The 1,153,433-nt window shown below is 37.1% G+C and overlaps 1 protein-coding gene and 1 non-coding gene across 6 annotated transcripts; one reads left to right on the top strand and one right to left on the bottom strand.

The window, feature by feature from the left end:
- Window positions 1-30,669: 30,669 nt before the first annotated feature.
- On the bottom strand, window positions 30,670-30,772 carry LOC121064224. The gene has a single exon (XR_005816423.1). It is a non-coding gene; the product is annotated as a U6 spliceosomal RNA (small nuclear RNA).
- Window positions 30,773-366,055: 335,283 nt separating this feature from the next.
- ROBO1 (roundabout guidance receptor 1) lies at window positions 366,056-1,067,493 on the top strand. Of its 5 annotated transcripts, XM_040566431.1 has the most exons (32): window positions 366,057-366,457; window positions 420,126-420,266; window positions 679,294-679,377; window positions 786,266-786,592; window positions 941,418-941,575; window positions 975,067-975,187; window positions 982,993-983,131; window positions 984,410-984,537; window positions 999,663-999,671; window positions 1,002,388-1,002,512; window positions 1,004,259-1,004,430; window positions 1,007,322-1,007,527; window positions 1,009,823-1,009,904; window positions 1,010,072-1,010,240; window positions 1,010,341-1,010,507; window positions 1,013,644-1,013,765; window positions 1,016,185-1,016,416; window positions 1,017,694-1,017,815; window positions 1,021,287-1,021,458; window positions 1,028,709-1,028,906; window positions 1,032,301-1,032,327; window positions 1,035,044-1,035,086; window positions 1,038,749-1,038,903; window positions 1,042,806-1,043,141; window positions 1,045,588-1,045,695; window positions 1,048,263-1,048,407; window positions 1,048,738-1,048,986; window positions 1,052,591-1,053,003; window positions 1,055,115-1,055,267; window positions 1,063,643-1,063,950; window positions 1,065,220-1,065,418; window positions 1,065,802-1,067,493. In XM_040566431.1, the coding sequence occupies exons 2-28, from the start codon at window positions 420,179-420,181 to the stop codon at window positions 1,052,880-1,052,882; spliced, it is 4,176 nt and encodes a 1,391-aa protein (XP_040422365.1). In that variant the 5' UTR covers window positions 366,057-366,457; window positions 420,126-420,178; the 3' UTR covers window positions 1,052,883-1,053,003; window positions 1,055,115-1,055,267; window positions 1,063,643-1,063,950; window positions 1,065,220-1,065,418; window positions 1,065,802-1,067,493. The 5 variants fall into 5 exon arrangements, with proteins under 5 accessions (XP_040422385.1, XP_040422365.1, XP_040422375.1 ...); XM_040566451.1 differs by lacking the exon at window positions 1,048,738-1,048,986 and having other exon boundaries at window positions 366,056-366,457; XM_040566441.1 differs by lacking the exon at window positions 1,032,301-1,032,327.
- The last annotated feature ends 85,940 nt before the right edge of the window (window positions 1,067,494-1,153,433 follow it).

Here is a 1,153,433-nt window from a genome sequence, read left to right as displayed (position 1 = left end):
TCATACTGTAACTGGCACATCACAATAGTTTCAGGAAAGGAAACAGCAATTTCTCTAGCAGAGACACAAGGCCAGCTGATGTCAATAAAGTTGTGCCAATCTATGCCACATGGAAAAGATGAATTTTAATTCTGCTTTAAGCAAAATAGCAGTTCTGAATATTGCAAGACGAAAATGCCAAAAAATCCCCACACAAAGCAGTTATAAATGTTTCATGGATGGCTGGGACCATCTCACATACAAGTTGAAAATAATTAAGATTTTAATTTGTGTAACTTGAGATTATCCCTTAAAAGTGAATGGGACTTTGCTTCTACAGATCATGAAAATTTCTAGAATCATACCAAGTACCTCCCCATTAAGAATGATACCTGTTTTATGGGCTTTTGAGCCATTTTATGCGACTTAATAGGAAATATAGAGAGCTATAACCTCAAGCCTAATAATGTCACTTTGCACTGCTGGAAAAGGATAACTTCGGTTTAGTATTTAATCAGAAAACAAATTCACCTCTAATAGGAAGCCCAATGGGGGAAATGAGCAGATTGACCCCAAGTCCTCACTGAGTTCTGTGAGATTTTACGGCTGTGGTCCTTCTCTTGAACCCAACATTCAAAACTCTACTAAAAAAAAAATGTATGTAACACGGTAAAAATAGGTGGGAAGAAAGTCTGTCTTCTGTGCTGTGAATAAGCTGTGCTAAATACCAAATCCAAGCATCAAGAAACAACGTGGAGAAGGTCTTCCTTGTATTATCCTGTTTTATTATTAATTGAAAAAAAAGGAAATCAAAATTAAAGAGGTCTAAGGCAACACCAAGTTTTCGGTATTAAAAGGAGAAATATCAGAGGCGCACCAATTCGGCTTTAAGTTTCATTTTACTCTTAAAAAACATACACAGATAAATTGTTTGTTTCATAAACAGACAGATGCTACTCGTTAAATCTAGGAATAGCCCAGGAAGCCCCATATAAAATGTTTCATTTGTCTATTAGTGAACCTAAGTATTTGGTCTCCCGTAACTGAGAATACACAAGTGTGAGCACTCACAGCAAAGAACTGTTAATTGGCTTCAATTTCACCATACAAGGTTACTAGGCATTTGGGGGAGACTGCATGATTTGTTTACTTGGTTAGTCTCACTTACCTAATTTAATAGAGCTAAGCCAGAGGGTAACATTTTACGATAGCAATATTGAGAAAGGCCAAGTGTCTTACTTTAGAACTCTTCAAATTCCCATAAAGATATTTTTTAAACAGTGATTATCTAAGAAAGGATTTAAGCATAGATCTCTAGATATTGGGTCATGCTTAAAGTTAATAAAACTTGATGCTCAAAAATAAAAAGAGAGTAAAGTTTTTAAAATGAAAAGGAGGGAAAATCTGCTTTTTTCACAGTAGTTCTCCCAATATTTATTGAGAATGTTAAAACATAGTAACCACTTTTTTCACTCTCCAAAAATGCAAATTTTCCTCCAAAAAAGGAAAGATATAGTCATGCTATAAGTACACAGGAAAAAAATACAAGCATGCAATTTCAAATAAAGATACTTATTTTAAATATTTTTGTTTCTTTTTGTGGTTAGTTCTAGCATTTATTTATTCTTAGGCTGGATGCCCTAGAACATAAATCTTTGCTGTGGAAAAGCTATACAAAAGCTGCAATGCTGTTAGAGCAGAAGTTGTGTTCCTTGTATGTTCTTTTTCTGCTGGTTTACCTTGTTGAATAACTCAGTTATTCTTTGGGGCTTCAGGCTTTCTAACCTGGTCATGGAAAATTATGAATTCACAGCATGTAGCCAACTTCTATAGAGAAGCTCACAGATTTTGGGACTCCAGTGGAATATAAAGGTTAGAAAAGAAAATAAGTCTATCATCCATTCATCTGTTTTCATGAGTGGAGGGAGCTAAGCTCTTTCACCATTCTCCTTGTTCTTCTGTGTACCAAGAAAGCATGTCCATGTGCCAAGTAACTGGCAGGGAACAGAGCTCAGGGTTGCTCAAGAAGCAATACAAAAATATGGTAGATTTTGACAAGTCTACATAAAACCTCCTGATGGTAAATCTCTCCTTAAAAAATATTTATTTTTTTATTAGTAACAAATTGCTGTTACAGCTTTGAAATATGCTATTGAATTTGAAGTTCTATAACGAAGACTATTGTGCTCTCAAATGCACAGATCTAGAGATCAGACATTATCTAACAGTTTTAGAGAAATCTGGGAGAGTGTGAAGTATGAAAAGTATGTGTGAAGTATGAGAGGATGAAGTATGGGAGTATGAAGGTATGCTGTAAAGTGTCAGACTACTTTTGCAGAAAACGGTCACTGAATTTTTACTTTCTGAAAGGAGAATACAACCACACTTTGAGAAAGCATATCATTAACAGTTTTGGATAATCATCCAAAATTTACTTCAAATACTCAAATAAGGAAACTTTTAAAAGATTTCTAAATCAATACCTATTTTTCCCTTACTTTCCCTTTATTTATGAATTGAATAGACTTGTGTTTGATATCAGGTTACCAGCTTAGCTTCTGCATCCCCTTACTGCAGAAGGACTTCAGAATTTCAGATTTAAATTTACCCAGGCTTCCCTTCCTGCCTCACTTGATAGGACCTGGCACTAAATTGTAAAGGGGTTATTAATTTTATTGCATAATATGAAAACATGCAACATTAGAACTTCTCTGCCTGAGACATCAAACAAACACATTACTGCAGGGTAAGAAGTTACTGTGTGCTGGCAGGTCCAAAATAAATATCTATTTGAGTGCTCTTAGCCTGTGGCAAATGCAACTTAATTTAAGTTAGCATGAAAAAAGGCTAAGCAAACTCAATTTATTTTGCATTTGCCATGGGCTAAAAGGATTCACAGTGGACAGTTACTGTAGATCAGCTGCTGAGTTTGTGAAAGTGATTCTTTTGTCTGTTAGGTTGGTGTGAAATCAGAGAACTATCAGGATAAAAATCTGTAATATTGGTATTGCATCATATCAGTATCCCAGTAATCTATTAAGTCATCCATCCTCAGTAAACCTAGGGTGAAATACTAGACCAAATGAATTTGACACGAAGGAAAAGAGATGTGGAGAGGCATTGTTTGGGGTGGACATTGTTCACTTCTTAAACTGCAGTCAATATTTTCCCAAGTAACTCCTATATTGCCAAGCAAACATAAGAAAACAAAAACAAAGACCGTACTTTTGTCTTTTCAAGTAAAATTTGACTTGTAAGTATAATGAATGGGACTGGGTAAAACACCAACTCTTTTTCACTGGATGTCAGTGCAAATGTACCAATGATAACAATGTGAGCAGAAGTATGTTCCTTTTCACTGTCTGTTCCTTGTCTCCTCTCAGTTTTACTCAGCTGTGCACAGCCGTTCAAATCTGCTCTTGAAATTGTAGCATTCTGGAGTGTGATAATAGGGTGGTTTTTGCTTTTCTTGCTCACATGTGAACATAAAGTACATTTCCTAACAGAGAACTTATTTTATAGAATATTCTATGGAAAAATTCTACAATGTGAGGCTTTGCCACTTCATGAGGGGCAAAAGTAAAATAAGGAAAAAAAAAATAGAGATAAAGGAGGATTTCTGGCTTTATCAAAGCTAATGGCTAATTATTAAGGCTTTCAAGAGGGAAAGAATGTCTCCCTCAATTTTCACATATAGATTTTTTTTTCCCCAAAGGAGAAAAAAAGCATTTTCCAGTGCGAACATAGTGCAGAAGTCACTGCAGAAAGTTTGACGACTGGTGCCATTAGAAGATGTCAGACTGTGAATTGATAATGGTGCTTTTCACTCTTACCATCTACTAATCAATACATTTGTTACAGACTTTCTGAGCTGCACATTATATAAGTGAGGGGTAGCATGACTTGGGCTACGTAACGTCATGTTTGAAAAGCAGGTCTATGACATGTTTCTTTGCTGACTGCCACACGATTCTGCAGCCCATTCTGCTTTCCTTTGGCATGGGCTACAAGAACTACATTTCCATTGGCCCTGCCAAGGGTATATCATGACACTGAAAGATCTTCATTTATATGGTGGACACAGTTATACTCTGTTCAGATTTCAAGCCAATCAAACCTGAGCCTTTTCTGGTCTGGAAGACAACAGCATCATTAATCCAAAGTTATGAGACACAGTAGAGTGCACAGGATATTATCTGAAACTCAGTTTTGTACAGGCAGAGCTAACCAGAAAATAGAAAGAAATACATGCACTTCTTGAGTATAGGCAGATGAAGACCACTGGGGCAGCTGCCTTCAAGACTATTATGGGTACACTGTGATGATGTGAGAGGAGTCTGAAATTATGGCCAGCGTAGTCAATGTCTCCTTGTTAGACTGAAATGAGACTTGTTTTGCCTTCTCCTACAGCCTGTTAACTGCAGACATGTGAGCACTGAGTGCTGGAGCCTGGCTAAAGACTCTTCAGGCACCTGAGACTCCTGGGTCAAGGCTGGAAGCCCCTCTAGAAGAGGAGAATATGGAGGTGGATCAGTTTGATATTTTGGTTTAAACACGTCTATCATTCCTAGAGGAATAATGTACTGTGTATGTCAGCTTTCCTCTCGGCTTAACAGAGAAAATACAAATGTGATTTGAATGAAGGAGAAGAATAAGTGGTTACAAATTTAAAAAAAAATGTAGAAAAATTGATGCGATGCAGTCTCCAGGGGGTTCTGATTTCCTTGTCTATTTCTGAGCAGTAACTTGGGTGCAGTCTTGGTTGAATACTTGGAAGAAATGACTCACTTATCAGTACCTTGGACATTGGAGGTTACTAATGAGGCAAGGATGCACCCTCTGGGAACCTGTCTCTTACATTCTACCCAGAAGGTGAAAGCAAGAAAATGTGTGGGAAGGGCTCACAACTTTCCTTTTAACTTACAAGTCCCCGTACTTAATTTTTCATCCTTTTTTTGTTTGTTTGTTTGTTTTTGGTGTGTCTGAAATTGCTAATAGGCCCTTTCCAAACCTGTCAGATCACTCTGCTTTGCTATTGAAGGTTCTTTGGAATGTTGCTTTTCTACTTAGTTTCTTACCATGACTGGATTTCAACTATAACTACCTTCATAGATGTCAAAAGCTACACTATCTAAATCTGGCTTTGCAACCTGTAACAAATCCCATACCCGAAATGGGGTCTATTATGCTACACTTTCAATTATCTTTCAACTTGTTGTATATTCATAGAGTCTTGTTGTATATTCATAGAGAAAGAGATTTCAGGGAACAGGACGTTGGCTAAACTCTCATTGTGCAAATGTATTTGATACTTACACGCAGAGCAAATTTTCAAATTAACTGATAACAGAACAGATACTTGAAAGCTTTAGATGTCAGTCTGCTGCATACATATTGTATGTAGAGCATTAGAAACTGAAGGAGATTTTAAATTCTAAGAAAAAGCTAACAAGAATTATGAGAGAGGTTAAGAAAATGAATGATAACTCTCATCTTCTGAAAAGCTGATAGGCAACTTAACTGCTGGGGTGCTTTAAACTAACGTGTGTAAATTATGTTTGAATCAAAATGGCTCAAATTCTGCCAGCTCAGAGAGTGGGCAAAGCTGCTTCAGCCATCTGGATCTAAGCCTTGGAAATAGAGCAAGCTTTTAATCACTTTGCCTTTCTGTTTCCTCATTTGTAGAAGGGTAGCATTACTTACATTAAAAAAATCGTGAATAGTTACTATGAAAGAGCAAAATATTCATTGCAAAAGATTGTCCTATCCAAGAAAGAGAAGCTAACTGTTAGACTGTTGAGTAATAGTAATTTGTTCTCTTTTTGCAGCTATTAAGTTCATCATTCAGCCTGTGACAGCTTCAGTGGGTTGTAGGCGGTTGCGTTGGAACACCCATAAATGAATGTTTAGGGCACTTTCCTGTAAAAAAAGACTCTCCTGAAGCAATAACGACTAAGATGCTTTACATCTCAAAGTGAGCAAATAAGCTATGTGTCATTTGAAATGAAGAACTGTTTGGGAACATAATACTGTGACTGGGTTGAGGGGTTGGACATGGAGGGAAGTGCCTTGCTGCAATTAAATCAGAAGTTAAGGAAAAAAGGGGAAAAAAAGTTAAGTAACCTTCCCTGTTTGAAATTTTCTGTAAGAAACCAGGAGGCTGGTTTCACTTTTTGTAGGTTGCTTTTTGCAAATTCCTCCTTATATGCCTAAGTAATTTCTGGTAGTATTTAAGAGGCTCTTAATGAAAGTTTAGGCATACAGTTTGAAGTTAACTGTTAAGACAGTCAAACTACTGGTTAGTCATGATGATCAAGTTCTATTGTGTCTACAAAATGGGAGAATGTCTAATAATTCTATGTATTTCACCTATATTTCTTCTGACAGCTCGGTAAAAGTTGCTGACAAAGGCAGGATACCAAAAGAGATGATATTCAAACCCGATCTTGTATGATTATTGTGGTGTGTCTGATTAGGCCAAATAGATAAAATGCAGCTTCTGGCCTCTAATAACAACCCTAGCTGGCTGGAGGAGCAAAAGTGAGTTACTATAGTACTTGGTTAGCCTGATGCTGCCCTAGAAAGGAAAACTGGAAATTTTGGAGTAAATGAGAAAGAACACAATAAACTGTGCTGCAGAGAAACCCGAATTCTACAAAAAAAAAAAAAAAATAATAATAATAAAAAAGGCAAAGGTGATAATAAACTTAAGGATTCAGGAAGACTATATATAAGTATGACTGATAAAAGTTAGTGACCTCTAGTAGTAGGCAATAGAAGTCACTTGCTACCCTTGTATGCTAAATAAGCCACTAACCAGAGCAAATCTTCTCTGCTTTGCATAAATGAGAGAGAAAAGGCAGTTGGACCTGAAACGATCAACTGGAACACAAAAAGAAAAGATGGTTTTCATAACCCTTTCTCATCACAAGTTAGAGGGTTTCTAGTTCATAACGGGATAACATAGATTGTACTTGAGCCACCTTTCTGTGAGTGACACTATAGCAATTACTTAAAACCTTTTTTTTCTTTTTTTTTTTTGGGGGGTGGGGGGAAGGGAGGAAGTGGTAAACAGATACAGTCTCAGCCTTTTCTCCATTCCTTTACATTCTCCATTTTCATCTTGTTAGATTCACACATTATCACTTCCTGGAACAACCGTGGAACTAAAAGCAAAGTTCATTCATGTATGTATGTTTTCATATATGTGTTAAGTTATTTCAGCAGTAAACAGACAATTTTTCCCTCATTTTCTGAAGATGCTCAACTCATGGCAAATTGATGCATCTCTTCTGATTAGCATAATTTTATCCAGTGACCCATATCAAAGTCAAAGTGGAGTTTTAAAATTCTGTGTTAATATAATTTTTATCCAGCTAGTGCCTAGAGAGAAAATGGGGAGGGGAGGGGAGAGGGAAAGGGCAGGCTGTTTCTGAGTGCAGGATCCATGCAGAAGTTTCATGTGTTACTGCCACTACTCAGTCAGAAGAGCTCAGTACTTTTTTACTTCTGAGTCTTGTTCTAAACTTTTCCCTGAAGTGCTTCCTGAACTTTGTCCCTAACAAATAAGACAGGCAACTCTGTTTTATATTTCAATTCAAGGAAGCACCTCATTATGTTGTTACTGTTAATAATAATAACAATTATTATTATTATTATTATTATTTTTCCTCATAGAACACGGACAATATTTGATTGTATTACACAGGTACTGTACAAATACAGATTTCAAATTCTACCAATTGAATAGCTAGGTATGTCAACAGCAAAAATAGGAAATGCAGCCAAAGAAGTTGAAAATAAAATTTATTTATCTATTTATTTTCTAAATGGATAAAATATTCCTTTTTTCTGCATGAGCAGTGTTAGCCTGTTTTCTGATACTGTGTAGGCCATGCCCAACCTGGCTGATCAGTTAGCACCCCATTTTTTACAAAAAGGAAACAGCCAAAGCTCCCCATATATCACCAGTCTGAACAGCAGGGATTTAGGTTTGGGGACAAAGATTGGACTATATTTACTGACCTCAAATGCAGCCTCTGAGAATACAGTTTTAAACTTTGTAGTAAACAAGAATATGAATTTTGACAATCCTTCCTTCAGAATGAGTGAATTAAAGTTGTATTTTACTTGTCTTTCACATGTAAATTTTCACATTTATTCAGCTTATTTTTTATCCATACAATAACCAGAGTTATATGAAAATATATTTGAGTAGCTAATATAATTGCAAATTAATTAATGATCATGCTAATAACTAGGAGATATAGTTGAAATAAACTACTTAGAGTATTAAGTACTTACTAGATAGGTATATACATGAAACTGTGCATTACAATGGTATATTACACACTATTGCTGAGAAAACCTCTTCCTCAGAAAGGCTTTAAGTCATGCTCCCATATCTTTATATTAATATAAGTTACTGGAATCAGAAATTAGACATAACTGTTATCCTGATGCTAACCTAATGTAGTTATAGCATATAAATGTTGTTCACCTCTCTTTAAATATATGGAAAACAAGCTTCTCCAGTCTGAGAAATGCTATGATCAAGGAGTCAGAAGAACAACACCCTTGCTTTCTTTAAAAGAGAAGGCAACATTTGTATTCAATTCACGACATTCTTAGCACAGAAGAAAAATCTGTGCATTACTATGAGTAAATACATGATAGCCAGAAGAACAACCAGGTTACAAAATGAGTAGATGTATACCATAGATTCATAGAATGGTTTGCGTTGGAAGGGACCTTAAAGATTATCTAGTTCCAAACCCCCTGCCGTGGGCAGGGACATACATCTCCCACTAGGTCAGGTGGCATTTCTGCCCAAGTGGAAATATATGTGAAAGTTAAATAGTGATAGTGTTAATTTGAGAGGCATTTTTCAAATGTATATATAGTATGAATTCTATATGCCTGCATTTAGACTTTTCACACATTCAAATACTGCTTCATTAAGAGAGTCTGTACCTGCATGTATGAGCTGTAAAGACAGTTCTGTGAGTGTTACCAAACTTATTTGGTGGTGAACTTTGTGTTCCTTTACCTGATTAATCTACTGGGTAGCATCAGTTGCTTTTGATAATCAAAGATGATTGAAGTCTCTCATTCAATCACCTTCAATCTTCCCAATGACTTAGGATTTTGCCCAGGACCTCAAGGGGCACAGCTGGTAAATGGGAAAGAGATCTGCATGGATGTGGACAGGTTAAGGTGCTGGTATTGATGAGGTAGGGAAGTCTGGAGATACGAGGTCTGGCAGGCAGCAGAGACAGAGTTGTCCTCATCAGTGTTTCCCTGGACAGAGAGAGAACAGCTGCTGCCACATCAGGATCCACAATCATTGTCCAAGAAGCCCATTAAATCATTCCAGATGATGCCAGTGATTACAGATGTATCTTCAGCAACTTGAGAGTCCCACAACATTTAAGCTTGTATTTGCAAAGTTCAGTAGATACAATACCATGTTAACACTAACAGACTTTCTTAGGGTTTCTCCACTTTGAAACTGGTGATTGCTGAGTCTTTAGACTTTCTTGCTTTTCAGAGCAGAATTCTTCCAGAGGCTTTCCCACTTGCCTTTGATGGACAGGTCTTCTGCAGATAGGAAGTGCTGATGCGTTTCTATGGTGGAAGTAAATTAACTTATTATGAAGGGTTTAATGGCACAGATATGGATAGAAACACATTTTGAGTATCATTATGGACTATACACTAGTGGTCAAAGTGTAGAAAGCCATTGTTTTAGAAATAATACAGGAACAGGAATAGAAATATGTATTTCTTTTTTTTCTTTTTTATTTTTTTTTTTGTCAGTGAAATATTAATGGCTTAATGGCTCAGTTGTCTATCCCACTTAAAAATGCTTCATGTCTTAACATATTTGTGAGCCTTTTTTCCATTTACAGCTAAACCAATTTTGAATGAATACCTTAGAAACACCTTTAGTACTACTATATATATATATAGATGCACATTAATCAGTTTCTTACACTGCAGAAGTAGAAGCTAATTTTTAATGGATACATTTTTGTATTGGGACCTGACTGTTTAATTGAAGGTAGCCTTCACTAACAATTTTTAATGTTGTGATTCTTTGTACTTAATGATGATAGAGTCAGATATGGCACCAAAATTTACAGGTGGCCAAGTAATTCAGGAAACTTTAATCCAACGTTGAGATATGACATATATCAATTTGTATAGTGTTACTTTTGGACTCCAGTATCAAGAATAAAGACTCCATCTGCAAATGATTTTTATACTCCTGGGTAGGCATGATTAAGAGATGATGTGTATACTATACACCTTGGCTGCAGTTCTGCAGATATTATACACTTTAAATGTGGTCTGCTAGAGTACTACCTCTGAAGAAGCAAAATTAATATTTAAATACTATAAATTAATAAGTATATGGACACTGTGAAGATAAGCATTCATAGATTTAAAATATTTTCCTGGCCTCATTGATTCAATGTAGTTGAATAGCACATATTCTTTTGATTCTGTTCAAACTGTACGGTGTCACACAGTCAGCAGGAAACAGATTTCATTTCGCTCTTGGTGTATTTTAAAATATATTTTTCTAGAATCACTACTATTTTCTTAGCAATCTACTCAGCAGAAATTATTCTTGCTGATGCTGCACACCATTTTAATGGTTTATGAATTCGTTGAACTTAATCTGAAATGTATTTCCACAATTATTTATATTTATATTCTTTTTTTTTTTCCCAGAACACAAACTGCTAGTCTTACCAACCCGATCTATACTTTCTCTCCTTTTCTTACTGCAATTGTGTAGAAATCACTCACAGATACTTTGACTTTATATGTCACATTACTTGACATAAAAAACCTCATTTAAATCTATTTGAAACTGAAAAGTGAGCATGTGCTAGAGCCAAAAGATATCTATCTCAGTATCATGTGTATAGAAAATACTCATAGAAACTTAGAGTGACTATCAGAGTGTAATCACTCAAGTATTTACATTGTTGTCTAGCTTTACTTCAGTGAATAGCTTTTTTACAGCAAGTAAGATTACCTGTATTAGGGAAACTGTTCCCTAGTATAGTGCTTGCAGAGTTTGGACATACTATTTCTTCTTGTTATGCTAAGCTTCATTTCCCTTCAGCAGTAAATATGTGAACTGAAAATCCTTCTTTCTCAGGAAAACAAACAAACAAACAAATAAATAAATCCCAATGTGTACTGTAGAATCCAATATATTTCTTTAGGTAATAATATACATTTTGTTTCTTCACAATTAGTTGTATATGGAAAAGCTGAGTGCAAGGACATAGTTACACCTTAGAGAAAAGTCCTGCTGATGCAGCTGTTTCTCAGGTCATTACTCCTGTATAGAGAAAAGTATTATGAACTAGTACAAGAAAGGACTCTCAGGACCAAAATGGCACTTAAAATTTGGACTCTGATACCTAACCTGGGATGATTTAGCAAAGGTGGGGAGAGTTCTCTCACCTGTGAATTTAGCCCATACTTAATTACCACTAGGAAAATAAAACCACAGTGTCTGAATCTGTTCTTCAGATTTGAGTCAGAAGGGCAGTAACAGTGTTGGTAACACACAAATGTTTTTGTTATTTCTGAGTGGTGCATGCAGCATGAAGAGTTTCTTTTTTTTACCCGCTCTGACCCTCAACAAGTAGGATGGGGGTGCACAAGAAACTGGGAGAGGAAATAGCTGGGACAGCTGACTTGAACTTACTGGATCGTCTTCAATGGTGTGTACCATTGTGATCAATCATAAAAGCTCAGGGAAAGAAGCAGAAAGGAGGAGTATTCATGGTTGTGACACTTACCTTCTCAAGCAACCATTATGCATGCTGAGGCGCCGCTTGCCAAGAAATGTATAAACATGTGCCTGGAAAATAGTGAATAAATTCCTTATGTTGCTTTGACTGAGCATGCAGCTTTGCTTCACTTACTAAACTGCCTTTATCTTGACGCTTGAGTTATCTTACTTTGTTCCACTGATTCTTTCCCCCATCCTGCTGAGTGAGGAATGTACAAGCAACTGAGTGGGTGCTTAGTTGCTGGCCAGGGTCAACCCATCACAGTGACAATTTCTCAGAGATGTCGCAAAGTTTAAAAAAATGATATAGCTAGTATTTTCTTAATCCAGAGCTCTGACATGATGTTTTTCATATGAAAACCTTTGAAGTTGTTTTTTTTAAGGCTCTACATAAGCTTTTAAATCAGACTAGTTCAAATCTGAGCACACACAGAATACAGACTTGATAGAACATCAGTATTTCAGAGAAGAAAAGAAAGCCTGGGCTTCAGTTTAAGAAATAAAAGGTCAGTGTAAATAAGTGTAGATCCAGTCATGGTAAGCAGAAGGAAAAATCTTAACTTTTAATGTGGAATAAATTTAGATTTTTTATTATTGTTACTGAGAGAGGACAGGCAGGATTTTATGTGATGGCCCATTTCGTAGCTCTTTGAATGGCTTCCAAATATTTTCTGATACTGGTATGAAGCATGGAATGATGTGTAAAAAATGATCTGTGTCAGTATTTACACCAATGAAAGGTCTCAATTTAAGCAGAACTAACTTAGTGATTTAGGGTTTATCAAATCAGTGTTAAAAATACCTTTCCTATTTATGGGGCCACTCATTTTTAGAAGGCTTATTTTAGTAGTCAACCTGCAAACATGGAAATTACACTTTCAAAGTCAAAATTACAGTAATCAAAGACCGTAGTTAGAATGTGCTACTACTGTCAGATTGTCCAAAAAATAAAAACTAGTACAACTTTCAAAATGGAAAAGAATATTTCTGTACTTCTTTGAATGGTATATGCGCTTTGAATGGTATATGGCTTTTTAAAGGGGTGTGTGGGAGCATCCTTCCCATTGACTGTGGTCTTTCACAACAAAGCTGCTCAGCAGTGGGGTCTCCACGTGCACAATGTCCTTCAAGGAGCATCCACGTGCTCAGGCACAGTATACTCCACTGGCTGCATTGTGGATGTCTGCTCCATGGTGATATTCTGCAAGGGCTGCAGAAATAAATAAAATAAAAAGAAAAGAAATGGAGAAGAAATTAAACTGGAGAAGAAAAGGGGGGGGGGGAAAGAAAAGGGGGAAAAAAAGCAAACAAGGAGAGAGGAGAGGAGAGGAGAGGAGAGGAGAGGAGAGGAGAGGAGAGGAGAGGAGAGGAGAGGAGAGGAGAGGAGAGGAGAGGAGAGGAGAGGAGAGGAGAGGAGAGGAGAGGAGAGGAGAGGAGAGGAGAGGAGAGGAGAGGAGAGGAGAGGAGAGGAGAGGGATTGCTGTGATGCGGCTGTGGTGCCTGTGACAGCACAGAGGATGAGTCACGGGGGGGAGCTGTCATCAGGGCCAGCAGCAGGCAGCGCCACCACACTGTGGCCTTGGCCATCGGTGAGTGCAGTTCGCACCTCCTGCAAGCCATGGCTCGCCTGATCTTCCTCGCCCTGGCGGTGCTGGGCATTGCCCAGAAGCCGTGGTTCGTGGATGATCATGTGGATGCGGATGCAAACGAGCGAATGCAGCAGCATGCAGAGCAGCTGATTGAAGGCATGGCTCAGCTGCTGCATGAGATGGAGAAGAGGAGCCAGGAGCAGAGCGGGGTGGCCCTGGGAGCCCTGCTCTTCACTGCCTTGCAGCAGTGGCAGCTCTGGACCTTTGTTGACCTCCTTGTCCTGCTCTTCGGGCTCTGCCAGTGGCTCAGGAAAAGGAGCTGTGGGCCGGGCAGCAGAAGCAAGCAGGGCAGCTACCCAAGGAAGAAGGAGAAGGAGAAGAAGAAGGATGGCGTAGAAGACGACAGCGACACCGATGACACCTGGGATCTGGGCAGGGTTTGGGCCGATCGCACCCAGTGGCCGGCACCGTACATGGCTGACAAGTGCGAGGTGGTGTAGGAGCTGGTGGACAAACTTCTTGGTGCCTGCCAAAGACTCTCTGGGAAATCTCTCTTCAAGCCACGGCTGCAGCTGGCCATCGGCATAGGCTGCCTCTATGAAGGCTGGAGTGCCCGGCAGGACAACGTCCTGTACCACCTGCTTGTGCCCCTGAGGCCTCCCCCCAGGCACACCTTCCACCTGGAGCTGGGCGCTGAGGGGGAGACGCCAGCGAGGAACCCCGGCCTGCGTGTGCAGCTGGGGTGCGCCTGCGCGAGGGAGCGGCTGGTGGGGGACATGCTGTGCTTCCTCCACCACCTCGAGGACGAGCTGAGGAGAAGACAGGAGCCCAGCCTGCTACGCACCCTCTGCACCGGCTCCTACCTGGATGTGGAGGAAACCACCCGCTGGTTCCAGGCCTTGGTGAAAGCAGCCTGGGAGCTTCTGCCGCAGTCACACCATTGGCGCCTGACGGTGCTGCCCTCCCGCCGCTCCTGCAAGATCAGCTGGCCAACGCCTCTGAGAGCACCCTCTCCATTGAGATCACGCTTGGGGTGCGGCTAGATGACTCTGACACCTTCCTGAGCCTGGAGTAGCCGCGGCCAGCTTCACCAGCAGCACGACGCCGCCAAAGAGCTGCGCTGTGGCAGAGATGCAGTCTGTCGGGCACACGGCCAGGCATGCCCGACCCCACAGCTTCCACCTCAAACATCTGCAGACCTGCGCCCGTATGCTGGTGAGCAAAGGCTTTTCCCCCCATGCCCTGAAGACGGCTGTGATTCACCACCTGACAGCCACAGCCCTGGCAAGCCTGGCGAAGGAAAGATTGCCCCCCTGCACCTGGATGACCTCCTGCGGCGCCTCTGCTGCTGCCTGGAGAAGAAATGCCTCAACCGCTTCCTCGAGAGGGAAGGCAACGAGAGGGTACCTGAGGAGATGGATGGTGTTGTCCCCACCCTCCCAAACAGCTGGGCCGCTCAACTTCTTCCAGGCAGTGAGCACCCAAACTCTTGTAGAGAGTACATTCCGTCAAGGAGCTTCATCCTATATATTGATGCCAATAAATAGCTTGTGTGAACAAATGCTCTGACCGTGTCTGCGCAGCACTTTGTGAGGGAACGTGGGCACTGGGTGCTGAGTGCACCGCTGCCACAGAATTAGGAAATGTTCTCCAAAAACACAGGAGCCACTGACTGGCTGAGGTTGGAAGGGACCTCTGGAGGTCACTTGGTCCAACCCCCCTGTTTAAGCAAGGCCACCTAGAGCAGGCTGCTTAGGACTATGCCCAAGGCCGTGGTATTTGCAGGTCTGTCAGTCTCACTTCAGCGCCAGGTGAAACCACAGTAGAAGACTAGTTTGAGAGTTATTGAAAAACACTTGAGAGACAACTGCAGTCACTGGTCGTAGCCAACATGGGCTCCTGAGGGGAAACTCCTGTTTAACTCAATTTCATTTTACGACAAGGTTACCCATCTAGGTGACAAAGGGAAGCCATGTTGATGTAATCTGTTTGGATTTCAGCATAGCTTTTGATACTGCTTCTCACAGTATCCATCCAGACAAAATATCCAGCATACAGCTAGACAAGTACATAGTACGATGGGCAAACAGCTGGTTGAAGCCCTGGCAAGCCTGGCGATGGAAAGATTGTCCTCTGCACTTGGATGACCTTGTGTGACACCTCTGCTGCTGCCTGGAGATGAAATGCCTCAACCACTTTCTCTTAGGCAATGAGGGAGTGCTCGAGGCGGTAGATGGTGTTGTCCCTATCCTCCCGAACAGGTGGTCTATTCAACCTATTCCAGCACCAAGTGCAGGAGCTGGCTGCCCACTCCAAGGAACTGTGAGTTCCAGGAGCTGTGAGATGAGGTCACAAGAAGGCTCTTCCTCCACTGACGTTCAAAGAGGTCTTCTCACACAGTACTGCATTTATGGGGCTCCCAGCTGGTGGCAGGCAATGACCTGTTCTGGATTTAAGAAGCGGACAGGATGTGACAGACAGAAAGGAGAGAGAAAGCCCTGTGCAGCAGCCCGCTGCCAAGAGAGGCAGTGTCCTCGGTGGGACAGTCTCCCCAGCTCAGCAACCCAGGATGACTGTGGTGTTACAGCCAGCATTGTCATTGATTTTCATGGACTGGCACAGCCTGGGTGGCCATTTTGCACAGGCCCAGACATTCCCCCTCACAGCTGTGGCTGCACAGGGAGCAAGTGAGAGGCACTGCTGTTGGGCCTCAGCAATGTCACTGATGTTTTGAAGACAGAACTGCTTGTGAGAACAAATGAAAATGGAGAAGAAACTGATAGTCTATGATTCTATAATGGTGTGAGTGTAAAACTGCCATGTAATCACTTGGCATTTTTCAGATACACAGAAGCATGGACTTGTTGAATTTGGAAGGGACCTCTAGATGTCACCTGGTCCAATCCCTCTGCTTAAGCAAGGCCACTTAGCACAGGTTTACCACGACCATGTTCATAGACAGCTTTCCTCTGTCTCCAGGGTGAGAGACTCCACAACCTCTCTGGACAACTAGTGCCTCTGCTCGGTCACTTTCACATTAAATATGTTCTGAGATGTTCAGTTGTCACCTTCCGTGTTTCATTTTGTGCCTGTTACGTCTCGTCCTGTCACTGGGCGCTACTGAAAAGAGCCTGGCTCTGTCTTCTTTTACATGTTTTTGTATACGTTGACAAGCTCTCCTCTTGCCTTCTCCAGTCTGGACACTTTCAGCTCTCTCAGCCTCTCCTCATTGGAGAGAAGCTTATGTTCCTTAATCTTTTTTTTTTTTTTTTTTTTTTTTTTGTGGCCCTTTACAGGACTCTCCAGAATGTCCATTTCTTTCTTGTACTGGAAGGCCCAGGACTGAACACACCATTCCAGGTGTAGCCTCACCAGAGCTGAGGCGAGGGGAAGGATCACCTCCCATGGCCTGCTGGCAACACTTCTAATGCATCCCAAAAATTCCCATTAGCCTTTTTTGCAGAACTACATATAGAGCCCACACTTTTAACTTTGTTAGTATATTTAAGCCATCGAAGCTATTATAATGAGGAGTAAGTATATACCAACCCGCTAAGTATTTTTAAAGATTGTAAGATATTATTTTTTTATTTTCTTTTACTTCTTTCAATCAAGTACAAGAGGTGTAAGGAGTTTATTTAGTTTTCATGTCTGTTTTTCAGAAAATATTTTGTTTCTCAAGGATGAGAAAAAGCAAGCATAAAATCCTTCTTTTTCTAAAACAAGCAAGGACTTCTAGGAAGGATAAGGGATAACACTTAAGCATGTGTATGTATGTTTATTATGCTAGTTTAAACATACAGAATGAGGAATGTTATTTTAAGGAAAAAGAATTTTATTCCACATTAAACTTCTAGTATCTCATGAACAAAATCAACAGAAAAAAAAGTTGTTGATATCTTTTAGAATTTCAGAGATTTTAGATAAATTCTGTTGACCTTTGAGTGATTCTGCAAAGCTAATAATGGCTTAATTCTAGATTAATTCTGGTGATTATAGGCTTAGGATGAGTTTGTTTTTTACTGGAGAGTATAACTGTAATCATTACTTTTTGCAATTTCAATTGCTCATTATTTTTTTCTCAAACTAAAAGACAGCTCAAAATAAAAGAAAGTTATGTTTTTCTGTGCCAGATGAACATGATACACTATGATAAATGATTCTTCAGGAACTAAATTGTGGAAACTTGTTGAACCAATGTACTCTGCTAGGCATATATGTACTTTAATCAAAATGCAAAATCCGTCTTCCTCAATTTCTTTTGATAAGAAACAAGAGGTTACTTTGTGCATATGGTGGAAACAGGTGGAATGAGTCTCCTATATGGTGGGGAGAAGGAAACATCCCATGTTGCTGACCAGATTTACAGATGAATGAATGAACGTGGGACACACAAATCACCATAACAATGAAGTATTTCACAGTATTCTTGGTAGTCTCACTTAATTTATGCAAGGCACTGACAACTGAGTGACAAGCTTGCCCCTCAAATACTGGCAGGCATTTTGAAGAGCTAAACTGACTTCACAAAACTGAACTGCACAGTATAGTAATTTAGTCTACTCATTGTCTACAAGGTGAAGTGCTAACAAAGTCGATAGCCTAAAGAGATATTGATTACTTAGCTGAACCTTTCCTTTTCTTTTTTTTTTTTTTTGTGTGTGATTTTACCTTTTCATGTTTGATCTCTTATATTTCAGTGAAAAAATATGAATTATATCTCATGCAGAGTGAGACCCTTGCCTGACTAGTGAGTTATCGAGGCTTTTAAATTCTAAATAAAAATGTTCTGAAAATATTTGTCCTCAGTGCAATTAGGCACCTGAATAATCCTAAATTTGGCCAAGCTGAGACAGTATTATTGAAGAATGTAAGGTTTAAAGTTTTGTAGATTTAGCTGTGGATTTAGGCCCGTAGTTAAAAAAAAAGGTCATATGTTTGTTATACCATATCTGACAAATGAATTACTTTGAAAATGTAATTGTCGAAGTAATAAAAATGATTACCATTTCAGGTTCCTAAAGACACCACGCAGCCTTACTGTCCAGGCTCCCCTGGGGTCTCCTCAGCCCTGCCCGTGCACACAGGACCCCATTTTAGCTCATCCCAGAACTGTTGTCCCATAGGAGACAACAAGTAAGTGCCCATAGGGGTGGCAGTTTGCAGCTGTGGCCCCACTTGCTCCTGTCTGGGGTCACCTCAGCTCCTACTTGTCCCCCTTCTAAGGCAGGCTGCTTTTGCTGCTTCCTAAAAATAATTAAGCATCTTGAACAGGTGCTGTTATCTTCACTTACTAAACATTGGTAACAAATTGTTTAAAATGGTGAGAAATTTTTTCATATTAGTATAAAGAAAGGGAGGAAGAAATTTTTGTTTTGCAAAAGCTTAATAATTCTTTTTCATTTTCTTTGATTACTAGGTTGATATTTAGATTAGCAACTAATTCTGGCATATCTCATGGTGTGACCAACCAATAGACCCCTACAATGGAAGAAGGCTCAGAGAAAATGGCCAATGTGCCAAAAAGCTCAGGCAATAATGTACGGTGTGACTGACCAAAGCTGTTGCAAAGAAAGCTGACTTTGTATCGACATAGAGGGAACTGGATGGTGGCCTTTGCTTTAGATAAACAGCTATGTCATTTGAGTGGAGCAGCTAGTGGTGTAAAAGTTCCTTCCTGACTTCATTAAAAGGCTGTGAATATCTCCCTGAGTTAACCAGACGCTATGAAGGTAGTATACTTGGCTCAGCCCAACATAGAGTATAAAAACAGGACAACTAGCAGAAGAATTATGAAGAGAGCAATGGGTTTGAGCTGTTTTCAACCCATGTATTCCTTCCTGGTGACTGGGAACAGCCGGTGTCATGATGGTGAGTATATTGTGGAGACCAATGATGGGGATGACATAGGTATTGTGATTTAATTGCATATCACAATCACTATATTTTGCTAAGTGTTACACTTGTTTTGTCATTTCAGTATATTTTCTATCACTCTGCTAATCAAAAATCCCACGTAACATGAAATTTTTTCAAATAAGTGAATTTGATATTAAGCATTATACCTTCCACATGTGGAATATCTGAAAGAAGCTGGTCAAAGAGTATTGGACTATAGCAAATGGTTTACAAGCAAATTTTCAACAATACAAGGAATCTATTCCTGGTTCATTGAAAGAAGATATGTAAATTGATTTGTTTATTAAATAATAGGATTTACCATGCAAAGACTCATACAAGTCCCATATTTAATCCTCTCATTTTCTGAAATCCATTGAGAATAACTATAACATTATTAGAATGTCATAGAAGATGTGTAAGAGATCATTTGTGCAGGGATCACTTATTATAGATTCCAGCTGAAAATTTTGCCAATGACTTTGAGGCCTGCTAATTCAGTACATTTTTGCAGTTTAAAATTTAAAATTATCTTTGATAGAATGCTGTATTTAGTAATAAGTGAGTCATCTGTACTCTGTATAAACAGAGAGTGTATTCAATGGAGAAAAGGACGAAGTAATTTGATTAAGATGTACCACTTTAATTAGCAAAATGTCCCCGAGAACAGGGAAATAAGATGGTTTTCAAATCCCTTTCTGATTTACAGTCTGAGGGGGATCATTAATATATTCTAAAAAAAAAGTAAAGAATACCTTAAAAAGTGTCTCTAACACTGCTTGCTGTTTGTGTATTTTCAATGTCAGTGAATGTTGGCTATTTTTGTGTCTGAGTCTATTCTCTAACAGAATTAGTGAACAGAGGTTAACAGCTAGATGTACAACATATATCTATTTAAATGTAGGTCATGTTCCTGACAGATCTGAAGTCTTTTCTTTGCCAGTATGCTGTTTTGCAGCGGCCAGCATGGAGTAATGTGTGAATATTTCATCTTTGGACATTAAGATCCAAACACAATTAGTTAATAAGCATAAATGAATACAATTAATATTTTATTCCATAAGCTGTTGGCCATCTGGATGAGTGAGTGCTGAGGATCTGGATTTGCAATGCTGTCACATTTCAGGATTACAATGTTTTCAGTATTAGAGGCAATGCTTTGCCTGCACAATTCCTATTATTGTTCCTAGTTCAGTTGCAAAATCATTTTTAATAATAGAGTGGAGGTGTTAGCTTGATTATCCCTTGTGCAGAATTCTCTATGGACTACTAACTATAGGAAGGGAAATTAACCTTGCTAAACTAAATTAGTCTTTGTGAACACTGCTGTTATTTCCTCCGTCCTTCATCCTATCACAGTCATAGCTTAGATGTAACCCAAATGGAATACTCATGTGAATGCAAAAAATTATTTTTCTTTCCAGAAGTGATGGATGCTTACCAAGGTACTGCTCTCTGTTTTCAGCAGGGTGTAACAGTAACTAGGCCCTAAAGAGGCATAAGCTGAAATGTAATAGTCCCTTTAAGACTTTGATTTCAGTTAAGAGTACCTGAGAGTTCTGGTCAAAGTATATTAGCAACTTGATTAAATTCCTCTCCGTTTCTCTCAGACAATGCCCTTAACTGCTTCTGTTGTTTTACTGTATTAAAGGCTCATCAGAGTTATGGCTCCAGACTTAGAGGGCATTAATCACCACTGGGAGAGCACCACCAGGGTAAAGTGACAACACCGACACACTGCTGCTGCTGTGTTTTATGAAGAAGGTCAGTATTACCTTTATTGCATTGGCATTTGTAAGACAGCAATTCTACACTTAGATTTTTTTGAAGTGTCAAGGACATGACTCTATTGACTGGGTATGTGAAGACTGCCTCAAATTTCCTTGCAGGACTTTTTATTAAGATATGTACATGTCTTTGTTGTACCTACGTGTGATCTAGGAACAATAGTAGTTTCACAGATCTATTAGATTGCTAAAAGTGACATTATGATTAACTCTACACATCTTTTTTGTTTGTTTCATTAATGTTTGAATTGCTAGAGTCATACCCACTGATACACCGGTAAATGAAAAGGTGGGTACATCTAGCAACTTGACATTCACATCAGGGAAAAGGTATTGCCTAGATTAGATGTGTATACTGTTTATTTATATTTAGCCTGACTGAACATCTAGCTGCAGCAATATAAAATTAACATGAAAATAAAGTCCTGGATTATGTTTATGAATGAAATAGGTGTGCAGAGCATAAACACATTTGTCTGTGTACCCTGATTAGATAGTAGATATGGTTCTATTTTTATAAAAGATACATTCCTTTTTGAAACAGATATTTATTATTTTCTATCCCTGTTTTGTGGCACAAAATGTATCTATATGTATTCAAAATATTTTGTAGATATAAACCTTCAGAAAATAGGTATGGTAAACAAGATTATAGTCACTGAATTACTTGGAAAATGGTTTAGTCTTGCATTTTCAGAAACTTAAGTATTCATTTACAGTGAACAACAAAGCTTCAAAGCTTTTTTTCTGTCTTTTCCAAGCTTTCCTTTGCTGTTTATCTACATGCAGTTATATAATTATATTTAATGATTAATCATTTGATATGAGCCAAAGTGATCTTTTTAATTAGCAGTAGCAATACTACACCTTGTTTTTTGCATTAGGATGGTAGGTAATTTTTTATTTATTGTTTGCTTTCATAATAAAGGGTTCAGGAGAGATGTTTATCAGGACAATTAGTGACCCTAGGGTTATTTTAGCTAGGAAAACAAGCCAAAACAAAATTATAACATCCCAGCATGCCTTTGATCAGATGTAGCATGCTCTCTGTGGACTCAGAGAACATGCTTCTTTGCCAAGAACATCTGGCTTTTGAAAAGCTGATAATAAATGTGGGATTCCTTTAAGAAAATCAGAAAAGAATCACAAACCCAGGAGTAACTTATATAGTGTTTTGTTGTTGTTGTTTGTTGTTGTTGTTGTTGTTTTTTTTTGAAGTGGAAGCAGTTTAATTTTCTGTAGGGATGAAGAGCAGAATGAGAAGGACTTGTCAGTAAGTAAAGCTGGCCTAAACAAGTTATTCAGTAGGTACATTCAGTTCTGCAAACACCAGAAATTTTGATTATAACTGCAGTTTGCAAAGTACGTTGGCACATACATCATGAACGTGAAGCAGTGAGAAAGATTTTTGAAAACTTTATCATTCTAAAGAGATCATATTCTGTTCTGTATATTGAATTAGAGAAAGTTCCTTATAAAAATATTTTTGTATCAAATTGAATAAGAAAATGTTCCTATAAAAAGCTTTTTTTAAAAAAATATATTTTTTAATTCTCTAGGGATTGACTCAGTCAGAAGTTTAAGTACATGTCTAATTCAAAAGCTATGATTAGCTTCATGGAGGCTAACTTTATACATATGATTTAAGTTCAGCATGTCACTAAAGTAATTTGCTGAACCAGAGTCCATGTTCTTTCTATGTATGCAAGAATATCTATGCTGGTTCCATCTGTGATGCATTGTTACTTTCACATTATAGCTAAGTCTTTTAATTTAATCCACACTGCACTATGTCACCACCAGAATCTAATACACCTTTTTGTTTTGTTTTATTTTCCAAATAATTTAAATTTTTAGACCATTACCAAGTACATTTTTTCTTCCTTGAAGTTGAACACATTGACTTCTGACAATCCTGCGTAACTTTCCCTGAAGTCCAGACAAGCAGATGATAACTGCCACCAGGACAATGGAGTGAAGCTTTGTGGTAGCTCAAGGACACACAGAATCTCATTTTCCAAACCTGGAAAATAAGCACCAGAATGACTCATCAGCCAGGTATGTTTACTGTGCTGAAGTAACTTATCAGTAAAAGAAACAGACTTAAAAATCATTTGTGCATACAGATGAGTGGTTCTGTAGTTTTGAGTTTCATAATTTTGTACAGATGTGTGAAAAGCAGCACTAAAAGCATTATCAAGGCCTCAGTGGAAGGGAAAATGGATCTTTTCTCAGTGGGTATAGAAGTTTGTCCTCGCTGTATCCTTCTGCCACGTACCACATAGTTATTTAGATAGCAGAACGAAGGCTGTCTGAAAGCAGGTCTTCTGTGCAGCAGGAAAGCTAAAATTTTGCTCTTCTGTCCCAACATGCTGTTATCTAGTAAGCATGTGTGTTTGGGAAAGACAAGAGTGAGAAACATTTGAATAAATGCACTGTCATTTATATGACAGTTCTTGCTTGTTTGGGGGCAAAACCTCAAAAACCTTAGTGAAATCAGTAGTCAAATAGCTGTTGTAAACTAGCAGTAGTTTGCGAATATGGATCAGAATTTTGTTTGTTGCATATGTTCATCCATAGTGTATTATTATTAATATTATCTGTTTGCAGAAATTATGTGCACTTTGCATTTGGGAGAATAAGTCTGCTAATGTTTTCACCAAGTGATAAATGTAACCAGTGTTAAGAAGTTAAGAGGATTTATTTAGTATCTAGAGATAGTTTCATGTTGTTTTTTTTCTTGTTTCTTTGCTTACCTTCTTTTCTCAACTACATGACAGAATTCTGTGTTTTCCCTCTGTTCCCTCCCCCCCCAAATCACAGAATGAAAGAGGCAGTGAGCTAGCTCTCTTTTAGACATCTGTGTATTCTTCATTTACATAAGTGAGTGAACTATGATTTGTGGCATTTCAATAGGAAAAGACCTTATAAAATATTTACATTTTGAGAGATTTGAAGAATTACAATCAACATCTAATTAACTCACACAAGAAATATTATATTCTGTGATGATCCTAACACCAAGTTCCTTAATGTTACATTCCTACTGTAATTGTTGTCATTCTCTGCTTTCATCCCATCACCTTTTTGGTGTCTTTCATTCCAACTTTGATCATTCACCTTGACAAAGTCTCAGTTCAGCATGGCACTGGCATATATGTTTAAGTTTTAAGCATTGGATTACCTCATTAGCCAGTTGCACTTTTACTCTTGCTAACAGCCCTCAGTTCAGAAATATACATAAATATGCAAAGTTTTCCTAATCATGATGGAATGGCTGGCTGGCTCTGTGTCTTTAACGTAACCCTTTCATTAGACCCTGCTAAGGAACCTAACCAGGTTTGATGTTTGAAGTCCTGGCCTGGGCCAGCAAAAGCCCATGGAAAATAGAAATTATGACACACTTTGAGAATAATAATCAGTAAAGCAGATTAAAAAAAGAAAGGGGAAAAAAAAGAGGACAATATCAAACATGGGGTGATTCTGTAAGAGAAATTCCATCAAAACCTTCCGAATTTTTCTTAAGAGAGAACAGATCAGTATGTAGAATGGTCTTTCTTAGGTGGCAATCTGCTGGCTCCAGCAGCAATACTGACTCACCAAATGACAGCCTCAGGTTGTTTTCATCTACCATATAGTGGTTAACATAGTTTACAAAATCACAGGTCAATGTACTGATTTCAATCTCAACATTTTATTCTGATCAGAGTTATTAGCTTGGCCAGTTTTTTTGGTAAAGCTAAAGGTCTGGACATGAATGAGAAGCATGAAGTAAAGGAAAGGAATTCATTATGGTAGCATTACTACAGAAGACAACCTTAATCACAATGAAGGGGGACAATTTTTTTTTGCTTTAATCTTTGCCTGTCTAGCTATGATGCCTCCTCTTTGGTTCTTTCAACAAAACTGTTAAAACCAATGCAGAAGTGGAAGGAAATCCAGTGTCTGTTGACAGTCTTAGGACACAAAATAGCTGTTCACTCACTGCTTGCTTCTTGGATCCTATGGCCTCTCACCCCCAGTTTGTAGTACCACCTGGTGAGACTGTCACTATTACCGGTCATCATCACCAGAATGGAAGAACATAATGATTGCCATACTGGAATAGCCCAACCAGGTATGCCTAAGACTGCCCTGTCTCCAGCAATAGGCAAAGACATGATTAACAAAGAGTCTAAGAGGACGAGGATGGTATGGTACCTTCCATGAACACTCTTTGCAGTCTTCAGTAAATTACAGTTCATAAACCTCTAGGACCAAAAGTATTTTTGTATTTTGTAGTGCTAGGTGTATGATTTTTTTATGATGCTTGTCATTTTTGTACAGATGGGCTACACAGTACCAAGTTTCAAGACCATGCAGAAATGAATTTTGGGTGCAGCAGGTTAGAGCCTGAAAGCTTATTCCACACTGTGGCCTTGAAATAATGTATTTGAAATTATTTGTGTAATGAAACAAAGATCCTTTTAAGGTATACCTGTAACTGTCATTGAAGGATTCTTTTCATATTTCATTTTAGCAGTACTTACCTCTGTCTCTAAATTCATATTGGAATCTAAAGTATATAATAACAATAGATGTAGTATATAATAAACATATAGGATTAATATATAGTAGAAAATAATAAAAATAACTAATGATACATAATGGTAGCATAAAATGGAATAATCAAATGTCAGGCTTTCTCCTGGTCCTTGTACACCACCAATTATACTTCATGTTTTGAATCTCCAGGGAGGAAAAAATTATTCTTCCCAGCCTGTACTGGTGTGAGAGAAGTCAGCTTTTGTGCTTCTGGGAGCAAGTGACTTATAGCATTGTCTGAAGCCAAGTATAATATGAGTGGCTGAAAAACAAGCTGCCACATGCAGTTTACCAGTCTGCAGTAGTGAACTATGATGTTCTATTACAGCCATTTAATGGCAATTGAGAGATTAGAAATTATGTTTGCTGCACATACAGTGACACAGTTGCTTTTTCTAATTAAGGTAATATTAGAGAACTGTTCTCTTGGTTAGTGGCAAATGATGATCTTCAGTGTGGGATATTCCTAGCTCCAAAAATATGTAGTGGAAAAATGGTTCTACCTCTAGGCATACAAACTTTGTCTCAGTGAGCTAGGCTCACTGCAGTTTGACATATTTAAATTAAACTGTCAGAAGCTTTCTGTGGGAACACCAGGGGGGATCCTAGGGTCAGTGTAAGGAGAACAGCCTTTGGTGGCATCCCAGAGTCCAGGAACATGGGAATCTACAACTTGAGACACCACGCTGAGCCCACCCAAGAGGTTCTGAGAGCTCTTCCTTGCACCCCTAGTTTAGCAGATACTCCATAGTGCTCCAGCAGCCCTTGTTTCAGGAAAGGGAGTCTCCATGTTACTCAGATTTACCAATATTTCTTTTAAAAATGTAGCACTTCGTCTGCAGACCCAGTATTGAAAATGACTGATGTCACAATGAAAGAATCAGGTTACAGTACGAATCATTTACAGTAATATGCTGAATTTCACAACACTTCTAATTTCCTTTGTGAATCATTTTCTTCTATGCTTGTTCAATTCTGCATTGTATCCCACAGTTGGACTTAGTGGATTAAGAAGTAGAAGCTTTGTACACAATTCAGAATGTGGCTGTCAAGTTTTGCTGGCTATCAGGTCCTCAGTCACCTGCAAAATATTAAATCTTTAAAGACCTTTCCTATGCCACATTTTTCTACGTTATAAGTTTTGTATAAAAGAGACTACTATTGTAGAATATATTTGAATGGCAATATTATATATTTTTCTTCCTCTCTAACATTTCATTTTCTTATTAAAATCAAGCACTTCAGTTAAAGAAAAAACAGAAAAACACTGCAGAAACTGATCATGCTAATGATTCTTCCAATCATACTGTGTGTCATTTTGTTATATTTTCAGAATGCATCCTAATATTTAAAACATGCTAACTTCTGACTTAATCTCCTTCCTCCAGATCCTACATGACAATCACAAGGTGTCCCCAGCATACTATGCACTCTCACAACTTTGTGTTACGTTGTGTTTTGTTTCAGGGTTTGGTGGGTAGGTTGTTGATTTTTTTTGCCACACAGTATTTTTCATTTGTTTGCCTGATATTACAGTATTGCAAGACTCCAGGTCTGGGAGGTCATTGGCCTCCAGTTCCAGGAAGTTTCCAAGGGAATATTTTCTATTTGTGTTTACATATACTCAATCTGTGCTTTCAAAGTCATTTTTTCAACTGAGTATTTCCTTCTGTTGGCTACCATTTATTTCTTCCATTGTAATAACATACTTCATTGACAAAAGAATCCAAGGGGACATATGCAGCTAAACAGAAATTTTCAGATGGAGAATAGAAAGCAAACAGGTACTTGCTAAAGCAAATTTTGATTTAGATACTGCTTGAACTATTTCTAAAATGAAAGGGGAAAAGGCATGTATTAAGTCTTTCCTTTCCCTGTTAAGTTACTTGAAAGTCTTATCTGTAGGCTCAGCACAGAATTTCACTAGTTGAGCAAGCTATGTTCTATCAAGACTCTTTCTGAAGATATTACTGGTAACTGAAATTTGATTTCTTATGGTGAAAAGGAACATTCAGAAACAGGGTAATACAAAATACACAAAAAAAACACTTTGATATGTTTATGAAGGGTTTAGTAAAACAGTAAGCCGGTGATTTTTTTTTTTTTTTTTTAATCTAGTGAGTGCAGAAAAGCAAGTATGACTTACATGCAGAACTACAGTAGTAAGAAGAAAACAGTGGCATGATTGTACCAATCAATTCCATCTGGTTTTTCAGAGTTATAAACATCTGCTATTCTATAGGTCTATAGGGCTTTGTTATGCATGAGTGAAATATTACTTCCTAACTTTTTTCCTACCACATATACTTATTTTCTGCTGAATTATTTTACAGAGATATAAATTTATAAGTTTCATAAATTTAGATATATAAATATAATTTTATAATTATTTTCTGCTCTATTTTACAAAGATCCACACAGCCTGGAAGTGGTATTTTTTCTAGTGTTTCTTGAGCTGGCACAGAACAGAGAAATCTGTTAAATAAGATAACTGACTGTAAGATTAGAATTGCTACAGCTGTATTAATTGAAAAGTTTTAGTAGCATTGGCTACAATATTCTGAATAGTCCATTGAACTCTAGCTTGAAATTAATCTGAAAAAGAAACACAGTTTCATATAGGGTTTATTTCTCATGGAAAGGGCTTTAAAAAAAAACATCAAAATAGTATTAGTGTATCTACACTGAGAAGTCTATGAAAACTTAGCAGTTTTCCAATAAGAAATGAAAAGCCAAGTTTTTCTGTTTATATAGTAAGTATACACATGGTACTGCATGCACGCTTTGGCCTTTTTTTTTTTTTTTTTTTTCCAGCATTCTCTTAGAGGTCCTGGTGAAGAGTCCCTGAAAAATAATTTCAAAAAAGTTAGAAAGAAGTTATGCAAAGATTGTTTCTGTAGGCTTGGAGACCATAGTTCAAAGAGCAGCTCTACCTTAGGCAATCTAATCTCCTGTTGATCTGCCAGTCTTTTTCTTAGATTTTCTTCATGTTCCAGAGTTGGTTTTGTAGACATCTTTCTATTTTAAGTATCACATCAAGTATCTATACCACAGTCCCTTGCTACCTGTGTGACCCACACCTGGAAAATTCAGCTATCACCATGCCTATCTGCTCCAGAGTAACCACATAAATTATCATTTTTAATCAGCTGAAATCTGTCCAAAACATAAATATTTTCAAGGTAGGGAAACTGAACTGGTAATTCTATATATATTCATTTATTCAAGACACTAACACTAGTAAGACACTTGAAAGCAATTTAGCAGGAAATAAAGAAATACAACAGAGCAAAGCCAGTAATTTCCTTTCTAGGTGTCAATAGGCTCTTTACCCAGTATCACTGGCTCTGGCTTTAACACTGCTCAAGGTAGTTCTCAGATTTCAGCTTTCATTGCAGCATGAACTCTTTAAACTGACTGGGTTCTTTTTGTTACCAGCATTTTCACTGGTTGAAAGTATGGCTATCTACTCAGATGTCTCCTCAAAACTGTTCATTCTTAACTGTTCATAAAAGTTAAATAAAGTCCATGACCCCCACGTCCATATTAATTCTGCTTTATCAGGTTGCTTTTGTTTTTTCTTTCAGTTTTTCTAAGCTCGGTATGTTCCAGTAAGAAATAGTGACAATAAGAAAATGCAATTATCTCCAGATGGATGAAGTCCTCAAAGCTGTATTTTCAGAGATGGAACAAAAAGATGAAAGTGAAAATACCAAGGCACACGTAGCTATCAAATAGTGAAACAAAACACTAGTGCAACATGATTTGACGGGGAGTTATGTGCTGAGACCTTCCATCCTTCTTTCTGGAAAATCCTGCACATAACGACGTACAGAGATAGACCAGAACTATTGCACCTGTACAGGGCAAATAACTGGCATGTGCACGGTGAATCCAGTGCATCTTGATCATAGACTGACTCTGCAAATAATCTTCTGTGAAACAGAGATAGTCAAGGGGCTTAAGTGTATCACACATGGAGCTAGCACAAGGCATGCATGGCAGGACTGGAGCACTCTTGCATGTTTCTGTGCACACACCACACATTTAAACTCTGCCATCTGTTCAGGACATAAGGGCCTTAAGCAGGATTTCTGAATATCTGGAAATTTAGGATTGAAGAGCTGAAATGGATGATGTTAATAGTACAGAACTACAGGACCCTTAGTCTTTGCCTCAATCTACAAAATTCTGTGCCTCCACACAGGTTCAAAATGTTCTATTCATAAGTGATTTCTGAAGCATGAGGTAAGAAAAATACATGGTTTTGGTTGAAAATGAGTAGAATGAGTGTTTTTTTTTGTTTTTGTTTTTTGTTCGTTTGTTTGTTTTCTGACAGTTTACAAGCATTTCAAAAGTCATGTCACTTAAAACACAATGCTTGCTTTATAATTTATGAGGCATTACGTCTCATTATTCCCTAGCAAGATACATGAAGAGACCAAATCCTCTGAATGAATTCTGCAGTGGAAGCTAAAAGGATTCATTTTTTTTTTCATGGATAACCTGATCTATCAATTTCTTAGAGAACAGTGATCTTCATTCATTATCAGATAATTTTCAAGGCTACAGATAGGTCCAGGTGTTTGGTTTCTTTTTTCTCATGTAATACCCATTAAATGTACAGAATGATACTATTTTCTCTTAATACTCTTTTGTGTTTCCATCTGAATACAATTATGAAACATACTCGGTGTTTTCAAATCTTCTCTGGTAAGAAGTATTCTCATAAAAATAGCTTATGATACTAAGAACCATATATGTGTGCTATATAGTACTGTTGGGCCTAAATGTCTCAACTCTGTAACGGGCCCTTTGACAGTACAGTCCTTATGTCAACCCATTAGTTCTCACACACCTACTTTTTTTCGATTCTCTCTGGCATCCCACTGGGAGGGACTGAGCCAATGGCTGCATAGTGGTTAGCTGCCTGCTGGGTACAACAGTCTTTTTGGCACCACTGTGGGGCCCAAACTCCTAACCATGAGAACAAGAGTCTCATGCTCTACTGAAAAATATGGAATGCTTCATGAATTTGCATGTTATTCTCGTACAGAAGCCATGCTAATCTCTTTTGTATGGTTCTAATTTTAGTATATGTGCTACTGAAGCAAGCTCCTCTTGGCACCCTGGCACCACCACCTTGGCACCTCTTGGCATCCACGCTGGGCTGGATGTTCAAAGGGAGAGTACCCTCTACACATCATGCAACTGACGCTACATGGAGTAAGTGGGTCGCACTGATCACACAGCAGGCTGAAGTAGGAAACCCCAGACACCCAGGAATCTTGAAAGTGATTGTGGACTGGTCAGAAGGCAAAGATTTTGGAATATTGCCAGAGGAGGAGGTGACGCATGCTGAAGAGGCCCCACTGTATAATAAACTACAAGAAAATGAGTTGCAATATGCCCTGTTCACTGATGGGTCTTGTTATATTGTGCAAAAGCATCAGAGGTGGAAGGCTGCTGTATAGAGTCCTACATGACAAGTCATAGAAACTGCCGAAGGAGATGTTGAATCAAACCAATTTTCAGAACTGAAGGCCATCCAGCTGGCTTTAGATATTGCTGAATGAGAAAAGTGGTCAGCGCTCTAGCTCTATACTGACTCATGTCAAATGCCCTCTGTGGGTAGTTACAGCAATGGAAGTAGAGCAACTGGCAGCGTAGAGGCAAACCCATCTGGACTGCCGCATTGTGGCAAGATATTCCGCCCCCCCCAGCAGAGAACCTGGTTGTAAAAGTATGTCATGTAGATACTCATGTATCCAAGTCAGGCTACTGAAGAACATCAAAACAACCAGCAGGTGGAGTGGCTCAGGTGGATCTGGACTGGCCAAATAAGGTTGAATTATTTATAGCTCAGTGGGCCCGTGACACCTCAGGCCATCAAGGCAGGGATGCAACATATAGATGGGCTCATAATCAAGGGGTGGACCTGGCCATGGACACTATTGCATGGGTTATCCATGAATGTGAAATATGCACAACAATCAAGCAAGTCAAAAAACTCTCTGGTATGGAGGATGATGTCTGAAATATAACTACAGGGAACCCGCCAAGGCAAGCACCATGTACTTACAATGGTGGAAGTAACCACCAGACGGTTAGAAACATACCCCATCTCCCATGCTACCACCCAGAACACTGTCCTGGGCCTTGAAAACAAGTTTTACGGTGACATAGCACCCCAGAAAGAATTGAGTCAGACAAAAGGACTCATTTTTGAAATAACCACATAGACACCTGGGCCAAAGAGCATGGCATTGAGTGGGTACCCCTATCATGCACCAGCCTCTGGGAAAATTGAACAATATAATGGACTATTAAAGACTACACTGAAAATGATGGGACATTCAAATATTGCAGTACCCATTTAGCAAAGGCCACCTGATTGATCACCACTAGAGGATCTGCCAACCAAGCTGGTCTTGCCCAATCAAAACTTTTATGTACTGTAGAAGGGGATAAAGTCCCTGTATTGCACATAAAAAACATACCGAGGAAGACTCAGTTATTCCTGCCTCAGGCAAAGGCAAACATCCATGGGATTGCTTTTGCTCAGGGACCCAAGTACACTTTGTGGGTAATGCAGAAAGATGGGGAAGTCCAATGTGTTCCTCAAGGGGATTTGATTTGGGGTGAGAATAGCCCGTGGTTTGAATTATAATATTCCAGTTGCTATATCTATATAATGCTGCATGTCATCACTACTGTTAATGTTATTACAGTAAGAGTCACCCAAACTGATGAAGAATGAATTTTGATGGAACCGAGCAAAGCGCAGTGGTGATAGAACACAACAAACTCTGTGGTAATGGAACCAGAGCTGCCTTCACTGTGCAACAGTCCAACACCAGACAGCATCCCTCCTGACCTGAAGGACCATTTTGACCCAAAGAAGCCCAAGGTCATGGACTAAAAGACATGACAACAGACATTTAGAGAGATGGCCCACAAACTAAGGGGATGATGTCTGCGTGTCAAAAAGCGGGAAGGGTGGCGGTCGTTAATTAGGATCTATTGGAAACTGTGGGACCTGAGCAAGGCTTAAATATTATGGAAGGGGTGGATATTGTCCTGATTTGGCTGGGACAGAGTTAGTTTGCTTTATAGCGGCTGATACGGTGTTGTGTTTTGGATATAGGAAGAAAATAATGTTGCTAACACACCAATGTTTTTGATGTTGCAGAGTAGTGATTACACAGAGCCAAGGACTTTTCAGCTTCTCATGGTGACATGTCAGTGAGGAGGCTAGGGGTGCACAAGAAGCTGGGAGGAGACACAGACAGGATAGCTGACGCAAACGGATATTCCATCTTTTATGACGTCATGCTAAACAATGAAAGTGGGGGAGTTGGTTGGGGGGCTGCCAATGCTTGGGGATGGGCTGGGCATCAGCTGGCAAGTGGTGAGCAATTGCATTGTGGATCCCTTGCTTGTTTGTTATTATTGCTTTCTTCCTTTTCTTATTAAACTGTCCTTACCTCAACGATGAGTACTTGCACTTTTACCTTTTTTCAGTTTGCACCCCCATTTCACTGTTGGGAGTGAGCAAATGGCTGTGTGGTGCTTAGCTGCCTGCCAGGTTATACCACAACACCAGTCTACATCTTAGGAACATGAGAAATTTGCACAATAATGAAAGAAGTCGGGGTCAAGAGATAAGAAGGGAAATCTTTATAGCAATCTAGGCTTAACCAGGAGGTGCTTTGGTATATCCATCTTCATTTTTCATACCGTGGATGGCCCATAACTGAAGGAAATAGCTAAAAAAATGTCAAGTAGGATAGTGGTAGCCTGACCTCAGCTGTAATAAGAGCTTCAGCCCATATTTCCTAGCCTGTCTGAACAAAAGTAGTATTTTTGTTTTGTATTTTGTATTTTATACAAAAATAATTTATAATGTGAACTATCTTAGTAAACATGCCAGTCAAAGATAAAACTTCATTTGAAAAGTCTGTGCAAGTTTAGTTATTGAATCTATGCAGCTTTTTCAGTTTTGTTAATTTTTTATACTTGGAATAGAAAGTTTATTTATTTATTTATTTATTTGGTTGGTTGTTTGGTTGGTTGGGGTTTTTTGTTTTTGTTTGTTTATTTTTTTTTCCAAATCACTAAGTAAATTTGTTTTCTTGGATGATTCTATGATCAAGAATATAGAGAACGGGTTTGAAAGCACCTTTTGGAGCAGGATCTCCTGGAACTTAGTAGATCAAGAACAGATCTAATTATTATTATTCTCCTTATCTCCTGAATTGTCAGGAGTTTGGGATTCTTTAAAGGATTTCAAACAGTTAGAATTTAATGAAAATTGCCATTCTTTCTGTTGTCAAATTCAACCTGATAGTAGAAGTCAATCAAGTAATGCTACATTACAGAAATTTCACAGAATCACAGAATCACAGAACCATCTAGGTTCCAAGATCACCTAGTCCAACCTCTGACCTAACACTAACAAGTCCTCCACTAAACCATATCACTAAGCTCTAAATCTAAACGGCTTTTAAAGACTTCCAGGGATAGTGACTCAACCACCTCCCTGGGCAGCCTATTCCGATGCCTAACAACCCTTTCAGTAAAGAAGTTCTTCCTAATATCCAACCTAAATTTCAATAGAGTGCTTACATCTTAAGGAAGTCTTCAATCAGTTTCATCAAATTACATATTGAAGCCTTTTCCCCTAATCGCTCAAAGGCCAATATAAGATGCATTGTTGCAATGTACCTGAGAGAAGAGTCACATGCAGTAATAATTAACCTAAAGGTTATGTTCTTTTCCATAAGATGAATAATCCATACTGTTTGTGGGAATGTGTGGGTAAAATCTATTTAGTGAAGTTCATAAGGAAACAAGATTTTTTTGTTTGTTTGAAACTAACCTCTCATTTACACAAAATTATGTATAAATTGTTCTGACAAAATTGAAACCTTACCTATTGGTCAATATGGAATAAATTCCCTTTGAGGTTTCTTACCGTTTCTCAATCCAAAAAAGGCCCCCCAGAATTCAGTTCAAATCTGGCATAACTCATTGACTTGCTAGGTATGCTGTACAGTCAGTCTCCACTTGCTGGTTTGATATCAAGGAATATCAAAAACTTGCCTGAATTTTTATGTGGAAAAATTGGTCTGCTTTTTTTCTTCTGAAATTTTAATTGTTGCCAAGTGGATGCAGCATTCCTACCTCCAGCCAGCTGGCCCACTTTGCAATTATGTGCTAAGCTGGTTCCAGGGACTTGCTGGAAGCACTTTTTAGAAATTTACGCTGTAAGTGAGAGGAGGACCAGAGTCACGTCTCTCTATCTCACTCTCCCTCTTTTAGCACATAAAGAATTATGTATATTTTTCACTACATGTAATGAATTATCTTAGCTAGAGAGGACTTACCCAAGGTCAGAAATACAATTTGATATGTGTATTGAGAACATCAGAGTTCCAAAACATGCTAATGCTAAAGGGAGATTTTATTTTTTTATAGCAAAGCATACCTGGGAAGTTCAAAGAAAAAAGTACTAATAACAGAAATAGCTGTAAGATCATAACTTACTGTTGATGAACTGAAGAGAAGAAGGATCATTGTCTAACTTTTCTCTGAACTTGATAATGACAATAAATATGTTTAATAATGAAGAAGTGGAATAAGTACTAAATTGCTCTTTGAACAATAGAATTCAATGAAGCAGATTATTCTATGGGGAGAATTAGACAATACACAGATTGTAAATTGCATGATTATCTCCTAGATAATTGGTCTGTTAAAACAGAAGCATTAAAGATTAGAAGCAAACAAACAAAACTAAAATACCCATTTAAAAGAGTGCCATCTATAGATAGATACATTTAAAACTCAGTCAAGAGGGATTAAGAATCACTGAAGTCCTGGAATATATTTAATCAGTTTTCTATCTTTTGATGGTTGTTACAAACAGACAGTACTTTTATTCCTAAAGGTAGTTTGTGTCAAGTTTTTAGGGACTAGACAGTAATCTGTTTATCCGTATATTTCAATATTCTCACACATAGCTGTAGCATTAAAAGCATCTAATCAATTTCCATAAGAAAATTGTAGGAAAGAAGGAAAGAAAAAAGCTATAGTCCTGAAGTGTGCATTTATATGCTAGGAACTACATTTTGTCATTTTATAGTTATTTTTACGGAATAGCATCTTTATTTATTTCTTTATATCCATCTTTGTTTCTGTTCCATTCTTTTTCATTCATAAACTGTTTAGGATTGGAAATCTTTGTAAAGCAAATAGTATGATAGAATCATTCCAGAACTAGCAAAATGGCTTGTCTTCTACTAATTTGTCTTGTTTTGTTTATAGAAATGAAGTTTCTCTAAGACATTCTTTGTTTTTCAATATGGAAAGAAACTATTAAAGTAAGAAACTATTTAAGGTAAAACATAATTTCTGATACTGAAATTACCTACCACAGAATTCTTCAGGCAGTTCAAATGCAAATTAAATTATATTTACTTCAAGCTATGTCTACTGTACAATGCATAGCATTAAATATATTGTAAACAAAAAGCTACTTATATCATATATGTCTATTTTGTATATAAATAGACTAGTTGTCATTTAATATCCTAATCTAACCTTGAAATACTGTACCACCTGAAACAGCATTTTAACATTAAAATGTTATTTCTCTAAAATGACAGGAATCTGACTAGTCAAAAATTATGAACAATATGAGGATATTAATTTTCAGTGAAGAACATAAACTCAGTTCATTAGCATAAAATGGTGCTACATTTAAAAATATGTATTATGATATTTCTCCCATATAACAGAAGACAATCAGAGGAGCTTAAATATGTAATTTTTAGAGTTACTGGTGTTTATTGTTTGCATTTCTTATGCAAAAGAGAAAGGAAAGGGAAAGAGAATGCTACAGCAGCAGTATCTCATATAAACTGGAGGATGTCTTAAGATTAATTTTATCTGTTCCAGCTGGACTGGTAGAGGTGTAGACCTAGCAACTTGTCAAGGCGAATTTATTCTGATAATCATTTAACATTTATATAGATGGGAAAATGACAGTAAACATTTTGGATATAGCAGCATATTTCATACTTGTCAACATTGTCCTTAAAATGCTTTATTTTTCTAGAAAAACACTTTATCAACTTTGAAGGTATCCTAATGTCTTTAATGCTAAAAACATTGTATTGTCTTGTGGACCAAAAAGCAAATTTTTGTTATATTAGAGAAAATGTAATTAAAAAACTAATTCAATGTACAAAGAGGTAAAATGGATCACTTTTAATGTTAATTAAAAACATTAAAAAATATATTTAAAAATACTTTTTTTTTTTTTTTTTTTAAAGTGAGGATGGTCTCTTCACCATAAACATTTTCCTGAAGTTTGTATTCAGCCACTTTTTGGACTTGTCTGTACATAGCTGGATCAGATGAATATGATTTCTATTGAACGATCTGCTGATTCAGAATTTTGAACTGAATTGAAGGACATATCAACATTTTTCATACAGCACACAGGATCTACATTATGGCATGAAATTTGAGACTCTATGCATAAAGATTAGTTTTCAAAGTGCATTTTAATTTATATTATTTATATTATTTATTTATTGTAGCAATTAGTAATGTTTCTATGTGGTTGATAAAACAACTTAATTAAAACTATCTTTTTAGCAAACTTAGCTATATGGAACTAAAATGAAGGAAACAATGAAATTCCTGTCCTTGTCTGTTACACAGACATGTACGTATCTGTGAATGGAAACACACATGCAGATATTGTTTCTAAAACATTTGTAAGTAAAATATATATAGATATTCATTACATTTCAAATAGAATAATGTCTTCAAGTGCTAGTTTTGTAGGTGTAGAAATGATCTACAATATTTCTACTAATACAAGTAACCTTGTTGATTTGGCATTCTAGCACTTGGATGGATCTGATGAGCAGCTGCATGTGACAGTTTTTCTGAACAGATTTTTAAAAGCTTATAACAAGAATGCATTGATTTAGGAAAAAAAAAAAAAAAAGAATAAATATCCAGATTATAAATAAACAAATAACATTTTGAAATCTTAAAGCATGGATATGAAAAAAAAAATCAGGAGAAGACAAGAATCACAATTCACAATTTTATTTTGGAAGTTCATATGTTAGACACTGTCGGTCTTAACCTCGCCAGATATAAATCCAGCTAACTCTACAGGCAATAGTGGAACTGTTCCTATCTGTCACAGCTAAAGAGCTAGTTCTAAATCTTTCCAAGCAAATTTTCCTCTTCTAAACTTGTGCTGTATTAGCACTTTTAAATATGACCATCTGAGCAAAGTCATTTCTCAAACACAATAGGTTATAATTATGGCAGCTTAAATTAATTGCCCAGGTAAATTAAAGACTTTGCTTAATTCCAAATAGTTTCCTGACTCAGAACCATTTCTACTTTGTCTGAAAAACTCCTTTGCCCTATTTGCATAGTACTTTGGTGACATACAATTTTTTGTTTGTCATCATTAGGTTCTCCAGAGCACCAGAGAAACTGTCCTCCCACAAAGAAGCCCTGAGTATTAATCTTGCATTTATCATGTAGAAATGGACTTTGACAAATTAATTCCAGTGCATCTCGCTCTGGCATCTTAGGGTGAATACATGGCAGTCTGCTCCGCCAGAGATTACCACGCAGATGTAGCAGATCAAGGTAAGAGAGACCTTGTGCCCATGGCTCACCTGCTTCTGTGAGCAGTCTATGAACCTCCTGTAACTTATTCTGTAATAATATTCTATAATAATATATATGTAATAAATTGGTGAATACCAATATAAATAAATAAATGATGATGCAAGCAGCACACTTCCAGCCACTTGGCCTAATTACAAAGTATATACAGACTTCTGAGTGAAAAAATGGGATTAGGTTTATGGAGAAACCTTTAAATTCAGTATTTGAAGGGACTTTCAAGAAGAGAGACTATTTTGTATGTGACTTGGAAGCATAAACAGCAGAAGAAAGGAAAATTTATGAAAATACACAAAATTCAGAATGAGAGGTTGTGGAGTTATGAAATAAAAAAGAAATGATAAAAGCTACTCCATTTGGTGCTCTAAAATTAGATTTTGCAAGATAATGGGGAAGAAAATAGAGCCAAACTGATAAAAGAAGCACTGATTCCTCAATCCTGAGGCTAGCTGAGCTCCATTTGTACATCTTAACAACAGTCACCTACGCTGATCTAAATTATGTTGATAGCAACAGCTTCCAGAAGACGAAAGTTATGCTGCCTACATTGCAAAGCTGACAAAAGAAACAAAAGATTTTGAAATGAATGTTAGATTCACCTAATTTAATTCAAATAGATTATCCATTTGAGAAATATTTCACTCTCTCAAGGAGACTGGAAGTACTGATTGAAATTTTGCTTTAATGTCCCTGTCCTGAGTAGAATTTTATCAAATTTAAAATCATATGGCACCAGAGCAAAGAAGCTGTAGCATTCTCAGTTTTTTCTCTGTGGTGAATCAGTGTTGAGTTTGCTCAAGTCTTTGCTAGATTAGAGATTAGTTTTTGTTGTGGTTTAGCCCGGCTGGCAGCCAAACACCACACAGCCGTTCGCTCACCCTCCCCCCTCCCTCTCCGGGATGGGGGAGAGAAACGGGAAAGTGAAGTCTGTGAGTTGAGATAAAGACAGTTTATTAAGACAGGGAAAATAACAACAACAACAACAACAACAATAATAATAATAATAATAATAATAATAATAATAATAATAATGAGTAATAATGTGTACGAAATAAGTGATGCACAATGCAATTGCTCACCACCCGTTGACCGATGCCCAGCCTATCCCCGAGCAGCCGGCCCCTCCCTCCACCCCGGCTAGCCACCCCTATATATTGTTCAGCATGACGTCAGATGGTATGGAATACCCCTTTGGCCAGTTTGGGTCAGCTGTCCTGGGTCTGTCCCCTCCCAGCTCCTGCTGCATCCCTAGCCTGCTCGCTAGCAGGACAGAGCGAGAAGCTGAAAAGTCCTTGGCTTGGTGCAAGCACTGCTCTACAACAATTAAAACATCAGCATGTTATCAGCGCTCTTCTCATTCTAATCCAAAACATAGCACCCTGCCAGCTACTAGAAGGAAAATTAACTCTGTCCTAACTGAAACCAGGACAGATATCCACCCCTTATTCCATGCCATTTATGTCATGCTCAGGTTACACTCTTTCCAATACCTTCTAATTAATCACCATTTTCATCTATGATATATAGCAACCATGGTAGCGATGACATACAGTGTTCTATGATAATTAACATACTATAATTCAACTCATGGGCTATTCTCACCCAGTATTAGGTCCCCTTGAGGTACACACTGGACCTCCCCATTCTCTTGCATTACCCACCAAGTGCATCCAGGTCCCTGAGCAAAAGCAATCCCACGAATGGGCTTGCCTTTTCCTGAGGCGGGAGTAGCCCAGACTGTCTTACCCAGCATGTTTCTTACGTGCACTACAGGAACTTTATCCCCTTCTACAGTGCGTAACAGGTTTGATTGGGCAGGTCCAGCTCGGTTGGCAGATCCTCTAGTATTGACTAACCAGGTGGCCTTTGCCAAATGTGTTTCCCAATTTTTGAATGTCCCAGCACCCATTGCTTTCAGTGTAGTCTTTAACAGTCCATTGTATCGTTCAACTTTCCCGGAGGCTGGTGCACGATAGGGGATGTGATACACCCACTCAATACCATGTTCTTTGGCCCAAGTGTCTATAAGGTTGTTTCGGAAATGAGTCCCATTGTCTGACTCAATTCTTTCTGGGGTGCCATGTCGCCATAGGACTTGCTTTTCAAGGCCCAGGATAGTGTTCCGGGCGGTGGCATGGGGCACAGGATATGTTTCCAGCCATCCGGTGGTTGCTTCCACCATTGTAAGTACGTGGCGCTTGCCGTTGCGGGTTTGGGGGAGTGTGATGTAATCAATCTGCCAGGCCTCTCCATATTTGTATTTCAGCCATCGTCCTCCATACCAGAGAGGCTTTGACCGTTTGGCTTGTTTAATTGCAGCACATGTTTCACAATCACGAATAACCTGTGCTATAGTGTCCATGGTCAGGTCCACCCCTCGGTCACGAGCCCATCTGTATGTTGCATCTCTACCTTGATGGCCTGAGGTGTCATGGGCCCATCGGGCTATAAATAATTCACCTTTATGTTGCCAGTCCAGGTCCACCTGAGCCACTTCAATCTTAGCAGCCTGATCCACCTGCTGGTTGTTTTGATGTTCTTCAGTAGCCCGATTCTTGGAAACATGAGCATCTACATGGCATACCTTTACAACCAGGTTCTCTACCCGGGCAGCAATATCTTGCCACAATGTAGCAGCCCAGATGGGTTTGCCCCGGTGTTCCCAGTTGTTCTGCTTCCATTGCTGTAGCCACCCCCACAGGGCATTTGCTACCATCCATGAATCAGTATAGAGATAGAGAACTGGCCACTTTTCTCGTTCAGCAATATCTAAGGCCAGCTGAACGGCTTTCACTTCTGCAAACTGACTCGATTCACCTTCTCCCTCAGCAGCTTCTGCAACTCGTCGTGTAGGACTCCATACAGCAGCTTTCCATCTCCGATGCTTTCCCACAATACGACAGGACCCATCAGTGAACAGGGCATATTTCTTCTCATTTTCTGGTAGCTTGTTGTACAGTGGGGCTTCTTCAGCACGGACCACCTCCTCCTCTGATGATATCCTAAAGTACTTGCCTTCTGGCCAGTCCATAATCACTTCCAGGATTCCTGGGCGACTGGAGTTTCCTATTCGAGCCCGCTGAGTAATCAGTGCAACCCACTTGCTCCATGCAGCATCAGTTGCATGATGTGTAGAGGGGACCCTTCCTTTGAACATCCAACCCAGTACCGGCAGCCGGGGTGCCAGGAGGAGCTGCGCTTCACTACCGACCACTTCCGAAGCAGATCGAACTCCCTCATATGCTGCCAATATCTCCTTTTCGGTTGGAGTATAGCGGGCCTCAGATCCTCTGTATCCCCGACTCCAAAACCCCAGGGGTCGACCTCGAGTTTCCCCAGGTTCTTTCTGCCAGAGGCTCCAGGTGGGACCATTCTCCCCGGCTGCGGTGTAGAGCACATTCTTTACATCTGGTCCTGTTCGGACTGGCCCAAGGGCTACTGCATGAACTATTTCCTGTTTAATTTGTTCAAAGGCTTGTCGTTGCTCAGGGCCCCATTCAAAAGCATTCTTCTTACGAGTTACTTGGTAGAGCGGGTTTACAATCAGACTGTAATTTGGAATATGCATTCTCCAAAACCCCACGACACCTAGGAAAGTCTGTGTTTCCTTCTTGCTAGTTGGTGGAGACATAGCTGTTGTTTTGTTGATCACATCCATTGGGATTTGACGACGTCCATCTTGCCATTTTATTCCTAAAAACTGGATCTCTCGTGCAGGTCCTTTAACTTTATTTTGTTTTATGGCAAAACCGGCCTTCAGAAGGATTTGGACTATTTTCTTCCCTTTCTCGAAAACTTCCTCTGCAGTGTCACCCCACACAATGATGTCATCGATGTACTGCAGGTGTTCAGGAGCCTCCCCCTGCTCCAGCGCAGACTGGATCAGTCCATGGCAAATGGTAGGGCTATGTTTCCACCCCTGGGGCAACCGATTCCAAGTATATTGGACTCCCCTCCAAGTGAAAGCAAACTGTGGCCTGCACTCTGCTGCTAGAGGGATGGAGAAAAATGCATTAGCAATATCAATTGTGGCATACCACTTGGCTGCCTTTGATTCCAGTTCGTACTGGAGTTTCTAGCATGTCCGGCACTGCAGCACTCAGTGGTGGCGTGACTTCGTTCAGGCCACGATAGTCCACTGTTAGTCTCCACTCACCATTAGACTTTCGCACTGGCCATGTGGGACTATTAAAAGGTGAATGGGTCTTGCTGATCACTCCTTGGCTCTCCAGTTGACGAATTAGCTCGTAGATGGGAATCAGGGAGTCTCGGTTGGTGCGATATTGCCGCCGGTGCACAGTTGTGGTAGCGATTGGCACTTGCTGTTCTTCAACCCTCAGCAACCCCACAACAGAAGGGTCCTCTGAGAGACCGGGCAAGGCAGACAACTGTTTAATGTCCTCTGTCTCTAAGGCAGCTATGCCAAAAGCCCAGCGGAACCCTTTTGGGTCCTTGAAATATCCTCTTCTAAGATAGTCTATGCCAAGGATGCACGGAGCATCCGGGCCAGTCACAGTACGGTGCTTTTGCCACTCATTTCCGGTTAGACTCACTTCAGCTTCCAATACAGTTAACTGCTGGGATCCCCCTGTCACGCCATAAATACAGATGGGCTCTGGCCCTTTACAGCTTGATGGCATTAGAGTACATTGTGCTCCGGTGTCTACTAGAGCCTTATACTTCTGTGCGTCAGACATGCCAGGCCATCGAATCCACACAGTCCAATAAACTCGGTTGTCCCTTTCCTCCCCCTGGCTGGAGGCAGGGCCCCTCTAGTCCTGGTCAGAATCTTCATTTCTGTGTTTAAAAGACTGCCTGCTAGAAGTTGGAGCAGCAAACTTTTCAGAGAACCCCTTTCTCCCAATTGTTTTCTTTTGCAACTCACGTACCCATGCCTCTAGGGTCTCAGTAGATTTTCCATCCCATTTTCTCATGTCCTCTCCATGGTCACGTAGGTAAAACCACAGGGTGGTGCGGGGTGTGTACCCACCATATTGTCTTCTTTGCACGGATGCACGTTTACCCCTAATAGCCGAGACGCTGGTTTGTACAGGTGGGGAAGAAAATACACTCTCTTTAAGTTGGTGGACCTCTTCAAAAAGTTTCTCCAAAGTATTCTCTTTTAGTTGGTGGCCACTGGTTCGTTCAGGTGGGGGGGAACATAAATTCTCTTTAAGTTGGTGGACCTCTTCAGAGAGTTTCTCCACAGCCGAGACGCAGGCCTGTAGGGAAGAGGAGAGATTTCCTTCGTACTGCCGGAGTTGTTTAGCCATGTCACCCACTGTGGGATCTTCACCGTTTTTCCAGGTTATTATTGCCAATGAGCTGGCCCATGTTGATGGTGCATTCCGTACAAACTTCCGCCATATGGGTCGAGTACACTGGACATCATCCGGATCTGTGGATGTTTGTGCGTCGTCTAGGTCCTTATAAATTACTTCCCGTACGGCTAATTCCCTCAGGTACTGAATTCCCTTCTCCATGGTGGTCCACTTGACTGGTAGACATACAAGTTCTTCCTTGTAGGGATACCTTTCCTTCACAGCTAACAGGAGACGCCTCCGGAGGCTGTGAGATCGTGCTCCATCTCCAATTGCTTTGTCAATGCTTGCATCTCTAGCAAGGGATCCCAACCGCCTGGCTTCCCTGCCCTCTAATGTCTCACCATTGGCTCCAGTGTCCCAGCACCGGAGCAGCCAGGTGACAAGCTGCTCACCTATACAGTGACCAAAATCTTTTCGCACATCTCGTAGCTCACGCTAGTATAGGGTTCGGGTAGTTACTGTTGATTTTCTGACATCCTCATCCTCATCTTCATCCTCCTGCACACTTGATTGCCCAGCCTCGTCTTCTCCACACCCAGACTTAGCAGAAGACTTTCTGCGTTCTAAACGACCTGAGTTTCTATACCATTTTTTCACCTTTTCTACAGGGGCAACTTGCACTGCTACAGCTCGCCTCTCCGACCCAGCCACAGGGTCTACCACAGGGGTTGGAATACCCTCTGCAGGGGCAACTTGCACTGCTACAGTTCGTTTCTCTGACCCAGCCACAGGGTCTGCCACAGGGGTTGGAGTACCCTCTGCAGGGGCAACTTGCACTGCTACAGTTCGTTTCTCTGACCCAGCCACAGGAGTGGGAGCGGCTGCAGGAGCTGGAGCGGCTGCAGGGGCTGGAACGGCTGCAGGAGCTGGAGCTGGAACGGCTGCGGGAGCTGGAGCCGGGACGGCTGCGGGAGCTGGAGCTGGAACGGCTGTGGGAGCTGGAACTGGAATGGCTGCAGGAGCTGGAGCTGGAACGGCTGCGGGAGCTGGAGCTGGAACGGCTGCGGGAGCTGGAACGGCTGCGGGAGCTGGAGCCGGAACGGCTGCGGGAGCTGGAGCTGGAATGGCTGCAGCAGCCGGGACTGGAACGGCCACAGGGTCTGTCACTAGGTTGATAGTAGCATCAATTGCAGCTCGATAGGCACAAGCCAGACCCCAGCACGCCACAGTGATTTGTGTCACTTTGGAACTGCCAGAGTCATGACACCTTTTTTTCAAGCATTCTACCAGTTTTTTAGGATTTTGCAGTTGTTCAGGGGTGAATGTCCAAAACACTGGAGGTGCCCACTGCACTAGAAACCTGCCCATATCCTCCCACACTCCCTGCCACTCGCAAATATCCCGCCTCAAGACAGATCTCCGGATGAGATTCCTAAGTAGTTGTTTAACCTTAAACAAAACCTGAAGCGCATTCAGGAGACATAACAACAAGAACATGCTGGTCTGAGTATCCCAAGGATATTCAACATCTTGGAGAGCTACCGTAACTAGCTCGGGGGATAAGAGGGTGGTGAAGGAGGAAGGGAGAGTGAACAGGTAGGAAAAAATATCTTCCCCTGTCCCCTCCACAGATTGACTCCCTGATGAAAAAAGGCAATAGGTGTAATTGCTAATAGTTTCTGAGATATGGTTTCCGAAGTATGGAGTCGACGACAGTGCTGAGTACAAATACCAGGTTAGAGTCATGACCAGATACCTCATCATTTCATAAGCCATCGTTACACCACACAGTACCATAACAATCTTAAACCAGGGCCTGGAAAGGATAAACAGCACGACAGGGAGCACATACAGAAAGTAACTTGCTATAAAACTCAATTTGGGAAACAGGCACAGCAGACTTGAGATTAAGGCAATCAACATTGTGACTGGCAACTATTAAGCAGGTCGAATACTTATACCAATTCTAGTTTAACACACTCTGGTCAAATCTGTCGATATCTCAACCCTTTGAGTCCCACGTTGGGCGCCAAATGGACTGTTGTGGTTTAGCCCGGCTGGCAGTCAAACACCACACAGCCGTTCGCTCACCCTCCCCCCTCCCTCTCCGGGATGGGGGAGAGAAACGGGAAAGTGAAGTCTGTGAGTTGAGATAAAGACAGTTTATTAAGACAGGGAAAAGAATAACAACAACAACAACAACAACAATAATAATAATAATAATAATAATAATAATAATAATAATAATAGTATTAATAGTAATAATGTGTACGAAATAAGTGATGCACAATGCAATTGCTCACCACCCGTTGACCGATGCCCAGCCTATCCCCGAGCAGCCGGCCCCTCCCTCCACCCCGGCTAGCCACCCCTATATATTGTTCAGCATGACGTCAGATGGTATGGAATACCCCTTTGGCCAGTTTGGGTCAGCTGTCCTGGGTCTGTCCCCTCCCAGCTCCTGCTGCATCCCTAGCCTGCTCACTAGCAGGACAGAGTGAGAAGCTGAAAAGTCCTTGGCTTGGTGTAAGCACTGCTCTACAACAATTAAAACATCAGCATGTTATCAGCGCTCTTCTCATTCTAATCCAAAACATAGCACCCTGCCAGCTACTAGAAGGAAAATTAACTCTGTCCTACCTGAAACCAGGACAGTTTTCCTTTTCAATTTAGGTGAAAATATTTTATAATCTATTTTTTCATTATTTCATGCCGTTCTCTCAAGAACGTTCTGTTCTCTCTCTGTTCTCTTCCAGCTGGAAGAAGCTTTATCAGAATCTAAGAAAGTTTGCAGAAATCCAGTCCAAAAATTAAGGGTTATATTTACATGACTGTTATTTTCCAGAGGGCCATCCCTCCTCTCAAAAGGCAGCTTTGCAGTATATACAGTTTAAGGTTATCTTTCCACTCAGTGAATTGAATGTTTAGCATATTTTAAAAAGAAATCAAGATGAGTTATCATGCTTCACTGCTTCCCTAGAATACCTTGCAAAGAGAATATGATTATTGTAGAAAGAATGAGAATACAATTTACCATACTTAAATTTTCAGAAGCCACACTATAAATTACAGTAAAAAATCAGTAAAAGATATCAAACTGCCTTTATTAGGCCAGATTTTTATTTACTTATTTATTTATTTATTTTTTACCAGAGACAGAGAATAGTTTATTTTGAATTGACTGCTTCTGAATTATGAGTGGAATGCATGAGTTAAGTAAAAGTTACCAGTATTTTTCAAAAATGTTATTGTCAAGGTTGCAGTTTTTTCGCATAGAGGAAATGAGAGAATAAGGGAAAGCTGACTAAAAGCTAAAAGATAAAGGGCAAAATGGTTAATAAAATATTTTCTGGTGGAATTACCGAACTGATAAAGGAACAGGTTTAAATCAGTTTTTATGATTTATAATTTTCATATGCTGCTTGAATAAAAAGGACAGAAAATTCTCCAATGAATCTAGCTTGAGACAAAGCAGATGGGGAGTATTTTAATCAGATAAGAGGCCCAGTGATATTCTTCCTTCTGATGGGTTAATAAAATGTGTAAAGAATGTGTTAAATGCAGGTAAAGTGGAGAGTTGAATATTTTTGTCTTTTGGAAATCCAAAAGATTTTATTTATTTTATTTATTTATTTTGACAGCCAAGTGCCCAAGGAATATATCCAAAACCTAGTTTTAAAAGTGATCCTTAATGAATTAAGTGCATAGTTGAATTTTTCAAAAAATAATAATTTTTCGCTTTTCAGAAAATCTAAAATTCAGGACCACATTCTTTCATTTTAAGTGGAAAAATAGACCTTAAATAGTACCATATCCACATTGTTCTTATTTATTGAATTGGTACAATTCACGGATCAAACTTCTCATCAAGGACAAAAGTATTAGTTTTGACTAGTAAATATAAATAACAAAATAAAGTGTCAATCAAACAAATCACACATTTCAAAGGTCAACTCTGAGCAGTTTATCAGCACAGAGAACAGAGGGGAAAAAGATGTGGAAATAGGTAGGAAAAAGGATAGGTATAATGCACTCAGATATTCTGAATGTTTTTAAATGGTACCATTTAATACAGCACAAATTATAAAATTATCTAAAGCAGAAATATGTAAGACCTCTCAGGAATTCTGAAAGAGTGCAAAATTTCAACTATAGCCTGTTTCATCTTAAAGGAAGAAAATAAGACCCTCAGAATTATATTTCCCTTATCTTTAGTTTCTAGGGAAATACTGGAAAAAATGCTCAAGAAAAGTAATCACTTCAGTGGTAATTAGGACAACAATAAATGGCAATACAGATTGTTTGAGAGCAAATGATGTTAAATCTATCCAATGTCTTTCTGTGGTAGCTTATAGGACCGTGGAGAAGATGAGTTCTTTTTGTTTTGAGTTCAGTAAAGCTTTTCATGCTGTACTTATTAGCAAGATAAGAAAATATGACCCAACTGAATGTGCTAAAAAAACAGCTGGAAAGGCATACTCAGGGAGCACTTAAAATTGACCCATAATCAAACTGGAATAAGATATTGATAATTCTTAAAAAGTTTGTTCTGAGCCTCAGTATTTTTGTGTGAGCTGACTGATAGAAGAGAATAGTCTTGCTCATTTTACAGGTACCAACCATTTTGTAAGGTGGCAACCCTCTAGGAAGTTGGTTCAAATTATCAGAATGGAGAAATTAGTTGAAAAAAAACAACAATGTATGGCTTATTTAAAAAAAAAAAAGTCCCTTTGCATAGGCATATAATAAATTCTTACACTGTGAATAGTTACCTCTTCAACATTACTGGTTGTACAAAAAAGACCTGTAAATAGAGAATGTAGTGAAACCTCAGTGTGACAATGTCACATTTTTAGAAAGACTGACATGCTACTAGAATATAAAATGTAAGTTTGTCAGTCAGCTCTGTGACATAACCTTTCCACAACCTTTACACATCACAAGTAGTTTGCCTAGCTCTGGGACTACATTTAAAGAAAACTTTGGACCCATTAGATAATGTCAGGAAAAAAGCAGAAAGATTGATCAGTGATCAAGAAAATATGGCATAATATGAAACAGTGAATGCTTTGGAGTTGTGAGAAAAAGGGGACCTGAGGGAGGAAGTTACCTTTCCTTTACATAAATTTTAGTTAGAAGGAAGTAAAAAAGCATTATCCACATTAATGAATGAATTGGTAATAGTCTCAGTGCTGTTAGTCCTATTTCTGGCATTTGTGAGAAAATGACATTTGTCACTACAAAAATTGTAAAATATATCTATGTAAAGAATATACTAAAATGTACACACTATACATAAGTACTTGCCAGTTCTAGAAAATCTTAAAAAATACAAACCTCAAATATTCCTCCTTTTTTCACCAATAATGATAAATGACATATAAAAAATGTTAGTAAAGTAGATGCTTTCACATACTCAAAATGTGTAAATTGAATTAGATTTATTATTTATATAGTTGTTTATTTATTTAAAAATATTTTCCTTTGTTTTTTGTTTGTTTGTTTGTTTGTTTCTACTGGAATAGCGACATATTAAGTAGTATAAGTGCATGCTTGTTATACTGTTCCATCATAAGAACTTCATGCTTTCAGAATTTGGACAACAATTTAGTAAAGTGCTTTTTTACAAAAATGGTACAAAAACAGAAGATGATATTCCAACAATAAAAAAAATGAAATCCCCCCAAAATAGAAGAAAAGATGAGGAAGAGAAGGTAGAAAGAATACTAGGAGGGAAATATCAAGGCAGAATTGGCCTTTCAGGTTCCTCTGCTAAAGAAAGATATTCCTTCTGTGAATATCATCAGTAAACTCATCAGCGGTTCTGTAACTCTTGAGCACTTCAGAAACTCAGAGAACTGTGAATTTGGACCAACTTCTTCCAAACTGAGGGATTAAACTAGTCATCGAAAACCCACTTCCTTTCTAGCAAGCATTCTTCTTCCTGCTCAAACAAGCAGACAAGCGTTTATTTGCAGAGTTGGAAGAATGTGGCTCAAGAATCCTTTGAACCATAAAATTAATTCTTCAGAGATTATGTGGGACTTGAGACGCCTGCTCCTGTGAAAGAGAAAAGTACACACATACATGCATGCATATAGCTAGCTAGCTAGGTGTCATTTCAAAACAGACCAAACTCTGCAGATGGATTATGACACATGCAGTTCCTGTCCCCAAACTCAGTGGAGAAGTGGCCAAGTGAGACTTTCCAAGATAAGTATGCTGTGCACAATTCCCCCAGAAGTAACTCAAGCACAGAAAACAGAGACAGAGAATTTGATAATATCTTGGTTACGTGTAATGCTTGGGCCTTAAGCCACAGTTCAGAAAAGCTTATTTCCAGGCACCTTTTTGAAGCTCTTAGCTAATCCAATTTAAGGATGTTTACATCCTCTAAAAATAATAAGGTCATATTTAATGTTCTCTTAAACTTAAATACTTTACTGGATACTTATAGCACAACCTTAGAATGGAAAGCTATACAGTAAGAATGAGTAGAAGACAGAAAATTAAGAGAAGAGAAATAAGCCAAAATCTTGTCAAAAATTCTGGAAACTTGTGCTCTGATAACTTTCTTCACAGCAGCATAGATCAGGATATGCTTTACTCAAGTCAGTGGAATTAGACCGAAATGTAAAATCAGGAAAAATATATTTGATTATGCACTAAATTATTAACTATTCTGTAAAAAAAGAGAGTAAATAAGATAGGAACAGTCTTTTGCAACTTCTAATAAAAGATTTTTCTGTTAATTCAAGGCCTTGTATAAAAACATTGAAAGTAATAATAATCTTCACAAGAACCTTAGTGCACCTGTAATTATGTTTTCATGAAAAGGGTGCCTGATAGTTTAAGAATATATAGTCTGAATGCTCTTACTGTGAAGAGACCATGGCTCTTTCAGGTCTCTCCAGACCCTTTAACTTATATTTGCATTAGAATGCATGTATTTCATCAACATGCAATTGTAAATATACCCTTCAGAAAAAATGACCTACTGGCTATAATTTAATTTCATTTCCTATCTGAAATTAATTATAAATCCTGTGAGACATGATAGAAAATTGCATTTTCCACTTTTTTTTATTTATTAGTGACCATAAATTCATGCTGATTCTTTTTGAATTATGTTTAGGTTTTACTGATACAAAACTTTAACTGATAACACTAGTGATGTGGCAATAAGCAATGTGAAATATACAGGAATGCTTTTATTCATGGTTTATGATTAACCATAAAAAACATTAGGTTTTTGAACAGCTTATCTTTTTCTAATATCCTTTATTGTGTCTCCAAGGCTTAGTATTTTATATATTAGGTAAAATATATACTACTCTTACCACGACTAGAAATTAAATCTGCAATTTATTTACCGGACATTTTTATAGCCATGTGTATGTGTACTGATGGTCGTAACCTTGCATGCAGTTGAATGAAAATGATTTGACTCTAAAATGTGTGACACCTGATATCATATACTGTATCGTACTACAGTAATGCATAGAATGTATAAAAACAGTCTTATTCGGTGCCTAATGTATACTGGAAAACATTTTCCATCTATATGACTGTTTTCTTATTGCACTTTTACAACCTTTATGTTAAGAACTTGGACTTCATAATATCAAACATAATAGTTTACCAGTTATTTAAACAGCTTTTGTTGGAGCTTGGTCTAGTCTCAGAGTTTTCTTTTTCATATTGCCCTAGGCAGAACGAAAAAACTAGGATCAGGTTTTTCTCTCAGATTAGCTAGTTTGACATTGCATCCAATACGTGATTTACTTCAACACTAGAGAAGAACTAGGCTGCTAGACCTTGAAGTTCTATAATACCTGAAAGAATGCCCTTAAGGCAAATACCAGAGTCAAAGAGTTTAAATCTGTTCTAGATAGGTGGAGCAATATCCCATAGTTACCAAAGGAAAAACAGTTATTAACAACATATTAGCTTCCTGTTCTGCATTGGAGTATCATCTCATAGTATCTATAGAGAAATTGAACAACAAAAATTCAAATTTAAGCCTTTATTGAAGACATAACTTCTGCTTAGAAGTCAAGTTTCTATATTTTTGGAGTTTAAAAAAACAGTTATCCAGTAGAAAGTTGCTTCTGAATGCCTAAAACCCCTCAGATACTGTGAACAGAGGTATAAACCGAACAGATGTATAAACCAAACAGAGAAGGACAACAATACCTCTTAAATGTTCTGCCCTTTACAAAGCATATCCTTACTCTGCTTGTCTACCTCAACTCAGTAGTCCATGAAGTATATTGTAGTTTCCAATTTCTTGCAGAAATTGCTGAATTTCTACTTCTCCATGACAAAACACTGTTCCCAGAAAACAAATAAATGAATAAATAAATAGCATATTAAATTTATCCACATGGATAATGTTGGAATGGAATCAGTGATCCAAACATAAACTTCATCTGAAATATATCTATTAGGCCCTTCTGTATCTTAGTGTCCTGAATACCTCTGTTTTTGCACTCTATCAAAAAAACTATCAAAATGTGAAACACTTGCAGACAAATTTAGACAAATTTTATTTTTTTCTTCCTCTCCAACTTCTTTGCTGTCTCTAATTTTAGTCTCCTCCCTGTTCTGCCTTTGTCTTGTCAGTTTATCAGGTAGCTTCATCATCTATTTAGTTTGTTTGTCTATGCTCTTTTCTTAAACCTTTTCTCTCTGTCATGTTACTAGAGTCTTTCAAGAACCATATAATCAAATACATTTCATCACGTTATACCACTGACTAAAATTTCTGGAATATGATGAAATGTTGCAAAATAACATTTTTCTTATTATATGAACATCATCTAGTTGTTTTACTAAGGATATTTCCATATATAAAAATATAAATTCCCATCAATCTACCTTCCCCTTTTAAAAAAAAAAAACAAAAAACAAATATGTGTACACTCTTTCAGCTCATATCAATAACAACTGCAACAGTGGACATTTCTTTGGGGTTAATGACCCTTTTCAGGGCTATGGATCATTGGCTCCCAGGAGGTAGTTAATTCTCAGAAAAAGCCCTGTTCTTCTGCTTTTATTGCTTAAATATATTGTGTGTAGATTTGCTCGCTGCCATGTAGCATAAATTTTGGAGAGAAAATATAAGACAAGTTCCCAGCTGAGCAGAAACTGATATGACTCAAATTGACTTTATCTTATGCTAAATGACAGTTGGATATTATCAAGCACATTTACTGCTCATCCTTATTTTAGTAAAAATTCCAGGGTAGAAGACTGCCATTTACTTTTTCTTTTGTAAAGGGCCTGAAGATGAATTGTCTCGAAAACATCAGCTGTATTTTTGAATCATAAAATAAATGAAGCCCAACAACTTACATATAATGATTTATTCTAATTTGTACCCCACCAGAACTGTACTTTGACAATTTGTACAGAAAGTAGATTCACAGTTTCAACTAGACACTGATAAAATTGAGTTATAAACCGTTCAATAACTGTATTTATAATGAAAATACTGACAGACCATTAAGTATAGTGCCCATTAAGAGCAAGATCTAAAATATATTATTGCTTTTGTTTGTTTTTAATGCAGTGATATTTTTCTTTCCTTGTAATTTGTATCATTTCTGTAAATCTTATGTTTTGGAATAGGACAGCCAGAATTAAACCATTGCATTAATTATAGCCTAGATTGGATCTGTTCTTTAAAATGTTAATTGCAACATTTAATAGGTGAAGTACAATAGTAAAATACACTCAAGCAGACAACTACAGTTAAAAAAAAAGCCACCTTAATGAAAGTAAAACTAATAATAGCAACCCCATTAGCTTTTATCTTATATATTTCTTTTAGAGAGACTGTTTCAGTTTAAATATAACTGGCCATTAATTTATTCTTTCTTTTGAGTTGCTTTTACAATGACAAGGAAAAAGTTGAGAAAGTGCATCAATGTCTGTGCTGTGTAGATCACTGAATCATTTACATACTCTTCATGGAAGATAATGCATGATTAAAGGTAAGTAAAAGCTCATCATCATTACGCTCTCAAAGATGCCAAAGCCCAGTCATTTCTATATATATATTTTTTGGCATATCCGATAAACATCTGCAACGAAAATGAAAGGGACATGAAAAGCAATATAAAGCAATATTTATATTAATATTAATATATTAATATAATAATATTAATATAAAATATATTAATATTCATTCGCTTTTTCTTTTTTTTTTTTTTTTTTTTTTTTTTAGGTCTTGCTGTTCGAAGTCTGGCTGTGTTTGGCCAACTTTCAGCCTGTCATGTTTTCATTAGCTTGGGTACAAGCTCTTAGTTAAAGTTTTTTAAAAGTGAAGGAGCTGAAGTTAGATCCCACTGGAAGCCAGAATGCCAAATTAAAGGTTAGAGTGATTTATTTTCTTCTATATTAGTATGTTCTGTACTAAATTTTGATCAGTTTGACTGTCTTTTGGACTGCTGATTCACTTGCTAAAGAATGATAATTCACACAGACAAGTCAGTCATCTATATCTGAGGTATCGTAGTCTTTTGGCAGCTGAGTGACCAGACAGAGTTGCTTTTCAAAGCTAAGTGGATTGCTTAAATACACAGTGAGTATGCATATGAAGCCACCAGAGCTGCATATTCCACATAAATTACTATTCCACAAATTGCTATTAACTACACTGAAGTTACTGTGCAATGATAAGTTAGACCAGATGACCAGATATAGATCTGTTCTCAAAACACCAGACAGAAAAAAATCTTTTCCCTGGTGGTCAAGTGATATTACATCCACACATAATGAGATGTTCATATCCTACTTAAAAAAAAAAAAAAAAATGTTTACATGCTTAAGTAGTGTGTAATTAGATTGATTACCTGCAAAACTTTAAAGGAGTTTATATCTGATCTGGAGCATGGCTAGAGGTCTTAGTGACACAAGCTCTCCAGCTGCCCCATGTTCTGCTTCTGAGTGCAACTTCCTAAACCCCTAGTTCTCCAAGCAGGTAAATATACAAGCCCTGGTAGAAAAAGCAAGCAAGGTACTTTTCTGCTTCTCCTGAAATGATAAATTCAATAGAACTTCTGAGTGTGTCTTACAGTCACTGTCCCATGATTCACAATAATAGTTTTCTTAAATAGAAACATGGCAGACTACCTCCCCCTCCATCTGTTAGTTATTTAAACAATGACTCACTAGTTCAATTTCTCTCTTAGAGTATGTGGGCTGCTAGGTTCATTTTAATTCTCTGCCTGACAATATTCAAAAATCTAGTTTCTGGAAATTCTGTCAGTCTACTAGGTGATGTTTCAGTTTGGAAAAAGTTCCCATTTCCTCCTTTTGAAGCTGGCATGTTTTTCATTAATGTGTAAGATGTTTCAGCTATAGCAACCCTGGCTGCATAACTTCATGTTTAAATCCTCTTTTCAGTAAGAAGGAGAAAGGCCATAGTTATCTGTTCCCAAATTTGTATTTTAAGAGAAAGCAATGAGTGTTTTGGGCAATTTTTGAAGAAATTCTTCAAGACTTAAACTCAGAAGGTGAAGAGGAAAATCACAGACGCATCTTCACATTCCCTTCTCAAATTCTCATTTTCTCTGTGTACAAAGCCTAGTTACACAATTTTCACTACAAGATTAGTGTGTCACTATTCCTTCTAAGGCAAGTTTAAGGCCTTTGTTCTACCCTCACCCCAATATACCTCTAAGAATTCAAAAGATCCAGGTAATAAAGTTTTTTGGTGGTTTCTTATTAAGGAATTTTTGGAGGGGTTTCAAGTGGAGAAATTGTACATTAACAAAGTAAAATGAGATAGAAAAAAGGGAGATCTGACTGAAAGTTTTTTTTTTTTTTTTTTTTTTCTTTTCCTTCTGAAATAAATCAGTAGCAAAAAACAGAGCTCTGGTCTATCTTCAGCAATTCTTACAGTTCAACATAGAAATAAAAATTGTTACTGATCTTTATTTTTAATTTTTAAATATAAATTAAAAAATTGGTTTCAGAAATTACCATATTCTGTGTGATTTTTTTTTCATTAAATCCAACATCTATTTTCCTGAGATATTTGCTAATTCAGCATTTATTGCCATACATTACAATCATATGAAGTCTTATATATAGAAATAGAGACACCTATTAGTGTTACTGAAATGTGCACAAATATTCAGAGAATATCTCACTTTTGAATACATCACATTTTTAACAAGTGACCTTTCTAAGTAAGGCAGGGTTTGGGCCTTTGTTACACTACTGAAAGGCTTTCATCCTTTTGATGAACTGAATCATAGTACTGGACAGAAAATCTTGATTTTCATATATACAAAAAACTTTCCAGACCAGTGCACAATATATTTTCGCAGTCTCTAATAGCAACAAAAAGAAATTTTACTCAGCAATGCCAAATATGTCTGAACCAAAGAAGCCTCTGTCTTCTTCTGTTTCTTCCTCACACGTCACTGCTGTTGCCAGTTTTCCTTCCTCACCAATAGTTTTCATTCTTTGTTGTCACGTTAGACAAGTTGCCTAACTAAAAGTAATCTTGAGAGCAAACATCAAAAGAAGGTTTTCTGTAGTTACTCTATGTTTCTGCAGAGGATAATAATGTAATTATGTATACCCTCTATCTAGATCATATGTTGAATGACAGAAATGTTAATTCTAAACATTTCTATTTCAATGACTTATTTACACCTCATTAGTGCATCGAGCAATATTTCTGTGAAGTTATGGTGACAAGTTTTTAAATAAATGATCCCTGCAAATATCATAATATAGAGGTACAGTCTAGATGTTAGGGAAGAGAACAATGCAAAGAACTACTAGCAGGTAATATTAAAAACACCTTACCTTCTCTGTTGTATTAGTGAATTCCCAATTCCATGTGATGGATGAAAATCTAAATTTTAGGTGTATCATTAGGGTGTGTATCATTGCACTCTGTATCATTAAACATCATTAATGAAAAAAAAAGTCATATTTCACTCTTGTGGTAGAGTTCAAATGCAAGTGACTGACACTGAGATGAAAAACAACACTCAGTATGAAATCATCAGAACTACTCTCTTCTACATTGTGTTAAAATATATCTGGGTTACTCAGCTAGTGTGCACTTGTAAGGAAAATGGAGTGTGATAATTATCTTCTGATTTATAGCATTTTTGCAACTGTGTTAACAAGTTAATATCTACAACTTTAACTGCTTTTTCCAGATTAATGACAACACATACTTATTAAGATAACAAATATGTTTGATTTGTTTTACAGTAGGCTACTGTCTTTAAAATACTGCATAAAAATTTATGCAAGCAAGTTCTTTTTCCAACTCTTACAACTATGATTCTAGTCCATGACTGGTTCTTGAGTACCAAGATATATATTTTAAGATTTTCCTGTGAGTGCATTTTCTCCAGCAGTGTGTAAGATTCTCTTTAACTTACTTTTTTAATTAAATGACTTCTTCATCTCCTCTTCTACAATCAGATCGCCTTTTTGTTTGCTGTCGTCAGTCCTTCAAAACTAGTGCAATGACTTTGATAACTCACCACTGTCCTTCAGCATCATGACAGAGCTTCTTGCTTCAGGGCTTGCTTGAGCCCAGTTGTTTGGATGGCCTCCAACAGGGGTTACCTAGGGAAAAGAAACTCTATATGAAATCAATTAAATATACTATTTATGTGGACCAAAGAGGAACTACAGAATTCAGACGCATCAGAATGTTGTCAAAATAGTAGCTGAGAAGCACATAGGAAATATTGGATGTTTACTGTTTGAATTTATATGTATCAATACAAAAATTACAGGTAAACTTACAGTATAATACAGTGGCTGTATAATGACCTAAATTGTAGAAAAGACCCTAGTCCTTTTCAGTTTGATGAAAGTCAATAGAGCTGAACATTTTGCTTGACTAGTACACATTTGTCACTATATTGTAACCACTTTACCTTTGTGGGTGAATCATATTTACCCCAAAGGATTTATATGCATATATGTGTTTGTACATACATGTATTTTATATATATACATATATTTGTTGTTGGTTTTATTCTGTGATTCTCACAATAAAGATGTGGGCTTTGGTACAACAGGACTTACTTCTAAACTTAAGATGCAAATACAGTCTTAGTAAATAAAGAAAAATTCTGACATGAAAAATATATTCTTTACTGGGGATGCTCATAAAAATATTTCATATGAGAAGCAATACAGGACAAAAGGTAATGCACATGGTTGCATTACTTTGGAAGATACACAAAATAAAAAGCATTAATCAGTCTGCTCACAGAACTATTTAAACCAGAAATCCCATTAAGTGCTTAAATTGATTTATTCTTCTCTATCCGAAAATAATAAAATAAAATTCCTCAAGTGTCTATTAAATCAGACAATAAATAAAGGCAGGTAGGCAAAATCCTTGGGGAAAAGGGGGACCTTAAGGCCATCTGATTCATATTTCATATCTCTTCTATTTCTTTTTTTTATCCTTGTTGAAATTCATACATACACAATGTCATAAGCTACTGTTGCTTTGGATTCAATTTATTTCACAAAATAAATAAATAAATGAATAACTAAATAAATAAACAATTCATGTGAACTGAGGCCAAAATAGTCTACTGAAATATATATATATATATTTTTCATTTATATTCATTGCCATGTCTCTTCACTGAAGTTAATGCATTTTCCCTGAAAGGTAATTCTTTTCAATTTAAATCAATGCAGTATCTTTGAACTAATGCCTTGCAGAAACGCCGTGTTTGAACAAATAGTGGTATATTTGTGTAAGTTGTAAATTTTATTGGTAATTGTACCAAAAAAGTGCTCAGGAAAAAAAATAAAAAACAAAAAACTTTTGCTTATAAACAGTACAGAGAATGAGCATAATTATCCATACTTCGTCTTGTTTTGATTTGGTGTTCAGGAGCTTTGTGGGCTTTGGCATACTGGAGGGAAATAAAAAGCTACTTATATATTTAAATACAACTAGATATAATTCTCGCCTAAATATGAAATAATACTTCCATGAAAAATGATTTTTTGCAGTTTTGGCAGATTTGGGGTTCATTAAGTCATCAGGGTTAGTGGGATAAATTCATAACTCATAATATATGAGTTATGTATGCACATACACCTAGCAGCTATCTAATATTTCCAGAAGCTTTAGTATTCAAGAGGGTTAGAGTTCTGACAAGAAAACAGGATTAAGGGCTTCAGTAATAGTTTTTAAGTAGAATATGAACTACAACAAGGGTTTAAATTAACATTAGTTTTATTTCATCTGTCTAACAGTGATGTTTGAGGTATGGGCTATTTTTTAATTTTTTTTTGAAACCTGACCTAAGAAAGCAAAATGCCCTTCCTCACAGGTGCCTCAGCATTATTTTGTAATTATTTGCAATGCCAAGAGCCTCACTTCAGTGCAGGCAGGGGCAGCCCAGTGAGGCCTGAGGTGGTGAGGGCTGCAGGATGGTGCAGTGCCTCCCTCCTGCAGCCCCAGCAAAGAGACAGCATGGGCTCTGGATGATGACTGAGGTCAACCACAGCCTGGCTAACCCCAGGCACGACCACAAGCCTTGGGCCCAGCTGGGAAGTTTTGGGGATTGTGAGTTTCCAGGTGTGGTTTTAGGGAGGAGACTACTGGAAATGTGGTTCTGTCCTGCCACACTGTTTATTTTCTCTTGCTCCTCTGAAGTACCACCTTCAAGAACCATCTCAAGTATCTTGAGATCAAAACCATAACCTTCTTTCCTTCTTTGCATACAGAAATTATAAGATGGGTTATTTTACTTTTGTTTGTATGTCTAGCCCCAAAGTTAGCCTCTTCTTCACACACCAAAAAAACAAAAGTTTGTTTAATAAGTACAGTTTAGAGTCAAACTCCATCATATCAACATCAAGTCCAGTTTGAATGGGACAGGTCATTAAAAAAAAAAAAAAAAAAAGAGGCATTTTCAGTGTACACCTATAATTCAGTACAATTCAGGACTGAGCAGAAACATCCAAACTAGTAGCTAGTGTATCTAGGCTGTGTATCAATATCAGTAACATGACATGACATTAGCTATGAAAGATAACTTACCATCTGGTTCTATACAATATTTTTTGTACTGCGCGTTCCTAGTTTATAGACTCACGATTACAGGAGAAATATGAGTGGATTATAAAAATATTACTTGCTTTGGTTCTACTCTTGCAAGCGAAAAGGAAGAGCTTCAAATTTCGCACACACGGAAGTATATGTAGAGAGACTATCTGAATGTTGGTTGCTAGTGACAGGTTGATATTTCTCCAGAGTTCAAACATCAAAATGTAAAAAATTTGCTTTAAGACCAGAGGTGTGTTTAGAGGAGCTTACTCACTGACCAGTCTATGCATCTAAGAGGTGCAAGAGTCTATCTATGGACAAGGCAAGAGACCCATACCAGGAGTAATTTCCTTTTATAAGATCAGAAAGGGAAAAGAATATGAAACTAGTTTTAACTATTGCAGTTTAGTAAATATCTCTGCACAGATAAGCTGGGAATATTAACATTTTCTGATACCTGTATAAGGGTACAAGGACCAGAATAAGTATGTTGCCTGAATTACAATTTATTCTACCATCTTTTAGGTGTTGATTGGCATACAAGCTTCCCATGCTACTATTGTTTAAAATGATGGAACGACCCAAATTTACCTCAGACTTTCTGAAAGATCACTGAGCATTACATTACGAAGTTAGCTGTTCAGATATGACAGCCACCCAAAGTCTCAAATATATGCTTCATCCACTTTTTTTTTTTTTCATACTATTATCTCCTTCAACCCATCATCCTTTCCTGAGACATACAAAGACAAGGAAGGAATGGGCAGAATATATATAAATTATATATATTTAAGAATTTTGGGAAGTATCTCTTTTTATGACTCTATCTTTCCATGTCTAGTTCACCATATGGATGGGTATTGATCTTTAAATACAATACCTCCAAAGCTCTTTCTGCTTTAGACAGCTCCTTTTTTTTTTTTTTTTTTTTTTTTTGTTAAAAAAAAAAGCCAGGAACATTTAACACAGTTCTTCCTTGAGATATCATTAAAATATGCTAAGTAAGGTAAATGTGTAAGAGGGAATGCAGATATTTTTAAAGGTTATGATCTATGACAATACTTCTTAGCTTTAGAGTTAGTTTAATTGAATTAATTGTAGCATTAAAGAAGCTGAAGAACAAAGAGAGCTTTGACTCTGAATGTATTAATGGAAAATATTTGACCTTTTCAATATGTTCCATTTTGATTGGCACTCCTTTCTACTGTAGCCCTCTTAACAATTATTTCTTTATTTTTTCCCCATGAAAATAAGGTAGGTGTGTCAAAGATCCAAAGTACAGCTGAGATAATTGGAGAGAGCCAAAACAGGAAACATACAAGTGTATATGTACACACTCTTCCATAATTTGGAGGACATTAGCAATGGGGTTTTCATTCTGTTGGCAAAGCTTTTATCAAAAAGAAAAAGCCAGATTAATTTAAACCTATTTTTTTTTCTAATTAGAAAACTAATTTCAGTTTTATTTTAGCTTACAAAATCTTAGAGAAGCCACTCTTCATTTTTTTTTCTCTGCTAAAGACTGCTCCCTGCTATATATGAGAATAAAAACCTTAAAAACCTTTTTTTAGGAAATACTTTTTTTTTTTTTTTTTCCCCTGTCTTTGGACATTTTTTAACTTGCTAAGATAAAATCAATTTTCTCAGAAAAGCAGTAAGAATTTCAGATATCATATTTATCCAGGATATAAACATTTCTTTTACCTCTACGTTCTTCAGCTTCATGACTGGATACATGCTGTTCATGTTCTCATCTAGCATTTGAATGTGTGCAGCCTGTACAGCTCCATAGTCTGGTGATTATAGGTTACTAATTCCACAGTTCATTGATATTTTCAAGACTTGTGCTTCTCATTGCTATGTGCATTATATATCAAAATTTAGGTAAATGGCACTTCACCAGCCTATAAGTGTTAACCTTTTCTCCCCTAGAGTTTACACAGTCTTGCTACATACTCAAAACTTCAGTAATAGCTCCTACAGTACTCTACAGCTGATCAGGGAAAAATCCATGCAGTAAACTGTCTGCTTAGCCTACACAATGCTTCCAGCAGTTAGATTTTACTGGAATACTTTACTGCTGAAAAATCGTCAATTTTGCTCTTGTTTAAAGTAAATAAAATAAAAACAAGTTGTGTGTGAATTTCTGATGTTTACTGGTTCATTGAAAATACCCAATTTCACTTTACATGCAAATTTCTCTATACCCTCAGAGGTTAAGAAACATGAATTTCTACACAAACAATATCTTTTTCTGTAGTGCTGTATTTTTTTGCAAAACCAAAACAGAAATTGCTGTTCTGATACAGCTTAAAGCATGCTTGAGGCAAAAATCTGGGCTTGTTTTCAACTGATGAAGAATTTGTTTGTAGACTGCCTAAGCACCATGTTTCTAGGTTGCTGTTGCATCTCTTTAATCTACTTGTAAATTGTCTAGGAGCAAAATACTCAGATTTTCAGCATTGAAAGCTGATTGGTATTTTCCCTTTGTGAAGTTGAAAAGTCAGTGAGTTGGTTCAATTTCATTTATTAATCATTTCTAATTGTTGAATTATTTAAAAAAAGTCTCACAATGTGCTTTTGATATTACAGGAAGAATATGTTATAAATAACTTTCTACCCCTCATTTTAAATTCCTATGTTCTTGACTTCAGTTTTCTTTGTAGAAAAGCACTTCAACAGATCACCAGATCACTTCGACTTCTTTGAAAATGCATTTCAAGAGCCTTGACAGATCTCTTGCTCAGCAATTGGCCTTGGGAAAGTATACTCTTTGTGTTACACTTCGTCATATGCAGTAATCTGTCAGAAAGCAAACAGCAAATGCAATGGATGGCTGAAAATGATCATTTAGTATTGTCACATTAATTGTGTATTTGACACTGTGAGAGATATTTTTGTCACGCATATGGTCAATGTTGATTTGAGGCTATAACTAGTGAATTGGCCATATGCCTGGTGTCTGAAGAGTTCTGAAGCATAACTTAACCTGCAACTTAACTCACTCTCTCTTCTAACCTTTGAAGACTAGGACTGAAAATGTCTTCCACATAAGGTGCTCCACTGAAGTGAAGCTGAATGGTTGTGATGTCTTTCCAATTGCCTACAGAGCAATTTTGAAGGAACATAGCTTCACTTTTATTAACTCCAGAGGTCTTTCCATTTGTTTGGCTTTTCTAGTCTGTATCTACCTTTCAATGTCCAGCTAAATTGACAGAGCACACAGTCCTGTTCTATATAGCATGCTTCTTTCTGTGAACCTCTTTAAAAGCTCTAGCACTTAAGAAAAATCAATAGTGCTTATGGTATCTTGCAGGCCTCACCTCTCCTGCCTGCTAAATTCTCATACACCTATTATTAGCCTGCCTTGAGTTACTGTTGGAAAAGAAAAATAAACATTACATCTTGAAAGCACTCATGTGGCATTGCACTTGAATAACATTATCTATCCTTCCTCAATTAATTTAGTGGAGCTGTGTTGATTTAGAAAGAGAAAGAAGAGCTGTGCAAAATGTATTGTAGATATAGAGCCAAGTATATATATTGCATACAAATCCACTATGTTCACTAAACTAAAATGAGCCCAAAGAAAATTGGATATTTTACATAACTCTTTAAAATATAAATCATTTTGAAAATAACAAAATATAATTTCTCAAAACATATTTTAAATTAAAAGGAATAAAAAATCTGCAAGATTAACCTATGGTATATTGCAGGAAAGAAAAAGCAGAGAGAAAAATAGACATTGGAAAAATGAAGAAAAAATTATGTGGCTAAGCTACACTTAGAAAGGAATTTAGCAAACAATAACACAATGCAGAAACACCTAAATTTTAAATATCTAGTCTCCATGTGCTCTCTGATGTTTCTTAGGCTTGTGGGGTTACTTTGTTTTGGAAGGAGTTCTAAAAGTATTGAATCTGGAGCCATCTAAAGCTGAATGGAGGCCACTAAGAATAATGTCTTTGATCTCATTCCTTATGACAAGCATTAAAAGAGAAAAAACCTACTGAGATGTATCTCAGTTTACCTATTATTCACAGTTCAGATTCTCTTCTTGTTTATCATGCACATCCTTTGCAGTTCTCTGAGGATTATGACCATGATTGATTTCTTTTAAAATAAGAAAGAGATGGAGTCTGTTTTGGTTTGTTTATTAATTAATTACTCTATTTATTTATTTTTATGGAGTATTCCAGTGGCTAGAATAGCCATGTAGAATATATGGGTCCCAGTTTAAACCTCCTCATTTGCTTAGTAGTCTCAAATATTCCTTGCCACAGAAAAATGATCAATTTACCAAGGCATTGGAAACTTCAGCAGTGCTTATGCACCTATTAAGGGAGGATGGGGAATCTCCCATTCTGCGTGCTGAAGATTTTTTTCTTAAAATAAAAATATTAATGATTTTTATTTCAAGGATGACTGTGCAAGCATATGTATCATTCTGTAGTCTGATGATGATGATGACATTTCCTGGAAAGGACCCAGTTATGTTCACACAACATTTCTGAATTTTTTGTAATCAGGCATAATGATTTAACAGTCCCTGGAGATGAGCCTGTAAGCTGAGCCCACAGCTTTTTCCAGAGTTTGCCCTGTATGTCATGTTGAAGAGACATGATCACTTCACAATTTTTTATTTTCTTTATGTATTTTTTTTTCTCAGTGAGCTAGGAGTTGTCATTCCCAGAAACAGTTTGGTAGTCAGATCATGTTTTGCCAATATGAATAGGGGGACGTTAGAATTCACTGGAAAGAAATGCAGGGGTCCTGCATGGTAAGTACTCTGTCATGGTTGAGAAGAGTCCAGTCCTTTAAAACAAATTACAAATCTTTACATGGTAAATAAGTGAGAAATTTGATGAAATGGTCCTCTCTATAGTAAAGAAAAAACATATTGCAAATGAAGAAACTGTAAAGTGCAATGACACCTTTAGTTTATTTATAGCCTAAATCTAGCATATTTACTGTCAGACTAAAATATAGGGTGAGTTTTCCCTTAAAATCTGCTTCCTGTGGAGGAACATATTTTTTCTCTGGCTCATTCTACTTTTACCATCAACTAATCTTTCACCCTTTTTTAAACACAGAAATGAGTGGCATTTCACACCTCATCTGCAGAAATAGTGAGTTTTGGCATCTCCTATACCAAAGAGGAAAACATGAAGCATGCCAAATAGAGTTCTGGATTTGTAACTACAATGAGTGTGGTCTTTCTATTTTACGTCATCTTTGCTGCCCTAGAGATAGGAGTATTTTGCATTGACTTCAGTAGCTTTAGGATCAGGTTCTAATTCCTTAATCTGTAATTTCATTCTTTCATACTTAATATATAAACTATACAATCTCAATATTAAATGTTATCTATTTTATAATATCTTTTGATGCACAAGTACTCACACTGTTCTTTTTCTTTGCTGTGATATGCCAGACTGGTGTGCCATGCCAGATTTAAAAGTTGACTCATTTTCTTTATAGATTTATTTGAATTATAAATACTTACTGTAGATAAATATTCCGTGACAGCGTATAAATATACTAACATCTCTGAAGTTGTATACTAAACATTACCACTCAGATAGTGGGATAGAACTGGAGATTAGGGAAGGGTTAATTTTAATCAATGTTATATAATAGCCACAGAGCCATGAAAGAGTTCTTGCTGTGACTTAAAAGAATATATAAAGTTTAATTTAGCATACAAAGCAGCCCTTTTAGGGGAGAATTATATATTAAAAAGTAAGTAAAGTGGATTGCAATATCTTAAGCCAAATTTCAATGCGACCAAGAAGACAGTCAACTCTACCAGACAGAGCTGAACTAGTTATTTTAAATACCAAAATCCCAAAATATGTTTAAAATCCATGCCCTGATGTAATCATTTGGATATTTTCTTTTGGTATCAGGAACCTTAGGTTTTCATCCCAGAACTAAGCCTTGTTTACATCAAACAAAAAGAGAATAGACACCTCTGAAATTTACATCAGAATTTCACTCTTTATAAAAGCATACATTTTTATTACTTGTAACTAAATTTTCATCATAGTCTTCCTAACCTCAAAAACTTTGCATTTTCCAAGAGGTGTTCGGAAAGTCTGATTTGCCTTAGGTCAGAATATGTAACTGGAAAAAAAAGTTTTTCTCTTCTTTATCATCACATAATTTCTCTTCCCAGAGAGATTGTAGAGTCTCTGTCTCTGGAGATATTCAAAACCCACCTGGGTGACATGCTGCATAATGTGCTCTAGGTGATCCTGCTTGGCTGGGGGTTCTTCTAGATGGTCTTCAGAGGTCCCTTCCAACCTTGGCCATTCTGTGACTCTGTGATAATATTTATATCATGTAAACACGTGATCCTTCTTTCATTTTTAGTGTTTTAGTGACTATTATAAACATTTCTTCAAAATTCATCTTCTACATGTACGAGAATCATAAGCACTCTGTCAGTGTGCCATGAAAGATTTTTTTTTTGATGATATATAAATAAATATTTCCACACACAATAAGCTATTAATTCCTCTTGAAACAATTTCTCAAAAATTAAGCTTCAGTCAAAACATGAAATGGGTTTGTTTTGCTCAGATTGGTACCTAGTATCCATATCAGCACGCAATTTAACATAGTGGGTAGTTTTGTTTAGAGGAAACTGAAGTAAAAAGCTGAGGTGTATAAACAAAACTGTTAGACCACAATTCACCTGTGTCCAGTGATATCAACACATCTTTTGTAGTTTTACGAGAATAATACAGGAAAAATAATGTTAGAAAAACAAGAGGAAGCTGCTTTCTCATATGTAACATCAATCTCTGTACTTACTGCATTCAGGGCATAAATTGGTTAAGGTCAAAAACTGTCAGCTTAAATTTTGTGCAAACTGGCAAACTGATTTAAAAAAAGATTACTTTAAAATCTGACAGGCAGACAATAGGCAACCTTTGGACAACATCACAAACTGTGACATGATATTGCACGAAGGAGTAAGCCATATATTGTTTTCCTTGATGTTGTCATATAACAAAAGCAATATACAAAAATACATCTCAGTCATCTCAATAGTTCTGGAATAAGCTGGCCTGATTTTTTTTTTTCCCAATATAGATGATGTGAATTCTCAAAATAACTTTTAAGAATGTTGTTTTATATATACATACATATTACTGCAAGAATGTCAGCTTATCTCTTGGTCACGGATGGTGCATTTCCTTTACAAATGCCTAGGTTAAACAGAAGTTATTAACCTTTATTCATGCACAGATCTTGTAATAAGATGAAAGACTGACCAACACCCCCTCCCCCCATACAAGAACAACAGAAAAAAGAAACAGCAAAGGCTCCAAACAAATACATGACAGCCAGGGAAAATGAAATCCTTTGGGAAAACTTTGTTTGTCATCATCTGCCACTGTTCTGCCCACTCTGATGGGTAATCATTTTGCACAGTTTCTCCAGATATCTTTTGCCCTGTGGGAGAGATGACAGTGCTTTTCATCCAGTTTCCAAACTAGGAAAAATTGTGGTCAAATATTCACAACTGCCAACTTCAAAGCAATTTTTCCATGGCAACCGTACCTCAAAAGCTGGAGTTGCAGAACTTGCCAATTAGCAACTCCAAAGGGGGCCATTAGCTTCTTCAAAAACATAGCGGACACTGTTTTTAATCACTGATTGTTTTCAGCCTTACAGCAAACACTAAGCAAATACTAACCATACAAGTGTAAGACTGACTACTTAGAAAGAAGTTGATGCATGAAAAGAACAACACATATTGCACTCTACTTTTTAATAAAGAATAATTATCCTCAGTAAATCATCAGTACTATTTTATTGTTGTTTAATTAAAATGAGTCATATTTTCTCATTATCTCCAACAGTAAATCATGCATAACAGTCACAAAATATGCTTTCAGTAATTCTCAGTTATATTGCTACTTGGAAATGAACATGTACCATAAAGCAAGGGGGATGAGCATAAATATGAACCTGTAGAAAGGATTGTCTAGCTGTCTAAGGCTTCTGTTCATAAAGATAAAACAGACTGGAGAAAATAAACATATAAGAAACAGAAAATATAGAAATCAAGTACGCTATGTCCTTAACTTGCAAAATCACTCTGTCTCCTTTGAAGTCTGTGGAAGGCTATTGCATTTTTAGGGATGTATTTAGTTAAAATTTTCCTATATTTAAAAAATAAATAAAATAAATAAAAACACAGAATGACAACCAACACCATTTATAATTTGAAAAAAAAAACACACTATTTTTATTAGCTGCTCTAAAGCAATTATTTATTTATTCACATAAATGCTGTGCCATCTCCTTCAGAGGTCACATATATTTCAGCAACAGAGTAAGAAATACATGAACTTTACCTATTAATTTAAATAGGGTGTCATTTATGAAGCCCAATTATTTCAATTACCATTTACACTGTAATGCTGCTAACTAGTTTATCACTTACCATCCTGCCATAAAACCCCAGTTATCTTGCTCATCTTGTGTTTCTGGCTATGTTCATGCCACTTTGACATCTGGTGCATTTGAGAAGAAGATCTGTGCAAATTTTAAACATTTAACCAACTTAGGGACCTCTCCAAACAGTTTATATTAATTTTCTTTTACATAAAATCAGGATCATATCAGCAGAAATGGAGATTACAAAATGTTATATGAACTTTGACTGACTGTCTGAATGCTGATTCATAAGACACCGTGTGTTTAGAAACAGGAAGGTTAGGAGGTGTACTGAGTTCAAGTCACAGTCATTGTCCCAGTTGCGTCAGACCATGAGAATAGAGTACGGGACTGCTGGCTGCTGGATTAATGTTCCTCCCAGAAGGCCCTATTTCGCAAAGCTTCACAGAACATTACAGACTAGATGCTAGGCAGTGTCACAGTGCTGATATAGCACCATAAACAAGTAGAAAGTAACGCAGACTGTCTCTCAAAAGCAAGAGAGATGCAGGCCATTGCAAATAGCCATATAATGAGGGCAAACTGTGTAAGACTCAAAATCAGAGTTTGAGTCTTGACAGATCAGGATAGTAATGGGAGCAAAATAAAATCACATTTTACCAATTTAAAGCCAGATTCTGACACACAAATATTGTCTTCTCCAGTAACTGGCCTAGTGAACTTATAGCTGTATTTGTCAGGACTAGTGCTAACCAGATTAATATTCCTATTATACCTATTTGAATGATTCCAGTCTCTTAAGAATGTAAGTGGTTCTGAAGTATTCTCCAAGGACCCAAACCAAATAAGTCATACCTTTTGCTTTTGTTTCTAAGAAAGCCAGGAAATTTGGGGTTATGAGAGATATAATGACTCTAAGATGTCATTACATTTGCAGGTACATTTTCAGTGTCCATCAAACAAAGCTGATTTTATATTAAAATCAACTACATGGTCTGCAGGCAGGTTTATCTGTGAAATACAAATATTATTTTAACACACTCTGAAAAGAAGTTAGTGAAACTTCATATCCAGTTGAGTTGCATTTATGGTGCAAATTTTCTTCCTTATTCCTTACTAGCATTTCACTATTAGCTGCCTAACTTCATGAAGGAAAATATATTATTGTTAGTCCAGACCACATTCTTTTTTAATTCATTTGCTACAAGCAAAGCCTGAAGATGTGCCCCTTCTTTGCAGCTGACATCTGGTGCTGGAGTCAACAGTTATGAGTAAGGAAAGGATGGTTATCATAGCAGTATGTAGGCTGAAGATAGACACCTCAACTCTAAGAGAAAAACAAAACAAAACAAAACAAAACAAAAAACTTAAGGGGAAACAATTCCCTGCTGCAGATACAGAACATATTTCACTGTTAATTGCATAATTTTTGCAGTATATTACTTACCTCCATTTTGTGACAGTATGCTAACAGGGCCTTTGCTGTGTAAAAGTAAAAGAAGACTAATGTTAGGGAAAGGCAAAAATTGCCTCACAAAAGCTTTCCTTTATTTTTCTAACTCATGTGAGCTACTCACTCTGAGAAAAGTTTAAAGAAATTATCAATAAAAGAGAGGAAATGGATCAATTACATTTTCCTTGTCACTTCTTTTTCCTCTTTTTTTTTTTTTTTAAGTTTGAAAAAGACAGTAATGATTTATTTTTTTTTTTTAAGAAATAAAATGTCATGTCATCTTCTGTTTGACATGTACAAGATGTTTTTAAAGCTAGTAGTCATGAAAAACCCATCTCCATAGAAAGGCAACAAAGCCAGATTAATAAAAGATAGCTTCTTATATTTTTCTTAGCACTGAGAGAAAATCCACAACAAAAATACATACCCAAAGGTATGCTTCTTACATAACCAATGATGATCATGGATGTCTTCATCATCCTGTTCTGTGTTGCCTTTATAGGTCCGTTTTATGCATTAGGATGTTTCTCTTCCACTGTGGGTGTCCTTCATACTACATGGGAGCTCTGGGCAAATGAATCCTGAGCAACAGTGTGTACTGCATAGATGGCTATGAAGGTTGACAAAATGAAATCTCTATGTACTGCACCACCATCCTATGGTAATAACAGTTTCACCTCAGACTCAACCTTATCTTACATATTAGAATAGAAAGAAAGCAAGATGAAGAATATTCTGAAAGTGTTAAGTTTGACAACTGTACCAAGAATTAAAAAAAAAAAAAAGATTCTAAAACTATTAACAATTTCATGTCAATATAGATCAACATGGACAGATGCATAGCGTCTTTAGTCGTTCTCTGGAAACAGTTTCTGCTTTGAACCTCTGTCAATGCTCTTATAAGACTGAACTTTGACTAGCATGTCCTAATAAATTAAACATGCATAAAACTAATAAACATTTGCTGGAAAGGAACTAACTTTTAAGTGTTTTAAGCATCTCATGGGAATGACCTAGGTCTTGTCTCACCCATCTCCTGGTGCTTCCTTTCACAATGTCTGTTCAATTTGTACATAGTGGAACAGTTTCCCTCATTGATGTGGGAGCACACTCTGTTCAGTAGGAGGAACATGCATCTGGAATCCAGTCCCAGTTGAACCAGCTATCTTTAACTCATACAGGCCTTGGTTGAGGTAATTAAAAATCCATTGGAAATGTTTCACATGATCCTTCCATCCACACACTCATTACATTATCTAGAGAATATTCATTTTCTCTCTGTGATATTATGATGGTACATGACACTAGTGCTTGAAATCTGTCATCATTAGTTCTTTGAAAAAGAAACTAAACTGAGATGAAAGTAATATGGTCTTATTCTGTACCTTTACCAAGTAATTCCAAGGCAAAGGCGTTCCAAGACTCATCAGTGGCTCATACTACCACTCTATTTCTAATGTATAAGTAGGAAACATCTCCTGTCTACATTGTGTTCTGTTTTTTCCTGACTAAGGAATGCATTCATTATATTTATATTATATTATATTTAGCAGTGTGCTGTCTTCTTTTCTACTTGTGCTCTTACATCTGATTTCTTTTAATGTCTGCTTCATTTATTGCCATAACATAATATCATGAGCCAAATATTTCTAAATAATTTCCACCATTCATGTGAATACCTTAACCAAGAATTATGACTCAACATCCCAATCAATCCCCAGCCATTTTAAGCTCCCTCACATCCTTTCATTTCTCTTCAGAAATGGTGCCAATAATTCCATTAACCTTCTTGCAAGAGCCGTGTAAATTCATTATTACATTCAGTGCATCTTGCACGTAAAATCTGAATTTGTTCCCTTGTTTGGCAGAAATCATAGAATCATAGAATGGCTCAGGTTGGAAGGGATCTTAAAGATCAACTAGTTTCAACCCCTCTGCCATGGGCAGGGATGCCACCCACTAGAACAGGTTGCTCAGGGCCTCTTCTAACCTGGTCTTGAACAACTCCAGGGATGGGGCATCCACAGCTTCTCTGAGCAACATCTTTCAGTGCCTCACTGAAGGGGCCCCACTAGGGCTGTTGTTACACAACAGGATTAAGAAACAAGTGTATTTCCTGTAGCAGTATCCTTTACCTGTGGTGTCTTGGTGAAGTTTTTATTTTTTATTTTTTCCATCATGTTGTTTCTCCTCTTTTTATTCTGTTAATTTACTGAGTTACACTGCAAAGCCAGTGCAGACGAGACATTCCATTGTGCCCTAAAAAACTAAGAGTCAGATATGCTTTCCAGGTCATGATACCATCAATGAAGTTGAGAATGTATGTTCTTCAGGCTCTTTGAGCAAGGAAAAATGAATTAAGTCTCTTAAAACTGTGTTGGTCTCACAAACTCCAGATTACCATGGAGAGGAGGCAGCACAATATGTAATTAACTTGCACCTTTCTTCTCCAGCATCTTGTTTGCCTTAAGAGGGAAATTTAGGTTGAAGACCGCAACTTTATGCCATCCTTCAAAAATAAGTTTTTCTTTTCTTTTTTCTTTTCTTTTCTTTTCTTTTCTTTTCTTTTCTTTTCTTTTCTTTTCTTTTCTTTTCTTTTCTTTTCTTTTCTTTTCTTTTCTTTTCTTTTTTCCCTTTCCTTTCCTTTCCTTTTCCATTCCTTTCCTTCCTTTCCTTTTCCTTTGCTTTCCTTTACGCTCCGATCCTTTCCTTCTTTCCTTTCCTTCCTTTCCTTTCCTTTCCTTTCCTTTCCTTTCCTTTCCTTTCCTTTCCTTTCCTTTCCTTTCCTTTCCTTTCCTTCCTCTTCTCTTCTCTTCTCTTCTCTTCTCTTCTCTTCTCTTCTCTTCTCTCTCTTCTCTTCTCTTCTCTTCTCTTCTCTTTCTCTTCTCTTCTCTCTCTTCTCTTCTCTTCTCTTCTCTTCTCTTCTCTTCTCTTCTCTTCTCTCTCTTCTCTTCTCTTCTCCTATCTTTTCTTTTTCTTTTTTTTCTTTTTTTTTTTTTTTTCAGTGTTGAAGATAGAGGCGAAGAAGGCATTAAATGTCTCTGCTTTGCCTATGTCATTGTCTGTGAGGAGACCTTCCCCATCTAGTAGCAGACCTAAGTTTTCTTTGGTTCTCCTTTTTCTGTTCACATATCTAAAAAAAACCTATTTTATTGTCTCCCACAGACATGGCCAGCTTCAACTCTAGTTGGGCTTTGGCCATACGAATTTTCTCCCTACAAACACGAACAGCATCCCTACATAATATTGTACTCTTTTCAACTTCTTTTCAAACTGACATCTCTTTCTTGAATAGATTTCTAATACATTTTTATATTTGTTTTGAATTATAGTTGAATGTCTTCTCAATGCAGTACAGTTGCAACTTGTCATTTATTAAGTACTGTGTACACATGCATATTCTTGTAAGCACTAACATAGCTTCCTTTTTTTTTTTTTTTTTTTTTTTTAACTGTTACTTTTGAAAAAGGGTATTTAAATGATTTTCTTTTACTGGTTTATCCATTTTAATGTCACTGTTATTCACTCAGTTACATCTTTATGTAACTGCAAAGGAGCATACCACAGGTTGTGATTTTTAAAGTGAGTAATGTATTATGTCATTTATTTATCTTATCTTTACTATATATATATATAAATCACTCATTCCATGTGATGTAGATGAAAATGTGAAAAATGCATGCAGTGACAGTAATAATATATTCATTTCCTCAGGGTAAAATACATCAGTCATCCTACACACCTAGGTGATACACCAGTAGAACACTCGCTATTTATATCACCGGAGTTAAAAAATAAACCATATTTTCCTCCTTCCCTTAATTCTTTTTAGCACTGTTTCTATTCTTTATAACATTACTATTTTTTTAATATAGAATTTTATAAAAACAAGCAGGTGATTCAAAGCTAAAATTTGTTCTTTTTGATTACTTGAGAGCAACACACTCTCCTATCACTTGTAATTTCACGCATCTTATTCCTACACCTAAAAGCAAGAATTCCATCTTCATTGTGCCATAGCTCATTATAAACTGCTTTCTTCTAGCCTAATACACTGCTATTATTGTTACTGGTTCTTGAAAACATGTCCATTGAACAACATTGGAAAATTCTACATTAAAGCTATTATGTACACTGTGATGTATGTGAGAGTTAAAAGAATAAAAATAAAAAAAAATTCACCAAAGCTGCCTAAATTATAACTGGAAGAAATAGAAGCAGGATTTAGATGACCTTAACTATATTTATATGCCCATATTATGTGGAAATGCCAAAGGTATCCAAGTGCAACAACATTTGGGCATCAGTAAAATAATATTTGATATTTCTACAGGAATATTAATGCATTTTTTTGTTCATTTGTTTGTTTCATGCTGACCTGGTTTTGACTGTGGTGTGCCATGTTTTGGATTTAGGATGAGAATAACGCTGATAACATGCCAATGTTTCAGTTGCTGCAGAGCAGTGCTCACACAGAGCCAAAGATGTTTCAGCTCCTGGTGATGCCCTGCCGGCGAGGAAGCTGGGAGGGGACACAGCCAGGACGTCTGGCCCAGGCTACCCAGAGGGATGTCCCGTGGCATGTGGCATTGTGCTGAACAATAAAAGATGGGAGGGTTGGCCTGGAGCAGGGGGGCTGCTTCCTGAGGTCTGGCTGGGCATTGGTTGGTGGGTGGGGAGCAATTACATTGTGCATCACTTGTTTACATACGTATATATGTATAAGCTCACTTTAAACTATCTTTATCTCAGTTCATGAGTTTTAATTTTTTTTTTCCTTCTGATTTTCTACCCCATCTCACTGGGTGTGAGGGGAGGGGAGTGAGTGAAAGGCTCTGCAGTGCTTAGCTGCCTGCTGGGTTAATCCACAACACGTGCCTATTGGTATAATATCCCAAGCGGCCGATCATTTCTGAAGTGGACTTTTTTTCACATTTTTTTCTTCTCTTGGTGTTCCTGTTGGAAATCTCTTGCACCTGCAGGCAGATGTATTCACAAGTACAAGGCAGTTCTCTTCGCAACATGTGCCGAACCTGAAAGATGTATAATAAAAAGCATTAGTATTCTGCTTTTGACAGAGAGTCCCTAAGAGTAACCTTCAAAGGTGCAAACATGTAACTCACTGGTATTACATAGCTCCCCTGGGATCAGGCTGCTGCAAGTAGTGCGATTGCAGCAGGGCTCACAAAGCTCTTTTAGTTCAAAATGCAGCTTTGCAGGATCTTAACTCAGGAGAACCACAACCTGTGTGCCAGCTAACCTAATGGTCACTGTACAAACTTTATGGGTCGTTCAGCACCTAAGCACTGCTGTGGTACTTGCTGTTTTCTTTCTACACAGAAAAACTCTGCAGCAACAGAAATGCTAACATTTGTTGAGGCTCATGATCTTCATGCTTTGGACTCTGGATTTTTTTCACAGAGCTGACAGACAGAGCTCTTTCAGGGACCAAAGCCTGGCCTTGGCAGTAATTAGTGGGCTCAGTTTGCTGAGGATGCTGAGACTGCATTCTGTGAATTGTGTTGTGCTAATTCCTGCAAGAGTCTCTGGAAAAGCTCACTCCATATTTTATGACCTATAAATTGTTACATTATGATTTCTTACCAGACTGGTCTTAAAAACACCAAGATTTTGCCTTATAAAATGCACTTATCATTTCCTAGATTTTTTCTGGATTGGGTAGGTCAGGAAGATGATTTCGATAATGTAACTTTCTACTTTTGTAAAATCAATATTTTCATTGCAATGGTCATTTCAGTGAGGGAGGTTTGTTCACTTTGAATACCTAGAAGTAACTATTGTTAGGAGAATGTGCATGTTTCAATCCATTTGCTTTTGGAATGCAAGTTTATTGAACAATTCATTTATTAATGAAGTTACAATAGTGCTGAAAGTGGTTTACTGAATTAAAACAGATGGAACCAACAGATTTAAGGCATCTGACAGGATAGGATTTGCTGATATTGTGACTTAACCTAGCAAGCAAGTACTACACAGCCATTCAGTCACTCCCCCCTCTCCCCAATAGGATTGGGGAGAGAACTGGGGAAAAAAAAAGAACAGGTAGAACTCATGGGTTGAGATAAAGACAGTTTACTAGGACAGAAAGGGAAGGGAAATAGTAACAATAATATATACAAAACAAGTGATGCACAATGCAATTTCTCCCCACCCACCAACCAATGCCCAGCCAGACCCCAGGCAGCCGTGTTCCCCCAACACCCCCCCCCCCCCCCAACCCTGGCCAACCCTCCCATCTTTTTTTGTTCAGCACAACGCCACATGGCATGGGACATCCCTTTGTGCAGCCCAGGCCAGCTGTCCTGGCTGTGTTCCCTCCCAGTTGCTGGTGCACCACCAGTCTCCTCGCTGGCAGGGCAGCACCAGGAGTTGAAACATCTTTGCCTGTGTGTGAGCACTGCTCTGCAGGAACTGAAACATTGGCTAGTTATCAGCATTGTTCTCATCCTAAGTCCAAACCCGGCATATACCAGCCTCTATAAAGAAAACGAATTCTATCTCAGTCAATACCAGGACAGCTGATTCAAAGTGAATTAATACCTAAAGGCAAGTCCTTTGTTTAGTTTTTCAAAATTTTAATTCTCATCTTACATAATAAAGGCTTTTTTTTAAATTATTTTTTAAAGAGGTGTGTTTGTACTGGAGGACGTGCAAAAAAAACCAAAACTCATCTGTGTATTGTATTGCCAACAATGGTATTTTTTAGTAGCACATACTAAGCACTATGCATGAAAACAAACCTTTTGGTTAGTGCCTCAGATGTGGCAGTAAGTATTTTGAGTCATATATTCCACCTTATAAGAGAAAATATAATGTTACCAATTATTAGTTAAGTAAATCAGATCCATATAATATGCCTACCTAGAGCAATGGACACATGCAATACAGATTACTGAGACAACACCAGTGTCCTTGTGTACTGAACCTCAGTTGTTCAGCCTTGCTCGGGCTGGCATGACCTTTGGACTTTGGAGACCTGAGCAAACATCTTCACCTAGCTGTGTACTGTTCCATGTGTCTAGTGCTGCTTTACATGTTACCACTTAGATTCAACAGAGTAGATGAGAGAGAGCAAATCAGTTATGACTTTGAAGAAGGTTGAAGTTTACTTCAGGAATGCCCAGCCACACAGAATACATTATAGAAAGATAAAGTCTCTCAGAGAGAGAAAGAGTGCACTACTGTACAGGCAAAGCTTTCATTTAGTTACAGTTAACATACAGTTAAAAGACACAGAGTAAAAAGCAGGAGGAAAAATCTGAGCAGAGGAAAATTGTTCTGGGAAATCCTAGGGTAAAGAATTTGGCTATGGAAGACAGCCAGTGAAGCTGCATTTCTAATTTGTGTAGATGAAGGAAAGGTTTTGGTATGCATCTCACGTGGAAAAAAAATATCGTAGAAGGAAGGTTTCCAAATGCAGAATTAGGAGTTTCAGCACACCCTACATTTTGAAGAAGAACAAAGGAGTCACAAGAAGATTTACACAAAGGCCAGAATGTCCTTAGGGAAATCTCAGTGAAGGAAAATCATGGCACCTGGTGGTGAAGCTTATTCTGTGTATTAAATGATGTTTTAAAAATGGGATTAAAAAGCAATTTTGCCAGTGATTAAAGCCTCTCTGGAAAACTTGAGCAAAAAGCATCAAAACACCATACCAGAGCTGCTGACCAGAAAAAAATTAATGTTAAAAATATATTTTGCTCTTCTCCAGTAGAGGTCAAGTGCTCTACAGGCAAAACTGAAGACTAGGATAATAGCTCACCAGGAACATGTTCTTTGTAGAAGTGATATACAGAAATTTCCAGCTACCCACAAACGTAAAACAGAAGAAACCATTATTCAAAGAACCCACTGTTCACTGGCACATAGTCACTCAGAAATTGTTAAGAGTGAAAAACAAAACAGAAAAGTAATTCAACAACTTATTATCTTCTATTTTCTTGATAGGACAAAATGAATATCTTGTGAATGGCTTTTTTTTTTGGTCAGATAGGCTATGTTAAACAGGTATGGATATGTATAAAGGCTAATTTATATTTATACTTGTGTGTGTGCACACAATATATATAAATGAATATATGCATGCACTATTACAAAGTGCATGGACTGCATGCATATATTTATATATAAAATATATTTGAATGAACGTACGCATACATTTATTGAAAATCTGGTGAAAAAGCTTACTGAACTGATTACATAAAAACAAATAGTTCCTGCCTCAAGCAGACCTGTCGCTTCTGATCTTTGCAGTGTAGAGGTATATAAACAATGTTTCAAGACAATGAAGATGTACTCTATATAAAAAGAAAATTCAAAACATTTAGGAGAACAGTAGGGCAACAGAAGGAATGAAAGCACGACCTTACTGCATAACTGAATTTTTAACAATATGGAAATTACTTTTGTTTTTAAAGAAAGGCAATTTGATAAAATCCTAGACTGTGTAATCAAATTTTTCAAATATATTTAAATTTTTACGAATATTCATCACATCTCAGAAACAGTGAGGTATTTACTTGTTTTATCAATTAAGAAGTTGTCATTTAAAAAGACTGAAGACATCTGTGCACTTGTCAATTTCTGTGACATTGCAAGTGATTTACAGTTGTGATGAAGATAGACATACCTGTGATTCTGAGGTTAACAGAGATTTTTCTCTATGCTAAAGAAGCTCTCTTTATCACCTTTCACATTAGTTAAAAATAAAATCACTAAGTGTTCATTTTGAATCTTTATATAGCTTTAGATGAATCATGAAAAAAATTATGTAACTAATGAAACCAGATCTTAGTGTAAGAACAATAATCAGGGAAAAGAAAATCATTGTAGCAGCATAAAACGTAGAAGCTGCAAGAAGGACATTCTTACAGATTTCATTCTTTCTTTGGAATTGTGCATTATTCCCATTTTACTTGTGAATAACTTGAAATGGAGAATAAGTGATGTCATATCTTGATCCTTTGTGGAAGAAAGCTCTTAGTTTGTTTCTCATTATAATGTTCTCCTTCTCTTTCTCAGTTACCATTGTAACGCTGCAGGGTTCACCAGGAGACTTCCCAGAGCCTGATTTGTCATAGCATTTGATAAATGCCAAGTTCAGAGATCTTTAATGAAAAGAGTCTCGAGTGTACCTGCCACTGTGTAATATAGTATATTTTCCCAAGGGAAATGTGTTCCAGAATATTCCTTGTTTGCTTCTGAGTTTATATAGCAGCCTGGAATTCCTCATAATCCTCTTCAAGAACTTTTCATTTATAAGAAATATTGGTTATAAATATTAAATATAGCAGCCAAACAGAAAGCTACAGTTGTGTCCAGCACTCTTATGCCATATTTCAGAACAGATTTAACAGACTCATTAAGCACTAATCTGGATGAACAGTTCTTTCTCAGGAATTTAGCAGACTTCTCTAGCAATGTTCTGAATGCTCTGTTAAAGCAATGTTTTGTTTTGCTCTTTATAATTAGAAAACTGTAAGACTCTGAGGTAGCCAGGACTAGAAGGAAGAGAACAGGATAAAAAGGGAATGAAGTCGAACGCACGAGTCAGAAAGATAAAATGCTGTGACACCATCTAAACAGCACAGTGAGATTTGGAGCAGATTTGGATTCACTGAATTAACAGTTGTTTCTTTCCAGAGATTTCAGTGTAGCTGAACAGTATAGCTCTATATCTGGATTCACTTCAGGTATCACTCTCATCACTTTTCACTTTCATCTCCTGGTATAGCTATTCCAGATCAAACAGCTGGCACCACACTACATGTGAACTCATTAACAAGTGATGTGTGCACGATATCAGCCGATCAACACCATTCTGGGAGAAGCAGATTTCAGAAGTATTGAATATAACTAGCCTCTGAATGACACATGAAGCTGTTATTGCTCTTACCAGGAGGTAGTTATCTACAGCCGTATCCCTTAGAGACATCAGTGGTGGAAGTGTTCTTTTTTGACTATGTTTCATACTTTCAGATTTAGAGGAGGACACACGCAGTTTTCAAATAATCCTAGCAACATGAACAACATGTACACTTTGCAAGAACTCTTACAGAAGCAATGCTCTTTTTGATCCTTGAAGGAGTTTTATTTATGAACTGCTTAGGCTCATATAGATTTAAAAACTGAAAATGTAAGTGTATATATATATATGGCATTGGATGGCAGTTTTAATTAGGAAAACATTCTGTCCAAAACACCTCAAAACTATCTGTGTTTACTTCTTTTAATATAAATTAATACCACATAATTTTAATATATATATATATTATTAATGTATTGGATTATGTTATGAGGAGAAATCTAAAAAGCCTCACTCTCTGCAAATTCCAGTTCAGTGAGAGTCTAATGAGAGGAACACAGGCTTAGAAATCTAAAAAATGGTGAGTCATTACCAACTCTGAAGGTAATTCCATGTCATCATAACTGTTTTAATTATCATTATTTTGATCATTCTCTCTTTCCCTCAATTTTCTTTTGACAAAGTATTTAACAATCTACTGCCAACAAGTTTTTTTTCAGTTTAGCAGCTAGCAGACGTGACTTAACTTCCCTGGTTCTGAGCATTGTCTCTTGATAGTGAGTGTGTGTCTCCTACAATGCCACACTGCAAGATAAGAAAGAGAGGGAAAAACAGGATAGGATGTCCCAGAGATATCTAATGTAGCCCAGGAAAGTTACTCCATTATGTATTTTCCAAAAAATGAACTACAATTATGTCACAGAAGTTGCAGAAAAAGGAAGAAAATAAAAAAGAGAAAATTAATGTCATAGTTGCATATTCCAATCTGAAGATTAAAACAAGAAAAATTCTCATTATTTGTGAAATATTTTCTCCATGTTGTCACCTGTATTTTCTATAGATAGATAGATAATTAATTAATTAATTAAACTAATAAAGCACGTGATTCATCTTTGCTTTTGTAAGGAAAAGATCAGATGGGAAAGCTGAATGTTATTTTACACATGAAAGACTCAACTGTCACTAATACTACTTGATAGCAAGTGAAAAAATGTAGTTATTAAGATTAATTAAGATGTTTTGCCATCTTGCTGAACATACCACATTTTTGTTTGTTTTTTGTTTTTGTTTTTGTTTTTAGGTAGGATTGTAAGGAAGACAAGATTGTCTTAACTTATTTTGAAGTTCAAGCTTTACATTATGTTATAGGTGTAACTCCTGGAGCTAGCTTTTTTTTTTTTTTTTTTTTTTTTTCTATTTGGCATTTTGTTCTTTCTTCATAGAAGAAGTGTAACTTCTTGAATGGTTTAATAAAATTGCATTTTGTATGAATAATACACCTACATACTTTTTTAGCTCTTAACATCTTAACAAATTGAATAAAAAATATATATTCTTCTGCAGTAAATATCCAACTCACTGATGTTCTTCATAGTGAAGAAATCACATACTCTTTTGGAATATAATAGTTCCGTTACCCTAAAGAATACCAGTTTAGACCTCTGATATTTTGGTTGCAAGTGATTATCCAGTTAGTGTACTGCATAAAAAAGTTTATAATGAAAAAAAGATTGTGTTTTCCACATACAAAAAGAGCATAATTTTCAAAACTTAAAAATTCAAAGCATAATTCTTAAGTTCAAAGACCGACCAAAATCATGAGAGTATCAGTTAAAAGAGCCAGATTAGATAAATCAAGCATTTGTTGCCTTTGGACCAAGATTTTTTTTTTTTTTTTCCCACATGAATGGCTTTAGCATAGACATTTCAAATGTGTATCTCTGAATATCCTAGAGCCTTTTGCTTCATATAACCTTTTAAATCATAAAGTATCAAAATCATAAGCAAATGATTTTTTTTTTCCCCTATAGAAATGTTTTATAAAAAATGGAGCAGAATCAAAATGAAAGACAAAGGATAGGTCTTTGTGATGCCTAATAGCCTGACCATTGAAAGAATTTGATAGTAGCAGTGTATTTGAGACTTGTCAAGCTGGAGAAGAAACTGAAACAAGGTATTCCAGACCCAATATGAGCAAATTAAACAGCCTTTAGAAATTTTGTTTCCTGCATTTTGTTTATGTCCAAGTTGAAAATAAAACCAAAATATTTATTCTCAAAACTAAAATCAATCTTTGCTTTTAATTTATTAAATGAAATCTTTTTAATTTAGTGCCAATCTTACCCGATTTTCTTTCCCTTACTGTTTGGCCATCTCTTTTGCCCACACACAACATCTAGCTCCGCAGGTTTAAGCGTAATCCTACTACAAGTGTGACATTGTGATGCAATGATGTCCTCTTGTAAAACAAAAATTTGGCACAGTAGGAAAAAGATTCTTATATGTGCTGTGTGAATTCTGGATTTATATTTAACTGTAAAGAATGTTGATTGGCATCTTCTTAATTAATTGAATAAAAAATATTATTTTGTAGTAACAGTCTTTTGTAATAACTGTAAAGCCTTAATGTTAAAATATGTATTATTTTATGTATCTAAATGTCCGCATCTGAAGATATACTACTTTACAATCCATATTTAAACAGCCACATTAAATCTGCTCTGAAGATGAATGTTCAATTTCATCACATTAATGTAGTTTTGTCTTGTTTTGTTTTGTTTTGTTTGTAACATTACATGTTAGCATGTATATTATTATGTGCATAAACTTGTAAGTATGCTTTTGTTAGCTCTGTTGATTATTTTTATGTCAGGATAATTCACCTCGACAGTCATTGCTACTGGAAACAGAGCAGTAAGAGATGGTGTGACTGCAGTGCAGTCTAGACTGCAAAAGTTACTTTATAACGTAGCAACTTTAGTTAGTAGTAGTAGTAAAGTTAGTAAATTTATAGTTAACTTCTGTTTAGGTAAGACAAATGTTCTTTATAGCAGTAGTAATGATGGTACCTGGTGTCTTATTAAAAAACTAGGGTGAAAATCAGCTCTTCAAGCCCTTTTAATGGGTGTAGGAATGTGATTAATTTGTCCAGTTACCCTTATTGAAAACATAATTTACCTGTTTAGTTGCAAGTCTTACCTATTGTATTTATTTCTTTTGTTTATAGTTATAAATAATTGCAGAGTCAGCACGATCTGGTTTAAATCAAATCATGGTATCTAAATACTTTGTTATAGTGTAACAGAAATCATCAAGTGTAAGATCATGGAAAAGATTTTTTTGGAAAAGTTTTTTGCCTATCGCCTGACATTCACATTTGTACCAGTGGGATTTGAGGTTATATAATACCATTTCAGAAACAAAATGCAATCTGAATGGCGTACGCTTCGCTGGGTTAGAAACTGGCTGGATAGCCGGGCCCCGAGAGTTGTGGTGAATGGAGTCAAATCTGGTTGGAGGCTGGTCACAAGTGGTGTCCCCCAGGGCTCGGTACTGGGGCCGGTCCTCTTTAATATCTTCATCGATGATCTGGATGAGGGCGTCCAGTGCACCCTCAGTAAGTTTGCAGATGACACCAAGCTAAGTGCGTGTGTTGATCTGCTCGAGGGAAGGAAGGCTCTGCAGGAGGATCTGGATAGGCTGGAGCGATGGGCTGAGGTCAACTGTATGAAGTTCAACAAGGCCAAGTGCCGGGTCCTGCACCTGGGGCGCAACAACCCCAAGCAGAGTTACAGGCTGGGAGATGAGTGGTTGGAAAGCTGCCTGGCCGAGAAGGACCTGGGAGTATTGGTTGATAGTCGGCTGAATATGAGCCAGCAGTGTGCTCAGGTGGCCAAGAAGGCCAACAGCATCCTGGCCTGTATAAGAAGCAGTGTGGCCAGCAGGTCTAGGGAAGTGATTGTCCCCCTGTACTCGGCTCTGGTGAGGCCGCACCTCGAGTACTGTGTTCAGTTTTGGGCCCCTCGCTACAGGAAGGACATGGACGTGCTCGAGCGAGTCCAGAGAAGGGCGACCAAGCTGGTGAGGGGTCTGGAGAACAAGTCTTACGGGGAGCGGCTGAGGGAGCTGGGCTTGTTCAGCCTGGAGAAGAGGAGGCTCAGGGGCGACCTTATCGCTCTCTACAGTTACCTTAAAGGAGGCTGTAGTGAGGTGGGTATTGGTCTGTTCTCCCACGTGCCTGGTGACAGGACGAGGGGGAATGGGCGAAAGTTGCGACAGGGGAGTTTTAGGTTGGATGTTAGGAGTACTTCTTTACCGAAAGGGTTATTAAGCATTGGAACGGGCTGCCCAGGGAGGTGGTGGAGTCACCATCCCTGGAGGTCTTTAAAAGACGTTTAGATGTAGAGCTTAGCGATATGGTTTAGTGGAGTGCTTAGTGTTAGGTCGGAGGTTGGACTCGATGATCTTGAGGTCTCTTCCAACCTAGAAATCTGTGTCTGTGTCTGTGTCTGAAGTTATATTTTGTCATTTCACTCAAGATTTATGAGACTAGCATTAAGACTTATTGTTCTTGTAAATATGCTATCTGCAAGCAGGTCTGCTTTTTTTAACAACCCATCCATTATAGGTAACAGAAGTTATAGGTAACTACCTGTCCATTTTCACAGGGGATAGAAATTATAAGACAGACCTATCCAAAGAGAGAATCAGTGTTCATTTCCCACATGAGAAATGGTCTTTGAGGCAGACTGGAAGGACAATGAATATTGTTGAGGAAGATAATTCAACAGGTTGGTGTAGTACACTACTTACCCTCAATAGCTGTGAGTGACAGTGTCCTCTATGTCAGTAAATGTTTACCATGGAATTAACAGGACCCACGCCCAGTAGGCAAAGCTTATTCTGCTGTTTCTGTAAAATAGTTTTGATTGTTAAATACTCACATGTAAACAAAAACTGAAATGCCCCTGGATCTTACTTAGGTTTAACTCACAACTACCTGCTCTACTTTTAATTCATTCTTCTTTTTTTTTTTTCCATCGTTTTTAGATAAACAATCATATTCGGACCACTGAAGAAAAAAAATCTTTTAAAAAAATTACTTCATTAGGACTATTCAGGTATTCATGAAGTACTGAAATATGGATAATGACTTGAACATGTCAGTAAAATGATCATCTGTCCCCAATTAATATTGATGTATTGCAGTTGTGAAGGCTTTTAATCATCACATTACTAGGAAATTATTACTGCTCATATAATTTGTTCTTATAATCATGTATTTATCATAGATACAAAAGACAAGTTCCCCAAGAGGACTATTAAAGTCCATATTCAGCTGATGCTTAATTGGTAGAGAAGACAGTCTTTACACTTATGTGGGAACAACCATCTTTTGATCAATATGACTGTCTCTTTTTAATTACAATATATATATGTTACACATACTGTATGTTTTATTGACATGGAACATAAGATTTCTGAAAAATATCTGCATGTGGTGGAACAGATAAACAGTCAAACGAAAATCAGACTGAACAACTTCAGAAATTATCTTTAGGGGGAAAGTGATGAGACAAAAATATTAATACTTCTCAGCGTGTTTTGAGGACCGGTTTTATATGAGGCTATTCAATCACATATTACTTCTGTGGCTCATGGCTGCGGGTATTGGATCCCAAAATAAAACCACAGGTATCTGAAAGTTGTGTTCAATAGATTAGATAGATTTCAGACCACTGAATTTTATAGGCTCAGACATAAAATGAGGGCTCCATAGCTAATCACTAAACCTTACTCTACAAAATGAGTTCCCTTGTCCAATTGAATTGCCTGGCTGTCTCCATAAACAAATTACAACAGCATGTTGCATCTTCCTTCTAGTTCTATCTATAAATTAATAATATAGGTGGCTACTAGGTATACATTTTATTATGGTTAAAAATCCTGGAGCCCTGAAATCATAGTTTGATGGCTGCGTAATTTAGAGTGGTATCTGTCAGATGCATTTTCCCTGAAACTGCAAAATGTGTCGAACTTGTGGCCCACTAAATATGAAATTCACTGGTTTGGTTTCTGCATTCCTAGGGCAATCATACCTATGAACCTCAGAGGCTATTTTGCTTATAGGAACTACATTGTCACACACAGCTCTAAAACAATATCTTGAAATTATTAGGGAGTTATTGTGGCTAGCCTTTTCTTTTGATGGACTTGTGCAAGAAAAAATTACTGGTCAAATTTTGCTCAGATTTCTCTAGTTATGTTGATGGTTCCTCTAATCGTTAAAATTTTACATGATGAGAATGTGGTTCCCTATTAAACTTTCTAATTCTAAAATTTCACTTGGATACATACTCACCATGATTCAGTCTGGTCATTTTGTATAGAGGAGACAGCAATCGCTTTCGATGCAAACCTGAGAAATGGATCAAGGTCGCTGTTTGCTGAGAGATACACACATATATAAGAGAGATGGAGAGAAACTTGGCAGGTCTTAGGAATGTCTTGGGATGTTCCTCTTTGGTATGTCATAGTGGGTTAACATCACAGCCACTCCAGCCTGCAGAGCCAGAAGAAGATGCCTGTCTTCACTGCCTTTCCTGGGGTTATTGTCAGGTGCCCATAGTCAGCACTTACCAGAAATAGGCCGCATGTGAACAAGCAGTGACAACTAGTCTCCAATTCTGCTTTATTAGTTATGTATGATGAGCCAAAGGATAGTTGCTGTACCTCTCTCTTATCCCTGACATTATTGACTAGACTCTGCTGTATAATGAGACTATACGTACCTCACTCTGCAATGTCTCCCATGAAATCACCATCTCTCCCTTAACACTCATAAACTCATAAGGATTGTTTGGAAGATTGCCTGTGTTTTTTTCTTTATATATATATATATATATATATATATATATTTGCCTTGGGTTCTGTGCTTTCATTATACAATGCTCAACTTTCCTTTTTTTTTTTTTTTAATATTGTTCTTTATTATAAAAAAATACTTTATTATTATTATGCTTTTCCTTGGGGATGCTTTTTTGTGTTTACCTCTAATTGTGTGTCTAGATTCCCCCAGGGAACTCCAGTGGGCTCTCTTATACAACATGAGTCTATCTTTATAAACTAAGATTACAGATCTGTTTTGCATTGTACTTCTAGCTAGGATAAATTACTTATCATATGCAGATTTTTACACACTCACTGAATAATTGCCAACTACCATAAAATTTTCTCTCCCCAAAATGTTGTCATTTTTAAAAATGAAAATAAAATATCTCTCTCCTGACAGAAACTGCAATATTCCTTTGTATAAGAATCAAAATGGCTGATAGTCATAATAAACCCCAATGAAATCATTTAAAGCTCAGCAGAAACCACACTTAAGTCACTGCAACTATCATTCTAACCAATATGTGCAACCTGTTTGCATGAAGCCTGAAGATGACTAGTATAAAAGTATATAAAAGGATATTTTGTTAAATAAAATCAGTAACTGGACTGATTCGTTTTCTTTTTTTTTTTCTCCTCTCTTTCACTCTCAAAAAAAAAAAAAAAAAAAAAACAAAAAACAACCCAACCTAAAAAAACCAAACCAAACAACAAAAAAAAACACCCCAAAACACCACCACCGCCACCAAACAAACAAACAAACAAATAAAAAATAAAAAGAAAAACCAAAAGCACTATACTGAAAACATACCTCCTTCAAGTGAAAATGAGATTCTTTGTCCCTGGGCAATTAAAATAAATAAATAAATAAAACAAAGAACTTGAGTCACAAAAATAAGGAAAAACAAAGTGGCTAGATACAGTACTATGCAGTACTATATAGCATAGAACAATGTTTCCTTCACTGGGATGATTTGAATTCAGAGGTTTTGAAACCAAGATTATCAGTCTCAGCCTTGCCTAAAATATATTTTTACCCTCTAGTTACAACATATCCAGCATCAGCTGCTCCCAGCTTTTTCTGCTGACAAAATAATTCATTGTAAATAGTTAAATTCCCAAGTGAGGATCTCAGTTACAAGGTTAAGGAGTCATGCTAACCTGTTTGCTCGTGGGATCAATTAACACATAAGTATATTGTGCATTATGACACATCTCCAGCACGAAATGTTGCAGCTTTCCTAATTCTAAGTACTCTGAAGCCTCTTTTGATAGTTTTCTGTGGGCAAGAGATCTTTGTCAAAGACCTAATCTGAATCTTTTCTTTTTCTTTTTGTATTTCTATCTTTTGTCTCTCTTTATATGGGTCTTTCCAGAGACTTGCTTCTGTTACAGATTGAGATGAAGCTTCCCTACGTTTTTCATTTGTTTGTCTGTTTGTTGTTGTTGTCATTGTGTTAGAGTTGGAAATTAATTTTTTAGAGAGCTGGGGAGGAAGTTTGAGGATGACTTTTGTCAATGGCTGGGACACTGTGAAGATGAGACAGCAAGAATCTAATCTTTCCCCCTGTAAAGGCAAAATCAGATGAATGGTAACAACAAAGAAATTAGACCTTTTTCCACCCCACTTTTCATGGGATTTTTTGACACAGATTACGTTGTACAAATGGTATTGAAACTGTGAAATTTTATTTTATATGAAGCCCTATTTTGGGTTGCTAAAGTTTGGCCAAGTGAGTACTACCACAGGTGTTATTTGAAGTTATGTAAGTCCAAGCAAGTCCTCCTGAATTTTGTTTTGATATTGAACATTTAAACTGGAAAAACTTTGAAGTCATTATGTAGACAGTTATCATATTAACTAAAATTATAACACTGTGAAGTATAATTCCTCTGAAGGTTTAATACCTATCACTAAAAGAAAAGGTTTCAAAAGGGCTTTAAGACTTAAAAGTCTGTTTGCTGGAAGCTGAGAGGAAATATTGTATATTTCACATTAGTAATAAACTTTCCCTTCCCTAAGTGCTCGTTACTTGTCAGTAGTTATGACTTTGACTCAGCGAAGTGTGTTGTTTTTAGATGGTAACAGGCCACCCTATCTGGGTGCCTAGATGTTATAATAAAAAGAGTAAATATAGCTTGTGCAGCACAAAAATATAAGAATGTTGTCAGGGCTACCTTCAGATATGAGCTATGTGCACACTGTTACACTGATGTTTGTATAGTTGGAGAGGATCATGGAATGTTGTCACAAGACGATTTTTAGTGTGCCAGGAAACACACTCAAAAGCTAAGTCTCCCTTAACAAAGAGTGTGGCTTACCACTATATTCTTCACAAATTTCCTCCCAGGGTTGAAAGAGCAGTTAGACAAACTATCATCTGTTAACACTTTCTGAATTCATCTTTGCTTTACCACAGGAGTCTTCATTCATCACATTAAAAAGTGGAGGTAAGTTGGGAGTGAGAAGACAGTCCCACCTTGGCATCCATAATACACCTGGAAGAGATGTATGTCCATGTTTACCGGGAAGATATGTGCAGGAGGCTGTGGCAACTTGAAGAGGCCTCAAAAAAGTACCTAAAATGCACTTGTAAGCTCATGTTTGCAGCAGAATCATCAAGAAGCAGCATTCAGGCTTTCAGTGGTACAGGTATTTGGGAATTATGACTATTACTGCAGTTTCCCCATTCTTCCTTCACAGAAGCCTGCGATAAGTGATCTCTTCTCCTTTTCCTTTTCCTTTTCCTTTTCCTTTTCCTTTTCCTTTTCCTTTTCCTTTTCCTTTTCCTTTTCCTTTTCCTTTTCCTTTTCCTTTTCCTTTTCCTTTCCCTTTCCCTTTCCCTTTCCCTTTCCCTTTCCCTTTCCCTTTCCCTTTCCCTTTCCCTTTCCCTTTCCCTTTCCCTTTCCCCTTTCCTCTTCCTCTTCCTCTTCCTCTTCCTCTTCCTCTTCCTCTTCCTCTTCCTCTTCCTCTTCCTCTTCCTCTTCCTCTTCCTTTTCCCTTTCCTCTTCCCCTTCCTCTTCCTCTTCCTCTTCCTCTTCCTCTTCCTCTTCCTCTTCCTCTTCCTCTTCCTCTTCCTCTTCCCCTCCTCTTCCTTTTCCTTTTCCTTTTCTTTTTTCTTTCTTCTTTTTTTTTTCTCTTTCTCTTTCTCTTTCTCTTTCTCTTTCTCTCTTTCTCTTTCTCTTTCTCTTTCTCTTTCTCTTTCTCTTTCTCTTTCTCTTTCTCTTTCTCTCTCTCTCTCTCTCTTTCTCTCTTTCTCTCTCTCTTTCTCTATTTCTCTCTCTTTCTTTCTCTTTCTCTTTCTCTTTCTCTTTCTCTTTCTCTTTCTCTTTCTCTTTCTCTTTCTCTTTCTCTTTCTCTTTCTCTTTCTCTCTCTCTTTCTTTCTCTTTCTCTTTCTCTTTCTCTTTCTCTCTTTCTCTTTCTCTTTCTCTTTCTCTCTTTCTCTTTCTTTCTCTTTCTCTTTCTCTTTCTCTTTCTCTTTCTCTTTCTCTCTTTCTCTTTCTCTTTCTCTTTCTCTTTCTCTTTCTCTTTCTCTTTCTCTTTCTCTTTCTCTTTCTCTTTCTTTCCCTTTCCCTTTCCCTTTCCCTTTCCCTTTCCCTTTCCCATTCCCTCTCCCTCTCCCTCTCCCTCTCCCTCTCCCTCTCCCTCTCCCTCTCCCTCTCCCTCTCCCTCTCCTTTTCCTTTTCCTTTTCCTGTTTTGTTTTCTTTTTTCTCTTACTTTTTCTTCTTTTTCCTTTTCCGTCTCTCTAGGTATTGTGTCAGCATTCTCACAGACTGGAGAAAAGGGTACTCTTAGCACTACAGACAACACTAAGATTCTTGAGTCAGCTAGCTCACTTGCTAGACTTCACATCACAGACAAAAGATGGAGGGAAAAGACACAGTAGTGAGAAATTTATTTTCATTTGTTCATGTGGCTAAAGACTTGAAACTGTTTTACCAAGAGCATAGTTGACTTAAACTGCAAATTTTTGGAAAGAGGAAAAAATCCTATAGCCATCCTGACAAGTTGCATGCCAGTTTCAGCTAAATGTGATTTAAGGCAGCCAAGTTATAAACCCTGAAAAATTGGGTTTATAATGGAAATAACTGACCATGAACTTCAATGTCATGTGACAATGCCTTAATAGCTTGACACTCACTTTCCATCTCTCACTTCAGTCAACAGATGAAAAAACATGCTGCTCATTTATTATCTTATAGGTTAGGTTGCTCATGCATCGATATTCAATTTCTCCTCTTCCTCTGTCTGTTGCATATCCTGCTTCTAAGATTCAGAGATCAGGGAGATTTAAACTTCATCTTACTTCTTGTAAAGTGAAGGTGGCTGCTTTGCAGATTATCAGTTTGCATATAAACTTTTGTGGACTCGGAAGGCTTTTATAGTTTTGGCTAGCATTAAGTAATTTGTTTCCCAGACCTCATTCAATAGTTCTTCAATAAGAAAATGTTGTATAAAGAAATATTATGCCGGTATTACTCAATATCACAGTGGAATTCTGGATAGGGTAAGAGCCAAGAGGCCTCAGTTGGAAACAACAATCTACCAGAAGCACTTGACTAGATGGAATAGCTCAGGGAAAACAAACAAACAAACAAATATGAGTCTATTCCTCCTGCTTTTCCAGCTCTTGGACTATGGGCAGCCACTGAATATGCAAGAATTGCTTTCTTTCTATCACAATAGCAGCCTGACAGCTTTCCCAGAAGGAAACATTAAGAAACATGCAGCTTTACTTTGTCCTTTTCACTACCAAAATACAAGCAGTTTTCCAGCTGATTTGCTCACTCTCCTTTATCTGGTCTGCATGGTCATATGTAGGGAAAGTGAAGGGCAAAAGTACTCTAATTAAATTGTTTTACAGCATACAAAAAAGACAAGATGGGTAGTTCTCAGTTTGAAAGAACAAAACTGATTTTTCCAGTAGGAATAGAGATAAAGCAGATGGAGCTACAAAACTGGTAGTCTCTATGAAAGGGTATGAAATTAGGCAGAAATGATGGATGACAATTTAAAATAGGGACTGCACAGTTAGGACTGATCTAGATTAGGAAACAGAACTGATTTCTGAGGAGTGGACAGACAAGTGAATGCCCAAGCCTCCACAGGCCTTCCTTTCTCTTATATCAAGGTATCTCCCATCAACAGATTGGTAGTAATTTCAGGGAGTTCAGAGCCTGAAAAGGCAAACAAGGTGTACATCATCACCGCACTTCAGTAGAATATGCATGATTTTTCAAAGTAAAGTCAATGGTAAATTCCAGTCAAATTTAAAGTAAATGCAACAGGGTGTAGCTATGGCAGGGGAAGAAATGTCCTTTTGCAAAACAGCCTTTGATTTGAGAATGAGCTACTTGTAAAAGTTGGGATTTTAAGAAGCATGCATTACAGGAAAATAATAATATAGTGATCTAAATTATTGTTCAACTTAACAGAAAAGCCTTTAACTTATCCAAGTGAAACATAGAAATTCACCCAGATAACTGAAAATCAAAAGGTCTCAAGACCACTTTCTGAAAGACATGATTTTCAGCTTTACCTTTATACTTCTATCACCCTGAAAAGATAGCTGTCTCTTTGATAGGTAGGCAAGAAAAATTCAAAAGCTGTCTCAAAGCAAAGAAACTTGGAAGTTTTATTTCTTGGAAAATAAAAACTTTGGGACAGTGTGTCAAAAAGTCGTTCTAAAATATTTTCATTTTCAATGGGACAAATTACAGCTGGGGTAGAAATATCAGCTATGAGTTATTAACTAGGCAAGTTGAGCATGTGGAATACAGTCCTATTAAAGCTGTACAGAACTCGGGCTTTTTAAGAACGCCACAGTTTTCAGACTTCTGAAAGTCACAGCATGTCATACCTACAAGATGGTGTCGACTGGTACAGTGTTACTGACTACAGTTGATTCATGCCATTTTAGGATCAACAGGATCCTATAGGAGCTGTGAACTTGCTGGGCACATATTGCATTTGATGATGCAGTATTTGAAGAACTAAACCACATTCTAATAAAACACAATGAGTTTGTCCTTAGCTTTTTGTAAAAAAATATGTTCTCAGGAGAGGAACCTGCATAAAGCACTAGTATTAGAGATACCAAAGTTATTGAAGGTTTCTAAAAGGAAAAATGCAAGCTTGTACTAAACCTCTGTTTTAGAGCAGAAAACACAAATAAAGGCTCAAGACTGACTTTTAAAATTTGAAAGAGTAAGCTATAGTTATGTGGAATCCACCTACAGAAGATCTGATTTAAATGGGAAAGCAAGGCTAATTTCTGATTAAACCTCAGAGCAATTCTTAGGGCAGTTCTCATTAGGGAGCTGACCTTTTCCCTGCTGCAATTAGAAAAGCTCTGTTGTCTTCATACAAATGTTTAAGATGTGATATCCTCTATAGTTTTAAGAGTATGTTCTCTTCATGTCTGTGTTATCATTTTTCACATGAAGTCAATACCTGTCCCAAAGGACACTATATGGAAAACAAAACAAGCAAACAAACAGACAAAAAACAACACACCAAAACCATACATCTCATCCCTCATCACAAACAGCCTAATTTCCAACATTCCAACATTTATCTTCCATGCACCCTTTAAAAAAGAAACAACCATTAAATATGCCTTTCTGCAAAGCAGAGGAATTAATAGCAGTTACATTTAAGTACTGCCTACATTGTTTAACAGGCAGTCTTTTATAATGTCAAGTTAATGAGAATGCCAATCAAGGAGGAACATTCTGTGTTAAAGTATGCAAATGAGACGTTAGCATAGTGAAGTTGCTGTCATCTTTAAATTGTGAGAGATAATGCCAATCTGTGAGAACTTTTACAGGGAAAGTCCAGATTTCAATGAGAAAGACAAACTTTAAGTGATTACTAAATTTATAGTGTTTATCACTTCCAAGACAGCTGACAGAACAAAGCAAAGCCAGAACATGTCCAGGCATAACTTTATTTTGTGTAATCTGAACAAAAAACACAGTTCATGACATCCTGAATGCAACATGATTGTAACTGAGTAATAATTAAATTTGAAAAACTAAACAGTGATCTCTGAAATTCATGAATTACACAAATAGCTTACAACTACATTTTTACAGGCATATCTTGTTTGCATTTTAGGAACTGTTTATTTATTTATTCCTTTGTACTGAGTGTTGAATGAAGGTGGGAGTAGCACAGCCAGCCTCTGCAGTAGTGATTCAGGAAAATCCCTTCAGCTTAGCAAAACTGGGGCTCTGAGGCTTGGTGGTTGTGCAAACAGCTTTAACTAGAAAATTCTTTCTCCAGGCACAGAGATATATATAGAAATGCCATATAATAATTAGCTGTCAAAGTTAGCTAAGTTCCCCTGGTGAACAACAATTTGGATGTCTCATCTACAACCTGCCACTCTGGACCTATGTATTTAAGGATCTAATACTGTTTTATTTTGGGCAGTGGTGTGGAGCAAGTGAGGTGTGATTTTGAAGACCCTTCTGTGTTTAGCCTCTATGGAAAATAAACCTATTGGTCCACAGGGCTTGAGGCATACTACTTGCAAATCCACCTCCTACCAAAAATGTTAGTCTTGTGAGGTCTGGTTTACATCTTCAGAGCATGTGGTTCCAAAGGTTATGTGTCACATACTACACAGCAATTTTTATAGGGCTGACATGATACCTTTCTTCAAAAATATTTACATTCCAAGAAATTGAAATTTACTTTGTTGTCTTGGGAAGTTTATTTGAGTGTGTTTTTTTGTTTGTTTGTTTGTTTTGTTTTGTTCGTTTGCTTGTTGTTGTTTTTTTATTTTGGATGATCAAAAATTACTGGCTTTCTCACCTGCATTGCCAATAAGAAAATCTGTTCTGTCCCTGATCTATTGACAAATTATTTAAGGGGAATAATTTATTTGAATGTCAACTTCAGCATAATTCATGATCTAATAAACATTGAAAGGTATCCTGATGATTGTCCTATCGCCTTAAAAAGTTTCAATGTTAGAAACTATTTTAACATGAACTCAGCTGTAACATATCCGAGGCACACTTGTGCATTTCTCTGTCATAATGAGCTTTAGTTTAACATCATTATGTTGTAAAATATAATATATTGAAAATGTAATTTGTAGGACAATGATTAATATCTTCCAACATCTAATCTATTTATCTTTTAACATTTGTCAACATGACTTGAGTTAATTTGGGCTCTTCCATCTTCCTTCATTGTACTGGGAAGGCTGTGAAAATATGAAACTTTATAACTTTTTAATATTAGGAGTTTATCACATTTTAGTTGTGTGTGTGTGTTTTACTAATAGTAAGCAAAGCTTAGCCCAAATTGCAGTTCTTCACAGATCAGTAATGAATATGCCAAATGCAATACACTGCAAGTATGAGAGGATGAAAAGAGGAGCCTCCCTGCTATGTTGCAACCCACTGGTTACCCGAAAAAGTAACTGGTAGTTCTTTGCTTTCTTCTTTCCTCTGCCCCTGCCCAAAAACAAACTCTCCCCATGCAAGTGCAGCTTCTTGTCCCTCAGCTCCTCCCTCCTTTCCATAAGTTCATGGCAAGTTCCAGGTCACTGATTTCCTGCTGTGAAAGGCCAAAAAAATTATTCCCATTGGGCTGAATTGGCTGCAGTAAGATTTTTCCTCTGCTTTAAAACATTGGGAGGCCTGAATTAAAGGAAACCAAAGTTTAGCATCTTGACATGAAAATGAAACGTAGGAGTTGGCACGTTTCCAGTGGAGACAAAGAGTAAAAAGGTAGACTCCTAAAGGTCAAAAAACAACAACAAAACACCCTCCCCACAAAACAAAGCAAAACAAAACAAAACAAAACAAAACAAAACAAAAAAACAGCCTTGGGAGACTACTTAGTAGACCTCTTGCTTTTAAGGGGAAGCCTTGGGTCTTGGGTCTACTTGTGCTACTGGGTAGCACAGTTTTCCTGTATTATTGCCTGAATGGTGTCTGGGACAGCAGGGATGATGCCTGTTTTGGGTTAGTGCCTGTAAAAGTCCCTGTTAAATGACCAACAAGCAAGGTGATGGTTTTATATTAACCCCATAGTTGTCAAATTATTACAATAGTATCTTAAAGCCCATTTCTTTCTTTGTCTTCTATCCAGCTCTTCTTCGTGAGCAACCCAAACTCTGTTTCTAATCCTGTAGGCATCTGACTGCTGGTTACTTTCCTCTTGTCACAGAAACTGATCAAATCCATGACTTGAAAAACTGCAGAAGCCATAATGGAGTTCATTTGCAATATCCTTTCTGGTGCAAAATCTCTATTTGGTGCTTGCTATTTTTATTTTTCTTTAACATATTATTAATTTATTCTCTCTCTCTCTCTTTTTTAAACTGTTTATTCTGAGATTCTTTGATGGAAGAATTGCTTATGATGTGTGTATTCATTTTTCATTTTCTCCAAATGTATTGCACCTGAGAAGAAAGTCTTTAATTAGCTTTTCTCCTATTAACACTGAAATATGACAGGGATTCAGAGACTGTAGTTCAATTTTAACAGAGCTAGACTTGAAAAATATCTTCCTTTGAAAACTGAAACCTTTGGCCTCAATTGGCTTGGAAAGCTATTGGAGCAACTTGGATAAAATGCTGCTATGATTTGTATAAGCTTTTGGCAGTCAAAACTATGGGAAATAAATCACATGTACTCTTAACTACATTCTTCCTAGGCATTTACTTAACATTTAATTCACAGGTACATTGCCTTAAATCTCAACAGGTGACTGACATATGTATGCATTGGCATGATCCTTATTTGCGAGGTACTGCCATATTTTCCAGCAAAGTTGGAATGTAAAGAATTGTTATTAAAAGCTTATTATAGAAGTTTAAAAAGGCGATGGGCTTAAAAGAGACTATTATGAGGTTAATATCTCATATGTTTTTGAAACTTTTCCACCTCTCTAACTAACATGACTTACGTCTTCCTTCAGTACTGTCGAAGCAGCTGCTGTTCCCAAGCAGGTAACTGCTTTGGTATAGCAGCAACCGGACCAGCTGAAAATTAACAAGGTAAAAGGTATCATTAGCGTATTGCTGTTGGCTAGGAATATAACATCTCATCAAATTTTGAAAGAATTTTCTGTACACATTGAGGAACAATTGCAGTACCCCATAACAAACTGTCTTCCAAGGAAGAAGCCCTATTTTGATCCTAATATAAGTGTTGTAGGCACAATTTTCTTTTCATAACTTCACTTAAATCTTCTATGAACATATTGGTTTGTTCAATTGGATAGTATAAACCGATTTCATACAAATTGTATTTTAACATTACAAATTGGTAAAATTTAGCCAAGAAAAAGTTTTCTTGCCTGTTTCAAAGTAACAAGGAGCATGAGATGTGCCCAGTGCCCCAGAAAGTGTTGTGATAGCCCTTCCCCAGTACCTGTTGATCTGCTGAGAGTTAGCAGTTGCAAGGCTCTCCACTGTCAAGAATACCAGAAAAAACCTGCATGTGTGGTGGCTGGAAGCTGACTGTCTTTCCTAACTAGTTAAAATGATTTTAAGTTGATGTTATCAAGAGAGGGGATATTGGCTCTTGCCACATGAGAGGGAAATCTCAAAAGTTTAATTGCTTCATCTGTGCAATAGGGACTGGAGGATGGAGTTTTGTCAGTAGTTAAGAGGTCATACGTTTACCATACACTGATCATTTATTTATATTTATATACATATGTATGTATTTATTAGAATTTTCTGAAAATAGTTTAATTTTAGAATGGTATTGAAGAGTCTAGTACTGTGTCTTGTTCAGAAATTGTTATTTAAAAAAGCACACTTTGCCTAATATTTCACATTCTAAACTAGTTTCCAGAAATTCTCAATGATTTTTGGAATAACCTAGCACAGCATAGCTGACAAAGAAAAGTATTTCTGCTGTAGGAAGCTTACAAATGAGGACTTTGAAAGGGGAAAAGATGTTAGTTTGGACTTTTTCTTTTGGTTTCCATCACTAAGTAAAAATAAAGAGACATGAATGTTTTTGAGCCCATAGGCATTTTAATACTAAGTTGGTGGTAGACTGTTTGGAGAAAAAAAACGTATGCCTACAGTCTTGTTTTTAATTCCATAGTCTACAATGGATAAATGAAGTCTGTGAGTCATTAGTAATGTAAATTTATATTCTTGAAATAAGATATGATGATTCAGTAAAAGGAAGAAAATTTCTATAATAAAATCTGAGGAGTTGAACATGATTCAAGCAATCACAACCACAATAGAGGAAAAGAGGAGAGACTTTATTCCACTAACAGTTTTTGGAAGCTTTCTGTCTCTGGAGCACATGGGAAAAGCAGAATGCATTTGCAGCATCCACAGAAGAGATGGACTGTCACTGAATCAAACTCGAAATAGCTAAGTATTAGCTTTCTAGCATTTCTAGGTGGTCCCAATTTATATTCTTCTAATTTGTCTTTGGTGGGGTTCTGACATGTTTTTTGTTGTTGTTTTGTCTGTTTGTTGTGTTTGGTTTGTTTACAGAAGCAATAATCCTTTTACTAAATGTTTTTGTTGGATTATATGATTTGAAATGCAATACTTTTCTCTAGTTCTGCCCACAAGAACCCAATGGAAATGTTTTCAGCTGGCCATAGTCTCTTAAAGTCTCAGATATCTACATCAAGGAGTTTCTCTCAAACTTGCAGCCAGGGTATTTCACTTTCACCTGGTCTAGCTCCACCCTTTACAATTCCCTATCTCCTCTGCCTCTGTTTCCATACCACATCCTAGTTTCTTGCCAGATTTTCTTGCCCTTCTACTTGTTTCCTCCATCCAGTTCCTCCCCTGGAGGATGGGACTCCACCCTTACAACTGAAAAAATTTCCAGTACACATTTCAGTGCCTCACCCAAAAAATGCCGGGTGATCACTGTCCCAGACATCCTTTATCTTCCCTCATCTTCTGTTCACAAACCCTATAGCCTTTTCTGTTCTTGCTTCCAGTGACTTTTTTTTTTTTTTTTTTCCATGCGCTGTCTACTTCTTCTCCCTTTTTAATAATTACTCTTCATCAACCTGCAGGTCATTGACTCAGAGGACAAAACATACAAGTGAGAACCTAAAACTCTTTATTCCACAATTTAAATTCACAACACATTTGACTATCCCAGAAAATGACACTCTAGATACTGAAAACCTTTTATGAGTCTGTGGGAAACATTGCTCTTTTGCAACACGATTCGGAGGTAATTATGTTGCTATCTAAGTTGTAAAGGAAAACTTGAGTGATTTTTCTACAGAGAAAGAAAAATGTGGGTGCTGAAAACCTGCTACAACTATATGTGCCTGCTCCATCCTGGTTTAATTCTATTTCTACTCTTGTTCTCTTTGCCAGTGGGGAAGGCTAAGTATGTCAGTCTTCTCAGTTCATCCTTATCACAAACAATCATTCTGTTGGCCTATGTTAATCATTCTCACAAGTCTCCATCTCTCACTATTAGATTAATAGTTGCAATTATGCATACTCTTCCCTGCACAGCTATTGTTTACACGTTCTGCTAATTGTTATTCATTAGACCAGTGAGTGGGCATAACTATGGTTATAAGTTATCCCTCCATTTTCTCAAGGACAATGAGGAATGTAGTACAGCGAGTATTTGGATCCATGATAACATCTTGGACTAGAAAGAAAGAAACTCAAGCATTAGAGTCCTGTCACATTCAGTGGGAAAAAAAATCTCTGCTTGGCATGCATGTTCAAGGTGTAAATTCCTCGCAATTTCAGAAATTGTATACAGAACATTTAAACAAGAGCTATAAACTATTGCCTTGATCCTCACCACTTTCCATTTTAATGGAAAAAATATGAAAAATAACTTTTGTTTTTAGCATGGAATAGTCAAGACGGATAATGAATAGTGGCAAGGTACTCAATCTTTCAGCATTTTTGATAAAGCTGGAGGCTAAAGGAGACAGAAAAGACACACAAGGGGCATACTGTCTATTAACAGATGAGCAATCAGAAAACAATTATATGTAAGCTAAAAATCTCAGTGATTTAGGAGCACTTATTAAAAAAAAAGGAATATTATATAACATTTCTTTCTGGTTCTGAAAATAAATCACTGTGGTCATCTGCTCTATAGATATATCTGCTATAGATATCTATAGATATCTGCTATAGATATCTATAGCTATCTATAGATATATATCTGCTCTGTCAAAGGGTGTCTAACTTTCTGTTTGTTTTTTCCTTACTTAAGGAAGGATAATTTCCTAGTTTCTGAAAAGTTACAGGTGTAGTTTGTCAAAGATGGTGAAAAAGTAAAGCTCTCCATTTTGTTAAAGATGCCTTCATAAGGAATCTATTCCAATAACCACAAGCCAAAAAATTTGGTTCAGTATCTCATTTATTCAAGAGACAGTAAAAACAAACATTTGGTTCATATTTCTCATTAGCAGATTTTGCAAATAAAAATAGTGAACTATTGAACAATTAGTTAGGAAGTGAAAATCTCTCCATAATTACAACCCAAAAAATTATTTACAAATAAGATGGCTTGCCCAGTCAGGAAAAAAAAAAAAAAAAAAAAAAAAGGAAAAGAAAAAGTGAATACGTGTAATTAATTATTTGTTCATCTAAAGCTCTTATTTAATCACATATTCATAATGTACCAGTAAATAAACAGCATGTTAATCATTGATTTATGAAAATGGGAAGCAGATTAACCAGAGCACTTTTCTACAGTCAGAAAGTCAGAACGTTTTCTTAGCTTCTCATGTTAACTACTAAATAGTAGTTTTAAAAGTCATCCTGTTTCATATTTAAGAAAAATCTCAATTTAGTAATCTGTACAATGATATTTAGAATCTATTCTTTACAGAATTTCAACTATCTTCTTCTCATTCACAGAATCACAGGATCACAGAATTGTTAATGTTGGAAGGGATTCTCTGGAGGTCATCTGGTCCAACACCACTGTTCAAGCAGGGCCCCTAGAACAGTCTGGCCCAAGACCCTGTCCAGATTGCTTTGACTATGTCCAAGAGGCAGACTCACAGACTCTCTGGGCAACCTGTGCCGGTGTTTGGTCACCCATGCAGTAAAGAAGTTTTTCCTGACATTCAGACAGAATATCCTTGTGTTCCAGTTTGTGCATATTGCCTCTTGTCCTGGCACGGAGCACCACTGAAAATTGCATGGCTTTGTTCTCTTTGCACCCTCCCTCAGGTACTTATATACGTTGATATGATCCCCCCTTTTCCTGTTCAAATAAAAACAGTGACCCATAAGCTTCCACATTAGGTGAATTCACCACTGAGCATTGGAGCAATTGGAATCCTGGATGCACTGCAGAAACAGACACTAACTCTGGGGTTTTTAAGTTTTGCAGTAACTTGTGCATGATATATGTAGAAAGATCATGGTGCAGTGGACAAAACGCAAGAAAAAAGTGTTGTCTGTGGACCACTATTCCTGAGACATTAATGATATTTGATAAAAGTTAACTATCTCTACAGAAAGTATCATGTAGAAAATTGCCAGCTTTGTGCATGAGATCCAAAATATGCATATGATCACTTACGTCTAGATTTTCTGGTGTGTTAGTGCTGTATTAGTCACATTCATTAGCTAGTTCAAACCATCTTTTTCTACTACTGTGCCTGTATAGTGTATACAGACTTATAGTTTGTACTTCTGTGGAACTTTGTATTTTAGTGTGATACTTTCCATGATTAGTTTCCGTGACTGCAAAACATTGTACTTGGCAGTTCTCAGTAAATGCAAAACTGCAAATGATTCCTTGAAAAGCTATACCTTTTTTTTTTTTTTTCCTTGAGTGTGGGTGCAGGGATGGAAGGAGGAGAACTGTGTTCGGTTTTGGGCCCCTCATTGCAAGAAGGACATCGAGGCCCTGGAGCATGTCTGGAGAAAGGGCTACAAAGCTGTGACAGCCTGGAACACAAGTCCTATAAGGAGCAGCTGAGGGGACTTGGGTTGTTTAGTCTGGAGAAGAGGAGGCTCAGAGGAGACCTTACTGGCTCTCTACAACTACCTGAAAGGAAGTAGTGGAGAGCTGGGGTTGGCCTCTTCTCAACAGATAACCAGCAACTAGGACAAGAGGAATGGCCTCAAGTTGTGCCAGGGGAGGTTTAGGTTGAAATCAGGAGAAATTTCTTCTCAGAAAGAGTAGTCAGGCATTGGAATGGGTTGCCCAGAGAGATGGTGGAGTCCCCATCCTGGGGGTGTTTAAAGAAAGGTCAGACGTGGTGCTTAGGGACATGTTTAGTGGGTGACAGGGTAGTAAGGGGATGGTTGTACCAGATGATCTTGGAGGTCGTATCCAATCTTAATGATGCTATGATTCCATGAAATAAAATGATTAGGATATCTTTGTGCACCCTATGTTGATTACAATCTTGGTCTGCGCAAAGTGGTTCACTATTTGTTCGTGGAACTATGGTTTAGACTTTCAGATAGAAGACAGAGATCCATGAGGGTGGATCCCCTCAAATCTCAGCCTGAGCAGGACCAGTTCTAATGATGAAAGCAAGGATAGTTGCACAATAGACAAAAATGTCAAAACTCAACACAAAAATGCAATTGATCCAAAGAACCAAGACTAGTGATTATTTATTTATTTAAAATTTAAATGAAGGTAGAACACACAAACAAATTCACAGAATTAGGCATATCCGATGCTGAACATGGTTGGAATGATCAACAAGAGTGCTTCATTCTATGACTTAATAGCTGGTTCTGAACCTGAAGATAAGTGCAGAAAGAAGTGGTGATAATAAATGGTTCAAAAGGCATGGAAATAAAATATTCCCATAAATTAATTTATAATTCAAAAATCGGTATGTACTGACCAATTAGAGATGCCAGTTGGGGTAGAATTGTAATTTAAGAAGTAGCTAGTATTGATTCTGATGAGGTTTTAGAAAAATAATGTTTTAGTTTATATAGTATATGTGATAAGGTTTTGATAAATACTGTATTACTGTTTTCAGTTTTTTTGGGTTAGAAGATTCTCAGATGGCTTACAACTGAATAAAGATGACATTAAGAAGAGGCATGTTGTTTCAACAATAAATCCAGGCCTTCTGTTTTTGAATTGACAAGCAATGTTGTAATTATCTCACAAGTGTCTTCGTGGGTTTTAGGATTTCTCTCTGAAATTACCTTTTCCATTCAAGCACTCCAGTGGAAATCTATATCAAGATATACAGTTACAAGATCCCATTTAAATGTTATTTGGGGCAACAAGATCTACTGGGTTAATTAAGAAAGCATTATACAGTCCACTATTGAGGAATGGACTAATGACTTCAGGCCATAGGGGACAGAACCATTTACACACAAATACAGGACCTGAGAGATGGTTTAATGGGGCAGCAATAAAGTGGAGAGCAGAAATTTTTACTACCCACTGATGGTCAATAGCTTTCTTAACACAACATCTGCGACAGCTTGGATGGCTGAGATCATCAGCAGCCACCCTGAGTTAAAGTCTGGCTGAATAGAGTCCCAGAAATCTTCTTGCCTTCTTGAAAGGCAAATCTCAACATTAAATAAGTCACTCTAACTCCTCTTCAAGAGAAACTGACCCTATTTATAATAATTGCTGAATCAAATCAATCAGCTGAAATTATCAATTACAGTGGCATTGAGTCAATGAAACAATAGTGATTTCATAATCTGAGTATCTGGCCTATTAATTCAACCCCTGACTGTCAAAGGCTTTAAGAACACTCCCAGAGCTTGAACAGCTCATGTTGAACTCTGAGAGCACCATTTCAGAAATAGTTTTTAAAGCTGTATGTAAAAAAAATAAAAATAAAGCATGGGCATTCAAAACCAGAAGACTTAAGTATGAGGGGGAAACAAAAACAAACAAAAAACAAAATGAAAACATTGACCATATGAAAAGAAGCCTGAGAAATACAGAAAAATATATTTTAATTCAAAATATTTACAATCATTAGCTTTTTTTTTTCCTTTTTTTTTTTTTTTTCTACTACATCAAGCTTTATTATTGCAGATACATGAGTTTGAAAGTCAAAAGAGAGATCAAACATTACATGCGTAGTAACAACACTGGTATGGTATGCTTATATCTGTACCAATTTCAAAGGAAGGAATGGATCCGATGAAAAGCAGTGAGCCATTATAAGAAAGCAAAGATAGCAACACCTTGATGAAACAGAGATTAAAGAATCAAATATTCTAGTCAGCATGACATCATCATTCTTTCTGTCCTATCTAGTTCATATGGAAGAATTCAAAATGATGCCAATCATTTTTATCCTGATTTATTTTTCTAGTTCTTTTATTTTTAGTTAAAAGGATACTGTTTCAGACATTATTACTGCAACAGTGCTGTCAACTAAAAAAGTTTGTTAGGCAGCCTCTATTGGATATTCTCAATGATTTCTCATCATCTGAGAGATCAACAAATATGTGCATTTCTTTTGTTATGCTACTTGTATTACTTGTAAGTCTTCTTAATTCAATATTGTAGACAGACGCTGGATTTGAAAGTTGTTTAATTTATACAGTATATCTTAGGAATGAAGAGAAATATTAAATTCAGTAGCATTATAGCTGGAGAGAAAATGATTCTTTCTCATTAAGTTACAAGAATTTGCTGCTTTATTAGAAAGGAAGTAATTCCAATATATGTAAGGACTCTTTTCCTGTTCTTGTGTGTTCTTTCCCCGGCAAGCCTAGAGATGAGCCTTCGTTCACTAATAGTAAAGAGAAAGTCTCTTACCTTTCTAGAGAGTTTCCTAGTACTTATCAAAACTTACTATCTTTCTGACATCAAATTTCTTTTACATTGGTTTGAGAAAGACTGTAAGGACAAAATCTCTATGCACACTCACAGATGCACACAAATCTATATATATACAGTGTTTTGTTTCTCAGGCTTTGTTGCCTTTTCCACACCATAATATCACAGTTAGATGATATAAATACAACACACTGTACAGATCATATACCCTGGTAACACTAAGAAACGTGGGCATTAATCATTTTAAAATCTTGAAGAAATCCCGTGATATAATATTTGGGGCAAGAGAAATATCCAGCTTTTGATAGAGCCACTACCATAGTTTTTAGAGCAGTATCAAAAATCATGGCTAGTACAAACTACAGAATTCAAAAAATAAAGACAGAATTACATTCTCCCAACAAATAAGTGAGAATAAAAAAGAATTCAGCTAATGAAATAGTAGAGAAAAAACATTAAACAGCTATAATAGAACACCCCCTAAAACTCTAAGGGTTCCCCCCAGGGGTCTGCAGTTTATCTTCCACCAGCTTCCACAGCTGCCTGGAGTTAGGGCTTCTCCTTACTTACACTGCTTTACATACTTTGTGTTTTCCCAAACAGTTTATTACTGCATGTGTGCTACCTTTAAAAATAATAAAACCAACTTGTAGGCTGATTTATATATTTCAGCAATACTCCCTAACTTCCAGGGCAGGAATCAGTTGGCTGTGTTATAACCAACTTCAAATGAGTGGGGATTTCCCTCATTTCCCTCAAAATGTCCAAATTTATCAGAGTTTCTGGTAAATTCCTGAGATGTGGTAAAGGCTATAAATCTTTTCACAGCTGAAAAAAATAACAGTAAAGCACTGACTATGTTTTAAAATGACAGATTATAACATTTAACAGGCCCCAAATGGTCTGATAGGTGTCTGAATTTACCATGCACCTTATATACTGCGAAACCCACTTTCTGCCTCTACCACAGTGACATTGGCACTGGAGCATGCAGTGGCAATATCAGGGCAGCGGCATTACAACACCAGCAGGGAGTATTTAATTAAGGGAGAATGGTATCCCAGTATGCGCACTGGCAAATATAGCATATTAAACACAGCACAGCTTCTTCCTAATTTATAAAACTGAGTGTTGAATATTCTGCTATTGTCCTAGGTAAACCCTGGACCAGTATTTCTTCAAAGACTGTAACAAAAATATAATTTCATTTTTACAGTACTTTTAGGAAGAAAGAAAAAGGAAGTGAAAGAAAGAAACCTACAGACGTTTTCTCCTGCAACAGTAGGTAGAGTCAAAGAAGTTTGCCAGTATGTAGTGTCTGATCTTACTCCTATGGAAAGAGATAATGTTGTCATTCATGTTTAGGAAGTGGACAATTGCTTTCAGTTGTGTCTAACGTTACTCAAATGAAGAAGGCATTCTTCATGTCTATTTGTTAATGGATAAAATATAACATTAAGAGAAAGGAGTGAAAAATATCATAAACTAAATCAATTTATTTCAGTTAATTCCAGTTCCATATTGGGATTCCAGGGTTGGAAGGTTATCTTCATGTTAGTAAACTCCCTAAGTTATTACTTGATTTCCTGTAATATATCTAGGAAAGTTGAAAGATTCATATGGTTCCAGTGCAAAAATATTGCATTTTCTGTATGTTTAAATAAGTTAGAAATTAATAAGGCTACTTAAATAATCTGTAGCGTCATTGTTCATTTTGCACATACTTATGAATCACCTTTATTGAACCATGATCAAATCTATACCACTATATTTTTATTTTACTCCATGAATTTTACCAGTAAAACTAAATAGATTTTAAAGTATTAACCCAGACAAAATATCTCAAAGCCCAAGCATAAAGTGAAGCTTATACTTTGAAAGTTCAGTGAAAAACCCTCTTAGAAGATCACAGGGATTGGAATTAAACCCTTTCTGACTTCACTAGGGAATAATGCATTTGCAAATAAGAAATATGTCTCCTTTAAGTAAAGAACAGTCCCCTTAGCCTGTGGCATGGAGTGGGATTGGAGCTAGCCTGGACTGGCTTGAAGCAACACAGCTTCATTAACACAGTACCCTGCCCTAGGTAACTGCATGTATTTACCCTGGCTGCCTAGTTCTGTCTGCTCAGGTAGAGCTTCAAGTAATCCTGTCTTGACAGCTTCCAGCCTTTGCACTGGGTTATTCACAGGTCACTTGAGTAGCCCTGGATTACACGAAAACCTGCCATGTTAATGCTTCTTCCTCAGAAAGGCCACTCAAAAATTCTTTCACTCGCTCATTCACAACAATTTAGCATTGAAATAACAGTAGCAAATAACATATATACATATTTCCTTAAATGTCACTTCCAAACATCTGGAACTGAAAAATAAGAGAACTTGTGGTTGTCATATGTATTTTCTGGCTTTCTATATTCCACTGCAAATGCTAGTAAAAAACTGTATCGGAAATCTTAGAAGGAAACTGTAGTTCCAAGGCACCATGGTGTTAATAGCAATTCATCCCTGACAGTAGGTACATTTCTTGTCACTGTATCATTTTGATGTGTGTACAGATTGAAGTTCGTGTAGCAGACCTGCACATTCCACCTTCCGTGTTTGTGATCTGTGCACAAGCCACAACTGTTTGGCACGACAAAAGTACTCTGCATCCACTGTTTGCACAAAGATGATCCAGGTATTTTGTAGAGAATAGAGACAGAAAAATTTCCATGAAGAAGAAATAACATATACATTTAATAGCTGTCAGTTTGCTATACCCACTCCTTAGGCTGAAGAGGGAATATCTACCACTTTCTATGTTTGTATATCTCCTAGCAAAATTGAATGCTGTACCATTTGGCCTCTAGATGGTACCAGAATATAAAGGTTTAATAATACATTATTTTTTGTCTATAGAGTCAACGCTTTCTTTCTAAAATCTCCTTTCAATTCCTCAAATCTATTCCTCTTCTATTGTTTGCAGTCTTCCTACCCCTCATTAATTCCTAGGTTGTGATCAGTACTTTCTCTTGCTTCAGTTAGGTTTGTTTATTTACTTTTAAGGTGCAAAAATATTTTGGTCATCTAAAAATCAGTTCCTGGTAGACACATTATACATAACAGAACTCAACTAACACAGTTAAAATTAATTGAATATTAACATTTTAAATACTCACGAGGTAACATACTTTCTTAATCCTATAGCCTTTCTTACTGGGAAATAATTCCACAATTTATACAGCGGAAACAAAATAAGGAGCTGAATTAGTTGGTGCATGATTCTGGGGTAAATGTGTTTGTAGTATCTTTATGCTAGTTGCATTCATTTTTTAAAACACATAAAAAGTTTGGATATTGTAATCTCTGTTGTTAGACAGAGGCCATCTTAAGTTTCTCATTAGCTAGTCCAGTTTATACTATTTCTTTTGTTGTTTGTTGTTTTATCTGACTCAGTGTAATCCTTTGCTTCCACCAGTAGATTCCTGCATACCTTTTGGGTCAGGCAAATTACAATTTTCATCTGTTGATAGCACCTGCCTTAAAGCATGTACGTCTCTGCGACCAATTTGCTTTCAGAGTCCACAGCACACCAGCCCACATCATCTTTATGAGCAAGAGTGAGACTAAAGAAAAGTGAAATAGTCAGTCTGATGTGTTAATTTTTTTCAATCAGAAAATCATCAAATAACTTACTGTTATCATCAAATTACTTACTGTTTCAATTTCAATGCAATGATTGAGCTGAGTGTTGTACATGATAGTTTTTTTACCATAACATTATACATGCTAGATGTTTTTATACATTCATTTCCTCATGTAGGCAGTTTAATATTTTTTCTCAGGGACAAAATGAAACCTGATCATCCTTGTAAATCTGACCTGACATACTGAGTTATCCATTTAATCAGGAAGAACAAAGTAGGAAACATGAGGGAACCATAATGAAGTTAAAAGAAAAATATTAAATGTCTTTAGATTTAATGATGTATATTTGAAAAAATAAATGAATTCAAATTTTGGAGGTAAAATTCTCTTCTCTGTTTTTCAGTCTGTGAATTAGGAGGAACTCCAGATTTTAGTGCAGTCACCCTATATATATACTCCTGTAAATAAAAGCAGCAACTAGCTTTTGGTCAAATGCTAATGAAATGTATGGATCTTCATCTTCTACTGTTTCTTTCTGACCTAATTAGGGCAGTCTGAAAGGAGTCTCATGTGGAACAGACACATTATGGCTTTTGCAAATCTCCAATACAGGTCCCATTCAATATAAAAAAACCAATGCCTTGTCTTGCTTTTATTTTTTCCCTTTTTCTTCAGGATAGAAAAATCACACAGAGGGAGTTAAGACTCACATATATATTACAGAAAATAATGTTATAGAAGCAAGGGCTGCCATCTGAAGGGACCTGGACAGGCTTGAGAAGTGGGCCCACGTGAACCTAATGAGGTTCAACAACCTAAGTGCAGGGTGCTGCACCTGGGCTGGGGCAATCCTAGACATGAGTACACACTAGAAGAAGAATTCATTGAGACCAGCCCTGCCGAGAAGGACTAGGAGGTTCTGACAGATGTAAAGCTTGACATGAGTCAGCAGTGCGCGCTTGCATCCCAGAAGGCCAACTGCATCCTGGGCTGCATCAACAGAGCAGTGGCCAGCAGGTCAAGGGAGGTGATTGTCCCCTTCTACTCAGCCCTTGTGAGGCCCCACTTGGAGTACTGTGTCCAGGCCTGGAGCCCCCAGCACAAGAAGGATGTGGGGCTGTTAGAGTGGGTCCAGAGGAGAGCCACCAAGATGATTGAGGGGCTGGAGCACCTCTCCTATGAAGATAGGCTGAGAGAGCTAGGGATGTTCAGCCTGAATAAGAGAAGGCTCCGGAGTGACCTCATCGCAGCTTTTCAATACTTAAAGGGGTCATATTAAAAGGATGGAGAAGGACTCTACTGGGGTAGATAATGATAGGACAAGGGCGAATGATTTTAAACTAAAAGAGGGGAGATTTAAAATAGAGGTTAGAAGGAATTTTTTCACTTGGAAGGTGGTGAGGTACTGAAACAGGTTGCCCAGAGGGGTTGTGGATGCCCCATCCATGGAGGTACTCAAGACTAGGTTTGATGAGGCCCTGAGCAATCTAGTGGGTGGCATCCCTGACTATGGCAGGGGAGTTGGAACTAGATGACCTTTGAGGTCCCTTCCAATCCAGGCGACTTTATGATTCTATGTTTATTACCAAAAAAAAATATTTTTAGTACCACTGTTAGGACATTTTCCAAATTCCCTGTTGTAATGTACCTCTGCACCTCCTTTAGAAAATGTTAATGAAAAACCCAAGAAATTTTCTGTATTTGAAAGGCAGTGCCTTCCCTAGCAAAAAATGAAAAGAGCCCAGAATTCCAACCTTATCCTGGGCTGCTTCAGAAGAAGTGTAGTTAGCAGGTAGAAATAGGTGATTCACCCCCTCTGCTCCACTCTTGTGAGACCCCACATGGAGTACTGTGTTCAGCTCTGAGGTCCCCAGCATAAGAAAGACACAGATCTGTTTGAGTGGGTCCAGAGGAGGGCCATGAGGATGGTCAGAGGGCTTGAGCACCTCTCCTATGAAGACAGGCTGAGAGAGCTGGGACTGTTTATCCTAGACAAGAGAAGGTTCCAGGAGACCTTATAGTAACCTTCCAGTACCTAAAGGGTGCTGCAGGAAAGCTGGGGAGGGACTCTTTGTCAGAGAGTGTAGTGATGGGACACAGGGTTTAAAATAAAAGAGAGTAGATTTAGATTAGACATAAGGAAGAAATTCTTCACTGTGCGGGTGGTGAGGCACAGGAACAGGTTGTGGATGCCTCATCCCTAGAAGTGTTCAAAGCCAGGTTGGATGGGGCTTTGGGAAACCTGACCTACTGGAAGGTGTCCCTGCCCATGGCAGGGGGGGTTGCAACTAAATGTTCTTTGACGTCCCTGATAGCTAGCTGGCTGTGGTGTCTTCAGTCATGCCAAACAGCTGAAGTTGTTTGACTATCTGTGAGAAATGATTTCAAAAAAGAAATCAGAATCTGTGTGCAGAGCTCATTTGTTTATTACATATTTCACCACAGATTCATTGTGCCTCTCTCAGAGATCTTAAGCACAGAAACGAACTTAACGGATGAATTTGGGTCTTTCAAATGCCAATAGGCAGATAGGTGTAGAATTTTTGAACTTATATCATAGAAAAATTTCAGTCATAGCACACTACTGGAATGCATAGTCCAGTTTCAGGTATTATTAGCTGCATTCCTCTGTGGAAACAGATTCACATCATGTATTTTGATGAAATTCACCACCACCACCACCACCAACAACAAAAATCCAAAAACAAACAAACAAACAAGAACCCCCCCCCACCTACTTTGTTAATATTATTTTTTTCTTTCCTTTTTTTTTTCTCTTTTTTTTTTTTTTTTTTCCATATTACTGAACAGCCACACTTTCAGCTTTTCAGATAAAGCCCTAAGTATAACGGACCAGGTTAGCTTAAAATTGCAAAGCCTAAAAATCAGAAAACATTCTAGAAAATATTTCAAAGAAATATTTAATAAAGGAAAATTCAGGTAGTCACAAGGAAACATACCTGATTTGCGGAGGCTGTGTAGCACGTGCTGTGTCAGTGTCACTCTCTAGCACATGCTGGTGGATGCAGAAAAGATCAGAGGTAGAGTAGTTTGGCATGAAAAGCCAGCAACACACAAGCAAATAGACATCACTTTGTTAATATTATTATCTTTCCTTTTCTTTTCTTTTGTAATTTAAAGTGCTGTCTTAGGTTTCACATGTAAGTTATTGATTAGACAAGAATACTGTACAGCTTTTGTCATTTAACAGTCATCCAAACACAGCCACTACAGATTCATTTTAGTGCTGCATTTATGAACTGAACAGCAACATAAACTATACCAAAACAAAAACTTCTGGAAAGCCTAAGGCATTTCCCCCTCCCCCTTCCAATGGATGGCATATTATAGATTTCTGAGAAAGAAACAAACAACCCATGCACGAATATAGTTGGCCAAGGAAATACTCGGAGGGTGTAGAAGAGTGATCACCTGGCAGATATACACGATGGCCCTGATGATTGATACCATGTCCAAGCTCAGGAATAGCAGATGTCAGAAAAGGAAACCTCTGTGTACTCTCACACTGTAAAGAAATATATATATATATATGTGGGATTGATTGTGAATGGTTATGAAAGGTAAGAGTGAGCTATGGCTTGGAAAGTGACAGAGCAGGGAGAGTGATGGGAAGTGTATGTAAGTATAACAGGTTTAGTTAGAGGAAAGACAGTTAAGAAAAATTCATGTAATGGTTTCTATGTGTTCCTCTCTTTTTAAGACTGATCGTATATATGAAGCTCTTGTTCCACATTTAACATTCAGAAGACTAGTCAGTATTCAGCTACAATAGATTTTTTAAAAATCAGGTTGCAGTCATACATATAACTATATTACTTGATCCAGAACATTACTTAAGAGTCTATAAAATGAGAAATAATAATAATAATACAAATCCTGAAATTAACTATGGGATAAAAGAGAGCCGAAAGTACACATTTATATTTAGAGACGTTGCTATTGTTAAAAGCTAGCTGATTGCTTTGACTATTTATTAGGGTACTTAAGAACCAACAATTTATCTGAAGGTTCCCTCGTCTATTCAGACAAAAAGGGTCTGTAAGATAATAGTAGAAAATTGAAGAAACACCTCAATTATTTATTTTTCTTCTATATACGTTCTTTAAATTTTCTGTCTCTAGAAACCATACTGTATTGTTTTCTTTTCTGAACAAACAGCTTCCAAGTGTAATGAATAATATTTCTCAGTCACAAGCAATGCTTCAACATCAGATCAATATGGACACCCAGCAGAAGACAAAAGATTTAGCTTTAAAATTTCTAAAGGATTAGTGGATGAAATACGTATATGAAACACTATAAAAAATGCTGTGATGCTGTCAATATATCTAGCATTATCTTCACAGCCATTTTTGCCTTCAGACTAGTAGAAAAGACTTTCACTTATCAATTTGCATTTAATAAAACAGTTCTGATCACTTGGGTCCTAGTCATAACAAGGCAATTGACACTAACTGTCTTCCAGGGGCCAAGACTACCTCTCGGCTCAGGAATCCACATGAAATATGCCTTGAATACAGCTAGTGCTCAAGAATCACTGTTCCTGGGAAATCTGCATGTTTTATGCAAATGCTAGAAGTAAACCTCTCCTCATATGAACCTCATTCACAACTATGCAAATTTTCATGTTAACATCATACGCTACCTTTTAGGAACCTCTAGTTAAACAGTGAAACAGCAATACCTCACCCATATTGAAAGATTTTCTCTCTCTGCTGGCCAGTAAATCATGGAAAAAGTCCTGCGATATAAATTCATACTAGCGTTTGTTTTTCTTATACAGTGCTGACAGATATGACTTAGTTGAAGTGTCTTGTGGACTCCAACTTCTTTTTTAAATTTACATCCATTGCATTAAAAAATCAAAGGAAATCAAACTACAAAGCTGACACTAAAAAGTCTATCAGAATGTTATAAATATCTGTGCATAATAGTGCTATTTGAAAGGTAACATTTGTTCCAGCTTTTCTACCAGTCTTGGATGGCAAAACACCCAGATGTCTCTTTAATAGGATTAGTTAGCATAGTTTTATTAGTATCTACTTTTGTCCACCTCTCAAATGTTCATGCTTAGCAGCTTTAGTTATGCAATATAGGCTAGATATTAACGATTCTTGAATAAAGATAAATCCCTGTCTGATTAATTGCTCACCAAGCTCCTTTGTGGCTACCTCCATGCTGTGAGTGAGAATTGTTCAGATAAGAAAGATTTGGTGGGCTCAGGCACTCAAATGTAAGATACAGTGCTAAAAAATCTCTTATCCAATCAAACTTGGCTTTGATCACATAGAAGGATTATAATATTTTCACTTTTTCTTTCCCAGATGAAAGTCTACTTTATAGACGTGGTCAAGATGAACATTTCATTTGTCCACAGTAACTTATGTAACAAATGATTCATAACAATGATTGGCAAGTAGGATATGACAACTGAAAAAAATATATATACTTCTATTAAGAAGGAAAAATGACAGTATTCATTTCCAAACCAAATTGATTAAAAAAAAATCACTAATAAATCTTCAAAAATTACTAGCAAACATACACATAACAGTTTTACTATTCTGTTTCTATTAGTCATACACTGTGTGTTTATCTTGAAAAAAGGCAGAAAGTGGAAGAAAGGGTACTGATACACTTCCTGTAGAGCAAATGGCAAACCCCTGATTTCTGGTTTTAGATACAACATTAATAGATGTATCTCTGTCCTCTTCATTTCAGGTGTGACTAATTGTCTTTGGACTCTAATACAGAATGGTAATCCGCGCAATCTGTGCAAATGTACAAATCTCTACAAATATACAGGGAAAATAGCAAAAGAGAAAAAATTCCACAATATATATATATATATATATATATATATATATATATATTTGTTTGTATAAAAGATCACGGAACTGGAGTGTAGCTTTTTTCACATTATCATTGCTGAAAATTGATCTAAGGACATTGTGGATATTAGTACAGCCCTTATTAAATGCCAGTATTCTGACTGCTTTCTAGGCAGTAACAAGCAAATCTCTGTGGGTCTAGGGATTATATTGCTGAGATATGTGTAGTGGGCACAATTTTTTATTGGCCCAGAAGGAATCCAATTTCCAGGTTCATTACCCAAAACAACATAGAAATTTGAAACAAGAAAACATTTTAGTGCTTGAACTATAGATCAAGCTATAATTCACAGGCCACATTCCCTCATGGATTGTGAGGATAAGGAGAAGGGAAAGGAAAAAAGCAATTTTTCTGCCTACTTGATCGATGTTCTATTTGACCTCTGAAATGCCCTCTTGCCATAACCTTTTAAATACCATCTGCTCTTTTTGTGAAGAGTGTGATGGGAAGGAGTCACTTCCAGACAGCAATTGATTATAAAAGCATTAATCAAGGACAAGGATTATCTGCAGCATGACATTGTGTGCTGTAGTTAAGCAATTTCACCTTAAATGTGATTGGAGAGGTTAATACCATTTCTCAAGACTAATTTAGACTTTGTATCAAACAACTTAAGACATCACAAAAACAACATAACAAACAGGAATTGAAAAATTGTCAGCCTCCGTTATAAAGTCTTGTAAACTTTGTTTCCAAGAATGCATATGTAGTAGGTCTGCAGTGATCATCTTCGAAATTGAGCTAATTTTGCCAGCTTCCCCTCTCAAGTCATTGAAATTGTTCTTCTTCTTGCTGCAAGACAACATGAATTTCATTTTCAGTAATTAGGATTCTAACAGGTAACATTGTCAACTGTATTGTCTTCTACCACTGAAGAATGAAAACACCCTTTTCTGTCATCCATTTATCCCCAAGAGGCCTGACAAAAACTTCTCATCGGGCCTGCTACCTCAGTGGGCAGACTGGCAGACGAGGGGGTGTATGGAGCCTGCAGAAGGTGACATTCAGCACCCATGATGCAACTGGACCCCAGTCCTGGCTGCTGGGGCTGCACTTTGACAACCTGACTGCTCTTTCTTAACAACACTCCCCTTCATGTTTTAGGGTAAAGTGAGAAGTTAGCTTATGGAGGTATGGCAACTGCTGATAGAGAACACTGTAATAAATATGTGTCAAGTATATTTGTAGGGTTAAGGTTTTTATTTATTTTTATCTGGGGCTCCAAACAGGCTGATTATGCTATGAAAAATTAGGATATTCTGTATCTGTCTCAATATCTGTTGTCATGATCTTCAGATAGTGCGATTTGCAATTAATAAAGTGATCTGTCAGTGCCATTACAGTTAAAGTAATCACTAGGGAGCTTGGCAATGGTCATTTCAGACAGCTGGAGTGGAGGGGAGTGTATGTGCACATTAAGGAACTCTTCAAAGGCCAACAAAAATGGTTTTAGCTGTACTGTGCAGGTTCAGGGGAACTGGATCAAAGAAGAAACACATAAGGTTAAGCTACCATTAAAGGCTGGATTCATGTTCTCCTCAGTTAATTCCCTTTCCTGTCATGCTTTGGCTTTTCCTCACATCCATTTATTGAAACCTATCTTACTTCCCCCCAAATCATTGGATAAGGCAAGGATTTTCAGCCTTCCCTGACCAGTAGATAACAGTATTGAAAAAGAAATATACCGAGGGAAATAGCTTGTTTTACTCTTCCTATCTGCCTCCTGGTTAATTGCTTAATTTCCTGTTCCTGCAGACAACATCAGGACATCATGTGTTCTATAAATTACGAGCATGCATCACAGATGAAAGTTCTCACATGCATGAGAGAGACACAAATACCACAGATCAGAAGCAATAAAAACCTGAAGAAAAAATGCCAACACAACACCAAGCGTTTCAATAATTTTTCTAAAGGGAAGTCCTGAATCCCCTTTGTATTATCCTATATATAAACAAAAGCAATATAAAACTTTTTGTTGAGCAAAACTAAATGCTATAATGCTGCTCCCAAAGAGAAGCATGGAGTTCAGTGCCATTTACTGTTTCTGTTGATTGATTTTTTTTTTCTAAATTGAAAGCAGTCTTCTACAATAAAAACTTGAAGGTCTATGATCATACACATAAAGTATATCAGTTAGTAGCACTTCAGGATTCTCAGAAGTAAAAGGAAATCACGGTCCCAAAACACTCTTTGCTGGAATTTCTGTTTACTTCTGGTCTCTTTTTCAATTAAAAAAAAAAAAAAAAAAGGAGTTTATGCACCATCGGAAGCATAACTAAAGCACATTTTGAACATATCAGCAGAACACAACCATCAGATGCGTAATCACTCATAGATCTCCTTAAAGATGTTCTGTCATGAGGACAGTCATCACAAAAACTTGCTGGCATAGTACTGTCATATGGACATCTACTGCTTTTCTGAAGCATTTCTTTGCAGACCCGTGCTGTGTTTTGACGCAAGAGGATGTAGAGGAGCCATTCCAAGACATGGCATATGCTTCAACTGGAAGCAGCAAGATCACCCACTTCTGATGACTCTCCTGTGCTCATTTTATCCCTTTCATCTTGAATGCCTCATGCTGAGTTCTATGTATTGAAATAAAAAGAGAGAGGTTCAAAATTTCTGAAACGTTGAAACAGAGTCTGATGTTTCATTCTTGTCATCCAGTTAGAGAAAACGATGCTAATGCTCAACAATTTCCCTGGTTAGAAATATCTTCTGGATTGGAATAGAGATATTTCTGTAAATATTTTCTAGGTATGAATTTCATATGTTGACAGGAAGTTTTAGTTTCAGATCGCCTGAACAGCAAAAAAAAATCACAACTTTTTCAGTCCAATGGCAGATAATTTAATAAAATATGATTTTATAAAAGCTTATGGAGTGATGGTTTAATTTAAATGTGGAACTACATTTAGAATGCTAACTTGTTACTTGAAACTCTGAGAATTTTATTACTGTTCACTAGTCTTTTTGTAATCATAATATCTCTTCAACTTGTAAGTCATAAGGCCTTTTAAAATATGGTGGTGACAACTGTTATAATGCTACTACAGCTAAAGGTTGCTTGTGATTTCAGAAACCTAGAAGCTGATGAACTAGCCTTGTGCTAGCTTTGCTTCCTGACATAGCTTTCCCTGACCCGGCTGTACTTCACTACTGACTCAGTTTGTGTCAGGATAAAGATTTCCTTTCTTTTCGGGATTACTTGCTTTACAATTCCTTGTTATTCCCACTACCTATATCTTGTTAATAGATTTTCATTTATTTCATGTTTTTGTATTATGTAGTTCATCAGCTTTAATGATCTTAAAGATTTCTGCTAGTTTTGCAAAATATTGTGCATAATTTTATAACTTTCATAACATTTTTATATAAAAGCAACGATTTTCCATGTCTCTCCTTCCACGTCATCAGTTTTTTCCTCTTCCTTCTTTTGTCCTTTTTTTCTACTTCAGGTTACATTTCAGGTTTTCTTTGCAAGTCACAATAAATAAATAAATAAATAAATAAATAAACGTCTGTGATACACTTTCATGATATTATCAGGATCAGAAGAAAAAGAAAATTCAAGTGTTGCTTTCCTTCTCAGATTAGATCTCAATTTGGGAAGTAATAGCAGCTAGAAGGATCGATGAACTTTATGAAATAAAATTACTTTAAGGGGCCTGATTCATAACTGCTCTTGATAAAACCAGTTTCATGTTTGTACAGCCATAAATAGATAACCATAAAATAACAAGATGAAGTAGCTTGCCTTCAAGTGGTATAAGTTAACTTTATATTTTAATTCCATTTAAAAGATGCACTTGGGGCCAAAGCCTTTCAAGAATGAAGAGAGTATAAACAATGGTTATTTCACTTGTTTTGTCTTGATAAAATGACTACACAACATTGAGGGCAATAGCAAGAAAACTGGCCTGAAGTTGTATCACTGAATACTTAACTGATGAAGTTCTGTGGTTTAGTTTCCTGCACAAACCTGCCAACCAGCTGAAATACAGCCCAAATTGACCATAACAATCTTTAGGTGTTTAATTGAAGTGCCTAAGACAGGACTATAATCAGTGCAAACCAGTAAAACCTTGTATGTCCAGTCAGATTATCAATTGCATGCTGTCCCACCTCTCTAAAATACTGCATTGGTACCTCTTGCTCTATAGAAGCCATGAGTGATATATGAGAACAGATTATATGGAATAACAGTACACACTCATATACAAATGCCTTGTAAAGTCTGATACACTGTTCCAGCATCCATTCATTCCATTAAAAAGTCCATTTCAATAAACCTTCCAATGTTTTGTAATCGCTGGACTGTGTGGTGTGTAGTAGGGTTTGTCAGCATGCATTTTCTAATCACTTATGAAACAGTCTAATGATGATAATTCATGACCTCAGATTGAGTATTCATTTTTAAGGACATCAAAATAGAGACACATGCTCCAGATTAAGATACTGTCTTCAATGTAATACTTCAATGTCTTTAAATTTAATTAACCACAACTTCAATCTTTATAGAAGTAATATATTTACTATCACAAACATTAAGTTTTCATTTAAAATATTTGAAATATTTATCTCAATGAATATATAAAATATCACCTGAAACTGTCTGCACTGTCTCCTTGCAGGTACTGGCAGAAGGCAGAAGACAGTCTGTAAGTACATCTGTCAGCAAGCGCTAACGCGTATCTGGCAACTGCATGGGAATGTGTACTGCGGGTAGCTTGTCTCAACTTTATTTTTTAGACCATCTTTTAGAATAGAAAATGTTATTCAGGGGATAACAAAAAACACTGTTACTCAATAAATTACTTTCCGCTTTTCAGAACATAATCTTTCCATGGAGTATTTTTTTCAGTTCCTCAAAACAGCCTAACTATACTGACAAGCACTGTAATTAGATCTCAGACAATAGAACAGAGAGACAACAGAACTGCATAAATTCTTGTACGAAGGAGCATAATTAGAACGTTAAACTAAGAAGCAGTGAACAGCTTCATGAAAGAACTAAAAATTCATTAAAACAGGTTCTGCTGTTCATTTAACATCTATTTTTGAAAATTAAATTGTGTAGGTCTCTGTTGTTGAAATTGTAATTCTTCACTATTTAGGTTGTTGATGGGGAGTTAAAAAATTTTTGCCTATTGGCACTGTCTATTCTGTAGAGATTGCAGACAAAGCAACACAGCTAAATATCACAGTATAGCTTAACAAAGAACTCTAAGCAAATCATTACTTAACATTTCTATGTGTGGGTACTTTTCATCCATTTAAGTTTGACTATGAAGCTAATCACTATGGTAAGGTAAAACAAGATAAACTGGGCAAATTATGCCAGATTGCAATGAGACGAGGGGAAAATAGAGCCAAAAAATGTGGCCACCTTTTGAAAACATAATTTTAGACCTTATGCCAAAAATAATGCATTTAAATAAGTGCCTGTCAAGCAAGCAATGTTTATTCAGCCTTTGAAATTAATGACTCTCAAATGCTTGCCATGAAATATAAAGCTGGTAATATAAAAAACTCTATGAAGTAAATCAAAATGATTGAAATATTTTATATTTCCATAATCTGAGAGATAATTTACATACTAAAAGAGAAAATTATTAAACTAACAGCAATAATTCCAAATCTTATTTCGCAGTATCATGTGTTAATTTCAGGGTTTCTGTGACTTTAATGGACAGAAATCTAGGGGGAATCTTGAATCTATGCCAAGTGTACCATGTGGCTGAACTGATGCTCAGTGAATAACAGGGGAGACCCTGCTTTGACCTGAATGAATTTGGGTCAATACTTAGAGCTATTTTATAACTTGTCAGTAAATCTTCTGACATGCTGATGCAGTGATGAACATTGATACTTCACTCCCTTTTCTTACACCTTGAGAATCTCTCTATTCCACACAATTGGTTAAGACATTTTTGCAACACTTCCTGGCTACTTGTGGTGTTCTCTCACTGCAATATTGCCTGGAGAATTTATTAGTAATTTAATCTAACAGGGAACTAGGATATTTTGGCTCATATAAGATGTTACTTTTAACATAAGCACCATTTAGTTGCCAACTGAAAGCCTAACAAACTTTTGGTTTTCCATTTAAAATGCCCAAATTCAAGTTAACTGGGCAGTACATTGAGATGCTAGTTAGCCCCACCTCTGTCATCCAACACTATTACATCCAGAACCTCCCCTTCCCCCCTTCTCGACATGCAAAGAAATGTATATACAGAAAAGAAAAAAATATATACAATTATCAAAAGTGTACCTGTAATTTCTGGGGTTAATTTACATTCCAACGTAGCAATTTCAACTGACATGACCAGGCAGGAGTGGTATGCCACCAAGCTACACTGCTCAGTGAAGCATGTGTCAGTGGGAACATCCGCTGCTTAGGATGTGAATGACAGCACGCTTGGTAAGGGAGGGGGAATTTCACAGATTTCACAGGCAACCACAACAGGCAAACCCTTTCCTCTAGCTTTTCAGTAGGGTACCAGCATATTAGTGTTAATATTTCAGAAAAGAAGGCTTTTGAATTTGCATCTCAACAGATAAGCAATACAGCATATTTTATTCTTGTTTTCGTTTTATTTATTTTTTATTTTTTATTTTTTTATTTTTTAAATCAAAGAAGTTTTAAAATTGATACAGGATGGAATAATGAAAGGGAGAGCATGCCAGATAAAAATGCCAGAGGCCAAATCAAACAAATGTCTGCACTTGTCACATAGATATTACTGCAATAAAAATATTATAGATTTTTTTTTCCTGCTCCAGGGACAGCTTATACATTTGCATTAAGTCTTTGGATAAGATGTATAACAGTACACAGAGGAGGGAAATACAGCTCTTCTTCTTTCAGGAGAATGTCTTGCTTGTTTTCTTCCTGTCTCTAAGAACCTTGCCCTCCCTCTCACTTGGTGGCTCTCACGCAGCTCTAGGATGAGCAGGATGCCACAGTCCTTCTGCCCTGGTGGGTGATGGGAGCTCAGAATGCAGCTCTAGCTTGCTGCTCACTCTCAGATATGAGCTCAATCATTGCAATGATCTGGGCAGTGAGCAAGACCTGCTACCCTTGCTCCCCACCTCCTGTTGCCAACACCTGAGTCCCTGCACAGATGTACCCCATCATCATCATCAAATCCGAGTGAAAAGTATTGTGTTTGCCATGAATTTGGTTGTGTTGTAACGTTAACCATATTTTAGGAGACTTAGATGTGCAATGTGCAGGCTGTGTGTCCCAAAATAGCTTTAGATTACAAGGCATGCAACTTTAATAAGGTCAGACAGTATGACTGTGCAATAAAAGAAATGCAGCTGCCCAAATATATTTTGTAGATACTAAAGTGAGTTAGCATTTAGGTGAGCTCCTGCTACTTGCGTTTTTAAAAGCATACAGACCTATAAAGATTATGCATTCTGAGAGACTGAATCCCTTTAGGACAGAGTAGACCTGAGGGCTTGAAAGTTTTAAGCTTAAAAATTGTGCATTCTTGTCTATAGGCACTTACCAGGCTTAATTGCAATTCTGAGCACGCTTTTCTTTCACTTACAAATCTATTTCACCAAATTGCATTCATAGCACCCTATTAAGATTAGTAAAAAAGAAAAACAAGATATTAAAACCAACTAAAAACCCAAATTAATCTTTAACAAAATTAATTTTAAACTACACCCCCCCTCACAAGTGTTTTGTTTAGAAAAAAGAGGAGAGAGATTGAGGTCATAAGCCAGAATGCAAATCAATTATCAGTGCAGAAAATGATATGCTCCTGAGGCTTAGTGAAATGCAAAGTAATATATCTGAACATCTAAGAAAGAGGAAACTCTGTAGTTTTCCTGAACTATCTAATACTCAGACTTTCCTTGTTAATAATACCTTCTTTTTAAAGGGACTAAAACATTTTTTAAACAATTACATGCTATCAAGTAAAAGATGAATTACAGAGAAAACTGCACCATTAGTAAAATTTAAGTTCTTAACTTCATGCAATAAAAGATGGTAACCTTTTTGTAATGGCATTTCAATTTACCATATATTATGGAAGTCTAATTTAGAAGCTAAAATGATTTTTGGTTTCAGTCTCAGACTGGTTCCAGTCTTACTCTGGGTGTTACATTTCTATACAAGTTTTAATTCATAACACAACTCCAGAAAAACTAATGAGGAATATTTTAAAATAATTTAAGATCTTGGTTCTGGCACTAAACTGTGTTAGAGATGATATCTTTGATTTAAAAGGTAAGGCAGTACATTTATACATAAAGAATACAGAGCACTTGTGATATTTAAAACACATCTCCTCTCATTCTTGTTTTGTACTTACAAGCCTTTCAAAACATCATAATGTTTCAGTGAAACGTTATAGTAACTGCTGACAGTCCCTCATTGTTCCTTCTGTGAAATGCTATTTCTAGTTCCTTAGGTGTTGGGAAGTAACCTACTTTTTCATCCCAAGATAGAGAAAGCAAAATTGAAATATAATTTTATGGAAAATTTAATGTTCAATTATTTTCATTCTTTTATTATTATTACTATTACGAGATTGAAAATCTCTCTCCCCTTTACAGCATCCTTGTTTGTTAATCGGATTTACATAAAAAGGTGGAGGTGGGATGGGAAAGAAGTAACCTTTTTAAACAACCTTTTTCCTGCACAAACTGAAGAAGAACACTCTCATCAGAACCATCAAGAAGCATGTCGTATTTAAAAGCTGGTCACAGCACAGACCTGATTCAGTGAAGTCGCTGGGTAGTTGGGTTAAGCTTTCACTAATTAATTGGTGAAAAATATGATTATGGCCAAACAGCTAGAGTTGAATGAATCATAAAATGGGTGAGTCCTTAATATTTTTTTTAGTGTATGACTTGAGACATTTATCTTTAAAAATAAAAAATAAAAATGTTTCACAACATTTAGAAAGTTACTATTCAAAAATAAGAAAGGAAGAACAAAACAGGGGACAGCAATAGTGGTCTGCAGCTGGAGGCCTTCCCAGACTGCTTATCCCATGGAACCAGAATCCAGGTACACAAGAAGCGAGCCCACCGGCATCTTTAGGCTTCACTGCCTGTCAACCTCCAGATTGCTGGGGGCTGCAGAGGTGGCTCACAGATGTGCCTGCGCTGGTTTTGCTTGCATAGTGACGGATCCAAAGGTCATTTGACTCACTTGGGATAACAGGTGCATGGCACACCACTTCTGCATTTCTATCTGCCCACAGCAGGTAAGTCCATGCTTGCAGCTGGAGCAAGGAGCGTCAGACCTGGCTTGCAGAGTGTTCCCTTGCTAGCCCGTGTCTCCTGTTTCCTTATGTCATTTTCAACAGTCTCAAAGGGCAAAACTACCTGAAAATCTGACTTAAAAGTAACTAATCCTTCAGACTTCTAGCAGTAAGCAGAAATAAGTATTTCAGTTAAAAACTACAGTGTGCCACTGGATTTTAGCAAGTTTGCAGAGATGGAGACATATTTCATTAATTGACTCATACCTGTTTTTATTTTAACCATTGCCATGCTGTCTCAATGGTGAATATCCTGCATGCTTTATTATTGTGATATTAATAACACTACATTAAGGAGAGCTAATACATTCATTTTAAAAATAGCTGATGTTTCTGAAGACAAAGCCTGAAATTCTTTCTCAGTCAGAAGAAGAACAAGGGAAAATGTCTGAAACACCTCAGGTTAGCAGTCATTCCATGAAGCTGTCACCATTAAAAAGCTAACGTGAACATCCAGATGTAACTGAGACACCACAGCATGTTACAGGAGTTCTGGTAACAGAACAGGTAATGACCTTTGGTATTTTGAAGGTATTTGAGAGAGAGGGAGCATATACATACATGCTGTACCATCTTAAAATGCTGACTTTTTAATGCTGACAGCTATTCCTTGGTGAAATCTCACAAAACAAGTCACAGTAGTTTAGAATCTGGCCGAAGAAGGATTTGGAATAAAAGGCAGAAATGTGTTTTTTGTCTGTCACAAAACTCTGTGTTTCTCACATTGTTTTACTTCAGCCTTCATAAGAACTGGAAACATAATACAAAATGTATATTGATTATTTCTTCATAATACTATCAGCTGACTAGAGCTGGACTAACATCTCTCTCCTGCCTTTTATTGAGCAGAGCCTTAGTATTTGCCTTTTCCTCTTTCTGTTTAGGTCATTTGTGACATCTAGCCAATATAAACATACAAGACTGTAAACAGATGATTCATGCTTTTATTTATTTTTGTTTTGTTTTTATTAAGCATGTTGGACCAGCGCCTTGGAAATTATAATGAGATGTTTACACTAGAGAATTCTGTCCACTGGATATACAGATTATTCAGTTAGGCGAACAACTATATAGGATCTCCATTAATAATCTCAGAAATTTAAGAAAAAGGTTATCAGCTTTGCACAATCAAAACTGTTATATCCACAGTCAGAAGTCAGATAATCAAGACTAGCATCAAAGGCTATATTCTACAGAATACTTTTCCTTTTCATGAACAGAGAGGAATTCCTGATGTGGGTGTCCCTATGTATTTTTTGAGTAAGCTACATATTCATCATGTATCACCAGGGTATATCTATTACTTACTCGCGAGGGCAAATGAGTAATGCTGACAGCATAAGTCCTTTCTGGACAAACCTCAGTGGTGCTGTATTTTTGTGCAGATATTGATTTGAAATAATAAAGCTAACTTTGTCATCAGAGTAAGAGAAGATTTGTTATAATTTAAAAGGGCTTACTCCATCAGTGCACTGGGAGGGTTTTTTGTTTATTTGTTTGTTTATATTTACATACTGAGTTTTAAAGTGGTAGGATATTTTGGATAATTCCTGGAGTCCTAAAAATCTCTATTCTTGTGAACAGAAATGGAGAAACATTTTAGGGGGTATCTCATATAAGAAGAATATTTAGGAAAATTATATACTTCTTCATCTGCCTTCTTAACCTTATAATAAAATAAAAATCCTTCGTATACAGATTACAGTAAAAGACTCACACTATTTAAAATTAAAATAAATAAAATTCATTAACAGAAACCTAACTGGAAAAAAAATGCTGTATGAAACCATGTCCTACATTTCATCTTTCAGTATGTAATAAACTGTCACGAATCACTTCCTGTTTACCATTGGAAAGTATGTGCACATGAGGAGTTATGATGGAAGAGCTGACATGTTGTAAGGTTGAATGTTTCACATGGTTTTGTGACCATATATTCTCATGTTTTTTAGAATTCTGTATCTAAAAGTTAATTCATATGTTAAAGAAAAATGCTATGCTCCTTATGTCAAAGAATGCAAGACCAGCATCATTAGCAAAAACCACCTTCCTTTCAGGGTCTGTTCCAAGCACTTTCATTGGCACCCAACAAACAATGTTCAGGCCTTTTCTTATCTATCTGTAAGACTGCTGATTAATTGTTTTTAGCAAGTATTTGACTGCAAAGAGAGAAAAGGTGCCCACATTCAACACCTATTTCAAGTAATTTTATTGATTTAATATGCTTAATATTAATACAGCTGACAGTATTAAGTAAGCATAATTATACGTTTACTTTATCAAGTCAGTTTTAACTGAACAAGGAGGTCAAAAATCATTCAAGTGTTTTGCAACAGATGTGTCTTTTCACAAAAACTGGCAAAACTATATTGCGTAAATATTCTGGCATATGTGAAGATAATCTGATTTCCAATCATTAAAGAAACACAGATTATGTAAAGAAATTATAGATTGATGGAAATATTTTTAGCCATAAAACACAGGTTTATCTGTATTTTGGAATTCTGAAGAGGTTACGGAATGATAGGTCTGGAAGAGATGCCAGATCCTTTACTCACTGCTAATAGCATTCTAGATTAGGAATACAAAGTATAATGCAGACACACTCCAGTGACCAGATGCACTGTTGATACCAGACATCCCAGACCACCTGTTTTCACATCCTTACACACACTTTAGTCTGTCATTCAAAATAGCCTTGTGCAGCAATTTGGCATTGGACATGCCTATTGCTCTGGCAGTGAGCCAGACCAAAGTACAGAGTTCTCTATCTGCCAGTAAAATCCAAGCAGAACCATTCACAGGAAAGCCTATGTTTCTGTTTCTGTAAGCATTTGTTTGTAGAGAGGAGAGAAGAAGCCACATGAAGTGAAATGGTTAAATCTCTTCAGTTACTGCATAATCCCTTCTTGTTAGCATTCAGAATTTTCTGATTCCCAAACACCTCAGCCACTCAGTCTCACACAATTCTCCAGATGATCCACAAAACACATGCTTGTCACAACACTGTGAACATGCTACAAAACTGGGAGATACCAAGGGAGGTACCAGCTACCTCGATCTTTGCTAATACAGTTCCAAGAGAGAAGAAAATGTATTACAACCATCCCCTTCATTTTGATACCAGATGTTAAGGAAAGAATAAATTTTAAGGAAAATCTTCTAGCTTCCTGGAATATAGTGAAAGTTTGGCCTTCTGTTCTTCTAGCTGAGAAATTTCAGAAAGATATATAATGTGTGGTGGTGGTGCCTCTGTGCATACATACACATGTATGTATGCAGCATGTGAGTAGTCAGTCTGATTCATGCAGAAGGATTTCTATCTTGAACTTGTGCACCTCAGCAGAGGAGAACTTCCATGCATTATGCAACTCAGCTGCAAGAGGGCCATGTGGTACCTAGAAATCCTGAAGAAATGGAGTTTTTTTTTTTTTTTTTAATTAAATCATGCATGGAAAAGATTAACATTTACTACGAGAGTACAGGAAAAAAAACCACTATGATCTGCCTCATGCCACATTTTTCAGTTCCGTTCCCCTCCAAAACTTTCTATACGGTGCTATATTTCAAATTATTGACTGGTATTTATTATTATTATTATTATTATTATTGTTATTGTTATTGTTATTGCTATTGTTATTATTATTATTATCATATGCTAACCACATCCTCTTTGCAAAGGATAGTAAATGGAATGATTTTGCCTGTATGTCTTTGCTTAAGGTAGCCTACTCCATACCCCTGCTGAAAGAATGGAGTGTCTTCACTATCCCTTCGAAGACAGCAATGGGTTTAGGTTAAAACATTGGCAAAAACAGACATGGTCTAATTGGTCTGACTTTGAATTCAACTAGGAACATGTAGTATAAATGTCAGAGCTGCGGAGAATAGTAGCACTTGCTGAAAATTCATGAGCTGCTATAGGCAGGTATATCTTCAGGTATATCTTCAGGTAACACATCTAGATCCAGAAGAGGATATATAACCTTTTAAACAAACGTATTCCTTCTGGCATTTTCTTGCATGTTTTTTAATAATGAATCTGTTTTATATTCTGATGTATTTCATCTTCTCCTAACTCCAAGCTTCTCCATGCTTCTTCTAGTATCCCCTCACTGAAGATGCACGGTGCTTGGAACACAGTCCATCTAAAGAGAAATCACTGTTTCTTTGGTGTGCCATGAGGGAGGATGAGCTGGTTTGGATTATCAGAGGGCAACAGAACTTTTACAGTAGCCAGTTTCCTGGGAGAAGAAAGTCAGTGTGTTTGTGCCCATACGAATCCTTGGAGAAGAGAGGGCCTCATAGCAGTAGGTGCTGGGAGCAATGGACAGCAGGTCACCTGTGTGCCTGCAGGTCTCCTTAGTCTTTTTGACATTAAATCTTTGTTTCACGAAGGTCCTTTATATGTTTTCCACTGAGGGATGAACCTCTGAGACTTTGTGGCTTTGAAATTAAGCAAATTCCTTAGCATAGGAATGCTGAAATCACTGTTTGTCCAAAGTGGAAAATCATTTCATTTTTTTCTTTAATTTATCAATATGTATTTTTTTACCCCACAACAATCCTCTTATCCAGTAGATCAGTATGTGACAGAAAACACCAGAAGAAAGATCAGAATACAATGGCATAGGAAAATCTAATTTCTGTGACAATTAGAGGCGTGTATGTTACTAAAGCAAAAGATATTGCAAATATTTCACTTGAGCAGAAATCCTTAAAGTTTACCATTTCTATAGAACGTAGGCATCTTCTGTCACCTGGAATAGAGCAGACACTGTGATTTGAATGGGATATTATCTTTCACAGTTTTGAGTTCTTTTGATGTGGCACTCTATGGATTCAGCTCGAAACTGAGAAATAGTTTCAGACAATTTATTTTTGGTAGGGACAATATAGAAATTTTTTTAAGCATAGTAAAATATGTCAGATTTGTTTCAAGCAATTATATTTATTTCTAAATATATCACACACACAAACACACAAACCCAAACACCCTGATGTGAAAATATTACTTTATGTTTCTTTAATAAGAAATGACAAACTGTTAATGACATGGAATTAATGAAATGAACATGGCACCTTTCCTGCCTCAGAGAGCAACAGTTGTGGGCCTACCAAAGACAGATACAGGCAGCAGAATAATTTTTCAGCTCACTGTCTGATGGTTCGCAAAGCAAACATTAAACCTTAGTATTAAAAATGAACAGTAAATACAGACAAAATTCAAAGCATGCTAAAACCTCATGAGTCTAATGGTGAAGAGACTTTGTAACATTTTACACAAAGAAAAATATTTTATTTCTAATTATTTTTATCATTACTTATGTCCCAAATGATGTTACTATTTAATCAGTTTTTATCTAGAATTTCTGCAATAATAATTTAGATAATATTAATTTAGAAAAATATTATTTCTTTTTACTTGCATTGAGCAGGTTTAACATCAACATTTAGTATGCTATTTGCAGAGTTTGGGATCTCTCTGCTTCTTCTCTACACAGAAATGGTGTTACCATCCTGTAGGGCATAGTAGGAGCTGGCAGAATCCCCGAGTATGGCACCTGCAACACAGTGCTTCAAAGCTTCCTCTGTGAATTCCTATGAATGCTCTTGTCATGTCTCATATGCAGAAATACTGAACACACCCCTAAGAGATATTTACTGCTCATCTTTTTGCCAAAGGAATTAATTACCAGTTTAAGAAATATTTTGCTTTACTGTAGTCAGTATTCCAGCACACCAGTTCATATGGAAAGTTTATGTATTTTTAAATGGAGAAAATGCTATATATAAATGGAAGAGGGCAGTGATTTTTTTCTTTGTTCTTCTGCTCAGGTAAATAATGGATAATAATGTTTTGATATCACTGTTTCTGCCTTGGCTGTGGGAGTAAGAAGCAACCCACCTTCTGTATCCTTCTATTCATCAGTCTATCTTCAGGATCTATTATATCACGATTTGCTCAGAAAGATTCTGTGCAAGATTTGCAGAGATTTCAGTGTATTGAACAGCTGCCCAAATACTAATGTATGTACTCAAATTTTAATCCATCTGTATCTCTAACTGGGATAAGTCAGTTTTAAGTCATTTAAGCATCCAACATTTTTGTTACTTAACATTTGCTTATGTGAGTCATGGCACTGCCATGGCCTCAGCCTCAGCAAGCCTTAAGTGTTTGCCTCCAAAACAAATATCTATCAGGCCTCATAGTAAAACCAAAACAAAGAAAACAAAACAAAACAACAACAACAAAAAAAAAAACAGAAAAGAAGGACATCTTCAGGCCAAGAGCTCAAGGCACTGCTCTCATTTCTCCATGCCCTTTCCTTTTAGGAACAGAGACTTGAGGCTCCCTCAAAGAAGTGCATGCCAACTAGCAGATGGATCTCTGCCAATGTTCCTCTGTGAAATGTTTGCACTTTGTGTACAACAGTTCACTAAGGGAAGAGATACTGTCTGGTCACTCTCAGCAGGTAGAAGTAGGACAGCAAGGGATCCCAGCTGTATTTGTGTAACATGTGTAGTGTTGAAGGGACAGATTCACTGTCTGAATGGAAAATCAAATCTGTACTCTGAATCTAGGCTTTTGCAGACCTCCACATAACGATCAAAATGTTCACGTAATTAAGAATTAGTATTAGAAACAGCCACAGCTATTTCATCTCTGTTTTACCTTATTTCTGCCACATACATTTTTTTTCTCAAAGAAAAAGAAAGAAAACAGAGAGAGAGAGAGAGAGAAAGAGAGAAAGAGAGAAAGTGAGAAAGAGAAAGAGAAAGAAAGAAAGAAAAAGAAAGAAAGAAAGAAAGAAAGAAAGAAAGAAAGAAAGAAAGAAAGAAAAAGAAAGAAGGGAAGGGAAGGGAAGGAGGGAGGGAGGGAGGGAGGGAAGGAAAGAAGGAAGGAAGGGTACTTGTCTTCTTTCATATATTTACCTCATCTTACCAAAAATTGTAGCAAAAAAAAAGCTTATGAACTGTCCCTCAACATTTTTTTTTTTTTTTTGTCATTGCTGTATTACTTTTTCAATTTAATATGGTTTATATAACCTTTGGTCTTGTGTGTTGAAAATGTCTGCTTTAAAAGACAGTTTTTGAAATTTTTACCAACAAGAGCTTGTTTAAGATTTTAGGGTAGTAGATTTAAGCTTTTCAAATGAAAACTGAGTGTGCCTGTGTCACGGCCAATATCATTTACATTAGTCAAAGTCACATCCCATAATGAGGAGTATAGAACAGCTAAAATAGGTACCTTTCTCCCAAGGTAAGGCAAGTGATACATGGAACAGAACAGGCAGCTGAGAGTCAGGCTTCTGCTGAGCACCAGATGCCAATACTTAAACAGTTACAGTTGCAATCACAAGCAAATAACATTATTCAATTTCGTTTTAATGCATGTTTTGCAATATCTCATGTTGTTATTCCCTTGAAGTGGTCACAGATCATCAAACTAACAGGTGGAGAAGAAAATTTTGAGGATTGTCTAATAGGGCTGGCTATCAAACTAAATATGAGTCATTAGACAAGCTCTCCCAAGACTTGTGCACAACATGTTTAACTGTAATCAGGGCTAATAAAGTTCAGAAAAAATTCTATCTAAGAAGAGGGCCTTCAAAGTAGAGATGTGGGAGATTCTATTGAATACTTTAAATTACATATAGATTAGTCACAAATCACTGAGAGAGCTTAACAAGAAATCAAACCCAACACGTTGAGTATGGAAGCTCCCTGTCAATACACAGCTCACTAACATGCTACATGATCAACATTTCAATATATTCCACCCCACTCATCCAATGATACCTTGGCTGAGCTTGTGTGATATGTTCACTTTTTGATATAGCACTCAAGCACCACTAAGTACTCCAGCAAACATTATGGCATGAGAATATCTTTTTCATCACTTGTGTTATTAGGTCATTTTATCTGACTACTACCAGTTAAAACTTTTTCAGTTGGCCTGCTTACATTATTTCCTATCATATAACAGAAAATTACAAATATGATCTAATCTAAAGGTTATTTTAATCAACGTGAGATTTCCAATTGAATTCAAAGGGCTCTGGATGAAACTATTTCTTTAGCTAAAGCATATATTGTCATTGAGGTGGTCTCATCAGTGAGAATAAATTTTCCTCTCAATTCACCTCAACCAACTTTCCTATATTTCATTCACTTGCCAGAAGGATGATAAAATGGTTCAGACCTTCTAAAGATGGAATGAGTGCCTTCATTCCCCTAAGTCTGCACGACAGGTATAACTTGTCAAAGAAACTTATATGACATCTTATATGTCTTTTGCTTGGGGGAAAAAAGAGAGAAACACCACATATAAAATCCAGATTGCCACCTGAAGCTCCAGTGCCAGATTAGATTTTTATGTCCTTAGTAGACCTTGCTTTCACAAGATGCAAGCAACATAGGTTTTGCTTCAGCAGAGCATTTGAATATGTATTTCACATAAAATAACCAAAAAGTTCCATTTAACATGCATGGAATTATTCATCCAGCCAGTAGGTGAACATATTTTCACTGGGTCTGTCTTTTATGGTCCGAGTTCCTTCACCATCTTCTGTATAATGATAGATTTTCCAGTAGGTTTTCCAGAAGCTGGTGCAGCTTTAACTAAATTGAGATTCACAGAAAGAGCAAACTTGTTCAATACCAGAACTGTACTTGTAAAAGGTCACTTCCACATCAACCACATCTGATTATGTAATTCCCACATAGGTTTCCCAGATATACTCTTCTCCCTTTCTTTGAATGTGCATCTAAAATCTTGTGTATTGCACCCTCTTCAGGATAAAATACAGAGCATGCCAGAGGGAGAATGAAAAAGAAAAAGAAAAAAAGAAAAAAAGAAAAAAAGAAAAAGAAAAAGAAAAAGAAAAAGAAAAAGAAAAAGAAAAAGAAAAAGAAAAAGAAAAAGAAAAAGAAAAAGAAAAAGAAAAAGAAAAGAAAAAAAGGAAAAGGAAGAAAAAGGAAATAAAGAAAAAAAAAGAAAAAGAAAAGATAAAAAGAAAGAAAAAAGGAAAGAAAAAAGAAGAAAAGAAAATGAAGAAAAAAAGAAAAAAGGAAAGAAAAGGAAATCTTATCTGGATATTTGAAAGATTACTATCTGCAGTTGAAAACCTAATTGCTGATTTAGGCAGTTAATTATCAATGATGTATTTGTTAAACAATAGATAGGTTCAATCCATTAGAACAAAATGTCAGATTGAAATCTTGTTGATGAGTGGATGTAAGATTCATGCTCTGCAATAAACAAGAGTCAGCCTGGCTCAGTGCTGGAATAAAACTGAGAGTGCTTTCTTGATGTGTAATTAGCATGCTGTGACTATATCACTAATCCAAACTACACAATACTAAATAATTTTTTTCCTTATGCAAGCAATAAGTATATTACAAATGTAACCAGATATCTTTTTCTGTTATTCTGACAGTTTTAAAGTGCTTCATAACTGACAGCTTCCTGTAAGTATAAAATGATGAATAAGAAGGGAATATTATGTAAAGGTAGAATTTCAAAATAAAAAAAATGTTCTTAACTTTTGTTACTTTAAGGAATAAGAAAACACAACTCTGTATCTGAATTTTTAGACTTTCTATTGCAAAATAAGTATATATAATAGATACAAGCATATTCAATTTAGAGATATACAAGATTTTATAAGATTTCAAAATGTGACAGACTTATATTAAGATTTATGAAGTAATTGATTTTTAGCACTTTGTCTTGCAATTCAATACAATCTAAGCCTCTTCTGCATTCTATTTGTCAATGCTATTACTAAGAACACAGTAAATATGAACCAATTACCTTTCTCCTACTCAACAGCAAATATTGCTCTGCAAGTTTAACTCCTAGCTTGTATCAGTAATAAAATACTTGGCTTGTATCAGTAATAAAAATCTTATAACTTGGCCTCCCCAAGATGATCAGCTAAATTCAAGAAATACATCTGATTTATTGGCAAGAAGAAGATATATTATTTTCCTTTTAGTAAGATTTTTTTTTTTTTTGAGAGCTATTCATTCGGCAGATGATTAGAAGTATTTTGAAATGTTCATCATGTCTGTTCAAATGTGACTGGTACGGGAAAAATAACATTTCCTTATGGACAGTGGCATTGTGAGGGACAGTTATTTTTGAACAGTTCAATAATTTGAATACTAGAAGCATAGTGTCTATTCAATCAACGGGAGCAGTTTCCTCAAATAATACTTTTGTAAAGTTTTGCTTATAGTCTCATAGTTTATAGTCTCTACAGGAAGGCTTATACTTTATTTTAAAAGTCAATTAGAATGAAATGTTCAGAGTTATTAGATTTCCCTGTATAAGAACTTGTATAAGAACTTCACTGTTAAAGAAGTAGGGTGTCATATATTCATCTTCATCTTTATCATTCATTTTTGCTACTCAAAGAGTGAAATATGTAAGTAGCAGAGCAACAAAGGGGAAAATAACTTTTATGAAAGGCATCCTAGAGTAATGGATAAATGGAGTGGGACTTTTTTTTTTTTTTTTTTCCTGAGGTAATTCCAATAAAGTCAGATGATTTAGAGCAGGGATGAATTTGCTTCGCTGTCCTCCATGTGCAGATTAATTTTTTCATTGAGAGCTCCTCTTAGTACCTGAAGCCATGGTTTCACAGCAGTGAATTGAATCCATGATAAACCTACTGTAGAATATCATTGAAATGAAGCATTATACCTCTCCATACTAGTCTGTTATTATGAAGGTGCTTATCTGGAATCATCATTATGAGGCAGAGAGGAAAAAAAAGATCTAATTTTTGGAAGCGGAGAAGAAATCAATGAGGTAGTGCTTTTCATTTTTATTTCCATTAAGAGTCATCTGACCTTACTTGCCACATCTCTAAAGAGAGACTCTTAAGAGAGAAATTATTCACTATACAATGTGGAAACATTTTATTGTGTACCGGTATCAGTTTGTAATAATTAAAAGAAAAGTGGAAATGACATTTCATTCTGAGAACATGCTTTCAAGTTATTTATCAATCATTCATTGTAGGAAAACAAAACAAAGCAAAGCAAATGTCTTCTGAAGTGCGCCATTGATAACCAAAATTTACACTGAAATAAAAAGCTATAGCAATTACATATTGTCATCCTCCTCTTACCCCATTCAAATTTGAATTTTTAAGAGTGTTGGGAATTCTTTTTTCCACATGTAATGGGTTGTCAGAATGTCCCAACAGTATCTGACTGTGCTGAACAGTTATGACCAAGAAAAGAGTGGGGCAGCTGGGAAACAAAGTTGTCTCTGTCATTCATGAAATCGGTCAAATATTTAAATGGTGAAGAAATGAAGTAAACCATTCCTAATTATGTCAAAATCATTTGTTTGTGTATCCAAGACAAATACAATATTCTTCTTTGGATTTGGAAAGTTGGTGAAAGTTGGCTTTCAAAATTATTAATCTATTTTCAATCTGTACTAGAAGATGATTCTTAAGGCACATTGTTTTTGTAAAAGGAAGATCAAGCATAAAATACAAAACATAACTATTATTACATGATGTGAACACACAGGGTAAAAAACATCTCTCACTACCTTCAACAGGATTTTTAAAAAATAACCAAGAGCTTTTCATCAATACTAGAAAAAAGAAGACGACAAATCAGCAATCAAAAGGAATTCAATTGACTCCTTACTCTCAAATACCAATCTATCTACTCCTTCCCAAAGGCTTGGATTAAACGAAAGAAATGGGACTAAGGGTCAATTGATTTGAATTATTTTGGACCAGGGAGAAAAACAGATTCCATCAACAGAATTCCCTTGCAGTGAATAGCTGGTAATCTGTTGTCTTCTTTAATGATGAGCTCCAGCTTCAGCTTTAGTGATCAAAGCACTGATGAAGAAGGAAACAAGGCCACCTCTGAAAAAATGTCTCAAATCATTTAGCCCTAAACTGTTAAATAATTAAATGCTACTGGGAAACAAGCACAACCAAAGCAGACCTTGCAGCTCTGTCGTCATAAACTTTGAAAAAACATTGATGTTTGTATGATAGTTATTCCAAATACATATTTTGATTTCTAGGTGTGGTGTTAAAGACTCAGAAGGGGAAGAAGGATTTTCTGGGTTCTGAGTATGCCCTGAAACAGAAGTACCAGAAATCAAAGCTCACATTCTACCAACAAAGTGCTGGAGCTTTGCTGTATTAAAAATAAAAATACTACTAAAAAAAATAGTAAAGTGTCTTCTATCACTGAAAACCAAGCTAGTCAGTGCAGCTACACAATTTGCATCATGTGAAGGCATGTTCCAACAGTTTCAAATATACAGAATATAAGGAAGATTGATAATGCATTGATGAGCAATGTTTCAATGTACAAATTACATCAATTTTAGAGTTCTTCAGCCCCATCTATATCCACATTCCAGCATGGCTGTATTCTAATCGTATATTGTTATTGATTATATTACTTCATTTTGTTCCCTGGACAGTTTTAAAATATACACATCTTGATGGTTGAGATGCTTAGTTTGGAAATTGGTGCAGGAGACTCTTAGCCCCCTTCCAATTATATCTTGTGAAACAGACACTCTGGAGATTTTTCAATAAAATGTTCTTTCATTATCACTCAAATTACATCTTCACTTTTATTGACAATAATCCTGATGAGGGTGAGTTTCTGTTCTAAGTCATCTTTCACCCAGGAGTAAGGATTACAAGAAAAAGTGCATAAAAATATACTGCAGAAATTGTAGAATTTTATTTCTGCAGAATGTTATTGAGAAAATGGCTATCCTACTGAACAGAATGCTGTTATAATATTGGAAAAAATAGGCTTATTTACCATGATACCATGAAATGATACAGCTTGTAGATGTAATGATGGGTTATTAGCTAAACATCGATTTACAAATTCATTTAGAGAACGAATGCTAAAAGCCAGATTGTGAGCTGGATTTCATCAGGTATTTCCACTGTTTGGTATGATGGATGAGCATTTAGGGGTTTGCATTAGCTTGGTGATAATACCCTGTTCAATACAGGCACTCAGGGAAAAAGACACATAGAGCAAATATATTTAAGTGGGTTTCTAGGATGAACTGATTTTCATCACGTACTTCCAAACTCTGCAGAATACTTGTAGAATGCGTTTGGCTTCCATAACCTGTTCAGCTTCACCCAGATTCAGATAGTTTTTAACTCATGCAATTAAAATTGATCATCTTAGTTGAAATATAGCTTTCTTTTTTTTTTTTTTTGAATTCTCACTTTACATTTAAGTAAAAACATTCAACACACAATTAAGTAGTAATTTGGAAAACAGCCTTTGCAAAAAAGAGGAAAGAAAATTAATGCAAAAAAACTCCACAAATTATTTTAGCTACATAGGAATGAAAATCAGTTTATATGTTGAAACTGAATTTGCCTCATTTTATATAAAGAAACTATCTCAAATTCCAAGGATTTCATCTGGTCCAATGTAGAAACAGGAAAATAGAAAAACTTATTATTATTATTATTCAACAACAAATTGCTTTTTTCTTTTTTTTTTCCTTCAAATTTTCTGTTCAGTCATCATATTAGAAATTCTTTATTCACATAACTCACACTGTAGTGCCATTTCTTTAAACAAATTAATTTCACCTTGAAGGAGTAGCTGCAAGAATACAATTCACAGATGAACTGGTCTTAGATTCAACATAAAATTATGAATTCCTCATTATTATATGGAATAGCTCTGTTTTAGATTTTCTGTCTAAGCTGGAGACTCTTTTTATTACAAGAATTATGATGACGATGCTATGCTACAATTGTCTGACCATATCTAGTATTTTCTAGCCCCAGACGTGAAGGCTGTAAGGCTTCACCTTCCCCGTCCCCCTCCCCTGTGCCCATAGGAAACCTCTACATTATCTTTCGGCTTTATTATTGTCCCTGATCTGAAACCCATAGCAATTCCTGGTGGTGAGTGGAATCACCCAGTCTAAATCCAAACCAGTTCCCTGGCTCCTTTATTTCCATTTATTCTACTTTGTTCTGATTAATTACCACTTCAATAAATTGGAATTTAAACAACAACTTACAGAGTTGTGTCATTTTGGAAGATGGCCAGCACTAAGGAAATTTCTTGTATATGGGAGTAACTGATAAGGACCATACACCTCCAGCTATGCCCCCTTAAAAAAGGCGCATATTTCCCAGTTCTGTTATTGCTGTTTCATCTAGCTTTTTACACATGGTAAGGAATAAGGAATATGACAGAATAATCAGGTAACATTAAGCAGCTCCAGGAAATAACTGGGAATGTCCAAGAATGTATTTTTTTAAAAAGATTGTGCAATCCAAAACATGAAAATGGTAGCATATGTGATAATAGTAACAGAGAACAGTTCCACAACTAATGCTTAAAACTCAAGTATTTCAGCAGACACTTTGCATGAACAAAGAATGTAATACTACATGGGAAGCAGGTATGACCTCCAAGACTCTAGAGCCTGACATCTGATGGCCAATTTTATTCTTAATGGTCCTTTGGGGAATTCTGATTTCCACTTGGTTAGTGAAAAACTGTTTAGCTCTAAATTCACCTGGTCATCTTTGTTTTTATTAATGTTAACGTGTTTTCCTCATTAATGTACATAAAGGACAATGAAGAATCTTTTCTGGTTCCACTGGGAATATCCAGTTTTGTGTTGGCTGGTGGTTTTTTTTTTTTTTTTTTTTTTTTTTATACTGTTCATGAAGATTCACGATTTTGTACTTTGTAATTTGTAAAAGTCATGAATTTCATTTTTAAGTTCTTTTCCTTTTATAAAAATGAATTAGATCAATCCTAAAAGCTCTGAATCCCGTAAGAAAAATAAGCAACAAAATCTATTTTAAGAATAATTTGATCTTTCGGAAGAATACGATTAAGCTATACTGCTCAGCTCCTGACTTTCAAATTCTTTACATTGGTAGTATAAGATTAAAAAGCTGAAACCTCCTTTTACCCTCAGGCCCAGCATTAAGCAGATAGTAGCTGAGCACAGTCTGCCTGTCATTTATATCATTTTACAAAGTATAGATGTATCCCAGGCTCTTCATAATTTCCTGAGATTTACCTGCATTATTCAGCTGGCTGGATTATTTTCTTGAAGATGAATAAGGAGAAAACCAGTTCACTCTCTGTTCCTCCTAGCTAGGTTTTCTCTAATCGTATTTTACAGTATTCTCAACCTGATTTAGTGCAAGTTTTTCTCTCTTTTATTCTTGTCACTCAAACATGCACATGTATTCCTAAATTGGAAAAAAAAAAAAATCTTATGTTAACAAGCAGATACATTTTCATTTTTTCATTTACTCTTATGAAGTTATGTCTTCTCTCCATGGTACTATTTGACCAGACAGACTCTGTTCACAGTTCAAATCCTAGACCTACACTTTTCTGGGAAAGAGACTCTAGAGGATGTAGCTCTGAACCAATCCAGACTGGGAGAGAGGGAGTTTAACTTGCCTGAGTCCATGAAATTTATAAGCTAAATGGGGGTAGGGCCCATATTTAATGGGTGATCTCTCCCATCCCAGGAACCTATATACTGAAAAGGTGGAAATGTTTTCAGGTAGTATCCAGCTACATACAAACAGTCCAATGAGGTCTAAGAGTGAATGAATGAATGAGTAGGAAAAAAAAAAAATCCCCAGCAAGATGATGTGGATTATTTGGAGACAAAGAATCTGTGAGAGGAATCAGCTCTCAAGAGTCACAGTATTTGTCTCTGCTCCTTCTCAATGATTTTGCCATGTACAATTTTTGAAAGCTGAGTATTGAATACTGTCAATAATTTTACCTTTACCCTGACAAATAAGTGTGAATCAGGCCATCAGCTTTGCACGAGCAGTTATTCATCTGACTGAGGAAACCCAAGGCTGGAATGCTCTGGGGCCATATACTAGGGCATTTTCCTGTCTTTCATAGGACTTTCTTAAAGGAGAATTCTCAGAGTGTCTCAGCAGAACATCTCTGATAGAGAGACCAAATGATCATGAAGTGGCTATGAAATTGCTTTTTGGGATTTGCCTGAGTATCTGGTTCTTCTAAAACCATCTTTACACAGAACAAAACTCAGCTATGCCTGAAGCTGAAAAGATCAGTCTTTAAGGTATAGCCTTTCGTTATCCACTTCTCATAGAATTACAGAATCATAGAGCTGCTTGGGTTGGAAGGCACCTTAAAGATCACCTAGTTCCAAACACACTGCCATAGGCAGCGATGCCACCCACTACATCAGGTTGCTCAAAACCCCATGCAAACTGACCTTGAACACCTTGAGGATTGGGGCATCCACAACTCTCTGGGCAAGCTGTCCAGTGCCTCACCACCCTGTGAGTGAAGAATTTGCTCTTAACATCTAATCTAAGTCTCCCCTCTGGTCATTACCAGTTCTTCTTTCCCATACATCAAAGGGAGTATGCTCTCCTTGGCATTTCTTTTCTAGCCAATGGACGCATAGAATCCCTTCTTGCCATTCTTTGCATCCCTTGCCAAGCTCGGTTCCATCTGTGCCTTGGCTTTCCTGATCCCATCCCTGCACATCTGGTCAACATCCCTGTACTCTTCCCAGGCCACATGGCCCCGCTTCCACTGCCTGTGCATTTCCTTCTTGTTCCTCAGTTTGACTAACAGGTCTTTGCTCAGCCATGCTGATTTTCTGCTCTCCCTGCTTGTTTTCTTAAACATGGGGATGGAGAGTTCTTGTGCTCTAAGAAAAACATCCTTAAAGAGCAGCCAGATGGAAGTTCACTCTTTGGAAGTTCATGGTTGTGACAGTTCTGATATATTTAAGTCTATAAAATCAGCATACACTGGCTTAAGTCTAAGCCCTATGTAAGTTAAAATTGATATACTTGAAAATCAATTGATTTGTCTTCAAAGCAATTTCATGAGGAAAAGTAAATGAGATGAAGGAGGCTAACAATGGAGCAGAAAGATGATCAGTTTCAGACACATTTTTTGTTGACGTAATGGTATAATGCTGTAAATCAGTTAGTTCAAATGCATGACGCCTGAGTACTGGAAGTGTAATCTGACCTTTCCACTTGAGCTACACAAAAGTTTCTTGACCCTTCCAGTGGCATGTATTTCTATATCACTGGATATACGGAAATAAGAACCAAAAGGAGTTGTACTGTGACACAGTTTCTTAATCAGATGTAATTCCACACAGAAATCAGGCCAGGAAAGACATATAATTGAAAAAATAACTAGATTTTCAGCATATTATCCTAGAGATTTGGAACTGGATGTTAAAAACCACTCTGAGCTGAACATACTATGGTTTGCTGGGTAGCATCCTGATGAAGTAGATATTAAAACTAATATCACTAAATTTGGGGGAAAAACCAAACCAAAACAAAACACAACTGCTTCATGTGCAAGAACCAAATTAAGTTCCTGAGGTAACTGAGAATGCAATCACATAGTCATGAACATTTCTTGCATGTGATTCACAAAATATGTACAAAATACATCAGAAGTAGATAAAGCAGATACTGTTTTAGTGGATTGTGCTGAATGCACAGGTTAAAACATGTCATTTAATAATGCTGTAAAATATTTCAATGTATTTTAAGAGCTTTATTAATAAAACACCTACATGAATTCAATTAGAAACTACTAAAACACTCTTAGTTATAGTATAAGGATTTTAGAAACTGAATTTTTTTAATGCTTTATGTAAATTGAGCTGAGCAGAGAGGTTATTTGGTTACCATTACATTGACTAATCAATGTACTTTTTTCATGTCTACCTTTATGTGTGACTTTAATTTCAAGCCTCTTTTAAGCACATATAAAATGCTTTGTTATAAGCATATATGCAATCATGTTATTGTTCAGCTCATTTTTATATAATTTACTTGTTTTTTTAACCTTGTGTAGGTGATAACATTTATTTAGATTAACTCTGGATAGGTTAAATTGGCTGTGTGAGGCTAGAAATAACACATATTTGCTGAGCCAATCAGTGAGAAACTGATCAATAATGATATATTGATTAATTTTCATTCTGCTGCAGCAACATCAGATCGAATGATTGTACCTACATCAAACATTTAGTATAACAGAAACAAAGTAGTGTAAAAGGGAATCATTAAAGAATCAATTTCTTCCTACTTTGAGGCTAGTTTTCTCACAAAATGCTGTATTTTTCTAAAACAAATTTCAAGATCAACATGCCAGGCCATTTCATACAAAGTGAAAGTTTTAACAGCATTAAAATAGAGCTTTCTAAACATCTCACTTAAAATACATTTTTCATTTGCTTTTGAGAGAAGGAGGAGAACAGAACTTGCAGATAGAGGTTGTGAAGTACTCACATACAAAACTATTCTTCAACTTAGAATGCTGAACACTGCTACTGTGCTACTGTCTTTATCCCTTTCTCATCTGTTTTTTTTTCAGGCTGTTTTAAACTGATGTTTGGCTTTCCTTCTATCTAGAGTACTAAGCAAAGATATGAAGGAAATTTACAATATTTGATCCCCCATGTCAGAAAAGAGTTAGCTACCTTTTCTATTTAACAAAGAGAACAGATACATTTTAAAAGTTTATGTAAGTTAGCATTACTGTAAAATTATTATATCTTTTATATCTTTTTTGATGCCATCAGAATTTTCGGCTTGCCTACATATAACTTCATTATTTAACGTACATAGATAAGGTCAACAGAACTGTAGAGAAGTGAAATTCCATGTGATTTACAGTTCTACTGAATGTGGTGAAAGTATGCTAAAGATGACCACTCCAAGCAAGCATGATTTACTTAAAAACAACTTGCTTAGTGCTATTCCAGCCTTGCCTTGCCAAGCCAAGCCAAGCCGCACCTTGCCAAACCAAGCCTTTCCATGCCTTGCCAAGCTGTGCCATGCCTTGCCTTGTTGTGCCTTGCCTTGCTGTGCCTTGCCTTACTAAGCCAAGCTATTCCAGCCTTGCCAAGCCAAGCCAAGCCAAGCCACGCCAAGCCAAGCCAAACCAAGCCAAGCCAAGCCAAGCCAAGCCAAGCCAAGCCTTGCCTTGCCTTGCCTTGCTTTGCCTTGTCTTGCCAAGCCAATTTGAGCTGTGCCTTGCCTTGCCTTATCTTGCCAAGCCAATCCAAGCTGCGCCTTGCCTTGCCTTGCCAAGCCAAGCCTTGTCTTGCGAAGCCTTGCCTTGCCTTGCCTTGCCTTGCCTTACCAAGCTGCGCCTTACTTTGCCTTGCCTTGTCAAGCGGTACCTTGCCTTGTCTTGCCAAGCCAGTCCAAGCCGCACCTTGTCTTGCCTTGACAAGTCAAGCCTTGTCTTGCCAAGCCTTGTCTTGCCAAGCCTTGCCTTGCCTTGCCTTACCAAGCTGCGCCTTGCCTTTCCAAGCCAAGCCACAACACACCATGCCTTGCCAAGCCACGCTATGCCACGCCTTGCCTTGCCAAGCCAAGCCAAGCCAAGCCAAGCCAAGCCAAGCCAAACTGAGCCTTGCCTTGCCAAGCTGAGCTAAGCCAAGCCAAGCCAAGCTGAGCCTTGCCTTTCCTTGCCTTGCCTTGCCTTTCCTTGCCAAGCCAAGCCAAGCCAACCTAAGCCAAGCCAGGCCGCACCTTGCCAAGCCAAGCCACGCCTTTCCAAGCTGCACCTTGCCTTGCCAAGATGCGCCTTGCCACGCTTTGCCAAGCCAAGCCACACTGCACCTTGCCATCTGCGCTGCGCTGCACCTTGCCAAGCCGTGCCTTGCCTCTCCTTGCCAAGCCAAGCCGCACCTTGCCTTGGCTTGCCTGCATGGACTATCCCATCCCTAAAATCTGTATGTTCTCCTGTGACAAAGTAAATCTTCAGAAGTTATGAAATATTCCAGAAAAAAGAAAATGAATTAAATTTAATCCACTCCCAATTGCAACTTCTTCTCAGGACAATGTGTATTAAACATGGGAATACCATTAACCATATGTTGTTCAATGCTCTTATGCTTTTTAGGATCTATAAGGTGTCACACATAACAAAAGTTCACAGAAATTCAGATATTTAAATATTGTATTTCATAGCTGCATTTGTTAGTGCAAAAATTCATCAAAATTCCCTGCACATCATATGGACGGTGTGTACACAATGTAAAAAGCAATAAGTAAATCTATGAGGATTTAATAAGATCTCAGAAAGGAAAACACTGCTTCTGTATTTGTAGAAAATTTATAAGAATCTCATATACAAATGATTTCTATCTTAGTTTAAAAAAAAAAAACACAACTCACCAAGCTATAAAGACTAGTGCTCATATTTGCTGGCAAGTCAATCTTTCTTTCAGACATCAAGAGATGACCTCTTAAGACCCAACGATTTATCAAGTCAGCAGTTTATTCCCTGAGGCCACCATCTTCAGCCTCTTCCTCTTCCAGTCACGTCTATTGAAGGACTTTGCAAAACCCCATGAGGAAATGGACTAATCTACTTCTTTCTAAAGAACAGGAATGATGCCTATACTGACTGTGCTCTATGGGATGAGAAAGCTAATAAAGAAAAGGAGACTACATCTATTTGTGAAAGATTCAGTGTGATGTTTGTATTATAAGAGACGGAGTTAGAGTGCTATAGCTGTCAATCAGAAAAGGGGTATTGTTGCCCAACATCAGCAACCAATACTGAGACATTTTCAAGGAAATTAATACACCTTTTTATTTTATAAGTCTAAAATATCTCTGGATTGAAAGAAAAGTCAAAGGACTGTTTGCGTTTGCATTAAAAATAAGCTTTAATCTTCCCTCTCTCTCCTCTCCCCCGTGTCAGTTGATGCATTAACAGGTACATGGATGTAACTATTTAAAGTAAAAAATAAAAAATAAAAAAGAACCTCCCCTTAAAAGTACTCTTATTCATTTGTACTATATAATTGACCATGTTTCTTATTGCTATCCACTTAAAAAAAATCACATTGCTATTAGTAAATATTGCCACTGTGAAAAAGAAATGGCAATACAGACATTGCAGTACCTTCATTAACATATATACTGTACAATTTCTAACCAAATAACCTGGTTGGGGTAATTACATGAAAGGAAAAAAGAAATTCTGTCTCTATTAGCCAATTAACAATTTCCAATAAATATATCCAAACAAGCTCTTTACCTTTAAATGAGTGAAAAAATCTACATTCTCGTCAGTAGTCAAGGCCAGCTGCCTCAGAACCAGTGCAGCCACAGCCGCAGCGCCCGACCACGAGTTATGGGGAGACCTTGGGACCTCGCTTCACCAGGGGTGGCCTGGGACAGCAGCATGACCATGCCGCACCTGTCAGCTCTCGCAAGAGAGGCTGACGGGCAGTGGGCGTTGCCAGAGCCAAGGTGACTGCACCCAGGCCCTCTGCCTAGGAACAGCCCCCGGGAGGGCGGCGACTCCTTGCTGCCCACCATGAGCAGGGAGGGGTGACCAGCGGATGAGAATCACCCACAGCGTGCTGCAGTGGTGGGTGTGGGAGCCTGTGTGGCAGGGCACGGAGATTCTGTCCCTCCTCCCTTTCAAGTCTGTCCTATCTTATCTGTGACCACATTTTTTACCATGGTCTCCACCAGGCAGAGAGCTTGCCCCAAAAATACGGTAGCGACCCAAATAGAGGACCTGTCCAGAACCGTAGCTATACAGGTCTCTGGCTGCAGGGAGTGCCACAGCCTGCTGCTGCTGGGGAAGGGTGGCAGGTATATCACCCGTGTGAGGTGCGAGCAGGTGGAAGATCTGGTCAGTTTGGTGGCAGAGCTGAAAGAGGAGGTTGAGAGACTGAGGGCCATCAGACACTGTGAGTGGGAGGCCAACTGGTGGAGTAACTCCCTGCTGTGCCAGAGGGAAAGACGGCAGGGAGATACGCCACAATTGATGTTGGACCCCCTGCCCTTTCCCTGTCAGGCAGAGGAGGGAGACCTGAGGGATGGGGAGGCTTGGGAGAGGGTCCGTGCTCGGCATCGTGGGCGAGCCCCCCCTCTGCTTCCCATGCATCCCCAGGTCTCCCTAAGCAATATGTTTGTAGCATTGAACATTGAACGGCAGGTAAGTGGGGAGATGTGTGAAGGTCCCCTAAGAGGTTACCAAGGACAAGGCAGTTCTTTCCGTACATTCAGACTGCCTCTGCCAGGAAAGAAAGAAGGGTAGTTGTGGTAGGCGACTCCCTTCTCAGAGGAACGGAGAGACTCCTTTGCAGACCAGACCTGAGCTGTAGGGAAGTGTGCTACCTACCTGGGGTCTGGGTCAGGGACATAACTAGAAAACTCCCGGAGCTGGTTCACGCCACTAATTACTACCCATTACTAATAGTTCAGGCAGGCAGTGATAAAATCGCTCAGAGAAGCCTGCAAATTGTGAAGAGAGATTTCAGGGGGTTACAGCAAATAGTTCAAAGAGCGGGACCGCCAGTCGTGTTTTGTTCTATTCCTTCTGGGGAGGTGAAGGACATGGAGCGGGCTAGGAAAACACAGATAATGAATAATTGGCTGAGAAGCTGGTGTCAAGACAGGATCTTTGGGTTCATTGACCATGGGGCAGTTTACTCAACCCCTGTCCTGTTGTCAATGGATATAATTCACCTGTCTCAAAGGGGGAAACGAATCCTAGTGCAGGAGCTAGCAGGACTCGTCAAGAGAGCTTTAAACTAGCTATGACAGGGGAAGGGGGTAAAACAGGGCTCACCAGAGAAGTGCCTAGGGGAACAATGCTGAAGCAGGGGTGCATCATCTGAAGTGCATCTACACCAATGCACACAGCATGGGCAACAAACAGGAGGAGCTAGAAGCGATTGTGTGACAGGCTAACTATGACCTAGTTGCAATAACTGAAACATGGTGGGATCACTCCTTCGACTGGAGTACTGTGATGGATGGCTACAAGCTCTTCAGAAGGGATAGAAAAGGTAGGAAGGGTGGTGGTGTGGCTCTTTATGTTAAAGACTGTTTTGATGTTGAAGAGCTTGCTGTTGGGAATGATGAGGTTGGATAAGGAAGGCCTGTAGGGGTGACATGTTGGTGGGGGTCTGTTATAGTCTGCCTAATCAGGATGAAGAGATGTATGAGGCATTCTATGAGCAGCTTGCAAAAGTTACACGATCACCAGCACTCTTTCTCAAGGTATACTTCAACTTCCCCGATATATGCTGGTAGCATAATACTGCGCAGAGGAAGCAGTCCAGGAGGTTTCTAGAGTGTGTGGAAGACAGCTTCCTGACACGGCTGGTTCAAGAGCCTACCAGGGGAGGTGCCCCACTAGACCTGCTCTTCACTAACAGAGAAGGACTGGTGGGAGATGTGAAATTTGGGGACTATCTTGGGCAGACTGACTATGAAATTGTAGAATTTTCTATCCTTGGTGATGTCAGAAGAGTAACTAGCAAAACTGCTGTCTTGGACTTCTGGAGGGCAGACTTTGACCTATTCAGGACAGTTGTTGCAAGGGTCCCTTGGGAGTCACTCCTGAACAACAAAGGGGTCCAGGAAGCCTGGACGCTCCTCAGGAAGGAAATCTTAAAGGCACAGGAGCAGGCTGTTCCTGAGTCCCCTAAGGCGAGCCGGAGGGGAAGAAGACTGGCATGGATGAACCGGGAACATTTATTGAGACTCCGGGAGAAAAAGAGAGTCTACATCCTCTGGAAGAAGGGACAGAATACTTGTGGCGACTACAAGGAAGTTGCTAAGATATGCAGAGAGGAAGTCAGAAAGGCAAAAGCCCGGCTTGAACTCAGATTGGCCACTGCAGTAAAAGAGAACAAGAAATCCTTTTACAAATATATTAACAGCAAGAGAAGAACCAAGGAGAATTTCCATCCTTTACTTGATACAGCAGGGAATGTGATCACTGAAGATAAGGATAAGGCTGAGGTTCTCAACACCTTCTTTACATCTGTCTTTAATAGTTGGATCAGTTATCCTCAGGGTACTTTATGCCCTGACCTGGACGTCCCCTGTGATTCAGGCAGAGAATCACCTACTGTGATTCTCTAGGAAGAAACAGGTAGAGACCTGCTTCTCAATCTGGAATGTCACAAGTCCATGGGACTAGAAGAGCTCCACCCTAGGGTGCTGAGGGAGCTGGCGGAGGTAATCGCCAAGCCGCTTTCCACCATCTACCAGCGTTCCTGGTTATCTGGAGAGGTCCCAGAGGATTGGAGGCTTGCCGATGTGACTCCCATCTACAAGAAGGGCCGTAAGGAGGATCCGGGGAACTACAGGCCTGTCAGCCTGACCTCGGTTCCAGGGAAAGTTATGGAGCAAATCATCCTGGGTGAGATCACATGGCACTTGCGTGGCATCCAGGGGATCAGGCCCTGCCAGCACAGGTTCACAAAAGGGAGGTCGTGCTTGTCCAACCTCATCTTCTATGATTCTGTGACCAGACTGGTAGATGAGGCAAGGGCTGTTGCTGTAGTCAACTTAGACTTCAGCAAAGCCTTTGACACAGTATTCTCCTGGGGAAACTGTCTGCCCATGGCCTGGACATGTATACTCTTCTCTGGGTAAAGAACTGGCTGGAGGGTCGTGCCCAGCGGGTAGTGGTTAATGGAGTTAAGTCCAGCTGGTGTCCCGTTACAAGTGGTGTCCCCCAGGGGTCGGTACTGGGCCTATCTTGTTTAATATCTTTATTGATGACCTAGATGAGGGGATTGAGTGTAGCCTCAGTAAGTTTGCGGACAACACCAAGCTGGGAGGTAGTGTCGATCTGCCTGAGGGTAGGGTGGCCCTTCAGAGTGATCTGGATAAGCTGGACTGCTGGGCTGAGGTGAATGGGATGAGGTTTAACAAGGCCAAGTGCCAGGTCCTGCACTTTGGCCACAACAACCCCATGCAGTGCTATAGGCTTGGGGTAGAGTGGCTAGAAGACTGTGAAGAGGAAAGGGATCTGGGAGTGTTGATTGATGCTTGGCTGAACATGAGCTGTCAGTGTGTTCAGGTGGCCAAGAAGGCCAACAGCATCCTGGCTTGTATTAGAAATAATGTAGCCAGCAGGAGCAGGGAGGTGATCACCCTCCTGTACTCAGCTTTGGTGAGGCCGCACTTCAAGTACTGTGTTCAGTTTTGGCCCCTCACTACAAGAAAGACATTGAGGCCATTGAGTGTCCAGAGAAGGGCAACAAAACTGGTGAGGGGTCTTGAGCACAAATCTTATGAGGAGTGGCTGAGGGAGCTGGGATAGTTTAGTCTGGAGAAGAGGAGGCTCAGGGGAGACCTCATTGCACTCTACAACTTCCTGAAGGGAGGTTGTGATGAGGAGGGGGTTGGTCTCTTCTCTCAGATAACTAACGATAGGACTTGAGGAAATGGCCACAAGTTGTGCCTGGGGAGATTTAGATTAGATATCAGGAAAAACTTTTTCTCTCAAAGAGTGTTCAGGCACTGGAATGGCCTGCCCAGGGAGGTGGTGGAGTCACCATCCCTCGCAGTGTTCAAGAAGCACCTGGACAAGGTGCTATGAGATATGATTTAGTAGCATAGTGGGTAGAATTGATGATAGGAGGATGGTTGGACTAGATAATCTTGTAGGTCCTTTACAACCTTGTGTTTCTGTGATTCTGTGATTCCTTTTCAGGCAATTGAGTAGGTTGATCTGTTTGGTGATCTCCCTAACGCCATGCATACATCTCTCTCAGCCAACTTTGTGTACATTTCCATCTGACTTTTCTTTAAAATACAAACAAAAATTAACTTCATTCCCTTTTCTTCATATCCCTCTACTGTGAGATTTTTCCTTTTAGTCATGGCAGACAGCAACTAACTTTCAGGTTCAGAAGTGCCCCATTATCTACTGTGCTGACTGCTGCAGCACTGAAAAAGTGTTACCATGGGGAAGGATAGAAATCAACCTGCAGTGCTCTGATAAGCAATCCTTCATGTTTATTTTTGAAAATTCTATGTACCCTGTCAGTTTAGGAATCTGACACATGAAAATACATGAGTCAAGCCAATTCAAAGAAAAAAAGAGTGATTTTTGTCTCAACCAGTTTAGATTAATAAATACTAAATGTTAAATTAAATACATAAATATATTATTATTATTATTATTATTATTATTATTATTATTAACAACAACAACAACAAAATAAAATAATAATAATAATAATAATAATAATAATAATAATAATAATAATAATATAAATCTGCCTTATTCTCTGTTTCTAAATTAAGAAAGAAGATACGACCACGTAAATTATTTTAGGAGTTCTGGTATGCACTGTACTGAATCTGGAGGGAGATTGGATTCCCCACTGCCAAGGGTGCGAAACTTGAGTGCATCAGTTGAAATAAAGAAGCAATAATAGGCAAACACACCACCTAAACCATATGGCAGGAGAATCACATTTTTAATTCTTTAGCAACTATATTAGGTTTCGCAAATCATAATGGGATAAACTAGCAAGAATGCTCTCCAAGTATTCACCTTTTCTTTCAGTTCTGGGATCTCCTACCCTTTATAGTTAGAAAGTGCCAGTACAGATACTTGTAGCTTCATGGCAGGAACCAACCACTCCTGAAGCTTTCCATTGATCCAGGCAGGACATTTTGAAAGTCCCATTGTGTGACATCAGTCGGTAGCCACTTTGTGGACTACATAGTGACCTTTCACACTCCCACAGCAGTGCTGAAAGTACCAAGACTATCTGTCTGAGGGCCTTCACGAGCAGTAAAAACAACAGACTTAACTCATTTGCTTTCTCTAACAACTTTGTTGTGAAATATTCAGGTTTCTGCTTCTCTGAAATTTCAGAGAACCCTGAAGAGTGCATTCATGTCTTTCCACAATTGCTATTTGTCAACTAAAGAAAAACACATTAAATTAGAAAGGTCAAATGAAGACTTAATAGACCACTAAAATGAATGTTGAAGCTTAATACAAAGAAAAGGAAATAAAAATATGCTAGCGATATGAAGATCATTCAATTTTAAAAAAATCAGGCTGTTCCCATTTCCCCACTGAAGTACTAGACATAGGAGAAGATGCTTACAAATGCACAAGATGCATATTAAAATTGTACAAACTATTAGTAAGTCTTCTCTTTTAATTAATTTGCTGTATACATAGAAAGTCTGAAAATTTGTCAAAGTTCTTGGGTCAGTCAAATTAACACTGAGGATCCATTCAGAAGCACATAAAATAGAATTACTTCTTGATAGGAAAACAAAGCGTATTTTTAATGTTGCTGTGTATCCTGAGGAGGTTTTCAAGTAAATTACCATATAAGAAGTTTGTTGTCATAAATCCTGGTTTTATTTGCTATCTCAGACACCAGTAAAAAAATGTATATTTTAGTTTAACCATCTGACCAAAACATCTGCTACCTGTTGTTATATTTTGGACCTTGAAATCTGCCTTCTTTTCAGTAGACCCCCACTACGTGTTTTACAGTCTGCAAGTGGCATAAAAGTACATAACAGATGTTACTTAGTATTGGACTGCATGACTTCCCATTGTCTAAGGCAGCAAATCTTTTTTTAATTCATCACAGAACATAAGGATGCTTCCATAATCCAGTCTTTAACACAACTAAACCATCTACAGAGACACTCACGGCTTACAAATGCCTTTTTTCTGTTTTGTTCCATGAGAGTAGCAGTCAATAAAAACACTGTCTCTGCAATCCTTCCACTAAACAACTTTCTCAAGCCCATTTCTGCATATCCACTGTTGACTATAATGAAATTGGCTGGATTAATGCTTTGAATGCATTTTTGTCTGCAGCTCCTACGTAAGCGCAGTGTTTTTTCTGGTTTGCTGTGATCTATATTCACAGTAGAAGATGGAAGCTGTCATTATAATTGATAAAATTCTGTCACTATATGCCAATTTTGCTAAGAAAACTAAAATGTATACTCAGTTGATGTAATCTCAGGGATTCATCAAGAAATCTAAGGGAAGATTTCAAGTCTTACATTGACCCAATAGGGTTATATAAACTCTCATAATCACTTTTTTAGCATTTTCAAAGGTGTGGTAACTACCAACTGAGAGGTAAGAAATAGCAGCCTCCTAAAACACATTTTAGCTGTAAGTTCTCCCTATGGTCTGGTGTATTTAAGTAGAAATTGAAAAATTTCAGACTCATTTCTACACCATGTCTCCCTATCTTACATACTAAAAAAAAATACTGCTTTTATGGTTACAGGGAAACAGTTGAAAACACCATAAACCACCTGCAGTATCTCATTCGTATGAGAATATAATTTTTTTTTCCAGAAACCAGATCCCAGATAATGTCTGAGAGCAGTGGAAGATCATTTCCCACTGGTCAGTATCCTCTGAGACATTCCTTCATTGCCTCAAAGTCCCACCAAAGTCTTACTACCTCAATCAACTTCATCACACCCACTAATAATAAAAACTTTAAACACAGCTAAGTTGCATGTTGCTCCACAGAGAGTTTTGCCATGGCCTTCAGAGCAAGATTTGGGTTTTCAGCAGGCTGAGGTAAAATAGTACTTGAAACATGGCTACAGCCACAGAATCATAGAACAACTTGCATTGGGAGGGACCTTAAGGATCACCTAGTTCCAAACACACTGCCATAAGCAGGGATGCCACCCACTACATCAAGTTGTTCAAAACCCCATTCAAACTGACCTTGAACACCTCCAGGGATGGGGCATCCACAACTTCTCTGGGCAAGATGTTCCAGTGCCTAACCACCCTGGGAGTGAAGAATTCCCTCTTAACATCTAATCAAAATCTCCCTTCTTTTAATTTAAAACCATTCCCCCTTGTCCTATTATTACCTGCCTATGAAAAAAAAAAAAAAAAAAAAAAAAAAAAAAAGTCATGCTCAATATTTTTTATAAGGCTCTTTAAGTATTGAAAAGCTGCAACAAAGCATCCCAAGCATCCCCACAGCCTTCTCTTCAGGCTGAACAACCCCAGCCGTCTCAGCCCGTCTTCGTAGGAGAGGTGCTCCAGACCTCTGACCAACTTCATTCCAGAGTCCCTCCCCTGGACCCACTCTAACAGATCCATATCCTTCTTGTGCTGGAGGCCCCAAACCTGGATGCAGTTCTGCAAGTAAAGCTTCAAAAGGGCAGGGTAGAGGGGCACAATCACCTCCCTCAACCTGCTGGCCATTCCTCTGTTGATGCAGCCCAGGATGCAGTTGAACTTCTGGGCTGCAAGTGCACACTGCTGGCTCATGCCAAAGTTTTTGTTCACCAGAAACCCCAAGTCCTTCTCTGCAGGGCTGCTCTCAATGGGTTCTTCTCCCAGTCTGTATTTATGTCTGGGATTGCCCCAGGTGCAGCTCTTTACACTTGTAACTTACCACTTCTCGAGCTTGTCCATGTCCCTTTGGATGGCATCCCTTCCTTCTGTTGTATCAACTGCACCACTCAGCTCGGTGTTGTCTACAAATTTGCTGAGGGTGTGCTCAATCCCATTGGCTATGTCACTGATAAAGATATTAAACAGTACTAATCCCAAGACAGACTTCTGAAGGACACCACTTGTCATTGGCCTCCACCTGGGCATAGAGCTGTTGACTGCAATGATCTAGGTGTGCCCATCCAGTCAATTCCTTATCCATTGAATAGTCCACCCCTCAAATCCACATTTCTCTAATTTAGAGATAAGGATGTCATTTGGGACTGTGTCAAAAGCCTTACAGAAGTCCAAGAAGATGACATCTGTTTGTCTTCCCTTGTCAACTGATACAGTCTGTCCATAATAGAAGGCCACAGAATTAGTCAGGCATATTTTGCCTTTGGTGAAGATGCGTTGGCTGTCTCAGATTACAACAATATTGTTTGTTTCATGTGCATTACACTTAAACATTCAACCTAAGAATTAAGTCTTGAAGTGAATTTGCTTAGTACAAAGTTACAAACATGACAAAAAATGAAAAAAAGCCTGACAATCAATCTGAATGCTAGCAATTGCTTTTAACCTATTTTCTCTTTGTAAATTGTTTATATAATTTAGAATGAAAATGAGTTATCACTCTTTTAATGTAAAAATGTAGATGTTCAAAGACTTGTAAGTCACTGATGAATTGTCAGCATCTCAGATCTTAAATCCTTGCTATCAGTTTCTTAACAGGTGTCCTCATTGCTTTTCAGCTAGAACTTTTTAAAAAATATGTCTAACATGTCTATGACTAAGCTAAGCTAAACTGATTTAGCACCAGACTTTTAATTGAACAGACAATGCCCTCAGTTTTGGGGCTGTTACTGTAATTCCTTCATCCTTCTGAACCATCTTCTGACCAGGTGACTATTCCTCTACTGCTCTGTTTCATCATTAAATTGAATAAATAGGTTAGCTTTTCATCTTAGGCAGGAGATGAAAGGCATTGAAAAACTGCAGGATACTGGCAATATAGAAATGTTTCTTTCACCTAAATCGTTAACTCATTTAAAGTGTCTCTGGGCCCAAAAGGAAGAAGAGTTCTCATAACCAGACAGTAGGACTACTTCTATATGGTTAACCCATTAAGTAAAGACTAATAATAATAAAGAAAAGTAAAAGACTAATAATAATAAGGCCAATAAAGATGTCCTATACCAAAAGGAGTACTGCTGAACTGGAACAGAACTGGCATTCTGTCAGAAACAATTTTCCTTGGGGGCCTTTTCATTGCTTTAACACTAATCTGTGACAAAAAGGCCTTGTCAGATTCTTATTGCATTTAAGAAGCTTTCAGTGAGATTTGTATTGATTTGGAATAAGGCAACTGACAACATTGCAATAAATTTTTACTACTTAGTACTGATCAATATGGATTTTTTCAACCTTTCTCAGGAAAATTGCTTTCTATTGTTTCAGATATGTCCAAGCTACCTGTAAACTAATTATATCTCATGCAACAGGTCACGCACTTTATCTAGTTCTAATCTATGACATGAAACAATTTTTAAAAGTCTAGAAAAATAGATGTGACTACAACTAAAAAAAAAATGAAAACCCGCTGCCCTAATTGGACGATATAAGTAGCAGTCAGAGTCATTAACTGTGCAACATAATTGCCAGGTAAAATGCTGTTGTTGTATCAGAAACTGAAAGTTTCTACCGCTACAATACACATACAGACTCTACAAGGTTTTTCCATAACCTTGTCATCAGCTTTGAGACATTTTACTTGTGATTTACTTTACTCAGCTAAAGATACACAATCCAAATTTATGCTGCACTTTAACTCTGGAAGGAATGTACTCAGTTGTGTGTAAGAAAAGAGTACATCTGTGATGTTTGGCAGACAGTGATGTTGAGATCTCTGCCCAAATTGATATCTGAATCAGATGTGCTAATGAAGCATAGGCTGTCTCTCCATGACCAGGTAATGTGGAGCTAGAAGAATGGAAGCCACACACAAAGTGTTGAGGACCTGGTATCCATGTTATATATGCTTCAAGGGTTTATCTTGGACCAAGTCTGGTCTCCTTCTTGACACCTATTTTTCAGGGATGGAACTGGTATATCATGCATCTTTCAGGTTAGTCCATGGTAAAGGAAGGCTATTTGTACTTATCAAGATATTGATGCAAACTGAAACACAGCAATTTGGTAACAGTCTCATTGGCTCATGAGGGAAATTCTGACAGGGAAGCATTTGCAGAAAAACAGAAGAAACCTAGACATATTTAACATTTTAGCAGAGCTCATGATGAATGAATGTATTAACTGAAAACATACTTCTTTATTCGTCCCCCTGCAGCAAAATGTTATTATGGGGACTAAAATGAGCTGCTAGCCTTACCTTGCCATCAGAGAATATCTGATCAAAGAACACATTCAGTGCTTCTGAAGTAATGATGAATCTATGTATAAGCACTACATAACATGTGTTGCGACACGTATGCATTTCTTTATCAATTCATCTTTAGAAAAGAAAATAAAAAGAAATGTTATTCCTTTTAAAAATATGTATTTTCATCACAGATGTTTTTAAAATATCTCCATTGTATGGAAAATAACTGTCAAACATATTAAATTTATTTATTAAAGTTACAGTGAGGTTATTAACTGTGGTTGTGTCACTATGTGGATATCCATCTACTTTCTGACCTGTCCAATTGTGTCTAATATTGTCATTTTAACTCTGAAAGTGTGCCTTCACATCCCACTTCCTCCTCAGACAGATGTGGATGTTTGCTTTGACATGACCATAACCTATCATACTGTGAGATAAAATGTGTTATTTAAATTACTTTTGTTAGGTTAAATAATCTCTTTGGCAATTGGGGTAGGACTATCTCAAGCAGGAACTCAGTAATTCTTCAAGTGTCTGGCACTTGTGATGCCACAAGCACATGCACAGCATGTCAGAGTCATCAGGCTGCCAGGAGGACCTCGTCTCTTCTTAAGCCAGTAAAAACTATGAAACTAATTTGAGAAATCAAATATACTGTTTGAGATACAGTTCATACAGGTACACTATTATAGTTATATTTAATTGAAATCTAACAATTGAATTATTAACAAGAGTTTAATTTAATTGTATTTTATATATAAGACTCCTATTAAAATGGGGTTTTTTGGTCAGTTTGCAGTGGAAGATGTAGCTGCTATCAAAATCAGAAAAGACATACATGTAGGTTTCATTTCTCAAGCAAATAACCTGACTTTCTGAAAACATTACGGTCTTTCTATTCATCTGAACATGCTATAATATATCTTATGAGGGATATGTGCAAAGTCTTGCATGTCATAATTTGCTTTGGTTTGATAAAAAGAGGTTTTAGCCTCTGCCAGTATCTGTTCAAAGCTGAATTCTAGTGCATACTAATGCATACAAAAGACTATGCCAAAGAAAATATGTTTACTGGACAGCAAGCACGAGTCAGTTACTAGTGAGGACAAAACTCATTACTTTGCTAGTATGTAAACTATGGATTAAATATGAAACTTTAAAAGAAAAAGAAAGAGGAACAGAAAAAAAAAAAAAGATGGAAAATAGAAGATGCTAAAGCAGAGTAGATATTTTCTTCTTTTCCAGTTTCTGTACATTACTGAATAAACAGGAAGTTAAGTCAAATTCATCACAGTGAGATGTTAGTCACAAAACAGAGTTCTTTCATTATTAAGGAAAGAAATCACTTCTGTTGCTGTAACCAGAAAAGAGGAGGAAGCTAGAACTGCTTCCACCAACAGAGTTTTTTGTTTGTTTGTTTTGTTTTGTTTTGTTTTTGACATTATTCTGATTGTTCTAAGGAATCACTGGATGAATGGCAGAAAGTTTTAATGGACAAAATAACAACACAACAACAACAGCAAAAAACTGTCATCACAAAGGTAAATTTCGTCAAGCACAACCATTTCTCACTGTTAGAACAATTGTCAGTTGAATGTCTTTTTCTGGTATTTTTCACGTGCAAGGGATGCAAAAGTTACTTTAAAAGTATTTATTAAAACTTAGTGAAAATTAGAATTTGGTGAGTTGAACCTACCTTTTCCTATAATAGTTTCCCTTATAGACTTAAAAAGAGAATACTTTATCTCAAAAAGAATTTTATATCAAGAAAACTATCTTGAGTTATCTTGTGTTGCAGAACACGTGGTTTGTGTTAGAGGTACAGTCATAACATACAGTAACATAAAGAAAACGTTGACTTATTTTTCAATGATGGTCTTCAATGATGTTTTTGCATGATGGACTAAAAAAGCCAGAAGGTCACCTAGGAAAGTTTCTCAGGTTCTTCCCAATTTCTGAAACTTCCCTGAGACTTTTTGTTGTTGTTGTAAGATACTCTCGACTGTGGATATTACATGCAATTGAGACATTAAGCAGGATAAGCAACACTATTTTCAGAAATCTTTTTTTTTTTTTTTTTTAAATCTCTATAGAACCATAAATCTGTATCAAGTAAAATGAGATACCATCCCAAAGACATAAGTGTAAGCCTCTATTTCTTTATATAAGTTGTTAAATAACTCTCTAAGTTACTAATTATAATGGAAGTATAATATATGAACAGTCTGCCATTTTACCCACAGGCAAATCATAATGATAGTCCCTCTAATTAAACCATGACTTCATTAAAGTGTTTCTCATTATCATTTGCAATATTTTATGATAATTATCTGTCTTTTATATAACAAATTAAATTAATGTTTTTAATAACACCTTTAACCTTAGCTTAGGTAATTCTGAATGACAAACAATGTAATGAGTACACTTAAATGCATACTTTAATTGCCCATCACATTAATTATTTTATAATGAAATAATTTAGGTTAACTCATTCTCATTATTTTTTTCTTTTTGCATTGCAATTAAACACGCGATATGCTTCATGAGCAATGTTAATACAGGCTTAAATTAGTTCAGTTGCATTAGGGTGTTTATAAAAATCAATATTGAAGGCTTTTGCAAGTGATGTTTAATTTTTTTTCCTATTACACTGTTCTGATTGAATTTGATTGTGTTATAGAAACAAAACAAAAGCTCGGAGTCCCAATTTTCCATCAGAAAACTATGTTATACCAGCAAAGAATTATCACTACTACAGTCTAAAAATGATGCTGAAGGTCACAAGACTTAGACAAAATAGAATGATCTTTCTGTGACTTAGATATATACCAGCTACTTTGTGGACACCTGATACCATTGCTTTGATTTTCCTATAACTAAATCATTTGAATTATAAACCTTAAATGCTCCTGTGGCAAACTGAGCTTTGCCCAGCCAGACATGATTTTAGGATTAAGGCTCACAGGCCAGAAACCTTCAAAGTCTGACTACAGGACATGTACTCAAGTTCACTGAAGTTTATTCATGACTTCCCCACCATCCCTTTATCCAGGCACAGCAGCTTGTCCTTGTCATAAGCAGTATGGAGTTGAACACTATTAATCAGCAGGTAGTGTAGAGTCCTTTATTTCACCTAATCAGAAATCTATCAGATAGCAAACACACAAATGAGCAAGAATGCATTTTATATAATCACTTCCACATCTTCCATGCACAAAGAATAGTTTTAAGAATAACAGTTTGAGAAAGCAAGTCAAAGAGAGACTAAAAGAATTTTTTTCTTTCTGACAGATCACACAATAGCTCTACCATGCTGGCAGAACTAGAATAAGGCTTACAGGATGTCAGCTACAGGATAATTCAGGGATGGTTGTGGAAAGTAATGGTGTGAGGAATATCTAGGTAATTTCCTTGGAATTTGCATAATTATTATTACTATTAATAATAATGAATCTGTTTACTACTGTTAAATTTCTATTTTTATTTCATAGCTCTGGCTGAGTTGCCTAACACAACAGAACTAATATGAAATATACACATTTTTAGAGTTTTATCTACATATTCTTCACTTAAACTGGCATACTACAAATTCATTTAGATAAATGTCAGGCATTCCACTCTGTTATTCTGGAAGTCAAAAAAAACATTAAGTTTATATAGGCATATGATAAATAATAAATTTAAAATAAGTTTGGCAATTCAGCTAGCATTAATTCTCATCAAAACTAGCTCTTTTACTTTACGCTACATTGAAAGGCTTTCCCTTTTTGGCCAACCATTTTAATCAAACTGCTATTGCACTAATATAGAAGCAGTATAGATTAAGTTTGTCTTGACTTTGCTGTTCAATACAGGTAGATGACAAACAGCTTCTGCTTGACAGCATTCTTAATGTTACTGCTGCTACAGGTGTCACCAAGCCATTTGCTATTTTCTTAGCACTTTTAAATCACAAAATATTTGCTGTAGAATTTGTTTGAAGCTGATTTGTGACATACACAATACACAATTTCACACAACAAGAAATTTCAGAAGAGACATGCTTACAACTCAGAGAATATTATTCATGTGATCAAAGGACTGTACTTGCTAGAAGTACAGTTGCTTCTCCATCACTGTAAAATTCATCATAGAGCCTTCCAATGAGTCTTTCATCTCAGTCAACTATTTAACTGACACTGGTATCTAAATATCTCTAGGCATATGCTGTAATATCTGGATAGACTTGACCATAACATTCAACAATCATATCAGTAATTTCCATTAAATATAGAACCATGAGTTTTAGGGAAAACTTCCCCATATTCATAACAAAGAACACAGATACATGTTCTAATGTGACACTTATCTACAAGAAGGGCAGAAAGGAGGATCTTGGGAACTGCAGATCTGTCAGTCAGAGCTCAGTGCCGGGGAAGTTGTTGCAGAATTAATTTTACACAATGCCAAGGAAGTTGTTGCAGAACTAATTTTACACAACTTTAATGTAGCAGCAATATAGGATTTATTTAGTACTTTTATAGTAAATAAGAAGCTTAGATTGTATTGTTTTTAACCAGACTTAATAAACATTTAATCATCAGCCAATTTAACACAAAGATTTCAACAGAATCTGCTACAACAGAAACAGTGACTTAGTCAAAGATTCAAGAATGTCAGGGTTCATCCGAGACCTGCTGCAGGGTGCCTGGGTGGTTAATAAAGCCAGTCGTGTGCTTCCAAAACTCCCCTTAGGGTGAATTACTCACCCTACTCCCTCATCGGTGTCTGTCCACAGATGAATTTGTTCCTCGAGGAGCCAGATCTGAGATGCACTTCCCCTCAGGGGTACCCTGAGAAGCATCCCAGCTCAGGGGGGAGATCGAAGGTGCACCCTGCTTCAGTCCCTACAGAGTTCAACGGGCTTCTCGTTTAGGACTTTCATAGGACCACAAACCAAGTGGCGGTTAGTACTTTTCCATCCTGGTTATGGTTCAGATAAGGCAATTTTGGTATTTTTCACCAACTCTGCCATTCCATTACCTTCCAGATTGTATAGTTGTGTACAGCCCCAGATCTGGCTACTGTCCAGGCTGCAGGTTTGGAAATGTGATCAAGGAGTGCCTGTTCATACTCCCTCTTTATGCCCATTGCCTATTGACAACGGAGGACTGATGTAACCTTAGTTAATCTTGAATCATAGCCAAGTTGGGGAAAAAAAGCTACTCCACCACAAGGGTTGCAGCCTGCTGCAATCCCTGGAGAGGTCAAATAGCCTTTTTTTCTGGCCACTATATTTATAAGTTAAAGTGACTGGCCTGTAGTCAGACTGACGTTCCTTACCCTGTTCTGAAACTCTGAAATGCAAGGAGCAGTCACATCAAGGCCTACTGTGACTCATAAACCCAAGCAAGACGTATGTCAAGTGCAGGAGTAGAGTGTACCTACCACTCTCCACCCAGTGACTACAGTCAATTCACTTTATCCTTACAGTGTGACAGTGCAGTTAACTCTGTGGGATGAATATATTGGTGAATGATTTATGCTTGTATGTCGGTGGCTTTAAGAATCATTAGTATGAGCTAAAGCACAGTGATTATTCCTTTGTTTTCACATGGCCATTTGTATAAACTGGAAATCTAAAGTGTTGTATAAATGAGGGATGTTCTTTCAGCAGCACAACTTGTCTGATCATCCTCCACTCCTCATCCAAACACGGACATATAAACCAATGGTTAACAGTAAATATAAAACAATCAGAGTAGAATCACAATAGGGCATAGAGTCAGGTTCAATACTCCTGTTGCCATAGGAGACCATCCAAACAGGACTTCCTGTCTTTGATGTTCTCCATCCCTTTTGACTCTCCCCAACACTTGATGTATTTCTTCACAGTCATGATAGACTGTGATAAGTCTTTTATCCTGTTCTCTATGCTTGTTGCAGGAGGCTCACCAGATCGGTATACTGGAGGAGTCATTTGACTAGGGTCAAATTCATTCCAATATGTAGTAGTGGTTGCATTTTGTGATATAGAATATAATCAAAAGATATATTGTGTGTAATTATGGTGAAAAATTAAAATCACAACTGATGATTATAGAAAATTTACATATGCATAAGTTAGAGTGATTGGTTACACTATAAACAACATCATGTATTAACAAGGATCTACATGATGTTCACTTACATGCCCATCCTTTCCTCATACATATGACCACCACCTCAGAAATCTCATTGGGATGTATTTAAAAAGGAGAAACATTTGTTTGGTGTCAAGATAAATGTCTTGGGCTTTGATGGTGTTACTCTTCTAAAATAAATCCTTGTTGTTCCAATGCAACACACACATTAACATCAGCAGTTTGCCATTTGGGCATCTGTGTCCTAATGGATAGAGTATGTTAATCTATATACTAATCTTATATTAATAATAATATATCATAATTAATATAATAATTATTATAATTGATTTATAGATTATAATTAATATATCAACCTTATATTAATATGTGATTTAATCCTAAGTGCAATGATTGGGTATATGCTATATACCAAAGTATTGCATATTGTTAAGGCAAAAGCTGTGGCCTTAATGTTGATGGAATCAAAAGTAAAATTGACCAAATACCATGAGGATTAGAATTTCCTTTCAAATTTGGCTGCATTCATTTGATACTATCACAGCTCCATTGATATTTGTCAGTACGCTTCATTTCCATGCATGACCACAGTTGAGGGGTTCAAGTTTATTATTAGAATTTAATCTCATACAGCCACTCTAAGATTTTCTAAGAGTTGTAGCATCTGGGACAGTAGTATGAATGCAGCATTTCTGTTTGCCAACCTGTGTGGTGCTGTAAGAGAAAATAGAGATTCATTTCATTGGGAAATTCCAAACATGCTACCCTGTTAAAAAGAAAGATAAATTCATTATGCACTAATTTTATGTTTGGCTTTTCCTATTAGGTGGATCTCTAAATTCATATTGTTTTAGCTTAAGTTTTCACTTATCTCTTTCAAAGGGTGTTTTTAAACTATATTTAGTAATAATTGCCAACATTTTTTTCTCCAGATTGGGTGTCTATTTATTTTGTAACTTAATGTTTCCATTGCTGAGCTATTTGTTTCATTCTGTGCTGCTAAAATAACAACAGATTTTTTAAAATTAAATGATCTTTTAGTTTGCATAGGTTGCTCTTGATGTATTTTCTTAACTTATTTGGCTATTCAGATTGAAGATAAAAGTCCTTTCATCCTTTCAAAATGTCATTGTTCTGTTTCTTAAATTCAGTTAAGTTAGGTATGCAACTTCTGCTTCTGCTGCTGTTTCTGTTTCCCCCACACTTTTAAGGGGAGTTCCTTTACTGTTAATTTTTGTTGGCATAATTTCACATTTTTATGGAGTACAATTGTTTTAAAATTCAGTATGTAAAGCATGAATAACTGTGGTTGAAAGAAATGATTTGTTATTTTTCCAAATTCACTATTATTTTAGAAATTGCAACCTATGATAAAGGGTGGAATTCCACCCTTAGATAGTGCAGGGACTGTGCAAAATATACACACCATAGCCTCCTTAACAGTTGCAGAAGGTAATGGAGCAAATGCTGAAATTGGAAATACCTGGACAAGAGCCTGTACATATCAACAGCCAAAGGATGGGATTCATCTCATAAGGCATCTTTGTGGAGACAACAGTATCTGAGCTGAGGAACTGACTTTTTAAAAAGCCAACAGAGAAAAGCAGATACTTTCAAGGCACAGTAATTTTGGTCTATTTAAGTTATTCTGTCTTTCTGTTGCCATGTTTGTAATAGACTCTTGTCAAACATGGTAATTTAAAGAAAGGTTTTGCATAAAATAACTTTCACCTCTTATCTGAAATCCTTGGAAAAAGATGATCTCCTGTAAGACTAACCTTTTGCCTCTATGCTCCATCAAAAATTGTCACCAGGAGAACAGGAGAATTGAAGCATTCTATTTTGAAAACAAGTTCCACTTTGTAGATGACAAAAATTATAGAAAAACTTATATCAAAACTAAAATCGTGTGAAAATATTTATCATTCTTAAAATACATTCTTAAATTACTAACCTCTCTATTGTTATAATGATAACGACACATTTTGTTGGTATTAACACTGAATAAAAACAGAATCCTTTTCTTCCTCCTGGAACTAAACATAAAAATTAAGGGTTTTGCACTAGGTTGCAAGAATATAAACAGAAAGTTGTTCTGAATATGCGAAGTACTGTAAATATGACTTATAGTATATAACTAGATAATTTTACCTTTCCAATCAAACAAGCAAGCATGCAGAAAAGTAGCCAGACACACAGTAGATATAACACTTGTTTCATTTTAGGATTTATATATATGTATATATATATGTATATGGTTTTCTATGCCTTGTACTTCCATTGAAATACTCTGAAAATACAAACTTTTCTACATGAAATTATTGCTCTTAGCAATTGCTACCTGGCAATTTGGTACTTCAACTTTAAAAATTCACAACTAAGCTCAAATTATTTTGCAGATTGTTCTGCCAGTGTTATAACAAACAAAACTGGATTTTGTTGGTTTGTGTCTTGTAGTTTGATATGACCATTGAGAGTGTACATACTCTAGTAAAGTACATACTCTGATCTTTTCCATTTTGGTTAAGCAAATATTAAATAAAGTCCCTGTTGTTTAGGATGACGCTGGGCTTCTTGCAAGAACGTTTACTACTCAGGACTTGTTCTACATTCTTAAAAATATGAAACCTGGGCTCTTTTAAAGGCAAAACTGATGTGGTCAGATATCATGCAAAACAACAACAACAAAAAAATGTAAAACTCATTGACATTAAGTATAAGTTAGAAAATTTTTTCTGTAACAACCTTTCTATTAGTTTATTATTATTATATCATCTAATGTATATGTTCCTTTTAATTCAGAATTTTTATAACACGGTCTTGCATATGCTTGCATGCATGCACAGATATATCTTCCTGTGTGCTTGTTTTTAACACTACATGTACAGTAAACTCTGCTCTCTTTACAGGCAATTGATCATCTTTAATCCATTGTGACGTCTAATAGAAAAGCCTAAGGAAGATATACAACTTGGTAGATATTGTCACGTTCACAATGTGGAACAAAGGGCAAACGTGATACTGAAATGCAGTAGTGGAAGGAGAAAGAAGACTGATGCAGAAACTAATCAAAGAAGGAAATGTTTATTTGTGAAAATACAAACAAAAATTATTGCAAGAAGACACATTACTAATTTGCCATGTAATAAATATCCTTATCTATATAACAAGCTTATTTTATGCTGTTCTGTGAATTTTGCTTTTTGGAATGTCGGTGGTAAAATTCTTATTTCACTAAATTTGAAGCAGGTTTTTAGGAACATCTTACAAGCAAGCCATAGCTTGTAATACTTTTGTTACATGGAAATCTGCTCCATTTCACTTTTTTTTCTTTCTTTCTTTCTTTCTTCCTTTTTTTTTTTTTTCTCAGACTGTGACTTCAAAAAATATGAACCATGTTTCCTTTTTTTTGCATATTCAAGATTTCCCAGGGATGTGGAGAAACTTCATTATAAAGGGCAGCTGTATGAAATACTAAAAAAAAAACTTTTGTAGGGATGCATCTGAGGTTAAAGACCTCAAGGGTCTGTTTGCTTTCCTCCTTTTCTGAGAGTCATAACATCTACAATCATACTTATCAAGCTTAGGAATAGAAATATGTATATAACCTCTCTCAGTTATATATAACTTCCTGTGCTATTTGCATAGTTCATCTAGATATAATGGTCTATTACATCTGTTTTTGAGGAAGATTAATTACACACATGAACCACATCAGGATGAAAAGGTTTAATCTAATTAACAATTTCCTTTAATCCTAAATCTCCTTTCTAGTAGAGATTTTATCAACTGTTATTTTAACTACTTAGAACAGATTCATTAGTTTTACTTCAGTATCAACATTTCCTTTTCAACTCTGTATGTTTGAACTCTAAAGTAAAAAGTGCAGAGGAACTTCTTCCTTCTTTTTAAAGCACTGGAATGACATTTGAGAGGTCTCAGTATACACAGAGCCCCAATTTCCTAGCATAAGTTTTGTTCTAATATATGCAAAGCTAGCATGAGATATAAATGTCTCAAGCTCAAAGCACATTGGCACACAAAAAGACACACACAAACCTTTATCAATGTATGATTACTTTAAAAAAACATAAATTAATCCTCACTTCCCCAAAATCCTGAATTTGCATAGTTTTTGGACTCTTACTGCATGACCTTTTTTTAAACAGCAACATTTTTGAACGCTTTTTACACTGCTTATGCAGCTTTGGAAGGTCTGTTCTCCAGTGTCTCATTCTGGACTGAATTGCTCCTCTGATCTCAACTTTCTTATTCAGACTTGGTTAAATTTAGAAACATTCTCAGTAACTATATTTGAAAACTATCTGCATATAAATATGATCTATTAAACTAAAGTTGTTTAGTCTAAGAATCTAACTATGTTTAAAATTCTGTATGGGAATAACTCAGGAGCTTTCTTTCCTACATTTCTTCCCTAAAAGAAACACATTACCTATAGGGTAAAAAAATATTTTACATCAAATACATAAATACACGAAACACTTAAATGCAAAAGCATCATCATCAGTTTGAAATATTTTGCATTTAGGCACCTGGGGCTATTATTGTAAAAGACAGCCATATTTTGCTGTCACTTTTTGTTCTATTTGCTACACATTTTCTTTGCTTGTCTACTTGAATATGCCCCTGTGCAAAAGTCCATCAAACCCACAAACTGAGGAAACTGCAAGATCAACTAATGACATCTTTTGTTCTCACAGCATAGAAGGCCAAAAGCCTCCTGGACTGCATGAGGAAGATCATGTCCATCAGGTCAAGTGAGGTAATCCTCCCTCTGCTCAGCACTGGTAAGGCCTCATGTCAATTTTCTCAGTACAAGAGAAACAGGGAGTCACTGGAGAGAGTCCAGTGAAGGGCAACAAAAATGATTAAGGGACTGGGCCTGGATGTCGTATAGGCTGGGAGAATTGGAACTGCTCTGCCTGGAACAGAGAAGGCCCAGGCAGATCTGATCCATGTGTACAGATGTGTGATGGAGGAGTAAAGAAGATGGAGACAGACTCCTGTCAGTGGTGCCAGTGGCAATGCAGGAGGTGATGGGCACAAACTGAAATATGGGAAACCCCATTTAAAGATGAGAAAATACTTTTCTAATGTAAGTGTGGTTGAACACTGGAACTGTTTGTCCAGGTAGGTTGTGGGGTCTCCATCTGTGGAGGTATTCAAAACCCAGCTGGACACAACCCTGTGCAACCTTCTCTGGCTGATCTTACTCAAGATGGAGATTGGACTAGATGGTCTCCAGCAGTGCCTTCCAACCTCAGCTATTCTCTGATTCTGTAATTACTGCAAAATGGAGGAGAAAAGTCTTATCTATTTCATTTTACAAAAGAAAGAAAGCATAGTCACAGCTAGAGTGGCATTTAAATGTCTCAGATGTAGTAATATATATGCTTGAAGACATTGCATTTTGTTCTCACAATTACCTACCATTGCAATAGATTTGGCAGAATGTTTTCATTTTGATTTGAAGTGGGATTCTGTAGCAGATGTATATGTTCAAGTCAGTTTCAAGTCAAAACAAATTCCACTTCATTTTTAAAAACAAAGAATGTTCTCTGATGCTTATTGTCCCCCAGTTCACTATACTGAACACTTTCTACTGAGATGCCCTGGTCATTTGAGAAATGAGGGAAAGAACATCAGCACACTGCCACTTGTATGCCTCATTCACAGCTGTTAATTTATTGAAATGGCCATTTAAGACATGAATGATCACATAAGGAAGATTTATTACATGCTATAAATTTCCAAAAATTGTCTCTGCATTTGATATTACCTTATTCTATATTCACAACAGGAAAAAGTTTAAGTCTAGTAGGAAAAGCACAAGCACCATCATATTGTCTAGTTTCATGCTTTCAAAATTCCTCAGGCTTACTATATTTTTCACAAAGCAAATAGTTTTATTAATAACAGTAATCTTCTATTACTAGTTCAAGCGATCCAATTTAACGCACTTGTTATTTCTGACAGTGAGACTTTTGAGCAGGAACCTTAACCACTGAAAATGATTAGACATGCTGTATATAAGAAAGAATTGTCATTACTAGTGTTCTTTTTTTGGGGAAAAAAAAAAAAAAAAAAGGAAAGAAAGAAAAGAAAAGCATATCTTTCATTCCCAACAACTAAGTTAAATACAGCAATTAACGTTATCTGGCAGATCTGCAATCCTCATCATCTTTCTAAATAGGTAAACTCATCACTGTGCATTTTAAGCTTCAAGATTAATGTATTCCAAGAACACACTGAAGAATAAAGCTACTTCATGGCTGTCTGATTTTAGGCATCTTCCCATCAACCTAAAGTGTAATCCCCTGGAGTGATTATGTGTGAATAATTTAGAAAAGTGCACAATGCCTGAGGTTTATAGGCACAATGTAATCCAATATTTGTTCAGTGGCTTGTCCATGACACTCCAGATAGACTGTAATGATATTGCTGAGGGCACAGTAGATAGTTCACATGTGTATGAACTTATTTTTCACTTGAGAGCCTTGTCTTTTCTTTGTAAAAAAATGAGAGAACCATAATGACTAAAACTTCATTCCAGGAATGCATTAAAAAACAATCACGAAAATGTAACCTAATAAAAAAAAAAAGCAACAAAAAACTATAAAATGTGAAATAACAACTGGGAAGAAAACAAAACAAACAAACAAACAAACAAAAAAAAACAACCAAAACCAAAACAAACAAAAATGGCAAACAAGCAAACAACAATAAAAAAGCCAAAAAGATTAAGTTCAATTTTCAACATCTGTGTCATTTAGAAGCTTAAATGCCATTGACTTCTAGCAATGGGGTTCAAGTGCTCAAGTCTCCTTTGAAAGTGATGTGATCATAGAATTATAGAATGGCTTGGGCTGGAAGGGACTTGAAAGATCATCTAACTCCAACACCCTTGTCATAGGCAGGGATGACACTCATTAGAACAGATTAGCCAAGTCCCCATCCTACTTGGCCTTGAACACCTCCAGAGATGGTGCATCCACAACTTCTCTGGGAAACCTGTTCCAGTGACTCGCTACTGGATATTTATAGATATTTATATCAGAGTGAAGAATTTCTCCCTAATGTCTAATCTAAATCTAACTTCTTTCAGTTTAAGACCATTAAACTCCTATGATCTCCTATGTTGCATAGGTAACATATCATGTATTGTTAATTTCTGACAGAACTGTACACAATGATATAGTATTATGACTTGGTTGCCATCACGGAAACGTGGTGGGACCACTCTCATGACTGGAGTGCTGCAATGCCTGGCTATAGGCTCTTCAGAAGGAACAGGCAGCACAGAAGGGGTGGTGGTGTGGCTCTCTATATTAGAGAGTGTTTTGATGTTGAGGAATTTGAGGCTGGGAATGATAAGGTTCAGTCCCTATGGGTTAGGATCAGCGGGAAGGCCAACAAGGCAAGCATCCTGGTGGGGGTCTAATAGACCACCGAACCAATATGAGGAGATAGATGAGGAGTTCTACAGGCAGCTGGCAGAAGCCACGAAATCGTCAGTGCTTGTTCTCGTGGGGGGACTTCAACTTCCCAGACATATCCTGGAAGCACAACACAGCCCAGAGAAAGTAGTCCAGGAGGTTTCTGGAGAACGTGGAAGATAGCTTTCTGACGCAGCTGGTTAGTGAGCCTACCAGGGGAGGTGCCCCGCTAGACCTTCTGTTCACAAACAGAGAAGGACTGGTGGGAGATGTGGTGGTCGAGAGATGTCTTGGGCAGAGCGACCACGAAATGGTTCAGTTCTCTATTCTTGGTGAAGTCAGGAAGGGGACCAGTAAAACCGCTGTCTTGGACTTCCGGAGGGCTGACTTTGAGCTGTTCAGGACACTGGTTGGCAGAGTCCCTTGGGAGGTGGTTCTGAAGGGCAGAGGAGTCCAGGAAGGCTGGGCACTCTTCAAGAAGGAAATCTTAATGGCTCAGGAGCGGTCTGTCCCCACGTGCCCAAAGACGAGCCGGTGCGGAACTAGACCAGCCTGGCTGAACAGAGAGTTGTGGCTCGAGCTTAGGAGAAAAAGGAGGGTTTATAATCTTTGGAAAAGAGGGCGGGCTACTCAGGAGGACTATAAGGATGTTGCGAGGCTGTACAGGGACAAAATTAGAAAGGCCAAAGCTCATCTGGAGCTCAATCTGGCTACTGCCGTTAAAGATAACAAAAGTTTTTACAAATACATCAACACAAAAAGGAGGACTAAGGAGAATCTCCATCCTTTACTGGATGCGGGGGGAAACTTAGTTACAAAAGATGAGGAAAAGGCTGAGGTACTCAATGCCTTCTTTGCCTCAGTCTTTAGCGGCAAGACCAGTTGTTCTCTGGATACCCGGTACCCTCAGCTGGTGGAAGGGGATGGGGAACAGGATGTGGCCCTCACTATCCACGAGGAAATGGTTGGTGACCTGCTACAGCACTTGGATGTATGCAAGTTGATGGGGCCGGATGGGATCCACCCGAGGGTACTGAGCAAACTGGCAGAGGAGCTGGCCAAGCCGCTTTCCATCATTTATTGGCAGTCCTGGCTATCAGGGGAGGTCCCAGTCGACTGGCGGCTAGCAAATGTGACGCCCATCTACAAGAAGGGCCGGAGGGTAGACCCGGGGAACTATAGGCCTGTTAGTTTGACCTCAGTGCCAGGGAAGCTCATGGAGCAGATTATCTTGAGTGTCATCACGCGGCACTTACAGGGCAACCAGGCAATCAGGCCCAGTCAGCATGGGTTTATGAAAGGTAGGTCCTGCTTGACGAACCTGATCTCCTTCTATGACAAAGTGACACGCTTAGTGGATGAGGGAAAGGCTGTGGATGTGGTCTACCTTGAATTCAGTAAGGCTTTTGACACCGTTTCCCACAACATTCTCCTCAAGAAACTGGCTGCTCGTGGCTTGGACTGGCGTACGCTTTGTTGGGTTAAAAACTGGCTGGATGGCCGGGCCCAAAGAGTTGTGGTGAATGGAGCCAAATCCAGTTGGAGGCCAGTCACTAGTGGAGTCCCCCAGGGCTCAGTGCTGGGGCCGGTCCTCTTTAATATCTTTATCGATGATCTGGACGAGGGGATCGAGTGCACCCTCAGTAAATTTGCAGATGACACCAAGTTAGGTGCGTGTGTTGATCTGCTCGAGGGAAGGAAGGCTCTGCAGGAGGATCTGGATAGGCTGGACCGATGGGCTGAGGTCAACTGTATGAAGTTCAACAAGGCCAAGTGCCGGGTCCTGCACCTGGGGCGCAACAACCCCAAGCAGCGCTACAGGCTGGGAGATGAGTGGTTGGAAAGCTGCCTGGCCGAGAAGGACCTGGGAATACCGGTTGATAGGCAGCTGAATATGAGCCAGCAGTGTGCTCAGGTGGCCAAGAAGGCCAACAGCATCCTGGCTTGTATAAGAAGCAGTGTGGCCAGCAGGTCTAGGGAGGTGATTGTCCCCCTGTACTCAGCTCTGGTGAGGCCGCACCTCGGGTACTGTGTTCAGTTTTGGGCCCCTCGCTACAGGAAGGACATAGAGGTGCTCGAGAGAGTCCAGAGAAGGGTGACGAGGCTGGTGTGGGGTCTGGAGAACAAGTCTTACGGGGAGCGGCTGAGGGAGCTGGGCTTGTTCAGCCTGGAGAAGAGGAGGCTCAGGGGAGACCTTATCGCTCTATATAGGTACCTTAAAGGAGGCTGTAGCGAGGTGGGGGTTGGTCTATTCTCCCACGTGCCTGGTGGCAGGACGAGGAGGAATGGGCTGAAGTTGTGCCAGGGGAGGTTTAGGTTGGATATTAGGGAGAACTTCTTTACTGAAAGGGTTGTTAGGCATTGGAATGGACTGCCCAGGGAAGTGGTTGAGTCGCCATCCCTGGAGGTCTTTAAAAGACATTTAGATGTAGTCCTTAGTGATATGGTTTAGTGGAGGTCTTGTTAGTGTTAGGACAGAGGTTGGACTAGATGATCTTGGAGGTCTCTTCCAACCTAGACGATTCTGTGATTCTGTGATTCTGTGATTATCACTGTCACCCTAGAAATAGCTGGTTTCTTTTCCTTCTTTCCTTCTTTCTCCTAGGGGAGACCTAGACCTCTCTGTTTGTAGAAGAACATCTATTCCCATATAAAATATATTTCGTTTGAGAAAAAGTCACTGAGAATTTAATCTCTAAAGATTCCTGAAACAATAAAATAAATCACAGTATTTTGTGAATCTGTGGGAAATTAATATAAAAGGGTCTCAGCACAGTCAAAAAGGAAATCTATGCTTGTGAGGTTACAATCTAGAATATCTGTGATGATTGGTATTCTCCAATTCTATTTAATGTCTAGATCAAATTTTCTTCTGTGTAAAGCACTCAAGTTTTTGTTACACCCTGCCAAGCATTCTGCCAAGAATAAAATCTATATTAAAAATCTTTAGAAAGATTTTTTTTTCCCTATTGCTCCACTATATTGGCTCATTTTGCTGTACTCACTTGTCCCTTAGTTGAACTGGAACAGTTAATTTAACATACAAATCTAAAGAAAAACACTTTGAGTATAATTATGCAATCAAGAGGTGAATTCTGAGGAAGAAGTAAAAGAAAAACTCTCAAATACAAATGTCTATAGTTCTATTTCGTCAGGAACAAAACATGAAAATTATCTCCATCATGATAAAAATGTAATTTTATAATAGGAATGGTGTCCTATTCTATCTCATGGAATAAACTTTAATGAAAACAATTAAAATATATAAGTGTAAGCCACATGTCAAATCCATAGCCTTCATGTGATAAAGTAAATTCAGAACTGAACACTAACTTTTTAAATGAGCATGGGCAATTTTAGTCTACATTAGAGACACTGTTAATATTTCACTGTCAATTTGTATTTGACAATTCTGTATTTTAGGATCATAGATTCATCTTTTCTAAGTCATCTTCCAAATCACAAGTCACAGCAATATTCACAGGAGAAAAATTAATTTAGCTTCTTCTCTTTAAGGCTGACCCTAAAATCTGGATTCAGGTTAGGATTTCCATACCTGCTCCAAATTTTGCACATGTGATGACGTAGCATTTACCTGGAGACTGTTACTTAGCTTTTCATATAATTTAGCATTTCTGTTGAAAGTAGGACCTGGTTTCCTTTATCATTATCTTTAAAATTATGATTGGTGTTATTATTTAATTATCTTTGGTTTGTGCTGTCTACTATAATCTTGGAAGGACATGATGTTGGTGAAAGACAAGGCTGGTTGGTGCTATCTTTGTACTATTATTTCAGAATTTGATTTATTACTAGAGGTCTGTCATGACAACATGCTTAAATTGATTTGTTCATTATTCTTGCATATTTGCTTTGTTGATCTTAATAAAACTTCAGAAAAATTAATAACCTTTACAGATGTTCCCAAGGTGTTAATTACATGTTAACAATGAGATATGGACTGTGTTGTTTTATTCCTATGTATAGAGTACATATTTATCACAGTAAAATACACTATATCAAAACATTTATTTATATAAGAACAGAATCAACTGAAAGACAGATCTGGTCTTCCTTATCCACAAAGTGTGGTGCCTTATGAATTTACTTTTAACTCAGGATTTGGTAAAGAATTGGTGCTTTATTTATACATCTGTTTTTCTGATATTTTAATGTATTATATTTATTCAATCTCTGTAAAAGCTATGAGTGACTACAAGAAAAGACAAATGTGGTCCTTCCGGGGCCAAAAAAATTAAAAGTGTTCTTCATGAACTGTGTCTTTGTGATTTCCAGTTTCACATTCCTAATTTTAAAATATGTTAGTAAAGTTTATTTCAAACATTTTTTTCCACTTTGTTTTACCCATATGAGCAAACAGATGATAATATATTCCCTTTTCTACATCACATCTTTTTTTTTTCTCTTCTTTGGATGGTCTTAAGCCATACTCTATTGAAAAAGATAATTTTTGAACTGTCATCAGCTCATTTGACTCTCTTAAGAAATTTTTATCAGCACAAGCAATTCCCAGTATAATAATAACATCCACCATTATAAAGGGAATTTCATACTGGATTTCCTATTTTTGCTTTAGAGTCTGATGAGGGAGAAATAACTCCCCAGCAACAATGTCTGCTGCTGAGCATTTTATTAATTTTGTGTACTATCACTCTACTCAACAGAACTACCAAGTTTATTCCACCACATAGCTGGACCTTGTACAACACGCACACAGAGGAATACCCTATTCCACTATCTCAGTGCAACTTCCCAAGCCCCAGTCAGTTATTCCCTAATAGATGCCAACAACCAAAAGAAGCAGAGCTACACAGGCAACCATCCCAGCATAGGGCTTTTCATCCACATCACTTCTGTGAAAAAGAGGACAAGGGAGGATGCTAAATCCTGGCCTGGCACCATGAAATGAGAAATGAGCTACAGGTCAGGATGTTTCTCTCTGGCTTTGTCAAGCCAGCTGCAAGACCGCTCTTTATTTATTATTGTCATTATTATTATTATTATTTTTAAGAGCAAAACCCAAGTGGGAGAGGACAGAGCTCTACAGAGTTGCCCTAGTCCATCACTTCTCTGTGAGGATGAATTCAAAGTTCAGATCCAAAGCCAGCATTCATGCTATGGAGAGTACAGCGTTGCACCTTAATGCCAATGTGCAACATTGGTTGGATGCATAGTGGCTCTTTTAGTATCCCACTGTATTTAAAAGAAAGCTATGTCCCCCAAAATCAGGCCCACTATAATTTCATTACTTTATGAAGAAAACAGATACAAAATACCTTAAATGTCTCAAAGAACACTTTTAAACCTGCTTAAAAGGTTCAGCTATATGCAGCTGTAAGTGGACAGGGTGGAATATATAAAGACAGAAGCTGTGTGTACCAGTCTGTACAGTTACAGTTCCTTAGAAGTGACTGACAGCAATTACTTATTTATCAAAGGTATGACTAATGACAGGGTTGAGTATGGATTTATGAAAACATGTGTTGATCCTTATCTTGAGTAATGTTTGCCCAAGACAGCTTATCTAAAGATCATGTGGCAACATTTCAGTCATTCTCCGATACAAAGCAAATTAGAGACCAGAAAGGTAATTTACCCATTGTTTGTGTTATTTTTCTAATCATCTGTTGTGTTTTAAACACAAAAATTTGGATTTATTCCAATTTACACCTTCTGGGCCATGAGTTTTAAAACAGTAAAACTCTAGCTTCATTGAAAGGTCAGCTTATAACCCTTATTTCCATATAATGCAGAGGACCAAAGAACGCTTTCGAAACACGTAATTTAAAACAAACAAACAAAAACACATACAAACAAACAAACAACGGCAAAAACAAGCAAACAAACAACAACAACAACAAAACAAACAAAAAAACACCCCTTTGACCGATATCAGGCACAAACAACTTTCAAATATTTTGCCATTCTAATTTATTTTGAATTTGGACTTTTTTTTTCTCTTGATTGTTTTCTAAGCTCTTTTTTAACATTTATATGCTACAGTATCAGACAGATATCTCTTACAAGTGTCAGGTCATCACTCATAGGAAAAAAATAAAAACCACAAGAAACATTTTCTGAAGTTTTGTTAACTCAGAAATAGAAAATAAAAAATTAACTATAATGTGATTTGAGTAGCACAGAGTAGGATACTATATATTTTCTGGTAAGATCTATGAATGACTGCAACACATTACAATGCCTGTTTATACGTATACATGGACACACTTCCTCACAAATATGCAGAAATTTAATGGGAAAAACTATGCCTGGAAATTGTAACACCTTTTATTTTCTACAAGGTTTTCAGCAATACCTCACATCTTTTTAGATAAAATAATTAATGGCATCTTTAAACATCTAAATAAAATTGAAACAAATCAATTTCAATGGATGTGCAGTAATTACCATTATGTCCACATCAGGAGTGGAAAAATTAATACTTATTATTCTGTGCAGCTACACAACTTTTTTCTTTGTACAATGCATTTTATTAAATCCTTGATTCAACCTTCTGATCTTTAGTGTTATAAATTTTTGAGCAAGATACAGAAGAAACTTGGCCTGAAACTTAATTAGCCAAAATGTTTAATCAAAGAATACAGTAGCCTAGTTCAGAATTTATAACAGCCTCAAACTTAAAACATGGAGTTCAGCAAAGACTGATCCTTTGTCTTTATTGCTTTTGACAGAAAGCAAGATGTGTTTTTGTTGTTTCTTTATTTTATTCGATGTCATAATAGCAATGTTAAAAATAAATTTAAAAAATACCAAAACAAAACAAAACAGGCATCTCAAAGTCAAAAAAAGATGAAAGAACAAAGGAGAATTAAACACAGATCAGCCTGAAGAGGACCCAAGCCAATTTATAATTCACACTAAGAGTAAATGAGCTGTAGTCACACACACTGCTCTCAGGTCTAATGAATGCACTCAGTGATTTCCTGCTGTACTGCCTGTTCAGAAGCTTTCAATGCTTTCATTCTCATGTCATGGGTATCATTCTCAGAGTCCAACAAACTTACTGAGATCTGGGCTCAAATCCTGGCTGACACCCAGGCATCTGACTTGTGTTGGAAATCCTGCCCTGCTGTCCATTCTGTGCAGGAAGGTCTGTCCAATCTTGAGCTCATCACCTGGAGCCCATTGAGGTCCCATGCAGTACAAGTGCCCTGCTTCCTGGGGGACTTCAATGCTAGGGTGCTGTGTGGCTCTTTGCAAGAGAAAAGAAAGTGGGTCACCTGACAAAACAGTCACAGAATGGACTTTATTACCTTTCCAATCTCTTTCACATATTGTAAAATGCATAGCCTTTGCTCCACATGTTTTTGCTGAAATCTGTCTTTCTCCCCCTTTTGTTTTTTGAAAAGGTGGGGGATGTAAGAACCGGTGACCACCATATTTACCATCCCCCCACCACCATGAAGAAATCAGATTTTATGGTATGCTGCCTTATCAAAAGATTTCTTGAGAAAGAGAGAAAAATAAAGAGCCATGAAAATAGAAACACAGCCAGATATAAAAACAGAATCTTTGACACACACATACGAGACCCCATGCAGCTCTGTAATAGCAATCGTCTCTATTTCTGATTGTTCCCCTTTCCCTTGGTACTCAATCTGAAAGTCCAATTTGCCAGAATAATGTATCTGGTGTGAGAGACAATTTCTACGATTGAAGTAACTGTTTCCTAGCAACCAGAGATGCTCTAGGAAAAGGTTTCATTTTCCCCCAATACCCACTGAGATACAGAATAATTGTCAAGATAATTATAACACATTTGTGATGATTTTCATAGTTTTTATAAAATTATTTATAGGACTACTCAATAAAATGGAACTATTAATTGACCACAGCAATGAGGATCCATGCTTGACTTACAGATAGCCACTAGAAATCAGAATGAAATACAGTTACAGTTGACCAGGGTTACAGATTTCTACCCTAGTAAACACATTGCTATTTTTTATTTGTATCACTATAATAGTGAGAGAGAGTCTCAAGTCCTTCCTCTCCCCTCCTCCTCTGAGGTCATGGTGCTGTGGTACCAGACACTGCATGCACACAGACATGCAGAAAGACAGCTTGTGACTTGAAAACCTGGCTATAGAAATGCACAAACTATAGAAAGCATATGCACATACACACAAACACACACACATGGAGAATCTTGTCCTTCTCAGCGTGTAGAGAAGGAACTGAGCAAAGATTGCTGAGGGACTAGGAACCAGGTGCTCTCAGACACAAATTTAAAAGGTGGATTAGAAAGCTTCATAATTCTCAATCTCACTGTTGGAAGACAAGCCACTGTTGGAAGACTGTGGTTCCAGGACACTGTAAGCTGATTTTAACCCAGGCTGCTACCCTTCCTTTGCTCTGAAGGAAAGAATGCTCTCTTGCCCATCTCTTGCAATCATGTGGCTGTGTGGTAAACTGGTTCGAGGAATTGAGCTGGTAGACAACTACAGCAAAAGAGAGCAAATATATTCAGTTAGGTTGGCACAGCAATCTGAATCACTGCACAATTAATGGTGACAAAGAGATGAGGCTGGGATGACTTACATGAAGATAAGGAGAAGGCAGGCAGGTCCACCCTTTTAAATAGCTGCCCAGTTTCATAGCTGAAGTGTGCTGTGAAACTAGTTTTACAGAGGAAGCCTTGTACCTCTCAGATCGGCAGCTTTGAACACTGAGGTGTCTGCGATTACAGATCTGCTGTATCAGCGGTTGAGAGACATCTTAAAGCCATTTCAGATGATGAAGTGGAAAGCGCTTCTACATTCCCTCTTGTTGTCATTCCGTGTTTTCAACACAGAAGCCAGTATAAAAAAATAATGTTACCATTAAAACATATTTCTGCAGTTCTTAAAAAAAAAAAAAAAAAAAAAAAAAGAACAGAAACAGAGACGAGGTGAAAAAATGCAAAATCTCATGAGCAAGTCATAAATTTACAGAACACACCAGTAGCCTTTAGTAGTAGCCATGGTGGAACTGCCATTAGCAGATGAGAAAAAATATGAAAAAATATGATTCCCACTGTTGAAATGATAAAGATGCATATTGCATTACTAGCTCATAGCTGTGAAAAGTTGTTACAATTCAGAAGATTTATCTACATAAAGGAGTTTTATTGTTACAGCCAATAGAGTGAGACCCTTTATTGTGAAAGGAATTGTTCCTAATGCCAATCTTTCCTTATTTTTCAGTCAGTGCAAATCTCCAGGATTAAACTAACAAAGAGTTCTCATCCCCAGTCTTCTGGATATTTACTTTTTCAGATGGTTATGAATATCCATGGAAGACAAAAACTTATAACAGTGTTGCTGCATCAATATCTTTTACTTACAGAAAATTAGTTGACTTCCATATTTCAACCATTTTTACCGTCTTACGCCTTCCAAACACTTCTATTATGATTAGATCTTGAAACAGTGTATTACTGAATTATAGTTTCTCTCTAGTTTGTGTGCCAAAATGGCCCTGGGCTCTGGTCTCCCAGGTAGCTGTAATATCCTTTTGTAAACCTTCCGTGAATGATTATGGTAAATCTTGCTTGCAGCAGTTTCTGTTCCCTCTAGCATTTTTTCCACCCACCTGTCTGTGCTTTTTTTTTTTGCTTTTTTTTTTTTTCCCTGATTTTCAATTCCCTATTTTACCTTATACCCTACAGCCTAACAGACTGTCATAATACACTTTTTTTCCCCTGCTGTCTATTTCTCTATGTACCGTCAGTGAAACAGTATGATTTTCAAACCTCCCAAGTGATTTTGTTCTAAAAACATCAGTACTAAGCATCCACAAAAATCAAAATGACATAAGAAAAATCATTTTAGATACAGCTTACGAGTTGCTTTTCATATGAATGGCACTTTAAAAATGTATTGTTCTTTCTTTCATGAACTGCTGTAACAAATCAAGTGTCTCAAATGCTCAGGGAAAGTCGATGCTCAAGGCAAGATCAATCTTCTAAAACATGACAAGTATTTTATAAGTCTAATAATGTTTATCTTTTAGTTAATAAGATTAAAAGGAAAAAAAATGATTTAACAGTACAAATAGGTACAAACCTAATACAACCATATGGACAAACTCAAGCTAAAAACTGGCATTCAATATCAGCATTAAAAAATTTTGGGGGAAAAGAGAAAGAGACATTGGACTTGCAAATCTTGATTAATTGATAATAAAGTGTAGCAACTCTCTGAGCTGAGTTGGCTTTGTAATAACAGTAGACATTGTATAAATCTGAATCCACACCACAACTTAGTGGGGCTGATCTCACTCTTAAGAGACCTACCACTAGAATTGGTCCAAAATGATGAAATAGCTCAAACTTCTAATGTTCAGATTCAGTAAATAAATAGAAGACACTGGCTGCTTATTTTAGTCACTGGTTGAATATTGTCTTATGTATCCTCAAAGCACTTTACATAATCATATACGATGCATGTTACAGTAATCACTTCACTTCAATTACATGTGAAAGCAATTCTTTCCAAAATGGAACACTGCAACTGTTAACACCAGAAAGCACTGATCCAAAACACTTTCAGTATCAGTGGTGAAAATTATCTTCCACAGTCAAGAGTATCTATAGACTGAGTATTTATGTGGATAAGGACTTGGTCTTAGCAAGGACACCCACAATAATATTAAGGCTTATGAAATCTGATATGTGCAAACAACAATGATTCTCAAACAGAAGTTGAGATTTTAAGTAGCAAATAAATAATGGCTTTAGTTACTATACATATACCTTAAAAATCCAAAATAATATTCACAGTGGGTTTTTGTTTTTTGAATTAATGACTCAATCTGATTTTCCCTCTATTTCAAAAACTATCTCCCTATATGAAATTGTAACTTAAGCAGTTAGAACAGTTGCTTTCTGGGCTTCTATGTAAGACCTATTTTATTTAGTCAGATTGACTGCTGACTTCTCTTAATTTACCCTGTTAATGTAGATTGCATGCATTTATCACAAACAAAAGAACAAGTCTGGAAGTTCTTGTCTAAGAAAAACTCCCCTCTAAATTAGCCATATTATTGCTTTATAAAATGCTCATTCAATCATATGGAATCTGTTCTACCAACTTAACACTGCTCCCAAAGATTGAATTGTTGAAGGTTTTCAGTGGTCTCGTAAAACATGATAGATATAGTAAGCAGTTAACTGAGTTTACTGCATTGGAAATTTCACCTGCATGTAGACTATAGAAATAGGTTTTGTTTTCCTGTGTTGCACAAATATCCATTTGGCTTTGAAGAAAAACTATTTGAATGCCAGATTATCAGTGTAAGACTATATATTCCTTTCTCTTGCACTGACTTTTACTTCTAAGCAAGCAAGAAAAGCCTCATTTTTAACTACTGTACCTTCAGGGAACACAGTTCTTCTTACTCATATGCAATTTGTATAATACATTTACTATCCCATCCATTGGATTAAGACAGTAGTGAAATATCAGCAGGTGACATTTTTTTCATCAAGCTTTTACTCCAGGGGCTTGATCACATAAATGAAAAGTTGTCTTTTTCTTCCAAATATTATTAGGAAGGTGTTGTTTTATTATTTTTTTTTCCCTAAAAGAATGGATTTTGTTTGATTTTTACCCAGATGCCTTTTCCCAAATTTTGTTTTTGTTAGGTTTAAAATCACATTCAGTTATTGTTCTTCTTCTTTCTTGAGAATGATGCACGTGTTTTGATTTTGTACAGAGGGAAGTCATTCTCATGATTTGAAGTCTCTTCCCACCTTCCTATCCCTACACCAACAAAACTGCACTGGGAACAGACTTTGCTTTCAGTGTTTGTTACCAGATCACTGAAAAGTTTTGTTCTATGAATCTAAATATTATTAAACCATTAAACATTAGTAGGTTCAGTTTAGCATGAAAAATGCCTTTCAGTGTCGCTAACACATAGGCCTTAACCCTCTTTTTTTTTTTTTTCCTACTTATATTTCTTATTTTTCTACTTTCTACATCAAGAGCAAGTCTTATAAACATACATATTTAAATTCCTTGGGGGGGGGGGGGGGGGAGGGGAGGGGAGAACACAAAAAAAGCACGCACATAGGCTTAAAAATAAATAGAGTAAATATTCACAGAATTAGGCAGTGGGAGTTGTAAATGTGTCCCAGGGTATCTGGGGTTTTCAGCATCTCCAGAAGAGAGAATGATGGTCTTAGTCTTGCAGCCACTGCCCCTTAGCTTAGTTAAATGAGTAAAAGGAGATCAGTGAAAAAGAAGTGTGAATGCACATATGTACAACCAAGGGCAAACATATAACATTTCCTCACCACATGGGATGAAGCTGTTTTCCTGTGTTTGAATTGCCCTCTTGCACATATAGAGGTACTACTTTAAAGGGGTGTTATAACTCCAGTTTGTTCAACTCATCTAGAAATGTATTCACAGTGACGTCATGTAAAACAACTTGTACCTGCTCATAGACAGGTTCAAGGTCCAGGGTTTAAATTATATAGATAGCTTTATGAAAGTAGTATGTGTTTATGTAATAAAAGTAGAAGCAATTGATCAAGAAGGAATAAGGAGGTGAATATGTCACCTGCAATCAGTAAGACATTTTTTCTGGGGGAAAAAAATGACCTTAGGAAAAATGGGGGCACAGAGGGAAGATGTCAGAGTTTTTGGTTTTGTCTCACCCTCCAACTCTATTTTAATTGACAAAAAAATTAAATGAATTTTCCACAAGTTGAGCCTGTTTTGTCTGTGACAGTAATTTGTAAGTGATCTCCCTGTCTCTATCTCAGCCCATGAGACTTCTCATCCTATTTTCCTCCTTGTTGAGGAGGGGCAGTGAGATAGAGACTGGTTGGGTGTCTGGCAGCTGGCCAGTGTTAACCCAAAGCAACATCATAGCTGTTTGGACAGTAGTATTATGGGCCAACTTGCGTTACATTACTATTTTCTAAAATAGGAGATGGCTATTTCTACAAATGATAATTGTATCTTTCACAAGGTTAAAACACTGCTCTAGTTGTCTGCAAGTTGGAGCTCTATAAGACTGACTTTCTAATTTCCACCATCTGGAACTTCTTAAAAGATCCAGATGATTGATATATAATGAGAAGAGTGGTTTGACAGAATTATTGACTCATAAACTAGATTTAATAAAATGATAATTTTGTTTAGTTGCAGTATTGGATTCAAATTTTTCAGTTACATAGGCAGAAAGAAAGCCACCATTTTATGTGATGAAGACTTAATTTAACACTTCTATAAAGCTGCAGTTTATAAAGATAGCTACATAAATCATTAGTGCTGGAAATTTGCTGAAATATCAAATTAAACCTCATCAGTACCTTAAAAGATCTGCATCATGTACTCTGATCCGTGGTAGTACCAAAATGGATGAGATATAAATTTATCTTCTATGCAGTCAGAATGAAGCTTGACAGCTTCAACCATATATTCTTAAGGTGCAGGATGTTCCCAGCAGTGTGCATTAAGGAAGTAATTAGGGAAATGTCTCAGAGCACTAGTTTGCCAGAGCTAGGGAAGCAAGATATAAAGCCAATAGCTCTTGAAATATGGTTACTGCACTGTCAAATCAGAACAAAACCAAATCCCACAAAATACTCACACCTCTTCATCCTAAGCAATGGAAACCAGAGTGGAAGAAAGAAGGAGGAAAACAGAGATTAGGAAATTATCTGCAAATAGCAGAGTAAACCATTAAGTCATAAAACTCCTGGAGGCTCTGCCTAAAATGGGCTTGAGGCTCTGGCTACATGGGATAGCAGCAATGCTTAGGCAGATAAGTGGAGCTCTCAGGGAGAATATGTTACTACTTTCCTTCCACGTAAACCTACAGACAGTTCTAACTAGAATGTGTTCCTTCAACTTTCTCTTGCTTCTTCTCAGTTGTCATACTCATTCTTTTGTTTTCTCTCTCTAAACGTATATTTAAGAGTGTTTTGCAATGCAGGAAACATGACAAAATACACATAGTGAAGTCAAGAGCAATCCCAAGAATGCATAGTTCTACAGACAAACTCGGTAGGAACCCCTAACTTATCATAAAATCAGTGAAATTTAATTCACTGAAAGAAATCAAGAAAGAATTTTTGCAAGGAAGACTTACATAACTTATTAGAGATAAAAAGTGAGATCTTTCCTTGAGAATACATTCAAAATGACGAGACAGTGGACACACACAATATTCCTAAACAATGCCACTTTGTAGCTATATGATATAATGTCTACATTAACTGGTGTATATTCTCCCCTGCCAAAGGTAAAACACTTCTTTGCACATCTTTGAGTTTCATCTTCAATGAAAAGGATTTTTCATATCAAAATGGATGGCCAATACCTATACGTTTTCTATAAACATTGAAGCATTCATGAGTAAAAGAAAAATTACCAAAGTAGCCAAGGAAATTTTTAGATTTACCAAAATAATTTCCAGTGATGTAAATATTTAGTTGTGTTTTCTCTCATTCAACTCAGTGGTTGTTATGAACTTTATATTTTTCTTTCAAACTCTGAACATGTCTGCACAGCAGTTTGTGGGGGAATGTGGGCACTGGGTGATGAGTCCACTGCTGCCACAGAATTGGTAAGTGTTTTCCAAAAACACAGAACTGGCTGAGGTTGGAAGGGACCTCTGGAGGTCACCTGGTCCGTCCCCCTTGCTCAAGCAAGGCCACTAGAGCAGGCTGACAAAGACCTGGTTATTACAGGTCTCTCAGTCTCACTTCACAGGGCCTGGTAAAATTATGGAGAAGATTATTATGGGAGGTATTGGAAAGCACTTGAAAGACAAATAGTCATTGTTCAAAGCAATGCAGGTTCATGAGGTGGAAGTCCTGTTTGAATAACTTAATTTCCTTTTATGTTACCCACACTTTTTCCTTTTAAGGTTTCCAGAGAAGCCAGTTAATGTAAGATTTTAAAAGATATTGCAAATATTTTCTAAGTAAAATTTTAATCAGCTTTGACATTCAAAAACAAACAAACAAAGAAAAAAAAACCCTCTAAAATGTTTCAAATTATGTTTGGATATTATTGGATTTCTCCAGATTATAAAGATCTGCCTGCTACATGAAACAAGGTGTTCATAAAGTTGCAGATATTTAAATAAATAAATAAAATATAATGTCTTTCCTTTTGAATGAAAATCATTCAGAATAAAACAAAACAATATGATTGTCTTGTTAAAAAGAAAATTAAAAGAAAAGAAAGCATTTGAATGATTAAAAGAATCTGTTTTTAAAATTCAAGCCATTTTTTCACCTGAAGCTTTCTGTGGTGTTCTTTTCCTATTTTCTTTATAAACAGACTTTTTTTTTTTTTTTTCCTCTAATGGCTTTAGCTGGTAGATGTCCCACTAAGAAGAGCTGTGCTTCTTTTTATTCGAGATAGTCTGGTTATTCCGTATTCATAAATATGCATAAGAATGTGCAATTAACAGAGCTGTTAGCATTTAAGATATTTTATGCCTCTGTGAAGATCAGTAGAGAATAACATTGATTTTGTTTCATTATAGGTACAGTTACATATAATTATGTCTATATTTCTCTTAGAATATCAATACATATTGCATATTTTACAACTATATCAATGTATGCCTCTGACTACTCTAACCCTTGAATTTATGTCAGAACTGGAGATATTAATTGACTTACACCACACCCTAGAAGCAATTTGGAAATGATGGTCATCAGATTTCTAGTATACTATAGTTTCAAACTGTCATTAATGGAGGGAAAGACAACTCTTATATGATAAATGCTCACAGAAAATTCTTCATGAAACATTGTTGTGGTTTCGCCCGGCTGGCAGTCAAACACCACACAGCCGTTCGCTCACCCTCCCCCCTCCCTCTCCGGGATGGGGGAGAGAAATGGGAAAGTGAAGCCTGTGAGTTGAGATAAAGACAGTTTATTAAGACAGGGAAAAGAATAACAACAACAATAATAATAATAATAGTATTAATAGTAATAATGTGTACGAAATAAGTGATGCACAATGCAATTGCTCACCACCCGTTGACCGATGCCCAGCCTATCCCCGAGCAGCCGGCCCCTCCCTCCACCCCGGCTAGCCACCCCTATATATTGTTCAGCATGACGTCAGATGGTATGGAATACCCCTTTGGCCAGTTTGGGTCAGCTGTCCTGGGTCTGTCCCCTCCCAGCTTCTGCTGCATCCCTAGCCTGCTCGCTAGCAGGACAGAGAGAGGCTGAAAAGTCCTTGGCTTGGTGTAAGCACTGCTCTACAACAATTAAAACATCAGCATGTTATCAGCGCTCTTCTCATTCTAATCCAAAACATAGCACCCTGCCAGCTACTAGGAGGAAAATTAACTCTGTCCTAACTGAAACCAGGACAGATATCCACCCCTTATTCCATACCATTTATGTCATGCTCAGGTTACACTCTTTCCAATACTTTCTAATTAATCACCATTTTCATCTATGATATATAGCAACCATGGTAGCGGTGACATACAGTGTTATATGATGATTAACATATTATAATTCAACTCATGGGCTATTCTCACCCAGTATTAGGTCCCCTTGAGGTACACACCGGACCTCCCCATTCTCTTGCATTACCCACCAAGTGCATCCAGGTCCCCGAGCAAAAGCAATCCCACGAATGGGCTTGCCTTTTCCTGAGGCGGGAGTAGCCCAGACTGTCTTACCCAGCATGTTTCTTACGTGCACTACAGGAACTTTATCCCCTTCTACAGTGCGTAACAGGTTTGATTGGGCAGGTCCAGCTCGGTTGGCAGATCCTCTAGTATTGACTAACCAGGTGGCCTTTGCAGATGTGTTTCCCAATTTTTGAATGTCCCAGCACCCATTGCTTTCAGTGTAGTCTTTAACAGTCCATTGTATCGTTCAACTTTCCCGGAGGCTGGTGCATGATAAGGGATGTGATACACCCACTCAATACCATGTTCTTTGGCCCAAGTGTCTATAAGGTTGTTTCGGAAATGAGTCCCATTGTCTGACTCAATTCTTTCTGGGGTGCCATGTCGCCATAGGACTTGCTTTTCAAGGCCCAGGATAGTGTTCCGGGCGGTGGCATGGGGCACAGGTATGTTTCCAGCCATCCGGTGGTGCTTCCACCATTGTAAGTACGTGGCGCTTGCCGTTGCGGGTTTGGGGGAGTGTGATGTAATCAATCTGCCAGGCCTCTCCATATTTGTATTTCAGCCATCGTCCTCCATACCAGAGAGGCTTTGACCGTTTGGCTTGTTTAATTGCAGCACATGTTTCACAATCATGAATAACCTGTGCTATAGTGTCCATGGTCAGGTCCACCCCTCGGTCACGAGCCCATCTGTATGTTGCATCTCTACCTTGATGGCCTGAGGTGTCATGGGCCCATCGGGCTATAAATAATTCACCTTTATGTTGCCAGTCCAGGTCCACCTGAGCCACTTCAATCTTAGCAGCCTGATCCACCTGCTGGTTGTTTTGATGTTCTTCAGTAGCCCGATTCTTGGAAACATGAGCATCTACATGGCATACCTTTACAACCAGGTTCTCTACCCGGGCAGCAATATCTTGCCACAATGCAGCAGCCCAGATGGGTTTGCCCCGGCGTTCCCAGTTGTTCTGCTTCCATTGTTGTAGCCACCCCCACAGGGCATTTGCTACCATCCATGAATCAGTATAGAGATAGAGAACTGGCCACTTTTCTCGTTCAGCAATATCTAAGGCCAGCTGAACGGCTTTCACTTCTGCAAACTGACTCGATTCACCTTCTCCCTCAGCAGCTTCTGCAACTCGTCGTGTAGGACTCCATACAGCAGCTTTCCATCTCCGATGCTTTCCCACAATACGACAGGACCCATCAGTGAACAGGGCATATTTCTTCTCATTTTCTGGTAGCTTGTTGTACAGTGGGGCTTCTTCAGCACGGACCACCTCCTCCTCTGACGATATCCCAAAGTACTTGCCTTCTGGCCAGTCCATAATCACTTCCAGGATTCCTGGGCGACTGGGGTTTCCTATTCGAGCCCGCTGAGTAATCAGTGCAACCCACTTGCTCCATGTAGCATCAGTTGCATGATGTGTAGAGGGGACCCTTCCTCTGAACATCCAACCCAGTACCCGCAGCCGGGGTGCCAGGAGGAGCTGCGCTTCAGTACCGACCACTTCCGAAGCAGATCGAACTCCCTCATATGCGGCCAATATCTCCTTTTCGGTTGGAGTATAGCGGGCCTCAGATCCTCTGTATCCCCGACTCCAAAACCCCAGGGGTCGACCTCGAGTTTCCCCAGGTTCTTTCTGCCAGAGGCTCCAGGTGGGCCCATTCTCCCCGGCTGCGGTGTAGAGCACATTCTTTACATCTGGTCCTGTTCGGACTGGCCCACGGGCTACTGCATGAACTATTTCCTGTTTAATTTGTTCAAAGGCTTGTCGTTGCTCAGGGCCCCATTCAAAAGCATTCTTCTTACGAGTTACTTGGTAGAGCGGGTTTACAATCAGACTGTAATTTGGAATATGCATTCTCCAAAACCCCACGACACCTAGGACAGTTTGTGTTTCCTTCTTGCTAGTTGGTGGAGACATAGCTGTTATGTTGTTGATCACATCCATTGGAATTTGACGACGTCCATCTTGCCATTTTATTCCTAAAAAACTGGATCTCTTGTGCAGGTCCTTTAACTTTATTTTGTTTTATGGCAAAACCGGCCTTCAGAAGGATTTGGACTATTTTCTTCCCTTTCTCGAAAACTTCCTCTGCAGTGTCACCCCACACAATGATGTCATCGATGTACTGCAGGTGTTCAGGAGCCTCCCCCTGCTCCAGCGCAGACTGGATCAGACCATGGCAAATGGTAGGGCTATGTTTCCACCCCTGGGGCAGCCGATTCCAAGTATATTGGACTCCCCTCCAAGTGAAAGCAAACTGTGGCCTGCACTCTGCTGCTAGAGGGATGGAGAAAAATGCATTAGCAATATCAATTGTGGCATACCACTTGGCGCCTTTGATTCCAGTTCGTACTGGAGTTCTAGCATGTCCGGCACTGCAGCACTCAGTGGTGCGTGACTTCGTTCAGGCCACGATAGTCCACTGTTAGTCTCCACTCACCATTAGACTTTCGCACTGGCCCATATGGGACTATTAAAAGGTGAATGGGTCTTGCTGATCACTCCTTGGCTCTCCAGTTGACGAATTAGCTCGTGGATGGGAATCAGGGAGTCTCGGTTGGTGCGATATTGCCGCCGGTGCACAGTTGTGGTAGCGATTGGCACTTGCTGTTCTTCAACCCTCAGCAACCCCACAACAGAAGGGTCCTCTGAGAGACCGGGCAAGGTAGACAACTGTTTAATGTCCTCTGTCTCTAAGGCAGCTATGCCAAAAGCCCAGTGGAACCCTTTTGGGTCCTTGAAATATCCTCTTCTAAGATAGTCTATGCCAAGGATGCACGGAGCATCCGGGCCAGTCACAATACGGTGCTTTTGCCACTCATTTCCGGTTAGACTCACTTCAGCTTCCAATACAGTTAACTGCTGGGATCCCCCTGTCACGCCATAAATACAGATGGGCTCTGGCCCTTTACAGCTGGATGGCATTAGAGTACATTGTGCACCGGTGTCTACTAGAGCCTTATACTTCTGTGCGTCAGACGTGCCAGGCCATCGAATCCACACAGTCCAATAAACTCGGTTGTCCCTTTCCTCCCCCTGGCTGGAGGCAGGGCCCCTCTAGTCCTGGTCAGAATCTTCATTTCTGTGTTTAAAAGACTGCCTGCTAGAAGTTGGAGCAGCAAACTTTTCAGAGAACCCCTTTCTCCCGATTGTTTTCTTTTGCAACTCACGTACCCGTGCCTCTAGGGTCTCAGTAGATTTTCCATCCCATTTTCTCATGTCCTCTCCTGGTCACGTAGGTAAAACCACAGGGTGGTGCGGGGTGTGTACCCACCATATTGTCTTCTTTGCATGGATGCACGTTTACCCCTAATAGCCGAGACGCTGGTTTGTACAGGTGGGGAAGAAAATACACTCTCTTTAAGTTGCTGGACCTCTTCAAAAAGTTTCTCCAAAGTATTCTCTTTTAGTTGGTGGCCACTGGTTTGTTCAGGTGGGGGGGGAAGATAAATTCTCTTTAAGTTGGTGGAACTCTTCAGAGAGTTTCTCCACAGCCGAGACGCAGGCCTGTAGGGAAGAGGAGAGATTTCCTTCGTACTCCCGGAGTTGTTTAGCCATGTCACCCACTGTGGGATCTTCACCGTTTTTCCAGGTTATTATTGCCAATGTGCTGGCCCATGTTGATGGTGCATTCCGTACAAACTTCCGCCATATGGGTCGAGTACACTGGACTTCATCTGGATCTGTGGATGTTTGTGCATCGTCTAAGTCCTTATAAATTACTTCCCGTACGGCTAATTCCCTCAGGTACTGAATTCCCTTCTCCATGGTGGTCCACTTGACTGGTACACATACAAGTTCTTCCTTGTAGGGATACCTTCCCTTCACAGCTAACAGGAGACGCCTCCAGAGGCTGTGAGATCGTGCTCCATCTCCAATTGCTTTGTCAATGCTTGCATCTCTAGCAAGGGATCCCAACCGCTTGGCTTCCCTGCCCTCTAATTTCACCATTGGCTCCAGTGTCCCAGCACTGGAGCAGCCAGGTGACAAGCTGTTCACCTATACAGCGACCAAAATCTTTTCGCACATCTCGTAGCTCATGCTGGTATAGGGTTCGGGTAGTTACTGTGACTTACTGACATCCTCATCCTCATCTTCATCCTCCTGCACACTTGATGGCCCAGCCTCGTCTTCTCCACACCCAGACTTAGCAGAAGACTTTCTGCGTTCTAAACGACCTGAGTTTCTATACCACTTTTTCACCTTTTCTACAGGGGCAACTTGCACTGCTACAGTTCGCCTCTCCGACCCAGCCACAGGGTCTGCCACAGGGGTTGGAGTACCCTCTGCAGGGGCAACTTGCACTGCTACAGTTCGTTTCTCCGACCCAGCCACAGGGTCTGCCACAGGGGTTGGAGTACCCTCTGCAGGGGCAACTTGCACTGCTACAGTTCGTTTCTCTGACCCAGCCACAGGAGTGGGAATGGCTGCGGGAGCTGGAGCCGGGACGGCTGCGGGAGCTGGAACGGCTGCGGGAGCTGGAGCCGGGACAGCTGCGGGAGCTGGAACGGCTGCGGGAGCTGGAGCCGGGACGGCTGCGGGAGCTGGAACGGCTGTGGGAGCCGGAACGGCTGTAGGAGCTGGAGCCGGGACCGCTGCAGGAGCTGGAACGGCTGTGGAGGCGGAACGGCTGCAGGAGCTGGAGCCGGGACGGCTGCGGGAGCTGGAACGGCTGCGGGAGCTGGAGCCCGGACGGCTGCGGGAGCTGGAACGGCTGCGGGAGCTGGAGCCGGGACGGCTGCGGGAGCTGGAACGGTTGTGGGAGCCGGAACGGCTGTGGGAGCCGGAACGGCTGCGGGAGCTGGAGCCGGGATGGCTGCGGGAGCTGGAGCTGGAACGGCTGCGGGAGCTGGAACGGCTTCGGGAGCTGGAGCCGGAACGGCTGCGGGAGCTGGAGCCAGAATGGCTGCGGGAGCTGGAGCCGGGACGGCTGTGGGAGCGGAACGGCTGCGGGAGCTGGAGCCGGAACGGCTGCGGGAGCTGGAGCTGGAATGGCTGCAGCAGCCGGGACTGGAACGGCCGCAGGGTCTGTCACTAGGTTGATAGTAGCATCAATTGCAGCTCGATAGGCACAAGCCAGACCCCAGCACGCCACAGTGATTTGTGTCACTTTGGAACTGCCAGAGTCATGACACCTTTTTTTCAAGCATTCTACCAGTTTTTTAGGATTTTGCAGTTGTTCAGGGGTGAATGTCCAAAACACTGGAGGTGCCCACTGCCCTAGAAACCTGCCCATATCCTCCCACACTCCCTGCCACTCGCAAATATCCCGCCTCAAGACAGATCTCTGGATGAGATTCCTAAGTAGTTGTTTAACCTTAAACAAAACCTGAAGCGCATTCAGGAGACATAACAACAAGAACATGCTGGTCTGAGTATCCCAAGGATATTCAACATCTTGGAGAGCTACCGTAACTAGCTCGGGGGATAAGAGGGTGGTGAAGGAGGAAGGGAGAGTGAACAGGTAGGAAAAAATATCTTCCCCTGTCCCCTCCAGAGACTGACTCCCTGATGAAAAAAGGCAATAGGTGTAATTGCTAATAGTTTCTGAGATATGGTTTCCGAAGTATAGAGTCGACGACAGTGCTGAGTACAAATACCAGGTTAGAGTCCTGACCAGATACTTCATCATTTCATAAGCCATCGTTACACCACACCAGTACCATAACAATCTTAAACCAGGGCCCGGAAAGGGTAAACAGCACGACAGGGAGCACATACAGAAAGTAACTTGCTATAAAACTCAATTTGGGAAACAGGCACAGCAGACTTGAGATTAAGGCAATCAACATTGTGACTAGCAACTATTAAGCAGGTCGAATACTTATACCAATTTTAGTTTAACACACTCTGGTCAAATCTGTCGATATCTCAACCCTTCGAGCCCCACGTTGGGCGCCAAATGGGCTGTTGTGGTTTAGCCCGGCTGGCAGTCAAACACCACACAGCCGTTCGCTCACCCTCCCCCCTCCCTCTCCGGGATGGGGGAGAGAAACGGGAAAGTGAAGCCTGTGAGTTGAGATAAAGACAGTTTATTAAGACAGGGAAAAGAATAACAACAATAATAATAATAATAATAGTATTAATAGTAATAATGTGTACGAAATAAGTGATGCACAATGCAATTGCTCACCACCCGTTGACCGATGCCCAGCCTATCCCCGAGCAGCCGGCCACCCCTCCACCCCGGCTAGCCACACCTATATATTGTTCAGCATGACGTCAGATGGTATGGATACCCTTTGGCCAGTTTGGGTCAGCTGTCATGGGTCTGTCCCCTCCCAGCTTCTGCTGCATCCCTAGCCTGCTCGCTAGCAGGACAGAGAGAGGCTGAAAAGTCCTTGGCTTGGTGTAAGCACTGCTCTACAACAATTAAAACATCAGCATGTTATCAGCGCTGTTCTCATCCTAATCCAAAACATAGCACCCTGCCAGCTACTAGGAGGAAAATTAACTCTGTCCTAACTGAAACCAGGACAAACATAAGATATAATTGTATGTGCTCCATTCTACAGCAAGCATCTGCCTATCACATAGGCTCTATTGCACTGATATTTTCAAATTATGCTTCCTGTTTTCTTACAACATGCACATCAGCTTTGTATCAGGCTAGCTGTAGATAGTCAGTGGTGAAGCATCAAACAGAAGAAAACTAAGCTTATTTTCTGATTCCAGCACAAGGTTAGTGTCTTGCAAGAATCAATACAAAGACCTAAATTTAGTACTTTGGTCAATGTCTGTTACAAGTACACTGTGATTCTAAAAATTCTGTTGGAGAATGTGGTAGAATGAGAATAAAATTCCCCTGTCTGTTGCTTTTTCTTCATCTTTCTGATCAACAATTAGGTCTATTCCACATGCATTTGCTAAATCTACTGTACCTGAGGTGAAAGAAAAAAGGCTACAGTTAGAATGGTATGGAGAGGATGAGCAGAAGGTTCAGACATCCTTCAGTTATCCTCATCCTCAAAATAAGCATACGGACTTGTCAACTGCTACATTGACTTAGGCAGCACAACTCATTTCAGAAATGAATTAGAAACTACAAAAATCATAGGCATTAGAAAATCATGAAGTTTTTGGGTTTTTGTTTGGTTGGTTGTTGGTTTTGCTTGGTTTGTTGGCTGTATTTTTTCATTTTTCTTAACTTAAAATCAGAAAAGGAGACAGTTCCTTCCTTTCTCTGTACATGTGTTCTTACATACAGTAACTCAAATGAGCCAGGCTTTCACATCTCTGACTGTTGCCAAAGCCTGGAATAGTCATCTGAATTTATTATCAGCTGTACAACTTTGGTATCAGTACTTTTGAGGAGTGGTATTTTCCTTTCGCCATTGTAAAAAGTAGTGTTGTTTTTCCTTCTTCACTTTTGTGCATCTTAATGCATCTGGTCTCAGATCCCAAGGTCACAAGGTGGCACATTATATGTTACAATTCAATTATTCTAAAGTTGCTATTGTTATCTCACTTGAGTGCATTGCCCTTTTCTTTATATTGCAAATGATGTGCCATGCAGCAGATTTCTGACTAAACCCAAAACAGTAACAAGATATGACAATTTTTGCAAGGATTTTTCTTCTAAGCAATTGCATTTACATTGGAAAAATGGAGCAACAAATAAATAGGATAATGACAGGTCTTTTCTTCTTCATAGCCAAACTTTCAACTCTGTTAATTAAATTAAGCATGTTGTTAAAAATAGAACACTTTGGCTGTATTAAAAGAAATGGCAGCTGCTCAATTAAATTCTATAGTCAACTATTGTCCTGGGTCTGTCCCCTCCCAGCTCCTGCTGCATCCCTAGCCTGCTCGCTAGCAGGACAGAGAGAGGCTGAAAAGTCCTTGGCTTGGTGTAAGCACTGCTCTACAACAATTAAAACATCAGCATGTTATCAGCGCTCTTCTCATTCTAATCCAAAACATAGCACCCTGCCAGCTACTAGGAGGAAAATTAACTCTGTCCTAACTGAAACCAGGACAGATATCCACCCCTTATTCCATGCCATTTATGTCATGCTCAGGTTACACTCTTTCCAATACCTTCTAATTAATCACCATTTTCATCTATGATATATAGCAACCATGGTAGCGATGACATACAGTGTTCTATGATAATTAACATACTATAATTCAACTCATGGGCTATTCTCACCCAGTATTAGGTCCCCTTGAGGTACACACCGGACCTCCCCATTCTCTTGCATTACCCACCAAGTGCATCCAGGTCCCCGAGCAAAAGCAATCCCACGAATGGGCTTGCCTTTTCCTGAGGCGGGAGTAGCCCAGACTGTCTTACCCAGCATGTTTCTTACGTGCACTACAGGAACTTTATCCCCTTCTACAGTGCGTAACAGGTTTGATTGGGCAGGTCCAGCTCGGTTGGCAGATCCTCTAGTATTGACTAACCAGGTGGCCTTTGCCAGATGTGTTTCCCAATTTTTGAATGTCCCAGCACCCATTGCTTTCAGTGTAGTCTTTAACAGTCCATTGTATCGTTCAACTTTCCCGGAGGCTGGTGCATGATAAGGGATGTGATACACCCACTCAATACCATGTTCTTTGGCCCAAGTGTCTATAAGGTTGTTTCGGAAATGAGTCCCATTGTCTGACCTCAATTCTTTCTGGGGTGCCATGTCGCCATAGGACTTGCTTTTCAAGGCCCAGGATAGTGTTCCGGGCGGTGGCATGGGGGCACAGGTTATGTTTCCAGCCATCCGGTGGTTGCTTCCACCATTGTAAGTACGTGGCGCTTGCCGTTGCGGGTTTGGGGGAGTGTGATGTAATCAATCTGCCAGGCCTCTCCATATTTGTATTTCAGCCATCGTCCTCCATACCAGAGAGGCTTTGACCGTTTGGCTTGTTTAATTGCAGCACATGTTCACAATCATGAATAACCTGTGCTATAGCGTCCATGGTCAGGTCCACCCCTCGGTCACGAGCCCATCTGTATGTTGCATCTCTACCTTGATGGCCTGAGGTGTCATGGGCCCATCGGGCTATAAATAATTCACCTTTATGTTGCCAGTCCAGGTCCACCTGAGCCACTTCAATCTTAGCAGCCTGATCCACCTGCTGGTTGTTTTGATGTTTCTTCAGTAGCCCGATTCTTGGGCACATGAGCATCTACATGGCATACCTTTACACCAGGTTCTCTACCCGGGCAGCAATATCTTGCCACAATGCAGCAGCCCAGATGGGTTTGCCCTGGCGTTCCCAGTTGTTCTGCTTCCATTGTTGTAGCCACCCCCACAGGGCATTTGCTACCATCCATGAATCAGTATAGAGATAGAGAACTGGCCACTTTTCTCGTTCAGCAATATCTAAGGCCAGCTGAACGGCTTTCACTTCTGCAAACTGACTCGATTCACCTTCTCCCTCAGCAGCTTCTGCAACTCGTCGTGTAGGACTCCATACAGCAGCTTTCCATCTCCGATGCTTTCCCACAATACGACAGGACCCATCAGTGAACAGGGCATATTTCTTCTCATTTTCTGGTAGCTTGTTGTACAGTGGGGCTTCTTCAGCACGGACCACCTCCTCCTCTGACGATATCCCAAAGTACTTGCCTTCTGGCCAGTCCATAATCACTTCCAGGATTCCTGGGCGACTGGGGTTTCCTATTCGAGCCCGCTGAGTAATCAGTGCAACCCACTTGCTCCATGTAGCATCAGTTGCATGATGTGTAGAGGGGACCCTTCCTCTGAACATCCAACCCAGTACTGGCAGTCGGGGTGCCAGGAGGAGCTGCGCTTCACTACCGACCACTTCCGAAGCAGATCGAACTCCCTCATATGCTGCCAATATCTCCTTTCGGTTGGAGTATAGCGGGCCTCAGATCCTCTGTATCCCCGACTCCAAAACCCCAGGGGTCGACCTCGAGTTTCCCCAGGTTCTTTCTGCCAGAGGCTCCAGGTGGGACCATTCTCCCCGGCTGCGGTGTAGAGCACATTCTTTACATCTGGTCCTGTTCGGACTGGCCCAAGGGCTACTGCATGAACTATTTCCTGTTTAATTTGTTCAAAGGCTTGTCGTTGCTCAGGGCCCCATTCAAAAGCATTCTTCATACGAGTTACTTGGTAGAGCGGGTTTACAATCAGACTGTAATTTGGAATATGCATTCTCCAAAACCCCACGACACCTAGGAAAGTTTGTGTTTCCTTCTTGCTAGTTGGTGGAGACATAGCTGTTATTTTGTTGATCACATCCATTGGGATTTGACGACGTCCATCTTGCCATTTTATTCCTAAAAACTGGATCTCTCGTGCAGGTCCTTTAACTTTATTTTGTTTTATGGCAAAACCGGCCTTCAGAAGGATTTGGACTATTTTCTTCCCTTTCTCGAAAACTTCCTCTGCAGTGTCACCCCACACAATGATGTCATCGATGTACTGCAGGTGTTCAGGAGCCTCCCCCTGCTCCAGCGCAGACTGGATCAGTCCATGGCAAATGGTAGGGCTATGTTTCCACCCCTGGGGCAGCCGATTCCAAGTATATTGGACTCCCCTCCAAGTGAAAGCAAACTGTGGCCTGCACTCTGCTGCTAGAGGGATGGAGAAAAATGCATTAGCAATATCAATTGTGGCATACCACTTGGCTGCCTTTGATTCCAGTTCGTACTGGAGTTCTAGCATGTTCGGCACTGCAGCACTCAGTGGTGACGTGACTTCGTTCAGGCCACGATAGTCCACTGTTAGTCTCCACTCACCATTAGACTTTCGCACTGGCCATATGGGACTATTAAAAGGTGAATGGGTCTTGCTGATCACTCCTTGGCTCTCCAGTTGACGAATTAGCTCGTGGATGGGAATCAGGGAGTCTCGGTTGGTGCGATATTGCCGCCGGTGCACAGTTGTGGTAGCGATTGGCACTTGCTGTTCTTCAACCCTCAGCAGCCCCACAACAGAAGGGTCCTCTGAGAGACCGGGCAAGGTAGACAACTGTTTAATGTCCTCTGTCTCTAAGGCAGCTATGCCAAAAGCCCAGCGGAACCCTTTTGGGTCCTTGAAATATCCTCTTCTAAGATAGTCTATGCCAAGGATGCACGGAGCATCCGGGCCAGTCACAATACGGTGCTTTTGCCACTCATTTCCGGTTAGACTCACTTCAGCTTCCAATACAGTTAACTGCTGGGATCCCCCTGTCACGCCATAAATACAGATGGGCTCTGGCCCTTTACAGCTTGATGGCATTAGAGTACATTGTGCACCGGTGTCTACTAGAGCCTTATACTTCTGTGCGTCAGACGTGCCAGGCCATCGAATCCACACAGTCCAATAAACTCGGTTGTCCCTTTCCTCCCCCTGGCTGGAGGCAGGGCCCCTCTAGTCCTGGTCAGAATCTTCATTTCTGTGTTTAAAAGACTGCCTGCTAGAAGTTGGAGCAGCAAACTTTTCAGAGAACCCCTTTCTCCCAATTGTTTTCTTTTGCAACTCACGTACCCGTGCCTCTAGGGTCTCAGTAGATTTTCCATCCCATTTTCTCATGTCCTCTCTATGGTCACGTAGGTAAAACCACAGGGTGGTGCGGGGTGTGTACCCACCATATTGTCTTCTTTGCATGGATGCACGTTTACCCCTAATAGCCGAGATGCTGGTTTGTACAGGTGGGGAAGAAAATACACTCTCTTTAAGTTGCTGGACCTCTTCAAAAAGTTTCTCCAAAGTATTCTCTTTTAGTTGGTGGCCACTGGTTTGTTCAGGTGGGGGGGAAGATAAATTCTCTTTAAGTTGGTGGACCTCTTCAATAAGTTTCTCCAAAGTATTCTCTTTTAGTTGGTGGCCACTGGTTTGTCCAGGTGGGGGGGAAGATAAATCCTCTTTAAGTTGGTGGAACTCTTCAGAGAGTTTCTCCACAGCTGAGACGCAGGCCTGTAGGGAAGAGGAGAGATTTCCTTCGTACTGCCGGAGTTGTTTAGCCATGTCACCCACTGTGGGATCTTCACCGTTTTTCCAGGTTATTATTGCCAATGTGCTGGCCCATGTTGATGGTGCATTCCGTACAAACTTCCGCCATATGGGTCGAGTACACTGGACTTCATCTGGATCTGTGGATGTTTGTGCATCGTCTAAGTCCTTATAAATTACTTCCAGTACGGCTAATTCTCTCAGGTACTGAATTCCCTTCTCCATGGTGGTCCACTTGACTGTTACACATACAAGTTCTTCCTTGTAGGGATACCTTCCCTTCACAGCTAACAGGAGACGCCTCCACAGGCTGTGAGATCGTGCTCCATCTCCAATTGCTTTGTCAATGCTTGCATCTCTAGCAAGGGATCCCAACCGCTTGGCTTCACTGCCCTCTAATTTCACACCATTGGCTCCAGTGTCCCAGCACCGGAGCAGCCAGGTGACAAGCTGTTCACCTATACAGCGACCAAAATCTTTTCGCACATCTCGTAGCTCACGCTGGTATAGGGTTCGGGTAGTTACTGTTGACTTACTGACATCCTCATCCTCATCTTCATCCTCCTGCACACTTGATGGCCCAGCCTCGTCTTCTCCACACCCAGACTTAGCAGAAGACTTTCTGCGTTCTAAACGACCTGCGTCTCTATACCATTTTTTCACCTTTTCTACAGGGGCAACTTGCACTGCTACAGCTCGCCTCTCCGACCCAGCCACAGGGTCTGCCACAGGGATTGGAATACCCTCTGCAGGGTCAACTTGCACTGCTACAGTTCGTTTCTCCGACCCAGCCACAGGGTCTGCCACAGGGGTTGGAGTACCCTCTGCAGGGGGCAACTTGCACTGCTACAGTTCGTTTCTCTGACCCAGCCACAGGGTCTGCCACAGGGGTTGGAGTACCCTCTGCAGGGGCAACTTGCACTGCTACAGTTCGTTTCTCTGACCCAGCCACAGGAGTGGGAATGGCTGCGGGAGCTGGAGCCGGGACGGCTGCGGGAGCTGGAACGGCTGCGGGAGCTGGAGCCGGGACAGCTGCGGGAGCTGGAACGGCTGCGGGAGCTGGAGCCGGGACGGCTGCGGGAGCTGGTACGGCTGCGGGAGCTGGAGCCGGGACAGCTGCGGGAGCTGGAGCCGGAACGGCTGCGGGAGCTGGAACGGCTGCGGGAGCTGGAGCCGGGACAGCTGCGGGAGCTGGAGCTGGAACGGCTGCGGGAGCTGGTACGGCTGCGGGAGCTGGAGGGTGAGCGAACGGCTGTGTGGTGTTTGACTGCCAGCCGGGCTAAACCACAACAACTATGTAGAATTTAGATTACTCTTGCTCTGGAGCTGGAAAGTCCCAGCACCATTATTTTGAGGTTTAAGACATCAAGCATTTCCAATGTTACTATTTTCTTGTAATTGCTTGTAGGGAACAGGAACATTCTGAAGCTGACCTTTGTCAGAACTGTGAAGGACAACATATCTGCTTAATAAATCCCAAAGGTGGGAACCATCATTTTATGAAGTCCATCTAGGATAAGATAAAGGCCTTAGGTTATAACAAAGGCACCTTTAATAGCTGTAGATGTGAATCACACAGTCCACTTGCTATGGTCATAAAGGCATAATTGAAAGACAAATCGCTACAATCATTCTCCTTCAAATCATAAAAAGTTGCTAATTTATACTTATTTTAAATGAGACTGTTTAGATATTAAAAAGCCTAACAATCATTTATCTGAAGTGCTTTTCAGACTTGCTTTGTGCCACAATATTGATGCTGACTCAGTGCTATTACGTCTGTACAGAAATCTAAGCAATTTGTTGCATTTGAGTTTAATGAAATAGTAACAAATTAAGTAATAAGTTTTTAAATGATGTGGTAGGATATTGCTTCAATAAATAAGAGCCTAAACTTAATGTTTCTGATCACTTTTGTGAGTAAGTCTGAGTTAGCAAATAGCCTGTTGGAAACAGATGAATCTTTATACTATTTATCACTGACATAATAGCACATCTCTAGTTTATGATTTATATAAGTAATCAGGTACGGCATCATACTGACCCAAGGAAGATAAGATGCACTTCTTTCCACAGATGAAGTGACAGCTGAACAGGTGCCACAGGGTGTTTTAAACTCTATCTGTTGACACTGAAGGAATTAGTCACTCATGCATGAGTAACTCTTCTGCTACTAAGGGGATTCTTGTTATATAGTTGACCATAGTAGTGTTATTAGTATCAAATAAAGAAGACATTTAGATGATCTGTGCTGGCATGATTCTTCCCCAAGAACATTCTGCTATGTCTGCTCTTGTTCTTTGAGTTTCCTTATCAGTTTCTGGAAGAACAGTTGCCGTCAACTTTATTTCCTTCCCCTCATCCCTTTAAGCATATGTTTGTTTGTTTGTTTGTTTGGTTGTTTGTTTTTCTTTTTTCTTTTTTTTTTTCTTTTTCATTTTTGGGAGTGTACCAACACTAATGTCTAGTGAAGGTGCTAGAGACTGAAGCAGGAATGATAAATCTCACCTTTTGTGTTGCTATCAGCACATTCACCTTTTTCAATATGTTCACAGAATGAAGAACAAGGGGAACCATTCTGAATAGTTAATTTAATCTTTCTGATGGAAAAAGACTATACCTGAAACATTAATTCTATTAATTCTTTTAAACAAGGATGACAGGCAAGGTAGTGAGAGTCAAAAGGAAAAATAAAATAAAATAAAATAAAATAATTCTGCTTCTGCCTTGTCTTTTAACTAAATACACAGACAGACTCCAAAGTGTGGAATATTTTGGAGATTCATTCATTTGAGGAAAGCTATAACTGTTTATTGAGTAGCAGATCAGATACAGATGCCAATTACAAATCAGACACTACTTAACAGGAAAAAAAAAAAGTACTTATAATTCAAAATCTAATAGAAATTTTCAATTCACCATTTAAGACACTTTCTATGAGATTTTGGTCATTTTCCTCATAGGGGAAAAGAAAGATTTTGAAGTATCTGTTGAACAAGTGCTCTGGTGGCTATTTCACTTTTATTTCTGCTTCTTTTACGTTCATTAGGTGTTGACAATATTCCTTGAACAATAAAATCTGTACATATAGCTTGCTGTATTCAGACCTTTGATATATTTGTTTCATAGTTTTGATTTCTTTCTTCTTTTCTGCAGTGAAAATTTAAGGAGCTTTTGGTGGGAACAAGGGAGTTAAGATTTCCCAGTGTAGACATATATACTTGGAATAATCACTTCAGTTTTCCTCAGCAGATAAAAGTTGCTTGTTTAAGATGTGACTATTTTCATCTTTAACTGGATACTATCTTAGGATAAGGATAAGGATGCCCCAAAATTACTTGTTTCTACATTGAGTATAAGGAAAGTCTGATATGACCAGCTCAGATGTAGGTGCTGCATTATAAATATCTAAATTTCTTTTGAAAGAAAATAGACCATTTCTCCTGGGATCAGCTTCTTTATCCTGAAAACTAGTTCATTTACTTCCAAATATGTCTTATTTTTTATTAGATAGGCTAATTTACTTCTTGCAATTCTCTTGACTTCACTGGGTCTGTAATAATTTATGCAATCCAGTAAATCTTCATTCCTAAGTACTTCTACAAGCTTTGGAAGAATTGTTCTAAAAATACATGACCTTTTAGTGTGAGCAAGAATAGCTAGGCTGGGCCACAGTTAAGAAAATAGTTTGTTTACATTCTTTATTCAGATACCCTTAATTCTACAGTTATGTATTACTTTCATTTGCTATTGTCACTGTGAATATCCACCTTAATCAAAATTTAGAAAAGATGTACACATTAATAAATTTATCATGTATCTGTTTTTGTCCCCTGGAGTTAAGCAACCATTGTACACTGGGAACACCTTCTAAATAAAGATACTTAAGCTTTTTAAATATTTGAGAATATTTTTGACCTGGTATTGTACCACTGTATAACTACTTTCATTAGGAAAAGAATAATTAGACCAGCAAAGAGCACAACAATTAGAAGCCAGAATTTAACCACTAAATAATGAATGCCAACTCGTAATTTATAGTTAATGAACTAAACTCTCCCAATCCACATATCAATATTTCATACACATTTTGAAGAAATTAAAAAAAACACTGAGTGTGCATAAAATGTCCAGCTGGCTAGTAATATCAAAGTAGAGTATTTCATGTAAACATAAATCAGTGTTGTAGTCTGTGTATGAGGTACAGGAAACTTTTTTGGTACTTTGAACATGTAATGTGTTTAGTGGCTGCCTTGGGATTAATTTAATTTTAAAAATGTAAAGACTTTTTCCACAGTGCTGCAGAAGCAATAGAATAATTAATTTTTCCAGCCTCTTAGCTTTAAACAGAAGGTTAGGAAACACTACAATATAGGGAGTATGTTCTATTAAGATACATGAATAGAGTTCAGAAGGGCTTTTTCCAGGTATTCCACCAACATATTGCACATTTACATTTTTTAAAGAGATGAAAAATATATATTTGTTTTCTCTAGCTGGAGATTAAATATGTGCTTGTAATACACAGGGATTTCCAAATAAGTGGAGTCGAGGGGAATGTCAGGAACAGAGATGCATTGCTGGATGGAAATGCAAGAAACAACAGAAATACAGCACAAGACCTGGTTGTGTCCACGTAGCATATACTGAAACAAAAAGGGGGAGGAAGAAGGGGAAAAATGAGACCTAGCTGATCAGTTCACACAGTAGTACTTCCTTCCAAAGAGTCTGTATAAATGAATGATAACACTTCTACAGGGACTCATATAGTCCAGGGAGCATCTGTGCACCTCAAACTTTGTAGTTTTTTTTTTTTTTTTTTTTTTTTTTTTCTTTCCTGTTCCAGTGCTGATTTTCCATTCTCGGTCCTCCCCAATCAGGCAAGTAGTGTTCAACTTGACAATTGCTGGCAAATTACCAAGATATTGTGGAATTAACCTGTTTATGTAACCTCTTGTAATCTCTAGTCACCAAATAGATATTGGATGTTTTTTCTGCTTCTGTTCTAGCGCTGAGGGTGTCTGGGGGGTGTGGAAGGGATAGGAGGAAGAAATGGTGAAGGGAGAGACACTGCAAAAAGAGTCACAACCCATTGCCTATTCTGACAGCTGCCTTGGCTCCTGCGTATGCAGCTATAGTTAAGCATCCACATGGCGTCAGTACCCAAAGCGGAAACTAAATTTTCAAAACTCTTGCACTACCCACACACAACTTTGAATATTGACCTAGAATTTGGAATGAATGAAAGGAATAGTTCCTGCATGCTGATTTTTCTAGCCTTAATAACTGAACCTAAAGCCATAGAGAAAAACAGTTTTATTTATCCATCTCCTTAATAGCTTACACACTTAATAGGTTGGATTTTCACTTTCGTTTCCGCTAATTAACTAAATCTTTCTAAATTGTTTGCTACCCTCCCAGAAAACATGAGCAACCTTTTTCCTGCTAAAATGAACCAATATACTTCGAAGCTGAGCAATCTTATTACCTTGCCAGGTTATATGGAGGGTGTAATCTAGAAGGCTTTCTCAAAATTACTTTTAATATTATGTTACACTTCCACATTCAGCTTTTACTGCATATCACTAACTATTTTGAAATTCAGAAACTGAATTTAGTGACTTATAAAAGCATAAAGGACAAGAATAAGCCAATACCAACTAGGCTGCCAAATCATCTACACAAAGAATGAATGGTTATTAGAAAACAAAATAACTTTAGATTCCACTGGTGCATATGGAAGCAGAAAACCTGAGCCTGGATTTTTAAATGCCTTATAAAGAAAAGTTTGAAAACAAAATAATAAGAAAGCAACAACAGTTACCTTTTTAACTCAGTAGGATCATAGTTGTAAACAGGGATTTAGCAAGTTAGAGGGATGGATTAGTCATTGCCATGTAGAAAATACTATTAGACAGAAACAGAGTGGGGCAGGGTCCTTCCCTGCTTCTGGCTGCAAATCTGTCTTTCCTTTCTTCTGGCATACTTACAAGACAAAAACCTTAGGAAGTGCTCAGAAACAAACACGAATCTAAAGGACTCTGAGATGACTCTTAAACACCACTGTGAAGTTTTACTGGGTAAGTGGTATATATTTCTGTTAAAGTGATCTTTTCTGCAGCTAGACAAAAGCTCATTTTTTCTACCTTTACTCACCACTGGGCTGTATCACAGCATGATCAAGAGTCCTGTCTCTGGCTTTCTCAAAAAAGGCCAGCAGGGGCAAAAGAACCTGAGGAGCAGCTCTCAACACTTCTAGGCATACAGCACTAAGCAGGTCCTTCAATATTTCTCCGTATTATGGAAGCTTTTCTTTGCCAGAATTTAGAACTAGAAGAGTGGCTATCCCAAGCTCTCAACGTAGTATCCAATAAATATTGGGGTTTGGTGCTCTTCAGTAAGATGTTAAGGGGATTTCTACCAGCCAAAAATTGCAATCATGATAGAGCTGATGAGGCTTTCCTTCTGAGAGTTCAACAGCCTACAGGTTTTCTGTGAGGAAGGACCAAAGACAATGAAAAAAACATCTACGAAATCAAGGACAAGGCTCATTTTAATTTCACTACAAACTTTTTCCAGAGTACCTTAACTCCATAAACAGCTTCAATAAATCATTTAAGTAAAATACACAGAAATAAACCCAAAGAACTGTGATCAATCCTGGTCACCAACCAGTAGTTTTTGTTGTAGGTTAATAGGAAAGTACTACCCAACCCACAGATTGGTTAAGGTCAGTTATCTTTCGTCATAATATGTTAAAAACATAAATACATATTATTTAAAAGAATTGTTTAGATTCTGGCAAAACCTCACATAAATGCATATTTCTTTACAATTTTTATGTGGACTAAGGACTTCAACTGTACTAAAAAAATCGTGAAGGTGCAACATACTAGGAGCATTCAGAAATAATTTGTCAAGCACACCTCTTGAGGAGGCAGCAGGGGGGGCATGTATCTGTTCCATGCCCAGGCAGCTCTGCAGTTTGATTTTAAGATGAAGATACATCTGTTCCCACCAACAGCTAGCCATGTGTGTGTTTGCCTGTTGCATCTCCTGTATCAACAGGAATTACAGAACATTTTAGGAACAGATATATTTTAAGAAACTTCCCATGAAAATAAATCATCTTCTCAACAGTCTGTTCATTGAATTTCACAAAAAATATCCCGAAACAGAAATTGTTGCATATCTATTCATAACAGTCTCGGTTTTCCATATTTAAATTAACTCTTTCTAGATGTGTTTCTATTACTGTAAGAAGTCTGCATCAATCTCAAGTATACACAACACCTTGCTTACTGCCATGAACACAATTTGCCTGGAAAAAAAAATTGCTTTGAAGTACATGCTTATGTAACATGCTTTTCTTCTAACTTGCAGCTTCCTTTTCATTCACCTTCTTTTAATTACTTCAATTTAATTTTTTATATTTCACCGTTTTAATAGGCTTTGAAACATTTCACATTTAACTATTTGAGTAATTTGCTCAACAAATTCGCTCCATTGATTACTGAGCAGATAAAAGACCATTCCAATAAAAAGTAGATGGCACAATACAACTTCAAAAATAATTATGCATGTTAATTTGAAATTCTGAACATTATACTTCAAACCAGAGTTGTGGCTACAGTGACTGCGAATTGTGAGATATTTACATTAATGTCATATTAGAAATTTAAATTTTGTTACAAATTTTTGTTTGTGCATTCAAAATGAGAGTTACAGTAAATTGCTTCAGGTTATATACCAATACAAAAAAGTCTCTATTTTGTGTTCCATAAATGGGAGCACTCATACAAAAGAGATGTTTGCTGTGTTACTGCTCCAAGAACAATAAATAAAAAGAATTATGTAACAGATATGAAAGTTATCATAGAATCATAGAAACATAGAAACATTAAATGGCTTGGATTGGAAAGGACCTTAAGGATAACCTAGTTCCAAACACCCTGCCATGGGCAGGGATGCCACCCACTACCTCAGGTTGCCCAGGGCCCCATCCAAACCGACCTTGAACATCTCCAGAGATGGGGCATCCACAATTTCTCTCAGCTACCTCTTCCACTACTTCACCACAATCTGAGTGAAAAATTTCCTCCTAACATCTAACGTAAATCTCCCCTCTTTTAGTTTAAAGCCATTCTCCCTTGTTCTATTATTATCTGCCAAGCCCAAGTTGCTCTCCATCTTTTTTATAAGTCATCTTTAAGTATTGAAAGGCTGCAATGAGGTCTCTCCAGAACCTTCTCTTCTTTGGGCTTAACAGCCCAAGCTCCCTCAGCCTGGCTTCATAGCAGAGGTGCTCCAGACCTCTAACCATCTTTGTTCCAGAGTCCAGAGTGGATCCAGCACCCTGGATCCACTCGAACAAATCCACGTCTTTCTTGTGTGGAGACCCAGACATCTCTGCAAGACTCCCAGTGGGCCCTCACAAGGGCAGAGTAGAGGGGGACAATCACCTCCCTCAACCTGGTGGCCATTCCTCTGTGGATGCAGCCCAGGATGCAGCTGTACTTCTGGGCTACAAGCACATGCTGCTGTCTCATGTAGAGTTTTTTGTCCACCAGAACCCCCAAGTCCTTCTCCACAGGGCTGCTCTAAACGAGTCCCTCTCCCAGTCTGTATTCATGTCTGGGATTTCCCTGACATAGGTGCAGCAGCTTACACTTGTAAGTGTAATTTACCCACTGCTCAAGCTTCTCCATGTCCCTTTGGATGGCATCGTTTCCGTCTGTTGTATCAACTGCACCACTCAGCTTGGTGTCATCTTCAAACTTGCTGAGGGTGCACTCAATCCCACGATGTCATTGATAAAGATATTAAACAGTATCAGTCCCAAGATGGTATATCACCAGCCTCCACTTGGACATAGAGTCACTGACCACAACTCTCTGTGTGCACCCTTCAAGCCCATTCCTTATGCATTGAATGGTTTACTCTTCAAATCCATATCTTTCCAATTTGGAGATCTGTATGTTACGTGGGACTGTGTTGAAGGCTTTACAGAAGTCCAGGTAGACGACATCATTCAGTCTTCCTTAGTCAACTGATCCCTTAAACTACATCTATGATGATGTATATCATAGAAGGCCATGAGATTGTTCAGGCACAGTTTGCCTTTGGTAAAGCCATGCCAGCTGTCTCTGATCAATGCCATGTCCAGCGTGTGCCTTAACATTTCTTCCAGAGCAATCTGTTCCATGATCTTTCCAAGCATACAGGTAAGGCTCACTGGTCTGTAGTTCCCCAGGTCCTCCTTTCTACCCTTTTTAAAAATGGGAGTGGTTTCCCTTTTTCCAGCCACCAGGGACTTCACCTGAGTGCCAGGACTTTTCAAATGTGATGGAGAGAGGCTTGGCAACTCCACCAGCCAGTACCCTCAGGACCCTGGGATGCATGTCATCAGGTCCCATAGACTTGTACTTGTTCAATTTTGTTGTGTGGTCTCAAACCTGCTCTTTGTTTAGAGTGGGAGGGACTTTGCTGCCTCAGCCCTCGCCTAGAAGTTCTGAGACTCGAGACGTGGGAAACCTGACTGCCAGTGAAGACCAAGGCAAAGAAGTTGTAAATGCACTCTAGGAGTCTCCTGAATTGCTTACATTATGTTTGAACTTTTTCATCTTTACTTGTTCCCAAGGTTAAAGTAAGACAATGACTGATGGATGTGTAAAAACAATATTCCCAATACCAATCTTGCCCTTTAGTGATCTCTTTGTAGTTTTCTGCTGTATCAGGTAATCACAGACTCTGGCGAGACTCTAATGAAGATCTTTATGTTGCCTTAAATTTAATACAGTATTTTAATTTAGAAACAATATCAATTCTCATTGCAATGGATACAACCACAATAACTTATAGACAGTGCAGATCTCCAGCCTCAAATAATGCACAGAAATTGTTATATTGAACCAGTGGACTTACCTCTAAAGTCGCATGTGATTTTTTATTTATTTTTTCTTTTGCACTAAGCAGAGGCCATGATGAGTTTGGAAAAACATGAAAGATGGACCTTTCTCTTTTCCAAGACAAAGAGGTCTGGTGTGAATTGTGGTCTTTTAAAGTATTCATGTGACCATTTGAAAAATATTTTTGCAAATTTCTCTTTACCCCTTCTATCCAGAAAAAATGTAATACATTGGGACTTTCCTCATAACCATGAATCTAATTGTATTAGAGATTTTAGATTAGATTAAAATTATATTTAGATTAAATTATATTTAAATTAGATTTGCTCTCATAAGTGATTGAAAGATCAGCCATAATCAGGTGTTGATCACTATAGTGGAATAGCTGTTCCATTAGAAGACATATTGTCAGCATGTACTGCAAAGGAAAACGTCCTTTGCAGGAAATGTAATGTTTTATTTTTTTTTTCCTCATCATCTTTACTGAAATTTCAGAAAAAAAAATAATCTGATATTTCAAACTTTCATAGCAAATTGTTGAAAAAAATAGGCAAACAATGTAGGCATTACCTTTGTCTGAAAAGTATTTATTCTGGCCAAATTTACGTTTAAAAAATGTAACCAAAAGGATTGTTCAAACCTGATATTTGTAGCTTAATCCCTCATCCCACAGATATCTTCCACACTCAGAGATTAAAAGGACCCATGTGTTCATTTGTGGTTTGGTTTCTCAGTCTGATTTAACACAGTGTATCTATACAGTCGTGTAGACAGTATAAAATATCTATTGAAATAGTTCCAGATGACAAATGTAATCTGTTTTCTTGTACTACTTCAGTTTTAATGTCCTGGAAGTATATCTGCTTTTTAACACTCTTTTGTCCTCCTTTTTACATGTGGGAAATTGGGATCTGAGATGTGATATCTTTTGGGATTGATCTTGCACAAGATTTGAACCAATACAGAACCAGACATTATTTCACCTGTGCCTCCATCCCTTCTCAAGCAAAACAGTATTCATTCTTCAGTTTTGTGGTCACATAATATTTCAAGTAATATATGAAAAACAAACAAAACCAAACAAAAACAAAACAGAAACACATATTAGGCTTCCATATATACCACTATGTGACAAAATGTATCACATAATATTTGGTTGATGCAAACATGAACATAGGATCAAAGTGATCTTTATTGGGAGGCAATTCTTTACTGTAAGGGTAGTGAGGAACTGGAACACGTTGCCAAGAGAAGTTGTGGATGCCCTGGAGGTGTTCATGGCCAGGCTGGGTGGGGCCTTAGCCAACCTGATGTAGTGGGTGGCATCCCTGCCTATGGCAGGGTGGGTTGGAGTTAGATGATCCTTCCAACCCGAGCCGTTCTATGATTCTACAATTCTATGATTCTACGATTCTATGATTATATGATCTAGCAGTGTATAAAGTAATGCTGTGCATTACATAAACTTGCAGATGTATGAACTCTGAAATTACCTGTGATCATTATGAAATGCAGACCCCCCCCGCAAAAAAAAAAAAAAAAAAAAAAAAAAAAAAAAAGAAGAAGAGCTGCATGTGGGTGCTACTGATTTAAAAGCTGCTTTTTTTTTTTTTTTTTTAAATAATGTACCGGATGACAAAAGACTTTCATGTCTTGTAAGTTTTCTGTAGGCAGCAGTTAATGGCCTTTCTATATTATAATCCATCCTACATTGTAAGAACTTCAGTGGGACAAGATAACAATCTATACTAAGACTTGAAAAAAAAATTCAATATTTGCAGGTCATCATTCATTTACATTTCTCCAAAGAGCATCAATAATTGGAAAGCCAAATTAGAGCCTGTTTGTAGGAAATATATAAGAATTTAAAAAGAAAAGCATCCAATGTGTGACAAAGACATGAAGAAATAGTAAAAATGAACCTCCTGAAATTACATTCTTGGTTCTTTAAACAGTCTGATTTTGTTTTTGTTTTCAACTTTCTGCAGGCTTTCTCTCATTTATTAGCAACTTATGTTTATAGGAAAAGGACACACTGGAAAAAAATACAAATAGAACTAATAAAAATAGCCTGAAGGGCAAAATACACAAACGGATGGAAAGAGGCCAAACAGATCTGCAATATGGAGTGTTTTATGCATTTCACCTCGGTTGCGTTAATGGTTTCCAAGTAAATTGATCCAAAGTTGTCCTCCATAATAGTATTAGAAGAAAAAGGTAAAACACATAGTAAATAAAACAGTTAGTCTAAAATAACTCAGACAAGTGCAAAGAAAGGATGCTACGTTACATGTATCACATTCTGTTACTTCAAATTCTCTTACTAAATATGGTACCGTATCTACTTATGTGAGGTAGAGGTCACATTTTCAAGGACGGCACTGTGGGAAATATGAAGGGTCTTCTTCCTTTTCTGTTATTCTTCTGCCAGACAATTAGTTGTAGGAGGAGAAATGGAGATTGTATTTCTCCTTGAAACCTACCAAAATTCACACACTGAAGAAGCAATTTTGCAGTCCTGAAATATGAACTGATTGCATGATCTTGAAATCACCTGAGTTAGGAGGCAGCTCCTATTCACAGCTTGACAAAATGTCATATTTGTCTCTGAGCAGCAGCGGAAGGGCAGGCTGTAAATGCTCTACTTCAGCAACCATCCAAGACATCAGACCTGAAGAAATGTCATTCTGCCCAGGATCCCAGAAGCTGGCAAACTGCTGCTCACCCAGACAAGTATTCCCTACTCCAGAAGGAGGGCTTGGGCACACCGCCTTCAGAGTCATACTTTCCCACAGCAAACCGAGCCAAGTACTGACCAGAGTTACTGTCCTAGCATATAAAAATGTAGAGTTCCTGCCAGCCTTAATAAAATCAATAACTTCAGGAGATCTACTCCTGGTGGTAGTTATGTTTGCACAGATTTTCAAGATCTAGCTTTATATTTGCAAATGAGATTTCAATAGAGAGACGTAATCTGATAATATTATGAATTTTATTAAAAATAAAGGGCCTAATTCCTCAGTTCATCACTCCAGGATTACATTAATGAATTTCCATGAAGATATAACCAGTGAAAAAACTCTCCAAATTAGCACAATCATAAACCTAGAATAATGTGCTGTGAAGTTTTTGCCCATTATGTGTGGGGAGTATCTGTATGGCAGAATACTTTCAGTGATGAATGGCAAGGTTTGGGTGGGAGTGGGAAGGCGGGAGTCCACTTTACTTCTCTTCTTTCCTTCTGTCTATACATTATGAACATTTTCTGAAAATAATTTGCTCATCAAGTGTCAGATGCAAACATCATTTTAGTTAGTCTGCGAGTTGTTACCTACCTGAATGAATCATTTTTCATAATGAAATAAAGCAGGAGCAGATGGAGAGTGTTTTAATATCTACATATAATTATTTCAGACAAGACTGATATTCGTTGAAATTTTAGACTCTATGACTCAACTATTTTAACAAGAAAATATCAATGCAAGGCAGTTGACAGGTTTTATTTTGAGGACTGAAAAATGGTTTGCAAATCATTTGTTAACGTTTCAGTTTGTAACAGAATATTGCTTCTTTAGTCACAACAGAGTGGCTTGCTATACCAGAACACTTTGCTTTTCAGCTATTATGTGGAAAGGATATTATGTATCTACCATTTTCAATGGCTTTATTCATAGCACTGAATTCAACACTAGAAGAAAATTTATTAGAGTAGGCCATGATACACAATCCTACCACCAAGTTAGAAGCAGCAGGAGTCAGAAAGAAAGGGATGCTTTACTTCACCAAATCTGTGGCAGTATCTTAATAACCTGTCTGAGTGGTGAAATTAGTGTCAAAATTTAAGTGTGAATAGATTTACATATACTTTTTTTTTTTTTTTCATTGTAGTATACACCATATAAAATTAAATTACTCCTGGAGTTGGCCACACCAAAAAAAAAATAAAAAAATAAAAAAATAAATAAAAGGTGTTTGCATTAGATGCAACAGAAGGAAAGATTAAGATAAAAAAAAAAAAAAAGTTTCATCTGTTCTTGGTAGATGAAGGAGTATAAATGAAAGACCTCATGTATGCAGTTCTAATGTCTGAACTTAAAAGATATTGTTGCATGTTGCCCATAGAAATATGAATAGATTGAGATTAAGGATAAAGGAAACACTCAGAAATGCTAAAAAGTGCACGCAGGGAATTTCTCAAAGGCGTATCATTCTTAGTGTCAGTCTACTACAGAAATATCTCAGTTCTTTTCCATCTCTGTGCAAGATTGTGGGAAACAGAGAGAGTGGCAGTTAATGGCTGTGTGTGTCTAGGCCAGCTAGTTCTCCTAGGAGCTGCCCATAAGATTCTGGATGTTGTTTTGGCTCCTAATTGCTCTGGAGTTAGTAAAATGGTATTCAGTCTCATTTTCTTCCAGATGTACAATAATATGAAGATATAATTACACTTATGGGTGCTAAGTAAGTAGACAAAGTATGTGGGAGAGGAAAGGGGTCTTGATTCTGATTTCTGAGCACTTCTGCAGTAGTAATCTCTCTCTGACTGTAAGGGACCTTATCTTCATTTATCCTGCCGTAAACAGAAGTTGATACAAACCCAAATAACACATTACAGATCTCACCATTTGTGTCACTAATACCAGAAGACTGCAATAATATTTTGCTTATGCACTGTAGGCACAAAAACTTGAAGCACCTAGTTTCCTTGACTCCATATGGATAAAAATGGTGATAGAAATGACAGACAGACAAAGACATATATATATGTCTTTGTCTGTATATATAAAACGTATATATATAAACTTTTAGGAAGTTTTAATAGATTTTATTATCACTTAATTGAAATGATGTAACTTGGCCAAATTACTTCCAGTGATATTTTGGTACTGCTCTATGTTTACTATCAGTTGTGGAATGAAGAAAAATAAGCTGGAGAAAACCTATCTAAATATAAATATAGTACAGAAATGGAAGTCATTTTAATCGGAAAGTTATGATAGAAAAGAATATATATATTGTGGCTTAAGCTGGAAATTAATATAATACAGTATTAAATATTTCTATCAAGTTCCGACTGCTCTGAACTTTTTTGGCTTACACGGCTGGCAGGATGGAAACCCAAACCTCGTAGAAGCAAATCACCAGGGAAAATTTCCAGCCAGAGCATAAATAAAGATTTATTGACTTGACAAAGTAAATTGGAACATGACAAAAACAGTTTGATCAGCACAGATAATGAAAAATTACCAGCAAAAAATAGAGTTCAGAATCAGTTGTGGTCATACATATGTGTAGATGGTGCTAAATGAGGAATTCACTGAAGGTTTTAAAAGCCTGAAAAAAATTGACAAGCATCACATCAAATCTGCAACTTATCAATGAGTAGCATAAATACTTGTTTCATACTAGTACAAAGAGTCACAGGCTAAATTTGAGTTTCAGTGAAAGGGAGGAGCAGGAATCTGTTACCAAAACAAACAAACAAACAAATACAAACAAGAATAAGAATAAGAATAAGAATAAGAAAAAGAAAAAGAAAAAGAAAAAGAAAAAGAAAAAGAAAAAGAAAAAGAAAAAGAAAAAGAAAAAGAAAAAGAAAAAGAAAAAGAAAAAGAAAAAAAGAAAAAGAAAAAGAGACAAAGAAAAAAATCCACATTACTTGCAATTTAAAAAAAAAATGAATTAATCCTTTTGGTTGGAAAGATAATTCATAATGTTTTTTTCATAGAGGCGAAAATGGCCCAGTGAAACTGCTTGCTGAAATACTGGATGTAATAGAATAAAAGTCAGAAAATTGTGGGGAAAAAAAAAATCAGTAGACTTATATTTGGTTTTAAATAGTTGATGTTCTGGCACTACATTTAAAACTAGAAATACATAGAACACATTAGTTTACATTTTCAAATAAGCCCTAAGATCTCTGTGTGTGGCAGGCACTATTTATGACATGTTTTGAAAAAATGATCTCTTTCGGGCTAATGGTGACAAAAACAATTTAATGCAGATACATGAAGAGTTCTAATGACTTTGATGAGCCTTTATCAAAGGTTTTCACACATCATGCAGTATGAGAAATGAGAAGAAAAAGAGCAAAGTGAAGCAGGAGTGTGTATTTGTGAGTCTGTCATCATGTGTTCACATGGATGGAAATGTCAGCAGTGGGTGATTCCTAATGGAGTTACCTCAACTTAAAAAGACAACTTTGACAAGCCTTTAGCAAGTAGGATTATTAAATAAAAATTATATTTAGTGAATAAAAAGTGGTAAAACAATGTAAAAGCATCATAAATAGAGAAAACTATAATAATGAACTAGAATAAATGACCAGTCAGCTAGAAGAGCCATGAAGAATATAAAAATATGAAAAAGAGAAAATTATTGCTGTAGAAGACACTAGCAAAAGGATGAATATCAGAAGCCATTAGAAGCCTGTAAACTGTATTTTGCTAAACCTGAGGGATACAGTCCTACTCTCCATGGCCTGAAGTAGCATTATCACCCTCATATAACTGAAATACTTCAGGTTTTCCCATTAGAGAAGGAATCTGAAAGGCAAATATTTTATGTATTATAGCTTATATGAAAGGAATAACACAAGAATCTTGTACACTTACAGTACAATTTACCAACAAGTGCTGAAAAACATAACTGATGTTGCATCTCTTGAGAGGCAACTGTTATTACTATATTATTAATAGAATTTTATTATTACTAGCTATTACTAAGGAATTATCAAAACGATTACTTGAAAAATAATTTCTCTTTGATGCAAAGTACTCCATGTACCTAGAATCATAGAATCACAGAATATCCCAAGTTGGGAGGGGCCCACAAGGATTATTGGGCCTCAACTCCTGGGTCTACACAGAACAACCCAAAAATCAAACCATACATCTAAGAGCATTATCAGATAGCACAGATTACTGATGCCATAGCCTTTGGAGAAAGCACCATAAAGTCCAGCTCAACTTCAGTAGAATCATATCATAGAATCATATCATAGAACGGCTTGGATTGGAAGGGACCGTAAAGATCATCTACTTCCAAACCACCTGCCATAGGCGGGGATGTCACCCACTACATCAGGTTCACCAAGGCCTTGTCCAGCCTGGCCTTGAACACCTCCAAGAATGGGGCATCCAGAACTTCTCTTAGCAACCTCTTCCACTACCTCACCACAATCTGAGTGAAGAATTTCCTCCTAACATCTAATCTAAATCTCCCTTCTTTTAGTGTAAAGATGTTCCCCCTTGTCCTATCATTATCTGCCCAAGCAAAAAGTTGCTCTCCGTCTTTTTTTATAAGCCCTCTTCAAGTATTGAAAAGCTGTAATAAGGTCACCCCTGAGCTTTCTTTTCTTCAGACAAAACGGCCTCAGCTCTATCAGCTTTTCTTCTCATGAGAGGTCCTCCAGCACTCTGATCAATTTCATAGCTCTCCTCTGGACCTGCTCTAACAGATGGACACCCTTCTTTTGTTGGGGGGCCTCAGACTTGGAATCAGTAATCCAAGTGGCACTTCAGGACAGAGTAGAGGGGCACGATCACCTCCCTGATGATTGACCCTCCTGCTGGTCAGACCTCTGTTGATGCAGCCCAGGATGCAGTTGGCCTTCTGGGCTGCAAGTGCACACGGCTGGCTCATGTTGAGCTTTTCATTCACTAGAACTCCCAAATCTTTCTCTGCAGGGCTGCTCTCAATGTATTCTTCTCCCAGTCTGTACTCCTGTCTGGGATTGCCTCTACCAAGGTGCCACACCTTGCACTTAGACTTGTTGAACTGTACAACTTCAGCACCATCAACCGTTCCACTCATCTTAGTGTCATCTGCAAATTAGGTGAGGGTGCGCTCGATCCCATTGTCTATGACGATGATATTATTAAATACTCCCAGTCCAAGGACAGGTGCCTGAGGGACACCACTTGTCACCAGCCTCCACCTGGACATAGAGCAATTGACCACAACTCACTGGGTGCAACCTTCAAGCCAATTCCTTGTCCATTGAATAGTCCACCCTTCAAATCCATCGCTCTCCAATTTGGAGATTTTAAAGTCATGTGGGACCATGTTAAAGGCCTTACAGAAGTCCAGGTAGATGACATCGGTCAATCTTCCCTAGTCAACTGATACAGCCACACCATTATAGAAAGCAATGAGATTGTTCAGGCACAGTTTGCCTTTGGTAAAGCCATGCCAGCTGTCTCTGATCAATGCCATGTCCAGCGTGTGCCTTAACATTTCTTCCAGAGCAATCTGTTCCATGATCTTTCCAAGCATACAGGTAAGGCTCACTGGTCTGTAGTTCCCCAGGTCCTCCTTTCTACCCTTTTTAAAAATGGGAGTGGTTTCCCTTTTTCCAGCCACCAGGGACTTCACCTGAGTGCCAGGACTTTTCAAATGTGATGGAGAGAGGCTTGGCAACTCCACCAGCCAGTACCCTCAGGACCCTGGGATGCATGTCATCAGGTCCCATAGACTTGTACTTGTTCAATTTTGTTGTGTGGTCTCAAACCTGCTCTTTGTTTAGAGTGGGAGGGACTTTGCTGCCTCAGCCCTCGCCTAGAAGTTCTGAGACTTGAGACATGTGGGAAACCCGACTGCCAGTGAAGACCGAGGCAAAGTTGTTGAGTACCTCAGCCTTCTCCGCGTCTGTCATTAGCAGTTCTTTCTTCTCATCCATCAGAGGGGGTACACTCTCCTTGGCCTTTCTTCTCTGGACAAAGTACATATATATAACCTCGTTACTCTTTGTATCCCTTGCCAAGCTCCGTTCCATCAGTGCCTTAGCTTTCCTGATCCCATCCTGCATATCCGAACGGCATCCCTGTACTCTTCCCAGGCCACGTGTTCCTGCTTCCACTGCATGTGAATTTCCTTCTTGCATCTCAGTTTGACCAGCAGGTCCTTGCTCAGCCATCCCCATAGAAGTGTTGGTACCTGGACAGCCATAGATAGCATGAAGTAAACTTATAACTGATCTAATAGAAAGAAATGCTACAAAATGCTTGTTTTTATGTTGATTTTGTACCCCCATTACATTAAATTAACGACAGCAACAAGTCAAATTCAGACTTTATCTGCTGCAAAAATGGACTGGAATTTTTGGATATTTTTCTAGAGTGAAAAAAAAGAATAATCCAAGGATGAGTTTGCCCATTCACTTGTGTGCCAGAAAAAACAGAATATTTGAATGTTACAAGGCAATAGTGTAAAGGGATGTCTTACCTAATTTTTAAGTTGTTGTTGCTATTCTTGTGAAATGTGACTCCCTCCTCCATCTTCCCCCAAAAAGAAAAAAAAAATGCAAACAATGTTGTTTAAGGTTTTTCTATAATTTCCAGTACATCAAAAATTATCTAGTTTATCTGAATATTATAATGTTATCCTTTAACATGGCTTTAGTCCAGTCCAATAGCCCTTGATATTTCACCATATTTTTAGATGACTGTATTTTAAATTGCTACCTTCTGTGAGTGCCATGTGTTCATAAACTCTGCATGGACAGCATTAAGAAAGATTTGCCTACTGTACAGGTAGTAGGAGAAACAGCATTAACCAGCAACAGAACTGGGGTGTCATTATTTAATGACTGTTGGATGTAAATATAAAATAAATAGTGAGGAATCAAAAATGTGAAAAATAATTTCTCTACTTCAGGCTTCCCATGTAATCGCTCTAATCACTAGGCAACTGAGCATATCAATTTGAGTGTGACCCAATAAACATTACAGTAATTATTGTAAGCAGGACTTAAAGACTTGCCTCAAAGTACCATTTTTTTTTTAAATTTATTTATTTATTTATTTTCTGAGGGCTAAAAAAACATGGATTTAAATCTTTGCTTCCCTTCAGCCTGATGATAACCTCTGCTATGGTCCACGGTAGAAGGAAGGTACACCAGTTGTTCAGGGCACAATTCCAGCTCTGAATCTGTGGACTGTATAAATTAGCAAGTCTGAACTTTCAAGATTTGGGTGACTGAATGTATTTACTATGGGTGTGAATTTGATCACTGCTAACATTATTCCTCACCAAGCAGACTTTCTGAGAATCTCCACTTTGTTCTTGATGGCAAAAGTAAAAAGCACAGAATCACAGAACAGTTGAGATTGGAAGGGACCTCTGGAGATCATCATGTCCAACCCATCTGCTCAGGCAGAGTCGCCTAAAGCACATTGCACAGGATTGTGTTCAGGTGGGCTTTGAATATCTTAAGAGAAGTAGAATCCACAACCTCTCTGAGCAACCTGTGCCAATGCTCTGTCACCCTCCCAGTAAAGAAGTTTTTCCTCATATTCAGATGGAACTTTCTGTGTTTCTGTTTGTGTCCATTGCCTCTCATACTATTGCTGGGAACCACCGAAAAGAGTCTGGCACCATCGTCTTGACACCCTCCTGTAAGATATTTGTATACTTTGGTAAGATCCCCTCCCAGCGTTTTCTTCTCCAGGCTAAACAGGCACAGCTCTCTCAGCATTTCCTCATAAGAGAGATGCTCATAAGAGAGATGCTCCATTTCCCTACTCATCTTTGTAGTCTTCTACTGGACTCTCCAGGAACTCCATGTCTCTCTTTTACTGAGGACACAATCCTTCACATGTGGTCTCACCAGGGCTGAGTAGAGGGGGAGAATCACCTCCCTCGACCTGCTGGCAACACTATTCCTATTGCACCCCAGGATACCATTGGCCTTATTTGACATAAGGGAACAATACTGGCTCATAATTAACTTGTTGTCCACCAGGACTCCCAGGTCCTTCTCTGCAGAGCTGCTTTCCAGCAGGTCAACCAACTAACCTGTACTGGTGCATGCGTTTATTCCTCCTTAGGTGTACTTGCTTTTGTTGAACTTCATGAAGCTCCTCTCTGATCAACTCTACAGCCTGCCTAGGACTCTCTGAATGGCAGCACAGCCCTCTGGGGTATCAGCCACTCCTCCCAGTTCTGTGTCATCAGTAAACTTGCTGAGGGTGCACTCTGTCCTTTCATTCAGGTCATTGATGAATAAATTAGACAGTATATGATGCCAAGGTAAGCATAAAGAAACTGTTTACCTCTTCTGCTAAATCCATAGAAAGGAAGAGGAAATTAAACCAAGAATGCAAAACTGATAGCAATTGTACATTTATGCAATACATAATTAGCCTTCAGTCCTCTATCTACTTCTATCTTTTTCCACAAAAATAGTAAATAAAGTCAAACCACACCTTACAAAGAGACTGAGGCATTACTATGTCTTTTATGAATGAAAAGAAGTCTCCTCTGTTATGGAAAACAAAATATGACAACTGAAAGGAGTTCCCATGGGGAGGAATCATCATTGACCACTATGAGTTTTCCTTCAGTAACCTTGGAAATCAGTCTTGTTTCTCTCTGCCCCTGAACTGGCACAAAAATGTCTCCATCCTAACCAAAACATTATGGAAAAACATTAAAATATTCTGCTTCTTCCCTTCCCAACAAATGGAAATATCTCCATAGGGTTTGCTTGGAGCTAGGTGGCAGTTTACATATGGATTTTTCTTAATGACCATGAGTGTTCACTCCTGAACTACATGCATTTCATAAGCAGTATGTTGTGAAGTTGAAGCAGCAGTGTCACTTAATTGTTTTAAATGCTGAAACTAGGGTTGTCTGGAAGTACAACTGTGAAAAAAGATTAATCTTAAATCAATCTTAGTGAAGCTAAAGGTCAGCTTACCAAACTGACATTAAAAAAAAATAATAATAAATAAAGTAAACAGTCTAGAGACTTGGAGTCTTAAAGTAGTATTTTAATTTAGTAAAAACCTACTTTCACACTACACTATAGTTATGAACTCAGTTAAAGCTTATTGCAGTAAATAGTTGTTTTCACCTTGTTTACACATACTCACACAGTAAGCAAATACAGAATTTGATTTATTGGACATAGCAGAAATTAGAAAAAAAAAAAAAAAGTGAGTAGGATTCTGTGGTTCAAATTCCAAAACTGTTACTGGCACCAGACAAGAATCAGATCAGTTCTGTTTTCAATGAGATAGTGAACTGCTATCCCATAACTCATAATGCAAAATCTCCCCAGATTGTTGTAACAAATTTCATAGGCCTCCCTTCTTTATGTTTTAATCTAACCTATTCCTAGGTCCAAAATACAATCTCCACCATTATTTTTTTTCCAGCTGTGATGTTATATTTTACTATTCTGCACTTCATTTGGGGTTTTCTTTTCTAATTATCACACTAAGTAGATCTGTCTCTCTTTCTCACAGCTTGATCACTTTTTTTATGTGTGATACCATCTGTCTAATAGGCTTTCTTATCTGGCTTAAGGGGGGACTGCTATAGTAGATTCTGCTATATATCCCCAGAGATCTTAATCCATATTTTCTTATCACTAAAAAAAAACCATTTTCATTTTATAACAGATTTCAGCAACAAGTATTTTAGTCTCATGTAACAGAATATGCCTTTCTACAGCATGCTCATACAAAGCTCATAGCAATGTTCCTTACACAAGACTATAGACAGTTACAATCTTTTTTATTCATATGTGTACCTCCAAGAATTAGTCAACATATGCATGCCCCAAAAGAAACATATTTCCTTTATTTTGTCTACTGGCAGGGCAAAATTCTCACCTAGCAGAAATCAGTGTAGATCTGATTGATTTTAGAGATTTTAATAATGTGATTATGAGAGCATGCTGAATAATTTTATGGTGATTGTTTCTGTTAGACAAATTAATAATAGAAATGTGCCAAAGAATTAAATACTCAGCTGCCAGTAGGGAGTGTGGGTGCCTGGGGCTAAACTGAGATGAGCCTGTGTAATTTTGTATCCCTTTTGGAGTAGGGATCCCATGCTTTGTGTTCAACATTTTCTGTGACGTAAGAGCCAGAATATCACCATCTAATTTACTTACTGTATGATTCATTGATTAATCATTTCTTTGCATTCAGTGATACAGAGTACTATACAGAAGGAATCCGAGAAAATATTTGCTAGGCAGACAATAATTGATTTGATTGGCAAATAACTTGTTCTGCAAATTTTACTTTCAGAAAGGATTTCTTTGTGTTTGATCTTGTGAAGGATGTTATAACTGATACTTGGAGGTAAAGCATAATATAATTAAGTAAGTCCACAATAGAAAATGGGAAAATAAAGATGTGGTGCCCTTACTTTCTGAGGCTGACGTCAAAGATAAACACTTAGAAAATATTATTTTACTTTTACGCATACTTTATGAAACCCTGCCCCCTCAGATGTCATGGCAAAGTCCATCTTGATTTCTAGAGGGCAAAAATTCTACCTATATTATGCCATTGATATGTTGAAATCTGTGTTTTCAATGACATTATGCTTATATTAAAACTGTGTTAAGAATATGGCTGCTATCATCTAACTTCAAATTGTTGAGCCCTCATCTTTTTCCCTCTGATGTTCTATTTGTTGTTAAATCATAAAAGCTAAAAAGCTACAAGTCAAAACACCAGGTTAGCAAGTAACTTGAAATTCCAGTGACTTCACTGACTTTATCTCAGCAAGAGGTTAGGCCCAATTTGTTGGGTCATATCAAAACACATAGCCAAGGAAATGGAACAACTTAGAAAAATACCAGTTTATCACATCAGTGGACAAGCAGCAAAAGAAGAATGATGGAAGCCTTCTCTGAAGGTCTGATGGATCACATAAGGCATCTGTAATTGTTGAAATTTCAGTTGTGTGGCAAGCATCTCACAGATGCTTGCTTTGATTAAGTTCATAACATAGGTTAAGATTAACTCCTTACCCTTGACTAGTAGGTATGTGTAGAATAATTTTCTGTTTAGATCAATGCTTTCACATTCAAAGAAATCCACTTAACACACTTACCACAGAGTTTAAACCAAGCTTATTTTGCCATCATTGCTGTTTCAGCCGAAGTCAGCCACTTTGAATAGACTCATACCTAATGACAGACAGGATGATCTGATCCAAACAGCACAGGGCAGTTGTAGGGACTGCACAAGTATTTGATGAAACTACTCATTTATTTTCTTTTGGTTCACCTTAAGTGGAAATACAGCTCTATTGCAGGCAACTGAGTGCACTGCTGCTTGAGCTGAAATATGCTCCACTGCACGACATAATTATTCTGCCATCTGCACAATGCCAGTACAACTAATGCACAGGGAATTTAGATATGGCCACAAATACATTAATTGCAGTAGTAAACCTTTTTCACAAATCAATGCAGTCTCAGTAGCTCCTCTATCCTACCCTGAATGCAATACAATAGAAGCTGGTAAATCTCAGTTATTCATTAATTCTGTCATCAAAAGTCCCATACATATCTCCATTTTCATTACTGTTGCTTTATTTGATATCTCTGTGGATATTGAATGTACTCTCCTGAGTACTCTGGTACACTCTACTGAATTGTTTGACCCATGTTTCTTAAGAGACTCTAGTCTGACACTATTCAATATCTATTGCCTGTAGCTTAGCTTGAGCACCTGTGAAAGATATTCCTTCTTTTGGGTTTGATTTAGGAGCCAGTTAATTTTAAAAGAACTGCACTGTGAGTAGGACATCTGGAAAGATACATCACAGTCATTTCCTTGATTCAAAATACTGACCTTCTATATGTATAATACATGATGGTCAGGTCCACCCCATTCTTTAATTTATACATCATTTTCCAAAATATTTCACTAATTTGAAAAAAAAAAAAAGTTTTTTTTTTTTTTTTTTTCTGTCTCATCAGGAAGATTGGCTTGCCAAAAACTTATAGATTGGAGAGGCTAAAATAGGCAGAGATAAAATAAAATTATAAAGAAAGCATAAGACAGAGGAAACTGAAAAAAAAATATCTTAACAATAAAACAATAGTAATGTTAACAATAATAAAGGAATGTGGAACAATAGAGAAGAGAAAGAGAAAGATAAGAGACAGGTTACCAGCTTCTGTAAAAATAATATGGTTCAAATGCCATTGAATTTCTCATAAAGTTATTATTATATATATATATTTTAAATGGGGGGGTGGGGGGGGGGTTAAGATCATATGGGGAGATTCTGCTCATTCTACTACCCTACATGAAAATACTACTCCCTCTCTCAATATTTAATATCAGTACTACTCTGTAGGGTAGAAGGAAAGTTTTCCTAGGAATGTCTTAATTTTAAAAGCCCTTACAATTTAAAGAATGTTACTAGTAAGTATGGTATTAGCAATAACAACTAAAATGAAAAGAAAAAGATAAAATAGGTTCTTTCTTCTACAGTTTCCTGTCTAGTTTACCTACAAAATATTCTGTTTTATTTCCTCTCCTTCTCTGCTTTGGTATACAAGTAAATATTGGAGACAATGACAGCTACAAAATGGCTGCCTGTTTAACTAATGACTGCTTTTTAAGTACAGGATTTTTTTTTTTCCCCGATAGACGTCTGATTGGTTTATGTACAGAAGCAACTATCACCTACTCCAAACAGGGAGTTAAAAATAGTCAGTTAAAAATACATCTTCTGAACCTGAAGAAAGCTATTTATTGTGAGAAGCTGCAGTCATTTTATCTCCGATGCAGAACAGTTACATCAAGGTCTAAGATCTCGGAAGATTATCAGATGAAAAGCTGATAATTATTAGCCTTTGAACCTACAGTTGAGAAAAGTTTCCTTAGGTCCTTACCTAGCTCAGAGAAAGATGGCTATATGATTCATATGACTCAGTCTTAGAGACCTGAAACACCTGAGATTAAACCTAAACCATCAGTTAAAATATTTCTAAGGATCTTAATGAAGATGAACATGAAAGGAAAAAAAAAAATCAAAGACATATCTTTATGATATCTATTTATAATATATTCAAAACTAAAACAAATGTTTGATTTTTATCATGATTGTTTTTGCTAGAGGAAACTGCAGAACTTTTTTTTTTTTTTTATGTTTACTCATGCTAGTTAATGACCTGTCCAATCTAAGGGAGTCCTAGAATCAGATCTCCAACAGCAATATCAATGAAAAAATGCATGAGGCTGACTGTAGGCATCATGTTAACAACTTAGACCCTGAAGTCAGTGCTTAGCAAGAATAACAACTACCTGGAAATGAATGAGTACTGCCAGACATGTTGAAATTCCCTGCACCAACTCAGCCTGAGCAATCCAGTGTCTACTGCTGACAACCAAGATCCAGAAATGTAGCAGCTCCTCTGAAGCTGACTTTTCTCAGGAAGACACCTCTGAGCGAATCTGAGCACTTCACATACACACACCGAAAATTGTAACCAAGGATGTATGTGTCTTTGTTATCAAAGACCGCAACATATCATAATAACCAAACCTAACAATTCAAACACTAGAAACAGAAGTTAATGTAATGTTCTTTTTAGGGTTTTGTGCGGTTTGTTGGTGGGTTTCCTGGGAAATTGAAAAAGAACTCACTAGTTCCAATAGGCAGCACCCAGATTAGGAGGGTGATCTGGAATGGAAGTGTTTCCTCCTTTCCCATTAAAGCTCCTTTTTAAGCTGTGGAGAGAGAAAGCCTAATTGAGCCAAAGACAGGCATTGTGGTTTGGTGTGACCTAGGGCTGCTCTATGCCATTTATCATCAGAGTGTCTTTTGATACTACATAGGCTATCATTAAAGAGGAGGGGGGTCGGGGGGTGGGGGGGTGAGGGAGAGGCAGAGAGAGAGAGAGAGAGAGGGAGAGAGAGACAGTCAGAACTACTCCCCCCGTAAGCCTCTTCAGCACTGCACATGACAGTCATATACCTACATTCTTCCTAAATCCCTAAATCTTGTATCTAACTTGAGATTCCTCTATGTCATGGGTATTTTGCCGCCAAAATACATGTAAAGAAAAATAAAGCAATTATAAAATGTAAGAACCAAAATTAAATCTGTTAGCCTAATTGATTTTTGTCCAGCAGAAAGAACACACAGAGTTATGTGATAGACACTCAAGTAATTTCCTAGTAAAAATATATTAATCATATATGTACCAAGAAAAAAATGTCAGAAAATCTGCCCTTATTCTATTCTTTTTTTTTTTTTTCAAGGGAGACTAGTTTTCTAAGCATCCTAATTTTTACTATGTACCTTGGGCAAAATTGTAACATCTCTACTTGCTCAAGGCCTTCCCAGCAGAGATTGTCTTTTAGTAATTATATACACAGGTCATCTGTGACTTTTTTTTTTTTTTTTTTTTTTTGGGGGGGGGTACAAACGGGGGGGGAAAGGGGGAGGGGTTTTTGCAGCAAATTGCATTCAGCCTCAAAAATTTGGATTAACTAATTTTTTCATTCCTGCACCTCTGAAAGAGTTTGTTCCCACATGAGACAGCCAACAACTCTTTACTTCTCCTCTGTGTGGTGTTCTAACACATATCTCAGTAATTATGGCTGAATATTTAAAATGTTTTAAAATCTGACAAACTCTGGAACACTGAGTCTAATTATAGTTCTGGCATTATTTATAAGATCACAGTCTCTCTTCCAGGTGGAAGTCTTCCATTACCAGTTAGTCAGGCATTAGAAAAGATCTCACTGGTAAGCGCAGAACAGAAGTGCTGTCATCCAAGAATAGAAGTGCTGAGAACAAATTTATTATTTAAAATAGGGGAAAAAAAAAACATATATAGTTTGTTTATTCTATTCTTTGACTGTATTAAAGTAAACTGTTAATAAGTAGATAGATTAGATAGGTAGACAAACAGATAGGTAGGTAGATAGATAGATGCTGTTCTGATTCCACTTATTTTATGGACTAAATGGAGTAGTCATTGCTATTAAGTTTCTTCAAATCATTCTATATATTATATATACTTTGATCAGATAAAGGGGCCTGCTTCCTGGATTCCCCATCACACACAAATGGTAGATGTGTCGTGTTACCATAGAAATGGAACAGTGACACAGAGAGAGCCATATAATCATATATGTATCTTGAATGAAGACACACATAACCATGCATAAGAAACTGGCATGCTGGGATTGCTTCCTAAAATTATGATGGGATTGCCTCTAAAATAGCTGCTCGTGATATCTGCAGTGTTTACAGTGACTGATTTGAAAGCAGAGTACAAAGGGGAAACAAAAGAAAACCTTTACTAAGAGTAAAGACTTATACAGAGTATAAGCATAGGAGAGAGAGGAAAATGCAGTATACGTAAAAGTAACAAATGATATTTGTTAGCTTCAGCAAAAGAGCTGAAGAAAAAAAAGAGAAATTAGAAAATGAGAAACTGAAGAAATTGTAAGACTGGAGAGAAACAGCAACAGAAAAAGTAAGAAAAAAAACATCAGAATGGGAAACAAAACTGAGAGGTGGTGCATGAAAGTGAATTAAAAAAAAAAAAAAAAAAAAGGAAAAGTAGAGGTGAGAATAACAAGGAGAAAATCCCTAGGAGAAAATGTATGGAAAATAAAGTAGTAAGAAGAAAAGCAGAGGAGGAAATGTCAAGATTTGAAAGGAATTTTAGCACAGGCTTACTAACAAAAAAAATTATATATCTCATAGTTTGAAGGCATAAACCACAGATATATTTATTTTTTCTTAATGTTAATAACAAAACAGTATTGTATCTCAGAGTGAATATTTTTTCAATATTCACTAACATTAAAAGCTAGGATAAGCAGAGATCATGAAATTTAGTAATGTTTTTAATTTCTGGAAAATGATCATCTAAGTTTTACATAAGAATTGTTCATGTCCTTTAATTCCATTAATTTCATTTGCAGGTATTTAAGCACTTAAAAAACAAACAAACAAACAAACAAACAAAAAGCACAAAAGATTTTAAAAAACAAAAACATAAAAAAAAAAAAACAAAAAAATTAAACAACAACAACAACAAAATAATCTAAAGCCTCATTCAGATACTAGGTACCCGGCTGGCTTTTCAGATATTCAAAGGATTCTCATAGGAGTTGACAGGAAGAACAGCACTTCTGAAATCCTGATTGTTTATTTTATTTACATTTACATTTTATTTACATGTGTAAATAAGAGATATGGTGTCCTTTTTCTTTTTTTTCCCTTCAGTTCAGGTCTCACATGGACAGTTCTTAGTGAGGATCAAACAATACAGAAAAATTTTCACATAAGTAAATAAACAGTAAATAAAAAAACTAGTATTTTAATTGTTATTAAACTTTATTCTCATTAGAATTTATACCCTACTCTCAAACCTTGGAAAATGATGTGGTTCTGAAAAGATTTTTTAGTTTTTTTTTTTTATAAATTGTCTGTGTTTGGTGGTAGAAGAGAATGTTACAGTTAATTCACTTTTTAGTTTAGCGAGACTCTCAGGTTTTTAGCCATAAAGGAGAATTATTCAATCTGTTTTAGAAGTTTTTTACCTTTTAAATGTATGTCTTGATGAAATACGGCATCATAAGAAGACATTTTTAAAGAACAAAATCTGAAATTATATGTTGCGTAAATTTACAAACATTTAAAAAAATAGTATCAAGTACTAAATTAGCAACAGCAATTTACACAATTTTATTAAATCCAGCTCACTTAGCAAGCTCAAAAATATATGACATTAAATGACCATAGATGCTTTAATTCTACAAAAGTGATCATTTTCTTATATCATTCTTATAAAAAGGTATTTCTGCTTCCTTATAATGATTTATTCTTGTTTTGACATAGAACAGTATGTAAATTAAGTCTGGAATATCAGACAATGAAAAATTCAGGATTAAAGTATATATACCTGAAGGCCTGACAAATGATAAATTAGAAAGGGAACCAATCTGCTAACTTCTCCCATGTTACACTCAGGGACAAACCTCTGAAGGCACTTCCACTGTTGTCAAAGTTTCATTAAGACATAACATCCTTCCTAGGCTTCTTTAGGTGCCAGTTTGATGGTTGTGCACTAAGCAATGTATGTTGGGCATGGAAGGAGGTTGAAATACCTGCTATACAGCTGTCAGGTGCTTATTAACTTCAGCTCTTGAACAACAAAGGCCATGTAAATACAGAACAAAAATGCAGAGTAAACAAATGCTTAAACTGCGAAAGAGAAACAACACCTGGAGAAACCCTAAGTCTGGAGAATTAAGGCTTCTGTATGAAAAATTAATTTTCTGTTTCCACTATATTCTTAAGACTTTCAAAAACACAGTTTGCAACAATTCAGTTTTCAGAAAACTGAATTCATTTGCAGTCCAAACTTAATACTCAAAAGCCTGAATTGACTATTACTCCATTTTTATCCTGTTATAGGCTTGTTATGAAAACAAAAATATGTGTAATAAAAGGTGCTAATATATTAAGCATAAGTGACCAGTCATTTTCCACAGCGTCAGGTTCAAAAATAAAATGACAGAAGAAAAATCAGGCTAACAATACATAAATCTCTTCGTAATGTTAATTACGTTACTAGTAATATAGTCCCTCTCAATTTCTTCAAAAAATAGAGTGATAATGAAGGTTTGACCTTCTCTTATATAACCAAATATGTAAAACCAGTATTCCTTTCCTCCCACACCTATTATTTAAAGGCTTATAATTGAAAATATATTTGGTTATATAAAGAATATGGTTTCATTATTGAAGATTGAATGAAAAATCTTATAAAAGGCAGTACATCAGTAATATAGTTGTCATCAAAATTCCCTGTGAATAAAATTCATTGCAATGCATAAATTAATTTGTAACAACTGTAATCAACAACATCCCAGTGAAATCACAAATATATTGGTTAGAATTAGCAACTCTGAAAGATATAGGATTATATTAGTATCCATGTTATTCAATTAACATGTAAATAGGGTGAAATGAAGAGAATATTTAGTCTATATAAAATTATTTAAAAGATCTTGACTTGTAACAATCTGTAAGAATAAAATTCACTCCAACTTTACAAGTGAATAACAGGTTATTTTAAAGAATGCATATTATTCTGAAAAAAACTTTGAATTTTTAAAGGTTTAAATAGGTACCCATGGCATATTAAAAAAAAAAAAAAAAAAAAAAAAAAGTTTACAGAACATGCTAGCAATCTCTACAGAGGAAATATGTCTATTAGTACCCCATAAAATGTTTAGTTTATTATCTATTTATATGTTTAGTGGTTAAAGCCTACACAGTTAGATATAAATGCATATACTTCAACTTTTTGGAAGGCAAATACAAACACTTTTGCTGAAGTTGAACTTTAGCTGAGTTAAACACTCATTTCCACTGTATTTAGCTGAAATACTCTGCTGCAAGTTCAGAATCAAGAAAATGGAAAACAGGCTGAAATCGACCTTCTCCTGCTTCAGGAGAACATTAAACAGTTCTTCTGCAGTCCTGCAATACAATTCATATTGAAGACAGTTAAATTCACACCACCTATTTTATCCGTCTCACTGGTCAGAGGGTTTGAAAGGTGCTTTTAATTTCCAGCATAAATTTATATATGCTGAGATTATCTCAATTTGTCCTTTGACAAATATTATCCTTTAGCTGAGTAGAATTTCCCTTTCTCCATGCTTGTCTTTTATACATTTAAACACAGCTTTTATTTTGCTAGGCCTTTCCATTGCCCCTATAAGCAAGGCTCCCAGTTCCTCAATCATTTTTTTACACTTTCACTTAATCTTTCTGAACACGGGCAGCAAGAATTGCACACGGTGCTGGAACTGATATCTCTTCCGTCTTCTGTATGAAAGAGTAAGAATGCTCTATTTATGCTGGGAATGGCTCATTCACTGCATCTCCCATAATGTCAATCTTATCAGGGGAAACAACCTCCCCTTGCTGTCAGTGTCTTCATTTCAGAGATAGGGATCATGAAGGTCTCAAAATGCTGTGCAAAACAATCCCAATGACCTCAGAAGGTTTTGTACTAGCACCTGAATTCTTAGCTCTGTCTGCAAGTCTTTTCTTCCTCCCTGCTTGTCTTCTGTCTTCTTGAAATTGTCCTATGAAACATTCATGTCTTTCTTCTACATACAGGTTTTGAATCCTGTCACCCAGTACTTTCCTGCTGGTGCAGCCTCCCTATTCATGGTGAATGCCTTTATGCTACTTCTATGCTTCTTCATTCCATATGTCTCATATGATGTTAATTACTGTGATTATATGTGACTTCCAACCTCTTCAGTTCTCAAGAGGTTTTAATAAACATTTGAAATATAAATTAAATTGTATATAAATTAAAATAAAATTAATGTTCCAAAAGTCAGCAAAATATTGTGTTTACCTTATTTTTTGTGTGTTAATTCTATACTCTTATACTACTTCAAGGGTTCCTTCTTCAGTAGATAACCAACAAATCTGATGGGACATTTGTGTGTATTTTATTATCCTGTAGTCTTGAGTTATTTTTGGAACATCTGTTCATCTTGCAAGCTTTATGCTTTTACATGTGAGACAACATTAGCCATAAGAAACTCTCTTCTTAAAGAATTACATTTAGAAATGTTTCTTCAAATGCTTCTGCTGCTGCATGGACCCAGTTAATCAAGAATTCTGAGCTCAGCAAATTATGCCACAATATTCACATGAGAAATATAAGACAACCTGAGCAAAAGAATCTGTATTTTTCTCTACTTACATGTATATATATACACGTGTGTGCATGCATGTACAAATCCTTGACTTTTCAACTTTAGTTCAGAAGCTTTTAGCTTTGCTATTTCTTCATAATGATATCAGTTAAAGAAGACTTCTATTTAGGAAGCTGAAATTATTCTGTCATGTTTATTCTTACCTTGAAAGACCAAAAATGTATATGTTTTAAACTGTCTACAGTATTCATATTTGTATCACAGTAGTTACTGAAATTAAAAGTAAAACCTAAATCTTATACTGCTCATTAGAATCCACTATAATCATTCACTAGAAAATATTTATTGGGAGGAATCACACTTTCTCTCAGGAAATCTACTTGCAACACTTGAATTTGTGATTCAACTTCTGTAACACAAAAGGATGTGTCATGGGGTAGGGCTGGGCAAGGGGGAAATCTCATTAGTCAGTGCAAAGCACATGGTTTTTAGTCACTGGCATCCCAAAATCCGTCCCCTCAATTACACTGATCACTGGCTGAAAATCAGGTTTGAGTTGACAGAGCTCTTCCTAGCACCAGAGGGGAAGAGATGGGAAATGCTCCCGTTCCTCCAGCCTCCTGCACCCTGTGCTTACTGGAACAACTTTGAAACTAAAAGCAGATCAGGGAAGATCCAGGATAAATAAAACTTTCCACTTCTTGAGCAAATCCTCTAATCACTACAGAATTAGATAAGGCTTTCTTTACATGTAGAAAATATGTATGCTTATAATCACTCCCATCATATATTTTTACCAGTGGTCTCATTTTAAAGAGAAATGTGTTACATGGTTATAGATGTGGATATCAAATGCAGAGGGTTAGGATCCATTTTGGCTCGGGTGTCTGGGTAAGAGGATAAGTACACTTAGAATATATATATATTCTACATATACATATATGATCTATATTATCTATATCTATATATATCTATAGACAGATATAGATATAATTATAGATTATATAGATATAGATATATAGATTATTATAGATATATTATAGATTATTTTGTATACATATAATCTATATCTATCTATATTATCTATCTATCTATCTATATGGCCTTTCTCAGCTTGTAGGGATGGCAGAGCTAGGCCGTATATGAGCAAATAACAGCTCTGGCCATTAATAGTGTCTCTGACTAAGCATTATCCTCTCATTCTCTCTAGATTTCCATTTCCAGAACTGAACCTGACTGTGGTGCCCAAGACATGCTCATGGACGTGCCTGCCATATATCTGTCTGGGCTACACTATTTCGGCATTTTATCCTCAACTTCAGTACCATTAAGGCCAAATACTGAGAAGATAGATGTTGTAGCACGTATCCAGTAGATGCCTGAATCTTTAATTTTCTTTAGCCCTGGGATGTGTGTGGTAGGGGATATTTTACCCTTAACAAGTCTTCACATACAAAAATGATCTATGCTTCATGAAACAGTCTCTTCCTCATGAAAGCAAAAAAGCTGCAGGGCAAAAAATGTTCTATTTCTTTGAGAACTTACAAAGTGTGATTTTCTGCAGGTGATAATTTTTGGCAGAGCCGTAGCCACTGCATACCCTGAAGAAATAAATCTCCAGCCAAAGCTCATGCTTTATGCTGTGTGAATGAAAATCTATTTTGCCTTCTTTATCCTTTACTCAAACCAAATTCTTAAAGGTGCCTTAACTCAAATTCTTAAATGTGCCTTATCCATACATCTAAAATTCCCCAATATGATGCTCTTCAGAGAGCCTCATTAGCCAGTAGAAAACAGAATTCCATACATCACATTTTAAATGAAATCTACATTTCCTTTACATTTTTCCCTGAGAGAAGGATAGTTAGACGCTGGTATTAAAATTATGTGTATCTATTTTTCATAATGATTAGTCAACACAAAAAATGTTCATAGGCTGAATTGCAACTGGTCTTTGCCTTCTATACTCCCATTTCAACGTAAGTGTAAGGATAATGGTTTTGAGTTGTAAAATATCTGTGGCATTTCTCCATGACTCTCCTACTGTTTATTTTCAAGCCATTGTACATTTACTGTAAAATAATAAAATTAAATGTAGTAAACCCTGCTTTGAAAGACCATTCTCATAGCCTTCTGAATAAATAATCTGAATCAGATGCAGTATTTTACAATTCAGTAAGAGATGAAGAGCAATAAAATTGATAAGAAAACTAGGAAATGTAGGAATATTTTGTCCTGTTACAGCTCATCACAGTGGTACTTTGCATGTTGATGTTACCAAGTTTTAAAGAAGTGACATTTCTATTCAGGCAATAGGGAAGAGTCGATTTATGCCAGCAGGATTTTCTGCCTTCTTAAACAAGGATGAAATTTGAATTCAAACCCTGACTTAAGTATATCAAACACAACACACTGCAGATTGAGTCAGCTGCAGGGAATTAGAAGACCTAAATCATGATAAAAATATGATTAATTTCACCGGTTATGGAGAAGAAAAGCTACTTTCTGAAACAAACAAACAAAACCAAACAAAAAGGACAAGAAATCACCCTGAGAATTACTTTCTTTCTGAAACTGTCACTGGAGCCTTGGATAAGGGTTGGCAGTACAATCCGAAGAGGGGTCCACAACAGTTTTCAGCTTTACTTTAGCTTTACAGACACTTTTGCTTCATGTTCTACAATTCTATATATGGAAATCAAAGGGGAAAAAAAAAAAAGAGAGAGTGAGAGGAGAGAGAGAGATTAAAATAAAGTGATGTTGTGTGTATTCTATAAAAAAATTCTAGAAAAATATGTAAATTGCTTGAAAATGTTACTTTCACTCTTTTTTTTTTTCTATATAGATATATTTAAATCAGGTAGTTAATTTTTTTATTATGTTTTGGAGTATGCTTTAATAAGATACTAGCTAGTAACACTGTACTTGAAAGAGAATGGCAATGTAGCACTCCCTTTGGTTTTCCTGTAGATGTGCCCTTCTCCAAGACTGAGACTGCAGACCACTGTAAATTTGCTTAAAATTTTACAAATGATAATGCAAGGAACTTTTTAAATGGAAGGAATGAGATGTGAATATGATAGGAATATTAGCCTATTTTTAGAATATTTTTATGCAAAACAAGAAAGTTAAGAAATAGTGATGGAAAGCCAAATGTTTTATTCTGATATTAGCTTTGCCTCAATTTTTATTGGAAAACAAACACACCTTTAAATATATATTTAATTAACTACAGATTTAAATACATAAAATATTACATGAAAGATTATTGGAACTATGTGTTTATAATGTAAATGGAAATAGAAAATTAAATGGACTTATTCTGTGTTTGCAATGTTGGAGTTGATGAAAATCTGATTTAGCACATAAATTAAAGGAAGAGAAGATTTTTTTTTTACTTATAAATTCATTTGTAAGTACATAAATAAAAATAGATTTATAACTAAATGTATAAATATAGAGAAATTTCTTATTTTAAGCCTCACATCTATATAATCATCACTATCATAAAGTTTGCTTGGAAAATATTGAATGTTTGAAGGCAAACATAGTAACATTCATAGGGAAAATACATGGAGTTCCAGATTCTTTCAAATATATATTTGCATATATGCATATATATACACACATATGTATATAAATAGAGGTACATGCATGTATGGCATTCAAAGTCCTGCTTAAAAAGTTGGTTTAAGAATTACCTCTAGACTAGCTTTTTAAAGGCCTAAGCCCATGTCTCAGGTGTGCTGCCTGATTTGAGCTGTGACCAAAGAGAACAGAAGCCACCCTCTGCACTGGAAAGCAAGTTCGATGCTCACTTTGCAGTGGCTTGTAGTAGCCCATAAAAACCTGTTTCTTTATCATTAAGTTACAACAAATATAGACATTACCTTCAACTCAAGATTCAGCATTGCTATTTCTAAGTTCCATTACTGTGAGATCATTATCTTCACTCTCAGCTTCTTCATTCCCATCTCCCAGGCTTTCTTACTGCTGAGCCTCATGGATTTCCTATAAGGGTGAAGGAGAAGAGCAGCACCACTTTTCTATGCCAACCTCCTATAGCTCTTCTATTGTTGATCAGCCTTCCCAGGTCAGTGAGGATTAATAACAGAATTCAAATCATTCCACATCCAAGTCCTCAAGCTATGGCATATGTCAGAACAAGCCAGTAAATATTAATACCAAAATGCCTGATAATTCTACATCTGTTCATAAATGAATTATTAATAAATAAAATATATAAAATGAAATGGATAACAATACAAAATTATTAATTATAGTATTCATAACCATTTGAAAATCATCTGGAAAAGATTTTTTTTTTAATTATGTTTGGGGGCTAGAAGACTAAATCTAATGATTGTATAATAGAAAAGAATAATCCAAGAAATTGTAAAAAATAAAATTAAAAATAAAAATAAATAAAAATAAAAACAAAAATAAAAAAAAATATTGTTTACAGAAGAATCCTGATGGCTGTTTGAAATTAACAAATTAAGAACATGGTCTAAAATTAAAGCATAAATGTTCAATAAATAAGTGAAGAAACCATTAAAAGAATGCTAGTATATGAACCACAGGAAGCTACAGTAGGTGTCTGAAGCAGTTGATGATTTTCAAAAGAACAAAGAGAATGTGAGGGACCGTTAATAAGTCTTCCAAGAGAGCTGGACTTGAGCCACATAGAGCTTGGTCTGCAAATACTATGTTTAAAAATCAATCCTTTGCTTCACAGGAAGTCAATGTGCTTTTGTCAAAATTAGAGCTACGTGAACATCTTGTCTTGGAGCCAGTTAACCATCTCACTGCTTGTACTTTTCTGTTTTGTTCTTTACCCCCATAAGAGGGGTAAAATTAAACTTCCACAGAAATCCAAAGGTTAATACATTTCCTGTGGTATGTCTGTACTCCATGAACACACAGTGATAGAAAATTCAGTGCAAGACAGGACTCAGGATACCATGTTTCAAAGCAGTAACTAAAGCCTGAACAAAGTTAGAAGCAATTAAAATATTGAGAATAAATGAGAAAAGAGAAGCATGGGTTATTACTTCGTGTCTTCAAAAGTTACCTTTTAAAATATTTCAATTATGCTTATTAGGAAGCGCTAACTAACAAGATGTTGATGATAGAATATAACTGACATTCCCCAGTTTCAGTTAGATTTTCTTCCAAAGCAGGATTTGAGAAAAAGCGTTTCGTTGTTGCTTTTTTTCTAAACATAAATTTAACATTGTCAGAAGGGTGAAAGGGAAAAGGGGAAGGGGAAAAGGAAACTGGGATTCCTACCAGGAATACTTTTTACTTTTAATATATTTCTGTGCATAGTCATTACTACCCAAAGGATTAAATAACTGCTGCTGCAACCACTCCTCAGCTGAGCACTCTCTTTCAGGAGAAACATGCATGTGGATGCAGGTGCTTTGTACAAGGAAGCAGGATAAGGCTCAGCTTTGCCTTCTGAATCCTGCCCTGGGGACCACCTGGCTGAAAACTTGCATCGTTTGGCTGCCATTCTGACCCTGCTTCCTTCCAAAGGGCAGGATTTTGCCCTAGCTCCTTACAGAGTCCTTTTGATGGCTTGTAAAAAATCTGATTACAGTGTCATTTAGTAGAGAGACATGCAAGTGAAATATTCCTCCAGCAAAACTGTCACACTGGGGACTGGAAGGCTGCTCCCTGAGCCTCACTCTGGTAACAAGTCTTGAAACCCTGCAGCAAGCTGCAGATTAAATACCTCAGCCTCAGAGGAGCAGACACATCATGGATATTGCGTGACCCGCTGGATATCCAAAGGGAAGAGATGAGATGCTACTTCCTCAAAACACATCAAATTCTTATGCAGCACTGCCTGGCACAAACTAAAGTTTGCAATAGGCACTGCCACTTCTGCCAAAGGCATGCTAGTTCCCATTTCCTCAGCCCTGGTAAACCACAGACACTTACACACCTGGGAATGTATCTGTCAGGAACTATTCAGTGCACTGTTATAGGGCAGATTTCATCTTGTGTTATTGGCTACAATAAATAATATTTCAAGCTCTTAAGAGAAAATTACCATATCTTAAGAATAAAGTACTATGTAGGAAAAGGGGAAGGGGAAGGGGAAGGGGAAGGGGAAGGGGAAGGGGAAGGGGAAGGGGAAGGGGAAGGGGAAGGGAAATAAAGCCTTAACACAGAAGAAACAGCTATTGGCTGGCTGTCTCAACTGGCCCTCGAAGCTAAAAGAAGGTAAAATAACTTCATGGACATGTAAACTCAAGATTAATCTAATGATTGTTTTCAACATCGTTTTCTGTTTGCTGCTAGTAAGCAGTTGAAATTTTGGTCTTTTTCAAGACTATGCAAAGAATAATAGAACTGAATGGGGATTTTGGTATTTTGCACCTACCTTTTCTCTTCCTCAAGGGATTGAATACCAAACAGCACACTAAAAGTCACTAAGCTCCATTTCTCCCCATGCATACATGGTGAAGAAACATTTGCATTACACCAATCATCAGTTTATCTCATGTGGAAATAAGTTTATGCTCCTATTCCTGTACACAAACTCTTCTCAGGTAATAAAGAAAGACAATGAGGAAGCTGAAAATAAGGACTCCTTGACTTCTTTAGCACAATTGTGCTGTCTTATGGTAAGGAACAGTATTTCCATTTCTTTCCTTGGTGATAGTTCATTAATCCTTTTAAAGTAATCTTTGTAAGTTAAAATTCAGTTATATCACACTTTGTATGAGAGTCCCAGAACTCTAGAACTTGGTGAAGTAAAAGTCAATAGTAAGTTTTATTAACACTTCACACAAATTCACACCTTTACACTTCACACAAATAAAAGGCACTTTAATAATTAGAGAAAGCAATAAACAGGATTGAAAGAAATGTGATTATGACAACTTGTCATGGAATATTAAGTAATGTTACATTGATATAACTAAGGATCAGAGATAAGGATACATCAAAATAGCTTATGCTAATTATTTCATTTGAGAGTTAAGAAATATTGCATATGTATCTAGATCCATATTTGTATCCTTATTTACATACTTATAGCATTTTAACTATACTAGGACAACGGCTATTTCCATTCTGCTCCTTACAGAGCCTCCCTGCAGTGCTAATCAAATCCTGACATCTGACTCTAACACTAAGAGTTTTAAGATAATTAAGCACTTTAACCTAACGAATTTGCATTTTAATCCACTGTATTTGTTTAGGGAGAACTCAGGAGACTAGTAATGGGATATGGAATTTTACACAGATTTAGACGGAATGTTCAGATTAAGCCCAGGTCAGGACCAAGACAGATCTGCAATTTCATCTTGCAGGCAAAGCAAAACAAAGTGATGGTAGAGTACATTACATGAGATTAGATTTTTCTTGATGAAATAAAATGTATTAGTTGTTTCAATGCTTTTCTTGCTTATGGCTCCCCAAAATATCCCTCCACTGCAATCAACTTTAATTGATGCTCTCAGCAGGCCAAATATTGAATGGAAATGGAGCCTGCGTGAGGATTTTATGACTGTGGCTGTGAAAGGAAAAGGATAAAGCGTGCAGTTGAAACAGCAAAAGGAAGCTTGCAACTGCATTTGCTGTGACTTTGGGTATCAGCCCCAAAGTCTGTTTCATCAGCATTGCATTTCTTTACACAAAATGATATTGCCAAGAGCTAGGGGCAGGCCTCCAGTGTGCTCAAATCCATGGTAGCAGACAGAGTTATCAGGTACAGAGCTCCACAGGGAAATGCATTATCCACCTATTCACAGCAAACCTTACCAACAAGAGGGAATATGAACTGGCCATGTTTTCTCAGCTTAATAAAGGTTTACCTCTCCATGAAGAGAAAGAGATCCAGGAAAGAGATTCATTTGCCATCTCTGCCTAGCTTTTTATTCCACAAGTTTTAAAAATTCATATATTCTTTTGTTCCACTGAAGGAAACCAATTCTATTGAAAAGGAAGATAAGAGATTCTCTCCTTTCCAACGACTGCTCTGTATATGATTCAGAGAGAGGAGTTCAACCTTAATCTACCTCTTGGAGGCATCGCCTAGCCAACAAAACTTATTTATTCCAGCACAAACACTTTGGAAATTTCTTCTTTGGAGCTGTTCTTTTCTTGTAATAAATCACTTTTCATCATCATGACTCTGTAGCCCAGCAACACAGTAATGCATAGGAGACTAAGGCTGAAGTTATTGCGGCAGCAAGGTGGGATGATTCCTGCGGGACAAACCGTGACATCTACATTGCTGAACACCCAACAGCATGACAACTAGAGTACTCCCCTGGGCTAGAGAAGACAGCTTTGAGTTACTGTTCTGCTTCAGCATATGCTTTTTTTGGCAGCTGATGTGCCACTGATAGCATGGAAACAAAGACACCAAATTATAATGCATAGCAATACAGCTTCTAACCATTCAGAAATAATGAGCTATTCCTCTCTCCCTAAATATCCTTGTTATCTCTCATGGTTTTCTTATTTCTTGATTTTTAAGGCTACATTTTCAAAACATTCACCACAACCATGAATAGTGGAATATATGGGAATTTCTGCATTTGTCAGCTAAAGAAGTCAAGCAATATCTTGATTTTCCTGGATAGACTTTTAGAAAGTCTCCGATTGTTTTAGAGTCTCTAAAGAAAATAAAGACAGAAATGCAAACTGGCAACATTGAACACAGAGTTTCTCCTCCAGCAGCATGCCACATACATGTCACATGTGGGAAGAAATACAACACAGAAGCAATCTTACCAAGGGATGACCATGTAGTCAACAACCCTAGAGAAAACCCAGCTCATCTGGGGTATGGTTCTGGTTACGTTCAAATTCAATAAATTGACAATACAATATGATTTTCTCATTCATTTACCATGGTACACTTTCCTTTATTAATTTTTGGAGGAAAACTGCATAATAATAAAAATGTCTTTGAGGGAATAACAGTCAAAAGAATTTTTCCCATTCTGTTCTGATAGATCACAGAAAATTAATAAAATAAAATGAACCTTTAAGCTAGTTCATTGTCTTAGTATTAATTTTCTTTACAGCTCTGAGATTTATTTTACTGTTCATTTTCCAAATTCCTTTGTTTTTCTGAAAGATTAATATACAGTATATATCACTTTCAATTCTTTGTGCTCAGTACTTTACGTGATATCAGTTTGTTTTTTCTTTAAGTCTGTCTTTCACAGCTAAGCCTAGGTACAAGTCTGCCACTAAAGAGTCCCGTAGTTAAAGATCCACAAAGGTAATCATAAAAGTAACCACAACAGTGGTAAATTGTCCATCAAAAATTAATTATTTGTACATGTAACTCAATAAGCCGATGTTAATTGTTTTTCTCACTGTTAATGTGATCACTGAGGTTTTGGTAGAACTGTAGCCTACTGAGATCACTACAAAGAGCTAAGAGCTTCTGATAAGAGCGCTTATGTGGATTGTCCATTTTTAGCTCAACCAGACTGTTTAATAGAAATATAGTCAAAGGACTCTTCTGCCTGAGTTACTTAGAGATTTAGTTAAGCTGATTTTTTTTTTCCCTCTTTAAAATCATATTTTTTTATGATGAAATCATAGAAATCTGGTCTGTCTCCAGATTGTCGTCCACCATCACCACAGTCAACAGCTTGCAAGGTTTACTCAAACATGCACATGATCTCCAATCTAATGTTTATGTGGAAAAAGGATTTTAAGAAGCACACATCAATACATGTTTCCATAAAACATGCATTAATTTTAGAAAAAAAAAATTATAATTCCTCTGTTCATATACTCAAGGTCCCACAACATATTTTTCCTTACGTTTCGTATGAGATTTAGTGCTAAATATGAAAAATTGGATTCAATTTAATGTATATATTAAAATTATAGATGTGAACTTACAAAGTGGTTGTTACATATACACACATATTTATACACTTGATATAGTTTTAGAAGTCATTTGTCTTCTCTAGTCAAAATCCACAGATAAAAGTTGTTTTTCATTAAATTTGTAACTCTTCAATTTTTGCAACAAAATATTGTACTAATGAAACTATGTTATCTTATATGGACTTTTACATTAAACATCAAATTAAGACAAGTCATTGCTATATATGAACAGATTAGTACTCACTATTTTCAGACACACTGTAGAGAAGATAATATATTTATCTTTCCTCTAGAGCAAAGGAAAGTATTTAATTAACTTCATATAGATTAATAATGTGGCAAACAGTTGTTTGTTTCTGTTTGATGGTGATCCCATGAAACTGTTAGAGGTCTAGCTCCAGCTATTAGTCACAATTCAGTGGCAACTGAGCTCCAGAAAATCCAAATGCAACACATCCCTGTGTCATGCTGCACTGAAGAACTGATGAAATATTAATCACTCAGGCACCACATGCAAAATGTAACAAAAAAAGAAAGTCAGAACAAGAAAAAAAGCACAGCAGGGGTGCTGTATATTAGCATCAACAAGACACTTTTAAAGGCTAAAGCAAAATGCAGCAACCCTAGCCCCACATGTTTGTAATTGTAAAACTCTTGTCATAGCTAAGTAATAGCATGGCCACAGCAGGATGCACCAAAATTAAAGGTAAAAGCTCTCCTAAGGGGTGAAGAGAAGAGGTAATAGTGCCAGAATGGTCACTGAAAAAGCCATTTACTTTTTTTTTTTTTTTTTTTAGAGAGAGAGAGGGAGGGAGAGAGGGAGGGAAAGAAGGAGGAAGGGAGAAAGTGATTGAGAGAGAGAGCTCAAGGAAGAAGTACTAGATTCATTAAAAAGATTCATTTAGTACTATTATTTTTTTTTCCCGTGTGGCTTCAGAAAGCCTTTGACTATTGTCTACTGTTGCAGAAATTTGCTCTGGTTTAGGCATTTGGTCATTTATACATGTTCTGATTCTTGCTGACACGGAAATAAGTAGTGTTCTGCATGTGACACTGGCCTCCCCAGCTCAAAGGCTTATTTTGAATGAAATACTTCAGGAATCTATTATGTCTTTCCCAATAATAATAACAAAAAACAAATGCACACACATACAAAAAGGAAGACAGTAGTTGTCAAAATGCTTCCATATGACTAAAATGTCGTGAGTCTTAGTTCCCTAATGCTTCAGAATTTTCTCTTGAACCAAACAAAAATAAGGGGTAAAATAATTTGCACTTTAGTTCACTTCTCCAAATGTGCTCTGACAAAAAATATTACAAGATCACGTTAACACCAATCTCACTATGATTTCACTGATTGTGTAGTCCAGTAATTGCAACATCTTGGATGTTCTAGAGCCTTGAAAGTCAGCAAAAACCTACACAATATGTTCAGAAGATAGTTAGTTTAATTAGCTTTGTTATTTGTTTTGTTAACTACTGCATAACTATTACATATACTAATGGTTTTATATCACATTATAACTTTCTCCCTACACCAGCCCTGCCGACTCCTCACTAGTAAGCATACTGTGTAATCTTCCTCTACACCATTCAGGCCACCGTCTTCCCCCTTGTCATTGTCACAGTTCAGTCCATTGTCCTGTTTCTCATATTAAGTAACATATTCAAATTAGATCTATGTCATTGTTCTCAAATTGTACATAGATTCTATAAAAGTTTATGCACATTTAAGATTTCAACCTTTCCAACAGTATCAGGATTTCCAGTAATCAATAGTATCCATTACTTGTGAATTTTCTCACTAACAAAAAACTATGGTGGATTTTCTAGATGTGATGATCATTGGCAAATTAGATGAGCCAGTGTTTTTGTTTGTTTGTTTGTTTCCAGCTACAAAGTCACATGTGAGAACAATTGGACATTACATCTTTGCTTAAATACTGGGCTCAGTTACATGAAATTTGGTTAGTGAAAGTCTCATAAACACACATTGTCATAGTAAGTTCATCATCAATTATCTTTATATCCTGACATAAAAAAACAATAATAGAAACAAGTTCAGTCTAGAATTATTGCTTCTCTAAAGGCCTTTGCTAACCTGGAAATTCCAGTGGTAGTAGCCACCGTTTTGCACAAAGCACAGATTTTGAATTCCCCTTGTGGTATCTAAAAATATTTCTCAAGTTACAGATCAAACCTACTCACCACTAATGAAATTTAAAGTGTACACAAATTATCTTAAATGTGAGAGATGGAAAAAAATCAAGCAGACATAACACCTGTGTCTTTGCTAAATTATTTGTTGGTTTAACCAAATTCTGGAAGGAAAAAAACAAAAAACAAAAAGCAGCCTGGGTTAAGTTTCAGTTACACGAGGTTTATTGAAACAAATGTATGTTGGCTTCATTAAGAAATAGATGAGACTCTTACTCTTATAACAAAATTCATTATAGGTAGAGGAAAGGAGACAGCTTTTTTTTTTTTTTTTTAATTATCAATCTAAATGTCTGAATTTCACTGATCACTAATTCTTTCCTTCTCATAACTGTTTGTTGGTTTTGTTTGTTTGTTTTATTATTAAATCAGACTAGGATTTTCAAATGTGGAAAAAAAAAAAAAAAGGAAAAAGAAATAAACAAGACAGTTAAATAATAGGGTTTCATATCTTTTTCATTGTGTGGCATCAGTGTGGGATTCTGGTGTGTAATACAGGAAGGGTAAGAGTAGAGGAACACCACAGCTGGACAAGTAATATTTGAGGATCATGCTGAAAATTCAAGTTAAACTGAAGACAACAGTCTTCAATTGAATAATTGATATCCCACTTTTTCTCTGATACCAGGCTCAATCTTCCTGTTTTGTAATCACTGATTATGAGGCCTTGCTGCATCTCATACTGGATTGATTTTTGTGCCAAATATGTGAATGAAATGGAAGTTTTCAAAAGAGGGAAAGGATATCAACCAGAGATCAGCAAAAAATCATTACAATCCCCTTTTTCTCTAAATTGAAACTCGCCTACACAAGGCACACTAAAGGCCCTTGCAATTTGACCTCCACCCTCTCTGTCTATACTAAAACATTTAGATATTAAGCCAAAGCCCAGAGATTTTGCAGGCTCCTCATAGCCCAGTAAATACAACTCTTTTACACTTACTAAGAAAAGGTCCCAGACTTTTTACTGAGCTGGCAGGTTGGGGCCTTAGGACTTGCATGGTCTCACCCTGGGTTACCTGGCTGTGGGGCCACGGCCACCGCAGAATTTGCTTCTAGCAGAGTTCAGAGCAGGGCTTTGGAAGACAAGGCAGTGTGGAAGACAGCAGACCCAGGAGGTTGCCAGTATCCCCATCTGCAAATACGGAGAACAAGCCATTATGAAGAAAGTGCAACCCCATCAGTCAGGTAAAAGCAATTTTAGGAATAACTAAAACCGAAAAGTGATCATAACGTAGAACTGGGTAACAATGGGGAAAATGCAGGTTGTGCCAAGGAAAACTGCAAAATAACCCCAGTGCTGGAGGAGGAGGAAACCCCAGCGCATACACCATACTACACCCGGAAAATGGATCAGGATGCCGATGGCTTGCTGAAACCCCATGTCCCCATCCTGATGAAACTTTTCCCTCAAGGACAAGGAGGACATTGCAAGGGTGACCACAGCACCAGGGTAAAAGAGGCAGATATTAGCAAGGTTTTATACAAAAATTTAAGCTGCATTATCAAAGAGTTTTTTATACATGAGTAGGAAGATTTGGCTGCAGTTGTTGGTATCATTGCAGCCAGACTGAAAGTAACTGTTTGGATTTTTTTTTGATCAAGTTGTTAAGATTTTAATTAAACTTATAATAAATTCTTATCTCCACATATAAACTGTGTTCTCTTTTGTCATAGCAAGACTGTGAATTTTACATCCCTTCCCACTTTTCGTTTTTACATGATAGGGTACTGTACCATCATCTACTGTTTTACTACTCTGCCTTCCCTTTCATTTTGCAAATGTCACTTGTCTGCTCTGCTTTTAGGATTGAGATAGCAAATCTCTTCTAACAGCTCATACAGGAGAATTGTCCTTTTAGTGCTTATAAAAATTAAATGATTATTAGTGGCTGGAGGTAACTTTAAAAAAAAAAAAAAAAAAAAAAGAAGCACTGTTATATGCTTTTACAATGATGTAAATTTCTTCCAATTTCTTTGGTTTTCATTTTACCTTTTTTTTTTTTTTTTCTTCTTAATGAAAACGTGGGCCCATACTGTGAAAACATTATCTCAGGTAAAGACATGAAGATTTGACAGAGACATTTACCGAGAAATTAACTGCAGTGACACCTATTTTATAAACAAAGAAAAAGTTACTAAACCTAAACATGCTAGCCTCCAAACTAGCGCTTGCAGGAAAAAGCTGTTTTTCAAATTGTTTGCTTACCAGCAAAGAAAATCAAAATAACAGAGTTCTAGAATTTATCCAGAATTTGACTCATTTTCTTACATTTTAGTAACAGTAAAATATACCAACCAAAATAATAAGCCTCTTATAAGCCTATCACAGATCTTGTCTAGGTGGTGAATGAGATTCTGTGATGCTTTAATCCTACAGGTAGTTCAGACCTACCCACATTGAGTCTGAGCATTCTGAAACATCACAGATTGAGTGGCATCAAAAATTGACTGTTTTTCTGTGGCAAAGATTTTAGATTTTTTTCTTTTTCCCCAACTACATCATAAAATAACAGCAAATTACAAAGCAAAATGCATCTTTATAACCAAAAATTACCCAAATTCCTCTTTTTCTTAGTATACACTAAGTTAATCTATTGTGCTCCTCATATTAAAATTACATACATATCTATGAATACCTGCAAATGAATCATTTACTTTATAAAGAACTCTATGAACAACTGAAAATGGTACATAAATTCTTACAGGTGTTCCTTTATATACTGATTCACACTATATTCAAGTACAAGCTTAAACATGTGCTGTACATACTATTATTTAATAATAGTTTTGCATCTAGATAGTTGTTTACTATATTAGTAACCTTTACATGTTTTTGTGTTTGGTTTCAAAGTACCATTCTTCTGATGAAGACTGAAAAATACTAATCACAGCAGTAAGAAATCTATTGAATTTTAGGACATGGAACTCTCTCCATCAGGAATATGGGAAATCTCACAAATTATTCTCTTAGATGAATCAAGGCTATGTAGCCTATAGTGCTGGGCAATGGTGCAATTAACCACTAAGACAGATAAGAGATATGTTACTAGGAGATAACAAATGCCTTATAGGCACTGGCAAATTCTGAAACTGGGAATAAACAAAAGAATGTAGAATCATTGCTAGGTTCCATAAATTCAAGGTTATGTTAAGAAAAACAGTAATACAGCACAATTTTTTTATTTTATTTATATATATATATTTTTACTTAAGGCAAACACTTAGTGTTTTCCAATGTAAGAAAAATTAAAATAAACAAGTAATACATTTATAGATCTGTAAATACAGGTTCTCTTAACTTTATACTTTTACTAACATTGGCATGAGAAAACAAATGAAGAGCATGCAAAGTGTTGTCTTCATTTTAACTCATAAAACCTATCATACCTTTGGCTTTGTTCACTAGCTAATTGTTAAAATATAGATTAAAATACTCAACCTGGAGTAAGTCACTGTACTTTAAGAGTAATCAAGACAACATCTTTTAGTAGTGAATTGTCATTCTGAAGAATCATGAGTTATATTTTTGAGGTCAATCAAAGTTTATTTTCATTTTTATTCTCCCCAGCCCCTCAAAAATGTGTCCTCAATTTCAGTTGTCACCTGGAAATGGACATTTCCATAAATTAAGTACATTTTATTTTATCAACAAATGGGCTCATCTTGAAAGATAATAATTATTTTGTAACATTAAAAGAAGCTTTTAGTGCAGAAGATGTATGTGGTAACTGCGTCTTGAAGCATGCACCCTGATGTTGCAGCTCAGGTTGTGCGGTCTTACCTGGGAGTCTCAGGAAGCTTCCAACACAATAAATAGAATATGTCAATCTGAGTAATCATGATCACAACATTACCTGTCCACTCATCCCAACTCCAGACACAGAATGCCATCACTAGTCAGTACTCCCTATTTGGCCAAGGACCAGTAAATAAATCTAAGAAGGAACATCATAGAAAGCAGTATTCTGGATATCTCCAGTAACTAATCACCCAAAAATCCATATAAAGTTTACAGGTATTCCACTGGTACAGCTTGCTTTTTTGAAACTGGGCCCCCATACACATTTTCCACCTCTTCCCATCATCATTGTGGCATTTCAGACACTAATAGGACAGTGCTTGATGCTGCCTTATATTGCTTTTATGTACACATCTATTAAAATGTGTTAACGAAAGTAAACTGCTCATAACTTGTACTTTATGTAAGGAGTACACAGTGATGCCTGCTTTCTAGGTGTTTAGGCAGTGACCTAGGTTGAAAATGTTCCAGAATAGGATGTCTTTAAATGACTTTTTATGCTAAACTATGGTGTATCTTACATTGTATTCAGCTAAAATGGAATTGAAAATAGAACCCCAAGATTTTATCACATGAAGAAAGCTGTTGCTAAAATGAGAACTTATGTTTTGACTCGTGTTCTACTTTTCACATCATATCCCTTCTTTTTTTAAAACAGTATTGCACATAAACAGAGATTGGTCTGGATGAAAACTTCTTTTTCTTTTTAAGATAAGTCATTAGTTCTTTGTCCCAGTGCATTATACATAAGCAAAAACAGCAGAAATGTGTAGCTGCTTTCATACACAGGACACACTAGCTAATAAAAGCAGGCATGGGATTGCAGTCTCAGTCACCCATTGGAATAAACAGATCTCTGCCAGGCTCTGTGATGGAGGGATTGATGGCAAAACATCTTGTGGGTCAAATCGAAAGTGCATGAGCAGACAACAGATTCATTTCTCTCTTTGAAATCCTATGCAATCTTGTTTATTTGTTTGTTCATTTAGTTAATTTGGATTTTTTTCCAAACTTTCTCATCTCATGTTAAAACACAAAAAGACTGATCATCTTGAGACAATATATACATGAAACAGTTTGTAAAGTGTTATTTTAATAATTGATTCTTGGGTGTGCAAAGGGAAGCCATGCTTTACAAGTTCCTTCTCCTGTACAGCTGTCAACAAAAAGTAGGTAATGTTACAAGTCAGGAAGAACAACTGTTGGAATGGTTCTCTTGAGCAATAAACCCAGTCTTTCTTATTGTTTACATAAGAAATTTACCCGGATTGCAGCAAGCCAAGCCCATCTGAACAAACGTACATCTGCAAACGGACCTAAGTGGTTGGTGTGTCCCCAGTGTCAAATCATACACTGAGCTGCCGGTGGGATCTGCGCCACCAGACGCAGAACAAGCACCATCAACAGGCACCTCTTTTTCATTCCAGAGCCAGTAAGCAGGGCAGCTTGTGGGCACCTCAGGACCTCTTGGATCTCCCTAACCCATGGAAAAAGGAGAGACACCAGCCCAAATGCCTGCTGGGGCCACTATTACTGCTGGCTCTGGAGTTTGGAGCAACCCCAGAGAGCATGTGGATATAAGCTTTAACAGGGGATTGCAACCCACAGCATTCCTTATAACTGCTGCAGCTAACGCACTCTAAAACCCACTCCCCATGGGGCAGAAAAAGGGGAGCACAATGGAACAAAAGAGACTTTTGATGCTTGTTTCCTAGGTAGGCAGGCTGTTGTTGGATGTATTTAGGATGTATCTAGCAGGAGGTAAAAGAGAAAAAAAAAAGGAGCAACAAGGAGAAACAGCTGTAGCTTTTATTGCAGTAGTTCACAGCTCTGCTGAATGTGGTAAATACGGAATTTTAAAAGAAAGACTAATAAGCAGAAAGGCCGGTGATATAAAACAGAACACTTTATCGTCACAGCTTCCTCTTATGAGTCTTGGCTCTATCCTGACAATAGCAAGAAACCATTAAAAAAATGCAAAATGCAGTCTATAACACCTGAGATCACAGTCAAAAACATTTACAGAGAAATGTTTAATTTTTAGACATATAGATCCTAGGTTACTAAAAAATATATATATATTTTAATGGCAACATATAAAATTAACAGATAGGGTATAAAAATGACCTTTACAGTGAATGTCTCTAAAAATTGATATGTAGTGGTGACTAAGAAGTAGCTTCTCATTCCAGTACTTTACAGCTCATCAGAGATCTTTATTATTATCAGCTATAAAAAAATCTAATTTTTTATGTAAGGATACATTCACATAAACTTTCTAGTCAAATTTTTATTCCCTATAAAAGTCATGCCTTTCTTACAACTATCTTAGATTACTGGGAACCTTTAAATGGCAATGAGAACTATAAATGTTAGAAACACAGGAAAATGAATCTAAGTGACAGTGTATGAAAAAAAAAACAACCACACCACAAAACAAACAAATAAACAAACAAATAAAAACAACAAAGACATCAAATACAATCAGTATGTGCACTAAGCAAATAAACAGCAGACAAAGAAATATTTGGGACCCAGGATAAAGCACAGTGCAGTCTATAAAAAAATTCCTTTGACTTCAGTGGTCTCTCAGGTGCCCAATAGTGAGAGTAGTGGGAATCTTATTCTGGATATATTATTCAAAACAATTTCACTGAATTGAAAGAGAGCAAAATCACAAGAAAGCATTATCTGACAAGAAATATCTATTCTGTTTAAGATAGACAAAGCTTTTCTTAAACTCTCAAATATTTTAGCCATCAAAAATTATACTGAATGTTATTTAATAATGAATAGACCAATTAAGCTGCCTGACCTTTTATAGAAAACAGACTGTTTCCAAGATCTGCAAGTATGGTCTATTCCATGGGCTTTTGCCAGTAGTGAAACAGCAGAAGAATTCCAATTTGTACCAAATGAAGTCGTATTTGGTATATTTGTTCTTGATTTACTACAAAACTTAATTCCATGTTTATTTGTTTATTTGTTTCCCAATTCAGTAATTGTAAGCTATAAAAATACAGCTTAAAAGTACATACAGATTAAATATGAAGCCTGCTATTTAAAAATAAATAAATAAATAAAAACTGCATTAGTCAGACAATATTAATTTAAATAACTTGTAAGCCACAGAGACTTGGTGAGTTTTCCTGCTGAACAGGGGGAGCAAAAGCAGACATGTACAATCATCAAGGGGCAAAACCTCAGCCCAAGACCAAGGATCCAAGATCTGGGGCTCCTCGAGGAATGATGTTTTGACCTGTTCAGTTCCAGTAGCTGAAATAGAAAAAGTTAACCTATTTAGTTGTAACATTAAAAATCAAAGGGAGATGAAAGTCTACTGCTGGTTTTTAACATTTTGATTTTTTTTTCTACACCTAAATGATTCCTATTTAAATTCACGTATCAAATCTGGATTTAAAGGCTTCCCATCAACCACACCAATCATACCCTCCAATGGGCCAGCAAGCTGAGCAATAAGTGCTTGTTGCATCCAGGTTTCCAAGGATAGGATGTTACAAACCCTCAATTCCAAGTTAGATATAACACTTAAAAGAGAGCACCAAGTGAGATCAGATTTATGGCCTGTACCTAGGAACTCCTGCTTTAGGGAAAAAGCAATTGTCCTTAACACAAATGTCCTTATGTCCTGACAAATTAAATAAATATGCAAATAAATATATCCGCTTTTTGGTAAAGAAAAGTGCTGTGAAATAGCTCCATTTTCCACAGATATTTGGGAACTAACCAGGAATTAAATACAAGAGGAGAGGGCAGAATAATGTCAGCAGAGAATGAAAGTATTTGCTCCTACAAGTACCAACTCACAAGGAAATAATTTGCTCATCAGTGCTTATGGAGAACAAGAACTTCTGGGCAAGCAGCTGCAATGGCAGGAGATTAAGTTCTCTTTCTCTGGGCTGGTTCTAACTTTCTAACATTTAAAAATGTTAGATTAACCCATGGTTGAATAACCCATACAAAATATCATCTTGTCAAATTTGTCATACAATTGATACAGATCCTTTGCCTTCACTGTTCTTCTCATGTACATCTATAAAGTCTGCTCTTGGTCTGCCATACAATGGTGTTTCCAGTAACAAGGCCAGACCCCAAGTGCCTTTGCTATTACAAACTGTACTTTAAGGAGGCATAAGTAAACCATCCTGCGCACATATCGCTCTTTTAGACATGGCGGCCTGTCCAGGTAGCATATCACACCAGTCACTACAGCAATATCGTTGGAGAGGTCACAATAATAATTGTAATGCAGATTAAAATATTCAGATTTCAGCCTTGGCCCTGAAGTTTTGTCACAGGGCTTCTGCATACTCAGCATTCCAACCAGTTTCCCCAGGGGTTGTGGCGGGGCCAGGGCCAGACTCACCCTCTCTCTAGGTTCATCTTTCTACCTTATGTAATGAAACTGCCTTGGCTGCATTAGCTAACTTCTATTTTGCAGAACGTGTCTTACTGATTATACCATCATAATGCCTAGGAAACTATAGCATACTCAGTCTTTTTTTTTTTTTTTTTTTTTTTTTTTTTTTTAATGTAAAGGGCTTTTGCAAAAATACACAGTCCCCAATCTTCAGTAAGTATGTCAAAACTACTTGTGATGGCAATTCTTAATTAAAGATAAGCTTTCCAAGTTATGTATTGTGGCTTTGAGAGATAGCTGATATGCTTTCAAAAAAAAAGAAAAATTCTACAAAATAATGTGTACCTTCTTAACTGTAATGAAGCTTATTTCCCCTTATAACAACAACATGAAGCAGCTACAGAAAAATAAACAAGGAAATCAAATTCAAAAGTTATGTTAGACATAATTAACATTGTGACATAATCTGACAAAAGCCAGGAAATTGAAAGCTAAGGCTGACACTATATTTATAATGCTCTGTTTTTCCATGATATGACTTAAAGCCTGAGTTACTGCCTTAACTTTAAATTTCCTGTCTTTTGTCAGTTTGTGTCACAACCTTCATGTTATTTAAACATAGGTTATGTGCATTTAATTCTCTATTACCCCTTTTACTGCTGACTCACATTCAATAAATCAGAACCTTCTAAAAATAGTTTGGGAAAAAAAAAAACCACAACACTGGATGAGTTTGAAGTTGTGCGAGTCTTGCATTTGACTTTCACTACGTATTTTTTCCAAATGAAAGTCAGCAGAAAATTAACATTGGTTGTCAAACACTGCTATTTCATTTATAAACTATCTATGATCAAAATAAATCCTTAAGAGTAAATAGCATAATCTATATTCAGTGGAAAACAAAACAAAACAAAACAAAAGATTCTTCTTTATCACAATTGTTATTTAATGCATCTGTAGATCCATCTCATATTAATAATTCTATTTTGTGGGGTATGGTAAAAAGATGATAGTAACTGTCTCCATGGAGTTCAACACATGAATGTAAATGTTCTGAATGGCCTCAGACTTCTCGTATAACCAAAATATTGAATTCCAAGGCAAAAATATTACTATTGCCCCATTTTGAAGGTATAAAATTGCTTGTAAACACGTTAGTAGTTTCAAAGCACTACAAAAACTCAAGAATATTTACAATGTATTCTGCTGAATTTATAGGAGAAAAAGCAGGAGCAGATTAATTCCCAATGTACATCTTGCTGCTAGTAACTTACTATTTTATTCCAAAAGCTTGTATTTCCAACTCTTGTGGATTAGGTCAACACAGAGATGATAATTTAGAAGATAAAGAATATATATATATTTTCTGCTACAGTACAGACTGCATTTAAAATAGATAGGAACAGGTGTATATATTCTCAAACAAACAGTCATAAACACTTTAAGTTTACTGAGGCAACCAAATCTTCATTTATTGTCAAAGCATTTCACAGTTATAAAGGTAGTGTAAAGCAAAAAGGTAATAAAGTTGGCTGTGTAACTTTAGGCATTGTATTAGTTCTTACTCATCTAGTGAGTAGACAGGAAATAGCATACTAGAAGTCTTTCTGCAAACCAGTAACATCACATTTGAGGAAACTAGATTATTTTATATCTGAGCATGTGCTTAAAGGGACACATTTATTCAGTGAATTCATTGGAATTACACCAAGAATCTTCCTTTGGGAATAATTTTACCTGGAGGTGCAGATCATCTCCGGTATAAATCCCCTAAGCTACTTTGACTTGATTTATGACAGCTAGGAATAAGGCTGGTTGAGCCTAAAGAACAAAAGTTTTGTTCCTCAAGAACTGCTAAGATGAAAAGTAAAGCATTCTTAATTGTAGCACACAATAAATACATATTTTCCCTATATTTATTTGTACAGTCAGTTCTTTTTAATTAACATTTTCTAAAGGCCAAATGTTTACGTATTTTAAAATATAGACTTTTAGATATAGTGTAATAAATTAATATATATCCTGATCAAAAATCTCCTTGACGTCAAAGCAAATTCATTCACATCAAATCTCTTCATAACCCAAAAGACATGTCCACATGTGGTGTTTAATGAGATTGTCCAAAGTATACGCACCCGGCTCCTACCTAGACCCAAAGATGCAAATGTCTGTATCTCATCCCATTACCAAAGTGAACATACATACCATTTGGCTCAGGGTTGAATTCCAGGGCATTTTGCACTCTTTGAGGAGGATCATGTGTCCAGTAAACAAATAAATAAATTCAGAAAGCAAATTGCACAGGTTATCAGTCTTACTAAAATCCTGAAACTGGCAGCTCCACTCTTGATTTAAAAGCAGCAAAAGGTTCCAAGCTCAGAGACATATGATACAAGATATTACTCAAGAATATTGAAACTATACTTCTTTCATTTGAAAGTAATGTAAAATCTAACGTAGAGTTTTTTTGACTATTTATCTCCTTTTTCTGTTTTATCTTTCAAAGGCGTCATGGATAACATAGGAAGACTCTGACTCCATACCTGTTCCTCCATGGAATTTTACATACTACCACTGTAGAATATGGTACAGGAATGGATTTAGAGAATGGTTCGTTTGAAAGAAAAGCTGCAGTGTATGTGAAGCATACTTTCTGCAGTCTGGAGATTACCTTTGAATTTACATTAAGGACATAACTGATTTATATGTAAAATCTACACTTTTTCTCCCTATAAGCTACTGTTGAATAACTTGTCCCTTTACCATTTTTGCAAGTCTTGCATGTGTACTAAAGATGTTTTGGCAGTAGTTTACAGACTTCCTCCCCCACATCTTCTTATGAACTCCATCTGGCCAGAGTGAAAGAATCTAAGTTGAACAGTACATCAAATCTCCAAGTGATATACTCTTAAATATATTGTTTCTCATAATGTTTTAAAGAATTATGTTTGAGTAAGGAAATTGAGGACTTAGTTTTATATTGATAATTAACACAGCAGGTGTTGCGCAAGTCTTGGCTGCAAAAGCATTTCTTTCTGAAAAGAAGATAAGTAAATTAGGCAACAGGAAAGACATTTCAGGGGGGTTGTTTTAGTTTGATTTTTAAAATAGTTTAGCCTTATAAATGTCTTATTTTATGACTTAAAATATTCTGCAGTCGTTAAAACCTGCTTTTTCTCTGTGTGTGCCTTATTTCATTTAGGCTCAAAATGAATCCATATTTTCGGTGATTTATTGGGTAACATTGTAAGGGAGGCAAGACAGTAACCTCAGGCAAACCATATGTAGTGAACAGGTTCCAGAGACACTTTATTGCTTTCTACCAGTGGTAGGTTAGCACTGGCAGTCTTCCTTCTGAATAGGTTACAACTGCTATCAGATACATCTGTTCAACATTTTACTGCAAAGAGAATGTAATGCCAAAGCAATGCTAAACTTGGATTGCCCATTTGCTGAGATTACTGCTCTCAAAAAGTTCACATAAAGTTTTCTGCTCTGTAATTTTAACATCTGACAAACAAAATCTGAAGCAATATTTTAATTTCATACATTATCCATAAACTTCTGCAGCAAATATAACTATAATTAGTATAATCACTGTCATCTGCCAGCATAGAAAATAGATTCCAGAAATAATTTATGCTGAGTGTTTTATTTTGTTTTGTTGTTGTTGTTTTATTTGAATGAAGAAAATCTGCATTGGTATGCTCTCACCTTTCCTGTTGGACCTTTCTAGGATATTATTTATCCTTTTTTTTTTTTTAATGCAGAGATAGCTTGGATTTTATATCATACAATTTAGTTATTTTCAACACCTTTTTAAAAAGATAGTTTAAAACTGGCAATCTTAATGGAGCCTTTCTACTGTTTGTATAGCATAAGCTCATACAGCCTTGTAACATGCACCTCAGACAGTCCTCAGGCATTGAGAAAAACAAACAAACAAACAAAATGACTCACTACATTTATCTTCTAAAATGTCGATGTCTTTCCATCTATATAGAAGATTAAGACAAGAAAGGACTAATCTAGGGCATGATGACGGTTGAAGTCTGTAACCTAATGTAAAAGAAAAGGTCAGTTCTGGACCATCTCCTTTCATGGGCTTTTTCTTGCTGTCTTTCTGCAGTGTAAGTGGTGTAAAAGAAATGTATTTGTTCCTGTAGTCATAGATCAAATAACATATATATTAATGCCTAGCATCCACATTCACTTTCCCGAAATTGGCTTTGTGAAGCTAAGGTAAATGGTTCTCTAAATTATGTGGGTACTTAGAGTTGTGGTACAGCTCCTCTAATCCACATGGTCAGGTCCGTTTCATAATAAAGGAATGCATTGCCAGGCAAAGCTTTCACCACCAGTGAAGTATCTTCTTTTTCAGCTGCTCTGGACATGTGGGAGATCTCATACCTTCAAGAGTTTTTTCAGGGCAAGCGTGATATTTCCCCACCCATCTGCTCCCGCACACTCTTGTAGCACAAACTGTATGAGTCTTTTAAGGCACCACGAGGCAACATTGCATTACACTATGCAATTGGTTGGAAGAATACCCAGAGAGGCCCCTTCCATGTCTGCATCACTCAGGCACCCATAACAGCAAGCCTGGTACAGCTAGAGCAAGGAGCAGTGATGGTGAGCTGGTAAGATGTTCCCTGCTGGTAAGATGTTCCCTACCTGCACTTTAGCTCACCGCCCTGGAACACTGATGGTTTTAATGAAGGACAGACTCTGGTGTCCCAGCTGCAAGACAGAAAAAAAAATTATAAGCAAGCTCACTTACCTGGATGCAGGGGGAAGACATTCCTGTGCCTATGTAATACTTAATATTGGATGATTTATGGGAATATATGAAACTTATTATGAGATGCTTATGGGAATAATGAAAGACATGGAAAGGGAGGGGGTTAGGGTTGATCAGGGAGGGACAAGGATGGGAAAATAGAGGAAACAGGTGCTAAAAGTAAATGGTTGCTTTTAAACTGGTGGCTGTTTGGTACATTCGTCTGATCACAGCACTTGTTACTGCAGTCAGTCCTACATTCTTGCAAAATCCTGTTTAACTGTGTTCTGTGGGGAATGCAGGCCGTCCTCTGATCCTCTGCATTCAAAAGCTAGCAAAGGTCAAGCCCAGTTAACTGGTGAGTAGCAGAAGAGGTCAGGACCATCTCCTGCAGCAAGGGGCTGTGGACTACAGGAGCTCGTAGGGTGTGTGCACATATCCATGTGTCCACACACAACATGGCTGTACACATGTTGCTCAGCTTTGCTGCTGGCTGGGGCTGGAGCAAGGAGCCAGGGCAGCTTGCATCCACCAGGGCAGGAAGATACCCATGGTGCAGCTACAGGGAAAGCCTTGCACAAGGCAAAATAAAAGATGAAATTTCATCACCTGACTTTTCCAGAATCCATAGTTGACTGAAGTCTTGGTGTTATTTTTGACTTACCTATAGGCTGTGCTACAACTTTGTGTCCAAAATGCAAGATAAAGAACAAAAAATAGCTGAAGAAGGATCAGAGCTATGATTTTATTTTTATTATTTTCCTGTCTTAATCCTATGTCCAAACATAAATGAACTGGCGACTGAAGTAGATAGAAAATTACTTCAAGCAAGGTAAAACTGAGTTATTTTTCAAGACACAATGTTTTAGAAGTGTTTCCAGCATTAAATGTAACATTGGAAAACAAGAACTTCCACTTTTTTTGTTGTTGTTGTTGTTGTTGTTTTTATAAAGATGAGAGAAGATTTTTATATTCCTAGCTTTGTCAGAGATTTGACATGGCGCTTTGATTTTTTCTCTCTTGTTGTTCCTCAGTACCAGGTTTTCCTGGAAGGGTGGGAAATATATGACTTGGCATGAAATACTAAATGTATACATTATTATAGATATTTCTTAATACTACCATATTTATTAGTCAAGAGCATGATGTTTAGTCCATGTTTCAGCTGAGATAGAGTTAATTTTCTTCACAGAGGCTGGTATATGGCTGTGTTTCAGATTTAGGAAAAAAATAATGTGCTTACACAAGTCAAGGACATCTCTGCTTCTCATGCTGCCCTGCCAGTGAGGAGGCTGGAGGTACATGAGGAGCTGGGAAGGGACACAGCCAGGACAGCTGGCCCCAGCTGGCCAAATGGGTGTCCCATGCCACGTGGTATCATGCTGAATAATAAAACTGTTGGATTGGCCAGGGGGGAGAGATGGCTGCTGCTTTGGGAAGGGCTGGATATCAGTCAGCGGGTGATGAGCAATTAAGTTATGCATTACTTGTTTTGCTATTTTATATGTATATATATATATATATATAGTTATTATTATTGTTATTTTCCCTTCCTTTTATGTCCTATTAAACAGTCTTTATCTCAGCCCATGATTTTTACCTTTTTTTTTTTTTTTCTGATTCTCTGCCCCATCCCATTGATGGGGGGAGTGAGCAAACAGCTGTGTGGTGCTTAGTTACCTGCAGGATTAAACCACAATGGGTTTCATGAAGGCAATTTTTGTGGACTATTCAGAGATACAAGAAGAATAATTATAAAGCTATTGCTATTGTAAATGTAGTGGATTTTGTAGTTGTTGTTTTTTTTATTGTTATGATTATTATTTTAATTTTCTGTGAAAACTTCCTAATTCCTCTCTTTCATATGAAATATATATATATATATATATATTTGGTAATTCAAAGATTTCAAAGTTCCATACTAAGCACAAACACTTATAAAAAATATCCTGCCAGCCCAGATGTGTGTGTGATGACATATCTGTTGGAGCAGCTAACAAAATTTCCATAATGCTTAGAGATGAAACTTGCAGTCTACAACCCCTCTCATTCAAGGAAGCCATGAGACAAGCAATTTAACTTACACCTGAAAACAAAAAGGAATGGAAGATGGCCTTCTCTTTTCTGATTACATTGTGCTGATGGGAAGCCCAGTAAGTTTTGTCTAAATTATATTGCCTTCTCAATGTATGACTTGACTACCTTGTACTACAAAAAATCTCTTCAGAGAATATCCAGAATACACGTAAAAAGAAGACTCACTTTTATTAAAAGTTATTGTTTGTTTGTTTGTTTTTCTGAAATAATAATATTTTTGTTCTAGATAAGTTTTATATTTCCATAGCCCCTGTGAAAAGCAGAATAGTAAAATACTACATGATACATTTAACATGAAATTATAATAATAGTGCTCAGTGAACTAAGAAAAGCACAGCAGTCTGGAAAGTTACTAAGGCTACACTGACAAAAGCATCCAATTGTTCTTTTTACTGAAATAAATACGTTTAAAATCAGTGTGTATTATTCTAGCTTGATAAAGAAGTTGAGATTAGCATTTGTTTAAAATTAGTCTCTTATATAGTTCAAAAATGTATTTTTTCTTGGTGAATAGAAATGTTAAACCTGACTTGGTTCACACAGCATTTGTCAGTACCATTGCATCTGTTCCATGTGAAACAAAGTTGTAGAATATATTCCTTAAAGTAGATTTCTAAGGAATTATCATGCATTGACTGATGCCTGAGCAAACTTTGAGAGTTACTTGTATTTGTTTATCACTGTGACTACATTTCACCTCTGAGTCTACCCATCCAATCAAAGCTATAGCTATATTTTTATCACTTATATTCCTTTATAAATACTAGCCCTTGAATTATAGAAGTCAATAGAAATTTTACCACTGTCCATGAAATGCTCAGGTTTAGACTATTACTATTACAGCTGAATAAACATCTAGGAAGGATTTTTTTGCTTTCCTGCTAGTATATCAGAGAATCATAGAATATTTCTACAAACTGTCCAATATTATAATTTCTAAACCAATAGCAAAATCATGCAAGACCATTGACACCCTCAGCTTCATCTCAGTGCAACTCAAAACCTGTATTTGGGGGTGCATATTAAGCATGAATTTAAATCATAAAGAAATCAGAAATATTAAGACATATGCTTTCAAAGTTCATCTGAAAGGCTTGACTTGTCGTGGCCTCAGAATTTGGTTGGGTCAGGACTTGCAAGAATTTCACGGACACTTTTTGCACAGTTGCATGCAAATCAGTGTCACTCAGCTATGTTCTAGTCCACAGTGGCTCACACTCGTAAAGCTGGGATAAAAAGCAGGCCATGCTCCACTCTGAGTTAACATAGTTGATCATAAGTGAAAGAGCAGTGACACTGTCCTGCAGCCACACATGAAACCTTAGCAGTAGGACAGAGAGCGACTATGCTGAATCCTAACCTCTGGAGCCCAAAAAAGTGTTCCAGGCACACCCTCCCTAAGCAGGAAGGTTTTACTCATTACTATTGAATATTAAAGGCAATACAGTAACTGAAATCTGAAAGAAACTTATCTAAACAGCTTCAAGATGCAACACAAGAGGATACTGGTGTGGATGAAATTACATTAGTAACTCCTGTGTTACTGTACATTGATTTGCACTGAGAAATATGTGGGTGATCTTTACCAACTGGACAATTCAAAAAATGTATATTTTTATTTTTTAGTGGGAAATTAAGAACAGGTTAAATCTTTTATAGCATTGACTGCAATGCTTCCTACAGCAGCAAAAAACTATTTGGCAGCTGTTTTGATAGGAAAAAAGCAGACAAATTACAGATTTATATTAAAAAACAACATTGAGAAGCCTAAAACAAAAGCAAACATTAATTTTTAGGTTTAAATGCCAGAATTGTTGAAAGTTTGTCTTGTGTGTTGATACTGGAAGAAGGAAACAATAAATTCTGTCTGTGATCAGGCATGGACCTAGTATACTATAGGTCAGCCTGATTTATTGCAGATATTTATGATTTTCTTTTCCCCATAAACAATGATTAGCTTAATATTAAGCAGAACACTCCAAGAGTGAAATGCATCAAGCAGTGTGAGACAAGTCTAATCTCAGCCACTGAACAAGCTGTTAATAAACACTCAAATCTCAGTACAGTTACATTTACTTTCTCCTGCTAAGTAGAAAGGTGTTTGATATTCTCTGCAGCTGGTGTTACTAGAATGATGCTAATGATACAGTTTATCTCCTCCTCACTGTTGCATAGCTCAAGCCCTATATTTAAATCAGTGGTGTCAAAAAAGAAAATGATACAATATAACCCAATTTTAAAGTTAATCTCCACTTCTGGCATCACCCACGTTAATGTGGTAAAATATTCTTTCCTTTGGCAGGTGAAATTGCTGTCATAAACACATAGATGCTTCCTTAATCGTTGATGTTTACTCTGCAATGAAAATGCTTCTGTTTGTGCAAATAAGTGTGTTTTTGTTTTGTTCCCCCTTCCCCCCATTAAAACTGGCCTGTTGCCTTACAAAGCATATTACTTAAACTAATTTGATTTTCATTAGTAATTCAAACAACTTTGAAACTTCTCTTGAAGTCTGGGACCATTGGAAATTTGTTGAATCATGCCTTTCTGTTGCTTTCAGTTTTCTTACAGTTTTCTTACTGTCAGTCTTCTCTATCCTCTAAAAATTGAACACCCTCCTCATTGCCCTATCACTGACAAGGATCTTCCTGCAACACAATCTCTCTCTGACATCTCAACCAGCTCTACACCATGAAATGACAAATTCGTCAAAATTTTTTTGCTTGCCATCAAAACAGATTTTTCCTGTTCATTTTGGTGATATACAGAATGCTTTCAGTAATGTAGTTAAAGCTGTTTTCCTTCATTCAGCCAGATAAATGCCAAAGTAGAGGTTTGCTAGCATATGGAAAGCTATTATATCTAGCTGGAAAAAAAAAAAAAAAAGTGGATTTTTTCTTGTGGATTTTCTTTTTCTTTTCCTTCTTAATATATAGTTAAAGTCTTTCTTGATTTACGACACTTTATTTTTTGACAAGTTATTCCATATTTTATCCTTAGATATGGAATATCTATATAATTAATCCATATTCCTTTTAGTTTCATCAGAGCTAATACCACCACTGCAGAATAAGGCAAAGAGGATCAATAAAGACCTGATTATTTATATGTCAGATTCTTTACCATGTGAAAAGGAGTGCTGAAATTTTAGAACATATAATTTTTCAGCCTCACCTGCCATATGCCACCACAGGTTCAGGACACCACAGAGTTTAATGCACAGAAGTGCATGCTCAGAAGTGCAGGATGGAGGACTGGGCTTCACAACCAGAAACTTGCTCCACTCCAAATTGTACTAAGCTCAACACTGAAACCAAAATCTACCTTTAAACACTGTTACTTCTACACCCTGCTCAAGTTATTGCATTGATATCCAAACAAATAAATAAATAAATAAGGGTAAGGTTATCAATCCAAATCAAGTTTATGGATTTATAGTACCCTAATAAATCTCCAGATGCATGTTTTTTGCAGGAATTCCAGCAAGGCTTTTGGATAATTTCCTTTATATATATATGTATACATACATAGTATAGAAGGCATGACGCAAGAATACAACAGAAACATAAGAATCCCAGAGACGGGTTAGACAGCCAATTGGTAGAGAAACCTAGTCTGTTCCTAGGATCCAGAGTAATGTGCTGCATTATGTAGGTGTCAACCTTCTCAGAGCCAACTCATTATGGTTATTAAAATATATTTATTATATTTCTCCACACTGTACACTACAGGTATATTGTTAGACCACTCAAATCATCAGCAATCCTCTTGTCTGTGAAATCCATTCAAACATATCTCCTAGTCATAGACCTTGCACTCAAAATCACAGAGATATCTGACATACCATTAGCACTGCACCACTTTTATGAAATAACCTTAAAAAAAACAATTTTGATTTATGAAAAAAAATCCTACAAATTGTTATTAAAGCTCTTCAGTTATTTCTCTAGGATAGATATATATCTATTCTATCTAAATTCCTTGTTAGGCCACTCAAGCAGCTAACATTAGTGTTAGTCACACCTACAACACTTTAAAAAAAATAAATTATATATATATATATTTGTAATCCCTATGCAATCTATTTCAGCTCTATTTCAGTTTCAATGCTCATTACATCCCCAACAGATAAGCAACCTATAGAGGTACAAAATACAATTTATTTACAAAGATAAACGTGCAACACTATGTATTTATTGTATAACAGTTGGGAAACTTTTGTTTATGGAACTTACTGAAGTTAATAATATTTTGTAATGTAGAGAATAAAAATTACTAATTCACTACGCTGATTGATTACAGTGAAAATAAAGCAGGCAAATAGACATTTGCATCTGGGCTGGTAAATTTTCATGACAATTTTGCAAAGCTTTAATACTAAGTAATATTAATTTGCAGTAAATCATTTTCCCACTATTTTCACTGGATTAAAGTTGGTCGAAGATAAATATTTGCATGATTTGCACTTACTGAAATGCTGAAACACAAGGATTTTTTTTCTCTCTCTCTCTCTATATATATATTTATATATGCCACCACATATATTCACTATTTATCCACAATATGTATTTAATTGTTTCCAAAGGAATTTACCTTCACCCTTAAACTATGTTAACAAATAAATAAATAAATACATAAATAAATCAGATGCTGAAAATAAGCCACAAAGAGAAAAGGAAATGAAAATCCATGTGTTGGTTAGAAAGCTCTACTCAAGTAAACTTGGTGGAGACAATTTTTCTAGTGCTAATTTATAATAGTTCTTGCTGTCCATCTCTCAGATATCCACCTCTTTTCTATATTGCAATACAACACCACTTTTAGTGTAAGTTTTTTTGTTTCTTCTAGCAAATGAGAAAGATTACTTTTGCTCCACTTCAAATTTCTGCTTCTGCAAGTTCTGGTATTTCTATATTGAAAGACTTCTTTAAAAAGCTATTTTAAATGTCCATAAGTTTATTCCCCCAATGAAATGGTCAAAGTTCAACCTGAGAAATTCCATGGGAAATACCAACATATGACAAATAAAATAAAAAATATATACAAACTTATATACAGATGTAGAGTATCAAATAATATATCACAAAAAAACGTGTCCTTTGAATGATATTTGGAGTCTGGGATTCCAGCCAAAAATAAAAAGCTTTTAGGTTATATTGTTTCCTGATCAAAAGATTTTATTTTTTATTTTTTTATAATCTATGAATGAAGAGCCAACAGACTTACAGGATGTTGTCTTTCGTCCCTCTAGCCTTCAAAATAACACTATGTAGGAAGACAATGAGAAATGTCTGAAAAAAATGTATAACATAATAAGTACATTAGAGATATCCAGACATTTTATAATATTGATCTTACTGAATGATATTGCAGCCTATCAGATAAATAAATAAGTAGATCAAAAGCATAGTGTTTCTTTGGTAAGTGATATTCAGGTATATATATATTCAGACATCATTAGGAATGCTATTGCAGCTATTTGTAAGGGGGATAATTAATTTCATATGGTACAACTTTGTTCCATCTTAAAAATAGCAAGAAAGATAAAATCAGTAGTTTGTATGGGTAAAAATCAGGTCTATTGTTGTGCCTTTTTAAAGTTTGATTTCTGCATGCTTTGTAATTTAGGTCATGTGATGATACCCGATGAAAACACAATGGAATTTAAGACCCTAATTCTGCCTTATGCTTTTAAGATAACTCAGCTATCTGTGTCAGCATAAGTAAATGAGGACTTTTTGATTTTTCTCAGCCTGTCTGCACACAGCATTTGTTCCTTAGTGGACTGGTTAGTACTCTTTTCAAGGCTTTCATTTCCTCACCTAGCCTTGATATACATACATCTGGGCTAACTTCAACATACTCACTGCCAGGTCACAGTTTCTTGACATTGGAAGAATCATCAGCTAGCAAGCTCCAACAGCTTTCTAGATTTTATAGACGTATCAGCAAGGTCAAGAGAGGTCCTGGCCTTGAAACTTAAAAAATGTTATACTAGTAGTGGACTAGTAACTTTTTTATAATTTCAACATACTTGTCAAAACAATACTAAGAAGACTAGAAAGGGAAAACTGAAACCTCTAAAACAAGTAACCTTTTTAGATATCTGTACACATGTTATTGCAGTGTTAAATCTCATCTTTTGCTGGTTAATTAAATTTTATTCTCAAACAGATAGAGGTGAATTTGTTAGCCAAAAGATATGTTGGTCACTTATATGCTTGTTGACAAGTCTGAAGGGTGAAGCTGAGAATTAGAAATAGGAAAAGGTAGGAGAGCAGGACTTTGAAAAAAAAAAGAGAATCGTCTGTGGCCAGTTTCCATTGCTTCTCATCCTGAATAATCATCTATATTGCATAGAGCAGTTACTATACAGTTACTATATCAGGACCGAAATGTTGGACTGCTGAAGTAAAAATGGTGCAAGGTGATCCTTACTGCCTTGCAGTTTGGGCAAATTTTACAATTGTGGTAGAGCAGCATGAAGCACAGCTTTTCTTGTTCGATAAGACTGTAAGATCTCAGTTTCAGGGAGTAAATGATGGCAAATAGCAGTGGACTAGGACATGCTGACTCTTTCACAGACTTCTCTGTTTCTACATTACACCTCTCTCTCTTTTCTGACTGAGGTCCCCTGGGATCAGGATGATAGTATCTTCTATACTTAGAATGTATATTGAGCACTAATGAGCCATAATAATACATATTTTGCATATTGTCCTTGGACTTATTTCTTATGCATGCCTTTATATTTTAAAATAAAATGCTGACATGAAAAATAAGTTCATGTTGAAGGTAATTAGGAGAGGTTTTAAAACTTTAATCCTACACAGACAGATTCAAAAGAGATTTCTCTCTGTAGTATTGTCTTTACCTAGAGCACAGGCCCTTATTTTTCATGTACTAATGTCATTTATGTTAATGAAATCTCTTCCTGCATTTTTCTGCCCTGAATAGAGATGCAGAAGAAAGCAGTAAAATACCTGCAATCTTAATGGTACAGATTAGCTCCTTTGAGCCAGATGAAGACATCAAGCCAGTCTATCAACAGCTTTGTTTACCACATGTCTGGGATGTCAAAAAACATATGTTGGACTTCAGAGTAAATTTTTTAAAGTTCCTTCAGTTAGGTAATTAAGAATCCAAATTAAGAAGAAGAAAAAGATTTCCAAATTGATGGCATGCTCAGGACTATGATTCCAGAATGCCTGAAGTTATCAAAGCTAAGGTTTGCAAAAATCAGCCCCATGTTAAAAATATGTACTATAGCTATCAGACCTTTGGCAACCAGTCTCTCAAATGTGTTGGAGCAAAAGCAGTCTCTGTGAAAAACAATACAGTGTTGGCTGTACATTTTTAGGTTAGGAATCTGAGAGTGAAAGGAAATGAACTGCAGCCTCAGTGTGTTGGGGGTCAACTGAGAAGTATTAAAATGCTTGGATTCTTCTCAAAGCCCCTCTACATTCTTTGATACACTGTCCACACATAGGAGATCCCATGACATGCTACAATATAGAGAATAAAAGGCTGTTTGTGAAAGATATCTGCCACCATGTTAACAGAAGACATATATCAGCTGATTTATTTAGGCAAGGCAGGGAAACTTGAATGAGAAAACATCATTAAAAATCACTTCCTGCCATTTCATAGTTCTTTCAAATTAAACCTTGTTATCCAACAATTCTATTCTCTACTGGAGAAAAAAAAAAAAAAAAGGAAAGAAAAAGGAAGTAAGTAAGAACTAAAAATGAAAGAAAGAAAGTAAGAGAAAGAAGGAAAGAAAAAGAAAGAAAGAAGGAGAGGAAGGAAGGAAGGAAGGAAGGAAGGAAGGAAGGAAGGAAGGAAGGAAGGAAGGAAGGAAGGAAGGAAGGAAGGAAGGAAGGAAAAGAAAACATAATTATTAAAGCCTTTTCAGATCCTGTTAGGTTCTTTAAAATGTCACTGTAAAGGATAAAAAGCTAGCAATGTTTTTGACTACTGAATGTAGTCTAACAGTTACCATTCCTACCATATCTATATTCAGTATAGACTCATAATATAGGATTGATAATATACTGACTGGAGCTAAAAACATCTACCACCTGAATCAGAAAACCACTCTGCTCTTTGTTGTTGTATACAAGTGAAAGCTTCCAAAGCTAGTAGTAGTAAAATACACTGGTAGCAGTCTTTTTTTGTTTGTTTGTTTTGTTTTGTTTTGTTTTTCTATTCTGCCCATGAATGTGGAACATGCCTCCTCACGCTGAAAAAATAGTTGCAGTCTTAAAGAATAGTTCAGATGCATAGCACTAAAAATAAGTCACTGTTTTTCCACAGGAAATCATTTGTTCTATTTCTGATTTCTTTTTTAATATTGTACTGTGTATTTTTAGTACTGTAGACTAAAATATAAAAAATAAGACCAGTAGGAATTCTTTGAAATTTCTTCTGCCTTTACAAGACATTAACAAACACACACACACAAAGTTTCACTGTTGGTATGGGAATTCCATAGTAGTGACTAACCTAACAGGTCTTCTTACTTTCTGTCCTATGACACTAACCTACTGCTTTTTATTCCTTTATTATTTTTTTTCCTTATTTTTCCCCCCAAAGGTGTAAGACATCCAAAGTATTGGTAGTGTCTCTGTGTGTCTACCTTTCCAGAAGGTACCAGATATGCAAGATGGACATATCCGTGATATGTTAATGTCTAGGTCTAAAGCCCATAAAATAAATTGTATTGGTCAGGTGTTTAAAATTCCAATATAACTATATATATAAAGCAGATGTGCAGTGTTTGATGTTAGCTGCACACCAACTTAAATCAGAGATTTTCTTTTTTAGAGTGAAATTGATACAGACCAAGCAACTGGGAAGGATCCTTTCTCAGTTAGAGCCTGGCTCTGCTTTTCAGCAGAGACAAAGCAAGAAAAACGTCTGCGAAGGAGCTCTGAAACATATGATCTAGACATAGAACAGTAGCTGGAGAGAAGGAGACTGCATGCTATGGATTACAGAAGAAGCACTCGAAGACATCTCTTTAAATCTCAAAATGCAGGACCAATTTAAGAAAGTGAAGGTCTGGACAAACAAACAAAGAAAAACCACAAACAACAACAATAACAACAACAAAACGTGAAGGCTGATTTCATTTGTAAAGATTTGAAACCTCGGTTTTGAAGAGCTGGCAGTTTAAGGTTTGACACCCTCCTTCTGAAAACAACTAATTTTTTCTTTTCAGCCTTCTTGATGGCCAAGATGGATTTCTTTAACTAAAATAAATAAATAAACAAATAAAATAATAATAAAAAGAAGACTGCCATGGTTTATCTTTTGACAGTTCAGCTGGGATTTTCTCTATTAGGTGATGAAAGTAGGTCCATAACATTCTAGCCTAAGTTTTAAATCTATTGGATAACCTGCATAAGAAAAAAACAGGTTAATAGTAAATTTCCCTGGCTTCAGTACTTGGGCAAATGTTTTTCTCTCTATCCATAGAGATTCATTTTTTGTTTGTTTTATTTATTTACTAAGTTCTTGTCCTAAAATAATTATCAAGGCAACAAAGGGTGAAAGGAGAAATCCTTAAAAGAAATTTTTTAATCTGAGTAATGCAGTAGAATTAAATCCTTTGTTTCTGTTGGCACAAGCCCCAGTGGTAAAAATAACACTATGCATTGAAGTGTCCTTTCTCCATTTTACAGAAATGTTGTGAAAGGGGAAGGAATGGAACCACATTTCTTTAGAGGGAATAGCACAGTGTAAAAAAACAAACAAACAAAAAACCCACTACCACCAACAACAAATAAATAAACAAAAACAAACAAACAAAATAGATCTCCAGAGCAGCAACTTCCTCTTGCTATTTGTTAAAAAGCCTGAGCAGCTACATGAGGTCAAAATAGTGTGGTAGAAAGTGATTTACTTTTTCTACACATAGAATTGGATATTTAAGTTCAAGGTCTAGATTTTTTTTCATATATATCTGCAGTACCTCTGGCAAAGAAAACAACCTGTTCTTTTTCACAGTTTATATGACCATGAACATACTGTTACATTTCAATAAACTAGTGTTTACAAGCAGACGGTAAAATATTGAGAAAACCATGTTGATAACTGTCCAGATATCAGATTCAGTATTAAATCTTCAGTTATTATAGCTTGCTGTGGAAACACAGCAGTTTAAGTGCTGAGTATTAAACAGTTTGTGGTGTGTTATAAATTTCAGATGCATTTATGTTATATATAGTACTGTGCAAATCATAATCTTAAAGTCAGTTTCATTTGCACAATGTGTGCTTTAATAGAAAAACAGTTCAAGCATGTGTGCTTTCCATTTTTACAAGGATTTTAAAGGATTATTTAAGTTGAAGGAAAAGCAGCTTCTAATGAAAGTTGAGCTGTAGCATGAAGAAAAGATCACAAGCAATACTTGAATGGGCTAAGCTCTTAGTAAAACTCTAACTTTCTCTGTTTTATGACCAATTTAAATATATTCATTAACATTCCATTGTGGGGCAAGGGGGCAAAGTCAAAAGTACCTTATGAGATACTTTGAGCAGTCTTATCATGCAAATCACTTAACCTGTATCTGTGTTAAGGGATTTGATTCCAGCCAGCTCTCAATGCCTGATTATTTCAATACACAACTACTTTAACAAGCAATGTAGCCTCATTTCCTTGGGCCACAAGGAAGGACTGTCTTCCTTGGTTTTGTCCACAAATGAAAACCAGTGGGTAATCTGGAATGAGAAGAGAAAGAGCAAAGGGAAGAAAACATTTGCTTAATTGCTTGCTCTTTGCTTCTCTAGAAATCCTGCAGTCAATAAAAATGAGAGTGGATCCAGCAAAAAGCTATCGCCCGCGGGAAGCACACAGAGAAAAAAATACTGTGCAGGTGTGGTTGAATGTTAAGGGAGCTCTGAAAAGCACTTTAGGAATTGCTCTGCCTCGTGCAGAGGCAGACTACAAAGTGAGGAAGAAGGAAGGAAGCAAGGAAGGAAGGAAGGAAGGAAGGAAGGAAGGAAGTACTGGGGAAAAAGAACAGGAAACAGAGGAAAGAAGAAAAAAAAAAAAAAACAGGAAAAAAAAACAGCCAAAAAAAAAAAAAAAAAGAAATAGGAAAAAAGGGGGAAAGGGGGAAAAAGGGGGAAAAGGAGGAAAAAGGAAACAAACAAGAAACAACAACATGCAGAAGAATCAGGAAAAAAAAAAAAAAAAAAAAAAAAAACAAGAAAAAAAAAGGAAAGAAAATACTATGTGTGATATTTTTTCTCCTTAGGGCATCAAGACACTACAAACCAGTGGTAGATGAAATAGAAATTGGCAGCTCTGCACAAATTTATTTAATTTTTTTTTTTGTGGCATAACAGTAACTAAGTAAATTGATCAGTTTAAGTCCTTAGGCAATAACCAAACTGTTGACTTAGTTTAAACATATTTAGTAATCTCTTGAATTAATATTTAACAAGCTATAGGGTAAACAGTATAACAGTGCAGAGCAGTGACGGTTCTGGAGTAAACTACCCAGAGATAGCAAACTACTGGTCTGTGCAGAATGAGTGTAAAATGCTCCCAGTCACAGAGATGTGAAGGAACACAAAGGTAGCTTTCAGAATAAGTGGTCAGGCAGTTGAACTTTATGATCTTTCCACATCCCTTTCAACTGGACTATTCTATTCTATTCTATTCTATTCTATTCTATTCTATTCTATTCTATTCTATTCTATTCTATTCTAAATAGAACATTCTAATAATTCTAATTCTTCCTTGCGAGGGGGAGTGGAGAGGCAGGTGACCTATTCTCCGTTATCACCAGTGACAGGACCCGCGGGAATGGTGTTAAGCTGAGGCAGGGGAAGTTTAGGCTGGACATCAGGAAGAGGTTCTTCACCGAAAGGGTGGTTGCACACTGGAACAGGCTCCCCAGTGAAGTAGTCACTGCACCAAGCCTGTCTGAATTTAAGAGATTGGACTGCGCACTTGGTCACATGGTCTAAACTTCTGGGCAGACCTGTGCGGTGCCAGGAGTTGGACTTGATGATCCTTATGGGTCCCTTCCAACTCGGGATATTCTATGATTCTATGATTCTATAATAATCCTATCCTATCCTATCCTATCCTATCCTATCCTATCCTATCCTATCCTATCCTATCCTATCCTATCCTATCCTATCCTATTCAAGGTGGGACCAGCCAGAGATGAATAGTGTTGGAGACTGCACCAACTGAGAACTGATTTCACCCACCCTTCTCTTCTTCTCCTCCAGACCACCCTAGCACACCAGCTGGGACGCGGGGCGTGGCCAACACAAGGTTGTGCAAACCTAAGCAAGCTGGAAAAACTTAGCAGTTTGGGAGCACCTGTCATAGTTTATGTTATTGTGTTGCTAAAGTTTACCAGAGCTATATGCTGGCAAACATATTCACTGTAACTCTATGTGACATGACTGTGCTTGAGCAATTGCAGCTGTATCTTGCAACGCTTATGCCCTTAAAGGATCACTGCCATATGTACATTTACCTAAACACAGTCTCCTTCTTCCCTGGATAATACCATTCTTGTGTGCATTTTTTGCCAAAAGCCATTTGTATCAGAAGTTCTTCAGATAGTAATTTCAAGGCAAAAGAAACTGGTTTATATGTCTTATCTTCACTATTTTGTAAAAGGACCTACTTTCACACAGATCCTGAAGGTTGCCTCAGTTAGACGATCTGGCCAAAAGAATAAGATCTTAAATAAAATATAGACTGGCAAACTTTAGAGGGAAGCTGGTTTATTTATTTTTAAGTAGTTTGCAGGCTCTTAATGAAAAGAATAACACAGCACTCATAGTAGAGACCAGCCTGACTGTTAGATCTGAAACAGAACACAGAACACAGAAATATTTCTTTTATCCTGTACAAGACTTCTGATCTTTTGGGATTAACAGATAAATTCTAGCAAACCATGAAGTAGAAATTAACCCCATGTTCTTTGCCAGAGCTATCATTATCACAAGTGACTCAGAAGAAACTATCAGTGACAGAGAATTCAAACTGAGACGATATGTGTTTCCTCCTGCTAACATTGCTGAGAGACAGTATGCTCTTGGGGCAGAATGCAAATCTGGGTTTAAAAACCTAAACTACTACAGCAGAAGTTGCCAGGGGTTGTAAATAGCAGTAAGTGAACACATTGGTTCAAGTGTCATCTGTAATAGTGCATAAGTATTAAATATATTGTTTGTTAATCCAAATATACTACATTAATTTAATGGAGGGTTAGTTCCCATGAGTAGAAAAGAATGCAATGCCTTCAGATAACTACCCATCTAGCAACACTTGAGAGGCAATACAAGGGCTGACCCCTTGTTGAACTCACCAGACCAGGTTGTCAAAGAGGAAAGTCACAGAGAAAATGAGAAGGCAAAGGATTTCAAGCTGGTTTAAAAAGTAGACTTTTCTTTAGGGAATAAAAGCAGCTACTCTTCAGAAATCGCACTCAGATAAAGACCACTCCTACAGTTTATAAAGAAGTCCAGATTCCTAGGTTCCAAGAAAGGGGGGAAAGACACAAGTAAAATAATCATGAATGTGGATATTTCAGCTGTTACAAACTACCCTTTGTTAGTGTTTTGTATAGTATTTTATATAACAATAACCAAAAGCAGTAAGTATCCACATTACTAGAACCCTAGCAACCTTGTCACTTTTGTTCTGGAATTCTTTTTCATTTTAGTTTATGTCTGTAAATTACACAAACCACATTCCAGTTTTAAAAAGCAGCAAGCCTCAACCATTATGAAAAGACACAGTTAAATACTTTGAGAAGTCACCAGTCTAGTCACCATTCTTGTTGCTGGTCATGAAGCAGCTGCAGGAGTTTGAACTGATCCAGGGATTTCACACACTGAATTGCCTTAAGAATTACAAGTAGAATTGCATTCCACTTAGGGATCAGTGATAGCTCAGAGCTGATCCCTACTGGGGTGTGGTCAAAAAAAAAAACAACAGAAGAAAAAATAACCCTGTAGTCAAAATGACAATGCAGTACATATTGTTTTGATAGTACTTTTCTTCCTGAAGGACCATCCTTGTTAATAATATTGTAGTTCTTATTCTTAAATTAGCCCTGTTTATTTAAGGATTGCTTTTTTACCTTGTATACTTCCAGCTAGAAAATATTACTTGTCAGAATAGCCTGCGCTAGTCATGGCAAAATTATTCATCAACACCACTGACCTTCTTTTGTTACCCTAATAAGACGTTCTTAAGCAAGCCTGCTCTAGCCTGAAGATTAGGGCTGGTGATGGTCTTCATACTGGAGTTATAACTGCTCTGTGTACTTTGGGGGATACACAGAGTATCACATCTTTCCATTATGTACTTAGTACATTACTCTCTGAAAAGCATCTTAAAAGTGTAAAATGATTCCTGTCTTCCCAAGCAAATTTATCACTTCAGCAATGGTAGATAACAAGGGTCTCAGGGAGTCCAATATTAGTTGGATTCAATCTTCTAATTATTTCTGTATTATTTTCTTGACAGGGAACCACTCAAAGTAGTCAATATCCTCACAATCTTTGCAAAGATCTTAGGTTAAAGGTCTTGTGTAGTTGTCACTAGCACAGAAAAAAAAAAAAAAAAAAGAAAAAGTCAAACTAGGGTATTTGATACAATACTATATTTCACCAAATCCCAAGCATATTTGTCACTACTGACCAATAAGAAATTCTACTCTAATCTCATTCAGTCTTAATTTAGCAGTCATCTTTTATTTTAGATTGTTTTTATATGGGTAACAAACATTTGAAAGTAGCCACTATTTTAATTCAGACTAAGTCATAGTATCTTTTGTCTGCAATAAAAGGTTATGTGATACAGTATGCCAAGGGAGGGATATCTACATTGAACATTGGATACAATAGATTTTCATATCATATAGTTAGAAATACACTGTCTCTGTTCTTAGAGAAATTCTCCTTCTGGATGCCTGTGTTTTAGGGTCTTTCTGATAGCTAATACACTGTGACAGGCCAGGAAAATGAGGCCAAAGTTAAAGAAATATCATCCAAATGTTTGGTGTTTAAAATAGCTAGGCCAGACAGCAAAAAGGCTCCTTACCAGACTACAGAAAAACAAAAGCAGACTGTTAGAATTTTTTTTTTTTTTCCTCTCGTCCAATGGCAATCGAATTCCCAGAACTCAGTGTACCCAGCAGAGAATCTCAAAAGCTGTTTTTTAGGGGAAGGCCTGGTCAAAAGCCCATGAAAGTTAGTGAAGATATTCCCACTGACTCTCCTATGCATGGCTTGTTCAATAATTTAATATCAGGTAGGGTTCTTTGTTGTTGTAGTTGTTGTTGTATATTGTTATATCTATAAATATTTACATTCCTAAATATATCTGGAAACATATACACATTCTCATCACTGCCATATTAACAGGAAATGTTATGATATAGCTTACACCTTACATGCAAAGACTTGATTGCTACCAGACGTTAATGAGGGAAGATGTCTGGAAGCTGCGTCTCCTTGCAGGAGGAGGCAGAACTGCTCTGAAAGACCTGGTGGTCTCCTGAGGTTACAGAACCAAGTTCACAGGAGAAGAAAACATGGCATTAAATGAGGAAGAAACCTCTCTTAGCTCTATTTCAACCATAGCTTGTCCAGCAGGAAAAATAGCCTCACCCATGAAAGTTATAAGAACTTTTCCAGTCAACACGTAGAGGCTTGGCTGCAGTCATGACCAGCATTATTTCTGTTTATCCACTGAGAGTTTAATGCAAAAAGCAGCATAACACAACAGGAACAGAGATATCCACCTTTCTATTTGAATTTTCCTCCTCCTAGGAGAGCACATGAAGTCCCGCCCTCGGCCTAGAACTTGAGGGATCTCCTGAAAAGGGAGGAAGGGAGGAAGGGAGAGAACGTGAATGACAGCACTGAATCTGTCTTTCAGTTGCACCAGGGGAGGTTTAGGTTGGAAATGAGGAGAAATTTCTTCTCAGAGAGAGTAGTCAGGCATTGAAATGGGTTGCCCAGGGAGGTGGTGGAGTCACTGTTCCTAGGGATGTTCAAGGAGAGGTTGGACATGGTGCTTAGGGACATGGTTTAGTGGGTGATATTGGTGGTAGGGGGATTGTTGGAACAGATGATCTTAGAGGTCTTTTCCAACCTTAATGATTGTATGAAAATACAGATGACTACAGTAAGATTATTTTATGACTTTGCTTTGCGAAGAACCTGGACATAGAGGCGTACATTTATTATTCTCTGAGCACATCTCTTGGATTGGGTCTGTTGATAGCCTTAGACAGTGATAAACTTGCTTTCTGGATCCCAAGTACCAAGATCTCTGAAAAGTACCAAGTTCTCTGAAAAGAACCAATATTATTGAGGAAACTTTTCAATGAAACTGAGATTTTTGATGACTTGATGAAACATAAAGGGTTGTTCCAGCTGGCTGTAGGATACAAAAAATCCTATTGCACTTATGCTATTAATTGTAACAGTGTTGATCCAGCCTTGAACTTATAATTAAAACTAAGTCAATTTTAATTAACAGCAGTTCTTTAAAAATATTGACTCTCACCACTATATTGGTGGCTATACAGGTATTATCAAATGAACAAGCACTGAAATATTAGCAAGAAATATTATTTCCCACCAGAATCTCTAGTCTAGAGATTCTCTAGGATTAGATTTGGACCTCCGCCATGTTACTAAAGACCTGTTTACAGCAGAACAGATTTTGAATATTTTTCCAGACAACTAAAAAGATAAACAGAGTTTCAGTCATAAATCAAACCTCATCCTTAGTAACAGAACTATAGGATAATTTTAGTGTTCAAGTTCTTAAAACTTAATAAACTCTTAAGCAAACTCCCATCTGTAAAAATACAATCAGTTTTTAACTGATTTTTAAATAATCTCCTGTCTTCAATACCTGGTTCATATTTGTGTTTTCACTTGGGACTGAAAACACTGATGAAACAGTATAGAGCTCTAAATGAAAACAGCCACACGCCTGGGCAACAGGACTGAGTCTGCAGCTCACTGTGGGCAAAACTCAAGTGCTGTAATGCTGAATGTATACATCCCTGACTCATCCCATTTAAAAATAATACTCAGGGTTCTAGCAGATCTTTTATAGCAGCTTCCAGTGGTTACTACAATATAAAGGTGAGCAACTGCCTAACACAGAACCCAATTGCTGACAGCTAATAGGAATAATTGTTCGACCAAATCTTTGAATAGTGAGTCTTAGAATATAACCTGACGTGCCTGATTTCATTGACTGACAGTTTTTAGTATTTGAGTAGGTAAAGAGCTGTGAAAATTCTTCACTTCATAAGCATTTTGAAAGTGATTTCTGACATATAAACTTTTGGCAGCAATTTTCAGGGGGGTCATCTAAAATGACTGATATAGTAGTTAGTGTGATGTGGGCGTAGCACATTTAACAGTCACTGAGCTTTGAATATGACACAGTATGATCCTAATTGCAGCACTGCAAGCAAGGCATAAAAGAGTTGCTCATGCTGCTTGACATATATTTTATGACTATGAAAAAAGAAAGACTTCAACTGGTAAAATCAGGACATGGAGCAATACCTCTGCTGCATTATACAGATAAGAAAATGGCATTTAGTGGCAAAGCCAGGACCATTAAAAAAAAAAAAAAAAAAAGAAAAGAAGATAAATCTCACTTGTGTTACTTTTTTAGATCCTAAGTTATATACATTCTATTCACAAATGTCACAAAATGATTACAGCATATTGCAGTTTAGGTTTTCCTACCTGTTAAGAAAATATGGAAGCTGAAGCAGCAAGATTTGGATTCTGGGACCAACTCCAATGCCAAAATTCAGTGGTGTGAAGAATTGCTTCTGTTACGTGTTGTTTTATTATAGCAATGCACATGATTTATACCAGAAGAGCCCTTGGCTCTGTGGTTTTAATTCAGTTCCACTAATGGTTTTTCACTTGAACTGCTCAATGCACATGAACCCAGTGAGCTATTTTTGTGAATAGTTTTGCAGCTACAGGAAGACTAGTTGGATAGCACTGTAAAATTCTGCCTGGAAATATTCTTTCTGAAGGGAATCTGGTGAATCTTCTTATCATGTTTTGTATAGGTATGTAAAGTCTGAGATCCAGAAAAACTACTTTTGGCATAAAATCAATAGAAAATATTTCAGATCTGACCTTCTCTTCCCTGACAAACATATTCCAATCAGGTTTCCACATCATTTCTATATTTTTGAAAATTGGTAGTGTATTTTCTGATGTGTAATTAAAATTATTATAAGTCAAATATTTGTCCAGAACCGATTTTCATTTAGATTTTTTTTTCTCTCTCCCCTTCCTGTCGAATTTACTATTTAAAACTCTGGCTTCTATTGTCATTTTCTATTCTTCATCTTTTACAGAAATCAGCACTTCACATCCTAGATTCATGAATACTTTTAAGGTCTAAAGTTGTTTTAAAGTCAGGCGTAGACCTGAAGAAATTCATGGTGATCAGCAAAGCACAGGGCTTGTATCTTTCTGTTTTATCTTAATTCTTCATGCTTATGTTTGCATTTGTTCGAGGCTCAGTGAAGCTGTAAGTAATCCTCTCCTTTTCTCTGTCATCTATATTTTTTTAAAATGCTTTTTTGTGCTAAACTTCCTCTCTGTTACTGGGTTGGCCCAATCATTTCATATATAGAGAGGATGTGATTATTTTAAAGCAGAAGTACTGATGTGGAAAACAGCCCCGATCTTCATTCTTTTGTATGAATATTTCTGTTTGCTCTGCCAGTAATCTCGAGGGTGCTGCCTAGTGCTTGCTATTCTGCATGAACCGCATGTAGGCGGAACGTGTATGTCCACGTAGTAATCTCCATGGGCTGGCCTAAGGGTGAGGGAGCAAGACTCTATTCACATTGATAAAGTAGCAACAGATCACAGCAGCATTTAAGTGTTGATATGGCTTCAGTTTGCTAGTAGGGGATTAAAGTCTTGCCCAGTGAGCAACCAAATGCAGCAACAGAGCAAGGTCAAGTATGAACTGCATCATGAACAGGCAACAGAAGAGTTTTCCAGTCTAATGAAAACCAGTAGCTCAACTGAGAAATGTCTGGTACTGGTGTTGATTTCTAAATAATATCTGAAGTCTTTGGAAAGATTCATTCATTCTAAGCCTGAAATGAATATTTACCAGTGTTCCAGTCCTACAATGTTGACACTTTTCCCAAGAATTACAGTGTATTATCTCTGACATGGTGAAGAAAAGACCCATCTTGCCTCTGTCTTACCAGCCCAGTCCTCTTCGGATCAAGTCTCCCTTCCATATAATTTGACCTGCAATAGCTGCTTAATTCACAGGTTTGGAGACCCATATCTGCTGCATCCTGGTGCCCTGCCAGGGCAAGAACCATTTTAGAACAAGTCACTCCATGTACACCTCAATTCCTACAAAATAAAGAGATAAGCCAATAAAATAAACAGAGGCTGAAAAAGAGATTCTAGAGAATCAGGAATCAGGACACTAAAGCATACCCCAACAAGCTGTGGCATGAGACCAGGCTCGGGCTGTGCCCTCTATTGTCAGGAACAAGATTTCCCACCACATCACTTTGGCAGGAGCAGTCTGTCCTGCGGTGGGCAGTGAAAGCAGAGGCTAAGGAACAGTCCCTCTTTCCCACAGATATTAGGAAATTGTACATTGCCTTTGTTCTGGAAAGGTGACATCTACATCCTTGCTAGATGACAAGGGAACTCATCAGCCATGTAAGCAACCTCACTGCCTGTCCTAATGAAGAGCTTCCAAAAAAGTATGTGAGGTGCCAGTATGCGAGGGGCTCTGGACTTTGCTTGGCTCTGAGGTGCCTCCTGCCTGTGGATGGGCTTCAACAACTGAAATCTAGGCTCAGATGAATCAAAAGATGGTTTCACCTGTCAGACAATGTAAATATACTTACATGTGTTTTATCACAGTATGTGCTTCAAATTTTATTTAATTCTTTTATACATTTAGTGACCAAGGTATTAACAGATGAAAACCTGATCAGACTGGGAAACTTCATACTAAGTATTTTTCTATTGATGATTTCAATTTCAAACCAAGACTATTTGTGCAACAAAAGCAACAAGGAGTCCCAACCAACTGTCTGGCCACTGTGCAGACCAGTGTGCAAACAAAACACAAAAAGATGGCCCTTCCCCCAAATTAAATCCCAAATGAAATTGCAGAGAGAGAAGTCAAAACTGAGTTTTAGGGAATAACATGTCAAACACAGTATACATACAGTTTTGACTTATATAGAAATGTATATAATATAGAAGTTGTTAAAGAAAAGTCTTTGTCCATTTTAAAATTTCAAAAGGAAAAATTATATATTTTTTTACACTCTAGGGTGATCCATGAGGTTAAGCTGTATTTTAATGATCTGATTTACCCAGAGTATCTGAAACATCATGAGGACATGCCATGCATTCTATTAAGCCTGGGATCCAACATGAGCATGCAGAAGCACATGGATAAGCAAATCAAATGAAAGCCATGCCAGTTACACAGAAGCTGCATGAATGAGATCTGTGTATCTGAAAAGCTCATGGGAAGGATAAATTATTTCAAGGTTGATTTAATGAAAAGAAACAAGGTGAATGATTTTTCTGATTTCCAGTTCTCTAAAATGAGGAACAATGCTTACCCATGATTTTTCCTGAAGTGATAGACACAGGGAGAAAAGTGAAAAAATTAACTAAGATGAATTAAAAAAAAAAAAAACACTATTATGTCTATAGAGGAATTGTAGATGGATATTTTAATTTTCAGCATTTGCACTTAACTTTTATTACTACTGGCAAGAGTAACAGCTTAGTCATAATTTAAACTTTAATAAAAGTGGTTTAGTTATTTGACTTTATTTTCCTTTTGAAAATTATATAGATATATATATGCATTTTATGGAAGGTAAGTGCAAGAAAATTAAATACATAAATTGAAACTGTTCTGGTGCCAAAAATAGTAAAAAGCGATACCATGGGACATATCCCACAAATATTTCTATCAGTATGTTTATCTCACTGATCTACATGAGATTTGCAGTGTAGAGAGTCTGTAGGATTCATCAGAAGATGGCCTGAGAAGTTATCATTGACATAAGAGAAAGATGACAATTAGGCTGCAGCAAACAGAATTAAATTTTGATTTTATTTGAAAACAAAGCATGAGCCTACACGAATGATAGCGTATCTGTTTCAACCTTCACAAATCTCTCAGAAAAGCCTGAAGTCTCATTTTATAACACAATTCAATAATAAAACTTTTAAATTTTTCAAATGTATTCTGATATACTATTTGGTTCATAACTTACGGATGAAAAAAGTGAGAAAGTCAGCCTTTTGCAGATTCTGGGAGAACAGAACCTGATGGAAAGGAGAACAGAATTTAATGCAGATACAAATAAAAAGAAAAATCTTTCCAGTTCAGATTGACTTAATCAAGGTCAAGCCTGTTTTCAGGTACTCATTACTACACAGATCTGAGTTCTATTTTTTTTTTTTTCTCCTTTCATTTTTTTAATACTTGAGATTAAAAAAAAAAAAAAAAAGAGCAAAGAGCATCAACATCTACTTTGAATACTTCGGAAACAATCCATAAATCTCCATATAAGCACTTAATGCATACTTTTGTATGCTCTTAGAATATGATTGGTGGTTCTCTCTTCATGAGAGTTCGTACTTACTCTTCTGCCCCCTCTCCCCCATTTCTTTTTTAATTTTTTTGAAACATACAACAAAAAATTTCTTTTGTGGAGATACTTCTTTCTTTCTGGATTTCTGATTGTTTCCACTGATAGACACAGAATTTTACTTAACCCAGAAGTATGCATTTATCCTACTGAAGGTAAGTTATCCATAAAAACGTAGTGTTAATTTTCAGATTGTAGTGATGTTACTGTAAATATTTTAAAACAAAAATTTGCATTTTTACACATTTTTTTCTTAATATTTAGTTAAACTAAATATAGTTTGTTGATTTTTTGTACCTACCAAAGAAAGCAATTTCAATTTAAAAACTGTAATATATACCAATTTGAAGAAATACAACTGCTTAAACTCTTTCTCTTTAAAATAAACCCATTGTTTCAGGAGCTGTAAGAATTGCCATTATTGCAAACTCTTTTTGTATACCAACATCAACAAATCCAAGTCATCAAACCAAGCCAAAACCTCAAGACAAACACTCCTCAAGCTGGTGGCAGAATGTAGGGCTTGTGACTTCCATCTTGGAGCAAGCTGAATTCTGCTGGCTGGTTTTCTTTCCAGAACACAGCCTTGTGGGTGCAGAACCCAGGCACCAGTGGCATTGCGCCCCAAGCCACCACACAGGGTCAGTTGCTCCCTATGGGTACCATAGGGTGCCAGCAGCCAGCCACACCACCTGCCTGCTCATCAGCCCTGCTGGGGTTGTGATGTGGGTCTACAAGTCACAGGAATGCCTAGCACACAAAAGCATCAGGCCCGATTCTACCCCACTCACTACAGAAAGGAACTGATGGCAGGTGTGGTCTTTGTAGTGAGGGCTCACATAAAGGCTCTCATCTAGAACTGCAGCCTGACAGCAGTAGGTATTTGTGCACCACTCTGTTCCAAAATTATTTAAATACTAAATGAAAAGTAGCCCTTCTCTCTTTCTCTCTCTCTCTCTTTTTTTTTTTTTTTTTTTTTTTCCTCCGGTGCCTTTAAGGTTAATGGGCTTGATTCTCCTCTCCAAAAGACATACCTGATTAACAGTCATTAAGCTTCATTGACCAGCTAAGTTTCACTCAGAAAAAACATTCAGAAAACAAATGGAAATGACAACTATATACAAAAGGTTCCTGGTTATGGAGCTTCTTTTCAACTACGTATATTAAACAAATCATTTATTTCAAGTATTGAACATAAAAAAAAAAAAAAAAAAAAAAAAAAAAGCTTGTCTTTCAATAGGCAATCTGTCAGTAAAACAAAATCTATTTTCTTGATACCTTCATTATTTTCAATTAAAATATGGCTTTAGGCTCACCTTAATTGATATGTATTGAGAATGAGAGATTTGTCATATAATCATCCTTTCTGGGCCCAGTCAACCAGATATTTATTTGATTCTTTTCCTCATTTAACTGGAAAAAGATCAGTCTGAGGACTTATGGGACTAACTTTCTCCATTACCGACTAACCTGCCAAAAAGGAAACGATGTCATATCACATCAGTACATCAGTAACAATTTCTTTAGAGAAAACCAGATTTCTAATCCCACAAAATTACCTCAGGAGAGTTCACTTACCAGATGACACTTTTTTTCCAAGAGTTTCCACAAATGTCATAGCACAGTCCATTTTTATCTAAAGTATTTCAGCAATTTCAAAATTCCTATTGATTTAATGGATTTCTCCTTTCATAATAATAAAAGTTGTCATTAAAACAGATTTATAACACTTAGGTTGCTAGTTTATATGCTATATTAGTATTTGCATCTTTGCTGACCAAAGCAGTTTGTGTTCTTAGGTGTTTTTTGTTTTTTTTTTCTGTTTTTGCAAAATTCCTTTCATGCACTGTGGAGGCAAGCCAATAGATATAAGCACAGACACGCAATAATTATCCAGCATTTCATCCTACTATTGATCTGTCCTCCAAACTCCCATTGATATGCAGGATCAAGCATATCTTTGCCAGATGGGATTTTTCCAGACTAACCCCTTAAAATTTCACAATGCTATACAATGGCACCATTTATCACCTTAAATGTAAAAGTAACAGTGCAATTTAACTGTACACTCAGATTTGTTGATCAAATCTTCAACAGGATTTCACAGAATCACAGAATCACAGAGTCGTCTAGGTTGGAAGAGACCTCCAAGATCACCGAGTCCAACCTCTGACCTAACACTAACAAGTCCTCCACTAAACCATATCACTAAGCTCAACATCTAAACATCTCTTAAAGAACTCCAGGGATGGTGACTGAACCACTTCCCTGGGCAGCCCATTCCAATGCCTAACAACCCTTTCAGTAAAGAAGTTCTCCCTAACATCCAACCTAAACCTCCCCTGGCACAACTTTAGCCCATTCCCCCTCGTCCTGTCACCAGGCACGTGGGAGAATAGACCAACCCCCACCTTGCTACAGCCTCCTTAAAGGTACCTATATAGAGCGATGAGGTCTCCCCTGAGCCTCCTCTTCTCCAGGCTGAACAATCCTAACTCCCTCAGCTGCTCCTCATAAGACTTGTTCTCCAGACCCCTCACCAGCTTCGTTGCCCTTCTCTGGACTCTCTCGAGCACTTCCATGTCCTTCTTGTAGCGAGGGGCCCAAAACTGAACACAGTACTGGTGCAGCCTCACCAGAACCGAGTACAGGGGGACAATCACCTCCCTAGACCTGCTGGCCACACTGCTTCTTATACAAGCCGGGATGCTGTTGGCCTTCTTGGCCTCCTGAGCACACTGCTGGCTCATATTCAGCTGCCTATCAACCAGTATTCCCAGGTCCTTCTCGGCCAGGCAGCTTTCCAACCACTCATCTCCCAGCCCGTAGCGCTGCTTGGGGTTGTTGCGCCCCAGGTGCAGGACCCGGTACTTGGCCTTGTTGAACTTCATACAGTTGACCTCAGCCCATCGGTCCAGCCTATCCAGATCCTCCTGCAGAGCCTTCCTTCCCTCGAGCAGATCAACACACGCACCTAACTTGGTGTCATCTGCAAATTTACTGAGGGTGCACTCAATCCCCTCGTCCAGATCATCGATAAAGATATTAAAGAGGACTGGTCCCGGTACTGAGCCCTGGGGAACTCCACTAGTGACTGGCCTCCAACTGGATTTGGCTCCATTCACCACAACTCTTTGGGCCCGGCCATCCAGCCAGTTTTTAACCCAACAAAGCGTACGCCAGTCCAAGCCACGAGCAGCCAGTTTCTTGAGGAGAATGTTGTGGGAAACGGTGTCAAAAGCCTTACTGAAGTCAAGGTAGACCACATCCACAGCCTTTCCCTCATCCACTAAGCGTGTCACTTTGTCATAGAAGGAGATCAGGTTCGTCAAGCAGGACCTACCTTTCATAAACCCATGCTGACTGGGCCTGATTGCCTGGTTGCCCTGTAAGTGCCGCGTGATGACACTCAAGATAATCTGCTCCATGAGCTTCCCTGGCACTGAGGTCAAACTAACAGGCCTATAGTTCCTCAGGTCTACCCTCTGGCCCTTCTTGTAGATGGGTGTCACATTTGCTAGCCACCAGTCGACTGGGACCTCCCCTGATAGCCAGGACTGCTGATAAATGATGGAAAGCAGATTGGCCAGCTCCTCCGCCAGTTCTCTCAGTACCCTCGGGTGGATCCCATCTGGCCCCATCGACTTGTGTACATCCAAGTGCTGTAGCAGGTCACCAACCATTTCCTCGTGGATAGTGAGGGCCACATCCTGTTCCCCATCCCCTTCCACCAGCTGAGGGTACCGGGTATCCAGAGAACAACTGGTCTTGCCGCTAAAGACTGAGGCAAAGAAGGCATTGAGTACCTCAGCCTTTTCCTCATCTTTTGTAACTAAGTTTCCCCCCGCATCCAGTAAAGGATGGAGATTCTCCTTAGTCCTCCTTTTTGTGTTGATGTATTTGTAAAAACTTTTGTTATCTTTAACGGCAGTAGCCAGATTGAGCTCCAGATGAGCTTTGGCCTTTCTAATTTTGTTCCTGCACAGCCTCGCAACATCCTTATAGTCCTCCTGAGTAGCCCGCCCTCTTCTCCAAAGATTATAAACCCTCTTTTTTCTCCTAAGCTCGAGCCGCAACTCTCTGTTCAGCCAGGCCAGTCTTCTTCCGCGCTGTCTCATCTTTGAGCAAGTGGGGACAGTCCACTCCTGAGCCATTAAGATTTCCTTCTTGAAGAGTGCCCAGCCTTCCTGGACTCCTCTGCACTTCAGAACCACCTCCCAAGGGACTCTGCCAACCAGTGTCCTGAACAGCTCAAAGTCAGCCCTCCGAAAGTCCAAGACAGCGGTTTTACTGGTCCCCTTCCTGACTTCGCCAAGAATAGAGAACGGAACCATTTCGTGGTCACTCTGCCCAAGACAGCTCTCAACCACCACATCTCCCACCAGTCCATCACTGTTTGTGAACAGAAGGTCTAGCGGGGCACCTCCCCTGGTAGGCTCACTAACCAGCTGTGTCAGGAAGCTATCTTCCACGTTCTCCAGAAACCTCCTGGACTGCTTTCTCTGGGCTGTGTTGTGCTTCCAGGATATGTCTGGGAAGTTGAAGTCCCCCACGAGAACAAGTGTTGACGATTTTGCAACTTCTGCCAGCTGCCTGTAGAACTCCTCATCCGTCTCCTCATCCTGGTTCGGTGGTCTATAACAGACCCCCACCAGGATGCTTGCCTTGTTGGCCTTCCCGCTGATCCTAACCCATAGGGACTGAACCTTATCATTCCCAGCCTCAAGTTCCTCAATATCAAAACACTCTCTAATATAGAGAGCCACACCACCACCCCTTCTGTGCTGCCTGTCCCTTCTGAAGAGCTTATAGCCAGACATTGCAGCACTCCAGTCATGAGAGTGGTCCCACCCACATTTCTGTGATGGCAACCAAGTCATAGCCTGCCTGCTCCACGATGGCTTCCAGCTCCTCTTGTTTGTTACTCATGCTGCATGCATTAGTGTAGATGCACTTCAGTTGGGCCATTGCCTTCTCCCCCAGCCTTGCCATTTTTTCCCCCAGGAAAGAATGATGCAAGATTCTAGTGCATGATTATATACACTTCTTAACTGTTTTTATTTTTTTTTTATTTTTTAACTGCATGTGTAAGCCTAACAATAATATTTTGTGTAAAGTACAACCTTCATAGTTGGTGTAAAGTACTGACTTGTCCCAGGAAACAAAAAACCAATCTGAAAGACATAATATAGGGATAATAAACAAACATTGAGTGTTTTTTTGTTTGTTTGTTTTTCCTGAGCCAAAGACCCTGGAAAAGCCTCTTTTTCATCAATTCTCTAAAGATCAATTTTACCACCTTCCAATATTGCTCTACCTAGTTTCTAGTTTTCTGTTGCACAAAATCAGAATTGTTTTCCTGTTTTTTATCTTTTCCCTTCAAAACTGAGATTCTGTCTTGAAGAAGGCCCTAGGATCTTTCTGAGTCTGAATTGTCTTCAGTATTTAAAAATGTGTTCATTCTAAAGCCAAGATTAAGGACTTAGGCAGGGAAGGATTCAGAGGATTCAGTGGCTGCATATCATTCTGGGTTGGTTTTGTACTACAGACAAAATTTTATTTGCCATGAAGACAGCAGATTTTTGTAGGCAGAACACATAGCCAGAAAAGGCAAGAGAGTAAATTGAACTTCTTAAATGGTTTTGCTAGGATAAAAAGAAAATTGACTTGGTTACGCCCATACGATATTGTGCAAAATGTATTTATAATTTAAATACATCTTTCACTAATATAGTAATAATTAAATCAAGGTTAATTTTTACAAATCTTAATCATCTTCAGGAAGTTTTCTTTCCAGAAATATCCCTGTATATAATCTGTAAGTCAAAATCATACTCATGGATACTAGTGACATATTATTTCACCCTTGTACGAAAGTTATTACCTCTCATCCATAAGAAGACCTTTTTAACCAACACGAATCATGTCTGCTCTCAGCAGTGACATGGAAACAAGAGGCTAAAAGCACTGGAATAAGAAACAGCCTGAGTTAGCAAACAGCAGTGAAACTCATATGAGTGGAGAGTGCTCCCAAATGCAAACTACCACATCAAAATTGAATGCTACACTATTAACAGCCCTGGCCAGTGTTCACTGTGGCTCTGCTCTAAGGTGTAAACCTCAGGTGGCAAGGCAAACAGTGCCCTGAAGACTTCATAACACAAAGAGGTCAACTGGTCAGCACAGCATTAAAGGATAATGTAAGTTAGGATAATAAGGATAAAGGATAATGTAAAGTAAGTTACAAATACAGAGCAGTATTTGCAAAACACAATTGTGTGTTGTTTCCTCAATCCTGTATTTTACCAGAGGCACTTTAAAGTAATGTAAAGGCAATTGAAAGCCAAAATAATCAAGAGATCGCCCTGATAATCTTGAGGTAAGTTCACTGTTTCCAATTACTTTCCTCCAGGTAAATATGGGGGCAAAGCGGGGGGAGGGGGACGGGGGGGTGCACAGGCTTTCTTTACCAAACCTGCTGTTTAATACAGTCCTGGTAGGGGGAGTTACTGCTTGCAAAGCATAATACAGCCACCCAGCTAAGTATTCTTATGCCGGAAGATCAGCACGTACAAAACCAAAGGCTGAAGAAGGGCCAAGTTGCCTTTTCTGATGAGCTGTCCTGTATAATCCTCAGCTGCAAACTGAAATTACAGCTCTGTAGTCTAAATTCCAGTATGTACCAACATTATCTTTGCTTTACACCAACAGTTAATTTTCTCTCTTTTCCCTTGTCCGTGTGTTTTGACTTCACTTTCAGGTTACATTCAGCATATTGCTGACTTTCTGGGTGTCTGAGAGGCACAAGTCTGTGTGATGCCAAGTGCTGGAGAAGTTTAGAGCAGGCATGGGAGAGCTGAACCAGTGATCAGGACCAGACTGCAGTCTCTGTTTACATGATCCCCAAGGCCACTGCTCCGTCATTGCTGAACCTCAGAAGATCCATGTTATTGCCATCCCAACAGGGTTTTTTATTCGTTTTCATAGAAGAGAGTTGACTGTAACTCCATATAAAATTAAGCTGCTTCAGGAAGAAGTACCAAAAGCAAACAAACGGCACAGGGCAGGACTTTGCACTGGAAGCAGAGGCAGGCTGTAGAATGGCTTCTCAGAAAGCAGATATTGAAGGTGATGTGCTATGGTTATCAGTACACTTAAGGATAAGCATAGAAACACAGAAATGGCAGAAATCATTTGAAATCAAAAATTTTCTTTAAAAAAGGAAAAAGGAACAATGAAGCAGTTTTATATCTTGGTATCACCCTATTAAATTCTACTGCAAAAAAAAAAAAAAAAAAAGAAACATTAAGATGCAATTCTACTTGGAATGTATGCATATAGTTGGGTGAAATATAAGCCACACTAAAATTAATAAGAAACACTAAGATCAGTATAACCAGTATTTCAGACTGTGTGTGGTGAACAGATTACATACCCAGAGACCAAATATGTTTGTGAATTCATGATGTATTCTTCCACAGTAACTTTGTTATCTTTTTTTTTTTTTTTTTCAAAAGATCACGTTGTTTCTCGTTACCAGCACTTTCTGTAGTTTTATGGATTTGATTGAAACCTGATTAAAAGAAATAAATAGGATGCAGCAGGTAGCATGTGACGGAAGCTGAAGGGTTATAGAAACCAGGCTACAAGTAAAACTGGGCTTCATTATTTCTCCTTCTTTGTATGCTGATAAGGTGATTGACTGATCCAGTGCTGAAATACTATAATTGGTTGACAAAGAGAGGCAATAATTAAGGAGTATCTACCTTCCATTTACTCAGGAAGGGACAAATATGTTCTTCTGTCATATGCAACATGTCAGTGTTATATCTTTCAAATAATATTGGTTGTATCTTTTTTTTTTGTCAATATTTGTACCTTTCTTATAACATTGACTTCACTAGACACCTATATTCTATTATTATCTTATTGCAGTTTCTAAAGATTTACAAACTCTCATATGCTCAGGTTCTTCAACATTATTGTGTTTCTGTTGCCACATTCCTTCTATCCAGTACATACAGGTTCAGTGTTGTTTACCTACATGTGCCATTGCAGCACCTGCAAAACAAATAAAACAAAAAGAAAGAAGCTTTGAAAAAAATCTGATAAAAATTACAGAGAAACTGCTTTATACCAAATATATTTTTGCTAGTGGCTGATTACAGTGTATGAGATATTAGTAGCTGCATAAGAAAATATTTATCTTACTATTTCATATGTGTATTCACATCTTATTCTAATTTTCAAATGACAAGGCAAAAGACTTCTGTGGCTGACATTAATTATTTACCTGTTAGTAACTGAAACACTGTGATTGCTCATTCATTAGGTTACATAGGTGCAACATCTGTGTCCAGTTAGTCCACATAAATGAATTATATCTTTTAATATTATTTCACATTTTGCTTTCACACCCACAGCTGAATGAAAGCCGGGAAAGGGCCCCAATATCTCCTTACCCTGGAGCATACAAACAGATTGAGAAGAGTATCATCTGCACGTGTTACTGCAGCAGCCTTCCCTTTGTTGTCAAACTCGACTCGGATTCATTCCAAAATATCCAAGTCCAAACCTAATTTCTGGCAGGACCTGCAGGATCAAATATGTCTCTTTGGCATTCACTTCCTGTGAGAAAGCCTCAAAAGGACAATGCGTGACAGCCAAACTGATTATCAGTTTCAGTGAGTGAAGGTCAGCAAGTGTAACATCTGCATTGCTGGTGCTTGCCTACATATTCATGCGCAACTTCCTGCTTATCCAGAAGTCACAAAAACTCACAGAATGAACAAGATCCCACAGGAACCCTCTGCTTCCATAGACATGGAGACCGACTGTTTTCTTATTCATTTGGTAATATATATATTTTTTTTTGTAAATATGGAATATGACTGACTGAAGTAGCTGTGTGGGTCACAACCACTCGTTAGATTTTTTTTTTTTTATTTGATTATACAAAGATCAGGAGGGGGGAGATGACCAACAAGACTTAGACAAGACATAGGAATATTTCTTCTGTCTTTTATAACACATGCTGATTCACTGAGCTAAGAAAAATTATTATCATTTCCATAATGCCTTTCCCTTGAAAAAAAAAAAGGGGGGGGGAGGGGGGAGGAAAAGAAAAGAAGCTGCCTCATCATGTCATATAAATTAATATAGCTCTGTCTGATTAATGTTGAGTACCCGTCCCCTTCTGCTTATAAAAAACACATCTTCAGAATGTCATCCATACAATAGAGTAATTTCCATAACAAATCTGAAATGCTGTTGAAAGAGCACTCTGCCATGATCTAGAGGAATGACCTAAACACACCGTGAACAACTTTAAGAAATGCATTTGGAATGCAATTTTTAAAGTTTTATCACATATTACACTATTTGTATGAGTCCACGGCTAAATTTTACAACCTGAAAAGATAATTTTGAGTTCAGAGAGAACACCCTCTGTTACAGAGGTCAAACTCTTTGCTCTGGAAATTTGGAAACTTGGAAGCCAGTAGGCAAGAAATCATTAAGGAAAAAAAAAAAAAAAAAAACAGATATTTCTGCAGCTGTCACCCATTAGATTTATGTTTTGATCATTTTAGTTTCAAAAACTAATTTTGTTTAGTTTGGGACAATATTTCTGAAGTTTACTAAATAATATTCCCTTTAATAAACCGTATGAAAGTCATTCGGTGCATCTGACTCCAAGTAGCCTCGAGTAAATTAATTTTCAAGATACAACAGACCAGACATGAATTTCCACACAGAAGCAGTGGAGTTGAAGTGGCTGAGAGGTACTGCTCACCAACAGGTACATTTTCCATCACACAGTTGGAAAGCCATTGGGTACTTCCACAGTCCCACCCGAACAGTGACAAGCAGTCCTTTAACACTACGAAAGGCGATCATCGTTAAAAACAGGAAAGACTACAGATATCTCACTATATGTAGTTCTTCTAATAGCCTTCCTCTTTCTTGAGTTATTATCACGTTCTCCTTTTTTTTTTTTTTTTTTTTCTCCATGCTTCTCCAGTATTAATACTGAACAGCAAAACTACAGAAAATTATGCTCATCAACACAGGAGATAAAATGTTTTAAGCTCTGGATGAGGTTTTTAAAAGCGATGAGACAAAGTCATGTTTGTTAGCTAAAACTGAGTGTTTAGGAGCTAGAAAATTTTCATATTTCAATTTGACATTTTAGTGAGAAATGGGAGTATGTATAAGTGCAATTGCAGTATTATAAAAACAAACTGTGAAAGGTATAAACAAAAGAAGGCATTAGTTGCTGTGTAAAGTAACTCTAGTAGGTAGGTTAGGAAAATCAGTTTCATAGAGATGAATGTAACTTAATTCAAGATGTGCCTAAGGCAACAACAAAAAGGTTAAACTCCCATCCTCAATCAAATTTTATATTCTTGCAAGATGATAATATTTCATATTCTTGTATTATGTTAGTTAAACACAATAGAACCAGGAGGCATCAAGATGAGGCACTGGGATAAGGTCACATTTCTACTTGCTGTGCACAGACAGAGCACAAAACACATAGCAAGAGATGTTTGTTCCATGAAGTTAGAGTATGTAAAACAGAAAACAATACTTTTTCTTTCTTACCTAGTGTAATTTCATGTATACACCATACAGCTTGTAAGTATTCTGACTGAATTAAACTACGAATGTCACTCATTAAACACAAGTGTAGCTTTCCACTCATTAGGTTTTTATGCTCTGTGAAGTTTTATGAAAACTTTCATTGCAAGGGAAGATATTTTTGATCTTCATTTACAGGAAATTACATGAGTGGCGTGTTCCTTTAATCTTTATCCTTTGAATAAATTAGTGAGCAGTTTTTTATTAATTAATAAATACTAAGTGTTTGTTATTAATGATCATTCTCTTGTCATTGTCCTGGATTATAAAAAGTGTTTATTAGATTTAAAAAAAAAAAAAGTCATGATTAATAGTTGTGTTTATTAGGGTAAATTCTAATTAGTCTATAGATAGTGTGCTCCACTATTGTAACTGCATATATAAACACAGCAAAAGAGAAAGACACGTAACATAAATAAACTGAGGAATGCAATTGCAGGAGCTGTCATGGCTCCACAATATTTCAGGAAAGCACTATTTAACAAGGATTAGCCAGCTGGAAAAACAGCAAAAGAAAAGAGGATGACTATATCAGAGGAAAAGAGAAGAAGAAGGGGAGCAAAATTTTGTAAAGTACAGCTGAAGTCTGGTAAGACAGGAAGGAGAGACAGCTGCAAGACACAGAAAAATTTTACACAACATAAGAAAATGTCCAAAACTGTTGAGTACTCTGTCTTCCAGTTAACACCCACACGTCTATAGCTGGCCTGCTACACTTCTGTCTGATGACTTCTACTTTTTCCAGTCCCAAATATGGTGGAGTTTGGGAGCTGGAAACAAGTTCTCATAGAAAGACCACATGATATTTATGGGTACAGAGGAAAGATCTCACATGTGGCCCGTTAGTCATTTTTAAGATAGGAAAACTATAACTTTGGCCTAATTCTACTGTACCACTTTCCTGTGTACAAAAGCACGTGCTAGCTTAGGGTGACAGCTAACCTGCTACAGAGCCAAGACAGTCTCAAACTCTAATATCCATGAAAAGATATTGCATGCATAAAATATTTCAGCACAGCTTAATCATAGGCATAGGTAACCCAGCTGGTAAGAAAGCTGGTCAGTCTTTTGCTGAAAAATTGTTTAAACCGAAAATGGCTTCTCCACAAATTCTCACAGAGAAAAAATATGCTTTCAACAAGCCTCTTAAAATATAATCTTTTTTATATCAGTGATAGTTCACTGGGGGGGGGGGGGGGGGGGGAAGACATTTTACCTATTTTAATATAAATCTTCATTTTCAATATTGCTGAAAACATGTAACTTCTGAACAGCATGAGTAAGAGCATGCAAAATGTGCTCTTGAGCAATGGTCCATTGATAAATGAAAAATTAGATGAGATCACTACTCTGTTAAATAAGGAAACACTCTCCCTCACTGCCTGAGAGAAATTGAACAGTCATAGTCATTTGGCAACTTTCAAAAAACAGCCCACTTCCATTATGTGAAATTGGATTATTAAGTGGTTTTTTCCAGAATCATAACTTCAGAGACCAATCTCTTTATACATAGGATTTAAGATTTTATGTAGCACCTACTTTTCCTTTAAAGCAAAAAAAACTAAAAATACGTATTTGGTCACACTTTTCTAGGATGGGAAATTTTATCTTAAAAACCTTAATTTATAAAAATTTTTATAGGTTTTTTTTTTTTTTTTTTAGTCCCACCATTATTTTTGTCACTGAAATGCATGGGGAGCATAGCTGTCTGCCTGGTATAGGTAGGAAGGTCTTGTGTTCTCAGCTTTTTGAACTAGGTATGCTTGCCTGCAATATGTTTGCCAAGCAAAATACCAAGTCTCATCTGAGCACAATTTTTGTTCTGATCCAGCAAGATCCTCATTCACATGCTTACTTTTAAATATTTCAGAAGACCCAGAGAGGTTACTGGAAGTATATGCTTATGTGTTAACTCATGACAAATGTAGGAGATGGCGAGGGAACATTTTCATCTATCACATCAATATATGCTTCTGTGCTCTTCAGAATTGGGTTTAGTTTTCAGATTCATTTCACTGAATAACGTTTTGAGAAATATAGTCTAATTTTGATCTTGAGATAATGTGGAAAGAAACACACTTTTACTTTCAACTAAATAATATATAAGGAAAAATGACTAAGCTAAGCTTCCTATTAAATCTAGAAGTCTTTAGTTGAGTCATTTATATGCAGTTCATGAGGTCAAACAATTTACTTTTTTTTATGGTTAATTACAACTTTTGAAGGAAACTAAAAGGCTTTCATATTGTGTGTCTGCTAATAATTACCAGTAATGTGATTAAATTCATGTTTAATGCTGATCTAAATTAGCTCATTAGCTTGTATGGATGTTTGAAAACCTCCAAAGATTGAAAAATATTCAGCTTTCATTATATTCCTGATACAGATCTCTCAGACTGTGGCTACCACATTCATTACCTTCTGTATACATAGTACTGTATGGAATATCACTTGTTTCAAAACAATTATTATGCAAATCCCAAGATCTGCTTGCTTGACACTCCCCAGTGTCAATGAAATCTTGTTTAGCTTAAATAATCATTTGGGAGCCATTTACGCTGTGAATGAATATTACAGATTTTGTACAGTAGGGAACAATATTTTCTTGCATCAAAGATTAACAGGAAAAAGAAAACATCAACAGAAGAATAATTTCAGTTCCCTGTAAGTAAATTCTGGTGACTAGATTTTTTTTTCTTTTCCTGAAGTTTACATTACTGATGAAAAACAAACAAAATGACAACAACAACAAAAAAACAGTTTTATCTTTTTTATGCTGCCTATTTTTCTTGTACTGGGAAGCTTATCATGAACTGATTTCAATGACGTTCATCAGAGAGGTAAACACTTCTGATAAGTACATAGCTTTGTTGTCATCATTCCAACTCTATAGAGTTGGAAAAAAAAAACAGTAAATCTTTTGAAATGATAGGTGTATATATATATATATATATATATATAAAGATAAAACAACATGTCCTATAGAAAAATACCAAATGCTTAATTACACATCTATATTATAAAACTTTTTACAAAGATGTGCAATTATATACTTACATGACATTAAAGTAATAAAGAGATAGACAAAAAATTATCTCCATGGAGCATGTTCTTTTATTAAGCAAAACTCCAAAGAAAATCTGAATCTTATAGTCAACTTTTTGGGACCAAAGTTTCATCTGCATATGAAATCTAGTCTTAATCTTGATCTCTTCAGTTAAAATTTGGCTTTATGATCATACAGTTTTTGTAACTCAATTTCTTGGAATACTGAGTGCTGTATTTAAAAACAAACAAACAAACAACAACAACCAAAAACAACAACAACAACAACAAAAAAAAACCTTCATGGCATTCATTGAAGCCAAAATTTAAGATACAATTAAGTTGATTCCTTCTAACAAAGCACCACAACAAGTTAATAGAAGAAAGCTTTTTGCTCTTACTTCTCCATAGTGAAAACAGTTATTCTATTAGTAGTGCAAGATTAAAATATATAGCTGTAAAAATTTTCACAATTCAGAACTGCTGGCACTTGAGTTTGTTATTAGATAAGCCCCCAAACTTTTAGCTACATATTGTATTTGCTCTTTGTTTTCACTAGTTATTTCTAAGAAATATTTTATAAACAAATTTAGCAACTAGTAGTCACATTCTTAAAGTGAAAAGAATAGCTAAATTGTTTCCTGTCATCATTAGTTCCCAAATTTCATTATCTTTTTCTTCAGAATAGATATCATGGGTTACATTTTATTTATCATTTCAGTGCCACAAATAACCCACAAAACAATAAAAAACACAAATATAGTTAAGCAAAACATATTCTGTTGTCTAGTAACCATTACCCTTCCAGACATTATAATTCAAACATGATCTATATATTGATGAAAACAAAACAAAACAAAACAAACATCCCCCGCCCCCCCCCCCAAAAAAAAACAAAAAAAACCTGCCAACATATTAATCATCCAGCTGATGTAGGCAATTTATCTTCCATATCTGCAAATTTCAAAGCCAGGATCACTCCCTATTTATGATAAAACTCTTTTCCAAGTGGTCATCAAAAACAAGGGCTTTCTATATTTGCTGTGCAGGTCACCAGCAGTTGACGTAATTGAGAATGCCTCACCTCTGGCAGTCAAGAGCAGTCTCTTCTACTGCTTTGAAATGTTTCAATTTAGATGCAGTAGTTATTTCAAGAATGAGTAGAACTCACACCAATATCTTCTTGTTCCATCCCTTCATTTTACAAAATTCTATATTGGAATGACTGGAATCTTCTGGCACTTCCCTGAAAAGGATAATTTCTGTTATCAGAAAAATGTTCTCAAACATTACACCATTCATAGGACCCAAATCTTTCCCTGAGGATAAAGTCCATCTGTATTTTATTTCCAGGTTCAATTTTCATTGTAAGCAGCTACTCTACAATTTTTACCTGCCCTCTTTTTGCTGTCTGTACAATGTTATCATTTATAAATTAGAAATACTGCCTATACGTTATCCTTCAAATAAATTATTCCAAGCCATTCCATTTGTATGGCTATGTAGCCAAGAAAATACATAAATAAAAATAATGTATTCTATACAGGATGTAAAGTATATTGTTCTGACTCAAGCTTGCATTTATATTTGGATGCAGACAGAAAAAGATCTATGTTTCACTCATGCATTAGTAAAGTTTCATAACAGCAAGAAAAAAGCATTAAAACCCCCACACCCCAAGATGCAGGTGGGAGCCTTCCTTTGCCCTTGCCTCCAACCATTAGGGATTCTTTCCATTGTGGTCCCCCTTGCTTCAGTGGTACTGCAGTTACGTATGTGCTACTATGTTCTCTGGCTCAGCAGGCTGCAGACTAGAGCTTCCTGCTATCTCACTCCTCCCTCCCCATCTTTGGGAGAAGCAGCCTGGCTGACGCCATGTCTCGCCCAGGCCCCACTTCTGCCCACACATCTAAACTCACCACATTGGTGGGGGTCAGTGAGGATTCAGATTACTAGTTTATTATTGCAGAACAGCTGAGGTCTCTGGAAATCAGATACTCATCTCCCTCCTAGCCCTGGAGTTGTGCCTTTCAGCCCAGGCACAAATCACACTTCTCAACCCAAATCTTTCCATCAGCTTCTTTGGCCAGGAAATCAGGTACTGAAGTAAACATATCACACAGCTTTTCTACTAGAAAAAACTAACAAAATTTTCTGTATGTTGGAGAAAAGTTTCAGCTATAAACATTTATCTAGTTTTTCATTAATCTACCATAGCACTTTTTAAAAATTATTTTTTGGCTTCTCCTTGGCTGAAGTACTTGTATCATGGAGACTGGGAGACTTTTCCTTGGTTTATGTGAGGGGAGGAAATTTACCATTATATATATGACGAAATATACTTGGATTGAGCATGGCATAGAGAAAATGACATGCACAAGAGTTGCTTTGTCTATGTTGTGAAATGCCACAGAAATACATGGAGACACAGCTTAAAATTACACTGGAGAAAAATTAAATCTTTTAATTCATTTTGATAAATCGGTAGACAAAAAATAAATTGTGCTTATTTTAAATGCTTTTTTTTTTTTTTTTTTTTTTTTTTTTGAATTATATAAATAACCTCTACAAATCAACCTCCACAAATACCTGAGGGGACAATGTAAAGAGGATGGGGCCCAACTCTTCTCAGTGGTGGCCAGTGATAGGACAAGGGGTAATGGGTATAAATTGAACCCCAGGATTTGTTGCCATATGAAGAAGTTTACAGTTCAGGTGACAGAGCACTGAACAGGCTGCCCAGAGAGGTTGTGTAGTCTCCTTCTCTGGAGATATTCAACACCCACCTGGATGCGATCCTGTGTAGCATGCTCTAGGTGACCCTGCTTGAGCAGGGGGGTTGGACTAGATGATCTCTGGAGATCCGTTCCAACCTCAACCATTCTGTGATTCTGTAATAAGTTATAAGAGATCTTCAGATGTTGTGAGAAAAGTGAATCTTTAATTCTTGTCCTAACTGAAAACAAAATACTTTATGAAAAAATAGCATTTCTAGACCAATTATAATTTCACTATTCAAAAACATCCAACATTTTTAGATCTTAATAATGTTTAATGAAAAATTATTCATTTTCTACGATAGTAATATAAAATTGGCTGGTTTGACTTATTAGGTCCTTTATAAAATACTATACCTCAATAGCCAAAACAGGTTGTAATGAGGCATGGATTTGAGGCTTACTCCTCTAGTTAGTTTTCAATTCTAATAACGTTCACGTAAGGATCATTTGTACTGAACTGCCAGAGAACAAATCAGAGAACATTTTCTGTTGTTACCAGCAAGAATATCTGTCTTACCACAGTACTGGAGCCTAGAGTTCACCTACAGAATGGAAGGTTTTATTTTCACTTTTAAAGCTTAATCACTTACTCTGCACTTTTACTGCAAAGCCAGACCTGAACTCATCTTTAACTAATGAACACACAACAATTTATAGAAATCATTTTTTCTAACCATGTGTTACTAAGCACATATTTGTTAATAGCATAGTAAGGTTTAAATTATTTTTCAATGTAACTAAAAGTAACAAATCTAGGAATTATTATTATTATTATTACTATTATTATTAATGTCAGAAAATCAATATATTAAACATTAAAAGGTTAGTTATTTTATTCCAGGAAATAGATATATATTATGTATTTTTATCTAAAACACAGGTAAGTACTCAGAAAGGAGTTGAATCATGTACAAAAAGATTCATAAGAACAGGTTAACTTTAGGTTAGTAAACAGGTGTAAAATATCATTTAAAAAAAAGGAAAAAAAAAAACAACACTGCTATTTTAACATATTCTACATCTACAGATATGATTCTAGAAGAAAACAAGAGCATTCAGAAATGTCACACTATTTCTATGTAGCTAGTGGCTATTTGGCTCTGATTTTGCATGCATTAGCAGATCCGAAAGATGTGCAGCTATTCATTTGAAATTCAAAATGGCTGTATAACAGTATCTCTCTATGAGAAATACAATCTATTATAATAAACTATCATTCAATAATGACTTTGATAGCTTAGGAGTGTTGATTAATGAAACCTGCTTGAAGAAAAAAAACATCAAATTGTGATAATTAATCATTTACAGAAACTGTAGGAGATTGTATGCAGGCATACACACTGCTGCGAGTACAACTTCTAGTCCTTCTTTACCAGTAACAGGAATCCATGATTTTATTTCCCCATTGTCAGGGGTAGGACTTCTACTAGCAGTTCCAATACCTTAGTATCATTCATTCATATATGCATATCAATGACATCCGGCACAAGTATAATGGTCCTTTCAGTAATAGATGTGGCAAACAAAAGAGAAGCCAGTCTGCAATGATAACTTCAGGATTAATCGTTCAGTCTGCTTTTACTCTTTGGATCTCATTCCTTTGGTATTATGGGAATAGATTTTCTTTTTGATTTTCAGATTAAATAGTGGGATCTTTAACTGAGAAAGAGCACCCACTTCATTGTGTCTGTACACTCCAGAATGTTCAAAACACGTATGTGTATAGAGGGCTACAAGAAAACTCCATTTAGCTGTTTATCTGAAATACACACACATGTATTTTCTTTTCCATTTGTAGGAGAGAATGTGCCACAGTCTTAGAGTGCACTTTATACGTTTTCCTGCCACAAAGAGACAACCTGCTGGGATTAATTGGAAATTCATGGGAAAGCTGCCTCAGCCTACTAGCACTGCTGAGCCTGTCCTTCTAATACTAGCAAATTTGGAGTTGCTACCATCGATCCTCCACAGTTCATGGAAAGAAAAAGAGATACAGTTAGGTTATTCACATACCAAGATATGAAACAGAATTAGTAGAAATGAGCAATATACTTACACAAGTTGCCAAACTTACAAGACAGTTACTTGTGAATGCGTACAGTTACACAACTAGAACATGACAAAAGGAAGAAAAGGACACAACATGATATTTGCTGGGGATTTTCTTGCATTGTCTACATCTCCAAGACATTTTAGAAATTAATATCCTAATGTAAGATAGACTAACAGTCTCATTACCAAAAGTTGAATTTGATAAACATTTAGCAAAATGTTCTGCAGTCTTTGGTTGAAAACAGGGAAAAATGGTTGTTCATACTCTGGAGTAAATAAACATTAAAAAAAGAGGGATTTGGATGGGAACTATCAGAAGAAAAAATAAAACACATATGAGAGCTGCTGTGAAGAAATTGGAGGTAATCTTTAAAAAGAATAATCCGTGGATATGATGAATACAGGAAATGGGGAAAAAGGTAGCACCTACTAAGCATAAGATTAGGAAGGATGGTCAAACAATACTTGAACAAAGAATGATGACAGAATGGTTTTTGTAAGACAAGGAGACTAGGTGTAAAAATTTTGAATAAAAGACTGAGATGATGAACCTTAGAAAGAAGAGTACTAGCTGAAGAGCACAAAAAAGTGCTTTTTGATTTTCTGCTTGTGAACATGGGATCACAGAAAAATTAATAGCAGAAAAAGACTTGATTGTGCTGTGAAGGCAACAGGAAAGTGGTAGAAACAGAAGGTGACTGGAATAGGCAGGGAGGTAATGGCTCTCATTTAATGAGAACAATGGAAATAGGTGATCACAACATCACAGTCCATTTGAGAACTTGGAATGAAATCACTTTTTAACTGTTTCTGATCCGAATCTGAACATTCTTACCTTCCCTTCTTATTGCAAGTCAGGGTCCACCAACAAACAGAAACAAGTGTCTGCACTTCTTTGTGAACTCAAATAGTATAAGCATAATATTTCAAAGGTTAAAAATAAAAATAAAAAATAAAAGAAAAAGTTTAAGGTGTTTGCAACACAAAATACATACATGTACAGCACTCTGAATGACACCAAGTGTTTCAGTTGTGAAGTTAGGTTCCCCAACACAAGACTGGAGTCAAAGCCAGCTCAGTATGTGAGATAAATCACAGATGCCACTAAACATTATTGATGTGAATCAACACATTCAGATTTTGATACTCTCCAGATTTTACAGGTCATAGGAAATTTGGTGCTTTGGCTTACATGGCATAACTGATACACATATTTCAGAGCACTGGGACAGAAGTCTACTATTATACTTTTCCACCTAACTCTGAACATAATGCTCAATCACTCATATCAAAACACTCCTTTAAAGCTATTACATCTTAAAGTATTTTCCATGGGTTTCCGTCCAACCAACTTCATGCATAAATATTTTTTTTTTACTTTAAAAAAACATTTTAAATGAGTTCATTTTCTATTCTGTTTGTTTCTATACCAAGTATCATTAAAAATTTCTAAAAGTTACATGGCTCCAGACACTGTAAATACACTAACGATTTTCAGAAGAATATGAAACATCACATCAAGTGTATGTCTATAAGAAAGTTGCTTGACCAGAATGAAGAAAAACTGATTCTAAAAGACATTTTTAATATATACCTGGAAAAAAAATGCAATCAAAACTAGCCTTATTTCTTATCATTGTACTATTTCTGATGCTGACTTTACTGCTGAATGCAGAATATTCACGGTGGTTTAGAGAGGATTTTTTTCTGAATAATCTTGTTTAAGCTCTTTCTTCTTACACAAGTTCTATCTAGCATGTTAACTACAAGACTGAATTTCATCCTTGATGTTCAGGGGTACCGAAGACAATGACTCAAAGGCTTAAATTTATTTACCATTCACCTGGAAAGAAGGAAATTTGTGCAGGAATAGTATTGGTACAAAAACGGATAGAAGAGAGATGGTGGTGGTGGTCATATCTGGTAAAGAGTACTGTGTTGGACAGAAGAATAAGTATATGAAAAATTCAAAAATTGTGATAACAACTTACACAGAAATGCAGATGTATTCTCACCAGAATATATTATTGGTCATGAAGAGAATATGATAGTTGCTGGGTTTTCTTTGTTTGCTTTTGATCATTTGAATGACAGATACAAGTGTGTTTGAAGGCAGATGCTTTCTTACAAAAGTGTCCTGTAGTAGCCATACTCGTATTAGTGGTCATAAATGTTGATCAGTACACATATAAACAGAAAACCCTGTCACTAGCCAGGAGATATTTGCTTCACATGTGTTTATAACAGTATCTTAGCTTTACCATGAGCAAATTGTACATACACAAAGATATCCAGCAAAACAAGACAGTACAACTCAGACGTTGTCACAAAAGCAATCATGCTCATATTATGACTGAAATACCTTATTAACTTTAAAATAATATTCTTATGAATATGTGTAGAGTCATTTAAAAGCAGTTAGCCAAACATTTCATTTTCAAAATGCCTCTCAGCAGCAAAGGTTTCATTCTCTGACTATTATAATTCTCAGTCTACTTTATTATCCCAAGACAGAGAGACCATATAATTAAATTAACTGTGACTTTGCAACTAATTTTCAGATTTAAAAAAACATATGGTACCTTTCATGGGACATTTATTCTGTTCATTTATTAAAAACCTTGACCCTCCAAGAATTTTCCTCAGTTCAATTAAAATTCTAGTATATTAGTCCATGCATCAGTGTTATGTATTTCTCACATCTCAACAATAACTCTCTCTCTGTATATATATATAAAGAATGAGAGATGGGCAAGACTTAGCTTTAGTTTCAATAGTATATAGTCTTTGTATTGAACACACTATCCTCTTTTTATTTTATTTTTTTATTTTTTTTTGCAAGCAGATTTCATATATTTATTGTTATTTTCTGAGCATGTACCTACCTGCTCCATGTCCTCATGAGGGGGCACTCAGGCTTCAAGCTTCACAAACATGTAAGAAAATAGAGGTCAAGTGTTTGGAGCTAGACAATGTGATAGACTACAGAGGGAACAGGGATGAATGCTCCCATATGTTTTAACATTGCCAGTTAGATTTGGTCCCCATTTTGTCTTAATCCACTGCTTTCATACTACCAAGAAGCAGACTATAACAAGCTTGATACTCTACCCCTTTGTGCCTATCATCCATCTCATCACTCCATGCTCCTGTGCATGAATGTCACATATTCAGTGCCATTTTATAATAAGGTAACTGTAGGTTTGTGAGCAGACCTCTTGTTTTTCAAGATGTATGTCAGTATCAACAACAAGATTACTGAAGGCCTCTGACCTGGGGAACGAAGAGATCCCCATCATTGGCCATGGCTAAAAAAGAATTTCTCTTGGATCAGTTTTCAAGGAGGTCTTATATGTAAATGTTATAGTAGCATGATATAGCATAACCACTTCATTTTGAAAAGATTAAATCAGCCTATCTGGACACTAGAGATGTTAGCCTGATAAGTGGTGTAATTGGGAAGCATAGGTGTATACTATGCCTCACAGTACCAGACCTTTACAGATATGTATCAAGGAAGGATGTCTGCATGAAAAAGGGATGGAAAGGAGATCCAGCTGAAGCATCCAGTCTAGCACATTTACAGCTCTGATGGAGACTGTTCTTTCCAATGTCCTTGCAAGGGATAGAAAAGAGGTCAATGCTTATAGAGCACACACTGCGAGAGAGCAAGAAGTTTTGACCATCCCTGGCTCAGCTGCCAGACAATGCAGTGAGTGCTGATCTTGTCAGTACGTGTTCGTGGGTCACAATATAGGGGTCTTCATCTGAGTGAGTACAGACAAAGCTCAAATTGGTCAAGTTACTGAGCAAGGATTTGCACTACTTCTTTCTTAAGAGGCCTAACCTTGAACCATATAGGTGAGATCTCACTCCTTATTTGCAGCCCACATGCATTCCAAACATAATCCTTGGCAAAAACTGTCAGATGTTTAAAGACAGGTAAAATTAATTCACAAAATATGGAAATATCCACATATTTTTTTTGTTTGATTTCTTATTTGTAACTCAGGTTTCCTTTAATGAAGAAATTCTCCCAGGCTTTTCTTTCTTTCCTGCTTCACTGTCATATTTTAAATTATTTCCTCTCTCTTGTTGTTGTATGTCATTAGCAGTCTTCACTGATCATCTGTGATTAGTTTTGGAATAGCCTTTCTTCCTCCTCTTTCTCCTCAATTGTCATTATTACGGAGAACAAACTTGTAAGATCATTATCAACCTGTTTCTCCTCAAAAGAAATCACATTGTGCTGTTGCAAAAATATATATTTCAGATTCTTTTTTTTTTTTTTTTTGACCCTTATTTTTTTCTTCATGGAAAAACGGGGGCTAACAGCCTTTTAGTTCCTTTGTTTGTGCCTGCAATGTCTCAAAACTTATCCAGAGAACTACTGAAATGTCTTTGTATTTTGACAAGCTCTAAAACTTGGAGCTTTAATATCTTACACTTAATCACATGCAAGCAAAACCACTTTTTTTTTCTTTTAGATTTCTAAGAGGTATTATAAAGCTATTATCCAGACTTACATTTGGATAGTGAAAGTTATTACAAGTAAATCATACCATGCCTGACAGCTTTAATAATTTGGTTAATATTTGAAATATGTAATGAATTAAAACACATGGAAAGGGATTTTAACACTTTATGCACTTAGAAGAAAACTGTTCACTGTTTCAAAAATAACAAACAGTGGTCATCTGTGGTGATTTCCAGACCTATTATTGCAATGATTTAGTGATTATTTCTAAAGAAATTAATAAGGAATTAAAATCATTTTTAGAGTAAAGTTGCTCTGCTGCTAGTTTGCATGAAAGTTTGCATGTAGTTCTTTGCTGCCATGTTCCTTTAGCTTTTCTGTATTAAATTTCAGTGCATTAATCTGATACAAGTCTCTCCTCTGGAACCACTCTAACAGGTTCACATCCTTCTTGTGCTGGGGGCCCCAGACTTGAATGCAGCACTCCAAGTGAAGCCTCACAAGGGCAGAGTAGAGGGGCACAATCGCCTTCCTCCACCTGCTGATCACTACTATGTTGATGCAGCCCAGGATGCAGTTCGCCTTGTGGGCTGCAAGCGTATGCTACTGGCTCACGTTGAACTTCTCATCCAGCAGAACCTCTAAGTCTCTCTCCACTGGGCTGCTCTCAGTGAGTTCTTCTCCCAGTCTGTACTCATGTCTGGGATTGCCCGGACCTAGGTGCAGCACTTTACACTTGGAACTGATGAACTTCGTTAGGTTCACATGGGCCCACTTCTCAAGCTTGTCCATGTCCCTTTGGTTGGCATCCCTTCCTTCTGTTATCTGTTCCTTCTGTATCAACTGCACCACTCAGCTTGGTGTTGTCTGCAAACTTGTTGAGAGTGCACTTGATCTATGTCATTGATAAAGATGTTAAACAGCCCTGGTACTAAGATGGACTCCTGAGGGACACCACTTGTCAGTGGCCTCCACCTGGACATAGAGCTGCTGATAGCAACAATCTGGCTGCAGCCATCCAGCCAATTCCTTATCCACCAAATAGTCCAGACCTCAAATCAATCTCTCTCCAAATTAGAGATAAGAATGTTGTGTGGGACCTTGTGAAAGGCCTTACAGAAGTATAGATAGTATAGATCAGTCAGTCTTCCCTTGTCAACTGATGCAGTCACTACATCACAGAAGGCCGCCAGATTGGTCAGACATGATTTTCCCTTGGTGAAGCCATGCTGTCTGTCTCAGATCACCTCCTTGTCTTGCATGTGCCTTGACACTGCTTCCAGGAGGATCTGTTCCATGATCTTCTCAGGCACAGAGGTGAGACTCACTGATCTGAAGTTCCCTCAGTCTTCCTTTCTATCCTTTTAAAAAAATGGGAATGATGTTTCCTTTTTTTCCAGTCACCTGTGAGTTTGCCTGACTGTCATGACTTGTACCTGTTCATTTTCATCAAGTGGTCTCAGACCTGCTCTTTGCTTAGAGTGGGAGGAACTTTGCTCCCACAGCCACTGATTTTTAGTGTTGATATTATTACAGAGTGCTTCCATTTTTATTTATTTATTTATTTATTTTTAAGTACCATAGTGCAAGAAAACAAAGGGAAAGTTAAATATTAACTTCACCATGTTTTTCTTTGAGAATTCCTTGAAGGTCAGTAGAAATACAGGGATTTCAAAATTGAATTCATCATTATCAGAAAACTAATCAGAAATTCCTGACAATTCAACGTAAGTGAACTATAAAGTGGATACCTACTTGCATTGCCCATGATGCAGTGGAGCCGCATAATTTTTTGAAAAGGTACTATAGAAAAAAAAAGGGATTTTTAATAAAAACAGTTTTGTATTTTTTTGCTTTATGATCTTTGCTTTTTTTTTTTTTTTTTTTTTTTTTTTCAGCCAGAATCTTCAAAGAGCACAAAAGAAAGGTAGAGCCATGCAAAGTAAAAATCTTATAGGGAGATTACCTGTTAGAATCCAGAACTCTAAATAAAGCAAATGGATGGCAACAGTTTTGTGGAAATGCTCTTTTTTTCGCTGTTGTACATTTAAGAAGTGACTACTATGATAGTCTGGCATTGGCCTAAGAAGACAAATTTTAACAAATTAAAGTGATAAAAATTGCATAATGTGAATTGATGTCTGACTTATGCAACAAAGTTATACAAATTTTCTTGTTAGCTCACTGAAAAAGAACCAACACTCAAACCCATAAATTACCAAAATAACTTGCACAACCTACTTTAAAATAAAAAATAAAATAAATAAATAAATAAATAAAATCTGTTTTTAATTGTCCATTGAACTCTTTCATGCTTTTTGTCCCAACTAATGCTAATAGGAATGTGTCCAGTATCCTGAAAGATAAAATAAAATTTTTTAAATTACATATATAATATATCCTAAAGCATTGGTAATAGATAAATAACATATTCCAAATAATTGTAAGATAAACAGGATATTATTTAGGGGAATAGCTAACACATGTTTCAACGGAAGCTTCTTCATGAAAAGTGCACCAGAACAGAATATATAGGAAGTGCAACATGAAGTGTCAAATTTTGATCTCAGCAGTTCCATTCTCATTGTGGAATACTTATTTGACCTCAACAATGTCTTAAAGAAAAGTGAAGTGACCTTACAGCTGCTTTACAAAGGACCAGTCAGTGAAGACAGTCTTTGAAAGAGTAAATCAAATGCAGATGCAGAGGAAATTCTCTGATATGAGATGCCTTACCATGGAATGGATCACTGGTAGATGCTGGGGGAGGAAAGCGCCAAAGGAAAAGACAATTTGAGGCTAAAAGGAAAACTATTCTGAAATATTAGAAATAAAAGAAATATGAAAACAGATAAAGCACAATTGGAAAATGGGGAGAACAAAACCACATTTAGTTCCAGCAAGTATGTGCAGCCAGCTAGGAGACATTGCCAACTGGATATAGGCTGCAGTTGAAATATGTTCTGACAACTGCTCTGGATAGTTTCAGAGTTAAACAGTTTCTTCCCTTCTCTAAAAAGATGCTTATTTTAGGAAGAACCATATGTATGCATCCACAAAACTCTATCCATTTTAGGGTAACTTACATTTTAGAAAGCTTGGAGTAAATGAAGAAAGCATCATGAATACTATGTGTTTACAACAAAGTTATCACGTCTCACTTAGAGTGTTTCCAGAGAGTTTCCAAAGTTTCCTATAACATTTTACCAGAATAATATTCAACATCAATTCTAAATCTAAGCAAAGAGGAATGATTCTATATATGATAAGATCAAGGACAATACTGTTTCCAGCATGGTTTTCAGTCAAGAGTGTGTTCAAGGAAAGTACCACTTTCAAATATGGTACATTCTTGGAAATAACAAGGAAATAAGAATATTTGTAAGTACTGAAGAATACTCAGTAAAAAGAAGGGTATTTATAAATAATCAAAAAATCACTGTTGTTTCTGAATGCAGGTAAGTTTTGTGTTTTTTTGTTTGTTTGTTTGTTTGTTTGTTTTTTTCATGGGCTTTACCTTAAAATTGCATGTAGTACACTGCATATAATCTGCTTTTTTTAAGTGCTTTATATATCTGTAAGTGGTAACATTCAAGTATGCATTCAGGAACAAATTTTCAAAAGCATAGAAATACCTACAAACGTGCCATTTTCTGGAGTCCACTGAGATGTCTTATTTAAATCATTTAGCCATTTTGAATACTTGTCCTTCACTGCAGGATTCAGATATCATCAGAAGTGTCTGACTGGTTGATAAAACCTCTTTGAGAAATCAGTATTCAAATCTATTCACCAGTGCATATTCATTTTTATAATTACAAGCAAAATGGATAACCAGCTAAAATATATATAACCAAAACTGAAGATTTTCAGGGCAATCATATAATTATTTCTACTTCTTAAATATCTTCAGATCTATCTATGAGCAGACAAAGGACTTAAATACCTTCCCAAGTAGACCTAAGATTTCCAGAAACATTTGTATTGTTGTTCACTGCTTTCTTCAAGATATATACCAGAAATGTCCATGCTGAAGACCATGAAGACCACCACGCTCCACTTGTTTGTAAGGTATGAAGTCATTGTGTTGCTAGCACACATAAGCTAAATTCCTTCCTTTAATTCCGAAAGTGTTTGGGCTTATCTTTCAAGAGGGCTCAACTTCTGTTTGGTCTTCAGAAAAAGCAGAAAGTTATAAATGAACCTAGCAGATTTCACACTGGGTATTTACAAAATTCTGGCCAATTTGGAAACACTGAATGCTTGCAAACCTGCATGTGCAGATTAAAATGAAAATCTTATTTCCCAGTGTAAGTGAGCCCACAGTTGCCATTAAGGAAAACAGCTTTTGTGTGATCATGAACTGATAACGTGTTCCCTGGGTCACGCTTTCAAACAGTAGCATCTGAAAAAGTTCTATTCCTGTCTTCCGCTCAAATCTCCCTGCTTGTCATGTAATTTCAGAAGCACCTTTGATATAAACCAAGAGACAACCTTAAGCAATCATTGTTTCTTCTCCACAGCACCTGCTCAAGACCACCCCTGCAGGGAAAGCATAGGAAACAGGCAAATATTGCTGCATTCCTTGCTTCCTTGTCCCGTTATAGGATTCCATGAAGAGCAGAGTAAGAGTTCAGTGAACTTTCCCTGTGCATACAGAACTGCTCAAAGTCTCCTACAGAACTGAGATTCTTCAATCAAATCAAATAAAAATACAGTAAGGGAAAAAAAAAGTGGGGAAAAGTTGCAATCAAATGACTCACTTATAATTTTCTGATCATTTGTCCCAGCCCAATGGTAATGTGTTCTATTTTGCAACCATCCCTAGAAAGCACAAAAGAGGGAAGGAAATAATATCAGCATATTATCCTTCCATATTTCAATAAAATCCTGTTCCAGAAGTTACAGAAAACAAAGGTTTTGGGGTTCAACAGCTGTACATATGTATGGCTCTCCCTATTGCAACAGGCTGCAACATTCTTTGTTCACTTTGTAACACCCAGTTTTCAGAAAAAAGGGTGGAACAGAATTCAGTGAAGACAGATAATAAGCTTTGATCTACTGTAAAATGATACAAAAGGGCTTTTGATACTTGCAAGACAGCATGTTCCTCTCACAGTGACAGACAAGAAGTTTGGAGGTTGAGTTTCCATCATAGCACAGATTTCAAAGCTTTGGAAAGTAATAGGCAGTTCTGTATTTCCTTTTGAATTTATACTTCTAATATGGGTATACATGCTTGCAAAGTCTACAAGACACACTCCATTGCTAAAAATGCGTCTGCGGGACAACTGCTTTCTGCATGACCTGCAGTTCTGACACGCCTCTGCACTGAGACAGTCTTTCTCATTTTTCTTTATTTCCCTCAATGTCTGCTGACTCAGGAAAACATCATTACTGCAATTAAGTGCTGGAGATATTTTCAAGCTTCATCCCCTTCCATCCACAGTGTTAAGAATTAGGATAAAACTATTAAAAATGGAAGTTAAGTTTATGATTTTACTGTAAGTCCAGGATGTTGGCCCTGGATATATTTATGTTATAAGTCTTAGCCTGGATGTACCCTTCCACTTCTCCCAATATAAGTATTAGCTTTTTTATTTTATTTTTTATTTTTACTTTATTTCTATATTTTTTTTAATACCTTGCTTGTGAGCAGGACAGAAAATATCAGTTCTGTTAATGTGATATTATCCAAGCCATTCAAGATTTTTATTTATTTATTTATTTATTTTTATGGTGCATTCATCCAACTTATCTCCACTTCCCAGACAGTCCAGGATGCTATCAACATCCTTCGCAACTCTCCATTCTCAAAAACAAAACAAAAATGTCTTTTTCTTCCAGTTTGTCTGCTTTCTCTACTTCTTTCTTGGACGATTTCCCAGGCTCATGTATTCTCTCTATATTGCTTCAGTTAATTGCTTATATTTGATGGCCACCTCTGTGAACCTTATTACTTATTGCCACTTGTGAACCACTATAATGTAAGGTGTTTGTCACTTACACCAAGGTCATAGCTAACCCTGTTATCATTTGGTTGCATTCCCCATCTAGTATTATTGATGATAGTATAGTATGAAGCATTTGCAGCTCACACTGACCCAATATGAACAAGCAACGCGTACTCACGTTACATCTGCTGAGTAAGCCTTTAGTTCTTAGCAGCACAATGCCGCAAATGTTAACTGTAAGTCATCATGTTGAGCTGGGAAGCAACATAAAAATTCAGTTGCTGTAGTTTTTGTGGCTTGAAGGGTGACATTGGTCATTTTTTACTAAAGCTTTTGCTGCTCACTGCTAATCTTTTTTATCCTCTGGCCCTTGCAAGTGAGAGTAAAAGTAATGCATCTCATTCTATAACGAGAAGTATGACACAAAATCCCCTTCCTTTAATTTAGAAGGACATTGCTGACTTTTACATTCTGATGATTTATCTCTTTGTATTTTTAGGAACCTGATTACCAGTATTTTACTTTATTAATAATGTTAACAGCTATATTAACAGTTTATAGCTAACAGTTCTGGAGATTTTTCTCCTGATAAACTTCCATACTCACACTTGATTTCATCCTATCCTGCTGCTATGCTTTAGAAAGCTCTTATTAACCCTTCACATGTCTTTTTGCTACATCCATCAGAATTGTATACTGTCCCTAATTCCCAAGGTTGGCATTCTCCAGTTACCTGCAAGCCTTATTGCTTTTACCAGAAAGAGCCTCTTTCTTAAGAAGGGTTATAAGTGCACAAGGTTACATATTTCTATTGTTCTTTAGTATCAGCAAGATGCTAAACTGGATAAGATAATTAAGAATTTGCCTGTGTGACTGAACAAAAGAAAAAAAGAACAAACAAAAAAAAAAAGAACAAGAAAAAAGAAAAAAAAAAGAAAAAAAGAAAAAAAAGAAAAAAAAAAGCAGTCAACATTCAAGCTTCAAATTTCATTTGCAGCCAAGCAGATACCTTGCCTGGCTCTCAAGTATAACAGCTCTTTCAGTGCTGCTATACCAGTGGCCGGTGGCAGTATGCCAGTGACTAGATTTCCTTATACCTCAGTTTTCCCATCTGTAAAATGGAAAGATAATGACCCTGAATTCGTGTTTTGTATTCTTTCAGTTACCACCTAGAAAATAAATAAATAAAACCACAACTTCCATATTAATTTTTATCAACTTCCATATTAATTTTTATCACATGACCTGTGTCCTTAGATTTCTCCCTTTATCTTTGAACTGTGAAATCTTGTAACTAGATATCCATTTGCCTTGTTTAGAGAACTGCTAGTTATATCAATGCAGATATTCAAATAATATACACATATAAACACACCGTCTTGGGAAAAAAAAAAAAAAGGATATGCAAGTAGAGAAATTATCCTCTAGCTTTAAGTGCCATTACAGGAAAAATATTGAAAACAAAGATAGATATGAAGTCAGGATTTTCTGAATTGCAATCTTATGCACAGGAAAATATGACTTGTATACATATGGCTTATATGGTTTTTATGTAAAAAATCGTGACTGATGTTACCCATGTTCCAGCAGAGACTGAGGCACAAAAGTTACAAAGTAAACTTAGTCAGGGATGCACAGTTCATTTAAGAACCAAAATTGAAAAGTGGTCTGGTCTAAACCACCGTAGGCACATGAGTAAGAAGAAATGACATGTAAGGTTATTCAGAAAATCCTAGTATGTCTGAAGAATATTTGATGGTCTACAGAAAGTGCTACTAGTAATTAATAATCCACTATTAATAGCCAGTTAAAAATTTATCTAGTACAATGCTTTCCCCAAAATTCAATCATTGTTTAATTTGATTCACCACTTAATTTGATTAAAATCTCAAGAGCGAAGTTATCTGTATTAAAAACAACATTTGCTCATTATCCAATAATATCTGGCTTTAGTGATCAAGATAATTTCCTCTGTAGTTGTAGAATGTGTCCATTTAATTAAGAAAGAAGGACTGGGGAAAAAAAAAAAGTTAGAAAACAGATATATTATTGAGCAAAGTAGGTTGGGAAGGAATACATAACCCTATCACTCAGACTAGGGTGGTACAAGTAGAGAGGATTTGGGCTCCATCTTAGAGGGACAAACTGTGGCTAGTATCTACCCCTGTATCTATTCAGATGAAAAAACTTAGCCACTTCAGCTAAAATATGTCAGCTTCTTGTTTCATCAGCAGACTACAGAGTCCTTCGTGACAGATAGAGAATATAGGTGCATCTGTGCTGCAAGAAAAAACATCTTCCAAGCCATAGCCATTTTATTAGGTCAAGTTTCACACTATGAAATAGGATTTCATAGGATGAAATCCTATGAATAGGATGGCTTAGGAAATGTATAATGTATACTAGTCTCTTTTATTTTATTCTTGCATATATATCCAAGTAGACAAAAAGGCAAATTTTAGAACAATACAGAGCAGAGAATAATTAGAAGAGATCTCTCAATCCAGACACAACTCCAGCTGTGGTTGCATGGTGACTAGAATACAGAAAGAATGGTACTGTACCTAAAACAGAATGTCATGCTGACAAATTTCATAAGAGGGAAAAAGTATAATTTACACCAACAAGGGAGAGTATTAATCCTCAAATAGTTAGATGCAATTCTAAAATTTAATCACTTTGCTTTTTCCAATAAGTTTCTCTAATTATAACTTTTGTTAAAGTAACAATGTACTAAAATATTTTCAGATATTATGCAGAAAGCAGAAATAGAGTGATGGAACTCATTCTAAAAATTAGGCAGAAGGATATATAACTCTATTTTTCTACAAAGTATAGCAAAAAAAAAAAAGTATTAATTATCCTTTTGTCTCATTCTAGATAGCAGTTCAGTAAAGTCCAAGAACATGCTTAATTTTAAGCCTCTAACTAATTCTACTCTTATTCACAATAGCATTTAAACTTAGCATCTTAAATGCTTAATGTTTGTGCCTCTCGAATAAATGTTACTTTCTTATCAGCTGTGGTTAAAGAAGATACATTCTAGTCAATTGTTCCTTTTATCAGTTATTAAACAATTTAACAGTATGGAAATATTTAGAGACACGTGGAACCACATCGAGCAAACACAGAAGTATCTGTACATAATTTGGTGCTAATGTGGTTATTTCACAACCTTTCTGTTAATACACTGAGTTTTATATTGACTTAGTTATCTTAGTGTACTCGTAGTTTCCTCAAATTGTATTTATTTCCAACATAAAAACGAAGACATTCCCACAGAACTCCCAATGGTGAGTTTGAATGAAGTCTAATACATTCTTGAGGTTATACTGAATCTGCCCTTTTTGTAATTTGTTTTTCAGTCTTGTCAATTATGCATGCATTCTAACTTCAGTGACAGCCAAGCTTGCTTAGTTATATAGGATTATTATTTAATGAACATTTTTAAAATGTATTTGATGGTGTATTTAATGAGACATGAGGTTATGAATTTACTCCTTGTTATTTTCCTCTTGAAAGAGGACATAACCAGAACATAATTGACCAAATCCTTTACCAATCTAAATGAGCTCCATTGAATCAAAACCAGTTTTGCACTGTTTGGTTTCATCCTACTCCTGATGAAGAAGGAATGCCCATCAGCTAATGTGATATGTAGACTATTTCCCAAAGCCATGCATGAGTCATTGTCTGGAACATGTTCCTCTAAAGAAAATCATCAACACTTGCAGAGAAAGCCATCTCTATCAGTATTTCCTTCCTGAAATTAAATATAGCCAGTTTGGCAAATGCTGAGACTTGGCTCTCAAAAGGTTTGAGAGACAGAGTTATGAACAGACTGCCAAAACAAAAACGGCTTGGAAGATTACAGCAATTCCACTAACAGGACTGGGACCAGGCCAGTCATATTCTAGAGATACATTATATAAATTAAAATTTCATTTAAAACAGGCAATTAGCAGGTACAACCAAAAACAGTATAAATCCGGAATTTCAGAGAAAAATCTTACATCTTACAGTTTTCAATTTGATCATCAAAGTCTCACCCAAGAAGGTTCTGTAGAAACTACTTTTAATTCCCTGGATTCTGTCACTTGACAAAGGTGGAAGACCAATGAATGATCAGCTTTTAACATTGATTCCACTGCTTATTTTGTTGTTGTTGTGTTTTTTTTTTGTAATTGGTGCACTTGTTCCGAGTGGGAATGATGGGTTTCAAGGCAAATAAAACATCATATGAGAAAAGAGATCATTGTAAATAGCCTAAACTTCCTGAAAAATAAGATCATTCTGTCTCTTGGTGAGCACCAGTGCGTAACTACTGGTTCTGCACTTTAATGGATTTCTGACCACATGAAGGCATGCTGTTGTCAAACTCTTCTATTCCCACTTGCTTAGAAGCTATGGTAAATCTGTTCCCTTTTTTTTATTATTATTATTTAAATTTTTTTTTGATCCTATCATTTTTTCCACTGCCAGTAACAGGGACATGCTATTTCTGTTGTAAATTGCTATCATCAGTAATATGTGTAACTACCTCCAGGAAAGTAAGTTGTTAATTTAGCTTATGAATAAATAAATAAATAAATAAATCTTAGAACACAGAGCTTTGTTGCCCTTATGCTTTTCCTCTCTATCTCCTGGACTACTGCTTTATAGTGACCATGACCAACTGGCAATGTAATGTACCTTACCGTAGAGAAGAGACCCCATAACCCCTTAACTCCATGATTAGGATATTTTTCTTGTTCGGAGAGGAAGACCTTCATTGTAACCTTGAATTTTTGCCATCTTCTTTTGAATGGGGTTGGCCTGAAACCTGTGCCAAAAAAAAAAAAAAAAAAAAAAGGAGAAGATTGATGATGACCAGTCTGTACCTGGAATCTCTTTCAATCACTCCAATATCTAATTTAGGATAATGATCCACATTAAAAATAAATTCCCACCCAAGCAAGGACAGGATTTATGGAAGATGATAACACCCTTCTGCAGGGGGAGATGGAGTGGAGGAGAAAAAAAAAAAAAAAGATACTTTTAGGTACACTAGCCCTTCTGATTTGAAACAGAAAAATTACAAAGCTGCATACAAGCTGCAAACAATAAAGTTTAACTGCATATATTAGACAATCCATGAGAAATAGATTTTCTGACTATGGAACAGAAAGTGTTTTAGAGGAGGAAAAGGTGGTTATTTTTCAGAGAGAAAATCCATACTGTCCATAACCATCAAATAGTAATTAAACTAGCAGACAAAAGGAAGAAGATAGTAATTCTGAAAGAGAAAGGCTACATCAATGAGGATGACAAGGAACTCTGAGATCACCCACTTCAACAAATTTTAAAAAGAAGCTATATATATTTTTCTCTTACATGGCAGTAGTAGTCTACATGCAAACTGTTATTCTAAAGACAGAAAAAAAATCAATTTAGGCTGAGGAGCCCTGAGCCTCCTATAAGACTAAGTTGTCTTCTCTAAATGGCAGACTTTAGTAGAAAAATATTAAGATTTTGCCCAGACTAATTTCTACCTCCAAAAACCCATCAAGCTCTCCAACCACATTAAAAATCAATCAATTAATCAGTGTCTGATGAACTAAGAGTTGTTATTGATATTATGACGGAAGTAGCAGTAGTAGTTGTACTAATTAATCATTATCAAATCATTTTTTGCATAAAGCAAAATAAATAATATGATACATCCCTCTAATACCACCATATTTTCTCTGAGGTGAAGTGTCATAATATCACTGAAATACCAAAAGAAGATTTTTACCTGGATAGAGTAGTCTTCTAGGAAAATACCTCCCATGGACCACCCTCACCCCTTTTAAAATAAAAGAAACCCTTAACACCTTACAACCTGTGTTAGAAGAAATTTTTGTTTAATAATAAATAAATAAATAAATAAATGAAATGCCTGAAACCTCAGCTTTTCAAACAACTGCTATTTATTGTGAAACTCCCCAATACACAATATGCACCGAATGTAACCAGCCCACACCTAGGGAAAAAAGCACAAATCTCTACAACTGACATGTGTACAAGCAAATGCCTCCCACAGCAGAGTAAACACTCCATATCCAATCCATGCACTTTCCAAAACATATTGTACACATCCAGATAGTGTTCCCCAAATTGTCTGGGTGAAATTCAACAGCCTTACAGTGACCTTGCAGAGACAATTGATGAAGGGCACAGGCAACAGGGGAAGTGCATTTGTCACAGAAGACACAAGTCAACCCTTCTCTTCTCTTCTCCCCTTCTCTTCTTCTTCCAGGGAGGCTCCCAAAAGCCTTTGAAAGATGAAGTAATTCTCATGTGACCTGGAATTCATAACACAGGAGGGTATTCACAATTATGTGCTCAGCGGAGGTATCTCTTTTATAGAACATTATGATTTCTCTCAGTTACCCAACAACATCCCACAGACGGTAAATTCACCCTTTCCCTTTCTTGAAAGTTACAAACAAAGATAAAGATATGGTTAACACCTCCACACACACAGATACCAATTATCTATTATACCATGGTCTAAGTAACACAGCAGCTAATTAAGTTAGAATAATTGTTTTTAACTGGTATTTAGTTTTAAAGAATGCTGTTTCTCTTTCAGACAGGAAGAGATTATAGCCCTCCAAGCTGCATGTTTTCTTCCAAACAGTATTAGATACTCTAATGTAAATGTTTTGCTTACACTTGTAGACCATAACAGCTACAACAGTACTGTTACTGTAGCAAGGTACTACATAAATTTAGGAGACCAAATTGACCTGAAGACGTTAAACTTGAAAACACACAAATCAGTAAGTGAAATATCTGTGAAAGCAATTTTAGACTAAAAAGGGAATGAAAGTAAATACAAACTCTGAGACTTATAGCTACTGTACTTGTCTGCTTACAGTGAAAATGAACTATATGGAACAGGATGAGAAGGAAAAAGAGAGAGTAATAGAATTTCTTAAAGTTGAAAATATATATCAGAAAAAAAATATTCAAGCTAAGAGCTCTTATCGTGAGAAGGGAGGAAAAAAGTAAGTGATAGGAAGAAATAGCTGTGGATTAAAAAAATACAATTAAGGGTCACAAACTAAAACAACACACATACAAAAAAATATTTCACCATATATCTACATTATGTTTCATATAGAAAATTTAAATAATCTCCAGAAGTGGGTATAAAGATTTCATTTATAAGATTTGTCTTTAGGTTCACAAATATTTAAAGACCTGTTTTATTAAAGAAGAAAATTCTAGTTGTTTTCTGAAAATATGCAGGCCCCTTCAGAACATCCACCAACATTTATTTTTTCCTCAGATTACTTTTTCTGTTGCTGTCATTTTCTTTTCCAAACTACCATGTACACTGTTAATGTTGTTAGTGTCTTTTCTGTAGTAGTAAAAAAAAAAAAAAAAATTAATAATTCCCCATACAGTAAATTTCTAAGCAGGACAGATTTAGACTAAATGAAGACAGTTACACTCCCCTCACTCAGATCACTACTCCCATTAATATCTCATTAGTCAGCCAATTGCCTCATCCTACTTAAGATACTAAAGAAATGAGTGGGTCATAAAACTCTCATAACCATTCATTTGTATCAATGTATCTTTGCAATAGCATACTTCATGCCCTTTGATGAATAACAGCTCAGACTTCTCTGAGCACATCGTTGAAAACTCCATTAAAACAAGGTCATTTTGGTTTGAATTTGTAACTTTGGTGGCCATCAAATTGGATTATATAATATTTCAGGCTTCTTTTGGATAGCTATCTGTATCCAAGCAAACAGAGGTGTTTAAAAGAAGGACAGGAGCAAAATGTTTCTTTAAACCCCAGCAACCTATTGCAGCCCTTTACTTAGGCATAAAGCAGGCTCATAGCTACTGATCACAAGTAGTCTTAAAGAATTAACCTAAGCCTCCAAAACCTCATAACTCATAAATAAATCTAAACATATCCTTTTCATTTCTCCTTTGCCTCTTTCCTCATTTCTTCTCTCTTTCAGGAAAATCCTAGGTTTTAAAACCAGAAATTTCCACCTTGAGAAAAGGTCATGCTTTATCTTGCATCTCTAGTGTTGTTTTTGTTTGTTTGTTTCTTTCTCTCCTCTCCTCTCCTCTCCTCTCCTCTCCTCTCCTCTCCTCTCCTCTCCTCTCCTCTCCTCTCCTCTCCTCTCCTCTCCTCTCCTCTCCTCTCCTCTCCTCTCCTCTCCTCTCCTCTCCTCTCCTCTCCTCTCCTCTCCCCTTCCCTTCCCTTCCCTTCCCTTCCCTTCCCTTCCCTTCCCTTCCCTTCCCTTCCCTTCCCTTCCCTTCCCTCCTCTCCTCTCCTCTCCTCTCCTCTCCTCTCCTCTCCTCTCCTTTTTTCTTTTCTTTTTTCTTTTCTTTTCTTTTCTTCTTTTCTTTTCTTTTCTTTTCTTTTCTTTTCTTTTCTTTTCTTTTTCTTTTCTTCTTTAAACAAGGGTGTGTATATCTAATAAACTACATTGTTGCACTGCCATACAACAATGACATATTTAAAGGGACAATTTTTATCTATTTCAGATAGAATCACTGATGAACACTAGTTCTTTGCTTGTAATTTAGGCAGAGAACAAATTCACCCACCCCAACAGTCTGACCCTAGCATTAATGTACTCCAGATGCTTCAGAGGAAGGAACAAGGGAGCCATAACACGCATGCACAATGTAAAAGGTGAAGTAGAGGTAGGATGAAAAAATAAACAGTAAGGTGAGCCATGGTGTGAAAAGTTGAAAGGTAAAAAAAATGGAGAAGTAACAAGCTTTAAAGTGAAGGTGAACCCACTCTTTTCGAACAAAAAGTAAAAGATCTTCTGGGAGCTTTTTCATACCTTTATGCAAGTACTTCAGAAAGAAAACACAATCATATGCTGCAATCAAAACAGTATTTTAAGGTTACTTTTTATACACATTAGAAACAAAACAACATTATTGCTGAAATTTTAAAAATATTGAAATACAATCCTACCTAAATAAACCAAGTACATTAAAATAAGAAAAGTGTAGCTGCCACAAGGAAAACATTCTAGACATCAGAAGACAGGGGGTTATTATTGTTTCATAATATAACTGCTTCTCAGTTTTAACCTGGAAAGCAATCACATTTGTTCTTTTAAATTTAAGAATCACTCAAAGATGAGAGCCAAAGTGTATGAGAGAGACTAAGAAATAGAAAAGCCACAAATTTAAACTGTGTATCAACTCAAGCAGAGCAAGACAAATCTGAAAGTCTGATGTTGATGTGTTTAGAAATGATTTATCATTTAAACCCATTAAGAAATTAAGTCTACAGGAAAGATGTTACCCATGGATAGATAATGCTCAGTGTGTTAAGCATTCCCTAAGACAATTGTTTTAACCAGTGGTAGAACTATTAAGAGGAGCAAAGTACTTGTAGGACACACAAGGTAGAGAATACCATAAGATCCTAACAATGTCCTTTACATATTGCACCTGTAAAAGGGAGAGTTCGTAGTAAAGTATGAATTAACATTGTAATGAGAACTGAAACTCTATGACAGAATTTTATCATAATTCATATAGTGCTGTGAGCTACTGAATAGGGTCAGGGTCTCATAAATGTAAGGCTTCTCCCTGGCTCTGTCTTTGATGAACTCAGAAAAATCATTTAATCACCCTTCAATTTGGTTTCCCAGAGGAAGAAAGTGAAAATCTCTCTATATCTTTTTTATTTTTTTAAAGATTGCTTTTAAGATCTAGTTGTTATTAATTACTACAACACACAGAAAGTAAAGTAGCTGTATTAGATTGAGAAATTCATTATTTTTTACTAGCTCTTTCAGACTGTCCCCAGTCCAACATATGGGATTACTTTTATTTCTGAGCTCCTCAAAGTAGGCCACAACTGGAACAGTATATAGGCAGACCTAGGAATTTCAGAAATGCTCAACAACATTGATGACCCCAGAGCAAAGAGAGGACATAAAAGTTTCTTCAAAAACATGGGCTCAGCGTGCCATGTCCTGGGTTCCCAGGTCTGATGGTCCACTTAATGCTGGCACCAGCCTCAATTTCCCCAGAATTTGTAGTGTTAAACTTGCCTTGAATGTGCACAGCATACAAAGAAAAGTCAGTCATCACAGATACCTCATGGCCATGAATTTCTCTAGCCCTCTTCCTTGGAGCACCAAGGAGAAGAGGTCTGGACCTCACTTCTCTCTTCCTCCCACCCTTACCTTCACTTCTCACTTCTTTGCAGTGTCTGATTCAAAAAGACAGAGAAACTGAACACCAGCCACAACACCCTTGTGCGGGCGCATGCTGCCTAACATATACCACAAAAACAATGCTTTGCAGATTGGCTGTACATGTATATTTATGTGTTTGAGTGGAAGATGCAAAGTGACATGCGAAGCTAGAGAACAGTTATCGCAGGGATGGGTGGACTACAGGAATAACGTTTCATGTTGACAATTCATGTTGACAATTAAGTTAACATGACAGGCAGGTGGAGTGCTTTCTTAAAAGCATAATTCCTTCTATTTTACAAACAGGGAAGCAGAGCCACTAGGAGATAATTGTCCTTACCCAAATATCTCAGGGTAAAAAATAAAAATTGTTTAGATCAAATCTGATGTTTTTGAGGTTGTGTTATGGACAGATTATCACACAGTGCTGTATATTGCTCTATTTCAAATGATGGGCTACATTAAAGTAGCCTGAAAAATTTGAATGGCTTTCACAAAGAAAAGGATGCTTTGCAGAGATGTCTAGATAGCAAAAATTATTGTTCTCAATTCAACTAGTTCCAAACATTTATGCAACAACAACAAAAAGTGTTTGATAAGAGCTGATTAAACATTGTTCTCCAGGAAAAAAATAATAATAATAAAAAAAGTCCCGTGACAGTGTTCACATTTAAATATCACCTTTAAAGAAAAGTTTCTATCAAACTACAAAGTGCTGCAGTGATTTACTGATCACTTTTAGATTAAAATTTTATTTTTAAAAGCAGAGGAAGCTAAACACTGCAAACATTTACACACAGGTTGCATTTATGCATAGCTTATGCAAAGGCTCCTGCCTGACCATTTTTTTAAAAAACAATCTAATGTTTCAATGTACTTTTATAACCACTGCCTGATATGCCATCCATATTCACGATCCTTGTTTGAATGATTTCTTGAGGGAGGCTATGAAGGCAACGTGATTCAAACATTATCCAGAACGCAAGCTGGCAGCATGTCCACAATAGATTGCCTAATGCTTTAAAGCCACATAGGCTAACAGCTCCATTATGTGTGCCTAATTTGTCTGCCCCAAAGAAGTTTATCTAACAGAAAAGTGCTTAGCTGAGGTGTATTATATCATGTTTGCATTTTATTCAATTGCAAGTCCATGATGCTTCATTCCTCGGTTTCATTGTCCACTTCTCCTCGGTACTCCATGCTTGGCAGTGACACTGGTAATCCAGATCAAGGAAGGTGTATGGCTGAAAATAACATAGTTCTAAAAGCAGAGAGAGAAATAACCTTTATTCTTAGTTTATGTCTGGTGACAGCTGGAGAGGTAGAGCTAAAAATAAAAAAAAAAAAAAAAAGCTCTACAGAGGAAGAAAGTTAGCTTGATCCCCTGAATTTAAACACAAGGAATTGCAGCTGTATGTAATTTCTCCACTAATGTAAGAGAAAAAACATAAGTAAAATTAATTACAATTAATCAATTGCAAAACATATGCAAAATTAATTACAATTAAAACCCAGTTTTAAAACTATGTTCTTTAGAAACTAAAACTTTCTTTAGAGTTGGTCGGAAGGTTACCAGAAAAAGAAGGCATACTACTTATTTTGGACCTACAAAATCTCTACTTCTGCTTTTGAGATTTTTATTATTGTTATTACTACTATTTAAATAAAAAGTAATAGCCAGGGCAATACTAGCCCAAATCCTGAGCATATTGTTGACCTATTGTATAATCTTAAGTGTTCACTTTTCCGGGCAGTATCATTTTAAATGTAAAATTTAACCTGGTGGGGGTGGAAGGGATCATTGCAATTCAATGGATAGCATGTTCAAACTCTTAACTATTAGAGTCCATTTTAGCAACTGTAGAGTTTCTGCTTTCTTCAGTAACAACACATATTTATGAAGCAATTCACTAGCAAATATTGATATTCCAGAGTAAATGGAAACAAAACACAGATTTTCTTTAAAAGATAGAGAACCTATTAATGACCACCACCACCTTCTGCACACATTCTACTTTTATTTACTTCCTCAGCAGTAATATTCTTGCACTATTTGTTGTCTCATTCTTTTCCCTCTCTCCAGTGAAAGCAATTGATATTCCCAGTGAAAGCACTGAAGTTACAGATATGTAGACACTTGACAGAAAAAAATGAGGAATCCTTGTTAAGCATTAAACATATCCAAAATTTTGGAACATGGGTAGTGATATACTAAAAAGTAAAGTTAGTATGAAAGATGTATGATTTGTTACAGCTCACCAAGCCCAGGATTACTGATTCACTAGAAGGAATGTTTGTATGAGCTCATTGATAGTAAAACATCTGCTGCCACAACACCTGAAATTTGTAATACTTTACAATCAGAGATGGATATAACATCAATAACATGGCAACTTTCAAAACAATGAATTGTGCATTTGACTAAAGTTACTAGTTATTTTTAACCATGTGATTAGCAAATAGTGAAAGTATACCTCTGTAAAAAAAAAAAAAAAAGTTTCTATAATTGTAATGATATACTGTTCTCCAACAAGCTGTTGCAAATTATGTTCCTGCTTTGATTAAATTTGCTGAAAAAGTCACCTGTTATTTTCTGTGAATAGCTTCTTCCAATCTTCACACCCTCCAAGTTTTCATAACCACATTACAGTCAGTGAAAAAATATTTCCTAATGAAAGAATGTATGTACCCTTGTCTTGTTCTTATATTTGTTATTTCATTGTAACAGAGGTTTTCCTTCATAATTCAACTAAGACTGAAATAACCCCCTCACCCCTTCACCCCCCCCCCCCCCCGCCCCACCCAATAAATCTGGTGGGGTTTTGAGGTATTATTTTAATATTTCTTTTCTCAAAGTGGACAGCAAACTATTCCTTCCTTTAAATAAGCTTATGTTGGCAATGAAAAAAAAAATCAAGAAAGAGAAACCTAAATATAATGCCTGAGGGAATATTGAGTTCAGTTGTGAAAAAATAAAATTTCTTTCCTTTGAAAATCTGAGAGTAAAAGCTTGTGGCTTTTGTACAATAGCCATGAGTAATGCATACAAATGACATTTTTTATTGCATGGGATTCTCCTCATGCACATCACTTATTTCTTTGAGACAATTCAGGCAATCAGCAATGCACAGACAACAGATCACATTGTTCTTAGTGCTAAACAGATAATCAATAGTCCAAGGCAATACAATTAAATGTTTTTAGCTTTATTAAACTTTGGAGACTGCTGGAGAGTAACTAGAAAATAAAAGCAACATTAAAAGTCAATTAGCATAACCATTATAGCAAAATATTTGCTTTCCATTCCACTACAAAACTGAATTATGAAACAAAGTAAGTGAGCCTGGAAGCTCATTGTTATAGCCATGTGAGGATTAAATATCCATTCAGCACCAATAGGAATAAAAATTTATAATGCAAATGCAGACTGAGGCAATCTACATGACAATCCAATAGATGTTTGGTCATATCAATGAACAGAAGAAAACAAAGACCAACACTTTATGGTGTTTTGTTTCAGTTCTTCTGATGTTGCAGTGATTCCTTGGGGATTAGAGGTTAGTACGTGCTATGCACTCATGACCCACATAAGTTATTAAGGTATGCAAGTAGTCCATTAACACCTACTAATTGAAACTACTCAGTGTTCTCAAGTAAACTATGCAATTAAGCATTTTAATGGATTTAGCCAAAATGTTTAACATAGTTGGCGGAGCCTCAGAGCCTCCAGATATCAGATAACTCCAGAAACATCAGTTATATTTCAAATAACATCTTTCAATAAACAACTATAAGAAGAAAGTTTAAATCATTGAAGTGATTGAGACGTTACATTTTAGATTGAAATTCAGTTTTAATTGAATCAGCAGGTGTATGTTTTTACAAAGAGCTGCAGTCAAAAGAAGCTTCCAACGTATATACTTAAAGTATACACAACTACATATTAAAGCTTTCACAAGTCACATCCTTGGCAAGTTTATTTCTGGTGTCTGTAAACTCAACAACTGAAGCTTGTGAGTGACAGAGATTAATCTATTTTAAGCAAGATTAAACAAAGTCATTGTAACAAATAGATTTCTGTCTCTTATTTGTGAATCTAGCTTTTCAAAATGTCTGGGTCTTCAAAATATTGTTTTAGCCAGATACTGTGCGATGCTACGTAAGTGACAATACCAATGATCCCCAACAGAAATAGTTGTGGAGCTCTGCGGGGGCCTCTCAAGAAATGGTGTGTATAGAGGATGATATATTTTAGCTATCACTCAACTCTTCACAGCAGTTCTGTTATAGCTTGTGCAGCTTAAAGCCATTGGTTTCTCATTCTAGAGCACATCATTTCTGAAAAGCAGTGAGTAATATTAGCCTCTTCAGTAAAAATTAAAGCTGATTTTTTTTTCCTATATCCATTAAATGTCTCTTTTTACAGACTAAAAGGGAAGATTCCAGATTACAATTATCAAGAAAATTCACCTTACAACAATCAGAAAATTGACTGAAAGACAGACAAATAGGCTATAGTGGAGCTCAACTAGGCATTAGCAGTATCAGCATAGGTAACAGTAGTTTCAGATCATGCATCAAAATGGGCACACATTCTTTTAAAATTCAGTTAAACTCTGAATACTTGACTTTCCATAAGGGTTTGTCCTTTTGTGCCAAAATTTCTATTCAAATAGAGACTTCTAATCCTTTGAGATATTTTCAGCACATATCAAGACTCAAAGTTTTATTTTGGGCTTTGTTTAAAATTTAATTCAGGTATTTCCCAGTTGCTTTGTTCATCAGTCCTTTCATCACCTCCAGCAACATAGAACAGATTAGGTAAGGTCAATCCGAAGCTTGTAAAATAGGCAGATACGGTTTTCATGAAAGCATATTTACCTCACTGCCAAAAGCATTGTTGCAATTCAAATTAGAAATTCTTTGAAAAAAAATTACAATGTTAACATTTGCAGTATTTATACTGCTGTTTTGTACTAATGGTTATGTGAATCATTTAAGGATTTTTTTTTTTTGGTGTTTGTTTTTCAAGTATATTAGTTTAGCTGCCAGTACTTACAGATTTAACTTCAAGTGTAAGTGCTGCTATCTGAACAGCAATATTAGTTATTCATACTTTATTTTAGACTACCTGGCTGTGTGCCAAAAAGGTACGGAAATGAGCTTAAAAGCAGCTTTTCCCAGAGTACTCAATAAGAAAATAATAAGATATTCTTTTGACGTATTCATATGAACAGGAACCTAAAAAAAAAAAAAAAAAAAATCAGTGAGAGTGTAGGAACCATATTTGAATTACTTAAAAAAAAAAAGTCAAATGCTTTGATCAATGCGGTTTGTTGGTTTTCAATTTTTGGGGAGGAGGGTTGGATTTTATTATTGCTGTAGTAGTAGCAGTAGACTGTACTAATTCAAGTCTTCAGTCACAGTCCTTTCATACCATTAAACAGTTCCTGGAAATTACCCACATATCAGGAACTGCAGTGTCATGCTTATTCCCCATTTACAAACTTGAAGTTCTGCCACAAGACACAGAAAATTGTTACTTTCCTCCCCTTCACCCTCTCCCCTGTCCCCGGGGAGAAAAAATAACAAAACAAACAAACCAAAAAAAACCTGTATGTATATATAATTATTCACTGCAGAAGACATCATTAGGATCAATATTTCCATAATTTGTTGTATCTGTGGTTTTAAAAGGAATCTTATTTCTTATTTTAATTTTAGACAATACCATGGGCTTCACGTCATGCTCTAGCTTCTTCTTCGGTCTAGGCATTATAATTTCTTACTGTCTCCATGCCCTTTCAACTTTACAGCATTCCTCATTGTTAGGTTTCCTGCTGAGGCCCAGAGAGATCATGTTTGACTCTCGTTTGCTAGTCATCATTCATCTGTTTCTCAACTTCATTGTGACTTCTGAGATCAGTCAGTCCAATGGACTCCCTGCCACATCTCTCTCACTTTTAAAGGCTGATGTTTGCCTTTCCCACCATGCCTATTACTCACTGTCTGGGACACCTCCATTTCTGTCATAAATAAATAAATAAATAAATAAATAAATATCATGTGCTGCTTTTAGTCACATTCAAAGGCACCCTTAACATCTCCTCAAGTTTCAGTTCTTGACATCCAAAGAGCTTCCTTCATCTTCCCAAGTTGTCAAGTATCTTTCCCAACATAGAGTAGCTGTTGTCAGTATTAGCTGTCAGTGTATGGCAAAGCATACGTCAGTTTTCTGTAGTCTCAAGGCATAGATAAATAATTGTCTTGTTTCTCTTCACTGCAATAAAGAAACTGCATCTATTTATCCAGCTCGTGAACAGATGGACCAGACTGCCTCCTTACTACTGAAAGGTTTACGTGAGTGATACGCACTTTATAGAAACAGAGGACGGAAGATATTTTCACAGCTACAAAACATGCCTGCTTCTCAGTTTTAGACGGGCTTATCTCACAGATTTCCAGAAGCATTTTAGGCTGTTTGCCCTTTTAACTTTGGGTCTCCTTACTACACTAGGTGACTGTTTTTAAATTTCCACAGGACTAGGAGTGGCAGTAGAAAATTAATCTCTGCCTATTCACTTAGATCCAATCATATCTCATTCTCGTGTTGTCTTCTATCCCCACTAGAAGAAAAAAAATAATAATCAGGCTCAAATGGAGCAAAATGAAATCCAAAGCAGAAAATTATATTCATTTTCCAGAGTCTACCACAAGATGAAGGAAGAAGACGTCAGAATAAATTATTGTCTAGTGATATTTTTCGAAAGATTCATCTTCCTCCACCCCCGTCTCTCCCCCCCCCCCCTTTTTTTTTAATATATATATATATATGAACACTTAGGATCGTGTTTTGCCCATCCTCAAAGACACATACACATAAAAAAAACAGTTATGAAGAGTTATTATCAAACATAATTCTTCTACAAAAATAAACATAAAACCACCACACTGGTATTAATAGCTTCAAATTTTACAAAGCTGATAAAATCAAAATAAACTACAGTACTCTAATGAGATAATAATCTTATCATACCTGGAAAATACGGAGGTTTACCAAACTGTACGTAATCAGAGAAAGAAGGAAAAACAGCAGTAGGAGAATTTACAGAATAATGTGGAATAATTAAACACTTATTTCCTGAAAGTCAGTTCTAACAATTTCAAAAATCAGTTACCTCATTAAGAAATACAAAAGGAAAAAGTGTTGGGCTGCTCCCTTCCTGTCACGTTATTCCCCAGAGCTCATGAAAAAATAAACTCTCCTACTTTGGTGAATCCATCCTCACCAAACTGCTACTGATCCATCAGGAGAGCTGAACTACCTTTCATCCCACTCCAGGCTGTTCCTGTTTTCTTACTGCTCCTTGCTTCACTTCCCACTACAACTAGATGCTCTTTTTCCACTTTTTGATTTGGTTAATGACTGCAGCTCTGCCAAGAACCTGTATTCCCTGTCAAGAGCACAAAACTTCCAGCTCCAAATACATCTCCAGCAGTCCTTTTAGTGCTCTTTCTCAGTCTGTGTGTAGCACAAGTCTGCATGACACTGTTTAGATTTTATTTTATTTTTTTACAACTAACTGTACCAGTTAGGTATAGATAGTTGGCATGATTATGCTGACATGAATTGCTTTGTATGAAGACCTTTTCATATTATAGAACATACATGAAAAGGCATGAAATCCATATTAAACTTTTCAGCTCTATCACTTTTATTGCTTTCTTTCCAGTTGTCAAAAGGATGCCTTTTTCCTCTGTGGTTTTCTTCTTGCAAATACCTACAAGAAAATAAATATTGAGTAAACAACAAATACAGATTTATTTGAAGCAATCTTACAGGACAATTATATGCTTTTTTTTTCCTTTTTGGTTTGGTTTTGCTTGTTTTTCTATTGTTATGAGAAGATGCAAAAGAAATCTTTCTTCTCCTCTTAGGCGTCTGCCTAAAATTAGAGGATTTATTGAGAACAGTCTAGAGCCACCATACGGAGAAGCATGTACTTCACTATGTAAACCAAGTGAGGTCTGGGCTGTCTTTCTGGAAGTATTAGTAATTATCCAATATACCCAATACAACACCCATTAATAATATTTCATACTTCAGCTACACTCATATGCACCAAGTATAGTCTCAACATTCATTCATCTGTAATTATCAGCATCAAAAGAGGAAGGAAACGGATGTGGAAAGGAGGGCAACACTTCTAATGCAATCAGATATAAAGTCTGTTTACAGATTTCAGATTCCAATAACCTTAACTGAAATATATATATATATATATGTATATATATATATATGATCTTGAGACTCCTTTAATACAAATCTGATCTGAGGTCTCCTTTCTGATGAGATTTTAAAATCATTTGGCTAATGTACAAAATAAAGTACAAAGCTGAAGTTTGAAGGAACATCATGTGTTTGTGATACTCCTTGGAGGACTTTGTAACCACAGCAGAGCAAAGATGTGTTTGCTTTTTGGCAGCATTCAGCAGAAGAATTTCAGTGGTTCACTGTTACATTTTTTGGATAAAGTTTAAGGCTATGGTTTAGGAATGCCTTGGCTAATGTTCAAACTATGACAATTTGCTTTAAAGGTATTTCAGTTAGACATTTTGAGAGAGCTTTTTTCGCTCATTATAGCATCTTGAGAAGAACTCCATGTCATAACTTTTTTAAAAGTAAAGCAATGTGATTTTTGGCTTTGAAGTTCTCTCTTAAGTTTATTGTAAAGTGGATTTAATGTTTTCTAGAAAACGTAGATTACTCCAAGGTACTTCATGGATATAAGTGCAGGAAGAATTACAAAAACAAACTGGGAGCCCTCCACCAATGTCTTCACAAAATAAATAAATAAATAAATAAACAAATAAATAAATAAATACAAAAGTAACTTAAAATCTCAACAAGCTGAATATGAGATATCAAAATGCTGCCATATAACATGAAACTGAAGTCTCTTTAATTTCAGTACATCTCACTTGAAGCCAACAGAGACCAATGCAATTCTATGCAAGGAAATTGAAAGTCTTTCTCATCTATCTGCAAGTGATTAAAAAATAATAATAATAATTAAAAATAATAATAAGCTAAATTAAGAACCATACTGGAAAAAAAAATCTTCTAGTAACAAAACTTGGTATGTTGATTCTGTGGTCCAACCTTTTCCTTTGGCTGCATCTGAACACCACAGGACAGTTATTTTTCATAAGTAGAATGCGTGCAAGTGAGGCCTCTTTGCCTTAAAATTAGCTCCTCTCAAAAATCTCCTTTCCATGCTTGCCTTCTCTACAGGTCATGATAATTACCAACTACCTACCTGTAAAGCATAGGGGATTATGTAGTGCTTTAAAAAAACTTTCTCCTTTCTAATGTGTGCCAACCCTGAAGGCAATCAAAAATTACTTTCTATTCAAAAAATAATTTTAGTACATAAGAAATATACAAGCCACAATGAAACACAGCTGAGATCAAGACCAAAACCAAGACCAAAATGATGCAAAAGTACTGCAGCTATATAAGGGATATACAAAGGCAGTATTTTTGGATATAAACATTCAGCTAAAAAGGTTTTGTTTTTTTAGACGTCAGCTGTTCAGTAGGATGTTAGAATTTCCCTCAAAAGATCTATCTTTTTTGTTAGTGAAATACCCTATTCGCCCCAAAATACTGCCTTAGCGAAACATTATTGGCCAACAGCTAAATACAGACATTGATGGAAAAAGAATTGACTTTCAACTTTATCAAGGTCTTGATGAAAAACTTCCTGTTATTTTTCTACTTCTGAGCTACAAATATGCCAGGCAAGATAGAACTTTATTTTATACCCAGCAGTAAACTTGCTGACCTAATTACTGTGTATTATAGCCCCTCAGTGAGTCCATACAATACTCGCTTCAACAACATTTTGAAGCATGTTATTGAGTTCCTGAAAAAATCTCATCTACCAAACACACTTAGAGACCTTTCAGAAATGATCAAGTGTAGCTGAAATGAGTCATCCTTCACAAATCGTTGATTAATGTGGTGTATGAGTGCAAACAACACAGCCTGCTTACTCTCTCAGCTAAGTTTGTCTGAAGACTCACCTACTCAACTATATCTTATCAAGTACTAAAAAATAACGGAGAGTAACTAGAGTTGCTGTCCTTTTTATATCCCCTACCTCTCTAATAAGAGCACAGGCTGAGCTGAAGGATCATGCTTGCTTGTGCAAATCTCCAGCAGCAGGAGATTTGTACACTTCTGTAGAGGATCCAGCACTTAGAAGGGGAATATCAGCTGTTCCGCATCTGGTCATGGTCCACACTCCCTGCCCTCATGGGAAACCTTGTCCTGAGGTTCAAAGACCTGCAGCAGTTTAGATCCTATGTACACCTGAAACGCTGTATCATTATATGAATATTGTATATGTTTTCTACACTGTTATTTCCACTTACATTTAAACCTTCATTATCTACATACCGTAAGAAAATAATTCCACCATTCTCGCTTCATGTTTCAACTTGACTTAGTATAATTTAAATTGGAGAATTGTCAGGGTTTTGTGTAATATTGGGAGGACTTAATGACCCAGGAAGCACCTTTCCAAGATCACGTTTCAAATGAAAATGGTGGTGCAACTGTTGTGGTCTAAGGATGGAAGCGAGATGAACAACCTTCAAGAGCTCATATGGTCAACTAGCTCAGCTTCCCACACCCCAGCTGTATCAGTCAGTCTAGTTAAAGATATTATGTCTTTATATGTTGTCTCTTTTCAGACCAAAGGTGATGTAATCTAGAACTGATATCCTCCACAGATTCAATTTTTCAAGCATACTTTTTTACTTGCTGGTAGAAGCTCCAACAAAAAGGTTTTCCCAATGACATTTAAGATTTCTTTAAGAGAAGGAACAAGAATACAGAGAATTAAGGACTTCATTGTCTGAAATTATTTTATTCAATCCACATTTTCCTCTTCATTTGCTAATAGGAAAGTTTCTATGTGTCACTTCACTTTTCTCTGATAAATTCTTCTGAAGTTCTTATTCTCTCCTGAACTCTTTGTATAGCACTAATGCATTTAGCTTTTTCTTGACATTGTCTTTTCTGTGCAGCCTTCTCTATGTGGATATGTAGCCTATTTTTCACAATTTGTTCAAACTTATTTAAACCTTTATTCTTTCTGCCTTTCTGCCTGCACTGCTACAACACATGGAGCAGTCTTGGTTCATATTTATTTATTTATTATTAGTATTATTAATCGGGGGGGGGGGGGCGGGGAGGAGTAGACACTATCTAGGATGACTATGCAATACTCAAGTCTCCAATTCCACAGTACATTTAAAAATACACCACATAGAGAACTACAGCAGAAAACCTTGAAATAGTGAATTTTTCCTTCACATTCAAATATTAGAAACAGAGAGGCCTCACCATCAGTCTTCCAAAATGTAGAAATCCCATTTTCCATTTTCCTGTGCTTCAAATCTGTATGACTTCATATATGACAGAATCAGAATGCAGTCTTTGGCCTTGCTGTGATTTGCTAATCCAGAAGCACAATGAGAAATACCTATCCTGAAATTCTGGACTTTGCTCTAGGGCCATATCAAAGCATAAACTCACAGGCTCCACTGATGGATCTATCAGACCCATGGTGCACGCAGAATGATTTGTAGAATCAGACTGCTGTACATATACCAAGTGACTTCATATTGCCTGTGCAATGAGACTAGGCACACATACTACATGGGGGTGCAAATCCCCTTCAGATGCTAATGTTTTGGTTACAAAAGATTTTTAAAGAGCTGAAGTTTCCTCCACTCATTTCTTTTTGCTCAATGTCCTCACAGCTGAGTTTCAGCCCAAATGTTTTTTGTTGTTGTTTTTTTTTTTTTTTTTTCCTCCTTCATTTGCTTCCCAGACATTCTTAGACATGAACGTGACTGTACAGTATGGATGGACAAAGCAATGTTATCAGCTTACTGAGAGTATCACGTCTCTTAACTCTTTACTAACTGCAAGCTCAATAGCATCATCAGAGATTTATAGGGAAGGGAAGGGAAGGGAAGGGAAGGGAAGGGAAGGGAAGGGAAGGGAAGGGAAGGGAAGGGAAGGGAAGGGAAGGGAAGGGAAGGGAAGGGAAGGGAAGGGAAGGGAAGGGAAGGGAAGGGAAGGGAAGGGAAGGGAAGGGAAGGGAAGGGAAGGGAAGGGAAGGGAAGGGAAGGGAAGGGAAGGGAAGGGAAGGGAAGGGAAGGGAAGGGAAGGGAAGGGAAGGGAAGGGAAGGGAAGGGAAGGGAAGGGAAGGGAAGGGAAGGGAAGGGAAGGGAAGGAAACAGCTGGGAGCCAGTGGAATTGCGAAGTGCAGCCATTCCTATCTGCTTACAACAGCTGTCAATCAGACTGGAAGTGTCTTAGGCTTTGAATAAAATGATTGCTTGGAGGGCTAGGCACACTAGTGCACAAGGAAATGCATGCAGAATTGCTTTCCTCTTCAATTGTATTCCTTCATACTTGGAAACAAAGATCGCTGCCAGCTTGAGTTGTACGAAATCATTATTTAATCGTATCTTTGTCTTATACTTCTCTTGTAAGAAAAGCTGTTATTCTTAACTATTGTCTACACTTACTTACGGAGCATTCTGATCAATATAGTGTAATTTCTGTATATATGTTATTTTGTACTGTTCCTATTCAGTTCTTTTTGAAGTCTCATTTTAATCTTTCTTACTTTTCCTTTCTGCATTCCCAATATTTCCTTTCTACATTTTCTGACAACTCATTACTAGATGTACTGGCAGTTGGGTAACACAGGATACTTGAGAAAAGCCCAGGACATTATTCTATTCTAACTTCAAAATCCAGTTTCACACTCAGATGTTGTTCTTCAGAGATCATTCTACTGTTTTCCTTGCAGAACTGCCTGACATTCAACTTCTATCCTCATCAGTATGTGTTTTTTTTTTTTTTTCTGATATTCAGGAGGCACCTTCTGCTTTTATAAATGGGAAAGGCAGAAAGGGAGGAATCCACATTCTTTAAAACTAGTTTGATCCGGAGGCAATGAAATGGCAGTAGTCCCTCAGACTTTTCTTCAAATAGACTACCAACCTAAGGTTGGTAGGATAAAAGGATAAAAATTATCTCCAAGTAGAAAAGTGAATCTGGGGAATTAACAGGACATGAAAAACTTGGTTATGCTTCAAACTACTTTTGCAAATTCTGTTTCCTCCACAACAGAATGAGAAATCTGTGTTTCATTAGGACACTGCAGCAACACTTACATATTTACAACATACAAATCGCTCATTTTAAATATGTGAAAACTTGTATGTTTTCTAATTACTCTTGCCCTGGGAAAGGCAAAACAAGTTTGTCAATGTGATCTTTCTGCATAAAACAAAGCACTATAATGTTAAAAAGAAATCCTCAACATACTTTTTGTGCAATGGGGTGTAGGTGCTATTTGTCATTTATTTATGTATTTATACTTGAGAAGTTCACTGAAGCTCACCACGAGCCTATGTTTTTTTCTCAAAACTTATTGAATTTTTTAACAGACTCTGTGTTGCTGTTAGGTAACATAAATACACGTATTTTTTTCACACTGAATAGTCATTAAAAGTAGTTGTCCACTCCACATTCAAACTATACTGTGTAAATACTTCTGTAGATAAAAAAAGTGTTATATTTGAGCAGGACTTTGGATCAAGGGGACAAGTCAGCTCACTCCCACTGACTTCAGATCAGGTTATCACAGGGTGCTCGTACTATAGATAAGCAAGTTATTTGCCTTTATACACTATATTTTGTTCCATACAAACACATGCTATCACTTACCTTCCTACATAGGAATGCATGCTTTGCTGAGCACTGGAGATAGAAAAATGTAATGATGATACATGACAGTCACTGTCAACTTTACTACCTCCCTAGAATGTACCCTGTTCACAAGTACCATGGTAAGTGACCATCGTTCTCCAAGGACAAGTTGGTAGCAGACATGTCATCGCATTCATTAACTTTGGAAACTATTCCAAGAAGAAGCTATTCCAAAACAGCTTTGGCTGTTAAACATGTAAAACAAGGAGACTCGTAGACATCTAGAAAACATAGAAATGTATTATATTGGTAATCTGAGCCTGTGTTAGCTATTTAACCACTGCATGCATCATCATGATCATGTGTCATTGATAGTTTTCTTGTACACTACAAATAAATAAATACTCTATATACAGCCTTGCTTATATTATGCAGGATACAGATATTAGGCGCACACATACAAGGAACACATAGGCATAAAGATATCATTGTTATACTTCAAAGAACTTTGGTTAGTGTAATGTTTTATTTATTTGCTCATCCTCCATCAAGCTATTAGCTAGAGTGATAATTGATCAAGCAATTGCATTTTAATTGTGGTAATAGGGCAGCTTTCTGATTTATTCCTCTTTGTTTTGTTTCACTACAAAGTAATCATCCTAGCTCAGATGTTTAACCACCCACCCAATTTATCTATTAAAACAGTTTCACAGCTATATTTCATTAATCTCTGTAGGCACTACAATGGCTATGGCAATTTCTCTCATTCACACAGTAATTTTTTAATTGTGACACTGTTGGTTATCACTTCCTTAATTTGAATTTATACTGATCTAATATTTTTGTTAAATTTGCAGGTGATAGAAATTACCAATAATTTTATTATTATTATTATTTAAATACGATAAGCCTGACCCTGTCCTTCTTAAAATTGATGTTAAGCAGCCATCTCTTTAAGGTTATTATAGAGGGTGTAAGATCCATGGAAGTGTAACAGGATACAAGAGATAAGAAGCTTATGCTGAGCTCTCAGGTAAACAGAATTTGCCATAAGTAGATTGAAAGTAAAAAATAAATAATAAAATAAATAAATAATAAATAATAAAATTGGCCTGGAATTGTAAACAGCTACAATATCATCTGATTTCAAAGTAACACAATTGATATTTTTTAAAAAAAAAAAAAAAAGGAAAAAGAAAAGTATCATTCTATGTGTATCTATAATATTAATTGAAGGTTGCATTGCTAGAAGCTTGTTAGTTGGTATATCTCCTCCGAAAACAGAAATACTACTGCTTTGGGCCATACGTGTCACATAAGGGGTAAAATACCCAAACCAAAGTAGCAACAGAACTTGGAGAACAAAGTGTTAGAACCTTCTTCCAACAAGATACGAGATCTTAATGATGCAAGCTGTAAGGTAGGTCTGAAATTCAGCACTAGAGGCCTGGCTTTGAGCTAATACTGCAATGCCTCTCTCATCAGAGGTTACTGATGCATAAAAATTCCGATTGATTTCTCCCATCTCTGCTGATCTCTTTCTAGACATGCAGAGTACTCCATTCAAAGAACGTTTCAACTACTACTGTTGATTCTCAGAGTGCAAGAGTTGTTTAAACACTGTATTTTCCTCCATGCTTTGTTTTAAATTTGTCTCTCTCTGCCTACATGCCTGACAAAATCATGGGCTCATGGCAAATAACCTTATGCTGCATGTTTGACTTTTCAATAATATTTGTAAAAATGTCTTTGTAATGACATCTGTATTTATGTTGGTAGCTCCCAACTAGACTGTAAGGACGTTGACATATTAACAATACCCAATACATGGAACCCTTTGGGTAATGTCTCCTTGACTTCCATTCTTTTGTGTAGGGCAAGAGGATAATGTTTAGATCTTTAACTGTCTTATGCACTGCAATGTATTGCAGGATTTATTTCCAGATAATCTCTGTACATTATTTAAAAGACCTCATTAAAACTTATAACGTAAAACCTACAAATGTGCATTATTTTGATATATGCTGTTTATATAATGGATATTATCTGCAAGACAGTCATAGAAGTTTAGGTCCATGTGACAATCCTGCATATGCAAGTGCTTACATTGTTTTCAGTTCTCAGTTTTGCTGACCTTTGCCATTATTGTCTCATGCTTACTCTCTGTTTAACAGTCCATACATAAATGCTGTGTCTGTTTGCTGTTCTTTTTACTGCCTGAATTTTCAAATGGGAAATCTTTTATTTGGTCCAGTGATTTTTTTTTTTTTTTAATATCCAAAAAGCAACATAATTTAAATATTGTAAATTAACAGTCTCTATATTTTTAATAGAGAAAGCTTACCATGATAATTATTTTTTTCCACTTTTTCCCTTTTAATAAGGAATAAATTGCTTTAAGATTTTTTTTTTCCACATGGAAACCAATAGATGTTCCTTGGCAAGCCATAACCTGAGAAAGAAAGAAAGAAGCACAGGTAAGTGAAATTCAATGAATAAATGACCATGGAAGTAACTACATAATTATTAGGGAACGTGACGGATCATTTCGACAGTGCAGGAGGGAAAGAAAAAAAAAAAAAGCTGTCGACAAATAACACCCCCCCCCCCCTTCATTTATTTATTTATTTATTTTGAGTCTCTCACAGCAGCCCTCACAATAGCACCGCAAGGGCAGCTGGCTCACGCCAGCCGTTCAGGAGGTGGCTCTCTCTCGGTTAAACACCGGAGGAAACGAACCCACGAAGCGGGGCTAGGGCTCGGTCCCCCTCGCCTCCCCCCATCCCGTGGCCGCTCGCAGCCGCTGGGCTTTGTAGTTTCCCGGCGCCGGAGCAGTAGGACCCAGGGGCCCTCGGCAGCCACCAGTAGAGGCTGCTACCGGGATCTATTTGTATGCGATGCCTCCTGCCCCACGCATTAATAGTAACACAGATAACGGCTCTGAAAGAATGCTCTTCTGGAGAAGGATTTGATTTTCCGGGGCCCTGATACTGGGGAGAAATCCGGTTCCATCCCCCTTTTTGATTTAAAACTCTCCCGAACAGCTTGTCGTCTTCAGCGCTCCCTCTTTCTCTCTCTCCGTATAAATACACCTCCCCGCAGCCCCGCTCTGCGCAAGGAAAGTTGGAAAAGGGCAGCCTGGGCGATGGGGCTGCCGCTGCTCTGAGAGCCTGTGGAGCCCGGCGGTGAGTCCCGCGGTGGTGGGGTGGGGTGGGGTGGGGTGGGGTGGGCAGAGCATGGGATGGGATGGAAGGGAATGGGATGGGGGCTTCTCCCCGGGGGCTGCGGGAGGGGTCGGGGCGGGAGATGGCGATGCGGGAGCCCCCAGAGCGCGGGGGGAGCGCTTCGACAAGTTTCCCCTCAGGTACCGGCGGCGGGTTGCGTGCCCACAAAGTTGCCTCTGCTCCGGTGCGACAAAGAAGTTTGGCCGCGGAGAACTCGGAGGGGGGACCGGGGGGCCTCCCAACTTGTGCGGGGCGAGGAGGAGAGCCGGCTTTGTTGTCGCCGCGCCGCCAGGAGCCTTTCCCCTTCCCGGGTGGCGAACGGGGGTGGGGATGTGGATGTGAGTGTAGTATGTGATGCGCGTATTTACCCACCTATGTGTAGGTGCATCGCGAAAATCGGAAAGCGGGAGGGGGCTGCGACACCGCGCCCGGTGGGGGGGGTGGAGGAGAGGGGGGTTCCACTGGGCGCGCAGCCTGAGGGTGTGCGGTCGCCTCCGCGCACAATGGAGGGCCCCCAGCGGGGGGAAGGAGGAGGAGGAGGGAGGTCTCCGCTGCAGCTGCTACTGCTGCAGTGCCGCAGCCCCCCGCCCCGAGGGGCAGCGCCCCCGGGCAGGGAGCTCGGGGGGGTCGCAGGTGCCGCCCCTGCCCCGGGCAAAATGCCGGGGGAGGACGGGGGGGGGGGGGCGCAGAGCGCGGTCGGAGGGGGGAGTTGTGGTGCCAGAGGGGAGAACTGGGGTGCCAGACGTTTCATCTCGAACGTGATCAGCGCTCCGACTTATTCCATGTGCTTGTAGATAATTTTTTTTATTTATTTTCTCTCTCCGTGTTCACTGGGGTGCGTTAAGGTTAATTAATGAGCGATGACGCAAAAATGAATTTAAATGAGGTGAAGTTGTTCTTAATTTTAATTTCACTTGCTGGTGTTTCGCATCTCAGTTACAAAAAGTAAATCTTTAAAGCTGCTGGTTATTGTGAGTACACTGAAGAACTTTGTGTCGGGCACTGGGGGGGATGTTTTATGACACGCCTGTTTCAGGCGTGTGAGCAGAAGGAACACTTTTCTGATCTTTGACCATTGTCCCATAGGTGCATGTAGAGGCTCAAATGACAGGCATTTGAGCAGGCTTTTAAGAAGGTTTCTTATTAAACTGTTCATACGCTTCGCTAATATACGGCAAAGCCTTTGCTGGATGCAGTTTGTAGGCAAAAGAGGAATGTCCTGTTATATTATGAAGTAATAACGGTAATCTCAAAATATCATGTCTGACTCTTTTTTTTTTCCTGTGTGCTTTTTTTTCTATATTTATTTTATATTTGTCCATCTTCATGTTTTCTACCTACATCTTAAACTGATATAAATTCCAGTGACATCACACTGGTGTAAACTGGCTATAAAAGTTGGAAGACCTCGTATGTGGTGATTAGAGACAAGGAAGGAAGACAGAAAGCTAATAACATTATTGTAGTGTTTCTCAGACTCACTTTCACTGCTTCATTCATCTTCAGAAACAACCCTCCAGCAAATGCTGCTGGACTTCCACAAATTGTTTGGCAGTTGTGTCCAGGCCCCTACAATAGTGGACTCTTACCATGACTGACACTTGACCAGAAACCGCACTGATTTCCATAAGAATTCTCATTTAACAAAACAAAGGATGCTATTGTGACAGTGTGAAACAGAAGAAATCTCAATCCTTACCTCTTGTTTCTATCAGTAACACTGAATCCTCACCAGTTGAATATTGGGCAAATGAGGAAAAATCAACCAGCTCTGTAATGAGGTACCTGCAGGTATCTTCACTATGGCATAAGCAAGCAGTTCGTTAGACATAGTCTCCTTTTAAAAGGAACTAAGTTCTTAACAGAAGAGAAGGCTATTTGAGTTCTGTAGCTTTTTTGTTGGTATTTCTTTTATTTCTGTGCTTTATTTATTTTGGTTTCATGGACTTCTCTTGTGTTGCCACAGGAAAAAAAAAAATCAAATTTGGTACAAATTTTGATTTTGTGCAGATGAACAAATGCTGTATACTTTCCTTATCTAGTAAAGTATTAAATGGAACTGAGAGTAGAGAAGTCTGATATTTACATCTGAGTTCTGTGACTTGATTGTTGTGGCGTATGGCTAGGTATACATTTAGCAGACTTGCGTTGTTCAACAGGTAAGTGTGAAAAAGGAGGGTCAGGGTGAGGAGTGGGTGGGAAAAGTAAGGGATTTAAGTTTTCTTGACCTTATATGTGAGAGGAATTCCAGGGGCTGTGATCCTTCTGGGGTGGATTCAGCTGTCAAGACAAAAGTGAAAATGACAGGGTAATGGATTTTTTGTCCAAATCACAAACTTGCTCTCATAATTGTGTTCTCTGTCCTAAGAGACATCTAATAATCTCATGTTGCTTAGAATCAGATCTATACTTCCAGGTAGCAGGTAACAGAAGTTACATGTAATGCATTAATCCTACAAACCTGTTATTGTAAAGGCAGGAGATGAAGAATTAAATGATGTGGACTTACATTTTATTTTCTCCACCTGTGTGTCTACTCCAGATAGCCTCTTCTGTGTCTTCAAATGTAGAAAGAAATACACGTTATCCCACTTTTTTTTTTAAACATAAATTATGTCCTTGTTAATTTCCTACCTACATGCTTGTTAAGGTACAAGATCAGGATTTTTTTCATATTTATCTCTTGAGGAAAATACTAGAATCACTGTAGATCAAGACTAAAGTTTCTTGTAACAACATTTGTGAACACTTTACATTATTTTTACAAGTATTAGTCAAGACTTAGGAAATTACAGGTTCAGTGCTTGGTTCTAGGTTCAAGGAGGAGTTTGTGGCCTAATGGTTTTTGCACATTTTTCTGTGTTCCCTAATGTCTAATTCAACCAGTTTGAGTGGATTTGCACAGGTTTACTTGCGTCATAGGGAAAATGGCCTCCTCAAGAAAAATTTAGCCAATTTCAAGGGTCATCAAGGTGATAAATTACACAGTAGAAATATGAAGAGAAACATTGTGTTCTCCTCTGCAATTCTAATATGCATTAAAATAAATGAAAGGAATGAAACTGAATAGGCCTTTAAAGAACTGTAAGGCAAGCATAAATACCTTGAGCACATAAGTTAAACATGCAGCAATACAGAGCACTCATATAATTCTAATCCAGCACAGTGAGGGACATAATAAAATAATAATATAAGGGATAATATTTTCTGTAATCTGCAAGAGATTTAACAATTATCTTGTTTCACCTGTAATATTCTACCTGTCTAAACTGCTCAGTCCATAAATCTTTCATTCCCTATCCATCTTCTAATCATCAGCCCCATGAGTTCTCTCTCAGCACCATCAATTTATAGCCTGCCAAACACATCAATCCTTTCCCTCAATTAATACTCTTTTCCAGACTTCTCCAATCATTAATCTGTCCTTGTCCATTTTAAGGTCCACATGTGAGCCTTCCTCCTGTCTATCCTGGTTAGCTCAGCGTAATTTTCCATACAGGAAACGTTGTTTGTTTCCAGTCCTGTATCACCTATCTTAACAATTTCTTGGTCTGTACTCCAGGCCTGCCAATTCATGAGAACTTTACATATTTTCATATTTTATTTCCATGGGTATCCTTTAGCTTTCTCCTCTGTCAGTAGTGAGCCCATTGAGTAGATTTGTGCTTCTTTCCCTATTCAACTCACCTCTTGCTCTTCATGGTCCCTGTAAATTGATCATTGCACCAAAAGTGTGGCAGAGTTGTCAGGAAACATCAATAGGACTTCGTAGCTTCCTGGTTGCCTCCAACCTCAAGGAGGCGTTGCTAATCCTGTTCCAACTTCTCTGTATTACAGCTGGCTTCAGACTAATACTATGTGATTCTAATGTTCAAAATCAGCCTAAGGAGTAGCATCCAGGGCCCAGAAGGTCTTCAGCTGAGTGTTTGAGTTCCTGGGCCGCAGGCTTTCCTTAGATGCTCTTTTGGCTCCAAGTGTTTCCCAGTTCTCCTTGCAGCCTGGCATAGCAGGGACAGAAGATGCCATTTGCCCATTTTCTTTGAAGCTTCCTTGAACCTTTACATAGGATAGCTGAAGTTAGTGCTGATGAGGTCTCTCTACTGGGAAGACAAGAGCCATGAGACCTGAACATCTGGGAAAATTGTATCTGGAATTTAGGTCCCTTACTTATTGCATGAAGCAGTTCCTCAGCAATTCTTTATCCTCAGTGTTTTGAAGTATGCTAGGTGCCATGATTTGTTTTACAGTTCATGCTGCCTGGATCTTCACCTTATTCACCACACAGGATTTCCTTCTTTCCAAGGGGCAGCAATGAGTTTTAAAGCCCTTTCATCTTGTTTCTATATTGCAGTGGTGTAGATCTCAGTTTACTAGTTGAGGAAATTCTGCTCTGTCCCCATCTTTCATGGAGGCTGAACAAAGCAACTCCTCGAATTGGAATTGGAATGTTGATCTTTCTGTCTTGCTTTCTTGAATTTAGGATAAATGAGTCTGGATAATTTTCCTTGTATGGTACAAATTTCCATCACAGAGCCCTGGCTTGGGGGAAAGAACTGCTGGGAGAAGGGAGGACCTGAAGAGTGAACTTGAAGTGTGTATCTTTGTTACTGACCATAAAATAAGTCTGTTCCACTCCTAAAAATAGCACAAAGAATAATTTAACTGATCTGTTATACTAAGATTCAGTTGCCAGCAACAGTGATTCTTCACAGTACTATGTTTGCTACAGTGATAAATACATATTCAAAAAATCATATTTTGGTGTGTCATCTAATATATCACACTTCAGATACTTCTAGTATTTTAATGGAGCTATCTGACCTTGGGCATGATAGTCAATTAAATATTTTTGTTGTTGTTGTTGTTGATGGTGTTGTCCTAGTTCTTTTCTTTAAGAGGGAACTTTGGAAAGGTAATGGAAAAAACATTGTTAATGACCATACCTGCACTGTGCTGCTGTAATCACACCTTATATTTTCCTGCAAGTAATTCCTATAAAATCCAAGACTAAAGTAACTTCATTTAGATTTCCACACTAAAAAGTGTTAGAAAGCTCCAGAAAAACTGAGTATGGAATTTAGGGATCCTCCAAGACAACATACATCCCGGAAAAGATCATCCAACTATACAACATCACTGCTTGTGATGTTCACTGCTGCCCATGAAAACTACGGAAATGTAAACGAATGGCAGTTTGTAACTTGCTATTACTCCAAGAACACTAAGACTTTAAAGCAGGATTTTACTATGAACAGATGGACAATGCAGTTATAGACTCATTTTGATTTCCTTATAAACCTCTCAAAATTTACTAAACAGACTTCTTTTTAACTGCCAGTCTTGCCTACACAACTTAATATCTGAAAGTCAAATGCTTTTATTTCACTCTCATTTATCATCAGTAGTAGCTGTGACTTGGATAAATTCTTCTGCAAGTTTATGCCTCAAATCCACCCTAACTGTCAAGAATTTTATTAGTGATAAATGCACTTAAGGGTATGACTTGACTTTTTGAACCCACAATTGAGTTTTCATAGCTGATGACTAGAAAAAAAAATAATTTCTGCTTTAAAAATATAACAGGAAAACTAAACAAATTGTCTGCAGAGACTTCTACCTGAAATATTTGAATAAAATAAAGCCAAATTCAGTCCCCAGATAAGTCTCTCATGTAGCTAAGTACTTCTGGATAATAGTACTTAATATTTTAAAAATGAATAAAAAAGTTGCTATTGGAAACATTGCACACACAAGGTCTAAAGAAAAGTCACTCTTTCTTATATCATGGTGTTGAAACCAAGCTTGACCACATGCAGCATTGAAACAAAGCCCTGAAAAAAAAAACTGTTTCCAATAATTTCTTTTAGATTGCATGTGCAAGATGCAAGGAAGAAAGCAAGGCACACTTTTGAACATTCTACACTGTGGTGTGAAGAGATAGGAGTGCTTCCTCTGAGTGTAATAGTAGACAAATGAGAGAATGGAAGGTATGGCAGAAGGAATCACAGGGCCCAAATGTGTTTCATCTTACATGGAGACTTGAAACTGCAAGTTAACTTTATCTTTGCTGAAAACGTTTTGGAGTAACTCACAGCTTACTGCCTGCGTACATCAGCAAATGTCATTACAGAAAACGGTCATGGTAAAGGGACAATCAATATATATTTAAATAATGATAATGAATAGATGACAAGAAAAACCAAGAAGTTTTACTTGGGGATGTTCTCTACTAAGGAGAAAAAAAAATGTTTTTTTTTTTTTTTTTTTCCTGAGTTTAAGAGTCTTGGGCTGTCAAGACGGAACAAAGACTGTTACCTCACTCAAGTTGTCTTCAAAATAGTCCAAACCAGGATTTTCATTTCCTCTCTCCTGAGCAATATGTGGAACAAGTGGTATTTCTATATCTTGAAGTATTATCTCAGTTGAAAAAGTTTTTAAAAAACAAAAACACTTTAGTCAAATTCAGAGTTCTGCCTTTAACATTTTAACATAAAAGAAACTTTTTTTTTTTTCATTTTGAAATGTGCATGTAAGATATAGGGAACAAAGTATAGCTGTGGGACATGTTTTCAGACAGTGGTATTTCTTAATCTTAAAATTTCTGGTAATAAATACCAAAACAAAATAAGTGAAACAGTTAAGAGAAGGATGGACATCTTCATACCGTGACATACTTAAGCACCATTTACTTTGTCTTACTTGTTGGGGGAATGGGAAGGGGAGAGTATTCCATCACTAACTTATATAATTAAAATATTTTTGATGGTGTTTGCATGTAAATTGACAATGTGTGATTTCATGTTTATTTTAATTTCTCACATTATGCTCATATTATGAGCATCTATCCTGACTGTGAACTCTCTCCAATGAGTAAAAATCCTCCCAAAATCTTCAGCAGGAGTAGTTTGAAGCAGGTGGTCTGAATGATTTTCTCTGGGGCCTGTAGCTCTTCTATCTACTACTATTCCTTAACGTCATGTGTGAGAGATCCAATGTGCAGCTGCACAATAATCCATTCACATTAACTGTGTAGTTCATTTTGGTATTTCTGTAGAGCTTTTAATTTAAACATTTCTAATTTACTGCAACCTTATTTTCAGGAATGGTTATCCTAAATCTGCTAGAGTAGATTTCTACTGCCATTACAGTAAATCTCTTATTTATTACCTGAAGTCACATATATGTATTTGTATTTTAAAAGTGTCTCCTAGAGTCTCGTTCGACTGTAGAATCTAAGCAGCTCCTAATGTTTTCCCTGGTGAAATATCTTAGCAGTCTTTCCAGCATTACTTTCGGACAGGTCATAATGGTATTTATTGGGTATGTGTTTCACTCAATAAATAAGTTTAAGTATAAAGACGATGATTGTTTTGTACCTATTCCCATGGATGCCATGGCAATGAAATTAATTCACTTTATGAAACTGGTAGCAATAAGCAGCACTTTAAAAGATGAAACCATATGAAGCTGATCTTGACCTTACTATGTCAAGGTATGCTGAATGTTGCAAAACAAAATACATCAATTTTAGTGTATTACTTTTCAGAAGTTTAAATAGTTTGTAATCTGCTCTTGCTCAAGTACCCTGCATGCCCTGCATCACCCAGCTCTGCCTTAATGAGAACGCAAGTTCTGTGCTAATCAACAGAGATCAAAAGAGACAGTGGATTTAACCTTTCATTGATCCAGAAGGAGCCCACCCACAGGTGAGATGATATTACTCAGAATATTTTCTCCAGCAACAAGAACCAAGTTTGAATCCTACAGCATTTATGCTTGTTTGCTTATCACAGATCAAAAGTTTTGAAAGGGGAATTGGTGTACTGTAGCAATAATGAAATAATCCAGATTTCTTTTCACTGACCTCTGTGTGACTGTACAGCACATTTCTAATCACAAGCTACATGCGACTTCTTATCCTGATGTTAGGATTAACCTACGGTAAAGCTGACCACTAAATATTTCGTATAGTTTAGTACAGAAATTACTGCCCTGTTATGTGAAGATGATTGTGGATGACTAAAATCTCTTCTGGTCTTATTCTGACTATAGCGTAATGTAGGAGAGTGGTTCAAACCTTCACACATCTCTGGCAAGGCAGGAAGATTTCATCTGACTTCAGTTATACAGATTTTCATTGATTCTTGGCTGAGGTACAGTAGTGAGATGTGTGAAAGTGTTCAGAAAATGCTGGCCAGTGTAAAAATCATGCAGTACATTTCCTCCTGGGGCTACCATAAGAATATTGACTCTGCTCTTTGCATCCCATTGAGTTCAAGACTTGTGCCTTAACATCCAAGGAGCTTAACTGCCTTTGGCCCAGGTAACCTGAAGTTTTTCAAGCTCTGCTCCATCAGGCAGAGATATTTTACACGTGCTAGAATGAAAGTAAAGTAGAGTCTCTGTAAGAGAGAATTTTCTAAGGGTATATGTCAAAGCATTACGAAATTGATTGTCTAAAGAATTAGGAACCAACATTTAACTCATCTTCCTTTCTGAGCATGGTATTTATCTGTCGTGGTCTTGTGTAGGTTGATTGCACAGAATACAGTATTTGTGTGTTTATTTTAAACACCATATCTCAGTCATCACAGAGAAGATTCACACTTATAGATAGATGTTAGTCCAACCCAGTTAGAAGGTAGCGGTACTGTGCTTAGCAGAGTATAAAAGTCACTTGTGTGGATGGTGGCAGAGCCCCCTGAAGGGGGGAATTGATGTGGAGACCAATGTACAGTCTGTCTGCTGTTTTAGAGGTGCCGAGGAGAGGAATGCATGTGGGTTTCCAGCTCTCTCATAAACATCCTCATTTTCTGGTACAGATATTCTCTGGCAGGTGAGATGGATAGTTTGGACTGAAGCCAAGTTCCCTGCATCCTTGCTTGTCTTCATGAGATACAGCTGTTCCAGAGAGTCTGTTTCCTCTACACTAACTAATCATGGGACTTGTCCCAACCAAAGTTGCAAAAATAGTTTCGTTAATGAAAGATCTCTTCATTACAATGAGTTGCCATACAGTTACATGTAGGTGCATGTATAGAAACTCTGACATAAGAGCTTCGTAGGTCATGAGTTTTCTTGGGAAAAATGGACCCTCTGCAATCTCAAGGTCTGTTCTGTCTCAAATATATTTTGGGAAAAAATACTGGAATTAGAAACATTAATATCCTTGTAATTTATAAGGTATTCATAATCTATAAGCTCTTAAATATATATTTTTTTTTCAGAAGAAGATAGTATCTTGTCATCAAACCTTACCAATAAGAGAGAACAAATGAAAAATGATCTGTGTGAAGCTCTTTATGAGAGAGGAAATAAGCTACAAATTGCTGCTTTGTTCCAGATAGATTTCTCAATCATGCTGTCCTTTGACATTGGGATAAAACTAAATATTACATGAAAGGCACAATTTATAATTAAAAATACAACTCAGTTCTGGTTTAAAAAAAAAAAAAAGTCATAAAATTCCTCTTTCCTAATAATGTATGCAGAAATAAAATGGCCCTTGGGTGAGATCTTTCTCCCTCCCTCCCTCCCTCCCTCCCTCTCTTCCTCCCTCCCTCTCTTCCTCCCTCCCTCTCTTCCTCCCTCCCTCTCTCTCCTTCTCCCTCCCTCTCTCTCTTTCTCTCTCTCTCTTTCTCTCTCTCTCTTTCTCTCTCTCTCTTTCTCTCTCTCTCTTTCTCTCTCTCTCTCTCTTTCTCTCTCTCTCTCTTTCTCTCTCTCTTTCATCTCTGTTACAGGTCAGAAATTTTTGTCGTTTCTGTTATAAAACATTTCTGCATAAATGGACCTTCATGCTCCAGTTTTGCTCTTTGTGTCAAAAGGCCATACTTCACCCAGGAATTAGGCTGTTGTAGGTCGCACTAGAACATTTGCTGGAAATTCAGTTACTGAGCCTGCTCCTCCCTCTAGTGGAATTGATACTGTTCTTGTGAGTAATTCTAGAGAAAAATAATGGAAACAAACTTGGAAATGTATGTTTCCTCTTATCCATAATTCTTAAAATGGCTCAGAAAACTGAATAGATAAGGACTACCTCTACAGGCAGGTAAACCAATTTAAATGCCGCTCCATCTTCATCACCCACTGGGTAGACCCGTTATTGGAGTGCAGGACTAAGGTTTTGCTGTGCTTTGCTTTTGAGAGTCCTCAGTGCTCAGGGAATATTCTGGGGGTGTGACAGCAAATTCTGCATCTGTAGTAGAGATGTGGTATCCAAGCCCAGCTTCAAATAATTTTTTTTAATTGTTTTGTACTAATCACCAAAGGTAAAATGATTGTAGTTCAGAAGTGAACAGCATACAAATACTATTCATTATGCTCTGTTGCAGATTGTATTTGCTTGTCTTTAGTAGTAGTATAATAAAGCAAAAACAAACTAACAAAACTTCATGCTATTGAAATGGAGCTAGTGATGACTCTTAAGGAGAAAATGCTGTGTTATACAAAAATATATAAAAACAACTCAGGATAAGAATCAAAAATGACATTAATTGAAAAATTCTACATGTAATTAAAGTGTAGTATTTGTTTCCTTAGCAATAGGCCATTGATGAAGAATAAAAGAGGTTTACTATGAGAATGGAGATTACACATCTGTCATGGGTTCATGTATAACATGTGATATGTATGTTTAAAAAAAAGAAAGCTAGGTATATACTTTCATTATTATCCATCTGCAATTTTCAATGGTTTCCATGAAAAATGTTTGAAGAATACATAAACAATTTAGAAAGGTAATCTGAAAGCCTATTATTTGCTTGGTTCAGTAATGGCTGGAAAACACTTGTTTGTGACATTGAAGTCTTTTCCTTCCACCTCTGTTACTAGTGACAGTCCATTCTTAACAGCCTTCCTTAAGAAAATTAAGATACCGAAGGTTATCACAGTATTAAAAGCTTTAAAGCATCTATGTATGCCAATACAGTTCACTGATACAGTGTATTTTACTAGTAGTTCATGCTTGTAAAAGCTGTTTTTTATTATTATTTTTCCCAGCTAGTTATGTATCAAGTCAAAATTTTATATTACCTTACATAGCAGTAACGTGGTAAGTAAACACCACTATCATGGCTTAAACCTGTAACTAAAGAACCTATTTATTTATTTATTTTGGCTAAATAGGAATATATTCACCAGAAAGATATCACACAGAATACAAAGGATCTAGATCAACAGAAATAATACAAATAGGATCAAAAGTTGGAATTTTCCAGAACTTTGCTGCTGTCTTTAAAGTCTATTGTGAGCTTTTGAACTGCAAAATGCTAAGTAATTAATGCAGTAAGAAAATAAGGATAATAAATAAGAAAGATACTGTACAGTACTTTGTGAATGTTTTCATAAGTATGTTTTTCTTTAAGTGGTATATGATTTATGGAGTATGCCTCTGTGAATTGTACCTCCCACCAGTAGCTTTTCCACATAGAGAAAGAACAGCTTATTGCAGCTCTCAGCTAATGAAATGACTCCTGCAGTTCAAGTAGTTGCAGCTTTGGGCTGAAAACTGTGGTTCTGACGTTTTTTGGCAGCGTATAGCAGTGTCCTGTGGCTAGAGGGTTGTAGGCTTTTTCGTCATGATATACAACTACTGCAGTAAGCAAGGACCACAAAGACTGGAATATCAGAAATCATTTTATACTTTAATCTGCTGTTAATTTTTTTGCTGAGAAGCAGAAAGTCTGCCAAATTTTGTGCAACACATGGTCTTAGAGGTCAATGTAGTTTCAGCATGTATGATTAGTTTCTTAAAATGTCAGGCTTAAAAAAAACCTGAGAGCTGAGATTGTATTTACAGAGGGTAATCACAAATCCATGTTGGAGCCACTCTACAGCTGTCTGGGCATCGGAAGAAATATCTTCTGTGTCATATTGGTACTTTTATTCGTGAGGCCTTTGGGTCAAGGATTACGGCATCTTGAATGTATGCTGCACGTAGGTTTCTTGAAAATTAGTAAGTCCTACAAATGAATGGATAAAGTAGCTGGAAATAGTCTGATTCATCACTGCAATATTTATGGCCATGCATGTAACTTGAAAAGAGATGATTGCAATGCTAGCATTTATACCTGGTTTCTCTGAGTGTAAATGCACCTATAGACCTTTTATTACAGTCTAACTGGAGGGCTGGTGACTAATCTCAGCATGGTTGAGCAGCAAATGTTGGAGGATAATTGGATCTGCAGTCTAAGATAGTATGAATGTAGAAGGTCTGGTAGAGAAGATTGATAGGTGGTTATTTTACATTGTGCTTGAAATCTGCTTTTTGTTTTTAATTTTATGTAGAAGATAACTTACTTTAAAAGTTAAGAATTGTATGTTTTCATTCAAATGAAAGATTGAGGTTAATATTCCTTAAATAATGTCTTTGTAGTCATAAACTGGTAAGCAGAACATTCGGAAAAGTTTATTCAATAAAGCTTATCAACCTTTAATAAAATGTGAACCAAATATAGAATGGTTTAAAAGTGAATCCTTGAATGTGAACTTCACACATTAGGTTGAGGATATTCACATATTATATGTCCTACAGAAAAAGCATACTTCTTTGTTGTTTTCCTTTTTTCTTCCCAAGTGAGAATTCAATACACTACTGTATATTAAAAGACAAACAAAAAATACCATCAAAAGTACTCTGGATCCATTCTGCCTTTCTTCATATCTTTATAATGCTGCTAGTAGAGTTTTTTAGCAAGGGTGGCTTGAACAAGTGCTGCTGCAGTAAGTCTTTAATAATATTATCTCCTAGTCCTCTGCCTGTCCATTCTGTCTCTTTTTGATAAGAAATCTGTTCTTTCATTGTTTTCTTAGGACACTTAACTGCTCAGAGTAGGATGCAGTTTGCCTGCTTCTTTGCAAAGATATTTTAATGAAAACAAATTCAATAAAACCATAGTAGTTAAGATAAAACGTGTCTGAGAGAAGGGCAACACAATCCCTGTGACTGTCAGTTACATCATTGCATCCTTATGACTGTCAGTCACACAGTTATTCCTGTTAGGTTTCACAGTGGGGTTGCCCAATGTACAAGGGGTCTAATAGCTTGTAATTGGAATGATTTGACATTGTCCTCTTCTCAAAGAGAGGGGAAAAAAAAAGCCTGCCTGATTATAATGATAGTCATTCTCTGTTTATAGCTGATCTTGGAATCTGCTGTCCAACTATACAGTTAAATTTGCTAAGAGTTTGAGGTCTCAAAGATACCTTATATTCCCACGAGTAGCAGATGAGAAGAGAGAGACTCAAATTAATGAGCATGTAAATAAAATAGCTATCTGTTCTTTTTGGCTTGCTGAATGACTGATCAGGATGCACTTGTTGGTTGGCTAATGAGTCCTGAGCTGCTCCAGATGAGTCCTAGCTTCTTGCCTAGTTTGTCCCTCTAAGTGACTTTGGTATGTGCTGGCAGAAGATCTGGAGATGTGGGGTTCACCAAATGATGTGCACAATTTTCCACTGTGACTGGAAGGAAGGAGAATGAATTACGATTGGGATTATTTTGGTAGAACTGGAGAAGGAGTTCAGGTTTTGAATCTGTAGGAAGGGAGGCTTTGCAGAACAAGTGATTCACTGTAGTCATCCCAGGTTTGCCCTCTTACATTTTGCATAAGAAGCTTAACTGCACACTTTTCAAAGGAGGAAGAAAAGAAGGAGCGTAGTAGTAGTTCCTGAAAATGCCAGAACATTCCCTAGATTTACTGTGAAACCAATCCATAAATCAGCCTTTGCTTTGTATTTTGGAAATGCAGCTATTAAATCCCTCTATTCCAGTCAAAGAAGATATATGAAACAATTCTACTTCAGAAGTTGATCAAATATGTGGGACTAAATAAAATGTGAAGTATTTAGCCTTTGTCACTGCAAGGAAGGAGAACTGGAATGTCTTTAGTTGTTATCATTCATTGTTAACGTCTTAAATGAGTAGTGCAAAATGCTTAAAGGTGATTTTTCATTTTAATAGACCTATGTAATAGCTGGCTATGAATCCTGCTATGTAACTGCAAATAAATGGTGGAAACTTTGAGCAGTCTGATGCAGAATATCATGTTTCTTTTGCCAGTCATCAAATCTTTTCTTTTACCAGTGTTCTAAGAAAAATAATAATGGATAATTAAAATTTGGGGTGGAAGTATAGACTTGCACTTCTAAAATTAAGATCCATACATTTCAATTCTATCTTGTGACTGAAAATTTTAATATTGTTCCTTCCTGTCTTCAAACTGAAATGCTCCAACTACTTCATAGTAATGGAATTCTTTAATTCTTGTTCACAACTAACAGTGACAGAGAGAAAACAAGCTTCAGCCTAATTCTTTGGCCTAACCACTGTTGCAGATATCTGGGATTTAGTCCTTTTATTCAGTCTCCCATATTACATAGTATTTGGCACCTCCAACTTTCTCCTTTCCAGGAATTGAAATAACCTTTGGATGGAGAATTTCTATTGAGAAGAAAAACAAACAAACACACACATATAATCCATAGTTCCGTACTGCTGTACAGCATGGCCATGGAAGTGGACCTAAGCAAGTTTGATAGCATTGCTCAGTGTTTCACAAATCCTCTCCGCCACATTAGAAATGAAGAGATAATTCAAAAGGCCTCTATTAAATTTACTAGATTACACAGAAAATTGGCTTTCTGGTCAGATGTAAATTGCTATTTTGCTTTCAAGCTTGTCAAGCAACAGCACCACCATTAGCACATCCCTGCTATATGTACTTCTAGTAGTCACCTGTACTACCAAGCTTTAGTAAAAGTAACATCTGCGTGCTTCAGACTAACTGAAAGATAGCAGATGGTTTTAAGTATCTTTTTCTAAGACTTAAAAAGTAATTAAGACTGCATTAAAAAAAAAAAATCACGTTTAACTGATGTTTTAGAACTAAATAAAGCAAGCATCTGGAGAAAAATACATGTACCTAAAAATTATAAGTGGCTGGTTCAGTTCACTTGCAAGCAGAATATATCAGTGTGGGAAAATCTGCCACATATGGGCAATTTCATAATAAGCATCCCGACCAGTAATTAGTATCTGCAAGTTTGTCTTTCTTTTTTTTTTGTATAGCATCTTTCATGTCCCACTCATGCTGCCAAAAAATGGGGAAAACAGTGTTACGAAGTCGCTGCTAATCACACCTGACAGAAACCTACAGAACTAGGTGGTTTTAATGAACCTATACCAAAGGACAGCATCTGCAGACCCAGCTCTTTTTCTGGAGTTTGAATTTAGCACTCCTATGTGAAGTTTAACAGAGAAGGAAAATTAAAACATACCGGTGTGAGCAATTATGCCTTTGAGCATGATCAGAAGAAAAGTATGCTTCTGCAAATGTAATAGGAAGTGTTTGACAGACGGTAAACTTTTAGATTTCATTCATTTTGGGATGAATTTTGAGAAAACTCAATGTCACCAAAAACATAACGATAGTGTATTGAATCATGTTTACTGTGATTTAAATGACCATTGCTTGTACAAAGCAGACATGAATAAGTGCTCTGATTTCCACTGATATCTCTGGGAATAGAATATGGGTAAGGATTACCAGTTTTCATGAAAGGAAGGTGATGATTCGAATTGTATTTCTCCATGTCTGAAGAAATGGCTTTATTGTTTTTAGGAGCTGTGGTCTTGAGAACTGATTGGTGGAACTCACAGAAATAATTATAGTAAATAAGATAGTAGGTAATGAAGATGCAGAAGCTTTCCGGTAGATGTAAGAAAAAAAAAAAGATAAAAATTAAAGTGGTGCCAGTCAGCACTGATTATATGGAATGAATATAGTGAGTAATTTTAATGCTAAAAATCCAGAAGAACAATATCAACTCTTTATATGCTTCTTAGTGACTGAAATTTTTACCTGTGGGAATATTTTTAATGCTAGCATACTGTAAATGGAAAAAAAAAATTGACTGCAAATCTTTAATTATTAAAATACACCATTGATTTCAGTATGGCAAAATGACTAACATTGTGGCAGGAAAAAAAAAAAAGTATTTTATAATTTATCAGTTGAAAGAAGTCACTCCTGTTATATGCAAGTTAACAGCTGCTAATCAGAATACTGGGGTTTACATAGGAGGTGTTGAAAGACATGATAGTTATTAAAATTAGTTCTGAAAGAACAAAATAAATAATTCTATTGTCTGTATTGACAGAAATGAAAAATCCTAGACTAAATTATTCTTGTTTTCCAAGTTTAAAATGAGTAAGTGTGGCAGTCGATTACTTCTTTTGCATTCCCCCTGTTGTACCACCAGCTTTATTGATTGGTTTCAATTAATGTATGCCAACAAGTAAATTAACGTAGCACCTGAGGCAGAATTCTCTGGTGGTTTGCATACACTGACTTCTTACCATTCTTGGTGTTTTAACTCCTACTGAGCATATTGCTGGAAGCTACAATATTTTTCAGTCTGGACACGGACATTACCCGTGGCTCTAATGACAGGTCAGTTACAGCAAACCCGTGTTTCACTGCAGAGATGTCTCTTTAAGTGACATCTTATCAATGGCAATTCAATTAGTCAACCTTAAGACTTTGAGATATATCTCACACTGTGTCACACAACAGTCTCTGATTTGCATTTTAAATGTTAGCTTTTGTCATTGCTATGCTTCTTTGGTATACATTACAAATGCATTTTCATTCCAATTCTTCATTCAAAACTCCATGGAAAATACTTTCTGCATTAAAATCAACTGCCTTTGTTTCCAACAATGCTCTCAGCTGAAAAGACCTGTGGACTTGTACTATAGACAAGAGTTTTCTTCAGTGCTGGTGCTTACCCTATCACCATATCCCACATGTAATTACCATATCAGCATCAGATGATTCTGAGCTCAAATGCCTAAAATATTCAGCTACTGCAATCTAAATGGGATACGTATATAAATACTATTGTGATGGACACAATCTGCATAAACAGACAGAAAAAACATAGCTTTTATTTTATTTTACATAGTAGAGTTGCAGAGAATTATAAGCCATGATTTTTCTGGGATACTTACACAATGCGGACACCCTAACAAGACGTGGTCTCACTCTGCTTTGGCCAACTGAACTCCTTAGGGATAAACCATGTTGCTTTTCTAAAAAAAAATGGTTACGTACTGTAGACTTAGGGTATAAGGCATTTCATGGAGTGCGTATGACAGCACTGTGCAACTACATCATTCATAAATGCACGGTACTATATGTACTGAACATGCACCATTCACTATGCATCGATATCAAGTAGAGAAGATGGTGACCAAATGTAAGGATATGCTCACCAGTTGTGCTGTGTAAAACCCTGAGCAACAATGCATGCTTATGAATATAATACCTATTAGTAAGTGCTACAGATGCATAAAGGAATCTGTACTTTGGGGAATAAACAGTAAACCTGCGTTTAAAAAATAAAAATGCAAAAAAAAAAAAAGCTTGAATTATCTATTGGAGCAGAGGATCTTCTAAACTCTTGTAGAAAACTTGAATACTGAGAATTTCATCTCCCTGCATCGTGCCACACTTTAGTAAGTGTGAATGGGTAAATAGACTAGCTCTGATTTTTATTTTTTTTTAATCCTTATATCTGAAAAAAATATTACTCAGTCTTTTCAGTCACATTAAAATGTTTTGTGGGTAATTCCTTATTTTAAAAACAGTATTTTCAAATGTTCATCTTTGAGATTGTCCTTGTGGCATCAAAGAATCATGATTTAAAGCAAATTTTGCTGTTGCTGATGAGAAATAGAACACGTTATTTACATGGCAAGAGTATTGCCAAGGCAAATCAGCTGGTGTATTTGGCAAGCTTATAAACTAAATGTACACAGACAGTTTCTCTGATAACCTATGGGTGGTATTACAGAATATGAACTTGCTTAATGTGAAACTTTTTTTTTCTTACTACAATGTGCAACAGCTGATTCAGAATTCCATGCTAATGGACAATTTCAACTAGTTTCAAATTATTGGATTAGTATTCTGAGATCAAATTTTAATGAAGGAAAAAAGTGTATGCTAAAGCTCATTAAAAGATTTAAAAAATTAATTAGACTGAAGTTAAAAAAAAAAAAAAAAAGTGGGCAAATTAATCCTGATAGAGCTATATTGGCTTGTAAACAAAGAAAATGAACTCATGAAGAAAACAGATAAATGACAAAATGGCATTTTGTGCTAGAACCGCTTTTTTATTTGTTAGTAATACACGTGTATTTATGTGCATATGTGAGTAGGCTGAGATGTGTAAGTATTTTCAAGGTGCATCTTTGTTAGCGTGTTAGTTTGAATCAAGAGGACACTTTCGAAGTGCATATTTTCCTTTCTTATTGTGCATTAGTTCACGTCACGTGGAGCTTTTGCAGTGCCTCAACTTGATTCTGTTCAGCTGAAACTAAGATTTAGATTTGGAAGATTTAGCACACTCCAGCAGTGTAACTAATGTACTCCAGCTGCAAATGGGCTGAAGGACCAGAGTAGAGCTAATCTGAAATAAAAAGGCTTGAAAGGTGTATGTTATGGACATGAGTTGTCAGCATCAACTGTTTCCCTCTACAGGGTTGCTTCTATCCATCCATAACCCATCTGCTAACCTAGACAGAGTCTCTGAATTCTTGTATGTTACTAATTTTTATTTAATGAATCTGTAAAGCATAAGACACTATTCCTACATGACTGTAGCAGGCACTTCCTATAGTACAGCACAAGATACGTATATACATGTGTTCAGTGAGATAGCCATATATAACCTCTTCATTACTGTATAATATCAATAGGTTGTAAAACCTTCAGGCATTGCATCCCTAAGCAGGAGCTTGTATCTGTGACTCGAGCCATCTCTTGCACATCACTGACTGTTAAAAGCTTATCCTGAAGCTCATGTAGGTTATTATTCAAGTCACCATACAATTCTACAATTCTTCTCGTGGAAGAATGTTGGATTTTGTATGAGCTAACAGCTCTGAAATTCATCCTGACTGATCTCAGTCCCATTCTCCAAAGAATATGACATGACATGATATGACATGAAGAATATCTCCTATACTTAACTCTGGGCAACCAGAAACAATTAAGATTTAAAGTAGCTTGTGAGTGTGAATTGCAGTTTGCAGTAACTGTTTTACAGGAATAAACTGAATTGTGGCAAGGCTTTTATATTTGTGTATGCACAAGTTTTAAAACCCATATGTATTTCATGCATACCTCTCAAAAGCAATTATTTTGGTTGCTGTGCTGCTCAACAGTGCTTCGCTTTTATGCATTTGATTAAAACTGAATCTCAGGAGAATATTAACCCGCATGACAAAATCATCACATAATTTGGCAGAAGCATAGCACAGTTGACAGAATCTGCTTGGGGAGAGCCCCAGGACAGAGCTCGCATCGGGAATAAATTCACCTTTGACCACAAGCAAAAGCTATGTCTTTTGGACTCGGAATGAAAGCCTTGCTGTAAAACATTCCATCTGCTCTTAGACCAAGCACTCAAATACTTGCCACAAGAGCACTGAAATCTGAGCTTTTCAGAAATGTATAATAAATCATACTATCGGTTATATCCTTAAAATGAAATTATTCAGCTACTCCCATATTCAGAAAAGTTGATTGCACGCTTTACTTGATCTATGTAAAGGGTAACTTGGAAGTCCTCAGCAGTAGGAAAAATGATTTCTCACGACTTCATCTCATGCTCTAATTTAAGCTATAGGAGCTTCTCTAGTGTTGGATGTCCAGTTCAGGATAAGGCAACCATTTAAAATGAAAATATCACTATGTTTTCAAAGAATAATAATTTCCAAAAGACTCTGCTTCCTATGCAGCTCTGTTTTCCTAAGGATGATGAAATGATGAATATATTTAACTTCAGTGATTTCTGTTTGCCATGTTGTTACATGTTGTAACCAGTATTTTGAGGTTTTAATGTAATGATTTTCTATAGTTTTATTGTTCTTTTTTTTTTTTTCTTTTTTAATTATTTTCTGAGTCAGTTTATAGACATGCTTGCTTAGGGTGTTTGGTGCTTTATATGTTTGCTTAGGTGTGTTTGTTGTTCTTTGCTTCTCCTGTTCCAGTGAATAGGGAAAGCGAGGACCAGATAAAGGAAGGCTAAACTGCTCTTAAAAGGAATATGGGATTCCACTTTCCTTCACTGCAGCTCTCTAGTATATATTCTGCTCACAAACTTCATTTTTGACTTTGAATTGTGTTAGCAGAGACATGATAATTTCTCTTAGCCTTTTACAAGACCACTTATAGAAACAAACAAACAAAAACCTTTGGCTGCAAAGCATGCCAGAGTCAAAAAGCTGAATATCTGGGGGGGTTCTACTGAATGAATGAATCTAAAAATAATCCCCAGTTAATCTCTATCTATTCACAACCTAAATGGATACATCCCAGGAGAAAGCTGGTTTATGTAACAGAGCCTGAGAACTGTCCCTAGAGTATGTATATTAAGGACACGTGTGTTGTATTTCATGTTTAATTTAATCAGGATGCTAAATAGTGCAATTTAAGATAAAAATACACAAGGTTTTCTTTTTTTTTTTTTTTTATTCAGAGAAATTTTTGGAATGCCATTACACCTCTCAATAACTCATAAATAAATTAGTTTTTGAATGTTTATTTAAAAAAAAATGTAATAAAATAGCAAATGAAATTTGATCATGATTTCTGAAACTCTTTTACATCCATCAATAAAATTTTGGATGATTAGTTTACTGAAACTATGGGACCATGACAAGATTAAAAACAAGCAAAAAAAAAAAAAAGTGAGGTAGCAAGATTAATTTGGCTAAATGGTTGTTCTGCAAAGTCTACTTGATGACCACATATATTACAGTAATTATTTCCTAGTATATTATTATTCCTAACCCTTTAGCATTTCTATCTTACATCCATAACTGAAGTGTATTTGTTTCTCTTTGTGACTTTTATGGGAATTACAAAAACTGTACTTTTCTGAAATTACTCTAAAGAAATAAGTAGCTGAGTAGCTTTAGGAAGCACTCACTGCAGTAAGAGCAATATGCATTCTCACTGAATTTTTGAAACAAGGCAGGATTTTTTTGGTTATAAGCAAGAACTTTTAGCAGAAAATCAGCTAGATGTTTGTTAACACTCACTTTGGAAAATAAAAATCACAAACTAATGCAAAAAATTAGTTTGAACTAGGATGTAAAAATGCAGACTACTGTTTGTATTCCTGAAGAAGAGAATTTTCATATAAATGGGGAAACTTACTACTAAGTAAGCATCGAAGGTAATGCTGGGAAAAAAAATCCTTCACCACTGACTTTTTTTTTTTTTTTTTAACAAATAAACAAAACCAAAGAGAATAACTGCCTTGCCTCTTAACTGCCAAGAAGTTTTAGCTTATTGTTTTTGTTTGGAAAAAATAAATAAATAGCATATATACTTTTTAATGTAAATGTTTTTATTATTTTTTTCCTTATATTTTTTATGCAGCTAAATTGCTGACTAGTAGAAGATAAAGTTTGGTATTCAGTTTCTTCTGCTAACCTATACTTCATAAGTCATTCTTCCTGGGATATACTTTGATGGACACCAGTGTTTGGACAAAAATAAAAACTTACATAATGAAAAATGTATCCCACATATCCCCTATGGACTCCATAGTCCAATCAATTGAAGAGAACAGAGGCATAAGTCACAGATGTTACAAAATTATCCTTATAAATAGGATTCAGGTTAAGATCTGGGAGAAAAAAAAAAAAAAAAAAAGGCTCAGGAGGACTTGCATTTATAACACTTTATCCCCAGTTCTGGCAAAGAGGATGAATTGTGATCATTTTCTATAGTACCACATTGTAGCCTGGATAACCCACAGCTGTACGACATCAAATAGTGCAGATGCTGTATGTAGCTGGGATAAGACAAAACTAATGTCTAAGTTAATCAATTCTTTCTTAATTTGGGTTCCAATTGACTGAAAAAACATAAACATTGTCAAAGACAATTTCATAGAAACACACTGACAATTTCACAAACCTGTTAATGAGGGAATAAGGGAAATAGAGGAAGTAATAAGGGAATGAAAGAAATGGAGAAAATTCATATTTTTCTAATTAACATTTTTTATGTAGAACTTTTGTATACATAACTTGTATGCATAACTTGTGTATGTGCATAACAATATAATCTTGTTTCTGCAGAAAAAAATCACTGATCTTTAGTGGTTATAATATATAGGAAAATAGCTAACCACTGTTTTTTTTTTTTGTTTTGTTTTTTTTTAAAAAGACAAAAAAACTTGTTTTAAGGTGATCTCTGTGCGTGCAGAGGATTCATCTATGTAAGTAGCAAAATGAAGTCTTAATTTTGAGACTAGACAAACATAAACTGTTGTTGACTAAGACAATAAATGTTAAGAAACCAAAAATATTTATATAATTTGTTCATTAAATTTATTTCTCTACAGTCAGCATGTAATTGATTTATCTAAAGAGCAGTAATAATATCGATCGTCATGGTCATGAATTAACTGTAAACACAGTAAAAGTGATAATTTTATAACTACATTAGGTGTTATATGCTGTTTGAAAACACAACGCAGCATCTGACAGTGATTTCTGATCCTGATCTTAATGTTTGGTAGATAGACCTAATTTCTCTTTAGTTATGAAACTGAAAAATATTTCAGGTTAAATGAGAAGACAAGAGGGTCCTAAAGATATTGATGCTTATTAGAGGTTTGTTAAAATATTATAATTCTACAATTTTTAATCATAAATCTGTACAGTGTCTACATTTTTATGAAAAGATTTAAAAAAACTTTTAAAACTTTTTTTTTAATTTTAATATTTGTATTTTGAAGCTGTTCTGTTCTGCATTAGCAACATGAAGTTTCATCTGCCTTGTTTCATGGAGGTTTTAAGTCCTTGTGGTGTTTGTAAGTCACACTTGTTGATGTCGTCTTTTGCTCTTCATACCAGATCATATTTCTAATTCAACAACTAAAATCATATGATTCTCGTGACAGAGCATAACTTTGACATGTATCATGGGAATCATAGTTTCTCTATAATCTCAAACCACAAGAAAGAGTTCAATGCCAAGAGTTCCCTTGGGATCAGATCCCTTATAATAAGAATAGCATTCCAACAATGTTTCAGGTTTTTGCTAAATGTAGGTGAAGATTTCGTTTATTAACATATTTCAAACATTGTTAGAGGCTATGGTCATAAAAGACACTTGAAATACACAGTTTCATCTTCTGTGTAAAATCTGGGTTGCTCTTATCATGGTTCAGGTGCCGTCATGTCAGATAACAATGGTTTTGAAACCTGCAGTCTCTTAAGGTTGCAAAGGTTTTGCAAAGACTTCAGTACCAATAAAAAAAAGAGCCCAAACAACCCTCCTTTCTCTTCCCAACCGAAATCTGATACTAATATGGACAAGAGTATTCTGTAAATCAGTTGGCCACATCTCTAAATCCCCACTGAATTCAGTCAAAAGGCTTTGTCATCACAGTGGACCCTTTGTAGTTTGGTGACCCCCACTAAGATGAAAGCTAACCATCATTATGTGGCTCTGATTAAGGAATACATCTGCTCTGACTCAGTTCAACTGGTCAAAAATCCACTACAGGATATTTGTGTAAAGATATTTTTGCTTTGTCCCCGCTGTCATTCATAAAAAATATATATATTTAATGTGGAATTAATGTGGAATAAAAGGACCTGGGGGTGCTTGTTGTCAGCCAGCTGAATTTGAGCCAGCAGTGTGCCCAGGTGGCCAAGAAGACAAATGGCATCTTGGGCCGCATCTAAAGTAGTGCGGCCAGCAGCATTAGGGAAGTCATTGCCCCTCTGTACATGGCACTGGTGAGACCACACCTAGAATATTGAGTTCAGTTTTGGGCCCCTCACTACAAGGATACTGAGTTGCTCATGTGTGTGCAAAGAAGAGCAATGGAGCTGGTGAAAGGACAAGAACACAAGACTTAAGGGAAGTGGCTGAGGGAACTGGGGCGGTTCAGTCTGGAGAAGAGGAGGCTGAGGGGCTGAGGGGGAGACCTCATCACTCTCTGTGTAACTATCTGAGAGGAGGTTGCAGTGAGGAGGGTGTCAGTCTCTTTGTGAGACTGTGACAAAGTGAGAGGACGCAAGGAAAGATCCTCAAGTTGTGTCAGGGGAGGTCTAGATTGGATGTTAGGAAGAATTTCTTCATGGAAAGAGTTGTCAAACATTGCAGTTTGCTGCCCAGGTGGAGTCCCCACCTGCAGTGGTGGAGTCCCCATTCCTGCAGGTATTAAGAGATGTGGACGTGGCATGAAGGGGCATGGTTTAGCAATGGAACTTGGTAGGTCAGGCTGATAGTTGGATTTGGTGATCCTGAAGGTCTTTTCCAACCTAGATGATTCTATAGTTAGTAGTAGAGATGTTCTTTTCAAGTATGAAACTGTGGAACAGTTTTCTGGGAAAAGTCCTGACATTTTCTCTCCAGTACAGAATATTTACAATGCTAATAGAAATGTCTGAAGCACAATTAAAGTCAGGAGTAGTTCCTCCTGGGTGTACAAACCCTAAACAACAGATTTTTTTTTTTTTTTTCTTAATATGCTAAGTATTTGAACACTCTATAGTTGTATTTTTTCTTTCTCAGCTATATTGCACTGAGAACTGGAAAATATAAAGACACAGTGAAACCAGTTCTAGTGGTAGTTTACCATCTTTAGTTATCCAAACACAATAATGCTGAAATTTCTTTCCCCTAGAGAGTTTACTTATATTAAGCATAGTGCGTTACTGTAATTTTAAAACAAAATTTTTCAAGGTCATACAACTTATACTTTGCAGATATTGCTGACAGGTTGGTCTCTTGGCTTCCTGTAGTGCTGTGGCTGATGGAATGTCTCCACTTTTAGGCATGCTGGAAGAAAACAGTCTTTCAGTGTGTGGCTTAAATATGAATTGAGGGATGAATGTTAAAAATGTGTGTCTATTTATATTTCTAATTTAGCTTTGCTGCTGGAAGAATTCAACATATATATTCAAAGTCAATGTAGTGACTGAATTCTGGATGGGAAGGGTGGTTGTTTTTCGCAACTGCATAAAAATACCTAGATTTTTTTATTATTATTTTGTTATAGCTATATTTGAAGCATAATACTAGCATAATTGCTCTCAATTGTTTCAAGTTTTTGAAATGGTCTTTTTTTTCTCTGATGGTACTAATGAAATGTTCCTTCTGTAAGGCTGACCTGAACTTTTTGTTTTGTTCTGTCTTTTATTTTGGGAAGGAGTATTCAAAAGTTTGCACTGTAATATATTCTATATGTTTGACAGACCATAAACTTCATTGCTTTCTAGAGATCTGCTTGCTCTTTCAAACTAGTTTAGTTATAGTATATGTTGTGCCTTTCTTTCCATCAAAACATGTGAACTGTGGAACGTAGTAAACTCCTACAGCGCCACAGCTAGAAATTTCAGGTGAAGCATGGGTGTGAGGCTTGGAGAGAAAATGATGAAGGTATGCTGAGAAGGGACTGTCCATAATTCCAGTTCTTAGCTTTATCTGACACTTTGTATGACAAAAGGGTTGTCTCCAAGTTGCTTTGAGACAAAACCCACTGTAGCAATAGATAGGGTGTCAGTTTGTGGATGCTAAGAGCACTTCAGACTTGAGTGTCCTTTCTGCTTTGTTCCTGAATTTCCCTTACCCATTCCACTGATATGAATGTTCCCATTGTAAATAATCTATTTTTTTTCTCCATAATAAATTAAGGTTCTTGGCCCATGATAGTATTAAAAAATAAATAAATAAAATAAAAAATAAAATCACTTGGAATTTGAAATAAATCCCTGACCTTTCTAGGCTCATTGTGGATTTAGGCCTTGACCCAGAAGTAGTTAACAAGTAGAAAATTCAAAGCATGCACTGATTTCAGTGAGGTCATCAAAGCTATGTATATGTTGAGTCCTGGCCTTACCATGAAGATGGAGATCATTATTAACATAGGCTTTCTGCTGCTTACCTTAGGAATTTTCTCACAAGATTTCTCATTAATTTCAGTGAAATCAAATATAAATTTTATGATTATAGGGCTCACAGTCTTGCCAGAGTGATTTAGAAATGCACATCTACTGATCTCTGTACATCAGACATCATGGGTCTGAAGTATATTTCTTTTCCTTGACTTCATACATAATTTAGATTAACAAATTTCAGATGGTTTAGAGATTTCAGTAGCTACAAGTTCAATAAATAATTTCTCTCTTGAAAGAAAGACTCCATGCTTTTTCAGTTCTTCTTGCATTTTACTCAGTTTACTCAGTTTAACTTCTTTTGTTCATTTAATTCCTTAAAATACGCTTTCCCTCACATCAATGAGAACACACCCTGAAGTAGTGAGAATGTACTTAATGAATGTCTGATACAATTTTCAGTCCTTGCAGGAAATTCTGTGCAGTATTTCCTGAAATAGCTTAATATTCTGGTCATCAATTTAAGAATTTGGAGGTTATTTAAAGGATACATGTTAGTCTTTGAAAAACAAAAGTTAATGTTTGAGCCACTGATAATATGACATTTTTATATACTGACCTCTGTAAGGCACACAGCAAATATTCTAGCTTTGCCCCCAAGATCAATCAGGCAGTTATTTTCTTTTTTTTTTTTTTTTTCCTGAAAAATAATCTTCAATAATAAGTTAAATTCTCCTGTTCATTTTTGCAATAATGCGTATGCAGAAAGTGTCAGATTTCCTTGGGCGTTACTTTTCTCTGTTTAGCTATGTTGCATAATCAGGAAGGAAGCAGTAGATGCATTTTTATAACAAGCTATGTCAAGGAGTGATCTGTCATTTCCACAAGCCACAGTGTTCTTAGTCTTGTTAGTGAAAATTTTGGCTTTACCATGGATAAGTATTATGTTTTGATCATATTTCATTGAATGAAGTTTATTTTAAGGTTGCTTCAATGCTAATATTATTATTATTTGATTGTAAAAATAGCATATGCTTAAAGCTCAAATACTTCAACAGATAAGGTGTACTAGGTTATCATGAGTTTGCTGCAAGTGCTGGGAAAAAGCTGAGTTAGGTTAGTGAAGTTAATTGTAACATTGTAACATCTGGGTTTAAAATCCAATTATATAGATCTTTTTGCTACTTCCTTCTAATCAACTAAATAAATGTTTCTATAATATAACTTAAAAACTCATTTATGGAGCTATTAAAATCTTCCTTAAATAAATAACAGAAGCATTTTGGTAGAACATCAGTCAGGAATATAGGTTTAGATGTCTCTAGACTGCCATAGACTGTATTTTCTCCCTGTGGTTTGCTTGCTTAGGTCTCACATTAGGCAGGAGTCTCAGGATGGAGCAACAGTGCTTGCCACAGTGACTGATGAATGATTGCATAGCTCTAATGAGACAAATAGAAAGAAGAAATGAAAGGGTGGAAAGACATCCCATCATGCCTAGTTAGAACAGTACCCTGTATACTAATGTTATACTTTATGGTTATTTATCCCCTGGCACTGTTTAACACCACCAATTTTGAAGATAAATGTAGTAAAAGCATTTTTATCCTGCTGCTATGAAAATGTGCTTTTAATAGATTTAGGTTTTCTCGGGTCATAAGAAAAAAACAAAGATTTTGCAGCTTTCTAAAGGACTGTATTATATACAGAGTTTAAAATGTCATAAAGCAGCTTGAAAGACTATGGGGAGTCTGTGCAGTAATTGGAAAAATGTTTCCTACTAATGTTTGGATTGCATTAGTGTGAGCCGTTGGCATACATTTCATGACAATAAACATGTCTGCTTAATTGTAATTATAGCTTACAAAAAGGCTTAAAGAAAAAGGAAGTGAGAAAGATACTTTGGTGAATATGGGTAATGACATTTTAATGCACTTAAGGCACAAGACAGCACTTCTAAAGACCAACTCTACCTTCCACGCACTGCTAATAGACCAGCTCTAGAGTTTTATTTAATAAAATTTATCAAGGCTGGGGAATTTGTTAGGATCCCTCTGTACAACTCACTGTCAGCACAGATTAACAACTGGCATGGTTGTCATCCTGTGTCTTTTAGATTAAATTCCTGTTAACAATGAAAGCAGATTCTGATCACTATTCAGTGCTGAGCTGTACCAGATTCTTGCTTGTGTTATTGTCTATGTGTGCCCACTCCTGTAGTAAGTTTGAATTCTCATAGCAAGAGACAGAAGAATCAGAATCCCCCATCTTTTGAAATTTCACTTGACAAGAAAAATACAAGTTTAGATCTAGGAACTGTAACTCATACCCCCACTGTAGCTCACTGTGAATGCAAAGCTGAGCTTCTCTGCACAGCTTTGGACATTGTGAAAATACCTGACCTCTTCATGTATTTAGAATTCCAGTTTTAGGCAACTTTAGATCAACTGAAATTACAAAGATTAAATTCTGAATCGTAAGTATTCAGGAAATCTTCTAAATATTTAGGTATTTATAATCCTGTTGTCACATGCTTACTGAAGGATTAACAAACAAATTTAGAACTGGAATTGTTTCTTGTTAGGATCAGAATAGCTTATGGCTGATTATTATTCAATCAAATGCATATATAGTTCCATATATATCAGGAGCTCTTTAATTACAGTAGTATACCAACAAAATACCTAACTTATTTTAAGTCCCATTTATTTTAAATCCTATTGATATAGTTTTGAGATGTAGATGACTCTCTAGGGTCCTAAATGTCCTTTTGCATTGCTTTGGATACTACTGAATCCAAGCTCCAGTCTGGAGTTCGGTTGAATACCTGCTCTTTGACAGATCTCTGGAGGTGGTAATAGAGTGGCATCTTTGCCAATGACTAAAGGACTTTTCAAGGAAGAGCAGCAAAACTGGACAAAGGAATTGTTTACATCTCCATCAACAGTCTTCCAGATGTTTCTTTGGTGTTTATAACACTGTACTTTCCTTTACTGTATTATGTTAAGACTTTTGCTGAAAGAGGAACTTTTTCATGATATGAAGCCCTTCTGGTCACAGCTTTCAGTGATATACTACATACCACGTTCAACCATTTGGAGAGCTATGTTCTTCAGAGTGTATCCTGTGGGGGGACCAGGAAGTTGCAGGGAGTGGTTGAATGCAACATGAATCCTTTTCTGCATCAGAAAGACACTAAGAGAACAGATCAATAAAGATATGGCTACAGATGGGACATATATCTAGCAGAGGACACCTATGGATGCCAGAAGGCAATCGCTGACTCCCCTTCGGCAGCTCTTCAACACCATGCTGTCTATCCCCTCTGAAAGAACCCCTCCAAGAGGCAAGGGACTTTGCCCTTGACCTTGGTAACCAGTGCCGTTCCTCAAAGGTGGAAATAACGCCTTAGAGACCTGATACTCCTGTATACATCTGAAGCTTAGTATTAGTGATTATATGCTGTTCAAGACACTAGGAAATAAAGGTGATAGTGGACACAGTTAAGTGGTGTGTTGTGAAACACATCAGGAACCACTACACTGTCTCTTATATTGAATACTTGCATGTATAAATATACACGTCAATGGCTCAAAGAAGATTTTCACCAAAAGGAATATCAGTGTAGTACTAGCTTCAGAATAAGCATTTAATCCAAGCAGAATTTTACTCCACAAGTATCACCTTTGAATTATCAATGGCATCTTCAAATCAATTTGTGCAGGACAGTTGTTTATGGTTTGACAGAATCATTTATTTCCCATTTAACCTTCACATTTATCTCACTGAACATGTTAGTACTGCTCAAGATGAGTATGTTTTACTTTTTCTGGTTTTAATATTTTTGTAGATAACATTAATGGATAGAGACTGATGTTTCTGGAAATAAGTCAGATAATTCCACTTTGTATTTGTTCTTCCTCCAACTTCTTTCTTGAACCTATTGTCAAAATCTTGGAAGAAAAGCTGAATTCCATTTATTTATCCTCTACAGGCCAAGCTCTACAGCAAATAATCACTGTCTGGCTGACTTTAGTGAGCATCCATGTCAATTCGTCCAATGCTTTTCATGTACTATAAAGTCTTTTTAAGGCATCTGGGACCTAAGTATGGGTGTACTAATACCAGTACCTGAGACAAACTACTAAGAAATCATCTTCCTCATATGAGAAAACAAACCACTTGATATATTCCATATAAAAACCGCTTGAGTCATTGAGACATGAGTTCCCAAAAGGGAGGAGAAAATCAGGAAGTGAGTTCCTACAGCAAATCTAGGAAATAATCCCTCCCCCTCCCCACCCAAGAAAATTCCTTGCAATAGTCATATTTGTTTGGAAGCATTCACCAACATCATAAAACCCAGTAGACCCAACCTCCATATTTCAAGTAAATGGAAATATTTTACATCCTACATGACCACTTCAGGAAGTTTCTAGAAAACATTGTATGCATGAATTATTAATCTACAGGATTCATAGCTTGGTTCTTTTTCCTAATATTCATTAGAAATCAGACACCATGGGGGTAGACAGGTAATACTTGAATGCAAAGAGAGGTTGCTATCCTTCTATAACTCAGGACTTCAGTTTGGTGTCATCTCTTCATGTATCATATTTCAGTTGCAGGGTAAAATGGTTAAAATGTCTTTATTGTTGGCATCAAAGGATGAATGAAACTCTTCCACAGAAACGTGCAGTAAGAACTCTGTATGCTGACATTAGCCTTCAATCAGTGCCTCCAAAACACTATCTCTATGTATGGGTTTCAGTTAAATATTCATCTTACCCCTGTTTATGTGAAGCTGAACAGACTGCACTTGAATATTTAGGCCACACTTTTTCTGAGAACTTCATTCATAATGATTATATGTTCTGCTTGACTGGCAGTTTGTGGTAGGGCAATTCATTAAGGTTAATTGAATTCTGAAGGGAGCAAAAAATAAATAAAATAAATAAATAATTCCTTGGACATGAATGTGAATTACTGAGAACTAATGTAATGTGCAGGCTTGTAATCTTCAGAGTATACAATAATATACTATTTTTTAAAACAAGAAAGGTAATTTTAAGTTTGAAATAACAAAGTTAAAAATCACTGCAGAATCAAAAATAGCACCTTTTTCTTCCTCATTAGCAATCATGATTGTTTAATTGATAGTGGGCATGAGAAGTGACACAAAAACCTGCATCGCTACAGAAGCAGACAGGATATTGACATTTAAACAAATGCTTTAAATACTGTGTTTACTCTTCTAGTTTTAATATTAAAACCATGTGGAAGAGCTTGTCTTTATTAGTCATATTAATCCTGTATTAACAACAAAGAGTGGTTCTTTTTTGTTATTTTCTATATGAAAGATAATCAGTGAAACCTATGAAATCCTCATTTTCTTTCGAAAGATTGATTGAAATCTCTGTAACATTTGGGACTCTGGGAGATGTTTCTATTGATCTCAGTTGCCATGAGCATGGATAATGGCCAAAGTAACCCAAAGAAAGTCACCTGCCATGGTCTCTTCATCCTAATGATTCATGTCTGAAACTTTTCAGTAGCAGTTTTGAATTTTTCAGGAAGGAGTTATGTTGCATGGAAACTTGAAAGTGTAGCCTGTTGAGGTATGCCATTTAGCTTTCAGTTGTGTAGTTTGGGCTCTGTTACTGCAGCAGCTCTGGCAGAGTGAATGTCACAATGGCCTAGCTGAAAGGCAGTATACCTGGCTTCCCTGATGGGTTTCTGCTGGAGCAGAGCACCATAGCACCACCCAGTGGAAACTGCTCCATTTTGATGAGGATGCTTTTGCAGATTATGAGCCACAGGAATGATAGTTAATCAAGTTTCTCTGTAGTTCAGGTACTTAATAATAAGGCAGCTGTGGGACACAGCTGTTAGTCATAGAGGTGATTCACGGTCTTCTCCCTATTCTGGAATGAGTGCTGGGCTACTGTGGTATAGGAGCCTGTCTTGTCTCTGTCCTTCTCTTTCTGCTTTTTCTTTCTGCTATTCCTGGGGAAACGTACATTGGAGTACTTTCAACTGATGAGACCGAGTGTTCTTGTTGCAAACCAGGCTCATGAAAGATGGGATAATTCCTTCAAACAGAGAAAATGGAATATTTGTCAATGGCTATATCTATTCCCAAGGCATTGTTGGAGACAAACCCAAGAGCAACAGTGTCCCTGCATCTGTGAGAACCTTGACAGTAGACAGGGGCTACTCTTGTTTGTATGTGGACCCCCAACCTACAAACTTGCTCTCAAGTGAGCTCCTTGGGGCAAGTACTTTGTGCAACTGGTGTACTGGAACACCTCCTTAGTGATTCCTCAGCTACTGCAGGTGGGTAAGGTGCCAAGTTTCAGTACTGCTGAGCATTCTCAAACACCAATATTTAGGTATATGAAGGAATTTAATGTGAAATATGCAAGTGTTAATGGACAAGAGAGGTCAATAATTAGTTGTGCTGGTGTTTCAAGTATCTGTTTTTTTTTTTTGATGAAGGACCTAAAGTCCCTTCAGAGATTAACTATTATCAGTTTTCTCACAGGCTTTTCTTTGTTTGGCCCTAACTTTCTATTTTCCTTTTCCTTCTAATTTTTGTTTTATTTTGATTAAAATTGTGCAAGACCCTGGATTTGGAAGCAAAGGAGTCATCAGCTGTACTGATATCAACAGGATACAGACCTGAAAACTATTTAATGTGTAGCTAATAATATAATATTTTTGCAGTATAATTAACCTTCAATGGGATTGGGCAACTACCAGTGTTGCATTTTGTGATTCTCTGCGACTTACTGAAATACTAAGGTTGCATAAGCATGTTTGTGGTGACATTAATGTGTTTTTGTCCTTTCTTTTCCGTCTCATAAAAAATATGGATCTTTGACTTATCTTTATGCTACGTTAATATCCTTGAAAGTGTGTATGGCCTTAGAGAAGGACATACTGACAAAAATTATGTTCTGCCTATGCAATCTGAGCTAAAAGTATTTTAATAGGTATGATTTATTATGAGGAGCTTTTTGGCATTGGTGGTTTGGAAGTGCGTGATTCATTGAGCATTTTATCTATTTTATGAAGATGTTGGGGGAGTATTTTTTCTTCTCTAACATCAATTGCACTGCACGTGGCTTTACCCAACTTGAGTCACCTAGATTTGCAAGAGTACTTGTTAATTTATGTGAATAAACAGAATGGAAGTAATTTTAAATCTCTGCTTGTAAAATTGCCATATTCAACAGAACACATATTTTAGCTGAACACTGGAAAAATAATTAAACAGAAGGGAAAGAAAAGAAAATACTTCTAGAATCACTTTGGTCTCTTTTTTTTTCTTTAGCCATTTTCAAGTTTTTCTACATGCGACTTTTATCACTCTAAACTATTGAGCTGCTGTGAGGCCAAGTTTTGCACTAAAGAGCTCCCTGGGAGACAAAGTAAGGGCGGGGTGTGTGTGTGTGTGTGTGGGGGGGTTGACTGGTGTTTCATGCGAACACGTACAGTTACTCTTTTTATGTTCTTGGTGTAAAGCTTGTAGAAAAGTATCAGTCCTTAGGTTATAATTAGTCTATTGGGTATGAATAGGGCCAACAATAACAACCTGAAGGCTAAAAAGGGAGTATCTTCTGTGACAGTGACCTCTCCTTCAGTGTTTAATTATGTACTCCACCTAACATGGTGGTGTGGGCAAAACAGTTTCAGTCCTGTGACATTCTGCTTAATTTACTGCCCCTTAAAGCAAACTTTTAATGACCTATCTGGGTGCCAATAGAAAACAACAAAACAAAACAACAACAAAAAAACATAAGCTCTTCAGCAACAAGGTGAACACCTCTCTTCCCCCTCCTGCCAGGCCCTGCCATGGGCTCTGTGGCCTGCCCAGGCCCCAGCCCTGTCATGTGATGGGGAGCTGACTGTGGAGGTTTCCTTCCGTTGGTCCTGCTGGCTGGTAAGTGCCAGCAGCTTTCCTTTTCTTCCTTTCCATTGCTGAGCTAACTCTGATAGCGTCTTCACAAAACCTGAGTGATCATTTTGTGGTTGGGGAGAAGCATTCCTGGCAGTTGTTATTTTTGTGGGGAATGTGATACAAAACTGAGAAGCGTACCAAACAAAGCAGGAGCAGCTTTGGAGCCCCTTTGAGATACGGTAGTAAGAGGGCTGAAGGCAACAAGGCCACCACATCCACAAAGGTTTTACCAAGGCATGCAGAAGGAAAGTAGTCACAATGCACATTTAGCCATGGAAATCTCAGTGGTTGCCAGCTAATAAATATTTATAGGCAAGTGTTTCTGCCATTATTATTTTTATTTTAAAACAAAGATATCTTTGTGAAATTGAAATTTAATGTTTCACCTGACTTGCTTGCAGTGCAGGGAAAAATGCAATTCTGACCTGTTTAGATGATGAATTGCATCTACTTAAAGGATGATTATAATTAGTTGAATAAACATCTAGAAAGTAATGAGCTGTAAAGATACTACTATCCAACTTTCATGTATAGTGATGAAAGTAATGGAAATCATTGGTGTGCTGATTTACCAACTAAAATAATGGCTGTACAGGGAATCCCTGATTTAAAATGTGATAAAATACTTGTGCTTTAAAGATGCTTGTCTGTAAATTTGTGACAAGTTAGTCCAACCAATTATAAATTACAAATCGATTTTCTTTTTTTTTTAAAGTTCTTTGTAAGCAGTGTCTTTCTTTCACTCTGAGTTTTTGAATATGCATTTCTGACTGCATCAAACATCAACTTAATCAACTTGAATTTTTCTCATCATAGTCTAATTGAGAAGCAGTGCTTACCTTCAAAAGAAATCATTTCAGTCTGTCTGTAAAAGTGCTGCTCTAGGATTTGAGGGTAGCTCTGAGAGATGAAGATTAAGCCTTGTTTTCTGTAGGCCTCTGGGGTTTGGTCTTTTGAGCTGTTGATGTACTTACCGCACCAGCAGTCAGTACTGCACCTCTCTGTGGATGTGTCCTTACACCAAGATGATGATTACACTGTATTAAATGTAAGTGTAAATACTGTTTACTCATTATTATGTGTGAAGAGGTATATTTCTTATAAAACCTCGTTATTAGGTTCATGCTGTTGTATATTCTAATTTTTATCTCATGCAAGACTTTCTCTTACGTCTTTGATAAATGGCTTGTTCAGCACAGAATTATTTAGACATTAGAAATGGAGCTGTTCAGAATTTACTGTACTTATGTCTCAGAAGAGTTTACAGATTCATGCATGTCATATACGTCCATATTTCTTAGGGAGGAATATTTAAAATATATAAAAATAGTATTGTGTAAGAAATGAAGAGACAAAAAGGGAATCATGACTTGACAAACGTGTTTCAAGAGAAGGTTTGGTTCTTGTATGAATCTAGCAATTGTTTTTGTTTCAAGTCAGGAGTTGGGCTTGTATAAAAACATATTCACCAAGTGACATAAAACTGGTCTAAATAAGAATTTTGTTGAATGACTAAAGTGTCAGGTTTTAAACAGTTATAAGTCGTGACTGTCCATGTGCCAATACAAGCTAAATCAATATGACCTTCATCTGCATGAAATGAGAGGTGTCACCTAGTGGCTCATGTTGGTCTAACTATGTGCTAGCTGATGTAACTTTTGTAAACAAGACCCATACTGTTTTGGGTCTAACATGACGAGCAATATGTGGTAAGGAAAAAAGTACAGCCATTAATTTGGAGTTTACTTTTAACCTTCAAAATAAGGTGCTTATACTTGATTATAGTAGTGTAAATATGGTATCAGGAGTGACTACCTATGCTGTGGTGGGATGAGAGAGAAATTTTGGAGGCAATACAAGCTGAGCTCCCATCTACCTGCTGTTTCTGTGTCCTGCCAGCGTAACTCTTTCTTGGGTTGCTGTGTTCCAGACTAAGAAAATATTTAAGACTTTCAAAAGTAGTGTCTTTCTAAAGTGGTTTTGAAAAATGGGAAATCCTTCATTTTCATAGCTGTCTCTAGCTTTAGAGGCAATCAGTCTCAGTGAGTAATCTCAGCTTTGGTCGTTCTTAAAACCTAATGTCTCTTTATGCTCTGCCTGTCTGTGTTTCCTGTGGGCCAAGAGGCCATCCTGCTCTGGGATCAATTAAGTCTTCCCTGAATTACTTGTATTTTTTTCCAAAATAGCACAGGAAGGTCCACCTGCTGTATTCCAAAGGGGTAGTTTTCTAGCCCTTGGTTAGCCTACTTCCCCTTCAACATGAGCAGACCCTGCCATTACAGTGGGGCTTCCTTTTGAATCATCTATTTAAATTTTAACTGCTTTCTAGGGTGTTCCCCTGGGTGTTGTAGAGAAAACTTTAATCTCTTGGCTGTGTTGAGAGGCATGAAGGAGGCCTCATGTGGTAGTTCCTTTTGACAGGGAAATAGATGCTGTCTCACAAAAGAAGTTTGAATTTTACTCCCAGAGTCTCCAATCAGTTCCTTCTTAGCCTGGCTAACAGACATGAGCAACGCGTTAAAAAATGACTTAAAAATAAAAACAAGAACCTTGTAGGAACTAGATTTGAGCTGGTACCATAGATCTTTTCAAAATCTATATTTTAAATCTGCCTGATAACTTTAGACACTAAATTTTTATTTCCATCTTGAAAATGCATTCACAAACTTTTTTAAATGACTTCTCACTGAAAACTTACTGGGATGTCCCGGTTGTCCTTGCTTACAATCTATAACCACTCCTTTAATGACACGGTAGCCTGCTGACAAGAAACACACAGTGGAAATGTGTTTCTCTAAATCAGTCAAAGGGAATAAGCCCAGAGAAAGAATGGAAGCCAAGTTCCCCAGATCAATAACTACTGTTGTTTATCTGTCGCCTCTGCTGGACAGCAGGAAATGTGGTTAAAACAGGTGGAGTTAGGGATACTTTTCCAAGTTTCACACTTTTAGTTACTTGAAAATACTTAATGGAACTTCTTGGAGCACCTGGCTAGTGATCTTGACTTTATTTATGTACTTTGAAAGTTACAGTAGACTTTGGCATTTTAATTTTTTTTCCCTGTTTACATCTGTGGATTAATTTCTTCCAAAGGAACTGAAGTGACTTGCATAAGGGGGGACAGGAAAATTGCTGCCGCTGTAGCTTCTGGAACAGCAAGCAAGTGCCCTGAGCACCAGGTTTCTGTCCTGAAGAAGGATGCGCTCCTGGAGAGCGCTGTACTCCTGAAGCAAGCGAGCACCAGTGCTGTGGTGCTGGCTCTGAATGTACAGCCATGGAAGGCAGCAGGGAGAGGATGAAAGTCTTTCATTACTGTACTTGGTGTGGCTTACCTAACTGGGCTGGACTTTTTAATTTTAAACGTGCCTGTGATTTGTGCCACTCTTGGAGGTCACAGTACTCTAACAGTTGGTGAGTAGTAGGATACTTAAACCAATTAAAAGCAATTTGGGGAAGGGGGGGCAGGGGACAACAAAAAGTAAAATTGAAAGGTATTCACTCTTTCACAGAGTTACGTTGCTTAATGCAAACTGAGAATGTGCCTCTGGTGTTCTGTACCTCTCTTCACTCAACAGGAATAATTGTTTGGGAGAGGAAGCTCACTAGCAAAGGTGGGAGGACAGCAGTAGAGCATATTGGTTACTTAAAAATGACCTGCAAATCAGTTTGACGTTTCTTGACAATACATGCTTAGTGATTCCAGTAATAGCCATGCTTTCAGCACACTATTATCCAGTCCTGCTTGGATCACTGCTTCTGCTCATAGACTGACGTCACGTCAGCTCTGCTGGACCATGAAGCAGGCTAATAGGCAAGTGTCTTTCACTGAATGACAGAGTTTGGCAATGCGTTTACTTTTAACTGAGTGAAATATTTCTAAAAAGCTTTTTGAGCATAAAGGTACTTCATGGAAAACTCAGAGGTTTTATTTTTTGGCCATCTTATGAAGGCTTAAATACCTGCCCTCTCATGTCTGTGGCCTGCCTAACAAGGAGCAGATGAGCAGGAACTTAATTAAAGTCATATAACTTACAGCTAGAAAAGAAGATATCTTTGGAACTTGCCTGCTATTGGGATGCCTTAGAAGGGAAAGGGGAGTGAGCTTTGTGTGAAGAGGATAAGACTTTTCAGTACAATAGGATCAAATTAAACTATTCAGAATGAGTCTGAGAATCTTCTCAGCCAGCTACATATGAAAACGTTTCCAAGAAAGATGAATTATGTAGAAGAAAACAGTAAGATGATCTCCGAAACAAGATTTTGAAGTAGAGTGAGGTAGCTAGACTGTTTAATCCTGAGATGAGATATGCCAGGTGCCAGCTGTCTTTGAATATGCAGACAGACCTAAATAAACTCTTCTCTGTGACACCATGTGAGATTTCTTTAAACATCTGGAGAATCTTTCCAGTGATAGAGGTGACAAAGCAGGAGTCGGTGTAGCCTTTTTATTAATATCTTCTATCTGCTTATAGTTCACTTTCTCTATCAACACCTATTGGAATGTGCTGTGCCATGAGCAAAAACTGCTTCCACTTTCTTTGAAAGTGACTTGTGTGTCTTTTTAAACCTTTGAAATAGGACAAACTGTGCATCTGGATTATTAGCAAATACACTGTCACAAATGAAGTCTGTATTTGCAAAAGTAATATTTTAAATCCTAATGCTGGTAAGAACTATCATTTTAGACTCACACTGGGGGTTTTACATCTGCACACACACATCCACATTCCTAGAAGAAATAATAGTCTCACTTAAAAAAAGTCACTAGTCAAGTAAACAGTGGTGAGATTGGTATAAGCCATAGGACCAGCTCTTTATGGAGAGAAATACATTATTTGGTAGAGAAGAATGTTAATATTAATTTGGATTTTTCAATTTGTCTGTAAAGCTATATTCAAACCCTGTGTATAGGTATTGAGGTTGAGAAATGCCTATTATGTGTCCTGACATAACAATTTGTTACATGTACATAGAATGATGCTTTTGTCCACATACTGAGTTCCATACATAAAATATGAAACTATTACAAAAATATAGTGGCCAGCTTTACAGAGCTGAATTGCCTTATAATTCTGAAATTCAACAAAATGACCTAGGGCATGCTATAAAAAACTTAATTTAGGAAAATGTGTATATGAAAGTGATTTGATAGAAAATGGTAATTATTTTCTTCCATACTGCTATAACCAAATCAGTAGGAAATGGATTTTGTTTTTATTTTCAGTACAAAGTGTTTAAAAAAAAATAAATCTGTTGTCAGCTGCAACCTTGTCTGCAGAGTCCCAGCCTAAAGCAAGATTTTTACAGTCAAGTTTTAAATCCCTTGATGTATCTGTGTTTGTAATGGAAATGCTAACATAACCTTAGCTGTTACAGGGCAAACAATATTGCAATAATAAATAATGAATAAAGTGGTTTAATAATTTGAAGCAAATCATGTCATAGGCTTGGCAAGATTTTATGACTAAATTATATGGACAGGAACCCATCAATGGACATGCTGCATAAATGCCATAAATAGATGTAGTAAGGATGTGTGTTCATGAAGGCGAAACTACGGTTTTCATGATCTAGGGGATAAGATGCTGTATGAGACTGTACAAAACAGAAGCCTTAGGTGAATCAAAAGCCAGAACAAATGATCAATGGGGCAATTTTTAATCAATGGCTATTATCTCTAGTACTAATGATCTATACTATACAGTGGCTCGCTAAATCTGCTGGGCTTCTGAATATGGATGTTTTGGTTAATGATCCGTTGTGTGGCTTATTGGTAACACTTCTTGCCTTTTAATTGCAAAATGTAATATAAATATATATAATATTTTCTTTTTAGTGCCACACACAGCCTAATTGAATGTTTTTCTCTTTATAGCCTAAAGAGCCATGGGGATTTCCCTGGCACAGCATGGGTCTGGTTCAGTTAGGCTCGTCTCTTTTTCTGACAGTGTCTACTGTATGCTTCTAAAAGGATGCGACGAATCACCAAATAGGAAAGGGCCAATTAATTTATTCCATCCTGATCTCAGATACCAAGAGCTGTTCTCTGGAGTTACAGCTTTCATCAAAACTTGAAGGGCATCTGTTTCCCATCAAGTGGTCTATCCTCAGTTACTGTTATTGCTTTTTTTTTTTTTTTTTTTTTTGCTTAGATCAAGAACAGCACAGGATGAGGGTGATGACCACAGGCGTGGGCTTTTTCTTGTGTTTTAAAGCTATGAAGGAGCGTGCTTATGACTGTCTTGAAGTTGAAGAACTGGCAGGATGCAGGAGGTGGCCCTAGCTTGGCTTACTGCAGGTGCAGCTGCTCCTGCACAAAGCAGGGGATAGGAGCAAAAGACCTGTGAACCTGTGGCACCAGCCCCATCTTTGTCAGGAAGGGTGTCTGCTTAGGAGGTTTGCTCAAAGGGTTAGAAAAAAATCTAGGTGACAATTCAGTATTAGGGAGACTTTAGATAAATGAAAGTCCTTTCTTTGTGCAACAGTGGCTGTGTGATGTAGGCAACAGCAGGTAGTGCTGATTTTGGAAATCTTAGGCTATCTTTGGAATCTTAGGCTAAGATTTTGGAAAGATTTTGCTGCTTCTAGGTTCTTCTGAGCAAATGCAATACTTTAGAAGGAGGAGGTTTAAAAGGTCAAAAACTTTTTTTATTTCTGCCCATGGAACTCAGTTTTAAGGGCTTGTGTTGTATTGGGCATTCAGAAATGCCCTGGCAGTGTTCAGCAGCTCTTCTCAAATTCCTAGCATGATTTTCTTGTGATATACATGCACAAGCAATTCATTACGCTAGTGTTAACACATTGATCTTGCAGCTATCTGACACTTCTGCTGACTGTATTGATGGCTGTAGTGTTGTCAGGCTGCTGTGCACTCAGAAATGAAGCCAGCAAGAGAACGGATCAGGCAGATCTCTCTGTAAAGCTAGGGTAAGACTGCCTGAGGTCAATTTGTGAAACAGCCCTCATCTAGGAGTCCTAAGTCCAGACCAAATTAGCTCTTCTTTTAGAGATCCTAGTTTAGTCATCTGAGAGAAAAAGAGGCTGCATTGCCTTAGTATGTAAAAGGAAACAAACTTTTTTGTTACTGTTTTCCTATACCTATCTCAGTGCTTTTGTTGTTCTTTGAGAGATCACGCTTTGCCTGTTTTCAAGGCAGCCAAATTAGGGCACTCTAATGTAGTACCATTTAGTATTCCCCTCTTAACTCATCTACTTGCAGAAAGGCACGGCAGATGTTCTGTAAACTCTAGGGAAGGCTCTGTGAGCCTTTACCAGGAAATTTGTACTCACAGCCTGTCACACGGTAGGGAAGGAGCTCTCCTAAAGACAGCACACACAATACGAAAGGTTCTTGATATAAGAAGGTGGACTTTGCCTCAATTTCATGTCTTGAGTTTACTGGGGGGAGAAAGAGGAGAAAAAAGCATCATCTTGCACCTTGAGAATGCTAAAATTTATGTATGCTTCAAGCTTGTGTTTAGGCAAGGTGAAGGCAGAAACATCCTCTAGTAATATACTGTACTCTGCACTGTAAATTAATTCTGGATTCAACTAAAATTTTGTCATCCTAGTTTAACTAGCTTTAATGATTTAGGATCCTATTAAACCAGCAAACAGTTTGTCTCCTGTCTTAGATCATAGCAGTTTAAATCTATTAAGTCACGTTTGTTGTATATTGCAAGGAATGCAAGGATAGCCCCACTAGTAAGATAGATAACTCTAATAACGGGCCATCAGTCTTACAATTCAGTGCCAAATTTGAAGACATACACTGTTTAAACCACAATGAAGAGCTGCATTGTGTTTTTTACCAGCTCTCAGTTATTAACTGATTGTTGTTATTGGTCAAATACTGGATTACAAACCAGTGATGGGTACAATTTAGTGTTTCTCTTTTGTGAAACCCTTGCGTTGTCTAGAGCAAGATCAATTTTCTTCTGTGTTTATAATTACTTGCAATATTAGTTTTGTTTCTGTATATTTGTAGAGAGATCATTGTGTGCATGTCAATGATTAATTCAGCTGCAGTCACTTTACGAAGGTCTTTTGCAGGAATTGGCAGTCAGATTGCAAATCCTCCACCCCTAAACCTTTCAGAAACTCCTCTCTCCCAAACTATTTTCAGTAAATGAGATTGTATTATACAGTATAGAGAGCGTGTTGCAGTTAACATTTTTCAGAGTAGGAAAGTTGATAAGGTTGCTCTAAGAGAGAAAGAAAATGGAAAACAAATGCAGAGTTATTAAATTATCCCATTTTTCTTCCAAATATGAAATTTACGCTTCAAGGCTTCTCCAAGAGAAGAATTGAATAGAAAAAGCACCCCAATCTAGGCTTGCATCTACAGATACTAGCTATTACAAGCATCTGATGCCAGGTGTTATGGAAAATTCTTCTTGCCTTTCTAATGCAGGGTAGATGCTTACCCACCCTTATAGAATTCAGCTCCTTGTACCACACACACCAGCTGTCTCCGTGTTTTATCAAATATGCTACAAAGATACTATATACATTACTTTCATTTTAGTTATTTTATTTTGTCTCTGAATTATAACAACTCTTCTCCCATCTCCTTAAAAAAAAAAAAAAAAAAACCTGTTGTGGCAGAAATCTGTGATAGCTGAATTTGACACTTTGAAGCACTGTAATTGTGACAGAACAAAGACAGGCATTGGAAACAAGGTGTTATTTCCCTGTTCAGACTCAGCTTCAAGTAAAGCTTAGGAAGGGAAGATTGTTTGCGTGAGGCATACCTCACAGAAACAAGTGGTAAGAAATGTATTAATACCATGATGTTCAACTCTCGTACTGTAACAGAGTGCCTGTGTAACACATTTCCAGTTAAAGTGCCAGGATGTGCTACATAAAACACGGTAATCTCTTTAAGAAACTTTCAGAACAGCTTATCTGTGCAGTTGGCAGCACTTGTAAATATTTGAGGCTGACAGATGTGGATCAGGAGTGCAGTGTTTTCATTGTGGAGAGGGGAAAAAGCCTGACAGCGAGGAAGAGCCAGTTGTGTTTGGAGAGGCCACTCCATCTCTCCCTGTCTCCGAGAGCCCTGCGATGTGCCCACGTCCCCGGGAGGGAGAGCCCCTGCTCAGTGCTCCCTCGGTTTGGCTCCCAGCTCCCCGAGGCAGCGGAGCTGCGCTCAGAGCTCAGCAGAAGCCTGGCGCTGCAAAGCATGGCAGTCCACGTAAGGTAGTGCCAGCAGTGAGGCTCTGCCCCGTCTCAAGCCTGGGATTCATCAGCCATCCGTGGTCTCCTCTCCCCCTGGTACGTGCACAATAGCTGCCAGTAATAAAGTTGCAAACATCCCATGTGGATTTGATGATCAAAGCATTAACCTGGATGCCACAGGAAGGCTTCTGCTCCGCATGGGGATTCTGGGGCAGCCTGCAGGAGATCCAGCTTTGCGCCATTAGACCTGGCAGGAGAGCCCAGGGTCATTAGGCTGGAAGTTATTATGCTTAGTGAGTTTGTACGGTGGTGTTGTTAGAATCTTTCTGCTTCCTCTTCCTTTGCTGTGACTGGTGCATGGGGGAGAAGGTGGGTGAAGCCTGTGCAGATAGGCAGGGAGTGGCAGGGGAGCAGTTTGTCCCTTCTTCCTGGTTTGCTCTGGTTTGGATATGTCCACTCCATGGTTATCTCTGTTCTCCTTTTCACCATGCTTGGCAGTTTTCAATAGGATTTAACTTGGAGTTCCCACCTGTGAGGTCTGACCTGTTTAATATCGGCTGCTTCTCTGCTTCTGCCTATCTTTCCCCTGCAGTTCCTTTCCTTCTCACCTCGTGCAGTTCACAGAAATCACTTGGTTTTGTTGTAATATTTCCATCTTGTTTTATCCTGGGAAATGTATTCTGTAGAAGGGAAAGTGTCCTGAAAGGCTGGAATAACAAAGCTGGAAGGTAGGTGGGGGAAGGGAACAAAGGAAATTCGAGAGCTCTTTTTCAGCAGTAAACAATAATGCCTTAACCAGCTTTTTTTTTTTTGTATTCCTTGAACACTGTTCTCTGAAGAATATATACTAATTTCCTTTTTTTTTTTTTAAATGACAATAATGCATTTATTTCAGAGATAATTTGGGAGGTAGCTGGAATGAATATTATTTAATTGAAACCTGTTTGCCATTGAGGGGAAGGAAGACAATTATTACTACCCAAACCTCCTCTTTTTTTTTTTTTTAAGGGTAGGCACTGCAGTCTTTCTTTTTTACCTTGTCAATCAAACATAATTAGTACTTTCTGTGCACAGAGAGTTTTCACCGTCATGCAGATTGATTGGAAAAAGGCATGTTCTCTAAGCACGCAGTTCTTCTCCTGATGAATTAAATAGTCTTGCTATTCAAGTTGGTAAGAGCTGGGTTTGATACACATTACGTTATGTATACTTCCTGCAGTATTTGGAAGGCAACTTTGATTTTCATCAGATTTAGATCTGACTCATGCCTGCTATCATAAACATAAGTGATCCCTCACTGTAAAACATTTGGCAGTATTTGCCATCAGAAATGCCTCTTCGTGGAATATCTGCTATTTTCTGCCTTCTGCAGGCTATCACTCTAAATTTGTATTTAATTGGCACCTATGCCCTATTGAAACTGGCGTTCCACCTAGTGTGTGGGCTGAATGCCACTCTGACAGATGGACATCAGTGCTGGTATGCTGAAGAGCCAATATTTGCATCATGTGCAGGTACAAGTCACTAGATTTTACTTTACAAATAGTGAATTTGAAAATCTTGCAGGGCTTTCATGTTTGAGGTGAGAAGGATGCACCAGTGCTTTTCAATCTGCAGTTGGAGTGCAGGAAAAAATATTGTGGTGGTATGAAGCAGCTGCTTAGCTCAGGTAAACCAGGGCTGCTGTTCAGAGGGAGGATTATAATCGTCTCCACCCTTGATTAGCTCTCCACAGGGCACACTCTGACTTTTTAGTAATATTATTTCCGCGTCTAAACCAAGTTTCTCATGGAATACCTTTGCTGAATACAGAAATCTGATCTGTCTTGCATCCCTTGTAGAAGGCTGCCTATTACTTCTGCTCTATAGAAGCTTTATAAAGACAGCTTTGGCGAAAGAGCATCACTCAAATGGCTATTTAACTCCCCAGTGAAGAAGCTAAAATGTTAAGAAAAAGAAAAGAAATCGGTAAATACGCTGCCTTATTATTCTGCAGCATTTAATATACATTTCACTACTTCCTGTTCAGTATTTCTTTTCCTTTCTTCAAGCGATTAGCTGCTCAGATATAAACATAATAAAAGCTAAGCTACACAAGAGAGGGGTTTTCATCCTCTTGCTAATGCAAGTGCAGACTCTAAATCTCGACCTGACTACTCTTTGCAGATTGACAAGGGGTGCATTATTCTAAGTCACTCTGTATTATGTGTGAAGAGTGCCCCAGCTGTGTCATTGCTGAGGTTAAAAGGTGTTAGCGCTTGCATCTTTTAAATGAGCATAGTAAATGAAAGTGAACAATTAAGTAAGAAATTTGGCTTGCTATCTCTGCATGCTGTGTTTTATTGTGGTGTTGCCAGCTTCCCTGAATGAAAATACAAGAGCAAATTAAACAGCTTTATGAACTCGCAGGAGGAGCAGTTGTTCTAGTGGCTTTCATACAAATGTCTAATTAATTCTTGAAGTAACCCAAATTGTTCTTTTGTGATCTGTGAATGGGAATTTGTGAGGAACCTGTGCAGATGAAACTTGGTGAAAGGAGAACTGGGATTTAATGATTAGCTGGCTGTTTGCAGTTGCTGGGTCCAGAAATTTTAGTTATTTTTCTCATTAATATTACATTAGTAAGTTTAATGAAACACTTGGATGAATATGTTATAAGTAATAAGGCATTAATGTTATTTTTTTTGAGCAGTCAGTTATGCTAATGGACATCTGTCATTTTTTCAAGTGTTTATTTGAATTATTTGAGGAAATCCTAAAATAAAGGTATGTAGCAGTTAAAAAACAGAATTTGAATACAGTCTACGTTGGCTAGTAGCTGTGGGCTTGAAACAAAAGAAAATGTTATTGTAGGAGAAAAGCTCACAACCTTGTAACTTTTGCTTCCTTCCTCTAAGTGGACCTTTCTTTTAAAGAGCCTCAGGTTAAAATTCTGAAAAGATGGTCATTTTGTTTGTTCCTAAGCCCACACAAAATAAATTCATTTAAAAATAGACATAAAGTATTCATAGTGAAATACGTACCAACTTCAAAATTTGCTGAAATTATTGAATTTAACAATTTTTTTTTAATGGCAATGGTATTCTTCTTTATTACACCAATACTACCACCTTACTCCCCTGGAGAAATCCAATTTAGAATCATGTCAAACCAACAACACCTTCACAGTTAGTATGAATCCAAATTCCCGTTTTTTTGTTTGTGTTTTTTTTTTTTTTGAAATACCCTTGTTATGTGTTGAGCACGTGTATCCCAGAAATGTCCTGTTCTGTTACGTGCTGAAGCAAAGTTAACTCATTCTGGTAACAGTTGACAAGGTTGTGCTCTAAATTGTTTGGAACAAAACACTCCATAAGCTGTATGTGTACAGTTTCATTAACAGGTCTTTTTATAAAGGAAGATGGAGTTGAGCAATAAACAAAATGTAAACATAACAGGAAGGTTTGGGCAAAGTGCATCCAAGTGTCCTTTGATGTGTGGGCAGCTTTAGGTGTGAAATGATGCCTCCACCTCTCATGTAGGGACACCAAAAGGAGCTGTGCATCTTCTTGGCGAATGGAAGAGCTTTCTTGCTTCATCCTATGTTAAATATGTATGCCTTATGATTTCATCTCTATTGTATTTTTATTTAACTTTGGTAGCCACTAAGACTTCCTCCACTGTCTTCATATGGACTAGGCTTTACTGATTTTCAGCATGAGAATAACATACGCCTGAGCTTGTCTGCTTAGCAGTACCTTTCCCTTTAAAACTCCCACATATGCCGGTTCTTACAATACCTTAATTGAATATCAAATTAAGCTCACCATAGCTTTAAATCAGTCTGATTTAACCTATTGGTTTCATAGTGGAGGTGTAACTTAGCTCCATGTAGCCCAGTCTGCTCCACAGCTATCTAAATCACACTACATTTCCATAGATCTGCAAAGCTTTATCTAGCTGGCCTATAAAATGGAAGCAATTTCTTGTAAAAGCAAATCTCACCACTTTACTGAGATTTAAAATAAGCCCCTCAAACCCTTGATTCTAGTCAGAAGCTGTAACAAATGAGGAATTAGTTTGCATTTCCAAATGTTCACTGTGGGATAATGATGTAAAATAATATCCAGCCATAACGACAATAAACAAGGAGGGTTTTTTAAAGAAAAGTTTTGGGGAGATAGAAACTCCTGCTTCCATTGTGTGTGTACAATGGAAAATGTCCTGATCCAGGAGGACTATCTAAATATTACCAGAATACATTAGCCTAATAAATAGAGGTAACCTGTAGTACAGCTGTAATTGTAGTTCAAACATTGCTTATTCTTTGACCCTAAGCTATTTATACTCAGTAATTCATAGAATATCATATGAATGTAAAGATTCCATGTAAGTATGTGTATTGATGTATATGATGTGTATTAACTTGCATCCTGGCAGAGCATTTTACTTAGTAAATCTGTAAACTTACATGGAAGGAATATGAAAACTGGAAAGAGTTATGTTAAGTCTGTAAATTATACTTTAATGCAAGACCAGACTTTGCTTTTCTTCTAAGCAGCACCTGATGGGATGTATTGCCACATGCCTATTGACATAGTTGTGAAAAACCTGTAGGAGAAAGAATGGAGTCTGTGTTTTCCTGGCTCATGTAAATCCGCTGTTTAAAAATATGTATGAAAAAGCGTATTTCATAATGAGTGACTCTGAGAACCCAGGATGTTGGCAGCATTGGGGACACTTCAGGGGTTATAATGATACCTAATTTATTGCATCTGGCTGCATGGAAACATTTCTAAGTTATTGAAGTGCATGTCGCAAATATAAAATAATGAATAGCACTGCTTAGCCTGCTTGTATATGCTTATAAGGCATAAGCTGTGCTATTGAGGTATGCATTCATAACTTACAGGGCAGTAAATATGATTGACAGGTGTAAGTCTGAGAGCTTGGCTCAACTCCTACATAGATAAATAAAGCCAAAAGTTCATATTTATAGTATGTGTGCGTGTGTGTATACATATATACACACACACACACACAAATTATTTTAATAGAGGTAATAGTTCCTTGTCAGGTTGTCACTCTAGAAATACCTTGACGTTTCAGGAATGCCAGAGCAGAGCTAGGCTTTAACATAGCCAATGCTAGTTAGTCTTCCTTTGCCAAATAGAAGCCTATGTGGTGTAGCTAATTCTATGTAGCCCCTTCAGTTTTCTGTCACATATACTGCTAACGCACTCTGTTATTTTCCTGGACCCACGATTGCCTCTGCTCTCCCTTGGGCCGTAAGTGGCAGCTGGGTAAGGACATGTCACACCTTCCATGGCTGTGTGTGGGCCCTGCTGCGTGGCTCTGCACCTTTGTTGTGCAGTGCCAGTGGAGCTCTGTGGCAGTGCAGTGTGGAGGCTGCCACCAGCAGGCCTTTGGGCAGCTGTGGGAGGCTGCAGAAAATCTCCAGGAAAGATGCACGGTGCAGGGCACAAGAAGGAAGGGAGGTGGAAGTGCCACTGCTGTCTATGCATGAGCACTGTAGTCATTGTGAAGCCCTCAAAAAATGCTCAGGTGTTCACCTTTTCACAAAATATTCTTTTGTATTGATTGAAGGCTATGACAAATGTCAATTTGTAATTTAATCAAAAGTATAGGCCAGAGTAGCTATCATGAATGCCAGCCCTCAGATAAGACGGAAAGATGTCTTTATGCAAAACTAAAGAATGGCATTGTGCATGCAAAGAGCTTTTGGAACGAGTCTGGACCACCTGTTCATGAAAATTCCTGCAATAGGAGTGGAGTTCTACCATCTTCTGTTGTCTGTCAAATTTGCACCGTGTCCCAACCAAATGCAATATTTCCTAAACGAATGAAAGGTAAAATTGAGTGCAAACTTAAACTGAACGTCTGATTATCCTGAAATTGCAGCATGTAGCGGTGTGCAGTTTAAAGATGGTGCTGGGAATCAAGCCTTCAGGCATGGTTTAGCACATTGTTCACTACTGCTGTGCACAAAGCTGATGCTCCAAATTCTCATTCACAAATTTGTGCTTACCATTTCTGAAAATTTTGCAATTGGAACTTAGGTGTAATAGTAATTCAGACTTTTCAGCGTGAGTTATTCAATAATGTATTAGCACTGAGAATAGCTTTTAGGGTTTTTTTTATGTTTCCAAATTTGGATGTGTCCTGATTATGTATCCGTAAACTTTGCGCAAAAAAACATTTGGCATTTTATCATTATGAAGCTCCCTAAACTGTAGGCTTGTGCTATCTGTGTGATTTTTTTCCTAGTTCTTGTTTTGAATTAGCAAGGCTTGATGATTGATCACTTTTTTTTGTTTAAAAAAAAAAGTGAAAACTGCCTTAAAGATATTAGGAAATGGTACATCGTACAGCAGCCTCTAGCCAGCTTTTTGGTGATTATTGTATTCTGCATCTAGAGATTTGAAATAGGCTTCTTAACTTCAAATTTGCATTTGTGATTTCAGTTACTTTCCTTTTTTGTGCCTTTTTTTTTGTTGTTGTTTCTTGATGTTAACCTCATGCTGTTTAATGTAAGGAATATTTTTTTCTTCTCTAATTTCATGGTCATTTTGAGTTGTCCCTTTTATTGTGGGTAAACTGCAACTTGCAAAGTATTGAGATGGAATGGAGGTTGAAGACAATTACTTTTTTAATTTCCAGGATATTTCATCTTATCTGAAGGGCTATAGCTTTTGTTAACAAATGCAAGACACGTTATTTGGAAGAAGTTGTTTTCCATGGAAACCAACAAAATAATGTGATCAATATCGATGTTTTCTTCCTTCTAGTCTGCAGCTGTGGAGACAGAGTGGTGCAGGGACACCTGCTTTAGTATTTCCATTTACAGATCTGAGGCAACATCAGTGGTAAAGTACTTCAACCTTCCCTTTACATGGAAAGCAACAGGAGGGTGATTAACAAAAACTGACCATACTGTCCCTTAGATCCACCTGCTAAGGGGATAGGCTTTAGATTTGTGTTAGAAGTGCATGAACAAAGCATTTGGAGAGATCCAAAGTGTATGCATTTCATGCTGCCCACGTGAAGCTTTGCAAAATGCCAGGAACTGCTTTGTAATGTCACTGGTCACCTCAAGCAGTATGCACAACTACTCATGTTAGTGTACCAGCTCCTCCCTGCAACACCTGAATCGGCATTTGGGCATTAGGAATCAGTCACTAAAGATTCTTCTGCGTGTGAAGACTGCCAAAATGACATTGTGTCAGAGTACACAAAGCAAAACCTTTTCTAAGTAGTGCACTTAGGAAATGCAAAAGAATTGCTTTTTGCAGTACACAAACTGCATTGACAAAGGATGTTGTAATGGCCAAAATGGATTAAATCATTGGTTAAATTCAGGGAAGGAAAAGTCTATCCTGAAAATAAAGAGTAAAGATGCAAGTTTGACCTCAGACTGGGGAATCTGCCCCAGCCTCTAGGAGCTCCTTGTTGAGGAATCATCCTAGAGAAGCAGCTCAGTGTACTTAACGTTGATCTTGTCCCTTTGTTGGCTGCTCAGAGAGAGTACTAAGCTAGAGAAACCACAGGGTTATGGCTGTATATGTAAAACTACCTCTAGCTCTTTCTCCCCACCTATTTTGCAATTGTATAGCTGTTGACTGTGTGGTGCAACACCATTTACAGTATTAATCTTTGATTTTATAAACTATCCCACTGGGGATGGTTTCAGTATCTGGTGGCTTTCTCCATTGTTTACTACGGTAATGAAGCAAGTCTGAATCTAGAGGATTTAAAGTTTTAATCTGAGGCAAGGAAGTTTGCTGAGTAGAAATGGCTGTATAGCACAAGGTAAAATATTTTGCTGAACTGGTATCCCACTGTATATGCACACACAATTCTTTTAAGGCTATTAGAGAATAACTAACATTTTTAAAAACATAATCTAATTTCAGAATTCCAGAGCAACAGTAAATTGAGTATAATACTCCCTGTTCATGCAAAAGGCCCTGAACAATGGTTTATCCTTACTTATTGCATATACTCTGAATGTTTTCCATTGACTTTGTGTTGTCAAGGAAAAGTTTACAGGATCAAGTCCTTCTATCAGGATTTGGCCTGAAATGTTTAGTGACCTTCTGCACCAGTAGTTTTGTATTGCAAGGGCTGAAATTAATTTTACTTATCTTGACATGTACAGATTAAGGTGTTCTTTGCTTCATCACCCATGAGAAGTAGCATCCTGAGCAAAGGATATTGACTCAGCAATTTTAAGAACTTTAAAGGACTTAGTATCAAGATATATTTTGCTACCATTTTGTTGGGTAATTTAGGATGCCAGCGTCAGGGAGGAAGTAACATGAAACAGAGAGAGAACCCTTGTGGAATCGTACTTTTGCCAAATTGCATCTGTGTCTTTCTAGATTTGCCTAACATAAAGAATACCTTATATCTATTATACCTTTTTATAGGAATATATAACATTTAAAGAGAAAAGATTCTTCATCAGATTTGATAAAAGCTTTAAAACAATATGACATCTTGATGTTTGAGAACCAAGAGCTTTGAAAGAAGCAGAATTTTTATGTAATGCTTCTTTATATACTCATACCTGTAGAGTGGTTATGGTTTGTGTGTGCTTTTTAATTGATTTTTTTGTGCTGCTATTAAATCATAAATCTTTTGCCTAAGCTGCCATGTAACAGTTTTTTTTAAATTATGTATAATTTGATATGACCTTATCAGTCAGCATACAGCAGTACAGATGGAGAATGAAATTGCACATGAGTGACAATGAGGAAAAGACTGTGAATGAACAAAGGAGCAAAGCCTTAGATAGGCAGAGGAGGGAGGAGAAAACAATCTGGTTTAACATTTGATGGACTCCCTTGCAGATGGCATATCATATATGGCTTTGTATTCTAATTTCTTTCTATGTATAGATTGAATTTGACAAATTTATAATATCACAGCAATCTGAAAAGCCATAGCTGGAGCTCACAGATCAAGGCTGGGATTTTGAGGATGGATGAACTTGTGTTATTTTCTTGTATACCAATATATTATTTATTTACTTATTTATTTATTTATTTTAACTGAGATTGAAGGCAAGAGGATAAACTTCATCAAAAAGTTGGCATGATTTGTTTTGAATAAGTTTTGGAAGTCCAAGAGCTATAGCAAAATGAAATGTTTTTCATATTCTCTTTAGGCTTGCTTATTAGCCAAGCCGCCTCTTTTATATAAGAATACATTCTCAACTACTAGTCAGCTACTTTGTGCTATTTTTTAGAGCCTCCCAAGTACTAAATCCAAATGGCTTCTTTTACAGCTACCAAAATTTCCTGCTCTTCCCCAGCATATTCTGTGATATTTTCAAAATGCGATATTCTGCAGATTCTTCACATCTGAAATGTAGATACACTGTAAAATTAACTTCATGTATTAATATCCTATGCAAGGACTGCCTACGTGTGTTTTCTATTTAGTAAAAATATTTTCAATTTGAAACAAAGCTGAGACATCAGCTTGAGAATTCCCAGTGTGAGACACTTCTGCCGCAAAACCCATGTGCTGCCAAATCACAACAATTTGAACTTTTTGTAGAATAAACAGGTGGTAGTTGTACCCACTGCTGAAGATGGACGTTTCTCTTGTATGTTAGTTCTATTCTTCATCAGCAGTTCCTGTTAATTTTCTTATTTAGTGTTCTTCTCCTTGTTACTTTCTTCCTTCCATACTGCTGTATTCCACATAAGATCTCTGCATGTGAGATAGTTACTGCATTTTATTTGAGGTAAGTAATGAAATATCCTCTGTGCTCCCAGAAAATAAAAGTGAAAACTAAATGCAGTTCACTTTCTGCTAGCATCTCCCTTTTCCAAGGTATTCTAGACTGTATATCAGCCTGACCACATAAGTAGGAATGCTGCGGGAAGGAGCTGGGTATCCCACCATTCTCCAGCCACCTATGCAAGAGATGGACCCACAGTGAGAAGTGGCCATGCAGTGGATTTCACTGCCTCCTCTTTGATGTATTGACTAGCTCAAGCTTGATGCTTGATGGTACAATATATTGAAGCAAACTATTACAAGTAGTTTCACTGTAATACAAATGAAGATCTTTATCAATTTATCCTTAATCTCTGATTTTCTTTCTGGACTCTCTACTTTAATTTGCAGATGGCTTTATTTACTGAATGAGGTAAGGCCTGAATGGCGCCAGGAAGAAGAATTAGCAAGTTCTGATAGAGAGTCACGAATTGTACAGAAAGGAAGAAAAAAGGGAAGAAAGAGCAGAACTTTATCTACTTATTTTTAATGTCATCCTGCTGGCTGTTCAGTACAACAGCTAATAGATCTAGTTCACATTGGTTCATACAGTATATAGAAAACTGGCAATGAATGTGAAATAAATAAAAGATTGATGGGAAATGTGATCTTAAATTCAATAGGTCAGATTCTCAGCTGGTATAAAATGAAGCATTGTAGATCTCCGCTCGTTTAAGGTCAGGTCTAATATATTCGCAAAGAGCTATCCTATATTTCCATTTTATACAGTCATATAACTTTCCAGTCTGCTTTTTATTCCATTCCAAATTCTTCCTCAATTGATGCACATCAAAAATCTATTAAAAATCAACTGTGAAACAACATAAAAGCTTAGCTAAAGCCACACTATGGCTTTAAATGAATTCTTCATATCATCTTTTTAAAAAAGAAGAATGTCAAAAAGATAACCCATTCAGACCTGTGATTCTACCTGAACTTCAGTCATTCAGGAAAAGTTTGCACAGAAGCTGTGTTGTCTTCCTAACTGAAAGGCCACTGATATTTCTTTTGTTGTCTCCTCCTATGTTCATCTTAACCAAAATTATAAGCCAAGCTGTTAATATTGTAGAAATCAAAATTCTGTTTTTTCCCTTTGTGACATATAAGAATTTGAAATTGTCATACAGAAAGCAATTAATCAGCCACACTTCATTAAATAATAATAAAAAAGGCATATGAGATGAAGGGCTGAATCTGTGTGCAAGCGATAACATATAGAAATAAGACTGCTGTTATTTTGCTGAATAAACTGAGGGCTATTGTTTAAATGATCTTCAATGCCCTTCTAAATCTTTACTTTAGTAGCCTTCTGCTATGAATAATGGCTCTGACCTCCCTGACTTTTCTCATGGTATTAGGCACTGGCCAATATGCACAGACCCAGCAGGAGTCAGTCCTTAAAGGAGCCCCAGTGAGAAGCTTTATTCCCCACCCACACCCCTTGTTTTCTTGTTGCATTTTCAAGTGGTAACAGGCTCTTTTCTGAAGCACTGTTCCTCATGCCGGCATAGGATATTCCCCAATGGGAATGCTGGAAATCCTATCGTGGCAGAATACCCCAAAGTTTGAAACTGAATTTGTCTGCAATGTGCGTTGCACTTCCATTAAAAATAATTTTTTAAAACTATTTTGGTGGTCTTGTGACACACAGGTTACTGTTAGTTTTCAGAAATGAGTTGTGAGAGCTGTCTTGTAATGTAGAACTTAATACTCAACTCAATTTTAGGGTGCATTTCATTGTTGTTAAAGCTTTATGTCCTCTGAAGCTAAAAGCCTTTCTCATATTTCATTGCTTTTAAAATAGAACAATAAAATTTTAGTGTAAATTTCACATAAAAAAACACAGCCATTGTTCAGGAACTTGAGGATTGCACAGGAGGTGTCTTTGCAAGCACCCTTTCAGAGAAACAGTCCTAAGAAAGCGTTTATTGGGGTGCTAAATTGTTTTTATTTCTTTTTTTTTAAAAAGGTGAAGCTATTTGCATTGCCATTATTGAATTCTTTGTGTTGCACTGATCAGCCTCAGAGTTTCAAAAGCCAAGAGCAGATCTTCCTTTCTGTAGTCTGTCTGTAGCAGGGCAGCTAAAGGCATATCCTAGGCTAAGAGGTTGTTCAATAATGTCAAATGAATCCCTGGAGCCCTGCTCTCTGTCATATTATTTTCTGCAAATGCTGACACAAATTAAGTGAAGCATTTATTTATATTCACGTACCTATTATTATGGTAATAGGATTGCTATTGTAGTATCAATATGAGAATTTAAATATATGGGGTATAACTTTATGGTCCTTTTTTATGATTCCTTCACATTTTTTTTTTTTTTCCCCAAATTGCAGTTCAGATGGAGTTAAGAAATAGTGCGACTTGGTTTCTGCACGAATAAGGAAAGTAACTGTTCGAGAGATTAAACAGTTATACCATAGGTGAGGGGTTATACTTTACTGCCTTCTGCGTGTATATAAATGAAATATTCCCAGTAAAATATGACAAGTCTGTGACTACAAAGGATACCTTAGACCTGCCAATGTGTTGTGAGGCAGAAGGAGAATACAAGTTTTCTTCATTCCCCCAGAGAAAAGTGAGTACCCATTGTGAACTCCATTTATTGAAGTGCATTATTGCACTCATAAAATGCTTTTTGGTTGTGGCTCAAACAGAGGAGAGACTAATTTAACCCTTAGTTTACAGAAACAGGCAAGCACTTATAATTCCAATTTAAATTAAACATTGAAACATGTTATAAGGTAGCACTTTCACTTGTAAGGGAAAACAGATTTAATTTCAATTGCTTAGTTGACTGAAAGGCAGGAATGATCTATGTCTCTTAATCGTAATGCTTATGCTGAGGGGTGTGTGTGAGTATGTATATATAAATACACGCAGTTCTATATACAGCTATATATATAGTTTTTGTTGTTATGTGGTTTTGAACTTCTTTTAATCTTTAAAAAAAATAATCTGATTATAAAAATGAAAGGCTACTGACTGGTTCTTCCTTTCAGTTGTTTCATTTATCAAAGACTTTAATGAAAGGTGTTGCATGTTTTAGAGGCTTTAACTTATTATTATGCTACTATTCCTACTGTTGGCTACTATTTAGTCTTCCATATCCGAGGAATTAGTTATACAAAGCCTTCTGAATATATATAACTTCCATGAATTTTCTTTCCCTTTCCACTTCCCTACCTGTCTATTATGTTAAGGAGGAGGACATGGAAGAATTATTTCTGATTTGGGGCTGCTAAGTGCTTGATATCTTTTTCTATCCTTTCTTAATGAGAGTTTGTTTATATTTGTTTCTTGCTCCTGGATGTTGGCTGTCATCTGTTCTTCACTGATACAAGGATTAAGAGGTTGCTACCTATTCATCTTCTGTGTTTTTTTCCAGTTTTCTGCAACTCTCATGTATAAATATATAGTCATTTCCAATTTGCTATCTCTTGATGTGTTTTTTTTTTCATTCTCTAGTATAACATTCTGTGATTTTTATTCTTCTACAACATCTATTGCCTCGGGCTAAGTTCAGTAAAATCCTGCAGGAGTTTCAGTCTTTAAGATGCATCAGTTTGTTAATAATGTTATAGGAGTTGGGAAGTAAGAAAAAAATGTGCTGATTTTTAGTAGGAGGAGTTTACTTACTGGTGTGTTTGGCAGATTTATTGACACATGGTTTTCTTGAAATTTGTGTACTTCTATCAGGGCGACCTCTATGCTTTTTGTTGTTCAACCTTAACACTAGCAAGCTGTATGTGCAAGTGTACGCATATACACATGCATATAAAAATGCAGCGTTATGATTGACATTCTTGTTTTCACTTTGAATTTTAGTCCTGAAATTATTACAATCTGTATCTCAGCTATGTGATAAAATGTATGTACTCTTTATTGCCTTTTGCATTTTCCATGTTGTAATTAAGTGCCTAGGTAGCTAGCTATTGTTCTGTCCTTGGTCGTGGGTGTCTAAAACAGATGCACCAGTCAGAGCTGTCTTACTGTATAATCAAGAAAACACATGGTTTTGACTTTCAAAAAACCCCCCACAAAACAGTAGATGTATTCACTGGGAAGTGAAAGGCTCAGGGGTCTTGTCAATGAGAGAATGAAAGATCATGAGAGAGAGAATATTTCACTCCTAGGTCACCAGTTCAAATGCAGACTAGCTTAATAGTTAGTGTAAGTTGTTACCAACTGACAGCTGCTCCATAATCCATGAGAGATGGAAAAGTCACAATCTAGTTTCTCTGGCATCTAGATCTCTAAACATCAACATCCTACAGACAATCATAAGTTGTAGAGAATTTTAATTGTTTCACCCTTGCAGAAACTGAAGTGGAATATTATGAAACTGAACGTAAAGAACACACGAACTTCCCCGTTATTAAATATTGTTCATGTGGAGCAAAGTTGAAGGACATTTGAAAGCCACTGTGAAAAAGGAAGAGGCACCGCCTCCTCCCTGCCTTTTGCAGTGCTGAATTCTTTGCATGATTGGTTGAGGATAATGAAGATGCTCAGCGTCAGACACAGACACTTTCTTTATGTAAGATTTACTGGAATTTTGTTGAGTAAGTGCAGAGTAATTTCAAAAATGGTTTTGAAAAGCATACAAATTATTACTGTTATCAGTATTTTTCCTTCAAATTTGAAACCCAGACATGGTGGTGTCTATTTCAGATAGTAGCTTATAAAATTCTTAGATTATACTGCTGCGTGTACAAATGAAAGTTAAGAAAAACTTATTTAAATTTAATATTTATATAAATGCAGTGGTCATAGTAACAAATTAATGAATTTTTACTTTGCAATGCTTGAAATAATAAACACATGCGTATACTATCTGTACATTGAACATAAATTCTGATGCTATTATTCTTCTATTGGCTATGATTTTAATTGACAGAAACTTTCAATATAAGTTTGAAAGCACCAAAGTTCTTAGGACATGATTCTGCAAGATAGAAAAAAATTGAAGCGAAATCTGGGTCATAAAGCACTGGTATGCACATTTCCACCCCACCACCACCCAACAATGTATTGCATAAATATTTAGGTCAAATATTACTGCAAACAGAACTAATTACACACATCAGTAATGTTAAGTTTTATTGTTTGTTTTATTCTTTTCTCTGATCTATGATTTCAAGATAAAATATCTTAATATTTGTGGGCAGGATTCCTTTTAAAATACAAAATGAAAAATAGTCATCTGTTCTTGTCGTCTTTGTCATCTGTCTGTCTGAGGGATTTGGGAACATCAGTGTTTCAGATCCCTTCCTCAAACCACAGGAATGATCGATATCAAATGGGTTAGGATTTATTGTATGACAACGTTTGTTTCAAGTTAGTGTACTTTACCAGTTTCTTAATGACCCAAGTCCACAAGCTTCATTATCAGCACTGCATAACATCTGTATACCATTTTGACTTCAACAGCCATTACAAGTGTTCGGTGCTTTGTTAGAATAAGACTTGCGCTCCAAGGAACTTCATTTTCATCAGCATAGATTCATTTTACTCTTAGGTGCATCTTGTAAAGGCTCATAAGTTTTATGCAAACCCAACCTAGCTGCTAGGAGCAGAGAAACATGATTTTGAAGAGGTTTTGGCTGTTACAAAACAAATATTGCATAATGCTGATATATTTGTAAGGGAAAAGAGCATATCTCTCAAATGGTAGAGCACATCTGAGCAGCTGCTCTTTATATATAATTACAAGCCAGATGTGGTAGAAAAGTGGTCATTTAACAGTAGTTAACAACAGACATTAAAAACTTACTTCATTAAAATAAAAATTACAGCCAATACATTAACAGATGATGGAAATTAGTAATGATAAACCAGATTTGATTTTGCTACACTGCTTTTCATTAATCACACTTCTGAATTAGCAATTACATTTATATACATGTAAACAGTTATAGTCCATTTTGTGTACTACTGTCATAAAACATTCATTTCAAAGTAGTATGTTTTTCTGAGTATAATGAGAATTTTGGCATGTCTCTGCTCCTCAAATACCTTTTTCTGGATTTAACGCTTCTGTCACTCAGTTAACTTTTGGCAGGGACCCATACTGGGAAGGTTCTTTCTGTTACTGTCTCTGGATCAAAGAAACAGATAACTGCAGTCATTTTTAAGAAAAGTATTCAAGCTGAATATGTGTGTCAGATATTCCATGTAGGTACATATAAATGGGTTTCTTACAATTTGTTAGTGCCCCAAGGCTTCCGTTGCAATCAGGACTCTAAATGAAAATAGCTCATGATCAGCAAGTAGAAGACAGCTTCAATTGCACAGGCATTTCTGTGTGAAAACGAGACAAAAACCAACAAATAAAGACTAACTTTGCAACTGCTTATGTAAAGTGGCTTCTTGTTTTTACCATTTCTTAAATGTTCAAGGTGCAAGCTTTGTTCTTTCCAATGTGGTTATAGTCTGTGATATACAGTCCAATGATGGAATTACTGAATTAGTGTTTCCTGTAACTTCAAAATAGCCCAACACACTATATGCACATTGAACTATGTAATTTTTAATATATATTTGTTTTTCCCATTTATATTGCCAGTGAAGTTTTTTCTCTTAAGCTTGAACTTGTAGAAGAAAGAAAATAGTAAAATAACTTATTTCAGCCCCTTACTTGCAAAGTGAAGCAGTTCACAGGGATGTCTGTTTATTTTCAATAGCTACCAGTTTGAGGAAGGTTGTTTCAGTTGTGCTGCTTTCCAGTTTAACTGAAGCTCCCCTTTGAGCAAAACTTTTGGCATGAATCTAATGGTTCAAGGTTTCAGAACTCAGAGACAATATACTTAATTTAAGGGGATCTTATTGTCTTATCGCTTATCTTTATTTAGTAACAGTCTAACACAATTAAGTTAGATGTTAAGAATGAACTATTAAAATATTAATGAGGAATTTATACTGTTCAACATCTGATATATACAGCCTTGTATATATTTATGTATATGCCTATATAGAGAGTAAATTTGTGGAAGAGACTAATTACACATACTGCAGATATTAACTATCTAACATTAACATAATGTAGAATACAGCCTCTGAAGTCAAAGCAGGTGATGACTTTAAAATACTTGTGTGGTGGATACTGAGTAAACCTGATATTAAACACTTTTTAAATAACTTTCACTAGAATTCTTCACTCCCTTGTAAATTATTTCCTGAACCAAAATCTTTTCCTGACACTAAAAATAATTAGAAGCTAAGGGTAAGTCTCATAATTATTCTCTTTCTGAAAACCTTACAACTATAAATCAAATGTAACTTTTGTAGGAAGATGTAGAGGCCTATATTTTTGAGTAAGCAAGGTTTAAGATGTAACTTAGGTTTGTTTCCTTGCATCATTTTTTAATATACTCACTCAGAAAAATGAACAGTGCCATTGGGAAGAGGATAAAATACTAATGCAGGCTTAACTGGAAAAAATATATATTTCCATTACATCTAGTTTACGTTCACCTATTAATGTATGTTTTTACTGTCATTTTTTGTGCCAGTTTACTGTTTGGTTTAAAAATTACATATGGATGCATCCACTTCCGTGGGAGTTGGAGGCATTTCTGGTTACACGAGGGAAGGTAGGAGAGATACCAAGAAGTCGGTCTGTGTATACGTGAATGGAAAGCTAGCTACAAGTCCAGGATATAGAATTATTTTAATAAATATTAGGAATAGTTTATTTCTGGGATCCTCTCTTTTTATTTTGCATATGAAAGTATCAAAAAGCAGATAAAATAAGGCAAGTTTGAGAGGAATGTGTTATCTAGTACTTTGAAATCAAATTGGAATAAGCAAAGTGGGCACAGCAGGGCGGACTGGAGATTCAGTATTGGGCTACACCCTCTATATAAACTTGTAAGTGAGGTGGACTCTGTACTTCTTAAAACATGCTCTTTAAGAAAAAACATACTCTTTAAGAAGTTGCTTAGGACCAAGCAGGTGCCTGAGGTGCAACATGGTGCACACTGTTGAATGTATGTGTACTGAATGAGTTGCGTTGTAGTAACGTGCTCGCTGGCTCAGTCTTTTCTAGCTTAGAATGGGAGCCTGCAAAGGCAGTGCTTTGCAAAATAGCAATGCAGTTTATGGTTTATGAATGCTTAGGCAGCAAGAACAATGTGAACAGAGGAGAAAAACTAACAACTTTTCATGCAAATGGGTATTGTTTCTGGTTGTCAGTGCCATTTGGATTGCCAAAGCACTTCTTAGCAGTACAGAAAATCCCATGTTTTATGGAGCTCATTCAAATAACATGGCATGCACAGTATTTAAAAAAAAAAAAGGTGAAAACTGTGAATAATGAAGGCATATTTGAGAAGAATGTGTGTCTATTGTGTTGCATCCAAAACTGAATGGACAAAGGCAGAGATTGCAGTATGCAGTTAAAACTACTATCTAGGGTATACTGGAAATTGAAAAGAATTTTGTACCTTGAATAGTGGAAGGAATGGTCTGTAAAGGAGCAGAAATTGCGGGCTGAAAAGAAAAGCTGAAAGCAGGAAAAAAAAAAATTACCTTGTTCACCTACCTGAACTAAAGCATACAATGAATGTTGCATTTCCTGATTAAAATTCGAGGTATTCTTTTTAATAGTTTGAGGCTTAATGTAATGGAAGCATTGGATAGTGTAGATAGGATAGTGCTTCTCTCAATCTCTTTTCCTGCATTCAACTTTCCTTTTGTAATTTATGTACATACGGATAAAACAAAGATGGGAGTTTACAGCTTGTTATTGATTAAGCTCTTTTTCCAGTTGATTTAATTAGGTTCTTTGCTCATTGAAAATCCGATCTGAAGCTTAGATACGGATACATTGCTTCAGGCATTCAGGCTGAGGTGATGGAAGGAAGCAATGGGTCCATTGTGAATGGCTTGGGACTGGGGGGAACCAGAGAATGATCAATCGGGGTTGCTTGCCTTTAATAGAGAACTCTAGCACTGACATGTTGAGGGTACTATTGGGAACGGAGATGTGCAAATGAAAGAACAGATAGCAGTAAAAATGCAGACTGATAAAGAGGAAGATTCAGCAAATTCTGTACACATTTGTATGTTTTAGACCTGATTAAAAAGAGAAATAATAGCAGGCTAGAAGATGGTGTTTGGGCTTTATACAGTGCATGATGAATGAGCTTTATGTATAGTTATTCTAAATGGATGCAAGGATGTTACTAGATGCACGTGACCTATTGACCACATAGCAATAGAGTAGCACTATAAAGCAGGAGACACTGATAATGCAGTAATATTAATTAATTTATATTTGACAGTAGTTACTTTTAGAGAAATGACAAATGATGAGACTACAGTTAATCTGACAAGTGTTTTGTAGCATCTCAGACCTCCTGTAGAGTCTGTTTTTTTCCTCTACTTCAGGCATTCACTTTTCAACTCACTTATATTCTTCCAGGAGCAAATATCAAACAATTTTTATATTCCCTTGGTATTTTAACATGAGTTAAGTAACAGTTCTACATATATACAGAATTTAATCCTAGCTCTAGAGTAGCAAGTTATTAATGTGTATTAAAGTGAAGTCAAAATAAGAAAGCCCAAAATAAATTACTGTATTTCCTAAAATCATTTCAGTAAGCTTTAGTTCTATAGTCCTGTGTACTGTCAACTTCAAATTCTAACTATCCCTATTGAAATGTTGAAGTTCATATAACAAGGTATAAATCTAATTTTACTTAAGAACAGCATGTACCAAATCTGTAGGCAGGCGCAAATAAAGCAAAGTGAAGTGATCTACATGGCTTCAGCAGAATTGTTTTCTAATGTTATAGCGTCTAATGCCTAGCAAGGAAAATTATCTTCCTGTCTTGAAATGTGTAGTATATAGGCATTGTCTTTTATTTCTTAGATATTACAACTTGAAATGTGAAAGATAGCAAACTTCTTCTTTTGGTCAGGTGGCAAGCAGAGAATCAGGATTAATGAACTGAAATGGAGGGGGAAAAAGAGATTGCAACTACAAATACATGGGAAAACAATATGAGCATGTAAGATTAAGTATGTTCAAACTTTACTCTTTGGCAGCTAATTCAAGCTCCTGCTGAAAGCAAGGCGAGCCTCGAAGTTCACATTCTTGATATTCTGTTCTACTTCATGGATATTAAAATAAAGATGTTAACTTAATCCTGAGGCAAATTTTTGGAATTCAGTGGGCAAGAGAGAAATGTTTGCTTATATCTGCTACCCAGTACTATACTAGCAATGCTAGTGTAATATAAAGAAGGGGAGGGAATAGAAAGGGAGGGAGAGATATACCATTTGTCCCAAACTTCTCCAAGCAAAACAAGAGGGATGTCTCCAACAGTTAACAGATGGAGCAAGGCTTCCTGGGGGACAGTGAGGTCCAGACCTTTAGACCTTTACAACTCGGTTTCTTTGAGTCTTCTTTCCTTCCTGCACTAAGACCAGCAGGAAGGAGCTGGTAGTGCTCCCTGGAAAAGAAAACCACCACCCCTGGGCTGGAGCCCTTGGGTAGAGGCATGCTGTCGATCGCAAAGTATGGCACGGTTGTGATGGCATGTGTGAGCTTTTGTCCTTCGTCCGTCTCAGCTCTTAGCTGCCTGGCAATCTTTTCCCTACACACAGGAGAATCTGAGCAAATACATCAGAGGGAGAGGGGACTCTGCACAGGCATGGAACAACAGTGGTGGTGATTTTTTTTTTTTCCCCTTTTATGCCTGATCATAAATACAGGGACCAGTGGTGATGCAAAGTGTGCCTTGGAAAATTTCCCTGCATGTGTCCAGTAGGTGACATTGCAAAAGATTAAATATGTAGTAATTTTGAGCTATTTATGGTATGGTAGTATATATTTTTTTCTTTTTCACTGATTTTTGTAGAGTTGATATAAATATACAAGCAAGAGAAACTCTTACCAATGGTAGTTTTTAAGTTGTGCCTTCAAACTGCTGCTTTGCTTACTCTGTGAGTAGGCCTTAGATCTTTATAAAATATTTTGAGACATTTCTGTGATTTGTTTTTATAGCCTTACCACCAGTTATTCAGTCTCAGTAAGGATTAACTGTTTCACTCACCTTGCAGGAGCTGGGAGGTGAGTACATAAACTTGGTGAGGGGAAAAAGAATGAATTGTTCCTGCTAGATGGCTAGGCTATCTGCAAATAGTTTACTATTGTCAACTACAACCATGATTGGAAAATAGGCTTTTTCTAGGGAACTTCTAAAACTTTTTTTTTTTCTGGAGTCAGTTGTTGTAGCCTATTACTTTTCAAAAAATAAAATTAAAAAAAAAAAAAAGAAAAGACAAAAGGCATTTCTTGTAGGGGCCGGATTTTGTCTCCCACTTCTGCTCTCAACACTTCAGGAATCACATCAGTTTCTGTCACTAATATTTCAGAATACCAAACTGCTTTCTGCTGATGGGGATGGGGTGGGGGAGGTTATCCTTGTGACTTGAATTTTGCCATAGGTCACAGGGAAAGCATTCCAATTCTCAGAAGATAACTGTTGCACATCCCTCCCAGACCCCATGTGATGTGGAAGAAAACCTGATGGTGGTGATGTAGTGAGAGCAGTGCTGTGTGCACATGTATTGGAGATGCCCATGGCTGAGTATCTGGCATGGGTAGCAGGCCATAGGTTACTATATGTGGTGTGAATGTGACTGGGCAACTCAGAGCAGAGCTTGCAAAGAGCAGCATAGATATGAGCTGCTCTGAGCTGGCAGGTGTGGGACAGCCGAGTTGATCCGAAGTGGCTCAGAAATTCAGTATGCATGCACGTGGCACTTGAAGAACTTGCGAAGTCTGCTACTGATGTCAGTCTTCCTGCAACACCAAACTAAATGTCACAGAAACTTGATGTTTCTTCCAATGGCTTTTCCATAGAAAGATGCTTTTTAGAGGCAGGATTTTGTAATGCGGCTGTGGGCTGTTCTCTCTCCGCTTCTAATGTGACTGGCTGTTTCCCAGCCCTTGTTCCCAGGCAACCATATTCTTTTAAATGTAGAAATTCTGCTTATGTCTCTGGGGCGTTGAAGTTAAGTTGCTTCCTCCATCCTCTTCCAGGCTTTTAAATATGTAAGCAACTAATTGGCTGTTTTGCTCTACTCGGGAGTTTCTTGCATTATCATAAATTTGTTAGCACGGGATCTCTTTTCAGGCAAGAGGATAAATGCATTTAATTATGTTGTTTTGACTTGTCTAGAGATGTAGCGTAAAACATTCCTTTTCTCTGGTTTTAACCCCTCCTGTATCTTCAGTAACGTGTTTAGAATATGGAGGCATACTTGGGTGTCTCCATTTTAGTTCTGACAGAGGATAATTAAATTTAGCAGAAACGCATATTCAAGGAATGTACAGAAAAGCCTATACAATTACTCCCACAGACTTCCAGCCAAAGTTTGGGACCCAGCGGAAATAAGCTAGTGTTGTTGTTACTGGCAGCACTTACGGTGCTGTTCATTGTGATATGCTACAAAGTACGTGAGCAATTTCCAGGACAGGGTATCCAGCAGGATTTGTGAGCACCACATTCACTGAAACATAAAGGGAGAACATAAAGGAAGTCCTCTCCAAACTTCTGGAGAGGTGTAAGAAAATATGAAGTCTAGCATGTGGAACCATCTTTATGAATTGGTTGGCTGGGGAGACAGTGTGCCCCCGACCATGTGGAAGAGTGCATCATGCTCGTGGTTACTGCTTCCACTATGAGACGTAAGGAAATATGTGTATTCTGTTGATCAAAAACACTTTCATGGGAAGCGAGGAAATGCATCTTAAAATGTGAGTCATTTCAATGTCCTTTACTGTCTGTTTCTCTTGATTACATCTTCTAGCAGAAGTGGAGTCTTGAGAGTAGCAGCCAAGATCTACTCAGTAGAAGACCTGGCAAAGCAGTGCTGGTTGTATGTTGTTATGAGCTTAACCCTCAGGTCTCCACTCAGCTCAAATGCTATTTCAGCTAGCAACAGTTAAAGGGAGAGGAGTACATATTGTTATACAAAAGATAATATCAGATGACTAATATATGTGCTGGCCATTTTATTCCCTCATTAAAAATGTGCTGAATTATCACTTCTGCCAGAAATTTTGTAGTGCTTCATCCCTGAACATATCTCATGTGAATCATTTTTGGCTACAGTACTAGGTTTTTTATGCAGGATGCTTAATAATACATATTGAAAAGAGCAATTCATATTTCTTTGATAACTAGAGGCCTGGATTCAGTGGTTTGTTTTTCTTTAACTGCAGGCTGTAGGTAATGCTTGATTTAATAAAATTACTTGAGCATTCCCTTCTGAGCACTGATCACGATAGAATAATACAAATGATTGATGTTCACTTCCTTTATGGTAAGCCAAAAAGCCTGATCATGGTATCGTAAAAAAGAAATAGCATTTTATAGCAGCAATCAAAGTTGAATGAAAGCTAATGAATTAAAGGGGGAAGTTTTAGTACCTCTTTTAAGAAAAATTCCAAGTATTTTATGGGATGCATATAAAGGTTCTAACATAGAGTTCTTTTTATAGAATAGATGATAGCTTTTGCTGTCACACTTAGACTTTAACAAAACCATTCTAACAGCAAAGAAGCTGTAACTGGTTTACTAAGTAACAGGCTCCAGTGCTTTGATTAGATTAATTAAATATTGCTTTAGTTTTTAGCTGTGGAATGGAATAAGTGGAAAAACACGCATCTTCCATTGTGGATAGAACTTACTGAAAGACGTGGAGTTTTTCTTAGGTGACTTCACTAAGTATAAAGCCCTACTTATGCAGAGTGTTGAATATCTTCACCTTTAGGTTTTGTTTGTTGTGCTCTTCTCTTTCGCGTGTGGTCCAGCCAGAACACCCTTAACAGTCCATCCAGAAGGTAGAGGTTTACTATGGCAAATCTCTGATAAGTTAGTTGTGGTTTGGTCACAGTTTCAAGTCATGTTCATGTAGTCCCTGTAGGTTGGCAGAAGTGTGAGCTGCTGCCAGCAGAGGCATTTCCTTGCTTCCTATTCTGTAGTTGTGGCTGCCTGCTTTTGCTGTGGCTGCCGTGCTCCCTGCACCATTTATGAAGCTAAGCCATAGGGTGGGTGAAAAACTGACCCAATAAAAAGAAAATGGCTAGCTTGCTGGGTGCATCATGAATAATAATGTTGCCAGAACTGAAGAGAACTCTAGGTGGATTGTCTCTCTTTTTTTTTTTAATTAAACAGGGATAGAAAGTTTGATGCTTACAACATTACAATATTTCATCTTGATAGGGTCATAGGGAACAGGGAAGTGGGAATAGGGCAGCCCAGTCCATTGAACAGAGGAGGAGTTGCAGTCATCATTTTGATGTTGTGGGTGATACAGGGCTAACTTGGAGTCCAAAGAAAAAATGTGCTGTTTATCAAAGCCTCTGAGACGTGCCTTTCCTGGGGAGATGTTCTTCTCACCCATCCCAGTGCCCCAGGCTGGAAGCAGAGCCCCATTTCCAAGGCTCGTGGCTGGCTGACCACTTTTCCCATCACTCCTTGCCATTTTAGAGCAGTGCAGGGCCAAGAGCTGTTCCCAGCCCATAAAGGTCAGCTTTCTTTGTGGCATGAAGTTCTGGCTTGGTGTAGAACTGGCTGGCTGTGGGTCAACCAGTACTTCATCCTGCTCTTGGGCAAGGTTGGGGATCACCGCTGTTAATTTATGTCTGACTCCAGTTGTACCAGATGCTTCATGTGCATCACCTCTGGCTACCAACATAAAAACATGTTTCTGTAGTGCTTCCTTTGTGTTTATGTACTCTTGGAAAGCTTAAGTTTCTAACAGTTAATCCGGCAAAGTTTTACTGAGATGGGTGAGGGAGGAAAATCCTAGGTAGAGATGGTCAGGAGAGAATGAAACATTGCACATTTATGTTTATGTATGGATGGATTCTAAATCTTGGTGTTGTCTGTCAGGTTTCTTATTTTCTACATAGTCTTTGTAGTTACGAGATTTATATAGAAATATATAAGTATAAATATATATATATATATAAGATTTATCATTCCTGGTGAAGACACTATCTCATTGTAAGACACAAGTGACATAGATTTGAATGTAACATCATTGTTAAAAGAGTGACAATGTGCAGCCAGCTATGGTATTTATCTATGCGTACAGGTACATGTTTTCTATGAACAGTTACTTGCTTTGTTACTACTATAGCATTGACCATCTTAAAACTTAGCTGGCACTGATGAGCTGCTTCTCAGAATTAGGTGTACTGTTAAAGAAGGAAGTTCTCTAAGGGTGTTTTATGCCAAAGGCATGAAGTGAAATGAAATTGTAGGCATTTATGGGAGAAAGCGACAAAGCTGTGTATAAAATAGATGTTAGCAGAGGAAAAGTAGTATTTAAAATGCTGAGAGTAGACAAAGAAGGACAAAGTTAAGAAATGGTCTGAAGAAATAGGTGCGTGAAACAAGAGAAGGTGGCAGAAGGATTACAAGTATGGATGGATGTGTAAAATTGTCCAATTTCCAAGACACTTAAGAGACAAAGTACCATTGTCAGAGAAGCTTTTGTAGATGTTCATGTCTGTAATAATAATCTGCATCTTTAGCTGCATGAGTGCTTACAAAAATGACCCATATCCATTTAGAATCCTAAACGGATTCAAGGATATTTGGTTTTTAGGCTGTTTTATGCTTTTGGAATTTTTACCCATTGTGATCAAACCTAAATGGAGATAAAACTAAAAATTGCATTTAGAATGGGTTGAAAGGGAATGGCTGATACGATGTAATGGAGCTTGAGAATAAATGAATCAAAATGAGAACCAAGAGCTTAAGTGAGCATTTAGCTGTGCAGGCAAAAAGGAAGAAAATTATCTTTAATGTGTAGAAGAGGCAGCAGAAAGATTTATATGGGATCTGGATTAGGAAGGCTATGGAAAGACGCAACACAAATGACACTTTTATTACAGGCTTTAATGACAGGGAGGATGCTGGTGATGCAGTGCTTGGGTGGGATGACAGAGGTCAATTTTGGCTGTGTTAAGCCTCTGGCATGCCCGCTAGGTGGGATGTCAGTGAGACAGCTGAGGGAGGAGATTAGGTAGAAGAAGAAAGGTCAGGAGTAGAGAAGTTTGTGGGATTTGTCAGTAAAGTTGCTTATATATGTTCTGTTTAGCAAATAGTTTCATTAAGTGTATGTTAGAATCAAAAAATGAAACGGTGACTAAATATTTTTAATAAAGTGTGCATTTTATTGCAGGTTTCATGACTTGCAGATAGATCTGGTATCAGAAGTTTCTTATCTTCTACAGTAATAACACTGAGTGTTTGATTTATGTTTGAATGGAGACAGTGATCCATTAAAATAAATTGCCTGAATGTTTGCCCAGCAGGTCAGACTGACTTTCATATGTGAAATTTAGTGTTTTAGACTTACGGTTTAGGCTGACAGGTTGCACTATATGGAAGGGCAGTAAAATTATATTGTCATTCCTGCACAGGTAAGTTTGTTACTTCCCTTCTTCTTAGATTGCGCTCTGAATCTGTGGTGTCACACTTAGCGTGCAACTGAGGTTGTTCCAAATGTTCAGAGAAGACTTGTATTTTCCTGTGTAAGACTTGCATATGACATGTAATATCATACAGTATCCTGTATTATGGAAAACTAAAGCAGATGCTTTGCTAAGTATGGAGTAAATAAACTGCTTAAAGAATATGAATATGTAGTTGGCTTAATTTATATGTAAATGGGAGCAATGTTATTTTAGATTAGTGGAGCAAATTGCCAAAAGTGGAGTCTCATAAATATCAGCGTTTGAAGACTGGAGCCTGAATATTTAAACAGGGAAAGTGTTTTTGTTTGTTTGTGTTCTTTCAGGAAAATTTTTCAGGAAAATTTTGGTTTTCTGAGTGGCAAATTTTCCAATCTGAAATAGTTTCTTTATCTTGGTTTTCTAACTGCTTTTCAGGAGTTTGGGATTTTGCATTTCATTGTAATTAAACCTACTGTCATTTTTATTCAGGTGATACTTTCCTATTTGTCTTGGTCTTCCTTGCCAGCAGCTGTAGAGCAGCATCTATTGCCTTGAAGTATGTTAACAGCTTGTTAGTCTTGCATTATTGTGTATTTGGTTATATTTTATCTGCGAGAATATTTTTAAGCAGATTTTACTGGGGAAGGGTAGCAGAGAGATGTTTTTTGTAGGCATTCCTAAGTGTAGTCTTTTTCTTGGTGTCCTGATGAAGTTACTGTCTTCCAAAAATACACAGTAGTGGCCCCAGAGCAAAGCAGCATATTTTAGCATACTCTTTCCTCCCCATTCAGAGAAGAACTTTAAATGCTGGGAGGGGCAATGTTCATTTTATGAAAATGAGATGTTGATTTTTCATCTGCCAGTGCTTCAGTTCATGGCTTAAGCTGCTTGCGTGCTCTGCATGAGCAGTATCTTTGTGGCAGCAGGAGATACCTCGGGGGAACTGTGAAAGAGTTTCGCATGGCAGCATCACCTCAGCCTAAGAGAGAAAATCGCTTTCAGCTGTTACACATTTGCTATGGAGGGAACAATTTATTAACAAAGGTATATGCCATTGGACAAAAACAGTAAGATAATTGAAGACTTTGTGCTTCTGAACAGATCATCCCATGGTAATGGTAATGACTTGAAGTTAATTTGCTGAATCTTTACTAGTGTTAGGATAGTGGTATTGGTGAAAGAGATGTTACTAAAAGTATACATTGGGGGATATAAAGGAAATAAGAGCACAAGGGAAGAAATTAAAATATTTTGTTTGAGACAGAAATTCTTGAATTGCTGTGTGGTTATGTAGAAGCAGCTTTATTTTTATTAAGCATCAATTTATAAATTACGTTCATATGTAACTAGAGGCTTCAGATTTAGTGCTCACTGTGCAAGATGGTCATACAGTATAAGCACATACAAATATGCTAGCTCATACTCATTTCCTTGGGAAAAAAAGTAGCTGTTACTTTCCTGCAGTTTAATAGTTTAGGGTTGTTTTGGGCTCTGTAGAGCATTCTCTCAGTGATATTCAACAAAGTTACTTTTGTCTGCCAGTATGTACTAGAGATCTAGTAGACCAAAGCAAATTAAGTATACATTTTTCAGGAAATGATTGGAAAGCGGCTTGTGATGTGGGTTGGCGCAGATAAGAGCAAGGACTTGAAATAAATTTATTTCCCTCTCACTGACAGGAAAAGAACTGGAGGACAGTAGCTCTGAATTAGTTGAATGTGTGCAAGGAACATGACTTTGCATGTTATGAACCTCTTAAATAATACTAATTAATTCATCTGATTTTATGATAAATCATGCTCAAGATGTGAATAAATTTACATTCTCTCCATATGAACCTATCGTTTTCTTCTCACTGGTTGTAGCATTAGATGGCTGCAAAGAACCCATTTGTGTGGATCCAGATCTTCAGAGTAATTAGGGCAGGGGAAGGTGAGGTATTGCCTTTGTAGCTCACTTTTTAATTATAAACAGTAAATGGCATAAAATTGTCTTGGTCCCCCACCCCCCCCCCTTTTTATTATCTTTCACTAAGTTCAGTCAATGTTGCCTTTTCTGTAGTCCTCAAGAAATATTGCCTTCCGAAAGTGGCAGTCCAACATAGTAGCCCAAGCCAGCACAAATTTTCTCTGTCCAATTAACAGCCTCTGCTTCTGATGCCAGTTCAGAAGGGAAGTGTGTGATATTGTCTTGCTGCACTGCTCTCTTATTTCTGGTAGCACAGAACTAGATTCTCTAGTACGTTCTAGAGAAGGAACACCACTTTATTTCAGGTGCTTCCAAAGACACGGCTGCTTCAATGGGGGGAAACAGAAACTGTCTTTAAAGTCAGAAAAATGTTTCTCATAAACCACTCTTAGCCATTTTAAAATGATACTGGCACAATGCCTGCATGGTAGTCACTCCTCTAGCAGTCCCAGACTGAGAGAAGCATGGAAATGAAATATGATAAAATACAGATTATTAAGTCATGAATACATGATTCCTGTGGATTCAGCCTTTTTTTTTTTTTTTTCCTGTCCTTTGCAAAGTATTCACCAATGATGAATTTGTTTGATCATCATGGTTTACTACTAGGAAATGGGTTGTCCATCTCTATTCCAATTGACAGCTTTAGTCCAGCTCAAGAATATTTAAGCTCTAGTCTTTGAAGATTTAGGAGCTAGCAGTTTAGTTATTTAGTCCACGTCTTCAAATTCCTGCTGATGTGACTGGATTCAGTGATTCAAGATGCTTTATTTTCTTGCCCACCTGAGAGTGATTATACAGCAGTTCCTCTGTTAGGAAAGGTCACACCAGTTGTGGCAGGAACATCCATAACTTTTAAAATATGTTTATAGCTAGTGTCCATTACAGTTACAGGGAGCCTGGTACATGTGTGAGCATCTGATTATGCATCTGACAGATATAAAATGTGCGAGGATCCATGCTAAGAACTGGGGACCTCTCAAAATCATAGCCAGCTAATCTGAACTTTTGCTGTGTTAGATATTCTGACAGAAAGAAATTCTTTTGGTTTGAGCTGAATGTTTTCTATCAGGAGTGTTCCTTGCATGAATGAGAACTATTGCAGGGCTTTGGTTTACTGTGCAACCTGAAACTCCAGAATTCATTATTGTGAGATGTGTGGTTTTGGTTATTTACTCTTGCACGTAAACGTTATTTCAAGTTTTCCATCAGAATTTTTTGGTTTGGCGGTCCTTACTGAGACATAAAACCTTCATTCTGTTTTCCATATCCATTGTACATTCCAGGTCAGAACATTTTTAGGAGCTTTATCCCTTCTTTTTCTACAGTCATACTTGGAAACAAAACTTAAAACACACTCTAATTTACTGTGCTTCATATACTAATGTACTCTGTCAGCTTCTCTCTCAGAGATTGGAATAGTGGTCTGGAAGCCTTCTCACAGGGAAAACCTTCCAGGCTGAAAATATTTGGTCTATCAGTTTAAGTTCTCTGCTACTACCAGCTCTTTAACAAATACCTTCAAAACTTAATTTGTATTCTTGAACTGATGAGATGATTAAAGTTTTTATTATTATTATTTTTAATTTAACTTAAAAGGAAAAACTAAGGCTGGGGAAGGGGGATGATCTTTTAAGGAGTTATCTGCATTTTCAAATTAATGTTTAGATGATGAAGGAAACTTTTTTACATATCCTGCTCTTCCTCAAACTTAGTGCAGTTTTAAAAAACATTTCACTTGAAACTTCAAATCAATAAAAATATTGGAAGTGGGATTTTGGGTATTGCCTCAGATTTTCTCTTCCCTCCTACCTGTAGGAACAGGGAGCCTATCATACTCTGGAAGCGTCTTGTTAGTGATATAGTAACTTTTTGTAGGTGGTTGACACCACATGGAGTAAATAAATCCCTTCCATAAAGCCTAATCAAGAGATATTACCAGGGTTTACAGAATAGTGCTTTCTTACATATAGTCTGTGGTCCCCTGCCTCCACTGGCCATTCTCCTTTTAGGAGGCTGAAGCAGAAATGGCAGGGCCAGAAAGACTTAGGTTGTGAAACGTACATGTCCTGTATCCACTGAAATAATCCCAGATCTCATCTTTGACTCTCTCCCATACAATTTAAGGCCAGGCTCACCTTTGCACTACCCAGCATCTCCCTCCTGTTTAGCTGGTATGCAGCTCAGCATGGAGCCATTAGCCAAATGGAAAGGGCAGTGGTTGTGTCCTCCCTGCATTTGTCTTGGGGAAGGGGATGGCAACTGTATCATATTTTCCTTTAACCGAAAGGCTTACTATCTCGGGAACTGTAGAAATGCAGTGCTTGTAAATCTTTGTTTCTTTTCACTTCATGCTCAACTCCTGGTTTAAATGAGGAACAAGCTTGTGGGAGCAAGTCAACTGTGAGATAAAGCCTGCTTTAGGTATGAAACATAGTCAAAAGCTACTAGCATGGTCCCAGAAAGGCTAGGATGCAGTAGTACTTCTCTCACTTCCTGGGAGAAGTCCTCCTGCTCACTGGGGTATGGACAGGACGTGGCTACCCAGAGGCACGGACAGTCCCCAGCACCCCTGTGATGACAGCTCAGCTGCTTGCTGCCCCGTGCTGCAGCTGAAAGCTGTGGTCCCATCCAGGGAGGCAGAGGAGGGGTTGCTGTTAACAGCCATCCCGACTTCATCAGAGCAGTCTCCGTTTCAAAAGGGTTCTGCTACTCTTCCAGTGTCTTCGTGGAAGCTGGAATCTTCTTCCTTTTCCCCAAGGAGTTAGCATTTCACACAAGTCTGTTTAACCAAGAAGCAGACAATGTTGGAAGTCCCTATATTGTTTTAGCTTCACCTTTACTGATGACCCCAGAAGGATGAATGTGTTTCTGGGGTAGAGCTGAATATTCTTTGAATTCTGATGTAAATTCCTGTGTCTGAGAATGCGTGTTAGTGGGGCTGGATCCACAAATCCTTTCTAATTGCTTCTGTTCTTACTAAGGGCAAAAGCCAAGCTATTTTTCTTTTCCTTAAAGTTAAATCCTCAGAGGAAAAGAATTTTGGCAAGCCTTTTTGCTGCCTGAGACTGCACTCCACAGTCCCCAGATGCTTACTGTTTCATAACTTTGCAGTGGAGAGCATCCCCCTCTTTTGCTTTGTGCACTGAAACTTTGTCTAGTATTCCTTTTTTATTATTTCACAGGTTTAAAATTATGAGGGGGCATTTACTGCCTCTTTGCCATGACAGATAGATGTGTAAGAAGCATGGCAGCTAGATGAGAACAAAGTTTTGCCCATGCACTGAAGTGCAGTTTGGGTTTTATTTTGCATTGAGTGACTGTTGCTCAGAAGTCTTTTTGCCAAATTGTAGCCGGGGAGATGCTTTACCTGAGAAATATTATTTCCATGTTTAAATACACTTTCACAACACCGGTTATGCCAAAGCTATGATCTGAGTTTAAATCTTAATTTCCAGACCCACAAAGCCCCAGGGCCTGTCTGCCCCACTGTCTATGCTACCCTGCCCACTGGAACCTAAATGCTAGCAGTGTGACAGCTCTTTTAGGCAAGCTTGGGTTTCTTTCTGTATGCAAGACAAATAATGATGCATGCTGAAATGCTGTCACTTAATAGGTGAGAATCTGAGAGGAACAGGTTTTAAAATGGTCTCTCTGCTCTTGAAGGTATCACCACTACTGTTCCACTTGATGGTAAAATCAGCCAGCTTGGTTTAAATCTTTGTCCCCACATTGTGAATTCAACAGCATTGACTCACCTCTCTGCTACGTATAAGTAACGCTTTTGTGTCTTTATTTTTTAAATTATGTGGCTGGGATTTACAGAAGTGCATAGATCTATCCCGTTTCATTGCATTTGCAAATTTCCAATCAATTTGCTCCAGTCTGGGAGCAGAGTCAGGTCAGAAATGTGTACTTCAGAGATTACCATCCCAGATCTGTTGCATTTTTCACAAAGCAAACACATTTCATAAAGCCTGAGGAATATATAACATGGTCAATTTAATATTGTCGAAGCATTATCAGTAATCTTCTCCTTCCCATCTGTGATTCTGAACTCTGCAACATTATGTTGATATTTCATGCTCTCCACTCCGTTAACATTTAGGTTGTGTGGTAGGGGCCAACACTTCTCCAAGCACAAGGAACTCAGAATGATTACAGGATTGGCTTTTGGAAGTTCACACTGTAAAAGATTCACTGAAATCTGAGATGCTGTATATACTTGTGTGTTGTGTTTTGTTTTAAAGGATGAAAGTAATTCAAAAGTGAAGTGATTCTGGATTTTAAAAATAGGCTTGCTTCACAAATTGTCGATTCATTTTTTCAACAAATAGGAGAGTCATAATATTAGAATTATGATTAAATTTTATAAGCTCTTTCTAGTTCGCTGGTTAAGGCTGCTTCCATGGAAGTTTTTAAATTTATAATAATAATTCATAATTGTGTAAGAACAGAATGCTTTTTAAATTTGCAACAACATTGCAGTACAAATTACAGGTAACTTATTTTTTACAGTATTATATATCAACAATAGGTCAGGTTAGACCAAGTAGTGTATGAAAGCTTTCTGGTAAAATGAGTATTGAGTACTTGGAATGTAATTGTTTTGTAGTACTGAGTCCCATTTTATTTGAAAATTAATATTTTACTTCTCGGGTTAAATATTGATGCTGTTTACCATTTCAACGTTTTATGAACATTTTGTTTTCTCTGGGGACTTTCTATGCATTTTACCAACCTAAGAAATGAAGTAATTCCCAAACCAACTGCTTCTTGCTCTTGATGGCTTTAGGGGACCTTGTCATTCCCTGTAGCCTTCTCTCAGGCCCATCTGTGTGGCTCTGAAATCACTTGGCTGGTAATTAGGTATTTATCAGATTGTTTCTGAAAAGGGATGAGACAGTTATCTGACACAATTATCTTTGAAAATTGAATCCCTCTTTTCTGGTCCTGCTGAGGACATTCAAAGGTACTGTGAATGTTTAAAGCTAAATGCCTTTGAAAAACCTTTGCTTTTTTAAATCAGTATAACAGAGGAGTCCAAATGCAGTCAAATGTATGTGTGTTTCTTTTTTCTTTACCTTTCAGGCACTGGATTTTCTTTCTATCAAACATTGCTTCTTTTCCATGTGAGACTGTTTGGAAGTACTTTTGACAACTACCACTTTACTGCTTCAAATGTCCCCTACTTAATATTTGAAAATTGACACCATTTCTTATTCATATTTTTTAATTGGAGATTCACAGCTTTCCCTTTGTAGATGATAGTCTTCCAATTAATAAATTGATTAGAATATGTAAATGCTTTCATCTGTCTTTTAATTCTGCATTTAAAGAAAAGATATATCTACTGATATATCAGAAGTACATCAAGGCATTACTAATCCTATTTTTGCCTGAGTTTCTATACCTGTAACCTCAGAAGCTTTAAAGAGGTTTCATGATATAAAAGTGATGAGTATTTAGTCTAGAAAAGCAGTTTGAAAAATATGGTGTTTCACATTGGGAACTTCATAACAGGACATAGCTTTTTCTAAACACTCCTTTGAAAGTCGTGGTGGTCAAGATGGGGATTGCTGATTTAACATGCCAGAGGGGAAAAGGAGATAATGCATCTGTAATATAAGATATGAGTTCTTGTCTTATTTAGATCATTGCTTGGTTGTATTTTCAAAAGGCAAAAAAAAAAAAAAAGACTTGATATTTAGCCAGATCTTAAGATTTGTCTATTGAAAAATACAGGGCTGAGTCCACTGTTACTGAATTTATGATAAATTCAGATTAGAGCAGAACCATATTCTTACTATTTTTGAAGAGATACTATTGCTTTTAACAAGTTCACACCTCTTAGAATGAACCTATTTAAGTCTGAACAGAAGATTCTTAATTTTTGTATAGTTTTACTTTTCTGTAAAAGGAGTTTATACAAATTGAAGATGGAGGAACCTGATATAGTAGGAGTTGAATACCTCTCTTTTTCTGTCCTTTTTTTTTTGCCTTTTTCTGCCTGTCATTCACAAGTAGTATCCTAATGGGAATTTTACTTTTGATATGCTGTTTTTCCAGATGGGGGGTGGGGGTGGGGGGGAGGTCTGTGTGTGTTACAAAACCCAAGAAAAATGCCAACCAATGGTTTTATAGCATGCAGGTTGCTTTTTTTCTGTTGTTTTCTGTTTAGTACATGTAGACTAGTACCTGATGGCTTGGCAGTATTATGATTTGGGTTCAGAATTAAGTCAAAGAAATGCAGTTTTGTTTCACTCTTGTTGAATTGCAGTCAGGAAAGGAAAACTTCATTAAAACAGGTCAAAACACTTAAAAGACAGCAACATTGTAGGTAGTCTATTAGTTACGTTTCAAAAGAATTGTATTTTAGAGTTGTGTGAATTAAGTCAGTTGAAGCTTCTGGAGACTGTAATTCTGCTCCGTTTTGCCTGAGTTTTTGTATCTGTAACCTCAGAAGCTTTAAAGAGGTTTCATGTTCAAAACGTGATGCATCTTTAGGCATCAAAGGCATCTTTAATTATAAAGAAATAGTGATCCGCAAGTAAGAATTATGCCAGGCAGCCTGGCAAGAATGGAGAACAGCCAAAAACATTTTCTTCTGCATTTGAAACGGGTAAATTTTAGTGGATTAGAGGTGTCTCTAAAAGTACATTGCCTCTGCCTCTCACAAAAGTGCCTGTGCATGCATTCACACAGTATCCTGCACTGTAAAAAATTTAGCTAAGACCCTTCCTTCTCACTTTCTTGTTTGGGTTCTTGACTGTGATGATTGACTGTGATGTGTCTTGAGTGTGTCTTCACGTCTACACTCACTTTCCACAGCTTTTTGCTACGTAAGCAGTTTCAACAAAAAAGGCTCGTGAAAAGAATGAAATCACCTCTTGGATTTAAGGAAAATTTTATCCAGTGGATTCACTGGTGACTGTTACCAATTACTTGATTGCTCCCCTGTGAGTGACTGAATATAAAATAGAGAACATAACCTACAATACTGTAGGTCTGTGCAAGAAAATAGCTTGCAAGTTAGGATTCATTGTTGCATTTCAGGGAAATAATCAGCCTGAATACGAGAAGCACTTAGATGACAGGACACTGCATAGCATATTTTAGCGTCATTTTATATGTGCTTTCTGCTTGCCCATGGAATCATGAGGTTATTCCAAGCAACTCTCAGCACAAACCTCCTCAACTTTCAGTTTTTGACCATGCATTGAGAACTGCCCACAGGACAAATGATTTTTCCTAGTTTTTTTTAACTCCAGTCAACCTCTGCCGATAACTTTTCTAGTCACTCTATACTACAGTTTCTGAGGATATTGTGACTAATTTTCTGTGAGCCTTTTCTCATTTTATGTTAGAGACTTTTTTTTTAAATTCCTGAGACAGTCTATGGACTGCATATTTTGGTACTGTGGTTCCCAGACAGTGAAGCAGGAGGAAAGACACCTCTAGGGATTGCTTAGTCCAACCCTGTTTAGATAAAGGTCAGCTAGAGCAGGTTGCCATGGTCTGTGTCCTCTCAGATTTTGTATAACTTCAAGGATGGAGACTCTCTCTCAACACAACCTGTTCTGCTCACCCTCATGGTAGAAAAGTGTTTTCTTATTTTTAAGTGTAGTTTCCCATGTTTCAGTTTGTTCCTCTTGTCTTTCTTGTCACTGGGCACCACTGAGAGGAGTTTGGTTCCCTCTTTTTTATTTCCTCCCATTAGGTATTTATATACATGGATCGGATCCCCTTAAGTCCTTTCTGCTCCAGGCTGAGCAGTCCCAGGTCTCTCAGCTTCCCTGTATGTGAGATGCTCCAGTCCCTTAATTATCTTTGTTGGATTTGTTCTGCTAAGCTTGTGTCAGTCTTGTGCTGAGGAGCCAGTGCTGGATCCAGAGCTCCAGATGTATCCTCACTTGAGCAGACCAGACGGGAATGATCGCCTCCCTTGACCTGCTGATTACACTCTTTGCAGAGCAACCCAGAATGCCTTTGGTCTTCTGTGCAGCAAAGGCAGGTTGCTGACTCAACTTGTTGTCCAAGAGGACCTTCAGGGCTCCAGAATAGCTCAATTCATCACCTTCTCAGGGGTTGAGGTGGGGCTGACTGGCCTACTCTTACTTGGATTTTCCATCTTGAAGACAGGAGTGATGTTTGCTTTCTTCCAGTTCTCAGGAACATCCTTCAATTGTCATGACCTCTCAGAGCTCATCAAGAGCAGCCTTGCACTGAGACTGCTCAGCTTCCTTGGTTCTCATGGTTTCATCGTGTCAGGTCCCAGGGACTGGTGTGTGTCCAGGTTAAGTGATCTCCAACCTGTTTCTCCTTCACAGAGGGCAAGTCTTCTCCCTCTAGTCTCAGGACTGGGATCCCCAGGCCCCTGAGACTAGAGGGAAAAACTGAGGTGATAGAAGGCATTGAATACCTCAGGATTTTCTGTATCCTTTGTTGACAGGTCCTCTACCACTTTCAGCAGCAGGCTCTCTTTTTTCCTCATCATCGTCTTGGTACTCAAGTATTTGTAGAAGCCCCTCTTACCCTTCACATACCTCACCAGATTGACCTCTAGGTGGATGTTGCTTTTCTGAATCCTGCACGCTTGGACAGTGTCTCTGTGTTCCTCCTGTCACAGCAGGCAGAAAAGACAGAACAGTGAGCACTCTAATCTAATTTCTCTCCTCAAGAGAGACCAGCAGTCTGGGGAGCGGGCAGGGACAAAATTTTGAGCCCAGGAGCATGCAGAGCACTGTCAATTTTCTTGGGTGGCTCCAATGCACAAAACTATTGGAAATCACTGTTTTACACTTAATGGGTTTTTTTTGGTTGGTTTTTGGTGGTTGTTTTTGCTCTTTATTTACGCTCCTTCGTATTCCAGGTCATGCTTTTTACTCTGCATTGCACATTTACTGAACTACGAATATATTGATTTCTTATGTAAAAATCATGTTCTGTTGCTTGCTGTCTCATTTATGGACTCCTCTGAGGAAAATGTCTTTGTTAAAGTTGCCCCTTCTACAAAGTTAATCTCAGTTTATTTAGTCAGAGAAATTAAGGAAACATTAGAGATTAGCAGACCTAATGGTAGAGAGATTGTTTATGAGGCTAGTAGGGAAAAAAAGATGTTTCTCTTTTGTCATAAGTTTAGCTCCTCACACCAAGCTTTCATGTGTAGGCAGTTCAGTAGAGTGTATTTAGGATTTAGGCTACATTTTATGTCATGTACCACAGTTTGTCAGGCTGATACTGATGTTTGGGTTTCTGCTCGAGTCTCTCAGTAAGAGTGGGCGGAAAAGGACACAACTTTTTTTTCTTTTTTTTTTCCCTGTTTGAATTATTCTAGGTGAACTGCTGCTGTGGTACTATTTAGGCAGTAAATATACCATACAGAGAATCAAGTAACTTAAACTCTTGGAAAAAACTATCTGCGTAAGTGTGTGTCACCTGTCAGCCTAGAAATGTAAACTGAGGACCTTCAATTCATATTTTTTACCCTTGTTTTTCTCACTGGATTAAACAAAACAAAAAGCAAAACTGACCAAACAGACAAACAAAAGAAAATGCATCTTAAAATAAGTACAAGTCTTTTATCATAAACTGTAAAAACTTTCCTTGAATTTATTTCTTAAAAAAAATAAAAAAATGTTTTGATATAGTAAAACATTAAATAAGGTAAGCTTCACGAATAAGTACCGCATACCAGTTTGTATGGAGCTGTTTGCTGAAGCTGTTACGGAAAGGATCACAGTCCAGATCTGTAGTTGCTCTATACTAATGGCTATTCTGGTTTAAATAGATTTATATTTTTGCAGTTGCTTTCATCTTAGAAGAGTTGATTTACTTTATAACAAAAAAAAAGGAGCTGGGCAGATTTTTTTTCCCCTAGTTCATCAACTGGTTGTCATTCTTGCTCCTAAGTGGAAACAGTTGAGACAATGTATGGCTGTACTTCCTTCTCATCCTCTTAGAACTCCAAATAAATTTAGTTTAACAGACAGGATGTTTAAAATAGTAGAATGAAGTTCTTCATTTCAGTGATATGTAACTTTACTGATGATAATGCACAGGAGGAGTAAGCTCGAAAGTAGCGTCAGTCTAAACAGATGATGAGATAACTGGATTCTAACTAATAGACACTAGGACTCTTCAACAGAAGGACTGAAAATCAGGGAAGCTCCATCCACTGTCATCAGGCCTAATAGTGCATGAAAAGCTTTAAAAATAGCTTGCATTCAAAAGGAGTTAATATTGCTTCAGAAAGACCACTGTCTGGTTCTTATCCTTTTAGTAAAATTGTCATTCCACTCCAACATGGCCTTTGAGTACACGGCAAGTCAAAATTCAGTTTCATCAGTTAAACTACCTTCTCTAGCATAGTATTTACCAGAGATTGTAGATTTTATAAAAATAGGTTGGGTTTTTTTTGAGTTAAAATCTTAATTGTTTGACCTTGGTGTCCTTTTCTTCTTTTCAAAATCCTGTGAAAATCTAGTCTTACTGATTTAGTTACCATTTCTGAGGAAAAGAATAGTAAATTTAAAAAAAAAAAAAAAAAAAAAAAAAAAACGTTGGTTTTTGTCATGACTCGATGTCTTTACTTCTGCTGCTGAATGCTGCGCTGACTATAGTGATAAATAGTACTGTGCTTGGAGAGTGGAAGAAAATAATTGATTCGACTCTTTCCCTTCATTTACCATAGTGCTGCTTTCCCCTCTGGGTTTGTGCAGTTTAATTTGCCATTGATTCTTCAATGATTATAATGTCGTAGAGGAACCAGTGTTTATCTTCATTGTGCACCATAGACAGTGGACCTGAATCTTTTCTTTCGCGTTCTGGTACAGATCTGTAGTCATCTAATATGGTATTAAGCAAGGTCTCAGGCCAGCTGAAGTTTATATGGCTAGTTCATCCTTCTTCTGTCACTGGCAACATCTAATTAGTTCCAGTCCTCATTCCACAATATTAGTTTTGTAGTTCAGACCCTGAAAAACTAATTGAAGAGTAAGACCAGACACAGGAACATTTAGCTTGGTTACTATAGTCAAAAAGTTAAGTGTTATGGCTTATATATGAGTAGTTCTACATAAACATAGCAGATACTTCACGGTTTTTTAGTATGTAATATAAGGTAATCAGTGTTTTAAATTGCCTCCTCATTTCCTTTGGTTCTGATACATTTCTGTGGGTTTCTTCCACTGCTGTAATGTAGTACTTGAATTGCAGGACTGTGGCAGTAGAATATGATAAGAAAGATCTTGTTTCCATCCCTCTCTTCTGCTGAACTCAACTTATATCTGAAAACCACTTTCTGTTTCAATGACATCTTTTCCTACTTTATCTTTCCTGTTATCAGGGCTGGTATTTCAGAAGAAAGCACTGTACTCTGAATATAGAGAATCAGCCTCCCCTTCAGGATTATTTTCAAGGAATATCTACAGGAATTGATTTTTTGTGCGCGCGCACACGCACCAAAAAAAAAACTGTTTTCATATCAAAATTATTTGGCTTCATGAAAACCATCTTCACTGAAAAATTCCATAAGAATAGCAGATGTTTTTAATAACACTGAAATATTTCAATTTTCAGGATTCAATACTAATTTGATACTCAAACATGAGACACAAGCAGAATTAGATGAGAAAAGGCTTTAACAAACAAGACATGCAGTCAAGGCCTGAGCTTCTTGTGCAGCTGTGGCACATGGAAAGGGATTAAAGTCACAGTCCACCAATTCAGAAAATGGGAGAGAGGGGTATGGAAAAGACAAAACTTCGGACTTGTGCATGGGATTCATTTACATGTAGGGCACTCCTCCATCCCCAACTCCTCTACCTCCCACCTACACCTGGACTGATGCAAAGGGATGGAGGCTGTGGTCAGTTCATAGCAGATCCTCTTTGGTGCTCCTTCCTCTGCGTGCTTTTCCCCTGCTCTAGTGGGGTCTTTTCTAGGGACTGTAGTCCTTCAGGACAAACCTGCTCCAGTGTGGGGTCTCCATGGGCTGCAGTCCTTTCAGGATAAACCTGCTCCACCATGGTTGTCTCAGCAAGCTGCTGGTGAGTATCTCCTCTGGCATGTGGAGCACCTCCTCCTTCTCTGCCCCTGATGTTCACAGGGCAGTGTCTCATGCTTTTTTCCTCTACCCTTTATGCAGCATCTTGTCCTTTCTCACAGGGTGGCTGCAGGGCCTGGCCGTGCCCTGCAGTGGGGCCGTTGGAGCTGGCGGGGGCTGGCATGAGGCAACCCTGGCATCACCTCAGGCAGAGGCCCCACAGCACCCCACTGCCAGCACCTGAGCCTGGTACAAAGGTCCACAAATGAAATTATCCCCACAGAGTGTGTGCTCCAAACTCCTGTTGATGTTGATAGGGCTTCTGTGTTGTCACTGGATGGAAAGCCATATTCTTCCTGAATCTCTGAGTCCTTGAATGAATTTGCAACATGTATTAATGAAATGTTTCTTTCATGTATATTGTATGAGCACCTCACATTATAATGGCAAAGTACATCCTAATCTGAAAGTGTTATTTTTTTGTTTGGTGAACTTAGTTCAATGGGCTGCCTCATCAGCTTTGCATCAGAAGCAGCGTTGAGTTTTACATACGCAACTTGAAAATGCAGATGCAAAAACTATGGGAATCTGAATCCCATATGGTAAACAGCTTCATAAAGCAAGCCTGTACTACCACACAGAGAAAGAGATCGATATTCTGAAGGCCTGAATTTGCAATTCTTCATTTCAGTCACATTACAAACGGCATTTAGAGCGGCTTGCAACAGCAGCTTGGCCATTGATTGCAGGGGAGAGAAGGAACTGGGTTTTGGTGTCCAGTGCAGGAAAAGTGAGAAAAAAGGAAGAAAAAATATTTTGTAGGGTTTAAGTAATAGTAGTAGTAGGAAATGGAGTATTATTAGTTCTGGTTGCTAAGATAATAGAAGTCCAGGTGTAGCACAATAATCAAATGTAAAATGCAACATGACCAAGTGATTGAATCTATTCTAATTTAACTCATTTATGCATTTTTGAACATCCCAAACTACCAAATATTCACAGTAATGATATAACTCTTCTATCTGCAGTCATTAAATATAAAGCCTACTGCTGCAAATTCTGTCCCAGCAGACTGAACAAGTGACTGATAGCACTGCAATTTTGTCACTGCTCCAGCTTCAACCATGTCTCGGTGGCTTTTAAATATCTCCAAGGAGGGAGACTCCACAGCATCTTTGGGCAGTCCTTGCTAGTGCTCCATCACCTGCATAGTGAAGTGCTTCCTGATGTTCAGACAGAACCTGTTGTGTTCCAGTTTGTGCCTCTTGCCCTGGCACTGGGCACCTATGAAAAGAGCCTGGATCCATCTTCTTAGCACCCTCTCACAACCTTGTTATGATTGTCTGCTGATCCTGATCCAAACCTCTCAACTGCAGATGGAACAAGTACAAGGAGAGAGAAATGAAAAGCGCAGGTGTGATGTTATCAAGGTCCAATGTTGTTATTTATTATTGGAATAGAACTGCATGAGACAGTCAATAGGTAGGCTGCAATTGTGTTCAGCAGTCCCCAATTGTTGGTTAGGGTCAGGCAGTTGTGAGTGATATGTAACTTGACAAACACTTGAAATATCATCTCTTTTATCACCAGAACTTGATGTGAACCCCAGATATTATACAATGTATAGGACATTACAAACTGAAATGCATGACTGCATTGAGGCCCTTGTCAAAATCAAAGAAACAAAACGATGCAGTGAAACTGTTGTATTTGTTTAAAGATTGCATATATTTAAAGAGATCTTTTTAAAAACATAAGATGTTTTTCAGAAGCCTATGATTGTTTAAAGAACACTAAGTTTTTCAGAAACCCGTAAAGGAAAGGCATTGTGAACAGATATGTGTACTGTAAACAAGACCTAAGCACCAATATAGCTGAAGTGCAAGAAAATGAATAGGAGGAGCAGTAATTATTTTTAAGCAGTGATGGATTTGTAAATGTTTCTCAATCTACAGTTGTAGTGGTCAGAAAAATTAGTGTGAAAATCACATTATGATTCAAAAGATTTTCTTTCTTCATAAGATTCAATTTTACTGGTAGTCAAATGAAAAAATCTGCCCTCAATAACACAAACTCACACAAAAGATACCTTAACAGGTGAAGTCATTACTGGGTGAAATTATCCCTCATCCTCATTCAGCCAAAATATCATGTCATAAGATGAGGACTGGTCCGAAGTTTTAACCCTGCTTTTTTTACAAAGCTGAATGCTATTGTAGGATGTTTTTAAGTTTAGGCAAGTGTTTACATATAACTACACTGAATTATCCCATCTCTTTAATAACTCGGTTTGCATCATAACCAAAGAGCATGCAGCACTTCAAAATATATGTTGGGTCTCCTTGTGTCTGCTTTAAAACATCCTTTTAGGGGTTGTCTGCTCTGCAAGGATAGTTAATATATTTCTGGTTGTGGCTTATAGCTTCCTAACTGTTAGAAAATTTGGCTTTTGTGGTTGACTGTACTGAAACCAGCACACCTGACAAAATCATACTGGGAAAAATATTTGGAAGTAACTTAAATTATCATTAATTCATCTGTTCATATTTCCATTGCTTATTGCAGGTAACATTTACGTTAGTACTGCTGAGCTGGTGTAATGCAAAGAAGGACACATCATGAAATGGAAACATTATCCTTTTTTGGTCATAGTAGCTGCATGCAGCCTTTCCAGATGTCATCACTTACTGGGTCAGCTTATTCCAGGTAGGTACCTTTTATTTAAACATGAATGTTCGTATTTTTACAAAACGTTTTTATGATGTCACTGTGAATATGTGCATGTATATACATAAAGATTTCTTTCCGTGTGTGTGGGGGGGTAAGTTCAGAAATTTATGTACATAACTGTATATTGCAAACATAATTTAATAAGTGCTGTAGTGTCTGTGCTGCAGTGAATTTTTTGCTTCGATTATAAAGGACAATATAGAAAAGGAGTGGCCTGAAAATCAAAGTATGAGAAGAATAAGGTGGCTATTAAAACTTTCCTTTGATTAGCACTTTTGGCAGGGGGAGGAAGTACAGAGTGCAGAACAGACTTGAAGATCAAAGAGAATAGGAAATCTATAGAGATCTTTGCTGAAGGAGGAAAATAGCAGGCCACTATAAATGTGAAATAGCTGAAATACGGTGTTTTTGGTGAAATTCGAGACATTGGTAACTGTGCTTCTGTCCACATGTGGCAAGTCTTCTTCGTGCAGAGAAGAGTAGTAAGTGTGTACAAAATCAGCAAAATGCTGTCCAGCTTGAAAGGGGAGGTGGTGAAATAGATAGCTAACCAGTATCACTCTGCTGCAGTGAGCAGTGTTTTTTTTTTCTTTTTAATTGAAGCAATGGAGGAAATGGAGGAAACAGTTTTGTTTTTTTTTCCTCTTCAGAATAAATGGGTAAAAACAGCTTTTGAGTTTTTCCGTAATAAATATTGAAAATGATTCATGACGACTCAAGTTTTGTTCAGTGCTGCTAATAATGGGTGTTTATTCATTAAAATGTAGGAAGACCCAGTAGACATATTAAAAGAAAAAAAAAGTGACACAATGATTTTTTGGTGTTTTTTTTTCCCCTTTTTGGATTTGAATAATGTAGACAACTTTATTGGCTGGATTTCTAACTTGAATACACTGTGCATACAGATTTTTTTTGTATATACAGTTCTTCTCCGTATATCTGTAGGCAGCTAGTTCAAATATAGACTACTCAATAGAAAGAGAAAGGAAAAGGTTTTTCCTTCAAGGGTTGGTTTGACCTATAATGAATGGTGGCTCATGGAAAGTAAATTAAGAAAATGAAATGATACCTTTTTTCTTTCTGATTTTGTTGGTTTCAAATGCATTATGTAGGAGAAGCAAAAAGACTCCAGAATAAGGGAAGATGTAAGTTAAAATTATCATTTTAAAAGTTTGACCTCAGACTTCAAAAATCATTTCAAAGCAATTTACCTGTCAGAAAGACATCTGCTCTTTTTAAAAGGAATGCCTGCAGATCCAAATGTATTTGCATGATAGCTACCTCTATCTGCTTTCATTGGTTTCAATTTAGTCATAGTTTTGTAGACACTACTAAAAAGGCTGTTGGCATTGTATTACTTTTTCCGTCAAATTAGTTTCAGAATAAAATCACAGGTGGCATTTTGATTTTGTCCCTGCTTTGTAATTTTCATCACAGACCCTAGACTTGAACCAAGAGATTACTCTGCTTGGCCAGACATCAGTGCGCTCAGACTAGCTGGCAGGGTGCCAGAAGTGTGATTATCACAAAAGATCAAATAAAGCAGGATTTTTTTTTTCCTTCAAGCAGTTCATCGCATTCATTTTGTTCTTTTCATGACTTTCTTACAAAGGCAAGTCTCTCCTATTTTTTTTAATGCGCAGAAAGAACTGTGCAAAATCTGAAAGTTTTTCCTCTATTTAATGGGGAGAAAATAAAGATGATAATACTTCTTTGGATTTTTTCTGTATTCATGGAATCATTGTAGAATGGTTTGGGTTGGAAGGGACCTTAAAAATGATCTAGTTCCAACCCCCCTGCAATGGGGGTGGGGTGGATTCTTAGATATCACATCTTGGATATTCAATATTTGATATTCACATTCTTAGATATCAAGATATTATATCTCAATAACAATATATTGGATATTATTGTATCTCAATATAACAGTACATAACAGCTTTTTCTGAGGATTACTAAAAGCACTAAACAGCTAAAATGTGTCTGATCTTAGTACTACTAATTTAAGTATTTTTTTTGTTTCAGTAAGAAAACTTGCTTTCAAAGCATCAGATTCAATGAAATAATTTTCAGGTTACTTTTCACATTATAGAACTCCTTAAAAATTTTATTGTTTCAAACCTTCCAAATCTAGACATCAAAAATGGTTCCAGCTTATTGGTGACATAGCTGTAATTTCATGTGACAAACCATCAGAAAAGTGTTAAAGTTTACCCTCAGAACTGGAATTCTTGACTTCAGTAAAATGTGATGAACTTTAATGGTGGTCTTACAACTTTGAAACATTTATTGCATTTTTTTTTTTTACTGAATCTTTTCATATATTCTTGTTGAGTCTCACTCTTTTGCATATGGGGTCCACAGGGAAGTACTGTCTCCCCCCTTTATTAAAATCACGGCTGAGTCTTTCATCTCATGTCATTACATCTTACCTCTAATTCACATATAAAATACACTCTCAGTTCCACTATGGCTGTCTCCTGAGGCATAAAGTATCTCTGCCTTGGCATATCTTTATTTAATCAGGGGTTGAACATTGTCTGGGAAAGATGTGATTTTTTTTCTTTCGAGTTGCCTTGCGTATTTAAAAGCTGGATAACTTCATAGTTGATTTTGATGATTTTAAAGTGCACTGATCTAAGAAAACTTGACATTAACTAATGCTATATTTTGTCTAAATGCATGCATCGAGCTTTATGTTTTCAGTTAAATCATTGAAGTGTTTTAAAGTTTGCAGTTACTACATTGTCAAAAATATTTAAGAACAACAGAAGAACTACAAAACCCACATGCAGAAAAAGACTAATAATTTAAATTGGGATGCTTGGTTTTTTTTGTTTGTTTTTCCAGTTTTCTTTTATAAAGGTGAGAACAAGCTTTCAGGTTTGTGGTCTGATAACAAAAACAGTAGGAACATTCCTCATGGACCTGGCTGGGCTAGGGATCCTTACTTTAAGCAGGGAGTACTGTGGAAGTGCCATCCATCTGAACTGGAACAGAGGCTAGATATGTGGTATCAAGTTAGTGCTTGAGCTTTACAGAGATGCCTGGACAACGAAAGCCTCGTAAAACCACATAATGACAAATTTTGAATGCTCTTGGTAGATTTAATGGTAGATTTTTATAACAGAATTCTTGTAGATCTTAGAGAGAGGAGGATGAGGAGAAAACTTCTTTTGAACCCAGGTTTTTGAGATTTTGGTAGAAGCTTGTGGACCTCCATGGTCTACACATACTGTCTCCCAGTACTTGAACAAATACTAATGTACTAGAAACCTGGCATTTTCATCGTTTTCAAGTAAAAAAGTGTTTTTTTATTATTTTTTTCAGATACCTGTTTTGATTTTTAAATGTGAAGTGTATTTCTTTTCTCCAGGAAATAGTTCTCCTTTAGGAGATACATATAAACAACAAAGTGTAATATATATAAAATATACGCAACAGAATGTAAATTTGAGAGATGTTTCACTAGTGAAACTTTGAAACAAACGAAAAAAACAAACAACATTCTCTGATAATCATAGAAGCCTACCAAAGTCCTGAAGAGAAGCAACTCAGGATTTGACCTCTCCTGAAGTAAACAAGAATATTTTAAATCTTCTATTCCTGAACATTTCTTGGCTTGCTAATGCAACATTGGAGAAAATGTGTTCACTACCCTAGCTTGTTTACCTCTTTCAACAGGAGACAGTTATTAAACATAATGAAACTTTCAGAAATGCAAATATTCTTTTTTCATTACCTCTAACTTTTAACCAGAGTAGGCACTTTTTGCCTACCTTTAAAGCCATGCTGAGGTGTAAGCTGTCATTTTTGGAATCTAAAGCTTTTATCTAAGAGCTTTCATCAAGTTAATCATAACCCAGGAATGTAAGTCACTCTTCAGGTCTGCCTTTTCTACGAAGTTATTTGGTGTGATTTTTTTTTTTTCAAAATCACTTAACTTTTCAATCCTCAAGAATCTGTGATCTGGCTAGTGAAAACAGCTTACAGATTTGCAGGTTCCCTTTGTTACCTGCTTGTCAAACTACTAAATTTTATCTGAATATGGTACTCCAGGTTTCTAAGCGTTTTATACATTCTGACAAGAAATTCGATTTTCTTGTGTCCCTTCAAACTCTGAAGTTGCCCTGAAAAAAATGGTTCCTAGCACTGAAAGATCTTCATTTGCTGCTTAATAAAGATCATGACCATCTTTTATAATGTAGTGTACACACACAAATTCTCCTGTGCTTTTAACGTGCCTGAATTAATTTTCAATCAAATATCCAAAATAAATCTGTGATCTGAGTAAGGCATTGAATAGTTCACTTGAAGAATGTATCTGACTTTATGATTTTGCAGATATTTCTGAGGGTAATGTTAAAATATGAAAAGTTTGAACCAACCTAGTCCACAGTTTACTTATTGCCTGTCTTTTGACATAGCCTCAGAGGCAAAAAGAATTGGATTCAGATTCCATGCAAGCCCCTGTTTGTGAAGTTGCAAAGGAACAGTGAAGACTCATTGAGCTAAGGAAATTAAGAGTGACCTTAAAAGTACTCCCTTGATACTTTTTCAAAGAGTAGAATGTGTGGATTTAAATTCCTTCAGCTGGGAAATACCTGAGCATAAATTTCACCCGTTCTGAGCAAGTTATCCAGCAGCTGAGCTGATATTTACAAAGATGGCAGTGTTGTTGGTTATATTTTTCTATTGGTTTAAAGTAATGATTGTTCATACTTATTTTGTGATGAGCCAATAAACATTTCAGAGTACCTGAACAGGAAAGCCTCGTTTGTAGGTCAATGGGGAAATAAGGCAGAGGATAGATGCCAAAAAACTCACAACATATGTAAATCTGAGCCTTCTCAGGAGCACGGCTTAAATTCCTTGGAGAATATTAATTCTAAATATGGAAGGCCATGATTTTACAGGGTTAAATTTTTAAATATAGGTCCCCAAATTCCATATAAACTTCACTTATTCTGTAGTTGAATCTGAGCCAAAATGAAGTTAACTTTTAGCTACTTTTGATTAAAGCCATATGTACAAAAATGAAAGTGTATAGTTCTGATATGTAGGCACACTCATGGAATCATGCAAAAATTTCGGTTAAAGGCACATCTGGAGGTCATTTAGTCTGATTTTTTTTTCCCCTCAAAACAATGTTGTCTTCAGAGTTAAATCAGGTTGCACAAGGCCTTGTCTAGCTGAGTGCTGAACATCTCCAGGGATGGAAATATCATAACCTTTTTTGGACACTTTTTTTTTTTCCCCCGCCCTTAGAGCCAGCTGGAACTTCTCATATTGTATTTTGTGATCTTGCCTCTTGTCCTTTCACTGCTCACCTCTGAAGGAGAGTCTGGCGTTCGCTTTTGGGAAACTTTCTGTAAGGTAGCTGAAGTCTAATTACAGACTCCTCCCTTGGACTTCTATGTGCTAAACCAACCCATTTTCTTAGCCTCTCCCAGGTTTTCGTATGTCTCAGCCCTCTGATCATTCTAGAGGCTCTCCTCTGGACTCCGTCCCATTTTTCTGTTCCACTCTTGGCATGGCTGTTCTGTTGACAAACTGTAGCAGCTAGAAATGCCATATATTGGTGCACGTTCTGCAGTAATTTTGTGTTCACAAGCTTTATGATACGTCAGTCTTGGCTATAAATTACATTTTTGTGATCCTAATTTAATATAACTTTGATTAATGCATCTGGAAGTGATGCATAGCAAGGGATGATGATTTAATGTATCGTTTTCATTAGTAAGTGCCTCTAAGTTTGTGGATAGTGGTATTCAAAGGTCAAATTCAGAGAGAGTAGTCAGGCAGTTTAGGCCTTGCAGAGGTCAAGAAACATGTGGGAAGATTTGTTTCTGTCATCTGCATCCAATCAACATGAAGCAGACAAAATATTCTTCAAACCAGGTTAGAAACAAATACCTCACCACCTTCCAACCAACACAGACATTTAAAAAAAAAAAAAAAAAGATAAAAGATAAAACCCACAAAACAAGAAAAGCCTGCAAACCTGCACACCTTTTAGTTATCCCTTTGAAAGATAAACCTTACAGTAAAAGTGTTTAATAAAATAGACAAAATAAAAAACAAAACATAGAGGAAAAAATGGTATCTGTGCTCTTGTAAACTCCAGGTTTGTTTTGTATGTTCCTAGCGCAAACTGTACTGCAACCTTTTGTGGAGAGGAAGCAGTACCAGCTGAAGTCATCTAATTTGACCATGTATGTGTATGCATGTGTATACACGTTTGTAAGTGTGCATAACTACATACAGGTATCAGCTGATAACTCCTTACTCAAGGGACATTTTGCATCATGGAGTATTCATTTTTCTGTGAGGTGCAGGTTAATACATCATCCTTGCAAAATATTTGAAAAATGTTTTTATATCCCAACACTGATAAATTAATGCTAGATCACATTGTTATGCTATAATGTATTTGTTATCAAGGAAACGTTATGGTGTTTCCATGAAATGATATCAGGAGTGATATCACTGTGTATAATTTCTGTTATTATGGTACAAAACGGATTACTTAAAAACACAAGAGATAATCATTTCTTGTTATCATAAAATGGCAGCTGTATATACTGTTGTATGGTAATCATTACACTGTTTTCAGTTAATCTACCTCCGTAATGATGTGTAATTTACCTAGTCATCCGTCTCTGCTGATAGAAGCAAGAAAGCTAAAAACACATAGCAGTTTTTTCTTAATTTTAAATATTGTGACTAAAATTCTTCTGAGTCTATCTGACATACGCCAGCTGATTTTTACAATTTTGTCAGTTACCAATCTTTTTGACTTTGATTGACATAAGCACATGTTCAAAGTTCTCAGATTATTTCTCATTCCTTGGCTTTATGGTTTCACCTGAATTTTTTTATGCCTTTTTGTTTGTTTGTTTGTTTGCCTCCTCTCCTTTCTTGGGAGTATGACAAAGGTTTGGAATTCCTATTACTAGAAATGCTGTGCCTTGAAAGAGGACTAATGTTGAAGGGGAGAAAAAAAAAAATCCCAGCACGTGCCTTGCCTCCCAGAGATTGTCTCTGTGTACACTGAGGTCTTAATAAATAAAAAGATTGCCAGCTGTACTTCAACTCATGGCTCCTTTATTAGCCTTTAGAAAGAAAGAAATAAAACATGACACTTTATTTAATTGTCTGAACATACAGAGACAAACGAAGAGGCACAGTAATCAGTAATCTGCAAGGCACTTAATGAAGAAATCCGTATTTTCAATCTAGGTGTAGAACGCGTACGTATTCTGCTTTGATGTTGTGGCCTTTGTGTTGAACCTGGCTAGAAAAGCACATGTGCTGCACCGTCTTCCTAATTAAGTCATCAAAATGCACTGGAGCAAACTGAGTGACTTGCGTAGACCAATATAAGTAATTTTAGTTCCTCTATTGCTTGGTTAATAGAAAGTGGCACTGTTCTAGATTGACTGATAGAGGTTAGATGATACAGCCTGCTCTTATTGTGCCTGGAGGTAGACCCTTCTCTAAGCAGCTTCTGTGTATATGTAAGAAGGGGGCACTTTGCTTTGTTTCCCTTTTTCTCCTACTTCTTGAGGATGTAATCACAGATGCATTTCTCCCCGCCCCCCTCGACCAAAATCCCTGTCTGTGGTTATCCTCAAACACAGAGATAGTCTACTTGTTCTGAATATAGTGAAGGAATATTTTCCAGAACTGATCTCAAAAGCAAAGTTTTGGGAAGGGTATCCACTAAAATTAAAAGATAAATAATAAGAAAATATGTCCACAACGACAGTCAAGCTCTTGAGAAAAAAAGTTTCGATATATATAATGAGTAGGGAATCTTTTCTTTTTGGTATGGATTTGATTGGCCACTGCTTGAGATTTTGTTTTAAAAAAATAATAATAATAATAACAACAACAACTAAATTGTAGACTGGATTCTGATGCTTTTATTGGTAAAATTGCTGGTAAATACTCATTGTTTGCTTCAGAAATAGTCTTACTTGAAGCTCTACGTTTTAGAGATAAAATATATTAATTATAAGACTGACAGTCAGGCCTTGAATATCTCTTATAGGCATTACAAACTCACGGTTTCTTAGTCTTGTGGCGCTCCAAAATTGGTAGCAAGGTTACTGTACAGATGTTTGCATATAATAATCTAAGAACGCATTTGCTTGAATTCTACTGTAAAGACTGTGTTTCGTGCAGTTAATGAAGAATCTGGCACAAACACTATATATATATTTATAGATAATGGAAACATAATTTTGACCAGAACTTGTTCTACCTAAATTAAAACTAACAAGGATACAATATTTTTACATGATTTATCAATTGTCCTGAGATTAATCGTTGGTTACAAATGTACAACACAAAATGACATAGTCTCTATTGAATCTAATTTTTATTTAGGTGATGAAGCTGTTAAACCTTCAAAGCAACTTAATGTCTTTAACATCAATTATAAAACTAATTTCAGTCATATCAGTAAAAGAATGTAACAATTTACAAGGGTGTTTTCACACTTATCATTATTCAAGGTGTTACCGCAGGCACATCTATACTTGCTAATTTATTTTCAGCACTGTATAATAGGGTGTCTAGGGATGCTTTATTAAATATTTTAATAAGTGTCAAATGTATTTGCACAATTTCTGCCTTGACAAAGGGTGGTTTATATACACCTGTATCTGCATATTGAAAAAAAATATCCTTTTTTCAGAGACTGCCACTTTATCCACCTTATTTTTGCACTAGATTCACAGGAAATTACTACCTTCTGTTTAATCTGAATTTTAAATCATAGTGCAACCGGTGAAAGCAAGCAAGTCATATTTTAAGATATTTCTCACCCTTAACTGTTAGATTGACACTAACATCTTTTTTTAAGTATTTATATACATCATCACGTTATCAGTACAGCAATATGTATATGATTAGTTGCTGTGTTCTTTATTCTAGCTATTTTAAAAGTGTATTATTGTTAATAACAGCATAAATATTTTTCATACATTAATTATTGTACAGTAATTGTCAAAATAGCATGTCAAATGTTCTTTGTATGTTACTACTAGATCAGTCAACCTACCTTCCTCTGTTGTATGAAAACAAAGAGCCACCTATCCTTTAAAAATGATTTTTGCTTAGGGTATTCTTACAGACTACCATGAAGATAAAAAAAAAAACCCTTTAACAGTGCTGTGAAGCACATCCGGTTAGTCATTTACTGTTAAGTTCCTATGTTTAGACATTTCTTTAATTACGTTTTGGGTGACTTTTTTTTTTCTTAATCCTCACATACATTTCCCTAAGGATAAAATTTAATGATATTGTTTAGAACTTGCTTTTTAAATCAGATCATAAATGACTGAGGTTTATGTCTATTTCATTTTGACATGCAGCTGATGTGACCTCCAAGGTCACGCTTTTAATATATGAAAATAAAAAGGCAGCTAATGGTACCCAACAAAAGGATGTGCTGCTTTTTGTCATCTTCCTCTCTCTCTTTATTTGCAGTTATGCCCTTCAAGATTTTATTTACATACAGCACTCCCTACTAAGTAAGATTAAGCAATTTCCTGTTCACTGTATGTCCGTCTGGCACTTAAGAGTTAAATGTTTAGGTGTAAAATTAAAGATTTTGTTCATGTACAGTACTATTTCAGAAAACATACTATATTTAGTATCTTTCATCTAAAAACATGGCACCACATGCATAAAGTTGATGACTTGCATGTTTTGAAATTAATGTTTAATCATGTCTTCTTTAATCATATGTTACAGTAAAATTTCTGAGAGTTAATACTTGAAATTTGCTGTATACTTAAGGTTCTTTGCTGATTTGGCCTGTAACACATAAACATCACAGTTTTGAAAAGCGTGGTACCCATGGCCAATTTGATCAGTTCGTTTCCATCGTCTCCTTTTGCCACATCTCTAAGTGCATGTTTGTTTACAGATGGTAGCTGATAAGCTGCATTTTGTCTGGCTACAGATCAGGACTATGCATTCTGTTAATTCAGAATTGGTGCGAACAGAGGTTAAAGCCTGCAGATGTTCATGATACTATTTTCCACTGAGGACCTGGGACATTTTGGGTTCATCAAGAGTGTATAGGTGGTTAGATAAGAACTAAGTCATTGCTTGATTATGTTCAGTTGCCTCTTTAATCTGTTCTCTGATAAACAAATGGGAACTAGAAAATAATGAATCTGTATAGAAGTTTTCCTATATTTTACTATTTCTTTTGTGTTTATCACCAGTTTATAACATCTCATACTTCTATCTTTCACTTTTTCATTTGTTTATAATCTCAAATACTTGTGAATGGCTCTATGGTAAGCTTTAGGTTAACTTCAGTCAACGTTGCACAGAGAAGATAGTATCTATCCTTAAATGTCAGCACTGCGGTGGCCTGCTTCTGACGTATCACTCATGGGGGCTTCTGATTCTATGTTTAGGCTGGAGCTGTTGCAGGGAATACAGATTCTTTACCTTTGTTTTAACATATGCCATGAACAAGCTAATTTGGATTAGTCTCAGATACACAGATCAAAAGAGGTGCTTGAATCCCATGGTGTTCTGTCCTAAATTTTCAAAAAATGCAGACTATCCTGACTTAGCGCTCAAAATACAGAAAACTTAGGTGTAAGAAGAAGACAGTGATTACTGTCTACCTTCCTTGTTTCTTTTCCATTCCTTTAAAACACATCTTTTTCAAAATTTCACTGTCTGTGAAAGGGCTTACTGTATAGAGAGGCCAAAATGTTAACTTTAAGTTTGTCTCCTCCCACATTCACACAGCTTACCTGAATTGAGCTCTCTGCTGTCATGGCTAGATTACTTGTGGGACCTGAGCTAGTTTATTTAAAGCTTGGGACCTTGACTTTACACTGACAGTTCTTTCACTGTCTGCGGTCTTTATTTCCTACTGCTTTTCTTGTGAGACTTGATGATGTTTTATCGTATTGTAGACACTTTTAAAATTATAATATGGCTTGTGAATGAAATACGCCTCTAATTTCTGATTTTTTTTTCAGAAATATTCCTTCCTTTTTTTTTGTCTCCTGTGTTTTTTGAAAGACTATACAGAGGGCTTTTTAACAGAAACATTAGAAGAAATAGTTGTGCATGTTGTAGCAGGAAAGTCTGAATCATCTAGTATTTCAAAGGAATTAAGTGCAATGAGAAAAAGGATGGTTTGAGGTCAGTCATACCTTATGAAAGTATTCAGTCAGTGTCAAGTTGGCTTTGAGCTCTCATTTGAAATATTTAACCTTTCTATTACTGCAGAAATTCCAATCAATCTACATTACAGTCACCTTGCAAGAACTGAGAGAAAACCCTTGGTCAGCATTTGCAGAACAGTCTGTTTTGCTCCTTCAGAAAGACTGACAGAATCTTGATTATTAAAAATAAACTAACTAGTATATCCTCTTTTCAAAAAAGACCAAAAGCAGCTATATTAGACATGGCAACATCAGTAATATGTTTAAAATTGATGAAAGAGCATTTCCACATTTTTGGAAACTAAAGGAAATTCTAGAGTAAAACTGTTCCAGTTTCATTCTAGGCTGATTGCGTGAAATCCATTTTGTAATAGATGACATAGGCATTCATGTACATAGCAAAGGATAAACAATATTTTAACGCTACAGAGCCAAATTAACAAATTCCACTTAATGGCCATGGGACACTTGCAGACACCGTTAAAACTTGCTTATGAATTGACTTGTGTCAAATTAAAGAGTTAAGTGATTCTGGTGAAAACTTCGTCTTACTTCCTATTTTAGTCTTTAGTATATGTCTTTATTCAGTCTCATAGGGGTACATCAGAAAATATTCTGTTGTACTTGCTTCATCATTTTTCATTTTCTGGTTGTGAAATAATGCCATTTCTCTGCAGAACTGCTCCTACCTCATGGATATTTCTGTGTTTGTTTTATTTTTCTTTTGACTACGGAGAGATTTTAGCCTGTTTATGTAAAGAAGTTGAGTATGTAGGAGTAGCGTGAAGCTTTTATACTTCTGGAATTATTTTTTTATTTTTTTTCCTGTTCAGTTACAAATATACAGCAAAGTTCTCAATCATTGGAAAGTTTATTTCGGGTTTTAGTAATGATAAAGCAATGAACATGGCTATATGATTTATAGGTCCTAATAATGGGAACTTTCTTCTGACTAGCTTAATTATTTTGGACTGAACTTTTCTGTGCTTCCAAGGAATACAAATTCCTGTGTTTGTTTAATGTAAGGGAAATGGTTCTGATATATATAGAGATAGATAGATAAAGGAAAGATCAGATAAAACAAATTTATTTATTTTTTTTGCCCTTGTTAGTACACAGCTAACATCTTGGTGCAGGAATTTGAAATTCAGCAGTGAGACTTGCTTGACATCTTACTGACAGCTCTTTGAAAACTTAACTCAAATTTATAAGTTGTATAAGGCCCTGAAATTTCAGATTCAGCAGCTGATGCTGGTTTTGACACATTGGAATTTGTAAGAAATTCTTTCAAAGTTCTTAGACTGGAAATGATGAGCAAGAATTTCTCTGTGATCATTGCTTATGAAGAATAGGAACTGGACTTTGGAGAGAGATCAGGAAGATTACCCAATCCTTCATTCTCTTAAGGTGATACAAAATAAATTCCCAAGAGAGAGCTGCTGAACGGAAGAGCCAATTCAATGAAAAAGGTGTGGGAAAAGTGTCAGAAGGTGTTTTATTAATGAATTAGGAAAACAGAGATTTTGCTGTGGAATTTGACATGATGGAAAAAAAGAGTGGGACAAGGAAAGGAAAACGAAGAGAACAGAGGGATTGGTGCAGAATGGCTGCTACTGTAGGACCAGCAGCAGTAAGAGCCTGGAAATAAATGTGGGAAGTCCGGGTCTCATCCTTCAGTGCCTTCAGAGACGGGTATCCTATTTGTGCTTTTCTGTGTTGAATTGTTTAAATAGATCCGTATCTCTGCCCCCTTCAGACTACAAAGTAAAGTGCAGGGAAGGAGTTGCTGTGTTGACTTTCATATTGAGATTACTCTTGGTACCAACTGGATGCTCTTCAATAGTTTCCTCAGCCCCAGGAGATAGGAATCACTCCTGGACTGCCTACTTCTATTCTGAGGCTGCGTAGTTCCTCATGATGAAGAACAGGAAGAGGGCTGGCCAAGGAAATGCAATAGAATGGATTATAATGAAAGAAAATTAGTCACAAAATTAAACGTTTAGGTTGTGAAGAATTCATCACCAGTATTTCAGTTAAGTGAAGGAATATTTTTTTGTTGCAGTTGATAATGCTCACGCTCAGACTGTTTATCTCAGATTACCCTGTTTTGTATATCATTTCATGCTGTCCACATTGTTAAAATTCCTTTTGCAGATACCCTACTGTGTACAATAATGTTCTGTACATATGCTAGAAATCTTTCTGCACATATAGTGTTGTTGTCTTTTTAAGTTGGTTTAGCTTATCTTATAGTATGGTATGTCTGAGCATTAATAAATTCAGCCACTCTTGTTTTTTTAATTACTCTCCTTCCTCCAGTAGTCTTGGAATCCATTAACCTTTTTTTTTTTGGTGATGGAACAGAGAAAGAGAATCCAGGGAGATATAAAATACATATGGGAATTAGCAGCTGCATAGAGAGAGAGACCCAGATTAGTACCCCTAGCCATCAGCACATGGTGTAGCTCAGGATGTGTACGTGTTGGGGTTTGAGTAGATGTAACTAGAGGGCTTGTAGTATAGAGGAGGAAGGAAGAACGGAAAAGACATGCAGAAGGGCATGGGGGACTGGAGGAGAAAGGAAACCACTGGTGAAAGGATTTCAGAGGGGGTTTCACAAATACGTAGAAGGATCAAATGGGAGAATGTAAGAGAATAGGGGCTTGTGCTTTTTTAGACTTATTGTTTATGGAACAATTTCATTTTCTATAATATCTGTCTCTGAATGCATAGTGCTTCCAGGCTGCAGCCAGGGTACTCTCATTAAGAACTACTGTTTTTGTATTGCCTGTCATGTTTCCTATGCATGTACAGAGAACCGGAATCCATCCATACAGCTGCCACAGGTTTCCTAAGTGCTGCTGCACAAGAGGCTTCAAACCGCTGGCAGGTAGCCGTTAGTAGTTCACACCTCGTTTCATCATAGAATATTATTAAGGTGTGAAATATTCTTTAAAAAATGAAACCTGCTGTGTCTCATCTTATATGAACCAAATTTGTGGAAACTCTAGGTGTTCTGAATGGTAGGCCCACATTCCTTACCACCATTATAGTGTTAGAAATAATACCTTACATGAGGAAAAACTCTATTTACTACTTCTAAAGTTAAAATATTTTCCGCGTATAGTGTGCTATGACAATGTTAAAATATTACAATAGGGAATTCTCTATCACATTTTTTTTTCCTTACATATCTACTGATTCATAGGCCTAAACTTTTTTTTTTTACAGGATTTGGAGGGAGAAATCAATAGGTGTACCCACAATTAAGTTTCAGTATTACTGTATGCAGAACTCTGAATGTAATTGTTCAGAAATGGCAGCCCAACAGCACTGTAACTTTCATTTAAAAAAAAAAAAAACCTGAAGAAATACACAAATATTTGCAAACAGAAGAAAAAATATTTACAAGTAACTTCTCAAAACAGGAAATCATGGTTTTCTTTATATGCACTTTCTATTGCTGTATTCTCTCCCTCAGTGAAAGTCTCCAGCATACTGTCCAGCCTCATCAAACTCCTGTCAAACGGGCAGAATTTTTTCATCTCTGTTTTGATGCTGTGTTCTTCATCCATCCAACTAGTTTCACCGATGCAGAATCTGACTCAAAATGCTTGCAGCTGAGTGGATCACTGGGGTTCTAACAACCCCATAAGGAGGGGCAGTTCAGAGTGCAGCGGATGTGTGCTAGATGCATTTTGGGGTTGCCCTCTGTAGTTGTATGTTGTCTCCCTTCACTAAAGAAAGAGTTTGGATTTACCTTTGAACAGGTAAAATCCCATCCTTAGCATCTGCTAATTCTCTTTTGACAACTGGGCTGCCTCTAGACTAAATAGTGGATACGCTGTTGTTTATCTTGCACGTGTTCATCATGTAATTATCCAAATCAAGGATCAAGGCAAAGAGTACTGTGGCTCTCTTGTAGCCCACGCATTCCTGTTTTCTTTCCAGGAAAACTAAAGGCTGGGATAAAGGCCCTTGGTACTTGCCTGAAGTAAAAATCAGACTCAGGAAGTACTGCTATGTCCACTAATTTAGATGTGGCATGGAAGTCTTCATCAGAGTTTAAATATGAGGCCTTTCCCATTGTCAAGCTGATGAGAGGCCTAATGATGATATGTTACAGGAAAGGTATTTTTCCCAACCTATTGTGGCAGCAAGTCCAAATTATGCAGAAGGCTTGTAAGCTATAATGCAGAATGGGGGGAAGTATTTGGGATTCATTAGTAATTGAGGCTGTGGAAACGTGATATATTTCATTACATTGTTTGGACATTGTGCTGTCAGAAATGAGGAATTTTGAAACCATTTGCAAAGTCTTCAGCATGCTCTTGGAAAGGACCGTGGAAGGAGCCTGCTGGAAGTCTTGAAGCATGAGTCACAAGCCTCAGCAGCTGGGCCAAAGCATCTCTGGTCTCAGAAGGGGAAAAAGATTTATGCCTAGAGTTTTAACTGCAGGCGCATTGCCTGTAAGCTAATCAATCTCAGGAAGCATAAAAGCTCAACCAAGTAAAGCCCGAGGAAATAAATTAGGGAGTAGTTACAAGGGTCTGAGTGCATTCCAGCTTGAATGTTAAATGGAGACATCTGAGGTGGGCCCCTCTGCAGCCAAGGTTAAAGTGGGCTGAATTATTCCGTGACTACATGTGTCTCTGCATTGACTGAAGAAGGAAGCAGTATAGATACCTGGTGAGTGTCTGATGTTAGATCAAGTATATCAAGTCCTTTTATCTCATCTAGAGAAGATCTGAAGAGCCTTCTTGGCAAATAATCCAGCTATGCTCTCCAAGCTAATAACTACATTCTCACTTTCTGTTGGGATGGGAACATGTATGCTATGTACAAAGTAGTACCAATGTTGTGAAGCAGCCTTTGCATCACTTGCTCTAGTATGCATAAAGCAATTTCTTTTTTTACACTCCTCAGATGCCTCAGCTTCTTCAGCTGTCAGGCTTGGAGGACAATTCTATTTTTGTCACAGAGTGTGTATGTAGAGAGAGGTGATTAAATTTCAGAGTACTACTCTTTGTGACTACTTTTCTCCACTTCTTGGAATTAAAAAAATAAGAAGTGCTTAAGGATGTAGTTTAAGGGGGAACAAAATAGGAATTACTAGAGGAAATTATTAACAAACATTGCTGTAACTACATTATGAAGCATTGGTTCACAGTCTTAAAGATGACAACAAAATGAAATATTGCAGATAGATATTGTGACCAGTGTTTGTTCAGCCTATGCACTGAAAGAGGTGTTCTACCATGTTAATAAACTTTACACTATTACATATACAAAAGAAAAGAATGGGAAAAAAATGAGCTTTTTACATAGAACTGTTAGCCTATCTTTTCCCAAATGTTGAGTTTCATGTTCTAGTTTACTCTTTAAATGAAAAATAAGTAATGTATAATATCCTAGTTTTGTATAACACTAGCAAATACATTTTAATTTAGATAGGAAGTTGAAATCCACATCTGTTTTAAGTTGCTCGGCACTTTTATAGAATCCTATGATAATAAAATGCTAAGTGATAACAAATGTATAAGAAAACTCAACCTTTTTCGGGTTAAGTTTATATATTTTGATTGCTTGTACCAAAACAATGCATCTCTTCTTGAGGATATGGTTCCATGCATGGTTTTCAAAACAGCATTGTTTTTTTACCCTATATGTTTGTTTCTATATGAACTTCAGTTGTGCCAGCATAATAATTCGTGGTGTTACAGTAACAGGATTATTTTACAAGGCAGCCCCACAACCAGTTGTACCTTTCTTACTAAAAATGTGCAGAGGGGTTTGGAAAAACAGACTGAATGGCAAAGTATGACAGCTTGTCTCAAAAGCTGGTGTAAGGAACTTAATTTGAACATGGTATGTGTGAGATACAGAACTTTTTCCAAGCTTTTTTAGAGCTTTGGTAGAGGATGGGATTAGAGCACTGAAGGGGTAAGAATCTACCTTTGCTCTTATATTTGCAAATTCATCAAGTTTAATAACTTTCTGGGAATTTTCTTTATGGTAGTTAGAAAAGAATCCAAATTGTTCAATTTCAAATGACACTTTAAATTTTGCTTTGTGCTCTGTTTTGTTTAATCACATTGGTGGTTTAAAGTTGTAAAAAATAAATAGAAATTAAACAAAACAAACAAAAAAACTATATAGATAGAAATAGGCATTGAGTACACCTGTTGCTCCATAGAAGAGTTTTAAAAAAGGTATGGAAAAAAATGGGTTTTGTAATAATTAGAAGCAACATGACTAATGTAAAACTTTTTAATTAAACTAAATTTAAATTTAAATTCCAGTACTACTTTTGTATTCTTTCTCATCTTGAATGCTGCTTGAAAATCAAATGTCGATCTAATAATTTCATAGGCATGAAAGTAAACCTTCATATTCCAACTTTACAAGCATACCCCAATTCTCTGTGGAACATGCAGATAGTATTTGCATAATTATACATACAGGTATTTTACTCCAAAATATTGTTTCATTTCTTAATACCTTGGTTTTTTTAATTTTCCTCTTACATTTTCAACCAGGCATGAAAACGTTTAAATCTTCTCAAAATTACTTGTGTTTTCTCGCATGGATTATCAAAGGCCTGCAATATTTTGCAAAGCCAAGTATAGCTCACTGAAATGAACTGGAATTTAGAAATCAAATTTCTGTTCTTGTTTAAAAAATATATATTTGGTGCCCTTTGGAGTGTAAAAATATGCAGAGATGTATCCCTGGAATGACTGTGGGATCAATGGAGGTTACAATCCTTTACAATTAATTGCTACTCATAAATCGATCTTCTGATTAATGACTCAACGTGTTGATGTTAGTGTTTTATTGCTCCTGCATTTTTACATACTTTGTGAATCATAGATGTCACTCAACATTGCAGGCACAGTAAAAATATACATATTATTATTGTTCTGCCTTTGATACTGTTTATTACACAAACTTCAGCATGAATGATTTTCTTTCTCTTTTAATAAAAACCCCTTTAATTTGCACATATGGGAGTCAGTGCCCCAGCATGGTGCTAATATAATCTCCGTGTTAGGGCTGTAATTCAGTGAAGTTGTTTGCTGTAGCAGTGCATATCCATTCCTAAGGATATGAAATGCTGTATTGGTTACTAATTTCTGAAAATTATATAGCAGAATTGAGTCATCAAATTTCAAACTCTCATTTGAATCAGTTAATATCCCAGTTAATATGCTGATAATGAAAAGAAGGAGATGGGTGGTTTTCAGTACAGACAACCTTTCATCTTTCATCATCTCTCAATTTCTGTTTTTCTACAAAGACTTTTTTTTGAGGTTTGCTTTTGGGTACTGAATGTTGCTTCTGCTGATGTGTTATTAATGGAACTGCACAAGACTGAAAGTTAGCTGCAGAAAGTCCATCAAGTAATTTTTTTTTTTTGTGACTAGCTGAGTAGATTTTGAAGAGCAGAGCTTATTTGTGTGTCCTGTTCTGTAAAAGAGCTGTGTCCAAGTCTTCCATTTAGCCTCCATTGAAAGGAACAGCAAACTACTTGTACTGTGGATCCCTTCTCTCTGAACTTCATAGGGACAAAGAGAGTACAAAATAAATGTATTATGGGGATGGATAGTAAGGGGAAAGGAGAAACAGCTACATAAGTAGCTGAGAGGTGTTTACTAAATATGTTTGTGAAATTAACTAAAGAAATGCAACAAAGTAGAGGAGACAATAATTAATGTAAGTCTTAGAGCTTGTATTCTTATAGCAGTATTTGTGGCACATGCTCAATAGCTGTCAAAGAGAAAATGTAGAGGCCAGTGAACAGTTCCAATATGAGAACTGGAGCTGTAGCCCAAAGGCAATAGAAAAGGAAAAAGAGAGATGGAGCCCTAGGAATAATACATTTACTTTCTAAGAGGAAAAAAAGAAGTAAAAAGAACATTAACTAAAGGATTCAGCTCTGAGTGGTGACATGTCTGGTGACATGAATTAACCTCCAGCGTGCCACTCAGGGAGACTTTTTAGCTCATGCGGTACAATTCAAACGTCAACCATTGAATTTTTCTCACAAGTTTCTAAAGTCACCATCTTTTTAATGCTTCTACATCAAGACACTTCAGTAACTCAGGCAACTACTGTACATTCAGACAAGTGTGCCAGAAAACCTAGATGGTCACACATAAACTACTTTTAAATGGATTCCTCAGGAAACAATTTTATTACTAAGTTTACCTGAATTTATTTGAATTCAGAATAAGTGGTATGCTGTGTACATTATTGCAGTGATTAGGACTATAAAAGTTTGTGGGGTTTCCTTTTTTTTTTTTAATCTGATAAATAATTAAGGGTTAGTGTTTTCTTTTGAACCCACACATCTGTACCATAAGGCAAGCTCAAGGGGAAGCAGCGGATATTACTATACATCTATGCCCTGTGAAAGAAGACCCATGAATTTTGCACCAGGGTTTGGCATAGAGAAGCGCATCCCAAAATCAAAGGATTGTTACTTAGGGCAAATAGGAGGCAAATAGGAACATTGGTTGGTAGTAAGAAAGTCAGTTCATAATACTTCAGTTTTATTTCATTTTTCAAATGGCATTGTGGTGACTGTATAGTACAACTTCAAAAAAAAAAAAAAAGTTCTGGATGAAGATGGACAACAGTCTGGTAATTACCTGCCTTGCAGGAAAATACATGTTAAAATACTTCTAATGTTAATGCTATCTACATTATATGCTGTCTACATTATTGTCTATCTACAAGATAAGGATTGTTTCCTTTTTGCTGAAAATTATGAATTTTAGGGGATTTATTCTAACTTGAAACCAATTTTTACAATACCGATCCACAGTTACTTTTCTTCACACATTTCGCAAGCTGTTTAGCAAGAATCATTGGCAACCTGGGAGAAAAAGTGGTCTCTGCACACAAACATAGTACCACGAAAATACCTAGTATGTCTGTTACCTCACATTTATAGTGGTAATGAAACAATATATGCAGACAGTTTTCTATTTAGAGAATAGATGTTGATTGGAAGATAGTTCCCAGTTATGTGAAATGCCATATCCATCATTGTTTAAAGTGCTACCTTTTGTATTATCTGTTCAAAAGAACTATTTCAGTGATTTGCTTTATTTATTTATTTTTAATTTATGGATTATGTGCAGTAATGCTACTTTTGTATTCTGTTTTTGGTGGTTATACATTTTCAATTCTTTGAGCAGCTTTTTACTTGGATTAGGTTGTAGTTCAAAAATGAATGTAAGGCATAGTTGTAAAATAGAACTCGTTAACTATATTAAATATTCCTGGTTTGAACCACATAAAAATCAATTCTGACAGAGAGCTCAGGGAAAAGAGTACATCATTTCTTAATACAGGTCTCCTGAGGTCTGAAATAATATGAAATGAGTTGATCCAGTACGCTAGTCCGAGATGCACAAGATTGTTACTCTGAATACTGAGTGATTGTCTCTCTTCAGATCACCGAAAGGATCACTGCTATAAAAGACCATAGATGTTTTTCTAGAATTTTGAGGATGGATTATATTGGAACTAAAATAATTTTATGCTAGGTTAGTATTCTGAAAGGCAGCAATAGTAAGGAAGTCTTGCAAATTCATAAACATGCAAACCTTTTTATCTTTCCAAAATAATAAATAAATAGCCCTCTGAGGGTTTGGAGAATATTTCTGAAGGAACAGAAATGAGGAAGACTTATGGGTCAGAAAATGAGTAAAATATGAATCCAGCACAAGTGCCTGTCTTTGTATATAATATGCACGTGAAGTCCACTGCTGGAGCAGTGGTGTCTGCAATGAAGAGCCTGACTTGACTGAATGTGAGATTCCATTTCCACTGGCCAAGTTTCTGTCAGATAATATTAAAGCTGGCTTCTGAGGTGGCTCAGGGTTTCACAGCATGACCTCAGCAGGCTGCTGCTGTGAGATCAAGTTTGAGAACTCTGTTTCCAGAGCTTTTTATAAAAATCATAGCTACTTGAATCAAAATTTCCTAATAAACTCTGAAACCAAGAGCAAACTTCAGGAAAGAACTCGAATTAAGGGTTGAGCAGTTTTCATTTCTATAGAACGAAAATATGAAATGAGGTGGCTTTAATTGGGGAATTGCCAGATGTAATTATGTATATCACTGGAGAAAGTACTCTCTACCCTTGTACCCTTGCTTCCTTGTATATACAGTGAGGGGTAAAGAAGAATCAGGAAAGAATAACAAGAAGTCTCTTTATCTGGACACTTCCTAACTCTGGAGGAAGCAGAATACAGTGGAAAGATTTGGAAAACTGGTGGAAGATAGCAGTGAAATGCTAGGTAGTAACAGAGTAATACTCGAGCAGTAATAATAATCTCAAAAGCAGGAAAGAGCTTGATATGGAAAAGAGAACTGTAAAAATGTGAGAATGTTTCATTAATTATTTTTAAGTATCTATTTATAAAATATTCACTGATGTATATTTTCAAAACAGCTATATAGATTATATCTTATTACCAGTCTGAGGATTCAGAATGTGTTCTGTTCTGATTCCTGTTAATGCTATCCTGGCATGTCTTTCTTACAGTCAACTGATTTCCGTACCTAGACTAATCTATCTGATTTCTCTGGTTAAAGGTAGGCAAGAATTAGCATATTTGTAAGTGTTCTCCACTGAATATCTTAAAAGACTTATCCTTGTATTCTTTCAGTACACTGACTCAGTATGAAGTCACTACATGAAAGGAAACCTCCATCTAAATGATATTAATACATTATTCATGTTATCTTAATATTCACTTTTTTTCCCCAGATGATATCAAAACACAGTAAAATGTCAAGACCCTTCTATGCAGTCTTTCTGTTCAAGTTAAATCCTATGTATTTTGATGTGTGTAACATAAATTATAATGGTACCAGAATACGCTTTTGAACAAATTATAGTTGCATCAGGCATCACAAAATTAGGGAGTATGTGCATGTGCACATACATGTGTCAGCACTTCTGGACACCCAAGTTCTGCGTTGTTTTTCACAAGGCAACCATTATGCTACAGGTGGGAGCCTGATAGACTAGCTTGTAGGCAGTGCGGACTTTGGCAGGGTTGCAAAACAGCTCAGGTTGGAACAGCTTTGGGTGTTCGCTTCTGCTCAAACCAGGGTCAGCTCCTAGGTCATGTCTGTGTCCAGTCAGTTCTTGGAAACTTCCAAGGGCTGAGTGTGCTCAAATTCTTTGGGTAAACCTCACGGGGAAAATGTTTTCTGTTGTACCTATTCCAAAACTCTTTTGTTTCAGTTTCTTTTACCCCATTTTACCACCATGCATGATGCTAAAGGGCCTGCCTCCTTCCTTCCTAATGGATTGTGACTAATTTGTTTACCAACAAGATAATGTAGGTCCATCTGTACTGTCAGAAATTCTGTAGTATTTACAGTAGTAAAAAGAATTGATTGAGTAACTTTACTGATATTTTTTTAATGTTTAGGCATAAACATGGCTATCAGAATATGATCAGTCTTTCCAAAGTGGGGGTATAATTTACCAAAAAAATAACAATACCTTGCTGGTGATTAATCCTTCCTATTTTTTTTTTTAATGAAAGAAGACATGTACAATATATTTTGATGCCAGTCATATTGTAAAGTACCAAGTTATCTCAATCCACGTTATTTTTTCATTAATTAAATCAAAAGAATGCAGACTTGCTACTCCATTCCCATGACCCCCTTTCCTATATTCATGCTGTGAAATTAATTGGAGAAAAACTACTTATTTCAGTTTACCTACTGTGGCCACTCTAACATGCAGGGTGGAGAAAGGCTGATGGATAAGGTCTTTCATCTTTTTCTTTTAATTCCAGGATTTAAAGGAGATTTCAAGTGGAAGACGAATATATGTAGTCATAAGATCCAAGCTGTGTCTGTGAATGTGTGAAAGGAAGTTTACGGCTTTTCTGCCATTTGTCAGATGCTTGTACATTGTGTTGGGAATTTTATTGTAGTCATTTTAATGTCTTTTTTAGAGTTAATTTTCAAATAATTATTTCAGATTTTAAATAGCGATGTTTAATGTATACTGATGTTGCTACTAGTTTCATTCCGTGTGATAGTTTATGAACAGAGAAGAAAGTTGGGTCTTCATATGAGTGTTTGCACACCGTATCTGCATTGGGTGTGCTCTTACTGTTGTGGTTTAACCCAGCAGGCAGCTTAAGCACCACACAGCCCTTTGCTCATCCTCCTCCCACACACACAGTGGGTATCGGAGAAAATCAAAAAAACAAAACATCAAAAGGGTAAAAACTCATGGATTGAGATAAAGACAGCTTAATAGGACAGAGAAGGGAGAATAATAATGATACTAATAAAAGAATATACAGAGCAAGTGATGCACTATGCAATTGTTCACTATCCACTGTCCGCTGCTCAACCAGACCACAAGCAGCAGCATCTCCCCCTGGCAAACTCCTCCATAGGTGTCATGTTCAGCATGACACCCTATGGTGTGGGATATCCCTTTGGGCAGCCTGGGCCTGCTGTCCTGGCTGTGTCCCCCCCCCCCAGCTCCTGGTGCACCCCCAGCCTCCTCACCGGAAGGGCAACACCAGGAGCTGGAACATCCTTGGCTCTGCATGAGCACTGCTCTGCCCCAACTGAAACACTGGCAGGTTATCAGCATTGCTCTCACCCTAAATCCAAAACACAGCACCATACAAGCTACTAAGAGGAGAATTAACTCTATCCCAGCTGAAACCAGGACATCTTACTTCAGGTTATGTAGAGATTCAGACTGCAGCTACATGCCTGTATAGTTAGGGAGCAATGAAAGATTCCTAGCAAAATCTCTTTAGGAGAGTAGCAACAAAGCAACCAAGAAGCTACAATGTTTTTTACATGCTATTTGGGGGAAGTAATCATATGTTTAGAATTAGTAGTACAGAAAATTCTTAAAATTGCAAGGATGCGTATTTCCTCTTTCTCCAAATGTGAAATATATGTACAAGATGTTATATTAGATTATTTGAAGTGAATTGTCAAATGGCAGCTCAGCACTTTGTTTTTAATGACTTTTTAATACTAAGCAAAGTATAAAAACAAAATAAGGAAAATATTGTGAAAAGTACTTTGGAAATGGCATCCAAATCCTCTTCATATAAGTGCAGAAATACATATGATAACTAAAGCTTTCAGGTGCTCAGAGGTTGAGGAAAGCAATGGATTTAAGGCATTTTGAAAATACATGACATTTACTAAAAAAAGTAGTGCAGATACAAGTCAAATGTAAGCATTCTCACATTCCAAGTGACGTGTTTTTTTTCCTTTACTGAACAGGGTAGATGCATTTCATCCTGGTCCAAGTCTTATTTTTTATATCGAAGGACTGGTATACACGTGGCACAATTAGAATTAACACATGGAGACAGTAGGGTGGATTGTACAGGTTCAGAGCTTTATAGATCTCAGTGTGAAAGAAAAGAACAGTGCAACTAAAATATACCCTTTCTTCTAATTCTTCTTGCTAGAGTTGAGGAGGAAGGGAAAAGGAGCAAAAGAAAGGAACAAAAATACAGTAGCAGTTGAGAGCTTTACAGCTTCCCATGAAGCAGTTTAGCTCAGATGTAGTGCAGGAATTGATTGAATTGACTACCTTGCAAGGAAGCGAACTCCCTTGCTTACCACCTATGTACTTGCTTTCAGGCAACAGTTGTTGGCTGAGAAGCCTAAGGTACCTTCATTCTATTGTTAGAGTTGGTATCTGAGCAGGAGAATTGGAAAAATATCCTTTTTTTTTTTTTTTTTAAATCCTGTATCACTTACCATAAATAGATATTGATAGCAAGTCTCATGGGTGTCTAGATTAAAAACAAAGGGAGGGAATCAATTTCATAGTAGATTAATATTGTCAACATATGATGAAAGGGTCAATCATTCCACATATATGCATTTACATACACATGAGTTCTGCTGTGAAATTATTCAAACCTGTTTTAATAAACATATATTGAAGTTGGAGTTAGTCACTTTCTAAAGGCGTACAGATGGAATATGATTGGCATCAAATGTAACTCTTTTAAAGGAGTTGGCAAAGAATTATGGAAGGGAAAATAAGGGTGATGGGAACTGACACAACACGTGGCTCTTGCCAGAATAAGTATCCCAAACCTTTAACATAATGATGGGTTGCAGCTTATACCAGTCATTTTTAGGATCATTACTTCTGACGAGGAGATTTCCTTTGTAACCATTGGACATAAAGTGTTTTGGTTTCTTTTTTTCTTTTATTTCCATAACACTTTTGAGAAAATACACATTGAAATTGTCTTATTTGCATTTAAGTTAGGTTTGTTATATATCCTTGTGTGAGTATCAACACTCCTTCATCTGTCCAGAAATTACTTATTACAGCTCTAGAATGCTTCTCAACGCCAGTGTTAGAATATTGTATGATGATATCGAAGATCTTTGCAAAAGAATGAAAGAAGGGGAAGTGGGAAAAAGATGAAAAATACAGAATTTTAGCCTACAAGCAGAGAGAAGTCAGTCAGGAAACAGAAGGTATAAATGCTCAATCTTGAGAGAGGAGGGAGGTCATCAGCAGAGTCACACGTGTCTGGGTTGCTCAGCATTTTCATTAACACTGAAATGAGTAGACAGAATTTACTGATGACACAGTTTTTCAAGGTAATAAAAAACAAAAGGGCTATCTGTGATGAATTCAAGGAAAATATTACCATATTAAGTGACTGCAGTAAAACAGCAGACAAAATGCAATCTAGATAAATATGGAGTGATACACACGGGAAATAAGCACGTCTAACTTTACATATGTAATGATGGATTCCTAGCTGACTATTATCACATTAAATTTTGGAATGATGATTGATAGTTATATGAAAATGTCAGTTTACCGCTCAATAGCAGTCAGAAAAAAAAAAAAAGCAAATCAAATGTTAGGAATTATTAGGAAAGACATATAGAAAAAGGGAAATAACATTAGTATGCATATATAAAAATCTCTAATGTAGTAATATTTTGAGTACTGTCTGAAGTTCTTGTCTTGCTGTCTCAAAAGCATGTAACAGAACTGGAAAAAGTCTGGAGAAAACCAGTAGGTGTGATTGCACAGAAAGACTAACCGAAGGGTGTCTAGACTGGGTGGGACTTTTCAGCCCTTAAGGCAGATAAGCAAAGATGGAAAGATAGATGGATAGGATGGAAATTTATACACCATGATTGGGGTGGAGAAACTGAATTTGGAATGATTGCCCACGAGCTCTTCAGATTCGTGAACTGGAAACATTCAGTAATCTTAGCAGGAAATGGGTGTACAGTGGAAAAAAAAAAAAAGGCTCGTCATCTTCTTTTATGTAACAGACTGAGGGACTTCTTACAAGATATAATTTCAAAAATTGACAGGAAAAATTACTCAAAGAAAAAGTGCTATTACATACCAAACAGTACTTTTAACTCTGACAGTCCATTATCTGATAATTGCTGGATATAGGGAAAGCATATTAAGGAAGTAGCACTATGCCCTTGCCCCAGTAGTGCACTCTCTGACTGGCATTGACTATTGGCTGCTGTTGTAGGCAGGAGGCAGACAGACCATGGCAAAACTATACACGTAACACGTATAAGCTATGATTTTGAGCAAGACCTATATCAAACCATCTCCCTGTTTATTTACAGTGCAGCTTTTTTTCTTTCACCAACTCCTCAGCTAAATGCAGTCTTAGACTTAAAAAATAAGTTAGTTTTATGATAATATAGATTTTTATTTTTCTAACACTGGGGAGTAATAATATAAAATTTGTCAGGGACTATGTATTTACAGTGATACCTCTAAAACACCAGTTCCCAAAACTGCTAGGTCTACCTTTGCTGATGATACATGGCTAGCAGATTACCTGAATTTTCCCCTTGGTTCTCTGCCAAACTAAATGCTTAGAAAAACAAAATTCTTTACAATAATTATTAGAAGCTGTATGATTAAATGTGAGCTCTTATCATAATCAAGACACTGAAATTATTCCCCTGCTTTTCAGAAGCACAGCCTCCCTCAGTAGTTCAGAGAGCTCAGACTTCCTCGTGAAGTTATAAGTTTAACCTTCCCAGAGCTCACTCTACAGATTACTTTGAGTTCTCCCTTCATTGTGTTCGTGTCACATTCCCATACTAATTCTGTTTTGCATTTATATTAGCACATGCACTTTGCATTCAATTCTGTTCAACTGAAGTCAATAGAAATTTCATTTTTGACTTCAGTTGCAGTAGAAACAAGTCACAAGCAAAGAACATGACAATACCTCCTTTTCAACACAGGAATTACTATTTCCTATATCTGCTGCAGAGGCTGTAATTGCTAATGTGGGACCTGCAGGTCTGTACTTTGCAACTTTGTAGTTTAAAAAGTTCCTGAGCTAATACAAACTGCTGAGAATAGAATTATAAAGCCAGTGTATCTATTTCACATTTATTTCTCTCCCTGCTCTCTAGTTTAACTTCTCTTCTACCATCATCATTTTTAATTGTGCTTAATTTGATTTAATCCAAACTTTTTTTCTTTTTTTTTTAAGTAACATGCTTTTTTCGGTATTCCGGGTATGTGCCTTAGCAATTTTGCAGTGTATGTAACCAATCAACAAATAAATACATACATTAAGTGTAGTGCAGTGTGATCTTTACAAGGAAAAAAAATTAGTGAGGTTAGATCACATAAACTAAAAAGTTGTTAATGAGATCACTTAGGATAAAAGAAATAATTTTTGTTTTCTTCACATTGCATACTAAGCTAAACTGGAATATATCTGCATATATCAGCAGCTTGCTATAGTTGGTTGGGATGTACTGGAAGAGTCATTCAAAGAATGCAGAACTTCCCGCAACGTTATATAATGCAGTGCCTATTCTCTTATAGCTCTGTTTTCTTGTCCTAATGAAGATATGAACATTCAGGATTTAACATTACTCTATGCTTGTTCTTGGAAGATATTTGTGCATTGAATCCTCACTAGGTGGGCTGAAGCCGCGATGGTCATTCTGCAGGTAGTTCACGCCCAGATGAGATGCTCCTACCAGTGGCTGCAGTGCTTGTAGAGAGGTCGGGCAGACAGGCTTGCACCAGTTTTTAGGTACTGGTCTCTGTCTAGCAATTATTCTTCCGTGAAAAAAACTACTATCTTTTTGGTCCTGAACGAGGAGTCTCTGAGATTTGGATTGAACTGCACAGGTTTCCCAATCAGAGGCAGTTCAAGGCATTTTTGGAAGTGTGATTCCAGACACCAAGGGAACTTCAAATACATAAATACATAACTTCATTTTTTTTCCTGCTCTTGGAAGAAAAGGTGAAATTTCAGACATTTCAATTCTATGTATATTAAGATAAGTCCTTACTTTTTTATTTGGCAGATGCCTTTGCCTGACTTTCACATCTGAAAAGTAGGGCTGTGCTGTACTTCCTGACAGGAATGTTATAAAGATAAATATGCAAAGCAGTAGCGAGATAGCTTAGGTACTGTGGTTATTCTGGGCTACAGCAGCACTAGTTATCCTGAGACAGGTTCTTCAGGAAAGATGCAGGTAGCAGCATCTTCAATGCAGTGAAGAAAGATAAATAACTACTCTCAAGAAGTAAAATTTTGTACCCCATCATTTGCTTTACAATATTGGTAATGCTGTGATTCCACCCTAAAATATGTTTTAAAATAAGATCCACAGACAATCTCTCTTTTTGCCTGTATTTTCCCATGTCTATTTCAGCTCTACTTCTGCAATCAGAGTCCAGTTTTACGTGTATTCATGGTATATATGTAACAATTATGTTTTGCACAAGTCTAAACACCTGCCTGCAAGATCCAGCTATAATACTAGGCACCGGACTGTGAGTTTCCGGTGACTGTGGGGTGGGCTTTCAAAGCATTCCAGGGCATTGGCTAAAAATAAATAAATAAATAAATAAATAAATAAATAAATAAAAGAACTTCTGAAATTCAACGGCCATTTGAGACAACGCATAAGTAAGGTCACACAGGTACATTGGCTTTATACATCTGTAAGAGAATTAGTTTTAAAATGAAGTGGAATTCTGTAAATCCATTTGCAAAACTACTATTTGCTCGCTTCCTCACTAAGACAGTTTGAATGTATTTTTGTGTATTTTCAAGGAGTAGTTCCCTGATACACTACCATATATTGCATTTTACTTAAAAACAAACAAACAAACAAAAACGTAGAACTCATGTTAAAATTATTCTCTGTCCACCAAAAATGAATTACCAAAACACCCTTAGAGAAACTAGAAGACTTGATGGCAGGATAAAACTGATAGCTGTATTTTAAAGATGTATTTACATTCTAATCATTAAATATCAATGCACCCCAGATATGTTTTTCACTTTTCTGTCATAAATCAATGACAAAGGAACACAAATCAATTTAAGTCTCAGAAAATAAGTTGTCAGGACTTCAGGAATTAGTTTATCATTACCTACAGTGTATTTTAGAAAGAACACTGCAGCCCACATTTTTATGTTTTGCATCTTTTTAAAAAGTGACAAAGTGGCATTCAGAAAGTCATATATATAATGTATATAATTCAAGAACAAGTTCTCAACTGGTCTTTTATAAAAGGCAATTTTACAGTATCTGTGAATACTAGGATTTTGTGTGGCTTGTGTTTGAATTAGTTTTCTTTTACTTTTTTTTTAGGCTTTCTACTATAGGAAAATATTTCCAAAATATCTTTATAAATAATTTTTAGTTACTGTGCTATCAGATGTCAATATAATCTAGTTATTGCCTGGGTGGGGTTTTTAACCTAAATTATTCTGAAGTTTTTGCAAACCGTTGAGTGCTTGGAGCTTTTGAAAAGTTGAAATCTCTTTAAGGTAGGAATTTAAGAGCCTTGTTGCATTTTAAAGTAAAATTGAAGATGCTCACCTCAATTCTTAGCATTTCAATAGCATGTAGTAGCTTCATAATAGATTCAGTAATGGTATTCAGGAAAGATTAGAGAATGCTGCCCTGAGAAATCATTTATTACATGACATTCGAATGGGAAAAGGCCAAAGTTTCTGAAAGTTGAAGTACAGTTTAGAATTTTACAAACTGGGTAGCATGAAACAGAAGTACAAAATACTTGTCATGTCTGAATATTTTGGCTTAGTGGTAGCACTGTAAATTACACGTGAGGTTATGCTTATCTCACTAAATTATAGATTCCCAAGAGAGCCTTCCTGGCTACTGAAACGTGGCAGTTTGTGCAGATAAATTCCTGGAGCAGCCTCTTGACGGGTGCAGCTGGGCTGACAGCACTGCAGGTAGTACTCAGGCATGACTGAGCAGTCCCAGCAGCTTCAACACAGTCTCCATCTTTTGGAGAATAAAAAAGTTAGTTTTTTTTTTTTTTTTTTTTTTTTTTAAAGGCACAGACAGGGTTTGCAGCATGTCAAAGGACCTCAGTGGCATCCTTAATTTCCTGTAATAGCCACAGAAAAATCATGAATCTTGGAAAGATTCTGTAATGTTAATGATTCTTTTAAGAGCTTTAAAATTACCTAATGTTTATCAAGAAACTAAACAGTACTATCTAGAGAACATTGTTAGCCATGTAGTCTCTTAAAGCTGACACCAGGCACAAGAACCAGCTCTGTGCTCATGGGATTAGATGCGCCATAGATATCTGACAGTTTTCTGATCAAATTCATTACTGCAGCGATTGGTGAACATCAGTAAATCAGGCACTCTTTGGGCACTTTGGTGAACCACTTATGAATTCACTCATCTCCAAATGTGCAAAATGCTAATCTTGTAACGTCTTAGATTTCTTAATAAACATAGGATTTAGTGGTTCTGTGCGACTGTCGTCATCTGCCATTTAAACATTGAGACAACCAGGGAAGGCCAACATGACACCAGAGTAAGTTCCAGAATCTTGAGCAAGTTAGCTCTGTAATACGTAGAGGCAGCAACTCCACCAATCGATGTTTAATTTTGTGGATTTGATATTTATATCTGAAACATTTTCTTGAAGTGGTGTTGCTGAAGGAGGGCAGGAAAGGGAACAGAATAGTTGGGTGGATCCTCTACCCTTTGTGGCCAGAACTGCATTTCTGCAAAATATTTGTACAGCCCTACATTCAGGAGAAATAGATTGTCTTGGAATAAATAAAACAGGGCTAAGGAATCAGATTTTTACTTTTCAGTGAACTGGAACCAGGAAATAGGGGGAAATCTTGTCTAAGCTTTTATATTATTCAGTCTTGGTGTGTGGGGGGTGAAAATGATTTAAAAATGATAGAAATATTTATTTAGAAACAAATTTTAAAACTGTGTTGTACTTATGTAATATTTCTACCGTTACTGGCAAGCATTACTGAACACTTTTTTGACATATAGATGTTTCACAGAGGAAGTATCAGTAAAGATCGTGGGTAAAGTATTCGGTAATGAGATGAGCATTCTTCCCTTGTTTTTTGTGCAGACTGCTTGTGCAGCTTAATTTAGTTCATTTAATACTGCTGTGCTATTTTCATTTAGTCCATAAAGTTAGATAGTAATCCTTCCTGAATCATAGATATATATGAGAATAATATATATATATATAACTCAAAAGGTCAGATTTTAGTGATTATGTATTTCTGCATACCTAGAAAAGTTCTTCTCAATGTCATACATTTAAAAACAATAATTTGCTATATTAAGATCAGCAAAATGCTCAGAGGAAGTCCAGTTTATACAAATGCAGTGACCGAGTGACTCTTTATTGATGTTCCTCCTTATACTCTTCATAGTAACATTTAAACTTAACTTTCTTAAGGAAAAGAAATGGATCAGTGAATTAGACAGACTCAGATTGATGACTTTGACATACAGTGCTTTACAGAGAGTACAAGGATCAAGAGTTAGCCCTATGCTGTAACTTCTAAGGCTATTACTAGTATTTATCTTTGGCCTGCAAAGAGTATAAAGAAATTGATTTCACACTTATCAATTCACTTCTTATTTTTCAGCTCAACAGAAAGCTTTTTTAATGAGTGAAAAGGAATCAATTGATAGTGGTTTTCTCTCTGGTCCATTCAGAGATTATCTAATCATGGAATCTAATCCAAGAAAATATATTTAGTCTTTAAGAATTACAGTGTCTTAACTTCGTGAATTAGTCTGATACCAATAACTGACATAATCTGATATTTCATAATGGATACGTATGTTAAAGGACTAAATTAAGCTTGTTAAAAGTTCAGGCTCAAAACCTGCAAAAAATATACAATTAAAGTAAACCAACAAAGCTATAGACTTTAATAGTGCTGTATCAAGATACAAGAAAAAATTGGTGACTTTGAGCACCTGACCAAGCTCTGAAAGAAAGAATAGTTGTATTCACCTTTAATGGTTAGTGTTAGGAATTGCACAAAGTCTGTGTTGGCTTCTTGGATCTTCTGGATATGTATGTCTGTTTGGAAAAGTATTGTAATTTTTCTTTGCACACATTTTTACATCTATGTAATGTAGATAAAACTTTCCCATTTGTATGAATTACTCATAGACCTGCAATTATATGTATTCTTTACATTTCATTCATCACATCTATATATGCATGTATTTGCATTTTATGTATGCTTTATATACGCATATACAATGTGCATATATGTATCTAAATTGGGGTATATTTTATAAACAGACACAGGTATGTACATTTTAAAATATCTTTGCTATTTAAGGGGTTGAAGTGCATAATTGAATGAAGTGTTAGGAATATGATGAAGGAAAGGAAAAGATGCTGTTTTAATCTGATGAGAAGTAATATCAATTGTTGAAGCAACATACATACAGCTTGCATAGTATCTGTGTCAGAATTATTGAGCTTGAAATCTGATCAAAGATAGGAATTATTGAAATATAGTGTTTTAGAAGTGGAAATTCGTCTTTGACAAGGCAAGACAAGACTGCAATAACCTTGACTAAGACGTGGAATCAGAATGATTAGAGTCTGTGCAAATTTCAAACCCACTCCTTGACAACAAATAAATGGAGGTGTCGAGTCTCATTTCGATCACCTTCAGTAATGACCTTGAATGCATGTAAATGTGAAATTTGCTCATTGGGGACTCTGTGGTAACTCTGCGATTCAACTGTGAAATTAGAGTAGCTTGTACTTAAACTGGAATTTCACACCTGCTGAACTAGCAGTCTGTTTTAGAGTTACAACAAGAAGGAAAGAAACACTTTACAAAGCTAGGTTTCCATCTGTTTATATGAAATAATTTATTTTTCTTCATTTATGACTAAATAAGCCAAAATTAATTTTAAAACTCAGTGAGTGGAACCTGAGACAAAATAACTATGGTGGATTTTATTTGAAAGTTACATTCACTCTATTTTTAAAACATGTTTCACCATTGAAGTAAGTGTTACAATCTTTGCAGATGCTGTATGAATAAGAACTTACTGAAACACCGTAAGTGTTCTGGTTCTTAAAAAGGAAAAAAATTCAACATATTGTATCTGATGCATGAAGCAGATTTTTTTTTTAAAAAAAATACTAAATTCAAGAATAATAGATATGTACTTGATTCAATAGCTGAGTCCACCTATTTATTTCTTGGCCTTGCTGTAGACAGAATGTGTTTTACAGTGGAATGGAATATGCATTATTTTAAGAGTGGTATAGTGCCAGTCATGCCCTATCCCAAGCACTTTCTAAGGCCAATTGAATATTGGCTCTGTAGACAAACAGTGCTTTCACAGAAGTGAATCTCAAATGGAATTGCATATTATGAAGTATTTTTTTTGTGAGGCAGGAATTGGCAGTTTCTGATGATATACATCCTCTGGAATTGTGTCATGGCAATGTCACTTCCTATCTTGGCCACCAGCTGAAAAGAGAGAACTGTTGTATCCAAGTTCCACATCCAGTCCCCTAACCACGTATGTGACTGTGAGAAAAATTAAAACCTTAATAGACTCTCACAGCGTTACTAGGGGGACTGATGTAACTTATTTCAGACATGCAGCCAATTTAGTCTGAAAGTGCAGTTTTTCAGAGTTTTAAGTCACTATCATCTCATGCTATCCTGCTCACTGCAGGAAGGAAGGACTCGTTCCTCGTCTTTTCCAGAGACATGCTAACTGCACATGAGATGAACACCTGAACTGATCTTTCCATGGTCTCTCTCCCCCATGGCAAGTACATGCAAAGAACACATTGCCTATTCATCAAGGATTTTTACAAGTAAAATAAATTAATATGCACACAGAATACTGAGTTAACAAATGTTACTGAAAAATTGAATCATTTTGCTTGGATGCATATTCTTTTAAAAAGATTTAACAGTTGGCTACTTAAACTGTGTCCAACAAATAAGCAGTCCAAGTCATGTATACAGCTTCCTCCCATACAGATTATACTGTTTCCAGTAATGTTTTGTACATTTTCATTGAACACTTTTGGTTGTTCATACACTTTTAATGAAATGAAAAATGTAATGGGATAACAAATATTTCAATATATTTTTAAATTATGGCTGTGTGAAAACTATATGATGCCATGCAAAGCAGAAGAATCTCCTTACATTCCAGAATGTCTCCCTGTGTGCAATGTACAGTGGAAATGTCTATACTGGAATTCGGGCAACAATACCTTTATTTTAAAAGGCACTTTTGTGTTCTGAAGAAAAGGCTGTGTCTTCCCCACTTCTTTCTTTCATGTAGCTGTCCTCACATCTCATAAATTCTCAGGTGTATAAGCAGCTTAATCAGGCACTGGAAAAAAAAATGAGGAAGTGTGCTTGTCTACTTTGGTGGTTAGGACATCTTTCCAATCTTTGAACTTCATTCCTGCTATTTTAAGAGGGTTGAATTGAGAACATGTCCAATGCATATCTCTTCCTACCACAATTAATGCTTCAAACATCTGTCACTTCCCTGAGATAAAATCTCATGATTTGAAACTTCTCAAACAGAGAAGGGAAAAAAAAAAAAAAAAAAAGCATTTGTAGGGGCTTTCCTGCTCTAGGTACTGGACTGTTATAAAAATAAAGACCTCCACAATCACAGCCTTCTCCTTAATGTGTCAAATGCCAAGTCCATTCACAACAGCCAAGTCACTGTGATTTCAGCCTTCAAATGTTTGCTTTTATTACAATTGGCAAAGGACAAAATTTACTTCAATTGAAACTTCAGGGTAATATTACATCCCATTGTGAAATACTATTAAAAAACAAAATATATATATATATTTAATGCATTCACCATTTCTCGCATTTTCTCAGTTTTTATCCCCCTCCCCCCAAAATTAATTATGTGAACATAAACCTGTTAGCATTCAGCTAGTCCTGCCTGGAACCATTCTCTGATAGGGTTTCCTCTTAACTGGAAAACATTTTGTCTTTCATCTTTGACTTCAACAGTCCAGAGCAATAGCACAGTTTGGCCTTCTGGTTTTTCTGTTGCACTTTTTTCAGTAATGAGTCCACTAATCCTAATCATGACAATTGATGCTTCTTTACAGGTGCATTTTATATTAGGTACCTTCAATTCATGTCACCGTAGGGATGTGGTTTAGTCATGGGACTCGGTAGGTCAGGTTGCTTGTTAGACATAATGATCTTGAAGATTGTTTTCAACCTAGATGATTCTATCTGCTCTCACAACCAGATATGCCTGCTCCTGAAGACAATATTTGTTCTCTAAGCTATATCTTGAATGTAAAACATAGTTATCAATATTAATTACTCCCTAATTTTCATCAGAGGTCTCAACTGATATCCAGTGCCAATGTTAGTGGTCTTACCTCTAACCCAAAAGACTTTTTTGACTTTTATTTCTATATTTATTTATTAGGAAATCTCTTCTAAAAAGTTGAACGAAAAGCTAAATGCTGACATAGTTGCTATGTTTAAATTTTATTTAACCATCATGGAAAGATTTTTTTCAATAACCATATATGATCCTAATAGGCATAAATTATGAAAAAAGGTTATAAAATGTATCCTCTTGTTCTGTGATTAGAGATCAGATCTCTTACTTAGCTTACTAGATTTTTTTCCAGCTCACATCGCATGTAACAGTGATAGAAATGTAAGCATTTGCATTTCACTAAAGATTTGTAGAGTACATTCTGTTTTGACAGATAGTATTTTAATTAATAGTTAAATGCGTAATTATTGCAAGGCAAATGTATTTCCATGTAGTTGTGCAGAATCCATAGGCCCTGCTCTGGAAAATGCCTTAGGCAGATGCTTATCTTTAGACTGATGAGGTCTGTTAACTTTGATAAAACTAAACTTATGCTCTAAGTGGTTTGCTGGATTGGGGCCATAGACTCTGTAATTGAGTTGGATTTTTATCTTTAATCTTTCATCCATTTGTTAAAATTTTTGATGAATTTTGTTCTTTTACACAGAATTATATTTGTTTAATGCTACTGGTTTCCTAATGTAATTATCTACCAGGCTTCATTAATCATGTTTAAAGTACTTTCAGATATTCATGCATAATTTCTGTGTGTTAATTTGACCTGTTTATTTTAATTCATTCAATCTCCTTAAGTATCATAGGATAGGCACATGTATGTGTGTCCTGGGTAACAGACTTACCTGATTCTCAAAATTTAAGTGTATATATATATATATACACCTTATATGTATATGTATAAGGCTTAGTTATAATGAAGAATGGTAGTGTTTCACATTGTAACTGCAGTGCATACACTTCCCTCACAAGTCTGAAACCTGTTCTTCTAAAAGTTTTCCAAGTAACCGCAGATAGAGGTTGTTCAGTTTTTACTGTGAACATTTGTTTGCATTGGAATCTATTTCAACAGTTATATTAGTGAGAAGCAAGTGGAAAGTAGATCCAATAGAAGTTGGCATTTGAAAAGTTAGGGTAAAGAATGTATTATTTTATACATATGATCCCCTTTTGTAATCACAAGGGTTTGTTACTGAGCTCTTCAACTTTTTTTATTTGTATTTTTTTCCCTTTTTCTGTTTTATAATCATTAGTTGTTCCTTCTAGTTAGAATATCAAAGCTTTCAGGCATGAAGCATATACAGTTTGTGTATGTTTGTACAGTATCTATCATAATGATTCTAATTAACGCCTACAACTCCTGCCTTTAAACAAATAATTATAATTGTATAAGGAAATGGATACACTTTACTAGTCTTAGGAGACAAGAACATCCTGAGTATTACTGCTGCTTCCCATACATCAAAGTAGGCCCTGATCCTTCTCTATTAAGCTAATTAATTATAGCATGTTTTCATTATTAATTATTAAACTTCATTAATTATTACACATTTCTAGCACCCATGGAGCTGGTAATAACTTAAAATTTATTAACAAGCTTTGAGACAATGTACCTTGAAAGACATTTTCATTATTTCATGCTTTCTGTTGAAAAATTTCAGAATTTACATTGAGAATATTTAAGCAATTTAACTGTCAGATTTTGCTCCTGTTGTTTTTTATCATATAAAAAATAAACATATCATACAATTTTCTTGTTTACTAACATATTCTTTCTTAATTTTAATTAGTCCTTTTTTTTTCCTCTACCAGTATACTTGGCCATAGTCCATATCCTTGTTGGTTCACACTATTAGAGATTAATGTTATAACAGTAGTTAATAATGAGTGATTAAAAACATCTTCCTAGAAGTTGCAAATATACTTCCAAATTGTCCTTTTGATGCCCTTTGAATATTCATTCATTAACTCCTGTATATTTCATGTGCTTCAGTTAGAGAGAGGTGGGCAAATTCCCTTCTTAAGGTACATATTCCTTCATACCCCAAAATATGCCAGGAGGGAGACTGTTGATTGCCCAGTGCTCCATCAATAAAGAAACCTAAGGGCATTGTGAAATGAAGCAAAAAGCTCTGTGGACGTGGTTCTGGTAGTTTTGAATATTCCCCGTTTCAGCAATAATATTCACAAAGGCTCCTTATTTGAATTTTTTTTTTCCTAAAATAAATTAATGGGGAAACTCTGCAGATTATGGTAGATGACTACTTCTACTCTGATGAGAGTATATTCATTTAATAATTGTGTTGGTATTCTATTTTTAAGTGCTTTAATTCTAAATTCAAAGAGTAGGATCTGATCCATATTGTTTGTATATAAAATACCAAAGTAGAAAAGACATTTTGTTCTTGCTTATAGTTCTCTTGAGTTATGACTATGTCTGGGTGAATGGTTCATCCCATCAAATCTGAACCTAGCTAATAAAAACAAAATCAGTTCTGTTCAGCAAATGCTAATGCCTTGGTATGTATTAGGCTTACTCTACTGAACTGTTCACCTCCTCTTAATCATTAATCAATTTAGTGACAGCTTAAACATAGTAGCAACTTTTTTATGACACTTGTATCATGCCTTTAATAGCAGTGATCAAATGTTTCAATGTGATGCTTTCTGGAAGAGATACTGTTCTGCATCTTCTGTCTTCCTTTCATTTTATACATCTAAGGGTATATGGTCAACTCTGAGTAATAGGATGTTTAACTGTCAGTCCTCATAAGTCTACACTAAAGACACTATATATCCAGTTTACTGCCAGATAGTTTGCTGATGGAAGAAAGCTGTTATTGTTTGCTACGTGGCCAGATACTACCAGCATATAGGCAATAAAACCTAGGTTTGTGTCAATTTCTACTTGTTTATGATGTTAATGTAATTCTATGATCAACTTTTCAGTTAAAGATCAGCACTGCTTTTATTAATTTCTGGGAGATTATATTAATTGTATAAACTTAGACTTGGGTGCAGTTGGTTGAAAATATATAACCTTGCAGAGTTAAAATATGAGGTTCCTTTTAAAAAGAAATAGTCCTTTTGTTTGCTGTTAGAAGTTTTCCACTTTCATGAGTGTATGCCTGTGTGTGTGAGTGGGGTGATGAGTACTGTCTTTAACGGTAAGAACGTTTTCTAAGAGCAATAGAAATACCAAGCCAAAAGGGAAACATGCATAAGCAGGAACAATAGCTGCAGCCATGGCTTTGTTAAGTTTGTATTGAGCTTAATATTGCTTTTGGATATATAAGATGTAAACAAAAGAAACAGAAATAGGTGGAAAAAAAATGTTACAGGGAAAGGAATAGTTCCTCATTATTTCTAATAAACACTGTGTGAATTGGATGACGTTTTGAAAGTTAAAAACATAGATCTCAGTTTCCAACAGGAGCATCTGCAGTGCTCACAGTAGCTCTAGTTGGGAAATGGTGCAGCCTGGAAGGTCTGCACATAAAGTATTAATTTTATTTTTAAATAAGATCATTATCTCCTTTGTATTTTAAATACAGGGGAAAAGCTGCAAGAGATCATTTAAATCTTTTTGTTCCACCCCAAGTAGACTTAGGTGAATATTGTATATATATCTTAGCATTAAGTTATATTACATATAGCAAGATGGATTTAATAGTTAAAATTAAAAATGAATAAAACCTCTCGTACTTCTGAAATAGATTTATTGGTCTGTGTTCATTATATATAAAATGCATAACACTGTAACAGAAACACTTCGGTGTAATTTGTTCAGACTCACCTGTATAATTCATTTTTGACTTAGCAGACCATGAGTAAGTGAGAATCCCAAATGCACACTCATAAAATCTGTGTGCCAAACCATGTCATCAGCTGCTCTTTTTGAAATACACAGATGAAACCAATACCTATTATAAAGGATAGGAACGTGACAAATTGAAGGATGATTAAAATAATCAGTAGTTCTCATATGACGTTCTTGGTTGTATGGATATAGGCCAAATTTACTGCTTAGCTTCGAAGACAGATATTAATTTTCTAATGGTCTTTTCCTTGTTTGCTCATTCAAAAAGTATCTGAGTGATTTAGAAATCCTATCGAACTTACATTCACACAGTTCTAGCAAGGTAAAAGGATGTTATTATCCTGATTTATAAATGAGGATCTGAAATGCAGAGAATCAGCTATTTCATATGTTCCACTGGAGACACCTTGGACGTGGATTTTACAGCTTTTGAAGCATTCAGAGCCCAGACTCATTGTCTCCCATTGCAGCTGTGAGCACTTGGCAGTTTTGGAAATCAGGTGTGACGCAGCTGTGTGTAGGCTAAGCCCGGCTGACGGACAGAGGTCACTAGTGAGGTCTCTGCTTGAAACTTCTCAGCAGTCACCACAAAAGAAAGAGCTCCAGCCCATTTCTTCTTACAAGCTTAACCACACAGCTGCTCCTTCTGCTTGTGCCTTGGGACCTTAGTCATGCTTTCCAACCCCCTGTACCTGACAACAACAACAACAACAACAAAACTATTTATTTTATTTCATAATGGTTCAGATTCTCCTGCAAAGCAGACTCAGAGTTTGCAGAAGATGATTCAAGCTGTGAACAGCTTTCTGCCTTGTAAATAATGTCTGTTGTGGCAAAGCTGTGTACAGTTCATGTGCTTCAATACAGGTACAAACTGTAAATTCTGGCATTTTGCTAGTTCTGAGGCTTAGGTGTGCAGTTCTAAGTATTTCTTTGTAGTTTTCAAACTTCAAAAACAAATTTCCATCAGACTTTTAAATGGGGAAATTTTGAATTTGAATCCTTAATTATGTAGAACTCAATCAAGAAATTGACTGTTGAGAAAGTAGAAAATGGTATCTTCAGATGCTTCTTTATAGTCACACAAGATTTTAAGGAAGCACTATTGTATTTTCACTTACAGAAAAGTTTAATGAGAATACCCACCTAGCTTGATATGCTTTCATTTTAGACCTGATGAGACCTCTGCAAGCGCAAAATGGAATCAGTTGAATAGAACTTTTAAACTTTTAAAAACACTAATTTTTCTTTAAAGTAAACATACACATTTAAAATATACCATTGCCTTTTATGATAAAAAGGCTCGTTCTTCTTAGTGCATTCTGTAGGGTTATCTATACCAATGCAAAAGGAGTTTTAAATGTTACCTTTTATATTCTTTTCAGCAGGAAGGCAACAAAAAAGCCCCTTTGTAATCTTCATACCTTTAGGATATGCTAATTACCAAGTCGCAGACCTGACATGATGCTTATCATGTGGATGCTATTAAAGAAAGAACAACACTGTCTTTTCAGGAAATGAGAAGATTTGTTGTGCATTCTTGGCGCTTCTCATGGGTGGGAGCATGGTGTACATGCTCATAACCATTGTCATGCATGTGCATGATCCCCAAATCTCCCACTTAAAAGTTTTTTCTTCATAAAGTTGGCAGATACACTTGCATTGCCAGTAACCGATTAAATAATAATAAAACAAGCTAGGCCAGTTAGCACCTACCTAGCTTCATGTCAACCTTAGCTAATATGCAGGCACTATACTAAGCTCTTGTCATACTTGCACTCTTCATCTCATTGTATGGTACTTTATATGTATATCCATATATATATACACACACATATGTATGCACACATGTATTTCTATGTACCAATACAGATAGGTAGTGCCATTGGCCCCATTCATTACTAAAAGGTGTTGTCAGAGCAGCAGAGATGCTGTATTCTGAAGGTTAGAAATGATTTTATCAATGATACTGGCAGATCTATAAAATATGAAGGTACAAATGTGAAGAAATGATATTAACATTTATTAAAATAAAATGTACTAGGTAAATTATGTAAACGTTATAAAATTAATAACATTTCTTTCTTTAATAAAGGGTAAAAAGATACTTATTCACTAAAGGAAACTATCTGGTGCTGCCAATAACCTAAAATCACTGAACATCTGAGCTCAATTCTGAGAGAACAGGTTCTCTTTCTTCTGTAGTGTATATTGTTTTCACACTTTGTCTAGACAATGGTCACTCATATGGTGGCATCATCATTAGCATTTGCTTCACAGGATTTTGCTTAGAAAAAGGTGTAATATTACTTCTGCTTCTCTTTTAGTTCATGCTCACAACAGAAAAAGAGGCAAAAAGGTAGGCATTACACAGGGTGCTGCTGAGGCAAGAAGTACTCCGGCCCCCAGGTTGGAGCTCTATTTTTTATAACCTTGACTAGTAAGATGGATATATTTCCAACTGATCGAACCATAGAAAGAATAATGTGTCTCAGATACACTGGCAAATATCCATACTCATTTAGTCACGTGTGAAGCAGTACTTCAATTGAGTGTTTAAATCTTCACATGGGAAGGTTCTTTTGTTTCAGCATAGGAAAACAATTTTGGAACAAACACTGGGAGATAGGGAACTGTGATATATGGCCAGATATTCTGCCCCAGAGCTTTTTTATTGTAATGAATGTTTGCTGTTAGTGCTTTGTAGTGAAGAATATTCTACCATATAACACCAGAATATGTTGTTGGAATGGACAAAATGTTCTTTGTCCGTGCTTGTATATGTTTTTGTTTGTTTTGTAGAACAAAACAATCTCTCTATTCCATCCATGGCATTTTCTAGTAGCCACATAGATATTTGCTCAGTAATTTAAAGTTGAATCTCATCAACATTGTGCTTATGTACTAATACTAGCTTTTCTGTTTCTAGGAGTGTATACTTTCCTTATACTAATTAGACAGGATGGAATTTAATTTAAAATAATTTCAATTTTCTGGTAAAAAAAAAAAAAATCTAATGAGAACCACTTTGGATATTGTTTGTAAGACTTTGTACAATCCTTTCAATTTTTAAAATATTCTTTGTCTCAGAACTTGAAAACTTTCTACCAGGCAGTTCCTAAAAAGTCTCTTAAGTATATGTTATTCAATATACACAAGTTCATTCTGGTAAGCTGAATGACACTGCTCTGCAGAAAACAACCAAAGTGTCAAAATTAGTTTTGTCTTCAAATACAGTTCATGTTCAAATGCATCTCTGAATGCTTGGCATTTTTAGCTATTTTGTAAATTTTATCGTAATTGTTAATTATCAGAGGGGTGGCAAAACAGTCACAGACAAGGATTTTTCCTTAACTGTCTTGGTTAGAAAACACTTGAATTGCTCATGTGTTTTGTTGCCTTGTGGTGTTTCTTTCCTCTGGATTGCCAGACACTGGCCTCAACAGGGCTTGTTTTGCATTGCACCGTAACATTTTAGGTAAGGCATTCCTTCTGCATAGCATGCAGAAGAAAATAGGAATCAGAAAATTTAGTATGTACTCTGTGCTTATGTCCAGAAAGTATCCAGATGCCCAAAATGGGAACTTTATCTAAGATATTCTTGTTTCCTTGATCACCTCTACTCTCTTTCCCTGTGTCTAATTGTCCAGATTAGGATCTTCCAGGGTTGTACTCTATGTATCATTCAAGGATTTCTATGAAAGCAGGCTAATTTGTTAGATCCATGAGCCTCACCTCCATGTGAGGCTTGGCTGGGCCTGGCATGGGCCAGGCATTGACTGTGGGCATACCAGTTTGGTATCTTGAGGGGTGTTGTCTTGTGCCTGTCGGCTCTGCCGCTTGATGCTGTAAGCTGATGTGACGCTGCTTTGCTATCACAGGAGTGCAGCTGGCCATATATAGTCTATTTCTAGAAAAGTCAGTGTCACTGTGTTGTCCTATCCTAATGAGCAATGAGGCGATACAGGAATGCTGCAGAAAGAGGATAACTCCCTACCTACATCCTTGGAAACTGAGGAGACAAACGGAGTAACGATCCTACCTTAATGATGCTCCTTCCTGCCTCTGTTTTTTTCCTAGGTAGCAGAGAGGATTTGGATGCTTTGACCCAAGTCAGAGCTGATTGTAATAGTCTAGGATATGCTCCTACTTTTCTTGAGAAGAAATTATTTGAAGAAACAGTTTTCTCTAATGATTTGTTTACCCATCTTCATTCTACGTATTAAAACTATGTTTGGCTCACTACTGTACTCATCTCATAGTATTAAAAAGCAGAACACATTTTCAGCTTTCTTCATATTCATCTCAAGACAACCTGCCATGAAAAGGGGGAAACTTGTTTTTTGCTTTCCCAAATAATAATAATCCTGTTTATATATGCTGTATGTATATTTACACAAATATCATATGTGTAATATAAACTTGTTATATATATTATTCAGTAATACTTTTTAATAGGTCTTTCACTAGCAATAAAAATCAAGAAACACTCCCCACCTATATATATATATATATGTATATATACACATAATAAAAATAAAACAAGCACAGGTGGCAGAAAAGCTTATTTCCACACTGGAGTAATTGATAATTTGTGGGATTTTTTTTTTCTCTGAAGCCTGCAAGACAAGCAATTCCTTAGCGTATTGCAGTAGCATGCAGTACAGATGTAAGGGAAAACTAGGTGTCACTCATTAAGGAATCCTGTTGGTATGACTGACACATAAAGCAAATTTTTTGCCATTCTGATGTGTGCTTTCTTGCGGAGGGGTATCTCAGAGACAAACCATTGGAGTAAACCCTTTCTATTGTCATTTGGTGAGGAGATTTTTATTTTAATGAAAGCGATCTGTCTTGTGTGCAAATACTACCCTTTGCTGTTTTATATGCGCAGAAATTCAATCAGATGCTTAATTACATCTTAACATGAGTTCCAAACAGCTGGCTAATTCCCTTGTTTCTGATTAAAAAGATTACAAAAATAAAATTTAACATTGCATTTACATACAGCTCTAAAATGAAACACTTGCCCATAAGTTTTAGTCATTTAGGAAATTTGTGTCTGTTCAACACTAGGGATCAAAGCTTTTATCATGATGAATTGCAGACTGACAACAGATTAAAAAAAAAAAAAAAAAGAAGAAGAAGAAATAGCAAATGGAATTTGTCAAATGTTCTGCTTGTTGATTATGGCAGGCTTTAACTCGAAGGTGTAAGTCCATAAAAATATGCAGGAAGTATTTTGTTTCATACTCCTTTTTGTGAAAGCATACAAGTTTGTTAGCTAAACCTTCACTTCCCATGAACTCAAAAGATTATTTTTCAAATGGGATTGTTCTGAGCATATGCACTACTTTCTTTAAAGTTGATTTATTAACTGTCACAAAATAAGGTTAACTTTTATTTGGTTTCTGTCTAGCTTAATCTTCGAGTGGTATATTTTTCAATTATTTTAAATTCATTTTTTTGTCAAAACTACAGTTATTCTAACGTTAGTATGACATTCACATGTTCTCAGCAATGATAGTATAAACATTTTCTGACACAAAAACATAAACTCCTTTTAGCTGTAATTCTTGTAATTATCCATAAACTCCTTTAGCCATAATTATTGTAGTTCTTGGTGAAAACAATCTGAATAATTGCTGAAAGGTGAATTCCTGATGTTATAGGCTTAATGGAGATTCATTTAAACGCATTAAAAGAGCTATTGTTATACACAGAGAATTCACATGACAAACATTTTTTTTTACTATTTAAGTAAGAGAGATTTCAATTATATAAAAATAGGAAATCAAGGGAGCTATAGATAGTGATAAGCAGCTAAGTGACCGGTATGCATGACTTGCTGATGGCTGAATGTTGTGAAGAAATATACCTCCCTCTTTCAGTGATAAAGACTGCACATTTGGAGAGGTTCTGGGGCTATTCACACTTATAAAAAAAATCAAATAGGACATATGCAAGTCTGCTGAGAGAAGTGGAATATAAAATGAATGAGAGGCTATAAAGAATGTCCAGGTTTTTGTTATACTGAGGACTGGAGAGTGACAGATATCACATCCATATTTTGCAGATGTCTGTGAGTCAAGGGGGACTACGGACCTCCAAATCATGTACTTAGTATTACAGTGGAAGGGAAGACCTGGGAGACCATGACCAGACAAGTCTAAGGAGAAAAGTTTGCTTGAAAAAGGAAAACTCTCCCTTCTTGATCTGTTGACATTTTACAAACATGTTTATGAACGAGCATATTAAGAAGCTCATAACTGACATTTTGTTTAGACTCTGCTGAGACTTTGAAGAGATGTCCTACAGAAGTTACCAAATACACTGAATGGTCATGGGAAGTAAGCTTTAAAAGTTGCATTGTGTCAAAAACTGTCTTAGGTACAGGAGATGAAAACTGAGAATAAGAGAAGAGGTTTCACTGTCAACCCCTCCTCCTGCCTCCAAGAAGCAAACAAACAAAGCAGCCAGAGTGAGGTACCTACTTGAGAGCTTCTGCATTATCCCGTGCAAGAGCAATGGCACTGGGTTAGGCTAAAGGCTCAGCTAGTCTTTTACTGGTTGGTTGCTTGGGGAAGAGCAAGTATTATAATGTGGCATTTCCCCTCACATGCAGGTTAGGCAATCTCAGATGAAAAATTGTAGTGAATAATGGTGTTTAATAGTCCTTAAAGGATTTTTACTTCCATTAACTGATAAAACCTCATTGGACTGCGTTAGTGTCAAGAGTCCAATTCTTGCTGACCAGGTTCTTTCTGATATTCTACATGTGAAGAGTTTGATGTTTAATACCAGATTTTCTTATTTGATACTATCTGACTTTACACAGGATTTTGATTTAGCATTCTGTTGCAGCAGAGCATTTAAATCAAAATACAAGTACACTTAACAGAGTGTAGCAGTTGCAATGCGCAGCTGAATCACAATACAGTGCCAGGTTCTCCCTGGCTGCTGGGAGGGAGTACATGAGTTCAGACCATCTCTTCAAAGTATTTTTTGTCACTTGTTCGTGTTTCTCTAGTCTGTGCTGGGCTGAGCCGCATGTTAAACTGCACCACACCAGTCTGGCTAGCTCAGGAGGACATTTGAAGTCTTGTGATTAAGTCTGGGATGAACAGGTACAGAGCTGATGCACACAGCTGATGTAGACATTCATCTAGCCTAAAGGGTGAACCTCTGTGCCCCTCTGCTTTGCAGTGAGTTGAGCTTTCTTTGCTCAGCAGCAGACAGTCACTCCCAACATCCCTTCCTGAGTACAAGCCGTGCCTACCTCCTCAGCCTCTTCCGTCATTGTAGATGTTCAATGATCAGTCTCAGCTTTTGCTTTTTATGTTCACAAGATCTGGTGGCAATGAGGGCATAAGTTAAGCATGCATTGTACGAAAATGAATTTATTGTCTGTTGGTCATAAAATGCTGATTTTGTGTGAAATCAAGAATGGCATGGGAAGGTTATTTCAAAAGTAATAGAATCAAATAAAATGATAAACTCTCAGATTCAAAAGCACCTGAAGAGTCTGAGGCTACCTTCTCTCTGCTCATGCAAACTATGCTACCTGTCTCCAATTGATTTTGTTACTCTTTCTTGTCTTCTTTCTATTTCTGCTGTATACTGCCTTTGGTTGTGTAGAGTATCCAAGATATGGGCTCATTTTGTTTTTCTATTGTGGCATAGCAATGCTAAGCACTGGACCCAGTTGGAGCCACAGCCACCCACTGCAATCTGTTCCATTGCCAGTAGGAACCGAGGGAGAAAAATCAAGAGAGGGCCTCAGCAAATTGTTCTGTGGAAAATCCCTGCTGATTTGTGCAAGGCTGTAAAAACAGTAAAAATGTATCACGCATCTTGTGATAGCTTGTTCAGCTTTCCGATGCTTATGCACGTCCCCTTATAGCTTAGCCAAGACCATAGGCTGTGTTTCCGTATCACTGTAACAAAAAATATTTATCCTTGCAGCTCGGACCACTTAGTACTCTAAAAAGTTCATTCATTAAAAATACTGAAGAGAAGGGGAAAGTGGGAATCTTTATTGGTACCAGTTAAAAATAAAATAAAATAAAATAGTGGTACAAAAGCTAACAAAAAGCTTGTCTGCCTTGTAATGAGAAAAACTTGTTCCAGGTAATCATGGAATAAATTTATATGTTTATTGTATCATCAATGAAATAGTTCTTTTCTAAACTAAACTGATCATGGCTAGTTAATATTTTTCTGGACCAAACTTGTTAACTATTCTCTAAGTGATCAAGGGAATGAGTGTGTAAGCTATTTAAAGGTTTATGCAACAGAGCAGAGGCTTAAAATTACCAGTGAGAAACCAGGGTGAATGTGAGCTCTCAGAGAAGAGTTCCGGCTCTAAGCCATGAAGTGCTCCTTGAATCTTTGATAGTGTGAGTGGCAGGGAGATAGAAAATGGGCTCTGGAGACTGATGCAGGGTATGCAGGTCATGTGGTGTCTGAAAATGCTGAGAAGGTTAACAGATGTGTTCGACTCTATTAATCATTTCCATTAGCTCCTTTACGGATTTCATAAGGACATAGTATTTCTTTCTGTCATATTAGATACGCATCTGCATGCATGCAGCAGGCATCCAGTGATATGTAGCTGAACTCCAGATTTGCACTGGCTAATTCCACTTGCTCCCCTCTTGCAGCTTTCCTAGATCTTGTCTCATCATTTTAACCTCTTTACTCTCCCCGCTTTTCCTCCACACACATGCTACCATAGTTTGAAGCAGCAGTTTGTGCGAGGCCAGAAAAGAAGCCTTCTCTACAAAGTATTTGGGTGGTTCAGTATCACTCTCTTAAGCTTTGGTTCACTTGGGAATTTCTGTGGCAGTAGAGTAAGAAGTATTATCTTTTATAAAGTAAGTGCAGCATTTTAGGCTAACTGAAAAGTCAGCAAAAAACATATTAACTCAATGGAAGTGCAATGTTTCAGTAAGGTCAATGTGTTTTAATCTCAGATTGGTCTATGGCATCATAAAATGTTCATAATCAGATTGAGAAAGTTGATATCAGAGTCGAGGTTAATATTTAGTGGGATTCAAGAACTACTTGGACACTTAAGTAGGCCCAAGAATATTAGTTCAAAGTTTGAAAACAAAGGCTTGTTCTATAGTTATGTATTTTGGCTACTACAGTGAATATTTACTAGGATGGAACAATAGTTCTGGTTACAGATTTCTGGTACATTTCCTTTCTGTCTTCATTAAAAATGATACTCAACTGGTGTTGATTTGTAGTAAGTGTTTTAACTGTAGTAGGATTCCAGGGTCATCACAGAGAATGTCGTCTTCTAGTTTGTTTGGTTGTTTTTCTGCTGGAATATTTTTTCTTGAGTGAAGGTTTAATAATTAAAAACACAGTGCTCCAGTAATTACATCCACTATGGAAGAAGGATTTCTGAATGTCTCTAATGTTGCATTTCTTATTTCTGTAGATACTATGTTAATTAATCTCTTTCACTGCTGACTTAGAAAGTGGAGCCTTGCTGATTTTTAATGGAATATAACCATATAACTAGGAATTTCATTACTGGAAATGTTACTAGTATACAACAGCAAACAGTAACTATGTAATTGTTATTTCTGTTGAAAACAATTTTGGGAAAAATAAAGTCACTAATTATAGAGAGCCCTGAAAGCTTAATTAATATAGTCTTCAACTACATTCCTTATGATAAAGTCTTTCTCTGCATATTGCTTATTCTAAAACCAGACCTAAATATGTCATCCAAAGTACCAAATAAAAATCCTTTGTGCCGCTGGGTGAGGAAGAACATATGAACAAGTTATGCCATGGCTAATGCTGTAGTGCAATTATGGTTGCAAAAGCATTTATTTCCATTGTGAGTCAATTCTTTGCACAATTCTTAGAATTAAAGCCAATGTTTTCTTAATTATCCTATGGGAAGTAAAGCGGCACTGTGGATATATAGCACTTAGTTATTTTTTCAAATTCTAATAAAATTATATATTTATAGGTATATATGTTATATATGAAGACACATATGCCTCAGTATCAGATGGATGAAAGAGCAGGACAATTTCTTTGTTGTACTGTCAACTAAGTTAACTGCTCATATGTCTGCTCAGCTAGAATTATCTTGTACTGAAACTCTTAGTTTTTGATGTTGGAGGCATTGTTTCTGCAAATGAAACCACTTTCCAATTCTGAAGATTTCAGTGGTGTTGTCTGCATGGTATGAAAGAATTCTCTGTTTTAAGAAAGAAGGATCTGATAAATAGTAAACTGACCTCCAGAACTGAGCAAATGCCCCCAAAATACACCCAGAAATAAAGTCCAAACAAAGGAATTAAATTTATTTAATTGTATTTAAATGTTGCATATGAAGTACTATTCCCCTCATAGCCAGGGCTGGAGCCTCTTCTGAATTTGAAGGAGCCATAGAGTTACTGCGAACTTCAGTTCAAACTGGTTCTGGGTGTGAACCCTCCCCAAGGAAAAACAAAGATGAGACTTTGAGCTCGGGGTGCACTTGTGTTCACCATTGCATAGCAGTGCGATCATTCAAGCTCTGCCCCTGAGTTTGCAAATGCAGATGTGAAATCATTCTCGATCAATGTAGATAGATATGTTTGTGTGCTTGTGACATGTTAAGATTACTGGTAATGGTGTTGCAATTACTATCACCTATGGCAGGAGTGAGCATTTTGCTATACTCACAGTCTTCACTTAAATGAATCAATGGTTTATATATAAAGTAAAATCAACAAACAAATCAACACAAAAAATCTTTTTTTTTTTTTTTCAATTCTACTTATTTTTATAAAATGAAATTCTTTCAGAAGCAAGCTTGCATGAGCATGCAGTCATATATTGGGCAAAAAAAGAAAGAATACAGACCATGAATTTTAAAATTCATTTTCAAAAATCAAAAAATTTCAAAAATCAAAAAAATTTAAAATTATCATTGTAAGTATATGAGAAGTGGTTTTAACTTTTTTTTTTTGGGGGGGGGGGATGGGGGGAGAAGGAGTACTGATTTTAGGGAGCACTGTACTTGTTTCATTTGTGATCATTAATGTTTTAGAGATTTGAAGTGAGATCTGTATGTAGTAAAAAGGTAGTACAGGTAAACAGACTTTCTGAACTCTTCCACATATATATATAGTAAATATCCTGGAATTCAGATAACTTAGTTTAGAATAATCATCTTGATTCTATTTTCACTTTAAAATTAGTGAAGTATACCACAGGTGCTGTATGGAAGTGACATGTTCCATTATTTGAGACCAACATTTTCAAGACTACATAAAATCAAGAGGATGAAAACATGTGGCAGATAATTATACTAAATTGTTGAATTTAGCTTGAAATATGAACTGCCACCTTCACAGCCTGTCTCTTCCAATAGACATTGTTTAGGTCCCAGTCAAATATAGATTATGTATAGAAGATACTGAGACAATTTTCATAGAGTATATCGTCATATCTGAGGGTGGACAAGTGTCCAAGAAGGCTGGAATAATAGTCTGTGCTATATTTTATTTCTGTATCATTTAAACTGCTAAGTATGATACATGGTACTATCTTCTAGTCTCATTTCCTATATTTAAAACAATGCGGGGAATGGGGAGTTGGGGGGTGTGGGAATAACAGTGTTGCTGCTGCAGAGGATGTATTTTATTATTACTGTAGACCAGAAATTTTAAAATGTATTACCTTGCAAAGGACTCATGCCTCCTCCAACTCCTCCCAAAACACACATAGCAAGCTTACCAAAAGGTTTGCTGAGAACTGTAAAGTTTTAAGTCTGAGTGAAGTCCTCACTCTCCAGTTTTAGCAACATTTGCTCTAGTTTTCTCCAAGGTCTGAGATGCACTCCCAGATTATCTTTGTCCTACTTCTCCCTTATTAGGTTTGTCTCTTTTGTTTCCAGCTTTTCCTTCAGTTAGCAGGTTGACTTACAGAATCTTTGGCATTGACCTTGCCAGTATTAAAATTTTTATACTTGAATAGGAATATATATTTTCCTGCAATCATTTCCACAATAAAGAACTATGTATGTGCTACTAACTTCACGATATATGCCTCGTGATAGTAGAGACGGGCATGAAATTGGGGTGAATTAGTTTGTTTACCCAGCACAACCTAAACTACCATCTAGTGATGGTCCTTCTGTCCAGGAGGTTATGTAAACTCTCTTTGGCAACACACATACCAATCCTTTATGTGTATGTGAATTTCAGTGACATTTTACACTAAGGCTACAATAAATACCAACAGGACATTTTGCAAAGGGCTTAGTCAGCAGTCTTCACACCTAGTGAAAATTAAATCAGAAGGAACAAGTAAAATGTCTTGGTGTGCAAGAAGGAAAAACATGGAAGATTCAGAAATGTTGAGAAAAATTCATAGTATCACTTGGTCTACAGGTCTTCCAAAAGTATAAATCAGGACTGAAAAAGACAACTTTGTATGAAACATCAATTTTTTTTTTTTTAATTTTTTTGCCCAGAAGAGATGGAAGGATAACAAGCGTATGTAATCAGGTAAGAGAAATACATTGTGTGTATGAATATAAAACCAAGAAAATGTTTGCAAATAATGCAAGTGATAAAAGATATATATCAAACTAATAATTTCATTTAGAGATAATATCCAAAACTTTGAAATCCTTTTTATGGAGATTAAATACATATATATATATATATATATATATATATACACACACACACATATATATAGTACTCTGGAAAGTAGAAAACATCTTAGAAATTAAACCACTGTATTCACTTTATCTATGTCCTGAAATGAGACATATATTGAAAATTATAATATGATGGTTTCATGTAGAAGAAAAAAAAAAAAAAAAAGGAAAGTAACATTACCAGATTTGACATAGATTGCATTTGACTAATGAGTCACTTCCCTGGATTGGGTTTCTAGTCTGGAAGGTAAAGAAAATAAACATATCTGAATCTGCTTTATTAGCTGATATTTGTGAAGTAGCTGATGAATGTGGGGTGTAAATGGTAAGTCTTACTACCACAATAAGTAATATTCTTGTTGTGATATTTGAATTGCAGGAGAATCTAAGCCTTCTGGCTTTTCTTCTTAATGAAATCTCAGTGAAGAATAGTACACTTTTATTACTGAAATAATTAGGATGTGTTTAGGACCTAAGGGTCAGAAAGAGTATGGATTCATTGACCCTCTAGACAGAGGTGATATATTTTCCACCTACACTTCTCACTTAAGACACAGTCAGGAAATTCACTGTCACAAAACATGATATACGATGCAAAACTTAGAGTCCATTTGCATATCTTAAGCACTAATCTAGGCTCAAATCCAATCTCGTAAACTTTGTTCCCTTAGAATTTAGGTTTATATTGTCATCTTTATTACTATAAATGCATGCACACAGCTGATATATTTATAAAAGCATTCTACAAAGACATAAGAAATTTTCAAAAACTGTAACCAGCACTTTGCATGGTGCAAAATAACAAAGTGGCAGGCCCTCTATGCTTTTTGTCTTGTATTTTTGCTTGGTAGTTGTGGGCAAGAAGGCTGTAAGAACACACAGAAAGGTTTATCTGCTTTAATAATGAAAAAAAAAAAAAATTTTACATGAAGCTTTTCCATCAAGTTCAGAATTCTCTCTAGTTTTACTTTCCTGCAGGGGCATTCAGTGTCACAAGTAGTTTATACAGTCATCAGAGAGAAATGGCCTCTTTCTTTTTTTTTTTTTTCTTTTTTTTTCTCCTCCCATGGAGTCCACTCTAAATATTCCAGAAGTCTGACTTGAATAGTTATTTCTAAATTATTAAAAACATGGTTATACTGCTTCCTAGTGGTGGACAAAAGAGTATCTTGTCATCTTGTTATATCTTGTTTTGAAACTTTGTGATAATGCATGTATAGATTTTTATTCTTCAAATTTGATGTAATACTAGAGTATTTACAACTTTCTCTTTTCTAATGTATAGTTTTGTATCAATGTGGATTGACTTCAGTGAATTTTTGGTAGCTGACACCAGGATGTGTAAGAGAATATAATCATAAAAGCAAAATGCTTTGCTGTTTTACAAGGGGTCTTAACTCTCAAGCCTATGAGATGCTGTTTACAATTCAAGAAAATGATTAGTCAAGGCTAGCAGCTGTAATTTCTCCTGGAGATGGGCAAGCAAACTTATCTATGTTAGATGGCAGCATGCAATTCTATAAGAAGATTCTTTTCTAGGAAGGGAGAGAAAATGCAAGTAACCCAGAATACATAAAGATCCATTACAAACTGTTTGTCAGAAAGAAGTGTGTGTAGATGGGAGAGATGATTGCTTTTTGAAGTATTCATTGGGAAAGAAGTAATAGTGTGCACTGACATCTCCAGGAGAACAAAGATGTGAGTACCTTCATCGTGTTAGTGGTATTACCCTGATAGTTAAGGCGTTGGACTGAAACTCAACAGGTTTGCACACAGCTCTTCCTTCTTCCATCAATTTCTTGCAAAAACCAGGGGGTGTACCACTCAGTACTGAAGTTCAGCACTTGTAAAATGGCACTATTAATTTTCTGTCTCCCTCTTTTTGTCTGTTTAGGGCCAGTATTGGTACAATTATTTATGCTCAATTAGCACTTGAATTCACACCAACTGTACTGAGATTATTGAACTGATAAGATGCTACTGAGAGAGAGAATAGTGGGTCTGCAGAGCAGAACACCTGGAGATGGAGGTCCCAGTGCCTGCTGGATGGTGTGCCCAGCCCTGTGTTCCCAACTCTGACTTCAGAAGAAGTAGTAATTGTTTCTGTTCTTGCACATGTTCTTCACACTTTGTTTTCTCTCTTCAAACATTTTTTTTTTCATGTAGATTCCCAAATCCACCCAAACTCAAAGAAGTAATACATTTTAGCAGAATCCACACTTCTATGTGTTTTTTCAAGTCTTTCGTATTGTCTAAAATTGCTTTCTGGTGTAGGATAGTTTTCTTTCAATATTCCATGGCTCATCAACCTACCCATGAACTGACCTAATTGCTAGTGTAATGTCTCAACATAGGTGTTAAGAAAGAGAACTGGTAGCACCTCAGAATACCTGTGACCCCTTATTATAATTATATAAGAAGGGTGGAATTTGTGTTTATACGTTAATAACAATTCTATCTTTGTGTTAGACATGCTTGTTTGTTGATTCATTTTAGTATGAAAACTGATAAAATACAATAATTGTCAAATAAAAAATTAGAATTTCTTCTTAGTATGCAGAATATTTTCCCCATAACACCCACCACTGTTAATAGTAGTTACTTATATGACTCCGCCGTGACTCCGCTGTGTTTAGTCTGAGATATACCCAAAAGTAATGTTAAATGATATTTAGAATTTCATTATTGAAAATAAATTTAGCCGAGAGTGTGTCAGATTTCAGACGTTTGATTTTTAGTGTTCAAAATAACTGACTGCATATGCATTCATAAGAATTTTATATGTTTTCCATAGCCTACAGAAGTCCTGAAACTGAGTGATCTTAGGTGATGGCCCATGAATTTTCCTGTCTGAAATTAAACTTTACTTATTTCAACAACTTTTATCAAGGTTATATAGATACAAAAATGTTGTACTGTTTACTTGCATGATAAAGCCATTCATAGCAATTTCTAATTCACATGATAACTGTCAAGTGTGTGTTATGGTTTCAGCAGACTTTTGCTGGCAAGCCTTGCTGGAGTGGCTAAGGCATGACTTAAAACCCCAAAGGTCTCAACTATGTTCATTAGATCTCTGTAAGAAGTTATGTCCACAGTGAAAGGAAGCGCAAAGAGGAGCACATCCCTCTGCCCCAGGCGTGTCAGCCTGGTGGGTCAGCGTAAGCTGCTGGTGCTCACGTGCCCGGCTGAGCAAGCTGCAGTGGCTGGTATTGAGAGCAGAGATTTTGCTTTTGCCACTCCTTGCATTTGGCCGCTCTGTGGCCATGCTGGCCCCAGCATTGCCCAAGAATTTAAGCCATTGTTTATCACGAGCAGCGCCGGAGGATCTGAGTGTCTGAATTCCCCTGTCAGAGAGTAATATACAAGGTTTTCCAGGGGATTTGGATTTTTATTGCGTTTATTTATAGAGACTGCTCTGGAAGTTTAATTGGGCCTGAAATTTTTTACAAAGCTGGTGGATGTAGGCAGTTTCTGTAACTACCAGTGACAAGGTGTTTCCGTTCAAAATAAACCAGAAAAGCTCCTGTAAGTAACTAGCAAAGTCATTACTTTAAGTCAGAAACTGCTATCAGCTTCCAGTAGTAAATTACAGCTGAAGTTATTCTTTCTGGGTTCAGAAAGGCGAAATAAAAATAACATGGACTAACTCATACACTGACCAACTCTGCTTTGCTTAATCAGTTTAAATAATATTTTACTGTCCAAGAAGTCTTATTTAGTTTAACAAAACTAAAAGCTGTTTCAGTTTATGCTCATTATTAGTGAGGATGACATGTTTTTATCCATGGTTAGAGTATTAACTGAGCTCATCAGTAATTCAATTTAGTTAGGAACTATCCCTAATCTGAATTAAAATAAAAAAAAAAAAAAAAAAAAAGGCATGAAAGCTGGGAAAAGCTAGTGATTTTCCTAGACTAACTAACCCATGATAGCGTTGTACCCAGTACTTATTAAATATATTTTTTTTAAATAAATGAGTGTGAAGTTGTGTCTCTAACTAAATAATATAGCAATCCTTCAAATAATTGATCTAGGTTAACATGTGAGTCATCAAAGTACCCTGAAGCTTAATAGGAGTATACAAAAGACTATCACAGGATCAATCAATGGTCTGTCTATCTTGGTACATCAAATCCAAAAATGGCCAATAGTGAATGCATAGGCAATAGAAAAACAAGGAAAGCCTACCTCCCCGTGACACTCCAAGGGATTTCTAGAGCCCAAAGGAGTATCTCACTTCAATAGCCATATGGATGGGGTGTTCATTAGTTTGTCTAAACTTTTATTTTATTTTAAATCATGTAAGCTTTTAACATATTCTCTATCTTGTAGCAATAAGTACAAGGTTTTCCTTGGCTTTTGAGAAAAATAATGTATTTCAGGGGATAAAAATTTTCCACTTGCTGCCACCTACTATAGCTGCTCCATAGCTCCTGTGTTAAAATTGACAGAGAATAGTTTTTACTATTCTTGAGTATAGTTGTATAGTTTTTGCTATTGCTTGAATAGTTTTTGTTATTCTTCTTATGTATTATTGTTATTAACCCAGTCAACATGTTAGTCAACTAGTATTTGAAAATATGAGAGAGAATGTTGTGCTGGGTGCAATGTGAAGGTTCTTGAACTTGGCAGATAAAAGTGAAAACTGTGGGCATGAAAGTGTTCCCAACATTTTTCACCCTGGTGCTCTAAAGGATACAGGTCATACAGGTCATATGTTGGTCCATCTATGAAGTACTCAGACCCAAACAGATGATCTACTTGGAACCTTATGCCAACTGACTACAGTAGCAACTAATTTGATCATTTTTTTCCTTTGGAAGAGAAAACTGGGATGAAATAATTCATTGTAGAAGAATCACGTTAGCAGAATGACCTTTCTCATTTAAAGTGTATATAAATGTCATTGTGTTTAATTTCTATTGTTTATAGTACATATATGTTTACAGTATTATATGTATATATATGTATATAGTATTATATGATGTTTATAGTACATATAGTACTATATACATATATATACATATATATATACATATAGTACATATATACATATATGTATATAGTATTATATGATGTTTATAGTACATATAGTACATATAATACATATGTGTGATAGTATCTCTGTGCCAGACAGTGCACAAACATTATAAAAGGTCACAACATCATGTATCTGCTGGAAAGAGACTGGAATATAAGGTGAAAAAACAGTAGGTTTATTCTCATCAGGTAAAAAAAAAAAAAGTGTAATGTTTCTGAAACAGCTAGGAGCAACATGAGAAGCCGTGAAATTACCTTCATTGCAGTGTTAGTGCAGTGCTCTATTAGTACAGAAAGGGTTGAAAGAAAGTGGTCTGGTATGTAAGATGAGCCATACGAAAGGAGAATGATATAAAAATTGAACTATCCACAGCCTCCTTGATTATGAGGATTTCAGGTATCTCTTTCCCCCTTGTACTACTTCTGCAGTAGTTTGATTTCAGTTGCTATACAACTAATTAATCCCAGAGAAAGAAAGATGATGTTAATCACTATTATGGTTGTAATTATGAGATTTTGATATTAATCATATCCCCTTGGTCTGCTTTTGAAGCATGTGAGGGGTCAATTTGCACTGTATAGTTAACCCAGGCAATATCAAAACATAGAAATAAAGACTTGCATAGCTCAGCTATGAACAATTATGAAAGGATGTGTTTATTTATTTATTTATTCTGAATTTACTTTTGTGCAATGTCTGCAAGCATCTGTGAGGAAAAAGAATACAACCACAGTTCTTTTCGGGTATAGTAACCTCATTTTCTCTGTGACCGTTTCTTAATCACCTTGGAAGGTTTTGGAGTTCCATCCCATTTCTTGCTGTTTGGCTAGCACAGGGGGAATTGTAAAAAGAGGAACTTCAAAGCTGACAAAACCGTTGCGGTTTTGATCTCATCTAAGCTGCAGGATGGTGGGGTTAGCAGCCCAGGAGAAAGTGGAGCTGTAAGTCCAATCATATTCTTACTATTTCTACCCGTTTCATCTGAAAATTACTTCTTCATTCCAGTTAATTGTACCGTTTAAATAGTCAGTAATGAATGAGGTGAAACAGGAACAACAGAACAGACAGCCAGGGGCATATATAGAGTGGGGTTCCTTCCTTCCCCTCCTCTCCTTTTCCCTTTTCTCCCCTTTTCTCCTCTCCTCCTGTCCCTGCCTCCCTCCCTTCCTGCCTCCCATTTATTGGCAGTTTGCATGCTTGTATGTTGATTCCTAGGAGAATACAATTTCATACTTCCAAAGCAACGATCTCCAGCCTGTGATTCAGCATTAAGCATGAAATATTATATGTACAATATTACAAGCCTGAAATAATGTAACGTGAGTTACATGCAAAAGATAGCATGTTTGATTATAAATGGTAACTGTGCCATCTGATTTTGAAAGGTGTTTGGGTGAGCAGCTGGAGCAGCTGCTTGCCTTCCCCCTAGCAGAAGCTCAGCAGCCCTCCACTGACCAGTTGTTGCCTTAGTTTGCGACATATCTGCCTTCTGTTTCTATGTACTGTATTCTTAGAGGCCTCCTAAGGAGGTAATGTCTGTACACATTGCTTTTTTTGTGATACTACATGACGTCTCCAGGCTGGAATTGGTGCGTTGCTGTTCTCATGCAAATCCTTTGGCCACCACAGATGCAAGAATTAAAGGTAGAGTTGAAGTGCAGCCTCACGTAGAGGAGGGAGTGGAAGAGGTCTTTGTAATCCCTCTGCTTATTTCTGTATTTCAGCGCTTAGTGATCAAGAAATGTTTGTGTCTCCTACTGTTAGATTTCTTAACAACTTTGAAAGACAAATCCCTTTCTTTGATCCGTGCTTCAGGCTGAATCCTAAATTCTGTGTTAAGTTGGTAGTCATTTTCTGCTTGAACCTTTGCACTCTCGATTTGGTTTCAGGGTTGCCATTACAGCTCCAGGTGCTGCTCGGCCCTCGGCCTGGGCAGGTCACGTCCTGGCCTGAGCGCCAGCCACAGGGCAAAGGCAGCGAGGAACCTACCTCTGTGACACTCCTAGGTTTTCTTTTCTGGCGGAGAATATAGGTTTTTGTGTACTTAATGACAACTTTCATAGAAAAAGCGGGTGAAACGTTTCAGCTGGTAACTTTGAAGTGCTCCACGTCGGCTGACTTAAGGCGCCGCCTTGTCCAGCTGCTTAACTGTGGTCTTACCCTGCCATCTAGTGTTGACAGCATCAAATTTCGACTTCATCGAAGTGATTAGGGCACTGTTTTCTTTTTATGATAAAACATAAAAATATGAATGAAATGAAGAAAAAGCATTTGCTAGCGTGAAACAATTGTAAAAAAAAAGTGACAAAATACTCAATACAAGTAGTGGGTTTTGTTTTCTTGAATAGAGCTGCTCTTGTCTGTAGATTCACTCAGGGAGCTATAAAAATTTTTATTACAGTCACATGATTTTAAACTCTCCTTTGTGTATTTAATAGAAAATGTATTTCAGGAGTGAGTCCAGATGTTCTTTAGACAGTATCTGTTGGCTTAAACAGGCACTGAGCACTTTAGATAATTAGCTGTCAGATTTTTATCTGTTTTTCAGACTGTTTACTTTGGAGAGTTTCATACTCGTATCCGTGTCATGTTTGATTTCTGAATAATTAGTTGTTTATATGGGCTTTTAAAGCTAAAAAAAAAATCATTGCTGATTTTCCAAATCCAACAAGATGGGGCCTTCTTTAACAGACAGATTACTTTTGCCTGTGCAAAGTGTGGAAAGTATTGAACCAGAAGCTGTGGTAGAGCACAGCCTTCTGTCTCAGTGTTCCCCCTGAAAAACTCTGGAACAAAAACCATATAAGTTAAATATGATTTTTTCTTGTATTTGGTATTGGCTTACAATACCAAACATATGGTATGGCAAACATATCCAAAGGATATGACAGGATGGAAAGACATCGACTATGTTAGGGATCACAGTGCATTTTATCTGGGAAAGTAGGCTGTCCCCTGCTATTCTAGTTCCTGGATGGAAGACTACTTGCAGATTGCAAGTAAATCAGTGGTGGAATTGCTAATGAGCACTGTACCACTAGAGTGGAAGCAGTGAAAATATTTCTATTACCCCTGCTATGCTAGGAGGCAGAGAAAACAATGGAAGAATAAAGGCAATTAAAAGCAATTCAGAGGGAAATTTGAGGGCAAAGAAATTAAAGAAACACATTTTGTGCTTAATAAAGTTCAGATCCATAAACAGCAAAATCCATCCCATAACCTTTCACTTGGTGGAGTTGACTAGTTTGCAATTATTGAAAGACCTTTTCTTTAGACTAAAGTAGGCTCATTTCCTATTCTGAAGTCTGAAATGCTTTCTTCTTATGTTTCAATCTTATCAAAATTTATGAATGAATCATAGAAGAATTCCATAAAATGCCAGAAAACTTTAGTGTTTGATATGCACAATGGATTCTCCATGGTGCCACTAATCTTACTTACCAAATGTTAGTACTACCTTTGGTCCATCCCTGAACATTGTTCTCTGAAAGCACCATCTCAATAAATAAATAAATAAATAGATAGATAAAAGGTGATAAAGAGAACATATCATTATTATAGACATATGGATAGCTCTGAAAAATTATGGTATGTTGTTCCATTTCTTCTATCTAGCACAGTCCATACTTTCATAGTTTATCCAGTTAGGCCAACTTTATTTTTACTTCCTTTTTTAAAGTATTTAGCAAAATGTTGATACTGTGTTGATACTTCTCAATCATTGCTGTATTCCTCTGGAATGTGAGACTGCTTAGAGTCCTTTTGGATAAACTATGTCAATACAACTGTTTTTTTACAGTGATACTATTCAGCTGTGGGTCTGTATTCATAAAGTCATTATGGTGTTTAACCAATTTTGTAATAAACTGTCAATTTAATTGAATAGAAATTATTCAGTGAGCATCTCATGATAAGAAGGCAGTGATGTTGCTTCTTATTTACGTATGCAAAATAGTAAAAAGAGATAAGCATTCAAAAATAATACAAATCAGCTATTTTTCCAAATTTTGATAACATTCACTGAACTGCACGAAGGCACAGTAAGATTTTATTTATTATTTTTATTCATTTAATAAAAGTTTACATCTCATGCATGTGAAGGCCATGATATACTCTTGTTTTGAAGCTACATTGTAGGATATATAGATAACATAGGCTTCAAATCCGTCATACTTGAGCCCAGAAGTTTTCTGGTTATTTTCCATGAGAAAAGCTGAAAGGATGAAAATAAACTGGATTACAGTATCCTGTTGGCATGTTGAGTAGCACAGTATAGCGCATATCTCCAGAAGGATGGATCAGGAAAGTGTACATTGCATCTACTAGGTGATGACACACTTCCACATTTCCATTGGATTTGGATTGCTTTTGGTCTCTGGTCGTAACTAGAAGAATTAGGGACAATTGAAAAAAAGTCTGTATTCCCTTTTCAAATGGCAATGATAAGACCTCATGGAAAAAACAGGGCGATCATGAAGTTTTTCCTAACATTTCTCAGCATATTTTAAAATGTCAATAACATCACCAATTTTTTCTTTCCTATTTTGAAGAGAGGCAAGCAAATCTTATTTGTCTGCATTTCTTTTTAGTTTTAACATTTTGAAGTACATTGACTGGTAATTTCGTCTTTCACACGCTTGCTTTGTTCTAGCATACCACAAGTTTTCATCTTTCTTCTTCTCCAGTGAAGGATTGGCCCATCCTCAAAGAGCTGCTTCAGCTGCAGCCCAAAAAGCATTACAGCATTCTGCAGCTCTGCAGTAGCTCACCTTTCAACTGTAGTCCACAGATATCCAGTGTTTTTTCTACTCTCTGGAAAATATGATCTTGTCTGCTGCTATTTATAGATTTTGTATACTTAGGAAGTAAAAAAAAAAAAAAACAAAAAAAAAACCTGCTTTGTTTTGTTTTCTGTCAGATGGGCCTCATAATTTTAAAATCTAACTATATTTATAGAGTAGGGTCTTTGCTCGTTTTTGCTCTGTCAAACGTGTTATTTATATTTTAAAACATTCAATCTTTAACCTTTTTATGTTTTATTTTCTAGTATGAAGCAACTTATGAACTACATCAAAAATATATAGTACATAAAAATCAAGGACAGAATGTTCATTGTTGCATTTACAAGTTATCTAAGAAAATTGACTACTGCTAGTGCAGAGTCACTACTGCTAGTGCAGAGTCCTTATTCAGTAAGTCAAATATGTACAAATGTATTCTTGAAGCCATTAAATTCAATTGATTTGATCAGGGTTCAGTTATCCAAAAATACCTCATATAGTCTGCATTTTATAACTCTCAGCACCCAGCCTTGTCTTCATTCCTTTCATAATAACTTCTCAACATCCAATTGTGTCTGTATTTTTCACAGATAAACAGGATTATTTGTTTTTAAGTCAAAGTCAACATACTTATTCAGAATTGTCAAGCATGTATACGTTATTTACATGGTAGTAAAAACTGATGGATATATGTTCAAATGTGTATTGAAATGGCAAAAAATAGCTGTTATTTTTCTAGTCAACTGCAGAAAATTTTTATGCTTCATGTGAAAATTTGCATCTCAAATAGAAGAGATGCTATGATTGCTATCCAGTAATCTCAAATCCTTTGTGGTTCCGTATTTGCATACCCAATTGCTTTGTCATTTTGAATCAAAATTTTTAAGCATTTATCTGGATAATTCTCCACATGCATTAAAAAAAAAAAAAAAAAAAAAGATTGCATAATGAGCACTAACAGAGAGGAGAAAAAAGACACAAAAAAATGTTTCACTTTTTGTCTTAAAATAGGCTTAAAGATGCTTTGATATCCACTTTAATAATGCTAAAATAATAAGCTTTCATGCTATTGTCCAGAGAATGAGAACGTTTCCAGTGTGAGAGGGACCAAATGCCTCCAAATGCCTCTCGGGAAGAGCACAGCTCGAGCCTTTCTTCATCGTTGTGGTCTGCAGCAAAACACTCAGTATGTTTAAACAAGCATACAGTGTGTATTTTCCAGGAAACCTCAAACAAACGTTATGTAACTCTGAAGGAGAACAATACAAAAGAACGAAGGGAGTATTTTGCCCTTAGTTCAGAACAACAGACTGATTTATTGTGGAGCAGCAGACAGAATAGGAGCCATGCCAATAAGAAAAGCTGTCTGGCTCTGATTCCTTTCTCCCTCCTTATCCAACATGTGTCTTCCCGTGGCTGCAGAAGAAACATGTAGAGATTGTTTATTATTATTATTATTTATTATTTTTAAAAAATTTATTTTCTGTCTTCATTGTCCCTCCAGTAACTCCTGGCACAGTTGCCATTTGCAGGCATCCATACATTTTCAGTGCCCCACCAGCCTTTCTCCCCCCGGTATGTTTGAAGAACAGTATGGAAAGGGCTCTCTCAACTTATTTACTGCTATAAACTACTGGAGTTACTCCTTAACTCTTGTAACACACGTGTATTATTTCTTAACATTTTGCACCTCAAATTCTGCTGATCATCCTGTCAGGAGGGAAGATCAACAGTATGAACTGGAGGTTGTTAATGCTCACTCAGCAAGTTAGTGAACATGGGAGGAGGGCTGGGAGTACCAGCTGAGCAGAAATGGGAAAACACACTGCTCAAGGGGCTGGGGAGGAGGGAAAATGGGAATGAAGAAAAGGAAGATTTACTTCTTTATTTAATTCTTGGGTAGAAATGTCTCTTTAAAAAGGTCAAAGATAGGGCACCAGAGAAGACTGGTAAGCAGTGTAAGTCAGTACCTTGCCCTATTCTAGTCTGTAGTAATTAAAGAGCCTTATTTCCCCCCTGACACATTAGTAGTAAAAGACTATAAATTCAAAGTGTAAATCATTGTGTTTTTTTTCAATATTTGCAGTCATTTCATCATCATATTCCAGATGTAATCAAGGTGTACAGTTTTATCTTGCATGCTATGTGTACACATACACATGTGTACTACAAAGAGTTGGGCTGCAGCAAGGAAGGAATTTGTGCAGACAGCTTCACAGGGTGAAGTGTCTCTGTCTGATTCAAGCTGCTTAAATATTTTCTTAATTTCAAGTTACAGTTACAGAACTATATACTGTAAATAAACATAGCTCTTACTGCTGTGTTTGGCTATTGGTAAAAACATGTTTTTAAAATCCATTTATCATTATTGGATTCTATTTTGCATTTTTCCATGAGGACAATAAAAATCGATGAGACTATTTAATTTTCAGAATGAAACTAATACTTTTATATAACTGACTCTCCAAGGTGTCAGCAATGCATCTACTCAGTATTCAATCTCTGCTAATCCAAACAGCTGAAGTTTTATAACTTATCATCATTACTGGCATATTTTTCAATTTTCAGAAAATTTTCAATATTAAGTAAGAAAAAAAATGGAAAACATACATAGCTTATAGACATACCACTTTAAAGAAATGTTATTTCTTTGCAAACATGAAATTAGCTTAATAAAAAACTTTTTGCAACTTGTTTTCCTGTAAATACTGTTGCCTTCTTTAATAAGTGCATGAAGAGAAGTGCTACTCTATTCGTAAATAACAGTCTTTTCCTATTGTTAATAGCATTTTCTGAAATACTAGATCTGTAGATGCATGGATCGGTCTGTAAAATAAAAGATGTATCTTGTGCTTCATTAAATATCTTTGTTTATTTAACTAATATTTCTTTTGGTGTTATTCATTTTCTTCAAATTTCTTTTGTAGTCTTGGAGAATTTCACAGATCAGTAACCAGAAATGAAATTTTGATGTCCAACCCTAATTCTGCTGCTAGACATTACATGTTCTATGTGAAGGTCAGGTTACCATTGACTTGTAGTATGTACTTAGATGTACAGTGTACAGACTATTTCTATGTCTTCCACTTAGAGGAAGCTCCCCATCCCTCTTCCTCTCAACTGGCTGTTGTTGCCTAAAGAAGTAGTTTTCTTATTAGTGTATTGAGACAATGTATTTTAAGATACTTCTCTTTAAATACTTGTGCTCTAGTCAAACACTAGATCATGAAGAATAAAACCAAGAAGGTCCCATAGACTTGTCTTTGTTCATAGTGTTTTTGTGGGTGGGCCCTTGCATACAGTCTTGGTTCCCATTTCCTCGTCTGTTGTGACTGGAAGCCAGTCCAATGCAATTCCCTGAAGAGCTGTTCCCTTGCCCAGACAGTGAGCAGGCAACTCCCATCTCCGCTACCTGAAAGTAATCTTTTTCCTTTTTTTTTTTTTAATGATTTATTTGCAATTTCTATTCATGAACAGAAAGTATTTCTGTTTCTTCATTAAAGGTTCTAGACATATTTTTAGGAAGAAAGGAGAGGGTAAATCAAGATCTGCTATGTTTCTGCTATGAGAGGTAATCTGCTAGTAGCAGACAGAAATTTGAAGTTTCACAAGAAACAATTTTGGAATGTGATGTATTTCTTTGGAATCTATGTTCCATTAGCTTTTGGTGCAGCTTTGATTCAGATGTTTTGACTACATCTTGACTGTGGCTGCACATAGCCCAGGTCAAGCTGGCACCAGCCAAGCACAGATGTAGAATTTCTCCATTCCAAAGGCAAGTGGAGGTGGGGTGTGAATTGTAGCAACCTCCTGCAGTCCTGGTGCCACTCATAAACAAGTAGCATACTTAGAAATTAATTACAACAAGACGTAAAGGGGGGTGAGTGTCTAGGACAGTTTTTCTTTTTTGCTTGTTGCTGTGGCAGAAACACTCGTGGAGATCATGGAGAATTTATTTGTAAAGTTTATGGAAGGTAAATATACAAAGATAAAAATGAAATCCAAAAAAAAAAAAAAAAAACCTCCATGCAAACTGAAGAAAGAATTTGTATATTATTTTATTTTTTTTCCTAAAATACAGTGCCGGAACAAACAACTTGCTTTATATGTTTCTTTAAGGTGTAACTTTATTCAAGGATGGAAAATTTCTTTGTAAATTAAGCCCATGATATTCCTGAGTAGGCCCGGTGGTATTTTTTTCCCTTGATTTTGATATGGTTTTATGTACCAGAAGGTGGGTTAGGTGTCTGCCTTTTCCTTCCTTCCCCTCCCATTGGAGCTCTTGTGCAGGCAGCACTGATGCAAAGCTCTGTTCTCTTGTCCATGCTGTTGATTATCATCAGCCATGATGAGCTGGAGCCCTGTAGTAGATGGAGATAATGGTGATTTGTGGGCAGCTGGAAAGAGGGATATGACTTGATTTCTTCTCTTATTTCAGAGTTCATCGCTGTGCTCTGCTGAGTGTTTTTAGCTGATTGTGCACATTCCGACATCTCTAGATGCTCACAGCACTTCTCAGCTGATAGCGGTATTTTTTATAAGTCATTCCTTCCATGAGTTTTGGCTTTGCTCCTAGAAATGGCATAGGTGTCTCATGAAAGTGATTAAAGCAACTCTTAAGGAACACTATTGATTTAAACCACTTTGGGATTTGGCTCATACGTTAAAAGCCAGCAATCTGAAAACAAAGGATAGAGGTCTAGAAATGGAGGCATGATGTTAGGTATATTTATTTTGAAAACGATGCCAGAGAATGTGGAACAAGAATTGGGGAAGTTGCCAAATCCAATTAGGAAGAACACTGCCAGGAAAAAGGAAGAACATAAAAGGGAGGGAGGGAGAGAGGCAAAGTATGAGGTGTAGATTTTTCATCATGAGGGATCATTCAAGCAGAGCTGACTCAGGGCTTCTCAACAATGTAGGCAAACATAAATTTTGCTCTCCCAGCTGCTGTGGAGTAGTGCTTTGACAGAGTGCTGGCTGAATAGCAAGAAGTGTTTAGCGTTAGGCTTGCCATGCCTATAGCCTTGAGGTGGGAAACCAGACGCCAGCAATGCCTGCTGCTTCTCCCTTCAACTTGCACCCAGACTCATTTTCCAGGACTGTGGCACAGGCTGGCAAGTCAGTGCAGCCAAGGCTGGTCTTGCCAGGGAGAGGGAAGGATAGTCTGGGCAAACTGTATCTGTCCCTTTCAACGTTTTCTTGATATGAGTGAATAAAATGAATCATACTTTATGTAAGCAATTTTGTTAGTTCAGAATTTACATTCCTAAGCCTATGTAAATATCAGTTGAAAGAGGTTGAACCCCTTTGTATTTCGGTCAGAATCTCTTCTTTATCGTATTGTTCATTTACCTCATAAGTGGTCTTGTATGGAATACCACAAACTGTGATGATGGCTTCTGTCACCCATCATGTTCAGTAGATACATAGGACTTAGTGTGGTAACAGTGAAGAGCAGAAGATGTAGAAGCTGCAGATAGCCAGAAGTGACAGAGAAGCTATAAATCTTTTGATTAAAGAAGTGTAATCTCCTTTTGTTACTGGGTTTAACATGAGGCCCATTTTAATCCTTGCTGAAGACTAATACACTAATTTAGAACCAAATAAAGAGTTCTGGAGACTTTTGAGCCAAATTCCTTGTCCCTAATGTATTCAGGAACCAGGTTTTCAAGCAAATCATTCTGTTTATTCATTTTTAGAACAGAAATGGCATAAAATGCTTTAGTGTGTTAAGTAATGCCTTCCTCATAGACACCTTGTTAGAATAATTGAACTAGCAGTCAGCATAGCAAAACATTAGGTATTGCTCTACCAAGATGTAACTGCAGAGCTTTGCTTTAACAGACTAACAAACAAAATGAGAACAGAGAGTTTTACATTGATTTCAGTTGCAAACTTGCTAAAAATGAGCATTCACTATGAAGCAAAGTCTGCAGAAGACTGAAATATCACATAAATCTTTTACTAGCTGGAAAGCACAAAGAATGTCAGTGGGGCTAATGTTTTGTCCTCTTACTCCTTCGTACCCCCATGAAGCATATTAAGTAAAAAATATTTTGAGTTCTGTATACCAAAAATAAAAATGGATCCATGACAGAAAACTATGTTTTGAACATGAATAGGACCCCAACACAATGTTGGGTTTTATTATCTTTGGATATAATAACATTGGATAAGGGGGAGATAAATTAGAAAGTATTTGGAGGAACAGTCCTGCATCTAATACATTTTTTAAAGTGCAATAACTCTTGAAGGTAAAATGTTTTAAACCATATTGATTTCTTGAAGGGAAGAAAAAAAGAAAGAAAAAAAAAACAACTAAGCTATTTTAGAGGCTTTTTGAGACATCCAGCCTTTGGAAGGTCTATTGAACGAGGAGCTTTTTCCACCCACCTTTGGAAAGGAGTACATTTGCTAATCTAAATTTATCAGGATATGAGACATTGATCATGACCCATGAAATGTTTTATCCAGCTGAAAGTACTTTGTGTACACAGAATGGCTTTTATTTGTCCTCAAAGAGACTTTTTGCAGACTTTAATAGTTCTGGGGCTGATCGTTGTGTTAGCAAAAGGGACTTGCAAGTAACAGCTTGTATTACTGTTTACTCAGTGACATTTAGAAACCAGAAACCACTTCTGTTTGTTGTGTTTGAAAACCTGTTTTTCTGAACATGTAAGGAGCTAAAGAATTGTTATAAAAGCAAATGAGGAAGTGTTTTCTGTGTTTCACATAGTCATCACTTCACTTAATCGATTACGAATTTAGTCATCATTGAAAATCAATGGACAATTTCACAGACCACACTAGTCACTTATGTGCTAAGCAGCAGTGGAGAAATTCTGATGTCGTATGACTTTCTCTTAATTCCTGCTTACAATAGGCTTAACCTTTCCTGACCATTTGCTTTCTAAGCATGAACTTAGAATCCCACCTTTTTTTCCTTTCTTTTGCATTCAAGTTCAGACAAACTTTCTGAGATTTATCCTATTCTTCTAATACAAATTCTCATGAATTCATGAAGCTGCTGTGGTGACAGTCTTTAGTATTTTTCCCCAAAAGCTGTCAGGAAATGAAGGAGATTGGCAGGCATGCTGGAGGTTAGGACCCTCTCCCCACACTGGCTGCTGAATTTAATACTGCCTATATTTTCCTTGGATCAGACACCAGACTTCTTCACCCCTCATTTTCTGCAGGTATAACACTCTTTAATTGTCCTCTGCAGAAGTAATCCAAGGATAGGGCTACCCCTCTAGGAAATTCTAATAGCATTATAGTAAAAACAAACAAACAAACAAACAAAAAAAAAAACCTGAGCAAGCTATCAGGCTGGTGAACACCCAAAATGCTAACACTGATTTGCCTCTTTCTGGCTTGCAGATAACCCAAAAATTATTTTAGACAACTACAGAGATTTCACTTAGGTTTATTTTTGTTCTGATCACAAGATATCTGTTTATGTACTGTGTATGCAGGACTAGTTTTAATTTAATTTAATTTAATTTATTTATTTATTTATTTTTCATGGAAAAAGTGCACTTAGGATTTTCTGCTTTGCATTAATCACTTGTCGGAGTCACCAGAAATACCAAATACCTTGGCTGGTCTTTCATGACTCTGGGTTGTAAATGGTACTTTCCAAGATGATTTACCAGGTAGATAAGATAAAGGTTTAAATGGTTAAGTGAGAAATCAGAAATATGTTTTGCCATTTGAGGTGAGAGCAATTGCCACCAGGATATTACTAGAGTTACCAGTGCTGTATTTATGTCTGCTTTTGAGCAACAACATAAAAGCAGTCACCTTAATATATGTTTTCATTTATCCTTGGTTGGAATGTTATGATAATTGCTCCTAAAGTTTCATGATCCATACCTTTCTGGTGTGGAGATCAGTTCTGCTACACAATGGTTCTTCACAAATAAAGTTAAAGAAGCTAGTTGAAAGGGCAGGGGCTATTGTATTGTAGTACTGTTGTTCTTTGTGAACACGGGAGCCTAATGCTTTCTGATATATGTAGGTGGTTTTAGGCTTAAAGTCTGGGCATTATTGACCTCAAACCACTAAAGCCTCAATTCACACAGGTCGTCTAACCGTGGTATTGCTTCACATCTCGATGAAGTCAAAGTAAATTGACAACTTTGACAAAAGAGATGGTTGTGTTCTTCTCCCTAGTGCCTCTGCCAGGCATCCCTTCTGCTTCCCTTGAGCCAGCACTAATATTTGTGAAGCTACGTGGTCAGTCAGCCCAGAGAATTGATCAGACTAGCACTGATAAACAATTCCTACCAAGAAAAAAAAAAAAACTTTTCAGCCTGACCACCTTGTCAGCTTGTGTTATATTGGCGTAAACATCACATTTTTTTTTCCTATTTTAACAACACTACAATTATGTTTTGTTATATGTTTGTTGATGTAAAAGCCATAAAAATTTAAAATTTGCAGATACTATTTGTGTTAATAGACTTCTGTGAGGCAGGGATAACTCAAATCCATTAAGCATGTACGAGTATGTTAGAATACATATACACAGGTATATGAACACACACAAACATAAGCGCACACATTCTAATACTATAAAAGCACAGAACTAAATTTAAGGGATGTTTTAAGTAAAATGCTGAAGTAGAGAAGAACTCAGGAAATACCAGATTTTTCTTAGAAAACTGTGCTAGAAAAGGTTGATCTGAGGATGATAGCAAGTGTTTTAGGTCCTCATCAGTCAACATAACCTCAGCTTATAGGATGATCATTAATCATTGTTTTTCTAGTGCAGACAGAAGCTGTAGCCAGAAACTGCAGATGGGAGAAAAGACAGAGCAGCTAGAAACAAAATAAAGCTTGAAGACTTGTATTCATCCAAATATTTATCAATGTCATTGTGCCCCCAAATCATTCAGTCTCCATAAACTATCTCATATATTTGAAAGAATTCAGATGTCCTTAAATTTACTTTTTTCCGAGACAATCCAGGGATACCAACCTGTTAAACACTGAAGCCCCTGCCCCTTGGATTGATTTCATCCAGGCAAATCAAGATATAATGTTTAGTTTGCGCCAGCCCTAGGAAAAGGGTCATGGGACAGGGTGAACTGAAATGTGTTAGCTAATCACAACCTCCCTTCAGCCCCCTTTTCTAAACTACATAAAACCTCAGTGGGTGAAGAATAAAGCAGTCACACTAAATCCATCAGATTCTGTAGACCTGTCAGTGACACCTAGCTGTCAGCAGTATCAGCGGCCGTCAATAACATTAACATGGACACCTGACCTTTGTTCATAGGCGATGGAAATCTTTGATCAAGGGTACAAGTGTTGTAGTAAACTGACTTATGTCTGAAATCAAACTGAAATGGTTAAAAAAAAAAAAGGGTAAACAAAAAAAAACCCACCCCTTACACCCCTTGGAGGTATCTGAAGTTGTCCTAAATGCTACACAAATGTATTAAATATAACTTACCTTCTGTTAGAAGAAATTCTAAAGGAATTGAAATATTCATATTCTTAGATAATGAAATTTTCCTTGGGAAAAATAAGGTACAGTTCAATTTTAAAATATCCCAATAGTACGTTAAGCAACATTTGAAGATGTTGAGTCTTCCCTTTAGCTTCATTAAAATCTATTTTCCAGTTCTCTAATGTGTGATGAAATGTTTAATTCAGGATTCCCAATTTTGTTCTTAAGGAAAATATTTCTCTTAAATATATATGGAAAAAAGACATTTACATTTATTATTCTTTGAAATATAATATTTTAATTACTCTGAATTTAAAGAACATGAGTGATAGTGAAATATGAGACATCTGAGGGATTCTATTTATGTCATGTCTTATACAGATAGTACTGGTCATAGGTAAGGTATTCTAAGCTTCTTTACAACTTGCAGTGCTTGGGCCTGATTTACTAGAGTTAATTACATAGGCTTATTTGTCAAATGTAAAAATTTACAGAATATAGTGCTTGTCATGATAAACTACTCACTTCGTGAATTTAATAAATCATTACATTGCAGGCATTAAAATATCAATACATTTTATTTATTATGATTTTGAAACTTGCGCTTTTTCCCGGATTCCACAAGAGGGCAACATGTACCAGGCATTTAACTACAAGAGTGTTAAAGTCCATTCATTGTTCAACAGACTTGGATGAAATTCATTGATTTTGCATTTAGCATTCTTCTGTATTAATTTGTACTGTTATCTAAACTTTTCATATTGATAGGTGTTAATAGAAACCAATCCTGTTTTATATGGTACTGAACGTGAGTGTTGTTACATGTACTTATAATTAATTATGATTAAGGTTTAATAGGCATTTCATTTATCACTTGGACTGTCTTAACAACAGCACTCTTTTATTGGAAATTCTGTCATGGCTAACAAAAACTTTTAGTGTCTCTTAGAAGGTCACACATTGGCAAAGCATATGTTAATATTCATGATGGAGGTAGGTTAACAGCAATGTTCTCAGGTTTCCTGAAGGAACAAAAATTCAATAATTTTGCACAACAGAAGGATATGGTCTTTGCAGTTTATGTAAAAAAGCAACTAAACTTGTAAAAGTGTAATTTTCATCTGAATAGTCCTCCTGCAATAATTCACTAGGGCAGGAGTCTGCATCTCTTACACACTGGATAAGACTTTTCTCTGCAAGTAATCACAGTGAAATCAATTACACTCTTAATAGAATAAGGGTGGTCCAACCTGGTCCAAACAATTAAATCAGTCCTTCAAGACAGTGACAGCCGACATTGGCATAAAACTCTCCATCTAATCAGATTCTTGACACTCACAAAGCTCCAATCTAAGAGCTGATTGTTTTCATTTCTCTCATTCCAAAGAATGCAGAAGTTAAACTTCTCAATTTTGTGTGTACGTTGTACAGAACATATAAGAACGTTTTTATATAGCCTTACTTTGAAGTAGTTTTATCTTAGAGAAACTGATACATCAATATTTTTGCGTCAAAGTGAATAGTATCATTATACAGTATGGTCATATAAACTGACCAATGTAGTAGGATGCTCAAACTCTCAAAAATTTATATGTGGTATGATTCATTTTTCACATATTTGTCTCTTCAGCCTGACTGTAGGATGAACAATTTGCTGTAACTTAGAGAATGTCTGACACTTTAAATCAATACTTAGGAATAGAGAGAGACAATCATTGTCCTCGCAGAGCACTTAGACTGCTTTCTTCCTGGCTGAGAGTAGTCTCGCTGAAAGGGGCACAACTTTGCTGGAAAAATTAAAGCTCCCCATCCAAAGTCTCCAGAAAGTAAAGAATATTGCTTTTTTGTTTGTTTGTTTATTTGTTTGTTTTGTTTTGTATGGCTTTGAACAATGCTCATTGGGACAAAAATTATAAACTATACGTCATTCAGGAAGCTAGGAACTCACCGCTTTAAGTTAACCTTGCCATAAAACAGCAAATCTATGTGGAGAGTGACTTCTCTCTCAGGAAACAGGAGAGGCAATGCATACCCGAGTAAGCCTGTATATATTTAAACTACAGTCACAGAAGTTATTTATATATGAATTAGCCTGTGATGAGCTCTATGCTGTCACAACTGATTGACTACTGAAATCCAAGCCAGATGAAGATTGGCTGGCTTATCTCTCTGCTACATAGCACTGACTGCAATATAGACATGGTTAACTCTAGCATGTCTATTTTGTTGTATTTATCTTTGTCTGGGAGTCGTTGTATATTCTTTCTTTCTTTTCTAATTAAGTCTCATTTTTCCTTTGCTTTCTTCTTCTGTGGTGTGTATCAGCAGTATTGGGGGTCATCTCAAGTAGCTAGTACCAGCTTTTTCAATCTGCTGGCCCAGTCAGCAAACTGTATTTCCGGAAAAGGTGAGAGTTCTTCCTTCCTTAGCTCTTCCAGATGCAACTCAGTTGAAAACTCCACTGCTTGCATATCCTTTTGGCTGCCAATAAGTTCTTGATGCCATTGCTTGTCTCATCACTGCACATCCATAGATCCTTTAACAGAAAAATGGCAAATGTATAGTTTGTCTTCATAATATTGCTAAGAATCAGAATATGGTGACCGTAGGTCTAAATAGTCCTCTGGATCCAGCTGCCTTTTTTTGTTGTCATAAGCATTTTTGCATTTTTGGCTTTAGTTTGTGTGATAACTATCCTTTGAGCTTCTTCTTTTTTTTTTTTTTTTTTTTTTCTTACTAAGAAGTTCTTCCAGATTCAGTCGTTGTCCTGTACTTTTAAAGAAACCAACATAGCTTTGTTTGCAAACTGTTACCACTAATATCCTTTATCAGCGCTATAAAATTTCTAACACATTTGAAGCTGAATTATATGGAAAAGCTTTATTAGGTTTGTTTTATTCTTACTTAGTAAGTTTTTGAAACCCATGCTAGTAAAATTTAAACTGCTGCTGGCTAAAATGTTTCTTGTATTCCATACAAGACAAAGTTTAGTCTCATTTTTTTCACATACTTATACATATGTTGCAACTGTCATGTTGAGGAAGCATGTACTGAAATGAAAATCCCCTTTTTTTTCTTAACCTTGAAAAAGCTGTGTGTCTATGATGCTTCTGGCATTCCCAGGAAAAATACGTGAGCGGAAAATGTCTGCTGGTATCACTGATACCATTGCTCTAACCCTTTGAAGGTTATGGATAGCCTGCAATATATACTGCTCCACAAGGAAACGATATGATCCTTTTATTTTTCTTATCTGGGAAACCTTTCCCGATGGTAGGTCAAGGGTGTCCCAGGAGTAATACAATCTCCTCTGGAAATTTCAAAGAACTCGATGATTATCTGCAATTGACTGAGGACATCTGTGCTGGCATACTGACACCCTGCCTAATTGATTATCCTAGATTCACACAGCTACATTCAAAACCAGGGCCCCAGCTGAACAGATGTCATGGCTAACACCCCCTTGCATTTCATCAAAAAGTTCTACAAGTGGTTTGTTATCTGTCAGAGTGGTGAACATTTACATATACTGATTGTATTGTATTAGAGTTTCTCTCTGTAGTTGGGAAGAACCGTATACAACATCAGCCAGTATCCCAGGGGCATAAATAACTGGTTGTTAATGTACCTGTGGCAAAACCAAAGCCATCTTTACCCCTGGTTATGAGGTAGGAGTAGTAAAATACTAGTTCTTCCTGCGGATGAGAACAAGCAGAGAGCTCTGAGTGCTTTGTCTGGAAAGCTTGTTTGACTCTGCTCTTGGGGAGCTTTTTTCTTCAGTTCTCTAAAAGAGCTGAAACATGGGGTAAAACCCAATAGCACATGATTGTATCTGTGTTTTTGTGATATGATCACTTTGACCTTGACCACCATAAGAGTAATACTCCCTTCTAGTCTCTGCAGTTGCTCACATGGTCTGATTTTATGTAAAGATAAAGAATTTAAGAAAATTCTGATAGCTTCTAGTTAGTCTAGTTGCTCTTTATTGCTGACAGGTGTTTATCATCACTTCTGCCTGTAGAAACGCCATCAGTCCTTAATATAACACACAGGATACTTCTCAACACATTTTCTGCAGCAATCTATCAAGAAGATAAAAATTAAGTGTGAGCAGATACTACAGTATATTTCTTACAGTACATAAGTATGAAGTCCATCATTTTCTATCTTTAATTTCAGTAGCAGGTCACGCTTTTATGGAAAGGAAAAACACTTAGGTGTAAGTTTATGATTCCTGCAGTTATGGATTGTGTAGTTGCGAACATTTACAGAAAATGTCTGTTAAAAGCAAATGAAAAAATGAGACCATTCTTCCTCAACTTATCTAACTTACCTTTAATGTTGGTGACTAAACAAAGGATTGATACTTTTGGCTTGACTAGGTACTAGTTCTTGATGCAAATTTTGGCTGTAATACCTTCCAATGTACTTTCCATGAAAATGGTTGGGTAGACATCCACACCATAGCAGGAGTTCTTATTTCACACTTCACTGCAGGTTAAATAGAGTTTTACAGCTGATCTTTGCTTAATGTATTCTGACTTTCTGTCCTGATTATCAGAACTAGGATATCTTTCAGATGATACAAAGCCTACCACCTGGGTGGAGTCTCTAGATAAAATGAGGTATTGTGGATTACTTCTGTATTAGCATATGGGTCACTCCGTTGCAGATATGTTCATCATTAATCATAGCTGCTGAGCTCTCTGTACCTATTTCCACCTGTAGATTAACTATACCACTACCTGATAAAATCCATCCTGGTTTCTCCATTTTAGTAATGCATTAGAAATAAAATGAAGTTTTAGTTTCTTTGTTTCCCTCAGTGTAAAATGTGCTGTGAGAAGAATCACAGAATGGTTAGTGTTGGCAAGGACCTCTGGAGGCCATCTGGTCCAACCCCCCTGCTCGAGCAGGCCACTCAGGCCCATGCCCAGGTGGCTTTTGAAGATCTCTGAGGAGGAGACCCCCACAGCCCTCCGAGCAGCCTATGTCAGTGCTCAGTCACCTGCTCAGCACAGAAGGGCTGTCTGGTGCTCAGGGGAGCCCCCTGCATGCGAGGTTGTGCCCAGTGCTGCTGGGCACCTCTGTGAAGAGCCCAGCTCTGTCCTCTTGGCACCCTCCCCTCAGCTGTTTATGCACCTTGATGAGATCCACCCTGAGCCTGAAGAAAGCAAAATAATGTATAGATCAAGAAGTAAACTATGATTACCAGCATCATTGCAAGTAAATTCCATATTCAATCTCAGTTTACGTGAATGCTGAAGGTAATTGGAGGAAATGATTTCTATCACTTTTTACCACACGCATCACAGGAGTTCTAAAGCTTTCTGTCCCAAAAAAATTCTCAATGGCTTGAAAGTTGTAATTATTGTCTACGTCTAAATATATACCCTTCAGGTATTTATACACATCTACAAGATCTCCCTTGAGCATCCTCTTCTCCAGGCTGAAGAGGAGAAGAGGAGGTCTGCCCACTTTGGCTATTTGATGGACAGTTATCTTATATTGACCTAATTTAAAATTACTAATTAGTATATTAAAATTTCCAAACAGCAAGAGCAACAGAAGCATCTAACATCTAGTTTAACATTTTAATATAAAGGAAAATCTATTTTATCCTTTTTTTTTTTTTTTTTTTTTTCAGAGCAGATTAAATAACAGTTTTGCAGAAATGATCTTGCATTTTCTCCTTACTACTATCTGAAGTCAAACTGTCTGGCAGCATATTTTCTAGACCATTTCCTAGGCTGAGCTATACTCAGTTAATGGCTTAGTTCCACTCATTTAGGTCATTTTAGGGCCTTCTCTTTGATTAAGAAATTTTATGTGTTCAGCAATTATATTTGACATGGGTATGTGCTGATATAAAGGAGCTCTGAGGAACAAGAATAGAAGTTGCTTTCAAAAGATGGCCACCTGGGAGTTTGTGACCTCCTTCGGTTGCATTGCAAGAGAATGGGAAGGAAACTCCCAGTTGTAAAAGAGAAAATAACAAGTTAGAGCATGACTTTGCCCAAAGTTACTTGCAGTAACTTTTTACTTTAAATGCAGTAAATACTGGCCTGAGCATTTTGTTTTACTTCTTGTGCTGCACAATGTTGTCAATTAATTTGCTTACATCACTTTTTTTTCTCAAAGAAAAAAAAAGAAAAAAAGTAATTTTCTATGCTTGTAGAATTATCTAGCTGAAGCATTTCAGCTTACAATAACTTCTGTTCAGCTTTGAATTTTTGAAACTAGCCCTTTTCTACTTGGTGCCTTTAATTCTGTGCAAATAGCAACTTAGCAGCTAAATGTTCCTATTCCAAAAGCAGGCTAGTATTAACTCACAGGTATTCTTGTGATTTGTTTTGGGAAAGGCAAACAGATACAACAGATAATTTTAGCTCCTTTTCAGTTCTTAATGCATTGAAGTGTTTACAGGATTGGCTAAGGTAAGGTAATTCCCTGTCAGCTGTGGGGTTTCCTCCATTTAGAGCCTAAGTCCAGATCAATGCAAGGAGAATAAAAATACTTCCCTTGTCACAGGTGTGGTGTAAGTACATTGAAAAGATGATGTGTACCTTACATACTGTGGCAAGGGGAGACATGAAAGTAGAGAAAATGGGTAAGCACGATTCGAAGAAGAGATAAAGGAATAATCCCAGAAATATTCTCCAGCTGCTTTGTTGTGCTGTCATGCAGCAAAGTAGCAGTAGATGTAGTTTACCAGACCAGGATGTTCAGTGCAGTCCAGGATGGAGTGGGACGCTAGAGAGTTCTCACAGGTAGGCATTGTCCCCCAAAATACGGGAAAAAACTGTAAGCACACACACATGCAAAATACACTGTATATAGTGATGAAAAAAATTGAAGATGAAAAAGACTGGTTCATTTGATCAAGATATGTAGATGACTGAAAACAGACAAAAGATACAGGATGTTTAATTAATTTAATTTAGCTGCCTAGTGCAGGGGTTTTGAGTCAGTGATCGTTATTCATCCTCCCAGAGGAATTCAGCTCAGTATGAGTAACAAAGGATATATACAATAAGGAAAGGCTTTCCCTTGTCTGTATTAATATCACAGCAAAAGAGAACAAACACAACAGTCATATTAACTATAGAAGTATGAACTGTTACCTACCTCTGTTGTCAGTTCTGAGAAAGGTGGGGGAGAAAAAAAAATAAAAAGTTAACCAAGTCTCTGTCAGTTTTAGTCTAATGTTAAGCTGTCATGATTCCTTCAATAGGGTCAATCAATAAAACCTGAAGAATGATACAAATGTTGACCTTAAATTGCAGTATGGAGGAAAGACATTTTATTTGCTATTAAAATAGTGAGTCAACCTCTGCATCTTAGGGAAAGCTGCCTTCGCTCACCTACTGGGCAGGGATAATGAAGAGAGATCAGAAAGATATGTTTTGTAAGGGTTAAGTGTGCTTACTTACGTTATCATATTCATTCACGTTATGAAAAAGTTTTTTATCAGATGACAAAGTTGGAGGTTATTTCTATTGATACCAAGTTATCAAATATTGATGTTTTCCTTGAAATTACCAAAAATGGTGCTTGCATGCATGTACATAACTATACATATATGCACGACAGTTTCCTTTGTTTAAGGTACTGTTTTTTAACTAAGTGGATAGTCTGGACAAAATTATATATTTTAAGAAATGTAAGAAATTAGTATTCACATAAGGAAATATTTAAAATCATTTGTTCAGCTATATGTAATGAAAATGGGTTTCAAAGTAAACAATTTTAATTAATGATTGCAAACTGTTAAAGTCCAAATCTTGTCTCAAAACTGCTGGTCAGTGAAAAAGCCACTTCAGCGATATTGAACAAAGGATTATCCCTGGGTGTACTGTCAATTGCATTAAGATATCAGAAAGAGTTCACCCAAGCAGCAGAGCCTGCTGCATCTTTGACTCTAATCTGTATAAAGGAAGCAGAAGCTAAGATTATATTTGAATTTAGCCACTCTGTGGTAGGAAAAGTCCTGTTAGTCATGCATTGATTTGGAATATTCAAGTGCAGCCTGTGTTGGTTTGGTTGAGAAGTAATCCTGATTTAAACGTTAAGCTTCTGAGGGCTAGCTTAATTTAAAGTAGATAAACCTTGGGATTATATAAAGTATTTACCACAAAGAATATGCTCTGTAGTTGAGATACTATGTAGTAGCTTAAAGAGCCAGAGCAATTTGAAACTCTGAGCGCCATAGAAATGTTGAAGTTTGGTAACACTTTTTTTCTTTTTTTACGTATTCCATTTGTATATATGTAAAATTAAGATGCCCAGGACCATATCCAGGTGGCCTTTGAGTATCGCCAAGCAGGGAGACTCCACAAACTCTCTGGGCAGCCTGTGCCAGAGCAGTCACCTGCACAGTAAAAAAACTGATTCTGGATGTTCAGGTGGCATCTTCGGTGTTCCAGTTTGTGTCTGTTGCCTCTTGTCAATGAGCACCACTGGAAAAAGCCTGGTTCCATCTTCTTTGCACTTTTCATTCAGATATTTATGGATACTGATGAGATCCCTCCTGAGCCTCCTCGTCTCCAGGCTAAACAGTCCTAGCTCTCTCAGCCTTTCCTCATGGGAGATATGCTCCAGTCCCTTCATCATCTTTGTGGCCCTTCATTGGACTCTCTCTGGTATGTCCATGTCTTTCTTGTAGTGGAAAGCCCAAAACTGGACCCAGCATATATTCCATTTGTAAAGGAAAAAAATAGTAAAAATTAAGCTTTGCAAAATCCTTTCTTTTGATTAAAAGTAAGTTTTACACTTCAAAGTGTTTTCACATTTTTGAAACCAAATAAGTTGATTTTGCTTCTGTAAAAAGAATTTCACAATTGAATTCCATTCTGTTTAAATAAAACCATATAAAAATATATTAAAAAAAAAGCTGTAATATAAGAAGAATCTACTTGTTTTGGGTCACATTAAAAAAGTCATTCCATCTGATATTTTTCTTTTGTCATTAACAGCAACATGGAAAAAAGTATCCATACTGTTATATTTAGAAGAACATTAAGACCATAAGATTAGAGAAAAATTAAAAGAATATTCAGGAAGTTGACTGTTTTCAAAGGACTGTTAAATGTGCTAAATTCTGTAGCCAAAACAGAAATTCTATTCATTCCTATCTAGAATTTTCTGTTAGTACTGTAGTAGTAGTAGTATGTTTCTATATCGTATGACCAAATTTTTGTGTATAGTGATTCTGACCTTTGTATTCCTATTGAATTATAAAATACACACTACATTTTCAAAGAAAAAAAAAAAAAGATCAAAATTGTTAGACTTATGATCCTTCTGAATGAAATGTGCAAAGCAGTGTTGTACTTTAGCTCGGGTGGTTTAAATTCCATACCCTAGGCTTTCCTTGCAATTTCTGGATGGACACAGATGTATATTCTTGGAAATCACCTGTCGTGGTAGAAAAGTTGCCCTTGTCCTGCATACTCAATACATGTGGAGGTTGTATATAAAGTCTTACTACTCAGATGGCAATATTGTACTGTCTTTTTGAATGGAAGTAAATTGACAAAAAGAAGCTAAACTAAGCATTTTTTTCATACATGGCATTATATTTTCATAGTGTATTCAAGTAGACTTCATGAAATTCAGAATGCCAACCATATATAACAGAGAAAACATACTGGGACATTAACATGAACAACAGCAAGCACAAACACAAAGTCTCCTCCAGATTCCGATTACAATACACCCATCACTCACCATATTTTTCTGTTCCAAAGGAACACGTGGAAAATACTATTCAGTAATGTAAGATAAGCATTTATAGCAAGCTTTCTAATTCTAGCACTCACTGAGAATACCTTACTACAAGATAGTTCACTTCATTCTACCTTGGCCTGTGCCAGCTAGATTGTCCACAAAAGGAATTAGCAGGAAAAAATGTAGTATACAGTAAATTCACAATTTCATTTCATTCAGGAAGTTTTTTGCACAGACTCAATATTTTTTGATGGTAGCAACCTGAGCAGGAAAAGAAAACATGTATTATTAATAAAGGGAATGTACAGACCATTCTAATCCAATCAAGATAGCAGTATGTATTTCTTTTGAGAGTAGTGGACATCCCATCCATTAAGACTCCTCACATTGTTTTCTTTGTTCGTATCCTTTCCTTTCTTCAGCCATTGTTTGTTAGTTCCTTTCTTTAAATGATCAGTCATCCTCTTCTGTCACCTTTCTCTTTCTTTTCACATTATTTTTGTGTCTGTGGCTTGGTATGTAGATTACATGATGAATTTTGGAGAGAGCTTTCTGTTAAGCATATTATCATCTCCATCTATTGGAAATCATGGTAGTTGTTTTGCATGAAAGCCAAAAGACCTTTACCTGAGATTTCCTCTTTGCTCACCACCCCCAGAGGGGCAGCTGTGGCAGCTGGTAGCATCCATCAGTATCACGCTGGGAGAACATGACCTGCAGGGAGGACCCTTTAGATTTCATACCTACTCATCCATTTGAGATTCTTCCTCAAGTAGCCTAAGACCATTGACCTTCTTGTATTGTTAAAAATCACATTCTCTGGATTCAGTATTCACAGAGGCAGGCAAATCTGAGATACGTATGGTTGTGTATGTGCCTATGCAGAAGAAGAGGTTGCTTTCCTTTTTTTTCCTCCAAAATTCAAGGGCTGGTAAAATCTTCACTTTGTGATACTTCCTTCCTGTTTTTCCTTCACTTTTGGAAAGCTATGGAAATAAACAAGTATACAGACCTACAAGGCTCACTACTGTTGATAATTTTGCTGGAGTCTGTGAATGAAACTGGGTTGTTGTTTTCAAAAGGACAAATTAACTCTTGGATGTGTTATATGTATTAAATAGTCTAGGAAAACTTCTTGACTGCCATTTTGAAAAACAAACAAAAAAGGTCCATCGTAAATATGAGAGAACAATGAAGGAAGGGAGAACCAATACTTACAGAAACATGTCCTTGACATATTTATGGAGAAAATAAAACATGAGTAAGATGGAAATGGTATTCAAATACAAAGTTTTCAAGGTAAGCCTTAGGTCACATCAATATTAACTACATATTGATCTTTGAGTAAAGGGTTTTAAGACAGATCTGACCACATAAGGGAGAGAACTGTACTTTACTACAGAGACCCTGCTAAGTTGGTACTTTTTTGGGGAAGTAACCAAAATATACTTTCAGGTGAAAAGTGAGAAATCTGTACTGAGCTATACTATCTTGTGCCTTTCATTAACTTTGCAATTAATTTGTGGAATTTCAGCTTTTCTTGTGAGATACTAATTACGTAATTATTTTTAACCTTGTTTTCCTCATCTTTCTCAAATTGAAGACAATGTCTGCATTGTCTGAGATGACTGGGTTTGATCTATTTGAACTCTTGCTTCCTATAAAGGCAAAGCTCAGGCGTCAGCCAGTCCCTACCCTGTATCTGAATTTTCTTGCCAACACAGCCAGAATGTGAACCAACATGTGAAGAGTGAAGATAATCTGGGTGTTTGGGCTTCAGTACAGACTCGTCTCCCAAGGTAACATGACGTTACAGATACAGTTCTGCCTTGCTTCACTCCATAAATGGAAAGAATGGAATTGGACTCTCACACCAGGGAAATACGTAACACGATAAAGGCAAAGGTTCATTCTGAACGCCTAACATGAAGAATCAATTCTAATCCGTAGCTGTTTCTCACAAGTAGCTCTTTCATGCATGAATAATAATATTGAACTACATGAATACTCAGGTGATTGGTTTCTGCAAGATAGCTAAGTTCTATTTTACTTCTTCTTTGTGATTCCTGGCCAAGATAGCAGACCATGTTGCTAAAGAACATAACTGAAATATTCTAAAAACAATAGATGATAGGGGACCATCCCTCTGAATATAAAAGAAATAATTGCTTGTGTATTTATAAAGTACTGTGGCTCTTGAGTATCTGCCTGTGTCCTGATATTGCACCACACTTTCATGCCTATTCCAGCTTTAAAAGAGTTAACTGCCCTGACTAGTAAATGTATTCCTTCATATTTGTAAGCCTCTTTGGCAATTCCAATATGTATTAGGGAAGACTGATTTTATCTGTAGCTTGGATTGCTTGCTTAAAAAGCACATTCTCTTCCTAAGCCAAAAATAATACGATTGGATAGTGAAGCTTCTGCTGTCCCATCTTTCTCTAGGACCTAAATCAGAGCACGACACAAGTGTTACTGCCATAGCTACTGGTACAGCAGTTATGAAAGTACATTCTTCAGAAATGTACCCTGGCATGCAATGGGTATTGTCATACTTCATTAATATTGATTTTAAGTTACCATCATTTCTTTTATTGCAATTTTCACAGGGAAATCATGTATGAGATGTTAATATACTGTCTCCAAGATGCTTGGGTAGCTGAACCCAATACTAGTATTTCATCGACCTTATAAATTTTTACCTTTGTGTTTATTTGTGCCTTGTAATGGATTATTTATTTATTTATTTATTTTTAATATTTAAGCTGTAAATCCTGTTCGATATATTAGAGGACAAATAACCTCTAATGAAACTGATGGTGCTGTCCCTTTCGATTACAAAGACAAAGGAATCAATGGGATTAATGTCACACATTAAGTGAGGTTGGTATTATTTAACACTACAATGAGGGACAATAATTGATGATAAATTACAGCCGAAGTCCTATTGGATTATACATTACTTTACTCATAGTGGTGTGAAGGATTAATTAAATTGTGTAGGAAGCTGCAATATATGAATTTTTCTCAACCCTGCCTCAGCTATCGAACCATAAGATGAACACGTTAAGCATGTTTTCATTTCTACTTCTATGAGGGGAGAAAAATCAAATAATGCATTCTACATTTTTCTATACATTTATTTAGATGGGTTGTTACAGTTCTTGGATCATTTCTGCAATATAAAGAAAAAAATTAGGAGAGAGGTCATAAGAAATCTCATATCCTGAATGTCAAAACTACCATTTAAGGCAAGGAAAATACAGTTGAACTATGTATTTCAGTTTGTAGTGGACATAAAAGAAAGATATTTACAGCAACACTTTCTGTAATGCTTTCACCCACCAGATACAAATGGATGCATCCCAGCAGTGTTTTTTTATTCATCTATTTATTTTAATTTATGTATTTAATTGGGTGAAGATATGAGGCTTGATATTCATTTCTTAAGGATCCATTTAATACTTATCAGCTTTAGTCTGAACTTTAGTCCTCTTACGCAGTCAGTAGTTCCTCCTGGTACCCTTTACTCTTCCAGGAGACCTCAGTTCCTTCAACCAGCTGGTTACAAACAAGTAACAAGACCTCTGTAGCCCCTCTGGGTCTCTGGGAAGTGTTCATTTATAGCTCTGTCAACTAGGGCTGTTGTCCCAACACAAGTCTGAAGTGAAGCTTAAGTTGGTGTTGATTGGTCTTTAGCCAGGTAACTAAACTGTTTTGCCCCAATGTCCTGCTCAGTTCTTGTATAATGTGTACCTCTTTCCATCTCAGTGCTGGTGGCTGCCCTATTTCACTAGACATTTTCTTTGATATTGAAATGTCAGAGCCTGTAAAGGAGTCAGCCTCATTGCTGAGTGCCTGAAGGTGCAAGGACCTCCCTTGCTCACCGTGGTATGCAGCTTTTACAACTATTTTGTGACTTCATGGCTCTTTTACAGGGAGGTAACACTGAGAATAGGATAATATATCCCAGATAACATCTTTCCTGCAATACAGCACATTGTTTGCTGTTGATTATAAGGTGGGCTAACGAATACAGAGCAAATAATCTGACCAGTGTAGGCTGATTTAAGAATTCATTTGGAGAAGATACTAGATACCCTTTTGTGCTATGAAATGTAATATCAGTGGGATTACTCAAAGTTTAAAAACAAAAACCCACATCTTTTCATGTGAATAAAGTTTTGCAAGGAGGTCTTATGTTATCCTGGAAGGTACTCCATTGTTTATTTCCTCTTTCCTCTAGGACAAAAGATAGAATGTTAAATACGTAACTGGAAGATGCCTCCCAAGTGAAATACCTTTCACCGACCTTGTGAAATGTTTATAATGTTGGGAAATAACCTTAAAGATTTTATGCAGCCTTTGCAGTCTGTAGTCTCTTTTTTTCTTTTAGTGTTTCTCATGTTGTGATGACAACACAGCAAACTGTCAGTCATGACTAGCTCATGGACATCCTACTGTCAGTATGTGTCAGTATGTGCACTGTGGAGATCTAATGGAGCAAGGGAACAAAAATCAGAAGGCAAGGTCATCCCTGTGTGACTTTGAAAAGTCACTTAAACTTTTTAAGCAGTAGCTGTCACAACTGGACTCAGCTGTGCTCATTCTCCTTTATTATGGGCAGAAAAAGATCCGTGAATATTAAGCAACACTTCCACTTCTTGCACTTCTGTTTCTTGTAATTGAAATTCCCATCAGCTCCTAGCTCATACCAACATCAGAATTTTAAAACATTTTTCCCTTTTTTGTTTAAAAGAAGAGTTTTCAACTTTCTTGTAGAGAGTAACTTTGCAGAGGAAAGCTTAAAATCTTCAAGAGAATGCATTTCAAAATCATAATCAGGAAAATATTTAAGTTATTTAAAATAAAATACATTATCCAAACTGTAGTTTAAAATCTTGTGTTTTTTGACAGTATGTTATTATACTTTACAGACTAATTATGATGAGATTTATGATTCTTTTGAAAGACAAACAAACATTTAATACAAAAATTGCACATTTTTTCATAAGAAATGTAGGAAGTGTTTAGCTTCTACATATTGTAAAATAATTTTGAAAGTCCAAAACTTCTTGAAAAGAAATATCAAATTCTATTATTCCACTTAAATGAGAATTAGCTTAAGAAAGGTTAATTGCACTGTTCTGACTCCAGGCTGCCTATCATCATGTTGACAGAACGTTTTCTTCAGTGGTGGAACAATGATAGAACATTGTCACTTTTTCATGTAGATGTATGCACTTGCAGAAGTAAATCATGGGGATTCCCAGGTTGTGAAAATGTGAGGAAGTTATGATTAGAAAAAAAAAGTGAGAAAGGGTTTTAAATGTTTAAGTCTATTTCATTGACATGAAATACAGAACAATTCAAAAAACTCCTTTTAAAATTATTTCTAATTAGTAAGACATTTTGGCAGGTCTGCTTTCCCTTTCAGCTTTAAAATTTTACTTTTTTTTTTTTTTTTTTTTGACAGACTACTAGCATAATGATTACAAAAGAAAAGGCAAAGCGTCTAGGTCATCAATACAATTAACTCCATTAACTTTCTGAAAGAATAAAAAAGATCAATGTGAAATGTTACCTGTTACCTGGTTCATCAGAATTAAAGACTAGAACTTCAAAACATGTTTATTCTGTTAAAGGTGCATCACTGTAAGGCACAACACTTCCTTCTGTAAAATAAAATAAAAAATATAAGCTTTTTCTGATCATATGTTAGTTCATACAGTAAAGTGAAGAGTTAAATCCAATTCAGTGACATGCCCTCAGCCTCAGAGAATTTGGTACAGGTGAGAGATTTCTCCTGTAATTATACATATATGTGACCCCAAAAAAGAAAAAAAAAAATCTACAGGCAAATATTCTTAATTGCTGAAGAAATCTTTTATGATGTGCATTAACTTTTGTTGTTCTGTGTTAATAGAATCATTTCAAATTTGCAGTGGTGGAAATAATGTTTATCCCAAAGTCTGTGTCACCAATGTAACTTGGAGACCACAATTACAAGTGGAAAACAAGTAACAGAAAAAAAAAAAAAAAAAAAAACATATTTGCATTAATTATAGTAAAACCTCTTCATTAATCCTTCTGACTGTCAGCTGCCCCTTGTCCCATATCCTTGGGAAGTAAATTATACAGACGTGATCAAGGGGCCATGCCATCCAAGTTTTGTTTCTGATGTTCACTTCTAGTCAATGAATGAAGACCAAGAGACTCCTTCTGTTTATGATGACATAGGTGCAGATATCTGTCACGTAGAGGAAAGCAGTTTGTCACTTAAGAATATGTTTACATCATTTAGAGCTTTTTCAATTAAAAGCAACACATTGAATCTCCATGGCACCATGTAGATCTGCCCAGTGCACTGATGTAGCATCCTCGAGGTGTGAAATCCCATGTAATCGCAGCACGTTGAAGGGGTTGTACCTTGATTTTGGAAACCTTCAGGGTAATGCCTTGCCTAAAATATGGTTACTGGCAATCACATGCCCAGGTACTAAAGCCATGAGTACTTGCATGTCAGGTTTTATACTGCAGAAAAGTTTTGCAGTTTCTGCCAGAGAAGGTGATTAGTAGAGCTGTATTCAAAAGCAAACCATGATACAACACTATTTTCTGTGGTAGGCAGCATTAAAAACTCCTGATATTTTTGGCAAGATAGCTAAATTTACATTGAGTGCCTCTGAAAATCCTACTTTTTAGACGCTTTAACCAGACTTGTCAAAACTTACCACATGTGTTTAAACTCACTGTCACCAGCAGCTAGTGGTCCTAAGGACATTTGCAAGATCATGAATAACACACACTGTGCCTTAATTTTATGGGTGTGTGTTATTTGTGTGTGTGATGCTGTATATTTTTGTCTTTCTAATCTTCCTGCTTTCTGTCAGAGGAATGAAAAGACTCCAGTCATTGTTGATTCTTTCTGAGAGTAGCATTGCAGTGTAACACTAAGGGCTTTGTCAGCCTTCAGGATCCCTTTAAAGTCATCATCCAGTGGATTTGGAATCTTCTAATAGGAACTGCCAAGGCAGGCTGTAAAACTTGCCATTTCCAATTATTTTCTTCACTCACCACAAACACTTTTATCTCCACTGGTGTTAAAACCCAAACGCCACTTCTGTTTTTCCTGAAGTATTACTTTCCTCGACTCATTTACTTTACACCATTCATCAGTCCATCATTCCCAGCATTATCTAGCAAGTCCAGTAAGAGTCAAGCTCAACCAGAAGAAATGACTGGTGTCTGTTGCAAAATAAAACCGAACCAAACCAAAGCAAACCAAACCAAAACAAACAAACAAACAAAAAAAAACACAACTCATGCCATAAAGTTTTCAACTTCCAATACGGGAAAATGCCTGTAGGAAACACTATCTTTGGGCAGATATTTGGATTAGAAACTAGGGAATAAAAGTAAATTACGTAAAAGGACACTCAATTTTTAAGTGTCTGTTTCTAAATGGCAAGTGTGTAGCTACAGATAAGTAACAATTTTGTTTTCAGTGAGCTGAATTCTTATATCTGTAGAGCTCTTCTAGACAATTTCTTTTTTTCTCCCCAGAAATTGTTTCAAAAATGAAAACCTAATGTATGCTTGTGCAAACACATATTGCTTTGAAGATCTCTGCCAGAAAGTGTGGCACTCTTGAATTTTTTTTTGTTTCCTTTTTGCTATTTACATATTCATCCAAGGCATAGAAGCAATACCAAGCAAAAATAGTAAATATTTGAAGACATACCTGAAATTTGGCCACTGAATACTAAAAAATGTTTTGTGAATGCGTGCAATTCATAGAGCAAAGAAAAAGAACATTTGCAAAATAACTTACATAAACACTACCGGTTTACACAGAATTAACTGAACTTTAAATAGGAAAAATCATTAGGTAAAACCTTTTGTACACGTGCACACATACGCAGACATAGAGGAGAAGAGATGCAAATACTAAATGGAAGTACATCTCTGCTGGTCTCTCAAACAATCGCAACAATAGTAACAAAATCCTAGCTGAAGGTCAAGTAATAAATATTAACTGCTGCTTGCCTTTTTTTTTTCCTTGCCTTTTTTTTTTTTTTTTTTTTTCATTACTAGGCGTTGCTGAATAGGGATTATGGATTCTGACCAGAAATTTCAACACACGTTTCTATTTTTCCTCCACCTCTGTGTGACACATTTTTTTATCAGCAGTGGAACATATTCCACTGAGCTTGAAGCAGCCTGACAGCTAACAGGCAGGTTGAATAAATACATTCTGTGTGGCTGGGGGTCTATGTTTCCCTGACTCCTTTTCTTTTCTCTTTTCTTTTCTTTTCTCCCCATCCCTATTCCTCTCCCTCTCTTCTCATTTCCCTTTTCTGTCAGCTGCTGTAGAATTCTATTTTTAATGTACTGTGTGAAATGTGTGCAGGACTGTGTGTGTGGGCAGGCTGTTTGTAATCATACTTCTCGTTTCTTGTAGTGCACATCACAGTAACAACAATAATACTTCAATATTTGTAGCAAGGTTATTTTACATGCACAAAATTTGTAGGTATTGTGCTGCCTGATACTGTATTCCTTTAGTATCAAATTCATTTTAATGTATGTGACATTAGTAAAATAGGCAGTTGGGCCTTGGCTTTGTTCTGGATTGGCCCTTTGATCACATTATGCTTTAAGGAGCGTATTTGCCAGCAAATAGGAGTTGCCCCTCTGACCTTAAAGAAGAATATTGTCCCTTCCCACTGCAGTAATGACTTATTTTTTCCACATGCCCAGAAGGATGGAGTTTAGGAACTGTGTTCTTAGTAGATTATACTGACAGTCAGTAGCTCTCTGGTGCATATGCTACAGTTTTGCTGCTTGCAGTTGCATTTTTTTCTCTTTGGGGGAGTTAAAATTGAGTTTACTTTTCTGTTTGTTGTGGTATATATTCATAGCTTACAAAGCTGTGGATGTGACCATCAGAAGAATTTTCAATTAGTTTCTATTTAGTTCCCTGCTCACATCAGGACCTTTCACAATTCGTGTAGTGTGTCTTGTAGCTTGAACTGAATAACTCACTGGCAAAGACCTGTATTCTTAATTACAAGAAGTTTCTACCCTTTCCATCAGGATGAATGGAGGGAAGCTGGACAACATCCACAGCATAGAAATACATTAAACGTCAAGGTCATTTTGTACAGCATGGCTAAGTACAGACTCAGAAACAAGGCATAAACTTTCAGTCTGTTTTGTCACTTGTTTGCTTTGGCCAAAGCCTGCACAAGCAATTTAAGAAGGATTAAGTGTGGGATATTTGGTGCTGATCCCTTCCCAGGCTTGAGGTCCCCAGCCTGGGGCAATCAGACTACCCTCCAAGCTGTTATATGTCATTGCTCCTACAGAGGTTCCTGATGCCCAAGTGTGCACATGAGCATGAGGATGGTAGGACAACCTGAGCTCAGAGCCAAATTTGGCTGATGGCAGTGACAGGCTGAAGTTGACTAACTAAAGTGACCTGTAGAATTTCCCCCTTGCTGATTTACAAACAAAATATGTTACAGTCATGTGGCACAATAGTTGCTACCCTCATCTGTCTGTCCTCATGAAGCTGAACAAGCCATACGTTAAGCAGCTACTGAACTGCTCACCGTACACTTTTATATTGAAACACTTGTCTATAGATTGTGACATTTATGGTCTGATTCATTTTCTATTTGGGCATCAGGCAGAAAAGATGGATGAAGACCACAGCAAATAAACTGATAAACTTCCTTGTGGTAACCCATCTTCACTCATAAATACAGTTCCTTGGCTTTTTCTTGTCCAGGGTTGACTAATGACTCAAAAAAGGCACTTGTGCTTTCCATGGACAGATATTAACTAGTCCAGTATATCCCTGAGCTATATGTTGTAATGTAATTTCTGTAGAGCACAAAGATTAATTTCAGTGCTAGTTACATTTCATAATGAACTCTTGGAAAGTGCCGTTTTGACATGTCTGACTTTTGTGATATATCAGTTCAAAACCTCATTTGTCTTGACCATATGGCATGTGATAGATTGAGAGAGATCTTGTCCCTCTTAACAATTATGCTTTTATCACAATATCTCTATAGGATATTTCCAATACTTTTATTTCACTTTTTGGGCATTGCATAAGGTATTTTGTAACATCTATGATTTTTTCAGGACCGATTGTATCATTCCACCTGAAGTCTCTGTTCATAATCCACTGAGGACTATCTGTTGGCAGATATATGTGTTTATTCTCACTTTTGTTTCTGGAGAAATATTCTTAATTATTTGCTCTAGAACAGACATTGAATAATATTAGTAAGGGACGTTTTTATTTATGTATGCTAGCTTTGCTGTGAGAATTAGTCCTCTTAAGTCTCACATCTTAATCATGTATAAGGGTTAAATTTTGTTTATAGTAGAATTCTTAATGAGAAAAAAAAAACTTTGAAGATGATATTTAATATAGGAATAGGAATGTTTTTCTGTAGTATGCTCTTCATTGTAAACCTCACTAAATTAGAATTAGCATTTGTTTTAGGAACAATGAGACTACAACACATTCTCCTGTATTAAATTAGTTGGAGGAGGAGGAGGATATCAGTAACAAGAACCATGTATGAGGTTTCTGCTGGAAAAATAGTTTAGAAAAAATAGTAAATCAGATTGAAATTTAAGTGAATAATGCTGATTTTAAAAATTTCTTGGTAAACAAAACTAAAGTCATGAGATTCATTATTGTAAATTACTTCAGTATTAACTTGCCCTTAATTAGAGATTGAACATACAGGAAATTTCAAGAGGATGATCTAGTGTAATATGTCTAAAAAATTTATTTTAAAAATTACATCTTATTTCCTTAGCATTAATGATTAAAAAAAAAAAAAAGAAATTGTGGTACTGTGTTAAAGTAAGAGAAAACTATTTTGGTAATCTAGAAAACTAATTCTAGTAATCTACTATACTACTATACTATAATCATTTCTACAATTTTGCATCTGTCTGATTCTTTAAGGAATGCAGAGAATTAATTAATATAGAACCATTAAGTTGTTAAACATTGTGTTATAGATTTTATCATACAAGTTTTAAGTGCTTGGGATTCTTTATTGGATCTTTCTAAAATGAGTAGGGACTACATTCTCATTCTTATACATTGTTTATGAAGGCAAGTTTATGTTTTCTCCCTGGAGGTAGGAATATTGTACTTTAGGTTTTTGATACTATTATGTAATATTTTGATATTAAAACTTCAACAGTAGCTAAAACTTTCGTCACAATCTTATTTTGTAGAATTTATAATTTCTGAGCAGAGCTGGCATTCACTTCTTTCCTCAGTCATCTGATTTGAGAAAGATATTTATTTTTTTCTCATCATCTTTTTCTAAATTCTATGAAAACCAATGAAAAAATTTCTATTGACCTCAATATGGCTAAATCACCTTTAAAGGTGATTACCCTTATTCTATAAGGGTATTTTTGTGTCTGCGAGCTACATAATTAGTTCATATTCTTCAAAGCTTTGCATCATCTTGATAGTACATCTTCTACTTTCAAAATATGTCTAATATTTTTTAAACAAGAGAAGGATGGTTGAAGCTAAACAAGATTTCATTCAAAAGAAAAATAACTCAAATCTGGTTCCAAGGTGTTGGAAGTTTGACGTGTCTTAGTTTGTATCATTCTCTTTGAAAAACAGATTTTATTTTGACTCTCTGATTTCCTTATTTTAGAGAAAGAGTAAGAGAGAGTGAGAATAAACGACTTCAAATAGTATTTATTTTTTTAGCTAGTTGAATAGTGTTTGACATTGTACGAGGTAGAAACAACTTAAAATACTGCATATGAGCATTTTGTGATATTTAAATCCTACTACCTCATCTAAAAATTTCATTAGAGTTTTATTATGTGCCTGAGAGCCATAAGATATCCTCAAATCTCCTCTACAGATCTCTGACATCTGGTTTTATTTTTGTGTTTATGGGGCTAGGAGCAGCCCCCATGGCTAACTGAAGACTTGATGCTGTGTTCCCATTCTTCAGAAGAAGGTGGATAACCCAACCTCTACTGTGTGTCTGGAGCAAAAATGAATAGAATTAGTCCAAAATAATATTATTCAGCATATATGATATTCTAGTAAAATTAACACTGGAGATATTTGTTGTAAGACCTGCTTTGGAATTAGTGTTAGCTGCAGTAACATACCTTGTCTGATACGTACTGAATATAAGTACCTAATACCTTTACACTTAAAATAAAAATAAATAAATAAATAAATAAATAAATAAAATGTTCAAGCTTTGTAAATGTTATGTATGCTAACTGGTAATTATCTTGTATCTTAGTTAAGCTGAATCTCCAAAATCTGTAATAAAATAAATTAAGTGTAACACATTCAGTTTTTTTTAAAGAACAAAGAAGCAAGCAAATGATATATATGTTTTTCAGAACAAAATGTACAGTGGGGGCATAGGTTTAGTGATGAAAAACTTTACTAATGTTGAAACTTTGGGACTGTCATTTTGTACAACATACAATAGAGATTTTGTAAAGGCTGTAGTAAATTTAACGTAATCTTGCTCCTGTCTAGTGACTGAAGTATATTGTATATGCGTATACATATATGCATTTTGGCGTATTTGTCAAGACCCATGACAAACCTATTATGTTGGAGTTTTGAATAAATCATACTGCTTTTAAAAGTTTCTTGTAAACAAAGCTACATGCATTAGATACATCATTGTAAATTACTTCAGTTTTGTATTGTCTTTAATTATAGACTATTACAATTATAGCCGTATAGACTATTTCAGAAACTTATTCTGATATACTATGTCTAACAGAACTTTATTTAAAAGAATTCCTATAAGAAGAATGCTAATCCGTAAGTTTTACATTATAGATTTCAGGCAAACCAAATGCCCCCAGATAAACAGTTTTCGAGCAGATGAGTCTTCAGGTATTTTCCTACAAAGAAAAAAAGAAAAAAAGAAAAAAAAACCTTCTCTGATTTCAGCTTTTTATGATTTTTTAACCTTTTTGCAAATTGAAAAGAGGTGTTCTGAAAACAGTGGCAAGCACACTGCAACTGGTCTCACTGGAGTGCAGATTACTTTTTTATGTGAGGAACTTGGCTAGAAGGTCATTGTGATACTATACATAACATTTTAAGTTTCTTGGCTTTCAGACCTCAAGTTTCCTATCCTGTTCTTGCCAAAGACTATTTGGAATAGTTTATCAGCTTCACAGCTACCAGCAATGTGCCTGCAAGAATTTGAAGGGGGAAAAAAAAAAAAAAAGTATTTTCAAAAGTATTTTCTACTGTTTTTTTTCTTTCCTTTTTGATTTATATTTTTATTTTTAGCAGTACAACTTTTCTTCATTCTTCATTAATCCTTCTTACTGTTTCTTACTGTTTCACTTTTAATATTCTACCTTATGGTTCTCTGCCATTATCTGTGCTTCAAGGACTACCGTGCTCTTGATATTCTTGTGTTTTATTTATTTATTTATTTTCCTGCATGAGGATTTGGGGAAATTCTTAAGGAAGAATACAAGAGAATCTTAATGTTCTCCTGCCAGAAGCCAAAATCTTGTGTGGAGTACTGTTTCAAGAGTGAAAACTGGGAGTGTGGTTTTAAAGAAACCATCTGCTGGGGCAGACACATAGAATAAAAGATTTGTCTACCAAAGCTATTCATATGCACTCTAGAAAATTTAAAGAAAAACATCACCTGTCCCTTTCAAGAATGATGAAAATATTGTTTTGTAAAAATTAGTGGAAAAGGTTGATTATTACCAAAAGCATATGTTCCAATTTGACAAATCATATCATTTTGCTATGCCTAATTTAGTCTTTTATTCATGCAATGAAATGAGTTGTGGATTGCCAATAAAAATGAAATTTGTGATATAATTATAAAATTCTGATGCAGAGATTCACAAATTAATTCAAGAACAAATATTTATTCATAAACTTACGGTGGTTCATGCTCAAAAGTGTGTATGCTTCTATTCTGTAACAAATTTTATCCCAGAGGTATAAATCAGTACTTTTGCAAATAATAATCAGTTATTCAGTGTTGCATAAGACAAAAATGTTCTCATGTATCAGAAGAATATTTACAGATCTGGGGAACCATGATCTTTGGAATTTGAATCAATAGAGCCAATTCTGCAGTGGATTTAGAAAATATACCTTGAAGCTTTCATATTCCAGCATGTTGATACATTGAAATACGTATAATTGAAGTACGAATAATGATTTCATAACATCTACAGTCACTTGCTGCAGACTTCATTTCAGCTGGCTACATATTTGGTTCCAAATGTTTTTAGATTTGTTTTCTTATTTAAATCCAATACCAATGAAAATTGTCTTTTGTTCATGTTAAAATTGTTTAAAATCCATCTGGATATATTGGTGCAATTATTAGTATTTTCTTTTACAATAGTTGATACAGTAACATGTATGGTCTTAATTTTTTAAACAAAACATAAAAAGGTGTTTTGAAAAAAACAGCCTTCAAAAGTGATTGCTTTCCAGACTTTCTTTGGGATTAACTTTAAAAAGGCAATATGATGATCCTTAGTTGGTCATGAAATAAAGTTCAGACATTTCCCTGTACCTGCAAATTTAATAGACTATTTCATTAGTCTGTTAAGCACTGAGTAAGTTGTCCTTTGGTTAAAACTCATGTTGATTTGGAGAAAAAATAAGTTTCTTCTTCTTTACTTCACCTTTCAGGTGTTCCTCCCCCCCCCCCCCCCCCCCCCCCCCCCTTTCTATTGTTTTCTATTCTTATAGTCTGATCTACATAGCATTACATAACAAGCACAGTAGGCATGGTAATATATGAAGAAATTGGCATGTTACGTCTCAGAATCATGAATTCAAAATATATTGCATTCTAAACAAATCAAGCAGGAATGTGGGCTACAAATATAAAGTTGCTCTAGGGACTTCTATGTATACAGTGCACAATTTTGCTATATGCTAACACTTTAGATTCAATAAATGGACCTCACAGAGTGAAACTGCCAACATATGTTGTAAGCACAGAATTATGTCATGTAGTGTTAAGGCTAATAGGGTAAATTATGGGTAAATGGTAATGGATCCACAGGTGGCCTTACATTGCACATTACGAAGTGTAGCAGCTAGTTAGAGGAAAAGCTATCATATTACAAAACAAAATGTTAGGTATTTTCTTCATTTTAGTCTCCATCTATTTGCTTACTCTAAACAAATAGTAAATACATATTATAGTAAATATTATGGATACGTATATATGTGAGCATATATACATATATATATATCCATGAAAAAGACTTGAACTGCTCCAAAGAGAGAATTGTGTGGCATCAATCACATTAAGAGCGGAAAAGAAGGATTTTTAAAGAACCTCTAGAAAGTTAGAACGAAGGGAAGATATTTATTAATTCAATTGACAACAAATCTTTTTGTAGAAAAATTGTTTAAATGTATAGTCTGATAAACCTATCAACTTTATGTTAAATGAGTGAATTTTAAGTTAACTGCATTGGCACAACTGATGTTATGTGGAGAAGGAGAGGTGAAGGAGAAAATGAGAAGGAAGATGAAGAAAGATGAGGGAGTGTAAGCAAGGGCTAGCAAAGGGAAGAGCTTGGTGCTGTTTTGACAGGGTGCTCTCCCCTCCTTCCTGATTTCCAGATGTCATAGGGATTTGCATGGGATCAAAATCTGCCCTGAGGTTTGTGATCCAAGTGCTTTTGATTTCTGTGGACATTTTTTTTACATCAGAGTTGACTGTGACTTCTCTTTGACTGATTTTTTTTTTTAAATTGAATTAATTCATAAAGCCCTACCATGTAGCAAAACTAATGGTAGGTCTTGGAAGGTGATGGGAGAAAAAACACTTTCAGTAAGAGATTGAGTCCAAACCACTATGAATGTTGAAAGTGTAAAGTGTTCCTGCACAGCAAGGTTGAGATTCATTTATACAATGTACATTGAGCATATCTAAAATCCAAAAATTTCCTTTGATTCAGCCCTCTGGGTTTGTATTAAATATTTGGAGCCAAATTACAGCACTCAGCAATCGAAAGAAGGAAACGCAGAGTGGGAGTCACCAAGAAACTTGATCAGCTGCTTCCAGAGCTCACAAAAAAGTGGGTTCAGGCTTTTTGCACTAGGAGCTTCCATCGTACCTCTGCTGACACCGTGTCAGCCTGCAGCCTGTGAGGGCGCACGCCAGGCCCAAAGGCTGCCACTCACACTTTGCACTTGCTCACCTCTTTCGTTGCACTCTTGGTCTTTATTTTTGCTAACATAAAATCTTCAGTTTGAGAAAATTGTGGTACCTTATTTGCAAGGCAGAGGCAGGCTCTCACACTGCATACTTGTACAGGCTTCATTTTTAGAGACTATGGTTTCCTTATTAACTCTTCAGTGCAGAGCAGAACAAATAAGTTTAGAGGATGAATTTGACTTCTTCTTTCTAAACCTTCTATATCATACTATAAGTTGATCTGATGCTAGTCCTTAGTAGTAATATAATTATTATAATTAAAAATTTAGTCTTTCATGTGTTAAATCACATTTCTGTGAGTGCTAATACTTTTAAGATTCTGATTAAAATACAAAGAGAATAAAGTTTTTGCTTTTTTTTTATTTTTTATTTTTTTATTATTTGCCTCATGACTTTGAAACTATTGTCTTAACTGGCCTGTCTGAAAAAGTCATGTTAAGAGTTTTCATCTTTAAAATAGCTCTGAGTGCACCTAGCATAGTTGTCAACAGAGCAGAAATCTGTGAAATGTATCAGACAACAAGACCACATGTAAGTGAGAAGCAAATGTGTTAACTTAGCTACCATGGAAAACCAGATGATCAAAAAAAGATTATGCCTAATAACAAGAGAAAAAAACAAGTTTTCTCTGGCAACAAATGCAGGCACTGAAACCATTTTGCAGCATTCAGGATGCATTCATTTTCATATAAAGGGATTTATGCTGATAACTCCAAAAGATGATAGTCATCATTCCCATCTTATGATTGGAATCAGTCTCTCATCTCTTCTTACAGTTACTTTCCATTTTATTTTGACGATTATTAGTTATTTTTCCATTAGACATAATAAATCTATCTTATCAGAAAAAAAAAAAAAAGGAAAAAAAGAAAGAAAACTCCCTGCTGACAAGTTATGTTACTACAGAGCTTTGCCTCTTAAAGATTTATCTTTTTCATGACATAATTTAGCCATGTTTCATCATTAGGAAGGAGAATTTGATTATTAAATCTGTAACTGTTTTTGTTAAAACCACATCTTTCACTTAAATGTATAGCTTTTTATTCCCATAACAAACTCTTAGCCCATAAATAAAAACTGTATTTGCATTTTACAGTTCTTTTTTTCAAAAAAAAAAAAAAAAAATGGTCAGGATTAAATGTCTCCAAGATGTGATTTGATACTCTTAGAATAGAAACTTGGATTTTTCCTGGTTATTTTCACATGGGTGTTTTTAATGATTTCACAGAATAACGCTTGTCTTTGTGATAGATAAAAATGATAACAAACCCACATCTTAAGGAATCCTTGTGCTTACATAAAAGTTTCTCCTAATGGATGACAGAAACCTCTGTATATTACTTCAGTCAGAGCTTATATTGGAAGCAGTACACCAAATAATATGAGAAAAGTATTGATTTTATTACTGAAGTTATTAAGTTATTAATTACAATTTGCTCACATACTTAGGCATGTTAATTATCCCAAGTCTTAGTTACTGTGATATCATTCTAAACACCTATATATATTATACTGGTGATTTTGTAGATTAAAAATTGTGGAACTCATTAAAAATACATACTTCTGTCATTGAGTGATTTCCATTAACACATCTGTGTATGGTAGTACTATATGAAATATGAAATGCTACACGCTGCCCTGAATCTGCTAAGAAAATATCTTTAAGTTTGATATATAAATAAAAGCCAGGCACAGTGGCTTATGTTCTGAGTATCTATATATCACAACTTATAGAAAAAAAAATATTTGCATTATATTTCACTTGAATGTAGAGTTAGCATGAGAATTTAGATGGTAGTTTTAGCCCCATGCTCTTTAATGACATATCATATAGTGTAGGACATTTTTATTTCCATACAGCTATTAAGGATACGACATTTTTAATTCCATCAGCTCAGGGCTTAAATTAGAATTTAAGGTAAATGTTTTCATTTAGTTTATTGATTCTGTTCCAATTTAGGAGATTACCCCATGGCTCTAATTCACCCAAGAATCTCACTGGGGAGATTTTCAAAGGAACAAATAGAAGTCAGACCACTAACTTTCATTGACTGCTGAAAATTGTATTACTGCCTTCTCTCTGGATATACAGCAAACCAGTTCCCATTGTTCTCTTAATAGGAATGAGCATCCATCTTTCTCAAGGAGGCTTTGAAAATGATGATCAAAGCAGAGGAGGCCAGATGCTCACAGTTTACTGTAGCCCTACTACGGTCAGTGAATTATTTGCATCATTTGGGACACAAGCCATATCATTACTAAAATGATTATAAGTTACTTAGTCTCCTAATAGCAAAAATCAGCATTAACAAATTAAGTTTTCTCAGCTAAAATGGAAAAAGTAGGGACTTTTTTTTTTTTTAATCCATTCATTAACACCAATGTCATTGCCTGTTGAAGTCATCCTTCAGATAGGACTTCTTTTTATTAGGCTGTGAGGCGTTGACCTTCGTTCATGTTTTGATCAGTATGGAAGCACTACAGTGAAAATGCCCTCACCCACTTGGATAAACGTAGTGTAATGCCCTCACTACATTGCAATTTAGGTTGGAGTAATGTTGGCAGATGCAGAAAAAAATGCATCCAGGCTTTTCTACTTGGTTTTATAAATTTTGTCATAGTTCCTCTTCTCTGCCCATCTGCCAAAACAATTCCACATGCTTCTGGTGCCACTCAACCCAGGAAAAATTAGCTGGTTTTGTTTTTCAGAGTCATGCCCCACTCAGCACGAATGTGTAGAAAGTAATTTATTTTCTTAAATGAGCAGAATGAATAGAAGGAATATCTCCATCTTCTGGAAGAAATACAAACGCATTTTTAGTATACTTTGTAGACTGTCTCTAGTTTCTAGCTTTTTGAGCTGAAAAGTACAGCAGGGTCAGCATACAAGGTATGTCACATTTTTTATCTCATGTGATCTACTCTGCAAGTTGCTGAGATAACACCACCCTCACGTTGATCTCTCATCATTGTTGCTCGCTAATGTTGGCACAGTTCTCAGCCCAACTTCTCCTTTGCACCGCTTCCTTGCAGGGTCTCAGCGCTGAATAGTAACCTATTGGTTAATTATAGGTACAAAAGGAGGTGAGGAACAGTAGGTGGAGGCTATACTGGAAAAAAAATGGTAGGACGCAGAGATAGAGAATGAAGAAGCCAGATCTAGATGGAAAGGCAAATAAGATTTCAGTAAAGAGCAATTAACAAAAAGGGAAGAAAAAATTGAAAGTATAAATAATAAAGAAAAATGAGATGAACTTTGTCTCTCATCTTGCAATCATAAATTGTCCAGATCTTCTCTGAATACTTTCTTGAAACCTACTAACATTATATTTTAAGTGTGAGAAAAAGTAAATATAGAAATGCAAATTAGTCCTGACAGATTAGCCTAACAATCATTTTTTGAAAAACAGGACAACCGCAGTTTAGCAGTTTATTTTGAGAACCAGGAAGGATGGCATATTTTTACATTAAACAGTATTCATTTTAGTCCTCTTGTATTTATTTTTGTCTGAACATATCCTTAAAATTTTCCACCACTCAGTAAACACTCCTACATTTGGCTGAATTAATAGGATAAGGATTACCAGTTTGTTAGAACAGATAATGATAAATTGCTTGCATACATTAGATGTGTTTGGGACATGTTTAATCCATAAGTTTGATGTTAAAAGCACCAATGTTATATTATAAAATTTTACCATCAACACGGACCAGGAAGCATTCTTGCAGAAGTCTCATGCAGCTTTTCATCTAAGCTAGCAGAAAACACTGGGTATGCTGAAATAACAATTCATATATAACTGTGTAGATCTGTTAGTTGTGCAGTCACACATAAAGATCATAAATAATCATTATAAGAAGACAGGCTATGACTGCTGGTTTGGGGTCAAAACAGTAAGAGACAGAATGCCTTTAAAAGATTGCAGTGCTGTATTGTAATACAAGGTCCTGAGAGCTCTTGAGATGTACTTTTTTTTTTTTTTTTTTTTTTTTTTCCCTGAAATGAGGATTTAGTGCCAGAGCTAAAATAAGATATTGAGATGTGATGCTTTTGTGAAAGTTGTGCTTCCTTTGCTTCCTTTACAAATGGTGTGTTGGGATTCAGAGTCTGATGGTACGTTTTGCTTTGAAGTCATTTACTTTTTGATGTCAATTTTTGTTACATATTGCCTAGAAGCTATTTGTGGCTCTAGAAGGAGGAGGCACAGGAAGGAACTTGACTTGGTAACCTATGGGAGCATCAGCATCACTCAGATACCCTGGCTCAGCTCAGCTAGCATGGGAGTGCCCTGCTCTTCTGGTCCTTAACCATTCAGCAGTTTCTTCTGGGTTTTGATTGCTTGTTTGCTGTTGTGCTTTTTTGTATGTTTATTCATTTTGGTAGTGGTTTGTTGTTGTTGTTGTTTTAATAGTATCTGTAAATGTATAAGCTGTTCAAGGATGCCATGGTATGAAAGTGAGGTTAGCCAACTCCAGCTCAAATAGAAGCCCTTAAGAAAAAGTTCCTCCTGTAGACTTCAGACAGTTACAATGGCTCAGATGTCTAGGCTGTTTAGGAAGGCTGATTTTTTTTCCTGAATGCAAATTTAGAGATCTCTCATAGGAACTTATTTTGCATTTTTAACAACAGCAACAAAAACACTTATCTATTGCATGTTTATGAATTAGTTTTTCTTTCATTTACTTCCTGAGGGATTTAAAGTGTCTGTTGCAAACAAAGAGAGAATAAATTATGTATAATGAGATAAGAAAAAAAATGCAGTCATAATTCTTGCTTTTCTCATACTAGTTAGGCCAACAATGTGGAATTTGTTGTAAAATACACAGTAGTTGCTGACCTAGCCTTTCAGACATTGTCTCATGCCTATTCTTCTGCAGCCAGATGGAAAAAATAAGTCAGGTGCTATTCTTTGATCTCTATATGTGTTTTGAAGTCTCTTTTATAGTTGACAGCCTCAGACCCCTGTACTTTAAAAAATATCTGTGTTACCTTGAGGGCATGAGGATAGATTGCAAACTGATAAGGCATATAAATAAGAAAAATTATGATTTTTTCCTCAAAACCCATACCATATTATTTAAAGTTTTAATTAAGAGGAACTTTATTCCATGTTAATTTCATAAAATAAATGAGTATAGATGCAAGGCTGGCTGATCTAAAGCAAGATTAGTTTATTCAAATGTGACTTTAATCAACATGAAATAGTATGTTGCAAAACTCACTTTTTAATAGTGCAACTCTCTGCTTACGTGTTTGTGAATTTATTAGCAAGATCATGTATACATACATGCAAGTATATGCAGTTGAAGATTTATATACATGTATCTGTTTATGCAGAATGCATTTGCTTTCTTGTACAACCAAAAACTTAAAGGGTAGTAGCAAAATGTATAATGTTATGGTTGAAAATTTACATGCTCAAAAGTGAGGATATTAAGAAACAAACGTGCCCTCATAGAAGAGATGGCATGGTTGTGCTAGATCATAAACTCCTTAGGGGAGAGGAAATGCCAATATATATGTTTATAAAGTGCTGAGAGCACTGTTGGAGTTCAATAAGTAAACAGAAAACGTGAAGGGTATGTTAGTAAGATGGTAAATTTTGCATATTTATTTAATTTTATGGATTTGGATCTTGATTTTAATGTTCTGTTAAGGTAGTTCTTTTGCCTTGACCATTAAGAAAAGATTAAGTAAATGATTAAATTGACAATAAAAAGAAAAAAAAAATGCAAGGTGTGTTTTGCACCCTCCATGCATCTCCATCCTCAAAGTCTTTTGTTTGGTTGTTGTTTTTAATAGCTCTTCATCACAAGCAAAGAAATAACCCTACTGAGCTGACCTGGCAGCTCTGCCACTTCCCCAGACTTGCAGGGGTGGAGTGGTGTGTGGATCTGGTCCCCCCACACACTGCTGAGTTATGGGAGGGCACCATTCACTTTGCAGAATTGTGCTGTTTTCATGGCAAACACTGCTGTGTCTGAGTTGATCTCCTCGGAGTTATTAGAGTCATGGGGGCTGCAAAATAAAACCCGAGTGATTTTAGCTTTGCTGTGTTCAGTAACTGTTATCCCGTCATGCCTTAAGTCTCTGCAACTGCCCCACAGAGACTCTCTAATAGTCACCAGATTTTGTGTTTCTTTTAAAATGGGAGACTTTCAGAAATGCATCAAAGGCAATGTAAGAACTGTATGTGGCAGTAGTTTAAGTACTCTTCCACTGCAGAAACAGAGACCTGCTTTCCTTTGCAAACCTGGTAAGGACACCTTAAAAGGACCCTAAAGGGGATAGCTCATTACCCTTTGTGGTAAGACAGGAGAGAGCAATAGATGGCTTTCCTTATCTGTTGACACAGTCCTAGCCTGACTTGCAGGAGAGCAGGACTCGTGAGCCTGTGCTACAGAGGCCAGGCTCTCCCTTGTTAGTCTGTCATCTCTGTACTAATACAGCATGTGACCTTCTGGAAAAAAAAGGTTTCCCAGACCATCAGTTTCCAAAAACTGTCAGTTTTGGGTTCTTCATAAGAGGTGACAGAGAACTCCCTGTGTGAGGAAGTGGCTTTGGCTTTGAGGAGAGTTAAAGGACTTCTGTGCACCTGGGGGCTGACTTCACTGTCTCATGGACTTCCAGTGCGAGAATCTGTGGCTTTCATCATGTCTCAGTAAATGAAGTATCCCTGTACAGAAGAGAAAAAAGTTGTTTTGAACACTTCCTGGAAGGCTAGGCCAAGATGCTGCAGAGAGCTTTGCTTCCCTTTAGAAGAAGGTAAAAGTGAAGTCTCTAATGAAGGAAGAGAGGGTTTTAGAAAAAGTTCTGCTCTTTGTGGATAAAAAACCATGAGAGATATCTGATCCAAGGACAGAACTGTGCAATAATTTGATAGTGACTTTTATCTATCACACAGTAAAACAAAAATCAAAAGTCTAGGGTATAATGAAAGACGAGGATAAAAGAAATAGAACGTCTAAAGATTTTAGAGAATGACATATATTAAAGCTAGACAGAACTAGTGTAACATAGACCATAAATTCATTTCCTAATTTTGTTTTTTAGTCCTTAACTTCTGACTGAGCTGCAATGCATGAATGAGATAAGCATCCAGTCTTGGTGTAATACCTTCAGGTGGTCCACTGAATCTCTGAAAGTGTTGTCCACATGGCTGATTCCAGAATTAATTAAATTGCTTTTGAGAAAGCTTTCAAATTGCTGAAGAACTCACATGAGCAGAAATTACACTACAGAAACTGAAACTAGTTAAATGAGCTATAAAACACTGAATCACATAGGAGCAGGACACCTTTTACTGGGCTTCACACCTCTGAATGCTTAATTAGTTCAGTTTTACTTGATGTTATTCCAGGGAAGGAAGTGGATTGGAATTGCTCCTATGGCAGTTATTGCCCACTATTTTGCTAAACAGCAACATCATGCATGAGGCACTCTGTTATACAAGGTGATACAAAAGTTTTGTTGGTGATATGTTTTCTCTGTCAGACTGCATTTTTGGTGTGACTGAAGAGGAAAATGGTCACTTATGAGGTGCTGCTTTGGGTATCCCTTGACATACATCAGGATATGGGTTAGCTTTTCTGCAGGCAACTGCTCCTTCTCCTGTGATAGGATAAATGGATGCAACCTGTGCAGAAATGTCCACACGTGTTTTGTATCCTGAAAAGCACCTTGTAAGAGTAAGCTATCTGACCAACACTTCTGAAACTTTCAATTAACTCTGTGCAGGATTGAGTACTAGACACAACAACAACAACAAAAAGTGGTTTGAGAGATCAGCAGACATCTGCTGAAACACCAACTGGATATACCATTTTGCTTTTTAATAGTGCAAGGCTCAGTGAGCATTGGATCTGGGACCAAATAAAGGAAAACAACCCCAAACAACCCTAGCTGCAACTTAGGGAGTTCTTCTTTGAGGCAGTTCAAGCTTTTGGCTTGGATTTGTTTCAGCTTATCCTGGAATTCCACGCTTTGCCTTTTTTTTTTTTTTCTTGAAAATCTCTACTTTCTGTCCTTCCAGCAGTGCACTGCAAATTGCAAAATCACGAAGTCTTTTGCTTTTGATGCTCAGAACTGCAGCTGGTATTTGAAAAGACAGTTTTTCACGCATTCCCAGTAAACTGTGCCCTTCTGCATTACTGTTAATGTACTCCTAAAGGAGCACCTTGTATTCACTAAGCTTTTTTCCTGTGCAATGTTTTGATGCAATAAAAAATTTGGTACAGTCAGCTGTCTTATATAAGCAGCAGTGTGAGTCATCTTCAGAAACTGAATATTCACATGCTTCTCTGTCATGAGTTAAGAGAGGATATAAGTTATAATGTGCTAAAAAAGGAAATCTGAAATTCCCAGCAATTTCTTTTAACACTCTGTGTTACTGTAGGAGTTATTTTTGCTATGAGTTTGAGACCTGATCCTTCATCGTTCTTCAGCCCATAAATGTGACTCCTGTAGAGTTAAATGATGGCAAAGAAACCAAGCCTCTTCATCAGGGGATTCCTCTAGTATAAGGACTGGGTGACCTTCACTGACCAGACGCAGTACTGGGTCTGTACGCAGAGAGCACCAGCACCTTCTGGTCATCTGCATTTGGGGACAGCCACATGGAGACTGCTGGGGTCAGAGCAAAACCAGCAACTACTTGTAATGTGTAACTTGCTTGAGGTTTGTCAGATAGCCTGGTTCTTTATGCCCTGTGCTGTAAATGCTTCACTGTACTGAATGTAGTCAGCCCAAATTGCAGTAAGACCATATCTCCTCTCCTGATTTCTCCAGCTGGTCAAAATGAAGAAACAGAGCATTCCTTTTCCAATTCCATGTGCCACATTTGTCTCCTCCTTTTTAAAGGACTTGCAGATAAGTTTTTTTAATAGTAATGGAAGACATTCTGTTATGATACCTTTGCTATCTGCCAGCTCTAGGTGAAAAAATGCACCTGGCCTCTTTTGGAAAGTTATCATCACTGACATGAGAACATCTAGAGATGAATGGCTTCAGCTGGTCACACTTTAACTGGTCACTGTGGAATATCTCAGTAGCACTGATCATTTTGAGTTGAAATTTCATAAAAAGCAGTGGCCATGAACACTGTAAACGAATAGAGAGACATTATTATGACTAAAATAGCTTACTTTGTCTCTCCTTTCACTCTAAATTGAAATTGTATCTAGAAATGTATTCCTGTACTTTACTTAAAGACCTTCTTAATTCTGCAGCTCTGTTACAGGCATAGCATCTACCCAGCAGCTAATAAGTAATGTGTGATGCAGAAGATCAGCTTGTAGAATACTAATTCATTGCTGTTCTATTAAGAAAATGTTTTACCATTGTAATGATTCCTAAGGCTGATGCTTCTGACGCTAAACTATCTGTTTTGTGTTTTCTTTTACTGCATATAAATGTAGACATATCTACCTGAATCCCTCTGTGACCATGTGCGAACAGCACCCTGGTCTTCTTGTGGTGATTTCTGTCTCACAGGACCACACTGTACTAGGCCTCCACAGGTCACCCAGAATGATTTCATAACTGTGGTGGTCAGTGGATAGCAACTGTGGCGTCGCTGACTGGTAGATCGCCAGAGGAGTTTGTGATTTCGCTGCCTGGCACGGGCAGACGCTGCGTTCAGTAGCTTCCCCCAGCCAACAGGTGAATTTGGCCAGCACCGGGGCTCACCTGCACATGGCATGGCTGCCCAGGGGCTGCTGGGCTGCACAGTGCAGGTGGGCTGCACGGTGTGGAGCGCACACAGACGAGGACAGCATCAATCCTCATCTCTCTCCTCACTGCATGTATTCTCTGTCAGCGAACTGCCTCCTTCATTCTGGCAGAAACTGGGATCAGAGGGAGCATGGTTTGGGTCGTCTTCCCTAGAAATAGAAGACATTTGTGCTAAATAAGAGAGACAGAGTTACTGAGTGTTGAAAAAAATATGTTTCTTTTTTAATCCTTTCTCCTCCTTTTTCCTCCCCCTCCCCTGCCACCCTTGTCTGTGAGCAGAAGAGGCAGCTCCTCAAACTGTCCTTTTGCTCCCGTTGACAAATGCAGTGAGTTTGGGGCATCAACATTAAACGCTCCATGTCACCAGCTCGGTGAAACTTCAGTGAAGTATGCAAGTAAAGGAGGAAAAAAAAAAAAACAAAACTCCGATTTCAGCCTGGCTGTGTCCCGTGTTACAGTGCTGTGGGGAATGTTGATAAACACTGGGAAGAGCTGAGATGTGGTAGAGGCAGGTTAGGGACTGGCGGCTTCTGATGGACCGCAGAAAGCTGTCCCTTCATCTCTTCCAGCATCTGAATGCCAGATTCTCCTGCTTAGAGGAAGCCTTTACAACTGTTCTGTTTTTACATGCCTTGGATAAAAGGAAGAAGCGAAGCAATGGAAATACAATTTTTAGTAAGCATTTCTAGTAGAAATAATATTTTACATCTCCCCCTGCCTCTGCTGAGTAAGTGCTGTTAGCTCCCATCATTCATTCCTAAGGAAAGTCTTCTAATTCATCTTTATCAGTGCTGCCAGGTAAAGGTTATTCATTTTTTGTTTACCTGGCATGGCCATGCCGTCACTGCTGCTGCTGCTTTGGCTAGTAGAAGTAACCGCTGCTGTGGACATCTCGCCCAGAATAAGAGCGGGGTCGAGGTGGAGAGGTGAAAAGAACCGTAAGTAACCTGGGCTTTTCCTTCTCTTCTTCTCTGCTCTGTGTTCGAAGAAATGTGTTAGGCCTCATTTAGCAGTGTAAATCTTCCTCTCCAGGAGACTGTTCTTTAATAATAACCTTCAGGGCATATAATTAAAGATAGTTAAATATGCATGCAGAAAGCACGGGCCACACCTTCTATACTCTCCCCACATCTGCAGTATAGTCCTGTGCTTCCCTGCAAGCTTCCCGAACAGCCTGTGCTGATTAACTCCTGTATTTCCAGAGAGTTGCAAGACTTCCAGGCTACAATCAGCTGTGCTTTTTCTGTTCATAGTCTTACCATTTTGCACGCTAATTCAAATATTGGCATTGATAAAGGTGGCAAATTTTACAGCTGTACTGGTTATGTGAAGGATGCTGGTAACCACAGTGATTATGCTAGGTAACTTTATTGGTATAAATGGGAAAACTGCAGTTTCAAATCTACAGATTTAGAAGAGGGGATTTAACCCAGCATTGCAGCTTGTGCAAAGTTTATTAATGTTGCTCTTGAAAAGAAAAAAGAACATTACTGTTGGAAAAGGAAAGTAGATGAGTCATGGTAATATTTGGGAGTGAGATCTGCAGGACCTGATACGGCATACACAGTTTACAGTTTGTTTCACTGAAATATCCAGATGATTATTTGCATTTAAAGGGCAACTCAGTTCTTGCTGACATTATTCTTTATTCTTGTCCAGCTATATAAACAAGCATTCCTATTATTGGCAACATGCTGTGATCATTATTCGTGTGATTTTTTTTTTATTTTTTTTTAGAAATACCTAGATTACTAAAAGGGGAAGAAATATTGAAAACGGAATGAAGGCTTTCAGTTTAATTCAGCTGAATGTGATGAGACTGACTGGAAAATGTATGTGATGAAAATCTCTGAAATAACCAGAGCTTGGAGGGGTGGCTGTTGGTATCCTTGGGCTGGATGTTATCTTGACAGTCCTGTTACCTGAAAGCTGATCTGTAGCTTGAGTGATAATTGTGTTTCCTAAAGCATGGACATACATGTCAGTAAATTTACTGCTTCCACTTGGGCCCCCAAATCATTAGCCTTATGGAAAGAGGTGCTGGATGGAGTGGAGCTGAGAACTGAACTCCATTCATGAGTAATTTACATCCAAAAAAATATACTACCCAGACTAGCAGGTTCTTAATATATGCATTAAGTGCTGCGTATAAATAACATCCGGTGGGTTATAAATATTCAAGCATATTAAGTAATTATGCTTAGAAGAGCCCTTTAATTTAATGGATATGGAAACTGAGGCACAAATCTCAGAAATATGTTGATTGAAACTTTTCCAAAGCATGTTTCTTGCTCATTGAAAAGGTCCTCTAAAAATTCATCTGCGTTTATTTTCAAGTACTACCTTTTATGAAAAAAGCCAGTTCTTAGAGTAAAAATACTATATTTTCAGTTTTGACTTACTGTTTTTCATCTGTTTAAAAGTTTGTGATGCTGAGTGTTTTGACTGAATTTAGACCAAAGAACGGAAATAGATGAGGATATAAATATTAATGTCTCACAAAAGCATTGCTGAATAAAAGTTAATCAGTTTGAGATGGCATTTAGCCATGATGAGTAAATTATACAAAGATTCAAGAGCTTAAGAGCGCCACATCTTTTGGCATTGGTTTTGCAACTATAGTAGGTCATTTAATGTCATTGGTGGTTAACAATTAGACCTTATAGATGCAAATTGTTTTCTTTCTACTCTTGAGAACAGGGGCTCTAAGTCCAATACATTAGCAAATTACTGGTATGTTGTTAAAGGAAAAACAAGGATGTAAATTAGTTTTTATTATCATACTGATGATAATACAACACAATTGCTTAGGGAGCTCAGTTGTCGTATGTGTTAAGAGTTACAGATCTGAATTACATCTCCTTGAAATTAAGAGATCCTTGGATAAGAGCCAAATATTCCTTTTATTTTAATATTAGCAATATCCTAACTAAGAACAACTGTTGGGCAAGAGAAATTTTACAAGACTGCTATTTGAATTGTATACCATTTGGCTTTTGCTGTCTGTGATGCCAGCATTTCTCTAGTATCAGAATGCAGATATCACATGGAGCTGGATGTTGTGAGAAGATATCTCCCTCTTTCTGGGAAAGGAGAAAACCAAAATGTTACATAATAGCTTATTGATTCTTTGTCAGTGGCTATTAATATTGTATGTGTGCCTTTCCAAATTGATGTGGTTCTTAACGATGCTCTCTTACTGGTTTATTTTTGCACATCACTGTAAAAATACTAATAAAAGTATTAATAAAAATAATAATATAAAAAGGTTGTGCGATTAAGTAGGGTAGTTCGTTTAATTGGGTTACACTTAAATTGCATAGCCCAAGCCAAAAAACATGACTTTAAATACAAGGGAACATGTCTGGTTTCTAAAGCTCTTAAACAGGAATTTTCATTAGAGCATTCAGGTGTAGCAGTTTTTTCAGTGCTTTAAAAGTCTTCTGTTCACAACATAGAGTGATATCAAAATACTTTTATTTCAAGTAATCTTTTAAAAGATAGATTACTTTGGGGAGTTTTGTTTGTTTATTTTGATTCTCTGTAATGCTTCTCCAAAGAAGAGATCAATATATATTAAGAGGAATAGTGAGTTGTCTGGAAAAGTCATAGTGATTCAAGTTCTGTCCATGCTTCTCAGGGACAGGACCAAGGTGGTCCAGCAAGGACCACAATAAAACTCACATTAAGCTTTACCTGACCTTACACCTCCTTGGAAGAAGCTTTGTTCTTCACTTAACTATTATAATGTTCTTGGAGCTGGGAATTTTGTGACCATGTTTCTGATCCACCATTCTCAAATGAGTAAATGCCTCTGACAAATACACCAACTGGAACAACTGGAAAAAAAAAAAAAAAGTAGTATGGAAGCACACTAATGGATTAAATCCCATATGTGCCTGTACTTTATCTTATAAAAGCACATGGGGCAGAGGCACAGATCTCAGAGGTAATAATAAATATTTAAAACATGTTTAAATATATAAAAATAACATTACTAGAACCTTATGCTGTGGTTGTTGTCTTCTGGCACATTATTACTTTTTCAATTCATTTTGTTTGTAAGAAAGTCAATGACTGTTGTTTCTATGCCTATATTTTACATTGTACATGATCATGGGAAATTGCTATTTTGGTACTGAAGTGGCAATGTATTAAGACATGACAGCCTCTCAGAAGAACTGAATTACAGAGTAATACCATTGTTCTGTTGTTATTAATTCCTATACTGCATCTAATGCCTCCATTGAAAACCGTACAAGCATTTTTTCAGACATTTATAACTTTTTTAATCTGTTGCTGTACTCTATGCAATTTTCTTTGTTAGGAAATTTTAATCAAAATGCTTTGCTTACCCTGAAAAAAGTATATTTTCTCACTTTATGGAGAATAAAATTGTAATTTTCTGTGCAAATTTTGGACATCATATGTAAAGGTCAGAAATTAAAGTTGTCACAGTGAATTGCTGGAGCAAAAATGTGTTTTTCATATTTTTCTTAGAAATATTTTTTGTTGGAAAAACTTTGTGAAGCTTTAGGATTTTACAAGGCATTAAAACTATTCTTTCACTGCTAAATTCATGTTCAATTCATTTTGCACTTTAGGAAAATTTGTTTCTGATGTTCATAAGAATTCTCATTTTTTAAAAAAGTGAATGTGTAGATATATATAAACACACACATATGTATATATATAATATATATGTAATGGAAAAAATATCCATAAATGATGGTGGTATTTTTCTATAGTCATCTTGTTGCAGAAAACAAAACAAAACAAAACCTTTTTTTTTTTTCCTTCTGCACAGTAAATGTATTTAATTTTTCAGATTAATTGCAAAGTAAACAATAATTACAACTTTCAAGCCATTGAGAAATTTTTTGGGACAGAAAGCTTTAGAACTCCTGTGATGCGTGTGGTAAAAAAGTGACAGAAATCATTTCCTCCAATTACCTTCAGTATTCACGTAAACTGAGATTGAATAAGGAAGTTACTTGCAGTGATGCTGTAATCATAGTTTACTTCTTGATCCATACATTATTTTGCTTTCTTCAGACTCAGGGTGGATCTCATCAAGGTGCATAAACAGCTGAAGGAAGGGCACCAAGAGGACAGAGCTGGGCTCTTCGCAGAGGTGCCCAGTGCCAGGACCAGAAGCACTGGGCACAACCTGGCACACAGGGGGCTGCCCTGAGCACCAGGCAGCCCTTCTGTGCTGCGCGGGTGACTGAGCACTGGCACAGGCTGCCCAGGGAGCTGTGGGGTCTCCTCCTCGGAGATCTTCAAAAGCCATGAAGGGCTTTGGGCTTGGGCAGGCCTGTACTGGGGAGCGGCTTGCTCTGGGTGTGCAGTGCCCCTGGGCACGCTTCTTCCAGGAGGGTCAGCAGAGCAGGCAGACTGTACAGGTTAGGCTCAGGCAGTAGCAGGTTGCCCGCACTTACCATCTCACAGGGAGCCATCAACCCCCTAAGGTAACCCTGCCCAAAGGTGTCTCTTGGCATAGGACTGCCCCAGCAAACAGCTGTTGGGAGCAGGCCACCCACAGGAAGTTAGTTTATCTGCCCAGGTGAACTCCTCTGGTTTGGTGTAAAAAAGTGCTGATTGAGTACACCTACTTTAGATTACTAAAAACAACTGTTCTTTTAAAGAAACGATCACGTTCCTTATCTTACAGGAAAAAATAAAAAATAAAAAAAGGAAAAAGCCCATTCTCCTTGAACTCTTACAGAGTAGTCTTTGATGTTAAAAGTTTGATCTTTAGACACATTATTTACCCTGTCATGTATCAAATAATTTTAATGTGCAGGGTTGTCTATTAACATTATCATCTTGCACTATATGCTTCACTGGAAGCTTTAAAATGAGTCCCAAATCATTTAGTGATCTAGGTGTCAAAATGTAAAAAGAAAGGTTTGTTATAGCCTTTCCTAACCTTGAGGCCAGATTCAAGGTACTTTCTTTTTTTTCTGCTTTCAGGCAGTTGTATTTCTTACAAGAAATCATGTTTCACACAAAAAAAATGTCTTAGAAGCCACCATTTTATCACAAACCCTTTAAAGTCTAGTAACTAAGTATCGAAAAAGAATGATGAATAGAAAAGATGGTTGCCTTTAAATGCCAGAGACTTTTTCTCCTTGAGTAGATGTGTCTGATAAGACTTTTAAAAGAACAATGGAAAGAGAGATTAAGAAAAGAAGAGAGAGAAAAAAGGGGAGAAAAAGAAGAAGGAGTTGGAAGAAAAAAAAGAAAGAAAGAGGAAGGGGAAGAAAATAAGGAAATGAGAGAATGTAGAAGGGCAAAAATCAAACTGCCACTGTTATTAACTAATTTGTAATTTCTCATGTAAGCTACTTTATAGAACTAACTGCAGTGTTCCATTTTCATCACACTATCTGTAGGATCTAGGAAATGACCTCTTATGTCAGAAATAAATTTACTTGGAACTTTAATTTGTCCAATTTATGAGGATGAAATGAGCTGTTGTATTTTAAAATTGCCTCAGTAAGATTTTACAGTAAAAATTCAAGTGAGTTGACATTGATTCATAAAAGTATAAGATTTTCAGAGTAATTAAAATTTGGAACATTTTCTGCCCCAGAACTTTTGAGTTTTAATAAATTTGAATGAAATTGAACTGAATTTTGATGTACGAGGTACCATATGATACAGCATATGTAAGCTGCTGTAGGATTACATTTCTGTAAGACACTCTACTATTTCAATAGAGCCCTTAAATGATTTCTTAGTCCTTATATAAAACGAAGAAAAGCACAGCTTTTGTGCACCTAATTGTTCTATTTTGAGTAAAATTATTTGATAATAGATTTTTAGAAACTTTTTCTTTTAATTCTTCAGAAGAAAAAAAAATGTTCTTTTTGTAACGTAGTTATATTAAGAGATAAAAGCACATTTCTTTTCAAAGGTCTTCCTGTACCATCTGCTAAAGAAGGGATGTGTATATTTTTAAATATATTCGATGATAATTTCTTTTTAATCACTCTGTAATTAAGTCTTAAAGCATTATATGTATTTCCTAACACCTGCAAGAGCTTTTTTTATTATTATTATTTGTAAATATGTCTTTTAGCTGTTGTCTGAGGACAATGGAAGAGTTAACACCGTTCTGTACATGAACTCCACTGAAATCCTCTGTGACTGCTTTCTCTTCTTTTCCTTATCTTCAGTAGTCAGGCTCCCTAATTATTCATCTCCCTCTGCCTATTTGCTTGGTGATATATGGACTCGTTAGGCAGGAGTACCCGAACAGGAACATTAAGACCACTCAGTACCTAGATAAGTCCTTTATGGTGCTCCAAGTCTGCTTTCCTGCCAAAAGCAGTTTTATTACCTCCAAGGTTTAAAATCACAAGGTCTAGAAAAGTACAGAAACCTCTCATTCATCTTAGTGATCTTACAGCCTTGCACTTGCACGTTCAGCTCCTCCATTTCATGCTGTTTACCAACAGAAGGAAGATTATTCAAAAAGTCATTGCTTATCTTCAGGGCCTGGAGCTTTAGATGGGACACTGTCCTGTGTCTCACTGCTAATCATACTGAATGACATGGCCAGCTACATGAGACACAGATGCATGACTGCCTAATAGGAGGAAACCATCTCTGAATCAAAATGCCTTATGAATTTCCTTTTTTTTTTTTTTCTTCCCTTAAGAGAGTCTTTTCTTTTGATGTTCTTTCTCCTCTTCTTGTGAATCTGAAATCACACTGTCAACTTGTCAACTTCCTTTTCCTCAGCCACCAAGGGAAAGGACACAAGGAGTCTCAATTCTTACACACACACACACACACACCCACACCCACCCACCCACACCCACCCCCCCCCCCCCCCCCCCCCCCCCCACACACACACACACACCCTCCCCCCCCTTCCAGGGAATAGCAATTGGAAATACAGCAGTATTAATGTTGTTTGGACAAACACACACAGGTGTGCCTAGGCAGGTACTTGGGAGTATCTTTATCCCTTCATCTCAGGTGTGCATTTCTCTTCCTCCTTATGCTTGTATCTTCTTCTGTATCCCGTACTTCTCTGGTGGTCCAGTTGTGATTCTTCAGCTGCATGTCTACTGCAGCTCTTCCACTGCCTCATGTAAGGGCTGCTAGCCCATGCGGCAGTGAGCCTGGGGGAGCCACAGAAATGAGCCAGCTGTGATCAATATTCTAGGTTATCCATGGGATTTTATTGTATACCTCATGGAGAACTAGGGGCTGGGCTGGTATTTCCACCATCACAGTTGCTTCATGTGGCTTTCTGAAGTACTTTTGGAATTTCAGCAGTATGAATATTTTGGGCTGCAAGTTGAAGGATCAGAAAATCTGGCTATCACTGCATAATTTCAGATTAGAACACGGCAGCATTTCAGGACTACTTGTATTGGCTGAGAGATGTTTTAGCCAAAATAAGAAGCTTTCCTCTTAATTATAGTTGTTTACGAAAGTCCCAATTTCTGTATCATGGGTTGCGTATATGTGGTTTGACAGTGAGCTGTTTTGTTTACGCAAATACTGTAGGTGTATCTGTGATGGTTATGCATAATTGTCTCAAAGTTTCAAAAGAGAGACAAACCAAGGAATCCAGTAGCACCCCCACGACTTTTGTAAGTCAAAATCCTTTGCCTATAAAGAAGGCTTTATGGATTTTTTCTATATAACATAGTTTTCCAGAAAACAAGTATAAATGTAGTTGTCAGTTCATTTTATTTTTATTTATTATAACAGAGGTCATAAATATTTTTCTGATGTACCATTTTTGGTTTGTTATTTTTACATTCATCAAAATGAATTGTTGCGTGATTCATCACTGTCCTGCTTCAGGTCTGGCCTCCAATTAAATTATTGCTTTATAATGGTACAGTACTGGACTACTGATATGATAGATCTAATCCCCTTGTCACAGATGAAAAAATCCTTATGGCAATGAATGCTCACAGAAATACTAATTTCTGTGTGAGGGATTAATGAATGAGGTTACCACTCAAGATATGTGCATGCATATTTAGAAATGCAATTCAGTGTCAGCTAGGAGGTAAATGGTGAAACAAATTAAAACAAAACACGAAATGTCCTCCATATAGAGCACCTCCAGGGTAATACATATTTTATATCTCTTCCGCTTTCTTTGGATTCTTGTATTGGTCTGTAAAAACACCAAATCAGAGGAGACTGTTCAAGAAGCAGAAGGAGTTGGTAGTACTACATTTCCTTCTTTTGCCTTTCTCAAAATACAAGGGAACAAAGTCAAGACAGTGGTTGGTACAAATTCTCAGGAAGAGCTTGTGAGCATGAGTTTACTTTCTAAATGGCTGTGTGTTTTTTTTGGGTGGCCCCATCCATTTTGTGTTTTACTTCCTTTTTGCAAACATTCATTTAAACTGTTTGTTTGTTTTCACAAATAATTAGGGAATACCTGCTTTTTTTGTGTAATTACTCATATTTGCTTTCTTGCAAGTAATAATGACAAGTACTTCAAATATTCTCATTATCTTTAAATGTTTGTAGTCTAATTAGGCATCAAAACCAACAGCATTCTAGTCTCATACTACCTAAGGAAACTTTCTACAAATACAACGAGCATAGATTGTCATAGATTTAGGTTTAAAAATACATAGGCATCGTTTTTTCTTCGGAAGGGTATTGCCTAAACTTATGACGAATACATTTGTCAAAATCAGGATTACTTTCTATCGAATGAAAGAATGCAAGAATGATTTATATGCCATGTCTGATTTTACTTGGTACTGTTATACAAGACATTTTTGCTGTGATACAAAATGGCTAAGGCAAAATATCATGAAACATGATTTGTGCCCCACAAAGTGCTTGGAATATTAGTGTCATTTTACTCAAGGTTGAATGCAATGTAAAACAAAAATGTAGGAAATTCCCAAAAAGCAGAAATAGTGAAGTCTATAGATGTGTGTCTCACGTAGAATGTTTTTAGTATCTTTGAAGGTATGTGCCTATTTTTAATTTCATCCTCGCCCCTTCTGTCTCTGTAGCACAAAACTCTGTCCTTGGCATCAAGTTTTCTTGAAGAAATGATGCTTATATGGTGTCTCTCTCTGGCTGAACTTCCTGTTTTCATGCTATGTGTAAGGTCTAAGTGTCTTTGAGAATCTCCATGCTGCAGGGCTAGATAGGAATTCTGGCAAGGTAGAACAAAGACATTTTTTCAACTATGAACCATATCCTGTAGTGGAGTAAGCCATTCATAACATGCTAAAAGACTGTATTAGAGGAATTAATGTGAGAACTTTGTAAATTGTACAAAAATCTACCAAAAAAAAAAAATTTAAACTTGCCTATCCTATATAGTAATTGTGTGTGGAAAAACATATGCCTCTGATGACTTGAGCTGAAAGATGTAGTCACTACAGAAAAACATGCTTATTTACTGTTCTTTTACATATGTTCACAATCAATCAATTCTCTACTCCCAATTACGCTGCCTTTCAGCAAGGTTTTTATATGATTCAGCCTACCCAGTGGGCTGAATGGTCAGGCTGGGAAATTACCTCTGTGGAATGTTCCCACTGCTATATTACAGTCCTGAAAATGGGTTTTCTTTAGTTCCCTGCATTTTTATTCGCATTTTCTCTTCCACAGGCTTTACTGAGAGGAGATACCATCAGGAGGTTTCATTCTCTTTGGTCTCTTTGTCCTTGCTCTCCCAAAACAGTTCTTGGCTATCGAGCAGTGCATCGAGAAAGCCCATCATGTTTTGGGGCCACCTTGAATATCTCTTGGGAGAGCAGGATGAGGAGACACGGGCACTCCAGGCAAAATGTGTCAGTGAAGGAGAAGTATCTCCCAGTTACTGACTCTGCTCATTAGATGTGCCAAACCAGGGTTAGAGAATTTACAGTAATCCTTACTTTTGGAGCCCATTTTTCTTAGAGAGGTTTAGATGTTTCTGTGACAGAAACACAATGAGCTACAGAAAAAGTAAGGTATTTAATGAGAAACAGATGAGGCCTGTGTATTGTTAATGGAGAAAGACTACTGTTTTGTGTAAAGAGAAGCCAACGTGTAACATCAGGAATAAAACAGAGTAGCTTACAGGACATTGTAACAAGAAAATTGTTTTATTCTTGATGTTTAAGATACTGCTTCAAATAATGTCTTTAAAACTTACTGTGTCCAATGTACAGCCTGTGTGTATGTCTTCATTAAAAAAAAAAGAAAAAAAGGTAATAAATATCTGTTCCATTTTGTTGTTGTTGTTTTAGTGCTTTCAGTATCATTTTACAGATGCTCACTTTCTTTCTTAATACCAGTTGTCCCTTTACAACAATATCCAAAGATAATATTTTTCTCACAATCAATTTCTACTTGCTGCAACATCTGTTGATGTGATTTATTAATGTTCAGGTACCAATAAAGATACTTCGTGTGTTTGTGTTCATGTTCAGCAACATAAAAAGAATCTAACTTCAGCTTTCCTTAAAAACAAAGTCTCACCGGCTTAGCTTTTCTTTTTTTTTTTTTTTTTTTTCCTTAAAGACCATTGGGGATATTATAGTTTTACATGTCAGCTACTAATGGTTTTATGTCCAATATTTGATTTAAAAATCACATGGCCCTGAATAGTAGTGTTTGTATTTTTTTTAGCAAAGCCTGCTTAGTTTCGTATAACACTGTGACATTAATGTCTTCTTTTTACTGACTGTAAACATTTTAGTTTGCATTTTATATGCAGCACCTTTAAGCTTTAATTGGACATCTGATAGTTTGTGTACATAAGCACCTACCAGCTAATGTGGAAATTGTAGACTAAGAAGTAATGATACTATTGTGCTGGTGGATGCAGACTTCAGCCTGTTTTGTCAGATTGTCTCCCAGGAGTGTCTGCTATATTTCAGAAACCCTTTTGGTATGAACTGTTAGAGAAATATGAAAATGATGAGGCAGGTGCCAAAGCAAGCCTCTGACAGGCATTGTATCCCACCCAGATTATAAGGTTCACACCTGATTTTTTATCTTAAATATTAGTATCATAGACTATGATTCTGTTAAGGTTATATCTCTCACTTTTGATATATGTTGCTTCTATTATCATATTTTATAAGTACTAGCTATTCATACTGTTGTTTCAGTCTATAATGTATCTTACATTTTGGGGATTCATGTTGTAGCTAGAGAACAACAAACACTATTGATTTGTTTCTGACACGCTTTGAGGAATTCTCTTCTTTTCCTTCTGCATCTCTGTGAAAATGCATATGATCAGAGTGAAACAATTCTCCCTTTCTGGTGCACTGTCACTCCTTAATTTACTACAGGAATCATCTATGGTTACCTAACAGTGCTGCATCAAAATGCAGTCTGAAGAGTTAGTTCGTCCTGGGTTCAAACTTTTGGGATGATATTTTACCAACATTTTACTTCCAAAGTAGCCTTAGGCAAAGAAATATAATCTAACAACCTTCCAGCAACTGTAGCATCTGAAGACATTAATTGGTCCTTTTTCTTCAGGTCACTACCAGGTCCTATTAATAGGGTGTTTGCTATCCTCACTTCATGGATAAGATCATGATAGACAAAAGATGATAGACAAAGTATGTATGAGAATTTGCAAAAGCCACACAGAAAATCAGTAGTTTTACAGATTCTTGTCTGGTACTTCTAAGCTCATGAGAGAATGGGCATGGTGTTGGGGAAAAAAAAAAAAAAAAAAAAAAAAAAGACATGCTATATCAGTGTTTAATGAAAAGTCTCTATATAAGTGTTCTCTTGTACATGTTTTTGGCTCTCTATGTATATTATATATTATGATAGTTACTGACAGTGTTACCATATGTTACAAGCAGCAAGTGAAATAGGGTAAATCCAGAAATATCTGGGTATACGTGGACATTTTGGGAACGTTGCAGCAGAGGTAGAAAACAAATGTAATTGTGGATTAGCTTAAGCATGTCTGTGTTGATAGAAGCATTTCTGCCTTCATAGAACTGTTTTAGAGCAGATTCTGATAAAACTTCCACATAATCTAGTGCACACATATAGCAGTACTCTCTCCTGCAGGACAAGACAAACAACAGAATAAAAATTGAAGTTACAATTTCAGAACTTAAGCAGCCCTGCAAAATCTACAGCAGCTTTTTCATGATAAGGCTGAAAAGAGGGAGAACGTGTTTTCTCTGGCCTCTAGCAGAAACAAACGTTTTAACATTTTGTTTGGAGACCAAGAGACCAGATGTATAAGTTAATTAAGGAAATAAGGGTGGTATTTCTATGAAGGCTGAGTTTAGCCTAGCTATCCCAATGCTTCTCAGTGTACCTTCATTTGAAGGAGCCAGTAAGGGCAGTCTGGGGAAATTAACCTTGTTAGGCTAAAGCTTGCTTTTGGACCACTCAAAGTGCAACATCATTTTTGGACAACAAGTCTCAGCTGTGGACTTGGGGTCCTTGATAAAACAGAAAATGTCTTAGAAGCCAAGAATATATCTAGGGATATACAACTCTAAAGCAGCCAGGAAAGGGAGTCTCAGCAACAGACAAATCATTCAGTAAAGCATGTTTCTCAGTGAAATAAATGGTTACAATCAGATCAATCTCATTGATGCGTGAAGGTTGACATGAAGATTTCAATTACATGATAGTGTACTAAGACCATCTTAGATAATCTGAGTCCCTGTGCTTTTTAAAAAAGCTCTGTTTTGCATTTATAAAATCATAGAATCATAGAATATCCCAAGTTGGAAGGGACCCATAAGGATCATCAAGTCCAACTCCTGGCACCGCACAGGTCTACCCAAAAGTTTAGACCATGTGACTAAGTGCACAGTCCAATCGCTTCTTAAATTCAGACAGGCTTGGTGCAGTGACTACTTCACTGGGGAGCCTGTTCCAGTGTGCAACCACCCTCTCGGTGAAGAACCTCTTCCTGATGTCCAGCCTAAACTTCCCCTGCCTCAGCTTAACACCATTCCCACGGGTCCTGTCACTGGTGATAACGGAGAATAGGTCACCTGCCTCTCCACTCCCCCTCACGAGGAAGTTGTAGACTGCAATGAGGTCCCCCCTCAGCCTCCTCTTCTCCAGGCTGAACAGGCCCAGTGACCTCAGCCGCTCCTCATACGTCTTACCCTCTAGGCCCTTCACCATCTTCGTCTCCCTCCTCTGGACATTCTCCAACAGTTCAATGTCCTTTTTGTACTGTGTAATATATCATTTTATCATATCATTTGTGTACTATATCAAATTATATATATCTAATTTTGTACTGTGTAATATATCATTTAAATGAAATATTACTTAAAAAGCAAGAATAAGGTGTTACCAAAGTGAGTCAGGCTTGAAACTACACATAGCACTCTCCATTACTTACATGAGAAGGAAGTATTAAAGAAAGTACAGTCTGATGTTGAGTAGTCTGCCAAGTACAACCTGCTCAATGGCTGGGTAATTACGAAGAGGTATGTATTCTGCTGTGCTAGAGGTTGATAACAAACTTAAAGGACTTGTGAAGCATGCATAGCAGCATATGTGTCCCTCACATATACCATAAGTGTTTAGTTGGCACTTGGATAACTGTTATTTTCTCTAGATAAAAGAAGTCATGAGCTGTCGAGTAGGTTCCTTTAATATGATGAAACGAGGCTTTGGAATAAAAAGAAGCAGGAAGAAACTTCTCACTAGTTAACTACAGAAGACCTAAATACAAATATTTCAAAACATGCCATGTCAAATATTAGGATTGAACCTCTTCAGTTTAACAAGAAGTAAATACCAAAGTAAATAAATAAAGTAATAATACAGCTGCATGTGCTTTTGAGATGTGACATTAGCCTGTACTACTGTCCATGCTTTTCTCAGCTGCATCCACAGTATACTTGATATTTTTTTTAATTATTTTTAACTATGAGAGAAAAGTATTTGAATATCAGCTGATTCCTCCTACAAGCAAGAAACAGGCATAACAGTTCAGTTTTCACCATTATATCAGCGCAATAGAAATGGTTTTGTTCAGAGTCAGCAAGGTCAATGTCACTGTTACCAATGAAGCCCAGATTCCAGGTTCTTCTGTGACATATTTTATGTCACTCAGAGGATTAGTTGGCCTCAGTGGAAGGCTAAAGCAGGCAAGATAGAAATATCTCATTCAACAGAGAAGTGCTACAGCTGCTTTAAGCAATACATTACCGCAATACCATTGGTTCTATTTAGCAAAAACTCCTTCTCCTTAACCTCCCCAGTTCACCCAATCTCACCCCAGGTGTAACTTATTTGAGACTTAATTCTGCTGTCTCCTTGAAGTTGGACTGTTAGCAGTACTTACCTGAGAATTTTCATTTTCTATAAATAAAGGAAATGGAGCCTAAAGGCCAAAGTCTCCCCCAGGTATACAGAGAACATAAATGCCAGCAATACTCAGCCTGATAGTGTGTTGCTGATTATTTGTAGATTGTAGAGCTCTTGGATGATTTGGAATAAAATATCACTGCCTTGCGGCTGAGTTATACCTATTTTAGAAGACTAGCATTTGGAAAAGAATTAGAAATTAACAAATAATACACTGAAGCTACCAACTACACTGAATGTGTTTTCATGCTCAGACTCAAAATGCTACCAATGTAATCATTGATGAACACTCTAAGGAAATGCCAGAATTCAGATTAAAAAATCCAGTGTTTTGTTTGCATTTGCATTAGCGAACTGCCTTTGATCATACAATACTTTTTATGCTTTGCTCATATTCATAAAGGTGTGTTCATGCTCTTTGCTCGCCATTGTGTTGTTACTACAGTACTTTAATGCAGCATTTGCAGATTCAGGCTGTGCTTACATGAGGGACCTTAAGGAAGAGATGCTGGAGGAGTCCTTACGCATTCATAGAATAAATACTCATTAGATTATTATTCTTTTTAAATGTTCTCCTTTTTCGATCTCTTGTGGCAGTCTCAATCTTTGCGTGGCTCATTTTATACCATTTTTCTGATTATTAAACCCTTTTGCAGTTCTTTAGCCTCTTCACATCCTATGCTCCAGCATCCACAGTAGGTCTGTGGTAAACCAATTATTTTTACCTACTAAAAAGAAAAAAAAAAGCAAATATCTAACCTGATGTTTCACTGTGCAGTCTGCTTATCTCTGAATACTCACACAGCATATTCTTAGAATATAATTTCCACGTTCAGGGCAAGAAACATATTTTGTGTATTCAGTGCATAATTTCGATATAGTCATACAGTAACAGAACTAGTACCTTCCAGAGCCAGGTGAGCACAACTACTTGCTGAGAGATGTGGATGTGGTTTATTTTATATTCCAGACCATACTTGCTCCAGTTACTCAAAGAAAACATACCTGTGTGCTTACTAACACAGAAAAAATAGTTCTTTTACTCATAACTAATAGGGACATTTTTGCTTAATTAAAAACAATCACTTTAATGTGGGATGGCAGTATGGAAAACTATCAGGATCTCAGTGATGAAAGTTCCAAAAAGATACTAGCTATGGGAAAAAAAAGGCACTAAAAGGAAACCGTTGTTCAGTTTTGCCTCTAGTCTTCTACTTTTGTTCTTTTCAATAGTATTCATGCACTTCTGACAACGAACAAGTTATTCCTTTAAGAGTTGGAAAGTACAAAGATGAGACTGAAAGGAGTATTATTGTGAAGTATTTAAAGGCTATTTGTTAAGAACTTTAAGATTCTTGGAATAATATACTGTGGAATTGCACATTTATTTATTTCAATAAGATACTTTCATTACTGTGAGAAAGTTGTGGGTTTTTTGTTTGTTTGTTTGTTTGTTTGTTTTTCCTTTGTTCTCCAACTTACTGGTTTGATTTTATAGTAAAATGCTAAAGTAAAAGAAAGTTCTTAATTCTGAAATTTTAGTTGAGAAAACATTTTGACATGGACCTGAGCCATTCAAGGTACACAACTGTCAACTACAATTGTTATTCTGGTGATTTGAAATCAGCTCTTCATGCTTCACAGGTGACAAGAAATTTTGCTTAATTTGCAAACTGTGCATGCATGGGATATGAGTTTGAATTTCAGAGGGTTGATCAAAATAATGTAGGAAAGCTCCATTCATGCATTAATTCTTTTAATGTAGTTATTCATGTGTAGTATAAAGTTACAATGTAAATTTCATTTTATACGGAATATTTATTTAGACAGCTCAGTTTAAACATCTGAAACAAAAACAATTCCAGAATCCTGCTGCAAAAAACAGCTCAGTTTATTCTCATGTCATGGGAAATGCAACCATTACATTCAGTGAGATGAATGTTGGTAGGTACTGGCCATAGAACAGCACTTGTACTTTTCAGATGAGTGTTTTATGCAACAGGATACATATGAGCATCAAATCCCAAAGTGAGGTGATGGGGCAAGGAATGGCTTGGGAATTCTCACACTTTGGGGTAGTCAGCTGTCTGCCACAGCTCTGGGGTTTGAATGAGTAGGGATCTTGTGCACACCTGTTAATAAAAGGGAGTGAAAGACTGCTATTAAACTGGCTGAGTCACTACGAGTCACCACTATGAGTATTCTGAGTCCATCTATTGAGAGAAATCAGTGGAAGAATACCCTTAGACTGAAGTAATAAACCCACACTTGCAATACTCAAAATTTGCATCTGATTTCCGGAACTATTTAACACATTGATATTTAAATTATTTTCATTGCCAAGAGTTCAACAGGCAAGGTTACAAAATAAAGTGCCATTTAAAATTAAGAGGGTAGCTATCTGTCAGAAACATAACCATTTTGGGACTATTTCTGAGGCATATGAGATGACAAATAATAGGGTAAATGGATACACTCCAAGCAGCAGTGTAAAAAGAGGCCCCTACCTCAGCTGGCAAATATAAATTTAGTGATGAGATTGATTCATACCAGCTGTGGATCAGGCCCACTGTCAGAGAAGAGTGGGATCAAAAACAGGAGCCCATGAGCAGGATAGTTTTGCTGAAATCAAGTCATTAGAATTGTATGGGAGCTGGAGGTATGTGTTACAGAATTTTGTAAAGCATAGGGATATCTTATTTATGTTATGGAAATGCTAATGTATTGCTTTTTGGCTTGGTGGATTTCACTCTTAACTTTCCAGTTTGAGCTTAGTTTGGTCTTGTAATTTTTTTTATTTTTTTTTTTGTTAGATCTTGTGACCCTAGCAGTGATGTTTAGATGCTGAATACCTCAGTCTAGTCAGGAAAGACTGTTGCTGAATTTCATTGGAAAACTGATGAAATAGCCTGAGAAGGTATAAGCCTTCATAGAACCACTCAGTGATTCATATGTGTCCCCTTGCAGGGGCAGGGAGGAGGAAACAATGAGGTGAGAACTAGGTTATCCCAGCAGTTTTTTCCTGAGGAGTTAATAGGGTGGTGGGCTTTGGCCTTGAGTTGGTAACTGAAATTGGTTGGCATGGTAAGATGAAGTGAAGGTAACGCTATTTATTTTTTCCTTCACTGAGGTTCTTTAACCATTTTCTCTAAGTTGCTTAGATTTATGAGGTCAGAGCTTACTTCTCAGACTGTTTTGATGTTTGTTTTTTTTTTTTTTTTTAACCCGTCCCACCCGTGTTGTTGTGTTTTTGGTTTTTTTTTGTAATTGTTGTTTTTTTCCCCTCTTGTTCCTGCTCTCTCGTGTTCATTGTAGAGTCCCAGGTATGGTGAGTCTGGTAGTTTAACACAGTGCGTAGAGTGTGTCTGATCTTGGTAAGCAAATGTTCTTGTTAGTAAGCCCAGAACATCAACGTGGTAAACTCACCTCCCTCCCTGTGTTTTCCCTAGTGAGCTTTAGGAAAGCAGTCTCTAAGAGAGTTTGAATCTTGTTGGTCTCACTGAAGTGATTAAGGCTGATGAAAAGCAGAGGAATCCTTTTGATTACAAGTGATTGAAGTGTACTTGAGGATTTTACTCTCTGAAAGATAAAATTGCAGGCCTGTCACCTGAATAAACTACATACAGTTCAGTGAAGAGCTATTGAAGTAGCATCTTGCTATCAACTGTAAGGTAAGTAAATTGTAACTTTATTTATATTCACTGAAACTGTCTAATGACACATATGCCTGATTTTGGTAACATGCTGTATAAACGCAACTAATAATTATGCTAAAAGTTCTTTAATGTCAGTGTGTGGTGTATTAGGTTGCTAGTACTTTGAAGCTATGGCAATAGCAATCCTTACTGTACTGCTATAGCCTCCCTGTGAAAGCATTCTTAAAAGAAGTTCAAGGAAGTAGTATCACAAAACTTTTGTTTCTTCAGGTTTGTAGTTTCTCATCTGAAATAGGCATGTTGGCAGGTAACCAGTTTGTGTGTCAAGTTTTTATGTAAAGAAGACTAGCATCTTGTTAGTAATTACCTCTCCTAGCAGTAACTGGTGATGACTTGTTGGTATTTAATGTGTTGTTTTGTTGTTCTTGTGGTGTTTTTTTTAAAGTATCAACAGCTGCTGTCTCAAAGTGTTCTAGCATATCTCTAAATGATCATCAGTCTTGTGAAGTATGAGACTGTGCTTCTGAAGGACACCTGCTCAGCCATCTGATTTTAATCCTTAGGAAACACACTTTTGCTTGTAATCATACTGAGTTCATTCCAGTTTTATGCTTAGCATCACCGTTGGTCTGTGATGTGTGCAGCACAGTCACTCCTCGTCTCCCTAATTTTTTGTGTGCTGTAGTGGGATGTTTTGCAGTGAATGTGCTTAGCCAAGGGTTTGGGCTTTGAAGTTCAAAATTACGGTTCTGAAGACATGCTTCTTTCTAACTTGTAAAGCAAATCATGGTATGCCTACAGGGTATGGTGTCCTTTAATTCTGACATATCTTTGATGATGTGGGCACCTTATTTCTGGCTATCTGTATGCCTTTGATAGCTTCAATGAATCAATATTCTCTGTGAAGTATTACATGTGTGAGAAGTCTCTATGGGATTAGCTTACCTGTGGGGAACCTAGTTTCCTTGGTTTAAAATGCTCTTCTCCATCATGGTAGATAGAGGTCACTTTCAAATGTTACTTAATTTCAGATCCTGTTAGCAAGGTAACTAACTCTTTTGAAGCCCCAGTAACTTCATTTGGAGAGAGTGGGCATCACCTTCGTTTGAGTACTGTCAACAGCATTTACCTTATTTTACATTTTAGAGGATGTGTATAACAGTCTGTGGAAAAACCGCCATACATGTTATGTGTTTAAAGCTCGGGCAAAACTTTGTTCTTGCAAACAACCTCTAGGAAGCCGTAAATCAGATATCAAGGCCCACATCTCTGCCATAAGATGAATATTACTAGGTTTCTGTTAGTTTTGTGAAATCTTAAACTAAAGAGACCATATCTTTCTGAATCAGATAGTATCACTGAGTTAATTCAAAGGGAAAATTGAGAGCTGTAAAGATATGGTTATTGCGGAAGTAGATAAGAATAAAAAGAGTTTAAGGGCATAGGTGAGACTTGGCTTGAGCAGGGAAAAGCAATGATAAAAGTGGCTAGGTGATCATAGCTTCTAATGCACTGCCAGGGGAAATAGGATAGGTTGTCACGAGATGCTACATGTGCTATGGCTAGTGGGAAATGGTACTGGAGAACCTTGAAAATATTTAAAGCAAAGCAATGGAGTTCAACTGTCCTAACACTAATTTTAATTGTCACGTTAGAATTTAACTGTGAACCTTGTTCCTAATTTTATTTGATACAGAAGCAATTAAGAAAATATAGTCAGCACTTTTCAAGATAATGTGATCATCTGTCACTGCAGTCTCTTCTTTTTTTTTTTTTGTAAATCTCAATTTTGTTTCCTTTCTTTGCTGACTCCTAAGTGAATTCTTTAGGTACTGAAGATCCTTTCTGATGAGCTGCGATGAAGGGCCAGATCTCTGGTTGTCTGTGTTCCCCTTGCAAGGGTTGATGTGAGGAGAGGGGGGAAATCAAGGATTATGATAGGAACATAGGCACAGGGGATTGCTCTTCATCTAGTGCTGTCGCTTGATCTGACTAATATATTAATATATACAAGACATAGGTCTGGTGCACACAAGGGAGGAGCTGCTACTTGCTGGGAACTCCTTTGAATGGCCTGAGCAAGGAGCTGAATGTAAGCTAGTGCATCCTGTGAGCATGAGCAGTGTGTTCTGCAGCCAGAACAGAAGTCATTTTCAGTTAAATTTGAATAGCAATGCATGCAGTAGTGTTTGAAGAATTAAGTTCTACCTGTGATACAGACAAATTACTTGTTTCCTTATGACTGGATGCTAACAATAAGATTGTAATAGTGAACTCGGAGCAGCTTCTGCTAAGCTATAGGTCTTCTTCCTCAACACATCTTTGTTTTCTAGTGTTCAGCATCTATTTTCTCTGTGGTTAAACTTTAAGTGAAATTACAATGCTGGCAAACACTGGAGAACTGTGGAAGTTGGGCTTCCTGCTCTTTAGTGTTGTTGCAGAAAGTCAACCACTGGAACTTGAGATCACCACACAAGTTTTTCAGCTTTGCTTTTGTCTTTTCCAGACAGCTGAGTAATTGCCCAGTCTCTTAGGTACAGAGCCTAGTGAATGATTGTCTTGTTGCTTTCCTGACAGATGCTAAACCTGCTACAAATTAAGTTGTCTACTTGTTTTACCAGGCAAGTGGGACTGTGTTAGTCAATGCTTAAGCTAATGGAGAAATAGGAGGAGGAACGTGGAATGTTTGCTGGAACATGAACTGAAACTTTGGTCATGGGAGCCTTCAGAGGTTGGGTTGGGTTTGGTTTTCCTCTGAATTTTGTGTGGAATTTGATGCAGCTCAAGCAGTAAAGTCATCCTAGATTTCCCTCCATCCCTGTTTACTAGATGGGAAGTCAAAGAAACTGCGTGAAGGAATTCCCTTTTCACAGGTTCCAGCACTGCCCTTCCCTCATACAGGGCAGGTTATAGTGCAGCATTGCTGGTTAAGCTTGGGGAGAGTCAGTCAATACACTGTTCTTTGTATGTGTGGCTACCTCTGGCAGGTGTGCTCTTGCATGCATGAGCCTGTCTCCTTGGCTCTGGTAAGATCATTGAACAGCAAGGGTAGCTCCTGATCTGGACAGAGGCTGGATGCATCTGCATTGGTCTTAACTTCTTTTTGTAATCAAGATACAGAACTAAAAACATTATCTAAATTCTGTAAAACTTTTCTACATGAATATTAGTGAGTTGGGGACCTAATACTCACCATTTAATCATGACTATAACGTCCTGCTTGTCTACAGAACGGTTCCATTCTGCAGAAGGCATTGATTAAACTTCATCGCGATACTATTTCTGTACGTTTTCTGTTTCCTCAGCTATGTTTTTTACCAAGCGTGTCATTATCCCTTCCACAACTGAACCTTCTGGAAAGGAGCAAAAGCTTCAGGGGGGAAGAGCGGGGCGGCTTTTGTCATTTTAAATTTCTCACAGATTGCTCAGGGTAGCAAAACAATGAATGTTTCATTATTACCACAATAGATTAAAACATCTGCAATAAATAATGCTGATGGCTATTTGTGATGGCACAAAGTATTGTTTTTGTTCTCTTGTATAAAATTGCAGCTCATTAACTGTCATAAAGCAAAGATACCATAAATAAAACAACTAGTAGTGTTTCATTTCCCAGAAATGTGAAAGCCTGCTGGTTGGGAACTTTGAAAAGTTTGTTTTCACAGCTGGAGCAGTCAAGTATCTGAGTATGTTAGGGTCTGTCACTTCTGTGGCCAGAGAAATTACGAGGATTCAAACAATTTTGTTGGTCCTTGTCACAAAGCTAATATCGCTCCTATCTTCCTTCTCTTCATGAAACGCTTTCTACTTATATTACAATACACCTGTACAGAGCAATAAGAATATTTTTAAGTGCAACAGTAATTATAGAAGGTTTATTAATTGAAAAGAGTAATTAGGTAAGTTGGTCTGGCTTCCAGAATAATAGAAGCCATGGAGTAGTTGCCCAGGTATGTCCCCACGTTGAACCAAATTTGTATTTAGACCTTTTTTGATATGGCACTATAAGCTTAATGGCAAGTTGTTTATAATAATCCAATTGGTCCTTCATCAAAGATCACCTCATCTCACCTGAGATCACTGCAGTTTTATGTGTGCTCAGTTTTCAAGCCATGAGAACAGACTTGAAGTGGATCGCTTACCTCACAGATGTCCAATGATGTAACTTCAGATTTGTTTCCAATTTATTTTCCATGGACAGACTTTTACACAAAAAGTTCATTCAAAAAGTAAAATAATTTGAACCATACCTCGTGTCTCAAGTTCTGAACAGTGGTTCAAGTTTCCAGTTCCAGATTTTCTCCCGCGAGTTTTGGTATTTGTGACAGTTATAATCGTGTGGTAGTTATGGGATCGCTAGGAATTTTTTCCCTGGCCAGGACACAAGTCGGGTTCGTGCTGGAGCTGTGGGCTGCACACATGCTGTGTTTCGTGGTGGGACACTTGAGCCCGCAGCTGTAGACTGCACAATAGGAAATCCTCCTCTGAATTTAACATTTCTCAACATTAAGGCTAAATTTGTATTTTGGCTGTAGCTGTGTGTATTTTGAAACAACAGAGTGATGTACAGCACTCTTTGTTCCTTAGGCAGTTTAGGATTAGACTAAAAGAACTTGTGTGGCAGCCTGAATCTAAGTATTTGGATGTCTGCACAATGCAATCCTCTAGTTCAAGGTTCAGCAGACATCAGGTGACAGGGTTTTTGTTGTTGTTTGTTTTTTTTATTGGGGTTGAGGTGTGTGTTTTTTGTAGCTTTATTATCATTATTTAATATATGAAAGATTGTTTCTGATACTGTAACTATCAGAAATGTACTTGCATTATAGGATTCTCTTCCAAAGGAGAGTGTGGAGGCTGTAAACTTGTAGGAACCTTGAGAATAGCATTTTAGGATTTAGGCTGCAATATTTAGGATTGCATGGGGAAAAAAAAAAAAAAAACATAACCCCACCAGAGTATTTAATAAGAAAGGAAGTACTTGCAGAACATGTCACCACAAATAGGATACTGATACTTCAAGGGAAGTATCAGCTCTGTGTTTAAGTGCAAATGCTTTCTTGGGGATCTGCTACTGGACACCTGTCTGAAAGAGGATACTTGGCTCCATGGTCTGATTTACCATCTACTGGTTGATCCTCCTGGTGATATTTATTCCTGTTTTTGAAACTGCCAATGTAGAAGGATATAATTTTGTTAGTTAACTTTGAGTTAAGTCAGCCTTACAGCAAGGATGCTCACATAGGATTGGGGAGTTATAGGTGTATTTTGGACAAACAATCGCACAGAATCACAGAATAAGCCCAAGCCTCTTCACAGGGTGAGGAGGCCTTCAGCATAGAGGCAGGCTGTCTGCACTTGCTTCTGCTAATGACACTGATAATCCTTTGCAGAGTTTCCATTTGCTTGCAGGTTGTGCTGCAAGAATACTTGACCCTGTTTTCCCTCCTCTCAGGCAATATGCTGATTTTTTGGAAATATGGAAAACATTCTCTTGTGCTGTTTTGAAAATTAGATGAAGCTCCAGTTTTGCTGCCATCTGAGGCAGAGCTGAGCACTTCAGTTAATTTCACTGATGTTGATTTTGGTAGAGTTGGTAGTTTGGTAGATTTGGTAGAGTTCTTGTTTTGACTTGTGGATAAATTAGTATGATATATCCTCTTCTAAGTCACGTTTTTAAGAATGTGTTTCTGGATGAAGAGTTTTCAGAAAGAAAAGATTATAATATGCATTGGAGTAAGTGTCTTCACTAGTTATTTCTTTAAAATCTGGAGAAGAAAGGACAGGATAATTGAGGTGGGGGTCCATTTTTTCTGAGCAGCGTACAGCTTTTTTTAAACAAAAACACTCTTAATTATATGAAAAGGAATGATGTAATTGTGTTCTTGTTTTATTATCTACATGGGGATAGTAAGGGATGGTGTGATATATTTTGAGTGTTTGTTCCCCTTCTCCTCAGCTTCTTGCTCCTTTGTGATAGTTGACGTCTTTCAGACTTGGGCATAAATTCTGGCTGGGCTGAGCAATTACACTAGCTGTGCTTTTACTGTCTCTTTGTGCATGTTTGCAATGTACAAAACAGCTGCATCTTGAAAACATCAGCTGCTCCAAGTGAATGTGCATACGTCAATGCTGTGCAAGACAGCTTTGTGAGGGAGCAGTGTCCAGAGCCCTGGAAGCAGCGTAGTCCCACTAACTGGTCTAAGCAGGGCCTTCGTGGCTGCTTTGAGGTCTCAAGCTATTTGCTTGGGATGCTTGAGATATTTCTGAGCACAGATCAATAATATATGGTGCAGTGCAGATGTTCCTTGGTGTATGATACTTGGCACTACTGTGTGGAATAACTTCAGTGGTCTGAAGCTTTTTTGAACAAGAGTATCTCTGTCCTTAAGTAGTATTAGAGGATGGCTAAGAATCATTGATTTCAGATAGGTTTCACTCTATACGTTCTATCCCTATGCACTTCAGTGTAGAAAGTAATCACTACAGATGCTTAATATCACTGATGAGCAACTGTATATTGCATGAACCTATTCACTGACTTGTAAACCTAAAGGTGGTCCTGCGTTCAGTTCCAGAAAAAAATGAAATGGTTCTGAAGTATAGCAGGAAAGTGTCTCCAAGCAATTTATCCATAATAAAAAGCTTGTCACCACAATGCAGAACATGTGGACCCGTGGAGAATTTGTGCATGTCTGTGCTGGTGTGACAACAATCTCAATGGACCATAACTTAATCTACACCCTGGAATGTGCTAGACAGCTTGCCTGAATCTGGGAGATCCTGGCACTGAGCCTGCTATCTGTACCTTGTCAGCTATTCCTGAGTTATTTCATCTTCTGCTTCCTTCCTATTATGATAGCAATCTCTAAAGAAGCACTTGTTCCTACTGAGCAGCCTAAATGACATCTGTGAGCATGACATGCAGACGCAACAGTTCCTGTGTGCTGCAGAATCCAACTGCTCTCAACTAATTGCAGCTGAGGTTGACTGAGGACATTCAAATCAGAAAGTATTTTACAACCTATGGTTATCAGGTTGGTTCTCTTTATGTGACATCCCTGAAAACTGCTGCCTGTGTGACACTTGGAAGAAACATGCAGAGAAATCTTGTGATCTGGAAGAATGTGTGTACATGTGTATTTTTTGTATAAATACACACATACTAACTATAGTTGCAATATAGTGTAACAGATAAGAGGTCTAAAAGCATAGGGCTAAGATAGCTGGCATTGCCCGGCTGTAAATGTCCATTTGTGGGGCTGCAATGTGCACCTTAATAATCCAGGAATACCCTTAGAGCTAAGGGTAACAGACCAGCTATGCGCTGTGGGTTGTGAGGTTTCTTGGGGGTGTTGGGGAGAGTGCTAAGTATCTAGTGATATCTAGTATCTAGTGATCCCGTGTCTGGATTGATTTGCAAGTCAGCCGCATATAATGTACGTGGGATACTACTGATAGTAATACTTATAATTACTGTCTACTTAAAAGTGCATAGTAATGAACAAAGCACTCGAATGCCAGGAATAAAGAATTTTCTCAGTGGCCTACAGATGGCAGACCAATATAACAGATAAGCAATGTGCTTGAAGCATATTTCTCTGAATATTAGAAACATAGTACACCCTATTTATGAAGGTTCTCATGGAGAAAGATGTTTTAACTAGGTCACAATAAAATTTAAGCACTTCTGCAGTTTCTTGCTTAGCCTCAGAATATGTTCAAGATATTTTGCTTTGTGCTATAAATTACATTCAAAACTAAATCCAAAAGTTCTAAGTTGGAAATGTTTTAACTATTGGTGGACTTGCTGAAGATGTTGATAATCAAAGCTGAGCATGTACAGTAGCCAGTATAGATGGGCTTGTATGTAATTTATGCTTCAAATGAATTTCTTTGGTATGAACGCTTCACTTGTTACTTATACCCTACTTACATAGTGTGTGGATCCAGGGGTTTTTGTTGGTTTGCTCCCTGCCCCCTCATGAAAGACACTAAGTTTGTGAAGCTTACGGTTTTCTTTTTCAGTCACTAAATAAAAAGCAAAAATAGTTTAAAAAACATTTGGTCCGGAAGGAAGAATCGTAGATACAATAAAGCTTTATTTTCTCTTCATCTTGGGTACTGAATTTTAGTGGATGATTTGATACTCTTCTCCATCTTTAGCTCATAAAAACTGAAATTCTAGAAGCCCTAAAATAAATGAGTCTTTTGCCTCATTTAGAGAAAAAGAACTTTTGGGAAGGGGGGGGCGGGGGGTTTTGATAATGTGGGCTTACCCAACCTTGTTGTTCATTGAATGGTTAACAGAAAAAACATCTTAAACTCCATACTCTCTCAAGTGTTTGTGTTTATTGTATAATGCATCATTTTTAAATAGTTGGAAGAAAAAAAGCTGTTTTATGTGGTGTACCTTCAATAATGGCTACATGGCTAGAAAGACACTCATTTTACTGAAGTGTTTTAGTGTTTTTTTTAATGATTGTAGGTTAAAATAGGTATATTTAAAATATTGCAGAGGATGGAAGTGATTACAACCTGCCACATAAGGCACTACTCAGGAAATTGAAGTACAGACGCTTAAAAGCAGACCCCAAACAATGGGCTTACCAGACTCTCTCACAAAATGCTTCAGCAACTTTTTTTTAAACTAAAAAATGCTCAGTTTCAGCCAACTGACTGGAAAATATTTTGACATATTTTTGAACTGTTTTATATCATGGAAATCAAACAGCCTGTCATGACAGATTACCATTTAGGCAAGAAGAAACAATGCTGGTTTAAGCACTGTGCAGGTCTGTGCTCTACCATGCTGTCATGGCTAAGGCTGTCCTAACTACTAATCAGAAAGTGTTATTATGGCTGTTAAAAATCTGGTGAACCAAGAGCTGCTACATCTAATTCTTTTGGATGAGGGCATATTGACTCCACAAAGTGTCAGGGGAGTTATATGCAGTCCCTCTGAGCTGCTCCTGTGCTGAGAAACCATGACAGTCATGGTCTGCTCTAGCTCATCTGCGTTATCTACCATGTGTATGCTGGAGTGGGAAAAAGACTGAATTTGCCAGTACATTAACATCAAATGTGAAGGGGAAATGTCTGGATGTGTATCTGCTAAAGATGAAATGTCAAAAGACGCTGCTGAGGTGTGGCCCTTTAGGTTCACTATATATTAATAAACGAGCCTTGCTGTGTCTTTAAGGTAGATGAGGAAAGTGGTCTTGAAGGTCTGCCTATATCAGAAGCCCTGAGTGAGAATGATGGGTAAGGGAGTGTGGTGGTGACCAAGATAATTAATGCACCCTGATGCTAAGGGTGGAACTTCAGCCAGACAGGAAACTGGCTAGGGGTTACGTTGTTTCTTTGTGCATGTCTCTGTGTGTGTTCCTCTAAACTGGGAATTATATTCAATCATAGTGAAAAGGGGAGGAAATGATCTTAATTTGAAAATGGCTGTGGTCGTGACACCAATCTTCCCTATCTTCAAACACCAAGAAGCAAATAAGAATGAGTAATGAAATGGAAAAATTGGTCAAATAAGTTCTACAAGTCTTTTGCTGACTCACGTAAAGAAGCTTCTGAATCAATGTTAAGTTGATCCGGCTTCATACAAAATGAACAGCAAACTTTAAAATTATATGTGTCTACAGTCTGACTTACAGCCTCAGAACTGGAAATTCAAATGCTAAAAATGTGAATTGTTTAGTGCTGTGAAGTGCTGTTTATCATAATTGTAGAAGAGACTGGTTCTGACCCATTTTCCTTCTTCAGGCTTAGAAACTCAGCTTTCTCCCTCATATGCCAGCATATATTATCCTTGTAGCAACAAATGCATGGCCCAAGTTACTTTGAAAGGTAATACTTACAATGTGCTTTCCCTACAATGTGACCTAGCAGTTACAAGACAGGAGGTTAGTGAAGATTATAGAAGCAGCTGTCTGCCTTATGCCACTCCCAAGCATTCTATGTGCCAGACTTTGAGGATCTGACAGAGCAAGGCATGTTACAGCCAATATCTGTTCTTTTTAAGTATCCATATGAGTATAAAGAAGTCAAAATAGTTTGAGGAAACCTCCTACTTTATGGTTCACTAGATCGCCATGATTCTGACATCCCCAGTTTGCGAGTAAAAATATGTGCTGCTGCTTTTCCCAAGCTACTCTGGGGAGACCGTTCCCCAGGCATCTACACAGGGTGGAAGAAAAAGTGAACTGGGATCAGTTTTGTTTTTTTATATCCAAAATTTTCATTTACTTAGAGAACGCAGGGAAAGCGTAAAACTGTTCTTGTTCTCTTTGTCTCTTTGATTTTCGTGTAACAGTATGCATATGCATAAGCTTTGAGCCTGCAGTTTTGCTATGTGCATATGGATGGCTGCACCTGCACAGAATCATGCTGACTTCAGTGAGGCACCATATAGGCACAGCAATCTGCCCACCAGTAAGTTGTAAATCTCAGGATCAGGAACATAGCTTGTTTATTGGGTGTTCTTGAAGGAGTAAGGCATTGGCAAGTGCCTGTAGGGTGACAGCATATGCTCTATATGTTTTCCCACACAATCACACCAAGGCACAACATTCCTGACCAGGAAATACCCCCCCTTTCTGTACATGTAATGTTCAAGCTGATGACTGTGGTGCTTGCCTTGAAGTAAGGGCAAAGCAAATCTTGCTGTGGTAACTTTTTTAAACTGGTATCATACTGCTAAAAGGAAAATGAATAGAATGCAACTTTTAGACTTAATTCTTTTTTTTTAAGTGAAAATGCATCTTTTTTGTGTTGCCACCTTATTTTATTATTCCAGTTTTTGTCTGGAGGTGAGTTTCTGGGGACAAGTTGTTTTTTTTTACAGCAAGATAACAAATAAGAGGTAATGATCCCATATTGTTTTCAAGCCCTTGAGGGAAAGAGGCACAGCTAATGCACCTTGCAAGAAACTGCATCCACCTGTTCTAACCTGGCTATGGAACCTCACATGTGTTTTATCCATCTTATCTCAGAGTTACAAGTCTGGTTTGCTTGGGTATTGCCATCAAAGGAGACTTGTACCCAAACAGCAGCTGCGTCTGGCCCTGGGCCAGGCCTCACAAGAGCAGACAAGCAGCCATGCCTTCTGTCACACCTTCCTTCCTCTCTCTAAGCATCAGATGTACACCAAATACACTTGGGATATTTTTTTATGGCATGCAGCTTACACACATTTTGCCTTTAGCAATCATCATTCTGTCTTGACTGATGTAATTAGTTCTATTTCATATTAATATATTTTTATGTAGTGGTGATAAAACAAAGACATGCGATGTAGCATAGGGCTGAACTTGCTGCTGAAAAGTTTCATGTTGCATTTCAGCTTTCATGTGAGTCCCACTATGGTCTCTAGCTTATTGAAGGCTTGTCTTAAGTTTGCTTCATTATTTAATGAAGACTAAAAGTTGTTCTCTGTTAATAATTGAGGGTATCAAAGAGGACTGTATCACGTTTCTATGTTTTGAGAAGGCTGCAAGTAATTATCAGGAGGTGGGTAATTAAATACATGTAGTCTTACCTGTCTCTTTCAACTGAAATTTCAGAAGGAGAGTCAGCTTATCTGAAGATATAAAGAAGATAAAAGTAGCAGTAGCATATGTTAAGTATAGTTTTTTCAATGCAGAGGCACTCTTGCTTATGAAAGAGGTAACATCTGTGGGGAAGCCTGTGGTGGGTTCTTTAGGCCCAATGGTGACCAGAATGCTTTCAAACACTAAAAGGTCATGTTTTATTAGAACATAAGCTAACTGTTTAAATACCCAGGAGATCTGAGTCTTGCGTTAAGATGGAACAAAACCCCAACGAGTTAAGACATGAGTGTCCCTTCCTGCTGCGTCCTCGCAGTAAGCCAGCCCTGTTCTCCAGTCTGTTGCAGCGCGAGGCTGGGTGCACTGCCTCCTGCTTCACCCTTTGTTTGGACTTGACTGTATCCTGCTGCCTTTGGACTTTCTTTTCGTAGACCTTGTTTGGTTGGTCCTGAGGAACTGTCTTTGACCCCTCCAAGGGGCAACTGGAGCTGGGTTGCTTCTTGTTCTTAAAAAAAAAAAAAAAGTAACAGGGCTGGGAAAAGGCTAGTAATTAATGTACAAAATACAATGTGACAGTAGACAGAACTAAAATAGTAGTTAGTACCAGTATCATCTAGATTTACTGTCTCTTTCTGCTAGAGTGGGGCACAAAAGAAGGTTAGGAGGGTAGGATTGAGGAGGGAGGGGGGCAGCTTTTTTTGGGGAGGAAAGTTAGAGACTGTCATTGGTCACTTTGTGTTTTTAGGCACTATATTCTGCTGCATTATCCTTAGAGAAACTAAGAGCAACTCTGATATGCCTTTGGTACTATAATTTCAAAAAACAGGATGTGCGTGACTACAGTTGACCAACTTCTTTGATGTTTCACAGTTATCCTGTAATATGCTTGTGATTTAATTTCCATTAAATGTCACTAGCAGATTAATCTCTCTTAAAATGCCAAAGAGGCAAACAAATTAATGACTTATTATCAAATAATTTTAGCGCTGGATGAGCAGAACATAAGAAAAGTTGATCTTGCTCTAAATCAAGGATACAACCTGGTAGGCAGGTTTATGTAGAAGGGATTGAAAACTTAAATATTTCTTTTCTCTAACTATACATCGATCCTCCTCTGAACAAACAATTGTCCCAGTATCTGATGGGAGAATAGATCATATATTATATGAAGGATTGGATTATTGTGGCATATGTGGTAAGCATTCATTTCTTAAAGGACTTTTTTAAAGAGTATCTTGATTTTAATATATTTTTTTTTCCGGGGCATTTTTTGAGTGAGCTGAATTACACCTAACTTGGATAGCTGCAGTTGTACCATGTGGTGTTTGAATGTCTAAATTGGTTTATTCATGGTATGCTGGAAGCTTCTTTTATTTCCTACAACTGTTTTTTGTCACAACCTGTTTTTGTTCTAGTACACTGAAGACACTGGTAGAACAGTGGACTCTAGGGGAGCATAATGATAAACTGTCTTGCCATGTATTTTTTGAAGTATAAGAGCAATATATTTTTAACTCCTTCAGTCTTGTTTGCAACAGTGTCATGGGCTTGCTTAATTAGGTCTAGCTTCATGTGATGCAGTAGGGGCACTCCAGCAAGAGCAGGGACAAGAATATCCCAGCACCTGATACTTAATGCAAAGAAGGAATAAAAAAATGTCCTCAAGATACTTGCAAGTATTTCCTAGGCTTTTCTTTTTAATTTTAGGTGAAAAAAATGGAATAAGAAAAGGAATAAAAATAGGACAATTGGAATGATTTTGCTGCTGACCTTCTTTAAAAAGCTATAGTTCTGGCCTGGCAATTGGCAGAGGAACTGATTTGGGTGCCTTGTGTGCTTGTCTTTGATTCCAATTTTCCACCCCACCCCCCAAAAAATAATTTTAAGGAGAACAGATGTTGTGACTGTAAAACATATTTTCAGTGGTACTTTGAGCTGTCAAATGCCGTAAGCATGAGAACGGCCCCTGATGAGGAAGTTGAAGGGTTATTGTGCTACCAAAATAGGCAAACTTTCTCCTGTCAGGGTAATCCAAACTCCATTAAAACCAATGGTGACAGCTTGAAGTAGCATTCCTGCTGTATAGGAACTGTCACAATGGGGTGTGTTTCATGAAAATCTGTACATGGAAAACAGATAATGTACAATTCAAATTTTGTTTTACCTCTTGCTGGTTTATATTGCTAGTGCTCTTATGTCTAATTCAGTCTTTTGATTCTACTTGAATTTTTTTAAAGGTAACTGAAACTCATGATCTTTGCCTAAGTAGAATTCCTTCCTATTTTTTATTTTTTTGGACTGAAACATTCAGTTAATGCTGCTTAAGTTCTTTCATTACTTGTTTAACACAAATAGTACAGACAAAAATATAGCCTAAGTTCAGATAGCATTTGCTTGGACATGTCTCTTTTCACTGGAAAGAGGTGGAAACAGCTGCAAAGACATAGAGTATCTTTCTTTTTCTGTTCTATAGTTGCCCAGACTAGTGACAGCTCTGGCAAGCTTTAAAGACAGAATTCAGTTGCATAAATGTGCATGCATGTTGTGACTTTGTTATCTTATAGTATCTTTCTTAGTTTCCAACTTCTTTTGTCACTGATGTCCCATAGATTCCTGTCTTGTGCACAAGTTACATGTAGGATGTCTGGGATACGCTAAAGTGAATAAAAGAGCTGGAGACTAGGAAGAATATAAGCCATCCAGATGTTATTAGGCACTTCTGTTTAGGCAATTGCATGCAATAAAACTAGGCAAATCTTTGCATTATAGATGAAGGGCATTATCGGGTTGGTAATACTAAACTCATTCCCTGATGTTCTTTCTGAAGGTAATGATGCTCTTATCAAAGTGATGTTACTAGAATGGTAAGCACAATATCAGATGTAATGCTTCCTTTGATTTAAAATCAATGCTCTAGAAGAGTTAGAAACTGTGATCTGAAAAAAAAAAAAAATGCTGAACACCATACCCCAAAAGAAATCAAGGCCTCTTTCATCATTGTGTCAAATCAAGTTTTGCAGTGACATACTCTTTGATACTTAGGCTGTTGAAGTCTTGTTCATAGTTACCTTGCCACACTGCAGTTAATAATGTTTATACTCTAATTTCTATAGCAGATGGAGGTAGTCTATACATATATTGGAAAAGACAGATGTTAAATGGCAATCAGTGCTGCTATCATCTCTCAGCAATAATTCTAACAGCAAACTGAGCTAGGCTGGGATTTGAAAACTTGCCTTGGAGATTTCAGAAATCTATGGTGGCTGGTGATGTGCAACATGAAAAAAGGATTTGGAGGAATGTCTGGTCTTCAGTGTGTGGAGTTGGTAATGGAGATTTTGTATGTTCTGTCAGGATGCTAAATCATTTCATGTGTGATTATGCATTAATGATACTACTTTTCCATTCAAATATTGTGGTAAAGCGATAATATTATATCACAAAATAGGCTTTAATGTGCTTGAATTCCTTGTTCCTAGCACAGAAGGTGGTGTGAAAGACTATTATACTGTATATTACTCATTGCTGCATTTTATATGCAAACCTTTGTAACTTCTAACAGAGACCTGGGGAGTCTCAACTTCCCCTTCTACATAGCCCTTGGCTTTAATCGCTAACTCCAGACTTGCTTTTCTATTTAGAGTACAGCTAGGTATTTGGTATGTTCTTTATGACCCACAGTCGTGTAGTCCCACAGCTCGTGATGGGAGACCAAGTGGTTCAGGAGGTCATTCCACTCAAGGAAGTAAGCTCTCTTGCTTAATGGGCACTAACGGCAGGATTCATCTCTTTCAAGGCAGTTAGAGAGAAGCACTCTGGGAGAAAATTAGGATTGCTTCTTTCCTTTGATTATGGAGGAAACCTAGGAGCACTGTTATTATAAGCTTTTGCAAGCAACTTGGATTCATGTTCACACAAAACAAAGTCTCTTCAGCTTAAGTCTCAATAAATTGCACTTTTTTCCTTATGTTAGGTTTCAAAATCTAACATAATGAGTAGAATGCAATTTTTCATGTACTTTGTTAAAATTCTTCGGAACTTCTTGCTTTATCTGGTTGTATCATGCACTTACAGTTGAGAGGTGTGTAGCGTAAGCCTCCAGGTTTAGTGACATTTACTTAACAACTGTGTGCCTTGGGCCTGTAGCTTGCTTTCAGCTTCATAGGTAATATTGTTTATGTCCATTATGAGAGTGTCTTTGTATTTTTCCCCCTCTCTGTAAAATAAAGGGGCTGTAACAACTGCAAAAAGCAGTGGGTTCTGCACTTTTTTATTAATGATGACTTAGTTGTAGTAAGCACAGATGAGGGAAGATCTTAAAACTGATTACTTGTGCTTTCTATTAGAAACACATCCATGGTATTTTAAGTAACTTGGCTGCACATACTAACTTTAAACAAAACAGCTGAATCCTGCCTGTATCTATTTTATGTTCAATTAGTTAATTTTTTTTGTGTAATCCATTAGCCCCTACTAGGGTGAAGTTATTTGAAAGCAATACTTATGTAAGGGTTGCCTCTGTGAGGCTGTACATGAAAGGAAATATCCGTATTATTAATGTAAGTTTAATTTGCTCATCAATATCATTGTTTCTTCATGATTAATTTGTTTTCACAGGAATCTCTTAAACTAGGCAGAATGTTAAAGCAGTGTTGGACCATATTTACTGAAGCCAATTTTTCAAGCATTAAAAAGAAGGCTTATAGCCAACAAGAGGCAGCTTAAGACAGTTTCTTGTGCTCCTCTTTGGAGATAATGAGATATTGGGTCATTGAAAAGTTTTGTCCTGCAGGAAAGGATCAGGAAAATTCCTTAGTTTTAGGGGGATGCCAGATGACATGGAATGAGTCTGCAGAAAGTGGGCTGTAACTTAGTTTAATAAAGTACAGGTAGCACCAAGCCTGGCTCATGACTTGATGAAAAATCTAGTGTAGACAAGGCAGTATGAAAAAAAAAAATAAATATTAACCTTTTGTTTAAGATGGTCTAAAGAGAAATCTTATCCTCTTGTGAGGAAATGATCTCAATTTCACTAAAACAGGATCATGAGGAGGGGAATGCTTTTTGGGGGTAAGATAAAGGCCAAAGCTTGGCAAAGATCCTTGTAGCATGCCAAGAATTAATCTTAATTAAGAAACAAAATATGACATTGTTTTAGGCATTTTGCTGTTTTGAGCACATTAATTGGTTAATATGTTAGTTGGCTATACATCTTTAATAAGAAAGGCAATGTAAGACTTAACTCTCATTTTATGTATTTAGGCTATTCTCTTTTGCTTCAGGGAAGATCATGGCCTCTCAAATTCCCCCAGTGGTGGAGGAACCTTCCAGGTATAGGAGTTTTGCTACAACCAGACACTGAGCTCCAGTTTTCTGCAGAGCTTTTTCTCAAAACATTTATTTCACTTGCACAGATCCCAGTATGTAGTTGTCTGTGCAGTTTTTTCAAGTGTGTGGAAAAGTAACAGAAATAAGTGATGTTAAACAAAACAGCACAGATGTTTATTTTCTTATGCTGCTTCTGTGCTGCCTTTCAAATTCCCCAGATTTTGTGCAGAGTAGTAATGGAAAGACTAGTGGATAGATATTCTTCCTGCTTGCCGAATGTAAATATACTCCATTCTTGTCTCTACTCATATTCTTCTGGTAATTTTATGATGTAACGCATTTTAAACTTAAGGAAATGGGAGTGTTTAGAAACATTGGCATAGTTTTATTTTTTTTTCTGTACAGGAAATTGAAACATGAAAACATACATAAAATAACTCTGTAGGAAAATGTTACTCCAGGATAAAGGTGGTGTTAAAACTTAATCAGTATGTATGTCCACCTGTGTGCCTGTGGAAAAAAAAATGGGGTTAAAAATCATAAAATGCCAAATTGCTACATGACCTTAACAGATATGACTTCTGAAGGCAAAACCATGAATTGATTGAAAAATCTTAACTGAAAACTTTGCTTGGAATTTTTTGGAGGAGAATCATTTAAAAAAAAAAATGCTAGTGTCTTAATATGTAATAAAGATACCATCAAGACTAAAGTAACATTAGAAATTTTACATAAAAGGGTCAAAAATAATATAGTTGGAAAGAATATAAATGATGTTGCAGGAACTTTGTTATAAAGAAAAAAGCTCTTATGAGTAAAACATCTAGAAGATGCACTGAGGAAAATAATTTTTAAATATAACTCTTGGGGTTAAAAGACAGCCCTAAATAGTTGTGTAACCTAAACAACAGTGCATAATCACTGATGTTAGAACTACTGCCTACACTACATACTTTTAGTTTTGTTTTCCTGTGAAACAGATGTGAGATGCTTGTGAGAAAAATCAATCAAAATTATCTCATTCCTGAATTAAAAAAAAAAAAAAATGGTTGAAGGCTTACTATAATTAGTTAAGGACTTAGTTAACACTAAATCAGCTTCAGTATTGGGTCAGGACATAAGGGTAAGGAAAATGAAGATTTGCATCTTAATATGGATTTTTGATTTGCTTTGGAAATACTTAAGCATGAAGAGTTAGAATCTCTTGAATTCATTACTGCAAGAAGAGTGGTGAATTGACTACAATTTTCTTTCTTAGTTCATTTGTCTATTGGGAAGTAACCTCTGAATCAGATCAGAAAATACTTCTGATCATAAAGTAATTCCATGTATGCAAGCAGATGCAGGACTTCTGTTTCTGGTTAAAGCATAGGCACGCTATTTACCTCCTTCAAAGTTTGTTAGTGATTGAGGGTTATTTCCTTCTTGAAGGAAAATTTATTCATACAAAGATTTTTAACCTTTCAGAAATGAATGGCCAAATGTTTGTTCCAATGCTAGCAAGGAGGATTTAGTCTGGAGGAAATGGTACTTGTTTCACAAGGCAGTGGTTTGAAGGAGGCACCAAGAATCCAGTAATACTAAGAGTGCTGATTAAAAGAGTTTGAAACATTATTTGTGGATGCTTTAAATATATCTTAGGGTCCATGAGCTTGCAGTTATTTCTCTAGGCTTCTACCCCCAGACAAAACATACTAAGGCTTTCACATTCTCAACGTACCTCAAATTTCTCATGGTTCTCCAGGAATTAAGAGATTTAGGAGAGCAAAACTTTGTAACTAACATGTGAAGAACTGTCCATAGGATGTTAATATCCTGTATTGATAACTAAGAAACTTCATTGAATAAACCTTTAAGAAAAACGGCTTTTAATAAAGCCATATTAAATAAAGCTTTTAGTGCTAATGAAAAACTATATGAAGTTTGAAATTTGAATGAAGCAGTATGGTTGTTGTAAGGCATGCTATATTACCAAGGCCAACCCTAGGATCCAGTAAAAATTGTTTTTTCTTTATGCCAAGAAAGAGGAGTGCTGGAGTGTTAGTCCCAACAGCATGTGTGGTACATGGATTTGAAATGCAAATCTGTGTTTATTTCTGCTGTATGCTGGCATCTCCCTTCTCTGTGTGTCAAAGAGGTAAATAACTCCCTGCCCAGTCAGTTCTGTGACAAAAGACCAATGTGTTTGCTGGATCTTTGCCCAAATGGAGCTCAGCCTGCACCAAGGCACTGGCCAAAGCATACCTCTGCTGCCCCAGACCTGCTGTGGGGCCAGAAGGCACAGACCTCCAGGTAATGCCACAGCCTTGGAAAAAGTGGGGGGTTGTTATTAATGCAGTTGACTTTTTCTCTGAGAGGACAAAGTCTAAGTAAAGTTTCCATGACACTTTAATGTGTTTGTGAGGAGTAAACTGGCTGGAACCCAGGAAGAATTTGTACCTGCAGAAGCTGAATGTGTGTAAAGAGGGCTAGAAAAAAGGTCAAATGACACTTTGTGAAAAAGACTACACACTGTAACTCAAAATCCAAGCACACAAATGGCTTGTCTTTCTATGCTTGCTCATTCTCCAAGCTCGCTTTAGTTGAGTGAGTGCTTGATCTCAAGCTACATACCAGACCGACTGCTTGCTTCTGAAATGGTGCACCCCTACTGCTTCTGTCAAGGTACTAGGCAGCCAAGCTCGGCTGCCTTCCTTAGGCACAAATCCCAGGGACCTCATCTCTTCCTTTTTTTATCCTCCTGTAACTCCTTTTCATACACCAGCTCTGGCCATGGTTTTTCATACAATTTGGATTGATGTTAGTTCTATCTGGCAAGGATCTGATTACCATTTTTAGTAATGATGAAAACCTTAGTTTCATTTCACTTTGAAATGACTGCCTTGTGCTGTGTTGGCACTTTTTCCCTGAAGAGAGGGGAGGAAAAAAGTTGTAACTTTGTTATTGATAATGAAGCTATGAAAAACCTCCATTCTAAAAATACGATTACAATAAACTTGCAAGAACTGCTTATTGTTATGGTGTAAAATATACCTCCAGTGACTTTTAAATTTATATTATTGATGACATTGCCATATGTGAGAGGAATGTGTAAGTGCATATTTTCAGTGCTCCTTCATTCTTTAAGAAATTACTTAATCAGTGCTAGAAGCTTCCAACTCATGTTCAGTGTTTGCAATTGTACTCTGAACAGTTAATCCGAAGATACCGAAATGAAATGAATTAAGAAAAATTAAACCCAGCTTTTCCATGTGCGATGTTCTTAATTTTGAAATGTCAGCCCAAGTAAGTTCAGTGCAACCAAATATTGATGAAAGCACAATGTTGGTCAATTTTAAAATATTTTAACTGTCTTATTACGCCAATAAAAAAAATTGGTCACACGTGAAATGTTAGTGTATACAAAAGTAGTAGTTACTCTTAATGCGATAAGAAAATACATAATGAAATGATAGCAGGTGTGTATTGTTTAGAAGCTGACTTTCTGAAATGTATTTTTTGTAAAATCTCTTGAGATACAATGATGAAACATAACTCGTTGAATAGGAATGATTTTGGGATTACTGCTATTTCTATGCTGCAGGCTCTTTCTGAAGCATGCAAATAGAATGATGACAGGTAAATTATCTTCATTAGGAGTTTGGAAAGTGAGGTGGTGGGGATGCCAATATGTGAATGTGAGATTTGAATATCTAAGTTTCCTATGATTATCGAGAAGTCAGGAGGAACCACGGTAAAAATCTTGTTTTCAACAGCTTTGTTTCACTTTGATTTGTACTCATATAGCTGAGTGTTGTGTTCTTGTTTTCCCTTTCTTAAGGGGGCCAAGAAGGAAATATTTATCTGTATACTGTGTTCAGGGCAGATTTACCTACTTGGCAAATTTCTCTGCTAGTGGTAAACAGCATTTGGTGTTAGGACACCTTCAGACTTGATTTTTTTTCCTTGCAGAAATCAATGAGGTGCATTAAAGAGCAAGTATTTGTTTTTAGGAGTGCCCATCTAAACATGCAAGCTCCAACATGATGCCTGCACAGTAATGACAGAGCATTGATACATGAGAGGTCAGGAGTGAGGTGTGTCAGGTTGAGTGCAGGCCTGCCAGTGCATGTGCTGTGGTGAAAATATCATCCTTTGTACATGAAGCAGGCTGGAACCATGGGAATGCTCAGGTACTAGTGCTCAGCTTACAAACAAGAAGTTATCGAGCTATGACAGCTTTTTCTTGCGATCACCTATTTGTACCTGAAGTATAGTAGTTGCTGCTCATGCATGTAACAAAATTCTAATCCACGTCCTTGCATGCATCTCAGGTTGTCCATCATCTGTCTTCAAGCTTTTAACAAATCTCATCTTGCTCTGTTCAAACATGGCCTGTGGACTGTAGTAAAGATTTGAACACCCTGTTACAATATAAGTAACAATAAAAGAGGAATAGTTGAGGCTGTAGCTTGGAAAATGTCTGTGTCCTCATATATAGATCTAGTTCACATACATACCCTTAACCTCTCAGTATTTCTAGTTTATTCCTCTGTAGTCAGATGACTGACTAAAAATGAATTTGTAAAGCACCACGGGTTGTAGGATGTTTTTTTCTTCAGATTATGACTGAAAAAGTGCTGGTTAGTCACAAGTATTTTCCAAGAGTAGCATCAAAATAAGCATGGAGGTCTGTAAAGGAGGAAACTATTGGCAACCCTGAAATTATATTACTACTGCTTTTCCTACATTAGTCTTCTTGTGTGCACTCCCTGCCTGTGTGCGTATAATGCTTTGCTACATCTTAAACTAATCCATCCTCTCTAGTTCCATTATAAAAATGGCAGAGTTTTATTAAATATCCAGTATCACCTACCAGACTGTTTCCGTAACCATATTTTTTTCTTTATTCCTCAAGGCAAGAACCCAGGAAGGGTATCCATACCTCATAAAAGTTCAAAACTTCATTTATCTTTTCTACAGATCTTTTCAATCTACATATTTTTTCATTGCTAGAATTTTACTAGCATATTCCTCCATTGAGTAAACACAAGAGCTATTAATGATCCAAGAGATAAAACTGCTTTTATAGACTGCAAATGAATTTAGAGACATTTCTTGATTATATATGGGGACAAATCCTAGAACTCCCAAAGGTTGTCACCGGCAGCAGTGCTGGGCTTGAGCGCTTGGCCCTCGTGCATTTGGCAGTGCTGGATACATTGCTCTCTGTTAAGAATTAATCAGCTGTCAGAGCTGCCAGCAGTGGGTCCTGTGAGCTCCTGCCCCAGTGGAAGTCTGTGACATGGAGAATAATGAAAGACGGGACTTAGAGCAAAAACTATTAGCTCTTATAGAGCACAGAGGAGGGACTTGGGGGCTATTTGTCTGCCCCTGAAGACGGCCTGTCTCCCTCTAGGATATAACTAGTCTTGCAGGCACACCAGTTCAGTATCCAATGCTCTGGGGCTTGTTTTTGTTTTCCAGTGTGCATAATGATATTGTGTAAGACAGGCATGTTCCTCTCCTATATATGTATGTATATTAAAAAAAAAAAAAAAATAGGAATAGGTTGTTGCTCTTCAGGGTTCTTTTTATTATTCAGTGGAGGGTGGATATCTGCCACAGATATGAGCTGGAAGGGATCCATGAGGATCTTTGAGTCTAACTCATGACTCCACATATAGTACTAACTCTTAGGATGCCCTATGTCTAAGAGTGTCCAAAGGGTTCTTGAACATGGACAGGCTTGGGGCCATGGTCACTTCTCTGGGGAGCTTGTTGCAGTGCTTGACCAACTTCTCGGGAAGAATTTTTTTCTGATGTCCAATCTGAATTTTTCTCGAGGCAGCTTTAAGCCATTCCCTTGCATCCTGTCACTGGAGAGCAGAGATCAGCACTGCGTTTTCTAATATAATGCAAATTCGTAGAAGAAACCTTGGTAACTTCTCACATATCCTCCAATTGATATGCAGATGCTGTCCACCCAGGCATTTTGTCCAGGAACACAATAGTATAACAAATAATAAAATTGAGACATTCTCTCTGAGAGACAAAGATTCATCCCAATGGCCTAAGTTTCTGCAAATGCTATTAGATTGAATGTAACATCCAGATGTTGTCTCATGAGTTTAGCTCATATGCAAAACATTCCATTAGTAATGTAATGCCACAAGAAACCATAAAACAAAAATAAAACTAAACTCATCAAGAGATGGTGAAAACTTATTTTAGTTGCTGTGATAGGCCCCTTCTCCCCTACTCCCATTGTCAATTCAAAATTCTTTCCTTTTGTAGTTTACACCAGAATCTGTTCTTGCTGTAGAAACCCAGCTAGTATTGTAGTCCTCTAAATGAATGATGTTGAATAATGGAGAATTGATTTGGAAGACAGCTTAACCTTGGATAGTGCCTTTGTCAAACTGGAAGACATTTTTACCTTCAGTTGTACGATATGTTGTCCTTTGGACATGCCTATTTTAAAATATTAAATGCAGAACATACTTTATAAAGTGCTGTGAGATAATTATTGCAAATTCATGGTCTGATCAACAGCTACCTGTATGTTGTAACTAGCAAAGTCTCCATCTTTGATTTCTTGGAAATGGTTTAATATTGATTGGGTTTGGAGGTTTCACATGGGTGATGCAGAAAAGTACTGTATCGAACTATACTGGACTACATATAATGCATAAGGGATTAACTATGGTCAATATACAACAAAAATTGCTTTCAGTTCAGAGTTGCAGGGTTCCAGTTCAGAGTTGTGGAGTCAAATGGACTAAATTCTTGTGCACTGTGCTGTGTTAGGACTGTTAGACTTTTTGGGGAAAAAAGAAGACTTTGAAGTAATGTCTCTTTTCCAAAGTGAATGTCTTTGTGAGCAGGGTTAAAAGGCTTCCTATTTACTACTTGTGCATCATGTTTAAGACCAAACCCAGAATAAAAATGTAGGGCACTGTCTTGGTAAATATCACCATAAACATCCCCTAAATTTAATGACTATTTTTTGTAGGCTTCCTTCTCTACCCCCAAATACCCATTCCTTTCTCCAGCCTCTCAATAAAGGAGTACAAAATGAGGATATCCACTCCTCCTTTTGAGGAGTCATCTGAGTTCTGGTGATGTTACAACTGTTGGAGATTAGGATTGTGATACCTGACATTATTGAGAAAATGCCTGTCTTAATGTTTGCTGCCTGTCCTTGAGTGATGCATGAAGCAAAATTTCCCATGCCTGTTGGCTGTTTTTCACACAGCAGAAAAAGAACTTTTCCTCTTTGTATGACTTTGCATTATAAATAATTAACTAGGCACAATATATTTTCATTATTTAATGAGCTGTAAAAATACTTCAGTAAATGATGAGAAGAAAAATTCAGAACTAGGAGAAGAGAATATTAAGCCTTAACACAATTCCTGGAAGGATTTACATGGCCTTAAACTACCTTTTTCCATTAAGTCACTTGTGCGTAAACTCCTTAAAGAAGTTATGCTGTTCCAAAAGCACATTGCTATGCAGTATGGAACAGTTATGGGCCTGTAGGGATGGGATCTGTTTGTCCACATCAGGAAGGCTTGATTAAGAATTTTCTCCTTTGTCCAGCTGATTTCTACTTCCTGAACAGTAGATGCTATTAGTAATAGGTGTCGGAAATGCAATTGGTAGTTGGTTAAAGAGTAAGCCACAGCTTGAGTACTAAGCTAAGCAGCAAACAGTAGTGTTTTAAGAAAAAAAAAAAAAAGGAAAACAATAACAAAAACACACAAAAAGACAATCTTTATTACTCCTTTGGTTACAGATGATGGCCAGATTTATTTAAAATGTGTAGCTCCAGTATGATGTAATACAATCATGTTGATGTAAAGTATAATTAAACAAAACTTCTTGGTGTTGAATAGAAATAAACCTTTATATAAGGATTAAATAGTGCAGAACTGCTGGGCATAACTGTATATAACATGGTCAGTCAATCTTTTAGGTACATTTCTTTTCCTAAACATTCTGGAAGAGTGAAACAAATGATACTGTATGCAAGACAAAATTGTTGATCTAATGTTAATTTCCCCTTGTATTTAATCTCCCATTAAATTTGGATTTACATTTTTATTGGTTTGGAGGTCGCTATTTGTGTAAGCTGTGGCATTGGTTTTTTAAATTGCAACTTTGTGCTTTCAAGCATAGCCATTTTCATTTGAAAGGGGATATACTGAAAATGTGTTAAAGAGCCAACTGTTATACAATGCTTTCCAAAGCTGTTTCCCTAGGACTTAATGGCTAGCCCTCTTATTTGACCTGGTGAAAACCTGAGTGAAACGAGTCTCTTTCTGAAGTATGGGTCTTCCAACAGGAAATCTTACAGAGAAAAATAAGTGTTTTGGTTTTGTTCCTAAATTCATTCTGATTTAACTTGTAGTACTAAAAATCACTTAAACTGTTTGGGTTTACTAGGAAGGGATTGTTGCATGTTTTAAGTGAGCATCTGGTACACATGCAACTGTACTATATGCAATCCTAGTGCCTTTAGAAGGTGAAAGGCCAGTGTAGTGGTAATTTTGCCCTCTTTGCGCCAGATGTTAAAGCTCTGTAATGTCCCTGAGTGACCATTAGATCACAGGCAGCTGGGATTGGTGGTTTATGTTTAATTTATTATCACACTATTAATCTATCTGACTGGCAGAACTGTCTTCCTCATCATTTCCAGAAGTCTGTGTATTTTAGGGACAATTTAATTTCTTTTATGGTGGCTCACTCTTATCTTGGTTATATATTTAAGTAGATGATGCTTGGCATCCATTTTTGAATGGTACTGAGAGTGGCAATATATAAATCTAACAACCCATTATGACTTAAAAGTATGTCTGAATTTATTTCATGTAGTGTGCTATGGATTAAAACACTTCCTCCAATCAACTGTGTTTTTTTTAAAAAAAAAAGCACAGAACAAACGAATTCACTGTAGGTATTTTTCCATTAACAAATATATTTAGATTTAGCTGGTATGTTTCTTGGAGATTTGGGTGGAGATGGCTTTAGTTTTGCTTTTTTATTTTTCTGCAGTCTGGGAAGAAAGGAGGAGTAGAGACTGGTTGGGCTAATGGAGGAGGTAATGATAGTAGTAAGAGAAAGAGGCTTGGAGTTTGCTATAGATTATGCTTGAAATATTTTAAAGTAACAGTGGGCAGAAATTGACAAAACTGTTTTAATTTGTTTTACCATCAAGATGTTTCCTTGCTTCAGTAGTTCATAGGCAAATTTAATAGCTTACTGACTTGAATGTTCTGGTCTTGACTTGCCTTTAATTGAACAAAAGGGAAAAAAAAAAATCAAATATTTGATTCCTACATTTCTCCCTACTTCTCACCCTTCCTACAACTCAGGCCAAATATTTGCAGTGTTGACTGGGGAAAAACCCTTTTTAGAGTTAATATTTTTCTCCATCATGTGAAGCTTTTATCCAAGCGGGATGTTAACTATACTACTAAAAGTGATGGTGGAATTCACAGGACTGTTATTTTTTGTCACTGTCCCAGCCTCTGAACCCCATCCATGCCATATCTGTAGCTGCCATTGGAATAGGTGATGAGCATCTGGACTCCATCACTGAATGTTGCATAGTGCTGTAAATGGATTGTATCCTCAGCAAGTCTCACCCACTCATTTAGCCATAAGAAATTCATAATCCCAAATTCCATTTTTGCATTGGATTTGGTGTATGTGTGGGCCCAGGATGCTAACTTCAAAGATGGTTTTGAAAATTTTTATTGAAAAAAAGACCTAGCTAGTTATAAATACCACTAACAAAACAAAACAAAAACAAACAAAAAACAACAACAAACAAACAAAAATTAAATATAAAATTGGAGATATATTCTTCCATTCAACTCCAGTGTAACCAACACTGATCCCTTGTGGCAGGGAACTGCCTGTGTGTAGTAAGAGAAGAGCAATGCTCCTTGAAAGCAAATCAACATTTTAATACGTCAGATTAAATAAGTCTTTTTATCCACTGTCATTTTAAAAAAAAAAAAGTAAAAACTCCACATTATTTCCTTTCTTTATCTAAGCATTTTATTAGGCTCTAATAAATTCTGTCTATACAAGTTGCTAAGTGGTATCCTTAATGAGCTGCATGTAATTAGTTAACAGGTCATATGCAGAATACCAGTATTTGCTCCAAAATTAGGCAAGTTTGGGAACTCCTAAGTAATTAGAATTTCAATTTTCTATGTGGTAATGAACAGGTGATCCTTATAAGTCAGCACGTGTGGATAATGTATAGCAATCTTTAGTCTGTTGATATATATATATATCTTCTGCGCATTGACAGTATGTTTTTTAATATACTAATGGAAAACTAGCTATATGCTAACTTCTGTGAGTTGATGTTCTTTAATTGCTATTAAAGCATGAAGTGTTTGAGTGTTGCAGTATCAGCTGATGCAATGAAATCAGGATTGAATTTAAAACAGTACACCATTCAAATTTCAACAGGACCCAAAGGAATGTAAATATATCAACTAACAAAATATAGCATGATTTCTGCTTTTCATTATATGAATATAAACTTGCACTGTATTTTGTTAGTTGATATAAATTCAATAAAATCATTCCCAATGATTTGTAACACTCTTTTTATTTACATTATTTATTATACAAAGCACATTAATCTTTTCATGCAAATCTTTTTCAATGATTAATGGCAATAAGCATTGCATGAAAACTTGGAAAAGGTTTTTTTCCTTTTTTTCTTTCATGTAGTGAGGTCACAGTATCTTAAAATAGTGGGTTACTTAACTTTTAATATTTACAACAATGTTTTGTAAAATTGGTGATCTCATTATTCAAAATGTGCGAATTTATAATAAGTTTCGTATGCATGCGATTTTGATAAATTTTCTGCTCCTGCAAATATTATGACACTCTTAATGGAGAACAGCCATCGGGCAAAAAAACCTCCACAGATGTACAATGATTCATATTTATTCACTGGGATGAAGCTGCAAATCTTACCAGCGCACACTGTGTACTTAATACCTAATAAATATTATGGTTGTAGAATTACTTGTGAAATATTTTGTAAATAGTTTAATGATGATCACATTGACACAAAGGGAATTAAATTTTGCTCAGAATTAACACTTACAGCTCACTTCGGTCAGTGATCAAGTTGGAATTGCTTTTTAATGTGCCTACAGTCCCTGTAGTTTTTATATTCTTTGTGGACATACCAGAAAACAAGGTCTCTGCCCAGTAAGTCTCAGCAGTTGTGTTTTTCTTACAACTGTAGAGGTTCCACTGAAGTTAATGGAAATGCTTATATCATAATTAGTGGAAGATAAATTTGGCTTACTTAAACAGTAGTGGTAGTTGTAGTTTTGAAACTAAGTCCTGTTAGAGCAAGCATTACTTGTGGAGAAAATGTTAAGCAAAAATGGCTTCATCCATTGTTAAGATTTTCATGCAAGTGTTATATTTCTAGTCTTTTGACAGTTGTCAATTACAGCATATGAAAAAGGAAAAAGTTAAGCTGTGAGATGTGATGGCCGTAAGTCTATTACAAAAGGAACCTGTTCTCTTGTTTTCAGAGAGTGGAGAGAGACAGTGGTTTATGTGGCTGGGGGGTCAGAAACTCATCTCAGGTGTCTGCTGGTGAGGCCACAGCACCTGATGCCCCACATGGGCTGGAGCAGCTGCATAGGCATGGCCATGGCCTGGGCCTGGCAGGCCTCTGTGACTGGCCAGCCTGGCCTGGCTTTCTGGGACGGGGTTGTAGCGGGTGACATGGCCCACCTCCAGAGGTGCCTGCTGCTGGTGGGGCTGTCCCCACCAGGTTAGGACTCTGCATGGGGAGTTTGACAGACTGCACAGTACTAGGGAAGGGGACAGAGGGAGTGAGAGGGTCTCCACAAGGGACCCTGCAGCAAGGTGCCTGCACACCATCTGCAGGGAAAGGGGGTAGATGGAGGCTGCCTGGTTGAGATGCAGTCATGATGAAGGCTGGAGGCTAGTAGCTTCCAGCAGCAGGACAGTGGCTCTGTCTGCCCCTGCAGATCTGCACCTATTCTGCAGAAAAGGTTTGGTGCTCTGGAGGCTCTGCTGAGGCTCTGCCAGCTCTCAGATAGTTACCCCTGCTGTTCTTCCCTGTGGGCACCAGCAATACAGCCAGGGGAGGGTTGGAGTGTGTCAAGAACAAAAACATCTCACCTGCCAGCTTTCAGAAAATACCAAAAAGGCAGTCTGGGGAACTGCAGACCTCACTTCAATCTCTAGGGAAGTCACTGGATGAGCCCCCATAGAGTTTTAGAGCACTTGAAGGCCATGATTGGGAGTGTACACTTACACTCAGTAAGTCATGCCTGACCAACATGATTGTCTTCTGTCATAAAGTATCTGGATTTGCAGATGAGAAAAGATCAGTACATATCACTTATCTCAGCTTTAGCAAAGCTCTCCCCAGTGTCTCCACAATGTTCCTGTGTCCAGGCTAGGTTGCTGCAGTCTGAGTGGATGGACAACTGCATGAGTAAAATACTGGATGGGTTTAGGCTGAAGGAATGGACCAGGAGAGACTTTACAAAATTCAGCAAGAACAAATGCAAAGTCTTAGTGAATATTTTGGATGAAACAAACCCTGGCAATGTGACAGGCTAGGGAGCAGCTCTGAAGAAAAGAACCAGGGGTCCAAGCTGAAAATGAGCCAGCAGACCACCTCAGAAGTAGAAGCGGTCAACAGCATCTTTAGATGTATTTAAAGAAGCACAGCTGATAGATTGAAGCAATAGAAATGATATACTGAAAGGAAATCCTGCCTCTATTCTACAGTCTTCTAGATACTGCATTCTATTTTTCCCCCTCCCCAGTACAAAACAAACATTAGTAAACTAAAGCGAGTTCAGCAGGAGGTTACTGGGATGTTTGGGGCTGGAGCATGGGAGCCTGATGGACCCCTCTAGAGCACACAGAAGTGGTAAGAGTGCTTATGTTCGGGTCACTTTTTTTGTTGTTGTTCTTTGGAGAGTTGTTCAAAACTTTCCCACTGTAGTTGCTTAGTTAATTCTAGCACACTTTTTAACTAGGTTTTTGGAAGTGCTGTGTATGGGATAGTAAGTCAAAGGCCTAGTCCTCATGTAAAAAAGGACTGGAATGAGCGTTTTACCCAATCTTGGTGAGCATACAAAAGGCAGGTTAGAAAATAACTATTTTAAAGCTGAACAAGAATCCTAAAATCAGAACTATTTTTCAATAGGCAGTACAGTGCTTACGCAAAAGTTTTAAGATAAAATTTCAGAAGAGCAATATGCAGTAAGAGGATTCTTTCATTATTATTAATCAATAAAAGACAATTATTTTCACATACTTCACTGTACCTGGGGTACTGTCTGCTGTGATACTGGAAACTGCTAAAGATGTAGTATATTATAAATATTTTGCTTTTAATTTTCTGTTCTTAAATGAAACTTCATAATGCTTTTTTTAGGGCTTTCTATATAATGTGATTTTTGAGGTAACCTCTAGTAAAACTTGACAAACAGGAAGAAGCAATAAGAGATTTGAAATTAAGTAAGGTTAATTCTTGTTTTATTTACACTCTTTGCTATGCAGGTACTACGAAAACAGTTGCATATAGCCATTCTTTATGTTCTCCTTAGAATTTTCTTACTCCAGAATTAATAGGCTTCAAAAACTTATTGCAATTGAAACTTCACAGATGCAAGTACAAGAGAAACTTTGGATTTCCTTTATTCAGTTTTCTTCATAAAACTAAACTTTTAAATTCAGGCAGAAATTTTCTACTTTTGTTTTTGTTTAAGTGGTACACATAGTTATGAAACGTAACTATGCAAATGGGGCTTTTAGTATGGAGTAAAAATGATCTCTTAGGGAATGGTTGTTACAGTCATTAAGAGGAAAAATAATTTTGGTCTTTTTATATCCCCCAAAGTGTGATACAGAAGAAAAATCAATTATAAGTTAGAAGAGGGGAAAAGGTATTAAAAATGAATGTGATTTCTTGGTAAATATCAGTTGTATGTTACAAAACCTCAAGGTTAAATTAAAGCATTGCAGGTAAAAGGTCTTGATATGTCATAAGATCATTAAAAATGCTCAAAACATTGTCGTGTAGAATTGCCTGCAGAACTATAATGCTGATCATTTTTACTCCCTTTGATGTAGGAAAAAATAAATTGTGTTTACACATTAAAAAAAGATTTTGCATCGTCGTGTCTTCATTTTTTTTCAATCTGTGAGTTTTTTAACCTATAACATTTTTCCCAGAGTGTAACTTGCTGCTACAAACTTCAAGACTTATTAAACCATAACTGACCAATCTGATACAGTATGAAATTGTTCTTTTACCTCCTACCTTTACTTTCTGTAATCTGCCTTGTTCTGAGGACAAAGCAAAAATACTGCATTATGATTCCCAACGTTTCAGAGTCAGGAGGAGCAAAGCACACCCATGCAGGATGATGAAAAAGGTTCAGTGATACCACAGCTGCCGAACAGATGAGCAGTTTTTAATGGAGCTAAGATTCACAATGAAGTCTGAGCCCAGAACTAATCAGATCTAATTAAGACAGACATGTTATGGTCCAGTACTGTTGACAGGGTCAGGGTTCTTGTAGCTCTAGATGAGGCATTCTATAATTATGATCTAATTGAAAAGCTGGGAGTGATACAGAACCTGTGCACTGCAGGGTCTGAAAGAAAAGTTGTTCTTTGGGTCCTATTCTATTCCTTATTAGGTTGTTAATGCTCAATTAGACGGCCATGCATTGGTGGGGGGAAAAAGTGGATGTGACAGTAGCACATAGTTCAAAGAAAGCCTATATGAATTTACAATATCTCTAGATCTGATTCATGAAGATTTACTAAACATATACAGAAACAAGGTTTTATTTTTTTCTCTGCACAGCTTGCTTGATATATGGCAAGGCGAAGGGTTCTTAGATTCTTGTCATGATTCAAAAATCCAGTGGAGGCTTTTCAAAGTGCAATATGTGCATGCATCAATCTACAGTATGATGTATGAAAGCTAGAGGCTCTATTTTCCAGCTCTAATCTGTCACTACAAAGCTATCAAAGGGCTGTGGAGTGTTTTTTTCATTCTAGAGACTGTGGTCCCAGAATTTCTGTTGTATGACTGACATATGGTCTCATATAAATTATCATACCTTACCACAGACTGTGTCATACGTAGTTTCAATTTTCCCTTCTCCTGTTATGGATTTATGGTTTCAAATTCACACATTTCTTTTTTATAAGACCGTGTTTGCAACAAAAAGCTTTATTAGAAAGCAGGGCGTCTCGTTCTACCTTGAAAAGTCATTCACATGCTCTGAGTGCACATAAAACTGCTGTCACAGAAGTGTAGAATTTTGCTTTGATCTAGTGTATTCTTGCATCAAGCATGCACAGGTACATATGAATAAGGAAGACACCCAACCTAATGTGTACACATTTAAAAAAAATTAAGTGTTCTTCTAGGAGTAGGCAACTAAATGTGGAGTTGTGTAAACTTTGTATCAGTTGGTGGCTGAATTATGACACCATCTCTGGCTGGATGTTTTTCCTCAGGTTGATGGTAAGGATTTTACAGGTTCCTTTGCATGTGCCATGCATCTGCCTCCCTCAAATAATCAGCATAGTCAGCTAAGTGGCTAGCCAAGTGGGGAAGGAAAAAAAATATGTATTCACTACCTTAATAAAAGCTCAGGCTGCTTGTGCCTTCTACATCTTTCAGGCCAACAGGATAGCGCTCTGATCCGCTGCCAGAAGGCGCTCTCTCCCCTGTCTCTTTGAGCTGTAGAAGCAGGCTTTCCCCTTGCTTTTGGGGGATTAGCAAGCTTGGGAAATGGCAAATAATGATGATGAACCACTCCTGTGCTGATCCAGTAATGGCTGTGGCTGCCTGAAAAAAAATGCATTGATTACAACTACCTTTCTGGAGGCTTTGGTCTCGATTTCAATTTCACTATCTTGGGTGCCTGAGATTTGAGTGCATGGCCAGAGAATGGGAATGTGGGCAACTTATAGCTTTGGCCACCCATCAGTGGCATGGCCATCCCCACCCATCGCTGTTTGGGAGGAGGGAGATGCGTTAGAAAGGGCAGCTGGTAGGACTTAGTGCATAAACCCTCTGCTGACCTGCCGTGTTGCCTGGTCCATGCAGGCAGTATCTGTCAGCTCCACAGCAGCTATGGGAGAACAGCAGCAGCCACTCGGGCAGGACCGAGTCCGGAAAGTGACTGCCTCTCATTTTCATGTTCTCCTTCTGAGCAGGAGCTGCATCCAGATCTGCAGGGCATGTTCTTGCTTCCATCTGCTTACACCATACTAGGTCTTTGTGCCAGTCCTACATCCTTTTGTTTGTTTTCATTTCCTACTTCTTCAAATACCAGTAGGAAAGGGACCACGAGATGAGTCTTCCTGAGTAAAGCCTAACTTTTCCTACCATGTATGAGAAGTCATTGACGTTCAGTTATAACTGCTATGTGGTCATGGCTTAAGGCAAGCTGCAGATAAGCGTACTTGGAATGAAGTTGAACAACGTTCAATTTTTTTTCTTATAAGAGACTTCCAAAAATTTATTCTTGCCCTCTCCCATTCCAAAATTGTAAATACTGTACCATGCAGTGATCATACATATATCAGTGATTTAACAGTTTTTCAAGAGCATATGCAGATGGGAACAGAGAACGATGGATTTCAGCAGTGAAATCAATGGGAAATAGTGACTTTTAATTGAGAACTCTTATTTCCAAGAAAAATTAGGATCTTCCATAGGGACCTACTTTTAGGGCCAATGTTTCTTTTAAAAGCACACTGAAAAATACACAGGCAGATGTTTCTATGTTCTATTTAAGCAAACTATTATGCAAATCTTTAAGATATTAGTAGCTCATTTCACTTATTATCATAAAGAACATCTTAATTTTTTCTGTAAAATATATTTGTTCAGACAACATTCATTTTTAGAATTACAGAAATAAAGCTTCCCTGATTTACTTCTCTACAATTTCAAAATATTAATTTTGTGCACAAGAATTAAAAAATTGTACATTTAACATGATTAGAAAACATTAACTCTTAGTTTCTACTGAACGTAATGTTCTAAAATTATTAGGTAGTCTGAGTTGCTACTATTTTCTACACTCTTCCATAAAGATAGTAGCGTTAGGAAAGAGATTAGATAAAGATAGAGGTTAAAAATATATTCATTGGTTCCCCAGCTGAAGAGACTTTAAGAGAATTTGCTAGTTGCATGTCATCTTAAAATTCTCACTAATTCTGAACTGTAGCCTTGATCTCTGTGCAAAGGCATTTGCTGTCTTGTAGGTACCCTAAATGAATCAAGTCTCACTGTGCACCAAGAGAAAAATACTGGAGCTTCTTTTAAGTGTTTGTGTTTTTGTTTTGTGTTTTTTGTTTATTTTGTCTGTATTTAAATCATGAATTCATATTAATGATATTTCCTTGTGACTGCCTATGCACATTCAGGCTGCTAAAGAAACAAACTGACCCTTCCCACTGATGCAGAAGTCTAGTCTATCACCTACAGTAATTCCTAATTATTCGGAGTGTGTCAAGTGCTGATAAACTTCAAACATTAATTCCTTTTCTGCATGAGTTATCATCAGTGTTTCTTGCGGGCTGTCAGGATGTAACATTTGCTGTTCTGTTTTCCTTCCACTGCACTTTGTTTTGCCTCTGCAAGTTACGGTGGAAAAAAATACTTTATGTGTAGAGGACTTCAACAGATATGACAGACTTCTTAATGTTGTTTCTTCTGTGGTGTTTTATTTAAACAAAAAAGCAAACAAATAAACAACAACAACAACAAAAACTAGGATTCTAAGTATGGACTCAATCTTGGTTTATCCTGAACATCTCCTCTATATCAAAGACCTCCATGTCAAAAAGAATCATTTCAGTAGCAAGACTGTGCAAAATATTTCGAATTAGCTCAGAGGGCATAGTGGCTACAAGGTTAGTATTGGTTAGTATTGGAAAGGCTTTGAGGGATGGCTGAATAGTACTGCAGACAAAAAACACAGCAAAGGTCAAAGAGATATGGTATTTAATTCCCTTATAGGCCAGCACCTGCAACACTGTTAGATGTACAAGGAGTTATGTTGTTTAGTGTTCCCAATCCATGGGAGAAGTGTGTTGGTTTTGGTTGAAACTTGAAGCCCCAAGAAGCTAGCACAATAATGGATGGATCTAATGCCTTGTTGTTTCTTTCAGCAGCACTTGGTTTCTGCAGAAGTTACTCTATTGGTCTTGCAGGGGGTCATCCTTCCATCTCCCCCAACCTTCCAGGATCCTTTCAGTTGGATCCACGTGGCCTGCTTATGGGGGTACAGCAGAAACGAGAAATGGGTCTGCTTGCATGGGAGCACCTGGATGACAACCAAATCATAGTATCATGAGTTGCTGTAGCTGTACTAGGATGATAGGTCAGGACAAAGTAGAAATATTAATGGGCTAGGTATACATGCATCTTGGTTTACTTTGGCTCCAAGAACACTTCTAAAGATGTGTGAAATACAGGAGAAGGTGTCGTTGATCATATTTCCTTGGAAGTACTCTCAACTGTCAGGTGAAAATGAGCATAGGCTTGCAAAACAAGAAAAAGAAAAGAAAGGAAGAGGGATTCCTTCTTGAATGAAAAGTGGAACACTGAACTTTGGCTGCACTATTAGATGCTAGTGTGACTCCCAGGGTCCTGGGGAAGGAACATGTTGGGGAAGCAACTATTCTCCAAGCAGAGAGGAGGTAAAGGAGGACAGGGTGTCATGCAGGCACGGGCTGCACCACCATGACTGTCTATCTCAACAAACGAAATATCCATCTTACAAAAGGGACTTGTGTAACAGCTATTATGTCACATGTTTAAGCAAAGCAGTGAGCTTAAGGCTTAAAGGGTCTTATTTAAACCAAAGAAATTAGACAAATTATTTGAAGATACAATGGAAAAGGTTACCTTCTCAGTACTAATCTTAACTACTTAAAAATATAATAGTCCTGAAAGCTGGGTGGGAATCAGTTGCTGACATTCCTTATCACTGATGGAAAACTATTCACTGTTTAAAGCAGAAAATGTGCAATGTTCAACTGCTTTAAGTAATAATCTCTCAAATCGAGCACAACAGAAGCATGCATAGCTGCCAATTTATAATTAAAAATGCTTGAATAGTCTAATCTAATTAACCTAATCTAATACTTGTATAAATATTTTAAATAGTTTTATGAGTGTTTTGATTTTAGAGCTTGGCCTCAATGCTTAATAGAGTGTATGTTTGCTTTTCTAATTCACTTTTCAGAAGCGTTATAAAATGTATCTGGCAGAGTACAAATAGGAGGAACAGAGAGAGAGAGAGAGAGAGGAGCACTTCATGCTGTTGCTTGAGCAGTATTAACAAGATAAGGGCATCACAACACTTGTTGTACAAGAAATAACCTGAAATATTCTTTCTTTAATTGAGGTGAATAGTTTTTTTTGTTTGTTTTTTGATTCCATAGTTGATTCAGTCTTCAAAACAACTTAGCTGGTTGTTGTAAAGGTGCATTTGACTCTAATAGCTTACAAGCCAGAAATCTCTAAACAGTTTCTGAGCATAAATGGACTTATCTGCTACACACAAGGCTTGATTTCTCTTGTTCTTTTTATTTTGCTAATCCTTTCTCCTGTTTGGACACACTCTAGTACTTCAAGTTAGAAAAACTACATGCTGATGGTCTGCTTGACTTTGCCCTAATGCAGCCAGCAACAGGATTTGTCTGCGTGAATATACTTGCGTGGATCCCTTGGCCGTGAAATAGGTGGAGTTTCATATTCTCATTCCTTATCTGTTTGAAGTGAATGTTCTCAAATTACAGATTTAAAGTTTAATGCCTCTTTGTCCTCTGCTCAAAAATAACTTATCCATCATTTTCGGCAAAACCAGAATAAGTACTAACCAACAGAATTTATCAATGTGATTGTTTATGTTGTGCATAATGCAAAAGTTGATCAGGTTTGGTATATCTTGCATAAAACTTTCTTTTTGAGCATTGCCCTGATGGAGAAAACAAAGCATAAGAACACAAAAAAAATCAAATCCAGTCTTTACTCTCTGGATTTGTAGCTAACGTATTGGTGATAAGCTCATTTGAACTTCTGATTCCTTAATACAGAGCTCTAGTTTAAGCCATAATTGTACTTCTGGACTAGTTGCTGAAAGAAGAAAAGCTACTTACTTTTTTTGGTAAGCAGCACAATTCATTGTTAGCTTAGCAGTTAATATATGTCAGAAGCATCTGTCTTCCTTTGCTACTGATTGGAATGCTTTCTCAATGAGAGGATGCCACATAGTCATAGAATCATATCATGGTTTGGGTTGGAAGGGACCTTAAGGACCATCCAGTTCCAACCCTCCTGCCATGGGCAGGGAAACCTCACTCTAGACCAGGTTGCTCAAAGCCCCATCCAGCCTGGTCTTGAACACCTCCAGGGACATCCACAGCTTCTCTGGGCAGCCTGTTCCACTGCCTCACCAATCTCTGAGTAAAGAATTTCTTCCTTATATCTAACCTAATGTTGTGGTTTAGCCCGGCTGGCAGCCAAACACCACACAGCCGTTCGCTCACCCTCCCCCCTCCCTCTCCGGGATGGGGGAGAGAAACGGGAAAGTGAAGTCTGTGAGTTGAGATAAAGACAGTTTATTAAGACAGGGAAAAGAATAACAATAATAATAATAATAATAGTATTAATAGTAATAATGTGTACGAAATAAGTGATGCACAATGCAATTGCTCACCACCCGTTGACCGATGCCCAGCCTATCCCCGAGCAGCCGGCCCCCCCCTCCACCCCGGCTAGCCACCCCTATATATTGTTCAGCATGACGTCAGATGGTATGGAATACCCCTTTGGCCAGTTTGGGTCAGCTGTCCTGGGTCTGTCCCCTCCCAGCTCCTGCTGCATCCCTAGCCTGCTCGCTAGCAGGACAGAGCGAGAAGCTGAAAAGTCCTTGGCTTGGTGTAAGCACTGCTCTACAACAATTAAAACATCAGCATTTTATCAGCGCTCTTCTCATTCTAATCCAAAACATAGCACCCTGCCAGCTACTAGGAGGAAAATTAACTCTGTCCTACCTGAAACCAGGACACCTAAACCCTCTTTTAGTTTAAAGCTATTACTCCTTATCCTATCACTACACTCCCTGACAAAGAGTCCCTCCCCAGCTTTTTTGTAGTCTCCTTTTAGGTACTGGAAGGCTGCAATGAGGTCTCCCCTGAGCCTGCTCTTCTCCAGGCTGAACTTCCCCAACTCCCTCAGCCTGTCTTCATAGGAGGTGCTCCAGCCCTTTGATCATCATCACATGTGACAGCCAAGTGCAAAACACATTCCTTTACAACTAGTGAGAAGACAAAAACTCAAAATGAAGCTTCCTTACAGTTTTATCTCATAGAGTTCCTGAGGAATTCCTCCACGGATAAAAGTAAGGGAGGCTTCTCTGCCTGGAAAGAGCATCATGACAGCTGTGAGGTGCTTTTGACATTTATGTAGTCTTTGGAAAGATGGGAAAGTCTTTGGAAAAATTATCTTCTTTAATTGATGCAGCCAGGAAAAAAAAGAATGAGAGGAACTGAAGTCCATTGCTTAAGTAATGTTTTTTTCAAGAGTTTTCAAAATGTTGAAGACAAAACCCTTTCATACCCATTTTAGAGACCAGGAAGCTAACTTCATGGTATTTGGAAGATGATTTCAGGGAAACTAGAAAAAGTAGAGCCTGGCTAGTGAAACAGGTGATTTTGTTTGTTTGTAGGTGTTTTGTTCTTTCCTTTTCTGGAAATTCTGAAGAAAAGCATGTAAATATTAAAAAAAAAAAAAAAAAAAAAAAACATGTAAATATTAAAGTGAGGCAACAAGTTACTATTACACATTTCAAAATTCAAACTAATGTTGTGTCATACCCCATCTGAATCCCCAAACTTTTCATCCTGTGGTAACTAAGTAGGAGTGGCAAGACCCAATACAACTGTTTTTGAGAGAAGTTGGTACACTAAGGTTTTGAGTGACTATCGACGGCTCCTCCTTTTAGTGTAGCTTTCTTTTCAGCATGTACTTTCTGATCCCTATGCTCATCCTTCTTACTCTGCAGTCATTTAAAAAAAAAAAAGTTTCCAAATTTCAGTTTGTATTAATAGCTTCTATAGATAATAGTTTTCATCTACTTATTTTATATTTTGCTCTAGTCCCTGTAAATCACATTTCACATTAATTTACCTCTAAATCCTGAAGACTGTACTGAAGTCTTTAATCTTTAGCACGTTGAGGAGGGAAACAATTTGGTTGGCAATCGTTAATGAAACATCTGTATAAAGTGCAGTATCGTTCTCTCCTGCCCTTTCTACAGTCCTTTGATGTTTTTACTTTTTCTAAAAAGAAATCTTTTGCTTTGGCCTTCTTCCTTTGCTTTTCAGAGCTATTTGCACAAATACCACTGCAGATTAATCAACTGTTCTCAAATTATATTATTAAAGAACATATCAAAATTTAAATTTCAGCTTATGCATGAAATGAAGTCTCCTATGAAGAGCTGCAGAACATGGAGGAATTTGAACAGTCAGTCTTAAACGTATATTTTGTTGTGAGGCTCTTTAAAGAATTTTTCAGCATGTTGTATGAAGATACCAGTGTTGATGCTTGCTTTTCAACTTCAGCGGACATTTCCATATTGGCATTTACACACTGTAGTAATATTCTTGTCCATTACTTTTGAATTTTAGAGGTAAAAGTTAAGACCTTTGTGTGAAGCACCTTCAGTACACTGTTCTGTAAGGTATTAATACAAGTTTCACCTGTTCATCTTATGCTTATTCAAACATGAAGGGGGGAGGTTGTTGTTTTTTCATATATATATATTTTTTAAACTCAGGTTGAGTAAAATTCATAAGGAAATAACAAGTAATAGTATGTTAGTGGTATGTCCTCTGGAACATCCTTAGCTGTTAATTCTCCATAGTTGCAAACATTGACCGTGTCTCTGTCCTCTTCTGAACCCCTATTACTGTGCCTTTCCAAGTTAACCTAGCAAAAGACTTAATGTTGAGAAGAGATGTTCCTTCAAAATGTAACTTTTTGCTAAGGAACTCTGCCTGTGCTCTGTTACCTGATGTTAACAAAAGCAGCAGAATCACCAGAGTTCTACACTAAATATTGGGAAGGACTATTCTTCCTGTCCATGGGAAGAACTATGAAATCCTCGAGGAGTTCTTTCCAGCGTTCTTGGCTTTGGTCTCATGAATACCAACCTTGATCAGTGGGGAGACTATATCCTATGAGAGTTCACTATACTAACAAAGCAGGTTTCAAATATTTGACCTGTTAGGCTGAGTTCTCGGAACGAGATAAACTGTAATGGCTTCTAAATTTGGGGCAATATGAACTTGACAATCGGATCGTTTGGATGTATTTCTTGTACTGTGTCTTTGTCTACATAAGCTTAATTTTGACTCACTTCCCATGTGCCCAACCACATTATAATATTTCTTCAACTAAAACAAATCTAATAACTGTACCGAATTAATTCTTCAAGTAATGGCAAAATAGGGATGGATAACCTCTTTCTTTAAACGGATGGAGAGTCAAGGCTGCCTTTTCTTCAGTGCCATTGCACTATATATGTTTGAATGTAACAAGGTGGTAAATAGATCAGTGTATTCTGATTATTATTTTATTTAATGCTGAGAGAACGGGTACATTATTTACAAGTGGTATTCATTTTTCATGTCATTGTTCCCATGAGAATTAACATAAATCAGAAGAGCTCAAATGTTCTAATTTCAGTGTGGGACCAGCAGCTGTTTCCCAGAAGTTCAGACATGCAGGACTCAGTAAGTCACAAGTCAGACAGACAAAGTCAGCTATATCCAGTTTCATGTTATGATATAGTAACACTACATATGCCCATTAGAGATTATGATAACAAAAGGATTGTGTTGGGCTTCCGAGAAATTACGAGTTTAAGTAAACACTTATGTAATTGTCCCCCTTCACACTCTGTAAATCATAGTGGCATAAAACTGCAATCTCTTAGTGACAAGTTCTGTGGAGGTGTGCAGTAGTGAACTGGCATAAACACAAGTCATTGAGTAGCAAGACCTAAAACCAGTTCTTTGTGGAGAGTTAAGTATGCACATAGAAGCATACAAAGGAATGTAATGCATGCTTTTCAGTCCATAGAATACCTTAAAGAAAGAGACCAAAAAAAAAAAGGGGGGGGGGGGCAGCGGGGGAATAAATAGCTTCTACATTGTTCTTCCAACCTGTGGTTGAACTGTTCTAACGTAATCTATAGAAAAGAAAAAAAGCGTTGCCACAGAGGCATCTTATGAAGAATCTGTAGATTCTTCATCCCTTTTAAATGGTGTATTTTCCTGGTGTGCCTTTTCTCAACAAGAGTTCTGATTTACTGGCCAATATGTGGGAAGAAAGCAAAGACAAATGAAGTAACCTGTATTACATATTTTACTGATCAAGGTTTTGAGTTGATAATTCATTGTGTTTGTCACATGGAAGTGTGTTGGGCAAGATCACGGAAAACAGTAAGTTTAGAAATATGTCTTGAGTTGAACCTCTGAATTTAAGACCTGGTGCCCAGACCTGAGAATCAAGTCTCCATTCTTAAGGAATTCTGTAAGGACTTAAGAAATTATGAAGTCTTTGATACAAGTAAATCTAGGACTTCTCTCCGCATTTGCATTATGTGTATGGGAATGGAGAAGGAATAGATGAGAGTGAGTGGTAAACACCTTTGTCTTCCTATTGCACCATCATTTCAGTACAGCTGGGATCAGGTTCTAGATTCACAAGTGGTAGTGTCCTCATGACAGCAGTTGTCAAAAATCTACAGCAATTAACAGCTGTAACATAAGTATTGTTTGGTCTAGAATTCTGATATCTTAAAATATCCATAAGTACTGTTTTTTAGGGAAAATTCAGTATTTAATGCAAGCATTTGTTTTACATGACACATTTTTGTAAAAATCATTTAAATATCTCGATCATTTTTGATTTATTCGTATATAGTTTCACAGCAAAGTAGTCCAATGTGGCTGATTTTATTTATTTATTTATTTTATTTTTTCTCTGAAGGCTTCCTTTTAGAACAGTAAAATTTCTGCTCTCAGATAATGTTTTACATCACTCTGTCAGCAAAAGGGACCATCAGCTTCCAGACATCAAATAGCACCACTCTAGTGAGAGGCAACATTAGGGTTCTGTTTAAGAGATATATATGTTTTTCTTAAAAACATGTATCTTGAAAACTGTATCAATTAATTACATAGCTAAATTAGTCATTTATACGTGCTACCTAATGATCCTTGGTGCCATCCAAGTTATTAGCATTTTTTTCTTCAAGCATATGCATTACTTATAGGGAGAAAATCATTTCCAGACTTATTACTTCAATACTAATTGGAACTTACTGGAGATTTACAATGTTAGGCCTGAAGGTTCCATTTGGCTATTTCATTAATATGACTGATCTTTCTTTAACAGAAAGAAAGCATTATCTTACCTTTTATTATTGAATGTTTTTCAACAGTCTAGCTGCAGTGGATCTATCTCCTTGAAGTGTATGTTTGTGTTATCATCTCTTTAAAAAAAAATAAATAAATTCTCATATCTTTTATTTCCTTTTCCGAAAACAAAATGAAGCAGAATGAGATTGATGAATGTAGAAATAAGGGGGTTAGGTAGACTGCACTTCTGCTGACTTTTGACTTTGGCCTAATAGAGATATATTGGGATATTTTAAAATGGCAGATTAGGTCTAAAGATTAATTTTCTTATACTATTGCTTAAACCTATTCACTGTCCTGCTCACAGAGCTCTGGTATAAAACACTTGGTAAACAGATTTGAATTGTGCATTAATTGAAAGTGGAAATTTAATTCATTTTTATATGGAAAAAAAAATATGCTTTGAAACATATACTAGGATGCATAGAGATCGTTATTGTAAACAAAATTTGAGTAAGTATGCTAAGAACAGCAAAAAAAAATATATAATTCATAAATAGATGGTTACCAAACAGTTTAAAGTAAACAAAAACATAAGGAAATGTATGCAAGAACAGTAAGATTTATACGTCTTTCTCTTTAGTACATTTAAATGGTTACTAATGATACTTAACATATACTAAGTAGTTCTACCTTTGTGAAAGAGTAAAAATGACCATAAAAGAGAGGGGAAAAAAAAAAAAGAGCACTGGTAGTGCTGTGAGTTTCTACAGTTTTGTCAGATAGAACAGACTTACACTACCATGGAAAAATCTCTTATTTGAAACAAGATCAGGATCTGGTCAGGTAGACTTTGAAACTAGCCTAGGCTATTTGGGAGTACTAATTAGAAGATTCATTGATCTGTCCCAAATTCTATACCTGTGTCAAAGTAGAGGCTAGTCAAGGAGGATAGAAAAAACGCTATTATTTCTTAAGCATTTGTTTTCCTTTGGGGAGGGGGAGAAAGGATACACAGAACAGACCTCTGGCTTATTTTTCTATCTTTATTTATTTATTTATTTTAAAGAAGAATAACCTTAATCCTCGAATTAAGAAAAGGACCAGTTTCTAAAGGTTTATTTTATTTTGAATGGCATCTGACCCTTGAAAATGGACCTCTTGTAAGAACATTACAGGCTGTTCTCCCTACATTTAGTCTGATCAATGGTGTAAAATGTATCAAATATTTTACATTGGGGCCCTTTTTTTTTTTTTGTGATATATGCATTAGTGGTAAAACAATAATTTGCTGAATAGTTATAAAGTATCTCACAGCCTGGTATGTTCAACAGGTATGTTCTCACTTGAAAGAGAAAATAGTAATTTAAAATAGAAAATAAGAACCAGTAGCTGCTAATACGCACTAAGAGGTATCACATTAGTACGACTTGCAATGCCACGTCAGGCAGAAGGTTGAAGGTCGGGCTCCGGGGGCAGCTGTGAAGTTCTGAAGGAGCCGATTCAATAAAGAAAGCCACAGCGCTGCGTGCAGGGGAGATTTATTGCCAGACCAGTGGATCCGCATCTGCTCTCTTTGGTTTCATATGGATTCAAAATCTGGGTTTTGGATTGCTTATCAGCACATGACTTAGGCTATTGAGAAACAATTCCCATCTGAGCTTGTTTCATTCTATCTTGTGTAGGTAGATCACTTATCTTGTTACAAGGCACAGACACAAAAAGTGCTGTGGGACTGTGATTTCATCAGTCTGGATAAGGTTTGTTTGCACACAGAAATGTTGATTTCTGTACCAAGTTGCTGAGAGTATACTGGGGAACAACGCATGACGTAGCTAAAGCTGGTTTGAAGGAAACAAGCTGATGCCACTAAGAAGCTTCCTGCATGTGTCATCCATCTGCCCCAGCAGCTACTGAGGGAAAAAGAAAGGCCTGCCTGCTTCTCTTGTTCTAGCAATGGCCTGTAAACAGTTTGAAAACTTTAGCACACTTAAATAATGTTCGGGCTCCTGGTGTAGTTAAGAGATTGCTTATTATTATTATAAATGTAAGTATCTTTTAATTAAAACTTCCTCAGGAATAATAAATACATATACTTTCTAAAAAGAACACCAGGTAAAAAGTAAAATATCTTGTGAGGCCTAGTAGTAGAAATTAGTTTTGTTTAAAAAGTAACTTTACAGAATGAGAACCACATTCACATTGTAATAAAGATAATCAGAATCTGTCAATACTTGCATACAAATTTATGTAAGATCTGATCTGAAACTTTAAAAAAGACCGATTTATTTCTCTTACAACCATTTTAAAATAAAATATTTTTTTCCATTTTTTTTTACAAAGTGCATTTCAATGGCACTGCTCAACTGTAACTTGATTTGATGGAAGTGAAAGTTACTATAGTGAGCGCATCTGATACTTGAAAATATGTTTTGAATTAACTTTGTTTGTTACTGGGGTTTTTGCTTCCTTTTCTTTTTCAAAGGCACAGTGCTTCTTGAAGATTTCTGAAATTCCTGGGGAATGTGTTCTAAGGATTTTTTTTTTATTTTTTTGGGGGGGAGGGGGGGGTGTAAGCATTCCCAGAAAATTGTTTTAAAGATATTTCCCTTCAGGGTTGGCAGGTGTGAGGATGAAATATCCAAGCCTTTCTGCAATATCAGGTTTAGAATTTCTTAAGGGAATGAGACTGCAACCAAGATGGTTAATAGTTCAGTAAACCCTTTAAAGCCGGGACGTTAACAGGGAAAACTGAGGAGTATCAGTGAGAGACGAAAGCCCGTTCTGACTTCAGCTTCTCTATTGCAGTTGTAAAGTTTGGAAAAAACAAGATCAGAGTATGTAAGGCAGACTCGGTGTTTGGGAAAGGCTGTGCAATGAAGTATTCCAGTGTTTGCTCTTCAGCCTCTGATGTTCAGAGAGAGATGTTCCTCTAAAGCTGGCTGAGGTCTGCCATGTTTGTCCTGAAACCATTGCAGTGTCCTCTGATGGCTCGGTTGCAAGGACAGCAGTGTGCAGTGGGGTCCCAGCAGCCCCCAGAGGCCAACTTTCTGCCTGGCCTGGTGTTGCAGCAGGCAGCAGAAAATGTGTTGATTTGTGTTCCTAGTGTAAATGAAGTTTTTTTTTTTTTTTTAAAAAAAAAAGACCGTTTGTCCTAACGGTAACTTGTAAATAAAACTGTCATATTTTGACTCTTCTCACTTATTACTAGACATATGAATACAACATTCAGGAAGGATGCAATGACCAAATTGAGATATGTAGGAGTGATGTGATCTGTGTACTACACTGAATTCTTACAGTGATAAGATTACCTGACGTAAACACAGTAATGTTATGGAAAACTCACTAAATTAAAAGAAAACTATGCCATCGTTGCTTTGGCTTTTTGACCAAACATTTCAAGCAATTAATAGATTTTCCCACAGAAACACAACATCCAGCTTATGATTTTAGAAAGATTGTATCTCTGAAATACCTCAAAATACAACACTCTAAATTCTGCCTGGTTTTCAAACCAAATGGAGAGCTATTTCTGTTTGTATTAATCATCCTGGCAAATAAAATTCCTCTCTGTACATAAAAGCTACAGCTTTTCTTCGAAACTTATTTTCCTTTTCCTATGAGCTTCTGTCTCATGTAGGGGGGGAGCTTTTTTTTTTTTTTCCCCCCACTTCTGGTATCTCAGAGATGATAGTGTTGCCAGCTGCCACTACATGGGGGGATAGTTTTTGTGATTTGGACACCTGTCAGCAAGAAACTGAAAACCACACAACACAAACAGCTGCCGTGCGTAATGATTAAATATTATCATGCAATAAGCAGCTAGGACATGTTTCTCTTTTTGTATTGCACTATGAAATAAATGATGTAAGTGAATCATTTTGTGATATCCTCCAGCATTTGACATGCACTGTCAAGTGTTTCATAAATAAAAGGGAGGCTGCTTTACTGACTCCTTGTTTTATTAGATTTAAAAATGCTTTTGTTATCTAGAGTGCTACAGAAGGTGCTTTCTTCCTATAGTCCTGCATGCTCAAAACCAACTGTGTATTTTCCAGGACATGCTACAATGTGTGTCCATGTGTGTCAGACTGGAACTGAGCCAGCATCTTATCCATCAGCATTAAGAGCATGACAGGGAGCTGTTCTCTGTGTGTGTGTATCTATAGACCAGAATGTTATTGCACAGTATTCGAGATCTACTTGTATTTATACAATTCTGTTGCAAATGCTCCCAGTGTAATTAAAGTCAGCATTCCTAATCTGAAAGTGGAGCCATACTAACCCTCCTTGCCTGCATACATTTCATATACAACTTTCATGCATTTTCTAAGTTTCAGGCTGTGTTCTACAAGAAGCTGTTATCACCTGCTTTGTTTACTGTTTTATAAGTTATATATAGGGTTTTCATATCTCATTGGAAGATAAAAGTTGAAAATATTGAATGATGCTCAGAAATGCAACGTAACATGATAATCATTAAAATAAAAATTTCCAACAACATAAGCAGTAATACAGTTATCACTACTCAGTTTATTCTGGGGTAGTAGAGCACTTCATATCCCATGTTTCTTATATTTTCTATACAGAGAGCAGTGCTTTGCAAAATTAGTGGAAAGAAATTGTATGACTTCCTTGTTCTCAGTGACACCATGCCTCTGTCTCCATCTGCTTGTCTAGCAAATCTTTGTCCATATCCCAGAGGGTTAAGTCAAGGGTGGAGCATGGCAAGCTAATTCACATCTTGTTTTAAAGCTATCTTCAACAGTTTGACTTTGGGAACGTTCCAAAATACATCCATTTGTACAGGTTGCCACAGATGATTTAGTGGATAGGGAGGGCCATGTTTTAGTTCGATTTCTGTTTCATTTAATTTCTGTTTCATTTGATTTCTGTTTTTATAATTTGTGGTGAAGAAAACTAAGAGGTCTAGTTTACAGATGTTTTTTCTTCTGTGCCAATATTGACCAAAATGATTATAACGATAGATTTATTGTTTAGACTTGACAGAACAAGCTGTGTATTTCTAATCCCTTCACTAAGGGAAGGTTTAATACTGAAGTGAGGGGGTGGGAGATATGAAAGCAACAGCGTTGTGTGAACTTGAAAGTAGACCAGCTGTAACCTCACAGGAATGTGAAGTCTAGTGAACTTGACGGTATCTTTTCACTGATGTCTGTGCAATTTTCTGAAAAATCAGTGCATAATGTTTGTTCTACTAGTCCGCAGACTTTTTGTCCTATTTGTTTGGGCAGTGTGAGATGGTCCCATAAAATACAGCCTTCTACAGGCTTCAGTGCTGCACTTTGTCAAGCACACCATCTAAAAAAACAGTTGTTTATGGATTATTTGTCCTTCCTTGTCCTTTGGCTTTCTAGCTGGAAATAAACAATGGGAATTATGAATGAATTTATTTATTTGTAGTAAACTGTATCAATTGAAAAAGCCTGGTTGGAAAACAAGTTTTTATTGCCCCTTGAGATGTTGATTTTGTTACTGCTGGGAGTGGTTTAAAAACCAGAGCACGGCTGTACAGTTTGCTACAAATATGTGGATAATTTAAGTGATTGTGTTGATCTGTGCAGGCTCATTCAAAAAGTAAGTCTCTATTTATCTGGTTCTAGGATATTTGCTTGTATTCCCAGGCATAGCTCCTTAGGGAAGAGAAAGTGTTGACTCCTCAGTGATGCCGTTCTTCACATTGAAGGGTTACACGTTTTGAGGAGGATAATAAATGTGCCCTAAGTGACAGAGCTGACATCTAGAAATCTGGAAGTGTTTTTGAATAAGCTGTTCACAGGGTACAGCTAGGTTTTCATTTGAATCTATAATACGTTAGACTGATTCAGTTCAAATTCATTTCTATACAGATTATACCTTCCTAAGCTTAATTACTATTCTTTTCCCAATATGTCCCTGAAGAGCTGCTATTTTACTGCAATTACTGCAAATGAAAAGGAGAATAAAATTCAGTGACAGTAAACTAGGATCCTCAACCACACATATTCATTTGGGGGTTCTGTTTTTTTTTTTTTCGTTTTTTTTTTTTTTCCATTTTTCTTTTTCCTTTGTTGAATGAAAGACAGCTCCTGGTTCATTATGAATTTAACAATCAATCTCTTAAGAGCCATAGAACCAAATCCTTTCCTGGTAATATTCTATTGACATAATTAGGGACAGATATTGTTGAATTAAATTCATTTATTTTTGTTACAGTGGGCTTAGGATACTTTTCAAATACTAAACATTAAGCAGTGTTTTTGATGTAGATTCAATCATTGGTTTTATCTCCTGAGGTTTTTTTGGGAACAGTCTAGAATAGAATTATTAGATAAAAATTTTAATGGTGCATTCATTAACACAATTATTTTAAATCTCTTCAATTAGTGGTAAGTATCTGTGTGGAATGTACATCTGGGATGTAATTAGTAAATGAAATTGGGGCTTTACAGAATGACTAGAGATTTAATCCAGGTATATATGTGATACAGTCTAAACTCTGAAGCAAAATCAAAGTGGTAAGATTTGAAATCCTGATCACAGCTAATAAGAAAGCGGATGAACTTACAGCAAAGATAGTCTAAACCATAAACTTCACAAGTGTGGGTTGGTCAGACTTGAGATATCAGAAGAACATAGGTGGTCTTATGTGTTACAAAAGAAAAATAGAAAACACTTTTTTTTAATATGTATGTATGTATTTCAAAGAGCTGTAGTAAGGAACCAGTTCTCTAGACAGGCTTTAGCCTTGCTCTTTTTCCCACCTGTGATTGACAGTAAGTAGGGTTTCAGAGTGAGCTAGGCTCTACTACGAAGGGAAAAAAAATATGAACAAGAAACCCCACGACTATGCAAAATGTCCTCTTTCTTTTCACTTCTGGAACTTTTTTTCAACTGACACCAAACATGGCAATAGGTGTTTTAAAATTTATTTCTTGGTATCAAATAATTGTTTTGTATAATACCTATTTATGTAAGTGGAAAGCCATATAAATGGAAAGGAGTGTTAACCGTTTCAGTCTTTGGCTAGCAAGATTTCTGGTCAGTAAAGATTTTTTCTCTCTGTTTTCATTCACTTGATATAGTGTCCTCAAAGGTAGCAGTTAAGAAATTTGCTAGAATGCCAAGTTGTTAAGGTTACATTTGTAATAGGAAAATTCTCAGGCAGAAGAAATTACTTGATACGATTTATTGTCAAAAGCAGATTTATTAAGAAATATATTGATTTCATTCAAAAACCTTCTCTTCTGGAGTATAAGATGCCCAAGATTAATTTTCTGCAAAATTATTAACTGGATTTAATTAGTCTAGGTGACTTTGTAATTTCTTAAAATATAGAAATAGCTGATGAAATACATCTAGTCAGGCAACTCAGTGTTTTTTTTAAAGGCTGTACTTTTTCCTTGTGAGATTTCATTATTAGGGTAGTGTCCTGGTTTCAGGTAGGACAGAGTTAATTTTCCTCCTAGTAGCTGGCAGGGTGCTATGTTTTGGATTAGAATGAGAAGAGCGCTGATAAAATGCTGATGTTTTAATTGTTGTAGAGCAGTGCTTACACCAAGCCAAGGACTTTTCAGCTTCTCGCTCTGTCCTGCTAGCGAGCAGGCTAGGGATGCAGCAGGAGCTGGGAGGGGACAGACCCAGGACAGCTGACCCAAACTGGCCAAAGGGGTATTCCATACCATCTGACGTCATGCTGAACAATATATAGGGGTGGCTAGCCGGGGTGGAGGGAGGGGCCGGCTGCTCGGGGATAGGCTGGGCATCGGTCAACGGGTGGTGAGCAATTGCATTGTGCATCACTTATTTCGTACACATTATTACTATTAATACTATTATTATTATTATTATTGTTATTCTTTTCCCTGTCTTAATAAACTGTCTTTATCTCAACTCACAGACTTCACTTTCCCGTTTCTCTCCCCCATCCCGGAGAGGGAGGGGGGAGGGTGAGCGAACGGCTGTGTGGTGTTTGGCTGCCAGCCGGGCTAAACCACAACAGGTAGAAACAATGGATAATTTATTTAGAGTAAAATTAGGAGTCTCATACTATGAAGCTTAGGTGCTATGAAGCTTAGGTGCTATGGTAGGCATTTTGGGACCACAGCTATTTTAGTGATTAGTTATGTCTCAAATAGTTGAGTCTTGATGGAAACTGAAAGGTCAGACCACGATGAACCTGATAGGGGCACAGCATTCACTGTTGTTCAGAGGCAAGGTTCATCTTCTGGCATCTGGAGGAGTGGGACCTAAGCCTGGCTTTTTAAGGGATGTGGCAATATTTGTGTACATGTGTTGGATGAAAGGAAGAGGGAAGACCTGCTTGCCCAGACTAGTAAGGCACTGTCCTATCCTCAGGATATCAGTTTGGCATGGGTTCAGGTGGGAGAGAGAAGACAGTCACAGATGTTCAAGAACATACTTTGTGTTAACACCAAGTCAGATTCAGTTTGAGACACTGAAGGTAACTTTATAATCACTTATGTATATTACCATGTAGCAGACAGTAAAACAATGCATTTTGTTTAGGCTTGAGATACTATTTTTTGCATTCATCAATGTTTATATAGGTTCCCATCTTCAATTTGTAAAAGACACACAGATTGCTTATGCTGAGAGTCTGAAGTTGAAAGCTGTGAATAATTGCAATTGTGTTGCAATTGAGAAGCACTGGTTGATTTCAGAATTAGGGGGCAGGAGTAATCCAAAGCACGCTGGATAAGAATTGGTCATTCACTGATACCTTTTCCTCATTGCTGTCTCCTCATGTGCTACCTTATAGGCCAGTTCACTTCAGAAAACCATTCTCCTTACCTTACTGCACTCGAAGAATGCTCACAAGGTGGAATTAGTATCAGAACAATATGTTTTTTCTGATTTATAAAGACAATCCTGTAGCATTATATTTGTAAGGTGTTTACGAGTTTACAGTCCAACGATTTGATGTGATGTAAATGCAAAAGTTATGTATGTGTTCTCAAAAACATTGCTGTAAGTTATGCTCACCACAATGTAGGAGTGATATTAATGGCGGAATTTGGGTCATGGTGGTGTGGTGTCTGGACTTAAGCTTTGCATTCTCTTAAGTTCTCTCACTGTGATTGTAGTACAGCTGTCGGGGTGTAGGACAACTAGGGTAGGTTGTTGCTTCTCAGATTTTGGGATAGTTAAGAGCTACATTTGTATACAATTCATACTGTGCAAAGAGAGGATTGCCCAGACCATAAAGGAGCATTTTTGTCAGGCAATCATGTAAGTAATTGAGGGAAACATTGTGAGAAATTACTCTTTTAGCCAAATAAATTGGCTATATTTGTGGATCCAGTTCCTGGCAAGCTCAGTGTTTAAAAAATACTTGATATTTATATGTGGCTAACTTCACCATTGTATTTTTAAGTATCTCAATTAAATTCTTAAGCAGCAAAAAAGAATATGGTTTGAAACTATTCAAATCTGTATAAAGACAATTATTTGTTTCACTGAAGCTGTTGTTCCTCATAACCTGAATGCTGTTTGAAACCAATGTTTTCATATATTAAGAGGTGAATATAACTTATTGAATTAGACTGCCTCCAGCTATGACAGATGGTTTCATGTGACATAAATACTTTAAAAAGGAAAATAAAAAAGAGGAAAGCAATTGTATAGTTAATAGGAGTAGAGATCAATATATAATAAAGGAAGAGGTATGTTGTATAAAAAGTACAACATCAGCACAAATCAGGAAAGATGCTGAAGCCCTATGGATAGTGTTAGTATGTGGCCTCAGCTATTCTCTGTTGGATAAGTAGCTCAGACCATGGTTGTACGACTCTTACAAAGTATTAAACATTTGCGAAGGACTATGTAAAAGTATAGCATTAATAAGTGCTAATGTTAGACAAGCTCTGAATGTGTAGGCATAAATTCCTCCTTATTACATCAGGAAATTTAAGCTGAGTTTTCTTTTCAGGAAAACTGACATTAGGCTGTTGCTATTTCTGATGGTAGATGAATCTTCTGACTTGCATGTGCTGATGAGACCTAGCTGGATGACGGAAACATTTTTAGCTTCATTTCCACAGAGACTGGGCAGGCTTGCGCTACAAGTATTGCAATGTGAGTCTGACCTGCAGTCAAACCAGTGGAGCCCACAGGTTTCCCTCTACAGCCAAGGGCCTGCTCCAAGCACGAGTGCGCTCTGTGGCAAGGCGTAGGAGGCGCATGGAGGGCTGCCCCTGACTCCCTCAGTTGACAGAGTTATCAGCCTGCTAGCAATGAAACCACTCCAAGTGCACAGGGCACCATGCTTAAAGGCTGAGAAAGAAAACAGGAGAATTACTCCTTTGGTCAAACCTCCTAGCTGAATTGCAACTTTGAGAAAGTTTCCTTCAAGTAAACACTTGCTTTTCTTAGGCACTTGGATTATGGCTGCTGTGTGAACAGATCATTTCGGTGTGTAGGCTGTGGATCTGGTACTTGGCTTGACGTTTTTGCTGGGACGGAGGAGAGGAGCTAGAGGCAAGGCTGAAAATGAGTTAGCTTAACTGGGAGGCTCCTCCCTCACCCATATAAATGTGTGCTTTAGTAACAGACTAAGGGACTAAGCTGACTATCAGTGACACGCAAAGGCAGGACAGAAAATTCTGAACAGCAGTGAGCACTTGCTAGGTTGTCTCTATCTCCTCAATGCTTGATGACTCCTTGGTCATTTTCAGCTGTATAGGTTAGGTTTGGTTTTTCCTCTGCCATTTCTAGGTCTTTCAACCCAACTAACCTGTCAAATAAACCCCAGACGAATCATCCATTGCAGCTTTCCCTGCCAAAATAGCCATTACACCTAAATCATACTGATTTAGAAAAGCATACTTAACAAAGAATGAATACTAAATTAAAGAAAAAAGAATCTTGAAAAAACTGTCCTGTCCTTGATCGTGAATATTTGAGATGGTAGTAATGTGTAGATCACTTTTGAGCAACAGTGCCGTCAAAATAATTGGTTTAGGCTTTTATGAGAGGGGGAAAAAAAAAAAAAGTATTTCTACTAAATGAAGGACATAGTACAAGAACCTTCCAAAAGTAAAGCCATCTTCTATTTAAGGGACTAAGTATCCTTAGACTGACAATAATATTTTTGTATGTTGATCAATCACCATATAAGTTCTGAGAAATTTCTCATGAGATTTATTTTCATTGCCAAAGATGAAAAAAAGACTTTCTACTGCTTTATGCGGTCTCTTGACTGTGTCATAGAAGTCTCAACTTGATTGCTATTGAGTATGGTTCTATTATGATTAATAAAAGTCTGTGATGAAGTAACCCCTATTCAAAAGTATAGGGAAAACATTTGCAATAAAGTTTTTTTCTGTCTAACTACAGAAATAAAAGCTTCTTTTAGAAAGTTTATTCTGATCAACTATTAAATTTGAATTAAAAATGACAGTCTTTGAAAACAAATAAAAAAAATAATTACTTCATTGCAAATGTTTCTGGAGGGGAAAAAAAAGGCTAATTAACAAGGCCTGTCTGCAATTAATGATTTGAACTTGGGAAAAAATCCTCTGTTTTGGTATAATCTATTTGCAGTTTTCATTTTATGCTTTCCTTTTCTTATGACTTATTTCCTGTTGCATCTCTAGACCTAAAACATGCGCTTTAAATTAAACCGGAGGAATAGTAGTTGTCAAACATACCTGTATTTCATCTGAAGTTTACATTAAGACCTCTTATGTGCTGTTACAAGTAGAATGGAAGTAGGAATTGACAGATAAAGTGATATTTGGGAACTTATTCAGTTTGGAACTTAAATCTTAAATCATAAATTAATTTCAGCAACACTGCTGTATTCATGCTTTCCATCTCAGCTTTGGGACGCATGACTTCTACTTGCACCTTGAGTTATGACAGGGAGGTAGTATCTTAAAGATTTCTAGAAACTGTCACTCCAATGCAGCTTTGAATTTGGGATTATAACCTTGTTCTGCACTGTTCTGGAGAAATAGGTATGTCCTTTGATTGCTGACTTTACTGGACATTTCATTTTAACACCCAACAAAAAAAAAAAAGATTTTCTTTGTGCATTGATCTTTGCATTTCAGAAACAGTACAGGGAAAGCAAAGGTACCACTGATTTTAAGAAGCTGTAAGCACTGTGTTTCCCAAGGCTTTTGGGATACAGCCAGCCCCAGTAACTGTGCTTATCAGATGTATGTGCAGCTGAGAGTGAACCATGAGTATAGCAGGGGTGCGAAGGCAGCTGTAAAGTCCAAGCCATGTTCCAGTCCAGCCCTTGACCAATCCCTGAAAAACTGAAAAGGAAGCCACAGCTCTTGGTCAGAGTGTTTAATTGCTTACAGCAAGGAAAACCAGCAGCTATATAGCTGTAGAAGGAGTGGTATGTGAACTCCAGAGTTAGAAGTAATCTATTACTTCTATACTCTATAAAATAATTTCTGTATTCTGATTGGGACTGGATGATTTGCACATCTCTTTCCTTTTGAAGCACCTGTTCTTACTTCAAAGCAAATTGTGCAAGTTCAATTTGTGCCTGTACAGACAAAAGGCTGGAAGGGAAGGCACATTAGGTGTTTGTATCAGGGTATGTTTTTTAATGTCAGTACCAAGCAGTTAACAGTGAAGTATTTTAGCATTTATGAAGCACAGCAGTTCTAGGAATGAGCACAGTGACATCCTTCAAAAAGGAGGAGCCTTGGTAAGTCGGAAAGTGAGGTCCTAAAGGCAATTGTGAATAGAGGCCCTTTAAAAACCTCTAAATAGTTAAATATATATATATAAGAAAATATTGCACTTATATTTCATTTTGGTATGTATGTCTTTAGTATCCAACTCAAGATATTCTGTGATTCTAATATTATTTATCTTTTTTTTAAGAAGAAAAAAAAATGAGAGGGGGATTACTTTGTGATTTTATTTTTATTTTTATTTTTTACAGGGATGAAAGAAAATCTTCCTTTACAGTTTGTGCATGTTTTAATTAAGATATGTACAAACCTAGTAATGTTTTAGTATATTAAGAAGTATATTTAGTTTATTAAGAAGAAAACAGATTAAGACACATATGAAGTTATGCTAGTTGTTTTCTATGGGCTAACACTGTGAATGTTTTTTCTTATTGCGGGAAAAGCTTTGCAACTGTTATAAAAATTTTTGATCAAAAGCATTTAAATAGAAACTTCACCAGCATAATAGTATTATCTTTTACTGGATTACTGAGGTATAAAAGAAGCCTGATATTGCAGTAATTGAAAAATAATACGCAAGCAGTAGAACTTGTTCTAACACCAGATGATAAGAGTGTGTTCTGTCCTGGAATTCTGAATATCATTAAGAAATGCTGAGAATGGAATTTCCAAAGTGCATTTGAAGTAATACAATATTTATGATGATAAAGAATGTACCATTGGCTTCCCACATAATCCCTTGAGGCTCGTTGGCTGCATAATTAACATAGGTATAAATTAGATTTCAGTAAAATCAGATGATGACTTCATTTTTTACCAAAAAGACAAAGGCTCTACCAAAAGACAGGCATCAGAAAGCTTGGTAACATATGACTGGCCTTTTTAACTATCTATAAAGGACACGTTATCTTATGTTGGGCAATAATGGTGGTGGGCTAAAACAGCTATATCTGACGGCTAAAAACAGGAGATTGCTGACTCTGTGATAAAGAGTGATTGCTGCAGTCATTGATGAAGAGGTTTGAAAATTGCACTGATTGATTGTTTTCCCTGGTGAGCATGTGGTGTTCCATTAGAATGCTTAATCATCAAAGTCAAAAGTCACTAATTTTCTATGGAATCTAACTTAAAAAGTGGACTTCTCAGCTAAAATTAATTGTGCAGTAATATTTGTGCATAGCCTACATCTAGGCTTAGAAATTCCTTCTAGGACTGGAATTAGTGAAACCAAACCTTCAAAATGCCAATCCCTTATATATTGCCTTTTCATCTGTGTAACCTGTTATCATGAGGCCACCAACCCGTTAAAAGCATACACTCAATTCACTGGTGCTGGCCAGAAGTTTCAGAAGTGGAGTAGGTACAGTTTTTTAGAAGCAAAACTAGGATATTTTGAAATTAACTATTGACTCTAGACTTCTGTCTGCTTTCCCAAGGTTACTGACAGTCATATTCATTTCCTTAGGGAGAGACCCTGTTCTGGTTGAAATCAATGGGAATTTTGACACTTCAGTATAGTCAGGAATTCCCTTTAGATGCCTGAGTTAACGTAATGGAATGAAATACCAAAGAAACATTTAGTCCAAAAATTAAGAATGCTGTTCATCTGTGAGGTCTGAGTCTACAAAATAGTTCCTCAATGAGAAACTGCTTGGTATATCTCTCTATCAAATGTCCATAAGGAATAATCTCTGTGCAACATAACATGTAATAAATGAGGTGGTACTTAGTGGCTCATTGAGAAAAAACTCAAATGTTCTGTGGTGTTCAAATCAACCATAGCTGCCTAGAAAGTTTTAAGCTGTTTTTAGCTGGTGGAGTCTGAGACAGATGCCTTTATAAACTTTAATATTGTCTGATAATTGCCTTGTGTGAGACTTAAAAATAAATAAATAAATCAAGGTCGCATTTTTTATTTTTCACTATAAAAACCAATTATTGACTCTCCTGTCCTTGGCATAGTGTAAAGATTTATTAGCATTCGAAATTAATATTGATCAAAACTCAGGTGGTGGGTCAATTATTATTAAATTAAGGAATTTTTATATTCCTAAGGTTAAACTAAGATTTTGCTCTGTGACTTTTGTCATCAAGATTTTGCTTTTTCTAGTTTCAAATATGGTGAAAATGTAATTGCAGATGCAGGATTCTAATTAATTCTAAATGTGCTTTGATAAGCGACAGTATGTTCCAGGCACATGTGATGGAAATGATTATCAAAATCATGCAGGCTGAGTGTTTTGTTGTTTGTTTGTTTTTAAACAAAAAGATTGAAGTCTTACTGTACATAAAAGGTTTGCCTACACGGCTATATTAGTTCTTAGACCTGACTGACATGCTGGCAGATGCGCTGATGGTGGATTATCTACTCATCGTATGTGTATACAGACTGCTTTTGTGTACAGTCGCTCTACAGACCTTATTGATCCTGTATCACCTTTAGGAGACAGGGAAGCCTTTCAGAGAATAGGGAAGCTGGAAGTTGCCACTGCCTCTACAGGTCACAGTTTCTCCTATTTGTTTCTTGTTAAGGCTGCCTCTGCCCATCTTTTTTTTTTTTTTTTTTTTTTTTTTATCCTCTGGTTCTAGTCTGTTTCCTCAAAAATAGTCTTTAATGTAGATGGGCAAAATACCCTTCTGAACTACATATTTTTCTTTATTTTTTTTTAAAGAAATGGTTTGTTGTTTTTACTGGTATAAAATACCTACACACCAGGATCTTGTTTGGCTTGAAATTTTGAAATATTAGTTGTGCACTTTGGCAAATCTTTTCAAGACTTACCTTATATGATCTTTTGTGTACAGCTTCTCCTTCATTACTAAATTTTATCAGTAAATTTTATCAGTAAAGTATGGATTTTTGTTAAAAATTAAACAAAATTCAGCTGCTTAAAAGGGTGACCTTGAATGAAAATTAAACTTAGTGCTTAAGCCTGAAGAATGTCTTTAAAGCATCTTTGCAGAGTTATTATGTGAACTATATCAACTTTTTTTTCTAAAAATAAGCTCTTTCAGACTTATTATTAACTACAGGGCTAGACGATCAGAGATCCATAGCCAGCCAACAGACCAAGACAGCAATTTAAGTATTTCCAGTTTGACCTGTGTTGAGGGCAGAATAAAATTGTAAGGTTGACAAATATGAGTCCAAAAAGATGAAGGAAAATAAATACTGTGCTCATGATTATGACACAAGATTTGTCTACTGCTGCTGCCAAGGCAGGGGTGGGGGAATGTGTTTTTATTTTTCTGTGTCTGTTTCCTTTGTATTTCTTTGTATTAACTGCCAGATTTAGAGATGGAACCATCTCTTGAAGACTCCTCAGTATTGAGAAATGTAAAATATTACACACACAAAAAAAAGAAAATTGTCTATATTCAGATGAGTATTTATTTATTAGAGCAGATAGCTTCAGACTGGGACCTGAGAGCCAAGTTAAATGATCTCCAAAGGCCGATGGAAGTAGGCTTACGTGTCCCTTTGCAGTGGGTACCAGATACACATAAAGGCCGCAGACCAGAAGTCATTGTGAATATTTCATGATGGGAATGGGAAATGAAGGATTAGGAGTGGGCATATACCATAGAGCGCTACAGAGTAATTTGTAATGTCAGTAACACCAGTCCCGTTTTAGTTTCTTTGTGTCTGTTGTAGATCAGGTGAGACTTGTCTTGGGGAACAGCAGGATGAGTGGAGAGGAGGGTTAAGTTGGAGCCTGTCCTTCCTCCCCACCTTCTGCACTGCTCCTACGGCCCTTTTCCAGCCCTTCAGCACCTGATGGCACCAAAGAAGCAGCAGCAGCAGATGTCCAGTGATCTGGAAGTTTCTCCCATCTCCTTCTGGTTACATTACACCTTTTTATCCACAGCCATCTTTTGATCTATGTCCAGGCCGTCTCCCTTCAGCAAGTAGAAGAGTAACAAATTCCACAGAGGGTTTTTTTTTTTTTGTGTCCCCTTCCTTAGTGTCCACTGCAGATAGTAGAGGGAGTAGACTTTCCATGGCTGGCACTTCTTGCTTAGTTTTGTTGGTGCTCAGGAAACTAGTGAAGACAAGTGGGGCAATAAGTAATGCATTATTGCTGCTCCATTGCAGGCTAAAGCTGTCTGAACTTGTGTTACTACAAAGCAAAACACACTGAAATAAATTATTGTATTAAATAGCTCTTGGTAATACCTTGCCCTGTGAACCAAGCAGAAAACAGGAAGGGGTTCTGAGACTGAGCCACCTTCCTGTTCTTGGGCTGATTTTTGAAGCAGAGCAATTACATGCTGTCCTATGTACTGAGTTAATTTAAAACATAAATTTGCCCTTGTAACATGATGACTTAAGTGATTCTCTTAATTCTCTTAGAATTCTTTATTTCAATGTCATGTCTGAAGACTGAAGTACCAAAATTGAGTGCAAACACATGGGTTTGAGATGACAGATTTGCCTTTAATGCTCAACTTTGTTCTGTCAAAAAAGTCCCTGATTTGTATTCATTTCCTGCTTCTTTTCTTCATTCTGCATTTGGGTAAAAGCTTGAAAAGTCCCTTATTCTCACTGACTTTATCTTAATGTCTCTTTGATGCTTTTTTTTAAGCTTCTTTTTCATTTTAACCTTTTTGTAGCTGTACATGTTGTCTAAAGCTGTTATTCTCTCAATTTCTTCCCTTTCCTCAAGATAATTTCTGTCCTTGAATAAAATTTTCAGAGTAGCTCAAGTCTCATATTCAGAAGATATATAATTACTTGGAACCCTTTTCTCTTTGAGTATCTTTACTTCTCTCCTTTTCCATATTTCTCTTTACTGTATATTTTCTGGCCTTTGTTTTTGGACTGTTTTTGTTTTGTTTTGTTTTTGTATCCATAACTTTTTTGTTTTTACCCACTGGATTTTATTTATTTACTTATTTTTCAGTCCCATCAAATTTCCTATATCACTTTTTACTTAACTTTCATCCGCTTTTTTCTTCCATGTCCATTGCAAGAGCAATGGTTGTATCTTACCAAAGCAAGGAGAAAAAACAACTCTGTGTATCAGCCAAATCTAGTCTTTTATTTAGCACCTTACATTCTGTTGATAATGTACCCTCTTCATATCCATCTTTTGGCTCATTTTCTGAAATGGATGCAATACAAATGTCTCTTAAGGGAGAACTTGTGAACCTCAGCAAGGTAAGCTGACAGCCTCAGAAGAGAAAAATTTAATACTTTCATTAAGCATAGCTACAAGGCAAAGATACTCTTCAATCTCTAGTGAATTCCCCAAGCACTTTCTTTCCTAAGTTATTCTTTCTACAAAATGGTATGAAGTTATGAGTTGATTTTTGTGCATTCAGGGTAGCTAACTACAATATAAATTACAGTGAGAGATTTTTAACCTCTCAGTTCCTTCTACAGAATCTTTCTTTAACAACTTTTATAATTGAAAAACTTAGTAAGAATTATGCAGTGAAATCTGACGCTCTCCAAAATTGCATTGAGGCTATCAGTGGATAGGAGTATATCCTACAGCTAATACTGTATCTTTCTAAAACAAAATATTTCACGGTATTATGATAATATTAAAAATGCAAGTTTCTCTAAGAGATGATTCCCCCTAAATTAACTAATTCATTTAAGTCCAAAAAGAAATGAAATGGAATCCTGTACATATTTTTGTTCATGACTATATAGCATGTTATACTAATTTGTTAGTATGAGATATTGATTTCTCCTTAAAAAGAGGTTAGACCAATGTCACAACAGATGGCAAACTATTTTTATAGCTTGTGCGTAATCATTTGCAGGTTTGTTGGTTCCAATTTGCCATTACCAATGGGCATCCATGTTTCTTAAATTAGGCCAAGACAGATAGGTAGTAGTCCTGTCAGTAAAGTGTTAAAATTGACCTGATGAAGCTATGAATTGTGAAGGATTTGTGGGTGAAAGGTCTGAGAAGCTTCTGGGGAGGAATTTGAACATAAAAGATTACATGTATCCCAATAAGAGATCCTCCCGTGGAAGATGTCCTTCAGATGAAGGTTTGGCTTAGATCTGGATGCCAGCTGTGAGCCTTTGCTTGCTGAACCCAGCACGCAGTTTGCTAGATGAAGTGAGAAAGAAGCTTCTTGAAAATGAGCTGAAGTATAGCCAGTTATAAGGAACATTTTTGTATCTGTGTGTGCCATTCTGTAGACTTCTCAGTTCTTGATGTTTTAATTATAATAAGTAAATTACTTCATTACTTCTATTTTAAGATGTCTTGGATGTCCAAGCTGTTTTCAGGATAACTGACAAGCTAGAGGAGTGATACGGTGAGTCTTAAAATCAGGGACCTGGACAAGCCTTGTGTTCTGGAACTCACAGTGCAAGGTACAAGCCCATCTTAAGAGCAGGGCTGCTCTCAGTTGGTTTTTAGAGAGTTTAAGGCTGGTGATGCAAACTGCTGGTGTGGCAGAGGCCTTGTCTAGCTCACCAGTTAGCTCTGTGGCACATGGATGCAGCAGCAGCAGCAGGGACACGCTCCGGATACATGTTCAAGGATGCAGCGCCTGTCATAAACTAGGCGTGGGTGTAATCCCTCTATTCGCATTCAAGAGTAGATTTGGCCCTTCCTCTGATACGTTCAATTTAAAGTAAAATCCATATAAAGAATAAATTAATGATAGAAGTCAAAAGCTTGTTTTATGTAAACTTTTCTGGGGAGTTAATAAATTGGCATGCATTACTGCTGAGTTATTTACTTATTGATGAGGTCCTAACTGATAAATTGCTAAACTGATGAGATGAATCGCTGTATATCAATGCTTTTTTTTTTTTTTTTTCTTCTAAGGCAGTGCAGTCAGATGGGATCTTGGTAAGCCTCTTAGTACACAGCTTCATATTCCCAAACTTAAAAATTTACTTAGTAACACTCAGTGCACTTACAGCTGTTAGGAATCCTAAATTTGTCAGTATTTTGAATGTCTTTTAATTCCCCTCAGAATTAGAGGAAATGGTTATATTTTTCATTAAAAGGAAATGATACAACAGGCAGATTCTAAGAATAAAAAGGTACTGAAAACATATTTTAGCTTTTTTGAAATACGATTTTACTTTTTATATGTGAGGTTTTTATTTCTTTATGTATCATTACATGACAGTAGTAGTAATAGTACACTTTTGTGTTGCTCTGACAGTAGTAATAAAATGTTCTCTATTTTTATTTTAGTACATTTTTGAAATCACTATGGACAGCTGCTGCTAAGTAAAATATCTCATCTTTTTTTTTTCTTTTCTCCAGAATGTCTCTTGGTCATAAAAACAGCTTGACAGAACTTTTATGTAGATACATCTATTTCAACTGCAAACATACACTGCATGATCAAAAAAGTAAGATAATAAATTTTTCACTGTAAAAGAGGTAAAATGCAGTACAAAATTGTGAATCCTTAATTTCTTAAAGCAAAACTTTAAACTTGAGACATATTTTCCCATGGGAATTTTCCTCAAACAAAAAGTGTTTTCCTACAAGTCTTACTTTAAACAAAATAAATCCATCCATCTTCCTTCCTTCCTCTATCTTTCTCCCTTCACGTCCCACAAAAGTGAAAAAAATGCTAGTAGGTCAGCACATAAAAATATCTCTAAATCAAAGATCCCAGACAGCGTTTAGAAACCCATCACATAATAAAAAAAAAAAAAAAGTACATTGTAGAACCACATCAGAATGTTGTTAGTGTTATGCACTAGGATATCATGGGTATTGTGGCTGTTGTGACTTAAAATAGTTAAATGTAGTTTATCTGTGATACAGCTTTATTTCATGTTCTATGTGGATATTTCAAGTTCTGCACAGAATTCAGAACTACTTCTCAGGCGTTAACATCACAGCAACTGCTCTTTGGACTATTGCATTTCTGTATGTTACAGCCATGGTCCCAGGTTCTCGGAGTGCTGCAGCTGTTCAGTAAATACAAAGCACTACAATTACAGTCAGTTTCTCCTGTATTCAGTTTCTAGGGGGAAAAAAAATCTTCATGCACTGCCCTCCCTAGCTTCCTCATTGAACATATGTGCTTTTCAAGCAGTAGTTCTAACAACAACATAATTTTCTCATGTCTTCTGTGTTTTGATGTTGCTGTTTATGGTATTGACCATTTACCCTTTCTCTGCCTTCTAGACTCTTTAGACTAATTCTAGATTATATTCTAGAATTCTTATTCATATGAACAGTACCTTATTCATTTCCTTTCTATTTGCAAAACATCTATTTTGAAATAAAAGTTATGAATAAAAGTTTCTAGAGGTATTCAGTATACAGTTTTTAACTTTTCTGAAAAATAAGTTGACAGAAGCTTCTTTTATATTCTAGTTCTTTCACAGAGCATAAAATGCTATCAGTAATCAGTGTTACATACAAACATGAAATATTTGAAGGAAAAGTTTTTTGTTTTTTTTTTTTTTTCTGGCTTTTAAGGAAAGAAACTGAATCCAGAAATCTCAAATTCCAGGATGTAGAATTACAGTGATGCTCTTTGAGGTTATTATGAACCTGCAAAGCTTTCATTCTGCAATAATATTCAGCATTGAAATCTTTACCTGGATAATGCAATTGCAAGCTGGACCTTAGGAAAAGAATCAGCTACACCGTCACACAACATTAGGAATGGACATGGTCATCTTCCCCAACTATTATTAAAAAAATAAATAAAATTATTTGAGTCTCCTAAATGCAGTCTTCCATGTGCCTTTTGGCAGTGATTTCCATGGTCTCTCTGCGTGGTAAATTCTCTTTCAACTGTTCTCAGCTTGCTTCATTTTAAGAACTTTGTTCTCTCTTGTTCCTGTGTTGGGAGGTATTGTAAATTGAAAAGCTCAGGATTTTTTTTTAATCTTTAGTTTTTGCTGTTATGATGTATGACTTCTTTTATTCATCTTTTTCAAAGACAAGCACGCTCTTCTTCCTTGCCCCTACTTCTTACTCTAATCCCTTTGCTGGACAGTTTTTAAAGAAAAGATTTTACCAATGTTTTCTACATACCTGTCTGACGTCTTGCCAGTGAAACCAGCTTCACATTACTTAAAAGATGAAACTACTGTTGTAAAACAAACTGTGCTGCAGCAGGATATGTCTTCTAGTAAGCTGTTGTTCCAGGTCACAGAACCAGATGCTGCTGAGGCTGTTACTCATTTATGACACTAAGAGAGCAAACCCATGTATACCACACTGGTGTAACTCAGTTGGGTACTGCAACTTATTCTGCCATTCAAAGCCAGGACTCTGTTCTGTGAAGCCTTCAGCAGCTGAATAAAGTGATTTTTGTGTGGCATTCATTTCTTTTTTTTTTTTTTTTTTTGGATGGTATTACAATGTCATGTAATTTCCTAGGAAGAATTGTTTTTGAAGCCACATCACTTTAATAAAGCACTTTACAAAATGCAGTTTTGTTTAAAAGTGGCACTTAGAGATTCTCCTTTTCTGGTGATTTCTTAGTAAAATTTCAGATTTTCAAACTCTTGTAGAATGAAATGCCACTGAAAGGGAAAGTTTTCTTTTGTTTCTTTCCTTGTTTTCTTTTTTTTTTCTTTATTATTCCAAAGAGTATATGCATTATTTGTGTCTGGCTCTACTAGCAGCTTAAGAACAAAATAGCAGCTTAAGATCAAAATAGCATCATAAATGTTTACTATTGGAACAAAATCCAGGGTTTCATTTCATAAGTCCCACTGGTGTAAAAGGGTCTGATCATTTAAAGATTTCCAGCAGGGCAATGCATTCCCAAATTCAACACGTACTAAGTCTAGGTATGTGTTGTTAAGAGAAGGTTATTTATTCAGTGAACATAGCTTTCTAGTTAAAAGACAGTCTTTATGCCCCATTACTGTTTTCACTTGCTTCTGGTGCACGAATTGGTTTTTGTTTATCATTTTTGTGCTTTCACCTTTTACTTGAGGAATATGAGGCTTACAGAAGATCCAGGGTGCCTTGTGAGCATTGAACTACAAAGGACTGAAAGCTTTTTCTTTCTTTCCTTATGGAATTCAGTGTTGAAACTGAGGCATTTAAGTACAGTTGTTGAAAAGCTTCTGTTGTGAACAGAGCTTGAAAAGAAAACAATACCATAGCGACTCACTTGTTCTTTTATTGCTTCTCCCTGTGCAACCTGCTTTTAGCTGTTTATTTTATGCTGACTAAACAGACTCCTTTCATTAAGTGCACTTCCTTAGATATTGTTTCTTCTCCAAACATGGTAAGTGCCAAAAATAGTCATCTTTTGAGCTTGGTTCAGCCTGAACTTTTGCTAAGCCATTCCTGTGTACTCTGTAAATAATAAATATAATTCCATTAACTTAATCATCCTAGCACAGAAGGAGGATATTTGACCAAGTCAAAACCGCACTTGATAATACATCCTGGAGATGACTAAGCAGCTGGTTGGTAAAAGAAAGAAAAAGATAGGTGTAAACGTTTCAGACCACCTCTTTCTCTTCATCCTTCAGATTTTTCTAAACTTCAAGAAAAGTTGGAGGGCGTATGCTTTGTTTTTTTGGAGAGAATTTACTATCATTCAAGTTGGTATCATTTTTTTGTTTCTTCCATTATGCAGGAAAATAGAATACCATGGTATATACTCTGTAGTGCTGGGCAAATGCCCACTCATCCCCAAAGAGTTATTTCACATCTGACAGGGAAAGTTAATTAGCTAGCCATGAGCTCTGTCTTGCAGAGCCACTTGGGTGCTTCTGCACGACACTCCTGGTTGTGTCAGGTTTATTCACCATGGCAGGATGCCTCCCTGGCGCTGCCCTGCTGCAGGGCTGGACTGTAGTGCCAAGCTTTTGCCTTTACCTCCCTGCTGAGTTTGGCCAAGCTAGGTTCTGCTTGACAAGGTCTGAGATGGCTCCTGAATTGGTTCAGTGTTGGCTGTTGCACACAGCTGTACTTGGGCTTAATAAGGATGACAGGGGACAAGCACAGGTGTCTTTGAATCCAGAGCAGTCTAAGAACTGTGTAAATCACCATTAGGTAGTTAAGAATTGACTGCTGCTCTAGCAAGTGGTAAATGGCTAAGCTGTTATATATTTGTTCTTGTTGAATATTACCCTTCGTTGTGTACTCCCATCGTTGTGGCTGTAGGTTTCAGGAGGACTTCCTGAAGACTGTAAGTTAGGAAAGAAAATAGTGTGTTCTTTAGTATCTGAATTCCTTTCACTCTTGGAAAACACTGAGCACCTTGATCCGGCTAATTGTGTAAATACATGCTGCTCCAGTGGTTTTCCTTGCCTGTTGATTAGAGAGATTTCAAAGCTCAGAATTGAAGAAAACAATTCAGTCAGTTATTTACTTGTTGCCTGCCTCACCCCAACCATTTATTTTAATTTTTATCACTGGCGGGGGAAAAAAAAAAAAAAGAGCTCTCCAAGCCCTTTTATTCTGTATTTTCTCACTACCGAACACCTGGCTTCGCAAGGTCTTTATCACAGCTTTTTGTAATGAATCAAAACATGTAAAGTTTTGTTCCACCCTGACTTCTGGGTGTTTATGCAAGAATAACAATAAGGTTTTGATAACTTCTTTATTAGATTGGATGGGTCTTATTTCATACTTTTTTTTTTTTTCAATTCATACTGGGATTTTTACAACAAAAGTATAATTTTATATAAGGATGCATCTAGAGATTGAGTTGGCATTCCTTTTTCTTCAAAAAGAAGTAACTGTAAAACTATTAAGTATGCCTGTGGAAGCCAGGTAGTATATGGTGTAGAAAAACAGTTAAGGACGGGTCACCAACCTTAAACATTTTAAGCAAGCTTTTCATGACTTATTCTCCTCTTTTATATATTTATTAAATAGAAAATTTTAAATTGCACCTGGATACACAATTAGTGTGTGCTTCCTGCCATGTTTCTGTTGTCATTATGGTAATTTAATGTAACACCCTGTTGCTAACTGTGCGTATTGTAGATAACCCTATATATTCTAGTATTTACATAGTTATTCAAATCTAGCAATAGTAATGTACCTTTACTTCCCTACTGATACAAAAAGTGTTTTCTGCCTAGTTCCATTGGTAACAGGGCTCTTACTGTGATGTCTATAGTTGAATTGATTTATTTCAAAATGAATGAGGCTTTTTTAGGCTTCTCAGATCAACATTCTCCTGACGTTCCTGTTTCTTCAGCACTTAAAACAAACAAACAAATAAACCCTAAGTCAACAAATGATTAAATCAAATCAAAAGTTTTCCTTATAATAATTTCTTGAAAAAAAAAGGGGGGGGGGGGGCTGTTCATTGAGCAAACCCAAAACTAGTGTCTATTGGTTGATGTATTCTTGAAGTCATACTGAAATATATATATCCAACAGCAACTCAAACACATCTAAGAAGCATTGAACCATTGTTTTATTTATTTTCCTGGCTGCATACTACCGTAAACAAGAGCTGCTCAACTGTTTTGTATTTCAAGTAGATTTCAGAGCAAGAAGTTACTGCAGCCTCAAAAATACGTGCAAGAAACTTTGCATGTAACAGGTCAGTCAGATAAGCCAGCTGAAATCAATAGATAGGCTGTATAGCTTTACATTTAGCCAATCATTCAAACATAGAGACATCACGGAGAAAGACAAAAGGCAATATTTTTGAAAAATAAATAAAACGAGTTGTGTTTTTTTCTTAATTGTCCTGTCAAGATCAGTAGTAGTTTTACTTTGGCTTTCACAGAAGCAGTGTTTAGAGTAAACTGGAATTACTTAAAACTAGCACGACATGTTATTATCAAGCTAGCTTGGGTAGAATAAATATTAGTATAAATTAATTAATGGTGATGAATGAGACATCTGATAAAAGAACTGTTTTTATGCTGCCACTTTCTTCTTATGTTATTCAGAAATTCTCTTAGTAGCATTTAGTCTCAGTCTCTCTACTGTAGAAGAAATGTCTTAATAAGCAAAATGAAATTGAGACCTATGTTAATACTTCTAGAGCAAGATTAGCACTCTTTGCTGACATTTTCAACAGAGCTGGTTGGGAGATGCAATTTGTTTTAAATTTAGATGGTTTAACAAAACCTTACAGGATGCTGAAAAACTAAAGGAAATCTTTTATTCTGTGATTTTTGTGTTGGATATTTTTCCTGTAAATACTGGAGATCCCTTTTTAATCTGTTGTTAGTGTACAGTGAAATGTAGTCTTTCCATTTCATCTACCATATTTTTCTAGCACTGTACAAAAGTATATAAACAGACATGCTCTTATTCTAAAAAGCTCTGAACAGACTGTTCAAGGTTCCCCTCCAATTTTCTTGCCTGATTTATAGCTAGAGTTGGCAGCAATGCCTATAGCTAAAGTTTCTTAACACTTTCTGTTACTAGGTCTGTTTTCAATTGCTTATAATTTTGCCAGCTTCAACTGCTTTCTAGTGTTTTTAGACCTTTTGGCTTGGGCAGTGGTTTTGAGCTTTTATGATACTGGTGAGTTACTTCAGAAGTTTTATGGGCCTCATCATGAGCTGATCTAGACTTGTGTAACTGAAACTCTGGGCTTAGCTACGCTCCCCTAGATATAATGCTACAGAAAGAAGCCCAGCTGGTTTTATTTATTTTTTAGAGGGCTGTGATGTGAATGTGAATGAGACAGACAGTAAGAAGATGGAAGGAAGTTGGGCTGGAAACTCTACAGTCGTGACATGTAGTAACTTTTTTCTATTCTGCCTTTTCATGTTGTATAAGCATGTGGATTCCATTTGACTGTAGCCAGCTCTGCCCTTCATCAGGCTCAAATTTCTTGCTATTGCAAAAGCAAGCTTGAGGTTATCCTCAGAAAGGAAAATTTCAGTAAGTAACTTTGAGTACATTTTTCTCTAAGCTCCTCTTCAGAAGAGGTAGAAGGAGCTGCCTCCTTCATTTGAGCAGTCCTGCATTAATGACCTCCCAGGACTGAGCTCCCTGCCTGCTGTGGGAGTGGTTCCTCTGGGTTACCCATGTTTCTGCCACTGATGTGCAATAACACGATGTCTGTAGCAGGAGGTTCCCCTTCAGTGTGAGTGCCAGAGAATGGCAGAACTCTTGCAGCAAGAGATGCTACAGTCAGAACAAGACTGACTGATCTAGCAAAGCGGGTTTTACCACTTCTAGTGACAGCAGTAAAGCTGCACACACAAAGACAGTTCCCGTTTACTGCCTTAAAGGCTATTGCAGGATTTTTCTTAGTTTTATGAACAGAAATAATACGAATGATAATTTAATCAGGAAAATTTGAGTCCTGCAACAATGTTTTAGCTTAAAGCGTAATTAATCAACATGTACATGCTAATTCTGCTCAGATACAATGCTTTATTTCTGCTGAGCTGACCCTCATTTTGGGTACCTGACTCAACTTATAGCTAAACTAGCCATGGTAAAAATAAGGTTCTGTTTCTCGCACAAAGAGAAAGTAATGTATCTTATTCAAGAGCATGAAACTCTTCTGACCCAACATCTTCCTTTTAACACTGTTCTGCATATTGTCTGTGCCTTTCTTAGACTTTTACATCAAGAAATCAAAAGTTCTGAAAAAATCAAGGGTTTTCACTAAAAATCATATTCTTGCCTTCAACATGCCTGTTTTTTTTTTTCCTCCTGGATAGTTTAATTCTTTTTTCAGGAATAAACCCTCTAAGTATCTGACAGAAAGCAGGTGAATGGTGTCAGGGAAAACAAAAACATTTTAACCAAATCATTGTTTTCCAGTGAAAAATGGAGGAATACCTCACTTTATTTTTGCAAACTGATTTATCTTTACTTGATGAAGTTCTCAGTGCTAAGGGCACATTTTAGTTTCTGTAACTCAGTTTCACAGTCTTCAGATTTGCTTGGTAATTAATCATGCACCTTAATGCATGTCTTTACCATTGAGTTCCTTTTCTGTATCTTGTAATGTAAATATTGATATTTGCATTGAATGTTGCACTAAACTGTATTTAGTACAGTATTCAAATGTTGTGCATTTTTAAACCACTTTAATGTCTATTTTCATTCATTTTTCTATGTGATTTCAGCTTTTGGGCTTTATCCTGTTTTCTCAACAGCTTTTTGTCTTTTAGTTATCTAGAAACAGTACTCTGTTATACTGCATCTGTGCCTACTTTGTTTCAGACATTTATGGGTTACAGCAAAGAAAGTCTCCATGTAGTACACTGTATTTATTAAATTTCCAGTACTTCACTGAAGGTGTCAGTATTTTCAAGGAGACTCCAGTGTTGCTGAAAATGTCAGTCTTATGTAGTTAGTGCTATGCCTAAAATACACATGCAACAATTTAAAGAGGATACTTAATTAAATCCTTAATTAATGTTCAGTTTTTATTTATCTGAGCTCTTAGTAGGACACACATAGTTAGTAACGCAGTCATGACACACGATTGTTGCGTTTTTCTTTACAAAAATGGCTGGGGGTAGGGGCTGGGAGAAGGACAGAAGGAGCAACTTTTTATTCATGTCAAAATCTGTTTTAGTTCAACCATATTAGAGACAGTATGTTCTGTTGCATTAGGTAACTTATTAAGAAAATTGATCCAAAGAAAGAATAAAAAAAAAAAAAAAAGAGAGACACGTGCAATGCCCCCAACCAGATTATATTTAACCCGAGCCCATTCTTGAGTACAGTTCTCTGCATGCTGCCAGGCATGGCTCTCCTGGCCTCACTGAGGATGAGCGGTGCTGCCTCGGTCAGCGCTGCTGCTTGGCAAGATGAGGTTTGAGCACTGCACAAAAGCAGTTTCCAGACACTGGGTTTGTTTAGACCAACAGATCAATACTTTGATATTATCTGTGCATCCAGCTGTTCCCACTCTGCTCTCCAGGAGAGCCAGTACTACAGTAATCTTCACAAGTTGTGTGACTTTCCGGAGGAAAATGTTCTACTACTACTCAGAAGAGTAGTAGAACTACTTCTCAGGAGACTCTTCCTTCTCAATTTATAACAAATATGATGCCTAGATCTAAGACCTGGCAACATGTTCAGGTTTTTACCTAACTGGATTTTTGAAGAAGGCCACAGTTTCCGTTTGTTTTTTTCAAAGCCTGTTGTAACTTTTCCAAACACTTGCCCTACTTCACCATTCTTCACCACTGGGGATTCTTTTATTTTCCCTTCCCCTGCCCCCGATGAACTCCTGGTACTGGTTAGTGAACATGCCTTTTACTTAAATAATCAATGCTTCCTACTCTGCGTGGATGCGCAAGTCACGCTTCTGGGTTCAGGCAGGCCGTGATAGCAGGATGCAAGAAGGGGTGGCACTATCACCCCTTGATTGCTATGAGTCAAGGCATGCTTTCAGTCTCAATTTCAAAGTTTGAATGCTATCCTAAACTGCTTTTTCTGAGAGTGCATAAAAAGTAACTTCAGAGTACAACAGTGCTCTGACTGCACCCAGCAATGTGCACCTGGTAGCTGAGCTCTTGCTACTAGTATATTCTATTTGCTGGTTCTCAGCTATTGAAAATAGTTGAAATTACAGTGCAGCTGGACAGCAAGGGTGTAGCTGATCGCACAGTTCATTGTCACTGAAAGGCATAGTCCCATTTTCCCCTCCCTCTGTTCCTTATGCTGCCTGATTGGAGCTCAGGTGACCTCTGGGTAAACCAAAGAAGCACGAAAGGGGACAGAAAAGTAATAAAGGGGGGAGGACAGGGAGGGTAGATTTTTGCTACTGTGGTGAGCCCAATCAGCTCTCTGTTAAGTCAGATTAGTACCTCAGTCAGTGTCAGAGAGGTGCAAGAGCATATCTCTGGGAGCAACAGAGAAGCGGGAGACAGCAAAGCAGCGGACTGCCCCTTTCAATAGCTTTTTAGGTCAGCTGGGCTGTCTTGCCTGCCATCACTTTGAATTTTATAGTCTTTTTATACCAACACAGACATGCAAAGTGGATAGAGTGTGACCCACAATCTGGCCCTTCATATTCTTGAGAAAAGTCTCCCAGGAGGCATGGTATTTGAAGGAGAATGCAAGACGACTCTTCTAATGGACCATGAAGTGCTGACAGGCTGCTTTTAAAACAAACAAAAGCCCAAACCATCAAAAATTCCCCCTTGTTTTCATATGTTTTTGGATTTCAACTCCTCCAATGTGTGTAGATGTCATACATAATATTACACTTTGAGAATATTTTAGGTCATCAGTCTGTTACTTAGAAGATTAAAAAATTGTCTTAAAAGATATTATGATCTGTCTGGAAGGCCGGTGAAAATGTATCCTTCTCATAGCTGTTAATCTCCACATCTGCCTCCATAGAATGCTTTCATGTGATCTGCCCATGTTGTTTTTTAGGCTTATGTGACTGATGTTAGATAGAGATTATATAGATCAAATGAGCAAGAAGTATGGTTATTTTACATACAATATAAAATTCAAAAAGCATGCTTTTCTTCAAACAACAAAAAAGGGGGGTGGGAGTGGGGGATATGTCAGACCTTACTCAGAGGATAATTATCTTCTCCTGAACAGTGAGTTACATAAGAAAGGTTGAACTCATCAGATCAGTATGAGAATATTGCCCCAAGTTATAAAGTGAAAAAAGTAGAGGGTTGAAACTAAGAACAAAGGCTTGTCAGATTAAAATGGATACAGCTGTGCCTACAATTTTAATACTCTTCTTAAGGAATTACGCTAAGACTTCTAGAAAAAGAATCACGTGGTCTCCAAAGTGGATATTTCTGGCATTTAGAAATACAGCAATAGTGGAGGTTTTTAAAGTGAATTTGATTGTATCATTCTTGCTTAGGTATGTTTTACTACTTACTTCTTGTATCTTGAACACAGGTACTCGGTTGGCCATGGCTTGCCGTTAGCCTGATGTCTGTCTGAGCTGCAGTAGCTGTTGGGGTGTTAGAACATGTATCAGTCACTGTGAGCACCCCTACACTAAAACCTCAGAGTAGAGTGGTAGCTATTATTTGATGCAAACAAGGTTTTAAAAGAAAAATGTCTTTATCTCTTCCTTGTTTTCCTATGGTTTGATACTATTAAGTGATTTCCTAAGCTACTTCCATGGTAAGAGTAGTTGGTCATTCAACGCATGCAAAGCATAGGAAGGATTCTGCTTGAGAAAATCACACAGTAATTTTGCATGCAATTAACATGGTATTGGCCTTCCTTAGTACTAGTCGATATGATTGATGGCTTTCTTTCAGGCAGTCAATTTGATTTATTGAAGACTTTTAAAAAGTGACTGATAGCTCTGTAAGTAATAAATAAAAAAAAGGTAGTTTAAAAGACTGCCTGAAAAAAAAAGTATTTACTATAAAATATTTTGAAATTAGAAATAACACTAGAAAGCTTCATGAAAATGGTAAATCATTGCACCTTTCCGAGAAAATGTGTATAAGTAGGAATTTTAAAAATCTTTGTGACAATACGTTGGGATTTTTTTTTTTGTCTGATATCTGTTAGGATATAAGTAGATTTATCTTTTTTAATCCTTATTCTGTCAGCTACTGTGCTGTGCCAGCATTCAAAATAAAGTCAAAATGTTACTGCTTAAAATAGTGATACACTTATCTGTGAGAAAGCAAAGCAAATCATTCTGGAGAATATTTTATAAGCATATACCTTATGTGGAGCAGACATAAATGATAGGAAAAAACCTCTTGTTGTTGTGGGATGTAGATATCCAGCCACTATACAATACTCTCAAGGTCTGTCTGTGGCATAAATTTCACTGACATGCACTAGTCAAGGCAGAAAGGCACCTTTAGAGATCGCCTGGTCCAACCACCTGCTCAGAGCAGGGCCAGCTACAGCACGTTAATCAGGGCCGTGTCCAGCTGGGTTTTGATAATCTCCAGGGATGGGGACTTCTTCAGGACTTCCTTTTACTTACTTAAAATGCCCTCTGTTCATACTAATGGTTATTGTAAATATTCTTGTGGGGACCTTACCTCTCCCTAGGTATGTTGGATTGAATTCAGGTGACAAACTTAAAAATGAACAGTTCAGCCTGGGAACTACACAGATTCATATATTTTATAACAGAATCACAGAATGGTTGAGGTTGGAAGGGAGCTCTGGAGATCATCTAGTTCAACCCCCCTGCCAAGCAGGGTCACCTAGTACACATTGCACAGGATCACGTCCAGGCAGGTTTTGAATATCTCCAGAGAAGGAGACTCCACACCCTCTCTGGACAACCTGTTCCAGTTCTCTGTCATGCTCACTATCAAGAAATGTTTTGTCATATTCAGCCAGAATATGTGTTTCACTTTGTGCCTGTTGCCTCTTGTCCTGTCACTGGGCACCACTGAAAAGAGCCTGGCCCCATCCTCTTGAAAACAAGCCTTCAGATATTTGTACACTTTGATAAGATTCCCTTGCTATCTTCACTTCTTCAAAGCTAAACAGGCCCAGCTCTCTCAGCCTTTCCTCGTAAGAGAGATGCTCCATTTCCGTAGTCATAGACCTCTGCTGGACTCTCTTCTGGAGCTCCATGTCTGTCTTGTATTGGAGAGCCTAGAACTGGACACAGTGCTCCAGGTGAGGCCCCACCAGAGCGGGAGGATCACCTCCCTAGACCTGCTGGCAACACTTCCTAATGCAACCCAGGATACCGTTGCCCACCTTGGCTACAAGGGCACATCGCTAGCTTATGGTTAGCCTCCTGTCTACCCTGACACCCAGGTCCTCCTCTGTAGGGCTGCTTCCCAGCAGGTGAGCCCCCAGCTTGTACTGGTGCATGGGGTTAGTCCTCCCTAGGTGCAGGACCCTGCCTTTGCCTTTGTTGAACTTCATGATGTTCCTCACCGCCCAATGCCCTACCCTATAAAGGTCCCTCTGAATGGCAGCGCAGCCCTCTCATGTATCAGCCACTCCTCCCAGTTTTGTTCCTTTGTATCTTTTCTAAATTGTACCTGGCTTCTTTCTGTGGGTGTGCAGTTTCACAGGTAGTTGAGATCTTATTAAAGGCTACCATAAGTGGCCTTCACAGGAGTGAACCACTAGAGAACTCTTGTTTCTCTCCACTTTGGTTGGCAAACTGGATTCTTACCAATATTCAGAAACAAGCTCAGTACTGTGTGGGTAGATCTTCAGCCACATAAGGGATGATCTGATACAGCTAAAAACAATATTATGCCTTTCTTTTTTGTTTTGAAAAGAACGAGATTAGTTTTCAGATGGATCCGCTTAAAGATTGAAGAGAAGCAGAAGAAGTAGGCTGAGGCTTCCCAAGAAAATTTAACCTGAAAATAGAGGCTTCTAGGCTTTTCATTCTTAACTCCTGGGTTTTGTTGTTGTTGTTTTCTTTTGTTTTTAATGATATTATTTTGTTCTTTTTACTTGCCAGACTTGGTGTTCTTACCTAGTAATCTTCTCCCCTGAGAGTTAAGTATTTAGGTGGATGGACATATTTGTTTACACTTTAGATCCCTTTGGTTTTCGTTTCATTTTGTTTTAATACTAGTTTTAGTGTTTGCAAAGAACTACTGCTAGGAGCACTGGAAACTGAGATACATATTTTTCACAGATAAATTCTGCTTTAAAAGAGACAACGGCTGGGAGACCAGTTCAATGATAGAAATCCATAGTAGGTTGGTTGGTCTTTGCAAAATCCTCTGCTATAATCCTCTGATTCAGGTATTTCTATGGGAAATATACTTCATGGTCTGCATGGAACTAAAGCATTTTTTTAGTATTACTGTTCGAGTTACGGGTTTATTTAGGTGACATTATTAAGAAGGACTTGATAGTGTTTGTAAATTAACATCTTCACTGAAATTTAATTTATCAACACTGGTAACATGCTGTTATCGTGAAGTAATAAAATTAGCTGTTATAAAGATGTCAACAATGGTTGCTTCTTCCCTCAGGAGGTTAAACAACATTATGACTGTAGTTTGCGTAATAGTGGTATTAAAAATTATAAATGTGAGGCACTGTATCATTTCAGTTTGACTTCTTGTAGCCCAAGATACATCGGTTCAAGTTTTACTGCAGTAGAAATGCTCTGTGATGATAGGGGAGTCAAGCAATCTTGTTATCAGTTCTCTGTAATAAGCAAATAAATACATACATAAATTAGGGATGACAAGATGGTTCTTATCTCACAGGATATTAATTTTGTACTAAATATGATGTTGAAATTCTGTAGCATTGAAGGTTGTCCAAGATCTTGTGTCTGGACAAATATGCTGTTAGTGAAGTTACCCAGAGGAAAGTTGTGGTGAGTTAACATTGCCTATGGGCTACAGGCCCACGCAGCTGCTCACGCACTCTCCCTTTCCCAGGCTGCCCCTGAGGCAAGGCGCCGCCATCTTGGCTGCGGGGCCCAGCCATGCCCTGCAGCGGGGCGGTTGGAGCCGACTGGGGCTGGCATGGTGCAGCCCCAGCATTGCCTCACTCAGTGGCATTTTTCAGGGATGAAATTATGGAGGTTTCTTACTATTTCTACAAAGATTTACTGAACATAGTATAGCAGACAGGTACGTTTGTGCTATTTAGAAAATTTCCCTACCTTACATAGCTAAGCGTACTAATCATTTCTGTTTCTGAAAGTAATGTTAGGATGGTATCTTTATATCAAAAGACAGCTAATGTGCATGATGCAGATTAAAATATTTTCCTTCATTTTCTGGCTTTCATATGAAACAAATACTTTTCTACATTGAGACACATGGCATGCTTCCCTGTGGCTTTTCCTGGCCCGTGTTTCCACAACGCTTGGGATGGGAACTGCAGTGAACCTTGTGGAAATTTTGCAGCTGCCTTAGGGAAGGTAAAAAGCCTATAGGAGTAGTCATATGGTATTTCATATTCATATAGATTTTCCAAATTGTAAATGTAATTTATCATCGTATTTGTACATATATGAAATAATGTACAAATATGATAGTGAACAGAATATCTATCAATTATGTTGGTATTTGTACCTGCTAGCAACAATTTCAAAGATGGGGAAAGAAGCTACTTGGATAGGTAGGCATTAGGAGAGGTTGTTATTCCCTGTTCTGCAATTTTACAGAACATATGGCTCATTTGTCAGCATTCCCACTTGTCCTACTCTGTGTGACATCGCATTGCTAAAAGAGTTGATCAGTGACCTGTACAAATCAATGGACCATCTTTCTGATCTTTGACAGATGGGTATGGATGAGTTGCATGCGGTTAGTCAGTTTGCCTGTATTGCTAATGAATATTCTTGACCACAAGAGGCCAAAGATCAGAGAATAGGAGGGCTGCTTTTCTGACTTGAACTATCTTTGTGGCTGTCTCAGCTCCATTAGACTTGCATGCTGATGCTGAAGGGAAGAGGAGTGGCAATCTGGTCATTTCTAATCTCCTCTGACATCAGTAGGTCTGGTGGTTAAGTATACATGATCAAAGAGAGGTGGAGGAAAAAAAAAAAAACGTGGACTTACTGAGCAAATGGAGAACGCTTTGTGTTTGGGGGTACTGCTTCTACTATATCCTTCAAACATACTTACAGAGAAATCTGCTTTACCACCTATACAGGAACCATCCAGCTCTTTGTTGCCCTGTATTGTTTACATGTTCCTGGTGTACTTCTCTGGGGTCGTGATGTGTATGTGTTTCCATGACAATTTAACTGTGGAAAAGTTGCTCTTCTGGATAATTAAACCACTACTTCCAAAGCTTCAGTGTATTTTAAGGGCTCTTCTTTCAGAAGTAATGTATAGTTATAAATCCGCTTGAATTGGGTGAGAGTTTTGGCTCAGGGGACAAGGCTTGTTGGGGATTCTTACACTACTTCATTAGACTGGGTTACACAGTTGGAAAATACAGATTCCTTGGCTCTCAGGCACCAAGGTCAAACAGCAAACTTCAGGCTAATCACAGAACAGAAGAGTTGCTTCAAGCTTAACTTAATTATATTAGGGAATTAAAGAGAAAACTCTTGTTGGTACTTTTTAGAGCATAGGTGAATGTGAGCAAGTGAAGACTTGATAAGATTATAGAAAATCTTTAATGCTTTGTAAATGAGAAGTATTGAGATGAGTAAAATGCTTTTAATAGCAAATCTCTGACTGTCAGGAAGAATAGCTCTGAGACCAAAAGAGGTACAGAAGCTGGCTTCCTCCATCTCTAAAGACTTAAACACTCCCATTCATCCCTGTAGCTTAACTCCCTGCCCAATTTCTACTATATTTCTGTTTAAATTCACTGTTACATGCCCTATCCTCATATATTACTTAGTAAATTCTTAAGGCATCCTGAAAATGTGTTATAATTCTAGCAAGTGTTAAAAGTGACAGGATTTGCAACACCTTGATGCTGTTTGATCAAAGAGAAATCATTTAGCCTAAGAAGTTGGTTAGAAGAAATTATTATTACTACATCCTTCTTGTGAGTGTTTTGTTATTTATACAGTTCTATAAATACATGTCTTTATAAAGAAAAGGAAAAACTATTTCATCAGTTACCATCTAAATTATGTGAAGATGTGCTTATTTTAGGGGGAAAAAAGAAGAGAAAAAAAAAGATGTAGCCTGTTCTCAATGACTAAATCAAACAAAATGCAGTTGGGTCTCTGGTTTCTCTCTCGGAAGAATTAGGGAAAGCAACATCAAACTGCCATAGTTTTTTGTTTACTTAGCTTGGTCATGTAAAGACATTAGTTTTCCTATTTGTTTAAATAGTGGTTCAGTTATGTTACACTTATAATGGGTTTCATATAGCTGGTATGAACTAATAATTTTATATGCTTATGGATTGGGTTTGGGGAGAAAGAAGAGCAGTACAATGATACAGTGCAAGAAGAATTAAAAGCTGAAGTTGGAAAAGCACCCATTGGTGAGTCTGTGGCATTTATTAAATGAATTTAATAAATTTGATTAAAAATGTATAAAACTAGATAAAATCTGAGAAATAGTTAGTATGTATTGGCAGTGATCAGTGGTGATCGGTGGCGCAGAGTCCGGCTGGAGACCTGTGACTAGCGGTGTTCCCCAGGGGTCGGTGCTGGGTCCGGTCTTGTTCAACATCTTCAATGATGACCTTAATGAGGGAAGTGTCCACCCTCAGCAAGTACGCAGATGATACAAAGCTGGGAGGAGTGGCCGACACACCAGAAGGCTGTGCTGCCATTCAGCGAGACCTGGACGGGCTAGAGGGCTGGACAGGAAGAAACCAAATGAGGTTTTACAAGAGTTGCACCTGGGAAGGAGCAACCACATGTATCAGTACAGGCTGGGGGATGACCTGCTGGAGAGGAGCTCTGCGGAGAAGGACCTGGGGGTCCCGGTGGACAACAGGTTGGCCATGAGCCAGCAGTGTGCCCTGGTGGCCAATAAGGCCAATGGCTTGTATAAAAAGGAGCGCGGCCAGCAGGTCAAGGGAGGTGATCCTCCCCCTCTACTCTGCCCTGGTCAGGCCTCACCTGGAGTACTGTGTCCAGTTCTGGGCTCCCCGGTACAAAAAAGACAGGTGTCTACTGGAAGGAGTCCAGCGGAGGGCAACAAAGATGATACGGGGCCTGGAGCATCTTCCCTATGAGGAAAGGCTGAGAGACCTGGGTCTGTTCAGCCTTGAGAAAAGAAGACTGAGAGGGGATCTTATCAATGTCTACAGATATCTTAAGTGTGGGAGACAGTGGGAATTGGCCAAGCTCTTTTCAGTGGTTTGTGGGGATAGGACAAGGGGCAATGGCCAAAAAATGGATCACAGGAAGTTCCGCACCAACATGCGAAAGAACTTCCTCATAGTGAGGGTGACGGAGCACTGGAACAGGCTGCCCAGGGAGGTTGTGGAGTCTCCTTTTATGGAGAAGAGGCCCATCTGGATGCCTACCTGGGCAACCTGCTCTAGGGAACCTGCTTTGGCAGGGGAGTTGGACCTGATGATCTCTTGAGATCCCTTCCAACCCCTACAATTCTGTGATTCTGTATAATACAGAGATACCTAGAACTTCTGACAGAACCATAGATACCCTATAGCACAAATTTGTTTATTAAAAACTTTAGCTTCTTAATAGCACAGCCCTAGATCTTCCTAGTTATGTGAGACCACCAGATTTTCAGGATGAATGCTACAGGCCTGGGGAGGACTGGCTGGAAAGCTGCCCAGCGGAAAGGGACCTGTGGGTATTGGTCGATAGCCAGCTGAACACAAGCCAGCCACTGGCTGAACAGAGCTCAGGTGGCCAAGAAGGCCAACAGCATCCTGGCTTGTATCAGAAATAGTGTGGCCAGCAGGACCAGGGAGGTGATTGTCCTCCTGTACTTGGCTCTGGTGAGGCCAGAATACAGTGTTCAGTTTGGGGCTCCTCACCACAAGAAGAACATCGAGGTGCTGGAACGCATCTAGAGAAGGGCTACAAAGCTGGTGAAAGGGTCTAGAGAACAAGTCTTAAGAGGAGCAGCTGAGAGAACTGGGGTTGGGGTTGTTTAGCTTGGAGAAAAAGAGGTTCAGGGGAGACCTTATTGTACTTTACCTTAAAGGAGGCTGTAGCGAGGTGGGGATCATGTTCTTCTCCCAAGCCCCAAGAGATAAGATGAGGGGAAACAGCCTCGAGTTGCAGCAGGAGAGGTTTAGTTTGGATATTACGAGAAATTTCTTTACTGAAAGGATTGTGCGGCAGTGGAATAGGCTGCCCAGGGAAGTGGTTGTGTCACCATCCCTGGAGGTCTTCAAGAAACATATAGATGTAGAACTTAGTAGCATGGTTTAGTGGTGAACTTCAGTACTAGGTTAAAGGTTGGACCAGATAATCTTAGAGGTCTTTTCTAACTTGAATGATTCTATGAGTCTCCTTAAGGCCTCTGAGAATTCCTCAACACACTGATGAAACATACACCAGCTTGATTGCCAAACTGAAAAATTTTAAGAGCTCAGTAAACCAGTTCTTATGCTTGTGAACACATTGCATGAGAAACTGTCATTTTCCATAAGAATTTGATGCATCAAGACAAGGAAAAAACATTTTTTTCTTTTGTTACAAGGACATTATTTTTAAAAGCTAGTATTTACAGTTCTTACAGCATATGTACTTCCTTGTATATGCTGTACATTATTGAATAGATATTCAAATGTATTTTCTGTCCTCTAATCTGAAGAAAACATGCTTTACTTCAGCGAATTATTAGGTACTTGTGTGTTCATTTGTGGGAAAAAAAAATGAAAGAAAGGGAAAAAAATCCATATATCGATTCACATCGGAAGAAGGAGAATTGGTTCGTGTTCTAACTTGCAGGCTCTAGACTACACAGATGTTAGTACAGAGTACATTTGATGTCATCCAAATATAACAGACGCTATTTGTACGTTTTTATTGGATATTTCACATCTTGCTCTATAAAGAATTTTTAAATCTCTTTATTTTTCAGTTTATTTTTCTACCCATGTTATCAAGGAGGAAAAAGAATGCAGAACCTCTATAAGAAGCAGAACTAATCTAATAGTATTAGTTGTTTCATCTTTGCAGAAATATTAAGTTTTCTATACATATATGTATATGCAGGCATATACATATCACATCAGCAGAGCTGATGGGAGAGATTGATGGCATCATGAAACTCAGTCCTGATTCATCATTGGGCAATTTAATGTATAATTTCTTTGATCATCTCCATAAAAACTGGTGGCAGTATATTATCACAGACTTATGAGAAAAATGAGCGGCATGGCCCCAAAAAAGCTGGGCAATTAATTAAATGATATGCTTGTTCATCTTGCAGGTCAAGCAGTTAATTGTGCCAAGAATTGCTTTGAAATCATGCATGTCTCAACTTAGACCTTTTGCCTCCCAAGAGAATTCCTCAGGTCTTACTGAGTATCACGCTTCCTGGGGATGCCAGTCTAATGCTAGCTAATCCTGTTAGCAAGTATAATAGATACAGTGATATCTGGAAATCTGAATCTATATTCAGAAGTACTACACACCGGCATAGGAGAAAATTGAAATCTCTGTGACTTCCTGAAAGTGAGAGCAAAATACGATTCATGGTTAAAATTAGTGCCATGTGCTCTAATAATTCATACTTCATAGGGCAGAGAAATAACTGCAAGCTAGGATTAAAGATTCTTCAATGACTTTGTACTTTGTAGATATACAGTGAAATTTGTATTTGAATGAGTTCCATGCTTTTCAGCTCCCTATGCTCTTATATGTATAGGAGTCTACTTTTCCAGTGCAGTTTCCTTTTTAGATTTGATGCTTTTGTATAAATCCCTATCAGAGAGGGGTAGTTGGTATGGATTGGTTTGAATTTTTTTATTCTTTTTAAAAGGTGGGAAAAAAAATCCTTCCGTTTCTGAATGCTGAATCAATCTTCAGGCAATATTCGGACAATGGAAAGCAGCCTACAGTCAATGGTAGCTGAAAGTTTGTAGGCTTCGGTCCTTCCTTGCCATAAAAACAGTCTTAACTATGACCCGACTCAGCCATCAGCAGTGGTGGTAAGAGTAATGCAAAGATCAGATCCAGTTGAGTTGTACAGTTCATTTTAGAGAAGTTCATAGCTGTAGAGATTATTCAGAAAGATTCAAATAGAATTGTAAGGGCTCTGTTGCAAAGCTATTAATATTGCTTATTGCTTATTACTTTTAGTCCAGCATTTGGCACTTCAAACATATATTTTATTAAAAACGATATTTTTTTTTTGTGAAGAACTTGTGAAGTTGGTTGACATGCGTCTTTTCAAGTTACTAATATTACTACTGAACAAAAGCAAGGCTGTCGTTCAAAATACATTTTTAGAGAAGTACTCTTACCAGAAGATTGGGCTAACTAAGAAAAAAAAATAAATCCTGAGGATTGATCAAAATCAATATTTACAGTTTTGTAAATACCTGTAAGTGATGTAAAAGTATCCTCAGCTCTGAGTAAGCCAGTTGGTAAGTATGTGAACCATTGAGAGTCCTAAAAACAATGGCAAATGGACTTGTGCCTGTCACAACAAAATGACTATGTATTAGATGAAGAATGTACAAGGCAGAGTACATTCCTGGCTACATCCCAGCTGTTACAATACATTTCTCTCTCTTCAAAGCAAGAAAAATATGTTTTTCCATATACTGTTAGCATTCCATCCAGAAACTAAGATTTTTCCTGCTTTACAGGATTCACATCTTTTCAGAAGATGATATATACAAAGATCCAGTAGGATCAGGAGGTCTGCTACAATGATTTCAAATGACACAATGATACATATTAATATAATATGCACACATAATTTATAGGAGAATAGAAGGTTTTCTTCCCTTTAAGCCTGCTATTAGAGAAAGATTTCCGTACTTTTAAAGAAAATTAATCTCATTTAAATGGAATCAGCTTTGTTAATGTGGAAGGATGAATATGTCGTGTTGCTAACGCAATGGTCTTTAGTGTGAAGACTTCCAAATAATAAATATAGATACTTGTGGGATAGACATTTCTGCAAGTGTTGCATAGGGTTTATTTGACCATCTCTGTAAAAGCAAAAAGGATTTTCTGTCTTTGTAACTCTTTTCAACCTCCACATTCAATGGATAGTGAAAGCAGATTGGTTTTCCAAGGATCTTCTGAAGGAAGTCATTTTTTCCTGACATCGTGACTCACAAAATATTGCTTGAATACCACAAACGTCTCCAAGCCTTTATAGGCCATAGAGTATGGGCTGTACATGTAGTAACCATTTCTGTACAAAGCCTTCACATTGTAAATGCAGAAAAATAAATGTAAGGAATGGAAAAGAAAGCAACTTACGAGGCCAAAAAATTCCACTGGTATATCAGTGGCATTTGCTGACAAAGTTATTTGTTGAAAGTCTTCCATGGTAATATTTTGATGATAAAGTTTATTTATTTCAAAGTTAGCCTTGTTTAATATACAGAAAGAGCTTCCAGTATTTTCTCATCTTCAAGAAAAAAAAAATGCAAAATTTATGGCTTCAATTTTTCATGAGATCCTTTTGTGTAAGACAACACTGCCCTAGTAATTATCCTCATCTCATATAAGAAGCTAATGAAGATCGGTTAGGTATTTACTTCAGATAAGTGTCAGGAAAGATCCTGTTCCTAATTCATGTTGGACTTGATATTTACTGACACACCAATGTCATAGCTTCTGGAAATGGACAGTAATTCAGTCAAAAAATCACTGTATTTCTGTTTCTGGTCTCTTGCAGTTCTGTTCTCAACTTTTTGTTCTATCTGTCTCGGTTATTTTGGAGAGTATTAGTAGGTACGTTCAAACATATTAATATTGATGAAATCACCTGATATTTTTGTTATGAGTGCTGCTTAAGTATTCCTCAGGAAATACTGATCTACCTATCCATGATGGAACAGTGTCATTGCAACAATATTGTTTATTCTTTGTGTTCAATATTTTCAGTGGGGTTGATTGCTGGAAAGATAGAAAGATGGACTGTTCATTAAAAAAAAACGATTGCTCATTCAGATCTCCAGGTATTGCAGGCTACATTTCTGCAGCATTTCCTGGAAATACAAAATTCACCTTTTGCCTCACTCATTTATTGTTGATTCAGTGAGTTCAAGTTGCTTGTTTGCAAGCTATGTCCCTAAGGCCTGCATGCTTCTAGCCATTTGCTAACAACAGTTGAAGTCTGCAGTGGTGATGAACATTGCAAGTGGGCTACTTTGCTCTCTAATATAGTCTATCCTACCTGTAATTAAGGAATTAAGGACTTGTTTGTTTAAGAGGAGGGAAGAAAAAGGAATCATAGGCTCCTGGTCCAGAAAACTTTTTGAAGCGTGTTTTTTTTTTTTTTTTTTTTTTTTTAATATTATTGAATTCACTGCTACTTAGAATGAAGATAAGTATGTGCTTAGAGAGTTAGCTTTATAGGGGTGCTTTCCTGGATTGGGACCTCTATTTAATCACTGTCCTATTTAGTCTACATTTTGCAATTCTTGCTCATTTCTCTTGTGAATACCTTGCTGTCTTAGTTGTTATGAATAGAGCTCTTTGTTTTCTATATATGGAATTTAGTCTAAATAATGACCTCCAATGAAGTACTTCTATAAGGTCACAAATGCCTCTCAGAGCCCAGCTAAAGTAAACATCCTAAATAATGATATTTTATTTTTTATGGACTTAATATATCACTGACATACAGTGAACGTTCCCCAGTAAGGGAACGGCAGCTCACCACCTCGGTTTCATTGATCTGCAGGCTGCTTTTTCTTCTGAAGAGTTTAATTGCAAAAGACTGAACTCTGAGTACTTGCATACAGCACGTATGCCTAATTTGAAGCCAGCAAGTCTGGTTCAGAAGAAGATGGTTAAAGTAGACTGATTGTGTATTTGCGAAAGTCCCTCAGCAAGGCATTGTAGATACTTCCTATTTTGAAGCACTTGGTTCTGTTTCTGAGTGTCATGGTCTGTATGGAGTCTCTCCTGAGATGTCTAAGCAGAAGACCTGCTTTTTCTGTTAAGGAAAAATGATAAACTGACATCCCAAACAGTGTGTTATCTGATACCATTATTAGGGAAGCCTGCAGCTGTTTGCATTTTCTCTCCAGAGCACGTGTCACTGTGGCAAATGGAAAATATTTTCATCCTCTAGGATTACAGAGCTGCTGAAAAGCCATAAACAAAACATAACTAGAACTGTGTATATAAGTGACAGTTAATGTGATCTCTCAGAAGAAGGCAAGGTAGAAAGGGAGAAAAATACGAGACAGAATCCATACTTTTCATTTACAACAATACAGTTCAGAGAGAATTTCAGAGGAAATTATTGCACGAATCAGTGGAAATGTTTTGCTTCCTTCATTCTCAAACTAAACACAAATACACAAACCTGTGAAGAATACTTTATAAAGAGCTGTATGTGTGTGCATATCTGTTTAGAAGTAAAGTGCCAGTGGGTGAAGTGGGGATCCATTTAAAGTCATCCGTATCGGAAAACAGTTGCACCTATGTTCATGTGCTTTAATGGTTTCACTACCTGTGGTATTTGACAAACATGCATGCCATATTGATAATGAAGGAGAAAGTGGCAAAGTGCTTTTTCAAGGTGAAACAGAAGGGCCGTGTCTTAATTCTTGATTTCATCAGGCTAAGTCCCTAGTCCTGGTGGTCTTACTGTTTTCTGGTGAGAGAAAGTGGCCTTAGAGCATTTCTCAGTATTGCTGATCCTGTCCACAGTCTATCCCAAATTGATCTCAGCAGCAGAGGTGTGCTCAATGAAAAATAGTTATTAACAAAATAATTTGGATACTTTTATTTTGTGTTGTGACTGGTTTTATTATATTGAAACAGGACTCTTCCTGGAGAAGAGTGGAGTGGGGCTCTTTATTCAGACTTTGAGGAGAAGACACAGCACATCCTCTGCTTTTCATACTGAAGAGATTACTGAATTTTATCCAATCTCTGATGTGTCTTCCTCCCTTCCCCATAGCCACGGCTTTTGTTGGAGTGACATGGCAAAGCAGAAGCACGTAGCCAGTATTTTCCAAACCTCACCATCCTGTCCTGCTTTCTGTCGAGCAGCTGCTGAGCAGGGCTGATGAGGGGTCCCAGCAGTACAGGCTTCCTTTGATGGGGCATCATTTTGACACTCCTACAGAAAAATGACACAGGTATTCCTGAGTGAGCTGCAGTGTACATCACTTGAGCGTCTTCTGTTCCTGATGGAAAAAGAAGCACTTAATAACTTAAGCAGAAAGGCGGTAGTCACAGCAGGATCAGTTCACTGGGGTGATGTCCTAAATGTAAAAAAGATCTGGCAGTGTCAGGAACTGCACATGCAGCTAATTAGAGGTGATCTGATAATCTTTTATTTTTTATTTCTGGAATATTTGAACAACAACAACAACAAAAAAAAAAGGTAAAAAATGAGGAATTAAAAAATAATAAAAATAAAAGGCCATGAGAAGGGCTTGAGAAGCCTGCTTTTAGTCTTTGAATCTGCAGCCGCTGGCATCCAGCAGAAAGCAACGTGTGCCCATGGACTGGCTGGACAGGGCTCAGCTGAGGGCCAGCTCTTCCCAAGGCAGGAGGAGTTGTACCCACATCTGGTGGTCCTGGGAGACTCTGTGTGATGTCTGTCACAAGTGCAAATGAGCTGAACCCCCAAATGGCACGACCCCGTGTCTTTTTGCAGTAGTGGTGAGGCTGCTGACTGTGGGTCAGCTCAAAGCAGCAAGATCTTTATTGGAGGCATTACTTGGTGGCTAAATACGACCTGCTAATTCACTTCCGTTGCTTTTTCAAGTATTAAAACCAGTGTCTAGAAATAAACTCAGCCATAGAGGCACAGAAACGAGAACAGTATATTAGGGTTTAAAAAGTTAATACTGAAGGTATAAAATATCTATTGTTTAATCAAAATGTGACATTATTACTACCTAAAAAATAATCTGATTAACGTGAGTTGGAAGTCCAGCTGGGACAAAATGTTCACCTCCTTACTGAGAGCACACAATAAAAATAACAAAATCTGAAAAAAGATTTAAAATGCTCTTTTCCTGATGAGGTGACGGGAAGGCCACAGTCAGCAGGGTTGAAAATGGGTATTTCACATCATGGACAACACATATGACATCTGACATCAAATCTATCCATTGCATCAAATCACATATGATGTTGAATTCATAGGTTTGATTTGCTAACAGTTTTGGTGAATAAAAGCTATGAATTTGGCTTCTCCTTTCTATCTTTTTTAATTCTGCCACTTAGAAAGCAGTGACATATGAGCGCAAAATACGCGATAATTCTTCACAAAGAGATTTTTACTCTCTTGCTTTTCCTTTTGTTTGCAGTTAACTTCTTGGAACATACTGCTAGGGTAAAAAGTGAGTTTAACAGACAACGTTAATAGTAGGGTGTTGGAGGACCATATATGAGCAGAAACTGTACAAAAAGGGACATTCGCGTATTTGAGACTGCATAAAGTGAGGGAAACAGTTTTAAATTTACAACTGGGACATAGTTAAGATTCTGTTTTATTGGGCTTGGCTATCATGCAATTTTGAATTTCGCTTTCATTTGGCTTGTGGCACAAAGTCATGATCTCTCTTCACACTCTGGCGCTGAAGTGCTGTTGGCACATCCACAGTGCAGGGATTGAGTGCCAGCAGTTGGCACTCAGACCCTGCAATGTTTCCAGCTCCTGTGGTGCATATGGGACTGGTAGGAAGTACTGGATTTCACTTTTGGTCTGCAATCCGGGAAGGATCCTTCAGCAGACGAGGATTACCCTTGTAGATGTAAACTACACCTTTTCCTGCAAGTTTGCTCATCATACCTTCCACTAACATAATGTATACCACATGCTATCCATTCGTAGTATGCAGTCAGAATATTCCCACTTACAATTCCCAGCTTATTTTCATTTCTTCCTACCTGACTTACCAATTACATATCCAGAAGGAAACAAAATTCAAGGTATAATTTATGCGATTAACCTATTTCAAGTATGTTTTTCTTATCTGCTTTGGAAAATGACCTTTTGAAACATGGCCCTATGAGAGGAGCCATGGCAATGAGGTTCGGCATGGAGACGGCTGCAGTCTGGATACACAGTGACATCACAACGTCTGATGGAAGCAACTGGTTGTGTCTCAAAGTGGTATGATGCTGTCATTCCCTAGGGAAAAAAACACTGCCAAGCTTTTTCTTTGGAGGTGTTGATCAGTCTGGTAAAGATAGCATGCAAGTATGAAACTTCCTGACTGGTGTGGTGGCTGCTGGCTGTTTTCATGGCTTCAAAGTCCATGAGATAACCATATATGTTATGGGCTGCTAATTCAATGTGTAGTTCAAAAAAAAAAAAAAAAGTGAAGAATTTACTGTCTTTATAATGGCACTGCCTTGCATACTTCTGCCTTGCAGTTTGAGTATTTTAATTGTACCATCTGAGAGGGATGGCATCTGAATGACATGCTATCACTTATTGTTTTGAAGAAACAAACAAGTTACGCAATGGGATGGCTGCACGAATGGTTGGCTAGCATAATGAATTTCTCATTTAGAAGTTTATATGGAGCTAACATCCATTTTACAAATGGAACAAAAGTCTTATAGGAGCAGGTGGCTGTTCACAGGAATTACTCCAGCAGGTCTGAGTTTATAAGGGAAGAATATCTTGTGCTTCGTTTTAGTTATGCCTATACAATTTCACTACAGATGGTAGTAGCAGTTTCCCCAGCAAGGCCTTCTAAAGACTTCAGCGATTAACCGTAAAGCAATTGTTCTATGTCTTCCCTAAGGCACAAAAATCAGAACTGTGCCCTAGGAATTCTGAAATTCCTTTATAGTCACAAGAACACTGAGGCTGTGCTGGGAGGTGTCTAAAACACTGCTTTCCTGTAACTCAAGCTTAATTGGAAATGATCATCTCTCGGGGTGTGTAGTATTAGTGTTTTGGTGCCGACTCTACTAAAATATAGTGTTATTTCAGTTGTAATGTTTATGATTTACTATGACAATTATGTGGCTCATTTTGGAAAGCTACTGCACTCCTTGTACAAGAATTTAAAAACCTATATTCTGTTATTATACTTGGAAGGAAAGAATAAAAGGATGGGCATCTGAGAAGGGTGCTGCCAGTTCAAATGTAGAGTCCATAATAACTTTTTGAAACATGTTTGTTGCTTGATATTGTTAATAGTCAAGCAACTTATTAGATATTTAACGTTTCTTTAAAAGTTAAAATTTTGTCAACTAGTTTTCAAACCAATGCCAATATGCTTCTCTAAATCACAAATCCTTTAGTATAGTTTTGTGCCATGGACAAAGCAAGGAGAAACTGAGCAAGGAAGTGATCTTAAAATCCCTCTAAAATGAGAAATAAAAGACAGTTGAGATTTTTGTATGTATGTGTGTATGATGTTTTGTGGAATCTCATTGCCTTATGAAGTTTCTCTGTTTCATCTCAGACTGCCTATTGAGGTGGCTGTTGTTGGGATAATTTGTATGGGGAGGGTGTGACTTTTTCATGGAAATTTATATATATATAATTCTTCAGATAATTAATCACATCTATTCTGTGTCACATTTGGCACACTTACAAAACCATGACAGGTCTGGCCAGATTTTGGCTCTCCCTTTGGGAAAATGTACTACTGCATGTCAAGTCTTGCCAAATTACTGTATTTAAAATCCCTACTTTTGCTAGAGTGGTAATAAGTCACATTCAAATACTTTTTTTTTGCTACCATTTTATTATAAATATTTACTTAATAAACTAGTTACTTTGCTGTTGTAAATTGGACATTATCTGCAATTACTAAAGGAATTATGCTAATTTATATGGGATGATACTCTACATCTGTATTTCTAATGAATAAAAGCTATTTAGAGGGAATAAGAGAATAGCACGTAGTTATCTGAATCCAAGTGTTTTGGTTTGCACAGACATTGTGGACAAGTAATTACCTGTGGCTTTATAGGTCCTGAGTGATGGCAGGATGTCAATTCATTTCTTCTTGTCTGTGGAGTCGCAAGTCACCACCAAGATCTGAATATGGAGTCAGTGAAAGAAAAAAAAAAGTTAAACTGTTTCTTTTCTTTAAAACTCAGTTCTATCTTATTCATATGACATGCAAAGAAAAATAAAATAAATAATAATAATAAAAAAAAGCTTTGTAGTTCAGTGACATCTGTGTTCTTTGCGAACTACAGCCCATCCTCCATCATTGCTCCAGCTTTGGAAGACGAATACTATACGTGGGAAGGGTTCCATTGCTTTGCATCCCTCTGATGCTTTCCAAAACTGAAAACTGTAGCCAATATTAAAGGCATTCTGTGGTGATTTTCTTGTAAATTTGACACCAGTGATGAAAAACAGCCCCACAGCAACCCCAGTTAACTGCTAAATTTGAGGCGCCAGTGGCATGATGCCGTTCTGTGTCCATGAAATTAACCGTGGCACGTATTTCCCCTTCTGAAAGTAGTTGTGTTCAGGGTACCTGCAGGAAAGCAGCCCCATGTCAGTGTCTCAGAAAGATGAAATGAGTTTGAAAGTGAGTGTAATGGTTAAGAACAAAATGTCAGATAAGAATAGTGTAGCATCCAGAAGATTGATATCCTTACAGCAAAATGAAAAAAAAAGAAGCCAAGATAACAACCATCTGAGAAGAGACCTGATGGATTTAAACTGAAGCATGTGGGGGACTTTTTATTCAGAGTCCTTCTTGGAATCGTTATTCTGAAATAACATATGTAGGCAGTATGTCATTTCCCTCTATATCCACCACCTCATTAATACAGGCTGGCAGTGCAGGAAGAAAAAAAAAAAAAAAGAGTATATGAGCAAAGTTTGCTACATATAGTGAAAGGGGTTTTTGTTTGTTTGTTTTGTATGTTGGGTGGTTGGGTGTTGTTTATTTTTTCATACTGTAAAAATAGGTTTCAAGTGGGTGTCTGTCCTGTGCTATCTTTCCTGACCCACTAATGGGTTAAAAAAAAAATAGTTTTCCTTAATGGGTGTCCCAGTCTAATGGCAGATCTCTGGGCTGCCGCGAAACCTACCAGCAAACATACAGAAGCCAGGGATTTCATGTACATACAAATTCTAACTTTAAAACACTAATAAAGTTAAAGGTTTTGTCTCTAGTTTAGATAAAAGTACATAGTATGTATGTAAACCCTTGCATTTCATGCCCAAGTGTAGAATTTGGGTGGAGGGTATAACAATAGGTGATTGTTGGGGGGAAGATTTAAAAATACTGTGCTCACACCTAATATTTCTGCAATAACAGCTGTGGAACGAAGTTATGCAGATCGAGGCTTCCTCCCTGCGAGAAGTGTGGAGATCCCTCTGAGGACTGGGAGGTGCCAGATGTGGACTGCAGGGAGTGCGTTCGCACGGGCTCCGCAACCTGTAGCTGGGGACCTGGGAGTTTCAGTGTGTCAGGACATCTGCAGCAGGTTTACTTTTCATCTGCAAAGTAGCTGGCCTGGCTCACAGCCAGGGTCAGGAGTCTCCTGGGGGCTGCAAGGCTCACAAGGCCACAGAGGTTGTGAAGATTTGTCTTTTGCTTTGCCATTGGCATTGGCTTGCAGCTGTCAAGCTCACACATGGTTATTTTTCTGCTTCTCTCACCTGTACCTCTGTGGGTGAAACACAGTTCTCCTGAATTCGGAGCAGGACTGAGCTTAGTGTCCATCTGCTTCGTTGGTACCAGTCCTGTCTTTCGTCCAGTATAAGTCAAAATCAGAGCGGTCAGAAGGCAGTAAACTGGCATGTTTCATGCTAAGTGGTGGGAAGATGACTCAAGAAGGTTACAGGAATATTACAGTGTCATATAGGAAAGGGAGTGCCTCTCTTACACCTTCTCATTAGTTATTTTAATGCTGCAGCCATAACTGGCCTCCCCACTTGATTTGTAACATGTATGTCAATGGAATGTGGCTTTTTGGGTGTTAATTAGTCTCTTTTTGCAGCTTCATACTCATTCTGTTTATGTATGGAAAAATTCATAATACTCCTTATTTGACCAAAAGCTTTGAAATTATCTTGCATCATCCATTTGTATAAAGTATACTCTCTGTATTTTCAGTACGTTAAGAGTGACTGCAACTTCTGGTGAGTTTAATTTCAGGAGTTTAGAGAGAAGGAAAAGTGTTACAGATTCTATTTCTTTCAGGTCTTTTATGACCTAAACTGTTTTTCATCATGGAATCTATTGCTAAAACAGTGTTCTGAAAAGAAAATACTGTTTACAAAGTAAACATTTTTTCTGGCTGCAAGATTGTTTGCGGTCCAGGAAGCAAACACATTCTACTTCATTACATATATTTTGGGTGTACGAAAGGAAGATAAGCTTATACGTTTTAAACATGCAGCTCACAGACTTTCCGGCTGGAACCCACTTGGGAGTCATAACACATTTCCAGGACCTCCCCTAGCGAGACTCCTCAGATATCAGAGTCCTAGTGACTCATCGACCGCAGGAGAGGCAATTGAATTAAAACTTAAATATTTATGTGTCTGACTCACTCAAATTGCAAAACAAATACAGCCTGATTTCTGGGTGAGATATCTGTGTTTCTTAAGAAAAGTTGGAGCTGGTATTTCAAGAGCTGCAATGGCCTGAATTTGGATGTTGGCCCTTGTTTTCAGACTTCTTTTTTTTAAGTGGTTTTCACAGCTTTAGAACTCTAGGGTGAGTATAGCTTAGTTATTAAATATGTCTGGAGTATTTGGTAGCAGTGACAGAGATGAAATTTCCAGCAGGTAGTTCAGAGTGTTTCTCTGCACTCTGAACTATTGTTTTTGGATGAACTGAGGGTCCGAGTTAAAGGTGACCGTGTACGTCACCGTATTAGAATGGTATCACCTTACTGTCACTTGCCTGATATGTAAACGACTGTCCTACCTGAAGTGCAGCGAAAGACTGAGAAACAGCAGAGATGCTGTGGCTAGTTCTGGCAAGCTATGTTTTGACAAGTCCAGAGATTGACAGTAACAGCCACCAAGCCAAATGTCTTGCTCCTCCAGCACAACATCAAGATCTTTGCAGAAAATTGAGCTTGATCCTCCGAATTTGTTTCTGAAGCTGGTCTTGCAAACCAAACACAGCACAGATGTTGCTACCCACTCACCTCCCCTTCCCTCAGCAGTCAGGTGCTGGGGCTGAGGCTGTTTCATTCGTCCCGGTCAGTCTGTTTGGAGAAGGCTATAATACATATGTAACTAGCTCACAGCTAGGAAAAGCCTTAGCAGATCCTACACGTTGAAAACTGAGCATGTGCTTGCTACAGTCATAATTTGAACTCTCACTATTTTAGTATACATTTTCTGGTTCAAAATCCTGATTTCCAGCCTGCCTTTGAACAAGAAGCACAGGCACTCATCTGTCATGAACAAGATATGAGGTATTTCATGAGACCGCAAATAAAGCTGTTGTTCTGCAATCGCAAGTACAGCAAGTGCTTGCTTTTCTCAAGACAGCTTTCTAAACAACACAAAAGTGTGATCTGAAAATATAACCAAATGTTCTATTCAACATTCTTTATTTAAAGAATGTCTTATGTGCTACTGCCACTAATTATCAGCTCTTCATAATCCATGGAAAAAAATATACAATTTGTTCCATGTATCCCTTTTTAATGTTCTTATTTAGCCTCACATCAGAGGTATCTTCTGCCACTCCTATTTCCAGGTCTTAAGGAGATTTACAAATTTGGCTAAAAAGAGAGCATCAAATGTGTTCAAGTTTAAATTCTATGCGTATAGATGGATTATTCAGATGTGAGTCATAATACTATTTCATTACACTTTTTTTCTGATGTTGTTATGCAACGTGTGTTGTTTATCCTTTTTCTTCTGGTTGCAGTAGGGATGATTCCACAAATTAGATAAAATCAAATTAAGCTGGATTTGTAGCTAATTGTATATTATTTGATCAATTTCAGCTTCATGAATGTTTTGTATTTAATTTGGATGATTGGTCCCATCACTAGTTGTAGTGGTAACTGCAGCTTGGTATGGCACAATTGTCTAGCATAGAGTAAATTTCAAATTTCAGTAAGATTCTGTGATTACAGGTGTGTGTTTTTACAATCTGAAATAAATTTTAGGATAGTGTGATATTAGACTTTTTCACATGGAACTATTCGGTTAACCTTGAGTGCTCCTTTCTAATTACATCGGTTACGTTATTTTCTTAAATTCTGTTGTGCTTGTTGCTGGGGGCCTAAGTCTTTGGCAATAATAAAAGTTAGGAAGTGTTCATCCAGTGCAAAACAAAACAAATATAGCTTGCTGCTGCCATCTCTGAAGGTCACAAAAATATTACGGATTTGAGGGAGCTTGATCAGTTTACATAAGGGATTACAAAATGTGGTTGCCTGTAATACCCAGAGACTGTATTTGATGACCTAAGAATTTTCTTCCAGTTTTTCATTACTAAAATCCAGTCATAGGAGAGAAAACAAAGCCACGATACCACTGATGGTATGATATTAGATGTTAGGTGTGTAGTCTGCTCTTAGCCAATAACTACTAGGTTGCTGAAGTTCACCAGCTGAACTGAATGAATGACACAGCTGAGCATCGGATGCTGCCCAAGCTGAGAATCATACAGACCATTTCATGTATTTCTACTAGCATATTTACACGTTGTAAACAGTACATAACAGGTTACACTGGGAGGACCTAAACTCTAATCCACGTAAGAAGGTGAATAAATGCCAAATTTTCCTTTGGGGCCTCTGTCACCAGTAACCTGAAAAAGAGAGTTCTGTCTGGTCTGCTAAATGAACAGGCAAATCAATAGCATTTTTTGGTCATAGTATCAGAAGCTGCTTATAATGCTAATAAAAAAATCACTTGAGGGCAGCCTTCCCTGGGCTTCCCTGGGCCATTACGTTGATGGGGTTTCAGTTCCATTTCCACATCATTTCAGACTGTAAAGAATAAGTAGCAAATATTATGGAATCCAATTTTTCCTGGAGTTGGGTCATTACAACTTCCTTAATAACTCTTTACAGTCTGGCAGCTATTTCACTATTTAGGTTATAAGTGTGGACAAATTTTACTGTTTTCAGTTAAAAAAAATAAAATAAAAACAAAAATAACGAAGGTTTGTTGCAATTGTCCTCTTAAAGGAAGGTATTAACCAGCACTGCCAAGTGCCTGATATTTTTATGTCAGCTTTATTATTTCTATCAGCTCCACATATATCTAATGAAAGCTACATTTGTTGAAAAGAAAAGAAAATAGCAGAAATTGCTTTTTTTACAGGCTTTCTTTAAAAGCTAAAAAAAAATAAAGTAATATATTTTTAGTATGCTTTTCAGGAACGTACTCATGGCTTGAGTGCTTTCAAAGAGCTTTAGTGAAGCTTCTGAAGATGGCCTAAAAGGTTTATGTTATTTTATAGTCATTTTAATCACATCATTATTATTCTTTAGGAGAACTGAAAACCTAAGGTATGTGCTGTGAATTACTATATTCAGAATTAATCCGCAGACATTTCTGAATAAAGAATACATCTAATGCAGTACATTTTAAAAGCAGCACAATTTATACATGGTCAGTGAAGAGGAAGGTAAACTGTAAGCCTTGTATTTTCTAGGATGTCTTGTGACTGTGATAACTTATCCTTTTGGCTTACTTGGTACTTTGAAAAAGTAAGAACTCATTACTTGCTGAATCTTGGCAGACATATTGAGTCAAAGCAGAAATCCTGGCTCTGCCTCTGTAGAGCTCTAGGGCAGTGACTTCATTTCTAGACTTCTGAATGTGGTGGGATTTTTGTGTTTTGTAAAGCTGATTCAAGAAGTTAAATAGAACATAAAATGTCATGGGCTACTACTGTTACACATACAAATATCCGTTATCCATAATCCAGTCTTGGCAAAACTTACACTTGTGGAGTCCTACTTAACATGATCATTCATTCTTAAGTTCATCTTAGTTTTTTGAGTTGCGTTTAACATACCTGTTGTGAAACCTCTACTAAGATTTCAAATCATGCAAGTGTTTTCACAGAGGATATTTCTTGTTTGAGGAATCTGGGTATGATGAACAATAGATACTTTACTTGCTTTTGTTCACAAGGTGTTATTACCTTAAGGAAAAATAAGTTATAGAAATGCTAATGACTGGCGGAAAGAGTTTTCCTCTATTTCCAGACAGTGACAGCAAAGATACATCTGAGAGCTCGTGTTAAAAAAGGGGAAAAAAAAAATTTACAGCCAATTGTGGAAATGGAAGGAACCTCCCAGGCAGAATAACTTTAATCAAAAAGTCAGTAAATGAAACAAAAGTCTAAGGCAAATATGCAAAAGCAAAGAGGGCAGTGGGAAGTGTCAGTCAATTTTTAAATTAATTTTCTGTCTTTTCTGTACATGAAGTTTTTTTCTGTTTTAGAAGTACTGAAGGTTTTATTTGAATAAAACCTGTTTTTTGATCCTCTGGTCCACTTTGGGTACGCAATGTAAGAGGAGGGCCTAAGTCCCTGGCCCATTCATTGTCCCATCTCACCACAAAAGTAGTGGAAAAAAGGCCAAGTAATTGTACACCACAACTTCAAGTTTATTGGTTTTTTTCATTCCACAAAATGCAGTTGTTTGAGTTTCTCTAACACATCCTGGCATGTCTACTCAGCAGAGATATTAAAACAGTTGTCCAGTATTGTTTCACATACAGAAGTCAATTATTTATTTAAGTTGCAATTCAGTTCAGGTTGTTAGGGATTGCACTGAATTTGTAAGACTGTTCCGTTACCTTAGCATGTCACAGTTGACAAATAGAGACAGCACCAAGTAATATTTTGGAGAAGTATTTTTAGCTTTGTCTGCTACTTTTTCAGTTGGTCGATGCAGATGTTAGTATTGTTTCACGAGAGAAGAAGGTGCCAGAGAGCAGCTGTGAGCAGTGGAAGCCTCTTCCCTAACAAAGGGGCTCTGTATTTGACACTGGATTTCAGTTACATCAGCTCCCAAGCTCCTGTAGCATGCTATGGGAAAGGAGCTAATGGTTAGGCGCCCAGGTGGAATTACTGAAGAGTTTCTGAACAGGAAGGAGCTCATTTGGAGTGCAAGGATCCAGCAGATCATCAGCATTCCTCCAGGCACAGCAGGGCCAGATCCACAGCCAGTTCTTCCAGGCACCAAATGTCTCCTAAACCAGCCAGCTGCCAGGAGACTGTCTGCAACACAGATCATCAGTCACTGCCGCTCTATATGTATTTCAGTTCATATTTTAATAAAAGCATGATCCAAGATGAATGCTGGGTTCCAAAAACCCGCAGGAACCAGGTGGGTTCCAGGCTGGCTGGTTTTTGGAACCAGCATCTGATCTCTGAAGAAGCACAGTTGAAAATCACTGGCAAAGCTTTCCATCAGAGAGGTAATAAACCACATTGTTGAGAATACCAATCAGCAGCAGCAAGGGACACAATGAAGCAGTTCCGAAGACCATTGGTGTTAACCTGCACAGGATGCATTTGTGTGAATAGTAGACTATGATATAATCACGCATCCCTTCTTAAACACGCTTCACAGACATCTCACTCCAGATGTGAGACAGAGAAGTTCCCTGCAGAGGAGAAAGTGTTCTAGGTATATCCTTCTCATCCACAATTTATTGCAATATTTACTCTTAGGTGCAAGTCTTGCTTTTAACATTTCTTTATTCTGACATTATGGAGAATTGCAGATACCTTGGTAACGAGGAACGAGCAAACTGTGGTTGGCACTGACTGTGCTGAAGTCCCTTCCCCGCTTCTCAGTGCAGCTTGCTATGCTAAACTAAACCCTCCAGAAGGTGAAAGCTAGGCACGTGGTACTTGTGCATGTGTAAACGTTTTTGTTACAAATAATGCATCCCGGGCATTTAGTGGTCCCTCTAGAAATATGAACCTCCGCTATTGTGATCCTAATCATCATGTAACTCACACCTATGAACAGATTATTGTGTCTGACATCTGTGAAAGTCTGCTTCCTACTCAGTCATCCTGCCCTCCTGGTGAAGTGTACTAAATCTTCTCAGCAGGGAAAGTAACCCTAACTGATAGAGATAACATAGCCTTGAGTCCATAGAGATTTATGATTATCAGTGCAACTAAACATCGAAGTCCTTGTATCACGAATTAGCTCAAGCATGCATGTATTATTCTTGCTTACTCTGGGAGCAAGATCCTATAGAAGTTCAAAGTAGGAAGTGCATACATGTAAGCATGCAGAGAATTAAACTGCATATGGAAATGAAAGTTAACATGAGGGCTGTATTCTGAACACTGAGAGCAATATAAGAACATGTGGTTGTGAACATACTTAGATTCACTCCACTTGCAGAATAGCGCAGTCTCCAGCAATTCCTTCTGCTTACAGAGGAGGTGCTGAGAAGGTATGAAAATCAATAAACCAGACTTGCTGATCTGTGGGTCAGGGACTGGAGCAGCTTTCCTTGATGGCTTCCCATGAACATCCTCTAGAACCAACTCTTTCAAAGCTGGAGATACAAATCTGTCGCTAACTTACCCATATACTCCAGGCAAACAGTTTGTTTCCTCCTCTGCCACAGAATTCATTGCTTTTTGCCTTAGCCTGCCTGAATTCAAAACGAAGGATTTTTATATAGCCAATGAAGGTGCTCAATTTGTCTTGCATACCTCCCCCACTTTTTTTTTTGTTTGTTTGTTTTTAATTTAGATAATCTTCTGTTAGTGACCTCCATTCCATTTTGCAGAAGCACAGAGATGGAAAGAGCTGAGAATCAGTTAAGGACATACATAAATAGATTTTACTCTGTGCTGGGGAATTATTTCAGTTGGAAAGTGTCGTGTAAATGTTTTATCTTGGAAATCAATATTTTATATACTTGCTTCTCACTGTCGAGATTCACTTGGGTAATGACATACAAACTTACTCTCATAAATGAAATGTTCATCTAAATATTACAGGAAACGTGCTTGTAAAGGACTTTAAACTGTTTCCCAGGGTGCTGTAATATTTTCCCCTATGAACTGCTCCAATGCATGCTACCTAATCTTGCTATCAAAGCATTCCTGTAACAGAAAGAGTAACCCAAGCATAATTACCTCCTGATTAATCAGCTCATTTGCATGTTTGCTACTCCGGTGCCTGTGGCGATATTATGCTAAGCACAGATGGGTCCTCTGATTCTCCTCACATTTAGGTTTTGGTGCAGCTGCAAGTGAAACCAGTGGTGGGAATAGCAATGCAGATGGAGCTACAGTCAGTCCGGAGAAACCTGAGCAGAGCAGTTTCACCTTTATTGTGTGGAGCTGGAATTCTTTGGGGGTTATCTCCTTCCCTGCACATAGTTGGAATTTTTGTACTAATCTTGCCCTTCTGCATCACATCCTAAATACATTTAACATGTGGCAGTGATTTCCACCCCAAGTGCATTGTTTGGGACCCCTATAGTTGTGGCAGCTAGCAGCAGTTATTGAAACATTCGGTATGTCTCTCTGATAAGGAGTCTGTCTTGTTTCTGTGTAACTTGTTTTGCTTTTACTCTTTTCTCCTTAAGAAATAAGCTAACTCATTCTCCTAACGATAAATCGATTATAAATAGTCTTTCTTCATCTCTAACCCTGTCTAGTAGGTTAGGTACATATTAGTTCTCTGAACATCCAGCACGGACAGAAATCTGGGCTTGATAGAACCAGTTATCAGATTTACTATGGCTGGTCCTGTATTTCATCAGTTTCTAGCCACATTATAAAAAGATGCCAGGAAATAACGTTGTGCTCCATGATTTATCACTTGCCTACACATGAGCAGACATTTGTATCCTTTTTAACTCTTTCCATCTTTTCTATTCCTTCTTAGATTAACTTGGTTTGTAATTTGGTGGTTTAGTTCCACCACTTGTCTGTTAAAAGCTGCCATATTCATCCAGTAGGCTGTAAAAGCACATGTTTAATATTATCATCCGATATTGGAAAAGTAGCTTGCCTTGGTACAGATGTCCAATATTTCAGATGGTTTGAAAAGATGTTTTGCTAAGAATGTGCGCTTTGAATTCACAGGGTATTACAAATTAGGTTGCTCTTTTCCACAAAAATAAAAATACTGGGGGAGTGGGTGGGAGTGGTTTTTTTGGTTTTTTGTTTGTTTTCTCCCTAGGGTTTCCTTATATTTTTTGAGTATCTTTCATTTAAATTCCCTGCAAATATTCCTCAGCTCCTTGAAGGCATTTTTCCTACAGTAACAGGATAGAATACCATAAAGGGAGGCTAAGTAGCTTATAGAAAGTTGTATGGGTAAAACTGCAGCTCAGCCACAGTGGAATCAGTTATGTGGGATCAAAAAGTAAAGCCGTGATCTATTTCTAGATTTGTCTTCAAACTAATAGAAAATAGAGATTTCTGAATAGCTAGGTGCTTTAGTTAGAAATAGCTAGACCTGTTGAAAATCATTTGAAGAACTACAAGTAAAAATCCAAGGATTTTCACTGGGTAGATATATAAGGTTCTTTTAAAAATGCACAGAATGGAGGTTGTTGTCTTAAATAAAGTTAGGGGAAAGTTGTGTTACATTAGCCATGATATGACTGAGGTCCTGAAATAGATGGCATTTTACAAAAATCTGAAAGCAATTAAAAAGGAAAATAAGGAAAGAAGAGGACAATGATACATGCAGTATGAATAAAAGCATTTATCACTATTACTTTCTGGATTGTTTTTTATCCTGTAACATATTAATTTTAGTTGTATTTAATTTGGGAACTACTTACATCTATTCCAAAACCTTGTCATTTAAATTCTGATGGCTTAAATAATTTAACTTTTTAACTGTGCTGCCAGATGGTGTTAGTAGAATCCTTCACATTATGTGCAGTGTAGGTGGTAAAGAATTGTTTTTTTTTTCTATTTTCTGAAAAACTCTGGCCAGTGTGGGAAATTAAATTTAGAAAGCAGCATGATTTACTGCAGCAGCAAATTTGCTTCCTGGACATTTTCCCCACAGCTCTGGCAACACCAGCACCTGAAATTTGAAGAGTGGAGTTCCTGGGAACTAAACTAACTTGTAGCTTATCACTCATTGAAACATACTGGAAATGAACTTCTAGAATGAAAAAAATATATAAAATTGAAGAATTGCTACTAATTGATAAACAACACTTCACCAAAAAAAAAAGTGTCCTTTAGCATATGCCTGCCTCTTCTTTATTCCTTTTTCCAAACTTCTTTCAAAAAAAACCTAAAAAAGTAGCCTCTTAAAGAGTAGACTCTTAAAGTTTTAAAGTGTTTAAAAACCATAGTAATACCATTTAATAGTAACAACAACAACAACAACAACAATAATAATAATAATAATAATAAAAACCTTCTAACAAAGCCATCTTTGTCTTGGTAAAGTAATATTACAATACTCAATCATCTAACACCAATATTTTTTTTTTTTAAATGATCATTTTATTTCATTGCTTTGTAAGAATGAGCTTTGGAGAATACCATTTATTAAAGTGCAGATTTCTGTGAAGTGAATGCATTTCCCTGGGCAGCAAAAGTGATCTCTGCAGAGAAGTTCCTGTGGAGTTGTGGAATGTGGTGCATGGTGACATTGACTTGGTGTACATGTTCGTGTCACATTAACAACATTCAAAAGCAAAAAGACCTTTTGAATCTACTGTGCCAATGATGCATATCCCCTGCTTTGAAATTCATACCTTGCTAGTAGGAATCTTTATTAGAGAGAAGTTTGTTCTTCAGGTTTGGCTTTTTCTGCTACAGCCACAAGCTGTTCCTCATCAGGAGTGGTACCACACCAGGATCTGCTCTTGGACTACTTACCTGATTCACATGTAGTTCATGAAAGTCATTGGCTTGTATTGACTTTCTGTCACTATTCATCTGACAGAATTTGAACCAGTAACCTACAGGTGATAGGCAATATATTCCTTAATTCTCTGAGAATTTGTATCCTGCCACTATTTTGTCCGTATTTCAAGATTTAGAATAAATGAAATTTCATCATATTTATACTCCATAGTTCAACATAAAAAAATATTATCTTCCAAACTACAGGTCAGCTTGGGGGTATTTCCCAAATTTCTCCCTCTGAAAATCATTACAGATTTCTTTTAGATCATGCCTGCACATTTCTAGATTAAAAGCTCAAGGTGACTTGTCTGAATTTGATACATTTATTTTTTTATATTCTGTACCTGGAAACACTTTAAAAATAAGATTTTTTAAAAAAATTTTCTGTGTCCGTGCTCTACTGCATTGACAGATTAACATCCAAGCATGCAGTTCTATCATGTGGTTCTCAAGAAGACCGGTGGAGCCTCATTAGCATCAGCTGATAAGATTACACTGCTCCTTACAGGCCAGCACAACAATGAGAATTTTTATCAAACGCATCTTTCGGGTTCTTTTAGCCTTCTCGAGTGTTCTTTAGCTTCTGTATTCCTAAAACCAAAGCAAGACTTGAACATTTTAGCCCCCCTGTCACAGAACAGGAATATGTGTAAAGAAAATTTAAGAAAATTCTAAGTGATTTTAAAATAACAGATGTATTATAAACTGTAGTAAGTGTTCTAGAGTAATAATATACCAGTTTCTAAAGCTCCTTAATATTTTGTTAAGCGTGTGAAACATCTGTTGTGAAACATCACTGTTTTAGGATTCCGGATGTTGTTTTTTTTACTTTGTACTTTCTAAAAAAACACTTCGGTGTAGCTTAATTTTCTTTCTAGCAATGCCAAACATAGAGCAATTATTGGATGAAACTGTTTTAATAATGTGGTCTTAATAATACACAACTCTCGTACTTACTGATTTCAAGTATTTTTAAGATTCTTGTTTACTGCATGTAATAAATTATGGGGCTGTAACTTTTTGTACCTCTGCCTCTTCTCCAAGATTTTAGATGGGACTGAAGTATTTTAAGTGGTTTTGTTAATTTGTTTGAACAAGAAACCAAAACCAAACAGTCTATGTTTAATCTTGAATCATTAACTGAACATTCATGGAGAGGAGACCACAAAGTGAAAAAAATAAATAAATCAAAACTCAAATATTTAGAGTTCATCGTTTCCTTTGTTATCTGAGGGATAAATAACAGGGAGTACCAACAGCAGGACATCTTCGATGGCATAGGCACCTTAAACAATTTGGCTTGACCTGTGCTTAATGTCCTGATTATGGGTGTTCTTGATGGAAAGATTGTGAACATCAAGTAGTAAGTGTTTCAAGAGCTCATTTACAAAACTGAATAAAAAAGATTTTTCCTTGCCCTTAAAGTCAGTTGAAATTTTCTGAAAAAGCACAGAAGTTGTTTCATTGAATTGTATGTTGTCTGTATGACGTTTATGCTAGCCACAATTACTCAATGAGGGGTCCATCAAACAGATCAGGTGAAGTAAGGACATCCTAAGTGCTGGCATTTTTCTCTCAAGGTGTTGAACTGTGAATGGCAATTTTGAGTTCAGTCAGACGGTGTCTTACTGTAGGAATAATGAAACAGTATGTTTTTGTTTGTCTTTACATGCCACTTACCTCTTTATCCCACTGTAGATAAGACTGTCATAGCAGCTGAACATTTAATAGCAGTACTTTGATGTTTCAGTGGTTTGCCTGCCACAAACTGCCCAGAGCTTTCCATTGGGACTGCTGAGGAAAAAATTTAAAAAAAAAAAAAAGAAAGAAAAAAAGAAAAAAAAAGAAAAAAAGAAAAAAAAGGAAAATGGAGTCTCTGATAACAGTTCAACAGTTGATGACATAATTGCATTAGGACAGTTTGCAGTGCAGCTTATTCTGTTGTTATTTCATTGAGTAATAGCCGTGGGTGTTTCCAGAATAGCTTCACAAAAGTATGAGAAAAGATGCATAAAATGTAAGTATAATCTTTCTGATTCTATTTATTAACAATGAATGTTGAGTTTGCTTTTTTTAATGATGAGCATAAGAAAGAGTGAAAATGTTGCAAGCCCAGGACTGACCTCTTCCTTCACTACGCACATCTCTGCTATGTACGATGGACTTATTTGAATTTATACAAGGAGACTGATATATTTCCATATACGAGATTAGTAACAGATGAAATTGGTCAAAAGCATACATCTTCAGCATAACTACTTACATATCAAAGTCCTATAAATTCAGCATGACTACAGGGGCTCCACATGTATTTCTTCTGTTTCCACATAGAGTAACATAAGCTTAATTTTGAGTATGTGAAATTAATGCCTTCTGATTATTCAGAATGCAGTGTTTTTTTGTTTGTTTGTTTTTTGTTTGTTTGTTTTTTTTCCTGCCAGGATGGTTTGCATAGTGTGGAATTTCAGCTGATGGCTATCTTTGAGTTGGTTGCATTAGCAGTCATGTCAGAGAGGGTAAAGCATGGCATGCATAGATGAAAGAGATTTCTATAAAAGTACCCATGATCTGGTCTTTTCATATCATTTCTGTAGATTCCTTAAGGAGCAAATGCAGTGGTACTTTCTGTGTCTTAGTTACTAGATGAGATTAGCATTGCATAGAGGCAGATATGTATGATCTGTGTAAATAAGTTGAGTAATAGCAAATCAAAAATTTGAATCATTTTCGCTGGATGCAAATACTGGATTAGAAATAGCTGGTAGTTTCTTATCTTACATGCTCACATGTGGATATGTTCTTCTATAATGTTAGTGAATTTTTGATAAACGTATGCTCCAGAAAATTCATGTACTTCCTAAAAGCAGCTATGCTGATAGACATATATCAATACATTCTTCTCCTCCTTCTTTTGTGTAACATGCCTCGCTTCTAGACACCTGCATATTGAAATTGTTCTGATTTCTCTTTGCAGAGGTCAGTTTGGGTGTCCCCATGATTACTCTAATGTTACAGCTGAATGAAATACTGTTTGAACATGAAGATCTTTGTGTTTCTGTCTATTTTTCTTAAATATGCTCACTTAGGCTGTTAATTCACATTTATTTTTACAAGTGTTTACAACATGCCTGTAACGGCAGACCTACTATAATTAGCCTGACTTCTACAGTGAAGGAAACACAGGTGATTTTAATTTGCCTTGTGGTTTTGTTTGTTTGTTTTATAATTTGCTTTTGAGCTTTATTTTATAGAAGTGAATCTGTACATATATATTTTTTTAAAGGACCATTTTGTTCAAGGCATACTGTAAAGAGACCTGAAAATGTGTAGACATCGTCTTCATCCTGGGAGCAAAAGTTAAATAAATGCAAACAAAATTGATGTAACTGATGGGCAAAAAGTCAGTCACATTTCCCATGGGAGTCTTAATACTTCCCCACTATCCTGTAATTCTTCTTTTCATGATGTCTGTGTACGTTTGTATGGTCTCATACATTTGTGACTTAAAACCCAAGGTGAGCTTAAGGAAGACCTTCATATTGTATTTTCTTCCTAGATGGGGAGAGGAAAGGAAATACTATTAGTGAGAGATTTTTCCATATCCCATAACAATTTTTTCAAAGCTTTTATAGTTAATAGAGTAAGCAATCCCTAAAGACAAGATGCAAATCTCAGTGAGATTAGTAGAAGGCTTTGGATCCAGCTCGAAGTCATAGAATATGTTACCTTTCTCTTAAAATGTGGTCGCTGTTATCCTGCAAGAAAACTTCCTGGCTTTGGCATGAGAGGGGCAAGCAGCAGGAGAGTCCAATGGGTCAACTACTGAGCAGTGCTGTCCCCAGGAAACTGGTGAAGCATAGTTACAGGAATTGCATGTGGCTTCAGGTCATAAAATACATGTGGATTTGCATAACCTTGTAATTCAGACTTTATATTTGAAAAATATAAAATTCTTTTCACTGTACTAGTTTTTGGAGGAGTATTTACTGCAAATTCCAAAATCAGATCCTTAAATTATTCATTTTTTCTGATTTTCAAGCAAAAGTATTTCTATGCTGTCACTGATTATTTTTTCACTACTGGTTTTGAAACACCACTTAGGGGCAAAAAAAAAGGGGGGGGGGGGGGCAATACATCTGATGTACATTGCCTTCTTTGTTGAAGTTCCACTGAGTCATTCTGAGATAAATGGAATTTTCTGCTTCAATCCAAGGCTTAATTATGGTAATTAGCCTGTGCAATTTGTAAAGTTTGGCAGTCAATTCAGCTCCTAATATGCATAAGCCTCTTTCTGTTACAAATTGAGTAGGTCTAATCAGTTTTAAAAAGACAGTGTCTCACTATGTCTGCATGGCACACTCTTAGATTTTGAGATTGGATGTTATTCCAAACTCTGCTACATCATTAGCAGTTTTGATAATTTTAATATTCATGAAGCTTTCATTTTAGCATTAATCCCCGGCATCTGTGATTATGATGGGTACTTTGGGGATCTTCCATTGTGTGTCTACTGAGAATGAAAAGCCCAGCAGTTCCTGGCAGTAAATTAACCCTCACAATGCCAGTTGGTGCTACACTCCTTTTGAAATGTTGCCTTCTGCTATGTTCCTTTCTATTCAGATTTCACACTAACGTCTGATTCCCTCAGCAGACACAAGCTTCATTTCATCCTGACAGCCATCTGTGACACTAAGAATTTTTCCTTTTTTCATTCAAAGAATGTATCTTTCACCATGTGCTTTTTCCCCCCAGATTCAGTATGGTAATCAAATGGGAGAAAAATAGAGTTCAGAATGCAAATTTATATCTTAAGTGGGAAGGTGAAGGCATAAAAGAATTTTATTTTTTCAGGATTCAAGGAAGGGAAAGAGATTTTTTTTTCTTTGCAATATTCATGGTAAGATTTTCTTGTTTGCTTAACTTCTGAATGTGGTTATACAAAGGCCTTTGACTGCAAATGAAGTCTGGTGTATGCAGAATAGACCTTGACATTCTGGTTACTGTATCCCTCTCTGCTAACTTGTGTCATATAGCAAACTAAAGCCTCTGTTTTCCTTCTTTTCTTATTTAGAACCGTGTTTGGGGGCAGATACGCTTTTACATTATTTACACTGCAGTATCAGATCACCAATTTTAGGTATGCAATTTCAGCTGCTTATCTCTAGCTGCCAAGTCCTTAACAAATGAGGACTGACTCTTCCAGCCCGTAGCTGTAGTTCAGATGCCTGAAATCACTGCGGAGGAGCTTCTCACTGTAGAAGGTTCTTCAGCAGTAGATGGCATCCAAATTAGGATGGCAAGAACAGACAGTGTAAAATAAGCAGGCTCTTCCTTCTGTGCAAAGCACAAAGATGTCAGCATCATCAGGGTGCAAAAATGCAATGTAAAAAATAATAGTATGTAAATCATTTTTTGGCCACTGGCAATGACTGCAGTAAGAAATCTTTGCAAGTTGTCATGCTTTGCACCAAACGTGGTGCTCGCTTCGTATCCTGAAGTTCTGAGCAGCTGGGGCAGCTTTGGATTCCTCTGTAGGCTCTGTCAGAGTCCCTCTAACAGATTGCCTGAAGATGCAAAGCACTCTTGACAAGCGTCCCCTGCACCTAATTGCCTCATCAGGCACACCTCCTGGGCTCTGCTACCTGGTCACAAGTGCTGGTTGGCATGGTTTGCTACTGCATTTGTTGTTCCAAACCTTCTTTGTTTCCCACAGCTTAAAGACTCTGTCTGCCTACTTGGATTAAAATGAAATTTCTGTCTTAAAAATGTATATAAACAGGTGGCTTTTAGCACACTGTAAATAAAGGTGGAGGGTTCTTTTGTATGTATCCATCAAGCCCTTTCCCCAAGATTGCTTTGCTATTTACTCAAGCTCTGTGGGTTTAATTACATAGTTTTGGAGAAATACAATTGTGGGTGAGCTGCTACCCTCAGAGCTAATCAGCCTCTTACTATGAGCCACGTGCTGCCCTGGCTGCTCATGGGGCTGCAGGGATGCGATGGGGGTGGCGAGAGCATGCTTACGGCAGTGTGGGCAGCACAGAAGGAGCCACGCCAGCTGTTGGGGGCACTGAGAAGGCTGGGCACAGACTGTAGAAATATCACAGGGCAGAAATGAGCTGTGGGGAAAGAGGGGATTGTGATGTCTTGATGTTTACAAGCTTTTCCGGCAGCCTATTGGGATGGTCCCAAACACTGTTTGTGATGCTGGGAGTGTTTGTGGAGCCTGAGGCTGGGCACGCTGGGTTGGGAGGCACAACTCAAAGCTAGTCTAGACAACCCCCTGGCTTAAAAAAATACCTTGTCACCAGCATTTCTGTGTGAACTCTTTGAGTGTTTCTAGCAGTTTTGACAGCAGTTAACGTGCTGGCATTTGAGTGGAAAAGTGCGCATCAGTGAGCGTGCGGTAGGTGATGTGTCTGTAGCCACGTTCTTGTGTCACAGGTCAAAATGGAAGACAGGTTGTAGGTAGATGCAAGTGCAAGTAAGCCCAGAACCTTGTCTCTTCTCTTCGGCTGACTGGCTGCATTGTGTCACATGTATACTGTTTCTCTGACACTTTCTGGGAAAGACTGTATATTTTCCTCATGTTTACGGGCATGCCAGGCTCCATAGTGTCTGAGAATACATGACAGGTGTGCAAAATCTTCATTGTCAGCCTGGACGACAGGTCGAAAGAAAAAGTGACTATGCTGGGTAAGCTGCAGAAGTATTTCTTGAGCCCTCTTTACCCACGGCAGTGCCTTAATGAGAAGGCATTCTGCACGTTGGCCTTATCAGTCATGACGGTGAGAGCTGAAGTGGCCTCTTCTGCATCGTGCCAGACTCCCACCCTGTGCCCACCCTTCTGCCCCGCTGGCACCCACTCTGCACACCCGCTGCTCTGGTTTGCAGGGGGCACGGCTTGTAGCTGAGGGGTACTGTGCCACCCCCTGCCTCCGCACAAATTACGTGGCACCTTTTCATTCCTTTGGTAGGGTACCTGTTATGGAATGTGTTCTCCCAGTTTAGACTCAAATTTTGTAGTTATCTGATCCTAAGCGCAATAATCATGAGTAACTTCAAGTACTAAGGATGGAATTTAGCAGAGGTTCAGTTTTTATTACGAAAGGAACAAGAGCTTTGCAGTCTAATAAATGAAAGAAAGGTGACAGGGCTGGAATTTGATTTAAGGAAACAGGGCTCTAAAACATAATTCCTTCTGTGTAATTTAATAGCCATTGAGGAAGTACTGGAATCTACAGTATGTGGTCTGTTAATCTAATTAATCTACCCTAAAGGTTAAGTCACACAACCGACAAGTTTAAGTGGATTTTGATCAAGTTTTACTGGGCCTATAAAATATAGAATATATGAGGATGTCCAGATTTACTTGTGTTTGTGCTGGAAATAGCTCAACTTTGTAAAGACGCACACTGATACACACACAGAGGGGCATTTTTATTTTTCTTTCTATTTCCAAACATAACATGCAACTTTTATGATGCTGAATATCATTGAAAAAGTGTAGCAATAAAGGAATGAGAAAACTGCTGTTCTTTGCCAGTAAGGGTGGGGTTTAAAATGAGCATTAAATCCTAAAACCTGTTGGTTTTGAGGGGGGACTGCTTCTGGGATCTGAAAGAGGCCCTCATATAGTTCTGTGTCACTCAGATTGGTGTCCTCGATTTGAGAGCACCCTGTCATCCTGGAAAACACTGAAAGCAGAAGATGAATCTCTCTGCTCTTAGTTTCTCTTCATCTGCAACCAGACTCCTATGACATTGACTCTTTGCGGGAAAGATTGTGCAAAATTAGCTGTTCCCCTGGAATTCACAAGAGACTAGCTCACATGTCTTGCTCTCATCTCAACCCTAATCTAAGTAAAAACTAGTCAGGATCTTAACACCAGCTCCAGCTATTAAAGTGAACCTGTACCTATGCAAATCTATAGAGAAGTTTGTTTGACAGAGACTCTCCCATGTGCTTACTTCCAATCCGTATTCCCAGTACTATCAAAACACACAATTGGCTTCTCTTTCCATGGCTTTCAATAAGTCCTCTGCCTTCCTGCAAACAGCTCTATGCAATGTAAATATATGCATCAATATACTTCTTAGGCAGTGTGTCTCCTGCAGTTCTTATGGTGACAACCCTCAAAAAAACCTAAGCATAAAAGTGAAGTTCAGAAGGAGCAGGGGCTGAGTGCTGCATGCTTTTGGGGCACTCCCAAGAGTTTTTATTGCCTTCCCCTTCCCCAGGGGTTTTTGTTCTTTCTCCGTTTTTAATCCTGGAAGGTTTTTCCAAGTGCATGCAAACTCTGCAGGGTCAGAACACCTTGCGATGGGTGCATGAGGCCGGCCCTGTGGCCACAGCTGGCTGCAGCGGGAGGGAGCTGGAGGAGCTGGTGGCAAGGACAGCACTCAGTGCTGTTAGGGGGGTCAGCTGTGAGTGGGGGCTCTGGCAGACGCTCTGCCGGAACCTCTCATATGTGTCATCATAGTTGTGTTCATTTCAAAATGCAAATTAATTGCTTACCATAGGAGAAAATTATGTAATGATGCTCTAGAGGACATAAATATTTAAGCATGTTTTTAAATACTTTCAAGTATGTGTGCATGTAAAGGGGAGGGGTTAGTGGGCATAATGTATTCAAATAAACATGTTCAATATTCTATTGTATAACGTATCAACCCTGCAAATTCATACTAATTAGTATTTTGAGCGCTCATGGTGCTACTAAATCTTTGGCACCAGATGAATAAAATGTTTAGAAAACTTTTTTATGATTTTATTGGTGCATTCACCCATATCAATGACAGAAATTTATCTTGCTTTAGCAAATCAACAAATTTCTTTCTTCTGCTAAATGTTTCTGGCAATACAGATGGAGAACGTAGCAGTCGGGGCCCTGCTCAAAGGCGCCAAATAACTGAATGGGTTACTTCCTACATTAAAACCAGCTTGTTGACTTGGCAAAGAGCCCTGGTCAAGTAATACAACCAGTGCTGCTGCCATTTGTTAATTCTGCATAATTAAACACCAATTATACATAGTATTGTTTTGTAGCAGGCTTCTCAGCTGGCTTTTCTTTATTATGATTCTGTGCCAGTTTTCTTCCTTATTACTAAAAAGGATTTTTTATTTGTTATTGTAATTAGGAGGTTTCAAAGATACCAATTTTTTGTAAAGAGAGAATAGCAAATGATTATGAAAGTTGGCATATCATTTTACAGGAAAGACATTGCATATAATAAGTATTTTGATTTTTTTTTATAACATGAGGAATCTGCACTGTAATATTATAGGACTCCACAGCACAAGTCTACTAGTGAACATGCAGTAATAAATGAACGTATTTACAAACCATTTTCAAAGTTTGTCTTAAAAGACATAGCAAAATTAAAATGTAGAACCAATAATAATTTCATACTGTTTTTATCCTTGTTCTGCAAGGCATACAACTGCTGTTAACCATGTGCTTAAATCCTATTGAAATGAATGTAGTTTAAACATACTTAAATGGGGGTACATGCTTAACTGCTGTTCAAGGGATAAGGCTAACTACGTGTTCAATGTTCTGCTGAACTAGTAATGTTTTATGTGTCATATTCTACTGCTGCATGTTTGGAGACCATGTAATGAAGGAGTACATTCATTGTCTTTGTGCTTTAAATTGTGGTGATGGTGGTGGTGTAAATGATACAATTCTATTAATAATGATGATGGAGAAATTTACAGAGATGATTTGTCTCTGTTGCTGTCTTAAAGTAGAAACTGTGGAATGAGATGAGCAGAAGGTTGAAGGCAAGTTTTATGCTTGTTTAGGGTTTATGTCTTTTCCTCAGTTCTAATGGACGTATTTGTTATACAAACTAAATATTTATTTGTTAGCTGGAAAAATAGTCTGGAAAGTGTTTTTTTTTTCCTCTTTCTTCATGGTTGGTTATGTAGTAATATCACCAAAGGGTACCATACAGCCAAAATAGGGTACAGGAACTATCTAGAGTCTTTAAATGCATGTTATACAACCCATAAACTTTATTGAAGGAAAAAAGGGAAACTTTCAGGCTTGATAGCCATTAGAATTTAAAAGCTCAGGAAGGCTGTTAATTGTGTCTGTGGCTCTTAATCCATGAACTATTGAGCAGTCACAGATGCATACTGAATCTGTACACTGAATATCCTCGTGCACTTTATTGATAAATGCTTCTATGAGTCAGCAGCTAGAACTTATTTCTCCATAAATCTTTTTTCTGCCCTCTTCCATCCTCGTGACTCTACTCTTATTCTCCATCCTTCCCTTCCTTTCAGTCCAGATAATTGGCCCCTGAACAAAAATGCTCAGTTTCAGGCTTGACAGTTCTTCTTTCTTCGTTTGCTACACCACAAGTCAACTAAAATGTTAAGAGAAGGCATGGTTGCCTGCTTAACCTTCTAAGCCATGAGGTCACTGGGACTTCTCACAGCACATAATAGAAAGCACAAAAGTCTTCGCAAGATGGGGCGTTCGGTTCATGTTACAGTTAGGTCAGTGGAGCCATTTTAAGTTGCAATTGTCAGTAGGGGAATCCATTTCTTCACTCTTTGTAAGGAAAGGTCAGCTGTTCTGAATCATGTTGCATTACATGTGAATGATATATATTTAAAATTCTGTAAATGCAGTTAAACATTGCTGCTTTGTCTTACCTGCATTAAGGAACATTATTTTGTCATTTTCTTTGGACCTTCTATTATTGTATCCCCTATTCTTGCTGTCTCAGGCATACACTTTCATTACAGTTATGATTTAAATGGAAAAATGATTGACTGATTTGTTTACAAATACCGTAGCTAGATATGACATTACTATACCAGATGTGCCATGGTTTTACAACTACAACAAACAGCAGAATTTAACAGGTGATACATTTTCCCTACAGAAAGCTTACTTTTGGCCTCTTATCCCAAAATAAAAATTTTAGAGAGAAAGACAATTAGAAATGCAACAGAGAAAACTGATGAGAAGGGAGAAGTGCAAACTGTGGAAATTACAGTGATGGAGAGAGAGGAAATATTATTGTTCCTTACTGGCAGTTCTTCTAAACACCTCTATGCTCTGGAATATTATTTATTATTGATATTACAATAATGCCCCAAACATGGCAGGTGTTGAAGTGTTTACACTTGCTACAGTCAAACCTGCCCCAAGTTCTGAAGTTCAGTATGTAATCTAAAGAGTTGGGAATTTTGTCAAATTGGCCTCATGTCATTGATTTCCACAGCACTGTTTAAAGAACCTTCCCCAGCCACAACACTAAGATCTTGCTTGAAGCAAAGTACCTGTATAACTCTTATTTTAGATCAAGTAGGGAATAAACACATAAAAGCAGGTCACAGCAGCATTATGGATGCAGTGTGGCTTATGTCTACTTAATGCCGATTTTTATTCCATGCATATATAAATACATTCACTTTGCACATATGTGTATATGTACACATTCTAAGTGTATATGATATCCCAGTGATTAATTGCAGAATGATGTGATAAGTTGCATTTATAATACACCTGGGAATGCACCCCTACAGCCGTGTTGTTGAGGCAAATCTCCTGGAGTCACTGCTAATAGTCTTTCCAGGATCAAAGGTCGAAGGTCACCTGGCTAACAAATCATGAAGGTTAGAAACAGCAGCTTCAAACTATGAGAAAGGATGGATCCTCAGCTTCACCTGGGGAGAGCATTTGCCTCAAGCCATGGAAAGTCCCACAACACAACGCCTTAATAATGTGCCCTCTTATGCCTGGAAAAGCCATTTCAGACCGTAGCTGGAGTTTTTTTAAGCTAATTATTTTTCTCTGCTTCTGGATTCAAAAATAATTTAACTTTCCTCCTCCCAGATTTAGAAGAAAAATAACAGGGGAAAAAAAAAAGTCAATATATTATAAATATATTGGGAAAAAAAAAAAGTGAGATAATTTAATCATACAACAATGACACATGGAAACTCCATGTGGCATTTATAGATGCCAAGATTTTTATTGGAACTTCTTTGTATTCAGAGTAACATAGGATTACTGCAGCTAGCCCAGACTCAATGAAGTAAAATATTTGGACCACATCATCACTTATTCTTTCCAAATTAGACTTTTCAATATATTTAAAAGGTCATTAATTTCTTAAACTATTACATAGCAAGTGGTTGTGGTTTCTTCACCCAGACATGATCCCAGAACTGTTTGATTACAAGGTACTCCTATGTAATGGTAAATTCAAAAAAAAAAAAAAAAAAAAAAGCAAAGAGAGGAAAAAACAAACAAAACAACAACAACAAAACTCATTTTGCCGTTCATTTCTTAGTACAAATTAGCTGGACCTGAATCAACTGTCTTAGGAGCTGCTAATTAGAGTTTTGCAAATGTCGGGTTTGCGTTCAGTGGGAGTGTGTAAAGAAGGAAAGTATTTCTAGCTTGTATTGTTCCAGCATTGCACTGCGTGGTATTGCAAAATGTCGTGTGTGAGTGCTGCAGGGGTTTTCTGTAGTACACACCACAGCAGAAATACCAGAAACGGTTTTGTCACTAGTTTATAGTAATGACAGAAATTGATCTGTTAAGATGTGATGTTCCTGTCCGATAAGCGTAGTTAGATTTTGTAGTTTAGAAGTCTCAAACCAAGAAAGTTGAGTTTGTAAGACCACATTGTCAGTTGGCCATTTAAGATGCCTGCAGTAAGAACATTTTTAATACGTAATGTATTGATATTTCTCTTTATGTAGAAGCAAATCACTGTCATTGCCTCCAAACCACAAATGGTGTTATGTGCAATAATCTATTATTTTACAGAACAGTGAATACTTACACACATTCACCAAAGTGCCTGCTTTCAGGAGCAGTGGTGAATTTAGGCTTAACAAAAGTGTTTCTTTCACAGAGTGCAGCAGCTGATGTTTCTCAAGATGTAATTACAATGCAAATACAATGTTCTCTTCAAAGTACAGGATTAGTATAACAAGAGTTGTACTTACATAATTGTTAAACTTTCAGTGTTTAAGAAGTTCAAGTGGTTAAGAAATATCTTAGATAAATTTGTGTCCCTCATAATTTGTTAAGAAGCCCTCAGAGGTTATCACAGAAATATTTTTGATACTGTAGTTTATAGTAATAACACAGATATTAGAGCATGTTTCAATTTGTTATGGGCCTGTATATTTTATACCTTAGGAGTCTTTTATTCTGGTTTTATAAACTGGATAAATAGAGTCAAGAAAAATCCACAGAGGTGTCTGCATCTTAATACCTGTATGGGATTTGTATGGGATAAGTGACAGATTAAGATACTTAAATTTGAAACTTAGTAGCTGAGATGGCTTCCAGGTTAGCAATCTTCCTTTCAAAATGTCTTTGTCTTTCCTGAAGGTTTCTTTTTCTATAAGCTGTCAAAATTCAGAATCAAAATGTTCTCTAGAGTAACATTTCATCTGTTTTCTTCCCAAGCAATCAGTCATAAACTGTTTCCTTAATATAATATCAACCTGCGTCAGCATAGTTTTGTTTTCTGCAGCACATGCAGAAATTTGCCTCAGCAATTGATTATTTTATTTTATTTTATTTTATTTTATTTTTTCAGATGCATACATACAAATGGCAATAGAACTTTTTTGATCTGTTGAGAGAGGAATTGGGAAGAAAATTGAAGACATCAAAGTCTGTATAGCCATACAAACCTAAACCCAGGTTTTTTAAGTTCACATATAGCATTATTTAAATGTATTTTTGCAAAAGTAGATGTTAAATTTGAGTCTTACTCAGAATATTGTAGATTAACTATTAAATCATTTAAACACATCCAGGGGCAATGACATATGTATTCCATACTTAGCAGATCTTTCCTAGCAATTGGAAATGCTCCTTTGTAAATTAATCAACTAATTATTTATTGGTCTAGTAATGTTCGTGCAGGTAGGAGGTGCCCCCACTTGAGGCAGAGTCATTCGCCTGACTCCTTGGGCCAGTTAGGCAGGAATCTTGAAGCAAGTTCACCTTGTGCTGTCGGACAGCAGGTGAAAAGCTCCAAAATGCAGAGATTGTCAGTCTATGGGAACATCGCTGGTGTCCCCTTCTCCCTGTACTGGCTCCAGCTTTACAGGCTTTTATTGTGGAGCTGGAAGCCTTGATGGTGAAAGTCTGAAGAGAGTAACATTTTCTAAAGAACTTGACTCGAACCCCAGCGCTGTTTCAGACCTCAGTGTTTGAAGTGGAGATGACAACAGAGCCACCTCAGATCACATGGCTTTGGATTAGTATTTGTATTAGTTCATGTTTGCAGAACTTCCAACTGCAGAGTCTGCAAGTTTGTTGGTTTGGAAGTCGAATTCCGAGGCAGGGTTTGGGCTACACTGGCTATAAGGCCAGGTCACGTAGCAAAATGAAGCTATCTTTATTTAGAGCAGTGCTTGGAATATGTATTCACAACAAGGAGAAAACAAATATTTCATGGTTGCTTATTGATTGAGCATCACCTGTTCTGTGCACTGGAAGAATACTTTGGCATTGTCACGAAATTAATGACTAAAACGTGGCTGGGGAAGCTGTGGGCAGATCAGTTGTGCAGCTTCACTTCTACAGTTTCTTGAGTTTCAAGTTTGTGGCTTTGTGACTGTACAAGAGTCTTTTTACTTGCAAGGATTTTTGTTCTGGGGTGATGGTGTTGTCATGTAACTGCCTATTATTTGGTGCCATTGGCTAAAATAACTGGTCACAATGTTGAAGGAATGTGTATCTGGTTGCGCTCACTTCACTGAGATCCAGGCAGCAGCTTGCACTGTTTTAAATGTTTGGTCGTTATCATTTTATTTCCACTCTCTGTGGATGCCTGCAAAGCATAAAGACAGGCCAATCCGACTTTCAAGTGATGCCTTTCTTCTCCCCAGAGCGATTTCTGAGAATATTGGAGGGATGAAAGTGAAACTGTGGTGTTTCCATCCCTCCAGACATTCTGGATTTCCCCCTCCCCGCCTCCTCCCTCACAGCAGCAGCAGCAGCAGCTGCAGCTCAGCTCCACGGGCCCCAGCCAGGCTCTCCCCAGAGGCGCTACCTCAGCCCCCTGACCTCCATGGGGCTCACGGCCCCAGCTGCATCCATCGGGGGCTCATGGCGAGCCCGGGTTTTCCCGGTGGTTGAGCACTGCAGGAGACAACGGCTGGATTTTACTCGGTGTCCTTGCAACAGGAGATCTGGTTCTGTTTTCCTCAGATATCTGTTTCCAGTTTATCAAGTCATAAAAATACAAAAGAAATCAATTTTTTCCTTAAAAGGAGCCACAGACTAAACCAAATGTGCTTGCTCTCTTGCCCCTTCTCTCTCTCTCTCTCTTTTTCTTTTCTCCACAGAGCTTAAAGAAATCGTAAGATAAATTTACCTATCACTTCACAGCTTCCCTACTATGGGGACCTTCCAGCATCTAATGGAAGCCTGTGTGAACACAGTTTTCACAAAGATGGGACTTCAGCTTTGTTTTGTTTTCTGCTCACAAAACATCAACCAGTTTGAAACATTGGAAAAAATGCCAGGGAAATTTAGGCTTGATTGGAAAAAAAAATGCTATATGGAAAGAGATTTATAAATGAGGAAAAGACTGTAAAGATCTGTATAAAGATTACACTTTCAAAGCATGAATAATGAAATAACTGACTGACTCAATCTACAAATCAAGGTCCGATCATTAGTTGTGATGTTTAAAAGCCAATTAAATAAGGAGGGTAGAGTAGTTCCATGTTGGGAGAGGAAAATAAATAAATAAAACTGGCAGTGCTTACAGGATTTTTAAAAAGACGTATTTGGTTTGTAGTGTAGTATTAGATATGTTGTGCTGTGTTTTAATCAAATACTAGTCCAGACTGCTTTGTACCTCTAGTCATAGATTGAAGCCAATTGCACAAAGTGTGGAGCATTCGTTCTCCCTCTGAAAGACGGATCATTTCCATTTGTCTCACCGCTCGACTTTTCTTCAAACAGGCAAATGTTAGGGTGGAAGTCATGTGCTCTGTTCTTTACAATTCAGTGAAAGCACAAAAACAAACTCCATATGATGCCTGTCAAATCAGATGTGCATAGAAATGGCATGTATTTTCCCTCTTCTCAACTTCAGATACTGGTAGGCTGGGGTAACCATGATCTCAGATTTCATCATTATTCTCCAAGTAATCAAAGGTTCCCAAGCAACCCAGTACTCCTGAGTTTATCATAAAAGTGGCACTTCACGTGTATCAGATCCTCAGCTGATATAATGCTGTTGAAGTCTGTTTTAGTTATTAGTAATATACTACTTCCAGGGATCATCTAGTGCATATTATGCAGTATTTCCCACTACAATTCAACGGATATGCCCTATAACTTCAGTACATTAAATCTACTGTGTAATATTCATTCTTAACTGCACCTTCAAATATTTATTGTCAAAATATTTTCCTCTGAAATTAATATCTGATGGTTACATTCACCTTGGTTGGATGGTGTATGTAAAAATGAATACAAAAGAGAATCAATACAGTCATTAACTGACTCACCCACTAGATATGATAAATGAGGGGTCAGCTAAAATTGAACTAAATTTTGATTCTATTCTGATAGAAAAATCATCATATGATTTTTTTTTCTTCTGATTTTTTTTTCAATTGTAATAATATTTATGATTGTTTAGATTGTGGAATTGGAGCCATGTCAGTCATTCAGATTTATGAAAAGTGTAGTTCATGTTCAGAGTAATAATTCAAATTATGTAATGTAGGAAAAATCCAGCTGGTTTGGGATAGGGAAGGGCTTGAAAGTCTTTTATTTTAGTCTATTTTACTACAGAACAAGGTTTCTGTTATTGCACAGTCTGCATCTGCTGGATATCCTTCTCCAGACTCTTCTGAATTCACTTGCTAATCTTAACCACAATCACAAATAAAGGTGGCAGAAGTCTCAAAGCTATGTCTGTACGAGCGGATCTGAGGTGCAGTTACATTTTGTCTCCATATTAGGTTGAGATCTCACCACACACCAACTTCTCTCTGACCTCTTGGTTTCCTTGAGAAAGATACCTGTGGCTGGAGGCGGCAGGGAAACCAGTGAAAGTTTTGTCTAGGACTCTGGTTTGGCTGACTTGGGGGGCCAGGACCCTGAGACACGCTCAGCCTGAATCTAGTCAAACATAATTATGTTCAAGTTTCAAGCTGATGAGAAAAGCTTAGGCAGGAGCTTACCTAGGGAGCCTTCTTAGGCATGAGTGCCAATCAGTGTAATGCCAGTTAATGTTCAGTCAATGCTTATGGAAATATTTTTGTTTGTGCCTTTGTCTAGAGTTAATTTTTTCACCCAGTTTACCTTGTATCACCAAACATGACTTCCTTTATGTTGTGTATGTCAATGCCTTCTTATCTGAGGCTACACACATTTTCAGAAATAGCTATGAAATAGCAACGAAATAGCCACGAAATAGTCATTTGCCGTATAGCAGTTGAGCAAAATAAAATCTGTAGGGAAAACATCCTAGATTATTTTTATTTTCATTACATTATTTCCAGTGACAAATGTTTGTTTTCATTGCTCAGTATTTTATAGCTAAGAAAAAATTCTAAAATATTTAACAATTTTGGAAGCTTTTGTTGTAGTACGCTTGAAACAGCCTTTATCGTGGATGTGAACTCTCTTTCACTGACTTGCTTAATGCTACAGTTGTATTCAGCTTTGAGCATTTAGATACACTTGCAGCATATTTAAGTCCAGCATTTTGCATCCAAGATCATATGACTCCTTGGTCACTCTCCGGTCAGAGAAAAACCACACAAGGTTCAGTAGAGTTAGATAAACTGTAAGGCTTGAGTAATGGGAATAATTTGGTAAACTCAGTATGGTTTCTTTTGTTTTAAAGCTTAAATTTCCTCACCATCTTTTGAGGCAAGTTTTTTCTTGTTGAGATGTTAAATTGGTGTAATAAAACAATACCAATCTACTTTGTGTTGTTTTACTTTCTAACCAGTGTTCAATATCAGATCAGTTTTTAGCTGGATTTGTTATTTGATCCAATGTGTTAGACTCATTTTTTCATATCTAGCACCTTCTGAAATTACAGCATTTCTCTGGGAATTTTCTGTAGTCTGGCCTCCTAAAATGAAAGATGATTAATTGCCTTTAATATTCTAAATATACTTTTCTTTCTCTATGTTCTTGTGCTTTTGTTTTGTTCTCTTAGGTTTACTTTTTCCATAATCTTTCATACCCGTATTCCCAGATAAATCACTGAAATAAATTTTAACTCTGTAAAAATCTTAAATGTTTTTCCATTTCAGTCTATTATATAGTAGAAGCTTAGTACACTACTTAAAATCGTCTTGCATATAACTTGAACTATTTAATATCGTCATATGATGAAGTTCTGAACTAGCCAGACTGTTACCTTAAATTTAGCAGTAATAATAATATTTGAATGAATTGTGAGCCATCACTTGTTTGCAATGGATAGGCTACATGCACAGATCTGGTTCTACAGCTCCATATTTATTAGTGACTTGATCTTCTGGTATGCTCTTCTATATGGTACATTTATATTGTGTTCCACATCTTTCATTTGAAGGGCAAATATTAAAGGGTCGTTGCAATGACCTAAAGTTTTCAACTTAAAACCTAGCCTGATTATAGGTTCCCCCAATGGCTAGGTAGGAAAGGTGTTGCCCACATGTGTGCCCCAGCATGGGCTGGCGGCTGCTAACCCCACTGCCACTGAGCTGGGGCAGCCCTGGGTTGAGGTTCCAACTGTGCAAATTTGGAGAGGGACCCTGAGAGCACCAGGGCATGCAGGAGTTTGGAGGGTGGCTGGTGGCCACCTCAGGGCTCAGCTTGCTCTCACCAGGAGCCCATGGGAGGAACCCCTGCGGGAGCACCTGAGGTCAGGTTGGAGCCAGAGCATCACCTTCCCTCTTAGAGTTGCTGTGCTGGATCCCTAGTCCATAAGAATACTTTTGACTTTTATCCAGGTTGACACATTAAAATTTGCTGGTGAATTCTGCTAGAGGCACTCGAGGGCCCCAACAATATGGAACCAATCATGCTCAAAACATATGATATGTGTAATATTGCTTCAGAAGTATTTTTTGTTTCCTGCTCAAAGCAGCTGCACCAACACATTTAATGAAGGTAGGACAAACAAACAATTGGGGGTTGCTAAAGCAATTTTTCTTTCTTCGAGCTCTCACCCTTACTTCCTATACATTGTTATACTTCAGTGACCTAGCCAGCAATGATATACTTCAGAAACTTTCTATAAGTAAATCAGACCCAGTATATTCTTAGTAATCTGTACTTCCCCTTTCAGTTATTGCTGTGATGATAAATGAGTCCCTTACTAAGAGAAGTCTAATTTCCTGATCTCCAATGTTTTCTGGCTTTGCTTTTTAAAGGTGGCATAAGTGTTTCCTTCCATTTGCTGTTTTGATGTTCTGCATATACCAACACAAATTTTCTGATACCAACACAAAGTTTCTTATAAGGTTATGTCTTATTGGGCAGTTTATCTGAAACGTCTGGTTACTTTTGAGCATGGATATGTGATTTGGTCTGTCTTTGCCATCTTGATACTCTTATTCATCACAATTTTGACGTGGATGCTTTTGTTATTTACACTGGCATCGTTCTCATCATATTTGTGTAGTTTAAAGCATATCATTTTTCAGCGTTCATTCTTTATTGCTTTGGGCTCTCTGCTTTCAGTTACAGCTCTAATTACTTCAGGAGTTCCCATGGATCTATTGAAGGTCTTATTTTGTTTCAAAATTACTGCCTCTAGCTAGTAATTCCGGGGTTCAATGTACACAATATTACAAATAGACAATATCTGGAGATATCTGAAGATCCTTGTAAACCCAAGTACCCCTTGCTGTGTTGTGTGATTTCTTATCTGGTATTAATTTTGCAGAGCTGAATTCTGACAAGATAGAAGAGTTATTGATTGTTATCCTCCTTGGCTATTTCATTTCATTGTAGTTCTATTTTGTCTGGAGTTTGAGTTCATAAACTTGAAGTAATTTTTGACCCGGTGCGTTCTTTTGAGGCTGACATTAATCACCCTGAGAAATGGGATTGCCAGCTGGAAGATGCTAAAGTACTACTGTAAAATATTAAATCAACATACTGCCATTCTATGAAACTTTCCTGGTTCAGACACTGAATTTTTAAGTTGATTGCGACATATGTGTATGTTTTGTTATGACCTAGATAATAATTGCTAATTCTTTATTTGTGGCTCTTTCTCCCATTTCCCTGAAGTATTCACAGCTGTGCTAACAGAGCCCTGAATACAGTCAATGGGAGCATTTTGCTGCTTTAACAAGAAAGGACTTCAGCCTAATATCAAATTTTCCAGGCAAATGCTTACATGCTCAGTCATTTGTTTTCTTAAGGATATGATTTTTACTAGCAAGTAGTCAGCTCAGGTAAACAAAGAAAGAAAGAACACCTGTTGTATGGCTTCTCTTCTCTCCAAGGACCAAACTTTAAAAACCTCCTTTGTAGAATGCATTTCATTGCGCGGCACAAAAGCAGTAGCTCTTAGGAAGAGCTTTTCAGAGAGAACCCTTGTGATCTAATAACAAAAGACAAAACCTTCCTCGAAGTACTTACCTCCATTAGTATGGGTAAAAGAAAACATTCTTTGGATTAAGAAAAAAACTTATATTGCAAATGAGAATCATTTGATATCTCCAGCTAATTCGCTGTCTTGGAAGATTAATAGGAAAGAGAATTCTGAACAGACTCGATTTACTACTGCTTTGTGTGCCTATGTATGTGTGATTTGATGACATTTGGAGCTTGCTGTAAATTTATTCTTATAGAGCTGTACTGATTGACGTGGTGTGTTTTTCAGCTCCATCTCTTGTTTACATTGCATTTTGCCTTTTCGTTTGCAGTGTTCACTTCAAAATCATCACTGTACATGCTAAAACCAAACTACTTTCCTCTTAGTCTGCAAGGATTTTAATAGTAAACTGTGACAGGATTAAAACCTCCTCCTTTTTTTAATCATCAAATCACCCCATAGGATATGGTGTTACCAGGTTCTGCTTTGTGCAGAAGACAGGCTAAAATGGAACACAAGTGTCTTTAAATGTGAAAGGGAGAGGGCCATCAGAGCCTGCCAAACCTGCAGGCTTCTGTGTCATTGCCAAAGGTCTGGGGCTGTGGAAGTCTAAAAGGAAGGGAACACCTAGAGGAACAACAGCAGGATTTGTTTCCGTGAGACTTCTGTATGCTAAAGGGATCAGGAAGTACTGTGTGGCTGAAGTCACCACTGCAAGGTAGAGAATGTGTTGGCAAAGGTGATAGGAAAATGGTTCAAAATGCTATCCTTGCAAAAGGAGGAATAAAAAAATAAAGAACAATGTTGCTAGGAGTGTTTCCTGAATAATGGGACTGGGATTCTTGTAGTATTAAGGTGACTTTCTATATATATATATATATATGTATATATACCATATATCTGGCTATACCAGATTCAATGGGCTTGCTTAGTGTGCTAGTTTATTCCCTTACAAGGCAGTGAATTATTGTAAATACATCCATTCTTTCTAAAATAAAACATTGATATACATTGATTTAATATTATTCTTCATGCTGAGCTCTGCAGATAGGCTTATAAAATGTAAATGACATAGCTGCATTTCATATATATATATTTGACAACTCAAAAGATGACAGTGTATACAGAAAAGCAAGGGAATGAAGAAAAGCTTTCTCAGCTCTTGAGCTGTGTAAATCCAATGTTCATTTTTACAGTAGTTTTATTTTAAATCATGTGGCTGCAAGGCTGTTCGGGTTGGTGTGTTGAATTAGTTCCTCAAGTTTCATTGTCTGTCCGTGACAGAGTCATTAGCAAGGAAAAATCATCAGCTTTCTTAAGTTCATCACTCAACTGAAGAAAATAAGGGGTAATTAAGCATTGTGGGTTTTTGCAGCTTTAATTCCTGTTCATGGGGTAATCCCATGCTCCAGTTCGATAGTAAAGAGAAAATGAATCTGATTCTTAGCGACTATATTAGGGGCAGCTACTTGAAAAGCTGCTGCATAATTCAGGCTCAAAGCAACCTCACACAACTAGAGTAACAGAAGCAGCAGATTCATGGGTTAAAGCCTGGAGGTCTGGGTGTGGTCTCCTTGAGGTGATTACCATGGGGTTAGTTGATTATTGCAAGGAGAAGTCCAGTGGGTTTGGAGGATAGCACAGGAAGCTTGTGAAACCTGTTCTTCAGCTGTACCTGGTTGCAGTTATTTAAATCTCTTGATAGTGGTTCCCACAATCATCAGAACTCACCTGAGAAACATCTTAGTTCTCATAAGGAAGAAAACTTAATAAGAGAGCCAATAGGGGAGAGGGCATTCCCTAAAGCAAGGTCAAGTTCAGCGCTTCCAGTGAAAGGAAAATGCAAATATTGATATGAAAAGAAGTTAAGGAGTTGGACTTGATGATCCTTGTGGGCCCCTTCCAGCTGGGGATGTTCTGTTCTGTCCTCTAAGAAACGCACACCCACTCTTGCACATCTGTTGTATTGAACACAGTCAAGATGATTGGCAAGCACTTCAAAATAAATCATTCAGTCTGCATTTTCTGGAGAAAGCTTGCTTGTTGCCTTAAAGAAGAAAATCCTGTTATAAATCCATTTGTGCTTCCCTAGCACATGACTGCTTGTCCTAATTAACTGTAGTGCCTCATACAGGCTGGTGATGTGTCCCTACATACCCCTGCAACTAAAGCAGCTGAGCTGCCACCTGTTAATATGCTGCCCGCACCACTATATTAACCCAAGGGGCTGTTGTCTTTAGGTTGGTCTGGAAAGAATGGGAAAGAAATAGCAGCAGATGCAGAGCAGGAGAGGGCTCCAAGCGATGGCCCAAGAAGTACAGGGAAGAGCTAAGAGAAGGCAGGATGGGGAAGTTCAGAGAGGACAATTAAATAGAAAAGATAGTAAGCGTCAAAGCCTTCTTATAGTGCATGCTTATGTGCTCACTGATAAATGTCAGGTTTTGAGAACTGTTCAGCCAGAATTGTTGCCATGGTTGTGCGTCTTCCTGTATGATGGATCCCACATAGAACTTCAACTTCAGAATTGGAAAGTAAGTAATGCTTTATTAATTAAAAAAAAAAAAAAAGACATAATTATGGTACTCCATGGAATGCATTTGCTGGGCTTGCACTGAAGCTGCTGCTCAGGGACAAGCCCAGTAGAGAGAAAAGCAGCACACTGCCCTTCATGCACTGCCCTACCCCAATGGGACAAGGGAAGAGGAGAGAAAGAGTAAAGGGAAGAAAAACTTTTGGGCCAAAATGAAAAAAGTTAATAAGCGAAAAAAAGAAACAGAAAACAAAACAAGTGATGCAAAGGCATCCACCTCCCAGGGGTGGATGGATGCCCAGCCAGTTCCCAAGCAAAACAAAGACTTGCTCCTAAACCCACCAACCTCTTCCCTTCCTATCTGCTGAGCGTGTCAATGCATGGTGTGGGTGGTTCAGCTCATCCCTGCAGGGCAGAACTAGAGGCAGATGTGGCCCTGACACCGCATGAGCACTGCTCAGCCACAGCTAACTGGTGCACTGCCAGCGGTGCTCTTGGTCACAGGTCCAAAACAGCGCACCATACCAGCTGCTCTGAAGAAAAATAACTCCACCTCAGCCAGACCCAATGTGCTTGTGGGCTCCTCCGTTTACTGTCTGTTTCAAAAAGAAATACGTGAGAGGCAAAGAGATTACTTACTGGCCACAAGCTTTTGCATAGCTGGAAGTCCTTGCTTAATTTTTAGTGATTTAAAGGCTGTTATCAAATGTAGCATGGAACTGAAAGGAAAGAAAGGTGTTTAAATAGCATTTACTACCGGGTTTCTGTCAGGTTTTTAGTCAATATGCATTGTTCTTTAAAGACAATTGAAAAAAGGTGCTCAAATGGTTGAATAGAAGCTGTATTTGTAGTTGTTTCAGATGAATCTGACCCAAAGGGGTTTTTTTTACACCATGAAGTATATATGTTCTCAACAGAAAATTCTCATGTGCCTAGTCGATAATGTCTCTGTACCTGTGCTTAAGTGTACATTTTTGTTAGAAAGGGTACTGAGTTTCTAGACTATACTTGTATAAGCCATTAATAAAAAGCATTCTTACATTATTATTTCCAATATACTTGAGCCAAATCTTCAGATTAAAACCATTATGTGAGAACAAATTCTTGTCTTTTTCCCTTAGCTTAAACCTTTCTCAACTTTTAAGATGAGGCAGCTGAGCGGTGTAAATTTTAATGAAGAACTCCTTAATTACTGGCAGATACCCTCAGCTAGTAAAAAGGGTCATAACTGCCTTAAGTAACCTGATTTAAAGTAGTTAGAGGGATGGCTGAATGTGAGTGTACCTCTAGAAAGTTGTGCTGTTAAGTCTTATTAAAAATAATAGAATATTTCCCTTCACCTAATATGAGACATTGATAGGGATATTCTCCAGATTAATCAGCCATATGCAACATAGGCTTCTGATATAGAACTGTGTTTGGAAAGCTGTGATGGTCTGAGGGTGGCATGGTTATTCCCAATTCTCCCCGTAGCTTGAAGATTTTCCTTTTCATTCCAGATCTGAAGAATAGGTCTAGATGCTGGAAAGTTTGTCTGTATTTTTTCTGAATTAATGTATAATTTTATGTATTATTTCCCTTCACAGAAGTGAATTATCACAGATGCATTAATTTAGTTTAAACTATAGATCTCATTTAAGTACTATCCTTACTTAACTTTGCTTTGATAACATAAGATGTTTTGTCATTATAGATAACCAAATGATGAAATAGAATTAAGTATCCCTTAAGACATGTTGTATTATTTTTCTAATGTAACTCCAGTGAAAGCCTAGAATAAATCACAGTACTGAAAAAACAGGCTACTAATTTATTTCCTCATCTTAGTCTGTGGTTTGTGGCCAGAGCTGTTTTTTTCTGACGTCTCTTCCTGAATTCCTTTAGATCACTAGAAAGGAATCAATGGGAATCGATCCAATTTGTAGAACACAATTCTAATATTGATAGTAGTTTATATTCATTTGCTTCACTCTAATCTTTTATTAATGTTCATTTGCAAAATGCTGTTAATGCTGTTTCCTCCAAATGTTGTACCCCCTGGCAGATGATGATAGTGAAAGTCAGAGAAACTTAACAAAAAATAATGAAGTTTATGTTTTGGTATTAAATAAAGCAACAGTTTCGTAGTCAGACATTTTTCAGTAAGTGGCTTTAACTTCAGATAAAGTGTGATCGCTGTAGTATTTCAGATACATGTGATTCCTACAGTAGAAAGAAGTTGTGCCTGTAAAGGTCTTTTCAGCATTTATTTGTGTCAAGGAGGAAATGCGTTGGGGCATCAATACTGAATCATTTGGGGACTTTTAAGGATACATCTTCAGTAAGACATGGCATATAGACATCGCTCGCTGGTACGAAGGAAGCAATAACTGCGGGCATTACTTTCTGTTACTGGTGGTAAAAAAACATCAGTGGTGACCTTGTTGTGGCTTAACCCCAGTGTGCAGCTCAGCATCACACAGCCGCTAGCTTGTTCTCCCCACGTGGGACGGGGGAAGAATCAGAAAGGTAAAAGTGTGAGAACTTGGGTTGAGATAAAAACTGTTCACAAGGTAAAGCAAAAGCTGCACACCCAAGCAAGGCAGAAAAAGGAATTCCTTCACTGTTTCCCTCTGGCAGGCAGGTGTCAGCCACTTCCTGGAAAGCAGGGCTCAGCACGTAGGACGGTTCCTCGGGAAGACAAACGCCATCGCTCCAAATGTCCACCCTTCCTCCTCCTTTACCCCATATTTATTGTTCAGCACAACTCCACATGGTGTGGGACAGCCTGGGCAGCTGGTCCAGCTGTCCTGGCTGTGTCCCCTCCCTGCTCCTGGTGCACCCCCAGCCTCCTCGCTGGCAAGGCAGCACCAGGAGCTGGGACGTCCTTGGCTCTACATGAGCACTGCTCTGCCCCAACTGGAACATTGGCAGGTTATCACCGCTGTTTTCATCAAAAATCCAAAACACACCGTTGTGTGAGCCTCTGTCAAGAAAATTAACTCTGTCCGAGCTAAAACCATGACAGACCTTCATATAAATAGTTGAGCCATGTCTAAAAGAATGTGTAATACAATATTTGAGGCTAGGGTTGCACCAAGCATGTGAATGTAAGTAGCTGTGAAAGTAAATGTGAATGATAGGTTTAAGGTGTTAGTAGGCAAGCCAATGAAAAGCAAGTATTTAGGATTTGGATTTTCTGATAATTTTAAAGATAATTAAAGATGGGTAAATGAAATCATAAATGGTGTTTAGCAGCTACTGTGGCAGTCCAATAAAATACAATAAGTTACAGATTTTTAAGTGGAAATTTCATTGGAAAAGTTTCCACACATTGACATAAATCTTTGGTGCTATCCATCTTCAGTTGGACAACCTAAACCTGTTCAGAACTTTTGTGATTAAGCCAAATCCTCCTGCTGCTTCACAGGTGGTGTCTGTGCTTGGGTTGCACTGACTAAACCTGAAACCCTTCCCCTAAGAATCTAGACCACTCACTCTTGGGAAACCTAGCACTCTCTTATCAAGTCAATCTCTCTCTCTCTCTATATATATATATACATACATATTTTTTAATGCCATAAGGTACTTGCCTAAGTGAATGAATGGTGGCTCCAGAGATGGCCATGAAAAGAGTAAAGGAGACTTTTTTCATCATGGTGAGGGGCTCCCTCTCTCAAATGAGGCATAGCTCAAATGCTTCTCCTGTGAAAGAAAAGTGTTATAGCAACTAATAAAAAAAAAAAAATGGGGTTTTCCTTTTTCCCTTTTTCTTTGGTGGTCAAGGGTTCGCTTTTCATGTTCCTCTTCAAAAAAAAAAAAAAAAAAAAGTAAAAATAAAAAATAAAACTCCTTTTATTTAAAGTTTTACATACTTAAAAGTAAAAATTGTTTTCTGTGTAACAAAATGCTGTCTTTTTGTTTCTTTTTTCTTTTTTATATTTTAATGAGTCAACCAATTACTGATTAGCCATCTTTTAAAGTGTAAGTTTTATTTCTGACTTTTCTGAGCAGTTGGTATGTCAGAGACCTTGGTTTAAATTCCTTCTGTCTGATAGAGATATTCAACCAAGACATATAAATTTACTGGAGGGTTGTTTTGAGGGACGTCTCTGTCAGTTCTGTGAAACCTCTACCCCTTTTATTATTCTGAACTTGGCGAGAGCCCAGCTGTAGAGTGATTATGGCATTTCTCTGAGGGATGGGACTCTGAGTTCAGCCCCTGCTTTGAGCCAGACTGAGCTCTAAATTTTTCATACATCAGGTGAATTGTTCCAGGCTATCACATTCATTTCCTTCACTTATTGGTTTGTTTGTTGTTATTTTTGTTGTGTTTTGTTTTTGTTTTTCATGGTAATTAGTTCAAAAAGTATAGTCATCTAAAATTATTCATAATATTTAGCAAAGCCAAGTGGAAAATCAGCTGATCCTACAGCAAGGAATTAATGAGAAAATAGATCACATCTTAACATCCAGGTCCTTTGCCTCACAGTCAACAGAATGCCTTTGTGGCAGTCTAATGGTGAAATGTGCCATTTCAGTCAATGGTACTTATTTCTTTTAACAAGGACTCGGAAGCAAAGGAATAGCATTCAGCTCAGTGCAGGGGGCCAAAGCCTTAAATGCAAGACTTGAGTGCAGACTTATCCTTCAGTGAAATGGGGAGAATTCACCCATAGCAAGTACTGAACTTCAGTGATATTCCTTAGCAAAAGCAGTTTCCACATGTAATTTAGCATTAGCTGAGTATTGTGTTCTTTATGACCAGGCTGAAAAGTAGCATTTCTCAAAGAACGTGAGAGGGAATAATGTCTCGTGTGCTTTTGAATCATAAATAATAAGGGTATTGTCGTTAGCAAATATCATATGTATATATATATGAGTAGTGTTAAAAAAGAGACTAATCTTCTCATTTCCATCACCGGCAGGGACTGAAGGCAAGATTTTCATGCCTAAATGGCTGCAAGTAGTTGTAGCATAGGTTTAGAGCTTCTGCTCTCATGTCCTGTTGGCTGGAGTAAATGCAGAGTTCCTGAAATGGAAACTGCTCATGTTTAAAGCCCACAGTGAGTCTCGCTAAAGGTCAATAGCAGTGGCTGTTTTGTGAGAGGTCTGCTACGCAGAGGGTTGGCCCACTGTGGGGAATGCCATGTCCTAGGGAGCATCTTGGACAAAACAGGCCAATTCATTTAGTAATCATATTTTGCACATGACGGCATGCCTTAGGCTCTCATGTAGAACACACCAGGAGATTTCGGTGTGTCTCCTTTCTTAATCATTTTGTGTAGTGTGCAGTTAAATCTCCTAGAAAGCGATTCATCTTTCAGAATGACGATCGGCAGGTTCATTGCTTGAAATCCCAGTCTGAGCTTTCTATAGTTGGCTATAAACAGTTGCCCGAAAGAAAGTATGCACAGGCTCTGCCTCTTCACTTAATAAAAAAGTCCCATCCTTCTGTCCTTTACTGCTGTAAATTTAAAACTGTGACCCAATCAACCCTTGAATGCATGTAAGAGAACAATCTGGAGAAGCGAAGTGTCGGACCCATCACTCTACAGCAATTTTCAGAGCAGGCTTTAAAGATGTATGTGACATTGGCCATTAGTGAGCCAGCAAAGATAAATGGACCAATAAATGAACATATTTCACTTTTTTCATCTGCCAAGATGAAACACCATCTTGGCGGAGGGTTTGTTTTTTTTTTTAATTTGCACAACAGTAATTTAAAAGGCATGCTGTCAATTCTTTTAATTGACTATTTTTTAAATAAATATTTTTTCCAGTGTGTCCCTTCAACTGGATTGATCCTGAGGATTTTGGTTTTCTTTTTGCTTTCCTTCAAGAATTCCTTTAAAAAGCTATGGATTTGTAAGGATGCTGTCTCTATAAAAGTACTTAGCGGACAAATGGAGAATATAAAAGTTCAGCATCACATTTTAAAAATTAGATTGACTGAGTAAGTAAAATTCTGTGTCCAAAAAGAAAAACTGCTTTTGTTTTTTTTGTAGTTTAATTTCATACATAGTTGCTTTAGGAATTTTGTGAAGCCAAGATGATTTTTAACAGCAAGTGTATTTTATTGAAAAGGAACATTTACTTTCAGTCGTTATGAAAGTCCAGAATACATGTCTGTTTGTGTGTGTGAGTAAAACAGATCTTTCGTATTCACAGTCTTTAAAATCATTAATAAATTGTCTGACACCTGTCAACAAGAAGAAACGCAGCCTATTGTGTGAGTGATATCTTGAGAACAGATTTGCTTCTTGCAGCTTTTTTAAACAAAATACGAATGTTGCTTTTTAGATGTTATATACTGAACATCGCTTAATATCAAAAGTAAATTAAAAATATAATTAAAGTTTAATTTGCAGTTTCACAGCTACAGACAAGTCAAAAGATCTAGTGATATTGACGACAAATTCCTTTGGGCTGTCCTGTTTTGTTTTCAGGGCCACTGGGGTTTTTATTTTATTTTTTGCTTTGAATTATTTAGTTCATTATTATGAGTTACCTTCACAGTGCTTTGTGGTGTTTTGATCAGCAATTGATCTTGGAGACTTAAAACACATGTCCATTTGTGTTTAGCTGACCAGCTGTCTGTCTTTTCTTTTTTTAATGTGACATTAAAATTGAGTGTTTCTTTGCAAGCATCTTTCAGCTCAGAAAATGCATCCTACTTCCTATGCTGCGTAACTGTTGCCCTTTCACAGAGGAGCCCTGCCCCTTTCTCCTGCCCCATCCTCCAGGAGAGGTAGAGCAGCCCCGCTTGCTTGCCAAGGCACAGTTGTCCCCCCTTCCCGTCATCCCCTCTCCGCAAAGAGGTGAAGTCCCCTGGGTCCGTAATTGCCAGGAGATGAAGCGATGATGGCGAGTGATCACAGTCAATAGCTTTGATTAACAATAAGGTGGAAAATTAGCAATGCTAGCATTCAGCTCCCCTGCCTCCCCGTCCCCATATGCTCACCACAGCCTGCGCGGGCTGGTGGGCTGGGTGGCCACCGCACAGCTCAGGCAGCAAAGTGGGAGCTGAGGTGCAGGAGGAGAGCTGGAGAAGGCAGAGGGGGACAGAGGGCAGCATTTGGGGACCCAGGGCCATGCTCTTGTCTGCTTTTCGCTGGGCAGCACTACGCAGGCGGGGGAAGGACAAAGTGTGCTGCGTGCTGGCACTGTGGCTCTTGTTGTCATGTGTGGATTTAATTGTGTCTGGACGTGTTTTGATCGAAATGGCAATTCCTGTTACTCCTATGACCCCATCAGCAGCTCTGGTGTTGTTTCCGACAGACTCCGACGACCTAGAGAGGGGAAACGACAGTGGAACACCACGCCCCACCTCTGATAATGGTGACAATTCGCTGGGCTACACAGGTAGAGTGCAAATTTCCAAAATATTCCTGACTATCTACTTCTTACACTTTCCACCTGAATCTGCTATTACCACCTGTACATAATTTTTTAACCGTCATTGCTAGCTGGTTTTCTTTCACCACCACCCTAGAAGTTCAATGTTGTTAGAACTGTCGGGAATTATTTTGCTTTTTAACTAATCAGGATGACTGTCTTTTATTGTGTGTTACAGTACATTTCAGTTATTTAAGTGTTTAAAGTCTTTTTCTATTGTTGAAACAATGCACTCATTATTTTCCTTCAGACTGTGTATATTAGTGCACAAGGCAATCTGTCATCTCAGAACAATTTTTCCAAAGACCAAAAGCAGGGATTTCTCCATAAGGTTTTCTTAACACGCACACACACACTGCCTGCACTGCTTAATTTCTGTTGTAAACTGAAGTGAAATATATTGCAGCGGGGAAGAGAAGTCCAAATGAAATTAAAATGTGTTTGGAGAAGAATCTGTTTCACTGACTTCTGTTTTACATAAACTAGAGAAACGTGTCTCTAGGCCAAATAAGAGCCACAGATAAGCAGCCTCCTGTGCGGAGGTGCAGCAGGGATCTTTCAGGGACCCAATTCTGCAGCTCCTCTTTGCACAGTGAAGTGACACCCAGCTCCAGGAGCTGTGCTGCTGACCACAACCTGGGCTCAGCAACAGAACTGTTGAGCACAGAATTTTCTTGAAAGACGCGTGCTCCAGAGTAGTGGCAGGCTCTAGACCTAAATAACTCTTAGATTATGAAGGTAAGTATTAAGTCTTCTATTAGGAGCAACTTTTGGTAAGGGAAAGAAGGGAATGAAGAAGGAAGGAATCTGTTGGATATTTAACTGAAAAACATTCTGTAAATACTTTATCAGTGGATTATTAGTGCAACGACTCCTCTCACACTGTATAAAACTGTGTATAGCCAAGTGATTAACAAAAGTGTTTGAGTCAATATGCATAAATAAGAGAGTCTTACATGATACGAGAAGAGAATAGGCAGATGTAGGAGAGGGGGAGTAATTTCTTATCCATTCATAAAACTTTGTCTGTTATACACCACTTACATGATTATAGCTTTCATGATCTACCCCTTGCAATCATCCCTGCATGTGGTCTAAAACCTTGACACACAATTGTATTCCAGTTTCAAATACCTTTCTAGTAAAAGGGCAAGAAAGCAAAGCAATACAAATCCTCTCTCAGTCAAGAAAACTAATGCCTTCTTAGAAAAACATAGCAGGAACCATGATGCATGTGAATTACTTGGACTTTTCTACCTTCTGAATATTCCAATTTTTTTCTACATGTACCCCCTTTCTCTGAGTTTGGAACATCAACCCTTCCTGATGGATGTACAGCGACTCATCCTACTCAGAAAGTGAAAATTAATATAGGTTAAAGACATCTTCTTTTAACTCACTCTTAGATTTTTATTTTCTTTTTCCTTCAGAAAACAAGGCTGGGAACTGTAATCCTTGGGTCCTGTGTTTAAACAGCCATGTTTGAGACCACAAGCCTGTCTGTAGTGTTAATCATCTCCCCTAGTTTTACATGGGGGTCCCTCTGGCCTGGGAATGGCTGCAGCCCTGCAGCACCCTCCACACAGGACAGTCATGGATAACTGCCCTGGCCCCACAGCCCATGGACCTGAGAGAGTGAGGTCTGCCGTGAGTGCCATGTTGACAGGAATAGCAGGGATGGGATTTAACACCCCACTGGTGCCTTTCTGAGAGGGGCTGCAGGCTTCCCTGCTTCCTCAGCGCAGGACCTGCCACTGCAAGCATGCCCGGGTGGGTGATGGATGTCAGGTGGTGCAAGTGCTGCCTGGTCCCACCACGCAAAAGGAATGTATATAAGATGTATAAGGCAGTGGTGATGTGAGAGTGTTTCCTGAGCAGAGCACGGTCCCTTCTCCAGGAGGAGCCTTCTCCCATACCCACACACACCTGGGTACGACATCCAAGGTCAGCCTTTGCAGGGGATTGCCACCACCGAACCTGCCACCAAGAGACTAATGGGGGTCGCAAGGGAGGACTTTAAAACTCAAACCCCAGTCTGGTTGTTCCCTGGAGGCTCTCAGGATCTTAACTCAGAGACTGTGTTTTAGTAGGTGTTTTCCAAGAAAACATAAAAGTCAGGATTGAGTTAGAAGCAAACACAAGCTGAACAAAAAGGAAAACTGAGAGGACAGCTCTATTTGTTTCATTGGAGTTTTTGTGCCTTTATTTGAATGAAGACTGAATGAAGGAAAGACCAAGTTTTTCATGTTTAAAGATTTAATGATGCATTGTTTTTCCTCCCCTATGTAATAATAATCGGTAGCACTGTGTGTGTATGCCCTGGCTTATGTGGAAAAGCCCTGGGGTATTTATTAAAACTAATCCAACAGGTTTCTATAGCAATCAGTAAGTATTTATAAAAATAACATTGACTGTAACATGGTCTTACAGGTGAAATTGCTTTTTTTTTTTTTCCCCTAATTTGTGGGTGTGTCCAGTTTATGTAGCAATATGAAATTCCTGGATTTTACAGAAATATTTTTGATATTGTTTTTTGTTCTCTGTTGCTTATTAGAATTGCATTCTCTGAAGGGAAAACCATTCCAGAAGTTGTTTGTACTGAAAATTCTCTGACTTATTCCTAAAATCACTCAGATTAAGTGCAGGATGTCTAGACCCATTATCAGAAAAAGTGCATCCATTTATTTTTAATTCCATATTTATCTTCAGACAGTGTCTAAATGCACACAAAACAAACATAAGCTGATAAATGGTGTCATACAGTGGGAACATACTTTTTTAATGCATGTTAAGAGCAATGATACAACTATAGGGTGTTTCTCCCTTCCAGTTCCACGTAAGTTTAGCTGTGAGGCAAAGAAGGAAAACACTTGCTCATGTGGCAAGTTTCAGCGTTCATTTTTTCTACATATTTTTCTTTCCATACATGCTTTTCAGGATGAATATATGCAGCTGTTTCATACTGTTCTTAAGTGGATATACATGACTCCTACAAAGTGTTTCAGTATGTTCTCCTAAAGCCACTTTAAATCAGGAGAAATATTTTCTCTATCCCACTGGGTTCTAGTGTCTCCACTCTGGATCTGAATACTTGCTTTGAGAAGTAACCACACAACAAGTAGGAAGCACATCACTTTAAGAGAGGAGAGAGGAATGACTAACCTAAGCTATTTCAAATAAAGATTGAAATTGTTGATAAATTTCAAGGCAGTTATCGTGGGAAAGTGATGAGTTTCTATTTGATTTTCCATGATTCTTAGTATGTTACAGGACTCAATTCTATTTTTTTTCTGCTAATCAGTATTGTTGTATCCAATATATTGTTACACTTTTTATATATCATCAGGTTTTTATTATAATTGTAATTAGACCCAAATGGAGAGGCTATATAGTCATATATATTAAAGATGATCAGTGTTGAAAAGTATTTACAATGTAAGTAAAAAGGGGGTGAAAAAAATTAGAAAGGAAGAGGTGTAACTGCACCCACTCAGTCATTGAGGCTTATTCCATATGCAAGGCACTAATATTAGACTTAAGGAGTTTATATGAAAATTTTCTATTGCATATTTGATATGAGAGAAATGTTAAGAATAAAAAATATTTAAAAGCTGGTGTGACCATCTATATAGCATAATGAAGATGGTAGATATACCTGGATTGATTCAGCAAAGGTTTTATGGTTAGAAACAACAACGACAGCAACAACAACAAAACACCAAAAAATTGTAAATATGTGAGTTGAAAGAATTGAGTTAGGAAGACTACCTTGTCTGCATCTTCACAAAAGACCAATTCTACTCTGTCAAGGTCAGCATGGAAAATAATTGCATAGTTAAGATAATAATAAAAATCTGAATGACTATTTTAACTATGTGCTTAAAGAACAGGCCAGATCAGAGCATGAAAGCATATGTTTTAAATACATTCTCTTGTATTTAATTTACGGTAAGGAGGGACACCTGAAGCAGTTTTCTGAAATGCTTTATAATTATACCTGCTTCTCTGTAAAGACTTTAAGGGAACCTTAGGTGACTAGCAACAATGTAGATATTTAAAGATGATGGTAATTAATCCTACCCATTCTATGAGTTTGGATCTAGATGCTGAAAGGAGAACCAGGTGGTAGGACTGAGCATCAGAGTATATAACGACATCTTTATTAATGAACAGGGAAGGCAGAGGGATGGAAGTAAGGGTTCAGTTCTTTGTCATGCTTAGGCTGCAGAGATGTCAGACAAAGCCTATTGTTTGGACAGTTGTTGTATTTAGATTAGAAAGAAATCCCCAAGTTACCCATCGTTATTTTTGTCATTAGAATCCTGGAGATATGTACAGAGACAAACAGGAAAAAGAAGGGAATCAAGGAAATGATGTAGGAGACTTACCACTGAATATCAGAGGGGATACATAGAAAATCATCCAACTAAGATAGCAGAGAAACTCCGTATGGGAAGGAGATGGAGAATTTGGAAGGAGGTTCATAGAAGGAAGGGTGTGAAATAACATCAGGATTTCCAAGAGAAGAGCTTGTGGTTAGTGGTCAAAAAGAACAGATGACGTGCTGAATGATGTCCCTGTATGCCTGAGAAGCTTTGAGAGCCACAACCCTGCAGCAGGGAGTAAGGAAACCTGAATAAGAACATAGAATAAAGCAGCCTTGACTAAAACTATCAAATGTATTTTTCTATTTAATAGTTGATTGCTTCTGTAAGAGCAGATTTTCAAGAAAATAGTAAAGTAATCAATATTTCCACATCAGAGTTCACATATATTTTGCCAGCCTGAACAGTTAAGTAACTGTTCACTTTTTGGGCTTCTTTTTTCATCCACAAAATAGCACCAGGGCATTTAACATCAAGTATGAGCCTCGATAGTTTTCCGCATAATCAATGGCTGAAAAGCAATCTCTAAGATTGCATTGTGCTGTGTTATTGAAGTGTGCGTATGCATTATATTCCAGAAAGTACCACATTTCCTGTTAAATCAGCTGTGACATAAATATTGGGGATCATTAAACAGATCACAAAGTATTGCTTGTGTTACAGAGACCAGAATGATGACTTGTTAAATTAACACTGTATAGTCAAACATTTGCAGACAAGGATCACCACTCCTCATTAAGTAGATGCATGGCTTTTTAAACGAATCTTTCCAAATAATAAACTTTTTTATTCAGTTTTCTCAAAAGACTCTTCCAGTATTCTAAGAAATCCCGTAGTTCCTACACATAACCCAAAGTTAGCCTTTACTTTTTTTTTCCCTGATTTTAGTCACAAAATCATTGTATCTCTGTTCTTTTGTATGAGAAGGGATCTCACCCTTTTTCCCACATTACCTTTTTTCTTTACTGCTATGTTGTTACGTGATCAAGAGAGTTGTTCATAGTGTATTACCGCTTGTACCATGTTAAATGGAAAGATGACATTGGGTGAACATTTCAAGAAGCAAAGTGGAGATCTTTCTTAATTGTATAGCCGTTTTTGAGGTATTTCTTATTTTATTATTTAATTTTTACTTAATTTTTATTTAATTTTACACAGACTATCATTTTATTTATTTAAGTGTTCTTGTTTTGAAAAGTGGTAGTTTTAAAAACACATTCAATAGAATTCTTCTAAAGCTTCTTCGATATCAGAAGTGGACATATAGAGTAATACTTATCCTGTTAGAAATGAAATGTGTTTTTGCCATTTCGTTTCTATCAGATTAATAGAGGTAGTAAATCTGTGTCTGAGAGGAAGAGATGAGAAGGGAAAAAGCTATGAACTGCAACAGGAAAGCAAATATGAATGTTATAAAGAAATAGTTGCTAACTGATAACGGTTGCTGTAAAGAAACAGTTGCTAAGTTTTGATAATGGGATGCAAAGAGGTGGTGAATAGGTTGCAGAAGGTTAGATTGAAGGGAAGAGTGCAGAAAAACGTATTTCAGAACTGGAGCAGGTAGGTAACAACGTATAGAGACAAGGTCTTTGTTTTGTTCAAACAAGTATTCCAAGTACGCTATTAGCATGTCTCAAATTGCACTGAGTTCATGAGGTCCAGCAACTTGAAGAGAAAAAACAAACACTTGTTAGCACTGCAGAAACAATAGAATATTGTAGAGCTGAATAAATCAGTAGAATAGAAAACAACAACATTTTTTATTTAATTGCAGTTACAGAGTCCTTATTGCTAGAGGTAATACACAGAAGAATTTTGCTTGACTTTTACATCTTGGGATACATTTGCAAAGCTAGCATCTGGGACATTTTTCATAGTCTTCCCCTTTTTTAAAACTCCATCTGAGCAAGTGTGCTCCCCAGTCACTGAGAGAATGAACACAGAGCCCCATGGTACCAATTTTAAAAAGTTACTTCTTAGAGTGTATATCTGCAGTCTAAATCCAGGAACAGATGGTTACTGTTATTCTTATTTAAAAAAAAAAAAAAGAGAGAGAGAAAGGAGAAAAAAAATCCCCTGCTCTTGTCTATCAGCAATCTCTCTGTTCACCATGTCAATCTACACTGTGAACAAGGTCTTTTCAGTTTTATGCTTCTCTGCATGTGTTCTTCTGACACAGATAGTTTAGTGTTTAGTTTCTTAATATGTATTAAAATACTGATGTAAATATAACACCAATCAATAGAATTGCCTCACAACGATAGCAATGTTCAGGTAATAATAGTCAATTAAAACATGTAGTAGCAATATTGGAGCACAGATACTCCCACTTATATAAATCTTGCCAGTTTTCATTAAGAGTTTATAGAAAATCCTTCCTCTGGTTATTGTGTTATACCTCAAGGAAGACCTTTGATTATAAGAGGAAGCAATGGCAAAGTGCAGTGATTCTCAACCAGTTTTCCAGTAGCTATCAGACCAATTTAAAATAACAAAACAAGGGGAAAAAAATCAAACAAAAAAGACAGCAATACATTGTGTGAAGAATTTGTCTATTAATGATGTTAGAAGCAGTATTGGCCCTTGTATAACTGAGATACCTCAGGAAGATGAATTTGAACTAGAGAAGAGACAGGAAAGGGCTATTAAAATAATTAGGAAATAGGAAGCTCATTTTTAGAGAGACATTAATGAAAGAGGAATTCAGTAAGGATTGGCATTTGTTGCTAGCTTTATGTTCTTAGGGAAAACATAGAAACAATATTTTAACTACAGAGCATGTTGACAGTACAACTTGAAGAAATCTAGTTGTTGATAAGTAGCCCATCTTCAAAGTGTGCTCAAAATGTGTGCTCATCTAACGGCTGATTCTAAGCTTTTACTCATATGTTACTACTTACCTGACAAAAGAATAATCAGGTATAAAATGGGACACAGTTAATTTAAGGTACAAATTTAGTGCATTCTACAGGTGTAGAGTGTAGATTCTAAAACAGTTTTCAAACAGGAATTTGAAATCCCTTTTGCAAAGATTGAAATTTGTGATAGGCTATGCTAGGGTATGTACACTAGAGTTATTTCCTAGGGTGAGCGTTCTAGTCTCATATTTGTGTGTTCCTAATTAATTATGAGACAAAATAAAAACAAAAGACATTCTCAGCATATTATACCTTTTCTTTTCCATTTGGACTATCACAGACAGAAACCCCTGGAGCTGATGAGAGGCTTTCTGCTGAGGGTCTCCTAGCAAGGGTAAAGACAGAGCAAACTGCCCTCAGACATTGCTTTCAGTTCAGTGAACTGAATATGTAAAGCAATTTGTGAAGATGGTCAGAAGTGTAGATTTCTGCCAGTAGGTCAAAAGAGCATGAATTACCACAAGATGAGAAGGGTAAAAGGAGAAATCTCCCTGTTCTCATCAGGGTGTGTTATACAAGTTAGTCTTTCGTTTTACACAAGCAATTTGTTTTATTTAAAGAAATAGGAAGTTAGTAGTTCACATGGTCTCATTAAATGTATAGCATGAAATTCAGTGTAGAGATGACAGCATTTTGACAACTTTTTTTTTGTATCTATAATAATGCTAAACTATCTCGAGTGTTAGAGGAATAGAAAAATGATGAAAAGCATTGTTGGTCATTTTTCATAGTAATTACTATATAGTATCACAGACTTACAGCGTAATTCAAGTTGGAAGCAACTGTTGCAGGTCTCCAGTCCAACCTCCTGCTCAAGCAGTGTCAGCTGTAAGGTCAGACCAGCCTGCTCAGTGCTTTATCCAGTTGGTGCTGAAGACTTCCAAGGATGGAGCCTGCACAGCTTCTCTGAGCAGCCCACACCACTGCCTGCTTGTCTTTATGGGGAAATTGTTTCTCCTTATATCCAGCCCGAGCCTCTGTTGTTTTGACTTTTGCCTGCTCTCACCCTGCCATGTACCGCAGAGCCTTTCTCTGTCTCCATCCCTGTCAGTACTGGCAGGTAGCTGTTAGGTTCCCCCCCACAGCTGTCTTCTGCAGGCTGAACAAGCTCTGGTCCCTCAGCCTCTCCTCACAGGGCAAGTCTTCCAGCCCTGATCATCCTGGTGACCCTCTGCTGAACTCACCCCAGTTTGTCAATGTCTTTGCTCTACTGGGGAGCCCCAGACTGGATGCAATACTCCAGATGAGTGCTGAGGGATAATTCCTTCCCTTGATCTACCACCTGTGTATTTGCACAGCTGAGGACACTGCTACCTGTCTCTGTTGCCAGGGCAGGCTGTAGGGTCAGCTCAGCTAGCAGCAGGCCCAGAGCCCCAGGCCTTTCTGGCAGAGCTGCACTGCAGCCTGGCAGCCCTCAGCCTGTGCCTAGGCAGGGGGTTCTTCCTTCCTAACGAGGGCAGAACTTTGCATTTGGCCTTGTGGAATTTCATAAGGTTCCTGTTGGGCCAGTCTGCCTCTTTGCAGGTGGTAGCCCTGCTGTTGGGCAGATGGACTGGTTTCCCTAGTTTGGTTTAACTTGCAAACATAATGAGCATGCCCTCCTTCACCTCTTCCAGATTATTAATAAAGACCTGAAGCAGGGCAGGTCCTGGGACAGACCTGTCAGTCCTCTACTTGTTACTGTCCTCCAGAGAGGCTGCGGTCCATTAACCATTAACTTCTGAACTTATGATTCACCAAGTTTTTACCCATCTAGACCATAATGTCCCAGCTCGGAGACAGGAATATTACTGGAGACAGTGTTGAACCCCATGCATGGAAGTCTAAATGCAAGAGAATATATCAAGTTAGGATTTCCCATCAGAACTGATCTGTCCTTTTAGCAGTATCTGTAATTGGAACTCTTGTCCCAGAATTGCAGCTTTATACATCAACAGAGAATAAGAAAATAAAAACCAACATCTGTCGGAAGATCCAGAGTTTAATTCCATCAGATCCTTCTGGAAGTACTACCAGACATTTGTTTATTTCATCACTTTTTGTGTGTACATGATTCTTGTACATCACTTATCCATAGGCCATAACAACTTGAACCATCACCTACAGATGTTAAAACATTGTAGAGAGCTTTTCAGAAGGAACTGTATTGATTTTCAGTGACCCTTGTATAAGAAAGGAGACGTTTTTTCTGTGGTACAATTTACTGGACAATACATTATTTATAGGGTTTCTGTCTTATACTTCCTAAAAGGCAGTGAAGAATTACTACTAAAACTCACTACTGCTTTGTTTATTGCAGACAAATCCTGAAGTATTTTGCACTCATAATTGTAGGCAGAATCCCAATCTTAGTCTTTTTTTTTTTTTTTCTTTCACAGTATGCATCTTATGAAGTAAACTCTCCCATATCTACACTATCTTTTTGTCTAGGTTCTCTGCCTGTTCTCAGACTCTTCCTATTATTCCTATCAGATGGTTCCTGTAAGGTAATAAACTCCAGCTGCTTCAGCCTCCTGCTTGCCCGCCCGCCCCCCCCCCTTTTTTTTCCTAATTTCACAATATGTTTTTAAATACTCAAGAGGAAAGGAAGGGTCTCAGTTCAGCTAAACTTGGAATGGAGTAAACGTCCCACTCAAGCATTCATAATTTACCTACCCAAAGCCCACTGAAAAACTATTTTCTTTAATTATTTCTCTCTAATCTTTAACAGAATAAGTTTGTGTGTCTTGTTTCTGGATCACTACAAAGCTAAATGAAAGACTTGGCGTTTTCTGTTAGGAGTAAGTATTCCTATTTGTTCAAGGGAAACCCAATTGCTTTTCAGTAGATTTAAACATTTGGATAGCTAAGTATAATTTATTTTCAGGAATATTTTTTTACTTGTACTCTGATGTGTAATGAGGTCTTTCATTATTTCATATGTAAATTATTATTATTTTTTTGCTTAAAACCAAATGGATAATCTTGCACTCTTCACATCAATGGAAATAATAAAATTTGACAGGAAGCACAAAGAAAAGGAAGGTGAAGGTATCACAAATTTACTGATGAAGTGGTTACAAAGTTAGTGTTTCAGATTTTTTCATAAAACTGCAAATTGCAAATTTTGTATAAAAGTTTGGTGGGGGAAGAAGATGCCTGTTTCTCTGAAAAAAAAGGGGGGGGAGGGAACCACAAAATTACTGTGCAGTGTTTAGATATTATATAGAGTTTAAGGACCATTTTTTAACGTACCATGAACAGCAAGCTCACACTAGGAGGCTGAAAATCGTTTGGAGGTTATTTTTTCCTCCAAAATCATAGTCATTTAAGTATAGAAATATCTTCTGGATGATTATGAAATGGATGAAATAGGAGGAAAAATTATTCAGAAGACATTTTGTAGGGACTTATGGGAATAATGTTAGCATTGCACACAATATGCACACAAGTTGTTAACATGATTTTCAGTTGTTGTCAACACAGTATCACCCATGAGATAACTGAATTTTTGTACGTAAATGCAAACATACTATTTTAATGATTTCTCAGGGTTTATTAAAAATTACTTAATAAAATTATAGGCAAAACATAATTAAAACTATCAGTGTGCAAGGAGAAATAAAAGACACCCTCTCTGAAAAAAAAAAACATTTAAAAATAGAGCTAATATAACATAGACCTGATGTCACACTTAGTATTTGAATGTGGAGGGGTTTGTTTGTTGATTAGTTGGTTGGTTGTTTTTCACATTTTGAAGGCTTTGCAAAAATGTATTGAAGATTTGGAGGAAAAAATTGAAATATTCCATAATCAAACCATTTTGATTCCAGACAGACCCTGATGGAAATTCTTCAAAATTCAGGATCTTGTTAAGAGTACATAAGACAGTATAATCAGCTGAAAGGGAAAGTTTTATCTTGAGGGGAAGAAATTTCAGAGGAAATGTTTGTTTATGTAAAGGAGTTGTGCATTTTTCTTTGCAAACAAGATTACTTGTAACACGTTACTAACACCAGGGCAGTCATAATCTAAGCTTCACTCAGTACGTCATCACAGAGCCATTTTTTTAGCTTATTAAGAATAGACAATATTGAGCTAAAAGTAGACAATATTGAGCTAAAAGTATACATTAGTTCGTAATAGCACAGAGTATCTTAACAATGTATATAAATATATTTGAGGGGAAGTGCAAGGAGGGTGGGGCCAGGATCTTTTCAGTGGTGCACAGTTGCCAAGAGGCAATGGGCAAAAACTGGAACATAGGAGGTTCCCTCTGACTGTCAGGAAGCACTTTCCCATGGGGGTGATGGAGCACTGGCACAAGCTGCCCAGAGAGGTTGTGGCGTCTCCCTCCGTGGAGATCTTTAAAAGCTGTCTGGACATGGTCCTACTGGAGCAGGGGAGGCTGGACCAGATGACCTCCAGAGGTCCTCTCATACCCCAACCATTCTGTAATGTAAGAACTTAAAAATAAAAATAAATTAAAAAATCACAAAGCTTTGCTGATTTTAACCTACCTGAAGGTAAATGTTTCTTGGCCAAAAATGTACCTTGAAAAACTAGTAAGATGTAAGGAATATTGAGCTTATTGAGATGCCCTTAATCTCCAGAATGCATCTTTTCAGATGAAACCAAAAAACATCACAGATTTGGAGTTGTCAGCTCTCCCTTCCAGGAGCACAACCTAGAGTTGTAGAACCCTGTTGACAGGAATGTGCTTTTGCCTTACAAATGCATTAGCTTTTTAACTATATAAATTTGTAAACTATATTAATTTATATAGAAATTTAATATAAACTAATTACATGCTTATATGCAGGGATACACACACGTGTGTCAGGCCATCTTGTTTCTGTGTTTTTGTGCTTGCCCACATGCTGGATATTGATCCAAACTAGGACAGCTACAGATATGAAGAGAGTAGGGACTCAGAGGGAAACAGAATAGAAAGGCTAAATGATTTTTTAAACCTGTGTGACTGTAAATATAATGCCTAGAAAGAACTTGTAGTGAGATCTCATCATTAATATGTCTATAAAAATCCTCTGAAGAATGGATGCAGCTATAGTTTTAAAATATGAATCATTAACTCTTTTGTAATACCCAGATGTAGTGTCATCTTTGTGATTTTTACTTTGTTGGAAAATGTCCTTGTGTTATGGTGAAGGTCTTTCAGTAGCTTCAGATGCTCTTAAAATCTAGTGTTCAGAAGCTGAACTGAGATAAAGAAAAAGCATCACGACACATTTATTTTGGCAGCTTTATCAAAGAGGGATGGCTGCGTTTAGGCAGACAAGTGTATCAAAGTGGTGCATTTTGAAATGGCTGAGTTAGCTTTCCTAAAACTGTGTCCCTGTGATAGGCTCTACAGTGGTGCTGGCAGGGTAGTGTAGTGTTAGAAAATGTTGTACCTCCCTCAAGACACAGCTTGAACTGAATGTAGTGAGAAATTATGATTCACTACAATTTTTTGCTGCCTATATTAATTTCCCTGTAGCCATAACACATCTGTTCATAGTCAGGCTGATCCAATGCCCATCCAGTTATAGTCCATTTACTTCAGCACACAATGGATCCAATAAATACTATTTAGGGGAAGATTTAAAAAAAAAAAAAAAAGACTAAAATCTAAGCTAAGGGAATGAGTCCAATTAGAACAACGTAGAATCCTAAGATATCTGCATGTTTTGAAAAGCACTTCACTTCTTTTTTTCTGCAATGATAAGGGAGAATCCAGTCCTGCAAAGTATGGAGTATTTCTTAATTATATTTGTTTGTTTGCTTGTTTGTGTTTTCCAGTAGGGTAATGAACACACTTTCAACACTATGTTATGCTCAAATAATTCAAAAAGAAGACTGTAAATTTGTCATTTATCAGCATGGTTAAAGTTAAGTTTGAAGTCATTTATATTTCAAAAAAGTATTTTAAAATAAATAGATAAAATCTTCCTCAAAATTTGCTTTTCAGTATCCGAGAATTGGTGGGTTTTGTTTATTCCTTTAGAAAATGAGATAATTTTTTTTTTTTTTTTTCTGAAACCACCCAATTTCAACATATGAACACAGAATACATATATATCTGGGATTTGGAATATGATGAGTCTGCCTTGCAAAAGAACTTATATTTTGTACTAAAATGGAATATTTCTGATAAGTGGGGTATTTTTAGGTAAGTGTCACATGGAAGATAGTGGGTGAAGCAAAACGAATACCCACTGACCACTTTTCTCTTCTACTGCAATGGGGCAGCAGTGGAGTTAGGAGTGCCTCAGTGATTAGCCTGCCTTTTTCTCGCAAAATGGTTTCTTATAAATGATTTAGTCAGTATTTCCTGCTGACCCAGTGAGGCTGGCTTCTTAGTGCCACTACAAACATGCAGGAAAGAAAATAATATGGATGGAAGGAAAATTAGAGTCTAGGAATGACAAATAGATAGACTGGAACAGTTTGAATGTTTCCTGTATTTTGGAATTCAGGTGCAAATCCAATTGGAGAGTTGGTTTTAAGCTGCTGAGAGTCATGACATAATACATATTGTATGCAGTCTTATGATTTACAGGTACTGATATGTATTCCTTAAAACAATACTGCAGATTTCTCAGTTAAAGCATTTCTTAACTAATAGGATAGATTACTGCCTTTCCTCAACTTTAATCCTGAGGAATGAAGGGACATAATCAGTTTTCATATCCTTACCACGTATATTGCTCTACTTTCATAGAAGAGGTCTTCTCTTCATGCACCCATGTATATAGAGCAATAGAGGTGGGAAGGACTGATGAACTGATAAACCACCAGCATTGTTTCCTTCTCATCCTTAAGCACCCACTAATACACTTGTGTCACCAGACCACAGACTCTAAGCTTAGATACAACATAGAGCTTTAGATACAACATAGAGCGCTGCAGATAGGTACCTAAGTCCTAGCCCTGCGTTCTTGGTCTCAGTCAAGGACCTTTCTCCAATGTAAGTGAACAGAGGAGGGCTGGTAGGCCCTGGTTACCCTCCTGCTTCTCCTGCCATTAGACTGTATGGTACCTGCTGCTTCTGGCCTCACCCCAAAGTCCCCAGCAGCCCTCATCCCTCTCCTTTCCATTCCACAGTTTGTTAAGCTGTACTCGTGAAACCCAGATTCAGAAGCAGCTCTATTGGAAGCAGAATCAGTACCCAGTGCCACTGAGTCACCACTACCTCTTTTCTGGGATCTTAGGCCAGTAATAACAGCATGCTACTCTATGTATTGGACTGATGGACAGGAACAGTTTGACCTACATGATTTGTAAGATTCAGTGCACACACCTCAAAAAAAAGCCCAAACTTTCTTTGTATTAGTTAGAAATGACTACTGTACATGGAAAACCTACTAAAACTCAAATATTTTTAACAGTATACAAGTATCTTCTATCCCCAACAGAGTTAAACAGTAATTACATTTGAAAAAGCACTGACAATTACAACTTCTTGTGTCTTTCCTTTGCATCATTATTAATAACATCCAGTTCTGCTCCCATTCTTGTCTTCACGATTTCTCTTACCGATAAACTTCAATATTTATAAGTAAACCTACAAGACGGTTATATCAAAAGCAGTCTTATAAGGTATATTGAAGGCTCCGAGGGTTGCACTTATAATTGTTTATTCCATCTGAGAAAGACACACCAAATGTGTGAGTTTTCATATTAATGGTTTATTGCATTTTCAATCTCTAAATAGCTTAAGGCTCACCAGTTATACTGGTTCTGGGACTCTCTTAACAACAGTATGCATCAGAACATATTTTAGATGGTCAGCACAGAAGAACTAGGCCACAGACCCCTGGGGATTCAATCAAAAGGTTAGCAAACCTAGCATACTGTAAGAACCAACACTGATGCTAATGAGACCTCATTTAAATGGTTTCCCAGAGAAGAAGAAAAGATTACCTTCTTTGGGAAATTAAACTTATTCCGGTGTTTTTATAATGCATCTATTATAATCTATTATCTATTATAATCTATTATAATGCCATTTCCTCTATTTTATTTTCTTTACAGATTTTCTTCTTTAATCTGGCAAGGAAACAGTAAACAGTGCATTAATGAAAAAAATTATCCACAGCTGATGCTTTTTCTTTAGAATAGCCTAATCCTCTATCATATTAATATTAGCTAATAAATGAAAACAGTAGAAACATAGAATAGCTTGGGTTGGAAGGTACCTTAAAGATCATCCAGTTCCAACGCCCCTGCCATGGGCGGGGACACCTCCCACCAGACGAGGTTGCCCAAAGCCCCATCCAGCCTGGCCTTGAACACTTCCAGGGAAGGGGCATCCACAGCTTCTCTGGGCAACTTGTTACCATGCCTCACCACCCTCAGAGTAAAGAGTATCTTCCTTGTATCTAATCTAAATCTCCCCTCTTTTAGTTTAAAACCGTTACCCTTTGTCCTAGGTAAGACTCCCTGATAACAGAGTCTCTCCCCATCTTTCCTGTAGGCCCCCTTTAAGTACTGGAAAGCTGCTATAAGGTCTTCCTGGAGTCTTCTCCTCTCTAGGCTGAACAACCCCAACTCTCTCAGTCTGTTTTCATAGGGAAGGTACTCATCTTTGTGGCCCTCCTCTAGGCTCACTCTAACAGGTCCATGTTTTCTTAAGCTGGGGGCCCCAGAGCTGAATGCAGTACGGGGCTAGGATCTCACAAGAGCAGAGTAGAAGGGGAGAATGACCTCCTTTGAGCTGCTAGCTACACTTCTTTTGATGCAGAGCAGGATGCAGTTGGCTTTCTGGGCAGCAAGCACACATTGCTGACTTATGTTGAGTTTTTCATCAACCAACACCCCCAAGTCATTCCCTTGAGGGCTGCTCTCAATCCATTCTCCACCCAGACTGTATTTGGGTTTGGGATTGCCCTGACCTAGATGCAGGACCTTGCACTTGGCCCTGTTGAATTTCATGAGGTTGCACAGGCCCACCTCTCAAGACTGTCTGGGTCCCTTTGGATGTCATCCCTTCCCTCCAGCATGTCAACCACACCACACAGCTTGGTGTCATCTGCAAACTTGCTGAGGGTGTTCTCAATCCCACTCTTTTCTAAAACAATGAATTCTTTGATGAAGAACATTCAGAGAATAAAATGAGTAAAGACTGAAGTATATTATCTATGATGATAACATTTTATAATATCAAGGTTTTTAAGTGAAAGGACTGAATTCTATTTATTATTTTTTTAAAAAACATACATGGAACAACATCAAACGTATTCAATTATTTGGTGCATAAAATATTAACATATTAAGTGTTTATTGGTCTTTGTTTTAAAGACCACAAATAGATCTACCACATAAATGGTCTTTAAAATAAGCCCACTGAAGCTGATCCTTCAGTGCTTTAAGTGTAGATAGGTCTTTGGGCAAAACCTAATGCTGCAAAAAAATATTAGGCCAGGGTGTCTTTAATACCTACATAATCTGAGAATGATTTCCTATATGTGTTCTTTCTAATTTAAAGTACCTCTGTCCAATAGAAATATCAACTTTCAATGTCATCAAATTCAACCTTACGCGGCTTAAGAAAGAAACGGCAGATAAACTAGACACAATATTTAAACAGAAACAAAACAAAACAAAAAAAAGCACAGAAAACAAGCAGTAAGCAGTAGCTTCCTACACAGACTTTGTGTGATTCTGAGATTCTTTTTATTTGCAATGTATCCTTCCATGTATAGCATAAATCAGAAGGGATTTGAAACAATTAAATCTCCCTTAAAGGATGATCATCTAATGAAAGCCTGGGAATATACTACTAAAATAGTAAAAATTAACTGTACCACTATACTCTAACCACATTTCACAGCTTTGTGTTCCCCAAAGGTACCTGATATATGCGTTGTATTCAGTCACTTTCTGATTTATAGGTAGAAATTCCTCATGCCTACTAAATCAAGCATAATACCTTTTTGTTCTATGTTGTATGGCTCTCTGTGATATGATGGAAAATTCTAATTCACTGAAGACTTTTTACTGTAACACCTGATATATATCAAAAAGCTCTTTCAAATATAACCCATTCAGGATATTCTGAATTTTATGTGGTAGCTCTGCATCATTCATTTTCTTAAATGACCCCCCTAGAGATTTTCATTGTATTCAGGTGAGTGGAGTATTGAAGGGATTGTATTATTAGCTACAACTTAAAAGTAAGTATGCAAAGATTTCTCAAGAAAATTCTTGAGGCTTTCTTTTATTTTTCAGTTGAAAAACTAGAGCATTAAATACTGGGATATAATTTTAAACATCTTTGGGAAATGTTTATTTGTTTGAAATGCCAATAGATGAAGCATTATTTTGACAAAGGTAATTACACATGATTCAAACCTTATTAAAGACCCCCTTTGGCACTGGTAAATTTATTCGGATCAGGTCTGTTGATTTTTGCCAAGTGCTGTCTTGAATTATTCCGTACTGAAATGTTGCATACACGTTACTAAAAGCTATGGTCCCATTTATGTTGATTATTTTAACCTATAGAGTTACAAATCAATTCATAATTGTTTATGAAGACGTGGCTCAGTTCACAGTGGCCAGCAATTCAGAGGGTATTGCTTTTGACTATGAGTCCTTTATTCAGTACTGCTTAAAGCAAGGATTAAGCCTTGTAGTGATTTATATGGATCCATGCCTGGAATTTCATCTACTTGTGGATCTGACCTCTGCCTAACTCCACCCACCTTCTTCAAATATATTCTATAGGGAAAATAGTGGAAATAGGCCTATTTGGATTTAAACCAGTAGAAATTCCACTGAGATAGATGTGTAAATATGACTAACTAGTTGTTCGATTAAAGCAGCAAACATCTCATTACTCTGCGGCTACCAGTTATGTACAACCTCTAAGAGCAGAGAGGATTGATTCAGCAATCTGTTTAAATTATATAGTAAACTCTGTAACATTTTTGCATGAGATTAAATAAGGTTTCTCACTCCTAAAATAAATATTTTTTGTTTGGAAAAAGAATAAAAATATAGAAGGAAAAATATAAATGACTTGATAAATAATCTCAATATAAGCCAAATAAGGCTTTAAAGTAGTTCATTTTCACACATCCTCTTTGTTACAAGATAGGTACATACAGTATTGGTCCAAAACACTAAACAAATGGAGTTGTGGATTAAAGCATGTTGAATTTTGCGGATGACTGCATTACAGAAATACTTTTCCATTGATGAACTGTAAAAATAAACAGAAATCAATGATGAAACAAGTATTGTTTCTTCATGTGTCAGATTTAGTGGAGTTACATTTTAAGTACTGAAGCTGTTACTGTAGATGGAAAAAAATCTGTCTATATTAAAAATGAGGCATGCTTTTCCTAGATAATCACATAAAGTGATAAGACAGACCTATTAAATTTCCCAAATAAACATTGTTTGAAATGCAGAGAATAGAAAATTTCACGATATTGCTACCATACATCAGAATGAATCGATACAAACCAAGAATAAGTTTCTCAAGTGAAACAAATATCAGGAAACATCCTAGGTCCTTATTGACTTCAGCAGCCTATCAGCAATCTAATGATGCTATACATTTTATACAATATCAAGTCACATATCAAGGTATACAGTAAGAAACTGTTCGTTCTGTCTAGAATACAGTGTCTTGGGTTCTAATTAAATAAGACTGAGCTCTACATGGAATGAACTATAAGGGTTCATAAGAAGGTTGTGTTTCACAATTTAATTCAATCATAGTTGTTTCCATTTTTTCTTGAATTAATGATACATGTAATTCCAACTGAATAGGAAAGAGCCTTTCATATTCATAGTCATAAAGGAAACTCTATTTTAAATGACTGTTACAAATATTGCATCTTGGAGAGTAAATATAATCAAAATGAAAGGATAATATTTATTAAAGGTACTTTACATTTTAATAAATTACAGACAGTTCTTACATAAAGCATGGTTAAGTAATGAAAACAGAATAAATGCTCAGCAGCATGATGTACTGAAAATCATGAGGCTTCCCTAACATTGTTATGCACTTCAGTCCTTCAATCTCTGTTGAAAAGTGAGGGAAGAGGGACAGAGGGGTCTTCTGTACAGAACATAAACCATAATAATCAGACATTTTGGAGTCAATAAAATGCTAACATGATATGTTAAGTAGCAAAGGAAAAAAGAAGTGAATGCAGTACTTGCTTCAGAGGTAGGATAATGCATCAAAACTGTATGAATATTTTATATTTTATATATATTTATTCATACAAGGGCAAAAGCAGTCTTTATTTGTCTGCATTTCTAAATGAACAAAAAATCTGTGATTGCAACTCTCCTGTGAACATTTGAATACCAACTAAATTTGACAGAGAGGAGAAAGATCTTATCTGTTCTCCAAAAGACAGGTCTTATTCTGCTTTGACTGCTTGACAAATCAACAGACGCGTAGCTGCAGACTGCCTATAGCATGGGCTGACTCCTGGCCAGCCAACGCCTCCAAAACGGTAAATAGAAGACATAAGAGAGAGCTGGACTGTTATGATGGGCAAGGAAGACTATGGGAGAACTGACGACAGTGCATTAAGATCAGGTAAGCATAGAGATCAGGAGCAGCACCAAATTGTGGCAATGTGGCTAGGAGAGGAGGCAAGAAACAACTCCTTGGAAAAACAGGCTTCGTTGATCTGGATGTTCAGGAAACCATTTGTTTTCATGCTGGGTGCTATACTAGTCATGTATTATTCATTGCCAATGACACTGTGTAATTACTACATAATTTGAAAGAAAACTAAAATTGGCATCATTCTAAGGGAAATAACTTTTCCCATTGTCAATTTTAGGAACTTAAATATATATATTATTTCCAGAAGCATTATGTTACTCTGTGAAATTCATGCTGCAAAACAGGTAAACAGACAAAATGTCAGGAATTGATCTCATAATAATAGACAGTTTGCTGTCATTTGAGAAACACTTTCTGTAAAGTAGTGTTTCTTACTATGAAGTAAGTACATCTAGCTGAAATACCTTCAGTAAATAAAACCATTTTACCACAGCACAGCAGTAGTTATGTAGAAAGCGCTCTCGCTTGAAAGCACTAGAGATTCAGTGGTCCACACATATGCTTTTTATTTAAGCACAGGGACTATTGTAGAGTTTCCTCACCTTGTTGACATATTTACAAACTTTGGCAGGCCTACCAAAAAAATTTTGGCTCATTCCACTAGATTCTTCTAGCTGAAAGATGAAAGGTGTTGATGTGATTGTCATTACTGTTACCCTTCTTACTGGTCAAGCTCTCTGCTAAATCCAGAAACATTGAAAATCTTTGTATGAACAGGTTTTTAAAATACATTGACTTCAGAACTGAGTCAGTAATGGCAGTGTGGAAAGTCAAGGTAAGCAAACACATCACTTGTCCTAAATGGGCATCACTACCCTAACATATTGTAGCCAACACACATGCTCTACCCACAACAGAAACCATCTGTCAGGATGGCTTAGTGCCTGCACACTGCTGATAAGATCTTTGTCCCTACAGTATGGGTGCCAACACCAATAGACTTAGGGAACCAGTGCAACCCTGTGAATAACCTCTCATCATGTAGGAAGTCCTTCCCTCTGTTAGCCTTGAAGTATTGGTACCACATGCATCTTTTCAGTTGTTAACAGCTGCTAATTAGCAGTAGTTACATTCCTAATCTCATTTTTCAGATTGCTTCTTGTCTAACCACTCAGCATGGTCAGAAATAGAACTGCTAGGAATAATATAAGATTGTAAGATCTCTGGAGCAGAAATTGCCCTTTAAAGAGCATCATATTGCAGTTGGCTCAAACTAAGTTTTTGGGTGTTACTGTAAAATGAACTAATCACATGATTTTCTTGTGAAAAGGACTCCTTGAATAAGAACTTCAAAGAACTATTAAAAATATATTAGTAATGAAAAATTGTCAGTTTTGGTTTTTATATTACCTTAGTCTGAGAAGGAGCAAGAGCCAATAAAGGAAATAAAACCTGACAACAGGAACCTAGACTTCAAAGCTTCAATTCCAGATAAAAATCTGATGCAAAAACAAAGTCAGTTGCACAGTGAAGAAGCTGCATCCTTTATTTGAAGACAGAAAATCCTACAACCTACTTGATTGCCTTGACTGCATGTCTGTCTTGATGCTGGATTTCTGTGGTAGATTTGCTTTTAGAGCCTCTTTGAAGGTCCCAGCATCAAATGCGCATATATGATCCTCATTTATAGTCCTATTTACATTTCAGCACCTTGTTTCTCACTTTATACATCAGAGATGAAGACTAGATGAGCAAGGTCAAAGAAGAGGCAGACAGTCTGCAACTCGACTTAGGTAAAAGTGCTTCTTTTACAGAAAGTACATGAAGGAAATTCTTCATGCCTTCTCTTAGTATAAGTACAGAGTTCAGTCATGTTCCCTGTTCTTTGGTGTTTTGTTTGTTTGTTTTTTCAATTTCTTTATTAATGGTCATACTTGGGTCCTACTTCCTCTCCATTGGAGTAAAGCTTATGTTCTGAGGATCTTTAGTTCTTAAAATTCTTCCCAAACTCTGATGTGTAGGTATGTACTTATATGTATTTCTCTTTTTGTGTTAGTCATTAGTATAGTATCAATGGCTTCTAAAATGTGTCCTGTGGCATTTAAAAATTTTTCATCACTAAAATGCTGTAGTTAAACATAATTTGCTTGCTTACTGTTTTTTGTTTAGATTAAAAAGAAAAATCTGTACTTGTCGTGCAATTAGTCCACATAATTGGAAAATGCATTTGAACAATGAAGGAGGTTTTAGGCAATGTATATAGCTCTTCCTAGGTTGTATAATAGTAGAGCCAACAGTAAAATAAGGTTGTATTTATTTAATCAACCATGTTCCCAAGTGCAGCAGCAAGGGGAAATTATCATGTCTTAAAAGTTACACATATTCTTCACAGAAACTTATATGATAAATTTAAGATGTTCCCAGACAATGTCCCTCTCCCGGTCTATCTGATTTTTCCACTTCACACAAGAAATCAAAGGAAATAGAGTGCAAAGTAACCAGAGAGACAGTGAGCAAGATTATGCTGGGCTGAAGATCTTGAACCAGTCCTTTCTTATGCTGCCATATGGCATCTCTGCTCCTAGCTGAGATAACAGCAGGCTCTGGGGTCAGGAGAATTTTTGAGTTTATAATAAAACAGATAATCATGTGGAAAAGTATGTTATTCTGTGACAGCTTTATAGCAGTCTGGAGCTTCATTAGATGATGATATAGCTGATCAAGTCTGACTCCCATGGGATAAAGGGATGGGAAATCTGGCTCTAACACAAAATGCATTAAATGACATTGTCTGTAATAAGAGGGAAAAACAGAGCTTAAATAGGTGTTTGGTAAACTCAGGAAGGTGTATATCAAAATCTGTTTTTCCATACACATGAATAAATTTTAGCAAATTGGCTAATAGTCCTTTGTCAACTTGATTCTCCTTCTATTCAATTTTGCAGATAATATGAAGTCAAATAGAAACTTACTAGTTTTACATGCCTTGTTCTGGCATATGGAGAGACTTTCATTCTTACAATTAAATCAGCTGTATATTCATCAAACCCAATTACTGCAAAATTGATACAGATTCGAAGAGTGGAACTAGAATCCTAGTGTGTCTGAGAAGCCTAGGCTTTTAGATGTGCAGTATATGGATTAGAATTCAAGTGAAACACTCCACTCGTGAAATACAAAATGTCTAGAAGGTAAGAGCTGCATAATAAATAAGTTTAGAGCCATTTGAAAAGGCGGAATGAAATCAGATTCCTATTTAAGAGTAGACTCTCCCAAGAGCTTTGAGCAATACTCCAGTACTCATTTACAAAAGCAATGAAAACATTAATTGACCTCTTGATTAGTATTTAAATAATAAATACCACAGTGGATTAATGTACTGGCCTTTTACCTCAAAGACATAGTTTAAAACTGACTTGACAAAAAAATCAATTTAATTACATGATACTAAAATTACAAGTGCCAATAGGTGAGAGTTTCCATGCACACAAGGCCACACATCACATAATCATGCCAAATTGGAATTTATTCAGTGCTTTCTCTTTTTTTTTAATGAATGCATGTGTGGTGTGTGTTGAAAAAAAACAGGCTGCCACCTCCCACAGAAATATCCCACACAGCAGCTCCCATCCTTGTGAATATTTGGTTTAAATGCAAGAAACCTGAAAACTGACACAGTTCCATTATCACATTCAGCTAATGAAAACAGATGCATTCTGGAAAGAAACATGAAATGTTTTCTATAAAGAGTTTATTTCTTAGAATCGTTGCACACATAGATTTGTGGAAAATAAACTCAGATTTTTTTTTTTTTTGGAAGATCTTTAAATGCAAACTTGACGTTGACCAACTCAACAGTGTCTGGACGTAGATGTTTATATTATATTAAATTAGTGCACGGGTTTCATTATGACTTTGACAGCTGGGAAATATCATAAACTGCTCTTAGTAGACTTCTACCCTAAGGAGTGGAAATCTCATGAGATCATCTATTCCTCTGAGTTTTTTTTTTATCTTAGTTTGAAATTCTGTGAAAACAGCTGACCGAAATAGAACAGAAGTGTCTGCATCCACATTTGGATAGGTCCCAGAATAAAAATCCTTAGAGGCAGCTCTGACATTTAACTTTTCTGATGAAAGCATTTAGATGCACACTATGCTTTAGGAAAATCAGATCTGAACCCCCATACTGTGATTATCATTCTTTTTTTTTTTTTTTTGGCTTGTAACAGGTAATTGAAAGTAGTTTCCCCCAATACATTCACTAATGTGTGGGAGAGAGAGTTCTGGTTCTGGTTGTACTGATCTGAGGATTTCATTGCAAGCATTGGAGAATATATTCAGATTATATTTCTGAAACATATTTGTTAAACTTTGCTTAGATTTATCCAAAACCAAACTGCTTGCTGAAAGGACAAACTCTGCTTTCATTTATACATACCTATTTTTGATGAGTATGATTATGCCTTTACTCTGGCTGACATTTTCTTGCAACATTGTTTTTAACAGGATTGTGTTTTGTGCTATTTTTGATAGAAACTGTCTCCTGAAGAAATCTTTGACTTCTCATTGAAAACATGAAAACTTTAGTCCAAAAATTTATTTTGACTGTGTTTAATCTAATTTGCAATCAGAATCTTCCATATATAGCTTTTTTTTTTTTTTTTATGTTGGAAAGTTAGGAGCAAATCAGGTTTAAGTGTGCAGTTTAACTATGCACACAAATGGATTTATTTTCTTCTTAAACATGATTTTTATAATTAAACAAGTATAACAGAGGGAAAAAAGAGACTACTAATTAATCTGTGTATCCAATACAAATACTGAATAAAATTACAAATACTGAATAAAATTATAAGTTGCTGAAGTTTTTCCTTAATTGTAGTGAGCACAGCATTTCACCACGCAAATTTTTTATTTTAATTCAGTGATCTGTTGTAAGTCGATAATGCTAAGTGAAAAACGATACTGAGAACTGTAGCTATTGACCAAAAAAAATTCTTAAAGAGGAATAATTTAACAAATCATTTGGTGTGATTAAAGCTGTTTGCATAAGTGATTGATAGCAACTAAGATTTTCTATGGAAGAACTGTAGACTAATCAAAGTAATCAAAAGAACTTGAGGATGAATTTGTAACATACTTCTTAGTGATGGCTATCATCCATCATTGCTTTTCATTTCTGGGTATCTTCAGGATTGGGGATTCTGAGACATCAGCTGAAGCTGAAGTGTAATGGCAGGTTGCAGGAAGACTAAAGGCATATGTTGCTTTCTTTTTATGTTTTGTTTTATTTTCTCCATTTTTCAACAACTGGAGGTTCAATTCTTTTTACTAAAGGTCACTCCTATTGATGAAGTCTATGTAGAAGAACAAACCTTTTTTGAAAAAGAAATTCTCGTGATAAACTCATTTCTGTTTTGTAACAACTGTGCAGATTTACCTAATTTGCATTTGCAGGAATTTCTCTAGCACACTGATATTGTTATTTTTTCTTATTTTTTTTTAATTTTATTTTTGGTCTCTGCATATGTTCTAAACTTTTTGATTCATATAAAAATGGTAGTGAGGTTCTGTTAAAATTCAAGAGCCAACTAATTGTTGTAGAAAAAAAAATGAGATTACTTCAGTTTGATCAATCTCCGCTATGTTGGTTCACTCTACCATCTTTGTGTCGTGAACATACAAATTTTGGCCGTTATTAAAAATCTTGTTAAAAAATACAAGAATTACAGATTTTCACAATCAACAATGTGGTACCGGCAACTGGAAATATCTTGTGGCAAAGAGACCATACAGTAATTCCCTTTGTAATCTTATTTTTGCTTTCCCCCACTGCTGTTCATACTTGTCTCAAAGATTAGAAATTCTGTAGGAAAAAAATCATAACTTTGTTCATTGCATAAAACACTCATGAAAGCCTTCTATGGCACCATTTATAATTTCCTCTTCAGGCTTCAAAAGTCTTGCTAAGTGTTTTGGACAGCTTTGGACTCCTGAGAAACTTCAGTTTTTCTGTGCTGTTTCATTCTACAAAAAGCGCATTCAGAAAAAGCTTTTGTACGTCCGTGGAAGTGATGCATTCTTGTAAGTTATTTTTTTAATTAAAGGTAAACAAAAAGAGGTCTGTTTTGAAAAGATGGATCTCACAGTTTTGGAATATTATTGCTTCTTTTGCATAAGCTGCTCTTAGATGGAAAAACTCAGTTAATTGTTTATTAAATGTTGTCACTAACCTACTTTATGCTTAATCACAAATTCTTCCTGCTGTTCTGTATGTCATAGCTGTTCGTTCGCTGTTGCGTACTTCAGTTTAACCCAAAATACATAATCTAGCCACAAAAGCTACACCTGCTCTATAATAAAAGTGAATAATCACTTAACTCTACTCATGAAAATGACATACAGCTACAATGTATAAATTAGTGATGGAATGCTGTATTTTAATTTTATTCAATTGATACTTCTTACCATTAGTCAAGAGGCAGATGCCCTGTAATTTGGAAGGATAATGGACACATTCTACCCTAACAAGCCCAAGAAATCATAGGTATACTGTAATTTCAGTTTGTGTAAGTGCATGAGTGTGTGAACAGTCATAATTTATGTATAACTGGATTTTGTGTTCTGTGTTTTATGTTTTTGAAGTTCTGAACATTTGACTAGTCAGAAAATTTGACATCTGAAGCCCCAGTTCACTGAAACACTAATTCCTATGTACAACTTCAATTGTGCAAATAAAAGGAGACCATTTACATGGAGAAGTATCTTGCCCACTTGGAAAGAGATTTCTGGGCTTTACTGAAAATGCACTGATAAATTATCTGTTGATACCAGACATGTTTCTCTCAGACACAGAGTCATTTGGAAAACCAAAAAAATTACATGACAAATTCCTGTCTAGATGCTGTTTAGGTTGCGCTTACTAGGTCTCATATCAACAGTAACTACCACTTAAATAACACTAGTCATGTTTTTCCAGACTTTCATGTATTTCAGAACCCATGAGAGATAATTATAACAATGCAAGTGTTAATTTTTGACAGGGGCTATGAAGCTCATCATCTATAGAAAAGCAGTGTTCTTTAGAAGTGGTTGGTAATCAGCATGACACATTTTAAAAACAATATAATGTGCTTTGGCAGGACATAAATGAATAGCAATACAAAACAGTGCTGTTGTATTTGATCTCCTGCCAGATGATTCAGTGTTGTGGTTTAAAATTCATACAGGTGTTCATTTTTGGTAGTTTGGTGTTGGGACACACATCATATTATTAGTGGGCTAGAATTTTCACAGCTTTATTTGAAATGTTAAGTATAGCTAGGAGATTAAAATAGAACACCTTTATTAAAGAAAAATAAAATATTTGGGTCAATTGGCCTACTGTTAAAAATTGACTTTTTGGGAAAATAATGTTGTATTTCTAGAGCGTGGTTCAGAATCAAATGGCAACAACTTAATTATAAACAATTTCTATGTCCCAGCTACTTCAGTTTGGAAATCAGTGCATATTATCAAAACACTTTTTATGGGATAATCATAGCAACATCAGTCTCCATATAGAAGTGCTAAGAAGCGAAATGCTATGCTGAATTAATTTTGCCATAAACATAAAAGCAGAGGTCATAACAGGATAGACTATACAATATTCCTAGTGCTGCAGCCTGTCAAGCACCTCTGGGACAACTGTATTAGTAATTTTTTATTAGTAATGCCTATCATTTCAAATTGTGTACTAAAGTTCTTCAAGCAAAATTATAGGGTTTTGTATGTACATTGTGATTTTCAGTCATCAGCATTCAGTATTTTTTGACAGATCTGTGTATATTCTTACATTCTTATATGGTACAATAGGAACAAAAAAAAATCTGAAAAACTGGATTATTTTGCTGCTAACCCTTCTTTGGGAAATTAGAAATGTTAAGTACTCAGCATACTGAAGTCAACGGGTTTTTTCCAATGATTTTGATGAGTGTAGGGTCCCAGTCTTTATTCTAAATCTCCATGTTCAAGCTACAGAACAATCCACTCCATATACCTGATTATAATTTTATATTAGAAAATATAGTTATTTGCCCATAAAACACTTATCATTATAGTTTATACCAGTCTCCGAGTCATAGCTTTAATAGATAGATGGGTGAAAAAAATGTCTGCAGTTTAAAAGCATATTTCAGAATTTGAAACAGATAAAAAGCCTGATAAACTGTCCTTATTTGTAGCCATTCGCTCAGCCTGTGATATATTTTCTGTAGAACGGCATTCTGTATGCAAGCTTACAGGTTGGAGTGAGTCCTATATTTTGCTTTTTTAAATGCTTATTTTATTAGAAGATACTGAAAAAATGGATGCATGAAAGTGCTAAACAGGCTGTTCTGTGTCCCTCACTGAAAAACTAATCATAAGGTTAGTTTGTTTAACTTAATTATTAGAAACAAGATAAAGGAGAAATTTTGTCAAAATGTGTTACCATCCTTACTCAATGGCTCCTGATCTAGAAGAAGGCATATGGAGAAATAGTGAATGTCAGTTAAAACCAGGCATTTGACTGAGGAAAAAGCAAAACATTTGGATATAACGGCCAAGGAAGAAGTGAATTCTTCATCTTTCATTGTCTTCAAATGCTTGAAACATGAGGCCATGGCAGTGTGGTTCATGCAGTGATGCCATTTATTAAGCAGATACTGTAGAAAAGGCCTAAAATTATACGGTGTTTCTTATACTTCAAGTAAATTAGATGATTTCATAGTCCTCAGGCTTAAAATCCAATTAGCATTCCGGTGCTCCAGGTAAGTTTAAGCAATTTAGGTTTGCATCAGGAAGTTTGACTGTGGTCCCTGACCATGCACAAAGCAACCAGACGCTGGCAAGTGATCATGGCACAGACTCTGAACTCATGTTCCCCTTGGATCACATGTGCTTAGCTTTGCCACAGCTAGTCTACACCTGGCTTGTACATTCCTGCAAAATCCATACAGACACACTGCTGAAGAGGCAGGAGTATTTGCTGAGGCAGCTATTTCTCAACACTTACATTAGTCTCATAATTTGCTGGTGGTGACAACTGAACCTACCTGAATTGGTCACACTTGTTCATACATCTTCAGCTTGCAGTTGTGTTAGCTGAAAAAGTTGGCACCTTCAGTCTCACTTCTCTTTTCTTTGGTTTGCTTTGCTGGAGGTATGGAGGGTATGGTTCCCCAGCAAGCTGATGGCTCAGCTGCTCCTGCAAATGATCCCAAATCAATCAGAGTGAGAGAAACACACAAGTCGCTGCTTAAACTCACATTCATTTTCACTGAAACAGGTTAGGGGGGACCTGTAGAGATACCTGACTTCCAGCAGGGAGGCATTAGTGTTGTGGTTTAGCCTGGCTGGCAGTCAAACACCACACAGCTGTTCGCTCACCCTCCCCCTTCCCTCTCCGGGATGGGGGAGAGAAACGGGAAAGTGAAGTCTGTGAGTTGAGATAAAGACAGTTTATTAAGACAGGGAAAAGAATAACAATAATAATAATAATAATAATATTAATAGTAATAATGTGTACGAAATAAGTGATGCACAATGCAATTGCTCACCACCCGTTGACCGATGCCCAGCCTATCCCCGAGCAGCCGGCCCCCCCCTCCACCCCGGCTAGCCACCCCTATATATTGTTCAGCATGACGTCAGATGGTATGGAATACCCCTTTGGCCAGTTTGGGTCAGCTGTCCTGGGTCTGTCCCCTCCCAGCTCCTGCTGCATCCCTAGCCTGCTCGCTAGCAGGACAGAGAGAGGCTGAAAAGTCCTTGGCTTGGTGTAAGCACTGCTCTACAACAATTAAAACATCAGCATGTTATCAGCGCTCTTCTCATCCTAATCCAAAACATAGCACCCTGCCAGCTACTAGGAGGAAAATTAACTCTGTCCTAACTGAAACCAGGACAATTAGGTAGTGACAAGTGGATAAATCTTCTTCAGTTGGCACAGCTCCAGCTGGAAGAAGATTTGTGAATAAGCAAGCACTTAGTGCAAGCTAGATGAAAATCACTATGTAAATTAAACTAGCTGTCCCTCCTAAAGCAAATTACTGAAACTTTTTACTCTATCCTACTTTATCTTGTTGTGGCCTATTGTAGAGGTTTTGTGCACGCTAGGATATGTAAGCTACAGTATAGAACCATATACGATAATCCAAGATAATGAGATACCTATATGAGTGTAGGCTAATTTCAGTACACCATATTTATGAGTAAATGTGTTCAGGGATCAGCTGAGTGGGAAATGTTCACTTCATGCTTCTAAAGACAGCAGTTCACAAGAGACAGCAAAATAATCTGTGCATTATCATGGCCATATAGTACAAGAAAGACACCTTTTTCCAGCTGTACTTATTTTCATCCCAACTTTCCCAACATACTTGTCAGAATGAAAATGCTTGAAGAGTCATCTATCTGAACGTGCCTGTGAACATAAATAGATGTAGAAATGAATCTGCACTGTATACATGCACACCAATTTTCCCAGGCTAAAGCTGTCCCCTTTAGATGGAGTAATGATTTGATTCCTCTCCTTGGCATTCTTTTTAAAGCTTGTGTATGATAAAAATTCTTTGGAATCTGGAATTTTATGTAATATAGCAAATTGTATTTAGGAATTGTTTCTGGTTTAAACTTACAACCAGCTTTGTGTTTCTGAATTTTAAGGAAAATTCTAAGAAGCTTCTTATTCTGAAGTGATAAAATTTGAAATAGAATTTTTTTTTAAAAAAGTTTCAAAATAAGTATTTTTATGTAAGAGCTAATAAGAAACAAGAACTTTTACTTTTAGAAATCAAAATACAGAATACCACTTGAGTATCAGATTTCTCAGTTCTAAGAAGCAGACACATTAACAAATCTACTGCTAGCCTAATTTATGTTATTGTTTGATTGAGACAAGAAAAGACATCTAGACAGAGATGTAAAGTTTTGAAAAGTATATTCATATGCTAGGATGAACCCAGTTTACAATACATGGCTTTGTTTCACAAAACTTTAGCCATTTGTTTTCCAGAATACATTGTCCCAGTGATAAAACTCTAATTTTCTAATTATACCCTTAAATATAAATGATGAATTTTCTCTAGTTAACTCAGTTGCTGTACTCTTTTGAAGAATGCATGATAAAATGCATTGCCCTGTACACAACTGTAGCTGCTCTGAGGCAAAGGAGGACAGGTGTATACCCTGAGGAGGCATCATTAGTGGCACTGGTGTCTGATTTCTAGGGCAGGCTTGAGGCCTTGTCTTGTGTAGGAGCCAGTCAGACCCTGGGATCTCTGAGAGGAAAGGACAACCACTGAATTCCAAAGTCATCTTGAGGGGGAAGTTGATCTTGCTACAGAAACATGGTGCTATTCATCACCTGATTGACAGTATGTTGAGGTAGTGTGTCTGCCAAGTTTGAAATTTTGCATCCTTACATAACATGCCCAGCCTGCCCCTCCCCCCCCCCTTTTTTTTTTCACAGTACTCTGTTACTTAATAGAACAGGAATGGTGCCTCTAACTAAGCATCTTGGAAGAAGGACAAAAAAGATTTAGAGATGTTGGTGAGGTGTAGTCCACAGTGTGGGAAAGCATGGACCTAATCTCTAGTGGCACTTGTAGAAGTCTGACGAACAAAACATGGGATGTCAAGTAAAGACACATAGAACTGCTAGATTGCTGTGCTGCTTCTGTTTGTTTCATAATATACATATTTCAAATCAAATATATTGTGTGGTACGTAGACTCTGATCTTCCTCATTTTGTCTATGTTGGTTAAATATCCCAGTTCTGTATTGTTAGTATTTCATTCTCAGTTTGCAGTTTCTAGGCATAGAAAAACCAGAGTTATGATAAAGCAGTTAACTAATAAGAGTCGTCATAATGAGGCCAGTACCACTGCTTTTAGGAGTAAAGGGTATTCTTGTATGGACATCATAAAAACTTGTCAATACACAGACTCCAGGGAGATGTTCTGCTCTTGAAAAGCAGCATACCAACAACGTGGTTGTAACTGAGTGGTAACAAAGAGTGAAAGTTGTAAATTGCAGGACATGCCATTATACAGCATTCTCTGTTTTTGTGCACTATGTCTGCATTGTTCAGATTTCTTTATATCAGAGGTAAAATACTAAGTAAGACATAATTTCAAAATCTTATTGTTTTTTTAATGTTCTCAATGCTAAAATAATTAAGCTACTCTCGTCTACTTCTTTTCATGAGGAAGATAATCTGAAATCCTTAAATGCAAAGTATTTTGCATACTTAAGCACTTTCTTAGATATCAAATTACAGTATATGTAATGAAATGTAGAGAAGTTGGGGGGGGGGGGGAACATCAGTGTGATACTGTAGCTGTATTCTTGAGTATTATGTATATTTTTAAATTGTAAGAGACAAAACCTAAACGCAACCTAAAAACCTAAACATGAGTTGGTTGGATCACCAACTCCAATTTAGAAATGTTGCATTTCATACAGAAGACAATTTTGAAATAACTGAAATACATACATTCTTGCATAAATATGCAAACAACTTGAAAAGTAAGTGTAGGTGGATTGTGTTTATTTTAAAATGCCTAAATAGTAACATACCTAAAAGCACCTGTTTAAGGAAAAACAGGATCATGCTGCTATCACCTTTTTTGGATACAGAATCGTTTTCCTGCTTTCTACTCATCTCCCTCTAGTGGAGACCCGTAAGTCTGCATGCGATGAAGCTCGCTTTTCTCCCCACAATTTTTCATGCAACTCAGACATGTAACACATGATGCATATGCTACAAGCATCTGTTTTCAGTAATCAAGACGAATTCTGTCAGTTCCTGTAGGGAAAAGTAGTTTATGCAGTGTACACAGGGACCAGAATTGCAAAGCCTTGAAACTCAAGGTCCCATTAGAGAATGGCTAGGAATATAATTTGTTTGCTAAACCCATTCTTTATGGCTTGCAATTTTACTTTTTAAAAGAAATTGGATTAATTTATGGCTAGATTCTTCCCAGATATGGTAATAGTGCAGAAGGAAAGACGCAAAATAGAGAAACAGGTGTTTACAGAGACTTCTTTATCCCTCGTCCTTCTGGGGTGAGCAGGCTCTCCAGGGGATAGGAAATAAAGTATGGCCTCATCTCCCCTAATCTCCACACCAGCCTGCACTCTGGGTTTGGTATGCAGGAGGAGTACATTGCACCCCATAAATCAATGTCATGCCAAATATGCTCTTTGCATCACACCCGTGTTTTGTGCCTCCAGACAAGTGGTGATCTCTAATGCAGAATGTCGTCCAGGTCCTGCTGCAGAGTGTTGTTATTCAGCTGCCTCAGTCTTTCTTTCCTTGGGTGGCAGTGAGTGGCATGACAAGCTACTCTAAAAGACTGCACTGGTGGCTAACATACGTAAATAACAAGATTACTTGTGCACGTATGATATATGGCATCCTTATGCATAGACAGGCAAATCTGTATTATGGATACTGTGGATAAATACATGAAAGCCAGGAGTAAATACACATGTGCACTCAGTCACTCATGTATACCCCCAAATGCAAATTGGCATCCATTTTAAAGAAGACAAAGTAGTTGCAAGATAACAGAAGGTTGTTCTTCTGGTATCAGTAGCATTACTCATATATTTCACTGTGAATACACCATTAAAACATAACTTTGATTAATGATAGTGTCAGTATATTTAATCAAGTGCAAGCAACACAGCACCGGTTCTTTGTGATTATTTCTCCCCTTGACCTCATCTTGTTGACGAGCAATGTGAGTGAAATCAGTGAGTCCTACTGAGGTGAGCCCAGCATGCAAGGAGGCTTCAGTGCCCATCTTTGCCCAGATGACTTCTAAGAACTCAAGAGGAAGAAAAAGGGGAACAACTCTGAATATTTGAACCCACATCAAAAATTGCAGTGATTAATTATAGGGAATGAAATTGTATCTCTGGATCTCAACTATGAGTAGTTTCTTCCTGTCCTAAACCCTGCATTTGCATGTACTGAGGAACTGTTCTAGAGGGTTTCCAGTTTTTGCAGGCAAAGGTTAGGAAATGTTTACAGATGGAAAAAAAAATGTTATTGATAGAGCTGGACATAAACCTCTGATATCCTAGACTAATCCTGTACTAGATCTGCATGGTCAGACTGTAGCTATAACTTTGGCAGGGTTTTGAGCTCCCTTTCACAATTGCCTTTTTTGTCAATACAATGGAGCCTCACAGCTCTCTGAGGGTGTGTTTCTACTAGCTGCATGTAACCCCTAGTGAACTGACACTAGCAGCGGAACAAAAACAAATGGGATGGTTTGCAAGTGAAAAAGACGAAACTCCAGCTAGCAAATCTCACAGGGGCAGAGGAAAAGGGGAAAGAACGATCAGAAGGAAACAGTAGGAAAGGAGATGAAGACAGACAAGTAAACTGCAGTGCTTATTGCTGTATGTAAAGGAGATGGAGATGAAAATTATGTACAGATCTATCTGAAAGCAGGGGGAGAAGTCTTTACTTGGAGAGCTTGTAAACCATTGCAGCAGTCCCCAAACCATCTTTCCTTCCACTGTGTTCTGCTTAGTCTTGCTGCTCTATTGGCTTTTGTGTGCTTTCAGTAATTACTTTTTGGCAATCACAAGGGGAAGTGTTCTAGAGAGCTGTGGGCGTGGCGTTATGTCAGCTAGCAGGAAGTAGCTGGAAGAATGTCACCTGCCTGTGGCAAAGATAACTAAAGTGCCTCCTAGGGCACTGTGCCAGCAACCTTCAAAAGCATGCCTTCGACTGCACCTTTAAACTGGGCAGCTTGTGCTGTTCACTGTGCCAAATACAAATTCCCCTGGTTTCTTTTTAGACAGCTTTTGAATTGTGGTAAAGCCAAAAAAAAAAAAAAAAAATGTAGTAAGTGCTATTTTTTTCCACTCACCACTAACACAAAAATGCTGAACAGATTGAAGGCAGGGGGATGGGAAGGGAAGAGGGATGAGTGAGGAGTTCCATTGTGCTGAGACCAATTATAGAGGTCTCAGCCCAAAAAAGACTCTTCCAAAAAGTCACAAACAAGTGAAAACAGAAGACTGTGATAAATCGTGGCACAGCTTTAACAGCCATGAATCTCTTGTTCCCCCCAAAGCTATAATAATAAGCAAATTGTAATGGGTCATATCCCTCTGAGGACTGTAAATTCAAGCAATATATGAATACTTTGAATCTTCACTGTGTTGGATTGTTTTACTATTAATGAATTATAAGGTTTTCAATTAAAAAAATAGCAAAAATATGCCACTTGTTTAAATGTACTCATCTTTCTGATACCCTAGTATAGTACTGACAAAACATCCTTATGGCTTGGTGTTGGAAACAAAACAAAGCATCAGTTGGAAATAGGGCTTGTTGTGTTGATTATGAATTCATACACCTCCTTGAATTTTGAACCCATGCAGATTCACACCTCATCCAGGTTTTCCCTTGTATTTGTCTGCATATTCATGCATCTTTATGCTCACTGAGCCTTGCGTTTCTTTTGCCACCTTGAACGTGTTTGTTCAATATGTTCTTCACATGGCATATCCTTGCTGACTGTCTTCAAAAACCAACACATGCAAAGTGCTGTAGAACCTCCACTTTTTTTCAAGCACAAGAGAGAAACTAACCAGCTGATAATCATTAGGATGCTGGAGCTGAAGGCATATGACATACATTTGTAAGCACAGCTTTCATTAAAAGTATTTAAATGTCTAGTTGGAGTGGATAAATCTGTCTTGAAGTTATTTGGTGATACCTATTACAGGCGATCACAACATACAAGTTACAGTCTGGTGTTTTCTTGTCCATATCTCAAGGCAGTTTGGAAGACAGATTATGTCACCACTCCATTTCTGGTTACCATTATTCATGCTTCTATTGAATTCCATCTATTTCTGTTCTCATCATTGTTCAAAAAATACTGGATTGTGCCACCACAGTTGGGAATCAGTAAGGAGGAGTGTGCCAGTTCTAAAAAAGGAAAGCTTTTTGCTTTCACAAAAAGGCTTTGTTAATTAGTGCTGCACAAGAAGGGAAATGACAAAACTCCATACTTTTTCATTTAAATGTTTGTAAAAGTGATTTTGTTTAAATTTCACTGAGTGTAGCAGGAAATGTTAAAGCTGAAAGTGACCAGACAGAACATAATAATATCCTTTGGGGTGGGAGTGAGAGAGGGAAAGGGCCTGAGGGTTATATTTTCATTATTTATACTCTTTCCGTTACAATACTATGTTTTTGTTTTTACAATCTTTAAAAGTATTGATTTGACAACCCTAAAGAGAGAATTCTTCTTTATATAGAGAGCTAATATAACGTCAGCAGTCACACTACCAAAATTTCTGTTCCCTGCAAATATGGGAACAAAGGGAACAATTAAGGAGCCAGACCAACATATATGGAAGATGCATCCTTGCATAGATGTAGCACACTATTTCAGAGGACGCTTACACCAACATACATCTCACCTATTTTTTTGTGTTTGATTTGAGGTACCCTATTGAGTTATCCTGTGCAGGTGATAGCTGAGAGATCTTTCTAGAGCATATGTGAAATCTGAAATGGATTCTTCACTGGCAGTAGAAAAACAGTAGGATGCTTACACTCCCAGCTTAGATTCTTCAGTTATATGCCCAAAATTAGGTGGATGAACCTAGATCTTAGCACTTCCATACAAGGAATTAGTGCTGAGTAGCAAATATACTTTTAATTCACGTGCTAGTTCACAGTGCATTCATTTCCTCATATAGACAAAATATAACTCACAAATGGGACTGTTGTTTATTAGGACGGATTAGGAAGATTCTGGTGCAGCTATAAAAGATAATTTCTGGAAACTGTATTACTCTACTATCAAATAACTCATCCTCTGTACACAAAAATAACATGCCTAAGTACAAGACTGTAGCTTTTTCTTCTGTAGAAGCAGGGCTGCCTGTGTCAATAACATTAAGTTTGTATTTGACTAGTCCTAAGAATATTATTTATTTATTAGTGGAAATGATAATACTTATTTTGGCAATCAATATTGACCAAATAAAACACAGATGTGTGAATGGAGCTATATTTGCATTTGTGCGGGGATCTACAATTTATAGTCACCTAGGGACTCCCTGTATCCACAGTTATCCACAGACATTGGCTCCACACTCAGCAAAGCCACAGAAGATTTTCTGTACAGACTTCAGCGTCAGAGAGGGAAAATGTGGATGTAGCTTTCATATAATTAATTTCCCTTTCTCTGCCTCTTCACTTTTTCGCTTGATTCATGAGAATCCAAAACCAATCCCATGTGGCCAACTAACTTTCCTTTTTGGGTCAGAAATTGTACTGCTAAAATAAAGATTATTTTTTCTATTTTGAAGCCAGAAAAATAGATTTTTCCCTTAGCCTTTCCTATCCAAAGTGGTTTCTCTTCCATGAGGTAATCAAACATTTTGTCCTACATCAAACCACCAACTTTATGACTGATGGTCTGTTTGGCATGAAATCTGTCCATACCCTTTCTTAGCGAAGCTTTCTGTATTCCATCACAACCTAGAGGACTTCCAGGATAACTCTAATTTATGTCCAGTTGCTATGTCTCAAGGGGAGCATTCTGGCAGCCAAGGAACATGACCTTGCTTCAGCCACATTCATTCTCCTTTCATCAAATATTTACTTCTGCTACACTACAGCAGGGCCTGCAACTACACATGACATAAACTCGCTTTTAGGAATGTCAAGCCACTCGGTGATTGCTACACCTATCACATCATTTGGTGTTTGTTTGCTCCAGATAAAATCCAACTTGGTGCCACAAGAGCACTTCAGAGCAAACTCAACTGGGTTTGTAGTTCAAGACTTTTTATCCCGTATAAGGGCTAGAGAATAAATATTTTCCACCTGTTCTGCAAGTTCATCCTCAGCATTTGCACATGGATAACATACAAATTGCCTGCAAAATTCTAGAACAAATTTCATTATCCATTAGTAGTTTATTGCGTTTCATTGTTTCCTCTTTTCTTCAAAATTTCTGTTTTGTTCTGTTTTGTTTGAGGTTGTGATAAATTAAATGCTGGCATCACTAAGACCATTTCTACCTTAGCTATGTATTTTGGAATCATCCTTGAAAGTCAGTTGCATTCCATAAAAACAGGCTTGGTTCAAAATGCCCTGGGGAAAAAATCAAATGAGATCAGTTGGCTTGGGCTTGAATAGATGCCATAAATTCTAGGGAAAGTCTAGTACAATAGTCTGACTGCATTAGAAATCTGTGAATATTGACTCATAACACTGAAGAATTTGGTTTAATTCCCTAGAAATTATTGAGCAAAATTGTATATTTGATTTTCTAGAGCAGGACTGAGTTAATGTTTTCCTATGAACTTTTGGTTCTCAGCAAATGTTTGTTGCCAAGCAAAACCCAATTGCCTGTAAAATGCCATGCATAGTTTATCCTTTTCCAACTACGTAAATCTGTATCCCGTGATTCTAGTATAGCTTAGAATGAAATACATTATGGCTGTATATTCCTGGTTTGTTTATTTGTTTGTTTTCTCCTTAAACCATATTATTTAATTGACTTAATTGACCATCTTGTGCTAAGTGAACAACAATTTTACAAAGATTGGTCATGAATTTGGCTCATGAAATATAGGTGTAAATCTAGTGTCACAGCATGAGTTCTCACCTGGCTAGCTAACCTCAGGAGGCATCAGTATGTTAAAGCACGTTTGCTTCACAGCAGAGCTTTTCATATGAAAAGTTAGTGGTACGTAAATGAATAAATGATTTTAAGTACACAAAGCCCCAAAGCACTAAAAGTAGGGTTAATTTAATGTTTCCAGATTAATCATCATGTGTATTTCACATGGACGCAATCCGATCAGCCTGTTTTGGTTGGGTTATATGAGTAAATAGCTGTGATTTCTCATGAGACCATAAAGTACATTCATTCACAAAGAGACAACAGCATACTACTGTGTTTCAAAACATGCAGCTGCATTTTGGGCTTGCATATGCAAGAGTGTTACTTCTGGTTCATTTATTATTTGATATGAAGTACTAATATACATATAAAGAACAACTGTGCTGCTTTGTCCCATGCTACTGTAGCAAAAAGCGACTAACTGTAGCTTTTGTACATGTCCTTTCCCCTGAGTGTCTCATTAACACTTCAGCCTTAGTTTCACTGTATTTTTTTAATTTTTAATGTGAAAATCCAGAGCGAAGTGGAAAGGAAAAGGAAAGTGAAGGGGGATAAAAAGAAAAAAAGAAAAAAAAAAAAAAGGACGTTCAGATGCCAGTGTGGATATAAGCACATGCAGATTTTATGTGGTATCTAGATACCTAGAGGGAAGGAGATAACAGTTGAATACTGTTATATGAATACTGTCCATATAGCCTGGCATAAGTGCATTGACATGTTCAGTTGTTAGATTAACGTAGAGACAAAAATTCAAAAAAACCTAACTTAAAATTATTTACTTTATGTCCATACATAGGTGATGTGGGTTGTAGCTAATACATAAAATGTTTTTGGTTGGATAGCAGAAAGCCCTTCAGTTCATATGTTATCCATAGGACTTCTGTACTTTTACTTCTGTCATTTGCTCCTTTAAAAGGTATCTCTGATACTGTTCTGTTGTTTTAGGGTCTACATCTTTGTATTTGCACTGTTCATCCCTTTTAATATATAATATCATTTTTTCAATTTTGTATTTCTCAGTTATTGTGGGAGAAGGATTCGCAGGGAGCTTTGTGCTGTTTTGTGGGAAAGGAATTTGCAGGTGGCTTCACGCTGTTTCACACATCCCTGAGTTAGAGATAATGAGGAAAACAGCGGTAGAACCAAAAACTTGAGCAAGGATGAGATAAAGTAAATTGGCTACAGTGTTAAAGATGAGTTTTGGGCAGTAGCCAATTGCTGGCTGGCTCAAGGCGCGTGTCTGAGGGTCTCTAACCAATTGTAAGACAGATTCGGGCGCATGGACAGCATGTGGGGCTATGGGGAAAGTATATGTAGTGGTGAAAAATGGCAATAAAGGTCCTGCTGTTGAAGAGCCATCAGGAGTCCGTGTCATGTGTGCCTTCAAGTTATACCACAGTTTCATTCACAGTTTCACTCTAAAACATTAACATTTTCTAAAAACACGGAAACTAGAATATTCTCAAAGTAAAGACTATCAGTTTATCCTACTGTCCCTTCAGGAATTCCGTTGACTTCAAGAGTTTATCCCTAAACATTAAAATTTGTCAGCAATTTTAATATGCTTTTGCTACTGGCGCTTAGATAAATCAATAATAATTTATATTTTTTTGTACCAGTCAATACATATGCACTGTGTATCTACTCTGTATAGTAAAAAGAGAGGAAAAAGACCTGAAAGCCCCACAGTTCATTAAAGATGCATCAGGCTTTATTATTATTCAAAAAAAAAAAAAAAGGAAGAAGAAGAAAGAAAAAAAAGAAAGAAAGAAAGAAAAATGGGTGAAGAGGCCATCCTCTGCGGTGTGATAGAAGCTAGGCTCATATAAAACAAGCCAAAGAATTAGTTCCTTCATGAAGGAATGCCATGAAACCCTGGCCACGGTAGCTGTAAAAACAGTTAAAGGTCTTCTTTGTGCTCATTAGCACCACTGTGCTGGTATTCTATTTTGGCAGCTTTTGGTTCTGCTGAGGCAGTCCTAAAGAAAGTTGTTACCAGCCTATATTCTACAGTTCACAGGCTCTCAAAAAGGACACATTAAAACAGAATCCCCAGGGCAAATGGGGAGATTAAGTAGCCTTCTCCCTCAACAGTAGCCCCAGCAGACAAAGCTTGGCATTGTGTATTCAGTACACTATCTCTTTCCAGCACTGAACTTTACTATTGTCTTCCCGGATTCTAGTTTACAAAGTGTTTGGGGGACTTTGCGTAATGGTTCACTGGCACCACCATTGACAGCCATATGAGTGTGGGAACTTTTTTAAAGGACTTGATGCCCCCCAAATGATTGGCCTATTATATCAGTCCTTAAGAAGACGCCAGTGGCAGGGTTGTGAGGTTTTTTGTTGTTGTTGTTTTTTGGTGGGGAGTACTTTGGAATTTTCCTGGGGTCTCATCTTGCACAAGAATACAAATTCAGACAGCAAGCAAACACGGCTATTTTGTTGCCCAAAGGGTCAGGCTTTTTCAGTTTTTTTGACTGTTGCACCGTGCTACAGAAACCAGCATCACAAAGAACACAGGATGCCTTGGAATACTTCTGGAGTTTTTATGAGCTATTCAGAACAAGTTATTGGGAAAAAAAAAAAATAGTGTAGCATTAAAGTGCTGCTGTTCCAGTTATAGCAGATATGAAAAAGATTCATTATCTGTTTATTTCCATTTGCTTCTGAAAAATGCACATCTTGTGCTGAAATGTTTCAAAATGATTTTTAATTAATTTAATTAAACAATAGTAAAAGGATATAATCTGATCCCAAGACCCATTCCTTTTGGTATGCTTTTGATATGCTACTTTTGGCTGAGTCTTAAGGGGACACTAGTATGAAAGAAGCAGCCTTCCAGGAAATACCGAATTTGGAAGACATACTTTAGCTGAATCTAATAGTTTATTTTTAGCTTGCTTTATAATCCAAATAGGCTACCCAGATATTTTTTTCCAGACTCTACAGATGTTAGTATTGATGCCTGGAAAATAGAAGAGGCTCAATCCAGGCAAAAGCATGTTTAGGCACAAAGTAAGTTCTGCCGAGAGGCACAAGCTCCCCACTTCCCACAGCTGCTCTACTGCTTGTGCCTCAGCCAGCCTGAGGAGCGTCACCTGTAGCTAAGGTTACATAAAGAGGAGCCAAGGTAGAGCAATGCAAAAAGTTTGGAGCATGGTACTGGTAAAAAAGAACTGCTGATGGAGCAGGAAGAAATGAACATAGACTTGGTAGAAAACCAGAGACAGAGTAGGAGGGTTTGATAGGAATCTGGAGGTCTGGGTTAAAAACCCAAGGTGTGAGATGACTTGCTCTTACCCACACCTGTCTGACACTTTCATGACTGTGCACTGTTGGCATCAGGACTAAACTCAGGAGAAACTGTGTCTTTGCATGGGTTTTATTTGGTGGTTGGTTGATGGAAAAGACTGTGCTGACAGGCACATTGATTTTTACTCTGAAAAACACTGTGATCACAGTAGTGTAAAATGAGATTCTTATTTATGACTGTGAAAGGGAGGGAGAAAAAAGGAAAATGGAATAAGATTTTCTATAGTTGATGACTGAAGGCAATTGATGAGATCTACTATTTTTATTTGATAACTTATTCCTTGAGATGAGGGAAGAGCAGGTATTCAATATAGCTGGACTTGTGTAATTATTTTTTCTATTCTATGTAATCAAAATATTTAAGTACATTGGAGAAGACTGAAACTAGTGTAAAACCAGTAAATCAAGTAAACAACACAAGGGATGATGCTAAAGAGGGAACTATAGAGATATAGAAGTTGAAGAGAGGTTACAGTGCAAAGCTATATTGACCATAAGGACTAGCAAGACAGAAGTGGGATTGAGTGCAGTATGTGAAGAACAAGGTCATAAACTTGGGGACTTAGATTATCTACCACAAATTTGAGAATTCATGATTGTGAAATGATAAAGGGAAAGCACCTGAGTGTACACATCTATCACAGCATGACAACTGGTAAATAGTGATGCCGAAAGAGAGTTGTGGGAGAAGGTTTGCTCCCAAAAACACTCATCAGGAAATACTCATCGGGGAAAGAAAAGTGGTGATCAAACAAAGATGATGTTGGAACAAAGCTAAAAAGGTGTAAAATGGTGATAAATAAATTTATAAATTAGAAAAAAAAAAAGCATCTATGCATCAGAGAAGTAAAATTCTGGCACAGCCTTCTAATAGGAATAGCTGGAGCAAAACCAAACTTAAAATGTACTTCCTTTGAAGGAAAGTTAATGTGTGAAATGGGAGTTAATGTTCAGCAAAGCAATTTTCCTCTGAAATGGTTATTTATCAAAATCAAAACATTTCAGATGAATGAAAAAAAGTCAGTTAAAAAGAGAAAATAAAGTGTTATAATAAGATAAGGAGTTGAGACATTTAGATTTTCCTGTTTTAACACTTCTCATGGAACTTACTACATACTTCAGTAGTAAAGTCAAAATCACAGCATGTGCTTTTCAGCAACCAAATACTTCAGGTTTTGTACGTTCTTTTTATTCTGTTCCTGAATAGGAAAAAAAAAACAAACCCACAAAGTTCCTTATGAAGCCATGAGTTCATTCTCCATGCACCTCTAGTAATTTCTGCTACAAGCAGCAGGTTTGCGGATGGTGATCCTGCCAGAAGCAGTCAGAGCAGGGGGACTACTCTCTGGCCTCGGTCCAGCTTGCCACAGATTCCCCGATGAATAGATGCTGTGGTATTTGGGAAAAAATAGTACATTGCTATTAAGAGCGTGCAATGCACTGGAGAGCACTAGCCGACTGCTTTGGGGGAGAGCTGCCTCAAAGCAGCCATTTTAAGGCAGGTGGTGTTATTGTGGACACAAGGAAAACCACCAAATGAATGCTTGCTCTAGTAGATTCTGAATCAAAGGGTCTGTTATAAGACTCCCCAGGCATCTAGCCTTTATGTCCACGGTCTTAGCAAATTTTTAGTCTGTAAATCCTATGTAAACTATTACTACAAGACAATATTAGGAATTCTGTAATTTATAAATAAACTGTTCCTCAGAGGGATATTGTTTATTATTATTAGTGGTATGCAGAATTAACCTAGTCATCTTCTGTAGATACTCTATCTTCTTTTGTACATTTTCCTGTGAGGGAATATTTATTTATTGGCTCATAAATAAAAGCTTAAACTGGTATTAAGTTAGAAAATATGCCACCTCTGATCTTGAGACTAATTGGTTTGTATGGACTGTGTTTAATTTGCATAATTTCCTCAGCATGATATCTTTACTCTTCTTTCATTTTATAGGGGGAAAAAAAATCTTTATTTCAACAGTGAATTGAGAGTTTAAAAAAATGAGACTTCCAGTGATTGTAGGTTAGGTGTAACATTTCATCTTGTAGTAAACGGATATATTTCTGTCACATACTTTTAGAGCTGGAATTCAGTCACAGGCTGAAAATATTATTCATAGGCACGGATCCTTGTTAAATAAGCGTTACCTTTGCTCTACCCCTTCCACACTGGGGATGTACAGCACAATATACATTCTCATGAGTCCCCACTTTCCATGGCAATTACTGGAGAAAACCTGATTGAGAAGTAGAGTCCATTTCTCACCATGCTAACTCATTGCCTGGGGTCTCCCCTGCACCAGATGAGATGTAATCTCAACTCCCTCTTTATAGTTGCCTAATTCCTTTGTATGCAGCATCTAAGAAAACAACTCTAGCCAAACTGAAACAAAAGAAGTCATTTGTTGTCTGTGCACTATTTTTCAGTAGCTTGCAGTTGGTACCATAATAATTTATTTAAGTACCAGACAATTTCTGACCTCCCATTTCTGGTTAGCAGTAGGACTTAGCTGTACTGCTTAGCAGAGGCATTTTTCATTTAGTTTTAGAAGAACTAATGCACTAAAACTTAAGGTTTAAGGAGCAAAATGTCCATAGCTGTAATGCTCCAAATTCTCTGCTGCGTTTTACTGCTTCACTTGAAAGGGTATTGACATTTTCTAGCACTAATTAAAGGGAGTGTATTTTCTTTCCAGAACAAGCGCAAAATGGTGGTACAAATAGAGTGAGTACAATTCTCTTTCACGTGGAAGTAGTAGAGTGACACTGCTTATTAGCTAACTGAAAAAAAAAGTCCTTTGGTTTTAGATCTCTTAGTATTTCCTCATGTTAATTCTGTGATGATCACACTGTGTATACACAAGAAATAAGAGTCCAAGAGTTGTTGAACAGCTCTCCTGTGTCTTGTTAGCTCAAATGTAAAAAATTGCTCTCATTCATTGTTGGAATATAAGCTATGTGACCTGTTGTCATGTAAACCTAATGCGACCGTGCCTTGGTTTACTTGAAGGAATAAAATATGTATTAAGCATGTAGTGGACTGTTAGGCTTGTATGCAAATTGAAATTCAACTTAATATACATAGATGATGTTGTAAAATTTGATTGGCATTTAAGATGGTGAACTGTGCTCTCTTTGGTCTAATCCCAGCCCTGAAACTATCCTGTTTTTTATTGTCTGACACAAGGTATTAAGGCACTTCGCAGAAACCTTTCTATTTATACGACCTATCTGCTTCACTCACAGTGTTAGAAAAGCAGATTAGGAAACTGCTGAAAATCCTTATGTAAATGAGAAGTATTGCTACTATAATTTCAGAATATGAATAGAAAGTATAAAAGACTCATACCAGAAGAGAGAATAATGACTGATTTATCACCTCTTGTTAAGTATGTGTGTAGGGGGGGGGAAATGCAAACTTATTCCATATGCAGAGCAAAGAAAGTGCTCACCCACATGCCTCTGCTTCAAGGGAAAATCTTTAAAAGGCTTAGTTTTAAAAGGGCCAATATGTGATGAGTTGACATGAACTGAGATTAGCACACTTAAAGTGAAAAGATTATGCAGGAGTACAGCAAAACAAAAATTGAATGGACGTATATAAACGTACACATACTTTGAATGTCTGGTGTCTACTCACAGGTGAATAGTAGTGCTCAGAATGTGGGAATGTATGGCAACTCCTGACTTTAAGACAGTTTTTAGATATCTGTTTCACAATTTCGTATAAAGACAGTTCAGTTTGCCAAGTTTTATGTAATCTGACCAGCATGTTGAATTAAAACAGCAGCATATCTCAACGTAAAGCAACAAGAGTGAACAAATAAAATGCTCGTTCTACTCATTCATCTCCTTGTGTTACAGTCTGATTGATTTATCTAGAAGTGACTTGTGGCACTAATTTCTGGGCTTTTGTCCTAGAAAGGTGACAGTGAAATACAAAGATCTTGATTTTTGTTTTGCCATTGCAAAACACAACTCATGTGACATATATTAATCCTGAAGTAGTATTGCATATTCTAGCATACAATAGCTGAAAAGTAGCTCTGTGACATTTGTGACTGTGCTAGAATACATGTATAATACTGTGAAAAACACTCTACAAAGCCCTTGTTAAGACAGCCCTTACCCCTAAGGAATTTACAGCCTGGGAGGCAGAGAGAGATAAGATAAGATGCACCTGGTAACCAAGAAGTGATGCTATTTACATTTTTCTTTTCTGTTTGCTTTCTTTTCCTTATGTTTCACCCCCTGTTTTATAATGAAGTGCTGGAATGGTTGATGTGACACTTGTGAGTCTCTAGGAGGAATTTGACTGAAGAAGAGTGGTGTCTGGCACTGGGCTTGGGAAATCATATTTTATGAGGTAGGCAGCTGAGAGGAAAATATAGAAGTGATGATTGGAGACGATTCTTAAGGCCCAGTCCCTGTCAAACACTGAACATTTTGACTCCTGTCAAAGAAAATAAGGAGGGAGTAGTCTTCAGAAATGGATAGGAATTTCATGTGTACTCAGAGGATGAGGTTTTTTTTTCATTTCAGATATTTAATGCATAACCCAGTCCTCATCTCAACAGTGCAGCCTTTTGATGAGCAGCAAGTAACTGTCATAACACTGGAATGAGAACTCAAGTGGTGCTGTTGCTAAAGATTTTCATTTACCTCAATAGCATCCAGACTAGAGGCCTTGTTTAAGTTCCCAGATGTCATTAGGTTTCTCAAGACTGTTGCTATGCTGCTAAGACTTGCTGTAGCTATTCTAATCCTTTCCACTTCTCATTAGAGCATTGCTGTTAGTTTTTCTCCATTTCTGCATCGGCCTGTTCCCTGGTTTCCTTCAATATATACCATCTGATCTGTCTTCTGTATTCCTCCTCCGTTTCCCTTCCCTCACTTTTCTCCTTATCTTCTGGTAGCATAATTTCATTATGTAAAATTCATGGCCAAGCTCTCTGATTCCCTTTGCCCTACTCCTCTCTCTCAGTGAGCACTTTGTATGGATAAACCTTGCAACATCAGCCAAGTCACATCCTATATTTCCCTTTTTTTTTTTTTTTGCCAATTGCAAAGGTTTTTAATTGTCAACTTGATTATCTTTCTATTGTGTAATTAATTTTGGTGCATGGCACTGCAAAATAACAGGCTTACAATTCATTGGAAATGTACCTCTCCTGAACCTCTGTGTTTTGAATGGAAAAATGTTTGGTTTTGAATGAATTTGGTTTCTCTTGTCCTACCCCAGTTTAAAACCATCTTTTTGAATAAGAAATGAAAATAATATCTTTGGTTCTTCTGCCTGTCCTGCTACCAGCCAAGCCCCATAAGAAAGTGGGATAAGTTTGAATATGGATCATAGGCTACAGTCTTGCAATAAATTCTTAATAAATGTAATATGCAGATATATAGTGATTCTCAACATGTGAGACTGAGATAGTTACTTCAGAAATACTTATTTTTGCAAGGCTACTGTAGCACAGTACATGACAATGATTATGAATAAGCTTGAATGTTACACAGATGCACTATGGCTGTAAGAATATGATATTTATTATAGTTTTAAAATGGTATAGTATCTATAATCAGTCTAAAAACTCTTAAACATGCCCTCAAACACTATTAGGAGTAATTTGTCTGAATAGAACATGAACAGATAAGCACCTCAATCGACATTTATACTCATAGCAAAAAAAGAATTTGATTAATATAAAGCACCTATACTCTTTAAATCATTTTTAAATGGCATCTGTTTTCATTTGAGATTAAATCTATGTCATATCAGTATTTTACCTCTAGCTTGTGTGTCTAGTAATCTCAAAAGTACTTTAAATGAACTGTACAAAGCAGTGGATTTAAAAGAAGAAGCAGAAAGACAGCAACACATTTTCATAACATTTTTTCTTCCATTTACCTAAAGAACTTTGGAAGCACATATCCATGACTTTGAAAACAAGCACTAAGGGTTAAACACTTGCTTGGGTGTTAAACCCCAAAAGAGATGTGAAAACGAAGTAAGATGAGAAAACTTTTAGTTATTAATCATCCTTATTATCACAGTTCATAAGCACTGTTTGGAACATGGCAGAACATGAGGAACTCTTCTAGTTTGCATTGAGAATGATCAGATTTATTATTTTTCTCTTTGTCTGCTTAGTGTCTATGTGTAGCATGTTTGGAAAATAAGATTTTAATTTGATGTTGATATTTTCCAAAGATAATTCACTATAATTTCTCTGTCATCTTACAAATTTCAAAGGAAAATGCATATTCTAAAATTGGGCACAAGAAGAAGCAACATTGCGCCTGACAAAGGATACCCTGCAATGAACCCATTCCAAGGTCATGGAAATAAAAAGTTACCCTGGCAATTTTTACTGGAAAGATTAATAGTACCATTATGTGCTCTGTTTGCTTTATTATACTATTGATGCAACTTTGATGCAACTTTTGCACATTGACAATATAATTTCTATAATCCAAGAAGTGATGCAGCTTCATAGAAAAACATGAGAAGTAATTTTGGTGATAGACTATTTTGATGTTTAACATCAAGGAGACAGTCACCTTAAAACAAGTTTAACTAAGCATTTTGTTCAAAGATAACTTACAGAGGAATTCGATCTCTACTGTGGACTTTAGGACAAGATCTTAATTGCACAGAGAGTTCATTATGTTTTTTTTTTTGGAAAGACAAAAATGGGTAAAAGGTGACAAAGAGAGAAGCACACAAACTGTTCAGTCCATAGCAAAGGACTTCCATTGTGTCATACATGTACACAATCTTCTCTTGTACTGCAAAACCGCTCACCAGGGAAATGCAGTTGTGTTTGTCAACTTGTCCTTGGATAGCAGTAGGAGAAATGCAAAGCTGTAACAAGAAAATGCAGAGTAATTTGTCTATCTTTTTCTTATATCCACTTTTGTTGTTGTTGTTGTTGTTGTTTATGAATTTATATATGCAAAGCTGATTTAGAATTTTCTGTGAAAATAACCAAGGAAACTCTGCTTGATTCAGATGTTTCAGTCAGATGACCAATGATTCAGCCAAGCCGTTCAGATTCAGAGCTTGTAGTTACAGCTCTCACTGCTTCTTCACAGACTTTGTCTACAGCTGAGATTCCTGACACAAAGACCTGTTTTAAATGTATCTAAAGTTAGGTATTGAAGTGTAAAGATCTTTTCCGAGTTGGACAAGATCCTTCATACAAGTGTACCTCTAGGATTACATATAAAGGTTGGATTTATCTTGCCTAAATTCAGGTGTATAAAAGGTTGATAGACCAAGTCTAAATCAGTCGTGCATGTCTCTCTGCAGTAAGTGGACAGAAATAGACAATTCTAGAAGATGCTTTGTATGCTTTGTTAGTCCTAAGATAGGTGATACAGATCTCCCAGATCTGTACAGCATCTATACGGTAGAGTTTCCTCCACTACTAGACAGTACTATCTGCAGAGGCCTTAATAAAGCATTTCCACCTGCCTGGTTCCAATGCATGGAACTGGAAAAAGAGAGGGGGAATCACCTCACTGAAAACAGCTCTTGTTCTGTAAACATTCTGCTAATCCTTGTGAACAGCACTGGTACTTGAAGAAACATGGCAACTTCTCTATTGTGTTTCTATTTTAGGACGTAAAACCATGTTTTAATTTTGAGAATACAATCCATGTAAAGGAAGTTTTTCCTTGATTTTAGTAGAAGCACTAACACCACTGAAAACCTAACACCACTGAAATTACTGTTAATGTTGAATTCAGGTGATATGTTGTAGTTTTGTTTCAGGCAAACATTTTCCTAATCAATGTGCTGATTCCACAAGAACGTATTCTGTCCTGGTTTTACTCTTTCCCCATGCCACCAAGTTCCACATCAAAACATTCCAATTTTACTGCAAATTAGCAATTTGAAATAAATGGAATCCATCATTCTAAAATGGGAGAAGATGAGAAACATTCTCTGGAATGCCTCTTTCTGTGATTTAGCTTACAAATCCATAGCCTACTGACAAACGCTTCTTTGTCCGATGGCTCTAAGTTTTTTAGTAAGTTGGACAGTATATACAATTTAACATATAAAGTTTGTTATTGACAGTAGTTGACAACATAAAACTGGGATAATGATGTAGAAATATAAACCTCTGAATGCTATATCTTCCAAAAAAGGGATTCTTTGTTTCCCAGTCTTAAAAATGCTGCAGCAAAAAGATCATAGAATCTGAACATCATCAAACATTAGCTGACGTCACTTTATACTTCAAATAGTTCAACTTGACACCCTGTTTAGTTTACCCTTTGCCAAGATGGAGGTTTTACCCTGAAATGACCTCTTTGGCTTTGCAGTGAATTGTTTTAGTAAACAGATGGATCATTTGACTCAAAGAAAAAAAAAATGTTCATTTAGGTCTGCAAATCATTTCTCTGAATGAGAACAGTGAATTTGAAGTGCCTGAGGCTTCAAACCTTTCAGGAGTTGGAATTCTGCATGAAATTGGGTTGTTAGTGTCTTGCCTTTATTTTATGTAATTTATTCTTTGTACTCCATGAAGCTGCGTACTAGAAAACCTTTAATTACTTATTTCATGGAAACATTTCAGGAGTTGTATTTGTTTCAATTTATTGGCAGCCTTGCTAAGCAATGTGTGACTGTGTTTAGTTCAACTGTGGTACATATTTCATTAAAGGATTTGTTTTCCAATCTTACTTGTAATTAACTGAAGACATAACTGTTGAAAGATATGAAAATTCCCTTAACTTTTGTAATTAGGAACGTGAGTGTAATCAACTTTTGTTGTAGTCTATAAACCACAATGGAAGAGGTGTGAAAACAAGAACTGTTTCCCATTTTGTGGGTATAGACTATCATGTTTTGGATCTATGTTCATTTTTGTCAATAGAATTAAGAGAATCGTTTGCAAGCTGTGGCATGGTTACAGATACAAACACAAAGAAAATCTTTTAAATTATTATAATATATAATTAAAAAAAAAAAAAAAACTTATGCTCATCTCCTAGATAATGTATTGCTTAGCATCAGCTGCATGATTTGTAGCATGTAAGATAGAAAAGACCACTTGATCAACAAGTATAAACTTATAAAAGCCATTTAAATTTCACCCATTAACCCCTGTGTTGGGCTACATAAAGCACACTTGTGTTTGCTTAAGGCTTCAAGAAAAGCATCTTAACTTGATTTGCATGGATCAAGAAATGAAGATATCACTTCTTCCCTTGATTATTCAGTACCATGTTATTTTCAAAATTCAAATTTTATTGGTAAATAAATTGGACCTGATATGGCCTGTTGCCATATAAGTTGTTTGTAATAATAATAATAATTTGTTTGTAAATATCAGCTCCAGAAGCTGGTATCTGATTTTAAAAGTAGAGATTTATTTCATGTGATTTACTCAATTTGCCAAGAGTTTGGCAGAAATGCACCCAAAAAGCTATTTATCTGTTGCTATTTTTTTCCGTGGGTATAAATAAAATGTGCCTTAGTTTTTCCAGGATGTGAAAGAAATAATACCTTCACATTACTCCAGAAGTTGTGACCTCAAACCTCATGAGGTAGAATTATTGTGCTCTGATTTGGATGTGGCAGTGTTTCAGATGGCAAATGTTTGAAGAATGAGTGGACTGAATATAAGTACTTTACTGCTACTTGGTATATGGACCTGGATCAGCCCTTATGGTTATGTAATAAACATAGTCATAGTCACTAGTCATAGTCACTGCACCAAGCTTGTCTGAATTTAAGAAGCGATTGGACTGTGCACTTAGTCACACGGTCTAAAATTTTGGGTAGACCAGTGCGGTGCCAGGAGTTGGACTTGATGATCCTTATGGGTCCATTCCAACTCGGGATATTGTATGATCCTATGATTCTATGATTCTATGAACCTCAGTCAGACTTAAATGATTGCTACCTGTGCAGTAGCAGAGCACTGAAGACACAAGTCCCTTCAACGTTTCTTTCTGTCTGTTGCTGTTAATATGTGCTTAACTGTGAGAAAAAGAGAAGATTGCTATACCATGGAAATGGCTGCCATTTTACTATTTACCATGTGACCTTTTTCAGAACTGAGATATATACTTGTGTAAGATGTCATAGTAAGAATGGAAGCATTTGGGTAAGGATATTACATGATTGCTATACTTTAATTACATTTTTAGAAAGCCACAGCAATCTGTGTACATTCATGTACCAAGATGCTAGAAATAAATCCTTTCCTCTCTGTAGGATGGATTTTGCACTGTGTGCTTACTTCAGTCTCTCCGCTGTCCAAGTGAGAAATCAGTGTCAAATCAATGCTATCCTGAATTCAACAGGTAATAGAAGAATATGTTTGTTGAAGATGTCGTGTTTTAGCCAGTAGATACAACACTAACCTCTTTAGTGATGAATCATTATATATAATTGCCTGTAACACATTGCTTATTAGAGAAGAGTAGCATTAAGAGACAATTCAAGAATGTTACCTTGATAGGCCGTATTGGGTAATGTCTTCCAGAAGAGCAATAATGCAAATTTCACAAAGGCTAAGCACCGCATTATTTCACTGATAGGACCTTTGATCACTAACCAAACTGTTTCATGTAATGAATACGTTAAATTTAAAAACTAAACCCAAACAAAATAAAAACAACTGCAATTCTCATCAGAGCAAAGTAGAATTCAAAGATAACTACATTATGGTATTTAATTTTTTTCTCCAGCAGTGTCTTCAATGTGGCTTAGATTACATGGATAATCAGAGATAGGACAAATAATTAAAATGATTGAGAAGAAAACAGATGGACTCCAGCTTTTCATACATCTCTGAAAAGTGAGAGTCATGCATCCCACACCTGCTCTCAGGCAGAGGGTGTCACCTCAAGCTACCGCCAGCTTAGGACAGAGCAAATCCATGAACCTAGAATCCTCTAAGGATTAGCCTAAATCTACACAATAGTCTAAAATCCTAATGTTTGCCTTTAACATGGTTGTTACCATATCAACATGTATTCATCGTTTGGATCCATTTTGTCAAATATTTTTGACAAATTGTGTTGTGTTTAACGCTATCGATTGTATAACAATTTTTCTCATGAAAATATTTTAGATTACTCAAACCCATGCTTCCATTGCATTAAAACTGTCCATTTTTCATTGTGAAAAATTATGTTCCTCTACTCTATAGGCTGGTTTTGAACAAAAGCAGCTCTCCAGAGAAATGTATGTCCGTACTATAATCAAGAAAATCCTTCATGTCTCCTGTTAATTGGTTATTCTCCCTGCATATCTGATGGAAAGATTTATGGCTTTGAGCAAAAATCTCTTTCAAGGGATTCTTAATAAAGCTTTAAGGGGGGTATTTTCAGGAACACGAATGGGAGTTTTTTCAATAGCAGTTGAACATCTCCCTCACCCCCCACTGCAAAGCACTTTTGAAACTCTCATTCCCATTTCCAAGAAGCCAAATTTGGGCCATGTTTATAATTTTCACTCTGCACTCAGAGAGAATTGAAAGACAAAAACAATAAGAATTTTCAGTACCTTATTTTTATCAGTACTCTACCTAATTACAACAATTTTAACAAAGAAGTTATGAAAGATACGTCAAATAAAATAGCACTGGCACTTTTAAAACTGTTACTTGATTAACCTTGCAGTATAGAAGATTTTGGTGGGTTTGATATTTATTCATGAAAAGTATTAATTAACTCCTTGGGAATGGGTAACATCTCACTAAGCTTAAAGTAAAACTGCAGCAAGTTGATTTTCAATATTTCCTTCTTTTCATGTATTAATGCAATAAAAGTATTAAAGCAGGATTCTTCAGTATATTGGAATTAGTATATTACACTATCTGAATTATCATTCCCATTTTCTTGAAACCTACTAAAAATATTGGCCAAGAGTATCACTTAAGTCCTAGTGTATAGATTCAATTCCTTGCTTTTATGGTGGCTTCAGTCTATGGTTATTGTTTTGTACGGTCTTGTTTTGCTAATGCAGAATTAACTTCTTAAAGTTAAATGGACATCAGTTGGTACTCAATAGTTTCTTCCTTTAGCCCTGGAATTTTTTCAGAGAATGTGAGACTTTAGCAAATGTTCTTGCTTGAGAAATCTTGAAAGATCTAGATTTTTTTTTTTTTTTTAAAGTTTGGGATTATTTAAAATCAATTTGGTTGTTCTTACTTAAAAGTTCCTTACAGATTCTTACCAACCTAGTGTACTGGCAAAAGTTCATAGGGTTTGAAGCTTCAGTCTTTAAACGGTTTTTACACCTCTTTAAACAACCTAAGGAAATCTAAAGCTGGCTTTTGCCAACCTAATACCAGCAGAGGGCATTACAGCATAGTTTACTACAAACAAAACAACACTTTTTGGAAACAATCCAGAAAAGAACAAAGCACACCAGAGTTTTGATGAGTATTTTACTGAAAGACATGTAGATTCTAAAATGATCTTATTGAACTGTCTGGGAGGATTTTACCACTGTAATCAAAAAATTCTGTTTTTTAAAATCTCATTTGCCTCTTGAAATCAAAATGCAAATGTTGCAACACAAGTAATATTGGATACCAAAAAGTGATGCAAGGAATAAGCGTGACTTATTTTCTTCAAAGTTGGGAAGCAAGTTTAAAATTTTGCAATAAAAAGTAAAGCTGTTAGTAAAAAGAGAACCAACTGAATGTGTTTGAATGTAACCTCTCAAACTTCTACTCATGTTTCAGTGTTGTAGCCCCTTGCAATGCCAGTGCTTGGCTGTTGCTCTTCTACCTACCCACCTAAGAAATACAGCTATAGGGATTGTAAGTGGAAAGGGTAGATCCCAGGCAATACCTTTCCCTGCTGTGGTTTGTAAGAATTTCGCCTGAGACTTTCTTTGCCCTGAGTATCTATCTATTCAGTCTGATATTACTGTCTGAACTACCATCATGGTGCTGTCCCCTTCCAGCATTAGGATTTAAAGACTGATTTTTCTGTTCTTGCTGCATTCTTTGAGGTTAGCTATGAGTCCGTGCAGCCCTGGCTGCGCCCTTGAGCTAAAAGTAGGATGTTTACCCAACAGTATAGTTGAGGGTAAATGCAGATAAATTGTCTACTAAGTAACAATTTGGAAAATACAAAATGTGTCCATTTATATAAAAGAGAAGGGGGAGTTTTTCACTTTTTATCTGAAAGCAGATGGCTGCATTTTTTTATTCCTCCTCCAGTGCTCATTGTAATTTACTCTTGCATCTTTTCTGTTAGGAGGTGAGAGGAGATGAAACTGGAGGTTGTATACGTGATCCTCACTTAAGATCATGCTTTATGCTTTGGTGAACTCCATCGTGGCATAGCAGGAATGAACCTCTGACCTGCCAGAGGCAGCCAGCCCTCCACAACCTCTCACAAACGTGCTATCTTTTAAATTTTTTTTTTTTTTTTTTTTTTTTTTTTAATGCCAGAAGAGCTTTTTGAGAGAAGCAGCTGCTGGCTTTAAATTAAATGACAAAACCTCCGGGAAGAAGAGGAGGAACACACTGACGGCATGTCTACACAGTCAGGAGCAGATACTTAAGCGCCCTGCTCCTTACACACCGCGAGCCAGGCACACAGAGCCAGCTGCAGCGCAGCAGCCATCTAGCCATGTTATTACAGTAATGAGCCTCAGTTAATAAGGCCTGTTGAGACACAACCTGTGTTAGCTCAGGCTTGGCACTATGATAGCATATTTTCTCAGCTTCTGGATTGGAGCTGGCTCATGTCAGGCTGTCTCAGAGAGTGGGAGGAATAGTTGTGTTACTGGATGCTCCTAACTATGTAGACATACCCTGACAGATTTGTCCTTTGGGAGGTTTTAAGGAGAACACATGCAAGACCAGTTTGCTTTTTAATGAAATATTTAGCTGGGGCCCAAGGCCTTCCCTCTAGGTTGTTTTTGGTTGTTTTTTTTTTTTATTATTATTATTATTTTAAAATCTGAAGACAGCCTGACCTTCTGTGAGGAGATGTATGCAGTATGTGAGCATTGTACTGCTGTACCCTGCACAAAGCTGGAAGGAACTCTTTTAAAAGAAAATAGCCTGCTGTATGAATGGGTACATAAGACTGACTGACAGCATCCTCTCTCAGCAATCCTTACTCGCCCTGCAGATTTTGTTCTTTAGCAGTGTCCACAACTGAACCATATAGTACATTTGACCTGGGCATTTCTTACCAGAATCCATTAGGACTTAGACCAACTGTTTGGAGAAAATAAATAAATAAATGAATAAATAGTAAAAAAAAAAAAAAAGAAAAAAAAAAAAAAAAAAAAAAAAAGAAAACCTGAAAATAACTCCAAATTCCAAAGAGGAGGGAAATGCTGCTAAGGGCCAGAAAACGTTTAATATCTAGTAGAATCATACCTCTGCTTCCTCTTTTGGGGGGTGAGGGGTTACACATTTTTTGTTCCTTTTTTTTCCTGTACCACCTACCTCATGAAGCAGGGGTAGTTTGGTTTTACCCAAACACATTAAATGCATTTATACACGTTTTTGGTTCGGTAATTAAACTAAATAATACAAATTTTCACAGTTCTCTCAAGGTGTGGTTTTGAGAGCTTGTAATATAGATATGGTTTACTGAAACCTTTTCTCTGATATTTCGCCAACATTTTTCTGCAATGTGCAGAAAAGGCTAAGACTGGGCTAGCCGTTATATGTAAAGGAAGGCTGTTCCACTTGTTCATTTAAATAGACATCACTTCAAGCAGGGTACCAAGAGCAAGGCCAGCAAAAGATACTGCTAACATTAGATTTTTGCTGCTCCTTCCACTAGTGTACTGTGTCTGCTGACAGGTGGTATGTACTTCTGCCACCAACAAGCAAGGACACCATCATGAGGCAAAGATGTTTCTCCTCGTCCCATGCTGGTCACACAGTGTACACTGAAAAAGATCAGGAGGTGTAGTAACCTATATGCTCTAGGCACTAATACAGGATGCCTCTATCATTTGTAGTTCCATCCTTACTTTTTCCCTTCCTCCACTCAAGGGCAGAATATAATATTAAAACTATAGTAAGCATTTTTTTAATTAAAAGAGGTTAAATATATGCGATCAGATAGGCTTTCATCATACAGTCATAAATTGTATGCTGGTTGTTTTAAATTTCAACATGCAATTGAAACTTGTACTGGGTGTGCTGGCTTGGGTATCTGCTTTGCATTTGACTGAGTTAATTCACTGCAGGTATTCAGCTCTTAAGTGGCGTCTGCTTTAAATATGTGCAGTAATTCAATCAAAGAAATAAGATGGATAGTTTATGTAATCCTTTTCATCTCCAGATTGCTAAGGTTAACCTTAACTATTCATGAATTATAAATGCATGCAGCAATCTCAAACTAATACACGTAAAAAACCTTTTTTGATGGCCTGTTGAAAACCATGCAATAGTTCTTTCTTTTAAAATATAATTGATGGAACCTACAGGCACTGTATATCATTTCTTCCACTTACTTGTAATCTCAAACAAAAGTTTTGTGCAACTCATTTAAAATGGTCGTCTGTGGTAATATTAAACCCCTCCTCTGAGCCAGGAACATAGGTAATTTTCAGAATTTTGGATGCATCATTCTTACTGGCCTTGTCAGTGCCAGCAGATTCTATGACATGAATGGGAACCAAAAGGCAGAAATTATGGAACAATAACGTTTTGTTGAAGCCTTCAAAATTTCTGGAGTAATTAAATAAAGAAAAAAAGAAAGAATCTCTTTCATTTTGTTAGTTCATTCAATGCCATTTGGATGGTTTTGCTTATTAGCTCTCTTATAGACAGTCTGAACAATCCACTAGGTGACACCCTCAGACTCTTCCTATACTCTGCATAGAAACAAGGGGATAGTGAGTATTGAATGGCTCATTTGTTAAACATCTAATCCAAATACTGAGATTTCAGGGACAGGTCTCTCTTTGTTTAGTAGTATCAGAGATAACACTGGTTTTGTAATAAATACTGTGTTGTTTGTATATAAGTTACATATTAAATAGATTAGCATTTTGTCATTACCAAGAACAAAACCACAGAGCAGAAGTTGTACACATTATTTCCTATAATTATAATAAATTTTAAAAGGCATTTGAGCTAGTGTGCTGAGTAGACAGAATAGAAAATATGCCCTTAGCAGTTTCTGCTGGAGGAACAGAAAGAATATAGCTTCAGTGATTTTTTTTTATTTTTTTCCATGGGGATGTTATAGCATCTTTGAAACAGAAATGAAAAGCCACATACACCCCTAATATAAAAGAGTATTAAAGGATAAACATCAATGAAATTTTCCATGTTTATGCCAGTGGTGAATTTTTCTTGTATTCCTTTCCACTGATAATGATGCTTTATAAATCCTTCGAAGAAAGGATCTTTTGTCATGTTGTTTTTATACACCTAGAATGATGAGGCCTGAGCTTATTTAGGGTCTCTATCTATAAATTCAACATAACAAATAAAAACTCGGATTTTATTGCTAGTGTTCCTTACTCTGCAATGACCATGAGTACTATTTCAAATGTTGTGCTGCCCCAGTGTACTTCAAATACTGGAAGTCTAAATTCACTAGTGGTGTAATTAAATATAACATCAAAGAGATGAGTTGCATCCCAAAATTAATGTAAATAAAAGCCAAAGCATCTTAAGGCCCTAACAATCAAATGCAAGAAAATAATCTCTTTGAATAGCAGGTTTAAACAGTAGCCATTCAGATCAAGAAAGAGACACAACTTGACTAATATGGACATGGAAGTCATGACATTTTTTTTTGCCCATATTAATTATCCCAATTAATTATACAACAACTGTAGGCTTTAAAGCTTTTGCTATCCATGCACTTTTTATATTCAGCTACACTGTGCAGTGCTTCAGCGTCTAAAAGCATAATTGACTGTTTAGTTCTAATGTATTTTTGTATTACTGAAGCCTTTAAAAAGTACTGAAATTTTATGTTGTTCTGTTGTCTTATATGTTTACTGACTTCAGTTAGTATTCCTAACATGGGTTGGGACCATAGTACACTTAGAGTCAAATGTATAAAGGGAGAGATGTAATTCCTTGCATTTTTCCATTTCATTTCAGATTATCAATGCTTACATATAAGAAAAAAAATGTTAGTTTTTTAAGGCAGTTAACTACATAATCCAAGTCATGACGTTGGTGGCGTCCTAAACAGTCTGGGAAGAAACAGTTCTGGAAACTTGCTGTATCTCATAGAACAATGGAATGAATATGGGGGACATTGTAGATGGGTGCCTTTTTTAAGTGAATATTACATTCTGAAGGTAATATAATGGTAATACAGTAATTTAAACATATAGATTATAGGAGGCTACCAGTCACTACTATTAAAATGATTATGTTTAATGTTTCTTAAGTGGGGAAAAAAAAAAAAAAAGACAAGACATGGAATTGCGTGAGTCAGTATGGGTGAATGTGAGTTTCTATATGGAAAATTAGTGTTGGCTGATTTTAGTCTATACAGTTCTTTAATCTATATGGTTAATCACATGAAAGCAGACTCAGACCTGGGAAAGATACCATGAAGATCTTGACAAAAAACTACGAAAATAGTTCTAGCTTAAATAATTTGTACAGACATCTTTGTAATAGTCTAATAGGTAACAGTAACAATGTACTCTTATCTGAACTAGTTCTCTCTGATGTCAAGGGAGGCTTAATTGTAGCATATAAAATAACATTACTGATTAGTCATACTCGTTGCCAGCCTCAGTATGCTTAGAATGATAAATTCTGTGTACATATGTGTACACATTGTATAATATACACATGCACTCACATAAGTATTCCTGGCAGCCAGCTCATGTGGAGATAACTGGAAGGCAACATAGTAGTTTTAAGACCAGGAAGGTAAGAGCCACTTGAAGTTCAAAGAGGTTTGTATGGAGAGTGCAGTTGCCCCATAACACATCCAAGACACGATGTACGTATCTCTGCCTTTAGAGAGAAGTACCCTTGGATCTTTAGTAGTTACAAAAATTCAGGTTCTTCTGAGTACCCTGAAATAAATCATCTCCAAAAGCACATTCTCTCTTGTATCAGAGGCAGCCCTGATTTCAGTCACTTTGAGGGAAGAGTGCCATCTGCTGAATCACAACTATCATTTCTGGAGAACCTTTTCTTTTTCTTGGAGATTTCCTATCAAAGTCCTGTGTCTCAAACACAGGCAGCACATGTTAATTTGTGCATGAGTAGTCCTGTTCTCTCAAATATTACATATTTGTATAAGTCTGAAAAATGGGTGATGATTTATAAGAATATAAATAGCAAACTAAAAATTCAGCCCTTCAAACCATATTCAGTACTGTATGAAACTTAAATAGAAAGGTAAATGCTGAGAATTAGAGCTAATATTTCACTGCAATGAATGCAGTAGATGGATATTATTCTACAATCAAATGCATACATTAGGGTATTTTCTAAAGTCTCAGAACTGACCTACGCTCACTTAAAAACATGACTTTATGTCAGTGGAAATGGGATAGATCTCTCTATGCTTTTTTGTAGTCGAAATTATCCATTGATGTAATTTTAAATGGAATGTAGTTTTATGACATTTTTGCCTTCTTTTCAGATGCCACCAAATTTATCATATCAAGTTATTTTTCATGCACTCATGTTTCAAGTACTCTAGAATTAACACAAGTACATCTGCATTTAAATAAACATAGAAAAAGTGTTCCCCAAATTTGAAGAGATTAAAGCTGTATGTCTTTTTCTTAAAGCATTTTCTGATATATATGTATACATGTCTCTCCTATATATATATATGTATGTATGTATGTCTCAATATCAAGGACAATAAAGATGTTTGAATAGCCCACATTTTGTAAGAACATCTGCAGAATTAAAGATGTCAATTATAAGATATTCTGATGAACTTTTGTAGGCTTACAATTTGAAGAGATTCACTCAGCTGTGCAGCTGTTATGTATTATTACAATCTAAATGAATTAAAAAAGATAATTAGACCAGTATATATCTACTCCTAGTAATTTTTCTGAAGTAAGAAAACACTGACAGCTAACCATTATGTTATGAAGTATTTGAGACAGTACAAGTAGAACAAGTCTTTGAAGTGCTAGTGTACTTTCACTGTAGGTGCCTGATGTGGAATTGATTCACATTTCTCACAGGATAAAGATTTCTTTACAGTGATAGAAACAGTCTTATGTCTCTGTTAAAAATGGAGTAACAGAGGCACAAAACATTTAAACTGTTTTACTTATGCTCACCTCATAAGGTCGTTCAAACTTCAGACTTTTAATCCATTCCTGTATTTAGAATCTCTCTGTATTGGAAATGTGAAATAAAAAAAATAACATCCATCATATCTAAGGTTTCAACATAGCATGAAATTTTATTTTCCCCTTTTTTTCTTGAATGACCTAAGCAAAAGAGTGCATGAATCTAGTAGCTTATTATTTTACAAGTGTACAGGAAACCATTTTTTTTTTGAGTAGACAAATCACTCTGGAAAATGGTAAATGTTTTATTTACCATCTCCCCACAGTACATATACTTACTGCCAGTTACAAAGTAAATGGATTAATCTATGTTCATAGATAACACACACATCATAGAAATGCATTTATTTATTTATTTTACCATTAAAGATTACACAGAGTGTTGACAATGATAGCTTCATATAAAAACTGGATACCTAAAAATGACATTTTACAAGTAAATAAATATATGTATATATAAAATATATGTATGCATGTACATTCACAGAATATGTAAACCCACTTACACCCTGTAGAGTGATCTGCTTGTAAATTTGCAGTTCTGCTTTTTTAACAGAAGCAGTAGATTAAAATATGTAATCCAGCACAACATAAGTGAGTCCATCAAGTATTGATAGTAGTATCAGTACAGAAGGAATAAAAAACAAGCCTTCAAAATTTTATCTGTACTGGTGGTGAGTTTTCTTTTCCTCCTGGAGCCTATATAGTCTAGGCATTAAAAAAATCTGACTGTACAGTAACTGGAACAGATTACTTAAAGAGGATATGAAATTCCAGTTATCAGACATTTTAGAAATGGGATTAAAATACACTATGTGGGAGTCTACATCTATTTGACTGTCTCTGAATAGGGAGGTGAATTAAATGAACTCTCGAGGCTCTTTTCAGCCCTGCATGTGACTCACGTTTATTTTATTAAAAAATAAAACAAAAACCTAATTTACTGAAATCTCAAACTTCTGTGTAGGGGTCAGGGATGATCTAGGACCTCTTTGCTGTTTTTGCTGTGTGTTTTAACTCTGGGGGTGCTATTTCAGTTTTCTTTAAGAAAGTGCAGAATGATAGCATGAGATCAGCATTTGAACAGCAAGACGTATTGTTGGCTCGGTATGGTTTTAAGAAGTCTGGTCATATGTGGATGTATTCACTGTGGAAATGCCTGTTATTGATTCCATAATTATGATTGTTTTCTAAATGTGTTTGAAGTAGGACTCTGATGTATTTTTCTCTCTGAAAATTAATGTCTGTTGTTAAAGCACCAGATTGTTTTTCCAAGTTTTGATTGTTTTAATGCTTGATCTATTCAAACCGGTGTTAGTGGACAATCTTGCAAGTTTGGCTGCTACTGATAGGTACACTTGCAGACCAGGCACTTCTTTTTCCAATGTAAAACAGTTTTGCTGTACATTATTGAAAATTGTCTTTACAGATCCTGCACGAAAGTAGACTAAAATAGATTCAGTGCAACCCACAGGAGCTTTCTTTGTTGGAATTTTAGTCAAAGTTTGTCCTGTGCCACAACGAGGGAGGGAAAATGGGGCAAACATAGTGGTATGCCAGCATGAGTGTGATTTGATTGATGGAGGCTGTGCACATCAGAACCTGTTTGGCTGATAGCAATGGAGGGTGAGTATAAGTCCTGTAACAGGAAATAAAGTAAGCTTCTTTCTCTAGAGCTTTATTATCCCACCGCAAGAAAAGGCTCATTTGCAACGGGGTTAACGTATTCAACATGGAATTTCTTGGAAATTAAGTTTCTTTTTTACATCTCATTCAATCCTTACAACCTAATGACAAGGCCTAGGAACAGACGGAGCACCATGTTGCGAGGTGGCAGTACCGCTACGTGCTGTACTTGTCTGAGGGCAGCCTTTCTTTCAGGCCCACCCAGCCTTTCCAGCTGTGGTGTGAAGTCTTCGTGCCCCACCACCACCTCTCGTGCCATGAGTTAAGGCAAGTGGGGCTACGCAGAGGTGCCCTCATGGTGCTTGGCCATGCACCCCACTGCAGAAGCAGGGACCTGACAAAGCTTATTGGGAGGCTTGGTCTTCATCACCTGGGATGATCTGACAAACTGCACTTGCATTGCTCCAGTGGGAGAACTAGACTATGCTCTCCCTGCCCACAAAGCCCTTTATTTATTACGCTGTCTTCCAGTGCAATTGGTAATTATGGCAGAGGACAGGAAAGGGAAACAAGCAGAGAAACCGTGACGAGGAAGCAGGCTAAGGCATTCTCTGCCATGGGGTCACCGCGTGGGATGGGAAGAGGGCGCTGAGCCCCTCAGGATTTCCCAGTAACCAGTAATTTCCCCGGCGCCCTATGACCACAAAGGAGGCCTCGAGGAGCCAGGCGCCCGTTTCATGGCGGGCTTCTGGAGGCCCGAGGGGCTCCGCAGGTGCGCTGCGGGGTGGGGACCGGCAGTTCCCCAGGGGATGCTGCCCGCAACACCCCCGGTTCCGGCCACGGGACAGGGCTGGGAATAGGGATATGGACAGGGGCAGGGCTGGGGCGCCCCCACACCGTCCGACGCCTCGGAAGGGGCCGTGGCTGCCCCGCCTCTTACCTTCGGTGGGGAGGGACTGGGGCTGGGGCCAGGGCGGGGTCTGCCGAGCCGTGCCGGGGCTGTGTAGGTGCGGCCCCATTACGGTGTCCCGAGGCAGCAGCCAGCAGGAGAAGAGGAAGGGAAGGGGGAGCCGGCGGCGGCCCAGCGTGACAGCAGAAAGTTAGGACTCGGCCCCGCCTGAGCCGTGCACCCCTGCCCCGGCCCAGGGGGCAGGCGAGGAGCTGCTCCTCCTCCTCCTCCCGCCGCACCGAGGGAAAGAGGGTGGGGGCGTTGGCCCGGGGAAGTTTTGCTCCCGCTGCTTCTTCCTTCCTTCCTCCTTTCTCCCTTCGCCCCTCTCCTGGGCCCTCCTCCTCCTCCGGCGGCGGGGAGGGGGCTCCGTGGCGCAGGGGGTGGTAGCGGCGATGCTGGGCAGGGCGAGGAGCTGCCGCCGGGGCTCCCCTGCGTGACCGCGGCCCCCGCCGCGCCGCGCCTGCCGCCTTCTCCCGTGATGGCAGCGGGGGCTGCCACCGCCTCGCCGCCGCGCTCCGACCGCCCCTCGCCCGCTTCGGACGCCCAGTGACCCCCCGTGGCGGGGAGCGCCCCTCTGCCCGGCACCCCACACCCCCAACAACCGAGAAGGCTCCGACCGGAGGAGCGAACAACTCGCGAGCGGTGAAGCCGGGCTCTTTTGTCTTCCGCCGTCGCCGTGGATGGTCCCAGGAAGTGTCAAGGCGCCGCCGAGGAACGCCCGGGCCGAGAGAGGGGAGAGCGGGGCCAGGGTGCTATCGCAGCTCCCCACCTCTGGCAGCGCCCCCCGAGCCGGCGCCGGGGGGTGACGGAGCCCGACCGGCGCTGAGCTGCCGTGGGATTACAACTGGGGGCTCCCCACTGCTCCTGCCCCCTCTCTTTTGGCATGAGACTGTCTGCGGGCGCCACCTGAGGACAATGATCGCGGAGTTTGCGCACTTTTACCTCTTCGGATTACTCTGCCTCGCCTCAGGTAACTGCGGGGGGCGGCCCCTCCCGGCCCCTCGCCTCCCAGCCCAAACTTAAGGCCGGCCCCAGGAGCCGGTGGAGGGCTTGGGGGGGTTTTGGGGTGCGTGCCGGGGGCTGTTTGGTGTGTAGGGGGCGGCCACGGAGCGAGGTGTCAGCGGGATGAGCGGACCGAGGGGAGATGGGGCCGAGGAGATCGGGGGGATTAGCGGTCATTAGTCACCGCTGTGCGTGCTGGGGCACCTTATCGCGCCTGTGGATTGAAGATAGGCTAACGGGGCATTGTCGGCAGCGGATTTTGTCCGGGTTCCCCACCCGAGCACCCACCCCGTCGGACCTCAAAATGGATGCGCGACCCCCCCGCCGGAGCGGAGCGCAGCGCTGCGGTGGTGCCCGGTGCCCGGCCGGGCTTCTGGCTCGGTATGAGCTCCCTGAAATTTGGGAGGCCGGGCTGTCGGCCCTCGGGACGCCCCCCCACTCCCAGCAGCTCCTTTTGTCACGCGTTAAAGGGAGCAGTGAGTAAACGCAGTCAAATCTCACCGAGTAGCCGCAGCTGGCGTGGGCAAGCGGCTTCCACCCTAATTGATTTTTTATAAGTTCGCCGAGGACCCCACCGAGTAATTAAAGTGGTGGTAGTACGAAGCACCTGGTCAGTAAATGAATGAATGAAGTTTTTGAAAGACTTAAGTGTACTGCCTGAAGCTTTAAGTCTTAATTATGTCACCGAGTGCAATAACTTATGTCTGTTTCTAGATTATATCATAAATTTAACCATTACATTTTTGCTGTTAGGTATTAGATTTACTCCTGTGGCTTTGAATGTGGAAAGCATTTCATTTCTCTCTCAGGAGAGCAACTCGAATCTTGTTCACTGTGAACTGTGTCAGTCATGCTACCTTTTGCTTGCTTGCCTCTGTCATGCCTTCCTTATCTAGCTGAAGAAACAGCTGGACTGGGGGGCCTTCCACCAGTTTGCTCTATATAAGTCTTCCACACTGTAGAAAAGTTGACTTCATGCACTAACTCCTTTGTGGACTGGGATATCCTTTATTCCAAGTCAAGCAGCAGTTTTTCAGAATTGTTTTTTATTCTCTCTTGTATTTCTCACGTAAATGGTGAATAGAGTAGAGAGGAATGTAAGGGTGTTTGTTTTTCACCCACTTGGGATAGGGACATTTTCCCTAAGAATGTTGATTCCAGATGAGTTGTTGGGGACAAACAAAGAAAAGAAAGACATGAATGCTTATGGAGGTTTTTAATTTTGCATGGTAGGTAAAGCCAGTAACATAGATAGAGACAAATGCCAGAGAATAACTTTCTTGTAGCTCCTGCACCAGAAGGGTTTCTTTTTCCCTCAGTTATAATGTGGTCAAACAGTCGATCTTGTGTCTGGAACAATGGAGATGCCAGAAACCTGAGGCACGATGAAGTTTGAGGGCAGATGGCTTTAATGCTGAAGGAAGGACAGGAGTCACCTACAGCAGTTTCCTCATTGAAATCCTTTCAGTTCTGCTGACAGCTGATCTGCTTGCAAGTTGATTGATCCTTTCCTCCCTTTCCCACTAAAGGTTTTCACTTCCCTCACACCTAATCTGAATCAATGGTTTGTGTGGTCACACTCTAAATGGGATGGTGGAAACTTCTACTGAGAGGTAGGAAATAATTGGGGGATGGGGATGAGGGAAATCTTTGTAATAATAACAAGATATGTAGGTTAGTGTTTGTTAAAACAGTAATTGGTAAACCACTTAGTATTTAAACCCCTTAATTTTTACCCTGGTGTTGCCTCTGTGAAGTACCTTCTTTCATCTAAGCCTGTGGTTAATAAATACTGAATAAATTTAAATTTTGAAACATTTTGAACATTGGCATATAGCTGCTTCCCTCCCTTATCCTTTCAGTGTCAGTGTAATTTCAACACTTCTTTGCATAAAGAGAATAAAAATTGCTTTAAGGGGTACTTCTTCTCAGGTAGACTTGTTTTCTTGAATATTTATATGCATTTCTGCCCTTTTTCCTCCATTTTGAGTCTTTCCTTTATACCTTTGTAATCCATAGTCCGTCCCCCCCGTCCCCCGCCCCCCCCCCCCCAAAAAAAAAAGGCAATAAAACCTATGCTCAAAAAAATCAGCATCAGATTAATATGTTTGGGGAATAAAAGCTTTCAGTAATCTGGGGAGTAATGCAGAACACTTTTGCTGGGAATAGGAGTGTCAAAGTTCTGTTTTTTCCATGCATGTGTGTTCACTGTTCCAGCAATTTGCAAGACTAAATGTGTCACTAGTTGGCTGTCCAATCCTTTCACAGGAATCTTTATATTTGTACAAGGTGTTTCATTGCATAGCTGATTCCCACCTGCTCAACATGTTTTCCGGCCCTTTCTGTCTGTGATATCCCATACCAATTATTATACTTCAAATGGGATTGGTAAATCTGATAGAGGGATTTTTATGCTGTGTGAAATGCTCTGATGGAACCTAGGCAGGCATGGTTTCCATTGATAGTTCTAGCCAGTGGAGGGCAAAATTGTCTCTTATATTCCTTTATGGGAGAGTCATCTTCCAACTGTTAATAGTTAAGTGGTGTCTGAAGTGTCCCTAAAGTCCTTTCCAGTTGGCTAACCTGTCTATTGGATTAAATAAATCAGCAATTTCTTTGACGCTTTTGTTTCATAAGTTTGTGCTTAAAGAGGGAAGTTTCCCTTGTGCAATAGGAGAGCAATTTGTAGGTTTCGTGAAGTGTATTAGAGAATTTCAGGAAATGTTTCTGTTCTTTTTCCATAATCTCAGTCTGATAATAATAAAATAAATAAAGACTTTAAAATATTACACAGTAATTCAAAGGATTATGAATGTCTAAGTGCATCATCTGTAATTAAGTAATCCATGAAAGCATTAAACAAACCCATGTTCTTTCATCCACCCCTAATGTACCATGCGTTGTTCTAAGTAATTTTACTGTAAAAATGTTTAAGAAGGATAGCTCCTTACACTTGAAGCTGGCCAAACTTTCATTGTGTTTAAGGATTTCAGACTATAAAAGAAAGTGCCACATGCTGTTCAACTGGTAATTCCTTACTTGTGATAAAATATCCTGCAAATATTCAAGTGTTCAACTGATTACCACTTATCCCTGTGACTACTGATAGTATCTGTTGATACTGAACAAGCCCTTTCTTAAAATTCGCATTAGTATGCAAATTCTTTCAACTAGAAAGAGTCACTCTTTTTATACAGTTTAGGAATTAATATGGACACCTATTTAAAACAGAAAGACATACAAACTGACTTTTTGACTCACTGCAGTCAGTATCGATTGTCAAATGTTGCCTTGTTTCTGTGCCACGTAGTCCCTTGCCGTCGTCCTGAAGTAACATAGCACTTCCATTAGAAGTACCTTTGCAAAGGGATCATCTGTAATGTTCAGGGCTTTGAACTTCAGAGGATTGATGCATACAGCCCACGGGATTTTGTGAGAAAACATGAATTCATGTGAAGGGTACTCCTGAACCTACTGCCCAAAGTCTGTAGGCTAGAAGTTCGGATTTGGTCTACAAAGATAGACGGATGATTACAAATATTACCAGAAACTAACAACACCTAGGTAACAGTATTGTTTAAGGCCAAATGTTGACATGTGATATCCATACCAAATGATGTTTTAATATAAAACGCTTAGGAAGTGATTGCCAAAGAGGTTCTGTGGGGGATCAAAAACAATCTTCTTTTCATAAGAGGTACAGAGAAAAAATGATCTTTTTAGACACCTACAACTGAGAAATATACTGCTGTACTTAAGAAGAACCTTTTCTCCTGTTCTCCCTCTCACACATAACACTGGTTTTGGTTTGGCCCTTAACTTTCCCAAATAACTGAAAGAGTTTTGTTTCACAATCCTAAACAAGCATAATTGTGTCTCATTAGGGGATGATTTTTGTCCAATTAATTTTAAAGTAGGCTGGGGCAGCTAGCAACTCCAGTTACTTGTGCAGCTTCTACACCTTATTTATTAAATGCATTATGTGAGTAATGGTCATCTGGCTCAGTATCATGGTAGCTATTTTAATTCTTTTTCAAAGTATATCTCTTTAATACTGAAGATAGGCCTTGTCAGTGTATTGAGAACTTGTTTTTGTTATTTATTTTTTTAATTGCATGGCTGGGAGTGAGGCTTTTCTCTGTTAATAGTTAATATTTTGAGGTTATTTTGCAGTCAGGAAGTTAGTAGGAACCTTGCACTTTTCAAGCAAACTCAAGAATACCATATGTGGAGGTCATAACAAGTTTTATTTGTATATTCTGCTCTATAACCTCGTTTGGTGGTGATAACCTTCCTTAACTTCTGGGCCGAGTGCCTCTTCATAAAATCGTAGAGTAAACAGTGAAATAACTAAAGTAGTGAGTGAGGTGTATTATGAGTACAATAAATTGTGTAAACAAGAGAAATAAGAGTGTTTTCCCTGTTAGAAACCAGAAGCTTGAGCAAGAGGTGAGCACAGAGTCGCAAAGAGATGCTCTTAGTATCTTGCAAGGAAAAGAGGTGCTTTAGTTTACGCCTTTCCTTCACACCCTCTTTAGTACCAGGACCTACATAGGCAATCCAGGTGTTTGAATATAACAGCATGTTTCATGCATAGGTGAATGCCTCTTGGCTGACTATTGCATCAGCATTAAATGAGCATTTAATTGGTATGATAGCAGGGCATTGAAGAAAGAAAATACCTTATGAGAACAAATACTTCAGTCTTCAGGCTTGGGCCATAGATGGCAACCAGCTACGTTGAGCTATCAAAATTGAGACCTGGAAAATAAGGATGGGTAGACTTGAGGAGAAACTGGGAGGCTGATACGGAATTATAGTTTTCAGTCACATGTACAGGCTTCTGTTACTCTGTTGTTGTATTCTGTTTTCTTTTTCTAAGTTAATAATCGGGATAGTGAAAGACTTGGGACAAGTACAGTAAGTCACCTTATCCAGGAAAAGGATAAGCTTCCTTGAAATAACGAGGTGTTGAATTTAACTCTGGATGCCAGAATTTTTGTTAGTTGACACGGTGCTTTGTGAATCATCAGAAAAATCATGTATTTATCCACCAAAGTTGTAACAGTTGCTTCCATAGAGTTTTAAGAGGTGAGAGGATATGCCTCTTAGACCCGGAATGCATATGATTTAAATGATGTAAAAAGAGCAACATAAAATTAGTCGGAGGAAGGGGTAGGTAGCTATTTACTCTCACTTAGGAACCTGAAGTATCCACTTCAAGTATTAGTAGGAGGAGAAATGTCCTACACATTGACAGAATGATGGATAGAGGGTAGAGAAAGCATATTCTATTTGTTTCCACGTCTTCTGAAAATAGAATGAGAAAGCCAACCTCACTGGGTGGGTGGAGGAGTATGTGAGCAACTAATGAAGGTAAACACTACTGAGGACTATAAACAGTACTGAGGACTATTTTAGTGTTCTTTGTTAAGATTTGTAGAGGTTTTTCTTGCTTCTCTTGCTCAGAGACTTTCCTGAGCTTCAGAACCATGAAAATGCACGAGACTAATGTATGTATGCATCTTTGCATGGCTGCCGATTAAAACAAAATAGGTAAATTGAAAAAAAATTGTATTTGCAAGTGGTGGTGGGGTCAGTGTTTTTTAATTTAGAGCAGTTGCAGGTAAGGGAAAGATATGGGATGTTCTGTGTCTTAACACCCATGGACAGAGAAGTCATTCCTCCTTTAAAGAGGTTTTTAAAGAGAGAGGACAGAATGGTTAACCGAGTGGTGTATCTTTCAGCTTTTCTTACCTGAAAAGAGAAATATGTTTTTCTCTGGGAGGAACAGAAACTTGGAAACTTAGAAAGGAGAATCTACGGCTAGTCAGTAGAGAATGAACTTGTAGATCTAGGCAAAGGATACGCTTGTTTAAAAAGCAGCTTTACAGCTTTATGCATTTAAGGCCCTCAAACTTACTCACAGTTGCTATTGCCACCACTATCCACAGAGCTACACAGAACTCCTGTACTTTCCTATCTGGCTTGTGGTGAAGCCGTGTCAGCCAGTTGCTGCAGGAGTGTAGAACCTGAGGATATATCTTGGGCGTGCGCTTCACCTTCTGACACAGAGAAAAATGCTAAAGCTGTTATAAAAGTCAATGTATTGAACATCTATCTTATTCAACCTCATTTTTAACACATTTGGTTTTGATCTTAGTGTTTTTTTATATAGACTCTGTAGTGTGTCAAAACATCAGTTTTTAATAAAGATGTCTTAAGTATTCATTTTCACAGTCAGAATTCTGATGTTCTTTATAGAATATTTGTATTAGCGTGCATACTTTTCAAAATAGTAACTATGTCGGTGGAGATTTTTCTCACTTGGCTTTCAAAGAAGTTCCATAATAAACAATTGGATTCTATATCTAAATAAGGGGGGAGTCCCAATATGGTTTAGCTGACTGACTGCTGAGGTAAATTCCAAACTGTGCATTCACCTTGTGATTTCTGCTGCCAGACTTCACACCTTCAGAGGGGCAAGGGACTCCCTGTGCTATGTTAAATATTAATTTACATGGAAATAAATACTAAATTAAATAGACCATTCATATTTAACTATAACTTAGTATAAATTCAGAGTAGATGAAAAGAAATGTGCAATGTTGAATTGTTTTAAATAACTTTTTGATCTGAAGAAGTGCTTGTTTCCTGGACTGCTACAGTCCTGAAATACATATATATTATTTGAAGAAATGCATAGATATGCAAAATTATTCAATGTGCCCTATTCTGTTAGCAGGTATTTGCTCAGTATGGTGTTGCATTACCTGAAGTTTAATGCTAATATAGTGAATGATTAAAATAATGGGAAAACCCATTACTGTAGATTTAAGATTTGTAAAAGTGACAAATCTGTGCTGAGATCTGTATTTAAAATCTTCAAATTAATATATTGTTTTTTACATCTTGCCTGGTGAGTTAGCTGTTGAATAAGCTGAGTTCTGGAACAACATATCTTTGCAGACATGGAGTACAGGACATACCACGGGTAGGTTTCCAATGAAATACGAACAGTCATCCTTAACAGCAGTGTGAGAGAACTGAATAGTCTATGCTTTTTTGAAGTAACACAGTTTTGTAGTCTGTCTTCAACTCCTATAATGGACTTCTATATAAATCAGAACTGTAATTTATTTAGTATTGTTGAACTGCTTCATGAGAGAGCACACTAGTATTGCATTAAAACTTGCTTGGCTAGCATTTTTGTGCAGTCTGAAATTTGCATATCCTCAGGCAAGATATTTATTTTGCATTCTGTGTTAGTTATATTGCCTCTTATCTAATTACTGAACTGTCTTTACATTGAAGATGAGATATATAGAACAGTACACTCTTTAAAATTCATATGCAGAAGGTTCCCCCCCTTTTTTTTTAATTTGCTTCTACAGTAGCAAAATAGACATAAATAGCTTCTCACCTTAGAAATTAGGATATCAAGGATATACAGGCCCTAAAAATGTGTACGATTTGAAGTTTCTGTTCTTTTGGAAGTAGGTAGAGAGGGAGAGAAGTGTGTTTTTGATAGTGACCAAATAGATGTTCTTTAAAGAGGGACTGAACTTTCAGGAAACACTACAACTCTTTTATTTTTGTGATCCAGAACACTGAGTTGTTGAAGTTGGAAACCTGCAGCCTAAACTTGGAGCCACTTAAAATCAGTAGTACCTCTTGAAACTCTTGATTCTAGTGTTCAAATTAAATTGCGTAAAGTGTTTGACATTATCTTTAGCTGTGAACGTTTATCGATCATTGTATGTACTTGGCCCACCTGAAAATGAGATTGTGGTGAATATTTCCTTAAGAGGCAATTAACTGAGAAAGCTGTATACCCTGGATGCATTTGCATGGGCATCTATAGCTCTGTGTAGAGTGAGAGGCCAGTCAAAGACGTGCTTGAGTATGTGTTCTGTCATTACCTTTTTGGCTTGTCACTTTTGTAGTGCATTTTACAATCCTTGGTCAAAAGCAGTATTTTTCATGCTCCCATTGACCAAATAAGACCAACCACCTAAACCCAAAATAAGGATTGAAGGCCCCAAATCCAAATTAAGTTGTGCCTGTGAATGCATAATACAGGGTCGTAAAATGGAGATGTGGGATTTAAAAAAAAAAAAATCTGTTGGATGCTAGGCAGGTTCGGAAATGGAAATTGCAAATTCTGGATGCTCCCCCCTCACCTCCTACACTACTGAACAGCTCATTTAGTGCAACTTTCTCTCTTGGAAGAGAGCTGATGGTGTAGCTACAGCAGTTGGCAAATACTTCACAAGGAAAGTGTTGCATGGTAGGAGGTGATAAAGTGTTTTTTTTTTTTTTTTTTTTTAAAGTATCTGTGAGCAGAAAAAGGAGAAAAGAAAGCTAGGCTAGGATAGTAAGACTAAATTATTTTCCTTTTTGCTGCCCAAAATAGGAGTTGCCACTATAGAGAGTAGGGTTTATGCCTACAGTATTGTAGCAGCAGAACGCAGGAGGTATGTAGCAAAGAGGTGTAACTAAAGGCGATCCTATCAGTCTGGTGCTCGGGCAGAAAAGTGAGTGGCAAGGAGGCCCCGCACAAGGAATGAAGTTCTGTCTCCACTAACATGGAAAATAATGGTTTTATCTTCAAAAGCTGTTAAAACTTGGAAGGAATTAGTGTATCACTAGCACTGATGGGCACCTGGAACTGAATGGCTGAGTTAAATCATTCAATAATGATTAATGAGACTCATTGCTTAGGTTAAACAACCTTTACAAATTAAAAGGAATAATTTAAAATCAGATGCAAAGCAGAAAGAGGGATCCATTGCCACTATTTCCTCTTGAATGCAAAAGGTGGTGGAAAGTCTTCCCTATTGAGACAAGGAGAATTTGTTAAGTGCTGCTGTTAAGTTAGCGTCCTAGTTTCTGAACTTCTGAGCAATTGATCTGAAGATTATTCTGTGACTTTTAAACTGTGAATGCAGTGATCAGAACCTTCAAATGGGAAGGAGTATATGGGAAGGAATTTTGCTACTGGTGAGTGCTTTTTAGAGAACTTAGGAAAAAAATACTTCTCTCTTATTTGTGAGTGTTAATAAATATATTACCTGTAGGTAGTGCAAAATACTGAAAAATATAAAGTGAAACAAGAATAGAGACATAAAGAGTACTTATTTTAAGTTTTCTTGAGCATGATTCTGGCAGTTACTGAGCTGAATGGTAACGTAGCTTGGTTTCCTATCAGGAACAATGGTTGAAATATCCAAAGGCTGTCATTCCACTGGAGGCTTATAGTACCAACGGGAATATACTTCTGTTTTTTTCCGGGTTCTTAGTGGAGGTGGTAGAGAAACTAGTGAAACGTGTTGATTAATTTTTTTAGAACTGTAAAAAGAAAACAGTGGCATCATTTATGATACTGCTGTTTAAAATGTGTGGCTTTGTGCAGGAAATTCATAGGGGTAGAAAATAAGTGAGGTAGGCCCATCTGCAATAAGATGTCATTCCTCTGGGGCTTATCATGGCCAATACTATAACAGCATTTGGCTTTAATCTCTACGGGCTGAGATTCCCTAAATTGCATTGCTGAAAAAAAATCTCTGCTCGCAACATTTCTTGACTTCTGTATTGCCGGTTTTCCCACTTACTCAATGTCTGACTTGGTTGTCTTTTAAATTTTGATTGATTCTTTTTTCCTCAGCAGAAAGCAAGCAAGCAAGAATTTTTTAAAGCTAAAGTATTGCTTCATGCCTATTTAGCCTAATGTGGAATGAAAACATGTAATTCCCTGCTGCTCACCCCCACCCAATATTCTGTACCAGATGGGGTAATTTCCCTGCCTTTGCTGGGACAGCCAGCCTAGAAAGTCTGGCAGATTTAGGTTGACCAAGTGCCTTAGTGACCAGGAAGAATGAATGCTATTTATACATACTGTTTTGTTGGTGCGTGTGTTTTTGTTCCTTTTTCCTGACTATAAAGATTATTAGTGTTGTAGACATTTAATTTTGACTGATAACTATTGATTTTGGGGGGAAATCACTACTAAATAGTGAATGAATTAAAATGTTGTTATTCCAAAAAGATTGGCACAGATCATTGTGTCTTCAGGATTGATACTTCTCTCTGGCAGCAATTTGCATTTTATTTTACATAAATTTACAGAAAGACATTTACATTTTATTTACCTCTTACCTTATTGCAGGAAGGAAAACAACAACCTCACACTAAAAATTTATGGTGAACAACAGTCCACCAGTAATTAGAATTAAACTGAGTCATTTTGCTTGGTTATTTCATCATAATTCCTGTAGGCTTGTGGCTGATCATTTTGAATCTTGTAAACCTAAATTTTATTTTACTCACCTTATGCAGGTCAAGTAAAAAGCGACGTCAATTTAATGAATCCTTTTCTTTGCAATGAGCTGAACGTGGCATTTGTTTTTGTTCTAGCAGTCATGAAATAACAGGGTGTTGGCGACAAGTTCATTATTGGCTCTGTGTTTGAGGGCTTTTACTCCACCCAACATATTATGTGTGCAGACTGTAATGTACTTGTTAAAACCTGTTTTAAAATAAGGATTCCTTTTTTAAAAAAGCAGTAATAAAGAGAAAATAAAAATAGCTCCCTGTTCTGTATTAGCATAAAGAAAGAGAAGCAGCAACTCATTCCTTTCGTGGCTCAAGGAAGAAAAACAAAACCTGGATGAATTCTCAGCCCCTTCAAGTCAAAGGAGGTTTCACTGCTGATTTTAAGTTTTACCTCCAGCTGTATGTCACTATGCCACTGAATGATATTACAGAGAAGATGTTTAGGGCAGGATGTTTAATTGCATCACTTGTAAACTTAAAATGCGGAAAATTTCAAGGATATCAGACTGCAATTTTTGATGCATTTTTATCAGTCACTGCAATGTTGGTTTTATTGCGTGTGGTTTTGGTGTATTTCCTGTGGATTTCATTCGCCTGTTCGCTAAAGGACCCAACTTGTTGTATCTGCTTTATTTGTTTTTGTTTGGTTGATTAATGGCTTTTTCAAAACATTTCTGGCTTTGAATTTTGCTGTACTTTTTTCCCCTGACATTTAGCCAGGATTGTGAGAGAATTGTAATAAATGTAATATTTTGTTTATATAGGTACTGACTTTTTAAAAAATAAGTGTTTTTGCTATTTGCTCAGGTTTGAAAATGAATGTAGTCTGGTTCCGACTATATAATACTTGGAAGGAACCATAAGATATTATGAAAAGTGTTAGGCAGAGATCACCTCTTTAAAGAAAGAATGGTGCCAATATAAAACTATAACATGCTCATCAACTTTTAGAACGTGCTATTTACAAATGTCTACTTCATTTATTTTTTAACCAAAGTTTTAAGAAAAAATTAAGCCAGACTTTCCTATGTGACTAGTCCTTTTGTTAAAAGTACCAGGTGTCTGATCAACAGCATGTGCTGGGAAGCATGAATTTCAACTCTGTGGAGACTTTAAATGCAGTTACTTTAACTTTCATGAGCTACAAGTTGTGTGTCTTGTTTTGTTTTCCTTCTAAACACAGCAATGCTAGGTAGAGTTTTGTTATTTCACTACAGATTTAAGACAGATTCGCACATATTTTTCTTCAGGCTTTTAAGGGCTCAAGTTTAAGTGGTAGATCATTATTCTATGCATCAAAAGTGAAGGGTGATTAACTCCGTCTGGGTGAATGCAGTGTAATTTTAGAGGCTACAAATGTTGTTACAAGTCAGGTTAAGGTTTAAGGGTGAAAGTTTGGCTGAATGAGTTTTATGGCTTTAAGTTAATGTATGCAAACAAAGAAACTCTTGTTTTCTACTCATTTACGTCTAGTGAGCAAGTAGCTAATGTGGTACAGAAAAGAAAATGTGAAGATTTTGCAGCTTGCCATAAAGCTCAAGCTACATACTTCTTATTTCAATTTAGAAGTCCCATTAAATAAACTCAATCTAATACAACTTTGATTTAGGCTGTTCATCTTCTAAATGTGAAGTGAAATGATAATGGCTTTAAACTAAGTGGTATCTGTTATAGCTTAACTTTTAGGCATGAATGTATTTTAGACTTGCTCATATGCCATTAAATAATTTGAAGAACCTATTGAGATAAAAACCCAGTAAAACTGCCATAATGGGTTTAAGTTTTGCTTCTAGATAATTCTTCAGTTGTGTTGGTAAGTTGAATTTCACTCAATTCTCTGACTTAATGTTGAACTTAAATATATGAGAATAAGCCAAGTGGGAAGAGAATGGGTGTTTTTTGAATGACATGGAAGTTTTAAAAGAAATTATAGCCTTTCTCTATAAATACCAACCTGATTTACTATGTTAAAATTAGAAGTAATGAGACAGGTAGGATCTGTCCATCCCAATGCTCCCTATCCAATTAAAGATTTCTTAGTGCCAAACAATTTGGAAGCTTTTTTGAATTTCAATGATCTATTCCATTTACAACAGATACAAGCTACGTGGTGTGCACTCTTATTGGGATGTATGCTAGTGGCAGAAATTGTTCAGCTGTGTCTGAAGAAGGGACCCAGTTTGATAACAGTTCTGTTTGCAAATGCCACTGCATATAAATGGAATAAAACAAAATGGAAGTGATTAATGGGAACAAAAATAAACAGGTTTTGGTCTTGGTGAATGATACCTTTAAAGCACGCAGCCTTGTCGAACATAATTAAAGTTGTAAGAACTGGGGTAGGGTGAGTGGGCTCTATTCTCTGAGGTCATGATGGAAATACAGAGGTCAGGGTTTTGCACTTAGCCTTATGTAAACACTGTCATGCCCTAGTAAGTATAAGGATTGGTTTAACAAGGTTAAGCTAATTTAAAAAAAAAAAAGTGCACTTATTTGGTATCAAAATTTGAGTATAGCAGCTATATCCTCATTTAACCAGCTGATGGGGAAAAGTAAACAGAGAGAGTAAGAACAATGAGAAGTACAAGCTTTTATTTATGCTTGCTTGTGGATACCTATTGATACTGAGTAATTCCGCAGTGTCAGATTCTGTACAATAACGTTCCTGTAGTTCTCCCAAAGCCTGCTCCATGAAATCTGCAGGTAGGCATTTGTTCATTTTTAAATCAGTTCAAAATGAGACTTGTTTTTTAGAACAGTCTTTCCTATTTAGGTCTATTAAGTATTGTTTTCTTTTGCTGCAGAGCTTGGGTCCTTATCCTTCTTGAACACTTGAATAGTGCTATATATCTTCTGAGTACATTAAATTATTATTTAGTTCCAGAGGTTTTTTTGCTTTCATTAGTGGTTTGGATTATGTATTCAGACTTATATTTATGCACGGTAGAACAGAAATTCAAGGGTGGGGAGGTATCCTAACAGTTTTCCCTTCTGAATTACTTGAATTTTCTTTCTTTCTCTGTGCCTCGTTTTGTGTCGGGCCTCCTTTCATTATGGTCCATTGCCAGTCAGAAGGAACCACGAGCTCCAGACAGAACACGCCTCTGACCGTTAAAAGGAGGGTGGCTGGCAAAATCCATAATAATACAATTGAAAACAGAGTTCTGTAACCTAAAGTTTGGCAAGCACAGAGGGCACTCCCTCTGAGAAGTTCCAAGGGCAGTTGTTCAGGCTTTCACATGCTTTGTCTGTTCACAGCTTTGGATGACTAGTATGGGGCTGACCAGTTGGATCTGCAGTTATGAGGTTCTGCTTGTATCTACAGCCACCTTTTTATCGCCGCAGAGTAAGGAGAATGCAGGCCCTCAGAGAAAGGGAGGCTTGGTGTTCAGTGTAATCGAGTATGCAAAGAAACACGCTGCAGTTACTGTCTGCAACCCTCTTTAGACAGGTTTTGCTTACCGTGAAATGCTGCTTCAATATAGGTCAGCTTTAACTGCTGTAAATGAGCGCACTTCTGGTGAAGTCAATGAGCCAGTGTTAATTACTTCACTTGAGAATCTGCCCAAGTAGATGAGCAACTGGCAAATTCAAAGGCAAACGCTTGCCCGCAAGGAAAGTTCAAGTCAGTTTGGTGTTTTGCATTTGTTTTCTCCTCAGCTCTTCTGAGGAAGATGTCAACATTCCTACATCCTGATTGTGTTTATTGCAAGTAGAGTTTTATTCACAAATGGAAAGTTTGTAAACTGTTGCTGTTTTGAAAATAAAGGGATAATAGGTACTTCAGCTTCTCCTTCCAGATCATCTCTTTACTAATAAAAGGAGCGGGTGATGTGAGCTCAGCTGAACAACGGTTGAGATCACAAAACCACCAGCGCCATTCAGCATGACTGGCATAATTAGCAGCTTCTAGTCAGAGGAAGCTGGAGGTTCCTTTTAACGGAGGCTGCTGGTGCTTGCCCGATCTCGTTCACAGAATAGAGGCATCGTGTGTCCCAGGGTTTTTGATGTGTCTAGTGAAAGTGAAGTAAACACCTTGTTTTTCTCCCCAGAGAGCTCACCTAGCTGCATTACAGTTGGTGTTTACCTGACACTGTTAAATAGTACTGAGAACAGGATGTAGACTATTTATGCCTCTGGTGAGGCACATGAGGATGCACGTTCTGTCCATTCAGAATTACTTCATCAAAGGCAGGCTTTGATCAGGCAGTTCCCTGTAGATGCAAATATATGTTACAAAGATTTGTAAGAGTGGCGATGGTTTAAAACATTGTTAGTCAAAAAGCAGTAGCCTTACAGGTCAACAGAAAGCTGTGCCACTTTTTTGCAAGCTAGGTGAGACAAATCTGGCAACTCAAACTATGGCAGTGTAACTAAGCCATTAACATTTCATAATCAAGTAATGCTGTCTGTAAGCCTCAGGGAGAAGTCAGATCCTTTAATATTGGCCTGCACACTTCTTAGAATACTTATTTCTGTTGCATATTATTTATGTATCTATTGGCAGATTGTGCAGTAAATCAGGAAAAAAAAAAAAGCCAGCTGATTTGTATGCTACCACCAACCCCTTCTTTTTTTACCTTAACAATTCAGTGCTACCTAGAGACTCTTTCAGACTCGGCCCTTCCAACTGATGGGATGACTGGGTTACCTGGATGCAATGTTGTTCCAAGTGGTTTTGCTCACTTCAAGTTTGAGTTGCTATTTTTTACTGCCCAGTGTTTTGGTTCCTCCAGTAAACAGATGTATTGAAGCTTTTTGCATAAAGTCCTCTGCATATTAATTGCTCTGCATTTACACTAGTTGCAGCCAGGTAAAATCCTTACTATTTTACATGCACCTTCTATTTTTGAGGTCAAATAGGTCCAGGAATAAGGCAATACTTTATTTCTTAACCATTCATAAAAATAATCAGGGAAGAGCAAGTGCTGTAAGCCAAACAATTCCTGTATGCAGAATGCCACCCCTTGTCTCAGACCAAGAGAGTGTGGTCCTTTCCCCAGTCCACAGTAACTTCAAATGTTTAGCCTGGAACGTATCCTGGAAGCTTCCAAACGTATCAAGTATCATCACATTGTGTGTGTGTGGTTGTTTTTTATTTATTTTTTTCCAGGTGGTTCATAGTCCCTAGGCTGAAGATGTGGTTGCATTCAGGTTGATGGAGTAAGAGTAGCTGATGTTTCTAGGTGGGAATCATCAGATGTTTCACCTTCCAAGCGTATGATTTCAGGGGATGTAAAGAAAGGCATGGCCAAATACAAAAAACTTCCTCAATATTTCTTTTTTACCAGATCCATAATGTGCTTCGTATATATAAGAAAACTGATGATCACCTGTGGTTTCACATTTAAAGTAACCTAAGCATGGTTTCCCTTCTTACTTTCTCAAGGGTTGCAGAGATGGGTCAGGTCTTTACCATGCTTGTCTTTAAGCCAGGAACCTGTTTCATTGGGATTGCCTTCACAGAATGGGAATGCTCACCTGTTTGCACCTTGGTAGAGCAGCAGCAGGTGGTCTGAAGCCCCAGGCAGAGCTGTGGGCTTACTGATCAGAAAGTCATCTTCTAGGTCCAGGCCCTCTGTGTCTGTAGGGAGTAGCAGGCACTTGGATGTCAGTAGTTTGAGATGCACTCTTCAGCGTAGCAGGCATGACTGTAAGGGTGGTGGAGATGGGTGGCTAGAGACCTGTGGGTTCTCAGCTACGCGTGCTAATTATTCAGAAAATAACCTGTATACAGGACTTCCCCAGCAATTCCTTCCTAATGTGGAGCTCCTTAGCACTGATATTAGGTAGGGCATAACAGAAATACAGCAAATAACTTCATGATTTGACTTGGTTGCTTGTCTGGTTCCCCTATTATTTAATACTTCACTTATGTATTTAACATCTATCCAGACATCTTGCCCTGCCCTGCTTATAGGGATTTACTTTTCTTTTAATTACAACTTGAGTTAGCTTTTCTTTGAACATGTCAAGTTATGTCTCTAAAATACGTATGTATTTTGGGGGTTCAGGTATTATATAATGTATCTGGTATGTTTTGGAACGTGCACAGTTCCCTGGCAACTGTTAAGCAAAATTATGCCTTTATGTTTATTGTAGTGTAGGAAATTATTATTTTACTCTTAAGTTACATACCAAGTTAACTTTTTAAAATATGAAGTAATGCCCTAGGGGATAAAGTGGGATCAAAAGCCATTTAAGAAGTTAGCTTATATATAGTCAGCGTTAATGTTTGCTAGTATTCTTACCCAGTGAAATGACTTGGCAGTCTTGAGGGCTAAGAACAATTTCTGGGGCAGGTGTCAGACAGGACTATTTCATCCTAAACTGTTTTCTGTGTCATCACAGACTGAGTCACAATAGTGGGGATCTATTTGTATCTGGGGTTGAATTCAACTAAAGGAAATAGTATTTCCAGAATTCGCTTGTGAAAAGTGTGATAAAGTGAACAAGAGTGCTGACATACACACAAAAGATTGCATATAAAGTTTGTCAGTTTTCATGGATATGGCTCACTTCCTGAAATTAATAACCCTGGCTTGCAGGCATGTGGACTTCTCTTTTTTAAAGTTAAATACGTGAGCAAAAATTGTGGGGAAATATATGAAAAGTGAATTGAAGCTTTTCTCAATTGGAACCTGACTAGGAGATCACAGTTGAATGATTGTCACATTAGGGATAAATATTTTACATATCCTTTAGCAATGAAGCCCTACTTTTGTTTATTGAGTGTGTGCATATATTTGAATCTGACTCCACAGTGAAAGTTAAAAAATAAATACAAAAATCTGTTGATAGAATTATTTATATATACTCACAGTGGTTAACTCCTGTCATGGATTATTTGCTCATGGGTGCTCCATCCCTGAAGGTGTGCAAGGCCAGGCTGGATGGGGCTTTGAGCAACCTGGTCTGGTGGGAGGTGTCCCTGCCCATGGTGGGGGGGGTGGAACAAGGTATGTCTTTAAGGTCCCTTCCAACCCAAACCATTCTGTGATTCCATGATTATGGAGAAATACTGGAAGTATTGATTTCACTTAAATGCATATTATAGGGTACTCTGATGGCATTTGGTAGTTAAAATGTTACAAGTTCCTATGATAAGGTTCAGTTACTTCAGTGTATATTTGGGAGTAAGAGTTGGATTTGTTTGTTCATGGTAGGCATACTACCATGATGTTAGGTTTAAAATAGGCTGAATTGTTACCAACAATAAAAATCTTTGCTTGTTTTTTATGCATCAATTCATATTAGTACTTTATTATTTTGGATGTCACACCTGTTGAGATGTGTTAGTATTAACCATAACTTTTTAATAGAGTGTATGCTTTTTGAAGTTTTGAATATCACATATTTTTCTCAACAATAAAAGAATGCATTATTTATTTAAAATCAACTTTGGGAGCAACGGGAATAATTCTCTAGATTATATTTAGTGACATTTTTACTCTGACTGGTTGAAGATATTCTCACCACAGTGATCAAATCTTAACTATTTTGATTTTTTCATCTTTTTCACTTTGAACTGTGTCAAGGAGTAAGCCTAAACAGAGATTTTATCGGTTTCCAGAGATACACTCTTTCTCTCCTTCCTTGCTTTCTAGGAAATGAAAATCATTTGTCATGGGAATAGACTTCAAAGTTAAGTCTGTAAAGCTGATAAATAAAATCATGAAAAAATAATTAAGTACTTGTTAGAACAATCAAGTCAGAGACTCCATATGGCAATGGTTTTGGTTTGTTCATGTTTCAGTAAGTGTCAGAATTAAGAGAACAGGATTTGGGAGCAGGTAACATGACTAATCTAGGATAATAAGAGTTTTCAGTTCCAGTGAAGTTCATGGTAAATAACTGAATTTGTGTAGTATTTTTGAGCAGGTACATAAATAAACAGTTATTGTCTGGTTGACTAGGATAGAATAAATGCTTCAGTTGGAAGGGACCTTCAGACATCATCAAATCCAACCGCCTGACCACTTCAGGGCTAACCAAAATACAAAGCACATCACTAAGGTTGGTGTCGAAATGCCTCTTGAACACCGCCAGGCACAGGGCACCAACCACCTCACTAGGAAGCCTGCTCCAGTGTTCAGCCACCCTCACAGGAAATGAAGTGTTCCCAGTGCCCAGTCTGAACCTTCCCAGGCCCAGCTTTGTGCCGTTCCCCTGTGTCCTGTCATCCGTTCCCAGGGAGCAGAGACTGGCACCTCCCTCTCTGCCTCCCCTCCTCGAGAAGCTGTGGAGAGCAGTGAGGTCGTCTCTCAGCCTCCTCTTCTCCTGAGCAGACAACGCCGGTGTCTTCAGCCTCTCCTCATAGCACGTGCCCTCCGGCTTTGTTGCCCTGTTTTTTTTAAGTCAGTCGTAAGTTTTAACCTTCTCTCTGTTGTATTACTTTTTTTTTTATACTTGAAGACTTATTGTCTTGGGTAGCTTTCCTCACTTACATGGTCCTTTTCTCTGAAGGCTTTTTTCAAAGGAAGTTAGTGCTACTGAAATATAAACAGCAATAATACATTTAAGTAGCAGAGTTTACTAGGTTGTAAGAAATGTTTCTTAAAGAAAACACATACTTATGTTGCTTACTACTTTGTAATTCTGTCCTAGCTATGGAGCACAGATTCATTATATACTTATGGTATATTATTATATTTTAATTAATATATATATATATATAAAATCATTAAATCCCAAATTTGAAAACAGTTCATATTCTTAAGACAAAAAGTGTCCATTTCTTCCTTCCAAAAAATTTTACTCTGATTTCCTTCTCCGGTATAGGTGAAAGGAATAATTTGTCCAGATTAAAACTGCCATATTTTATCTTCAAGATTCCTGGTTATTGAATTTGAAATGGATTCATCCTTGCATAACGTACAAATGTTAGTCTGTTGTGATTATTCCCCTCCTCCTCCAGTATAGTCATCCTTCTTTAACAATTTTAGGCCTTTAATCCTCTATTACTGCTTGTCTCCATAATTTCAAATACAGGTTTAGGCATGCTAGAGGAAGAAAGGATGGAGGAATCTTTTCTCTGATACAGTATTCATTCTTAAACAAAAAATGAAGTGCCCTAGAATGTTATTAAAATAAGGAAGTTTATATATAATTATATATATGTATAAATCTTCAAATGTATATTTAAACAGCTTGCTATTATAACTAAGAAACTTCTGAGTTTTAAATGTTGTTTATAAAATACATTTTTTCCATGTTAAAATACAAAATGCCATTTTAAAAATATGTCGATTAATTCCATCTCCCATCTATATTTCTAAGATTTTTTGATTCCTTCTACGTCTGTTGTTTGAGAAACTAGTTGGAACATCACTATAGTAATGCTACAATTTCTGCAAGGAAATAACACTTTCTCCTACCTCCCCACCCTCTTCTCCTATCTCCTACTTTGCTTGATTCTGCTCTATGAGCACAAAGCCTCACTGCCCTTATTCCTCCTCTTTCTGTAAGGAAAATGCTGGTCCACAGACTTTGAGTGAATTTAAATTTTACATAATATACTACTTACGGAGCAGTATTGCTCTTACCTTTTATATAAACAGAATGAAGTGCCAGGAGCTGCTTGCCTTTTTTTTGTTTTTCATTCTCTGACAGGTTGTGGTACTACAGTAGAAAGCATTTTATCTTTCAAGTGAAAGGTAGTTGGCTCCAAAAAAGGTCTGAAATTAAGTGTTATGAGATGAATGATGAAAGTCGCAGTGTACTATTTTACAAATTGTTTACGGCAGTAGTCTTAAATACAGTATGAAAAGTGGTTTCTACTTTTGGGGATTAATATGCTATGTAAATTCTAAAAAAATCTTATGTATTACGATATATCATCTACCTGGACTTGAGCAAAGCCTTTGATATGGTCCCTCACCATATTCTTCTCTCTAAATTGGAGAGGTATGGATTTGAAGGATGGACTGTTAGGTGGATAAAGAACTGGTTGGCTGGTCGCAGCCAAAGGGTTGTGGTCAACGATTCTACGTCTGGGTGGAGGCCGGTCACAAGTGGTGTCCCTCAGGGGTCAGTCTTGGGTCCGGTGCTCTTCTTTATCAATGACACAATCGACATAATCGGGTGCACCCTCAGCAAGTTTGAAGATGACACCAAACTAAGTGGTGCAGTCGATACAATAGAGGGAAGGGATGCCATCCAGAGGGACCTGAACAGGCTGGAGAAGTGGGCCCATGAGAACCTAATGAGGTTCAACAAGGCCAAGTGTAAGGTGTTGCACTTGGGCTGAGGCAATCCCAGGTATTTATATAGACTGGGAGAAGAAGAACTTGAGAGCAGCCCTGTGGAGAAGGACTTGGAAGTCCTGATTGACGAGAAGCTGGACATGAGCTGGCAGTGCACGCTTGCAGCATGGAAGGCAAACTATGTCCTGGGCTGCATTGAAAAAGGGGTGGCCAGCAGGGAGAGGGAGGTGATTGTCCCCCTCTACTCTGCTCTTGTGAGACCCCACCTGGAATACTGCGTGCAGGCCTGGGATGCCCGGCACAAGAAGGATTTGGAGCTCTTGGAACGGGTCCAGAGGAGGGCCACTAAGATGATCAGAGGGCTGGAGCACCTCTCCTATGAAGAAAGGTTGAGGGAACTGGGCTTGTTTAGCTTGGAGAAGAGAAGGCTCCAAGGAGACCTCATTACGACCTTCCAGTACTTGAAGGGAGTGTATAAACAGGAGGGGGAACGCCTGCTTACTTGTGTTGATAGTGATAGGACAAGGGGCAATGGTTTTAAACTAAGACAGGGGAGACTTAGGTTAGATATTAGGAGGAAGTTTTCCACTCAGAGGGTGGTGAGGCAATGGAAGAGGTTGTCCAGAGAGGTTGTGGATGTTCCATCCCTGGAGGCATTCAAGGCCAGGCTGGATGCGGCTCTGGGCAGCCTGCTCTAGTGGTTGGCAACCCTGCCCAGAACAGGGGGGTTGAAACTAGATAATCTTTAAGGTCCTTTTCAACCTAGGCCATTCTACGATTCTATATACTAATCAAATGAAATTTAATGGAAAATACTGTAAAGGTGATAGTGGTTCCATGTTATCCATATGGTTCTGCTGTATTAAACCATGAACATCTTAGAATGGTCTCATAAGGTGTTAGCAATTTCCAGCTTACAGCTGGGGATCCATCTTCAAGGCATGACCAAACATGGGCTTCTTCTCTCATGACAGGCAGTTGTAGAAAGAACTTTGGGAGCTTAAACATTGTATTGTCAACATTTTACACCTTGTGTCTTCTCTATATGTATTGTTCGATCAGATTTGGGCCTTATAAGAAGGGCAAGATCTCACTGAATTCCTTAATCTGAACATGACATGCTTGCATCCAGGAGCCATTGACTGTCTTCAAATGTGTGTTACAGATTCTTTCAGAAAGGCTTTCACTTCTTGCACGGTAACAAAGAAAGGGAAAAAGCTCTTGAAGATGTATTTGCCATGTCAGCAGAAGCATAGTTTGTAACCAATGAATCTTTTATAATTAAAACACTATGGCTTGGATTTTGTGCTAGGCAGGTGGAATGCTTTGTTGTGGGTAATTAAATTACACTTTTTCTACCCTTAGATCTTGACCACTTTCCAAGAAGTTCTCCCACCATATACATTACTTGTGATAAGACCAATCTTGTCTTTGTTTGGCTTATGCATTCCTTTTCACGTGAGTAATGACCAGGATTATTGGAACTGCATATCCTTCCTCTCTGAGATAGATGTTCTATGTTAAGCATCTACATCCAGCTTAAAATAACAGGATTCAACTATTGTTCCTTCCTTGTTGAAGGAATAAAGTAGGAGAGTTGGAAAGACTCCAACTTTGTCAATGTTCTAGCAATTTCTGTGACTTAAAAGTGAGTCTTTGAGCTCCTTGCCACCAAAAGTCCTGCTTAACATTGTTACTACTGCTTAGTTTTGTAGGTGAATAAACTGTGAGGGAGATTAGTCCTAGTCCTATATGTTTTTAAATGTATTTGAGTAGAGTGGTATTTACAAATACTTGTTGAATTTAGCCAAATGCGTGTTATTTAATAACTAACTCATAATTCTGCATAAATATAAAGTCGATTTGGTTCATAATGCACTTAGTTGTTCTATCAGATTCCGTATATCTTTAAACTCTCAGGTTCTATTATGATACACTATTGCAATGGTAGTACTTGAATTTTAAAGTCTGTGTCTTTTTTTTGTTGTTGTTAATTTTCTGCAAGACTTTTCTCAGTAGAGGCTGACTAGGTTAGTTTCAGGGCTTGCAAAGGATTTTAAAATCCATGTGTTTTCATTTAAGAATGCCTCAATTATATCTGCATCAAATATTCTTGGAATGTAAATTCAGAGATTTAAACCAGATACAATGAAAATTAAAGCGTCTAAGAATTAAAGTTGATTTAAAATCTTAGATCAAATCATTAATAGGAAGTAGAGACCTTGCATTCCCCACTTCCTGGGGTGGGGAAGAGCAAGATCAATCATGACTCCCTTGTTAAATGGTATATTGATGAGAAAATAGCACTATGTTGCCACTTAGTACAAGAAAACAAAAGCAAATAAGCAGGAAGACTTTGATAGGAAAGCTATTAGGTCTGTTTTTTTCACCTGTTAAGGCCAGCTGTCCCATGTGTGATTTTGCTTTTGTGTGTGGTGTTTTTTTTTTTTATTACTCCCATAGTCAGTAAAGCTGTAGCAGAAACTGCGAACTCTTGACATTAACAGTTTATAGTTTTACAAGATACACGGGGAAGAAGTGTCATGTGTACAAAAGTTAAATTAACTTCTTAATATACTTCTCTTGTGTTTATGTTGAGTTTTTAAGTGGCATTTTACAAACCCCATTACCGTACTTCTGCTGCCAAACTGACTAATAGACTGATCTATTGACACCATCTGTCTAAGGAATCCACAGCCGCTGTTTCAATGTCTGGTTCAGTCTTCAATAGAAGTGCATTCTTTATAGAAGGAATTTTTTCTTCTCTTTTCTTCCTTTTCTGCTCCCTTTCCCCTCCCAAGGATCCTCGGTGGTGATTCATACTGGAATTTCCCACAACTTCCCCCCCACGCACACACACGCTTCCTTTTGCATATCCAGTAAATTTCTCTGTTGATTCTCCAGTATTATATGATATGTTGGCATGTTTTATCACGGTATGAAAGCTGTAGGGCATCTGGACAGAAATGAAACATCAGTAGATCATTTTACAGATAGTTCTCTTAAATTGTTTTGTTCTTTTGGAAACTATTTGATGTATATAGGTACTGGTTTTAGAAATGAACTGATGGTGCATTAACCAGATTTAACAGTGTGTCTTCTGTTTGGTAATTTAACCAATTTAGTAATTTAACAGTGCGTCTGCTTCTGTTTGGTAATAAATACTTATTTCTGCAAGGTGGAAGAGTCAAATTGTACTTGATGTATATAATACATGTTTCTTTAAAAATTATTCTAGTTGAACAATACAAGGGTGTTTGTGAGGGGTACAGCATACATAAATTGATATGTGGCGTTCCAGTAGTAACTCATGCTGCCCAGTCTTGCTGTTTGTGGTTGGCAAAAGCAGCATGATGCTGTAGGCAAATTACTTTGCTAATGAAGATTATTTGGAGGGACAATTACATACATTTATATTAAAATGTAAACTGTGAAGCGTTCTGAAGCATGGTGGAGTTTTAGCTTGTGGCTCAGTGAACCATTTGCCAATATCCATGAAATGAAAGCATTAAGTTCAATCTCCAGATCAAAAGAGACTGTGTTTGCTGAAAGACCTAAGTCAAAGCAAAATTTGTAGTTTACAAATGTGGACCTAGTCAAGAGAGGATAATAGCTTTATCACTGATTTTCATTTAAAACAAGTAAACAAAACAAACTAGGCAAAGGTCCAAACTGGGCCAACTGTGAACAGTGTCAGTGAGTTGATGCTGCCATTGCAGGTTCTAGAGATTCTGGGAAAGGGGCCTAATTTTTTACCTTAGATAATGACTTAAGGTTAGTTTAAAATGAACAAACTTATCTGTTCAGCTAATTAATGTTTAACTTGGATTAATATTAGTCCATCTGAATACTTAAGTTATAAAGATGATGCTGATGTTGTAGCTACTCTTTTGATTGTATTGAGCCACCTGAGTCATTTAAGCTATGGTATCTAGAAATCTAAGTTCATCTGCTTACACATTCTGTAAGACTGTTTTATCTTAACAGAAGATCCAAGTATAACAAGAATTTACTCATCCTATGTTTAACTCTACTTGACCAGCATGTTCTAACTGTATGAATGCCATTTGCAGTAAACTGTGTAAATTTTGAAAATACTTACAGCTTTTTTTCATTGATTTTATTTATTTATTTATTTTTTTGGAGATCACTGAGAAAGAACATAGTTCTCCAAGAGCCTCTGGGGCTTTCTGCACTGGTCTTCCTCATGATGGCACTCAACTTTCCCTAGATTCTTGTTCTGTCCCAGGGAATTGGAAGACCCAATTTCTGTAGGGATTCAGGGGTTTTCTTCTTCCTGCTAGATTTGAAGGGTGGGGTGGGGGGGTGGGGTGGGAAACGTTAACTGTATTCTGTTAAATTTACTCATTGTGGCATTAAAATTACATATTGGTCATGGTGATGGGAGCATAAAGGCATAGTAGATATCTTCATAATTTATTTTTTTTTCCACTTGTTTGTATAAACAGTGGAAACGCATTTCATTTTAGACATCTCATATGAAAGATCTGTGATTCACACCTCTCAGTCACTCCTTTCAGTTCTACGGACTTGTGCAGACCTTCCAAAAACAGTTGGCAGCATTTTTGGAGAGAAGAGAATATTTTATTATTATTTTTAGAAACAATGATTCAGTATAATTAATAAATACTTGTTTCTCAGGTAAATTGCAGGTCTCTAGCATAGAGGACCAGGTGTTGTAGAGAAAAAAAAAGTCTCATTTTCATTTATAGAATGGTGTTTTTATTTTATTTAGAAGTAGTTTAAGAATATTTCTCATTTTTAAAAACGACTTTGCAGTATTCAGTCATCACTTTCATGGAGACCTGATCACAAGCAGAAGTGATCCACAAATGGCTGCATCAAAGATGCATAAAAATAGCCTACAGCCCTAAACCAAGAAGGTAAAGGAACCTATGACAATTCAATAAACTTAACTATAGTAAGTAACAACTTTATACTGTATTACTTCGGATGAAATACAGCTTTGAACTTAATGGTCCCCTAAGTTGAAAATATAAAAAAGACTTCTGTCACTATTACATAGATTTTATTAAGTACAGTTATTTGTCATGATCAACCATATTTTCCTTTCATGGTTTTTGTCTTCATCTGTATCTCCTTCATGAAATGATATCCTCAACGCATCTTCATCCACGAGACAAAGTAATCTGTGTGCAGCAATTTCAGGGCTTTAAGAATAGAAATGGAAGAGGTACAAACAACATATTAGTTTTTTTTAAAAGGTTCCCTGATGTGAATATTATTTATTCTTTTTTTTTTTTTTTCCATTTGTGATAAATTTTCTTGAGAATAATACCTATCTTGTTAAACTGTAATGTCATCCTACCATATTATGGACAGCTTAATTTAAAAATGTGTTTACTTGAAGGAAATGGGTAATCCAGTTTTTACTGTTTTAACTAACTTATTTTGTTGTTGTTGTTGTTTTTATTTAAGAATGTTTATCTTATAATTCTTAAGGCATATGGGTTAATATTTGACTCAGAATATAGTATCTGATGAACATGTACGGTCACATTGGGGTATTTTTTTAAGGAAGTTTCTACCCAAATCCTTCAGTTCAGAAGGGATATAAGTTACTTCAAATGTTTTAATGATTCCTATTTTCAGTTGCTGGAATTTACTTAATTTTTTTCTTCACATCAGTGAAATAATTCTTAGGAGTAGATTCCTTTCTCCAACTTGGAAACATCAGATCCTTTAGGTTTTCTCTGATAGCGTCCTGTCTTAACTGTATTGGAAGCATTACAGTATTTACCACTACAATATTGTCTACCTCTGAAGACTTTCTTTCACCAGTGATTAAGCCAGCATACTGTAGAATGAGATATTCGTAAGGATGGGATTCTTTCATTGGGGGGCAGGGGATATAATACGTTAGTGAAGGAGAATAGGTAGAGACCACAATGAGCAGTACTAATAAGCATGAAGGCTTTAGGCACTTGCTTCACAGCTGTGTTTCATGGAGATGGCCCCTTTAACGTTATTTGTCTTTATACTTCCCTTCCCCTGATAATTCATTGTTGTCACAGTGAGAGCTTTCAGCATAAAAGTAACAATTTTCAGTAATTCATTCAGGCCTTTATGACAGCATTAACAGGAAAATGGGGATTTTTCCTATTGAAATGTACCAAGAAATGCTTTTTTCAAGGTCAGAACATTCTTTACTATGGCTTGATTGTGCAAGTTTACATGACTAAACTGATCTCCTTCTATGAGAAGATGATGTGCTTAGTGGATGAGGGAAAAGGTATGGATGTTCTCTACATAGACTTTACTATAAAGCTCTAGACACCATTTCCAACAGCATTCTTCTGGAGAAACTGCTCAAGAATTGGACAGACATATGCTTTGCTGGGTAAAAACAGGCTGGGTGGCCAGGCCCAAAGGGTTGTGGTGTATGGAGTTAAATCCAGTTGGAGGCCAGTCACAAGTGGTGTCCCCTAGTGCTTAGTACTGGGGTCAGTTCTTTTTGTATCAGTGATCTAGACAAGGGGATCGAGTGCACCCTCAGTAAATTTTCAGACAACACCAAGTTGGTTGGGAGTGTTGTTCTGCTTGAGGGTAGGAAGGTATCAACCTGAATACCATCCAGAATACCAGGTACTATCCCTGAAGGTATTCAAAAGACACATGGATGTGGTGCTTAGGTGTATGTTTTAGTGGTAGCCTTGGCAGTGCTAGATGAACAGTTGGACTTGATCTTAGAGGTCTTTTCCAACCTAGATGACTCTGCAATTTTTCTCTCTCTGACTATTCCGTTTGCACTTAATTGTTAAGGACATTTACTTTAAATTAGGATGAAATGCATTTTGGGGATCTGTTGTACTTCAGAACAATGGTTCAGTTTGTCTTCCTTAGAACTGTATTTGTGGGGATGTGAGAGATATTCATGATATGTTTGTTCACCAAACTTCTGTGACTTCTCCTGGAAGAAAGTAATCTAGTTAAGGAGCATAATTAAATCAAGCTAAGGAACTGCAATTCTAAGTGTTTTTGTTTGTTTGTTTTTTGAAGGTGAAATTGCAAATAGTTATAAGCTGATTTGTGATCAGGGTCAAGGGAAAAAGAGATCTTGGTAAATGAAGAACAGAAAGCTATACTTCATATCTCAGTTTCTGGTTGCTGATCTTGCTTAAATATTGTCAGTATTAGGCAATTGGAAGTAGGGGATCATTAAAAGAAAAAAAACTTTTAAATAAATGCTGTGTGGCTTTTTTTTTTTTCTAGTTTCACAGTGCTCTGGTCTTGCATGTGAGTCTTTTAGATTTTTTTTTTTTTGCTCAGTTGAAACCCGCTCTTGTCTCTGTTCTGATCACTTTGACGTTATATTCTGTACTATCGATTTATCTCTAAGCAATAAATTCTTCACCACTCAGATGCTTTTAGTAGCTAAGCATTTGTAAAAATGTTGGTCTCTATTGAGGTAAATAATACAAGGTAAAAGCTTCCGTAGCTAAGCTTTAACCTAGTCCGCAATGCCTTTCTTCGTCAGTTAACAGATGACTTTCTAGAGAATTGCATGTACAAACACTGAAGTTTTTTTTAGTTTTTAATTGACCATATAGTATTAACAAGACAAATACAGCAACTAAATGAAAAACAGTCCTCTTTTAAACAGGAGAAAGGCAAATAACTTTAATTCTTAAAGTTATGTACGCTAACTTAAATATAATAAGTTTTCAGCTTTGGCTTAGACTCTTCGGTCTTTTATGTGGAAGTCTGTATTGAGTACACTTCCGTAAAATTGTTGCTAATTCATTAGCTATTTTAATCAAAACCCACCATATTTTTGTTTTTAAGAATGGTATAGTATCTTGGTGTTTTGGGAAAGCTTGTTACATATGCTATATTTCTGAACGGGAAATAAAACTATCTAATGAAGCATTTTTTGAAATCATAACGTTGGCTTGTAAGAATAGTTTGATTGCACAGATTACAACTAGTTGTTTGATTTTTACTGATAATTAAATACCAATATTAAAGGAAAAATCAAACCACATTTACTGTTAAGAAGTTTTGTGAATATGTTGTCATCTCAAATGTTTCTGCTGGGACTTGCAGTTTCTGGATATTCTGAAAAGCCTTCTCTATATCTTTGTAGTGTCATTACAGTGACTACATGGCTCGAAAGCCACCATGTAACCTCCATTTAAGATAGAGGGAAAAATATTTTGATCATTTTGACTAAATTCAGCACCTGCCTTATGCTTTCAGGTTTCTGGTTTAGTTCTCCATTATTTATCACTATTTAAAAAGTGATACACAGATGTTAGTAGACCAGACTATTAAGAGTTTCTTTGAAAGGGTGGATAAGTATCTGCCACAAGGAAGCCTAAATGTTGCCAGTTCCCATTCTGTCATCGTTCATGCCTAATACCCTTAGTGTGTTCTTCAGGGTATTCTGTCTGATCGCATGTTACAGAGCTGACCATCTCAGACCTACCCTGTTGGGTTTCACAGACATGTCACAGTCACTTCTAAAATCTGTGTTCCAACTGTTTTACATTAAATTGATAAATAGCCCTTGAAGCAGAGGCTTAATCCCAGGTCTTCTGTCATGTGTGACTACTTCCCTAATTGCTGATACGAATGGGCCTCCATAACACCTTTCTCAGATTCTTACCAGAAAAAAATATTCTTGTGAGCTTTTGACAGAAAGAATGTAAAGCAACCTGAAGACACCTGACTTGAGCACAGATCTGTGGACTGCTCGTTGCCCACTGGTGTGGATGGAGATGCCACTTTAGTAATAGTTAATTAGTCAAGGTATGAAGAAATAAGGGATCGGCTTTGGTTTGGTTAGGCAGTTCCACACCAAGCAGGCTAATTCCAGGTCACTTTGTGTTTTTAACATCCTATATTGAATCATTTTGTTTTTCTGCTGCAGTGTAGGGGTTATGTGTACCTAACAGAAAGTCTCGATTTTACTGTGAAGGCCAAGCAGTTGGTGTTTACCTATGGTGGTTTCACTTAGGTGTAAGTCAAGAGAGGAGCTGGAGTGGCCAGTTCTCACCACATTGCCCAAAGAACCGAGTAAGTCAAAAGTTGAGTGGCATGGTCTTTGCTGAGAACTTTGAGCTTTCTGTGAGGCCAATGATAAACTATAGGATTTGGAGTGAAATATTCTGGATGTTTTTGTTCTGCCTCAAAATCTTATATGCCATTTTTTATTTTCCATTAGATTATCATTTTCAAATTTGATGAATTAAGTCATTTGCTCTTTTGATAGGTAATGTTTTCTGATGATGATGTGCTATGTTAATATTGAAGCAGTTGACGCAAATAAAGACTTTCTAGTTTTTCCCCAGTGTTTCTTTCCTAAACAGACTTGAAAGTTGACTGTTTACTACTGCTCTTATGGAAAATAAAATAATCAAGTAACACAGGACAGATCCAACGCTATTTATAACTTACTTCTCTATATAATGTAGCTATTACAGCGTGGTGTTTATTATTTACAAATGCCATTATTTATAAATACGACAAATTGCTCACAATTACAGAACAAATTAAAAGAAAAATTTCAAAATAAAGCACAGAGGACTGACAATTGCTGTATAATCTCTCAAGAAAATACCAATTCTTTTGTAATATATCTTTTAGCACTACTTAGCTTTTGCTTTTAATCAAAACACTGAGGGAGAATTTCATGTTTATTTAAAGTAGTAATTTAAAATAAGGACAGATTAATTGTCAGACAAGTGACTTTTAAACTGGTACCTGTGCCATAATGCCTACTAATTAGTCATATAATGTCATATTAAAGAATAAAAAGAAGGAGATTAGTGCTCGCCCTGTGGAGAAGGGACAACTGATACCCGTTAATCAATTTAACCCCCTAACCATGCATTTAATTCTCAGCCTTTGCACAGGGTACTAGTGAGCAGCTGTGAGCCTCAAGGCCTAGTGGTTCTGACTAATTAGTCCCAGTGAAGGCTTTCAGGCTATTCAGGAGGGCTTAATTTAGGTTCAGGGGTTTTGTTTCAAATAGCTGTTTACATAAAGTGGAAAAGTCTGTATCCTGGTTGCCTTTTAGAGTTTAGAAAATATGCTGTACTTGTCTTTTTGATACAGAAAGGGAGCTTAGCCTTGAAAACCCTATTGCAAGAAAAGCTTGCCTAAAATGTGGGATAGTCCTTTGCAAGGATGAAAATGTATATAACCAGTAGTTCTTTGAATCCACCACTCAAGTCATGGCTGATAGCCTACCTTTGCTGTAACATGTTATGCAGTGTTAGCAACAGTATAAGTTTCTAGTGAGGTTCGAGTTTTGGGGTGGCAGTAAAGGCCCTGGCCTACTTTTGCCTCTCAGGAGGAATTGAACAAGTTCTGCATGGTGTTGTCATGGGAGGAGGAAAGGAGATGGGATGAAGGTGGTAATTAAACCTAGTCCCTGTGTAATAAATCTGAGAGGAACATGCATTCTTAGCAAACAGGCAGATTCAGTGCATGATTGGATGCATTACCATAGCCCTGAGCAATAGAAGGTGACGTATTTGTACTTGATGAAATTTGTTTTGTTATGAATATAGGTAGCTTTTTTCCCCTCAGCATTTCTACATACTTGTCAAATGCAGTTTAATTTTTTTGGAAGGAAAACTCTAATAATATCATATTCAATCAATCTTAGTCTTGAAGATACAAAAATAGATTTCCTTTGCTAAAGGAGACTACTTGGTGTAGCAGCAGGTTATTTGAACCTAGCTGCCATGTTTTTATAGGTTGCTGTTTTTTTCCACTTGCCTATCATTAAATTGTGAAAGAAGCATTGTGCAGAGAAGTAATCTGTGTTTTTTTTTTTTTTTTTTTAGGTCAATTGATAAAGTTGGATGGTATTCTTGGTCATGCTGTTCTACTGTTTATTAGTTCCTGACATAACCTATTTTTCTTTACTGCTTGAACCCCGCTGTCATATAGTGGCTGCTGATAGAAGTAATAACAACAATTCCTTTCCTTTATTTTCAAATAGTTATTCTCCTTAATCATTTTGAGGCTTCTTCATAATTGACATTTATATATCACATGAGCCTCTTCCTGCTGGCCTGTAGTTGTGTTGTATAATGCATTATAATCTTGAATCATACAGCTCTGTTCCTCTCATCATTTTTGCTGGCTGTTGTCTTTTATGTTAGAGGTTCTTGTGCCTTTCTTGCACAGCTCTGCAGAGTTCTGAGATTTTTGTATTCCCTCATTTACTTCTTGCATTCATCTCTGTTGCTTTCCACTCAAAGCACCACGGTTATGTAACACTGGCTTTCTCTTACCTCTTCCCCCTCATTCCTTTTGCCGTTTTCCGTATCTAAATCTTGATGCGTCTCCATCAGCACTCTAATCGCTTTATCAGAACCCTATTAATAGTAATTCACAGGCTAGTTATTAAACTAGGTTTTAAAAATATGCAGAATAAAATACTACTCCTGTCTTCTTTCTTTTGATCAAATAACTATATTTTTCTAATGTTTTCTCATACTGTTAAAATGTTCTTCACTCCTTAAATCTCATCCTCAACAACCATGACCTACTGCTCTTCTTTAATCTTTTTTTCATTCCACTGTAAGCTTCAGTAGGCTCAGTCAACAACATTTTTATTTATCTGTAAAATTCTAACATTTTAGCATACCATGGAAGCTATAAACATTACCTTCATTCATGTTCTGGTTATGTCAGAATTTGCTTTTAAGGTTGAAAACTGATTGAGGTGGGCTGCATTCCTCTAGGGATTTGTTACTAATCCTTTAAAAGGCCATTTCAAATATTTTGTTTTCTGAAAGTATAAATTACTCCAGACAATTATGCTTAAAACTGTGATTCAGTAAATTTTCTTGAAGAAGTTAATAACTCACCTAAGACTGGTGCTATTTAAATATCTGCCTTGAGTGTGCCTATCATATAGGATATCTCAAAAGCTTTGTTTTAGATGTTTAAATACATGTCAAGCTGCTGAACGCTTAGGCTATTAGCTACAGATTTTCTGAAGAAGCCACTATTCGGGAAAACAGTCTAATATTTTCACCATTTCTTTTATCCATAACCTGTAAGAGTATGCATTTCATATTTTTTCTCCGGTTAATTTTGTATAGACAGATATTAAATACAGTTTTCGTGCTTGAAAACCAAAGTTAGTGTCTACAGTGAGTACTTTGAAACTTACATTTGTTTTGAAACTATTTCCTTTGAGTTTTCTCTTCATTCACAGATACTGTTGTGTTTTAACATAGAAACGTGCACACGCAAAAATAGGAAACATTGCTAACTGAAAGTTTATGTAAGAGTAAGTACGCAAGCCTGAGGAATGGAATTTTTCCAGGCCCTGTTTTTGGGAATCTCTGCAGCGGCTGTTGAATGATACCAAAGTTTTCAGCATGGTTGTTTACAAGTTGCCAATGCCATTTTCACTACAACCAGAATTAAAATCCAATTGGGAAGGTATAGGAGTAGCAGAGATAATGGAAATTTCTCATAATTTTTCACTGTGTGTTCAGCAGCCATGCTCTGAAATGGGAACTCAGAATACAGACAGTAATGGTACCGTTAGTTCTTCATCTCAGGGAAGAAAAAGTCTGAGTGATAGTTTTTGGGTCCGATACCACTGTACATTTAAGGATGTCCTGGGACACAGTTTTCTGTGTAATGCAGTTCATCTACGGTAGGATGTAATGTTAGAATTATTAAGGTATGCTTTATGCAAAGAAGTCAGAACAATTATAGAAGAAGAGTGCGCTGCTCTTCAGTTTAAGGTTTCTTTGGCTTCAAATTTAAAGCCAATGGTTTTTCTTATCTGAGGAATGTAAAATTTTGTCACCTTCATGTCAAAGGGAGTACATTACTCCATCACTCAGAAAAAGACAGTTTTATTGGTAACAAAAGGTGGAAGTTTATTTTTGGGGAAAGGTAATGCTTGGTGTTTTGACATAACTTTATATTAGTGAAAAGCAATAGAAAGAGATTTTTAGGTCATCAAACAGTGATGTCATGTTGATTGCTGTGCCAAGTAACTCATGGCTTTCTGATAAACAAATAGTTGGAGATATGTTTTGTAGAGTATGTGACTGATTCACATTTATATGGGAAGGTAAAAATATATCCCAGGTGTTTTTGAAAATACTGGATTAGTTCCAGTTGATTGTTCCAACCAGAATCATCGCTCACTGAGGCTTCGTTGTCCGGCCGCACGTTCTGGTTCCCTGAGCAGCGTTCCTTCCAGCTCAGCACACGCTTCATTCGAAGCCTGCGGGATCACCAGTCCTTTTTCTTCTCTTTGTAGGAGGAGATATTTACTGCTTTCCACTGCAAGCATGCTACCTTTCACACTTAATACTAATTTACTTAGCTTTCCGTTTGAATAAAGTGTGTTTTGGAAAGAGGATATGGATAGACAGTTTTTAAGTATGAGTTTATTAAATTTGATTTGTATAATTATTTTCCCATTTATGCTTAAAAATAAAATAATTTATATTGATCTGTACGTTTAATGTACTTCTAAACAACTCATTGTAAGTAGTTGTTTCATTTGGATTTAAATTTCCACTCTTTCCTCCTTATGCAAGTAAAACATGACAGTAATGTATTATTGTAACAACTTGTAATTGGAAATGTCTGGCCTTTCTGTAATTTTCCAAACTCAACATTGTACAAAAAGTTGGATTGTTTTAAATGGAGTGAAATAGACTTGTTTCAATCCAAATGTTTAACACATTGAAATACCAACAACAGAAGTAAGGTAACTTAGCTACTTTATAATGACTCTTTATTCTATTGTTAATATTCTCTAAATTATTAGCATTAACTAAATAATTAGAGTATTAACTTCAAACTTATTCCTGAGCTGATGTAACCCTCCAAAAAATACCTAACATTTAGATTCCTGAGGGCAGTTGTGATATTTCATTCACCCTTGCAGATAAACACATTCAGAATCATCTTAAAGTAGGAATTTGGTGAGGTGTTTCACATCCTTGTATTTCTCCTTTCCACTTATTCTTGTTTTCAAAATGTATTTAACTTTATTTCCGTGAGATGTAGCAAAACTATCACAAGCAAAAGCCTAGGAATGCTGTTGGCTGTCACAGTACTGTGCTTCTGTTGCCTCAGAGTTGAGGCGTGCTGCTTGAGAAGAGAAAACCCTAGGCTCTATTTGCTGTTTCTTTGGCTTCCCTACAGTCCCGAGGAAATGCAGATCCTTTTTCTCCTCCCTCAACATCTTTTAAATGTTTGAACATGCAGTTGTTCAAGATCAGATTGAGTCTCACACTGAATCTGGAGTTGGAAATGAAGTAGAAGTCAGTATTCTTAAGCATGGTAAGAAGTGGGTTTAAGTCCAAAATAGTGTGTAGGCAATCCCTCTGAAATACATGCATAGAATGCGTAACATTGGTTTTCATGACTAAATGTTTTTTTAAAAAGAACAACCCAAAGGAAAGGTATGCTTAGGTGTATCTGTTCATGAATGACGAGTATGATGATCCAGGAGGATAGTCTGTATTTGGTTTGACACCCTTGACTGCTGTTCCTTGGCCATTGCTCTAGCAATGTCAGTCTTCTCTGAGTTCCCTCTGCACCTGCCTGACCTCATTGCTTTATGCATCCTTCAGTTTACTGTGACCATCTCCAAGCAGCTTGTGGCTTCAAGATCGTCACATCCCAACTTCCAAAGACGAGCTTGCCTTCAGATCTGTTTGTGGCTCTGTCTTGCTGTTGAGCTCTTGTTCTCTGTATTATCCCAGTGCAGGAAATATCTCCCAACATTACTGCAACCATTCCAAAGAAAAAATAATTAATGGAGTAGGCTTCATTACCTCAGTATTCGTTTTTGAAACGTAGTGTGATTACTCACTGTGTCATAGTTAATTTGCAATATTAATAAAAGATACTCCTGTAATTTCATTAATCTTTCAGGGGAAATACTGTTCTGAATTTACCAGTTTGGTGGGGGATACTGTAATTTTTATTGAATGAGGTTTGGTTTCAGAAGCCAGCGCTCTAGATACTGCCATCTCACAGTACTTCAGTATCCACTAAAATCAGATGAGATACATATCTTTCTGGAGAGCAGAGCTGAGGGAAAGAAAAATAAAACCAAACACTTTTTATCCTCAGGCAGTAGGTGATGTTCCCAGTGTTTTATGCAAATGTCAGCCTCTTACATAGCTCAATATAAATGTTATTATTTTAAATTTATATTCTAGCCACACTTAATGAATAACCAGGTTAGGACTTATACATGCTAACTGCTGGACAAACCAGTAACATGTATTTGTGTAATGAGGGTTCACTGTAAAGCTATGTCTGTTGAAAATAAACAGTCTGTCCAAAAGCAATTTTAAAGAGTTGCATTTAATTTTGGATTAAGAAACTAAAGAATGACTCTTACAGTTGCCTGTAACAGATCACTTTAAAAGTGATCACTTCAGAGAGCCAGTCTCTCATAGTATTTCCTGAGAAATGTAATTTTATGGACTAAAACAAAGCTGTTGTTAGTATCTATGCAATGCAGTACCTGCCAATATTTTTTTAATTCATACCAGATAGAATATTTAAATATCTATGAGATGCCATCATCTTTGTAGAAGTCTTTTTGCCTAAAAACTTAGTTTTTTTTGACCTAGTCATTTATGTCTGGATATGCTGTAGAATAAGGAACAGAAGCAAACAATTTAAGCCAATGTAATATATTGTTCTTGTTTTTCTCCCTTGTTTATTTAGTTTATTGCTATATTGCTATAATACTTCAGTTAGCTTCTACTCAGTTGACTAATACAAAAGTATTGTGTAAATTGAATGTGGCTATACGTGGGTTACATCTCGTAGTACAAGAGACAGGTATCAGATCAGTCTGGATGTGAGGTATTTTTTAATCTCTTTTTTTGGGGAAAGAGGCAGACAGCTTAAAACTCGAGGCTGTCTGTGGTTAGTCTAGATTTTTTTGACTGTACACATACAGTAAACTACTAGTTTCTGACATCTCCTGATAGTGTTGTAACCAGGACAGAAATGTGATGTAATCCATGATGTCTTAGCAACATAAGATACTTCAAGGTTATCTTTCTAAGTGGAAAAATGTTTCATGGGTGCCTGCAGCTAAGTTTAAAAGGCATGACCCACAATTTCTTTTAAGATTTTATAAACACTTTGTATTTAAAGTGCAACTTGTTTTATCCAGAAATATACCTCAGTACCAGAAATAATGAAAGATTAATTTATCATTTTTGTCTGTTACTAGGAACAGAAACTCCAATGCCACTTAAAGGAGAGACACAAAAGTATTTCTTGACATAATGGTGTAAACCGGAGAAAGAAGTAGTAAAATAATAAAAACAACAAAACAACCCTCTTTTTAGGGAATATCACAATAGTTTCATAGGTGGGGTGATAGCGTCTAGTGCTTTTCTTGTGCCCTCCTGTTTTCCAGCGTGTGTTTAGAAGAAAACATAGATGCTTGTCTTCATGGGGAACATGTAGGGGAATTTCAGGTTCTACTGATCCAAACTGAGTGCCTTGCTTATCTCTTTTTATGATATCTGAATTATTGGAAAGAACTGGACCTATTCCCAGCTTAATATTTGGAAGCATTGAACACGTCTTAAAATGTATTTCCATAAACCTGTAGTCCTGGGTGGGCGTTAATCATGTTTCAGCTATTCATTTTTCTCCTTAGGGTACAGATATCAGCTCACTTATAGGAATGTAACACCTCTGCTGTCTGCAATTTTTGGTTATAAAGGTGACATCATTTTAAAGAATTTATGAAGGTGTGCACAGTTATGACTGTGCAAAGTTATGGCAGGATTTAAGTAAAAAGAATATATTTTTTTATCCTGAACCAGAAGTTGAGTACTCAGTTGTTAGAAATCAACAGCTGTTGTAAATAAAACTCTTCATAACTGTACAAAGAACTACTTTGCAAGTCCAAAGTGATGCAACTCTATTCTCAAATTCTAGTGTTTCAGAAATACCAATTTAATGTAGTCTTGGCTCTAGTGCTTTCTGCCAAAGCAGAATTCAAAAGTAAAATTTCTCTTAGTTGACAGTTTGGGGGAAATCTGAAGAAACAAGCACAGCATTACTTCATTAGTTATTCCATGCCTTTGGTTATGGCTGCAACATCTGTAAAGGAAGTTTCAAAATACTTGCTTTTTAAAATGCACTACTCTTGCAGGCTGCAAAGCTCAGGAAATTGGATGTTCTATTAGGGCCGGACTAGGATACAAAGAGAAAAAATACTCTAAAAATAAGAGACAAATGGAGTTCTTTATTAACAGAAGTTAAAGCGTCTTTTTCACTCTCTCTGAGAATCTGATTTGTCCCATTTTTTTTCCTTGAAAATTATCTGCCGTCTATGAGAACAAGTAAACCCAATTGGTTATGTTAGTTAAATGGCTCTACGCAGGAAAGCTACTTCATAGAAAATTCTTTGATTCATTTAGATATTTATCCTGTGTAACATGATGTCTCACTGTGTCATTGTGTGCTCTTGCAATAGTATTTTAAGTCTGCTTCTTACCCGTGTCTGGTTTGAGTTTTCTGTGTTCAGAAAAGATGAACTCAAACTGGAACCTAAGACAGGGAAATGGTGAGCAAATCTTACGAGAAGAAAATCAGAGGAGATTAGTTTGTTGATTTCTAACAGCTACAAGAACACGAAATCCAGGAGGGTGGTTAAAAAAGGAAAAACTTGCAATCTGTAAGTGTGTCAGTGAATCTGAATTCAAGGGCAACTCAAGTGCAGGAAGGGTTAGGTATGTACTACTCATGGCTGTGTTTAACTTGAGAATTAGAGAAAGATTTCTAACTGTTAGAGCAACAGAGATACCGAGTGTCTTTCTAATCAGTATAAACAAAACCACAGAAAAATTCCACCACTTTCTGAAAAATTAAGTTAAAAGTAGTGGAAATACTACTGGTAAAAATGGATCACTCGTGTTCTTTTGAAGAATAATTATTTGCAGGAACCACCTAACACTGATTTTTGAAAGCTGTAGTTTTGTTTGTTAGTGTTTTATTAATATCTTGTATATCAATTACGACAGTAACTTAGTTCTTACGTTAAAATATTAAGCTCTTCAATAAAAGAATGGACTAGAGATCTAGTGTTCTAAAAATATGCGTTAAATGCTGTATTTGTGAAATTGAAAATGAACAGGACCTTCTTCTTCCTCTCCCCCCAGGAGGTCAGCAGTATTTGTACCCATTATAGCAGCTTTCCTATTTAAATGCATATTCCATTCTATTTTCAATGCTTCATATATTATACCAACACGAAGTTTTAAGGCAAGAAGAAACACAATTCTTGCCACTGCAAATTTAGCATTCATCTAATGCTATCTTTCTTTGAACCTTCATGTCTGTTTATTTCAGTGCTCAAATTCTTGTAAAAATAATTGTGGCACAGTCCAAGAAACTGGAAACATGATTTCATATAACTGTTCTTTTAAGTAGCATCGTGAAATAATTAGTATGGCGTACTTTAATTGGTCGCATCCTGTTGAGTTTTTATGGAAGATTTGAGTTAGAACGAAAGCATGGAACACAAGTTGGTTAGTTCCTATAACACAGTGATGTCATCTTTTGGGGGTTGGGAGGAGAAGCAGCTTTGTATATCTAATTGCAGATCTAGTGTATAATAGGTGTTCTATTTTTTTATTTTTTTTAACCAAATATCCCTTCAGGATGGATTTTTGACAGGAAAATTACATGATTGGTGCCCACTGTAAGATTGGCATTGATAATCGAAGCTGTTTATTCTCAATAAAGCACAAATGCAGCTTAAATAACTAGGCTAAAATGAAAGAGACTTTAAAATAAAAATAAAAATGTATAGATATGTGGGAAGATTATAACTTAGTTGTCAAGGCCATTATATCCCTCAGGCAGTTGTCACTAAATCTGTGGTTAATGCTTACTATGTGCCAGTCAACTAATCATAACTTTGTCCCTTTCCACTTCAAGCAATTTTAAGAATTTTCCTAGAGACAGGCTGCTTTATAAACACCAGATTAAATATATATATAAAATAATTGACATTTCCATCATTTTAATTCCTCTGATGTTACCAATCAAGTCTCAAAAGTATATGAGCGTTCCTGGAGTTTTCTGAGAACTTGACCTTACCTAAGGACTTTGCCCCCTCAAGAATCTTGAGTCTGTTTTCAAGAAAATTTAGAGGTCAGTCTTCGAACTTTTATTCTGTATGGTACTTTCAGTTAGTGTAAAGTGACTTGACCGTCAGTATGGAAGGTATGCATACAATATATCTGAAAATGGTATTTCATTTATTTGTGATGTGGGCCTGGCTGATGGAAACAACAGAAAGGCTTAAAACTGTATTGTGTACTAGCTGGCTGGTAGGATCTGTGAAAATACAAACCTTAGACACGTACTATCACATACACAAACTTGGGCTTTTGAAAGAATTCTTAACTATCTTTATACACATTTTACTTTGAACTTGGGATTTTTACATTTCCAGAGTGATGTACAGTTGGTTTGGGCTTTCTAGCCTTTTGTTTCATAGAATCATAGAATGGTTTGGGTTGGAAGGGACCTTAAAGATCATATAAATCCAACCTGCCTGCCATAGGCAGGGATGCCTCCCACTAGATCAGGTTGGCCAAGGCCCCATCCAGCCTGGCCTTGAACACCTCCAGGGATGGGGCATCCACAGCTTCTCTGGGCAACCTGTTCCAGTGCCTCACTACCCTCTCAGTGAAGAATTTCCTCCTAATGTCTAGTTTAAATCTATCCTCTTTTATTTTAAGACCATTCCCCCTTGTCCTATCGTTATCTACCCAATTAAAGAATCCCTCTCCATCCTTTTTATAAGCCCCCTTTAAGTACTGAAAGGCTTCAGTGAGGTCTCCTGGGAGCCTTCTCTTCCGCAGGCTGCACATCCCCAGCTCTCTGAGCCTTTCTTCATAGGAGAGGTGCTCCAGCCCTCTGATCATCTTTGTGGCACTTCTCTGGACTTGCTTTAACAGATCCACATCTTTCTTGTGCTGGCGGCTCCAGACTTGGATGCAGTATTCCAGGTGGGGCCTCACAAGGGCAGAGCAGAGGGGCACAATCACCTCCCTTTCCCTGCTGGCCACCCCTCTGGTGATGCAGCCCAGGATGCAGCTGGACTTCTGGGCTGCAAGCATGCACTGCTGGCTCGTGAGCCTTTTTGTCCGCCAGAACCTCCAAGTCCTTCTCTGCATAGCTGCCCTCAATGAGTTCTTCTCCCAGTCCGTGTTCGTGTCTGGGGTTGCCCTGACCCAGGTGCAGCATCTTGTACTTGGACTTCTTGAACCTCGTTAGGTTCACATGGGCCCACTTCTCCAGCCTGTCCAGGTCCCTTTGAATGGCATCTCCTTCTTTGTTATCAATTGCACCACATAGCTTAGTGTCATCTGCAAACTTGCTGAGGGTGTACTCAATCCCATCGATTGTGGGATTGTTTCTGTCTTTCCTTGTGAGGTATGTAAGAAATAAGTAATGGTATAAACAAAATAAGGCTCTTTATCCCTGTCTAGGCATTGTTACCTTTGGAGAAAGATCAGAAGTTGCTTGTTTGAGGGTAGTGGAGTTGTATGAGGGAGTGGCTCATCACAAAAGTTGTGAGACTAATTTTATACATGGCAAAGTTAAATATAAAGAAAGAAATAAGGAAAATAGTAATTTAAAATTGGGTCAATTGAGATTTAATTGAGTCAATTGAGATTTAAACCTACAAAAGTTTAGGTTGCACCCTATCTCTAATTCAGAGTTCTTGGGTACCCAGTTTGTTGTCATATTATCCTGTATTGTATGTCTGTCCAAATTATCATAGTATTTCCAGGCTGCTCTGAGCTCACAGTTTGAATTAGGCTGAACTTGAGTGTCTTTCTAAAAGAGTATCTTTTTTGCTTGTAACTCTTCTTTCATCCCCAGTGCTTTTGTCTTATGTTGGCTCAGAATTTCAGATTGGGTAATGCGTGGTCAAGGTGGTTAAAAATATTTAATATAAAAAGTAGCTCTGGTTTTCCCGACACAAGAACTGTAAGAAACACTTGGGCATTCCATGTATTTCTACATCCGTGGTACTGTTTAACAAGTCACTAAAAAGAGCTGATAGTACAAGCAGAATAAAGCAACTTCGTGGGTACTGGAGAAGTTAGGCTTACTCCATAGGCTTTGCATGAGTTGTTGAACTTCCCAAAAGGTTGAATGAAGTTGATCATGACTTTGTGTTATAAATTAGAGCAGTAACGGTTTTGCCAGAGATGGCCTGATGACTGCAGAGTATCTGTAGAATTGGTTTTCATAATTACATGTATACATATTCATGTATGTATACATTTGCATCCATTTTTATATTGGTATATTCATGTGTATGATCTAGGAACATGGCAGTTTATTTCACTATTATAGGTTGCATTTTGAAAAATGCTTTTGAATTTATTCACTTGGGAGAGCCTTCCACACAATGAAATACAGTAAGGGGCTTTTTTTCCCACTTAGAAATGTGTTAATAGCTATTCTTATTAAAATTCTGTACTATAGGGTAATGGTTTAGTAGTTGTATTGCAAAACTCTGTAATTACCTGGCAGGGATCTAATAAGAAAACTTTGCATTTTTATGTTGTAGGCTCCCGTCTTCGTCAAGAAGATTTCCCACCTCGAATTGTTGAACACCCTTCTGATTTAATTGTTTCAAAAGGAGAACCAGCAACTTTAAACTGTAAAGCTGAAGGAAGACCAACCCCAACCATTGAGTGGTATAAAGGTGGGGAAAGAGTGGAAACTGACAAGGATGACCCTCGTTCCCATCGGATGCTGCTGCCCAGCGGATCTTTATTTTTCTTACGCATAGTTCATGGGCGCAAGAGTAGGCCGGATGAAGGGGTCTATGTCTGCGTGGCAAGGAATTACCTTGGGGAAGCTGTAAGTCATAATGCATCGCTGGAAGTGGCAAGTAAGTGCTTTTTTTTTTTTTTTTTCCTTTTTCCCTACTCTTCAGTAGCAGCCCCTTACTTTGATGTTATTCAAAGATTAAAAAACAACAAAAAAGTGGGCTGCCTATGAATCATTAGCACTAAAACAATGAATGAACTATATGGTTAGTCTTATTATATGCATTTTAATAGAGTTAAGAAAATAGAAAGATGGAAGAGGTATCCTATCACTTTATAAATTAAGATATTTCTGTATGCTTGCACACATCTTCATGCTTCCATGGAATTATGATTATTAGATGTGTTTGTTAGATTTTGTATAATTAATTTCAACTTACAGATGGTTTTTCCTCTCCAAATACCCATGCAAAACACCACATGTAAGAGGAGGCAAGGCAGCCAGGATTTTATCTACCAGGGTACATTTGGAATTTTTGCGCAAATAAACACTCAAAAAAAAAAAAAAAAAGAAAGTGTATTTAGAAACACAAAATAATATTGTTTTGCTCTAAAAGAAGTGGTCTACAAACAATCTCCTTAGTTATAAGTATTTGGTCTAAAGGAAAGAACAGTCAAGTGTGTTCATGTCACTTTGTATTCCTTATCTCTTCCTGTATGCTCTTTAAAGTCTCCTCATTTTAGAGGAAGAGAGTGTACATGAAAGGGTTTTGAACATGCCATATGAAAGGCCGTGTGTAGGTCAAAAAATGTCAGTTTTGGGATAGTTAAGTATGAGAGGAAACCTTCCAATCCAGAAGTTAGTTATCTATCTTAAGTTGCTTTTCTAGGCTTCCTGTGTAACCTATAGCGATTCATCTGTTGTGTTGAAGAGCCAGTTCAGAACTGGGTCAATCACTGTCTGAAAATAGTGATCTCTCTGACTAAACAATTCATATTAGGAGTCTAGTCAGAGCTGTCGGTCAACTTTTAGGCAAGCAAAGTAGATGCCACTGTTGGTGTATGACTTATGAAAATTCAGCCCTTTTGATAAACCTTAACTCCCACAGGAGGTGAAGAAAATGGGCTATAAAGTTGTTTGTTTGTTTGAGCCCTTTGCCTAGCCTTGCCCACATTCAGAGAGTACTTCATGATGCTTCTACCAGAAGGATCTCCAGCGTCACATATAACACACTAAATGGATGTGATTAAGACCTATGACCGTGTTGTTTCCTTGTTACTGCTTTAGCGATAAAAATAATTGGTGCTTGGCTAATTGGAGGTATGTTTATCCAGCAAACGTATAACCTTTTTAAACTATCTGTTGATCAGTTAAAAATGCTATATACAGTATGTTGTAGGTGTACATGTGTTTTACTGGGCCTCCATGTTTAAGAGATTCTGATTTTATCTGGATGCTGTTATTTACTTTGTACCAGTGCTTGTTGATTCTTAAATGAGTTTTAACGTTTTGTCCGTGCAACAAAGCAGTGGCCATGCTTATTTCATACTCTGTGGTTTATGATGTGCCTAGAAGTAATGTCTGAAATACACGTAGTGTTTCTGCATTGTCCATGAGGTAGACTTCAGTAGTTGATACACGATTGCACATATGAATTCCACTGTTACTAGATGGGTGTGTAAGCTTTGCCTTAAGTCATCTTCATGTGATTACAGTAAGAGTCTTACTGACAAGGTCTGCATACAGAATACTGATATGACCAGTAGTTTTTTTTTTTTTTTCTTTAAGAGGCTCTACCTCTTAAAAGGCAAAAATAAAATGAGTATCTTCAAATAGACAAGGCAAAAATAAAATGAGTATCTTTTCAAATGTGTGCCACCTAACAGTAGTATAATGTTAAATTGCTAGTCCAGTTCAAAAGTGCTCTCATTTTGAGGTCTAGTGTCAGAAAATACACACCAACACCATTGCAAGGGAAAGTAATTGCTCTCTTTAGTTGGAAATAAGATTTGTAGGTTGGTAACAGTATAACAGTACATGATTTTAGTTGTTTACCAGCGGATTATAGACAAAGAATTTTAACAGAAAAGGTTATGATTTTAATGGAAAAGGTGATGTGGCACTGCAAAAGCACCAAAATATTTCAGATAGCACAGAAGAGGTGAGGAACAAGAAGAGTTGCAGGTTGGTGGAATAAATTTACATTAAATTCAAAATCTGTGGTTTATAGCTTTTATGCTGTCATCGTTATAAGATGTAGTTATATTCATAGTGGATTGTTACAAATCAGTAAGCTGTTTTGATTAACTTCTCAGTACACCTGTTTTGAACATAACAGCATTTACAATTCTGTGCATGTAGTCATATACAATTGCAGTTTTAGAAATCCTTATGTTGTAGTTTACTCTGTAAACATTCAAAAATATGTTAGATTTATTTCCATTTACAAAATACAGAATATCATTTGGAGTAATCATTTGGTTGTGCTTTGCTGCAAGTTTAACCAAAAAACATAGGAAACAAATGTTTTGTGAGAGCTTAGCAGTTAAAGCACTAGAGGAAGCAACTCCTGTCTTTACCACCTTATATTTTATAATGTGATAGAGAATATAGCATGACTTTTTTTTTCTGTCACCTATTAGAGTAACAATTTCAATTAGGTTGATGGACATGTGGATTTGACTTCTGATTTAGGTCAATACTAAAAATTTTCATGTCCTTTACTCCTTTGTGAAGCTCATTTTCTAAGCAGTTCCATCACTCATCATTGAGATAGGCAATACATTCTCTATGTGGACTGTGTAACAAGGTGAATGTGTCCTTTAAGTAGGACGTGCGTTGATTCTGCAGTTATAAAGCAAGAAAAGTAGAGAGATCTCACACCAAAAATTAAGCAAATACAGAATATTAAAATCTGCTTTATCTCCTATAGTGAAGCTATGTGTGTTTAAGGAACTCTTAAAAAATAAATAAAATAAAAGCTTTAAATGTGATAGCCACAATGGAGAAGACACTAAAATCCCCAGTAAATTGTAGCAGTAGAGAAAAAAAATCCCTCTGCTTTGTCCTTTTTCTATTCAGCAGAAATAGAAAAGTCACTTTCTTTGTCGACTGGACTGAGGTGTTCATGTCATTTAATCCAAAGCATGCTGCGTTTTCTTACACTGATGTGTATCTCAGTCATGACACTATAGTCCTTAATAGTATTGAACAAGACTTAAATGCCATCTATAATAATCAGAAAATCGAGTTAAGTAAGAGTTTTTTAAAGAGTTTTCTTATTCTGTTTCTGCCTCTTGTGGCCTTTGCAAAATGTTTGAAGATCCCATGTATCTACTTATGGCATCATGGATTTGTTATATACTCAATAATGTTTTTTTTTTTTTTTTCAAGTTGCATTTCCTCCAGTTTCTGTGGTTATTTCCTTGAAGCTGTGTCTGTACCAACTCCCAAAAATGCTTTAAAAACAAGATGATCCTGTATGATACAGTGGTATCTTTCTTAAATCTACCCAACCAGTACTTGAACCCACGTGAACTGTATTCTATTCGATTATATTACAGGGACTGTAGTTTTCCCTGATAGCCACCCAATATTTCAAGAATTAAAATTTCTCACGCACTTTAGAGACATGTAAAACTATTCTAAGCTATGCAGCATGTCAAAAATCACTTTTTAACTTGATATTAAATGACATTTTCTGTGTAACTTAGATGTGTAAGATCTTCATAAATGGAAGGATCTAAATTTGCATAAATATGAACTCAGCAAAAAGCTAAATTACAAGTCAAGTAAAGAGATGTAAGTTGTGTTTAGGTTGGGGATTTTTTTATAGTTGACTGGTTTCATCTTTATTTGAAATGTTACTCCCACATAATTTATGACATGGAGGCTCACTGTGTATGTTCAAACTTAATTTGCAGTAGAATGAAGCTTCAATATGGTAGCACAAAAAGGGTGTGTGATGGGATAATCAGATAACAGCCTGTCATCCTTTACACGCTTAGCCTGCTACAAGTCCGTTTGCCTCCCTCTTCTCGACTTCCTGAACTCAGCTCTTTGATCTCTGGAGACCTACTTAAATTAGCTGCCTGTTTTGTTTTTGAGGAATGTAACTGGTTTCAGATTACTACCTACAGGTGACACATTCTACAGTTATGAAAGGTCCTAACAAACCTCATAAAGGGCATGTCCCTGTCAAAATTAAACTAGGTAATTCTCCCTATAAATGTCACCTTTTACAGGTGGGAGCACAAAATGAAACTGTGCCTGAGACAATTTTGGCTATCACATAAACAAGAGGGAGTCAAGTCATTTTTCACAGCAGAGAAGCCAAAGATGTTTTGAAAACTGTGAAGTTGTACATCAGCAAAATGGAAGGTGACTGCAGGGGCTTCATATTCTTGAATCTTTCAAGATTGTCTGATGAATGCATGTATATGATCAAGATCAAATTCAGTTATTGGCATGTGATAGCTTTCCTTTTATACTTTTCTCCCATTACTCCTTTTTAAGGAAAATGATATCTGTGAATCACATGGATGTGTGTTTTGTAGCATTATGTAGAAGTTTAGCTATATCAAGAGAGGCAACAATATTTGCAGGGATATATTCATCATTCTTTTTCCACTCCAAAGTTTTTAAGGATCTTTTGAAAAATCAAGTGCAAATGAAGTTTGTTTTGTTTGCTGCTCAGTGACTTCTTCAACTCTTATTTTAAATCATGTTTCTCTGAGAGAAACTTCTTCCACTTTTGCCGTGAAAGTTCTACAGTAAGTTTTATTGCAACACTTGAATTTTTTCCATTGATATATGGACTTGTTTCTCAAAAGTAATGCTTTTGCAAAAGTATTTGTAAAGTAAGTACACACGTATGTAACCTCTAACGTAAGTAGCGGCGTATTTTATGGTACATAAGCTGTTATTATCAATTTACACTGGACCAATGCTTTGTCTGTTAGATCCCAGCAGAGTCCCAGTTTGTCCAGTTTGTGTATTTACTGTGCTGTGACTTAAAAAAAATAATAATTAAAAAAAGAAGAGTCACAAAATGTGACTCAACAGCTGTCTGCTCAGTGATTCTAAAACAGTAGTATCCTTCTTTCCTTCTTGCAGTGAGAAGTCAAATCTGTGGTATTTTTTTTTGTTTTTTTTTTTTTCCCCCAAAAGTCATATGTTCTTGTATGTATGGTGTTAGGTAAAGTTATTGAATGCGCCATCCATCACTGCTATGGTACAGCACTGTTTTAAGCCCAGCTGAAATTAATGAACAAATCTGCAGACTTTGTTTCGTGAGCTGTTATCTCTTGCTGGTAAACAAGTGACTTTTGTATGCACATAGGCATTCAAATTAATGAAGATGGATTTCAACTTTAGGAGAATCTCATTAAGCTCTATTCCTTTTTTTTTCTTTACAGTGCTTCTTCACTGTAACATGCTACCTAAAATATGCTTCTGTGGGACAGTGATTCATCAAATCGATCCTTCAGAAATATTTAACTGTTCATTCTAAATTAAAAAGCAAATAGTAATAAACTGTCATAACTAACTGTTCAAAGAATGTTTCTGAAATTGTCTCATGCTCCTTTCAATTGAAAGGTATTTAAATAGAAAGTTCTATTTCCTTCCTTTGTTTTTTGCTTCAGACAAAGAAGCTTCAGACAAAGTGAGGATCTCAAAAAATTTGGTGAAGCTATGCTGTTGCTTACCACAAGTCATGACATTAACAAAAGTTGCTTGAGGCATAGAAGGTTTCATAACAGTAGTATTGCTAACGCTTATTAAAAGATTTATCAGCGGTAGATTTACCTTACTCTTACTATGCAGCTGTAGCAAGAATTGAAAGCCTGGATTACTATAAACTGCCTCTGAGTCATATTTTAACAAAAGATGTAATGTCATTTAGAAGAAATATCTGCACAACTAAGTCAAAATTGCATGTCGGTGTGCTACTCTTTGTAATCTAGTTACCTCTACTCGAGGAAAGCAAGAACAATTTTTTTTTTGCCTACTCATAAAAGTTTGGGTATATCTATTTCCTCTGGCATTACAGTCAGTTGAAGAACATTAAGAGATTGAATATTAATGTAGTTTAAGTCCCCCACCTAGTTTTTAAAGGCATGTGAACTCTTATTTTTACTCTTTGTTTATTCTGTTTCTTTCATTGAGCCCCTGGTAATTGAAGGCATTTATTAGTGCTACTAGGAAATCCCACTAAATGTTATTTCTAGGAAAACTGTTTTTCCTAATGAGACCTGAGAGTGAAGGAGAAGACATGGAAAAACTAAACTTATTTGAAACATCTTGTCAAACTTCTAGATCCTAGTGTGCATTTGTATGCTATTTCTGTGTTTCCGTTTCTCTGTCTGTTAAGCATAGTAGTATTACATCCATGAATGTTTGAGAAGTGAACCTTACACTTTTTTTCGCTAAAATGGTGTTGTCACATACTGAGTTAGACCTAATGAGGATAGCAGATGCTTTACAAAACTCCCATATTTTAAAGACTTTCCTGATTGTGTTTTCTCACACCTGTAAGACACAGATTGAAAGATAAGGAAATCTTGTCCTGTTCAACCTACCTAAGGAATTAGAGAGGTTTTATACTCATATTTTGTATACATATTTCTACTCTGTACATCTATTTGAGATTTCTGATATGAAACAAAAAAGGGCATGGAAGTGTGGCTACACAGAATTCCAACAGAACAGCAAAGGGAAATTCTTAAATATTATGGTGGCTGTTCTTAGATTCAATTGTACTATAATTACTATTATAATCATAGTTCAGTTAGAGAAATTGGTCTTCCATGAGCCTTCCACAGCTGTCCTGACATTCCTATCTGTCCTATTACATGGTTTAAAGGTAAAATAGTGACATATTTAAATACATATATATATATTCAATTGTGATTCAAATTGGAAACAGAAAAAAATATTTCAGGAGATTATGAATTAAAATGAATTAAGTTGGTCTCCTTTACTGGGTGCAATTAGGACATAATTTTATATTGTCTTCAAGTTGGACCATCCCAACGTGAAGCCAATATGTTGTGTCTCTGTGTTCATGCTCTTTGTGAACAGAAGTAATCTTCAAGCAAGAAATCCACATAAGGCCCACATCAAGTTTCAGAGAAGGGGGCTGAATCAATCTAAAATGGTTTTACTTGAGGAAACCAAGATATGAAATCCATTGCTTCCCACTGAATTAGATCACTTCCTCTTCTTTCACAGTGAGAGTTTAGAGAAGAGTTAGTTAAGACCAGGGAATTTGGCACGATTCTTTCACATACAGCTTTGTCATCTTTGTAACATAATCTTCAGCATATAGTAGGTAACTGTTAGAGTTCTAATAATGCATTGGTGTACTTTTAAAGTGATTCAGAAGGAGTAAGAATGGCATACAGTCGGTGCAGGTGTCTTACTGTTAAAACCACTTCAAGTTCCTTTGAATTCCCATAAACAGAGAGAACCATCCTGTGAAGAGGATGGTTTCATCAGCATTATCATTAATCAATGTTGATAAAATGGAGTATTCCCTGTTGTTCTGAAATTCCTTTGGTGGAAAAAGAAAAGGTTGCTACAGAATCCAAAGATCAGCGATGACTTGTCTGTGCTTCATTTTGCTGTGTTATACAGAATATGAGCTGTTCAATTAGCTGGAAAATTTTCTCATTTCCCATTAATTTTAGGCAAGATAGGGTCTCCCTGATTTAATGCTAGCATTATTAGCTGAAAGTAATGCCATAGTGTCAAAATTCAAACCACTTAATTTTTATAAATGTTCTGTGTTTTAAACGATCCCAAATGTGCTGACACTGCTGTTTTAAAAGAATCAAGCAAACAATGGGTTACTCACTTTTCAATTGCAAGACAATGAACAAAATGTTTTGGAAGCATATCAGAACTTCCATAATTTAAGACACCCATGGCCTGAGAGAAAAAATATGCCCTTTTTTAACCAAACCATTTGTTTTCATTTCTGTTTATTTGCATGATCAACAGATCTACTATACAAATGGCTGTATTGGATAATGGTCGTATATTTTCTATGCTTCTAACAGCTGCTTCATTTACTATATTTTCATGTATCTTACCAAAAATTTAAGAATTTTGTTCTTAAAAGCTATGCTAAAATGATTTTAATTACTTGATATATTTGTATGCTGTTTTACAATTTGTACCTCACAAAATGAAATGGAAAAAATACCCCCAGCTCAGCTTTTGTTGGCTACATTTCAGCATTTCTTATGGTATTTACTGCTAGTTTTAGAATGGTCTGTCTTGCTCTGTCCTGGGGAGGGGAGGGTCCCTAACTTGTCATAGGATTTTTGCTATTAAAGCTGTAGTCCTTACCATCAATTCATTAAACAACAGATTAACACAGCTGTAGCTTATGACGAGTTTGTTTGCTTTGCATTATCTGTGCAGTGGGCCAATAGGCACATGCAGTGGGGCAGGCTATGGCTTCCATTTAGTGCTTGATAAAGAAACCATACGTAGTTATCAATACTTTGACTATATACAGCAATTGAAACCACAGTTCTAGAAATGTTAATATATTTAAAATTGTTTCCATTCCAGCGATAATAGAAATAGTTTGTGCATGCAAGCTGTGTATAAATTAATACTCCTATGGCTTTATAGGTTGCTTCCATGCCAATTGTTTGAGATCGAATCTGTTATGTGGGATCCAAAACAAACACTTGTAGAGTGAAGATAGCTCAGATCTAGTTAGTTGTCTGGCACTCCCATGGTGATACATCTATTCATGCCATGACAAAAGCAGGCCACTCTTTGTTTTTCCTTCCAGTGTGTGGACTCTGGGGGTTCCTCCTGACTTGCAGCAACATTGAGTGTGCCAGAGGCAAAGGACAGTTTAACCCTGGGAGGAGAGCCTACCATCAGGTTGTAGGCTACCAAACCTATGGGTTGGTTTGAGAGCAGGCTGGTACAGAGGGCCCTGCTAGGAAGAGCTGATTTCCTGCACTCACATGCTACATGGAGTACTTTGCAAGACGTATTGAAGGCTATGTATGTCAGTCATGCTGTTTATGTTGTTTATGATTTTATTTGGCAAAGTCTTGTGTAAGTTGTGGATGATTTTGTTTTTAGTGTGTAATTAGTTTTAAGATACCATGAAAGTTCTGTGTTTTGGGGGGATTTTTTTTGAGTTTTTCATTTATAGTTTTGTTTAGGGCTAGGTTTCTTCAGGCCATAGTCCACTCTTGGGTCATGGGGGAGAGAAAAAAAAAGAACTGTTATGTTTCTTTTGATATTACTTGGTGAACTTTTGATGATTCAGTCCTGCCAATACTCATGAAATAAAAGAATAAAATAAGGGATGTTCCTTACCAGAGTAATTGGATGTTCATTCTGTACAGGGGGAGCAAGTTCAATTTATGTATTGAGGAATAAAACAGGATACAGATATTTTTTTTTTTTTTTTATAAAAAAAGAGCTTGACTGAAGATGCAACGACTTAAATATGTATCCAAACTGACACAGTCGGCATGGTATAACTACATTCAGAAGTTATGTATAAGTCTTTAATTTAAGGAAAATTGTACGTGTGTTACCTAAAGACAACGTTTATCTGGGAACATATAAATAAACTTTAAAGATCTGAAGGTTGTGTAATGTGCATACATAAGATCATTGTCTTATGATTTTGGTTGTTCTGTGCAGATATTTGGAAGCCCATACTGTTTATATCTTTCCCACTAGATGTGAAATGCTAAGCTTCAATGTATTTTGGAAACAGACTAAGAGGACTTATGTTGACACATGTCCTCAGTAAACTTGAATTATAACTAATGGCATTGTCAAGACAGTTCACATATCAATGGTATTGTTATTGGGTATAATGATACAGATGCAAGGAATGGAAGCTTTTTCTAGATACTCATACATATGAGTCTTAGAACTACTGTGAAAGCAGAGCAGTAAGACACCTGTTCAGTGCATCTATCTACTCCTGCCAAGGTCAGGGCAAAAAAGTAATGGGCCAAGTGAGCCCTTTGTCTGACCGAGGAAGGCTGTTCTTAGTGTTTTAGAAGCTATGTGGAAGAGAGGAGTTTAGGTAACCTTTATCTGACAAAGCTCTTGATAGGTTATAATACTGTGACTGTACAGATTATTTTTAAGCAGATGAGTAATTTAGGATAATATGGTGACCATGATGGGATGGATGATCAAATAAATTGTTTTGTAGTCTTGCCAGAAATTGCAGTGCATTGCAGCAAATCCATAGATCAAAGAATGTAGTGGCAGTCTTTCTGTGGGATGGGTAGAAGATTATCTGAAACCTCAAAGCAAAACTGAAGAAGTCGGTTCTTACAAGTGGAAGATATGCCTTGCAGTAGACTCATCAGTCTGAGTGAAAAAAAAATATAAATGGTGGAGTTTAAAGGGCTCTAACTTCTCAAGCATGAACCTGAGATAGATGTGTAAGTCACTTTCCTGAATCCAATCAACATAGTTGACTAAAGCTGTTCTTAGATCTGTTGCGGTTCAGAAGCATGTAGAAAACAATTCAGATTAACATCGACTAGAAGCATCAATAAAGGGAGTCATCCAAGTTACATAAAGAAGGAAGCAGAGGTCTTAGTCCCACGACCTGTTTTCAGTCTCTGCTGCAGACTCTTTCTCTCCCAAAGCGCTTGGTGAGGTGCCCCTCGACAGGTCTCAAACTCCTACGCTCCATGGGCCGTGAAAGACAGCGCCTGAAGCAGAGTTTGGTGGAGCTCTGTGGTGGAGATTATCAAATGGGTTGGGATCGCTGTCTGTCTTCTCAGTTTTTGTCTGGTCGGTGGGCTTCTGCTATTCCAAGGGGATTTTGATATGCCCTTTTAAACTAATAGATTTCTAATTCCTTTTCTTTGCCAGTTTCTGCTTTAAACTGTTTTTTTTTTTTTTTCCCCCAAAGTCACCTTGATATAGCTAAATGAAGTGAAGATGATCATTTCTCTTTTTATTCGTGTTTACATTTCCTAGATGATAATACAGTCAAGGTATAAAGTCAGGCAAACACAATGCTGTCTAGTAATCCTCATGCATTGCTTGTTTGGATGCTTTATTTTCTAATCCTGCATGTTTTCCTGAAGTACTGAAACACCTGCTCCTGAGCTAAATTTGAAGAAAAATTTGCATTGTGTCAATACCCTTTAGTGTATGAATATAGAACCTTTGCCAAATACTTCATATGGATGAGATTTCATTGTTGTTATTATTTTGAATCATCCTCCTCCAGGAAACAAAGGTATCAGCTATATTTAAAATTTTGAAGAAATTATTATTATTATTATTATTATACTGCCAGCACACTGAAACCTTTCTTAAAATCAGGCTGCTGACAAAGATGGATTTGCATCTTTGTGTCTGTGAGCTGTTTTGATGAGAACTGTCTGAGTTGGATCCTGTATGTAAATTGATTTCAGATGATTGCTTTGAATTTGAAAGAAATTTAATTTGAAGACTGCCCTGTTCTACTCCCTGTGGTAGTGGATGGCTCTCTACGTCATCTGTTAAGCAGTGCATAGTCAGCATATGGCTGTTCCTCTTCTGTTTAAACTGTTTTCTCCTGAGAAGGAGAAATTCCCTTCAGACCAGACAGACATCTGCTGACTCTCTCTTGCTAGCAAAGCAACTGAAAAGATATCTTTCCTGTGATTAAAAGAAATACGGCTGGAGGCGCTTACTTTTTGTTCAATTAATCAAAGATTAAACACGTGGACTCTCTAAACTGAGCTTCTTTGTGCTTCTGTGCTATCAAAATTGATTGGAGGGGAGCAGTTCACTAGATCTGTCTTGACTGAAATTTAATATTTTACCTACTTGGGTGCTATGATTCAGTTCTAAATCCTCATAACAAAGTGGAAAAAACACTGTGTTAAATTCATTTTCTAACCCAGGCTCTTAAAAAAAAAAAAAAAAAAAGTCTTAAGGATATATGTGATTGTACTGTTTTATACACAGTTACCATTTTGGTTTCTGTAACCATTTCCAGATGTAAGGGCATTTTTGGTTACTTCTGTTCCTCAGCTCTTCCAAGTAAAGAGTTTAGTGGCAGAAACTGTTCTAAGTTTGGTATTCAGCTCAGTACCTTATCCTTACTTAACAATTATACCACAGATAGAGTGTATAGAAACTTAAAAGCTTGCAGGTTTTCATCTGGCGTCAAAAATGACTCTCTTTTTCATTCTAAAGTATATAGAATATGTAGACTAAAAATGCCACAAGAGCAAGATGGCAATAATTAAGTGGATTCCTTGAATACCTTGCTGCCCTTAAATTTTTCATTGGATACTAGTGAGTCTGCCTCATAGACATCTTTATCTGAAGATAATTTGTTTGGCTCCAGTTTTATTAGTGGAATTAGTTCTTCAGTGCAGTCTGTAGTAAGGTTCTAAAACAGGAAGGGCTCCACTGATAATGTAACTTTTCTAAGATATTTTATAAAAATGTGTCTTCTTCTGTACTGTTCTTTATAACTACTACGTTTTTGGTTAATTAGCTGAATTTGCTTCAAAATATCTATGTACCACTTCGTGAGTAAACATAAATTGAAATACAATGGAAAGGACTGTCCTTTGATAAATAGGCACCCAGCAGCTTTTTTGAAAAGCTATGTCATATGATGGCAAAGTCTCTTAACAAAGTAAGATACACGGTAAGTATATTAATAATAATTAAAGAAGCAGATAACGAAATAAACAAAACTGTCATCGTGGAATTTGTACTAAAATAAAAATAATCAAAATCTCCATGGTATGTACCTTTATTCATTAATAATGGGCTGAACCAGTCCAGTGATGTTAATAAAAGGTGGAAGGATAGGCTCTTCAAGTTGTTTCAGTATTTTAAAATTGAACTTTTTTTTCAACTTGAAAAATTTTGCAACTATTTTGGGTTTAAAGTAAGATCATAGTCTAATTTTAGTAAATTACCCCGTACAGAAAAAAAAGAGAATCAATGCATATACTTTGAAATGGGTATCTTTCCATTGCTTTGTGATTTTTTTTTTATGACTTTTTAAAGCATTTTATAAGTGTTTAGATATGCTTGTACTTGGGTAGTAATGAGGTCATACTACTGCTGTTCTATAGATAAAAAATATGAGACAGGAAGAAATCAAATACCGGTCTTGGAAGGTCACAAAGATGTCTGTCAATTGTGGGGAGATGTGGGGACTTGCTGTTGCATTTCCTGCTCACAAGACCGCTCTTTTTCACTAGGCTTTCAAGACTATTTGAAATGTTTTATAGCTATTTTTAGCACTAATTGCAAATAACTTTCAAAGTCCTTTGAAATGTTCCACAATTATCCCTTTTGGGTGGTGCTGGGATATAAATTTAGTTCTCTAACTTGTAATTTTCAGTTTTCCTTCTATTGATTTATTTCTCTAGACCCTAGATTGCTGGTTCCTTATGGTTATGGGCCACTATTTTTTTTTTTTTCCTGCCAGCTACTCATGGATCAGATGAATATATCAAGATGATTGTATATTTAACCCTCCATTGTCTACAGTGGGAAGGCTGCAAAAGGGAGAGCTGAATAATACCTAGCTGCTACAAAATGCACTAGAGAGCTTGGTACAGAAATGCTTGTTTTCATAACTTCATTTTAGTGTGTTTCTGCTGGACTTGGGACTGCTCTTGCAGAAACAAATTGGTGTGGATTTTAATTTCACTTGTGTGCAAGAAGAACTTTTAAGGGTCAAATGTAGACCCTTTGCTTTAATACACAGTGGATGGGAAGAAGGGGACTTAGTGTCCAGGCCAGGAACATCCAGCCCAGCTCACTGCTCCAGGATAACGACCTCTGTTAGGAGAGACTGTAGGTCCTGTACAGGAATGATGCTGTCTTCCTCTCATCTTGCTTGGAGGGGTGGTTGGAGTACTGGTTCACTCTTGGTCTGCCCTAAGCAGACCTAGTAAAGCTACTTCTGAAAAGCCTGTTATAAAAGGTGGGTTGACTTTGGAGCCTGGTGTAGTTGTGGAAGTCACCGTGGCAGGAGTCTATCCCTCTGGTTTAGCCCAGTCTGGGGCAAAGCCTGTGAATGACCCAGCCTGCATTCAGCTTGGCTTGGCTTAGTTTTGTGCTGGCTGCTCTCTGGATAAGCAACTGGACAAGGTGGGAAAGTGCTGAAGCTGTTCCACTTCCTTTTTTAGCCGGTCAGCCATCAAACCACTCTATTACCCTTCCCCACCCTTTACTTGTCCTTACTCCATTTTCTTTCTTTCCTGCTCTCCTGTGGGCTAAGCAAATTGTTTAGCACAGTACAGGATGTGCAGTCTTGTTCCAGGCCATTGTGGGAGTCAAGTACACTGTCTTGTGGGGCTGGATTCAGCCTTCGGGCTGTCAATTAGTTTTCCCTCTTCTAGAGGTAGACTCACAACTCATGCATATTTCTGCTGTATGTAGTGGAATAGATGCAGAGCTTCAAAGTTAAGAGGATAGAAAATGGGAGCAGTAATTAGCAGCCACAGTCCCTGGGTTTGCTTTTTCAGTATGCTGTCATCATTTAAATATTTTGTTACTGGAAAGAAGAAAGCAAGTTTAATCTCTTCCTGACTTCAATTATGGCAAAGAAGAAACTTTATTTAAACCAGTTTTTACGGGAGATTAGATGAGCATGAGGGGAGGTTGTCCATCAGAAAGCAGTATAAACTAATGGTGGAAAAACAGATTTAATTTTCTTTGAATTATCTGACTATAGCTTATAGAAGGAAACAAGAACTGAGCATTTTCCTCTTTGCATGCACACACAAAAAAGCAGAAATAATAAATACACTTAGAGTTACTAAAGTAGAGGTACATAGATTGGATTTACCCAGTAATCATTAGTCACAGCTCGCAAGATTTGCAGGTATGACTAAAGTTGGCAGATAAATAGTAGTAAGGTAGAATCCACCTTCCATATTTGAACTGAATGGCTTGGCAAGTATATTTTATTGTATTCAAATGCCACATTACATGGCACCAAAACATACATTGTTTTCATAACTGTATCATAAGTTTATGGGACAATATTCTGGAACAGAATGATGTTGAGAAAGATCTGTATTCACGCTAGACAGTCAAGATTTTTCAAAGTTATACTGGAAAATATGAGCAGGGAGGTGAAGTAAAGGTGAATCAGTGTGACTGTTACTACAATACTGCATCTACACACACACACAGGTCATGGAAAATTTGGAGTGGGTTCAGAGAAACTGCACAGATAATTCCAAATTTGAAAAGCTTGATACACGTGAGACTTCTGCTCAAACTAGTATAGTTTTATCAAAGCAAATGTAAAGATGCAACTTGATTAGAGGTTAAAGATACTTGTACTATGAAGGTGTTATATGAAAGTAGATAGAGAGGTTCTGTCTCAGAAGTTACATATGTGCATTATTACCCTGACTACAGTTAAAGCACTGAAGAAAATCTGAGCAGTTTTGTGCCTGTGAAGTAAATCAGTAGGTAAAACATACTGCAAATTCTGATGCACGTGAACTTTCATGTTGCTCTGGGAGCCTCAAGCAACACTGAAGTTTATTTCATTACTGTCACGTATTCTTCAGTTAAGAACACAGTAAAGAATGTTACAGAAGGAGAAAGTAAGTATGCAGTTTGCTGTTCAGACTGTTTCTGCTTCCTAAGTAACATTTGTGTTCTGAGGAGATGCATTTTATTCAAATAGTACACAAATTAGTGAATCCAAGAGAAGGAGAAAGGGCAGATGAGAACTGCAGTTGAAACTTCAGAAGCACAATTTGTCAGAAAACCGTAGTAGTTCTTAATTTGTTTTTTTCCCTCTAGGAAACGTAGACTCCTTGGGTCATGTTTTAAAGAAATCAGGAGATACGTGTTTTTAGTTGATTTTTTTCCCCATGTTTTCTTGAAGCATTCCTATATAGGAAGCGAGCTGATGATAAGGAAGATGGGACAGGGCCCTATGCAGTATCTTCATTCTCACCGTTAAAGAGGATAATAGAAAGTTCGAATTCATGTGGTGTACATTGGAAAACATTAACTGTTCACCAGACTTTAATTACTGTCTCTGCTTGTAATTCATTTCGATGGCATCTTGTAAATCTGTAGACCACCAAAAGAGCAGGAAACAGACAGAAGTAGTTGGTTACACAGTACAGCCTTGCTTAGCAGATTTAATGCAAAAGCACGTGTGTTTTGATGCGTGCACAGCACAGGAAAAATAAATCTCTCATTCCTCAGCCACCTCTGCCTGTGGGCACTCAACTAGGTCCAATCTGCTAGCTGGACCTTTGTAGGAAAATGAAGCTCGCTCTGCCCAGAGAGTCCCTCAGGGCTCCCTGCCTCCTCCCTCACCTCGCCTCCCCCTCATGCCCCGTCCCTGCATGTTGTTTTCTCAGACTCCTTCAAAGTGTAGCTGTCTTCTGGCCTGATGATTTTATTTCTTCTATCTGCAGTCTTTTATTCTGCATCTTAGGCCTTTAATAGTCTTCAGAATGTACAAATTGGACTTGGGCAGCCTTGCAGCTGCAGCGTTGGAGCTCGTGTGGCCTCCTGAGAGGCGGTGGCACAGCAAACCAAGAAAGCTGTTGTCAGCAGATCTAAGCTAGGTCAAATTTTGTCCATCTACTACTTCTAAAGATTTGCTTTGTAAACTGTGTTGAAGACCTCTGTAATTCAGTAACTCAGTAGGATTTTTCCTACTGTTATATGTTGTTGATCGTGAATTGTGTTGTGGGTAAGATTTAAAGAAAGTAAATTCAGAGTGATGATCTCTTTATTGCTGACCTTAATCATGTGATTTTTTTTTTGTCTACTTCAAATGATTTGGAGAAAAAAAAATAATTTCTCTTGAAATGTATTACTTCAGTTAAGATGATTTGTTGCGACATATGGCTCACTGTGTCTAATGCCTGATTATTTTTATCTGACTGTTCCTACTACAGATGTATTGGAGACTATTCTGGTTGATGAGTAGAAAGCATATCTGAAATATGTATGTATAATAGGAATAAATAATCACAGGCTCTCCAGGTAGTTTATTATATAAGCATAGCAGTGTGTCAAAATTTGGAACAAATTACATTGCTTTTTTTTTTTTAATTGCAAGTGGAAACAAATTAAGTGAATGGCACATTAAGGCATGGCAATGCTCAAATAGATACAATTTTGTAAGTAATGCATATTTTTACTTCAGGTAACATGCCTTCGTTTACTTCTACTGACGCTGTAAATAAAATGTATACTAGCATCTTGATTAAAAATAAATTGTTCATTGAAGCCTATGTATGTGTATTACATGAATTTCATATATATCACTTGAAATAAAAATTCTGGACAAATGTATTCAGACATCTTGATCAAAGCTGTTTTAATACACAGAAAAAACTCTGCCTTAAAAATGCAAAATGTATTTTCAATTATTTTATGCAATAAAGATCCTTTATGAGCATGTGAATTTATTTTTATCCTAATTTACTATATCATCCATAAAGAAAGTAACATGGCTGCTATAAAAAGTTATGGAAGGCTTTGCAACTATATTTTTTAAGACGCTGATTGGAAAATGTTAGGTTTTACCTTCTTGAGGAAGTCCAATATGTGCTTGGAAAGGAGAATGGTTTTACAAGAAGAATCAAGGAGGACTAGTGCTATACTGGGGCTAATTACAAGTTAAGAAGTACTCTTTAGGTTTACTTGAAAAAGAATTTTATCCAAAATACCTTGGAAAATGCTGTCTGAAAGCCCTCACCCTTTTTATGGAGGGAAATAAAGTTAATGCTGGCGGATGTGTTTTTTATGGTGGGGGGAAGTAAGCTTTACCATGATGGTAAGATAATTGTTTCTTCATGATAGAAACAAACTATCAAAGGTTGAATGACTTTTTTTTTTTGAAATAACTTTTTTTCTAAACCTTGTTAAGCATGTGATTTCAGTGATAATTAGAATGGCCAAAATACATGAATGTTTTCTAAGCGTGCTTTGTTAATTTGTTTAGAAAAACATTAGTCAATATAACTTCAAAATAATTTGTAGTGAAAGGTTCCTATTAGAGCATTATTGTTTCCCTTGCAGCTTTGTTCAACGGTAAGAATTACAGGTGATGTGAAATAAGACTTGTTAATAAATAAAATTATCTCTCATGCAGCTTATAAATAGAACTAGTGATATAGAACTAGTAAGGGTGTCATGGAAATTGTAAGGGGCTTCTTATTCCAGTGAAGGTTAAATTGACTTTGTTTACAGGGATGTTTTTTTTTATTTTAATTTTCTTCATAATTTTTTTGCTGTCTTGGATCTGGGACGTCTCTTTCAGGCTTCTGTTCTCTTACAGTATTTGTGGATTAATATCTATCCGTGATACATTTCATAATCTCTCTAGCTATTTATTTACCAGTGACAGTGTCTGTCCTGGGGAAAGTTGTTCAGCAGTGAAGCAGAGGTCAGTTTCCTTCAGCTCTACATGGAAGTAGTAATGCATAGGAAGATTATGGAAGGAGTGTAATATGAATAGTTTTCTTTGGCTATCATTTAACCATTTCAGTTTATGAAAATGTTAAGGAAGCAGGGAATTTTGCTCTTTCATGTATCTGAATTCTAGTTCAAGACTAAGTACAAAAGGACCATTGTTGTGGACAAAATTGATTTGCATGCAGTCTTTTGGTGACATAGACGTGTTCCTCTGCTAGTAAGCAGAGAGAGGTTCTTTTTAATAGGGAAATCCAATAGCTTTTCAGTTGTTTGCTTATTTCCCTGGTAGGCAGGACCAGAAATACAGTGAATTTTTCATCTTTAGTTAAGGATGAGAAATGCTAATGTGAAAGATCTTTATTTATTTTAATGATGGGGAGAATACTTACCTTTTATCCGTGGCTTTCTGTAGAGAGCTTTTACTTTAGCCTTGGTCATGCTTCCAGTAAAAGAGCTGTTAAATACTTGCTATTTTTCATTTGTCCTTGGAAGGCCTGGGTATGTCATGAAACTTGTCCATCTTTAAAATCATTTTCATTTGCTATTTTTCTTTGATTACAGATGCTTCTTTCCTAAACTGGGGTTTATCTCCACATAAAGTGACCTATATTGAAGTTGATCTGTATAAATAGACTGGTACAAAGGCTACAGACTAGGTCTTAGTTTAATCTGGAATATTTGTGAGAGAAATCAAGACAAATGAACTAAGGATGAATGTTGTGTCTACACCAAAGGTTAACCAAACTGCTCCATGTTTGGCCATAGAATACACTGACAAGATTACAGTAAAGTTGAGTTGTATCAGGCCTGTGGGTTGTTGGTTGCTCTGGGTAGGCTGCAGCCATAACTATTACGTGGCATGTTGACAGACAGTTTCATTAAGGGGCAGATATACCTACTGGAAGTGCACTCCTAGGTTATTATGTACTATATTATATCTTCAGGCTTTATAACAGACAGTACTGCAAGGGTCTTACAAAACAAAGACTTGTAAAGGAATTGTGTGAGTGTGTAGAGACCAGGAAACCACCCTGTACTCTGGACTTGGATTAGCTTGCTTTGTGGCCATGAACTAGTATGGCTTTTCTAGTAGGGTCTCAGTAGAATACTTATCTAGAGAGACTTTATGGCCATATAGGAATATTTTTGTATAGGACCTCTATACAAAGGCAGTGCTTTATCAAGTACTTCAAGGAAAAAGTGCCAATTAGGTATTTGTTTACAAGCGTTTGAGACAAGTTGATCATACTAATACAGCAGCTTGGCTTAGATTTGCAGATTAACATTATAATGATGCTAAATTTAGGTTTTAAGCAAAATTTCAGTGAAACATTTTCAGTGAATGTTTGGGTTTCATTCCAAATAAAGTCTTTTCAAAATTTGGTAGAAACCAGAAGGAAGTTTCAGAATTAAAGAATAGTAAGTCTATGTGAATCATATGTATAGGCCACGTTTTGTCAGTTTTCTACACTGAAATTGGTCACAACTGAGGAAGGTAGGAAAACATTTTTGTCTCCAGAGTGAAGTGATTCAAGTTTTGGATGAACTCCACTTGAAATCCTAGTTACTGGAAAAGTTCAAAAAAGACTTTGTTCTTCTTGTTGCAGGTACAGTTAAGGTTTGCCTTTTTAGTGCTTCCTTCTAGTGCATTACTGCTTAATGTTACCTGGTTAGATCAAAACTGGTAGTTCCAGTAACTGTCAAGTAGTAATGCAGAAATTAGTCTGAAGTAGGAAATAGACTTGATTTGGGAAGATTGTAAATAAATAAGTAAAAAATAATACAAACAATTTGTTTTATCTGCAAAAATACAGTAAGTCTGGTCAACTTGCAAAACCACAGCAGTTAGTTAAAAACAAACTAGTGTTTTGTTTTGTTTTGTTTTCCCTGTGGATAACTTTCTTCATGCTTCTTTCTGATATTTTTAAAAGAAAAATTCAAATGTTATTTGATTGCATGGATTACTTAGGTAAATGAATAAATATATATTTATATCCCTGTTTGCAAATATTGTAATTGTTCTTAAAATTAAAGCTCTGGAAATTTTGGTCAGAATTATAGCACAGTCTGACACAGTAGTATGTTGATGTAGCAAACTTCTAGAAATGGTGCTTTTATATATATATATATATATATAATATTACTTTCTCAATATTACTCAATATTACTATCTCAATGTTTAGAGCATGTGAGGTAAAGGAAAAAGACTCTGGTTTAACAAAGACAATCATTGTTTTGTTTGCCTGTATTTCCTCAACATAAAAAGAAAAGCATATTGAAATGTATATTATTTCTAGTAAGAGAAATTATTCTAAAAAGAGATGTTAAAGTCCTGAAATTGAAAGATCCAGTAGAGTTTCACATTAATTTCTTGAATATGCTGAGATTAGTGCTTTTGAGAATGAGCAGGAATTTCAAGTTAAGAAATGCGAAACATGTTGCTGACTTTTTGAAGTAATATTTATCTTTTCATTTGCAACCATTAATTTCCCAGTTCATTTTAGGCAGTGATGAAATTTAAGAAAATAAATGAGGGAAAAAAAATCAGAAACAGACCTAACTTTTGCATGATTTTTGAGATGCTGGATATTCTCAGGAGGAAAATAGGTTCTCTAGTGAGAGGTGGTCTTCCTTGATTATTATTTTTGAGAATTCGAGAGTTCAGATACTTGTTGGGAGTATGTCAGTTTTTGTATACAGCCAGCAACATGTTAGGACCTTTAAAAAAAAATAAAATAAAATTAAGATGAATCATAAATTGTATTTTAAGAGGAGCTTGTATTTTAAATTTGTTTGTACTTAAAATAAGCAAATGGTCTCACTGAGGCTTTTACAGAGGCTTGCTCTACAACTTGCTAGAGGACATGATTTGTTACAGTCTTTGTAAAGTGGCCTTGTATGTTTATTGCCTTTACGAATATTGTTGGATATTCTGTCCTCTAGTCTGCATGAAAGTCTTGTGCTGCAAGTTTTATTAAATAGGAGTAGAAATTGAATTAGAAAATAAACCAAGAAATGCTTTTACTAGTAGGAGTATTTAAAGATGTAAATGTAGCAGACTTTTTCTAAAATAGAATCAGAATCATTGTGGTTGGAAGGGACCTCTGGAGAACATCTAGTCCATCCCCCCTCCTCTCAAAGCCTGTCAAGCTTTTAATCATGTACAAAGAGTTCAAAGTAATGTCAATGCCAAGCTAACTGTCTGAATTTAGAGGGGAAAGTAATAGATTTCAGGTTGTCATAAACCTGCTGCAATAAAGCATTTATTTTAGGTGTTGGTCATAGCTTACTTCAATACTTTCTTACCTTGAAGGGAATGCAAAATATGTGCCAAGGAAAGTCAATATTGATCTAAACTAGGTCATTTTTTTAAGTTGTATTCTCTCAGACTTTTGTTAGTGGATTTTTTCGTGTGCATAGTTATGTAAAAGAAAATATAAAACTTCACTAAATGCAATGTGAGCCTACTTTACTTTTTCTATTGATTTAGAATGAGTATAAAGACTTTTATTTAATTAAGGTCTTATAATGAATATTAAAAAAAAAAAAAAAAAGGAAAGTATAAACCACTTATGAGTATATTATGCCTGCCTATGTTATTCCAGGCAACAGAGGAAAAGGAACCCAGATTAAAACTTTTTTTTATTAAAGATCATTACATCAATTTCCTATATAGTATTATAAACCCTGAAATTATAATCTTTCCTGGAGTTGCACGAAGCATATATTACAAGGAGAAAGTCTACTTTATCCTGTTCATAACATCTTTAATTGGCTTATTTTTATTTACTTTGTTTTTATATAATGATCTGACTAACTGAATTGCTTCTATTCTTACCACTGAGGTGATTGTTTAGTGAGAAAACGAAAATCATGTGGCTAGCTTTTGTCTAATGTATTAAAATGTTTTTTTCCTAAAATAGTATTTTTATACTTTTTCATAGACTTTTTTGTACTGACCACAGAATCCCATCCAGTGTTCAGAGGATCAGAAGAATTTACAACCTAGCCTAAGAGTAGGCATACAGAAAGAGGGCAGGAAGAGCTGAACGGGCTGGGAGGGACAGGTGTGTTGTGCTGTTGAATTCCTGTTGTGGGCACTTGGGCAGGCCGAGGCAGCAAGTACCAGCAGTGGGGTCTCTCTGCGCTGGTTTCCGTGGGGTAGTTACCTTTGACATGGCACTTGAAGTGCTTCCCACTGGTTTGCAGTAGTGGTGCTTTACACCCAAGCCAACAGTCTGAGCTGAGTCAAGGTTGGGGTCCAAAGCTGTTTACTGCTTGGTTTGAGAGTCTCTTTGTTTTTTCAGTTCAGATGCAGACTAAAACACTCTATCGTTGTAGATCTTGTGATGCTGTGCCACAGCTCATTTTGTGCGCAGACAAGAAAACAGTTTGTGTAGTTTCACAGGGGAAGCGGACCGCAGGGCCACACAATTTACAGTTTCACTAAGAACATCTGGCAGACATTGTCATCAATGAGAAGATGACAACATAGATGTTAATATGAATGAGTCTCTCTTAATCTAAAATGAATAACATGGGTGTAGTTTGAAAGGGCATGTGATGTATTAGTTTTGTGAGATAGCTCAACCTGGATGTGTGCTCACCGAGTTAAGACTGCAGAGGAAACCTGCCAGTAGCAGAGGAGGGATTCTAGCCTCCCACAGGTCTCCGTCTCAACACTGTAGGAACTCAAAAGCAGTGTAATCCATATTATAGTTGCATAATATAATAGGTAATTAAATACCTGAAAGATTATATACACTCAAAAAAAGAAAAAGTCTCAGAAAAAGACTTCCTATTCAGATGCTTACTCTTTGGAAGTCTCCTGGAAAGAGATTTTTTATGTTAGGAAACTTCCTGTACTGTGGAATTTACTTCTCCAGACCCCAGCTTCTGAAGTACTAGACTCCCATAGGCAGGTAATTCATCTCTTTGCTGTGTTGCTCAGAAAGTAGGAACCAGGAGATAACCTAATCTCTTTCCTCCATACACGTGACCCCACAGAAGTTGGGAGCTGGCTGAGAGGGAAGCTAACTGTTTTTCTGTCAAATTAGGTCAGATGTGCTCTTGGCTACAGTTAATCCAAATTAAGAGGTTTCAGTCCCAGCTGTTTTGTTTCTGTCCTCCCTACAGTTATTACAGCCCCACTCTGATGTGCAGCATAACCGCATGTCTAGCTGCTGTCTAACCCAGTTCTGTCTAAGATGATCTGTTTCAAGAAAACCTCAAATAAACTATGCTATTTAAACTATACGGAATTAGTTGGACAAAACTCAGTTAACGAAAGACTATAATCTAGCTTTTACTTGGCCTATATTTAGGCTAACATATTTAAACAGATCTTTACCAGAGCTGAAAGCCGTTGGTAAAGGAGAGGGAATACACAGCTGAAGATGGCAATCTCATCTCCCTGGAAGGACAGCATGCATGGCTAGGTCAGGCTGCTGTCAGCGTACAACTACCTATTTGGTAAATGTAGCAAAAGTCACAGGATTCCTACAGATTTTGTTATTTTAGTGACTTCCATGTTCCTCTACAATATTTGTGCCTTTCATGTATATTTGTAATTTTGACTTTAACACAGTGATCGATTAAACTTTTAAAATCTCACCTGCTGATGTTCCCTATCTTCACCTGATATATTAGCCTAAGTAAATGACATCTGGTAGGAACCTGTTCCTCACCTGGATTAAACTATGCTCAGCTACTTGAAACAAATGCCTAACCAAACTTGAGCAACGAAATTCTGACTGCATGGAAGATCTGTTCTTTCTAAATGCCTGAACTAAAAAATTAATTTGTTTATAAGGAAATCTTCCAAAAAGAGTTTGTTTGAACTGACATTAAGAAAACTTCTGCATTTAATGTAGTAGCTCACCCAATACATTCTTGCTTACTGTATTTACAGTCTAGTATAATGTAGTCTCATCTTGCTGCAGGTCTTTTGGCAAAGAGAATTCTTTCAAAAAGAATTCCCTATTCTTTAGGGAATAAACTGTTATGATATATGAAACCTATCAAATGACATAATATTTCTAACAGTCAACTTAATTTTTCTTCTCTTGAAATTCATATGTGTAAAAGATTGAAGCATTCCTTAATTTGTTTAAAAACAAACAAACAAAAAAATAAAAATGTCCTGTTTATTTGTCTGTGCGAGTACCATTAAATATTGTAATTGTTGTTTAATGGGCCGTTGTGGTTCAACTTAGCTGGAGTTGGAAAAGATGACATTTTGAAGTGGAAGCAGAGCTCTATGTTTGACAGCCAAGTATTAGCTCTGAAACAGGTGGCTGGGGGCATAGACACCCCGAGAAAGGGGGTGACACGCTGCGTGAAAGTGCATGACTTACGTCAAATGAACCATAGGTAGAGAATGGTTTGGACCCAGAATAATTTCACTTTCACTACTCTCATATTTTTTAATTTTATTCATTTATCCAAAGAGGTTTAGATCAGAGGCACTAGGAAATGTAAAGTGTAATGAATAAATTCATTAGTTTAGAGGCTTAAAAAATGAACAGCTACTTAGGAAAAATGTCAGTGTTGATTCACAATGTTTTTAATGCCTGATATTGTCCATAAGGTCTTAGCTTACTCTCACATGAGAGTAGAGATGCTGGGAGGTAAGGAATTGCATAGAGCAAAGCTGGGGGAAGAGGATCCTCTGTTACTTTCATAAAAATCCCAAAACATGCTGTGGTATGAAATCTTACTAGTCTTCTCCTGAGGGAAACAAAACCAAATGTTAACTGTAGATAGTTTAAATGAGGGAAAGGAGGAAACATTTTAAAAACACTTAATGGACTTGATGAAACTCATTTACTGCAAATGGATGTCAAAATGAACAATGTATTTTTTTTTCAGAAACAGTTAAATGTGAGCATGTTAAATACCTGAATTTGCATATTACTATTACAGAACTGGTTGGTGGTTTTGACAGACGTCCAGAACCAATCTTGGCCTGAACTATTCTTATGTACTGTTATTTCCTCTGATAGATGGTATGCCTGTGATTGCCCCCATAATTACTGATTTTAGTTTGCAAATATGCATGCAATTAACATTGATCTCATAACTTGTTTATATAGTGTCTGTTGCTCTATGTTAAATTTTGAAGGGTATAGAGAATGTTTTATTTTTCTGGTTATTGTTAATAACAATTAAATATCAAGCTGTTCCTCTTTGAAATCCCAAACTTAGAGAAAACTGCTGAAAACTCCACTTTTTTCCCCCCCTCTTTAATAGTGATGCAATGGTGCAGGGGTATAAAGGTGTTCCATTTCAAATGTATTCTCCCCCAAAGTTGAAGTTGTTGACCTGGATCTGGTTGCACTACGGGTGGCTGAGGAGTTAGTTTAGCTGCTGGTTGGACTTAGAATGGGGATAGCTGTATGACTGACTTGTATATGAGCCTTTACATTTGCATCTGAATAAGCTCAGAGCAAACATGTAATAATTAAACTATGTAATTCTCCATATACATGAAGGTGGAATATGAGTGAATAAAGTATCTGAAGTTCAGATGTAAAAAGTTGATATTTTAGTGGAGTTACAGGTTTTATTTTAAAATTTTATTTTTAAAATTGCTCCTTGCTGAGAGTACTATAAATATTAGCAGCCTCAGTGAAGTGGAAGTTAATTAAGTAACTAGATAATTTTTAGGTGAATTGTCAATAAATTTTGTATCTTTTGCATGTTGAACTATACTAGAACATGCTTTAAAATTAAAATTTCTCTGAGTTTAACTTTATGATAATTGTGTTTTCTAGCTGTTTGTTTAGGTTTGGGGGATTTCTAAGAAGCCAGATGGCAAACATGGAAAATGGAAAAACATTGCTTTGTGGACTTGGATTTTGTACATGCACACACACACACACACACTGTTCTGTTAACTCAGCAACTTAATACCAAGTAAGTGCAGATGAGGAAGGAATTAATGTATGTAATGAGTAAACATGTGGTGAGACTTTGAAAAATTGAGAATATTGAAATCCTGAAAAGGGCAGATGGTGGATTTGTGACTCGTCATTACTGAAGTATAAACTTAGGGATGGAAACTGTGTTAAGTTTCTGCTCAGCTATCACAAATTTCACACCTGATTTAAAAGAATGAGTTGCGTGAGTGAGTGACCAGAGCATTCACAGCAAATCTACAATCCTTCCTTTCAGTGCGAATCTTTCAAGGCTCTGGTTCTTTATCTTTTTCTATAACTGAAAGCGGCATATGTGAATACTTGATTCTAGGTCAAAACCACAGCGTGTTGTCTCAGAGCTCTGCGATAACAAGCAGTTTTGACCATAATGTAACAGCTTCACGCAAAATACTTACTCCAACACTGTTAAAAAACATTTGTTCAAACAAACATCTGAACAGCTGTGATGGCAAAATATTTTCAGGGTTTGAGTAGGGCTAGACAGGACCCCAAGTCTCTGACTTTTCAGAAACACTTAAAATTTGGGATCCTTCATCCCACTTCTCGTTCAAGTATTCCTGTCTTCTATTCAGATATCCTTGATCTTTCTTGCAAATGATGCAGCTTTCAGCTGCTAACATCTGGCTGACAGAAAGCAGTCAGCTGTGTTCCAGGCAAGTGATTCTCAAAACTTTTTTTTCTTTTCCTTTCACACATAGAATGGTAGGGGAAAAAAAAAAGACAAAATATTCTAATAAAGCTTGCAGCTTCTCTGGGCTGTGAAGATTCAGTTCAAGTCTGATTTTTGGCTGAAGTTATGGTTGTAAAGGTGTCAGAATTAAATTGTAGGTGGTTCTCTTATTTCTTTATACAATTCAGTCTGTGTTGTAGAGCTAGTTATTCAAAGCCACATTTCAAACATAAAAAGACTCAGTTAACTTGTAAGAATCACTGTGTCCAAACCAACAGAAGGTTGTTTCTGAATTTCTAGTTCCTTGCCCCTTAAGGAGAGGGAAAAAGAGAAGTGTCAATCATGTATTTGTATCATAAATGGCATATTCTGCTAATGTTGTAAAGCTTACTGTACCAGTTGTGTATATTTTTTTCTTTTTGTTTTTCTTGCTAAGTAGGATGCAGGAGGGTTGTTTTTTTTTTGGTTGTTTTTGAAGCTGCAAGAATATTTATGATCTTGTAATGCCAAGATCATTTGGTGTATTGCTAAAATGTAAGCAGGACTTTAGTAGATGATATAAAACAAAGCTCCTAAGTGCTCTTCTGCCAGTCTGATTTAAAACAATGCTTCCCTAGAATCAAATGCTTTTCCTTCCTCTTCGTGTGTGTGCATGTGCCTCTGTGTGTTTGCTTTTGATTGTTTGCTGAAAGTCCTAAAGCAGTGATAACACAACATGCTGTAGATTTAGGCTTCAGGGAGCTAAGTAAGTGTGAAGTTTAGCCTCTAGCTAAACATCACCACGGGCCTAATCTACAATTTACAAGGATCCATCACAAATATTTACAAGTAGGCAGAGTGCAGCACAAAATTAAACAGCGTATGGGTACAGTTATCCCTGTGAAAATGACCAATGTGCCTTGTATTGTGTATGGAAGATAGCTGGACAGGTGGTAATCTGTCTTCTCTGAGCGGAGACAGCTGGTATTTTCCTTGGGCTTCAGGGGTGCTTTTCTGTATAGTCTCACCTGCCAGCTGATATCTTGCTTGTTAGGCCGATACAAAGTATGTATTAACCCTTTTATCTGTTGCTGTGTGATGCCCAACAGGGGAAGTATAAGACCTCCTGTCCATAAGCGTGGTGATTTAACGTTTCTAGTAATAGAAAATGCATGCAGTTTGTCTTATTGACCTCATTATGTTAATTACCATGTTCATATTTATCAGTAGATAGCATATAAAACCATACACTTTAAAACTTAAACAGATTTTTCTAAAATATCCCGTGAAATCTCTAACTGAAGCAATGTTTGAGAGTCAACTCCCCCCCCCCCCTTCATTCAATTTAGGAGTATCTGAAAGGTCATTTAAAAAAAAAAATGTTTTGTAACTTTACTTGCAATTTACTTTATTTCCAGTTATGTTCCTTGATATTTAGGTATGCACAACTTTTACTTTTTGAACATCAATTTGGCAGCATCCCATCCCAGGAGAAATTAGGAACAGCTATTGTATTAGAGTTGATTTTTTCTTAAATATTTATTAATTGTCTAAATTGTTTGGGAGTCACGTGTTTGCTTCCTAAGAAAGGAAGGATGCAGTGCTTCTGAGGGGTTCAGCATTCAGCTTCTGTGCCCTGACAAATGGGAGACAAACTTGGCCATCTCTGCATGTGGCTATGTTCAATTAATTGATAAAATCAATCAGCAGTTGGATTATTCCATCACACCTGGTGTTGTGGTAAGAGCCACAGACAAGACCTAGCAGGCCTGTCAAATCAGCTAAGAGAGTGCTGTAATTGCATCAACTAAATTAGGTCAGGCTAAAGAGAGGTTTGAGCTTTGAACATGCTCAAATTAGTGTTCCTGCCTAAATACAGTTTGATATATATATATATATATATATATATATATCTTTTTGATAGTATTACTATTTTTCAAATGACCAGTAGTTTGAAACCTAAATAGATGCGAGGGCCAAGGAAATATTTTCGGCTTGACTAGTAAATACACTTTAGTGATACGCTGTATTGAGCATTGCATTAAAGCTTTTGGAAATGATGTTATGCAATGCTTTGTCCAGTGCAACAGTGCAGAAGTTACTTCTTATTTCTGCTTGCACTGTACTGTATTGTCCCAGCCTTGTTTGGCAGCACCCAGCCATCCGGGGAGGTGCAGGCAGAACTTTGAGCATCTTCTGGTCTAATGGATTTCACTTTGCTTTAATTGGTTCCAGCTCATTAATCATATGTGTCCTTGGAGAACTGTTCTTTTCTTTTTTCTCTGATTACTGCTTACAGATCCATATTTAATAACTATTTCCTAATCATAAAAATGTCTGTACTGTTCTGCCCATATTTTTTTTTTTTTTACCCATATACAATCAGCTACAATCATTGGAAATTCTTATCCTTGTATTTCTAAAAGTTACTTTAGTAACACCTCTCTTTCTGTCTAGGCTGCCAGGGTAAACTCTGGCTGATTTTAATGTCCAATATTTCATGAGTCAATGCACTTCAGTGCTGCTTCAAAGCTGGATTTTGGCCTTAAAAGGGAGAATGCAGTGAAAGTAGTGTTTGATAAATTTAGTCCTTTCTGCTTTGTTAATTGTGAAAAATCAAGCTTGGAATTTATCTAATGAATCACAGCAAACTAGTAACAAAAAGGTTACTAAAATGTTAGGGTCTCCAGACTTACCATCTGTAGCATGAGGAATAAGACATTAGAAATAGAAAATGTCAGTAGTCTTGGTGTAGTGCTTTTTCTATTCTTTGATTAAAAATGTGTCCAACTTTAATGATGTTTTGCCTTCATTTGTCCTTTAAACTAGCAGTTTTCCCACAAAGCCTCAGCCTTGGATCAGTGCAACTTTATTTACATTATATATAATTTGTTATACCTCAGAATTCAAAAGGAATGAAAGGTTATAACCAGAAGAAAATATTGAACTATATAGCCCAACATGACAGGGTTAAAATCATTCTGGCTTTTTCCCAACAGATTTTTTTTTCTGTTCTTATTATGGGATGGGTTGGCATTTATTGCTTGAAATGCAAGTTTGAGGACTAATTCATTTTTTATATTAATAAAAAGATTAAGAAAATTTTTGCTTTGCAGAACATTATGTATATCATAGTTTACTTTAAAGGAATCAGGGGACCTTCTTTTTTGTAATAACAAGCAAAGTCAAAGCTATTTTCATTTTAATTCATACTCTTCAGTTGATCAGTATGCACCAATACGTATCTACCTAAAGATCAGTCAGTGAAAAATGTGTTTTGCTGTTACTCAAAAAGGATCATGGCTGTAACTAGAATGATAGTCATGTTAATTCAAGGAGTCACTAGTATCTGTCGATAGTTCTGTAACCGTAAAATATAAACCATTTTATCCTAGAAATGATTTGGGAAGGTGGAAGAGAACTCAAAGACTGCAGAAGCAAGTTGAGTGAAAGGGAGCAAAGTACACGAGTTTTAATTTGAGCTGGCCACCAGTTAAGAGTTAAGTGATCTATTTTATAAATGCACACACTTATCACTTCCAAACAGTCCAGGTGACTAGGGAGATGGTCCCTGAGAATGTGATGATACATGGGCAAGAACTCTACCTTCTTTACGTTTAGTAATTCAGCCATCAAGTTTCCAAATGTTGCTTTATTTGGAAAGACCCTCACCCTCTTTCTTTGACCTCCTAAGATCTGGAGGGTTATGTTTTATGAAGTCAGTGATGAAACATGCTTACGTCTCTGAAAGGTTATTTCATGTGCTCCCTGTTCAACATTTACTGGTTTCAGCAAAATTCTTCTGCCCTCAAAGTTTTAGTGAATAAGTCATCCAGATTCACAAAAGGGCATCGATGTTTACAGGAAGTTTTAAGCCATATATATATATATATATATATATATATATATATATATATATATATTATTAAGCAGAATCTATATATTATGTAAGTATATATAAAGTCCAACAGTGGAGTTTTAAAAACTTTTTTGTCATCTATTCTGAACTCTTCTATGGTGAAATGGAAACTAAGGTACAGGACAATAAAGTCCAGTTTGTAATTCAGCTACTAGAAAAATAAGTCCTTTTGTGAATCAGATCTTTAATTTTGTATTGGTGCAATATTGAATGAAATAACTGTGCTTCTAAATCATTTCGCCTTTCTTCTTTCTGGCCATCCTGACCAAAAAGATTTTTATTTCCAAGTAAATATAATTTGTGATCTGCCTGAGGAAGAACAAAGCTATAGACTATTCCAAATAAGTTTTATGCATGGATTCATCGTCTATGATACCTGACAAATCATTAAGGCTTTCATGAAGTGTCTGTGTCAGGGAAATGAAGCCACAGTCAGTGACAAGCCTTACGTTTCTCCTATCCATAACGAGTTACTTAATATATTCCGTTTTAATTGTTATCTTGGAGTCAATCATGATCTCACGCTATAGCTACTGACAGGAATCATCAGTTATATGCACAGTGTTTTGCAAAATTGCAAATTCACAATACATCTCTGTTCAATGGCAGCAATGTTTAGCAGCTCATTAACTTTTGGGCTGTGCCTCCTGGTCAGTTAATACTGGCACAGACAGACAGCCTAGCTGATTTGCAGATGTAAAATAGTCAAGATGCACACTGCTGTATAACTGAAAGGAAGCAAAATAGAACAAAATAGCATTTAGAGTAGACTTCCATTAGCTGACTGGTAAGTTAAAAAGGCAATTAAATTGGATTAAAAAGGAAGTAGTGTTGGTGTTTTTATTTATTTATTTATTTATTTATTTATTTATTTTGCTTAGTAATATCTCTCACAAAATATTCCTTATTGTGAAATTTGTTTTTATGTAAATCTAAAGAAATGGACCATTCCCTAAATTTATATATGAGCAAAAGTAAACATACAGGTAGAAACTATGGCATGCTTTCATTTAAACTGGAGTTCTTGAAGTAAAATGTGATATCAAAAATAGGTCACGTGTGATATACTGGAGATACCATGTAATATGTTGTCCATGGTTACAGTTTTAGAGGCTTTGTTCAGATTTGATGACCTTGTATTACTTTGGTGAAGCAGGTGGAGTGGAGTAGAATTGTATAGTGCTGGATAGCCTTTGCAGAAATTTTTCAGTATTTAACAGCTGAACAAGCGAGGAGAGGCTTCAGTAATTCAGGCAAATGATAGGATTGGTAGGAATTACTGCTGTGGGACTATGGGATAGTATAATTGGAAACCATAGATCCATTTGGAATGGTCTAAAATGTGGGAAAGCTATGTTAGTTCAGAAGAGACTAGGACTGGAGGTATTTCTTACCGAGTGTATGTTGGTAATAGAGGATGGAATGTGAAAGAAGCTCTTGTCAGAGAACCTCTGTTTTTTTGTCTTTTAACTTCTTTTCCTTTTCCTTTACCGCCCCATTTGTGCTAACTCACTGAATGTGAAAGGGCTGTTCTGGATTGGGCATAAAGTCCAACTAGCATTTATTGAGTGTTGAGGGGAAAAAGGTTTAATAAACATCAAGTATGCATGGAGCACTTTTACGGGTTCTGACAGTGAAGAGAAGCTTGTAGCTAGACTTCATCTTTTGAATGCATTTACATTTTGGCCTCCCATATTGCTTTGAGTCAACACAACTGAGGGGCAGTGGAACTGGGCAAAAGGAAGCTTCACGAGGTTCAACAACGGGAAGTGTGAAATCCTGCACCGGGGAAGAGCAACCATGTGTACCACTTGCAACCACTTACGGGCTGGGCAGCAATTTTCTGCAGAGAAGGAGCTGGGGACAGCAACCTGCCCACGAGCCAGCCACCTTTACAGCTCTGTAGTGGCAGGACAAGACGCAGTGGGCACAATTTAAAACACATTAAATTCTATCTGAACATTAAAAAAAAAAAAAAAAAAAAAAGTCTTTAGCAATGAAAATGTTCTCAGTGTCTTTGACCTGGCTGTGCCATTATTATTCCTTGTCCAGTATTTTAGTGTAGATGGAGAGCACAAACGTCTTTTTTTTTTTTTTTTTTTTTTTTGAGGGAACTTTTGTCTACTGAAAGACCACTACTTGTTCCTTTGCCTAAGAAATCCCAAACCTCTCTCTGTGGTCCTTCCTCTGTAAGGTGTTTTTCTTTTTTTTTTTTTTTTTTTTTTTACCTTTTAGTCCATGATACACTCTCGTGGACTATTTCAGATGTCTGACTCTATTTTTATTTTCTTGAAGAATGATGCTCAAAACTGGACACAGTTTTATAGCAGAAGCCATACTGATATCATGTACAATAGTCTCACAAGAGCACTGTTACTGACTCTTGCTCTTATCACCTACAGGCCCAGGCTCTACCAAGGTTCTAGAGTACACAAAGAGTCAGGGCACTGTGGGGGGAAAAACAGTGGATCTCCGAAACCTGTAGTTGTACAGAAAAGATCTACTTTAGTCTGTGAGTTCATAGCTTGCTTATTGCTGCATCAGTAGAGAAGGACTGTACAAAAAGACTGTATTGGCAGAATCTGAACGAGTCCACGATCAGTCTGGCCATTCAATGTTTTCCAGTGAAAAATCTGGCTTTACTTATACTGTACAATCATTAATATAGGAATAGTGCTTTGTGACCTGGGCCTTATTTTTCCTATACATACATTGCAGATGGCCTGGCATGAGTCTGTACATCACTGCTGTGGTTGTTGGTTAAGGACTAGGTTTGGAATTCATATTTTTTATATAATTTTGTATAAGTTTTATATGGACCTAATTTTATATGGACCTGAGCATCCATATAACTAATGTTAAATGATTCCATATTAACATTTTTTTCCTGAAACCTGATTCTTTTTCAAGTTTGTATTGGGACGCAGAGTATAAAAGTGTTAACCTAGTTATTGAAAACACGGATCTACAAATGTTACCTCACCTAATCCATTACTTTCACTGAAGCAGCATGCGAAGTTCTGATCAAAGGAACTACAGGGAAAAATGTAAGACAAATAAATCATCAATCATCTTTTTGCATGTAATGTTTGGGTTTGTATATAGTAAAAATGTTTTTTAAGGCATTTGCCTATTTACTGATTTAGTTGAGAAAAATAAGTGCCCACTTTCCGTCCATCTCCTTCTGTGGCTTTCTGTAATGTTGCATCTTTTTTTTTTTTTTTTTTGACCAGGTATTCATTGTATATTTCCAATAGACAATAATAAAGCTTTAAAAGCTGTGTCTACTTATAGGCAAGTTAAATATTCTTTTGTTCTTTTCAATTTGTCCATCTTAGGTAAGAAGTTGTGTTCTAGCCATTAGGCCTGATTTATTGCTCAGTGGTCTATGTGAAATGAGTAAGTGAACATTCTCTAATTTCTGGTGCCCAGGTGTTGAAGTCGTACATTAAGTGCTTTAGTAATTTGCATTAATTGGCAAGCTGTTGTCAGAGAAATGCCGAATATTTAAGCAATAATTCTGCAAAGTATTGAGACTCATTCGTATGTCACTGGGATATTAGAAAGCTAAGTATTTGAAACTTCCTGCTAAGAATGTATCCAAGTATCTTGCTTAACGATATCAAATTGCTAAATTAAAGCATGAAAACTAGCACTGAACCATTTTGCTGAGAAATCCCTGCTTTTACAGTTACGCTTAAGATGAATTTCATTTTCAATTCCAAAGCAAAAGAAATCTTGTCCTTTACTGGCATTGTTCTGCCACTGTAATGGATAAATAGAGCATAAGATATGCAAGTTTTTATACTATGTCTCATCTTTTCATATTTATTTTAAAGCAATTTTCAGGGATCTTCACTTAATATAGCCAGTTATAGTCATCAGCAACTCTGACACGCTTTTAAAAATAGGTTGTGGTTATTGATAGTATCTATGACACAGTCTGAAATGCAGTAAAATCTTGAAATAAATGCTACTATTGAAATCATGTCAGTGTCTTTCACAGCATATCAAAAAAGTAAAGCAGAATCTTCATGTAAAAATAGGTAAAGTATGTTTTTTGGGTGGAATGGGATTTGTTCAGAAGGTTTACATCTAGCTAACCAATACTAACAATAAATGTTTTGTTTTTAAGGAACAATGAAACAATATTTGCAATATACGAAATGGTAGCTAGATGTAGCAATGTGATATTAAGAACTAAACTAAAACACTGTAATGAAACCAAGTATCAGTCTACAGATTGAGATATAATTAAGGCTGTTGTTTAACCATTTTATTTCTTGCTGCCTACACTGTACTTTGTCAAATGAGTTCTTAACATTAGCGTTTATAAACTAGAAATTTCTTCCCGTCTTTTGCCTTCTGAATATTTGTAATGATTATTTCTGACAGATAAATAGAGTTGATTTTGTGAAAAATCATCTTTTCTTAATGTGAATTTTAGGACAGTACAAGATTATGTCAAGAAAAAAGACCTACTTGTAATATACATTTTTGATTCAGTACAGAGCTAATTGTAATTATGCAGATCTCTTGGAATACCAGTAATGTAAAATCTTAGTAAAATATTTTACTCCAGACTGGGTAGAGTTTTAAGGTTATCCAGTGTGTACTGGAGCCAGCGGAGGATAAGGAAAAGGAAACCAATTATTTGTACTGGTTTTATAAATCTCCCTTTATTGCCTAACCTTTTCAAACAAGAAATGGATTTATCCTCTGTGGAGACAGTAGTATAAACAATGTCATTCTCTGGCTAGAAATGGCTCTAAAGTCCTTCTTTGATCTCAAATAGGGTTGCTTGATTCTAAATACATCTTGTAGCACGTGCACGCTAACTATTTAAAAAAAAAAATCCAGTCTTTTAAAAAAATCTTGTCAATAAATGTTTTCTTTAGACTAATTTAATAGTTATAATGTGGTACAATCATGGTGTATTTAATTTCTTATTACTACTTCTAATAGTTTGGGCTTTTTCAGAATGCTAGGCTTATTTTTGTTCTTGAAGTTTGTAAAAATATTAGAGACGATCTTTAACTGAAAGACTAATTAACAGGAAAAGTGTTTAGTCTGTAAAGACTAGGCTATAGTAACTGTAGAAAAGACATTTTTTTTGGTGTGTTCCACTTCAAATTGTGGATAAAAAAAATTAAACAGCATATTCACCTTCCCTTGAAGATGACCATCAGCCATTGCATTTTGTAGTTGTTTTGTTTTATTAAAGCAGTACTGGGGTGGGGGTGAGATGGAGATGCAGACAAAATGAGAGAAAGAAAACAAGCATGAAAATGGCCATCACCAAGGGAAGATTGGGCTATCATAGAAGTTATTAGAGTAGACACTTGATGGGGTCTAATTTACCAAAGGTAAAAGTGTGAAGAAATGATAGCTAATGCGTCTTCTACGTTTCAGAAGACAGGAGCCAATTCATGTCTGTCAGCCTAACATTTTATAGATCTAAATTATTTCTGTGTAAGAAGATTGTTCTCCCCCACCTTAACAAGAATACTTGTTCATTGTCAATTTCACAATTTTTCTTCTGTCATCACACTTTAATTAAAAAAAAAAAAAAAGTGTGTGTGTGTGTTGGGGGGGGGGAGCTGATTAGAACTGGCAGGTTTTTTGGTAATAAATATTACTTAAAAATCACAAGAATTGTGTTACCCTGCTGGATGTTGATAAGTTCATATAGTCTGTCATTTCTTAGTTTTGAAAAAGTCTTTGAATTTCAGTGCTTCAACAGAAGTATCTTAGTCTTCACTGTGATCTTTTCAATTTTTTTGTGTGTCGCAAAATATTGCGTCCATGAGTCAGGACTTCTCTAATGTTCAGCTAATGTATGCTGCTGTGAAGTGAGACTTTAATGAAATTGAAATGGTCGATTAACTCTCCATGGCTCACAGAGGTGACTGTCACTTCTCTTGGCTGTCATGTCACCAGCAGCCTCTGAGTACAAGCTCTGTTAAGAGAGAACTTTTGGTATTTCCTTGCTTACTCCTACACAGGTGAAGGCTTCTGGGTCCTGGAGGTCTTGCTCCAACACTGTATATGTTGTGTTTTTTTTTTAGCTGAAACGATCTTAAGGTATACCTGTGAAATTTCAATTTATTAAATATTGATTCAATCTATTAAGCAATTTCCACTTCAGTTATCTAACAATAACAGGAGAGAAGATATTGCTGGACAAAGAGAAGTGTAAGACAGTTAAGCAGATATTTATGAAGGTCCCTACTTTTTTCATTTCTTTTTTGTTAAATTATGTACAGAATTATTTGTTCTGATTTTTCAGAAAACAGACTTTTTTGTTCATATATTAATCTAATAATATAATTCACTTTCCATAGACTTGAATAATTTGAAAATACTGTTTGCAAATGTGAAACCAGAATGGTAGTTAAATAATTTTTCTCTTTATTACATCATTATGTGAAAAGAATTCTCCTTTGGTCCGTCAATCCCAGATTTCTGATTAGTATTGAGAGTCATATCAAACTCAGCAACCATCTCTCAAACTTGTTATTATTAATTTATTTTAAAAATAATAAAAATTACAAAGCCTGGTGATAAGAGGAAGAAGCATTGCCCATGTTCCTAGTCCAAAAAATGATGAGGGTAATATTCAGTAAAGCAGAACAGCGTTCAGGATATGTAGGAGCCTAAAGTTAATATCACTTTCTGTAATTTTATTTCTTGTATTTTAAGCATGTTGCTTTACCAAAGCTTTGCCAAAGGCATGTAAGAGCAACTTATTAGGTTTTAGTTCCTGTAGTGACTTGAAGGTGTTGCAGCTATATTTGAAACTCAATTCATTGGCCTCATTTATTTTTGTAGTCTTCCAACAGCAAATTAGAGGGAGAAGGACTCCACACATCTAAGTTTTGTATTTCTGCTTAAATTAATCTGAAAATCACTAAACAAACAAACAAAAACAACAATAAAAACTGTCTCATCTCTTTTGTACGAGCTGCACTCTACCTGGACTTGGGGCATATTCACCACTTGCGCTCACAGTGTGTCACACCGTCATGCCTATGAGCTTGCTGCAGTTTTGAAAGTAGGTTTTGAAGATGACTTAACTGAGTAAGTTTGGTGATCCAGCAAAGTATTTGTACTGGTTTCAAACTGCTTATGTCAGCTTGGCTTATTTCTGTGTATTTAGTGACGCGTGTTAAAATATACAAGTCAGTGGTAGATCCATTAAAGTGTGTCAACATGTGAAGTTGAACTGATTTATTAACTCAGTCTGTCTTGGTATGTGGACCAGACTGCAGTTTCTGTAAATATATTCTTTGGGCAGTTCCTCCTGTGCTCCCCAAATCTATGTTGGTAGTACCAGAACTGAGAATGAAATCAGGGATTCAATTTTGTACCTGTCAAATTATCTTTGTCCGAAAGTTTGGCGGGGGGAGTCATCAATAGCCAGCAAATGTGGTTTTTTTTTCGGGATGCATATCTGAATTCATTTTGTGCGTGTTGGAGGACAGGTTACTGTGTCAAAAGGACCTTGCTTGGAATACATTTAAATATTGATTTAACTGTTGTATGAAGGCTTATGTGGTAATTCCGATATAATCTCAAGAGCCGCAGTTATGCATAAAGGCACTTTCGGAGTTCTTGTGGTTAAAATTTAAATTGCCATGTCTTCTGGTTTCTGCCTTTTCCTGGAGCTCTTGATTGCATTTCTGTCTATGGAAGCCTAGAAATAATAGCCTTACACTTCACAAATTCCCACAGGCCTCCCTGCTTGCTTTCAGCATTGGCTGTTTTTCTTGCAAGCGGGAGTTCTGTGCACCGGCAGGATATGAGGAAAGGCCAGTAGCTACTTTTGTTGTGTTTTTGAGAGATTATTTTTTATTACTGAATTTATTTCTGTGTTTCTTACACCCAGAAATGTTATGGTAGCCTTGATTTACAGGCAGGGCTAGCAGTCTTCCTGTAACTCTTACTCCTCCGAGTTGTGTCTGTACAGGCATCGGAGCTCATGCCCTGGCGGTGTTCCTCCAGCATCTGTGGTGATAAAGAGCATGTCATGGCTTTTACCTACTGCTGACACCAACTTGAGAGCTGATAATGGCTCTGAAATTGAAAGGCCACATCGCTGTTCTTTAAAGTCTGAACATGGTAAACAGATTCCCATTTAAAAAAAAAAGGGGAGGGGCGGGGAGCGGGGAAGGACTAAGCTTTTGTTGTCCCATCTGAGAGAGAGGGCCATGACTGTGTGTAATTCTGTGGTGTTACTAGCTGCGCTGCTGGCAGCAGTCATGGGACAAACAGTTGTGGCAGGTGAAAGAAGTAGTTCTCGCCTGTTTGAAAGCCTCTCTTGCTCTTTGCTTGCTACACTGCCTCATCAGGTCTTACTTCAGTAACCTGTAATCCTGAACAAATTCAAGGAACTGACAGATCACTGTTGTCTTCCTTCAAAAAATGTATTTCTTCCACAAAATTACATCAGTCCAAATATGAAATAGGCAAGCCCGAACAGACAAGACCAGTACCTGGTTTAAGGCATTGTTTGGTTTTGAGTAAGGTTTTGACCAGCTACTTGAGAGTAAGGGTCAATAGCACGGGTGAGCCTGACACGAACATTGGAGGCGGCCAGGAGGAAGGCCCAGACCTGTCTGCAGGGTTCCCCAGGGCCCCTGACAGCCCCTGACCCTTGGGATCAGTAAATCAAATGTTGGGACTGATGGCTGATAATGGAACTATCAGAATTGCAGAAAGACCAGCGGGCACACTTACCGTTTAAGTTTTTAATTAAGAGTGTTGTTAAACACGCTGCGGCCCGGCTCTGGAGCTGCAGCCAGGCGGGCTTCCCCTTTTGGGGACACACCGTGCTGCTTCACATGCATTTTCTGTCACGGCGATGCTCTGCCTGACCTCAAACGGAGCCAGAGCAGGCTGTAAGTGACTCCCTTCAAACTGGAGAGAAAAAAATACACCTCTGTAAAATAATTAGCTGAAAACAGCTCAGTGCAAGGCGTAGCAACATAAACAAAAAAGCCTCGTGGTTTAAATATAAAGACTTTATGGCATGCATGTGAGATCACACCCCAAGTAAGAGCATACAAAAAATGTCCTGTTTATCAACACTTTCATACTATAGTCCTGAGTCCTCCAGTGCTTGGCCTTGCTCTATAACCTTTAAAAATGTGAGTACTTGGACTGAAGCTAATGTGTAAGTGCTTTATGGAGGTTTCTTCCTTTGTCCCCAAAAGTTAATTGTATTTGTTCTTATTTGTGTGAATTTATTCTTGTCGGTTCACATTAGGTTGAAGAGTTGTTCTGCATATGAGTTTTTGTAGTTTAAATAAAATTTAGATGATTTAGAGATGACCACTGATTTGATTTTATCACAGGATTGTGATTCAGACAAATTCCTTCAATTAAAATATGTTGTAAGAACAGTAGTTGACCTATGCAACACCATTTCAGGTATGGTCTATGTGAATGGCTGGTTCAACTTCACTTTTAAGGATCAGTTTGGAGATTTATAAGGTTGGGGAAAAGACCTTTTGTATCATTTGGTAACAATAGATCACATCTTCAATGATTCCTCTAGGGTATCAAGTCTGCTAACCAGATAATTCTACAAATAAATAGAATTTATAGTATAAAGAGAGAGGATTAAATTAAATGAGTTTAAATTGAAATACATACTTAATCCCATTTAGGAATTATTATAACTAATGTTTATTATGAATTTTCTTTGAAACTGACTTTCATTATGAACATATTTTTTGTCTCAAACATTAAGTTAGAAAGTTCACTTTCAGGGTGGGGTTTTTTTTGTTTGTTTTTTAGTAATTCTTTAAAAAAATCTAAAGTTTTTTTTTTTTGCATTTCAGGAAAATTGTTCAAGAAATACTCTTGGGAGAGATTATTGTTTAATACTTTGGGGATGAAAACAATTGTTTCATAGCATATTGACATTTTAATTTTTAAATATAAACTGCAGTTCTCCAATGAAGGGTATTTCAGAGCATTAGTCACACACTGTTCTGTCACCTTCCAAATACTTTAAAACATTGATGTGCATCAAGCTTTCAATGAGGAAAAAAAAACAGAAGCCATGGCAATACTTCACCTCACCAGATGACAAATTCTATTTTAACTAGTTTTTCCAGGGGAAAAAAACACAACACCCTGAGTCTACTTTGTCTGCTACTTTTTTTTTTTCCTTTTCATGCTGACATGATATAGCTCTTTGAGTGGAAATGTAAGTCATGACAATCATAAATTGTACTTCTCAGATTGAGAGTTCTATTCAGAGGCAATGCATACCAAAATCAAAATTGTTCCATCAGTGTGAAATACAGCTAGGAGCTTGGGCCTTTAACCCCTGGGTTACCATTTTGAATTGGAGTCACAGCAATAGTGCTCAAACTTACCCATTTTACAGAAATCCTGGTGCTTGAGTAACGGGAGTTCTTTGATTTAGGGCACTTCTTCATCTGCATTACAAAAACCTGTCATTATAATGGGCTTGTCTCAATAGACTCAGCAGAGGCCAAAGATCACCTAGGACTGTACGACCCTTGCAATTAATTGTGGGCCCAAAAGTTTAGGATTTATTTCAGTGAACAAATATCGGGCATAGGTGCAAAATGTTTACTTGTGGCATTCTACATTGTGGTCCAAAAGTTAAAAAATGTAGTTTACCAGAATTTATTCATCACTGTGGAAAAAAAAGGTATAATTGTGAGAAAAACACTGTCCCTCTGTAGGGTTAGTAGGAGCTGCACATTGTCTAGCTGTGGCCATTTAAGTGTTATCTAGACTCCTAAACTGGTAAGCAATACGGGCTTCCTAAAGCTTTGCCCTTGAGCTGCCTGCCCTGCTCCCTTAATTTCAGCGGGTAGCCATACAACCGGTTAAGGCTAGTGGGATAACTTCAGTAGTTATGTGAGGAAATGTATCTTTTTATTTGAAGAGCTTGAATCAAATCAGCTTGATTTCTTGTGGCTGGAGCTTTGCTTTCTAAGTATGATGAGAAATGTGATAAATGTTATTCTCTGTTGTCCTATTTCATCCTGTAATCTGTTTTTGAAAAGGACGCTTGTTTGTAAATTGTTCCATGGCTAACTAAATATTAGAGTCTTGTCTCTTTATAATCTCCTTCATTCTAGCCTTTTTTTCTTATCCCCTGAGACAGCAAACAGTCAGAAGCAGTGTAAGAAACAAATTCTTTATGGCTGATTTCAAAGTTTATGTACTTTATATATGGTAGGCTTCACACTTATTCTATTTTTCTTCCTTTTTTCTTTGTATTGCCATCAATAAGAAAAATAGAGTATTTAAATAAATTTCATAGTAACTCTACCCAGATTTGCATCAACTGAAAATTGACTTGAATAATAGTATCTGTATTTTGTCTCACTGTAATTGTAATTTGTATAGTAAATTGTATTAGATAATCTTACATTCGTGTCCTTTTCAGTTTCTCTTTGAACCCAGTAAGTAATATTGTACTTAATGAATCCTCATATATAGTACTTTAAGATTTTACTAATGGCTGCCTGAAGCCTGTAATCCTTCTGGAATCACCAATCTTCATTTTTTTTCATGTGAGTTTTTTTCTTGTGAACATGTTGAACACTTTCAAGGCTCGTTCCATTTTTTTTTTTTTTTCCTTTCAGTTCATAGTTAAAATGAATAAATCTCCTCAATACAGAATAAATTCCACCCATGTGGCCAATTTTGTTCAGGAGGTTTTTTTTGTTTGTTTTTTTTTTTTTTTTTAAATGTGATTCCTGTCTCTGCTTCTATTCTTCAGTGCTTTTACTCTCCTTGATTCCACATCATTTGCAAATATGATTACAGACCAGTTTTCTTCCAATGCTTTATAAGACCTAAATTTGCTGTTCCTCAGGGAGGTAAATTTTTGTAGTTTCTGTAAGTCATGTTTATTATTATTTTTTAATTGCTATATTTTGTTTTATGCTTCCTCTGTCATGGTATGTAAAAATATGTATGTATGTGTGTGTATAGATTTACTACTAAATGTGTAATGTAACTATTCATAGCCAAATTCTATGAGTACTTTTTCACTTGCTCTTAATTTAGGTCATTTTAGAGAATGCCATAAACTTTGAATTACTTTTGACTTTGTAAGTCTGTTTTCCTTGATTTGGGGAACATTTTAAACCTTCATGTCAATTGAAGCACAGTATTATGCTAACCAGCCTTTGCACTGAAACCTAATGCTCAGAATGCTGTAACTTTAGCAGTCTCATTTAATAGACTTACAATGAAATAAAAAAAAAAAAAAAATCTGTGTTGTTTTATCTATACTTGTTTACCTTTTTTTTTTTCAAGTGAAACTTAGAAATAAAAAGCATAGAGAATAGTTCTTTTTATAAAATATTTTTAGTTTTGGAGAGAATCTTTAGATGTGAATGTGCGGATTAGAATCTCTTTAGGTTCTGAAATGTAAAGCTATTTCTTTAGGAAAAGTTTTCAGATTTTCTAGGACGTATTTGTCTAGAATATGCAATAAAGTGCTTCCATAAAACTTCATGAAAATAAAAGTATTTTGAGGACCAGACCTTGAAAATCAGGGAGCTTTACTTGGATGAAAATGTTGGCTCAGATAATGTGGAATTTGGGAAGAAGAGTGTGTGGTGTAGTGTTTTTTTTTTTTTTAAATTTTATTTTAAGGGTACCAATAGACTCTGAAGCAAATACAGTTAGTGTAATATTAATGGGTTTAATGCTGTACAGCCAAAATCTACATCTGGTTTTGCACCGTTCTTTCCACTGCCAACCAAGGCACTGAAGAGTGTGTGTATGCATGTGTGCATTCATGCATATTAGTGTTAAAGAAGAATTATCAGAGAGGTTGTATCCTTCAATGCAAAATAGACGACTATTCAAGAAATCGTGAGGTTTTCTCCTTTCACTCCTTGAATGTGGAACACAATCCTAAATTTCCTAGAAATAGCAGACAAAGTGTAATTGTCCATAAACTCTGGTTATATTTCCTTTGGGTTTTCAGACAGATCACAAACAACATTTGCATTTACATACAGTGCACAGATGGCACTTTGACACCAGCCCGAAGTACATATCTTTCAGAGCTTATTGGGTACACTCTTAAACTTGTGACCTCTGGCTATTATTGTGCTCTTTGTATTTTGTATTGCAGTGATTTCCTTTTTCTTACTGAAACAATTTCGTTTCTTCTTTATGTAATACATGTTTGTTAAGAATTCTAGCATGTAATTTCTATTTTTTCCATTCAGATTACAGTAATTTGTATCTTATGTAAAAGAGTTAGATGTGAGGTTATCTACAGTAGTATTTTTGATTAAAAAATAATAATCTGTACATAGTAAAATAAAATTAAAACGTTAACTGTCCTGTAATAAAATAAGAAGTGTGATCACTCTAACGTTCTTCATGAGGGAAAATAAGAGTTTAATTTATTTATGGTCAGAGCTTTTTCTCCTTCCTCTCTTATTGAATAATGTTTACGAGGACTGGACTTCTTGAGAAGATAGTAAAATTTACTGTGGGACATAAGCATATAACCAGAGAAGAGGTAATTTCAGAGATAATTTTGGATAAAATTTTAAATGGAAATTCCTTTTTCATCAAAACAAATGATGTTTTTGGAACTTCCATCTCTGGTTTAAGTTAAAGGGACTTCTTCAAGAATTCTGAGACTATGAGAACACTGAAAAATTGGTTTTATTTTTCTGTGTAAGGACACACAGCTTGAAAACTTTCACAGCCTTCTGAGGGAGGTGTAGATATCTTAATTTATAACCTCAGTTCCAGGCACTTCTAAATGACATTTAGGGCATTATGTATATATAATGGAAGTATTCATGACTGTGTGAGCTTTAATTTTGTGGAGTTTCAGCAATTACAGAATTCTGCTAATCAAAATGAGGCACTGAGTCCCTTGGGAGACTTTGTGGATATTTGTCGAGGTGATTGCCAACACTGCATTTCCCGTCGGTGGCAGCGCCGTGGAGCAGATTTGACTGTGCCTTCGTGCAGCCCCTGTCACATCCCCACTCTCCTGTCTGTTGGTGGCAGCTTCCAAAGCTCCAACTTGTTCCGCACTGACTGTGTGTTGGGCCCCGTCATAAATCACCACTGAATAGGCGGCTCTGTGTTCCTGTGTTTAAAGCAGCCCTGAACATTGATTAATGTGACTCTTCGCTCGCAGAACAATTGCCAACACACATATGCACATGAAAAGCTCTTCCAGTGCAAGAGATGGCTTCATCCTGCGCCCTGCGTTTCCCCCCTCCCATCCTCTTTAAGTTATTCCCTTCCAGGGCTAACCTGGCCCTCGGCTAATTGATTATGGGGACGCAGGCCGGATGGTTTTGACCAACACCCCTGGGGGGAATGAGAGCCTTTGGCAGGCCTCGCTCCTGGCTGAGGAGATTCCTGCAGGCTGCTGGGCTTGGGACCCTGACTGCTTTCCGTGTGTCATCTGAGGACTCCTTTCTTCATTTTATTTTTATCTTTTTTGTCACAATGGATCATGTGCTTCGGTTGGTAGATCACTAAATGGCTAAGACTGGGAAATGGGCTTTTCCCAGATTTTGTTTCAGGCTTGGAGAAGAGTGTGTAGATGTAATGATTGAGAGTATATGAATTCAGTACTTCTCTCACCATTGCACAAATCAGCGTTCCTCACTCGTTGTTCGTATGCTTCTACTTCTTTAAAACAAACCGCTGTGACAACCCTTTGAGAGTATGGTCTTTTCTTGCCTTTGGAGCACACTTTAGTTCCTTAGCCTCAGTTAATGTTCTGAGCAATCTTCTACAACTCATCCCATTGACAGGGCAAAGCCAATACAAAACAGGATAGCATTGGTACTCTTTTAAAAGTTTTTCTGTGATCTCTACTTTAGTAAATCTCATTTTTAGTTGTCTTTATTTATATATATACATATATATACATATATATATATATATATATATATATAAAAGTAAATAGGTTTAAAATGGTAGCTCCTTACTGAAAGTAAAATGGTTGCTATGAACTAGTGGCTACCTAGTGAAGTCAATTGCCTTCTAAGTCTTTAGGTGACAGTATAGTTAGAATATAGAAAACTGCTTCAGAATGCTGAGAAGTTGATATCTTCCTCACTTTACCAGTTAGCAGCTTAACTCCTTCCTTTTGGTAGTCTGTTGTAAAGATAATTGTGAGAATAAAGAAATTTCTAATTAACATTTTTTTTAAAGATATGATTGCAGTCTGAAAATGTATTTTTTCTGTGATCAGTAAAGTGCAGGCATGTTTTTACCACGTGTACTTACAAAGTACTTTATGCTGTATTTGTATATAACTTAAATTCTGTTTTTCTTCATTATGATCAAAATTATAGGCAAAAATATTACTGCTGCAATTTGTGTCTATAGTTATAGGTGTTTCCTTCTTAGCAACTGATACATCATATATTATTGTCTTGAGAATGTATATGAAAGTTTACTTCTACCTCCAGAAGAATTAGCAAACATTACTGTCTTTTTTCCACTAGAACCTGAACATATGGGGTATAGTAAAAACTTTCATAGCTTCAGGGATGTGCTCTTTAATTTTTTCTTCTTCCAAGTTCTTCTAACATTGATTTGAGTATATATATGTGTAAAAACAGAACAAAAACAGCTGCCTCTCTGTTCATTTTGTCTCCCAGTCCAGCAGTCTAAAGTGATCTCTTGTTTTGAATATTCAGTAAATAAATGTGTATATATATATGTATATCTTTGCATTTGTTTGCAAAAGTTTCTCAGGATGTTTTTTAATCAAAAACAATGCACAACAAAAAAAGGGGGAGGGGATGTTATAGCATGTAACTCTAAAATTGTTTCCTATCACCTTTTCTAGTCTGTTGGTTTTCTGTTGGTGACTTTTTTTTTTCCTGTTGGAAACCTGCATGCTTAAAGGGCTGCATGACTTTCCCATTTTAATTTTCGCTTGTGATACATTGACTGTGTCTTTGAATCTTTTTCAAAGTGGAAAAAAGTTCAGACATACCTCTATTTGATTGATGTGCCCATTATAAAAATTCATCTTTTGTATTTATCTATCAAAATGTTAATGTCCTGATTATGTTTTAATGTGAATTTGACATGACGGTATGCTGTAATTATGAAGTCTTGAAATACCCTTTGGCTTTGCCTGAACTTGTATCCAGTTTCAAACTGTATGCCCTGTTTTGTACTTGTAAGTACACTTTGATGCAAGAGGCAGCAACATGCAAAATAGATTTTGCTTCTGAAGGTTGCTATTGAAGCTCAAGTGTCCTGAAATTCAGTATTTTGCATTCTGTATTGTTTGGAGTTAATAATCCAAAGAATGTGAATGCTCTTCCAAAGAATTGTTTTGAGAAGGAAAATAATGAGGAAAAGGTTAACTTAATGAAACTGCCGTTTTTTGAATGTGGTAAACTCATGGCACTTGTGAAGAAGTGCTTTGGATTGAAATCTAAGTCAGTGTCAGAAGAGGTGATGGTAGTTTTCAGAACAGACCCACTACAGTATTTCTTTATTTTTTCTTAGGAAGAGAAGGAGGTAGGGCCGAGTTGGGATATCCCAAGCCTTGTACTGTTGTTTATCATCTGAACTACTGTTACTCCATCCTCCCACATGTTCTCTTGCTCTTAGCTACTGTTTCCTTGGTTGAAAATTTTACAGGATGTGAGATTCAACTTCCTTTAGTTAGACTGTGCCAACATACTCCACAGGACATGCTGCAAAAACTGTGATTATGTAGGTGTTAAGAAATTTGCAGTGGAGTAGGATTTGGAATCAAGAGCAGAAGGCTTTCTGGTAAAGTCCCAACATCAGCTCTTTATGGGTTTCCGGGCTTTTTAAACTAGCTCACATTCAGATGCTTGATCTGAATGATGTTAGGTCCTCTACAGGAGACTGTTTTAGCTTCATCTGAAAGGAGTCACAGAATCACAGAATGTTAGGGATTGGAAGGGACCTTGAAGGATCATCTAGTCCAACCCCCCTGACGGAGGAGGAACACCTAGATCAGGTCACACAGGAACACGTCTAGGCGGGTTTTCAATGTCTCCAGAGAAGGAGACTCCGCAAAGCCCCTGGGCAGCCTGTTCCAGAGTCCACCGGGAGGACTGCTTTGCTGCATTGCTGCTGTGTGATGCACACTGAAGTACACAAAGTGGTGATGTTTGGGACTCCTTTCAAAAGCAGACTGATCTAAACTGGAACGCATATGTACATGTGTTTTGAGGCATAGCAGGCAGGGATAACAAGTAACGCTGCGTAGCTGAGAGTCCTTTATCTGTGGAAGCTGACCTAGACAAGCAAATCCCTCTTTAGTTAGCAAAACAAAGATCACAGGAGTCTTGAATTTCATCAGTTTCTGGATTACTTGTTTGTTTGTTTAATGTGTCTTCTTCCCTAATAAATCCCTGATCTAATGTCATGTAGGGAATGAAATATATAAATATATTATGAGGGAGATTGGTAGAAATATGTTCCTATCTACTTCTGCTTTATCTTATTGCTTCATTTCTGCCATGATCTTTTTACAGTTTGAAAAACAGGCGGGGCCTTGAGGAAATCCACTTATCCAACATTTTATTCTTTTCTTCGGTGCAGACTGTAATCATGCCAGAGTCTTGCAAAACATTTGGGGAGATTCCCTCTCATGTGGATATTCTTGTAAGCTGTTGCTGTGTTGCAACACAAGCTTGTTTTGGTATTCTGTGAATGAGATAAATAGTCTCACTGCTCAAAAAGGGACTGTTGATAAAGGAATCCCAAGGCTGTGAAGGCTGTGTCCAAAACTGGATTTTCTTTAAATTAGTACATTGTACTACCTCCCTGAGCTCTACATAATTAGCTCTCTGTTTTTGTGGGTTCATCGACTTGTATTCATTGAAGGATTTAGAAAATTGGATAAGATACAAAGTTAAAGCTTAAGCTGATAGTTAACAGTGAAAGCATTTCAAAAACAACAACAAGAAAAAACGTGCAGATACAGTGGCAATTACTGGCTGAAGCCAAAAAAAAAAAAAAAAAGGGGGGGGGGGGGAATTTTGCTCCATTGCTGATTTCTGCACCCAACCATAAGCTTCATGCCTCTCCTAATTAACTTCATGCTGGTGAGCAGATTGAGAATGGCTCTAGTCAGCGCTAAAAATGCCTGGAAACATGCTGTTTTACAGCCGTATGCAAAGTTGCTGATTTTTTTTTAAATCGCTGCCAAAAGCCACAAGACATAGATGTATGTGTTTCATGCTAATCACAAAATAATAAGGTAATTGATATTCAACAATTTAAAACAACAAACAGAGCCCACGCTATAAATCTGGCTGGCTGGCTTTAATCAATAATAGTGCCCACTGTTTGAGTGGAACCGCAGAGGAGGTAGTAGGAACTTGGTTCTGAAAGAGAGGCTTTTCCCCAAATGTTGATAAGGCATCTAAATGCCTCTTCTTGTCTCCAAGAAGACAACTGAAGAACTGGTGTTCTTTTTCTATTGCCTGCAATAAATTTAAGAAGCAAAAGCAAGATTGTAGGAAGGTTAAAACTCTGAAAAGGTCTGGAGAGGTTGGTGTTTCTTTGTTTGTTTCAGATTAGTTATTGCTCCTTAAGGACCTTCAGAATTTTCCTGGATTGTTGAAATGATGTTTTAAAATTAATTTTGCCCATTCTAAGGGTATATCTGCATGGCACTTTCCAGATGTGTTTGAGGCTATTCTTCTATATTGCAAATAAACCAATGGCAGAAACAGTCATATTGTCAATAGAAAAGAAAGAAGAAAATGAGTATGATTTGCTAGAAAAGGTCCTAGCTTTGGCAGGGATAGGCATAATTACCATTCAGAATCTGTTCTTGAGCTGAGGGGATTTTATGGAGGGGTTTTCATTGCAGTAATTCTGTCAGCTCCTGTAGACAAAATTCTAGGCTAGCATGAGATACCAGAGGGTTTTTGGTAACAGTCACCTCTTCTAGTCATACTGGCAGTTAAGCCTATAAATAACAGTATACTATTCGGGTGACACACCTTCAATTAAAACTCCTTTTTTTGAAATAAATTATTCAGTTTTAACTTCTATGTGTTGGACAGTAACTTGGAAGAAAAAAAAAAAGATTCCTTTCTCTCTTCTGAAAGACCTCTGGGAACATCTTGAATGATTCTACTGTGTAAAGCATTATAGCATTGCATTGTTAGCCCAGCTAGTTTCATCAGGTTGTTTGTCTGTGTTGCTTCTGTGGGTGTTTTTCCTGTTTCTTTGTATATTTGTTTTTAAAGGAAGTGGGAGAGGATAGCCATACAATTATGATGAAGAACCTTTCTCTTGTCTCCATTGTCTACCCATCTTCCTCTGTAGTAGTGATTACCTCATAAAATTTCTGGTATAAGAAATGGTTGTTGCAAAGGCCTGTGATAAATGCTTTATTAACTGACTACTTCCACGTAAATCAAGAAAATTCTTTCTCCTTGGAATAACAATCATGATAACATTTTTTAAAAGCTGTGTTCGAGGAGTAGCTTGGGTAATTTTCCTTCTGGAAATGCTTAGGAAGGGAAGACTTTGCTCATTTGGCCAGATTAAACAGTTATTATCAGAAAGAAAAGGCTTAAGGGCATGGGCATGGAAAGTACGTCTTTTAAGCTCTTATGTTTTGACAACCTGCATGTGACAATCCAGCAAAATCCATTGCTCTTTTTTCGTTATCGTTTCTAATTAGAGTGTATTTTTTAAAGATTACATGGTTTCTAAGACAACTGTCAGAAAGTTTTTTGTGTCTGTTTTGTTTGTCCCATTAAACTGAGAGCGGTGCATTATTTTGCTTAATTGAGGTATTGTTCTGGAAAAAAAAAAAAGAAGAAAATTATCAACTTTCCGAATTTCAGCCTGTTCTTATAGCCTGATAAAATGGCTTCCCTGGTTCAATATAGTAATAAAAAAATTCCAAAAGGAAGTACTAATGAGGGACAGATATGTTGATGGCTACTAAATATCTAAGTCCAGATCCAAACCCTTTCAAATTCACAGTTTCTGGCTGCTGGAGCTGAGCTCTGTAATTAGGAAAACAATAATTCCCTTAAAGGTGTTACTGGGGTCTAACACTGAGCAACACAGACCTTTACCCTAGTCCTGCAAGGAAGTTTTTTTGTGTTCTCATGATTTGCAAGTAAGAGATGTTTGCACTGTAGAGGTTAATGGAGAAACAAAAAAAGGAATTATAACATGTGGCATTTTTTAAATATTCAAGAGAGTTCAAAAAGGCACATGAAGAACACAGCCTGGAGTCAAACTGAAATGGCTTTACACCATCCTTGAGTCTTTCAGACCCTCTGTTGCCTTGGGCTCTCATTACTCAGATAGCCTGCTGGGTCCGTTGCATGGACCAGTTTTCCCAAGGATGCAGAAGCCTCAAGAACCTCAGTATAGAATTGTCTGCCAGTGAAGTAAACATAGTGTGTTTTTTTAAGGCAGTTTAAATGTGGTATTTTAAGAACTATTAAAAGGAAATGTGGTACATCATTAATGTTAAAGAACTGATGACTTACTAGAAGTGAGCTTCAGGGAGATGTGCTGAAATTCTCCCACGCTTCTGTTGTTACTCATGGATTTTATTCCCTCTGACTTTTCTAGTAAATGTTTTATCAATTTAGCCTAACTCCATCCCTTATAAATTTACTGTTGGGAGAGGGGAAAAAAGTCAGCAGTGTTTTGCTTCTGTGTCCTTTACTTGGATCCATGGTTCTGGTAAACAACTCAGTGCTGGTGCTTGCCATTCTGCAGCCATCTTCTCGTGCCTGTATTTTCTGGGGATTCTTCTGTCAGTAACAGAATAAAGCAAACTTAGCTCACTTTTCCTGCTCCTACTACGAGGCTTGAGTACCACCACTTGACATTTCTGCTAGGCCCTGCTAAGGCCTGCAATGGCAAAGACATGAATGTGGGACTCTTAGCAGCAGTTGTGGAGGAAATAAAATCTAGTAGATTTGTTCCAGTTGCAAATAGTTCATTTATCTATCCAGAGAGATTTTTTTAATGCTGTATTTCTGAGAAAATAGTAATATGTAATAGTAAAAATCAGGGAGCCCAGCCTGGCAGAGTCTGTAACGAGCAGTTCAATTAGGATGAGTGTAAAACCAGAAGTGAAAAGTATGCTTGGCACAGTCAGGGAAGAAAAAAACAGTTAGTTTCCAGCTCACTTCTGGGATATATTTTTTCTGTAGAAACTTTGAGTTAAAAATAACAACTTTCAACAGGTTTCTAAATATTCTGCTGGTTTGAGTTAGTGGTTATTTCAAGGCCAGTTGAGACTTTTATTTATATATATATATATATATGTATGTATGTATGTATATATATTCCAAAAAGCTTCTGGCTTTGACTAATAATACTGTATTTATCAGTAAACATGACAGTATTTTTTTATCTGCACCACTGACAATGAAAATTCGCCTTTACATTATGTTACAGACAACTTTTATTTTCATTTCCGCCCACATGTAAGCTCTTATGGTGTCTTGCAGAGACTTTTGCTCAGTAATTCTAATTTATTTTTTTATAAGTGTCCGTGGAAAGCTAAAATTCAAGTCTAGAATGGAATTAAAAAAAAAAAAAAAGAGAGAGAACTGCTGAGAAGGCTGAAAAAATCCAGTCAGAAACAGAAAATATTGTACAAGTTCAATATTATACTGTTAAATAGCTCACAAATACAGACTTTGTGTAGGATTTGTGTTACTTAGGTGTAGAAAATTCATGTATATATGCAGGCAAAATTTTTCTGTGTTGCTTGGCTTACAGTTTAGCACTTGAACACTGCCACTGGCAGTAAAGATTTGATGATCACAGTAGGAAATAACGTTGCTGGTAAGAAGTGCCTTCTCACATGCATTACTTGATACAAATGATTTGAAGGATCATTTTGGAGTTTCCTTGATATGTGCGTTATTTTTGAGTTTTTTCAATTAGATGTGTAGCGTTTCTAGTGAGTGCTTGATATTTCTCTCCTGTGTTTCTGACTTTTGCTATCCAACTAAAAACATGTTTCAAATAAATCATGCTAAGTTTAAAAGCAAACATCTTCCTGTGATGGCTTTTTTCACGCAGCTGGTAGAATTTTGTTGTGATATAGATAAACTAGCTATTTTAATGTATGTATTATGGTAGGCAAAAGATAGAGAGGGAAACAATGTAGGAAATGCCCAGTTCAAAGCAGTTCTTTGGCTCATAAGCAAGCAGAGAAAAATTACAATTTAGTGCCACCTTGGCTCTGTAGCAGTGAGTTGGCTCTCCGGAGAGGTAGGGAAGCTTCACTGTTCCAATGCAGAACAAAACACGTTTTCTAGGTGAGATACTGAAAATGGAAGCAAAGTTGCTCTACCTTTGTTATTTTATATTTTATTTTATGGATGTAAAATAAATAAATAAATAAATAAAATAACCTTGCAGAAGATGAATGTCTAAGAATAGCAGTCATCTTGAAAGACTTTTTGTTGAAAATCATTTTCTTCTGTTTTTATGTTTTTTTTTGGAAAAAGGTTCTTTAGGTTGTATGTTGTTTGATCTTATTGCCCTCCCTGTCTAGCTTTGTGCCCTTGACTTTAAATGTATATATACAATGTTAGTAACAATTTTCTCTGCGTAAACACAGGAAGAGCAAACATCAGTATGTTGCAAAGGGTAAGTGGAGTTTGAGGTGAATACCCTGTAGGTAAAGTGGACTTGAAAGAGCATTCCTACAGAGCTCTGGCTTTTCTGTGGCTATCTCTGGTGCTCAGTTGTCCTTTGCCTTGCTCAGAATTATGCCATCAGTATGTTCTTCAAACTACTGGAGAAGCAAATAAACCTTGCCTCTGCTGGGATTAATTTACTGCAGCCTGAAGCAGCAAATCTCTTCTGGCAACCATTCATAAACTGAGTAAGCTGCACCCTCGCATCTGTTGGCAGCACGAGTTCATCGCAGAAGACAGTGTCTAAGAAGACACCAGAGTGGCCAGGATGGGAGAGCGAATATGAGTCTTTAACAAGTGAGAGCTATGGCATTGAACATGTTGAGTCTGCTCCTCACATTGTGTAGAGTCTTCTCTTTCTCCAGTATTTGTATAGTTCAGCTGGAAGACCAAAGATCGTTATGCTGTGAGAAGGTCAATCATTCTGGCTTGGCCAGTTACTTAATGGTGACTTGATTAAATTTATAGTTTTAGTGAATTTACTGAAACTTTAATCAAAGCAGATCTTTTCAGTAAAGTTAGTAGAGCCCCGATTTTTCAGAGAGACTATTAATTACTGAAGCCACATTAATAATTTATGTGTATGGATTGCTTTTTTTCTGGATGGCCAGCTATACCTTACCAAATCGCTTTAAAACTTTATTCTGTTTAATCAGACTTTGATCCTCCTCAGCAGTACTCGACTAAGCATAGAATAACATTGAAAATCAAAATAACACTCAGGGCCATAATCACTTTGCATACCTTAACATTTACTGACTTCAGACTTTTCCTTCTCCAGCTTAATTGCAGTACAAAAGTGACCATCTTTATTCCTAAATAGGGCTTTTAAAAGGAGCTTGCAGTCTATCTGAACAATAAAATGATCTTGCCATGGGAATGTAACTGTGGGGTTCTGGAGACCTGAAGTTCCCTTTTTGCTCATTTACCTTGGACAACTTTGGTGTATCACTTTGACTTTTTGTATGGCATTCTCCTGGCTATACCATTGAGATATGACTATAGGCATTACATTTAATATTTCTGTAGTCTGGAAATACATGCTACTCCTATAAAGGCATTCTAACTTGGCTCTGAACTGGAAAATGTTTTCAGAAAACAAGTATTGAAGTCCATGACAGATAAGATGTACATGTGTGTTCAGTAAAGAAACAGACTAGTTTTATAACTGTGATTCCTGACAAGTCTCACGTTGATTTTTTTTTTTGTCAGTGAACTATCAGCAGCAGCTACAGAAATGGTAAAAACTAAAATGAAAAAAATAAATGCATGAAATAAGTTAAATAAATACAACTCATCTGTTCGTAAGTATTCGGTGAGCCAAAACGAATGAAATGTATTGCATGCGTTGTTCTGAATGACTTCGTTGTTTAGCTCTACAAATTGCTGTCAAATTGTTGAATACAATATAAGCTGTTGAAACTTGTCAGAGTTAGTGTTCAAAATACAAAGATCTGATGTTCCTTTAAGGTTTTTGGTTGTGTGTTGTTACTAGCATTCATAAATTATCCTGCGATTAAGAAAAACGATGTCGCAAACAGAAACGGTTTTAAATTGACGGTGAAGCCTGTGAGTTAGTGACTGTTTTAATAGAAGATTGCTTTGTATGTTTTGCTTCTATTTCTAAAATTAGTTGGTTCCAAATAGATCTTGGGTTTTATGTGTAGTCAGACTCTTTTCATATATTCAGTACAGCCTTTACTTATGTTTATACCTCATTTATTTTGTTTAAGAACTACTTATGTGCTTTTATCATTTAGTTTTCTATTGTTGATGCCAAATCCTGAGAAATTGGTCCCTGTAGTGTGCTGCAGCCATTAAATACCAGTCTGTTGCAGAATATCATTTGAACTTATTAAAATGTGATTCATCTGGTGCCAAGTTTATTCACAAGCCTTGTGCTGGGCCAGGCATTATACATCAAGGAAAAAAAAAAAAAAAAAAGGAAACTCCCGTGGGTAGAGTTGGACAACTAAATTCTGTAAGGTTTGTTAACTCATGTCTGCAATGAATCCAATAGGGTGCTGCTGTCCTTTTTCTGTTCTTCATTTATGGTTTTTCTTGAGTGGCCGAGGAAGCAGGCGCTTGAACATGTGAGCTAACAGAACTTCTGTGGTCCTAATCCCCTAATTAGACTATCTTGCACAGATGGTATTTAGATTCTTTTTTGTGTGTGAAGAAAGCATGTGGTAACAATATTCATGAATTTTTATAAGATCAAACATGCTTCTTAGGTTTTGCTTGCATATTTCTTAACCTTGTATTTGGGCCAGACCACTGGGTGGAAACAAATGTGAAATTGAACCTAAACACACAATGAAATTCTTACCAAATCACTTTACAGCATGCAATAAATAAGTAAAGGCATTGCACCACACCAGTGGTATTTGTGACGGGGCAACAATTTTTTCATTATCTTGGTCATTGACCCCAAAAGTAATAGCACTCATTCTGATGTTATATCCAATAGTATATTATAAAGGAGTTATGCTTTAATTTTGTTTTGAGTAATAAACACTGACAAAGACACTCTGAATTGTCAAGGTTAAAATACAAAGGAGGTTAATTTTCTACAGAATGACAAGCATTTTGGACGAAGTGATTATATAATGGTGGTGTCAGAGGGAGATGCATTGTCGAAAAGCACTTGCACTGGAAAGTCATTGGAAGCCCTTTTTTTTTTTTTTTTAATCTATCACATAAATATCCCTAGTATTACATATGAGAAAAAATACATACTTGAAAAAATGTCTCTGATAACAGTGTTCTGCATTTTCTTTTGTATTACCCATGGAATCAACAAATACATAAATGAAGCATCATAAAAGTTGAGATTTGCTGTGTTTGAATCTCATATTGAACTTGCCAATTACACTGACAGCTTCACATTCTGTCTGGCGTATACAATGGTGTAATTGGAATCAAATTGCAGCTTTTAAATTGTCCAGAGTGGACTTTTCCATAAATGAAGCTGGATTTTTCCATGTTGTTCTGATTAAAAAAAAAAAAAAAAAAAAAGATTCACCGTGTTTTGTTACCATTACTGAATGTGTTTGAAGTGTTTTGTTACCATTACTGAATGTGTTTGAAGTGTGGAAGAGATTCTCATAAGGCCTTAGGAGGAAGACAGACAGGCAGACATGCAAGTAACATCTGTAGTGCGAAAACAGAAGATGATGAGAGGTGAAGAAAAATTAAGAAATAGTGGTTATAACCAAATGTTGCAAATCTGATACTAATGAAATTCAAGAGAATCGTGTAAATACTAGCATTTTTTAAACAGATTATATTTGAAGACATGAGTAGTAATGGAGGTGAATGAGAAGAGTAACAGAAACAGCTTTATTGTTCTAAGTAAGAAAGATGAGAATTATCTCACATAACAGAAACAGTAATCTAAGAGTAAGGGATGTGGACACCAACGTATCAATTCCTCTATCTCTGAAGTTTAGATAAAGACTTGGAAGGGACCCCATGAGAATGTGAAATTGAATGATATTGTCAACTTCTTAAATTCAAAGTGGAAAGTTAGCAATGAGTAAAAGTTAGCTATGTCATCTCAATGACTGAGAAATAATGGATAAATTAGGATTTTAGCCACTGGAGCAATTAAGTATATGAAAAATAAATAAATTGGTATTAAAATGACCAGATTCACAGATACAGGTTTTGTGGGTGCCATTAAATTCTTTATAGCTATAGCAATTTTTTTAATTTTTTTTTTGGGGGGGGGGGGAAGCGGGAGTTGCTAAGAAATATATATATTCGGTATTTTTTATGCACAGAGGGAACTTGGGGGATTTCTTCCTTGCCCTCTAGTGGAGACAGGCAGCCCATGTGGTACTGGAAAAAGCGAGCTAATGGTTTCCATCTGAAAGATGATCAGTTATGTGTAGTGAAGTTCAAATGCCAAGTCTTGGTACATGTGCTGTCCCACACTTCAGAATATTGGATTTTGTTTCCAAGTTCCTTGCTCTTCAGGAAAAGAAAAAGGCTAAAAGTTTTGTGTTGAGAACTATACATTCTTTTCATTAATGACCCAACTTGTCCTTCCTAATAATTCTATCTCATCTCCCCAGCATATGAGAATGGAGAGGGTTTGAAAGCTCCACGTTCATTGTGAGTCTAAATATCAGTGCCATATTTTTCAGCTAGCTGAATGGTCAACCTAGGACAAAGTGCAAACAGGAAACATTAACCACAACTGATCAGGAAGAATCATAAAGCACATCTCTTGAATTGTATCAGTCCTGGTAAATATATCTAATTGTTTTTTAAAGACCTGCAATGTTGGAGGTTGCACTGTTTCCTCTTGCATTATTCCGTTCCGTAATGTCTACCGTGAATTCTCCTTGCAGCAGTTTAAATCCATTGCTCCCTGTTCAGTCCACTAGGGACACAGAGAATTGCTTTTCCTCTTTGCAGCAACCTTTGCCTATTTGATGACTTTTACCATTCCCCAATATCAGTTTTCTCCTAGGTAAAGGTGTCGATTAATGTCATTCACGTAAGTCTTATTTTTCATAAGTTCTGTACAGTGATTACAACAGCAAAAGTAAGAACATGTTTTCATGTAGCTAAAATAGATAAGCGCTTGAAAAAAAAAAAAAAAAACCTCTTGTAATTGTGGTCATCCGCCAGGATGTGAGAAACAGAATGAAATTTTGGTGGGGGTAAAACCAATCTTAGAGCTCCATTGTCTGCTTGAAGCAGGGCCAATGTAGTTTGTTCTTCCCAGCTTTCTAACTCTGTTCTTTCTCCACAGTGAGAACACAGAGTGATTATCTCATGACGCCCTTTCGCAGGGCATGTTGCGTACAAAACATGCCCGCGGAGGTAGAGCTACTGTATTCATGACACAGAAAAGCCATGCTGCAGTGGGAGAGGGGCACATTCCCCTCTGTTCATTTCAGCTGCCAAGAAGGCAGACAAAAGGATGAAAAAATGGGTCAGATAGCAGATGGAGTTGCAAAGAGAGATTTGGGGCACTAGATATGAAAACACAGGTGAATGTGTTCTCCTTACCTTGATATTGAAAGGCAGTGCGTGCCAATACTGAATACCACTGAAACAGGTAACGTCGGACTCTATCACTTTGGACCTTTCAATATCCTTTCAGAATTTTCTTCTTGCTAATATACCAGTACTAAAAATATTCCAGAGAAAACTGCTTTTGTTAAAAAGTGAATTTTGTTGTAGTGAGTTAATGCACAGAACTCCTGCAGTTCTCTTAGCACACTTCCAGGAGACAGACAAGTGTTTCCCAATAGCATAGATGACAAAGTAGCAAAGTCTCTGCAGCAGGAAAAATCATGGGACTATGGCACAGTCATACAGTCACTCGCTGAGGGGACGAATGCTTGTTCTGTATGCCAGGTGCATTGCACAATGATAATTAATTCATTAGGATTTAGTCACAGTGGGCAAGAGGAAGATCTCTTCGCTGTATTTGGAGATCAGATTTTGTTGATTCAGAAGTTTGGCAAGGCTCCTGCTATTGAGGTGTCTGATTTTTAATCTCAAGAAGGAGCTATCAGGACTGGATAGAAGCATGAAAGGAACATTGAAACTGATGAACTTTTTAAGCAATTGTTGAGTGATCCCAGCGGTATTGAAAAGTTTATGTAGTAGCCTGGGAAAAAAGGGAGACCTGGTCCAGGCATCCTGCTGCAGACAGAGCTTCAGTCGGTGGACAAAAGAATATGGACAACCCAGAAATAAGATCTAACAGTTTAGCTAGCCCACCTATTTCTCTTTTGGAGGAAAAGAGACAGTAAAATCTGATACCTCCACAGGGAGATAATAGTCCAAACGAAACAATAAATCCTTCTGAAGGTCACACAGTTACCTTAGTTTTCTTGAAAAGGCGAATAAAATGAATCAGACGTGTGAGAATAACATTTCTTTATCAGGCAGCTTTTCCTTTTGTAAAGGAAGGAGAGTGTTCAGACTGAAGAAGATGAGAAGGGAGGAGATTTTTTTAATCGACTCTGATAATTTAATGTAATGGTTATAGAAGTAATCTAATGTTTAAAGAGCTTTTGAAAATAGATACTTTTTCCTTAGATCTGTATACTTTTTTCCTCCAGTGCTGAAATATTTTATGGGAAAGTTGAAATTTCAAAGTAAAATTGGATAGCTAAATTAGAAAGTCATCTACACAAAAAAGAAACCATGTTGGCTGTTGCTCAGTACTGTGTAAAATAGCAAGAAGAGAGAAATATTTTTAGCCCTTTGCGATAGCAAGGAAAGGTACAAAGAAGCTGGTATTAAAAAGCAGTGTTTGAAGTATATAGCATTAGCAGAAATATCTTTTTCTGGTGGGAAAACTGTAAAACTGTCTTCAAACATGAGAAGAAATAGTTATCTCAAATTTTTTTTTTTTTTTTTTTTGTAATTCTTTCAGTATGTTTGCTATTTAAAATGTTTGACTTGCGGCAGCAGCAGTTGGGACAATTCAAGAAGTGGATAGGCCAAGTTTTATGAAACCACTAACTAGGGCAGACTTTAATGGAAAGGACCACATGTCTTGGGATTGTGTCTTGTAAAGAGGTGGTGTTACATACAAATCTTCCTCTCCTCTACAGCAGTGACAGCTTTAAAAGTGCGAGGTTTTATGTTCTAGAGAGTGAAGCAAACCCCAAAAGACCAGTCTGTCTTTAAATTAGTCTGTGGTTTATGGTAATGATCCATTATTATGAATTTGTGTCTTTGTAAGCTGCTGGCTAGGATCGTCCTTACAAAGGGAGAAACTAAAGGTGCCTGCTTTAGTGGTGGGGTTTAAGATTGTTTTCCTCAGCATTTCTGTTACCTAATGACAGGGAACTTTCTGCTGAACATGCTGACTTAAAACTTTTTATTCAGCAAGGTGGCATTTCTGCATCCTACTCTGAATATGTTACTCCTCTATCAGCAGTCTGATGAGAACTACTGCATTTTGGTGTTAGGAAAAAGAGATCAAACCAGCATTGCAAAGGCCTGATATCCCATAATCCTCACCATCAGAATTTTGTTTTGGTAACGAATATGACAGTGGGACTATCTAGTAGTGTAGAAGAGAAGTGAGAGGAAAGGGGTCTGCATAAGATCATTTATTCTCTATTTGGAAATTGGTTTATTTGTATATTGAGTTTCATTTAACAGGTGAACATTTCATCATACTTCCCTCTCTCACCCTTTTAATGATAGCATATTTTAAGGGAAAGACATAACAGTTTGTCATTAAATTATATTTTTCTTTTTGTAATTTTAATTTTAAAATATTGTCTTCCATTTCTCCATGGATATCATGAGTCTCCAAATACTTGTATTAGGACTTCACCTTGTAAAAAGGATGAAATAATTTTAAGTTCAGTATCAGCTGAAGCTAGTAATCTAGCACTAGAATGATGAACAGAAAAAAGTGAATTCACCTGCATTTAAGGTTAATGGTAGAAATGTCAAATACAAGCAATGATCTTACAAATTAAAAATGACTGAAGATGAGAAGGTTTATGAAGGTATCAGAAGATGACTGATACCTGGTGAGACTCAGCTTAAAAATGTGTGGTCACTGTTAAGTAGCTAAGGAAACATTTGTGCTGTTGGTGAAAGTGTAGATGAGATCTCATCTGCAATTCCGTATACAACTTTTATCGCAGATGTTCCAGGGACGTGAAATGAGACTAGAAGTGATGCGAGGGAGAGCTGCAAGAATGGCTGGGAGAATGATGAACCGTGGTTGTAAGAAGAAACTATAAGAACATAATTTAGTGAAACTGACAACTAAAAAATAAAGTAAAATAAAATCTATGCTATGTGAATGGTGTAGAAGAGGAACCTCTCTGTTGAAGACTAGTTTTTACCCAAGAAGAAATGAATACAAAATGATCTTAAATAAAACCTGACTAGAATTTTTAAAAGGGTTTTTAAATATATGAAATGTGAGGCTTTGAAGCAGCTTTTTGGTTGGAGTACTAGTGGTAAAAGTATAAATTTAAGACATATCTCAGTAAATTTATTAGAAAGTTTATATGCTTCGTATTGGAACTAAGGACTAGCTTTGATAATCCAGAACATCTGTACTGATCATCTGTTGTTATGAAGTATGTGATTATAAGAATACATCCTTGAATGAAATGTATCAAGAAATGTATTTCAAGAAGGGTAGGGGTTTCTAAAACGTATCCAATTTAACTTGTATTTAATTAAAGCTTCTACAATGTAAAGCAAAACCGACATCCTGTGAGTGGGATGGTTGTTGTTTTTCATTGGAAGTGAATGTCGTGCTGGAAAGTGTACTACACTGTTGCCTTATAACATGCGGTTAACTATTGTTCCTAGTGTATCTTTTGTTCCCAGCTTGGTCTGAACATGCATGATTACAGGTAATGGAAGACAGCTGTGATGTACCAAACATACTTTTTTCCTTTTATTTTGTGTGAATGGATAATGTCTCTGACTGGCTTGTCCCTGACTGTGAAAGCTATAGTTAATGTTGCAACTCAAATTCTATTGTAAATCTCTATTTTTATTCATTTATGAATATTGTTAGGAACTTAATCCTGATATTTTTTTTCTTTTTATTCTTTTGACAAAATTGATATTTTTTTCTTTGTCTTATAATAATATACGTGGAGGAGCGTGCATTAAGAATCCCTAATACCCAAGTTATTTTACAAATTTTTTACAATAGAGATATTTCACCATTTAAAAAGAGTAATTTCTGTGGCACTGTAATAGATTTTACAGGCCTATTTTGTTGAGTAACTCTCAAATGTTTATGATGTGTGTTGTCAACTAAAGACATCTAGCAATTCTTTTTTTGTATATACTTCAGATAACAGTTGAAACATTTGTTTCTGCTGTGTGCTAATCTACAGTATATGTCTGATCAATCTGTGGTGCCCATCATTCTAAAAAAAAAATATATATATATATAAAAATTTCAGAGGCCAGACATTTCTTTTGTTTCATGCTAATGGAAGTCTGGATAACTGTTTGAGTAACCTGGTCACCTCAGTCAGAAAGTTTAGTCACCTCTGTCAAATAAAGTGCAAGATAAATTCTTTGTGCATTCATGGAATTTGTACTAGAATGATTTCTATGTGCAGAGCCATCCTGCAGATTCCAGGTGTTCTTAATTTTCGGTGTATTTGTAAAAAGAAAATGATTCATTAATCAAAATGGTTATTCATGCTTTCTTACCAAACTTTAATTTTAGCATGGATGTTTCAGAGATATACCCTACTATATTGCAGATGCACCTGAGGCTTAGCTAATAGCTTAACGAAGTTCGTAGGTAAAGTTAATAGGTTCTCTGGGAGAGGATTTACTAAACTGGATACAACCCAAAACATACCTATTCTAGACATTAAACTTCAAAGAAAATTGTTATATACAAGTAAAATTTGAGTTGTCTGTTCCAATCCAGCTCTGGATATTAAGACTAGCTGATTTACTGTGATATGGTTGCCTAGTTTCTTTTTAATTGCCATTTTATATAGTTTAATTTGAAAGGCTCCTTCTCTGAGTCCCTGTTCTCTTTTTTGAGAGGCATTTTAATGGTTTTGTTTGTGACTGTATATATATGCCCCTTGCTTAATCTTCTGTATTTTGAAATCCATCTGCAGTGAGTTCTATGCTGATTGCTTTCTTCAAGGCTGCATTTTCTGTCTGAGAGTGTGTCACTCTTAAAGTAGTCATTCTGAGGCTTCTGAAGCTTTCATCCAGTATGCAACAAGCAAAATGGTAAAAAAAATGTATTCCATATGCAAGTGTTCCTGGCCTGTTTACTCTGAAATGAAGAAGTCTACTGCTAAATTCACATTTGAACTCAGCTGTTCCTATTATAAAAGCTGGTTCAGTTACAACAATTAATCTTATTGTCATTAGAAGGAGAAGGTAACTGTTCTTGCAATGAAGAGAAGACAGCAAGTTTTAGACAGGAATAGGTTTTGTTTAGTTGTTTTCATTGGAACAGCTTGCCTGCTCAGAATGATCTGCATCACCTTTTTTTTTTTTTTTTTAATGCTTTTTTTCCCACAACTTTGGCTAAAGTTTTGGTTTAAACATAGGGAGCTATTACTTTATCTGACTCCATCTGACTACTGTGAAATGTTGCTAAGGATATATAGCTTTATGTCGTGCCGAGACTGTCCAGCTCACAGAAAAGAAATACAGCCTTGTTTTCCCTTCGCATTTGTATTTACACATTTCATCTCAGAAGTGTCATTGACTCAAACATTGTGTTCACGGTGGTTCTGCTTGGTTCAGCTGACAGGACTGAAACTTCAAAAGCAGAGATTCTGGCTGGGAATGCATCTCGTGCATCTATGTGAACTTTCTTCACATATCTTGATTATCAATATGAATATGTAATTCTACTGAGTATTTTCCAAAGTATAATTGGGAATTTTTAATCCAACTGTTTAATTCAAATTAAGCTATTACATCTTTCTCATTTCCAACTCAACTCCTTTGGCTTGTCCTGTAGATTGATTTGGTGCTCAGAGATGACCTCAGTTTCTCCCGCCTGCATCCTAATGTTTTGGTTTTCGGTTAAAGACTAACTTGTATGAAAGCAGCCAGTGGGTATAGTAACTTTTCATTTCTGAAGAGGAACAATTTCTGTTGCTGGTCATTTACTGAGGTGTTCAGAGGGCTTGGTAGTGTGCCTGGTTGATGCAGCTACCAGGGTGTCTTTGACCTGTAGAGATGAAGTCTTAAAGAGACAAATCTTATAGGGAGACTTAGAGAAAACAATGGACTTGGGTGGAATTTCTTAGATGAAGTAACTTTTCAAATATTTGCTTTTTTTCTATTCAGGGAGGGTGGAGTGTATGTCTAGGAATTAGGAAATGCCACGTACGAGGTGTTCATTTAGTAAGGCGCTAAATGATCAAGACAGTTGGCCTGATGGCACTGAATCCCTTCTGGGCCTCATTTCTTGAGAGGAACACAGAAAGAAGCACACAGAGGTGGAGAGGACAGCTGATGGATGAAGCCAATGGAAACTGAACTGTTAATGAAGTAATGGGAAGGAAAATAAGAAAACATCATCTCTGAGCTGATGCCTTTTGTAGTAGCAAAGTGGCATGACTTCGGTTCTGTCCTGAACACATGAAGAAAGCAAAGCCAGAGCTGAAGCCAGTGTTGTAGAATAGGTTTGTCAGCTGTTTTACAAAACAGTGTGAGTGGAAGGGTTTAAGGACTGGAAAAATGAAGTGCTGTATTTTGATCATGATAGCTGGAGTTTTTGGAAAGTCTTCTGAAAAGAGAAAAATCTAGTACACAAATTAGAGAGGAAAGTTATCTGCAAGATATTTCCCATCTGATTCATAAATAATGTTTGGACTTGCACATAAACAAATCCATTTTTGAGTCAGCAGTTTGATATAATCCCAAAGCTTACCAGGGTCATTCTTAGAATAGACTCATTGTCTGGCTACACAGCATGGACTCATATGAGATGACAGGAAAATCTCTATTCTGTGTACCACAGCAAGAGCAAGTCAGATGTTTCCATTCCTGTCTGCTGGAACCAATTTTTTGCAGCCTTGGCTTTTAGCGCTTTAGTAGCAAGTTCCAGAGGAATGGTATCTAATGTGGTGGCTGGGAGGGTGGTCTGGTTTCAGATCTGCCTGATGCAATATCTGACTTCCTGACTGGTATCTTTTTAAAGGGGGAGCGAATTGTCCTGCTGAATAGCTCCTTGCTGGGAGGATTATGCTGTGAGAATTAACAAAAGGAGAGAAATCTTCATGTGATCCTGTCATGCAATGAATAAAAAAAAAGAAAAAGAAAAAAAAAAGTGGGAAACATTTGTGAGTGATAATTGGTGATAATTGTAATGGAAAACACCTGGGAATATTAAATGTGCACCTAGGCATCTGGGTGTACTATTGTTGATGCATAAAACATCAAATATGTAGAGTTGCATATACTTATTTTCTTCACAGTTCAATCATTCATTAAAAAAAAAAAAAAAAAAAAAAAAAAAAAAACCTTGCTTTATCCTTTCCCTTCAGGTGAAAAAACTACCGATTCTGGAATTTTTGCTTTGCTGCTGCTTGCTTCCTCCTACCTTCCCCTTCCATTTCCCCCCCCCCCCCTTTTTTTTTTTTCTTAAAGAATGGGAATAAAACAGATAATTACTCAGCCAAAAGGAGATGAAAGTCAGTAAGATAGAAAGCATATAAGGAAGTAGCTTTCAAAAATCTCTTTTAGTATTTGTAACTAGAAAAAAAAATCTTATTTTCACTACTAAATTCCAGGCTTTTTGTACAAAATAAAAGGGGGAGGGGGTATTAAAAGTTTTTCTATGTTGTGTTGAGAATATGTGATTGTTTATTAACAGGAGTAAGAACTTGCACAATAAGTTAATTAAAAATACAGATAGAACTTTTGTTATAGTCTGCTAATTACTTACACAATTTAATACGTATAGATTACATTTACAGATTATACTCTTATCTTCCAAGTAATTAATAACTAATTTCATCATTTTAATATGCATAGTATATTTTAATATGTACAGCGTTTCCATAGATAAAGCACCATTGATCTTTCTACTAAATAGACCTATTAATGTTTTGAAGTCTTCTTCCATTTTCATCTTAAACTTCTTGTCCTCAACTTTGATCTTTAATTTTCTTTTTCTCGCTAACACTAGTGAGATGTACATGAGAGAATTCAGTGAACATCCAGTGAGAGTTAGTTTAGCCAAAATCTAAGGTTAACAAATAGTTCAAAAAAAAACCACTTTGGAAGCATCTGTTTTATCATAGAGTTTTTTCATGCTCTCAAGACCTCAGAGACAGGTTTGTCTTAATGTCTGGCATTAATTAAGGTGTTGGGAATTTTTCATGTTAATGATACTATTGTTATTATATTGCTTCTTCCATCTCTCAGACGTTTTCTGAGATTGTTCCCAGATTTAAATTGGAACTAAGGAATGAATACTTCTTCACGTATTGTCATGTAGGTATTGAGTTGTCTCCTAAAGTGCAATCACATTTTGAAAGTTGGTGCGCAGAAATTCCATTTGAAGTATGTGTGTTTACTCAGATTCATACTTGCCTACATTTTTATTGCCTTTTAACTCTGTAATCTTTCTGGATCCAGCAAGGCTAACATGAATTTTAGTTAATTAAATCTGCTGATACCGAAGTTGTTATTCCCACCATTGCAAGGTCAAACTTCTGTGGACAATTGACACTGAGGGGAAAAAATGATTTGTAAAGCTTTAATTGGTGTAGGCAAGGTGGAGAACCTAGAGTCCAGTTTGATTTTATAGCTCAAGTAGTAAGTGGTATATTGTTTGTTCTTGTCCCCCGTAGATGGAGCGTTTTTGTTAACTACCTTTCCGGAAGAGTAATAATGGAATCTCACAAACACTTTTACAAATACACGTAAAGTTTAAGGTCCAAGGTTGGGATATTTAATGACACTTAGGAGTCTTCTGCTATACATGGATGGATGTCTTGTGTGACTTCAGAAATACCTTAGCAGGCATTTAAGTGAGTGGGTAATTAAGTTGGACAAACATACTTTTGAAAGCGTGTTGCCAACTAATCAGCTTTCCCGCACTCATGACTATACGAGTATTTAGGTGCTTGTAGCTCTGCTCATAGGTCTCTCAGTAACTAACTGACACTCATCTTGGACAAAGTAGATAGCCTGTTTCTCATTATTCAGCTGTAAAAACTTGCCTAACACGATATTTGATAAAGTTTGGAAGACACTGTGGTATGAAATAATCTCAGGAGAATTTGATGCCTCCTTTTCCTGGCTAATGCTTTGTATTTAAATGATGGAGCAAAGTTTATGAGAGCAAATGTATGTGTTTGTCCATCTCCATGTCTCCCATGTTTCCCTTAACTTAATGACCATTTTTGTCAAAAAACATAAATAAGCACTGTCAAAACCCCAGATCCAATATTTATGTAAAATGATGCAGGGAAGATACAGCTGAATGTGCTCATTTTCCAGCATGTTCAGTAATTTTGTCTGCTTACTGAGCATGAGATAGAATTTTCAACTAGCAATTCCAGATATATTTTCATCTTGCAGAAACTAATTTTTTTTTTTTTTTTTGGCAATTCAGAGTGTGTGCAGTATTTGGTTGGGCAGCTAGAGACATTGTAAGTTGATGTGATGGCTTGCCAAAAAAACAAAGATCTTTTTGCACGTGCGTGTGCACATGCACCTGTGCATCTACTCTTAAAAGGAGAATAAGCATTCTTCATCTTTGCTAAATGTAAGCATTCCTTGCTGGTTTTCCATTTGGCTCAGCTTGTTCCTTCTGTATTTGTTAGATGTTTCTCTCTTGGATGAGGCTTTGTCTTTTGAAGAATAAGTAAGTTACCTCAAGATTTTATTATGGTTTTAATGCTTAGGGTTGTTATAAAGATACAGTGTTTACCACAAAGTATTACTGTTTAGGTTGAGAAGCATTCATGTCTGAAGAACCTCAATGATGTGTTTTGAATTTTGATAATGGTATTATAATAATAGAAAATTGATGGTATGATGTAAATGCTGCAGGCCCTGAAGTACAATAAAACTGAGCTTGGTTACAATTCCAGCATGTGTACAACTTAGTGCAATTGCTTTCTGTCTGACTTGTCTTCACCTACTGAAATGAGGAGGAAAATCTCTACAGCATTGATTCATATCTGAAGGGTTTCATTTATGCTGAATGTCAGATGAAGGCATTTCATGTTTGTTTTACAGTGAGGGAGAAAACTATTGTATGATTTTTTTAAATATAAAAGTGATATGGGAGATAGAACATCTAATAGTTTGAATCTCTTTTCCAGACTCAGTTAATTAACCTGAAGCACACATGGTTTTTATTCTTGTCTAGCATAATAGAGAATAATTCTACTGCATTTGTTGCAAAATTGGGATAAGTAAGAGGATAATGAAGCTGTCCATATCTGTAACATGGGCCTTTTGTAAAAGATCTCTCTAAAATATTAAATTAGATATTTGTAATTTCATTCAGTACAGCTTTAAAAAAATCCATTACTGAACAATATTCAACTTTAGTAAACGTAGCAGATTGTTTTCTTGTTATTTTCTGTTTTCTACTCTATTTGTTTTGAAAGCCTATTTCAAAAGTGCTTTGATTTGAACGCAATGCAAGTAATATTTGCCTTCAATCTTTCTTAACTCATTTCAGAGTCATAGTTCATGTAAAGATGGTTATCAGTGAGTTAATACCATATATTAGAGGTAAAGATCTAAATTTGTTAGCTAAAGGTTACACATTTATATCAATAATATCTTGGAAGAAACTAATAGCATAAGCAATGAGCATGCATGCTGCTATTTCCACATTACAGTGGAAAAAATAAGATTACTATGCAATTACCACTGAAGATATTTTATACTTTTGTACAAAAGGTGTTGTTTCACATAGTATCAATAATCCTTTTGTGTTGCATCTTACTTTAATATCATTCCGGACGTTAAGGTAGTCGAGTCAAAATTCTGTAAGTAGGGGCAGTATAAAAGGTATGTATTCTTTGCTTTGTCTGCTTTTAAATGGGATATAAAAGCAATTTGGATACTGGTTACTTAATATGTAGAAAAAGCTGAAAGTATTTGTATTGTGCTCAGAAATTGTGTAGTACCACTTTCTGGGACTCGCTATAAGATGCTTGGCATCAGGCACTTAAGATCACAGATTCAACCACTTGATTATGATGCTAACACTCAGCAGACTGTCTTTTACACCTTAGAAATACTTTAGAAGACATCTGCTTGTTGGGCAGAAAAGCCAAGTATTTCGGTTTCTCTATAATCCTATTCTAAACTTTACACCTTTCATCTAGAGGAAAAGCCATTTTTTGCAGGATTTAAAAGTACATTTTTTCAAATCCAGACAATTTTTTTCCACAATTATAATTAAATACTTGAAGGTATATAAGTTTTATCTCCTGCCAGCTACCTATCTTGAATAAGCCAAAATAAAAATAAAAATTAAAAAAAAAAAATCCTTTTAATCGTAACATTACAAGTTTGTCTCATTTTTTAACTGGACAATGTCATTCTTCTGTTGTAAACAGTCTTGTTTCAGTCTGCATGTGGACATTACTAAGATGTAATCACTGCTTGATATGTTAAGAGAGAATTTTCACACAAAATGTATTTTAGTTTTTATCTTGCATGACACCCCTCCATTTGTCCTTGGTTTGCTGAAATTATCTTGGTTTCTCCTCCCTTCATATGCTTTTTCTTTCCTCATTTATTTCTTGACATACTACACCTCCTGAGAAGGCAATCCATAAAAGGGAGTTTTTTACTGCCTCCCAAACACTAAATCTCTAAAACAGATTCAATACCTGTAATAACTAAAATAATGCCCTATGTGATGAATTGGTGGTTTCAAATCTTACTGTTCTTCCTTTGTGCATAGCTAAGAACACTGTTGATAAAACAGTGATTTCCAATGAGGGGTCACATCCAGGTCCCCCAAGTGGGCTGCGCACTCCTGTGGGAGCACAATTTATAAATGGTGCCTGCAATTAGTACCCATTATAATTTTTGTATGACAAATCTAGTTCAGCAATTTTCCTTTTGGTTAGTATGAGGATCATTGCATTTGCAGTATTAGGAAATACGTAACTTCCCTTCTTCATAGCAGTGAACAACTATGTTCAGAATTATTTCCCATGTTTATATGTGTCGGGGCTTTACTGGAGCAATATTTTTAAATGCACAAGTGGAGGCCACACTTACCTGCCTGCTGGTTTCAATTAAAGTTCCCCTTTGGACTTAGCCAAATGCTTGGGAAGATTTTCTATGCTTAGTTGGAAAAACTTATTTTTAATTGTTACTGTTTAGTTAAAACAAAGTTTATATTTTGAACAGAAAATGCGAAGTGCTGGGTAGATAGCTGTGGAAATCACTGTCGTCTTTAAGGGCTACTTTTCACATAGCTGGTTTTCTTGCAGTAAGTGAATTATATATTCACACTTATACAGTTTTATATATATATAATTATATATAGCTGTTGTTCAGACGTAGCTCTTGAAGGACTTGCTTATTTGTGCTTCCTGTTTATTTGTTTTGTTTTGTTTTTCCTTATGTAGAGGGTGAAATAGCCCAGAAATAAAGAAAACTGCTTTCATAGAAAGTAGAGAGCACTACATCCTCTAATACAAGTTTGGACAAGTTATTGGCTTGAAAATAGTTATGAGTCCATGTTTCAGAAAGAGGATTCTTCAGAGAAAAAAAATATCATAACGCAAGTGCCCCTTCTGACTTCCGAGTACTGCTTATTCTGTATGCTAGAAAGAGAGTATTCTGTATGCTACACCTATCTGTTTCTTTTTTTCTGGGACCCTACTTCTGCAGTAAGGATGAAGGAGGGTCAGTGAAGCCTGCAAGCCTATTCAAAACAAGTCACAATGTGAGGTATATAGTGGCAAATCATGTGTTGAAGACTTTCTTCTTTAACAGTTTTCCTTTTAAACAACTATTGTGAGTGACTGTGGGCATTTAGTTTGATTTCAGCAAGATGACACAATAAGGATAAGGCAGGTTGTAAAGTTTTCACAATCCTCCCAATGGGCGAAAGTGGAGCAAATCCTGAAGTTCAAGCTTATTTTTCTGTTTTAAGTAATAGTGATAAAATTTGCTTTGACCAAGAACTCATTGCCTTTTGAACACTGTTTTATTAAATATGTTTTCCATGGTAAAAATGAGAGAGCAGTAAAGCATTTTTTTAAATGGATTGATTTTTTTTCATTAACTCAGAATAGTTACGCTGTGTAACTATTTTGTTCAAATACGTACTTGCTTGTTCTTCAGTTGTGCGCTTCTTAAGATACTAGAGTTTGTTTTCCCACTGGCAAACTGCTAAAGTGCGAACAATTTTTGGCTTGAAAGCAGATGAAATAATCATCAAATTGGAGTTCATGAGAAAGTAAGCTACTTACTGGCACATGTTGCAAATCATGTTTGCCTACTCAATCCCTATTTTGAATCCTGTGGATTTATTAACTATGCATGTTTAGAAGGATTTTACTTAGCATACTATTTTTGCATTCAAGCAGTAGATTAACTGGAAAATGAGTCATTAAACATTATTAACATTTATTTTCTGCCAGGTAGAGACAAGCTTGAAATAACATTTTACTTCCTGTGACAGTAAAAGTGAAGCAAAGGAAGCATGATTAGAACAGGTTACTCCAGTGAATGGCAGTTTCTCTTTGGAACAGATTTTAGTGGCTTCTAATGAACCTCTATCTTCGTCTTTTCCTTATTCATCTATACAAAGCCCTTATAAACCCTTAGTCATCGTATAAAGCAAACCTGCAAAACTGAATTTGAATAAGTATTTTACAAAATCTAAAATGGCTTTTGTCCTTGGTTACACTGATCCTATTACTTCTGCTTTGATAATTGAAGACAGCCATCTAAGGAAATCATCTCTTTTTACAGAGATTATTGTTTTGTATTGGATCAGCTTTACCATTCATTTTCCCTCTGGTTTCGTTTGATTGCACCATTAAATCTTATTTTCATTTTAATACAGTAGAGTAGGTCAATCTATAATTAAACATGTTCATTTTTGTTAAATAGTGCCACATCTGGAGCTATGTTAACAATAGTTATTTCCTTGCCAGTGTTATAAGAATATGGACAGAGATGCAGTGAAAGTAAGTTCAACATTTTCACTTCATATTTCCTGTTGGTGTAGACTTCTGAATGTGATACATCAAATGCACCTTTCAGGAATAAAGAAAGATTGCTTAGGGAATAAGTGTATGTAATGCTATAGATAAAATATTTCTATATATTATTCATATAGATTTATTACTTATGTATTATTACCATGTCTGGTATTATTTTCTCCAACCATTTGATGCTTCCCAATGCTAAGAATTTAGGAAACAAAATTATAATAATTGTGTGCAGAGAATATATTGTATGTAATCCATAGGAATTGATACTTTCTGACTCTCTGAGTATTTGGCTGAATTCTGTGGAATGTTCATTGCTGAAGAACTTAAGAGTTAGCATTTGATTAGAAGAACTCTTAAATGTGGAAAATATATTAAAAGCTGTTGAGTGTTTTATCTGTTAGCACTTCATGGGTCAAAGATGTTTAGGGGTCACTGCACTTCCACAGATAAAGACATCAGAGTAACCATGGGGGTTGTATATATTATTATTTCTACTGTAGTCCTTCCAGAGGATTAATAGGCTAGCTTTATAGTTTTTGTTTAACAGCCTTTAGGGCAGTCAGATGACTGAACTTGGAACTTCTTCCACCGTTTATTTAGGGTTAGTTGTTTTTTTTTTTTTTTCCCCTTTAGTATAAATGTTCTCTGAGTTACAGTGAGTGAAAGGGATGTTTTGTTCTGTAAATCCTATTATGAACCTTGCCCTTTTTGCTTTCTCTATCTGGAAACATTTTGTGACATTTAATGAGCTTGAGCACTGGATGGAAGAAGATTTAGACTTCTCGTATGCATACTGCTGGGCTTGCAGCTGTAACACAGATAAAAAATGAAAGTGTGGCTTAAAGAAGTGGAATGTCTGCCACAGGTCTCAGCCTGGACTTTCCTAACAGCCTATGGACTGTGTAAGTGGTAATGCTTCCTGCCTCAAAGTGGTGGCAGAAAGTCAATCAGTTTTATCCTAGTTGCACTTGATTACTCAGTTACCTATGTGAAGTTACTCTGCAGTAGCTGAATTCTGCATGTATTCAGTTTAGGTTGTGTGAGGATTTTGTTGTTTGTTTGCTTGCTTGTTAAAGCAATTTGGGTGCTTTTTTTTTTTCCTGTTTTTGTATTGCATCTTTTTTGTGTGTGTTTCTTTGTCTGTCCTTTCCCAAAGCTAATGCTCTCTGTTCAAAACAGTAGAAATGGCCCTTTTGCTATTCGTGTGAAATGCCAACTTTAAAAAAAAAAAAAAAAAAAAAAAAAAAGAGAGAGGCTATTAGGAGGCTGGAACTGTTTACTGATATTTATGGGTTCTCGGATGCCATTTGTTATACATGAGCCATCACAGCTGAAAGATACGTGCAGGATGTACAGTGTGTAGCATGATGTTATATGCCAGTTCAGCTTCTGCACATCTGGCAGAAAAACGGCGTGATGTGTTGCCAAAATGCTAACAAGGGCCTATGTGTATCTTTTCCACTGAAATATTTTCTGAGTCACCAGTGATCCATGTGGCAGTCGCTGATTTCAGAATGCTTTGTTCATGCAAAATCCATTAAATCACAGTCTAAATACCAAAGCCGTACGCTCCATCATCCCTCACTGCTCTTTCATCATCTCCAAAATATAAATATTGTAGCAGTCTTTCTAGCCACTTCCTGAATGTAGGAGGAGCCTTTCAGGTAGTGATGGTGTTAGGCTTCAGGTTTCTGTGCACATCAGTGATGACACATGAATTGACCTTCGAGGATATTTTCTGTAAAATCACTGGTCTGTAAAAGAGTTGAACCTTTTAGGAGAGGGATAAATGGGCTGCTCCCCTCTTAACCTCAGGAGACTTTAGGCCCTGCCTTGCATGGAGATGCAGGCCCTGTTTATGCTGGTAGGCCACTTCGCTTTTGTAGCGGTTCCAATTATACTTTTAAGCGATGTAAAGGTGCCTCGATGTTTGTATATTTACATCGTTATAAAAGATTCTTGAATAACCATATAATTTTATAAATTATTTTTTTTTACAGAAAATTATCACCAGTAATTCCATGGTACAGTCTAATACTTAGCAGTGAGGCAGAGTGTTTTGCATGCAAAATAACTACCTATTGTGTCAAAGTCCACAATGCTGTGTCCTTCAGTGGAATGTCACAGAAGACTGCCTGAAGGAACAGTTTTTTTGACCACTTTTCAGTTGCTACTTCTTATTAGCCCCAAAAGAATAGCATCTCAAAAGGTGAAACTTTTGCCTCGTTAAGTCCTTGGCTCCACAAGGTAGTTGTCTCATTGAGACTGCCTTACAGGAGAAACTATCATGTTAAGCAAAATATATGCACTCCCTTTCGTTCTCCTGCTCTCTCTCACATATGCACGTAAAAGAAATATACGATGTGGAAAGGTGAAGAGATCTATCTATCTTGCTAGAGCACCAGGCACAGCTAGTTTACAAGTCAATCAAAACTTCATATTATATGATGTTATAAAGCAGATATTAAAATACATAATTAAGGGATGATAGCAAGTGACCCAAAATGTTTTGCTTGTTCTCTCAGGTCCCAGTGAACGCACATGAAAAAATGTATCATTCATGGTTTTAGAAGATTCAAGTCTCTAAAGGTGGTCTTGGGAGACTAGTTGTGATGATCTCTGTATTACCCAAACACCGACCAGTGCAAATCAGTATTCCATAAATGACTTAGTTATTCAAGATCCTCTATATTTCCTGTCTTCTGTCTCTTTTCAATTAATTAAACATTTTTAGAAAACTAAACTCTTTTTTTGTGACTGTTGACTTCTCTCTCAGGCAGAGATAACATGTCACGGTCCTAGCTAGGGGAGCACTTTTTATAGCTGTTACATTATCAACCGCGTACATTAAAATAAGAACAAAAATATTTAAAGTCAGCAGGCTTTTTGAATAAAACAATGATATTAGTCCAAGAGAATAATAATGTCAGAATACCAGCTTATTCAACAATTTCCTGCTTTCTTCATCATTTTGTTTCTTAGGGTTGTATTCAGCATAATTGTTACAGTTGCTTTATTTCATCTAATGCATAATAAAAAAAAAAAAAAGCACTTTTATTCTTTTTTTGTATGTAGTAGGTCAACTAAGACATTAGTGGCTGTAAATTACCTTCTAGAGATATTGCGTTTTTAAAAACAAACCATTTGTCTAGTTTTATTAATGTTTTTTTGCTTTCATTTGTTTGCTGAAGTATTACTTGCCCAGTTTATTTCTTTCAAGTATGCTTGCTTTGTGCTGCTTTATGCTCATTAACTATAAGAGGATGAAATGCAGGCCAGTTCTTGGCAGTTACTGTTCTGAACGATAATATATTTTCTAGTTGCAGTATCCTTTGATGCTTCAGAAGTCATGTCCTTTCTAAACTAACAGATAGAAAGAATCAAATATTACATTTTAATTAGATATAAGCGCAATGCTTAAGTCCTTCTGGACAGTAGCCATGACACTCTAATGAAAGTCTTGTACCTTCCACTTAGCACTCTTATCAGATCAGTACAAGCACACTCTCCTACATGCAATAAATGCATGCCATATAGCTTGATAGCTATTACTCCATGGAGCAAATTGTTGAAAAAATAAATGTTATTACTCTGATATATATTCTGTGTTGCCTTCTCTTTCCACTGAAGTGTTCACAGTATCATAAGGATGTTGGTGGTCTTCTGAATGTGATTTCTGCTATAGGATTATTTATGAATGGTCTATAATTGTAAATTACACAGTTTTTGCATCTGCATGTTACATAAGCATAATCTTTAAGATATAAAAATTCCTTCAATACCTTAGGCTAATGCTATGTACACTTCTGTGAAATTAAAACATATGGCTGGGTTATTTTACAAGTCTAAATCAAGGAATATAATAACCTCTGCTAAACAACGCAGGTTTTATCTTTTTATCTGATTGATTTGTATGGATTAGTAAGAGAGATGGTCAGACTTGTTTTACTGAAATATTCAGGTAATGTTTCTTTTGCCTTTGTGTGTACACTTTAAGTGGTTATTCCAGTATGGTGCAATTCATTTGTCTGCACCATAGTGTTTCACAGGGCTGAATTTGAACAGGTTAACAGGGGTATAGAATAGTTAGAAGAAACATCATGTCCAAATTAGCAAGTCAGGAAGTCAAGAGCAGAAACAAAACTAATGTTACCTTTTTCTTTTTTTTTTCTTCTTTCTTTTTACCCTACTAGCAAAATAGGAAAACAGTAATTCTGTGCTTGGGAGGAGCATGTTCAGACTTGAGCTATCATCTTGTCAAATATGTATATAGTTCTATCTGAATAATAAAATGTGTGTTAGTTTAAAAGGAATGTGTATGTTTATAACACAAAATCACTGTTGTTTTAGGAGTGATTTGATAAACCATTGAGGCTTATATGCAATGTATGTTGTGCATAATAAATTACTGTGTTTGCCTTTTTAAAGGCAGTGTAGTCACTTCACTTGTGGCTCCATGAGATCTGGAATCCTTGGCTATCACTAGAGAATGTCTAGACGAAAAAGCCATATATAGGAAGAAGAGACTGCCTTCAAATAATCAAGGGGTAATCTTTGGTTTTCAAGATCTGGCTGTGAGTTGATTTCCTCCAAAGGTGGGAACAGTTAGCTTCTGTAGTTTTGTGGGCTAGCTGCTAACATTGTTGTGATATATCATCCTATCAGTTTTTTTTCAGGTTGAGAAATGGCAGTGCATATCTGATTTTCTTAACTGTTTTTCTTGTTTAAACCTACAAGATGTGTGACAATCCTATCCATGTCTAGATCATCATTTCTACACGTAGACTTAAGCACCTGTGGTCTCCATGTCTGTTCTTACTATTTGTGTGATAGAGCTACTAAATATTTTAAACTAAAAAACAAAATCCAAAAACATAGTTGACAAACTTTAACTTACTAAAAAAAAAAAAAAAAAAAAAGGAAAAAAAGGGGGGGATACATTCCATTATTATCTGTTTCTATCTCAGAATTTTAAGTACGTTTTCCAACCTTAAAATAAAATTGTGGCTTCTTTCTGAGGGAATTAAAAAGCAACACTGGAAAATGTTTTTAGTGCATAAAGCTTTACAAGATTGAGGTCTAAAAATATATACAAATTATGACAGTGATAAATGCTTTTGAAGTGTAGGCAAGCTGTGAAATGGAGGTCTACATGGTTAAAAATCATTGTTGATTGAAATTAATGATAGTTTTATTATCTCTACTGAAAGCATGTGTTTTATTTTATTTAGATGATAAACTTCTGGTTGTGAATGAGTGAACAGAAAATGCTCATTTGTTAGTCTTTTGTTTAATAGCTGCAATCACTGTCAGAGGATTGCTGAAAGGAAGACAAATAAAATGAGATATAAGACTTAGAATATTAACATTTTTCAGGGTTGAAGTCAAATCAGGGACCTGACCCATATCGTTACCACTCATTCTGGTGACTTTTTGGTCACTTATAGATCTATTTTTCTCTAGAACTCATTTCCTTTAAAAATGTAAGAGGTTTATTAATTTAAAGAAGTTTTTCTGTTAATGTACTGAAAAATATTCATGGTATTGTTTACAGCCTCTATGATAATTTAATGTATTCTTTGTAAAACAAAAAATAACAATTTTTAAAAATGGAAACATTCAGAATGCTAGTGAATGTGATTTAGTTGAAATTATTGAGTCATCCAAATAAATTCTGAGAGGAAAGTGTTTTCATAAATGATCTTTTTGACCTTACCTAAAATGTACTAAAACGCTCATCTTAAGCGTAAGTGTGATGTAGACCTATACAAGATCCTTAAATGGCTTCAGGGCTGGCTCTAGGTTGGTAAAGCATTAAGAAGTTTGGCTTTGTACCAGAATTGGTTTTTCATTTGCCAGCTTCTTGCACGGAGTTAAAATACTTTGTGGATTTGCAGTAAGGCCTTTGGAACCATAGGAACAGGCTTTAGACTCGTGTTAGGTTTAATGCATAACATTTGTGAGTTAATCGCAGTATTTGTAAGAAATGGTTAGCTATGAAATATATATGCTTGTTAATGGTTTTAATTTTTAGTATAGAACTTGAAAAAGGTAGTTACAGATACCAGATCTTATCCAGTAAGGTTATTTTAGTTTTTTATGTACTTTTCTTTTAGAACTTTTAAATGTCTGAAATTTCAGTTAGATTCTGTGTGGCTCACAAACTTTGTAGTTAAGAGGTTACTCTATATGTCATGTCCAGAAGCTTGTAGTGTTATTTTCAGGAGTCAAGGCCTAGAAATTGAGTTGGGACTCCACATAGTTAACACATCTCAGCTTTCATAACTTTTAACGTTTTTCTGGTGGTGGTGAGCATGATGGGATTTCTTTTTAATAATAAATAAATAAATAAATGAAAAGAAAAAAGTTAAGGGGTACTTAAGCAAAAAGTCTGTTTGATGTATAATTACTGCAATGCTAGTTTTGCCCTAACATCTCATGTGATCTCATTTGTAAACTGTTAGTAGTTTTTGTATGAACATAAAAATGCAAGCAAGTCAACACCTTTGGTATTGAATTTAATTCAAGTACTTCTCCATTAGTTCATTAAACTTTAATCTACATCAGTTTATTACAAAGATGGTTATTTTCATGAATGCCCTTAGAAAAGAAACATTGAGATCATCCACGTGGAAAACAGTCTGCTTTGTCTGAATAAAATAGGTAGACAAAAGTTTGGAGGTTGCTAGCTCATGCAGAGGTTGTGGTACCAATTGTTGGGTTTGGCATCTAGTGTTGATCAGATCCTTTTTCAGTAGTTCATAGACTTGGTTTTAGCCAGTATTTCTCTTTTGACACTTGAAAGTGAGATGAGAAGGGGCTTTCAACTGCTTTCCCATGGCAAGGCCTCTTGAGAAAGAGAGAAGGAAGATGAAGTTTTCTCTCTGCTGTTCACCACCATCTCCCAGTCCGTGACTTTTTTTTCCCCCCAGTTTCACGTTCTTGGTTATAGTTGCCCACAATAACACTAGAACTTAGTTCATATTTCCCCACAAATAATAGTATTTCCTGACTTTCTTAATGCTTGGATTTATTTTCAGGCATTTGACTCAGCAGTAGTGTGGTGTTGGCGTAACTATTTAGAGTTTTACTGCTGCCCACAAGAATCTGTAAAAGCAACAGCGGAGCTTGAAGATTTTCTTAACTTCAGAGCAATACTGCTTACAAATTGTGTTGTAGCTGATGATGGTCTTGCAGTTTTGATTAATATCCTGCTTATTTTTACCAAAAGGAAAGAAATATATGTATTTTAAAATAGTGACTTATATTCTGCAGATAGTCTAGCACTTCATGAAGATGTAGTCAAATCACAAAGGACTTATCTAGTAAAATGAGAAGTAGCTGAACTTTTTTTTTTTTACTGCCAAACTATAAAGTCATTCCAAAAATGCACTCAGTGTTTCCCCTTACAAACTCTTAAACAGAGCCGGGCTTTTATTCTTGAAGTAAACCTTATGAGCTCTTGTCAGCCGTTTTGCTGATTGCACCTTATGGATATGTAATTCTGATCTAAAATGTCAATGAATGTGTAACTAATAGAATAGTTTTCTTAAAATTGGCTGATATAATTGCTGGGTTCCAACTAATAATTTAATAAATTAGATAGCTTCGTTTTAGACTAATCTTTCAATTTTTTCATCTAAAGTTTCACAGATGGTTTTACCAACGTCTCTGAAGCTGTAATTTTTCTAGCACATTTGACACTCAAAAATGTGAATTTCACTGTCATACAATCTAACCTCATTGTTTTCACTTGTTTTAAACTTAGGAAGATCAGGTGCTTTATTTTGGAAACTTATTCTTGAGTTGAAAATATCTAAGTTGTAGTTAGATGGTAGTGGATCTGATCTAAGAAAAGACTAAGAAAGTAGAAGATAATTGTTTACTATTGTATGTTGCTTCCATTGAGGTCATGGAGATTTTGTTTTGTTTTTCAATGCTAAGTATTCTTGCTAGAGTTCTGGCAGTCATCTGCTGGACGTGTCCCAAAAGTCAGTTCTGAAGGAGGAGGCGATGTCATTGTCTTAAAGCATTCCTAAATGAAAACATTGCATGCAATGTTCAGCAGCCAAATGCAATTGCCTGATGCTACTCTTGGCTTGCAGGAGCAACATGTAACCCAAGTAACAGTTATTTCTGGTAAAGTGGGATGATCTCAGTGGTAATTTTGTGAAACATGGTTTTCAACCCTTTCATTTAAAGCGCAGCATGTTAACACCAAATGTTCACAGGAATTACTGAGATCATGACATGTTTAAGTATTCTAGCCCTCTGAATTAACAGACTTAGTTTTGATATTAATTTCTCATCCAAAATTTGTGGCTGTGTCTGGATGTACAACAGAATATACAAGATTGAAAAGTGATCGTTCTTTTTAAATTTCCGTCCATAATAGTGACATGGACTGGGATGCCTGCTTGCCCAGCAATGTGAGTGGGGAGAACCAGATGTGGCAACTGCTGAAAGTTTGGGTTTTAGATAAGTACAAAACTAGAGTAAAATACCAGTCTTCAGCAAGAAGACTAAAGAGTGTCTGTCTGTGACCTGCTCTGCGATTATTTTGCACTTTGAGAATCTTCTGCCAGGTTTTTTGCACTTTGTGAGAGAGTCTTTTGCCATGTTTTCCTGAGGTCTAGTCTAACCATGGGGGCAGCGTGCCCCGTTTCAAAGCCAGCTTCCCTTGACTGCCCCAGCTTTCTCCCTGCCGCTGCCCAGGCTTCTTCGAGTCTATTCTCCATGGCTGTAGGATGTGCTCTGGCTCCTGGGACACTGGCTTTTAGTGTTTTAGCCATCTGGTGTTGGCTAATGCTTTGTGATCCCTCGGTAGGTTAGGTAGTTGTGCCGCTTGCAATTTATAACTAAAATAAATGGTGCTGCTACTTCACAGGCTGCTGGGTGTGATGAATCCACTTCTGCGGAGATATACTGGTATGTCTTTTTCACTGAAGTACCAGCGGGGCTGCTTGTTTTGGTACAGGGAGCTTCTGAAGTATTAAGTGAGAGAGTCCAAAACGTGGGGGCCAGTAGCTAGCTTAGAAAGAAACACACTTTCAGTGGCTAGAAAGAAATTCTGGGCCGATGATTGCCAATTGTTGACTTAACTAGGTCCAGAATCCTATCTTAAACAAATTAATCTTTACCTCTTATGTCTGCATTTCTCAGGAAGCTTGTGCTGTTTTTCCTGACTACCTCTTTAAACTTAGAATTGGAACATGTGTCTGAAAGCTCTGAAAACTCTGCCTCAAATCCATTCTCCAAATATAGACTAATTAAAAACAGCAACATAAAAATGAATCACTTCCCACACTGCAGAAACAAAAGCTTCAAACATTTGCACCTGCCATTTGAAAGTATAGAATAATTATATACCACTGACTTCTCTGTGAAGTTCATTTCTCAAGCAGCTGCAAGAAAACATGTACAAAATCCTTTTGTAAATGCAAAGATTCCACCATTTAAAAAAAAAAAAAAAAAGAAAAATGTACATAAGTTAGTAACAGCGAAGAAAAAAAAAAGGTAATTTTGTTATAATATTTTAAGGTCTGCTTCATGGGGAGAAAAAATTTTAGCAGGTTCATTTCAGATGACATTTCTTAAGGATGGTCGATCAAAACATACTGTAAGACTCACGTATGGTACATAATTAAGCATTCAAAGTTTTGTGGTATAACTGTAGTTTTTATGTCGTATCTGTTGCTTGGTGGTTCTTATATGAGGTTTACTGTGGAGAGGGATTTTTCATTTGTTTGCTGTTTTAATTATAATGAACCACAAATGTTTTTTTTAAAACTCTATCTGTCCTGTGTGACATTAAACAAGAGTGATCGTATTTATTTTTAAAAACAAATTAACACTAAATAATGTTGCATCTGTGACTATCTAAATGCGTGTTTTCATGCATTCTGACTTGCAGGTTTTTGTTCATATTGACTTAGAGCTGCCCGTGGGGTTTAGCTAACTTAATAGAACCATGACTGTTCTGAAAACAAATAACTGCTTGTATCAAATTTTTCACTATTAGGAAAGGAAGAACTTCTTTCTCTTTTTTCTTAAAAAAAAAAAAAAAAAAAAAAAAAGTCTTGAAGGATACCTTTTACCATAGCCAGCGATGTTAATTTTTTTTTTAATTTTTAGTTAATTTTTTTTTTTTTAAAGGACTAATTAGGGGTACTTTAAGATACAGGAATATTTTGTTAGTTCTGTGGCTGATGAAGCTCATCAACTTTATATGCTGTATTTTAGATGACTAACGAAGGAAAAAATAGTTTTCAAACAGCTTGTTAACCCTCATGTTGTGTTTTGTGCTACTGAACCGATCTGATGCAATATCATTATATCATCTTTCAAGTGCAGCTGTTGAGTTTCAGTCCTCAAGTTTTTCTATGATTTTGGTTAAATACTTCTTTCATTTTCTTCCAGAAGTTTCCACTGCCAAAACAATTGCCAATCTCCTTTAAAAGGAGACTTTTTTTTTCTTATTAAAAATAAAAAGCTATATTTGAAATACATTCTTATCACAAAATTGTCTACATCACAGTTCAACATACCAGTGACTGCAGGTGCTTTTTGAAGAAGTCATTGGTGTGTTTTGAAGGTGTTTCTTGACAAACTCTTGGTTGCTGACCAAGAACACCACACTGCAGAAGTGAAATTCCCAAAAGTGCTCCGATCATGTTTAGACACCTTGAACTAGTGTCATCAGTATTATTTTATGTTCAGCGGCTCTCATTGTTATCAGCTGTGAATGGAAACATTTGGAGAACTCAGCCTGGAAATTCGTGAGTTGCTGGTTTGGTGCTTTCCCCTGCACTTTACAAAGTTATGTTCTGTTCCAGGATCTGATAACTTCAGTTAACCAACTTGAAATTCATATTATTTTAAGCATACTTGAATAGTTTAACAACTGTGACTATGCTACCATTTTGTTCTAAAACCAGTACTTGTTTGTAGGTAAGTTCTGAAGTTAGCAATGACATTATAATTGTACCTATGGGATAAAATGCTTATTTTTTCCAAAATTTATTTTTGTGGTCCTCCCATTTCTTCACCCCCAGTAACTTTCTTGTGAAGTTCCTGGAGGGGCATGTGCAGTATCACATGGTCATTTGGGAGCTGAGGGCTCAGTAACTGTTGAGCTGTTGATCTTAAAGATGTGCAGACCTTTCCACTTAGGTTATTATTGCAATTTTTTCTTAGAAAATATGTTTCAAATAACACTTGTCCATTATATCTGCCATTGTCTGTATTTAATGGTGTTATGTTTCTTTTCTAGTGTCCTACAAAAACCTTCTCTATTTCATATATATGCTACTTACATTAATTAAAAACATAATCTAAATATTGGTGGGGTTAACATAACCAAATGCCTGTTGTTTAAAACCAAAGTACTGACTCACACCAATGGCAGTTTCAGGCAGAGATACTAGTTCAGGATGGAACAGAACCCAGTTTCACTAAAATCAACCCACTTCAGTTTCCAGAGCTAAAAGTCTAGTGTTTGATTAATTGTTTTGATTTTTTTTTTGTTTTATTTAAGGGCTTTTTCATTAATGCATTCTTCAAACTGAGACATAAAACATTATCGCTTTCTTGATCACTGTAGTAAGTGTTGAGATCTGAGTGGACCAGCTGGAGCAGCTGTGTTCCCCTCGAATCTGGAAGCTAAAAAAACTTTCATCTCCGTTGCTGTCTCAGCTGCCGGTCTCGGGCTATGGCCTTCCCATAACTCAAACCAATTTCAAAGCAACGCAAGTAACCTCTTTGGAATGTTTTTGGAAAACCACAGGAAGATTTTTTTTCCACTTTTTTTTTTTTTTTTTTTTTAATCCTGTCCATTTTAAATTAATGTTTCCATTTTAAGGTAATCTATGCATGATGTCTGATGTGAGCTGGCAGGCCATCCTATAGCCAGGTTAAGAATTTCATTGCTGTTTTTTAAACAAGGGGGAAAATGCAGTGATTTCAGCAGGCCACGTAGCACATTGAAAGACTGAGTTTAAGAAGCTTGTTTGAATCTTTTTGGTAGTTGCATATAAAAGTAGGACCTTTGAATCAAGTTGCACACCAAATTCTACTTCAGATGCAACTTTGTTATAAAAAGGAGATAAAATTCATGAAAGCTACAAATTGCTTATGAGTTATATTGACACGATGGGCAGAAAGGCCCTGAACAATAGCAGAACGGTGGGAGGAGAAATTTTGAGAATGAGGTAAAGCCATGCACTTAGATCAGTTAGTCATTTCTTGATGTTTCTTACCTCAGAGAGAACCTCATACTTTTTAAGATTTCTTGACTGACTCCAGAGAAGCGTAAAATAAAAATAGTCCAGGACTTTCCAGTAAGGGGCAAATTCCTGCTGCTGACTTTCATCAAAACCGCAAGAAAAATGTTTGTCTTTTCTTCAGAATCCTTGGACTGTGATCACCACGGTGCTGAAATATGGGCAAAAGCCTCTCGCTCTCCTGCAGAGCAGTGACAAAGTGGCTTACAGTCTTGCTAATAGGGATCCATCAATAGGCAAGAAGCTGAAGGCAAATCAGAATGCAAAGTCAGGAGCAGAAAATTGTGGAAACCCGTAGAACCTTAATGGGTCAATAGAAATGATCAGACAAGGTGCTGCCTTTCTCAATGCATTCACAAAGTAAATGCTGGGAGCAGCCCTGGTTACAGAATTTGCATGGACAGAACAAGTGATGACTCTGAAAGTTGTGTAATTAAATGTTTCATGGTTTAATTTCATCTAATTATTAGTTTGCGGCAACTTATCTCAAGATGAGATGCATCTGTTCCAAAAGCAGATTTGCATGAATTAGCTCTCTCCTTTCATTGTGGACAATGAACATGCTTCTGACTCTCAAAGGATAGTCAGAGCTACTCTGGATCATCAAGACCCTTCTATTTTTGGTATAAATTCTGTCTTCTAGCCTCTCTCTGAATTTTCTCCTGTTTGACCTGGGTCAGAGTGCTGCTTTCTGATGGGATGAACAGTGAGGCAGTGCTATAGGAGACATCAGAATGGTTCAGGTGGGTTTGCAGGGTAAGGAACCTACCATCTTGTATACAGACAGGTCCAGTCAGTATTGTTCCAGTCCTTGCTTCTCCTTGGGTAATTGCAGCTGCATCCCATTGCTAACAGCTCTTTTCAGATGCATACAATTCTTCTAAGCAGATAGCAAAAGCACGTTTGAGTGACAGACTGTCATTGCCTATTTTCCCTTTCTGGCTATTGACCCAATTAGTAGTCTCATGGTGAATTCCAAATTAAGTGATATTTTAGCACTAGCACAGCACCAGTAACCACTCTCTTCGGCCAGCAGGGAAAGGCATCATCCTCTTAATTTCTGGTGTCGGGAACTTTTAGAGTGTATGGATGATTATTTCTGTCTCTCCTGTTTATGATTAGTAATTGAATGATTTATAGTTTATCATTTCATGTTTCTATTCAGTAAAGAACTAACACAAGAGAAATATGTTGGGTTATAGGGGGTTGTAGGAAAAGAGTGGAATTTTAGCACAAGGTTTCATTACTATTCTTTGAACCTTCTAAATGATTTGACCTTTATCTGTAAAGTGATCACTGTGGTCAATGAAGGCTAGTATTGATTTACAGCACAGCTAGCCTGTCAATTCTAAGCTCAGCCTTTGACCTTTTGTTTTGTTGCTGGAAAAATTATGGTACATGCCTGAGTCATACAGTTTAATAGGTTTTTTATATTCAAAAGGCCAAAAGGCTCATTTTAAATAAATCAGCCAGCTTAATCATGTAGGTAGGAGGAGAAAGCAAATTGTCCATAATTAAGAAGTTCAGAAAACGTGCATATGCCAAAAATATTTCTTAGAACTAAACAATGATTTTGTTTAGGAGGCAGATGGTAAATGTGCATGTATCACAACAGATAGCTTTCTTTTATTATCCCCTGTATTTTTCTTGTTTCTTACTAGGCTGTTCACTTGTATCCATACTGACCAAAAAAAAAAATAAATGTATGATGGACAAGTTCGTGATTGTTTCATTTTCCATGTTTTAAGCTTCTTCATTGTTAATCTTGCTCATTTTGTCAAAGACCAAAATGACCACTGAGACTGTTTTCCTCCAATTTCTTCTTCATGGATCAAGTATGTTTGCCCTCTTCTCTACAGCAAGGTGTATCACTTCACAGCAGCTTTAATGTCACACCCATGAAAGATGCAGATAATTTATTTCTTTTTCCAGAATGTCAGCTCAGGGAGCTAATGTTTACATTGTTCAGTGATACAGCTTATGTACATTAAATGTGCTGACTGACCATTTACTTGTACAGAGGGCTTCTTTTCTTTGGTTTGTCTTTATTTGGTTTGTCTGAAATTGTTTGTAAAAAGCAAAAAGCAGTTAATGGAGTCAATGTGAATGAATTATGGTCATCGCCCCCCTTCTTCCTGCCACCCCCCCAATAGTTTTATACAGTGAATACCAGCTGTTTATTTCTGCAAAGTAGGTTACAGTATTAGTATTGAGGGGGTGTGGATGTATAGCATTATGCATATCATTGCAGTCTGAAAGGTTATTATCTTTTATGATCTTAGTCTAACATTCCATGTGTAGCAATGAAAAGTGCTTCCATTAAAATGTGAATAAAATTTACAGGGAATCCAGAATGTTGCAAAATATCCTTTCAAGCAAAATTCAACTTTTACGTTTTCAAAGAAAGAATGTGATTGGGTTTTGAGAGAAGACAAAAGCCACAGTTAGCATTCTGAACAAGGTTGTAGCTTTCTTTCTGGAAAAAAAAAAAAAAAGAAAAAAAAAGAGAGAAATCGGAACTGTCCCATGTCCCGCACACCACTATAATTTGCATACGCTTCAAGAAAGTGAAAAGGTTGACTATTCGTGAGCAAAAGGTGAGCAGGTTTCTCCTTTAACCCCTCAGTGTTTTTACATATTTGCATGAAATAAAATGTTCTTGTTTATTTTAAGCTGGGTGGCAAACTCTTGTTACATGTCACAGGTAACTGTACATTCATGTCTCTGAAGCAAAGAATATTATTTTATTTACTAAATGATGACTGTCGCTAATCCAGCACTCAGGATATCCTAGCACCCCCACCGCAGAGTGCCCGTAGGTACAGATACTCCTGCAGCTTCATTTTCATCTAGGATTCAGTCTAGGCCTGTATGATAGGGGGATTAGATGCGCTTGCAGGGAACACACAGCTGTATCAAAGAGTTTGTCAATACTAACCCTCCTTTTAATGATCATTCATTTTGAATTCAAAATTAAAATTGATGCTTGGATCCTGTTTCCATGACTACAATTTCAGTTCTCTGAGATCAGTAATATTTGGTGCCTATTTGTCTGCAATCCATGTACTAGAAACATGTAGGTAGGTGTAAATTAATATCTTTTTAGATTCCCCTTTATGCAAAGACTGGAACAGAATATCACGACAAACTAATATATAACCAGCAGGCATGATGGTAGAAGACAATGTAGTTATGTGCAAAATTAATATACTGAAAGGAGTCATACCTAGACTTAGCTGATTTGGTTAGGCAGGCAAACTCCCTAGTTCCACTTACCCCAGGGAAAACAGATGCCAATGCAGAGGAAGAGCTTTAATAATAGCAGTAGATTTGCCATCTGTCACCTTGCTGGACAAATAATCAAGGATTAAAGATTTAACGCCTGAGAGGGATTTTTTTTTTTTTTAATTTCTGTCCTGGATTTTGTACATAAATCCCTATGAACACTATAGGGGAGTTTATTTTACTTGCATTTTCCTGTGGAAAGCAACCTTCAACAACCTTCTCTTGAAATCCCACCTTTTGTAAGCAGCTTTGGTAGAACACATGTATTTATCAAGGGGTGCATGAAGGAGGAGATTTGATGCCTTTGCAACTAGATTTGTCCCTCCTCTTGTTTCCCTGGAAGAAGAAAGAAATTGAATGATTGTTACTCTGTCTTACTGCACCACCTCAGATCTGACAGCACTATTTCAAGGAATCCGGTACTCTCTGGAATTAAGTGCAAAGGTGCACTTAACACACAGAAAAATGTCCACCTCTTCCTGCTCCAGTTTTGTATAGCCTTTTTGTGTCATAACTTTCAGAAGTTAACTTACTGAAAGGTTAGATGATTAAATATTGAGTTCGGATGTTGAAGATGGTTCTTGCTTTGGTGGGCAAAGCAGGGGGTGGTCCTTCACTCTCTAACACTACAATAAATAGTTGCTGTTGTTCAGTTGTTTCAGATTCTAAATAGAGAAGGAAAACAGGAGGTGAAACTGTACAGATTGCATGCTGTATATGATACCATGCACAGTGAAGGTCTAGGATGTGATATGGTAGATGAGTAGAGAAAGAAAAAAAAAAAAAAAAAAACAGCCAAAGGGAACATAAGCTAGTGATGAAAGAAGTAGATGGTAAGTGACCATGACAGCCCATCAGCAGTCTAGCAATTTCTGAGTTGCATGTAAGTGTTGCAACAGTACAACTTTCAAAGTTGCAAAGCAGTTCTACCAGACTTTTGTCAGAAGCATTACTGTTATAGGGATGCTATTTCGATATTACAGAATTAGCACTCTATGGGGAAAATGGAATAAAGGAAAAGTTGATTAAACAGAAGACAATAAGGTGGAGAGGTAAGAGGTTAAGGGGCCCTGAAAGTGAAAATTATCATAGAAAATACCACTTAAACTGTCACTGTCAGAAAGCTGTAAAAACGCTCTACATGTGCACCCTTCAAGTGTGTAACTAAACTCACAAGGGAATAAAGAGGACAGAGTCTTTCTAAATATCTGATTCCTGTTGTGAGACAGGTTCCAGTCTCAGGGAATAATAAGAATGAAATTATTTCATATTCTTTTTCTCAGTTAAGAAGTCATTTGTTTTTCTGTGGTGGAGACATGATGATATGCCACTGACTGTTTTTGATGATGATCAACTCAATGTGTGTAAGAACTTCAGAAACAATTTTCAGAAACAAATATGTTCTCTGTTTTTATAACGTGGAAATCTCAGTCACATGCATACCTTTTTCACTTCATTTGGAGACATTTGGCATGGAAAAAATGCCACTGTAAGATAGGTGTTCAGAACAGGAACAGTGTTCTTCTAACTGCAAGAAAACATTATTGGTTTGGAATGCTCACGGTTTTGATATTACGCTGTTCCCGAGAGAGACAGCACTGGGAGTCCCTCGCAATTCCTTGCTGGGCCCTAGGGAGAAGAGTCGCTTGTGTTGCCTTCAGCCTTCTCATAACCCTTATTACGAAAATGCCTGTTCTGTCTGGTCACCTCCATAGACAGCCTGGAAGGTACACTATATTCCCTGATACACAGCTGATCAAATGTATTTTTGTTTCCTTCTTTGTTTTCCTCTCTGACTCTCTAATATCAGAGTATCTCCACAGAGAGGCACTGAGCACTAAATGAGATGGTACAAGATATATCCTGCCTTACAAATTTAATTGGGCTCTAGCCTGGTACCTTTTCTGAAAATGATTGTTACCTACAGAATCAGGGTTTGTAAATCGGGAGGGAAGGGACTTTATGGAAGAGATTGGTCTTCCAAACAGTGCAAAATAAAAACTATCCCACAGAATCCTCTGGTTGTGTTATCTTATCTTTGATGTTTCAGCGGTTCATCAGTTCGGTCTGTCTGGTTCTTTGTCTGTGGTACAAAACCATTTCTAACAAATGGAAGTGCTTTGGCAAAGCTGAAGCTGGACTCAATATTGCACTCTATAAGTGAAAATTAACAATACACGTGCAATGTTCAATTGTTCTTCTACACTAGGAAATTTATGCCCCTAAAAGTTTGTACCCTTGCAAAGGATATTATCCCTCTTGCTTTTACGGCAAAAGTCCCTTACTTTAATGCATCATTTACAACGGAATTTTCAACTTCTTAAGACTGACAAATTAACGGACCCAGTGCTTTCAGTTGTACAGTTGTATCTTGAGATGAATGCAATCATAGTCTTAATTTGACTCAGATGAAGATAATATTAAAAACATAACTCTTGTACATGCTGCTAGTCTCCTCTGATGTTATCGAACAGCTTTGAGAGTATTTAGTTCACAAGTGGGTAGGTGGTTGGGAATTAGTAAGCGTATTACTACTGCCCTTTGAGTGAGAGACAGAATTCCTTTTAATAATAATATGCACAGGTTTGTCTTTGAAAACTTATATTAGAGGCCTCAGATGGATGGTCATTGAAAGGAAAAGTAGAATCCTCTAGAGCTGGTAGCCTCATTTTTGCCTAGATTTTTTTTTTCCCTTTTACTTACTGGGCTTTAAATTTACTGTGTGCAGAAGAATTAAGGAGTGGGATTTTCAAAATGCTCGTCAGTCACCTAATCTGTACTCAGGGAAGTTAGTGATAAAACACTCAAAGCTGGATTTGATAGGATTAAGCCGATTTACACCGTATGTGAATCTGGCCCCCATTAACTTCAGTGGCAGCAGACTGAACCAACATTGACTGTTTTTGAAAACCCTATTCTAATTTGGTAGCAAATACTCTGACTATAGAAACAATAGATGTCAAAGAGCTGATAAAATAAATACATCAGGTATTTCTAAAGCACCAGTATGAGTTTCCCATTGCCCTGTCTAGTTGTATTTTCTCTGTGGTACAGTTCTAATAATATTGTGTGCATGATGATGAGTAGATTTTTTATTTTTTTTTACTCTTGTTGTCTTGTGTACAGTCACAGGCAATCTGAACAAGCAGGTTTACAAACAGATTGTATCCATGGAGCCAAATACACAATGAATAGGTGTTTGGTTTTTGTCCTGTATACTTGTACAGTTCTTTTTGAAGACAGAGGGAAAAAACAGCACAATTTTTCTCTAACAAAACAAGTAAAATGTTAGGTTACTTTGTTTTGGCAGTAAGTTGTGTCACAAAACCACATAAAACTACCATGCTTTCTGTGTGTGTCTGTATATGTACACATTTCTTTGTGTGTGCATGTGTATATGGTTTTATATACATTTAACTGTTAGACGGAGCTCAGTGAGCTTTATGCGTTTATCTTTGTCTATTTATCTTTAGTGGTCTGCAAAGTCTAAATATGCATGGAAAACTATTACTATACAATGTATTTTATAGCAGAATGTAAAGGATAGGTGATGTATCATAAGAAATTTTGTGAAAGTCATTTTGCTTTTTGAAATTTTCCTGTTTTCATCTAAGGACTAAGAAAACGAAATACCTAAATTCATTGTACTCTTGTAGAAATGTGCTGAAGTGATGAGCAATTGAGCACTGCGGTTATTGCGCGTTTCTCCACTTGTACTCAAATATTTTGTTTAGGGTCATGTGAAGTACATATTAGGAGCTTAGAATTTATCCATAATGTCTAGGATATTGATATATTTAGCATTGACTGGAGCAGTTAAAAAGTCAAAACCAGCAGGTTTATCACAGGTATTATGGTCATTGTTCTGTTATTAACTGGACTCAAGTTACTTGCTCCATAAAGAAAAACAAAAAAATCTCGCTGAAGAGAGCCTTCAAGAGACACATGGCATAAATGAAACTTCTATCAAAACTTAAATTCTCAAAGTGGTAACTGAGATTTTAGCAACAAGACTCTGCTTGACTATAACCAGACTAAATGTCTAAATTAGTAAAAATGACTAAAACCACCTTCAGCTCCTTGAACACTTACTCATTAACGGACTTGCAAAATGAGCGCTGTGTTTGCTTAAGTGAAGAAAATCTTGAGCACATTCTTTTTTTTTGGCTACTTCTTATATTCTGTTTTTCTCTTGATTTCTTTAGCAAAAGTCTACTATAACGGTAAAAGTGGAAGTTTTTTGAAAGTTTTTTTTGTTGTTATTTTTTTTTTTCAATTCTATAGGACTAAGTGTTAAAGGAATTTTCCTGCTTTAATTCAAGTTCACAGTGTTTTTAAATAATAATACGTTTCCAAGTTAGAGGGAGTTTTGAGCAACCTGGTCTAGTTGGAAGGTGTCCCTGCATGGGGGGTCGGAACTGGATGATCTTTAAAGTTCCCTCCAACTCAAACCATCCTATGGTTTGGTTCTGCCAAAGTAGAGATTCTGCACATTTTAAAAATAGGTGTAAAAGCTGACTAAGATACAGTGTGAGGGCCTGATATATATATATATATATATTTTTTTTTTTTTTTTGCATGTAGCTTTTTTTAATGAATTAAAAAAAAAAATAAATGTTCCTACACAGATATTTTAAACTGATAGTTTTCAAGAGGTGTAAAAGTAGTGAATATAGCCTAGCAGTTCTATTAAACTGCCTCTGTAATCTTACTAAACTTGACCGGAATAATTTTCTCTTGCTTTCAGAGCCAAACTGGCATCACCACAGTGTGTTAAGCTGAGGACATGGCAGGACCATTTGGTCAGGGCTAGTTTCTGAGTACCTCATACATATTTTTGGGGAAGGACAGAGCCTAACATGCAGAAAATGCAAATAATGATTTTATTGAAATCTGATATTCCATTATTATTTAGTCTTTTCATGACAAAATGTAACCATCTCTATTCTGTGATTATTTACTTTTTTTTTTTCAGTCCTGTTGCTATATGTTGTGAATGTAAGTGAGGTTTCAGTCCGAAGGATTTTGCTAATAGGCTTTGGAATGGGTCTGAAATTAAACACTGTAGTAGAAGATGCCCTTCTGAGGTCCAATAGTTAATTGATGCTGAAGACATCAAATTGATAAGTCAAAACATTCTTTTTCAGAATAATAATAATAAAAAACAACAACAACAATTTGTCCTGATTTATTGCTTTTAATTAGGAGAAATGGAAAACTGGGCTAGGTAGATATGGACTGTTGTATGTGCAATTGTGTTGAAAGGGACAGTGATTTTCCTTGTGGTCCAGTCCTTTTCTCATTTCATTTGCTCATTGAAACTTCCTATCATTTACTGCACATGAATAAAACAAAATGGTTAGATCAATAAACTCAAAATGTTTTTAATGCTGTATTGGTTTGATGATGTTTTTAAAATGTCAGGAGTATCTTATATTTACATAATGATACCTTCAATTTGCAATGGACTCAATCACTGTGCATGGAGCTGGGCTTCTTATCACAAGAGACAGAGGGAGGTGGGTCAGGGGTGTTTTCTGCCTCTCTGTGGCAGCTGTAGTGCAGCCTCATGGAAAGCTTTTAAAACACAACGGTTGTTCACTGGAGCTCTTGTCGTGGTGTCTGGAGTTCTTCTGCTAAAACCCCAAATCTACAGGCAGTCAAAGGGAAAAGCAAGCTGATGGTTGTTTCCCAGTTCTTTCTCAATGTATCGATAGGTATGTGTGTAACCCTGCATAATTCCTATATTATCTGTGATGCTCAGGTAAACCATGGGGGTGGGGGTGTGGTGGCTAATCTGTTTACACGATTTGTGAGCCAATTACTGCCTTAAAACTTTGATGGCATTTTTCTTGCTAGAAACACTGATTTAGACTATTTTGGCTCTAACTGCTCACTTCCACAGAACTCATAGGAGAGTAATGATCTCAGAGACTGTAGCCTGATGTTAGACTTTTTTGAAAGTGACTGCATTCCACAAGGCTATTAGAGTGAGAGAGGTAAGCAGGAAGATAAGCAGCATGTCCATATAAACTTTGGTTCTGTATGAAATCCATCTAAAAATGCTACTTCTATTTAAAAGCATCAGCCACATAACACTGAATCTTTCAAATCTCATTATGTCCTGCAGGTATAATAGGTAGGAACTGTGTAGGAACTTGTTCTTACAGACAGCATCCTGTAGGGTAGAAATATCCCCTGCAGCAATGGCAATGTATTAAGACTCCATTATTGAACCGTTCTGGCTTGCATGTGTTTTTGTAGTGCCTTTACCATTGAAGTGTTGTTGAGTTGTGCATTAGGCAAAATGGCAAATACTGTTTCCCTCTTAGGGAAATAATTTTGTACCCGATATTCGTATTTGATTTGGTTACAATACAGAAGAATGTATGTACACAATGAAAATAAAACATAGATGTTTGGATGCAGAATGGCTACACTTGCAACAACCCTCAGAATCTGAGTAGGGAGTTACATCTATCAAGAGCTTGCTTTTTCAGGTAATTTTGACTCTACAATTCACATAAATATTGTTCACGTAGACATACTTGTCTAGTCTGCTTTTTTCCATCCTACTGTTGATGTTTCAGGGCTTTGTAATTACACACATCTGAAACTGAAAGATTTATTCACCTGTGATACTAACTAGAAATATGGAGAAGGTCTTTGGAATTCTCATCCTTGCAGCCAAGTGTATTATATCTCTCTCTATGTAAAACATTTTAAACATTTCGATATAGTGATTTTGAAAACTATTGTGAAACATTTTGAAATTAGCTTTAGACATCTGTTCACTTGCTGACATATCTCCACATTCATCCAGAAAAAAATTAAAATAACTGAGTGAAAAAAAAATAATAAAAAAATGAGTCTCCTGTCTACAGATACTATTGTTTAAGGCAAAACCAAGTTTGCTTTTGTGTTGCTGCAAAGAGATTTAGGGTGCAGTTCAATGAAACTGAGACTGCCTTTATCAATGGGTTACTTGTTTAAAACAAAATACATAGTTTTAGATTTTTTTTTCAGTTTATTATTCAAAGTAGAGATAAGGCCACTTCAAAGAAAATAGCATAGAAGCCACAGTTTCTGCATTATGCAATACTAAGGCTTAATTGATTGCATGGCAGCATTTTTGGAATCAGATTTGTTAGATCATTCTTATAGTCTATATCCACAGAAAGAATGAACCTCAAAGGATCATCCTGTTGTCTTCCTCACAAAGTTTGAACTTGAAGAATTAAAATAAAACCAATCAGAAGCAAAGGTTTGGATACTTGAAGGTGTCAAGCTGTATAATTTCAGCTCTATGATAATCTTGCTCTTTATAATTTGCATGAGTCAGAGGAGATGCAGGAGCAGAAAAAGAATCTTTCTTCAACCATTCATATCAAGTCTCCCACTCCCAATCTTGCAACAGCTGACTGTGTCCAAGTAAAATTTCTTAGCATTGTTTAAGAAACTGAAATGTGTCTGATAATATTACTAAATTACAGAAAACTAATATTTTTACATAGACAAGGACTGCTATCATGTCTCCCTTTGTCTTATCCGCTCTTTAGATAACTGTTGCTCCTTTTTCCCCTGAGGACACATCTAGACATCCTGGTTATCCTCTCCCAGTCTTCTTTTAGCTCTGCAGTTAGTTAACATCTTTTCTGAAGTGTGATGGCAAAGCTCAACCTCCAGAGCTCTCTGAAATTCTGCCAGAGTCACTGATTAAAATATTTAAGGACTTTCAGGAGAGAAACGGGGGTTTTAAATGTATGACAAGGAAGATGGATTAAATGTGGATATATTTAATGAATTCTTTAGTTAAGGGACAGCATTATAGGCAGGGATTTGGGGGAAGAGAGATGAAAGGGACTACCATTTTTGTAAAGCTGGTGGAAATTTCCTATTTATTCTGGCCTTCCTTCTGGTATTCTTTAATGAAATATTACTTTTTGTTGTTGTTGTTGATTGGTAGCTTCATAAATACATGTGAGCATTTCTGAAGAATATCATAAGTAGAAAAATCAGCAGCTCAAATCAGAATTTGTGGAGAATTTGTGATTAGTGGGCCATTTACGGCTGGGTGCATAAATATGTATGTAGAAAAATACCTTTAGAAATACAGATTCAAAATTTTTTTCTCATTATCTCTTTATTTCCTCCATCATCTACTTCTAATGTTGCTCTCTGTGTGACAGATTCTGCAGTGCTGTCCTATAAGTCTTCTACATCTGACATTGTTAGAAAAGGAGCCCTGCCAATATCCAAGTCCATTTTACACAGTGGGTCAATAAAGAGGAGTTTTGTTCCTAAACATACAGAAATGTAATGAAATGACTTCTTGTTATGCCCAGGTGGGTGCTCTAAGACTAAAAGCCTGGAGAAAGTGAGGCAGAATTTCCAGGGAGTTGGGTTTGCTCAGTGGGATGTGTCATTTAAATAAGGTAGCAAGCGATGAGTGAGTTCATCCCACCGCCTTCTCTTTCTTTCTTTAATGGAATTTAAAAAGTAGTAAAACCAGCATATTCTTTGTCTTTAAATTAATCAATCCTTTCTATTTCACATGAATTCCCAATGAATGTTTAAATCTTCATAGCAGAGACTATAGCACAGAGCTAAGATATATCACTACTCTCTTGCAAAATGTTTAATTTGACTGTCTTGGTAAGATGAAATACTGAAGATTAATACAACATTAAAAATGCATTGAAATGTGCATTTCCCAGTCGGTTAAATACAGGCAACTTGGAATTCTTAAGTGTGTGTAATTAATCTGTTAGACATATTTCCTCTGTAATTCTCAGGTTATATAATTTACTGGTAGGAATTTTATGTAAAAAAGTATTGCTTTAAAATTTAACACTAAGTGCTCCCTGTAGAAAAATGATAATGCAGTCTTGTAATGTAAACAATGTAGATTATGGTTTTGGAGGCTCTGATGAGTTATCTATTTCTTCAGCCATATTTATAAAATTGATTGTGTAGCATCTGACACTGATTCACTTTCTTTAAAGTCTGTGGACAAAATTTTCCAAACGGGTGTAATGTTGTCTCAGGGAACTCTTTTATTTCTGTTCACTAGAACCTGTCCACACAAAGTCATGTGTTGTGACTACCTTTCTGTTGATTTAGTGAGTGGTTTTCTTAGATTTCTTCAGAAAGGCAAAATGCTAAAAATGTTTTTGAAATGACCGAATTAAGCTACATTGTTTTTAATAAACTACATTGTTTTTAAAAAAGTAAGAGAGACATATTTCTATTATCTGTGTTTAAAAAATAAAGGGTAAAGTGGCCCTTCGTAAAGAAATGAAACTTAATACAACCTATCTAGATGTTTTGTATCTGAGTACTGCAAAAACTGTAACCCAAACTGTTGACATTCTTGTTACTGATTTTATTCTATTCTTTTGCATTCCCATTAAGCTGTTCATATAAACAATTTGGTAAAATGTCTACATAGATGTACTGTTAATAGAACTGCAAAGCGGATGAATGACCTGTTTTTTAATCCTCATTATAGTTCAATATGTTTTATTGGAGAAGGTTTCTGACCTTTTTTTTTTTTTTTTTTCCCCTACATATTTAAAACCTTCTGGGATGGGAAACATAATTTCAAAATATATTTGGCTTTATTAATTTATCTTAATGTCAGGAAAAAAATAACGTGTGTACCTTGAGCTGTTGGGTCAGTATAAAGCTATGTTCCTGGAAATGAAATACTGTAATTAGAATTCCTTGGAGGCAGTGTTTTCTTTTTAACTTGACATTACAAGAGAGGGACTTCAAAGAGTTCTGCTACTTCAGCTGATAGCAGAGCAAATCCCTAAGGCGGGCTCAGTTAGACAGCTCAGGGATGGTCATTCAGTGGTAGATAAGGGAGTCTCTGAAGTTAACGAATAATGCTGCTAGTTAAAAAAAATGCTTTCCATTTTTATTCGTTGATGAAAATTACAGCTTTGACATCTTAGTTAAAAGTTGAGTAGAAATAGGGAAACAGTGCTGGTACTGAAAGAACAATCAGAGCTGATAATGTCATAGCACTGGCATGTAAGTTGGTTAAAATTAAGTGCTTTTCCCTCCAAGTGCTCACAGAAGAAAGAAACTTGCTAGGTCATCCCATCACAATGAACATTTACTTCCCAAAGGAGAGTAATTAAGTTCACGTTTAAATTCCTTAAACAGTGGTGCGTCTTTCATCTCACTGGAGCAGCTTTCCACAAGCTAATTGCACACAGTACTTGGTAGTTTCGCTCCTTCCACCCCCTACACTTCTTTTTTATTCTCTGTGGTTTATTTCACTCTCTTGCTTTTACATAAATCAGTCTATTTGGAAAATGCTCATATTCCAACATAGCACTTCTGAGCTGCCAGAAAGTAACTGTGTCGGCAAGAACAAGATGGCTGTCCTGCATGCTCAGCCTGTAGGCCAATGGGCCACTGGCACTCACTGGGTTTGGCACCAGCATTTTGGGGTTGGCCGAGTGGAGATATCCAGTGTAGCAGGCTTTTTGGGGTGGCACATCCTGGGAGAAGAGGTTATCTCGAGGTGCTTGTCTCTGGAGCGCTTGTGTTTACATGGGCAAAGTCTCATCAGAAGCACCTCACCTTTCCCTGTGAGGCTGTTTTTGCTTCTCCTGGCTCAGCGTCCTCCTGCCAGCTGGATTGGGGTGGGCCTCCTGCAGCTGCCAGCCGAGTGCCAGTCCACGAATAATGAGAGAGGAGCAAGAAGGAAGGCTTCTGTAATCCCATGTTTTTGGGGGCACCTCTTAATGCCGCAGGTAGCCAAGCCTGCGGTAGCTGGCCTTGGTGCACCCGGGGGCCCAGGATCCACAGCCTGTATTTCAGTCAGTGCAAGCTCTGAGCTTCAGTTTGTAGTTCAAAGCTCAGTTAACTCTCAGTGTAGATGATGTCATTAGACTTGTACAGGCCAAGAAGGCTGCCTTTTTCACCCTGGTACCCACAGACAGTCTTCATGATATTTCTAGTTTGTCTCAGTGGAGTGAAAATTCAGTGTGTTGGCATACTTCTGCATAAACCATTACTCAAAGTGTTTCAGTAAGTTTTTTATTGCTTTTCTTAAATTCTCATCCGTTTGTTGAGGATCTTTTGAGTTGCATGTGAGGTTCTCTGTGTAACACACCCAGCACTGCATATAAAGAGCTTATTAAATCTTTGTCATGTCACAGAAACTGTTTTACATGCATTTATCAGAGATCGGTTTTAATTCTATTTTGTATGAACAAGAAGGAAAAAGCACACCTGCTAGTAGGTATTTAAAGTGGTAAAAAAAAAAACCTTGATCTTTAGTGGTTGTGTAATTACTCTGAAGTAGAACAGTAAGCAGAGATGGTGTCTGAATGACACGATGATAAATCAGTCAAGTAAAATGCAATTATTTACAGTATTTTTTTTAAATAAGAGTGTTTTTTTAAATGCACTGGCATATTTTCTAGAGCATGGATTTTCTGTTACTATGGTTAGAATAGTGCTGTCATATGAGAGAGGTAAATTCCTCTCCTCATTTAGAAGAAAGAATGCAGTCTAGGTGACTCCTTTCTTTCCTTATTTCTGACCCCCAAGAAAATGCATTGACTTCAAAATTCACAGAAATCAAATTATGTGCTACTTACTTTTGAAGTGCCTTTCATTTCAGTATAAATGTAGAGGTTTTAAGACCAGGAATGGACCTCCTGCATAACACAGTCCTTAGAATTTCACTGTAATTTTGACATCCAACCTGCAATTTGTGGTTGAGCTAGAACATATCTTTAAGACATCTAGTCTTGATTAAAAGATTTAAAATGAGGGAGAATCTACCACATTCTTTGACTGTTGAGTGTTTTCTATTTTTTTTCTGGATTTAATTTGTCCAATTACAACTTTCAGCAATTTAATTTTGTGTTTGTTTGCCAATGTAAAGTATGCTTTTTTTTTTCCCCCTACTAGAAATGTTCGTCGTTTTGGATACCTAACGAAGCAGTACTGTTTTAGATTTGACATGCTGTAGACGTAATCGGGTTGACGTTAAAAAAAAAAAAAAAAAAAAAAAAAAAAAAAAGCCCAATACTTAACAGTATTTTTTTTACTGTTAATAGTTTGTGTTGCAACATCAGTATATTTCCTTATGTTCTCCATGAATTATAAATAAATGAAAAAGAATCCAAATATATGGATTCTGATATATATGTGTTTACCAGAAATACTGCTAGCATACAGTGTAAACTCATTTTCAGAGTTTTAAACAAATAGATTCATCTTAAAATACAATCAGACATACCAAAGAAACCCTCATGTTTAAAGGCTGTGATGTATGCCATTTCTTAACCTTATTTCTTCCTGAACTGTCATATGGTCTTGCAAATCTATTGTGACAATATCTTCCTACTGAGTTCCAGGTAAAGGGCAGGCAATAAAAATGTAGAAAACACAGTCTAGTTCAACTGAGAGAATTTGATTCAATATATAACAACCCTGATGTATAGCATGACAGGAGTCATGCAAGATACAATGCCCACGCAAAATTTCCTTAACAAATCACTGTAGTATCTAAAAATTACTATTTATTGAATAGTATGTTCATTCCACATATCTTATGATTATTGATCCAATTTTTAAACTAATCTAGTTCGTCTTACTTTTTAAAATTTGGTCAAGGATTGCAAGACTTCTCATGTCCATAGCAGGTATTTTAGAAAGGAAAAACATTTATTATTTCAATTAAGGTAAACTCACAATGAAATCTCATTAATGGCATTGCTCTGACAAATACGTCCACAGTATGACTTGGCAGCATGCAAGGGAGAAATACATCTCCCAGCACAGATTTCTTAAAATAATATTTTATTTTATTTTTTAAGAAGGCAGCAGTTTTTTTCAGCTTTGCTTCCTATTGTTGTAGGAAAAGTGTTATAAAGTATGAAATTAAAAAACGCTCAAAATTGTTTCAAAATCTCTATTTCTCCATTATCATTACTCTGGCTGTAGCATGATCTCTAAGGATTACCATTTTAATGCTAATTCCAGAAGCAAATGGAGCCAGCTGACATGCAGTATCAAGAGAAGAAGATCAGCCTAGCAGCTAGAAACACAGGAAACAGCAGGAGACTGCATTATTACTTATTACGTATATTACACTAGACCTTAGGGATTCCCATTATGACCAGGACATTGTTGTGCTTGATACTGTACAAATGCAGTAAGAGCAGTCCATGGCCTGAAAGTCATCAAAACTAGTGCAAGCAAAATGTCAACGTAAATTTTCTTTTTTTTTTTTTTTTTTTTTGGGCATATATTCAGACAAATGCAAGAAGTCTTTTGCTGTCCCCTGTGCCTCTGGCAGTGATTCAGGTCTTTTGCCTTGATGAGTGTCATTAGACAAAGCATGGGGCAATCAATGGGTTATGCATTCCACCTAATGGTACACACATCTGCATACACTCATGTAAGCATACGTGCAGTAAAGAACTTCTCAAACTCTTACGTGATGCAGTCAGATTCATGCTCCATCAAATTAAATGAGTTCAAGTGAAAATTATTTTCTATTGCACTGATTTTTTATTCCACTCTTTACCCCCCAAATTATCATTAGCCACAATTGCCCTCATCTGGGGATTCATCATAATTTGGACCTGTCTGGTTTTCATAATGTTTAGGACCTAGAAGGATCAATAAACCATTGATTCTCATTGGGACCATGCACGTCACATCTGTTAAATTTCACAATTGAAGACAATGGAGACTAGAACGTTACCGATTTCTGAGGTCTGTGCAAAATGATGAGTTTGCTAAGATGATCTCAGCAGGTGTGTCATAATGCATGCTGAAAATGCGTATGATTTGTTTCCTCCCTCCTTTCCTGTCAGTAAGATCTACAGCGTGCATCCCATCTGATTACACTTGGGGTGATCAACGTGACTCTTTGTGGGCAAGCAATATACGTGTGCGGGTATCTAAGAAAAATAATTCTTCAGTGGGCTGTGACCAGTGTGTAAAATTGGGAAGTAATGAGGAATTTACCTTTTACTCTTGCTTTTCCTCTCCCAGAAATGAAAATAAAAGAATAACAAACGGTGAAAACTGAAAGCAGTCAGACTAGAATTCATAGTATCACTTTTATGTAGTGAGCTAGTCCTCCTGGGAATCAAGTACATAACAGGATTCCTCCAAATACAGTACAGATTCCTTCTGGAAACTATGCTAAGGCACATAGAAAATAAGGAGGTGGTTGATGACAGCCACTATGGCTTCACTGTGCCATGAGACGATGCCTAACACATCTGGTGGCAATCTGTGGCTGGGTTGCACTGTTGGTGGATAAAGAAAGACCAATAGATGTGGCATACCTGGACTTGTACAAAGCACTTGATGCCGTCACACACGATATTCTTGTCTCTCTTGGAGAGACATGGATGTGATGGATGGACCGCTTGGTGGGTAAGGAATTGACTAGATGGTTGCACTCAAGGAGTTGAGGTCAATGGCTCAGTGCCCAAGAGAAGATCAGTGACGAGTGGTGTTCCTCAGGGGGTCAGTATTGGGACCTGCCCTGTTTAACATCTTCGTTGGTGTCATGGACAATGGGATCGAGTGCACCCTCAGCAAGTAGGTGACATCTTAGCTTGTTTCAACTAGGGATCTTTTTCCTTATGGTCCTACATCTTTCTTGAACTTTGGGATCCCAAACTGATAGGTTGCATTCTACCACTGATGTAGCCAGTTCTCCACTTGCGCATGATGCTTCTCGCTGTATATGAACAGTGATTATTGTATGGCCTTTTTTCCCTTTTCTTTCTTTTTTTGCCACAGTATTACACTAGAAACACATTAAGGTAATATCCGCAAGTATCACTATGCGGCACTTTTTTTTTGTTTTTTTTTTTTTGAGGTTGTTCTGGAAGCAGCATTGCTGTTTACTGGCTTAGAAGTTGGTTAAAGCCTGTGCTTCTGCTGAGGGGAACGGGCTGTTCTTACTTGGGCCACGGCCACATGTTCCCATTCCTTCCCTTATATTGGCACTTGATTCACCATGCTGTAGCTTGGGTACAAGATTGCTCATCTCACTAAATCCAGCATGGGGGAAAAAAAAAAAAAAGTCTCAATTTGAATCAGCAAGCTGGTCCAAGTCCGCATGGAGAGCCCTACAGCTGCGTTCTGGCCAGAAGCAGAGGAATTTGCAGCCCTTTTTCAGTGGTAGCATACTGTCGGATTAGTTTCACTTGCTTGTGACCGCATTGTCTCTCAGTAAAGTGCTGTGCCAAGGTTAGTCCGGCTCTGGCTGCCACAGTGCTGCAGCTCTACTTCTGCCTGTTCTGATAGTAGCTCCTCTAGGGGCTGGCTACCTGAATCGTTGTAGTTGAGCTGTATGATGACCTTCCAAACTTCTTATTTTATTCTTTTATTACCGTAAACTGTATTTTAATCTCCAAATGTGTTACTTTGGGTTTGTCAGTTCAATATATATTTTGTTGATTTCCAGTTTAATGTAGTAGCTGATTCTGTAGCAGTAGCGAAGCTGCTTGGATAATTTACATACTTACTAATCTTTCTGTCATCTGCATGCTTGCAAGGGACTTTATGTTTAGATCATTATTTCAACCCCCCTCCTCCCCTCCTCAAAAAACAAAACCCACAAAAAAGCTGGAAATAGCAGTGGTCTCAGAAGAGATCCCTGGGGACTTTCAAGCAGTTCTGCTCATTCTTTGTGAGCTAAAAAGTCATATAAGAGAAAACATATAATGTAGGTATTTAATAGAAATACGTTCTGCTGTTAGATTGGAAATAAAATCGAGACTATCAACACAACACAGACTACTAAAACCATCACAAAAAACCAACAGGATTGTTTGCTAGTTCTAATGGTTGACATTACTGATATTTGTAGATCCTAACTGTTTGTTGTTAGAACAATGAATTTACTTGTTTATAGTTTCCAAGGTTTGAGTATTTGAGGTTTTATTGTGTAGTAGTATTTCCTTGGCTTGCTTGTCCCCCCCTCCCTTTTTTAATTTATTTTTTTTACTCCTCTCATAATATGCATTGTTTTTAGATAAAAGGGTAGATAGAAGATTAGAGATTATGCTAGAAAATGTAAAAAAATAAAAATAATAAAAAAAATCTCTGTGCACTAGCAAATGTCTACAAAGACAAAAATCACTGCATTGTGTCTCAGTGGTTCCATCTTTTTTCTTGAGTCTCATTCTTCAGAAAATTGAGTCTTCTATTAAATATATTGTCTTCCACATTTTTTCCTAATTACAATTGTATATCATAATTAAAACTCAGCATCTGTAAATATGAGTCAGTTATTTAAAAAAAAAAGTCATTTCCACTGTTGCTGTAAACAGAGTAGTTTTGACAAGTATACTAGCACATGCTGCTTATTAAGGATAATTTTAAATTGAGCGCTATTTTTCTCTCAGCCACAGAAGAGTATGAGTGTGATCTTGAGCTGTACAGCATCGAGCAGAGTTGAAGTTGTTTCATATGTCATTATTTTGCACATAAAAGCTGAAAGAAACAGGTCATCAAAAAAAATTATAATTGAGAAGTTCTGTTGCTTCTATGTCAGGTGATGCAGTTAATAGAAAATTTAATTTAGCTCCAGAAAATTATTTAATATATTCCAGCTGACTTACTTTATCAGTGTAAATAGAAAATATGTTCCAGTTTTGTCTGTTTCCTGCAAAATAATCTTACTGGTTTAAAGCCAAGTCAAAACACATGAGATGGCCTTTTTGACATGCACTATTTTTTATAGAATAGCTCTGGGGTTTCTAGTACCAGAAACATGAGTAAAAGATACTGAAAGTTTTTGTTTGCTTGCAAAATCTAAGTAAAAGAGAGGAAATAAAATGAGATATTTTATGTAGACAAAGTCTAGTATTTTAGAAAGAAATTAATGGTCAGCATATCTAGTAAATATGATTTTGCACACTCGAAAATGAAGTACTTAGATGCTTATTGTATTACATATTTTGGGCTATATTCTTAGCCCAAGCAAATAGAGGCAGCTGCATTGATTTCAGTTAAGCTTTGCATATGTTTACAAGGTCACATTTTAGCTTTTTTCATCAAGCCAGATAGAAAATCATTGACTGTGCATACCTGGTAGGCTAGACCATGTACATTTTAAAGTCACCTAATGATACACAGATTACAGTGCCACAAAAGTGACACTGTATTATATGTACTGTATTATATGTACATATGATGCCAGGTAAGAAGAAGAGACAGAATGGGATCTGTTAAACCAATCTTCCTTGAATCTGGTCACAGCTAATATGCTAAAAACTCTGGATGTAATCGTTGTCACTTTTGTAGTATTAACAGAACATGGAATTCCACCCCCCACCCCCCAAATCTGTTCAATCTTAATTTAAATATATTGGTTAATTCTGTCCTTAGCAGGCTAACAGATCATTTTTATAATCATCAGTTTTACATCTACTTTATTTCCAGATTAGGACAGTAGGAAGTACCACTTTACAGTAAAATTAATTAAAGCAGCACAGTGATTACTGTCCAGGCTTGATTCACTATGAAGCGCTGAAGTCCTCTTCCATGGTCCCCAAAGCAGAAGAAGAGTTAGAAGGCTCGTATGATTCTTGGTTGTCCTGATTTCTATACTTGTTGACAACTTGTATGACTATGGACTTGTCTTCTCATCTGTGCTTCAGTACTCTGTAGAAAGCATTCAAAATAATTTTCCTAGTATTATTTTGAATCCCTCAAGTACATAATGGGCAAGATCATAACAATACAGTTGCTTCATTGCACATCATGAGTTATGCATCCCCTAGATATAAATTGTGAAAATTTCATTTAGCTGTAATTCCATGCTCAGGCATCACTCTTCTGGGAAACCTTTTCTCTAAGGACTGAGTAACTCCCCTGGAACAGTATTTCTCCTCCTTTTGTTTACCTTGAGGTGAATTCAGTTGCATACTATTATTAAGAGCTTTATTGGAGCTATTATTGGGGCTTTAATTTCTACTAGGGAGTTGGAAACACAAGAACATCCCAACAGAAGGTGTTCAGTCTTTCCAAAATTTACCTTCTCCTTTAATAGAAAACGGAGAATCATGATATATTGCATTACAACCTCCTTTTGAGTTTTGTACAAGTTCTGTACCTGTTAATAACTGTCTTCAAGGTTTAAAGATATTAGCTTTTCAAAAGTTTCTTTTTTCTTCATTCTTATGATCAGATCTTGGGACAATAGTCTAGCTGTGGTATCTCACTTTAATTGCCCTAATTCTTTGCCTTGTTAGAGTCATCTTTCTTATATGGAGCTGACCTCAGGAGTACTTTTCAGTCTAAGGCAGCATCTACACAGTATCACATTTATATTGTTTTTCTTTTTAAACCTGTGAAATGTGAGTGAAAATGTTTTAGAAAACTATTTTCCAATGCCAGTCTTTCTTGATATGAAGTTCAACACTTAGAAATTGTTCAGTTTTTATTTGGGGGCTCCATTCTGTTATTAAATTAACATGCAGTGTTCCAACGACTATCTCATAACATTAACCTCTTGTTACTGCCAGATCAGAGAGGAAAGTGAAACCAAAAATTGTTGCTGTCCTAAAACTGCAAGTATACAACGGGCAAGTAAATATCATTGCTTATGTGTTAGGAGCAAATACCTGATTTCAAAACTCAATGCTAAAGCAACTGATTACCATCATCAGGGAGGAAATTTCAGCCACTGAAAATCCAGTGTATATTAATCCAGTGATTAAGAGGTGTAAGTTGTGTATGCCATTAGGAATCTATGGTATGCAGTTCTCCATGATGAGTTATCTTAAAATGTTTTCAGCTGTGTTGTATTTTGCTTAACTTCCGCTTGGGATAGGATGAACGTCTGAATATTTTTGTTATCTAATCTGCTGCAATTTAAAAACCTCTTTTTAGCATTTCCTTACTTCTATCCCTTGAAAGAATCCTTTGATTTGAACAGATTTCCAGGTCACTTTGTTGGATAAAACCCAAAAGAGTTTAGGTAGTTTCTGATCAGTGTGCAGTCCAACCCATTTAAGAGACGAGCAGTGGTTTTGTTTGCTACTGCCTTTGTGAGATACTGTTTTTTTCAAAGCTGAAGAGCCATATTTTTCATTATTTTCCCAATCTGTCACTGGCTTACATCTTCCATTGGTATTGACACTGTTGAAGCAAATCTGTGTCTGCTATCTCCATCCTTAAGAGAAGTGGTATTGCAGAAGAGAGGATGTGTGAGCTAAGCCCCCATATGTAAGGAAATAGCTGTATTACCCCTAGGTAAACCTTCCTTTCCATATCATTTCTGCAGTTGCTGTTACTGTAAATTGTCCTTGTTTTGGAAAAGTTTGCCTTTTAGGGATTAATCAAAGCATAATACTTGGGACCAGTTTACATACAGATAGTCATACACAAATACACATAACATTTTAAATGCCTGTATATCTTTCAGCATAACCTCTATGTTTATAAACACATCTGAATCAGAACTGCTGTTCATTTCAGTAACCAATTTTGAGCTTAATGTATATATTTTAAAACCAAACATCTGGTTCTTTTGGAACAGAGTCCTGAAATGTACTACACAATTTGATGGAAGAGACAATGTTCCTTTTTTTTTTTTTTTTTTTTTTTGTCGTTGTTGAGTTATCCTGAGATCCATTTCTTACGCTATTTTCAATTTGTAGCATAGGCTGTCTGCAGAATATATGTTCCTTCGTAATATATTTCCCACCTGCTGTGGGAAGTAAATCTAATAAACCTAAAATTTATGTTATTGATTGAACAGAACCTGCAGCTGGCAGCAGGTCTCCGTAGATGTATATGTGAAGTCCACACAAGTGGGCTTCAGGTGTCCACACATGTTTTTCTTTATTCAGATCTCAGTAGAAAGGAGGGCCGAAGTCTGTTATGTGAGCACAGAATTCAGAATGCTTAACCCCGGTGTCTCATGATCTCTCAGCTTATGTGGCACAGTAGGGTTATTATATGTACTGTTGCTCAATAACAAAAGAAAGATGATCAAGGCTTTTCAGAAGATTATTCTCCTTAACACCAGCTGGACCACAGATCCAGAGGCCTGGGTACAAAGGGAGGAGGTCTGTGATTGTCTTGTGGATTTTATTTTTCTTAGGTCTCTGAGACACTGCTTGCTACTAAATTCAGTTTACATGTGTAGTTAGTTATTGGTGGTATACGGAACTCCTTTTGAGTATTGCATTCCTTTTGGACAAAGAAACACAGCTAATCAACGATGGTTGTTCATCAGAATTTAGGACATTCTTAGATGAGTTAAGCAGACAATGTATAAGACTTCCCATTTAGTCTATATCAAGCTATATCAAAGACTGCGGATTTGCTTTTGTGCAGAATGTGAAGAGTGTTTCTTCTAATAATATTCCATTCTTTGCTTTTATAAGGATTTGTGTATCTGTGAATCATTTTGTCACATTGATGTTTTAGCTTGCATTGTGTTGTCCACAGGACAAACCTTTCAAAAACTACAGCTACTGAAGAAAGAAGATCCACTTAGTAATGACAGCTTTCTCCTCAATGCATCAGTCAATTCTATCCCCTTATTCGCACAGTCTGCCACATCTTGTGTTCTTGAGGTCTCCAGGATGGAAATTATTAGGATCGTGTCACTTTCATCATACTAATTTGAACCCTGCTGCTGTGGACTTTCATCTCTTCAATCGTCAGAAGTCTGATGCGGACTTGTGGTCATAGATGGTTTGAACCAACTAAGCAGTGGTTGTTTAATTTGGAAAGGAAAAAGACAGTTATTCCCATCAGTTGTTTAAAAATCACCTCCTTCCCCTCTTTGCAAGTACTATGGATTACCTTTGCACTAACTGTAATTCTAATGGCTCATATACATTAGTATAAAGTACTAATAATGCTAAGTACTATAGTACAAAGTACTATACATAGTACAAAGGCACCAGAGTCTTTTAGAAGTTCCCAAGTATTTGATTATTACAGCTTATAAAAATGTTCTTCATTAGTATCCATTATTTTTTTATTATTATTTTTCCTTATGTGTGTGAGTGTTCTGTGTTTTTCAGTCAGTTTGTCAAGCCTTGCTGTTTCTTGTGAGAATAGGTACTTAATGTGAAATCACAGGTATAACATGACCTGGAAAGAAATAGTTCTAACAAAGGGTTGAATCTTCAGTATTGAAGACACTGAAGTCCAAAGTAGCCTGATTAAAGACAGAAGTGTTGAGTTTTTGCCATTAGACTAGAAAGGCTGGGTTGTTACTAAAAGCCATGGAGCGGGGGACTCTGGAATTTGTGGTGAAAGGAAACTGAAAAGAAACAGAACATTTGGATTCATGTTTCATGAAATAATGTGTGTGACAGAATAGGAAGGCAGTCTGAGGGAAAATTGACATAATTTTTTCCTACAACTGGAAAGGCCAGATAAATATGTCAGTGTTAACAAGTGAACTATTGTGTACTTAGAGAAAAAGATTCAGAACAATTTGTAAATACTAATTTGTACAGGCCTTATAAGAACATTTTATAATGCACATATACACACTTTTTTTTTTTTTAGAATCTTTGAGACCATAATAATTAGAAATCTTTCTTTGCCATTCTTTAGTTTTATACAAGCAGTTCTTTATTCAACTTCATTTACCTGAATTATGAAGCTATAAAATTAAAGATTTCCCACTGTATTTTTTTACAGCCACAGGAGAGAAAAATAGTATGGTATTAAGTTTTACAGATGGAACAATGCATTTAAGAAAGAAAAAAGAGATAAGATTCTGAAAGTGTTAACTAAAAGGACAAAAACCCAAACCCAAAAAAAAGACAAAATTATAAAGTAACTTTTTTTTCCCCCAACAAAAGAACAAAGCACATTCTTTAATGATGATTTTTGCAGAGTTACAAGAGTCTATAAGTTAGAAAAGTAAACAAGAACAAAATCATGCTTTACTAATTGGAATAAGCTCCCAGGTAAATCAGGTCACTGCAATATAACGTTATTGTGGGAAAAAAATGGGCATAAGATATCCCAAATTATTAAAAACAGCATTCAAAAGAGGTAATTCAGCTTTAGGAGAGACAAAAATTGGGAAGTGGTAACCCAACAGGTGGCCTGATCCTGCAAGTTATTTACGGATAGTGGCTAGATCCCAGAACCCAAGTGTCAGCAGTAGAAGCATCAGGGTCTTGAACTCTATATTTTAGCAATAAAATTGCAAATTAGTCTTTTTTTAAGCCATTTACAGTCTCAAAATGAGAGAAAAGTAAACACTTTTTTTTGAAATACTTCAGTTTGTGGCCTTTATTAACTGTGTTTCAGACAAGTCAAGCGTGGTGCTGACTTTAGGCACATTAACATCAGTGGGATTTCTCACATGCTGAAGTTGCATGCTTTTTAGATGCCTAGACATTGGATTTGATTAAGAAGAGGAAAAATTGAAAAGAGAATATGTTTGTATGTTTGACTTGTGAAGTTATTCTGTAACGTAATCCTTTCACCCAGATGATGCTTAAGTCTTTTGACTTTTCTATAGACCATAGGATGTTATTTTCTTCTTTTTAGCTGTTACTTTGATTTCTGACTAAAGCAAATGTCTGTATTCAGATAAAAGGTAAACTATAGAGTTGAGTAATTGCTTAAAAATAAAGATGTACATGTCCGTAGGCATGTGTCAGAGCAAGGCTTCTTGTTTGCTTGTTTTCCCTGATAGGCAATAGTGACTGCTAGGACAGAAGAAAGCCTGGTTATCTTCCCTGAAGTTAGATCTTGCAAAGCTTCTTATTCAAAAACTCTGTCTTCTCGGGCTTACACTTCTGTTTGCTCCAAGAAATCCTATGGATAAGCACTGTAAATATTTAGTCCATTGGCCATGCAGGTGGTGTGGTCCATCAATACAGCTTGCATGACATAATGTTTATATAATTGGTTTTATATTGTTAGCCTTGGTGGCTGTAGCACAAGTGGCTGCTTGCCCATATGCTCACTTTGTTTTCAGTTCTGAAGTTCAGTGCTATATGACTTTCTTATTACTTATTACAGTAGAGTTGAGATCTTAGAGCAGTGAAGTATTGAGACCTGAATGTTGCTGCAAAGAAAGAGTGACAAGAGAAACAAGAAAGAAGCACAAAAAGCTGGAGTAGCAGAAGGGGTATATTGCAGAAGTTTCTGAATTGTATCATTTGTCAAGCAAATTCCATTGGTCAAATAATTTGCAACCTCAGTCTGAGTGTGTGACAGAGGCAGCGCTTTTTTTTTTTGTGCTCTTGATGAGCTGTTATTGAATTTTTGTATACAAAAATCCCTGTCCTGCATGTCCTTGTCCTTTTGTACAGAGGGTAGTATGCCTTTTCTCAAGAATGGAGCAGCAAGGTATATATAATTTTTAATGAACTTTAAGAGCCCTTTATAGTATATTAACAAACGTTTGATGGCTGCTGTGTTCTTATAAACAGGATTTTTTTCTTGTTGTTCTTGTGCTTTAGTCCATAAACTGTTGATATTTCCAGCCTTGCAGCTGAATTAATGCTCGAGAGGACATGTGTTTGCAGTATCCAAAGAGAGATGTACCACCAAATTACATCCATGACCTTCCTTTTAAAAGTATGTTAAAGTTACTAGGAATGTTTCCTCAACAACCTGGAAGAAGTTTATGTTAGGCACTGGGTTAACATATGCTAAATCACATTAATATGATTACTTCTACCTGTATTTCCAAAACAACTGAAAATACATAATTGACAGTGTAATCACTAACAACATACAGGCTTGTTTTTTCCTCAGGTGATGACTGAAGATTTCATCACAGAAAGGAATCAAAATTATAAGTCACTTGAATTCTAGATGAATTGTGTACATGGTGAATGGCTGTTCAAGAGCTAGAAAAGTTAGCATTAAAAATGTCCAAAAACCTTGAGGAATTTTGTCTGTTCCTTTCTTTTCTTCTTTCTTATTCTAAGGCTTAAGAGAATACAAACTTCTTTCAGACAAGAAGGACAAGAGAAAATGGTTCTTGGATTGTCGTTAACTGTAGTGCTCCCATTGATTCTGCTCGCTAGACTGCATGACTCATGGAATCATCTTGGGGCTGTCTTTTCAGCTGAAATAGTCTCAGAGTTCAGGATTCAAATTGAGAAACTTTTTTTTTTTTTTTAATCAAGTGTTTTCCTCAGAGAAGTGTTGTTAAACTGAAGGGTATGCTCAGTGTAATCGGGTATTCTTGTTTGAAAAGCACTCTCACCAAATCAAGGATTTACATGGTGGTATGTCATGGCAAGAATATAGATAAAAGGAAAGCCTCACTGCTTTTCAAAGCATTCATATCCTTGTGTTCACTGAAGTTTCAGATAAATGTTCTTTCATTAAATGCAATGTACCTAAATCACACGTTTCTAGATTAAATCCAAGATACTCCAATTACATTAAGTTAAAGTTAAACATTAAGTTAAGTTAAACTATAGATTAAAATGAACCTCTAACCTATTTATGTAGCTTCAATCTTTATGTTGAGTTTATAATTTTTTTTGAAAATTAGTCATTGAATTTCATGAGCAGATTCTGGCTCCATGCAATATGAGTTGGTAGTGGTGTTTTGTTTGTTTGTTTGGTTGGTTTTTTTGTTTGTTTGTTTGTCTTTTAATAATTAAATATATTGGCCAGGTGCACAATGCTTTTCTCAAAGACAAATACAGTGCAGAGTTTTTCTTTACTCTCTTGGGAGCTGAAAGAACAGCGGTGGAAAAGGTTTTGTTGTAACATACTGACCTATAAATAAATTGTTTTCTAGAGAGCACCATATCAAGTTTTAATAAGCTATTTTTTTTGTCCGTGAGTTCCTTTCAGTTTTCCATCTCAATTTGACACATGTTCTTTTGGGGATAAGAAGTGCAGTAAGAGGAGAGAACTACTCTTGCCCTCAGTGATGAATTTTTATTTTAATTCAACATTTAATATTTCCTATATAGCTCTCCTGATATATTTTAATTTTATACTTTTGAAGGAGTTGTGTATTAAGTCAGCACGTGCAATATTTTCACTTCTGTGTGCTTGTGGGTTGGTTTGTTGTTGTTTTTTTTCCCTTCCCCATGTCTTGGTTATAAAAGGAATGTTGCTTTGAAAGCCCAACTGTTGAACAGATTTAACGTCAGGAATATCTGTCTGAAAGACATAAAAGTTGTATAATCTTTGCCCCCAACTATGTAACAGTCAAAGAATGCAATCACAAGAAAACAAAAACCAGAAATAAATGCAGATATATAGAGTATTTTCCTTCCCTCCATACCTGAACTGTAATATCCATATTTTTGCTGAAAATACAAATGAAGACTTGTTCTGGAGCATTCAGATGCTGCTTTCTAATGGTTGCATGCCACCCCAGAATCTATTAGCATTTCAACTGAATTCTTGTCCTATAGTTACTTACTCTGTTTCATTCACAAATGGCAATGATCCAGATCTTCTGTTTGTCACAAGAACTAAAAAAAAAAAAATAATAATAAAATAAAATTGTATATATCCATTGAAAATAATTTTTGACCTTAAGCTCTTAATACCTATCTCCTGTAAAACTAGTTGTTGGTACTTCAGAAAATTTCACTTAGCTAAACTGATTTGTTTATTATTTGTATTTTTATTTCATTCTGGTGAGAATTTATTTACTCTGTCCTAAATTACAGATTACACTCTGAATATTATTTTACTTTTGTTGTTGTTGTTGCTCTGCTAATGTCTTCAGTATCTTTTACATTTTTTTCATTCTTCTTTGAAGTTTAAAGTGTTTCTTCCCATCTCCTCTGCTAACCCTCACGTTGATCCCCAACATTTAGCTTTGCATAGTCTAACTATCCTTAAATTCTTGGGATTTCTCTTCTGTTCTGGATGAAGATTATAAGGACCTTAAAAGAGGATAACATAGAGTCAAGATTTTTGTTGCAGGTTTGAGTGTTCCCTATACATACAGGTCAGAAAATGCAGAAGACACTTGCTGAAGATGAGAAGCCCTTTATAATAGGAGTTCTTCATAATACACACTTTATAGCCAGTGCAGCATCACACCACTCTCCATGCTGATAGTTATTCTATTTTCCACATGCAGAAGAATGGTTTTCTTGCAGAATTCACAGGTATTCAGTGTGTTCACAGGTAGCTGAAATTCTCAGATGAATTTTTGTAAAGATAAGATAGCATTTATTCTGAGGACATTAAAATTGCACTGTGTCAGTAGATACGCTTACAACTTCTGTTAGTGAAGGTTTTCTATGCATAATGCTCTGGGTTACTGTAGTCAAGGCCAAGGAATCAAACTAGGAAAAAGTTGCTCATGTTTTATAGAAGTTCAAAGTTGAATTTTTTTGCTATGGGGAGTGTTAGAACAGACAGCTACATTGTTGTGCAGTAGCTTGATAGCATATTTCATTACCTCATTCAAAAATGATGTTCTGTATCAATCCGTCAATTCAGGAGTAAAAGGAAAATTCAGACATAAATTATAGGGGGAAAGAAGGAGAACTGAAGGAAAAGAAAAACAGTGGATATTGCTGTAAGTACAGCCGATTCTTTGTGGGAAGAGATTTTGTGAGGGAAGTCGTTTCACTGCTTAGAGAGAATACAGTGTTGATTAGAAAGAGGTAGATGGCAGTTAATTGGAAGTGGACAGATTGAAAAAATGTCCTCTGCAAGCTAATAGCCTCAGCCACATCTGTTGCTGCTCTTTTTTTTATTGGAAATTTTCACATGAAAACCTTGTTTGCAAGCTGGAGTTTGGAATAACTTTTCTTTACATTGGACCCTGACTTCCCTGCAAAAAGCAATTAAAACCATATGTATTACTTTATTGGATGCAAACTTCCCTTTGTCCCACACAGACCTGGGAGCATTAAGCGTAACATAAGAGCTGAATTATGAAAGTAGCTACAGAATAAAGTTACTTTTCCAGTGCATTTTACAGAATATTTTTTTCACCAAATGCATTTGCTTGCATGGTTTTTGCCTTATATATTTTTTTTCTTTGAACAAAACAACAAAAAAGAAAAATGTGGAAATCCTGGCACCATATTTCACTGTTGGTGTTCCTGGGAGCAGTTACTGACCTTAAATGGTTTTGATGCTTTTTAAATGGCAATCCTAAACAACACATTCTGTTATTTAACACCTACTGAGTGATTAGGCAAATGTGTACTGATTTGTGCGGCTATGAAAACCACATGACTGGAAGCCAATCATATTGATCACCTCAGCCAATTACAGTCGTACACCACATGGTGATCCCATTTTATTCACTAATATGCAGTAAAGAAGGCTGGCAGCTAATCACTGTTAAACGATGGAGGCCTCATTAGTTGCTGGTGTGATATCACTGCTGTGAGTGACAAGGCTTGTAACAGATTTAGCAACCTTCTCCAGAATACAACTCCGAGTTACTGAGACAAGAAACAAACGTTGGCCCAATTAGTGCTTGCTTGAGAAGTAGCACTTCTCATCCAAATAACATGTTTTAGATTAAAGTTTGGATTCAGCAATATATTTTTTAAAGGAAAACTGTTGACAAGGCTACAAATATTTTGAAGGGCTATGCTGTGAGAGAATTGATCTTGAGTGGAAGTTGTTTTTCCCTGATTTTTTTTTTCGTTTGGTAACTAACATGTCTTAATACCTAAGAAGCTAAAACTAGAATATACTACAATCTTCAGCCAAATGAAATTATCTAGACTTACTTAAAAATTCATGGGTTTCATTTTGTTTTAGGAGAGACACAAAACTCGATCTTCTCTAAACAGGCTTGCAAAGGAATTAAATTAGTATGCACATGCAAACAAATTTAGTTTGGGACATGGCTAAAAGTGAAACACTGCCTGCAGCCATGGGGATTCTTTGGTCCACTGTCATTTTTACTCTGTCTTTTCTTCTGCTGTAAGAGTCTCCATTTTATAAATCATTCTGTAGTGCTAAAATCTCTTCTTCAGCTCCTTTGGGTTAACAGTATTAGGAAAGAGCACTCTCCTCCAAAAGATCAAGCTTGTTTTCTCTCATTGAAAAGGTGTTTGTTTGTTTGTTTTACTTGTAATTCCATCCTTCTTTTCCACAATGACAACTAGCTTTGCTTCTCTCTCAGTTGACCAGCAAGAGTACTGTTAAAATTCATGTGGCTTAACCTCTTCTCTGTGAAAATGGCCAGCGACGCAAATATCCCAAGGCCCTTTCTGAGCCTGTATGCTCTATGCTGGTTAAAATAATGTGTTTTAGTAATGCTTGCCAAAGCATGGGTGGGACAGGCGGAGGGAATCACATGATCTTAATTTAGAAATAGCATCTCTGGAAAAGCTGACATTGAAAGAGTTTAAAATCGTTAAATCAGTACTTTATGCGGGGCTGCAAATACCCCCCCCCCCCCCCAAAAAAAAAAAAAAAAAAAAAAAAAAACAGTTTAAGGTTCTCTTTTTAACATATTTTCTTAATGCCTTGTGTATATGGAACATATTAGGTCTACATTATCCATCATTTCTCCATTATGAAATCTCAGTTCATTAAGTCTCATCTGCAGCCTTTGAATAGAACGGTCTTCCCTTTTTTTAGTAGAAGGGCAGGTTGTTCTTTATCAGCTGTTAGACCTTGCAGATATTTCCCTTGTAGTCATATATAAAATGGCTGATACAGCATGAATCTCAATATGGCAACCTTCAGGTGCCAGAATCCTATTTTAGATGTTACTTTAAATCCTTATCTCATACATATCTTTCTGTGATATGACAAGTCAGGGTTACAGAAATGATTGATTAATTAAAAATTATTTTACTGAGGAATAGTTACAGCATTTTAACAAGGAATGCATGAAAGGTTTGATGGGATTATGCACCATGGTGTGGTAATATACAAAAAAACAATGAAGCTGTGTAAGGAACTGTAAAGAAACACTTGTTTAGATCTTCTTGGTGGCATTAATGTCTTCAGTGTTGAAAAGCATAACATAGCAAGTTGAACTGATGTGCCAATGCAATCTGTGCTCCAAGTTAAGAAGAACAGACTCCTTAGGTTCTTGAAGTCAGGTGCATGCTGGAGTTCCGCATTATCTCAGGGCTTCAGCAGTGATGATGTGACTGCCATCAAATCACCAATGCCGGCAAATGTTTGGAGGCACAGGAAAATGTTAGTATGAATTTTTTTTAAATTCTAAAGTGATATGGAAGAATTGCTTTCAGGAATTTGGTTCTGCATCAGGAGTCTTTCTGTAACACCAGCATGCAAAATTATTATATGTTAATACTGCTGAATTGGTAAATCTAGATCGGTTGTCTTTCCAGCAAATAAATTTCCTTTTCTGACTCCCTTAAAGATTCTTTTTCCTCTAGGTTGTGTATCCTCATTAACAGCATGGGTTTAATACAGGGGTTCCTAGCTTCCTTACATGTCATTGTGGTTGAGTAGATGCAAAGCAGAGGAATGAGACAAGGATTAGACTGTCTTGTTGTGCTCATTAGGATCCAGTTCAGTGTAGTGTAACATAGCTGCACTGACTTTGGATTTAAAAAAAAAAAAAAAAAAAAAAAAAAAAAGGAGAGAAAGAGAGTGCAAGTTAGTGATTTTTTTGTTTGTTTCATTTTGGTAGGTCCAAGAAAAGTTCCCATTCTTCAAGCAGTTGATGCCATATTTTCTTACCAAGCTGCAGCCATTTTCTCAGTGGGTGGGATTGCCTGAGCCATGTAAGCAGGCACCTCCATCTGAAAACTTGCTGGAGAAGTGGTTGGAAGCTGCCCGCACTTGGAGCTCTGTCAGAGAGGAGGAACTGGCCTCCGAGGAATCCTGATCTCCTGACACCAGGGAGCAAAGCTGCTGCTGACCTCTAGAAATAATTTTAAACCTTTGACTTATGTAAGATGCTAAGCAGAGTACTGCTAGCTAAAATAAGAGGAAGATGAAGGCAGCTGCTGTGCGGAGACTTGCACCACAGACTGACTCATTCCTGGAAAGGAACTATGAAAAGACTGATGCCAGCATCAGCTCAGAAACCAGAATAGCATGCAAAAGGCAGGAGTTGTGAGAATGCTTATGAGTGTAAGGTTTTTGGAACTTGATCCAAAAAGCACAGCAAAGAAATCTAGAGGACTGCAGAAGGCAAGCTAGCCCAGAGATGTCTGAGCTGTCCTTAGAACAAAGGATCAGGAACCACAACCATTGGGAAGGCTTCCAGGAAGGAAAAGAATTGTGCGAGAAGCCTGAAAGATTTTTTTCCAGTGAACTAACCAGCAAGCTGATCCAGGATGTGCCAGATCCTGAGGCAGATGCAAAATGAAAATCAGTTATATGTACTTTATTTTAAGGATTCATTGAGGAAACAGATTTTTTTTTTTTTCATTTTAGGTTTTAGTTTGTTTTTGCTTTTTTTAAACTGGAAAGAAGTAGAGTCGTTACTTCTTATTTAGAAAGGGTCTGAGTTAACATTTTGATTCATAAGAACATTCATGTGTAAGTTTTGCTGCAGAGAAACGTGTAGTATGAAAATTCCTAATGCTTTCTATATGTATGAACACGCGATAATGAAAACAACAAAAAATTGGAAGCAATTTTGTTCTTCTTTAGAATAAATTATAGAAAGTGTTTCAAAAGTTTTCAAAGGGATAGATAACTGTCTTGCCAAACTAATTGGGTACTCTTGGCATTATGATCTAGCTTTGTGCTTTCTGTTATGTGCATTTGTAGATCAGTTTGTATACTGCAGTATGGAGACTGCTTTTTGTTGATCTGACACCAGTCTCAAACTAGAGGTCACACCCTGATTCTGAACAATCCAAAATCCATCTGGGATGACAAATGCCACCAGATAATATTTACATATTTTTGTAAAGTTTAAAAAAAAAAATCACTTAGAAATGTTTGGTGACTGTCAGGCTACGTTAACCTTATTTTTATTTTAAGACAAAATTATAGACGCAATCCACATTTATTCTAGCACATTAAAAGAATAGGTGTGTGATTACAAATTAGAATTGAAATTAGAAAAGAAAAATGAATACTTAACAAGACATACTAAGCACATAATTCTAGTCCTAAAAACTAAATGAGATGGGGTACTAGTAATGTTTCTCAACAGGGAGCACTGATAGCATCATTTGAGCACACACGCTGGGGACCAGCTTCTTAGAACAACCTCTTTCCTTGATTTCTGGCTTCTGGTTATGTTCCTGGTACATCAGATAAACACTGAGAGCAAATTAGCCTTCAAAATTAATCTGCACACTCTACTTCTGTCTCTGCAAATTTGGTGACGTGATTAAATATGTTCTGTTTGTTATTGAAGATGCAACTGAAGTGTTATCTGAGTCGTTCTGAAATGAGTAGATTTTGATAATTACATTTCCTATCTTCATTTTCTGGTTTCAGTTGAATTTGCCTTTCTTTCCTCTTCCTGAGTAAAGTGAAGATGGAGCGCTTAACTAGGGTGTGGTCTTCCTTTTACCAGGCAAAGCACTTCTTTGGTTGTCATCTCAGCTGAAGTGCTATAAACCTCATATATTGCTGGAAACGTTTTATTCTGCAAACTCATAATAAGCCTTCATTCTTCATTGTGCCCCCAGCATTTGAGGAAGATCTAGCTTGACAGAATAGGAAAAACCGGTAAGAATGAGAACAGTGGTTCAGACATGCATGAACATAGACATGATGCAGTTGCACTTAGTTCAGGAGGCCCTCTTTCAACAGCTGCTTCAGCGGTTCACACAAATGAGAAAAAATACCTTATGTTCTACCAAATACAAATTGTACCAGCAAAAACACGTGGCCCATTTTTCTTTTGAAAAGAGCTAAGCAGGGCTACAAAACTTCAGAGCAGTAAGCAGAAAATGTTTCAGTTTAGATTTAGTAATCTAGGTTATAACATCTATGCTGGTAATCGCCAGGTTTGTACTACACTTATGATGTTTGTTTTCTGAATGCTTTGCAATTGTAATATTCTAATATACTTTTGCTTAACTGTAAATTTTGAGATTTTTTATTTTCAGTTTATTGTCTGAGGATGCCAGTGCCCTCAATATCGGATGCATGTAGCTCTTCATCTCTTAATTTTTACCCAGATCTCCTTGGCAGGAGTGATTAAGTGTGTTTTAATTAATTCGTACTCCATCCAAAAAAAAAGAGCCTAACTGCTAGATTGGGGAAAACAGCTTGTAAGCGAGGTAGTTGTTAAAATGTTGATTGCTTCATTTTTATTTTTTTTTAATTGTTGCTATTTCTTTATCCAGTATTCCTGCTGAGGGTTTTGATTTTAAGCATTCTTCATGAATTCCTAAGAATTCGGTCAGCATGCTGCAAAATTAAACCCTTGTTAAGAGTATTTCAAAATGTACCAGCATTTTTAAATGTTTTACTGCATTTGCCATAGAAGCTGTTAAGATAACCCTTTCTTACCTCTGGAATTAGTATAAAACCGGTAAGTAATGCCCTTTAGCTGAAATGTTCAAATTATGCTAGTTCCATACTTTTCTTGAGGAATACTGAGGAGGAAATGTGGCTCCTGTGACCTACTGGAGACAAATTATGTTGAGCCATGTATAAACTAATATTTGAAATAGATTCTTCAATACAAAATGTCTTTTTTTTTTTTTTTTTGGGGGGGTGTGTGTGTGGGTGTGTGTGGGTGTGTTAATTATGACCCTAGCTTGACGGTCTTGAACTTTCTGCAGGAAATGAGAGAAGAAACATAGGGTAGGAAAAGTAGGTATGCTACAGCCTTCTCCGGACTAAACATCGCCTGCATAGTGGAGAAGAAGATGGGCCTGGATTCTGTTGCCCCTCAGGATCCCTCACAGTCCTATGCTTTTATTTTACTAGGATGACACATGCCCATTATAATTTCCAGATGGCTTTTGAAGTTGGATGTAACAAAGTGTTTGCTAAATGGCTCTCATATTGGTCTAAGAGACACCAAACTTGTATGTGTTGTCAGAGGCAGCAAAGCTCATCTCTCTAGTTTAGAGTATAGGGCTATTTTGTGGTGATACTTGTTTCCAAATGTCTCTGGGTTCTAATTCATTTTGTTGCGTTGGCTGTCCTACATGTTATGTCAGTGATAGATTTTGAAATTGCCTGAATATATTCATATATAGCATGAAGACAGAAGAACACAATATTTATACAAGTAGAACTAGAGAAAGGAGAGGTATGAGCTCACCCAGAGAAATTATATCAGTGTATTCAGAGAAAGAAATCTTGACTGTACTGAAGTCAGAGATAAAGCTAACATTGACTTCAATGGGTAAGAATTTGACCCAGAGAAAATAAGAAACATACCTTATATAAACTGAAGTCAAGATGTATGTCCTCTGCCCCACAGAAAGAGGATATTTAAAATATTTATGAAATATTTCAAAGGCTTGCCAGTTCAGCTTTGTAAAAGGAACCTGTATGTGTGTTGACCTTATGTTTGTTTGTTTCACAGAAAACTCATGCAGCTGTTTTTCATAACTGTGTTCACATCTGCTGTTGCTATGTCATTTTTAGCCTGGTTTCCGAAGGAAATGAGGTTTATGTGATTACAGTATGTGTGCCTGGGTGTGCATGCACACGTGCATCTACAACCATGTCAGTGTTTCCTACAACTACTTTTTAACTCACTGGCCGATTTCAGGCAAATCTGATGGGGTGAGGAAGGGCCCAGTTTCTCGGATACTGTTCTAAAAATTTTCTGACGTATAGGCAGCTACATAACAAAGCCAGAGAATGAGAGACCATGGATGAAGTATTATGAGACACCAAAGAACAGAGCTGTTGTAAATGACCTAACTAGTGAAAAAGACTGAATTTAAGTTGCTACCTTCTTTGGTACTAGAGTAACTGGTTATGAGATGCAAATCCACAAGAAATCAGGGTTCATTAATTTTGCTGTTCATAAAACTATGTTTATGTTCTGTGAATTGACTTTTTGTTTGAAAAAGAGCTTGTCATTTTTCAGTAGTAGTAACTATAGACTATTTTATATGAGAGGAAATTTTAGCTTTGGGAGAGGAGCAAAGCATGAAGGGGTGGTAGTAGTTTTTATTGGCATGAGCTTTTGATGGTATTGTGTGTGGAAACCATAAGTTACTTCTGCAGTTCATCCAAAGGAAAGATAAATTAAAACTTCATGTTATTCCAAAACACCATGAATTGTTTACGTACCACATAACTTGCATGGAAGAAAAATCTAGCTTCATAAAACTCCCTTGAATTATTTCTCAGTGGCATTGATATTATTCCTCATCTCTTTTTTTTTTTTTTTTTCTTGACTGAGTTCCCCTCATACAACAAATCCACCTGTGTGGAACTAGAAAAGAAAGGAAATTTTTAAGCAAAATAATGTAGAAACCTTTAAAAATTGCCTAATGTTGCTTTTCCATAATTTTTCTGTTGAAAAAATGTGATGGCTGTATTATAGAGATATGTGTTCATCTGAGTGTATCCCGTATATATATGCAGAGAGAGAGAGAAACAGAGTAGAACCAGGTTCTCTCTTATTGGAAAGGGAATTAGTAGCTCACTAATTGCTAGAAAGCCTCTGTTTCCAGCCCTAATGGGCTGTGAAATATTATGCTTTGAACCTGTCACTGTTCCAGGACTGAATATTGTTTGTCCTGTGCCTTAGGGAAGTGTAATTTGGAGTGTGTGTATGGGGGTATTTGAGGGATAAAGAGGTAAATGGAAATTCCACAATGGAGATGAACAAAGGAAATATTTCCTGGTGAAGGGGAGGGAGGAGACTTTTAATTTTAATTTTTATTTTTTAGAAGTGATTGAAGATGTTCAAATGTTTGAACATTAGAACAACCTTAGGGAAAATGGGCACAGAAGTATAGAACAGGTGAGTGGTGAACAGTGCATGAGGAATTAAACTTACCTAACAGTTACAGGCTACGTTACATGGTTCTTTGAATATTAAATGAATTTGCAATATATTTGTCTTTAAAACAATAAAAATAAATACAGACCCTTTGGAGCAGAGGTGATGCCTTAGTTTATTTTTATTTTAGGCATACTTTATCTAGGACATTATTCATTTTACTAAGCAAAATGTCTTTTTTTTTTTTTTTTTTAATTGAAGTTATGAATGTAGCCCCACCCCAACAAGAATGTTTTTCTCTTGGTAACAGCTATAATATATGGAGAGAGACTGTTTTCTGTGTGTACACACAAAAGTTTCTGAGGAGGGTTTCACGCATGTACTATGATGTAGAAATATCCTTTTGAAAACTGAGGAAAAAAGTCATTTTAAGACATGCCGTTGTTTAGCTGGAATGCCTTATGATGCATGATCAAAATAACTGCAATCTGTCTTTCAAATGTAGTTCAACTAATGGGAAAGAGAATATTAGTAGACCCGCATCTCTCATTTATCTGAACATCAGCAAATGGACACTTCATTTGATATCCTGACATTTCTTTGTTTTTATATATTTGGCTTGTATATATCCAGAAAGACACAATGCAGTTTCTTTGAACTCTGTTGCTGAACATCTGTAAAAGTTTACTTAGCACATGGTAGCAATTTTGAGCTGTGTGTATGGCAAAGACATGTGTATGTCTCTGTACAGAAGTTAAACCGGTGAATCTACCACGTTAGTCTGAAACATTTCATTTATCCAGCCTTTTTTTAAATAGTATATCAAATTAAAAGTCTTACATTGAAAAGGGCTTTTATGTGTAAGCATACTTTTGAATGTCATGCCCAATAAAGCTAGAGCTACTGTAGCTATAGAGTTAACTTAGCTCTAGTATTTTGGATGAAGGTTTACATATGCATATGTGTATCGTTCACCATTGATTCACCGAGAATATAATTACTTTTGTAAATGTGAACTCCAAACACACTGTTTCCAGCATAAATGAGAATGTTTGGATTGCTAGCACTGGAGAATCTAAATTTTCCTCCAAAATGAAATTTTGTAGTTTTTTTGTTTTAATATGGACCAGTCACTATCCTTATTCCTCTAAGGATCTAATGACAGACACTTTTAATGAAAACATGCAGATACTCTCTTAAAATCTATTTCTGTTGCTGGAATAATAAAAGTGCCTTTTGCTAGTGACAAATGTACACTTTGGAATTCAGTTCCTGTTTTGGGGAACTTCACATAAAAATCCTTAGGCTCTGGGCAGATACAAGGAACTTTTTATATGGTGGTCTGTAGATTCAAGACCATTTTTCCTTCACATTCACTTCTATTTATTTTAAAATATAGGAAATAAAATAATTTGTGTGGTACTCTCGTATGTAGTGTAGAGGACTGTCAGCTGTGCTGCAGCTGAGTTCCTTGTTGGACCACATGTTAGCAGCCTACAGTTGCTGCTTGGGGATTGCTTCCATTTACAGACCAGTAGGAGCTGCTGGAAATAACTTGGATGTGGAGAAGAAGGCCTGCAAAAGCAGCTTGTAAAAGCGGACACTGAGGTGGCCAAGGGCAAGGTCAGGGGGTAGAGCACTGGCAGAGAACAGGGATGAAAATCCTCTGATCGGAGGCTGGATTTGGTGTTTGGTGGTATATAGTCATTTGGTCCAGGCTGAAGCTTCAGCTTTGAATGTTGTGCCTTTTGAATTGTTGATTAAAGCATTAGCAAATCAATCTACCCTCTTCAAAGCTAGCATTTATTGCCACTCATCTGGCATTTATATAAAAGTGAAGTTTTGGACTTTGACATGCTTTACAAATTCATAACCCATTTTGATTGTAACTGGTGCTAATTCCTATCTGCATAGCTAATGGTGAAACAGCACTAAAATGTTTGGTGCTTACAGAAAGTTGCTTACATTTTAATGGCAGGTCCATGAATGAATGCAGAGTGTACTGTTACATATCTATTAATGTTTACAGAAATAGCTGTATTTGGCAATAATCCATTATGCAGTTTTTCACATTCCATGTTAGAAAATCTGCAAGGACTTTACTGAAAGAGATTTGCCTTTTTAATTTCATCAGAAAATACTGTGCTTAAACTGAGTGTAAAATGCAACACTTCTTTTACTTCTTCCCTGTGGGGGAAAATACAGTGCAGATCCTTGATATTGATGTTCTGAGAGTCCAGTATTTGCATTAGGAAATACTTCATATCTCCTAATGGGAATAATTAAACTGGATTCCTGTGGTGTGAATAGATGCCATAGCTTTTATTGCGCTCCATTTTTTCATGTGTAATTGAACAGCTTTGTAGTAAGAGAACAAAGGTTTGATGTGTTCAAGTTTATCTGCATACTAGGTTTCAATTAGTGCAAAAACCAATTCCTTCTGCTTTTTCCAGGGTGTCTGAAGCCTGTTTACAAGGAAAGTGCTAATTTACTTCCCCAACGCTACACTGATATTGAGTTCTTTTTCATTTTTAAGTGGCCTCAGATACTAGATGTCTGAGAAACACCCAGGTAACAAAAGCTGCAGTTAAAAAGAACTTTGGGAGTATCTCACAACGTACTTAGGAAAAAAGAAAAAAGCAGAGCAGGTAGCGTTTGCTTTTTGATGACCATTCAAGTTAATATACAGCACAGCTGAAAATCTCCAGGGAGCAAATGAGCAAAGTGTCATCCTTTGGACAAAGCATTTTAGCAGATGTGCTGTTACTTTTAAAGAGATGTTATTATTATATTAGTCTGCAAATGTTTTTGATGTCTCTGAAATAACCTTTGAAGATCTCCAGCTCCCTGTGCAGTGATACGGTCTGTAGCACTATCTGTTCCAAGCAGTCTTGTGTTCCCAGTCATCTGCTGCTGAGGCTTCTTATTACCAAAAAAATGTGGGATTTTTGTTTTGTTTTGTGTTGAGGAAACCTTATGTCATTGGAGGGTGCAATTTCTGTCAGTGAACCTTTGGAATATTGTTTTTTGAGGAGTTTATCTGCCTTCATTCTGATTTCACTCTTTAAAAGTTTTACACCTTTAGGCATAATTTATCTTGGCATTGTGACACTGTGTGTAACGCAGTATGTGGCTTTTCTTTTTTTCTTTGAAGACAACCAAGCCATGGAGAAAATTATCGGAGGCCAATGGCTGTAAAATTTTTCACCGAAAACAAGTTAAAGGCAGAACAGATGTAAGCATCCATGAAAAAAATCACGTCATGGCTAGTTACAGTAACTGGACTTGAGCAGTGCAGCTCTGCATTTAGGTGTGCAGAAAGGTCCTGTAGATGTCTTCCAGGTCTTGTTGGCACAGATAAGTACCAGCACCCTTCCTTACACAGGCAGCATCCCTCAGCACATCTCTGTGTCAAGGTGTAGGGCAGGTGGCCTCCTGGGTTGGTAGGCATGGACGGGACGGGCCTCACCAGCCAGGGCCCATCCCACCACCCCAGGGAAGGAGCAGAGTGGGCTAGGGGGCAGCCAGCAGCAGCCCCAGACATCAGGCACCTCCTGTGGGCCAGGGTGTGTGAGCTCAGCTCAGCAGGCCCCTGGCCAGGCAGGGCTGCAATATGACAGGACTGTAGCTCAGGCAGGGGCCGAGCAGGGAGCCTGAGAGGAGGGGGGGGCAGGGGTAGGCCCTGGCCTCAGTGCTGCCAGGGGCCTTTCCCCACAGCTGCCCTTGGCTGAACCGACTCAGAGCCGGCCCTGAGGCCCCACTGGCAAACTCTGATGGGGGCATGCACACTGGGTCCCCAGAGCATCCTCTGAGCACGTTTAGCTGTGCTTACCATGTTCTGAATCAAGCAGGGATAGTAACTAGAAAAAAAGTTGTCCAGGGAGCAATAAATTAGAACTTTAGCCAAGTTACATTAGTGATGAAAGGTACATCCAAAAAGACTGGCTTTTTCCTTCTTACAGCTGTAATCAGGTCAAGAGATCAGCACAAGGGCACAGGACATGTTACATTTTGTTCATCATCTGAGTCATAAGTGGGTTTCCTTGAAAATAGAGAAATAGAAAAAGTCTCACTATATAAAAGCAGGAAAACTTTTAAAAGCGTGGTATATTACGTTTATGTTCTTGTTACATTAGGCTTACTTGCCCTATTTTGATTTTATGAGACTGATAGCACTGGTGGCATTACAGCATTTCTGCTGGTTGAAGCAATTAGATGTGCAAAATACCCTGACTGTTTCAGTGATTTTTGTGCAGTTTTCATAAAGAATAGAGACAGCGTTTTTATTCAAGCATTCCAGGCATAGCTTTTGAAGGCTTTTGAGAGAGATCACTGTTTCTATTTTGCTTGGAAACTGAGGCACAGAGGGGTGGCATGGTCTGTCAGGGTGTCAAAAAAGATGAGCCAAAACAGCCAGATCTTCTGACTCCCAGTCCAGTGCCTGTTTGAGTGGACCCCATTGCCACCCCAGAACTGCTACACAGGAAACTGGAGATGAAATCCTTTGTTTGATGTGGAGCACTTCAAGCCCTGGGGGATTTGAACACTAATCCTTTGTGTGACAACACTCAAATATCAAGCTTACAGATACTAGGGTGATGAGTATAAGTGTTTGGGTAGATAAAAAAAAAATAAACTGTTAAAATGGCTCAATTTTTTACTCTCAAACAAAAATCTAAACAAGACAAGATATTACCAGTGCTAAGAACAGCTCTGAAAGAATGTCAAGATAATGTTACTATCAATATGAATGTCTGTGGTGATTCTTAAAAAAAAAAATAAAATAATAGGCTGAGAAACAATTTTTATTCGTTCTAGCCCCTGGGGACACACTGACTAGTGATGACTTGTCTAGCTCAGCTCTGTGTGGTCTAATTCATTTTATTTGCCAAGATCAGTCAACACTCAATAGAAGTAAACTTCAGCACTTAGTTCAGATTCAGTAAATAGGTTTATTAGTTTAGGTGAAATAGTCTTAAGTCCTTAGCCTCACCCAGATGACACAGTTATCTGGGTGTAACAAGGAGAGAGACTATTCATAAATCCTTTTATTCTATTTATTGTCACTGAAATGGATTTCAATTTTATAAATAACCTGCTTGGCTCTCCTGGCATGGAGATTCTGCTGTTACAGATACAAGATTCACTCATTTTATCTAGGTGTAAGTTTATTTTTAGTTCTGAAAGTTATCCAATCACATGACTATAACTGTTTAGTATAAAGCTAAAAGTAGACTGGAGTCTGAGGTTTTTATTATTTATTTCCCACTTAAATTAATAAAAACGAGTTAATTTTTAGAATAGAGATGATCTATTAGTGATGGCAAAGTACTTCAGCATGATGCTCTATTGATTATGTTGAAGACACGTTACACCTATTGTACATGTGAATGCATTTGTACTTGAGCTACCAGTCTGTGTCAGGAAGCAGCTTTTAACCACTTCAAAATCATAATAGGCTAACACCAAAGAAAGCAAAAAGGAGAGCAATTGTCTTTTTTTTTTTTTTTTTTTTTTTTTGTGGAAGTGGTTTCATATAATGTTTCAACATTTGGTACTAGCCACCATATATAAAATCATAAATAGTCATCCAGTGCATTAAATGAGAAATTAATTTTCATCTAAAATTTTGAATTTGCTTTATTGACATAAATTTGGTGATTGGCATTATTTTACCATTTGTTCTTCTCTTCCCCAAACTTTTCTAAGACAAGCATTAAACAGTGTCTTGTGGTCAATGAACTCCTAACAGTCTTACACAATTGCAGTCACATCCATAGAAGGAGTCATGGTGGTTAGCTGAAAAATGTTTGCAGGTAAATTAAATAAGAGGTGTACGTGAGTCTTTCTAAGTTATTGCGGAAAAAAACAACAGGAACAACAACAACAGCAAAAATCTCAATATGCTTGGGAGCAGGTTCGTGTGTTAGTGCCATTAGAGCTTTTATGACCCTAAGGCCTTCTCTGAAATAGGAAGAACAAAACACTACTGTTGGGATCTAGGGAGGTATCAGGGCTTTCAGTGGATTGACTGCTATTTCAGAACTGCTGCTGAAGAGAGGTGTCCTGAAGGGAAGTTTGGGGGATGAGTGATTACTGGGACAATTTCCTATATTCTTGTGCTGAGTGCCCATCATCTGAGCACAGCAAAAGTATTGGACAATCCCTGCAGTTCAGCGGAGAGTCTCATGACATGCAGCCTTTTATTTATTTATTTGTTTATTTATTTTAAGATCTAGATCTTTTTTATAAAGCAGTTTCATGAGAATTTCTGTAAACATTCTGGATTTCTTTGGCACTGGGTTTGTAATTCAGTAGCCCCTGTGGATGACAAGAGAGGTTAGAAGGCAAGGAGACAGTGCAGGTACCTCAGACAACAGGAGTACAAACAGCAGCGAGCATGTGCATACACATTTTCATGTGTATGTATAAATATGTGCTGTGAGTGTAAGCATGTGGAACTGTTGTTTCTTAGTTTGGGGATTTTGTATGTGGAAAAGGGATGTAAGGCAGTAAGAAAGATTTCTTCGATTCATCTTCTGAACTGAATCATATTGATCAAGGTGCAGGTTCTGAGCAGGTTATGAGTTACGGTGTCATTGAAAGTGATCATTATTTTGGCTTTATGAAAACATGGAAACCTATGAACGAATGCAATGTTTGTGTGTAATTCTGTTCCATAAATATATGGAACTGCTGTCCTCCTTTCTTCCTGTGATCTCTTGCAGCTGTTCCTGAACTTTAGCTACCTGACTTAAATTTGAGTTAACATAATTACTTATAATTTTAAAGTAGAACAGTAATTAGAGTTCACATAATATCAACAGAGCTGCAAGGAGCTTTTAAGGAATGTGAATTTAATTCAAGCATACATAAAATGGTATCCTAGACTCAGATATGATGACAGCCTCATTATCCAATAACAATCAGTGATGTAAAGTCCTAATATATTTTGCCCCAGAAATCTGACAGCCATTTACTCTGCAGGATTTGATGGTATGAGAGCAAATGAAAAGATGAGATTCCAATTACGGTACTTTTCACTTAAATCAGCATCTTTTATTAACCTTATGCTCCCATTAGAACAGGTGAATGGAAATTATCAGATCCATATCACATAAATAATTACAGTGCCTTTTGTGTTAAAAACAGACAATAGAAAACCTATCTTGTACAGTTTCAGTGTGATTTAAATCTATTTAATGACTGGTTTATAGGCTTTCATTTCAGAATTAAATGTGAGTATAACAAACACAGCGAGGCATCTTGTTAATACTTTTTCAGTTTAGCACATTGCTTCTATGGCCAAGGAAAATGTGTCTGTCTTTGTGGCAAGAATATGACTTTAGGTACAGAAAGCTATGAATAAGTCGAATTTCTTTACATATGTGTGTGGACTTTGGAAATATGAAGAGGATAGAAGGATTTTCATTAATGTAGAGCTATTTTAGTTTCTGAAGGGCTCAGTGATCTAAATTCTCTCAGTATTTCTCTCCGTTTAGATTTAGGTCATGGTTTACATCTATTTGAGGTTTTCACGTAGCCTTCATATTTCTAACGTTTTATGACCTTTAGCTGTGTAGTAAACCATGCATTTCTGCAGCCTAGAAATTGGGACTAGGGAATGGCAAGGCACGTTTACACTGCAGAGGCAACCACCATGCTTCTGTTCCCAAATCCCCACACTCTGATGAGCAGGTTTGTTAACTCAGTTGCAGTTTGAAACTCGGGGTTTCGTGGCTGTGCCGATTTCAGACCTGCATGGGATCCTCTCATCAACTGTGTTGCGCCGTGTGGATGTGGTAACTTGATTGTAGCTTTGCAGTCTGCAGGAGGCAAATACATGGAGTGGTCCAAGCACTCTATTCTTGTAGAGCAATTATTTGGAGGTGTAGGGGATGACAGAGGCTTTCTAGTCATCAGCTAAGGCTGCAGGTGTTAGGCCGTTACACAGGAATGGAATGGTGGTTCTGGCTCATTGTCACTTGTTGATACGAGAGAAGGTCAGTGTCTTGGGAAGCTGCCTTGTATGAGTGATCCTTGACAGGCTGGTTTTGAGAGAAATGTGGCCCAATGTATGTCATGTTTCCATCTCAGTTGCCTGTAAAGCTGAGCCAAACCTAGCCTGTAGTTACAGGTATGTGCTCTGCAAAGGAAACAAGAGGGAACTGAGTCCTCCAGATAGGTAACGCTATGAAATGCTGAAAAAAGGGATTTACTCTTAGCATCTACAGCCATGTATTTTTTTATTGTTAAGTATTAGACATTTTTGATTCCTGTGTTCTAAATAAGGATAAATAAAACACATACTTGAAGTTGGTAGGAAGTACTGTTTCAACCCTGTTCATGGTTAGAGGTTATACAGGAATATCCATGCATAACTGCTTATGTTACTTAAAATAATTGCATATTCTGTTGTCTAGCAATAATCAGAAAAAGCAAGCACATCACCTGAGCTGTAATACCTAGTCCCCAGTTTCAGGCTAGCTTTGAGTAATTCTTCCTTCTCTACTAGTAGTATTAGATGTAATGGAGCCCTAGAGATAGGGGTGTTATCCATGACAGATGGATATGTAGGTAGTGTCCGTGTGCAACATGAGTGCCTTTCATAACCACACCGAATGAGTATTATTTGTATCCAAGTGACTCTAACTTGGACAAAAGCCTGCTTTAAGGTGGACAGTGGTAAAGCACTGTTGCTCACGCTGCTTAGGTGGCAGTACTTGTCTCTGGCCGGTGCCTGCCTCACCTGAAAGTGGCATGCAGCTGTTCTTCAGATGCAGATTCTTTCACCCCTCACAAGACTTTATGCATGTAAGACACATGTTAACCTTTGTCCTTCTCAAATACAAATGCCACTCCTGCCTGACAGGGGGCCGAAAGATAGGAAACATGGCACAGGGAACATCTTCTCTCACGGTTTTTCCTGGCTCCTCTGTGTGCTGGTGGAAGATTTTCAGCCCACGTGTTTCTCAGTGGAGGTAAGGGAAGGCAATTTAGTTTTTCACTGCTCATAGCATATTCTCTCAGGTCAACGTAAGTTCTGCTTCAAGCCCTCCTTTTCCAATATAATTAAGCTACTCGTTTTGATAGAAACCATTGCTGTCCCTTATACAAAGGGATTCTGTAGTGTTCTAGCTTCAGATAGCTTCTCTTCTAAGCTCTCCCTCCCATTTTCCTGGTTCTATGTCCTCTTTCCTTGTTGTCTCTCCCTGTAAGACAGAACAGTTGTGGTCATTCTGTAGTGAGCTCAGTGTCCTAAATGATGACTGGTGTCAATATACATCAATGAAAACTAATTACTAGTGCTTGTTTTGCTTTGTGTTTGAGAATAAGCAGCACCCTTTCGGCTGTAAGCTAGAAGGTAACCTAGGTTCTTAGGTTAAGAACCTCAGCTAACAGCAATAATGCTCAGTGGTACTTTTTGGGTACAATGTAAAATGATTAATTGTAAGAAAAAAAAATCTCACACCTTGATAAATCTCTCTGAACTTACAATGGAGAACAGCTCCCAAAAGAATACAGAACAGGGCTTATCAGTGGGGTGAGAAGAACAAGGCAAAGGAAGGGTAGGGGGTTGTGAGATTTGGAAAACAGATGTTGTCAGATGCCCCTTCTGTGGACATGGTTCTGAGACAGTGTTTGGTGGATACACAGGACATGACTCATGATGACCTACCTTCATCCCCTGTAAGTGCAATTTGTGGTCACACTGACCACGTCGACTGCATTGTAGCAGTATTGATGGTTGGAGGCAGAACTTTTTTATCCTGTCAGCACTGAGATTGCTTGTCTTTCGTCTTTGCATACAGATAAAAAAAGGTTTTCTCCAGTGTATCCATCCTGCTTTGAAAACCTCTTCAACAACTTTAGCTTCGTAAATATCATAGTGTACATTCGTACAGTTTGCAAGCATTGAACATTTGTTTTTCACATGTTGATGTTTTATCTTTTTCTGCCTTAAAACTTAATCTTTTCCTGTACATCAACAGAAGAATGTAATCTTCCGTTAGAAAAAATCTGTTGAAAATTCCCATTATATTTGTTTGTGTGTATGTGGATGTGTATAAAACAGTGCATTTTAAATAGAAGTCATTATGAAACAGGAATTCTTTGTTTTCTTTCGTTATGTTTGGTCAACTGGAAAAGAACATCTGTACCATCATCCTCACTGCAATTTTCCACCCTAGCAATTACCCACATGAGCAAAGATCATGTGCTATTTTAGAGAGCAGGATATAATTGTGCAGGGTTTCTGTTGATCTGGGTAATTTAGTGGAAAAACTCTGATTAGACTAAGCTTGCCAAAGGGTAGTAAGGGACACATTAGATGACTTACCTGTAATTTAGCTTTCTTTTAGGCTAGGTACAAATTGATGTTTTTGTGTACATAAAAAGACATTAGAAAAAAATGTATTATTCATGGATACCTTTTCTTAATGGAAGCTAAAACTTTTTTAATGATTAATGCATTCTTGCTAGGGCAAATATGTCCAGTATTTTATATATGTCAAATATATTTAAATATTAAAAAAAAAAAAAAAGAAAAAAGATTCAATTTTTTCTTCATTTGGCAACATTCTTTAAAAAAAAATAGATTCAGCATTGTGAATTGTTTTGAAAATGTATTACCCAGTTAGGAGTTGAATAAAATATTTATCGGATACGCTGGCATAAAGATGCAATATCTTTGTAGTGTAATTCTTTTTACAGAGGTTATAAAGTGAGGTCAAACTCAAATTTCCATTCATTCATAGCCACAAAACAAGGTTACTGGAAGGTTGCCTCTTCTGAATGAGTAGAGCAGCAGTTAGAGAGTAGAGAACAATGAAAGCTGCTCTGTTGAATCTTTATTTTAAGTGTTTATTCTTCGTGTAACTGCCGAGAATTACAGCAACTGTTGAATCATATTATTTCGTGCATTGCAAGCTATAGTAAATAATCTAATCCAGGCATCATGACAGTTATTGTCAGGACCAGTACTTGGTCCTGTAGGACTAGTACAGGTAGGGCCTGATCCTTCCTGTTAGGTGCTCTGCCTTTCATTTTCCAAGGCCTTCAAGGTAAGTATTTCTGACATATCAGTTGTGAAACTTACTATTTGTGAAGCAAGAGATTCTCCCACCATCTGATCACCCACAGCTGATTCCACCAGCTATGAATCCACTTTGAGAAAATCTTTTTGTTTGCTGTGATGCATGTGATCTTCAGCCCTTATGAACTGGTTGTGGGAATGGGCATGTCCAGGCTTCAGTTAAACTTTTAAGTGCAAGGGTCCAAAGCCCCTAAAGAGGCTGGGAAAATGAGCCAATAGAAGAGATCAAGCACAGGTACTATCAGGAATAGTAACTGGGAGCAAAAGCACAAAATAAGATCACACCACACAGACCTTTCGTTCTTCTTCCCTGGCACTCTCTGCAAGGGATTAAGGCCCATTTTACTAATTTGGATGCTTTCATCTATCCATGTGAAATTTGCTCTTCCACAGAACTCTTCTTTTCAGGTGATTCAAGCAAAAACACTTCTCCTAAAAAGGAAGACAGAAAGGACCTGAAGTGGGCACCATCACTTGTTTGCTCACTATCAGTGTCCATCATGTAATGTTTTCAGCAGTGCCAAGTTACTGAATCCATCTGTCTTGCCATCCCTCAGCCTCCCTCTGTGCTGAATGCCGTCTGTTCTCAGACATTTACTCAGAAGGTTTTTGGTTCTAGTTTTCTTGGTAATGACATTTTGAAAGACAAATTTTTTTATCTTGGACCGTGTGCTTTTCCCAGTAAATTTTATAGCCAGCCTAGTTATACTATAGAATGTTTGAGTTCCTCAGCATTTTAATATTTCACTCTTCCTGCTCCAGTCACTCTGTGCTGTAATAAAAGATCACCAGTTGCAAGGCAGAAGAGAGTAGTGTGACATGCTTAGTTCAATTTAGATCTGAAAATTCTGCTGACATTACTGCTGACAATACATAATTCAGTTTAGGAAGCGTGTATTGTGTACCCTGACTTCTGGCCTTTTATTTCCTTTCCTCAGTATCATTGTCTGTTGTTGTTAAATGTTAGGGACCTAATTTTCAATGATGCTCCTCAGCCAGAACTTCAATAGTTCAGTGATGAATAGGTCTTGAAATCAGGTTCTTTATGTGCATTCTGTTACACATTGGCCTTCTGTAAGAGGCAATTATTTTTTCCATATCCAGTCTTGCAGAAGTGCCTAAGAAACAGATTCTGCTGAATTAGTGATCTGCTCAAAATCCAACATGTTTTCTATAATCTAAAGATACACAGTGATGTGTGTATTTCTTGCTGGGCCACTTTATTTCCACTGTTGTAGAAAACAGTGATAAACCTTTTGTTTTCCCACTTCAAGGAAAGGTTTCATTTTTCAGTTACTGAATGTTGCACCAGTGTTTCCATTGCACTCTTCCTAATGACATTTTTTTTTTCCTGCCTACCACCATTTAATTTATTGCTAGCATGTATACATGCATGCCTAGCTCAGATTTCATTTCCTAGGTAGTCGTTTGCACTTGAGGCATTTAATTTCATTTGCTGTTGTGCTGTATGTTTTATGGCTTCTGATTGGCATTTTCCTCAACCAAATGCTGCCAGCATGAAATAATTGGTATGGGAAAAGGCTGTGCACATGGATTATGTATAAAGGGACTTAATTGATTAGCTTTGCAAAAGATCCAAGCTTTGCTTGGTGTAGGTTGGCCCCAGATCAGTCAACGATACCAGATTTTTATGGATGGCCCAGCATATCACAAAAATGCCTTCTCTTTTTTTCATGAGAATGGATCCTCAGTCTTCCTGGGTACAGGCCTGTTAGACTTCACATTGTAATTCTTGAAATATATGGCAAACTCTTATAGCTTTTTCTTTTTCTTTTTCTTTTATTGATTGGAAGATTTTTAGTTATTTATATTTACCAAAGGTACTTTTTTTTTTTCTGTTCATCTCTATGCATTTTTATTACAAAACAGTTGAATGTCAAACTGAATTAGAACTGCTACAGGGTTGAATAACAACACCAGTTTAACTTTTCAATATAACCTTTTCTACATATTCTATTATTTGATACTCAACATTCACTTTGCATTGTATAAAAAATGCTGACCTAATTTCAAAATACTGGTAAGTCATCGCTCACAGAGTAGAAGAAAGTAAGAAGTGGCCTTTGTGGTTAATAAGAACTCTGAAGGCACTTCTGAAGTAATTGTTTCATAAAACTACCCAAAGGGAAAGTTATGCATAAGATTTCTGCAGTAATTTTTTAAATCACAGAAGAACATTTTTCACTTTAGGCTTGCCAAATGATTCGCACGGTTCTGCTTTTTTTCCTATGTGCTTCAGACCAGCACTTGAGAAGAGAATTATGAATGTAAATAAATACAAATCGTTAGGAGTGCTGTTTTATTATTTCTCTGGGAATTTCTGTACAATTCGGGAGCAACTTGCTACGAGTTCAGCAGACGATTAAGTTTAACCTTGATCTTAAGCCAGCTAGATTGGCTTACATTCTATCAGCAAGGGATTTAAATTTACTTGGACACATTTTAATTGGCATTTATGCAACATGTACTCACAGATGCTGAATTCATTGAGAAATCCTGAGTGCCATCTGTTTAACTCTGTTTCCCTTCTATTAAAGTATAATAAAATAAGGCCAGATTCTTCTGGCTTGCTAATATATTTATCTTTCAGAATACAATATTGTAATTACCACATTATTAATGTGTTATGTTGTGCTAGATAGCAATTTCTGTGTTTAATTAAAAGTGATCTTATTTTGTTTGCTCTTTTTCATAGGTATTCATTTTAACAATTTGCAACCTCTTTATATCATAAACTTAAAAAAAAAATAAAAAATCCTTGAATGTATTACAAGTGGACAAAGCAGTTTTGAACCTCCATGGTGTGTCAAGTGGAACTAGATCTTAGTGCATAAGCCTTTATGACTTGAAGTTAAATTGTTGCTTTCTGAATAAGATTATACACGGCGTATAATCACCAGTAGTATAAAGCATTGCTGTATGTACCTTATGTAATTGTACCTATCCATATACACTGTTACATAAGAAATTAATACGAGAATGCAGTTCTCATTCTGTAAAAGTTATGTTTGTTAGTGTTATTCAGGCTGCTTTTGTGTTTCTTTTTTAGCTGAACATCGTATTTGTACTTCAGTAAGATTGAAGACCTTTCCCTGCTTTCGACATCTATAGGGAAGACTGTCAGGTCTCATGCTGATTCCAGAAAGCTTTTAAGCATATCTTAAACTCACTGTTTCTCCGAGATTATTGGGATATGCTTAACTACTTCTAACTTCTTCTAACTAACTTCTAGCTTGGGTTCCAGTATTTATCTTTTACTTCTGCATTGACAGAAACCATGAAACTGATGTATGGTATGAATTGTCATGGTGAGGAGTAAAAGGTTCCTCTCTTTTATTTGAAAGTTTCTGGTTGTCCCCAAATCTGTCACCTTTTATTTTTGTTCTTACAATACAAGCTGTTCAACATAGTAAGGGTTTTCCAAATTGCTGTTTAGATCATCATTCTGTTTGTGCACATGCCACTCTATTCATAAATCTTTTGGCACTGTTGCTTGCAGGACAGGAGGTAAAACTGCAGAATGTAAACTGCACTTGTTTTAGAAGAGGTAACTCTAGCAGTAGTGTTAGTGTTTCTAAGTATATATGAAAATATTTCTGCTAAAAAGGCTGCATACATTACTGCAGTAGATTCTTGTATTATATAAAATAATTTCCTAGAGTTCAGAGATTTTGAAAAACTGAAGTAATCTGACAGGAAAGACTCACTTCTTGGTTTTTCAATGTTTGACTTCCAAAAATGTTATTAGTATATTTTCAAAACATAAAACCTGAATTTCTAACTAGATAGACAGCATCAAATATGAATATTTAATGCCTAATAATCAAGTGGCTGCCCACTTTTTACCATGGAATTATAAAGGATGTTTAAAATGTGTGGCATGGATTTCTAGGTGGGTAGAGTCTTATATATGTGTTTAATTAAAAAGATAATGTTGCTACCTTTTTTTACAATGAAATTTGCTTATTAGTTTCTCCGCTTTATTTATTTATTTATTTATTTATTTCTATTTTATCGTAAATCAACTTGTAAAGTAATTTGGACACATATTATAGGAAGATGTAGAATGTAAAGGGCAAGGAAGTTGGAATGTAAAGTAAATAGCAAATACAGTAGGTTAATATGATAAAAGATACGTAGTGACAGCCAACCATGAAATCAGATATAGTCTTCATATTCACATTTATTTATTATTTCTCCCAAGGTTTTCTTCTCAGGATAAAGCAGCTGATATTTGAATGTAATTGCTAAGGTTATAAAGATAATTTGTGAAATTCTCAGGTTTTACCTGTGTAAGATTTTCACCTTTGATAGTGTGTTTGCAGTCCTATCTGTATGTAAAGCCTGTTACAACAGTGCCTCAGCTTTCATCATTTCTCTATGGTGGGTTATATTGAAATAATAGTAATTCCCTTGCATACTATGCAATTAGCCTTGCTAGATGATACTGGATATAGAGATTCAGTTTCAAAGGAAAGGTTAAGACACCATGAATATCTTTTTCCTTTGAAGTACACTGTTGAGACTTCATCTGGGGAAGGAAGGGTATGGGATTCTAGGGCAGTGGGGGCTGAAAGAAGAATCTCAAATACTGGCAAATCAGATTATTTCCATCTCCGTGCAAACAGTGCGCAATAAAACATTGAAGTTTCAAAGAGCTGAGGTGTTAATCAGATAGATGTTGATGGATCTAGCAGATTCAGTGTCCAATCACACCAGAGGGAAAAAAAAAATCCTTCTGAAAAAAAAAAAAAAAAGTATAAAATTTACATGAATGTAATAGGATTTCCTTGATATTTATTTCTTCACTTGTTACTAGCACTACCAAGCTAAGTGTATTCCCTCTTGGAAAGTATCATTTTAATTATCCATATGTTTTTCCCTTACCTTTTATTATTCTGTCTGAGTTGGTAGTTGTGTGTGCTTCAAATGCTATGTAGATTAATTTCACTTCTGGAAGTCTTAAATTATTTATATTGTTTGGGAATAATAATGTGCACATCCATTGTTTACAGCTCTGGTGTTTCTGATTATGCAGCATCAGTCTTGTTTTGCTGAAAGTGTTCTCTGCTGATTAACTCTCTAGATAGTTTGTTAATGGCCTATATCCAAATGATGTATATACAAATCCCAGTTGTTTCTGTGAACCTTGACAGAATTTAGTAAGGTACTTGTTACTATTTTTTTAAATGAATATGTATAGAGTTACCACTTTGCTCTTAAAAAAAAAAAAAATCCTCTGAGAGAAGATCAGATAGTTTTGTCTGTTGTACAGTTTTATATGTTAAAATAATAAAGTCTGCCTAGGCATTATTCACACAGAGTTACAATGAGAACAAAAGTTTGACACAATAATGGGAATAAATGCTATAGCACTGCTTACTTCTGTTTACTACTAGTAAAAACACTCATTTTTTTCCCTACTTAGGGTTCCCATTTTAGACCAGGTGGACTGATTCAACACATGTGGATACATAATACTATGATTTATATGGTTTTGTTGAAGATACAAAAGATACATCCCTACCCCCAAAAAGAATTCCAAAATACGCAAAACTACTTGGACATCTAGCTGTAGTATGCACGTATATCATTTTCTTTACCATGTAATCCACTCCATGCATTTCAGTTCTGAGGCATGTTATCTCAGTGCTGTAACAAGAACAAGAAACATAGCAAGAAAACCAAGTACTTACGTGCACCTTATAGTTTGTATTAACATTACGGCTGTCTACTTAAAAGCATTTTCTACAAGAAGCAACTGTTTGCCTCTGCCTGAAAGTTCAAGAAAGGCTCTGAGTAATCGCCAGTTGTTGTGAGGTACTGACTGGAAGATACCAGTCAACTTCTTTCAAGCACACAAAAAGGCACTTTATTTAGAAAAGAGAATTTCTCTTTTTGTTGCAGATTCTCGTATGGAAATGAACATCGTGACTTCAAAGATTTTTATTTGGTGTTTGGTATTTTCTTGTTTCCTGACGAGAGAAGGCCTGTATCATCTTTGTTAGCCCTTTTGCTCCCTGTTACTTTTGCATTCCGGCCAAAATCATACACTAAACATACAAACAAAACATACACTAAAAGAAACACTACAATATGAGCTTAATGCTTATTTGTCCTTTTTTGGCCTCCTGGTTGGGCAAATAATGTGTAAATATTGGTAACAGACACGTGACTCCTCTTACCCCGTAAAAATGGAATGGACATGCAGGAGGAAAGGCATGGTGCTGCTGATGGAAGTGTTGGATGAGCCATGGTGTGGTGGCTGAAGGAAGTGGAAGGAGGAAGGACTGAGACTGTTAAAATGGATATGAATGAGGAGGTGTAGAGGGGATATCTTCATGATGTTTTTCTTAGTTTCTGCTATACGTACATTATGTCTACAGCTGGTTGCAAGTAATGCAACCCGATAGAAGTGTATTTACAGAGGGAAGCAGTTGGCCTGAGAACTGGTGTCTACTATGGGGGATTGGGGCAGGGTGTGTTACTTTGTGCTCCGTTTTGGTCTGTGGCCTGAGCATCCATTGGAACCTGGTGTTCACTTTCTGGTCTCATTCCATCTGCACCCACCCCCAGATAAATAAATAAGTAAAGTCAAGCTTAAAAAAAACAGCTTTTGCACACCAAACCTAGTTCAAGAGAGGTCTCAAAGCAAGGTTAGTGGAGAAGATTCGGAGATCGCCTTCACACTTTCCAAACTCAAGTACTGATTCAAACACATCCGTAGAGGAACTTCTGTTTTGGTTTTGAATTTGATTTGTGCTTTGTTTAGAAGCAAACTGAAGAATGCAAGAGAATCTGGAGTTAAGTTTCCATTGTTTTTATTATACCTTATATATATTTCATAGAGATATGCAGACTGGAAACCTAGCAAATTAACTGCAGTTCTGAGGTGCCTGGTACAGCTCCTGTGCACTAACTAACTAGATGGGATAGGAGTTCTTATTGATTGGAGACTGCTGAGGGTGATGTTGCTGTTCACTAATGTCACTGATAGTAATGAGCAGCAGTAAATAACCTCCATGGTGCCATTCACCAGTAAGTTCTGAAGTGTCTAACAATGCAAAGAAGCAGCACCAAACCAGCTGGAGGCTTTTTTTTTTTTTTTTTTTTTTTTTAAACTAGAACATCCTGTAATGTAATGTAATGTATTCTTTCAGTATAACAGAAAAACAAGTATAAAGATTTTGGCAATCTAAATAGTGTTTTTTTTTTTTTTTGATGCATGTAGGGGTTGTTGTTGTTGTTGTTTTTTGTTTTTTTCCTCCCTCAGTTGTTTCTGAGTGAATTGCTAGAAGATACCAATAGCTTTTATCTTGAAAGCTTTTTCTCTTCACTGGTTTCAGCATCCTGTTTACCAAAATTAGTCCCAATGTATTTGCTTTTTAAAAAGGTCCTTAAAAATGTATGAATTCTATTTTTATGCATCTATTGATAATACAGAGTATCGATGCTTCTCAAGCTTAGCATGCATATTGTACTTTTTGTGCTTAGACATACAAAAAAGAACCAGTCCACTCTACTGACTTGAAAATTTAATTGCGTTGAGAGTTCACCAGTCACACCATATCACATTTGCATTTCCTCTTTTTTGTTGTTTTTTTCTGTAAAAATTTGTAAGGGAAACTTAAATGGAGTCTTGTGGTTTACCCGGAAATTATCCCATAGAGGCTGCTTTGGACTGGTAGGAAATGAATTAACAAAGTTGATAGGTCTTTGTAGAGTGTATCATGGCATCCCATGGTTCAGGTTTGTAATGGCAGGGGCAATCAAGTGTAAGCACTTCTGCTAATTGTACCTCACCTCATCTGAGATCAAGAATTTTGAATTTTGTCAAGTTTCATCATTAGGAGTTAGAAATGGACAAAACAGGGAAAAAAATAATGATTAGTAACAAAAAAATACATTAGTGTTTCTTTACCACGGTTTGTTTCCTGAGACATTTTTTAAGGAGTTGCAATGTATTGCATTTTCTCACTGCATTTAAAACAAAGGTGAGATTAAGGTTTCCACCTAGTGCACTCACTGCCTTGATTGTTCTAGGCTTTCATAGCCATTTCCATCGCATCATTATGTTTTGTCTTGAATGCATTTATATGTTCCTATTTCAAACAGACTAAGCAAGTGTCACGATCATCCACTTTACTTCTACATGTCGGCAAGTGCAGATGCATTGTGTTGCAGGCTGTGAAGTCCACACCAGCCCATTGTGCCTTGCAGCATTACGAAGCTGGATAGCAATGCATGCCAGTTTCCCTTTAGTAGCTGTTATTAAAGATGTTATCTTCAGCCACAACACTGAAGTTACGCAACTTAATGTTCTATGTCTATTAAAATATTAATGAAAACACAGAGATGAAAACAAGGAACGTGACCCAATATAAAAGGAAGTGTTTAATCAAAATTAAAATCTTCAGTAATGAAATCTGGCTGTCTTTATGTGCGTTTGTGTTCGTGCTGAGCATCACCCTCTGTTTCCTTTTGTTAATTCAAAATCAGACTTCTGGCTGTTTTACCACATGGGGTGATCCAAAACTTCATGCACTCATTCCTGCCAGCAATAAGGCATACTCTGCGTACAGGCAATATTTCTCTGATTTTTGCTCAGTAGCATTTATTGCACATTAAATGCTAACATATTGATCAATTGGCATGTTGCCTTTGACTGTCTCATAGGGACTGAAGCCCGAATAAGAGTCCAAATGCAGAAGTACTTTTCTGCATGATTTTATTGTCTTTTGCCATTTACTATAGTATATAAATCTCCAAGAGCTGCAGTTCAGAGTTCCAGCTTAGGAGATTTGGTAATGTCCATCTGTTTACAAAACCATTTTCCGTTGTTGTAAACTTGGCTATTGTTGTAAAGCTCTAGGTAGAATTTTACAGTATTTGGAGCCTTCAGATCTTTGCCTAAATGAAGAACTATTGTTTTAAGTCATCTAGAGATTTTTCAGATTTTGAACAATAAAAACTTTGAGTGTATGCTGTTAAGCCATGTTTCTTTATAATGAGAAAACAGTATTATTCATATCTTAGAATATGTCTGAAATAGAATAAACATTTTTTTATCTATCTCAAAGCAGTTAATTGAATTAGATGAAGACCATATTTCTCTGTGACTTCTGTGTAAGGCTGTCTGCCATTTTTCCCTGAGGTGTTTTCCTGGAATATTTTCTAAAACCAGTAAAATTAAGAAAATAGAAATTTGAAAAATATATGATATTGGGTATAAATGTCACTCTGAAAAAGTTTACCAGCTCTTACTGTGGCTATCTGTTGTCAGTTTAAATGTTTTAGAAGGTATATCAAGATAACATTGCCACAAGAATGACATTCTACATTTGGACATACAGAGTGACGTATAATGAATGAAAAATCTACTCTCTAACTAAGGATATATTCTGTTGTGCATCAGTCCAGAGAGGTGAGAAGAGGTGGGAGCTCTGTTTAATGGTTCCATTCAACAGAATAAAATTGTACACTAACAATGTAACAGTTCAGCAATTTTTTGAGGTTTTGCGGTAATTTGGTGACAACAAATCCTGCATACTGTTCTTACCTCCATTGTTGTTCAGAATTAGCCACTCAACCATACGAAGGTTTGAATATTAAAATTTGAATGCTAGGCAGGACATGGCTAAAGTTGTTGCCCTGTGGCAGGACCTTAGCATGACAGTATGTATCATTGTGCATATGCAGATTTAGGGCTGTGCATGCTGCATAAACATGGTTATCCTGGCTTGTGAATCTTTATTTCTTATAAAAACATCTCCTCTGGTAAGTTTTTGGCTTCTTCAGAGTGTAAGGATGATTATATGCAATGGTATAAGCATATGACATGTAGGTCATTCCTGTGATACAGAAACAGTGCTGCTGTCGTTTCATTGGCAAGTCTGCAGAATAGTTGTATCTCCCCTTTCAACAGTGCAACTGAAGACAAATAGGTTCCTTCAGGTTTTGCTTGGTGAGGGATTTTCCAGCTTAGAAACCATGGGAAGAGTCAATTTTTCACATCTCAAACCAACGTAGCTGTGACAGCAACAGCTTTTCAATGAATTGCAATCCGACTCAATTGGCCAGTGCCATGTATCAGAACTTTAAGCTCTCATTGAAAACTGGCTGTTTGCTTCCGTCCTTGCTACCGCTATTTCCTAGTTTATTTTTCTCCCTGGTATCCTAAGTGACAGGACACTGGCACTTCTGGGTTGATTCAAACCATCTTTCTTGCAATGTTAAATCATTCTACTTTTGGAATAAGGTTTGATAAATAGTAAAGAAGGAAGCTGGCCTTTTGGTGACATGTCTTCTCACCTTTTCTCTCTTATCTTTTGGTCCTTATGTTTCTTGTTATTTCAGTTATGTCTCTATGCTTGAATTTGCAGGACCAAAGCAAGGTCTCGCTACAGCCTTTTAATCTGATTCTTCTTTTCCATTGTAATCTGTTTTGGGGGAAAGCTGGCGCAGCTATAACAGTTCATTTCAAACTGGACGTTGGGACCTTGAACTGGAATGTGCAGAAAGAAAGCTTTATTTACAGAACACACCCAAATCCTTGGATTTAAAAATGTAATTCTTTCTTTGCCTAGGGAAATCTAATCTGTGATCTCCCAAAGACACAGTTGTTATGTGAACTGTCTGGAACACATTGGTTTTATGTCCATGAGTTTGGAAATCTGCTGTGTTAGTCATGGTAAAAATACTGTCTGTAATGAACGTGATTCAAATAACTGAAAAACTTTACAATGGAATGTACAATAAAATAATAATAAATAAAATAACTGTAATTATTTAGGACAAAAGAAGAGGAATTATCTCTGCAATCTGTGCAAATGAATCTGGTCTTCCGAAATGTAAATTCTGAATTAAAGATAGTAAGTGCCTTCTCCTAGATCATAAGATGCAGAAGATCTTGAGAGGGACCATATTTTATATGCAGTCAATTAAGTTAATAATTAGGTCCATTTTCCTTATCTATTTTCAATTTTCAGTCAGCCTGACGGGTATTCTCAAAGCCACATGCCTGAGGCACACAGATAATTCAGGGCTTAATTAGGATTCCCAAGTGTTACAGTGTGTTCTCCTGTGCTGTCAGTTACCCTTCTCACAGGAGTTAAAGGTACTGTTTATATGACTTCTCAGATTTGGCCATTTAATTGATTCCCAATTCATCATCTAGTTCATTTACTCTTTCACATACGGAAATAGTGGTACAGGGTGACAGCTATCTTGCCCAATAAGATTCCTGGCAATACTTAAAGTCCAAGTCTTCAACTAGTGAAATAAACAGACTGATTGAGGGGTTTCTATAATTATTTTTTTAATAATCATTTGTAACTTTCAGCCAGTGGGTGTTCCAGAAGTCTTCTTTGGAACATGCTTCTTTAAGCATGCATTTCTTTCATAGAATCATAGAATATCCCAAGTTGGAAGGGACCCATAAGGATCATCAAGTCCAACTCCTGGCACCGCACAGGTCTGCCCAAAAGTTTAGACCATGTGACTAAGTGCACAGTCCAATCTCTTCTTAAATTCAGACAAGCTTAGTGCAGTGACTACTTCACTGGGGAGCCTGTTCCAGTGTGCGACCACCCTCTCGGTGAAGAACCTCTTCCTGATGTCCAGCCTAAACTTCCCCTGCCTCAGCTTAACACCATTCCCACGGGTCCTGTCACTGGTGTGATGATGGAGAATAGGTCACCTGCCTCTCCACTCCCCCTCATGAGGAAGTTGTAGACTGCAATGAGGTCCCCCCTCAGCCTCCTCTTCTCCAGGCTGAACAGGCCAAGTGACCTCAGCCACTCCTCATATGTCTTCCCCTCTAGGCCCTTTACCATCTTCATCTATTAACAATGGTAAGTTTCTTAATGACTGAGTGGAGAAAAAAAAAAAAAAAAAGACAAATTTATTTGGTTTAACATCTCTATCTGCATTTGGTATGTTTATTACCAAATGCCTCAACATTTAATTATTTTTGCAGTGTAGCATATTGCTTCATTCACTGCTGTATTTGTCATCAGCAGCTTTTAAAAGATGTGATCTGGTAGATACAGCACTCTGTGATTTCTTTCTGCATTAATGGATTAGAAGCATGCAGGTGTTTTATCTGCTAATGTATCTTGCTGAATGTAGTAGGGAATGACATTTTTTCTGGAGAAGGTAACTGTTAACCTTCAGTAGATATTAAGATACCAATTTGGAGGTTCTGTAAAAAAAAAAAAAAAAGTTACACTTTGGAGAGCATGCATTTTAAAACACCTTAAAGGTTACTGTAATTGAGACAGTACATTTTGTTAACATTTTGAAAGTGTGATCTAATTTCAAGTCAGGAGAGGCAGTTGTTCTTTCATACATGTAAGGCCTATATTTAACTCTGTTTCAGCTTGCTTTGGACTGGGTCTTGGTTCTGTTAATTAGTGCTAAAACAATGCTGTGTTTCTTGGTTGTGTTGGCCACCTGTGCTCTTATACTGGTATCATCAGCTAGGCAGTACTAATAAAGGTAATACTAAAGTCACTAACTTTTATTAAAGTGTGCTTTCAGCAACTTAATACCACTCCCTGATACCTTTAATCTGTTAATATTGTTATAGCAGAATGTGGTAGCAGATTCAGTAAAATAGATATTTGGTTTGCATGTTCAATGAAAAATAGGCAGTTTCACATTGTCTGAAACTCTGTTTTACTATAGTGGGCAGTAGGAATGAAAGTTTCCTCAACTTTTCTTCTCAATTATTGAAAGCATTTTGCATGTACCATTCACTCTTTAATTTATTCATTAATTTATTTTCATTTATTCATATTAATAATACTGTTCTTTAGTACTCATATTTCTTCCAAATAAAATTTGAATTACTGGTAGTTCTCATTATGAGATTTAGATTGTACAAAATGATCTAGCTCATAGGTACAAGACTGTGTTTCCTGTTTTACTGAGAGCTGAAATAAAGCTTTTTTGGTATTTTAAAAGAAAACAGCTCAGTTTTAAACATAAACACAAAATATTTAAATTATAGTGATTTTGGATATCTCCATTTTGAATTGCTTCTGAATCTCTTTAAAGGATTTTTTTTTTTAATTTTGACTTTTTTTTTTTTAACAAAGCAGCCATTCTTTTGAAACTTGTTTGTATTTCATGTGTTTTAAATTTGATGTTAAAAAAATTAGCAATTACTTAAAAATCTGGCTTAAATTTGCAAATCCTATAATTCTGCTGTACACCAAAGATGCTCACTGTGGTTTGATTGTGTTACAGATCAAAACAGGAGGGCTTCTGTGTTCGGTACAATTGACCTCAGGTTTGGGGAGAGCAGCCAATTTTGATTATTTTGATTTAATAAAGTATTAACAAACTTTTATTAGTGCAAGTACTTTAGTACCTTAGTTCACGTGTTAATACTATTTGATATATCAGCTGTTGTTTTATACAATAATTCTTTGTAGCTGTGTTTCCAAAGTGAGCAGCAGTACAAGACCTAGTACCATTCTCTTCCCTGCCACCTGAACAGAAAAATAGTGAATAAATAAACTTTAATCATACAATATATGAAAAATACACCATTCAGTATTCAAAATCTACTGATATTCAAGAAAATAACAGGCATACAGAAAGACAGATGTCTACTGAAGTCTTAAAAATATTGTAATTTAAAGCTTAAAAATAGAACATTTGAAAATATGAAAAAAAGAGAATGCGCATAATAATAAATGGCAGATCTAGAATTTGTTCAACATTGCTAGAAGGTCTTTTAAAATATGTACTTGCATTCATTAACCCTACAACTCCTTCCATGTTGACATCGTGGAGGAAGTATTTATGAAACAGCTGTTGGACCTATTTAAATTTGATCTCAATGGTAGTAGAGTAGAAAAAAAAAAATAGTAGGTTTTTGCTTTGTTTGTGGGTGCGTGTGGTTGTTTCCTTTAACTTTGCTGCTTAGAGCTTGAAAAAGAGATCTTGAAATACAAGTAGATGCTGTGTTATCTCTGTGTTATACATTTGAATACTAAGAAAAAAAAAAAAAAAAGAAAAAACCCACTGGATTTTAAAGTTATTTTGTTTGTTCAGGCTTTGAGGGAGCAAGGTTTGCTAAAGGACAGAGTTGAAAGCAGAGCAGGACAACCCTGTATGAATAGAGTACTTTGAATCTGTTGTCATAGATGTATAGCTGAAGATTCAAAATCGATCAGTGCTGTCATAATGTTAAGTGACGATCATCACTTATGATCAGTCTCTTTAGTGTGAGCAGTCTCTTGTATCTGGAAACCTATTCAGTGCGAATTCTTCAGCTGTCACCAGGGAAGTCCTGAGTTGTGGGAAGGGCTGGCTGCCTGGGAGAGTGAGACTGTCAGGTGCCCTACCTCGGTAGTTTGGAAGTTCAGAGGAGACTTAAGGAAGATGAGAGATCTAGATACTGACCTGATTGCTATCTGCTTGCCGTCAGAAGGTTCTTTAGTCCAAGTGACAAAGGTGTAACAAGATCCAATGGCTGAGGTCAAAATGCTTCAAGGTAGGAATCAGATGGGAACGGAAAATGATGAAAGCAACCAGCCGGGTTGCTAAAGGAAATGACTCCAACCTGTCAGAGGCTCTTTAAAAGCATAGACACCTTTTGAAACATTCAATACCATATTGCTAGACTCAGTCACTGCAAAAAATTATTGTCTGTTTATGTGAGTGATCTTGTTAGATGATCATAATAGTCATTTCTGACTATTTATAGCCAGGCTCCTTCTGTTCTGTTTTAATGACTGTGCAACAATCTTTCTTTTTTTTTTTTTTTTTTTTTTTTTTCCCCTTCCCCCAGGGAACCAGTTTTTGCTATGACTTTACATAACTGCATGGGAACTTCTAGGGCATCGTCTTCAAAAAAGAATATTTCTAACTTTTAAATGATCAAGTTTTTTGTCAGACCAGATAACATTCTTAAAGAGTTTAATAGGGTATAAAATACATTTTGGTAGCACATATGTTGTCTTAAATCTGAGCATGTGCGGTTTTTATTCTTTTTGAACGTAATTAGGTGCCATAACACTTTAATATATGTGTGCCACTAATAATACAAATAATATTCTGTCATTGGTATAAATTTCATGCCAGCAAAGTCTTTTAAAAAGGTACTATAGTTCAGGCTAATGCCGTTAGGCACCTGCTTTAAGCACTGTTCCAACTGACAAAAGTGTCTTACAATATATTTGAATGCCAAAAATGCCGTCTGCTGTGTCTCAGCAAGTTAGAATTCCATAGGTAGCAGGGAAAAGGGATCATTGCTGCTCTGAAATTACAGGAACTGTTCTGGTTTTGAACAATGGCTCAATCCTGACTAAAAAAAATAATAACTAGCTTCTCTTTGATTACTGGTTCATGGGATTAGAACAAATATTTAACTTAGTGAAGCCAATAAATTTTCCTAACTTTACAGCATTTTACCGAAAGTGTTCATTTATGTTGTTCACCTCATTTTATTAGTCAGATTAATTATTAGACAGAAACTTTCTTTGTAATATGTTGTTTTGTCGGGGCAAAAAGGGACACATTGAAATACTTGTTATAGACTTGCAGGAATTAAAATAATAGAATTGTATGTATTTAAAAATAAATAAATAAATAAGATCTATTACATGCTTGCTTGTTGGTTTGTTTGTTTTTTAAGTGAAATTAGCCGGAAGGCAGAGCAGTGGGCTATTGGGGCTGCATTGCTCGGTGTTAGCATGTAGTTTGTTGTTAGCACATTTTTGTTTGTTGTGAGGAAACTTGCTCATTATTTGAGGTCTGGTTGTTTTCTAAACAATGCAAGGAATGATCACCTCTCTTTATCTCACTTTCGTTTTCTTTTTTCCCCATTTTTGAGACACAAAGGAAACGTTTAAACGATCTTCAGGCTGAGAAAGGGGTAGTTGCTGGGGTCTCTTCTATTCTATTGGTGAGATGCATTGGCTCGCCCATCCCTGCTCACTTGTCCAGCAACCAGCCTTGCATGGTTTGGCAGTGACAATACAGGAGAGCTAGCAGGAAGCACATCTGGGCAATCTCTTGTAGAAGAATTAGAATAGATTGAGATTCCCTTAATCTGATCATGAAGCTGTGCCCCAAACACCTTCATTTCCCTCTCTTCCTCTCTTTATCAGGCAATCGTGGCTGTAATGACCCGGTTGATTAGGAAAGCTTAATACATTTGGGTGCGTTGCTTTGAATAGATCTGGTATATGAAGTGTCTAGCCAGTCTGACTAGAATAGACCTATAATAAAAATTTTCAAATTTTCTTATCTCAGGTTCTTAAATGATACCACCCTTAAGGCACGATATCTGTAATATACAATGGGAATGAGTACATTCCTTACAAATGCATTATTTCCATTTATTAATTAGAGCATTCTGGTTGGTTTATTTTTCTTGCGTTTCGTTGTGTTTTTCTTTGTTGTCTTTGAACTAGATCACAGTTATTTAATGATAAAAAATTAACAATAGCCTTTCTTAAACACCTGCAGTGTGTACATTGAAAAAAATTGCCTACCTGGCAATTACCTTCAGACATGTCGTATGGGTTACTCTGAGCAGATCAAGTCACGGTTACATTCTAGATACAGGGGCATGCTTCTGACTGGCCCATTGCAAGACAAAAGAGTGCACATTCCCATGGTGTTTAGGGAAACCAACCAATACACACCGTTTCTTCTTGTGTTGCCCATGGGTGCCTGATGACCAACATATCAAGTAACTACCACTAGGTGTATAACAACCATTTGGGGGTCGACAGCATGGTTTGGGACTGTTGTGTTGCTGGTTGTGTAGGTATTAGCTAGTAGTAGTGTAAATGTCATGTGGCTGTATGTAAGTTTAAAAAAAAATAAAAAAATCTATGCTCCTATTTCATTGCCTGGACGCTGTTTCCATTCCTAATTATGAAACCTTTGAACGATTTTTTATATCATTGAAGTTTGAAATAGAGTTGTCATTTCACCCAGTAGTGACTGGCTACTCTTTTTCACAGTAGCCAACATAAAAATATTAGGAAAAAAACACTGGGTGCTGCATTTTGACAAGCACTGTTTATGGTTTACACAAAAAACAGTGTCTCTACTTATGTTGATTGTCAATAAAAACTTATCCTCAAGTGATTGCTATTTCCTTTCTGCTCTGGGAAGGATTCTCTGGGGTGAGTGTAATTGCTTTATTGATTGAACAGTGCAAGGTTTTAAATAGCTGTAGGAGTCGTCGACTTTTAGGTGGAGTTACCAAAGTTTCTCTTCAGCCCGATTAATTCAGCAAGCACAGCAAAAAAAGTGCTTTCTGCCCAAGCGTGGGAATTGAGAGTTCACACAGCAACATCACCAAGTTGTTTAGCTGTGCAAGGCGCATTGTATTGTCTTAGCCGTGCAACAGCAATAACTATGATCATGATTTTCTGTATTTTGGAGAAAATTGAGTAAAATATTAGAAAACCTTAACCACAGTGTGTCAGAAATGGAGATTTTTATATATGAAGATTACATATTAAATATGAAGAAAAAAAAACTCTCAATTTATCTGTTTTCATTCCAACTGCATATACGTAGAGAGAAAAAAAATAAAAAAAGCATGGTGAAATTTGACCCTTTGGTGACTGAAAGCACATACTGTACTGGATTACCAAGCACAGTTCAAATATATCTTCAAGAGGAAATGTAATCTCAATTTACAGTGAGCTTGTAACATAAGAGAATATAAGAGAAACTTTTTTTTTTTTTCCCAAAACTGTCAGGGCCTGAGACAAAACCAAAACCAAACCAAAAAAAAAAAAAAGTAAATATCTACTTTACAGCTGCACAAGCAATTAAATAACAACTATCTGTGGAGTAATCTCTAATAGATTACATTTTCTTAGCATTTCTTTATGTAAATTTAGAGCCCAAAATATCATAGTTCAGTGGAAAAAAACATAATTCAATGGATCTATGGCATAAACCTTAGATATCCTCCTAAGGCATTCTATTATGCATTGGTTAATTTCTGAAAGATCTTGGTTTACAAACAAGGTACTACGCTTGTAAAGCTGATCTAAGACTAGCAAGTGTAGAAATTACTGAAGCAATTTATTTTTATTATGCAAGTATTGGACTTCTTTGTTGCTTGAAAGGTGCTAAAAGCCATCTGAGGTGCTAGCTATCTGATAGGCTTTCGTCTTAGATTTCAGGTTTTTCAGACTTGAAAAGCTCTATGGTGTGTTAAGATCATGTCCCTTCACTTTCTTTCATTTTTTTTTCTTTTTTTTTTTTTTTTTTGTAATTTAAAGGCACTTATATATCTGTTAGATTTATCCAAGTGTTAAGATCTTCAGCAATAATAAGAGGCTTCTTACTCTTCGTCAAACCACCTCTTTTGTTGCTTTGTAATAGAACTGAGAGAAATAATCTCTCCTGCACTTCCATGTGTTGTTGGCACTGGGAACTGGATATACACTTTTTTAAAGTAACTTGGTTCAACTTAAGTTTCTATTACTTTATGTTCTTTAGTTTGTGAATGTGAAAAAAAAAGGAAGTAATAATATGACCAGTGGATCCAAGCCAGAAAAAGTCTCCATTAAAGTAAACTTAAAAAAATCTTCAGTAGTGTCAGCCCAGTCTACTTTTGCCACACAATTTACTGTATCTGGGTAGCTTGAGGGCTAGCTGCCTATAAACACAACAAGTTGCATCTGGTTATTAATGCCATATTCAGTATAAGCTGAATATGTATGTAAAAGATATTCAGTGTGCGTGAGTAGAATTTTAGTGCTTCCAGAACCAAAATAATTTGATGTTTCCAAATCTGTTACATTAATATTTATGGGAATGTAGTAAGAAAACTCTAAGAGGAATGCAGGTTAAACTTAACACAGTTCTGTTGAAAGCAGAAGGGAAGCTAAAGGATAGATCTTTTGACATACTTTTCTGAAAAACTAAAAATGACATAGTTCTCATTTCTGAAAACATATTTCATCTAGGTGTAACCTGGATTATTTTGTTGTTTTTGTTGTTGAAAATGTCATCAGTTTTCCCTAGTCCATAGAAGGAAAATATCCGTATTATTTGCTTTTTATAGAGAGAGATGTTTTGCTATGGAACATGCTTTTTCATTTTTTTGCACACCAAACATTATAGGTTTATTTGTTGTTTTGTTTTGGGTGTTTTGTTTTTCTGTTTGTTTGAAACGAAGTTTCTAGACTAGATCTGTTTGAGACAAGGTAACATTCGTTCAACAGTGTGGAGGTCCCTTCCAACCTGAATAATTCAATAATTTCTTCATTAAATCCTAACACTCTCTTGTACTAGTTTACATTGTTAATTGTTAGAGCTGTTTTATCCCTGACTGCCCTTTTGCAGCGCATCAATGTCTCCCGATTCCAAGGCATTCAGAAAGTTTAATTTAATATTTTAATTGAAGCATTTGAAACATGAGTGCTTCAGTATGGAAGGGGATTAGTAACTTCAGATGATGTCTGATAGCATCTGCAACATACTTCAGTCCTCATGGTATACAAACATTCTTTGGTGCTTCCAGAAATTATATCCTGTATGTAGTAAAGAGGTATAATAGTCTGTATTTATCGCTTTTGGTTCCCATCTACACTTGATTGATATAGATCAATCTTGAAATTTTCCCGTTTTAGGGTTTGTAGTGATGAATCAAGGTATACCTTTGATGAATCAAGCTAAGCCTGTCATTGTAGCCACTGAATTGTAGGGTGTCAGAATGTAAGGTAAACCTATTTGGGGAAAAAAAATAGAAAACAGTCATACTCATTATTGACAGCATTATTTGCCAATAATCCCCCCAAACAGTCAAAGAACTGTAAGTCCTTTGTGCTCCCCCACTTCATTTTAGATTATACAGCATTGCAGAAGGAAGGTATGAGAAAGGTATTTCCCCTGTCCCGTGTTAGATGACCCGTTTACCCTCAGAACATTTTAAAAGGTCTGAACAGCATGAGAGACCTATCAGAGAGGAACAGTTTGGTGACAGTGCCAATCTGTAGCACACCAACATTTCTTAACATCTAACAAGTCATACTTAGCTTTCAAACAGCATTAACAACCAAACCACTCTTTAGTAATGTGTGCCACTATGTCTGCAGTCCATGGCTCAAGGAACGTATTTTTTTTACTATGGATTCTTGGCACTATTCAGTGTCAGAACAAGATTGTTAAGAGCAGCAAGAGTGACTGATAGCTTTGTCAAAATCCTAAGGGTCCTTTGGTTGTAGTGTACTTCTCTGGTACAATATCCTTTGTTCAATGTGGATGGAGTAACCACAGTGGAGAGGTCTATAATGTTATATTTATTATCATTTGAGTTATTTATTTTTAGATTAAACCCAATGCCACTTGCTCGGCAAGACTTAGGAATGCCATTATTCTGTTAAACTGAGTCCTGATGTAGTGGTCTGCTGAGCACAGTATGATGTCTCCCCTTCTCTAAAAAGAAAAATATTCACACAGATATTGATAAAATTCATAGCAGATTAGCAGATAGAGATGGAGTTTCCTAGGCCTAGGCTTGGCCAAATGATGGTAAAGAATAAATTCTGATAATAAAGACCAAAAAAAAAAAAAAAAAAGTTTCCTTCTGTGAAAAGTTATTAAATAAAATTGACTTCTTCCAAATGAAGGATGTGGTTCTGTATCAGAATAAGTGATGACTCCCAGTGATCAGGAAAAAAAATAAAAAATCCCCTGAAAACAACACAGGCCAAATTGCAAAGACTAGCTTGGCTAAGGCTGCACAAATGTTTGTCCACTTAGTGTCATCTAGAACTTGTAACTACAAAGTTTAGTTATTTTGTTAATCTTTGCCATAAACTCAAGGTGCAATTCATATGGGACAAATGAGGCAGCTGTTTCCTGCAGATAGTCCTATGTCTGTGTCAGCCTTTCATGTCCACAGTGTTAGTTACATGTGGGTTTTCTGTGTTACAGTGTGGAAGTACTAGAAACCATCCTAGAAAGGATGTACATCCTAGTGGAAGTACTAGAAACCATCCTCAGATGCCAAATGAATTTCATGAGCTATGCTGTTCATTAATATAAATAAAAATGACAGCAGGAACCATTAGAAGTCAAAATAAAACACTTTGCTGTCCTGTTGGTGTATTGCTGGGTAGTTTTTGACTTCATCATCTTTATTCTTTCAGTTCTACGTGATGACTTCAGACAAAATCCATCAGATGTAATGGTAGCCGTGGGCGAACCTGCTGTGATGGAGTGTCAGCCTCCAAGAGGTCACCCAGAACCCACTATATCATGGAAAAAAGATGGGACCCCTCTGGATGACAAAGATGAGAGAATTACAGTAAGTATAAAAGAGTGTTGTTTGAAAAACTTGTAAAACCTAAATTATTAGTCTCTTGAGCATGTGGACATCCAGTCATGCTGCACTTTCTGGGTTCTGTCCTTTCCTTGCCTCAAAGGCAAGGTTAGTTTGCACTTAGCTTGGAATGCATTCTCTAGTCGCGTACTGCTTCACTGCAAGCTATGCATTTGTTTGTTAAAGAGGACCATGCAAAACTTGTGTTCTTCTCTTCCTTAGGGGAATTACAAACTTGTGAAAATGAAATTCATTGTCACTCTCCTATAATTTTCTTCCCTTTTATCCACTTACAAATTCCTACAACTGTACCTGCCTTCTTTAGTTGGAAGGAGGAACTGCTGGTAGTCTAGGTGAGACTTTCTTTTGTAATTCTTTGGAAAGGAATCTGTGCAGAAAAGTTGTGCATTGTGGTATAAAGGATAAGAAAACATTTGGAATATTTCTTTAGAGAGATAATGATTTACCCTATAATCTCAAATTAAGCTGTTTGCCTATTGGAGGTGTTGTTATGTTCATTTGTAGCTGTAGCTTGCTGAATACAGTGCACAGTTATTCAGTAGTATGTAAAAAGCATCTTCTCTAATCACAAAACTATCACTCTTTTAATTTTTGATATGTAAAACAATAAGTTATTGAGCCTAATGGCTTGAAGAAAGGATAGGGAAACGTGGAGTTTAGAAATCAGTTGTATGCTGGCAGCATGGTGAACCAGAACATCTTTCGATATGGTAACAATATGTATCATCTGAAAGTACATACCATGTATTATCCTGTTGGTACTTTGAGGATTATTAATGTAAAACAAGATCATATACATATTTATATACCTCAATCAGATGATGAAATGAGGGAGATTTTTAATGGAAGAACACTTAAATGCCAGCAACCTAAGTTAAAAATTACCTCTGATGCTGGAGATTTAAATTGCCTGTTGTTTCACGTGCTTTTTACAAACAAGGCAAAGCTCTGGCATTGCGTACTTCTGGCATATGCATACATTTAAATTTTTAAGTGCCCTGTATAACCTATACTGATTGCTGGCTATTAACACAATTCCTCCAATCATACTTAAAAAGAACTTGCAATTTCCTTTTAAAATTTCCTTCCTACTGTGACAAGTCAATTGACCTGAGATAAGGGGAAGATTCCAATGCTATTTTTTCTTCAGGAAGTGCTTTCTAAACTTGAATTTTATATTGCTGTAGTTTCTTGAAAGAATTTCAGGTATAACTTATTCAGTACATTTCCTTTGTTATACATTAAAACTGCTCTTCTCCCAGCTGCCAGAACAAACACATACCCAGAACAAAAACAACAGTCATTGATTGGCAACACCACTTGTATTTATTAAAACTATGCTTATGATGAAATAAAGATCCTCATTTTGGTTTTCTTTTCTGTTTATCACATAAAATACTCACCTACCTAGTATTCTTTCACCATTATATTGGGTAAAGTTAGGTTGTATTATCAGTTTCTGCTTCCAAAAACAAACAACTGAAAATGAGTTTTGATGTAGGTGTAGATATATGCGTTTCACGTGCTGATATGAGTGTTTGTGTTCAGAGGTGCGAATTAACAGTGCTGAGATAGCTAAATCAACTGCATCATTTTACGTCATATTTGCCTTACATAGTCTTAAACAGCACCATGAATGTCATGGCTGCTTTCTCACACAGGCAAGAGACTGAAGCTACATTGTAATGCAAATTTGCATTGACTTACAGCTGTAGCAGGATCTTGCCAAGTGGATAAGTATGCATTCAGATGTACATCTCAAACAACTTCGCAGTAACCATCTGTATTATCTTGCTAGTGGCTGGGAGACACGAAGAGACTGAGACCTGGGATAGAGAATGTGCCAAAGGACAGATGGGCAAAAAATACTGATTTTGAAACCTGACTTAGAATTGTTCAATTTTTGTTTACAGATCTCCTTTGGATTATTTCCATTTGTATTTAAGAACATAAACATAAAGAATTAAAGCGGTACTATAGCTGAAATAAGAATGAAATTGTTGGCTTGTATGTGATAGACTTAATTTTTGTATGAAATCAGCCTTTTTTGAAATATTTTTTTCATTGAATTACATATACTTAAAGTTAATGCCAACATTTATTAAAATTGATGCTAAAATTCTTACTGATAGCAGTGAGACTAACTTTCAGGTAATGTGGCTTGCAGGCATTACCTTCCTCTTTTTAAGCTGTGAAATTACCAGATCAAGAAATGCCAAAATGTATGTGTTGGTGTTCAATATATAGGTAATACCAGTGGACATATAACCAATGAGAATACTTGTCGTGGTTCCACTTTTAAAGCATTTCCAGTTGATTTCATTCCTAAAAAATTCCTAAAGCATTCAATATTAATTTTTTTTTTTTCCTGAAAAGAGTTTTAAAGTAAGCATTAAGATTATACTTTTTTAGGTATAGAGGATGATGTTTGACACCTCTTTTCTGAATTGTATCATACTTTCTTCAAAAATACATGTTATGTCCATGAGGCAACCTTATTTTTAATATATGCAAACTGTCTTTCTCATCTGCAATGGCAATATTGATCTTTGAGTCAGTGGAACTGTTTTTTACAAGATTGAGTATTAAGGGTGCTGGAGAAACAGAGGTGGTAGCTTCATTCCCGACAGAGATTTTGAAGCAGAGATTTAGATAAATAGCAGTTGAGTAAGATCCAAGTCCAGGCACTACTTCCTTTGGAATGCAATAAAAAGAAAATATTATTTTGTCCTGGTAGGGTTAAGGAAATTGATATGTTTATGTAGGTGAGATAATAAAAATCAAAGTCCTCTTTGCATATTTTGGTCCATTTGTAGGGCAAATAAATATGCTTTGAAAAGAAATAAATTTATGTCTTTCAGGTTATAAGCAGTAGTGAGTGGAACAAATATGAAATGAAAGTAAGGGTCTGGGCACAGCTATCTGTGGTGGTTTATAGAAACAGACATTCTCTCTGAGCACAGCTCTCCCAGTACTGCTCAATTTTACCTCAAGTCAGGCTCAGTACAGGCTGTTCATTGTACACGTGTCCACTGGTTGAATCTGATGAAGAGTCATCACTAAAACATGTTTTTCTGTTTGCTCTTGAATATGCTGTATATAAACAGTTTTCTCCATGCATTGTAACTAAACTTGATTGTGTTTTTGTGTATCCTTTACAGAACGGTATGAAAGAAAATGCTTGATGTGGCTAATCCCTCTCTATATATTGTGAATGAAACAAGAATGACAGTCTTGCGTGGGAAGCAAATGCTTATCTTTAACTTAATTTGTTGAATTGAAAAACAATTATCATGAGGCCAGAGCAGAACTAGTGAGATTCTGTGCTCATCAAGTTAATTTCTCTCTGGGGATCACTGTGGAATCAAGAATCCCTGCTATAATATATAGCCAAAAAAGAGTGCTTCAGTGCAGTCCAGTGAATGCCTCTCGTTTCTTGCTGTGAACAGTTTAAAAACAAAATGTGTTTTTCCAATGTTAAGGTATTCCATCTGTACTAGGAGAGGCTGTGCAGCTCTCATCTCGGAGCTGAGACACTGTGGAGAGAGAAAATGCAAGGTCAGAACTACAAATAATGGAGAAGGGAACTCACCGGGGTGGGGAACTTCCTCAATCTGTTTCCAGCCCTTACTGTTGTTCATGCATATGGAGTTGTTGTCTTGCTAGATCAAATTCATACTGAATTCCTTAGAGCAAGGATTTAGACCAGGGCTCCTGGCTTCTAGGTATCCTCACCAGGAACAGGCACACTCACAGCCCCAGCAGTCTAGCCATCTTCTTTGCATGGCAGCCCAGTTTCATTAGTACATAGCCACGTGTTTCAGGCACTTACCTTGGAGCTGAAAGCTCTGAGTTTGCATTGCCTCAGGTTAAGGAGGAAGTGGAATCAGTCTTGTAGTTTCTGCTGACTGTTCTAATCACAGGGTTTGGTCTTTCCCACTGTGTTTTGTCTAAATAGAGTTGGCAGGAGCATCAGTGGCCGTGAGCAATGACTAGCTTGGGCACTCACAGATACGGCAGTGAATAATGGTTGCTTGTAAGCCTGTGAGTACCCCTCGTGTGCCTCCATTCCCTTTTCAGCCTTCTTCCTGTAGTACCCCAAATCCTCCCACTGCCTTTCAAATGGTGTTCCCACTGCCTTCTTACCACACGCCACTGAAATGAATTTTTTTCCTCATTCCCCATCTATTTCCTCACAACCTGCCCTTGTATTTACCTAGCCTTTTTCTCCCACCTGTCTAGCCCCACTTTGGCATCTGATTAATGCTAACTGCTTGTGTCGAGGTAATAATTTGGATGTCAGATAAGCAAAACCTCCTGCTCTACACTGTAATGTAAAGGCACTCTCCCTTTGACTTTGCTGCTAATGTAAATGGGTGGTGTGCTATGATTTGTCATAAATGTGGTGTTGCCTGCCTGCATCTGATTTGCTCAGAGCCTCCCTTAAGGAACTTTGCTGCTGATCTGTCATCTTTGTGAATCTGAAGGCAACTGCCTGCATATAAGATGCTGACATCAATAATCTAACCGAGATGGTGGGGCCTTTGAGCATATCTTTAGGCAAAAACTGGCAATAACTACAGACTCTGCGGAGTGCAAAGCATTCAAAGAGGAGTTTGTGTATCTCCTATTAGACTGGGGAACCTCCATGCACTTTTGGATCTCTGTCTCAATTTGTCTCATATGTTATAGGCAATGTCTGCTTGATGAACTAAACCTGAAAAGATCACAATGCAGAGAGTGCCTGTAATTATCAATACTTTCCCAGTGTAAGAATGTATACATCTTACATAAACTCTAGAGCAAGTTGATGTTTGAGCCAGGATTAGAGGTCAGAGCTTCACAGCTTCTTGTGTACCTGCCCCATGACCAGCAGTAGCCCATACTTCAGAAAGCTTCCTAATAGCCCACATCTCGAAGGATGGTGGAAGAAAGGAGCTACGCATACTGGAAATTAAATGTTAATAGCTAAAATCTGTTACATGTACATGAAAAAGGATGCTGGTACCTCAGAAAGAAATCCTTTGCAACTGAATACAAAAAGCAAAGCTTTTGCATTGAAACTTTGATGCAGCTCTGTGATTGCAATTTCCCCCTCTTTCGCATTAACTCTTATCTATCATTTATCCTGAATCATTTTAATCTGATTTTTAAAAGAAAACCTTGAGAAGCTATTTATCTTTCCTTGTTCAAGATTCTTAGCTTTTAAGATCAAAGTTACGGGATGAATAATGCATACAGGTTTTCATTCCTTTTGTGTGTAGCTGTCTTGTGACAGCAACAGTTTTGAATGACTTATGTTCTTATTTTAGGTAAGTTGTAACTTGAATTCTTGATTACTGTTTTTTATCCTGTCCATTAAATAGTACATCTTAAATACCAAGTATTTATTCTCTTGCACAATGCTATTTTTACACAAGTGAGTCTAGAAAATGCTTTCTACAAAAGGTGAAAATGAGGTCTCTGATCTGATGTGACAAGAAACCTCCATAACGATACCATCCACAGGAAGATAGTTTATGTATTTGCCCCATTATTATTATTATTATTGTAAATGAATTATTGAAAAAAGCTTGGTTCATCTTTGTTGGTTGAGACCATTCACAGCCTCATTGTGCTTTGACAAGTTTAAAACAAGATAGGTGATACCAATATGATCTCAGTCATAAAAAGGAAGAAGAAAGAAATGGAAGAAATTATTATGCATATCATTTAAAAAGCAAAAGAGAAAGTATTGTTTGTATTGGAGGGAACAGTGGAAAAAGTAGAAATTAATTCTCCATTTATCCAAAGGGGTCTTTCCTTCCAAAGATAAATTGCAGTGGGAAAAATTGCAGAGGGGAAGTGAATCAAGAAAAAGGAAACAAAACCTGATTGAATTTGTTGCTGTATGCTGTGCAGGAACCTTAACCCTTTAAAACAGCTTTGTTCCTGACACAAATCATACAGTTATGGTGCCACTCTGAATTAATTCAAGATGTTTATCCTAATTTCTTTTTTTCTCCTTTTCTCATTTTTTTTCTGGCCCTGCTCTCTTTCTTTCATTAATTTCTTAATCTTGAATGTTTTAACATCTTAGCCTCCCCAGATTACTTATCTTAAATACATATCAAAGGAATGCATATTTCTGGAGAAGATGTAATGCTTACTTGTAGGTTAACATAGTCTATCCTGTGGAGAACAGTATGAGAGATCATGGCCAGGGTACACAGCACATAGAACAATATGTGTATGAGGGGGGTGGCAGCAAGTAACTACAGTTAAGTGTTTTATTTCATTTTAATTGTTTTTCTTTTGGGGGGCAGATTAAAGGGCAGGCAGCAATTTCCTATATGTCCCAGGAGGATTAGAAAGAGAAGTGTATTTTTCTACCGATTCCACTATGTATTTGTTGCCTCCCAGCAATTTCCTTTCTTTCCAGTCCTTTCTCTTCGTTCTGTTTCTTTTTCTTACTTCAAGAGAGAGTTGGCTTCCACCCTCCTTCTCTTTTTCCTTCTTCTGCTGATCCCTATGATGGTGGTTTCCTCAAGGATCAAGAGTAGTTTTTGTTAATGATTTATATTTCTTCTGCTATTAATATTGCTTCCACTGGTAACACAGTTGGAGCTGCTGTGACTTAACTTGGCACCCAAAGGAGAAAAAAGACGAAAGATTGTGAAAAAGAATTTGGAACCCCATAGCTATCCCAGAGGATGTTGAGAATGTTTCTAAATCCTGCTGTTTCTTGCTCTTAATTTTTCCAGAATGTGACAATTGTTTTTCTGTATTCATGCTTAAAGCTCTGTGTCAGGGTCCCTGTTGCTCTTGTTGGATTCTCTCTGCTCTTGGATTTCTTTAACACTCACTAGTCATCCAAAATGTATCTTCTGGATAGTCTTGTTTGCTGTTGTAACCATGACATGTGTAATTCTGTTGTCCTCTTGCATTTTCATACGGACAACTTTCTTGTCTTCGTCCTCTATTCTCTCTGCACGTCTTCTCTCTCCTCTACTGTCTAAACCATAAACCATTGGAGTTTCTACATCTGTACTACCATTCTTCCCTTGTGAAGACAAAGACATTTAATGGTGTCTTACTTCCTGTTTTTTTTTTTTTTGTTTTGTTTTGTTTTTTAAGGTATGTATTATCACAGAGATATCTGGGTCTTTTCAGTGGTACAATAATTTTTATGACTAGCGTTTGTCACATCATTTTGTGTATTGTGTGTTTTTCTGGTAGAATCCTAAAAACATTGCCTTCTACAGATGACCTAACTCTTCTTGGAAGACTGTAAAAACCTGGCTAATTCTAGTAGCCTGAGTACCATTCAAGGATGAATGACTTTCTAACAAAGAAAGAAAATAAAACACTGAAAAAGTATATGTTTTTGTATTCATTGCCCTCTTCCTTCATGCTGCCTAGAGGCTTATGGTATTCCATCTTATTTCAGACCTAGCCCTTGAAACTCTTCATCTCTAATATGTTCACAACTAGTTTCCAACCCTGACCTGTTAATAACCCAGCTGTTAATAGTGACAGCTTGTATTTCTTCAAGCACTGAAGTAAACAGGGATTGAAAATTCTAGCCTATTGCAAGATTCTCTTCTCACGGCTTTTTGCAGGTTTGCCATTTGAAAAAGCATAGCTGTGCAGACTTTGTCAGGCAGATGTGAGCTCATTCAGCTCACTCTTTGAATCGACCAGAAGCCATATGGCAGCAGTTAATGTGGCGCCAAGCCTGAGCTAATAAGCCCTGCTGAGAGACAGGCTAGATCACTCAGGCACGGTATTGTACTAATACGGCCACACAGCTTCTGTTGTGCTGAGGGTAAGGGCAAAAAGAGCTTGCATTGGCTGGAGGTCCCCACATGCCAAGCCAAAGCAAATGGCCTGAAAACACCTGTGTGGACGTTCCCTTCCTTCCCAGTAGCTCTTACAGTCAACTGTCCCAAATACTTCTCTGGGGGACAAGCTGCTTTCTCCATTAGTGTGAAGTGTTTGCTGCAAGAAAATGGCAAGAAAAAGACGGTTAGCCCGTTAGTCTAAAGTGCCTGAGTCATATTTCATGCCAGAAATTGTTCTAATTGGTTTAAACAAGTAATCATTAACCCTGAACCTTGTATGCCGTGATGTTGAGTAACGCATAGGACAAGGCAAATGATGCATTGGTTCACACTGAGTGGAACATGTTTTAGAAGAATCCACACTGAAGAATCTAGAGATGAGGGCTAATAAACCAATCACTGGGAAACTGGGCATTAGTAGAGAATAACCAAAGCATTGTCCCTTTTCAGTGGACATCTCAAAAAGGATAATGATGGCCTGTGGAATTAGTGGAAAGGGAAGGAGCATCATGATGCAGGGCTAAAGGGTGGCCCAGTAACAAACATCTGTGGATGGGCAACAGGTTCTATTGGCTTGTGCTGGGTGTCACAGAGACAACATTTTATGTTTAGGACAAAATTGACCTCTTCTATCCCAAAGGCATTCCCTATCATAGTGCAACCTACCGTGCGAGGTAATGAGATTTAGAGACTGCATTCAAACAATCTGAAACTACTGGAGTTAAAACTCATTTTAATTCACTGTTAGATTAAAAGGCTAGTTATGATCATGTAGTGGCTGGCATTTTAAACCACGTTATTGCTGATCATATTGTCAGAAAAAAATTCCCCATAGCTAAGGGTATATCCATCCTGTCTGCTTTTCTCACAACTTTCAGAAGTGTTCCTTTGCATCAGTGATGCACATTGTTTCAGCTATTTTATTTTTATTCTCACTGCTTAAAATGTTAGGCATCAAACGTGTAACTATGGTTTCTCTTTGATGTTTCACTGTTGTTGTATAATAAAAAGTATACCTTTAATGTGAACCAAGTATGCATTTTTCTATACTGAACTTTATTTTACAATTATTTCTACTTTAAATATAAAAATAAAGTGAAGAAAAATGTTCTTTTGCAGATATTCTGAGTGCTTAAAGGAATTTGAAAACTCTTCACTGAGTCAAAATTCTCCATGGATTTCTTTTGTCCCTAGTCATGAACTGACGGCCTAGTGTTTAAAAAAAAAAAAAAAAAAAAAAGTGCCTGCAGCAAATATGGTGTGTGTTAGTGTTAGATATCTGAGTTTTGAGATTTCCACAAAACTAGACATTAGACATCAGGATTTTCTTGTAAAATGGTTTATTGAGAGTTTTGAACCTCTGGGATCATCTGAAATGATAGAAATGGAGTCTGGGAAGCTTCTACTCCTTAAAAAATAATATCAAAACAGGTGGCTGTTATCTCAGACTAGGTTACTTGAGCTATCCAGAGCATGCAGGCATTTATGATTTGAATGATTAGGAGAAAAGGTGATTTATGCTGAGAAAGTCAATCCCTTGTTTGATTTGGCTGATATTCTAGTTGTTTTCTTTGGGATGGGTAAGGGAGCTGAAGAAAGGATGTGGGAGGGAAATTATTTCTTCATTCATTTTATTCTCTTAATGAAAAAGAAACATTTTTATTTGGTTAGTTTTTTTAAGCAGTCAGGAAAGGAGACTTATATTGTGCTTATATTAAGCACAATAAGGATGAAGACCGGGTTTAGAAAGTTGATTCTTCTCCCTCCCTCCTCTCATCAGCTGTATGGAAATCCTAAATGTACAGTGTGGACATCCTCCTCTAAATCAAAAGTCCATTTCTGGAGAAACTATTCCTCCCAACCCCTTAAGGACTGTTTGCCTTCTCTGATTCCTAATCAAGAGCAAAACCAGTGAGAAACAGAGTGATATGTGAAGTATCAAACTTTTAGAGCCTTGTATGAATGTAACACGCCAGACGCATCAGGTCTCTCACTGGGAAGCGTGTGCACTGTGAACAGGCCCAAAATGTATTCAGAGGAAAGTTCAGTCCATCGGGCATGAGACTGACCATCCCTACCTATCAAATGTGCAAAAGAAACTTAAGCACTAGAAACTGTCTGTGTTCCCAGGTACTTTCATGCTGATTCCTGGACCTGTGAGCCTTTCGCTTGATTTGTTACTGTATTTATATTTACCTTATACTTACATACAGAGGTATTTCCATTTGAATATCATGAAAGACTTTTAGCAGACAAATATCCAACAGAATTCAATGCATTATTTGTGGTAAGTGTGTAGCAGTGAAGTGAATCAACCCAAATTCCCACTGTGTTCAGTGTTTTCCAAACACTGAAACCCACTCCATTTGGGGAGGGGGAGGAGTACATTTTTGTTCTTTAAAGTCTCTAGTGAACCTTATAAATTTGATTGTTCTTGGCATTTTTGATATTCCTAGTTGCTTGCACACCGCAGCAGCCACATGCTGTCACTTAAAATCTAAATATCGGATAACTGCTAACTGAGACTTTATTGTATATCATGCTTTTTTAAAAAAATTAGTTTTGTAAAGTAAGAATGACACTAGCTCTAAAAGCATGTTTAATAAAACCTCAACAATCTATGTGCTGAGTTTGCACATATTATGTTCTCATAATCAAATGAAAAATGTAGAATAAAAATAGTAGAGAAGAACGGTGCCAATTTCTGGAGCTTTGAACAGATGTAAGTGATTAGAGCTTCTTGTTTGGTTTGCTTTGATTTTTTTGGTCTACTTTTTGAAAGTTCTGTCAACTTCATTTTTGCTTATTTCACTTTGTTTGGATAGTTTTGCCTTACTGAATCTCCTGTGATGCTTCTGGTTATATGAAAAGTCTAGTCCAAATCTCAGCACTTCAAAAATAATAATTTTTCAGTTCTTGGGTTTCCTCAACCCAACAGAGTACTTCTCTCTCTACGGGTAATAATATACTCACAATTACTGCCAAGTTCAGATATTCACCATGTGCAGTAGTGTGGGACTAACATACACATTGCAGGGTGTTATTCCAGACTCCTGTGGAATATTAAGGACCAAGCCTGACTTCTTAAGTTGTCCCTGATTAAAAACAAAACAAAACAAAACAAACAAACAAACAAACAAACAAAAAAACTTTCCTTATTTAGCTAGATGGCAGTTGTTGCTAATACTCCTGCTTCATTTAGATCAATGGTACAATTGATCTTACGTTTCTTCCTCAAAAAATCATTATCTTGCAAGAACCTGTTTGGCAAATGGCCACATAAAGATTGTTCTTTTTTTAATGTGGCAGTGTGGGTGGTTAGTTTTACTTGCATCTAATTATACTCACTTTCTTCTAACTCAACAGCTTTGCTGTTCCTTCTGTCTTTGCTGCTCTTAATGGTTGTGTGCTTGCCTCTGCTGCATCTCCTTGTTCTGGCTGCATGAGGGAGAATAAATTATACAGATATGGGGAGGGAGGGAGTAAGATCGTCCCCCTACAAGCTTAAGAGAGGGAAAATAATCCATGGAAAATAATGCTGTTCAAGAAGATAAACTTGAGAAAGTGAAATGCTTTCCTGATGTATATCTTCCAATATTTCTACCACATGTAGTATATATATTTGATCTTGAAAGCAGCCATAGAGATGTATGCTTAAGTAATTCTGCCTTCCCTCACAACATATGAAGTCTGGTTCCTTGAACAAAATGATGATGAGTCAAGATCTTTAAACTGTAAGTTTTTATATTTCGCATCATTCCTTTTCCAAATAGTTATGCCATTCAGAATGCCAAGGTTTTCAAAGATTAATGTGTTGATGTGATAGCTTGGTCCTCCCTCCTTCACCACCCCCATTGCAGATTTTGCTATTCCAGTTCATTTGGCTCTTATGGCTACTCTGACGTCTGGTGTTCAATTTGAACCTTTCTGTTGGAGGAAAACCTGACACAAATCAAATAGGAAGAAGTTTGCTTGTTCAGTGTGTAATGTTACCATGGAAGCTGCAAATACCTGATTGAAGCTATTTTACAGTTCATGATAAGAATTCCAAATTCCAGGAATGAAGGGTTCTCACTGGCAGGCCTGTACCTTGAATAGAATTAAACATAAGCTATTTTTACCATGAGACAATACATTCATGGCAACACTATTTTTAAAAGTGAGCCACAAATATTTTCCTATGGAGAAAATTATTGTACAGTAAGGGGAGGATTGCCTTGAGGTAGAAGGTCTGCAAGCTAAGCAAAGCAGATTGCTGTGCTGCTGCAATCTGCCTATGAGATTTTGGGCAAGCCATGAAATTATTCAGTACTTCTTGTTCAGCATTTCACGAGTTGTGAAACTGAATTCATTCATACATGTAAAGCAGCCTGACAGTATTACAACAAAGTTGCGTTGTGCCACTTGGCCAAAGCGCAAAGCATTATTGCATCTTAAATCATGAATAGACTCTTTTTTGTAGGCAAAGTAGTAGAGAAATATTCTCACTCACATACTCAGGCCATGGTCCTCTAGGTGTTTGTGACTGCGTAATACTTGCAGGATCTAGCCTATATGCAAATATTTTGAGATTTCCTTGTGTTTTAAAGAAAACAATTATTTACCACTCAAGTTGTATGCTGAAGCATCAAAGTGGCTTTAAAATGATTGTCCCTTGTGTTCAGGGATCTCTAGTTTATTAATAAACTAGGAATGTCTTTATAGTAGGTACTTTGCATGATTATAACTCCTGGGAAATTTGCATTCACAAAGACTATGGTTAGTATGTTTCATGAAAATACACTTTGTACACATCCTGTACTCTCAGTGTACATTTCGCTGCATTACTGAAATCAATGTATTACCATTTTCTTTGCTGAGATTAGTATCTCACCCTTCCAAGAAGACATACAATATAATTTACAGCAAGAGAGAAGCCTTTTTGAAGTTCTGAAAGAGTTGAGATTACAGAAGCTCAGAATAGTCGAGGTTGGAAGGGACCTCTGGAGATCATCTAGTCCAACAACCTGCCGAGCAGGGCAACCTAGAGCATGTTGGACAGGATCACATCCAGGCAGGTTTTGAATATCTCCAAAGAAGGAGACTCCACGGCCTCTCTGGGCAACCTGTTCCAGTGCTCAGTCACGCTCACTATAAAGAAATGTTTTCTAGTATTCAGCTGGAACTCCCTGTGTTTCACTTTGTGCCCGTTGCTTCTCGTCCTGTTGCTGGGCACCACTGAAGAGCCTGGCCCCATCCTCTTGACACCCTACCTTCAGATAAGTATATACATTGATAAGATCCTCTCTCAGCCTTCTCTTCTTCAAGCTAAACAGGCTCAGCTCTCTCAGCCTCTCCCTGTATGACAGATGCTCCAGTCCCCTAATCATCTTCATAGGCCTGCGTTGGACTCTCTCCAGGAGCTCCATGTCTCTCTTGTACCGAGGAGCCCAGAACTGGAAACAGTGCTCCCGGTGAGGCCTCACCAAGGCTGAGTAGAGAGGGAGAATCACCTCCCTTGACCTGCTGGCAATGCTTTTCCTAATGCACCCCAGGATACCATTGGCCACCTTGGCCACAAGGGCACATTGCTGGCTTATGGTTAACCTCTTGTCCACAAGGACTCCCAGCTGGGTCTTTCCCTGCAGAGCTGCTTTCTAGCAGGTCAACCTCTGACCTGTACTGGTGCATGGGGTTATTCTTCCCTAGGTGCATGGCCCTGCACTTGCTCTTGTTGAGCTTCATTAAGTTCCTCTCCACCCAACTCTGCAGTCTGTCCAGGTCTCTCTGAATGGCAGCACAGCCCTCTGGTGCATCAGCCGCTCCTCCCAATTTTGTGTCATCAGCAAACGTGCTGAGTGTGCACTAATCCAGGTCATTGGTGAATAGGTTGAATAATACTGGACCCAGTACTGACCCCTGGGGAGTCAGACAACATCCACTGCTCTCCCCTCATCTACCCAGATTGTTTAAGCATGATTTTCGCTTGGTGAATCCATGATGACTACTCCTGATCACCTTCTTATCCTCCTTGTGCTTGGAGATAACTTCCTGTTAGCTGTTCTTCCTGATAGCTGTTCTATCTCCTTTCTAGGGATAGAGGTGAGGTTGACTGGCCTGTAGTTTCCTGGGTCCTCCTTCTTGCTCTTTTTGAAGAGTAGAGTGTCACTGACTTTCTTCTAGTCCTCAGGAATCTCTCCTGTTTTCCACAAACTTTCAAAGGTGATGGAGAGTGATCTAAAAATAGCATCTGCCAGCTCCCTCATCACTTGTGGGTGCCCATGTTTGGTGGGTATCATGTTTGCCTAAATCATCTCTAACCAATCCTCCTCAACCAAGGGAAGGGCTTCCTTTCTCCAGACTTCCTCTTGTCTCAGACCCTCTAGGATCTGAGATTCATGAGGGCTGGCCTTAGCAGTGAAGACTGAAGCAGTCTTACAAAGGTGGCATTCGGTAACTCTGCCTTCTAGGTATCCTGTGGCACCTACCCTGTTCAGCATCGGCCTCACATTTTCCCTAGTCTTCCTTTTGCTACTGATTTATTTGAAGAAGACCTTCTTGTTGTCCTTGACATTCCTTGTCAGATCTAATTCTAAATGGGCCTTGGCCTTCCTCGTCACATCCCTGCATCCTCTGAAAACATTTATATATTCCTACTAAGCGTGTCCCTTTTTTCCACATGCTGTATACTTCCTCCTTCTGTATGAGTTTTGCTAGGAGCTCCATGCTCATCCATGTAGGTCTCCTGCCCCTTTTGCTTGACTTCTTACATACAGAGATACATTGGTCTTGAGCTTGGAGAGAGTGATGCTTGAATACTGATTGAGTACTGACCAGATTCTTTATCTCTTTGTTGTTGTTGTTTGCCATTAAGATACTTTCCTTTTACCACCTGGAGCGTTATGGACATACTACATTTTCACTGCAGACTTTCTGCTAAGAAAATTGCTTTCATACATGTTTAGCTGATATCTCTTGCATTTGTCATTCTTAAATGTTAAGAAATACCCGAACAAAGAGAGAGCTGTAACTCCTCTCTTTTAAAATGAAAGGCTTTGGTGGAATAAGGGGTCATTTATATATCTATTTTTCTTGAAGCTAACAAATGTAGGTAGTTGTAACAGGCTTTTCAGTGGCTGGAGAAATCTTAATTTTAGTGATCTGGACATTTTAAGTAGGACATGGGGAAATAACTTTTAACATCTGCAAAATTAAGAGTAGCTGGAGTAATGACAACAAATAAACCTGAAAGCCTGCTTTGCTAACGATTTCTGATTTGAAAATAGAAAGTAGCCTTTGAAAATGTTCATCTGGATTTCAGCAGGTAGAGATCTATGTTCTCCATATGCTAACCATGTCAACAAAGGCCATTTCTTCTACCATTACGAATATAAAGTTCAAGAAAGAAGGCAGTTTTTCATCTTCATTACGGATGCGCATCTCAGGCTGCAGTGTCAGTTTTACTATGCTGCCCTGTCAATGAGTCTCAAATTCACCTTGAAAGATCACCCCTAGGGATGCCAGCTGAACCTTTGACCCTTCTGTTTTGACTGTCACCAAGGTTAACACTTCATTACAGCTTGTGATGTTTTGGATACCTGTTCATTTGGAGCCTTTTTTAGCCTACACTGTTTCAGACAACTTAAACAGAAGCAGCCTCTAACTGCTGTTTCATAGAAATATGTTTTGACGATTTTTAAGAATGAATTATATTTCTTCCTAGTTTTGTGTAAAAATAGATGTGAAATTTTAAAACTTACAGCTTCATCACTGTGTTTCCTAAGTTATTAAAAGAACATCTATACAATTACAGGCAAAAATAACAAGATGAGAAACATTTTCTTTGTAAATGAGCAGAATCATGCCTGAACTGCTGCTTACAATACTGCACAGCTGCACAGTGCAAAACAGTGTGTGGTGACAGGCCAAAGGACATCAGTAAGTATTGGCTTTGTGGGATAAATTCTAGCTATTGACAGGTTAAGAACAGTTAGTTTATTTGGAATTGTCCTACCAAGGTACTGTGTTGGATAATTAGCCTGGTATAATTAACATGGGTTTTGATTTACTAACCCAGAAAATTGTTTGCAAATACTGTTCTTGTCTATGGGACTGATAGCTAGCCAAGAGAACTCTTTTACTGTGCTGATAGAGGTTTTCCAAACATGTATTAAAATTTGTTATTTTAATACATTGTACCCTATAAATGTGCTCCTTGGGAAGTCTCTATTTTTGTCAAGGTTGTCTTCTGATAAAACAAATATACCATTAGTTTGGTGAGATTGACTCCTGGGTGCTGTTATGCTTATCGGTTTTGTATTCATGAAATAGTAAAAGGAATCGATACCAAAATCAGTTTTATTCTTCTTGTATTGTTTCAAATTACTTCCACATATTCTAATTGGGGAATTAACAGTAGCTAATGTTGAAAAGGTGATCTATTTATTGAGATACAGAGGAAAATGTCAATGCAATTTTTGTTTCTGCTAATGGAGATTATTTTTTTTTTTAATTCCAACAGCACAAGTCTACTAGATCATGATTTTGTATCCTTTCTCCCTTACTTTCTGCAAAATCAATTATTTAGCAGCGTTTTACAGGCATTATACCTACATATATCATTCAGACTGTATATGAAGTTATTCTACATCCTCTGTACACTCAGTTGAAAGGGTTGAGATATTAAGAGGCAGTGCTGTATCCTCTTCTGTCATGTCTTTCTGAACATGATATTTTAGGTAACAAACCTTAAATCAATTATTCCTTTAAGTTAGAATTGTGTCATTTTCCTTCTCTGAGACTTCTCTGGAAACTTGTAATCATCAGCGTAACAGCTACATTCACTCCAGTTCCTTGTGATGCCACAGTTTTACCCTTTGGAAGATTTTGAACTGTAGTTTGAAAATGCCGTAATACAGCTTTCTGAAAAGGAAGGATATTGTTTATTTATCCACATGATCATACAGCTAAGGAAATAACATTTCAAACCAGTCTAATAGCTACATGCCTGTCTAACTAATTTAGCATCTAAAATTTCTTTCTGATGGAATTCTATTTGTATCCCTTCTTCCTCATTCCCATTTAATAAACTCCTGCTCTTCCAATCCTCAAGGAAGTGTGCATCTCGTTAAATCCCTCTTCCTGCTCTGGTTTTCACCTCCTCTTATGTCTCAGGGACAGGGTTTCTCCTTTGGGCTACAAATATGTCAGGCTCAGCAGAGGTGCAGTCCTCAGTTTCAAGGTGAACTCCTAAGCATCTGTTGAAAAGTTACAATTAGGATCATAAGCTCATACCTTTATGGTATGTTTCAAGGCAGTCATGCTATGAAATTAGCTTGCTGTGTGAGCAGAATGAGTCTAGACAAAAATCTAATGCATTATTAAAGGCAGCTCTAAATACAGCAGATACTATATACATAGTACATACATAAATACTGTATACAACACACACATCAGATTGTTCCTTGCATGGATGTTTGAAACTGTCAGTATTAACATCTGTAGTACAGTTTATGCCTCAGTTCTTACAGGTCATGAACAAATGCTTGAATCTAACAGGATTTTCCAGAATTTCATTGTTTAGAGTTCAGTATTCTGAAATTTAAGGACTATTCAAACATTTTTCTGAAATATAGTGGAAATATGCAGATTATATTCCACCAAACATTTCTTGCCAACCTCTAGGTCTGGGGCAAACATGTAGCATTTCACTGCAATCCAGTGACACCAGCAAAGCAAAACTGAACCTGGAAATGGATGTTTTTTGTTTGTTTGTTTGTTTGTTCTTGTTTTTTGAATCTTATCAAAGGATGAAACTTTTTAAGATTTGCTGACATTTTTATCAAACTTGTAGTAACACATGGAACTGTTTGATAGGTAAAGAGAATCATAATCCTTTTTTTTTTTTTTTTCGATCTATATCAAACTTTCTCTAAAGCTTTGACTTTTTTTTTCCTCATGACTGTCTTCTATTTTCAGTGGAGTTTGGTTTTATTCTTTCTTCAAAAAAGGATGTCTTAGAAAAAGTTTGTGTGAAGTATCTGAAGTATTATGCAAATAGTATAATGCAAAGTATAACACAACTGATAATGCATTTGACTTTTATTTTTAAGTTTACCATGCGTAGTTTTTTTTTTTTTTTTTTTTTACAACTTTTTCACTTGGTTTCTGAATATTTTGTCTATGTAGGCTTTGAAAATCCCATACCATTTTAAAATTTAAAATGAATCCGCAAGGGTAACAAATAACATTTTGTTACCTTTTCTGGACATAACTAAGAAAAAACAATGGATTTGTGTTGGAACAAATGTGTTCTCTAATATAACAAAGGGTGAACTTTAACCACTGTTAACAAAATTTTCTGTAAGGTTACACCTTGGTGCAGATAGCAGAGTAAAGTAACCTACTGAAATTTATTTATGTAATGCAGCAGTGGTTGATCCTGTTCGTGTTTGTGTGTGTTGGAAAAGGAGACCAGAAGACTAATGAAGTTTATTGATAAGGTCTTCTTTTTGCATAGATGCTAACAAGGCAGTTCTTTAAAAACTGTCTTCCATGTCTGTTCACATTTATTGTTTAGTGTGTGGTTTTGCATCATTTTTCTTACCTTTCCTTGTAGTGCATAACCATGGGAAGGAAGTCAGCCAGCAAAGGAAAAAAAATGCAGTAACAGGAATAACACAGAGAACTTCCAGTCATAAATATTTTTCCTAAAAATATTTTCATGTATTTGGTGTGCTAAGTGGAGTCTTAAGAGTATATCAGGAGGTCAGACCTTGATGGTGCTCCAGTTGAGGACAGCTTTAACTTACTTGCCTCATTTCTATATAGTACCAATTGTTCAGAATGGCACTTGATGTAGTGCATGCCATGCAGCATCTTTTGGGTGATGTGCATTCAGGACCAGATTTTTGAAAGTGGAATTACTCACTCAGCTTCCTGAACATGTCAGTATGTCTGTCCAGTGGTCATATGTGTTGAGTACCCCTTATGTTACCCAGTGGGCAAGCACTCCTAGCTTTTGTCATCTGCTTTTGAAAAATTTGGTCAGCGTGTTAGGTAGGTGACTCCTTTACATGGAAGAGTAGATCTTCTATTCCGTTTGTCATGCTAAATAATTGGCCAAGTAAAAGTACTGTCTTTAAAAGTAAAGTGTTTATTTCAGACTGGACACTTGTGGTTTTGTATCTGTTTTGGAAGCTTAGTATGGCTGTTTATGTTTCTAAGGGGAAAAGTTTACTATGGGAATGCAGTTGTAGTTTTTAACTTCCTGTCACTGTAATTTTAAAAAAAAAAAAAGAAAAAAAAAAAAAAAAGAAAGGTAATTCATACCAAAGGACTGAAATCTGGTCAGGTGAAAATTTTAGTTAATTTTATCTAAATATCACTTCCTCTTTATTATGCATCTCTATACCTTTCACACAGAAAGCATCACAGTTTCTTACGTATTTTAGGGTGGTACTAATTATAAAAAAAGGCAGGCAAAGCAGCCACAAGAGAAACTGGGGTAATGAAAGTACTGAGTCATTTTACAAGCCCATTCCACCAACAGCAATCTGCCACAAACAAGAGATGCTAATTTCCATACAGAACTTGGCCAGCTAGATCTTAGATTACTTTGCTTTGTAAATACAAATGGAAAAAGTTGAGCAGCTGACATTTCCAGTGTCCCAAACAGCTTCTCCCCGCTTCCAAACAGTTATATCCTCCTCACCTTTTCCATTGATGTAGTTTACAGTAGTATTTTAACAGCAAACCTTGTGCTGGGAGTTTAAGCACACCATGGCATCTGAGAGGAATAGCAAGAAACTGCTGCAGAGGAAGCAGTTATCCCAGCAGGGCTGCAGAGCCCCCTCAATAGGTTGGGCAGCCACCAGCTGCGAGCAGACGAGAGAGAACTGCAGGCAAGGCAGGGGGAGAGGCACCATTTCCCATGCTTTGGTCTTTCCAGAATCCTTGGCTGTTCACACTATGACCACTGCCATTCTCACGCTGAACATTAAGCAGGTTGCAGCTCCAAAGGTAAGGGCTGAGGAGGAAGGAGCCATGTTCTTCCCTGGTTAGCCTACCAGTAGCCCATCAATGAAGAGTCTTGGAGGTAACGGGCTTAAGGGATGGAGATGTGTGAGCACTAGGGAGTGCTATCCCACATGGAGAATTAGAACACTGCACACTTCATTTGGCCTGATTGCAACCTGCGCTGGGTTGTTTTAAGAGTAACAGAAACTCCAAGTAGCTCCTGGCTTCGCTCTCTGTTGCTAAAGATCAACGTTTTTTGTGCAGTCCATTGTGGCCACAGAGGACTGAATACTCTGTGAACTGAGTGAGATCTACAGGTCACTCACTGCCTCTTGAGGCTGTCTGGAGGATCAAATGTTGAGCACGAAGAGAAAATAAAAATAATGACCCTAGGCTGCTGTGGGAGCTGGAGGAATTGGGGGAGTGGATATTCACCTCTCTGTGCATACATTTTCCTTCTTATTCTTTGTAAGTTTAAATTTTAGGAGCTTCTGAGCAGGGGCCTTATACATATCCTTAATGTCTAGCCTAGTGGCTTTATAGTATTCTTTTAATAAAAATGAAAGCTACCATCAGGTTTGCTTTGGTTGCCTGTAACAACTTTTTTTTTTTTTTTTAACCTCAGTCCTGTAGCACAAAGCTTGTGTGCAGACCACAGAAAATACATGGAAATCTATGATTTATGACTTGCATGTGCTGAGGCTGACAGGAACTGCAGTGATCAGTGATGGAAGAGTGAAATGTGGCAGACTATGGCTTTTAAGTCTTTCTGAAAAATGAAAGTGTGTGTGTGTTCCTTTTTTTTTTTTTTTTGAAAGTGTTTCACAAATGATGTGAAATGTTGTGAAAGGTTTAATGTTTTCACAACTCTGTATGTTCCACGTTGTCTTAGTATGAAAGTTAGAGCTGAGCTTAGGCTCAGTCAGAGATATACGCAATAGAAACGTAGCCCTGGTTTTTGTGCTTTCTTGAAGCATGATGTAATTTACATGACACATCACCCCGATCTAAAGTTAGAGAATCAACAAGTTTTTAGTATTTATATTGCAAAACATTGTGTATTTTTTCAAGGTTACATTTTACGAAGTATTTGTGTGTCTGTAGTACTAGACTGGTAAGGCCAACACTTCTTTGGAAGTAAACTTGGTTGTAAAGTTTTGAAAGGCAACGTGTTGAATGAGACATCGAATCTGTCTCAAAATTCAAAACTGTCAAAATATCAATTTGGAAGTGTATAAAAGGACTTGTTGCATTTTTTTATCCGTGACAGTTTTTTCTTTGATTAGTTTGGTTCTCAGTTTGTATTTTGTACCATAAAGGGCTCAGGTTTACCCCCCGCAAGGAAGGAAGAAATTCCTTCTTCCCTTGGGAAGCTACTGAGCTGGCTTCAGGGAGGAAAGCTTTCACAGACAATCGAGTGTAGGAAGTGAAACAGTCACAGGAAGGATCCGGGAACCTGTAACTCATATCCCCTTCAGTCAGGAGCCAGCAGTGGGCAGTCTCAGAGGGGATGTAAAGAGGGAATCTGTGCCAAATCTGCTGCAACTCAGAAGGTCACTGAATGACTGAAGCCAAAGCTGGAAATAATGACCCGCTGCACTGGCCCATGCCAATAGGAAAAAAAAATTGAATGATTTCTTTTTATTTCTGTCGTCTCTCCTCAAACTGAGGTGGTTTTGTTGTTGCTCTTTCAGAATTGTACTTCTAAGTCTAGTAAAATGTTCCCTTTCCTTTTTAAAGCCTTTCAGTTTCTTGTGGGAACTCATTGTAGAAGGCCTATAAAATTCTACTTCAAAGCTCTTGATATCTTGAGTCCTGTCACAACAGTTCCCTTTAGAAGACCCTACATAAGGACCTTGGTAAATCATTTATTGTGACACTGTGGCAGTGAGAGATCTGCGCTCTGAGAAATGTCTTTTGTCAGATTACAAGTCTCAGTGAAGTTATGCCTAGCAATGCTTCTAAGCCATGAAGTTGAAAACGAGAATTCTGCTGTTGGAGACTTGTATCCTGCACAAGTTCTCTTTTCTCAGGGGACAGCAGGAAATTTCTTATCAAGTAAATACACATGATACTGAGTTGTCTTAGATCCATATAATTGTCCTGCCCATGTAACTTCAGATTTAGAAAAGTAAGAAGACACTGGTCAATTAGGAAACTGACAATTAGGAAACAAAACCCCCTTGAAATCAGCAGCAGTCCATATTCTTCTGAATTTGTATTGCACTCCTCCTCCCCAGTAATGCCTGCACAGCTGAGATGTATTCTGCAGCAGGCTAAGTCACTGGATCTAGTCACCTAAATGGTCCCTCATACTCTCTGGAGAGATTACCTGAATCTGCACTTGCTTTCATTCTTGTGAACTTTTTGATACATCCCTAAAGAGTGGCCTTGCATCTGTCTTTTGCAATGTAGACATGCTTAGTGGAAAATAGGCTGCAAAATACCTCTGCAGATTTGGGCTATATTGTTTCTTTTGTGGTTACCAGATAGAAATTCTTTGTACGTCTTCAAATTTGTGGTTTGTTTGGATTATTTTCCCATATTACATTTGTGATGACTTAGGTAACATAATTAAACACTGAGAAATTTTGTGTGGCAAGTTAGACCCAGTTAGCCTGAGATTTTATCCTCGGAGGTGTGCAAATAACACACTGGTGGCAATGCTTAAAAAATTCTTGTGTAACAGACATTTCAAATTGTTTGGCTGAAGGGGAGAGAAATGAAGACACACCAGACAATGAAATCAATTCAAGTTTACTTTTGTTTCTGATTCCTAACACTGACTGCCATGAAAGCTACCATATACATGAACCAGTTCATCTAGGGAGATTCATGTACCAGGATAAATATAGTTTTGCAGAAATGTCTTAGTTGTCCATACAGACACATGGTTCCTATCTGGATCAATAATATTTGGACTCAGTTGGGCTTTCTGTGTTGCAGAAAGATTGGTTCATTCCATAGCTTTTTTACTGACCTGTAGGATTTCCTTATGTGTTGTTCATTAATTAAGTTTAGTATATTGTCTGTACTCGGTAAAGAGTATTGTGAAAAACAGTTTCTGAGGCAAGGATTTGATTTTTTTTTTTTTTTTTTCCCCCAGATCACAGATGAGTGGATTTAAGGCCATGAGCGTAGCTGTAACATGCCTTTGTTGTGGGAGGATTTTAATCTTGGTTTATAATAACTGAGGAAGTATTGCATAATAAATGTTTTGTACTGTAACTGTGGAAAAGTGTTTTATTGGTTCAAATATTTTCATATAAACATAGCTGTCTGTTCAGAAATTAGGTCTGATTAATGTGAGCCAATATGGCCTATTTTGAATAAAATCTTCCTTTGCTATTAACAAAAACCAAATGTTTGTAGAAAGTGAGATTGAGATGGCTGCAGTTTTAAATGTCTGAAAATTGTATATGCTGAGATAAGGATTTTTCTTTCCTGAAGTTGACTTATGACATTCTGCATATACTTTGGCTGCTTTCACTGTGTTGTTAATTGTGGGAAGTATCAAACACATTATGGTAATTCTGATATTTGGTGTCTTGTGATAATACCAAGTACTGAACAACCTTCAGTTCCCTCTGAAGTCACCAAACAATTCAGGACACAGATAAACCTTAACTCTTTGTAGATACTGATCTTATGGATACAGTCATTAGTAACGAGACCATAAAAGAAATGAAGGCTGTCTCATGAGCAGAACTGAAACCGATTCTGACTCTCCAGATATGCTAGCCAAATTTTTAGGGGTGCCAGAAGGAGCAGCTTTAATCCGTTGTCATTTTATCTACCTTAAACATTCTTTGTTTTTAAGTAAATCTTTCTTCGCATGTATTTTGCACCATTCATTATAAACGCTACTTTCAGACCTGTCACCACTGCGAGACTACTTTGTGGGTCTTTATGGTAGTGCGAAACAATTGACTTGCATTTTGCCATGGCAGATTTATGGCACAGAAGGGCCAGATGAAAGTATTTTTTAAACTTTTTTCAAGTAGTATTTTGTATGTGTTTGATGTGGAGAAGGCAGCACATATCTTCCTGGGGTCTGAGAGAATGGAACCAGAAGTAGGAAAGACTCGTTTGAACTTTGAAGTTGACTAAGAGCATTGTCAAACGTTTTAATGTCAAGTGTCCTGCAATGATACTGAAGCATATTGTAATAGGTAGGGAAGGATATATGGGATTCACAAGGCTTGGAACAAGATACACATTTTTAAACAAAAATATAAGGTAGGTATTCATTTATCCTTTTTTTATTCAACTGCTCATTTAAAATTTCAAAACTATCTTCTATTGCTTCTATTCCATGCCTCACAGTCTATGATGCAATGACAAGTAATAAAACGGATATACTAATCTATTTGGGAATGCTAGACCACATAGACAAGACAGTGCAAACACTATGTTTTGTAAATAAGAAATAAAAGCTCCATTTTACTTTTATATATCATTGGTGACACTGTTAATTACAACTGCTTATACTCACCTTGTTCTTCAATCATCGTATTGTCATTTATAATTAGATAGTACACTGTTAAAGCGTAGACCATGTCTGACAGGTTAATATCACATGCCCATCACATTTCATTCTAAATAAAATGTGATGTTGAGCTCTACTACAGAAGACTGAAATATATGAAATTTATGACATTACATATGCAGAAACCCTGGTTATACAAACAGGTCAGTGTTTCACTCTGTAGTCTAAATTTCATTTTCTTAAGGATTTAGGTTTGCTGTAGAGTTATTTTGCAACAGAGCACATTTCATTTATTAAATGGAATGAAAACAGGAGCTAAAGGAAAGTAAAAGAAAATATGCCAGTCATCTTCATATTTGGACTTGCCAAGCATTTCTCATATGGCTTCTTTCTTTCTCATATTACATAGCACATTGCTGTGAAAGGTAAATGAATCACCCACATGAAAAAAAAAATTTCTTAATACAGGCAGATGGGTGTGCATCTATACATACAGAAATTTACATACGCATACACAAACATAGGTATATAAAATATGGTCTTAGGATATAGCTATTCTGAATATGGTGGTATGTTGTAGAACCCTTGGGTAAGTTTTGTGTGGATTTGATTTATTGGCTGACCAAGTTGATTAATTATTTGTATATGATTTTTTTTTTGCTCCTGGGTGGTCATAATTTACAATTCTGGACCTAGTTAACTGTGTAGGTGCCTAGGGTTTTCTGCATCAACATCTCTAACTATTGTTTAAAGAAATAAATAAAGTGGACTTGCTCGAATGAACAATTTACTGATGAGGAGCAAAATATGGTCAGGCACACAGGTCATAGAAAATAGCTTTCAATATGTCTTTTTAAATCACCATACTATCATATATTGTGTTACAGACAACCAAAGATCATCTGTAAACTGCTGATCACAATCTTTTTTTCCACATCAGTATTCAGTACTATTTTCATATCCCCTACTTGCATAACCCTGATAAATTTGTTGGTAGGCAGAGAACAGAACAAAATCCTGAGGAGACATTAAAAGTCAGAAAGTGCCATGACATCATTTCTGTATAAATGAAACATGATACTTGCTTCCACCTTTTTCAAAATTGAACTTAAAGCTTTGGCAGTTAGCAAAGCAATCCTTTTCCCATGATGTGCAATACCTACCAGAATAGTGTAATAAAATTGTTTGGTATATCTTGTTCACTATGAAAAAAAGACTTTGTGTTTAGTATGATAACAACTCTTCTGGGGCTTGGGATGAAACGTTACACTGCCTGTCATTTTTTCAAACCATTATATCGTGACTACTTTGAAGCTGGTGTATTCTGAGCCAGGGGTACAAATGTGAGAAGAAGAGTTGAAGCACTCAAAGTAAAACCCCTGGTTAACTGTTACGTGTCCACTGACTAGGACCAGCTCTAATGTGGCATGATTTCAGATAATACCCTCAAATGTGATTTGGCTCTTTACTGCTCTAAACACCAGATATGAACTTACAGCTTAGTAAGACAAAGAAATGTAGCAGTGATTCTTTATGTGGTCATACCAAAATGCACGTGCATGTATTCCATTCTGTACTTTGTTAGTTAAAGCCACTGGTTCATAGTCCATAGGTATTTGTAGGATTTTGTAGAATCAAAGAATCATAAAATCATAGAATATCCCGAGTTGGAAGGGACCCATAAGGATCATCAAGTGTAACTCCTGGCACCGCACAGGTCTGCCCAAAAGTTTAGACCATGTGACTAAGTGCACAGTCCAATCGCTTCTTAAATTCAGACAGGCTTCGTGCAGTGACTACTTCACTGGGGAGCCTGTTCCAGTGGGCGACCACCCTCTTGGTGAAGAACCTCTTCCTGATGTTCAGCCTAAACCTCCCCTGCGTCAGCCTAACACCATTCCCGCAGGTCCTATCACTGGTGATAATGGAGAATAGGTCACCTGCCTCTCCACTCCCCCTTGCGAGGAAGTTGTAGACCGGGATGAGGTCCCCCCTCAGCCTCCTCTTCTCCAGGCTGAACAGGCCAAGTGACCTCAGCCGCTCCTCATATGTCTTCCCGTCTAGGCTGTTCACCATCTTCATCGCCCTCCTCTGGACACTCTCCAACAGTTTAATGTCCTTTTTGTACTGTGGTGCCCAGAACTGCACACAGTACTCGAGGTGAGGCCGCACTAGCGCAGAGTAGAGCGGGACAATCACTTCCCTTGACCGACTAGCAATGCCGTGCTTGATGCATCCCAGGATACGGTTGGCCCTCCTGGCTGCCAGGGCACACTGCTGGCTCATATTCACCTTGCTGTCAACCACAACCCCCAGATCCCTCTCTGCGGGGCTGCTCTCCAGCATCTCATTGCCCAGTCTGTACATATAGCCAGGATTGCCCTGTCCCAGGTGCAGGACTCGGCACTTGCTTTTGTTAAACTTCATGTGGTTGGTGATCGCCCAGCTCTCCAATCTGTCCAGATCTCTCTGCAAGGCCTTTCCACCCTCATCCGAGTCCACAACTCCTCCAACTTTGGTGTCGTCGGCAAATTTGCTCAAAACACCTTCTAGTCCTACATCCAAGTCATTTATAAAAATATTGAAGAGGACTGGCCCTAAAATGGAGCCTTGAGGGACCCCACAGTGACCATCCACCAGCCAGATGTGGCCCCATTTACCACAACCCTTTGAGCCCTGCCCGTCAGCCAATTGCTCACCCATCGTATGATGTTTTTGTTTAGCTGTATGCTGTACATTTTGTCCAGTAGGATCCTATGGGAAACCGTGTCAAAAGCTTTGCTGAAGTCCAAAAAGATCACATCAGCTGGTTTCCCTTGATTGACTAGATGGGTGATCTTATCATAAAAAGAAATCAAATTTGTTAGGCAGGACCTACCCCTCATGAACCCATGTTGGCTGGGACCAATGACTGCATTGTCCCCCAGGTGCGCTTCAATAACTTCAAGGATCATCCTCTCCATAATTTTACCAGGCACTGACATGAGGCTAACAGACCTGTAATTGCTAGGGTCTTCTTTCTTACCCTTCTTGAAAATTGGCACAACATTTGCCAGCTTCCAGTCCAATGGGACCTCTCCAGATTCCCAGGATCATTGAAAAATAATTGACAGAGGTCCCAAGATGATGTCAGCCAGCTCTTTAAGCACCCCGGGATGAATCCCATCGGGACCCATGGACTTGTATGGATCCAGGTGGAGCAGCAAATCCCACACACGTTCAGGGTCGGTTGGGAGTTTGTCATTCCCACTGTCATGGTCCTCCAGCTCAAGGCACCCTGGGTCCCGAAGCCCATCATCAGTGTTGAAGATAGAGGCGAAGAAGGCGTTAAATGTCTCTGCTTTGCCTATGTCATTGTCTGTGAGGAGACCCTCCCCATCTAATAGCGGACCTATGTTTTCTTTGGTTCTCCTTTTTCTGTTCACATATCTAAAAAAAACTTTTTTATTGTCTCCCACGGACATGGCTAGCCTCAACTCTAGTTGGGCTTTGGCCACACAAATTTTCTCCCTACAAACAGAAACAGCATCCCTGTATTCCTTCCTCATCGCCTGACCCTCCTTCCAGCAGCCGTACACTGTCTTTTTTCGCCTAAGCTCCAGTAGAAGATCCCTGGTCAGCCAGGCTGGCCTTCTGTCCCGCTTGCCTGACTTCTGATATTTTGGAATCACCTGATCTTGTGCTTTTAGGAGGCAGCGCTTAAAGATTGACCAGCACTGGTGGACGCCAATGCCTTCAAAAGCAGTTTCGCAGGTGACCTTGTAGACTAGTTCCCTGAGCAGCCTGAAGTCTGCTTTCCCCATATCCAGGGCTGAAGTTTTGGTGACAGTTTTCCTTCTGTCACCATAAATTCTATACTCAACCACTTCATGGTCACTATGACCAAGACGGCCGCCAATTGTCACGTCTCCCACAAGACCCTCTCTGTTCTCCAGCAACAGATCTAGGAGGGTACCTTTCCTAGTTGGCTCTCTTAGCACCTGCACCAAGAAGTTATCATCTAGGTGCTTTATGAACCTCCTGGATTTGCTCATGTCAGCCGTGTGGTGATCCCAGTTGACGTCTGGCAAGTTGAAATCCCCCATTAGGACAAGGGGAGTTGATCTCAAGGTATCTCTTAGTTCTGCAAAGAATAATTCATAGGCGTTGTCGTCCTGGCCACGTGGTCTGCAATAGACTCCCACAACGACATCCCCTTTATTTGTTCGCCCCTTAATCCTTACCCAGAGGCTCTCAACTTTGCCATCACCAACTTGAAGTTCCACACAGTCCAGCCCATGCTTCACATACATTGCCACCCCGCCACCTCGCCTACCCTGCCTGTCCCTCTTGAAGAGCCTGTAATCATCTATTGCAACACACCAGCCACAGGACTCATCCCACCAGGTTTCGCTTATGCCGATGATGTCGTAGCTGTGGGACTGGGCCAAGACTTCTAGCTCATCCATTTTATTCCTTGTACTGCGTGTATTTGTGTAGAAGCACTTCAAATGCGACTCCCTACACACAGCACCTTGTGTAGCCAAACGAAGGACCTCACTAGCACACAGTCCCTCTGATTCTAGCACACCATCCCTTAGCTCATCACCGGCATGTCTAGTTTTACCCCTTCCCCCTTCGAGTCTAGTTTAAAGCCCTATCTATCAGCCCTGCCAACTCCTGAGCAAAAATCCTCACCCCTCTCTGAGAGAGGTGCAACCCATCGGGTGTCAGCAGGCCCGGTGTCGCGTAGACCTTCCCATGATCGAAAAACCTGAAACTCTGCCAGTTGCACCAGTCCCGAAGCCACGTGTTAATGTGATGAGTCTGTTTGTCAGCATCGATCCCCCCTATTGGAAGGACAGAGGCAAACACAACCTGTGCCCCTGATCCTTTAAGTAGTCGCCCTGAAGCCCTAAAGTCCCTTTTGATCGCTCTCGGACTTCTCATCGCTACCTCGTCATTACCAGCCTGAAAGACCAGTAGTGGGTAGTAGTCGGTGGGCCGTACCAGGCGCTTGACTTTCTTAGGGAAGTCTCTCACCCGAGCCCCAGGGAGGCAACAGACTTCCCTGTGGGTTGGGTCTGGTCGTCATATTGGGCCCTCTGTCCCTTTCAAAAGGGAGTCCCCCATGGCAATAACCCTTCTTTCTTTTTTGACAGCTGATGTAGCAATGCGGGGGATTGGTTGCCTTGCCTTAGGCATCCTCTCCAACTGGGACAGGCTTTCGTCTACTTCGTTGTTCTGACTGTCGTGTTCTAGACCCTCATACCTGTTATGTAAGGGTAGATGTGAAGGTGAGGTGGGCAGGGACAGGGCTCACCTACCACCCCGAACAGGAACCTGCCTCCATTCCTCCCCCTTGGCCTAGGTCTCCTCGTACTGTCTGGCTGGATGAGGGAACTTTTGTCTTCTGCGTAGCAGGAGACATTTGTGCTATGGCAGGCTCGTGAGTCTGTGTCAGAGAGGGTAGAGTACACCTCCACCAGTCAATTTCCCTCTCTGACTCCCTGATGCTCCTGAGCCTGCTCACCTCCTCCCAAAGCTCCGCTACCTGGCTGAGTAGCTCTTCAATCTGGGCACACCTCCCACAGGCATACCCCTCGCTGCTGCTGTCGGATACCGACAGAAGACTCGGGCACACCCTGCAGCCCAAGACCTGGATGGCTGCGTGTTTCCCCAAGAATGCTTCTGCCCAACTGCTTATCCAATTCTCTAAGCTTGTCTTCATACAAGAGGTGCTCCAGGACTCTGATCATCCACGTGGCCCTCTTCTGGACACACTCTGCCAAGTCCATGTCCTCTTTATGTTGGAGGCCCCAGAGCTAAATGCAGTACTGAAGGTACTCTTTCCTATTTAGAGAAAAAGTGGCAAACATTGCATGTACAAAACACAGGTTTATCATAGCTACAGATTTGGTTTGCAATGTCTTGTTAATAAATAGAAGGTCTTGATCAATCTTATTCAGATGGTGGGTACCTAATTGTTAAAACTCAATGTAAAACTTGGGTACTGAACCAGCAGAGGAAGTATATTATTCTAGCCATCTGTGAATACTTAGTTGCAGACATAATTAATTCCACATGCCCAATATTTTATCATAATTGTGTAAGTTATCCTATTTTTATGTTTTATATACCCACATAGCCTTCACTGTGGCTAAAGTTCTAAACATTTATTCTGCTTTAAGAAAAAAAAATCAATAAAGGAAAAAAAATTGAAAAAAAAAAATCTAAATGCATTCAGAATTGCCATCTTGGAACCATAGCTACTTTCCATAGGCATGCCATGTGTTTGAAAGTCTGCCTCAAAGTCCATGATACTAGAGAGAGTGAGTTCATAGATTTATGCAAGACATGAGGGAATGTTTCCTCTGCATCTCCTTTCTTACGTAAATCTCAACTTGGAAGATCAGCAGCTTTCAGTGATTTTTAACTGTTCAAATCTTTCTGCTTTAATGCTTTTCTCTTTCTGTGGTTTGAAGAGAGGCCGTTCGTGATTCCTAGAAGGAATTCCTAGAATAGCTCTTGCTAGAGGTTACAGTTTTCACAAAACATGCAGTTGTGCCATATTGTAAAGACTTTGGAAGGGATTTTCATAAATGCCAAAGTCACAGAGGAGCACAAGTACTACTGAATGTCAGTGGGACTTAAGTTCCTGAGACACGTATGAAAATCACAGCTTTCAGTTTACATAGGTTTGAAATCATTAGGAGCTTCAGTAGATTCTTGTGGTGTGTAAATACATTTCTTTAAATCCAGTGCATTCAATACTGATGTACATGAAAATAATGTATTTCTGCATATATATCTGAATATATAAGTACTTCAGAATGAATATGGAAATCTTTCTGAATCACTTTTTAAAACCCTTTCTATAGATTAGTTGGAAACTAACAGCATTCTGTGATTTAGGGAGATGTATAATAGGAATAAATATAGAGAGATTTTTAGCTATATGTTACAGTCTCTTCTCCTGCTTACTGTTTCAGGTGGTCAACAATCTAAAAGTGCACTCAGACTCTTGAAAAAATGTATATTTGCAGGTCACCTTAATTTTTTCATTCTTCATGCTTGAAATCCCCATTGAAATTTCAGCATTACTAGATTGCTGGATGATAAAGGACGTATCTTTTCTGTTCTCAAACAATGAGTGCCAAAGGCAAAAGAATGAAATTTGTATGCTACACTGTCTATGTTACATGTGCATGCTCATTTATCTCAATAACTGACTGTCATCGTTGTGTGTGTACATCTTACAATGACAATAAGAGACCAATACTACTCAAGATGTCAGATTTTCAGGGATAGATTTCTAGCTGCAGGCAACTTGAGCAAAATACCTCAGATTGAGAACACTCTCCTTCTTGTCACTGACCACATTAGACCCTTTTATGTAGTTTCATCTTTGGTTTTTATTTGTTGTTTTCTTCCATCCATGCCTTGAACTTCAATGTTTTTCATATGTGATGTGAGTCATGTGTGTGTTCAACAAAAAATGTAATTAAATAATGTATTAATATATTAAAGTAAACAAGGTATGTATTCAGTTGCCTACACAAATTTTGTTGCATTTTGGTGAACAATTAAACTTCTTCAGCTGTTTTGCAAATCAAATAGAAGTAGTATTTTTAAAGGGATATCAGATATTTCTGTGTACTTCTAATGTATATTTTAAAATATATAAATTTTGAATCACAAAGGGGATATATGTTTTCTTGATTTGGGTGCTACTGAAATTCTGTTACCTTCCAACAACTGAATTCAGAATTAAGAGCAGATTATTCATTTCCCAATAAGGGTTTAAATTGCTTCTGCCCAACTGCTTATCAGCCTTAAAAATTACTTAATCAAAGGTAAATAACTTTATAAAGATTAAGAGCTCTCTTTGTTTCCTTTAGAAATAAAAATAAAAATTAAAAAAAAAAAATAATCATGTATAGTAACAAGGATCCTACCAACAGTAGGATAATATAGAATCACAGTATGGTTTGGGCTGGAAGAGACCTTAAAGATAACCTTGTTCCAACCCCTCTGCCATGGGAAGGGACACCTCCCACTAGAACAGGTTGCCCAGGGCCTCATCCAACCTGGCTTTGAATACTCCAGGGATGGGGCATCAACAGCTTCCCTGGGCAGCCTGTTCCACTGCCTCACCACTCTCGTAGTAAAGAATTTCTTCTTAATGTCTAATCTAAATCTACCCTCTTTTAGTTTAAAAATATTACTTCTTGTCCTATTGCTATATTTCTTGGTAAAGTGTATATTGGGCCCCAGCTTTCCTGTAGGCCCCATTTAAGTACTGAAAAGCAGCTATAAGGTCTGTCAGAGCCTTCTCTTCTCTAGGCTTAACAACCCCAACTCCCTCAGCCTGTCTTCATAGCTCCAGCTTTCTGATCACCTTCATGGCCATCCTCTAGACCTCCTGTAATGGGTCAATGTGTTATGTTGTGGGAGGGGGGTTTCATGAGCGTAGAATGGAGGCAGAAAATCACCACCCTCGACCTGCTGGCCACAATTCTTTTGATGCAGGCCAGGATACAGTTGGCATATTGGGCTGCAAGCATCCATTGCTGGCTCATGTTGAGTTTCTCTTTAACCAACACCCCAAGTCTTTCTTGGCAGGTCTGCTCTCAATCCACTTATTGTCCAGCTTGTGTTTGTGTTTGGAATTGCTCCAGCCCAGGTGCAAGACCTTGGCCTTATTGCACTTCATGAGGTTTTCTGTCAAGAAAAAGTAATTGTTACACTTGATGTGAAAATAGGATTTATGTCTAATGCTAATTTTTGCTCTTCACCTATGTCAAACTATAATAGTGCATAGAAAGGAACTGTAGCATTTTCTGCCAATGAGTATTAAACAGACCATTAAATAACTAGTATTGCATTACACAGAATGAATAAAAGAGCAATAGAGGTCCAAATTTGAGAGATTTCAAACTACAGATGTAAAACTAAGAGGCAAGCTTTTTTTTTTTTTTTTTTTTTTTTTTTAAGAAGAGGAAACTAAGCTAGTAGTTAGTTTTACTTTTTCAATGTTTTGTATGATTTGGAAAGTCACTGATAGCTTTTTTTTTATCAGCAACAAAACACTTTTCAAGTTAATAAATATTATTAAGTCATTAGTTTCTATTAAAGTATTTTTTGTTATCCTTGATTTGTCCTAGATCAGAGGAGGAAAGCTTATGATCACATACACAAGAAAGAATGATGCTGGCAAGTATGTTTGTGTTGGAACAAATATGGTTGGAGAACGTGAAAGCGAAGTTGCAGAGCTCACTGTTCTAGGTAAGAACTCTCCTTTAAGACTGTGTTAATGAAAATGTCCATGAATATGAAAATGTCCAACTTTGTTATTCCTAGGAAGCCTTTAATTAAAGGTCATTGTCAGCTATTTCCTTTTCGGTGTTTATTTTGAAAATGTTTTTTGTCACATTAGCATTCTAGCAAATGGGTGGCAATTAGAGAATAAATTAGATTGCAAAAGACCTTTAAGATCACCAAGTCAAACCATCAGTTAATGGCTTTGCAATCTAGCTTTGTTGTTACTATAGAAGATACTTTCATACTTTGTTTTCAAACTGAAAATAGTTCCAATGTCCACTGACTGAGTCAGTACAATGAAACAATACCAAAACAAAAAGTGACATCGCTAAGAAGAGGCTATATTTTTCTTTCTTTTAGAAGCAAATCACAATTATTCTATATTTCTATTATAAATAATTATTGTTTTGTTTATTATGCATGCTGAGTGTTGTAAAGATGCAACAGGTCTACTTGTTCAAATGATCATATGATAGTTCCTTCAAGCATTAAAAAATATTTTCATTTAAGATAACTGATCTTAGCTGAAAATTGCATTTTTTTGTTGCTATGGCAGAAAAGAAACTGTAACTCCAGTGTAATCTCAGACTGTCTTCAGCATGTGAGAGTTAGTTGCCTTATCCCTGTAGATGCAGCTTTGGTAGTTTTCATTCAAAATGTGTTACGTGTTTCTTGGAAGTAGGGAAAGCTTGAGATATCTATTGCTTCTGAAGGAGAAATTAAGCTGTTTTATCATGACTACATGAGAATATCCAAGCCATGAGTTCAGAACTGTGTTGTTTCCATCACAGTGCTGCTGCAGTAATCCTGGTTCTGGCCTTTTTTTTTTTTTTTATTTTTTTTTTTAACCAAAATCATTAGATTGGAAAAGGCCTTTAAGATCAAGTTTAACCGTCTACCTAACATTACAAGTTCCATGTTCCTAAACGCCACATCCACACGTCTCTTAAATATCTCTAGGGATGGCAACTTCATCCCTGGTCAGCTTGTTCCAGTGCCTAACCACCCTTTCTGTAAAAAACATTCTTCTTGATATCCAGTCTAAACCTCCCCTAGTGCAATTTGAGGCTGTTTCCTCATGTTCTATCACTTGCTTCTGAGAAAAGAGACTGACACCCTCCTTGCTGCAACCTCCTCTCAGGTAGTTACAGAGAGAGTGATGAGATCTCCCCTCACACTCCTCTTCTCCAGACTAAACAACCTCAGTTTCCTTGTTTTCTAGTTGCTTCCCCAGCTTTGTTGCTCTTCTCTGCACACATTCAAGCCACTCGATATCTTTCTAGTAGTGAGGGGCCCAAAACTGACAGGACATTTGAGGTGCAAGCTCACCAGTGCCATGTGCAAGGGGACAATGACTTCCCTACTCCTGCTGGCCACACTGCCTCTGCTGCAGCCCAGGATGCCGTTGGCCTTCTTGGCCACCCAGGTACACTGCTGGCACATGTTGATTTGGCTATTGAGCAGCACCCCCAGGTCCTCTTCTGCCAGGCAACTTTCCAGCCCCTCTATCCAAAGACTATACTGCTGTGTCAGGTTGTTATGACCCAAGCACAGCACCTACATTTATCCTTGTTGATTGTCATGGAATTGGAAACATCCCATCAATCTAGCCTATCCAGATCTGCAGAGCTCTGGAGAGCCTTCTTACCCTCAAGCAGATCAACATTCCCACCCAATTTGGTGTCGTCTGCAAACTTACTGAGGGTGCACTCAAGCTCCTCATCAATATTATTGATAAAGGTAATAAATAAAGCTGGCCACAATACTGAGCCCTGGGGAGCACCACGTGTGACTGGCCACCAAGCAGATTTAACTCCATTCACAACAACACTTTGTGCCTGGCCATGCAGTCAGTTTTTACCCAGTGAGCAATACAGCTGTCCGTGCCCTGAGCAGCCATTGTCTCCAGGAGAAGGCTGTGGGAAACGGCGTCAAATGCCTTATTAAAGTCACAGTAAACAACAGCTACAGCCTTTTCCTTGTCCACTAAGCAGGTCTTCTTGTCATGAAGGAGATCAGGTTAGTCAAGATTAGGACAAGATTTCATAAATCTATGCTGACTGGGTGTGATTACCTGGTTGTCCTGTGTATGCTGTGTGGTGGCACCCAAGATGATCTGCTCCATAACTTTCCCTAGCACCGAGGTCAGAATGACAGGCTTGTAATTCTCCAGATCCTCCTTCCTGCCCTTCTTGTAGATGGACATCACATTCGCCAACCTGCAGTCAACTGGGACCTTCCCAATTAGCCAGGACTGCTGGTAAATTATTGAAAGTGGCTTGGCAAGCACTTCATCCAGCTCCTTTAGCACTCTTCGGTAGATCCTATTAGCCCCATAGATTTGTGGGTGTTCAAGCAGCATAATAAGCTGCTAACCATTTTATCTTGGATTATAAGGGCTTCATTCTTCTGAGCAGACTTGAGTACCCTGAAAAGAATTAGTCTTACTAGTAAAGACTGAGGCAAAGAAGGCATAAAATACCTCAGCCTTTTCCTCATCTCGTCATTGTTTCCCCCCACATCTAATAAAGGGTGGAGATTCTCCTTAGTCCTACTTTTCTTATTTATGTACTTTAAAAAAATGGATGTATATTATTGTCTTTTACTGTAGCGGCCAAGTTAAGCTCTATTTGGACTTCAGCCCCTCTAATTTCTTCCCTGCATGACCTCACAACATCTTTGTAGTCCTTCTGAGTTGTCTGTCTCTCTCTCTTTTTTTTTCCTTTTTTTTTTTCCTGAGTTCCTGAAGAAGCTCTCTGTGCAGACATGCTAGTCTTCTCCGCCAGCTCGTCTTTCAGCACATAGGGATGGCCTGCTCCTGTGCCTTCAAGATTTATTCTGTTCTAGAAAAATGTCCAGCCTTCCTGGACTCCTTTGCCTTTTAGAACTGCTTCCCAAGGGACCCTGTCAAATAGGTCCCTAAAATCAACCCTGTGAAAATCCAAAGTAGCAGTTCTACTGACTGCAGAACTTCTTATTCAGGTTTAAGATGTGTTTTGTCAGTCTTTGGCACTTTCATGTCTCTTCACTACTTTTTAAAAGTATGATGCAGGCGACTTAAGGTTCTGCTCAGAGTTTTTTAATGAAGCAATGTCTTCCTTAATGAAATGAAATTATCTGCCATTTTGAAGTTGTTGAGATTGAATATCCAGCAAGATAGTCTGGTAACTTTCTGTAAACTAAGGAAGGATCTCTGTGATCCACCATCCTGGTTCCTTTTTTTTTTTTTTTTCATTTGAAAACCTTTGAAGCACTTCATATGGAAATTTATTGTCAAATAGACTTTTAGAACTTCAGAGCAAAATCTAGAATTGAAAGAAGGCTATAGTTACATGAATGAAGTCCTGACACTGGGCTCCTTGTCAACTGTACTGTTTAATTATTCTTCTAACCAGAGAATCACAATATAGACTGTTATATATAATTCATGCTGGAAATAGTACTCTTGCTAAAAACCTGTAAGATGGACTCATTAGAGAGAGAGGTCTTTCTTTGCCTTTTACTCCATCTGGTTTTCCCTTCAAATGAATTTCTGATTTTCAGTTTGGGGAAACTAGTAAGCTTTTATTTTCAAACAGGACAGTAAAGCTTTGTCTGTCTTATCAATCTATGTCTAGAAAACTTTAATACACTTCATTTTTTCAAGTTGAGTCTAGATATGAGTCAAAAGGCATGAGAAACATGCTGACTTCATATATTAATATCTTTCAGCATAAATCTTGTGTTTATGGTTTTTGGTTATTTGGAAGTTGAACTTTTGCTTTTAGGTCTGCTTCAGATCAGAGGGAGGATTATAAGCCAGAGACTGTAATATTAGAAGATTTCAAAGTGTTCCTTACTAGGCTTTCCCTGCATTTACCAAATAATTGTGTGACAAAGATAGATACTTAACTAGTATCAGTGTGATTTCCTTTATCCATTTATGACTTGAATAAGAGAATTAAGAATGGATAGACAAAAGCTCTTGGACTGTTACTCTTCTGATAGAAAACTGACCTAGAGAACAGTATGGCTCAGGGCTCAATTCTAGCCCTGGCCCAGGACTTAAATCTGTTCAACATTTTTATCAATGATCTGGATGCAGGAGCGGAGCGCATCCTCAGCAAGCTTGCTGATGATAAACTAGGAGGTGCTGTTGACTTCCTGAAGGGATAAGGGGTATTGCAGAAGGATCTAGATAGATTGGAGAACTGGGCAATTAGCAACAGCATGAAGTTCAACAAAGGAAAATGCTGGATTCTGTACCTGGGACCAAGTAATGCTGGACACAGGTACAGACTGGGAGACGAGTGACTGGAGAGCAGCTCAGCTGTAAGGGATCTGGGGATGCTGGTCGATAGCAGTCTCAACATGAGCCAGCAGTGGGCAGCCAAGAGGACAAAACACATTTTGGGGTGCATTAAACAGCATAGCCAGCTGGTCAAAAGAAGTGATTACTCAGTATATTTAGCAGCGGTACAGCTTTGCCTTGAATATTACATGCATTTCTGGGCTTCACGATATAAAAAGGATCTTAATATCTTTGAAAGCTTTGAAAGAAGAGGGCAACAAAGCTGGTAAAAAGGCTGGTTGGAAGGCATGTGCTGTGTGGAAAGGCTGAGGACACCTGGGTTGTCTGGTCTGGAGAAGAGGAGGCTGAAAGGCGACCTCACTGCTCTTTGCAGCTTCCTGAGGAGAAGCAGAGAGGGAGGTGTCAGTCTCTGTTCCCTGATCACTGATGAAAGGACACAAGAAAATGGCAGAAAGCAGTGCCAGGGGAGGTTCAGACTGGACAATGGGAAAAGTTTCTTCACCATGAGGGTGGTCAAATGCTGAAACAGGCTTCCTAGTGAGGTGGTTCATGCCCCATGCCTGTCAGTGTTCAAGAGGCATTTGGGTAATGCCCTCATTCATATACTTTAACTTTTGGTTAGCCCTGAAGTGGTCAGGCAGTTGGACTTGATGATCTTTGTAGGTCCCTTCCAACTGAGCTATTCTATTTTGTTCTGTTCTCTTCAGTGGCATCCCTCAAAAAATGAATATAAAATATTGGATATATTAAAAAGGAAATAAAGATTAAAATGCAGAAAAACAAAACAGTGTTGTAGAGATCTTCCATGTCTCATAAGTGAGATATACAAAATATGCTGAAACAATATTGCAGTTGTGCTTGAATCCCAGTTCTTCAGAGGTGGGGCTGATGGCACTCTGAAGTGGAGGAAACTTTGCCTTCAGGTAAATATTTTATAAGTACATAGAATACAAATGGATCAGGCACACAAAAGAGTCTACAGAAGTATGGAAAAAAAAAAACACAACTCATTTGTAACAATAATTGTTTGGCCAAGCATGCTGACAGTTCCTACCTTCTTGGTTTTACAGTACAACCAGAATTATGTAAAACACAACATTAAGACTCATTGTGCAGTACTTTGCTGACCTTTTACAATGCTGTCTTGGTGTGGATAATGTCACTTTATCTTATTTTCATTATTGAAAGTTGTAGACTGATAAGAAGTATACAGAGTTGTCAGAAAAGTAGGCCTCTTGTGGTTTTTTTTTTTTGCTGTTGCACAGCAATCATGTCCTCACCAGATCAGTCCTTTATATTTTGCAGGATTAAACTGAATATCTTTCCTCAAAGTATTCTTACTGTGATGCTTAATCTGGAACATTTTCTTTTATTCAGGATTGTGGTTTTACTGCACCTACAAGAGAATGGGGGTGGAGGGGGGTGGTGTTATAAATGTATTTTTTATTTAATTAATTTAAAAAACAACTAATTAGAAATTTAATTTCTAAGTTGTGATTTAGATTCATATCTGTAGGTCCTTGTTTTATTTCTCACTTATTGAATACAAAACCAGGCTTGAACTGACAGCATAATCAGCCTGGTTGTAAAGCAAAGCAAAGGTAAGTTTTCTACGAGACTGGTGTCCCGTTTGTCTGGACATCCTTCAGGCTAAAGGAAATTTTTCTATAGAGTTTTGCTTAGTTGTCCTACTTCAGTCCTTTTTGAACCATTCACTATGGTTTTATAATACTGAATTTGTAAACACTTATCTGCATAGTCAAAGTGATATTTGTTAAGTGTGATATTAGTCAAACGTAACACAAATGTCAGATGCTAAGAATATAAAGCTGTCTCTTTATCCTTCTGTCAGGTTCTTTTGTACTCCTACAAGAGATCTGTGGCATATTTTTGGGTATTCACAGTTCCTGATGGTGCCAGTGGCTTCAGACTCTTCCAGTTCCAGGAAGATGATATGTATATCTTTAATACATACAAGTCAAAACATGCAACTGTCTTCTCATTTCTCTCAGAGCTTTCACAGCTTTATAGGCAAAAAGGTCATCTGCCTTAGGCAAAGGAACCTGCAAAGCGCTCTCATGTTCTTTTTTGGACATCTTTTTTGTCATTTGATGCTGCCTCTCTGGATGAGTAATTCTTCTTGGAGTATCCCAGTAATTCTTCAAATACTTTTCTTCCTTGTGCATGTGCAAACCTCACTGCACCACTCTGATATAAAACTCTATGGACAGTACAGCTCCAGATACTTTGGACCCTGTTGCAGGTAGCAAAGTGTATGGATTCCTTTCGTGAAATTTCTAGCTTCTAGCTGGGTTGCCACAATAGCACAGCCTGTGCTGAGATCCTGTTTCAGAAAGCCTGAGAGAATTTTGCAAAATGTGTATTTCTGACTCTGGTGAGCCAGGACTGGGGTCATCCATGCCCTACCATGTGAGTCAGGGATAACAGCAGTGTTTATTAGCAAGAATTAGAGAGAAAACATTGTAGGTATTTTTGGCTTACTTTATTTTGTGTGTGCTCATGAAAGAAAATGTTCTCTTTCTAATGTAGCACTGGAAATGACCATCATGTGGTAGCTGCTGCTGAGCACATGCAAGCAACCTCATAGAGCTAGTGTGCTGGGCATTACTTAGAATTTATATGCACCATAGAGTCAAAACCTCTAGTAAGATAGTATTTACTTTGTGCCTTCTGTCTTTTTGAAGCAGTGCAGCAGATGAGTAGTCATTTGTCTGAGGCCTTGCAGCAGGTCTGCTTCTTTTTAAGGGTCAATGCGTATTCAATTTGCGTATTCAATAAGATGTGATTTTCTTTAGGTATATTTGTTGTACCTAAGCCTGAAGAAGAGAAGGCTTCTGGGTAACCTTACTGCACCTTTTCAGTAGTTAAAGGAGGCTTATTAAAAAAGATGGAAAGCAGCTTTTTGCTCGGGCACACAATGACAGGACAAGGGGGAATGGTTTTAAACTAAAAGAGAAGAGATTTAGATTAGAGGTTAGGAAGAAATTCTTCACTCAAAGGGTGGTGAGGCAGGTTGCCCAGAGAAGCTGTGGATGCCCCAACCCTGGAGGTGTTCAAGGCCAGGTTGGATGGCGCTTTGAGCAACCTGGTCTGGTGGGAGGTGTCCCTGCCTATGGCAGCGGGGTGGGAACTAGATGGTCTTTAAGGTCCCTTCCAATCCAAACCATTCTATGGTTCTATGATGTGATGATATATAAGAAATAAGCTTGGATCCTGATCTACCATTGAGACTACTGTACTGAGATGAATAATTTACACAGCTACAAATCTTCTGCTTATTGTCTGAGCTTCTGTCCTGGGGCAAGGAGCTAGAGGAGCAGTGGCAAAATCAGCTCCATTGGATTCATCCCACTGTTCCTGTTTCTCTAACAGCTGGAACTGAGGGAAAATCACAATTCAGTCACAAAACTGCTGAACTAATCCTTTAATCCTTTTTTTTTTTTTTTTTTTCCTTTAGAAAGACCATCTTTTGTGAAGAGACCAAGTAATCTGGCTGTAACTGTGGATGATAGTGCTGAGTTTAAATGTGAGGCAAGAGGTGACCCCGTCCCTACAGTAAGATGGAGGAAAGATGACGGGGAATTACCAAAAGCAAGGTACAGTATATGTAGTTAACTTTCTGATGACATTTAGTTTGGTATATGATGTTGCCATTCAACATTTGACTGCTAACATTTCTTTTTCTTGAATAGAAAAGGCCTCATAAGACATTGAGCTCGATTTGAAGTTATCAATTATATTAAAACTTAAGAATTGCTTGTTCTAAGCCTTTTGTTGTGTTAACACGTTAAAAAAAAAAATAAAACAAACAAACTCAGTTTAGTCAGTAATATCTGAAACAGACTCAGACTTCACCTGAAAAACCTTCTGTAATTATTAAAACTTTGAGGGAATGTATAACAGTTAATAAATTAGGTTACAACATCAAGAAGTGTATACTGGAATTGCAATTGATGTAAAATGTAGTCTGTTAATGTACCAAACTGTCTTGGTTATATATGGTTTTCTTATTAAATCTCTAATTTACTTTCTTTCTGTCCCTGCTCTAATTCAGGCCAATAAGTAAAAGACCTTATTAAAAGGAAATATAATTCTGTGATAGATTATATATTTATTTACGTGAAACACCCATACATACATCAGTTGAAAAACTGTTGAGGATAGCAGGAGGGATTTGAAAGAAGACAGTAACAGTTGGCTCCTGTCATCCAAATTCATTTTTCTGTTAATCTAGTCTATAACTTTAATAAAAAGTATTGCATTTTTAAAAGGAAAGTATGCTTCCATGAAGAGAAACATATTGAAAGCATTATACAAAGAAGAGAAAAAAACAAGTGATGAAAGAACAGGAAATTGTGAAAGGCCACACATCATACTTTAGAAAAATTATTGAATGAGTTGTGATTTACACTGAAGTTTAAGCAATTCTGATCTTCCTGAGGACAATATTTTCTTTTCAACCATATTAAAAAAAATAAAATAAAACCCTTCATTCAGATGGAAACAGTATGGAGAGAATGATTACTATTATTAAATTTACCTGTTATGAGAGTTCTAATAATTAAAAAGTTCTGTGGTAGAACCTTATAATTGTATTACCCTAGTGAAATTCTACTGATGCCAGTGAAACTGACTTGTGTTGCAAATGAAATCAGAATCAGGTTTTCAAATTTATAAATATATATTTTGCTTCAAAACCTTTGTTTTTACATTATTGATTTACAATCATTTTTAAATATTTTTATTTACATGGGAAATGTATACATAAAAATATTTCAGAGGTAAAACACCGTATTCCTTCCTACCCTTTACAGAAGTTGTACAAAGTTCTACCTTTGTTCTTGTTCATTATATATTACTATGTATATTTAAAGATACGAAATCCGTGATGATCATACCTTGAAAATACGGAAAGTTATGGCAGGAGACATGGGCTCGTATACTTGCGTTGCAGAAAATATGGTTGGAAAAGCTGAAGCATCAGCAACTCTAACAGTGCAAGGTAAGAATGATTCTTTATATATTATTCTAACCTAGAATTAAGAGAAATGGATTTTTTACATGGCAAACTTAGGGAGTTGTTATACACAGACTAGTTGTGTCTATAAACAACTCGTAGAGTTGCTGCTTACACTGTATATCTCTGCTGTGTTGTAAAAAAAAATGCAAAAATATAATTTTAGTTTAAATTGTATTCTTTAGGAACAGAAGCATTTCAGATGTAACATTTTTCTCAAGCAGTCTTTACCTTACCAGGGTGGGGAATTGAATACATTTTGAATTTCAATGTGTTCAGAATTATATTATTTACAAGTTTTTATCTGAAACACTAACAGAAAGAATAGAACCAGTTTTATCAAACTACATTACTTAATTTTTTACATTATTTTTTACATTATTACATAATTTTAGTTTCAATTATCTGCTGATTTTTTTCAATTAAATGTAGTAAATAAGCATTGAATGATAAATCTGTATGTATATCTTATAATGCATTAACCCAGACCACTGGAATTTCAGTTGCTTTTTCATTATAAAAGCATGTCATAGCACTACTGTTTCTCTGTAAGATAAAATTCTCTGTAAGATAAAATTCAGTGGAACTCAGTGTATTAATATGTATAGAATCTTCATTGCCTTTATATACACAATCCAGATGTTCACTATTCAGGTAATCCCTCTCTTCCTTTCCGGCCTAGCAGACAGGCAATGATGTCATACTGACGCTTTTTTTCTACACGCTGATGGTCCTCCTGTCCTTTTCTGTTCAGTGGGAATTAGTCATTACGAAGTTCTGTGGAAGTATAGGCTTAAAAGTATTTTATTTGGTAACAGCACTCAATTTTGACACATTTACTGTAGCAGGAAAGGTCTTGTCCTTAACCTGATCTCCTTTTTCCACTAGAAACATTTGGTATCCTTAACATCTGTAGCCGTTAGGAAAACACAGGAAAGAATATCTTTGTTGGAGGTCTCATAAAACAAAAAATTTTGAGATGTTCTCTTTTGTTAAGTCATCATGATCTTTATACATCAAAACTGATATCTTATGTTTGCAAAATAATCATCTCTTATGCTCAGTGTTTTAGAATAAAAGATTAACAGGTGAGCAGTAAGCATGGTTTATTCCGAAGAAAAAGCTTGAATTATTTTTTTTTTTTAAATGGCTATTTGTTCTGAAGATCATGTCTTATGTCAACTGTTAATCTTTTAGAGTATCAGTATTAAGAACTTTTCCTCTATGACTGGTTGAGCAGATAGCTTTCTGGAAATAAGCTATCAGTATCCCTAGTCCTCCTCAGTCTTATTCAAATAATCTGCAGACACATTCTGGTAATGCCATATAGGTTGATGGTACTACTCAGATACAAAATTACCCAAGTTTATAGTTGATAGAGATCTAGAGTGAGATCTTTTGAATTTTGATAATAAAACAGTATGTCTAAGGAACAGTATCATAGCATAAGTCTTGATTCAGTAAGATTTTGTAAGCATTTATATTACACAGTGGATGTTTACAGTGTAAGAGCTTTGCTCTGCAGATATTGTTATACAATAATTGGTTTCCCAGCATGAATGGATTATCTCCTGAGCTATTTTTCTGTGCTAATGTGTCTGTAGAATGGATTGATACTAGAAATTGTGATGTGTGGGTCCAATTTGTACTTTATAATGCAGTAAATTATGATCAAAATCCATTTATTAAAGTATCTAGGAGACCTAGGCTTATGGAAGAAAAGAAAGAAAAAAAAGAAAAAAAAAAAAAAAAAAAAAGAGACTCCTCTAGAGAGCATGCATTTTCCATTCAGGTATTTTTTCACATTTTTCCTTCTTTTTCTCCTGTTTCTTCTCTCCTACTGCTCTTCTTTTTTGGTCCCTGCTTTCCCTCCTCTGCCCTCTTGTTTAAACCACATCTTCTGAAGGGTCAGCTTATTGGCTACACTACATCTAGAGAGGTAGATGTGATCTTCTTGTTTCAGTGTTAAGATGATAATGATCTGACAGCATTCATGGACATATGAGCATGTTTCCACAGCTCATTGAGGAAAATATTTTTTCATTTATATGAGTTAGTATTTTTTCAGGCTGGTTTAAGAAATGGAAATGACAAGTAAGTCTCTTCTGCATTTTTGGTAATTTTCATACGTTCTGTTGATGAAGGAATAATACATAAGTGTGTGTGTGTGGGGGGGGCGGGGGTATGCTGGATAGAGTTATTTCTGATGCATATTCGGGCTATGTTACAAACCATGGCCTCAGAATTTGAATCTGCAACTGTGTATCTGTCCTTTTTAAATTCAACAAATGACAAAAAAAAGGTTGGTTTGTTTGTTCCCTCGGTAGCTCTGGGATAGGCAGTGGTGTTTTCATGCCAGACTGCCCTCCAAAGAAACAATATGGGAGTTGTTAATGGTAACAACTCCAGAAGACGTGTCTGTTTAGGAAGGGGTGGTCATAGTCTGACAAGTGTCTATGCTGTTAAAGTGCTACCCTGCATGATATGTGACATAGAGCAGAAAGTGCTGTAAGCGATGCTCTTCAGGACGCTTCTCAGTCTTTTGGCTTTGTGGCACTGCTATGATGATAGATCCTCTTCCTGTGCTCATTTTCCAGGCCTGATTGAATTGTGCAAGTTCTGCAGCCTGCAGGGTTATCTAGGGTATTAAGAGGTGGAGATTGTAGCACGGTGGCTAATGGAGATACTTAGGTGGCAGGGATGTGATGACGAGAGGTGGTGAATAGCTAACCTGGTGTCTCAACAGAGAGCTAGCTGGGATCTAGCTGTACTGCTAGCCTTCAGCTCAGCGCTGACACTTCTTGGTCTAGCAGACATATAGCAGTAGGTAAGACATGCCCTGCAGTGCTCCATAAAACTCTGTGTGGCATCCTCTAAGCTAGTAATGCTTCTGGGAACAAGCTGTCTCTGTATCCGTGGACTAGTAACTATCAGCTCAGATAATTCAACTACATATAATGGGATGCTGATGGTAGAAAACACAAAAGAGGGGAGGAGATACCAATTCCATTTCAGTGTTGTACTTGCCCAAGGCACCACCATCACAGGTTCTGATTACTGGGATCAGTATTTCCCTGCATACAGACTCCAAACTTTGGGGGCTGTGTTTCCTCTCTATATATGAGATACAGATGTTGTATTTTTATTCAGTTTCACTAAAACTACTAAACCAAATTTGGAGTTCCCTATTTGCATAGAAGTTCGAACCCCTTACTTAGGCTTTTACTATTGCAGCTTAAAAGTATTTCCATCTTTCAAGTTGTTTGTCAGGTTATCTTATTTTCTTCCTGGAAAACGAAATACTTAAGAAAACTTAATTCTACTATTTATTTATTTTTTAATTCTCCTAAAATTAGAGAGCCTCAGTCCATTGTTTTCATTTTGTATCAATGTATAGCGCATATGTAAGACATCCGTAGACATTGCTGAATACACATGGTAGAGTTTAATTCAGGAGATGATTAATTATTAAATAAATACTTCAATCAATACAAGCTGCCGGGAAGCAGCCTGGAGTACAATACATTTTATTTTACCAGACTCTAATAAGTAGCTGATGTGCTCCAGCAAAGGGAAATGATGGCCAAAAATGTATCTCCGGACCCACTGGATTTCTCTCTTAGTTTCCAGCACTAAGTAAATTGGATATACTTATCATGCACAATTTTAGTATATATGCAAGATGCTTTTCATGTTTTCATGGAGATGTCTATTATGTGTTTTTCTTAGTTTTATGCCTTTAAGCAGGACAGTAGAAATGGTAATATTATATACAATTTAACTGAATCCCATATTCCTGAGAAATATAAAATTGCCATGAATATGTGCCTCAGAACCTCAGTTCTAAAACAGAATTAGTTTTACCATTAATGGAAATAGCAGTAGGCTTTCTTCAGAAACCAGCAAATTTCACATTTAATCATGAAAAAGCTTTTAAGTAAATCTAGCAACAAAAGGTTTCACTTATTTTCCCCTAGTTCCATTTGCTTTGCTCCCATTTGCAGTACTTAATCAGGCTTTTTTTAACATCCATTTTAATAAGATTTCTATCATTTATGTTGAAATGAGATTTACTCTCTAAAACAACTGAAAATTATGATTCCAGTGGAAGTCTTCCTAGGCTGTAGGCCAAGAACAGTTATAGCAATGACAGTGTCGTTGCTGCTCAGCAGGAGTTGAAGGAGGAAGAGGCTAAGTACATCAGATGACCAGGTCTCCACAAAATACCCCTGTTGTTGACTATGGGTTGGTCACCAGCAGGTTGGTAGTAAACGGAAATCCTCAAACTTTGTGTTCTTTTTAGGTCCTTTTCATCAAAAAGTGACTGTGAAAGAGCTTGCAATATTTGTTGTAGTGCCCTGTCTAATACACACCCAAGCATGCAGCAGCAGTAACTGAACAGTGCATTGTAAATGTTGGCATTCAAAGGCACTAAGCATATTCAATGTTACTGGTTTGGCAGGAAGAAGGAAGAATTCCTGTGGAAATAGCTCTGGCAAATTCATATTTTGCAGTGGTGCTCTTTGATATCAAGGTTGTTCTGGTTTATGATGTCATTACTGTTGGGAATAACAGAAATTGCCTGTGGGGTATCCAACCTACAGTGACAAGAACTTTCCATAACTGAGTTCTCGCTGGGATTTTGCTGGACTAGTCAACTGACGAGGAATTTTAATCTGAAAAGGTGGCACATGCATCAGGTCTGGAATTTCCTCTGCTTTCCACCTCCCTCTTTGTGCAAAGTAACTTTAAGGCACGCCATAGAAGACATCTATTTGATTAGGCTTCTGGGTAGGGCTAGGAAAACCACCCTGAATGAAAAGGAATGAGATTTGCTCTTTTGTCTGTCAGATACCATGTAAATGTTTCCACTGTGTCAGGTTGCTGTTACACATTATAAGTTGGCTGTAAATGTAATTGCTTTATAGGTATCCGAGACACAGACATTAAAATAACAAAGACGCAATTTGAATTTTTATGGGATTTTAAAAAATGCCATTGGGGTATATGTTGGCTATTATGTGTTGCAGTGAAGGCCTCGCTGGATCATTAAATGCTTTAATTTTAAAACAGGAATTTGGATTTAAATCTTTAAATTTATACTTGTCTACGTGGTCAGCATTTCTCCCTTTTGAAAGAATTGATTTTAAGCAATATTGTGTCTTACATTTCCATGAAGGAGAAAGGAATAATAGTGATTGTTTGATGAAATTCAGTATTTTTTTTAATTAATAAACTTTTGGCAGGATAAGTGAGGGGAGCTATCTCTTGTGATTTGTATAGCTTAAAGGCACATCCCTTTCCCCATTAGTGACTGCTGTAAACTATGACAGTACTTCAGATTTCTATCAATGATCTGAGGAGTTTGACTGCCACCTATTTCTGGTTAGACAATATAAATCTTAGAAGTTAATCAGAGGGAAATGAGGAAACTATCTGAAGAAGAGGTTAGTGCCCTGAAGGTGCTTGTTCTATTGATGCGAGTGATGAACACTAAGATTCCTGAAGCATTTCTGAAATGCAGGGAAAGAAGGAAACAGTAAGTATTTCAAAAAATTAAAAAAAAAAAAAAAAAAAAAAGATTTATAGTTACTTTAAATCCATGTAACGTATTTTAACAAACAACTGCTCCTATGCTTTTTTAAGTTTTTAACTGGAGGGTTTTTTTGCTTGGTTGTTTTTTTTTTTACATAGCATCTCATAACAATGACTACAATTGCTTACGTGGAAAAAATACTTAAAAACTTTAGAGAACTGTTACTGCAATTTAGCACTTTAAAACAAGAAGTTGAGACAGATGTTTCTTAGCAAGTAGAGCATAAGGAGTGCAAATAATTTGGAGAAACGTTACTGTAGAGATATGTTGAAGCCAGAGGCTTTCTTCTGCAGAAAGAGATTAATTCACTGTAAAATTCTTTAAAATTACACCTTTTAATCACTCAGTGCAGAGAATTTAAGAAAGTAGATTTGTGCAGAATAAATCAGCACTCAATTAAAAAGTAGCAAAGATTCTTTTCTACTGCCTGCAATTTACTAAACCCAATGGCTAAGGAAAAATCAATTGTTTTTGTATCAGGCTTCACTGTTGCAGGCTTTTTTTTGTGTGTGTGTATGACTGCTGTTGTAAAGATAACATTTCAACAGTTTTGCCATTAAAATAGACAAAGCAGAATTTTACTGCAAAATGTTGTGTTTGGGGGATTTGGGGATTTATATGTAAAATTAAATAGAGTGCAAGGAATAATAACTTATATTGGCTACTCATTAAACAGTATTTCTCCTGTATGCTCATTCTGAAATAAATGTAGGCCTTATTAAATTATGCTAAACATCTGTAAAAAAGTAACACCCGTTTTCTGGCCTTGTTTCTAACCTGTGAGTAATTTTCATAAGGACTATACAGTGATTATAATACACTCCCTTACTTATGTTACATTACATGCATCATTAAAATCAGTCATCTCTGTGAATTAGTTCTTGACAAAAAATGCTGACTTATAACAGCAGTGTGTTCAAACATTATTTCGCTAAGCTGTTTTAGGCACTGTTTGTGACTATGAATTATGTTTTGTTTGAACACTAAAATAGGTTATTGTTAGGTGCTGAATAACACTCCAGAATATATTTGGGTAATAAAGTATCTTGCAGTCTTTACAAGCAAACTGTGTCACATAGTAGGCTCAGTATCATGAGCTTCCAGTGCAAGAAAAAAACAGCTTAAACTGCTAAACATTAAGTATGCTCCTATTATTCTCAGTGGGAGGAATTTGCATGTTCTTCTTGTCCTGATGACCGCACATTAATTCCTGAAGTTTGGAGTGAATTTTATTTTCATTTCATTATGGAATAGGATGAGAGGGTTGAGAAACAAACAAACTGTCTGGATGGACATCAGGTTGCTTGTTGTGTTCTCATAAATACCCAATGCACTCTAAACACAGCCCTGAGGGGGATTCTGTTCCCTTTGCATCTTTCAGTGGCATATAGGAGAGTCCACTTAGGACTTGCATTTCCTCAAATGAAACAGCTGCTCTCTTCTTTGGTACAGTTAAGGTAGCACATTGATACCTGGGTTTTAGGAAAGAGGAAATTTCAAGTCGCCCAAGAATTCTGCTGCAGTCCAGTCTTTCACCAGCAAGATTAGATGACCTATTCTGAAACCTCTTCTGTACCTCTTTCTCGAGTTACTGTGTGCTCAGATCTTATTAGACTTTTTTTCCTTAAAGAGTGTTACTAACCTAAATAAAAACAGAACCTCAAAACTTGTTTGCTAATATCCCTAGATTATCACAGCTGCCATAACACTTCATTTCAGACTACCAATAATTTTGATAGTATTACAGTCTTTTGGTAAAGGTGAACCACTGCCTTACTGTATGAAAAACAGGCTGAGTGTTCTTTTGTTTTTTGTTTTTAAATAATATATATATTTTGTTTCTGAAGATTGTGTTTATTTCTTTAGGCAGTTTGTTCCCATTTCCACCTGCCTCACACTAAAAATTCCTGGTACCTGATAGCTATTTTGATCTGATGTAGAGTTCTTAAATGTTGCGATTTTTGCTACCTGTAATTAACATTTGTTAATGTGTCCTAGTTACCTTGTAGATAACACTATCAAAAAAGTAAGATCAGGTATTTCTGTGCTATTTGTAGACTTGGGTTGTCTATATGTGAGGAAGTATCGCCCTTATAACAAGAAAGAGAAGTCTAGATTCCTTTTGAAATAGTATCTGTTTCAGCTGGCAGTATTCCTTACTGAGTATTGCATGTAAAAAAAATAATAATAATAATATAATAATAATAATTTATAGTGATCAAAAGTTACTTCACTGTGGAGGTTTATTGTCCTTTCATTTTTAGTTTGTGTTTGGTATCCATTGATCATGGGGCTTTGGCCACTTCTCACAAATAGCTTTAACTTATTAGAAAAAAGTTGCTATGGATTTTAAATACCTCTTTCGAAGAAGAAAACTCTGCTATCATAAACAGCTGGGGAAAAAATTACATTCCATTTCCTTTTCAGCTCTACTATCTTTTATTGTAAGTTAAAAAAATGCAGTAGGGAGCTCCTAAGAATTCTTCAAATAGTATCCAGCTGTCATAATCTTTTTGTACTTCTGCACAGCTTACTTAAAAATTATCTATCTTTTTTCACTCTTTTAAAAGGCTATAGTATAAATATTTGTAGCCACGACTTCTTAGATTGCAGCAGCGCCTAAAATTACCTCAGTTCTTTTTAAACAGAGGGGAAGACAAGCATTCTCCAAAAAAGAAAAGCCTGGGAAACAGAACTCCACAGTTCACTGCATTGCTCTGGTTTTTAAATAGATGGAATTAAGCCTCTCCTAAGTGTGCTCACTAAATTGTATTTAGTTTATAAGATGGTTTAGGAGGACCAAGAGCAAGGATGGAACAGAGGAGAGTAGGAGAGGAACTTCTGGAAGGACTTAAATCCCTCCCTCTCTGTCTTCCACCGCCCATATTTTAGATTTCCACTGTCACCCCAAGGCATTGACTACAGGATTTATAAACATTATAAACTGAGAGTACTACATGTATTAACCTGAGAAGTGCTGCCTTTTAAAACCACACTGCAAAGTCTCTTTCCACATTTTTGATTTTATCATAAAAATCTTTATTAACTCCTGAAAAAGGTGAGATTGCAAGCTTTCTGATTTTGTAGCTAGTATCAGCAAAATCAGTTGCAAATCAAAAAATCTTGTGTGAGTACATTGTGCAGACTGTTCTGTTCCCAGAGATTTTTGCAGTAGGTTTTCCCCAACACGCATGTATACCCACTCACTTGTGTAGCCCTCTTCATCTTAACTCTAAATGTTTTTTAGGGAAGATTTGCCATGAAGCAAACATTAATGTAATTTCACTACCGAGACACAGCTGAGAGAGCACCAGTTTTCACTACCCAACCCTATCAATTAGAATTTAGAAGGAAAAAAAAATCACCTCTCAGCCCAAATTAAATCTCAAAATGACCAGAATTCTATATGGACATCCTCATGTCTGTCTCTCCCCAGTACGTGTGCTAACCCTAAATGTAATTAAATTTTCAAGGCTGCATTTGTACTGTCAGCAGGAAGGAACAGTACTTGCACTTTTCTTTGTGAGACCACTTTCCCTTGACGTACATTAGCTGTCCTGAGTCCACAGTCACCTGCCCTTTTACTCTGGGTACCAAGCCAGCAGGTAGAAGCCCACGTCCTCTGCTGAATCTGAGAATATATTCTGCTTGCCTGGTCAGAGTAAGCATGATAATGTTGTGGCTGCCCAGTTTCCAGACTGCAGCTGTCTCTGTGGAACGTTCATGACAAGCACCACAGATTGTACTCAGCCTGTTTCCAAGTTGCTGCCCAGCACGTGGCAAGTCTTCGCTTTTCTGACTCCTAACAGAGGAGAGAATGTGGGTTAACTGTAAACAAACAAAAAGAAAGAAAAAAAAATATGTTGTGAAATATCTTGAGGAACACAGCAGCTAATTAATACTGAGATTTTTCCATTATTAACTGTTTGGTGCATGAAACTGAAACATTGTTTTGGGTTTCTAGATTTCCACTACTTCTTACGGTAATCCCAACTATCAGAACTGTTTATCCTAATGTTCAATCAACAGTTTTCTATTTTAATTTCATTCTCTTTCTTATAACAATGTTATAGAATATAATCCATCTGCTCCTCCTCTCCAGTCATTTTAGATTTCCATCTTCTCATCTTTGCTCATTTGAAGTTACAGTAGTCACTTGCTCTCATAAACTTAAGAAGTGTTTATCTGATATATCATCAACAACCCAAAACAGAATTTTTCCAGTCATCATAAATGTAATTAACCATGATCACTCCCTTGCCAGGGTTTGGAATCACAAGCCCTCGCTTTTGATTTGAAACATCAAAAACGCACATGTAAACATTATCCCTGAACTATATATGGTTGTGGCATGCTTGGAGCCAGACTGTTATACCTTTCCTCCAAAGTTTGTACTGCACTATATCACAATTCATGCCCTGGAGCTATATACTGTGTAAGCATTCATGGTGAGTAAAGGTGTCCCAGTCTGATCTTTTAAGAATGTGAATTTTAGCACAAAATATGGGAAAATGTAAACTATTTGTATATAGAGAGGGACCTCAAGAAATGACAGTTGAAAATGCAAAGACCAATGAGGATGAAAAAGGATATACACTGTTTCTTTTGTAATGTATCTGGTATTATTTTCCCATGTATTTCACAGGTTGTAGTCAGGAGACAGCTGAATGGCAGCATTTTTTTTTTGGTTTTTTGTTTGTTTGTTTGTTTGTTTTTTTCAGAACAAGAGATTTTGGCCTTTGCTTATTACTGTGTAGAAAGTAATACTTCTCACAGATGACTGCAGAGAAATGTTGCTTATGAAGGATAATATTGTGTGCTTCAGATTGATTTGATAAGAACAAATAGCAAACAAATCACTGGAAGGGAAATGAAACATTGTCTTAAACTAATTCCCTTAATAATAGCTTTTGTAGAACAGCAACATCACTTTCTGGTAGGTGTGTTGCAGGAAGGCATTCAATGGTCCTTGTTCAAATATTAATGCCTCCAGAATTTAAATCCTTTTTTGGAAAGTAAATAGTTGTTAATTAGATTTCAGAGTTTAGCAGTGAAACATATTCATGAGCAGAAGAGGTAGGAAGCTTTTGTGCTGAGTAATTGTTTGAAACTAGGAAAAGAATTGGAAAAGATCATCAGACCTTCATAATTTTTTAATTTTTTTTTTTAAATTTTTTTAAGGAGTGACCACTCAGCGTTTGACCACTTTGTTAAACCTGTTCAAACTAACACTTCCTCTGCATGTAACTCCAGTACCCAAATTTTCTGTACTTAGCCATTTCTTTCATGTAGAGATTATAAACATCTGAGAGTTCAAAAAAGTTTCAGCCATTCTGGAAAACGGCAATGTTTTATTACAAATAATATAGCTATCTCTGTACTATCTCTGTTGCTAGCTCTGGAGTTTCTCCTGTCATACTCTCCAGTCTCTACTTGGCCAACTGCATCGTTAATGCCAGCTCCCCAGGCTGTCTCTTCCAGCACGTAGGCTAATAATCACATCCCATCTCCTATCAGTTTGTTTCTACAGGCATATTCAACCTCTGATATATATATATATTTTTGCTTGAACTAGGGTTAATATATCACAAAATTAATTGAAAGCAATCTAAATTTCATTGTGACTGCCATTTCATAGATTAATCATATACTTAAAAATTTATACAGAAACTAAAGACTGCCTATTACCTTGATCTTGTATGTAATTATTGGCCTGAATATTGGGATCGTTTGATTTCTCTGGTATAGAATTATACAGTCTCACTACCTTTATATTAATTTCTACATGCTATAAGGGTGTCAAGCAGTCCTTAAAGACTTAAAATTTTTTATTCTAATAATAAAAAATGAAATACACTGGGCTTAAATTGAAGGTATTTAGCTTGTGTCAGCTGAACTACAAGATGTATTCTAAGAATCTGGAAGGTATTCATAAATAGTAATAGTTATAACATACTTTATGAGTTTTTAATATGCAGAACAAGTGCTGTTTAGCAATTAAGTACCACCTTGAATCCTTAGATCCCAAAAGTACTTTATTAGTATAAATGAATGACAATTTCTGTCTCTTTACTCTTTTTGAGATAGATAATTACTACTACTACTGAGATACTTGAATATTGTAGCTTGTCCAATATCAGACTAGGAAACAGAGGCAACTCTGTAATATTTGCTTCTTAATACTAGAGTACTGATAAATTATAGAGAAACACTAGATCAGCATTTGCATTCACTTCTGTGAGAAAAATTAATAAATGTGTTATTTAAAGATATAGGCATTATGTACAGTATGTTTTGGTCTCATGTGTACATATATCCTTTGAGGAAAGGCTGAGAGAACAGCTCTTGCTTAGCTTGGAGGAGAGGTGGCTTCAGTGTTGGACGTAACAGCAGCCCCCAGTACCTACAGGGAGGTTGTCAGTAAGACGGAGCCAGGCTGTTTTGGGAGGAAAAGAGGCAAGGGATGTAAGTTGAAACAAGGGAGATTGATACTGGATACAAGAAGAAATTTCTTCACTGGGTGGACAGTCAGGAGAGGACAAGGTTGCCCAGATTGTTTATTCATTCTCAGTCCTTAGAAATTTTCAAAACCTGAGTGGATCAAGCCCTGTGCAGCCTGGTCTCACCCCATAGCTGACCCTGCTTGAGCAGGAGTTCAAACTGGAGACCTCTTGATACTGCTTCCAACCTGAATTATCCTATGATCCTCCAATACGACATCTATCAAATAAAATTTTTGCTCCACTAACATCTGGTAACTATCTACTTGTCTGTAGTTTGAGTCCTAAATCTGCAAATTCCTACTCCTGAGAGTGGATTTAATGATACCAATAGTCCCAGTGAGGATGATACGATTGCTGGCAAGAATAAGATATTAGAATATAAAGTCGCTAGTCTGGAAACCACTTTTCTTTTGTTTTTTGTTCGGTAACCGGACACATGTCTTCTATGATAAACCTCACATGTCAGTGAAGTTATATGAAAGGCAAAAATATTATTCCTTTGGTATTTGTGGTTTCGCATGCTACCTTCCTGTCTTTACAAACAGGTTATTCCCCCTAGTTACCATGTGAAAAGCCATGATAAACACATGGAAAATTAATTTACTTAATAATTGAGTGTAAGTGCTGTCAAATAAAATGTGCCCTAATAGAGTAAAAACTATTTATTTCTCAGTTTTAGGAACCTTAGATATTAATAGTATGTAGATAAAAGTAAGAAAGTGGTCTTTGTTGTAGCTATTGCTTTTATTGTTGTTCTTTTAAACCACATGATTTCCCCCTGACAGAACTGTTTAAATTTTTGTATGAAACTTCACCCTTTGCCCTTAACACAAGTTTACAACCAACGTGATGCCCTGTTTCTACAGGGATTTATTTTCACGTATCAGTATCCCCTCTGTTTTTACAGGTGGGCAAAAAAATATATTTGCTCAACAGGGTTATTTTTGACATACAATAACAAAACCATCTGGTTAAAAGAAAAGTGGAAATTCAGCACTTGCAAGTTAATTTAATTTGTAGAAATGTAATTGAGCAACCAAGACAGATTTCTATCTTGAAAATTTCAAGTGAACTTTCAGTAGAAGGCTCAGGCAGCTTTGCATTGCTACCAGGAAGGCTTATCTTTTCTCTTTTTGGCATTTATTAAGTAGTGGAAAATTGGTAATTTAGAGTGCAATCCTCTGTGCAAGAATTGCATTACATTGTGTCTCTTATCAGACTCCTTCATGTAGAATATCAGTTGTGTTTTATGGAGAAGCATTTTTAATTTTAAAGCAGGTCAAACTGTAATTGGAAGTTTAGCAGAGAGCTTTTCAGTTTTAAAGGAGTGGCTATTGTGTAATATAAACATACATGATCAAGAGTCACTAGGAGCTCAGTCTTGGGGACAAGCATTTTTCTCTCAGGAATTCTTTTGTGTAATTTCTTGGCTACTCCTCTTGAAAGTTACAGATTTGCCAGGATAATCTGAGCAGAATAATACACACTATTTTTCTCTTGGAGAAATACTGAACCTACACATTTAAAGAAGGCTAACATACATTCAGAATACTTCCCTAAAATTGAAAATCAAAACTTTGAAAACTGTGCACTTTGATTTCCTCTGCTTGGGATTGTTTCCTTAAAAAATGTCTCTAATAACATAAAAATAGAGTTCTCTATATGAACGGGATTTTACACTTTCAGTTGCAGCTTCTTGGCACAATCCAAATTCAAGTATTATATCTGATTCTCCTTCTACTTCATTTTCCTAATACACCTGGAGTCCTCTGTTTATGTGAACTGTAAGCCAGTATTCCTCATGCCTAATGAATTTTGGCAGACTGGATATTATTAGTTTTCTCCATGTGTTCTATCAGAGGATGGTGTATAGCAGGTGCTTACGTACTCAATATAAAAGCATACCCTGCTGAACAACAGTTGTTTTATTCTCAGCTTAAAGCTTGAAGGGCTTGGTGTTTGTAAAATGTATTAAGAAAAGTATATATATTTGGACTTATACTGTAATTATTTTATACCAACTACCCTTTTTAAATTTTTTTTTTCCAGAATCTATATATAATTAAGCAATGCAAAATTTTTACATTTTTATTTTGAATCTGTTCTTTCAATTAGTGATGTATTGTTGGAATGCTTTCTGACATGCCTGTCTTTTATAAGTGAAATTAGCCTGCCAGGATTCATCAGGTCATTTCCAAACTTACAGTAATGTTGACCTATGTTTGAAGGACAATGTGCTACTAGATAATTTACCACTGAAATATTTCTGTTGAGAAATAGAATGTTTTGCAGTAGATCTCTGCTTTTATGTATTTTACTGAAATTGAGATTTTTTGGGGGAAGAAAAGGATTAAGAATCTTTTTAAATATAATTTTAATTGTGGATTAGTTTGCATTTACAATTTAATACTGATCATTATGACCTCAATACAGCAATTCTATACTGAAAAAAAAAATGGTGTGGGGGCTAAATTCCTCAGCATATTACTAAAGGTTGAGTAAACTGCCTTTGTAATAGCTATTAGCCTCAAAGAAGTATTTTCTGTTAGTAGATGTTTGTATGCTTTAGAAAGGGTGTAAATGTCACTGTTCTATTTCAGTAGTGTTGCAAATTGATATTTACTGGAGATGTCAAGTTCATTTTACCATGGAAAGCTCTTCATGCAAAGAAACAATAATATGGGAAAAAAAATAAAAAGTTTTTACTAAAGGTTCCACAACAACAGTTGGCTTGGAATAGAACCCAAGTTGTCCAACCATTATTTTAGTCTGTTACCCATTTTAGTCTACATAGCCTACTTCCAGCATGATAGAGTTCTGCTTAAAAATACAAAATATGTGGTTCAACATTTTTAAGCTGTGTTTCATGTATCAGAATATATATGTGCTTTCTAAGGTCGTTACAAAGGATCCTTTTTTTTTTTTTAATTTTGCTTTACTCTTTACTTTGTTTCATGTCTATTCAATTTTATTTATTCCATGTTTTCTTTTTGTTTTGTTTTTGTTTTTAGTTGTGTCTGGTAAGTTGAAATTTTATTGGCCATCTTCTAATCATCGTATTACTGTGACGAGAACATCTCCCCTTTCCATCCATCCCCTTCCATGTCCTTCAACCAGTCAGCTCCCATCTTTTACTTGTTATTGACAAGATACATCGCACAGAATAAATTCTGCATGAAGTATGGGTAACTTAATGACAAAGAGAAAGGTAATGGGTTGTTAACTTTGTTTTTACGTGATGTAATGAATCAAATCCTGATGTTTTCTATCTTCAATGACTGCATTAGTTGAAATTGTGTTCTATAAAAGAAAATAATTTTTGTTTTAAAGGTCTCAAGGATAGAAATTTTTTCCTTAAGTGGATTATTAGTTCCACTTCTTTTATGGTATAGCCGTCACATACCACTTGTTTGAACAATCCAAGGTGTGAAAGCAAAGTGAAGTTTATAGGAAATAATGGTGAAAATTCTTCCAGTGCAGTAAAAACATGGAAGACAATTTAATAACAAAGTCTCTCTTAACCCTATTTTAGTTCTTCTGACACTGAAGCTATTGGGATTTTCATTATTTACTTTAATAGGAGTAGATTCAGAATAATACAAATATGCATGATATACACATGTATTTTGACTAATATACATGTGAAATGCATATTTAGAATAATACATAGAAGCATATACCTATCTGTATTTTATAAATGGTTACCTGGGAGACAACATTTCCTGTCATTTTTTGCATTCAGTAGTTCCTGAAAATCATGTTCGGGTATTAGAATCACAAGCATTCAGCTATTTCTCCAGTAGTCACAACTGTTTTATCCTGATATAACTGTATCCATTCTCAAGTTCAATGAAATCTTAAACCTAATAAATCATATTCAGTAGCACAGAATTGAGAAACCCTTGGTTCCATTTTGTGTGGTATTATGTCACAAACTAGTACAGAACCAGCCAAGCCTTAAATTCAACTGTATGCTAAATTTATTCTTGTTATTAGAATTCCAACAGCATAATGAAGGTGCTTCACTCTCATCTCCATTTTCCCAATCATACCTTACAACCCAGTGGTAAATCCCCAACAGCATCACCTTCCATTCTAAATTAAACATGTTATCATGTCAAAATCTTCCCACATCCTCTTCCAAGATGTTGATTGAATGTTTCAGAACTAACTGTTTTTAAGTCTGCTAATTGCTGTGGGTGAACTGCACCCTAGCTTCGTGTAGTTCCTTATCTAAGAAAATTCTAGGAAAGGTAGCATTTGCATCCAAATGTAAATAATGATATGTTGTGCTTTAAAAATTGCCCCAAAGCAGGAGGGTGATAGGAAGAGTATATTCTACCATGAGCTCAGTAGGGAGCTGAGACAGGCAAACAGAAGCAGAAAACTGAAAGTATTGGCCCACATGAAAACTGAAAGTAAATTTTTTAGAGAGGACTTTTACTGTTTCTTAATTCCTTTTATATAAAGTCACAGTTACATGATTTCTACTAAGCACATTGAGCATTATCTTTAAATGACATGATTAAAACCCTTTTTAAAGAAAAGCTTTTAAATACAGAAATGTTTTAACGGAAAAAAAAAAAAGATAAAAGTTATTAAAGTCAGATTCAAAACATCCTCTCTATTCTCAACCCAAACAAGAGGGAGAGAATAATTAGTTTTGGACAGATGATCAGAAGGAATTGGAAATGAATAAACACTAAGTAAATGGACTTTCATTTAATGCACATTTTTCAAGGGGTGAGAGTGAACAGGCTCAAACAAGCTAGATTTGTTGTCCTGTGCTATCCCCAACAACGTATCTAATGCTGTCAACTATCCTGATTTCTTTTTAATGTGACTGACATAATTTTTTGACATTCTATTTACTACTGGATGAAGTGGTTGTTGAAGTCTGTATAAATCAAACAGTTTGGACAATGCTGGCAGTATTTATAATGTTAGACTGAGCAGATGTTTCAAATTTGCCCTCATTTGCATATTTATTTTGTTTGAACATGCCCTTATCTATGTAAATGAGGAAGACATTCAGCTCTGCTGTTGCTTTACATTCATTTCTTTTCAGTAATTGGATTGAAGATTTTAAATCGTTCAGTGGTATTTGTGGGGGTTTTGAGTTAAATTGTAAAAATCGAGAGACCCCAACTACATCAAAAGTCTCTTTTATAAGCAATGTGAGGCTTTTTCTCTCATAAACAATAATAATAATATATATATATATTACTTCTGTGCAAGTAAACCTGAATTCATAGTTACTCAACAGGGTTTATTACAGTCTTTGACAAAGTGTGGCCTGTGGGCCACTTGTCACTCAAAGATTTCTCCATGGTGACTTGGTACCTTTTTCCATGCTTAAAAATCAATCTTAGAAAAAATAAATAAATAAAAATCTAACAGATTTGTTCACATTGGTGTCTGCTGCTCTGCAACTTGTCCTGTTTAGTGGGACTTACTTTCTTGTACAACTGGTGACTAGTAAAATTAATGGATGCACAGTAAGGATTTTACCTGAGAAGTCCAGCAACAGAACAGGTGATCTGAGTGCTGATGAAGCTGTGATTTGTTAGCTGATGAGTCTTTGTGCTGCCTCTCCTTATTAAAGACACCTAACTGCTCTGGTTTACACCATTTAAAGTCAGGACTTATGCCTTTCAAATAGGCTAGCTTTGGTCTTCTGACAGCAGTGTAATTTATTTATTTATTTATTTATTTTATGGTATTTTCCTCTTTCAGAGCCTCCACAGTTTGTTGTAAAGCCGCGTGATCAGGTAGCTGCACTGGGAAGAACAGTGACTTTCCAGTGTGAAGCAACTGGAAACCCTCAGCCAGCCATCTTTTGGCGGAGAGAGGGAAGTCAGGTAAAACAGTCTTTCTCTCCATTCTTCTTAGCAGTTTCTTGAGGAGATGTTGTCACGTGAAAGAAAAATACCTTAATTCTTGTATTTAGGATGTGAAAAATAGCTCTAGTGCTAGGAGATGCTGGATAGTTCTTCTCTAAGTCACATGCATTCAAGGAGATGTTAACCTTACTATAAAGTATATCTATGTTTTGCTTAGTCTCGAGTTTTCTCCATGAATGTAAAAATAAATTTATGAAACAAGTGGAAACATACCATGAAATGGAAATCTTTTTCTCCTATCAGAGAGAAACGTTTAAGAGATGAAAAAGTGACTGATGCTGAAGTTTTCTTTAATTCCCAAATACCCCAAAAATTTTCAGAAAGTTTGACTCTGTTTTTGTGGTGCAGATATTAGTTTGCCAGGTGTGTGTGTCTCTCTGGAGAACTAAATGATTTGCTATGTTGATCTTCATCACTGTCTGGATAGGACACTAGCTTGGGACTAATATCTACTTTTCCAGTCAGTCAGTCAGCCCCAGGTCATACCTGAATAGGGCACTTTTTCTCCTAGCTTCCTTATTTGAATGGGAGGGAAAATTATTTTCAGCTTCTTTGTAAAGAACCTTGAAAGCTAGTGGATGAAACGCAAAATAGCACAGCAAGAGAATCACAGTTTTCTTTCAGGGTCATCTTTTGAAGAAGAGATGTGACACAAAGTGTTCTTTGTTGAATATGTCTGTGTAAATGTTTAAGTGCAACTAGAGTAGTGGCCAAATTCAGATGATAATATCTTATTGTAAAAGTATATAGATAGATTATATTTACATTTTTGTATGACCTGGATTTTTTTTGCTAATAGTTGTTTAGTACATATTTTTTTCTTGCTTATTTTTTACTACACTTTTAATGAATGAAGGTCAGTGAGTATGGTTTGCTAATACTGAAGCAGCAGAACTTGTGTCTCATTCCCTCAGGTGCATTTTGGAAATTCAAAATAAAATTAGGTAAGATAGCAGGATGAAAAATAGCTTCTGTAAACTTTGGGTATTCTCATTTATAAATTGTTCAGCCAAAGGTAGAAATTTGAGACCACTATGTGGTGTAACAGACTGTACTATTATGGCTGCCATTTGACTTTCGACTATTGCTGGAAAAATATCATGTACTTCGTACCAAAACTGTCTAAGCAAAAACTGGTGTGGGACTGAATTACGTATTATAAGGCTCATTGCAGAACACAAATGCTATGACTACAGAGATCTAAACATCTCTTTTTTTAGAAAACTGTTCCATTCTTGGGAATTTGAAAGTTAAAATACAAATAAGTAAATGAACGTATGTATTTGAAACGGAATAAATAGAATGCCCTGAATGAAGGTCTAAAAAAAAGATGTTGAAGCAAATTAGTCAGGCTCACCACAGTTGCGTGCACCATTGGGATATCTGTACGTATCAGATCTTTGCTACTGCTTGTTACAGTTTGTATAAAGCCCAGCATTGACTACTGAGGGTACTAGAGCAACCCCAAAAGACTTACACAATTTCATGTGCGTATCTGCACCTATTTTATCACCTAATAATAATAATCCTATAAAACTACTCACATTGTGGTATAGACATGCTTAAGATATGAGGGGCAGAATGTTTCATATATAATGTGGAAAGATGAATTTGTTTAGATATATTTAAGTTATTAATATTGATATTAGAATGTATTTAACACTTCTTTTTCACTTTCTTTCCTACACATTCTTTCTTTCCTAGAACCTTCTTTTCTCATACCAGCCCCCTCAGTCATCCAGCCGATTTTCAGTTTCCCAGACAGGTGACCTCACCATCACCAATGTCCAGAGGTCGGATGTTGGCTACTATATCTGCCAGACATTAAATGTTGCAGGAAGTATTATAACAAAAGCCTACTTGGAGGTTACTGATGGTAATGATGCCTTTATTTTATTGTTCCCAAGTTTTTATTTTTATTTGCATACATCAGGGGGAGGATATGACACTATTTGGATCTGCTTTACATAAAGTCATATTGCGTGCATTGTTTCTTTGAACCTAAAAATCCTGTTTGGGTCTTCTATGCCAGGGGGTTAAATTTCGGATATCACTTAACAACATTTTGTTGTGAATCAATATCTGGTATTTGATAAGTTTACTTCTGTTTATGGATTTTTGTCAGTCCTGTTAATTTATCTGTCTTTTTTTTCTTTGTTTTTTTTTTTTTTTTCTTTCACCCACTACATTTAACTTACTTTCAGATTGCTTGTTGCCTAAGTATTTATCCCTATTACTGTGTGCCTGTTTGCTAAGCATCTCCATTTATCTGCTTTTTTCCCTTTTTTTTTGCCTGATTTTTTTCCCCCTGTTTTTTAGTATTGCCGTATAGCAAAGAAAAAACCTTTATCTGCGTGGAAGTCAGTAGAATAGTATGCAAATGCATATTATCATACATTTCCTTTTAGGAGCACTTGTGACAAAATTTAAGATGAAAAAGCTACAGGGAACATACTGCAAGCAGTAATATATATTGGTGTTATGTCAGTTTGCAGATTGTCAGAAATTCTTAATGTTTTTTATAGGAAAGATAGGAAGGAAAAAAATATTTTTGTAGGTAAAATAATAATCTTAGCCCTTACAGAAAAACGATGAATGCAGTCTGTGGAGAGGTTTTGAGGTGAAGGAAGCTGTTGCCAGAGAATAGATTCCATAAGCAAGGCCTCTGCCCTATAGAAAGCATAGAAATAGTTCAGTACTAGAAACATGCAGTGAAACTGGAGAATAAAATTGTCTATTTACACACACTGGATTGAAATTGTTTGGAGGAATAGGACAGCGTTATTTCTGATTTCTCAAAAGTGGCAGGCCATGTTTCTTAAGCCACTTTCATTCCCTTTCCACTGTGGAGAAGATCATGGCAAGGTGAAAAAGAAATTTTAATAATAAAATTAAGCTTAAGAGTTTTTTTCTTAATGACCTAAGCCATCTGAACTTGGAAAAAATCAAGTTCATTTAAACATATTTGTTTTACTATGACCATATGTTATGGATTGATCTAGTGGATAATTATTTTGTATGATGTCTTGGAACATTTTTTTTTTCACTTTTATTAACGTAAAGACAGGATATCTAGAATGATACCCTCATATTCCTAAAGGTAATAGAAGTTCTGCCACCAGCTTCAAAGGCACTTATGTTTACCATGGATTTCAGTGGAATTAGACTTAAGCTATAGAGCACAGATCAGTCAGCAAGGTGATTACTGGGAGCATTAGGTGGGGCAAAGATACTGTGAAATTTATGCAGTTCAATACTGAATAGCAACATATCCATATTATTTCTGGTGTGCATTATTTTTATACATTTTTGACTTTTGGCATATCAACATGTTACTGTAACTGATTATTAGTAAACAATTTGTAAATTGCTTAGCATTAAATAGTATTAAGTAATGGTAAAGCAAAGCATAACTATCAAGTCCAAACAGAAGATGTTGCTCAGAAAATTATTTGGAAAATTATGTCCAAACTTTATTGTAGAGCCTCATACCATTGACAGTTGCAAGCTTCTTTAGAAGCTTGTCAAAGTTAAATACAAACTATATGTGAGCTTAGTTTGGCTGGCTCTGATGAGAAAGATACTAATGGCCTAACAGTGCCATGCAGTGCATTACAACAGGTTGGGACAGGAAGCACAGGAAATTGAAAACATCGAGTGTCATTTGAACATGCAAATGAAATTACAGGAGCTGGAATTTAGCCAAAAAAAGCAGTGATAACACCCTGTCTATTGTTACAAAAAGCAATCCAAAACTATGTGATGATCCCAAACTACCAGAACTTCAGGTTTATATTTCAGCTACCAGACCAGATTTTAACTGCTAAACAGAGTTACATCATTTAAAGTTGTGGCTATTTTCAGATTACTAGTCCATGTCATGTTAGATGATAGAGGTAGGAGGGCGTCACAAAAAACAAAACTAGATGGTTTTTACCTGTTTTCTTGATTATCCATTGGATAATGGCAAAAATGTGTAGAAAAACATTCTTTTTTCTGTGAATACTGAGATTGCTTTATACCTTTCTGTGCGTAGTTAGTAAATAACTCATCAATACCATTTAATTTTCATTGTGTGCAACATGCATTAGAACTGATGCAAACACACTGTGGGATTCTCCTTGTGACTTTGAACTAGTATTGACAGATTAATTTGTCAGAAACTACTGGAAAATAGTTTGTAGCTGAAAAGTTCTGAAATGGTGCTATTCATTAGCATTATGTTTAGCCTACTCATAAACATCTCCCAATTAGGAAACAGCACAAAGATAAATTGATGATTTACAGCATTTTGAAAAAAAGAAGAAAAAAAAAAACAACCTACATATTTACCAGGTTATTCCATGCCTGCCTACTCCCTTCTTCTCTGTCTTTGAATAGAGGAAGCATGAGTTCTGTTTTACAGGCCTTCTACATGGTAAAAGATGAACAAGGTGAAAACTGTGCCTTTGCAAATAATTTGCAAAGTCCTTTATCATTTTATTATCACTTTGTAAAGACATTGGAATTAGAGGATGTCTACCAGATACCGATATGTAATATATAATGCTTATTTCCTTTCTGAAATTAATGTATTGTATATAGTTTTAAAATTCTGTAGTTGTGCATCATTATGATGCACCCTGCCCTGAATAATGCATGCCTCTGACTTTAATTACTTGTTTAATTATCTTTAGTTTGTTTCAAAGCCTCAAGCAACTGCTGTTGCTTAGATGATTAGAAAATTGCTTCCATCTGCAGAAATCTATTTCCTGTTTCTTCTGGCAGTGATTGCAGACCGGCCTCCCCCTGTCATTCGACAGGGTCCTGTGAATCAGACTGTAGCTGTAGATGGTACTTTAGTACTGAACTGTGTGGCTACAGGCACTTTAACGCCCACTATCCTCTGGAAAAAGGATGGGATCGTGATCTCTACTCAGGACTCTCGCATCAAGCAGTTGGAAACTGGAGCATTGCAGATCAGATACGCTAAGGTAGTTTGAACTAGCAAACTGGTTTTTGTGCTGGGTCTTTCCTGTTGTTTGTTTCACTTTTTCTTCTCAGAGCTCTTTTGATGTAGGCAATCCTACATTTAGAATGAATGAAATGATAAATAATTGTATTAAATTATTTGATATGTCATGCTTTCAGATAGTTCATTCTTTAAGCTTTACACCTTGGCTTGTGTATCACAGAGTACATTATTTCAGATGCAAAAATGCTAGTAAGAAGTATTAATGAGGGGGATTATTTGGTATTTATAACATGAAGGGGGAAGGAAAACTCATATTTCAGTAAAATGAATTTAAAATATTTGGACTTTGTCACTAATAGATAAAAATGATCTAATTATTTCAAATGCTTATAAAGAAAATCCTTGTTCAGTGTGCTGCAGTAATGAGAGTCACGTACACAGCTTTTTCAAAATAGCTGTTAAATATATTTACTTGACAGTATAAACGTACCTTCAAATAGTTAAACACCTGAGAAGTACATGGCTTCCTTAGGGAATTGTAACAAGTTCCTGGTCAATATTGCCAGTCACACCTAGCAAAATGTACAGTGTTCTAAAATGTTGTTAAGTTCCAGCACACTGACGATTCTCTGTTATATTTTCTGTGGTTTGAACTTTAGTAATTCTTAAAATTAGGCCAAATACATTACTTCAGTGTGTTTCCTAGACTTCCTGTGTTACTGATTATAAGTTTCACTGGCTGAGACTTTCAACCTCTGATTTCTGAGTGCTTCCATTCATCTCATCTGCTGAGGCTAGGACCTCAGTAGGTGTGGTGGTTTTACCCTGATGGGCAGCTGAACTCCACCACAACCGCTCTCTCACTTCCCCTTCCCCAAGACAATGGAAAGGGCTCAAGGGCTGAGATAAGGACAGGAAGATTGCTCACCGATTACTGTCATGGGCAAAACAGACTCAGTGTAGGGAGATTAATAAAATTCATTGCTTATCACTAGCATACTGGAACAGTGAGAAACTCAAAACAAACTAAAAACACCTGCTCCCCCATCCACCCTCTTCTATCTCTTCCCCCTAAGTGGTGCAGGGGAGCGGGGAATGGGGGCTGCGGTCAGTCCCTGATGCTTCATTTTCACCACTCCTTCACGGTCACTCTCTGCCCCTGCTCCATGTGTGGTCCCTCCCACGGGATGTCGTCCTTCCTGAACTGATCCTGCGGGGGCTTCCCACAGGCAACAGCACTCCAAGAACTGCTCCCACATGGCTCCATACCATAGGGTCCGTCTGTCAGGAGCAAACTGCTCCAGCACGGATCCCCCACGGGCGGCACCTCCCCCCAGACCACATGTACCTGCAGGGTCTCTCCATGGGCCACAGCTTCCTCCAGGTCACATCCACCTGCTCCACCAGGGGCTCCTCCAGAGGCTGCAGCGTGGAGATCTGCTCCATGTGGGACTCATGAGCTGCAGGGGGGACAACCTGCTCCACTGGGAGCCTCTGCACAGGAATTTTCTCACTTCTCTCTCACAGCTAGTCTCTCAGCAATTTTTCCTTTTTCAAACATGATCTCAGAGGCCCAACCAATGTCACTCCCTGGCTCGGATCTGGCCAGTGGCGGGTCCCTTTTGGAGCCAGCTGGAGCTGGCTCTGATCTGACATAGGGCAGCTGTTGGGATCTGGTCACTGAGGCCACCCCTGCAGCCTCCCCACTAGGACAACCTTGCCACATAAACCCAGTATGGTAGGGTACAATGTATTTGCAAAACAAACAAACAAACAAAAAACCTCCTTTGAAATGTGATTAAGTCACATATGGACAAGTAAGTCAGCATTCAGAACTGGATGAGAATAGCATATGGAGATCCTTTTTTTGGGTCTGGCTTAGAGTGAAACATTTACTAGTACAGAGAACCCGAGATGTATAAGTCCCTGTGAAATATTTAATTGTTTGAAGGTTGACATTCTCTCTAATGCTGCAGTCGAGACAAATCCTAGGCATCATTTAGGCAGAAAGTTGCATGGGAGTCCTGTTATCTGAATTCCTTATCAATTTATTTAAGAACTCTGCAGAGTAAGGAATAAATGCTACAGAATGGGTAACATGAAGTTAGAATATGCAGCTTTTTCACTTCTTTGAAGAAAGCTCAGAAACATAGCCATTAACTTCATGCCTTCTAATGTAAGAAGTTTCTGGTTCAAAGTTTTTTGCAGTCTAATACATTTATCCATATTCATGGGGAAACATGCAGAGATGTAATTACTTTTCTAGCCCACTGAGTGCCTGATTGTTTCAAATATTTATTCTTTTCCCACTCAGCTGGGCGACACCGGTCGGTACACCTGCATTGCTTCAACACCAAGTGGCGAAGCTACATGGAGTGCTTACATAGAGGTCCAAGGTAAATCAATTAGGTTTTCTCTGCATGGAGAAAATACATAAAAGAAAGTCAGAAATTGAATTGTAGTAGTTATGCGACTCTGTCATAAATTGCCAGGTGAGATGTGAACAGCATTTAGCTTACAGCTTCTTCCTGTCTATACTCAGCATTTTTCTCTCCTTTGTTAGAATTTGGAGTCCCAGTGCAGCCACCAAGACCCACTGATCCAAACTTGATTCCTAGTGCTCCATCAAAACCTGAGGTTACAGATGTCAGCAGAAATACAGTAACATTGTCATGGCAACCAAATTTGAATTCAGGTGCAACTCCAACCTCGTACATAATTGAGGCCTTCAGGTATACGAGTCTCATGCGATCATGCTGTACTTATGATTATATATAATATATTGTTAAAGAAGCACGTGCTAACCTGCTGTTGTGTGTGTTTTATCCTTAGCCATGCATCTGGTAGCACCTGGCAAACTGTAGCTGAAAATGTGAAAACAGAGAGTTTTGCAGTTAAAGGGCTAAAACCTAATGCAATTTATCTATTCCTCGTGAGGGCAGCAAATGCGTATGGACTAAGTGACCCAAGCCAAATATCTGATCCAGTGAAAACTCAAGGTAAGGTTTAGATATTGAACATTTTAGGTGTCCAAAGTGACAGTCACAAGTTAACTGAGAAATGTTGCATGGAAAAATTTTACTAGCTTTCAACCGTCTATCTATACAGGCTATAATATATGCTACGTAGTAAAATGCATTGTTTAAACTTGCATTTCCCTATAACACAGACTCTAAAAGCTGCTTAGACAGCATATCAGGCTCCCCAAGAGAACCCTAGTATCTCTTAACCAAAGATAGTTACGTCCTGCAGAATAGCTCTTATTAACAACAGAAGTAATCTCTGATTTTTGAAGTTATCACACAAAACCTAAAATTCCATGGAAATGTTACTATGTCCAGTGAATCAAATGAGGCTTAGGAATGAGACAGGGAGAGAAATAGCACAGAATGTGATTTGTCTTCTGCTGCATTAAGAAAGATAGAAATTTTAAATTTGAAGGAATTAGGTGTTGTGGGCCAATAAAGAAGAACTTTTGGCAGTGTATTAGAAGTATTGCAGTAGTGCTACTGTTGAAAGTGAAACAATAGGAAAAAGAGACAACATTTACAGACAGCCAAGTGTAAGACAGGGCTGTATTATAGCAAATTAAAGAGTCATCTGCTGACTCCAGCTGTGGACTTAATCCACATATGTAAAATTTAAAATAACTGTGTTCACTATAAAAAATAAATGACACTTACAATAGCTTACAGGAAATAATACTTTGCAACCTAGCAGCCTGCATTTTTCCTTTGATTATGAGCAAATAGAAAGAAAATGGATATATTCTTTTCCAAAGAAAAAGTGATAAAGATCATCTTCCTTTTTTTTTTTCCTGTTTTACTGGAGAATTTGACCCATGGGCTTATTAAGAGCACCTGTGTTGTATGTTTGTTCCTTTGTTTGCAAAAGTAAGTATATGCTTGTTTTTGGAAGGAAGTCCCTTAAAGAAAACATAGCATTTTCTGTTAGCAAGTTTTCATTTGTTCTGAAGGCAAGTTTTTCTCATCTCCCATGAGGAGTGAGCAGGTTCATATTGCTATCCTTTGTTATTATGCATTTCTCCTGATGGGTAGCAATTTCCTTGGATATATAGACAGCAGAGTTATGACCACATAGAAAATAGGAATTACACGGGTTCCTAGGTCTTCCCCAAAGGGCAATGTGTTATTATGCAGGTAAGCAGCAACATTCTATGAGAGTCCATTTTTCATGCAGTGTAGTTTCATCTGAAGAGACGAGATGTGTATCAGGGTTGAACGTCCCAAATGAACTGATCACTGACTTGACTGATAAACAGCAAATGAGGCAGAATATTCTGTTCACTCACAGAACTGAGTGGTTTATAATGGTACAAAAAAGTTTACCTGTCCTCTGAGATCTAGTAGAGCTGAAGAACTGAGACCATGCAAAACCTAAGAGTGAAGTTAATGGCCAACAGATAAAATTTTCATAAATAGTAAGAAGCATAATAAAGTGTCAAGTTCTTTAAAGCTGTTCCACTCTTCTTCCATAAACATTTCCGTGTTGTGTAAGGTTAGCTTTATACAAGTTTTTAGTCTGAGCTAGTAAGTTCAAAAATTTCCCAGTTAACTTTTGTTCCTAAGTATTTATTGTCTTGTCCAAAATTCTACGCAGATCAGGAAACTCACCTACCTTAACCTTTAGACTTGACTAACATTGACAAAATAACAACGTGCTTTAGTATTCTCACTCACAGTCCCTGTCTTGGAAGCTTCAAAGCCTAATCAAGAAAACAGGATAGATGATATACACCATTCAATAGCACAGATGTGCAAAAGACTGAGGCTATTAATAGTTTTAGTCATATTTTTGATGACTCACCTTTTAGGACTAGTAGCAAAAATATTACTAATTACTCAACTGACTTTCCTGTAATATTCTAAGCAGGACGAGATTTAGGCAACTCTCCAAACAGAAACTTCTATCTTTAATGCTTTCAAAGCATTAAAGGGAGGGAAATGCTCTGATAAATGGACTGTAGGGCAGAACATATTGCATGTAGATACAGTGATGAATCAGTGGTGTTTCTTTGGTTTGTGTGTGTTTGTGCTTATCAGTATTCCTTGCTAAGAATCTGAATTTGTCACCTATTAACTGCATGCTACCCTCAATTTGCTTTATTAACATTAGAGAAATCTCATCATCATGCAAATGTTTGAGGCAACTGTATGACAAGACTGCAAAGTAGCAAAGGCTTTGTATTCCCAAATGGGAGAACTACATTTTTGGAAAGAAAGGTGTAAAAAGATGGTAAACTGAGAATATGTCCACCATGCGAAAAGTATGCTTTACATACATACACGCTTTACGAACAGCACTATCCAAACCTCAGCTTTCAAGATAGTCTACGCACCTGCAATGACATATTTGAGTAGTTGTAGATGGATATATCCATATATATATATATATATATATATATATATGGTTTCTTTGTACTGTCTCCTTGGCCCTTTTTGTGAGCAGACAGGTATGGAAATTACTAAGGTCTTCCGAGAACAGAACCCTTGAAGATTTTCTGATCTTACCTAATTGCAAGAGGAGTTCAGACAGAGAAGGTAGTAGGCTAGAGCAAAAGTTATGTAATGCATTATCCTGTATCTGGAATTCTCTTTAAAAAAAATATCACTCTAAGTACTTTCCGTGAATTTCCCAGTCTGTGATTTTAATTGTTGTCAGCATGGTATTCGCTAAAATGAAGCGATCAAAGGAAGACATGTGAAAGCAATATAGAAACTATGTTCCTCCGCTGTCCATAGTACACGTATATTTTAGACGCCCTATTAGTGACTGCTGTATAGACTTTATATATGTCTAGGACAGTCATTCCATTTCAGCTGAATAAGCTTTTCAAGAGCTCTGCATGTAGCAAATGTGTTTCCATTGTACTATTGCATATTTTGAGAGGAATTTATTGCTTCATGTATATGAACAATCCTTTTAGCTTTAAATAGACCAAATGTCAGAAGAGCAAGACAACACTCATGTAGATTTTTCTTACATTATTGGGAAGTACTTAGGATATGCTTCACTGATGAAAGCATCATATGTTTTCTGATACATTTGTTTGTATTTACATATGCTTATTTTAACAATTATATATTGTGAGAATGGAATCTTAAATTATTACAGATGTTCCACCAACAAGTCAGGGTGTGGATCACAAGCAGGTCCAGAGAGAACTAGGTGATGTGGTACTACATCTGCACAACCCTACTATCCTTTCTTCCTCCTCAATTGAAGTTCATTGGACTGTAAGTAAAAATCTGTGTCATGGTGGTGGTTATATACATTGATGAATTGTACTGTCTAAGTGCTGTGGAGTCGCACTTTAAGAAGTGTGTAGTTTGTACACCTGAAATTGTTTTTCTTTGGATTGAGTGCTGCTTGGGCTTTGTATTCCTACTTCATTTAATTTTGTCCCATTTTCACCATTGCTTGCCTCTGTACAGAGTGCTGCTTATCACATGGTGAGTGTTTCCAAGTTCTCCTCTGGAAACTAACAGACTGATCAAAACTTTCATAAGTCAAATCATTTGAAGATTTTGCACTGGTTTCAGTAGGAAGTGTATGAGTCCCCTAATGAGATAGCATGGGAACTTCCCCATCTGTCAGACCCCACTGGAGGGAAATGCTACATAATTCTCTTTGAAACTGTTGCCTCTGTCCTACATACATACTGGGAAACACATACAAACTAATAGAGCCTCATCTGAACGTATTCTTCTTTCCGTGGTGCTATGAATACACGCAGTACAGGGAGAAGATGCAAAAATAACAATTTTGAGATGTTCTGTTGATGTTGATCTGACAGAAGGAAGCAGGAAGTTGGTCATGTGGAGAATATAGTAGAGAAAATGGAAGAGTGAGGAAGCAACATTGTAGAAGTCCTGAAGCAAGGGAAATAAGAACATACATGAAAACGGTTTAAGTAGGCTTAGAAAAGGCTGAGGCCTCAGTGAAGGAAAGGTTAGAAATGTCTTGCTGGGGGAAACATTTGGCAACCAAAAGGTAGAAGTGAGTAGAGAGAACAATATGGGAAACTAGAAGTAACAAGTAATGAGAAACGGAAATCTAATTCAAAGAAGACCGGCTTTAAAACAGAATGCAGAGAGAAGAAAAAAATGGGGAAAACTTACACTAGTGCAGGAATAAATCGAATGAGAGTAAGATTTTAGGTCTGCTGATGTCCTCCATCTGTACAAGTCAATATATTGGCAGGAAGAGCACAGGGTGTAATCCCTGTCATGCTGTGACAGAACATTTTGAGCAAGAACAAAGGCATTTTGACTTTGTAGAAGAGTCCTAGCCCAACTGAGTCCTGGTCCACGACCAGGGCTCCTCAGTGCTGCAAGGTAATATCAGCTGTGTAATTATGCTGTCACATGCAGTAAGGCCACCTGCAGTAGGCAATCTCCTGTTTTAACTAATAACATTAAAACAACCTTGAGGTTGCTAGCACAATTTTGTTTGACCTTTACTTACAGAACAACCTTTTCCAGACAACCAATTTTTATCAGTTTCTTGGGTGGCCTGTGGCTTCTTTGCAATTTCAAAAGTAAGCATTACCTCAGTTTTAGCTAACACACACATTCTTTAAGTGATTATTAAAAATGAAAGATGTTGGTTTTTGGGAGTAAAATAGCAAGCAGTTTTATTATACCATTGCATAAGATTTTTGTAAAAAGGGAAAATCTGGTTCACCTTTTAAAAGTTTTTTTATTGTTGTTTTTGGACTTCCTTATTCATCAGAAACTGAAAGCGGTAGTTAATGCTCCACAAGAGATCACTTCTGCAAAGTAACTTTCTGTTGCAGTTATAGCCAAACACATTGAATCCTGTCCTCATTTACATTAAGGTCTATTTCTTCATACATGCAATATAAAATGGTCTCAGTCTCAAATTATTTGGGACCGCTGAATATCATTTTGATCTGCTTTACCAAGCCTCATCCTTATTACCATATTGATTTTGTGAGCCTCTTCAGAACACTCTGAAAACATCTCCTCTCCTCCAGCAGAGGAGCCTCCTGCTGAGTCAGTGATCGTGGAGCAAGTGCTTGGACAAATCTGTCCTTTGACAGCCTCCAGTCTCATCAGAACAATGTAGATAGTGCCAATTGGCTGCCCTTTTAAATCGGTGACTCCAGAAGGAAGCAGGCAGGAAGCAGTGCTCATTTCATGAATTTTGGGATGCTTCCACACCTCAGGAGAGCTGGCAGACTTGCTGTTTGATCTGTGTTCATCAGCACGCACTGCAGAGCCATCGCTCCCCTGCCCTCGCCCACCTCCCTTGCCCCATTCTGCAGAGCAGATTGGGGTGGGCAGAGTGTGTGCTGGGTTCCTTCAATTCTGGCAAGACTCTCCGTGGATGTAAAGGTGGTTCATTTCACAGAGCTAGGGTATATTATACAACTCTGCTATCCCCCTTTAATGCTTTCATAAATCTACCGAAACTTGTGCAGTTCTACCAGCATCAAACAGATTAATGCACTTGTGAATCAGACCTGTAATTTGCTGTAATTCAGGGAGCCTGTATCTCATTAAGCAGTGTTCTTTTGAATAAAATAAATGGATAGTTCAAGGACTAAAGTCACAGACAACATCCACGGTTCCTGTTTATTAAACAAAGCGTTGTATGTTCTAAATGGGTGTCTTTCTGTTGTTTTGCCAGGTGGACCAACAATCCCAGTATATTCAAGGATATAAAATCTTGTACCGGCCTACACCAGCATCCTATGGAGAGTCAGAGTGGTTAATTTTTGAAGTGAGGACTCCAACCAAAAACAGCGTTATCATTCCAGAGCTGAAGAAAGGTGTAAACTACGAAATTAAGGCCCGCCCCTTTTTTAATGAGTTTCAAGGAGCAGATAGTGAAGTGAAATTTGCAAAAACCCTAGAAGAAGGCAAGTAGGAGCCAGACTGTCTTCATCTTTCCTTTTTGAAGTAGTATCATGGCCTGCTTTTCTCTGATATGTTCGTTATTTGATTTTGTTTGAAGTTCGTGCTGTTTGAGAAGAGCAATCTGCAGCAGAGGAGACTGTGTTGGACTGATCATTATGTGAATTGTTTGGTGACATCAAAGTAAATATTCAGAACCATGTGTGAGAGACAGAGAGAGAGGGATGTGCAAACCCCCCCTTCAACAGACAATGGGAAATGTGCTTTTTATCTTCACTGCAGTGTGCACTCCTCCCTGCTGAGTTCATGGTCTGGTCACAAGTGACTTCTGTCAGATTCAAGCACTTACTAATCACTATCTTGAGTAGATAGCAGACACCACAGAAATCATCAAAGTGCTATAGCTGAGGGAATGGAAACCACATTCTTAGAAACCTTTTATATCTGGATCAATCAGTAATACAAAATGAAAAGATGAATGAGGGCAACAGATATAGTGAGCTAAATTATGTATTTCCATCTCAAACACATGCTAAAACGGGAAGGTTCATATAGCTGTTCCCTTTGTTGTAGCTTGTCTGGTATCTCAGGCATAATGAGTATGCAAGGTGGCCGGTGTATCAGAACAGGGATTTCAGTGCCTCTGGCAGGATGTGATACCTTTTGCCTTCTTTCTTCCTACCTGGTATAAATACAGTGTAGCTCTGGTTTATTTCTGTGGGTGGTCAACTATGTTCATCCTAAGCATCAACTAAGCATCCAGTTTTTAGAAAGACTATTTAAAATGCAAAATGTAAACGTGTTAATGGTAACAAATTCAGTCTTGATTTTAACAAGTTTTGTATTACTCATTAATTTTTACACACTAGAGCAACTAAGGTTTAACATTCTATTTAGGGTCAATTTACAGACTTTATTTTTCAAAACTGTTGATTCTGGATGAGATGATTTGAGACCAATAAGGAATTCAGTGCTCAGGACTGTGTCATGTAATGGGTATCTGAGTCTGGTGGCCTGCGTGTCTTTTTCTATCTTACAGAGAGACTGCAGCAGAAATTAGGAGCCTGGCTGGAGGTTCACATCACTTACCTTGTAATTTTCATTGATTGTTGTAATAATAATTTTAGCTTGTGGGCAGAATTGCCCTTAAGGAAGGTTGGAGAGTAAATGAATGTATTTGTGTAGCCCAGAAACCAGTTTTCCTTTTAAAAAAAAAATAAATAAATAAAATACCCCTCCCTGTTGCATTTGACATATTCAATCCTTCTCTCCAAACGAACAGCGCCCAGTGCTCCACCTCAGAGTGTTTCGGTAACTAAAAATGATGGGAACGGGACTGCAATTGTGGTCACCTGGCAGCCACCCCCTGAGGATAACCAGAACGGAATGGTTCAAGAATATAAGGTAATACTTACATGCCTGTGTCCCCTGGCAGTGTTGGCTGGGTTCCGACGGGTAAGTTGTTTGTGGATTCTTGGCTCCATCTACTGGTTAAAGTCAGAGAACATCGAATGGAAAATGACTTTGAATCAAACTCCATATTTAGTAATTCTGTCTAAATGGTAGAAAGCAACTAAAACAGCCTCTATTAAATCAAAGCAAAGGGTCAACACTCATAATTAAAACTACCTTCTTGTCTTTATTATAAATTGAGAAATGCATACACAAGCTGAGAAGGAGCTATACCTGTTTGAGAACCATTTTGTGACTCAAAAGACATTGGCTAAGGTAATAAATATAAACAGGTTTACTAAGTTGAAAAGCTCAGGGATAATAATTAACAGTTAATATCTGAGTAATTTACTTGTATCTGGGTACTTAAACGGAAAACTTTCAAGTAAAGAATGTGAGTGCATAATACTAAATGTATTAAGCGTATAGAAATTTTCTTGTCTGTTACACAAACACAGCTCTCATTATGCTGTATAATTTTTAACAAATTGTAAGTACATTATAAAATATTTATTTGATGTTCATGTAGCAGTAGACACTGTATTTTCAGTTCAAATTGTTTTGAGCTAATTTATGTAACAAATTAAATTAAGCTTATTTTTCCTAAGAAAGCTACAGACATTTTAAATATCTAATTGTGTATATCAAGTAAGCTTTATAGCCACTAAGTGGCAGGTTCATCTGTTTCAGTCCCTGCATATAGGCATTATTGAGAGAAATTTTTAAATGAAATTTTCTGGGCTATTTTTTCAGGTAAAGCACTGCTATAGACATATATTCCTAGCCTTTAAAACTCATTCTGCTATTTTGTTTTTTCCTCAGTAGAAATGGAAAAGGGAAGAGATCACTAAGCGTCATGGTCAATTTAGAAAAATAAAATGCCTTTCAGAAACTGGTCAAATGGTAAAAAGAAAAAATCTGTTTGTGGCTTAGTTTCAGATATATAATGTAATTGGAAAAAAAGTACTTGCAAAGTTATTTTATTTAAATGCAGACCTTGACCTGAAGAGGTGGATTTATTTCCATCAGGAAACTGCGTTAGAGGAATTTTAAGGTTGTAAGGACAAAACAATAAAGGTCAGGAAATTCATATTTCCAAGTAGATGTAATACCTAACATACCTCCTAACATTCAGAGGTAATAAGCTACCATGTATCAGAGCAAGCCGTCTTGTAGTGCTTGTGTAGCAGTAGGTGGCACACTGGCACATTTCTCTTACGTTTATTGTGTGCATTGCATTATTTTCCTTTGTGTTTTTCACCATAGACAGAAAACAGACACAATGAAAATATATGTAGTTGCTATTTGAGCAGTATATATTTAATATTTTTCTCTAAAAATGCAAAAACAATGATCTACAATTAACTTATTTAAAAAAAAAAGGAAGTCTTGTAAAAGGAAGTCTTGTAAATTTATTTTTCTTGTTGTTTATCTATCTCACATTTTTCCCTCAGAAAAAAAGTATGTGTGTTGGGGGGTGGAGTTTCTAAGGCAAGAATATACCTACGTAATTAAAGGATAAGACAAATAGGAAGGAGGATACCATCTTAATTGGAGAAGTGCCAGTAGCACACACAAAAAGCCAGGAATTCAAACCATAGCAGAGGTTACTTCATAGCATGAAGTTAGAAATTCTCTTGTTATACTAATTTTTCTTCACTGATGTGTCTGTTAGAGTATGAATCCCTCCTTCATAACATTCTAAAATTTAGTTTTAACTTACCTGTTTAGGTATGCATTCAAATATAGTACTGGCAAGCACTGAACAACCTGATATTTAACTTACCATTCTCAATTTGTGGATCTCTGCATTTAATTGAGCTCCTAAGAACAAAGCATTTTCACAGATAAGTAGTGCATAGTTGCAAGTATATAATAAATTGTTTTTATTGTTCACATATGCACTATTGTACAAGGTGGCAGTAACAATTCCTGTGAAAATGACTTGTCAAAATGCAGATTTAAATCTTTTGTTCCTCACTTTGTCAAGTTCTTATTTAAATCATAGCATTTTCATAGACCTTCAGAATTTAAAAGCAGTGTTACTAATAATTATACCTACTTCTGCCTGAAACAGTCTGTATTTAATATCAGAATCTAAAAAGGAGAACCTCTTCTGTTCTTTGTGTGCTCTGACCCACTTTACAGAAGCAGTTCTATATGTGCTGCATTGGGATTCTATTTCAAAGGAGCTTAAAATATATTTCAGATCCTCACAGTGTCCTACTAGCCTTGTTTCAGTCCTTGGCATCCGGAGAATGACAAAGGGTCTTAGAGTGTCCTGAAGATGAAATAAAGTTTACAGTATCCAGGAAAAAGGACTCTATGGAAAGTGCCCTAGCAATTGTTCTGTAAGGGAAACTCTAGCTCCCTCACCTGGCAATCTCTACTGCAGCAGAACTGCACAAGGGATTAAGAACGGCTATCTGGGTAGTAAATCTTTTAGGAGCTCCATATGTCAGAAGCACAGTCTTCCCTCCTGTGCACGATCAGCACAGGTTCAAAAGTGCTGACGTTCCCAGGAAAGTTTGCTTCTTTACAAATAAGGTACTGAATTTAACTAATTTAAATTTCTGGATAAATATTCATTGTAGAGCAGTACATCTGTGGAAAATTAACAAAAAAGAAAACAACACAGCTTCATCATTTTTTAACAGATCTAGATAATCTGCTACTTCACTTTTAGTAGCAGTTCAGTGCTCAGCCATACTCTTAAAAAACATTTGACACACAAATAGAGCAGGCCCAAGGAGATGAAAACATCACATTGTTTCTCCCAGTCATTTAATGTGACTAGATATAATGCATTTGTAAAATGGTGAATTGACGACCTGTGTCCTAATTACAACCAAAAATGAAATCTGACATCATACTGTTGTCTCTCAATAGAAAATGGCATATATGACTCAACCCTTGCCTCTCACTACCATTTTCAAAAAAAAAAGGTAACGTTTTGATTCCAGCATGATATCAGTTCTCTTGTGATGTCGTGTTGAAAGACTTGCCCTTGCACTTGAGTAAAGAAAGCCTTGCTTGATGAAGGATTCCTGAACAAGAGAATTGCAAGTTCGTTTGACTGAATGCTGTTACTTTGTGGTTTATATGAATGATTTTCTGTGTTAAGGGGCTTCTCTTACTTGTTCCATGTTACTAACACTTAGTTTTATTAGCACTGTTGTCATAGGTTTAATGAATTAGGATAAACCCATCAAATAATATTAGTAGTTGGATCTGCTCTTTGGAACAAGAAATATCTTTCCAGTATTCAGAGTGCCAAGGATGGTGATCCATCTACAGATTTTAGAATATTAATAAATTCTAAATTTTTATCCAGCAGAAGCAAATGGGTCAACCTTCCTTCTAATTATCCTTCACCGTTGAATTTTAAACATTTATACATACAATACACTTACTTCCCTGCAGGTTTGGTGTCTTGGCAATGAAAGTCGATACCATATAAACAAAACGGTAGATGGTTCCACCTTTTCTGTAGTCATCCCCTCCCTTGTTCCTGGTATTCGATACAGCGTGGAAGTGGCAGCAAGTACTGGGGCAGGACCTGGAGTGAAAAGTGATCCACAGTTTATCCAATTAGGTAAGTCTGCTGGTAATTCTATCTATTGGTTTTGATGAATGTTGTTTGCTTGGTTTTGTCTTTTATGGCACCAGAAATACTTTCAGGACAAGTGAAATAGATAGTGTTACCTGATCTCTGGAACAGCAGGATTTGGCATTTCTGGCTTTAAACTTGTCCTAGAATTGCATTCTGAAGATAGGAGACCGAAACATTTACATTGTTATAATCCTAATTTAGCAGTGTTTCTTGGTTGTTGATTTTTTCAGTGAAATTTCACACTTTGGAATAGTGTAATAAAACATTTAGAGGAGTATGAATCACTAGTGTTGGCTCACTTTTGGTTAGAGAGTTGGTTTGTCTTGATCGGATTTTATCTTTCTTTATTGCTGAGAAAAACCAAGAGCATGCTACCATTAGGCACGATAAATGTCAGCTATGTGTGAAAGCTAGTAAATAACCCCGGAAGAGGAACAAGAGGTACACAGATGACTTAAAATTATTTTGACCTCCTAACTTCATTTACACCAAACATTCCTCTGTCGTAAATGCAGATCTTCATCATTGCTTCTGGATGTATCTGGGAGAAATGCATCTTTGCTTTCGTTAGCTGAAGAATATTTATAGTAGCCTTAGGTACAGTCATACAATGCTTTACCAATATGCCTGTCTCAGACTATTTTATTATTACAGTATATAATTTATATATAACAAACAGGCAAACTCACCGTGTTGGTTTGGAATTTGTATCCCTTTCTGTCTTTGTATCATTAGTAGATATTCCTTATTATTTGACTTTTTGTATTTAAAATACTATAATTATTGTGTGTGAAAACAAGAGTGAACAAGTAACGTATTCTCCAGAAAATTACATGTACGTTTCCTTGACTATTAAAAGGAAGGTTATCTTTAACTTATTTCACTTACACAGGTATATAATTCCCAAGTACATGGAGATTTTAAGACTAAATTGCATATGGTCTATGTGATATTCAATTAATATTTGAAAAAAAGTCATAATTATTTGCTGGATTGTGCTTTCCTACAACCAGCTCCCTATTGCAGCTCCCTATAGCTTTCCACTCAAATTTTTTGAATGGCTTGGATTTTGAAAAAATTAAATTAAGGCGTGTAAAATAACAGGGTAGCATAGAGGTTGAAAGGCGAAGACTTCATAATCACATTTTTTTTTTTCCTTTTCTCAGACGATATGTAAATGCTAAATGAAGGTGTAATTTGCAACATAACTTAATCACTTTGGGGTTTTGGTAAGCGGAAAAAGAAACAAATCAGACTCTTGTCAGGATAAGATTTTTGCCTGCTTCCAACTTGCTGGCCTTACTGGTACTGTGTTAGAAGGCAAGAAGCAATCACACACTTTGGAGGGTGGTCAAATGTAGAAGTGTGCCGTTAGCCTGGTAAGAGTCATATATTTCCACGTGGTTGGGGTTTGATTTCATATTTTTTATTGCTTGCTTTTAATTACGTGGTGTGGCCAAATCTAGAGGTACTACAGTAAAAATCCCATAGTTTGGTTGTTACAATTGGATAACAAAAACCTGGAGGGGATAAAAAAAAAAAACTTGAGGGGATCCATGCCACTAAATGCAGCACAAAGGAATACCTAGACAGTGCTGCCATCCAGCAGGCAACTGCAGGAGGCTGCTGAAAATTACTCCTAAAACTTAAGAGGAGTACTCTTCATGAGCGCAGATCAAGCTAAAATCCTCGAGACATATGAATGACTCCAGTCTACCTAGCTCTACCTTGTGGAAAGGGAATATAAGTTCTCTTACAGCCCCCACAAAGACTCATATTCTTAGCTGTTGAATGTGCTCCCAGCAGCGGGGCAGAGCAGACACTGCGGCTTTCTGGTAGCTCTTCTGAAGAAAGAAAATTAAGTTGCTGATGTCATCAGCTGGCACTTTTCTTCAGCAATAAATAACATGGTTACAGTGAGAGAGAAGGGAGGCCAGGCAGGGGGAGGAAAAGGGACTAAGGATGCTACTTTTAGAAGGATAGAAAGAGTCCTGACTCCCTGTACCTACACACTCAAGGAACTGTGTGTTTGCCTCTGACAACCCCTTCTATCTTTCTTTTGTTGATCCCAACTATTCCTTCAGGAATATTATTCTTGATATCTGAAGTAGTATAATAGCTACTTTCTTTTTTTTTTTTTTTCTGGAACTATGTCAGAGGTGATATACTGTGCAATTTAGATGTTGACTTACTTTTTTTGAAGAATTTTCCATCAAAATCAATGTTTTTTTCTTACAAAAACATGAGGTTAGATTGTAGCTGGCTCTAGAATGTCCGAAGAAGAGATTTAACACTTTTTTTTTTCCTCCAGTATAGTCTACTCTCTTGCGCAGCGAACTCATTTTTGAGACTGTGTGCTGTGCAGGATGCTCCCAGATTCTTGACTGTGAGCAATATATCTGGGCAGGGTTTCAGCCGAGTGTGTGACAGGAGAAAGCTTCACCTTTCAGGGGCTGCCTTCCAGAACAAGAGGGGAGGACAGGAGAAATTGGATTCTCAGAGAGCTGAGGCGTGCAATCATAGTACCATGCATCAGCTGAGCTGTGATAACTGACCTTGTGCACGCACTTAACCTGTTACAAAGACAGGTACAAAAGCTCTTTCAAAGCTCTTTCGTTTTCCATCTCTCAGCTGACATGAAGCAGCTCACTGAGCTGCGGTACCCTAGACTTCAGTGCCACTTGGAACAAGCCAACAATATACTTGCTTGTTATTCAGAATTACCTTTCAGTGCTTAAAATCATGAGATCAGCTGAAAAATCATGCATCTTCTTGAAACACCCCAAGTGGGTGGTTTTTTTGTTTGTTTGTTTGTTTTTGATAGGCTTTGTAAAGCTTTCTGTAGAATTCCAAGGCCTAGAAAACCATTTTTTTGTTTGTTTGAGAAGTTGATATTTTACATAACAAAAGACTACAAGAGCTTTGCTGCTAAGGGAAAAATACATGCTTCATAAGAACTATCTACAGCTCACTATAAATCCTTGTATGTATAATACTGTGCTGTGGAGAAAAAAAAAATCATAGTGAGAAATATGATAAAACATTTTTATTGTCACAACATGTGACTTCAGGACATTGATTATAAAAATGCACTGTACAGAAAGGTGAGAATTATCAGATGAAAATGGTTTTTGCCAGTCTCTTGGCTAAGATTTGTGTAGTGATGTGATGCTACCTATGATAGCTCTGCTGTATAACATATCCTTGTTGGCAAATAAGTCATGAAATTGGAACATACTGCAACATGTTTTGTTCAGGGTACCAGCTCTGAAAGGCCCCACAACACCAGTTAATGTGACTCATAAATGCATAATTTGTATGAATACATGCTATGCATTTTTTTATTGAGATGACTGTACAATTATAATTGAGTGCATTTTTCAACTAGTGGATGTCTCAAGTGTACAAAATAGAGGAACGTCTCATTGAATCATTTTTCTAATTGTTTTGTTTAGGAGATGTGCTTTGTGAAGTAGCTAAGATGCCTTTAGGGATATTATTCTGTTAACCTTTCAAGTGCTTCCAGTGGGATAGTTGTATGGTGGGTTTTTTGTTGATATTTTTGTCTTGTGGCCTGCAAATGGCTTGGTAAAAAGGGACATATTTTTTTCCTCAAGCAAGCACTTCCAAACCAGCTTGGTGCTATCTCCTCACAAACTTTATGCTGTAAGATTAAATTGCGAAAATGTATTTTTTTTTTCCAGTTTTGGAAATGTGCATAACTACAAAGCAGTGTATTCTTAACCTGGTAGTATTTTACCAAATTTTCATATTGCAACATGCACATGTATTTGAGGAAACATCAGTCATTGTGTTACAGATTCCAGGTGTTTTGCTTGTTTTGAGTTGCCAAAATTAACAATGTCCACAAAATATATATATATATCTTCCTATTTCCTGTTTGTACATTTTGTATACTAAATGAGACAGATGTATTGGAAAGTACCATACTATAGGTTGTATACATACAGGACAAAGATCAAGTTGATTGCACACCTGTGAACCTGGAATTTCCTGCCTTTCTAAATCTTTGGCGTTCAAATCTTAATTCTATATTAATCATTTGTGTAACATTTAACACTTTAAACACTGATTTTTACATTATCTACATGAAAGTGTTCCATAGAGAGTTAGAGGTCCCAGTTCTTCTCCACATGAATTGTAACAAGACTTTATTGAAGTTTAAAACGTGGAGCTTCAGCACAGTCAGATCAGGTAGTCGGTGAGCAATAGCCATAGCAATATGCTCTATGATAAAAAGAAGGTTCTTATCTCAGGGTAGAAGACAAGGGGATGAGTCAGTGTGATAATATGCTGGTTTCAGGGAGTTGTGGGATCAGTCTGCTCCAACAACTCTGAGGCATTTTCAAGTACGTTATAAGCTGCGGCTGCTGCTCTGGCAGTAAGATGTACTTTGCCTTACAATGTTTATGTTCACTTATTATTTTGGCATGTTTCCCTGAGGAGTGCAAGCAGGAACAGGAATGTTGATTAAGAACCGTTTATATCTCAGGCAAAGCTTCCAGAAGTTTCCTGGGATGAAGAAACGGTACTTTTTTCGTTCAAGAGCTTTTTTCCTGACTGATCTCATGGAACTGTTACAAACAGTGAAGATGCGCTTCTCAAAGAAAGGCTTCCTACACATTGTATATGGAATTTTTCAGTAATGAGGGGTTAACTAGATTTGCTCTCCTTGCTATATATCTAGCTTGCTTTCTATCTTTAGAACATAAGAGAAGGACATGGGTCAAATGTGACCTTTTGGAAGCCCTTCCAAGTTCTTTTTTATCGTTCTGTTTATATGAATATACATGTACACATACTCATTTTTCTTGTCACCATATATGTAAATATATACCAGTTAATTTAATGTAACGACTCCACCTATGTAATGTAACAATCCACCTATATACAGTGTAGCATAAGCCTCTTAAAAGCAAATAACGTTATTATGCCGTTACTATGCTTGCACTGGCTAACAAAATAATACCAGGAGTTGAATCTTAATTACAAATTAGAACAATAGGTGTACAAAGAGATTCTTTGATATTTTGTGTATATAAAAGTACTGTCCTTCTTTATGGTTGTATTACTGACATGTTTTAAAAACATTCTTATTTGGCTTTTAAATTGCATTTTTTAATTTATTTTTTTTTAAATATATGTTTTTTAAAGGATTAGAGAAAAGCATTTATCAGTCTTCTGAATCTATTCAGGACCATGGATTGTCTGGAAATCTTTTTTCTATTCCATTAAGAAATGTCAGGTAGTATATCTGTTTAAAAATATAGAAACAGTAGAGTTACTCATTTTGAAAACAGACTGATGATGCAAGATTTCATATCTTAATATGGCTTCAGCTGCAAAGAGACAAAAGATGAGAAACAAAGTGACAGTTTTAATTCATTAGTCACAGTATACTTTATACGTTTAAGCCCATCTGGCCACTTGTGTGGAACTTCACTTGGCTGTCTCCATAAAATCTGAAGCAACCCATCTTAACCTTGCGCAAATAGGCATGAAATCTATAAACCCAGCAGACACAAAGAGTGTATTAGTAAGAAAAGAATGAGTCTGCCTGCTGAACTTTCAGGCTAGGCAGTGCACTTAGGATCACAGAAGATACAGGGACCTGAAATATGAAATAAATTTTCCAATAAGGTAATGGTCAAAGGCAGCAGTGATTCCTTGGCCAAATAGGTATGTCAGAAAAACTGAAATCTCAAATTCTTCACTGAAAAAAAAAAGTTGTTATTAATTTAACCATTTCCCACTCATAAAGGTATCCTTTTCCAGAGGAGGTTTGGTTTTTGTATGGTTTATTGTTATTTTGTACCCTTTTTGTATTGCTCTTTTTTTTTTTTTTTAGGTTTATTTCAGCAAGATACAAGATGTATCTCAATAAAATAAACTACTCACTGGTTAGTCCTTTGGGAAAAGGTGTTGTTTTTTAAGTGAATGGGTGTTAATTTCATTCATAGTTTATATTAATAGTATTAATAACAGCACCTTTCACCTTCAAACACTAATCTCTTTCAGAATATGATGTCACTACCCATAGTATTTAAAAAAACAAAAAACCAAAAAAAACTGGGATTTACACAAGGATAAAAATGGGTATTTCAAAGACTAAGCTGTGGAATGTGTAAAGCAATATCCGCTCTGAGTAAAGGTTTCAAATTCTTGCCCTCACCCTGTGCAGTAATGAAATTTCCAGTAACCACTCAGTGTAGTGGTAAAAAGTCAGGAAGACAGTATTTTGTCTTTGAGTTGCTTCATTTCAGTTAGAAAGCATTGTTCAGTAACTGAATATTTTTATTACCCTTCCTAGAAGGTTCTTGCAAAAGTACAGTACAGAAAGAGAACAAAAGACTGATTATTGTTGGTGCTTTCTCTATAGGAGAAAAAAAAAGTTTAAAATGTATAGAAAAATACCCAGTCTTCATTTTAATTTAGTATTTTTAAGGATAAACAGCATTTGAAGAGGGCTGCATGTCCAATAATAATGAGACTGTTTGACTATTTTTTTTACCAATTTAGAGCTCCTTTTTAGTCATTCTTGTGCTTAGTCATCCATGTCAAGTGGGCAGAATTGGTTATTTCATACTTCTACTTCTTTATGTACTCTTAAATATTTAGTCCTTTATTAACTGAGGTCAAAATGGGAGACTGCAAAGAGTATGTTAGACTGTAATACGATATTTAAGTCATCTGTCAGGAACTGCTAAATTAAAATGTATCACTCACCATCAACCTCACATGAATGAACTTTGAATTTGTAATTGTTCTCTGATTTTCAGTTATGAGAATGTACATATGTGTATCTGAGTTCTGCACATTCACAGAGCCCTAAGAACACATTAAGCATGTTTCATACATGTGGTTTTGTCTACTTTCTGTTTTTTGATGACTTTCTGAATGATTATCCCAAACTGATGTTGCTTTGTTAAAATTAAAAAAATAAATAAATAAAATCTAGTGGTCTGATTTTAGCAGTCACTACAAACGAAACCCAGTAGATTTGGAGATACCTGTCTTGTAAGAAAATTGAACTATTTGTACCTAGACCTATAAAAAGAGATTTTCAAAAGCAATCTTAAGCATATTGCCTTAAAGAACAGGACTACAGTTCTGTTGGTTCTTTTCATGCTGCCTTTTACAGTTGCTCATCCAGATTAACTGGAGATTTGGGATGTCTTTCTTTTTCTTTTTCTTTTTTTTTTTTTCTCCAGATTCTCATGGAAACCCTGTGTCTTCAGAAGATCAAGTCAGTTTAGCCCAGCAGATTTCTGATGTAGTAAAACAGCCTGCCTTTATTGCTGGAATTGGTGCAGCCTGTTGGATTATCCTCATGGTCTTCAGCATCTGGTTATATCGCCACAGGAAGAAGCGAAATGGACTCACTAGTACTTACGCTGGTATCAGAAAAGGTGCCATATTCTGTTTCAATCACCTAGCTGTTGAATACCTATTTACTGGCTATTTACTGTATCATCAGTTTCTTGCTCTTTTAAGATTTGATGTAGGAAATATCAAATTGTTTTAATACTTTCAGAAAGTTTGGATCAGCAGCTGATGTTGAAAGCGCTATTATTTACATAATGTGTTAACCTGGCCTTAAAGTATGAGTGTTTAGCAAAATACCTAGATTGGCTTTTCATAAAAATACTCATACAATTGAGGAATGTACAAGATGGATTTAAGTCTGGGATCTTCCAATATGCTCTTACTGCCTGACACGTATACCATCTGGAAAGGAAACAACTGGATGGTTGTTCATTGTCCCTCTCATTCAGTCTTTTGCTTACTGCTAAGAATACTAACAGTGGTGTCAATTACAGTGATGCTTTGGGTGCGTGTTCTTGAATTTCGTTATATTCATGGGGAATGTGGTGAAGGAGCTGTTTGTGAAAGCACAACCGTCAATAATACTTTCCAAAACCCTTTCATAAATGCTGTTGTGAGGCCCTTCTCTGGGACTGAATTCTGGGGCTATCAAATCTTGCATCTGCATTCAGTTACAATGACAGCAGTGGAACTAGCTTTAAAGCACTCTTCATTTTTGTGTTATCGATACCTTTTATATCAGATTGTCAGTGGACAAGCAGTGCTTTACACTATACTCTGTGACAAACAAAACTAGAATCTCTACTTGGGAAGATTTTCTAGAACAAAAATGTGATTTCTCCTGATACAATAATCTTTTGATTAAGTCCTGAAGTTAAAGCTGAATTCAATAAGCTGCACTTAATTACATCTCAAAGCAATACCTTGTAGGCACTCATGGAGTGAGAACCATAAATTCTGGAATGAATCAGAAAATGGAAGATCCTACTTTTAAAGAGAGATTTTGTTTTGATATTTGACAATCAAGAGATAGACCTAAGCTTAAAAGGTGCACCTTATAACATGCTGAAAGGTGTCATGATGAAACTGCATTCTTTAGTCACTTTGAGACTGAATGTGCGCGATGGGTGAGACAGATATATTTGTGGCAAATATACCACAAATGTTTTTAAACAGTGGTGGTGTGTTGGTGTGAAAAAGAAGCAGTGTTAAAAATAGTAACTGAGTGAATGGAAACCTGGAAATTGTTTTGTAGTACTGCAGGGTTCAGTTGTCTTCCGTGCTATTAAAGTATCAAAGCTCTAGGTAGACTCTAGCTCTATAGCTCTAGACTCTTAGTGGAGCTATAACCACAGAGATCAGGGACAAATATCACATTCAATTTCGTTCTTCTAGGATTTCTTAGGTAAGACAAACCTTGACATACTGCTGCATCGGCCTGCTCTGTTTTGTTTTACTAATAGCATGCTGCCATACTGCCTTTCTACGGTTCTATCAAACTAACATCACTATGCTTTCAAGCAGTACCTATGATTAAGCAAAAGGCATACAATTTGTCCTTAAAAATGGTTACTTCAATGACATCGGCCATTGCTCAAAACAGCTTTGTTTTTCAATATCTGTACAAAATATCTTTTGTGCAATTTGGTGTGGATTTTTATAAAAATATACAGAAAAGTAGAGTATGCATCTCCATTATCAAGTATTCCTCAAGGGGGGGAAAAAAAGCTATTCTTAATGAAATACAAATTGCAAAGTAGTTTGCCACTCTGCAGTGCATCAAGTCATCACTTCAAGTGCAAACTTTCTTCAGTCTTGCATTTATTGATTTATTTTTGTTTAGCTTCAGGCCTCACATCTGTTAAAATACTTCACTGCTCCCACACACACATTGTAATAGTACTCTTACACACTCAGAAGAGTTTATTAATAGAAGCTCTGAGAATTAAGTTGTTCCTTTGTGTGATAGCTGTAAAGATTTCATTTAGGTGAACCTCTGTTCTTTTGTTCCTCAATTCTTTAAAAACTAAACTAGTATTAGCTCACAGGCGAGTAATTAGTATTTTAAGATTTTTTTTCATGTCTTCGTGATTGCAAATTAATTTTGAGACACTTGATTCTCTTTTGAATAGCTCTGGTTTAAGTGCACTTTCTATTTTAATGAAAGCTTGTTACTATGGTTCTATATTTTTGAATGTAGCTAAATTAAATTTGACTGTGTGAAAAGGCCTAGCTCAAAGAAAACACAATGGAATTCCAACAATAAAGAGCTGTACTATAAATGAAGCTTGAAATGGGCAAAATGATCAGAGCATTTTTGCTTTTTGTCATATTCCTGGAAATAAATTAGCTTGGAAAGAGTGGGGGGAAACTACAGCATTTTCTAAATTGTAACAACAAGGCACTCTAGAGCCCCCACCCCAAAACCTTGGAATTATTGCAAAAATTGCAGTAATGGTTGTTTTCTTAGCCAGAACATTTTCTTTCTGTGACAGGTTTGCCAGTCCATCTGAGGGTTTCTTTTAGTGAATATTTTATTGTTTCTCTTAAATTTCTTTTTGCTTTCATTAGAGGAAAAAGGGCAATATTAACCTTTTTCTGCCCATCAGTGGTAGAAAAACTATACTGTCTTCTCGACAGGAGGGGGAGCATGTGCTAATAGGAAGAGCAGATGCTAGCACTCTGTATTTGGATTACAGGCCCTATTGATCCAAAGAGGATTTATAGTTGCTACAAGAATGAAGATTGTCAAGCAATGTCATTGTTCCTTTGTTAACCTTTCCTTCTTAAAGCCATGGATTGAAAGGTAGAAAGGTGTTACATCTAGTGATATCTTTTACCTCTTTTTTTTATGATTATTTAAGGAAGATCATATCTGTTTAGAAGTCTCTTCTCTGAAAACAAAAATGAGTTGCTGCAGTAGGTTTTAGTGCCTTTTTTTACAGTGAGAGTTGGTACTCTTCTTAAATCAGATACAGTAAAATAGCAGTTGTCTTTGTTCCTTTATATGATTATTATTTTCTTACTGAATACTTAGAAGTGTGCCTGTTAGTTCAGCATAATGAACATTTACTTAGTGAGCTGAAGATAAGATTCAATAGGACCTTGATAAGGCTTTGTTAGGGAATTTGTCATTCTGTGTTCTAAAATGATTAACAGTGTAGGGTTTTTGTTTGTACTAGGATTTTCAGAAAACCTTAAGATATCAAATTGAGGAATACTGAAAGGTTAAAGTAGTTGTTCCCCTCAGGAGCACAGTGAAGTATCAAACTTCTTTTCAGAGTGGTATCTGTGGAGACGAGCTTCTTTCTGAATCGCAAATTTAATTTTATTTCTGTATTAATGTGACTGAACTACTGGGTTAGTTATTTTCATTTGTTTTATGTTCAGCTGTCTGCTAGATTTATACTAATGTGGTATGTTTCCCTTTCTCTCTTCAGCTTAATAACCAGTTTGTATTTTGTTTTGATTTTTCAGTCCCGTCTTTTACCTTCACACCAACAGGTATATATTTGCACTTTTCCCCCCTTCTTTGTTACTTTAGCATGCGTTCATGGTACTGTTTCTCTTTTTCTGACATAACCAGCCCATCTGTTTGGAAGTGTTTAAAACAATTTTGTTAATGACGGGTATCATTTTTTTCTCTAAGTAGAGTATACTTGCTTTGTAGCTGAGACTTTTTTTCCATTTGTGTGTACCATTTTGTCATGTGATGCAAGCATACCATTTTGTAGCATGATCCTATCAGTTAGTTCAACCTGGGCTCTCTTCTTGCATTACACTCAAGTAGTGTGGCCTTCTGCATCTAGTGATTCAAAGGCACTTCTGATGAAGGAGGAATGACTTAGCAGAGCCCAGATGCTGACTTGTAAGGCAGCTGATGGGACTACAGTTGGTGAAACATTTGCTTGTTGTCTTCCCTCTGAAACTGCATTAAACCAGTGTCCTAAGAGTTGCCTGCTTTGGCAGATACAGGAAATCAAAGTGTGCTATCAGATTTCTTTGCTTGTTGCCTTAAACTGTATTTGTGCTATGAAACTCTTAAGCAGTCAACTTGTTCTACATAAAGCTGCATTTCAAATTCAGGGTGGGTTTAAAATCATCTTCTTTTTCTTTTTGCTTAGAAATGTACGAAATATTTCCATGACACATGCCAAGCCATAGCCCACCAAAACTTTCAGTGAGAGCCTTTCTGTTCTGTAGACTGGACCTTCAGTCGGTCCCACAGTCTGGGAGTTCAGCAGCTTTTCCTCAACAGTGAATACTATCCAACACATTCACTATCCACCATTGTACTGCATATATTCCTTTTAGCTACAAGCTGAGTGAATAGACAGGTCATATCTTCCTCCTCTGTTCTAAATCCCTTATTGTCACTGGAGGTCTATGAGACTTTCAGGTCATGTAATATTCAGGCAGGGTAAAAGCCACCTAACTCTTCCTCTGCACAAAATCAGCTCAAAATACTTAGCTCAAAATAATAGCTCAAAATCACCATACTAATTTGGCCCGTGGACAGCAGCTGTATTACATCCTTCCAGGTGTGACTGCAGCTGAAACAATCTCATGTATATCTGCATTGATCTATGCAGACCTAGTGGTAATGGGTTAGATTCTTATCCACATGCTTTTAATCACACTGAATTGTGTCTTGTTTCAAAAGTCATCGTATTATGTTCAGTGGAGTTCCTTACTGTTCAGCATGTGTCAGAGTGGCCCTTAATGTTTCTGAAGTCCTTTGAGATCCACAGTAGAGACTAATGCAAATTATTATTTTGCTGTTACTTTAATTGGCTTAACAGAGAGCTTCTACTGCAATCACAATTGTAGCATGCTACTGAAATTCTGCAGAGGTTGGTAGGTTGGCTAATATACATTTTCTCAGTTGGATTCTTAACATTAAAGGAAAATATCACAGCTCCGTAAGATATGTCAGAGCTGCAAAATAAATAGCACTGAGATTTTTAAAGAAGAAATTGGAAAAACACGAACTATGTAAAATGTTTGAAGGAAAAAAAAAAATCCTTTTTCAATCCACAATCCCAGTCGTGAGTTCCACTGACTTTAAATGGTACCAGACCCTCTTCTTTAGCATTACCTACAGTAAAAGACTTTTACTTGTAGCAAGGAATTCTACTTTTTTCCACTTTTTAATCCTGTTATTGTAATCACTGCCAGCATTTATCTCTCTCTTGCAGACTCCTGGTTTGGAGTTCTTCTAAAGAGCAGAATTTGACTGCTTTCCCATCCCCCCCTCCCCTACCCCCCCCAAGATATTCCTAGATGAAAAGTGTAGAATCCATAAGCATTTGCAGGGATGCAGTCTCCTTAACCCTTTGCCTAGCCCAATGCAAACCCAAAAAATATATAGCACTGTTTCTTGTTGGATGTATGCATCCTGTAACATAACTTTTTTAACCATGATACCTGTTGTGAAGGATACACAATCCATGCCAACAAATAAAACATGTGGTCATGCACTTAGTTAATGTGTGATGCTTATGAAATGCTAGCAAACCTGCTCCTACTAATTTAGGAAGTATTCTTTCTGCCAGTCACTTTTTACCAAGATTTATACTTCTAAGGTTTTAGATTTAAAAGACAAGTATCACTATTAAATGCAATTGTAAAGTGTTATAAAATATAAAGCTTCTGTGGATTTTTAGAGTATGCTTGTTCCATGAGTAAAGTGTAGTAACGTTCAGAAAAAAGCATGTGTTTTTGTAGAAGATTCAGCTGTAATGAGCCATTGTTTACATTGGAAGTAAAGTCTGTTATAAAATTGTGCTACCTCTTTAATCTTACCAAAATAATAAGGTAGAGCAAAGCTTTAACATCTAGTCATTCATGAAAGAAATATATGACCTAAATTCTTCCACAGAGTAACTCCACTGAAGTCAGCGGAGTTATGTTAAGGATAAGTTCAACCTGATGTATGGCTTCCTGCTTTCTTAAGCGATACATGTATTTGTTTGTGTTTTTCTGAACAGAACTGGAATGTGAAACTTTGAAGCTAAAAGTAGCAGTTATCCAGCATCACAAGTATTACGTATAAACTTATATTTGAAGGAATAACTTTCAGAATGAGACTCATGATTAATGTATAAACACTGCACACATTGTCTTTGTTGAAATGAAACAAAGGCAGATTTAATATTGTTATTTAAGGAGTCTTTATGCTTTTTAAATTATTTCTTTTTTTTTTTTTTAAATCTTTCAGTAACCTATCAGAGGGGAGGAGATGCCGTAAGCAGTGGAGGCAGGTAATTATGTGCTTTATTTTTAAAGCTGTAAATTGTGTGCAACTACATTTAAAGATGTTGGGAGTATAATTGTCCTTATAAGTGATGGCAGAACAACAACTTGCAAATATACATTTTAATTTATAATATTAATGCATACACTTTTTCCATATGTTTTACTACTAAGAAGGATGTGGTTTGCATTTTTTAGGGTGACTTCCAAAGAATGGGTCATGGTATTTTTGAGTTGCTTTGTTAATCTGTAAAAACTGCACCTCAAAAAGTAAGCAGCAGAGGGAGCACTTTAACTTCAAAATAAGTTTCTGACTTAGCAGCTGATTAAGGGAGTAAAAGTAATTAAGTCGTGGCACTTATGAAGGTTAAGAAATACAGCTGGTTCACAAATGCTACAAAGAAAAAAAACGTTTATGGGAAGAATGTGCTGAAGACACAAAGAGCTTATAAACTGACTTTTTAAGAAAAACTCTTGCTATGAATGCAAAACAGTTAAAGCATTACTTGAAGAGGTGGTACACTGAAGGAGAGTGAGACATGCAGACTTTTAATTTAAAGCCCCGTACTTTGAGAACCAAGTCCATTCAAGACTGAAGGTTTTACTGAAATATGTTTACTGGGTTTACGTTATTGGTGAATGGCAATGGACAAAACAGTAGTTTAAATTTCCCACATAGAGATGGAGATTTCTTCAGGAGGCAAAATAGCAGTTTTAGTAAAAAGGCAGGTAGGAGCATTGTCACTCTATTAGCACACCTCTTTTTCTGTGTGCATGCTCTTTTGTAAGCATTTGAGCTAAAGATTTGGCATGATGTTGGAATAAGCATTAAAATCTCAGAGAGTAGCTGTGTTCAAATTCCTATATCAGTTCCTGTCTCACAAGTGGTATCTTGTCGATTCCTAATAAGCAAAACCTTACAAAAATTTGGTAATGGTGAGGATTAGGCGTAAAATTAAACATTCCCAGTATGCTTGAATGCTATGTGGAATTAATCCAGTGCTGCTACTGTACCTGGCACATTATGAGCAATTGCACATCTCTCTGTCCAGTGCTGTATGCTGCTGTGTTGTCATAGCCATAAAACCATGGAGGAAAACCTCTGGAACAGTTACCATGTGATGTTTGAATGGACAAATCTGTAAATCACTGGGTTGCTGCCTTCACCCCAGGATAGTGAGAAAATGAGAGAGCAGAGACAAACCATCTCTTTTCCTGACAAGGTTGTTCAAAAAGATACGCAGTTAACATCCTTTGTGTTCTTTGTGCCACTGTGCTTTCTTGCTCATCCCATAGCACAAGGCAGACAAAGCACAGCCAACATAGACTCAGAGGACAGAAATGAACCCAGGAGTGTCTACATCGTATACAGTCATTTTGGTACTGCTAAAGAAGCAGTGTCTTTTTTTACTGCCCTACTTTTAAGGATCAGTGCCACAATCTAGCAGTGTAATTGATTTAAGGTGCTAACATCTATGCTTCTTTTGTTCATCTGAGTATATGGTATTTACAGAGCATCTGATGCTGTACAGTGGTTAGTAGAATATGAAACATATTTTTGCAAAATTAAAAAAATCTTATCTTTACATGTGAAAATCTTTACTCTGAATTTCAAACGTAAAGCTTTCACTTCCTTACATTATATTTGCAATATTTTGGAAAGGTTTAGCGTTTTTTTTTTTTTGCCAAGTGCAGATATGCGAGCATGTTAAAGCATTATTCAAAACGTCACAGTGATCTGTTTCAAAATAATCCCCACTTCTGTGATGCTGAAAAAATGCCCACTTCTGTGGCAATCCCCTTTTCAGCCAGAACTCAAGTAATGGTAATTAGGGTGGAATGACTCCAGCCAGTAGCCAGGCACCCACGCAGCTGCTTGCTTGCCCCACCCCAACCTAGGCCCAGTGCAGCAATTCAAGGACTCAAAGAATTCACCGCAAAGGCTGAAGATCTTTGGAAAAGATCATCTCCTATATTGCAGCAGGGTATGGAGCTGTAATGCAAACATTTTGTGCTAATGCTTCCACCTAAATGGCCCCAGTATTGTTTACCTCTACTTATATACATCACAACATGTTTCTTCCATGACAACTTGTTTGAATGGAAAGTAAATTTTAGAAACGAAGTGCCTTTAACTTTCTATGCAAAAATCCAGAACACAGGCCTTGAAAGTGCCCACATTCTGGAAACTTTGTCTCCTCCAAATGCCTTGAGGTATATTCTCATTGTAAGAGCAGAGCAATAGGAAAAAGAAAGCAAAGTATTTCAAGTCAGCTCTTCACATGATGACGTGACTGTACATTTATTTCAGATTCTAAAAAATAAAAAAACATTTCTAATGAATGTGTATTGGCTGGTGTGATAGCCTGGCAGTAAGTCATGCCTCATCACCTGCTATGTTAAATTGTCAGGTGACATATGCAGTGCAGAAATGTATATGCACGTGTATGTATAGACCTTTAAATGTCATTCTAAGACTATGTCTTAGGCCTGCAGCATTGATGGACTATATCCCCCTTAACAAACTGCATGCATTTTGTATTCTCAACTTGCAGATTCAGGGGATTAGTATATTTTATTTTTGAAGAACATCACCTAATATTAGAGACTAGTTTTTGTACTGTTTCCAATGGAAATTTGCTTGTTAAGTCATGTGATGAAAGAGTCTGCGTTACTTTTTTTTAATATGACAGTGAATGAAATTTTCTATTTTTTAAAAAGCATCTTTGTTATCAAAAGTTGGTAGAAGACGTCACTTGTGTGGGACTTCATAACATGCTGTTATGCATCATTATTGTAACAACTAAAGAGGCACCAAAGATTCTACTAAACATTCATCAAAGTGTCTTTCATGACACTTGGAAACCAAACAATGCTATCTTTTTCTGCTGGTGGTGGGAATACATTATTCCAAATGTAGCCGATATGCAGTATTGATATCTGGATATTTGTAAAGTCATAGAGTATTCCCAGCTACTTTAAAGTTGCTTAGGAGTTGCTGCCGTTCCACCTATATAAAGATTAAGCAAGTGTTGTATTCATTAACAAAGATATATCACATACTCAGTGTGCTTAGAGGGACCCAAACACTCCCAAGTAACAGAGGTTTCTCTAATCTGCTGTTCCCTTTGATCCACAAGAGTAGTATCTGATGGTGATTAATACCTGTCTTCATAAATCACCAAGAATTTGTGACTATTCACATGCAAACTTGGGTGTTATTTCTGTGTATCCATCTTCCATGTTTGAACTTTGTGTTTGACTTGCCAATGCCCCCTTTTTTACCTTGTTTTCTTTAAGGAAGACAGAGAAAGAACAAGAAGATAAAATTACCACTCCCTTCCCCCCCCCCCCAAAAAAAAAAAAAAATAATAACAATAATAATTATCAACAAAGTTCTCCAGATAGTTAAAGGTTGCACACAAATATGTTATGTGCAGTTCATCAACCTGAACCAATGCTGTCCTTGGCTGTTCACTTCAGAGTGTCTTATCAAGGAACAGGGTATTTTAGTCTGTTACATAAGAGACTGGAAACCATTCTACAGTTGAATCAAGCTGTATTTTCCAGTGTCCAAGCCCTTTAATATCTAACCTTCTGAGAAGAATATAATTGCAATGTGAAAACGCTTTTGTTTAATTTTTGAAGTGACCAAGTTTTGTTTTTAAAGGCCAGGTCTCCTAAACATCAGTGAACCAGCCACGCAGCCATGGTTAGCAGATACTTGGCCTAACACAGGGAACAACCACAATGACTGCTCCATCAACTGCTGCAGCTCTGGCAATGGAAACAGTGATAGCAACCTTACAACATACAGTCGACCAGGTTAGATATGTTTCTGCCTTGCTTAGGAATCTTCTTTACACAGTATATGCTTATAATATCTGAGAACAGGTTTGTTTTTCTTTTTAATTTCCAATATATGTTCAGATTTAATGTAGCGTCATTCCACTATGTCATGATTATGCTTTCTGTCCCTTTTTGGTCCCTTTCGGTCCCCAGCCAGTTGCAACAAGCTGTGTTGAAAGCTGAAGGAGCCCCTGCAATGTCCTACGTTACCAAAAGTCGCACTGAACTTGTATGTTATAACATCTGACAAACAGCAGATAACTTTGTTTTTAGGTTGTTTTGCACATCTTTGTTGCTTGGGTGGAGAAGGAAAAGTATTAAAAATGATACCAGTGAGATTTTCCTTCTGTTTTGGGTACAATGGAAAGCAAGAAATAAAACATCACTGAAGTACTTGCAAGATACTCTACTTAGCCACATTAAAAACCTCCCTTGGGATTCCATTCTATACAAAATTGGATAGCTGGTTTTCCATTTAGGGTGTGTGGATAATAAAGTTAACTTCACTATCTGAAAGAAATTGTGAAATGTTAGGTTAAGCAGGAGTTCCCAGGAGCTTGAACAGGATTCAGGGTACTCTTGAAGAAAACCTTGTGTGTGTCGTGAGAAGACAAGAGGGGAAATCTATCTGGAAGTGCTATTTGTTACACATTTTGTTTTAAATGGACCTGATGCACCTTTTATTTTAACCCAGCTAATGCTACCAGTGAGGAAAGAAAATGTCTTTTCCACATCCCCTACACACTACCAGCATTTCTAGCTGATTTTTGCTGTTAGCATTTCCCAGCATTTCAGAGAGGGAGCATGATTACCTATAGTGAAGTTGCATAAGTGCAAAACAGCATCACCTGCAGTGTAATTAATGTGAAACCAGCCATAATGAGATAGTGGTAATTCATCTCCTGCAGTATCCTGTCTGACAGTGACCAGCACCAGGTGCTTCGGGGTAAGGTGAGAGATTTTAACATTAGAGACACGTGTCTTACTCTGCCTGAGGATATCATATTCACAAATACCTATGTAAAAATATTTCTGATGGAGAGATGACTCAGTGGTGTGCCCTGGCAACCAAGAGGACAAACCACATTTTGAGGTGCTTTAAACACACACAGCCAGCTGGCCAAAAGCTGACTCTCCCGCTGTATTTAGTGTTGGTACAGCCTCACCTTGAATATTGTGTGCAGTTCTGGGCTCAACAAAATAAAAAGGATGTTAAGGTGTTTGAAAGCATCCAGAGGAGGGAAACAAATCTGGTAAAAGGGCTGGAAGATACGTCCTGTGAGGAGAGGCTGAGGACACCTGGTTTGTCTGGTCTGGAGAAGAGGAGGCCAAGAGGTGGCCTCACTGCTCCCTGCAGCTTCCTGAGGAGGGGAGGCAGAGAGGGAGGTGCTGGTCTCCGCTTCCTGGGAACCGATGACAGGATGCAAGGGAACTGTGCACAAAGCTGGGCCTGGGGAGGTTCAGACTGGACACTGCAAAAAAATTCTTTACTCTCACAGTAAACGGGGGTCCAGGACTGGAACAGACATCCTAGCAAGGTGGTTGATGCCCCATGCCTGTCAGTGTTCAGGAGGCATTTGGACAATGCTGTCAATAATATGCTTTAACTTTTGGTTAGCCCTGAAGTGGTCAGGAGGTTGGACTAGATGTTCTTTGAAGGTCCCTTCCCACTGAATCCTCTCCTCTCCTCTCCTCTCCTCTCCTCTCCTCTCCTCTCCTCTCCTCTCCTCTCCTCTCCTCGCAGGTTTAAGTAATGGAGACTTAACGAATCCAGAAAAGGAATCCTGCACATTTTTGAGGGTTGCAAACTAATACAACGTCTTCTCATGAGGTGCAGCAGATTCTCACTTGATTTAGCTTTTGTGTTAACCCTGGTTGTGTTGCAAAGGGATTCTTTTCATTGAAGTGCAGCCTGTAAGCTTGAGGTCAGAGAAGATGGTCATAGTGCTATAGTAATATATTCCAACTTTACAGGATGGAAACACATTGTTCTAAAGGTAGATACAATAAAAATATCTAGCAGAATAAATCTGTTATAGAGGTGAACCAGTTTTGTTTAAGTACTTTGTGTGAGGAGTTCTAATATGTTTATGTAAAAAATGTATCTGCTGTGTATATTGTATCTATTATATTGCCCTACACAAAAATTGGATGTAGCTGAAAATGGAAGGAAGTAAAAATATTTATTACAAGTGACTGTGCAAGGATATTATAGCAAAGCATGAAGTATTAGGAATGAAGAATATACTGGATATTTAATTGCCCAATATAATAAATAAAATGCCCTTGGAGAGGAGGAAAGACTAGCATGGTCTCAGCAGGTGAGAGAAAAATCAGAAATGAAGACGTTTAAGAAGTAGAAATCAAGACGATGAAGACTGTGAAGCAATAAATAAATAACACCTCACATAAGAAAGAAAAATATATCAAACAGTAAAATCTTCAAAAATAAAAGCTGAGGGCATGAAATGTGCATTGAATATGTTGGATGTGGCATGTTCTGATATTGTTCCTTAATCACTGGGTCAGTGATTTTCTTGAGTAGTATTTTATTCCTCTTTTTTTCAGAAAATATTTCTCCACAAAGATGTATGTATTAGTGAGTATTTTTTGAAATTGAATGTCCTCTGTATTTAGAAGTTATTTCACTTAGTATAATGGTCAAATCCTGAATTCTGTACTTACTTTTATGATCTAGTAAATGAATCGTGGCCTCCATAGGTAATGTACTTCAAGTTTTTAATCAAACTCATTAACATAAATGGTACATCTTTTTGAAGAAGAAAAATATATTCCTGGTGATTGTTATGTAATTATCAATGCATTAATCAGGTGGCAAATGAATTCTTGTTTAATGATCATGGTATGCTGGTTTCACTTAACCTTCTAAATCCACAGACTGCATTACTCCATTCAGTGTTCTTCCAGTGGACTAGATAGGGAGAGAAAAAAATTGTATGGAACTACTGTCACATAGGAGATAGGGAAGCCGGAAAGACAGGCCCATTGGTTCACACAGTAGTGGCCTGAACATCAGTATGCATCTAATTAATGTATGACTGTAACAAGTACTGATCTAATGATACAATATCTATTAGAAAAATGAATTCATGCTATCTATGCTGTCAATATTTTGCACACAGGACAATGGTATTACTATGATATTACCTTGCCATATCCAAAGCAACTAATAATTAGCAAAAATTCCAAATTGTTTTCCTGTCTTTTGTTTCAATCTGAAATACAAAATTGTACAAAGAAACAATGATCAAATAAAGTTTTTTCTGCTGGGTAATGAGTTACCTTTTGCATTGTACTGTTTCTTTTTAATTAATTCTGTTAATGTTTAATCATTCCTCAATCTGTTTTATAAAAATTTGTTGTATTGTGTTTCTTACGCCAATTACAAAAATCTAAATGATGTTCATTCTATATTGACATGAAATGACTGTCTTGTTTAGTTATTGCCACTATAAGGTTTTGGTTGATTTTTTCTTTAAATGAAATTATCTTAATCACAGTTATTGGGTACTTATACTGCTTTGAGAATAATATCTAAAAATGTAAATGTTTATATGGCAAACGTAGAAAAAGAAAAAAGAAAAAAAAGGTAAGTCATAGTAGATACAATTCAGTAGATCTGAATTTACAGTGAAGCAAAACAGAGAACACTACTTTTGATCTGGAGACTTAAGACTATAGACAGTAAATAACTTATAAGGTAAAAGATATTCCATAAACCAGTTAATTACAATATCTTAGTTTCATGGATGTGAGACATGTAGTTATGCACTAAAAAAAATGTTAAGGGAATTTCATTGAAAGTATAGCGTAAGCGAACAGAATGACCTTTTCTTTTTTCTTTCCTCTGTGGTTAGCCGATTGTATAGCAAATTACAACAATCAGCTGGACAACAAGCAAACAAACCTGATGTTGCCTGAGTCAACTGTATATGGTGACGTGGACCTAAGCAACAAAATCAATGAGATGAAAACCTTCAATAGTCCAAATCTAAAGGATGGAAGATTTGTCAGCCAACCTGGGCAGCCCACTCCATATGCCACCACTCAACTCATCCAGTCAAATATCAGCAATAATGTTAACAATGGCAGCGGGGATATGAATGAGAAACACTGGAAACCCTCTGTTCAGCAAAAGCAAGAGGTTGCACCCATACAGTACAACATTATGGAGCAAAACAAATTAAACAAAGGTGAAGAGCTTTTAGCTTGTTTCTCCTCTTTAGGCATCAGAGGAGTTTTGACCTTCTGGTGCTGGGAGTGTAAAGTTTTCAGGTTCAGCAATTATAGACTTCTGTGGTGCTTTTAGACTTCTTCCTTTTTAGGTTTAGCAATTCACTGCTAACAGTGTCAAATAGTTAATTAGCACCACAATAACCTTCAGATACTGAATTTATTATAACAAATAGCAAATTGTATCTTTAGAAAAATATATATAAAATATACTTCCTATTGATTTGAGATTAATTTATATTTAATACTAGTTAAGGGATTGCTTAAGACAGAGGCTAGATATTTTATTCATAAACCAGATGCATGGTAGTTACATTATACTCTACCTTAAATTTTAAATAGGTCAACCCACTCTTCACAGTCGTGGATGGAGACTAATTAAATCTACATGTTCATGTAAACGAATGAAATTTTGCATATCAAACTCTGTAAAATTGTGTTATGTTGTACACTGGGGACAGAAATGGAGCTATCCAATTCATTTTAGACTTGTTCCTAGCAAGCCTTCGATTCACATATTCAGAGGCAATGCTACTGCACACAATTTTGGAAACTAAATTCCTTTGTTACCCTGACTGAAGTCTGTGGATCCAGAAGCTATAAATAAATTGATTTCAGTGTTAACGTGAAACATCAGAATCTACTTTTGTGGCCTTGAGGGCATGTTTCTTTAATATAATGTGTGGGAGTTTGAAGAAATAGGTATGTGATTTCTTGCTAGTCCTGCAGGCTACCATGCAACCTCTTTTAATAACCTGATTTGCAAAACAGCATCCCTAGGAACTGGACCCATTCTAACTTTGAACTTTTTGCATGGATTGTTGTAACTCCAGTGGTCGTATAGTGATAAGTGATCCAGTAAAAAGATACATTTTATTACAGGAATGTTGATTTCGCTGCTGGACCTATCTACTTACAGAGGAGTTCAAAGGGCAATATAAAATGTGACACCTTCACTTGCCATAAACATGTCAAAAGAAAACTCAGTTTTTGTGGCTCCTTACTAGAGGGTGAAAGCTGTATTTTTTGTAATTAAGTTTTCTTTCATGAACTGTGTATTACGTATCTGTTTTGGAATTAAAACATGTTTTGTTTTTATGCCCTGGAAGATACTGCATCTTTCAAACTGTGTATATTACAGCTGCATATTTTCTAGCATATTATAGTATGGAAAGGCCCCCTTAAAGCATTGTCTGATGACAGTCATATATACATATTTCAGAGTGTTGATTTACTGTTTATCCTCTGTGTAAACATATGCGGTATGTAGGGTTTCAGCGTGGTCTGTGGAATTCAACTAGGCTGAGAAACTATTACAGAATACACTCTGGTGTGGAATTTATCATTTTGCGCTTTTTCCCATGCTTACATTATCACAGACATTTCTGCAGCAGATGGGGACTGGATTCTTAGTTTTGTTTATTTTTGTTTTGTTTTGCCGTTTTATGAGTCAATATTCTGATCTTGGTTTTCTCATTTCCTAAGTCAAAACCATCTTGCTGACAATTATACCTATAGCTTTTGTGATGGGAAATAACCATTTTGATGAGTTAAATGCTGTGCTTCATTGTCACTACTTTATGTCCAATGGTTCTGTTTATGACACAGTTTTATTTGGTATATGAAGAGTAACTCGTCTCCTTTCTGTTCTCTGGAAATTATAAAACTTTTTGGCATGAATGTACTGTTTTGTCAGATGAGCATTTTACTTCTGAAAAAGTTTTACAGATCTGGTTGCCAAATATAGATTTGAAAGTAACACATGCATCAAGTGCTTTGGAATTGGAGAAGGAAATTACTGTAACAGCCATTAGCAAAAAGGGCCCTGTGCCTTGCTAGGACTTGCATGACCCAATGTAAACAGAAATCTTGTTGGAGACAGTAGACATCGAATGAAGACCTCCTCTGCTGTAATCCGAAATCAAGGGAGCTGCATTGTTGCTCCAGCAGGTCATTCAGCCCTTGTAATTCAGGGCTGACTCCTCTGTGGGTTTGTCACCTTTGAAATACAAAAAGTAGCTACCACAGTCCACTGGCTGCCCTGCTTGCGTAAATTAAGCAGAGACCATAGAAAATCAATCAAGATGACAGTCTATTCATATGCAAAATGCCCACATAGAGCATATATATCTGCTGAGACTTAATCGTTGCGGAGGCATTGCAACAACCCTGTGCATAGGATTTTATTTTACTTCATTTTTGCTGTGGAGCCACTCCCGTGATTTTCCTTAAACTTGCAGAGACGAGATAAAAATAAAATGTGATTATAGGATGATTTTCCTTTTAAAAAAATCAATTTGTTTTTTCCTCACTGTTTTCAGGAGGTCTGCTTTGTGTTATAAAGCAGATACATAAAAGTAGATCTTTTTCTAAAGGGTGGCATTAACTATACTATTAAACTTACAGATTACAGGGTAAATGACAACATTGCTCCAACAATTCCATACAACCAGTCATATGACCAGAATACAGGTGGATCCTACAACAGCTCGGATAGAGGCAGTAGCACATCTGGTGAGTATCTAAAATGTTTACCAAACCTTATGTTTTTCTGGTGCTTTGACACTCTAGCCATATTTAGCACTAGTTACTGGACTTACAGAAGGGATGAAGGGGAGGGAACCACTGAAAATAATGTAGCACGAAGATGCAAAACTGTAAAAACTGACTCAATAGATGCCTGTATTTCTGTTACATCCTCATGATTACTTAGTGCCATCTAAATGTCAATTAATTATTATGGTCTCCAGATAGACAAGTCATGGAAACGTAAATTCCTTTTCAGCTGTCACCAAAGGGGGGGGAGAGGGGGGAACAAGGATTTTGTGTGTTAACTTCCTTATATTTTACTGACTCCTTTTCCATTTGTTATCTCTATGCACCCAACAGAACCTTATGCATGGAGAGGCTCAAGATACCAGAAGATTTGAGTTATACCCAATAGAACTGGTTTAATAATTTTTTTCATTTTTTAAACTAATCCCATGCATTTTATTGGGTAAACGAGCATTTACTTACACATTCTATTTTTACAGGTTTCAATTGCTGTATGTCAAAGCTACTCTTGTTCATCATTCAAATGTAGGCTAGATAATTCAAGTTAAGTTTTGTTTGTCATAGGCATCTCCTATGCAAAATATCTAAAAGACCTTTCTAACAATCTTGAAATGAGACTTAACTTTTTGTGCTAGAAATCACTGACCAGGGCACTGAAATTATACTCTGTGCTTTGGAACCATAGAATATGGTTTAATTGCTTCTTGTATTAGCATAAGCTTTTAACTTCCAGCTTTTGATTTTTGGTAGAAGTGTGAGAGATGTTCAGAGATAAATCAAACCATGGATAGGCTTGGTCTGGGGCTTTACTTTAAGTCCTATTCTTAGCCTATGTTTATCTACATTGACCTTCTAAAGACTAGGGCTTTCCTTTTCATTTTCTGTTCTGCTGTCCCCTTTGGTAGTCTAGCTGCCTTAATCCTAACCTGCATTCCATCTTAACCCATTATGACTGAGGTACAGCAGAGGTGTCAATGTGTAAAAGAGTCTGCTGTGCCTGTGGGTGACCTGAATTCTCACTGGCTGGGGTGAGATAAACACGGCTTCTCATTCTCCCAGCTGTTCAGGGTGTTCTTGTGGGAGCCAGCCTTTTGCCTGTTCCCAGGTCTACAACATGAGACTGTGGTGCTGAGCCTTTGCTCAGTGGCGTTAAGATCTGAAATTCAGCATGAAACATCTCAGGGGTATGAGATTTTGCCTGTGCAAATTAAAATTGAGAAGGTGGTATTCACCATGCTGACACCTATTATGGCTATTCATAACACTAACAATTTGTAGTCCTATCCCAAGGACTCCAGCAGGAATGAAGCACAGTGACCAGAGCAATAAATTAATTGTGCTGAACTTAGCGTATATCATGGTGCATAGGGAAGAGAATGCAGATGATGGTCGCCTTGGGGTAGTTAGGGTCTTGTGTGACATACTGAGATACCAGAAAAATGATTGTGCATAACTAAAACACGTTGATATCTGTCAGCTAATGTGGGACAATAATAAGCAGAACTACTATATATAAGAAAGGAAAATCCGACGCAGCAGAAATGAGAAAAACAAGCTTCCTAAATTTCACTGCAACGTATTTAATCATGTGTCTAGGCTTAACTATGATAGTATAAAACCCTGTCTCAGTTGAAGTGAGAAATACAAAATATTCTAAAATATGTTTAAAAATATGGGTACTTTATCTGCAGTTAGTGAAGTAACAGTAACAAAGGATAAAAACGTATACAAAGGAAAAATGGTAGAGTCAGTTCATGTCCAAAGTTAAAAATCAAGACCACCTGAATAATTGTCCTCATTCAAAGTTACTCAAATTTTTAAAGCTGCATTTTTCTATTATAAGCTATAATTTCTCCGTAATAGTAGCTGAAAACATTTGAGCTGTACTTCATCGATCTTTTCTTCTCCTTTTTTTTTTGGTTATTTTAGTTCTGCCAGCAATTATTTTCAACTGCACCTGCCATTTAGACTAAAACTAGTAATTTCATTGTGCCTAAAACGTTTCAGTGGACAAGTACAAATTACATATGTTCAGTGACAGTAGAACTTTAATAGATCGTATCTGTATCGTATTGTATACTAGGTTCCAGCAATTAAATAATATAAAGGCACTTTGGAAAATATGTCTACAGCTCATTTGTTTTAGATGATAATCTATAATGTAATTAATAGAAGTAAAGTAGGAAGCTCACTCTTAATGACACTGATTGTAAAATTCATTTAAGTTTTTATTACATTTTGACTATTTGCAATTCAAGTTTTGTGTTCTGTATACTTCTTACATTCTAGGTAAATTTTCTAGTAAAATTCAACTACTTATAAAAGGGGAGTAATTCTACAAAGAAGCTGCAATTATAAAGTGGTGTAAAAAGGAAGAATGCCAGTTTATTCCAACAAATCACAACTGTAAATTCCTAGAGAATTCAAGAGAATATGGAAGGCACTATGGTTATTTTGTTTTTCAAAGCATAATGGTGAGGAGATATTTAAAAGAATTACAAATATGTACTGTTTATAATTCACAGGGAGTCAAGGGCACAAGAAGGGTGCTCGGACTGCAAAGGCTCCCAAGCAAGCTGGCATGAACTGGGCAGATCTTCTTCCACCCCCTCCAGCACATCCACCTCCCCACAGCAATAGTGAAGATTACAGTCTTTCAGTGGATGAAAGGTAAGAAAGATAAAAACATTATCAATTTCTTACTTTAATTGCTTGTTAATTGAACAGTAATCTGCCCTACAAGCTGGCGTTGAGACTTCAGTACAGTTCTAGTGCTCATCAACTAGCAGTAGAGTAGCTATTTAAAGAGACTACTTAATGACAGTGATGTACATCTAGTTATTACATCCTTACTAAGCTGTTTTCAAGAGCACATATAACAATGATATTTTTTCTTTTCTTTTTTTTATTTATTTTCTGGGCTATTTATGTATGTATCAGATATGCTAATTACACAGTGAAAAAACAAGTCCTTACTTTCTTTAAAAAAAATAATTTTAGCTATGACCAAGAAATTCCTTGTCCAGTCCCACCTGCGAGGATGTATCTGCAGCAGGATGAGCTAGAGGAAGAGGAAGATGAGCGAGGTCCTACTCCACCTGTTCGAGGAGCTGCTTCCTCTCCAGCCGCTGTCTCCTATAGCCATCAGTCAACTGCCACTCTCACTCCCTCTCCCCAGGAAGAACTCCAGCCCATGTTACAGGACTGTCAGGAGGATCTGGGACACATACAACACCAGCCTGACCGGAGGTGTGTCAATGCAAATGTAGTGAGAGAGATGTGACAAAAGTCATCCTGTCCCCACTGAAAATTCCTCTTGAATTCAGTGAGGTCAAGGTTTTCCCCATGATATTTATTCTGTTAATATTTAACTTCCAATCCAGGACATTAGAGCTATTTGTAACCTTAGAAATACATAATTAAGTTGTTTTATTATTATACCATGGAAAGAAATGCAGTATATCACTTTATGGTACGTTCAGTGCTGACACAAGTTAAATTCACAGTCATCAGGATATTAAAGTGGTATCGTTAACACAGCTTACCATATAATTACAGTTCCATTGTTTCCAATAGATTTACTGCATTATTACCATAAAATAGCATGCATTATTTCACAGTAACTGTGCAATTAACTTGTCACCCATATGTACGAATATATATAAATATATAATTTATATAACCTATAGATTTTCCTCCTCTCATAAATTCTAATTCAGTAAATTACTCCTTGAAAAAATTTCTTAACATTTCCACCTACTCTAATTTAAAGGAATGACCAACATTAATAAAGATAGATATTTGTTACAGGGAAATTTTTTTCTTCTCAGAGTTGCTTTTAATACAAACTATTTTGCATATATACTCTCACAGCTTCTGTTCCACTGAATTATGAATAAGGCTTTTTATGTGTATGCTTACTTGCCTTGCTTTTTGGTAATAATTTTTTTTTTTTGCATCCAAAATTATATTCCCTTTTATTTTTTATTTTATCCAGTGGTTTGCACACATTGTTTATTATCATAACTACAACCAACTTACCTGTAATATTGCAGTCATATTTTCTGTTTTTAGAAAACTGAAGGCTTATTGTGATGAAATAAATTTGACCTTCCTGAGCAGAAGAACTTTTCTATAACTTTTGATTTACTAGCTTACGGGACATTTGCAGATGCATTTTCCAGAATGTTTTTTCGAAAAGTTGGTTCATTTTTGTTTGTCTTTTTTAAGTAAGTAGTAGTTATTAACCTTTCTTATAAAGGGTTTATAACTGCTTTTACTTTTACTGCTTACTTCTACTTGGTCTGCTTTGTCATGTTATGTTTTGTTTTGCTTTGCTTTAGTCTTTATGGTAGCACTTCTTGTACTGTGTGTCTCTATTTCTTCCTCCATCTTCCTGAGTCTTTGCAATCACTCTTTTTATTAGTGGGTAGTAATATTTTTCTGTAATTTTCACTGACCCTAATATGTAAGGGCACACAAGTGTTCATTTTAAGAACATCTGTTTTCAGGGTTATTTAGAAGTTAAACTAGCTGTCTACTAATGGGAAAGTAAAATGCTAAGTGAGTGACCTTCCAGAACTTCAGATACCATGTTCTGGAAACCAAGACATACTGACCTACAGAACGGAGTAGGCATTGAAGCATATGTATGCAAACATGCATAACCAGCTAGCAATTGCCTAGAAAGCCGAAAGTTCCCTCACCACAGTGACTGAAGTCTAGTCACAATAAATATCATCAAAAGTAGTGGAAAAAGGTCAAGTTTTATTGGGGAGGATGTTGCAGTTTAAGCTCCTAGGGCATGTAACTTATCATTGAGTGGATGGAAATAAATAAAATTTGTCTTTATTTTGTTTTTACCTACAATGGTTAAGTCTTTTTTTTTTTTTCTGAAAGTCTTAGAATTGTTAGTGAGTAAATTTGGCTTTCTTATCTTTCTTACTTTCCAACTGTTCTTTCTTTTCTCTTTGCTATATCCACCTCATCAGTTAAAAAAAAAAAAAAATGCACGTAATTCTATCTACTTAATTGGCAAGTCTTTCCATTTAATGGTGTTGATATGACCCATGGCATTGCTACATAGGAGTTGGATGTACTGTTCTCAACAGCTGTCGCCCATTCTGGAAGGAGGTTTCTGTTTTGAATATGGTGTGACAATGCTTTCCAGTTAAGAATGCACTGAGTGTTACCTCTATGTGTTGTACTGTATTTATTTATATATTTATTTATTGATAAATGGTGGTTTTGTAGTCAAAATAATGCTTAAAATACCATTTTCCATACTTTTTATTAGCTTTACTTTGTGCTCCTGCTGAATATTATCTCAATTTCTTATAAGAACCAGGCTTCTGGAATATGATTCTGATGGTGATGGTGATTGTGTACTGTAATATTTCCTCTGTCTGCTTGGCTTGCAAAATATATAGCAAACTGAAATTCATGCTTTGGAAAAATGGTCAAGTAGAAGAAAACCTGAAGACTTAGTGAGATAGCAGAAGATGTCAATGTCAGAGTTGGGATAGGACATGATGTCACTATTAAAGCAAGAACCACTGCATCAGATAAAGTGAACCAAGTATTGTTAATTCTATATGCTCATGAACAGCTGCTCTGTATTAATCTATTCTTAAAGGTTGGCACAAGCTATATTTTCAAGAATCCTGTCATATTTTGTAATCAGTTGCCTGTCTCATAATACCAAAACCTAGAGAACAGGAAGACTGGCTAATAGTTACAAGGACAGTTGTTACAAGAGCATTAAACTGAGGCAGTAAAACTTTATTGGGCAAGGTCTCTAGTCAAAGGCAGTTAGAGCTTTCCGTGTAGCAATGGCTTTCTGTCCTATTTTTACTTTGTGAAATGATTATTGGTATATATTGCTAACTGACCTTGTCTTCATTCCATTCAGTGCTTCATATAGCAAATGCAAACAGTGGCTAGATGATTCAGTCCAGGGAGGTTCCAGCTTGCTCATGCAACAAAGTATTAGGTTTTACCTTGCTAAATTTTCTTTTCAAAATTAGTAATTATTCCATTTATTAAAAGAAAAAAAGTCACCCTGCCAAAAAGAAAAGATTTAAAGTCGGCATTCTGTCAATGAGATAATAAGGGAGAATTTTGAGAAAGGAAATTACTTTGGAAATTCTGCAAAGCAGACTGAAATAGAATTTCCTGGTAAACAAGACCAACATTCCATCTATTGGTGCAGAAAGTATTTCTTCCTTCGAGACAAAGGGCAATTAAAGATCATGCCTGTGGCCCTGTAAAGATAAATTATTGACAGTAGTAATACCTGGGACTTCAGAGAGAAGTTTTAAATAAACTGAATGTTGATGTAATGATATCTAATACATTGCCTCTTTAAGTTGGATACATCATTACTGATGATTTCAGCTCAAAATAAATTAACCAATACATCTACATGTGATTTGGTATCTTAAAACCTAACATTGCAGTAGATAATTCTTTTTTTATATTACCACCTATACCAATTTAAAAATCTTCTTGAATCATTGGGATGGGTGGAAGGAATATGATGTTTATTGAGCAATCTGACTGGATAGAGGTATCTGTTGAGATTGATAGTTTCAAGCTTCTAGAGCTTCTACAGACAAATCTTTTCCTCAGACTCTCAAGGGTGCAATTTTTTTTTTTTTTCAAAAAGTCATGTAACCACCTCTTCCCTAGCTGTACATGAGGTACGTTAGGAAACAGGAGGAACTTTATGCAACATAAGCTGATTTCCATTAAAATCAGTGCTGCATATTTTCATCAATTCATTCTATTTTTCCTTTATGTCACATTCCACTTATGTTACTTTAATTCTTCTTACCCTTGTATTTTTATGCAGACGTCAGCCTGTGAGTCCTCCACCCCCTCCAAGGCCCATCTCTCCACCACATACCTACGGATATATCTCAGGGCCCTTGGTCTCTGATATGGATACTGATGCACCAGAAGAGGAAGAGGATGAGGCAGATATAGAGGTTGCCAAGATGCAGAACAGGAGACTCCTTTTGCGTGGCCTTGAGCAGACACCTGCCTCAAGTGTTGGGGATTTGGAGAGCTCTGTAACAGGGTCCATGATCAATGGCTGGGGTTCAGCTTCTGAGAAGATAACATCTCAAGTGGGTCCGGTCTAGCGTTAGCTCTTCAGATGGATCATTTTTTACTGATGCAGATTTTTGCACAGGCTGTTGCAGCAGCGTGCAGAATACGCTGGCCTGAAAGTAGCCAGACGTCAAATGCAGGATGCTGCAGGAGGTGAGTCTTTCCTGTATTTGATATGAGAAGGGAAAAAAATAGGGCCATTATCACATGTATTTATCCACAACCACTTCCTGAATTCCTTTTGTTCTTGCCACTTTTAGAAATTCGGGGGGGGGGGGGGGGGGGGGGGGTGTCAATTCCGCACTGGTGGACTGGTGGAAGAGGCAGAATAGGAATTCTGTTGAAACAGTTCAAATAAATTGCTGCTCTGTATTGTTCTACATAAGTAGTTCCTAATTTTTTTGGTTTCATTGATTGTTGCCAAACCTCAACACTGCTTGTGGATTTCCAGCCAGAATTGAATGAGCCTAGCACAGTCTTGCCTAGCTGTGCATGACTTACAAAGCTGTGGAGCAAAGTTTGGAAACCATTGTTTTATATAAAACTACTTAGTCGGAGATAGTGATAAGGATAAATATGAGAAATTTTGTTATGATATTTTTTTCTCCAAGCTCACTGCCTTCATGACTGTTTTTTTTTTTTTTTTAATTACTGCCACATTTTAGATTCAAATATTTCCTGTGACAATGAATTGTGGAAAAAAACATTACTGATAGTTTCAAAAATTTGACACTTTCATTTTAACTATGTGTTCCCTTACTCTTTTAGAAAAGTTTCCAGTCAGTTCTTTTCTAACAAGGATTGTTTTTGTTAAGGAAAAAAAAAATTACAAAATTCTGTCCTCTTCTCAGTGTAAGGCTCCCAGACTCGCTTCATGAGAGATTTAATCCCTCTGTATTGAAATGTCCATATAAATATTAAACCTTCAGAGTCTTATTTCCTTTGCATTTGAAAAAAAAATAAAGTATTTGTTTTCCATTTCATATTTCATTATTATCTTTTGGAGAATGCTATTCAAGCTCTTATTGCTGTATTATTGAGATGAACTGGTGTTGCGATGATTTCTTAATTGACAGCTGTTATTAGTTACAGTTTAGATAATAGATTATGAATATGTAGCAAGGCCATATGCACGTTTCTTTTCTTTTTTTTATCCCGAATCCACCATTGGAGATATGAATACAATATTTGAATCTTTATGCTTTACAACATACCTGATTACTGGTAATACTGCTGTATACTGGTAATCAGTAACTTGACTAGGCCTGATAGTATTTGTTCTACTTTGTCTAAGACCTCAAGAATACCCCAGTATATTAATGCTTGTTTCAAGACAAGATCTGTGAATAATTTTTGGCCAATCTATTAACTGCCAAACCTAGAGGAGGAGGACTGCTGTCACAACTGAGTCCGCCTGACTCACCACGGATTTGCAACATTCCTCTCTCATTTCTCATTCCTCTTTGTTGGCTGAGTTAACCAGTCCTTTGTTTCATTTCCACCACAGCTGTTCATCCTGAGGAGTGAGAGGGGAGGTAATTTAGTCATTTGGAATGAAATCCTGGCCAATTGAACGTAGGTGGCAAAACTCCACTCATTTACCCATGGCGGCCAGGATTTCATCCATTTTCTAATATACATTCATTAAATATATGTGTGTGTGTACATTCATATATTTAGAAAAGGTCTTTTAAACAGTCAAGTTCATGCTATACAGTGACTTTTATGCATTGATATTATCTGTACCTGACTGCACATCCTACAAATGTGACACTTCTTAACTGCAAATAAACTGTGATAAAATGATAGTCATATATCCCTGATGCATTCTTAGTAACTCTCACTCAAGCAGTGCTGGGGGCATTCGTAGCTAAGGCCTGCTAGAGACTCAATAACTTGTAGTTTCCAAGCCAGGAGAGGTGAAACCCATTCTGAGAGTGAAACATTTTGTTGCTTATAGAAGCCTGCTGGGCTGGAAGCCTGTCTGTGTATGGATCTCAGACTCCTGGAGCAAGAGCTACCACTACAAACCAGTTGGATAATTTCTGTGAAACTAAGCCAGCCTGTCTGTTAACAGGATAGCAAATGTTTCTGTTTAGTTATGTCTCACTCAAAAACTGATTACAGTAAGGATGACAGTACTAACAGTGTTCTACTAGATTTCAAGTGCCATATAGCTATATAGTTCTTGTGATAAAAAGCAAACATTAAATGTCTTATTTTGCATGAGAAAAACTAGCTGTTTGTTCTGTAACAATTTTCAGGCCGTAGACATTTTCATGCATCACACTGTCCTAGACCAACCAGCCCTGTGTCTACTGACAGCAACATGAGTGCTGTTGTAATACAGAAGGTCCGACCTGCCAAAAAGCAAAAGCACCAGCCAGGACATCTGCGCAGAGAAGTCTACACAGATGGTGAGTCCACCGAAACAGGTGAAAACATCAGTGAACCTTTCTAAATATGCATTCTGTGTGTGTATGAAATTTTTCCACAGATATAACATTATGTTTCAGAATTCAGTGATTTGTGTTTCCTGTTGCTAAACACCACTGAACGGATTAATCATTTTAAATGCCATAGTTCCTTAATACTGTACATTGATGATTCCACTCCACACAGCCTTGCACCTGTTTTCTGTAGTGTCCTAATCGGCTAATTACTGTCATTATTTAAGAGCCCAGATAGCATAAATAGTACAGTCGTTGAGAATAAGTGTGGTTAGGATTAAAATTGTCATTCCCATGACTAAATATTAAGACCTTCAGAACTTATTTTTTTCCTCTGAGAAACAATTTACCATGCAATGGTGGACAACACAGATCGATGAATTTTAATCCTGACCACAGCATTCTTGCAAGCAGTTACTCTGTGAGTAGAAGCAAAATCTAATCATCTTCTCTCATGTCTTCACACACAAATCAACTCTTGCTGAAAAGGTAGCGCTTGTATTCTCTGGGACCACAGAAGGATAATGCAAACATTGTGATGTTGTCTAGAGAGAGCCTTTAATGAAATGCCTCAGGTGTGCAGCTTTTATTAAACCACTACCTTCCAGTTTTATAAAACAACCCAAGGGCTTTGTTGGAAATTCATGTAAGATAAATTCTCAAAGACTTAACCCATCTTGTCAAGTTTGCTAAATTTGCTAATGGGGGGAGGGGAAAGAAAGGCATCATTCCCCACCTCCTGGTTCTCAGCAACAACAATCTGATTAGGACTTTCATTACCAGGCTGAAATTTTCAAAGAGGGGCATCATTTGCCATTATCATATGAAAGCCTAATATTATAGATCTTTATCCAGGGTTACTAGAAGGGAGTTTCAAGCCACTTCTCTGTATGATTCCTGCCACTTGACAAAAAAATTTAATACAAAGCTCACAGCACGATGAGCAGAAGTAATTTAGCAATGAGTGGTTGTCCGTGCTATTATCTGTACTTTATTCTGAGTATTTTCTCTCACTAGCATCTATCTGATATTAGACTGCATTAAATACTGGCATGACACAGTGCACCTGGGCCTCTTGGCTTATACCCAGGCCCCTTCTGTCAGTGAGACTGAGCTGTTGGAATATTATCTGATTTCAAGAGGTTATTACAGTGGTTGTGTGCATGTTTGCTCCTGTGAAAGAACAACACAAGGTGTAAATCCCAAAACTGTCCCAGAAATGTTACATTTATGATACCCTTGTAATGGCATTTTTGCAAGATTTTATGGACATTTTATCCACTTTCACTATCTAGAAGAGAATGCTCTTAACTGAATAATTGGCTGAGCTTCAAACCTTTATATCAACACAACGCATCAGAAATAAAATCTGAACAGGAGCTTTATGTGGACATTTTCTTCTAACACAGGAATAAATAAGAGGAGGAGCTATATTTGATGACAGGTTTTTGTGAAAGTAATTACACAAAGTTAAATCATAGAACATTGTGGTTAGGTATTGCAACAGATTTGACAATTGTGATCAATATTTGTTTTGTGTTGCATAGCGAGTGCTTACTTCAGCATATTTTCTAATTAGATGAGAATTTCTGCTAACCGGTTTATGTGCAATACAGTGTGGTCATTCAGAGAATGGCAAATTATGGCTTTAATTTCTGCAGAACTAATAAAGCCCAGTTCAAAGGTTGAAGATCTTGTTTGTTTGTTTTATTTTTATTTATTTATTTATTTATTGCCTCAATCAATTTACATAAGCATATTTGGAACCTTACTAAAGATTATAACCATTCACTTTAATAACCACAGCTAGCATACTGTCCCTTTAGAATTAGCTGTAAAATAACATCTACTAATTGTTTTCCTTAAGTGGAGAAAAGTGATATGGAGATGTGAGTGAAACATTTGAGCACAATTGACCTTTCTCCTAGATCTACTTAGGTTTTCTCTATTGGCTTGATGTCACAATGTTACTTATCTTTCTTACAAAGGAGTGCCTGATAGAAAAAAGATTTTTTTTTTTTTTTTTCCTCAGTGGGTGAGCATACATGTTTGTAGTGGAGGAAAGCCGTATTCTACATTTGAGCGTTTATTGGTGGCTAGAGTCATTAAATAAATAGTAAAAAGAGAAGAATGCATTAAATTGTTACTTACTTGGCCTTTAAAATGTAATTTACTTTCACATACAAAATAATTTTCTATTATTTCCAGACTGCCTAAATTAGTATTTGCTATCAGTTTCATGAAATACCTGTGTTAGAAAGAATTTGTAGTTAGTTGACAAAAGGATGTATAAATAAATCAAGTCTTTGCATGAACAGTTGAAATGCTAAGAATATTGTCAGCAGCAATCTACGTACATCCTATAAAATTCTGTATTTCTTGTCTTGATACAGCAAGATTTAGGAAAGGGACAGGCATTTCTGAAAGTGTGTTTATTACTAATGTAGCAGTACAAGGTCTACTTCTAACCCCCTTTTTAAAAATAAAATAAAGGAGTGCTCTTTGATCTATCCTGCACTTTATTAGCAATTTTGTATTCTCTGGTAGCATTAGTTCAAATTAGTTTCTACTCTATGTGGGATGGGATTTTAACTTGGTTGTTTTGTTCTTTGACAGTCATCCAGGCAGTAAAATGTTCTCTATATTTGTTGCTAAAAATCTTTGCTCAGTAGGTGGTAAGGATTAAAATGTTGAATTTTTAATTGCTCTTCATCTAGCCTTTTAGAGAATTAACTACTAAGGGTATATTACGAGAACCAGCAGGTGTATGCATCTTGTCAACCTCATCTCACCTACTTATATGTTAGATTTAATACAAATTTTAAAATAATATTTTTTTGTCTTTTTTAAAAATAATGTATTTGAAAATCTCTATGAACTGTCTTGAATTTATTCATCAGTAATTACAATCCTCAGAATTGTAGATAAATGCAGATTAAAAAAAAAAAAAAAGGATAAAAGTCCTTTGTCGTTGCTTAGATTCAGTAGATCTTTCAATAGACATTACACCACTGACACTGTTCACGTGAGACTTTAAGTCCTGATTCTGTTTTAAGTCTCTAGGTGTCAAGGAAAAATACTAAAGTTTTCACAATTAACTGTTCAAGTCTGCAACTGAGGTATTTGTGCTATCAATGACATGACATTAGGGCAGCTGAATTTCTTAAAAAAGGCAATTTAATGTTTGCCAGATGTTTACCTGAATTGCAACTTTGAAATGTAAGCCACTATGCATGCCAACATCATATGTACCAATGCCTTCCTCTGCCTGTGCAGTACAAAAAATCTACTCCCACAAATTTCAGCAGGGTAAAAAATAAGCAGGAAGGCATTTCTTATCTCTATGAAGAACTAGCTTCTTATGGAATAGTAATTTTTTTTTTTTTGTATATCTGGTCTCTTAGTAGTCTCTCTGATTCAGATGTTTGCAGATTATGTTACTGAGGGAGGTTTTGTGGACTGAAAATTGGTTTGATAAAAATGTCATGTAAATATACATACTGGCAATAAAAAGAATAATAATAATATCAGCCTACTACTTTTGTACGTCATACTGGGTTTTGCTGTGCATTTAGTTTCACCATATTGCGTATAGTTTGGGCCAGTTTCTTTTGAAAAGAGAGAGCTGAAAAGAACTTCAGTAAATGAATAATATTAGCTGAAGTTACTACATATCTAAGAATCTTAAATTATCTGAAAGCTTCACTAAGTCAAGAAAAATCTTGAGTTTTGCATGCCTGCATAATTATGCAGTACTCTATCTTCTCAAGTATTACATCAAATCTATATAACACTGCCATTTTCTTCAGAATATGACTGTAGGAATCTACAGCTTGATGGCACTTAAAAAAAAAAAAAAAAAAAAGTAGTCTAATAAGGCCTGCTTCCTTCATTTGTCATTACTTCCTTCATTTGTCATTACTTACAATTCATCTTTTTGTGCTTATTTGTAGTTTCTCCACTTCAGTGCAAAAGTAGCTTAGTAGGTTATTTTTCCCCAGTGATGTTCTGCTTCTCCCATGATTTCTGTGTTTGTTCTCATTTAGAATCTTCTTGAAAATAGTCATCAGTCCTTTCAAAAGACATATATGGAGGGTTTCCCCGGTAGAGCATGCATGCTATAAAATGGCATCCATTAATTTTTGGTTTTGTTTTATTTGTGGGTTGTTTTTTTTGTTTGTTTGTTTTTTGTTTTCCAAGTGGGAAGCAATACAACAATAATAAAGAGACATGAATGAAACATGTGAGCACGGCTGACCTTTACCAAATACTTCTGAGTTCTTTATATTGGTTTGGCATTGCTCTGTGATTTATTTTTTATTCCTTACAATGGAAGCTTCCGTTTTTCTTTCAATAAGAAGTGTGCCAGTTTGAACTAGAGGAGGCAGATTGAATCTGGATTTTCTCTGTGATCTGAGCTGTTAAAATAAATTCCACAGAGGTGTAATAGTGTTGACCTCAGATTTTTTTTTCCTCAGAATCCTTCTCAGTAAGGAGTACTCTGTTTAATGAAGATTTTTATAGTTTCCCTGCAGGTTGCAAAAATGTTCTCAAAAGAGAATATCACTTTTCTGTAGTTATTACTGTACCATAGAGTCACTGCTATTTTATGAAACTTTTTATATCAATGCATCTTTCCTTTCTACAGTCAAGACTTAACATCACTTTGTTCACTGTCCTGTGTAGCTGGATAGGATTCTTGAATACAGTATTTCCAGGTTATATTTTATAGGCTACAGGAAAGATGCTGGTTCCTTGCCTTTGGTACTCAGCCAGTGCATTGACATGCCAGAGCTGTTGGAGACTAGCTCCAAAAGTGACTGAAAAAGCTGATGTTAAGTACCTATGATTAAGTTTAAGATATAAACTCCCTTTATATCAGTAGGCTCAACAGAAAGGCAATTCAGTGCTCCAATAACTAATAAAGACAGCCGATAGGGAATGTAAGATACAAGATGTTGCATGAACTTCTGTCATTCCAGAACCCTACGGTTCTGAGTTACAGATTCAGAATTCGAATATCTTCCTCCACCTGTGTGGAGTGTGTCCTGTTCTGAGAGAAGGCATGTTGTAAGGAAGATGTTTTGCTGAGAAAGGAAAACATAGTTTGAATCTCCTCGGGCTAAGTCAGCGGTTGTCATTACTCTTTTTTTAAAAAATCTTGAGCAAGTTCTATAATTGCTAAAAGATGGTCATCACCATCTCCAGCTTTGTTTTTGAAGAACAATTACTGTGCTTGATATGCGTTGGGTTGGACCTGATACGGTCTGGCGCACAGGGCTCTCATGGAATGTATCACGCCCTATACTGAGGTCCTGGACAGGATTCCCACAATCCTAGATGTTGAATTGTGTTGGTATATATACTTCTTAAGACCAACATTTTTTGGAGTAGGTATTGATGCTTAAGCTCACGTGGCTATGGAGGCTTTTGATCCAAATGTCCAAACTTGGAGGCACATAGTGAATATCAGCATCTGCTGGGCTGGGCAGTGCAGTGAGGATGCTTTGGTTTGCTCTTCTGTGGCTGGAGCTCACAAGGCACTTTTAGATGCATAATGGAGGAGGTCTGAGTGCTACCCTGATGTCTGGAGTTATAGAGTTTCATTGCTAAAGTTGTGTATTAGACTGAGGACATCGCCATAGACAACATTTAAAGACTTGTGGATGACAAAGGAATGCATCTTAACTGATTCTGTACTTCTTTTTTTTTGCCAAAATCTGTTGTTCATGTTTTACTGAACGAGATGTTGCCTCTCCATTTTATATTTACAGTTTCCTCAGATGAATAAATCCAATCCATTGCCCACAGATCTGCCTTTGTTCTTACTTTGTAGTCTTAATAATTTCCACTACTTAAATAAAATTATTTTGATTCATCCACTTAGTATATGCAGGCTCCCACCTAATTTACGTTATGTCTTTTCAAGTTTTGGAAATGACAGTGCTTTTTCTTAATGCCCTCTGCAAATGTTGAGTGTTAAGTATATTCTTCGAAGTATGTGTCAGTATTCAAACATTCACCTTTAGCTGCTCTTTAAAACTGATGTTCCGCAAACAGCCAACGTTTGATAAACAAGCTACCCTGTGGAATTTGCAAAGAATATATAGGTAGTTGTCCAACTTTTACATAGGTAAAAGGAACAGAAGGAAAGAAGATGGCCAATGAAGGCCAACAGCTTGTATCAGGAATAGTGTAGCCAGCAGGGCCAGGGAGGTGATCGTCCCCCTGTACTCTGCTCTGGTGACACCACACCTTGAGTACTGTGTTCAGCTTTGGGCCTCTGTACAAGGAGGACATCAAGGCCCTGGAGCATTGCCAGAGAAGGGATACAAATCTGGTGAAGGGCCTGGAACACAAGTCCTGTGAGGAGCAGCTGAGGGAACTGGGGTTGTTTAGTCTGGAGTCTCATTGCACTCTACAACTACCTGAAAGGAAGGTGTGAGGAGCTGGGTTCAGCCTCTTGTCACAGATAACTAGTGATAGGACTAGAGGGAATGGCCTCAAGTTGCGCCAGGGGAGGTTTAGGTTGGAAATTAGGAGACATTCTCAGAAAGGGTAGTCAGGCACTGGAACGGATTGCCCAGGAAGTGGTGGTGTCACCGTCCCTGGGGGTGTTTGAGGAAGGGTTGGACCTGGCACTTAGGACATGGTTTAGTAGGTGATATTGGTGGTAGGGTGATGGTTGGACCAGATGATCTTGGAGGTCTTTTTCCAACCTTTGTGATTCTATGATTCTAAGATTCTTGTAAAATGGATTTGGCCCCTTATTCAAGTCAAATATTAAAACAAGCAGAGGTTTTTTTTGTTTGTTTGTTGGTTTGGTTTTACCAAGACAGTGGAGTTAATGCAACAAGAATGATATTACAGATCTCATTTGCCTGAAGTATGCCCAAACTTAGGGAATGTACTCCATGACATCTTTCTTCCTCACCATCTCAGTCAGTCCAGTTGATAGCTGATAAAATTACCAGTCTTACTTAAACAGGTCAAGGGCAATTCCAATTAATGTCACCAGTTTAATGTGGAGGATGGTGCCTACTAATGTTGCATACAGTATTGAGTTCTGCATTGCTACATCTTTCAGCGTGGCTAGATCAAGTCATTTGTGCTGTGTCCCTGGAAAACCTCTTGGAAATTTCTGCCGTCTGCCATATCCCAGTTTATACAAATATGTTAGATTCCTTTTTATTTTATTTTTTTTTTCTTGTGCAGGAGTACTGCAATTATTCTTGGGCCAATTTAGTTAGTTTTCAGTTGAGATGCTCTCTTGACTGTGAATTAGCTTATATGTAGTGATGCTGTTTAAAAACCACAGCTGCTCCAAGGTTTTTGTGGAAGTGGAAAGAATGAATGCTTGCTATTACAAAATGCTGAAGTAATAATTTCTAATTAACAGAGTTGTTCATTTTTCTTAGCAGCCTCATTTGAGAGTATTAACCTCAGCAACATCTTTTCCATCTCCCTATTTTTAACCTTTTTTTCTCTTATATGCGTGTAATTTGTTCCTATAGCTTTGTTGTGAATGACTTTTATATTGTCGTGTCCCTGTTTGACTTTTACATCTTTTTTCTTCACATTTTGTATTCCACAGAGCACTATTATATCCAGATGAACAGTTTACACATTCTAGTTCTAAGTCTTACTACAGGAATAGAAAAATGTAACTAAGTGAAATGTGTACTGTACTAATTTAAGGGGCAAATTGAAAAGTTCTTGTATCCTTACTTTCTTCTATTCTTGCTGAGAACTTATTACTTCTTTGATTGAATGTTTTTTTAATCTCATGACATACACTCAGATATCAAGAACTATATTTTAAATTAATCTATCATCTTGAAAATAGACAAAAGCAATAGATGAATGCAATAATTAATACAGTTCATCCCTATGTGTATCAGCAGCATGTCTGTACACTCTTAATCCCCAGACAACTTGTTTTAACACTCAGTACATTGAACATCTTGAATAACTGTAATGAAAACTGGTGTGGTGTTGGTTGGATTTAGCAAAATGGTAAATACCAGCAAAGATAATAACTGACGTGCTGATACTCAAGTGCCTAAAGATTATTACAGCTTTTTTTGTAATGATTTTTAAGCAAATACTGTGATTCAAAAGACATTGAGAGGTCTTTATTTTGCATTATTAAAGCTTGGGGTCTGGAAAATACCTGTCAGCAGTGTAACAGTAACATAATATTCTTAGGGTGGAGAGAGAAGGGCAGGGGAGGGCTAAAAAATAAATAGAGAGCTGTTTCTTCAGCAGAAGTTTAAATAGTATTCTAATTTTAATAATGTGTGATGTCATTTTAATTTATTATTCTTGTTCTAACTTTGTAGACTTGCCACCCACCTCCTGTGCCACCTCCAGCTAGAAATCACCAACCCTCAGTCCAAATCACAGCTGAGGTGCGGCCTGTCATGTTGCCAAAACTGGCTTCTGTAGAACCGAGGACAGACCGGTCTGCAGAAAGGAAAGGAGCAAGCTACAGGGGGAGGGACGGGGGTGGATGGGAGACAGCATTCAGATGTGCGGACAAATTCAGGAGAGCGGGAGAGAATCACAGGAACAGCAAAGTGATGGAAACTGCGAGGAAATAAAACACCAAAACGAGAAGGCACACCAGCAAAAACTCATCTTCTTCAAGGTTATTTTGCATGTGTTTGGATTTAATGAAGTACTGTGTGTGATCATAGGGAAGAGGCTAATTCTTCCTAGGTCTCACACAGTACCAGTGTGAATAAAATTAGATCTGCAGAATTGTCAACATTTATCTCTCGATATACAGTACTAATACAGATCACATAAAATGCAAACATATGAAAAACATAGATTTTCTACCTACACTCCATATACATCCTTGTATATTGAAGATAACACCAAAGAAGCCCCAAAAGAAATATTCCTTATGACTCATAAAGACCAATGTCCTTGCCTGAATTCTGAATCCTAGCATGGATTAAGAATCTAGTTATATCTAACTACAATCTAATTTAAAAGGGAACTGGGTGAAGTCAGATAGCTGATCTGCAAGGCAAATATTTCTACCAAAGAATTGGCACCTGGCCTGTTTTCATCTAATGTCTGTAAAGGAGAAAAGTTCCCAGAATTATACCTCATCATGTTTAAAAATAAGAATGTCACAGTAGTGACACATTAGATATAAACGGTAACTGACGTGGCATTATATGTATCAGACCTGATCAATGTAATCCTATTTTTATGGAAGTTGTTAAGATTACTAGGGAATGGAACGTGATTATTGGAATTTGCCAAGTGATCACTAAGACTTTCAGCAGAAATTCATACAAACACACTGGTCCTTTCTTCCAGAAAGTGTGCAGGGTCAGTATTGGTGTGATTGGGTAGTAAATTCATTAAAGGGTACACTAGTGAGAGATTGTTATTGATTACAGTGAATTACTATAGAGAAAAGGTATTAGAAGGTTGCATTTGAGGATGGCACTGAGATCCGTCCTGCTAATTTTGTTTCAAATCCAGCTTGAGAAATACAAGCTGTAATATTCAGATGCAGTGAAGTCCTTGTTCTAGTGAATATCATGCTGTATTGTCATTTCTCTTACTTGGTCATGTTGAAAAGACAATGCAAGTTGTTTTTTTTTTTTTCTTCATTTTCTTATACAGCACAGACCAGGGATCATAAATTGAAATGGAGTGGGCATTAATCTTGAATTGTTTTTTCTGTGGTGAATGTTACCATATGAATATTATAAATTTCCTCAAGAAGCTTCTATAATGCTGTTATGGAAACAGTGTATTTCATATTCCTGTCAGGCATCACTTTAAACCTACTGAGGATCATAAAAAGTAAAATAAATCAACTGTATGTTGAAATTTTAGGATCATAGTATCTCTGAGTTTGTAAACATAACAGTACATATATTTTATTATACAGAGGACATCCTGCCATATTCTAGACCAACATTTCCAACATCAAATAATCCTAGAGATCCTAGCTCCTCCAGCTCTATGTCTTCAAGAGGATCGGGAGGTAGACAGAGGGCAGATCAAGCAAATATAGCCCGAAGGAATGTTGCAGAAATGCAAGTACTAGGAGCATATGAACAAGGAGAAGAAGATGACGACAGATGGAGGTAAATGCAATTGTACTATTGACCATAAATAAATAAGGTTATTTTCTGTTCTTAGATGCCAAGAAGGCACTTTACATTATCCAGATCCTTCCAATAGTGAAAATAAAACATCTGTGAATACCTTGACATGCCTTTCACATTTTTTGAATGTTTCTAGTTCTAGGTTTTATAAGATACTATTTTTTTCTGCTTCATGATATTCATTCAATTTAAATCCTGATTGTAGAAGGGGTGTGCAACATGCAGTCATAATGATGCACATGATTAGAAATAGTAATTATCGTTTAAGGTAAATCTCTAATAAACGTGGAAAAAACTTTAAATAATAGAATCTAACCTATAGTCATTGGTTTCTTTTTTTCCTTTTTTTATTTTTAATACAGGAAACAGAAAGCTGAAGACAACAACATGTACTGTAACAGGCTTTTAAAATCTAATCAGAAAAAAAATCACTTAAGATGCCTCAAGTCTGATGATGTTTGATGCCAGAAATAATGTTCAGTGCAATCAGTGTGTACAATTTTTCATTTTTCTTCATGCCATCAGAATGCTAGTTTTTATTTTACTCTTTCTTTGTAAACCCTCCATATTAGGAATGGCTGTTGCCTATTCCCTAATGCTAAGTGCATCACCTTTGCTGCCTAAGAAGGCAGGTAAGCTGCTCTTCATGGTACTTAGGCCAGCTGCTTCTTCAGGATTTGAGCAGAAGCCTGGGATCCCTGGATCTCTCCCTGAGAGTCCGTGCTTAGTACACTGCTGGTACACCAGTGAGCCAATCAATAGTATTACAAGTAATACAGCATTGGTTAAAAGTTCCACAAAGATACCATCATGCAGAGCATTCTTTTATTCTAGGGATTTTACTGTAGTCTGCAGTTAGCGCAAATGGCATCCTGCAATTTCAATAAAGACTGTGTATCTTGTTTTTTGCTAGTCTCCTGCTAACTTTTTGCAGCAGATACAGTTTTACAAATACAAGTGAAATCAATTTGGGATGAGGTGGCTCTTATTGTAAATACGTACTCATTTAAAGCCCCTGTGGTACTTTAATTTGTCTTTCCATTTTCATTATTAAGTACATTCTTATTAAAAATGTCCATTGAGATGGGCAGGAGGTAAGCCATGTGAATGCTGTTTGTCTAATTATGGCATGAGCAAGTTTATCTGAAACTTTTTCTAATTCTCAGCCTCAACAACGCTTATGAAAATAAGCAAGAAAATCAGTGGACATTTTTAATAAAGATTGGATAATGTCATTAACTGTTACTGGCCCAAATCTCAGACCTCTACTTGTGTCAATTCATCTTAAAGAAGTGCAACTTAAACAAGTTTTGTTTGATCTTGGCGATTGTTTTTTTTTTTTTTTTTTTGTAATGCACTGCTTATCGTTTTTTTTTTTGGTTTTAAAAGCACAATCACTAAACTTTGTTTGTAAACCATTGTAACTATTAACCTTTTTTTTTTTTTTCTTATTGAAAATGTTAAGCAATTGTTTGGGATATTTTTCATCTTTTTGTTAATGCTTTATGTTTGTATTGGGAATATTTGAATGATAACAGACGGTAAAGTAACAAACCTAAATGTGGGCCATAATCAGAACACTTCTCACTTTTCCTGGACTTACAGAAAAATTCTCAATTTTGTTGTGGCCTCTCAACATTGGATTATCATTAAAGCTGAAATAGAGGCATTAGTTGCATTGAATTTGCCAAATGATGTCCTCTGTCTGTAGATTTTATGATCTTTTTTGTAATTATAAAATTTCTTTGTCATTGGTGCTAATGGAAAAATGTGTGTTTGTTTATTGACAGCTATCAGGACTAGCCCCAATGGAAAAAAAAAAAAAAAAAAAAGTGTTTTGGTGTTTACCAAGAACTGAAATTTTTCATTTAGCTAATTTTTAAAGAAAGGTTACATAGAAAGGATGTGCAGTACTAAAGGAACAATCCACGTGATTAATGTTTTCATTATGTTCATGTAAGAAACCTCATATTTTAGCCATAATTTTGCATACTGAGGATCCAATAATCAGAAAAGTAATTTTTGTCACATTATTTATTAAAAATGTTCTCAAATACAATATCTTGCGTAGTTTCTTGTGTTCCCTGAAACTTAATTTTAAGGCCACTTCTGACCTTTTTTTCTATTAACATGAATCAGAATCTATTCCACTGAAATCATTGAGACGTAGTAGCATAAGCAAAATGAGAGAGCTGGATACAGCCTAAGATTTTGCATAATTATGATTGATTACCTTCAAAATCTGATTCCTGGGTGCTTTATGAACTGTGATAACTAAAACATCTCTTAGCCTGCCAGTTTCCAGGAGCTGATGAAGAAATCTGTACCAACAAAAGCATTCACCTCAGGGGTGAGATACAGTTGTTACAAATGAAATAAGATCCAAGTACGTAAAGAGAACAACATTATGAATCATGTGTTTGTTGGGGTCAGCACAAATACAAATTTTCTTGAGCGCCTGCTGTCTTCCTCTGCTGTGGCCATTTGCTCCTTCTCTTTTTGACTGCCATATTTCTTCTTTCCCAAGAGCTTAAAACAGTCTGGAGCCAGATCCACAGATGCTACTGGGTACTACAGCACCAAGTATCTTGCCACAGAAGGTTGCTAGAGCCTTAACAGTTTAATCTGGCCTAAGTTTAAATATCATTTCTTTGCTAATTGTTGCTTCAACGCAGGTATTAAGGTAGTAGAATAAGTTAAATATTACCTTTCAGTTTTGCTTAAGGGTTGTGTATTTTTGGAGGTGTCTTCAGTTTTCATGCCTGAGTTCAGATCACCATGCATTACAATTACCAGTGTAATCCAGACAAGAGCCTGTAGACAGACAGGAGACAGCCCACTGGCCTGCACCTTTCCTTTAAAGGAGGCAGGAGAGGTTGAAGCGGCCTGTGGTCATCAAATCAGCAGCTGATCGTCTCTCCTACACTGGGAACAGCCTGATGGTGTGGGCTCAAGCCATTGCCATAGTAAGGTGTAGGGACCAATGTAACAGTTAAGGAAGGTCTAAGGATGTCAGCGACTTGGCACAAAAGCCGCTTCCTAGGGCACAGCGGTGCATCACAAAACTGGGACCTAGTTGCAGCTGTAGTGTGTGAACGTATACCTCTAAGGTATATCTTTTCAGAAACAGTGCTGTTGCATGCCTGACATAACTGGAAATCCCTTCGTTCTTTACTGACATGGTGAAATGCTGGAAACCACACAGCAGATCCTTAGCCAATGTCAATCAGTCTGTGTACCTTCACTGGAAGTCGGGCTCCAGGTAAAGCTCTGACCTCAAATAATGGTTAGTGGGAAATCTTACCCAATTATTTATTTTTTCAAAGAGAGTTAGTATAAATCAGTTTTATGGTGTTCCATAAGAAATTATTTGGATCGTTTGGTGTTTTCACTCAGCTGGTGTTAGCCGTATCTTGAGACAGAGCGTCATAGATTTGTCACAAAGTTCTGTCACCTACGTTGGGTCCTAAGTACATTATGGTCTTACCCTAAATGTTGTAATGAAGATAAAATATGCAACCGCTTGGTCTTAAAATTGTAGCTCTTGTTAGTATACTCTTGACTGGGTCTTCAGCATTCAGGTATAGTAAAACTAGGTCATCTTCACTTTGCTATTTTATGTAAAAAATAATTCAGTGATTGGCAATCCAACAGAACAGAAGAAAGTAGTTTTCAGAGTTTTGAATTATGCTGTCTCCAGACTAATGCCTAGAGAGAGCAAATAGAAAAGTCCTTAGTATTTGTGTGCTGAATTAATATAATGGAAGTAGAAGTGTGATTTCTTTTATAGTGTGTTCTGTGAAATCCTATAAGTAATATAAAATTTGATTTTACTCAAAATTCTATTCTGCTAAGATACTCTGAAAGATGTCTAAAAATCAGAATTATCAGAATTATAAAATTTTAGAAAGTGCCTTGCACATGCTTTGCCATTACATTTCAGTTTGTTTTCCAAATAGTACTTATTTTTAAGTATAAATGACAAACTTTTTATTTATTTATTTATTTATTATTATAATAGGGTAATGCAAATATACAATGTTGGAATCTGTATTTGCAAAAATTGCACAGGAGTAGGTTAATTGTAACTGAAGTCTGCTGCCTCCCTGGGGCCAGGGTCAGGGATGTTGCCAGAAAGCTTCCCAACCTGGTTCGCCCCTCTGACTACTACCCTCTTTTGATAGTCCAGGCTGGCAGTGATGATATTGAAGAGAGAAGCCTGAAGGCTATCAAACGGGACTTTAGGGGACTGGGACAGTTAGTGGATGGAGCGGGAGTACAAGTGGTGTTTTCGTCTATCCCTGCAGTGGCAGGGAGGGGTACCGAGAGGACACAGAAAGCCCACCTGATTAACACGTGGCTCAGAGGCTGGTACCAACACAGAAATGTTGGGGTTTTTGACCATGGGGCGCTTTACTCAGCACCTGGCCTGGTGACCGCAGATGGGTCCCTATCTCTAAGGGGAAAACGGATCCTAACCCAGGAGCTGGCAGGGCTCGTTGAGAGGGCTTTAAACTAGGAAAAAAGGGGGATGGGGCTGAAATTAGGCTTGTTGGAGCTGTACCAGGGGGAACAATGGCAAAGCTGGGGAAGAAGGCAGTGGCCCAACAGAAGTGCATCTACTTTAATGCACACAGCATGGGTAACAAACAAGAGGAGCTGGAAGCCATCGTGCAGCAGGAAGTCTATGACTTGGTTGCCATCACGGAAACGTGGTGGGACCACTCTCATGACTGGAGTGCTGCAATGCCTGGCTATAGGCTCTTCAGAAGGGACAGGCAGCACAGAAGGGGTGGTGGTGTGGCTCTCTATATTAGAGAGTGTTTTGATATTGAGGAACTTGAGGCTGGGAATGATAAGGTTCAGTCCCTATGGGTTAGGATCAGCGGGAAGGCCAACAAGGCAAGCATCCTGGTGGGGGTCTGTTATAGACCACCGAATCAGGATGAAGAGATAGATGAGGAGTTCTACAGGCAGCTGGCAGAAGCCGCGAAATCGTCAGCGCTTGTTCTCGTGGGGGACTTCAACTTCCCAGACATATCCTGGAAGCACAACACAGCCCAGAGAAAGCAGTCCAGGAGGTTTCTGGAGAGCGTGGAAGATAGCTTCCTGATGCAGCTGGTTAGAGAGCCTACCAGGGAGGTGCCCCGCTAGACCTTCTGTTCACAAACAGTGACGGACTGGTGGGAGATGTGGTGGTCGAGAGCTGTCTTGGGCAGAGTGACCACGAAATAGTTCAGTTCTCTATTCTTGGTGAAGTCAGGAAGGGGACCAGTAAAACCGCTGTCTTGGACTTTCGGAGGGCTGACTTTGAGCTGTTCAGGACACTGGTTGGCAGAGTCCCTTGGGAGGAGGTTCTGAAGGGCAGAGCAGTCCAGGAAGGCTGGGCACTCTTCAAGAAGGAATCTTAATGGCTCAGGGGCGGTCTGTCCCCACGTGCCCAAAGATGAGCCAGCACGGAACTAGACTGACCTGGCTGAACAGAGAGTTGTGGCTCGAGCTTAGGAGAAAAAGGAGGGTTTATAATCTTTGGAAAAGAGGGCGGGCTACTCAGGAGGACTATAAGGATGTTGCGAGGCTGTACAGGGACAAAATTAGAAAGGCCAAAGCTCATCTGGAGCTCAATCTAGCTACTGCCGTTAAAGATAACAAAAAAAGTTTTTACAAATACATCAACACAAAAAGGAGGACTAAGGAGAATCTCCATCCTTTACTGGATGCGGGGGGAAACTTAGTTACAAAAGATGAGGAAAAGGCTGAGGTACTCAATGCCTTCTTTGCCTCAGTCTTTAGCGGCAAGACCAGTTGTTCTCTGGATACCCGGTACCCTCAGCTGGTGGAAGGGGATGGGGAGCAGGATGTGGCCCTCACTATCCACGAGGAAATGGTTGGCGACCTGCTACAGCACTTGGATGTACGCAAGTCGATGGGGCCGGATGAGATCCACCCGAGGGTACTGAGCGAACTGGCGGAGGAGCTGGCCAAGCCGCTTTCCATCATTTATTGGCAGTCCTGGCTATCAGGAGAGGTGCCAGTCGACTGGCGGCTAGCAAATGTGACACCCATCTACAAGAAGAGCCGGAGGGTAGACCCGGGGAACTATAGGCCTGTTAGTTTGACCTCAGTGCCAGGGAAGCACATGGAGCAGATTATCTTGAATGTCGTCACGTGGCACTTACAGGGCAACCAGGCAATCAGGCCCAGTCAGCATGGGTTTATGAAAGGTAGGTCCTGCTTGACGAACCTGATCTCCTTCTATGACCAAGTGACGCGCTTGGTGGATGAGGGGAAGGCTGTGGATGTGGTCTACCTTGACTTCAGTAAGGCTTTTGACACCGTTTCCCACAACATTCTCCTCAAGAAACTGGCTGCTCGTGGCTTGGACTGGCGTACGCTTTGTTGGGTTAAAAACTGGCTGGATGGCCGGGCCCAAAGAGTTGTGGTGAATGGAGCCAAATCCAGTTGGAGGCCGATTACTAGTGGAGTCCCCCAGGGCTCAGTGCTGGGGCCGGTCCTCTTTAATATCTTTATCGATGATCTGGATGAGGGGATCGAGTGCACCCTCAGTAAGTTTGCAGATGACACCAAGTTAGGTGCGTGTGTCGATCTGCTCGAGGGTAGGAAGGCTCTGCAGGAGGATCTGGATAGGCTAGACCGATGGGCTGAGGCCAACTGTATGAAGTTCAACAAGGCCAAGTGCCGGGTCCTGCACCTGGGGCGCAACAACCCCAAGCAGAGCTACAGCCTGGGAGATGAGTGGTTGGAAAGCTGCCTGGTCGAGAAGGACCTGGGAATACTGGTTGATAGGCAGCTGACTATAAGCCAGCAGTGTGCTCAGGTGGCCAAGAAGGCCAACAGCATCCTGGCTTGTATAAGAAGCAGTGTGGCCAGCAGGTCTAGGGAGGTGATTGTCCCCCTGTACTCGGCTCTGGTGAGGCCGCACCTCGAGTACTGTGTTCAGTTTTGGGCCCCTCGCTACAAGAAGGACATGGAGGTGCTCGATAGAGTCCAGAGAAGAGCAACGAAGCTGGTGAGGGGTCTGGAGAACAAGTCTTACGAGGAGCGGCTGAGGGAGCTGGGGTTGTTCAGCCTGGAGAAGAGGAGGCTCAGGGGAGACCTCATCGCTCTCTATAGGTACCTTAAAGGAGGCTGTAGCGAGGTGGGGGTTGGTCTATTCTCCCACGTGCCTGGTGGCAGGACGAGGAGGAATGGGCTAAAGTTGCGCCAGGGGAGGTTTAGGTTGGATATTAGGAAGAACTTCTTTACTGAAAGGGTTGTTAGGCATTGGAATGGACTGCCAGGGAAGTGGTTGAGTCGCCATCCCTGAAGGTCTTTAAAAGACGTTTAGATGTAGTCCTTAGTGATATGGTTTAGTGGAGTGCTTAGTGTTAGGACAGAGGTTGGACTAGATGATCTTGGAGGTCTCTTCCAACCTAGACGATTCTGTGATTCTGTGATTCTGTGAACATGAAACCTAAACAATGTAATTCGCTTTAACATAATTCACCTGAAAATACATTTGAACTGTCTACCACCTTACTTCCTAAGTTCCAGAAGCAATAATTTGTTAAAATACCAACTTAGTTAATTTATTGCTTAAGTTAATGTAGACGTATTACACAAAATGTTACATTTGCCATTTTCTACTTTAGTATTCTATATTCAATTAACTTTCTTGAATAAACAAAGAAAAGTCTTCAATGGGAAAAATGTAGGATCTGCCTAAAATGACATCTGTTCTGCAATGTTTTTTCTCAAAATCCCATCGCCAACCTCTGTATGCACAGCTCCTGACAGATTGTCTTACTGTCAGCAACAGAGCCACCTATTAAAAATTAAAATTGCTATATTGCTTAAGTGAAACTTTCAAATTAATCAAAGTAGATTGTTATAAGTGGATAAAGTGTTTTTATACATTACTTTTGCTTATATTAAAGAGTTATAGTTGGAAATTCTCTGCAAATGAAAATCCTACTGCTTATGTATAAGAGAAGCATAATTTGTTTAATATGTGCACATGAAGATACTGCTATCTGCAAATGCAGATCTACGTGTGTATACAGTTTCGTATTTTCTGAGGCTAAGGTCAGGAATTAAGAGGGTTCCAAACATAGAATCGGAAAACATGTTTATAGATGTTTGAAGTTTACAGATAAAACCTACACGAGTAACTCCAGTGTTGCCATGGATGTCATCCTTGCTGAACAAATCCTTCAACGTCATTTTGTAATGAACTGACTGAAAATTTCAGAAAATGCAGGTTTAATTTTCTTTTTTTTTGTTGTTGTATCTGATGTTTTTTCCATTACCTGTAAGTATATTCCTCACAAAAGCCAGTGCACTATTAGCTGTCTATGACAGTGAAACATTTGAAGATTAGGAACACCATTTCTTAGGCTGTATGTTTCTAACCTTCTTAATATGCTAAATCATGGATCTCAGAAACAAAGATTTGAGACACCATACCAGTAAGGATCCCTTTACATGTTATGTCCATACTGAAAGTGGGAAAAATATTCCATTCTATTCAGAAAGAGGAAAAAGAATTGGTGAAACTGGAATCCAGTCCCTGTGAAAACCATAAAGCGGGAAGGCAAACTGGAGAGGGAGAATCAAGGGACAAAGAGAAGGGTACTCAGGGAGCTGAGGAATCCAGGTCTCCTTGAAGTTAATGACAAAAATCCTGTTGAATTGGAGCAACTTGGAAGTGAATTGCCTCCTTATACGCTGGTAAACAGTAGGCATCGCAGTGCAATGAACACTGGAAAAAGAGTGAAATCCTTGCTGTATGCTTGTTTTTTTTTTTTTTTGTCTCCTTGCTAAATATACACTAAATGGGCTCATTTTCAGCTGCCAGAGGGAGGAAAGTGGAGTTTTAATTCACCGCGGCATTCAGCATTTTGTCACATGAGATGATGAGGATGGGACTTACTCATTTCTAGTGTCTGTATCTGGCATAAAGTGGAGCCAATTGCTTTTCAGATTTTTTTTTTTTTTTGAGCATGACAATCAAAGCCATGATGATAAAAAATGTGTTTATTGAGTGTTTTTTTTCAGGCTTAAGATATTTATAGCAAGAGCAAGATCAGGAAATACAGAATAAAACTACTTAGTATTGACTTTTATTCTGTGGCTTCCCACCAGTATTAAAGCACAGGTGTGGTTCAAAGTCAGCAGCAAGAGATAACAGCAAAGAAGCCCTTACAGGCTTTGATGAATAGAAGGACAAAAGCAAAACAAAGAAAAAAAGATCTTTCAACAAATTGTAACTAACAGGGTATACCTAAAGCAATTGTATAGCATGAAAATAATGGCCGAGATCCTTTATGTCTGATATGTTAATTGTCACGGAATTGAAGATTTCATTATATTCCTGAACCAGATGTTTGCAAAAGAAATTGTAGTCTACTGAGCTGAGTACAGAGCAAAGCAGAGATTCTCATACCTACTAAATGCCTGAAAAATGTGGAGCTCAGAACTAGGTCATGTCACAGTCATCTCAAAAGCAAGCCAGGCCTGTACCCCACTGATCATTCACTTTTCTAATACAAATGAAAATTTAAAAAAAAGTATTATTTTCCGTAGCTCTTATTGACAGATATTAAAAAGGTGGCAGTATTTTATGGTCTAGACAACTTAAAATTCAAAAGCCATCATGAGGCTGAAGTCTTTAACAATTTCTTGGGTATTGGTCAGAACCTGAAAGAATTGTACAGATAATGCAACAATGAAAGGTGGTAGTGGAGTCCAGTCATGTAGGAAACAATCAATTTAAGCAGACGCAAACAATATGAACGCCAAATGGCTCCATATATGTGTAATGTCTCTTCTGTTCCTTGAACTTCTAGCATGGAATCCATCTGAGATAGACATAAATATTATTACATCCCAGCTTGTGTAAGTTGAATGCCTCAGGACTTCCATCAGAACTATCACAAGTGTTATGTGTACCATATCTAAAAAAAAAAAAAAAAAGATGGGGGCGGGGGAGGGCGGGCACACATAAATTTGCCCACCAGCCTAAGATTTTCTTCCCTTCTGTGTTTGCATTATGACATTCTTTTCACTTGCATCTTACCCTTTTTCCTACAAAAGGAAAAAGGATACAGGATGAAGATTGACTGTCTAGGTTGCCGAAACTCTTTCTGTTTGGTGAGAACCTCCATGCCTTGTTTGATGAATATTTTGCAAATGTTTCTCTTCAGACAGAATTTTTAATTTGTCCATTAAAGCCATGCACTGTATTATAATGCAAAACTACAGCTTCATTGGGAACCTAATCCTTGAGATCTTGCTTTGGCTGGTTATAGTAGAGGAAGGCAGTAAATCCTGAACCCATGCTACTAGTGCTCTATCCTGCCTATGTGTTTAGGCAGGGAAGTAACATGATGCTGGATGTAAGGTGGGGTGGCTGAAGAAGTTGTTGGTTGCAGAATATTAGTCTTAGACCATGAAAGAAATCAGGGTGTCAAACCACCAAACATTTGGTCCACCAGGTCCTCTGATCTGTGATGAGCTGTGACTGAGTGCACAACTGCTTGCAAAGGAGTTGGTCAGAAATGCTGCATGTCCTGGAACAAAAGTGCAAAGTTGAAAAGGTGGGGGAGGGAGTGTTGAAAATGTGGTTTAAATTTTTTTTTTCCTGAAAGAACAAGTAAACACTGTTGTGTTCCTACTTTACTGCATATGAAAGTGTTAGGAAAACAAATTAAAGGTAATATTTCTTGTGGAAATTGTAATTTTTGAATATCGTGATAATCATCATAAAACTTTCAAATGAGAAGTTTCAATGACATCCATTTTTACTTGACTGAGAGCTTAATAACACTGTGCAACAAGATACAAACCAGGATGATTGAGTCTCATTTTAACCTGTAGCAAAACAGCTGTGAAAGAATCTTCTCACTAAAATAACAAACTGGAGCTTAACTGTATTTCCTGCAGTAGAAAGGTGCTACAGACACTTAACTTTTGCAGCAGATATGCCTCAGAGCAGTCTGAAACCCTGTGACAATTAGAATTAAGATACAGTGGGATTAATTTAATGTCTGTCAAGCACTCTGAATTTGAACGTTTCTGTATAAGCCATAAGTAGTTGAACACTTCTGTCAGCTTTGCTTTATGTTCATAGTCAAGATGGTTTCTCAATAGCTTTTGGAGAGCTTTTAGTTAGTTAGTTAACCAGATCACTGATGTGTAATAAATCTATACTACAAGAAAAGGAAAAAAAAATAGATTTTACGCGGTCTCGTTTTTTGATGTTCTTCGCCTACTGCTTGTAGGCTTGCTTTCTTGGATGCATGCACACTGTCACTACATTTTGACAACATGCCCATAGTGTGGAAATGCAGATTCCAAATGCAAGGAAACCACATATATACCGATTCCAATTCCCTTACGCTTCTCATTGAGGGCAAACTGTGGAGGATGTTAGTCTAGGTAAGAATGGGAACATTTTATTACTATCAGTGATATATTGACAAAGTTCATAGCAAAGTAAATGATTTAATAAATTCATCAAGTTTTAAAGAAATTAATTCAAGTATTGCCATTGATTTGTAGAAAGGATCAAAGGAAAACTGATATGGTGGAAACAAAGATATACTTTCCTTTATTTAAAAGGAAGGTCTGAAGGGTTATTTTGAGTTCAGTTACAGGATAAATAAAACAGAAAATAATGCCTGGGTCATCTGAGAATCCAGGACTTTGAGGCCAAAAAAAATATCTGCAGCAGTAGCAACAAAACTAGCAATGAAGTGTTGACTACCATCAGTCCCCCACGCATCGGCGTGAAGCAGAGTTATGTTCACATGCCCAGCTTTAGGCGTCTGCGCTGCTTGGTTACCTGGCTTGGCACGGTGGAAAGCTGGGGCACCAGAGCTTGGCCCTTCTCAGCTACACTTGGGAAAAGCCTCTCTTTTCGCACTAGCTGTAGAGAGAGTCCAGTGATCTTAGCTTGGCCCCTGCACTTCAGAGCAGTGTGCACAGCTGCCCTACTTGTGTACTGCAGTGCAGTGCATGGACAAGTGAAGAGTGTCAAAGGTATAGCTGGTTTCCTCTGGTAGGTAGTGTAGATCTCTTTGTGTTGTATTCACTTAAGAATTTTTACTATATTATATTAAATCAATCTTTGATATATAAGTAATCTACCTGTTCTTTCAGGAATGATGACTGTAGAAATAACTTTGAAAAGGGTTTATGTGCCCTGTTTATATTGATAAAGAGAGTAATGCTTAAGAGAAGATGGCTTTGCAACAAAGACATCACACTGGGACCCAGCAGATCTGTGTAGGATTCCTTGGATGATGTTACGATTTTTGTTTGACACTAGCTTTGAATGCTGCTTCTAGCCTGTCTCCATTCATCTTGCCAGTTTAGGTTGTTGGCACCTCTGGACAAGGGCTGTCTTTTGCTGTGTATATATGTGCATAGTGCTACGTTAGGGGTGAATCTAGTTTTGCTGCTACAATGTAAATAATACAATATAATTAGTGTTAAAATGTAAGGCCTAATGATATTCTGAGACTATCAGTGGAGCCCCTGGAGGATCAGTTTTGGGACAATTTTATTTAATATTTTCATTAAAGTACTTGGCACAGAGGCAGGAGTCCAATAATGAAATGCACTGATCGCAAAACTTGTGAGCAATTGTCAGTATGCAGGAGGAGTGGGTCACCTTGAGGGCTGGAGCAAAAGAAATAGGATGAAATTAAGTAGTTCGGTATGCAAGGTCATGCATTTAGGAATTAATAAGAATGCCTATTATATGCTGGAAATTCATCAGCTGAAAACAACTGTGAGGAAGAAAAAGGCCTGAATGTATTTGCTGACCCCAGGAAGTTTCATAAGCTCCCAGTGAGATGTTGTCAGTAAAAACGAACCCAAACAAATGCAGACCTGAGTAATCTCATCAAGGATATTTCCAGTAGAAGGAGAAATATTGATGTCATTGTCTCAGCACTTGTGAAAACATAAATGGAACACTGTGTCTAATTCTAGTTGTTTGTGGAGCTGATGCTGTGATGAAATTTATAAAAAGTTAGAAACATCTACTCTCTCTAATCAGATATGCTCCTTGTAAAGTGGAGGATTTTGATAAAGAGAGATTTGCATTCATGTCATAATGCAACTTTTTAATAGGAACTATTATAGACGTGTGGAAATAAAGCTTGTTTGTTGTGTTTATACGTGACAAATCATTTTTATTTGGTCTTGGTATAATAGGCATAAAATTCCAGTGAAATCCCACTCCTTTTGACAGCTGGACTCATCAAGAAACTCGTGAAAGCACAAGATGCATCTTTTCCGCTGACAGTGGCTTCTGAGACAGGCTGGAATGATTGAGTATCTCATTCACTTTCAGAGCAAGGTGTTGAGGTTGATACTTAAGTCAGGCTTTTCCATCCAAACCTCAATCTAAAGATAGAAAAAGAAATCTTAGTTATCAAGTAATCAAGTTATCTTAGTGGTTTTGGAGAAATGGCAAGTGAAGCAGAGTACCAATAGTTTGAGATAACCTACTGTGGTGAACTTGGTTTCAGTATTCAGACGATTAAATGGATAGAGAGAAAATAATGAACTTCATTCCTATAATAACTTATCTTCTGGAGATGGATCCAAAGTTGAGTGTTTTACATTCACTTGTATCTGAAATAGAGGTGTCTTAATCTGTTGGGAAAGATAACAGCTAAAACCATCTGAATGTCTGAGATAACTCAGAGAAAAAATAATTGGAAGTGAGCATATGTGGAGAAAGGAAAAGATGACGCCTCCAAAAATAAAGCTGAAAAAAACACACGGTGACATGGTCCAAAAGACGAAAAGAGGACACCTCTCTAAGATTACTGAAGTTACCAGGAAGCTAGGGACAATAAAATACCCTGTAACCGGAAGGTAAATTATATGAGGTGCAATGGAGTGAGAGTGCCTTAGGAGTGGTATCAGCATGGGATCAGGGAAGAGGTTTGAGTTACCAGAGGATCACAGTAACTGGGGTGCTCTTGAGGGCACATAGATTGATGCTGAGCACCAAGAAAGGCTCTGTTGAGCCTGGTGATAATTCTCTGATGCTGCATTAATAGTGAGCAGGTCTCCCTCTCTGTCACCGACATGAACTCAGGCCATACGCGAACCTGAGAGCAGAAAACAGGTTCACTCACATGTTAGTTTAATGCAGTTTATCAAGGCAATTCAGCTCCTCTTGCAATGTTTTTAGTCCGGTACTTTACTGCATTCAAGTATTTTCTGCCTCTTCACATGATAGTTGTGCAGTTTTTTAACATCTCAATGTAATTAGATAACTTCCTACCAAATATTTCATTGTAACAATGCTGCTACCTGCATAGTTGAATCCTACACAGAAAGAAGATTTACAACAGTATATAACACTTTTATTGATGTTAAAGTATCTTACAGTGACATGATACTTAAATGCTAGTACAACTGTAATGACTGTAGAGTTTATAGAGCAGTAAATCATCCACTTTAAACTGAATATCCATTCTGAGGCAAAAAGTAAGTGTAGTTTACATTTAAGTATTTTTGAAATTTGTATCCACAATCAAAGTATCTTTATGTACTTTCTTGACTGTCATGATCTTTCCTATTGCTTTTGCCACTGATGTTATATACCAGACAATGAAAGCTGTATAGTGATTTTTAAGATAGAGTCTACCTACGAATAAGTTCAGGCACCCCTCCCAGTAAACATTACTCCTCTGCACCCACCTCCTGAATTGCCTTTCATATCCAGCTTGGATCATTGAAAGAGAATTACACCCCAAAGGCTCTGGAGCAGATCTTTGGAAAAAGCACTTCTCCTAGCAAGTCTTGAAGTAATCACCTCTCAGCACCCTGAGCACATTGCCTGGTTTGGCAGTCTGGCATTCAGCTCTAACCTCTAGGTTTTTACTATCATTATTGTCACAGCTGCTCCTCTGTCCTTAAGAGGCTTTCCAGTTTCACTTTATTCAGCTGGGAGCTTTAAACCCTCTGGCCCATAATTTCCTTTTCTTTTTTTGGCATTTCTTTTTCTCAGTCCTTTCATGAAACTTGTCTGCTGAGTGACACGCCCTCTGTAAAACATAAACCATAATTACTCTAGGATTGCTCATACTTGACATAAATACTGTACTTGCAAGTATGTAGCTTATAGCAACACATGTCACATGTAATTAAATTGCAAAGCTACATCTTATGGTGTCCTTCAGGAGAAAGAAAGAAGTGAGTGGGAGGGCAAACTTGTCTAAAAGAATTTTTCATCCAGCTGCAGTGTTTAGGCAACAGCCTTGCATAAACTGGGCATACAGAAGCAGGGAGGACATACTTTTCTGTTTTTTAACAGGATGACCAGATCAGATAGAGGTGTCTGCACTGCTGATGCATAAACTTAGGTTAGATTACTTCTAACTCTGTCATTTTACTTTAAAAATGATTACAGTGTTAAGACACAAACTTTATCAACAAGATAACCTTTCACATTACACTGCAAAACAGTGAGCATCTCAAGTAGTTCCATTAAACACCTGATTTATATATATATATATATTTTTTTTTTTTTGAGGGTGGACTGCTCATATTACTATCATTCTTAGAATAATAGGAATTGTTATTCTAAAAAAAAAAAAAAAAGGCAGAAGCTTTAGTTTACTCAAGGGTGAATTTTTTTGGATCTATGTTATTTTTAAGGTGATTTGCTCTGAAAATGACAAAATGGGTCATTTTGAATTTTTCATTTTTATCAATTCTGTTTTGTCACTACATGTTAACATAGCAAAATTGAAATGTTATTGATTTGGAAGGCTTCAACGTTCTCTTCAGTATTAGCATTATTTTTTTTAATCCCATTTGTGGAAATATTTTGAAACGCTAACCTTTGGTTCTGATAGGGGATAAAAACCAACTCAAAAATAATTCTGTTTTCTGTCTAGCTATGGATATATTTAGACACTGAAACTTAAAAATGCTGGCTTAGGAAAATCTACAGTTTCAACCAAACCCTTCTGGCTTTATACTAATGCAAATATGATGAAGATCTTGGTTGGAGGCCTTGCAGCAGAGTTTTGATTCAAAATCCAGGTCCGCTTTGTATCCAGACTCTAATGATGGGAAGGCTACTCAGTTGAGTATCACCATCTTTCAGGCTACTCTTCAAAAAACTGAACTGAACCATAATCTAGAGTAATGCACAAAGTACAACAGAGAGACGGTTTTAACAGCAAATCTGTATAAGTTTGATAGCTATATTTCTGATGAAAACTACTATGACAGGTAGCTCTTACAGTCTATTTAGCTAGACGTCAAATTTTAATGTAAATTAATTTCTAGAATTTCCTAGAATTTCTTAGGTAAGTTTTTGTTAACAGTTAATGTGTACTTGGCAATTAGAAGATATACTTCTATCAATAATACACAGTGCTTTGTGATGTAGACCATAGTTATTTAAATTTCTTTTTAATGCTTAGAGTGTATTATCATTAGGAGCTGGAAAATGACATGCTAATGGTATGAAATTTGAATCTCATTCATAGGTAATTTGGCCAAGTTCTTACTGCCTTATCAAGCGAATTGTGTGGGAGTAGTTTGGGAACAGGTCATCAAAGGTATGCATAAAATAAAGCAGACTACTTACTCCTAGGATAGTGTAAACACTATGGTATTTTAAGCACAAATGTATCCTTATTCTTCACTGAATATGACCAAGCCATTCATAATATTTCACACTTCCATTCTAAAAGTCATTGCCTAAAATTCTATAAATCCTATAAATACATACAAATCTGGTATTTCTATAAATGTTACCCATATCAGTTTTGCCCTTGCTATTTTTTAAGCAATCCCAACGGGAGTTATAACTCAGGCTTTTCAAGTGTTTTCTGCTTGGTGCTGTTTTCCTGTCTGAATTCTGTAATTCACATCTCAATGACTCCTTATCATAACTGACAGTTGAAGGATTAGTGGGTGCTTTTTTCCTACAGTTTTAATACAGATAATTTAAAGAGGCATTTGACACAGAGTATGAAAAGAACTATTCCATTGTTCAGCAGAACACATTTTCATTACAGCTAAATCTGGCTATGTTAGTTGACCTTTACTTGAATGTAAAAATTAATGCTTTGTCTAAACCAAAATATTTCCCTGTAAGTTTCCTTGCAAAGTAGAGATCTTTGATGAGTAGTCACAGCACGTTTACACAAACTGGGTTTGAACATTGTGAAAATAGAAAAGCAAAATATTTGTTAGTATATTTGAATGGTACATGGACATTTCATTTTAATTCTTGTTGGCTGCAGTGCATGAAATCTCTAAAAAATAGAAAATCAATAGTATGTACAAAGTTCGTATGAATGTACCGGCATTCACTAAGCACTTTAGCAGTTTGTTTATTTTTTTAATGTCTCCTGTCATGAACATATCTACAAAACACATTGACATAACATCTGTATCTAGACATTGCACTAGCAAAAAAGTGCTGACTTTAAAAACCAAACCAACCAAACAAAAAACTTCTCTGAATCTTTCCTGATAGTTTCAATAACAGTGAGTGTTCAGCACTAAATGTATTTTCTTTGCTACCTAGATACTTATTATTTTTGTACTTCACAAATATTCTGCTTTTCATTTCTTTCATTAGTTTGACCTTTTTTTTTTTTCTGGGTTATTTTATTATTTATATAGTCATTACTTATCACTGTGATTTTCTATTATTTTTGTATCATTTAAACGGTACAGAGCATTATAAGTTTCTAGAATGCAATAAATAATTGCTTTGGTGTTTTCTGCTCTGGGTAGAAAACTCACATTTTTTCTCTCTTCCATTCTATCCCATTATCATTTTATCATTGGTTCAGTAACTGGATACCAGTAGCCTAGTTACATACATCTTACCTCAATAGTTTCCTATATTCAGGACATGAAAACTAACGGAAAATATGGGATGATGTTTACTGGTAGAGTAACTCTGACAGAGCAGATCTCATTCTAGATCCAGGTAACATGCAGAAGACCTCCTTTTCTCCTCTCAAGCCTTCCTAATAGTGCCTCAAATGACAACTACAGCAAGGATCTACAAAGATGATTTCTGCTCAACAGAAACAAGTCACAGAGCTGGCAATAGGAGACTCTAGATATACTCTCTAGTTCCCAATTCCAGTCACAGCAGGACAAACACTCAGCCTGTGCAAACCAAATAATATTGATATCTGTATTAAAATAACCTTTTGAGTAGGGTATATTACTAAATGACAAGTAATCTCTTGCTGCTAAGCTTACTTAGAGTCACTCAGAATTATACTTTGTGATGGATAAATATTGCATATTCATCTCAAGTTATACAAGTAGAGCAAGCTTGTAGCTTTTCTACCATTCTTTGATCCACAATTTTTTGGTCTTGCCTAGGTCGATCTTTGTCTAGAAATCTCTTGGGGTCATGGACTCTGCTGCTGAAACATCTGAATGCTTAAGTATGTCACCTTGAGGCTCAAGTTACTGAAGCTAATAGCATTAGCTTAGGAAAAATATTCCTCTCTGAAATTATTTTGAACAATTATACTTGTTATCCTGCAGACTTTCTCATTTGTAAGAGTCACATAGCATAGATACCAAAGTAGACAGTCCTCTACTTAGTTTCAGCAGAACTTAAGTTCCTGCGGAATACTGTTGATCACTGTTGGTGGCGATTAGTGCTATATCTTGACATTTTGGTACTTTTTTTTTTTTTTTTTGAAATTAAGGAACAAAATTGTGTCATTTTTAATGAATACTCGAAGAATGACTATGTTGTTTTTGCTTTCTAGGACTATGACTTTCCTGTGTTAACACAGACAAATTCTTATAGTCTATTCAGTCTTATGAAGCTAAAATAGAATCTAATAACTGTAATACAGTCTGCTTAAAAATAAATGGATTTGGATGTTTAAAAATATAGGCTTATGTATAGCTGTTCTGTGAAAGTGTGATACTCTCAATAAATCACAAAAAATAACACAAAGTATAATCTAAAAGTAAACTATATCTTTTCAAGTCTGTGGAATTTGAACCAATTTCATCCCTGGTAGTACTCAATAGGAGATTCTAGGTGCAAATGTTGGTGGACATTTAGCTACAGAAAATTAAAAAAAAAAAAAAAAAAAAAAAAGACATTATTATTTACTTATTTTTAATGAACATTCCATTTACTGCTCTGTTAAATAATTATGAAATGGGTATGAGCTACTTTGTAATCTGAGTGTCTAAAAGCTTTGTAAACCATGAGTAATGAAAACCATTCATGACGCTGAACTGGCTTGCAAAGAATAGGGCTGATTACAGTTACAATGCAGAACATCATTGTATAGTTAACTACGTCAATGTTTTTAACTAACATTTTCTAATAATAATAGGGTGCAGTAGTACAGGACTTGTGTGTTGTTAACCTACACCTAGTTGTGTTGATGATACATGGCTTCTATTCTGAACTTAATCAGGTAGGCAAGAATTGATACAACAGAGCTCACATCCCATTGCTTAATTATTGTGTCAGAAATGTAGGGGTAGCTGTATGGGGGCATTTAGCTGTGTGGGGTCCCATTGATGTCACTGGGCATCATGTGGCTGAATCTCCTTTAGAGCATGTCCAATATTTACCCTATAGTGAGCAATGAAGTCTGATGATATGGTTGTACAGACTTCTCTTTACTCACTCTTCTTTCTGCATGTTACTCGTGAAGTAATCTTTTTGTGCACCCTGCAGAGATTTCTTCTCTGGTGAAAGGGAGTAATGTGAACGTTGACTGAGCTAAAGAAAAGAATAAGGAAGAAAGGGGGAGAGAGGAAAAAAAGAGAAAATGAGAGAAGGAGAACGGGGAAAGACAGCAAAAGAGTAATGCTGAGAAGAAAAGAAAGCAAGAAACATTTCTATCCCTAAAGTTTGAAGATACAACTGCAGTGTAAGTGAGGAGGCCGAGTCTGTTCAGTTTGCAGAAGCGCTGTTACTGCAGGATTCTTCATTTAGGATGTGGTTACAGAAAAGCTCCCAAGTGGACAACCCACATTAGGCTTTGCCGTCCTACAGCCCTGCTGTCCCATGCCCCCTGTCCTTCTGCAAGAAAAGTGTGAAGTTAAACCAATACTGTGGCAGCAAACTGTGGGGGCAGGCTGGGATGCTGCCTCCTCATCTCCTGAGCGAAGAGAGATGCCACGCTTGCTACTTCTAAAGAAAAGCAAGGATTTTTCTGCCACTTATGTTGTAGGGCAGAGTTTTCTTTAGCTGCTTCTCTGCAGATGAGAGAAGGGTGGGCTGTCAGGAAGGAACCATCCTGTGCTGCAGGCTGTGCCTGTGTTACAGGGCAGGACACAAGGAGAAAGTAATGCAGGATGTAGCTAATTAGTTGTCACTGTGAGCTGAGTGAGACAGGTATGTGTTAAGCACAGGAAAGAGGAGGTAGGGCTGAAGACCTACTTATACCTGTCTTTAAGTTAGAGACCCAATCCTTTCTCCTAGTAATTTTGTTTTTAAAACTATGCGTATTATGGAGCCAGTGAGGTCCTGACAGACTGCAGGCTGTGAAACAAGGGTTTTGGAAGGGCTTGGGTTTTTTACTTTAAAACATCAGTGTGTATTGTTGAAACTTTGAAGGCAGACCAGCTTTCCTTGTGTTTGTAGAAGTCACACATTACACAGTCCACTCTAAGTATGCATATGAGCATATTTTTCTCGCAGCTTAAAATGTATTTACACTTATTTGTCAAAATTTTTCACTGCCTTAGAGTCGTTTCTGGTAGCATATTAACACCAACTGCCTCATAGCAGAATTTTTCAGCTTCCATGCTGAGCAGAATCAGTTCTGTTTTCAGGCAAAGCTTTTCTGCAGTGATTGACATGAATGGATGGCAAATGAAGTTCCAATTCAGTCCTGTAGGAGACATCAAAAATGGTCATGCAGATTATTACTTTGGATTAATAATAATGCAAAGGTTTGTGTTTCATTGCTGCACTGATGGGTGGGCTTTGCGGAGCTATTATTACCACACTGAGATCCCTTAGCAGTACCGCCCTGTGTCTACAGCTGAAAGATGTTTCCTTCCTCTGAGGGACAGACGAGATAAGGAAGTCGAAAATATTTGTGACTCATTATCCCAAAGAGAAGTTAATGTTTTGCAATAGCTGGAAAAGTCTGCATAATAATTGGAAGCTGAGTACAAATTTGTATATACAGCAGGGGAAATTTTAAAGGCATTTTGCCTGTTTATTTTTTAAGTCAGAATAGATAGATGCTTTAAAGCCCAAACATGGAGTTCTAGCTTTTTTGATCCATAGTTACAGTAAGTAAAGAAGTCTAAAGTATCATGAAGGTACAAAGCACAGGAAATCAGAAAGGTACTTTTGAAATCTACAGCACGGGTCTGAAGTGTTGCAGTCAGTAAAAGATCTCTCTCCCTCTTTTGTCAAGTGCTTTGCATCAAAATGTAAATCCTTCAAATCATGCATTTGGATGTGTAGTAATTAAAGTTGAGATCGTGATGGACAAGACTCTACCATGTTTAGACATATAGTTAAAAAATAAAAATAAAGGTGGGGAAGGAGGAAGAAAACTGTTTTTCCTCTACTAGATTGTTATCTCTAGAGGTTCTTTGGTCAAGGAAAAGCCATGAACATTTGGTATCACTCTAGACACAGCTTTGTTGGCAGAGGTCGCACTTGAACAGGAGATATGGTCAATAATCTGCTGTTAGCCTGCAGGAAGAGGCCCAGCTCTGTTGTCCCTTTCTTCCTTTCTTTCTCAGATTAATCCAGGAAAAGCATGTGTAAAGAAAATAGGAGCTCCGCTTTAGCTGTCAAGGATTCAGGAATATTCTACTTTTTTTTTTTTTTACTTTTTTTTTTTCCACAGAAAACAAAGAAAAGAAAGATCTGGCAAATTTGAAATCTAACCTTCCTCTGACCACAGACATTCTTAAAAATTACTGTCAAATGTTATTGCCCCCGTCAGACAGAGAACAGAGATACTGTGGAGTTAATGACCCATAACCATATACTTATTTCACAGATATGCAGTTTCTAGCACTCTTTTTGGCTGGAGAGATCTCATCTGAATAATGACTGCATTTCTGCCAAACTGCAGTGCTTCTGCCTCTCCCCTTGCGCTGGCTGTTCTGCATAAGCATGCCAGTGCGCTCCCACTGGTGCTGGCTCCTGGCTGATGTGCCCACCCCACCGTCACTCCTTCGTGCTCCGTCACATCCATCATCATGCCTCCCTGCTTCTTTCCCAGATATTTAATTATGGAAGAGTAGTGGTACGCTATGGCTGTGTAATGAAACAGGAGGGCACTTAACCTGTCCACACAAAAAAAGGGTAAAGTAATGTATTGAATAAACACTCACAGAGAAACTGTCAGAGTAGAAAAAATCCTGAAACAGATGTTTGTGGCCAGGATATGGCAGGGGAGTTTTGATGGTGGTAGAAATTCAGAGGTGCATTAATATTCAATAAGCAATTCAGAGATGAAAGAAAAATAATGTTTTCAGCAGCTACTTGTAAGTTTGGCTCATAGCAAGTTTTTAGTCTACAATGCAGCAGTCCTTGATAAGCCGAGGAGGATGCTGAACAGTTGCTCAGAGGTAGTTTGGGAAACATTAAAAATGAGGAGTGTTGGACTTACTTTGCCACCCCTTTTACCTACCCTACAACCCCAGGAGTGTTCTCCCCATATTGTCTTTGGTGCGCACATGTTTATCACCTAAAGAAACAGACCTTCCATGTGCTGACAACTCTGCTCATGCACAGCTTACAAAGTTGTCCATGTTATGAAACTGAAAAGTTATTTTACTTTCTGTCTGGGAAAAGCTGGCTTACCCAAGCTCTGACATTGTGACAGCTAGCTGTCTTGGCACCAGTATTTTAACTTTATTTCTTCCATTAATCGAGCAACAGCTACGCATAGACTCATTTCACCTTTGGGTTGAACTTCTTTATAAGCTATTTATTTCACTGACTTTTTGTCCTCCCCCTGCTTACTCTCCCCTTTGCACTGCACTTTGCTTCTGCTGGCTTCTGGGCTAGAGAAAATATGTTTGTCAAAAATGTGGTGGTCTCGGCTATTACTCTGAGTCCCACATAAGGTGATGATATAGTATTTCTTGGTCCATGAACTGAAAAGAACCTAGCGTAGAGGAGATATATCACCAGAAGAAAAATAAAGATACAAAGATACACACATAACTGAGCAGAGTAACAAAGACAGATAAATTACTAGCTGTAAGGTTGGAAACCTAGTCAGTCTCCAGAAAATGTTGAATTTTCAGTCATCAATATGTTGTTATCACCAACATTTAGTGGGGGGTTCTAAAAGAAAGTTTTGGGGGATGCTGCATTAATACGTTTTAACTGGCATAAGAAATCTCTGCTATAAGAAGTTTTGAAAAGAAGCTGACTTTGTTCTTTTCCCTCTGCTCTCCTCATTCTTTTTTATTTCACTTTTGCCATTTTCTTTTCCATTATGCTGTGCTCTTCCTCCTTGCTTTTCTTGCCAGTCCTCATTATAGTCCACCGTTTTGTCTTTATTATGAGCCTGGTAAATCCTTTTTACACATAAATCATACTCAATACAAATTATTCTGAATTAGAGAAGCAGCTTCTGAGCTTTTATAAATCGTTTAAATCCCAGCCCTGCCAGATGCCAACCACCCTTTTTTCTCAGTTATCTCAGTGGAGATGAGGGTGATTAACAGCTCATGGGTTTAATAATAGCAGAGATTATAGCCCAAAGAGCAGCCGAGGAGGAATTTTCACTCAAGAGCTAAATGTTTTTCTTGTCTTTATCTGCATTGTTGACATATCAAGCTATGTAAGTGTGTACTGTGCACGTATATATGCAAGTATAAAGAAACAGAAATAAGCAGCACATACAAGAAGGTAAGCCTCCAGAGCAGAACTGTGTCCCTTGTACAGTAGATCAGGAATATTTTCCTGCCTGTGAATGGAAGGAAAGATTTGTTACTTGGACACCATCCCGGTGGACTGAAACATGCATGGCAAATCCGAGTTTGTCGTTTGGGGCATTTATAAAATCATGGACTTGCCTGCTGTGCTGAGCCACTGCCCTTACATGACAAATCATGAAACTCAAACTGTGAAAATTATGGGCTCAGTTGGACTGTCAGTCCAGTCCTGAAAAGTAACTGATGGTAGAAGTAACCTTGACACAAATTTGTTCTAAATTTGGGCATGTTTGTAATCTCTAATAGACTGATTTTGGTGGAAAGCCTCTTGTAGTGACACAATATGCTACCTCTATCAGTCTTTGGAAACACACATACGCAGCAGACACCACGTGTGATGTGATGCTCGTGTTTCTTGACAATTCTTGACTTTTGAGTTCAATAAGACCTTCAGTGTATCATAGAACAAACTGTAATTGTGCTGAACTGAATGTACCGTTTTCACAATTGAAGCTCTATAAGAGTCTATGTTCTGTTTGAAATTTACCTTCAATTATCATATCATAGTTAATTTTCATGTTCTGTAAAGTTCTTATTTTTTTTTCCCTTTCATACAGCTAAAATTATTTTAAAATATATTCCAGATTTACCAACACTTCCATTTTAATAAATTTAATAAATAAATTCCATTTAATAAATAAATTTCTTTTTTAATACTTATACTTTAATACTTATATTTTAATACATTTCTATATAGAAATGTATGCATATGCTTTTCTACTAATAGGAATATAGATGATGTGCCATCTTTAAACACAGAGAAAGAAATGGAACAGTGATAACATAACAATGTATAACCTAAAGAAATTCCTTTTTGGAGCTTCTAATGCCAAGAGTTTCCTTTTAATGTATCAGTGAAAAATATCAGGCTCAAGATTTTACATTCACTGCATATAGCTAGATTTTTAACCAAAAATAACTTTTCTTTTTCAAGAAAATTTAACAAAGCTTGTAATTATTTTTATTTTATTTTATTTTTTTTTTTAATTGGGTGGATTTTGGTTAAGGTTAAAAAAAAAAAAAAAAGAAAGAAAGTACAATGTAATATGTATTCAGGGTCCACACCTGGATGACAAGAAAAAGAATAAGGTTTGTCATAGATGGAGTATGTGTGGGAAAGGGCTACTATCATATGCTATTATCATAGCATTATATGGAAGTAATATGAAAACTATTCAAACTTGTGGAGAGCACAGTAGGTAGGTAGCCTTACTGCTAAGCCATTCTTAAGATTTTTGTGTTTGTTCACTACAGTTTTACTGATAAAGGCATGTCAAAATATTATGGCTGTGAAAAAACTTTTTAACAATTTTGAAACCATGTTTGTATAGAACCCTCCTCCCGCGGCATTTTGTCAGGCCCCTCATAGGTGGAATGGGACAACCGAGACAATGCCTAGTACATGTTTAATCTGTAAAATCTGTAATCATTATCTCTAATCTTTAGTCCATCTGGCAGGTTTTATTTGTTATACAGTAGATGGTGGTTTGAGTTATGAATGTGTGTGCAGAAAAAGGCCAAAGGCTGACAAAATAATTGTGACTAAACTGTTTTTTCTACTGAAGATAATGATTTATTTTTTTTTTTGAAATCTTCTTACTATTTAAAATGTTATGACTATGGAAACATCTTCCAGTATGGCAATATTTTAATTTTCTAATAGTTTTTATAACATTTTCTTTCTCAAAATGCTACTGCCTAGAATACAGTGAAAGCAGGTAGTAGTGAACAAGGAATGAAACTGCCACAGCATTTGTCATCAGAGAGCATTTTTCATTAACACTTGAGACTGTGAGGAAGAAGAGAACACAAAGCTGACAACAAGCAAAGAAAGTCTTAATGTTCTCTTAGTTATTATTCTGCACAGAGCTTGTTCATTTTGATATTAATGTTGACCATCATTTATTAGGGCATGATTTTAAAGCAATATGTTAACACACAATGAAAAGACACAGTCCCTAAGTTGTGACAAAAATTTTTCTTATGTGAGGTTTCACCCAATAATAATTGGAGTCTGGCATTTTTGTGGATGTTGGTGCAAGTATGATGTCTGATTCATGCTCAGGCTTGATGCTATGAGTTTTTCTGTAATAATGCAGCAATGGCAGTTGCAGAGGCAAATGTTTTAAGCAAGCTTGAGTCCCTGGCATCTTCAATTCTTCTTTCACAACTATACAAAGCATTTTCTGGCCTTGCAAGTTATATCAACTCATTGGTCTCTGACAAGGAAACAGTGGAGACCATGCCCTTCAGATATGCCTGTTGTTGTAAAACAGCAGGAGACACCATTTGAATACACACATAAGCCCAGCTTTGGGGTTTATGTTGTACTCAACTCTGGGACTGGTTTCAAGCTCTATCATAAAGCCAACCATCTCTTCCTGTAATTTCCCCAGCAATGGGCCTGTGCTGGTGGCAGCAGGCAGTGAGCAGTAGTACTGAATAACACAGATGGTGTTACATCTGACAATGTAGATTATTCTACAATAAAAGAATTATTGTCATTTTTGTGCTTGCTATTATGAGGCCACCTGTATTCAGCCTGTTCCTGGGCAATGGGAAGTAACAGGAAAGATAAATATGTCATGCTGTGTATTACATGTCTGTGCACTATCACTCTGTGTATGTAGGCAAGTGTACCTGTGTGCGTGAACATAGACGTATACAGAAGCTTATGATGAAAAATTATTCATTTTTTGTTTATTGACAGTTGAAAATCTTGAATTCTGTAATTTGTAGAACCATTTGGGCTTAAGAGAGCATCATGTTTTTTCACATTCACTTTTATTTCTGGAGAAAAATATTCCCTACTCTGGCAAGGGTTGGGGTATCTGTTTAATAATTTTGTGGGTTTTTTTTTTTATTTTTATTTTATTTTATTTTATTTTTAAAGAAGAGCTTGGTGTCCACAGGATAAGATGCAAAGCAGTAGGTGCTTGCAGCCATCAGTATTTTTGAAACCAGTTTCTAGGTGAAGTTATTCTGGTAGCCAAAACTCACTTAGGAGGCAATGGTGCAATGCTCAGTATCATCAATCCTGTCACTTACACTGGTCTACCCCTTCACCTGGGTCTCTCCTTTGTGGAGAGTACCACAAAGGAGACTCTGGAACAGCATGCTTCTTTCTCAGATAGATCTTGCCAGGGAGAATTTTGCCCCTTTGTATTTAGAGATTTTTGCATCACATTACTCTGTCAAAAAGGGCTGGGTGTCTGATGATGAGTGTGATGTTATACAGTAAGAAAAGTCATGATTCCAAAGAAAAGGTTCTTTTTTTTTTTTTTTTTTTGTCATAAACTAATATTAAGCAGATGATATTTAGTTAATGAAAAGGAAAACACAAAAAAGATCAATGAGCCACAATTCGGAAAAAAAAAATTCAAACAACAGACACTTGGGGTTGGATACTCAGCTGCTGCTGTGGCTGGACTCCAAGTAAAAGGCAGAGGTAAGGTGGGTTTGCCAACCCATCTTTCTTCAAGAAAAACAAATAATGGGAAATTTGACTGTCAAAACAAAATCTTTTCAGATGACAACCTAGAATATCTGCATTTTTCAGGAGTATGTTAGATAGGACTGGCCTCCTGCCAAATGCATCCTTGCAAAAGGGGTCACCCATGCTCTCAGTTAGGACACTTTCTCTAGATTTATTAAGCACAGAAAACTTGTTAACATCTGGATCTCTTGGGGTTAGTTTCATTTCTCTTTTGAAGGTCTGGATGCAGACCTGCTGTCACCTTTTCTGGCATGTTTCTGTCTCTGTTTTACAGTGGGCTCCCCACAGGTGATGTTTCTCCATTCCCCTCCCTACTGTCCCACTTTGAAGCAACTGAAATCCTCACAGCTGTGCAGGCACTGTGCTCACTCCCTGAGGAAGAAACCATCCAGGAGCCAGAGGACCGTAAACCACAGCCTACCTTTCAGCCAAACACAAGGTATCCTCCCAGGGAGCTACCAGCTGCCACTGAAGTTGATGCTCCTCCTGCTGTAACGCGCAAGAGTGATAACCCTGGTATGAACGTTTTGGTCTCATTTAGGTTTGGAGATATTGATTACTGCTTTTTATACTGGTGAATACTTTTCATGCCGTAAGCAGGGTAATAAGGCTGTGGAGCTTTGTTTTTCAAACCTTTTTCTGAGCAGAAAACAGCTTTTCTGACCAAAGCAGCAAAAATAAAACCTGAAGATAACAAATTCCTATTTTCAGTTACTCTGTGCTAGAGAAAATAAAATGAGGGTCAAAATAGCTTTAGTTTACAACAAGTTCTTAAAATTACGGGGATTTCACTGTGTCATGGCTTGGTCTGTAACTATTTATCTGACTGAGTATAAAATGACAGCTACAGGCTTCTCTAATTCATGTGTTTCTGAAAATTCAATAGCCTGAAATCAATAGAGAGAAAGAAGTACACAAATTAAGATTCAGCACACAAGCCTTTACTTGTGTATTGAACTTGAGAAGGATGATAGTCACCTGTAGGAATTAATAGATCTGAAGGACACCGTAACTGCTTCTTTCACCTTGCATTTCACAGGAACGGTGTATTGTCTTCTTCACCCCAGTTCCTAGAATTCCCCCAAAAGGGAGCTAATGTATTTCAAACCTTAAAAGAAATCTACTCTTAATATTTTAGTAGAAAAAAAAAATAATAATAATAGAAAAGACATTGACATCTACAACAATTGGAGGAAGACCTGTTTTTTTCTAAGGAAGTCAAAAGTAAGTAAAAGTAAATTTAAGGTATTTCTTAGTGTAGTCAAAAGTAACAGTAATATCCTGGAATAGGACCATGTCTAGGATGTTCTTAAGGTAAGGGGTAAAGTAGTCAGGGGGGAAGAAAACCCCAAGCTCCCATACCTTGGAAATTTCGATGAGCTTCAAGAGAAAAGTGATGTGTATGGTTGTGTGATGAACTAACTGTGGCTGGTGGCTTACTATTAGGTTAAACAGAACTTACTGAAGGTGACTTCGTAGCAGGCCTCAAATCTACATCTTCTGTATGTATATGACCATATAGTCTTTTATTCTTTTGAGATCCCATGAGAGGTCCTTTCACATGAATATGAAAAGGGAGCTATTATATTCAGTGAGGTAAGTTATATCTCTGAAAGCATGGTGTGGTGTTAAATCCGTATAAATCAACGAGGTCACAAGATAGAACAATTCAAATGGAATAGGTTTCATGCTAGTTGAGTTCACACGGTACAGGAATCTGTTCCAGATCATTTTAAAATGTTATGTGAAAAACTCAGGGACACTCAGATGTACCTGCAGAGATTAATTGCATACTCAGTAAAGAGTATGTCAGGAAGCAAGACAGAGGTTCAACAGAGTGTTCCATTTTATCTATTGCAACTTGGAGTTGACTGCTTTCAGTTCTGAAATGTAAAACCATTCGTATATGGAAAGATTGGATCTCTTGCTTCAAATAATTATTTGAAGGTATACTTAGTTGTCCTTGGTCTTTCTCTGTTTCTTCTTCCTCAGCTTAGACTTTTAACCAATATTTTACAGAAAAAAAAATAAAAAATAAAAATAAAATTACCTTCATAAAAGACAAAAAATTGCTGCCAGTTATTTTGCCCACATAATGTTAGCCATTCTAGTTTTGCAACTGTTAGTTTGGTATTTTTTTCTATTTTTTGTTTCTGAGCAAGAGACCAGTCATTTTGTGTTAATTGCTAACCTGTTTGAACAGCCATAACAATGGAATTCTCTAAGTGTGTACACAAAACAGCAGGAAGGATAAGCCTTCCACTGTAGAAATAACTATGAGCAATGTACAGCTATTTGGTCGGGGATTGCAGACAAGTTATTAGTATGTCTAACCACAGACTGGCTGAGCACTCTGATTATTCCATTCATTACCGGTTTTATAAAACTCGTTTTACTAGCTTAGGTCATCAGCACCTCATCTACATGAGGTCTTCATTTGAACATCTTGTTAAATGAATCAAAATTGATAGAGCATTTGCAGTATTTTTTCAACAGATATTCTAGTCTAGAAGAAGGGATCTGAGTAGGTATTAGTAAAAGGTTTGAAAACTCCCATAAAATTGGACTCAGTCACTATTGAAAGCATTAAGAGTTCTTGTTTTATCCTTGCAAGGGGAAGACTTGATTTTAAACTATTGGGCCATGATAAGATTAGATGCATTTGAAGTCTGCTATAGTATGTTTGGGCATGAACAAACCTCAACAGAAAGCAAGTACTGCTTTGATGTAGAGTTTAGATGACTAGACAGAATGAAAGCCCTTTAATAACGTTAGTTAATCAGTACAATTCTTACACAATATTTAAGAGCCATTTGCAACTGCATTTCATGTTTATTTGCCTGTGGACCCAGAATTGTAGAATAGTATACTTTCAAAACAAGAGATTTTTGTGTCTTGTTTGGCTCATTTCTCTGAAGTACTGTTTGCTTTTATTCAGATGATTTATCTTATATTTATACTGTTATGCATCAAGACTACAATGGGGTATAGCCTTATGTGTACAATCTGCATTGTGGTCAACAATGTGATTCCAGTTTACATGGATATCAAATTATATCAAGCCTTTAAAAGGGGCTAAATAGTTCAAGCAGCAGTATGTTAGTTGTAATAGACCAAAGAGCTGTATGGACAATGCTTCCTTTAGTTTATCTGAATAAACTACTTTTTTCTTTTTTAAACCACGCTTTTCTCTACCCACACCCATAACCAAGCTGGTTAGCTTCAGATTAACATGCAGACTTCTGAAGAAATTCTTACTGCATCCTTAATTGCAAAGTAGTACTTCTCTTGTTAAATATAAAAACACTAAAAGTAGTTTATTCAAACAAGGATCAAGTGATTATTGTATCTTCAGATATAGGCCAGTGTCTCTCTACTTACACCAAATAGATTCAAAAGTGGCTAATCCAGTCAAAATTGAATGAGATGCATCATTTTGGAAGTTATGGATACCACAGAGCTGTTTGAAAATACATCGCTGGGTGTAGAAAAGAAATTCTGTAATATCCTTGATTAAAACAAATAATATAACATGAGCTACAATATTAGACACTAGAAAATCCACAACGAGATGTTCATTTAAGAAGAAGCACTTGCATTGGAACTTACATCATCCTAGGTATGAAAATCAATAAAACTTAATCCAAGGAAACCAAGCTTCATTAGTTTTTTTTTCCCCTCCTCCTTCTTTTATTTATTTGTTTGTTTGTTTGTTTGTTTATTTTCTGGAACAGCAATCTTTGGTCAGGATTTCTGACTACATCATTCTGTGAGAATAGTGGTTAATAATATATGAGATGGCAAAATAATAACTGAAGTAGCATTAGTATTGCAGTTACAATAAATTAATAATGACTTTTTTTTGCTGTAAATATTTTTTAGAATATGTCTGATATAACCCTGTGTTTTAAGGCCATATCTAGCTTATGTTTAAATTTAAAGCTTTAATCCAGTCTGTGTTTAGCTTTAAAACATTATGGACTAAATCTTCAAATCTTCTTATCTTCAAAATTATGTCAGCAGCTATGACAAAATGACATCTGTTCTGAAGCTGTAACAAGAATACTGCATCACTTGACACTTGGTTCATTCCCGTTACAGTACAAAGTCTGCCTCCCACATAACAGATGCAGTGATTCCTCTGCTGAATGCATATGATTCAGCCATAAGCATACTTAGTAACTGGCTTGTAATTAGTATTTGCTGTTTCTGTTCCAGGGAAGAAAGTCAGTATTTTGCAGACTTGAATTGGTCAGAGGAATGTAAAATCTTTTCCAAAAGTAGGGTAGAGCATTACTTTGTTTTTCTTTTTTCTCAATTTCCAGAACTGGAAGATGGGAGAACAGCACAGCAAAACTGCTTGCTATCTCTCCTCACCATTCACTGTGTGCATTTAGTCTGTCAGAAACGCTCTGCTGCTACAGTTAATGGTGAGCAGAGATTGATTGTGGGCTGTTGTTCGACCAGACATGGCTGAGGCAAATTAATAGCTCGTTGCTACTGAAAGCGGCTGGGGGCCTCACTCTCACCTTTCCAGTTCCCCTGGTAATCCTGGCAGGGGCTTCTGCTCCTTAGCTTTTCTGGGGAATCAACCCCGTAGTTTCCTTGGACCCTCATTATATCTTTCTTAGGGGGTGGCAGCAAACCCCACAAAAGAAACGAGCTTTGTCTCTGGTGAAGGGAAAGAGCAAGAGGAGGATGGGCTGTTCCCCTCATGGGAGCATCTAGCTTTTGATGAGCTAAGCTGTCCGTGGGGCTGAACCCATTCACTGATGGTACATCTGGCCAATAGTCAGAGGGGTTTTTTGTGCCATGCAGTCAGGCTGCTCACTGCTCCTCTCTTCTACAATGCCTTTACAAAGGTAGTTTTTCACCACTGTCTTCTGCAGCCCAACACTGTGATATTGACTAGTAACATCACAAAGGATGGTGAGATTTCACAGACACATTCTCTCCTATAAATCAAAAATGTTCCTATAACCTCCAAAGTGTCATGTATTGCTTCACAGACATGCATATTTCTCCATGGAGTCCAGCAGCACTATTTTTCCAGTCTCTCCAAGACCTGGGGCTGAGCAGTCTCAGTCTGCTCATGCCTGACAGGATGGCAGGAGTATTGGTCTTCCTCACTATCTGCCATTATGGGAAGTGATGTTTGCTTTTACATGTGTGCCTGTGGGACTGGGACAGCATTCTGTGGGCCTCTGGCACTGATTTCCAGGTGCAAGAACTTAGTTCTATTTAGTGTCTTTTTCAGGAGTTAGCGGAGGTTTCCTCACCTCCAAATCACTGCAAGAGTTTTGTTTAACACTGTCTGCCTTGTACATCTGTCTTTCACATAAGTGCAAACTTTCTTATTTTCCCACTTCTGTCAAACCAGATGTTATCAGCTTGTAACCTATATTTCACTGGTTACAAACTGTAATCTGGCACTGCTAAATATGGACAAAGGTCTGGTTTTAGAGTGTTCTTCCATGTTTTCTATTTAGATTTTCAGCAGATTATGTCAAAACATGTAATTTGCTGAAAATTGCACAGTCATACCCACTATTTCAGGGATAGTGGGTAGCAAAAATAACTGTTGAACTAAAGTATTATCTAGTCAGTCTATCTGAAAGAAGCAAATCTAAGTAGTCTAGGACAAGGACATAGTTTCTTACAACCAATGTAAAAATATCAAAGACTATCAAAGACTATCTGCTAATTTTTGCTGACAAAAGAGCTCTGTTATGTGCTTCAGATTCTGTTGTAAAATATCTTTTGTTTATTTGAGATGAATATAGAATCCCCTCGTCTTCCTCTTTCCTTTCCTTTCCTTTCCTTTCCTTTCCTTTCCTTTCCTTCCTTTCCTTTCCTTTCCTTTCCTTTCCTTTCCTTTCCTTTCCTTTCCTTTCCTTTCCTTTCCTTTCCTTTCCTTTCCTTTCCTTTCCTTTCCTTTCCTCCTCTCCTCTTCCTCTCCTCTCCTCTCCTCTCCTCTCCTCTCCTCTCCTCTCCTCTCCTCTCCTCTCCTCTCCTCTCCTCTCCTCTCCTCTCCTCTCCTCTCCTCTCCTCTCCTCTCCTCTCCTCTCCTCCTCCTCCTCTCCCTCCTCTCCTCTCCTCTCCTCTCCTCTCCTCCCTCTCCTTCCTCTCCTTCCTCTCCTTCCTCTCCTCCCTCTCCTTTCCTTCCTTTCTCTCCTTTTTTTCTTTTTCCCTTTCCTTTCCTTTTTCCTTTCCCTTTCCTTTCCTTTCCTTTCCTTTCCTTTCCTTTCCTTTCCTTTCCTTTCCTTTCCTTTCCTTTCCTTTCCGTCCTTAACGGATCTCTGATTTTCTTTTAGACTTCTTCACCTCCAATGCCTTACAATCACCCAACCTAGCCTTTTCAGGAGAAACCATTACATTCTGCATAGTCTCATCTTTTGCAGTAGCTTGAGCATTCCTGACACTTGAGTGTTGGAAGAAAAATTGGCTATTTATAATTGTATATAGTGAGCAAGTTGCATATTGATTGATTCATTCATTTTTGTAGGGACCATGTAGAATACTGAGTCTTTTGATCATTTTCTTTGCTTTCTGATTCTTGGAGCTTCAAGAATGAGAACTTGCTGGTTGACTTTAGCACTTTACAGTTCTTCACATCCTTTTTATTGTGGAGATGTTTTCTATACCTTTTTGATGACATCTCCAGTGGCTTTTGTCCCATCTTGCAAATTCTAGTGGACCAAGGACTGTCACGTTCTTAACCTACAGGAGTATGTTTTCTCCTTTGAGATTGTTCTGAGTTTTATTTTTACTCATTTTTAATCAAAAAGGTCCACCTTAATAGTCAGGAACCCTGTCCTAGGTACACTTAAATTCTTGCTCTGTTGAAAAAATTATGCAGGTCTTTCTTCTCACTAAGGGTGGGAAATTGCCTTGGCAAGTTGCATGTGCAGCAGCGTGTGCTGTTTTTTGCACACTCCAGCTTTCCACAGCTTAAGAGATTTCTTTATCAGGTGTCTCTTTTTGTAACATGTTGAGTAATCACTCATTTGGTTTCTGAGCATTTTCTATCACCTATTCATTGTTGATTCAGTCTGAATGACTTCTTTCTTTATGAAGTTGGGCCTTCCCCTGTTTTTGAGTACTTAGGACAAAACTCCAGTTTTCTTCCCTGATTTGGTTTGGTTTCTTATTGTCCTTTATTTTTTTTTCACAATTGCTAAATGGCTTTTCAGGTATTCACACATTCATATACTTTTAAACAGAGAACAAAATGGTGGGTAAATAAATAAATCTCATTTTGCTTTGTATTGAATAAGTCTCTCTTTAAATTGATTTTTCTATTTAGTTTCTTTTGCCTGCATTAACTAGAAGACTTTAAGGAAATTCAAGCACTTCAGAAAAGTCATAACTGTTGCCAGAAATAATACCACTCATACCTGAGGTAAGAGCCAGTGCAATTTTAACAAAATCCTGTCAACAGAGAGACTGCACAGACTTTTATATGTTGAAAAGTTTTTCAGGAAGATAAAGAGTAAGACACTAGGGGGATAAAATATAACAAACCATTAGAAAAGGTATTTTTGTAGCCAGTTGTTCAGGAGTCTTTGGAGTAGGCAATGTCAATCACTATATAATTGAGAGGAGTTGATAGGATTTTCTCATAATACTGCACACAATTTTTTCAAGGAAGTGGCACCACAGAGAGTGACTATTTGCAACCCTGCAGTCACCTAATCTCGATGCTATCATTTTACAGACTTTATAATTACTCTGTATTAAAAGAGAAAGGAGGAAAAAAAAGGCATTATTATGACTTCTATATGTAAATATGTGTTCTAATATGTGTAATAAATATGTGTTCTAATATTCCAGTCCCATTGGACTGGAAGCTGGCAAATGTTGTGCCAATTTTCAAGAAGGGTAAGAAAGAAGACCCTAGCAATTACAGGTCTGTCAGCCTCATGTCAGTGCCTGGTAAAATTATGGAGAGGATGATCCTTGAAGTTATTGAAGCGCACCTGGGGGACAATGCAGTCATTGGTCCCAGCCAACATGGGTTCATGAGGGGTAGGTCCTGCCTAACAAATTTGATTTCCTTTTATGATAACATCACCCATCTAGTCGATCAAGGGAAACCAGCTGATGTGATCTTTTTGGACTTCAGCAAAGCTTTTGACACGGTTTCCCATAGGATCCTACTGGACAAAATGTACAGCATACAGCTAAACAAAAACATCATACGATGGGTGAGCAATTGGCTGACGGGCAGGGCTCAAAGGGTTGTGGTAAATGGGGCCACATCTGGCTGGCGGGTAGTCACTAGTGGGGTCCCTCAAGGCTCCATTTTAGGGCCAGTCCTCTTCAATGTTTTTATAAATGATTTGGATGCAGGACTAGAAGGTGTTCTGGGCAAATTTGCCGACGACACTAAACTTGGAGGAGTTGTGGACTCGGATGAGGGTGGAAAGGCTTTGCAGAGAGATCTGGACAGATTGGAGAGCTGGGCAATCACCAACCACATGAAGTTTAACAAAAGCAAGTGCCGAGTCCTGCACCTGGGACGGGGCAACCCTGGCTATATGTACAGACTGGGCAATGAGACGCTGGAGAGCAGCCCCGCAGAGAGGGATCTGGGGGTTGTGGTTGACAGCAAGTTGAATATGAGCCAGCAGTGTGCCCTGGCAGCCAGGAGGGCCAACCGTATCCTGGGGTGCATCAAGCACGGCATTGCTAGTCGGTCGAGGGAAGTGATTGTCCCGCTCTACTCTGCGCTGGTGTGGCCTCACCTCGAGTACTGTGTGCAGTTCTGGGCACCACAGTGCAAAAAGGACATTAAACTGTTGGAGAGTGTCCAGAGGAGGGCAACGAAGGTGGTGAAGGGCCTAGACGGGAAGACGTATGAGGAGCGGCTGAGGTCACTTGGCCTGTTCAGCCTGGAGAAGAGGAGGCTGAGGGGGGACCTCATCGCGGTCTACAACTTCCTTGCGAGAGGGAGTGGAGAGGCAGGTGACCTATTCTCTGTTATCACCAGTGACAGGACCCGTGGGAACGGTGTGAAGCTGAGGCAGGGGAAGTATAGGCTGGACATCAGGAAGAGGTTCTTCACCGAGAGGGTGGTCGCCCACTGGAACAGGCTCCCCAGTGAAGTAGTCACTGCACCAAGCCTGTCTGAATTTAAGAAGCGATTGAACTGTGCACTTAGTCACATGGTCTAAACTTTTGGGCAGACCTGTGCGGTGCCAGGAGTTGGACTTGATGATCCTTATGGGTCCCTTCCAACTCAGGATATTCTATGATTCTATGATTTTATAATATTACTGTTTACAGCTACCAAACTGCTTTCTTCATCTATAATTTAAACTCACTGCTGCTAAAAGTGACTTCCAAAATAAATCCGTCACTAACTTCCAAATGTTGTGATAATCTAGATACTGTCACATAACTAATCAAATTGCATCATGCAGTTGTAACAGCTCAGATTTTGTGTCCTGTAACTGCACTGATATTTCTTATTGATTTTGTATATCAGTATCTATCTACAATAGTAGCTTGTTTCCACCTGGATGTGGACTGTAGCACATAAATACATGCAAAACAGCAGCTCAGGAGGAAACTCTCTGCCTAAATTAATGGTATAAAGGGAAGATGTCATACAAATACTTGTTTTTGTTGAGGGTATTCTTTTTCTTTGAATGGTCTATTAATTCTGAAGGCCATTTTAGGTTAGAATTCTTAATTTGAATTATGTTGTTGTTCATGGACTCATTTTGTGTCTTCTCATCATCTTCTTTGTCTGATGGCTATTTTATATAGGGCTTTTCAGAACAGTATGGATGGCAATAAAATGATATGTTTATTTTATCCTTTATTATGGCCCAGTTCCACTGTAGCTAGCCACACTGAGACATACATTAGATTTCAGGTGTCCTATTCATCACAGTGAAACTAATTGCAGAGCAAAATAGACAACATATGAACAAAGATTCAAAGAATCTAGTTTGCAATAATTATTGAAGCAAATAAAAACATTTTGTTTGGGGGAATTGCCCTTCAGTGCATAACGGCTAGATGCAAATCCTATGGGGCACTATGTACCTCAGTAAGAAGAGTAACTGCAGAATACCAGAAAAAATGTTATTGGGGGGCGGGGGGGGGGGGGAAGCTGAGTTGGTCAGAGAGAATGAGATCTTATGATATTGGAGTTGTGATTTGTTTATGTGGTAAATATAGCCTGAAGTATTGTCTTAGCTCAGCAACTGGAAATACTTACATAGTGGTAAGTGGAAATATTTGAAACAGTGTTTGCTTTGCTTCTCATGAAGGTATATATAGAAAATGCTCATAGTTTTGAAGTTTCCTTCTAGAATTTCTTCACATGCTTACTTTTCTGTCCAATAAATTTTTAGGCAAAGACATCTTTTACTAAAACTTTTAGTACAGTTAACAGAGAAAATAGCCATTTTTGCACACCTGTCAGGTTTGAAATAGAAATGTCAAACTTCAAAGCTAAATAAGAGTTGAGTTCAATTAGCTGAATTTCAAACCATGAGTCAAAAAGCATTAGGTACATTGGATGTTACTGGGGGGATGCTACTACTGAGATGATAAAGAAGATGATACTGAAGAGATGATAAATTGAAAGGAAAGAGAATGATAATTCATAGCCTCAAGAACCTGAAGGGATTAATAGGAGTTCCGGTTAAGCGTGAGGCTGAGGAAGTTTTAAAACTATTAGCTATGGGCAGTGAAATTATTAGGTTTTTTTGTTTGTTTGTTGTATTTTTAGGTTTATAAACTTTAGTTCCCAGACTTGTGTCTGGAAATATTTTGCACATTTCTCTTCAGATGAGGGCTGAGAGAATACCGGTAGTGGGGTTGTTTTGTGAACACTCTTATGTGAGTCACTGGGGCTTTGTCTTGGTGACAATTGCACATGGGCGACAATTGCACAGTGGCTGTCAGACCTCAGAATCCTCGTGTCTCTGTTTTGGTGATCTTTATTATGACAACTCTAAAGGTGTGTCAACAAGTTTGCCAAAATTTATGGTCTGGACTTATTCAGCTCATGTCACATGGTGACATCCTCCTCCTGTACACAAACATACTCAGACCCATGAAGATCCTGAAGTCTAAATAGCTGAAGCAGTTAAAAGACTACACCAGTATTACTTGGTTTTCTTCTTTCCTTTTGCGTAAAACATAGCCTGTACATGGTAGGACCAGACACAGATATAAAAGCTGGCTCTGAACAAGGTGACAGGTCAGTTGACATGCTGTCTGTTCTACAGACACAGAACAGCCAGTTGGTAATGTAGTAATTACTCAGGGGTGGCACTGCATGATATGGCTATGCTTTTGCATCCAGAACTTCGACTAAAGTGCCTTTAGTCACAGGGTGTCCCTGAAAGGTACTCTCTGCTCTTAAGTTACAGCTGTGGCACTTGCTCTGCTCCTCCTGCAAGGGAACTCTTTGTCTTGGTAGAACCAATAGCCACTTTTCAATTAAATTCTTGAGCAAAGCACTCTTCTAATGAGAAGTAATCAGCCCAAGAAAAAGCTACTTCCACATCTGATGTAAAATGGATTATCTTCATCTGGTTTGGACTCTCCCCTGGTACTTTGCGTCTGATTTCTATTATCTGCCTCTGATTTAGAGGATAAACACCCTAGGGCGGTGTTTGCGCAGTACCACACGGTGACAACAGTCAATAAATTATAGGAAAAAGTGATCATACAGGATTGTTCCCAGCTTCACATCCCTCATCCTTCATTCAGGTACCCCAAGTGGTGCAGGGAAGCTGTGTTTTCTGAGAAAGACACTGCTCTACACTTGCACGTTTCCTTTTGAACTAGTATTTTTCTGCTAAGGGGCTTTAAAGCATTTCTATTCATAATTTAATGATATTGTTTTGCTAGTTGTTCACTCCCTTAATTATTCAAATCCATTGCAGATGTTAAGACACCTAGTTATAGACAGTTACCAAAAAACAACAATAAAAAAAAAACCCTGAGCAATTTCCTCCTCAAGCCCAAGTGACCTAAAAATGACTTTTTCTCTCCTTCTTGCTCTCTTTTTCCCCTTCATATCTCACCTGTGCTCCACTCCTTTTCCTGTGTTCCTGTCCCTAAAACCTGAACTTTTCATGGAGTTTTTATTCTTCTTGGGAAACACAAAAGCATATCCACAAATATGCCTAATCATATCCTTCAATATTTGAAAATGTTTGGGAATGACTTTAAAATAAAATAAAACTTTGAGTAAGATATACTCTTAAATTTAGCTTATTTAAGCTATCTCACAGAAGTGTGATTTTTTACACTTTCTGTTTTTCTTGTTCCTTCACGTACACCAAACAAATACAAAGTATTGTTGTTTTGAAAGGCAATGTTTAAATCTGAAACACAGAATGCACAAATCAGTGAAGATTCTGTCCCATATAGGTATTCTAACCTTTATCCCTACTCTCCAGCACCACCCCCCACCCCACCTTGGGTTTTCTAGTATCCTGTGTTGTTTTCTTCCATTTTCCTTACTAGACTAAAAGAAATACTGTCAGAAAAGCTGATTTTCCTTACCATCTTTCCCACCCTAAACAGCGAATAACAAAAATAAATCTATGTGAATATGTTAAAAGATTGAAAATATTAGACATGATGTTTAATAAGCTATGCTTCTTAACTGAAATATATAGATTCCCCTGAATCACAACTTAAAATCTCAGCATTACTGAGCTATGTGTACTCCAGATTTCAGAGACAGTCAAATTGAATGTCTTTCTACTTACTCTGCAGTTTCCATTAATGTTAGTAGGCATATTTCTTTTTGCTTCTGTTAGAGCTGGCTTGATACGCATGCAGGATCCTTTGATATCCTCTTTAAAAAACACCTTTCTGCTTTGCATGAACTTTAAAGGTTTAATGATCTCAAGGTGTGTCTTTGTATCTCCATGGCCAAAATGTTGCCTAATACTTCTTGTAAATAATACAGGATAACTTTTTACTCTCTAAGTGACCTGTGCTATGTGGTAATAGTCTATCTGAATATATCTTGCCCATGGGGTGTTTTGCTAGGGTCAGGAGAAAGCATTAGAAAGCAAAGCAGAATAGCCATTTCCTCGCTTTTCCATAGTCCAGAAACAACTGTATCTTTTTAGCTACCAGACAAGGCAAAAACTGAGAGAGGGGAAGGTGAAGGGAGGAGGAACTACTACAGTTATCTCTGCTTTTCAGTTTATTGGTCCAAAGACAAGAAGAAGCAAGTCATTTCTCCTGGTGAGTCGCTGAGCAACCCCTATTGTGATGGAGATTTTTATTTTTTTATTTTTTAATATATGCTTCAAAGCCACTGTAAACATGCCAAGATGAATTGTCTGTGTGTATGTGTGCTTCTACCTCTATGTACAGATACTATATATAGATTCATATTTAAATAAAATCTGTAAGTTCTTAGCTCACATCCATGCTAACAAGTTTCTTTGGATAATTTTCCAACACAAAGCATGAAATTGGAGCCCTGGATTCTTTTCTGCAGCTGCATTTTAGGTCAGTATGAAGCCTTGCATGGCTGTTGCAATACAGCCTTATGTGCTGGGCCATCTGCTCTAAGGGCATGCAAAAGAGTGGTCTGCAGAGCCTTAAAGTTGCAGCGCGCCTGTGCACATCACACACTGCAGCATGGCTTTTCCCTTGAATGCCAGGACTTCTGCAATTTGTAAATCACTTGAGCAGGATGGTGTCATCAGTGGAGCACAGGCTGGGCTCCCATGGTGCTTGGCAGGCAGCTCTGAGCCCTTCTCTTCAGTTCTCAGGTTGCAGGTCCTTACCCCAGAGCCCTGGGAAAAGCAGCCTCCCTTCTGCTGAAGGTCATGTTCCTGTTGTGGGGTCCTTGTGGGGGAGGCAGCTCATCCTCTCTCTTCCCTCTTGTGTTTCTTCCTGCTCCCACCCCATTCTTATGGGTGGAAAAGCTGCTGTGTCTTTGGGATCTGCTGAATCAATATGGGATAACCCGCTCTGTAAAATGGAGCAGGTGACCATTCCACCACTAAAGAGATTGCTTTTGCAAATTAAATAAACCAAGAGGATAATGAACATGATTCAGATGCAGGGTCTACCAGAGGAGACTAGAAAGTGTAACACCTGTTTCACACAAGCATCATGCAAGGGGTACTCAGCACATGTGTGTGGCTTACAGTTCCTGCAGTTCCTGAACTTTGTTTGATGTCTGTAGAAGGTATGAAAATCTGAACTGTTCACCAACATGTGTAACATCAAAAAGCAGAAGAGTGAGTTTTTTTTCATTTTTCCAAATATAGATTCTATTCTGTTCCTTCTTATTACAGCTGGCCAGAGAATTTACATCTTTTTTTTTTTTTTTTTTTCCCCTGGTAGTTTCTTCAAAAGAACTGAACCACAGTATTACTCAAATCTCCCTCTCCTTTTCTAAACTGTACAAAGCTAGAGTGTGCATTGTTGCAGTTAGGAAAAATAATGTGGTCAAAAATGTGTTTAAGGAAAAATAAGATTATTAAAAATGTGTTTACTATTGCTGATACTTATATGAATTCCAGTAGCAATCATGTTTTAATAGGTGGCAAATTTTGGTAGTGGTTTGGTTTTCTTCTGTTCTTTTTTTTTTTTTTTTTTTTTATCTTGATAGATACTAGCATGCTTAGGCACTACGTTACAATGAATATTCATTTTGGTTGCATTGCACTTCCCCATCAATGACAAAGAGAGATTAACTAAAACAATATTTTATTTCCTACTTTAATGGTGAGTACATAACATTAATTATATTATTAATCCAACTAAAAACTCTTGTACAAAGCTATTTAAAACCATTAGTTGCCCCGTTGTAATTGATGGATTACTGCATTACCATTTAATTTAGTATTGTTTTCAAGGCATTACATTCAGTTTCATTCAAGTTAATTGTGTAGCCAAAGAAGGGAAGAACTTGCTTCGTGAGCCTGAGTGATGCAAGAGTGGATTCTTCCTGATTTCAGAAGTATAATGGGATGTGATCCATACAGCAATTCTGTACAAGGCCTTCCAGTTAACATTACCTTGCAATTTATGGCAACAAGAAATGAGGGAATGGACCAGAAGAGTGCATGGCATTTGGATTCAGCATTGTGATAGTCTTGTCTGCAAATGGAAATTAACATCAATTATTCAAATCTAGTTATGCTTTCAACCATCTTAATTGCAAAGTGTTTTCCATTCAGTGATCAAGCCCAATTCCCTAAACATAATAGCAATTATAACTGTGCATCCAGAGGAAAATATACTCTCTTTGGTCCAATTTTCAGCTCTGACTTGACCTCTTTATGCTGCTTTTTACACAAAGGTGTTGTTAAGCTGGAGCAAACTTTTTTTTTTTTTTTTTAATTATTATTATTATTATTTTTTAATGTAGAACATGTCTCAGGATAGTAGAGAAACATGGATTACAATCTTCTTAACTGCCCTAACATAGAAGATGGGATAGGGAAAACATAATGGGTGGGATTCAGCTGCCTAGACCCACATAAGTAGACCGTTTTAGACAGATGTCCTCAGGTATCTGAGGCACCTTCGCAATATGAATACATGCAGTGTAGGACTTGGGGAAGAACTGTAGAACAGCAGCTGGAAGAAAGGCTGGAGGCAATACTCCAGGGCATCTAAACTACTACAGTAGTTAGGTGCCTGAATTACTCTGGTTACACATGACAATGGGGACAGCTCTTCTGGGTTATGCAAGGGCAAGTGTAAATTGTATTATTCTTTAAGCTAAAAATTATGTCATGTACTGGATTGCATAAGGGCATGATCTTTTTCCCCTGAAAGCAATTCCTATTTTTGACTGAGAGCAACTTCAGGCAACTCCTGTCCATCTTGTATCTTTGCTGAGGCAAACTGAGGAACCTGTTGCACGTTTTGAGTGTTTAGTCTGTAAGGGTTTCAGGGTTTGAAAATACTGCACCCTTTACTGCAAACAATGATTGAGTATGGTGAGTGAAGAACTGGCTGTCTGGCAGGGCTCACAGTCATAGTGAATGGAGTTCAATCCATTTGGTGGCTGCTCACCAGCAGCGTTTCCCAAGGCTCAGTTACTGGGGCCAGTTTTGATTAATGTTTTTATTAATGATCTGCATGAGGGGATTGAGAGCACCCCCAGTAAGTTTATAGACAATACCAGGTAAGGCATGACTGCTGATCTGCTTGAGGGTGGGAAGGTTTTGCAGAGGGATCTGGATAGCCTAGATAGATGGGCCAAGTTCAGTTACATGACATTCAGTGAGGGTAAGTGCCAGGTGCTGCACTTGGGCCATTACAACCCCATGAAGTGTTATAGCGCTGGGGAAGAGTGCCTGGAAGTTTGGCTGGCAGAAAAGGACCTGGGGATGCTTTTCAACAGCCAGGGGAACAAGGGCCAGCAACATGCCCAGGTGGCCAAGAAGGCCAATGCATCCTGGCTGCAGCAGAAACAGTGTGGCCAGCAGGACTAGGGAAGTCATTGTCCCCTTCCACACGGCACTGCTGAGACCACACCTTGAGTATTATGTTCAGTTTTGGGCCCCTCCTACAGGAAGGATGTTGAGTTGCTCAAATGTGTGTAAAGAGCAACGAAGTTGGTGAAGGGACTAGAACACAAGACATATGAGGAGTGCCTGAGGGAAGTGGGGCTGCTTTGTCTTCCGAAGAGGAAACTGAAGGGAAACCTTATTGCTCTCTATAACTACCTGAAAGGAAGTTCCAGCGAGGAGGGTGTTGTTCTCTTTTCTCAGGTGAAAGTGATAGGACATAAGAAAGGCACAAGTTACACTAGGGAATGTTTAGCTTGGCTATCAGGGAGATTTTTTTTCATGGAAAGGGTAGTTAGGTATTGGAAAAGGCTGACCAGGGAGGTGGTGGATTTGCCATCCCTGGAGGTATTTAAGAGGTGTGGCACTAAGGGATACGGTTTAGTGTTGGGACTGGGTAGGTAAGGGTGATGGTTGGGTTTGGTGATCTTGAAAGTGTTTTCCAATCCAGATGATTCTATGAAATAGATAATAATGCATCATTTATTTCTCTGTAACTACAATCACAACTTTACTGAGTGGGCAGTAAATATCAGGGATTGATATGAAGTCCCAGACTTTGTATTAGCTACAAAAAGAAATATCAAAATGTGCTGTGGCTTCTTCCCAGCCACCTTCTCTGATTACTTTTCTACAGCAGAGAGTAAAAAGACCAGGGAGCAGCTGATGATATGTCCACCATAGAGATAATCTCTTGTCTGATACTCAGGGACAATTCCTGGTCTGTCATTCCTTTGCCTGTAACAAACAGTCGCAGGAGACATCAAAAATCAATGACATTACTAACAGAGAGGAAAGTATTAACTTTTTTGAACCAAGTGATTACCCCAAATTGGTATCCTGTGGATTATATCTATTAGAGATGGAAACAGTTGATGAAAACATGCATTTCCTCATTGTGTTTCCTCATTTCCCTTCTAAAAAAGAAGATGCAAAGTCTCAGTTTTCTGAACACTTTAAGAATCAAGTCTAGGACTCATTGTCCTTGGTTACAGTTCACTACTTCCTTCTAATGTCTAACATGGAGCTCTCCTTCCCCAGGTTTTACCATATGCACTTTTGAGAAACACTGTTTTCTTACTGCCTTCTCAATTTCCTGATGTGATGGTTTTGATTCATCTTGAAAATAAAAATAAAAATCTAATTCAGCCAAAACTCTTTGGTTAGATTTCAGCCAGCACTAGCTGACCTGCATTTGAGTAGTGATTCCTCAGAATGATGAGTTTCATCTCTTTCTAGCAAAGAGCTTTTATATAGTTCCTTTGAATAAAGGTAGGTTGCTTTTTCAACCATCTTCAACTAAATTGTAATTTCCCAGTAAAACAGTGCAAATGTAAAACAGTCCATGATAGGGATGGGCTTCCAGCTGAAATGGTGTGATTTTGGAAACTCCTGAGTTGTTTATATTTGGGTCATGTTTTGTTTGCTACAGAACCTTACCCTTCTAAAATGGAAAGGCTGCTTGCTAAATGCATCTGAGGATGGAACGAGGATTTGATTACTCTTATCTCCAACAACAATCTGTGGAAACTAGGGAAGTCGCCATGGTTGATGCCACTTTTTTCTTGTTTTCAAAGGTACTCCTTCACTTACAGAGGATTAGCCCAAGATCTGTGCAACATCTCCTGCAATGTAAGCTTCATTTTGATGGATCAGGTAGGATTTCACTTGTGCCCAGAGGATTTCTGTTTTGTTTCTCTACAGAGGCATTATTTTGAAGCTTTGAAAAAACTGAAAATGCCGGTTGACAAATCAAAGCTAGCATCCCATGCTAACACTTATGCAAAGTCCATTCCCTTTATGAAAGGCTGCTGTTAATGTTCACTGAAAACTTTGATTTGTATTACTCTACCGATACATATGGTAGGTTTTTCTGTTTATTATGACTGGAGTCTAGATGTGATGATAGATATAGTGAGATTACAGTTTCTCTTCTTATAGCTTATCACAGGTTGTATATAGGTTTGTACATATTTCTGACGGAGTATATTACTGGTATCTGGAAGCTGACCCACAAGAAATGAGATGCATTAACTGCAATAATCAGACTGTTGTCCTGCAGCCCAATTAGTACAGTACAATCTGCTTATTCTAATAGGTGCTTTTTAATTACATATTACTTTAGAATGAATCTCTCATTCAAGGAAAAAAGGGGGGGGGGGGGAAGGAAAAAAAAATTCAACACTGAGAAATTACTGTAGAAGTGGTAGCGCATGGAAATATTTGCTGTGGGCCTTGGTTGGAGTAGTTGTCATATGTCATGATATAATAGCATACTGTAGGCTATTCTTGTATGCATTTTCATTCCAAGCTCGTTTGTCACTTGTCTGTGTAAATTCAACATCTTCCTCATCTGGGGAAGTTTATATATCTCCTTGCAGTTGACTGTAAACAAATAGCAAGTGCTGCTTGGCAGGTGACAGATAGATGCAGTTGTTTAGGTAAGACTGTGGCAGTCTCAGTGCAATATGAAAAATTTACACATTTGAGAAATTCTAGGCTGCTGCTTTCTAGTGTAGAATTTTGGGATATGACAGCAGATGTCAGATTTTAAAAGGAGAAGAATGAGAATCTGTGGGGGATTGAACTATTTCATTTTTTTCGTAGGAAAAAAAGTCCAGACACTTAGCTGACCTGCTGCTGTAATTGGTTGCTTCATGCATGCTGTGTCAAATTAGTCCATATGTGAGGACTGTGTTTCTACACTCCACTAGGGAAGAGTTTGATTTCTGATTTTCAGCATACGACAGGCTCCGAGCCTTAGGTAGCAGTCAAGCAAAGGCCTCCATAATGTATGACGGGATCAACATATTCATATTCTCCCCGGCTTCAGGGTAGCTGCATGCACACACAGCTATGGAGCTCATTGTAGCACTGGGGCCTCAGAACGTTTCTGCCTTGCATAAAGGAAAACTTTAATAAACCCACAAAAAATTAATTTGGACCTTTTTCTGACACAAGTCTTTGAAGTCAGTGGGAAGCACTGGGGATTTGGGGCATGCCAGCTTTTTATTTATTTCCATGTGTTCAGCTACTCTACCTATTGATTTCAGTCAGTGTGTCACTGTTGTTCCTATAGGCACTTCAGGTTCTTTTAATATGTAAAAGCAATATGTATGGGTTTTTGGTGAGCAGTCTCAGTTGTGGAGAAAGGTGCTCTGCAAAAAGAATAGAAGTGGTAGTGTAGCTCTTTGTGCCTTACTAAGCTAAGACATTAGCCATATGGCTCTAGCGCTGGGCACTGAGAATGAAGCTGAGAGGTGGGTTCGCCTGTGTTTTGTTTTCACTGTGCATTTCTTTTATTTTTTTTTCCTTTGCTTACTTACAGCTGAGCCCTTGTGGTTGTGTCTGTAATTGAGCCAGCCTTTCCTCAGGAAAAATCCCACTAGTCCATGAGAACATAGGAAAGACTCTTGAGGTCTTCAGGGGCAGCTGCACTCTGCCTTGTGTTATGTGGTGGTATTCACATATTTTTGAATCCCCCTTCTAGTTAGGATCCTTTTGCCCATTATCTCTCCTTCATTGCTCTGGAAATCTCATTTTATGTGTAAGCCTATTCCAGGCTGTGTTTTATTCCTCTTTGTTCTTGTGCCAAAGACTACACTGTCTTTTAGTGTAAACAGTTTTTCTTTTGAATGTTTATCCTTCTCTTCCCATAACACACACACATGAACATTTGAAAAGTATACATATCTACTTACATGCACAGCAGTATTTTCTCTGAACTGAACAAAGGGAAGCCCTTTTAGTCATGATATTATCCTAGAAACCCATCTTTCTTTCTGTTCCTATTTGAAGCTCTCTTCCTTGGCCATCCATGATTAGAACTAAACAAAGTATCCCTATAATATTGTACATAAATTGTCATCAGGATTTTATACAATAGAGTTAATACTGCGTCTCCCTATGGAAATATTTGGTTTACATTGTTGTACTATCATATTATCTTTTTTAAAAATAAAAAAATGCACCAATGGCTTATGTTTACCTTGATGACACATTTCATCAATTCACTTATTTATACAGATAATATCCCTATATTTTATTCTGAGACATTTTCAAAAGCTTATCATGCATAGTAAATAGTAAAAAAAAGTGTGGATAGAAAACAGAAAAATATGTAATCCAGCATGTAGCAACATATAGAATTTGAGACTGTAGAACCTACCCCCAGATATTTGTTTCCCTAAAGACAAAATCTGCAAAAAGGGTCATTTCCAGATGTTTTGTTGTTGTTGTTGTTTTGTTTTTTTTTTGGAAAATGCAAATTGTTACTTATGGTAACATGTTAATCATTTTGTGTATTGTTGTACAGTTGGCATGAACCAGCCCAGTTCTTACTTCATTAGTTGAAAAAAGAGTTTAATAACTGCATTGTATATAACATTGAACTGCAGGACATTTTTATCATGCATCAGGATTTCGCTGCAATATTGAGGAATGTTTGTAGGATGAAATATTTACTTCTTATAAATGATGTTATTTTAACAGAATCCATCCATTCCTACTAATAACGTCCATTCAGTCCAATAATGTGTTCAATTGTCATTTTTATAAGAATAATTTACATCTTGAATTTACTTTCTATTTCAACCTTACCCAAATGTTCTCCACAAGCTTAAACTATTCAATGTGTAGAACACATCAGTAAAATAGTCATACCAATTTGTATTAATTTTATCCCCCTTGCTTATATTAAATCCTTTAAATAGTTTTTCATTATGGTTAAAAATAACAGTAAATATGGGAGGAACTAAAATATACAATAGGTTTAATGCAGTGATTTGAAGAAATCCCATTATAACATTCTGTGTTTGCATATTATTCTAGCAATACATTCTTACAATGAAATATATACATATGCCTCTAAAGTTCCTTTTTTTCATTCTCTGCCTGTAAGTTTGAAACCTCTGCAGATCAGCGTAGTTTAATGTGCTGGCCATTTCTTTTGGTGAAAAAGTACATAGCTGCATGTGTATTACTAGTGCTACACAAAGGACTGACCATGGATACAATATTTATTATGAGTTACTGATGATCTTATAGCTCATGAGTGACAGAGCAAAACAGAACGATGAGGTGGTATGAAAACTCATCAATAACTAGATGTAATAAATAATGTATTTGCCATCTGCCAATTGAATATATTCTTTATGCATTAGTTTTTTTTTTTTTTTTTTTTCCTCAAATGTTTAATAAGTATTTTGGAATGATATAGGGAATTGTATCATCTAGATTCAAGGAGATGTTTTTAAAAATCTCATTTTATTCTGGGGCACACCTTTGTTTTTGTTTAAATTATACAGAGAGATATCAGAGATGAGCAAATGTTCTCAATGAATAATTTATTTGAATTTAACCTCCTTTTCTACTATTGGAATATTCAAATGATAGGCTACAACTTATTCTGATTCATATGTTATTAAAATTTCATTTGACAGATGTCTTTTTGAGTTTTTATTTTATGTCTTGACGGCGATTATTAGAAAATGGAACTATGTACTCTAATACTGGTGAAATAAATGTGATGCTTTTTTAATCTGATCATTGATTAGCTGCAATTGGCCTTGTGAATCCCATGGTACTCTGGCCTTGACTGCATGAAAATACAAGCAATTCTTATGTGAGTACTTTATGAGAAGAAGTAAAGGTCAGTTTCTGCCAATTCTCATGCATATAATATTGAAGTTGCTTTCAATGAAAATATTGTTCAACTGTGAAAAGCTGCTACAAATACAGAATGAAAAACTTCCTCTACAATTTTAAACATTTTCCTTTGCAGGTTTTTGATTAAGCTCACCATTGAGGTGTCATGTTTTGTATCTTTTTTTTTTTTTTTTTTTTTTTGACTCTGTAGCACGTGATCTGCCCTTTCCTGATGTTCATCTACCCAGTCCTGAGACCATGACCTTCCAGGAGCTACTTCTCTCACTATACAGTGAAGGTGAAAATGGTCACAGAACAATTTAGGTGCTACAGTACTCCAACTACTCTTATTCCTCTTGTGTTTTCTGTAAAAACCATTAAACAAATATATTAAAGTGAAAGTTAGTCCACATAACCCTGTTGGACAGAAATTTATAGGTCCAGATGCCTTCTTTCTAATTCTGAGCAGATAACTGAGGATCCTCCATGAAGCAAATGAGGTGAGTCTCAGTGTTTATTTCATGATAGCAGTCACTTTGGGTTCCTTTTTCAATTAGTACAGAGAGAGACAGGAATAATACAAGGACTGTTCAGATAACAAGTGCTGTGTATTGCTCTCTGGATCATCTTGCTCGCTCTCATCACTGATTGTAGTTGGAGACCAGGAGGGCAAAGACAGGATTTATCTAACTGAATTGTAGAAGAAAACAATGAAATAGGCATTTCTAGACAATGATCTTCCCCCCCCCCCCCCCCCCCCCCCCCCTTATATGCTAAGGTGTCTAGCTCAAGGGGATATTTCTGTATTGCAGATATCTGATTTTAGGTTAAAGGAATCTTGGCTTATATTAGGTACCTAAACACAGTGAGGTAATCTATATCACAGACTTTTTAATGTCATGGTGCACATATATATAGCAACAATAAGGACTTGATTCTGCCTGGAGAAGTAAAACTCCAACTGCATCACTGGGAGCAGCTCTGCTTCTCACCTTGGTTCTGCTTATTAAGGTTTTTGTTATGTGTTGCAGGTTAGATTTATTCCCAGACTGAAGTCCAGGCCAAACTTCTGATCTAATTTTTTTACTCCAAATCCCAGAACATGGCTTTGAAGGAAAGTAAAATGGCCCCATGCTGACTCTTTGGTCAGTGTCGTATCCTTATGATACATGGTTCCCTGGCTTTCTTGATAAGCTCCTGTTGTGCTAGGGCATTTGTTCACAACTAATGTGAAGCAATGCAAATGATCTAATAAAAATGATATTAGGTATGTGCTATTTTTTCACAGATTCTCTCAAATGGCTTGAGAATATATATTTTGGGGAATGTTGGTGACAGGTGGCCTAATAATGTCATTTTATTTTCTGACAAAACAGCTATGGTGGAATCTCACAGACTCCCAGATAGCATAATTTTCCATCTCTCCCTTAGATTGCCACTGGATTATGGCAGCTCAAGAATTTGGCCCATGATTCTTCTTCTACTCTGACTTTTGTGATTCCTGTGTGCCCCATATATCCCCTCTTTATTAACCAAACTGAGCAGAAGGGGTGGGTTCCCTTTGCACCACTCCAGAAATACAAAACAACTTAATTTGCCAGAGCAGGCAGGTTTACAGCTGCTTTACGTTGACAAAAATGCACAAAGGAGCCAGAAGGTGCTATTGAAACTAGGACTGTGCCTGATAGTGGCAAGACGAATAAAGGAGTGTATGAATCGTAAATAGATATAGATTTGGCATGTCTTTTCATGGCCCATTCCTAAAGCAGAATTCTATTTCAATGCTCTTATTCACTAGAAAAAAAAGTCTTTGGGGAAAAGTTCTGTTCCAAATTCACATTAGGACTTTGCTCTCTAGCGTGTGATGAAGACTGCTCCTCTCAAGCTGGGAATTAAGAGAGTCTATAGTAATAGCCTGGTCGGTCTGTTGGAGGGAGTAATAAGATGGTCAGCTCTGACAGTAGCCTGATGTTGTGCTTCTTTGAAGAGCCTAAAGCACTTGCTGACACTAAGAGCTCCTACCAGAAGCCCTGCTGTCTTTAAGGACCTTTTCCTTAGAGGAAGCCCTTTTAATTAGGCTTTGCTCCAGTTCTCAGAATTTTGCTGAAAATAAGTGTTCTGAGATTCAGAAATGCATATGCCACTTTGATATTTTCTTTATTCATAACACTGCCAAAACTCAAATAATAAAAATGATAGCAGCAAATAGAACTAGTTGCAGATGGTAAGATTTTCCTGATCAGTCATAATTTATTTTTCATGACACTATTTATCTGATATTCCCTCTCCCCACACCCCTTACCTAATGCTCAGAAGAAAAAGGGTGAAGGAAGGAGGATAAGAGGGAGTTCACAAGCAAACGAACCTCTGCATCTTAAAAAGACTGCAGTTACTGGGGTTACAAATCACATCAGTCTCCAGACAACAAGGAGAATACATCTGCCATCAGCCGCAGTGGGGTTAATAAAAATATGTTCTGCCGTATCTTTTTTTTTTTTTTTTTTTTTCAGATCTTTGTGCTTTTTCAGAATTTCTGTAATGAGCATGTTGTGCCTGTCAGGGGTTGGTTTCTTCAGTGAAACCTTCACAGTCACTTTCATCCCCAATGTTTCAAACTTCTTGTCAAAATCTATAATTACCTCCCAGAGTCAAATTTGCCATTAATCATCACAGAAACAGTTTTGCAAAGCCTCATCACTCAGAGTGCTGAAAATGAGTAGGGACCTCTTGTATCTGTACCACTTCACTGGGCTGAGTTGTCCTGTTCTGGACAAAATTGAGAATTAACTAAAATAAGCTTTGCCAAAATAACAAGGATTTCAGATGACAATGCTGTGCAATGTGAAGGTAATTCGGATGTCTTTCTTCCTCTTTCACTCCTTTCTTTTCCTTCATCAAAGACAGACATGCACCTTCCATCCTTTGCTGCAATACAGCAATAACAATTAGAGGGGTATAATGTGTGAAATACTTTTCCCAGTGTCTATATTTTGCAGGAAAGACCCAGTCAAAAGGCTAAAAAGAGGATTTTTTTTTCCCTTTAGATTATAAAAAATCAAGGTAAAAGCCCTACTCAATTTAAAGTGTTCCAAGGTGGGGGAAAATTTTATTTAGAAAAATCAAATGCATCCTTAATCAGAGGTGATTCTTCTTCTTTTCATTTCCTTTCCTTTTCTTTTTCATCTCACCTTCTCCATTTTTCACTTTTATTACTTGGGAAAAAAAAAAAATCCATGGGAGAAAAAGAAGGGAAAAATACTGATAGTTTAAATTAAAGTTCATAAAGCCTCTAGAAAATTACAAGAAATAAACATTTATTTTTTTTTAAGGAGAAAGATCTTGTACTTAAATCTTTAACATATATTTGCTCCAAAATGCAATGCAGTCTGAATATTAACATAAAATAAGTATACAACTATTTCAACGAATATAAAAGCAGAGAAAGAAGTCCTTTCCCCTATAATTAACCCCAATGTCCATGTTGAATTAAAGTCACTAAGAAAATGAGAATCTCAAGAATCACATTTTGATACTATAAGTGTTCATCTACCTAATGTGCCAGCATTGGTAAAAGATCAATGTGGACAATTAATGCCATTTGCAGGGCATATGCAGACAGAGCTCCATGGTCACATCCACTCCATATGAACTCCATAATCATGTGAACAAAGGCCACTGTTAAAGGGAAGGAGTCCTGATGGCTTTCTTTCACTATGTAGTATTTCTCTCACCACTTGTCAGATTTGTTTGATCCGAGTAGGGGAGCAAATTTCATCTGCTTCCTTCCTCTCCTCCTCCTTCCTCTCCTGTTTCTTCTCCTTCTTCCTGGAAGAATTCAACTAAGCTCCATGGAAGATGCTTATCTCTGAGATATTTATCAGTCTTTCTTTTCAGTATATTTGAGACTACTATCAGTATTCTGCTTTCTAAAACTGAAAATGAAGTGAAAAGGCATGGTGGTGCAGCAGTGGTAGAGCATGGATGATCAAGCTCTGGAATAGGAAAAAAAGGCTGCCTACCCAGCTAGCCTCTGATGCTCCTCTCTAGGTACAGCCATGCACTTGCATGACATCGAGAGAAGAGCTCAGTTCAATGATAAGAAACTAGATTTATTTGGTTGTGTCACTGCAAAAAAAAGTTTGTGTTCAAATTAGCAAGCAGACGTTCCTAGGCTTGCTGTTTGTACAAGTGCTGTTCTGGCATCCATGTATTTGAGGGCAGCTATAAGCCTCAGTTGTGCGCTGCAACTGGACATGGGGCTCAGGGGAATATGATTTGGGCAAGAGCTGGTTCCTCAAGGAATGCAATGTCAAATCTCTCCCTAGATTTCCTGTATCTCAATTTAAGTCATTATAGATGGTTCCCAATGATTAATTTCCCTGAGTGTTCTCTTCCTGATTTGTTCTCTTACTGTAGAATGCACAGGAATTTTAAAACTTTAAAAGCTAAGGGGGTGCCATCAATTTGGGACATCTGGATCCTAATGGGAATGATTTTCTAGTTTTCAGAAATTCAAAACTCATCTGAAACTTTGCTTCCAAATTCATCACTTTCACTGGATTCTAAGACTCTTGTTACAGAAATGGTAAAAACTTTGCTGTCCAAGCAGCTAAAGGTTCTGTAGACATTTGTAGGTAACTCAGAAGAAGGGGATGCACAACAAAGGAAGAAAAGGAAACTTCTGCTAGAAAAGGAAAACTGATTTGCTTTTGGATAACTGTTTAAGTTAGAGGTGTAAGGGAAACTGGAAAATGATTATTCAGCACAGGCCAAATCTTCATGAAGATAATGAAAATGTTGATTAGTGAGTCAAGAGAAATTAGGATGAACCTGCTGCAATTTGTTTGATTCCTGAAATGAATATCATATGGGAAATATGCAACTGGAAGTATTTTAGAAATTCATATGTATAATTGTATTCACAAAAATAAAAGGGAGTATAAAATAATTTTCTCTTATTTCTGATGGTAGATAAAGGAAAGGAAAGGAAAAAGATCTAATTTAGGGAAAAATCCTAGATATGTTCAGAGATCACAGGGTACATAATTCCAACCATTTCTATCAACCTCTGCCTCATTTTTTGTTTCATTCTGTGTTGAATCCTATACATAGACCCTTGATTTTGTGCAGACTTTCCATCCTACGAGTTCAGGTAAATTCCCTGTGATTCCAATTCCCTTTACAATCTTTCACTGCCTGAGACAGCTTTCAGCTACTGCCTTACTTCAGTGAATGGGATATTTTTCTTATCACTGATATCCTTTACTCTGTACCCCAATTCCCTCACTGGTGCATTGCTACTCCCCTGAGAACTGCACCCTCATTTTTCAATGATTCTGGGATCAAAAATCTAATCAACCTGTTTTCTGATCTCTGTTGCTCTGTCTGTCTGATCTATCAAGACCCATTTTCCACTTGAAAGGGTAAACAGATATCCATTTCTACCAACAGTATTTGTACTGACAGCAAGGGCAAATCATGAGGCTGTGACTACAAAACCCTGTAACTCAGCTAAGGAAGTTAAGCAGAATTTAGCATGACAATCAGATTAGATTCTGAAGCAGTTGTTTTGAATTCTCTTCCATTATGTGTGTGCATCTTTCCAGTATTTTTCTGTGCGTATATACTTTTTTTTTTGTATTTTGTATACTTTTAAAACATATACATAAAATTTTATTTAAAAGACACTTTTAATAATTTAACAGAGAAATATCACATAATATGAAGAATACGTAATCTGCCAAAGGGTTAATTAAATTAAAGCAGCGGGTAAGAGAACTGCTTAGGCAGAACTTTGAAATATTATGGCTGACATAGAAATCTGTATAGAAATTAGAGCCATAAAATGGTAAGTTGATTCTAGGATGCTACAGAGAGGGTTTACATCTCAAGGGTAGTTAAAACAAAATAACACAGAATCAGCAAATGTTGTTATACATTGGAGAATCCTGTAACAAGGCAGGATGTTTGATCCTGGCAGAGTTTTAATTACTCAGATGTTGATTTGGATACCACTCAATACAAAAATGAAGAGGAGGAACACATTTTGAGAGGTATTTCAGGATTGCTTTCTTCCATGGCTTATTGAAGCATTCAGATGGTTAGAGGCTATTTTGGACCAAGTCCTAGAAAATATACGAAGTATGATTAATAAGACTGAAGCAAAGAAACACCCAGGACATTACAATATCATTAGTTCAAAATATTCTTAGGGGCTGGTGGAAACTAAGTGAACATTCTGGACTGCAGGAAAGCTGACATTGAGAAAATATGAAATGCTTTAACAGATTTTAGTATTTATTGGTCAAGATTTTATTATGCAGAGGGAATCTAGTGGAGACTCTAGGAAGTGTTTTGGAAACAGTTGGCGATGCAATTAAAATCCATCTCAGTTCAGTCTGGAGGGAAAAAAGGCAACAGATGCAAGTTTGTTTAAGTGGCAATGTAAAAATAATTATAAACAGAAGGCTTCTTTAAAAATATATACAAAGTGTAGTGAGGGGTGGATTGGGAAATCTCTAAAAATAACCATAAGGAAGTCAAGAACATAATTAGCATTGTTGAATGTCGAATTGTAAAGGGTATTTCAACTAACAAAGGATTCTGGTTCTGTGCTTACAGTAAATGAAAAATATAATTGGAAATAGATATGCTTAAAAAGGAGATTAGGGAACCAAAAAAAAAGTCTAACAAAACAACAGATTTCAAGAAGAGATAGGAGATGGCAAGCTTCTTGGGGCAAGGATTACATTTCCTAATTAAACCTATTATCAACACTTAATGTTGTATTAATCATTTCCAGAGCTCTGTCCTACTTGGTAACAGATGTAGGGGATTAATCATAGCTCCATTTTACAGACAGGTAAGCAGGAGCAGAGATGTGCTAAGGCTAGTGCAGAGCACGTTGGTAGCACAGAAGAAGCTAAAGGGCTTTTTTACTGACAGTAACCTACCTCTCCCTTTCCATTACTATTTGACTGCCAAATTCCAATTGTAGGCAGGGATAACAACAAAACAGTAAAAGTAATAGAACAGAAAGGAAATAAATTCTTCAGTTGTACAAACCTTTCCACGTGGCAGGCTCCTTTCACGGGCCTTTGATTGAAGCAGTGATGCAGGTTTCTGCCTAACTGAAATTGTTTGAAGAGAAGGGCTAGAGTCTCTGTAGGAACCAGGAATATGCAGAATAAATTGGGATATCTGAGGAAGCGAGGACCTGGCCACAAGATGGGGAGAAACCACTTGTAAGTCTGTGCCATGCCAATCCAACTTGTATAAATAGGCTGCAAGCAAACTTTCTTCCTTCCTTTGGCATTCCTACACCAGCTCTTTAATATAGCCAAAGGGAAAAGAGTTGGACCTTGGCTTACAAAACACATATACATGACTTAAAATTACAAATATTTGTACTAGCTTCAGAAAGAATACTCACCTGCTTGAAGTTGAGAACAAGTTAGTTTATATTCTTAAATAATTCAAGGTCATGGTCTTTGTGATATAGACTAGATCATAAAGGAAAATTTATAGTATCTTAAGGAAAGAAAATACTAGAATGAAGATAATTCATAGCCATGTGAGTTCATGAAAATGAAGATAGAAACAGATGAAGTCTTCAGGAAATTATTTTCCAAGTTCCTTGAAGAGAGCACTAGAAACTTGCAAACATAACGTCATTAGTCTGAGATAGGTCTGTGACATCAATTATGGAAAAATATTAGCAAAAATGTGTAGAGTCATTGATGGAGCATGCTGTGGTACTTAATTTCTTTAGAGACAAGTAGCATAAATTTATGAGAGTCTGGTATTACTTAATTCAATTCCATTTTTTTTTTTTCAGTTTTTATTATGTGGTATTTTCTGCATTCAGTATAGGAAGAATTTACTTCATTCTATTTTGTAATATATACTATATTTACCATTTGCAGTGATCCATTTCATGAAGGAGATATCTTGGTGAAGGAGACAAAAACATTCTCATCCCTTTCCTCTGAAGACTGAACCTGTTCCCACCATTTCATGAAGTGATGTTTCTGGATGTACAATTTGCTTTTGCCCCTTCTGCTGTTCTGGCTGTGGCAGAGAATTGAGGTAAGCTTCCCATCTCTTAGTGATATGCATGACCACAGGTGCTCCTTGTACCAGGTTCTTCTGACACATTGCTTCTAGCTTTGACATTGTATTCACTTTCGAGAGTGGGACTGAAGCAGGTCAATTAGTTTTCATCAAAGGTAATGCTACTTTTTGTTTGATGTTTTCACTGTTTTCAAATTGCTTAGGTAAATCCTTGAAAATATCAGGCAAAAGGCTACTTGGGAAGGTGCACAATTCTAGATTGAGATTAGCCAAACAGGAATGTTGAAACAGATACATTAAAATAATTCAAGTTTTGAGGTAGTATTTGCTTGTAACCAGCCTTATGATGTATTTCTCTCCTTTAATTATTTTGTTTCCTTTTCTTTACTAAATTTCCTAAAAGCCTTGTGATATTGTTTATTGTGGACTTGGGGTGGCATGGGGCTTTTTTTCAAACAGCAGAATGGTACTGAGGTTTCAGAAGACTTTTGCCCTCACCAGCACTCTCACAAGGTTGCAAAGTAGTGAACATGCAACTAACTGTTCAACAGGCATTGAGTCTTCTTTGTCAAGGACTTCTATTAATACAATAGTAGTCTTGGAGCTAAGTAACAATTGCAGGATTACTGTTTCAGTTAGAAGCCAGACTGATCTAGAAGTACTCACTACCGTATCTGGAAAGTGAGACTGTTGCCAAGTTATTTATTATTCATATAGATAACTTACTCTTTATTAATTCTATCTGATATTGTATTTCTTTTCTCTTAAATTGTCTGTTTTGCATGCAGCATTGAAGTTTGTGATTGAGGAAACCATATGTCTCAGGAACACAGACAAAATATTGAGGTAATTTTGGAAATTCAGGATAATGAGTCAGTCCATGATTTCACTTGCATGAATTATCCTTTAACAGTAGAGCTTGTTTTTGCTGCCGAGGGCTACGCTGAGCAGTAGCTTACATGTGGAGTTCATCACTCCACTTGCTTTATCAGTTCCATATCCTGGACACTGTTTTTGCCTTCTCCAGCTACTTATACACATTGACTTCCTTTTTATGGTAAATGGCTGAGGATAAAAAAAAATACCTTAATTATTATAAATAGCTACCTTACAAAGTCTTCATGACCCAGTTACACACTGCAGCTTACCCTGTTAACTTACATCTGGTGTCAGTAAAGTCTCTTTTTAAAATCCCTAAGCAGTTGTGTTTGATTCATACTCAGTTATGAGTATGAATTATTGACTGAAACCCACTGAACAAAAAAGATTTTTGAACATAATGAAAAAGCAAGTACAGAATATCTCTGAGATGTGAAAATGCTTACCATATTCAACCAGCTGTATTTCCATGTAGCATCCATAGATTGACCCTACCTAGTAGCATCTTCAGTTTTGTTATTATTGGCTACCTCTTCCTCCATATGACTGAAGAACTTTGTACAGTCATAATATGGGTCATTCTTTCACGGTTTACTACTGGTAGTACATCTGTAAACAAAGTAAATTTTAATAAATGGTTTGCAGTGGGATCAGAAGCTGTCATGCTGCTTGTCCAAATGGTCCAAGTATGTAGGCCAAATACCATCTGACATATTTAGATCACCAAAATTACTATTTGTTATTAGCATGCAATTTTGCAACATAGGTATCTTTAGAAAACTTCAAAATAGTGAATATGGCCTTGATATCCCTTCAGTTTCTGATGCTGTGACAAGTAGGCTAAAGTTTATGCGTGTATATGTAAGACGAAATGGATGACAAACAAATAATAAAAGCTGCAGGAAACTGTAAACACAAGTGACAAAAAAAAAAAAAAAAAGATTTTTATTGTTTAACGGTCCTTGAAATTCTGACTGCATGTAATAGTACTGGAAAAGACAAGCAGGTTATAGAGTCATCTCCATAGGGAAACTGAAATTGAAATGCTATTGTTTGCTATACAAGCTACTGGCCAGACTACAGCTCGTTCACCATATTTGGTTTCAGTGACCTTTTCAAAGAAAGAGTAGTGCTCTGCTGAAGGTATAGAGCACGACGTCAAGGATAATTCAAAGTGATGGGAAGATGTTCTTTATGGCATATAATAAATAACAGGACTATCCCTGGGTGCCTATACTGTGGCTAGTTATATTTATGTTAGTCCCTGACACGTATGTTTGTGGGGTGCTTTTCAGGAGGAAGCAATTTTCTAAGTAATGGAAAATACTCTTACTGGAAAAGACTGAAGGAAAAATATAAATGAAGCAACCTTTTTATTCTCCATTAGATAAAACATCTCATAACTGAACATTGTTAAGCTGTTTTTTCAAAAAAAAAAAAAAAAAAAAAAAAAGAGCTTCATATGTTTTAAGCTCCTGACCCAGGAGCATCATTAAACACATTGTTTAACTTGAAGCACATGAGTAGCATTTTGAATTCAGTAGGTCTACTTGAAGTTGTATATTTGCTTAAGTGCATGGCTGGACTGGGACCGAAGCTCTCTGTGGAAAGATTTGTAACTTTCTGTTGTTGATATTACTGCAGTGCAAGTAGTAAGCAAGAGAAATTATTGTGTTATTTCACAATCATTATTAAAATAAAACTTTATGTAGCATGTTGGCTCCTTTGTTTAAAGAGCATCTTCTTGCTAAGTTTGATTATATAGATTTACCTTGTTCCTTTAATGTTCTGCAACAGTGTTGAAATATTTTATTGTAGTTTCTTTTCCTCTGGTTTTAAGGAGAATCTTGTATGTAGCAATTACTTAGTGGGACAACTAAAGAAGGAGGAGACATCTAGTAATAAAAATTAGCAATGGAATAAGATATGAAAAAAAAAAAAAAAAAAAAAGCTCCTACTTCAAATGTTAAGGCTTAAAAGGTATGGTTTTATTCTCTCTAAGTGGCATTACCTTACAAAACATAACTTGTGTATTCAGAACTATGAGTTGTCATGATACATCCAATTAAAACTTACTCACACATACCTGAAATTCAAAATTCAAAGTAAAAATAAAAAATTTTTATTGGGTAAAAGGCTCTCTGATTTCTGTCTCAGATTTCCAACACAGAAGGTGTTCATGTAACATACAACACGTTCACAGTGTTTCACATATCAAAGACTCCTTAGCCACATGGTGCCTGCTTTATACCATTGATCTGGCTTACACAGACTAACCTACAAGGAGTACACTCCAGGACCCAATATCACAGTTATGACTCATGTGCATGCATTTGGCATCAATTCTGAACTGCACTCACACTGGGACATAGGAATCTCAGAGCCATTTTGCATATGTATGATGACCACTTGCCTAGGACTTTGTGCTAGCTACCCTCTTTCAGTGAAATGGATTAATGAGTGACAAGCCAGAGGGGTGTACTTAATGGCAAAAGCTACAAGTTAACTCATAATATTTTCACAGAGAACCCATTGAAACTATGTATGTCCTGCAGTTACTTACCAACAGTTCAGTGTTTATTTTGTTTCCCTGGGGAATGGCTTAAAATAAAAAGCAGCAATATATTTGACAATAATTAATTATTTTCAATTAATAAAATAATTTCCAATTAATTCAAACACAGTAATAATTTTTCAGGGCTGATCCTTCATATGCGAGTATCGTGCAAAAAAGCATTCCATCTTACATGCACCCATGGTTGAAATAGTCAATTACAGCAGCAGACATTTTTTGGATAGGGAAATTTTATTTGATTGGATGAAATATGCTTATTTAAATATAACACAAATGTAGGCTCTCCAAGTAGCTTGCAAATGGAAGGGAGGCAAATTTTTGTCATGACTGTGTACTGGAAAAAAATATTGAGGTAAGAAGCATGAGATAAAATTGTGAGCTGCTGTCAGCCTTAAAAATTGCCCTAATTGAGAACAAGACTGTGCAGTGCATCTAACTATTGCTAGGACATTGAAAGGGCTGGCACTCAATCTTCTAATTCTGTATTATGGAGCAAACCTGCAGTGTTTGTGACCTTGCAAAAACTGTTTGAGCCCAGCTGAGTTTTAAAGCCTTAAATCAAGATCCGCCAGAATGAGATGATTCTTGTAAGAATGATAACCTACAGATAAGGCAAAATGAAATCTAGTTGGCTCTTGAAATGACTTGGACAAACTCTGGCAATGGAAATGTCAATCACATGGCCTTCTGCCAAGGTTAAATCTTAACTTCCCCATGAGTCAAGAGTCTGGACAACTTGGCAATTGTTTCCAGCACAAATACCATAGAAAAACAAGGAATTTCTGTTAACAGCTCTGGTGTGAGGTGACTTGAAATAGGCTTTTTACCTTCACCTGGGAAATAAGAATTAGAAAAAGAGGAAAATGTTTTAGCCAGTAACTGTTTTCCAGACACAGATCCAAACCACCTCTGTTTGCTCATATATTTGAAATGTAGAGGCAAGTTAAATGGCTGTATCTCCCAGCTAAAACTGAGGTATTGACAAATGCTTTAAGGTGAACCTGTGCATTCATTGTTCCAGGTAAATTGTCTTTTGTTGAATCCTTACCGTAAATTCTGAACATCACTTTCTCTCCACTGATGTTTTGTTCCATATTTCTTCATTGCTCTTAAATTAGGCATGTCAATTCTAAACATATGAAAGCATGAGAACTTCACCTGGTGTACAGGAAGAGTATATTAATAGCCTACCATTGCTGTTCTTCCCATGTTTTTACAGTATACTAGTATCTCCAGAACAATGACATCTGTCACTTTTTTCTAAGTGTGAGGCAATGACATGATTTCTTCCTGTCTCTGACCATAGCCAGAATGTTACAACTAAAAACACCTTTCTCTTAAAGGAAAGGAAATTACACTGCAGAAGATGTTCTGGCTGTATTCCAAACTTAATTTCATTGAAGCATGGCATTGTCTTTCATTACAAGGAAACCTGAAAGGAATCTAGGACACATTCTGATGTTATGGCACCTAGTTTGAAATCATTTCTTTGTGAGATAAGAGTAGGTAAAGAAGTAAGCAATATGTTTCTTAGGAACTTTTAAATTCCTCTTACAGGGATGGATTTAATATTATATATGTTTTCATACTTAGTGGGAGATAAAGTTTGCACGACAAGGAAACTTGTCAACACAGGTGTCCCAGTCTTATGTTATCTTCCCTTGCAGCTCTCTACAGAACTGATTATTCATGCCGTATTATCTGGTAATTCCTAAGCTCAGAAAGGTTCATTAGCTCCTAATGATGGCTTTTGCTTTCACTGGCCAGGCTTCTCTAGGCACTGCAAATCCAGGTTTCCCATAGTACCCCATTATTCTGTCTCTTCCGTCTTCTGTCACTTCTCTACCATACAGCTTTTAATCTTTACTACACAAATTGACTGCTTAAATTATTTCAGCCTTTCCTGGGTGTAAAATGGCCAGTGTGGATCTTTGTTGTTCCCTCCCATACATCAGCCAGGGATGTCACAGTTGCACCACCTTCCTACAGATAGGCCTCTCTCCCATTGCCTTCCTCCCCTGTAATTTCATGCTGATGCCCTGTATAGTATATTTCCCAAGGAATGCTTTTAAACCTTTTGGTGCTCTGCTTCCACTTCTTTGCTAAATCTGTTCTAAGCAGATCAAATCTGATAGCTAACTAATGCTATAGAAGGAACTCTGCTGGAGTTTTCTGAGAGGCAGAATGCAGTGCAGGTCTGTACAAGAATAGAAAATCTGCAAGGCAGTTTTGCTGGGTTTGGAATCATTTTGTCTGTAAAGTCTTTTTAAGTATATGTACAAAGAATTCAGTTGGGATGTTTGATCTGGGATGAGAAGTAACAAAGATGGTATGGATCAGTGAATTTGTTCTTTTCAGGAATGTTTGATTGAGAACTCTCTCAGAAACACTCTTTATGTTTTGTTTTGTTTTCCAGGTACATATGCAGTGTCATATTTGATGTTTCCCTGTCATTCACAACAGAAAGTGAGTTTGTCATTTGTTTTTCAGGATTTGGAATGTGTGCTATTCGTTCTGGAATAAATAGCAACTACTAAATGTTATTGATGTGCCTAAAAAAATGAGTCTTTCAGTTTTGAGAATACTTTCACCACTGTTACAGAATCAGATGGAAAGTCTACTTTACTTCTTCTGTTTTGTAGCATTTGTGCAAACCATTGCTCCGGCTGGGATATATTCAAACAAACCACCAAACACATAAAAATGAAGAAAAAATGTCAAATTCAAAAGTACATCACAGATAGGAAAAAAACGCCTGATTCTTAGGGGGGAAAAAAAAATGTTAGCTAAGTTTTATGAAAATATACTACTGTATGCAACCACCTTCTCATCCTCAGAACTATATGCATATCTGTATGCATACCTGTATGCAACTCTATGTATATCTGTACTAGAAAACTGAATGTGAACAGGAAGACTTCAGGGTGTGAATGCCAATTTTCAGAGGATAATCTGAGTCTTTGTTTGCAAAATGTCTTACCCCTCATAGCACAGTTGGCTGCGTGTAAATTGCTGACCAGTAATGGCTCTGGAAGGACCTAGTTCCTCATCTCTGCCTGGGAACTGTTTGGGAGAGAATTCAGGGAGCACCAGCAAAAGGCGAACTGGTTCTTCTAACAAAATAATAGTATTAAACATCATATTCCAATTCCGAAGAATTGTTCTGTTTTTTAATATATATGTTTCCTCAGGTTCCAGATGGCAAGGAAAACCATAAATTTTCTTCAGTTGACTTTAAAACACCAGAACTTGGTCTCTTTACAGGGGAGCCCATTCTCCTCACTAAAACAGAACATTTAGCCTTTGACAAAAGTAATTTATCAGAGGCAAGTTTAAAGATAAAACAATCATAAAATGAGGATGGATTCTGCTTTAAAGTCTCTCTAGAATTCCTCATAGAAATTATAAAAGGTTGGAATGAATATCCCATGGGTTTTATGGAGAAAAAGGAAGTTTCGAAGCAGTATTTTTGATTTTTGCTTCCTCATCTCTTACAAGATATTTCGTGTATTATATGTGCCAATTTATACTGGTTATTTTATTTCCTGCTTTAGATGTTGGCCTTGAGTTAGATCAGGATGGCCAACTTGTAAATCTTGAGTTGCATGCACATTATGAACAGTTCAAGTGAAACTTCTTCAGTCTCTCTTCTTCAATTAACCTCTCTCAGAGATCATCTCTTTGGTCTCTGATGTGGGCTGTGTCAGGTGGCCCTCAATGATATGACATTTTCAGTAAGAAGTTCACAGGGTTAGAAAGGTTGTCTGTCTCAGGACAGGTCATAAGATGTTTTGGTTAAAAAAAAAAAAAAAAAGCTACAGAAGATATTTTCTGTCTTTCCTTGGCACAGCAATAGGGGACACTAGCATTATGGCTGGTACTGCACATCATTCGTGCCTTTCCCTTCAGGGATTAAAATACGGAGAAGAACTTGACAGGAGATGCAAAGAGCAGGCAAGATTTCTGAAACATTACTTGAATTTACTCTAAATAGAGGTGCTATACATTTTCATGTAGCCTGGGTTTTCTGGTTGAAAAAAATACACTTTTTAAAACATAGAATTAAATTCTTAATATTATACTCTGACTGAATATTTTGTGCCCTTTCTGGATTAATTCTGAACTCATTATTGAAAATACAATTCTAGCAGTTATTGAAATGTATCATTTTTCAAACAGGTTATTTCAGTAAATTAAAAATATTGATCATATGTCAGTTCCCAAAAAAAAGGAGAACAAAATAGAAATGAACATTGGTTCAGCTTCAAACATTTTGAACTAAAAATAGAAAATATATTTATTCTCTAGGAATAGTTCTAAATACTCAGAGCAATGAAACACAGCTCCTCTGGGAATATTCTCTACAGCTTGATCAATCTTATTCTCAAGTATTTTCCTGAAATTCAGTGCAAATTATTCTTTTTTTTTAATATCATTCTGTAACTCCTACACATCTTCAATCTGCTTTTAAAGTATTTGTCATGAAGCTGCAGGTATATCCATTACTAAGACACTTTTTCAATGACAAAAACATGTTCCATGTCAATCAAATCCTCCATTAGAGTCTAGGTAATGTTGACTCCATTGGCATTGGATTAGGCCCTAAACAACAAACTGTTTAGAGTATACTGAGTGAGTAAATTAAGAGGAGGAGTGAAATTCTGTACAAAAATATAGTTCCTCAGTTTTTTGCTCCTGAAAAATTGGAGAGAAATTATTTGTAATCTCCTGGGCTGTGTTCTCAATTAAAACACTAGCTTATGATCAAGTACATGGATGACATTAAAATACCTTGAACATCTATCAATTACATTGAAGTTGTTTTATTAAAAGGCAAGTAAATCTGTGTTTTGATGGGGTATTAAGCCTGAGCAGTTTAAAGTTTCATGCTACAAGATTCTATTATCTTCAAAGAGTGCCACCTATACATACTGGATTCCGGTCTCAAAATATTTTGTATCCAGCATGGAAGAAATACAATATTAGAAGTCATCCTGAAAAAGAAAAGTCAATCTGTATGGAGTGAGTGATCTGAATTAGCTTAATAGACAGTAGCAGTTTCTCAGTCCATTTTGCCTTAGGCTCACAGGTAGTTATGCCACAACTGCTGAGGGCACAAAAAGGATGGATGAAGGAGAAGCAGATATAACGTAGCAGAGAAGGGTGGGGGAAAAGCTGCTTTTATCTTAAGGTGTCAAGAATGTTAAAAATAAATAAATAAATAAAAAGTCTTCTGGAGTTCTGAATTCAGGTATCTGAGTCAAAGGGGTTATCCATTGAAAAAGAGTTCCCAGTAGAAACTGAGACAAAAAGACCAATGACAATGTTTAAAGCAGAAACCTGAAAAACTGATGAGGAGTTTCTACCACCAAGAATAAACATTTTGAATAATCAAATTTAGAGTCCATTCCTGAAGAAAATAATTAAATACTGAAAAAGGTATAAAAGAATAAATAAAATGGGTGAAGAAAAATGTTTCTTTTGAGAGATTCCATATGATCTATTTAGTTTATTCACATGCAGTTAACCCTGCCTCCGGTTTTTAGCGAGGAAACAAAATTTTGTAAAGGACACTTCAGCTTAACTGGAAAGAGCAGAACAAGAACACGACTGGAAGCTAAACAAAAACATTTGGAGATTCAATTTGAATATGAATAAAAATTCGTCATGCATAGTATTGTTTTGCATTTCCTAACATTTCCTATCTTCAAATCAAGAATTTAAGGGACGTAACTTTGTTCACATTTGGCTATTCAACTGAAAGTAGAAATCAATACAGTCCACTGTATTGATTTACAGATAGATGTAATCAGAGTTTCTTTAGAAAGCTTTAAACATCTAATTCTAAGCACACCTTATGTGGTTGTCATATTTTAAAATAATAGTAAAACAGACAATGGAATGGAAAATGGAATCTCAATGTGCTTCCCTATCCAGCTTTTTTAATGTGACATTTATCCTGCTAGGGGAATTTTTTACCTTTCAGTGTTTCATAGGAATGAATTGTGGTATTTTTTAAATTTTATTTCTCTGTCTCTCTCTTTTTTTTTTTTTTCTTTTAAACCACAAAAATGATTAACTACTTATTTGTGCTCAGCAGTCTCAGCAGAAAAATGTGCCTTTAGCATTTTGCAGAAAGATTGCAACAAATGTGTTCAAGGGAATGTGAGTAAATGATGACAGTCCACAGACACAAATAATGCTGTGTTTAAGCTTCAAACACTGGAGTGTATCGCTAATAACTGAGATGTGTTAACTATATTGATATATAGAGAGATATATACTGTGATGCACTTATGGTTTGTTTTCAAATGTACCTCAGCTACTTCAGGAAATCAAAATGTAGTTGTTGCTCAAAAGAAGAGTGAAAAGTCTCCATATAATTCATATTGCATATGAAGCAAATGCTATTATGAAAACTTCATTAATATGTAAATTGCAACATTTTGATTAGCACTTGCAGACCCCTTTTGTTAAGAAAAGAGACGGAAGGAGCTAACCAGATTGCAATAATTTACATAATAACTCAGTGGTGGCAATGCCACCAAGAAGAGAACCTAAGGAAGGCTATAATGTCTCTTAATAGCTTAATGCAGTATTAAAACACATAGTACAAAAAGAAGGAAAATGTTTTTCTTTAAACTGACAGTCCTTTTTTTTTTTTTTTTCTTTTTTTGGACTGGTAGTGGGATAAATTAAAGATGTTCTGAAGCTTATTTTAAAATAATAGGATATACATTTACTTGACAAAGGAATATAAATATTTTGGTTCATTATACAGTGGTCTGAATCGCAATGAAGAGTACCTTTTACAGATTGGTTTTATTATGTTTTTCTCTATAGTGATTTTGCAACGGGCCAGATCCTATTATTTTGGGAAAAAATGGTGAGTTGTCCAATGACTTTAATAACCTCAGGATTTATTCCTGTTCAATAGCTTCAATAACTTCAAGATTTATTTTTGTGCTTTTGATTTTCAAACTGAAGTATGGCATTATGACATGCAATTCTCTCACTCAGATGATCAGATCGCAGCATCATAACTGTACAAGATGGCATTTGGATTTTTAAGTTCTGATGTGTGCGTCATGATATGCTCCTTTCAGACAAGATCTATCAGTGGGCTTTATTAGGTATTCTAGATTTTGAGTTGCTTGAGCAAAATAGGAAAACTAGGATGTTATGGTTTTACTTATTACTATTACTTAAAATATTTAGAGCAATAAGTTAATGAAACCTCTCTTTAAGTATCAGCATTTTACTTCTGTTACTGGTCATTTGACATAGGTTTTGATATTTGGACACCCTAAAGAGTGGGTGCTTTCCTATATTTGGAGCCCAATAGCAGTCAGGTTTGCTTGGCTCTTGGAGTAATTACTGTCAAGAGACAGTGAAACATCTACAGATGGCTTACAAAAGCATGACTTTTTTAGTGGCAACCCAGAAGACGGCAAGTAGCAGAAAAAAATAGAAAGAAAATAATGGGGATTCTTCATATACTTTCATATACTCACCAAAGTTCACAGACCTCAGGGCAAAACAGGAAAAAAGAAAAAGAAAAGAAAAAAAATTATATTTGAAAAGCAAAGTTCAACAGCTCTGCTTGGTGCTACTTGAAAGTGTATTGCAAGCATCATACTAGATTTATCAGAAGAAATAATTGTGATCTTTTAAAATTAGCGTGCTTGGTGGCACATTCTTTTTGTTACAACTCCATAGGATATTTTTTTTCCAGTTGATTTCTGTAGAAAAGACTTCATTATGATGTAACTAAAGCAAATATTGGTCTAAAAGTTAAGAATGACAATACAGCTTTTTGCCATTAAAAGGATATTCTGTTACATTGGGAAAAGAGTGTTTATGAAGCAATGTGCCCACAGGGGACTTCAGATGGATGAATTTGCAGAGATTTTTTTTTTTTTTGGGGGGGGGGAGGGGCTTTGTTTAACCTTTAAAACATTTACAGAGATTTTTAATGTTTTAGAGGTCATAAAAACCCTGAAACTTTTGGCAAACTTTTTAAAGGTATTCTTAATATAGTTAAAAAATACCCAAAATAAGTGGACATGCTTATAAGAAAGACTGGGCTTTCAGCTGGTGATAATCAGCCTTGCTTCACTGAATTCAATAACCTTATGCTGACCGTCTGGTGTTGCAGACATTTACAGGATGTAGTCTATCACAAAAGCATAAGCTTAGCACTAATTAATGAAATATTTGTTGAGTTGATGGGATAAGACTGATTTGCAATAGGTAAAGATCTGGCACAGAGGATGCATGTGAGTCATGCATGTGAGAAATTACCTAAACGATTCGTAAGTGGAATTACTAGGTATTATCTGTCTTTTATGACCAGTAATTATTGACTAGCCAGTGTATCATTAGTGTTTGTGTGATGAGTTCCTAACCAGATTAGTGGATTCTTTTCAATGGATAATTCTATCACTTTTATTTATTTATTTATTTATTTTAAGTATGTTAACAAGCACATAGCATTTCAAGCCACTTTAGCAGTCATGAGATGTTACATGATAAGCAAGTCTTAATAACTGCCATTTGATCAATGTGTTTAAAGCAAAAAACAAAACAAAACAAAACAAAACAAAAACACAGCACCAGGTGCCCACTGTACCTCCCTGAAAGGAACACTTATAAAAAGATGAATGGCTGAGGCCGAGCAGTAGTCTGTGACAACATTACCTGGTACTGTCTCCTCTAAGGTGGGAGGTGACCAGCCCCTTTAGCTTTCTGCCCCAGAGTCTCTGGGTTGCCTGAACTGTGTTTTGTGCAGGCTCAGAAGGGAAAATGTGACATTTCAGTTATCTTTCTGGTCCTTCTTTCAGGACTTGCCAGGTGCCAGTTAAGTCTTTGCCATGAAACTTTTATCTTCAAACTTGTCTGTTTTTTGACCGACAACCCATAGTTGCTGAGGCCATTCCAGAATCAAGAGACTAGGAACTCCAACATACAGGAGGCCAATATCTTCTTTTCAGCTGCATTCATGTTGACAAAGTAGATATTTTAGGCACTATTGTGCTCCTGTAAAAGCAAAGGGATAAGACTTTAATGAGGGACTGTGATGAATCAGACTTGCAAATCAGGTCTGCTGTCCACATTGCCAGAGCTGCTGCTTCATGATAGCATAAACACTGCTGATAGCCATTATGTGTGCAACAGAAGTGATTGGGAATGTGTTAGTATTTCTTTTTAATGGGGCTAGAACTGTTTTGAAGTCAATTGGAGATCATCCTCCCATCCCAGGTTTCATTCCAGTTTCAGAGGGTTAGCCTGGTGTGTGCAAACTTGACTCCCTTCAAGGGAGCTGAAAGCTCTCCTCTCAGGATGCACTAAATGTGCTCCAACCCTCACTGAGGACACAGGAGTGTAAAACAGTGTTGCACAGTTCACAATAGCACAAGGATCTCCTGGGCTTGCCAAGCATGCACATGCCATTTGAAGATTTACAAACCAGTGAGAGCTCATGCAATGTTCAGAAGAGCTCTTTTATGGCATGTTAAGATCCATAAGACTTACGCACCTTTATATTTGCAGTCAGTCATGCAACCATCTTTTCACTGAAGATCCTCTCTCTTCTTTAACTGTTTTATCTTCAGTTGTCTTCTACCCTTTTTGCTTTTGTGTTCTATCACTTTTAAAGAATTATATCTCCTTTCTTCCTGCTCTCTGTAGAAATGGCAACATACTTCCCTTTATTCTCACAGAAGTTCCAGAAAAGTGCTCCACTGACATCAACCTGTGCCCTGAAGGGCCAAAACCTTTTCTGATGTCTGGATAGCATTTCATTGTCAGCAACTGAAGCAATCCATTAAGCTCATGACTGCAATCATATACACAATGACCAGCAAAGAGTTCCATGTTAAAATCAAAAAGATGAAGTCCCTTTTATTGAAGACATGGAAAAATAATGTCCCTTTGCCCCTGTTCAGCTGCAGCCTGGTAGAGCCCACTGTCATGGGGTCTTATGGAGCCATGGCCACTGTTTTGAACGTGAGTTTGGGCTTTCAGGAGTTTGTGCAGTGACAGAGAATTAGCAATGCCAGATCACAGCTAAGGGCTTCTGTTTTGTCCCTCCACAGATAAAAGTGCCACATTTTTCATGGTTGTCTCAGATCTAGAGAAAACTGCAGTCCCACCACTCTGGTTCACTGACACAGACCAAAGCTTTGGCTTAGCCTGTGACAAAGCAGTTGCTGTGATTAGCTGTAATTTAACGCGTCTTGTTCGTCCCTCCTTTTGCAGGAGGCACCCTGTCTGCTCACTCACAGTATTGTCCCAGAGTAGTGGAAGCAGGATTTCATCTACCCCTGCAAAGCCTTTGTTTGGACAATGAGCAAACTCAGAATAAGAACAGTGTGTGTGAAGAAGACACCAGAAATTAGCAGGCTTGCTCATTTCAGTCAGGCTTGTTGCTATGTATGAGGTTTTATACATGCAGTCATGGAGGCAGCAGTGACATGCTGCTGTCTTCTGCATGACACAAGCAAAAAGACTGCACTGGGTCTTTTATATATATAGACTAGACTTGTCTGTATGGAGACCTGCATCCAAGAAAGCCAAGAGTCTCAAAGCTTTTGAGATTGCTTTACTGTGAGCCCCATGCCTGTGTCTGTTTGGCTCATTGGAACAGGCTAAATCAGATCTGAAGTATACCCAAAAATATATATGCTATAAAGGTAACGGTGTCATCACGTACTCATCTGTTAATCTGCCCCTATTGCAAAAACTGCTTGCACTTGAAATTAGGTGACTTGTTTTCCCAACATTTACCTTTTGGGGATCTTTCAGGGAGATCTGGCTAGTCCCAGAGGATGGCGCACAGAATGATCTGACTCCTACCTTTCACACAGCTTTTTGTATCTCACCTGTAGGCTGCTCTGGCCTGTTGCATACTTGGTGCACAAAGCTTGTCTGTTCCCTAACATTCACATATACATACTAATTTTCATGGTGGACTTTCAGGTGGGATACTTTATTTTTTTCAGTTTTGAGTGGCACCGCTGTAAAATTCTTGTAGCAAGCTGAGCTGGTACATCTTTCTGTAAGGGGCTATGAAGGCTTTTGCAGTAATGAACGCCTCTTCCTTCCCATTCCAGTTCTGGAGCAGTTTGAGGCATGAGCCTCCTGGCCCTGCCTGGTGTTCAATGATCCTGAGATGTTTTAGCTATTTTGAGGTATTTTAATAATTGATATTTCTTTGTAATATGCCAGAGATGAGAACCTTTTGCATTCATGTTCCAAAAACCTGACATCTAAGATTGTGCCTGCAGCAGGGCATGCCATTAGTATGTGCAAGGATACAAGACCTTCAGTATCATAGCACAGAGCTTGACAGCAGGAGAAAAACCTGGTGCAGACATATCTATATCACCCATCTGAGCAGTTCCAGGGCAGATCTAAATATGGCGCCATGCCTGCGTTTTAGCTGGTGAGAGGAACCTATCCGTTTTTCTCCAGAAGGAGTTCTTCAGGCATGCAGTAAGGATGGTCGCAGGAACAAGGCACTGAAATGAAACAAAGAGTAATCTGAGTTGACAGCGTAAGTTCAAACACTGTGTCTACTAGCTGTGACCCGGGGGGATTTATTTGAGACATGCAGATGGTGCAAATGCAGTGAGAATAAGTTAAATGTGCTTTGCCTGTTCTTAATTTCTAATTTCATGTACCTCCACATAATTATTTTTGCTAAGAAATATCGTAATCTCAGCAATGAATATCCTGAATTTCAGCCAACTGTATTTTTTGATATTGAAACATCCCATTAATTCCCTTTCCCCTCCTCACTCCACATTACTGACATGTTTACAGCAAGTCAGGTATAATGAGAGGGTCTTAATTGTTTCTCTTTCAGCACAGGAAATTAGCCTCTGTCCTCTATTTTTATTGTAAAACTTGAAAAAGCCTATCTATATTAGTTGTAGGGTTGTGCCATATATAAATATAATGCTGAATATACTATTGAAATATTATTTTCAACATCTAAAACAACCATTGTACCATTCAGTCTTTGCAGAAGAGGAGCAGTGCTCATGTGAAAACAAATTGTAGTGAACAACGCTCAAACAACGCTAATGTGTGTGAAGCAACTTAAAGTAATAACTATGGCCTTGGACACACAGACAATCATTCACTCAGACTACAAAGCAATCATTTTGTCCAAGAGGAGAGAAAAATAGGTTGGAGCAAAAATTTGTTCCTAAAAAAAATTGAAATCAGTTAATCAATTTGCAGTAACTATCTGATTTATTTGTGTAATAACATGACTGATAATTTACAGCCTTTGCCAATAAATCTCAAACTCATGATTTGCTGCAGCCATAAGCCATTTATTTTATAAAGATGACCTTTAATCTCTCTTATGATTGATTAATCAGTATATCATAAATAGAGTCATGAGAGGTGAAGAAAGATTTGCTTGATGATGCCCAATTTTCTGTTTCTAAAGAGCTCTGCAGGTGTGTCCAGAACACAGAAAGCTTCATTGAAAGACAGTGGAGGAGCAAAGGAGGTGCATGGTACTGCACTGACAGATGAAAACAATAAAATTACTTAATATTTATTCATTTAAAAATATACCTCAGTGGAAAAAAATAATCATCCAGTCATAAAAGGCTAAGCTGTTGCCTTTAGCGTTCCTAAATGGAAGGGAGTGTGGATTCTTAACCCCTGGATAGAAAACAGAATGAACTATGGCTGTGATTTCAATGTCCTCTTAACCTCTCCCACTCTGGGTTGGTTATTAGGTACTTTAGCTCTTTTGGTAAACACTGTTTTCAGCTGTTCTACCTAATGACTAGAGAGAGAGAGAGATTTCCAGTGCTTTTCTCACTTGTGTTTTCCTTCACTAGCCATGCACTTGGAAGAGCAAATAGCAGGTAAACAACACCTACTGTCCTGACTCATCAGCTAAGTCTGTGGGAGCATCCTCTACTCTCTGGAGATGTGTTTTCATAACTTGGCTTCAGCTGATGTAATTTCTTGCTATCTGAAAAAGAGTTCCCTCCCATCCTGCTCTCCCTTGTCAGGGGCATGCTCCTGCTTTCTCTTGAGCATGGTGTGGCACTCAGGTGAGTAAACAGTAACCCCTCATAAAAGGGAGGGAGGGAGGGAGAAGTGATTGAATACAAAAAAGTGATTTTTTGTATTATTTGGTTAGTGACAACTCACATACCTAGTCATTGGCTGAATATCAGGGCTAGTATAAGGAAGACTGTGGATAAGAGGAGGTGAGCATCCAGTTGGCTCAGGTGCAGGCCAGAAGCTACACCTAGAGGGCTCCTGAAATGCAGGTACTGCTTTTCCTTTACTCCTGGATGTGTAGCCCCCTTGCCTCCCTTGTGCCTGTGGACACACAGTCTGCTCTGTGGACATGCCGTCTTGGTGCCTGTAGGCCAACATTCAACCTAATGCAGAGGAGAGGACAGGAAGGAGCAAAAGGACAGGACTAGAGAAGGGTGTGGTAGTTTGGTGGATTTACACTTGAATACAAGAAACATGTGGTTCGTCCAAAGTCATTGGCCTTTCTTAATTTTGTGTGTGTGAAAAGTCGGTTGTTGACTTCCAAACTTTATATTACAGAGTAGTTCATAAAGCGCTACCCAAACGAAATAAAGATACCTGACACCTGGATTTTACTTGATGTGTAGAGCTGTAAATGAATGTACCAGAACTGATAAAGTGAGGAACCAGGAGCATAGTATATTAAAATGCTACATGTGACTGATAGCTGAAGAAGCCTGATGATGGCCGGGGAGAAGGTCTGTGATGTTATTCTAGGCCACTCACCCCTTCCTGGATTGCAATCTCTTTAACTTTATGAATTATATAAGTGGTAGATTTGAGATAGTTCTTCTACTCCTTAGGCACTGTTTGCTCATGGATAGACTGGAAATAGTATGTTTGTGACTTACTGACCTGGAAAAAGCTGTTGTGTGCAAACACCAAGAGAATTTAGGAGTTTCAGGTTTCATATACTGGTAAAGTACTATTGTTAAGACTGTCTCTTTAACTTGTTTATCAGTATCAAAATGATAAAATGAAAGTCCGTTTCCATGCTTTTATCAGCACAATGCTCTGTCCTTCTTATCTAGGCAACTGCATACAGAGACTCAGATTTATTTCCTTCATTTCTGGGGGGAAAACTACTGATGCAGTGTATTCATACCCTGGGGAGAGAAATTAACGACTCTTATTCTAGAATAAGGTGTCTCTTTTGATGGTATAGACTGACAATGTTAGGCAGAGACTGGCACTGTGATGCTTAACGTGAGAGAAACAACAGACTTCCCAAAACAGCTGCTTTTTAGACTTAGAAAACTGAAAAATCAGCACATGCTCCTTTCCTTGTCCAATCTTTTATAAGTAATAAAAATCTGTTCCAAAGTATTTTTAAAATAGTAAGATCATTACACTTATTTAAATAGGCTGTGGGACAGGCCCTGTAATTATAAACTGCTGAAGATGTTCAGTTTGCTGGGCACTTGAAGATTACAGTAAGATAGCTACTACAGTCAGATGCAGCAAATATTCTGGATGCACAGAGTACTCTAATGCTGTTGTACTCATGTTATAAGCATTGCACATGTCTTTCTGAGTTTCTCAGTTGTTACCTAGTGTTACTAATGAGGGGACCAAACACAGTCACTAGACTAGACTAAAGATCAGTGGTCCAACTCCCACGGTTAAGCTGTGCAGCCCAGAGACTCTACCCCATGAAGAGCACATACACAGGTTGAGTCTGGTTCAGTGACACAAAGGACTTGCAACAATGTTCAGTGCCTGTAAGATATGAGTTTACTCTCAAATGAAAATATGACAAATTTGGTTGTTCTTACACAGGTGTTATAGGGCAAAAGACTTCACTATACCAGCCATAGATACATACTTAAATGCAGTCCACTGAAAATCTGAAAAATTTTCTTCCAGATGTAGACATAGAGCTCTTGAAAATGCCTTTGGGTTTAAGGTTACAAACTGAAGCCATACCTGCTGAGATAAGACAATAAGCTGCGGAGTTACGGAGTTCAGGTCCCTAGGAAGGAGGCAGAAAGAGTGCAAGCTGCTGAGTTGGACAAGGTGATGGTCAAATTAAGGGTGCATGCCCTGTGGGAAAGCAGGGCATGGAGGGCAGTAAAACCTGAACTGTAACCTGCCCCATGTTTTCCTGTCTTTCTAAATTCCTTTTAGACCTCTGAAATAGCAGCAGCCAGCCTGTGGGGTGGCTGATCATTTTCCTTCCTAAGCTTGCTATATTTCTGCTACTCATCTTTCAAACAGGACAGATTGATTTTTAATGGTGCAATCTTCCCAGATTCTGCAGGCCTTTTAGAGGCTTATCCAATAGCATTTGAATCTCTGGTGAACAGCTCTCTGCTGCATTGTTCATGCATGTCCTAGCAAGTAGTTCTGTTCAGTGATTTGCTGGATTGTTAGCTCTGTTAGAGGCTGGATGAAGTGACAGCATCCTTTTTTTATTCGTGATTTCAACAGGCATTTCAAATCTGGTTAATTTGCTAATATATATATTACTCAGGAGAATCATAAATACCTGTAACAGGATTTTGGATTAAAAAGGAATGCAGCACTTCTGTTCAGAGGTTAAAACTCACAGAAGATTTGATTGTTTCGACATTATATTTATTTTCTAAAAGTGTCCTCTACAAGTGCTGTGTATTGTTTTGTGATTTACATTTGATAGAAGACTGAATTTAGTTTGAGAAAGCTTGAGTCTCAAACTCTGCATTGATAAAGTCCAATATTTTAAACCTAGGAGTGCAAGCAGGGTTGGCCTCAAATACAGTGATTTTTTGCAACTCCACCTCCTCTCCAGCAGAGCATGTTTCCACCATATAATTAACTCTGTATTTCTCCTCATTTAGTCCGTATTTTCAGTGAAAAGAAATAATATTATTGTCAGTCCCATCAAACAGACGCTGCCATAGGCTCAACAATGCAATGGAGCAAAGCATTAAGAGAAGACAAAATCGCTTTATTTTGAGGCTTAGGAGGAGGGAATCATCAAGTCACTGGATTTTCTAATGCATATATTAAATTGGCTGGCAGAACATTTCAACAGGGACGCCAAGCCAGCCAAAAGACCTAGCCCATAACCTCTAATCTTTTGGAGCTGAACTCTGTTATTTGCCATTAAAATTAGATGTTACTGAGTTGTAACAGATGTCTTCAACAGACACATTTTTATTATTGAGGAAGTTTGGGTAAATGGAAACTGAACCCCAAATTTTATTTTATAGATTACGGGACTGCTGTGCTTTGTGGTTGAAGTTGGCACTTTAAACATGAATTATAAAAGCTTTTAGAAACCACACATTAATTGATGTCTCAGCAGTTCTGCTGAATCACAATAAGAACAAGGACTGCCATGAAAAGAAGTGTTGCAATAACCCGTTAGCCAACACGCTGGCTCTTTTTTACACAATGACTGACACTAGTTAGTGGGTCCATGTTGTGTATCTCCATGGAACTATGTTAATTAACTATTCTTAAGAAGCAAGCAAGGGAATAAGAGGAAAATCTTCCCAAATATCTTTAATAAAACAAGCTGGAAGATGCATGAAGGAGTATGAAAGATCATTATGAATATGCACCAGCACAGGTGTTTGAATAAAAACAAGAGAGATTAAGATGATCTCTGTATTTATGACAATTAAACAAAAAAAAAAGGTCAGAAACCACAGGTGAACTTGTTTTGACAAAGCCATTTAAGCTAGGATATTGCTTTACTGTGAAACTGCCCTCTTCAACTTGAATAGTCTAATATAAAATTGAATATATTATTATTATGCAGAATGTGGGTATGGTTCCATGTGCCTCTAGCACTGGCTTCAAGAGTGCAGAAATATTCTTTTTCCAATTTAACAATACTATTCAAAGGCACTAGACAGTAAAATGAACTTAATCATTTCAATAATATTCCCCTCTCCCTGAAGGTACAAGGGGAATAGACACTTAGATATAAGGATCACGTTTGCTTTATGAACTTTTCAGGAAAGAGTTTGCTGTTTCTTCCTATTTTTGCCTTAAGGCATGCTATTTCAGTGATAGTAAAGGCATAATCAAAAAACAAAAAAAAAAAAACAACAGAGGGTCTTTTTGATGTTCTGCTTTCTGAGTGTGCTTCATTGTGATAGCAACGGTAGTGAGAAATCTGGACTTCATGAGCCCTGAATAATATTGTGAAAGTTTTTGAAAATAAACTCATTCTTTTAGAATTATTTCTGCTAACCTCATAACAAATTTTAAATTACAGGACAGACTTTAAATTATGATGTTATATATGGCACGTTTTTCAGGTAGTATTTAAAAATTGGTCTTCTAAAAACCTGCTACCATGGAAGTCAGTAAAATAAGTTTGTGAGGGTATTTGTGAAGTAAATCAACATGAATGAGGTGGGGAACATTGCCCTAGGGAAGGATTTCTATCTTTTCTCTAGTAGTACCCTGGACCAATCAAGGATGCAGTCACTGCATGTGAACCTCTTATGTTATTCTGGCAGTGTAATTAAAATCATCATTTTGCACCTTGACACAGTTGTTGTTTTTAATTGCCATGATAGAAAGAACAGAAAAATAATGTATTTTCCATCCTCAATTATCTTCACTATGCAAGCACTTTATGCAGAAGGATATGCCACTTCTGTACTGCTTTAAAAACAGCATTTACTGTTTTTAAACTGAAAACCAGTTCTGACTTTGAAGAGGCTGTGAAGGATGCGTTTGTCAGGAAGCATATTTCAGTGTGCTTAAAATGGCTTTAGGAAACATTTATTTTCTGAATGGTTTATGAGCGATGGCTTTGTAAATACATACTAGATGTAACATGCCTTATTTCTCTGTATCTTGTACATGGTACTATACACTCCAGCTGCAGGTGTTTTTATATAGACTCGACCCATAAATCCGTGACCTAAAGATATCATGGCTTTAAGAATATATTTCCAAGAACTTCTATGTTTTTTATCCAGCTCTATTAGTTAGCTTCATAAAAGATTTTCTCTCTCCTTATGAAATGATCCATTCGTTAAAGTCTGAGATTTAATTTATGGTGGCATAGTCTTATTTTCTCCAATATCAGGAAACAACTTTGCAAAACTAAGTGTTTTACAGAGTATGTGCATTTCACAGCAGGGTAGGATGAGGCAAGCACAGTGCCGTAACTTTTAGAATCAAGGGGAGATACAGACCGTGATCTTTCTTTCCTTGTCTATGAGACTTCTAGAGTAGGAAGAGAGAAGGGAACTAGGGGCATTACTGCTCTTATGGAGGACATCAGCATTTGAAAATTTGTCTTCTCTGAGGTCTGATCTCTTTAAACTGGTAGCTGTATATTGAGGAGGATCTTGCATAAAGCAAGGGAATTTGGCTCACAGTAAGTGAAGGAGACATCTGTCAAACCATTTTGCTACAAGAAATTGTTAATTTAGACTTCTGAAAAATTAGTAGTTGGAGGGGCAAGAGGCAGCCTCAGGATGCCCCCTGTTGGGGCAAAAAAACGTGGTTGCCACCAAAGTTCTTGCCTTGGCATTTTTGAGCTGGCTCTCAGTGTCCAGGAGAAAGGGAGCAGAGACTTGGTTGCTGATGATGATCAGAGGGAGCAGCCCCCTTCTTCTGCTGTTGCATCCTCCACTGTCTCATCCAAAAGGGAGTGAAGGAGAAAGAGATGTAGAAATGCTGTTGACTACTGGAGTAGTAGTTTGGAGTTTGCAATAGAAGTAGTAGTAGTGGTAGTAGCATTTGGGGGTCCTTAGAGCTGAATTTTGATCAGAGCAGGGGAACTGAGGCAGTGAAAGAGGTCAGGTAGGCAACTAAGGGAGGGAGCTTGAGGATGGCAGAGCCCCACTGGGGCTGTGGGGGACAATACAGGTTACATTTTCCAATCATTAAAGTTCAAGAGGAGACATCCAGCTCCTTTTTCCCATGCTTTTTCCCCATCCCTTTAAAAAAAAAAAAAATTTCTGCTTTCCCTTATGGTGCAGGAATAAATGTGTTGCTAGAGTAGTTTTTTGAATTTGGAGATCTTGTGGAATGAGAAGGGTGTATGAGTTTAGGTGAAGCTGTCTTTTCTTCAGGTCTTCACTGTCTTTGCTTGTGACTTGGGTGGGCCCAAGAAGTACTCACATGGCTTGGCTGAAAAGACCACTGCCTTCATCTCTGTGCAGGCTGAGCTGCTGTCATGATTTTGCTTTGTCAGTGGCCTGGGTGTTGAGATATTCCTTTCCTCTTCAGATTAATTTTACATCTGATCATGATTTTCTTTAACTGGATTTGGGTTAAGGCCTTCTTAATGCATAAGTCCAGATTCATTCAACAGTCTGAATTTACATTATATTAATTGAGGAAAAAATTGGCCATTAAGGTAGACATTAGATAACTTTCTGCAAAGAAAAAAGGGGAAAGAAAAAAGCCATGGGCTATTATCATTGTATAGAAGGTTTTATCCGCACATAAATAACCTAATGCCTTAAGAACGTTTGTAAACATTTTTTGCACTTTTAATTGTTCTAATTTCACCTTTAAAAAGAGTAGTTTTAATTGTCATATTAATCATTAATAACTCAAAAACACTAATGGGCAGGCACTTTATTCACTGAGATATTTTAAACACTTGTGTTTTGCTTAATAGCTTAAAAATAAGTAACAGCATATCTTTTTGCCATCAGCTAAAGTATGGTCCTTATAGACAATTATTTCTGCAGTCACATAATTAGTAGTTCAACAGTGCATATATGTAATTTTCTGACTTTTCAGTGCTTGACTGTGTAACCTGAATGCTTATCTTTTAAGGTAAGTTTTGTAGGGAATATGCTTAGGTTTTCTGTTTCATGACCTAGTTCCTTTGTTCAGAAGCTTCAGCACTCAGGTAAACTGTCAGAGCCCTGACAGCTGGCACCACAACAGAAATACTGGCATTTCTTTAAGCTTATCTCATAGATTAACTCCTCAAAGTGCTTGCACACTTGAATGGCAGACCCTTCCAGGTTCTTCTTTATCACAGTCAATGCTTTTACTTTCGCCTTCTCTGAACAGAGGTTGCTCAGAATTCATCTATTCTCTGCCAGGTTTTTCAATATATAAAGCTGATTTTCTATCCAATTCTTTCTGGAAATGTGTTTTTCCTGGCTAGAGATTTTACGAATTGTAGCTCGTGTGACACCCTGGGTGGGAACTATAGCTGGGCAGCTAAAGATTTCAGTAGCTCTGAAGCCTACCTGTGTAGGTTTAACGCAAATTGCTCTAAGATAATTGATAAATTGTTTTTCCAGGTCAGGGCTAAAGTGGAAGAAGCAAAGTCTTAGCTGTGCAATATTTGTATAGTCTATGAAGTCAAAAGACCAATGGCAATTTTCACTAGTTAAGCATCTACCCTATGGTCCAAAGTCATTAGTTAAGTGCTTTATTTAATATCAAAATATGGCTAGTAAAGGAAAGCTTATGTTGCCTGCACACCACACCAGTTCTACAAATGATATCGTATTTGCTCAAGTGTTACTCTCCTTTCAGGAAGTAACAAAATGGTAACCTTTCTACCTGCCTCTAAAACTGAGAAATCTGGGTGTGATTAGATGCAAAGAGAAGAATATGAACAATGTACTCCTAAAAACAGAACAATGGGAGTCCCTGCCTAAGCAAAGGCTGGGTACCATCATAAACGTACTTTTAAGCTTCTTTGTTTGTGATTTCTTTTGTTTGAACTGTATAAGTTACTTCATTACTGAACTAGAGAAATAGCTCTTAAATCTTTTTACTTTTTATTTGCCTTTGTCCACTGGCTTTCCTCTCACCCTTTCAGCACAGCTAATGTCCTAACTAGGAATGAATACATTACTCTGCTAAAATTTGAACAGAAGGCTAATTCCTAATCAAAATTGGCACTAATTTCTTTCAGTGCAAATTATCATCATTCATGGCAAATTTGCTCTCCTTGAGCTACGCCAACATGTGGTAGGATTTTCAGCACTTGGAGCCAGCTCTTTATATATATAGGGTTAAATAATATACTATTGACTTTTTATTATTTCTGTTGCATATTTTCATGAAAAACATAGCCTCAAAGTCTTACTAAATAAATATTGCTACTGCTATGGTGAAAAGAAATGTTTAAACTTTTCTAGGGTTCTTATACCAATAACAGTTTCTTCCGTAATGGAGGAAGAATTCATCTGAAAATGCAGAGAAACTAAATAACATGACACATTGTTTATCTCTTTCTTGCTGAAACAGATCATCCATAGGGAATACACAGCTTTCAGGAAAAAAAAATACTGCTGAGGTACCAGTGGAAATCTTTATTCCTGCACCCAATGGGTATTATTTTACAAGCATTACAAAGATGGTATTTGATATTCTGAAAATGATGTACCTACCAGCCATCCTGGGAAACTAGGCTTCCCAGTTGGTGTGCTTATCTATTTTACATAGCTTTTGTGGTCTTCTAGGTGTCATCACATGCATGCCTACACACATGTTATGTCTTCAAACACTTCTTCCCAGACAAAATTGTGTTTTATAGCACCATCTGTTCAAAGGATGGATTTCATAGATTTATAATAATGCCATCAGGCAAATAGCTTAGCAAATTGCAAATATGGTTAACATATACACAAAAGATACAAACATTAAACACAGCAATTATGTTTTTTGTTTTTTTTTTTTTTTCAGTCTTGAAATGTATGTGTCTGGATACAATTAGTTTTTGCTGTTGCTGAGGTGTAGTGCATATCTGTATGCAACAAGATTTGGAACGTTTTGTTAATCATAGTTTTTATCCTTTTGTTTGGTAGTCTCTCTTGCAAGAAGATGGAAATCTCTAGTCCAATATTGTGTTCTTTACTTGTGGAAAAAATATTTACTATAATATAAATGAAATCATTGAAAATATTAAAAGGAAAAAAAAAAAGTGTGAAAATAAATTACCTGCAGCCAAATTGTCTGCCCCAAATAGTTTAGCTTTGGGGTTGTTTTAGTCTTGCAGAACGTACTTTAAAGAGGAAGAAAATGCAAAGAGGGGAAAACAACTTGGAGTAAGACACCTAAAACAGATCTGCCCTCATTCATTTGAAGGATGTTAAAATAATAAAATATTTTCCACTAGGCTGCTTGGATAATGCCTCTGAACTGTTTGCTATTCAGTTCTGGTTTTGGAAAGCCAGAAGCCTTCATATCTGCACCAGGTATATAACACATATCCAGTTATCTGGAAATCTGGGAAATGATCTAGGTTATAATAGGAGAGGGCGGTGTGATATTTTATAAATATAGTGGGATCATGGATGCGAAATCACAAAAAGCAAGTCTGTATTCCACTTGACGATAAGATGATCTTAAATGCTATAATTAAAAACAAGAGTTACTTTCATTAAATACTGAATCCCTATTGCACCGATTATCCTCATAATGCTTTGCATAATGCTTGTGAATCTATAATGTTTAAAGATTCAGAATGAAGCATACTGTAAAGACAGTGAGGGACAAAAAATATTCCAACCCTTAAAACATTTTTTTCTCTTTTATTTTGTTCTCTGGCTTCCATCGACTGAAGTTGAACGCTTAAGATTGCAAGTGAATACGTATGCAACCCTATCATCAACTGTGATCAGCAGCAAAACTTGGAAGTCAAACAAGTGAACTCAGTAAGTTGCTATATGTATGGGCTAAAATAAGCTATTAAATCTAACATTGCCACGCACTGAGAAAATGACGTAGTATCAACATGCAATAGTTTTTGATGTAGGCATCACCCACAGTAGATAGTTGCAACACAGTCTTGGTCTCTGGAGTCTCCTTCAGAGAATTGTCTCCTGCTATTTCTTCTGAATGAGAACTACCTTGTTGCAGCTGATGTACAAGGGCAGAATAAAAATTCCCTTCCATAGGCCTTACCAGTTCAAACAAGTGATAAAAAGTATGCCAGAAAATCTCATTGACCTATTCTGTTGTGTCAGAATAGCAGCAGCCAAGGTGTTCAAGGTGCATAGATAAGGTGTTCACTGGCAACAAGAAAATGATGGCAAGTTTTTTTGTTGGTTTTTCTTTTTTGGGGGGGGGGGTGCATCTAAAAAACTATGCAAGAGAATTGTGGTGTTTTACAAGAAGCTCCTCTGCTTCTCGTATCAAGAATCCACATGGCAGAAAGCATAAATGTGTTCCGTGAACTAGAAGCTACTGTCATAATCTGAGTAAATTTTCAAGTACTATTAAATAAATGCTCGACAAGGTAGGAATGGACTGGAGAAAAAAAAAAGTTCTTGGTATAATATAGGAGTATCAGTGGTGTAATGGTAGGCATGACATGATAGGCATGTTTATGAGCTTTCTAGATAACGGATAGTAAACTCCTGGCTACCTGTTCATCTATAATAGAACAGAAAATTTACTATCTGAGGAGAATAAAAGCTTTTCACAAAGCAATTTTCCCTTGCCATGGACATATAGAAATCTTATAGAAAAGAGAAAGCAGGTATCTATTGTATTTTTCTGGTTTGGTAATGTATAATGTGTGGGGTTTTTTTGTTTGTTTGTTTGTTTTCTTTACCTGACTATATTTAAGGCTTTGTTCTGCATATTTGTGTGGGGAAAAAATAAGGTGTTTGTTTGTTCGTTTTTAAAAGCTGAATTAAAGTACTGTGTTAGATTCACATCCATGTTGCTGTGACATATCCAGCAGATCGTGCTTTGTTTGTAGAGGAATTCCATAATTCAGAATCTCATCATAATGGTTTAAATTCTTTCTTACTGTAAAATGAAATAATATGACCAGGAATAACGACTTAAGCTCAGGACAGAAAGCATACACCTGGTCCCTGAATGATGGGAAAATCCCTTCAGAATATTTGTGCCTTGACTAAGAGAAGTCTTTGGATGTGGAGTGAATTTGCAGTGAGTTTAAGCCTCTCTGCTTTGTGTTGTCAGTAGTGCTTGTGACTGTTAAGTATCGACACTAGGATGTCACCAACAACTTCTCTGCTTATCTTCGAGCTTGTGCCTGCAAAGCTGCTATAAGAGACCTGAAGTATCATGTTTGCGATGAGTGATTAGGAAGATACCAGGAGACAGAAAGCTTTTTAGGAAAGAATGACAGTTTCACCAGTGTAACAATGCTTAAAGGAACATAAAGACTGTCCCATTCAGTCTTTCATGCTATGTCTTTACACAGCCACAAACAGCTAATGGGAGGCTGTGACTATAGCTAGAACTTGTTCAGAAAACTGTAACCAGAAAAGGGTCGTCTTAGGATGACACAAGAGGAACAATATTGTGAAAATGAGCAAAACCAGTATTTGGGTGATAAAGACGTTTCCAGTGGTGAGCGGGAAGAGACTGCTGTAACAAATGCTGTGGTAACATGGGCTGTTGCATCACCCGCGGTGCTACAGATCTTGTTCCTATCACAAGTGAGAGCAGGAATGGAGCCCCTGAGGTGGGAGAAGGAAAGCTGTAACCTGGTCACAGCTGTTGTGTCTGTGGCCAAGGCTGCCAACATGCTGTCAGCTCGTGTGTTAGATAAGATGAGCTCCCTTCCCTTGGCTCAATCTCTAGTTTCTGCTGCTAATAGGCTGATGGCCAGCTTGTGCTCCAGTAACTTTCAGGGTAAATCTTGCTGTCAGCCCTACCATTGCTCTGTACTCTCCAGTCGTTTCTTACTTTCAAGCCTATGTGGTTTTGGCTAGTATGCACTGCCTGAGGACTTTGTCTTCTTTTTTACTGTAATCAAAAGGAGCCTGAACCCAGAAGATGCCAAAATACATCATTTTCCCCTGTAGGTGGTATAAGCTGGGTGCGCTCATCGCCTCCACAGCTGATCAGCACACTTCTAGGATGGGACCCTGAATATATATTCATCCAAAGCTCACGGGGCAAAGGGCTGCATTTCATTTTTACTGATGATGATTAATACTTTATTTGAAAATGAGATTTCTCCAGGAACGTTGGGTTTTGAGCTCATAGGAAATGCACTTCTGTTGTGGTTTAACCCCAGCGGGCAGCTCAGCACCACACAGCCGCTCACTCGTCCTCCCTGGGAGGGATGGGGGAGAGAATTAGAAAGGTAAAAGTGCAAGAACTCATGGGTTGAGACAAAGACAGTTTAGTAGGTAAAGCAAAAACTGCACTTGCAAGCAAAGCAAACCAAGGAATTCATTTGCTACCTTCTATCAGCAGCCAGGCATTCAGCCACTTGCAGGAAAGTGGAACGGTTTATTGGGAAGACAAACGCCATCACTCTTAATGTCCCCTGCTTCCTCCTTCTTTACCCCACCTTTTATTGCACAGCATGATGTCGTACAATATGGAATATGCCTTTGGTAAATCTGGATAACTTGTCCTGGTTGTGTCCCCTCCTAACTTCTTGCCCACCCCAGACTCCTCGCCAGCAGGGCAACATGAGAAGCAGAAAAGTCTGTGTAAGCGCTGCTCTGCAATATCTAAAAGCATTGGTGTTTTATCATACTATTTGCATCATAAATCCAAAATGCAACATGTTACAAGCCTCTACGGGAAAAAAAAAAAAAATAATTCTATCCCAGCCAAAACCATGACAACTTCAATTAAGCTCACTACATTGACCAATTCAGATGAAGTCCACAGAATTGCAGGCAGTCTAAAACAGCCTCATTGAATGAATCCATTATAACTTAAGTAAATGGTTGTAGAGCCTCTTTTCTTTAAAATTACTCTGATTATTATTCTTTTTTACAACATCTTCCATGCATTCTCTCTGTCAGTTCTGTTTTCTTTTTACTAGACCACATCAGCAAAGTTAGTACAGAGTTATCAATAGTTCCTCGGATACCAATGTTTAATTTTAAGGAAAATTATATAATTTTATAATTTGCATCCAATAGCATACAGGTTGGTACATGTTGACAGTGGCTACACAGCTATGAAAACAGAGACGTTTGTGTATATATACGTCTGTAAATGTGTTCATTAAGTCCTTAACTACTAGTATGATTACATCATGTACAGAATATTTTACATAAGTGAGTGTGTTTAGACAAATGTCTGTGTGTATTTCTCATTGTGGTATGAAATTAGTAGCTTTACAATAACAGCACTGCAACTGCATGGTACTAGATAGTAGCAATGTGTTGGATTGTCTGTGTTGTGAGTACACAAATGCACTGTTGCAGCATGCCAAAATATCTTTAACAAGGAACCTTATTACACTTTTATGAGTATCTAAATAAATTATGAAATGTATAAAATACAATTCATGGAGTACATAAGAGAAGTGCCTACAGAGCGTGGCAGATCTCAAGGAAACGTTGATGTTTTTAGTACTGTCATCCATCACCATAATGAGTGCCAAAACTCCTTTGAAAATTAGCTGTCTGTGATTAGGCAGGTTTCAGAGTGCAGGTTGTTTCTGTATCTGATTCTGAAATATATTAATATGAATGTTATGCTAATTTGTCTACTTTTGACCTAGAGCTTATCTCAAAGATTCAAGAGGATATTGCCTCATTAACTAACTCACTCACAAAGTAAAACTACCTTCACCTTCTCACTTCATTAGATGGAATTGTTACTTTTCTTTTGGGGAAGAGAGAATAAACAGGAGTCCTTCAAGATATGTTGCTTATTTCAACCTCAAGTATAGTTGTCTTGTGCATACATAATAGAGGTATAAAAATTAGTATTCAGCTCTAATTCTCTGCAGTCTAACTGATGGTGTTTTGATGAGTTTTGGAGTTTCTGTTCTGTCTGGGAATTTTCATGATGAGGTAAGGCAAACAGAAAGAAGCTTGATTTTCATAAACTGAGTTGACCTTGCAGGACAGA

The sequence above is a fragment of the Cygnus olor genome, chromosome 1 (genome assembly GCF_009769625.2).
Source record: "Cygnus olor isolate bCygOlo1 chromosome 1, bCygOlo1.pri.v2, whole genome shotgun sequence".
Classification (NCBI taxonomy): Eukaryota; Metazoa; Chordata; class Aves; order Anseriformes; family Anatidae; genus Cygnus; species Cygnus olor.
The sequence above is the reverse complement of the archived record's forward strand: the minus strand, read 5'-3'. Positions and strand labels throughout refer to the sequence as shown.

Bases quoted from the DNA above. Each gene is read 5' to 3' on its own strand.
- ROBO1 (XM_040566431.1), top strand. From the start codon at position 420,179: ATGAAATGGAAACATTATCCTTTTTTGGTCATAGTAGCTGCATGCAGC. The intron at 1,038,904-1,042,805 runs GTTAGATATGTT...CTCTGTGGTTAG, and splicing joins TACAACATACAGTCGACCAG to CCGATTGTATAGCAAATTAC. The intron at 1,048,408-1,048,737 runs GTAAGAAAGATA...AAATAATTTTAG, and splicing joins AGTCTTTCAGTGGATGAAAG to CTATGACCAAGAAATTCCTT.